This window comes from Musca autumnalis, unplaced genomic scaffold (genome assembly GCF_047663935.1).
Source record: "Musca autumnalis isolate F117 unplaced genomic scaffold, ASM4766393v1 scaffold_4, whole genome shotgun sequence".
NCBI classification, from domain to species: Eukaryota; Metazoa; Arthropoda; class Insecta; order Diptera; family Muscidae; genus Musca; species Musca autumnalis.
In genome coordinates this window covers 232,026,846-232,914,522 of record NW_027411977.1, presented here as the reverse complement: position 1 = coordinate 232,914,522, position 887,677 = coordinate 232,026,846, and the positions used below count along the sequence as shown (strand labels likewise).

The following is an 887,677-nucleotide window of genomic DNA, read 5'->3' as shown; positions in this document are numbered from 1 at the left end:
ATCCGGAGGCATTTGTCGACGAATACCTGGAGTTTTTGTGTTATGGCGTTTGTTACGGGCCAAGTTTCGCTTCCGTAAAGCAATGTGGATATCACACATGCATTAAACAAACGCAGTTTTTTTTATACGATATTTGGTTTGATCGCCAAGTTTTGCTGAGTCTTCCAAATGCGGATCTAGCTTTCTTAAGTCTATTGTCAACATCCCCTTTTACACCATTTTCTGATGACATAGTAACCCCGAGGTAGCAAAAATTTTCTAAATATTTTAAGGTTTTGTTTTTGATATTAAATTATTCGCATTGCCTCTGTTTTATCAATGTTTATTCCAGTCCAGCTTTGTTTGCAAGCACAGTGAGGTCGTCCAGTTTACTTTGCATATCGCTGAATTTATGGGACAAGAGACACATATCGTCCGCGAAGTCCAGGTCTTCAAGGCGATTGTTGAAACCCCATACAATGTCACGTTTCTTTTCGCATATTTTAAACATAATTTCATCGAGAACTACTGCAAATAAGAGAGGTGAGAGAGGACATCCTTGTTTAACCCCTGCGTTGGTATAAAAGGATTCGCTTTTTCTGCCTCTGTGTAGAACGCAAGTTTCTGCATTATTGTATAGGCCTTGGATTATTTTAATTAATTTCATAGGCACGCCTTTCGCTTTTAGTGCGTTCCATATTTCAGACCTTCTTATCGGGTCAAAGGCTTTTTTGAAGTCTACGAAAACTAAATAAAGAGGTGTTCCACATTCTAGCGTCTGTTCAATAATTATTCGTAGAGTGTTTGTTTGATCCAGGCAGCTTCTATGGGGGCGAAATCCGGCTTGTTTAATATGATTGCCATTATTTTGTAGATTGTGTTGAGTAGTGTGATACCTCTCCAGTTGTCACATTCAGATAGGTCATTTTTCTTGGGCAGTTAATTATAAGGTCTAATAAGGTCGTTCGGATTTGGTGTTTCTGTGGATCTTGAATTGTTTATGTCGTGCTCCATTAACGGTTCTGGGTTCGATAGATTATCTTCGTTTACGTTGCTTATAAACTCAAAGTGTTGTTTCCATCGGTGCGTTTGTTCCTCAACTTGGGTGATGGGTTGGCCGTTTTTATCTTTCACAATGTGATCACAATTTATATTTGACTACTTAGTCGCCCGATAAGTTTATGCAATTCCCTCATGTTGCTTGCTCCTGCAGCAGCTTCTGCATCATTGGCTACATTTTTTAAAATAATTTCTTTTATCTTTTCTGGCAGATTTTTTCACAAATTTGGCTACAGTTTTGTATCTTTGTAACGCTTCATCACTGTCAAGTTTGCGCTTTTTCCATTAATTTCTTTCCTGTATAAGTGTCCACGTATCTTCTGATATCCATGCTTTTCGATTTTCCTTTGTTTGTAGCCGATTATGTCTCTTCCGATATCCTGTAGTCTTCCCATGATGTTCTTTCTACACTTGATTGCGAATATTCTAAGATCTTTTGATCAACTAATCTTCTCTTTGTTTCATCTCTGAGTGATTGGAGATCCAGGCGCCTGATGCCTTCTGTTGAGCCAGCTTGGTGTATTTTCTTTAATTTGATCCTTATTGTTGCTACTAATAGCTCGTGATCGCTGTCCATATCGGCACCTCTTTTGGTGCGCACGTCTTCCAAGCTTCCTCTCCATTTTCGTCGAATACACATATGGTCTATTTGGTTATGCGTATTCCCGTTAGGTGATGTCCAGGTATATTTGTGGATTGTCTTATGTGGAAATATTGATCCACCAATGACTAAGTCAAAAGTCTGACACATTTCAATGAAACGATCTCCATTGCTATTTTTTGAATCCATTCCATGTTTACATATTATGTGTGAGAGGTTGTGGTTATCAGTGCCAATTTTTGCGTTGAATTCCCGCGTTAGCATCATTATGTCGCGGTTTGGTGTTTTGCGTCAGGTTGCATATAGTTGCTCATAGAACTCATCTTTTTCTATATATTCTGTGTCCTCTGTGGGGGCATAACATTGTATGATAGTTAGATATTTTTTGATACTGGTATAGAACCGCGCTGTTATGATTCTGTCCGATAGAGGATTCCATTCAGCAAGTGTCTTCCATAGGTGTTTTGAAATTATGAATCCCACTCCGCTTTCCGCTCTTTTGTCTTTTCCACTATACAGCACAATATTTCCATTTCCTGATATGAGGTCACTTTTTCCACACCATCTCATTTCGCGTATACCCAGAATGTCGATGTTAAATTTTTTGATTTGGGCCTCTAGCTGAGCGAGCCTTGACGTTTCTCGTTGCGTCCTGACGTTCCATTGTCCTATTCGTAGCCGTGTTCGTATTCCAATATTCGTCATCAGGTTGGGATTATCATTTTCTCTTGTAGTTGTTTCGTTAATCGTTGAGTTTCAGATAATTGGGTGATCGGCCCTCTGTATCCTATGATGGTGTTGGGGCTGCCAACTAAAGACACCATCCCGCCTTTAAGGTAAACACATTTGTATAGCGGATCCAAAACAGACATCCGCTTTTCGCTGTACAATCGCCGCTTTTTAGTTTTCTGTGCGATGATTGTTCCTCGATGATTGCCGTACCGGTTGACTCAACCTCCGCCATCCAAAGATATTAAGGAGCCAGCTGCACTCCTTAAGCTAGATTTTAGTCACCCCCAGGTATTTTATTTCCCTGGTACTCCACCTTTCGGCCAGAGCGTCCCCAATTCGCCAATGGGAGGGTCCCGATGGAGGATCTAGCTAACCCCACACGGGTCTGAGGCCTCTATAGACACAATAAACGTGGATTTTTTAAAGAACTTTCTGAGGCCTCTAAGGACACAATAAACGTGGATTTGTTAGACAATTTGTTGAGGCTTCTAAAGACACACTAAACGTGGATTTTTCAAGGAATTTTCTGAGACCTCTAAAAACACAAGAAAAGTGGACTTTTCAAACAATTTAGTGAGGCCTCTAAAGACACAATAAACGTGCAATTAAAAAAAAAAATTAAAAAGCCTCTAGATAAACAATAAAATTGGATTTTTTAAAGAATTTTAAATTAAAATGTAAATTTAAATTATTAAAAAAATTAAAATTAAATTAATTAACGTGTTTTTTTAAAGAAATTTAGGAGGCCTCTAGAAACACATAGCCGTGGATTTTTTTAAAGAATTTCAAATAGGTGTGTATATGTCTCAAAACATTCGGTGAAGGAAATTATGGTAGCGTATACTTGTTTTAAATATGTATACGGCCCAATCACTCCCTTTCCAGGAATGTAGCGTTTTAATTAATTAATTAATTAGTATTTAATCGATGGATCAACGATAAGAATGGCATAGCAGACAATCCATAAAAAATATTCCTAAAAATAAGTGCATAAATTTTTTTTAAAATATTCATCAAAAGAATTTGGCGGAGCGTATACTTGTTGATGATGAGTATACGACTCAAAACATTCATTTAAAGAAACTATGACAGCGTGTACTTGTTGGAAAAGATGTAAACAATTCGAATTGCTACAAAGAAAATGTTTAGGGCCTTCCCACAATCTGGAAACGATTTCATACCGAGAAGTTGATTAAGGTCTTTTCAAAATATTTCAAAAACAATATTGTCTTGATTTTTTTCAAAATATCCACCAAAGGCTGAACTGCTGCTCTTAGTGTAACGTACTTAACTTTTGATTAGCTTATTATTCTACCTTATTATTCTACGTCAATACATTGTGGGTCATTTAAACAAAATGTATTTATTAATTAATAACCTATTGAAGTGGTTATTTTAAAATAGTTTTCTCTGTTCATGCTTGTGGCATTTCAAGTATTTACAATGAGGTCATGCTGGTGTGACCTCAGATTCAATTTTTAAAATAAATTGTTGAAGGATCACACAGTTTTTTCAATGTTATTTTTTTTTCTCCTAGCTAATATTATTGCTCTAAGTATTTGCTTAAGCATGTCAGATCTTGACGGAGGGAAAAAAATAAGTATTACCCACCCATTTACCTTAGTATGTATACATGTATATGGGTGCCAAACAATTCAACTTTGGTAATCCATGGTCACTTACATAGATTCCCCACAAGTAGAGAATAAATTGAAATATTAGTATTTTGTCTACATACATATAAATGTACTGGGTTGTGATGAACATATTATCTTGGCGATTGTAACATAATTATAACTATGAAGTTCTACTTGGCCATCAAGCGTCCTATAAACATAAAAGTAAACAAACGATAGTAGCATTACAACTTTGATAAAAAAGAGATCATAATAATAATTAACTATAAAAATTACACACTTTCAAACTAATAAACACATCCATCCAAATGTATGTCATCCCTCCTCCTCCTTCTTCCCACTTCATATAATTTATAAGAACTTTGACCTACAAATACAACCAAAATAAACACCCTCTGCCCATAAATACGTTTGTATTCGCCGACAGACAAATTGTTAATGAAATAAACCAAAACCAAATTCAAAACAAAAACTTTTTTATTATTCTTTCTGCCATCCTTCCTTCCGTTCTTCATTGTGTTATGATTTATTTAACTTAACTAATTTGTTTTGGCCTACAAGTGTACATTTCATTTTCATTGAGTTCACACATGATAATGTGACGTATGCCGAGAGCCCAGGACATGTGAGGGCCAAGGATGGGTAACATTACCAGACGATATTTCATTTATAGAATACAGCAAATTAAAAGTTATTTTCAACACAATAAGGCTCATTTGAAATAATATAAGTTAGGAGGTTTCATTTTTAGATCCTCAAATAAAAAAATGGTTTTTCGTTAACGGGGTTTTAATTATGCAGGACACAAATAGCTAAGCTATAATGGTAAAATAGATTTAGATGTAGGCTTAAGGAAATTTCCAATGGAACCATGTCAGATGGAGAGCAGAGAGAGAGAGAGGGAGGGAGGAAAGTTTCAACAGATCACAATGTGGATTTTATAAGAAAATTTGTCAAGGCCCTAGAAGTTACCTTTTACTTGCAAATGAATAGGCTTCGAAAATATAAGTCTATTATTATCGACATACGTGTAAACTGTCGTATTAAAGCATATTACCCCCTGTTTTTATACCCTATACCACAATGTGGAAAAGGGTATAATAAGTTTGTTTTCCCAAAAATTCATGTAACGCCGCGAAATATTCGTCGTAGACCCCTCATGTGGTATACCAAACTTCATATCTCGACGAGATAAAGCGATTTAGCTATGTGTGTCCGTCCGTCCGTCCGTCCGTCTGTCCGTCCATTAAAAATTGTAATCAAGCTACAGGCCGCAATTATGGACCGATTGTCACGAAATTTAGTATGAAGGTCGGGGTTGTACCAGAATAGAACTGATTAGTTTTTGGCGATGATCGTGAAATATTAAAGGGATGAAATGGACCAAAAACAAAATTTTTGGTCGATTTTGTAGCCGCTCTGTAGGTCGCAATAATAGTTCGATCGCCGCGAAATTTTACACAAAAGTTAAGTTTATGATGGAGAAGGCGTGTGCAAAGCAACATGAATATCGGATAATATTTAGCGGGTTAAATGGACCAAAACTTTTGTGTGAAAATTGGTAAAATTTGTAATGTACAGGTTATATTTATCCATGGAGGAAAGATATTGAAAATCTATAGTGGTATAGGGTATCACATGGTCGGCCCTGTCCGACTATAGCCTGCTCTTACTTTTTAAATTTCATTTTTTTTAATTAATTTAAAAAGTATCCAAAAATATTTTTTTTTTTTCAAAAATGTACCCCTACCATCTAGGAGGAGGGGGAGTTTTCAAGGCAAGAATTTTTTTATTTGCTGACAGATGAATACATACTAAAACTTGTTGTAACTAATTTTTGTTCGTTCGTCTAAAATCGTAAACATTTAGGCATCCATAGCGCAGCCCCCATATGACATACGAACCTAATTTTTCGTAGACGAGTTCCATATGTAGTTAAGAATTCCTCTTTTTAAAATCAGAGCTGTACATTTGCGCTAAGGCGAATAAGTCGATCTACAAAATTTGACAATTCGTGTGAGAAGAATAAAAAATTTTACAAAAACAGGGGGTTAATCTACTATTTTGGATACATTAAAAAGGAAGCAAGCGGTATCGCCGATAAGGAACTTCAGCCAACACTAACGGGCCATATATGCACAAATTTCATTCTGGCGTATACATATCATCAACATGTATACGCTTCCTTAATTCCCTTTGATCAATATTTTAAAATATATCAACAACATCATCCAGAATATGTGGACCTTTTAAATAAATATTGTTTTTGAAATATTTTGCCAAGGCCTTAATAATTTTCTTCGCCTTACAGGATGGACAAATCAGCTTCCCTGTACCAAATCATCTCATTCCATTTTAAATTCCAAGAAATTTAATAAGGACGTCTAGACATTGTCAACATATATACGACCCTGTTGACCAATTTCATTGATATACGCTTCTCTAGATTCCTGTGATGGATCCTTGCCAAAGCCTTTATCATCTTTTCTATATGAAATCGTCTCCAGATTCCAGTAAGACCCTAATCTTCCATCCCTTTACAAAATCGTCTTGTTCCATTTCAGATTCCATTAATAATACTAGGCAAAAAAGCGTATACTTATTTTCAATACGTATACGCTACCCTAATTTCTTTCAATCGCTTTTTTGATACGTAAACGGATTTTTTGGATATTTTAAAGAATTTTAGCAGTCCTCTCAAGACACAATTAACATGGATTTTTTAGAGAATTTTAGGAGGCCTCTAGAAACACCATCAACATGGATTTCTTTAAAAACAATTTGTAGATCTCTCAAGACGTAATAAACGTGGATTTTTTTAAGAATTTTAAAAGGCCTCTAGGAACACAATAAACGTAGATTTTTTAAATAATTATAGGAGGCCTTTAGAAACACAATAAACTTGGATTTTTTAAAGGATTTTAAAAGGCCTCTAGAAACACAATAAAATTGGATTTTTTAAAAAATTTTAGCAGAGTTCTAAAGACGCAATAAACGACACAATTACCGTGGATTTTTTAAGAAGTTTCTGAGGCCTCTAAAGACACAATTACCGTGGATTTTTTAAGGAATTTTGAAAGTCCTCTAGAGTCACTATAAACGCAGATTTTTTTTAAAGAATTTTAGTAGATCTCTCAAGACGCAATAAACGTGGATTTTTTTAAGAATTTTAAAATGCCTCTAGGCACACAATAAACGCGGATTTTTCAAACAATTTTAGGGAGCCTCTAGAAACACAATAAACTTGGATTTTTTAAAGAATTTTTAAAAGGCCTCTACGAATACAATAAACGTGGATTTTTTAAAGACTTTTAGGAGACTTCTAGAAACACAATAAAATTGGACTTTTTAAAGAATAATAAAAGGGCCTCGAGAAACACAATAAACGTGGATTTTTAAAGACTTTTAGGAGACCTCTAAACGTGGATTTTTTAAAGACTTCTAGGAGACCTCTAAACGTGGATTTTTTAAAGACTTCTAGGAGACCTCTAAACGTGGATTTTTTAAAGACTTTTAGGAGACCTCTAAACATGGATTTTTTAAAGACTTTTAGGAGACCTCTAAACGTGGATTTTTTAAAGACTTTTAGGAGACCTCTAAACGTGGATTTTTTAAAGACTTTTAGGAGACCTCTAAACGTGGATTTTTTAAAGACTTTTAGGAGACCTCTAAACGTGGATTTTTTAAAGACTTTTAGGAGACCTCTAAACGTGGATTTTTTAAAGACTTTTAGGAGACCTCTAAACGTGGATTTTTTAAAGACTTTTAGGAGACCTCTAAACGTGGATTTTTTAAAGACTTTTAGGAGACCTCTAAACGTGGATTTTTTAAAGACTTTTAGGAGACCTCTAAACGTGGATTTTTTAAAGACTTTTAGGAGACCTCTAAACGTGGATTTTTTAAAGACTTTTAGGAGACCTCTAAACGTGGATTTTTTAAAGACTTTTAGGAGACCTCTAAACGTGGATTTTTTAAAGACTTTTAGGAGACCTCTACACGTGGATTTTTTAAAGACTTTTAGGAGACCTCTAAACGTGGATTTTTTAAAGACTTTTAGGAGACCTCTAAACGTGGATTTTTTAAAGACTTTTAGGAGACCTCTAAACGTGGATTTTTTAAAGACTTTTAGGAGACCTCTAAACGTGGATTTTTTAAAGACTTTTAGGAGACCTCTAAACGTGGATTTTTTAAAGACTTTTAGGAGACCTCTAAACGTGGATTTTTTAAAGACTTTTAGGAGACCTCTAAACGTGGATTTTTTAAAGACTTTTAGGAGACCTCTAAACGTGGATTTTTTAAAGACTTTTAGGAGACCTCTAAACGTGGATTTTTTAAAGACTTTAGGAGACCTCTAAACGTGGATTTTTTAAAGACTTTTAGGAGACCTCTAAACGTGGATTTTTTAAAGACTTTTAGGAGACCTCTAAACGTGGATTTTTTAAAGACTTTTAGGAGACCTCTAAACGTGGATTTTTTAAAGACTTTTAGGAGACCTCTAAACGTGGATTTTTTAAAGACTTTTAGGAGACCTCTAAACGTGGATTTTTTAAAGACTTTTAGGAGACCTCTAAACGTGGATTTTTTAAAGACTTTTAGGAGACCTCTAAACGTGGATTTTTTAAAGACTTTTAGGAGACCTCTAAACGTGGATTTTTTAAAGACTTTTAGGAGACCTCTAAACGTGGATTTTTTAAAGACTTTTAGGAGACCTCTAAACGTGGATTTTTTAAAGACTTTTAGGAGACCTCTAAACGTGGATTTTTTAAAGACTTTTAGGAGACCTCTAAACGTGGATTTTTTAAAGACTTTTAGGAGACCTCTAAACGTGGATTTTTTAAAGACTTTTAGGAGACCTCTAAACGTGGATTTTTTAAAGACTTTTAGGAGACCTCTAAACGTGGATTTTTTAAAGACTTTTAGGAGACCTCTAAACGTGGATTTTTTAAAGACTTTTAGGAGACCTCTAAACGTGGATTTTTTAAAGACTTTTAGGAGACCTCTAAACGTGGATTTTTTAAAGACTTTTAGGAGACCTCTAAACGTGGATTTTTTAAAGAATTATAAAGGGCCTCGAGAAACACAATAAACGTGGATTTCTTAAAGAATTATAAAGGGCCTCGAGAAACACAATAAACGTGGATTTTTTAAAGAATTATAAAGGGCCTCGAGAAACACAATAAACGTGGATTTTTTAAAGAATTATAAAGGGCCTCGAGAAACACAATAAACGTGGATTTTTTAAAGAATTATAAAGGGCCTCGAGAAACACAATAAACGTGGATTTTTTAAAGAATTATAAAGGGCCTCGAGAAACACAATAAACGTGGATTTTTTTAAAGAATTATAAAGGGCCTCGAGAAACACAATAAACGGGGATTTTTTAAAGAATTATAAAGGGCCTCGAGAAACACAATAAACGTGGATTTTTTAAAGAATTATAAAGGGCCTCGAGAAACACAATAAACGTGGATTTTTTAAAGAATTATAAAGGGCCTCGAGAAACACAATAAACGTGGATTTTTTAAAGAATTATAAAGGGCCTCGAGAAACACAATAAACGTGGATTTTTTAAAGAATTATAAAGGGCCTCGAGAAACACAATAAACGTGGATTTTTTAAAGAATTATAAAGGGCCTCGAGAAACACAATAAACGTGGATTTTTTAAAGAATTATAAAGGGCCTCGAGAAACACAATAAACGTGGATTTTTTAAAGAATTATAAAGGGCCTCGAGAAACACAATAAACGTGGATTTTTTAAAGAATTATAAAGGGCCTCGAGAAACACAATAAACGTGGATTTTTTAAAGAATTATAAAGGGCCTCGAGAAACACAATAAACGTGGATTTTTTAAAGAATTATAAAGGGCCTCGAGAAACACAATAAACGTGGATTTTTTAAAGAATTATAAAGGGCCTCGAGAAACACAATAAACGTGGATTTTTTAAAGAATTATAAAGGGCCTCGAGAAACACAATAAACGTGGATTTTTTAAAGAATTATAAAGGGCCTCGAGAAACACAATAAACGTGGATTTTTTAAAGAATTATAAAGGGCCTCGAGAAACACAATAAACGTGGATTTTTTAAAGAATTATAAAGGGCCTCGAAAAACACAATAAACGTGGATTTTTTAAAGAATTATAAAGGGCCTCGAGAAACACAATAAACGTGGATTTTTTAAAGAATTATAAAGGGCCTCGAGAAACACAATAAACGTGGATTTTTTAAAGAATTATAAAGGGCCTCGAGAAACACAATAAACGTGGATTTTTTAAAGAATTATAAAGGGCCTCGAGAAACACAATAAACGTGGATTTTTTAAAGAATTATAAAGGGCCTCGAGAAACACAATAAACGTGGATTTTTTAAAGAATTATAAAGGGCCTCGAGAAACACAATAAACGTGGATTTTTTAAAGAATTATAAAGGGCCTCGAGAAACACAATAAACGTGGATTTTTTAAAGAATTATAAAGGGCCTCGAGAAACACAATAAACGTGGATTTTTTAAAGAATTATAAAGGGCCTCGAGAAACACAATAAACGTGGATTTTTTAAAGAATTATAAAGGGCCTCGAGAAACACAATAAACGTGGATTTTTTAAAGAATTATAAAGGGCCTCGAGAAACACAATAAACGTGGATTTTTTAAAGAATTATAAAGGGCCTCGAGAAACACAATAAACGTGGATTTTTTAAAGAATTATAAAGGGCCTCGAGAAACACAATAAACGTGGATTTTTTAAAGAATTATAAAGGGCCTCGAGAAACACAATAAACGTGGATTTTTTAAAGAATTATAAAGGGCCTCGAGAAACACAATAAACGTGGATTTTTTAAAGAATTATAAAGGGCCTCGAGAAACACAATAAACGTGGATTTTTTAAAGAATTATAAAGGGCCTCGAGAAACACAATAAACGTGGATTTTTTAAAGAATTATAAAGGGCCTCGAGAAACACAATAAACGTGGATTTTTTAAAGAATTATAAAGGGCCTCGAGAAACACAATAAACGTGGATTTTTTAAAGAATTATAAAGGGCCTCGAGAAACACAATAAACGTGGATTTTTTAAAGAATTATAAAGGGCCTCGAGAAACACAATAAACGTGGATTTTTTAAAGAATTATAAAGGGCCTCGAGAAACACAATAAACGTGGATTTTTTAAAGAATTATAAAGGGCCTCGAGAAACACAATAAACGTGGATTTTTTAAAGACTTTTAGGAGACCTCTAAAAGCACAATAAACGTGAATTTTTTAAAGACTTTTAGGAGACCTCTAAAAGCACAATAAACGTGAATTTTTTAAAGAATTATAGGAGGCCTCTAGACACACAATAAACCTGATGGATATTGTAAAAAATATCAACGGTTCACCAAATGCTGTTTTTTTCCAAGCTTATTGGTTTCGAAATATTTTGCCAAACCCTTAATCTTCTTCTCTGCATGACATCGTCTCCAGATTCCTCTAAAGCCCTAATCGTCCTTTCCTTTACCAAACCGTCTTGTTCCATTACAGATTCCATTAAGAATACTGGTCATTAGGGCGTAGTCATATTTTCAATATGTATACGCTACCCTAATTTCTTTCAATCGATGTTTTGAGTCGTATACTGATCTACAATATGTATACGCTCCCCTCAGTTGCTTTGGTGGATATTTTGAAAAATATTTCATTACAATATTTTTATGGAAATTTTTATTTCTGGTACTTCCTTATTATTTTTGCTCTGTTAATTAGGTTATTATGAACGATTCGTTGGGGCGTATACATATTTTTAAAATGATTTTTTTTAAGAATTTTAAAAGGCCTCTAGACACACAATAAACGTGATGAATATTTTAAAAAATATCAACGGTTCACCAAATGCTGTTGTTTTTTTCAAGCATATTGGTTTTGAAATATTTTACCAAGCCCTAATCATCTCCTCTGTATGAAATCGTCTCCAGATTACTGTAAGGTCCTAATCGTCCTTCCCTATACCAAATCGTCTTGTTCCATTTCAGATTCCAGTAGGAATACTGGTCATTATGGCGTATTCATATTTTCAATTTACGCTACCCTTATTTCTTTCAATCGATATTTTGAGGCGTATACTGACCTACAACATATATACGCTCCCCTAAATTGCTTTGGTGGATATTTTGAAAAATATTTTATTTATTTCCGCTACTCCCTAATTTCGTTGCTCTATTAATTAGGTAATTATCTCGCTCAGTTCCAGAAAATGAACAATTCGTTGGGGCGTATACGTATTTTTTCAACATGTATACGCTCCCCCTAGTTTCCTTCAATGGATGTTTTGAGGCGTATACATTAGGATTATAACCAAAAAAATACCATGTGCGGGATATCGAGCTGATAACGAAAACGCGTGTTTTAGTTCGATTCGGTGAAAAAAGTTTCCGCAGCGGCTGCAATTACTAAAGGCCTTTTGATATTTTTTTCTATTTATGTATTAAAAATTTAAATTTGATTCATTTGAATAAATATTTATCGAAAACAAATACGATTCTCACAGGCAAAGTCATTAAAAACAGTTTATAACTTTCGCGAATTCGTTGCAAATGACCACACATTCTCTTGTCCGATAGGTACAATAAATATAGACATGAAATTTTGCGAGTTTATAAAGAAAAACAAAAAATAGCAATATGGTCAAAGGTGCATTAAATGCTCTGAAATGCCGTGATTTGATAACAACTTGGTCCAGAATGGTTTGGTATTGATTTTAAGATACTACACCAATGCATTTGGTGCGGAACATTTTTTCGCGATAGAGCAAAAAAGACACCATGTTTTATAGTAGTTTTTATGCTCTAGACGGTTATGCGGTGGTATTTTGATATTACAAAAAAGTTATAACCCTAGTATACATATTATCAACATGCATACGCTTATCTATTTTTATTTGATGGATATTTTGAAGAACATTTTATACGCTTATCTATTTTTATTTGATGGATATTTTGAAGAACATTTTTTAACAAAAAACAGGCCTCGAGGGGTTTAACGGTTTTGGGGCGGAGAGGTTTTGCACGGTGACATCAATCCTTGCCCCATAGGAATTTAGACGGCTGCATCATTACGAGCTTAATTGGGCCAAAACTACTCCACTTTGTCGTGGCAGCTAACGCTCCTCAGCTGCTATAGATTGGGGGATGTTCTCCGAGAACCACATTCATGGTTGTTTATGGCTTCTGCGCCTGCATCTGTGTGAATACTTTTTAGGCCGGCCAGATAGGCTTGTTAATCTAGAGGTTATCTCTTGTAACGTTGGACCTCTCTTTATAGACCATGAATATCCCTCCTAAGATGACTGGTTGGGTGTGGCGTTCTATCCATCATACGGTGTAGCGGGAACCCCATGCCCATTTTCCAGACTTCGCGAGCGATATGGGTGTCTAGCGACAGGTTGAGAACTTTAGTGAGATTGTCGACTCCCGGTCCACCCAGATGTTTCAACATATTACCATGGAGATTCCATCTGGGCCCAACGCTTTGGATGTTTTATAGGTCCGGATGACATTCGCAACATGATCTATTGTAAATTGTGTTGGTTCACCCTCGGCAGAAAGTGGCTTGCGGGGTGCTCATCAAACTGTCGATTGAAATAACTTGCGCACCTCTTCGGATCAGTCAGCGTAACGTCGCGAAACGTGACGAGATCCTATATACCTTCTTGCTTGGGTGCGAGAATGACTTAACCGTTGTCCACAATTCACTAATTCTGGCTCCAATGTTGCAACTCTTCAGATGATACAGCCACTTGTTCCGCCTATGCTCACACCAACCAACGTGTTAGCTTCAAGTGCCAACTTCCTGATTTTTTATAGTCTCTTGGTGTCTCCTATAATAATTTAAACAATCCACGTTTATATTGTCTTTAGATGCTTCTAGAGTCCCCTAAAAAGTCACGTATATGCCTTTAGGCTAACGAATATATACACCCCGATCAAAAATGTGCCTCATCGAATAGGTTTTGACCTCCGGTATGTTTCAAAATATGTTTGAAGTCAATGAATCCAAAAAACGTGGATTTTTTTAACGAATTTTTTCATCAAACCGTCATGCAAAAAACGTGGATTTTTAGATAATTGCTTCATGCACAAAACGTGGATTTTTAAATAATTGCTTCATGCACAAAACGTGGATTTTTAAATAATTGCTTCATGCACAAAACGTGGATTTTTAAATAATTGCTTCATGCACAAAACGTGGATTTTTAAATAATTGCTTCATGCACAAAACGTGGATTTTTAAATAATTGCTTCATGCACAAAACGTGGATTTTTAAATAATTGCTTCATCAAATTTTGATCCAACAAAGCCTGTATTTGTTAAAGAAGTTTTTCGTCAAACTTTCATCCACAAAGCTTGGGATTTTTTTGAACAAATTTCATCAAACTTTCATACACTAAAACTGGATTTTTAAAGAACATTTTTTATCATCCAAAAAACTTTGTTTTTTTTTAAAGAAATTTTTCATCAGACTTTCATCCAAAAACGTGGATTCTTAAAGAACTTTTTCATCCACAAAACTTGGATTTTTTATAGAATTTTTTCATCAAAATTTCATCCACAAAACGTGGATTTTTTAAAGATTTTTTTTATCAAACTTTCATCCACAAAACGTGGACTTTTTAAAGAATTTTTCACCAAACTTTTATCCACAAAACGTTGATTTTTTAAAGATTTTTTTCATCAACCATTCGACCACAAAACGTGGATTTTTATAGAATTTTTTTCACAAAACATGTTTCCTGGAAATGTGGAATTTTTTAAAAAAAAATTCGTCAAACTTTCATCCACAAAACGTAGACTTTTTAAAGAAATTTTTCATCAAACTTTCATCCACAAAACGTGCATTGTTTAAAGAATTTTTTCATCAAATTTTCATCCACAAAACGTGGATTTTTTAAAGAATTTTTCATCAAACTTTCATCCACAAAACATGGAATTTTTAGAAAAAATGTTCATCAAACTTTCATCCACAAAACGTTGTTCATTCACAAAATGTGGATTTTTTCAAGAATTTTTTCATCAAACTTTCATCCAAAAAACGCGGATTTCTTAAAAAAATTTCTTATCAAACAAAGGTTCATCCAAAAAACGTGGATTTTTTAAAGAATTTGTTTATAAAACTTTCGTCCACAAAACGTGAATTTGTTTATAAAACTTTCATCCCCAAAACGTAGATTTTTTAAAGAACTTTTTCATCAAACTTTCATCCACAAAACTTGGATTTTTTAAGAAATTTTTTATCATCCACAAAACGTTGTTTTTTAAAGAATTTTTTCATCAAACTTTCATCCACAAAACGTTGATTTTTTAAACAATTTTTCCATCAAACTTTCATACACTTAACGTGGATTTTTGAAATAATGTTTTAATCAAACATTCATCCAAAAAAAAAACGTGGATTTTTAAAGAATTTTGTAATCAAAATATCATTCAAAAAACGTGGATTTCTTAAAATTTTTTTCATAAAAATTTCATCCACAATTCTTGGATTTTTTAAAGAAATTTTTCATCAAACTTTCATTCACAAAACGTGGATTTAAAAAAAAAATTGCAGCGAACATTCTGCCACAAAATCCACGTTGATGAAAAAAGGATATTTTAAATTTGACGTTGATGAAAAATACGTTTTTAAAAAATCCACGTTGTTAAAAAAAATTTAAAACTTCAATGAAAAAATATAGTCTTTAAAAAATCTACATTGACAAAAAAATTAAAAATCCACGTTTGTTATAAAATGTTTTAAAAATATCCTCGTTGATAAAAAAAAAAAAAAATAAATCCACAGAGAAACATCTTGTTGAAAAAAAAAACATTTTCTTGAAAAATCCACGTTAATGAAAAAAATATTTTTTTTCAAAAATCCAGGTTAATGGGAAAAATATTTTTTGGAAAATCCACGTTAATTAAAAAAAATATTTTTTTTCAAAAATCCAGGTTAATGGGAAAAATATTTTTTGGAAAATCCACGTTAATGAAAAAAATATTTTTTTGAAAAATCCATGTTAATGAAAAAAATATTTTTTGAAAAATCACGTCATGTTTTTAAAACCGTTGTCCTTGATATGGTCGAGTCCTGTACTTATATCGTTTCCCATTAGTTGAGTTCTCAAGTTTGTGAAAGCCTGGCAGTGGCAGAAATAGTGTTCCAACGTTTCGTTGTCCTCGCCACATACCCTGCATTCACTATTCTCTGCACAGCCTATCCTGTGCAGATGCGCTTGTAGTCCTAGATGCCCTGTGAGGACACCGATCAGTCTACTGATATCATTTTTACTCATCACTAGGAGGTCACTTGTTTTGTCCTGGTCTGGGTTTCCCCATAGGATTTTTGTAGTTTTTCCCTTTTCCTGGTTATTCCATAGGGATACATGAGCATTCTTTGCCCAAGCTTTTAGTTCTATACGCGCCGCCTTTAAAGGTTTGGCATTGTCTAGACTTTAATTTAAAAAAATCCACGGTGATGAAAAAATATACTTTTTAGAAAAAATATTTTTTAAAAAAATCGCTTTAATGAAAACACATTTAAAAAAATCCAAAAAAAAAATATTATTGAAAATCCAGGTTGATGGAAAAAATAATTTAAAAAACTTTGATAAAAAACCTAAAAAATCCATGTCAATGTATAATACAAATTTAAAAAATCCATGTTGATAAAAAAATATTTTTTAAAAAATTTAAGTTGATAAAAAATTTAAGTTAGAAAATACACGTTGATGAAGAAAATATTTTTAAAAAATCCACGTTGAAGAAAAATTACTTTTTTTAATCCACGTTGAAAAAAAAAATATTTTTTTAAAAAATTCACGTTAATGAAAATATTGAATAAAAGGTATTTTTTAAAAAATCCACGTTGCTGAAAAAAATTCCTTTTAACACAAACAATTCACGGAGATGAAAAAATATATTTTTAAAAAATCCACGGTGTTGAAAAATTATACTTTCTAGAAAATCCACGTTGATGAAAAAATATTTTTTAAAAAATGAAAATATATTTAAAAAATCCACATTGATAAAAAATATTATTGAAAAATCCAAGTTGATGAAAAAAGTATTTAAAAAACGTTGACAAAAAACATAAAAAAATCCAAATCGATGAAAAATACAATTTTAAAAAATTTAAGCTGATAAAAATTTTTCAAAAAAAAATTTAAGTTGATAAAATTTTTTTTTTTAAATTTAAGTTGATAAAAAATATTTTTTAAAAAATTTAAGTTGATAAAAAAATTTCTTTAGAAAATCCACGTTGATGAAAAAATATTTTTAAAAAATCCACGTTGATGAAGAAAATATTTTAATAAAAAGTTTATTTAATTTTTTTTAAATCCACGTTGATGAAAAAAATATTTTTTAAATCCACGTTGATGAAAAAAATATTTTAAAAAATCCACGATAATGAAAAAAAATATTTTTTTAGAATACTCACAGGGCTGACTTTTTAAATCAACGTTGATTAAAAAGTATGTATTTAAAAAACACCTTACTCAAAAAATATTTTTTTAAATAATCCACGGAGATGAAAAAATATATTTTTAAAAAATCCACGGTGTTGAAAAATGATACTTTCTAGAAAATCCAGGTTGATGAAAAAATATTTTTTAAAAAAATACACGTCAATGAAAATATATTTAAAAAATCCACATTGATAAAAAATATTATTGAAAAATCCAAGTTGATGAAAAAAGTATTTAAAAAACGTTGACAAAAAACATAAAAAAATCCAAGTCGATGAAAAATACAATTTTAAAAAATTTAAGCTGATAAAAATTTTTTAAAAAAAAATTTAAGTTGATAATTTTTTTTTTTTTAATTTAAGTTGATAAAAAAAATTCTTTAGAAAATCCACGTTGATGAAAAAATATTTTTAAAAAATCCACGTTGATGAAGAAAATATTTTAACAAAAGTTTATTTAATTTTTTTTAAATCCCCGTTTATTTAATTTTTTTTTAATTCACGTTGATGAAAAAAATATTTTTTAAAAAATCCATGGTAATGAAAAAAAATATATTTTTTAGAATACCCACAGTGCTGATTTTTTTATATCAACGTTGATTAAAAAGCATTTTTAAAAAAATCCAACTTGCAAAAAAACATATTTTTTAAAAAATCCAAGGCGATGAAAAAATATACTTTTAAAAAATTCCCGTTAAGGAAAAAGTTACTTTCTAGAAAATCCACGTTAATGAAAACATATTTTAAAAAATCCACGTTGATGAAATAAGTATTTAAACAAGTAAAAAAGTATCAGTCGGCTCTGCCTGTGTATATTGAAACAAATTTTCCCAAAAAACGTGTGTATTTAGGGGGTTTTAAAATTTTTGGGCGTTTGAACCAACAAATATGTTGATTAGGGTTAAAGATCAAAAGTTTTTTGCCCCTGAAAAAACTTTTACCATCGTAATTGAGGCATCGAATGCAAGTTGCTTCAACAAAAATCAAAGTGATTCCATATCAGGTCTTAAAGTGAACTTATCCGAAATTCTGTCTGGGAGATCCGGTACCTCCCAGTGGAGTGGACAAATATAGTCCATATTTGAACCTGATCTATATCTGGTAGATATATTAGGATGTGTAAAGTATGGACCAATTCGGCCACTCCCTTCAAGAGTTATAATTGTTCCACAAACATCCCAGATGGGACAAGGGAGACTTCTCTCATATCAATGAGTGCACCCCGATTCACACTAGCTCAATGATATGGGACCTACTGTTTATCGCCGAGTCCGAACGGCGTGTCTTAAGACACCACTTTGTAGAGAAGTTTTACATGGCTGAAATACTCAGGAAATGTCGCCAACATTACTGAGGGGTATTTTGCCACCGTTGAAAATTTTGATGTTGACGGGACGGGGAATCGAACCCACGACCTTCAGCGTGCAAGGCGGGTGTTCATACCATTGCACCACGGTGGCAATCTTCAAGAGTTACCGTACGAAAAAATTTTCGGAAAATTTTTGAACTTTTTTGAGGGAGGTACCTGAAGGAGAGGACCGATGTGGCTTATCTTCGAACTTAAACTATGTTTGGACAAAATATTACTATGGCCAAATTTTGGATCGAATCGGCACCACCTCACACGGTTTCATAGGGTTTTTTTTGCAACTTTCAAGCTATTTTCTCAGGAAGTATGGACTTGCCCCAGATGAAACTTCTACCGTCGTATGCTAAAACAAAAATAAAAGCGATTCGAGAGATGTCACTAAACTGAACTTTTCCGATATTTTGTGTGGGAGGTACCCGAAGTGGACCGATTGAGTCCATATTGAAACCATATCTAAGTCTGGTACACATTTCAATTTTTCCGAACGTTTTCGAACTTTTGTGGAGGAGGTACCGGAAGCAGTGGACCGATATAGCACATCTTCGAACTTAAACTAAGTTTGGGTAAAATAGTACGAAAGCTAAAATTTGTACCGAATCGGTTTATCCGTTCGACAGTTATCGTGCGCACCAGCCAGGCAGACAGACGGACGGACATAGCTCAATCGACTCCAAATTGTCTGAAACACATTTCGCCCAAACATACTTGGGGTCTAAAACCATTATTTCGATGAGGCACATTTTGCCCGTATGAAAGTGTATATACCCTCGTTAGCATAAATGCTGAGGGTATAAAAATCGACGTTGGCGAAAAACAATTTTTAAAATAAATCCACGTTGATGAAAAACATTTTTTTAAATCCGCGTTGATGAAGAAAATCTTACTTACTTACTTAGCTGGCCCATTACAGAACATTTGTTCTATAGGCCGAACTAAGAAAAGATCTCCAATTCTCTCTATTTGTTGCTTCGCTTTCTGGAATACCGCGCCTTTTCATTTCATCATCCACTTGTTTGCGCCATCTATTCCTTGGCCTGCCAAGCGGTCCGTGTTTATACACCTTTTTAGCGGGGTCATCATCGCTCATTCTTATGATATGGCCTAGCCAACGCAATCGCTGCATCTCGATACGTTTAACAATATTGATGTCGTTGTACAGCAGATACAGCTCGTGGTTCATGCGACGTCGATATTCACCGTCAACGCAAATTGGTCCGTAGATCTTTCGAAGAATTTTTCTCTCAAACACACCAAGCACTCTGCTTGCGCAAGTACCCAGGCTTCGGAGCCATACATCAGCACGGGTAGTATCAGTGTTTTGTAGAGCGTTATTTTTGTTTGACGAGATGTGGCTTCGTTTTTAAACTGCTTACTTAAAGCAAAGTAGCATCTGTTGGCCAATACAATTCTTCTTTTTATTTCACAACTGATGTCGTTTTTTGTGTTTACGGAGGGGCCGAGGTAGACGAAGTCTTTTACTACCTCAATATTATAGGAACCAACTTCCACAGTCGGTCCGAGCTCAATGGACGCATTGCGCGTCGACACCATCAACTTGGTCTTCTCACCGTTTACCGCCAGGCCCACTTTAGCAGATTCTCCTTCGACCTTCATAAAGGTATCAGTTACTTCTTTTACTGATCGGCCTATGATGTCTATATCATCAGCATAAGCAAATAACATATGACTATTGGTGTAGATTGTGCCACTTCTTTTGACGTTTGCCTCTCGTATAACCTTTTCCAGCAGGATGTTAAAGAGATCACACCAAAGGCTGTCTCCTTGTCTGAAACCTCTTTTGGTACAAAATTCTTCGGAGAGGTTCTTTCCAATTTTAACTGAGGACCTAGTATCAGTTAAAGTCATCTTACAAAGCCGGATGAGCATTGCGGGGATACCAAATTCAGACATTGCATGGAATACCTTTGATCGGAGAGGACTGTCGAATGCTGCTTTATAATCGACAAAAAGGTGAAATGTGTCGATCTGCATCTCTTGGGTCTTCTCTAGGATTTGCCGCAGGGTAAATATCTGGTCAATGGTGGACTTGCCAGGTCTAAAGCCGCATTGGTATCGTCCAATTATCTCGTTGTCCATAAGCTTTAGTCGTTCGCACAATATCCCTGACACGATCTTGTAGGCAATAGGGAGTAGACTTATGCCCCTATAGTTAGAGCATACAGTCTTATCTCCCTTCTTGTGGACGGGGCACAGGATACTCAGGTTCCAATCGTCGGGTACTCGTTCTTCCTGCCAGATGGTGCTAACTAGCTGATGAATACACCTTATCAGCGTGTCGCCTCCGGTTTTGAACAGCTCGGCTGGTAAGCCATCGGCCCCTGCTGCCTTATTATTCTTCAGCCGATTTATTGCTGTCTTTACCTCATCTTGGCTGGGCGGTATACATGCAATACCATCTTCTGGGATTGGGACTGTGGTATCTTCGTCGTCTTCGCTGCTATTGGATACCAACAGATTTGAAAAATGTTCTTTCCATATCCTGAGTACACTATCTGTATCAGTTACCAAATTACCTTGCTGGTCTCTACAGGAGGATGTGCCTGTACCAAAGCCATCAGTTTGATGCTTGACTCTATGGTAGAATTTTCGGACTTCATTCTGGCTCCTGTACATCTCGATTTTTTCACACTCCCGCTTTTCCATCTCTCTCTTTTTCCTGCGGAAAAGTCGTTTCTCCTCTCTCCTTTTCTCCCTGTATCTCTCTCGTGCGTTACGCGTTGCTACGGATTGTAAAGTAGCCCTATATGCCGCATTTTTCTCTTCGGTGGCAGCACGACACTCCTGATCATACCATGGATTCCTTGGTGGAGGCCTCTGCTATCCAAGTATGGATTTTGCGGCTGTTTGCATGGAGTGGGCAATATTTTGCCATGGTGTTGATATGTTATCGGGAGTGCTTTCATTAACCCTTTCAGTGTCAAAAATAATTTCTGCCCATGTAAAAACATTGCTAAATGTCGAATATATTCAACAAATAGACTGGGAGGGTTAAGCAATTGGACTAGTTGAGTGGAAGATGGTTTGGCTATCTGATGTATTTGCAGCATACCGATGTCCAACTTCCACGTTGCTTTATTTGCAACGTTTAGACGGGTACATACCTTTGCTGCAACAAGGAAGTGGTCCGAATCTATGTTTGCTCCTCGGAATGATCGTACATCTAACACGCTCGATGAATGTCTTCTATCTATCACAACATGATCAATTTGATTATTTGTTCTTTGATCTGGAGACAACCAGGTGCCCTTATGAATATCGAGATGCTTAAATCTGGTACTGCTAACTACCATGTTTTTTGCAGCTGCAAAGTCTATTAGCCTCATACCATTGTCAGATGTTTCACTGTGGAGACTGAATTTCCCGACTGTTGGGTCAAATATATTCTCCTTTCCAATTTTGGCATTAAAATCGCCTAGAACAATTTTAATGTCATGGGCAGGGCAACGGTCATAAGTTTCTTCTATGCGCTCGTAAAATATATCTTTGGTCTGTTCGCCCTTGTCTTCAGTGCGAGCATGAGCGCGAATAAAGCTGATATTGAAGAATTTTGCTTTTAATCGAATTGCAGCGAGTCTTTCATTCACTGGGGTGAAGCTGGAGACCAGATGTTTTAACCTCCGACCAACTACAAATCCGCAACCAAACTCATGCTTTATGTCATGGCAGCTGTAATACAGTGCGTCACCTTTAGGCGTTGTTGTGACGCCTTTCCCATTCCATCGTATTTCCTGTATGGCAGTAAAGTCGGCCTTGTACTTTTCAAGTACATCTGCCAATGCGTAAACTGCACCTTCTCTATAAAGAGTGCGAACATTCCAGGTGCAGATTCGCAGATCATGGTCCTTAAAACGTTGACGAACCCCCCAACTTTAGAGGGGTTTGTTTTTCTTTACTTTCGTTTTTTCATAGTTGGTTGCTTATTCTAGGGGAAAAATTTTAAAAAAATCAACATTGATGATTGGTGCGCATGACAACACTCAAACGGATCAGTCAACTTTGAACCTCGCAATATTTAGTCCAAACTGATGGGCCATGTCTGACCACTCCTTCGGGTACTTTTCCCAATAAAATTCAAAAATGGAGCGCACAATTACTCTGAATGAATAACCCGATTTGGTTTTTTGAATTAATTCTCTTTCGAGTTGAGCTGTTATGTCCTAAGAGATAGGTACAGTGAAAATAAGAAATCCACCGGAGTCCGAGGCGTGCTACGTTTCACGGGTGGTTAAATCCGATCATCAGGCATATTAGAATATCATTTTAGTGGGTTGACGAACGTCAAAGCAATCTTCCAGACGTAGATCATTTTCAAATATGGACTGTCTACGACATGGATCTTCACTTTCGTAGAGCTCTCACATAAAATTTCAAAATTATGCGCAAAATTTCAGTTAAAGGACTGTCTCGGATGGCTTTGAAGTTTTTAGTTTTTAATTTTGTTATTTCTCTCTTTCGAGACGAGCTAATTCATCAGAAGGTTTTTGTAAATGAAAAAGAATGTCAGAGAAAATGTCATCACAAACAACTACTTTTCGTCGGCAAGTCCACACTTCCTGAGGTAATGGGCCAAAACCACTAAAAATCATGGCGACACCAACTGAAAATACTTATGCGCACTATAACGAACGAATTGAGTATCCGATTTGGACGCAACTTTCATCCAAACTTAAATCAACTTCCATGGAGGTCTTTATCGAACAAAACCTTCGGGTACCTGCCTCATAAAAAATAACATTTTTGGAAAATCTTTAGAAAAGAGGCCTATACACTCAAATGATTAATTTTCTAACTCTAATTAACCGTTGCTTCATATCAGTTTTTTGGACTGAAGACTTTTTAACATTGGGCGCCATTTGTCAATATATCTGTGGGTAATATTGTCGGCAGTTGAGGTTGAGAAAAAATTACGGAATATAATTGTGTTAATTTATGGTCACACTAAACACTTTTCCTATTTAATCACCTCGAAAAGTTTTACAAAAGAGAATAATTTTCACCTTACTCCAAAGTAAGTGGATGATTTGAGCGGCAATGTAGAGGAACAACACCACCATACAATATTGAATTTCAATAAAATATTTAATAGAAACAAAAACCCAAACCTGTATTAAATATTAATGGTGTAACTAGAAACAGCTGTTAATCGGTGGTGGTGTATAAAATAAATCAAATTACAACAACTTTCCCATACCCCCTATTACATCAAGTGGTAATCAAGAGGTGCAATAACAGCAACAACAAAAATTGTTATTAAGTAAAAAATCATGTAAAACCAACAAAAAACAACTTTACAATTATTTTTGTTTTTGATGTTGAAAAAAAAACTAACCGGAAACTATTTTTAACCTCAAACAGACGAACGGAAACGCAAACGAAAAGAAAATTCATATTTCAAATCTATGGCATTAAAAAATTAAAACGCCCTGTTTTCTCGCTTGAACATGAATGAACAAAATAATGCACTTAAATGTAATGGCACCAGCAGCAGCCGTACATCGTCATCATCGGTTAACACGCAGCAGCAACACCACCCACCCTATGCAATACGCATAGATAGCCTGGAAGAGGATACCAGTACGGCACCCATTACTGAATCGAATTCTCACGAAGACCTTATTGTACGAGATCCCGATGACGATGATGAAGAGTTAGAAGGAGGTGGCGGTAGTCGTGCAGGTAGTGCTTCACGTCACAGTCGTCTATTCACCGCGGCTGCACAACAATTTCCACGTAAGTCTGAATGCAAATGTTATATTGTGTTTTTTTTTTTTTCTTTAATGCAAAACCAAAAAAAAAATGATTATAAATAAATAAGTTCGTTTTTTTGCAGGTTTCCTTTCGGTACCAGCCTTACGAAATGCCCCAAACCGCTCTAATTTGGCCAAGCGACAAATTGTCTCTAGCCCAGCCAAAAGTGAACGCATGGCAGCCCGTGGCGATAGTTCGAATAAGAAATTATACGCACGTCGTTTAAGTCAGGATAGTGGTATTGTTGCCGGACGTCTATTTACGGGAGCGGTAAGTGAAATAAAAGAAATAAATCAATGAAGTGGAAACTAAGGTTAAGTTTCGTGAAATAGATTTGTGAATGAAGTTAAGTCCCTTTAAAAAACAATCAACAAAAAACAAATAACGTTGGGCGCCATGTTAAAACATCTGAAATTTTCCAAAAATTACCCTTAAGTAAAGGTAGTAGTAAAGTGCACCTTTTTTAAGGTACTACTTTCCTTTGAGGAAATTTCCTAAAATCAACTAAGAACACCTTTCCCTTAAGGGGAGGTATTGAAGGTAAAAAAGCACATTTGCTTTAAGGAAAGATACGAAAGAGCAAGAGTTTTGTAAGGAAAGGAGTTGAAGAGGATACTTACTGTAAATAAAGCCAATCAAGAGGACATTTAGGAAACTCATTTATAAAATATACCAGAAATCGCCTTTCCACCATACTCCAGACATTCACTTCCATTTAACTGTCTCCCCTTTCAGTTCTGTTTTTTGTTCGACGTTGCCTTAAATTTAACACTGAATATATTCGGATCCAATAGATTACGAGGATGTTCCGGTCCTGGATTTATATCTCGACTTCTCCTTAGTTCATTTTCTTCCAGCAAATGTGGTGCTAATAGTAAAAGTAATTGCTCCGTCCAAGAGGGTAGACCGCATAAAGTAAAACATATCTCCCAGTATGGGAGCCCTAAATGAGCAATTGCCATACGCAAATATTCACTAAAGTTGACTGCCAAAAATACCCATTTTATAATGGCTAATTCCAAAAGATTGATTTTAGGGGTATTGCTGCCCGCAGAATCATATAAGAGACACACCTTGGCGACTTCATTAATGGTGCTTAGTTCAACAATTTTGGTTTGGGGACCAATTACTGTGGTTAAAGTAGATGATGATGCGGATGCTGTTGTTGTGTAATTATGGAGGTTGGCAAAGTAATTCGATGATCCAGCCGGCTGCTGTTGGGGAATATTGTCGGAATTGTTGTAAAATACCGGCTCCACATTTTCTCTTAATAATGTAATTTCCAAAATATGTGGAAAATGTATGTAACCCACTTTCCGGATATCATTGGCTGTTAAGAAAAAGTAAAATGGTAAAATTAATGACTGGCATTTGTAGTTTAAAGTATAGCTTCCTTACGAGCAAATTGGTAGCACTATTGCAGTATAAAACCATCGGTGGAAAGATAGAATTTATTCATATCCTCTGGCAAATACACCCAATGCCTTTGTTCCCAAGTTACGAGTAGTTGGGATTTTTCACACGATTTATTTTTTTTTTTTTTGTGGATCGCCACAACAAGCAGTATGATATTTTTAGGTTATTTTAAAACCCGTAGGCTTAGTCTCTACATTTTATGTCTTCACGGTAAGCCGTCCAAAGACGAACTCGATTGATTAAAAACACGATTCAAGTTTGCTAACTCTAACAAAAGCTTTGTTCCTTTACTTTTTTAATGGTAAGGGTGGTAAAAGAGAAAAGTGTCAAAATTGCTCTCTCATGAACATTTTTACCAGAAAAGTAAAGGAACGGAAAAATGGTATGTAAATCTGGCAGCAATGTCAAAAAGAAACATAAAAAAATTTTTTCGTCTTTTATTTCACAGTTTTTAATTTAGTTTTGTCAGCGTTCGACTTTTTCTTCTGTGAAATAATCGTCAAACGAAAGTCGAAAAATCAGTTTTGCCATTTTTTACCTGTAGAAATTTTGCTGGTAGCCTGTGGTAGAAGAGAAAGCCATTTTATTTCTCTCTCCACTCTCACTCTCTTAAAAATTGCTTCCAGTTTTGCCACTTTTCGGGGTTAAAGAACGTTTTGCAGGTTAAAAATGGTGAAAAATGGTAACCTCAGGTAAGTTAAGGAACAGAGCTAAGTCCCAATTTACATTAGGCGAGTTTACTTGCGGCAATTGTCAGTTTCTAGGTGAGAGAGGGTGCTGAGAGGCAAAGGGTTACCATATGCCTCACCTCTCTCTGCTACAAAATGACAATTGCCGCAAGTAAACTCGCCCAATGTAAATTGGGACTAAAACAAATACGAAGAGGAAAACCAACTTTAATAAAAAGCGCGCCATACGAATATTTATATTTTTAAGCGCAAAACCCCTATGCGTGTGCGTTCAAAAATACAAAAAACAAAATACATGTATTTCAATTTGGCCTTAAAAAGTTATATTTTTAATTAAAAATTAGTAAGATTAGTGAATGTGACATACATTTTGTAAATAATTATTTCCAGCAAGGCAAATTTATATAAAGTAGAAGTGACAATCAAATTTGGTTTTCAAAATGTTATAGCGTCTACTCATGAAATTTGAAAATTCGAAATTTGCTACCATAAAATACTTCTTTTCATCGTAAAGGCCTGGGTACATAAGTCCAAATTTACATTGGGCGAGTTTACTTGCGGCAATTGTCATTTTGTAGGAGAGAGAGGTGAGGCATATGGTAACCCTTTGCCTCTCAGCACCCTCTCTCACCTACAAACTGACAATTGCCGCAAGTAAACTCGCCCAATGTAAATTGGGACTAAGCTGCCTCCCCTGGTTGCCTTGCTTTCCTGTTTCATTTCTGACATAATAAAAATAAAAGAATAAGTCCGTGTTTACACAGGGAAAGTTGATGGGAAAGAAAATTGAGTTTATGGGCAATTTCTGTTTTGTTTCGTTTTTCTTCTTATACAACCTGAAGTTGGCTGCAGATTTGTCTTTGCATTTTCTTTCATTTTATTTTTTCTGTCGAGGAACAAACAACAGCGAAGACAATTTAAAAAAAAAACCTTTTTGGAGGAAAAACTATTTTTTTAAGCAAAAACAATTCGAAATAAGTGGAAATATCAAAATTAAAGTGCAATTCAAGGGTTCTTTTAATAATTAATTATTTATCACTCACGTCCATTTGTTACTTTTCATCACAATTTTGCCTTGGCTTTGTTTTTGAAAGGCGCAATGAGAAAATTAGTGCGAAGAAGAATAAGAAAAATTATAAAATTGACACAAACATGATTTCCGTGTCTAAACAACATGGAAATTTTAAAAGAAATTGAGAAGAAAAATGTTCTTTCCAGTTTGAATGTCTAAACACGGTCTAAAGAAGGCCGAGCAAATTTCGAACAGGGTTGCCCTTTTCTTCTTTATTCTATTATCAGAAGCAAGCAAGGTAAGCAGGCGAGGCAGCTTGTGTACCCAGGCCTTAAACGTGTAATAACAATGACCTACGACAGTTCTGAATGTTTTTTTTTCATTTTGTTCAAATTTGGTTCTATTTTAAAGGATTTTCACAATGTATTTATGCCTAGATGAAATTATAAGGTGGCGTAAAACGGCCAGCTGATTGGTTTCAATCTGTCAAATATTTTGTTATTGTGAATAAATTGTATGAAAACGTAAACAAACATTTTGACATATTGAAGAATTTTCGGCCAAAATAGAGTTGTTGTTGTGCTACTTACGAGACCTGTTAAATAGATCTTGATTTATGTTTTTCCTGAGAAAATTTTTAGAACGACCCTATTATTCAATATTTTCTTTGACTTTTAATTTTCAATAACAACAATGTTGTTTTTGTAAATTTTTTTAGCTTTAGAATTTGCCTTGAGTAATATTGCCTGACATAATGGACTAAATACATACGGATCGTTGTGTGACGCGTTGCGCATTGAAAACAACAACCACATAAAAAATGTGTAAGTGATGCCAAGTTTGTTCTTGAAGTTTTCATGTGGTTGTTGTAACGCGACACTCAAACATCATCCCACATGACATCACTTACACATTTTTTATGTGGTTGTTGTTTTTATCGCGCGACGGGACTCACAACGGATCGTATGTATTTAGTCCGGGGCATTGCACAATAATACATGTACAGCGGCAAAAACAGCTGATCTTCATACCAGTTGTCAAAACGCATTATTGTGAATAAAATCACATACAAAATGTAAACTATCAATTCACAGTAATGCATTATTGTGAGCAAATTTGACGTTTGATATGATTTCATGTAACACCTCCTTTTTCCACCATGGTCCGGGGCCATAAGAATGACTATTGCAAGGCATATCGAACAGGTAGTGGCATCGACATATTTGTAATATCTTATTTCAAAATTTTCTTTATGTTGTTGGGGAAATTACAACAAAAATATTTTGTTACAAAGCGGTTTGACATTTCATATCCGAACAGGTGGTGTGATACCCCTACCTTGGTAATTGTGCCATGGACTATTGTTATAAACACTTAGTTGGCAACACGCAGCATGGTGTGAATTAACGACAGGGCCACACGTCAAATTGCATTGTGAAACCGTTAAAAAGCCCTATAAAGAAAGTTTTAAGCCAATTTTAAGCGCAATTACTACTTATAATTGGCTATACAAGACACCAAGGAGATTATTATAAGACTGAGGCCACCTTTGTTCAGTTTGTTTTACTTATTACTTAGTCCATATTTACATTAGGCAATTTTCCTTGCGGCAATTGTCAGTTTGTAAGTGAGAGAGGGTGTTGAGAGGCAAAGGGTTACCATATATCTCACCTCTCTCTCCATCAAATTGACAATTGCCGCAAGGAAAATTGCCTAATATAAATATGGACTTACTCCTATCGATTGGTCTGTTCCAGAACTGCAAGAATCTACTAATTTTTACTATTTTTTTCCGATAACATAAAGGAAAAAATGTTATCGAAGTAAAAAATAGTAGCTTCTTGCAGGTTCTGGAACAGAGCAGATGTTATAAAGGTAAAAATTAGTAGATTCTTGCAGTACTGGAACAGACCACAAATAGGTATAATCATGGTAGAATAAAGTAAAGGTAGGCCACAGCTAACAGCTGATTACAATTTTTTTCTTTTTATGGCCTAATCTGTCAAACGCAGGGTTGACATTTTGTACTGTTTTTGACATTATGCAATCATAAAGGTAGATGTATCGCTGAATTGTTCCAACAAAAAAATTCTGCTGTAACACTATATCTTAAAATTGACAACAAGGACAAATAATGTGCATTCGCGTGGCAAAATAAAATTGTTGATTTTTTAGCAAAACTTACGAATGAACAATTTATCAAATATTGATATTAATTTAAATTTGTTCCAAAAGTACGGGAATGTAAAAATTAAAAATTTTGTAAAAATGCTGCTGACATTTATCAGCAAATCGGATGCCAGCAATCACGATGTCAGATTAGCCAAACTTGTCAAGTAAAAAATAAGTGAATGACATTTTTTCATTGTCATAAGTTTGGGAAGAACTTTTGCTATTTTTGGAACACTTTTCCAACAAGAATATTCTGGAGCCTATTTAAAGAAATGTTTTTACACTATATGGCACTTTTAACATATAAAAAGTGAAGCTCTAAGTTCCATATGTTTTTGTAATACGGGATAGCTATGCAGGTACATCTACCATTATTATTTTACCATGCCATTTGACGTTTTAAGCCATGGCTGCAGGGTGTCATTTCTCAGTGATTTTCATACCTGGCCTACCTCTACTTCATTGTACCATGGGTATAATCAAGGCAAATTTATATAAGGTATATGAATGAATTACAACAACTACCAAATTTACAAGAACAACATTGTTGTTATCATGGCACAATTACCCAGGTAGTGGCATCGTAAAATTTTGAATATGTTATGTCAAAACTTTCTTTATGTTGTTGGGGAAATTATAACAAAAATTATTTTTTATAAAGGGATTTGACTTTTCATATTCGATCAGCTGGTGTGATACCACTACCTGTAGTGGGATTCTCTAACGCATTTTTTGGTTATCGACAAAAATCGTTAAAATTAAAACGCAAAATTATGAATCAAAAGTTCAAATAAATGTTGACATCACTGTTGCTATCGGTAGAACTTTGCGACTACATTTTATTCGTCGCTAACTTACCGAGAAACATTGTTAATTACCGAAATTATAAGCATTTTAATTTTAACGATATTAGTCGATAAATAAAAAATGCCATAGAGAATCCCACTACTGGTAGGTCTGCCATGGTTGTTATTGAAAATTAATTATCAAAGAAAATATTGAATAATAGGGTCGTTCCAACATTTTTTTTTCACGAAAACATTAATACATTTTGAAAGCCTCTAAAATAGAACAAAATTTGAATCAAAATATAAATATAACGCATTCAGAACTCTCGTAGGTAATTTTTATTACGACTGGCGTCCACACATATACATAGTTGACTATCCAACGTTTCAAGATCGGCCGGAAGGTTGTCTGCTCCATGTCCTCAAACAGCGTGGAGTGTCGGAATGTATCAAAGGCTTTTGATAAGTCAAGCTCCACCATCACACGGCTGTCTCTGGTTAAGTCCTTGACAAATATATGTGGAGATGGCGTGCCGATGATCAGCAACTTCATAGCTATTCCTGACACTGAGGAGGACTAAGGCCCCAACCATCGACAAAATGTCGATTGAAATAACTTGCGCACTTCTTCGGGTCAGTCAACGCAACGTCGCTAAATGTGACTGAGGTCCTATCTTCCATCCTTCGAGAGTGACTTAACCGTTGCCCACAATTCACTTATACCGGCTCCAATGTTGCAAATCTTCAGATGATTTAACCACTTGTTCCGCTTATGTTCGCCGATCTTCCAGTGTCAGCTTACTGACTCTGGGGTCATGTGTCGTAAAAATTACAGCCAGTTTCTGTATGTCGAAAGAAGAATGTGTGCGAATGAAAAACGTACAAACTCTTGTGTGTTTTTCAAATTTGTTTTTTGTTTTGAAGCAAAAGCAAAGGTAAAATTATTTCGACAACTAAAGTTCGGGCGTCTTTCATTCGCGCTCATTATTCTTTCGACATACAGAAACTGGCTGTTAGTATTTGGCACCTTTTCGTATAGAAAAGTTGGTGGTTGGCAACCTTTCGTATAGAAAAGTTGGTGAGTGGTCATTTTTCGTATAGAAAAGTTGGTGGCTACCAATATTACGAATAGAAAAGTTGGTGGTTGGCAACTTTTCGTAAAGAAAAGTTGATGAGTGGCAACTTTTCGTAATTTTGCTGAGAAGCATTTTTCTAATAGAAAAGTGGGCAATTGGCAATTTTTTTCATAAAAATGTTGGTGAGTAAGAACTTTTCTCAAAGAATAGTTCTGAATCTCAGTTTGATCATTACTTGGTGGAAAGTTCATTATCACGTTGGGCGCCATTTCTTAAAACATCTCTATACCGTAGACTGTCGAATTTACCTTTTGTTACATGGTTACATATCGTTACTAAAACCTCTTTTTATTCTTTTTTTCAGGACTTAAGCCTGTTCGATCCGTCGCCTTTGCAATCGCACAGTGCCCAACCGATACGAAGTTCGTCGGAAAATATTTATTCTCTACTTATTAGCGATAACGAGGCTCAAAATTGTGATAGACTCACACCGAGTAGTATTTATGCTCAGCAGCAGCAACAACAACAATCACCGGAAGCGGAAATGTCAGTATTACCCATCTCATATTTTAATAATAACAACATCAACAACAACACCCACTTGAATAACCACCGCAACAGCCTTCCCGGCAACAACAACAACAATCATTACAATGACAAATGGCGCCCAAACTATTTTAAAACACACAGCATGGCCATACCATTACCAACCCACATGGAATATGATTCAGCTGAACCCAGTCCCACCCAAGCTTTTGGACCAAAAATTGATAATTTAGAAAATTTACCCGGTACTGCAATGCATCGTTCACTGGGGCTACATCTGTCGGCACCACCAACACCGGAAACCGATGACCCACTACCCTTTGCAAATGATAATGATAAAACTCCAAGGCCCGATTCTGATTTGGAAAAATCCCTGATAAAATCCAGCAACAACACATCAATGTTGGAGGATCAATTTGGATACAAACAATTGGTACCCTATGAAAAGTCGCTGCAAAATTCTAAACCAACATCAATGGAGTCCAGTTTAAATGGTAGTTTTTTCAGTAATAGTCGCAAGGAAAGTAAACGTAACTCTATGGAAGAGACACAATCTCGACGTGTTAGCAAACAAGATCGTGAGGGTCTTGATTCGGAATCGCTGATGTTTCGTGATGGCCGGCGCAAAATTGATATGGTCTTGGCATGGGAGGAAGAAGATTTGGGTGTCATGACAGAAGCGGAATCGAGGAAGCGCGATTATCGTAAGACTTTCATGGATAACCTGATTAAAGAAGGCCTCGAAGTGGAGCTGGAAGATAAGACACAGTCGTTTAATGAATGCACCTATTTTTTGAAAATTCATTTACCATGGCGTTTGGAAACGCGTCTAGCTGAAGTTATGAATTTAAAATTGCCAGTGAAGAGATTTATTACGATTTCGGTGAAATCGCCATGGGTAAGTGGAATAAATGAAAGTAATTTTGATGATTGGCACCTTTAGTCGTATAGAAAAGTTGGTGAATGGCAACTTTTCGTATAGTAAGGTTGGTGAATGGCAACCTTTCGTATGGAAAGGTTGGTGAATGGCAACTTTTCGTATAGAAAGGTTGGTGAATGGCAACTTTTCGTATAGAAAAGTTGGTGAATGGCAACTTTTCGTATAGAAAAGTTGGTGAATGGCAACTTTTCGTATAGAAAAGTTGGTGAATGGCAACTTTTCGTATAGAAAAGTTGGTGAATGGCAACTTTTCGTATAGAAAAGTTGGTGAATGGCAACTTTTCGTATAGAAAAGTTGGTGAATGGCAACTTTTCGTATAGAAAAGTTGGTGAATGGCAACTTTTCGTATAGAAAAGTTGGTGAATGGCAACTTTTCGTATAGAAAAGTTGGTGAATGGCAACTTTTCGTATAGAAAAGTTGGTGAATGGCAACTTTTCGTATAGAAAAGTTGGTGAATGGCAACTTTTCGTATAGAAAGGTTGGTGAATGGCAACCTTTCGTATGGAAAGGTTGGTGAATGCCAATTCCCAACTTTTCTACACGAAAAGTTGCCATTCACCAATTTTTCTATACGAAAAGTTGGTGGTTGGCAACTTTTCGTGTAGGAAAGTCGGTGGTTTTCAACTTTTCGTGAAGAAAAGTTGATGGTTTTCAACTTTTCGTAAAGAAAAGTTGATGGTTTTCAACTTTTCGTATAGAAAAATTGGTGGTTGGCAACTTTTCGTATAGAAATGTTGTAAAGTGGTAACTTTTCACATGGAAAAGTTGGAGGTTGGCAACTTTTGGCATAGAACAGTTGGTGGTTGGCAATTTTTCGTTTAGAGTACTTTATGATTTTATAGAAAACTGGGGATTGATTGACAATTTTTCTTTCTTTAATATGCCCCTCCTTCTTCCAGGATGAAGAAAACATTGCAACTTTTTCGTATAGAAAGGTTGGTGAATGGCAACCTTTCGTATGGAAAGGTTGGTGAATGGCAACTTTTCGTATAGAAAGGTTGGTGAATGGCAACTTTTCGTGTAGAAAAGTTGGTAAATGGCAACTTTTCGTATAGAAAAGTTGGTGAATGGCAACTTTTCGTATAGAAAAGTTGGTGAATGGCAACTTTTCGTATAGAAAAGTTGGTGAATGGCAACTTTTCGTATAGAAAAGTTGGTGAATGGCAACTTTTCGTATAGAAAAGTTGGTGAATGGCAACTTTTCGTATAGAAAAGTTGGTGAATGGCAACTTTTCGTATAGAAAAGTTGGTGAATGGCAACTTTTCGTATAGAAAAGTTGGTGAATGGCAACTTTTCGTATAGAAAAGTTGGTGAATGGCAACTTTTCGTATAGAAAAGTTGGTGAATGGCAACTTTTCGTATAGAAAAGTTGGTGAATGGCAACTTTTCGTATAGAAAAGTTGGTGAATGGCAACTTTTCGTATAGAAAAGTTGGTGAATGGCAACTTTTCGTATAGAAAAGTTGGTGAATGGCAACTTTTCGTATAGAAAAGTTGGTGAATGGCAACTTTTCGTATAGAAAAGTTGGTGAATGGCAACTTTTCGTATAGAAAAGTTGGTGAATGGCAACTTTTCGTATAGAAAAGTTGGTGAATGGCAACTTTTCGTATAGAAAAGTTGGTGAATGGCAACTTTTCGTATAGAAAAGTTGGTGAATGGCAACTTTTCGTATAGAAAAGTTGGTGAATGGCAACTTTTCGTATAGAAAAGTTGGTGAATGGCAACTTTTCGTATAGAAAAGTTGGTGAATGGCAACTTTTCGTATAGAAAAGTTGGTGAATGGCAACTTTTCGTATAGAAAGGTTGGTGAATGGCAACTTTTCGTATAGAAAATTTGGTCTTTAAGATTTCATAGAAAACTGGGGACTGATTGACAATTTTTCTTTCTTTAATATGCCCCTCCTTCTTCCAGGATGAAGAAAACATTGTCTCTCGTAATCTGATCTATTGGAAAGATGTGTGGCAAAGATTGACCCAAAGAATACAATTGGATAAAAGTGTTTTGGAGGGCGAAACAACGTTTAAAGCAGCCACGGCTAATGGAAATCCCGAAGAACAGTAAGACCCAATGCAAATAACTCAAACGATTTATATGAAAAGCTATATCTTATTCTTCCAGGTTTATAGTTAAAGATCGTGCCACATCGTTTACCAGTGCCCAACGTTCTCTCATGGTTATGCAGGTTCTTTTGCGGACACCCTTTGATGATAGCGATCGTTGTGGTATTCGTCGTTTGTTAAATGATAAAACCTATTTGGCGTGTTTCCCTCTACACGAAGGACGTTATGATCGTCCCCATTCTAGCGGGGTTTCATTGGATCGTCGTATTCTTTATCAAACATGGGCCCATCCTTCGCAGTGGTATAAAAAACAACCATTGTGTTTGGTGCGCAAATATTTTGGTGATAAAATTGCGTTATATTTTTGTTGGCTTGGTTTCTACTCGGAGATGTTGGTATATCCATCGATTGTGGGGACGCTATGTTTTATTTATGGTTTGGCAACACTGGAATCCGAGGATAACACACCCAGCAAAGAGATTTGTAATGAAGGAGGGCCGGGGAATATTACACTGTGTCCATTGTGTGACAAAGCCTGTAGTTATCAGCATTTGTATCAATCGTGTTTGTTTTCAAGGATCACATATCTGTTCGATAATCCTTCGACAGTATTTTTTGCAATTTTTATGTCATTTTGGGGTGAGTATTTTGTGGGGGAAATTCTTTCGGTGTGAATGGCGACCAACATTCGATTTTCAAGGACAATTTTACGTCCAAATTCCGTAGTGGCGCCCAACAATTTGGAAATCCACTTCTAACAAAATCTCTTCTCTAAATTACAGCCACTACCTTCTTGGAATTATGGAAACGTAAGCAATCGGTAATTGTTTGGGAATGGGATCTGAGTAGCGTTGAATCTGATGAAGAAAATCGCCCAGAATTTGAAACCAATGCCACCAATTTTCGCATCAATCCGGTTACACGAGAAAAGGAGCCATATATGTCAACATGGAGTCGGACCATACGTTTTGTAATAACCGGAAGTGCGGTGTTTTTTATGGTGGGGTTTAAAGCACTCAAGTCCGAACTTCCAAATTAATTTATTTTCCCGCTACTTTTCCTTACAGATTGTAATTGTTCTATCAGCTGTTTTGGGCACAATTATCTATCGCATTTCCATGGTAACAGTCATCTATGGTGGTGGTGGATTCTTTGTCAATGAACATGCCAAATTATTCACCACAATAACGGCAGCCCTTATTAACTTGGTGGTGATTATGATATTGACAAGGGTAACACTTCCGCAAAACTTCTGAAGAACTATTTAAATTTACCCAAATTTCCTTTACAGATCTATCACCGTTTAGCCATACGCTTAACAAATCTGGAAAATCCCCGCACCCACACGGAATATGAAGATTCCTATACTTTCAAAATCTTCTTCTTTGAATTTATGAATTTCTATTCTTCGCTGATTTACATAGCCTTTTTTAAGGGTCGTTTCTTCGACTATCCCGGTGATGATCAGGCACGTCGCAGTGATTTCTTTCGTCTGAAAAATGATATATGTGATCCGGCTGGATGCCTTTCGGAGTTGTGTATCCAATTGGCTATCATAATGGTGGGCAAACAATGTTGGAATAATTTTATGGAATATCTTTTTCCAAAATTCTATAATTGGTGGCGCCAACGGAAGCACAAACAAGCCACCAAGGATGAAAGTCATTTGCACATGGCCTGGGAGCAGGATTATCATATGCAGGATCCGGGGAGATTGGCTTTATTTGATGAATATTTGGAAATGAGTAAGTAAAGCAGAGCGAATGCCGATTGTGAGTGGCAACTTTTCGTATAGAAAAGGTGGTGACTTGCAACTTTTCGTATAGAAAAGGTGGTGAATGGCAACTTTTCGTATAGAAAAGTTGGTGATTGGCAACATTTCGTGTGTAGAAAAGTTGGTGAGTGGTCACTTTTCGTATAGAAAAGTTGGTGGTTGGCAACTTTTCGTATAGAAAAATTGATGGTTGGCAACTTTTCGTATAGAAAAGTTGGTGGTTGGCTACTTTTCGTACAGAAAAGTTGGTGGTTGGCTACTTTTCGTACAGAAAAGTTGGTGGTTGACAGCTTTTCGTACAAAAAAGTTGGTGATTGGCAACTTTTCGTATAGAAAAGATTGTGAGTGGCAGCTTTTCGTATAGAAAATTGGTGAGTGGCAGCTTTTCGTATAGAAATTTTAGAGTGTGGCAACTTTTCGTATAGAAAAGTTAGTGAGTGGCAACTTTTGATATAGAAAAGTTAGTGAGTGGCAACTTTTCGTGTAGAAAAGTTAGTGAGTGGCAACTTTTCGTATAGAAAAGTTAGTGAGTGGCAACTTTTCGTAAAGCAAAGTTAGTGAGTGGCAACTTTTCGTATAGAAAGATTGGTGAGTGGCAACTTTTCGTATAGAAAAGTTGGTGAGTGGCAGCTTTTCGTATAGAAAAGTTGGTGAGTGGCAGCTTTTCGTATAGAAAAGTTGGTGAGTGGCAGCTTTTCGTATAGAAAAATCGGTGAGTGCCAACTTTTCGTATAGAAAATTGGTGAGTGGCAGCTTTTCGTATAGAAAAGTTGGTGCGTGGCAACTTTTCGTATAGAAAAGTTGGTGGTTGGCAACTTTTTGTATAGATAAGTTGGTGAATGGCTACTTTTTGTATAGATAAGTTGGTGAATGGCTACTTGTCGTATAGAAAAGTTGGTGAGTGGCAACTTTTCGTATAGAAAGTTAGTGGTTGGCTACTTTTCGTATAGAAAAGTTCTGGTTGGCTACTTTTCGTATAAAAAAGATGGTGGTTGGCTACTTTTCGTATAGAAAAGTTCGTGGTTGACTACTTTTCGTATAGAGTGGCAACTTTTCATATAGAAAAGTTGGTGAGTGGCAACTTTTCGTATAGAAAAGTTGGTGAGTGGCAACTTTTCGTATAGAAAAGTTGGTGAGTGGCAACTTTTCGTATAGAAAAGTTGGTGAGTGGCAACTTTTCGTATAGAAAAGTTGGTGAGTGGCAACTTTTCGTATAGAAAAGTTGGTGAGTGGCAACTTTTCGTATAGAAAAGTTGGTGAGTGGCAACTTTTCGTATAGAAAAGTTGGTGAGTGGCAACTTTTCGTATAGAAAAGTTGGTGAGTGGCAACTTTTCGTATAGAAAAGTTGGTGAGTGGCAACTTTTCGTATAGAAAAGTTGGTGAGTGGCAACTTTTCGTATAGAAAAGTTGGTGAGTGGCAACTTTTCGTATAGAAAAGTTGGTGAGTGGCAACTTTTCGTATAGAAAAGTTGGTGAGTGGCAACTTTTCGTATAGAAAAGTTGGTGAGTGGCAACTTTTCGTGTAGAAAAGTTGGTGAGTGGCAACTTTTCGTGTAGAAAAGTTGGTGAGTGGCAACTTTTCGTATAGAAAAGTTGGTGATTGGCAACTTTTCGTGTAGAAAAGTTGGTGGTTGGCAGCATTTCGTGTAGAAAAGTTGGTGGTTGGCAGCATTTCGTATAGAAAAGTTGGTGGTTGGCAACTTTTCGTATAGAATAGTTGGTGGTTGGCAACATTTTGTATGTAGAAAAGTTGGTGAGTGGTCACTTTTCGCATAGGAAATTTAGTGATTGGCAACTTTTCGCATAGGAAAGTTATTTAGTGACAACTTTTTGTAGTGAAAGTTGGTGAGTGGTAACTTTTATCAAATTTCTTAAATCTCTCTCTGTTCCAGTTCTCCAATATGGTTTTGTAACTCTCTTCGTGGCTGCATTTCCACTTGCTCCGCTCTTTGCCCTACTCAATAATGTGGCTGAAATTCGTTTAGATGCCTATAAAATGGTGACACAAGCCAGACGACCCCTAGCCGAACGAGTTGAAGATATTGGGGCATGGTATGGCATCTTGCGGATAATTACCTACACTGCAGTGGTCTCAAATGCCTTTGTCATAGCTTATACCAGTGATTTTATACCGCGTATGGTATATAAATTTGTTTATTCCGAATCGAATACCCTGGTCGGTTATATTGAACATTCCTTGAGTGTATTCAATACCTCGGATTATAAAGAGGAATGGGGTGCCAAAACGGAAAAGGATCCGGATACATGTTATTATAGGGGTTATAGGTATGGGAGGAAAGGTGTGGGATGCAATATTAAAATTTTTTATTGATTTTTTGTTGTTTTCATTTAGAAACGGACCCAACGATTATGAACCCTATGGTTTAAGTCCCCACTATTGGCATGTTTTTGCGGCACGCTTGGCATTTGTGGTGGTGTTTGAGGTAAGGATTTCTTTTAAAACTACATATTGAGAGATTTAATTGTTGTTTTTCCTCCGCTTCTCTTGTAGCACGTGGTTTTTGTCATTACCGGCGTTATGCAATTCATTATACCCGACATACCAGCCGAGGTTAAGACCCAAATGCAACGTGAACAACTTTTGGCCAAGGAGGCGAAATACCAACATGGCATGAAACGGGCCCAGGTCGATAGTCAAGATCTGATGAGTGTATTTCGTGAGGCGGGTAGCCGTCACAGTAATGCCAGTCTACAATTGCCCAGTTCAGATGGCGGAGGAGGAGGAGCATTTACCTCACGTCGTAGTTGGGCTCGTCGTTTTTCACGTTTAAGTGATGGCCTAGATGCCCACGTTGAAGTTGCCTCAAGGCCACGCCGCTCCATGGAATCCACAGTATGGGAAGTTTCTTGACATGAAGAGGAAGCTGAATCACAGAATGATATTCAATATGCCAAAAGTAAACATTAGATTTTTGTTTTCAATGGAAAACAAATGATAACAAGTGGAACAAATTTTAAGTGTTATTGTAAATGTTTTGTCCATATTTTTGTGTTTTTCTTTTATTAATTCTATAGTGATTGTATATGATTTTTACTTAAAACCCCATAATTTATTCATTATAACATCATTAATTAAAAATTATACCTATTTTTATGTAAATAAATGTTCATAAAATTTCTTTTGACAATTTCTTAAAAGAAATAGATTTGGTTTCTGTTCGTAAAATAGAGCTAAGTATGGCTGTTGTCTTTAGAGAGCACGAAGCCAGTTGCCGAAAATGAAGCTTTATAATCCATAATCAAAGCAATTCATTATTTCAAGACATACCGGAACATACCTTCATTCTATACCTTCATAAAATCAATAGGATTCAGTATTAGGGAAAAATTAAGTGAACAAAATCGGCCTCAGCCTCATTATAATCTTCCTGGTGTGTTTATAGTTAATTTTAATTAGTAATTGCTCTTTAAGTTAGCTTTAATCTCTCTTTATAGGGCTTTTGGCCGTTTTCAGAAATAAATTTGACGTGTGGCCCTGCCGTTTAATTACACTATACTAAGTGTTGCCAACTATGAATTTATTACAATAGTAATTCTTACGCGTTGTGGCAGTATATTACTCTTCAATGAATAAAATACCATATTGAATACTGGGAATTATTAAATACAACAAAAATATTCGCTAACATTCACCAATTAATACTTTTTAAAGATATACATATGTATATATACTCGGATGGTGCGCTTTTTGTTTAGGTTGGTTTTCTTCTTCGTATCGATTTTGTTTGCGTTGGCAACTTCAACCGTGTTTTTAACCAACCGTTACCATAGATTTTGTTGTTTATTTTATTATTTTAGTCGAACTCAAGAATAATGAACAAAAAACTAACACCGGAAGATGCTTTCTTTGAAAACCTTTTATTGGGATTAAATAATACGCTGGGTAAGTCAAAATCACTTAGTTTTTATTGTTATTTTTTAATACATTTCCACCTTTTAGCCGATGTTCCCCGAGTCTGCAATGTTAGTGTTGAAAAACGTCAACCCTGTGAAAAATCTCAACTCGTAACTTGGGAACAAAGACATGGAGTGTATCTGCCAGAGGATATGAAGAAATTCTATCTTTCCACCGATGGTTTTATACTGCAATGGTCTTATCAATATGCTCGTAAGGAAGCTATACTTTAAACTACTAATTCCAGTTATTAATTTTACCATTTTACTTTTTGTTAACAGCCAATGATATCCGGAAAGTGGGCTACATACATTTTCCTCATATATTGGAAATAACATTGTTAAGGGAAAATGTGGAGCCAGTATTTTACAACAATTCCGACAATATTCCCCAGCAGCAGCCGACTGGACCATCGAATTACTCTGCCAACCTCAATAATTACACAACAACAGCATCCGCATCATCATCTACTCCAACCACTGATCAGTGGGGTAATGCCCTACCCGTAATTGGTCCCAAAACCAAAATTTTTGAACTAAACACCATTAATGAAGTCGCCAAGGTGTGCCTCTTGTATGATTCTGCCGGCAGCAATACACCAAAAATCTATCTTTTGGAATTAGCCAATTTGAAATGGGTATTTTTGGCAGACAACTTTAGTGAATATTTGCGTATGGCAATTGCCCACTTGGGTTTACCCTACTGGGAGCTCTGTTTTGCTTCATGTGGACTACCCTCTTGGACGGAGCAGTTATTTTTACTCTTAGCTCCACATTTATTGGAAGAAAAAGAACCGAGACGTAGCCGGGTAATAAATCCTGGACCAGAACATCCTCATAATCTATTGGATCCGAATATATTTCGTGTTAAATTTAAGGCAACGGCGAACAAAACCAATTTACAAGGGAAACATAAATGAGAGGGGAGAATCAAATGGAAATAAATGTGTGGGGAGTAAAAGGTGAGAAAGAACTTACCATTTGTAGAGGAGTTATTTTTAGGGTTGCATTAAAACTTTTGTTTGTGCAACCTTTTTTAGAACTTGATTAATATATTTCTTCTCCGATCCTTTAGTCCATACCTATGGTGCTCTTCAGTTCCGTTCTTTACTGGAAAGTTGCACTTTAGTCCCGTTCTGCAAATGAATGTTGATCTTTGATCCCTTTCTGTAAAGAAAAATTCGTCTTTAGTACCGTATTTTACTGGAAAGGTGCTCTTTAATAAAATTCATTACAGGAAAGGGGTTTTAGAGACACGTTTTCTTTCAGATAGGGTCCATAGAAGCAACCATCCTTTCAGAAAGCGTACATAGAAGCACTCTTTCTTTCAGAAAGTTTCCGTAAAATAACCCTTTCGTTCAGAAAGGGCTAATAGAAGCACCAATTCTTTCAAAAAGGGTCCATGGAAGAAAGGTTCCATGAAAGCACTCTTTCTTTCAAAAAGGTTCCATGGAAGCACCCTTTCATTCAAAAAGAGTCCATGAAAGCAAACTTCTTTTCAGAAATGGTCCATAGAAGTACCCGTTCTTTTAGAAAGGGTCTAAAGAAGCAACCTTCTTTTAAAAAAAGTGTCCATTGGATCACCCTTTCCTTCAGAAGGGGTCCATAGGAGCATCCTTTTTTCAACAAGGATCCAAAGAAGCATAGAAGCATGCTTTCTTTTAAAAAAGGATCCATAGAAGTACCCTTACTTTCAGAAAGGGTCCATTGAGGCACACTTTATTTTAAAAAGAGTCCATAAAAGCACCCTTTCTTTCTCTAATAACGGCTCTTCATACATTTTTTCAAGAGAAATATGTTCCTTAACGGATTTAGTACATCACCCACCCAATATATAATCTGTTCAGCCATTTATTTTTTCCACAATTTTTATTACAAAAATATGTTAAAATTTCTTCTATTGCAACTTAGCATGTGTTTGTTTGTGTTTTTGAACAGCTCGAAGACATTTAAATAAAAAAAAAATTCCTAACATAAAAAATACTTGTTCCTCTTCAACTAATTTTGGTTTCGCTTTAATAGAAATCAATATGACTTTCCAAATCGGCAAACATTTTGTCCTTAATTTTAGGTTTGGGATCTTCCTTAATTTCCGTTGGTACAGCACCAGCTTGACCCAATAAAAATTCCAATTCTTCTTGTGTCAATTTATCACCTCTCAATTCCAGTGGACCAACATATTGCTTTCTCAATTGACCCTCAAAGTAAACAAACAGTGTGGGGCAATTCTTTTCGGGGAAGTTGGGTATGCAAGTTGTGGCCACGGAACGCAGGAATTTAGTTTGTGGATAACGTTGGGCCAATGCCTGCATATGATGATGAATGAGGGCACAAAGTGGTACACCATTAGCATACAAATGCAACACCACCCAAATACCTTCACCAGCTTTGGTCACCTCATCAACATAATCTGTGCCAGCAATTTCTCTTACTGTACCAAATTTAGCCTTCTCGGCAAAGGCTCTCATCTCAGCCAAACGTTGTTGACGATATCTTTCCAATACCTCTTCATCTTCGGAGTCTTCCAGTTCATCCAATTCATCCAGATTCATATCTTCCACATTTTTACGCCCATCAGCTAAATCGGTACGTTTCTTAATGGTTTCATCAATCATGGCCTGAATTTGATCTTCGGTAATTTCAGCCTCTTTTTGTTTTTGTGGTATAATGCCTTTGGCACGCAAGACATCGTTCCATTCAGTATCTTCATTGTAATCGGGTTCCTAAAAGATAATAAAACGAATGTAATTTAATATGTATTGGGTGAAATAAATACCTTGCTGCACATTGTTTTTTGTTTATTTTTAGCCATCATTGTAGTTGTTGTTGCTCAACAATGGCCATATATGGAAATAGACCAACAACAATAGTGCATAATAAACTAGTAGCAAGTTGTTTACATCTGCTTTTTAATTATTAAAATTTTCACATAAACTTACCATTTTTATTGTTGTTATTTATAAATTATAATAGAATAAAGTATAAATAACAGTATTATAGTAGATTTATCTAAAAAATATTTAGCTTATTTGTCTGTGGGAGGTGACTAATTCTCCCTACTACGAAAAAATGATCAATGAAAGGCTATTTGACAACCGACCCCGATTGTGAGGGAGAGAAACTTAAGCACTCACATTGCATTGATAACCTTCTCTCTTCCTCGTTTCAAATGTTATCGGCAGTTAGTAGGCAACGTAGCGCAATCAATTGTAGTTTATCACGCGTAGAGAAAACGTAATAGGTACGTATATAACGTAACTTAATTATTCGTTCTACTACGAAAAATATTAATGAAAGGTGCTATTTGAGAAAAATGTCCACATATCCTTTGTTTTAGTTGTGGTATACGATTACTTCGGGTAATCATCCAACCAAAACACCCAGACGAGGAGATATCCAAAAAAAAAAAATATCCTTTGTTTCATATGTGAGGAACAGTTAGTTGGCAACGTGGCGCAGTAAATATATAACTAAACACATAACTTACCATAATCGCCTGTTTATATCATTGTTTTTTTTTTTGCCGGGTTAACCTTCTATATGAGGATTTATTTGACATAAACGCAATGAAATTGACATTTGACATCCAATGGATTAGCTAAATCCGGCTATATGTAAACGTAGTATAAGACAAAAAACAATCAGGGCAATCATGAATAAATACTTCCCTGGGAATTTTCCGCACGGAAAATGATTTTAAAAAGTGAAATTCTTTTAAAATGGATGTTTGTAAAAGGTTGAAAACTATTAGATTCGTTTAATTATGGCGTATTCTAGTCGAATCGACAAAAATATTCCCTTTTTGAGCATAAATATGTAAATAAAAACTTGTGATATTAGGGAAAGGGAACAAATTCCGCATGCAATTTTTATTCATGATTGCACTGAATTATTTTTTATAATTTATTCGTCCTGCAACGGCAATCTATGTCACAATGAAAGATAAGAGGCCTTTCAGAGCAAAGCAATCATATTGCATTGACAACACCATTATCTCTACATAAGCAACAAGTGGTTGGCAACGCAGTTAATACTGATAGAACGTAACCGCAACGTATATAACGTATCATGCTGTAGGACTAAACATTTGTTTTTAATTTTTTTTCTCATGGCACAATGACCAAGGCACAATGACCTCCAGACCTCGGTCTGGAGGTTTTTTCTGTAGAAAAAATTCCCAGACCTCTGTCGGAAGGTAGAAAAAACCTTCAGACTGAGAGAGGTCTGGGAATTTTTTCTATAGAAAAAACCTCCAGAGGTCTGGGAATTTTTTTCTATAGAAAAATTCCCAGTCCTATGGAGGTTTTTTTTCTATAGGAAAAATTCCCAGACCTCTCTCTGTCTGAAGGTTTTTTCTATAGAAAAAATTCCCATACCTTTCTTTAGGCTGTTTTCTATAGAAAAAAATACCTGACCTCTGTCTTTAGGCTTTTTCTATAGAAAAAATCACAACCCTCAGTCTTTAGGTTGTTTCTATAGAAACAAATTCTCGTAACTTAGGAGCCAACGATATCTAATTATATGTATTATGATTAACATTTCAGGTATTATCAAAATGTAATATTTTTTTTGGCCATAAAGGCTTTGTATTACAGTATGAAATAAATAAATAAATAAATAAATAAATAAATAAACTTAGTCTGGAGGTTTTTTCTATACGAAAAATTTCCCAGAACTCAGTCTGGATGTTTTTCTATAAAAAAAATTCCCAGACCTGTCTGGATGTTATTTCTGTAGAAAAAAAAATTCCCAGACCTCAGTCTGGATGTTTTTTATATAGAAAAAATTTCCCAGACCTCAGTCTGGATGTTTTTTATATAGAAAAAATTTCCCAGACCTCAGTCTGGATGTTTTTTCTATAGAAAAAATTTCCCAGACCTCAGTCTGGATGTTTTTTCTACAGAAAAAATTTCCCAGACCTCAGTCTGGATGTTTTTTCTACAGAAAAAATTTCCCAGACCTCAGTCTGGATGTTTTTTTCTATAGAAAAAATTTCCCAGACCTCAGTCTGGATGTTTTTTCTATAGAAAAAATTTCCCAGACCTCAGTCTGGATGTTTTTTCTATAGAAAAAATTTCCCAGACCTCAGTCTGGATGTTTTTTCTATAGAAAAAATTTCCCAGACCTCAGTCTGGATGTTTTTTCTATAGAAAAAATTTCCCAGACCTCAGTCTGGATGTTTTTTCTATAGAAAAAATTTCCCAGACCTCAGTCTGGATGTTTTTTCTATAGAAAAAATTTCCCAGACCTCAGTCTGGATGTTTTTTCTATAGAAAAAATTTCCCAGACCTCAGTCTGGATGTTTTTTCTATAGAAAAAATTTCCCAGACCTCAGTCTGGATGTTTTTTCTATAGAAAAAATTTCCCAGACCTCAGTCTGGATGTTTTTTCTATAGAAAAAATTTCCCAGACCTCAGTCTGGATGTTTTTTCTATAGAAAAAATTTCCCAGACCTCAGTCTGGATGTTTTTTCTATAGAAAAAATTTCCCAGACCTCAGCCTGGATGTTTTTTCTATAGAAAAAATTTCCCAGACCTCAGTCTGGATGTTTTTTCTATAGAAAAAATTTCCCAGACCTCAGTCTGGATGTTTTTTCTATAGAAAAAATTTCCCAGACCTCAGTCTGGATGTTTTTTCTATAGAAAAAATTTCCCAGACCTCAGTCTGGATGTTTTTTCTATAGAAAAAATTTCCCAGACCTCAGTCTGGATGTTTTTTCTATAGAAAAAATTTCCCAGACCTCAGTCTGGATGTTTTTTCTATAGAAAAAATTTCCCAGACCTCAGTCTGGATGTTTTTTCTATAGAAAAAATTTCCCAGACCTCAGTCTGGATGTTTTTTCTATAGAAAAAATTTCCCAGACCTCAGTCTGGATGTTTTTTCTATAGAAAAAATTTCCCAGACCTCAGTCTGGATGTTTTTTCTATAGAAAAAATTTCCCAGACCTCAGTCTGGATGTTTTTTCTATAGAAAAAATTTCCCAGACCTCAGTCTGGATGTTTTTTCTATAGAAAAAATTTCCCAGACCTCAGTCTGGATGTTTTTTCTATAGAAAAAATTTCCCAGACCTCAGTCTGGATGTTTTTTCTATAGAAAAAATTTCCCAGACCTCAGTCTGGATGTTTTTTCTATAGAAAAAATTTCCCAGACCTCAGTCTGGATGTTTTTTCTATAGAAAAAATTTCCCAGACTTCAGTCTGGATGTTTTTTCTATAGAAAAAATTTCCCAGACCTCAGTCTGGATGTTTTTTCTATAGAAAAAAATTCCCAGACCTCTGTCTGGAGGTTTTTTCTATAGAAAAAAATTCCCAGACCTCTGTCTGGAGGGTTTTTCTATAGAAAAAAATTCCCAGACCTCTGTCTGGAGGTTTTTTCTATAGAAAAAAATTCCCAGACCTCTGTCTGGAGGTTTTTTCTATAGAAAAAATTCCCAGACCTCAGTCTGGATGTTTTTTCTATAGAAAAAAATTCCCAGACCTCAGTCTGGATGTTTTTTCTATAGAAAAAATTTCCCAGACCTCAGTCTGGATGTTTTTTCTATAGAAAAATTTTCAAGACCTTAGTCCGTAGTTTTATTTTTTCTATAGAAAAATTCCGTTTCGAAATTTAAAAAATTAACACAATTTGTTTAACAATTTTTTAATTTTACATAAATATGCATTTTTAATTTTGTTTGTATTTTTTTTTAAGTTTTTCAATTCGTTTCGATTTTGTGGTTGGTTTGTTTGTAATTTAAGTTTACAGAACAAAAAATTGTAGTATTTGTTTATTTTTTTGTAATGAGTAAGCAGAAAATTAATTAAAATGACTTATAAACTAAAGATAAAGGCTTTTGTTTTACCTCCCCCTTCCTTCTCGTTTTTGCAAGAACATTTAAACAACACAAAGCATAAGAAAATGCTCTTGATAGATATACAAAAACAAATCGAATGAATAGATTCTTTCCAAAATTAGTCCCTGTGGATAATTAGAAACCTGGCAAAGTCTTAGAAATGTGAATTGTTTGAACAAGGAAAAACAATTGCATCTCAATAATTTTTAAAAATGATAATAAATGAATGTCCAACGACATATAATTGCTTATGTTTGAATGTTTCAAGGCTTGGCTTTGCGAAGGACAATTTGATTTTGGAAAGAAGTATCTTCTAAGCATTAGAGTTTGCATACAATTTTGTTTGAAAAGTATTTAAATATCATTATAGTGTGTGTAGTAGTTGTTATAGTAATTTGTAGGAGGTTATTTGTATGTTTTTTCTTGTTGTTTCTTTGCAGAGGTAAGAAGAGCAAGGGCGCTGTTTTTTAGACTAACTTAACTCGTCGCTGGGAATTTATTACAAGGCTGAATAATTGAAGTTTTACGCGCAGGCACAGTCTCTGGTGTGGGTATGGCTTCACCGGTTGTATTTTTATTGGCAAAAACCTGTTTGATGCCACCACCCTTTTGTTTGGCCATTTGATAATCACCAGAATCAAAATATTTTTGCTAAAAAACAATAACAAAAACAAGAATTAAATTGCTAGTTATAAATTGAAAATAAGTTTGCCTTACCCCCTTTTGTAATCTTTTTTGCAAGAAAGCGGTATGACCACCAGGGCCTCTTAGACCAACAGGATATTTTGATTTCAATTTTTCCTCTTCGATTTTTTCCAATTCACGGGCATTTGACTATGGAGGAAAAATTTGTTGAAAAGGTGTTAAAAAAAACTATAAAAAATATATTTTACCTGTGGTTCTTCAGGACCATCTTGTGGTGTTGTTGGTTGGCTACTAGTTTCTTCGGTTGAACTCATCTTTTAGCAGTGGAAATCCTTGGGGATGCTTTTCTCACCGGAAATAGTACGGAAAGATCAAGAGCTAAAAATAAGGCAAGAAACTTTAGTAAAATAGGAAGAAGTCTTCTATACACAGAAGACACTTAAAAGGAGTCGTCTATACCTAGAAGACTCCTACTATATATAGAAGACTCCTTAGAGGAATTGTCTATATATAGAAGACTCCTTAGAGGAATTGTCTATATATAGAAGACTCCTTAAAGGAGTCGTCTATATATAGAAGACTCTTTAAAGGAGTCGTCTATATATAGAAGACTACTTAAAGGAGTCGTCTATATATAGAAGACTCCTTAAAGGAATCGTCTATATATAGAAGACTACTTAAAGGAGTCTATATATAGAAGAATCCTTAAAGGAGTCGTCTATATATAGAAGACTCTTTAAAGGAGTCGTCTATATATAGAAGACTACTTAAAGGAGTCGTCTATATATAGAAGACTCCTTAAAGGAATCGTCTATATATAGAAGACTACTTAAAGGAGTCTATATATAGAAGACTCCTTAAAGGAGTCGTCTATATATAGAAGACTCATTAAAGGTGTCGTCTATAATTACAAGGCTCTCAAAGGAGTCATCTATTAATTGAGGATTCCTTAAGGGGCCAAAAGTACTCCCCATAAGCTTTAAAACGATCCCATACTGCCCACGTTAGACTTGTAAAATTACAAGACCCATATCTCGGGAACTACGGACTTCCACCCGAAAAATTACATATCATTGTAATCAGGGCCACAAGGCTATCTATCTACTGTAAAAATTTCAGCCCGATACGAGAGGTGCTCCTAAACGACATTTAAGCCAAAGATTCTGTTTCCCTCTATCATCCATTTTTTTAATCTATACTTTCCACTTCAAACCCTGCATACTCCACTGTAATGATATTGCACAAGGAAGTCAAAACCAGTCACACTCAAATTGCATTTCATGGATGAATGGCAAAAACAGATCCGACAAGTAAATTCACGTCACTTGTTTTTTTGTTGTTCTTTTTGTTATTATATTTCCTTGTAAAATGTCATTGAATCACGCTCAATAAATTAATACTAATTATGCCTTTGTTTGTTCATAAATTAGTAGTTAATTACTAATTAAAATTATAAATATTATCACCTTTCCTTCTCTCCAAATATTAAAAAAAGCCACACACTTTTCTTCTCTTTCTCTCCCCCACACGAGTTTTACAAACAAATCAACAACAGTTTCGCAAATAGTTGGCAACTCCTGGCATTAAATATTGACAGTTATAATTAATGCTAATAAAAAATCGCGAGAAGAGAATGAGGTTGATTGGCTTGTCTCCGTCTCCTTGCAAATGTAAACAAATGCCAAAAAAATGATGAATAAAGAGGAAAAAAGAAAAACAACTAGCGCATTGAAAATAAAGACGGCTGAAAGTAATGCAATTTTTCTCATAGACGCAAAAATTGTGATTTTCTTATTCTTTGCAATGAATCATTGTACAATAATACAAATAATACACAATATAAACATGTACTTATTTTTTATATGGCGTTTTCCAACTATATTTGCTCGAGTAGTTTTTTCGATGGTTTTTGCATCAAAATGGCGGAGTAGAAAAACAACTAGAAAAAAACTGCAATGAAGCAAGCAAAAACAGACAAAATTAAGCAAGGGCAACAACTTCTAGAAGAGGTTAGCCAGTCGAGAGATGCAGTCAGTTTCTAGCAACTAATATTTTAATCAAACATTTCATCAAAATAAATTGAAACATAAAACATGTATTTTCCCATACAAATTTTTGCAAGTATTGTTTCCCCTTCTTAAACTTACCTAGCTTGACAAATTAAAGAAGAAAATAGCAATTGTACAATTGCCGATGCGACGGAGAAAAAATTTAACTCACGACGTAATACTTTGTTGCTGAAAGTTTCTTTGTTGACGTCGTATCCTATTTACTATCCAGAAAAATGTTTTTCTTTTTCCTGTGAAGTAATTTTTCCTTCAATTACTGTTAAATTATTACAAATTTTCTCTTCTCGGTATATTTTTGTTGCAAAGAACTTTTTGCTCGCGTTTCCAACGATTTTTGCAGAGAACGATGTCAATACGAAGAGTACAATCGGCGTTTAAAAGTACGCCGATTTGCCGTGGTATCATTTTTCAGTGAATATAGTAATGTGTTCTAATGAGGTGTTGTGGTCACACATTAAGACTATGTTTACATTTACGAAATCCACTCGATTTCAACTGTCAAATCCTTTGCGTATACGTCAAATGAAAACTCATCTGAAATCGAGTGGATTTCATTTGACGTTTGAGCAATGGAATTGACAGTTGAAATCGAGTGGATTTCGTAAATGTAAACATAGTGTAAGCTGCTTGGAAAATAAAAATGTGAGTTATGCCAAGTTTACACTAGCGCTCCAAAATCCAGAGGATTTCACGAAATCCTGAAATACACCCCGGTGTTTACACTTATTTTTTGTTGATTTCAAACATATCACAATGGTCAAGGTAGATGCATATGTGCAGCTGATCGAACAAGACTTTTTAAAGTTGTTGTAAATTGAACTAATCATCAAAAATATAAAAATATAGAACTTTACAACTTTATTTGGAAAATTATCGTAAAATTATCTATATATTGTATTAATTGTGTATAGTACTAACAAATGAAAAAATAAAAAAAAAAAATGATTTTATCGTTGAGACATTATAATAATAAATTTTGATAGATAAAAGTTGTGCTCAGAACCAGCATAATATTAGTACTTGCAGTACTTTTCCCGTTTAGTGCTAAAAATGCGTTCCCGTATTCCGAAATCTAGCAAGACTTGCACGTCTCTTTAAACAAAAATTGCGCCGAATAACACCTTCTTCTCCTATTTTCTGACATACGATTTTGGTCTAGTAGAAAGTAGCAGCAAGTATTTTCATTGGCATCTTATATGATAGCTGATACGTTGATTTTGACATTTCCGTCATTTTTCCGTTCCCATATTTTTTAAGAAATTTGTATAAGAAAGCAATTTTTGACAATTCGCTCTTTTTTCTAACATTACCATTCATGATACAATGATACAAGGTAACCTCACGCTCAGAGCTCACAAAGTTGTATTCGCTTTGCCGTCCCTTCATTGCCAAACTCATTTTGACAAACTTTGTATGTATATGTAAAAACATACATACGTCAGGTTTATTTACATTTCAAATCTGAAATCAATTTAATTTTAAATTTTTTAATTAAAATATTTCAGACCATTTGGAGTCGATTTTGCCTTGTCTGTCCGCCCGCCTGAAGGATAACTCTCAAACGGATCTGCTAATGCGTTTCAAATATCGGTCCTCGTCATATTTTTCAAAATTTTACTCAATTTCGAGAATGGGCCAGTCCACTTCTTCCGGTACATCCCACATAAAAGTTCAAAGATTTTCGCTAAAATGGTGCGTACGATAGCTCACGAACGGATCAACTGATTTTGTCAAAAATTAATCCTCGCAATATTTTTTCCAGATATAGATTAAGGATGGACTATATCTATCCAATCCTTCGAGTACCTCCACACAAAATGTTCGCTTAAGGGCTGTTCGAGAATCGTTTTTAAATTCCTTGTGGTCCTGTTTACAGTGAAATGATGTGTTTCGTGATCAAGTCCATGCTTCCGGACATATTTGACCAAAAAAAATGTCCGGAAGCATGGACAATAATTGAAAAAGTCTCAGACATTGGTCCAACCTTAACAAATCGGAATATTCCTCTCAAATATGGGCAAGTCCTTGCTTCCTGAAAAAATGCTACGGTGACAAACTAAAATGGCTGTTTGGCAGGAGAACTATCGAAATGACTCCCCAAATTAGATAGTCATGATTAAAATGACAAAACATACACAGTCTTACATAAGTATACGTACGCCCCATAAATCTCGGGTTTTAGAAAAAGTAATGATATTTATGAAATTCCAAGTACACAGGTTTATTTCGTCTCACTAATAAACAATATTTAATACAACAAAAGTATATTCCATAATATAAATAACGGTAAATTTTACAAAAACAAAAAAATGATACTTACAAAAGTATACATACGCCCCAAATATGAGTATTATCGTACAATTTATGGAATTAACAGCAAAATTTATACATTTTATTGTTTTGGCGAATGTGTCTGGGTGTCCGAGATATATTTTAGAAAAAAAAAATAATTTTTGGGTGTTAAATGCCGTTATTTAATGCCAAACTTCTTGTATAGCTCGTTAAAGCGGACCCTTGCCGATTTCTTTCCGTTTTAGGTATTTGAGTATACAAAAGCCACAATATTAGTGTCAGATTATAGATTTTGATATCCTAGAAAGCTTTTTAGTTGACCTTGTGCATAACACACCTTCCTGGGTGTCGATAAATTCACATTTTTCCTGGGATATCTCAGGAAGTTAATAGATTCCTCGGAATTCTTGGCTCAAATTACATACAGAAGACCTTGAATTGTGTTTTAATATGGTGTTATATAATCCTTGGACACCAATTGAATCAAAATGTATAAATTTTGCTGCTAATTCCATAAACTGTACGATAATACTCATATTTCCTTGGGGCGTATGTTTACTTTTGTAAGAATAATTTTTGGTTTTGGTAAAATTTACAATTATTTATATTATGGAATATACTTTTGTTGTATTAAATATTGTTTATTAGTGAGACGAAATAAACCTGTGTACTTGGAATTTCATAAATATCATTACTTTTTCTAAAACCCGAGCTTTATGGGGCGTACGTATATTTATGTAAGACTGTGTAAGTTTGTTGATCACTAGGAACCCTAAGCGCCAAATTATAGCTATTTCGGTCTGCAAATGTAGCGAAAACCGTCAAAATACCTCAAATCCGGAGGTACCGTTATATGGGGGCTATACCAAAACATGGAACTATGTTGACGATGTTTGGTGGAGATATTTCATGACCACTGAGAACCTCAAATGGCAAATTACAGCTAGTTCGGTTAAATATTGTAACTAAAATGCTCAAAATACCGAATATCGGGAGGTACCGTTATAAGGGGGCCATACCAAAACATGGACCTATGTTGACGATGTCTGTTGGAGATGTTTCATGACCACTGAGAACCTCAAATGGCAAATTAAAGCTAGTTCGGTTAAAAATTGTAGCTAAAATTCTCACAATACCGAAAATCGGGAGGTGCCGTTATATGGGGACTATACCAAAACATGGACCTATGCCCATATCCTTTGGGATATAAGTTTGTTGATCACTAGGAACCCTAAGTGCCAAATTATAGCTAATTCGGTCTGCAAAAACGTCAAAATACCTCAAATCCGGAGGTACCGTTATATGGGGGCTATACCAAAGAGTGGACCGATATAGCCAATCTTCGAACTTGACCTGCCTATGGAAAAAAGACCCTCGGGTGCAAAATTTCAGCACTCTATCTCAATTATTGCGGACGCTAGAGTGATTACAACAGACGGACAGACAGACGGACATGGCTAGATCGTCTTAGAATTTTATCCTGATCAAGAATATATATACTTTATAGGGTCGCAAATGATTAGTTCGATGTGTTACAAACAGAATGACAAACTTAATATACCCTCCATACTATGGTGGAGGGTATAATAAAATTAAGGAAATTCAGGTAAATTTAGATAAAAAATAAAAATGGTTAAACAATATCGATTCCTACCTCACAGTGAAAAGTATGCACTCTAATAGTTTTATGAAACCAAAAGGATTTCTTAGGAGTTTAGCACTTGGTATGACATCCTTTGTTATCCTTTACAGCTTTTAGCATTTTTAGCTAAAATTTAACTAAGTCGTCGGGGCAAGATATCGGAATTTTTCCCCGTTCTTCTTGCAAGACATATTTCAGGGTTCCTATACTTTAGATGTTACGATTTTTTATATTTGTCTCCAAAATCTCATATGGATTTCATTTGACGTTTAACCTATGGAATTGACAGTTGAAATCGAGTGGATTTCGTAAATGTAAACCAAGCATTAAACTATGTGATGTTGCATAGTCAATCATTTCATAATTTTGATTTTGTGAAGGTACCACATTACTGTCTATATTATTATAGCTGTGTTCCTTTAACTACCTGAGGTTACCATTTTTAACCTGCAAAGCGTTCCTTACATGATGAAATAATAAGGTGGCGTAAAATGACCAGATGATTGGTTTCAATCTGTCAAATTTTTTGTTATTGTGAATTAATTGTATGAAAACGTAAACAAACGTTTTGACATATTGAAGAATTTTTGGCAAAAACAGTTGTATTTGTGCTACTTACGTGACCTGTTAAATAGATCTTGGTTCCTTAACCCCGAAAAGTGCAAAACTGGAAACAATTTTTAAGAGAGTGAGAGAGGAGAGAGTTCGAAAATGGCTTTCTCTTCTACCACAGGCTACCAGACAAATTTCTGCAGGTAGAAAATGACAGAACTGATTTTTCGACTTTTGTTTGACGATTATTTCACAATGAAGAAGAAAATGCACGAAAAACAGAAGAAAAAGTCGAACGCTGACAAAACTAAATTAACCCTGCGTTTACAAATGCCAGTATTGGCAAGACAATAGCAAAAATACGAACCTTTTTCACAAATACATTTATAAATTTTTTAATATGTGTAGAGAAAAGTATGAATGTATTGGTGAAAATTGTTTGTAACTTTGCTATTGTCTTGCCAATACTGTCTGTGTGTAAACGCCTAGTTAAAACTGTGAAATAAAAGACGAAAATTGTTTTTTATGTTTCTTTTTGACATTGCTGCCAGATCTACCATTTTTCCGTTCCTTTAATTTTCAGGTAAAAATGTTCAAGAGAGAGCAATTTTGACACTTTTACCACTCTTACTATTAAAAAAGTAAAGGAACAAAGCTAATATAAACATGGCCTTTAAGGCCTGCGTACATAAGCTGCTCTGCCTGATTACCTTGCTTTCTGCTTCATTTTTGACATAATAAAAATAAAAGAATAAAGAAGGCCGAGGAAATTTCGAACTGGGTTGGCCTTTTCTTTTTTATTCTTTTATCAGAAGTAAGCAAGGTAAGCAGGCAAGGCATCTTATGTACGCAGGCCTTAAGTCCCGGTCCACACTAGAGTGATTTCATTAAAAAAATTGCATGAAATTATGCGTCTCTAGATCCGACCTCCAAAGTAGAGTAAAATCATAAAATTGCTGTAGTGTGGAATTCGAATTAAGAACACCTAATTACATGAAATTTTGTAATGAAATTCATGTAAGTCCCAATTTACATTGGGCGAGTTTACTTGCGGCAATTGTTATTTTGTAGGAGAGAGAGGTGAGGCATATGGTAACCCTTTGCCTCTCAGCACCCTCTCTCACCTACAAACTGACAATTGCCGCAAGTAAACTCGCCTAATGTAAATTGGGACCTAGTGTGGACCGGGACTAAGGAACCAAAAAAAAATACAATAACAGTACGTTTACATATAACCGGATTACTAAATCCATGGATTCCAAATGTCAATTCCATAATGCTTGGTTTACATTTACGAAATCCACTCGATTTCAACTGTCAAATCCATAGGTTAAATGTCAAATGAAATCCAATGGATTTCAGATGATATTTCATTTGACGTTTGAGCTATGGAATTGACGGTTGAAATCGAGTAGATTTCGTAAATGTAAACTTAGCATAAGTCAAAGATCATAAAGATAAACCCAGTTAAAAGCTAAGGCCATGTTTATTTTATACCCCGGCCATGTTTATATTATTAACCGGGTTAACCCAGTGGGTTTGTATTTCAAATGTCAATTCCATAGGGCAAACGTCAAATAAATCCTCATGAAGTGGTTTAACCCGCAAAAAGCTCTAATGTAACCGCGCTATAAGGATAACTAGGCGTTTAAACTAGACAAATTGCCTTGAAATACAACTCGGCTGTCTCCCAGCTGTCCATTATTTTTTCACAGACAAACTTTTAACAAACTTTTGACATTCTTGTAAAAATAAATTATATAATAATTGAAATGTTTTGAAAACAAAAGAACATGAACAAAAACAAGATATGTGAACTGAAAACAAAAGAAATCGACGATTTTCATTGATAATTTTACAACTGTTTATGCAGTTGTCGGGACGCCTACGTCACACTGGCAAATTTTGGGTTTTTTGACAATTAATGCATGTACTCAACTGTCCTGTCATGTGTAAACGCAGGTTAAATCAAAACAAAAGCTCTGTTCCTTTACGTGCAAGAATCTTCAAGTTCTACCACTTTTTACTCAAAAAGCGTTCCTTTACTTCAGACACCATATAATTCATATGGGAGCAGTTTACAACTTTTGCTACATTTGCCGGCTTTACAACTTTCAAAAGTAAAGGAACAGTCCAAAACTGACCTACAAGGGTTATAGAAATTGATTTCCCCCAATTGAAATGAACAGCTGATTTAATTGGAGGAAATCAATTTCTATAACCCTATTTATCTGTTGGTCATTTTGTTTTGATTCCAGCTCTTTATCCTTCAGTGTTCTTCACATCTTGTTTCTTAGTCAGTCGCTACATGAAAATTCAGAATTCACATCAAAGGACTGACTGGAAAAATAAAAATTTAATTAATAAATTAACATATTATACATTTTATTAGACACCTAAGACGCTCCCACAAAGATGAGTTCAAAAGACAAGGAATTAACTAAATCGAAATTGAAGATATTCTTGAAGAATGCCAAAAATCCAGCAGGTTTGTTGAGACACACCACTTTCATATCCTTTACCTTTGTTTCTAATTGACGTTTTTGTGTTCCTTTCCTTTTAGGTTCTAGCAGTGAAAGATCTTTAAGACCAGAAACCGAATGGGAATTACGGCCAGAACAGCCTGTAGCTCAACGCTGTAAATTCCTTAAGGATTTAAGTGAAATACATTTGCCAGCTCTTAATCTCGAAGAAACAGCGATTGTTAAGTTATGGGATACAACCAAAGATTTGTTAGTGCCCACCAAATCGGCGGAGTGCCGTCAAACGGCCCTGACATTCTATAAAAGACTTATCTATACGCAATATAAGAATTTAACCTATATGCGGGAGCAATTCTTCTTGGTGATACAAAATCATGAGGTTGCCGAGGATTTAAAACATCGTTTGGAGTTATTGGATACGCTGACGGAAAATGGCAAGGATATTAAGAATTTGGAAGAGAAGGTGAGGGAGAGCAAACGATTTCTCTTAAAGGTTTTAGTTAAAATATTTGTTCTTTATTTCTAGATTGGTCGTTTTATGTTATTGTGGCTACCAGCCATCCACCAAGCCAATCTGTTACGCCCATATCTGGAAATGTTGGGTAATTTAATAAAATTCAATGCAGCTCATTTGGATAATGATATTATTATTGGCATTGTACAGTACGTTGTGTTTTCTTTAGGTTCCTTTGACGTTGGTTTTTAATGATGTTTTTTGCTTTTATAGAAATGCCTGCAATTTAAGTTGTTCGGTTTCGGACGAAGATATTGGCCTCCAATGTCTTAATATTCTTGAAATGGTTATGGGCTATACAATTTTTCCCAGTGACCCTTTGCCTCAATTCGTATTCACCTTGTGTCGGACTGTCAACATTGGTCCTTATGTTCGTGCCTCATGGAAGGTAAGTGGTATTCAATTTAGTTTTTAATTGATAAAGAATCAATCGTCACGATTATTTTAAATTAACTTTAGAAAGAGCTCCGGATATACGTGTGGGAAATATCATGGACCTCCGTCAAGAGGTATTTCTAATGAAAAAATCAAAGCCACCGTAACTTTCTGTTGAAAAAAGGCCATTCCTCCGACTGAAGGGTTTTCAATAGAAAAATTACAATACGTCAGTCTGCAGATTTTTTTCGACAGAAAAAAACAGATATCCGTCAAAAGGATTTTCTATAAAAAAATCCCACTCATCCGCCTATTGTTTGTTTCTATAGAAAAAAAACCCTCCGTCTGGGCTTTTTTCAATAGGAAAAATTCCCATAACTCAGTCTGGATGTTTTTTCGAAAAAAAAATGCTGACCTCAGTCTGGAGTTTTTTTTTACAGAAAAATGTCCTTACCTCATAGAACTTCGACTGCAGTTTTTTTCTGTAGATAAAATTTCACAGACCTTCGTCTGGAGGTTTATCACAGACATCCGATTGGAGGTTTTTTCTACAGAAAAAAAAAATCACAGACCTCCGTCTGGAGGTTTTTTTCTATAGGAAATATTTCACAGACCTCCGTATGAAGAAAAAAATTCACAGACATCCGATAGAAGGTTTTTCTATAGAAAAAATTCCACAGACCTTCGTCTGGAAGTTTTTTCTATAGAAAAAATTTCACAGACCTCAGTCTGGAGTTTTTTTCTATAGAAAAAATTTCACAGACCTCAGTCTGGAGGTCTGACGCAGGTATCACAGACATCCGAATGCAGTTTTTTTCTATAGAAAAAATTTCCCAGACCTCAGTTTTTTCTATAGAAAAAATTTCCCAGACCTCAGTCTGGATGTTTTTTCTATAGAAAAAATTTCCCAGACCTCAGTCTGGATGTTTTTTCTATAGAAAAAATTTCCCAGACCTCAGTCTGGATGTTTTTTCTATAGAAAAAATTTCCCAGACCTCAGTCTGGATGTTTTTTCTATAGAAAAAATTTCCCAGAACTCAGTCTGGATGTTTTTTCTATAGAAAAAATTTCCCAGACCTCAGTCTGGATGTTTTTTCTATAGAAAAAATTTCCCAGACCTCAGTCTGGATGTTTTTTCTATAGAAAAAATTTCCCAGACCTCAGTCTGGATGTTTTTTCTATAGAAAAAATTTCCCAGACCTCAGTCTGGATGTTTTTTCTATAGAAAAAATTTCCCAGACCTCAGTCTGGATGTTTTTTCTATAGAAAAAATTTCCCAGAACTCAGTCTGGATGTTTTTTCTATAGAAAAAATTTCCCAGACCTCAGTCTGGATGTTTTTTCTTTAGAAAAAATTTCCCAGACCTCTGGATGTTTTTTCTTTAGAAAAAATTTCCCAGACCTCAGTCTGGATGTTTTTTCTGTAGAAAAAATTTCCCAGACCTCAGTCTGGATGTTTTTTCTGTAGAAAAAATTTCCCAGACCTCAGTCTGGATGTTTTTTCTGTAGAAAAAATTTCCCAGACCTCAGTCTGGATGTTTTTTCAATAGAAAAAATTTCCCAGACCTCAGTCTGAATGTTTTTTCTATAGAAAAAATTTCCCAGACCTCGGTCTGGATGTTTTTTCTATAGAAAAAATTTCCCAGACCTCAGTCTGGATGTTTTTTCTATAGAAAAAATGTCCCAGACCACAGTCTGGATGTTTTTCTATAGAAAAAATGTCCCAGACCTCAGTCTGGATGTTTTTCTATAGAAAAAATGTCCCAGACCTCAGTCTGGATGTTTTTTCTATAGAAAAAATGTCCCAGACCTCAGTCTGGATGTTTTTTCTATAGAAAAAATGTCCCAGACCTCAGTCTGGATGTTTTTTCTATAGAAAAAATGTCCCAGACCTCAGTCTGGATGTTTTTTCTATAGAAAAAATGTCCCAGACCTCAGTCTGGATGTTTTTTCTATAGAAAAAATGTCCCAGACCTCAGTCTGGATGTTTTTTCTATAGAAAAAATGTCCCAGACCTCAGTCTGGATGTTTTTTCTATAGAAAAAATGTCCCAGACCTCAGTCTGGATGTTTTTTCTATAGAAAAAATGTCCCAGACCTCAGTCTGGATGTTTTTTCTATAGAAAAAATGTCCCAGACCTCAGTCTGGATGTTTTTTCTATAGAAAAAATGTCCCAGACCTCAGTCTGGATGTTTTTTCTATAGAAAAAATGTCCCAGACCTCAGTCTGGATGTTTTTTCTATAGAAAAAATGTCCCAGACCTCTGTCTGGATGTTTTTTCTATAGAAAAAATGTCCCAGACCTCAGTCTGGATGTTTTTTCTATAGAAAAAATTTCCCAGACCTCAGTCTGGAAGTTTTTTCTATAGAAAAAATTTCCCAGACCTCAGTCTGGATGTTTTTTCTATAGAAAAAATTTCCCAGTCCTCAGTGTGGATGTTTTTTCTATAGAAAAAATTTCCCAGACCTCAGTCTGGATGTTTTTTCTATAGAAAAAATTTCCCAGACTTCAGTCTGGATGTTTTTTCTATAGAAAAAATTTCCCAGACCTCAGTCTGGATGTTTTTTCTATAGAAAAAATTTCCCAGACCTCAGTCTGGATGTTTTTTCTATAGAAAAAATTTCCCAGACCTCAGTCTGGATGTTTTTTCTATAGAAAAAATTTCCCAGACCTCAGTCTGGATGTTTTTTCTATAGAAAAAATTTCCCAGACCTCAGTCTGGATGTTTTTTCTATAGAAAAAATTTCCCAGACCTCAGTCTGGATGTTTTTTCTATAGAAAAAATTTCCCAGACCTCAGTCTGGATGTTTTTTCTATAGAAAAAATTTCCCAGACCTCAGTCTGGATGTTTTTTCTATAGAAAAAAATTTCCCAGACCTCAGTCTGGATGTTTTTTCTATAGAAAAAATTTCTCTGATTTCAGTCTGGATGGTTTTTCTATAGAAAAAAATTCTCACACTTCAGTCTGGATGTTTTTTCTATAGAAAAAAATTTCCCAGACCTCAGTCTGGATGTTTTTTCTATAGAAAAAATTTCCCAGACCTCAGTCTGGATGTTTTTTCTATAGAAAAAATTTCCCAGACCTCAGTCTGGATGTTTTTTCTATAGAAAAAATTTCCCAGACCTCAGTCTGGATGTTTTTTCTATAGAAAAAATTTCCCAGACCTCAGTCTGGATGTTTTTTCTATAGAAAAAATTTCCCAGACCTCAGTCTGGATGTTTTTTCTATAGAAAAAATTTCCCAGACCTCAGTCTGGATGTTTTTTCTATAGAAAAAATTTCCCAGACCTCAGTCTGGATGTTTTTTCTATAGAAAAAATTTCCCAGACCTCAGTCTGGATGTTTTTTCTATAGAAAAAATTTCCCAGACCTCAGTCTGGATGTTTTTTCTATAGAAAAAATTTCCCAGACCTCAGTCTGGATGTTTTTTCTATAGAAAAAATTTCCCAGACCTCAGTCTGGATGTTTTTTCTATAGAAAAAATTTCCCAGACCTCAGTCTGGATGTTTTTTCTATAGAAAAAATTTCCCAGACCTCAGTCTGGATGTTTTTTCTATAGAAAAAATTTCCCAGACCTCAGTCTGGATGTTTTTTCTATAGAAAAAATTTCCCAGACCTCAGTCTGGATGTTTTTTCTATAGAAAAAATTTCCCAGACCTCAGTCTGGATGTTTTTTCTATAGAAAAAATTTCCCAGAATTCAGTCTGGATGTTTTTTCTATAGAAAAAATTTCCCAGACCTCAGTCTGGATGTTTTTTCTATAGAAAAAATTTCCCAGACCTCAGTCTGGATGTTTCTTCTATAGAAAAAATTTCCCAGAATTCAGTCTGGATGTTTTTTCTATAGAAAAAATTTCCCAGACCTCAGTCTGGATGTTTTTTCTATAGAAAAAATTTCCCAGACCTCAGTCTGGATGTTTTTTCTATAGAAAAAATTTCCCAGACCTCAGTCTGGATGTTTTTTCTATAGAAAAAATTTCCCAGACCTCAGTCTGGATGTTTTTTCTATAGAAAAAATTTCCCAGACCTCAGTCTGGATGTTTTTTCTATAGAAAAAATTTCCCAGACCTCAGTCTGGATGTTTTTTCTATAGAAAAAATTTCCCAGACTTCAGTCTGGATGTTTTTTCTATAGAAAAAATTTCCCAGACCTCAGTCTGGATGTTTTTTCTATAGAAAAAATTTCCCAGACCTCAGTCTGGATGTTTTTTCTATAGAAAAAATTTCCCAGATCTCAGTCTGGATGTTTTTTCTATAGAAAAAATTTCCCAGACCTCAGTCTGGATGTTTTTTCTATAGAAAAAATTTCCCAGACCTCAGTCTGGATGTTTTTTCTATAGAAAAAATTTCCCAGACCTCAGTCTGGATGTTTTTTCTAAAGAAAAAAATTTCCCAGACCTCAGTCTGGATGTTTTTTCTATAGAAAAAAATTTCCCAGACCTCAGTCTGGATGTTTTTTCTATAGAAAAAATTTCTCTGATTTCAGTCTGGATGGTTTTTCTATAGAAAAAAATTCTCACACTTCAGTCTGGATGTTTTTTCTATAGAAAAAATTTCCCAGACCTCAGTCTGGACGTTTTACCAATAGAAAAAATTTCCCAGACCTCAGTCTGGATGTTTTTTCTATAGAAAAAATTTCCCAGACCTCAGTCTGGATGTTTTTTCTATAGAAAAAATTTCCCAGACCTCAGTCTGGATGTTTTTTCTATAGAAAAAATTTCCCAGACCTCAGTCTGGATGTTTTTTCTATAGAAAAAATTTCCCAGACCTCAGTCTGGATGTTTTTTCTATAGAAAAAATTTCCCAGACCTCAGTCTGGATGTTTTTTCTATAGAAAAAATTTCCCAGACCTCAGTCTGGATGTTTTTTCTATAGAAAAAATTTCCCAGACCTCAGTCTGGATGTTTTTTCTATAGAAAAAATTTCCCAGACCTCAGTCTGGATGTTTTTTCTATAGAAAAAATTTCCCAGACCTCAGTCTGGATGTTTTTTCTATAGAAAAAATTTCCCAGACCTCAGTCTGGATGTTTTTTCTATAGAAAAAATTTCCCAGACCTCAGTCTGGATGTTTTTTCTATAGAAAAAATTTCCCAGACCTCAGTCTGGATGTTTTTTCTATAGAAAAAATTTCCCAGACCTCAGTCTGGATGTTTTTTCTATAGAAAAAATTTCCCAGACCTCAGTCTGGATGTTTTTTCTATAGAAAAAATTTCCCAGACCTCAGTCTGGATGTTTTTTCTATAGAAAAAATTTCCCAGACCTCAGTCTGGATGTTTTTTCTATAGAAAAAATTTCCCAGACCTCAGTCTGGATGTTTTTTCTATAGAAAAAATTTCCCAGACCTCAGTCTGGATGTTTTTTCTATAGAAAAAATGACACAGACCTCAGTCTGGATGTTTTTTCTATAGAAAAAATTTCCCAGACCTCAGTCTGGATGTTTTTTCTATAGAAAAAATGACACAGACCTCAGTCTGGATGTTTTTTCTATAGAAAAAATGACACAGACCTCAGTCTGGATGTTTTTTTCTATAGAAAAAATGACACAGACCTCAGTCTGGATGTTTTTTCTATAGAAAAAATGACACAGACCTCAGTCTGGATGTTTTTTCTATAGAAAAAATGACACAGACCTCAGTCTGGATGTTTTTTCTATAGAAAAAATGACACAGACCTCAGTCTGGATGTTTTTTCTATAGAAAAAATGACACAGACCTCAGTCTGGATGTTTTTTCTATAGAAAAAATGACACAGACCTCAGTCTGGATGTTTTTTTCTATAGAAAAAATGACACAGACCTCAGTCTGGATGTTTTTTCTATAGAAAAAATGACACAGACCTCAGTCTGGATGTTTTTTCTATAGAAAAAATGACACAGACCTCAGTCTGGATGTTTTTTCTATAGAAAAAATATATCACTTTTTAAGATTATTAATTTAGAAGGTTTACATGTTGAAATATTTCTAAAAAATAATTCCACTGAGTAATTTTAAGGCAAAAAAGACGAAATTGTCCTTTATTTTTCTCTTTTAAATTTGGAGACTTTTAAAATTGTCCTGAAAACTGCAGAATTTTATTCTAAGAGATAATTTATCCACTTAAAAGATTATTGCAAACTTTTTCAGAATGTCTCCAAAAGTGGAGACTTTTCAAAAATGTTGTAAAATTTCAAATTTTCGATTATTTACTTCGTAAATATTAAAGCTTGGGCGTTTAACTCAAATTAAGAAATTTTGAAAAAACCTCAATAACGACAATATGATGATTAAATTCAGTTTACAGTGTGGAGACATTTAAAATGTCTCAAATTTTATTATTTTTTTTAAGATTATTAATTTGGATAGCTTGTGTATTGAAAGATTTTATAAATTTCATTGCTAATAAATCCCCTGAGTAATTTTGAGCTGAAATGGAGCCAGAATTTTCATCAAATACATTTTTATAAGAGTGGAGACTTTAAAAATTTTGCTAAAAACTGCATAATTTAATCGTATGAGATAGTTTATCAACATAAGATACTATTGCAAGCTTTTTCGGAAAGTCTCCAAAAGTGGAGACTTTTCAAAAATTTGTGGAATTTCAAATTTTCAACTGTTTGATTTGTAAATATTAAAGAATGTTCCTAATAATCATATTTAGACGTTTTGAAATACCTCAATAACGATAAGAAAATAATCAAATTGAATTTATTCTACATACAAAGTATAACGAAGTTTTAATATTGTAGAAAATTGTTGTTTAATTGAAAACAAAGATGAATCAAATACTAAAAACAGATTTTTTGTAGTAATTTGATAGAATCGGTACAAAGTCTTCTTAATTGTCTCACTTCTGTCTACTACTACGGCAAATATTTCCCAATAAAATCCCCATAATGTCAATTTTGTGGAATAATTGAGAATAAATTATGCCTACTATTGTTTTTTGCTGTTGTTTTTGTTGTATCTTGTCAAACGATAATTGTCCGTCCTTTTGTGTCAATAATCTCTCTACAACATGTCACTAATTACAGTTAACACCTTTAATAAAAAACAAATTGTTATTTCTTACTTGTCAGCCGTTCGTTCGAGTTCCATGATAACTTATCATTGACATTTTCAGGTGAAATATATAATGGCACTTTCAGTTGAGGTTGGTAACAATCTCTCTGTCCCTGTTGTACTCTGAAACTCTGAAAATCTCAAGATAAGATTTGATATTCCTTTTAATTTTGGTTGGGCAAATAAATAATACTTTCTTTCTTATTTTATTGGTTGGTGGTTAAATACAAATGAATATAGTATATAGAGAAGGGGGGGCCTTAAAGCTAATTTATATTTATAATAAAGTTGAGGTATTAGGAGGATCTATACGACAAACTACATACTAACTATGCGGTATACATATACATATGACAATGTCCATACTAATTAAAGAAAAAACTTTGCAGGTACATTGAGAGGCGAGAATCATATTATTCATTCAAATTTTCTTTTCATTCATTCATTAGGGTAGGCTAGCTAGGGTAGGGTAGGTCTAATATTTCAAAAAACCATTTACAATTTCTTTTGGCGAGACAATAACCTTGGGCTGGGGAATGGCTTCTTGAGTGGCAACAACATTATCCTCGACTTCAGTTAATTTACCATCCTCTTGACATTTGTGATCGGCATCGAGAACACAGTAATTTAATTTGGCATCAAAGTAGAAATTTTGGGGACATTTTTGTACATGCAATTGACCCTTGGCACAGACAACGAATTTATTGCAATCACCTTCAGCGGCATAGAAAGCCAACTCATTGTTATCAGCATTTTGACACAGATTCTCCACGGCTGTTTTAGCCAATTTTTCAGCTTGATCCTTGATTTCTTCCAACATGGGAGTCTGGGTTGGTTTCATAAGGCAAATGGCATCAGTATCGGGGAAACAGGTGTTAAATGTGGCATTATAATATTGATCCGAATCACATTTGGTCAAAATGGCTTGACCAGCTTCACACAAATAATAAGTTTGACAATTATCCGGATTGCTCATCACAGTGTGATCGGGTACAACACAATTACACTTATAGCTGGCGCTACTGGTAATGGGGCGACATGTTAACTTGTAGGAGTCGAAATAGTATCCGGTATGACATTTAATATTTTGGTATTGGCCATTGACACACGATTGATAAATGAAACAATCACCATCGACAGCACGAACACTGCCATCGGTACATTCGGTGGGAACTTCTTTGTTTTGGCAGGCATCGCCATCCATACACGAGAGGGTGTTCTGATCAAAGTGGAATCCTTCGTTACAGTTGTATTCGTGGGCAACACCGCTGGCACATACATAGAACTTGTGGCAATCATTGTAGTCTGAAAATCTGGTATCATCCATGCGGCCATTACATATGGTCAAGACATTTTGGACCTGAAGAAGAAAAGAGAAAACAAGAAATTGTAACATATTTCATGGAAAAATAGGAAATGTTGAAATAACTTTGTTACACATTAGCCCAAAATGGGGCATTATTTCGATTTTATGACAGTGGAGACTTTTAAAATGGGCTGAAAAATTCCAAATGTTGTTATGTATGATATTTTATGAATGTAGAAAACATTTCCAACGATTTTCAAAAAACTCTCCAAAAGTGGAGACTTTTCGAAATTGCTTTATAATTTGTAATAAATTTATTGAAACAATTTAAAAGTATTGTATGAATAAAATTATCCTTCTCTTGCGTTTTAAAGTGGTGGAGACTTTTAAATGCATGAAATTTAATCATTCCAAGATTGAACATTTTCAAAATACTTTTAATATTTACATATTATGTTTCTGAAAATCATAATTAATTTCTCTAATCAATTTGGTTACGAAATAAATCGACAATTTTCTATTATTTCAGTTTTACGTTAGTGTAGACTTTCAAAATATTATAATAAAATTAAAATTTTCGTTGTATTTGAACTTTTATGAATGATGAAGCAATTTTCAGCTATTTTCAAAAACTCTCCAAAAGTGGAGACTTTTCGAAATTGCAATATAAGCTGAAAAAATTAAATAATTGAAACAATTTGGGACTTTTATTAAAAAAAATTATCATGCTCCTTCTTTTTTAAGTGGTGGAAAGAGTGAAAACTTTTCAAAATAACTTTGAAATTTAAAAGCTTTGTTACTCAAAATCATTCATAGAAAAATATCAAAAAATGTATTGCTATGATTTTAAGAAAGTCTACAAAAGATTATAGTTTTTAAAATTGGTTTTGTAAAAATATTTTAATTTAATTTTTTCGCATTGAAAAAACTCGAGGATTTTTTTTCATAGAAAAAAATTCGGTGAAATTTTTTTCTCATAGAAAAAATTCAACGAATTTTTTTCTCATAGAAAAAATTCAACGAATTTTTTTCTCATAGAAAAAATTCTACGAATTTTTTTCTCAAAGAAAAAAATCGGTGAAAAATTTTTTCGCATAGAAAAAAATTAGTTGAAATTTTTTTTGCATAGAAAAAAATTCGGTGAACATTTTTTTTCGCATAGAGAAAGTTCGTTTAAATTTTTTCGCAAAGAAAAAAAAAAACGATAAAAAATGTTTTCGCATAGAAAAAAAATTCGGTGAAAATTTTTTCGCTGAGAAAAAAAATTTGTGAAAATTTTTTTCGCACAGAAAATTTCTTCGAATTTTTTTCCCATATTAAAAAATTTTTTAAATGTTTTTTCGCATAGAGAAAATTCGGCGAAAATTTTTTTCGCGTATAAAAAAATTGTGAAAAAATTTTTTCGCTCAGAAAAATTCTTGAAATTTTTATCGCATATTAAAAATTTTTTTTTGCATAGAAAAAAATTATTACACTTTTTTAGAAATCAACTCGAAATTGAAATTAATCTGAATTTCCACTTTTACTGAAGTTTTAGAGTTGTGTAGACTTTCTAAAATTATCATTATATATTTAGAATGTTAATGCAAAGATTTACTTACTAATAGTCTTCAAATATGGGGAAAAATTAAACTTTGCTATTAAATATATTTTATTAAAAAAGTCTCCAACTTTAAACAATGTCTCTAATTCGTTTATTGTTATAAAGCGGTTTTTATAGTCTCCATTATATGAAAATTTGATAAAATGTTATCTTTTAGTAGGAAAACCAATGAAATGCAACTTTGAATATATTTAGAAACTCTCCAAAAAGTGGAGACTTTTCAAAATTGTGTATATATTGATTGAAAAACATAATGGAATATTTCGAAATAATTTTGGCACAATATTCATTATATCCAAATCACTTTTTTGTAACATAATTGACTTTTTTATATTTTGAAAATCTCCAATAATGAAAAAAATTAAGAAAATGTCAACTTTTCATTTGGAAACCATCATCACACCTTTGTTAAAATTTTTTAATTGTAAAATAACGCATTTTGTAAACATTTTGAAAATCTACAAAAAGTGGAGACATTTAAAAAAATTGTATTTCACTTCAAAAAAATCTCCAAATTATTTAGTAGCATTTTTAATCATTTAGAAATACTTTTGACCCAATTTTCATTATTACCTACCAAGTTTTTTTGTAATAAAATTGAATTATTGAAAGTCTCCAATAGCAAATGTTAACTTCTTGTGAGGAAAATGAGTGAATAACGTCTATTAAAGTATTTATTAGTTAAGAAATGCATTTTTTAAACATTTTGAAACTCTACAAAAAGTGGAGACTTTTTAAGTAATTTTGTATTTCACTTTAAAAAATCCTTAATTATTTACTTGCATTTTTAAATATTTAGAAATATTTTTGGCCCAATTTTCATCATTTTCAACCACTTTTTTATTGGAAAAAATTGTTTTTTACATTTTTCAAAATCTCCAATATGTTAACTATTTAGAAAATGTTAACTTTTCGTGAGGAAAACGAGTGAATCACGCCTATTAAAGTATTTATTACTTAAAAAACGCATTTCGTAAATATTTTGAAACTCTACAAAAAGTGGAGACTTTTTAAAAAATGTTATGTTTCACTTTAAAAAATCCCAAAAATGATTTAGTTGCATTTTTAAACTTTTTTTTGGCGCAGTATTCTTTGTCTCCAAAAAAGTTTTGTTGAAATAAAATGTAATTTTTACATTTTTGAAAATCTCCAATATTTGAAATATTTAGCAAAAGTTAACTTTTTGTGTGGATACCATTTTACACACCTTGTAAAATCGTAAATTTGTTAAAGAACTTATTTTTTAAATTTTGAAACTCTCCAAAAAGTGGAGACTTTTTATATAATTTTATATTTCACTTAAAACAAATGGAAAATTACTAATTCCATTTTAAAACTCTCCAAACACATTTTGCTTACTTTTTTTAAACTGATTTTCAACAAAATACTTACAATATCAGTAATGGTGTCACGAACTTGAGGCAAACTCAATCCTTGGCTCATGGCCAATAGGGTTGTGAAAATAATGAATTGTTTGATGAATTCCATTTTTTTTAATTTTTTTCTTCACTTTTCTTTTAATTTTTGATTTTTACTCAAAGATCGTCGTTTTGATAGTTTTCGTCTTTAATAAATGTTGGTTGTCACTTTTGAAATTTTGAAAATTCTTATCAAATGGCTTAGAATTTCTTCTGTTGTTATTGGGTTAACTGTTGTGTTAGAACTGTGCCTCTTAACCAAATGTCAAACTCTTTTAAATGATTTCTATTCCATAACCCATCAAATCTAATCTTAATTATTGATTGTGAGTTCAATATCAATTTTTGTTTGTTTCGTTTTTTTTGTATTCACAGGAACCAAAACTGATAACTTCCGTTACCAAAATTTTAATTGTTGTATGGTTTCTCTTGGCTTTTTTTGACAATTGTGTGTGTGTGTTTTTTTTTTAATTTGCACCAGCAGAAAAAGAAGAAGAAATCTCCATTATCTTTCCAAACAGTTTTTTCTGCTTTCCAAGAAAAATAATCTCTGAAAACAAATCAAATCATTTGGCAAAATGTCTCTTGGTAAGTTGGATGGATGGTACCCACCCACCCACCTCCTTGGCCGGTTTTCATGATTACCACTTTATCATGGATATTGGCTGCTTCTGTTATCGGGAGCATAACATTGTTTTTATGCGTGTTTTTTGGCTGTTCGTTTAATTAGGAAAGCAACACAGCAATCCATGTCTTTTCAGAATTCGACAAATTATCGTGAACTTGAACAAAAAAAAAAAAAAAAAAACAAAACTAATGTTTTTATTTATAACGGGTATTCATTCTGATGAATTATTGGGAACTCTTAAGCAATACATATATTTTTTAATAGGGTTACTGAGTCATGCCTAACGTATGCCTTATGTATCAATGTAGAAATATTAAACTATTTGTTTTTATGTTATTTTTTAATCAAAAATGTTTGCAAAACAATTAGATTAAATTTATACATTCGTTGTTATTAATTTAATTGATTCTATGAAATTGTTGGCCAAAGAACTACCATTTCACATTCCTTAAATTCCATTGCATTTTTTTTACTAGTATTGGAACAATTTCCAAGAATTTTCCTCTTTTGTTTGTGTCCGTTCATTCAGTCCATAGGTTGTATGTCTCCAAAGTGGACATTTGATAATGCCAAAATGTCTAGATCGACCCCATAGATAATCTATCAAAATTTGTTGTCTTCATAAATCAAAATTTAATGTATTTTTATAATACCCATTCAAAATAATCTGAGGGGAAAAACGTGCAAAGTTGTACGATATAAATTATAATTTGCTATCGAACAAAGTTTTTCGGTAATCCCAACAAACAAATAATATTGTTAAATAATTGGAATTTAATAATTTTTCATATACAATTTAAAAAATTAAAAATTGTTCTTTTTTATTATTTAGTTCGACCTTTATTTTGACGTCGAGCTCGGTTTTATTTAAACATATATTTATAATAAAGTTAGAAATTTTTCTGCTCAGATTTTTTTATTTAAAAATTTTTTATTTAAAAAATAACGCCTGCGATATTTCTATATACGAATATAGTTAAATTTTGTTCTTATGAAAATTTCATCATATTTTTCTATTCGGAAAAAATAATTTTAATTTTTCTACACAAACATTTTTTTATTTGATTTTTTTCCTATACAGATTTTTTTAAATGAAAAATAATTTAGTAAAAATGAAATACATATCTCTTGGCGTTTTGAATTTATTTTTTCAACAGGTTCTGATCGCGGTCCCTATTACAACGGTAGAATTTTTTCCGGGAGCAAGTCCATGGGCACGCCCATACTTCCTTTCATGTTGACCATCCTTTTTTCATATTGACCCAAAATTTCATTGAATTTTTTTCTTTGCATGAAAGATTTCTCTAATTTCTCTATGCGAAAAAATTTTACCGATTTTTATGCAAAAAAATCAATTTTTATAATTTCAAACAATTTTTACCGATTTTTTTAATTCGAAAAAAGATTTCACCAATTTTCCATTTTTTTCGATGCAAAAAAAAATATTTCACCAAATTTTTTTCTATGCCGAAAATATTTCACCCAATTTTTTTTTATGTGAAAAAATTTAATGAAATTTTTTTCTTTTCGAAAAAAATCGGAAAATTTTCAGCAATTTTTATTTTCTGTGCGAGAAAGTTTCGCCGAATATTTTAGGCAAAATGACAGATTTTTTTTTATGCGAAAAAAATTCAGCGGAACTTTTTTCTGCGAAATAAACTGCAAAGAATTTATTCTATTCGAATAAAGAAAAAATTATGATTTTTTAAGAATTTTTTCTAAGGTCCGAAATTATTCTTTGCATGAAAGATTTCTCTATACGAAAAAAATTTCACTGATTTTTATGCAAAAAAATATCAATTTTTATAATTTCAAACAATTTTTACCGATTTTTTTAATTCGAAAAAAGATTTCACCAATTTTCGAATTTTTTTCGATGCAAAAGAAATATTTCAATGAATTTTTTTTCTATGCCGAAAATATTTTAACCAATTTTCTTTTATGTAAAAAAAATTAATGACATTTTTTCCTTTCGAAAAAAAAAATGGGAAAATTTTCAGCAATTTTTATTTTCTGTGCCAGAAAGTTTTGCCGAATATTTTATGCGAAATGGCAGATTTTTTTCTATGCGAAAAAATTCATTGAAACTTTCTGCGAAACAAACTGCAAAGAATTTATTCTATTCGAAAAAATAAAAAATTATGAATTTTAAAGAATTTTTTCTAAAGTGCGAAATTATTCGGCATAAGCAAAATTTTGTCCAAGCAAAAAAAATCTCTGGTCGTTTTGAGTTTATTTTTTGCCACAGGTGGTCCTTGCGGTCCCTATTACAAAGGTAGATTTTTCCGGAAGCAAGTCTCTTTTTACTGAGATATGTTAAAAATACTAACGAGCACGATAATTTACAAATTGAGTAACCAATTTGACCGAAACTTTACAAATCGTCCTTCCATCATCATAAAAGATTAAATTTTTCGATTATGTGTGGTTAAAGAGCTGTTCTAGGATGATTTTTAACAAGGGCACTCACTGTGGTCCCGCTTACAGCGATAATTTTTTTCTTGGGCACGTCCATGCTTCTTGATATATTGACCCAAAATTTAATAAATTTTTTTATACCAGAAATATTTCGCCAAATTTTTTTATTCAAGAAAACTTTTCCCGATTTTTATGCAAAAAACTTCACAAATTTTTTTTATTCCAAAAAATCGCCATTTGTTTCTAATTTTTTCTATACGAAAAAAGTAAAGAATTTGAAGAAAAGAAATTCTATGCCGAAAATATTTCACCGAATTATTTTACTTTCAAAAAAATCGGAAAATTTGCAAAAACCCCCTATGACACCTTGTGTAGTAGTTGGAGCGCAAGATAACTCTCAAACGGATCTGTCGATTCGGTCCAAAATTTGGCCTTCGTAATATTTTATCAAAACATAGTTTATATTCGAAGATGTGCTATATCGGTCCACTCCTTCAGGTACCTCCCCCACAAAACCTCAAAAATGTTCGGAAAAATTCTGCGCACGATAACTCTTGAAGGGACTGACCGCTGTAATCTATACTTTGCACATCTTAATATATCTACCAGATATAGATCAGGTTCGAATATGGACTATATTTGTCTACTCCTTCTGGTACCTCTCACACAAAATTTCGGATAAGTTCACTTTAAGACCTGCTCTCGAATCACTTTGATTTTTGTTGAAGCTATTTGCATTCGCTACGTCCATTGCGACGGTTAAAGTTTTTTCAGGGGCTAGTCCATATTTCTTGGGAAAACAGCCCGAAAGGTGTAAAAAACCCCTATGTCACCTATGTGGCTTTCGGAGAGCACGATAACTCTCGAACTGTCCAACCGATTTGGTTCAACATTTGGTCTTCGTCATATTATATCCAAACTTAGTTTCATGGGGCAATACCGGTCCACAACTTCGGGTACTTCTCCCCAATATTAAAAAATGTCACTAAAAGCTAGGACGATATCACTTGAATGGGGCAACCAATTTGGTCCAAACTTTGGATCTCCTAATATTTTGTCAAAATTTAGTTTAACTTCTAAAATGTCCCATATTGGTCCTTCCCTAAAGGTTCCTCCCCCACAATGGTTCAACATTTGTGTCTTAGTGCAGTTAATTACTAATCCACATTTTTGTCGGCAAGTTCAAATTTCGAAAAAGGGCCACAAAATTCTGAAAGTTTCACTTCACATTGGCTGAGGGTATATATCTGTCGGCAAAGCCGACTGACTCTTTTTTATTTGTTTTATATGCGAAAAAAATTTTCGAAGAATTTTTTCTATGCGAAAAAAAAGTTCTCCCAATTTTTTCTATGTGAAAAAAATTGTCAACGAATTTTTTCTATGCTAAAAAACTTTCATTTTTTTCTATGTGAAAAAAATTTTGACCGATTTTTTTCTATGCGAAAAAAAAATTTTACCGAATTTTTTTCTATGCGAAAGAAATTTCACCGAATTTTTTTCTATGCGAAAAAAATTGTCAAAGAATTTCTTTCTATGTCTAAAAAATTCAACCGAATTTTTTCCTATGCGAAAAAAATGATGGAAATATTCCAGGTATTTTTTTCTATGCGAAAAAAATTTTCACCGAATTTTTTTTGCGGGAAAATTTCACAGAATTTTTTTATGTGAAAACAATTTTCACAGAATTTTTTTCTATGCGAACAAAATTTTCCCTGAATTTTTTCCTATGCGAACAAAATTTTCACCGAAGTCTTTTCTATGCTATAAGATTTTCCAACGAATTTTGTTTTCTATGCGAAAAAAATTGTCACCCGATTTTTTTCCCTATGCGAACACAAATTGTTCCTATTTTTTTGGGAACAAATTTTCACCGAATTTTCTTCTATGCAAAAAAATGTTCATCCAAATTTTTCAAATGCGAATAAAATTAACACCAGCTTTTTTTTCTATGGTAAAATAATTTCATCCATTTTTTTATGCGAAAAAAATTCACCGACTTACTTTTTACGCGAAAAAATACAGCGTTTTTTCTTTCGAAAGAACATTTTACCAGAAAATTTAATCAAATTTTTTTCACTTCAGTAAAAATGTCATCAACTTTTTGAATTTTTTTCTATGCGAAAAAAAGTTGTCATCGAATTTTTCTATGCGAAAAAAATGTTCATCGAATTTTTTTCTATGCGAAGAAAATGTTCCCAATAAATGTTCGCAAAATTTTTTTCTAAGCGAAAAAAATTTTCAACGACTTTTTTATGCGAAAAAAATGTTCATCGTATTTTTTTCTATGCGAAAAATTTCTTACATAAACTCTACCGATTTTTTGTCTATGCGGGAAAATTTCACAGAATGTTTTTATGTGAAAAAATACTTCAAAGAATTTTTTCATCCCAAAAAAATTCACAGAATTTTTTTATCGGAAAAAATCCACCGAATTTTTTTTATGTGAAATAGGTCCACTTAATTTTTTTCAGTAAATTTTTATGCGAAAAAAAATCACCATTTTGATGAAAATAGATGGCAACCCTCATTAAGCAACATGAATGCTGTTGTAACTTCTTTCTTCTTCTTGTGAAAATCATTCTCTCGTTAATCTTCGTTGTGTAAAGAAGCATAGAATATTACTTTTAATTTCAATAAATCTTTTCATATTATTAAAGAATAAAAACCAAGTTTTATCAGGTTATGGGCCCAGTTCACCCAACACTGGCAATTTGATTGAAAATTAAAAGAAATAAGGAAAGGAGAGAAAAATGAGTGCACCAGTTCTTCAAATAGAAAAGTTGGACAAGAACAATTATGACCTGTGGTCAATCCAGATGCGGAGTGTACTTGTCCATGGTGGCTACTGGAAGATAGTGAATGGAACAATCAAGAAGGAAGGCGATGAAGCGGCAAAAGCCAAATGGGATGCCGAAGACGAAAAGGCCCTAGCATCAATTTTCTTGGGAGTTAAACCAACACAGTTGGCTTATATAAGAAATTGTAAAACTTCACATGAAGCTTGGAAAAAGCTGGAGGAGGTCTATATGCCGAAGGGACCCATACAAAAAGTTTCCTTATACAAAAGATTGTTAAATTTGAAGATGGCGCCAAATGGTAATGTAGTGCAACATTTAAATGAGTTCTCGGAAGTATACGAGAAATTGCATGAAACCGGAATTGAGATTAAGGAGGAGCTTCTGACCATCATGCTTATGTCTAGCCTTCCTGAGGAATTCGACAATTTTGTGATCGCGATGGAAACGCGCGATGATCTTCCTACTTTGTCATCCCTTAGACAGAAGTTGCTAGAGGAGGGAAAGAGAAGACAAGAAAAAGAGGAAGAAACAACAAATCAAAAGGCATTCGTCGCACAACTTGCAAACTCAAAAACAGACAAGAAGAAGCAAAACGGCAAGAAAGGTTTCAAAGGAAAATGTTTCAACTGTGGATTAACGGGACATTATGCGAATAAATGCGAGAAGAAAAAGAACAAAACGCAGGCGATGACGATGTTGGCGGTGGCAGAGACAGCCGCATTAGAAAGCGAAAAATGGTATATAGACAGCGGCGCGACGTCTCATATGTGTAAAAGCAGAGGACTGTTTATGAACTTCAACGCACACAATGAAAGAATTGCGCTTGCTGGGGATAAATATATCAATGCCATTGGTAAAGGTGATGTGAACATATACACAAACGATAATGAAATTAGACTTGAAAATGTTTTATACTCTCCTGAGTTGCAAGCTAATTTCATATCTGTTAACAAGGCTGTCGACAGAGGTTTGACCGTGAATTTTGATGAGAAGAGAGCATTAGTGAAGAAACCAGATGGTAATGTCCTCTTGCAAGCAGAGCGAAAAAACAACATGTTTGTATTCAACAGCAACAAGTGTGAGAAATTGTTCGTTATGGATAATAACAATTTGGTGTGGCACAAAAGATACGGACATCTAAATTTCAAGAGTCTAAATGATTTGACCAAGAAATGTATGGTAAATGGAATGAAGATAAATGAAAATGTTATGGAAAATTGTGACACATGTATGGTCTGCAAAGTTCATGTATTACCATTCCCTAACCAGTCTCAAACGATTTCGAAGGAATTGTTGGAACTTGTCCATTCAGACGTGTGCGGTCCTTTTAGAACTACTTCGGTAGGAGGATCCAAATACTTTGTAACGTTTATCGATGACAAGTCCAGAAGAATATTTGTTTACTTTATGCGGTCGAAATCAGAGGTATTTGAAAAATTCAAGGTGTTTAAAGCCCAAGTTGAGAAGCAGACTGGATGCAAGATTAAAACCCTACGTTCGGACAATGGGCGTGAGTATGTTAATGCGAATTTTGATTCATATCTAGAAAAAGAAGGTATTACACGGCAGTTGACGGTTCCATACACACCCCAACAAAACGGGGTAGCAGAGAGGGCCAACCGCACCCTCGTTGAAATGGCCAGATCCATGATGGTGTATGCGAATGTGAAACCAGCTTTGTGGGCAGAAGCACTGAACACGGCGGTTTATATTAGAAATAGGTGTCCCACTAAGCAGCTGGAAAACAAAACCCCTTATGAAGAATGGTGTGGAAGAAAGCCTAGCGTTCAACATTTCAGGATCTTTGGAGCATATGCTGTTGCATTGGATAAATCTGGGAATAAATCCAAATTTGATGCTAAAGGCAGACGATACATAATGGTCGGCTATTCTTCAACATCTAAGGCGTACCGTCTGTATGATGTGGATAAAAACAAGGTCATCGAATGCCGGGATGTACTTTTTGATGAAAATCGTTTTGGCAAAAGCAGTGAGTCATCTGTTCCTGAAGAATTGTCTAAGAATGATACACTTTTTGATTATCTTCTGCCAGACCAATATAAATCTGATGGCAAAGAAAGTGTCACAGGCGATAATTACAACAAAGCCAAACTACATATGACGGCGAAAATGATGAAAATTCTGAGGATGATATGAGTGACTTGGAAGGCTTCAACGATGGGTTCGAAACAGCAGACAATGATAGCGAGTCCAGAGATGATGATATAGTTGCTGCACAAGAGATTCCAAAGAAAGGCACTGCAGCAGGTAGGCCTAAAATTATTCGTAATGGCAAGCCTGGTCGTCCACGAAAACAAATGTAATGAGGTAATATGCCATGCTGTCGACGAAAATATCCCAAATACGATGGAGCAGGCAATGTCTGATGGTAATAAAGACAAATGGCTCAAGGCGATGGAAGACGAATATCAAGCTCTTTGCAAGAATAGAACTTGGTCGTTGGTGGATCTTCCAAGAGGACAAAAAGCTATTCCATGTAAGTGGGTCTATGCCATAAAAAGAAATGTACATGGTGAAATTGAGAGGATATAAAGCCCGCCTAGTAGCCAAAGGCTGCCACCAACGATTTGGAATTGATTTCCATAAGATTTTTTCACCTGTCGCCCGCTACTCAACAATTCGTACTTTATTGGCTCTGGCTGTGAAGGAAGAAATGTTTTTACATCAAATCGATGTCAGTACTGCATATTTGAACAGTGAACTGCAAGACGAAGTCTACATGCAACAGCCGCCGAATTTTAAGGAAACTAGTTCACCGAACAAAGTCCTACGTCTCCATAAAGCTATTTATGGATTAAAACAAAGCGGAAGGGAGTGGAACTCCAAACTAGATCGCACATTGCGTAAGATGAATTTCAAACCATGCGATAACGAACCCTGTCTTTACAAAGGCATGAGAGTAACGAACCCTGTCTTTACAAAGGCATGAGAGGAAACAAGCTTGTGTTGATCGCCGTTTACGTAGATGATATCATTATTGGATGTAAAGACAAAATGGTTGTTTTAGATATCAAAAGAGAATTGGCAAGCGAGTTCGATGTCAGTGATAAGGGGCAGTTACGTCACTTCCTAGGTATGGAGATCGAAAGAGACGGCGAGACGGGTATGATAAAATTAGGACAAAGCCAATACATACGTGATTTATTGCAACAATATGGCATGGAAGGTTGCAAATCACTACAAGTGCCATTGGAACCCGGTTATCAGGTAAATTGTAATGAAAATGACGAACGTGTAGACCAAACCGAATATCAATCCCTTGTCGGAGCCTTGATATATTTAGCAACTTCTACGAGGCCTGACATCTTGCATTCAGTGTCGAAACTGGCTCAGAAAAATGCTGACCCTCGTAAAGCTGATATGGTTGGCCTAAAACATATTCTGAGATACTTGGCTGGATCGATCAACAAGAAAATAATATATCAACCTAATGGAAGTAATCTGGAAGGATACGTGGATGCCGACTGGGGAGGTAACCTAGTAGACCGAAAATCATATACCGGATTTATATTTTCAATTGGTGGATGTCCCATATCGTGGGAATCCAGAAAGCAGAAATCAGTCGCACTTAGTTGCACAGAAGCTGAGTACGTGGCGTCTTCAGAAGCAGCTAAAGAGGCGATATACTTGAAGCGTCTTTTGAAAGAAATAGGCGTATGGAATAACGAATACGTAACTCTACACATCGACAATCAAGGGGCAATCAAGTTGGCTGAAAACCCAGTTTACCACAAGCGTTCGAAGCACATAGATATAAGGTTTCACCACATCCGAGACTTAGTCCAGAATAATGAAATAAAATTAAAATATTGTCCTTCAACAAATATGGTTGCTGATGTATTAACTAAAAATTTGTCTAAGCAAAAACATTGTAACTTTGTAGATTTAATGAATCTAAGATGAGCTCATTGTAAATGTAAAACATTATTCATGTTGAGGAGGAGTGATGAAAATAGATGGCAACCCTCATTAAGCAACATGAATGCTGTTGTAACTTCTTTCTTCTTCTTGTGAAAATCATTCTCTCATTCTCTCGTTAATCTTCGTTGTGTAAAGAAGCATAGAATATTACTTTTAATTTCAATAAATCTTTTCATATTATTAAAGAATAAAAACCAAGTTTTATCACATTTCTTTCTGAAAAAATTGCATCAATTTTATCTGTGTCAACAATTTTTTGCAAGAATCCGAAAAAATTTACCAAATTTTTTTAATGCGAAAAAATTCACCTTATGCTTTCTTTACGAAAAAATGTTAACCAATTTATTCTCTGTGAAAAACTTTTCACTGATTTTTTTTCTCTAACAAAATTCTATGCAAAAAAATTTCATCAATTTTTCTATGTGAAAAGGTTTTACAATTTTTTTCTATGCTTAAAACATTTCGCAAATTTTTTATACAAAGAACGTTCATCATTTTTTTAAAGCGAAAAAAAATTAGAAAATTTTTCCATGCGAAAAATCGTCATTCGTCATCGTATTTTTCACCCATTTAAAATGTTACTACAAATAGCGTTGTACTATATTGAACACATTCGGACTCGGAAATAATATTGAGGTCCCATATCGTTGAGCTACACAGGTATGCACTCATTGATATGAGAGGAAGAAGTCTCCCCTTCCTTCCCATATCCTTACTGTCATGGAAATTAGGTTTTTAGAAGACAAACGGTTCCCGAGATATAACAACACTTTGGGAAACTCAAAGTTTAACTTCCACAAACGACAAATATTTATTAAATATCCAATGTTTCAACCACGGCTAGAAGGTAATCCATGTTTTCAATTAGTTTGTAGTTAAATTAAATTTTGAATTTATGACCCATAGTGCGTATGAATATTATTAATAGAGGAGTTGTTTTACTAAAAACTTCATAACTTGAAGATTTTCAAAACAATTTAAGATTTGAAAATGTATTTGAAACTAGATATATTAGGCTATTTAGTACTCTTTGTGAATATGTTGGTAAAATTATTGGAAATTATGTAAAAAAATTTGATTGAGGAACATTTTCCATGTACATACATACATATATTATGTCTTATGACTCCATATTCAAATCAACAAATTTTATATTCATATACAAGTCTCCTGATTCAATGCATTGCACATTTCTATAAAAATATATTTATGATTCAATTATTTAAATTTCAAATTCTCAAATTCCCAATCAGTAAACAAACAAAAAACAACAACTTAATCTCTTTTTAAGACGAAAATTTCTCTTCTTGGAAATTCATTCACTTCAATTTTGAGGGCGGTTAAAATTTCTTGATAAACTGCTGAAGATACGCAGTTATAATTTTTATAGTAAGACGCGATCATAATGCATGCAGTATTGAGAATATTTATCAATAAATTTTTCAAAATTTTCTTATCGGTTAATTTTTATTAATTCTAACATGTGTGTTTGGTTGGTGTTCTTTATGTTGTTTTTGGTGAGAATATGCTACGACGATGGTGTGGTATTAATTGCCTCCGAGTTATTGACTGATCGATCGTCTGGGAAAAATAATAATTACAAAAAATTCCGTTATAAAGATTTTATTTCCCTTAAGATAAATGATATGCAGATATAAACAATGATGATAACAATTGATGTTTTGAAAAAGCCAAATAAAAATGATTCAGAATTTTATAAATATGTACTACGTAGTATGAGGAAATTTTAAAATTATCATCTAATGACAGAACGAACGGCTGGAATGTTGAAAACAAAAATTAACCAGTATTTATTTCATAGGCGATCTGTGAACATCATCTTCGATGGAACTTGATATGGCGGACGATCTAAAAACACCATAATTATGTCTCCACATTCAAGAAGCAACCATGGATAACTAATAATAATTTTAGGATAAAAAACAATATTTAAAGAACCTGAAGACCAAACCATCTTTAAGGACAAGGAGATCCGCTCCTGAATGGCAGCATCGGTAAAATTACTATAGTTGTGTATTAAGGGACTATAGAAGCACCCTTTCTTTCAGAAAGGGACTATAGAAGCACCCTTTCTTTCAGAAAGGGACTATAGAAGCACCCTTTCTTTCTGAAAGGGACTATAGAAGCACCCTTTCTTTCAGAAAGGGACTATAGAAGCACCCTTTCTTTCTGAAAGGGACTATAGAAGCACCCTTTCTTTCAGAAAGGGACTATAGAAGCACCCTTTCTTTCAGAAAGGGACTATAGAAGCACCCTTTCTTTCAGAAAGGGACTATAGAAGCACCCTTTCTTTCAGAAAGGGACTATAGAAGCACCCTTTCTTTCAGAAAGGGACTATAGAAGCACCCTTTCTTTCAGAAAGGGACTATAGAAGCACCCTTTCTTTCAGAAAGGGACTATAGAAGCACCCTTTCTTTCAGAAAGGGACTATAGAAGCACCCTTTCTTTCAGAAAGGGACTATAGAAGCACCCTTTCTTTCAGAAAGGGACTATAGAAGCACCCTTTCTTTCAGAAAGGGACTATAGAAGCACCCTTTCTTTCAGAAAGGGACTATAGAAGCACCCTTTCTTTCAGAAAGGGACTATAGAAGCACCCTTTCTTTCAGAAAGGGACTATAGAAGCACCCTTTCTTTCAGAAAGGGACTATAGAAGCACCCTTTCTTTCAGAAAGGGACTATAGAAGCACCCTTTCTTTCAGAAAGGGACTATAGAAGCACCCTTTCTTTCAGAAAGGGACTATAGAAGCACCCTTTCTTTCAGAAAGGGACTATAGAAGCACCCTTTCTTTCAGAAAGGGACTATAGAAGCACCCTTTCTTTCAGAAAGGGACTATAGAAGCACCCTTTCTTTCAGAAAGGGACTATAGAAGCACCCTTTCTTTCAGAAAGGGACTATAGAAGCACCCTTTCTTTCAGAAAGGGACTATAGAAGCACCCTTTCTTTCAGAAAGGGACTATAGAAGCACCCTTTCTTTCAGAAAGGGACTATAGAAGCACCCTTTCTTTCAGAAAGGGACTATAGAAGCACCCTTTCTTTCAGAAAGGGACTATAGAAGCACCCTTTCTTTCAGAAAGGGACTATAGAAGCACCCTTTCTTTCAGAAAGGGACTATAGAAGCACCCTTTCTTTCAGAAAGGGACTATAGAAGCACCCTTTCTTTCAGAAAGGGACTATAGAAGCACCCTTTCTTTCAGAAAGGGACTATAGAAGCACCCTTTCTTTCAGAAAGGGACTATAGAAGCACCCTTTCTTTCAGAAAAGGGACTATAGAAGCACCCTTTCTTTCAGAAAGGGACTATAGAAGCACCCTTTCTTTCAGAAAGGGACTATAGAAGCACCCTTTCTTTCAGAAAGGGACTATAGAAGCACCCTTTCTTTCAGAAAGGGACTATAGAAGCACCCTTCCTTTCAGAAAGGGACTATAGAAGCACCCTTTCTTTCAGAAAGGGACTATAGAAGCACCCTTTCTTTCAGAAAGGGACTATAGAAGCACCCTTTCTTTCAGAAAGGGACTATAGAAGCACCCTTTCTTTCAGAAAGGGACTATAGAAGCACCCTTTCTTTCAGAAAGGGACTATAGAAGCACCCTTTCTTTCAGAAAGGGACTATAGAAGCACCCTTTCTTTCAGAAAGGGACTATAGAAGCACCCTTTCTTTCAGAAAGGGACTATAGAAGCACCCTTTCTTTCAGAAAGGGACTATAGAAGCACCCTTTCTTTCAGAAAGGGACTATAGAAGCACCCTTTCTTTCAGAAAGGGACTATAGAAGCACCCTTTCTTTCAGAAGGGACTATAGAAGCACCCTTTCTTTCAGAAAGGGACTATAGAAGCACCCTTTCTTTCAGAAAGGGACTATAGAAGCACCCTTTCTTTCAGAAAGGGACTATAGAAGCACCCTTTCTTTCAGAAAGGGACTATAGAAGCACCCTTTCTTTCAGAAAGGGACTATAGAAGCACCCTTTCTTTCAGAAAGGGACTATAGAAGCACCCTTTCTTTCAGAAAGGGGACTATAGAAGCACCCTTTCTTTCAGAAAGGGACTATAGAAGCACCCTTTCTTTCAGAAAGGGACTATAGAAGCACCCTTTCTTTCAGAAAGGGACTATAGAAGCACCCTTTCTTTCAGAAAGGGACTATAGAAGCACCCTTTCTTTCAGAAAGGGACTATAGAAGCACCCTTTCTTTCAGAAAGGGACTATAGAAGCACCCTTTCTTTCAGAAAGGGACTATAGAAGCACCCTTTCTTTCAGAAAGGGACTATAGAAGCACCCTTTCTTTCAGAAAGGGACTATAGAAGCACCCTTTCTTTCAGAAAGGGACTATAGAAGCACCCTTTCTTTCAGAAAGGGACTATAGAAGCACCCTTTCTTTCAGAAAGGGACTATAGAAGCACCCTTTCTTTCAGAAAGGGACTATAGAAGCACCCTTTCTTTCAGAAAGGGACTATAGAAGCACCCTTTCTTTCAGAAAGGGACTATAGAAGCACCCTTTCTTTCAGAAAGGGACTATAGAAGCACCCTTTCTTTCAGAAAGGGACTATAGAAGCACCCTTTCTTTCAGAAAGGGACTATAGAAGCACCCTTTCTTTCAGAAAGGGACTATAGAAGCACCCTTTCTTTCAGAAAGGGACTATAGAAGCACCCTTTCTTTCAGAAAGGGACTATAGAAGCACCCTTTCTTTCAGAAAGGGACTATAGAAGCACCCTTTCTTTCAGAAAGGGACTATAGAAGCACCCTTTCTTTCAGAAATGGACTATAGAAGCACCCTTTCTATCAGAAAGGGACTATAGAAGCACCCTTTCTTTCAGAAAGGGACTATAGAAGCACCCTTTCTTTCAGAAAGGGGACTATAGAAGCACCCTTTCTTTCAGAAATGGACTATAGAAGCACCCTTTCTTTCAGAAATGGACTATAGAAGCACCCTTTCTTTCAGAAATGGACTATAGAAGCACCCTTTCTTTCAGAAATGGACTATAGAAGCACCCTTTCTTTCAGAAAGGGACTATAGAAGCACCCTTTCTTTCAGAAAGGGACTATAGAAGCACCCTTTCTTTCAGAAAGGGACTATAGAAGCACCCTTTCTTCAGAAAGGGACTATAGAAGCACCCTTTCTTTCAGAAAGGGACTATAGAAGCACCCTTTCTTTCAGAAATGGACTATAGAAGCACCCTTTCTTTCAGAAATGGACTATAGAAGCAACCTTTCTTTCAGAAAGGGACTATAGAAGCAACCTTTCTTTCAGAAAGGGACTATAGAAGCACCTTTTCTTTCAGAAAGGGACTATAGAAGCACCCTTTCTTCCAGAAAGGGACTATAGAAGCACCCTTTCTTTCAGAAAGGGACTATAGAAGCACCCTTTCTTTCAGAAAGGGACTATAGAAGCACCCTTTCTTTCAGAAAGGGACTATAGAAGCACCCTTTCTTTCAGAAAGGGACTATAGAAGCACCCTTTCTTTCAGAAAGGGACTATAGAAGCACCCTTTCTTTCAGAAATGGACTATAGAAGCACCCTTTCTATCAGAAAGGGACTATAGAAGCACCCTTTCTTTCAGAAAGGGACTATAGAAGCACCCTTTCTTTCAGAAAGGGACTATAGAAGCACCCTTTCTTTCAGAAATGGACTATAGAAGCACCCTTTCTTTCAGAAATGGACTATAGAAGCACCCTTTCTTTCAGAAATGGACTATAGAAGCACCCTTTCTTTCAGAAATGGACTATAGAAGCACCCTTTCTTTCAGAAAGGGACTATAGAAGCACCCTTTCTTTCAGAAAGGGACTATAGAAGCACCCTTTCTTTCAGAAAGGGACTATAGAAGCACCCTTTCTTTCAGAAATGGACTATAGAAGCACCCTTTCTTTCAGAAATGGACTATAGAAGCACCCTTTCTTTCAGAAAGGGACTATAGAAGCAACCTTTCTTTCAGAAAGGGACTATAGAAGCACCTTTTCTTTCAAGAAAGGGACTATAGAAGCACCCTTTCTTCCAGAAAGGGACTATAGAAGCACCCTTTCTTTCAGAAAGCGACTATAGAAACACCCTTTCTTTCAGAAAGTGTCTACAGAACCACCCATTCTTTCAGAAATGGCCTACAGAAGCACCCATTCTTTAAGAAAGGGTCTATAATAGCACCCATTTTTTCAGAAAGGGTCTATAGAAGCACCCTTTCATTCAAAAAATGTCCATAGAATCACCCTTTCATTCGGAAAGGGTCCATAGAAGCACCATTTCATTCAGAAAGGGTCCATAGAAGCACCCTTTCATTCAGAAAGGATCCATAGAAGCACCCTTTCATTCAGAAAGGGTCCATAAAAGCCCCCTTTCATTCAGAAAAGGGTCCATAGAAGCCCCATTTCATTCAGAACGGGCCTTTGGAATCTGCCTTTCATTAACAAAGGGTCTTTGGTAGCACTCTTCTTTCGGGAAGGTTCTTTCGAACCCACCTTTCTTTCAGAATGGCTCTTTGGAAGTACCCTTTCTTTCAGAAGGGGTTTTTGGACGTACCCTTTCTTTCAGAAGGGTACTATGGTGGTACACTATATTTTATAAAGGGTCTTTGGAAGCTACCTTTCTTTCAGAAAGGGTTTTTGGAAGCTACCTTTTTTCAGAAGGGTCTTTGGAAGTACCCTTTCTTTTATGAAAGGTCTTTGGAAGTACCCTTTCACCCTTTTTTTACAAAGTGTCTTTCGAAGTGTCTTTTTTACACGAAACAACAAACAACTTTTGTTTATATAATTTATTTATTTAATAATTTTTTCGTTAATATCACATTGTTATTAGTTTTTTTGGGAATGTCGCGTAAACCTTAATATTCTCTAAACCTCCACAAGGCTCTGGTAACAATAGTTCAATACAATAATTTCAAAAAAATTATTCACATTCTTGATATTGAAAACCCTCCAATTCATCATAACCTCTACGTTGGATTTTAAATGCAGCCGCCTGGTTGGCATAACGTACCGCCTCTTCTAAAGGTTTCTTCAAGTGATGTAAAGCATAAATACAGGCTGCCAAAAATGTATCACCAGCACCCAAAGAGTCCACCACTTCATTAACCTGACAAGCAGGCACTGAAACATATTCTCCAGAAGAACTCAAACAATCAGTGCTCACTGAACCCCAAGGGCATACAATATTGGTGTGGAGCCATTTCAGAGCACTCTCCACTTTCTCCTCCTCCTTTTTCCTGTAATTCACGTATAATTTCTTTGGCACCAAAAACAGCCTCTTTGGCCGTATTCCAACCCATATGTTCTGCCATATCTTTGGACACAAACACCACATCCGAGCGACAGGCCAATTCAAACAAATCTCTATTCAGTTTTTCCAATTCCACTGAAATTTTTATGGCATCGTTTGTCCCATCATTGTGTTCTCTTATCCAATCGATCATTCCTCGTGTCTCTTTTACATTTCTCCCCTCAAAGTGTATCCAACTATATTCCGATAATTGAATTTTCTTGAAATCTTCATATCGCAAAATTGGAAATCCTGGATTAGAATGTACTATGGTCCGGGTGCCTTTACTTTTAACCAATATTATACTTGAAAATGGTGGATCCATATCGGTTGTGGGACAATTTTCTATGTGTATATCGCGCCTACGACAATCTTCATAAAGGAAACCAAATGCCGGCGAGGTACTTATCATTCCTAGAAATTCGCAGGGAGCTCCCAATTTACGTAGCACAGTGGAATTATTTGAAGCATTACCACCCCGCTGCCAGTAACCATTCTGGCAACGTCTATCCGTGTCTTCTTTGGGGTATTCAGCACAAACATGTATTATGTCCAGCACACACATGCCAACGCATAGGATTCGTTTCTCGGGCATTCTGAAAGAGAGGAAAAAAGGGGAATTAAAAGGGGAAAATGAAGGAAACAAGAAAGAATGAAAAAAGAAAGAAAGGGTCTACAGAAACACCCTTTCTATAGAAGGGAAAAGTGTTTTTGCTAAATATGAGGGTGCTTCTGCAGACCCTTTGTAGAGGTAAGGTGCTTCTATAGACCCTTTCTGGCAAAAAGGCTGCTTCTATAGACCCTTTCTGAAAGATATGGTCTTCTTTTGACCCGTTCTGAAAGAAATCTGCTTCTATGGAACCTTTCGGAAAGAAAAGGGTTTTCTATAGAACGATTCTGAAGGAAAAAATGCTTCTGTGGAACCTTTATGAAAGAAAAGGTGCTTCTATGGAACTTTCTGAAAGAAAAGGTGCCCCTATGGAACCTTTCTGAAAGAAAAAATGCTTCTATGGAACCTTTCTAAAATAAAGGGTGCTTTTATGGAACCTTTCTAAAATAAAGGGTGCTTTTATGGAACCTTTCTGAAGGAAAAATTGCTTCTATGGAACCTTTCTGAAAGAAAAGGTGCTTATATGGGACCTTTCTGAAGGAAAATGATCTTCTATGGAACCTTTTTGAAAGAAAAGGTGCTTCTATGTAACATTTCTAAAGGAAAAGTTGCTTCTATGGAACCTTTTTGAATGCAAAAATACTTCTATGGAACATTTCTAAAAGAAAAGGTGCTTCTATGGCACCTTTGTGAAGGAAAAAATGCTTCAATGGAATTTTTCTAAAAGAAAACGTGATTCTATGGAACCTTTTTGAAGGAAAAGGTGCTTCTATGGAACCTTTCTGAAAGAAAAGGTGCCTCTATTGAACCTTTCTGAAGGAACAAATGTTTCTATGGAACCATTCTGAAAAAGGTGAACCTTTTTGTAAGAAAATGTGCTTCTATGAAACCTTTCGGAAATAAAAGGGTCTTCTATGGAACCTTTCTGAAAGAAAAAGTGCTTCTATGGAAACTTTCTGAAGGAAAAGTTGCTTCTATGGTACCTTTCTGAAAGAAAGGGTGCTTCTGTTGACCTTTCTGAAGGAAAAGTTGCTTCTATGGTACCTTTCTTAAAGAAAGGGTGCTTCTATGGAACATTTCTTAAAGAAAGGGTGCTTCTATGGAACCTTTCTTAAAGAAAGGGTGCTTCTATGGAACCTTTCTTAAAGAAAGGGTGCTTCTATGGAACCTTTCGGAAAGAAAAGGGTTTTATATAGAAACTTTCTGAAGGAAAAAATGCTGTGGAACCTTTCGGAAAGAAAAGGGTTTTCTATAGAACCTTTCTGAAGGAAAAAATGCTGTGGAACCTGTCTTTCAGAAAGGGTCTATAGAAGCAGGGTTTTCTATAGAACCTTTCTGAAGGAAAAAATGCTTCTATGGAACCTTTCGGAAAGAAAAGGGTTTTCTATAGAACCATTCTGAAGGAAAAAATGCTTCTGTGGAACCTTTCGGAAAGAAAAGGGTTTTCTATAGAACCATTCTGAAGGAAAAAATGCTTCTGTGGAACCTTTATGAAAGAAAAGGTGCTCCTATGGAAACTTTGTAAAGGAAAAAATGCTTCTGTGGAACCTTTATGAAAGAAAAGGTGCTTCTATGGAACCTTTCTGAAAGAAAAAGTGCTTCTATGGAAACTTTCTGAAGGAAAAGTTGCTTCTATGGTACCTTTCTCAAAGAAAGGGTGCTTCTATGGAACCTTTCTTAAAGAAAGGGTGCTTCTATGGAACCTTTCTTAAAGAAAAGGGATTTATATAGAACCTTTCTGAAGGAAAAAATGCTGTGGAACCTTTCGGAAAGAAAAGGGTTTCCTATAGAACCTTTCTGAAGGAAAAAATGCTGTGGAACCTTTCTTTCAGAAAGGGTCTATAGAAGCAGGGTCTTCTATAGAACCTTTCTGAAGGAAAAAATGCTTCTATGGAACATTTCTGAAAAAGGTGCTTCTATAGAACCTTTTTGTAAGAAAATGTGCTTCTATGAAACCTTTCGGAAATAAAAGGGTCTTCTATGGAACCTTTCTGAAAGAAAAAGTGCTTCTATGGAAACTTTCTGAAGGAAAAGTTGCTTCTATGGTACCTTTCTGAAAGAAAGGGTGCTTCTGTTGACCTTTCTGAAGGAAAAGTTGCTGCTATGGTACCTTTGTTAAAGGAAGGGTGCTTCTATGGAACCTTTCTTAAAGAAAGGGTGCTTCTATGGAACCTTTCTTAAAGAAAGGGTGCTTCTATGGAACTTTTCTTAAAGAAAGGGTGCTTCTATGGAACCTTTCTTAAAGAAAGGGTGCTTCTATGGAACCTTTCGGAAAGAAAAGGGTTTTATATAGAACCTTTCTGAAGGAAAAAATGCTGTGGAACCTTTCGGAAAGAAAAGGGTTTCCTATAGAACCTTTCTGAAGGAAAAAATGCTGTGGAACCTTTCTTTTAGAAAGGGTCTATAGAAGCAGGGTTTTCTATAGAACCTTTCTGAAGGAAAAAATGCTTCTATGGAACCTTTCGGAAAGAAAAGGCTTTTCTATAGAAACATTCTGAAGGAAAAAATGCTTCTGTGGAAACTTTATGAAAGAAAAGGTGCTCCTATGGAACCTTTCTGAAGGAATAAATACTTCTATGGAACCTTTCTGAAGGAAAATTTGCTTCTATCGAACATTTCTTAAAGAGAAGGTGCTTCTATGGGACCTTTCGAAAGGGAAAGACGTTTCAATGGAACCTTTCGGAAAGAAAATGCGTTTCAATGGAACCTCTCTGAAAGGAAAGGTGCTTCTATGGAACCTTTCTAAAGGAAAAGTTGCTTCTATGGAACCTTTCTGAAGGAAAAGTTGCTTCTATGGAACCTTTTTGAAAGAAAATGTGCTTCTATGGAATTTTTCTGAAGGATAAGGGTCTTCTATGGAACCTTTCTGAAAGAAAAGGTGGTTCTATGGAAACTTTCGGAAGGAAAATTTGCTTCTATCGAACCTTTCTTAAAAAAGGTGCTGCTGCTTTCCGAAGGATAATGTCTTCTATGGAACTTTCTGAAAGAAAAGGTGCTTCTATGGAATCTATCTAAAGGAAAAACTGCTTCTATGGAACCTTTCTGAAGGCAAAAATGCTTGCAACATTTTTAAAAGAAAAGGTGTTTCTATGGAACCTTTCTAAAGGAAAAGTTGCTTCTTTGGAACCTTTCTGAAGGATAAAATGTTTCTATGAAACCTTTATGAAGGAAAAATTGCTTCTATGGAATCTTTCTGAAAAAAATTCTTCTATGGAAACTTTCGGAAAGAAAAGGGGCTTCTGTTGAACTTTCTGAAGGAAAAAGGGCTTCTATGGAACCTTTCTAAAAGAAAAGGTGCCTCTATGGAACCTTTCTGAAGGAAAAATATGCTTCTATGGGACGTTTCTGAAAGAAAAGGTGCTTCTATGAAAACTTTCTGAAGGAAAAAATGCTTCTATGGAACCTTCCTTAACGAAATACTGCTTCTATAGTGCCTTTCTGAAAGAAAGGGCGCTTCTGTAGATCCTTTCTGATGGAAAAAGTGCTTCCATAGATCCTTTCTGAAAGAAGGGGTGCCTCCATAGAGCCTTTCGAAAGGAAAGGGTGCTTCCATAGACCCTTTCTGAAGAAAGGGGTGCTTCCATTGACCCTTTCTGAAAGAAGGTATGCTTCCATAGACCCTTTCGAAAGGAAAGGGTGCTTCCATAGACCCTTTATGAAGGAAGGGATACTTCCATAGACCCTTTTGGAAGGAAATGGTGCTCGTATGGACCCTTTCTAAAGGATAGGGTGCACCCTTTCTGAGAGAAATGATGCTTTTATATACCTTTTCTGAAAGAAAGGGTGCTTCTATAGACCATTTCTGAGAGAAAGGGTGCTTCTATAGACCTTTTCTGAAAGAATGGGTGCTTCTATAGTCCCTTTCTGGAAGAATGGATGCTTCTATAGTCCCTTTCTGGAAGAAAGGGTTCTCCTATAGACCCTTTCACTGCATAACAACGCCTTCTGGCCAGCGAAACACAAGTGGTTCTAGCCCAGTTACGATCCGGAATTGATGGCAGTATACCCAACACATTCCTTGAATGTGTATTGGGAACGTACGACACGCTAAATTTGTTTAGATGCCCAGCTAACCCCTCACAGCTGTTTCCTGATTTTTTATGGACGCAGCCAGTACATCTTGCAGTATTATTTGGTTACAACAACAAAAAGCTTTAAAATCTTTGGGTATATATTAATGATCTCACTGAAGGATTCTTTTGATTTGGATCAATCCATATTTTCTTTTGGGCTTTATCCATGTTTTGTGAACCAAAAGTTATTAATAGCTATAACATAATATTTAACATTTAGTAATTACCTTATATCACATTCAATTTACTATTTTATTCAACGAAAAGAATTTGTTGGAATCAAGTTGGATTAATTTGACCTTAATACGTTTCCACTTTCTTATCGCACCTTGCAAAGGTTTTTTCTACTTTTGATTGACAGATCACACTTTCTGGAACCATTAACATTTAATTATTTAACGTTTTTATCAGTTGAAGGTGATCACACATTCGGTATTACAATATTATTTCTTTTCTTCAATTAAATTTATTTTTATAATATTTTTGTTAATCTCTTTAAAACTGTCGAAAAAAAAACATTCTTTTCAAGTGTGATCGCAGATGTTTTTGACATTAAGTTAATTTTAATCTCTGCTGAGGTAAACAGATACGGCGACGGGCTTGATTGATATGACTACAAACACCAAACAACGGACGAGGAGAAAGAGTTAATTTAAACAAGAGTACTGAGAATTACTGATAAAACAGACTGACTGTTAGACTTAACAGCTGTTTTAATAAAAATAAACAATAACTAAAGAGTGGTAGCAAAATTTAAACAATCAAAAGAGTTGTGAACCGTATGAATCAAGAAGAGAGTCAAATGTCAACTTAAGTAAGAGAGGGAGCTTAGTTACCATTGAAAGAAACAGCTGTTAAATGAAGCGAAATCACTTTTCATTTAAAACATTTAAATAAAGCTTATTTAAACAAAAAATTTAGACTTTTTTAAATAACTGTTACTTATTTAAATTTATTAATCAATTTTATTTTATTTTCCCCTTTTTTAGATCATGAAAAACCTTTTGGGCACAGAGCTGGGTTATCATTCCATGAAAATGATGTGTAACATCTTAAATGATCGTTCCCTGTATGAAGATGAGTATTTATTGAGGGGAGCTGTATTCCACTTGAATATGAACATATTTGGAGCACCTATGGTATTTCAAGTATCACCCTTGTTTTATGCCTCAATGGTGTTGAATAGTTTTTTGAGGGTAAGTTGAATGTAATAAAATTACATAAAATGTAATAAATATATTTATTACATTAGAGAAGAAGTATAGAGTGTGTTAATTAAAACCAGTAAAGGAGTCTTTATAAGCATCAAGCTTGGATCGGGTCCAAATTTTTTCCACAGTTCGGTCTCGTAACCCTGATCACTAATATATATAACTCCTATTGCGGAAGTGCATACTTCCCGAGATATGGGCCTCTGAAGTTCCGAACATTCCTTTGTGTATAACGGATAATGATAATATGGGTACCATTGTAAAGCTTATAGTATAATAGTAAAATTTTCTTTAAGAAAGTAAGTTTTTTCTAAATAGCAGGACTTTGGCCGGCTATTAAAGACTTTCTCCTATGGACAGGTGCAAATTTTGGGAGCCAGAACAACATTTCTCGGGAAGTATAGACTTCCCCCATAAATGTTATACATATTTGTGATCAGGGTGACAAGAGCTACTTGTGGAAAAAAATTTGGTACCGATCCGAGCTTAATGCTAAACTCAACTTAATATTTGTAACAATTTTAACTTTTTTCTTCCCCTTTTAGGCTCTGGACAGCCGTCATGTTTGCGTCACCTATGAGGTCATTTTGGGTATACACATTGTGATAACTAAATATAAATCTGAATTACCCGAAATTATATGGGATCGTATATGTGATATAATGTCAGCAATAGTTGATAATATTGAATGTTATGGTAAGTAAAATAACCACACACAGAACCATTGCCAAAAAATCTTTATTTATTTCATTTTTGCAGAAAGAGTTTTCACCACCACCAATGATTTGAAACACCTGAAAAGTCATTTCCATGAAAACATAAATTGCATCGAGAAACTGCTGCAGGACGAAAAGACAAAAATCCTCGCAAATTATGAACGTATCTATGATCTCATTGAACGTGTTGCTGAAAATCGTCCTGAAGCTTCTGTGCTGCTTCTAATCGATTATCGTTCTTCAAAGATAACAGCAACACGTCCCGAATGGTTACAATTGTTGAATACATTTGTTCAGAGGTTTTATAAGATGTCGAATACCCCCATACGCATTAAGGTCATACAAAGCCTGGTTAATATAATGGATTTGAATCGTTCTTGTTATGAAGAGGAAATACTCGAGAGAGTCGTTTTGCCATTATTTGGCCAAGTGTGTAATGAAACTGATGTCCAGTTGAGATGTGCTGTGGCAAATGCTTTGATTAATTTTGCTCGCCACTGTGATACCAAACGTTGTGGTGAACTATTGGATCTCTTGGAGAAAATTATAAATCGTCCTTATGAACAATATAAACTAAATGGTGTGGAAATTAAAAGCGAACAGGATATACAAGATGTTGTGGTGGCTGTTGACGGACTCATTGAAGTTTTTCTGGTGAAATTATATCGTTTGCCCTCGTCGCATGCCATTAAAATATTTAATATTTTAATTGGTCACCTGGAGTTGCACTATAATAATCCCAAGGTTTTTGAACAAATCAATATTGTGAGGTATAAGGTAAGGTGTGAGGAGATTGGTTTTCTGTGGAATCTATCTAATTCACATTTCGTATTTTTTAGATTTTCACCTGGATGCTAAAGGCACGAGCAAATGCCTTATATCACATTGGTTTTCCGGATCCCACAAATAATGATAACATCAAATATAGTTATTATTTGGGTATAGATAGCAGTATGCCAGCCGTACATGATATATCATCGGTGCATCATCACCAACCCAGGCCTCATTTAATGTCTCAGCTCTCGGGTCATGATCAAATTGTACCAAATCCACATTTTACCACCATATCCATTAAGCGGGCATGTGAAATGATTGTTAAGTGCTTGGAAAAGGATAGAGGTAGGGGAAAAATTCACCAAAAAGTCTCATATAAGGGAGTCTTTAGAGGCATTAATGGATTCAAGCCTATGAAAAAGTATTCTTTAAAAGAAATCACGTTTTGTGACTTAATAGATCCCTAGAGACTCAAACAATGCCTATATTTTTGGAATTTTAAGATACCTCTAGAGCCAACAACATCTTCCTATTTCCTGAGGACAGAATTCCTTTCCATGCGATATTTATATTAATTAATTAACTCTTTGTTGTTTTAGACTTTCAAATTTTCCAATTGGTCATCAAGGAGTTACCCAAAATAATGCAAAACAAAGCCTTGATCCAAGGAAATGATATCGAATCCTTGGCTGCGGCATTATTTAAAATAATATTCGAAAGCAACAAGACGCTCCATGTAACTTATAAATCGAGCATTGATGAGTTGAATTCTTTGGTATTGCCAGCCATTGCCTCTCTCGTTATATATCATCAATATATACAACCTTCAAATCAATATAAAATTATTGAAGTTTTGAAAATTGGCATCCTTTCGGGTATTGCCAACATCTGTATAAATACGATGACAACAATTATATTGGAAATGCCAGAGGCTTTAATGCGCAAATTACCAGATATTCTGCTGCAAATGTCAAAGATGTCAGATACCCCAGCAGTGGCAATTTCCGTGTTGGAGTTTTTGTCAAGTAAGTCCATAAAATGTACCCATCTTTAGTATTATGAAATATCCTTTTTTCTTTCCAGTTCTCAGTCGTTTACCCAATGACCTCTTCACCAATTTTACACCCCGCCAATATATGTATGTATTTGCTATTTCATTGGCCTACACGAAGCCACATCGTTATGATCATTACATTGTTTCGTTGGCACATCATGTCATAGCCGGTTGGTTTTTGAAATGTAAATTGGAATTGCGCAAGAATTGTGTTACCTACATTATATCGGTAAGACGGAACAACTCTTCTCCTTGCTTTACATTAAATACAACATTTTTAATTTTAGTCCATTCAATCAAATGCCAGCATGTTATATGAGGACATCAATAAGCTGTCGCGCAACATACAACGACAGGACTTGAATAGCTTGAACGAAGATTCATCGAATCGCAAACGCAGCACCAGTTTAACGGAACGTGGTAGTCGCAATACCTCTGCCATGGGTCGTAGTGATTCGGAAATGCGTCCGCTAATGACAGCTAGCTTAAAATCTTTCCATGCCGAACTGGCCGAGACATGCATTGACTTTTTGGCTCGCCATACCTTTTCACCATGTTCGGCATTGCCCAAGCGGTAGGTATAAATATTTAAAAAATTTGCCATTTTAAAAAAATTTTAGTTTAAAGGTGGATTTTTAGATTAAACGTGGAATTTTTAAACATTTTTTAGGTTAAACGTGGATTTTTTTATTTTTTTTAAGTTAAACGTGGATTTTTTAGGCATTTTTTGAGTTCAACGCGAATTTTTTAAAGATATATATTTTTATATTTCTTCTTGTGAGTTTTGTTCGGCTATAGGTCTTTTAATAAAACAACGAAACAATTGTTTTATTTTGATTATTTATTTCCAATATTTCGGCCGTCTTCGACGGTCATCATCAGGGATCTTTTTTTAGAAAAAACAAACATAAAACATTGGTTACATAAATGTTTTAACAAAAATACATAACAATAATATACTTTGGTATTATTAAGCAAATATCAGGTGTCAATCCTCCATCACTGTCGCTGTTCAACTGAAGCTTTTCTCAATTTTTGATGTTTCTGTATTACATTTCGGTAGATTTGTGCACAGTGTTCGGTATCTGTTTTGTAATTCATCCTTTTTTGGGTGGGGACATTAATTATGTGCAACATTTCCATCATATATCGGCGTTTGTAGTTATCCTCTTGAGTGAGTATTTTTACATCTTGTAAATTAGGCGTGTGACCTGTTGTAGAACAATGTGCCGCGAGCGCTGTCTTTTGTTCCAGCGGTTTATGTTTGGCTTTTTGGTCAGTTTTATGTGAACTAACTCTGGTTTTTAGTCTGTTTTTTGTGGTGCCAACATATAGTTTTTCGCATGGGTTGGACTTATTCCCATTGCATTTTATTTGATACACTACATTTGATTTATCGTCGTTTGGGATTTTTGATTTTGTACGACTGAAAAACTTGTTGTTAGTATTAGTGCTCTTTAGTGCGATTTGATATTGATCTTTATTGTATAAGTTGGAGCCTGAAAACCGTTCCGAAAACCCAGGAACATATGTGGATCTTTTATACGATTTTTCGCTTCGTTCTCTCTGTTCTGTGCTTTTGGTTTTCACTTGTTTTAATAAATCATTGATTGTGTGTTTTGGAAAATCGTTCATTTTAAGTATTTTTCGAATTTTCTCTTTATTTTTGGCATGGAACTTTCGATCACTAATGTTCAAGACACGGTTTATGAAGTTAGTTGCCGTGTTGATTTTAATTCTTCTTGGATGCTTCGAGTGAAAGTTGATTATTCTCCCAGAAGAAGTAGGTTTCTGGTACCAGTCTAAAAGTAGTCTATTGCCATGTCTATGTATCTCTGCATCGAGATATGACAATTTATTATGTGATTCACATTCCATTGTGAATTTAATTTGTTTGTTAAATTTATTCAGTGCAGTAAGTGTGTTTTCCACTTCATTTTTCTTAATAACACAAAAAATATCATCCACATATTTGGTTAATATTCTTGGAACTGCGTTTAATGTTTTTATTGTTTCGTCGAGGAGATGTTCCATAACAATATCTGCTACAATTGGTGAAATAGGTGACCCCATTGGCATCCCTTTTTGTTGTTCGTACACTTTGTCGTTGTATATAAAGTATCTCGAATCTTTGATACAAATCGTCAACATTTCAATAAATATGTTCATTGGGATCTTGGTGTGTTCCTTGATATGAGTCCATTTTTCTTTTATTATATTTATAGCTAAATTTACCGGTATACTTGGAAATAAAGATACTACATCAAAGGATATTAGTACTTCATCGTCATCAATGTACTGGTTGTAAATCTTTGCTTTAAATTCCACCGCATCTTTTACATTGTATATTGAATCCTTGGTAATGATTCTTAAAATATTGGACATATATTTGGAAAGTGCATATGTTGGAGAATTAATGCTGGAACATATAGGACGTAGGGGAGTATCCTCCTTGTGAATTTTTGGTAGCCCATATATTCTGGGTGCTACCGATGTTTTGTTTATTAACCTTCTTTTTTCTGATTCATTGATTAAGTCTAAATCAAACAGCTTCATAATTAATTTGTTACTTTTCTCCTGTAACACATTCGTTGGGTCTTTTTGTAATCGTCTGTATGTGCACATGTCCATTAGCATTTTATTCATTTTTAAGTCATACTCAGACTTTGACATAGCTACAGTTTTCCCACCTTTATCTGCATTTAAAATTAGTATGTTCTTGTTTTCTTTCAAAAATTGTGTGGTTTGGCTAGCTGTGTCTAAGATAAATCGATCTCTTTTTCCCAGTTTTGAGTTTCTCATGTGATCGTTTATGAGAGTAACGAAATCTATCCTAGCATTTTCTTGTTGTTCTTTGTCTTGTAACGTCTGAATGCAGTCTTCTCCCTCTGCTATTACGTTAAACAAGGGAAAAGTTGTCGTTGTTGTCGGGAGAGAGAATTTTGGCCCTAGAGACAATAACCATTCTACATTGGTTGGTATGTCTGTTTCTGTTTTGTTTATGAACCACTCATAAACAAAACAGAAACAGACATACCAACCAATGTAGAATGGTTATTGTCTCTAGGGCCAAAATTCTCTCTCCCGACAACAACGACAACTTTTCCCTTGTTTAACGTAATAGCAGAGGGAGAAGACTGCATTCAGACGTTACAAGACAAAGAACAACAAGAAAATGCTAGGATAGATTTCGTTACTCTCATAAACGATCACATGAGAAACTCAAAACTGGGAAAAAGAGATCGATTTATCTTAGACACAGCTAGCCAAACCACACAATTTTTGAAAGAAAACAAGAACATACTAATTTTAAATGCAGATAAAGGTGGGAAAACTGTAGCTATGTCAAAGTCTGAGTATGACTTAAAAATGAATAAAATGCTAATGGACATGTGCACATACAGACGATTACAAAAAGACCCAACGAATGTGTTACAGGAGAAAAGTAACAAATTAATTATGAAGCTGTTTGATTTAGACTTAATCAATGAATCAGAAAAAAGAAGGTTAATAAACAAAACATCGGTAGCACCCAGAATATATGGGCTACCAAAAATTCACAAGGAGGATACTCCCCTACGTCCTATATGTTCCAGCATTAATTCTCCAACATATGCACTTTCCAAATATATGTCCAATATTTTAAGAATCATTACCAAGGATTCAATATACAATGTAAAAGATGCGGTGGAATTTAAAGCAAAGATTTACAACCAGTACATTGATGACGATGAAGTACTAATATCCTTTGATGTAGTATCTTTATTTCCAAGTATACCGGTAAATTTAGCTATAAATATAATAAAAGAAAAATGGACTCATATCAAGGAACACACCAAGATCCCAATGAACATATTTATTGAAATGTTGACGATTTGTATCAAAGATTCGAGATACTTTATATACAACGACAAAGTGTACGAACAACAAAAAGGGATGCCAATGGGGTCACCTATTTCACCAATTGTAGCAGATATTGTTATGGAACATCTCCTCGACGAAACAATAAAAACATTAAACGCAGTTCCAAGAATATTAACCAAATATGTGGATGATATTTTTTGTGTTATTAAGAAAAATGAAGTGGAAAACACACTTACTGCACTGAATAAATTTAACAAACAAATTAAATTCACAATGGAATGTGAATCACATAATAAATTGTCATATCTCGATGCAGAGATACATAGACATGGCAATAGACTACTTTTAGACTGGTACCAGAAACCTACTTCTTCTGGGAGAATAATCAACTTTCACTCGAAGCATCCAAGAAGAATTAAAATCAACACGGCAACTAACTTCATAAACCGTGTCTTGAACATTAGTGATCGAAAGTTCCATGCCAAAAATAAAGAGAAAATTCGAAAAATACTTAAAATGAACGATTTTCCAAAACACACAATCAATGATTTATTAAAACAAGTGAAAACCAAAAGCACAGAACAGAGAGAACGAAGCGAAAAATCGTATAAAAGATCCACATATGTTCCTGGGTTTTCGGAACGGTTTTCAGGCTCCAACTTATACAATAAAGATCAATATCAAATCGCACTAAAGAGCACTAATACTAACAACAAGTTTTTCAGTCGTACAAAATCAAAAATCCCAAACGACGATAAATCAAATGTAGTGTATCAAATAAAATGCAATGGGAATAAGTCCAACCCATGCGAAAAACTATATGTTGGCACCACAAAAAACAGACTAAAAACCAGAGTTAGTTCACATAAAACTGACCAAAAAGCCAAACATAAACCGCTGGAACAAAAGACAGCGCTCGCGGCACATTGTTCTACAACAGGTCACACGCCTAATTTACAAGATGTAAAAATACTCACTCAAGAGGATAACTACAAACGCCGATATATGATGGAAATGTTGCACATAATTAATGTCCCCACCCAAAAAAGGATGAATTACAAAACAGATACCGAACACTGTGCACAAATCTACCGAAATGTAATACAGAAACATCAAAAATTGAGAAAAGCTTCAGTTGAACAGCGACAGTGATGGAGGATTGACACCTGATATTTGCTTAATAATACCAAAGTATATTATTGTTATGTATTTTTGTTAAAACATTTATGTAACCAATGTTTTATGTTTGTTTTTTCTAAAAAAAGATCCCTGATGATGACCGTCGAAGACGGCCGAAATATTGGAAATAAATAATCAAAATAAAACAATTGTTTCGTTGTTTTATTAAAAGACCTATAGCCGAACAAAACTCACAAGAAGAAATATAACAAATCAAAGGTCGACAATAAACAAAAACAGGATATATATTTTTTAAAGATTTTTTAGGTTAAAGTTGGATTTTTTTAAAGATTTTTTAGGTTAGATGTAGATTTTTTAAAGACTTTTTAGGTTAGACGTGGATCTTTTAAAGAGTTTTATGCTAGATGTGGATTTTTTAAAGATTTTTTAGGTTAGACGTGGATTTTTTAAAGATTTTTTAGGTTAGACGTGGATTTTTTATAGATTTTTTAGGTTAGACGTGGATTTTTTAAAGATTTTTTAGGTTAGACGTGGATTTTTTAAAGATTTTTTAGGTTAGACGTGGATTTTTTAGGTTAGACGTGGATTTTTTAAAAAATTTTTACGTTAGACGTGGATTTTTTAAAGATTTTTTAGGTTATACGTGGATTTTTTAAAGATTTTTTAGGTTAGACGTGGATTTTTTAAAGATTTTTTAGGTTAGACGTGGATTTTTTAAAGATCTTTTAGGTTAGACGTGGATTTTTTAAAGATTTTTTGGTTAGACGTGGATTTTTTAAAGATTTTTTAGGTTAGACGTGGATTTTTTTTTAAAGATTTTTTAGGTTAGACTTAGATTTTTTAAAGATTTTTTAGGTTAGACGTGGATTTTTTAAAGATTTTTTAGGTTAGACGTGGATTTTTTAACGATTTTTTAGGTTAGACGTGGATTTTTTAAAGTATTTTTTAGGTTAGACGTCAATTTTTTAACGATTTTTTAGGTTAGACGTGGATTTTTTAGGTTAGACGTGGATGTTTTAGGTTAGACGTGGATTTTTTAAAGATTTTTTAGGTTAGACGTGGATTTTTAAAGATTTTTTAGGTTAGACGTGGATTTTTTAATTTTTTTTAGGTTAGACATGGATTTTTTAAAGATTTTTTAGGTTAGACGTGGATTTTTTAAAGATTTTTTTAGGTTAGACGTGGATTTTTTAAAGATTTTTTAGGTTAGACGTGGATTTTTTAAAGATTTTTTAGGTTAGACGTGGATTTTTTAAAGATTTTTTAGGTTAGACGTGGATTTTTTAAAGATTTTTTAGGTTAGACGTGGATTTTTTAAAGATTTTTTAGGTTAGACGTGGATTTTTTAAAGATTTTTTAGGTTAAACGTGGATTTTTTAAAGACTTTTTAGGTTAGACGTGGATTTTTTGAAGATTTTTTAGGTTAGACGTGGATTTTTAAAATATTTTTTTGGTTAGACGTGGATTTTTTAAAGATTTTTTAGGTTAGAAGTGGATTTTTTAAAGATTTTTTAGGTTAGACGTGGATTTTTTGAAGATTTTTTAGGTTAGACGTGGATTTTTTAAATATTTTTTAGGTTAGACGTGGATTTTTTAAAGATTTTTTAGGTTAGACGTGGATTTTTTAAATATTTTTTAGGTTAGACGTGGATTTTTTAAAGATTTTTTAGGTTAGACGTGGATTTTTTAAAGATTTTTTAGGTTAGACGTGGATTTATTAAAGATTTTTTAGGTTAGACATGGATTTTTCAAAGATTTTTTAGTTTAGACGTGGATTTTTTAGGTTAGACGTGGATTTTTTGAAGATTTTTTAGGTTAGACGTGGATTTTTAAAAGATTTTTTAGGTTAGACGTGGATTTTTTTAAAGATTTTTTAGGTTAGACGTGGATTTTTTAAAGATTTTTTAGGTTAGACGTGGATTTTTTAAAGATTTTTTAGGTTAGACGTGGATTTTTTAAAGATTTTTTAGGTTAGACGTGGATTTTTTAAAGATTTTTTAGGTTAGACGTGGTTTTTTAAATATTTTTTAGGTTAGACGTGGATTTTTTAAAGATTTTTTAGGTTAGACGTGGATTTTTTAAAGATTTTTTAGGTTAGACGTGGGTTTTTTAAAGATTTTTTAGGTTGGACATGGATTTTTTAAAGATTTTTTAGGTTAGACGTGGACTTTTTTAGGTTAGACGTGGACTTTTTTAGGTTAGACGTTAATTTTTTAAAGATTTTTTAGGTTAAAAGTGGATTTTTATAGATTTTTTAGGTTAGATGTGGATTTTTTTTAAGATTTTTAGGTGAGACATCTATTTTTTTAGATAAGACGTGGATTTTTTAACGATGTTTTAGGTTAGATGTGGATTTTTTTAAGATTTTTAGGTGAGACGTCTATTTTTTGGATAAGACGTGGATTTTTTAACGATTTTTTAGGTTAGACGTGGATTTTTTAAAGATTTTTTAGGTTAGACGTGGATTTTTTAAAGATTTTTTAGGTTAGACGAAGATTTTTTATGTTAGACGTGGATTTTTTGGGTTAGACGTTAATTTTTTAGGTTAGACGTGGACTTTTTTAGGTTAGACGTGGACTTTTTTATGTTAGACGTGGACTTTTTAGGGTAGACGCGAATTTTTTAATGATTTTTTTTAGGTTAGACATGTACTTTTTTTAAGATTTTTTGTAGGTTATGCGTGGGCTTTTTTTCATTTAATTTCCGATCCCTTTTATTCCCTTCTTTCCAGTCTTCCCGCCGTGGAACACCTTCTGAAAGATGGACACTCGCAAACATGGTTGGTGGGACATAACCTGGTGACAATTACCACCTCCGGCTGTCCTTCGGCACCTACACGTAATGGCCTGTGCGATAGATGTTCGCAATTGGGCAAAGCCTATACCCTCAGCCCCAAAAGCAGTACCGATACCAATCCGGGAACTACTCCAATATCACCAGAAATTAACCAACAAACGCAAACGGCACCCACCTATGAACATCGCTACACCAAAGTGTCTCTGCAACATAGCAGTGGAAATGAATCGGCCGGTAGTACCGATTTGACATCATCATCCTCTTCCACCTCACACACCACCCAGAGGCAAACTTCCAATAGTTCTACAGCTTCGTTGGAGGCTCTATCCCGTCGTGGCTCTAATCCAGAGGCTGGTAGTACCGATTTGGGTGTTGGTGGTAGTTGTGTTTCATTGCTGGGCAATTCCCTGTCCTCCTCGAGTGTTTGTGCCTCACCGATATGTGTGCGTTCTTGTACCGGATGGGCTGAGATTTTCATACGTCGCCCCACTGGGAATATTTCATGGATTACCCGCATCCAAAATCCCATATCGAATGAGTGTTTTGGTTATGAGGTACCCTTCAGTAGTATGGTTTCACTATTTCTACCCACAGCTCAAGGTGGGGTTTTCGGGCCGGACTTTATGCAAAATGAAACCCTTACGGATTTGAATATTTCCAATGATTCGAAGGAGAGAACCCCCACTCCCATTCCAGTAGAGGTGGTGGCAAAACAGGAAAACAAAAATGAAGAAGAAAATCGCACAAGATCCACTTCTAAGACCAGGCCTCTTTTGAGACAGGAGGAGATATCTTCATCTGCTGTGGCAGTGGGCTCCGCTGGTACCGCTGCCATTGATATTCCCAAGAAAACGGCTGGAAAGCGGGGTAAAGAGGCCCTTTGTGGCAGTGTTAGTGATGGTGAGGCGGACGAGGAGTACATGAACATAGATGGAGGACAAATGCGTGCCCGAAAACCTGTGAGACGTGTCAATTCAAGCCCTGAAATGAGTTCTAGCTGGCGTAATACCTTTTTGGCCAACAAACCAGCTCCACTGGGCCAGGAATCCGGTGGTGTGGTGGCAGATACCACCAACACAGATCCCAGCCAGCAACAACATTTACAACAACTACAGCAACAGAAAAAGAAAACCGTGCAGTATAGCAAGGTGAGCTGCGAGGCTATACCGGAAGAGATTGCCGGATCCACACCACCTCAAAATGTGGCAAGTAATAACAACGATGGCACTTTAAAGGCACCAGAAGCTGGTACCTTGCCACCCAAACAATTGTCGGCAGATGATGTTAGTCAAAAGGGTTCCAGTGGACAAATTCCCGTGCAGCAATCCGCTTCTTCGACTTCCTTGAAGTCTACAGGCGGTGGGGCTTCCGATGAAAAAGTGGTCAATAAACCTCCCCTATCACCAGCTCCCCAACATTCTCCACGCATGGAGAAGAGTCATGCTCCGGCGGTAAAATCCACTTCATTTGGATCACATCAAGGTCTGGCCAAGTCCAGTAGTGGTGGTAACAATGTCAATATGGCTTCCTCGGCAACCGGAGGTTCTGGATCCGCCAATGATTACAACAATGGTGAAATGCGTGGTCGGTCCAAAACCATATCTGTTGTTCGCGAGGTAAACAATGGTAAAACACGACCCACCACTAGCAGCTTCTCACGTTTTGGCAACAACAAGCCGCAATTGAATACGAAACTTTGCATCAATCCCAGTTTTATATTTATGCAACTCTATCATACGGGTCATGTGCAGGTTACCGATACTCCGATTAAGGTACCTCCAGAGCAAATGAGTGCTGTAAGCTTGCTCGATTTGGCTCCACCATTTGAAACGCATAAAATTGGTGTCCTCTATGTGGGTCAGGGTCAGTGTAACAATGTTGTGGAGATATTGAGGAATTCTCATGGCAGTACACGTTATGTGGAGTTTTTGCGAGGTCTTGGCACTCTGGTTAGTTTGAAAGAGGCTGCACAAAATAATCTGTTCATTACATTGGATACGTGTGGTGCCGATGGAAAGTTCACATATGTCTGGAAGGATGATATTGTACAGGTGAGTGATACAAATATTAGGGCAATATTAGTCTATAGAAATCTAAGAATTTTTTTCCTATAGAAAAGGTGATCCCAGAGACCTGAGGAATTTATTTCTATAATAAAAATTGTCCTCAGTAACCTGACTAATTTTTTTTTAGCAAAAAGTAGTAGTAATTTTTCTATAGAAAAAAGTAGTCCTCCTAAAGGTTGTCCTAGGACCTAAAGAAAGTTTTTCTATAGAAAAAACTAGTCCGCAGGGAACTGAAAATTGTTTTCTATAGAAAAAAAAGTAGTTATCAGGGACCTGAGGATTTTTTCTGTAGAAAAGTAGTGCTCCGGGAGCTGAGGATTTTTTTATATTAAAAATTAGTCCTCATGGACCTGAGGATTTTTTCTATAGAAAAAAGTGGTCCTCACGAACCCGAGGATTTTTTCTGTAGAAAAAAGTAGTCGTCAGGGACCTGAGGATTTTTCTATTAAAAAGTAGTCCTCAGGGAACTGATTAAAAAAGTAGTCCTCAGAGACCTGAGGAATTTTTTTCTATAGAAAAAAAGTAATCCTCAGGGAACTCAGAAATTGTTTCTATATAAAAAAGTACTTTCCAGTGACTTGTAGTCCTCAGGTACCTAAGGATTTTTTTCTATAGAAAAATGTTATCCTCAGAGAACTGAGGAATTTTATTCTATAGAAAAAAGTGGTCATCAGGGACCTGAGGAATTTTTTCTATAGAAAAAAGTAGTCCTCACGATTCCGAGGAATTTTTTCTATAGAAAGAAGTAGTCGTCAGGGACCGGAGGATTTTTTTCTATAGAAAAAAAGTAGTCCTCAGGGAACTGGAAAATTTTTTCTATAGAAAAAGAGAAGTTTCCAGGGACTTAAGGAATTTTTTTATAGAAAAATGTGGTTCTCGGAGTGCGGAGGATTTTTTTTTAGAAAAAGTAGTCCTCAGGGACCTGAGGATTTTTTTATATTAAAAAGTAGTCCTCATGGTCCTGACGATTTTTTTTCTACATAAAAAAGTAGTCCTCAGGGAACTGAGAAATTTATAGAAAAAAGTAGTTTCCAGTGACTTGAGAAAATTTTTCTATAGAAAAAGGTAGTCCTCAGAGACCTGAGGAATTTTTTCTTAAGAAAAAGAGTCCTCAGGAACCCGAGGATTTTTTTCTAAAGAAAAAAGTAGTCCTCAGGAACCTGAGGATTTTTTTCTATAGAACTCAAAGAACTGAGGAATTTTATTCTATAGGAAAAATTGGTTATCAAGGACCTGAGGAATTTTTTGCAACAGAAAAAAGTAGTAGTCAGGGACCTGAGGATTTTTTCTATAGAAAAATTTTGTCCTCGGGGAACTGAGGATATTTTTCTGTAAAAAAGAAGTCCTCAGGGAACTGAGGATTTTTTCTATAGAAAAAAGTAGTCCTCAGGGAACTGAAATTTTTTTTCTATAGAAAAAAAATAGTTTCCAGGGACTTTAGGAATTTTTTTTCTATAGAAAAATGTAGTCCTCAGAGACCAGAGGATTTTTTTCATTAGAAAAAGTAGTCCTCTGGGACCCGAGGAATTTTTTCTTTAGAAAAAAGTAGTCCTTTGGGACCTGAGGATTTTTTTCTACAGAAAAAAGTAGTCCTCAAGGACATTAGGAATTTTTCTATAGACAAAAAGTAGTCCATAGGGAATTGAGAATTTTTTTTATAGAAGAAGGTACCCTTGGATTTTTTCTGTAGGCAAAAAGTAGTCCACAGGGAATTGAGGATTTTTTCTATAGAACAAACAGGCGTCTTCATGGACTTGAGGAATTTATTTAAAGTGCTTCTAAGTTAGTCAGTGGGTTGCCCTATGTAACATTTAGATAAATATCTTATACCGAAGTTATTTTTACATATAATGGTTACAAATTTGCACCAAGTCTCAATGCTGTTCCCATTTTAGATTTTTCGTAATATGTCATTTTTCCCACTGGCTATTGGCAATTGAATTATTGGGGTTATGTATGGGTCATGTTCAGTTTTTAGCAATCTAACCCACAAATTCGCATTTTAGAAGGTTGATGTCAAAGGGAAACATTTTCTACACAAAATTTCACTATAAGTCACTGAACAATAGAAATCGGTATATATCCAATATATAGAGAAAATATTAGTTAAAATATTTGCTATTAGATTTGTAAGGTTATATATGAGTCCTTTCCAAATTTGCCAATATTACCCACAGCACGTTGTTTTAGGTGATTGGTGTCAAAGGAAAACTTTTTCAATACTTAATTTCACTATAAGTCACCGACCAAACGATACCTGTAAATCTACTATATATCAAGAAAATATCAGTAAAAAATTTTGTTTATTAACTTCCCAGTTATGTTTGAGGTTATTTTTGTAGCATTTCCGTATTTGGCCTATATCACCTGCATTACTTCGTTTTAGCAGTTTGGTGTCAATGGGAAATATTTTCTACATCAAATTTCACTATAGGTCACCGAACAAACGAAACCTGTAGCTCTGCTACATATCAAGAAAATATTAGTACAAATATTGTTTATTAACTTGTCAGTCACATTTGAGGTTATTTTTGTAGAATTTACAAATTTTACCCATATCACTTGCATTACTTCGTTTTAGCGGGTTGGTGTCAATTGGAAATATTTTCTACATCAAATTTCACTATAGGTCACCGAACAAACGAAACGTGTAGCTCTACTACATATCAAGAAAATATTAGCACAAATATTGTTTATTAACTTTTCAGGCATATTTGAGGTTATTTTTGTAGAATTTCCGAATTTTGTCAATATCACCCGCATTACTTCGTTTTAGCGGTTGGTGTCAATGGAAAGCATTTTCTACATAAAATTTCACTATAAATCACCGAACAAATGAAACCGTTAGCTTTATTATGTATCAAGGAAATATCAACACAAATATAGCTTTTTAACTTGTTACTTATATTTCAGGTTATTTTTTATGTTTTTCCAATTGTTGCTCATCTCAGCCGCATTACTTCGTTGTAGTGGGTTGGTGTCAATAGAAAACATTTTCTATATAAAGTTTCACTGTGAGTCACTGAACAAATGAAACCTGTAGCTCTATTATATATCAAGAAAATGTCAGCACAAGTATTGTCTATTTACTTTTCAGGGAAATTTAAGGTTATTTTTGTACAAATTCCAAATTTCGCCTATATCACCTGCATTACTTCGTTTTAGCGAGTTGGTGTAAATGGGAAATATTTTCTACATCAAATTTCACTATAGGTCACCGAACAAACGAAACCTGTAGCTCTACTACATATCAAGAAAATATTAGCACAAATATTGTTTATTAACTTTTCAGTCATATTTCAGGTTATTTTTGTAGCATTTCCGTATTTGGCCTATATCACCTGCATTACTTCGTTTTAGCAGATTGATGTCAATGGAAAGCATTTTCTATATAAAATTTCACTATAAATCACCAAACAAACGAAACTGGTAACTGCACTATATATCGAGATAATATCAGCATAAATATACTTTTTAGAAAATTTGAGGTTATTTATGAGGCTTTTACAATTTTGTCTACTTTTACCCGCATTAATTCGTTTTACCAGGTTGGTGTCAATGGAAAAAATCTTCTACACCAAATTTTAAAAGGAGTCACTGGACAAACGAAGTCTCTAAAACTTCTTTCTAGATTTATATTCTTAAATTTGTTAAATTATTTTTAATTTTTTGTAATTTTTCTTTTTTCAGGTTACTTTCCATGTGGCCACCCTTATGCCCACCAAGTTGCAAAGTGATCCCAATTGTAATGAAAAGAAGAAGCACATTGGCAATGATTATGTGAATATCATATACAACGAAAGTGGTGAAGAATATAATCTCAATACGATTTCGGTAAGAGATCTAATGAAATTTCTTCTTAATTTCTATTAATTATTTATTGTATTTTTTTCTTCCTCAGGGTCAATTTAATTATGCCTGTGTCATTGTGGAACCCTTGGAATTAAATACCAATCGAATTTATGTAAAGGTGCGGCCAGAGATTGCCACATTTGTTTATCATCCAGTACCGAAAATTGTTTCCGATAAAAGTGCCCCACTGTTGGCAAGGCAATTGGCATTGCATGCTAATGTAAGTAAGCAAAGAGAGGAAGTAGTTTCAATTATGTTAATATGAATTTAATTTCTTTGCAGTTGGCCTCCAATGTCTATCAAAGTTTACAAAAGAAAAATCCCTATGCTTCCAATTGGTTGGAACGGTTGCGTAGCATTAAACGTTTGAGAACTAAGGTAAGTATTAAATCCCTCTTTAATACATTGAATATATAATGAAAAAAAAACTTTCTTTCTGTAGCTCATCGAAAATCAAGTCCAGGGTGGTGCCTCCACAGCCAATGCCGACATAGATGATCGTTCTGCCGAGGCATTAAATAAACAAAATACAAATCGTGACTTTACAAAATACACTTAAATACAAACATCACACAACACACGAGCAACAACAAAAACGACATTTATATTCTGAATAAATAATAAATATTTTAAATATTATTATTAATGATTATCCCTCTTATTATAAAAAAAAGAATGGAATTCTTTGACAAAAACCATATTTAAACTTTGTTAGCTGTGCTTATTCGTTTACTTTTTCAAAAAAACACATTTTAAGATTTCTATGTATAGCTTTAAGAAACAAACCAACACACGAAATATACGAAAATACGACCGACAACTATTTAAAATAACGAACAACAACAAAATTACAAATATTTACATATATATTCAAAATATAATTAATAAATGCTTTGTAGCTTTTTATAAAAAACCCCGAATCACCTTCTAATGTGAGTTTCTCAATGGAGTGTGGAAGGCTTGTTAAATTGTCTTTAGACAGAGATTATAAAGGAATTTTTAAAGGAGCCTCCAAGAGGATTTTTAAAGGAATTTAAATGACCCCATTAAAAATGAATTTTAAATAGAATCAAAGAAGGTTATTAAAAATTCAATTTCCAGGTGATGGCGATTTTATATGGAATGCTTCATATAAATGGGTTGGTGTCGATGGAAAAATTCTTCTACACATAATTTAACTACAGGTTATCGAGGAAGCGAAGTTTGTAGGTACATATATAAAATACCATATTATGAATAACAATACCGTTTATTAAATTTTCAGGAATATTTTTGAGGTATTTCCAATATTTACCATTTCTCCTATAAGACCTCACTGTAGAGGTTTGGTGTCAATGGAGAAAAACTTCTACACCAAATTTCGTTATGGGTCGCTGAGCAACCGAAAGCTGTATATATAGAATATATTAAGGAAATATAAATAAATATATTGCTTATTGAATTTTCAGGAACATTTTTGAGGCATTTATAGTTTTGGCCAATCTTTATAATAAGTCATCATTCTAGCGGTTTGGTGTCAATGGAAAACATTTTCTGTATAAAATTTGACTATAAGTTACCGAACAAACGAAGCCTGTACCTGTACTATATATATCAAAAAATATCAGCACAAATATTGATTATTAGCTTTTCAGTTATATTTGAGGTTATTTTTGTAGCATTTTCAAATTTTGCCTATATCACCCGTATTACTTCGTTTTAGCGAGTTGGTGTCAATGGGAAATATTTTCTACATCAAATTTCACTATAAGTCGCCGAACGAACAAAACCTGCAGCTCTACTATATATCAAGAAAATATAAGCACAAATATTGTTTATTTACTTTTTAGGGACTTTTAAGGTTATTTTTTTAGAATTTTCCAATTTTGTTTATATCGCCCGCATTACTTCGTTTTAGCGGGTTGGTGTCAATGGGAACAATGTGCTACACTAAATTTCACTACGGGTCACTGAAGAAACGAAACCTGTAGCTCTACAACATATCAAGAAAATATTAGCACAAATATTGTTTATTAACTTTTCAGTCATATTTGAGGTTATTTTTGTAGCGTTTCCGTATTTGGCCAATATCACCTGCATTACTTCGTTTTAGCGGGTTGGTGTCAATGGGAAATATTTTCTACATCAAATTTCACTATAGGTCACCGAACAAACGAAAACTGTAGCTCTACTATATGTAAAGAAAATATTAGCAATTATATTATTTATTAACTTTTCAGTCATATTTGAGGTTATATTTGTAGAATTTTCAAATTTGTTTATATTACCCGCATTACTTCGTTTTAGCGGGTTGGTGTCAATGGAAAAGATTTTCTACATCAAATTTCACTATAGGTCACCGAACAAACGAAACCTGTAGCTCTACTATATATCAAGAAAATATTCCTAAATTGGCTCCTGTCCATAGGAGAAAGTCTTAAATCCCCGGCCGAAGGCCGGCTACTTAGAAAAAACTTACAATTTAAAAAAAAATTTCAAATTTTTTCCGTCAGGTGGAAGAGTATTCAATTTGTTCCAGCACAAATATTGTTTATTAACTTTTCAGTCATATTTGAGGTTATTTTTGTAGCGTTTCCGTATTTGGCCAATATCACCTGCATTACTTCGTTTTAGCGGGTTGGTGTCAATGGAAAAGATTTTCTACATCAAATTTCACTATAGGTCACCGAACAAACGAAACCTGTAGCTCTACTATATATCAAGAAAATATTAGCAATTATATTGTTTATTTACTTTTCAGGGGCTTTTGAGGTTATTTTTGTAGAATTTTCAAATTTTGTTTATATTACCCGCATTACTTCGTTTTAGTAGGTTAGTGTCAATGGGAAATATTTTCTACATCAAATTTCACTATAGGTCACCGAACAAACGAAACCTGTAGCTCTACAACATATCAAGAAAATATTAGCAATTATATTGTTTATTAACTTTTCAGTAATATTTTTTTGCATTTCCGTATTTGGCATATATCACCCGCATTACTTGGTTTTAGCGGCTTGGTGTCAATGGGAAATATTTTCTACATCAAATTACACTATAGGTCTCCGAACAAACGAAAACTGTCACTCTACTTATATATCAAGAAAATATTAGCACAAATATTGTTTATTAACTTTTCAGTCATATTTGAGGTTAATTTTGTAGCATTTCAAAATTTTGCTTATATCACCTACCTTTCTTCGTTTTAGAGGTTTGGTGTCAAAGAAAAACAATTTCTTCATCGAATTTCACTAAAGGTCACCGAGACATCTAAAGCTGTAGATATGGTCTATATCAAGAAAATATCGATAAATATATTGCGTAATAAATTTTAATGAATATTTTTCAGGCATTTCCAATTTTTGACAATTTCTCCCATAATTCCTCACTTAAGCGGTTTGGTGTGAATGGACAAAATTTTCTACATCAAATTACACTATAGGTCACAGAGCCACCGAAAGTAGTAAGTAAAGTATATACCAATGAAATATCTATAACCATATTATTTATTAAATTTTCAGGAATATTTTGAGGCATTAATAGTTTTGACCAATTTTTCCCATAATTTCTCAATTTAGCGGTTTGGTGTCAATGGAAAAAATCTTCTACACAATATTCCATTATGGGTCAGCGAACAACCGAAAGCTGTAGTTAAAGTACTTTTGAAGGAAATATAAGATTAATAATTATAAAATGTTCACGAATATTTTTAAGGTATTGCCACTTTTTGCCAATTTCACCAACAGTACTTCATTTTAGCGGGTTGGACTCAATGGAAAAAATCTTGTACACTGTAGATAAAGTACTTATCAAGAAAATATCAAAAATATTTTTAAGGTATTTACACTTTTTGCCAATCTGACCAACAATACTTCATTTTAGCTGTTTGGTGTCAATGGAACAAATCATCTACACCAAATTATATAATGGGTCACCTAGCAACCGAAAACTGTAGATGTAGTACCTGCCTAGGAAATATCATTAAAAATATTGATTATAATATGTTCAATAATTTTTTTTAGGTATTTACACTTTTTGCAAATCTGACCAACAATACATCATTTTAGCGGTTTGGTGTCATTGGAAAAATCTTTTGCAGCAAATTCCATTATGGGTCACCGACCAACCAATAGCTATAGATGCAGTACTTATCAAAGAAATATAATTAACAATATCGATTATAAAATTTTCGGGAATATTTTTAAGGTATTTATACTTTTTGCCAATCTCACCATTTTCACTCACCAACAATACTTCATTTTCATTCACCAACAATTAATAAAACACTCACTTAACGTTGGCAGGGAAAAAATAAATTTTTTTTTAATTTTGAGTCCTTTTTATAAAGAGCCCCTGTAAGCATGGCTTAAATCCTCTCCACTTCCCGTATAAATAAAACACATTTTTATGCGATTTTTGTCTATAGTTCAATATATTTTTTCCCTTTATTTTCAATTTTCGTTTATATAAATATATATTTATTTTTTATATATAATGTATGTTGTAGGTTATGTATAATCTCAAGTACATATTTTAAAAATTAATATTTCAATGACAAATTTTCCCAAAAAAAAAAAATATTCCTATATTTTTATTTTGTCAATATATCAATGACAAGTTTCCCAAAAAAAAAACGATATTTTTATATATTTTTCTGGTTAACATAAAAAAGATAATTTTTAAATCTTAAAAATAAGTTTTTTCAAATATTTGTTTTAACAAAAATGTACTTAAATCCTAAACATTGCTTGTTGCTTTTTTATCATATTTGGAACATTCTAAATTTGTTATATATACACACACGTTGATTTAAATATACAGTTTTATATAATTTTTAAAATAAATATTATTAAACCAATTTATATTTCATTTGATATATGTATTTTGATTGGTCATATATTTCATTTGTTATTTTGTTTATTTAAATATATATTAAATTTTTAATATTAATATGTGTTTTTATACATAGATTTTTTCTATAAATATTGTAGTATAATATGATTTTATTTAATGCTTTTGTTTAATATTTAAAATGTAATTTAGAACTTTAGTTACGCTTTAATTTGAAAAATACATGATTTGATTTTTTTGTTTTTTACTTTTGTATTTTTTTATCTAATATATTTACTTTCCAATATTTTTTTGTACACAAAATGTTATGTACTTTTATTCCCACGTTTGTGAATGTAAAAGAAAGTTATATGTAGAGATATTTATTCAAAATAATACCGTTGAAATTCAACAACAACAAAATATAAAAAAAAAAAAAATTAAAAGAAGCTTTTTAAAATATTCAATATTGTTACATATATATAATTTTTATTTTGTATATCTACAGATGTTATTTGGTTGGTGACCCATAGTGAAATTTTGTGTAGAAGATTTTCCCCATTGACTCCAACTCTCTAAAATAAGATTGTTATGTTCTTACGGAGGTGGTCGATTGAATGAAAGACGATGTTTAAACATAACAATCAATTCATTTATTGAATAAAACTTTAAGTTGTTTTATGAGTTGAAATAAAGTATTAATTATGAAGAACAATGAAATATGACGAAATATGTACAGATGAGATGTCTATTAATTGGTGGTTGCAAAGTAACTGACTGACTGTGTACTGACAATGAGTAGAGAGAGATATAACTTAAAACTACTGATGCATGCAACACTGCTATGATGCTGCCAGATTGTTGCATTTTTTGTGGTAGTACTAGGGTTACCCTAATATCTCCCCTTTTAAGTTTGAACCTGGGTTCTGGATATTACTTCAACTGGTTGTCTTCTGCGGATGATTCAGGTTGATATGCTGTAGAATCTGTATACGGCAATTTAATGTTGAATTCTCGAAGTAATATGTCCAAAGGTGATAATTTGTTTGATGAAGCAGAAGTATCGCCTGTTTTTGTTTGAAGTTGATCTGCATGTACCTTGATGCGACTTCCGTGTTTGAAATTATACTGACTTTCCTTTTTCTGATTTCTGGCCATGACTGATGAACATCGATTTTTATGAACGTTGAATACGTTGTGAGTTTTTCTTCTTGAAGATGCTTTTACGGTCGCTCCTTCCTCTTCCCTTTTTTTGAGTGCTGTTTTGACTTGCCTATTTGGGCTGGGATGAAAGTGAGCATTGAGTACTTGATAAACATTGTTAAATGACTTAGTTCCTGTGAACTTGATCTGATGACACCATTTCGCTATTGGAATATCCCATAGATTAAATTTCTCAATCCAATCTATGCCTAGGACATTTAATGATTCCAAATTTGAAATGTAACAATCCACAATTTTTGATTTTCCTGCAACTGACACTTCTATTGGAAAAAGTTTTGCAAAAAATGTGAGTTTATTGCCACCTGCATCTTCGGCGGTGTCTGTGGTTTCAAATGCATCCGGCTTTCCGATTCTTTTCCACGTTGATTTAGAAATTATGGTAATGTCTGATGCCGTGTCCAACTGTAGTTTCACTTGCTTTGAATTAATACTCACTGTAGCATATTTTCTTGCCTGCTTGATTTTGACTGGATCTGTTGTAGATACTGTTTTTGTGCTGAATTTTGTTTTGTTGGTGTTAAAATTCTGATGACTCACATTGTTCTGTTCTGAGTTTTGATCATGATTGGTTTTGCTTTGTTGATGTTTGTCGTTGTTGTGTTTTGATTTGCTCTGCCTGTGCATGCTGTTGCAAAATCCTTCTTTGTGACCAATCTGTTGACACTTGGTACACTTGTGCTTGGAGTAGGGGCAATGTTTTGCATAATGCATATCTCCACAATACCAACATGCTGTTTTTGGTATCTTTTGTTTTTGTTGAGGCTTACCAATTTTGTTGCACTGTTTTTGGCTTCCCTCAATTAGTGCTGTGTCACTTTTCAAATCCAAAATGCTTTGTGTTTCATCAACAAGCTTTTCTAAGTTGACTACTTCCTTACTTTCATTAAGATGCCTTAATAAACGGATTCTGATGTCACTGTCTTGTGATGATTTAAGACCAAGTATGAAAATTAAACACTTGAACTGGTCTGTAGTTAAGTCATCCAGTTTAAAAAGTTCACACTGAAGATTGACACGACTAGCGTATTCTTTAAAATCTTCATTTTCCATCTTTGTGATTTGGAGACACTTATAACGTAAACTTACTTGTGTTTCTGTTCGGCCAAATAGTCTTGTGAGATGCTTGATTGTGTCTGCCAATGAAAGTTCTTGAGGTTGTTTTGGTAACACGAAATTCTTGAATCGTTCATGAATGTGATTGGACATTTTTCTCCACAAAAGTCCTACTTTGTCTGCATCGTCCAGTGCACTTGCTTCCCTTTCGAAGATGTGTTTGAAACGATTGTACCACGATTCAAATAATAAACCACTGTCAGGCTCATAGTGAAAATCCGTCATGGAATTAGCTAAAGATTCCATGAGGTGGGCTTTTGCCACTGATGATTCTCCACCTGGAACTGATGATGAAACTGCGTTTGCACCTTGTTGTCCAGCGATGATTTGTGTGAGTTTATTTAGTAATTCCTGTTGTTGCGCAAATTGTTCCTGCTGCTTTGCTATTTGCTCTTGCTGCTGTGCAAGTAATTTTACAATATTCGCTTGTTCCGACATGTCTAGATTTTTCTAGTGTCTGTGTTTTCAGCCGTTACAATTTTGTTAGAGACGCTGCCGTCGTATGTCTGTATGTGTGCGCTGCAAAAATGATGAAATTTCCCACGTTGCTATGGTGTGTGTGTTGAGCTGAAAAAAATTTCTGTATGTGTGAGAATGCAAACTGTTGTTTGTGTGAGTGTTGATCGCTGAAGATTTCTTGAAAATTCTTGTTAGAATATTCCTGATGAACTTGCGCCTGTGCGTTTTGATGTTTTCCTTGAAAATCTTCCTGCCACAACTTTTATTGTGTGCGATGTCTTGATGTTATTACGCAGCCTTGTTGAAAGTTCTGATGAAATTGTGAAATTCCTTTTGTTACTGAGTGCTGTTTTCAATTCACAATCCTCGTCGCCAAATTGTTAGCGAGAATGATACATATTTGTTCCAAAATCCTCGTCGCCAAATTGTTATGTTCTTACGGAGGTGGTCGATTGAATGAAAGACGATGTTTAAACATAACAATCAATTCATTTATTGAATAAAACTTTAAGTTGTTTTATGAGTTGAAATAAAGTATTAATTATGAAGAACAATGAAATATGACGAAATATGTACAGATGAGATGTCTATTAATTGGTGGTTGCAAAGTAACTGACTGACTGTGTACTGACAATGAGTAGAGAGAGATATAACTTAAAACTACTGATGCATGCAACACTGCTATGATGCTGCCAGATTGTTGCATTTTTTGTGGTAGTACTAGGGTTACCCTAATAAAGATTTATTTGAAAATTGATAACAAATTGAAAATGTCCCAACAATTAAACCACAATGAACAGTATTGTTACAATAATTTTTCTTGATGCGTACTATATTTACAGATTTCTATTGTTCGGAGACCCTTAATAAAATTCCCTGTAGAAGATTTCTTCCATTGATATCAATCCCCAGTGGCAAAAAATTGAAAATAGTGAACATAACCTTAAAAATTGCATAAATTATTTGTTTATTAACATTTTCTTGTCGCATAGTGTATTTACAGGTTTCATTCGTTTACCAACTTTTAATGAAATTTAACGTAGAAGATATTTGTGATTGCCATCACTCCTCAGTAATATTACATTGTGTGGTGAGAATGGCAAAAATTGGAATTATATAAAAAAGAGTGCAAATTCAATAGGCAACATTGTTACTACACTTTTTCTTAGTATGCAGGAGAGCAACAAATTTCATTTGTTCGGAGACCCCTAGTAAAATTTGCCGTAGAAAATTTCTTCCTTTGAACCCAGGGAGCTAAATTCAGATTTCAGGGAAGATATTGGCAGAAATTCAAGATGGCTCAAAAGTATCTTTGAAAATTAAAAAAATCATTATTGAAACTAATATTTTCTTGATATACAACAGTTTTACAGACTTCTGCTGGTCGTTAACCCACTGTGAAATTTGGTGTAGAAGATTTTTGCCATTGACAACAACCCTCTAAACTGAGGTTTTATGGGAGATATTTGCAAAAAATTGGAAATGTCTTCAAGGTAAGCCATAAAATGTAATTAGCAGTTTCGTTATCAATATTTTCTCAATATAAAGTATATTTACAGGTATCGATTGTTAGGCAACCCTTAGTAAAATTTGGCGTAGAAAAAATGTTCCATTGACACCAAGCCTCTAGGATGGTGCATTGTGGTTGAGATTGACAAAAATTGGAAGAGCATCAAAAAATACCCTAAAAATTAAATTTTTTCTTGATATGTAATAAATCTACCAATTTCTTTGGTTGGAGGCCCAAATTGATATTTGGTGTAGATGATTTTTTCCATAGACACCAACCCTCTAAAATGCGGATTTTTTGGGAGATATTTGCAAAAATTTGAAATAACTTCAAGGTAAGCCAAAAAATCTAATCAGCAATTTTGTTATCAATATTTTCTTAATATAAAGTATGTTTACAGGGTTCGATTTTTTTACATCCCCTAGTGAAATTTGGTGCAGAATATTTTCTCCATTGACACCAAACCTCTTAAATGAGTATTTTTGGGAGATTTTTGCGAAAATTCGAAATAACTTCAAGGTAAGCCAGAAAATGCAACTCGCAATTTTGTTATTAATAGTTTGTTAATATAAAGTATATTTTCAGGTTTCGATTGTTTGACATAACCAGTAAAGTTTGGCTAAAATGAAGTATTGTGGTTGAGATTGACACAGATTGGAAATGCTACAAAAATAACCTCAAATATGCCTGAATAGTTGATAAACAATATGTTTGCTAATATTTTCTTGATATATAGTAGAGCTACAGGTTTCGATTGTTCGGTGACCTATAGTAAAATTTGATGTAGAAAATATTTCCCGTTGAAAGCAACCCGCTAAAACGAAGTAATGCAGGTGATATAAACAAAATTGTAAAATTCTACAAAAATAACCTCAAAAGTCCCTGAAAAGTAAATAAACAATATTTGTGCTTATATTTTCTTGATATATAGTAGAGCTACAGGTTTTGTTTGTTCGGAGACCTATAGTAAAATTTTATATGGAAAATGTTTTCCATTGACACCAACCCGCTTGAACGAATTATTGCAGGCGATATAGGCCAAATACGGAAATGCTACAAAAATAACCTCAAATATGACTGAAAAGTTAATAAACAATATTATTGCTAATATTTTCTTGATATATAGTAGAGCTACAGGTTTCGTGTGGGCGGTGACCTGTAGTGAAATTTGATGTAGAAAATATTTTCCATTGACACCAAGCCGCTAGAACGAACCAATGCAGGTGATATAGGCCAAATACGGAAATTCTGCAAAAATAACTTCAAATATGACTGAAAAGTTAATAAACAAATTTTGTGCTTATATTTTCTTGATATATAGTAGAGCTAGAGATTTCGTTTGTCCGGTGGCCTATAGTGAAATTTTATATGGAAAATGTTTTCCATTGACACCAACCCGCTTGAACGGATTAATGCAGGTGATATAGGCCAAATACGGAAATGCTACAAAAATAACCTCAAATATGACTGAATAGTTAATAAACAATATTTGTGCTAATATTTTCTTGATATATAGTAGAGCTACAGGTTTTGTTTGTTTGGTGACCTATAGTGAAATTTCATGTAGAAAATATTTCCCGTTGTCCGCAACCCGCTTGAACGAATTAAAGCAGGTGATATAGGCTAAATACGGAAATGCTACCAAAATAACCTAAAATATGACTAAAATGTTAATAAACAATAATTGTGCTAACATTTTCTTGATATATAGTAGAGCTACAGGTTTCGTGAGTTCGGTGACCTGTAGTGAAATTTGATGCAGAAAATATTTCCCATTGACACCAACCCACTAAAACGAAGTAATGCGGGTGATATAGGCCAAATACGGAAATGCTACAAAAATAACCTCAAATATGACTGAATAGTTAATAAACAATATTTGTGCAAATATTTTCTAGATATATATTAGAGCTACCGGTTTCGTTTGTTCGGTGACCTATAGTAAAATTTGATGTAGAAAATATTTTCCATTGACACCAAGCCGCTAAAACGGATTAATGCAGGTGATGTGGACCAAATACGAAAATACTACAAAAATAACCTCAAATATGACTGACAAGTTAATAAACAATATTTGTGCTAATATTTTCATGATATATAGTAGAGCTACAGGTTTCGTTTGTTCGGTGACCTATAGTGAAATTTGATGTAGAAAATGTTTTCTCTTGACACCAACCCGCTAAAACGAAGTAATGCGGGTGAAATAGGTAATATTCGGAAATGCTAAAAAATAACCTTAAATATGACTGAAAAGTTAATGAACAATATTTGTGCTAATATTTTCTTGATATATAGTAGAGCTACCGGTTTCGTTTGTTCGGTGACCTATAGTGAAATTTGACGTAGAAAATATATTCCATTGACACCAAACCGCTATAACGAAATAATGCGGGTGATATAGGCCAAATACGGAAATGCTACCAAAATAACCTAAAATATGACTAAAATGTTAATAAACAATAATTGTGCTAACATTTTCTTGATATATAGTAGAGCTACAGGTTTCGTGAGTTCGGTGACCTGTAGTGAAATTTGATGCAGAAAATATTTCCCATTGACACCAACCCACTAAAACGATGTAATGCGGGTGATATAGGCCAAATACGGAAATGCTACAAAAATAACCTCAAATATTGCTGAAAAGTAGATAAACAATATTTTTGCTAATATTTTCTTGACACATAGTAGAGCTACCGGTTTCGTTTGTTTGGTGACCTATAGTGAAATTTGATGTAAAAAATATGTTCCATTGACACTAAGCCGCTAAAACGGATTAATGCAGGTGATGTAGACCAAATACGAAAATACTACAAAAATAACCTTAAATATGACTGAAAAGTAAATAAACAATGTTTGTGCTTATATTTTCTAGATATATAATAGAGCTACAGGTTTCGTTTGTTCGGTGACCTGTAGTGAAATTTGATGTAGAAAATATTTCCCATTGACACCAATCCGCTAAAACGAAGTAATGCGGGTGATATAAACAAAATTTGAAAATTCTACAAAAATAATCTCCAAGGACCCTCAAAAGTAAATAAACAATATTTGTGCTTATATTTTCTTGATATATTGTTCGGTGACCGATAGTGAAATTTGATGTAGAAAATATTTTCCATTGACACCAAGCCGCTAAAACGAAATAATGCGCGTGATATAGCCGAAATACCGAAATGCTACAAAAATAACCTCAAATATGACTGAATAGTTAATAAACAATATTTGTGCTAATATTTTCTTGAAATATAGTAGAGCTACCGGTTTCGTTTGTTCGTTGACCTATAGTAAAATTTGATGTAGAAAATATTTTCCATTGACACCAAGCCGCTAAAACGAAGTAATGCATGTGATATAGGCAAAATTTGTAAATTCTACAAAAATAACCTCAAATATGACTAAAAAGTTAATAAACAGTATATGTGCTTATATTTTCTTGATATATAGTAGAGCTACAGGTTTCGTTTGTTCCGTGACCTATAGTGAAATTTGATTTGAAATTTTCCATTGACACCAACCCCCTAAAATGAAGTAAAGCGGGTAAGATATGCAAAAATTGGAAATGCTACAAAAATAACCTCAAATATGACTGAAAAGTTAATGAACAATATTTGTGCTAATATATTCTAGATATATAGTGGAGCTACAGATTTCGTTTGTTCCGTGACCTATAGTGAAATTTGATGTAGAAAATATTTCCCTTTGACACCAACCCACTAAAACGAAGCAATGCGGGTGATATAAACAAAATTGTAAAATTCTGCAAAAATAACCTCAAAAGTCCCTGAAAAGTAAATAAACAATATTTGTTCTTATATTTTCTTTATATATAGTAGAGCTACAGATTTCGTTTGTCCGGTGACCTATAGTGAAATTTGATGTAGAAAATATTTTCCATTGACACCAACACGCTAAAACGAAGTAATGCGGGTGATATAGGCCAAATACAGAAATGCTACAAAAATAACCTCAAATATGACTAAAAAGTTAATAAACAATAAATGTGCTTATATTTTCTTGATATATAGTAGAGCTACAGGTTTCGTTTGTTCGGTGACCTATAGTGCAATTTGATGTAGAAAATATTTCCCATTGACACCAACCCGCTAAAATGAAGTAATGCGGGTAATATAAACAAAATTTGAAAATTCTACAAAAATAACCTCAAAAGTCCCTAAAAAGTAAATAAACAATATTTGTGCTAATATTTTCTTGATATATAGTAGAGCTACAGGTTTCATTTTTTCGGTGACCTATAGTCAAATTTGATGTAGAAAATATTTCCCATTGACACAAAGCCCCTAAAATGAAGTAAAGCGGGTAAAATAGGCAAAAATTAGAAATGCTACAAAATAACCTCAAATATAACTGAAAAGTTAATAAACATTATTTGTGCTGATATATTCTAGATATATAGCAGAGCTACAGTCTTCGTTTGTTCGGTGAACCGTAGTGAAATTTAGTGTAGCACATTGTTCCCATTGACATCAATCCGCTAAAACGAAGTAATGCGGGTGATATAGGTAATTTTCGGAAATGCTAAAAATAACCTCAAATATGACTGAAAAGTTAATATACAATATTTGTGCTGTTATTTTCTTGATATATAATATAGCTACGGGTTGCGTCTTTTCGGTGAATCATAATGAAATTCAGTATAGGAAAAGTTTTCCATTGACACCAAACGACTAAAACGAAATTAATGCTACAAAAATAACTTCAAATAAAATGTCTACATTCAATAGGTAATCTCTTTGGAAATTCAAATAGCTATATTGTTATCAATATTTTCATGATATATAATATATGTACAGATTTCTTTCAGTCGGTGACCCATAGTAAAATTTGCTGTAGAAGATTTTTTCCATTGACACCAAATCTCTAGAATGAGGTTTTATGGGAAATATTTGCAAAAATTGGAAATGACTTCAAGGTAAGGCAAAACATTAAATCAGCAATATTGCTACCAAAATTTTCCTAATCTAATTTATATTTACAGGATTCAATTGTGTGGCAACCCATAGTGAAATATGGTGTAGAAGATTTTTTCCATTGACACCAAACTTCTAGAATGGAGTATTGTGCTTGAGATTGATAAATATTGGAAATGCCTCAAAAAGTACCATATAAATTAAATTAGTTCTTTTGTTATTGATATTTTCTTGATTTATAATATGCTTATCGATTTATGTTGGTCATTGGCCCATTGTGAAATTTCGTGTAGAAGATTTTTTCCATTGACACCAAATCTCTAGAATGAGGTTTTCTGGGAAATATTTGCAAAAATTGGAAATGACTTCAAGGTAAGGCAAAACATGAAATCAGCAATATTGCTACCAAAATTTTCCTAATCTAATCTATATTTACAGGATTCAAATGTGTGGCAACCCATAGTGAAATTTGCTGTAGATGATTTTTTCAAATATGACTAAAAAGTTAATAAACAGTATATGTGCTTATATTTTCTTGATATATAGTAGAGCTACAGGTTTCGTTTGTTCCGTGACCTATAGTGAAATTTGATTTGAAATTTTCCATTGACACCAACCCCCTAAAATGAAGTAAAGCGGGTAAGATATGCAAAAATTGGAAATGCTACAAAAATAACCTCAAATATGACTGAAAAGTTAATGAACAATATTTGTGCTAATATATTCTAGATATATAGTGGAGCTACAGATTTCGTTTGTTCCGTGACCTATAGTGAAATTTGATGTAGAAAATATTTCCCTTTGACACCAACCCACTAAAACGAAGCAATGCGGGTGATATAAACAAAATTGTAAAATTCTGCAAAAATAACCTCAAAAGTCCCTGAAAAGTAAATAAACAATATTTGTTCTTATATTTTCTTTATATATAGTAGAGCTACAGATTTCGTTTGTCCGGTGACCTATAGTGAAATTTGATGTAGAAAATATTTTCCATTGACACCAACACGCTAAAACGAAGTAATGCGGGTGATATAGGCCAAATACAGAAATGCTACAAAAATAACCTCAAATATGACTAAAAAGTTAATAAACAATAAATGTGCTTATATTTTCTTGATATATAGTAGAGCTACAGGTTTCGTTTGTTCGGTGACCTATAGTGCAATTTGATGTAGAAAATATTTCCCATTGACACCAACCCGCTAAAATGAAGTAATGCGGGTAATATAAACAAAATTTGAAAATTCTACAAAAATAACCTCAAAAGTCCCTAAAAAGTAAATAAACAATATTTGTGCTAATATTTTCTTGATATATAGTAGAGCTACAGGTTTCATTTTTTCGGTGACCTATAGTCAAATTTGATGTAGAAAATATTTCCCATTGACACAAAGCCCCTAAAATGAAGTAAAGCGGGTAAAATAGGCAAAAATTAGAAATGCTACAAAATAACCTCAAATATAACTGAAAAGTTAATAAACATTATTTGTGCTGATATATTCTAGATATATAGCAGAGCTACAGTCTTCGTTTGTTCGGTGAACCGTAGTGAAATTTAGTGTAGCACATTGTTCCCATTGACATCAATCCGCTAAAACGAAGTAATGCGGGTGATATAGGTAATTTTCGGAAATGCTAAAAATAACCTCAAATATGACTGAAAAGTTAATATACAATATTTGTGCTGTTATTTTCTTGATATATAATATAGCTACGGGTTGCGTCTTTTCGGTGAATCATAATGAAATTCAGTATAGGAAAAGTTTTCCATTGACACCAAACGACTAAAACGAAATTAATGCTACAAAAATAACTTCAAATAAAATGTCTACATTCAATAGGTAATCTCTTTGGAAATTCAAATAGCTATATTGTTATCAATATTTTCATGATATATAATATATGTACAGATTTCTTTCAGTCGGTGACCCATAGTAAAATTTGCTGTAGAAGATTTTTTCCATTGACACCAAATCTCTAGAATGAGGTTTTATGGGAAATATTTGCAAAAATTGGAAATGACTTCAAGGTAAGGCAAAACATTAAATCAGCAATATTGCTACCAAAATTTTCCTAATCTAATTTATATTTACAGGATTCAATTGTGTGGCAACCCATAGTGAAATATGGTGTAGAAGATTTTTTCCATTGACACCAAACTTCTAGAATGGAGTATTGTGCTTGAGATTGATAAATATTGGAAATGCCTCAAAAAGTACCATATAAATTAAATTAGTTCTTTTGTTATTGATATTTTCTTGATTTATAATATGCTTATCGATTTATGTTGGTCATTGGCCCATTGTGAAATTTCGTGTAGAAGATTTTTTCCATTGACACCAAATCTCTAGAATGAGGTTTTCTGGGAAATATTTGCAAAAATTGGAAATGACTTCAAGGTAAGGCAAAACATGAAATCAGCAATATTGCTACCAAAATTTTCCTAATCTAATCTATATTTACAGGATTCAAATGTGTGGCAACCCATAGTGAAATTTGCTGTAGATGATTTTTTCCATTGACACCAAACTTCTAGAATTAGGCTTTACGGGAGATATATGTAAAAATTTAAAATTACTCAAAAATAACAAATAAAAAATCTAGAGGTTTTTTATCAATTGGAGCCAAATAAGTAGAATTATGTTTTTTTATTTAAAAAAATTGGAAATTGCTTCAAAGTATTTTTAAATAAAAATCTCTACATATATAATTTACTTTCTTTCAATATAATAAAAAATATGAAAATAGTGTAACAAAAATTATAAATTTATCTATGATATTATGCATGTAAGAGTCGTCCCTATGTAGTTAAATGTTGCTGTAGCTTTCATTTTAATATTTTTTGTTAAGCATAAAATAAATACTATTTATGTATATTGTTTAAAAAACAAAAACTTCCAATACCTTAAAATATGAGATCATTATTTGATCTTTACTTTGGTAGTGGTCTTTAAAGGTATTATTATCTGTTTACCAATATTTTAGGTTATATTTATTTTATTGATGTTATTCTCTTACAGTGTTATTTGTTATACATTTTTGTATTTATAAAAAAATTAAAATTAAAAAAAAACTTTTATGTTATTTATTAAAAAACACATTATTACAACTACAATTATTTCTAATTTTGTGTATATATTGTGAAATATTCCTATAATTTTTATATATATTGTAGATACATAAGTTATATAACTAAACACTATGTAGAAAGGAAGAGCGTAAGAGTTGTATTTTTCCATTGTGTTGTAAGATGTTTTGTTTATTTTTATTAAGTAAGTTAGTTTAAAGTTGTTTTTTATTTCATAATTTTGAGTTGTCAATTTATATTTGTTTTAAGCTAATTTAGAAGGCCAATTTTGGTTGATAGTTTTTTTTTGGGTTTTGCTATGGGAGTTCGTTACTCTAGGGCAGGGGGAGACATTGTTTCCTACTGGAATTTTACTAGACTATTTCGTTAAATGTATTTTTGTCGGTAACAAATTTTATGGTATTTTGCTAAAAAAGTTGTTTTAAAGCTTTTCAGAAAATTTTGAGTTTTTTTTGTCTTAAATTTAATATGTTTAAATACTTATTAAATTTACATGAAAATATTGTTTTATATACGATAAATTGTTTTGATATGACATGTTGTGTTTATGATTTTTTCAAAGATAGAAAATTGAGATACGATTTTTTTAAAGAAAATATAAAAAATAATGTAAAATTAAAACAATAGCAAAAAATTCAAAAATGAGAAAAATAATTAGAATTTAAAATTTCAATAAGGATTGACAGCTTAAAAGCTTCAAGACATTTCCTACAATTTAATAGGCAATATCTGTAAAAATTAGATTGGTTTTTGTATATATGATATTTATTTTCTTGATAAATAATATATCAAGCGATTTCTTTTGGTCGGAGACCCAAATTCCATGGATTCCAAATTACTAGAATGAAGTTTTCTGTAAAATATTAGCAAAATTGAAAATTACTTCAGGGTAAATTATAAATTTTAATTAGCAATTTTGTTACCAATATTTTCTTAATATAGAGTATATGTACAGATTTCAATTGTTCGATGACCCCTAATGAAATTTGGCGTAGAAGATTTTTTCCATTGACAGCAAACCTCTAGAATGAAGTAATGTGGGTGAGATTGACAAGGATTAAAAATGCCTCAAAACATTCTCTATATTTAATAGGCAATATCTTTGAAGATTAAATTAGCTGTATTGTATCAATATTTTTCTTGATATATTTTTTTTTGTCAACGACCCATAGTGAAATTTGCTGTAGAAGATTTTTTCCATTGACAGCAAATCTCTAAAATGAGATTTTCTGGAAGATATTCGCAAAAACTAAACTGGAAAGACTTAAAAGTAATCCATAAAATAAAGTAAAAATTTTTTAAATAATATTTTCATGATATATAATATATCTACAGATCTCTTTTAGTCGGTTACCTATAGTGAAATTTAATGTAGATTTTTTTTCCATTGACAGTGAATCTCTAGAATGCAGTAGTATTGGTAAGATTGACAAAAATTAGAAATGTCTCAAAGATATACGATTTCGAAACGAAATCTGAAGAAACTCCTTGAGAAATTCGGAAGGGAAATTTATTTCCGACATTCGTTCCGATATCGGAACGAAATCGGTACAAAATCTGAACTATTTCCCCTCCGAAAAATCGTTTAGAAATCGGAACGAAATCTGAACGATTTTGCTTCCGAAATTGTTCAGACGTGGTTTGCTGGGAAGACAACACTCGTAGAGAAGTTTTAAATGGCTGAAATACGCAGGAAATGTCGCCAACATCACTGAGGGGTGTTTTGCCACCGTTGAAAATTTGATGTTGCCTGGCCTGGAAATCGAACCCACGACCTTTAGCAAGCAAGGCAAGTAATTTCCCAAAATAGACATTTTAATTCCAATGTGTACTTCACATTTGTAGATTATAAATCCACTATAAATCGAGTGTTGATTTACTTGGGATTTTATCTCAAATAACCGTCATTCATTCCTTGTTCGAATAAATAAATAAAAAAATAAAATTCAATAAAATGTGGAAAATGATAAAAGAATAATTGTCAAATTTCATTATTTTTTTAGATTTTTATTTAATTTATTTAATATTTAATTTATTTAATACATATTTATTTATGTATATTTCCCTATATGCTGTCTTTCACTTTATTTGAAGAGATATATTCACAATGTTTTTTTTTTTTTAATTTAAAAAAATCAAATATGTATGTATATAGTTAAAATATTTCCAATTTAAGCTAAAATGTTAACAATACATATTTACAATCAGAGCTAATCGATTAAATATTTTACAACATTCAAAATGCTTGGCATACTTTTAGGCAATAGAAAAAAATTCGGTGAACATTTTTTTCGTATAGAAAAAAATTCGGTGAACATTTTTTTCGTATAGAAAAAAATTCGGTGAACATTTTTTTCGTATAGAAAAAAATTCGGTGAACATTTTTTTCGTATAGAAAAAAATTCGGTGAACATTTTTTTCGTATAGAAAAAAATTCGGTGAACATTTTTTTCGTATAGAAAAAAATTCGGTGAACATTTTTTTCGTATAGAAAAAAATTCGGTGAACATTTTTTTCGTATAGAAAAAAATTCGGTGAACATTTTTTTCGTATAGAAAAAAATTCGGTGAACATTTTTTTCGTATAGAAAAAAATTCGGTGAACATTTTTTTCGTATAGAAAAAAATTCGGTGAACATTTTTTTCGTATAGAAAAAAATTCGGTGAACATTTTTTTCGTATAGAAAAAAATTCGGTGAACATTTTTTTCGTATAGAAAAAAATTCGGTGAACATTTTTTTCGTATAGAAAAAAATTCGGTGAACATTTTTTTCGTATAGAAAAAAATTCGGTGAACATTTTTTTCGTATAGAAAAAAATTCGGTGAACATTTTTTTCGTATAGAAAAAAATTCGGTGAACATTTTTTTCGTATAGAAAAAAATTCGGTGAACATTTTTTTCGTATAGAAAAAAATTCGGTGAACATTTTTTTCGTATAGAAAAAAATTCGGTGAACATTTTTTTCGTATAGAAAAAAATTCGGTGAACATTTTTTTCGTATAGAAAAAAAAATCGGTGAAATTTTTTTCGTATAGAAAAAATTCGGTGAAATTTTGTTTCGTATAGAAAACAATTCGGTGAAATTTTGTTTCGTATAGAAAACAATTCGGTGAAATTTTTTCGTATAGAAAACAATTCGGTGAAATTTTTTTCGTATAGAAAAAAATTAGTTGAAATTTTTTTCGTAGAAAAAAAATCGGTTAAATTTTTTTCGTGTAGAAAAAATTCGGTGGAATTTTTTTGTATGGAAAAAAATCGCCGATTTTTTTTCGTATAGAAAAAAATTCTGCGAAATTTATTTTCGTATAGAAAAAAATTCTGTGAAATTTTTTTCGTATAGAAAAAATTCGTTGACATTTTTTCGTATAGAAAAAAATTCGTTGAATTTTTTTTCGTATAGAAAAAAATTCGGTGAACATTTTTTTCGTATAGAAAAAAATTCGGTGAACATTTTTTTCGTATAGAAAAAAATTCGGTGAACATTTTTTTCGTATAGAAAAAAATTCGGTGAACATTTTTTTCGTATAGAAAAAAATTCGGTGAACATTTTTTTCGTATAGAAAAAAATTCGGTGAACATTTTTTTCGTATAGAAAAAAATTCGGTGAACATTTTTTTCGTATAGAAAAAAATTCGGTGAACATTTTTTTCGTATAGAAAAAAATTCGGTGAACATTTTTTTCGTATAGAAAAAAATTCGGTGAACATTTTTTTCGTATAGAAAAAAATTCGGTGAACATTTTTTTCGTATAGAAAAAAATTCGGTGAACATTTTTTTCGTATAGAAAAAAATTCGGTGAACATTTTTTTCGTATAGAAAAAAATTCGGTGAACATTTTTTTCGTATAGAAAAAAATTCGGTGAACATTTTTTTCGTATAGAAAAAAATTCGGTGAACATTTTTTTCGTATAGAAAAAAATTCGGTGAACATTTTTTTCGTATAGAAAAAAATTCGGTGAACATTTTTTTCGTATAGAAAAAAATTCTTTGAAATTCTTTCGTATAGAAAAAATTCGTTGAAATTTGTTTCGTATAGAATAAAATTCGGTGAAATTTTTTTCGTATTGAAAAGAATTCGGTGAAATTTTTTTCGTATAGAAAAAATTCGGTGAAATTTTTTTCGTATAGAAAAACAAATCGGTGAAATTTTTTTCGTATAGAAAAAATTCTATACGAAAAAAATTCGGTGAAGTTTTTTCGTATAGAAAAAAATTCGGTCAAATTTTTTTCGTATAGAAAAAAAAATCGGTGACATTTTTTTGTATAGAAAAATTCCGTGAAATTTTTTTTCGTATAGAAAAAAAATTCTGTGACATTTTTTTTATCGTATAGAAAAAAATCTGTAAATTTTTTTTCGTTTAGAAAAAAATTCGGTGAAAATTTTTTTTGGATAGAAAAAATGTGGTGCACTTGTTTCTCGTATAGAAAAAAAATCGGTATAGAAAATATTTGGTGAATTTGTTTTTCGTATAGAAAAAAGTTCGGTGATTTTTTTGAACAGAAAAAAAGTTGGTGTTAAAAAAATCGGTGACATTTTATTTTTCGTATAATAAAAATTAGTGACATTTTTTGCATAGGAAAAGATCGGTGAAAATTTTTTGGCATAGAAAAAAATCGGTGATTTTTTTCGCATGAAATATTATTTCGCATAAAAAATTCGATGAACTTTTTATAGCTTAGAAAAAAATTCTGACATTTTTTCCGCTTAGATACAAAATTCGTTGAATTTTTTTCGCATAAAAAAATTCGAAATGCTGTAATTTTTTGTGCATACAAAAATGTGGTAGTCGCGTGGAAAAAATCATATCATAATATATATATACCCACGTCAGCCTAAAGGCTGAGGGTATAAAAACCATCCTCAGGGTCTTGATATTTTTTTTATACCCCCGAGATGTGAGGAAATCGGCACACATTTTTTGGATACATACATTTTTTGTAGATAAAGCGACACATTTTGCCGTCAACTGTAAGTAAACTTTGTCCAGATTAAAATCATCCAACATAGACCATAAAATAATCCATCGTAACTGTTGATCCAACCTCATTTTTGAAAACTTAAGTCCAATGACGATGCTGGACCATAAACCGCACCAAACTGTCACACAATTTTTAAGTATTAAAATAAATTTTGAAGAAATTTTTGCCCATAGAAAAATTTTTTGTGTGGAAAAAAATCGGTAAAATTTTTTTTGTATGAAAAAAAAAAAATAAACAAAGAAAAAAAATGTTTTTTTGTAAAATGTTTTCTGCATTCAGAAAAATTCGGTGAATTTTTTAGCATAGAAATAAAATCGGTACAACTGTTTTTTTCGGAGACATTTTTTTAGCATAGAAAAAATTCAGTGAAATTTTTTGCGAATAGACAAATTTTGTGAAATTTTTTCGCATAGATAACAAATCGGTGACATTTTTTCTCATAGAAATACATTTAAAAAAAAAATTAGTCAAATTTAATTTTTTTTTTTAAATATTGGTGAAATTTTTTTCGTATACAAAAAAAAAAACCGAAAAAAATGTTAGAAAAATTCGGAGAATTTTTTGCGCATAGACAAATCTTGTGAAATTTTTTCGCATAGATAAAAAATCGGTGACATTTTTTCTCATAGAAATAATTTTTTTTTTTTGGCATAGAAAAAAATCGGTGAATTTTTTTCGCATTAAAAACAAAATTTTCAGATTAAAATAAATTCCGTGAAAAAATAAGCGACATTTTTCTCTCAAAAATTTTTTGTAATTTTTTTCCGCATCGATAAAAATTGGTCGACTTTGAATTTGTTTCGCATAGAAAAAATGAGTGAAATTGTTTTCACATAAAAAAAATCAGTGAAATTTTTTTCGATTTTTTTTTAATTTTTTCGAATTTTCTTTGAATTAAAATAAATTCTATGACATTTTTTGCACATAAAAAAACCGGAGATATTTTTTTCGCACAAAAAATTCTATAATTTTTTTTTGCATAAGAAATTGGTCAATTTTGAATTTTTTTATGTAGAAAAAATTCCGTGATTTTTTTTTTTCGCTTTAGAAAATTCTTCGAATTAAAATAAATTTCGAAAAGTTTTTTTGCGCATAAAAAAATCTGCGACTTTTTTTCGCACAACAAAATTCTGTACATTTTTTTCTCATAAAAAAATTAGTCAAATTTGAATTTTTTTTTTTTTAAATATTGTCTGAATTAGTCTTTTTATTAGTTTTTCTGGATGATCAAAGATTTTTTGCAAGTGAAAAGGGATTTTTTTTATTGTTTTTGAAATTTGAGTATTTGTTTTGATTTTTCATAACGAATTCCCAGTAGTTTCAAATTCGATAAGCTGACGCATCTACCTTGGTAATTGTGCCATGGTTTACATGAATATTCGGGTATGTTCTGAGACACACTTCACCTCTCACTTCACGCTCAAGCATTTTGTTAACATCATTTAAGCTTATTTTTCGAGTATTTCATGGACGGACTAGGGTGTACTCTTCTTTTTAAATACACTAATGAATCTTAGCCCCAAGAAATTCGTAACAAATAGGAGTAAATGGGGTGAAGAAAATGCTTGAGGCGTGAAGTGGAAGGTGAAGTGTGTCTCAGAACATAACCGATTATTTGGAATGGAATAAACCGTTAGAAATTACTAGAGTTCGGCAATCTCGTTCAATTGAAAGATCCGGATCACTATCTCGTTCAATAGACACCGGTAATTTCTTTGATAAAACTGCGTATACTTATTTTCACACGTGGGTTTTTATGATGTTACTCATTCGTCTTTGATCGAGGACAGTGATCCGGATCGTTCAATTGAACGAGATTGCCCAATTCTAGAAATTACAAGCAAAAATATAATGCGTGTTGCTTAGTTTTAGGCGCCTACCTTTAGTATATTTTTATACCCCCCACCATAGTATGGAGGGTATATTAAGTTTGTTTTTCCGTTTGTAACGCATCGAAATAATCATTTGATACCCTATAAAGTATATATATTCTTGAATAGCATAAAATTCTAAGTCGATCTGTGCTTGTCCGTCCGTCCGTCTGTGGTAATCACTCTAGCAACCACAAAAATGGAGGTAGGACGCTGAAATTTTGGGAAGATGCGTCTTTTGTTTGCAGGCAGGTCAAGTTCGATGATGGGCTATATCGGTCCAGGTTTTGATATAGCCCTTCCTATAAAGGTACCGCCCGATTTCAGGTATTTTGACGTTTTTAGTCAAATTTTTAGACCGAATTAGCTATAATTTGATATTTAGGGTTCCTAGCGACTAAGAAATTATATTCCAACACATATGCACATAGGTCCATGTTTTGGTATAGCCCCCATATAACGTAACATACCGATTTTCGGTATTTTCAGGATTTTAGCTACAATTTTAAACCGAATTACCTGTAATTTGACGTTTGAAGTTCTCAAAGGTCACGAAAAATCTCAAGCAAAAACCGTCAACATAGGTCCATGTTTTGTTATAGCCCCCATATAAAGGTACCTCCCGATTTGCGGTATTTTGAGGATTTTAGCCACAATATTTAATCGAACTAGCTGTAATTTAACATTTAAGATTCTCAGTGATCACAAAACATCTCCACCAAAAATTGTCCACATAGGTCTATGATTCGGTATAGCCCCCATATAATGGTACCTCCCGATTTTCGGTATTTTCAGGATTTTAGCTACAATTTTAAACCGAATTACCTGTAATTTGACGTTTGAAGTTCTCAAAGGTCACGAAAAATCTCAAGCAAAAACCGTCAACATAGGTCCATGTTTTGTTATAGCCCCCATATAAAGGTACCTCCCGATTTGCGGTATTTTGAGGATTTTAGCAAAAATTTTTAACCGAATTACCTGTAATTTGACATTTGAAGTTCTCAAAGGTCACGAAACATCTCAACCAAAAACCGTCAACATAGGTCCATGTTTTGGTATAGTCCCCATATAACGGTACTTCCCGATATTCGGTTTTTTGAGGGTTTAGCTAAATTTTTAGACCGACCTACCCTCAATTCGACATTTAAGGGTTCACAGTGTCACAAAACATATCCACCAACAATTATCAACATAGGTCCATGTCTCGGTATAGTCACCATACAACGGTACCTCCCGATTTTCCGTATTTTGCGGATTTTTAGCTACACTTTTGGACCGAACTACCTGAATTGTGACGTTTGAGGTTCTAAGAGGTCACAAAACACCTGCACCAAAAATTGTCAACATAGGTCTATGTCTCGGTATAGCCCCCCCATATAACGGTACTTCCCGATATTCGGTTTTTTGAGGGTTTAGCTAAATTTTTAGACCGACCTACCCTCAATTCGACATTTAAGGGTTCACAGTGTCACAAAACATATCCACCAACAATTATCAACATAGGTCCATGTCTCGGTATAGTCACCATACAACGGTACCTCCCGATTTTAGGTATTTTGCGGATTTTTAGCTACACTTTTCGACCGATCCACCTGTAATTTATTATTTCATGTTCTCCACCAAAAATTGTCAACATGTTTTGATATAGCCAAATATAACGGTATCTCCATTTCAGGTTCTTAGTTGTCCAGCGAAAACTCTTGTCTAATCGCCAGGAATCCCTAAAAATTAAAAACACGTTTAGGGTTAAAGTCGGACTTCATCTGAGTTTATTCAAAAAGGTTCCACGAAACATAATTTTAGAGAAATGATGTCAGAGACAAAAATATTCTTGGTCAAATTTCACCATAGGTCACCAAAGAAATGAAATGTCTATTTCCATTATATATCATGAAAATATCAGTATCAATTTTGCTGAAAAAAACATGAAAGTATTTCCCAATTTTTTCGATGAACATTTTTTCCTTCTTTTTTCTAGTTGATACATGGAAGTAATATGAAACTTGGTTATAGGTGAAAAGTGTCAAAGGATGAAAAATTCTAGACAAAATTTCACTATGAGTTTCAGAATAAACTATATATCTGGGTATACTATTTTTTAAGAAAATTCGATTACTAACAGTCCAAAATTAAAACAAATAATTTCATTCCAAAATATATAAATTTGTAATGTAATTTTCATAAGGAAATAGTATACCTAGATATATGGTTTATTCTGAAACTCGTATGAAATTTTGTGTAGAATTTTTCCTCTTTTGACACTTTTCATCTAGCACCAAGTTTCATATTACTTTCATGCATCAACTCGAAAAACGAAGGAAAAAAATTTCATAAAAAATTGGGAAATATTTTCATGTTTTTTTTTCAGCAAAATTGATACTGATATTTTCATGATATACGATGTCAATAGACATTTCATTTCTTTGTTGACCCATTGTAAAATTTGACGAAGAATATTTTTGTCTTTGACGTCATCTCTCTAAAATTATGTTTTGTGGGTCAATTTTGAATAAACTCAGATGAAGTCCGACTTTAACCTTAAAACGTGTTTTTCATTTTTACAGATTCCTGGCGACTAGATAAGATTTACAGATTTGGTGTATTCTGAGACCTATAGTAAAATTTTATGGCGAACAATTTTGTAAATATTTGCGATTGATTTGATCACATTTTAAAGGAGTTTTTGGAAGATTTTCAAAAAAAGAACCAAAAAGACCCCTTTGATGAACCGCATGAGGGTTAAAATTTTTAACAAAAATCTATCCCACATCATCCTCTGTAAAGTTGCCAAAGACACTATATACCTAAAATGTAAGGATTCCATGATATCTTAACTCGAATATTTCGAAAAAAAAACTAGAAATGGTCGGAACTTGCCCCGCCTACTTTGGTTACTTTCCGATGTGAACTTTAAAAACGCCGATACACGTGTCTCATATTTTTAGCCCTTCTTTTATAATCTACTTTTATAATCTACTCTAGTCATTTTTTTGTTTTCGCACAGTGTGATCAAAAGTAAAAAATGTTTAATTTAATTAAAAATTAAAAAAAATAACAAGAAATAAAAATAATTATTTTTTATATTTTTTATTGGTAAACATTTTAATCGCTTAGCTCTATTTTGCTTTATATAACATAAATACTGGTTTGAAATTTATTTTTTTAGACATTTTATACAAAGATTAACTTTTTTAACGGTAATGTTGGTTTTTTTTATAAATTACATAAAATAAAGAAATTTTAAAATGAATTAAAGAAAAAGCATTTTTTGAAATGTGAAAAGAAATTTACAAAAGAAAAATTAGTAAATTATTTAAAGAAAAAAAAAATAACGTTATATAAATTTACAAGAAAAAATTACAAGGAAACGATTTTTTTAACTTAAAAAATTTTAATTTTTTAACTTAAAAATTATGACGTATGGCTGTTTGGTGGTGCTTTTGCTGTTAACCCTTAAAACCACCACTAGAGACACGAGTGCTCAAAGAGAGTCTTAAAAAAATAAAAATATAAACTACGCATTTGGTCTGGAATCCTAATAACTTCTTGAATTTACAAAGGCCTTGTCTTTCTGGCAAAAGAAATGACTTAAGCAAGAAAGTCATGAGTCTTAAGGCCTAGGTACATAAGCGGCTGGCTTCTTGTTCCGCTTCATTCCTGATAAAAGTATAAACAAGGCCGAGCTAATTTCGAACAAGGTTGCCCTTATCTTTTTTATTCGTTTATGAGTAACGAAGCAAAGTAAGAAAGCCAACCGCTTATGTACCTAGGCCTTTATGATAATTTTCATGCTGTTTCTATGGATTTTAAATGCTGAAAACTTAGCTTGGATTTTGAATCAGAAATGCAATTGAATTTCTTTTTTTTAATAAAAGTGTGTTGCCCCCCTTTGTGTGGGGTTTTAGGTTATATAAACCAAAAATGCCTTAAATAACATTTTGACTGGAGGAATTTAAATATTGAATATTTATTTTCAAAATAATTGCGTTATTGTTTATAGTGGTTCTAAGGGTTAAATGCTGTTTTGTTTATTTATTTATTTTTTTTTTTTGAATGGACAAGTTTTGTTTTTTTTGTTATAAAATATTCCATTTTCTTCTTAATTTCTTTTATTATTATTAGTATTATTATTATTATTATTTATGTTAAAATTTAACTAAGCTACTTGATTTTGTGTGTTCTTTGATTTTTGTTGTTTCTATTTTAAATATTAATATTTTTTAAAAAATTATCTCTTTTGGTTTCCATATTTTTTTTTTTTAATTTAACTTTAAGTTTTTGGATTTTTTTTTATTTTATGAAAGCATTTTTTGTGTGTCTTTTTGTTTTTGTTGTTGTGGTTGTAAATTGTAATGCCTTACTACGCACCAGCGTAGTAAGTCATGCCATCATTATATTTTTATATTTAATTACAAAATAAGAGTAAATATTGCTATCTCTGGGTTGTTGTTGTTGTTGCTGCTGCGGGGTTTTTATCATTTCTTTAAGAAAAATTTACTTTTCTTACGTTTAAAAAAGAATCAAACATCCGTTTCCGTTGAATTCGATAACTGGGTGGATAAAATAATGGGATTTGATTGTTGTTGCTGCTGCTGTGAACTACTGCCACTGGCTACTGCCTCACTTTCCGTTAGAGTATTTACTGCCAAATTACTACTACTATTACTCGTCACACTAACATTATCGGGTGTATTTGGGGCCAAAGCCTGACGGCTGGGTGATGTATGCTGTGACTGGGGACTAGTGGGTGTTGGCGTTGCCGGAATTTGATGCCAATTAATGCTATTCTGTGATGTAATGTTACGGGTCTTCAACAAGGGTGGGTATTTGATGGAACTGGAAAAGGCCATGCCACGTCTCAAGGGTACCCTGTTAGTTTTGAAAGGAGGAAAAAAATGGGGAAATTAGTAAAGAAGAGATGCAAAATTATGGAATATTTTTATAAACAATATTATTGAGATTTTTGAAAATTTTACAAATAGTAGGGGAAGGGTTGAAGATGTGTATCAGTAGTAGAGTAGAGAATTGATAAAACAAGTTGTTAATAACGTATGGTTTATTGAAAGAATGGGAAAATTTTGAAATTATTTAAACAATTAGTGATTGTTGTTGTTGTTTTTTACAGCGGATATTCACACATTCCTAGAATCAAACCTCTGAAATATTAAAAATATGTGACACAATGAAACTGTGGGGATCAGTGAATCTAAAATATGTTACATATTCACAGTGATTGGGTTCAAATTAGGTAAGGATTTTGAAGTTTGTTGGGGTACAATATATTACAATTTTATGTAAATTAATTGAATTTGTAACACCGAGGGAGCTTGTGGTTGGCCATTTCATAGTAGTTGCCACTTGAGGTCATACATTGAACATTAGATGGCTCTTGGGGTCGTATACTGTAGAGTAGATGGCCCTTGGGGTCGTATATTGTATAGTAGATGGTCCTTGGGATCGTCTACTATACTGTAGATGACTCTTGAGATAGTCTACTATACGGTAGATGGCCTTTGGGATCGTCTACTATACTGTAGATGTCCTTTGGGATCGTCTATTATACTGTAGATGACCCTTGGGATCGTCTACTGCAGAGTAGATGGCTCTTGGGGTCGTATACTGTAGAGTAGATGGCCCTTGGGGTCGTATATTGTATAGTAGATGGTCCTTGGGATCGTCTACTATACTGTAGATGACTCTTGAGATAGTCTACTATAATGTAGATGGTCCTTGGGGTCGTCTACTATACTGTAGATGTCATTTGGGATCGTCTATTATACTGTAGATGACCCTTGGGATCGTCTACTGTAGAGTAGATGGCCCTTGGGATCGTCTACTGTAGAGTAGATGGCCTTTGGTGTCGTCTACTGTATAGTAGATGGCCCTTGGGATCGTCTACTGTAGAGTAGATGGCCCTTGGGATCGTCATCTGTATAGTAGATGGCCCTTGGGGCCGTCATCTGTACAGTAGATGACACTTGGTGTCGTCTACTGTATAGTAGATGACCCTTGGGGTCGTCTACAGTATAGTAGATGGCCCTTGGGGTCGTCTACTATACTGTAGATGACTCTTGAGATAGTCTACTATACGGTAGATGGCCTTTGGGGTCGTCTACTATACTGTAGATGTCCTTTGGGATCGTCTATTATACTGTAGATGACCCTTGGGATCGTCTACTGCAGAGTAGATGGCTCTTGGGGTCGTATACTGTAGAGTAGATGGCCCCTGGGGTCGTATATTGTATAGTAGATGGTCCTTGGGATCGTCTACTATACTGTAGATGACTCTTGAGATAGTCTACTATACTGTAGATGGTCCTTGGGGTCGTCTACTATACTGTAGATGTCATTTGGGATCGTCTATTATACTGTAGATGACCCTTGAGATCGTATGCTGTAGAGTAGATGGCCCTTGGGATCGTCTACTGTAGAGTAGATGGCCTTTGGTGTCGTCTACTGTATAGTAGATGGCCCTTGGGATCGTCTACTGTAGAGTAGATGGCCCTTGGGATCGTCATCTGTATAGTAGATGGCCCTTGGGGTCGTCTACTGTATAGTAGATGGCCCTTGGGGTCGTCTACTGTATAGTAGATGGCCCTTGGGGTCGTCTACTGTATATAAATGGCCTTTGCGATCGTATACTGTAGAGTAGATGGCCTTTGGTGTCGTCTACTGTATAGTAGATGGCCCTTGGGATCGTCTACTGTAGAGTAGATGGCCCTTGGGGCCGTCATCTGCACAGAAGATGGCCCTTGGGGCCGTCATCTGTACAGTAGATGGCCCTTGCGGCCGTCATCTGTACAGTAGATGACTCTTGGGGTCGTCTACTGTATAGTAGATGGCCCTTGGGGTCATCTACTGTATAGTAGATGGCCCTTGGGGTCGTCTACTGTATAGTAGATGGCCCTTGGGGTCGTCTACTGTATAGTAGATGGCCCTTGGGGTCGTCTACTGTATAGTAGATGGCCCTTGGGGTCGTCTACTGTATAGTAGATGGCCCTTGGGGTCGTCTACTGTATAGTAGATGGCCCTTGGGGTCGTCTACTGTATAGTAGATGGCCCTTGGGGTCGTCTACTGTATAGTAGATGGCCCTTGGGGTCGTCTACTGTATAGTAGATGGCCCTTGGGGTCGTCTACTGTATAGTAGATGGCCCTTGGGGTCGTCTACTGTATAGTAGATGGCCCTTTGGGTCGTCTACTGTTTAGTAGATGTCCTTGGGGTCTTCTACTGCGTAGTAGATGGCCCTTGGGGTCGTCTACTGTATAGTAGGTGGCCCTTGGGGTCGTCTACTGTTTAGTAGATGGCCCTTGGGGTCGTCTACTGTGTAGTAGATGGCCCTTGGGGCCGTCATCTGTATAGTAGATGGCCCTTGGGGCCGTCATCTGTACAGTAGATGACCCTTGGGGTCGTCTACTGTATAGTAGATGGCCCTTGGGGTCGTCATCTGTACACTAGGTGGCCCTTGGGTCCGTCAAGTGTAGAGTAGATGGCCCTTGGGGTCGTCTACTGTATAGTAGATGACCCATGGGGTCGTCTACTGTATAGTAGATGACCCATGGGGTCGTCTACTGTATAGTAGATGACCCATGGGGTCGTCTACTGTATAGTAGATGACCCATGGGGTCGTCTACTGTATAGTAGATGGCCCTTGGGGTCGTCTACTGTATAGTAGATGGCCCTTGGGGTCGTCTACTGTATAGTAGATGGCCCTTAGGGTCGTCTACTGTATAGTAGATGGCCCTTGGGGTCGTCTACTGTTTAGTAGATGGCCCTTGGGGTCGTCTACTGTATAGTAGATGGCCCTTGGGGTCGTCTACTGTATAGTAGATGACCCATGGGGTCGTCTACTGTATAGTAGATGGCCCTTGGGGTCGTCTACTGTATAGTAGATGGCCCTTGGGGTCGTCTACTGTATAGTAGATGGCCCTTAGGGTCGTCTACTGTATAGTAGATGGCCCTTGGGGTCGTCTACTGTATAGTAGATGGCCCTTGGGGTCGTCTACTGTATAGTAGATGGCCCTTGGGGTCGTCTACTGTATAGTAGATGACCCATGGGGTCGTCTACTGTATAGTAGATGGCCCTTGGGGTCGTCTACTGTATAGTAGATGGCCCTTGGGGTCGTCTACTGTATAGTAGATGGCCCTTAGGGTCGTCTACTGTATAGTAGATGGCCCTTGGGGTCGTCTACTGTATAGTAGATGGCCCTTGGGGTCGTCTACTGTATAGTAGATGGCCCTTGGGGTCGTCTACTGTATAGTAGATGGCCCTTGGGGTCGTCTACTGTATAGTAGATGGCCCTTGGGGTCGTCTACTGTATAGTAGATGGCCCTTGGGGTCGTCTACTGTATAGTAGATGGCCCTTGGGGTCGTCTACTGTATAGTAGATGGCCCTTTGGGATCGTCTACTGTAGAGTAGATGGCCCTTGGGGTCGTCTACTGTATAGTAGATGGCCCTTGGGGTCGTCTATTGTATAGTAGATGGCCCTTGGGGTCGTCTACTGTATAGTAGATGGCCCTTGGGGTCGTCTACTGTATAGTAGATGGCCCTTGGGGTCGTCTACTGTATAGTAGATGGCCCTTGGGGTCGTCTACTGTATAGTAGATGGCCCTTGGGGTCGTCTACTGTATAGTAGATGGCCCTTGGGGTCGTCTACTGTATAGTAGATGGCCCTTGGGGTCGTCTACTGTATAGTAGATGGCCCTTGGGGTCGTCTACTGTATAGTAGATGGCCCTTGGGGTCGTCTACTGTATAGTAGATGGCCCTTGGGGTCGTCTACTGTATAGTAGATGGCCCTTGGGGTCGTCTACTGTATAGTAGATGGCCCTTGGGGTCGTCTACTGTATAGTAGATGTCCCTTGGGGTCGTCTAGTGTATAGTAGATGACCCTTGGGGTCGTGTACTGTATAGTAGATAGCCCTTGGGGTCGTCTACTGTAGAGTAATGATTCTTCTTTCGATGACTGTCAGGAGAATTAAAAAACCGCTGGGAGAACAAAAATCCCTATAAACCTAAACGTTTTCCTATTTCCAAATTTGTGTATTGTGTGTGGCGGACTTCAATTTCATCCGATATTTGTGTTAGCCTCTTGGGAATTTACTTTGTTTGGGGGAGCGGGGATTTGGGAAAATCGGTTTCTTTCTTTTCGTTTCTTTTCATGAACTTACCTCGTTGGACTTGGTGGTGGATACGAAATACCCCGATGACTAGGTGACAATAGTAAATTACCCGATTGTGTGCTGCTTGTATTGGCTGCACCCGGTACCAATAGGGTATTATTACTATAAGTATGGTAAAGATTACTAATGGACATCAGGTTCAAAATTGAAGAATATACACAGAGAATTACACACACACACGACATGGATGCAGTGATGTTTTTGTTGTTGTTTGGAAAACATCAAAGGCAAAACAAAAAAAATTGTTGTTGTTTCGTTTGTTTATCAAAAAAGCCAATTACAATTTGTGGCGTGAATTTGAGAAAAGAAAAAGAAGAATAAGAAAAAAATGCAAACAAAAAACAAGAAGAGAAAAAAATTCAAAGGAAATTAAAAATCAATTGATATTCATTACGTGTTTTTGTTGTTGTATTTGTAGGCAATAACGGCAAGATAATGATGGCGACTATAATGATGATGGTGAAGATGTTTGGGCTGGAGATGATGATGATGATGAAATTGTTTGGTTATTATGAAATCCTAGCTCTGCAGGGCATTACTACGAAATATTGTGTTAAAAACATAAAGAAAAAAGGAACATAAGAGAATTGCTTTCTATTAAAGCTACAACTTGGGCTAATTCTAAGTTTTTCTTTCTTTCTATTTTCAGTTGCTTGTCCATCAACTTACGTGTGGCTGTGATGTAGGTTTAGGTTGGGCAAACTTTGACCCAAATGATTTAGCGGCTGGACTGTCAAGGTGTTGGAGGAACTGGTATTAACCTTTAACTTCTGGGGACTAATGGTGGTTACCGGTTTACCTTTCAAAGGAAAACCATGGGCTCCTGGAATGCAAAATAAAACCGAAAAGCAATCAATTTTTGTTCTCAATAAATTTCAAAAGAATTCATTCCAACTTACCCAAATAAGCACAACCTTCATCACTGGACAACGAGTTTGTCTTGTCAAATTCCACGGAAATATTCCTCGAATCATTCCACTCCACCGATCCGCTATGGCTATTATTGGCACTTGTCACATGACTGCAAATCGACGAATTCAACGGTGACTTCTTCACGCCCAAACTATCAACAGTGCCAGCACTGATCATACTACCACCAAAACGCATTCCCTCCCAATTGGTCGCCGTCGATATACTGCTCTGCTTCAGCCGGGTGTAAATCACGCGTGCCCTCTTCAAAGCTTCATACCATTTCTGGGCCTCCGAACATTGTAGGGTAAAAGCATTCACTGCCACTTGGAATTCATTTAGATAAACACAACTTAAAATATTATTGGAATGTTGCACTATTAACCTATCCGTTAGATAGGGTTGTCGTATCACCTTCAAGGTGCCCAGACCCTTTTTCGCTATTGATTTACAAACCAGTAGCATATCGGTGAGTAAAAAACAATGCACATCGGCCTTGCCGAGATTGTCTTTGTATTTGTGATCGCCCTCCATAAAGAGATGGCGTACATGTTGAGAGGCACAGCCTTTCATGGGAGCACATAGGTCAAACATTTGACTATATTGTTTGATCATTTTCTCCAAGTGTTCGTTGTTGGTGTCCTAGAGGAGGGGAAAGAGAGGTTCAAATTTAAATCAAAAATTTTTATTAAAAAAGGTTCTTCAGACTTACCACCACGTCATATGACTCAATGCGAGCCATAACTCCTTTTAAGCGTTCATTTTCTTGTCGGGTTGTTAAATGGTTATTAACACTAAATACAAAATTTTCGGTGGTATGGATCTGGAAAAAGGAAAGGAGATGAAAGGTTAATTAATTAGAAGACTGAAATGAATTCGGACTGAAAATGTCATCGGAGATGATTTTTCTCATAGAAAAGGTCTTCGGATATGTATTTTCTCATAGAAAGGGCCATCAGAGATGACGTTTCGCAAAGAAAAGGTCATCAGAGATGATTTTTCCCTTAGAGAAGGTCATCGGAGCTGACTTTTCTCATAGAAAAGGTTATCGGAGATGACTTTTCCCATAGGAAAGGTCATCGGAGATGACTCTTCCCATAGAAAAGGTCATCAGAGATGGCTTTTCCCATAGAAAAGGTCATCGGAGATGATTTTTCCCATAAAAAAGGTAATCGGTGATGATTTTTCCCATAGAAAAGGTCATCGAAGATGACTTTTCAAATAGAAAAGGGCATCGTAGATGATTTTTCCCATAAAAAAGGTAATCGGTGATGATTTTTTCCATAGAAAAGTTAATCGGAGATGACTTTTCCCATAGAAAAGGTCATCGGAGATGACTTTTCCCATAGAAAAAGTCATCGGAGATGACTTTTCCCATAGAAAAGGTCATCGGAGATGACTTTTCCCATAGAAAAGGTCATCGGAGATGACTTTTTCCATGGAAAAGGTCATCGGAGATGACTTTTCCCATAGAAAAGGTCATCGGAGATGACTTTTCCCATAGAAAAGGTCATCGGAGATGACTTTTTCCATAGAAAAGGTCATCGGAAATGACTTTTTCCATAGAAAAGGCCATCAGATATGACTTTTTCCATAGAAAAGGCCATCGGAGATGACTTTTTCCATAGAAAAGGTCATCGGAGATGACTTTTTCCATAGAAAAGGTCATCGGAGATGACTTTTTCCATAGAAAAGGTCATCGGAGATGACTTTTTCCATAGAAAAGGTCATCGGAGATGACTAAAGAGTAGGGCAACGGAGATGACTCCCGAAGAGAAGGTTATCGGAGATGACTTATCCCCTAGGCAGGGTCATCGGAGATGACGTTTCCCCCTATAGAAGGTAATCGGAGATGATTTATCCCCTAAAGCAGGTAATCGGAGATGACTTATCCCCTATAGAAGATCATTGGAGACGACTTTCCAATAGAAAAGGTCATCGGAGATGTCTTTTCCCATACAAAAGGTCATCGAAGCCGACTTTTCTCATAGAAAAGGTCATCGAAGCTGACTTTTCTCATAGAAAAGGTCATCGGAGCTGACCTTTCCCATAGAAGAGGTCGTAGGAGCTGACTTTTCCCATAGAAAAGTTCATCGGAGCTGACTTTTCTCATAGAAAAGGTCATCGGAGATGACTTTTTCCATAGAAAAGGCCATCGGAGATGACTTTTTCCAAAGAAAAGGTCATCGGAGATGACTAAAGAAGAAGGGCAACGGAGATGACTTTTCCCGAAGAGAAGGTCATCGGAGATGATTTTCCCATAGAAAAGGTCGTAGGAGCTGACTTTTCCCATAGAAAAGTTCATCGGAGCTGACTTTTCTCATAGAAAAGGTCATCGGAGATGACTTTTCCCATAGAAAAGGTCATCGGAGATGACTTTTCCCATAGAAAAGGTCATCGGAGATGACTTTTCCCATAGAAAAGATCATCGGAGATGACTTTTCTCATAGAAAAGGTCATCGAAGATGACTTTTTCCATAGGCCATCGTAGATGATTTTTTCCATTGAAAAGGTCATCGGAGATGACTTTTCCCATAGAAAAGGTCATCGGAGATGACTTTTTCCATAGAAAATGCCATCGGAGATGACTTTTTCCAAAGAAAAGTTCATTGGAGATGACTTTTCTCATAGAAAAGGTCATCGGAGATGACTTTTTCCATAGAAAAGGTCATCGGAGATGACTTTTTCCATAGAAAAGGTCATCGGAGCTGACTTTTCTCATAGAAAAGGTCATCGGAGATGACTTTTCCCATAGAAAAGGTCATCGGAGACGACTTTTCCCATAGAAAATGTCATCGGAGACGACTTTTCCCATAGAAAAGGTCATCGGAGATGACTTTTCCCATAGAAAAGGTCATCGGAGATGACTTTTCCCATAGAAAAGGTCATCGGAGATGACTTTTCCCATAGAAAAGATCATCGGAGATGACTTTTCTCATAGAAAAGGTCATCGGAGATGACTTTTTCCATAGAAAAGGTCATCGGAGATGACTTTTTCCATAGAAAAGGTCATCGGAGATGACTTTTTCCATAGAAAATGCCATCGGAGATGACTTTTTCCAAAGAAAAGTTCATCGGAGATGACTTTTCTCATAGAAAAGGTCATCGGAGATGACTTTTCTCATAGAAAAGGTCATCGGAGATGACTTTTTCCATAGAAAAGGTCATCGGAGATGACTTTTTCCATAGAAAAGGTCATCGGAGCTGACTTTTCTCATAGAAAAGGTCATCGGAGATGACTTTTCCCATAGAAAAGGTCATCGGAGACGACTTTTCCCATAGAAAAGGTCATCGGAGACGACTTTTCCCATAGAAAAGGTCATCGGAGATGACTTTTCCCATAGAAAAGGTCATCGGAGACGACTTTTCCCATAGAAAAGGTCATCGGAGATGACTTTTCCCATAGAAAAGGTCATCGGAGATGACTTTTCCCATAGAAAAGGTCATCGGAGATGACTTTTCCCATAGAAAAGATCATCGGAGATGACTTTTCTCATAGAAAAGGTCATCGGAGATGACTTTTTCCATAGAAAAGGTCATCGGAGATGACTTTTTCCATAGAAAAGGTCATCGGAGCTGACTTTTCTCATAGAAAAGGTCATCGGAGATGACTTTTCCCATAGAAAAGGTCATCGGAGACGACTTTTCCCATAGAAAAGGTCATCGGAGACGACTTTTCCCATAGAAAAGGTCATCGGAGATGACTTTTCTCATAGAAAAGATCATCGGAGATGACTTTTCTCATAGAAAAGGTCATCGAAGATGACTTTTTCCATAGGCCATCGTAGATGGTTTTTTCCATAGAAAAGGTCATCGGAGATGACTTTTCCCATAGAAAAGGTCATCGGAGATGACTTTTTCCATAGAAAATGCCATCGGATATGACTTTTTCCATAGAAAAGGCCATCGGAGATGACTTTTTCCATAGAAAAGGTCATCGGAGATGACTTTTTCCAAAGAAAAGTTCATCGGAGATGACTTTTCTCATAGAAAAGGTCATCGGAGATGACTTTTCTCATAGAAAAGGTCATCGGAGATGACTTTTTCCATAGAAAAGGTCATCGGAGATGACTTTTCTCATAGAAAAGGTCATCGGAGACGACTTTTCCCATAGAAAAGGTCATCGGAGATGACTTTTCCCATAGAAAAGGTCATCGGAGATGACTTTTCCCATAGAAAAGGTCATCGGAGATGACTTTTCCCATAGAAAAGGTCATCGGAGATGACTTTTCCCATAGAAAAGGTCATCGGAGATGACTTTTCCCATAGAAAAGGTCATCGGAGATGACTTTTCCCATAGAAAAGGTAATCGGAGATGACTTTTTCCATAGAAAAGGTCATCGTAGATGACATTTCCTATAGAAAAGCTCATCGGTGATGACTTTTTCCATAGGAAAGTTCATCGGCGATGACTTTTTCCTATAAAAATTCGATCGGCAATGACTTTTCCTATAGAAAAGTTTATCGCCGATGACTTTTCCTAAAGAAATGTTCATCTGCACCTTTTTTACCACTTTAGAGTTCTAACGATAAAAACGTTGTGAATGTTCCTAAGTTGTCATATTTGAACTTACCATCGTTTCTAAAGCCTCAATCTCTTCGATGTCTGTCATATGTTTCTTAATAGCCGTCAGCAATAAGCTGTACTTTGTCAAACGTTGCATTGGGCGCACCAAGATATCGGCTAATCGCAAACGATTACACATTTTCTGGGCCTCACACCATGCCAAATACGAAGTGAATACCGAATTGGTACGATTCAATTCTTTACAATAGAATTGACAGCTACTTTGTTCGGCACAATATTTTTTATAGGGGGCAAAGAGGTTTGCAAAAGCTATAAAACCAGGTTGGAAAAATCCATAGCGTAAAGGTTCTCGGGTCTGGATGCTGTGCGCCACCATGGGATACAGGTAAAGAGTCCAAAATTTCAAATTGGCCTCACAAATATCACGGATATTGGCAAACAAACGATGCTGATCCACCTCTTTGAGGAGGCCTTCCTCCTGGGCCGATTCCAAACAGGCCAGGAAAAGCTAAAAGGAAAGGAATTTTTTAGTTAAGGAATAAAACAAGAGATTTGTTGCCACCCTACATCTGTCACAGTCTGCAAACAGTGTATATAATCCACTTCCGTTGTCACCAATTCCCATATGGCAGTCTGTATTCTCATTTCGGCATCATTCATGCCGCCACATTCCACAATATCTGTCCAGGATTTGTGCATTTTATCCAAATACTCTATGGCATTATCCAAATCGGGATGATCAAAATTCAGCGTGGCAGGAGTTTTTTGGGGTACCCCATTCTTCGAATAGCTATTCAATAGCTCACATAATTGACTTTGCTGCGGGTTCTTGACACCAAATAAGCCGGACCATCGTTGTTTGGGTTGTTTGCCGGTTATATTAATCTCAGATGATTCATCCGTGGAAGCCGAAGACAAAAGGCGGGGTGGTCTGGCTCGGGAACCCTAAAAGAAGAAAAGGAAATAAATTAAAATTTATAGTTTTTTTGCTCCTTTCCCTGAAGAAAACTTACAAATGATGCTGCTTTTTGTAGGGTCTTCCTGGTACTGTCCTTGTCATTAACAAACAAATGATGGCCTGCCAAATTTTCCACCTCCGTGTTTTCATCCAGTGAAGTTTGTAGCGGTGAAGTTCCTAGGGAAATATTTTTTTATTAATAACTCCTTAAGAAGTTTTCAAAGAGGTTCAACTTACCAGCTTCCAAAAATGCAGAGGGCTGATTATTGTCATAACTGTCGGTAATTGTTAATTGGCTAAAACTTAAATTACGTTTTCTTAAAGCTTGACTTAAAGCATTTCTGGAAAAGAAAAGTCAAGAGAATGTTAGTGTTAATCCAAAACCAAAAGGGAGTACTATCAGTCTTATGCTGAACGTTAATTCCCCGGGAGTTTTCTCAAACGCTCGTTTAAGTTGAATCGGCAGGGAGACAAAACTCACGGGGAGTTTACATTTAGAATAAGATCGTATAACTTACGCCAGTGTAACTCCTTTGGTGGCGGGGAAAAATTCCTCATCTTGACAACCGGATTCATTACAAAAGCTAACCAAAAAATATTCAGAACTGGAAACCTGCAAATAAAATAAATTAAAATTAGTGATATTGGGTCAAAAAATAGATATTAGGGGGAAATTTTTCCTAGAAATATATAATAAACTAGCGCACCCGGCGAACTTCGTCTCGCTATTAAGGAATAAAATTTCATACAAAAACTCAATTTTCGATTTTTCCAATTTTCCGACTTTTCCAGAGAGATTTTCCAAAATTTTCTTCCGTAAAGACCTTCTTCTCGAAAATACGAATAACTGACAAAAAATTTTACAGAAATCGGCCTAGCCGTTCTCATTTTATGAATTATTATACATTTTTTACACCATTTTTATATATATAGATAAATAATAAATAAAATATAAAAATATACACTCCACGTCAGTAGAATAGAACACCTACATTTTTGTTAATGTTAGCTTATTTATCCCAAAACGAATGAATCTGCGTTTTTAATTTTGTGGTGATTTAAAGTCTATGATGTTACGTATCAAGCACAGAAAAAATTATGTTTCTAGCTCTTCGCGAAATGATTTTCTGATCAATTTGCCGATAGTACTATGAAAAATAGGCATTTATTTTTGGTCATCAGGATAGAACAGTCACCTTATTTTCGCGAATTTTTGAGATATTAACGCCGAATGTTCTTTCAGTCGATAAAGCGAGGCCTTCTAATAATTTTTCACCAAAGAAAACCTATAAATTATTCCGCGGACACCGAAATAACAGCGTTAAAGGGTTTAAATTGACAGATATTTGAAACATCTCGGAATATCAATAGGAGTCGCGCAGTTATGTCATATTTCTTCACAATAAGATAGAATATGACACAGACAACCTCGACGGAAACATTCGAGTGCTTCGGATGCTGAAAAGATGGAACATTTTCAAAATAATTATGAAAAACGTCGAAATTTCTTATAAAACCCTTGATGTTTTGTTAAATAAAATGGTTTTTGCGCGAACAAGTCCGCCGTTTAAAGGTTTGGAAATAGGCTCCAGATTTGGAGGAAGATAATCTGATACGAAAACAACTGTTATTTTAATGCACTGAGGGAAATTTTAGCACATTTTTTAAATTGAACACACCCTTTGGACTTCGAGTTTTATATGTGTTCTTTTTTCGGTGTCCGCGACTGTTCTCAACAGTGTTATGCTCCAATATAAATGGACCAGGTTATGCTCTCTATGCCGTATTTTAAGAATTAGTAGTTTTTTTAACTGAGCTCGCAAATGTAAAAGCCCCGTTTTCGCGGGAAAACACAGTCATGGAAATTGAGGTTTTAGGTTTCGTATGTTGTTTTACAAAGTACTAAAATTTTCCTCAGTGCATTAAAATAACGGTTGTTTTCGTATCAGATTATCTTCCTCCAAATCTGGAGCATATTTCCAAACCTTTAAACGGCGGACTTGTTCGCGCAAAAACCATTTTATTTAACAAAACATCAAGGGTTTTATAAGAAATTTCGACGTTTTTCATAATTATTTTGAAAATGTTCCATCTTTTCAGCATCCGAAGCACTCGAATGTATCCGTCGAGGTTGTCTGTGTCATATTCTATCTTATTGTGAAGAAATATGACATAACTGCGCGACTCCTATTGATATTCCGAGATGTTTCAAATATCTGTCAATTTAAACCCTTTAACGCTGTTATTTCGGTGTCCGCGGAATAATTTATAGGGTTTCTTTGGTGAAAAATTATTAGAAGGCCTCGCTTTATCGACTGAAAGAACATTCGGCGTTAATATCTCAAAAATTCGCGAAAATAAGGTGACTGTTCTATCCTGATGACCAAAAATAAATGCCTATTTTTCATAGTACGAACGGAAAATTGGTTAGAAAATCATTTCGCGAAGAGCTAGAAACATAATTTTTTCTGTGCTTGATACGTAACATCATAGACTTTAAATCCCCACAAGATTAAAAACGCAGATTCATTCGTTTTGGGATAAATAAGCTAACATTAACAAAAATGTAGGTGTTCTATTCTACTGACGTGGAGTGTATATAATAAATAAAATAATAAATAATTAATAATAAAAATAAAAAATAAATAAATAATTAATAATAAATAATATATAATAAATACTAAAAAATAAATACTAAAAAATAAATAATAAATAAAAAATACTAAAAAATAAATAATAAATAAAAAATACTAAAAAATAAATAATAAATAATAATTAATAATTAATAATAATAATTAATAATTAATAAATAATAAATAATAAATAATAAATAATAAATAATAAATAATAAATAATAAATAATAAATAATAAATAATAAATAATAAATAATAAATAATAAATAATAAATAATAAATAATAAATAATAAATAATAAATAATAAATAATAAATAATAAATAATAAATAATAAATAATAAATAATAAATAATAAATAATAAATAATAAATAATAAATAATAAATAATAAATAATAAATAATAAATAATAAATAATAAATAATAAATAATAAATAATAAATAATAAATAATAAATAATAAATAATAAATAATAAATAATAAATAATAAATAATAAATAATAAATAATAAATAATAAATAATAAATAATAAATAATAAATAATAAATAATAAATAATAAATAATAAATAATAAATAATAAATAATAAATAATAAATAATAAATAATAAATAATAAATAATAAATAATAAATAATAAATAATAAATAATAAATAATAAATAATAAATAATAAATAATAAATAATAAATAATAAATAATAAATAATAAATAATAAATAATAAATAATAAATAATAAATAATAAATAATAAATAATAAATAATAAATAATAAATAATAAATAATAAATAATAAATAATAAATAATAAATAATAAATAATAAATAATAAATAATAAATAATAAATAATAAATAATAAATAATAAATAATAAATAATAAATAATAAATAATAAATAATAAATAATAAATAATAAATAATAAATAATAAATAATAAATAATAAATAATAAATAATAAATAATAAATAATAAATAATAAATAATAAATAATAAATAATAAATAATAAATAATAAATAATAAATAATAAATAATAAATAATAAATAATAAATAATAAATAATAAATAATAAATAATAAATAATAAATAATAAATAATAAATAATAAATAATAAATAATAAATAATAAATAATAAATAATAAATAATAAATAATAAATAATAAATAATAAATAATAAATAATAAATAATAAATAATAAATAATAAATAATAAATAATAAATAATAAATAATAAATAATAAATAATAAATAATAAATAATAAATAATAAATAATAAATAATAAATAATAAATAATAAATAATAAATAATAAATAATAAATAATAAATAATAAATAATAAATAATAAATAATAAATAATAAATAATAAATAATAAATAATAAATAATAAATAATAAATAATAAATAATAAATAATAAATAATAAATAATAAATAATAAATAATAAATAATAAATAATAAATAATAAATAATAAATAATAAATAATAAATAATAAATAATAAATAATAAATAATAAATAATAAATAATAAATAATAAATAATAAATAATAAATAATAAATAATAAATAATAAATAATAAATAATAAATAATAAATAATAAATAATAAATAATAAATAATAAATAATAAATAATAAATAATAAATAATAAATAATAAATAATAAATAATAAATAATAAATAATAAATAATAAATAATAAATAATAAATAATAAATAATAAATAATAAATAATAAATAATAAATAATAAATAATAAATAATAAATAATAAATAATAAATAATAAATAATAAATAATAAATAATAAATAATAAATAATAAATAATAAATAATAAATAATAAATAATAAATAATAAATAATAAATAATAAATAATAAATAATAAATAATAAATAATAAATAATAAATAATAAATAATAAATAATAAATAATAAATAATAAATAATAAATAATAAATAATAAATAATAAATAATAAATAATAAATAATAAATAATAAATAATAAATAATAAATAATAAATAATAAATAATAAATAATAAATAATAAATAATAAATAATAAATAATAAATAATAAATAATAAATAATAAATAATAAATAATAAATAATAAATAATAAATAATAAATAATAAATAATAAATAATAAATAATAAATAATAAATAATAAATAATAAATAATAAATAATAAATAATAAATAATAAATAATAAATAATAAATAATAAATAATAAATAATAAATAATAAATAATAAATAATAAATAATAAATAATAAATAATAAATAATAAATAATAAATAATAAATAATAAATAATAAATAATAAATAATAAATAATAAATAATAAATAATAAATAATAAATAATAAATAATAAATAATAAATAATAAATAATAAATAATAAATAATAAATAATAAATAATAAATAATAAATAATAAATAATAAATAATAAATAATAAATAATAAATAATAAATAATAAATAATAAATAATAAATAATAAATAATAAATAATAAATAATAAATAATAAATAATAAATAATAAATAATAAATAATAAATAATAAATAATAAATAATAAATAATAAATAATAAATAATAAATAATAAATAATAAATAATAAATAATAAATAATAAATAATAAATAATAAATAATAAATAATAAATAATAAATAATAAATAATAAATAATAAATAATAAATAATAAATAATAAATAATAAATAATAAATAATAAATAATAAATAATAAATAATAAATAATAAATAATAAATAATAAATAATAAATAATAAATAATAAATAATAAATAATAAATAATAAATAATAAATAATAAATAATAAATAATAAATAATAAATAATAAATAATAAATAATAAATAATAAATAATAAATAATAAATAATAAATAATAAATAATAAATAATAAATAATAAATAATAAATAATAAATAATAAATAATAAATAATAAATAATAAATAATAAATAATAAATAATAAATAATAAATAATAAATAATAAATAATAAATAATAAATAATAAATAATAAATAATAAATAATAAATAATAAATAATAAATAATAAATAATAAATAATAAATAATAAATAATAAATAATAAATAATAAATAATAAATAATAAATAATAAATAATAAATAATAAATAATAAATAATAAATAATAAATAATAAATAATAAATAATAAATAATAAATAATAAATAATAAATAATAAATAATAAATAATAAATAATAAATAATAAATAATAAATAATAAATAATAAATAATAAATAATAAATAATAAATAATAAATAATAAATAATAAATAATAAATAATAAATAATAAATAATAAATAATAAATAATAAATAATAAATAATAAATAATAAATAATAAATAATAAATAATAAATAATAAATAATAAATAATAAATAATAAATAATAAATAATAAATAATAAATAATAAATAATAAATAATAAATAATAAATAATAAATAATAAATAATAAATAATAAATAATAAATAATAAATAATAAATAATAAATAATAAATAATAAATAATAAATAATAAATAATAAATAATAAATAATAAATAATAAATAATAAATAATAAATAATAAATAATAAATAATAAATAATAAATAATAAATAATAAATAATAAATAATAAATAATAAATAATAAATAATAAATAATAAATAATAAATAATAAATAATAAATAATAAATAATAAATAATAAATAATAAATAATAAATAATAAATAATAAATAATAAATAATAAATAATAAATAATAAATAATAAATAATAAATAATAAATAATAAATAATAAATAATAAATAATAAATAATAAATAATAAATAATAAATAATAAATAATAAATAATAAATAATAAATAATAAATAATAAATAATAAATAATAAATAATAAATAATAAATAATAAATAATAAATAATAAATAATAAATAATAAATAATAAATAATAAATAATAAATAATAAATAATAAATAATAAATAATAAATAATAAATAATAAATAATAAATAATAAATAATAAATAATAAATAATAAATAATAAATAATAAATAATAAATAATAAATAATAAATAATAAATAATAAATAATAAATAATAAATAATAAATAATAAATAATAAATAATAAATAATAAATAATAAATAATAAATAATAAATAATAAATAATAAATAATAAATAATAAATAATAAATAATAAATAATAAATAATAAATAATAAATAATAAATAATAAATAATAAATAATAAATAATAAATAATAAATAATAAATAATAAATAATAAATAATAAATAATAAATAATAAATAATAAATAATAAATAATAAATAATAAATAATAAATAATAAATAATAAATAATAAATAATAAATAATAAATAATAAATAATAAATAATAAATAATAAATAATAAATAATAAATAATAAATAATAAATAATAAATAATAAATAATAAATAATAAATAATAAATAATAAATAATAAATAATAAATAATAAATAATAAATAATAAATAATAAATAATAAATAATAAATAATAAATAATAAATAATAAATAATAAATAATAAATAATAAATAATAAATAATAAATAATAAATAATAAATAATAAATAATAAATAATAAATAATAAATAATAAATAATAAATAATAAATAATAAATAATAAATAATAAATAATAAATAATAAATAATAAATAATAAATAATAAATAATAAATAATAAATAATAAATAATAAATAATAAATAATAAATAATAAATAATAAATAATAAATAATAAATAATAAATAATAAATAATAAATAATAAATAATAAATAATAAATAATAAATAATAAATAATAAATAATAAATAATAAATAATAAATAATAAATAATAAATAATAAATAATAAATAATAAATAATAAATAATAAATAATAAATAATAAATAATAAATAATAAATAATAAATAATAAATAATAAATAATAAATAATAAATAATAAATAATAAATAATAAATAATAAATAATAAATAATAAATAATAAATAATAAATAATAAATAATAAATAATAAATAATAAATAATAAATAATAAATAATAAATAATAAATAATAAATAATAAATAATAAATAATAAATAATAAATAATAAATAATAAATAATAAATAATAAATAATAAATAATAAATAATAAATAATAAATAATAAATAATAAATAATAAATAATAAATAATAAATAATAAATAATAAATAATAAATAATAAATAATAAATAATAAATAATAAATAATAAATAATAAATAATAAATAATAAATAATAAATAATAAATAATAAATAATAAATAATAAATAATAAATAATAAATAATAAATAATAAATAATAAATAATAAATAATAAATAATAAATAATAAATAATAAATAATAAATAATAAATAATAAATAATAAATAATAAATAATAAATAATAAATAATAAATAATAAATAATAAATAATAAATAATAAATAATAAATAATAAATAATAAATAATAAATAATAAATAATAAATAATAAATAATAAATAATAAATAATAAATAATAAATAATAAATAATAAATAATAAATAATAAATAATAAATAATAAATAATAAATAATAAATAATAAATAATAAATAATAAATAATAAATAATAAATAATAAATAATAAATAATAAATAATAAATAATAAATAATAAATAATAAATAATAAATAATAAATAATAAATAATAAATAATAAATAATAAATAATAAATAATAAATAATAAATAATAAATAATAAATAATAAATAATAAATAATAAATAATAAATAATAAATAATAAATAATAAATAATAAATAATAAATAATAAATAATAAATAATAAATAATAAATAATAAATAATAAATAATAAATAATAAATAATAAATAATAAATAATAAATAATAAATAATAAATAATAAATAATAAATAATAAATAATAAATAATAAATAATAAATAATAAATAATAAATAATAAATAATAAATAATAAATAATAAATAATAAATAATAAATAATAAATAATAAATAATAAATAATAAATAATAAATAATAAATAATAAATAATAAATAATAAATAATAAATAATAAATAATAAATAATAAATAATAAATAATAAATAATAAATAATAAATAATAAATAATAAATAATAAATAATAAATAATAAATAATAAATAATAAATAATAAATAATAAATAATAAATAATAAATAATAAATAATAAATAATAAATAATAAATAATAAATAATAAATAATAAATAATAAATAATAAATAATAAATAATAAATAATAAATAATAAATAATAAATAATAAATAATAAATAATAAATAATAAATAATAAATAATAAATAATAAATAATAAATAATAAATAATAAATAATAAATAATAAATAATAAATAATAAATAATAAATAATAAATAATAAATAATAAATAATAAATAATAAATAATAAATAATAAATAATAAATAATAAATAATAAATAATAAATAATAAATAATAAATAATAAATAATAAATAATAAATAATAAATAATAAATAATAAATAATAAATAATAAATAATAAATAATAAATAATAAATAATAAATAATAAATAATAAATAATAAATAATAAATAATAAATAATAAATAATAAATAATAAATAATAAATAATAAATAATAAATAATAAATAATAAATAATAAATAATAAATAATAAATAATAAATAATAAATAATAAATAATAAATAATAAATAATAAATAATAAATAATAAATAATAAATAATAAATAATAAATAATAAATAATAAATAATAAATAATAAATAATAAATAATAAATAATAAATAATAAATAATAAATAATAAATAATAAATAATAAATAATAAATAATAAATAATAAATAATAAATAATAAATAATAAATAATAAATAATAAATAATAAATAATAAATAATAAATAATAAATAATAAATAATAAATAATAAATAATAAATAATAAATAATAAATAATAAATAATAAATAATAAATAATAAATAATAAATAATAAATAATAAATAATAAATAATAAATAATAAATAATAAATAATAAATAATAAATAATAAATAAAAATTAATAAATAATAAAATTAATAAACAAAAATTATTAAATAATAAAGAATAAACAAAAATTAATAAATAAAAAGTAATAAATAATGACAAATAAATAATTACTCTGCCATGGATTACAATGGAGATTTTGAATGAAGAAAATCTTTAAACAACTCATTAGAACCGGGTTTATGGGTAGTATTGTTGAACAATAATGAACTTTTAAAATTGACATTAACAACTGGACCTCTTTTTGTAGGCCAACACACACTATTACTATATATGGATTTCATATCTCCATTATGGGTCTTCATCTTTACTGTGTCAAGATTTCAATGGTCTTTGAATGAACGAAATCGATGAAAAATTACAAAAGTTAGAAGCAAATCATTGAAATCACTACTGAAATAAGGCGAATTAATAATAGTCATACGCTAGGGGGTACCATAAATTAAATAATTATTATAAATCATACGTCACGGGGGGTTTGTATGACAAAATTCCAGAATTTCATACTTATATGGTAATAAAATAAAAAACAAAGGATGAATGCATTTTTTTGAAACTGTGAACTCCTCCGATTCCAATCTAATTAGAAAAAAATATTTTATATATACCTCCTTCTGAGGATATTTGCTCCATTCAAGGTATCAGAGTCCCTATAATATGTTTTCTGACAGATTGAGATCAGTAAGTTAACTGTGATCCTGCAAATATTGAAACATTTCCACCCGAGATTCCTATAAACCTTACCTGTTATATGTATATATATATATATATATATATATATATATATATATATATATATATATATATATATATATATATTTCAGATTCAAATACAATTATAAAAAATCTTTTGTAACAATCCAGTTCAATTGAACGAACTAGTTCATTATCTAGTTCAATGGACCCCGAATCAAACTTGATCATGGTAAAGTCAGAAATTTTGTCTAAAGTAAATCTACTGCCTCGGGAAACACGTAAACGTGATGAGAAAAATAAATCACATAATAATTAATATGAAAGCGGAAAAGGGAAATGATGATAAAATAACGTTTTTTCTCGCGTTCAATGGGGTATTAAATTCTGAGGCCGGTTTGGAGGATGTTTATAAATTACAAAATTTCTATTAGCAATTTTCAATTTTTACGACAAGTGCCTAGTTTTAGAAAATGTCAAAATGTTCGGAAAATATTAAGATGTGCCGGAGTTATGGCCAATTTAGTAAAATAACCCATTAATTAATAATACTCATACGCAATATGGTACCCTCTTTTTTAAATTCAATAATTTCAAAACTAAGGGGAATTTTTAGAGTTTAGTAATGGAATTGTATGAGCAGAAAGGTTTTCAATGTATTCCAATGAAGACCATGAGTCTAGGGCATTAAATGTGGCGGTATTTCAGAGAAGAAAGGTTTTTCCCATATAATAAGTTTTGAAAGGTCGGGCGAAGCACAAATCGTAGGTATTTTGTAAATTTGTTTAGGGTATGTGTGAGAAGGCACAATATTTTGAATTTTCACACATATTAGAGAGACAGACTTTTGGTATATATAGACAAAAGTTCCTAGAAACCATTTTGAAGGGCTTGCATAAAGGCCTCGACACATAAGAAGCATGGAATTCTTGCTTAAGTCATATCTGGTAAATGACTAAAGACCAAGTTCGACCTAATTCAAATGTGATTCTGAAATCTTTTTATTAGGTCGAAGTTGGTCTTTATTTTTTTTTATCAGATATGACTTCAGCAAGAATGCCATGCTTCCTACGTGTCGAGGCCTTAACTTTAAATGTTTAAAGAACACACTGAAAAAAAATCGACCTCTAGGGGATTATTTTTTATTTTAAATTCAGTTTCAGGAAAATAGTTTGGAATTAAGCAATGGAAATAAATAAAATGAAGTGATTTGCACAGGTATCCATAAAGACAAGAGGTCCAAGAGCAAAATCAGGTTTCTAAGCGTATGTTTATTAAGAAGACTTCCAGGTATCTAAACAAAATTTTTGAATTTTCAGAACAAATTTAAAATTTTGAAAATTTAAAGCAGATTTGGAAGTGGTTTATAAATTAAAATATTTCTTTTGACAATTTTGATTTTTTGCTGCATGTGTCCAGTTTTAAAAAAATATCTTAATGTCCGGGAAATATTAAGATTTCCCTGAGTTATGATCAATTTAGTAAAACAAGTAAATAATAAAAATACTCATACGCAACATGGCACAAATTATAAAAATTCAATTTCAGGGAAATGTTTTGGTATTTATGGAGTTAGGCAATGGAAATGCATAAAATTAAAGGTTCTAAACGTGTGTTTATTAAGAAGACTTCCAGGTATCTAAACAAAATTTTTGAATTTTCAGCGCAATTTTCACATTTTGAATATTTAAAGCGGATTTGAAAGTGGTTTATAAATTACAATATTTCTTTTGACAATTTTGATTTTTTGCTGCAAGTGTCCAGTTTTAAAAAATATCCTAATGTCCGAAAAATATTAAGATTTCTCTGAGTTATGAACAATTTAGTAAAACAAGTCATTAATTAATAATACTCATACGCAACATGGTACAAAGTTTAAAAATTCCTTTTCAGGGAAATGGTTTGGAATTGTTGGGGTTAGGCAATGGAAATACATAACATTAAAGGTTCTAAGCGTGGGTTTATTAAGAAGACTTCCAGGTATCTAAACAAAATTTTTGAATTTTCACAACAAATTTAAAATTTTGAAAATTTAAAGCAGATTTGGAAGTGGTTTATAAATTACAATATTTCTTTTGACAATTTTGATTTTTTGCTGCATGTGTCCAGTTTTAAAAAAATATCTTAATGTACGGGAAATATTAAGATTTCCCTGAGTTATGATCAATTTAGTAAAACAAGTAAATAATAAAAATACTCATACGCAACATGGCACAAATTATAAAAATTCAATTTCAGGGAAATGGTTCGGAATTCTTGGAGTTAGGCAATGGAAATGCATAAAATTAAAGGTTCTAAACGTGGGCTTATTAAGAAGACTTCCAGGTATCTAAACAAAATTTTTTAATTTTCAGCGCAATTTTCACATTTTGGAAATTTAAAGTTGATTTGGAAGTGGTTTATAAACTACAGTATTTCTTTTGACAATTTTGATTTTTTGCTGCAAGTGTCCAGTTTTAAAAAATATCTTAATGTCCGGGAAATATTAAGATTTCCCTTAGTTATGATCAATTTAGTAAAACAAGTCATTAATTAATAATACTTATACGCAACATGGCACAAATTATAAAACGTCAATTTCAGGGAAATGTTTCAGAATTCTTGGAGTTAGGCAATGGAAACGCATACAATTAAAGGTTCTAAACGTGGGTTTATTAAGAAGACTTCCAGGTATCTAAACAAAGTTTTTGAATTTTCAGCGCAATTTTCACATTTTGAAAATTTAAAGCTGATTTGGAAGGGGTTTATATGTTACAATATTTCTTTAAACAATTTTGATTTTTTGTTATAAGTGTCCAGTTTTAAAAAATATCGTAATGTCCGGGAAATATTAAGTAGTCTCTGAGTTATGGTCAATTTAGTAAAACAAGTCATTAAATAATAATACTCATACGCAACAATGCACAAATTATAAAACGTCAATTTCAGGAAAATGGTTTGGAATTGTTGGAGTTAGGCAATGGAAATGCATAGAATTAAAGGTTTTGCACGATTGCCAATAATGAACACGACACCAAAGGAGAAACTCGGCCGGTATCTCATGAAAAAAAGAGATATTTGAAGATCAATTAAGTTGCTCAGAGTTGCCTTTAAAACATTTTATCTTAGGCTCACAGATGCACTGAAAGGTCTTCTTAGGTTTCTAAAAGACTGCTAATTGTGTTCCGAAGGTCTGCTATAACGTGTTCGTTGAATGATCTTTGGGAGCATTCAGACAGTAGATTTGATCTCAATTCTGTGGTCGACCTTGGAAGGCTCGCTTAGGTGAAAAAGAAAACGTCCACCGTGCTTAGATGTTCATTGATGACCATTAAAGGTCCAGTAAGTTGCACATAAGTTACTTTCAGACATTTGAAGCTTTTCTTATTTTCCTATTGGCATGCAAATGTCCTCTAAGGTTTCTAAAATACCAATATTTGTGTTCTGAAGGTCTTTAGTCGGCATTTGAGGTTCAAAAAGGATATGTAAAGGTCTATTAAATTGCCCTGAAATTCCTTGATGATACTTGAAGATTATATTAGGTCAATAGAGATATTGTAATGTCCTCTCAGGTTCCTAAGAGGCGGCTAATTGTGTGCTTAGATTTCAGGAATGCGTTTAAAGGTTTATTTAGGTTAAAGTAATGGTTACAATGGTTTTAGGAATTTTGAGGTCCACTAAATGCCTTCGGAAGTCTATTACGTTAAATTGAAGACTTTTCGTGATGCTTCCCGAACATCTTAGGCTTATGCAAGCATTAGAAAGTCATTTCTGGTCTGTAAAACCCCTATTAAAGATTGCTGATATTCTTTTGAAGGTTTACATGGGTTATATAAAACATTTAGTGAATTTTGAGGTCCACAGAAGACCTGAACGTAAGATTCAAAACCTTTGAAGGTAATATCTGGGTTATAGAGATATTAGAAGGCCTTCATTGTTCACTAAAATGGTGAGGTCCATGTTCTGAGATTCAAAGAATCCGTGTAAAGATTTATTTACGGTATAGGAAACTTTGAATAGGTTTTGACATCTAATGGAGACCTTTGGAGGTCTACTAAGTCATATAGAAAATCTTTCGCGATGTTTGAAAATCATTTTAGGATCATGGGGACATTTGAAGGTTATTTGAGGTATGTTGAAGACCGTTTACAGTTTTTAGAAAATGCCGGCAATTGTTTGACGTTATGTCTAGGTTATAGAACGCATTTAGTGATTTTGAAGATCACAGAAGACTCGGCAGGTAAAATTCAAAACCTTTGAAGATATTGTTTGCCTCATAGAGATATTTAAATGTTTTCTAAGATCACTAAAAGATCCCTTACTGTATTGTGAGGTTCTGGAAATGTAAAGTATTTTTTTATTTAATTTATTTTATCTAGTACCGAAGATAGATTCTTTGGGTAAACTTTGAACAAATCATTCTAAGGGTTTGTAAGAATATGGACGCTTTTGGGGCTTCTCATATTTACATAAAAAAAATTATAAGCTCATACTGTCACATGCCACAATTTGTAAACTTTTTAATGGCCAAGGGCTCTTGTTCTATGAAAATTTGAAATGAAAAATATTTCCTTTATATTTTTTTTCATTTGACAGTTTTCTTCTTTATAACAGTTTTCATTTCAAATTTTCATAGAACGGGAAGCCAGCCCCAGGTTGTTATCAGATTCACCAGGAGATAAATCGGTATGGAATTCATACAACTCATAGCTGACAGTAAAGCCATTTTTTATTGAATTTCTTTTACCTCTTATGAAAGATTGATTAGTCGGGTAAATTAAAAAAAAAATCCTTCTAAAGATTTGAGTTGATATGGACACAGAAAAGCGACAGCATTTCAAAGGTCTCCGCTGCTTTTGGTATATTAAACAAATACGGAAACAATTTTATGAGAACTTTACAAAGCTCCAAATACCAACTATTGGGGTTATCGTTGGCTCAATGGAGAAGTTAAATTCTCATATCATACTTTTTAGTTGATTTTCTTATTAATATAACTTATACGCCCTGATCACCCCCCAAAATAATATCAATTATACGCACTATTGTGCGTAGTTCAGTGGAAACAGAAACTTAAGACTTTTTATACCCTCAGCCTTTAGGCTAAAGAGGGTATTTACACTTTGATACGACCAAAAATGTGCCTCATCGAAATAATGGTTTTAGACCCCAAGTATGTTTGTACGATATCCGTTTCAGACAATTTTGAGTAGATCTAGCAATGTCCGTCCGTCTGTCTGTCTGTCTGTCTGTCTGGCTGGCTGGTGCGCACGATAACTCTCGAACGGATCAATCGATTCGGTTCAAATTTTGGGTATCGAAATATTTTGTCTAGATTCGATTTAAGTTCGAAGATGGGCCATATAGGTCCACTCCTTCAGGTACCTCCCCCACAAATGTTCAAAAATTGTCGCAAAACTTGTGCGCACGATAACTCTTGAAGGGAATAACCGATTTGGTCCATACTTTGCACATCGTGTAATTTCTACCAAACTTAGATAAGGTTCCAATATGGACTCAATCGGTCCAATCCTTCGGGTACCTCCCACACAAAATTTCGGAAAAGTTCAGTTTAGGACCTGGACTCGAATCGCTTTGATTTTTGTTTACGAAAGTTGTATTCGCTGTCCTCTATACGACACTGTAAGTTTCATTAGGGGCAAGTCCATACTTCCTGAGAAAATAGCCTGAAAGTTACAAAAAACCCTATGACACCGTGTGTAGTGGTTGGAGCGCAAGATAATTCTCGAACGGATCTGCCGATTCGGTCCAAAATTTGGCTTTCATAATATTTTGTCCAAACTTAGTTCAAGTTCAAAGATGGATTATATCGGTTCACTCCTTCCGGTACCTGCCCCACAAAAGTTCGAAAATGTTCGGAAAATTTGTGCGTACGATAACTCTTGAAGGGAGTAGCCGATTTGGTCCATACTTTGCACATTATGAAATTTCTACCAGACTTAGATGAGGTTCCAATATCGACTCAATCCGTAAACTCCGTCGAGTACCTCCCACACAAAATTTCGGAAAAGTTCAGTTTAGGACCTGCTCTCGAATCGACTTGGTTTTTGCTGTAACATCTTGTATTCACTGTCCCCTATACGAGGGTACAAGTTTCCTCAGGGGCAAGTCCATACTTCCTGAAAAATAGCCTGAAAGTTGAAAAACATAGGGTTTGTTTATGGGTGGAAGCGCAAGATAATTCTCGAACGGATATGCCGATTCCGGCCAAAATTTGGCCTTCGTAATATTGTTTCCAAACGTAGTTTAAGTTCGTAGATAAGCCATATCGTTCCCCCAAAAGTTCAAAAATATTCGGAAAAATTGTGCGCACGATAACTCTTGATGGGAGTGACCGATTTGGGCCATACTTTACACATTCACATAATATCTACCAGAAATAGATCAGGTTCGAATATGGACTATATTTGTCCACTTCATCCCGTACCTCCCACACACAATTTTGGATAAGTTCACTTTAAGACCTGATATTGAATCACTTTGATTTTTGTTGAAGCAACTTACATTCGCTGCCTCAATTACGATGGTAAAAGTTGTTTCAGGGGCAAGTCCATACTTCTTGAGAAAACAGCCCGAAGGGTGTAAAAACCCCCTATGGCACCCCCATAGTCTATGTCGGTCCATTCCTTTAAGTACCTTTTCCGCAAAATTTTTGAACTTTAATCCTAATCAATATTTTTGTCGGTTCATGAGATCAAAATTTTGAAACCCCCGAAATACATAAATCTTTTGTGAAAAAAGTGTTTTAATTTGCACAGGCTGAGGGTATATCTCTGTTGGCAAAGCCGACTGATACTTTTTTACTTGTCTTAGAAACATTTGCATTCATTTATTTTTTTCAAACTTCAACAAAGCAATGTATCACATTTCTGTTTATAAATGTAGGTCAAGGATATTATCCTTCATAATATCATAACCCTTATTAATCCTAATGAACTCAAGACACTACGAGTAGCAGCAGCGGAGAACGCAAAAAAAATATGAAAGACATTTGGTCGTTATTATAAACAAATTATGCGCTTTTACACTTAATGTCCATCAAAGAAAGAAAGAGAGCACAAAAGGCATGAAGGAGCGGAAAGAAAAGCAAGTTTGCAAAGATGTTTCCATTAAGCTACCCCCCACTCCCTGACGTTTTACTTGATAATGACAATTTAGTAGTGTGCACGTAAGAAGTGTAAAAGGGCAAACACAAATATTTTTTTCCCTGTTTTGTTTTATTTGACATGCAATGTCCACATTGGAACCTGAAGGATATCTCTTTCTTGTCCTTAATTTAAATCATGAAGGTTGAAGTTTAAGCAAAAACAATTTCAAATGGTCATAAAGAAATGTATCAAAAGCAGTTACACGAAACGGAAATAGGGAAGCAAACCAATGTTGAGGAAAAAATGACGAGTTCATAAAACAAACCCTGGTGACCTTCATGAAGAAGAGCAAGCAGACAGGCAGAAAAACCGACTACGGATGTTACGGTGACGATGATGATGACGGTGACGGTGGCTGTAACTCACATAAAATTAATGCCAAGGAAATTGTGTTAAAGTACTACTCATTCAATTCACTTTTAGATTTGTTTCGTGTTTCTTTTTGTCCCGGGCACTTGTTGTGTACTTTTTGCTGTATCGCTTCTTTCGTCGTCGGCTTTCTGCTTTTTGTATTATCCTTCTGCCACAGCTAAGCAGCAGAAGAGACGACATTCATTGTTGATCTGTGGGGATTTTATTTGATTTAACTTCAAATCCATGCAATGGATTTTTTTCTATTGTGATTTTTGATTACAGAGAGAAATTTATGGGGAACGTATTTACAGGGAGAAAATTTAGAGAAGTTTTTTTGTTTTATCTTAAATTTTGAATGTTGTGATAATGAAAACTACCTTTTTAGGAGTGCTTAAGGCGTGTAAGTAATATTTATTAATTTACAAAAATTATACGCACCATAGTCACCTCTTATTAATAACACTAATACGCCATTCTGGATCGCTTTGTTGAAAATTACAAAACTTTGAATATTCCAAATTTTAAATCGATATTCCGTTGACATATATTACAGCTAGAGGTTTATTTTCTTCGGTGACTTATAGTGAAATTTTATGAAGAATATTTTTTGCATTGACTCCATGTGCCTAAAATGAAGTTTTCTTAGATAAATTTGCACCTCTTCAATACTACTACAAAATTAGCCCTAAAAATAATTTTATTTGCTATATTTAAATTAATTACGATTTTTTCTTAACTCATATCATAGCTTTAGATTTTGTTTGAATGGTAACCATAATGAAATTTTATGAGGAATATTTCTTCCATTGAATCCGAAGGCCTATAAAGTGGTTATATGGGAGTTATTGGCTTAAAATCAGAAACCTTAAGGTAAAAACTGTAATTAAATTGATTTTTCGAAAGGGGACCCAAAAGTTACCTATAGTGCCATGCTAGAGGATTTTTTTAGGATTGTTTAAGGCGTATAAGTAATATTATTTAATTAATAAAAATTATACGCCCCATAGTTACTTTAAATTAATATCACTAATACGCCATCCGGGATCGCTTGGTTAAAAATATTAAATTTTTAATATAGCAAATTTAAAACCGATATTTTATTGACATACATTATAGCTAGAGATTTATTTTCTTCGGTGACTTATTGTGAAATTTTATGGAGAATGTTTTTTCCACTGACACCAATTGGCTAAAGTGAAGTTTTCTTGGACAAATCCTCAAAATATCCTCAAAAATACTGCAAAAATTTGCCTTCGAAATAATTTTTAATATAGCAATTTTAAAACCAATATTTCATTGTTATATATTATAGCTAGGTATTTTTCTTCTTCGATGACTTATAGTGAAATTTTGTGGAGAATATTATTTCCGTTGACGTCAACTGCATAAAGTGAAGTTTTTTGGGACAAATTAGCACCTCTTCAATAATACTACAAAATAAGCTCCTAAAAATAATTTATTTGCTATATTTAAATTAACTACGAATTTTTCTTAATTTATATCATAGCTTCAGATTTCGTTTGAATGGAAACCCGTAATGAAATTTTATGAGGAATATTTCTTCCATTGAATCCGAAGACCTACAAAGAGGTTATATGGGCGTTATTGGCTTAAAATCAGAAACCTTAAGATAAAAAGTGTAATTAAATGGATTTTTCAAGAAGGGACCAAAAAGATCACCTATAGTGTCATGCTAGAAGATTTTTTAGGATAGCTTAAGGCGTATAAGTAATATTATTTAATATAAAAAATTATACGCCCCATAGTCACTTTAAATTAATATCACTAATACGCCATGCGAGATCGCTTGGTTAAAAATATTAAATTTTTAATATAGCAAATTTAAAACCCATATTTTATTGACATACATTATAGCTAAAGATTTATTTTCTTCGGTGACCTATAGTGAAATTTGATGGAGAATATTTTTTCCACTGACACCAATTGCCTAAATTAAAGTTTTCTTGGACAAATTGACATATCCTCAAAAATACTGCAAAAATTTGCCTTCGAAATAATTTTTAATATAGCAATTTTAAAACCAATATTTCATTGTTATATATTACAGCTAGGTATTCGTTTTCTTTGGTGACTTATAGTGAAATTTTATGGAGAATATTTTTTCCGTTGACGTCAACTGCCTAAATTGAAGTTTTCTGGGACAAATTAGCACCTCTTCAATAATACTACAAAATAAGCCCCTAAAATTAATTTAATTTGTTATATTTAATTTAATTACGATTTTTCCTTAATTTATATCATAGCTTCAGATTTTGTTTGAATGGTAACCCATAATGAAATTTTATGAGGAATATTTCTTCCATTGAATCCGAAGACCTATAAAGAGGTTATATCGAACTTATTGGCTTAAAATCAGAAACCTTAAGGTAAAAGGTGGAATTAAATGGATTTTTCAAAAACGGGACCAAAAAGTGCCATGCTAGAGGGGTTTTTAGGATTGCTTAAGGCGTATAATTATTTTTTTTTTAATTTTGTAAAAATTATACATCCCATAGTCACATAAAATGAATATCACTAATACGCCATGCGGGATCGCTTGGTTAAAAATATTAAATTTTTAATTTAGCAAATTTAAAACCTATATTTTATTGACATACCTTATACCTAGAGATTTATTTTCTTCGGTGGCCTGTAGTGACATTTTATGGAGAATATTTCTTCTATTGAAAACAATTGCCTAAATTGAAGTTTCTTGGATAAATTAACATCTCCTCAAAATTACCTTCGAAATAATTTAATTTTTATTATAGGAACACTTTAGAAATATTCCTGCAAATTCATTAATCAACATTGTCACTGATATTTGATCGATATATAGCATATATATGGATTCCGTTTGTTCGGTGACTTATAGTGAAATTTGGTGTAGAAGATTTTTTGCTTTGGAGCTAATCCGCTCCAATCAAGTTTAAGGGGAGATTTAGTCATATTTTGAGAACACCATAAATCAATTTCTAATATTATTTTTTATAGGTTTATTTATTCTAAATATTATTTTGTATTACAAAGATATTTGCATTCCAAACCTCAAGTTGTTAGACTTGCAAGAAACACACGTTTTCCCTTCCCCATGACTTCTACAGATTTGCATTACTTTTTACTTATCTGCCGTTATTTGATGAAGTTTAATTTTTTTCCTGGTATATCTTTTTCTAGGAATTCGGAATAAACTTAACATCAAGAATAACAACAACAAAAAAGTCAATACAAATGTTTATTTGAATACCAAAGAAATGCAACTGAAAACACAGATTAAGTTCGAAGCAAAAAGAAAAAACTTCTTGAAACCTTGAAATAAAAAACTCTTACAAAAATTGTATTACAAGGATAAGGAAGGACATTGAAATTCCTGCTTTTTCTTCATGCAGTTTCTCATTATTACACTGCATTATTTCTAAACAAAGACAAAAGAAAATTGCAAAAAAAAAACTTAAAAATTGTTTAAAGATCACTGAAATGTTTGAAGTTTCTTTTTCTTCTGCCATTGCCTTTTTGTGCTCTATTTTTGTGCCATTTGTACATTAAAAAGTACTTAAGGGAATGTAGTAGCAAATTTGTTGAAGATTTTCGCTTCAGTTTTTTTCTGGCTTTTATCATTATTGACAATTGCCACTTGGAATGCCAGTATAATGAAGTTGTAATTTACGCTAACTAAGGCATGAGAAGTAGATAAAAATTGAATTTCTAATATTGACTGGGAGGGAGGCGGATTAAAGAATATTTCAGAGGACCAATAGATCACAAATTGTGAATTTTTTAATTTAATTTTTCAGAGATTTACATATGGTTTTTAATTTAAAAAAAAATATTTTCAAAAGAAGCAGGTGGACCCTTATTCTGTGGATTTTCAAAGAATATTTTTCCTGAATCCACAGGTCACAAATTTTAAATTGAAAATATTACATCCTAAAGTAACATCCTAAAGAAAGGAAATGATGACCTAAACTATCTCATTATGGCATTGTCATTTGCGTAGGGAGCTGTTGTGTTCATTTCAATCCTAAAATATGCAAAAATGTAGCTCCATTACCAGAATATTGATTTTTTTTAAATTTTTGGTCCATGGAGCGTATGAGTATTATTAATAGATAAGTTGTTTTAGTAAAGTGTCAATAACTTCAAGGTTTTTAAACCGATCTCGAATCTGAAAAATGCAAATGGAAGAAGATCCATTAGCTCATTTTGCTTCCTTTAGGAAGATATTGTGCAAGGCATTGGAAATTAAGTTAAAATTCAGATCTCTGCAGAAAATGTATATTTCTGATATTAACCTAACAGCAAAAATTGGATTTTTATTGCAAAAAGATCCCTGGACCTTCTGACAATATTCGGTAAGAAATTTATAAATCCAAAGTCTTGCGGTCTGGCGGCCTTTGCAAAAAAAACTTCAAAAAACCACGCCTGATGGCCTTTGAATAAATATTCTTTAAAAATTCATGTCCGACGGTCTTTGAAAAAATCCATGTCAGATGGTCTTTGAAAAAATATTCTTTAAAAATCCATGTCCGATAGCCTTTGAAATTTAAATCAATATTTTCGGAAGAAGCATCTAGTCTTTTATTCTGTGGATTTTCAAAAAATATTTTTCCTTAATCCACAGGCCACAAATTTTAAATTGAAAAACTTATATTCTGAACAAGCAAGGAACTCATGAAGTTGATTTTCAACGAATATTTTTGAGAAGAATATTTGTAGAACACAAAATTTAAATTTACCACGAAATAGACAACGAAACTTGAATTATTGTAAAAAGACCCCTAGACCTTTTGACAATATTCGGCTTTGAAAAAAAGTTTTCTTAAAAAATCCACGTCTGATGGCTTTGGAAAAAGTATTCTTTAAAAATCCATATCCGATGGTCTTTGAAAAAATATTCTTTAAAAATCCATGCCCGATAACCTTTGAAATTTAAATCAATATTTTCGGAAGAAGCCTCTAGTTCCTCATTCTATGGATTTTCAGAAAAATATTTTTCCTTAATCCACAGGCCACAGATTATAAATTGCAAAAATTATATTCTGAACAAGCAAGGACCACATGATGTTGATTTTCAACGAATATTTTTGTGAAGAATATTTGTAGAACAATTGTATTTAAGGTCACAATATTTCAATAAATTATCACTCAACGAGCAGTAATTTCAATGAATTTGCTATAAGGTTGGGTAATTTGGCACAATTTGTGGTGAGGTGTGGCTGCATCTACATAGTACAGTAATATACATATATTTTTGTCCCAATGTCATTTGCTGCTTTAAAAATTTGTCGTAATACATTTTTAACGTATTTTTTATAATCCGAAACCGCTGGTGATGGTACTTCCGTAACAATTTCCTTGGTAGAATCATCTCTCTTAATTTCACCTAAAATCTTAACGTATGATTAATATAAATTGTTAGGGATTCTTGCAAAGACTTCTTCCGAAGTAAAAAATCATTCGAAAGATATATGTACAATGTTAATAATGTCAAATAGAAGAATTTTTAAGGTTTGGTTTATACCAGAAATTCATATTTTCCGCAAAGACTACGAGTTTTGTATATTTTCTATTAGCTTGCGCCATGTTTTCTTAAAGTAAGCAAAGTAATCTAATGGGTCGTCTTTCATTCGCATGTTTCTGAGCTTAAATCGCTTGAGAAACCTTGAAGTTATTGACATTTTAGTAAAACAACTCCTCAATTAATAATAGTCATACGCTCCAAGGGCCAGAACTTAAAAATTCAATATTGATCTTTCTGCAATAATTTCTTAGTTAAATCATGTTCTCCAAATTTCGCCGCAAATCTTAACGTATAATTAATATTAATAGGAGTTTCTTCGGAGCATATAATTAATATTAATTATTGGTGTATGGGGTCGTATAATTGTTGGCTAAGCAACACGTTAAGTATTCAACTCAATAGTCCCTTAGCAAATATAATGAGAAATAAAGGTAAATAAAATAAAACCTGAAACAGACTCAATGAAATAACCACGAAATTTTGTGAGAAAAGCCAAATTGTGAGATGACATCAGATGAGGAGAAAATTTCTATATATTTTTAAAAACAAATTGCAACAATTTGTTATCCAAATTAAATTATGAATATAAAATTTCTGTAATCAATTTAGAAACATTTCTCCTTGCCTGGCAGCCATCACTATTTGTAATCTAGACAAATATTACAATTAATATTAATCATACACCTTTGTCGGAGATTCATTGAATTCATAGCACGTTTTGTCTGGCATTAAACCGACTGCCATGATATTTGTTTAGTCTACGGCGTTTGATGCCATGACTGATTCATAGACAGATTTTATTATTTATTACTCCAAGGTATTTGGAGGTTAGGTTTTTGGCAATCAAAGTGAGCACACGTGTAAATAGATTTAATTTAAACAAAAAAAGAAAAAAAAAAATGGTTTCGTTGGGTAGGATACCAACAATATTTGCAAGGAATTTTAGATTATGTGAAAATGGAAATATCCAAATATTAAAAGCATTTAAAATAATTAATAGAATTTGGTTTATTTATTTAAGGTATTTTGCCTGGGATCAGCAGACACACAGATTACCGGAGAGTTCGGAAGTCTATTACCCGTTCGGTTTTAGGAGCCTTACAAAACTATCGGTTTTATCGGTGTGGCAAAACCAATGAAAATGAAGCTCTGATCTATCTCATTATAGCATTGTCATTTGCGTAGCGATCCAAATCCAAAAATATGCAAAAATTTAGCTCCATTACAAGGATATTGAGTTTTTAAGTTCTGGCTTATGGAGCGTATGAGTATTATTAATAGCGAAGTTGTTTTACTAAAATGTTAATAACTTCAAGGTTTTTAAGTCGATTTCGGATCTGAAAAATGCAAATGGAAGATAATCAATTAGGTTATTTTGCTTCCTTTAGGAAAATGTTGCGCAAATTAAGTTGTTGGAAATTAAGTTAAAATCCAGGTCTTTGCAGAAAATGAAAATATCTGGTCTTAACCTAACCATAAAACGTGATTTTTTAAAGAATATTTTTTCAAAGACCATCAGATCGTAAATAAGGGTCCCTGAAAAAATATTCTATTAAAGACGATATTTTGTGGTCTTATATTCCCTGAAAAAAATATTCTTTAAACATCCATGTGCTATGGTCTGCTGGCGTTTGAAAAAAGAAAATATTCTTCAAATGTCGATTTTTTGTGGTCCGATGTTCCCTGAAAAACTATTCTTTAAAAATCCATGTTTTGTTGTCTGATGTTGTTTGCAAAAATATTCCTTAAAAATCCTGCTTTTGTGATTCTGATGTTCTCTGAAAAAAAATATTCCTTAAAAATCTACCTTTTGTGGTCTGATGTTCTCCCAAAAAATATTCTTAAAAAATCCACGTTCTGTAGTCCGATGTTCGCTGAAAAAATGTTCTTAAAAAATTCACCTTTTGTTGTCTGATGCTCTTTTAAAGAAACAAATTCTTATAAAATCCAAATTTAGTTTTATACCTGAAATTCACATTTTCTGTCCAAGTCCAAGATTTTTACATATTTTCCAATGGGTTGCGCAACACCTTGTTAAAGTAACCGAAATTAACTAATAGATCTTCTTTCATATGCATTTTTTAGATTTGAAATCGGTTTAGTAACATTGAAGTTATTGGCATTTTAGTAAAACAACTTCTCTATTAATAATACTCATACGCTCCAAGGACCAGAATTTAAAAATTCACGATTCTGGCAAAGGAGCTACATTTTTGGATATTTTAGGATCGAAATGAAGACTACATCTCTCAAGGCGGCTGACAATGTCATAATGAGATAGTTTAGGACTTTACCATCATCAAGATTGCTACAAATCAAACATCCACATAAATAACCACACATAAAAGGCATTGCACGTTTTGTCTGACAAATAAAATTGTTAGTGTTGTTGTAATACAACAAGTCAACATTTTTCGGTTGCCTGATACGACAACAATTATTTTACGGTTATTTATTGCTCATTTCGTATGATAGACTCGATTTGTTGGCTGAGGACATGTATTTGCTAATAAGGCATGGCGTCCAAACACGCTCTTAGATACTTACACACATGATTTTATAGAGTTTAGTGACTTTTAAAGTAATTTCAGTAAAATCAAGGTTACTTTGAAGGGGGGTTAGCTGGATTCTTGCAACACTTTTTCCGAAATTACTTTAAGTGAGAAAAAAGTCATTCGAAATATATGTGGACAGTGTTAATGATGTCCAGCAGAGGCTTTTTATTAGGATTACATAAATTCACAATTTCTACAAAGACTTGAGTTTTGAATATTTATCAATAGTTTGATCAACACCTTCTTAAAGGGAGCTAAAAAGTCCAATGGTCTAGTTTTATTTGCATTTTCAGATCTTAAATCGATTGAGAGACCTTGAAGTTATTGACACTTTAGTAAAACAACTCATCTATTAATAATACTCTTACGCTCCAAGTGCCTGAATTTAAAAATGCAATATCCATGTAATGGAGCTAAATTTTGGGATATTTTAGGATTGAACTGAAAACAGCTAACAAAGTCAATGTGAGCTAGTTTAGGATGTAGATTGACATGGAAATATAAATAAGTATACTTTCAAAAGGAATATATTGGTTATGTCATGAAATGCGGATGTAAGATCAATTCCCAGCATGCCTACAAATGGGTCACATAGAAAGAGAAGCCCCAAATCTCCGAGAATGAATAAATGGCATTATTATACCGATTATAAAAAATAGGACATATTTTCATTTTTTTTTTTTTGATACAAAATTAATTAATTTTTTTTTCTGCAAAGACCTTGAAGTTTGGACATTTTTCAAAAGATTTTGCAACATCTTCATAAAGGAAGATAAATAGTCTTATGGGTCTACTTTCACTTGCATTTTCCAGATCTTAATTCGCTTAAGAAACCTTGAAGTTATTTGCATTTTAGTAAAACAACATATCTATTAATAATAGTCATACGCTCCAAGGTCCATAACTTAAAAAATCAATATGTCTGTAATGGAGCTAGACTTTTGGATATTTTAGTATTGAAATGAGAACAACATCTACTAACGGAGGTGATAACATCGTAATATGAAAGTTTGGGATGCATATCGACATCGAAATAGTAGAAAATATAGTTTCAAAAGAAATATTTTGGTTATGTCACATAATAAGGATGGATGATCACGCCCAGCAAATATGTATATAAAAAATATTATAACGTAGAAAAGGAAGCCCAAACCTCCTATAATAACCTTGACATCACTATAACCGACTACAAAAAATGGGAAATATTTTTATGTTTTTTTCCTGAGGCAAAATTATTTAAATTTTTTCTGCAAAGGCTTCGATTTTTACATATTTTCCAATTGGTGCGCTACATTCCCATAAGGGAAGCTAAATAATTTAATGGGTTTTCTTCCATTTGCATTTTCCTGATCTTAAATCGCTTAAGAAACCTTGAAATTATTGGCATTTTAGTAAAACAACTCCATTATTAATAATAATAGTCATACGCTCCAAGGTCCATAACTTAAAAGTTCAATATTTTTGTAATGGAGTTAGCATTTTGGATATTCTAATAATGGGTGAGGTAGGTAGGGAAGCCGAAACCTCCTACAGTAACCTCGACATCACTATAACCGACTATAAAAAATGGGAAATATTTTATGTTTTTTTTCTGAGGCAAAATTATTTAAATTTTTTCCTGCAAAGATTTTGATTTTTAAATATTTTCCAATAGGTTGCGCAACATCCCCATAAAGGAAGCTAAATAATCTGATGCGTTTTCTTTCATTTGCATTTTCTAGATCTTAAATCGCTTAAGAACCCCTGAAGTTATTAGCATTTTAGCAAAACAACTCCCCTATTAATAATAGTCATACGCTCCAAGGTCCATAATTTAAAAATTCAATATTTTTGTAATGGACTTAGATTTTTGAATATTTTGGGATTGAAATGAAAACTACAACTGTGTAGGCTGATGATAATGTCATAATGAAGTAGTCTACGACGACTATATACGTAACAATATACGCAATAAAAAACGTATACGCCCCAAATGCAATGATAATTAATATTAGTCATACACCATTATATCAAAATATTATTCTTTTTATTTTAAAAAGAATCCATTACAAAATTTTCTTTCATATCCTCAATCACACTTCAAAAAATTCTCAACATTTTTTCATTATCATAAAATACATTTGTTTTCCATTTGAGAAATTGCGTAAAAAATCTCTTATGTTTATTAAAATAAAAACACATTATTGTACATATGTAAAACAACCAAAAGTATATTTTAATATTTACTTTGTGCAGATGCTACAACTTTTCTTGTCTTGTCGTTAATCCGATTTATGCTGTCAACGAGCAGGAAAAACAAAAAAATTAAAAGAAAGGAAAAGCTTTTTAAAATATTTTCTTCAAATGTAATACACCAAAATGAAAAGACAACATTTAAAATCAACATGGTGACAACAACAACATCTCTTCGGAATCAGCCATGGCTATGTTGCCGACAAATCTGAAAGTTTACATCCCATCTTATCCCTGGTAACAAAGGGAAACTAACGAACAAAGTCTTAAGTGAAAAGTTGAAAGTTCAGTGATGTCAAACATTGTTGATGTTTTTGCTATCTAAAGAAAATCGAAAAACATGATTTCTCTTTCTTTTGTCGAGTTACACATGGGAGAAGATTTATTGAGCAGCCACCAGTAGGAACTCATATTGGCAAGAAAATCACGTATACAAATTATGTTACTGCAAGTGGTCCTGATTATCCGTTAACATGCCGACAAGAACATCAACTTTTGCCTTAATGCACCTTTACAATTCCATTCCTACCTCTTCCTTTCCCTCCCTGTCCAACCGCACTCGTTATTTCACTTGTTATTGTTATTGTAATGCAAATAAGTGCAAGTGTTTGCCTTTGGGTATTTTAGCATGTAACACAATTTCACCTCCTGTCCGCCTCTCATGTTCCCCACCGGTGCTTTTGCAAATGATGCAATTCATTGTCCATCTGCCGAGGCTATATGTTACAGCTGCTGCTACTTTAACAGAGAATTTGTTTTGCAGCTATACAAGAGAGTGAGTGAACACAAATGGCGTACTTGTAGCTGACGTCTCGTTAACCATTCAGCCATAGGCTTCCTCTTCTTTTATGATAAACCAATGAAGTCACTCAAGTGTATTAAGGAAAGTGTTCACTGATTCTTTAATGGCTTAGCCCTAGCGACCCAAAAATGTCCTTAGGTGCTTAATATACAATAAGTAGTTGTTGTTGTTGTAAGGTGACTATGGAGTGTGTGGATTTATTATGGAAAAATAGGTTACAAACTGGGTGAATTATGGCAATAACAATAAGGAAACATTTGAACTGAAACATTTTAGAGGTAAAATTGGTTAATAAGATAAACAAGTTTTGCGTAACCAATTTTTAAACCTTTTCTGGAAGAAAGGGTAATTCGATAGACCCTTTCAGGAAGAAAGGGTGCTTCGATAGACCCTTTCTGGGAAAATGGGTGCTTTGATAGACCTTTTCTGGGAAAAAGGGTGCTTCGATAGTCCCTTTCTGAAAGAAAGGGTGCTTCGATAGACCCTTTCTGGAAGAAAGTTGTTCGATAACAACTGTTTCTATAAAAAAGTTTTTCGCTAACAAGTTTTTCTATAAAAAAGATGTTCGGTAACAAAGTTTTCTATAAAAAAATTGTTCGATAACAACTTTTTTTATAAAAAAAGTTGTTCGATAACAACTTTTTCTATAAAAAAAAGTTGTTCGATAACAACTTTTTCTATAAAAAAATTTGTTCGATAACAACTTTTTTATAGAAAAAGTTGTTCGATAATAAAAAAGTTGTTCGATAACTAAATTATCAATAGAAAAGTTGTTCGATAACTACTTTTTTTTAAAGAAAAGTTGTTCGATAACAAATTTTTCTATGGAAAAGTTTTCCGATAACATTTTTTTCTATAGAAAAGTTGTTCGATTAAAACTTTTTCAATAGAAAAGTTTACTGATAACAAATTTTTCAATGCAAAAGGTGTTCGATAACAACATTTTCTACAGAAAAGTTGTTCGCTAACAACTTTTTCTATAGAATAGTTGTTCGATAACAAATTTTTCTATAAAAAAAAAGTTGTTCGATAACAACATCTTCCATAAAAAAAGTTGTTCGATAACAACTTTTGCCCTAGAAAAATGTTCGATAACATTTTTTTTTAGAAAAGTTGTTCGATAACAACATTTGCTATAGAAAAGTTGTTCGATAACAACTTTTTCCATACAAAATTTGTTTGATAAAAAATTTTTCCGTAAAAAAGTTGTTCGATAACAACTTTTTCCATTAAAAAGTTGTTCGATAATAACTTTTTCTATAAAAAAGTTGTTCGATAATAACTTTTTCCATGAAAAAGTTGTTCGATAACAACTTCTTCTATAAAAAAGTTGTTCGATAACAACTTTTTCTATAATAATTTTTTTCTATAGAAAATGTGTTCGATAACACCTTTTTCTATAGAAAAGTTGTTCGATAAAATCTTTTTCTATAGAAAAGTTGTTCGATAAAATCTTTTTCTATACAAAAGTAGTTCGATAACAACTTTTTCTATAAAAAATTGTTCGGTAACAACTTTTTTTAGAGAGTGGTTGTTCGATAAAAATATCAACTTTTTCTATAGAAAATTTGTTCGATAACAACTTTTTCTAAAAAAAAGTTGTTCGATAACAACTTTTTCTAGAGAATAGTTGTTCGATAACAACTTTATCTAGAGAAAAAATTGTGCGATAACAACATTTTCTATAGAAAAATTGTTCAATAACTACATTACTTATAGAAAAGTTGTTCGATAACTACATTGCCTATAGAAAAGTTGTTCGATAACAACATTTTCTATAACAAGAGTGTTTCGATAACTACATTATCTATAAAAAAGTTGTTCGATAACAACATTTTCTAAAGGAAAGTTGTTCGATAACAACTTTTTCTATAGAAAAATTGTTCGATAGCATCTTTTTCTAGATAAAAGTTCTTCGAAAACAACTTTTTCTATAGAAAATTTGTTCGATAACAACTTTTTCTATAAAAAAGTTGTTCAATAACAACTTTTCTATACCAAAATTGTTCGATAACAACTTTTCTATACAAAAGTTGTTCGATAACTATTTTTTATATAAAAAGTTGTTCGATAACAACTTTTTTTAAAGAAAAGTTGCCCGATAACAACTTTTTCTATAAAAAAGTTGTCCGATAACAACTTTTTCTATAAAAAAGTTTTTCGATAACAACTTTTTATATGAAAAAATTTTTCGATAACTACATTATCTATAGAAAAGTTGTTCGATGACAACTTTTTCTATGGAAAAGTTTTCCGATAACAGTTTTTTCTATAGAAAAGTTGTTCGATAACAAATTTTTTCTATAGATAAGTTGTTCGATAAAAATGTTTTCTATTAAAAACTTCTTCGATACAAATTTTTCTATAAAAAACTTCTTCGATAACAACTTTTTCTATAAAAAAAGTTGTTCGATAACAACTTTTTCTAAAGAAAAGCTGTTCGATATCAACTTTTTCTAAAGAAAAGTTGTTCGATATCAACTTTTTCTATAGAAAAGTTGTTTGATATCAACTTTTTCTATTGAAAAGTTTTTCGATAACAACTTTTTCTATAGAAAAGTTGTTCGATAACAACTTTTTCCATACAAAATTTGTTCGATAAAAAATTTTTCCGTAAAAAAGTTGTTCGATAACAACTCTTTCTATAAAAAAGTTGTTCGATAACAACTTTTTCCATAAAAAGTTGTTTGATAATAACTTTTTCCATAAAAAAGTTGTTCGATAATAACTTTTTCTATAAAAAAGTTGTTCGATAATAACTTTTTCCATGAAAAAGTTGTTCGATAACAACTTCTTCTATAAAAAAGTTGTTCGATAACAACTTTTTCTATAATAATTTTTTTATATAGAAAATGTGTCCGATAACACATTTTTCTATAGAAAAGTTGTTCGATAACATCTTTTTCTATAGAAAGGTTGTTCGACAACAACTTTTTCTATTGAAAAATTGTTCGATAACAACTTTTCCTATTGAAAAGTTGTTCGATAACAACTTTTTCTATGGAAAAGTTTTCCGATAACAGTTTTTTCTATTGAAAAGTTGTTCAATATCAACCTTCTCTATACAAAAGTAGTTCGATAACAACTTTTTCTATAAAAAATTGTTCGGTAACAACTTTTTTTTAGAGAGTGGTTGTTCGATAAAAAATTTTTCTATAAAAAAGTTGTACGATAACAACATTTCCATAAAAAAGTTGTTCGATAACAATTTTTCCATACAAAAGTTGTTCGATAACAACTTTATCTAGAGAAAAATTGTGCGATAACAACATTTTCTATAGAAAAATTGTTCAATAACTACATTACTTATAGAAAAGTTGTCTATATAAAAGTTGTTCGATAACAACATTGTTTCGATAACTACATTATCTATAGAAAAGTTGTTCGATAACAAAATTTTCTAAAGGAAAGTTGTTCGATAACAACTTTTTCTATAGAAAAATTGTTCGATGAAAACCATTTCTATAGAAAAGTTGTTCGATAGCATCTTTTTCTAGATAAAAGTTCTTCGAAAACAACATTTTCTATAGAAAATTTGTTCGATAACAACTTTTTCTATAAAAAAGTTGTTCGATAACAACTTTTCTATACAAAAGTTGTTCGATAACTATTTCTTATATAAAAAAGTTGTTCGATAACAACTTTTTCTATAAAAAAGTTGTCCTATAACAACTTTTTCTATAAAAAAGTTGTTCCATAACAACTTTTTCTTTAAAAAAATTGTTCGATAACAACTATTTTTATAAAAAACTTGTTCGATAACAACTTTTTATATGAAAAAATTGTTCGATAACTACATTATCTATAGAAAAGTTGTTCGATGACAACTTTTTCTATGGAAAAGTTTTCCGATAACAGTTTTTTCTATAGAAAAGTTGTTCGATAAAAATGTTTTCTATTAAAAACTTCTTCGATACAAACTTTTCTATAAAAAAAAGTTGTTCGATAACAACTTTTCTAAAGAAAAGCTGTTCGATATCAACTTTTTCTAAAGAAAAGTTGTTCGATATCAACTTTTTCTATAGAAAAGTTGTTTGATATCAACTTTTTCTATAGAAAAGTTGTTCGATAACAACTTTTTCTATAGAAAAGTTGTTCGATAACAACTTTTTCTATAAAAATAACTTTTTCTATAATAAAGTTGTTTGATAACAACTTCTTCTATGAAAAACTTCTTCGAATACAACTTTTGCTAAAGAAAAGTTCTTGATAACTTTTTCTATAAAAAAGTTGTTCGATAACAACGTTTTCTATAAAAAAGTTGTTCGATAACAACTTTTCGTTGGGAGTAGTTGTTCGATAACAACATTTTCCATAAAAAACTTGTTCGATTACAACTTTTGCTATAGAAAAGTTCTTCGATAAAAATATTTGCTATAAAAAAGTTGTTCGATAACAACTTTTTCTATAAAAAAAGTTGTTTGATAACAACTTTTTCTATAAAAAAGTTGTTCGATAACAATTTTTCCTATAGAAAAGTTGTTCGATATAAACCTTTTTCATAGAAAAGTTGTTCGATAACAACGTTTTTCGATAACAACCTTTTCCTTAGAAAAATTGTTCGATAGAAACATTTTCTATAGGAAATTATTTTGATAACAACTAGAGTAATTTTGTTCGATAACAATTTTTTCCGTACAAAAGTTGTTCGATAATCAATATTTTGGTCGATAAAAAATAGAATATTGTTTCAGAGTAACTTTTTCTTGTTTCAGAGTATCTTTTTCTATAATAAATTTGTTCGATGACAACTTTTCCAATAGACAAGCTGTTCAATAACAACATTTTCTTGAGAAAAGTTATTCGATAAAAACTTTTTCTACAGAAATGTTGATCGATAAAAGTTTTTTCTATAGAGATGTTGTACTATAATAACTTTTTCTAGAGAAAACTTGTTCGATAACAACTTTTTCTATGGAAAGGTTGTTCGATAATAACATTTCCGATTGAAAAATTGTTGGATTCTACAAAAAATGTGTTCGATAACAACGTTTTTTTATTAAAAGTAGTTCTAGAGTTTAATTTCATTTCAAATTTTTTACTTGTCAACAACGTGTAAATAAGGTGGCATAAAAATATTGCATACTTTGAGGCGTAACCAACTAACAAAAAACCAAACGAAAACATAACAACAAAGAATCACCAAATTAACACGAGCATTTAGATAATAAATTTTGTCACTTGAGGTGGGCAAAGAAGAAGGAGAAGAAGAAGGAAAGGTGGGTGAGTGGTTTTGAGATAATGCAAGAAATGCAAATTTTGTATAACAACAAAGATTAATTAAAGCGGAGAAATGACGAAAAAAGAAAGCAGAAAATAAGAAATGTTTAAATAAAGGCCAAAGTAAAGGCAAAGTATTAGCTTAACAATTGCAGATAGCCGAGGCAAAGCCTTCAAGTTCGAATGGTTAAAATTGTTTCGATTGTTGTTGTTATTTGTTTTTTGTTTTTCTTTTTTGTTTCAAAAGCATTTTAGAGCACTCACCTCACTGCGTGTGAGTATCGGTTTTTTACGTTGCAAAAACGAGGACTTCTTCTTGTGGCTTGCCAGTGTTGTGCTGGTGGTGCTGGTGGGTGTTAGGCCACCTCCGCCCCCGCCGTGAGAATATGGATATAAACTTGATGTCGATGATATGGAACCGGAGCCCATTTGGTCAGCGGCTCCCAGTGAGCCATAGGAAGTGATGATGGTGGCATTATTGTCTGCGGTCGGCGGTAAAGGCAATGCTAAAGGTTTGAGCGTATGCTGGGAACTGCTGGATGGTGACGATGATGAAATGGTGGTGGTGGCCACATTACTGGCGGACGATGCGACAACATCACTCTGAAATTTATTGGTATGATAATGATGATGAGAGGACATTTGTTGTTGTTGTAGGAGGTTACTGCTACTGCAGGGCGCACTGCCTATGTGGGATGAACAAATTCTACTGTGACAGCAGGCTGAGGTCGTGGTGGTGGTATTGCACGACGACAAGGTCGCCTCATAGTGGCCTTGATACGGGTGATGGTGATGGTGGAGGGGATGGTGATGGTGGTGTTGTTGAAGTGAGGTGGGTGAATTCAAGTTATTGGGTAATGATTTGGTGGTGTTGGGTGCAAGTGCAGATGGTTGGGGTGGTTGCTGCGGCGCCTGGGTATAAATGGTGGGTGTGCGCCTTGACGCCGCCAGACGTGTTGAGGAATACAATTTCGGATGTAACGATGATCGAACAGGTGATAGGGGTCGTTGTTGTTGTGGTTGCGGTTTAACATTACTGCCGCCACTTGGCGCATGATATTGGGGCAAAGGTGGTGACAGGGATGAGGGTGAGGACAGAGGATAAGCTGTGCTAAGCGTTGATGTAATGGAGGCTAATGTCTGCAGGTGAAATTAGTGTTTAGTGTTTGTGTTTTTGTGATGAAGGCCAAGGTACAGTAGAATTGTTAACAATTAAGGCGTGTTTGCGTGTGGGTGGGTGAGTGAGGTGGGTGTGTGTAAGAGTGAAGAATAAGAAGAACAAGAACATAGATTTCAAGATATACAAATGGAGACAAAAAATACAAAGGAAAGAGAAAAAGAAGATATTACAAGAAAAATATTACAATTAAGTATTACTTGAGGTAAACTTGAGTTTGACTTTGCTATTCAGTTTCTAAGGGAGGGGAATTTTGAACTACTACTACAACTGCTAGTGGATGAGGGCATGGGAAGTGAAAGAGTATGTGGCTGTATAAAATTTCAAAATCCGGGATAATAAAAGAAGGGGGTGAAAGCATTTTTACCAGATGTTTAAAGGTTGTGGTGCATATTTTTAGGGTCATTCAAAGTAATATTTTAAAATATATTTCTAGTGGTGCATACTTTTAGGGGAAACATACTATTTTAAGTGGAAATTATCAAAGGCATGCAATCAAAATTAAAAAAAAATGGGAATATAAAAAAATATAAAAAAATAAAAATAAATAAATAATTCCAAAAAATTCGAATGACTTATTTTTCAGAAAAAAACTATCAGAAGGAATTTTTATTGAAAGTTTGGACAGTCTTTTCTACATGGATTTTTTAAAAACTATTTCTTCAGGAGAACCTTCGATCCCATTTTACAGTCTAACAACAGAATTAAATTGCAGGTCATCGGAGCGTACAACTATTATCAGAAGCTCAAATCCTTCATGGTATTCTATCTATGAAAAACGTATTCAAGTTATTCCAACCCCTCCCCACTTGGGGGGTTGTCTTGAACAGAAAATTATACGTAAATTATTTAAAAAATATGTATTTTTTAGTAGATCTTAAAAACGAATATACATATGAATATATTTTTTAAATTTCATGATTTTGAAATTTTTGAAAAAAAATTTCAATTTTTTTTTTAAATATTGTTTTTCTTGACCTTAATATTTTTTTATTTTTAAGGTTTTGAAACGAATATTTAAAAAAAATCATGACTTTCATGATTTCAGATTTTTAAAAAATAATTTTTAATTTCAAATATTTTGAAAATAAAAATTTCAAATTTATAATTTTCAAGACTATAAAATTTTTTAAACTATGTTTTTTTTAATTTATCAAGACTTTATTTTTTTTTAAACTTTACAATATTTTCATAATTTGTTCAAGCATATTTTTTGAAAATTTGTAAAAATTGTTATTTTTTAATTTTCAAGACTTTAATTTTTTAGAGATATACATATTTTCAAGGGCATAAAATGGTGATTTTTTAAAGCAAAAAAAAAAAAATAAATAAATAAATAAAAAGAAAACAATGGTGGCGTTTTTTATTGGGCTAGCTTTGTTTTTGTTTTTTTTTTCGAAATAGTCTTCCCTGCCTTACCCCTTGGCGAACCATGCCAAATTTTCTCCACTAATAAATTAGTAGGTTTTAAATATTGAAACAATTAAGCCAGACTATTTTGAAAAACAAAATTAAACAAAAACTATTTTTCAAGTACGTGTATTTTTTAAAAAATGTCAAGCCGTAGTTAAAAATATATATTTTTCAACCACGTGGATTTTTTAAATATTTTTTTTTTTAATTTAAATCTTTTAATTTTTTTTAGAAGAATTTGATTTTTAATTATTTTTTGACAAATTTGATTTTTTTAATATACATATTTTCAAGAATTAGAATTTATAAAAAATCACTATTTTTTCAATTTTTTTTTTTTTGAGAATTTAAATTTGAGAATTTATTTTTGTTTTAAAAATAAATTTTTAATGTATTTGGATTTTTTAAAAAAATATTTTTTCAAGAATTTCAGTTTTTTACTGAATATTTTTTTTCATGAATTTGAATTTTTTACAAAATTTTTTTTCAATATTTTACATTTTTTACAAAATATTTTTTTTTCAAATTTCAAAATTGGAATTTAAAAAATTCATTAATTTAAATTTTTTACAAAATACTTGTCCAAGACTTTTTATTTATAAAATATCGAAAATCAATAGTTTGAATTTCTAAAAAATATTTTTTAAAGAATTTAATTTTTTTTCTTTTCAAACTTTAAATTTTTTTTCAACAATAACAACTAAAAAAAAAGATTTTTTAAGAATTTGAATTATTTTAAATATTTTTCAAGAATTTAATTTTTTTATAATAATTTCAATATAAAAAAAGATATTTTTCAAAAAATTAAAACATTTTTAAATAATATTGTATTTTAAGTTTTTCAAGAATTTGATTTTTTTAAAAAAGTTTATATTTCAACTAATATTTTTTAAAGCATGTGAATTTTTTAAAAAATATCTTTCTACAGAATTCGATTTTAAAAAAAATAGTTTTTCAAGAATTCGTAATTTGTAAAAATATTTGTCAACGAGGGGGACTTTTAAAAGATTTTATAGAATTTGTTTTTCAAAGAACAATTTGAATTAAAAAAAAAAACTATTTTTTTCAATTTTTTTTTGAGAATTTAAATTTTTAAAAAAAGAATTTGATTTTTTTAAATATGAATTTTTAAAGTATTTGAATTTTTTTTTTAAATTATTTTTTCAAGAATTTCAATTTTTTACTGAATATTTTTTTCAAGAATTGGAATTTTCTACAAAATTTGGTTTCAAGATAGTTTTTTAGAATTTGAATTTAAAAAATCATTGATTTTAATTTTTTACAAAATACTTTTTCCAAGACTTTTAATTTATAAAATAACGAAAATCAATACTCTGAATTTCTAAAAAAAATATTTTTTAAAAAATTTAAATTTTTTTCTTTTCGAAATTTAAAAAAAAACATTTTTTCAACAATTTTTTTAAATATTTTTCAAGAATTTGAATTTTTTACAATAATTTGAAATTAAAAAAAGATATTTTTCAAAAAATTTAAAAATTTTGAAATAATATTGTGTTTCAAGAATTTAAATTTTTTTTAATAATATAGTTTTTGATGAATTTGATTTTTTTAAAAAAAATTATATTTTAACTAATATTTTTTAAAGAATGTGAATTTTTTAAAAAATATTTTTCTACAGAATTCGAGTTTTTTTTTAATTGTTTTTCAGGAATTCGTAATTTGTAAAAATATTTGTCAAAGATGGGAACTTTTAAAAGATTTTATAGAATTGGTTTTTCAAAGAACAATTTGAATAAAAAAAACTATTTTTTTAATTTTTTTGAGAATTTAAATTTTTAAAAAAGAATTTGATTTATTAAAAACGATTAAAAAAAAAATTCCAGAATTTGAGTTTTTTACTGAATATTTTTCAAGAATTTGAATTTGTTACAAAATTTTGTTTAAAGATTTTAGGTTTTTAACAAAATAGTTTTTTTTTTTAAATTCTTAGAATTTAAAAAATTCATTAATTTTTATTATTAATTATTAATTAATTAGTTTTTTACAAAATACTTTTCCAAGACTTTTAATTTACAAAATAACGAAAATCAATAGTTTGAATTTCTTTTAAAAACATTTTTTAAAGAATTTAAATTTAAGATCTTTTCTTCCAAAAATTTAAAAAAACAATTTTTTCAATAATTAGAATTTAAAAAAAATATTTTTTAAGAATTTGCATTTTTTAAATATTTTTTCAAGAATTTGAATTTAAAAAAATATATATATTTCAAAAAATCTAAAAAAATTGAAAAATAATTTTTCAAAGACGTGGGTTTTTTTTTAAATTAAAATTATGTATCATCGTCATGGATTTTTTAAAGATTATTTTTCGAATTTTTTAATATACATATTTTTAAGAAAACTATTTTTTCAAACAATTTTTTGGAGAATTTAAATTTTTAATAAAGAATTTGATTTTTTTTAATTGAATTTTTTTTTCAATAATTTGAATTTTTTACTTAATAATGTTATTGAAAGAAAATTAATACTAAAAATGATCTTCGCCTAAAAAAAGCCAAAATTTTCAAACAATGTTTCAAGAATTTGAATTTTTTACAAAATTTTTTTTCAAGATTTAAAATTTTTTACGAAATAGTTTTTTAAGAATTTGAATATAAAAAATCATTAATTTGAATTTTTTACAAAATACTTTTCCAAGACTTTTAATTTACAAAATAACGAAAATCAATAATTTGAATTTCTTAAAAAATATTTTTTAAAGAATTTAAATTTAAAATGTTTTCGTTTCAAAAATTTAAAAAAAAAAACAATTTTTCAATAATTAGAATTTAGAAAAAAAATATTTTTTAAGAACTTGAATTTTTTAAATATTTTTTCAAAAATTTGTATTTAAGAAAAATATGTATTTCAAAGAATCTAAAAAAATTTAAAGATAATTTTTCAAAGACGTGGGTTTTTTTTAAATTAAAATTATTTATCATCGTCTTGGATTTTTTAAAGATTATTTTTCGAAGTTTTAGATTTTTTAAAGATTATTTTTCGAATTTCTTAATACACATATTTTCAAGAAAATAATTTTTTTCAAATTTATTTTTTTTGAGAATTTAAATTTTTAAAAAAGAATTTGATTTTTTAAATGAATTTTTAAAGTATTTGAATTTTTTTAATTTTTTTTCAATAATTTGATTTATGTACTAAATATTGTTATTAAAAGAAAATTAATACTAAAGATGATCTTCGCCTAAAATAAGGCAAAATTTTAAAATATTGTTTGAAGAATTTGAATTTTTTACAAAATTTAGTTTCAAGATTTTAGATTTTTTACAAAATAGTTTTTTTTCCAAATTCTTAGAATTTTAAAAAAATTCATTAATTTGAATTTTTTACAAAATACTTTTTCAAGACTTTTAATTTACAAAATAACGAAAATCAATGAATTTCTTAATTTTTTTTTAAAGAATTTAAATTTAAAATTTTTTCGTTTCAAAAATTTAAAAAAACAATTTTTTCAATAATTAGAATTTAAAAAAAAATATTTGTTAAGAATTTTAATTTTTTTAAATATTTTTTCAAGAATTTGAATTATTTACAAAAATTTGAATTAAAAAAAATATATTTCAAAGAATCTAAAAAATTTTAAATAATATAGTGCTTCAAGAATTTAAAATTTTTTAAATAATATAGATTTTCAAGATGTTTTTAAAAATTTTATTCTTTGACTAATAATTTTAAAAGAATGTTAATTTTTTAAAAAATATTTTTTTACAGAATTTGAATTTAAAAAAAGATAGTTTTTCAAGAATTTTTTAATATTTTTTAATATAGATATTTTCAAGAATTTTAATTTAATAAAATAATTTTTTTTTCAAATTTACATTTTTTGAGAATTAAAATTTTTGAAAAAAATGATTTTTTTTAAAAATAAATTTTTAAAGTATTTGAATTTTTTTAAAATAACTTTTTCAATAATTTGAATTTTTTACTAAATATTGTTATTAAAAAAAATAATACTAAAAATAGTCTTCGCCTAAAAAGGGCAACATTTTCAAATATTGTTTCAAGAATTTTAATTTTTTAAAATTTTTTTTTCAAAATTTTAGAATATTTTTACTAAATTGTTTTTTAAGAATCTGAATTTAAAAAAAATCATTAATTTGAAGTTTTTGAAAGACTTTTAATTTACAAAATAACGAAAATCGATAGTTTGAATATTTAAAAAAAAAAATTAACAAATTTTAATATAATTTTTTTTCTTTTTAAATTTAAATTTAAAAATTTTTTTTTTCAAAATTAGAATTTTAAAAAAAATATTTTTTAAGAATTTGAATTTTTCTTTAAATATTTTTTCAAGAATTTGAATTTTTTACAATAATTTGAATTTAAAAAAAATATTTCAAAGAATCTAACAAATTTTAAATAAATTTATATCATAGAGTTTTTATAAAAACTATTTTTTTACAGAATTTAAATTTAAAGAGAGATAGTTTTTCAAGAATTTTTTAATATTTTTTTATATAGATATTTTCAAGAATATGAATTTAATAAAATAATGTTTTTCAATTTTATTTTTTTTTTTGAGAATTTAAATTTTTTTATGAATTTTTAAAGTATTTGAATTTTTTAAAAACTATTTTTATTATTTTTTACTTGGCCTAAAAAACGCAAAATGTTCAAATATTGTTTCAAGAATTTGAATTTTTTACAAAATTTTGTTTCAAGATTTTAGATTTTTACAAAATAGTTTTTTTTAAGAATTTGAATTTTAAAAAATTCATTAATTTGAATTTTTTACAAAATACTTTTCCAAGACTTTTAATTTACAAAATAACGAAAATCAATAGTTTGAATTTCTTAAAAAATATTTTTTAAAAAAATTAAATTTAAAATTTTTTCGTTTCAAAAATTTAGAAAAAAATTTTCAACAATTAGAATTTAAAAAAAAAAAAAATTTAAGAATTTGAATTATTTTAAATATTTTTCAAGAATTTGATTTTTTTACAATTACTTAAATTTAAAAAAAGATATTTTCAAATAATTCAAAAATTTTTAAATAATATTGTGTTTCAAGAATTGAAAAATTTTTAAATAATATAGTTTTTCAAGAATTTGATTTTTTTTAAAAAAATTTTATATTTTAACTAATATTTTTTAAATAATGTGAATTTTTTAAAAAATATTTTTCTACAGAATTCGATTTTTTAAAAAAAAGTTTTTTTAGTTTGTAAAAATATTTGTCAAAGATAGGGACTTTTAAAAGATTTTATAGAATTGGTTTTTCAAAGAACAATTTGAATTAAAAAAAAGTATTTTTTAAATTTTTTTTTGAGAATTTAAATTTTTAGAAATAATTTGATTTTTTTTAAATGAATTTTTAAAGTATTTGATTTAAAAAAAAATTGGAAGAATTTGAATTTTTTGCAAAATGTAGTTTCAAGATTTTAGATTTTTTACAAAATAGTTTTTTTTTCAAATTCTTAGAATTTAAAAAATTCATTAATTTGATTTTTTACAAAATACTTTTTCAAGACTTTTAATTTACAAAATAACGATAATTAATCGTTTGAATTTCTTAAAAAATATTTTTTATAGAATTTGAATTTAAAATTTTGTCGTTTCAAAAAATAAAAAAAAACGATTTTTTCCAATAATTATAATTTTTTAAGAATTTGAATGAAGAATGAAGAATGTGAATTTTTTAAAAAATATTTTTTACAGAATTTGAATTTAAAAAAGATAGTTTTTCAAGAATTCGTAATTTGTAAAAATAGAAATAAAAATATTTCAAACCTGGATTTTTTAAGGAAAAAATCCAAAATATTTCAAAAGTGATAAGATCTCTATCTCTCTCTTTGAAATCTTTCCCAATACTTCGTTAAATATCCTTAAAAAGAGTTTATTAATACCCATGTTTCTGTCTTAATTATATACATATATGTTATATAATTATATATGTATATTGCATATTTTAGGCCTATTTTGCCTGATTTCTTCAACACAATTCTCTTAGGCATTATCAGAATAGAAATAAATTAATAAACATAAAATATTTTGAAAATGAAAATTTAACATTGTTTTTGGAATGTCTCACACTGTTTGGACTGTGAAAACATGCATACTTTGAGGCGGAATATGCCTTAGCATCCACACCATTTCCCAACTGAGACCAAAGGAAAGAAAATGTGTTTAAAATTCCCCATAAATTCTTATTAATTAATAATACATTTCTTTTGTTTACTCTCTCTCTCTCTCTGTGGGATAATGACTAAATAGTGTTGCCTATTTTTAGGAGTTCATAAAACTGAAACCAAAATATTTGATGGTTTGTGGCTTGTCAGCTAGCTGTGACATTTGTGAAACATCATTAGATGAATAATTGTCATGTTTAGATTTTATGACATAATAAATCACTTAAATTTTAAAAATGGAAAGAAAAGAAAATTTTTGAAATTATGAAAAACGCAATAGCATACTTTGGGGAGTTAACTATTAAACAAGGGTCATCCATTGTGACTTAAAATGCTCTTGAAAATGGATAATGAACACGAAGAAACATTTTCAAAAACTATTAATAACAAAGAAAAAGCAACGGAAGAGACAACCAACCACAAAAACATGTCACAAAAAGTCCTGTTAATTTGTTGGCTAATGAAAAATGTCACTGTTAACAATGACATCAACTTCAATTTATTTTACAATAATGCTGATGATTTCATCATTATCTATTTGAAGAGACAGAGAAAGAGAGAAGGGGCAGCAGTGGTATGTGCCAAACAAAATGTCATAAAAAAATACTGATGACAAAGCTATAAACTAGAAGAACACAAATAATGGAAAACTAGAAAAAAAATGTGTAAAGCAAAGCAAATGACTGCTGCTCTGATGGAAGGGAAGGCGGAGATTACAGGGTAACTCAAGGTTCCCCCTTAGGTTTCTTGATGTTTTCATTTTAAAGTAACTGGAGAATAAATGTCATAAATCAAATTACAAATCTGGTTTGGGGTAGGAAACATGTTAAAGAAGAAGTTGAACACTGAGAAGTGAAACAAGGTTTCCAGAATTGCATTGCAGGTCATATTCAATGCTATTTATATAGAACAAATATGAAAGCGAAAGATCAATTAAAAAATGAAAACTAGAAATAGAACTATGACAAATTATCCGGTGAAAGATGGTATCCACAGAGAAACCACAACCAGGAAAATTAAAAATAAAAAAGATGGTATTTGTTGACCAAGACAGATGATAAAAGGAAACATAGAGAGGGCAGGTAGATATAATGAAAAAATATTTTTTAAAAATTAATTGCCAAAGGTGAGGATATTTTAAAAATTATTTTTCAAAGACGTGTATTTTTAAAAAAAAAATATTTTTCAAAGACGCGGATTTATTACAAAATTATTTGTCAAAGACTTTGATTAAAAAAAAAAACATTTTTCAAAGACGTGCAGTTTTAAAAAATATTTTTCAAAGACGTGTATTTCTTAAAAAAATGTTTAGTCAATCAAGTGGATTTTTTAAGGATTATTTATCAGAGAAGCGAACTTTTACATAATATTTTTTAAGGACGTGGATTTTTTAAAATTATTTTTGCAAGTGGTGGATGTTTTAGAGATTTTTTAAAAAATATTTTTCAAAGTTGTGGATTTTTTAAAGATTTTTTAAAAAATATTTTTCAAAGACGTGGATTTTTAAAAATTATTGTTTAAGTCGTGGATTTTTTAAAAATTATTTTTAAAAATACCTTTGTTTTTTAAAATATTTTTAAAAATCATTTTTCAAAGAAGTGAACTTTTACACAATATTTTTCAAGGGCGTGGATTTTTTAAAATTATTATCAAAGACTTACATTTTTTAAAAATTGTTTTTCAAAGACGTGGATGTTTTAAAAATATATTTTGCAAGTCGTGGATTTTTTAAAATTATTTTTCAAAGACGTGGATTTTTTAAAATATTATTAAACATTTTTTTTAAGACGTGGATTTTTTAAAATATTTTAAAAATTATTCTTCAAAGACTTGAGTTTGTTAAAAATTATTTTTCAAAAATGTGGTTTTTTAAAAATCATTTTTTAAAGACGTGGATTTTTTAAAAAATATATTTCAAAAATGTGAATTTTTTAAAAATAATTTTTAAAGACGTTAATTTTTTAAAAATGCATTTTTCAAAAACTAAGAGTTTTTAAAAATTATTTTTTAAATACGTGGATTTTTTCAAATATTTTAAAAAATATTTTTCAAAGACTAAAGATTATTTTTCAAACTCTTGGATTTTTTAAAGATATTTTTCAAAGAAGTCGATCTTTTACATACCATTTTTCAAAGACGTGGATTTTTTTAAATTATTTTCAAAGACTTAATTTTTTTAAAAATTATTTTTCAAAGACTTGGATTTTTTAAAATTATTTTTCCAAGACGTGGATTTTTTTAAAGATTTTTTAAAAATTATTTATCAAAGTCTTGAATTTTTTAAAGATTATTTTTCAAGGTCTTGGATTTTTAAAGATTATTTTTCAAAGACATCGATCTTTTACATACATAAAATTTTTCATGGACGTGGATTTTTAAAAATTAGTTTTCAAAGAATTAAATTTTTTAAAAATTGGATTCTTTAAAAAATATTTTTCAAAGACGTGGATTATTTAGAGATTTTTTAAAAATTATTTTTCAAAGAAGTTGATTTTTTATTTTTTTTTAAGACGTGGATTATTTAGAGATTTTTTAAGAATTATTTTTCAAAGCATATGATTTTTTGAAGATTTTTTTTCAAAGACGTGAATTTTTAAAAATTATTTTTTAAAGACGTGGATTTTTTAAAATATTTTTTAAAGACGTGGATTTTTTAAAATATTTTTAAAGACGTGGATTTTTTAAAATTTAATTTTCAAAAAAGTGAATTTTTTTAAAAAATATTTTTTAAAGACTTTGATTTTTAAAAACTATTTATCAAAAACCTGGATTTTTTAAAAATTATTTTTCAAGTCACGGTTTTTTAAAAATGATTTTTCAACTTTTTTTTCAAAAATCGTGGATTTTTTAAACAATATTTTTTTTCAAATATCGTGGATTTTTTAAAGAATATTTTTTTCAAAAATCGTGGATTTTTTAAAGAATATTTTCTTCAAAAATCGTGGATTTTTTAAAGAATATTTTTTTCAAAAATCGTGGATTTTTTAAAGAATAATTTTTTCTAAAATCGTGGATTTTTTTAACGAATATTTTTTTCAAAAATCGTGGGTTTTTTAAAGAATATTTTATCAAAAATCGTGGATTTTTTAAAGAATATCTTTTTTTCAAAAATCGTGGATTTTTTAAACAATATTTTTTCAAAAATCGTGGATTTTTTAAAGAATATTTTTTCAAAAATCGTGGATTTTTTAAAGAATATTTTTTTTCCAAAACCGTGGATTTTTTAAAGAATATTTTTTTTCAAAAATCGTGGATTTATTAAGAATATTTTTATTCAAAAATCGCGGATTTTTTTAAAGAATGTTTTTTTTATTCAAAAATCGTGGATTTTTTTAAAGAATATTTTTATTCAAAAATCGTGGATTTAAAAGTCGTGGATTTTTTCGAGAACCAATTGCGAATTTTAAAGAATATTTTTCTAGAAGCAATCTTAGATTTTTTAAAGAATAAATCAAACAATTTTCAAGTGCATATTTTAAGAATTTATTTTTAATTATTTTTTAATGTATTTGTTTATAAATTTTTATAATTAAAAAAAAAACTATTTTTCAAAGTATATTTTTAAATTTTTAAAAATTATTCCTTAAACCATATTTTTTTAAATGTATATAATGTATAACAATTGTTTTTCAAAGACGTGGTGGTTAAAATATTTTTCAAGAATTTGAAAATCATAAAAAATTCAAAATTTTTTAAGATTTTCAAAATTTTTTTTTTAGAGGACATTTTTTAAAAAATATTTCTAAGATAAATTCTTCAAAAACTTTAATAATTAAAGAAACCCTATTCTTTAAGGACTTTTTTTGAATGTTTGATTTTTTTTTTCAATTATAAAAATTAAAATATTTATACTTTAAAGAATAATAAAAAATCTAATTAAAAAATTTTTTTAACAATTTTTTTTAAAAACTCAACGATTGATTAGACTATTTAGGGATAAGTTTTATTAAAAAATCCTACCATGGTCCTTTTTATGCCTAAAAAATTCCACGTTATTGAGAAACAATTTTAAAAAAATATAAAGATTAAAAAAATACTTAAAAAATAATTTTTAAGAAATGTAAAAAAATAATTTTTAATAAATGCGAAAAAAAATAATTTTTAAAAATTATGATCATTTTAAAAAACATATTTCGTAAAACAATTTAAAAATATTCTTTATTTTTTTTAAATATGTAATTATTTTAAATTATTCTTTGAAAAAAAAATTAAACAAATATTGTCTAAAATTTATTATTTTTTATTATTATTATTTTTTAATCTTTATAAATTTTAAAATTATAATTTTTTTAATTATTTTTCAAAGACGTGGTGTTTAAATATATTTCAAGAATATTTTGAACAATTTTATGATTTTCAATTTTTTTTCTTAGAGAATTTTTTTTAAAAAAATATTTCTGAGATAAATTCTTTAAAAAATTTAATAGTTAAAAAAAAAAATATTGTTTAAGGAATTTTTTTGAATATTTGAATAATACTGTTTTCAAATTTAAAAATTAACAAAAATACACTTTGAAGAATAATACAAAAATGATTAAAAAATTTCTTTACAAATTAACGATTAATTGGTCCATTAAAAAATAAAGTTTATATTAAAAAAACTCCACGTCATTGAGAAAAAAAATTTTAAAAAAATATAAAGATTAAAAAAATTCTTAAAAAATAATTTTTAAAAGTTAAAAATAAAAATATTTTTTAAAACAATTAAGAAATATTCTTTATTTTTTTAAAAATATATAATTATTTTAAATTATTCTCTGAAAAAAATTTAGAAAATATTGTCCACAATTTATTAAAACAATAAAAATTAAAAAAATATATATATATATTTAAAAATAATTTTTAAAATTATATTTGAACATAATAAAAGTTGTTAAAAAATATTTCTTAAGAAAATATATTATTGAATATTTTTTGAATTACATATGAAGTATTTAAAAAATTATTTTTAAAAAAAATGAAAAAATTCTCTAATTAAAACATGCTCATTTTTTAAAAAAAAGAAAAAAGAATTTTCAACAAATAATATTCCTGAAAAATAATTAGAAAAATATATTTTAAAAATCCACGTCTTAAAAAAATTTAAAGATTTTTAAATATTCTTTGAAAAAAGAAAAAAACTAAAAATATTCTTTGAAAAATAAATGTTTAAGTAATTTAAAATTATAAACAAATAGTTTTTAAAATTTTATAAAAAATTTAAAAAATTCTCTTAAAAAATAATTTTTAAAACTTATAAAAATTAAATTTATTTAAATTAAATTTATTTTAATTGCTTTTCAATGACAAACAAGGATTTATTTTAAGATAGTTTTTCAGGGCAAACTGACATTCAAAAAAACAAGTTATTTACTTAAGAATCAATAGAATCTTCCAACGTGTATTGAATTACAAATACAATGATATTTAGTTCATTATTGCATGGACCCTAGGTGCGTATAACTATTGTCAAGACGTATACGCAATGCATGAATTTCGCTTATGCTCTGAAATAATAAGTCATGGCTTTAAAACACAAATTGCCACAGAATATTTAAAATATATTTTCTTCTTTTACATACAGAACATCAAAAAAATTTTTATTTATTTTTTTCACTATTTTACATTTACATTTTGAAAAAAAGGTTATCTTCAACTGAATTCAATGATAAAATCTCAACATAAAAACGTAGACAATAGTCGTCGATGGCCTTGCATGTTTGTAAAACAATTTTCTTCGAGGATTCACACAACTAGAGCATGTGATAACCAATGCATACGCATTCATCCATCCATCCATTAATCCGTTAGTCGGTGGGTCAGTGGCTATCAATCTACCACCACGCACATCAGATATTGTGATTGACTGAGTGAATGATTTAGACGACACTCACTTCCAAAGCTGTCCATGTCCCTGCTGACAATGGAGAAAGAGGAAGTAGTAAATAATTAACAAAAAACACAATCAAACCACTCCATGAAGCATAGAACAAATGTCATCTCCTGATGCTGGAGATAAGGATGAGCCACCAACGAAACAATACAACCAAATATCAATTGAAATTAGATTTTTGCTTCAGTGATTGTTTTCTTTAAATGCATTGTTTTGCGATTCCAGGAATTTGTGTGTGTGAGGATAAACAATAAAAACATTAAACCAAAATACACAAGGAGAAGGGGGGAGGAAAGGAGGGGGAGAGAGAGAAAGATGTGTGCAGAGGTAGCATAAGAGATGTGGACTACTAGGTAAGATATAATAACTGTTGGTTAGAAAATATTCTATCAACCACTCACTAATTGAATACGATAACAGGGAACAGGGGCAGGAAGAAGGCGGGGAAATTGGAGAAAAAACATTGGTTTTTTGTATTATTTTTAAAGAATAGTTGACTTTATTAAAGGTAAGGAAAAATTCATTTGTCCATCAATAAAATAATTATTGAATATTTTTTTTTCAAGTAGAAAGTTAAGAGCAATGGATTTGAAGTAATTTGAGATATTTAGAAGCATCAGGAATGGGCTATATAGACACTCAATGGTTTGTGATGGATGGTAGGAATAAACTAAAAGGTAAACAAATAAATAATGGTAATTGTAAATTTGTAAAGATAATCTTAACAGGGAATAGCGTCATTACTTTTGAAATAAAGTTTTTAAGTCAGTCATGGCGCATACGTTTTGACAATAGTTACACGCACCCTAGGTCAATTTAATCAACGGAATATCAATGCTGTCATCATTAAATCCATTTTTTAAAAATAGTTTTTCTATGACGTGGATTTTTTAAAAATAATTTTTTTATGACGTAGATATTTTAACAATTTTTAAAAGTATTTTTTTAAATTATTTCAGAAAATTTCTCCAGTACCATTCGAAGATATTTTAAATAATATTTCTCCACAACCATTCCAAGATTTTTTAAAAATTATTTTTATCTAAATGACAACTGAGAATTTTTTTAAGAATATTTTGTCAAAAAATTATCGTTAATTTTTCTAGAAAAACTTTTTAGAATCAATGTTGAATTTGCCGAAAAATATTTTTTGAGGACCATGTATTGCGTATATGTTTCGACAATAGTTATACGCACCCTGGTTCAATAAAAAATCAACCGAATATCATTATATTTATCAGTCAATCCCCTCCTGATGCTTCAGTTGTTTATCGTGGATTTTCTAAAGAATATTTCTGTAGGATCCATCAAAGATTTTTTAAAGAATTTTTTCTCCAGGACTAACAGATTTCTTTTAGGGATTTACCTACAAGGCCAATGCCAGATTTTTGAAGAATATTTTTCATGAAATTATCGTGGATTTTCGAAGAAAGTTTTTCTAAGATAAATGGAAAGAATAATTTGTCAAGAATTTATCGTTAATTTTCCAAGAAAAAAAAATCAAGAATCACTTGCGAATTTTTTTAAAGAATATTTGTTTAAGGCGTATACGTTTTGTCACTACTCATACGCACCCTATGTAAATTCATTAATCAACCGAATATCATTGCATTTATAATTCAATCGACCTTTCATGGTTCAGTTGATCCTTAAAGTGTTCTTTTTATAATTTTGTGACTACTTTAAAGCATATGTTGCAATACATTAAAAACAATTGTAGCATTTAGCGGTTCGTGTGGTACGGAAGAGAATATATGCCACTGTCCTTGTACTTTCCTTTATTAATTATACAATAACTAAATGAACTAACCGCAAATGTGCATCGTAAAATATAACGATTTTAATAGTGGTCTTTGCAAAAAAAATATTCATATTGAAGAGACAATGACACAATGGGATCAAGGACTTTGTGGGAGTGAAGTGGCGAAAGGATGAAGAATTAATATTAATCAAAGGACTTTTTTTTAAAGAAACATGTGCAAGGACCACGCGATAATTTAAAATAATACGTTTAAGAACTCACCATCATCTTATCGTGGATTTTTTAAAGGAATATTTTTCAAGGTCTTACCATGCGAGAATAAACCATAATGGATTATTTAATAAAAAATTTTCAGGGATTGATTAATTTTTTAAATTATTTTTCAATGACGTGGATTTTTTTAAAACTATTTTTTTAAGACGTGGGGTTTTTTATAAACCATTTTTCAAAGACACGGATTTTTTAAAAGTCATTTCTCAAAGGCGTGGATCGTTTAAAAATTATTTTTCAAAGACGTGGATTTTTTGAAAATTATACCCAGGGGTGGCTATTTTTAAAAATTATTTTTCAAAGGCTTAGATTTTTTTAAAAATTATTTGTCAAATATTTTTTTTTAATTATTTGTCATGGAATATTTTTAAAATTATTTTATAATAATTTATTCCTGAATTTTTATAATTTTTAGATTTCTAAAATTTAGTTTTCAAATAAAATCAATTTTTTATAAAAATTCAAACAAAATATTAAAAATTAATTTAAAAATTAAAAAAAAAAATTATTAAAAAATTATTTAAATAATATTCCTGATTATTATTAATTGATTACAAAAAAATATTTGAAAAATATTTTAAAAAATCCACGGCATGAAAAATAACTAAAAAAAAAACCCACGGCATAGAAAAATAATTTAAAAAGTCCACAACAGAAAAAAAAAATATTTTAAAAAATCCACAACAGAAAAAAATAATTCAAAAAATCCTCGACATAGAAAAACAATTTAAAAAAACCACAACAGAAAAAATAATTTAAAAAATCCACGACATACAAAAATAATTTAAAAAATCCACAAAAGAAAAAAATAATTTAAAGAATTCACAACAGAAAAAAATAATTAAAAAAATCCACGACATAGAAAAATAATTTAAAAAATCCACAAAAGAAAAAAATAATTTAAAAAAATCCACGGCATAGAAAAATAATTTAAAATATCCACAACAGAAAAAAAATAATTTAAAAAATCCTCGACATAGAAAAATGATTTAAAAATCCACAAAAGAAAAAAATAATTTAGAAAATCCACGACATAGAAAAATAATTTAAAGAATTCACAACAGAAAAAATAATTTAAAAAATCCACAACAGAAAAAAATAATTTAAAAAATCCACAACAGAAAAAAATAATTTAAAAAATCCACGACATAGGAAAATAATTTAAAAAATCCACAAAAGAAAAAAATAATTTAAAAAATTCACGGCATAGAAAAATAATTTAAAAAATCCACAACAGAAAAAAATAATTTAAAAAATCCACGACATAGGAAAATAATTTAAAGAATTCACAACAGAAAAAATAATTTAAAAAATCCACAACATACAAAAATAATTTAAAAATCCACAAAAGAAAAAAAAATAATTTAGAAAATCCACGACATAGAAAAATAATTTAAAACATCCACAACATAGAAGCATAATTTTAAAAATCCTCGACATAGAAAAATAATTTAAAAAATCCACAAAAAAAAAATAATTTAAAAAATCGTCAACAGAAAAAAATAATTTTAAAAATCCACGACATAGAAAAACAATTTAAAAAAACCACAACAGAAAAAATAATTAAAAAAATCCACGACATAGAAAAACAATTTAAAAAATCCACAACAGAAAAAAATAATTTAAAAAATCCACGACATAGAAAAAATAATATAAAAAATCCACAACAGAAAAAAGTAATTTAAAAAATCCACAACAAAAAAAAATAATTTGAAAAATCCACAACAGAAAAAAAAAATAATTTAGAAAATCCACGGCATAGAAAAATAATTTAAAAAATCCACAACAGAAAAAAATAATTTAAAAAATCCACAACAGAAAAAAATAATTTAAAAAATCCACAACAGAAAAAAATAATTTAAAAAATCCACGACATAGAAAAATAATATAAAAAATCCACAACAGAAAAAAATAATTTGAAAAATCCACAACAGAAAAAAATAATTTAAAAAATCCACGACATGGAAAAATAATTTAAAAAAATCCACAACATATAAAAATAATTTAAAAAATCCACGACATAGAAAAATGGTTTAACAAATCAATGACTTTAAAAAATAATTTTTAAAAAATAATTTTAAAAATCCACGCCTTTGAAAAACAATTTTTAAAAAATCCACGTCATAGAAAAAAATTAAAAAACCCACGCCTTTGAAAGATAATTTTTAAATAATCCACGCCTTTAAAAAAATCCACGTCTTTGAAAATTTTTCTTTAAAGATTCACGCATTTGAATAATAATTTAAAAAAACACGTCTTTGAAAAATATTTTTTTTAAAATCCACGTTTGAAAAATAATTTTTTTAAAAATAACATTTAAAAATTCCACGTCTTTAATAATATTTAAAAAATTCACGTCTTTGAAACATATTTTTTAAAAAATTCCGCCTTTGAAAAATAATTTTTAAATATCCACTCCTTTTAAAAAAAATTGTAAAAATTCAAGTCTTTGAATAGTATTTAAAAAAATCCACGCTTTTGAAAAATAATTTTTAAAAAATTCAATCCTTTGAAAAATAATTTTAAAAAATCCACTCTTTTTAAAAAGTTTTTTTTTTAAAAATCCAAGCCTTTGAAAATAATTTTTAAAAAAAATCCATGTCTTTGAAAAATATTTTTTTAAAAATCCATATTTTTGAAAAATTATTTTTAAAAAAATCCACGTCATTTCTAAAAAATCCATGTTTTGAAAAATAATTTTTGAAAATACAGGTCTTTAAAAAATAATTTTTAAAACATCCACGCCTTTGAAAAATAATTTTTAAAACAATAAACTGTAAGAAATCCACGTCTTTGAAAAATAATTTCTAAGAAATCCACGTCTTTAAAAAATAATTTTCAACAATCCATGTAGTTGAAAATAGTTTCTAAAAATTCACGTCTTCGAAAAATAAATTAAAAAAAAAAAAAAAACAAGTAAAAAAGTATCAGTCGACTTTGCCGACAGAGATATACCCTCAGCCTGTGTATACTGAAACAATTTTTCCCCAAAAACGTATGTATTTAAGACGTTTTACAAATTTTGAGAGTTTGAACCGACAAAAATGTTGATTAGGATTAAAGATCAGAAGTTTTGCGGAGGAGATACTAAAAGGAATGGATCGATATTGACCATTATGGAAGTGGATCTCCAGCCACTACATATGGTGCCTATGGGGTTTTTACACCCTTCGGGCTGTTTTCTCAAGAAGTATGGACTTGCCCCTGAAAAAAACTTTTACTATCGTAATTGAGGCAGCGAATGCAAGTTGCTTTAACAAAATAAAAGTGATTCGATATCAGGTCTTAAAGTGAACTTATCCGAAATTTTGAGTGGGAGGTACCGGCTGGAGTAGACAAATATAGTCCATATTTGAACCTGATCTATATCAGGAAGATATATTAGGATGTGTAAAGTATGGACCAATTCGGCCGCTCCCTTCAAGAGTTCTCGTACGAACAATTTTTCCTAACATTTTTGAACTTTCTTCGAACTAAAACTATGTTTGGACAAAATATTACTAAGGCTAAATGTTGGACCGAATCGGCAGATCCGTTCTAGAGTTATCTTGCGCTCCAACCACCTCACACGGTGTCATAGGGGATTTTTGCAACTTTCATGCTATTTTCTCAGGAAGTATGGACTTGCCCCTAATGAAACTTGTACCGTCGTATTGTGAATACAAGTTGCTAAAACAAAAATCAAAGCGATTCGAGAGATGGCCCTAAACTGAACTTTTCCGAAATTTTGTGTGGGAGGTACCTGAAGGAGTGGACCGATTGAGTCCATATTGAAACCTTAACTAAGTCTGGTACAATTTTCAGGATGTGCAAAGTATGGAACAAATCGCTTACTCCCTTCAAGAGTTGTAGTGCGCACAAATTTTCCGAACATTTTCGAACTTTTGTGGGGGAGGTACAGGAAGGAGTGGACCGATATAGCCCATCTTCGAACTTAAACTAAGTTTGGGCAAAATATTGCGAAAGCCAAATTTTGAACCGAATCGGTTGCTCCGTTCGGACGGACATTGCTCAATCGACTCCAAATTCTCTGAAACACATTTCGTCCAAACATACTTGGGGTCTAAAACCATTATTTCGATGAGACACATTTTGCCCGTATGAAAGTGTATATACTCTCGTTAGCATAAATGCTGAGGGTATAATTAACAAGTAAAAAAGTATCAGTCGGCTTTGCTGACAGAGGTATACCCTCAGCATGTGCATATTGAAACAATTTTTTCCCAAAATACGTATGTATTTAGGGGGTTTTAAAAAATTTGGGCGTTTGAACCGACAAAAATGTTGATTAGGATTAAAGATCAAAAGTTTTGCGGAAGAGATACTAAAAGTAATGGATCGACATTGACCGTTATGGAAGTGGATCTCCAGCCACAACATATGGTGTCATAAGGGGTTTTTACACTCTTCGGGCTGTTTGCTCAAGAAGTATGGACTTGCCCCTAAAAAACTTTTAATATCGTAATTGAGGCAGCGAATGCAAGTTGCTTCAACAAAAATCAAAGTGATTCGATATCAGGTCTTAAAGTGAACTTATCCGAAAATTTTGTGTGGGAGGTACCGGATGGAGTGGACAAATATAGTCCATATTTGAACCTGATCTATATCTGGTAGATATATAAGGATGTGTAAAGTATAGACCATTTCGGCCACTCCCTTCAAGAGTTACCGTACGAACAATTTTTCCGAACATTTTTGAACTTTCGTGGGGAAGGTACCCGAAGGAGTGGACCGATATGGTTTATCTTCAAACTTAAACTATGTTTGGACAAAATATTACTAAGGCCATATTTTGGACCGAATCGGCAGATCCGTTCGAGAGTAATCTTGCGCTCCGGTGTCATAGGGGTTTTTCTGCAACTTGACTTGCCCCTGATGAAACTTGTACCGTCGTATGTAGGACAGTGAATACAAGTTGCTAAAACAAAAATCAAAGCGATTCGAGAGATGGCCCTAAACTGAACTTTTCCGCAATTTTGTGTGGGAGGTACCCGAAGGAGTGGACCTATTGAGACCATATTGGAACCTCATATTACTCTGGTAGAAATTTTACGCTATACAAAGTATGGACCAAATCGGTCACTCCCTTCAAGAGTTATCGTGCGCACAAATTTTCCGAACATTTTCGAACTTTTGTGGGGGAGGTATCGGAAGGAGTGGACCGATGTAGCTCATCTTCGAACTTAAACTAAGTTTGGGCAAAATATTACGAAAGCCACAATTTGAACCAAATAGGTTCATCCGTTCGAGAGTTATCGTGCGCTCGAGCCAGCAGGACAGACAGACAGACGGACGGACATGGCTAGATCGACTCCAAATTGTCTGAAACACATTTCGTCCAAACATACTTGGGGTCTAAAACCATTATTTCGATGAGGCACATTTTCATCGTATCAAAGTGTATATGGTAAATTTCAAATTTCTTTTGCAATTCCATTGGAAGAAATGTTGAAAAAATTTTTGCGAGCGCATCCAAAATTTTTGGAATATAGATTAAGAAAAAAGTCGTGGTTTCAAAACTGTTCGCGTTCACAAAATTGGATGCGGCGCTCCAAAGTTATGGGGGGTTTTATTCCCTTGTAAAGAAAAAATATTTAAAAATTCCATATTTGCTGTAATAAGAAAATGTATATATAAAGCGTTAACAGCATTTAATATGTATCCGTAGATGCCAATATATTTACTAAATGTATTTCTATTTTCGCTAAAAATCAAGAAATACTGAAAAAATCTTGGAGTAAATTTAATTTATTTTATTTTAGAGTCCAAATAAAACTCGAAAAAATAAATTAAAAATACGTACAGATTCTAGACAACGCGTAGAAAAATATGAGACCAAAATTTTAAAGATGGGATTTATAACTGCCTTATTACAGCAACAACAAAAGACGAAAACTTATTGTTGGAATATTATTTCAAAAATATATATTTTTGGTTGCGCCCTCCAATTATAAGAAAAATTCAAAAAAACCCAGATTTCAAAACTTCAAAATGTCAGCATCGATTTTAGGGGGATGCAGTTTATATATCGAAAAGTCGTACATTAGAACCATGTTGCCCAAGGGGTATTCTTCAATTATTTCTTTGAGCTCAGGTCTAAATTTTCCGTGGTTTGACCAGAAATCAAGAAAGAACACAAAAAAAACTTGTAAACTTCAACACATTTTTACCCATTTTTTAATATTACCACCAACACAGCTTCCACATAAATTATTTGTTATGTTTCATTTTATGCGACCCCGACTAAAACACTTCAATTAAGATAAATATATTCATATTGTATAAAATATATTGACAGTTCGCGACTTATTAAATGGTGAACCTCAACTTCAACGATTGTAAAACATTTTTGAATATTACCATATACCCTCCTTAGCCTAAAGGCTGAGGGTATAAAAATAGAATGCAAGTCTTTGAAAAGTATTTTCTAAAAAACCCACGATTTTGACAAATAATTTTTAAAGACGTGTATTCAATTTTTTTAAATCCACACTTTTGAAAAATAATTTTTAAAAACTTCACGTCTTTGACTTTTTTTAAATCCACGCTTTTGAAAAAATAATTTTTAAAAACTCCACATCTCTGATTTTTTTTTTAAAATCCACGCTTTTGAATAATAATTTTTAAAAAATCCACGTCTGACTTTTTTAAATCCACGCTTTTGAAAAATAATTTTTAAAAAACTCCACGTCTTTGAAAAAATTTAGAAAAAACAAAGTCTTTGAGAAATAATTTATAAAAAATTCGCGTTTTTGAAAAATAATTGTTAAAAAATTCACATCCTTGAAAATTGATTTTTAAAAAAAATCAAAGTCTTTGAAAAATATTATAAAAAATTCACATCCTTGAAAAATAATTTTTAAAAATCCAAGCCTTTTAAAAAATTAATAAAAATTTTAGTCTTTGAGTAATAATTTTTTTTAAATAAACCACACTTTTGAAAAAAAAAATTTTAAAATTCAATCCTTTGAAAAATAATTTTTGAAAATTTTGAAAAATATTTTTTAAAAAATCCACGCATTTGAAAATAATTTTTAAAAAATCCACACCTTTGACGAATAATTTTTAAAAATTCCACGACTTTGAAAAACAATTTTTAAAAAATCCGAGCCTTAGAAAAATAATGCTATAAAAAATTCAAGCCTTTGAAAAACAATTTTAAAAAAAATTTCAACGATTTGTTTTTTAATTTTTAAATGTTTAAAATTATTTTTCAAGAAATATTTTGTTGATGTGAAATGAACAATTATAAGCGTCGAATAAAACAAACCAAAATTGATAAATATTACTTTAAAATTTTATATAGTCTTTAAAATTGTATTCAAATAATATTTTTTTAAACTATTTTTCGACGAATACGTTTTTAAAAATGTTAAATTTTTTAAAGAATATTATTTTAAAATTTTTTCTGGCCAATATTTTTTTTAAAAATCTGTATACATTTTAATTTTTTTTAACTGATCGAGGATTTTTTAAAGAGAAATTTGCAAGAAGATTTTTGAAAACATATTTGTAAGGATCCATCGACCACTTATTGAGGATTCCTGATTTTTAAAGAATAATTTACAAGCACCTCTCTCTATAATTTTTTAAGAATATTTCACAGGGACCAATCGAGGGGTCTTAAAGAATATTAAAAGAAAATTAACGACCAACCAACCACTTATACGTAGGGATTTGCTGATAAATAGGAGGGGTTCTCCTGACTACTTTTAAGACGTGAAATCACCATGGCGTATACGTTTTGTCAATAGTTATACGCACCCAAGAACAATATAATAATTTATTTGATTTCTTTGCGTTTTTGTTTTGCTCCCTTGGCCCCTTAGAAAATATTTTCAGCTGCAAAATCATTCCATAAAATCATATCATACATTACATAATTGTTTTCCTAGGATATATGTATATTAATATCTATCTGTTTGTCATTTTTATTTTTCCCAAGAACTTTATCTTCCCAAAAATTTATTTAGAATAATATTTCCTAAAATGTCAATATTTTTCTCATCTCATCTCAATTTACCCAAAACAAATGAACAAACTTTGACAATTAGTAAAATTTTTAATTGGCTAAACAAAACAAAACTAACAAAAAAGCAAATGGAAAAAAATAAACTTCCTTTACAAAAAATGACAAACTGTAACGAAATTGAAAACAATAAAACTTTCGAGAGTTAAACTCTTACAAAAAAATGTGCATTGTATTTCATTGTATGCTGTTGTTGAACGTTAGCTATCAGATTCAAAAAGCTGTGTATGTGCATCAGCAGCGTCACCATAATCATTGTTGCATGCGAGATGGAGAGAGACAGAATAAAATTTAAACTTTTGTGCAATTGAGTTGCAAGTTGACAGTAAATAACAATACAAAGTTTAGTAAAAGAAAAAAAATATTAGAGACATGGGAATTCGATAATGTAATGCCCTACAATGAAAATTTTTCAAGAACTTACAGGCTACAAAACTTTTATTTATGAAAATTTTTCAGCTATTATCAGGGCAAAAATCGTGACATTTTAAAAGAATCTCTTTCAGAGACCATCAGGCCACAGAGTTTTTAAGGAATACTTTTTCATAAAAAAATACCGGATGCACTGCCTCAACTTTAACTATTAACAAACTTTCCCCAAAACAAAGTAACGGCGAATACATATTGACACTACTTATACGCACCCAGGGCCAGACCACCAAACGTTCAGTTTTTAAAGAATATTTTCAATATTTCATCAACCATCAGATCTCAGAATTTTTAAAGAATATTTTTTCATCAACGTTCGGGGCTCAGGATTTTCAAAGAATATTTTTCATCAACCATCAGGACTCAGAATTTTTAAAGAATATTTTTTTATCAACCACCAGGTCTCTGGGATTTTTAAGGAATATTTTTTCATCAACCATCTTGTCTTGGGAATTTTAAAGAATTTTTTTTCATCAACCATCATCATAAAGAAAAAATTTCCATCAACCATCAGGCCTCAGGATTTTTAAAGAATATTTTTCAATGGCCATTAGGCCTTAGGATTTTTAAAGATTATTTTTTCATCAATCATCATTCTCTACTTTTCTATAACAAAATTACAACACGAGCTCCTTCAAATGTTGAATATCAACAAACATTCCCCAAACAAAGTCATGACGTATACATATTGACAATAGTTATACGCACCCAGGGTCATTGGAATAATCAACAATATTTCTTTGCATTTGTCATTCGAATATTGTTATGCAGGCCTAAGGATTTTTAATGAATATTTTTACATCAACCAAGAGGCCTCTGAATTTTTAAAGAATATTTTTTCATGAACCGAGATTTTTAAAGAATTTTTTTTTCATCAACCATCAGGCCTCAGGATTTTAAAGGATATTTTTTCCGTCAACCATCAGGCCTCAGGATTTATGAAGAATATTTTTCATGAACCATAAGGCCTCGGGATTTTTAAAGAATTTTTTTTTCATCAACCATCAGGCCTTAGGATTTTTAAAGAATATTTTTTCATCAACCATCAGGGCTCAGGATATTTGAAGAATATTTTTTTCATCAACCAACAGGCCTCAGGATTTTTAAAGAATATTTCTTCAGCAACCATCAGGCCCCAGGATTTTTGGAGAATAGTTTTTCATCAACCATCAAGCCTCGGGATTTTTATAGAATATTTTTTCAGCAACCATCAGGCCTCAGGATTTTTAAGCAAAACTGTTTCACCAACCATCAGGCCTCAGGATTTTTAAAGAATATTTTTTTGATCAACCATCAGGCCTCAGGATTTTTAAAGAATATTTTTTCATCAACCATCAGGCATCAGGATTTTTTAAGAATATTTTTTTTCATCAACCATCAGGCCTCAGGATTTTTAAAGAATATTTTTTCATTAACCATCAGGCCTCAGGATTTTTAAAGAATATTTTTTCTTAACCATTAGATATCAGGATTTCAAAAAATATTTTTCTCATCAACCTTCGGGCCTCAAGATTTTTAAAGAAAATTTTTTCATCAACCATTAGGTCTCAGGATTTTTAAAGAATATTTTTTCATCAACCATCAAGCCTCAGGATTTTTAAAGAATATTTTTTCATCAACCATTAGGCCTCCGGATTTTTAAAGAATATTTCTTCATCAACCATCAGGCCTCCGAATTTTTCAATATTTTTTTTTTATCAACCATCAGACCTCGGGATTTTTAAAAATATTTTTCTCATCAACCTTCAGGCCTCAGGATTTTTAAAACATATTTTTTCATCAATCGTCATTCCATCAACCTTCAGGCCTCAGGATTTTTTAAAGAATATTTTTCAAAGACCATTAAGCCTCAGGATTTTTAAAAAATATTTTTTCATCAACCATTAGGCCTCAGGATTTTTAAAGAAAAAATTTCCATCAACCGTCAGGCCTCAGGATTTTTAAAGAATATTTTTCAAAGACAATTAGGCCTCAGGATTTTTAAAGAATATTTTCTCATCAATCATCAGGCCGCAGGATTTGTAGAGAATACTTTTCTATAACAAAATTACAACACGAGCTCCTTCAAATGTTGAATATCAACAAACATTCCCCTAATAAAATCATGACGTATACATATTGACAATAGTTATACGCACCCAGGGTCATTGGAATAATCAACAAGATTTCTCTGCATTTGTGTTCGAATATTGTTATGCATCATTTTTTAAGAATATTTTTTTATCTACCAAGAGGCCTCCGAATTTTTAAAGAATATTTTTTCATCAACCATCAGGCCTCAGGATTTATGAAGAATATTTTTTCATGAACCATAAGGCCTCGGGATTTTTAAAGAATATTTTTTCATCAACTATCAGCCACTGGGTTTTTAATGAATAGTTTTTCATCAATTATTAGGCCCCTAGAAATTTTAAAGAAAATTTTGTTCATCAACCATCAGGGCTCAGGATTTTTAAAGAATATTTTTTCATCAACCATCACGGCTCAGGATTTTTAAAGAATATTTTTCATCAACAACCAGGCCTCAGGATTTTTGAAGAATATTTTTTTCATCAACCATTAGGCCTCAGGGTTTTTAAAGAAATTTTTTCATCAACCATCAGGCCTAAGGATTTTTGAAGAATATTTTTTTCATCAACCATAAGGCCTCAGAATTGTTAAAGAATATTTTTCATCAACCATCAGGGCTCAGGACTTTTAAAGAATATTTTTTCATCAACCATCAGGGCTCAGGATTTTTAAAGAATATTTTTTCATCAACCCTCAGACCTCAGGATTTGTAAAGAATATTTTTTCATCAACCATCAAGATATTTAAAGAATATTTTTTTAGGCTCGGGATTTTTATAAAATATTTTTTCAGCAACCATCAGGGCTCAGGATTTTTGGAGAATATTTTTCATCAACCATCAGGCCTCAGGATTTTGAAAGAATATTATTTTTTATCAATCATCAGGCCTCAGGGTTTTTAAAGAAATTTTTTCATCAACAATCAGGCCTCCGGATTTTTAAATATTTTTTTTTTTCATCAACCATCAGACCTCGGGATTTTTAAAGAATATTTTCTCATCAACCTTCAGGCCTCAGGATTTTTAAAGAATATTTTTTCATCAACCATCAAGCCTCGGGATTTTTATAAAATATTTTTTCAGCAACCATCAGGCCTCAGGATTTTTAAAGAATATGTTTTCATCAACCACCAGGCCTCAGGATTTTTAAAAATAATTTTTTTATTAACCATCAGGCCTAAGGAATTTCGAAAGAATTTGTTTCATCAACCATCAGGCCTCAGGATTTTTGAAGAAAAAATTTCCATCAACCATCAGGCCTCAGGATTTTTAAAGAATAGTTATTTTTATTTATTTCAAATATTTATTATAATAAAAAATTACAATAAAATTATATAAAAAATAGCACTAGCATCTAAGGCTATCGGCTAAAAATAATATTTTTCAAAGACCATTAGGTCTCAAGATTTTTAAAAAATATTTTTTCATCAACCATCGAGTCTCGGGATATTTTTTTCATCAGCCATCAGGCCTCAGGATTTTAGAGGAATATTTTTTCATCATCTTTCAGGCCCCAGGAATTTTAAATAATATTTTTTCACCATCAGGTCTCAAGATTTTTAAAGAATATTTTTTTCATCAACCATCAGGCCTCAGGATTTGTGAAGGATATTTTTCATCAACCATAAGACCTGAGAATTGTTAAAGAATATTTTTTCATCAACCATCAGGTCTCAGGATTTTTTAGGAATATTTTTGAAGAATATATTTTCATAAACTTTAGGCCTCCGGATTTAAAAAAAATTTTATTTTATATCAACCTTCAGACCTCGGTATTTTTTTAAAAAAATATTTTTTCAGGCATCAGAATTTTTAAAGAATATTTTTTCATCAACCATCAGGCCTCAAGGACTTCTAAAGAATTTTTTTTCGTCAACCAGGATTTTTAAAGAAAATTTTTTTCATCAACCATCAGGCCTCATGATTTTTAAAGAATATTTTTTTTTTTATCAACCACCAGGTCTCAGGAATTTTAAAGAATATTTTTTCACCAACCATCAGTTCTCAGGATTTTTAAAGAATATTTTTTCATCAACCACCAGGCCTCAGGATTTTAGAGGATTTTTTTTATTAAAACATCAGGCCTCAGGATATTAAATAATATTTTTTCGTCAACCATCAGACCTTAGGATTTTTAAAGAATATTTTTCCATCAATCAGAGCCAGAGGATTTTTGTAAAGAATATTTTTTTTTTCAATTATAACACGAACTCTCTTAAATGTTAAATATTAACTAACTTTCCCCAAAAGAATATCATGGCGTATACATATTGACAATAGTTATACGCACCCAGGGTTAATGGAATAATCAAAAAAATTTCTTTGCATTTGTCATTCGAAAATTGTGATTCAGGGTATTGTTTGCGCAAGAAAATGCTTAAAATAACAATAAAGGAAATGGTGAAAAATTTTCTATTCCTGCCAAATCTCAATCTTAAAGTGAAAGACAAAGAAACTGCTGCTTTTGTTGGATGCTGGTGATTGTAGTGCCACCATTGGTGTGATATCTTTGGTTTTGGCTTATAACTTTGTTGTTGTTGTTGTTCGTTTTCCTTTCTATTGTTCATAAGTGGAAATAGTTCTATGCCATTGTTTGTTGTGTGTGTGTGATTGTGTGCAGGGTATGTGAGTGCGTGGTGTTGTAAGTACCATTAAAACTACTGAACTGAGCAACAGCACAAAAATTCCAGGAAAAACTTTGTTTTTTGAAAAAATAAAAATAAATAAGGGAAATAAATCAAAGAAGTCACGTTCCAATATAATACAGATATACATAATAATATTGCATTTCAGCGCTACTATTTACACGCCAGAACACACACACATGCACGAACACGAAAAGAGGGATAACAAAATCAAATAAATAATCATAATACATTGTACTCAAGGCAAGGTGAAATAAAAATAGGGAGAGATTTGTACACGTACGGCATGCAACTAAAAGCTTTGGGAGCGAACATGCCAAGGGAAAAAAATAAGAAATGCTTTAATAAATAAGTAAAAAATTTCAATTTAAAGGAATAATGTCAATTTTTTATAAAAAATATAAAAATTTGGAATTCTTAAAAAAATTGTTAACTAAAATGGGGAAACATCTTTTGCGATTTGCTTCTATTTTGGGGGGAATATTTTTGTGGCATTGCATTACACTAACACATGTTAATTCTATTCATCAGACATCAATATTTATATATATTTTTGACAATTATAAAAAAAAATATTTTTCCTTTAAACTTACAGTATTGGAATTTTTTGCATGATTGCAAACCATTTCCGATTCCAAGCCATCTAAGTGGGTAAGACTTTTGGATTTTAACTGAAATGAAGAGAAGAATACGAAAGACATGTTAGATGGAATATAAAAAAGATATTTTCAATGTTATAAAAAAATAAAATATAAATATTCAATATAAAAAATTAAAATTAAAAAAATACATATAAAAAATATAAATGTAAACAAAATATAAATTTTAAAAATAAACTAAAAAAAATATATTTTTTATCCTGTAGATTACATTGACAAAGAGTTTATTTATGGTGTTACAATTTCAAAATCTAGTCTGCTCAGAAAATACAATTGAACCATATCAATATTACTCTCAAAGTAAGATTTCAAGACAACCATGTCGTATACGTTTTGTCAATAGTCATACGCACCTATTCTCACTGCAGTATTTAAATTTCATGAAATTTTTCATTCAAAAAGAAGAAACAAATATATCAAATCAATTTGCAAGATAAAAGAATAACGAAAGACTTGGATTTGTTAGGGAATATTTTTAAAGGGTTGATTGAGTCAAAAACGTGATTTTTTTTTTTAACGTGAATGTTTATGTAGAAAAATAGATCAAAAATTAATACTGGTGGTTATTTAGCTCGTCGGGAATATCAAATGCAATTTGTTATTGAAAATGTTTTTTTGAAAACGTGGTTCTTATATAATATCATATTTAAAAATAATATTTTTTTTGTTAAAAAAATTATAACAGTATTTATAAAACATGAGAACTTTAAAATGTTTCATTTGGAATAATATGATTTTATTTTTAAACAATATGTATTTTTTAAGGCTACATACATACAGGCTAGGGACCTAAAAATATTTGTTTAATATATTTTCTTCGAAAGCGTTGATTTTTTTTTAAAATATATTTAAAAAAATATTGTTTAGTTATTAGAAAACGTGTGTTTTTTAATATATAATATACATATATAAATATATAAAATTATATAATATATAATTTTTTTTTGAAAAAACGTGAATTTTATTTAAATAGTTTTTTTTTAAAAATATATTTCCATATTTTAGATAAATTAGATTTTTTAAAAATATTTTGTTATATTTTAGGTAACGTAAACTTAAAAACAAAAAAATTAGATTTTGGGTAACATCAATTTAAAAAAATGGAATATATATATATATATATATATTTTTTTTTTAAATTATACTTTTAGATTTTAGGTAACGTCGATTTAAAAAAATTTAATATTTTTTAACCACATTTTCTAAAAATCCACGTTAAAAAATATTTTTTTAAAAATCAACGTTTAAAAAAATATTTTTTTAAAAAATCCACGTTAAAAAAATATTTTTTTAAAAACCAACGTTTAAAAAATATTTTTTAAAAAAATCCACGTTTAAAAAAATATTTTTAAAAAATCCACGTTTAAAAATATTTTTAAAAAATCCACGTTATTAAAAAACAGTTTATAAAAAATTCACGTTTTCTAAAAAATATTTAAAAAAAGCCACGTTTCCTAAAAAGTATAATTTAAAAAAATCCATGTTTTCTAAAAAAATTTTCTTAAGGACTCCAAGTTTAAAAAAAATTAAAAAAACACTGTTTCTAAAAAATATTTAAAAAAATCCACGTTTCCTAAAAAAATATTTCTTTAAAAATATTTCTAAAAAATGTGTTTCTAATAAAATCCAAGATTCCTGAAAAATATTTTTTGTTTTTTTGTTTACGTTTTCTAAAAAATTTGATTTGAAAAAAAGCAAATTTTTTAAAAAAAAATCACGTTTTCTAAAAAAAATTTTTAAAAAGTCCACGTTTTTTAAAAATTCCACGATTTCTATATAAAACAATTAAAAATCCACATTTTCTAAAAAAATATTTTTATAAAATCTACGTTTTTAAAAAAATATATAACAAAGATCCACGTTTTCTAAAAAAAAAAAATATTTTTTAAATAATCCAAACTTTCAAAAAAATTTTTTTAAAAATCCAAGTTTTCTAAAAATATTATTTTTAAAAACTCAAAGTTTTCTTAATTTTTTTTTATAAAAATCCACGTTTTCTATACAATTAGATTTAAAAAAAGGTTTCCAATAAAAATATTTTTTAAAAATTCCACGATTTCTAAAAAACTAAATTCAAACATACATATATTCTAAAAAATAATTTTTAAAAAAGTCCACGTTTAAAAAAATAAAAGGCCATTTTTTCTAAAAAAATATTTTTTGAAAAATCCAATTTTCTAAAAAAATAACTTTAAAAAAATCCACGTTAAAAAATATTAAAACCCATTTTTTCTAAAAAAATATTTTTTGAAAAGTCCAATTTTCTTAAAAAATATTTTTTGAAAAAATCCAATTTTATAAAAAATAATTTTTAAAAAAATCCACGTTTAAAAAAATAATTTTTAAAAAATCCGCGTTATTAAAAAAAAAAGAAAAAAAACAATTTGTAAAAACGCACGTTTTCTAAAAAATATTTTTTAAAAACAGACAAGAAAAATTCACATTTTTAAAAAAATTCACGTTTTCTAAAAAAAATTTGAAAAATCCACGTTTTTTAAAAATTCCACGATTTCTATATAAAAAAATTAAAAATCCACACTTTCTAAAAAAATATTTTTAAAAAATCTACGTTTTCTAAAAAAATATTTAACAAACATCCACTTTTTCTAAAAAAAATATTTTATAAATAATCCAAATTTTCCAAAATTTATTTTATTTTCTAAAAAAAAATTGTATAAAAATTAACGTTTTCTATACAATTAGATTTAAAAAATGTTTCCAATAAAAATATTTTTTCAAAATTCCAAGATTTCTAAAAAATTAAATTCAGACCTACATATATTCTAAAAAAAAATATTTTTTGAAAAATTCAATTTTCTAAAAAATAATTTTTAAAAAATCCAATTTTCTAAAAAAATAATTTTTGAAAAATCCAAGTTTTCTAAACGGAATTTTTAAAAAAAAAATCATGTTTTTTAAAAATAAATATTGCTTAAACAATCCACGTTTTCTAAAAAATATATATTTAAAAACTCCACGTTTTCAAAAAAAAAGTATTTAAAAAAAGCAGTTTTCGGAAAAATATTTTTCAAAAAAATCTAAAAAGCAATTTTTTAAAAATCCACATTTTCTAAAAAACATTTTTTTTTAAATTTTTTCACATTTTCTAAAAAATATTTTTTAAAAAGTTCACGTTTTCTAAAGAATATTATTTAAAAAGTTCATGTTTTCTATAAATTTTTTTTTAAAAAGTTCAAGTTTTCTAAAATATATCTTTTAAAAAATCCACGTTTTCTAAACAAATTTTTAAAAAAATCCACGTTTGCTAAACATAATATTTTTTAAATAATAATAGCTTTCTAAACAAATATTTTTCAAAAGATCCAAATTTTATAAAAAAAATATTTTTTTTAAAAAATCCAAGTTTTCTAAAAAAGTTTTTTTATGTTATGTTTGTTGAAAAAATATTTTTTAAAAAAAATCCACGTTTGTTGAAAAAATATTTTTTAAAAAAGTCCACGTTTTCTAAAAAAATATTTTTAAAAAATCCACGATTTCTAAAAAATATTTAAAAATCCAAATTTTCTAAAAAAATATTTTTTAAGAAATCCACGTTTGTTTGAAAAAATATTTTTGAAAATATTCACGTTTGTTGAAAAAATATTTTTAAAAAATCCAACTTTGTTAAAATAATATTTTTTAAAATACACGTTCGTTTAAAAAATATTTTTTTTTTTAAATCCACGTTTGTTTAAAAAATATTTTTTAAGCACATCCACGTTTGTTGACTTTTTTTTTAAATAAATTTTAATTTTTGAAAAAATATTTTTCAAAAAAAAAACCCACGTTTGTTGAAAAAATATTTTTTAAAAAAACCCACGTTTGTTGGAAAAAATATGAAAAATCCACGTTTGTTGAATAATTTTTTAAAAAATTCAAGCCTGTTGGAAAAATATTTTTTAAAAAATTCACGGTTTCTAAATTTTTTTTTAAAAAACTCACGTTTAAAAAATTAAAAAAGTTGGGTAGTATCTCCAATACCAAGTGACAGTTAATACAGTTGATTTTTATATTGAACCAGGGTACGCATGACTATTGACAACACGTATACGACATGACTACATGCGGGTTAAAAACTTTAATTGAGTAGTGATTTTATTAGAATATATGCCAGAGATTATTTGCCTTCAAAGTATGGGTCCTAAAAATATTTTTTCCGGGATTTAATTTTTCTATTGAATTTCTTGATCTGCTGGTTATCCAAAAACAAACCATATTTTCGTCAAAGAATACCATATCTGTCTTCAAATTAATTTTCTATTTCATCATTTCTTTAAATATGCAAATCAAATATTGTTTCGAAATTTCGCTTGGATACATTTCGTTAAATATTCATAATTTTTTTATCCATTCTGCCATTATACCCAGCCTTGTTGCAATTCACAAAAATATTCTGTTGAATTACCCTATAAAATTTAGATAAATTTTTATTTAAACAAGAGAAATTCGTTAACACCCCCTTTGGGGAATTGCTGATGATTATTGCGAGAAGCTTTGTTTGTATGACAGAAGGAAAAATAAAAATAAACTATGACATTGAATAGCGAAAAAAAAGAAACGAAAAAAGAAGAACACAAAAAATCATTCTTTATTTAATAAAAAGCTTACAGATGGAAACTCTTGTCAATCTTAAAATAGTTATAGTGTAGCTACCGCTCACAACCGGCTAAGCAACACAGCCCACCCAAACGAATTGCAATAATCTGCTCAAAAAAAATATTATACAAAAATACAATTCCATACAATTGAGAAATGTTGTTACGTTAAAATAAAAACGTCTAACCTTGAACCATATCCTTCACAATCCGCAACAAAATAAAACAAGCAACAACAACAACAATTTTCCTGAACAAGCCCCCCCAAAGCAAGTTATCAACTATTCTCTATTCTCTGCTATTACAACTAATGTTATTTTCCGCTCGTCGCGAATCCAACAAATCTTTTGGTAAATATCACAATTGTCTGTGTCACATTTCTCCAGCTCTGTGTGAGATGTGTCTGTCCTTAAAGCCAAACAACAGCCGTACCCACACAAAAAGGAGGGAGTACCAAAAAAAATCTATTTTTGATACAATAACAAACAATAAAAACCAACATAATCATACTTGTGCTGGTGTCACAACTTGAGGTGGTTGGTACTGGCAAACTAAATTTGTAAAACCACCAACCGAGAACGAAAGAACCAAAAAATTCACAACTGTCTCCACAACAAAGCTGAGTAACTTAGTTTCATTTGGCCTATACCCAGACAACTCAAGCGAAGAATGAGTGGCATGTAAAGCTACTACAATAACCAACTCAGTTCTGCTAACTAGGTATGTGAAGCGACACAATAAACTGTCAAATTTAATATTATTGTGGTTAGACATATGACAAAGTGAACTCAAACAGTAGGTGCAAGAAAATATTATAGTGGGTTATCAGATCTCTATACGTGGATTTTTAAAGAATTTTCATCCTACATCAGATCTACTTTTTTCTATAATATAAAATCCTCGTAAAAATATGCCTAAGATCCATGTTTTGAAGTCAAATAATCCCTGGCAAAAAATATTAAAATATTCACTACTTAGTTAATGTGTCATATCGTATACGTTTTGTCAACAGTCATACGTACCCTGGTTCAATATTTTATATTTGAGCGGCTCACAGTTATACGGGAAAATTAAATTTTCTTTTTAATACAAAATACACTGATTATCGGTTTCGATTATTTGTTTACATAGAAATGTTTTCCATACAAAAAATTCACAGTACAATGATTCAGATTTTCTTTTATAGTAAAAATTCACAGAATTCCGGTTCTGATTATTGATGAAATTCACAAAATTCCGATTTTCACTTTTTTCTATAGAAAAAATCACAGAACCTCAGTTCTGATTTAGTAAACTTGGATTTTGTTTAAACGTTGTTTTAAACATGGATTTTTTGAAATACAGTTTTCACAAAAAGTGGATTCAAAAAGAATATTTTTCTAAAAAAACTTGGATTTTTTAAAAAAATATTTTTTTGAAAAACGTGGATTAAAAAAATATTTTTCTGAAAAAAGGGATTTTTTTAAAAAAATATTTTTTTGAAAAACGAGGATTAAAAAAATATTTTTCTACAAAAAGGGGATTTTTAAAAAAATATTTTTTTGAAAAACGAGGATTAAAAAAATATTTTTCTGAAAAACGATACAACAAACAATAAAAAATATTTTTCTACAAAACGAGGATTTTAAAAAAAAATATTTTTCTACAAAACGACGATTTTAAAATAAATATTTTTCCGCAAAACGTGGATTTTTTAAAAAATATTTTTCTACAAACCTGGTTTTTTTTAAAAATATTTTTCTATAAAACGTGGATTTCTTAAAAAATATTTTTCGTGGATATTTTAAAAATTATTTTTATAGAAATCGTAGAGTTTTTAAAATTTTTTTTTTATAGAAAACGTGGATTTTTTAAAAAGTTTTTTTCGTGGATATTTTATAAATTGTTTTTAAGAAAACTTGGCTTTTTTATAAAGTTATTTTTAAGAAAACTTGGATTTTTTAAAAATTATTTTTTAAGAAAACTATGATTTTTTAAAAATTATTTTTATAGAAATCGTAGAGTTTTAAAAAATATTTTTTTATCGAAAACGTGGATTTTTTAAAAAAATATTTTTTACAAAACGTCGGTATTTAAAAAATATTTTTCTACTAAAGTCGAATTTAAAAAATATATTTTACAAAACGTGGATTTTTTAACAAATATTTTTCTACAAAACGTGGATTTTTTAACAAATATTTTTCTACAAAACGTGGATTTTTTAACAAATATTTTTCTACAAAACGTGGATTTTTTAACAAATATTTTTCTACAAAACGTGGATTTTTTAACAAATATTTTTCTACAAAACGTGGATTTTTTAACAAATATTTTTCTACAAAACGTGGATTTTTTAACAAATATTTTTCTACAAAACGTGGATTTTTTTAAAAACTTGTATTTTTTTAAAAATGTTTTTCTACAAAATGTGGATTTTTAAAAAATATTTTTTTTAAAAATCTTGTAAATTATAAAATATAATTTTTTTAGAAAACGTACAGAACTTAGAGCGTACAGAACTTAGATTCACAAAAAAAATACAAAATTAGATTTTTTAAAAATAATTGTTTTTTACAAAACTAAGATTTTTTAAAAATATTGTTATTTACAAAACTTAAATTTTTAAAAAAAAAGATTTTTTAAAAAATACGTATTTGGATTGGATTTTTTAAAAAATATTTTTTTTAGAAAAATATTAATTTTTTAAAATACATTTTTTAAAACTATTTTTACAAACGTAGACTTTGCTTTAAAATAATTTTTTTGGGAGAAATTATAATTATAATTAGAAAATATTTTTTTCAGAAAGCCAGATTTTTTTTTAAATATTTTTATAGAAAACGTGGAAAATTGCATTTCAAATATAATGGAGAAAGTGGATTAAAAAAAAAAATTCTTTACAAACATAGATTTTATTTGAAAACAATTTTTTCATTAAATGCGTCAGTGGATTTTTTATTATTTTTTTTTTTTAAGAAAATGAGGATCTTTTTAATTTTTAAAAAATATATTTTTAAGAATTTTTTACAAAACAAGATTTTTTTATAGTAAATATTTTAAAGATTTTTTTAGAAAACGTGGATTTTTAAAAAAATATTTTTCTAAAAAACTTGTATATCATAAAATAGAATTTTTTAGAAAACGTACAGAACTTAGATTTAAAAAAATTACAAACTTAGATTTTTAAAAAATATGCAAAACATAGATTTTTTGAAATATATCTGTTTTCTACAAAACTTAGATTTAAAAAAAATATTTGTTTACAAAAGTTAGATTTTTTAAAAAATACATACTAGGATTAGATATTTTAAAAAAATATTTTTTTTGGAAATTATAATACTTGTTGTGTATTTATTTCAGCTAAAGTCCATACTTTGTTGCTTCAAAATTTGAAGAAACAAAATGTTTAACAGTGGGTATTGAAATTGATTACTACGAGCGGAGGCAGAGAATACTATAGTTTCGGAAGCAGCCAAACTTCCTCATCAGTTCTCTTAACCGCTGACTCTGTATCAATAAACAGGTCAATAAGAGTGACCAGAAAATTAAACAGAACGAGAAATTTTCTGTATCCCCCTAAATCTGTTGACCGCACAATTGAGTCAGAATAATCAAAATCATATACCCACTACTGTTTTTATGCTGTCTTTGCATCGCAAAGAAGACAAGCATAAGTAGTGTTGTTTGCAGTAAGCAGAGATCGCAACAAAATGTTGTTTTTGCTTTATGCTATATAGTATTCTCTGCCTCCGCTCGTAGTAATCAATTTCAATACCCACTGTTAAACATTTTGTTTCTTCAAATTTTGAAGCAACAAAGTATGGACTTTAGCTGAAATAAATACACAACAAGTATTATTTTGCAGTCCAACAATACAAAGGCAACAACGGAAATTATAATATTTTAAAATATTTTTTTTTAGAAAACGTTAAACTATGTTTTTTTTTGAAAACGGGGATTTAATTTTTTTAATTCATAAAACTTGAATTTATTGATTTTTTTTGGAAAACTGGATTTTTTTTTTTGAAAAAAATATTTTTTATAGAATGTGTGGATTTTGAAAAAATATATTTTTTTTAGAAACGTGGATTTTTAAACATATTTTTTGTAGAAAACGTGGATTTTTTAAAAAATTTTTTTTTGTTCAAAACGTTGATTTTTTAAAAAATATTCTTTATAGAAAACGTGGATTTAAAAAAAAAATATTTCTGTAGAAACCGTGGATTTTTAAAAAAAAAATTTCTTTACAGAAAAAGTGGATATTTTAAAAAATATTTTTTACAGAAAACGTGAACATTTTTTAAAAAAAATATTTTTTTTTATAGAAAACGTGAAAATTTTTTAAAAATTATTTTTTGTAGAAAACGTGGATTTTTAAAAAATATTTTTATAGAAGCGTGAATATTTAAAAAAAAAATATTTTTTGTAAAAACCATGGATTTTTTAAAAAATATTTTTTATAGGAAACGTGAATATCTTTTATAGAAAGCGTGGATTTTTAAAGAAATATGTTTTGTAGAAAAATTTTTTATAGAAAATTGTTTTTTTTTTTAAATATTTGTTATAGAAAACGTGGATTTTTTTAAAAATATTTTTTATAGAAAACGTGGTTTTTTTTTAAAAATATTTGTTATAGAAAACGTGGATTTTTTAAAAAATATTTTTTATAGAAAACGTGGATTTAAAAAAAAAAAATTTAAAGAAAACGGGGATTTTTTAAAAAATATTTTTGAAAGAAAACGTGGATTTTTTAAAAAATATTTTTGATAGAAGAGGTGGATTTTTAAAGAAAATATTTTTAAATTTTTTTTTAGAAAGCGTGGATTTTTTAAATAACACATTTTTTAGAATTTTTATATTTTCTTTTAGAAAACGGGGATTTTTTAAAAAATATTTTTGAAAGAAAACGTGGATTTTTTAAAAAATATTTTTGATAGAAGACGTGGATTTTTAAAGAAAATATTTTTAAGATTTTGTTTAGAAAGCGTGGATTTTTTAAATAACACATTTTTTAGAATTTTTATATTTTCTTTTAGAAAACGGGGATTTTTTTAAAAATATTTTTGAAAGAAAACGTGGATTTTTTAAAAAATATTTTTGATAGAAGACGTGGATTTTTAAAGAAAATATTTTTAAGATTTTGTTTAGAAAGAGTGGATTTTTTAAATAACACATTTTTTAGAATTTTTATATTTTCTTTTAGAAAACGGGGATTTTTTTAAAAAATATTTTTGAAAGAAAACGTGGATTTTTTAAAAAATATTTTTGATAGAAGACGTGGATTTTTAAAGAAAATATTTTTAAGATTTTGTTTAGAAAGCGTGGATTTTTTAAATAACACATTTTTTAGAATTTTTATATTTTCTTTTAGAAAACGGGGATTTTTTTAAAAAATATTTTTGAAAGAAAACGTGGATTTTTTAAAAAATATTTTTGATAAAAGACGTGGATTTTTTAAAGAAAATATTTTTAAGATTTTGTTTAGAAAGCGTGGATTTTTTAAATAACACATTTTTTAGAATTTTTATATTTTCTTTTAGAATTTTTTAAAAAAATAATTTTTATAAAAAATATTTTTTACAAATTTTAAAGAAAATTTTCTTAAGATTTTTAAAGTAAAATGTTTTTTAGATTTTTTAAAGAAAATATTTGTTAGAATTTTTAAAGAAAATATTTTTTAGGTTTTTAAAGAAATATTTTTTTAGAAAATGTTTTAAATATATATTTTTTTAAGAAACGTGGATTTAAAAAAAAAAAACTATATTTTTTAGAATATCTGTGTCTTCAAGGAGAAAAGTTTGTTGTCGTCCACTAGTAAAATATTCAGAGCCTCTTGGCCATGATTTTAATTCAACCATCACAGGTGTATGATTGTTGTCATAACTTATACGCAATGAAAAATTTATTTTTCCCCTATTTTTAAGACTTCAATTTCAATGATAATTATTCTTTTCCTTTCATTGTAATTATTTCAATATTCTTCAAACAATTTTTCGCATTTTATACACCTATCGATTACCAGTTTTCAATCAGTCTCATCACAATGTCGCACAATGCTGCTGTTGAGTGTTATGATAATGATGTAAAAGACGGGTGGACACCTGAGATATCATGCGTTAATTATATGAGCTGTGTGTGTGCGCTCGTCGTATTCCATTCGCATTATTCTTTAAACCATTTTACGACAATTTGAACGTGATTTAAAAAAATATATATTTTTAAAATTTTTTTTACAAAACATGGATTTTTATAGTAAATATTTTAAAGATTTTTTTAGAAAACATGGATTTTTTAAAAAATAAACATTTTTAATTTTTCTTCTTAATTTTTTTTTTAATTTTTTTTAGTAAAGAATTTTTTCTTATATAATTTTGAGATTTCTTTTAGGAAAAAATGGATTTTTAAAAAATATTCATTTTTTAGAAATTTGTTTTAGAAAACGTGAGTTTTATAAGAAAAATATATTTTAAGAAGTTTTTTAGACAACGTGAATTTAAAAAAAAAAAAATATTTTTAATCAGTTTTCTAGAAAACGTGGATTAAAAAAAATTTTTTTTTAAGAAGATTTTTAGAAAACGTGTTTTTTTAAATATTTTTAGAAAATGTGGATTTAAAAAAATATTTTTAAGAAGTTTTTTAGAAAATATGGATTTTTTAAAGAACATATTTTAAGCAGTTTTTTTTTAGAAAAAGTGGATTTTTTAAATATTTTTAAGATTTTTTTCAGAACACATGGATTTTTTAAATATGTTTAAAAAGTTTTTTTGAAAACGTAGATTTTTAAAGAATATATTTTGTAGAATTTTTAAAGAAAATATTTTTAATATCTTCTTTATGGAAAACGTGGATATATTTTTTTAGAATTTTTAAAGAAAATGTTTATAAGTTTTTTTTTAGAAAACGTGGGTTATTTAAATAAAATATTTCTTATTATTTTTAAAGAAAATATTTTTAATATTTTCTTTATAGAAAACGTGGATATTTTAAATAAAATATTTTTAGAATTTTTAAAGAAAATGTTTATAAGCTTTTTTTAGAAAACGTGGGTTATTTAAATAAAATATTTGTTATTATTTTTAAAGAAAATATTTTTAAGATTTTCTTTATAGGGTATTTTAAATAAAATATCATTTGGAATTTTTAAAGAAAATATTTATAAGATTTTTTTAACAAAACGTGGATTATTTAAATAAAATATTTTTTATAATTTTTAAAGAAAATATTTTTTTAGATTTTTTAAAAAAGCATATTTTAAAACGTGGATTTTTTAAAGAAAATATTTTTAAGATTTTTTAGAAAACGTGGATTTTTTTAAAGAAAATATTTTTAAGATTTTTTAGAAAACGTGGATTTTTTAAAGAAAATATTTTTCAGATTTTTTAGAAAACGTGGATTTTTTAAAGAAAATATTTTTAAGATTTTTTTGAAAACGTGGATTTTTTAAAGAAAATATTTTTAAGATTTTTTAGAAAACGTGGATTTTTTAAAGAAAATATTTTTAAGATTTTTTAGAAAACGTGGATTTTTTAAAGAAAATATTTTTAAGATTTTTTAGAAAACGTGGATTTTTAAAGAAAATATTTTTAAGATTTTTTAGAAAACGTGGATTTTTAAAGAAAATATTTTTAAGATTTTTTAGAAAACGTGGATTTTTTTTTATTTTTAAGATTTTTTAGAAAACGTGGATTTTTTAAAGAAAATATTTTTAAGATTTTTTAGAAAACGTGGATTTTTTAAAGAAAATATTTTTAAGATTTTTTTAGAAAACGTGGATTTTTTAAAGAAAATATTTTTAAGATTTTTTTAGAAAACGTGGATTTTTTAAAGAAAATATTTTTTAGAATTTTTAAAGAAAACATTTTTTTTAATTTCTTATAAAAAATATTTTTTTAGAATTTTTAAAGATTTTTTTTCAGATTTTTTTAAAGGAAATATTTTTATTTATATTTAATATATAAGAAATTCTCACAAATTCTATAGCCTGGGTGCGTATGACTGTTATTAATTATTTCATATGGGGCGTATGATGTATAAGTAAATTACACGTCACGTGGGAATTGTTAAAAAACATTTCTTCTATAGAAAAAAATCACAAGACCCATTTGTTCTGTTTTTTTCTTATAGAAAAAATTAATATATCATACGCCCAAATGGAAATAATTAATAACAGTCATACGCACCCATGCAGTTAACATGAAGAATTGCGTTAAGTTTTATTATTTCGCAATTTGTGGTTTCAATCCACAGTATTCTTCTATTTGAAGGAGAAGAATTCGAAATACTCACATCTGGAGCATGTTGCTGCCATCTGTAACTACAGAAGAATATTTTAGTTAATAAAAATAAACTTAGTCATAGTTTAGTCATCATCATCACCATAATCCACATTATCAGCATCATCATTTCAAAGATCATCTTGATAAAACTAGTGAAACTGTGAATGACACACAGACATATTCGTGTGAGGAATTTTTTTCTTGAGCCCTCTTCTTCTCTTTATGCACCAAGAGTTTCGCAATTAAATAACAATTATGTTAATTTTGTTTTGGTTGTTGCTGTTGCTGCTGCTTGCCAAAGGATACAATGTCTATTTCACTTCTGCTTTTGCAAACAGTTGTTGACTCACATTGAAAGACAATGAAATATGAGATTTCCAGTTTGCAAGTAGTTTAGCAGGTTAAGTTTGTGTGACAACATATGTAAATGATATTTGTTTTGGAAAATGTTTTTCCTCAGCAATTGAGTTGAGACAATGAGAAAATGATAAATTATAAATGCCTTTGCCTGCGGGCCACAGATGTTATTCCAAGAAATGTTGGGTTAATATTTGCACGTAAAATTTTATTAAAATAAATGTTTGGGAATGTATGGAATCTTCTTCAATTAAGTGCGTTATTAAGTTTGGATTTATTACTTTTAGGGAAGGAGGTAGAGAGGTCACATATTCCACTAAATTCCTAAATAATATTTTTTCTGTCTTCGTGAGTAACTAAAATATGCGTATGAGTGTAGGCATTTCACATGAAGGCGGCATATTTCCCATACGCCCCTTGGACAAAAATAATTAATACTACTTATACGCACCCTAGTCCCAATGATTTTTAAAGCTTAAATTTTTCGGAAAATAAAACCTTTTCAATTTATCAAAAAAAAAAACTGTTGTGCTAATCAATTATTTAAGCAAAATAATTGAATTAAATGTATATCCTTGCGTATCGCAGCAGAACATTCACCACAAGCCCAATCTCCATAACCAACCTCCTCCAAATGAAACCAAACATTTCGTGCCTCAATAAAACCAACCATCGAATGCGTGTGAAGCAGACTTAAATGCAAAAGATGTTGTGTCGACAATGATTTAAATTTTTAACAACTGCAACTGTCTGTTTGTCTATCTTTCCGAGCTAGTATAAATACAACGAACAAAGTCTATGTGAGACTGGAACATGCACCGACACAAGCATATCCAATATACTTTATCTATAGACGTGACTCAAAACGTGCCCAGCTCAAATGTTTTGCCATTGCCATGTAGGCCACAACATTGTTGTAGAGCTTGCAATTTTCAACATGCTCTTCTCTCTGCATGTTTGGGGGCCACAATCAAGAAAATCCTTCTTAAGTCCTCAAAACGTCGATGAGGATATTTATAAAATAAAAATTATTTGCCAGAAACACAAGCGATACATGGACGTAAAGTGGCCAAATGTGTAGCAGCATAGAGTGGGTAAAGAAGGAAAGAAACAAAATTAAATAATTGTTGGAATAATAAAAGAAGTATGAGTAATATTAATTAACACTTAAATATAGTTGTGTGGAGGCGTATGACAGATATTCATAACCAATACACTTAATACACGAAACTACTCTGAATAATCCAATAAAAATACTATCTGTAAGCAAATGGGGCGTATACATAATTTTAATTCACCAAAGAGGGCGTTCCAAGGGACGTATAATAACTATTTTTACAGATATTTTGTATACGCCCCATTATCCACACTCATTTTAGGAGCATGAATTTCCACACATACCAAAAATAATGCATTTCAATTTGCAAATTTCCTTGGATTCGCTCTCCAGCCTTTCCGTCCGCTCCATCTCCTTCCTTTGTCCCACCCGTCGATGACCTATCAACAATAAATTTCCACATCTCCAACAGTTTTAATCGCCACAAACCGCATAACTCAGAGCATTGGAAAGTATCCACACACTAGATTCTGACTAAGTGGTTCGTTTCGGTGTGCGGTGTACTACCAACAATTTCATTGAAAACTTGCAAACATATCTATCCACATGGCAACCAATGGCTGGACAATTTAATGACTTCGTCCTGCTGCCTCTATAAAATGAACTAAAGATGCAGAACGACAAACGAAACTGGGCCAAATTGTGGTAAAATGATTTAAAGAATAATGCGCATGGAATACGAACATACACAGCTCATATAATTAACGCATGATATCCCAGGAGTCTGTCCGGCTTCTTTAGTATCATTACAATCGATAGGCATCATGGTGAGACATTATGATGAGACTGATTAAAAACCGGAAAATCGATATGCGGATAAAATGCGAAAAATCTTATGGAGAATATTGAAATAATTATATAAAAGCGAAAAAGAAAAATAATTACATTCAAATTGAAAAAAATGGAAAAATAAAAAACCTATATAAAAGTTCTTACTGCGTATAAGTTATGACAACAATCATACGTCTAAGTTAGCAGAAATAAAATAATGTATACGCACCCCAATACCCTCTTTAGAAATTAACTGAATCTTCAAGTCTTTATGAATGTACTCTCAGAGAAGGCCACAAAGTATTCTCATAGAAGACCAAATAGTCTTCTATTCTCTCTTCTCAGAGAAGATCACAATGTCTTCTAATGGAAGACAATAAGGTATTCCCATAGAAGAGCATAAGGTCTTCTCACAGAAGAACTCAACAACTGAGCTTGGTACAAAAATATTAAAAAAATCCAGCATATATATATAAAATATGCACTAAAAATACTGACAAAATAATAAAAATTTTATTAAAAAAATATTTTAAAATTCCATATTTAAAAAAAATTTAAAAAAACCCAATTAAAAAAATCCACTCTTTTTTTAAAAAAATGCAGGATTTCTAACAAATATTTTTAAAATTACTCGTTTTTTAAAAAAATATTGTTAAAAATACAAGTTTTTATTTTTTTAATTCAGGATCTTTAAAAAAATATTTATTGAAAAATTACAAAATAATAAAAATTTTATTTAAAAAATCTTTTAAAAATTCCATATTTAAAAAAATGTTAAAAACCCCAATTAAAAAATCCACTCTTTTTTTTTAAAAAAATGCAGGGTTTCTAAAAAATATTTTTAAAAATCCAGGTTTTTTTAAAAAATCTGGATTTCTAAAAAATATTGTTAAAAATAAACGTTCTTATTTTTTAATTCAGGATTTCTAAAAAATATTTTTAAAAATCCAGAATTTTTAAAAAAATATTTTTAAAAAATCCTGGAATTTGAAAAAAAATTCTAGATTTCTAAAAAATACAAAATACGGACAGAAAATAAAATTCAGATTAAAAATCCACGTTTCTCAAAAACCGTTAAAAATCCAGGTTAAAAAATCCACTCTTAAAAAAATATTCTAAAAAAATTCTGGTTTGAAATATTTAAAAACAATCCAGATTCTTTTTAAAAAATTCAGCATTTTTAAAAAATATTCATAACAATTACGTTTTTTTTAAGAAATTCTGGATTTCTATAAAATATTTTAAAAAACCACGTTTCTTAAAAAATTCAGAATTTGTGAAAGACATTTTTAAAAATCCAGGAGTTCTAAAAAATATTTTTAAAAAATCCAGAATTTCTAAAAATATTAAAAAATTAGAATTTTTAAAATCCAGAATTTCTATAAAGTGTTTTTAAGAATCCAGAATTTCTAAAAATATTCAGAAAAACAGAGATTTTGGAAAAAAAATCTCTAAAAATATTTAGAAAAACAGAGTTTTAAAAAAAATAAAAAAATCCAACATTTCTATAAAATATTAAAAAAACACAGATCATCATCATTTCTATAAAATATTTAAAAAATCCAGCATTTCAATAAAATATTTTGAAAGAATCCACGTACAGATTTCTACAAAAAGAGTTTTAAAAAAATCCACGTCCAATTTTGAAAAAAAAATTGTTCTAAAAAATCCACGTCCAATTTTTAAAAAAAAAAAATTGTTCTAAAAAAAATCCACGTCCAATTTTTAAAAAAAAAATTGTTCTAAAAAAATCCACGTCCAGATTTCTAAAAAAAAATTGTTTCAAAAAATCCACGTCCAGATTTCTAAAAAAATTGTTTTAAAAAAAAATCCACGTCCAGATTTCTAAAAAAATTGTTTTAAAAAAATCCACTTCCACATTTCTAAAAAAATTGTTTTAAAAAATCCACGTCCAGATTTCTAAAAAAATTATTTTAAAAAATCCACGTCCAGATTTCTAAATAATTGTTTTAAAAAAATCCACGTCCAGATTTCTAAAAAAATTGTTTTAAAAAAATCCACGTCCAGATTTCTAAAAAAATTAAAAAATCCAAGTCCAGATTTCTAAAAAAATTTTTATAAAAAAATCCACGGCCAGATTTCTAAAAAAATTGTTTTAAAAAAACAACGTCCACATTTCTAAAAAAAATTTGTTAAAAAAATACACGTCCACATTTCTTAAAAAATTGTTTTAAAAAAATCCATGTCTAGATTTCTTAAAAAGTATTTAAAAAAACTTCCAGTTCTTCCTAAAAAAACTTTTTTTTTAAATCCTCGTATTCCAAAGTGTAAAAAGTTTGCTTCAAACCCCATGTTTTCTAAAAAATATTTTGTTAAATCCGGATTTCTAAAAAAATTCAGCATTTTAAAAAATATTCTTAACAATTACGTTTTTTAAAAAATTCTGGATTTCTAAAAAAATATTTAAAAAAACACGTTTTTTAAAAAAAATTCAGGATTTGTGAAAAACATTTTTAAAAATCTAGGAGTTCTAAAAATATTTTTAAAAATCCAGAATTTCTAAAAATATTTAAAAAAACAGAGTTCTTAAAAAAATTAAAAAAATCCAAGATTTCTAGAAAATATTTAAAAAAAAAACAGAAATTTAAAAAAAAAAATATTTAAAAAAACACAGAAATTAAAAAAAAACCAAATTTAAAAAATCCAGCATTTCAATAAAATATTCCGATTTAATCCACGTCCAGATTTCTAAAAAAAAGTTGTTTTAAAAAAATCCACGTCCACATTTCTACAAAAATTGTTTTAAAAAAATCCATGTCCAGATTTTTAAAAAAATTGTTCTTAAAAAATTCACGTTCAACTTTCTAAAAAAATGGGTGTTAAAAAATCCATGTCCACCTTTCTAAAAAATATTTAAAAAACGTCCAGATCTACGTAAAAAAACCTATTTTTAAAAAATCCTCGTATTCCAAAATTTAAAAAGTCTGCTTCAAAACTCATGTTTTCTAAAAAAAATATTTTTTTAAATCCGCTTTTTCTTAAAAATAGTATTTATTTTTATCCCACTTTATCACATTTTCTAAAATTAAAAAAACAGGTTTTCTAAAAAATCCAGGTTTTCCAAAAATTATTTTCTAAAAAATTTAAGTTTTTCAAAAATTATTTTCTAAAAAATTCAAGTTTTTTAAAAATTATTTTCTAAAAAATTCAAATTTTTTAAAAACTATTTTCTAAAAAATTAAATTTTTTTTAAAAATATTTTCTAAAATCCATGTTTTCTAAAAACTATTTTCTAAAATCCATGTTTTCTCAAAACTATTTTCTAAAACATCAACGTTTTTTACAAACTATTTTTAAAAAATCCTGGAATTTGAAAAAAATTCTAGATTTCTAAAAAATACAAAATACGGACAGAAAATAAAATTCAGATTAAAAATCCACGTTTCTCAAAAACTGTTAAAAATCCAGGTTAAAGAAAATTAAAAAAATCAACTCTTAAGAAAAATTTTATAAAAAAATTCTGGTTTGAAAAATTTTAAAATAATCCACCCTTAAAAAAATCAGCATTTTCAAAAAAAATTCTTAACAATTACGTTTTTTAAAAAATTCTGGATTTCTAAAAAACATTTAAAAAAACACGTTTCTTAAAAAATTCAGGATTTGTGAAAAAAAATTTTAAAAATCCAGGAGTTTTAAAAAAATCCAGAATTTCTTAAAATATTACAAAAAATACAGAATTTTTAAAAATCCAGAATTTCTATAAAATATTTTTAAAAATCCAGAATTTCTAAAAATATTTAAAAAACAGAGTTCTTAAAAAAATTAAAAAAAAATCCAAGATTTCTATAAAATATTTAAAAAAAACACAGAAATTGAAAAAAAATATTAAAAAACAAAGAAATTTAAAAAAAATATTTAAAAAATCCAGCATTTCAATAAAATATTCTGATTTAATCCACGTCCAGATTTCTAAAACAAGTTGTTTTAAAAAAATCCACGTCCACATTTCTACAAAAATTGTTTTTAAAAAAAAACAATGTCCAGATTTTTAAAAAAATTGTTTTTAAAAAATTCACGTTCAACTTTCTAAAAAAATGGGTTTAAAAAATCCATGTCCACCTTTCTAAAAAATATTTAAAAAACGTCCAGATCTACGTAAAAAAACCTATTTTTAAAAAATCCTCGTATTCCAAAATTTAAAAAGTCTGCTTCAAAACTCATGTTTTCTAAAAAAAATATTTTTTTAAATCCGCTTTTTCTTAAAAATATTATTTATTTTTAACCCACTTTTTCACATTTTCTAAAATTAAAAAAACAGCTTTTCTAAAAAATCCACGTTTTCTAGAAAAACTTAAGTTTTTCAAAAAATATTTTCTAAAAAATTCAAGTTTTTTAAAAATTATTTTCTAAAAAATTCAAATTTTTTAAAAAATATTTTCTAAAAAATTCAATTTTTTTAAAAAATATTTTCTAAAATCCACGTTTTCTAAAAACTATTTTCTAAAAAATCAAAGTTTTTTACAATCTATTTTCTAAAAAAATTCAAGTTTTTAAAAACTATTTTCTAAAAAATTCAAATTTTTTAAAAACTATTTTCTAAAAAATTCAATTTTTTTTTAAAAATATTTTCTAAAATCCAAGTTTTCTAAAAACTATTTTCTAAAAAATTCAATTTTTTTTTTAAAACTATTTTCTAAAAAATTAAATTTTTTTAAAAACTATTTTCTACAAGCCACGTTTTTTAAAAACTAACGTTTTCTAAAAACTATTTTCTACAAAATTGACGTTTTATGAAAATTATTTTAAGATCTTCACGTTTTCTGAAAATTATTTTCTAAAAAATCCATGTTTTCTAAAAATTATTTTCTCAATTATTCACGTTTTCTAAAACTTATTTTCTAAAAAATCCACGTTCTCTAGTAATTATTATCTAAAAATCCGCTTTTCTAAATAAATAGTATTTATTTTCAGTCCACTTTTTCACATTTTCTAAAATTAAAAAAACAGGTTTTCTAAAAAATCCACTTTTTCTAAAAATTATTTTCTAAAAAATCCACGTTTCTAAAAACTAATTTCTTAAAAAAGCCAAGTTTTTTACAAACTATTTTTTAAAAAACCACGTTTTTTATAAACTATTTTCTAAAAAATTCAAGTTTTTTTTTTTAAAAATATTTTCTAAAATCCACGTTTTTTAAAACTTTTTTTAAATATTCACGTTTTCTAAAAACTATTTTCTACAAAATTGACGTTTAATTTATTTTCTAAAATTTTCACGTTCTCTAAAAATTATTTTCTAAAAAATCCACGTTTTCTAAAAACTATTTTCTAAAAATCCACGATTTCTACAAACTATTTTCTAAAAAGTTCACGTTTTCTAAAAACTATTTTCTAAAAAACGCTCGTTTTCTAAAAAAAAAACAAGTTTTTAAAAATAATTTTGAAAAAAATCCGCGTTTTCGTTTCTTAAAAAAAAAATATTTTTTAAAAAACAGATAAGAAAAGGTGGATTTTTTATAGAACATTTTCAAGCCAACATCAACCAATTTGTGTGAGGACGTAGGTTGATTTTTGCATTAGGACGTTATTTAAATCAATCACATCGTGGCGAATAATTTGTTTGAAAATCTTTCGCCTAATAAAAATTAGAAGCTCGGTTCTAGTTTTTTTCTACAGAAAAAATATTTACAGAAACCCGGTTCTGATTTTTTCTATAGAACAAATTTACTGCGATTTAGTTTGTATTTTGCTCTTAAAAAATTATTCTCCATGAATCTTTAAACCCTTTTTTTTAAATTTTAGCTGTGGGTGCGTATAAGTATTATTAATTTGTTCTTTGACATGCTTGCGTATGCAATATTTTAATTTCTTTCTTTAAGAAAAATACTCATACGCTTGCATTACACATTTATCAACTCCAGAATATTAATTAAGATGTAAGGAATATTTTGGTTTTTATTTTTTAATGTCAAAATTACATGAGTGATTAACAAAAGAAGAAATGATAAATAACAATAATGTGAACATTGCATGCCACCAACAACATTGTTTTCTTATGACAAATATCTCCTTGTAAAAATGCCTGCCACTTTCTTCCGAGAACATCTGGTAGATTCAGCACAGATCTCTTGCAAATTTTTGTACTGTTAATCTTTGCAAAATAAGTGGAAACTCATTGAAAATGCCAAGAAATAAAATTAATATGTAAATATCATTTACATATGCTGTCGCACATACTTAACCTGCTCGACAGCATGCAGTTGTTCAAACGACTGACAATAAATCTCCTATTTCATTTTGTTCTAATATGAGTAACAGCTTGGTGAGGAGGAAGAAGAGTTTGCATCCTCTAACACCAACAAAAACAATATTAACATAATAGTTATTTAATTAATAAACTCATGGAGCAAGTAGAGCGGAAAGGTTACAACAACCTACTCAAATAACTGTGTACATATGTTAGAGGAAGACGTATAGCTCGCATGTCTTTACTACTCTTATCAGGATGATCTATGGCATGGTTGAGGATAATGAGAATTAAGGGGGTTATCATTATGATGATGTCTTAAATATGACATTGTTTGTTTATTAACTAAAATATTCATTTGTTGTCACAATTGCCAGCATTTTAATATATGAACTTGAAATATTTTTTGTGTAAGAAAACAGTACTTTCTCCTTGGAAGTAGAAGAGCACAGTGAGAAGGCGACAAATAAATTTAAAATATAGATAATAATGTTATTTTAATTCACAGGTGCGTATGATTGCTAGGCGAATGATTTATAAGAAAATTATACGCCACGATAGAACTGATTCGTATCATAATGTCCTAATAAAGCCACGATTTATGAAAAAATAGATTTTTTTTATCATTTTAAGTTTTTTAGAAAAAATATTTTTAAGAATTCCACGTTATTTCTGATTTTTCTTTTTAAGTAAAACTTACGTTCTCCACGTTTTGTGAAAAATATTTTTTTTAAAAATCCACGTTTTGTGAAAATTATTTTTAAAAAAATCCACGTTTTGTGAAAAATATTTTTTAAAAAATCCACGTTTTGTGAAAATTATTTTTTTAAAAAATCCACGTTTTGTGAAAAATATTTTTTTAAAAAAAATCCACGTTTTGTGAAAAATATTTGTTTTAAATCCACGTTTTGTGAATAAAAATTGTTTTGAAAAATTCACGTTATGTGAAAAATATGTTTTTAAAAAAATCTACGTTTTGTGAAATATTTTTTTTTTTTTTAATTCAAGTTTTGTAAAAATTGTTTTTTAAAAAAATCAGTGTTTTGTATTTTTGTTTTTAATCCAAGTTTTGCAAAAAAATTTTTTAAAAATCTACGTTTTTTAAAGACGTAATTTTTAGAAAAACCAAGTTTTGTGACAAATGTTTGTCAAGGTATGAGAAAATTTTCCACTATAATAAAATTTAGCCCAAAGATAAATGTCTAAATTTTGCGTATACTTATTGCAAACCTGGCACAAAAGACATACGCCCCAAATCCCAAAGAAATAATATGAGAAAATTTTCCACTATAATAAAATTTAGCCCAAAGATAAATGTCTAAATTTTGCGTATACTTATTGCAAACCTGGCACAAAAGACATACGCCCCAAATCCCAAAGAAATAATAATCCACGTTTTGTGAAAAATATTTTTTTTTAAATCCACGTTTTGTGAAAAATATTTTTTTTTAAATCCACGTTTTTTGAAAAATATTTTTTTTTTAAATCCACGTTTTGTGAAAAACATTTTTTTTTTAAAAAACCACGTTTTGTGAAAAATATTTTTTTTAAAAAATCCACGTTTTGTGAAAAATATTTTTTTTTAAATCCACGTTTTTTGAAAAATATTTTTTTTTTTAAATCCACGTTTTGTGAAAAACATTTTTTTTTTTTTAAAAAACCACGTTTTGTGAAAAATATTTTTTTTAAAAAATCCACGTTTTGTGAAAAATATTTTTTTAAAAAAACCACGTTTTGTAAAAAATGTTTTTTTAAAAAATCCACGTTTTGTGAAAAATATTTTTTTAAAAATCCAAGTTTTGTGAAAAATATTTTTTAAAAAATCCAAGTTTTGTGAAAAATATTTTTTTTAAAAAAAATCCACGTTTTGTGAAAAATATTTTTTGTTTAAATCCACGTTATGTGAATAAAAATTGTTTTGAAAAATTCACGTTATGTGAAAAATATATTTTTTAAAAAAAATCTACGTTTTGTGAAATATTTTTTTTTTAATTCAAGTTTTGTAAAAATTGTTTTTTAAAAAAATCAGTGCTTTGTATTTTTTTTTAATCCAAGTTTTGCAAATCATTTTTTTTTTAAATCTACGTTTTCTAAAAACATAATTTTTAGAAAAACCAAGTTTTGTGACAAATGTTTGTCAAGGTATGAGAAAGTTTTCCACTATAATAAAATTTAGCCCAAAGATAAATGTCTAAATTTTGCGTATACTTATTGCAAACCTGGCACAAAAGACATACGCCCCAAATCCCAAAGAAATAATAACACTTATACGGCCTCCCATATGAAATTGAAAAATATTGCAATTTTTGTACAGAAAAAAACTGCAATTCTATTTGAATAAAATGTCAATGGAAATACTCAAATCAAAAGCTGAATAAATCGCAAAACCAATGCCTGTAAAAAAGTAAATAAAAAATATCATCAAATCCCATGCCCAAGGCTTTTGATTTTATCGATAAAAAACCATTTTGTTCAGTTTTGATTTTTTTTTTTTTGTTGTTGAAAATAGTGTGGCCCCTACATTTGCATGCCACTCCACAATTGTGGACGGCCACAATTTATCACAAAAATATTCAAAATGCAAATAAAAAACTATTCTATCGTCACAAGTGTAGTTTGGCCAAAAACGCCATGACAAAATAAAACAATCACGCAAACCTTGCTAAAAAAAATAAACATTTTGATGAATGCACTGGAATGTCAACAATCATAGAAACAAAATGCTAATAATGTTCATATTAAGCAAATATTTGTAGAGTATTATTTGCTGAATATCAAGAGTGGAACAAAATCACAAGTGCAATCATTGCATATTTAAATAGAATAAATATCCCTTCAAATGAATCACATATTTTGGCGTTATGTTTACAAAGAAATCACAAAAGTTTGTAATTAGGAAGAAAAAAATGTTTGTTATTTTAAAAGAATATATTTATATTAAAATGCTACCCTGAAATTATTTTTAAAAATAATTTGTTATAGTTAAAAAAAATTATTTTTTATCCATAAAAATTGTTTCTATCCTTAAGCCTTGTTTTTTTAATCGAAATGCAATTTATTTCCTGATATCATCTATACCCCATGTCGTTACTTTAATTTCTGTTTATACTACTCATACGCTCCCCATTACACGTGTGACCTCATATTAATAATAGTCATACGCCTAGTTGACCATTCAATTAATACTAATCATACGTTCCATGGTCCATTTCGAAAATAAAATCTTTTATTTGTTCACATTTCTATGGAAATGAACTTCATGACATCGAACTATTGACATTTGAGCATTTAGAGCAATTTATTAAATATTGAATTTATTGCAAATTTATTTGCATTTATCAGAAACTCTTTGAAATTCATTGGTTCTCCAAATCCATTCAAAACCTCATAATAAATGACCCACTTGAGAAATTAGTACAAAATCTGTTTGTTTATCCAACCACTTATTGTATTTGATATTTATTTATTTATTCTTGGGAATTAATTACACTACATTAAATATTGTAATTGAATTAATACAAACAAACACATGAAATAAATGTCAACACATTAAGACAAACATATACAAATATTTGCATAAATGTAGCAGAAAACAAATTTGCATATCTTTGTAAAATGATCTCTGCAAAATGCAAAACAATGTCACGTACAGTTAGATTGTGTTAGGAGAGCTGAGAATAAAAACCCAAGGCACTACAATGGTTGATGAGAGCTATGAGGACGATAAAAATACGTATATTTTTGTATTCTCCTCAACCCAAATTTTGTTTTACCTGTCCTTTTTTTAAATCGCAACATTTTCAGAAATATTTTGCAAATAAATATTTTATAAATAATGGTTAACCACATTTCCCACAGCTTAATTTTTAGGCTCTACAGCAGCAGCATTTTTGATTAGCAAACCAAAAAGCAACAAAAAATTCAACTGAATGCCACCACTATTGCGGTCAACCCAACTTCATTTATGCAGATGGACCAGGGGGGGGGGGGGGGGGGGGGGGGCAACGGAATGCAATTAGTTATTTAAACAACCATTCACAAAAATGCAAATGGCATGGCATTAATACAATATTTATGTGAATGTGTCAAGTTTTCGAAACAAAATGTTTGCACCAGAATTTGTGGGTAGCCAGCAGCCTTTCAGAAGTTAGCACTTTATCCTAAAATGTTGTTAAAATGCTCAGCAAATAGCACAGTTTTGAATACACACTAAGCCGAATAGTGGCTTAGGTGAAGGTTTCTAAATGAGTTAAAATATTACCTCTTCCTTTAAATTAGTTCAACAACATTTTGCCTAATGTGACAACATCCCTTTTTCCTAATGGAACTTCCTGTAATTTCTTCTTTATTATTTTTTAATTTAAAACTAGAAAATTTAAATAAAAATGTGAAAACAAGTTATTTATTCAAATAGAAATTCCAATGCTATTATGCGTATAAGTAATATTTATATTTTATTTGAGGTGACGTATGATAAATACCATACTTATACGCAGCTATGAACAATTATGGGCAAATAACAAAAAAAATATTTTTCAATAATAAAGAAACGTGGATTTTTTTTTTTAAAAATATTTTTTCACTAAACATTGATTTAAAAAAATATTTTTTTTTGTGGAATTAACGTGGATTTTTTAAAAAATATTTTGTAACAAAACCTGAATTTTTTAAAAAAAATTTTCAAAAAACGTGGATTTTTTTAAACAATATTTTTTTCTCTAACCTTGGATTTTTTCAAAAATATTTTTTCAACAAACGTGGATTTTTTCAAAAATATTTTTTAACAAAACAAGGATTTTTTTGAAAAAAATCTTTTTTCACAAAACGTGGATTTTTTAAAAATATTTTTTAACAAAACAAGGATTTTTTTGAAAAAATCTTTTTTCACAAAACGTGTATTTTTTTATAAATATTTTTTAACAAAACGTGGATTTTTAAAAAAAAATATTTTTTTTAACAAAACGTGAATTTTTTCCAAAGATATTTTTAACAAAACTTGGATTTTTTCCAAAAATATTTTTTAACTAAACGTGGATTTTAAAAAAAATATTTTTCATTTAGCGTGCATTTTTTAAAAAAAAATATTTTTCACAAAACTTGGATTTTTTAAAAAAATATTTTTCACAAAACTGGGACTTTTTAAAAAAATATTTTTCACAAAACGTGGATATTTAAAAAAATAGCTTTTCACAAATCGCGGTTTTTTTTAAAAAATATTTTTCACAAAACGTGGATTTTTTAAAAAAATATTTTTCACAAATCGCGGATTTTTTTTAAAAAAATATTTTTCACAAAACGTGGATTTTTTAAAAAAAATATTTTTTTACAAAACTTGGATTTTTTAAAAAAATATTTTTTCACAAAACGTGGATTTTTTTAAAAAAATATTTTTCACAAAACGTGGATATTTTAAAAAAAATAGCTTTTCACAAATCGCGGTTTTTTTTTAAATATTTTTCACAAAACGTGGATTTTTTAAAAAAATATTTTTCACAAATCGCGGATTTTTTTAAAAAATATTTTTCACAAAACGTGGATTTTTTAAAAAAATATTTTTTTTCACAAAACTTGGATTTTTTAAAAAAATATTTTTTCACAAAACGTGGATTTTTTTAAAAAATATTTTTTCACAAAACCTGGATTTTTTAAAAAAATATTTTTTCACAAAACGTGGATTTTTTAAAAAAAAATATTTTTTCACAAAACGTGGATTTTTTAAAAAAAAATATTTTTCACAAAACTTGGATTTTTTAAAAAAATATTTTTCACAAAACGTGGATTTTTTAAAAAAATATTTTTCACAAAACGTGGATTTTTTAAAAAAATATTTTTCACATAACGTGAATTTTTTAAAAAAATGTTTTTCACAAAACGTGGATATTTTAAAAAAATAGCTTTTCACAAATCGCGGTTTTTTTTAAATATTTTTCACAAAACGTGGATTTTTTAAAAAAATATTTTTCACAAAACGTGGACTTTTTAAAAAAATATTTTTCACAAATCGCGGATTTTTTTAAAAAATATTTTTCACAAAACGTGGATTTTTTAAAAAAATATTTTTTCACAAAACGTGGATTTTTTTAAAAAAATATTTTTTCACAAAACGTGGATTTAAAAAAAAATAATTTTCACAAAACTTGGATTTTTAAAAAAAAAAAAATATTTTTCACAAAACTTGGATTTTTTAAAAAAATATTTTTAACAAAACGTGGATTTTTTAAAAAAATATTTTTCACAAACGTGGATTTTTTAAAAAAATATTTTTCACAAAACGTGGATTTTTTAAAAAAAATATTTTTCACAAAACGTGGATTTTTTAAAAAAATATTTTTCACAAAACGTGGATTTTTTAAAAAAATATTTTCCACATAACGAGCATTTTTAAAAAAATATTTTCCACATAACGAGCATTTTTTAAAAAATATTTTTTCACGAAACGTAGAATTTTTCAAAAATATTTTTGCACTTATGTGGATTTTTTTAGACAACTTATTTTCACTAAACGTGGATTTTTAAAAAAATATGGATAGGATTTTTTATAAAATATTTTGTCACAAATCGTGGATTTTTAAAAAACCTATTTTTCACAAATCGTGGATTTTTAAAAAACCTATTTTTCACAAATCGTGGATTTTTAAGAAATTTTTTTTTATATTTTTTATTTTTTTACATATCTTGGATTTAAAAAGAAATCACGCACCATGGATTTTTTAAAAAAATATTTTTCACAAATCTTGGAGTTTTTTAAAAATATTTTCCACAAAAGGATTAAAGAAAAATATTTTTTTCAAAACGTGGATTTAAAAAATAATACTTTTTTCAAAAAATGATTAAAGAATTTTTTTTTTACAAAACGTGGATTTAAAAAAAAAGTACTTTTTTCAAAAAAGGATTAAGGAAAAAATTTTTTTACAAAACGTGAATTTTTGAAAAAAATATTTTTTCAAAAGAAGGGATTTAAAAAAAAATTAAAAAACTAATGTTTTAAAAAGTAGTTTTTTAGGAAGCATGGATTATTTTAAAAACCTTTCTTCACAAAACGTGATTTTTTTTTAATAAAATATTTTTTCAAAAGAAGGGATTTAAAAAAAATTAAAAAGCAAATTTTTTTAAAAATAGTTTTTCAGGAAGCATGGATTTAAAAAAAAAAACATTTCTTCACAAAACGCTATTTTTTTAAATATTTTTTCACCGAAAAGACATTTTTTTCACAAACAGATATTTCTAAAAAATATTTTACAAAAAGATATTTAAAAAATATATATTTCCAAAAAAGATAGTTTAAAAAATTTTTTTTTCACAAAACGTGGCTATTTTTGTAAATAGCTTTTTAGAAAACGCGGATTTTTTAAACAAATATTTTTTTACAATGCTGCATTTTTCAAAAAAAATATTTTTCACAAAACGTGGATTTTTTACAACAATATTTTTTTCACAAATCGTGGGGTTTTTAACAAATATTTTTCACAAAACGTGGATATTTGAAAACAATATTTTTTCAAAATACGGGATTTAAAAAAATATTTTTCACAAAACGTGGATTTAAGAAAAATATATTTTTTTCAGAAAAGCGATTTAAAAAAATCACAAATCGCGGATTAAAAAAATATTTTTCAGAAAAGCGATTTAAAAAAATCACAAATCGCGGATTAAAAAAATATTTTCTCAGAAAAAAATATTTGTTTTCACACAACGAGGATTTTTCAATTTTTTTCAAACAATCACAAAAAAATTTAAAAATATTTTTTCAGGTAGCATGTTTTTTTTTAATATATTTTTTCACAAAAAAGATATTTTAAACACAAAAATATATTTATAAAAATATTGTTTTAATAAAAAGATATTTAAAAAAAATATTTTTCCGCTAAAAGATATTTAAAAAAAAAATTTCACAAAACGTGGCATTTTTAAAAAAATTGTTTTTCACAAAACCAGTTTTTTTAAATAAATATTTTTTACAAATAATGCATTAAATAACAAAAAATTTTTCACAAATCCTGGATTTTTTTAAAAAAATATATTTCACAAAACGTGAATATTTAAAAAAATATTTTTTACGAAACCCGAATGTTTTAAATAAATGTTTGTCTCAAAACCTGGATTTTTTAAGAAATATTTTTCACAAATATGGATTTTTTTAAAAAAAAAAATACTTTTTCACCAAACATGGTTTTTTTAATTTTTACAAAAATAGTTTTTTTTTATATTTCTTCACAAAAGATATTTTTTAAAAACATTTTTTTTTACAAAAAGATATTTCATAAAAAAATGTTTTTCACAAAAAAATATGTATTAAATTTTTTTCACCAAAAGATTTTTTAAAGAACGATATTTAAAAAAAAGTGGATTTAAAAAAGAAATAAAACACGTGATTTTTTTAAGAATTATTTGTTTTTCACTAAATATAAAATAAATATTATTTAAAAAAATATAGTTTAAATTTAAGAAAAATATTTGTTTGCAAACCGTTTTTTATAAAAAAATAAAAAAAATACTTTTTTACAAAACCCGAATTTTTTAAACAAATATTTTTCACAAATCCTGGACTTTTATTTTTTTCACAAAACGTGAATTTTTCAAAAAAAATATTTTTACGAAACCCGGATGATTTAAACAAATATGGACATAAAAAAATAGTTTTTCACCAAAACATGGATTTTTTAATTTTTTTACGAAACTTGGATTTTTTGATATTTTTTCACAAAAGATATTTTAAAAACATTCTTTCACAAAAATATATTTATTAAAATTTTTTTCCACAAAAAGATATGTATTAAAATTTTTTTACCCAAAGATTTTTTAAGGAGGATATATTTTAAAAAACGTGGATTTAAAAAAATAAAAGCAGTGGTTTTTTAAGAATTATCTGTTTTTCACTAAATATAAATTAATAAATATTATTTCACAAAAAGATAGTTTTAAATTAAAAAAAAAAAAAAATATATATATATATATATATATATATATATATATATATATATATATATATATATATATATATATATATTTGTTCGCAAACAGATTTTTATAAAAAAAAATTTAAAAATGTTTCTACACAAAAAGGTATTTATAAAATATTTTTTACAAAATATTTAAAAAGACGTGGAAAAAAATAAAAAAATCACAAAAAGTTTTTTTTTATATTTTTTCAAAAATCCACGTTTTATGAAGAAATATTTTTTTAAATCCACGTTTTATGAAGAAATATTTTTGAAAAATCCACGTTTTTTTGAAGATCCCATTGTTGTTGTAAAAAAAAATCCTTTAGAAAGTACGTTCTAATGTACGTTTTTGTGTATAAATATTTTAACAATTCTTTTCGATAAATACCTGTCTGTGAAAAAATGTATTTAAAAAAGTCCTTTCGTAAAAAAATTTAAATATCCACATTTTCTACAAAATTTTTTAAAAAAAATCCAAACTTTCTAATATTATTTTCAAAAAAAAAAAAAAAAGTTATTTAATAATAATATTTTTAAAAAAATCCACATTTCTAAAAAAAATATTATTTTCACGTTTTGTGAAAAATATTTTTTTTTAAATCCACGGTTTTTGAAAAAATATTTTTTTTAAAGAACCACTTTTCGTGAATATTTTTTTTAATCCACGTTTTGGTGAAAAAATATTTTTTCTAAATCCATGTTTTTGAAAAAAAATTTTTTTAATCTACGTTTTGTGAAGAAATGTTTTTGAAAAATCCACGTTTTTTGAAGATCCCATTGTTGTTGTAAAAAACAAAAAAAAAAATGCATTAGAAACAAAAAAAAAAAATCGATGGGAAACCGCTCCAAAGCCGATATGTCTGAAGAACCTCTGCCAAAAGCGAGTCACATAGTGGTGGTTGTGTGGGTTCGAATCTTCGGCTTCCCTCTTTCACTTGCATCGTTGGTCATTAAGCTCGATTTCAAGGAGAAATTAGTTAAAAATGAATATTAAGAATTATCTTCGCCCTAAAAGGCAAAATTTTCAAATAAACGAATTTTTCTTTTTTAAATCCACGTTATGTGAAAAAATTTCCTTAAAAAATCCAGGTTATGTGATTTTTTTTAAATCCAAATTTTGATTTTTTTTAAATCCAATTATTGTTTAAAACGTTTTTTTTTTATAAAATCCACGTTTTGTTTAAACATACTTTTTTACAAATGTTTTTTAAATATCCACGTTTTGTGAAAAGAAATATTTTTTTTTTTAATGCAGGCTTTGTGAAAATTTGTTTTAAAAAATGCACGTTCTATGAAAAAATATTTTTTTTTAAAAAATCCACGATTTCTGTTAGATTTTCTATCTGACAATTGTGACCTATAATACATGTCGTCAATCATACGCACTCTATGCCTGTTGCCTATTGTTTTGTTTAGCGTGTCGTATAAGTATTGTCGATAATCATACGAATGGGGGTTTTGTAGTTTTTTTTTACATTTTATTTTTGTTAAAAATATATTTAAAAACTGGGCGAATGTTTGCATTCCCTTTACCAAAGAAAGAGTGCCATATTAAATTTTTATTTATTTATATAGAAGAAAAATCCAGTTTTTTTATACACGACCGTAGTCCATTATGTTTGTAACTCAATCCCAGGCACGTTTTTAATTTAATATTCTCATTTACATTTTGATGTAAAATTAAAGGTCATAAAAAAGTGGTTGTGTTTGTATTTGTGTGTGTTCGTACGGGAGTGTATCTTTAGTTTAAGTACATAGAATTATTGTTGGCATATATATGTGTGTAGATTTATTTTTCTTTTGTAAAATGTTGCTAAGCTTTATGGTTGTATTTTGTGGGCGTTCTGGTTATCAGTGAATATAAAATATCCGTGTTAATGTTATGGGAGTTTTGAGTGAGCAAAAAAAAAAAAATCACAAACAACATACTTATCAATTGTTTTGATTTCATTTGCTGTTCGAGGGAGAAAAAATATAAACATTTCAGTGTTTGAAACAACAGATTTTTTTCTAAGCAATAAAATAATATGTTGACAGCCCAGCGCCTATAAAAAGGTAATAAAAAAGATAATCTACAAGAGATATATTTATTGAATATTTTATGGTGTAAAATGTTTTGTTAAATTTTTGAAAAGCAAAGAATTTAAGAATTTTAACTTAACGAATATTTTTCAGGCAATTGAAGTGTAGAAAATGTGGTTTATTGGTCTATTAGTAGAGTTTTAATGATTTTATACCCGCGGCGTATAAGTGTTGTCGCCAATCATACGCCACAAAGCCTCTGTGTATTTCAAATTAATATTATTCATACGCCTAAACTTCCCTTGCTGGCAAATTTTCATAATTAAGGTATATTTGACATGAAAATATTTCTTGAAAATAAAATCCATGAATAAAATATATTGTCGATTCCAACAAAGTATACAGGAAACGCTTAAATAGCCGTCGAAAGGCATGTTGCTTCAATTACGTTTCCAGGAAAATTATTATTGGCCTCTATCGACGTGTTATTATTACGAAATCCAACATATTTATATATTATCTTTTTTCCGTTTGCTTTGCTTTATTTCCGTTTCCTTTATTAAACATATGTTGGAAGGCCAATATATCCGTTGATTGATTAGCAACCATTGAATTCGAATGAAATGCTTTATTTGGATGAAAATGTGCGGTTAAGTTGATGAGGAAAATTTAGTGGAATGTTAAATTTAATCAGGGGAAAATATATTTTAAAAATATATGTCCTCCAGCGAGATATGGTATTGCCTAAAATCCCTTTAGAAATGGGAATTGTGCAAGTGACCAAGTGTGGGTATAAGTATTGACGTCAGTTATACGCACCACTGTCCAAAAGAAAAAAAGAACCAATAACGTGTGATTAGAGACTTCTATAGAAGGATTGGATTTTTTAATGAATTTGCTTGAAAACTTTGTGACTCGCCCACAAATGAAAAGATTCTTAAAGAGCCTTCATCAACGGCGGATTTGGCAAAAGTCAATTTAAAAGTTATGACCCCCAAAGGAATAAAAACTAATTTTCACCCGGAAAATTTGTATCAAATATAAGTTTTATATTTTTCAATTTCAAAGCTTTGATATTCTTTTAAACTCCCATTTCCTTGTCCAGTAGTTCCCTTGCTTCACCCCAACTATTGCAGAGATATTTGTGACCCTGTCAATAGCATTTTATGGCATAGTAGTAGCTTCCTCATTCTGCTATCAGTGGCATTTCAAGTTGAATGGCTTTACAATATTTAATGTCCTCAGCTCTCATGTTGGCAAAGCGCTTGACATAACGACATTTAGTGAGAAATCACAACACAAAAACGGACACAATGTTGCAATAGCAACAAAAAATAGTTGAAGTGTGCGGCATAAAAACTGCTTAAGCGGAAACGGAAACTGTTACGGCAACTGTTACTAATGATGTCAGCAATGCGGAAAAGAAAACTAAAAATTATGACAAGAGGTATTGTTGCAATATAAAAGGGGAAAAAGTACAGAAATAGATTGACAAAATATTGGAAAAATATCTTAGAAATAATAATAATAATAAATATAAAAATGTTAAGCAACTAAAAAAATGCCAAAGTTTTGTACAAAAAAAAAAAAAAAAATCCTAAAGCTTTGCCCAACATTTAACACAAAACTATTGGCTAAGGGTGCGTATAAGTGTTGACGTCAGTTATACGCACCATTGTCAAGAAGAAAGAAACAATAAAAGACTTCTAGAAGCCCAAAAGGCGTGGATTTTTTAAAGAATTTTAAAAGGCTTCTAGAAGCCCAAAAGGCGAGGCTTTTTTAAAGAATTTTAAAAGGCTTCTAGAAGCCCAAAAGGCGTGGATTTTTTAAAGAATTTTTGGAGATTTCTAGAAGCCCAAAAGGCGTGGATTTTTTAAAGAATTTTTGGAGATTTCTAGAAGCCCAAAAGGCGTGGATTTTTTAAAGAATTTTTGGAGATTTCTAGAAGCCCAAAAGGCGTGGATTTTTTAAAGAATTTTTGGAGATTTCTAGTAGTCCAAAAGGCGTGGATTTTTTAAAGAATTTTTGGAGATTTCTAGAAGCCCAAAAGGCGTGGATTTTTTAAAGAATTTTAAAAGGCTTCTAGAAGCCCAAAAGGCGAGGATTTTTTAAAGAATTTTAAAAGGCTTCTAGAAGCCCAAAAGGCGTGGATTTTTTAAAGAATTTTAAAAGGCTTCTAGATGCCCAAAAGGCGTGGATTTTTTAAAGAATTTTTGGAGATTTCTAGAAGCCCAAAAGGCGTGAATTTTTTAAAGAATTTTAAAAGGCTTCTAGAAGCCCAAAAGGCGTGAATTTTTTAAAGAATTTTAAAAGGCTTCTAGAAGCCCAAAAGGCGTGAATTTTTTAAAGAATTTTAAAAGGCTTCTAGAAGCCCAAAAGGCGTGGATTTTTTAAAGAATTTTAAAAGGCTTCTAGAAGCCCAAAAGTCGTGGATTTTTTAAAGAATTTTTGGAGATTTCTAGAAGCCCAAAAGGCGTGGATTTTTTAAAGAATTTTTGGAGATTTCTAGAAGCCCAAAAGGCGTGGATTTTTTAAAGAATTTTTGGAGATTTCTAGAAGCCCAAAAGGCGTGGATTTTTTAAAGAATTTTTGGAGATTTCTAAAAGCCCAAAAGGCGTGGATTTTTTAAAGAATTTTTGGAGATTTCTAGAAGCACAAAAGGCGTGGATTTTTTAAAGAATTTTTGGAGATTTCTAGAAGCCCAAAAGGCGTAGATTTTTTAAAGAATTTTTGGAGATTTCTAGAAGCCCAAAAGGCGTGGATTTTTTAAAGAATTTTAAAAGGCTTCTAGAATCCCAAAAGACGTGGATTTTTTAAAGAATTTTAAAAGGCTTCTAGAAGCCCAAAAGGCGTGGATTTTTTAAAGAATTTTAAAAGGCTTCTAGAAGCCCAAAAGGCGTGGATTTTTTAAAGAATTTTAAAAGGCTTCTAGAAGCCCAAAAGGCGTGGATTTTTTAAAGAATTTTAAAAGGCTTCTAGAAGCCCAAAAGGCGTGGATTTTTTAAAGAATTTTAAAAGGCTTCTAGAAGCCCAAAAGGCGTGGATTTTTTAAAGAATTTTAAAAGGCTTCTAGAAGCCCAAAAGGCGTGGATTTTTTAAAGAATTTTAAAAGGCTTCTAGAAGCCCAAAAGGCGTGGATTTTTTAAAGAATTTTAAAAGGCTTCTAGAAGCCCAAAAGGCGTGGATTTTTTAAAGAATTTTAAAAGGCTTCTAGAAGTCCAAAAGGCGTGGATTTTTTAAAGAATTTTAAAAGGCTTCTAGAAGCCCAAAAGGCGTGGATTTTTTAAAGAATTTTAAAAGGCTTCTAGAAGTCCAAAAGGCGTGGATTTTTTAAAGAATTTTAAAAGGCTTCTAGAAGCCCAAAAGGCGTGGATTTTTTAAAGAATTTTAAAAGGCTTCTAGAAGCCCAAAAGGCGTGGATTTTTTAAAGAATTTTAAAAGGCTTCTAGAAGCCCAAAAGGCGTGGATTTTTTAAAGAATTTTAAAAGGCTTCTAGAAGCCCAAAAGGCGTGGATTTTTTAAAGAATTTTAAAAGGCTTCTAGAAGCCCAAAAGGCGTGGATTTTTTAAAGAATTTTAAAAGGCTTCTAGAAGCCCAAAAGGCGTGGATTTTTTTAAAGAATTTTAAAAGGCTTCTAGAAGCCCAAAAGGCGTGGATTTTTTAAAGAATTTTAAAAGGCTTCTAGAAGCCCAAAAGGCGTGGATTTTTTAAAGAATTTTAAAAGGCTTCTAGAAGCCCAAAAGGCGTGGATTTTTTAAAGAATTTTAAAAGGCTTCTAGAAGCCCAAAAGGCGTGGATTTTTTAAAGAATTTTAAAAGGCTTCTAGAAGCCCAAAAGGCGTGGATTTTTTAAAGAATTTTAAAAGGCTTCTAGAAGCCCAAAAGGCGTGGATTTTTTAAAGAATTTTAAAAGGCTTCTAGAAGCCCAAAAGGCGTGGATTTTTTTAAAGAATTTTAAAAGGCTTCTAGAAGCCCAAAAGGCGTGGATTTTTTAAAGAATTTTAAAAGGCTTCTAGAAGCCCAAAAGGCGTGGATTTTTTAAAGAATTTTAAAAGGCTTCTAGAAGCCCAAAAGGCGTGGATTTTTTAAAGAATTTTAAAAGGCTTCTAGAAGCCCAAAAGGCGTGGATTTTTTAAAGAATTTTAAAAGGCTTCTAGAAGCCCAAAAGGCGTGGATTTTTTTAAAGAATTTTAAAAGGCTTCTAGAAGCCCAAAAGGCGTGGATTTTTTTAAAGAATTTTAAAAGGCTTCTAGAAGCCCAAAAGGCGTGGATTTTTTAAAGAATTTTAAAAGGCTTCTAGAAGCCCAAAAGGCGTGGATTTTTTTAAAGAATTTTAAAAGGCTTCTAGAAGCCCAAAAGGCGTGGATTTTTTAAAGAATTTTAAAAGGCTTCTAGAAGCCCAAAAGGCGTGGATTTTTTAAAGAATTTTAAAAGGCTTCTAGAAGCCCAAAAGGCGTGGATTTTTTAAAGAATTTTAAAAGGCTTCTAGAAGCCCAAAAGGCGTGGATTTTTTAAAGAATTTTAAAAGGCTTCTAGAAGCCCAAAAGGCGTGGATTTTTTAAAGAATTTTAAAAGGCTTCTAGAAGCCCAAAAGGCGTGGATTTTTTAAAGAATTTTAAAAGGCTTCTAGAAGCCCAAAAGGCGTGGATTTTTTAAAGAATTTTAAAAGGCTTCTAGAAGCCCAAAAGGCGTGGATTTTTTAAAGAATTTTAAAAGGCTTCTAGAAGCCCAAAAGGCGTGGATTTTTTAAAGAATTTTAAAAGGCTTCTAGAAGCCCAAAAGGCGTGGATTTTTTAAAGAATTTTAAAAGGCTTCTAGAAGCCCAAAAGGCGTGGATTTTTTTAAAGAATTTTAAAAGGCTTCTAGAAGCCCAAAAGGCGTGGATTTTTTTAAAGAATTTTAAAAGGCTTCTAGAAGCCCAAAAGGCGTGGATTTTTTAAAGAATTTTAAAAGGCTTCTAGAAGCCCAAAAGGCGTGGATTTTTTAAAGAATTTTAAAAGGCTTCTAGAAGCCCAAAAGGCGTGGATTTTTTTAAAGAATTTTAAAAGGCTTCTAGAAGCCCAAAAGGCGTGGATTTTTTAAAGAATTTTAAAAGGCTTCTAGAAGCCCAAAAGGCGTGGATTTTTTAAAGAATTTTAAAAGGCTTCTAGAAGCCCAAAAGGCGTGGATTTTTTAAAGAATTTTAAAAGGCTTCTAGAAGCCCAAAAGGCGTGGATTTTTTAAAGAATTTTAAAAGGCTTCTAGAAGCCCAAAAGGCGTGGATTTTTTAAAGAATTTTAAAAGGCTTCTAGAAGCCCAAAAGGCGTGGATTTTTTAAAGAATTTTAAAAGGCTTCTAGAAGCCCAAAAGGCGTGGATTTTTTAAAGAATTTTAAAAGGCTTCTAGAAGCCCAAAAGGCGTGGATTTTTTAAAGAATTTTAAAAGGCTTCTAGAAGTCCAAAAGGCGTGGATTTTTTAAAGAATTTTAAAAGGCTTCTAGAAGCCCAAAAGGCGTGGATTTTTTAAAGAATTTTAAAAGGCTTCTAGAAGCCCAAAAGGCGTGGATTTTTTAAAGAATTTTAAAAGGCTTCTAGAAGCCCAAAAGGCGTGGATTTTTTAAAGAATTTTAAAAGGCTTCTAGAAGCCCAAAAGGCGTGGATTTTTTAAAGAATTTTAAAAGGCTTCTAGAAGCCCAAAAGGCGTGGATTTTTTAAAGAATTTTAAAAGGCTTCTAGAAGTCCAAAAGGCGTGGATTTTTTAAAGAATTTTAAAAGGCTTCTAGAAGCCCAAAAGGCGTGGATTTTTTAAAGAATTTTAAAAGGCTTCTAGAAGCCCAAAAGGCGTGGATTTTTTAAAGAATTTTAAAAGGCTTCTAGAAGCCCAAAAGGCGTGGATTTTTTAAAGAATTTTAAAAGGCTTCTAGAAGCCCAAAAGGCGTGGATTTTTTAAAGAATTTTAAAAGGCTTCTAGAAGCCCAAAAGGCGTGGATTTTTTAAAGAATTTTAAAAGGCTTCTAGAAGCCCAAAAGGCGTGGATTTTTTAAAGAATTTTAAAAGGCTTCTAGAAGCCCAAAAGGCGTGGATTTTTTAAAGAATTTTAAAAGGCTTCTAGAAGCCCAAAAGGCGTGGATTTTTTAAAGAATTTTAAAAGGCTTCTAGAAGCCCAAAAGGCGTGGATTTTTTAAAGAATTTTAAAAGGCTTCTAGAAGCCCAAAAGGCGTGGATTTTTTAAAGAATTTTAAAAGGCTTCTAGAAGCCCAAAAGGCGTGGATTTTTTAAAGAATTTTAAAAGGCTTCTAGAAGCCCAAAAGGCGTGGATTTTTTAAAGAATTTTAAAAGGCTTCTAGAAGCCCAAAAGGCGTGGATTTTTTAAAGAATTTTAAAAGGCTTCTAGAAGCCCAAAAGGCGTGGATTTTTTAAAGAATTTTAAAAGGCTTCTAGAAGCCCAAAAGGCGTGGATTTTTTAAAGAATTTTAAAAGGCTTCTAGAAGCCCAAAAGGCGTGGATTTTTTAAAGAATTTTAAAAGGCTTCTAGAAGCCCAAAAGGCGTGGATTTTTTAAAGAATTTTAAAAGGCTTCTAGAAGCCCAAAAGGCGTGGATTTTTTAAAGAATTTTAAAAGGCTTCTAGAAGCCCAAAAGGCGTGGATTTTTTAAAGAATTTTAAAAGGCTTCTAGAAGCCCAAAAGGCGTGGATTTTTTAAAGAATTTTAAAAGGCTTCTAGAAGCCCAAAAGGCGTGGATTTTTTAAAGAATTTTAAAAGGCTTCTAGAAGCCCAAAAGGCGTGGATTTTTTAAAGAATTTTAAAAGGCTTCTAGAAGCCCAAAAGGCGTGGATTTTTTAAAGAATTTTAAAAGGCTTCTAGAAGCCCAAAAGGCGTGGATTTTTTAAAGAATTTTAAAAGGCTTCTAGAAGCCCAAAAGGCGTGGATTTTTTTAAAGAATTTTAAAAGGCTTCTAGAAGCCCAAAAGGCGTGGATTTTTTTAAAGAATTTTAAAAGGCTTCTAGAAGCCCAAAAGGCGTGGATTTTTTAAAGAATTTTTGGAGATTTCTAGAAGCCCAAAAGGTTTTGATTTTTTATAGAATTTTAAAAGGCTTCTAGAAGCCCAAAAGGCATGGATTTTTTAAAGAATTTTAAAAGGCTTCTAGAAGCCCAAAAGGCATGGATTTTTTAAAGAATTTTAAAAGGCTTCTATGTAGAAGCCCAAAAGGCGTGGATTTTTTAAAGAATTTTTGGAGATTTCTAGAAGCCCAAAAGGCGTGGATTTTTTAAAGAATTTTTGGAGATTTCTAGAAGCCCAAAAGGCGTGGATTTTTTAAAGAATTTTTGGAGATTTCTAGAAGCCCAAAAGGCGTGGATTTTTTAAAGAATTTTTGGAGATTTCTAGAAGCCCAAAAGGTTTTGATTTTTTAAAGAATTTTAAAAGGCTTCCAGAAGCCCAAAAGGCGTGGATTTTTTAAAGAATTTTTGGAGATTTCTAGAAGCCCAAAAGGTTTTGATTTTTTAAAGAATTTTAAAAGGCTTCCAGAAGCCCAAAAGGCGTAGGTTTTATAAAGAATTTTTGGAGATTTCTAGAAGCCCAAAAGGCGTGGATTTTTTAAAGAATTTTTGGAGATTTCTAGAAGCCCAAAAGGCGTAGGTTTTATAAAGAATTTTTGGAGATTTCTAGAAGCCCAAAAGGTGTGGATTTTTTAAAGAATTTTTGGAGATTTCTAGAAGCCCAAAAGGCGTGGATTTTTTAAAGAATTTTTGGAGATTTCTAGAAGCCCAAAAGGCGTAGGTTTTATAAAGAATTTTTGGAGATTTCTAGAAGCCCAAAAGGCGTGGATTTTTTAAAGAATTTTTGGAGATTTCTAGAAGCCCAAAAGGCGTAGGTTTTATAAAGAATTTTTGGAGATTTCTAGAAGCCCAAAAGGCGTGGATTTTTTAAAGAATTTTTGGAGATTTCTAGAAGCCCAAAAGGCGTAGGTTTTATAAAGAATTTTTGGAGATTTCTAGAAGCCCAAAAGGTGTGGATTTTTTAAAGAATTTTTGGAGATTTCTAGAAGCCCAAAAGGCGTGGATTTTTTAAAGAATTTTTGGAGATTTCTAGAAGCCCAAAAGGCGTAGGTTTTATAAAGAATTTTTGGAGATTTCTAGAAGCCCAAAAGGCGTGGATTTTTTAAAGAATTTTTGGAGATTTCTAGAAGCCCAAAAGGCGTGGATTTTTTAAAGAATTTTTGGAGATTTCTAGAAGCCCAAAAGGCGTGGATTTTTTAAAGAATTTTTGGAGATTTCTAGAAGCCCAAAAGGCGTAGGTTTTATAAAGAATTTTTGGAGATTTCTAGAAGCCCAAAAGGCGTGGATTTTTTAAAGAATTTTTGGAGATTTCTAGAAGCCCAAAAGGCGTAGGTTTTATAAAGAATTTTTGGAGATTTCTAGAAGCCCAAAAGGCGTGGATTTTTTAAAGAATTTTTGGAGATTTCTAGAAGCCCAATAGGCGTGGATTTTTTAAAGAATTTTTGGAGATTTCTAGAAGCCCAATAGGCGTGGATTTTTTAAAGAATTTTTAGAGATTTCTACAAGCCCAAAAGGCGTGGATTTTTTAAAGAATTTTTGGAGATTTCTAGAAGCCCAATAGGCGTGGATTTTTTAAAGAATTTTTGGAGTTAAAATTAAAAATTGTCTTTCAATTATTCCAGAGCCTTTTGTTGTATAGGTGATGTCATTAATCATACGCATCGAATCCATTTTAATCTTTATAATTATAAAATACAATAATGAACCGTTTAACCTTTCGTTCAAATGAACTAACCACCTTAAATACTTTAAATAAATGCTCCCCTTTTTCTTTCGAACAGCAACCCTTTTCAATTTCTGTCTGTCTTTAAACCCCGTTAATAAACCAAAAATTCATTAGCATAAGTTATGCGGAATTGCTGTTTTTCTCTTCCTACTATTTCCGCTTTTTCGTAGGTAACTTTTAACTTACGCACTGCATACATTATAGCCACCCACTCGTCCACACTCGTTTTAACCACCTGCAAGTTTTGTTTCCTTACCTGTTTTTGGTCAATAAAAGTAAAATATAAAACATTCATTTTGCTCTCATTCATTTGCCCTCCCAAAACGAAAAATGTTTGTGGTCACAATATGAATTTTTTATAAAAAAAAACCTGCGGACAACGACTGAATAAAATACTCGAAAATTTGTTATATAAAAATACATTTGCATAAATAATTAATGCGGAAAAAATAAAAGCAGACTAAGTGTGGAAAGCTTGTTGTAGTTAATTCACAGGATTTAAGGGGAAAATCTCAAATCCTTAAACCTTGTCACGAATTCACGAAAAAAGCCACAGGAAAAAGTTTGTTTGTTACTTTTTCATTCGCTAGAGCTTAAAGTGGTTTAACGCAGATTTATCAAAAAAGGCTTAAAGGGTCATTAGCAGCTCATTTGTTATTGTTTAACATTTTTTGGGCATATTGTTGTTGTGGTTGTTTGTTCTTCTCTAAATGTGAAGGTGTGAGGAGGGTAATTGATATTTAAAATAAAATATGTTTATGGGAAAAGTTTTCTATCAAACACCTAGCAGAAATAGACATGAAAGTAATTAAAAATTTAAACAATCTTTACATCTTTAAAACATCCACGGCTATGAAAAATCGAGCCAAAATTACAAATTAAATTTGATATTTATTATCAATACCACACAATATTCTAAAAAGATTTAAATATTTATAGGTTTTCTAATGATATTACAGTTTGTAGCACAAAGAGACCCGAATAGCCCAACATGTCTAGTTACCAATGCATTTTATCGATCTGAAATCGGTAAAGAATTCTTGAAGATATCGCCATTTTAGTGGAACAACACCTCTATTAAAAATACTCATACGCACTAAAGGACATATGTTTAAAAATTCAATTTTTAGCAAATGGAGCAAGATTTTTTTTTAATTTTTGAACTAGACTGAATAAAATCTTACCTGGGGATGCTTTAGCTTGAACATTTAAAATGTTTTAAAAAATCCAAGCGTTTTGGGCTTCTAGAAGCCTTTTAAAATCTTTTAAAAAATCCACGCCTTTTGGGCTTCTAGAAATCTCCAAAAATTCTTTAAAAAATCCACGCCTTTTGGGCTTCTAGAAATCTCCAAAAATTCTTTAAAAAATCCACGCCTTTTGGGCTTGTAGAAATCTCTAAAAATTCTTTAAAAAATCCACGCCTTTTGGGCTTGTAGAAATCTCTAAAAATTCTTTAAAAAATCCACGCCTTTTGGGCTTGTAGAAATCTCCAAAAATTCTTTAAAAAATCCACGCCTTTTGGGCTTGTAGAAATCTCTAAAAATTCTTTAAAAAATCCACGCCTTTTGGGCTTGTAGAAATCTCCAAAAATTCTTTAAAAAATCCACGCCTTTTGGGCTTGTAGAAATCTCTAAAAATTCTTTAAAAAATCCACGCATTTGGGCTTGTAGAAATCTCTAAAAAAATTTTTAAAATGTCCACGCCTTTGATGCTTCTATAAATCTCTAAAAAAATCTTTAAAAAATCAAGGTTTTTGGGCTTCTAGAAGGCTTTGAAAACTCGTCAAAAAATCCAAGCCTTTTGGGCTTCTAGAAGCCTTTTTAAATTATTTAAAAGTCCGCAGATTTTGGGCTTCTAGAAGCCTTTTAAAATTCCTTAAAAATCAACGCTTTTTGGAATTCCAGAAGCCTTTTAAAATTCTTTGCCTTAAAGTTCTTAAAAAAATCCCATTTTCTGACCTCCTAAAATTCTTTAAAAAATATTATTCAAAAATATTTAAATTTTTATACGTTTTCTACTAATATCGCATTTTAGAGCACAAAGAGAGCCGTATAGGTTAAAATGTCTAGTTTATTATGCATTTTACCGATCTTAAATCGGTTAAGAAATTTTGAAGATATCGCCATTTTAGTGGAACAACTCCTCTATTAATAATACTCATACGCACCAGTGGACATATTTTTAAAAATTCAATTCAAAGCCAATGGAGCAAGATTTTGGTAAATTTTTGGAGTGAAACTGAAAGGTTACTTGGAATCCTTTAGTATGAATATATAGGAACCATAGAAGGTCACCCATACAAACGATAGCATGAAGTTTTTTAGGAGAGAAAACATGATTCAGAGAGAAGAGACGAATGTAATTGCAAAATAAAAAATCCGCACCTTTGACCTTCTATATGTGTCTAAATATGATGCTGAATTATTCTTAAAGTTGTGTTTAAAAATTTGAATTTAAAATAGGTTTTTAAAATAACTACCCTTCAGTGTCAATGTCCTTTGCTAGAAAAAAAAAAAACTAAAATACAAAAAGTCTTTGAAAAAAAACTCACGTACATTTAGTGCTTCCGTGTTTGAATATCTAAAATCTGTTTTCAAACTGTAAATAAATTCTATATAGAATTTCAATTGATTGTGTTAAGTCATGCATTTTTTATTAAAAAAAAAATCAAACACACACAAAAACATATTCAAGCCGTTAAAGTTTGAATGGAGCAGGGATGCTTTTGAATGTAAGAGGGACGTTGTGTGTGAGACCATCAACAGGACTTCCACTTCCATATGGTTTGGATGCTAAAATGGCAATTTTTTCCTGTGTTCTAGATTAGATGCATAAAATCTGAATGCATTGAATTGAATTGAAAATGCAAGGTTGTGTTGGTCAAGTGTTAGGTCGTGAGAGGGGGGGGTGAGGACAAAAGAACAAAAAGGTGGTTATTTTTATAGAGAATTTTCAAATGGCCTTTTCTTTCAAAGAATCACTTTCCAATTTACTCAATATTCCACAGAATTTCTAATGTATTGGCAATTTATTTTGATGCTGTTGAGAGGGGATAGAGAGAAAAAACACAGCTTTTAAAATGTAAAAACTGTTCTGAATAGTTGTTGGTCTAGTGGCAAAAGTGAAAAATCACATTTTGAGTGGCAAAAGAATTTGAAAAAAAATCAATTTGCTAAAAGTAGCTTACTTTAAAATGAATGAATTGAAACAAATGTCAGATGCTTTGAAGAAAATAAATGAATGCCAAATGAAGTAGACCATGATGAGATGTAGAAATCAAATAAATTAAATCACAAATGGACAATGGTGGCGTATAAGTGGCGGCAGTACAAATACGCTTCAATGAACCTTTGTTTTCTCAAATGGACAATGGTGGCGTATAAGTGGTGGCAATATGCATACGCTTCAACGAACATTTGTTAACGTTTCGCCTTCTCTTGCTACTTAGCCTTGCAAATTATTCAAAATCAGGAATATTATCGGCTTAGGGCCATTTAAGGAATGCAAGCTCCATAATTTACATGTGTGCTTAAATCCTCTTGTTATCATATGCTTAATGCAATTGTTGCGCTTTGCCTTTAGCATCACACAATTGACATTAATTCAATAATAACAACAATTATTATTATTATTATTATCGTTTTGCGCCTATTTACACACAATAAATAATTCCATTTTAAATTCGTTAATTTTCAATTAAAAATTCATTTATTTATTCACTCTTACAATTGTAATGTGATAATTATTACATTTGTGCCATGGCATAATTTATTTACTGTTCAAGAGTTCGTCGTGGTGGTGGCGGTAAATCAATGCTCGAGACTGTTTACATAAATCCCATAAATGTTATCCGTTAATTATTTATTCCAAAAAGGGAAGGAGGGAGTAGGGAGGCTAGAGGAATACAGAGGTTGTTTAAAGAGAACAAAACAGGATTGGAATAACAATAATTGTTTAACAAAAATTATTACACTAAAAAGGTGGCACTAATTACTTTCAATTAATTACGCCATAAACAAATATTATTATTGTAAAACGATGCCAATTAATTTGTCCAGGTTGAAGTAACGTGGACAAAAAACGATATATTTTTTCTGAAGGAAAGAAATAGCTACAAGGATGATTTATATGAAATCTGAAAAGTATTAAAAATTATTTAAGAGCCTCCTAAAATTTATTATAAAAATCCAAAAATGATTAAAGCTATATAGGTAAATTAAGGGGTAAATTGAAAATCTTGGACTCCTCAGACTTTAATCTACCACTCCACATTTTCCCATAAGAATGTTAAAAAATAATGGCTTAGACCTTGTGTTAGTAGTTCTCACGCATAAAAAATCACCAATGGCCACGATGTTCTACTAATTCACACCTTAAACATCTGGGTACTTCATACATTGAAGCATTTTAGTAAGTGAAATATAAAGAAGTTGATAAGTGTTCCATGCTACAAGTTAAATATTATACCAAATCAAAATATTCAAAAAAATTTGAATGTTTATAGGTTCTCTAATGATACTGCAATTTAGAGCACAAAGAACACTAAATAGCCTAGTATGTCTAGTTACGTAAGCATTTTACAGAACCAAAATCGGTTAAGAAATCTTGAAGATATCGGCATTTTAGTGAAACAACTACCCTATTAATAATACTAATACGCACCAATGGCCATTTTTTTAAATATTCAATTTTAAGGTAAGGGGGCAAGATTTTTGAATATTTGTGGATTGATATCGAAAGCTTACTTGTGGTACTCTACCTAGAATTTTTAGGAACCTTAGAAAGTCGTTTATAACAGGGCAAAAAATGCAAAGTAAAGCATGGATTTTTTAATGAAGCAAAATATAACTTTATAAATAGAGCGGTAATAATTTCAGATAAAAAGGACAGGTTACGCATTGGCGCATTTACTTGCAAAATACAAGGACGATGTCAAACAGCCTTACTGGAAGGGCAATGAAACGGGATTGGCGTCATGAATCCTGAAATCTCGTCTACAGGTTCAACATAATCGAAGAAGGACTGTTTAAGAATCAATAAAGCTACATTCTTTGATATAAATCGTATTTCATTTAATTTATTTCACATGTAATTGTAGGCCTTCAGGCCCATTTGACATAAAATACAGTATGCCACAAAATTGGCTAAACCTAAATAAGGATAAACTACCCCGCGAACATTCTATCTGCGGCTATATTCCTGCCGAAAACAAGGATGAGCAAACCATATATATAATATACGAGCTCCTAGAATGAACATAACACCGCTTTCCTGACCATGACATTAAAATTGTTCTTGATGATTTGAACGTCAAATTTGGTAAAGGAAATGTAGCCTCCACAGTGCAGCAAGCGATAAGGGAGAGAAGCTGATGATCGATTTTGTGACGGCAAAAAAGCGAGGTGGTTAACAGCAAGGCATAGATTTTTAAATAATTTTTACAGATAACTAAAAGCCAGTGGATTGCCTGAAGAATATTTAGAGCCCAAAAAGGCTTCAACGAATTTTTAGAGCCCAAAAGCCGTGGATTTTTGAAGAATTTCTAGAGCTCAAACATGCGTTCATTTTTTGAAGAATTTTTAGAGCTGTAAAGGCGTGGATTTTTTGAAGAATTGTTAGAGCCCAAAAGTGTGGATTTTTGAAAGAATTTTTAGAGCCCAAAAGGCGTTGATTTTTTGAAGAATTTTTTAAAGTCCAGAAGGGCGTGGTTTTTTTTACCAATGTTTAGAGCTCTAAAGGCATGGATTTTTTGAAGAATTTTGAGAGTCGAAATGCGTGGACATTTTATAAAACATTTTTAGAGCCCAAAAGGAAGAATTTTTAGACCTCTAAGGACGTGGATTTTTTAAAGAATTTTTAGAGTTCTAAAGGCTTGGATTTTTTAAACAATTTATAGAGCTCAAAAGGCGAGAATTTTAAAAGAAATTTTAGAGCTCACAAAGCCTATTTTTTTTAAAGTTTTAGAGCTCTTAAAGATTGGATTTTTTTGAAGAATTTTTAGAGCCCAAAGACGTTGATTTTTTGAAGAATTTTTGGAACCCAAAGCCGTTGATTTTTTGAAGAATTTTTGGAACCCAAAGCCGTTGATTTTTTGAGGAATTATTGAAACCCAAAGCCTTTGATTTTTTGAAGAATTTTTGAGCACATTTTGTATGGATTTTTATAGCCCAAAGGACGTGGATTTTTTGAGGTTTCTAGGAACAAAAAGGATTCAATTTCTTATAGAAAATTATTAGGCCTCAGGAAGACCAAAAGGCGGCAATTTTTTAAAAAAATTACAGGAGGCTTTTGGAAGACCCAAAGGCGGCAATTTCTTAAAGAATTTTAGAAGACTTCTGGAAGATTAAACGGCGTGGATTTCTTAAAGAATTTCATACCCAATTTTAGGAAGCTTCTAGAAGCATAAAAGGCTTGGATTTCTTAAAGAATTTCAATAACGAATTTTAGGAAGCTTCTAGAAGCCCAAAAGTCGTGGATTTCTTAAAGAATTTCATATCGAATTTTAGGAAGCTTCTAGAAGCCCAAAAGGCGTGGATTACTTAAAGAATTTCAGAAAGTTTCTAGAAGCCAAAAAGCGTGGATTTCTTAAAGAATTTCAGGAAGTTTCTAGAAGGCAAAAAGGCGTGGATTGCTTAAAGAATTTTAGGAAACTTCTCGAAGCCCAAACAGGCCTGGAGTGTTTAAAGAATTTTTAGAGGTTTACTGACTTAAGACAATTGGAATCTCAAAGAATCTGATTTCTTTTAAATCTATCCTTCGACAGATGGCCTTGCAGCCTATCCATCCAATAATAGATGGCATCGTAGCTCATCTATTTAGCAATAGATGTCCTAGGAGTCTATCCATCGACAGATGGCCCTGAAGCCCATCTATCTATCCATCGACAAATGGCTTCGGAGTCCACCTATATATCGAGAGATGGCCTCGCACTTCAACTATATAACGATAGATTACCTCGTAGTCCATCTATCCATCGACAGATTGCCTCGTAGCTCGTTTATCTATCAACAAATTGGCCTTGGAGGACACTTATCCATCGACAGATGGCTTCGGAGTAAACCTATCCAACGAAAGATGGCCGTGGAACTCACCTATCAATCGACAGATGGCTTCTGAGTTCATAAATCCATCGATAGATGGCCTCGGAGTTCAACCATCCAAAGATAGATTGGCCCAGTAGTCCAGCTATGGCCCCAAAGCCTACTCGTGCAAGCTTAGATGGCCTCGGAGTTCATCCATCCGACGATAGATGACCTCGTAGCCCATCTATCTATCGACAGATGGCCTTGAAACCTGTCCATCAAATAATAGATGGCCTCGAAGCTCATCAATTGAACGATGGATGACATAGGAGTCTATCCATCGACAGATGGCCTTGAAGCCCATCTATCGAAAGATCACCTCGGAGTCGACCAATCTATCGACAGATGGCCTCGAACTTCAACTATATAACGATAGATTGCCTCGTAGTTCATTTATCTATCAACAAATTGGCCTTAGAGGCCACCTATCCATCGACAAATGACTTCGGAGTAAACCTATCCACTGAAAGATGGCCTTGGATCCCACCTATTAATCGACAGATTGCCTTGGATCCCACCTATTAATCGACAGATGGCTTCTAAGTCCATAAATCCATCGATAGATGGCCTTGGAGTTCAACCATCCAAAGATAAATTGACCTAATAGTCTATCTATGCAACGATAGATGGCCTCGGATTCAACATATTAAAAAATATATGGCCTCATAGCTCATCTATTCATCGCCAGATGTCCTTGAAACGCATCTATCCATCAATAGATGGCCTTGTACATAACCTATCCATCGACAAATGGCCTTGAAGTCCATCTATCTATGAATAGATGACCTCGGAGTTCACCCAATCAACGATAGATAGTCTCGTAGCCCATCTATATATCGACAGATGGTATTGAAGCCTGTCCATCCAATAATAGAGAGTCTATTCATCGACAGATGGCCCTGAAGCCCATCTATCTATCCATCGACAGATGGCCTTGGATTACACCTATCCAACGAAAGATGGCCTTGGAGTCCACCTACTCATCGACAGATGGCCTCGTTGTCGATCTCTGCAGCGATAGATGACCTTTGAGAACATCTTTTCAAAGAAGGATGGATTCAGAATCTACGATGGATGGCTTTTGAGTTTATCGATGCAACGATAGATGGCTCTGAGTCCACTTATTCTACACAGATAGCCTCAAAGTCCATTTGTGCAACGACAGATGGGCAATCAAATGGTAAATGACCTCTGTGCCAAACTATCCAGCGACAGATGACCTTAGACCTCATCTACGAAGCTATAGATTGCCTCGAAGCCCACCTGTCTAATGTTGGATGGCCTCTGTCATCTATACAACAGTAGATGGCCTCGACAACAGTCATTCCAAAGCAATTTGACCTCAGAGCCAAACTATCAAACTATAGGTGGGCTTGGAGCACATTTATCCCATCTATCCTAGGAAAAATAACATGTATTCCCATCTATCCAACGATAAATAACCTTTTAACCCATCTATCCTACGATGGACGGCGTCAGAATCCATCAATTCAAAGATAGATGACCTCACAGTCCACCAGTCTAACGATGGATGGCATCTGAGTCAGATTAGACAACACAGAGCCATAGAACCCATTTGTTCAACCATTGATGGCCTATAAACTCATCCATCAACGATAGATGGCCTCAGAACCGATATATCAACCATCATAGCCTTGGAGTCCATATATCCAACGATAGATAGATGCAGAGCTCAACGATATATGACTCTGTACTCATCTAGCCTATGATTAATTACGATCTATTCAACGATATATACCTTATTAAACGATAGGTGTCTTCTGCGTCCATCTATCTAACTGTAGATAACCTATCTAACGAAAAATGGCCTCTGTGTCCATATATTCAACGATTGGTGGCCTCTTTGTCCATATATCCAACGTTATATGGCCTCGAAGCCCATCTATCCAAAGATAGACGACCTCTAAGCCCATCTATCCAATGATAGATGGCCTCTGTGGCGATCAGCTCCAAAATTAGTGGAGAATTGTTAACCAAGATCCATGGTTCGTATAATTAATTTTAATTGATGACCACTGGGGGTCGTATGAGTAATAATTGTTGATTATAAAGTATACATCTAGGGGTGAGTTTAATATTTTTAGGGGAATCGGTAGAAAATAGGAAAAATATTGAAAAAAAAAACACGAAATAAAATGTTTACAAAAATTATAAATATTTATTTTAAAAATTAAAAAAATTTACAAAAGCAATAAAAAATATTTTTAATAAAATTTAAAAAAAGATATAAAATACTTGTCCAATTACCTGCAATCTGGAGGAAGGCGGTGAGACAACCAAACATATTTGCATTGTGGCCTTAAGGAATTCTTCACGTCTAGCATTTAGATCCTTTAGAGGTCCCGAGCCCGACATTTGTGTGGAGCCAGAGCTGCTGCCATGATGACCATGCGTTGACATTATGTTGCTGCTTCCGGGTATGGCAATGGGTGAGGTAACAGCCTGTTGTTTAAATGGTCCCATACGTTGTTGTTTGTTAAGACTGCTCGATGAGGAGGTACGTTGCGGTGGTGATGATGATGTCACAGTTGTGGAAGGCAAAAAGGGATTAAGGCTACGTACTAGATTACAGGAAGAAGATGTTTTCGAAACATTCGATTGCTGGGAAGCCTGACTGTTGCTACTGCTGACTTGGGCTGTGGTGGTATTGGGAAAATCCAATTTTGTCGGTGTGGAAAGACTAAAAAGTTTGCGTTTATGTTTTCCCGGTGTGGAAGTGGTGGTGGTGGCGGCATTGCATAGTGAAGAATTGGAGCTATCATATCTGGCTGTGCTACCACCATATGCCCCTCCGGCATAATCACTGTGTGTTGATTCCTGCGAACCAGTACGACTATAATTTGGTGTGGGTAATTGGGCCGAATGGCAACCAATGCGATATTTCACCGAGGTTACATTGGAATCCAGTTCCTCTTCCAGTTCTCTATCTTCTTCCTCCTCTTCATAGGTACTGTGATATGTCCGTGCTGTGATTTCGGGTAAAAATGGATTACTGGGAGAGGCCAGGGTGTATTGATAGTAGTTTCTTAGCGAGCCATTGGAATCACTGAGATTTTCTTTCTTGTGCCCAGATTCTTCCTCAGTGGATAGGGGGAACTGCGAGGAATCTTCTGTAAGGGTAACATTTTGACTTGTAGAGGGAAAATTACAAAGATTTTCCCATTCTCCTGAGGAGGAATTAAAGGAAGATATGGTAAAACCCTCATTCGAGTGGCCCTGGATGCTGCGTGAACTTTCATTGCTGGACTTGAAGAGGAAATTTTGTAGCTTGGTTAATTTTGCGGCGGTACTGCTTTCGCTGGCCGTGCTGCAGCTGCGTGAGTCGGCGGTTACATTTGGATGTTCGCTACCACCTCCTCCCTGATCACTTTTACTGCTACTTTGCTGCTCCAGTCTTTTGTTACGACTTCCCACTCCGCTGCTTCCCAGCTCCTGCTGTGTTGGGGCATTGAGATTCCGATTATTGGTATTATTTGAATTCGGATTTGTGTGCGTGCTCACTTCTCCACCCATATTGTTGTTGTTCATGTGCCACGCCCAATAGCTAATACTTGTGGTGGGACTTTCACAGAAATTACTTTCCAGTGAAGTACTCGAATTCGTGGTGGCCACACTACTCAAATGGCGATAGGAAAATTCTGGTGGTGTACTTTCGTCTGGGCTATCCAAAAGCAATGCTGGATTTATGTGACCTCCCAAACCGGGTAGATTTGTGAGGGAAAATATTGATGCTGAGTTTTGTAACTGTTGATGCAACGGCCTCAGGCTGCTACATCGCTCTGCATCAATTTTATCCTGCCTCTTAATTTCCAGCGATTTATGTTCGGCCCTACGAAAGCTGCGTCGTAATTTTTCGGCAAATTTAGATTCTTTATGGGGCTTGTGTTTTACCTTTTCCGTCTTACCGGACGGGGGATTCTTATCACACCCGTCGTTTTCCAAAAGCTTTTCGTGCATTTGTTGCTCTTTGGTCGTCGGAGGTGGTTCTGGGGTGTTTTTTGTGGTCTTCTTGGTCTCGTTGTTGCTAAGATTCGTTGGTAACGCTACTGTGGTCACAGCGTTATCTATATAGTCTTTGGTATATGCAGCCGTTGGAGGTGTCACAAAACCTCCACCCATTACGCTCAAAACCTGCAATGGGCCTTCTTGGGCGGGAGTAGTTAAAACCGGCTCCACAACATCATCTGAATCAAAATTATCCCTTGATCTCTGTAGTCTATGGCGTCGTTTCGTTGATTTGGGAGAACTTCCACTTGTGGAGGATGTTGATATGCTTTCCGATTTGGGTGATAATGTTGCTGGCGAGGATGATGACAGTTGGGGTGGTGGTGGTGTTGGTGATGGGGTCAGGGGATTTGTTTGATATTGTTTCAAATTTTGTTTACCAACTCTTTGTATTTCAAGAGTTGGTTTTTTATCCATAATATTTCGGCCAATCTCCTCCAATCCCCCGAATTGATGATGACAAAGATGCTGTTTTTTTCGGATGATTTAATTGTTTCTAAGAGTAAAGTTAGTTTTGTTTAATCCTATAAAGAAGCGTTTTGGTTTTCCCCTAAAACGTAGATTGTAGTTTTGAGTTTTTTTGTTTTCGAATTTGATTTTAGTTTCGATTTCGTTTGTTTTCGTTTAAAACTTTTGACTACTCTCTTTGTTTTCGTGTTTTTTTTTAGAAGAGAATTATTTAAAACTAGAATTAATAATACGAATTAAGATTTACTTAAAAATAGTTTTTTTCTTTGGTAAAGCCAATTAGTTTAATGTTTAAATTATTAAATATTTTTTTTTTTAGTTTTCTTTGATGATTTCCTTATAAATGTATTTTGCTGCAGGAAAGAAAGGAAAGACACAAAGAAACGAAAAAAATAATTAATTAAGATTCTTATTAAGATAAGTTAAAACATAGCGCCTAAAAATATGCCACAAATTTTAAAATATTAACATGGCCTAAAGGTAGGCTTCACTTATTTTATAAATAAAATAAATAAACAATTTTTTGTAGATTCTAGAGGCCTCTAAAATCAACATGAATTTTTTAAATATTTTTTAAAGAATTTTTAGAGACCTCTAGAATCAACGTGGATTTTTAATAGACTTTTTGGAGGCCTATAGAATCAACGTGGATTTTTTAAACAATTTTTGGAGGCCTCTAGAACCAGCGTGGATTTTTTAAAGAATTTTTGGAGGCCTCTAGAATCAACGTGGATTTTTTAAACAATTTTTGGAGGCCTCTAAAACCAGCGTGGATTTTTTAAAGAATTTTTGGAGGCCTCTAGAATCAACGTGGATTTTTTAAAGAATTTTTGGAGGCCTCTATAATCAATGCGGATTTTTTAAAGAATATTTGCAGGCCTCTACAATCAAAATGGATTTTTTTTGAGAATTTTAGGAGGCCTCTAGAATTAACGTGGATTTTTTAAGGAATTTTTGGAGGCCTCTACAATCAAAATGGATTTTTTTTTTTTTGAGAATTTTAGGAGGCCTCTAGAATTAACGTGGATTTTTTAAGGAATTTTTGGAGGCCTCTAGAATCAACGTGGATTTTTTAAATATATTTTTTGGAAAATATTCGGCGTACAAACAATAATATTTGACGATGGGTAGGTAGGAACTACCAATCCACGCAAAAACTCCTTGGAAGCCTTAAGAACTATCTGCAGAGGTCGCTTTAATCATCGTATCCTAGACACGAATCTTCTGCTTTAAGTCGGTGCGGATGCTGTTGTTACCCTAGAAATGAATCTTCTATCATATGTCGATAAGGATGTTGAAGTAAGTCAAGACAAAGATCTATTAATGCTATCCTAGACATGAATCTTCACCCTATGTCGGTAAGAATACTATTTTTAGTTTAGACACAAATCTCGGAAGACATACGATCTACGGTAGATGTCGTCTCAGGCATTTACTCTACGATAGATGGCAGTAAAGCCCATATATACAACTATAAGCGGTCTCAGATCCTTTCTGCACAATAATAGATGGCCTCGGAGCCCATCTATCTAAATATAGATATATTTCCAACTATAGGTGGTCTATGTAAACAACTATCTTACAATATATGGCATCTGTACCCATCAATCCAAAGAAGGATGGATATCTGACTAACAAAAAATTACTTTGGAGTCCACTCGTTCAGCAATAGATAGTACTGCAGACCGTATATGCAACGATACCTAGATTCAGAACCATATAAGAGCTAGATTACCATATCTATAGATGGCCTCACAATTCATTTTTTATATAAATTGATGGATAGGGAGTGACTGATGAGAGAGATTGATGGCCTCGGAGTCCCTCTATTCACCCACGTAGCCCCCAGAAGCCATATATACAACGAAATATGGTTTCCGCTATTCACCGATAGGTGGCCTCTGATTTCAGCATCAGATGACCCTGGAGCCCAACTATTGAGCTACAGATGGCATCGCAGCCCATCTCTGAGGGCATCAATTCTTCGATAAAGTCTCTGCTGTCAATTAACTCGATGATAAATGACTAATGCCGAGCAAGAATGCCTTGGATGGATACCGTACTACAATGGATAACTGATAAGCCCATCAACACTACGAGAGATGGCTTTGGAACCAATCGACCCTACAAAAAATGACATCGGAGCATTTCAACGACAGATGGAACGCATCAACACTGCAACAGAAAACCAGGAGTACACAAAAGTTAGAGGAGATGGTCTCGCTATTGATCTATTCAATAAGATGAGTCCATCTATAGCGTTAGACAGCTTATGAACATATCTAAGCAACTTGGTGCGCTACTCAACGTTAGATTGTGACGGACTTCATCTTAACAGCAATAGGCGTTCATCTATACAACGATAGATGTCCTCCGAGTCCTTATGTACAACGGACCCATCTCTACAAAGAAGATAACTTGGAAGACCATTTGTCAGTATAGATGGCCTCGGAGACATTTTTCTCAATGATACATGGTCTCTAACACCATCAATTCAAGGATAGGTGACCTCTGACACCATCTACTCAACCACGCATGCATCTGGTCATACCTGCTCCATCTATGTGACAATAGATGACATCACAGTCCATTTAGCGACGACAAATGACCTCTACAACCATCTATTCAACTATAGATATATACAACTACGCTAGATGGTCACTGAGCTAAACTCGAACACCATGTTTACAAGAAAGATGCTCTCGGAACCCATCTATACATCCATAGATGATCTCTGAGCCCATAAATACAACGATAAATGACCTCTGAGACATACCATTCAACTATAGATGACATCGGGCCTACTTACTGTAAGATAGAGGGCTTTCGTACGGTACACGACCTCTAGTCATACCTATTTATCGATATATATGATATGCGCGTACCTAATCCACAACATATTGATCTATTCATCGATAGATGGCCTTGGAGCCCATATGAGCAAGGATAGATGACTTTTAAGTTAACCTAAGCAACGATAGATGACCCCAGCTTTTGTCTATACAAGAAAGATAACTTCGGCGACTCATCTCAACAACGATATCTGAGCTCGAAGACTAACTATACAACGAAGATGGCCGGTGTCGACAGTAATACAACCTTAGCCTGTCCCTGAACCTATTCTATTCTACGCTAGATGGACACTAGTCCCATTGATACTACGATAGGTGGCCTTTGAGGCCAATTGACAAGCGATGAATGGCATTTGAGCTTATTCATACAATGCTAGCTGGGTTCGGAGACCATGTATACAAAGAAGGTGGATGTGGATACCATTTAAATAACGATGATGGTTTCTGAACATATCTATACAACGATATATGATTATTGAGATTCTATGGTAGCGACTGAGTCAATTAATCCAACGACAAATGGCCACTTAACCTACGTATTTTACGCTAAATGGTCACTGATGGGTATAGCAATATCTGATACGCTCAGAGACCATGAATGCAAAGAATAATTTGTCTAGGGTCACATTCGTTGTATATATTGTCTCTGAGGTCATTTATTCATCGAAGATGACCCCTGGATCAAACCCTTTAATGATAAATGGGCTCTGAAATCATCTATACAGTGATAGATGAACTCTGAGTCCATTGATACAATATAAACTGACTTCTTCGAAGATATATACAATGGAAATTGCCTCTAAACCCATATAAAAAACGATAGATGACCTTTGGAACAATCCATTCTACGGTAGATGGCAGCTAAGCCAATCTATCCAACGACAGATGGTCATTGATTGAACCAATCTATTTTACACTAGCTGTGCTCGGAGATAATCTTTACAGCGAAGACGGCCTCTGAAACCATTTACACTCGATCAATGATAGATGGCCTCTGAATGAATCAAACATCGATCGATGACCTCTGTGTCCATATTAGTGGGTGACCTTCGGAGAACATCTAGTCAGCGATAAATTGCCTATGACACCATTTGATGTTTCTGAGCCTGCCACTCTATGATAGATGGACTTTGAGCCCATTCACTCATATCTAGATGGCTGTGAGTCGACCTACATAACGATATATCGCCTTTGAGTACATTTATTCATGAATAGGTGGTCTATGATACCTTATATTCAAAAACTTACTGTGGTCCCACCTACTCCACCCCAGATTGATTTGAAATCATCTTCAACTATAGATTGCCCGGGATACCCTCGGTAGATTGTTTGCTACCTACTCAAAAAAAGATGACCTCTGAGCCAGTATACTTATTTGTAGATGGCTCTCAGTCTATCTTACTTAATGATAGATGACTTCTGACCCCATTGACTCATCCACATATGGCTATCTACTCAACGAGAGATGGTCTCTGAGACCATCTGCTATCATATACAGGGCCCCTGAGTTATATACCCTACGATACGCCACCTGCGGAACCATCTATTCAACGGTTTATGGACTCAGGCCTCATTTACTCAACGATTGTCGGCCTCTGGCTTAGCTACTAAACGACAGATGGCCTCTGAATCTATTTACTCATATCTAGATGGCTCTGACCACTTTTAATTATCTCTAGATGACTCTGACCCTATCTACTGAATGACAGATTGGGTTTTAGTCCATCTGTTATACAATATATTGTCCTTGAGCTATCTACACTACGATACATCGCCTGCGACACGATTTATGGGCTCAGAGCCCATCTACATCAACAATTGGGGGTCTCTGGGGCGCATTTTTCGCGATATATGGCCTTTGAATGACCACTTATTCAGCCATAGATAGCTCTGAATCCATCCTTAACTATAGATGGACTTGAAACCACCTTCGTATGACATCTGAATTAATCTACATGACTATAGATGGCTGCTGAGCCCATCCATTTAAAAACGGATGACCTATAAACTTCTCAGACTTCAGCTATATGTCGTTAGAGTCCATTTAAACAATCAGAGATGCTTCTGGATGATATCTGGGCCTACCTACTTAACAATATATGGCTTTAAAGCCTCTACCTTGCAGACTATCTACTTAACTTATAGATTGCGTCTGATTTAGCGATAAATGGTCTCTAAGCCTATCTACTCAACTACAGATGTCCGTATAGTCCACGTACTCTTAATAATGGCCTGTGTTCCCACCTACTCCACTACAGATTGATTTTAAACCATCTTCAACTATATATGGTCTGGGATACCATCGGTAGATTTCCTGAGAGACCATCATCTATAGAGAGTTGGCGTCTGACCTCTTTACTCATGACTATAGATGGCTGCTGAGCCCATCCATTTAACAACGGATGACCCATAAATTTCTCAGACCTCAGCTATATATCGTCACATGGCCTCAGAGTTCATTTAAACAATCAGAGATGCTTCTGGATGGTATCTGGGCACACCTACTTAACAATAGATGGCTTTAAAGCCAACCCCAGCTATAGATGGCCTTGCAGACGATCTACTTAACTCATAGATGGCGTCTGAGCCCACCGATTTTGTGATACATGGTCTCTAAGCCTATCTACTCAACGACGAATGTCCGTTTAGCCCACCTACTCTTAATAATGGCCTGTGTTCCCATCAACTCTACTACAGATTGATTTGAAACCATGTTCAACTACAGATGGTGTGGGATACCATCGGTAGATTGCTTGGGAGACCATCATCTACAGAGAGTTGGCGTCTGATTTCTCTACTCAACGATAGATAGTCTCTGAACCAATTTACTCATATCTAGATGGCTCTGATCCTATCTACTAAATGGTAGACTCATCGCTAGATGGCTCTGAACCTATCTACTTGACGAGAGATGGTCTCTGAGCCCATCTGCTATCCTAAACAGGGCCCCTGAGTTATATACCCTATGATAAGTCGCCTGCGACACCATCTATTCAACGGTTTATGGACTCAGACCCCATTTACTCAACGATTGTCGGCCTCTGGCTTTGCTACTAAACGACAGATGGCCTCTGAATCTATTTACTCATATCTAGATGGATCTAACCACCTCCAATTATCTCTAGATCACTCAGACCCTATCTACTGAATGACAGATTGGGTTTTAGTCCATCTTTTATACAATATATTGTCCGTGAGCTGTCTACGCTATATCGCCTTTGACACGAACCCATCTACCTCAACCAATAAGGGTCTCTGGGCACATTTTCCACGATAAATGACCTTTGAATGACCACTTATTCAGCCATAGATGGCTCTGAATCGATCCTTAACTATAGATGGACTTGGACACGATCTTCGTAACTAGAGTCAATCTACATGACTATAGATGGCTGCTGAGCCCATCCATTTAACAACGGATGACCCATAAGTTTCTCAGACCTCAGCTATACGTCGTCACATGGCCTCAGAGTCCATTTAAACAACCAGAGATGCTTCTGGATGGTATCTGGGCCCACCTACGTAACTTTAAAACCATCCTCAGCTATAGATTGCCTTGCAGACCATCTACTTAACTTATAGATGTCGTCTGAAGTAGCGAGAGATGGTCTTTAAGTCTATCTACTCAACGACAGATGTCCATATATCCCACCTACTCTTAATAATAACCTGTGTTCCCACCTACTCCACTACAGATTGATTTAAAACCATTTTCAACTATAGATGGTCTAGGATACCATCCGTAGATTGCTTCGGAGACCATCATCTATAGAGACTTGGCGTCTGACCTCTCTACTCATGACTATAGATGTCCGCTGATCCCATCCATTTAACAATAGATGACCCATAAATTTCTAAGACCTCAGCTATACGTCGTCACATGGCCTTAACAATCAATGGCTTTAAAGCCATCCTCAGCTATATATGGCCTTGCAGACCATCTACTTAACACATAGATGGCGTATGAGCCCATCGATTTAGCGATATATGGTCTCTAAGCCTATCTACTCAACGACAGATGACCGTAGTGCCCACCTACAAATTAATAAACGACCTCTGAGTCCATTGCCCTATTAATCATTATTTATTTGCCCTCAATGTTTAGCCCTTAACTACATGCAATGGTTGTTTGTTTCCTTCCGGTCTTTTGGAAATTATAATTAATAGAAGCCAGAAATAATATATTTTTTTATTTTTCCCAAAAGAAAACACAAACACATGTAGCTGAAATCAAGCGTAAATGTGTTTCCGAAAACAACGAACGAAAAGCTTCATGAAAAAGGAAACCAAGAAAAAAAATGGAATTATACCTTAATTAAGTAATTCTCTTTCCACACACGCTAGCCTAGCGAGCAGTCTCTATTGGCAAAGTTGCAAAAATACAAAACAAACAACAACGAAACAACCTGGGACACAAAGAAGTGAAAAAAGGAAACCAAACAGTAATAAAAAAAAACCTTGGTGTTGAAAAAATAAATAAAAGTTATGAAATCATTTTTAGCCGGCCACCCATCCATGCCATACCTTGCAAAAGGCAAACAAACACACTCCACTCCTACGCCATAGACCACGACGACTAGCCAGCCAGCTAGCCTGCCAGCTATCGAAAAACAAACACACTTTCTCCAATCCTTGTCTGCAAACTATGCCAAAAAACGAAACCAAAAAATAAATGGAATATAAAGTAACACTCCCGAAAAGTATGCAACAACAAATCGTTGACCTTTTGCATGTTCTTTTCTTAACTTCTTCTTCTTCTTTTTTATGGCTAGAAAATGCTCACGGGTCTATGGCAGCGACTGATGACGGTCGTTATTACCATACGTGGTTTGCCTTTTAGTTCCTTTTGTTGTTGCGGAGGCAGTGGTATGTAAAATTACATTATTATTGTTATAGTATTTGTTTATTGTTTTCAAAGTATTTGTGTCTGAGTGTGTGTGTGCGGTATTGTTTGTATTGATGTTTTACAATGGTCATTCTGTTCGGGGTTTATTGCTTAGGCGCCGAGGGTAAAGGGGGCGCCAACCAGTGTCGATGTTCATGTTTTATTGCCATAAATAGGTTCAACGGAAAACAAGAATAATAAAAACAATAAAACCCCATTAAATCATAGCACATTGTTTAGTCAGTGTCTATACATTGGCAAACACAATGGGAGGGAAAATTTTCCCTCCCTTTTCTTTTGGAAGGGAGCGGAAGAAGTTTCGAGGTTCAAAAGGAAGTCGTTTAATTTCTATTATAATAACAAAATCCTCAACGTGTAGTTCATAATCAATAAAACTCCTTATATTCCTGCAAATTAGCCCTTTTAATATAATTTTTTCCCTTAAAACCTCTTTTGAGACCCCTCCGTCTAAGGACTTTTATGACTCAATGTTTTATTGTTTAGCTTTGCTAATGAATACTCACTCTGCGAACATTTGAGGTTCTATTCAAGGAAATGATTTAAATAATTGATAACCTTACTGAAAGAAATTAAATGCCAACAAAGAAGCATTTTGTTTGTGGTCATTCAAAAATTTCAACGAAAAGAACACCAATTCAATTAGGAAAGGTATGTTTATGGCTGCATTTCGAAGTGTTGAATGGCCCAGCCCTAGAATTAGAGTTTTTTTGCAACAAATGGGTTTTGAGGTCATCTATCGCCATGTAGATGGCTCTGAGGCCAAATATCGTTGAGTAAATGGACTCCAAGGCCATCTATCGTTGAATAAATACACTCAGAGGCACCTTTCATTATATAGATGGTCTCAGGTGCCATCTATTGTTGAGTAGACAAACTCAGATCCATCTAGCGATGTTTAAATAGGCTCAGAGGTAATGTCATATCATTGAGTAGATTGACTCAAAGGTCATCTATCTTTGAATTGGCGAACTCCAAGACATCTAACATTGTACCGATGATCCTACAGGCCACCTATCGTTGAGAAGACAAACTCGAACCATCTAGGGATGTGTATATAGGCTCAGAAGCCATCTATCATGAATTAGATGGACTTAGAGGACATGTATGGTTGAAAAGATAGATTCCGAGACATGATAGTCTCAGTAACCATCTATCGTCGACTGGACAAGCTCGAATCCATCTAGCAATGAGCAAATAGGCTCAGAGGTCTTCTATCGTTGAGTAGATTGACTGTAAGGTGAATAGATGGACTCTGAAGCATCTATTATTATACCAAGGACCTCAGGGGCAATCTGTCGTTAAGTACATAAGTTCAGATCCATCTTTAGATGAGTAAATGGGCTCAAAGGCCACCTATCATTGAATAGATGGAGTCCAAGAATATTTATCCTTGAATAGATGGGCTACGATGCATATCTCTTTGTAGCAATGGCCTCAGAGACAATTATCGTGGAATAAACGGTCTCGGAGTCCGGAGTTAAGCTCTAACCTATCTAACTATGAACAAAAATGCCCAGAAACTATCCATCATGGCATCGAATAAGGTCATCCATTGTAAAATAGATGGGTCAGAAGCCATTCCTAGTGGTAAAACGTCACATTAAAGGGCCTAGGCTTATTTATGTTCTCTGGGGCCATATATATGGACTCAACGGCCATCTATCGTAGTATAGATTGTCTCAAAGGCCTCCTTTCGGGGGATGGACATAATAGCCATCTATAGGAGTAAAGATCGATTAAACAGTGTGCTCAGAGGCTATCTGTCGTTGATAGATGGACTCAGAGGCCATCTGTCGTTGATAGATGGACTCAGAGGCCATCTGTCGTTGATAGATGGACTCAAAGGCCATCTGTCGTCGATAGATGGGCTCAGAGGCCATCTGTCGTTGATAGATGGACTCAGAGGCCATCTTTCGTTGGTAGATGGACACAGAGGCCTTCTGTCGTTGAGAGATGGACCCAGAGGCCAGCTGTCGTTGGTATATGGGCTCAAAGGCCACCTATCGTACGATAGATGGGCTCGAAGGCCACCTATTGCACGATAGATGGGCTCTAAGGCAATCTATCGTACGATAGATGGGCTCAAAGGCCATCTATAGTTAGATGGATCGGTTTAAAGGCCACCTATCGCTAATAGATAGGCTAAGTGGCCACCTATCGTTCGATATATACGCTCAAAGGCCACCTATCGTACGATAAATGGGCTCTAAGGCAATCTATCGTACGATAAATGGGCTCTAAGGCAATCTATCGTACGATAGATGGGCTCAAAGGTCATCTATCGTTAGATCGATGGGTTCAAAGGCCATCTATCGTTGTGTAGATGGGCTCAAAGGCCATCTATCGTTGGATAGATGGGCTCAAAGGCCATCTATCGTTGGATAGATGGGCTCAAAGGCCATCTATCTGTGGATAGATGGGCTCAAAGGCCATCTATCGTTGGATAGATGGGCTCAAAGGCCATCTATCGTTGGATAGATGGGCTCAAAGGCCATCTATCGTTGGATAGATGGGCTCAAAGGCCATCTATCGTTGGATAGATGGGCTCAAAGGCCATCTATCGTTGGATAGATGGGCTCAAAGGCCATCTATCGTTGGATAGATGGGCTCAAAGGCCATCTATCGTTGGATAGATGGGCTCAAAGGCCATCTATCGTTGGATAGATGGGCTCAAAGGCCATCCATCGTTGGATAGATGGGCTCAAAGGCCATCCATCGTTGGATAGATGGGCTCAAAGGCCATCTATCGTTGGATAGGCCATCTATCGTTGGATAGATTGGCTCAAAAGCCATCTATCGTTGGATATATGGGCGCAAAGGCCATCTATCGTTGGATAGATGGGCTCAAAGGCCGTCTATCGTTGGATAGATGGGCTCACATGCCATCTATCGTTGGATAGATGGGCTCAAAGGCCATCTATCTGTGGGCTCAAAGGCCATCTATCGTTGGATAGATGGGCTCAAAGGCCATCTATCGTTGGATAGATGGGCTCAAAGGCCATCTATCGTTGGATAGATGGGCTCAAAGGCCATCTATCGTTGGATAGATGGGCTCAAACGCCATCTATCGTTGGATAGATGGGCTCAAACGCCATCTATCGTTGGATAGATGGGCTCAAACGCCATCTATCGTTGGATAGATGGGCTCAAACGCCATCTATCGTTGGATAGATGGGCTCACAGGCCATCTATCTGTGGATAGATGGGCCCAAAGGCAATCTATATGTGGATAGATGGGCTCAAAGGCCATCTATCTGTTGATAGATGGGTTCAAAGGCCATCTATCTGTGGATAGATGGGCTCACAGGCCATCTATCTGTGGATAGATGGGCTCACAGGCCATCTATATGTGGATAGATGGGCTCACAGGCACAGGTAGAGTATATTCAGTCTGCTTCTATTGAACAAAATGTCTCTCCAGCTTTTCTCTCCCCTTTATTAAGTTTCTCAAAAAATTATAAAATAATTTAATATTTACCTTGTCACAATTTTCAACTGCATTATTTGTGAAGCTAAGATAGTATGTGTGAGTGTATGTGTGTGTGTCGTTAAATATGACAAAGATGTGCATGTAATGTTGTAATTTTCCTTTTGTAAATATATACCCAGCTTATAATTCTACACCTGTTCTCCGGCACACCGCATTGTATGCTACAACATATTTTCAATTTCTCATGACGCCTTAATGTATACTATGAAAATTAAAATTTACATTGAATCCTCAGGAAGATGGTATGTATTTACTTTTACTGCACGGTAGCAAAACAAATAAAAGTTTTCAGATGCACACACACGCACATGGATACATGTGACAAGGCAAAGAAAAAGAGATTTTTGATGACTGACATTTGGGACAGTCATTTGAAACGAGTTTTAACTTTGTGACAAATACCAAGAAGAAAAACAGGGATATGCCAAAAATAGCAAAAGCATTTGGCAGTCATTAGGGAAATTATGAGGGATTTGTGTGTGTGTGTGGCACTTTTTGTTCTAGGGAAATTGAATAACATGTGGTTGAGGAATAACGAAAGGATTTTGTAGGAATTAATATTTGGTTATGAAGGGAAGTAGTTTAAAATTGAAAATAACATGGTGAGGATTTAATAGAAAATAGAAAAATTCCAATCTAGCAAGGTACCCATAACATGTTACTATTACTTCCCCTTCGGCCCCAAAAATACCACAGTTTTAAGCTCAAAGTTTGCGAAAAACCCTCTCCTGTCTTGTGGCTTTAAATTTAAGTTAAAAAAGTGTTCGGCCTTCATTGTTGAAGTGAAACCATGTAAATCAATTCATGAAATGAAGGTCACAAAAAACCTTAAGCCGAGCAAAATAATAAACGCCTAAACCTGTGCCGCCTCATGCGTTGAGTATACTTTTGTTTAGTTTTTTTTTTTTTGTTGTCGGTATCCCCAGCCGAGAGAATATAAAACAAAAACTTTTACATTTTTTATGGCAAAGTCTGAGTCGTCAATTCGTACGAACACACATGAACTTAGGCCATATATACATAAGTGGTTAAACATGCTCTTGCATACATTTAGGGGAGAATTGTAGGAACTAAAAAAGAAAATCAAGTGCGTAAATGTTTTATGGATACGGTTAAAACAGATGGTCAAATCTTCGAGGAAAAATTAAATTTCGAAAAATTTGGAAATAATTTTAAAAAAGCTTCTACAACTTATCTGATCGATAGAAAGAAGTGTTCAACGTCTTCCGAACAATTAATGAATTTCCCGCAATTTCCCATACCCTCCCTCATAACATATTGACACTTGTTATACCCTACACCACTATGTGGGGAGGGTATTATAAGTTGGTTTTGGCCAAAAAGTTTGTAACGCATCGAAATAATGGTCGTAGACCCATACATATATATATCAAAATGAATGTCTCGACGAGCTGAGTCGATCTGGCTATGTGTGTCCGTCCGTCCGTCCGTCTGTCCGTCTGTCCGTCTGTCCATCTAAACCTTGTAATCACGCTACAGGTCGCAATTTTGATCGGATCGTCACGAAATTTTGCATGTTGATAGGGGTCCCGGAGGGGAAGAAGCCTATTGATTTTGGTGATGGTCGGATAATATTTAGGGGTCGGAAAGGGCAAAAAACTTAGGTGGATAAAATGACAACGTTTTTTTCCAAAGCGAATACCTCAGCTTCTATACGGGGTATATCAAAAGCAAAACCTGACAATGAAAGAAGAAAATATCACCTTTCTAATGGTGTAAAGCAGGTGCTCGTAGGTAATCAAACAACGAAGATATAACAATAGTAGCAAATAAAACCCCAATTTTCATTTTTGCGATTTTAACTATATTGACGAATATCACAGCTTTGGTTGAAAACTTTCCAAAAGCAAAGTCTGACTATGAAAGTAGAAGATCCCGTCTTTATAATGATGTAAACTAGGTCGGCGTAGGTAACCAAATAACGGAGATATCGCAATAGTCGGTTATACATCCCATTTTTCTATTTTTTTGGAAATCACGCTACAGGTCGCAATTTTAATCGGATCGTCACGAAAACTTGAGGGTTAATGGGGGTCTCACAGATGAAGAAGCCTATTGATTTTGGTGTTGGTCGGATAATAATCAGGGGTCGGAATGGGCAAACACTTATTTGGAGAAAAGTCAACATTTTATTTTAAAACCAATATCTCTGTTTCTTTAAGAGGTATATCAAAAGCAAAACCTGGCAAGGAAAGTAGAAAATATCACCTTTACAACGATGTAAAATAGGTTGTCGCAGGTGGTCAAATAGCAGAGATATGGCAATAGTCGATAATGCATCCCATTTTCCGATTTTCTTGTAATCACGCTACAGGTCGCAATTTTGATCGGATCGTCACGAAATTTTGGGGGTTAATGGGGGTTCCAAAGAGAAAAAAGCCTATTGATTTTGATGATGGTCGGATAATATTCAGGGGTCGGAATGGGCAAACACTTATTTGGAGAAAGGTCAACGTTTTATTTCAAAGCCAATATCTCTGTTTATTTAAGAGGTACATCTAAAGCAAAACCTGGCAAGGAAAGTAGAAAAAATCACCTTTACAAGGATGTAAAGCAGGTTGTCGTAGGTGGTCAAATAGCAGAGATATGGCAATAGTAGATAATGCGTCCTATTTTTCAATTTTTTTTTAATCACGGTTTTTTTGTAATCGGTCGCAACTTTCATCGGATCGTCACGAATTTTTTGGGAGTTGATGCGGGTTCCACAGAGGAAGAAGCCTATTTAGTTTGGTGATGGTCGGATAATATTCAGGAGTCGGAATAAGCGAAAAGCTTATGTGGAGAAATGTCAACGTTTTTTATGCGAATATCTCCGCTTCTGGTTGGAGTAGTCCAAAAGGAATACCCCTCAATGGCAGAAGAAAAGATCTCGTTTATATTGATGCAAAGTATGTTGGCGTAAGTGAGCAAACCGAGATATTGCAAAATTCAGTAATATACCCAATATTTCCATTTTTTGTAATCACGCTACAAGTTGGAATTTTGATCGGATAGTGACAAGATTGTTGGGGGTAGATGGGGGCCCCACAGAGGAAGAAGCCTATTGATTTTGGTGATAGTCGGATAATATTTAGGGGTCGGAATGGGGAAAAACTCATTTGGAGACAAATTCAAAGTTTTTTTCTTTGTGAATATATCGGCTTCTAGTAGGGGTATACCAACGGCAAAGCCTGTCTATGGAAGAAGAAAATATTACCTTTACATTGCACAGTGGATCCACCCATTGGCCAAAAATAAAAAAATGAATGTCAAAATTTTGCTACAACATCTGGCAACTCTGACAGCTATGACATGGACCTTTTTAAAAATATATTAGTGTTTGTTTCATTCGAACGCGAACTTCCTAAGAATAGCTTCAAAATCAGAACATTTCACCAATATTTTTTGTTGTGAGTACAACCTATATTTTAAGTGCAAGTAAATATATTCAAAATATCGCGAAACTAATACGTATAGCAAAATATTACAGTTAATTTTGAAGGAGGAGGTAATAGCTTAGTTTTAATTAAAAAATAGTGTTTTAGCGTGTTGTGGAATTCTAGTTAGCTGCATATTTTATTAGTGTATTTTGTAATGCCAATTCGATCATATACTTAAATTTGACATAAGGTTTTTGTCAGGATGCCCACCAGTGCCCACCTCGGGAATAATTTTCCAAAGTAGGTCATGGGTTTAAGATTATTCAGTATTAAAATCAGCTGCCATCTAGTGCCAGACTATAAATGGTGGGTCGCCGACTAAAGTTGCCCTAGAATAGGGTTTGTATGGATATATTAGCGTATAACTCTGTTATCTGAACACGTACATTAACATAGTTGGCATCAGTGGCAAGATAAAGATATCTTCTTTCAAACTTGTCTTACGTTGGCCGTACGTGCCTTCCAGGAAGAACGCTATAAGATCTAGATTAAATATTTTACAAATTTTCAGACAAAAAATACAATTTTTTAATCCGCTAAATTAGTTGGATTTTATGTTGTTTTGGAGACTGTTTTGTTTCCCCAAGCCTATTTTTGCATCATAAGATAATCGGGACCTTTGTTCATGTAATTTTGTATTAACAGCATAAAACCATTCTTACCGTATACCCCCACCAGAGGGGAAAGGGGGAGAATGCTACGCTCGTGGTTTCTTAAAACACTCTTCGCAGCAGCACAAAGCTGTAACCGGCGTATTGGTTTGATTTTTACACTCTAAATATTTTTGGCCACTTTCTCCATACAAGTGGATCCACTGTGCATTGGTGTAAAGCAGGTTGGCGAAGGTGGTCAAACAAGGGAGATACCACAATAGTCGGTAATGCATCCAATTCTTCCATTTTTTGCAATCAAGCTACAGGTCGTAATTTTGATCGGATGGTCACGTAATTTTGGTTGCTTATGGGGGTCCCAGAGAGAAAGAGGCATATTATTTTTGGGGGTAGTCGGATTATATTCCCTAAAAGAAATGTTTACCAGTGAAAAGCTTATGCACAGGGGTAGTGGTGTAGGGTATCACATGGTCGGCTCCGTCCCGACTATAGCCTTTGCTCACTTGTTTTTTATATAAAACAATGTAATTGTATAACAGGTAAAACAGATATCAAGCCTCTTTATGTTAGTTTTATAAAAATGTGGCACAAAAAACCTCAACATTTGAGTTTATTCACTCACACTCTCGGCAAGTTTTTGTCCACCTTTAAATTGTGAAAACAATTTTTCAGTACAAGCCTCACATTGTAGTGTTAACAACATGGAAGCTGTTATAATTACATATGGTGGCCTTAAATTTTTTATTCACTCTCACGCACACACAAACACTTTCAATTTTGACTCACTTGTACAATTTATTCATAAAGCACCAGCAGGGACATTGGAACGTGTGAATTCTATTAATAGACACAAAAGTTGGTGGTCGTATAAGTTACATTTATTTATCATAGGTCACAGCTTTACAAAGAGCAAGGGTAACGTGTCTCGTATCAACAGCTCCATTATATAACAGCTACTTCTTATCACTCAGAACCGCGCTCATATTGTTTAAAAGCAGAAACAATTTTACGCCAGATATAGGCAAGGAATTAAAGGAGCGTTTTGCCCTAGTTGAGAATCCATGAATTCTCGTATATTTAACCCGGCGTTTGCAAATGCCAGTATTGGCAAGACAATATCAAAAATACAAACCTTTTTCACAAATACATTTATACATTTTTAAAAAAGTATTGAGAAAAGTATGAATGTATTGGTGCAAATGGTTTGTAACTTTGCTATTGTCTTGCCAATACTGTCTGTGTGTAAACACCTAGTAAGACGAATATGCTAAAACAATGTAATTGTATTGCTCCACGGTGGCAAACTAGAACTGAATCCTAGTACCTGAAGTATAACTAAACCATTGCAATTGGTTTTTGTCCCTGAATAAGGGGCAGTTTTGCGATATAACCTGCAGAGGGATAGAAAATTATAAAAATATACGTATATATAGTATATAGAGACGCCACCTACGCTTCATCTCTTCGGTCAGCTGTCTGAGACATCAAAAGAAATATGGATATTACATTGCATGCATTAACGCCATCAATACCTCTAATTTGAAAATATCTGATCTGATAATAACGATCACGAAAATTATAGAAAGATGTTTGATGTCGTACTTGTTTTATTGTAAGGCCATCTTTACATCAAATCTAAAATCAAATCGAAGTCACAACTATTCTGAATGAACTCTTGTCATTGTACATGTTATATAATAACGTCATCTATATTTCAAATCTAACATGAATTTGAAAGATGGCCGAGGAGCCACCAATGCAACGATAGTTGACCGTTGAAGTCATCGGTACTGCGATAAATGGTCTCTAAGAAGTTTCCAGAAACTGAGTTGATATCCATCTATATACAAACTTTTCTATAGAAAATCTTCCTTAAGGTCTGAAACTATAAATAATACAGTATATGCCCAATGTTAAGGAAAATCGCTTCTGAACCAATCAATTCTACGATATATGGTACGCCAACTATTGTACGGCAAATGGCCTTTCCGGTTAACTACTCTACGCCAGACGGCATGTAAGGTCATCTACCCTACGGTATGTTGCCTTTGAATTTATCTACAATAGATTGCCTTTGAACCCATCTATGCTGGATAGATGGCTTTTGAGCCCATCTACCCTACACAAGATGGCCTCTGAGTCTATCTGCGCTACGATAGGTGACCTTTGATGCCATCTATCGATAGAAGGTCTTTTAGAGCATCTCTGATGATCTTTGAGTCCATCTATCAACGACAGATGTCCTCTGAGCCCATGTATCACTGACAGATGTCCTCTGGATCCATCTATCAAATACAGATGACCTCTGAGCCTATCTATCAAGGACAGATGGCCTCTTAGCCCACCTATCAGAGACAGAAGGCCTTTGAGCCCATATATCAAAGACAGATGGTCTTTGAGCTCATCTATCAACTACAAATGGCCTCTGAGCCCGTCTATCAACGACATGTGCCCCAAATATCAAAAACAGTTGGCCTCTGAGCTTATCTATTAAAGACAGATGACCTTCTAGCCCACATATCAAAGACAGAAGGCCTTTGAGCCCATCTATCAAAGACAGATGGTTTGTGAGCTCATCTATCAACCACAAACGGCCTCTGAGCCTATCTGTTAATGAAAGATGGGCTCTGAGCCCACCTATCAAGGACAGATGGGCTCTGAGCGTATCAAATGTCAAAGACAGATGGCCTGCAAGCCCGTCTATCAACGATATATGCCCCAAATAGCAAATACAGATGGTCTCTGAGTCCATATATCAAAGATAGATGGCCTCTGAGTCAATATATCATAGACAGATGATCTCCGAGCAAACTATATATCAAATATAGGTGGCCCTTTAGCCTATCTATCAAATATAGATCATCTCTAAGCCCATCTATCAAAGATTAGCTCATTTATCAAATATTGGTGGACATCTGTCAAAGACAGATGGTCTGTGAGCCCACCTATCCGCGACTTATGGCCGCCGAGTCCATCTACCAAAGACAAATGGCCTCTGAGCCAATCTATACAATAACAGATGTCATCTGTGGCTTTCTATACAACAACAAATGGATTCTTAGCCCAACTATTATATGGCCTATGATCCCAGCTATCATAGCAGAGCCCATCTATTAACGACAGATGGCCTCTGATCTCAGCAGTCACCGACAGATTGCCTCTGAGCCCTCCTCCACATCGACAGATGGCCACTGATCCCATCTATCAACGACATATGGCCTCTGATCCCATCTATACAATGTCAGGTGGCTACTAAGTCCATCTATTAAATACAGATGGCCTCTAAGCCCATCTATTAAAAACAGATGGCCTCAGAGCCCATCTACCAAAGACGAATGGCCTCTGAGCCCACCTGTCAAGAACATATGACCTCTGAGCCCATCTATCTAAGACATATGGTCTCTGAGCTCATCGATCAAAGACAAAGACGTATGACTTAAACACAGATGGCGTCTGAGCCCTTCTTTACAACTAGAAATGGCTTCTGAACCTAACAATCAACGGCAGATAGCTTCTCATCCCAGCAATTACCGACAGATTTCCTCAGAGCCCATCTGTACAACGCCAGATGGCCTCTGATCCCATCTATCAACGATAGATGTTTTCTGAGCCCATCTATACAACAACAGATTGCATCTGAGCCCATCTATGCAAAGATAGATGGCCTTTGAGCCCATCTATCCAACGATAAATGGCCTTTGAGCCCATCTATCAACGAAAGATGGCCTCTGATCCCAGCAATCACCGTCAGATTGCCTCTGAGCCCATACATATATACAACGCCAGATGGCCTCTGACCCCATCTATCAACGATAGATGTTTTCTGAGCTTATATGTCAAAGACAGACTGCTTTTACGCTCATCTATCACGGACAGATGGCCTCTGAGTCTATCTATACAACGCCAGGTGGATTCTAAGCCAATCTATCAACGACAGATGGCCTCTTTTCCCATCTATGCAACGCCAAATAACTTCTGAGCCCATTTATCAACGACAGATGGCCTCTGATCCCATCTATCAACGACAGTTGGCCTCTGATTGCATATATCAACAACAGATGGCTCTGAGCCTATCTGTCAAAGACAGATCACTTCTGAGATAACCTATTAGGAACAAATGAATTCTTAGTCCAGCTATTAAACAACAGATGCCACCTTGGCCCATCTATGCAACGATGAATGGCTTCTGAGCCCAGCTACCAACGAAAGATGGCCTCTGATCCCAGCAATCACCGACAGATTGTCTTTGAGCCCATCTATACAACGCCAGGTGGCTTCTAAGCCCATATATTAAAGACAGATGACCTCTGAGCCCATCTACCAAAGATAGATGGCCTCTGATCCCATCTATCAACGATAGTTGGCCTCTGATTCCATATATCAACAACAGATGGCTCTGAGCCTATCTGTCAAAGACAGATCACTTCTGAGATAACCTATTAGGAACAAATGAATTCTTAGTCCAGCTATTAAACAACAGATGCCACCTTGGCCCATCTATGCAACGATGAATGGCTTCTGATCCCAGCTATCAACGAAAGATGGCCTCTGATCCCAGCAATCACCGACAGATTGTCTTTGAGCCCATATGTACAACGCCAGGTGGCTTCTAAGCCCATATATTACAGACAGATGGCCTCTGAGCCCATCTAACAAAGACAGATGGCCTCTGAGCCCATTTATCAAAGACAGATGGTCTCTGAGCTCATCGATCAAAGACATATGGCTTCTGAGCATATCTATCAAAAACATATGGCCTCTCACCCCATCTATCAAACGATGGATGGCTTCTATCAAAGACAGATGGCCTCTGAGCCCATCTATCAAAGACAGACGGCTTCTGATCCCATCTGTCAAAGCCAAGTGGCCTCTAGTCTATCCATCAAAACCAGATGACATCTAAGACCATCTATCTGATATTGAGCCTCTGATCCCAGCAATCACCGACAGATTGCCTCTTAGCCCAGGTGGTCTCTCAGCCTATCCATCAAAAACAGATGACATTTAAGCCCATCTATCTGATTTTGAGCCCATCAAAGACAGGTGGAGTCTGAATTCATCTATCTAACGATGGATGGTTTTAGCGGGCATCTTTTCTGCGACAGAGGAACTTTGGGCCCATCTTTTCAATGAAAGATTATCCTTGACTCATCTGTCAATGGCAGGTGGCCTTTTAGTCCGTCTATCCAACGATATATGGCCTTTAAGACTATCTAACGATAGATGACCCAATCTATCTAACGAAAGGTGGCTTTTGAACCCATCTATCTATCGACAGATGACCCAGTCCATCCAACGATTGGTGGCCTTTGAGCCCGTCATCTATATCATGTGTCTATGACTTCAGATCCTAAGGAAGATTTTGCAATTGAAAATTTTTACCACAGGTCATTACAACGAATAAGGTTTTCTATAGAAAAAATTTTCCTGAGGTCATGAGGATGATTGTTTCTATACAAAATTCTCCTCACGTCATGAGGATGAGTTTTTCTATAAAAAATTACTCCTCAGGGTGCGACGATGAGCTTTTCTCTAAAAAAATATATACTCAGGTCGAGAGGATGATTTTTTTCTATAGAAAACTGTCTCCTGAGGATGTTTTTCCCTCTAGAAACTGTGTCTTCAGGTCCTAAGGATAACTTTTTTATAGAAAATATCTCCTCCGATCCTTAGAATGATTTTTTTTCTACAGAAAAATGTCTCTCAAGTCTTCTCATGTTCTATAGAAAAAATGATTGGACTCAAAGGCTTTTTGAGAAATGTTTCCTCTTGTCCTGAGGAATATGTTTTGGTTTTTAGAAAAAAGTTAGTCTTTATTTTATTTAGGGCCATAAACAACATGCGTTTTGTTAGCACATTTTTATCTGGCGCACCAAAAACCCATGTTCTTAGTTACCTTCAAAGTTTGATCAATAAATTACTATTGGCAGCCAAGTTTCTTATAGTTTTCTAGAAGAAGAACTTGCAATTACGTATGTTCCACCTTCGTTGGATCGTGGCTTGCCATTCAGGTTGGCAATTAAAAGGATTTTATAATTACCCGGCCTGTCAGAGTGTTAGTTAAACTATCTAATGTGCGATTTGCCAATATGCCAGTGATTTATGGTTTACGAGAGAGAGAGAGAGTCCTAATACAGGAAGGAAGAACATGAACAAAATAAATGGATAAGTTTTTGTTTGGCAAGGCGTAGTTTTTTGCCTGGGTGTTGTTTTTCCAATTTTACTAAAAGATTTTCACTTGGCAGACAGGTGAAAAGCAAAAAGCATGCCAATGATTTTCTAAGTTTTTTGTTGTTTGCGGCGGAGCAAGAAGAAACACCTGCTGTCAATCTAAAATTACAAACCACTAAATAAACAGCAGTTAAGAGGGGTAGATAGAGGGAGACGAATTTGAAGAAGGCAACAAAACGGAAGAAGTTTAACTTACGTCATGTAACCTAAAAGTATGCTTTTGCCAACAAAAAGGCAGGGTTTATTCAAGGCCAAGATGGCAGGAAAACCAAGCAAACAAACAAAAATTGTGCAGCAGGTGTATGGGTGTGTGTTTGTGTCATCATATCATCATTGTAACATCCGCCCACCCGTTTGCTACGGTGATACCTTGGGAGTCCTGTGTAAAAAAATTTCACTTTCCAGCTGTTTACATATGTGCTGGGTTTTTTATGTGTGGCATATTTTTAGGCAACTGAGTGAAGTTGGCTCTAGAAGCTTCACAAGAGCCTCTCTCTTCAGTCAGGTTGGTTTGTGTGTTTAGCTACTTACCTATGCAAAGTATATTGACTTTTTATTTGATTTGGTTTAGAAAAAACATTTTGAGATTTTTCTTTATTTTTTGTTTTGAGAAGATTTTCGATTTTGTTTTATTTTTGCTGAGGGTTTTGCTTGGTTGGTTGGCTGACAGGCTTGCTGACTGATTGTTGAATGATGTGTGTAGGGGGGATGATGGTACTTGTTTTTCTTCGTCTTCTGCTTCGGCTTTAGAACGTTTTCTTTATGTTTTGTTGGTTGCTTCACATATCACAAGTTTTTGATTACTTAACATTCGTAATGATTTGTTGGGGTGACGTTTGATCAGCAAATAAACGAAACGAATAACTGCACTTTGATTTAGTCTCAAAATCGAATTGAATATGACTTTGTTCTTTTGCTTGTTGTTGTTGTTAGAAATATGAAAATTGTCAAAGGAGTCTAACGAACTGGCAAATTATAAATACCTGGAAAGAAAAGAAAAAAATAAAAGAAAACCATAAATTAGTCAATAAAATTAAATGAAATATTAGGAGACCTCAAAGGCGAAGTTTTTGAAAAAAAAACTGTAAGAAAATTTAACCAAGAATAAATTTCAAATTAACCAATGATTTTGGGGGAATAAAATTTCTCAGATCTGAATCCCTTAAAAAGAGTTTTACTGCTCGTAAAAATAATTCCTTAAAGCTTCCCTTAAATCCAATCTCCCAATCAAAGCCCTCTGGAACGTATGACTTATATTAATTTGTTTGCCATTGAAGGCGTATGATTAATTGAACTAAACATACAATTCAATACCATTAATGTAGTCTGCTTTCAGGCGCAAATAGAAAACAGAAAGAAAAAATCATTCACCTTTGATACTGCTGATGATAACATCTTCGCAAGCATTCCTTCAAGCATGTTGCATTTCAACCAGAAGAGAGAGAGAGAGCGAAAAAATACAAATAATCAATCAAAAGCAACTGCCATGACTATCAGATTGGAAGACTAATCAACTTCTTGACAGCAGCTGCTTAGGAAGATAACGTTTTACTGGCAGTACAGATGCTGATAACAATGAACCAATTAAATTTACTTTAGATACTATTAGTGAAATAAAAAAACGAATCTGCCTTCTCAATATTTTACGACAAAAGATCTTTGAACCCAGGTATTCAGTGATATATGACATTTGAGGCCTTCTATTCAAAGATAGATGGCCTTTGAACGCAGCTATTCAACGATAGATGACCTTTGATCCCTTCTATCTAATAGATGGCTTTCGAGCCCTTCTATCCAATGACAGATGACCTTTCAGATCATCTATCCAACGATAGATGGCCTTTCAGACCATCCATCCAACGATAGATGGCCTTTTAGACCATCCATCCAACGATAGATGGCCTTTTAGACCATCCATCCAACGATAGATGGCCTTTCAGACCATCCATCCAACGATAGATGGCCTTTCAGACCATCCATCCAACGATAGATGGCCTTTCAGACCATCTATCCAACGATAGATGGCCTTTCAGACCATCTATCCAACGATAGATGGCCTTTCAGACCATCTATCCAACGATAGATGGCCTTTCAGACCATCTATCCAACGATAGATGGCCTTTCAGACCATCTATCCAACGATAGATGGCCTTTCAGACCATCTATCCAACGATAGATGGCCTTTCAGACCATCTATACAACGATAGATGGCCTTTCAGACCATCTATCCAACGATAGATGGCCTTTCAGACCATCTATACAACGATAGATGGCCTTTCAGACCACCTATGCAACGATAGATGGCCTTTCAGACCATCTATGCAACTATAGATGGCCTTTCAGACCATCTACGCAACGATAGATGGCCTTTCAGACCATCTAACCAACGATAGATGGACTTTCAGACCATCTATCCAACAATAGAGGGCCTTTCAGACCATCTATCCAACGATAGATGGCCTTTCAGACCATCTATCCAAAGATAGATGGCCTTTGAGCCCATCTATCCACAGATAGATGGCCTTTGAGCCCATCTATCCGCAGATATATGGCCTTTGAGCCCATCTATCCGCAGATATATGGCCTTTGAGCCCATCTATCCGCAGATATATGGCCTTTGAGCCCATCTATCCACAGATAGATGGCCTTTGAGCCCTTCTATTCACAGATAGATGGCCTTTGAGCCCATCTATCCACAGATAGATGGCCTTTGAGCCCATTTATCCACCGATAGATGGCCTTTGAGCCCGTCTATCCACAGATAGATGGCCTTTGAGCCCATATATCCACAGATAGATGGCCTTTGAGCCCGTCTATCCACAGATAGATGGCCTTTGAGCCCATATATCCACAGATAGATGGTCTTTGAGTCCATATATCCACAGATAGATGGCCTTTGAGCCCATCTATACCCAGATTGATGGCCTTTGAGCCCATCTATCCACATGTAGATGGCCTTTTAGCCCATCTATCCACAGATAGATGGCCTTTGAGCCCATCTATCCACAGATAGATGGCCTTTGAGCCCATCTATCCACAAATAGATGGCTTTTGAGCCCATCTATCCACATATAGATGGCCTTTAAACCCATCTATCCACAGATAGATGGCCTTTGAACCCAGCTATCCACAGATAGATGACCTTTGAGCCAACGTTTGTTGAGAAAATATTTAGTAAAAAATCCACGTTTATTGAAAAAATATTTAGTAAAAAATCCACGTTTGTTGAAAAAATATTTAGTAAAAAATCCACGTTTGTTGAAAAAATATTTAGTAAAAAATCCACGTTTGTTAAAAAAATATTTTTTAAAAAAACCACGTTTTGTTGGAAAATATTTTTTAAAAAATTCACGTTTTGTAGAAAAAATATTTTTTAAAAAATCCACGTTTTGAATTTTTTTTTTTTAAAAATCCACTTTTTTTTGAAAAAATATTTTTTAAAAATCCACGTTTGTTGAAAAAATATTGTGTAAAAAATCCACGTTTGTTGAAAAAATATTTAGTAAAAAATTCACGTTTATTGAAAAAATATTTTTTAAAAAATTCACGTTTTGTTGAACAAATATTTTTTAAAAAATCCACGTTTATTGAAAAAATATTTTTTAAAAAATCCACGTTTATTGAAAAAATATGTTTAAAAAAATCCACGTTTATTGAAAAAATGTTTTTTAAAAAATCCACGTTTATTGAAAAAATATTTTTTAAAAAAATCCACGTTTATTGAAAAAATATTTTTTAAAAAATCCACGTTTATTGAAAAAATATTTTTTTAAAAATTCCACGTTTATTGAAAAAATATTTTTTAAAAAATCCACGTTTATTGAAAAAATATTTTTTAAAAATCCACGTTTTGTTGAAAAAATATTTTTTAAAAAATCAACGTTTTGTTGAAAAATATTTTTTAAAAAATCCACGTTTGTTGAAAAAATATTTTTTTAAAAAATCCACGTTTATTGAAAAAATTTTTTTTAAAAAATCCACGTTTTGTTGAAAAAATATTTTTTTAAAAATCCACGTTTGTTGAAAAAATATTTAGTAAAAAATCCACGTTTGTTGAAAAAATATTTAGTAAAAAATCCACGTTTGTTGAAAAAATATTTAGTAAAAAAATCCACGTTTGTTGAAAAATATTTAGTAAAAAATCCACGTTTGTTGAAAAAATATTTGTTTAAAAAATCCACCTTTGTTGAAAATATATTTTTTAAAAAATCCACGTTTTGTTGAAAAAATATTTTTTAAAAAATCCACGTTTTGTTGAAAAAATATTTTTTAAAAAATCCACGTTTTGTTGAAAAAATATTTTTTAAAAAATCCACGTTTTGTTGAAAAAATATTTTTTAAAAAATCCACGTTTTGTTGAAAAAATATTTTTTAAAAAATCCACGTTTTGTTGAAAAAATATTTTTTAAAAAATCCACGTTTTGTTGAAAAAATATTTTTTAAAAAATCCACGTTTTGTTGAAAAAATAGTTTTTAAAAAATCCACGTTTTGTTGAAAAAATATTTTTTAAAAAATCCACGTTTTGTTGAAAAAATATTTTTTAAAAAATCCACGTTTTGTTGAAAAAATATTTTTTTAAGAAATCCACGTTTTGTTCAAAAAAAATTTTTTTAAAAAATCCACGTTTTGTTGAAAAAATATTTTTTAAAAAATCCACGTTTTGTTGAAAAAATATTTTTTAAAAAATCCACGTTTTGTTGAAAAAATATTTTTTAAAAAATCCACGTTTTGTTGAAAAAATATTTTTTAAAAAATCCACGTTTTGTTGAAAAAATATTTTTTAAAAAATCCACGTTTTGTTGAAAAAATATTTTTTTAAAAAATCCACGTTTTGTTGAAAAAATAGTTTTTAAAAAAACCACGTTTTGTTAAAAAAAAATAGTTTTTAAAAAAAACCACGTTTTGTTGAAAAAAATATTTTTTTAAAAAATGAAAAAATATTTTTTAAAAAATCCACGTTTTGTTGAAAAAATATTTTTTAAAAAATCCACGTTTGGTTGAAAAAATATTTTTTAAAAAAACCACGTTTTGTTGAAAAAATATTTTTTAAAAAATCCACGTTTTGTTGAAAAAATATTTTTTAAAAAATCCACGTTTGGTTGAAAAAATATTTTTTAAAAAAACCACGTTTTGTTGAAAAAATATTTTTTAAAAAATCCACGTTTTGTTGAAAAAATATTTTTTAAAAAATCCAAATTTTTTGAAAAAATATTTTTTAAAAAATCCACGTTTATTGAAAAAATATTTTTCAAAAAATCCACTTTTTGTTGAAAAAATATTTGTTAAAAAATCCACGTTTTGTTGAAAAAAATGTTTTTTTAAAAAATCCACGTTTTGTTGAATAAATATTTGTTAAAAAATCCACGTTTTGTTGAAAAAATATTTTTTAAAAAATCCACGTTTTATTGAAAAAAATATTTATTAAAAAATCCACGTTTATTGAAAAAATATTTATTAAAAAATCCACGTTTATTGAAAAAATATTTATTAAAAAATCCACGTTTATTGAAAAAATATTTATTAAAAAATCCACGTTTATTGAAAAAATATTTATTAAAAAATCCACGTTTATTGAAAAAATATTTATTAAAAAATCCACGTTTATTGAAAAAATATTTTTTAAAAAAATCCACGTCTATTGAAAAAATATTTTTTAAAAAATCCACGTTTTGTTGAAATATTATTTTTTAAAAAATCCACGTTTTGTTGAAAAAATATTTAGTAAAAAATCCACGTTTGTTGAAAAAATATTTAGTAAAAAATCCACGTTTGTTGAAAAAATATTTTTTAAAAAAATCCACGTTAGTTGAAAAAATATTTTTTAAAAAATCCACGTTTTGTTCAAAAAATATTTTTAAAAAATCCACGTTTTGTTGAAAAAATATTTTTTAAAAAATCGACGTTTTGTTGAAAAATATATTTTTTAAAAAATCCACGTTTGTTGAAAAAATATTTTTAAAAAAATCCACGTTTGTTGAAAAAATATTTTTTAAAAAAATCCACGGTTTGTTAAAAATATATTTTTTAAAAAATCCACGTTTGTTGAAAAATATTTTTTAAAAAATCCACGTTTGTTTAAAAAATGTTTTTTAAAAAATCCACGTTTGTTGAAAAAATATTTTTTTTAAAAATAAACGTTTGTTGAAAAAATATTTTTTAAAAAATCCACGTTTGTTAAAAAGAACATTTTTTAAAAAATCCACGTTTGTTGAAAAATTATTTTTTAAAAAATCGACGTTTGTTAAAAAGAATATTTTTTAAAAAATCCACGTTTGTTGAAAAATTATTTTTTAAAATATCCACGTTTGTTGAAAAAATGCTTTTTTAAAAAAATCCATGTTTTAAAAATCCACGTTTGCTGACAAAATATATTTTAAAAACTCCACAAAAAAATATTTTAAAAGTCTACCTTGCGAATACTTTTCATTATTTGTCATACGCCCCAAACTACTTTTATTAATATTAATCATACTCCACCAGGTCCATTGATTGCAAATATTGTATAAATCCATAGAATTAAATTACAATACGATTGGTAATCGAATCTTAGTCATCTTCAGGTTAACAAATTGTCTACACCTTACCCTCGGATGTGATATTCAACAAAAAAACTTCTATATTCCAAACACAATCCTTCTTAATTCACCCCAATTCCCTCTCTTACCTCTTGTTGTTAGAGCAACAACAGATTTGTGGTTTTGTATTCATGCCAATGTTCCCTCGTTTTGGCCAGGTTTAATCAATTTTCCTAACACAAAAAGGCCTTAAATACACACAAATGATTAAGAGTTGGATTACATAGTGATAGACTGACATAAAGCTGAACAAAATGGAGCAGGTATGAATGAGAAATCTGCACAAATGCACATCATAATCGTTATTTGGCAGGTAGGCAGAATTTGAACTGAAAGATATGGCATGAATGCATAATGGCCAATGGTGTATCCACATCAGAAAATGTTGCAAACCTCAACAAGAACAACAATTAAAGATGGTTAAACGCTCATTAAAACGTTTTTGTGTGTTCGGACCAAATCTTGGCCATATGCAATTGACAGTTTGGTTTAAAGGGGTGGAGGAAGAGTATCGAGTAGAGGTATAAAAACTCAACTCAGATTAAACACATAACCAGTCATGTCAGTCAGGCAAATAGCCAAAAAAAAAAGAAAGAAAGGTACTGGCAGGTGGAAAATGCTTTTCGCAAACAAAGGGATGTTGAAGAGAGACATTGAATAGTGGTGTGCAAGACTGGAGGACTCGTTGAAAATCCCAGTTAAATGCTTCCTCATGCTTGTAATACACAAAGCGGATTTGGTTTTACAGATCATTGATGCATTTAGCAGTGCCAGGCATTTGTTTCTTTGCACGACTAACTGGTAGGATTTGCAGTTGAAATTCAGGACAAAGCCGCACACAATCACTACTAATTTCATTTGTACTTCAAGTACTATTTAATTTTCAAATTTAGGCCATGCTGATGATGGCTTTTGGAAAAGCAAAGAACTTTTGTGTTTAGTGTCAAAGGAGATTCTTTTGAATGCACGGGAACATTAAGGGGACCTGAAAAGCATTTTAAAATATCCATTTATCTTTGTAGCAACTGCGGAAAATCCCTTTTTAAATCAATAAGTCAAGAGGTCGTATAACTAATATTAATTAATGACCCGCTGGGGCGTATGTTTCATGTGTCATAAGAAAAGCATGTATACGCAATAATTACAACAATTTTTCAGAACAAAATCGCCATGTTTACTTAAAACATTGTTTAAGACATGACAAGCTATCCACACACACACAATTCCAAAGGATAACACTCAAGTGGAGGAAAAAACGAAGACTTATAGCACCTGGTGAAGTACGTACCTGGTGAAAAGGATACCATTAAACAATTTGCAGCTTTTTTTTCTTGTAGTTTAACAAAACTATTTGATTCTTAAGTTGTTGTAGAACCCGACGCTGAATGTTGCTTTTATGGGGTTTTTCTTTCCGCTGGCTTCCATTGAAAAGTTTTCATTGTAAACCATTTCTTTGTTTTGCTGGTTAGATCAGGGCAGTTTTCTTGTTCTTCTTTAATTTTTTTGCAACATTGTGGAGGTTTCTGTTGCTGATATAAGTTATAAGTTATTCAGTTGCTTTTCTTTTAGTTTTTTTTTTCTTTTCCTAAGAAAACAAGCAATTCAAAAGGATTTCACAACACGTTTCAACTCATGTTTTTATGGTAGATTACATATACATGACCTCTTTGCAAATAATTGAGACAAAGTATATATGACCACCATACTCTTGACCAGTCCTGTGAGCTGTCTGTGGCGTTAGCATTTAGTATAAATATTTTATGTTTGGTGGAATTGAAGGATTACTATGTATTTATTTAATGTTAGTTGCGGGGGGGCAAATACTAACACAATGAAAAGAAGATTTATTTTAAAGATTTTTTTCTGGGATTTGTTAAAGATAAAGAATTTTTTTTCACAAACCCATAGACCAGCAAAAAAATCTTATAAAAACATGGATTTTTTAAAAATATTTCTTATAAAAATCGTGAATTTTTAAATTTTTTTTATAAAAAACGGTGATATTTTAAAATTATTTTTTAAAAAAATTGGATTTTTAGAAAAAAATTAAAAAACAAAGATTTTTCAAAAATATTTTTTACAAAAAAAGAGGATTTTTCATAATATTTTTTATAAAAAATTGTTTTCTTTAAAAAAAGTGGATTTTTTAATATATTGTTTTAAAAATATTTTTTATGAAAGACGTGGATTTTTTTAAAATAATTTTTATAAAAGAATTGATTTTTTAAAAATATTTTTAAAAAAGAAGGGGGATTTTTAGAAAGAAAAAAAAATAAAAAACGAAGATTTTTTAAACATATTTTTCCAAAAAAGAATTTTTCAAAATATTTTTTATAAAAAATTGTTTTTTTTTAAATGGATTTTTTAAAATATATTTTTTATAAAAGACGTGGATTTTTAAAAATATCTTTTTGTAAAAAACATTTGATTTTTTAAAAAGATTTTTTGTAAAAAACGAGATTTCTTTCAAATATTTTTTATAAAAAATTAGGTTTTTTAAAAATAGTTTTTATAAAAAGTGAGATTGTTTAAAAAATATTTTTTATAAAAAAATTAAATTTTTTAAAAATATGTTTTTAATTTGATTAAAAATATTTTTTAATAAAAAGTATTTTTAATAAAGACGTGAATTTTTAAAAATATTTTTTTATAAAAAATGTAAATTTTTTAGAATTATTTTTTACAAAAAAATGTGGATTTTTAAAATTATTATTTTATAAAAAACTTAGATTTTTTTAAAATATTTTTTATAAATAACGTGAATTTTTTAAAAGATATTTTTTATAAATAAGTTGGATTTTTTAAAAATATTTTTTATACCCTCAGCCTTTAGGCTAAGGAGGGTATATACACTTTGATACGATGAAAATGTGCCTCATCGAAATAATGGTTTTAGACCCCAAGTATGTTTGGACGAAATGTGTTTCAGACAATTTGGAGTCGATCTAGCCATGTCCGTCCGTCCGTCTGTCTGTCCTGCTGGCTGGAGCGCACGATAACTCTCGAACGGATGAACCGATTCGGTTCAAATTTTGGCTTTCGTAATATTTTGCCCAAACTTAGTTTAAGTTCGAAGATGAGCTACATCGGTCCACTCCTTCCGGTACCTCCCCCACAAAAGTTCGAAAATGTTCGGAAAGTTTGTGCGCACGATAACTCTTGAAGGGAGTGACCGATTTGGTCCATACTTTGTATAGCGTAAACTTTCTACCAGAGTTATATGAGTTTTCAATATGGTCTCAATAGGTCCACTCCTTCGGGTACCTCCCACACATAATTTCGGAAAAGTTCAGTTTAGGGCCATCTCTCGAATCGCTTTGTTTTTGTTTTATCAACTAGTATTCACTGCCCTCCATACGACGGTACAAGTTTCATCAGGGGCATGTCCATACTTCCTGAGAAAATATCATGAAAGTTGCAAAAAAACCCTATGACACCGTGTGAGGTGGTTGGAGCGCAAGATAACTCTCGAACGGATCTGCCGATTCCGTCCAAAATACGGGCTTAGTAATATTTTGTCCAAACATAGTTTAAGTTTAAAGATAAGCCATATCGGTCCACTCCTTCAGGTACCTCCCCCACAAAAGTTCAAAAATGTTCGGAAAATTTTTTATACGGTAACTCTTGAAGGGAGTGGCCGAAACGGTCCATACTTTATACATTCTAATATAGCTACTAGATAAAGATCAAGTTCAAATATGGACTATATTTGTCCACTCCATCCGGTACCTCCCACATAAAATTTCGGATAAGTTGAATTTAAGACCTGCTATCGAATCACGTTGATTTTTGTTGAAGCAAGTTGCATCCGATGGTAAATGTTTTTTCAGGGGTAAGTCCATACATCTTGAGCCAACATCCCGAAGGGTTAAAAACCCCCTATGGCACCATATGTAGTAGCTGGAGATCCACTTCCATAATGGTCAATGTAGATCCATTCCTTTTAGTATCTCCTCTCCAAAACTTTTGATCTATAATCCTAATGAACATTTTTGTCGGTTCAAATTCCCAAAATTTTTAAAAAAATTGAAAAAATTGTTTCAGTATATACAGGCTGAGGGTATATCTCTGTCGGCAAAGCCGACTGTTCACGTGAACATATTAATTTTCTAATAAAGATAATGAATGTCTTGGTGAGGGTTGCGTGTGTAGATTAGAGATCATTTTGTTAAATAGGGATCTAGTTTAAATACAGTCCACTTGAAATGGGTAAACATGTGGCAAGCAGACCTCCTTATCGTGGGAGGTCGTTAGAAGAAAGGAGATAAGAATTTCCATTCCCACATGTGGCATGTCTGAAATAGATTGGTACAGGCAATCTATGAGCAGTCTAATAACCATGTGGTTGCTTGCTACATGTATGCGCATGTAAGATAAGAATATTTTACGACCTCTCCATAAGATTGTATGGCAGATGCGTTCGAACACATATATGCACTCTCACTTTCTCTTTTCTACACACTAGTTAAGTAGGTTAAGTAATATTTTACTATTTAGTTCTTAAGAATAATTTAACTTTTAATAAACAGTGCATGTATAGCATTCAACAAAGAAAGACGTTTGTGTCTTTACTTTATATCGGATCCTTATTTACACCGACTGATACATTTTTACTTGTTATAAATAACTTGGATTTTTTTAAAAATATTTTTTATAAATAACGTCGATTTTTTAAAATATTTTTCGTGGATTTTTTAAAAATATTTTTTTATACATAACGTGGATTTTTTAAAAATATTTTTTTATAAATAACGTGGATTTTTAAAAATATTTTTTATAAATAACGTGGATATTTTAAAAATATTTTTCGTGGATTTTTTAAAAATATTTTTTATAAATAACGTGGATATTTTAAAAATCTTTTTCGTGGATTTTTTAAAAATATTTGTTATACAAAACGTGGATTTTTTAATATTTTTTAAAAAAGGTGGATTTTTAAAATATTTTTTATAAAAAAGTTTTTAAACTAATTTTTTATAAAAAAAAAGATTTTTAAAAATATTTTTTTACAAAAACGTGAATTTATTATTAAATTAAAAAATAACGAGGATTGTTAATTTTTTTTTAAATAACTTGGATTTTTGAAAATATTTTTTATAAAAAACCTGGATTTTTAAAAATATTTTTAATAAAAATTTAGTTTTTTACATAATATTGTTTCAACAAACGTGGATGTTTTAAAAATATTTTTAAAAATAAAAAAACGTGAATTTTTTAAAAAATATTGTTCAACAATCGTGGATTAAAAAAAGTTACCAAGCCTAGATTTTTCCAAATGTTTTCACACTAATTTTTTTAATGTTTTTTTTTTTAATTTTTTAAATTTTTGTTTTGTTTATTGTTGAAGATTCAATCTCATAAAAGAGTTCGGTTTTTCACTAAAAAGGCATCATTTCAAAAACTGAGAAGCCAATTGATAATTCCCTTCGCCGGGATGAAATCATGATATTGGTAGCGATCAGTAAAATTTTGCAACACTGTCAGTTCGTTTTGAAAAACATTACTCTCTGTAATAGAGGGTAATAAATGAAGTTGAGCCAATGGAGGAATACTCCACTCAAACAATCAAAATTTTTTAAATGTTTTTACATTAATTTTTTTAAAAAACATGGATTTTTAAAGATATCTTTTTTACAAAAAACGTGGATTTATTATTAAATTAAATAATAACGAGGATTTTTTAAAAATATTTTTTTTATAAAAAACGTGGATTTTTGAACATATTTTTTAATAAAAAAACCTGGATTTTATAAACATTTTTTTTAATAAAAATGTAGTTTTTTACAAAATATTGTTTCAACAAACGAGGATGTTTTAAAAATATTTTCAAAAATAAAAAAACGTGAATTTTTTAAAAAATATTGTTTAACAATCGTGGATTAAAAAAAAATTACCTAGCCTAGATTTTTCCAAGTTTTTTCAAAAATATTTTTAAAATTATTATTTTTTCCAGAATATGCTATGTCCATATTTTTTAAAAACGTAGATTTTTATCCAGGTTTTTTAAAAAATATTTTAAAAAATTCACGTTTTATATAAATAAAAGTTTTAAAAAATCCTCATTTTTTATAAAAAATATTTTTAAAAAAATCCACGTTATTTATAAAAAATATTTTTAAAAAATCCATGTTTTTGCGAAAGTCGTAATTTAAAAAAAATATTTTTTAGGCTTTTTATACCCTCAGCCTTTAGGCTAAGGAGGGTATATACACTTTGATACGATGAAAATGTGCCTCATCGAAATAATGGTTTTAGACCCCAAGTATGTTTGGACGAAATGTGTTTCAGACAATTTGGAGTCGATTGAGCAATGTCCGTCCGTCTGTCTGTCTGTCTGTCTGTCTGGCTGGCTGGAGCGCACGATAACTCTCGAACGGATGAACCGATTCGGTTCAAATTTTGGCTTTCGTAATATTTTGCCCAAACTTAGTTTAAGTTCGAAGATGAGCTATATCGGTCCACTCCTTCCGGTACCTCCCCCACAAAAGTTCGGAAATGTTCGGAAAATTTGTGCGCACGATATCTCTTGAAGGGAGTAACCGATTTGGTCCATACTTTGCCCATCGTGGAGCGTGTACCAGACTTAGATCAGGTTTTAATATGGACTCAATCGGTCCACTCCGTCGGGTACCTCCCACACAAAAATTTGGAAAAGTTCAGTTTAGGACCATCTCTCGAATCGCTTTGATTTTTGCTTTAGCTACTTGTATTCACTGCCCTCCATACGACGGTATAAGTTTCATCAGGGGCAAGTCCATACTTCCTGAGAAAATAGCCTGAAAGTTGCAAAAAAAAAACCCTATGACACCGTGTGAGGAGGTTGGAGGGCAAAACAACTCTAGAACAAGTCTGCCGATTCGGTCCAAAGTTTGGCCTTAGTAGTATTTTGTCCAAACATAGTTTAAGTTCGAAGATAAGCCATATCGGTCCACTCCTTCAGGTACCTCCCCCACAAAAGTTCAAAAATGTTCGGAAAAATTGTGAGTACGATAACTCTTGAAGAGAGTGGCCGAATTGGACCATACTTTACACATCCTAATAATCTACCAGATATAGATCAGGTTCAAATATGGACTATGTATATTTGTCCACTCCATCCGATACCTCCCACACAAAATTTCGGATACATGTTCACTTTAAGACCTGCTTTCGAATCGCTTTGATTTTTGTTGAAGCAACTTGCATTCGCTGCCTCAATTGCGATGGTAAAAGTTGTTTCAGGGGCAAGTCCATACTTCAAACGACCAAAATTTTTAAAAATCCCTAAAACATGCGTTTTTTGGAAAAAATTGTTTCAATATACACAGGCTGAGGGTATATCTCTGTCGGCAAAGCCGACTGATACTTTTTTACTTGTTTAAAAATATTTTTGTATAAAAATTTTTAAAAATATTTTTTATAAAAAATGCATTTTTTGAAAATATTTTTTTATTAAAAAAAAGAAAAATTTTTAGAATTGTTTTTTATAAAAAATGTAAATTTTTTAAAAACATTTTTTATAACAAACTTGAATTTATTCAAATTATTTTTTACAAAAAACGTGGATTTTTTATTTAAAAATATTTTTAATAATTAACGTGGATTTTTAAAATATTTTTTTTTATAAAAAAACGTAGATTTTTAAAAGATTTTTTATAAAAAACGTAGATTTTTAAAAGATTTTTTATAAAAAACGTAGATTTTTAAAAACTTTTTTTTTAAAAAAAACGTAGATTTTAAATTTTTTTTTTAATAAAAAACGTAGATTTTTAAAAATATTGTTCATAAAAAAGTGCATTTATTATTGAATTAAACAATAACGTGGATTTTTATACCCTACACCACTATGTGGGGAGGGTATTATAAGTTGGTTTTGGCCAAAAAGTTTGTAACGCATCGAAATAATGGTCGTAGACCCATACTTATATATACCAAAATGAATGTCTCGAAAAGCTGAGTCGATCTGGCTATGTGTGTCCGTCCGTCAGTCCGTCCGTCTGTCCATCTAAACCTTGTAATCACGCTACAGGTCGCAATAATAATGACGAATATCACAGCTTTGGTTCCGGACCTTCCAAAAGCAAAGTCTGAATGATGTAAAGCAGGTTGGCGTAGGTATCCAAATAACGGAGATATCGCAATAGTCGGTAATACATCCCATTTTTCCACTTTTTTGGAAATCACGGATTTTTTGCGAAAAACGTGGATTTTTTAAAAATATTTTTTGCGAAAAACGTGGATTTTTTAAAAATATTTTTTGTCGAAAAACGTGGATTTTTTAAAAATATTTTTTTTTGCGAAAAACGTGGATTTTTTAAAAATATTTTTTTTTGCGAAAAACGTGGATTTTTTAAAAATATTTTTTTTGCGAACGTGAAATTTTAAAAAATAGTTTAAAATAGTATAAAAAACGACAAATTTTTTATAATGCTTGTTTCTAAAAAACGTGGAATTTTTAAAAATAGTTTAAAAAAAATTCAATAGTTTAAAAAAATGAAGCTTCAAAATGTTTTAATAGTGGATTTTTAAATATAATTTTCAAAAACGTGGCTTTTTTTAAAAAGTGTTTTTTTACAAAAAACGTGGATTTTTTACAAAATATTTTGTCTACAAAACGAGGAATTTTTAAAAAATATTTTTCTTACAGAACATGGATTTATTAAAAAAATATTTTTTCAACAAAACGTGGATTTCTTAAAAAATATATTCTTATCAAAACGTGGATTTTTTATTTTTTTTTAAACAAAACGTGGATTTTTTTAATTTTTTTTTTTTAAACAAAACGTGGATTTTTTAATTTTTTTTTTAAACAAAACTTGAATTTTTTGAAATATTATTCTTTCAATAAAACGTGGATTTTATAAAAAATATTTTTTTCAACAAAACGTGGATTTTTTAAAAAATATTTTTTTCAGCAAAACGTGGTTTTTTTAAAAAGTATTTTTTTATGAAACGTGGATTTTTTAAAAAATAATTTTTTCCAGCAAAACGTGGATTTTTAAAAACTATTTTTTAATGAAACGTAGATTTTTAAAAACTATTTTTTAATGAAACGTAGATTTTTAAAAATACTTTTCAACAAACGTGAATTTTTTTAAATATTTTCTTAACAAATGTGAATGTTTAAAAAATATATTCTCAATAAACGTGGATTTTGTAAAAAATATTTTCTCAATAAACGTGGATTTTGTAAAAAATATTTTCTCAATAAACGTGGATTTTGTAAAAAATATTTTCTCAATAAACGTGGATTTTGTAAAAAATATTTTCTCAACAAGCGTAAACTTTAAAAAAAAAATTTAAATATTAAAAAATGGATTTTATAAAAAATGATTTTTAAAAACATAGATTATGTTTTTATTTTTTCAAAAAACGTGGATATATAAAAAAAAATTAAAACGTGGATTTAAAGAAATATTTTTTTCAAATTGCCGACCACGTGGTTTTTTTAAAAAATATTTGTCATTAATTGACGACCACGTGGATTTTTTAAAAAAATATTTTTCATTAATTGACGACCACGTGGATTTAAAAAAAAACACTTTTTTCACAAATTATCGACAACGTGGATTTTTAAAAAATAATTATTTACAAAAGACCACCTGGATTTTTAAAAAATATTTATTTACAAAAGACCACCTGGATTTTTAAAAAATATTTTTCACAATCGCCGACCACGTGGATTTTTTAAAAAATATTTTTCTCAAATTACCGACGACGTGGATATTTTTCATTTATTGACGACCACGTGGATTTTTTAAAAAATATTTTTCATTAATTGACGACCACGTGGATTAAAAAAACACTTTTTTTCACAAATTATCGACAACGTGGATTTTTTAAAAAATATTTATTTACAAAAGACCACCTGGATTTTTTTAAAAAAAAAAAAATTTCACAAATTACCATCCACGTGCATTTTTTAAAAAATATTTTACGCAATCCCCAACCACGTGGATTTTTTTAAATATATTTTTACAAATTACCGACCACTTTGATTTTTTAAAAAATATTTTTTCACAAATTACCGACCACGTAAATTTTTTAAAAAATATTTTTCACAAATTACCGACCGCGTGGATTTTTTAAAAAATATTTTTTACAAATTGCCGACCACGTGGATTTTTTAAAAAATATTTTTCACAAATTATCGACCACGTGGATTTTTTAAAAAATATCTTTTCACAAATTCCCGACCACGTGAATTTTTTAACAAATATTTTTTTAGAAATTACGGCGTGGATTTTTTAAAAATTATTTTTTATAAAGCTTACCACGAGGTTCTTTTAAGAATCTTTCCTTCACAATATTTTCTTCACAAAAAATAGTTTCTTCACAAGAGGTACCAGGATTGCTTTAAAATATATTTTCTTCACAAAAGACCACGTTAATTTTAATCAATAAATGACTAAATTTGGATTTTCTCTACGTAATCGTAGTTATAGAATGCCGGATCAAGCAAAAACTCAAGATAAAACTTATTTTTAAAATGTCACTAAAAGATGTCGCTAGAGTCGTCAGTCGGTAATAATGTTAAGTACATCTGTACCTACCTTGCAGGGTTTCTGTATATGATAAACAATGAGGTTATCAAGATACATTAAAAGGTTGTCATCTAGGATAATACACACATACTTAGCAACGATTTTTTAGACTACTTTTTCATGGTCCATTAGACGTTTAGATTTTTCTAAAGAAATCTTTTGCAACACTTAAAAGTTTCTTGCGTATTCCACACCGCCTACAATTTACATTTTTATTCCTCTTAATTTCACAAGATAAACTGTGGTATTTGCACGAGAGCAATGTAACTTTGGGCAAACGTGTTTCGTTTACAAATGACTTTCGTCCTTTCTTTTTGCGTCGGTGGGAGAAAAAGGAAAATGGTTGGTTAAAAAAGCAACAAACTTAACAGAATTTTTTTACAACATTTTAAAGTGCAGACAATCATAATAAATCTTCACTTAAACTTGTAAAGAAACCTGGGGGGCTGTATTACAAATGCGTGCGTCAACGTACGAATTTGTGGCATATTTTCAACGGTACCTTGTGCCCGGACATTCAAAAGTTAAACCCGAAAAAAAGAGTAAAAAGTAAAGAAAGTTTTGAAATGTAATAAACTCGATAAAGTGTAATGCAACGTTGTTTTTTTTTCATTTCTTTCCTACTGAGCAGCGGCTGCCATCAACTAAAAGGTGAGACTGATAATTTTCGTAGTTTTTCTTGCAACGCCAACAAAAAAGTTATATTGCAAACTTTTAACAAATGAAATGAAAAATTGTGAAACATAGTTCATGAAAGTTCACAAAATCAAATGCCAGACAGTTGTTGAAATAAAACAGCGCAAGGTGTACAGTGGGTTTTCCCCAACTGAGACATTCTATCAAGACCATGGCGAAATAAATTAAATTCAATTTGTCGGAGAAAAAGTTTCGGAATTTATTTTATTTCAACATTTGTCATTACTTGTGGAAAAATTAAAATTTATGATTTTGAACTTTGTTGAAAAGTTTTTCAACTAGGCATTAAAAAATTATGGCTTTATCTAATTTAAATTTAATATGACTTATGGAGTTTGAGACCATCTATCGAACGATAGATGGCCTTTGAACCCATCCATCGAAAGATAAATGGTCTTTGAGCCTATCTATCGAACGATAGATGGCCTTTGAGCACATCTATCGAACGATAGATGGCCTTTGAGCCCATCTATCGAACGATAGATGGCATTTGAGCCCATCTATCGAAAGAGAGATGGCACTTGAGCCCATCTATCGAACGATACATGGCCTGTGAGCCCATCTATCGAACGATACATGGCCTGTGAGCCCATCTATCGAACGATAGATGGCCTGTGAGCCCATCTATCGAACGATAGATGGCCTTTGTGCCCATCTATCCACCGATAGATGGCCTTTGTGCCCATCTATCCACCGATAGGTTTGCTTTTGAGCCAATCTATCTACCGATATAAGGCCTTTGAGCCCATTTATCCAATAACGGATGAACTTTGAACCCAACTATTCACCGATAGATGACCTTTGAGCCCATCTATCTAACGATAGATGACGGCCCCATCTATCCATCGATAGATGACTTTTGGGCGATGGAGGATGACTTTTAGGCAATGGAAAAAAACTTCAAGGCCTGATGTTAACATTATTCTGTAGGATATTGTTGCAAGAGTCCAGGCAAAAAATGCGTAAGATCCAAGGTATATTTTTTACAATTACATAGTACAAATTCACAGGCCATGAGCATTTCTCTCTCGTGACCCATGGTAGCTTTGTATGTATTACGCATGTGTCGGCCGTTAACAATGTGTTAAACATTCTTACCGACATATGTAGACCGTTCGTGTCTGGGATAGTTAGACAGAAACGCCATCAGGCAAAATTACCAGTAATAATTTTATTGGGGTTTCGTGTGCGCCGTCAGTCATTACCTACTTAGGCCTCTTTTAAGGTCTCCTATGATAGATGAGATGAGATTTATGAGGTTCTTACGCAGTTTTACTATTATATAAAAAAAAACCTATTATGATTTCTCAGATAAGAAAATTGTGATATGAGAACTGTTTATTCAGGGATTTCCCTCCAAAAATATTTAAACATACAGCCTACATATAGGTGTTAACTTCTTTATCGAATATTTTCATTTATTTGAAATTTATATTGAAATTCTAACTAGTTTTTGGAAATAAGACACGTAATTGAATTACTGAACGCCGTGAAGACCATCTAAATGTAACATTTCATAAATTGTTCTTTGTCAAATGAAATTCTATCACATCCAAAATAGATAAAGACAATGTATCATATTGGCTCTCCGTGTAACAGTGGGTGTGTGTGTGTGTTCAGACAGCCCAAAATATCCAAAAACACTTTAACACTTGAGCTTATTATTTATGACAGTCATGCTTCCTTTGTGCGCCGACCGACTACACAACATAAATTAATAAATGTCAAATATTGACAATGGGGTGGATCAATACAGATTTATGAAGGAATTTTTGATAAATAATTTGTTCTTTGTTTCAATTTCAAGAATATGTTACCTCATTTATCCTTTGTATGTCAGAACAATTTCCTTTTCTACTCACCCTAACGTAATGAGACCGTTATAACAACAGAAAATATGAAACCAAATATATGCCTATTAATATTCTCTTATGTTTACTTTCTCTCGACATCTTTTTGTCCTTGATTGTATATTTCCTTCTTACCATCCTTACCTGTAATTGCAATAAAATTCATTTTTTCTCCCATTCTCATTCCCTCTCTTTGTCACTGTGAGTGAAATTCATTTTATGGTATTTCGTTATGAACACAAAATATTTATACCTGAGGCAATAACGCATGGAAAATTAAGGTGAAAATCCCCCACTGACATTCTAGATTTTTTTTTTATTTTTGGCAAAAAAAGATCAATGACGATATATTTTCTCTTCTTGTCAACATTCACAGCCTAAAAACTGAAACGAAAATTATTTTTCCAGCAACAACACCATCGTCGGTGATAAATGGCAAATCAATAAATTTGTGAATTTCAGCAAAATTTTAAAATTGTGAAAAAAGAAATGAATATGTCTACTTTTAGGATGAGTAGTAATAAATTGCATATTTTTAGGGGGGTTGTCATCAGTTTGTTTTATGGTGTCATTTTAAGGGAAATTTTCTTAAGGAATTTGTTAGGCAAGAGAGAGAGACTCTTACGACAATCTATCGGAGCCCAAATATGATCTTTGAGCCCATCTATCCAACGATAGATGGCCTTTGAGCCCATCTATCCAACGATAGATGGCCTTTGAGCCCATCTATCCAACGATAGATGGCCTTTGAGCCCATCTATCCAACGATAGATGGCCTTTGAGCCCATCTATCCAACGATAGATGGCCTTTGAGCCCATCTATCCAACGATAGATGGCCTTTGAGCCCATCTATCCAACGATAGATGGCCTTTGAGCCCATCTATCCAACGATAGATGGCCTTTGAGCCCATCTATCCAACGATAGATGGTCTTTGAGCCCATCTATCCAACGATAGATGGCCTTTGAGCCCATCTATCCAACGATGGATGGCCTTTGAGCCCATGAGTACACCTATTCACTGCTAGATGGTCTTTGAGTGCACCTATCCACTGCTAGACGGCCTTTGAGTCGATCTATCCACCGATATATGGCCTTTGAACCCATCTTTCCACCGATATATGGCCTTTGAGCCCAACTATCCACCAATAGATGGCCTTTGAGCCCATCTATCCAACGATAGATGGCCTTTGAGCCCATATATCCAACGATAGATGGCATATGAGCCCAACTATCCACCGATGGATGGCCTTTGAGCCCATGAGTACACCTATTCACTGCTAGATGGTCTTTGAGTGCACCTATCCACTGCTAGACAGATGGGCTCAAAGGCCATCTATCGTTGGATAGATGGGCTCAAAGGCCATCTATCGTTGGATAGATGGGCTCAAAGGCCATCTATCGTTGGATAGATGGGCTCAAAGGCCATCTATCGTTGGATAGATGGGCTCAAAGGCCATCTATCGTTGGATAGATGGGCTCAAAGGCCATCTATCGTTGGATAGATGGGCTCAAAGGCCATCTATCGTTGGATAGATGGGCTCAAAGGCCATCTATCGTTGGATAGATGGGCTCAAAGGCCATCTATCGTTGGATAGATGGGCTCAAAGGCCATCTATCGTTGGATAGATGGGCTCAAAGGCCATCTATCGTTGGATAGATGGGCTCAAAGGAGATCTATCGTTGGATAGATGGGCTCAAAGGCCATCTATCGTTGGATAGATGGGCTCAAAGGCCATCTATCGTTGGATAGATGGGCTCAAAGGCCATCTATCGTTGGATAGATGGGCTCAAAGGCCATCTATCGTTGGATAGATGGGCTCAAAGGCCATCTATCGTTGGATAGATGGGCTCAAAGGCCATCTATCGTTGGATAGATGGGCTCAAAGGCCATCTATCGTTGGATAGATGGGCTCAAAGGCCATCTATCGTTGGATAGATGGGCTCAAAGGCCATCTATCATTGGATAGATGGGCTCAAAGGCCATCTATCGTTGGATAGATCGGATCAAAGGCCATATATCGTTGGATAGATTGGCTCAAAGGCCATATATCGTTGGATAGATGGGCTCAAAGGCCATCTATTGTTGGATAGATCGGCTCAAAGGCCATTTATCGTTGGATAGATGGGCTCAAAGGCCATCTATCGTTGGATAGATGGGCTCATAGGCCATCGTTGGATAGATGGGCTCAAAGGCCATCTATCGTTGGATAGATGGGCTCAAAGGCCATCTATCGTTGGATAGATGGGCTCAAAGGCCATCTATTGTTGGATAGATCGGCTCAAAGGCCATCTATCGTTGGATAGATGGGCTCAAAGGCCCAAAGGTTGGAAAGATGGACTCAAAGGCTATCTATCGTTGGATAGATGGGCTCAAAGGCCATCTAACAGTGGATAGGTGCACTCAAAGGCCATCTAGCAGTGGATAGGTGCACTCAAAGACCATCTAGCAGTGGATAGGTGTACTCATGGGCTCAAAGGCTATCCATCGGTGGATAGTTGGGCTCATATGCCATCTATCGTTGGATATATGGGCTCAAAGGCCATCTATCGTTGGCTCAAAGGAGATCTATCGTTGGATAGATGGACTCAAAGGCAATCTATCGTTGGATAGATGGGCTCAAAGGCCATCTATCGTTGGATAGATGGGCTCAAAGGCCATCTATTGTTGGATAGATGGGCTCAAAGGCCATCTATCGTTGGATAGATGGGCTCAAAGGCCATCTATCGTTGGATAGATGGGCTCAAAGGCCATATATCGTTGGATAGATGGGCTCAAAGGCCATCTATCATTGGATAGATGGGCTCAAAGGCCATCTATCGTTGGATAGATCGGCTCAAAGGCCATATATCGTTGGATAGATTGGCTCAAAGGCCATCTATCGTTGGATAGATGGGCTCAAAGGCCATCTATTGTTGGATAGATCGGCTCAAAGGCCATTTATCGTTGGATAGATGGGCTCAAAGGCCATCTATCGTTGGATAGATGGGCTCATAGGCCATCGTTGGATAGATGGGCTCAAAGGCCATCTATCGTTGGATAGATGGGCTCAAAGGCCATCTATCGTTGGATAGATGGGCTCAAAGGCCATCTATCGTTGGATAGATGGGCTCAAAGGCCATCTATTGTTGGATAGATCGGCTCAAAGGCCATCTATCGTTGGATAGATGGGCTCAAAGGCCCAAAGGTTGGAAAGATGGACTCAAAGGCTATCTATCGTTGGATAGATGGGCTCAAAGGCCATCTAACAGTGGATAGGTGCACTCAAAGGCCATCTAGCAGTGGATAGGTGCACTCAAAGACCATCTAGCAGTGGATAGGTGTACTCATGGGCTCAAAGGCTATCCATCGGTGGATAGTTGGGCTCATATGCCATCTATCGTTGGATATATGGGCTCAAAGGCCATCTATCGTTGGATAGATGGGCTCAAATGCCATCTATTGGTGGATAGTTGGGCTCAAAGGCCATATATCTGTGGAAAGATGGGTTCAAAGGCCATATATCGGTGGATAGATGGACTCAAAGGCCGTCTAGCAGTGGATAGGTTCACTCAAAGACCATCTAGCAGTGAATAGGTGTACTCATGGGCTCAAAGGCCATCCATCGGTGGATAGTTGGGCTCATAGGCTCAAAGGCCATCTATCGTTGGATAGATGGGCTCAAAGGCCATCTATTGGTGGATAGTTGGGCTCAAAGGCCATATATCGGTGGAAAGATGGGTTCAAAGGCCATATATCGGTGGATAGATGGACTCAAAGGCCGTCTAGCAGTGGATAGGTGCACTCAAAGACCATCTAGCAGTGAATAGGTGTACTCATGGGCTCAAAGGCCATCCATCGGTGGATAGTTGGGCTCATAGGCTCAAAGGCCATCTATCGTTGGATAGATGGGCTCAAAGGCCATCTATCGTTGGATAGATCGGATCAAAGGCCATATATCGTTGGATAGATTGGCTCAAAGGCCATATATCGTTGGATAGATGGGCTCAAAGGCCATCATACCAGCGATAACATAGGCTGCATCGTCAGACACAGTCCTATAAGCGCAGCATACCCGTAGTGCTGCTAGTCTATAAACTGAACCAATCTTTGCATAGTACGTTGCGTACTTCATGGATTGTGCCCATATTGGTGCTGCATAGAGAATAATATTTTTTATAACTCCTGCTAGTATTTTTCTTCTTAGGTATCCAGGTCCCCTTGTGTTTGGCATAATACGACACAGCGCTCTACATGTTTTTTCAGCTTTTTCCTTTACGTAATCTAAATGATTCTTAAAGGACAGGCGATTGTCTATCATAACGCCTAGATATTTAAGGCTTTCCGCTGTTGTGATTATACAGTCTCCAATTTTAATATTTATTCTTTCTACAACTCTACGACTTGTGATTAAGACAGCTTCCGTTTTTTGATCGGCTAATGCCAGGCCTTTTGAAAACAGCCATGATTTAACCAAATGTATGCTGACTTCTGAGACTGTTCTTGCCTCTTCGATTGTTTTTGCAACTACAACTAGCGCAATATCATCCGCAAACCCAATGATATTAGCTTTCTCTGGAAGTTGTAGCCTTAAAACGCCATCGTACATTACATTCCATAGTAGCGGTCCAAGAACAGAACCTTGTGGTACTCCTCCTGTTATTTTGTACTCCTTCATACCTTCTTCAGTCTCATACATCAGGATTCTGTTGCGGAAGTAGTCCTGGAGTATAGCAAGAAGGTATGCCGGGACATTTAACCGTCGAAGAGCGTTTAAAATATTCTCCCAATTAGCTGTGTTGAAAGCATTTTTAACATCTAGTGTTATAACCACACAATATTCTTTCGTCCCTTTTTTCCAGCTTTGACCATGTACTGCTACCTTTGCGATGTCGGTTACCATTTTTATAGCATCAATCGTAGATCTCTTTTTTCTGAAGCCAAATTGACTTTCTGACAAACCTTCTGCGCGCTCGATGCACTCTTCGAGTCTATCGCGGATAATACTCTCAAGGAGTTTTCCGCATGTATCGATCATACATAGTGGGCGGTATGATGAGGGGTTTTCCAGAGGCTTGCCTTTTTTAGGCAGTAGCACTAACCTTTGCCTCTTCCATATCGATGGAAAAGATCCATATTCCAAACATGCGTTAAGCATTCTGAGCATCTGTTCACCACAGCATTCCACAATCTCCTTTAGGACATAGTTGGGAATTCCATCTAGGCCAGGCGCTTTAGAGTTATCGAATTTCGAGACTGCACGATTTATCTCCGCTGGTGTAACCCGGGGGTAAACAAAATGGCCACCAGGGTCCCATGTTTGCCATGATGTTGCCGCTTGGTGAGGAAAGAGGTGGTTCACAATGTTATTTAGTGTGCTAGCATCCGTAGGAGTGCTTGAGCCGAAGCATTTCAATTTCTTAGTTACAATTTTGTACGCTAGTCCAAACGGCTGGTTTTCTAAATCATCGCAAATAGAGAGAAAACATGCTCTTTTGCTTCTTTGTATGGCTTTTTTAAGGGCTTTCTTCTTCATCTTGAGATCTTGTCTATGAACTTCATTGTCTTCTCTATCACGAGTTCTTACAAAACGTCTTCTAGCACGAAGGCACTCTTTGCGTAGGTCGGCTATTTCAGCGTTCCACCAATGTACTGGGGCTTTGTTGACTCCTCGCTTCCTTTTTTGCATCGATGCATTGCATGCTTGTGTTGCCCGAAGAATGAGCTCTTCTGCCATATTTTCGGGAGTTCCTTGTAGATCTGTACCTTCCATACATATGGTGAATATATCTTTATCAAACGACCCTCTTTTCCAACCAGATATTTCAGGCGTTCGAACCGATCTTCTTGATGTTGTGGTCTCATTTTGGGTAATGAGTATTGCATTATGATCACTATAGGTGAATATGTCACTGACTTGCCAGTTAAATTGGGTATAATTGTTTGTACTGACAAACGCGATGTCGATTATGGAACTAGCGCCATTTCTGCTGAATGTTGGATTACTACCAGTGTTTAAAAGCTCCACGTCTAGTTGAGCAAACGATTCCAATAGTATTCGACCCCTTTCGTTTGTTCTTGGGCAGCCCCATTCTGTAGCCCAAGCATTAAAGTCGCCTGCTATCAAAATTGGCCTTCTGGATGCAGCATCATTTGCTAGATTGGTAATAATACTTTTGTACACTTCAATATCATATCTCGGGGGTATGTAACTGCTGTAGATTGTTAATCCGGCGACAGTAGCGCGTACAAATCCGGGTTCAGAATTCAAAACATTTTGTGCTGGTCTGTGTATAGACCAGATCGAGGTTGTGCCAGACATATCACATAACCAATTTGGTGAGCTGATGTTCTTGTATGGCTCGCTAATAATTGCTACATCCACCTCTTGTTCTCGAACTGTCTGTTTTAATAAATCTTGAGCAGCTTCACAATGATTTAAATTAATTTGTAATAATTTCATAGAGATCATCTAAGTTGGCGTAGAGCTTCCTTGTATCTCGGGCACACAGTCGATCCAGTGATGTGACTACGGTCTAATGGATCCTTACATAGCATGCACTTCGGAGGGTTTTTACAAGTAGCAACCCTGTGACCAGCTTCTCCACGGCAAATGCAGCGACCTGAATTGTCGTTCGGGTTTTTACATCTAGCTGCCGTGTGTCCAAAGTCTAGGCATTTATAACACCTTCTTGGTATCAACTTTTCACGTATTCGACAGTCCGCCCATCCAATCCGTACTATTCTTTTCTCTAAAAGAATATTAGCAAGCGGGGAGCTTAAGAAAACTGTAGCAGTTTGTGTACCTCTGTAGGCCTTTCTTAAAGACTTTATTGCATGTGGTTGAAATTCTTTGAACTCGTCCGAAATGCCGCTAATAGCTTGTAGAATATCCTCTTTAGTAGACACGCCATCTATATCTTTAATTTCTATCGGTACTTCCTGGGTTAAGGCACGCACTTCAGCAGCTGGGCCTAACACATTTTCAATGGCTTCCCTAAACTCATTTGTGTTCTGGTGGGCTGGTTTATTTAGCTCTAACAATAGCTCACCCTTCTCTGTCTTTCTAATTGCTTTCACATTTTGACCTAGGACAGCCAGCTTTGATTCACTCTTCACTTGCTTCAGAATGTCTGAATATGAGGAATCTCCACATGTTTTTATTATTAATGCATCTGGTTTATTGGACTTCCTTTTCTTTCTTGACCTTGGTTGGACTTTATTCCAATCAGCTGCCTTGTGTATGGTGTCAGATCTTCCCACGTTCTCATTGGTCACTTCTTCCGCTGTTTTTATTTCCTGCTTATTAGTTTTCGGTGGGACTTCTTTCTTCTTTTTTGTCTTATTCTCTTTAGGGCTCTGAGTTTTTGGACCTCTTTTCAACGCAGGTGTTGTTGGCGTACTTGGTTGTTTTGGTTTAATCCATGCTTCTGTTTGGGTCTGCTTATTGTCTACCTGACCCATTTTACGTATGTCAGCTTCTTTGTTCAGATCGTCAGCTACTTTTAAATATATCGCCTGTATCTCTCTCATCATGGACTGAATATCCTTGTGGATGTTATTTTTCGATTTAACGAAATCATCCAACTGGGCTATTTTTCTTCCGAGCCTCTTGAGATTTTCGCTTCCAGAAAATTTATTTTTAGGCATGCCTTCATCTGCATTGTTAGATGTCGCCATCACAATTACCGAAGTTCTTCCTAATGGGGAATCTACACCTCCCATATTTTCAACTCGTAGACCCGAGCATCTTCCCAGTGGGGTTTCTTCAACCTCTATGTTTGTTCTTTTGGTTTCTTGGATAGATGGGCTCAAAGGCCATCTATCGTTGGATAGATGGGCTCAAAGGCCATCTATCGTTGGATAGATAGGCTCAAAGGCCATCTATCGTTGGATAGATCGGTTCAGAGGCCATCTATCGTTGGATAGATCGGCTCAAAGGCCATCTATCGTTGGATAGATGGACTCAAAGGCCATCTATCGTTGGATAGATGGACTCAAAGGCCATCTATCGTTGGATAGATGGGCTCAAAGGCCATCTATCGTTGGATAGATGGGCTCAAAGGCCATCTATCGTTGGATAGATGGGCTCAAAGGCCATCTATCGTTGGATAGATGGGCTCAAAGGCCATCTATCGTTGGATAGATGGGCTCAAAGACCATCTATCGTTGGATAGATGGGCTCAAAGGCCATTTATCGTTGGATAGATGGGCTGAAAGGCCATCTATCTTTGCATAGATGGGCTTAAAGGCCATCTATCTTTGCATAGATGGGCTGAAAGGCCATCTATCTTTGCATAGATGGGCTGAAAGGCCATCTATCGTTGCATAGATGGGCTGAAAGGCCATCTATCGTTGGATAGATGGGCTCAAAGGACCTCTTATGTGGTTTCTTATTTTGTAGAAGACCGTAAATTGTCTTCTATTCTATAGAAGATCTCTTATGAGGTTTCCTGTTCTATAGAAAACCCCTTATGTGACCTTTTATTCTTCAGAGACCTTTTAGGAGGCTTTCTGTTCTATAAAGACCTATTTTGAATACCTTTTATTAGGTCTCCTAATCTATAGAAATCCACTTGTGAAGTCTTATGTTCTATAGAAGATTCTTTATGAGGTATCCTATTCTATAGACGACCTCTTATGAGGTCTCTTATTCTATAGAAGAACTCTTATGAGATGTGCTATTCTACAGACGTCCTCTTATAAGGTAGTCTATTCTATAGAAGACCTTTTATGATGTCTCCTATTCCATAGAAGACCTCTTATGAGGTGTCTTATCCTATAGAAAGCCTATAATGAGGTCTGCTGTTGTTTAGAAGACCTCTTATAAGGGTTTATATTCTATGGAAAACCTGTGTTATAATGTTATATAATGTTTTCTTCCTTGGCATCCTTCCCTTACCATCTCCAAAAATCTCAATTACCAATTACCAGCTATAATTTGTTATTTATTTGTTTCTGTTCTTTACAAAATTTTCTCTTTTCCGAATGTTTTAAAACTACATTGAAGTTTGGTTGCCTTGGCCAATGTAAAAGAAAAAGACTAAGGGAGCTGCCTTTAAAAGACGTTCAATAAACGTTAATAATTTGTTGCAATAAATTAACAAGGGATACAAATAATTAGTTTTCGCCGGAGCAATGCTTCGCTGTAGAGCAACAGTGAAAAGGGGTTATGGAGAAAATTTCAACAAAATGGATTTCAATTTTGCTATCAATGGAATAAGACGCAGGCGGTGCACAAGTAGTTCCTATAAAAATTCGCAATAACTAGAGCTATATCCGTTCGCCATAACCATGTTCGCCTGTCTAGCGGCTTATTGAAAGATTTATCTCTGTTTCATATTGAATTTTTATATTGAATTTTCTTTCATATTGAATTTTCCTCCTATCGTTATTGTAACTATTATTAAGATAGAAACATAAGTCTCTTTCGAACTTATTGTCCAGGCTTGTGTATAGGAAATTAATTAATGGGGATTATTATTTATGGATACACAGATAAGTTGCCTTTAGAGGTAACTTTTGTTAAATAAAAGGAAAAAAAAATGGAAAGGAAAATGGAGAAAGATTAAGTTGTTATGATTTATATTCAATATGGGCAACTTTAAGAAATTGAACACCTAAATGTATGCTTTAATGTTTATGTATTTTAAAAAAAGCACCCAAAAGTAGGCAAAAAATTAAAGGCTTTTACTATTATTAAAATTTTACGGCTTCTTTAAAATATATATTTTTAAAAATATTAAGACTTTAATAAATTTCATTTAAAAACACGGGTGTTGAGTTCGGATGACGATTGCTAAAATAGTTGAAAAATTAAAAATTTTTCTTTAATATAACATAACAATTTAATGCACTTTAAAATCCCCAGTTTTTTACTTTTCCTTTTAAAATAATAATAAAAATTATATTGTACAATTTTCTTATAAATCAATTATTTTCACATGAATGGAAATTGTTGTTGGCCATTAAATATGCCCAACTAAATACGTATTGAAATTGCAAATATAATAGCCATTTTAAGTGATACAATCAATGGCTGCGGCATTTATTTCCGTAATTGAAATGAATTATTTATCGAAGCATAAATTTGTCATCCTAAATAGCGATGATAATCACATAAACGTGTAAACAGTAAATCAAAATGCACACACATTGCATAGATTTTTTTATCAGGTATTAGTAATTTATTGTGACAATAAGAGGATTTTAGGATATTCTTCGTTATGCCACCAGCATTTATCTTGTTACCCTCCCTCACTATTAGAGAATTTTTTTTAGGAAATTATTCAAAGCATTCTCTGTTATTTGCAAAGAAGACGACCATTAGATTTAATTATAGATTATTATTTTAATTAAAACTACAAATAATATTCTTTAATAAAATATCCTTTAATAAAAATATACATGGAAATATTCTCCAGCTTAATGCCAAAGCATACTTTTAGGAGTCAATTTTCTCATATTCCCTGCAAATTAAATTTCTTGTTTAATGTTATGTCATTGAAATTCTCTCGAAATTATTTATGTACAAATAAAATACAAATAAACATATTATTTTCCAAATTTATTTTCCCCGACATTTCTTCATTATTTCAAATTTCTCATTAAAAGAGTCTATTTTTAGGCTTCAGGGACAAACAAGGAAAAAATAAAACATATTTTCCGGGGTTTCATATTTCATTTTTTATTGCCTATTATTTGCGAAGTGACAGTAATTCTCACGTATGTGACATAATTTTTAAGATGTATTTAAAAGGGACGAAGGATTCGTTAAGGGAAACAAATAAAAAATAATTTTTTTAAACAGCTGCTGAAGGATGGTTAAGTAAAAAACAGTTCCCACAAATGTTTCTTAAACGGTAAGGGCAAATTCAATGAAGTTTAATTTAAAAAAAAATTCTCCTATTTACAGAGGAGGTGCCCTAAAAATATTTTTAAAAATCCACAAGCCTAAGAAATGTATTTTTTAAATATTTGTAAAAATCCACGAGCCTTTGTAGATACCCTAAAAATATTTTTAAAAATCCACGAGCCTTTGTAGATACCCTAAAAATATTTTTAAAAATCCACGAGCCTTTGTAGATACCCTAAAAATATTTTTAAAAATCCACGAGCCTTTGTAGATACCCTAAAAATTATTTTAAAAATCCACGAGCCTTTGTAGATACCCTAAAAATTATTTTAAAAATCTACGAGCCTTTGTAGGTGCCCTAAAAATATTTTTAAAAATCCACGAGCCTTTGTAGGTGCCCTAAAAATATTTTTAAAAATCCACGAGCCTTTGTAGATACCCTAAAAATATTTTTAAAAATCCACGAGCCTTTGTAGATACCCTAAAAATATTTTTAAAAATCCACGAGCCTTTGTAGATACCCTAAACATATTTTTAAAAATCCACGAGCCTTTGTGGGTGCCCTAAAAATATTTTTAAAAATCCACGAGCCTTTGTTGGTGCCCTAAAAATATTTTTAAAAATCCACGAGCCTTTGTTGGTGCCCTAAAAATATTTTTAAAAATCCACGAGCCTTTGTTGGTGCCCTAAAAATATTTTTAAAAATCCACGAGCGTTTGTTGGTGCCCTAAAAATATTTTTAAAAATCCACGAGCGTTTGTTGGTGCCCTAAAAATATTTTTAAAAATCCACGAGCCTTTGTTGGTGCCCTAAAAATATTTTTAAAAATCCATGAGCCTTTGTTGCTGCCCTAAAAATATTTTTAAAAATCCACGAGCCAAAAAATATTTTTTTTAAATATTTTTAAAAATCCACGAGCCAAAAAATATTTTTTTTTAAATATTTTTAAAAATCCACGAGCATTAGGGGCCCTAAATATCTATCCAACGATAGATGGCCTTTGAGCCCATCTATCCAACGATAGATGGCCTTTGAGCCCATCTATCCAACGATAGATGGCCTTTGAGCCCATCTATCCAATGATAGATGGCCTTTGAGCCCATCTATCCAATGATAGATGGCCTTTGAGCCCATCTATCCAACGATAGATGGCCTTTGAGCCCATCTATCCAATGATAGATGGCCTTTGAGCCCATCTATCCAATGATAGATGATCTTTGAGCCCATCTATCCAATGATAGATGGCCTTTGAGCCCATCTATCCAATGATAGATGGCCTTTGAGCCCATCTATCCAATGATAGATGGCCTTTGAGCCCATCTATCCAATGATAGATGGCGTTTGAATCCATCTATCCAACGATAGATGGCCTTTGAGCATATCTATCCAACGATAGATGGCCTTTGAGCATATCTATCCAACGATAGATGGCCTTTGAGCCCATCTATCCAATGATAGATGGCCTTCGAGCCCATCTATCCAACGTTATATGGCTTTGAGCCCATCTATCCAACGATAGATGGCGTTTGAGTCCATCTATCCAATGATAGATGGCCTTTGAGCCCATCTATCCAACGATAGATGTCCTTTGAGCCAATGATAGATGGCCTTTGAGCCCATCTATCCAACGTTATATGGCTTTGAGCTCATCTATCCAACGATAGATGGCGTTTGAGTCCATCTATCCAATGATAGATGGCCTTTGAGCCCATCTATCCAATGATAGATGGCCTTTGAGCCCATCTATCCAATGATAGATGGCCTTTGAGCCCATCTATCCAATGATAGATGGCCTTTGAGCCCATCTATCCAATGATAGATGGCCTTTGAGCCCATCTATCCAACGATAGATGGCCTTTGAGCCCATCTATCCAACGATAGATGGCCTTTGAGCCTATCTATCCAACGTTATATGGCTTTGAGTCCATCTATCCAACGACAAATGGCGTTTGAGTCCATCTATCCAACGACAAATGGCGTTTGAGTCCATCTATCCAACGACAAATGGCGTTTGAGTTCATCTATCCAACGACAGATGGCCTTTGAGCCCATCTATCCAACGATAAATGGCCTTTGAGCCCATCTATCCAACGATAGATGGCCTTTGAGCCCATCTATCCAACGATAGATGGCCTTTGAGTCCATCTATCCAACGATAGATGGCCTTTGAGTCCATCTATCCAACGATAGATGGTCTTTGAGCCCATCTATCCAACGATAGATGGCCTTTGAGCCCATCTATCCAACGATAGATGGTCTTTGAGCCCATCTATACAACGATAGATGGCCTTTGAGCCCATCTATCCAACGATAGATGGCCTTTGAGCCCATCTATCCAACGATAGATGGCCTTTGAGCCCATCTATCCAACGATAGATGGCCTTTGAGCCCATCTATCCAACGATAGATGGCCTTTGAGCCCATCTATCCAACGATAGATGGCCTTTGAGCCCATCTATCCAACGATAGATGGCCTTTGAGCCCATCTATCCAACGATAGATGGCCTTTGAGCCCATCTATCCAATGATAGATGGCCTTTGAGCCCATCTATCCAATGATAGATGGCCTTTGAGCCCATCTATCCAACGATAGATGGCCTTTGAGCCCATCTATCCAATGATAGATGGCCTTTGAGCCCATCTATCCAACGATAGATGGCCTTTGAGCCCATCTATCCAATGATAGATGGCCTTTGAGCCCATCTATCCAACCATAGATGGCCTTTGAGCCCATCTATCCAACGATAGATGGCCTTTGGGCCCATCTATAGGTTTCCTTTTAGTCCATCTATCCTACGATTTAGGAGCCTAAAATATTTTTTTCTGCTAATAGAGGGGATACTACTTATGGAAGGGCTTTTATTTATAGAATATTATTTCAGAAGGGCTTCTGCTTATATAAGATCCCTTTGGATGGGCCTCTATTTATGGTAAACCCTTTTGTAGGGACTTCTACTTATAGAAGTCAACATACAGAGGTGTTGGGTCTTATAGGAGACTCCTTCAAAGGGGCTTCTACCTATAGAATACATATTTAGAGGGGCTCCTTCATCTAAATGAAGTGTTTTTTCTTACTTATTTAATTGTTAATTTTTCCATATATGATCAGAATTTAAGCTACAAAAAGTAAAAATATTTGTTGACATTATTTGGGAGAGCTACGCCGGCATATTATCCGCCGTCTGGTAATTTACTTAAATATCTATATTTACCAATATCACTTTACTTGGCCACTATGTAACCTTGACCTTGTCTTGCTTGACATCCTTGTCGATTATTACAACAATAATTACTACAATAATAATGACAATGAGACAATGGCAATGAGGATGATGATCACATCCTTTAAATACCAGAAAATATTCCATAATTTTTCACTAAAACTTGACGCTATGCCACATTGACTGGCCCACAAGAAGCAGAATAATGCCGCAAAGTCTCTTTCCCCTCTTCGTTGATGGCGTGAAATACTTAATTACTCAGACATGACATGATGACTATGTTGCTCATATTTTATGGTGTCCTCCTACAGTTTGTTGTTGTTGTTTTTTATTTTTCTTCCTCTTTTGGTGCCTTGTCTATTGTTTTAAGAGGGAAATGTCTGTTGTTGGGCTGTTAGTTTGGAAGGATTTTCCTCTGATGGCTGCGTATGTTCCTCTGTCACAGGCGAGCGACCGCCTTAACGTTAGTTTCAAATTGTCTACTGGCTTTAAGGTTGTCGTGATTTCCAGCAATTTTCATGAGAAGCTGTTTTGGTTTTGTTTTCTGTTTAGTCGCCAACCACGACGTTTAGTTGTAGTTTTCTTCTTCTACTTCTTGGCATTATGTCATAGTCTCACAATTACATCAAACAGATGTTGATTGTTTGGCGGCCATGTCTAAGGAATAGTTTAGCTAGTTTTTGCGTACTTTTTTTCCTTGGTAATTGTTCTACTTTTTTGCTTTTCTTTGTTGTTTGATTTTCGGCCAGCTGTTGTTTGTATTTCTCCTCCTTTTTTGTCTTTTGCTTATCTAACAAAATTATTTACCAAAGGAAGAGGGGAGGGGAGGAGAGAGGAAGCATGAATGTCTTTTAGGGTATTTTAATCGAGTGTCTTGCTCTCGCTAAACAAGTGGGCGCAACGAATAGCTTAAGCTTTTATTTAAACATGGTGTAACCGTTAAGGGATGGATGTTTATTTTTTCTTTGAGACTTTTCAAGCTTCCTCAATGCACCTTGAGGTGCGTTAAAAAACGGTTGAGGGGGATGGATTTTTGCTACATGCTGCTTGCTGTGTATGCCTTAAATTTAATATTGATTAAGCGGTGAAATGTTGGGGAAGGGACATCAAATGCCAACTTGAAAGACTTGAGCTATTAGCCATGATGACAACTGCTGGCATACGTTCGTAAAAAAATGTTGAAAATTTTTATGAAAAGTGCGTGGGATTTGTTTGATGATGTTTATCATTGAAGAAAACATGTTTATAGCTTTGCTCAAGCATGCTTAAATTCTTTTAAAGACCATTTGAAATTTTTCTGATGCCTAACTGTAGGCAACAGTTTGTGATATTTTTAATATAAGAACCTAAATGTAGGCCTTCAAAACACTACTGTAGATACGAACATATTTTTTCCCACAAACTGTTCTTATCTGCGATTATACTTCGCCACAAATCATTGACCAAAAAAAAAAGTTTCACATCATCATTAGCAGCAACTGTGGAAATCAACGATATGTTGACTTTTCAACATACCTTTCCAATAGTCCTTTATCAGGTACACATCAAATGGCAAATAGATTTCACCTATCATTCAGCAAACTAAACCAATGGGGATTCACTCTTTCCTTCCCTCTCTCTCTCTCTGTCAAAACCCTTTACAACCTTCTGATTGCCAATGATTGTGAACTGCCACTCAATCATTATTAAACTATAATTTTTCCATTGGAAATGTATGCTGTGGATACGATAATTGGCGAGCAGAGAAAGTGCAAGTGCATCACACAGCTGCCTCAACATGAGTAACATGATTCCCTAATGAACAGAGACTCCCAGGGAAATTATTTGTTTTAAGTTTTAAAGGTGAAGTGGTTTGTCCGTTTAAAAGGTCTCTAAAGATACGATAGACATGAAATTAAAACGCAAAATTATAAATATAAGATCACTAAAGGGAACTTTAAACAAAGATATATAACATAACAATAGGGGCATTTCCATTGCTACTATACATCGGCAGATGGCGCTGGGGGTCTAACATAATGTTAATTTACAATATGGCGATATGAATTTATTGTTATACACAAACACCCTCTATGGTTTAATAGTAAAATTAAACTGCATTATGCATTATGTCCAATTTTTATCATTGCATGTCTGCTTTAAACTATAAACTTCGTGTTCTCATTATTCTAGACACAAACCTCAATAGACATAAAATTTGTCTGCGCCTTTATTCAACAGGTACTCCTCTGGTCTAAATGATTATTATTATTATTATTATTATTATTATTATTATTATTATTATTATTATTATTATTATTATTATTATTATTATAATTATTATTATTATTATTATTATTATTATTATTATTATTATTATTATTATTATTATTATTATTATTATTATTATTATTATTATTATTATTATTATTATGGCATGTTTATTTACATCTTGTAATAAAACTTAGCCTATTCACAAAGATTATTTGTATATAGTTTCCATTGATTTCTGTCTCGAACTATTGTTCTAAGTTCGCTAAAAGATTTAGATGTTTCTTGAGTCACTGATCTGCGCCAAGTAGATTTAGGGCGTCCTCTTTTTCTTTTTCCCTGTGGATTCCACTCCAGAGCTGCATGTGTTACATCGTTAGTTACCTTTCGTAACGTATGTCCAATCCACCTGTATTTTCTGCGTTTAATTTCACGTTCTATTTCAATTTGGTTCGTCACTTGAAATAATCGCTCGTTGCTTATAGTTCGTGGCCACCATATTCTTAGAATTCTACGTAGGCACCTGTTGACGAAGCACTGTAGTTTGTGAGCTATCGCCTTTGTTACATACCAGGTCTCGCTTCCATAGATAAGAACAGATTTCACACACGAGTTGAAAATTCTGACTTTGGTGGGCTGTTTAATATTTTTGCAGCTCCACACCCGACTCAATCGATATGACGATGGTCTAAATGATAGCTACTATAAAACGGGCCATGATCATGAAATTGAGTTTTACGCCAAGAAGGGGAATACTTGAACTCGTCTCCTGATTGGTTCCAATGGATGAAACACTAACAAAAAATATAATGAAAGTTGAGCTCTTTTAATATCAGAAATTAATTTAATGGATTTTTGTCTTCGACTTCATTTCCTACCTACTATTATGATATGTATTATAGCTGCTCAGATCTTATTGACCGAAATTCCAGAAGCGCCCTCGAACAGAACTTCCAGGAATTATTCTTATTGATGTTAGTCTGCGGCGGTATTTACTATCTACTAATATGCCCTGTGTTAAAGCTGCTATTACACAAAACCTAAGCTAGGTAGAAGATTTATGATAAACGCAAGAATAAAATAATTCGTTTCGCAATTGATGGATACGATGGTGGGTGAAAAAAATTTCTAAACGCAGCATAAAAGTTTAAAACTTTAATATCATTCGTGTCCTCATTATTCTAGACACAAACCTTGAGAGTATTTTGGTGAGGATGTTGATATAATCGTAGATACCAAACCTGAACTGTGCGTCGCTAAGAATGTACATGATGTCCTACCGACAGATGTCCCAAGTGATCTCTAATGGGACTTCCACGAATTATTTTAATTGGCTTTTGTCTGCGCCTCGATGTTCTACCTAATATTCTGGTCTAAATAATAACAGCTATGAAATGTAATCTTGAAATGATCTTGGAATTTCATTTCAGCCAAGAAGAGGAATAATTGTACTTGCCTCCAGATTGGCCCCAGTGGATGAAACACTGCCGATAATTACCATGAAAATTAAGTTCTTTTACATCAGGAATGAATTTAATGGTTTTTGTCTGCGACTTCATTTACCACCTACTATTATGGTAGTAGGTGGTAAATGGAGTTGCTGCCGCAAGATCAACAAAATATGGAATGAAAGACCCTTATGTTGTTTTGTCTGTGTGATAACCTACCTACCTACCCAATGTTGGTAGGTCCCTCTAACGGGACTTCGTCGAATTATTTTAATTTGTTTTTGTCTGCTGCTCGATTATCTACCTACTATTCTGGTCTAAATGATAACTGCTATGAAATGGGTCATGATCTTGGAATTACTTTTTTGATAAGAGGAGGAATAATTGAACTTGCCTGCAGATTGGCCCCAGTGGATGAAACACTGCCGAAAATTACCATGAAAATTGAGTTCTTTTACATCAGGAATGAATTTAATAGTTTTTTGTCTGTGTCTTCATTTACCACCTACTATTATGGTAGTAGGTGGTTAATGGAGTTGCTGTCGCAAGATCAACAAAATATCGAATGAAAGACCCTTATGATGTTTTGTCTGTGCGATAACCTACATACCTACCTAATGTTGTGGTCTGTATTAGAGACTACTACTTCTCTTTTAGGTATAGAATCCTTTTTAAAGGGAGAAAATCTTTTCTAAAAGGACCTTTTAAATATTGAAGTAGAATCTACTCTGAAGAGGATCTTTCTAGAACCAACGTGGAATTTTCTAAATTATTTTATAAGGGTTTTAAGACATATGTGATTTTTTTTTTTTAAATCTTGGACCAACGTGATTTTTTTAAAAACTTTAGGAGCCTTCTAGAAACAACGTGGACAGCATGGTTTTTTTAAAGAATTTAAAGATGGTTCTAGGATTAACGCGACTTTTTTTAAAAACATTTAGGAGCCCTCTAGGACCAACGTAGATTTTTAAAAGAATTTAAGGTAGGCTCCAGGAACAAAGTAAAATTTTTAAAGAATTTTAGGAAGCCTCCACCACCAACGTGGATCTTTTAAAGAATTTGTTGAGGCCTTAGGATTTATTAAAGAATTGTAGGAACCTTCTAGGACCAACGTGGATATTTTTAAAGAATTTTAGGAGCCTTCTGGGGCCAACGTGGATTTTTTTAAGAATTTTAGGAGCCTTCTAGGACCAACGTGGATTTTTTAGAGAATTTTAGGAGCCTTCTAGGACCAACGTGGATTTTTTAAAGAATTTTAGGAGCCTTCTAGGATAAACTTGGATTTTTTAAAGAATTTTAGGAGCCTTCTAGGACCAACGTGGATTTTTTAAAGAATTTTAGGAGCCTTCTAGGATCAACTTGGATTTTTTAAAGAATTTTAGGAGCCTTCTAGGATCAACGTGGATTTTTTTAAAGAATTTTAGGAGCCTTCTAGGACCAACGTGGATTTTTTAAAGAATTTTGTGAGTGTTCTACTACCAACGGGGATTTTTTAAATAATTTTAGGAGTGTTCTACTACCAACGAGGATTTTTTAAAATAATTTTAGGAGTGTTTTTTGAGTTCTTTAGGACAAACATGGATTGATCCTAGATGTCTCCTAACATTCTTTAAAAAATCCGGTTTGTCCTAAAGGCCATTTAACGATCCACGTTGGTCCAAGAGGCTTCCTAAAATTCTTTAAAAATTTTACGTTGAACTTGTAGAAGATCGCTTCAGAAGGACTTCTAAATATAGAAGCCCTTCATAAGGGGCCATGTAGGCATATAAGCCCCCATAAAGAGGTCTTCTAATATCAAAATCATCCTACAGGGGTCTTCTATAAGAAGAACCCACCAAAAGGGGGCCAGTCTTCAATAAGTCGAAGTCTCTCGGAATGTACTTTTAAATACAGAAGCACTTATAGACAAACATCACTCTAAAGGGATCTTCTGTACATATAAGCCCCTGTAGAAAGGTTTTTTAGACATAAAAACTCCCCAAAGGGGTTTTCTGGACATAGATGTCTCTTTGTAGGTGCCTTCACTATATAGCGGCCCTTCCAAAGGGGGTGTTTTGGACATAGAAGTTCCTATAAAGAGTTCTTCTATAAGTATAATCTTGTCTAATGGTATTTCTAAACATGCAGGCTCCTCTAAAGGAGTCTTCTGGACATTGAAGTCTCTCTTGCTGACTTAGAAGGTCCTCGAAAGTTGTCTTCTAGGCATAAAGGGGTTATTTAGACATTAGAGTCTTCAGGATATATTGTAGTCTTTAGGATATAAAAGCCGCTTTAATTGGGTATCCTAGACATATAAGCCCCTTAAAGGGGACTTCTAAACATAAAATCTAACCTTAAAAGGAACTTCTAAACATAAAAACTCCTCTAGTAGACATTAGGTGCCCATCTACAGAAGTTTAGTAGATATAGTAACCGCTCTAAAGTGATCTTCTATAAGTCAAATCCTATATAAAGTAAATATAACCACTCTAAAGGGGTTCCTTTTTTATGGGACTTCTATGTACACAATCCTCTCCAAATGAGTCTTCGATAATAATACTCTCATTATGCCTGTCAAAATCTTTAAAAATCCAAGTGGGTGAAGCTCTAAGTAGACCTAAAAATATCTTTAAAAATGCACATTTATGGATTAAAAAAATCGCTTATGCGTTCTAAATGGGCCTTTAAATTTCAAAATCATTTTTATGGTTCTCAACCTACATTCGATAAATGGTTCATGTCTAAGATAGTAGGAACTTCTAACAAACACTAGAAAATAAGTGTCGAGGCTAAATTGAAAATAATTTTTTCCCAGACCACAGAAGCGCCATCTAATGAAAATGCTGGACATTATTTTAATTCGGATTTATTTTCCCACAAACTGTTGTACCTACATTCGCTAAATGGTTCAGTGTCCGGGCTAAATTGAACATCATTTTTCCCAGACGACAGAAACGCCATATAATGACAATGCTGGGCATTATTTAAATTCGGACTTATTTTTCCACAGACTGTTGTACCTACATTCACTAAATGGTTTATGTCTAAGATAGTAGGAACTTCTAACAAACACTAAATTGAACATCAATTTTTTTCCAGAGGACAGAAGCGCCATCTAATGAAATTATTTTAATATGGACTTATTTTTAATGCTTCCAGAAACTCTTGTTATGTGTCGCTTTCGATGAATGTAGGTAAGGTTGTTATGAACACCTTTACCGACATGAAGCGTACCCCTAAAGGTTTTTGCATAGGGTAATACCAACTCCTGTTACGCACTAGCAGATTTGTATACCAGTTAATATGGATTGGAAAATTATTTTAATGTGTTTTGCTGTGCTCCAGCAGTATTTACCTACTCATAGGTTTCACCTAGTAAAGTCTCCTATTCTACAGAAGAAAATTAATATTTTAATAGATTTTTTGTCTGCTTCATCATAATCTACCTATTAATTATAGACATTTTTTTCTTTCAGGCTTTCTTTTCCTGTAGAAAAAGGTTTATTTTCACGTTGTCTTTTCCTATAGGAAAAGATGGGCTTAAAGATTGCCTTTCAGTTTTTCTTTTCCTATACAGAAAGGTTGCCTTTCAGGTCTTCAGAATTTATTTTCGGGCCTTCTTTTTCTGTAGGAGAAGGGGCCCTTTGAAACCATCTTTTATTATGGGAAAAGGAAGCTAATGAGATCCTCATTTCTGGTGGGAATAGGAAACATTTGAGGTCTTCCTTTCCAGAGGATAAAGGAAGACTTTGAGGCGCTATTTTCCTGCGTGAAAAGAACGCCTTTGAGACCTTCTTTGGTGTCTTCTTTTCCCGAAATAAAAAAGAAGATTGTGAGAGTTTCTTTTCCTTTGATAGACAGTCTTTTAGGCCTGTGATAGTCTTTTAGACCTCGAAATAATAAATGTCTGAATTGAGCATCCTTTAAAAAAAAAATGTGGGGCATTCCTTCCAACTTCACAATTAGCTTTAATAATAACCCCTCTCTTCCATACACGTGCTTGTAATTAAAGACAATTCCTGACATTTCCTAGAAGTTTGTATCAAATCTAACATGGAAATTGATATCATTCCAACTTTTTTACTCTGAAAAAAAAATCTTCAAATCTTTTTGCCTCTAAAGAGCATTTTCATAGGAAAACTTCGCTTATCTTCAGCAAATAACTACTCAAAATATACTTGAGCATTTAATTTGCCTAAAAATATACTTGTATATTTTGGTAATCTGAGCAAAAAACTTATTAAGGCTTAAAGCTATTTCTTTTATCTTCTCTGCCATGTAATCATCTTCCATCAAATCATCTGGTTAAAGAGATTTGTTTATATTTTTTTAGCTTCTTCTTCGTCTTCATAACGATGGCATTTGGTGGTGCAGAGTCGTCGCCCGGCACCAAACAATTCGCGTGCCTTTATCAATGTCAGAGATTTTCTGCCATTAAAATGACACCGTTTGTTAGCTGAGCTAAGCTATAACTTGACATGAAACAGACACTTCAATGGAATAACCGCAAAGAATTTAATTTCAGGTTTTGTTTTCGGTTTCAACAGAGTTGATGACTTTAAACAGCTGAGATATTTAAATAGGTTTTGTGGTCTAGCCATAAAGTGTTTGAAGAAAATTAATTTGGAATTAAATTTATAAATAAAAACAAATCATATGGGTTCTGATTAGGATTTTAAATGCTTCAAGTTAAATTAGACCCCTAAAAGTATGCACAAAATTTAATTTGTAAAGAAATTTGCATTGTTTCTTTAAAGGTTATTAGACATTTTGTAAACATTTAGGTTTTTTTAACTTTAAACTATTTTTGTAAAATTCATTTGAAATAAATATAAAAAAATATTTAAAACCATATGGGCCTTCATTAAGTTTTGAAATATTTAAACTCAAATTTACCCCTAAAAGTATGCACACAATTTACATACTAAATTTACATACTTTCTTTAAAGGTTTAGCAATATTTTTCCAATATTAAGGTCATTTGCAGCAACATTTACCACTTTTTGTATTGAATAGACTTATAAAAAAATATTTAGGTATACTTTTAGGAGCAAACCACAAAATATTCATTCACACAGTTTCTATTAAAATGCCATTTATTTTCTTGCAGCCTTGTGGTTTCCTAATTCAATTAACATAATCCCTATGCAATATTTGAAATAAACTTTCTTAGCTGGACTAGCCACAAGGACATTGCCGCCATCCATGTACTTTACATGGAGGTCATTTAAGGCAAAATATGAAAATTCATAGAATAATGTCTGGGATAGTGTCTAGTGGTTATTAAAGAGATGCTGTTTTAAAGTTAGAAGAATGAACATCTTAAAGGTAGCCATTCAGAACTTCTTTTCCTTAAGGAAAAGATATGCGTTCAGGTCTTATATATTCTTTAAAAAAATCCACGTTTTCTGGGCTAAGAATGCCTTACAAATATTCTTTAAAAAATTCACCATTTCTGGGCTAAGGATGCCTTACAAATATTCTTTAAAAAAATTCACCATTTCTGGGCTAAGGGTGCCTTACAAATATTCTTTAAAAAAATTCACCATTTCTGGGCTAAGGGTGCCTTACAAATATTCTTTAAAATAAACCACGTTTTCTAGGCTGCAATTGGTTCAAAAATATTCTTTAAAATAAACCACGTTTTCTAGGCAGCAATTGGTTCAAAAATATTCTTTAAAATAAACCACGTTTTCTAGGCTGCAATTGGTTCAAAAATATTCTTTAAAATAAACCACGTTTTCTAGGCAGCAATTGGTTCAAAAATATTCTTTAAAATAAACCACGTTTTCTAGGCTGCAATTGGTTCAAAAATATTCTTTAAAATAAACCACGTTTTCTAGGCTGCAATTGGTTCAAAAATATTCTTTAAAATAAACCACGTTTTCTAGGCTGCAATTGGTTCAAAAATATTCTTTAAAATAAACCACGTTTTCTAGGCTGCAATTGGTTCAAAAATATTCTTTAAAATAAACCACGTTTTCTAGGCTGCAATTGGTTCAAAAATATTCTTTAAAATAAACCACGTTTTCTAGGCTGCAATTGGTTCAAAAATATTCTTTAAAATAAACCACGTTTTCTAGGCTGCAATTGGTTCAAAAATATTCTTTAAAATAAACCACGTTTTCTAGGCTGCAATTGGTTCAAAAATATTCTTTAAAATAAACCACGTTTTCTAGGCTGCAATTGGTTCAAAAATATTCTTTAAAATAAACCACGTTTTCTAGGCTGCAATTGGTTCAAAAATATTCTTTAAAATAAACCACGTTTTCTAGGCTGCAATTGGTTCAAAAATATTCTTTAAAATAAACCACGTTTTCTAGGCTGCAATTGGTTCAAAAATATTCTTTAAAATAAACCACGTTTTCTAGGCTGCAATTGGTTCAAAAATATTCTTTAAAATAAACCACGTTTTCTAGGCTGCAATTGGTTCAAAAATATTCTTTAAAATAAACCACGTTTTCTAGGCTGCAATTGGTTCAAAAATATTCTTTAAAATAAACCACGTTTTCTAGGCTGCAATTGGTTCAAAAATATTCTTTAAAATAAACCACGTTTTCTAGGCTGCAATTGGTTCAAAAATATTCTTTAAAATAAACCACGTTTTCTAGGCTGCAATTGGTTCAAAAATATTCTTTAAAATAAACCACGTTTTCTAGGCTGCAATTGGTTCAAAAATATTCTTTAAAATAAACCACGTTTTCTAGGCTGCAATTGGTTCAAAAATATTCTTTAAAATAAACCACGTTTTCTAGGCTGCAATTGGTTCAAAAATATTCTTTAAAATAAACCACGTTTTCTAGGCTGCAATTGGTTCAAAAATATTCTTTAAAATAAACCACGTTTTCTAGGCTGCAATTGGTTCAAAAATATTCTTTAAAATAAACCACGTTTTCTAGGCTGCAATTGGTTCAAAAATATTCTTTAAAATAAACCACGTTTTCTAGGCTGCAATTGGTTCAAAAATATTCTTTAAAATAAACCACGTTTTCTAGGCTGCAATTGGTTCAAAAATATTCTTTAAAATAAACCACGTTTTCTAGGCTGCAATTGGTTCAAAAATATTCTTTAAAATAAACCACGTTTTCTAGGCTGCAATTGGTTCAAAAATATTCTTTAAAATAAACCACGTTTTCTAGGCTGCAATTGGTTCAAAAATATTCTTTAAAATAAACCACGTTTTCTAGGCTGCAATTGGTTCAAAAATATTCTTTAAAATAAACCACGTTTTCTAGGCTGCAATTGGTTCAAAAATATTCTTTAAAATAAACCACGTTTTCTAGGCTGCAATTGGTTCAAAAATATTCTTTAAAATAAACCACGTTTTCTAGGCTGCAATTGGTTCAAAAATATTCTTTAAAATAAACCACGTTTTCTAGGCTGCAATTGGTTCAAAAATATTCTTTAAAATAAACCACGTTTTCTAGGCTGCAATTGGTTCAAAAATATTCTTTAAAATAAACCACGTTTTCTAGGCTGCGATTGGTTCAAAAATATTCTTTAAAATAAACCACGTTTTCTAGGCTGCAATTGGTTCAAAAATATTCTTTAAAATAAACCACGTTTTCTAGGCTGCAATTGGTTCAAAAATATTCTTTAAAATAAACCACGTTTTCTAGGCTGCAATTGGTTCAAAAATATTCTTTAAAATAAACCACGTTTTCTAGGCTGCAATTGGTTCAAAAATATTCTTTAAAATAAACCACGTTTTCTAGGCTGCAATTGGTTCAAAAATATTCTTTAAAATAAACCACGTTTTCTAGGCTGCAATTGGTTCAAAAATATTCTTTAAAATAAACCACGTTTTCTAGGCTGCAATTGGTTCAAAAATATTCTTTAAAATAAACCACGTTTTCTAGGCTGCAATTGGTTCAAAAATATTCTTTAAAATAAACCACGTTTTCTAGGCTTCTATTGCCTCAAAAAAATACTTTTAAAAAATTCAGAATCTCTACATAATTGCCTTAATGCCAATTTTATTTCCTTGCAAAAATTGATAAAAATTACTCTGATTTAAAAATAATAAAACATTGCCTACTTTTAGGTGGTCCTTTTTACATTTTGCACTGCAGCTGCAGCCAATAGTTAGGTAATCAACGAACCAAAAACTTTTTGCGGAAGTAGCGCAGCTTGATGTTGTACAATCGTTAAGGACGCAGAACAACAACAGGAAATGTTCAACTTTGTTTGGCAATGAACGAAAAAGAAAACGGAAAAACTGCAGCAACAAAAGTATGCCTTCAAGGAGAGCTCGAGGAGGAGAAGTAGTTGCAGGACCATTGAATGTAACTGCATTACCGTATCATTTAACCAAAAAATCGGCCATATTGTAGACATGATGAAAACTTTCCTTGGTGGAATGAGATAGTAGTGAAAGCTTAAAAAATGTTCATGTAATAATACAATGAAGAAATATTTTGTATTGCAACAAGGAAATTTTTCTATTGAGGACGTGGAGGAGGAGGAAAAACTTCATGGAAAATTGCAAGCAACTTGTGTAATAAATAAAATTTGCTTCCTAAGGAAACCCGAAGAAAAAAACTCAAACATTTTAAATTTCCTCAAGGGAGGTCTTAGACTGTCATGTAAATATATTTTGTGTTGCATACTTTCCGGTAAATGATAAAAATTTGTGAGCTTTCGACTAAACGACAATTTATGATAACAACAGGCAGCAGCAGCATGCAAAAGATTGCAATAATCAACCACAAACTAATGAGCATGTGGAGGTTTGCTCCTGGTCTCCTAGTAGTACCAAACAAGTAGCTTCATTTTCATATAGTGGCGTTGACAAAAATGCTATGGAGAAACCAATTAATTTGGGGAAAAGTTTATGGTAATGGCATAACTATAAAATCACAAAAAAAGTTGAAGTATTTTAAGTTGGAAATTTGCTAAAGTTCTTCAAAAGTTTGGAGAACATAAATTTTCAGTTGCAACATATTTTCGAAAGAAGATAAAAATCGAATTTTCTGAAAACTTCCTAAAAGAATGCAATAAAAATGTTGTAGGAAAATAACCATCCTAAAGGTATGCAATAGTAAAGTTAGAGCGGTTTTGGTAAAAAGATGAGAAAACATGGTTTATTTTAAGGAATATTTTAATGAAAACGTGCCCTAAAAATATTTTTAAAAATCCACGAGCCCTTGTAAATGCCCTAAAAATATTTTTAAAAATCCACGAGCCCTTGTAAATGCCCTAAAAATATTTTTAAAAATCCACGAGCCCTTGTAAATGCCCTAAAAATATTTTTAAAAATCCACGAGCCTTTGTAGGTGGCCTAAAAATATTTTTAAAAATCCACGAGCCCTTGTAAATGCCCTAAAAATATTTTTAAAAATCCACGAGCCCTTGTAAATGCCCTAAAAATATTTTTAAAAATCCACGAGCCCTTGTAAATGCCCTAAAAATATTTTTAAAAATCCACGAGCCCTTGTAAATACCCTAAAAATATTTTTAAAAATCCACGAGCCCTTGTAAATGGCCTAAAAATATTTTTAAAAATCCACGAGCCCTTGTAAATGGCCTAAAAATATTTTTAAAAATCCACGAGCCCTTGTAAATGGCCTAAAAATATTTTTAAAAATCCACGAGCCCTTGTAAATGGCCTAAAAATATTTTTAAAAATCCACGAGCCCTTGTAAATGGCCTAAAAATATTTTTAAAAATCCACGAGCCCTTGTAAATGGCCTAAAAATATTTTTAAAAATCCACGAGCCCTTGTAAATGGCCTAAAAATATTTTTAAAAATCCACGAGCCCTTGTAAATGGCCTAAAAATATTTTTAAAAATCCACGAGCCCTTGTAAATGGCCTAAAAATATTTTTAAAAATCCACGAGCCCTTGTAAATGGCCTAAAAATATTTTTAAAAATCCACGAGCCCTTGTAAATGGCCTAAAAATATTTTTAAAAATCCACGAGCCCTTGTAAATGGCCTAAAAATATTTTTTAAAAATCCACGAGCCCTTGTAAATGGCCTAAAAATATTTTTAAAAATCCACGAGCCCTTGTAAATGGCCTAAAAATATTTTTAAAAATCCACGAGCCCTTGTAAATGGCCTAAAAATATTTTTAAAAATCCACGAGCCCTTGTAAATGGCCTAAAAATATTTTTAAAAATCCACGAGCCCTTGTAAATGGCCTAAAAATATTTTTAAAAATCCACGAGCCCTTGTAAATGGCCTAAAAATATTTTTAAAAATCCACGAGCCTTTGTAGGTGCCCTAAAAATATTTTTAAAAATCCACGAGCCCTTGTAAGTGGCCTAAAAATATTTTTAAAAATCCACGAGCCCTTGTAAATGCCCTAAAAATATTTTTAAAAATCCACGAGCCTTTGTAAGTGGCTTAAAAACATTTTTAAAAATCCACGAGCCCTTGTAAATGGCCTAAAAATATTTTTAAATATCCACGAGCCCTTGTAAATGCCCTAAAAATATTTTTAAAAATCCACGAGCCTTTGTAGGTGGCCTAAAAATATTTTTAAAAATCCACGAGCCTTTGTAGGTGGCCTAAAAATATTTTTACAAATCAACGAGCCTTTGTAGGAGGCCTAAAAATATTTTTAAAAACCTAAGAGCCTTTGTAGGTGGCCTAAAAATATTTTTAAAAATCTACGAGCATTTGTAGGTGGCCTAAGAATATTTTTAAAAATCCACGAGCCTTTGTAGGTGGCCTAAAAATATTTTTAAAAATCCACGAGCCTTTGTAGGTGGCCTAAAAATATTTTTAAAAATCCACGAGCCTTTGTGGTTGGCCTAAAAATATTTTTAAAAATCCACGAGCCCTTGTAAATGCCCTAAAAATATTTTTAAAAATCCACGAGCCCATGTAAATGCCCTAAAAATATGTTTAAAAATTTACGAGTCTTTGTAGGTGCCCTAAAAATATTTGTAAAAATCCACGAGCCCTTGTAAACTCCCTAAAAATATTTTTAAAAATCCACGAGCCTTTGTAGGTGCCCTAAAAATATTTTTAAAAATCCACGAGCCTTTGCCGAGGTTTACTTTAAATAATATTTTTGATGAAGCGTCTGTTTATCATTGGGGATTTATCAGCTATTCTTCTCATTATATGTTGGCCTTTAACAAAAAATGTTGCCTACTTTCAGGCGCTGAACTTTTATTTACCAATTTCAACGAAATCGAGGTATCGATCTCATCAAATTCCATTCAATATTCATAAAAGTTAACGATAAAAAAAAAACTTTTATATTACACTCGAAGGTAATAAATTACTAAGCGTTTTCATAAGCAAAGTTTAACCTACACAAAAAATCCCAACGCTCTCCAATCAGTGAAAAAGGCTATTTTTAATCGGGTGAAAATGAAATAAAACGGAGAATGTAATCGATAAATTTGTATGACACCAGGTACAGAAGAATGCAATTGTGTGAGATTTTCAGGTACTTTTTTGTTGATAAAAATGATAAATTATTTGTTGCCAGGTAAATACAAAACTTTTTGTTACATTGTAATTTGAGTAATGGCAACATATTGTAACAAGAACTGTAATAGATTGCAATTTATAATATTTTTATATGAAATATAATTCCACGAGTGGTAATTTATAGCCACTTTAAAAATGTTGAATTCATTACAGGCTAATTGCTGTGTAAGCTCTTTATCTGTGTGTGTGTGCGAACAATGTCATTGTAATGGTCATTGTTTGGTATTTGACATAGAATTTTGTAAACGATTTATGACAGCTATTGATATGTCAATAACACTTCAAAAATAAAACATTTTCCAAACAAATGCTTCAGTGAAAATAGCAAATATTTTGTTACACGTTAAAGTGATGCATACTTTAAGGGGGTGATAAATGTAAGTGGTCATATGATGCGAATCTTGTAAAAAGGAATTTAGGATAAAAAGCTTTTGACTGGTGTTAATTTGATTAAATTAAACCCTTTTCTCCGTTTTTCCTTCCCCCTTATTCCTTTTAAGTTCTTACAAATGAAACAAATGCCCAACATATTGCCCTACCTTCACACACCCCTCCTCCTTCTATACTCTCATCCTTTTACTGGCCACTTAAGTTAGGGATTTGGATGAAGAAACAACATTTTATGCTACAACTCTTGTCATGTCCATTTTAACTAAAACGAAATGTATGCTGTGTTCAGTGAAGGGTTTACCTTAAAGATGTTAAGACTACACCAAAAGACAAGGAATGAGGGTTGAAAGGGATTTAAATAGAGTTAGGAGTAAATGTAATTTGTTACATTTTTGTTGGATAGAGAGAAGATACTCAATTTCCGCAACAAATTGATGAGCTATTTTTTTGTATAACTTACCACCACTGAAGGGTGTGAAGAATAGTTGCAGACTTACCTGAAAGAAAGGAGAGAAACAGAATTATTTTCACGACTAAATGTAGGCAAAAATCATGAAAGAAATACAAAAAATATATTGAAAATATTCAAAATATTCAGAAACATTGGTGGCGTTTTTTGGAAAAACAAACATCCAAAAAATTTTTTAAAGAAAAAAATCCACATTTTCTAGGCTGCTACTTGACTGAAAAGTATTCTTTGAAAAAATGTACGTTTGCAAGAATATATTTATTAACCAAGACTGAAAAATTTTTTGAAATTTTTTCTCAAAACAAAAAAAAAAAAATAAATAATTTTTTTTTTGGAAAAAATCACGTTTTGAAAAAAATATTTTTTAAAAACTTCATATTTTGGAAAAATATTTTTTAAAAAATTTATATTTTGGAAAAAAAAAATATTTTTTTTATCCACGTTTTAAAATAAAATAATTAAAAAACATTCATAAGTAATGACCTTCGTCCTAATAAGACAACAATAAATAAAAATTCACTGCAGAGCCCGGCTGAGGTTTGAACCTGGGTCATCTCCAACAAACGGACGATGTTGTCGAGGTCTTAGCGTTCTAAGCCAATCTATCAAACTTCCGAAATGTAAGGCATTACGATTCATGAAGAAAACCCATCTTCGATTTTAAATGTGTATGTATTGAGGAAGGTTTCTAGACAAAGACACTAGGTTGACTTGATAAGTAAAAGGCTTCAAAAATACTTCATATCTGCAAATTTGTAATAATGGTTGTATAAATAGAAGTTATCAAAATCAGCCTTTGTCTTCTAGCCTTTCACATTCAATATGCCTGATGAGCTGAATTAAACCACCAGCGATACGATCGTAGCATATCGGTTGAATGTGTGCAAGCGAAGTCACCACACACCTTTTCAATACAAACTCCTTAGATAATGTTAGGTCGATTAAAAATTCAATTAATTAAAAACTTTTTATAAATAACTTTTTATAAATAATATTTAAAAAAAATCATGTTTTCTCAAAAAAACATTTCTTAAAAAACACACGTTTTCTCAAAAAAAAATCCCGTTTTCCCAATTTTTTTTTTTTAAATTCCAAATTTTCCTTTGTTTGGTTTATTTCGGCTTAAGGTCAATAAAAGAATTGGTATATTTTATTATTTTCTTTTTTATTTTCCAATATTTCGGCTGCAATCTGCAGTCATCTTCAGGGAAATACTAAAAATAACACATATTAACAAATGGAAAATCGTACTAACACGAAAAATTCTTACTTTACTGAGAAAAGCAACAGGTTTCTTACACCGTCTATGCTAAACTAAGCTTTTGTCCGTTTATGTTTATGAACTAAGTTTCTATAAATGTGTGCACAATGGTCCGTATCAGTCTTAAAATTCATTCTTTTTTCGTTTGGAATATTTATTATATTTAACATTTCTAAGGTAAACCTTCTCTTGTAATTATTTTCTTGTGTCAATATTTTAACGTCTTTAAAATTTGGTTTATGCCCAGTCATAGTGCAATGTGCTGCAAGCGCCGTCTTCTGTTCAAGTGGTTTGTCCGTTCTCTGATCAGATTTGTGTCCTGATAGCCTAGTCTTAAGTTTAGTCTTTGTTGTACCAACATATACCTTTTGGCATATGTTGGCTCCGTCTCCATTACAACCTATCTTATATACTACATTGCACTTATCGTCATTGTTTATTTTGGATTTTGTTCTGCTAAATAGGCTATTGACGTTATTTTTAGATTTTAGAGCTAATTGGTAGGTATCCTTATTGTAGATGTTGGAATTGCAAAGTCTCTCCGAAAGTCCAGGTATATACGTGATTGGCTTATATAGTTTTTCCACTTTCTCTTCTTTAGTGGTCTTGTTAGCATGTTTAAATAACTCGTTAATAGTCTTCTTCGGGAAATCGTTCTTAATTAGAATATTTCGTATTCGTTCTTCGTTCTTCTTGTGGAATTGTTCGTCGCTTATGTTATAAACTCTCTTAATGAAGTTAATGGCGGTATTTATCTTTATTCGTCTGGGATGTTTAGAGTAAAAATTGATTAATCGTCCAGATGCTGTCGGCTTTTGGTACCAATCTAATATTAATTTCTTGTCTTGTCTGATTATTATGGCGTCCAAATAAGGCAATTTTCCATTTTCTTCAGTTTCGTGGGTAAATTGTACATGCTTATCAAGCGAATTCAATACATTTAACGTGTTTTCAACTTCTGTTTTCTTCACAATACAAAACAAATCGTCCACGTATTTCGTTAGTAGTTTCGGTTTTATCGTCCATTTCTCCATTGCAGCGTCCAATAACTCCTCCATTACAATATCCGCAATAATCGGTGACGCTGGAGATCCCATAGGAAGTCCTTTTAGCTGTTGGTACACCTTGTCATCATACATAAAATATCTTGATTCTTTTATACAAAGAGTCAGTATTTCAATGAAGAGGTCCTTTGGTATATTTGTGTGTTCTTTAATTATGTTCCATTTGTCTGTGATTGTTTTTAAGGCTAAATTTGTAGGAATGCTAGGGAATAATGATATGACGTCAAATGATAGTTTTTCGTCCTCTTCAATCATCGTATCTTTAATTCTGCCTTTTAACTCCAGTGCATCTTTGATATTATAAATAGAATTCTTCGTCAAATGTTTTAAAATGTCTACCATATATTTGGAGAGTTCATATGTAGGGGAATTTATGGATGAGCAAATCGGTCTTAGAGGAGTTCCTTGCTTATGAATCTTAGGGAGGCCATAAATTCTTGGAGCAACAGCTGTGTTAGTCATCATTTTGTTTTTATCGTATATGTTTATAATGTTCATCTTGAATAATTTGTCGGTTAATTTGTTATTTTTGGTTTGTAGGTTATATGTTGGATCCCGTTTTAATCTTCTATATATGCACATATCTTGTAATATATCCTCTCCAAATATATGGTAGACATTTTAAAACATTTGACGAAGAATTCTATTTATAATATCAAAGATGCACTGGAGTTAAAAGGCAGAATTAAAGATACGATGATTGAAGAGGACGAAATTTTACTATCATTTGACGTCATATCATTATTCCCTAGCATTCCTACAAATTTAGCCTTAAAAACAATCACAGACAAATGGAACATAATTAAAGAACACACAAATATACCAAAGGACCTCTTCATTGAAATACTGACTCTTTGTATAAAAGAATCAAGATATTTTATGTATGATGACAAGGTGTACCAACAGCTAAAAGGACTTCCTATGGGATCTCCAGCGTCACCGATTATTGCGGATATTGTAATGGAGGAGTTATTGGACGCTGCAATGGAGAAATGGACGATAAAACCGAAACTACTAACGAAATACGTGGACGATTTGTTTTGTATTGTGAAGAAAACAGAAGTTGAAAACACGTTAAATGTATTGAATTCGCTTGATAAGCATGTACAATTTACCCACGAAACTGAAGAAAATGGAAAATTGCCTTATTTGGACGCCATAATAATCAGACAAGACAAGAAATTAATATTAGATTGGTACCAAAAGCCGACAGCATCTGGACGATTAATCAATTTTTACTCTAAACATCCCAGACGAATAAAGATAAATACCGCCATTAACTTCATTAAGAGAGTTTATAACATAAGCGACGAACAATTCCACAAGAAGAACGAAGAACGAATACGAAATATTCTAATTAAGAACGATTTCCCGAAGAAGACTATTAACGAGTTATTTAAACATGCTAACAAGACCACTAAAGAAGAGAAAGTGGAAAAACTATATAAGCCAATCACGTATATACCTGGACTTTCGGAGAGACTTTGCAATTCCAACATCTACAATAAGGATACCTACCAATTAGCTCTAAAATCTAAAAATAACGTCAATAGCCTATTTAGCAGAACAAAATCCAAAATAAACAATGACGATAAGTGCAATGTAGTATATAAGATAGGTTGTAATGGAGACGGAGCCAACATATGCCAAAAGGTATATGTTGGTACAACAAAGACTAAACTTAAGACTAGGCTATCAGGACACAAATCTGATCAGAGAACGGACAAACCACTTGAACAGAAGACGGCGCTTGCAGCACATTGCACTATGACTGGGCATAAACCAAATTTTAAAGACGTTAAAATATTGACACAAGAAAATAATTACAAGAGAAGGTTTACCTTAGAAATGTTAAATATAATAAATATTCCAAACGAAAAAAGAATGAATTTTAAGACTGATACGGACCATTGTGCACACATTTATAGAAACTTAGTTCATAAACATAAACGGACAAAAGCTTAGTTTAGCATAGACGGTGTAAGAAACCTGTTGCTTTTCTCAGTAAAGTAAGAATTTTTCGTGTTAGTACGATTTTCCATTTGTTAATATGTGTTATTTTTAGTATTTCCCTGAAGATGACTGCAGATTGCAGCCGAAATATTGGAAAATAAAAAAAAAAAAAAAAAAAAATAATAAAATATACCAATTCTTTTATTGACCTTAAGCCGAAATAAACCAAACAAAGGATAAATACAATACAGGTTAACAATAACAACAACACATTCCAAATTTTCTCTAAAAGTATTTTCTAAAAAATCCAAGTTTTCTAAAAAGGACTTTTTTTAAAACCACCTTGTCCCAAACATATTTTTTTTAAATCCACGTTGTTCCAAACGTATTTTTTATTAAATCCACGTTTGAACAAATATTTTCTTTTATTATTTTGATGAAAAAATATTTTTGACAAGATATTTTTTTAATAAATCCACGTTTGTAAACATATTTTTTTTATAAATTCACTTTTGAAAAAATATTTTTTTAATAAATCCACGTTTGAAAAAATATTTTTTAAAAAAATCCACGTTTGTAAACATATTTTTTTTATAAATTCACTTTTGAAAAAATAACTTTTTTAATAAATCCACGTTTGAAAAATATTTTTTAATAAACCTACGTTTGAAACAAAAAATATTTTTTAAAAAATCAGTTTTTTTCAAAAAATATTTTTTGAAAATTTTCGTTTTCTCAAAATAATATTTTTTAATAAATCCACGTATGAAATTTTTTTAAATAAATCCCCGTTTTCTAAGAAAATATTTTTCTACTAAATCCACGTTTAACTTTTAAAAAATCCAGGTTTAAAAATTTTTTTTTAAAAAATCGAAGTTTCTCCAAAAATATTTTTTAAAAAATTCAAGTTTTCTAAAAAAATACTTTTAAAAAATCCACTTTTTTCCAAAAATATTAATAATTAATAAAAAATTGACGTTTGAAAAAATAATTTTTTAATAAATCCACGTTTTCTCCAAAAATATTTTTTTAAAAAAAAACCACGTTTTGTTAAAAAATATTTTTTTAAAAAAAAACCACGTTTTGTTAAAAAAATATTTTTTAAAGAAACCACGTTTTCTCCAAAAATATTTGTAAAAAAATCCACGTTTTGTTGAAAAAATATTTTTAAAAAAATCCACGTTTTGTTGAAAAAATATTTTTTAAAAAATCCAAGTTTTGTTGGAAAAAAATATTTTTTAAAAAATCCACGTTTTGTTGAAAAAATATTTTTTAAAAAATCCACGTTTTGTTGAAAAAATATTTTTTAAAAAATCCACGTTTTGTTGAAAAAATATTTTTTTAAAAAATCCAAGTTTTGTTGGAAAAAAATATTTTTTTAAAAAATCCAAGTTTTGTTGGAAAAAAATATTTTTTAAAAAATCCACGTTTTGTTGAAAAAATATTTTTTAAAAAATCCACGTTTTGTTGAAAAAATATTTTTTAAAAAATCCACGTTTTGTTGAAAAAATATTTTTTAAAAAATCCACGTTTTGTTGAAAAAATATTTTTTAAAAAATCCACGTTTTCTTCAAAAATATTTTTTTAAAAATCCACGTTTTCTTAAAAAATATTTTTTTAAAAATCCACGTTTTCTTAAAAAATATTGTTTTTAAAAATCCACGTTTTCTTAAAAAATATTGTTTTTAAAAATCCACGTTTTCTTAAAAAATATTTTTTTAAAAATCCACGTTTTCTTCAAAAATATTTTTTTTTAAATGTACGTTTTCTCAAAAAATAGTTTTTAAAAATCCATGTTTTCTCAAGAAATATTTTTTAAAAATCCACGTTTTCTCAAAAAATATTTTTTTAAAAATCCACGTTTTCTTTAAAAATATTTTTTTAAAAATCAGGTTTTCTTCAAGAATATTTTTTTAAAAATCCAAGTTGTGGAAAAAATATTTTTTTAAAAAATCCGCGTTTTGGAAATATTTTTTTTTTAAAAATCCACGTTTTCTCCAAAAATATTTGTTAAAAAATCCAAGTTTTCTCCAAAAATATTTTTAAAAAAATCCGCGTTTTATCAAAAAACATTTTTTTTAATCCACGTTTTCTCAAAAAATATTTCTTTAAAAAAATCCACGTTTTCTCAAAAAAATATTTTTTAAAAAATCCACGTTTTCTCCAAAAATATTTTTTAAAAAATCCACGTTTTCTCCAAAGATATTTTTTAAAAAATCCGCGTTTTGAAAAAAATATATATTTTTTAAAAAATCTACGTTTTAAAAAAAGATTTTTAAAAAAAACCCACGTTTCGGAAAAAAATATTTTTAAAAAAACCCACGTTTCGGAAAAAAATATTTTTAAAAAAACCCACGTTTCGGAAAAAATACTTTTTTAAATAAATCCACGTTTTGAAAAAAATCCAAGTTTTGGAACAAATATTTCCACGTTTTCTCAAAAAAATATATTTTTAAGAAATCTCCGTTTTGGAAAAAAAAATATTTTTAAAAAATCTCCGTTTTGGAAAAAATATTTTTAAAAATTTCCACATTTTCTCAAAAAATATTTTTTAAGAAAAATCCAAGCTTTGGAAAAAAAGAATAAAAAACCCACGTTTTCTCAAAACATATTTTTTAAAAAATCCACGTTTTCTCCAAAAATATTTTTATAAAGAATCCGCGTTTTGAAAAAAAAAACATATTTTTAGAATATTCCAAGATTTCTCAAAAAATATCTTAAAAAAATCCACGTTTTGGAAAAAACATTTTTTAAAAAATTTTCGTATTCTCCAAAAATATTTTTAATAAAATCCACGTTTTCCCAAAAATATTAAAAAAACACGTTTTCTCCAAAAATATTTGTTAAAAAATGCAAATTTTTTCCAAAAATATTTTTTTTAAAGAATCCACATTTTCTCCAAAAAATATTTTTTTTAAAAAAATCCTGAAAAGATAATTTTCAAAAATCCAAGTTTTCTCAAAAAATATTTCTATAAAAATTCCACTTTTTCTCAAAAAAAAAAGTTATTAAAAAATCCACGTTTTCTCAAAAAATATTTTTAAAAAATCCACATTTTCTCCAAAAATATTTTTTAAAAATCCACGCTTTCTTAAATAGTATTTTTTTTTAAAAAATCTAATATTCCTCAAAAAAAAATTTAAATAAGTCCACGTTAGTTAAAAACTATTTTTTAAAAAATTCACGATAGTTCAAAAAAATTGTTATAAAATCCACGTTTTCTTAAAAAATATGTTTTAAAAAATCAACGTTAGTTAAAAATATATTTTTTTAAAAAAGCGACGATAGTTTAAAATAATATTTTTTAATTTTGTTTTTTCAAAATAGTCTGGCTTAATCCCATTGTTGTTGTTTTAATATTTCAAATTCGACGACACATACAAGTGGAAGAGGTTTGAATTGTTTTCGCAGACACTTTCGTCAGAGTTGTATGAGGTTGCCAAGGAAAAACTTCTCATTGAACTTTTTTCTTTGCTTACCTTTATACTTCGAGCTGACGATTGATGTTTGGGTATAAAAAGTTTCTTGTTGAAGAAGTTATTGAAAAATAACTTCGGTGGAGAATATCCACAAACAAGAAACAAGGGAACTGATGAGATCCAGTGGCGTGGATCGAAACTATAGTATTCCCTGCCTTACCCCTTGGCGAACAATGCCAAATCTTTTCCACTAATAAAATAGTTGTTTTAAAATATTAAAACAACAACAATGGGATTAAGCCAGACTATTTTGAAAAAACAAAATTGCAAACGCTATCCCAATAAAAAAACGCCACAATGCTTCAAATTTAATATTTTTTAAGAAATCCACGTTTTCTCAAAAAATATTTTCTTTTTTAAAATACACGTTTTGGAAAAAATAGCTTTTTAAATACAAGTTGTGAAAAAAGTTAAAAGATCTACATTTGCTCAAAAAATATTTTGTAAAAAATCCACGTTCTCAAAAAATATTTTCTTATTAAATTCAACTTTTCTCAAAAAATTTTTTTAAAAAATCTACGTTTTCTCCGAAAATATTATTTTCAAAAAAATTCACATATTCTCAAAAAATCCACTTTTGAAATGTCGTTTTTTAAAAAATCCCCGACTGAAAAATAATTTTTTTAAAAAATCCAGGCTTAACAAATTATTTTTTTTTTAAAAAATCCAGTCTTAGCAAATAATTTTTTTTTAAAAATCCAAGTTTGAAAAATTATTTTTTAAAAAATCCACGTTTGAGAAATTATTTTTTAAAAAATAATAAGATAATAATAAGAAAAATTATTTGTTAAAAAATCAACGTTTGAAAAATTATTTTTTTTTAAAAATCCACGTTTGAAAAGTATTTATAAAAACACCAAGTTTTAGAAAAAAATATTTTTAAAAAATTCCAAGTTTTAGAAAAAAATATTTTTAAAAAATTCCACGTTTTAGAAAAAAAATATTTTAAAAAAACTCCACGTTTTAGAAATAATATTTTTAAAAACTCCTCGCTAAAAAAATATTTTTAAAAAACTTTACGGTTTAGAAAAAAATTTGTTTGATCTCCATGTTTTAGTAAAAGTATTTTTTAAAAACTCTGCATTGTCTGAAAACTTTTTTTTAAATCCACGTTGTCTCAAAATAATTTTTTTTAAATCCACGTTGTCTCAAAAATATTTTTTTTAAAAATCCACGTTGTCTTAAAAATATTTTTTTAAATCCACGTTGTCTTAAAAATATTTTTTTTTAAATCCACGTTGTCGCAATAATATTTTAGAAAGGTAGAGTAGTAGTAGTAGAAAATCTCAAAAATATTTTTTAGAAAATCAACTTTGTCTCAAAAATAATCCAATAATAAATCCAATTTGAAAAACCTACGTTGGAAAAAATTTTTTAAATTCAAGTTTGGCAAAAAAATTTTAAATAATTTTTTTTTTAAGTCCAAAATATTTTTTTTAATTCACGTTTGGTTTTTTTAAATTCAAAACATTTTCTTTAAATAATTTATATTTGAAAAAATATTCTTTTAGGAAAATCCAAAAATATTTCTAAAAGAATCGACGCTTAAAAACATATTTTTTAAAATAGTTAAAAAACCAAGGGTAAATTTTTTTTTAAATACAAAAATATTTTTGCAAAGGATCCACGTTGCCTTAAAAATTCTAAAATATATACGTTGCCTAATATTATTTAAACAAATCTTTAAAAAACCTCTTTTGATGGTCTGTGGAAAAATATTGTTTAAAAACCTTTCAAACAGCTATTCATTCCTAATCTTCTTAGAGAAAATAATTGTCCCTTTAATCCTTAAATTTATTTTTAAGGAAAAAAAGAGAATCCATTATTTTTGGTTTATCTTTAAAGGTCAATAGTGCAATCACACACAAATAACCAACAATTGCTATCTTTCACAGCTTCCTCCTCTTTCTCCCTCTATGTCTCTATCTCTCTCTGTGGGTTAAATCCTCGATTTTATGATGTGGCCCTTAAATAACGTTTCTTGGTTTATTTTTGGTATTTTGTTGACATTAAACTTGGCAGTTTCACAGGCTATTGTCTAACATTTGTGGTCTATTGTTGGTCATCATCCGAAAGCCAGTGGATGCTAGAATGGTTGTGACTTTGTTCTTCTTCATTCGTCCACATGTTTTGGCAGTCATTCAGGCAACAAAACGAACTAAAAAAAGACAAAAACAAAGGAAGAACCAAAATCCAAATCTCTAGCCATTGTTACTGGACCGAGGAATGGGTTTAGAGGAAAATCTACATAGCCATTGGAAGCCATTTTAGCCACTTGCCAAAATGTACAACAATATTTGGCTTCTTCTATTCTTTGCTCTAAATAAAGGCAATGTCCTTTTTGTTGTTTTTGAGTGGGAATGCATGTATATTTATGTGTGTGTGAGTGAGTGAATGGTGTGGGATACCATGTCCACCACAATAATTGTCTGACATCAGTTGTTCTCGGGCTTCTATTCCTGTTTTTGATTTAAAAATAAATGTAGTGTTAAATTGACCTCAAAATGGCTGTGAACCAGTTGTCTGTTGTTGTGTGGGGAAAGAGAGATACAGAGAGTTTGTCAGGAGTGAGGGAATCTGGAATAGTTGACTTTTTCTGTGTTCTGTCTAAAGGAAGCAAGCAATAGCAACAAGAACAACCACAACAATTCTGTACATGACACCAGGATCATCAGTGAAAATGAGTTGGGTATGAAATAGCCTTGAGCCAAGAACCATGTTATTAAATTATTGTAAAGGAATTTAAACTGTAGCATACTTTAAGGGGGTAATAACAAAAAATACAGGGAATATATAAAAAATGGAAATAGGATGACTATTTAATTTAAAGGGAAAAATTCTAGTGCGAAAAATGCAAGTGAAACTGACGAATGCCTTAAGACTTCATGAGCCAGGAATTAGAAAAAAATATTCCATAAGAAAAATTACATCTTTCCATTCCTTTTTTGCTATTGTAAAATAATTTAAATGTTTTTTTTTTGTAGCCTTGTTCATGGTCTGCTACAAACAAATATTTTTTTGTTTATACAGCGGTTCATGACATTTAACATCTGTCTGTTTTAATTTTCATTCCTTTTTTTTTGTTACACAAACAAACGAAGTCCGAAACCACAAACAATATTTTTCTCATTATTCCACATTTCTTTGTGGGCATGGTTTTCATTCTTTGATTCTTTTTTTTTTTTTTTTTTTGCCAGACTAATTCTCTTTGAAGACAAAAAATGTATATGGAACTGTTAGTTTACAATTTTGTTTTATCTGCCATGAAAAAAATATATTACATTTTATGGAACAAAAACGTTTTATAAATACTGGGGTTGAGTCCTTGATGACCAACGCCATATGGCAGATGAAAGGAAAATTTAAGGAAAAAATTAACTAAAGCTGAGATTTTAAATAAAGCCATTATTTAGGCAAAGTAGATTTGTTAAGAATATTTTTCCCACAACCTAGTTTTTCTGAAAAATATATTTTCCCACAACGTGGATTTTTGGAAAAATATTTTTTAACAAAACTTGGACTTTTTAATTTTTTTTTAGAGAATATTTTTTCTCACAACGTGGATTTTTTAAAGAATATTTTTTCCTACAACGTGGATTTTTTAAAGAATATTTTTTCCTACAACGTGGATTTTTTAAAGAATATTTTTTTCAACAACGTGGATTTTTTAAAGAATATTTTTTTCAACAACGTGGATATTTTAAAGAATATTTTTTTCAACAACGTGGATTTTTTAAAGAATATTTTTTTCAACAACGTGTATTTTTTGAAAAATATTTTTTTTTTAACAACGTGGATTTTTTAAAGAATATTTTTTTCAACAACGTGGATTTTTTAAAGAATATTTTTTTCAGCAACGTGGATTTTTTAAAGAATATTTTTTCAACAACGTGGATTTTTTAAATAATATTTTTTTCAACAACGTGGATTTTTTAAATAATATTTTTTTCAACAACGTGGATTTTTTTAAGAATATTCTTTTCAACAACGTGGATTTTTTAAAGAATATTTTTTTCAACAACGTGGATTTTTTAAAGAATATTTTTTTCAACAACGTGGATTTTTTAAAGAATATTTTTTTCAACAACGTGGATTTTTTAAAGAATATTTTTTTCAACAACGTGAATTTTTTTAAAGAATATTTTTTTCAACAACGTGGATTTTTTAAAGAATATTTTTTTCAACAACGTGGATTTTTTAAAGAATATTTTTTTCAACAACGTGGATTTTTAAAAGAATATTTTTTTCAACAACGTGGAGTTTTTAACGAATATTTTTTCAACAACGTGGATTTTTTAAAGAATATTTTTTTCAACAACGTGGATTTTTAAAAGAATATTTTTTTCAACAACGTGGATTTTTTAAAGAATATTTTTTTCAACAACGTGGATTTTTTAAAGAATATTTTTTTCAACAACGTGGATTTTTAAAAGAATATTTTTTTCAACAACGTGGATTTTTTAAAGAATATTTTTTTCAACAACGTGGATTTTTTAAAGAATATTTTTTTCAACAACGTGGATTTTTTAAAGAATATTTTTTTCAACAACGTGGATTTTTTAAAGAATATTTTTTTCAACAACGTGAATTTTTTTAAAGAATATTTTTTTCAACAACGTGAATTTTTTTAAAGAATATTGTTTTCAACAACGTGGATTTTTTAAAGAATATTTTTTTCAACAACGTGGATTTTTAAAAGAATATTTTTTCAACAACGTGGATTTTTTAAAGAATATTTTTTTCAACAACGTGGATTTTTTAAAGAATATTTTTTCAACAACGTGGATTTTTTAACGAATATTTTTTCAACAACGTGGATTTTTTATAAAATATTTTTTTCAACAACGTGGATTTTTTAAAGAATATTTTTTTCAACAACGTGGATTTTTAAAAGAATATTTTTTTCAACAACGTGGATTTTTTAAAGAATATTTTTTTCAACAACGTGGATTTTTTAAAGAATATTTTTTTCAACAACGTGGATTTTTAATAGAATATTTTTTTCAACAACGTGGATTTTTTAAAGAATATTTTTTTCAACAACGTGGATTTTTTAAAGAATATTTTTTTCAACAACGTGGATTTTTTAAAGAATATTTTTTTCAACAACGTGGATTTTTTAAAGAATATTTTTTTCAACAACGTGAATTTTTTTAAAGAATATTTTTTTCAACAACGTGAATTTTTTTAAAGAATATTTTTTTCAACAACGTGGATTTTTTAAAGAATATTTTTTTCAACAACGTGGATTTTTAAAAGAATATTTTTTCAACAACGTGGATTTTTTAAAGAATATTTTTTTCAACAACGTGGATTTTTTAAAGAATATTTTTTCAACAACGTGGATTTTTTAACGAATATTTTTTCAACAACGTGGATTTTTTAAATAATATTTTTTTCAACAACGTGGGTTTTTTAAATAATATTTTTTTCAACAACGTGGATTTTTTATAAAATATTTTTTTCAACAACGTGGATTTTTTAAAGAATATTTTTTTCAACAACGTGGTTTTTTTTTAAAGAATATTTTTTTCAACAACGTGGATTTTTTAAAGAATATTTTTTTCAACAACGTGGATTTTTTAAAGAATATTTTTTTCAACAACGTGGATTTTTTAAAGAATATTTTTTTCAACAACGTGGATTTTTTAAAGAATATTTTTTTCAACAACGTGGATTTTTTAAAGAATATTTTTTTCAACAACGTGGATTTTTTAAAGAATATTTTTTTCAACAACGTGGATTTTTTAAAGAATATTTTTTTCAACAACGTGGATTTTTTAAAGAATATTTTTTTCAACAACGTGGATTTTTTAAAGAATATTTTTTTCAACAACGTGGATTTTTTAAAGAATATTTTTTTCAACAACGTGGATTTTTTAAAGAATATTTTTTTCAACAACGTGGATTTTTTAAAGAATATTTTTTTCAACAACGTGGATTTTTTAAAGAATATTTTTTTCAACAACGTGGATTTTTTAAAGAATATTTTTTTCAACAACGTGGATTTTTTAAAGAATATTTTTTTCAACAACGTGGATTTTTTAAAGAATATTTTTTTCAACAACGTGGATTTTTTAAAGAATATTTTTTTCAACAACGTGGATTTTTTAAAGAATATTTTTTTCAACAACGTGGATTTTTTAAAGAATATTTTTTCAACAAATGTGGATTTTTTTCAACAAATGTGGATTTTTTAAAAAAATATTTTTTCCACAAACCTGGAGTTTTTAAGAATTATTTTTTGAGAAAACTTGGATTTTTCTACAAATATTTTTTCAACAAACGTGGATTTTTTAAAAAATATTTGTTTTAACAAATGTGGAGTTTTTAAAAAAATATTTTTCAACAAACTTGGATTTTTAAAAAAATATTTTTCAACAAACTTGGATTTTTTAAAAATTATTTTTTTAAGAAACTGGATTTGTTAAAAAATATTTTTTTTAGAAACGCGGTGGATTTTTCAATTTTTTTTTAAACGTGAATTTTTTTTAAAAAATATTTTTAAGACATCGTGAATTTTTTAAAAATATTTTTAAGGCAACGTGGATTTTTTTAAAAATATTTTTGAGGCAACGTGGATTTTTTTTTAAAAATATTTTTGAGGCTTCGTGGGTTTTTTAAAAATATTTTTAAGGATTTTTTTAAAACTATTTTAAGGCATCTTGGATTTTTAAAAATATTTTTGAGGCATGGTGGATTTTTTAAAAATATTTTTAAGGCAACGTGGATTTTTTAAAAATATTTTTAAGGCAACGTGGATTTTTTTTTAAGTATTTTTAAAGCGACCTGGATTTTTTTAAAATTATTTTTAAGGCATACTGGATTTTTTAAAAATATTTTTAAGGCATCCTGGATTTTTTAAAAATATTTTTGAGACATGGATGGACGTGGATTTTTTAAAAATATTTTTAAGGCAACGTGGATTTTTTAAAAATATTTTTAAGGCATCCTGAATTTTTTAAAAATATTTTTAAAGCATCCTGGATTTTTTAAAAATATTTTTAAGGTATCCTGGATTTTTTAACAATATTTTTAAGGCATCCTGGATTTTTTAAAAATATTTTTAAAGCATCGTGGATTTTTTATAAATATTTTAAAGGCATCTTGGATTTTTTAAAAAATATTTTTAAGGCATCCTGGATTTTTTAAAAATATTTTTAAGGCAACGTGGATTTTTTAAAAATATTTTTAAGGCAACCTGGATCTTTTAAAAATAATTTTAAGGCATCCTGGATTTTTTAAAAATATTTTTAAGGCATCGGGGACTTTTTTTAAATTGTTTTAAGGCAACGTGGATTTTTTAAAAATATTTTGAAGGATTTTCTAAAAATATTTTTAAGGATTTTTTAAAAATATTTTTAAGGCATCGTGGATTTAAAAAAAAAATTAAGGCATCGTGGATTTTTCAAAAATATTTTTAAGGCATCGTGGATTTAAAAAAAAAATTTAAGGCATCGTGGATTTTTTAAAAATATTTTTAAGGCATCGTGGATTTTTAAAAATATTTTTAAGGCAACGTGGATTTTTTAAAGATATTTTTAAGGCATCGTGGATTTTTTAAAGATATTTTTAAGGCATCGTGGATTTTTTAAAAATATTTTTAAGGCATCGTGGATTTTTTAAAGATATTTTTAAGGCATCGTGGATTTTTTAAAGATATTTTTAAGGCATCGTGGATTTTTTAAAAATATTTTTAAGGCATCGTGGATTTTTTAAAAATATTTTTAAGGCATCGTGGATTTTTTAAAAATATTTTTAAGGCATCGTGGATTTTTTAAAAATATTTTTAAGGCATCGTGGATTTTTTTAAAATATTTTTAAGGTATCGTGGATTTTTTAAAAATATTTTAAGGCATCCTGGATTTTTTAAAAATATTTTTAAGGCATCCTGGATTTTTTAAAAATATTTTTAAGGCATCTTGGGTTTTTTAAAAATATTTTTAAGGCATCCTGGATTTTTTAAAAATATTTTTATGGCATTGTGGATTTTTTAAAAATATGTTTAAGGCATCCTGGATTTTTTAAAAATATTTTTAAGCCATCGTGCATTTTTTAAAAATATTTTTAAGGCATCGTGCATTTTTTACAAATATTTTTAAGGCATCGTGGATTTTTTAAAAATATTTTTAAGGCATCGTGGATTTTTTAAAAATATTTTTAAGGCATCGTGGATTTTTTAAAAATATTTTTAAGGCATCGTGGATTTTTTAAATATATTTTTAAGGTATCGTCGATTTTTTAAAAATATTTTTAAGGCATCGTGGATTTTTTAAAAATATTTTTAAGGCATCCTGGATTTTTTAAAAATCTTTTTAAGGCATCCTGGATTTTTTAAAAATGTTTTTAAAGCATCGTGGATTTTTTAAAAATATTTTTAAGGCATCGTGGATTTTTTAAAAATATTTTTAAGGCATCGTGGATTTTTTAAAAATATTTTTAAGGCATCGTGGATTTTTTAAAATTTTTTTAAGGCATCGTGGATTTTTTAAAAATATTTTTAAGGCATCCTGGATTTTTTGAAAATATTTTTAAGGCATCCCGGATTTTTTAAAAATATTTTTAAGGCATCCTGGATTTTTTAAAAATATTTTTAAGGCTAATTGGATTTTTTCAAATATTAAGGCTAATTGGATTTTTTTAAAATATTAAGATAAATTTGACTTTTTAAAAACATTTTTAAGTCAACGTTGATGGATCCTGGGTGTGTATGATTGATGACAGGATTCATACGTTCTATTGAACTTTACCAAACTCATCATAACAATAATTTAAGTACATACTTTTAGAATTGACGCACTCAAAATGAAAACAACTTTTTTAATAGGATGACTTCACGACTAAAAATATTTTTAAAACAATCCACTGTTTGATTTTCGTAGATCGTCTTTTTCTTATTTGAAAATATGAGCTCCATTATCCCAACCTCGAAATGCTTTCCAATAATTTTTAATAATGCCTCATCATTATCATCAATTTCATTTAAAGTCAATTTAATCAGACACCCCTTACATCTGAAATCCTTTCCTCCTTTTGTATGTAAATCATTTTTATTATTGCTATTATTGAACCATAAAAGGCTTTTAGTGTTCCATTCTTTTTTTTACATTTCAAAATTATCTATGTGTGGTGCTATCTTCACAACCAAGTCATTATTTCCATCACGTTATTAGAATCTTCTTCTCAACTCCATTAAATGAATGATTTCAAGCCATGATGATGAGGTACTTTAATATGATGTTCCTAAAGCAGCAGCACCAGCAACAACAACAATATGTGTGACATAAATTACCATCATTTATAAATGGTTGGACGTATGGATGGATGCTTTGGCATCCTGATGGTGAATGATGCTAAAGTCAGAGACGAGAGAAGATTGCTTTCTCTATGTGTGGAGAATTGCAGAGTGATTGCAGATAGGCATTAGTTGTAATGACTCAGCAAAATGAATGTTAAATGGAGTGAAAGTAAAAGTTCAGTTGAGAAGTAAAAGTGGGGAAATAAAGAGGTGATTGTAGTACATAATAGGCGAGGGGAGAAATAATAGATGGCAAAGACCACAAAGGATTGAAAAAAATTTGAACGGATTGAATATTTTTGTGCCTCCCTGTATTATTTAAAGAATATATTCAAACATATAACAGCATAGGAAATTAAAATTTATCAAAGCCTGAAAGTATGCCCTTCAATTTGTTGTTTAATGGAACGTATTAGATATGTCACTAATCATACGCACTTAGGAACCTCTGATCAATTTACAGGAATTTTTGGATTTTTGAAAAATATGTTTAAGACAGCGTGGACTTTTTAAAAATCTTTTTAAGGCAACGTGGATTTTTAAAAATTTTTCTATGTTGCCTTATAAATGGTTTAAGGCAAACTGGATTTTTTAAAAATATATTTAAATAGTTTTAGGGCCACGTGGACCTTTTAAACATATTTTTAATTCAACGTGGACTTTTTAAAAATATTTTTAAGGCAACGTGGATTTTTTTAAAATATTTTTAAGGCAACGGAGATTTTTTAAAAATATTTTAAAGGCAACGTAGATTTTCTAAAACTATTTTGAAGGCAACGTGGATTTTTTAAAAATATTTTTAAGGCAACGGGGATTTTTTAAAAATATTTTGAAGGCAACGGAGTTTTTTTAAAAATATTTTTAAGGCAACGTAGATTTTCTAAAAAATTTTGAAGGCAACGTGGATTTTTTAAAAATATTCTTAAGGCAACGGGGATTTTTTAAAAATATTTTTAAGGCAACGGAGATTTTTTAAAAATATTTTTAAGGCAACGTGGATTTTTCAAAAATATTTTTAAGGCAACGGGGGTTTTTTAAAAATATTTTTAAGGCAACGTGGATTTTTTAAAAATATTTTTAAGGCAACGTGGATTTTTTAAAAATATTTTTAGGGCATCCTGGATTTTTTAAAAATATTTTTAAGGCATCCTGGATTTTTGAAAAATATTTTGAAGGCATCCTGGATTTTTTAAAAATATTTTGAAGGCATCGTGGATTTTCTAAAAATATTTTTAAGGCATCGTGGATTTTTTAAAAATATTTTTAAGGCATCGTGGATTTTTTAAAAATATTTTTAAGGCATCGTGGATTTTTTAAAAATATTTTTAAGGCATCGTGGATTTTTTTACAAATATTTTAAGGCATCCTGGATTTTTTAAAAATATTTTTAGGGCATCCTGGATTTTTTAAAAATATTTTTAAGGCAACGTGGATTTTTTAAAAATATTTTTAAGGCAACGTGGATTTTTTAAAAATATTTTTAAGGCAACGTGGATTATTTAAAAAAATATTTTTAAGGCAACGTGGATTTTTTAAAAATATTTTTAAGGCAACGTGGATTTTTTAAAAATATTTTTAAGGCAATGCGCATTTTTTTAAAAATATTTTTAAGGCAACGTGGATTTTTTAAAAATATTTTTAAGACAATGTGGATTTTTTTAAAATATGTTTAAGGCAACGGGGATTTTTTAAAAATATTTTTAAGGCAACCTGGATTTTTAAAAAAATATTTTATCACAACGTGGATTTTTTAAAAATATTTTTAAGACAACGTGGATTTGTTACAAATATTTTTAAGGCAATGTGGATTTTTTTGTTTAAATATTTTTAAGGCAATCGGATTTTTTAAAAGTATTTTTAAGGAAACCTGGATTTTTAAAAAATATTTTTAGGGCAACGTGGATTTTTTAAAAATATTTTAAAGGCAACGTGGATTTTTTAAAAATATTTTTAAGGCAACGTGGATTTTTTAAAAATGTTTTTAAGGCAACGTGGATTTTTTTAAAATGTTTTTAAGGCAACGTGGATTTTTTTAAAATATTTTTAAAGTAGATTTTCTAAAAAATATTTTTAAGGCAACGTGGATTTTTTAAAAATATTTTTTACAAATACTTTTTAGGCAACGTGGATTTCTTAAAAATATTTTTAAGGCAACGTGGATTTTTTAAAAATATTTTAAAGGCCACGTGGTTATTTAAAAATAGTTTTAAGGCACCACGAATTTTTTAAAAATATTTTAAAGACCACGTGTATTTTTTAAAATATTTGTAAGGCAACGTGGATTTTTTAAAAATATTTTTAACGCAACGGGGATTTTTTAAAAATATTTTTAAGGCAACATGAATTTTTTAAAAATATTTTTAAGGCATCGTGGATTTTTTAAAAATATTTTTAATTCAAGGTGGATTTGTTAAAAATATTTTTAAGGCATCGTGAATTTTTCAAAAATATTTTTAAGGCATCGTAGATTTTTTAAAAATATTTTTAAGGCATCGCGGATTTTTAAAAAATATTTTTAAGGCATCGTGGATTTTTTAAAAATATTTTTAAGGCATCGCGGATTTTTTAAAAATATTCTTAAGGCATCGTGGATTTTTTAAAACTATTTTTAAGGCATCGTGGATTTTTTAAAAATATTTTTAAGGCATCGTGGATTTTTTAAAAATATTGTTAAGGCATCGTGGATTTTTTATAAATATTTTTAAGGCAACGTGGTTTTTTTAGAAATATTTTTAAGGCAACGTGGATTTTTTAAAAATATTTTTAAGGCATCGTGGATTTTTTAAAAATATTTTTAAGGCAACCTGGGTTTTTTAAAAATATCTTTAAGGCATCCTGGATTTTTTAAAAATAATTTTAAGTCAACGAGGATTTTTTAAAAATATTTTTAAGGCAACGTGGATTTTTTAAAAATATTTTTAAGGCAACGTAGATTTTGTTAAAATATTTTTAAGGCAACGTGGATTTTTTAAAAATATTTTTAGGGCAATTTGGATTTTTTAAAAATATTTTTAAGGCAGCGTGGATTTTTTAAAAATATTTTTAAGGCAAAGTGGATTTTTTAAAAATTTTTTTAAGGCAACGTGGATTTTTTAAAAATATTTTAAAAGCCACGTGGATTTTTTAAAAATATTTTTAAGGCCACGTTGATTAATTAAAAATATTTTTAAGGCAACGTGGATTTTTTAAAAATGATTTTTTAGGCAATGTGGATTTTTTAAAAACATCTTTAAGGCATCGTGGATTTTTTAAAAGTATGTGTAGGGCATCGTGGATTTTTTAAAAATATTTTTAAGGCATCGTGGATTTTTTAAAAATATTTTTAAGGCATCGTGGATTTTTTAAAAATATTTTTAAGGCATCGTGGATTTTTTAAAAATATTTTTAAGGCATCGCGGATTTTTTAAAAATATTTTTAAGGCACCGTGGATTTTTTAAAAATATTTTTAAGGCATCGTAGATTTTTTAAAAATATTTTTAAGGAATCGTGGATTTTTTAAAAATATTCTTAAGGCATCGCGGATTTTTTAAAAATATTTTTAAGGCATCGTGGATTTTTTAAAAATATTCTTAAGGCATCGTGGATTTTTTAAAACTATTTTTAAGGCATCGTGGATTTTTTAAAAATATTTTTAAGGCATCGTGGATTTTTTAAAAATATTTTTAAGGCATCGTGGATTTTTTAAAAATATTGTTAAGGCATCGTGGATTTTTTATAAATATTTTTAAGCAACGTGGTTTTTTTAGAAATATTTTTAAGGCAACGTGGATTTTTTAAAAATATTTTTAAGGCAACGTGGATTTTTTTAAAATATTTTTAAGGCCACGTGGATTTTTTAAAAATATTTTTAAGCCAAAGTGGATTTTTTGAAAATATTTGTAAGGCAACGTGGATTTTTTAAACATATTTTTAAGGCAACGCGGGTTTCGTACAAATATTTTTAAGGCAACGTGTATTTTTTAAAAATATTTTTAAGGCATTGTGGATTTTTTAAAAATATCTTTAAGGCATCGTGGATTTTTTTAAAATATTTTTAAGGCATTGTGGATTTTTTAAAAATATCTTTAAGGCATCGTGGATTTTTTAAAAATATTTTTAAGGCATCGTGGACTTTTTAAAAATATTTTTAAGGCATCGTGGATTTTTTAAAAATATTTTTAAGGCACCGTGGATTTTTTAAACATATTTCTAAGGCATCGTGGATTTTTTAAAAATATTTTTAAGGCATCGTGGATTTTTTAAAAATTTTTTTTAAAGCCACGTGGATTTATTAAAGATATTTTTAAATCAACGTGGATTTTTTAAAAATATTTTTAAGACAACGTGAATTTTTTAAAAATATTTTTAAGGCAATGTGGATTTTTTAAAAATATTTTTAAGGCATCGTGGATTTTTTAAAATTTTTTTAAGGCATCGTGGATTTTTTAACATTTTTTTTAGGCATCGTGGATTTTTTAAAAATATTTTTAAGGCAACGTCGATTTTTTTAAAATTTTTGTTAAAAATACTTTTAAGCTTTTATAATTTTTAGTTAATTTAATGAATATTTTCACCCAAGGAACAGCATAGCAAATTAGTAATTTTGCCTGAAAGTATGCACTTAAATTCGTTGTTAAATGGAACGTATTAGATAAGTCACTAATCATACGCACTGAAGAATCTCTGGTGAATTTATTGGAATTTATTTTTCAAATTTTGTGAAGTTCTCAAATTAAAACCTCATTAAAATCACACAAATCCTTAACAACATAAAATATATTTATTATACATTAATCTGCATCTGCTTAGCAGTTGCATAAATATCTGTTTGAAATGCCAAAGCATACTTTTAGACATAGAATTTTCCATTTTAAACCAATAACATCACCATTAGTTATCTTATTCAGATAACATTGAATTGAAATGCAAAGAACTTTCTAAATTCTAACAGGTCATTCATTGTTGATATCTGAGCAGGAGTCAACCTCACCTATTTCCCACTCCCTCTCTTTTCGGCATTTGTGCAACTTCTATGCCTTTTATCTGGGCTATCAAAACCCTGAATAAATTTATTTTGATCAGTTTAAAATTATAAAATTCATTTTATGTAAATTAATCATCATTAAAATATTTTTGTGAGATAGAAGGAGAGCGAGTTTACAATTTGACATTTAAATAAAGCAAGACAGTCCGACCGCCAGACAGACATTTAGTTTAGCACAATGAAATATGAATGGGTTTCATTTGGGGGCAGCTTCAAGGTTAAGACTATCTTAACATGTCATTAAATTGTTTACTTCAAACAAAAAAATGACCTCTGGTTGTTTGTACACAACAAATGATGAAAGGCCTATAAGGAGTTTAAATTTAAATACAAAAAGAATTAAAATGTTTTGTTGGAGAATAAATGAATATGTTAATATTTAATTTATTGCCTGTTGAGAACTATCCCGACAGGGGCTTAATGACATTTAGATTTTATATTTTCGATAATATGAAATTCTCTTTTCATGCCATCATTCATTTGTCATTAGGCTCTTTTGGGGGGGGCGAGCAATGTCAAATGATTTGTTATAATAAATAAAAATAAAGTATACTTTGGGGATGAAGCATTTGAATGAAATATGATGCCTATGGATTAAGCTATCTTTATGTAGAATTAGTAAAGTCATTGCCTAATTTTAGGTGGGCGATTAAAAGAGACTCATGGTAAAGTTTATTTCAAGGCCAGAAGAATTAAAAAGAATAAAGGTAGGAAAGAAAATAATATAGCACTTTTCTTATCTTAATTTAAATCAATTAAAGCATAACCTTAGGCAGTGAAAAATAAAGCAAACAACACAATCTGATTTTTAATACAATTTTAGGTGGCGATGAAGTAGAGAAAACAAACATCACAAAACTCTTGCCTACACTTAGGCACAAAATTATAATATATATATATAAAAGAGCTTAGTGATAAGTGAGTGAGTGAGTGAGTGAGTGACTGACAGATCATCGCCCAGACGAAACGGCTGAAGCTAGAAACTTGAAATTTTGAGAGTGTGTTGCTGTTGCTGTGCAGGGGTGAGATAAGGCTGGGTTTTTGGAAATTCGAACTGGAAGGGTACGAAAAGTACTAAAAAGTACTAAATATGGTACCCTTTGTATTAGGCAAACGGAAAGAGCTAGAACTCTGAAATTTGGAATGTGGATAACTGATGGAGAGTTAGAAAGATGCACCAAAAGGTTTTGAGAAATTCGACCTCTAAGTGTACGAAAAGTACTAAATTTAGTACCAATTGTATAATTTGAACGGATTTAGCTAGAAACGTGGAATTTGGTATGGAAATGAAGGTTGGGAAGTGGTGTTTATAAAAGGAAATGGTTTGTGAAATTAGTACTCATGTGTACGAATAGTACTAAATGGTACTAAATTTAGTACAATTTGGATTTAGGTGAAAGGATAGAGCTGGAAATCTGAAATTTGGAATTAAGATTACTGACGGAGTGTAGGATTGAGACATTGGGGTAGTTTTGGAAATTCGTACTTATGTGTACGAAAAGTACTAAATGGTACTAAATTTAGTACAACTTGGATTTGGGTGAACGGATAGAGCTAGAAACCTGAAATTTGGAATTTAAGATTATTGACGGAGTGTAGGATTGCGATATGGGGGTAGTTTTCGAAATTCTTACTTATGTGTACGACAATTTCTAAATGGTACTATATTTTGTACAGCTTGGATTTGGGTGAACGAATAGAGCTGGAAACTTGAAATTTGGAATTAAGATAACTGTTGAAGTGTACGATTGATATATGGGATATTATTAGTACTTATGTTTACGAAAAGTACTAAATGGTACTAAATTTGGTACAATTTGGATTTGGGTGAACGGATAGAGCTGGAACCCAGCAATTTCGTACTTATAGGTACGGAAAGTATTAAATGGTGCTAAATTTGGTACAATTTGGTTTTGGGTGAAAGGATAAAGCTGGAATCCTGAAATTTGGAAATAAGATTATCTTTGGAGTGGAGGATTGAGGTAATTTTTAAAATTCGTACTTATGGGTACGGAAAGTACTAAATGATACTAAATTTGGTACTAATATAAATGAAATCCTGCAATTTTGAATTAAGATTACTCTTGGACTGTAGGATAGGGGAAGATTTGGAAATTCGTACTTAGTTGGTACGAAAAGTACTAAATGGTACTGAATTTGGATTTGGGTGAACGGATAGAGCTGGAATCCTGAAATTTGGAATTAAGATTATCTTTGGGGTGTAAGATTGAGGTAATTTTGGAAATTCGTACTAATTGGTACGGAAAGTACTAAATGGTACTACAATTTGTACAATTTAAATTTAGGTGACCGGATAGAGCTGAAATGATGAAATTTGGAATTAAGATTACTTTTGGAGTGTAGGATTGAGGTAGTTTTGAAAAATCGTACTTATGGGTACGGAAAGTACTATGTTGGGTACAATTTGGATTTCGATCAACAGATAGAGCTGGAATCCTGAAATTTATAATAAAGATTACCTATGGAGTGTAGGATTGAGGTAGTTTTGGAAATTCGTACTTATGGGTACAGAAAGTAGTGAATGATACTAAATTTGGTACAATTTAGATTTGGGTGAACGTATAGAGCTGGAATCCTGAAATTTCGAGTTAAGGTTACTGTTGGAGTGTAGGATTGAGTAAGTTTTGGAAATTGATACTTATGGATACGGAAAGGATAGAGGTGGAGCCCAGATATTTGAAACTATATTTACTGTTGGAGTGTAGGTTTGATATGGTTTTGGAAAATCGTGCTTATGAGTACGAATAGTACTAAATGGTACTAAATTTGGTTCAATTTGGATTTGGGTGAACGGATAAAGCTGGAATCCTGATATTTGATATTAAAATTACTGTGAGTGTAGGTTTGGGGCGGTTTTGGTAATTCGTTCCTATTCTGCGAAAAGTACAAAAGTACTAAATGGTACTTAATGTGATATATTTTGAAGTTTGGTGAAAGGAGAGGGCTGGAATCCTGAAATTTGGAACTTAGATTAATGTTGGAGTGTAGGACTAATATAAGTACTAAGTACTATAAGTACTAAATGGCTCTAAATTTGGTACAATTTAGATTTGGGTGAACGAATAGTGGTGGTATTCTGAAATTCGGAATTACTGTTGCAGATAACTATCCATCTAAATTAAGATTACTGTTGGAGTGTAGGTTTCAGGTGGTCTTGGAAATTCGTACTTTCATACGAAAAGTATTGACGGTATTAGAAATATAGGAGGAATTCGAAAAGTATTGATGGTATTAAAAGTAGAGGAGGAATTCGGAAATTTGGTATTATACCCGATATTGGTGTGTAGGGTTGAGATATGGATGTTGTTGTGGATATACGTACAATAAGTGTACGAAAATTACTATATGGCACAGAATTTGGTTCAAATTGTTATTATGTAAAGGGGTACAGCTGAAATTGTGAACTTCGGTATTAGTATAGCAGTTGGCGGTTAGAATGAAGATAGAGATAATGTTTTGGAATTACGTACTTATGTATACGAGAATTTTAAAATCGCGATTGGGATATAGTTTTGGATATAAGGAAATAATTTTTGAAATTTATACATATTACAAGTACTAAATTTGGTACCAGTTTGGTGTTGCATGAAAGGATATGGGCGGAATTTCGAATTGTTGTGTTATTGTCTAAATAGGGATTTTTTAACTGCATACAAATTCTGAAATTAGGCGGAGGGATGGCTGATTTATTGAGAAATACGAAATGTCCTAAATGATATAAAATTTGACGTTGGGTGTAGCAATGAAGCTGGAATTATATATTTAGTGTGTGTAAAGTACAAAATTGCAATAAATTTGGTATTAGGCTTAGGAATAGAAGTGGAATTCCGATTTATTATTTATTTGTCAGGTTCATTGTTAGAGGTGGTCCTACAATAAGTGTACCAGATGTATTAAATAATACTAAATATTGAAGCACTGGTTTTGAGTGAATCGATATATGAAATTTGTTATGAGGATCGCTGTGAAGATTGGATCAGAATATTTATTAAAATCCGCCTTTAAATGTATGAAAGGTATCTACATGTAACAAGTAGAGCTAAAACTGTACGATTTGAGCTAAGTTGCTGGATTTTAAAAATTGTACTGAATAGTGTAATATTGTTTTTATGTTAACAAGAATTCGGTTTCTTAATAATGTACTGAAGTCAAAATGCAGTAAGTTCATTTGAAAAGGTAGATCTATGTGGCTAATTTTTTACAAGAAGGTTTTCACATTCTGAGAATAAAAAGGTCTAAAAAATAACAGGTTTTGAATAAAAGTTTTCCAAATTTTGATATATCACAGAATTTGGTTGGAAAATGTGGATAAAAAATGTGAATAAAATTTTCAAATATAGCATGGACTGGAATTTAAAATGTAGACCGCTGTTGAAGTGTAGGGGTCTTTTTTGAAATTCGAACAAAACGTGTACGAACAGACTTAAACGAAATTAAATATATAGTACATCAACATTTTCAGTGTTCACCATATTAAATACTGCTAATTTGTATATTATTCCTTTTCCGCATACGAAGTAGCGGGCATTTTGCTAGTTACTTCATAATGAAAACAAGCAAAGAGGATTATGCACAAAATCAAATTTGAATATTAATTGAAGATTATTATAATAATAAAAATATTGACATTTTCTATAAGAATTTGAGAAGACATAGTTCAAAGTTTTCCTAAGAAATACACCAAAATTAGTCAGTAGATGAGTCTGTTGTAGAACGAGGTAGTTAGCCAAGACTCTAACCATTGAAAAAGCCACCTATTGCTCTGTTCCTTTACGTGCCTGAGGTTACCATTTCTTACCATTTTTAACCTGCAAAGTGTTCCCTTACTTTAAATAGCATACAATTTATATGAGAGCAGTTTACCACTTTTACCATTTTCTGCCACTGTTACCATTTTTAAAAGTAAAGGAACAGACCATATTTTAGCAAATTTTCACCCAAATATTTGGTATATTCTTCACATGAAGAATAAATTAATAAGTCCTTTTGGATTATTTATTACATTCATGTTTAACATTATATTTTCGCCTTTCTTTGTACAGAGAGCCGGAGACAATGAAATAAAATCTGTTACAACGTTGTAACAAATATGACTGGCAATTAATAAGAACCACAACAATACAAGTTCAACAAAATATTGCCTATTGGACTGTAGGATAGGGGAAGATTTGGAAATTCGTACTTAGTTGGTACGAAAAGTACTAAATGGTACTGAATTTGGATTTGGGTGAACGGATAGAGCTGGAATCCTGAAATTTGGAATTAAGATTATCTTTGGGGTGTAAGATTGAGGTAATTTTGGAAATTCGTACTAATTGGTACGGAAAGTACTAAATGGTACTACAATTTGTACAATTTAAATTTAGGTGACCGGATAGAGCTGAAATGATGAAATTTGGAATTAAGATTACTTTTGGAGTGTAGGATTGAGGTAGTTTTGAAAAATCGTACTTATGGGTACGGAAAGTACTATGTTGGGTACAATTTGGATTTCGATCAACAGATAGAGCTGGAATCCTGAAATTTATAATAAAGATTACCTATGGAGTGTAGGATTGAGGTAGTTTTGGAAATTCGTACTTATGGGTACAGAAAGTAGTGAATGATACTAAATTTGGTACAATTTAGATTTGGGTGAACGTATAGAGCTGGAATCCTGAAATTTCGAGTTAAGGTTACTGTTGGAGTGTAGGATTGAGTAAGTTTTGGAAATTGATACTTATGGATACGGAAAGGATAGAGGTGGAGCCCAGATATTTGAAACTATATTTACTGTTGGAGTGTAGGTTTGATATGGTTTTGGAAAATCGTGCTTATGAGTACGAATAGTACTAAATGGTACTAAATTTGGTTCAATTTGGATTTGGGTGAACGGATAAAGCTGGAATCCTGATATTTGATATTAAAATTACTGTGAGTGTAGGTTTGGGGCGGTTTTGGTAATTCGTTCCTATTCTGCGAAAAGTACAAAAGTACTAAATGGTACTTAATGTGATATATTTTGAAGTTTGGTGAAAGGAGAGGGCTGGAATCCTGAAATTTGGAACTTAGATTAATGTTGGAGTGTAGGACTAATATAAGTACTAAGTACTATAAGTACTAAATGGCTCTAAATTTGGTACAATTTAGATTTGGGTGAACGAATAGTGGTGGTATTCTGAAATTCGGAATTACTGTTGCAGATAACTATCCATCTAAATTAAGATTACTGTTGGAGTGTAGGTTTCAGGTGGTCTTGGAAATTCGTACTTTCATACGAAAAGTATTGACGGTATTAGAAATATAGGAGGAATTCGAAAAGTATTGATGGTATTAAAAGTAGAGGAGGAATTCGGAAATTTGGTATTATACCCGATATTGGTGTGTAGGGTTGAGATATGGATGTTGTTGTGGATATACGTACAATAAGTGTACGAAAATTACTATATGGCACAGAATTTGGTTCAAATTGTTATTATGTAAAGGGGTACAGCTGAAATTGTGAACTTCGGTATTAGTATAGCAGTTGGCGGTTAGAATGAAGATAGAGATAATGTTTTGGAATTACGTACTTATGTATACGAGAATTTTAAAATCGCGATTGGGATATAGTTTTGGATATAAGGAAATAATTTTTGAAATTTATACATATTACAAGTACTAAATTTGGTACCAGTTTGGTGTTGCATGAAAGGATATGGGCGGAATTTCGAATTGTTGTGTTATTGTCTAAATAGGGATTTTTTAACTGCATACAAATTCTGAAATTAGGCGGAGGGATGGCTGATTTATTGAGAAATACGAAATGTCCTAAATGATATAAAATTTGACGTTGGGTGTAGCAATGAAGCTGGAATTATATATTTAGTGTGTGTAAAGTACAAAATTGCAATAAATTTGGTATTAGGCTTAGGAATAGAAGTGGAATTCCGATTTATTATTTATTTGTCAGGTTCATTGTTAGAGGTGGTCCTACAATAAGTGTACCAGATGTATTAAATAATACTAAATATTGAAGCACTGGTTTTGAGTGAATCGATATATGAAATTTGTTATGAGGATCGCTGTGAAGATTGGATCAGAATATTTATTAAAATCCGCCTTTAAATGTATGAAAGGTATCTACATGTAACAAGTAGAGCTAAAACTGTACGATTTGAGCTAAGTTGCTGGATTTTAAAAATTGTACTGAATAGTGTAATATTGTTTTTATGTTAACAAGAATTCGGTTTCTTAATAATGTACTGAAGTCAAAATGCAGTAAGTTCATTTGAAAAGGTAGATCTATGTGGCTAATTTTTACAAGAAGGTTTTCACATTCTGAGAATAAAAAGGTCTAAAAAATAACAGGTTTTGAATAAAAGTTTTCCAAATTTTGATATATCACAGAATTTGGTTGGAAAATGTGGATAAAAAATGTGAATAAAATTTTCAAATATAGCATGGACTGGAATTTAAAATGTAGACCGCTGTTGAAGTGTAGGGGTCTTTTTTGAAATTCGAACAAAACGTGTACGAACAGACTTAAACGAAATTAAATATATAGTACATCAACATTTTCAGTGTTCACCATATTAAATACTGCTAATTTGTATATTATTCCTTTTCCGCATACGAAGTAGCGGGCATTTTGCTAGTTACTTCATAATGAAAACAAGCAAAGAGGATTATGCACAAAATCAAATTTGAATATTAATTGAAGATTATTATAATAATAAAAATATTGACATTTTCTATAAGAATTTGAGAAGACATAGTTCAAAGTTTTCCTAAGAAATACACCAAAATTAGTCAGTAGATGAGTCTGTTGTAGAACGAGGTAGTTAGCCAAGACTCTAACCATTGAAAAAGCCACCTATTGCTCTGTTCCTTTACGTGCCTGAGGTTACCATTTCTTACCATTTTTAACCTGCAAAGTGTTCCCTTACTTTAAATAGCATACAATTTTTTACCATTTTCTGCCACTGTTACCATTTTTAAAAGTAAAGGAACAGACCATATTTTAGCAAATTTTCACCCAAATATTTGGTATATTCTTCACATGAAGAATAAATTAATAAGTCCTTTTGGATTATTTATTACATTCATGTTTAACATTATATTTTCGCCTTTCTTTGTACAGAGAGCCGGAGACAATGAAATAAAATCTGTTACAACGTTGTAACAAATATGACTGGCAATTAATAAGAACCACAACAATACAAGTTCAACAAAATATTGCCTACTTTTAGGCTGTTATTATGTGCCATATGTCTTGGCTTGACATAATAAAAAGGAAACGAAAATAATGTATATCATATAAAGCTTCACACACATATAATGACCTTGGAAACGGAGAAAAATATGTTGTATATGTAATAAAGTAGATAAAATAAGATGGAGGTAATTTTTCAAACAATTTTCACTTTAACGTAAATTTAAAAAAGTTATCAGAAATGAAAATAATTTTTTTTTGTATAGAGACGAGTCCTTTAAAACCCATAAAGGAATGATTCCTATAGACAAGAAAAAAAAAAAAAAACAAAAAACAGAAGACCTGACGATAACCTTTCATCTACAATAAAATAAATAGCAAAAATCAGCCCCTAAAAGTATACATACAAATTTGTAGTCAATAGTTTATTAAAGTACCCGGGAACGTATAAGTGCTGTCATTAATTATACGCATGACGGAACTAGAAGCAAAAACTGATTATTTGAGCAATACTCGAGTGGGTTTTCCTGAATAATGCAATAAACGTGTATTTCAAAGTTGAGAATGGAATTTTGGGGTACTTTCATTGTGGTTCTTGAAATACAGGGCAAAAAGGACACTGAAGGAATTCGACCTAGGAGGTCGAACTGCTCTACGAAAAGAACCCTTAAAATTTTCACAACTCAAACGGCCAATAAAATAATCCGAGTTTCCTCAAAAAAAAAAGAAAATAAATAAATAAATAAATAACTAACTAACTAACTAACTAACTAACTAACTAACTAACTAACTAACTAACTAACTAACTAACTAAATAAATAAATAAATAAATAAATAAATAAATAAATAAATAAATAAATAAATAAATAAATAAATAAATAAATAAATAAATAAATAAATAAATAAATAAATAAATAAATAAATAAATAAATAAATAAATAAATAAATAAATAAATAAATAAATAAATAAATAAATAAATAAATAAATAAATAAATAAATAAATAAATAAATAAATAAATAAATAAATAAATAAATAAATAAATAAATAAATAAATAAATAAATAAATAAATAAATAAATAAATAAATAAATAAATAAATAAATAAATAAATAAATAAATAAATAAATAAATAAATAAATAAATAAATAAATAAATAAATAAATAAATAAATAAATAAATAAATAAATAAATAAATAAATAAATAAATAAATAAATAAATAAATAAATAAATAAATAAATAAATAAATAAATAAATAAATAAATAAATAAATAAATAAATAAATAAATAAATAAATAAATAAATAAATAAATAAATAAATAAATAAATAAATAAATAAATAAATAAATAAATAAATAAATAAATAAATAAATAAATAAATAAATAAATAAATAAATAAATAAATAAATAAATAAATAAATAAATAAATAAATAAATAAATAAATAAATAAATAAATAAATAAATAAATAAATAAATAAATAAATAAATAAATAAATAAATAAATAAATAAATAAATAAATAAATAAATAAATAAATAAATAAATAAATAAATAAATAAATAAATAAATAAATAAATAAATAAATAAATAAATAAATAAATAAATAAATAAATAAATAAATAAATAAATAAATAAATAAATAAATAAATAAATAAATAAATAAATAAATAAATAAATAAATAAATAAATAAATAAATAAATAAATAAATAAATAAATAAATAAATAAATAAATAAATAAATAAATAAATAAATAAATAAATAAATAAATAAATAAATAAATAAATAAATAAATAAATAAATAAATAAATAAATAAATAAATAAATAAATAAATAAATAAATAAATAAATAAATAAATAAATAAATAAATAAATAAATAAATAAATAAATAAATAAATAAATAAATAAATAAATAAATAAATAAATAAATAAATAAATAAATAAATAAATAAATAAATAAATAAATAAATAAATAAATAAATAAATAAATAAATAAATAAATAAATAAATAAATAAATAAATAAATAAATAAATAAATAAATAAATAAATTGCCTCAACAAATATTTTAAAAATTCATATTGACGCAATTAATATTTTTTTAAAAACACTGAGTTGCCCAAAAATGTATTTTTTTAATCCACGTTGTCTCAAAAATATTTTAAAAAATACACATTGCACCAAAACAATTTTTAAATTTTTTAAAAAATCCATGTTACATAATATAAACATTTTCAAAATTCCATGTTGCATAAAAAATATTTTTAAAATATCCACGTCGCTTAAAAAATATTTTATAAAATTGTTTTTTTTTTTCGAATCCACGCTGTATTTTAAAAAATACACATTGCATCAAACAATTTTTTAAAACAAAATTTAAAAAAATCCATTTTTTCTCAAAAATATTTTAAAAAATATATTTTGTTTGTTTTGTTTTAGTTGAAGATTCAATCATATGATTGTCTAAGTCTGGAGTTTCCCCCATTGGCTTAACTTCATCACTTTCCTCTTTGCAGAGAAAAATGTTTACAAAACGCACTGACAGCTTGCAAAATTTACTGATCGCTACCAATATCATGATTTCATCCCGGCGAAGGGAATTATCAATTGGCTTTTCAGTTTTTGAAATGATGATTTTTTAGTGAAAACCTGAACTCTTTGTTTGTTTTGTTGTTTTGTTTTAGTTGAAGATTCAATCATATGATTGTCTAAGTCTGGAGTTTCCCCCATTGGCTTAACTTCATCACTTTCCTCTTTGCAGAGAAAACTGTTTACAAAATGTTATTGGTAGCGATCAGTAAATTCTGCAAGCTGTCAGTGCGTTTTGTAAACATTTTTCTCTGCAAAGAGGAAAGTGATGAAGTTAAGCCAATGGGGGAAACTCCAGACTCAGACAATCAAAATATATTTTTTTTAAAAATGCGTGTTACCTCAACAATGTATTTAAAAAATCCACGTTGCCTCAATTATATATTTTAAAAAATTCACGTTGCCTCAACAATATATTTTAAGAAATCCACGGTACCTCAAAAATATTTTTTTTTAAATCCACGTTGTCTCGAAAAGTATTTAAAACCAACCATCTTGCCTCAAAAATTAAAAAAAAATTTAAAACATTAATGTTGCCTCAGAAAATATCTAAAGAATATTTTTCAAAATCCACGTTGCCTCATACATATTTTTTTTAAAAAACACGTTGCTCAATTTTTTTTAAATCTACGTTGCTTAAAAAATGCTTTTTAAAAAGTACACGTAGCCTCATTTTTTTTTTTTGAAATCTACCTTGCCTCGACAAATATTTTTTACACGTTGCCCTGGATTTGTAAAAAATTTAAGTGGCCTTTAAAAATATTTTATAAAAAAATCCGCGAGCCTCAAAAAATATATTTTTTTAAATCCAAGTGACCTCAAAAAATATTTTTTTAAAATACAAGTGGCCCCAAAAAATAATTTAAAAAACATCCTCGTTGCCTCAAAAAATGTTTTTTATCCAAGTAGCCTCAAAATATTAAAAAAATGTGTTATTAAAAAATCCGCGATGCCTCAAAATATTTTTAAAAATTTATTTAAAAAAATCCAAGTTGCCTCAAAAAATATATTTTTTTTAAAATCCACGTTGCCTCAGAAAATAATTTTTAATTCCAAGTGTTCTCAAAAAATAAAAAAATCCGCGTTTCCTCATCAAATATTTTTTTTAAAAAATCCACGTTGCCTCAATTTTTTTTTAAATACAAGTGGCTTCGGTAATGATTTTTAAAAAAATAGACGTTGCCTCAAAAAACATTTTTTTAAGTCCAAGTGGTCTCAAAAACACATTTTAAAAAGTTCACGTTACCTCAAAAACATTTTTTTAATCCAAGGGGCCGCAAAATATTTGAAGAATATTTTTTAAAAAAATCCGCGTTGCCTCATATTTTTTTTACTACGTTGCCTCAAAAATATTTTTTAATCCAAGCCCCTTAAAATATTTAAAAAAGATTTTTTAAAATATTCTCCTTGCCTCAAAAAATATTTTTTTTTAATCCACAATGCCTCAAAACATATACATATATTTTTTTAAATCCAAGTGGCCTCAAAAATACTTTTTACAAATCCACGTTGCCTCAGTTTTTTTTGTCTTTAAGGATGAGGCCTCAAAATATTTAAAAAATACTTTTTAAAATTTCCGCGTTGCCTCAAAAAATATTTTTATAAAAAATCAACGTTTTCTAATAAAAATATTTTTTTTTAAAAATCCACGTTGCCTCAGAAAATAATTTTTAATTCCAAGTGTTCTCAAAAAATAAAAAAATCCGCGTTTCCTCATCAAATATTTTTTTTTAAAAAATCCACGTTGCCTCAATTTTTTTTTAAATCCTAGTGGCTTCGGTAATGATTTTTAAAAAAATAGACGTTGCCTCAAAAAACATTTTTTTAAGTCCAAGTGGTCTCAAAAACACATTTTAAAAAGTTCACGTTACCTCAAAAACATTTTTTTAATCCAAGGGGCCGCAAAATATTTGAAGAATATTTTTTAAAAAAATCCGCGTTGCCTCATATTTTTTTTACTACGTTGCCTCAAAAATATTTTTTAATCCAAGTCCCTTAAAATATTTAAAAAAGATTTTTTAAAATATTCTCCTTGCCTCAAAAAATATTTTTTTTTAATCCACAATGCCTCAAAACATATACATATATTTTTTTAAATCCAAGTGGCCTCAAAAATACTTTTTACAAATCCACGTTGCCTCAGTTTTTTTTGTCTTTAAGGATGAGGCCTCAAAATATTTAAAAAATACTTTTTAAAATTTCCGCGTTGCCTCAAAAAATATTTTTATAAAAAATCAACGTTTTCTAATAAAAATATTTTTTTTTAAAAATCCACGTTGTCTCAGAAAACAATTTTTAATTCCAAGAGTTCTCAAAATATAAAAAAATCCGCGTTTCCTCATCAAATATTTTTTTTAAATCCACGTTGCCTCAATTTTTTTAAATCGAAGTGGCCTCAATAATAATTTTTAAAAAATCCAAGTTGCCTCAAAAAACATTTTGTTAAGTCCAAGTGGTCTCAAAAAATACAGTTTAAAAAATCCACTTTACCTTAAAAACATTTGTTTAATCCAAGGGGCCGCAAAATATTTGAAACATATTTTTTAAAATATCCGCGTTGCCTCAAAAAATCTTTTTTTAAAAAATCCACGTTGCCTCAAAAATATTTTTTTAATCCAAGTGGCCTTAAAATATTTAAAAAAGATTTTTTAAAATATTCTCCTTGCCTCAAAAAATATATTTTTTTTTTTAAATCCACGTTGCCTCAAAACATATACATATTTTTTTTTAAACCAAGTGGCCTCAAAAATACTTTTTAAAAATCTACGTTGCCTCAGTTTTTTTTTTCTTTAAGGAAGAGGACTCAAAATATTTAAAAAATATTTTTTAAAATTTCCGCGTTGCCTCAGAAATATTTTTATAAAAAATCAACGTTTTTTTAAACATCCATCTTGACACAAAAAATATTTTTTTTTTAATACAAGTGGCCTCAAAAAATACATTTTAAAACATCCACGTTACCGCAAAAAATGTTTTTTAATCCAAGGGGCCGCAAAATATTTGAAAAATATTTTTTAAAAAATCAAACAATTTTTTTTTAAATCTACGTTGCCTCAAAAAATATTTTTTAAAAAAATTCACCAAATTCATAATCCAAGTGGTCTCAAAAATTATTTTTAAAAAATCCACGTTGCCTCAGTTAAAATTATGTCCAAGTGGCCTCAAAAAATACGTTATAAAAAATTCACGTTGCCTAATTTTTTTTTTTTTTGTAATCGAAGTTGCCTCAAAAAGTACTTTTCAAAAAATTCACGTTGCCTCAAAAAATTTTTTTTGTAATCTAAGTGGCCTCGAAGAGTACTTTTTAAAAATCCACGTTTCCTCAAAAAATATTTCTGTTATAATCCAAGTGGCCTCAAAAACTACTTTTTAAAAATCCACGTTGCCTTGTGGCGTTTTTTATTGGGATAGCGTTTGCAATTGCCTCAAAAAATCACGTTGCCTCAAAAAATATTTCTGTTTTAATCAAGTGGCCTCAAAAACTACTTTTTAAAAATCCACGTTGCCTCAAAAAATATTTTTTTAAATCAAAGTGGCCTCAAAAATTCATTTTTTTTTAATTCCAAGTGGCCTCAAAAATATATTTCTTTAATCTAAGTGGCTTAAAAAGTACTTTTTACAAAATCGACGCTGCCTCAAAAAATATTTTTTTAAAAATCCAAGTTGCTTCAAAATATTTAAATTTTTTTTCAAAAATTCGCGTTGCCTTAAAAAAATTGTTTAACAAAATTCCACGCTGTCCCAAACAATATTTTTTTTCTAAATCCAGGTGGCATCAAAAAATATTTTTTTTTAAAAATTCACGTTGCCTCAAATAATATTTTTTTACAAATACACGCTGCCTCATAATTTTTTATATATATTATTATATAAAAAATAATTTTTAAGAAATCAGCGTTTTTTAAAAAAAACCGAGTTGAAACGGAAAACTTTTTTTAAAAAAGAATATTTTTTTAGAAAATCAAAATTTCCTTGAGGAAAATTTTTTTTAAAAAATCCAAATTGCCTCATAAAATATTTTTTAAAAAAACCAATTTATGTTTGGTAAAAAAAAAGTATTTTTAAAAAATCGACTTTTAAAGGGGGAAAAATATTTAAAAAAATCGAAATTGTCTCAAAAATATTCTGTAAAAATCCACCCTTTTTCGGCTAATGTTGCCTCAAAAATATTATTTAAAAATCCGCGCTGTTTTGGAATACTGTTGGCTCAAAAATATTATTTTAAAAATCCACGTTTTCTTCGTTGAAGGTGCCTCAAATATCTTCTTTAAAAAAAATACGTTTTCTAGGCTTGTGCTTGGGAGAAAAATATTCTTTAAAACTTCACGTTTTCTCAGCTACCTTTAAAGATAACCATGGCGTATGACTATTGTCAGTGCTTATACGTCACATGGAACATTCAAATATTTGTATAGACAACTGCTACGAGTATAACCCAATATGGTGGAAATTATAAAGTGATGTTCAGGCCCAGCGGAAACTATTTGCTCTTAATTGCGAAATAAATTATGAAAGCTCTAATATAAGTCTTTTGAATGATATTGAAAAACATTTCAAAATATGTATATAAACTCAATTTTTTTTAACAATTCCAAACATTTGTTATTATTGTTGTTTAGCGCTTGTCCTACATATTCCACATTTTGTAACTGTGAATTTGTTTCCACATTTGTTTTCAACAAGGGGTTTTTATTTAAAAATAATACAATGTTCGTATGTGAGTCTAGTCCCAACATAGACTCACTCACAAGTCAGGAGAATTTAGAAAAGAGACGAAAAGAGAGACACTGAACAATGATAACAAAACATTAATTGTCTTCTTCTACTATACTAGGCGACGACGGCACATGGCAAATTATGGTTGGCGTTGACGGCGGAGGCCTGGGACATGCTGCAGACAGTAAAAAGGGAAGTTCTTTAGAAACTCAGACAATGTCAAGTGGCATTTAAAAGGCAGCTTATAAAATTTACACAAAAAGCTTGACAAAAAGCACACACACACATATGCAGAATGTTTAGGACATACTTTAGCTGCAACAAATGTTTCATAGATTTTAAATGATTACACTTATGTAAGACATAATATTTGCCGTTTTTAAACCATATTTTTTGTTGGTTGGTAGCAAAATTTCAGAACAAATTGGAAATGAATTTTTAAGATAAAATGTGTCATTTTTTGTGGTATTGATGACAAAAACATGGCAATTTTTCTTCATTTGATAGATTTCAGAAGATATGTAAACAATTTTTGAATTGTTGACATCAATAAGGGAATTTAGCTGCTTCTTTGAAAATCTTCTTAAGAATTTAAAATGTTAATCTATCAACAAACACACCCATAACCATCATTGATTTGCTACATAACATGAATGAAGCGAAATTGCTTTTGCTTGGGATTCAATGATGAATGTGTCTCAATACGCCTTTTGTGCTGTTGTGTGGATAAGAATTGAATTCCACGAATGTTTTCAAAAGATTAATAACCTTAAAAGGATTTTTTTAAATACATGTCCAGCACTATGTAAAGGAATTGAAGCAAATCATTTCTATTACATTTTGTGTGGTAAGCTCCTTAAAGATGACTAAAGGTTTTCAATTAATATTGGAACAAAATGTATTACCATTTTTTAGTGGACAGGGTATAATGGGGAATCAATATGGCTCAAATATTCTTGAAGAATCCGTGTGAAATGATATGATTTTCCTTTAAAAAAGTTATTCCTTTAATGAATAAAATCTACATTTATTGATCAAATAAGCAGTTTGGGTTTCAGTGCGTATAACTGCCGGCAACACTCATACGACCTATTGTGCCTTTATTAATTATTTGATTTTATCTCATATTTTAAGGTTTACTCTTAACTTTTGAGAATTTTCTGCACAAAAAAAAAATTATGCGCTGACTCTGAGGAATATTTTTATAAAGAAAAAAATGTAATGATCAGATCCTGAGCATTTGTTCCAAAGAACAAAAGCAACGATGAATATTTTTGATCTCTAAACAAAATCTTATATAAAATTTCCACGTAAAGTGGACAGATTTACATCGGGAAGTATTTTCAAAACTAAATACACTTGAAAATAATATTCCATAAAAAATCGCGATGCAAAAAAAAAAAAAAAAATAAAAAATAAAAAAAAAATAAATAAGAAATATTTTCGGTTCATGTATATATACCGTAATTCTCAGACCCTAATATATATCTTTTCATACAAAATACCTATCTGTGGAAAATTCATCTTTTAAAAAGTCAGGTCCAGAGATATTTATTTTCTAAAATTCTTCGGGGTTTAATGACCTTTAAATTTTTTTATATTTTCACAAGCTGTGCCTAAATGTTTTTCTAAGGAAAATATTTTTCAAGTCCTTAAAAAAATATTCCACAAAAATTGTCCACAAAAAATGCAACGGCTTTAACTCATAGAAATAGTTAGGTTACCAAGGTTCTCCTTGCGTATGATTAACGACACCACTAATACGACCCAGTATATGCCTATAAACTCTTCATCAAAATTGAAAGTGAATACTTTTAGGCCCTAAATATTTTCCTGCTCTATAAACTCTTCATAAAAACTTAAAGTACATACTTTTAGGCCCTGAATGTTTTTCTGCTCTATAAACTCTTCATCAAAATTTAAAGTACATACTTTTAGGTCCTGAAAATTTTTCTGCTCTATAAACTCTTCATAACAATTTAGAGTACATACTTTTAGGCCCTGAATATTTTTCTGCTCTATAAACTCTTCATCAAAATTTAAAGTGCATACTTTTAGGCTCTGAATATTTTTCTGCTCTATAAACTCTTCATCACAATTTAAAGTGCATACTTTTAGGCACTGAAGATTTTTCTGTAGGAAACAGAAATGATCACACAATGGATAGATGTTTGTATAGAAAAACATTGGGAACATTTGTTAAGAGCCCAATTTGTCTTAAGGAAGAATATGTTTAAAAAATTTAAGTGGTCTTTGGGAAATGTTTTTAAAAAATCTACGTGGTCTTCGGAAAAAATACGTTTAAAATATTAACAAAAAAACCATGGATTGTTTAGAAAAGAATACTTTTTAACTTTTTTAAATCCAAGTGGCCCTTGAAAAAATATTCTTTAAAAAATGTTTCAACTATTAAAAAAACACAATTTTTGATTCTTTGGAAAAAAGTTCTTTAAAGAATTTAAAAATATTCTTTAAAAAATCAAGGTGAACTTTGAAAAATTGTTGTTTTAACAAATTTTAAAAAATATTCTTAAAATTTTCCAAGTGGTTTTTGGGAAAATATACTTTAAAAAAATTAAAAAAAAAATATTCTTTAAAAAATCCGCGTGGTCTTTGGGAAAAATATTCTTTAAAAAATTTTAAAAATATTCTTTAAAAATTCCAGGTGGTCTTTGGCAAAAATATTCTTCAACAAATTTGAAAAATATTCTTTAAAAAATCCACGTGGTCTTTGGCAAAAATATTCTTCAACAAATTTGAAAAATATTCTTTAAAAAATCCACGTGGTTTTGGCAAAAATATTCTTTAAAAAATCCAGGCGGTCTTTGGCAAAAATATTCTCTAAAACATTTTAAACATATTCTTTAAAAAAATTTAAAAATATTCTTTAAAAAATCGATGTGTTCTTTGGAAAAATTTTTCCTTAAAAAAATTTTAAATATATTCTTTAAAATAACGAAAAAAAAAACGAAATAACGTGGACTTTGGGCAAAAATATTCCTCAAAAATTTTTAAAAATGCTCTTTAAAAATCCCTTAATATTTAAAAAAAAATATTCTTTAAAAATTCCATATGTTCATTGGGACAATTTTTCGTTAAAAAATTTTAAAAATATTCTTTAGAAAATCCATGAGGTTTTTGGGAAAAATATTCTTTAAAGAAAGCAAAATATTCTTTAAAGAAGCAAAAAGCACGTGGTCTTTGAGAAAAAATATTATTTAAAAAAAAAATCAAAATATTCTTTAAAAAATCCACTTGTTCTTCGGGAAAAATATTATTTAAACATTTCTAAAGATATTATTTTAAATATATTCTTTAAAATAACGAAAAAAAAACGAAATAACGTGGTCATTGGGCAAAAATATTCCTCAAAAATTTTTAAAAATGTTTTTTAAAAATCCCTTAATATTTAAAAAAAATATTCTTTTACAATTTGTAAAAAAAATATTCTTTAAAAATTCCATGTGTTCTTTGGGAAAAATTTTCGTTCAAAAATTTTAAAAATATTCTTTAGAAAATTTTAAAATATTCTTTCAAAAAGCACGTGGTCTTTGAGAAAAAATATTATTTAAAAAAAATTCAAAATATTCTTTAAAAAATCCACGTGTTCTTTGGGAAAAATATTATTTAAACATTTCTAAAGATATTATTTTAAAAATTACACGTGGTCTTTGGCAAAAATATTCTTCAACAAATTTTAAAAATATTTTTTAAAAAATCCACGTGGTCTTTGGAAAAAAAAATCTTTGAACAATTTTTAAAATATTCTTTAAAAAACACGTGGTCATTGGGAAAAATGTTCTTTAAACAATTTTATTATACCCTCCACCATAGTATGGAGGGTATATTAAGTTTGTCATTCCGTTTGTAACACATCGAACTAATCATTTGCGACCCTATAAAGTATATATATTCTTGATCAGGATAAATTTCTAAGACGATCTAGCCATGTCCGTCTGTTGTAATCACTCTAGCGTCCGCAATAATTGAGATAGAGTGCTGAAATTTTGCACCCGTGGGTCTTTTTTCCATGGGCAGGTCAAGTTCGAAGATGGGCTATATCGGTCCACTCTTTGGTATAGCCCCCATATAACGGTACCTCCGAATTTGAGGTATTTTGACGTTCTTCGCCACATTTACAGACCAAATTAGCTATAATTTGGCACTTAGGGTTCCTAGTGATCAACAAACTTATATCCCAAAGGATATGGGCGTAGGTCCATGTTTTGGTATAGTCCCTATATAACGGTACATCCCGATTTTCGGTATTTTGAGAATTTTAGCCACAACTTTTAACCGAACTATCTGCAATTTGACATTTGAGGTTCTTAGTGGTCATGAAACATCTCTACGAAACATCGTCAACATAGGTCCATGTTTTGGTGTAGCCCCCATATATCGGCACCTCCCGATTTTCGGTATTTTGAGAATTTTAGCCACAATTTGTAACCGAACTATCTGCAATTTGACATTTGAGGTTCTCAGTGGTCATGAAACATCTCCACGAAACATCGTCAACATAGGTCCATGTTTTGGTATAGCCCCCATATAACGGTACCTCCCGATTTTCGGTATTTTGAGAATTTTATCCACAATTTGTAACCGAACTATCTGCAATTTGATATTTGAAGTTCTCAGTGGTCATGAAACATCTTCACCAAACATCGTCAACATAGGTCCATGTTTTGGTATGGCCCCCTTATAACGGTACCTCCCGATTTTCGGTATTTTGAGAATTTTAGCTACAGTTTTTAACCGAAATAGCTGTAATTTGACATTTGAAGTTCTCAGTGGCCATAAAACATCTCCAACGAAACATCGTCAACATAGGTCGATGTTTTGGTATAGCCCCCATCTAACGGTATCTCCCGATTTTCGGTATTTTGAGAAATTTAGCTGCAATTTTTAACCGATCGGTATTTTGAGAATTTTAGCTACAATTTTGTCTATTCAAAAACAATCGTCAATATAGGTCCATGTTTTGGTATATCCCCCATGTAACAGTACCTCCCGATTTTCGGGAATTTTCAGTGGTCTCGAAATTTCTTCACTAAAATTCGTCAACATGGGTCCATTTTTGAGGGTCTACATTGTGTTGATGAAACTACCCTCCATTTGACTCTTGAAGTTCCCTGCAGCTATAAAACTTTTCCGCCAAAAAAATAAGGTACCCCGTAGGTGGTACCTTTCACCTAGCTGAACACATTTTTTTTAGATTAGATTAGATTAGATTAGATTAGATTAGATTAGATTAGATTAGATTAGATTAGATTAGATTAGATTAGATTAGATTAGATTAGATTAGATTAGATTAGATTAGATTAGATTAGATTAGATTAGATTAGATTAGATTAGATTAGATTAGATTAGATTAGATTAGATTAGATTAGATTAGATTAGATTAGATTAGATTAGATTAGATTAGATTAGATTAGATTAGATTAGATTAGATTAGATTAGATTAGATTAGATTAGATTAGATTAGATTAGATTAGATTAGATTAGATTAGATTAGATTAGATTAGATTAGATTAGATTAGATTAGATTAGATTAGATTAGATTAGATTAGATTAGATTAGATTAGATTAGATTAGATTAGATTAGATTAGATTAGATTAGATTAGATTAGATTAGATTAGATTAGATTAGATTAGATTAGATTAGATTAGATTAGATTAGATTAGATTAGATTAGATTAGATTAGATTAGATTAGATTAGATTAGATTAGATTAGATTAGATTAGATTAGATTAGATTAGATTAGATTAGATTAGATTAGATTAGATTAGATTAGATTAGATTAGATTAGATTAGATTAGATTAGATAACACTGTGCAACAAAATGGAAGTGAAAGTCTGGGGTACCGAAAATTCCTCTTGGGGAAGAAAGGCCTTGGTGAGTATATTATGAACCCCGAAGGACAGATTCGCCGTGAGTCGAACTTCCGCGTTATGGCGTGATGAAATTTTTGTTAGAGACCCTGTGGGCCATCAGGAACTAGCGTTATATCTTTGTTCACTGTTGCTTAAGTGCTCTACAAAAACAACAGGCAAAGATATAATGCTAATTCATGATGGCTTGCAGGGTCTCTTACAAAAACTTCATCACGCCATAACGCGGAAGTTCGACTCACGGCGGATCTGTCCTTCGGGGTTTTTAATATACACACACCAAGGGCTTTCATCTCCAAAAGGAATTATCTCTGCCCCAACATTTGTGTTCCCAGTGTAATTTAAGCAATAGTGGGAGGCAGTAGGAGTCTAAAATTGTGAAAGGACCCTAATTATTCCATTTTAATTAAGACTATTTTATGGTGGAGGGTATATACAGTTCGGCTCGGCCGAACTTAACGACTTTTTACTTGTTATTTTTGCCTTATTAAGGCGAAGGTCATTTATAGTGATATTTAATTAATTCTCTTTCGAGTTGAGCTGGTAGACCGAAGATATACATTAAAAAATTAGGAGTCTACCGAAGTCCCACGCATCCAACCATTACGCTACGTTTCACGGGTGGTTAAGCCGATCTTCAGGCGTATTAGGATATTGTTTTTGTGGCAGACGAATAGTCTTTAGAAAAATAGTCTTTAAAAAAACATGGGTCTTTGGAAAAAATATTATTAAAAAAATTTAAAAATATTCTCTAAAAAATCCATGGGGTCTTTGGGAAAAATATTTTAAAAATATTCCTTAAAAAATCCACATGGTCTTTGGTAGTCTAATAAACCATGAAAAATATTCTTGGTCTACTATACCACCGAAAAATATTCCTTAAGAATTCCATGTTTATTGGTCCATAAAACCATGAAGAAATATTCATTAAAAAAATCCATTCTACTTAAAAGTGTCTTTAGAAAAGCAACATTTTTGTTTAATTCACAAATATTTTCAAATATTCCTAATGCGTATAATTATTGTCAGCTCTTATCCGTCACAGTGTACATTGGAAAAGTTTAGCATAGACTTTAAGTTCCTGAGGAAATCTGCCTACAGAAGGAATGACTCCTGAGGATTTTCTTTTACCGATAACAGTCAATCGAATCCCTTCACAAAATATTCTTAAACAAGTCCTTAGCGCAAAGTTTGCTATGGAATCTATGTTAAAGTCCTCAAGGCGTATGATTAACGACAGCAATCATACGACCTAGTGGAATTAAAGAATTTTCAACTTTGAGAAAAGTTATCCTCGGATTTTGAAAAACATTTTTCCATAGAAAATATTTACGACCGTGGACAAACGGAAAACACTATTTTTTCCCGTATGTCCTGAGGATTTTCTTCTACAGATAACAGTCAATCGAGTTCCTTTACAAAATAGTCTTAAACAAGTCCTTAGCACGTATTTTATCATGGAAGAGATGTTAAAGTCCTCAATGCGTATGATTAACGACAGCACTAATACGTCCTAGTGGAATTAAAGAATTTTCAACTTTGAGAAAAGTTATCCTCAGATTCTGAAGAGCATTTTTCCATAGGAAATATTTATGATCGTGGACAAACGGACAACACTAATGATGCGTGTTCTGAAAAATATTTTTCATAGAATATGTCCTTCTAAGGTTCCTAAGCAAAAATATCAAACGTTAAAATGACTTTGACTGTGGTTAAGGAATTCATTTTTATGGAAAAACTTGAAGAAACTATCATCATTAGGTTCTAAGAAAATCGATGGAAGATTAAAAGAATTCTTTAAAAAATAGTTCTAACAAAAATAATTTAAAACGTCTACGCTTAGAGCTGACATTCTATAAAGAGTTTCTTTGAATGCCTTCAGTGCGTATGATTAGTGACGGCACTCATACGTCCAAGTGCGCTTTGAAAAACTTTTGACTATTACAGAAGAAATCATGCCTTGGTATAATGAAAAAGCTGCCTATAGATATCAGACAAAACTTAATATGTCATGTCACATAGTGGTGGGTGTGCGGGTTCGAGTCGTCGGCTTTCCTTTTTCATTATTGATCATAAAGCTCGATTTCCAACGAGAAATTAATTAAAAATTAATACTTAAAATGATCTTCGCCTTAAAATGGCAAAATTTTCAAATAAAAAAAAAAAAATATTTGTATTTATCTACGTGCGTCTTCACATGTCTGAAGATTTTTCTCTGTAGAAAAAAAAAACATTCTCACTAGCTAAGGTAATAGTGAGGGTAATATAAACAATTTTTTGAAATATTACTTCGTCCTTTTATCCCGACAAACATAGAGCAGAATTTAAAATTTTTCTGAAGAACTATTCAAAAATATTTGTTCAAGAAACTAAATTTGATTTTCTTATTGAATATTCCAACACAAAATGTGCTTAGTTTTTCAAAGAGAGTTTCACATTTCTAAAATAAAATCCTAAAAGTATGCAAAGGCAATCAACCCTTTTCCAGAGTACTATGGTACGTATAACAGTTGTCATTATCCATACGCACCACAAAACAAAAAATACTTCCAATGCTTTTCTTTCTATAAGAAATATAATAGTGGACTTTTTTTTTGAATATTTTCTCATGAAACGTTAGACCACTAATTAGCAATTTTGCCAAGAATATTTGTAGAGGGAGCTTAAGACTATTTTCATAGGAAATTTGCTTCATGGACCATAACAGCATCAAAACTAGCTTTTTTTAAAGAATATTATAAAAGCCATTAAAAAGAATTTAAGATTTTTATGGCACTTTTTCACAAAATCCCTCAAAATTATGCACCACACTTTTTTTACAAAAAATTTAAAGAAATCCTTACAAAATTGCCTTAAATTGCTATTTCATTTTTTTGTGTTTTTTTTTTATTTGAAGAACAAATAAACACAAAACGACAAACAAACACTTTTAACACATTTGTTAAAATACAATCATTTTCCATAAAGCCAGTCAAATGGCCATTTAGTTTTGTTTGCTTTGTTCACCAGCAATAACAATAGAAATAAAATTTTCTCTTTCTTATCTAACTTTTCAAAAGTCATTTCAGCAACTGTTTTCTTTCTTGTTTTTTTTTTTTTTTGTCTAGAAGCACTTGGCTTCCTTTTTGTCGTATACCCCCCCAGCATTCCTTGATCTAGTGGCAATGTTTTCATTTTTTTCTCCTTTCAGCGTCAACATTTGATTTGATTAGTTCAGATGTGGTGGCAAAATAGACCAATAACAACATCAGTCTGCAGACAAAAAATCCTCCATGTCATTGCTGTGTATGTGTGTGTGTTGGGAGTGTGTGTGTGTGAACGTGGTTGACTACGAAAATGAAGTGTCAGCAAAGTGGTCACTTAAAAGCTTAAGTGTTGGAAAATAACAATTATACTTCAATGTTAGGGGAGGAATGTTTGTTGTCTGTTTGTTGGCATAAAAAGACAAAATAATATTTGAAAAATATACCATAAAGTGAGGCTAACCATTTCCTAAGATGGTGAGAATGTCTTTTTTCTTCTGTGGAGGGAAATCTTCAGACATTTAAAGATGCCTGTAGATGAATAAAATAAAGCTTCGTCATACGTCTGAGAACAAATTCTTCATCCAAAAAAAAAAAAACCCATCCCAAAGACCTGGGATTGCCTTAAATATTGTCAAAACACATACGGGCGTATGAGTGCAGTCACTATTCATACGCACTGGAGGCCTATAATAATTTTGCGCTTTACGGAACTCTGATGAAAAATATTCTTTAAAAAAATCTACGTTTTGTGGCCTTTTTCTGGATGAAAAAAATTCTTTAAAAAAATCTACGTTTTGTGGCCTTTTTCTGGATGAAAAAAATTCTTTAAAAAAATCTGCGTTTTGTGGCCTTTTTCTGGATGAAAAAATTCTTTAAAAAAATCCACGTTTTGTGGCCTTTTTCTGGATGAAAAAAATTCTTTTAAAAAATCCACGTTTTGTGGCCTTTTTCTTTAAAAAAATCCACGTTTTGTGGCCTTTTTCTGGATGAAAAAAATTCTTTAAAAAAATCCACGTTTTGTGGCCTTTTTCTTTAAAAAAATCCACGTTTTGTGGCCTTTTTCTTTAAAAAAATCCACGTTTTGTGGCCTTTTTCTGGATGAAAAAAATTCTTTAAAAAAATGCACGTTTTGTGGTCTGTTTTTGGATGAAAAAAATTCTTTAAAAAAAACCACGCTTTGTGGTCTTTTTTTGGATGAAAAAATTCTTTAAAAAATCCACGTTTAGTGGTCTGTTTTTGGATGAAAAAAATTCTTTAAAAAAATCCACGTTTTGTGGTCTTTTTTTGGATGAAAAAATTCTTTAAAAAATTTACGTATTGTGGTATTTTTTTGGATAAAAAAATTCTTTAAAAAATCCACGTTTTGTGGCCTTTTCTGGATGAAAAAAATCTTTAAAAAAATCGGCGTTTTGTGTCCTTTTTCTGGATGAAAAAAAATCTTTAAAAAAATCCACGTTTTGTGGCCTTTCTTTGGATGAAAAAAATTCTTTAAAAATATCAACGTTTTGTGGCCTTTTTTGGATGAAAAAAATTCTTTAAAAAAATCTACGTTTTGTGGCCTTTTTCTGGATGAAAAAAAATCTTTAAAAAATCCACGTTTTGAGGCCTTTTTTTTTGTATAAAAAAATTCTTTAAAAAAATCCACGTTTTGTGGCCTTTTTTGGATGAAAAAATTCTTTAAAAAAATCCACGTTTTGTGGCCTTTTTTGGATGAAAAAATTCTTTAAAAAAATCCACGTTTTGTGGCCTTCTTTGGATGAAAAAATTCTTTAAAAAAATCCACGTTTTGTGGCCTTTTTTGGATGAAAAAATTCTTTAAAAAAATCCACGTTTTGTGGCCTTTTTTGGATGAAAAAATTCTTTAAAAAAATCCACGTTTTGTGGCCTTTTTTGGATGAAAAAATTCTTTAAAAAAATCCACGTTTTGTGGCCTTCTTTGGATGAAAAAATTCTTTAAAAAAATCCACGTTTTGTGGCCTTTTTTGGATGAAAAAATTCTTTAAAAAAATCCACGTTTTGTGGCCTTTTTTGGATGAAAAAATTCTTTAAAAAAATCCACGTTTTGTGGCCTTTTTTGGATGAAAAAATTCTTTAAAAAAATCCACGTTTTGTGGCCTTCTTTGGATGAAAAAATTCTTTAAAAAAATCCACGTTTTGTGGCCTTTTTTGGATGAAAAAATTCTATAAAAAAATCCACGTTTTGTGGCCTTTTTTGGATGAAACAATTCTTTAAAAAAATCTACGTTTTGTGGCCTTTTTTGGATGAAAAAAATTCTTTAAAAAAATCCACGTTTTGTGGTCTTTTTTTGGATGAAAAAAATCTTTAAAAAATTTACGTATTGTGGTATTTTTTTGGATGAAAAAATATTCTTTAAAAAATCCACGTTTTGTGGCCTTTTTTTGGATGAAAAAATATTCTTTAAAAAATCCACGTTTTGTGGCCTTTTTCTTTAAAAAAATCCACGTTTTGTGGCCTTTTTCTTTAAAAAAATCCACGTTTTGTGGCCTTTTTCTTTAAAAAAATCCACGTTTTGTGGCCTTTTTCTTTAAAAAAATCCACGTTTTGTGGCCTTTTTCTGGATGAAAAAAATTCTTTAAAAAAATGCACGTTTTGTGGTCTGTTTTTGGATGAAAAAAATTCTTTAAAAAAAACCACGCTTTGTGGTCTTTTTTTGGATGAAAAAATTCTTTAAAAAATCCACGTTTAGTGGTCTGTTTTTGGATGAAAAAAATTCTTTAAAAAAATCCACGTTTTGTGGTCTTTTTTTGGATGAAAAAATTCTTTAAAAAATTTACGTATTGTGGTATTTTTTTGGATAAAAAAATTCTTTAAAAAATCCACGTTTTGTGGCCTTTTCTGGATGAAAAAAATCTTTAAAAAAATCGGCGTTTTGTGTCCTTTTTCTGGATGAAAAAAAATCTTTAAAAAAATCCACGTTTTGTGGCCTTTCTTTGGATGAAAAAAATTCTTTAAAAAAATCCACGTTTTGTGGCCTTTTTTGGATGAAAAAATTCTTTAAAAAAATCCACGTTTTGTGGCCTTTTTTGGATGAAAAAATTCTTTAAAAAAATCCACGTTTTGTGGCCTTCTTTGGATGAAAAAATTCTTTAAAAAAATCCACGTTTTGTGGCCTTTTTTGGATGAAAAAATTCTTTAAAAAAATCCACGTTTTGTGGCCTTTTTTGGATGAAAAAATTCTTTAAAAAAATCCACGTTTTGTGGCCTTTTTTGGATGAAAAAATTCTTTAAAAAAATCCACGTTTTGTGGCCTTCTTTGGATGAAAAAATTCTTTAAAAAAATCCACGTTTTGTGGCCTTTTTTGGATGAAAAAATTCTTTAACAAAATCCACGTTTTGTGGCCTTTTTTGGATGAAAAAATTCTTTAAAAAAATCCACGTTTTGTGGCCTTTTTTGGATGAAAAAATTCTTTAAAAAAATCCACGTTTTGTGGCCTTCTTTGGATGAAAAAATTCTTTAAAAAAATCCACGTTTTGTGGCCTTTTTTGGATGAAAAAATTCTATAAAAAAATCCACGTTTTGTGGCCTTTTTTGGATGAAAAAATTCTTTAAAAAAATCTACGTTTTGTGGCCTTTTTTGGATGAAAAAAATTCTTTAAAAAAATCCACGTTTTGTGGTCTTTTTTTGGATGAAAAAAATCTTTAAAAAATTTACGTATTGTGGTATTTTTTTGGATGAAAAAATATTCTTTAAAAAATCCACGTTTTGTGGCCTTTTTTTGGATGAAAAAATATTCTTTAAAAAATCCACGTTTTGTGGCCTTTTTCTTTAAAAAAATCCACGTTTTGTGGCCTTTTTCTTTAAAAAAATCCACGTTTTGTGGCCTTTTTCTTTAAAAAAATCCACGTTTTGTGGCCTTTTTCTTTAAAAAAAATCCACGTTTTGTGGCCTTTTTCTGGATGAAAAAAATTCTTTAAAAAAATGCACGTTTTGTGGTCTGTTTTTGGATGAAAAAAATTCTTTAAAAAAAACCACGCTTTGTGGTCTTTTTTTGGATGAAAAAATTCTTTAAAAAATCCACGTTTAGTGGTCTGTTTTTGGATGAAAAAAATTCTTTAAAAAAATCCACGTTTTGTGGTCTTTTTTTGGATGAAAAAATTCTTTAAAAAATTTACGTATTGTGGTATTTTTTTGGATAAAAAAATTCTTTAAAAAATCCACGTTTTGTGGCCTTTTCTGGATGAAAAAAATCTTTAAAAAAATCGGCGTTTTGTGTCCTTTTTCTGGATGAAAAAAAATCTTTAAAAAAAATCCACGTTTTGTGGCCTTTCTTTGGATGAAAAAAATTCTTTAAAAATATCAACGTTTTGTGGCCTTTTTTGGATGAAAAAAATTCTTTAAAAAAATCTACGTTTTGTGGCCTTTTTCTGGATGAAAAAAAATCTTTAAAAAATCCACGTTTTGAGGCCTTTTTTTTTGTATAAAAAAATTCTTTAAAAAAATCCACGTTTTGTGGCCTTTTTTGGATGAAAAAATTCTTTAAAAAAATCCACGTTTTGTGGCCTTTTTTGGATGAAAAAATTCTTTAAAAAAATCCACGTTTTGTGGCCTTCTTTGGATGAAAAAATTCTTTAAAAAAATCCACGTTTTGCGGCCTTTTTTGGATGAAAAAATTCTTTAAAAAAATCCACGTTTTGTGGCCTTTTTTGGATGAAAAAATTCTTTAAAAAAATCCACGTTTTGTGGCCTTTTTTGGATGAAAAAATTCTTTAAAAAAATCCACGTTTTGTGGCCTTCTTTGGATGAAAAAATTCTTTAAAAAAATCCACGTTTTGTGGCCTTTTTTGGATGAAAAAATTCTTTAAAAAAATCCACGTTTTGTGGTCTTTTTTGGATGAAAAAATTCTTTAAAAAAATCCACGTTTTGTGGCCTTTTTTGGATGAAAAAATTCTTTAAAAAAATCCACGTTTTGTGGCCTTCTTTGGATGAAAAAATTCTTTAAAAAAATCCACGTTTTGTGGCCTTTTTTGGATGAAAAAATTCTATAAAAAAATCCACGTTTTGTGGCCTTTTTTGGATGAAAAAATTCTTTAAAAAAATCTACGTTTTGTGGCCTTTTTTGGATGAAAAAAATTCTTTAAAAAAATCCACGTTTTGTGGTCTTTTTTTGGATGAAAAAAATCTTTAAAAAATTTACGTATTGTGGTATTTTTTTGGATGAAAAAATATTCTTTAAAAAATCCACGTTTTGTGGCCTTTTTTTGGATGAAAAAATATTCTTTAAAAAATCCACGTTTTGTGGCCTTTGTTTGGAAGAAAAAATATTCTTTAAAAAATCCACGTTTTGTGGCCTTTGTTTGGAAGAAAAAATATTCTTTAAAAAATCCACGTTTTGTGGCCTTTTTTTGGATGAAAAAATATTCTTTAAAAAATCCACGTTTTGTGGCCTTTGTTTGGAAGAAAAAATATTCTTTAAAAAATCCACGTTTTGTGGCCTTTGTTTGGAAGAAAAAATATTCTTTAAAAAATCCACGTTTTGTGGCCTTTGTTTGGAAGAAAAAATATTCTTTAAAAAATCCACGTTTTGTGGCCTTTGTTTGGAAGAAAAAATATTCTTTAAAAAATCCACGTTTTGTGGCCTTTGTTTGGAAGAAAAAATATTCTTTAAAAAATCCACGTTTTGTGGCCTTTTTTGGATGAAAAAAATTCTTTAAAAAATCCACGTTTTGCTGCATTTTTTTGGTTGCAAAAATTCTTTAAAAAAATCCACGTTTTGTGGCCTTTTTTTGGATGAAAAAAATTCTTTAAAAAAATCCACGCTTTGTGGCCTTTTTTGGTTAAAAAAATTCTTTAAAAAAATCCACGTTTTGCGGCCTTTTTTTGGATGAAAAAAATTCTTTAAAAAAATCCACGCTTTGTGGCCTTTTTTGGATGAAAAAAATTCTTTAAAAAAATCCACGTTTTGTGGCCTTTTTTTGGATGAAAAAAATTCTTTAAAAAAATCCACGTTTTGTGGCCTTTTTTGGTTAAAAAAATTCTTTAAAAAAATCCACGTTTTGCGGCCTTTTTTTGGATGAAAAAAATTCTTTAAAAAAATCCACGTTTTGTGGCCTTTTTTGGATGAAAAAAATTCTTTAAAAAAATCCACGTTTTGTAGTCTTTGTTTGGATTAAAAAAATATTCTTTAAAAAATCCACCTTTTGTGGTCTTTGCTTGGATGAAAAAGTATTTTTTAAAAAAATCCACGTTTGTGGTGTTTGGTTTGATACTAAAATATTCTTAAAACAATCCCAGTTTTGTGGTTTTTGGATCCAGGAAAAAATATTTGATTAAGATACGTAAGGGCGAATGATTCCTGACATCACTTATACCTTCCACTGTACTTACATAATAATTTATTTAAATTTTAGTGCTTATTTTTTAGATTTAAAATCTGCAAATAGTCCACATGTCAAGCTTTCAAAAAATATAAACATATTTAACTCTGCAAACCAAAATGTTTTTCTCTTCTCTCCTATAACATTTTCTGCTTAGGTTTCACTTTAAGAAATGTAAAACAAATGTAGCAAACATGTGTAGCAAATCATGAAAACTATGACAGACACATAGAATCCTTAGTAGACAGCCATAGAACAGGCAGGCTACATGCAGACTTACATACAAATGCCGTAACACATACAATTTATGCATAAGCCTTAAAGTATGCACATATAATATGATTTTATATTGCAGCCTTAAGTTATTCCTTAGTCTCGGTGTTATGGCATTTGAGATGAGGCCACAAAATATGCAAAATATTGCAAAATAATATTAAATTACTGAAATAAAAGCATATCAGGTTAAACAATTTGTTGGTTAAGCAAAAAAGAAAAAATCCAAACTAATTGTTGCCATTTAAATTGTGTTAAATTATTTGAAATAATAAACAATAATTGAATATTGTACAATTGGAAAATTTCCATAACTTGATTTGTAGTTTCGTTTTTTGTTTGTTAAACTCTATTTTCCAATTAACGAAATTGCATTGTTCAGAAAATTGTTGATTTCAATTTATTGCAGCATATTTATTTATGTATGCAAACATATTTTGTTTTGCAAGTTGACCAAATTGCGGAAATTCCATTTAGTGGCATTTCCAAGCAATAAATATAAAAAAATGGAAATAGTTTCTTTTTTATGGCAATAGCCAATTATTGTGGCTTCAGGTGTGTTCTTTTTTTAGTTTTTTTTTTCTTTTTGGTTTTTTATCCAAACACACATTGAACCAAATTAACTTGTTTCGTTGTTTGCAAAACCCATTAAAAAGCCATAGGTTATGAGAAAAAAAGTTTCTCTTTTTTATAATTAGTTTTCCCTAGACCACCCAATAAATAAAGACAAAAGTTTTAAATTGCAAAACGAAAGAGATGTGGAGAAATGAGTCTATATGCCACATCATGGTTAGTTTTTGCAATCGAAAAAAAAACTGGAAAGAACAACTTTTAACAGAAAATAAATTGAGTTGGTCAGAGTGAAACGAAAAACTGTTAAGTGTGTCAACAAGTTAGGCTATTTGTCAAATGGAATATATTCTCATTTTATTTAAGTTAATTAGCCTTAATTGTGAAAACTACTCCTTGGAGAGAGCCACAATATGGTCATTTTGGAAATTTCGAGCCTAAAAGTATACTCTATATAAATAATGGTAAAGAAAATAAAAATACTACAAAAGGGGGCGTATAAGTGTTGACACAAATCATACGCAAGGAGGAACTTAGTATCAAGGGAAACAAATAAAAGTAAATAATATTTTTTCATGGACCCAAAGACCACAAAACCTGGATTTTTTAGGGAATATTTCTTCATGGAGCAAAAGACCACAAAACCTGGATTTTTTAGGGAATATTTCTTCATCAAGCCAAAGACCACAAAACGTGGATTTTTTAAAGAATATTTTTTCATCAAACCAAAGACCACAAAACGTGGATTTGTTAAAGAATATTTTTTCATCAAACCAAAGACCACAAAACGTGGATTTTTTAAAGAATATTTTTTTATCCAAACAAAGAACACAAAACGTGGATTTTTTTTTTAATATTTTTTCATCCAAACAAAGACCACAAAATGTGGATTTTTTAAAGAATATTTTTTCATCAGACCAAAGACCACAAAACGTGGATTTTTTAAAGAATATTTTTTCATCAAAACAAAGACCACAAAACGTGGATTTTTTAAAGAATATTTTTTCATCAAACCAAAGACCACAAAACGTGGATTTTTTAAAGAATATTTTTTCATCAAACAAAGACCACAAAACGTGGATTTTTTAAAGAATATTTTTTCATCAAACCAAAGACCACAAAACGTGGATTTTTTAAGGAATATTTTTTCATCAAAGCAAAGACCACAAAACGTGGATTTTTTAAGGAATATTTTTTCATCAAAGCAAAGACCACAAAACGTGGATTTTTTAAGGAATATTTTTTCATCAAAGCAAAGACCACAAAACGTGGATTTTTTAAGGAATATTTTTTCATCAAAGCAAAGACCACAAAACGTGGATTTTTTAAGGAATATTTTTTCATCAAAGCAAAGACCACAAAATGTGGATTTTTTAAAGAATATTTTTTCATCAGACCAAAGACCACAAAACGTGGATTTTTTAAAGAATATTTTTTCATCAAAACAAAGACCACAAAACGTGGATTTTTTAAAGAATATTTTTTCATCAAACCAAAGACCACAAAACGTGGATTTTTTAAAGAATATTTTTTCATCAAACAAAGACCACAAAACGTGGATTTTTTAAAGAATATTTTTTCATCAAACCAAAGACCACAAAACGTGGATTTTTTAAGGAATATTTTTTCATCAAAGCAAAGACCACAAAACGTGGATTTTTTAAGGAATATTTTTTCATCAAAGCAAAGACCACAAAACGTGGATTTTTTAAGGAATATTTTTTCATCAAAGCAAAGACCACAAAACGTGGATTTTTTAAGGAATATTTTTTCATCAAAGCAAAGACCACAAAACGTGGATTTTTTAAGGAATATTTTTTCATCAAAGCAAAGACCACAAAACGTGGATTTTTTAAGGAACATTTTTTCATCAAAGCAAAGACCACAAAACGTGGATTTTTTAAGGAATATTTTTTCATCAAAGCAAAGACCACAAAACGTGGATTTTTTAAGGAATATTTTTTCATCAAAGCAAAGACCACAAAACGTGGATTTTTTAAGGAATATTTTTTCATCAAAGCAAAGACCACAAAACGTGGATTTTTTAAGGAATATTTTTTCATCAAAGCAAAGACCACAAAACGTGGATTTTTTAAGGAATATTTTTTCATCAAAGCAAAGACCACAAAACGTGGATTTTTTAAGGAATATTTTTTCATCAAAGCAAAGACCACAAAACGTGGATTTTTTAAGGAATATTTTTTCATCAAAGCAAAGACCACAAAACGTGGATTTTTTAAGGAATATTTTTTCATCAAAGCAAAGACCACAAAACGTGGATTTTTTAAGGAATATTTTTTCATCAAAGCAAAGACCACAAAACGTGGATTTTTTAAGGAATATTTTTTCATCAAAGCAAAGACCACAAAACGTGGATTTTTTAAGGAATATTTTTTCATCAAAGCAAAGACCACAAAACGTGGATTTTTTAAGGAATATTTTTTCATCAAAGCAAAGACCACAAAACGTGGATTTTTTAAGGAATATTTTTTCATCAAAGCAAAGACCACAAAACGTGGATTTTTTAAGGAATATTTTTTCATCAAAGCAAAGACCACAAAACGTGGATTTTTTAAGGAATATTTTTTCATCAAAGCAAAGACCACAAAACGTGGATTTTTTAAGGAATATTTTTTCATCAAAGCAAAGACCACAAAACGTGGATTTTTTAAGGAATATTTTTTCATCAAAGCAAAGACCACAAAACGTGGATTTTTTAAGGAATATTTTTTATCACCACTTCCAGAGGAAAGGGTGTTCCTTTAGACCGTTTCTATAGGAAAGGGTGCTGCTTTAGACCCTTTCCAAAGGAAAAGGTGCTTCTACTGTTCCTCTCCAAAGGAAAGGGTGCTTCATAGACTCTCTCCAAAGGAAAGGGCGCTTCGTAGACAATTTCCAGAGGAAAGGTGCTTCTATTGACCATATCCAAAGAAAGGGTGCTTCTATTGACTATTTCCAAAGAAAGGGTGCTTCTATTGACCCTTGCCAAAGGAAGGGGTGCTTCTCTAGACCCTTTCCAAAGGAAGGGGTGCTTCTCTAGGCCCTTTCCAAAGGAAGGGGTGCTTCTCTAGACCCTTTCCAAAGGAAGGGGTGCTTCTATAGAACCTTTCCAAAGGAAAGGGTGCTTCTATTGAACCTTTCCAAAGGAAAGGGTGCTTCTATTGAACCTTTCCAAAGGAAAGGGTGCTTCTATTGACCCCTTCCAAAGGAAAGGGTGCTTCTATCTACCCTTTCCAAAGGAAATAGTGCTTCTATCTACCCTTTCCAAAGGAAATAGTGCTTCTATTGACCCTTGCCAAAGGTAAGGGTGCTTCTATTAACCATTTCCAAAGGAAAGGGTGCTTCTATTGACTATTTCCAAAGAAAGGGTGCTTCTATTGACCCTTGCCAAAGGAAGGGGTGCTTCTCTAGACCCTTCCCAAAGGAAGGGGTGCTTCTCTAGGCCCTTTCCAAAGGAAGGGGTGCTTCTCTAGACCCTTTCCAAAGGAAGGGGTGCTTCTATAGAACCTTTCCAAAGGAAAGGGTGCTTCTATTGAACCTTTCCAAAGGAAAGGGTGCTTCTATTGACCCCTTCCAAAGGAAAGGGTGCTTCTATTGACCCCTTCCAAAGGAAAGGGTGCTTCTATTGACCCTTTCCAAAGGAAAGGGTGCTTCTATATACCCTTTCCAAAGGACAGGGTGCTTCTATCTACCCTTTCGAAAGGACAGGGTGCTTCTATCTACCCTTTCCAAAGGAAAGGGTGCTTCTATCTACCCTTTCCAAAGGAAATAGTGCTTCTATTGACCCTTGCCAAAGGTAAGGGTGCTTCTATTAACAATTTCCAAAGGAAAGGGTGCTTCTATTGACTATTTCCAAAGAAAGGGTGCTTCTATTGACCCTTGCCAAAGGAAGGGGTGCTTCTCTAGACCCTTTCCAAAGGAAGGGGTGCTTCTCTAGGCCCTTTCCAAAGGAAGGGGTGCTTCTCTAGGCCCTTTCCAAAGGAAGGGGCGCTTCTCTAGACCCTTTCCAAAGAAGGGGTGCTTCTATAGAACCTTTCCAAAGGAAAGGGTGCTTCTATTGAACCTTTCCAAAGGAAAGGGTGCTTCTATTGAACCTTTCCAAAGGAAAGGGTGCTTCTATTGACCCCTTCCAAAGGAAAGGGTGCTTCTATTGAACCTTTCCAAAGGAAAGGGTGCTTCTATTGAACCTTTCCAAAGGAAAGGGTGCTTCTATTGAACCTTTCCAAAGGAAAGGGTGCTTCTATTGACCCTTTCCAAAGGAAAGGGTGCTTCTATTGAACCTTTCCAAAGGAAAGGGTGCTTCTATTGAACCTCTCCAAAGGAAAGGGTGCTTCTATTGAACCTTTCCAAAGGAAATGGTGCTTCTATTGACCCCTTCCAAAGGAAAGGGTGCTTCTATATACCCTTTCCAAAGGACAGGGTGCTTCTATCTACCCTTTCCAAAGGTAAGGGTGCTTCTATTAACCATTTCCAAAGGAAAGGGTGCTTCTATTGACTATTTCCAAAGAAAGGGTGCTTCTATTGACCCTTTCCAAAGGAAGGGGTGCTTCTCTAGACCCTTTCCAAAGGAAGGGGTGCTTCTCTAGACCCTTTCCAAAGGAAGGGGTGCTTCTCTAGACCCTTTCCAAAGGAAGGGGTGCTTCTCTAGACCCTTTCCAAAGGAAGGGGTGCTTCTCTAGACCCTTTCCAAAGGAAGGGGTGCTTCTCTAGGCCCTTTCCAAAGGAAGGGGTGCTTCTCTAGACCCTTTCCAAAGGAAGGGGTGCTTCTATAGAACCTTTCCAAAGGAAAGGGTGCTTCTATTGAACCTTTCCAAAGGAAAGGGTGCTTCTATTGAACCTTTCCAAAGGAAAGGGTGCTTCTATTGACCCCTTCCAAAGGAAAGGGTGCTTCTATTGACCTCTTCCAAAGGAAAGGGTGCTTCTATTGACCCTTTCCAAAGGAAAGGGTGCTTCTATTGACCCTTTCCAAAGGAAAGGGTGCTTCTATTGAACCTTTCCAAAGGAAAGGGTGCTTCTATTGAACCTCTCCAAAGGAAAGGGTGCTTCTATTGAACCTTTCCAAAGGAAAGGGTGCTTCTATTGACCCCTTCCAAAGGAAAGGGTGCTTCTATTGACCCCTTCCAAAGGAAAGGGTGCTTCTATTGAACCTTTCCAAAGGAAAGGGTGCTTCTATTGACCCCTTCCAAAGGAAAGGGTGCTTCTATTGACCCCTTTGGTTACTAAGGAGACATTTTTCTATAGAAAAATATTCCTCAGGCTACTGAGGAGACATTTTTCTACAGAGGAGACATTTTTCTATAGAAAAATATTCCTCAGGCTACTAAGGATACATTTTTCTATAGAAAAATATTCCTCAGGCTGCTGGGGAGACATTTTTCTATAGAAAAATATTCCTCAGGCTATTGAGGAGACATTGTTCTATAGAAAACTATTCCTCAGGCTACTGAGGACTCATTTTTCTATTAAAAATATTCATCAGGCAAGTGAGGAGAAAGTATGCACTAAATCAAAACAAATATTTTGAATCGCTGGTATACCAACTCTATTGGGAGGTGTCACAAAAAATATTTTCTTTCCCACTTTTTTGTTACATAAAAATTCCATTCCATGTAAGTATGAAAATTTTAGAGAATTTTTAATGAGACTTGTCTGGCTCACAAGTCTATGCTATTTTCATTATAAAAATAAAATTATTGTTATCCCTAATTTTATATTGGGGTTTAAAGCTGCTTTTGTTTTTTTTTCAGATTAGGGTTCCGTTATGCCTGGGGAAAGTCTGTGTGGTGCATAAATTATTGTAATTTACCATATGTTACGCACACACACAAATTATAATAATAACAAAACATATGTTGACATTTAACCACAATAAATTTCTGTACCTTTATCCCGAATATGTCTCTGAAATCTTGGGTAATCCCTTACCCATCTACCGGTCTTTGTTAATATTCTTGTAAATTGAATTTTCTGCTTGTAATGATCCTTCTCTTCTTTTCCATAAGAAAACATTTTTGTTTTTGAAACTTTGTTATTTTTAAATATGACTTAATTTATTGCCTACTTTTAGGAGGCATATATGAGTGTCATATATCTCTCATTGTTGCAGATTTCTTTCTTTCATTCATTTTTATAGGAGAACAAAACTTTTTTTATTTTCTCTCTAAAATGTTGTTGTGTGCTTACCTTTCCTTACAGAAATTACAAGAGGAAAAATGTAGCATACTTTTAGGTTTTTATTATGATTATGACATGTTTTTATGGTTATATTTTTTCTTTTATTTGGTGAAATGTTTTCTTTTTGTAATTTTCCAAAAAACATTGAAGTTTGACATTAAAAAATTGGATTTATTTGTGTATTTGAGTTAGAAAAGGGGGATGAATGCATTGACAAATTGAGATTGATTTTTTTTTGCAGACACAATTCATGGAATTTAATTGAAGTTTTAAATCTTTCGTTTCTCTTTAAAGCCATTATCAGTTTCCCATTCATTTGCGAATGGATTTCATTCACAAAGTAATCGTTTGATTTGATTTGCTTTAATTAAAATGTTCATTATCCTCTACCTCAGCCAACCAAGGGAATTACAGGTATTTAGCAAATTAAAAATTTCCCAACAACAACATAAACAGATAACAATTATGGCACAGAGGCAGGCAGACAGGCATACAAAACAAATTGGCAATGAAAAACATTATTGCTTTCAGTTGAAATGTGCTTTTGTGAATTTAATGAAATGCCTAAAAACCTACACCACAAAATAATTGCTTTGCAGGGAGAATGTGTGCGTGTGTGTGTGAAATCAATGCTTCTCTTTTGAATGTTAAAAGTTTTGCCCATTAAAACGTTTAGCTATACAAATAAAATGAATATGTACTTTGAATATAATTATCTTCAACAGAAATTCTGTGTAACTTACACAAAGTCTAAAGAATATTATGCATACTTTTAGGATGATTATGACAACATGTGATTTGAAGTGTTGCCATAATATCTTGGGAATATAGAAAGTTACATATCACATTTGCTACACAAATTTGCAATAAGTTTTTTAGATAAATTTCTTCTGAGAAAGAAAACTGTCACCTCAGTTGCCTGTGGAATTTTTTTAAAGAAAAATGTCTCCTCAGTAGCCTGAGGAATATTTTTCTATAGAAAAATGTCTCCTCAGTAACCTGAGGAATATTTTTCTATAGAATAATGTCTCCACAGTAACCTGAGGAATATTTTTCTATAGAAAAAGGTCTCCTCAGTAACCTGAGGATTATTTTTCTATAGAAAAATGTCTCCTCAGTAACCTGACGAATATTTTTCTATAGAAAAATGTCTCCTCAGTAACCTGATGAATAATTTTCTATAGAAAAATGTCTCCTCAGTAACCTGAGGAATATTTTTCTATAGAAAAATGTCTCCTCAGTAGCCTGAGGAATATTTTTCTATAGAAAAATGTCACATCAGTTGCCAGTGAATATTTTGCTATAGAAAAATGTCTCCTCAGTGGTCTGTGGAATATTTTTCTATAGAAAACTGTCTCCTCAGTAACTTGAGGAATATTTTTCTATAGAAAAAAATGTCTCCTCAGTATCCTGAGGAATATTTTTCTATAGAAAAATGTCTTCTTAGTAGCCAGAGGAATATTTTTTTATAGAAAAATGTTCCTCAGTAGCCTGAGGAATATTTTTCTATAGAAAAATGTCACCTCAGTAACCTGAGGAATATTTTTCTATAGAAATATGTCTTTTCCGTACCCTGAGGAATATTTTTCTATAGAAAAATGTCTCCTCAGTAGCTTGAGGAATATTTTTCTAAAGAATAATGTCACCTCAGTTGCCAGTGAATATTTTGCTATAGAAAAATGTCTCCTCAGTGGTCTGTGGAATATTTTTCTATAGAAAACTGTCTCCTCAGTAACTTGAGGAATATTTTTCTATAGAAAAAAATGTCTCCTCAGTATCCTGAGGAATATTTTTCTATAGAAAAATGTCTCCTCAGTAACCAGAAGGAAATTTTTCTATAGAAAAATGTCTCCTCAGTATACTGAGGAATTTTCTTCTATAGAAAAATATATCTTCCGTACCCTGAAAAGTATTTTTCTATAGAAAAATGTGTCCTCGGTAACGTGCGAAATATATTTTTCTAAGGGTCTAAAGAAGCACCCTTTCCTCAGAAAAGGGTCTAAAGAAGCACCCTTTCCTCAGGAAAGGGTCTAAAGAAGCACCCTTTCCTCAGGAAAGGGTCTAAAGAAGCACCCTTTCCTCAGGAAAGGGTCTAAAGAAGCACCCTTTCCTCAGGAAAGGGTCTATAGAAGCACCCTTTCCTCAGAAAATGATCTATAGAAGCACTCTTTCCTCAGGAAAGGGTCTATAAAAGCACCCTTTCCTCAGGAAAGGGTCTATAAAAGCACCCTTTCCTCAGGAAAGGGTCTAAAGAAGCACCCTTTCCTCAGGAAAGGGTCTATAAAAGCACCCTTTCCTCAGGAAAGGGTCTATAAAAGCACCCTTTCCTCAGGAAAGGGTCTATAAAAGCACCCTTTCCTCAGGAAAGGGTCTAAAGAAGCACCCTTTCCTCAGGAAAGGGTCTAAAGAAGCACCCTTTCCTCAGGAAAGGGTCTAAAGAAGCACCCTTTCCTCAGGAAAGGGTCTAAAGAAGCACCCTTTCCTCAGGAAAGGGTCTAAAGACGCACCCTTTCCTCAGGAAAGGGTCTAAAGACGCACCCTTTCCTCAGGAAAGGGTCTAAAGAAGCACCCTTTCCTCAGGAAAGGTTCTAAAGAAGCACCCTTTCCTCAGGAAAGAGTTTATAGAAGCACCCTTTCCTCGGAGAAGAGTTTATAGAAGCACCCTTTCCTCGGGAAAGAGTTTATAGAAGCACCCTTTCCTCGTGAAAGAGTTTATAGAAGCACCCTTTCCTCGGGAAAGAGTTTATAGAAGCAACCTTTCTTCGAGAAAGGGTTTATAGAAGCACCCTTTCCTCGGGAAAGAGTCTATCGAAGCACACTTTCCTCAAGAAAGGGTCTAAAGAAGCACCCTTTCCTCAGGAAAGGGTCTAAAGAAGCATCCTTTCCTCAGGAAAGGGTGTATAGAAGCACCCTTTTCCTCAGGAAAAGGCCTATAGAAGCATTCTTCCCTCAGGAAAGGGTCTATAGAAGCACCTTTTTTCAGGTAAGGGTCTATAGAAGCACCCTTTCCACAGGAAAGGGCCTACAGACGCATTCTTTCCTCAGGAAAGGGTCTATAGGAGCACCCTTTTTTCAGGAAAGGATCTCTAGAAGCACCCTTTTTTCAGGAAAGGGTCTAAAGAAGCACCCTTTCCTCAGGAAAGGGTATGTTGGAGCACCCTTTCCTCAGGAAAGGGTCTATAGAAGCACCCTTTCCTCAGAAAATGATCTATAGAAGCACTCTTTCCTCAGGAAAGGGTCTGTAGAAGCACCCTTTCCTTAGGAAAGGTTTTTTAGAAACACCCTTTCTTCAGGAAAGGGTCTATAAAAGCACCCTTTCCTCAGGAAAGGGTCTAAAGACGCACCCTTTCCTCAGGAAAGGGTCTACAGAAGCACACTTTTCTCAGGAAAGGGTCTATAGAAGCCCTCTTTCCCCAGAAAAGGGTCTGTAGAAGCACCCTTTCCTCAGGAAAGTGTTTAAAGAAGCACCTCTTCCTCAGGAAAGTGTCTAAAGAAGCACCCTTTCCTCAGGAAAGGGTCTAAAGAAGCACCCTTACCTCAGGAAAGTGTCTAAAGAAGCACCCTTACCTCAGGAAAGTGTTTAAAGAAGCACCCTTTCCTCAGGAAAGTGTTTAAAGAAGCACCTCTTCCTCAGGAAAGTGTCTAAAGAAGCACTCTTTCCTCAGGAAAGTGTTTAAAGAAGCACCCTTTCCTCAGGTCTAAAGAGGCACCCTTTCCTCAGGTCTAAAGAGGCACCCTTTCCTCAGGAAAGGGTCTAAAGAAGCACCCTTTCCTCAGGAAAGGGTCTAAAGAAGCACCCTTTCCTCAGGAAAGGGTCTAAAGAAGCACCCTTTCCTCAGGAAAGGGTCTAAAGAAGCACCCTTTTCTCAGGAAAGGGTCTAAAGAAGCACCCTTTTCTCAGGAAAGGTTCTAAAAAAGCACCCTTTCCTCAGGAAAGGTTCTAAAGAAGCACCCTTTCCTCAGGAAAGGTTCTGTAGAAGCACCCTTTCCTCAGGAAAGGTTCTGTAGAAGCACCCTTTCACCAGGAAAGGTTCTTTAGAAGCACCCTTTCCTTAGGAAAGTGTCTAAAGAAGCACTCTTTCTTCAGGAAAGGGTCTATAGAAACACCCTTTTTTCAGGAAAGGGTCTAAAGAAGCACCCTTTCCTCAGGAAAGGGTCTAAAGAAGCACTCTTTCCTCAGGAAAGGGTATGTAGAAGCACCCTTTCCTCAGGAAAGGGTCTATAGAAGCACCCTTTCCTCAGAAAATGATCTATAGAAGCACTCTTTCCGCAGGAAAGGGTCTGTAGAAGCACCCTTTCCTCAGGAAAGGTTTTTTAGAAACACCCTTTCCTCAGGAAAGGGTCTAAGACGCACCCTTTCCTCAGGAAAGGGTCTAAAGACGCACCCTTTCCTCAGGAGAGGGTCTAAAGACGCACCCTTTCCTCAGGAAAGGGTCTACAGAAGCACACTTTTCTCAGGAAAGGGTCTATAGAAGCCCTCTTTCCCCAGAAAAGGGTCTATAGAAGCCCTCTTTCCCCAGAAAAGGGTCTGTAGAAGCACCCTTTCCTCAGGAAAGGGTCTATAGAAGCACCCTTTCCTCAGGAAAGGGTCTATAAAAGCACCCTTACCTCAGGAAAGTGTCTAAAGAAGCACTCTTTCCTCAGGAAAGTGTTTAAAGAAGCACCCTTTCCCCAGGTCTAAAGAGGCACCCTTTCCTCAGGTCTAAAGAGGCACACTTTCCTCAGGAAAGGGTCTAAAGAGGCACTCTTTCCTCAGTAAAGGGTCTAAAGAAGCACCGTTTCCTCAGGAAAGGTTCTAAAGAAGCACCCTTTCCTCAGGAAAGGTTCTAAAGAAGTACCCTTTCCTCAGGAAAGGTTCTAAAGAAGCACCCTTTCCTCAGGAAAGGTTTTAAAGAAGCACCCTTTCCGCAGGAAAGGTTCTGTAGAAGCACCCTTTCCTCAGGAAAGTTTCTGTGGAAGCACCCTTTCACCAGGAAAGGTTCTTTAGAAGCACCCTTTCCTTAGGAAAGTGTCTAAAGAAGCACTCTTTCTTCAGGAAAGTGTCTATAGAAGCACCCTTCCCTAGGAAGGGGTCTATAGAAGCACCCTTTTCTCAGGAAAGGGTCTAAAGAAACAACCTTTCCTCAGGAAAGGGTCTAAAGAAACAACCTTTCCTCAGGAAAGGTTCTATAAAATCCGCCTTTTGTCAGGAATTGGTATATAGAAGCAGCCTTTCCTCAGGAGAGGGTCTATAGAAGCACACTTTCCTCAGGAAAGGGTCTAAAGAAACAACCTTTCCTCAGGAAAGGTTCTATAAAATCCGCCTTTTGTCAGGAATTGGTATATAGAAGCAGCCTTTCCTCAGGAGAGGGTCTATAGAAGCAGCCTTTCCTCAGGAGAGGGTCTATAGAAGCACACTTTCCTCAGGAAAGGGTCTATAGAAGCCCCCTTTCCTCAGGAAAGGGTCTATAGAAGCACCCTTCCCTAGGAAAGGGTCTAAAGAAGCACCCTTTCTTCAGGAAAGGGTCTAAAGAAGTACCCTTTCTTCAGGAAAGGGTCTAAAGAAGCACCCTTTCCTCAAGAAAGGTTCTAAAGAAGCACCCTTTCCTCTGGAAAAGTTCTAAAGAAGCACCCTTTTCTCAGGAAAGGTTCTAAAGAAGCACCCTTTTTTCAGGAAAGGGTCTAAAGAAGCACTCTTTCCTCAGGAAAGTGTCTATAGAAGCACCCTTCCCTAGGAAAGGGTCTAAAGAAGCACTCTTTCCTCAGGAAAGTGTCTATGGAAGCCGCCTTTTCTCAGGAATTGATCTATAGCAGCACCCTTTCCTCAGGAAAGGTTCTATGGAAGCCGCCTTTTCTCAGGAATTGGTATATAGAAGCACCCTTTCCTCAGGAAAGGTTCTATGGAAGCCGCCTTTTCTCAGGAATTGGTATATAGAAGCCCCTTTTCCTCAGGAATGGGTCTATAGCAGCACCCTTTCCTCAGGAAAGGGTCTATGGAAGCCCCCTTTCCTCAGGAAAGTGATTTTAACGTTTTCGTTAGAAAAGTTGTCCGACATTTTGCAGTAGAAAAATTTTCCATAATATTTTTTGTATTGAAAAGACCTTATTTGTTTTCTTTTTTTATTTGAAATATTCAACACTTAACTTTTCAGGAAAGGGTCTATGGAAGCCCCCTTTCCTCAGGAAAGTGATTTTAACGTTTTCGTTAGAAAAGTTGTCCGACATTTTGCAGTAGAAAATTTTTCCATAATATTTTTTGTATTGAAAAGACCTTATTTGTTTTCTTTTTTTATTTGAATATTCAACACTTAACTTTTAAAGCTACTTAAACAGAAAAATATTTCAATAATCTTCGTCATGAAATCAGCTTTCGCCAGATGTCATCGAAATAAATCTTTGTGAAACGTGTAAAAGCAATTCGTTCGTTTTGCTGCTGCTTCTGCTGCTACATTCAAATTGCTGTCAGTCAAACTAATTCATCACTCATTTCAATACCGACAGCCCCAAAACGACTAGCCTTACAGGCAATATGCCGCCACTGAGCATCAAAAGCTTAACAAACTTGGAGACATTATGGATTTGTTGAGCGTTATGGCTGTCAATCTGCATAGCTGCTGTTGATGCTGTTCCAGTTAGATACTGATACTGACAATCGTTTAAATTAGTTGTGACGCCAGTCAGAGAAATGGGTGGAGGTAGGGAGACAAATGAGGGGAAATGCCTAAAAGTATGCAATAGGCATTGAAAGGAATAAGAAAGAAAGTGAGTAAAAAATACTTGGTTAACTAAATAAAAAAGTAATTTGTTTTGTGGTTTAATAGCTTTCCAAATGTGTTTGGAATTTTAAATTTTATTTTCTTGTTTTTATTTTTTTGTTACAATACAAATAAGAAAGGCTTGCCTATTTTTAGGCATGCCAAAACCACTAACTTGTTTTACACAAATCTTTGGCAAATTTCTTACTTTGTTTTTCTTCCTTTTTCTCACGACATCACTGAAAGTTTCTTTTCTCTACAGAACTCCTTGTCAATCTTCCTTCGTTTTTTTTTTCATATTCCCCTAACATCACATCATCCCTTTTAGACATCCCCCAATTACCAGCTTTACATGCCCCACATGTGAAGCTGAAAATTTAATTTTCAAGCACTTTGTTCGTCTAAAGCATACCTTAGAGGCGTTAGCGGAAAAAAATTCCCTTAATTTTAATATTTATTCAGCAGTTCTCCGTCATCCTCCCCCATTAACAAATGGGTGGGGGGAAATGTGAAAAAATGTGTGCCTTGCCTTAAAGGGAAGCCACAAAGAGGAATAAGAAAAAGTAGGGTTTTTGTTCACAGATGTTTACATATTTAGAGACTGATATGATTTTGTTGTTTATATAAACATACTTTTAGGCTATTTATTGGTGGATTATATGAGTAGGTTATTTTCATATATTTCTTTCATTTAAAAATGAAAAAAGGCCACTATGGGAGAGAGGGGAATGTTGAAAACCGCTTTCTGAAAAAAAAAGAATTATTAATTTTAAATATTTGCAAGCTAAAGACACATTCTACTAAAGATATCTTCAGCTTAACATGGCTGCATTGGTCTCAAATGTTGTGAGTTTTCCCAACAGGGCAACATTACCGCGCTGGTAAGGCCGCTCAGCAAATTGTTGGCCACATTTCCAAATTACTTCGCCGTTGTAAAACTTATGTAAAGGTGGGATCGTACCACTTGCGGCATTCCAATCGGCCTCGACGATGAGAAAAATGTCACATATCACTGAGAAGAACTAAAATCGAACGAAACTCATTGATTTAAGAGAAATCACATGTGCGTCCTTTGCAAGGTTCGTCGTCCATTCGATATTTAAGAATCAAATCAAAGTCCATCTACTTTTCTTACCTTAAATCTTTTAAACATCACATCCTTTACAGTGACCAATAAGTGACATATTCTTAGCCACCTCCATTTAGATTTTGTTTTATTTAAGCAATACATGTTCAATCCCTGAATATTTGATTGCATTCAAGTTAAGTGGTTTGTTTGGTGGCTCCTTGATTTTCTATTTTCTTGTTGGCCCAAATTTATTTTGGTATTGTCACCAACAATGAGAAATCATTAGAGCCCACATGCTGACACTAATTTTGCAACAATAGCTCCCACAGCAATAATACCGCAGATTTCCACAAATACATACAACATACACACATACAAATGTATGTATGTACAGAGTCTCATTTTGAAATAACAATTGAGATTTAAAGGCATTTTTGTTCTTTGGCTAAAAGAAGAATAGAACGAACCAATGTTCGTGTAAGAAAGTCAGGTGAAGTCTAAAAGAGATGATGAAGAAGAAAGAAAGAACGAAACATTTTTCTAAAGAAAAGGGTATTATCGGACAAATTTTCCATAGAAAATGTTGTTATTGGACAAATTTTCTATATAAAAAGTTGTTATCGGCCAACTTTTTAATAGACAAAGTTGTTCTCAGACAAATTTTCAAAGGAAAAGTTAATAGAAAATTTTGTTATCCGACGACTTTTTTCAGAAAAAAAATTTTATCGGACAACTTTTCTACAGAAAAATTTGTTAACGGATAACTTTTCAATAGAAAACGTAGTTGTCGAGCATATTTCCCACCGCAAACGTTGTTATCGGACAAATTTTCTATAGAAAAACTTGTTATCGTACACCTTTGTAAATAAAATAGATTGCTATCGGACAACCTTTCTATCGAATACGTTGTTATCGAACAAATTTTCTATAGAAAATTTTCTTATCGGAGAACTTTTCTATAGAAAAAGTTGTTATCGGACAACATTTCTGTAAAAAAACATAATTATCGAACAAATTCTCAACAGAAAACAGTGTTATCGAAAATTTTGTCATCGAACAACTTATAGAAAGTGTTGTTACCGAACAACTTTTCTATAGAAAATGTTGTTATCGAACATCTTTTCTATAGAAAAGTTTGTTAAAGAAACATTTTCTATAGAAAATGTTATTATCGAACACCTTTTCTATAGAAAACATTGTTATGGAACAAATTTGTTGTTATCGAACAAATTTTCTATAGAAAAGGTTGTTATCGAACAACTTTTCTATAGAAAAGGTTGTTATCGAACAACTCTTCTAGAGGAAACGTTGTTATCGAACAATTTTTCTATAGAAAATGGTGTTATCGAACAACTTCTCCATATAAACGGTTGTTGTCGAAACACTATTCTATAGAAAAGGTTGTTGGCGAACCATTTTTCTATAGAAAATGTTTTTATCGAACAAATTTTCTATTGAAAGTATTGTTATTGTTAAGTATTGTTATCGGAATACTTTTCTGTAGAAAGTGTTGCTGTCGAACAACTTTTCTATAGAATTTTATTATCGAATAACTTTGCTATAGAAAATGTTGTTATCGTACATTTTTCTATAGGAAAAGATGTTACCGATTTAATTTGCTTAATAAAAGGTTGTTATCGAACAACTTTTCTATAGAGAATGTTGTTATCGAAAGTATTTTCTACAGAAAAAGATGTTGTCGAACCAATGTGCTTTAAAAAAGGTTGTTACCGCCCACGTTTTCTAGAGAAAATGTTGTTATCGAGCAACTTTTCTTTAGAATATGCTTTTATCGAATATTTTTGCTATAGAAAATATTGTTATCGACCAACTTTTCTATAGAAAACATTATTATTGAACAACTTTTCTATAGAAAGTGTTGTTATCGAACAATTTTTCTATAGAAAAGGTTGTTATCGAATAACTTATCAATGGAAAAGGTTGTTATAGAACAACTTTTCTATGGAAAAGGTTGTTATCGAACCTCTTTTCTTTAGAAAACTTTGTTATCGAACCACTTTTCTATAGAAAAGTTTGTTTTCGAACAACTTTTCTATAGAAAATGTTGTTTTCGAACAACATTTCTATAAAAAACGTTGTTATCGAACAACTTTTCTATAGAAAACGTCGTTATCGAACATCTTTTCTATAGAAAACATTCTTATCGAAGAACTTTTCTATAGAAAAAACGTTGTTTTCGAACAACTTTCTTATAGAAAACGTTGTTATCGAACAATTTCTCTATAGAAAATAGCGTTATCGAAAATCTTTTTATAGAAAAGCTTGTTATCGAACAACTTTTCTATAGAAAATGTTGTTATCGAACAACTTTTCTATAGAAAATGTTGTTATCGAACAACTTTTCTATAGAAAATGTTGTTATCGAACAACTTTTCTAAAGAAAATGTTATCAAAATTTCTTTCTATAGAAAATGTTGTTATCGAACAACTTATCTATAGAAAATGTTGTTATTGAACAACTTTTCTATAAAAAAAGTTGTTATCGGACAACTTTTCTATAGAAAGCGTTGTTATCGAACAACTTTTCTATAGAAAAAGTTCTTATCGAACAACTTTTCTATAGATAAGGTTGTTATCGAACAATTTTTGCTATAGAAAAGGTTGTCATCGAACAGCTCTTGTATAGGAAACGTTGTTATCGAACAAGTTTTCTGCTATCGAAAAGCTTTTTTATAGAAAACGTTGTTATCGAACAACTTTTTTATATAAAAGGTTGTTATTGTACCACTTTTTTATAGAAAAGGTTGTTATCGAACAAATTTTCTATAAAAGCTCTATTATCGAAAAACTTTTCTATAGAAAACGTTGTATATGTTAAAATGGTGTTATAGAAAAGCTTTTTTATAGAAAACTTTGTTATCGAACAACTTTTCTATATAAAAGGTTGTTATCGTACTACTTTTCTATAGAAAAGGTTGTTATAGAACAACTTTTCTATAAAAAAACGTTGTTATCGAACAACTTTTCTATAGAAAACGTTGTATAGGAAACGTTGTTATGGAACATTTTTTCTGTAGAAAATGGTGTTATCGAAAAGAATTTTTATAGAAAACATTGTTATCGAAAAAACTTTTTTTTATAGAAAACGTTGTTATCGAACAACTTTTCTATATAAAAGGTTGTTATCGTACCACTTTTCTAAGAAAAGGTTGCTATTGAACAACTTTTCTATAAAAACGTTGTTATCGAACAACTTTTCTATAGAAAATGTTGTTATCGAACAACTTTTCTATAGAAAATGTTGTTATCGAACAACTTTTCTATAGAAAATGTTGTTATCGAACAACTTTTCTATAGAAAATGTTGTTATCGAACAACTTTTCTATAGAAAATGTTGTTATCGAACAACTTTTCTATAGAAAATGTTGTTATCGAACAACTTTTCTATAGAAAATGTTGTTATCGAACAACTTTTCTATAGAAAATGTTGTTATCGAACAACTTTTCTATAGAAAATGTTGTTATCGAACAACTTTTCTATAGAAAATGTTGTTATCGAATAACTTTTCAATGGAAAAGGTTGTTTTCGAACAACTTTTCTATGGAAAAGGTTGTTATCGAACAACTTTTCTATGGAAAAGATTGTTGTCGAACAATTTTTCTATAGAAAAGGTTGTTATCGAACAATTTTTCTATAGAAAAGGTTGTTATCGAGCAACTTTTTATAGAAAAGCTTGTTATCGAACATCTTTTCTATAGAAAAGGTTATCGAACAACTTTTCTATAGAAAATGGTGTTGTCGAATAACTTTTCTATATAAAATGTAGTTATCGTACAACTTTTCTATAAATAACGTTGTTATCGAACAACTTTTCTACAGAAAGCGTTTTTATCGAACATCTTTTCAGTAGAAAATGTAGTTATCGAACAACTTTTTTATAGCAAACGTTGTTGTCGAACATCTTTTCTATAGAAAATGGTGTTATCGAAAAACTTTGTTATGGAAAACGTTGTTATTGGATTACTTTCATATAGAAGATGTTGTTATCGAACAACTTTTCTATAGAAAAGGTTGTTATCGAACAGTTTTTCTATGGAAAAGGTTGTTATCAAACAACTTTTCTATAGAAAAGGTTGATCGAGCATCTTTTCTATGGAAAAGGTTGTTATCGAACAACTTTTTTATAGAAAAGGTTGTTATCGAACAACTTTTCTATAGAAAAGGTTGTTATCGAACAACTTTTCTATAGAAAAGGTTGTTATCGAACAACTTTTCTATAGAAAAGGTTGTTATCGAACAACTTTTCTATAGAAAAGGTTGTTGTCGAACAAATTTTCTATAGAAAATGTTGTTATCGAACAACTTTTTATAGAAAACGTAGTTATCGAACAATTTTTCTATAGAAAATGGTGTTATTGAAAAACTTTTCTATAGAAAATGTTGTAATCGAACAACTTTTTTATAGAAAATGTTGTTACCGCACAACGTAGCTATAGAAAATGTTGTTATCGAACAACTTTTCCACAAAACACGTTGTTATTGGACAACTTTTTTATAGAAAGCGTTGTTATCGAACCACTTTTCTATAGAAAACGTTGTTATCGAGCAACTTTTCTACAGAAAACGTTGTTATTGAGCAACTTTTCTATAGAATACGTTGTTGTTATCGAACAACTTTTCTATAAAAATCGTTGTAAACGAAAAATTTGTCTATATAAAACGTTGTTATCGAACATTTTTTATAGAAAATGGTGTTATCGATAATATTTTTAATAGAAGACTTTGTTATCGAACAACTTTTCTATAGAATATGTTGTTATCGATAAATTTTTCTATTGAAAATGCTGTTATCGTAATTTTTTATATATTTCAACTGTTATACATGTCATGATTTCTCATTCCTCCATCAAATTTTGTGACATGTTAATCTTTCTCAATCACGATTGTCATCAACATTTTGCTTGCGGTCGGTCACACGCTTCCTCATAAATCTCATAAAGCTGGTCATTTGGTTGTCTGTCGGCTATTCATTTTTGCTGCCATTAATTTTTGTTAAACAAATACCAGTAAAAGTTTTCAATTATGTATGAATTATAGCCTAATTATGGAAATGACCCCTTGCAGAGTGAACGAACACACACACACTCCGTGTGTCTGAATGTTCTCTATTGGCACGTACTGCCTGCCTTCCTGCCATTCTTAGTCATTTAAAAGGTGAACATTATTTAATTTCATTTAATTAACCTCTTTCAGTCTTTCATTATGGCAACGTCACACACATGTGTAGTATATGGGGTCAATTGTCATGCATGTTATGTCGGTGTGTGGGTGTGTGTGTGTGTGGCTATCACTGTATGTTGGGAGGTTAGTTTGGGGATTTAGTGAGATTAAAAGTAAATATTAAACACGTTCGAAAAAGCAACACCCACTTGTCATGATATGGATATTGATACAGGGTGTCTCAGAAACAACATACACACCCACGCACACCATTTATTGTTTGTGTGTACGTGTGTGTGTGTGTGTTGCATGTGTCTGTAAGTTTGCTTTATTACAGTGATTTAATGTGTTAATAAATTTTATAAGTAAATTTCCTTTTTATCCCTTTGTACGCGTTTCTCCCTTTCTCTCTTACTTCCTTTCCGTGTGAATTTTGTGGTGTGTAAGGCAAAATGGAAAATCCATACACAACATTGAATAAGAAGAGAGTGTTGACTTTTAACACAATTATGTCCAAGTGGTAATTTATTATGTAAAAATTAATTGGCTTTTCTTTGCTGTGTTTTTCGTTTTGTTTTTCTCAATGCTTATAAATGATCTGAATCACTGGTTGTGTCGCACAAAGCAAAGGCAGCAGATGGAAAGTGAAACAGCAGGCTTAATTGTGGCAACAATGTAAGACTATGGATTACAGCAAAATATTGTAAAATTTAATTGAGCGCCTTAAAGTAGACCAAATTGTTTGCAAAATTTTGCAAAGGAAAGTGTTCGATAACAAAATGTTCAATATAAACGTGGTGTGAAAACAACTTTTTCTTTAGAAAAGTTGTCCGATAACGCCATTTCCCACTAAAAAGCTGATCGATAACAACGAAAAAATGTTCGATAACAAAACTTTCTATAGAAAAGTAGTGCGATAACAAAATTTTTTCTAGATAAGTTGTTCGATAACAACGTTTTCTACAGAAATGTTGTCCGATAACACCATTTTCTATAGAAAAGTTGTTCGATAACAACGTTTTCTATAGAAAAGTTCTTAGATAACAACGTTTTCTATAGAAAAGTTCTTCGATAACAACGTTTGTTGTTGTCCGATAACAACATTTTATACAGAAAAGTTGTTCGATAACAACATTTTCTATAGAAAACTTGTTCGATAGCAACCTTTTCTAGAGAAAAGTTGTTCGATAACAACCTTTTCTATAGAAACGTTGTTCGATAACAGCCTCTTCTATAGAAAAGTTGTTCGATAACAACATTTTTTATACAAAAGTTGTTCGATAAGTACATTTTCTATACAAACATTTTTCGATAACAACCTTTTCTATAGAAGTGTTGTTCGATAACAACATTTGCAATAGAAAAGTTGTTCGATAACAACATTTGCAATAGAAAAGTTGTTCGATAACAACATTTTCAATAGAAAAGTTGTTCGATAAGTACATTTTCTATAGAAAAATTGTTCGATAACAACATAGTCTGTAGAAAATTTGTTCGTTAACAAAATTTTCTATAGAAAAGTTATTCGATAACAACATTTTCTATAGAAAAGTTGTTCGATAAAATGTTGTTGGATAACAACATTTTCTATAGGAAAGTTGTTCGATAACAACATTTTCTATAGAAAAGTTGTTCGCTAACAACATTTTCTTTAGAAAAGTTATTCAATAACAACATTTTCTATAGAAAAGTTGTTCGATAACAACATTTTCTTTAGAAAAGTTATTCAATAACAACATTTTCTATAGAAAAGTTGTTCGATAACAACATTTTCTCTAGAAAAGTTGTTCGATAACAACATTTTCTATAGAAAAGTTGTTCGATAACAACATTTTCTATAGAAAAGTTGTTCGATAAGTACATTTTCTATAGAAAAATTGTTCGATAACAACATAGTCTGTAGAAAATTTGTTCGTTAACAAAATTTTCTATAGAAAAGTTATTCGATAACAACATTTTCTATAGAAAAGTTGTTCGATAAAATGTTGTTGGATAACAACATTTTCTATAGGAAAGTTGTTCGATAACAACATTTTCTATAGAAAAGTTGTTCGCTAACAACATTTTCTTTAGAAAAGTTATTCAATAACAACATTTTCTATAGAAAAGTTGTTCGATAACAACATTTTCTTTAGAAAAGTTATTCAATAACAACATTTTCTATAGAAAAGTTGTTCGATAACAACATTTTCTCTAGAAAAGTTGTTCGATAACAACATTTTCTATAGAAAAGTTGTTCGATAACAACATTTTCTATAGAAAAGTTGTTCGATAACAACATTTTCTATAGAAAAGTTGTTCGATAACAACATTTTCTATCGAAAAGTTGTTCGATAACAAAACTTTCAATAGAAAAGTTGTTCGACAACAAAATTTTCTATAGAAAAGATGTTCGATAACAACATTTTCTATAGAAAAGTTGTTCGATAACAACATTTTCTTTAGAAAAGTTATTCAATAACAACATTTTCTATAGAAAAATTGTTCGATAACAACATTTTCTATAGAAAAGTTGTTGGATAACAACAATTTCTATAGAAAAGTTGTCCGGTAAAATTTTTTTCTGTCCGATAACAAGTTTTTCTTTAGAACATTTGTCCGATAACAACTTTTTCTATAGGCAATTTGTCCGATAACAACTTTATCTATATAAAGGTTGTCCGATAACAATTTTTCTATAGAAAATTGTCCGATAACAACTTTTTCTGTAGAAAAGTTGTTCGATAACAACTTTTTCTGTAGAATAATTGTCCGATAACAACTTTTTCTATAGAAAAGTTGTTCGATACAACCTTTTCTATACAAAAGTTGTTCGATAACAACCTCTTCTATTGAACACTTTTCCGATAACAACATTTTCTATAGAAATGTTGTGCAATAACAACTTTTTCTATATTCGATAATAAAATAAATATATTCGATAAAAACATTTTCTATAGAAAGGTTGTCCGATAACAACTTTTTCTATAGAAAAGTTGTTCGATAACAACTTTTTCTATAGAAAAGTTTTCCGATAACAACTTTCTTCTTTAGAAAAGTTGTGCCATAACAATTTTTTTCTTAAAAAATTGTTCGATAACAACTTTTTCTGTAGAAAATTTGTCCGATAACAACCTTTTCTATAGAACACTTTTCCGATAACAACATTTTTTATAGAAAATTATTCTGATAACAGCTTTTGCTGTAGAAAATTTGTCCGATAACAACTTTTTCTCCCGAAAATTTTCTATAGAAAAGTTGTTCGATAACAACGATTTCTATAGAAAAGTTGTTCGATATCAACATTTTCTATAGAAAATCTGTTCGATAACAACATTTTCTCTAGAAAAGTTGTTCGATAACAAGATTTTCTATAGAAAATCTGTTCGATAACAACATTTGCAATAGAAAAAATGTTCGATAACAACATTTTCTAAAGAAAAGTTGTTCGATAACAAAATTTTCAATAGAAAAGTTGTTCGACAACAAAAATTTCTATAGAAAAGATGTTCGATAACAACATTTTCTATAGAATAGTTGTTCGATAACAACATTTTCTTTAGAAAAGTTATTCAATAACATATTTTCTATAGAAAAGTTGTTGGATAACAACAATTTCTATAGAAAAGTTGTGCGATAACATTTTTTGCTGTCCGATAACAAGTTTTTCTTTAGAACATTTGCCCGATAACAAGTTTTTCTTTAGAACATTTGCCCGATAACAACTTTTTCTGTAGATAAGTTGTCCGATAACAACTTTTTCTGTAGAAAAGTTGTCCGATAACAACTTTTTCTATAGAAAAGTTGTCCGATAACTACTTTTTCTATAGAAAAGTATTCCGATGACAACTTTTTCTACAGAAAAATGTTTGGATAACAACATTGTCTACAGAAAAATGATTCGATAATAACATTGTCTACAGAAAAGTTGTCCGATAACAACATTGTCTACAGAAAAATTGTCAGATACCAACTTTTTCTGTAGAAAAGTTGTCCGATAACAACTTTTCTATAGAAAATTGTCCGATAACAACCTTTTCTATAGAAGAGTTGTCTAATAACAACTTTTTCTATACAAAAGTTGTTCGATGACAACCTCTTCTATAGAACTCTTTTCCGATATCAACGTTTTCTATAGAAATGTTGTGCAATAACAACTTTTTCTATATTCGATAATAAAATAAATATATTCGATAACAAAATTTTCTATAGAAAATGTTGGTCGATAACAACTTTTTCTATAGAAAAGTTTTCCAATAACAACTTTCTTCTTTAGAAAAGTTGTGCCATAACAATTTTTTTCATAAAAAATTGTTCGATAACAACTTTTTCTGTAGAAAATTTGTCCGATAACAATCTTTTCTATAGAACACTTTTCCGATAACAACATTTTCTATAGAAAATTTTACTGATAACAGCTTTTGCTGTAGAAAATTTGTCCGATAACAGCTTTTTCTCACGAAAATTTGTCCGATATCAACATTTTTTTAAATTTTGAGCCAATTGATTTTGCATTTTTCCATTTCCTGTGGTGAATCACGTCACAAAAATAAAATTAAATGACCACAACAACTCTTGTCATTTTAGCCGCAATGGCTGACTTCTTTCGCAGCATTTGTCGCATTCGATTCGATAACAAACATGACCACAATTTAGTGGCCGCGCCATTGATGGTGAGAACGAATTAATTTTATGCTGTGTTCACTGTTTGTTGTTGGGATTATTGAGCATTTGTTTAGTACCTAGATCCGACCACTACCCAAAACGGTGGTTATCCCAACCACAGTGACTTCCAGCTTCCGTGTTGAACAGCCAGCCACAACTACAAGTGTTTGTTTTGGGCGAATAACAAATTCAAAACATACAAAATAGATAAAAATCAATAGCTGCAATAAACACTTGGAAAGCTATCGGAAAGCTATGAATGATGAGATAGTAGCCCGTTCCACAGGTAATAGAGGCGGATATGAAATGACGAGTCGAGACACCACGCACAGTCACGTAACTAACAAAATACACAAATTGAACATTTGACATCATTACATGTTGGAGGAACGTGTTCCGATATGGATCACAAATCGAAGAGGAATGATGCTCCATGTTGTTCGCCAACTCAATTCCACGTTCCATGAGAAGGGAAAAGGGAAAAGAATTGAATATCACCATCCAGTTACTATTGATCCACTGCTTCCTTCTGCATCATTCATGGCCGTCTGTTGTGCATTTTGCTATTTAAACATAACGCTGAGAGGGAGAAGGCTTCGGTGTGAGAGACGAGGTGGCAAATTCTCAACATGCCTAAGGGTATAAAGTGTCAGGACAAATTCAACCCAAACACCAACAAACACAAAAATGTTTTTATGGAATTCTGCTGCCTTATGACAAAGCTGACAAAAAATCCCTTGACATTCAAAGTGAACTCATTCGTTTAGTGTTCGTTTTTTTTTTTTTTTTGTAGTAGTGGTGAACATAAAATGGCAAATGGCCCAGAAAGTAGGAGTATGGGTGTGTGTGCCTGTGTGTGTGTGTCATCAATACCGATGACGCCGACAACAAAGCAAATATTCACCTATAAAATCAATATTATGTGATATGTGTTACAGGGGATTTATTTATTATTGAATATGAAAACATCATGCAAAACGTGTTCTGTTGTGTCAGCAACAGCCGAGGCAAACAACGAACTTCTGCAGCAAAAAAATTAAGGGCAAATAATCGAAGCATACTGTTGGGAGAAATTTAAAGTGTATAAAATCCCAGTGAATTTCTGAGTAAATCAAATAGAAAATATCAATTTACTAAAGCTGAATCAAATATTCCATGAAATCGATTGCGGGTTAAGCAATCTTTTATTAAGAAAAATATTGGAAATTCATATTTAATAAACATTAACAGAAAATAGATATTGTTTTCACAATACCGGGCTATAATATGTTTTTTCGACCGAAAAATAAAATTATAACAAATTATCACAAAAGTAGTTCGATAACAACATTTTCTACAGAAAATTTGTTCGATACCAACCTTTTTTTATAGAAAAGTTGTTCCATAACAACCTTTTCTATAGAAAATTTGTTCGATAACAACCTTTTTTTATAGAAAAGTTGTTCGATAACAACCTTTTCTATAGAAAATTTGTTCGATAACAACCTTTTCTATAGAAAAGTTGTTCTATAACAAACTTTTTAATAGAAAAGTTGTTCGATAACAACCTTTTCTATAGAAAAGTTGTTCTATAACAAACTTTTTAATAGAAAAGTTGTTCGATAACAACCTTTCTATAGAAAAGTTGTTCGATAACAACTTTTTGTATAGACTAGTTGTTCGATAACAACATTTTCTATAGAAAAGTTGTTCGATAGCAAACTTTTCTATAAAAAAGTTGGTCGATAACAACCTTTTCTATAGAAAAGTTGTTCGATAACAACCTTTTCTATAGAAATGTTGTTCGACAACAACCTTTTCTATAGAAAAGTTGTTCGATAGCAACTTTTTCTATAAAAAAGTTGTTCGATAACAACCTCTTCTATAGAACAGATGTTCGATAACAACCTTTTCTATAGAAAAGATGTTCGATAACAACCTTTGTTCGTTCGATAACAACCTTTTCTATAGAAATTGTGTGTGATAATAACATTTTCTATAAAAAAGTAGTTCGATAATAACATTTCCAACAGAAAAGTTGTTCGATAACAACATTTTCTACAGAAAAGTTTTTCGATAACAACCTTTTCTATAGAAAAATTTTTCGATAACAACGTTTTCCATAGAAAAGTTGTTCGATAACCACCTTTTCTATAGAAAAGATGTTCGATAACAACCTTTTCTATAGGAAATTTGTACGATAACAACCTTTTCTGTAGAAAAGTTGTTCGATAACAACCTTTTCTGTAGAAAAGTTGTTCGATAACAACCTTTTCTATAGAAATTGTGTGTGATAATAACATTTTCTATAGAAAAGTTGTTCGATAATAACATTTCCAATAGAAAATGTGTTCGATAACAAATTTTTCTATAGAAAAGTTGTTCGATAACAAAATTTCCAATAGAAAATGTGTTCGATAACAACATTTTCTTAGAAGAATTGTTAAATAACATTTTCTATGGAAAAGTTGTTGGATAACAAATTTTTCTATAGAAATTTTTTCCGATAACATGTTTTCTATAGAAAAGTAGTTCGATAAAAACATTTTCTGTGGAAAAATTAGTTTGATAACAACTTTTGAGAAAAGTTATTCGATTACAACATTTTCTATAGAAAGCTTGTTCGATAACGACATTTTCTATGGAAAAGTTGTTGGATAACAAAAAAGGTGTTCGATACCAACTTTTTCAAAATGAATGTCGTTCGATAAGAATATTTTTAAAGAAAAGTTGTTCGATAAAATTTTCTATAGAAAGGATGTGCGATAAAAAATTGTTCTATTGAAAAGTAGTTCGATAACAAAATTTTTTTCTGCAGAAAATTTGTGCGATAGCAGCCTTTTGTACAGAAAAGTGGATCGATATTTACATTTTCTATAGACAAATTGTTCGATAACAACATTTTCTATGGAAAAGTTGTTCGATAACAACATTTTCTATAGAAAGCTTGTTCCATAACGACATTTTCTATGGAAAGGTTGTTCGATAACAAAAAAGGTGTTCGATACCAACTTTTTCAATATGAATGTCGTTCGATAAGAATATTTTTAAAGAAAAGTTGTTCGATAACATTTTCTATAGAAAGGATGTGCGATAAAAAATTGTTCTATTGAAAAGTAGTTCGATAACAAAATTTTTTTCTGCAGAAAATTTGTGCGATAGCAACCTTTTGTACAGAAAAGTGGATCGATATTTACATTTTCTATAGACAAATTGTTCGATAACAACATTTTCTATAGAAAAGTTATTCGATAAGTTCTTCGATAACTACATTTCCTATAGAAAAGTTGTTCGATAATTTCATTTTCTCTAGAAAATTATTTCAATAATAAAATTTTCTATCGAAAAGAAGTTTTCTGGTGAAAAGTTGTTCGATAACAATGCCTCTATAGAAAAGATGATCGATTGCAACTTTTGATATAGATAAAATTTTCGATGACAACACTTTCTATAGAAAAGTTGCTCGATAACAATATTTTGTACATATATGTTCTTCGATATCAACATTTTCTATAGAAATGTTGTTGAATAACAACATTTCCTATAGAAGAGTTCTTCGATAAAAACATTTTCTAGAGAGAAGTTGATCGACAATAAAATTTTCTATTTAAAAACTGATCGATAACAAAATTTTTGGTAAAAAAAGTTGTCCGATAACAACACTTCCTATAGAATGGATTTTCGATAACAATTTTTTTATAGAAAAGTTGTACGATAACAACATTTTGTATAAAAAGCTGTTCGATAAAAACATTTTCTATAGAAATATTGTTCAATAGCAACCTTTTATACAAAAGTCAATCGATAGCATAGGAAAGTTCTTCCATAACAACATTTCCTATATAAAAATAGTTCGATAACAACTTTTTCCATAGAAAAATGAGTCGATAACATTTTCTATAGAAAAGTTGATCGATAACTTATCCTATAGACGATTTGGTCGATAACTTTTCTGTAGAAGGTAGGACGATAACAATGTTTTATGTGGAAAAGTTGTTCGATAACAACATTTTCTGTCGAAAAGTAGTTCGTGTTTCTATAGAAAAGTTGTTCGATAACAAGTTTTTCTACAGAAAAGATGTTTGGTAACAACTATTTCTACAGAAAACAATTTTTTATGTAGAAAATTGTTCGATAACAACATTTTCTATAGAAAAATGGTTTCGATAGCAACTTTTTCAGTAAAAAAGTTGTTCGATAACAATTTTTTCTCTAGAAAAGTTGTTCGATAACAACTTTTTCTCAAGAAAATTTGTTCGATAGCAACATATTATATAGAAAACTTCTTCGATAACGTCTCCCATATAAAACTCATTTGATAAGAATGTTGACAATTTCGATAACAATACTTCAATATATTTGATATCTTCTTTCCACATCTATCACTGATTTTTATCATTATTCTCTTCTAAATTTAAGGTTAAGAACCTTTAATTTAAATAAATTCAATTTTCTTTTACAGCATAGTTCTAGGCGGCATACCAAAGAGTGACAAAAGAGTAGCCCTTGGCCAAAATTATTTTCGTTTAATTTAAAAAGAAAATACCATTTAGTGGTTTACCTTTTGACAGTTTATTATTGGCCGGCCGTTGGAGGCCGATTTTTTCGACTTGGCCACAAGGCATTCTTAACTTGTGTTATTATTTACCGCAAATGAAGGTAGTATATTAAAGTATACTTTTAGGCAAAACAAAAATCATTCTTCTATGCATAGCATAACTTGAGCCTATTTATGAAGATGAAGAAAACGAAGATTTTTTACTCATTGCCTACCTTCTTGATGGGAGTTAAGGTGTTGGTTTATTCAAATTACCTTTTTGGCATTTTGATTAATGACCTGCTTTTGTTGTCTTGCGGGTTTTTCGTTTTTATTCGATACATTTTTGCTATCTCTGTGTCTATGCAGATAGAAACATTTTTTTTCTATTTAATAGGATAATGTGCACGAACATAATTGACGTTGAATTGAGATTTTGAGATATAATCTGCTTACAATTCATAGGGGAACTTTATTAAGTTAAAACATATATTTGGGGGGTTTTTGAATAATTTAATTTATTTTTTATAGAAAACAACGATGTTTCTTTCTACGATTCAGTTTAAAAGTTCAAATATCAACTACTGCAGGGGAACATTTTAAACTTTAGGGAACACTTACACTTTCCACTAGTCTTGTTGGTCGATAAAGGTACATTTATATTTTTGTATGACTTACCTGAAAAGAAAAAAGAAAATGAAATATTATAAAAATGTGAAAAATAATGCGTCTTACATAAATTTAGTAAAAAAGTTGTTCGATAACAACTTTTTCTATAGAAATGTTGTTCGATAAATTCTTTTTCTATAGAAAAATTGTTCGATAACAACTTTTTCTATAGAAAAATTGTTTGATAAAAACTTTTTCTATAGAAAGATTGTTCGATAACAACTTTTTCTATAGAAAAGTTGTTCGATAACAACTTTTTCTATAGAAAAGTTGTTCGATAACAACTTTTTCTATAGAAAAGTTGTTCGATAACAACTTTTTCTATAGAAAAGTTGTTCGATAACAACTTTTTCTATAGAAAAATTGTTCGATAACAACTTTTTCTATAGAAAAGTTGTTCGATAACAACCTTTTTTATAGAAAAGTTGTTCGATAACAACGTTTTCTATAGAAAAGTTGTTCAATAACAACTTTTTCTATAGAAAAGTTGTTCGATATCAACTTTTTCTATAGAAAACTTGTTCAATAACAACTTTTTGTATAGAAAAGTTGTTCGATAACAACTTTTTGTATAGAAAAGTTGTCCGATAAAAACTTTTTCTATAGAAAAAATGTCCGATAACAACGTTTTCTATAGAAAAGTTGTTCGATAACAACTTTTTCTATAGAAAATTGTCCGATAACAAATTTTTCTTTTGATAAGTTCTCCATTAACAACTTTTTCTATAGTAAAGATGTCCGATAACAACTTTTTCTATAGTAAAGTTGTCCGACAACAACTTTTTCTATAGAAAAGCTGTCCGATAACATCTTTTTCTCTTGAAAAGTTGTCCGATAACAATTTTTTCTATAGAAAAGTTGTCCGATAACAATTTTTTATAGCAAAATTATCCTACAACAACTCTTACTAAAGGAAAGTTGTCCGATAACAACTTTTTTTATAGAAAAGCTGTCCGATAACATCTTTTCTCGAGAAAAGTTGTCTGATAACAACTCTTTCTAGAGAAAAATTGTCTGAAAACAAATTTTCTATAGAAAAGTTGTCCGATAACAACTTTTTCTACAGGAAAGTTGTGCGATAACAACTTTTTCTATAGGAAAGTTGTCCGATAACAACTTTTTCTTTAGGAAAGTTGTCCGATAAACATTTTTTCTATGGTAAAGTTGTCCGACAACAACAACGATAACTAGTTTTTCTCTATAAAAGGTGTCCGATAACAACTTTTTCCATAGAAAAGTTGTCCGATAACTACTTTGTCTATAGAAAAGTTGTCCGATAACAACATTTTCTATAGTAAAGTTGTCCGACAACAACTTTTTCTATAGAAAAGCTGTCCGATAACATCTTTTTCTCTAGAAAAGTTGTCCGATAACAATTTTTTCTATAGCAAAATTGTCCTACAACAACTCTTACTAAAGGAAAGTTGTCCGATAACAACTTTTTTTTATAGAAAAGCTGTCCGATAACACCTTTTCTCGAGAAAAGTTGTGTGATAACAACTCTTTCTAGAGAAAAGTTGTCTGAGAACAACTTTTTCTATAAAAAAGTTGTTCGATAACAACATTTTCTATAGAAAAGTTGTCCGATAACAACTTTTTTCTATGGAAAAGTTGTCCGATAACATTTTCTATAGAAAAGTTGTCCGATAACAACTTTTTCTACAGACAAATTGTCCGATAACAACTTTTTCTATAGAAAAATTGTCCGATAACAACTTTTTCTAAAAAATAGTTTCCCGATACCAACTTTTTCTAGAGAAAAGTTGTCCGATAACAGCTTTTTAAAGAGAAAAGTTGTCCGATACCAACTTTTTCTATAGAAAAGTTCTGTGGTTTTCCTACATAACGACATAAGTCGAGTTATGTAAATTTTGAGTTATTGGCACCACGTAGTTGTACTTTCTGAGAGCTTTCCATATCACTACTCCGTATTTGAAAAAAATGTACCGTTTCTGATATATTTTGTGGCAAAACTACGTAAGTGGGACTTTTTACAAAATAATTGTCATAAAAAACTTATTATATCGACATTTGCTGCAGTATATCGCAAACATATTCATAAAAAAGAACACAAGGTGACTTAGGTCGTTTTGTATGTAATAATAATTAAAATATTTGTTGATTATCTTTCAAGAGAAAACCACGTAAAACTGAATGTGCTCTTTTGCATGCTCTTTTATCTTAATTTTCAGTTTTTTTATGTCGTTTACTCTCAAACATAAGTCCCGTTACGTTGATTTTATGAAAACAGAGATGCAAGCCTCACAGCAAGAAAGGCTGTTAACTAACGATGAGACAGTTACAGCTACTATACTAAAAAATAACATATTACAATCCAGAGCAGAAAAATTATGAAGAAATTTCTATTTCGACTGAAAAAAAGAAAGATTTACTGCCACTTATCTCCGATGTATTCCATGATTTCTATAAAAGTTTAAAGTACTATATGTCGATAATTAATATCTTATAATAACGTTCCATTTCTAAAATATGAAGAATTTTTTGGTTTTATTTTAGTTTTTTCCGTCACATTGAAATAAAATTTTTTAATTCAAATTTTTAACAGATGTGTTTTATTTGCATTAAGATTGGGTAATAATTTGTAAAAAAAATATTCACAGAAAAACAACACAATTTTACATGTGTTATCCATTTTCCTCCGCTATTTTTCATAGAATACAACATAAGTATAAATATGTCATTTTGTGAAAAAAATAAGACGCACACGCAAAGATATGTTTTTAAAAAAATTTAATAAAAAGTACATTTATAAAAAAATTTAAATTTTTTTATTCATAACAATTGTTTTTGGCATGCTCTATCCGTATGTAAGAAAAAACCAAAACAAAGTCACCGGCATGTAGAAAATATTACAAAAAATTTTTGTTTTCGCTCTCCTGAAAATTTTGATTTTTAGACTTATGTCGTTATGTAGGAAAACCACAGAGTTGTCCGATAACTACTTTTTCTATAGAAAAGTTGTCCAATAACAACTTTTTCTATAGGAAAGTTGTCCGATAACAACTTTTTCTACAGGAAAGTTGTCCGATAACTAGTTTTTCTATAGGAAAGTTGTCCGATAACAACTTTTTCTATAGGAAAGTTGTCCGATAAAAATTTTTTCTGTAGAAAAGTTGTCCAATAACAACTTTTTCTATAGGAAAGTTGTCCGATAAAAACTTTTTCTATAGAAAAATTGTCCAATAACAACTTTTTCTATAGGAAAGTTGTCCGATAACAACTTTTTCTACAGGAAAGTTGTCCGATAACAACTTTTTCTATAGGAAAGTTGTCCGATAACAACTTTTTCTATAGGAAAGTTGTCCGATAAAAATTTTTTCTACAGCAAAATTGTCCGACAACAACTCTTACTAAAGGAAAGTTGTCCGATAACAACTTTTCTATAGAAAAGTTGTCCGATAACAACTCTTTCTATAGAAAAGTTGTCCGATAACAATTTTTCCTATAGAAAAGTTGTTCGATAACAACTTTTGCTCTAGAAAAGTTGTCCGATAACAACTTTTTCTCTAGAAAAGTTGTCCGATAACAACTTTTTCTCTAGAAAAGTTGTCCGATAACAACCCTTTCTATAGAAAATTTGTCCGATAAAAACTTTTTCTATAGGAATGTTGTCCGATAACAACTTTTTCTATAGAAAAGTTGTCCAATAACAACTTTTTCTATAGGAAAGTTGTCCGATAACAACTTTTTCTATAGGAAAGTTGTCCGATAACAACTTTTGCTATAGCAAAGTTGTCCGATAAAAATTTTTCTACAGCAAAATTGTCCGACAACAACTCTTACTAAAGGAAAGTTGTCCGATAACAACTTTTCTATAGAAAAGTTGTCCGATAACAACTCTTTCTATAGAAAAGTTGTCCGATAACAACTCTTTCTATAGAAAAGTTGTCCGATAACAACTCTTTCTATAGAAAAGTTGTCCGATAACAGCTTTTCCTATAGAAAAGTTGTTCGATAACAACTTTTCCTATAGAAAAGTTGCTCGATAACAACTTTTTCTATAGCAAAATTGTCCGACAACAACTTTTTCTCTAGAAAAGTTGTCCGATAACTACTTTTCTCTATAAAAGTTGTCCGAGAACCACTTTTTCTATAGAAAAGTTGTCCGATAACAACTTTTCCTATAGAAAAGTTGTTCGATAACAACTTTTGCTCTAGAAAAGTTTTCCGATAACAACTTTTTCTCTAGAAAAGTTGTCCGATAACAACTTTTTCTCTAGAAAAGTTGTCCGATAACAACTCTTTCTATAGAAAATTTGTCCGATAAAAACTTTTTCTATAGGAATGTTGTCCGATAACAACTTTTTCTATAGAAAAGTTGTCCAATAACAACTTTTTCTATAGGAAAGTTGTCCGATAACAACTTTTTCTATAGGAAAGTTGTCCGATAACAACTTCTGCTATAGCAAAGTTGTCCGATAAAAATGTTTCTATAGCAAAATTGTCCGACAACAACTCTTACTAAAGGAAAGTTGTCCGATAACAACTTTTCTATAGAAAAGTTGTCCGATAACAACTTTTTCTATAGAAATGTTGTCCGATAACAACTTTTTCTATAGAAATGTTGTCCGATAACAACTTTTTCTATAGAAATGTTGTCCGATAACAACATATCCAAAGGAAAAGTACGAAAATAGACCGATATCAATTGTTTCTAAAGAAAATCTGACCCATAACAATGTTTTCCAGGGCAAAGTTGTTCGTTGACAACTTCCGTTCCTTTATGGAAAGACACTTTAAGTCCTTCTGTCTATGGAAGCACTCTTCTACTCTCCCCTTTCGCATCCTCTGTATATTATGACATTAACTTTTTATAAAAATCTTATTTATATACTAAATGTTGCATACATTTAGGATGTTGTGTTTAAATGGCCCTTTCAAACCCTTTATTGGTTTATTCTTTTAAGTTATTCGGAAAATCTTTTTTTCATCGCTAATAAAAATACAATTTAACCAATTTCACCAAACAATGTGAAAATAAGTGGCATACTTTTAGGCAAATGACATACCTATATGGATTTAAGTTTACAACAACAATAAATTTTTATATATTTTTTAGCACATTAAAATTACATTCTCTGCTAAGTGAAAATATTAATGGGGGAAATTTTAACACTTCCTGTCTTACGTTTTTATGCTTTCACCAAGGTAACCCCTGCCCTGGTGTCCATAAAAATGTCGGCCAATTGATATTGATGATTTTTTACAGCCTCCCTTGAACGTTCTCTCTTTGAGAATGAAACGATAATAATGTTCATCATCATCATTATTATCATCAGCCGAAAATATAAATCTCCGATTACTTTTAAAGCCCGATACATTTTATTTAATCCTAAAAACGGGGGAGAATGAAAGGAAATGGCCACCAGTCCATCTCTCGCCCACGCTATCGCCACACAAATGACATCATCTATTAATAACCTTCTCGTTGGCTCCATAAAAATAAAATGCCAAAGACACACACAAACACACACACCGATAAACAGAGAGCTGTAAATGATACCATTAATTAGTCCCCAGGTGCTAACTAACAAGTCCGCCCGCCCAACAAATGGCCTGGCGGACCATCAAAGGACGGAACGTACGACTTCTTCTTCCTTATAATTTTACAATGCTCTGCCATTAAAAGAAAATCTCAAAAGTGAAAATAATCATAAAATCAAACAACTACACTTACACAAAGAATGTCAAAGCACACACACACACCCGCACACATACAGGACATCAACACACAAAGGACACATCTAAGAAGAGATCGACCGACCGACCGTCCGGCCACGTAAAATGTAAAAATGAAATTTTCATGGCAAATCCAGAAACAATGAAGGTGCGTGCGTCAAACATTTGGCCTAATGGGTTTTCTTTGGCATTGCCAAAAAGCCCATTAATGAGGAAGTGGAAGGAAAAGAAAGGGAGAAAGGAACTAACCACAAATGTAAAGTGTAAACGAATGAAACAAAGAAACAAACCAAGAAAATAACATTAAAATCAAACAGAGAAAATGGCAAAATATGTCTACACAAAATTACAACAACAACACGAGAACCCACTACATGTCATTACAACATTCAACACCAAATCATCAGCAAGCACATTCATGCATTAAGCAAGGCGTGTTATAAACATCAAACAGCTTAGGAAAGTAGGTGGATGACAGCCAGGCCACCAGCTAGTTGTTGTCTTCTGATGACACACCTTTTCAAGGTAATGTCAGCAATATTGTCCACACACTCACCCACATATCCTCAACCTTGTCCATCAATTTCTCGTCGTCTTCTTCTTTTCTGCCAACACTTATTAGTCAATAGTCCACAATGTCATTATCACATCATCACCATTATCGACATGGTGATTGTCATGGTTCCAGGGTTCATCTACGAGTATGTCTGCGGGACAAATTTTTGAGACATTGTAAACTTTCCGCCCGCATTTTACCGTTTGTGAAGGGCTACATGGTGTCTCATCAAGATTTGTGTGTGTGTCCATGTGTTTGTTGTTTTCCTGCACTTGTTGGTTGGTCGGTCTGCTATTTTCAAATGAATTGCATCATAAGCAAAATTTACTGCGTAATGAAATTAAAGAGGATTTCAACCAATTCTCTGGGATTTCTTTTTGGTTGTAAAATTTAAGTGCCCCTTAAAGTATGCAATTGTAATTGAAAAAGTAAATTTTGTCAATTAGGGCAACATTTAAAGTTTAATTTGGGGAATTTCGTAGATTGAAAAGCTTCTAGAGTTGTTCTCTAGTGAAGGTTTCTATAAAAAATTGTTATCGGACAACTTTTCTATAGAAACAAGTTATTATCGGACAAATTTTCTCTAGAAAAGGTTGTTATCGAACAATTTTTCTATAGAAAAAGTGATTATGGGACTATTTTTCTATAGAAAAAGTTGTAATCGGACCTGTTATCGGACCACTTTTCTCTAGAAAATGTTGTTATCGAACACCTTTTAAATGAGAAAATTTGTTATTGAACAGCCGTGATATAGAAAACCCTACTATCGGGCCATTTTCTATCGAAAAGTTGTTCGATAACAACCTTTTCTATAGAAAAGTTGTTCGATATCAACCTTTTCTATAGAAAAGTTGTTCGATAACAACCTTTTCTATAGAAAAGGTGTTCGATAACAACCTTTTCTATAGAAAAGTTGTTCGATAACAACCTTTTCTATAGAAAAGTTGTTCGATAACAACCTTTTCTATAGAAAAGTTATTCGATAACAACCTTTTCTACAGAAAAGCTGTTCGATAACAACGATTTCTATAGAAAATATGTTCGATAACAACCTTTTCTATAGAAAACCCTGTTCGACAACAACCTTTTCTATAGAAAAGTTGTTCGATAACAACCTTTTCTATAGAAAAGTTGTTCGATAACAACCTTTTCTATAGAAAAGTTGTTCGATAACAACCTTTTCTATAGAAAAGTTGTTCGATAACAACCTTTTCTATAGAAAAGTTGTTCGATAACAACCTTTTCTATAGAAAAGTTGTTCGATAACAACCTTTTCTAGAGAAAAGTTATTCGATAACAACCTTTTCTATAGTAAAGTTGTTCGATATCAACCTTTTCTATAGAAAAGTTGTTCGATATCAACCTTTTCTATAGAAAAGGTGTTCGACAACAACCTTTTCTATAGAAAAGTTATTCGATAACAACCTTTTCTATAGTAAAGTTGTTCGATATCAACCTTTTCTATAGAAAAGTTGTTCGATATCAACCTTTTCTATAGAAAAGGTGTTCGACAACAACCTTTTCTATAGAAAAGTTGTTCGATAACAACCTTTTCTATAGAAAAGTTGTTCGATAACAACCTTTTCTATAGAAAAGTTGTTCGATAACAACCTTTTCTATAGAAAAGTTGTTCGATAACAACCTTTTCTACAGAAAAGCTTTTCGATAACAACCTTTTCTATGGAAAAGTTGTTCGACAACAACCTTTGCTATAGAAAAGCTGTTCGATATCAACCTTTTCTATGGAAAAGCTGTTTGATAACAATCTTTTCTCTAGAAAAGTTGTTCGATAACAACCTTTTCTATAGAAAAGATGTTCGATAACAACCTTTTCTATAGAAAAGATGTTCGATAACAACCTTTTCTATTGAAAAAATGTTCGATAACAACCTTTTCTATAGAAAAGTTGGTCTTTAACAACCTTTTCTATAGAAAAGTTGTTCGATAACAACCTTTTCTATAGAAAAATTGTTCGATAACAACCTTTTCTATAGAAAATTTGTTCGATATCAACCTTTTCTATAGAAAAGTTGTTCGATAACAACCTTTTTCTGTAGAAAAGTTGTTCAGTAACAACTTTTTCCATTACTTTGTATATGGCTCGTGGATTTTCAAAAATATTTTTAGGGCATCTACAAAGGCTCCTCGATTTTTAAAAATATTTTTAGGGCATCTACAAAGGCTCGTGGATTTTTAAAAATAGTTTTAGGGCAATACAAAGGCTCGTGGATTTTTAAAAATATTTTTAGGGCATCGACAAAGGCTCGTGGATTTTTAAAAATATTTTTAGGGCATCGACAAAGGCTCGTGGATTTTTAAAAATATTTTTAGGGCATCGACAAAGGCTCGTGGATTTTTAAAAATATTCTTAGGGCATCGACAAAGGCTCGTGGATTTTTAAAAATATTTTTAGGCCATCGACAAAGGCTCGTGGAGTTTTAAAAATATTTTTAGGCCATCGACAAAGGCTCGTGGATTTTTAAAAATATTTTTAGGCCATCGGCAAATGCTCGTGGATTTTTAAAAATATTCTTAGGGCATCGACAAAGGCTCGTGGATTTTTAAAAATATTCTTAGGCCATCGACAAAGGCTCGTGGAGTTTTAAAAATATTCTTAGGCCATCGACAAAGGCTCGTGGATTTTTAAAAATATTTTTAGGCCATCGACAAAGGCTCGTGGCTTTTTAAAAATAATTGTAGGACATCTACAAAGGCTCGTGGATTTTTAAAAATATTTTTAGGGCATCGACAAAGGCTCGTGGCTTTTTAAAAATAATTGTAGGACATCTACAAAGGCTCGTGGATTTTTAAAAATATTTTTAAGTAACAAATTTTATTTTATTATTTTTTCTAAAGGGTGCACTTGGTACGTATGACTTGTGACAGCAATCATACGCCATATGGACTAAGCTTTTATTTTGTATAGTCTCTTTGTGTTTTAATATCATTTTTAGGAAAAAAAAATGATCACTGTTCCGTTGCTAGTCAAACATAATGTCCCGGTAGTGTCCTTACTCCGAACCCTGCGAATAAAACTATAAAATCCAACAATACAAAGCCCCAATAAACATTGTTTGCCATTTACATTGAATGGACTGTATGTTGTTTTGCAACAATAAACTAGATATAAATGGTAATACATTCGCAATATTGTATACAACTGACAGCCTAAAAATAGGCCGCAAAACATCAATGTGTTAAAATGAACATTTAAAAGCCACAGCTAACAATGCTTGTCATGTTTTTGTTTATGTGTAGACAATAAAAGTGGCAACACCACCATTGAAGAAGAGAAGTTGGCAATTTATTATGTTATTGCCAAGCAGTAAAAACGTTGTTGTTGTTGTTAATGGACTGAGTCAATGGTGCATACAATTAGGCGCTCTAAGTTTGTTTTGTAGAGATTTTATTATGAACTAGTTAAAGTTATTAGGCCTAAAGGAAATTTGAGTTGGCCATAGAATTTCGCTTAATTGAAACATTAGGTGACAGGGGGTGGGGGTGGTATACCCACGCATTTTTCTTTATTTTTAATTGCCCGGATTTTTGTCAACAAGAAAATGTTTAACTTTTCTTTATAAAATTCTTCCCGAACTCATTTTCTAAAAATAACAACAAAACTTTCGTAGACAAATATTTGTGTTTGTAATGTCTACTTTTAGGCGCAAGTTTTTTTTACTTTTGGTAAATAGCTTAAGTTTTTATCGTATTTAGCTATTAAAGTCTGGAAAAGTGTGCCACCACTCACTCTCTTCCGACGGCATCACTGCTCATCATTAGAAGTAGCCAATTTAATAACTTTTGGAAATTTCGATCACGTTTTTACTTTGACAAACTTTTCCCCCTCTTCCCCATCAAAAAGCTACCATGGCAAAGTAAGCAAAATAAACAAAAATTCTTCCTAAAAATATGCTACAGAAACCAGCGAAAAGAAGATGAAGAAAGGAAAACCGCCACTTGATGGAAGCAAAACATCACCACGAAACTGAAGAAACGAAAGAAGAAAAAAAAAACAAAAAACACGGAAAATCACAGCAACCATCAGCACAATAAAGGTTGCCATTACCCACCAATGATGCATCTAGGAAGTCAAATAAAGAGGAAGGGGAGGGAGCGGACGAGCGTAACAAGAAGTTTGGTGGTTTACTGACTGTTTACTTTTTCAAATCGATTTATGAACTTTTGTAATTTACTTATTGACGTTGGTATCTACTTCATTGCTGGGATATAATATCACCTGCCATCCCCCCAAGAACTCACCCCACACACACACAGATTCTTGCTTCCTTCCTTCCCGTAACCAAGATAATGGTAATAAAACAAACTTTTTTTGTTGAGGAAATTAAGAAGATTTTTTATGATATATTGAGAGCATGGAGAGCGAAAGTCTATCGATTTTGTGTTTTGTTGTTAAAAACAAAACAAAAAGATACGCAATAATTTGTTGGGTAATTTCCAAATATTTTCAAAATTATGATGCCAATCGAATCAGTGAAGAGAAGCTACTTTTATCTCCAATGAACATGAATGCCAAGAGTTTGGCTCAAAAAAATTGAAGAATAAAAAAAGTTTTGAAAAATAATGAAAAACACGAGGCAATATTTTTTGGCTGAGCCAAGACAAGGAAATGTTTTTGCTGGCCATGTTGATAATAATGTTAAGATTTAAGTAAGTTCCGATAAGTTAATGTGTTTGGTAACGTGACTGGTAGGTAAGTAGCATTAACTTTACTTATAAAAAAATTGGAACAATAACACGTTTTTTAAATAATTTATTGTTATCGAAAAAGTTTTTCTACTAAAAGATGTTAAACTTGTGTATGTGTTGTTATCGCAGAAATTTTCTATAGAAAAGGTTGTTGTCGAATAACATTCCTATAGAAAATTTTGTTATCAAACAAATTTTTTACAGAAAATATTGTTATCGAACTACTTTTCTTTAGAAAATATTGTTATCGAACAACTTTCTATAGCAAATGCTTTTACCGAAGAAATTTTTCATAGAAAATGTTGGTATCGAAGCAATTTTTCTTAGAGAATGTTGAGAATTTTTCCCTAAAAATTTTGTTATCGAACAATATTTCTATAGAGAAGGTTGTTATGGAATAACTATTCTATAGAAAATTTTTTATCGAACAAATTTTCTACAGAAAATATTGCTATCGAACAACTTTTCTATAGAAAATTTTGTTATCAAACAAATTTTCTACAGCAAATATTGTTATCGAACTACTTTTCTTTAGAACATGTTGTTATCGAACAACTTTTCTATAGAAATTGTTGTTATCTAACAACTTTTCTATAGAAATTGTTGCTATCGAACAACTTTTCTATAGAAAATATTGTTATCGAAGAACTTTTCTTAAGAAAAGGTTGTTGCCGAATAACTTTCCGATAGAAAATTTTGCTATCAAACAATTTTTTTACAGAAAATATTGTTATCGAACTACTTTTCTTTAGAAAATGTTGTTATCGAACAACCTTTCTATAGGAAATGTTGTTATCGAAAAAATTTTCTAAAAAACGTGTTATTGAACAAATTTTCTTTAGAAAATGTTGTTATCGAAAAATATTCTATAAAAAATTTTGTTATCGAAAAACTTTTTTGTAGAGAATATTGTTATCGAGTAACTGTACTATAAAAAATATTTTTATCGAACAACTTTTCTATAGAGAATGTTGTTATCGAACAACCTTTTTATAGGAAATGCTGTTATCGAAAAAAAATTAAAAAAAGTGTTGTTATTGAACAAATTATCTATAGAAATTCTTGTTATCGAAAAAAATTCGATAAAAAATGTTGTTATCGAACAACTTTTTTGTAGAAAATGTTGTTATCGAGCAACTTTACTATAGAAAATATTGTTATCGCACAACTTTTCCATAGAAAATGTTGTTATCGAACAACTTTCTATAGGAAATGCTGGCATCGAAAATTTTTTCTAAAAAAAGTGTTGTTATTGAACAAATTTTTTATAGAAAATCTTGTTATCGAAAAATATTCTATCAAAAATGTTGTTATCGAACAACTTTTTTGTAGAAAATGTTCTTATCGAACAACTTTTCTATAGAGAATGTTGTTATGGAACAAGCTTTCTATAGGAAATGTTGTTATCGAAAAATTTTCTAAAAAAGTGTTGTTATTGAACAAATTATCTTCAGAAAATCTTGTTATCGAACAATATTTCTATAAAAAGTGTTGTTATCGAACAACTTTCCTACAGAAAAGGTTGTTATCGACCAACGTATCTATAGAGATTAAGCTGAATTATCGTACGACTTTTCTTTAGCAAATGCTTTTTTCGCAAATTTTTTCGATTGTTATCGAACAACATTTCTATAGAAAATTTTGTTCTCGTATAAGTTTTCTGTAGAAAAAGATTGTCCTCGTACGACTTTTCTTCAGAAAATGTTTTTATTGAAATTTTTTTGTTCGTTATCGAACAATTTTTCTATAGAAAAGGTTTTTATCGACCAAATTTTGTGTGTAGAAAAAGTTGTTATCGAAAAACTTTTCTACAGAAAAGTATGTTATCTATCAACTTTTTTCTATAGAAAAGATTGTTATCGAAAATTTTTTCTATAGAAAAGGTTGTTATCTGACAGCTTTTCTATAGAAAAGGTTGTTATCGTCCAACTTCTATATAGAAAAGGATGTTATCGGACACTTTTTCGATTGTTATCGAACAACTTTTAGAGAAAAGTTTATTATCGAACAACTTTTCCATATTTAAACTTGTTACCGAACAACATTATCGAACAAGTAACTTGTTATCGAACAACTTCTCTATTTAAAACAAACAAATTTTATATAGAAAAGTTTGTTATCGAAGAACTATTTTATAGAAAAGCTTGTTACCGAACAACTTTTCTATAGTAAAGGTTGTTATTGAACAACTTTTTTATAGAATAGGTTGTTATCGATCAACTTTTCTACAGAAAAGGTTGTTATCGATAAATTTTTTTTATAGTAAAGGTTGCTATCGAACAACTTTTCTATAGAAAAGGTTGTTATCGAACGACTTTTCTATAGAAAAGGTTGTTATCGAACAACTTTTCTATAGAAAAGGTTGTTATCGAACAACTTTTCAAAAGAAAAGGTTGTTATCGAACAATTTTCTGTAGAAAATTTTGTTATCGAATAACTTTTCTATAGAAAATTTTATTATCGAACTATATTTCAACAAGAAGTTTTGTTACCGAACTATTTGTCACAGAAAATTTAGTTATCGAACAATTTTTCTATAGAAAATGTTCTTATCGGACAACTTTTCAATAGAAAATTTTGTAATCGAACCACTTTTCAATAGGAAATTTTTGTTATTAAAGAAGTTTTCCATAGAAAGGAGCGTATAAGTGTTGTCGTCATTCATACGTAGTAAAGCACTTGTTATTGGATTTGAGAATTTGTAGATCTGAAGAATGAACACACTATAAGGCACCTTGGAGGTAGCTGTCCCTTGAACTAGCTATTGAATATCTTCTAAAAAATCTTAAACATTCGAGTTAATTGATTCAAAGCTAAGTTTCTCCATAAGGCAAAATTTCATGAAAATCATTCAACATTCACGGAAAACAGGGAAACATGTAACAAGTAAAAAAGTATCAGCTTTGCCGACAGAGATATACCCTCAGCCTGTGTATATTGAAAAATTTTTTCCCAAAATACGTATGTATTTAGGGGGTTTTAAATATTTTGGGCGTTTGAACCGACAAAAATTTTGATTAGGATTAAAGATAAAAAGTTTTGCGGAGGAGATACTATAAGGAATGGATCGACATTGACCGTTATGTGAGTGGATCTCCAGCCACAACATATAGTGCCATAGGGGGTTTTTACACTCTTCGGGCTGTTTGCTCAAGAAGTATGGACTTGCCCCTAAAAAACTTTTACCATCGTAATTGAGGCAGCGAATGCAAGTTGCTTCAACAAAAATTAAAGTGATTCGATAGCAGCTCTTAAAGTGAACTTATCCGAAATTTTGTGTGGGAGGTACCGGATGGAGTGGACAAATATAGTCCATATTTGAACCAGATCTATATCTGGTAGATATATTAGGATGTGTAAAGTAAAGACAAATTCGGCCACTCCCTTCAAGAGTTACCGTACGAACAATTTTTCCGAACATTTTTTAACTTTTGTGGGGGAGGTACCTGAAGGAGTGGACCGATATGGCTTATCTTCAAACTTAAACTATGTTTGGACAAAATATTACTAAGGCCATATTTTGGACCGAATCGGCAGATCCGTTCGAGAGTTATCTTGCGCTCCAACCACCTCACACGGTGTCATAGGGGTTTTTGCAACTTTCCTGCTATTTTCTCAGGAAGTATGGACTTGCCCCTGATGATACTTGTACCGCTGTATGGATGGCAGTGAATACAAGTTGCTAAAACAAAAATCAAAGCGATTCGATAGATGGTCCTAAACTGAACTTTTCTCAAGTTTTGTGTGGGAGGTACCCGAAGCAGTGGACCTATTAAGACCATAATGGAACCTCATATTACTCTGGTAGAAAGTTTACGCTATACAATGTATGAACCAAATCGGTTACTCCCTTCAAGAGTTATCGTGCGCACAATTTTTCCGAACATTTTCGAACTTTTGTGGGGGAGGTACCGGAAGGATTGGACCGATGTAGCTCACCTTCGAACTTAAACTAAGTTTAGGCAAAATATTACGAAAGCCAAAATTTGAACCGAATCGGTTCATCCGTTCGAGAGTTATCGTGCGCTCCAGCCAGCAGGACAGACAGACAGACAGACAGACGGACGGACATGGCTAGATCGACTCCAAATTGTCTGAAACACATTTCGTCCAAACATACTTGGGGTCTAAAACCATTATTTCGATGAGGCACATTTTCATCGTATCAAAGTGTATATACCCTTCATAGCCTAAAGGCTGAGGGTATAATTAAATGTTTCAAATGAATTCAAATAAAATTTAAATTTATTAAGACAAACGTAAAGTTAGCCAAAAGCATTAAATTTCCAAAGAAAAATATGATGAAGTCACTTTGATGGCAGGAACTTAAGCTACAGTTATACAAATTTACTCTTGACTTAATTAAGAATTTCCCAGAAATTGTCAATGATTCGTTTTCAAATAGAAAAATATGAAATGAAATTACTGACATTATTAACACATTATTTAAAATATTTCTTGTTTTCCCCGTAACGTATGCAGCAATTCCCACACTTATTTCCATACAACACATATGTTGCTGCTCGCACCTTAAGTTATGCAACAATTTTAAGCATACAAACAATTTCTGGCAAACTTTCTTCTTTCGTAATAACCAAATAAAGATAAGACACTAAACAACTACCTGACTAAACTATGACTAAACGTGAGCACCACGTTCACATTTATACATTTTTGCTCATTATCCTAAAGAAGGCAGAGCGAAAAACAAAAAACATTTCATTGTGCGGAATAAATTATTCAAAGTTTGTGAAATCTGTTAAGCGGCGTAGAGAAACTTTGCTAAACAAATTGCCACGAAATTTTGCCAGCACACGAAAAAAACCAAGTTTGGAATGTTTTCTTAATGGTGAAATAGCTTTTTCGTGGAAACTACAAGAAAAATACTTAAAATTCAGTTAATCCAATAAAGGCATCCTAAAACTATGCTTTAAGCATGTCCAAATAGCAACAACAGCTGTAATAACGTTACGTTTAATAACATTAATGTAAAATCTTGCTAAGGATATGTTGAATGAAAATAAAATCATTATCAAATCCCTTTGTTTCTAGGGTAGACGTGTGAAAATACTTCTGCAATCCTAAAAGTATGCACAAATGCCTCTCATTAAAGAAAACATGGTATATTATAAGGAGTTGGGTGAAAATTCAAAGGAAAATATATTTTTAATTGATAAAAAATTTTAGAAAAATTCTAGGCGTCTCTCTATCACTAAACACAATACAGAAAACATGGTATATTATGAGGAGTTGGGTGAATATTCAAAGGAAAACATATATAAAAATGTTAAAAAAATTAAAAAAAACGTCCTAATTTTGAGGGTATCAAAACCGCCTCTCATTTTTAAAAATATTTTTAAGCCATCTACAAAGGCTCGTGGATTTTTAAAAATATTTTTTAGAAATCTACAAAGGCTCGTGAATTTTTAAAAATATTTTTAAGCCATCTATAAAGGCTAGTGGATTTTTTAAGCATCTACAAAGTCTCCTGAATTTTTAAAAATATTTTTAAGCTATCAACAAAGGCTCGTGGATTTTTAAAAATATTTTAAGGCCAACTACAAAGGCTCGTGGATTTTTAAAAATATTTTAAGGTCAACTACAAAGGCTCGTGGATTTTTAAAAAAAATTTTAAGGCATCTACAAAGGCTCCTCGATTTTTGAAAATATTTTTAAGGCATCTACAAAGGCTCGCGGATTTTTAACAATATTTTTAAGGCATCTACAAAGGCTCGTGGATTTTTAAAAATATTTTTTAGCCATCTACAAAGGCTCGTGGATTTTTGAAAATATTTTTTAGCCATCTACAAAGGCTCGTGGATTTTTGAAAATATTTTTAGGGCATTTACAATGCCTCGTGGATTTTTAAAAATATTTTTTGGGCATCTACAAAGGCTCGTGGATTTTTAAAAATATTTTTTGGGCATCTACAAAGGCTCGTGGATTTTTAAAAATATTTTTTGGGCATCTACAAAGGCTCGTGGATTTTTAAAAATATTTTTTGGGCATTTACAATGGCTCGTGGATTTTTAAAAATATTTTTAGGGCATTTACAATGGCTCGTGGATTTTTAAAAATATTTTTAGGGCATTTACAATGGCTCGTGGATTTTTACAAATATTTTTAGGGCATTTACAATGGCTCGTGGATTTTTACAAATATTTTTAGGGCATTTACAATGGCTCGTGGATTTTTACAAATATTTTTAAGCCATCTACAAAGGCTCGTGGATTTTTACAAATATTTTTAAGCCATCTACAAAGGCTCGTGGATTTTTACAAATATTTTTAAGCCATCTACAAAGGCTCGTGGATTTTTAAAAATATTTTTTGGGCATCTACAAAGGCTCGTGGATTTTTAAAAATATTTTTTGGGCATCTACAAAGGCTCGTGGATTTTTAAAAATATTTTTTGGGCATCTACAAAGGCTCGTGGATTTTTAAAAATATTTTTAGGGCATTTACAATGGCTCGTGGATTTTTAAAAATATTTTTAGGGCATTTACAATGGCTCGTGAATTTTTAAAAATATTTTTAAGCCATCTATAAAGGCTAGTGGATTTTTTTAAGCATCTACAAAGTCTCCTGGATTTTTAAAAATATTTTTAAGCTATCAACAAAGGCTCGTGGATTTTTAAAAATATTTTAAGGTCAACTACAAAGGCTCGTGGATTTTTAAAAATATTTTAAGGTCAACTACAAAGGCTCGTGGATTTTTAAAAATATTTTAAGGTCAACTACAAAGGCTCGTGGATTTTTAAAAATATTTTAAGGTCAACTACAAAGGCTCGTGGATTTTTAAAAAAAATTTTAAGGCATCTACAAAGGCTCCTCGATTTTTAAAAATATTTTTAAGGCATCTACAAAGGCTCGTGGATTTTTAAAATATTTTTTAGAAATCTACAAAGGCTCGTGAATTTTTAAAAATATTTTTAAGCCATCTATAAAGGCTAGTGAATTTTTTTAAGCATCTACAAAGTCTCCTGCATTTTTAAAAATATTTTTAAGCTATCAACAAAGGCTCGTGGATTTTTAAAAATATTTTAAAGTCAACTACAAAGGCTCGTGGATTTTTAAAAAAAATTTAAGGCTCCTCGATTTTTAAAAATATTTTTAAGGCATCTACAATGGCTCGTGGATTTTTAAAAATATTTTTTGGGCATCTACAAAGGCTCGTGGATTTTTAAAAATATTTTTAGGGCATTTACAATGGCTCGTGGATTTTTAAAAATAGTTTTAGGGCATTTACAATGGCTCGTGGATTTTTAAAAATATTTTTAGGGCATTTGCAATGGCTCGTGGATTTTTAAAAATATTTTTAGGGCATTTACAATGGCTCGTGGATTTTTAAAAATATTTTTAGGGCATTTACAATGGCTCGTGGATTTTTAAAAATATTTTTAGGGCATTTACAATGGCTCGTGGATTTTTAAAAATATTTTGAAGCCATCTACAAAGGCTTCTGGATTTTTCAAAATATTTTTAGGGCATTTACAATGCCTCGTGGATTTTTAAAAATATTTTTAGGGCATTTACAATGGCTCGTGGATTTTTACAAATATTTTCTAGGCTTCTCCCTATCACCAATACAGAAAACATGGTATATTGTGAGGAGTTGGGTGAATATTCCAAGGAAAACATATTTTAAATTGTTAAAAAAAAATTTAAAAAAATACGTCCTAATTTTTAGGGTATCAAAACTGTCTCTCAAATGTGACGTTTAATATTTCATGCAAAAAAAAAAAAAAATTTAGCACAAACGTTCTTCATTTTTCCTTTATCGATATTTCTTATAACTTAAACAAATTCGGTTTCAATTTAACTTTTATTTTGGCAAAGTTCCCCAAAAAGTGTAGTTTCCTTCTCCGCTTTTTTTTCTTTTTTTTTTGGTAATTTTGTTTTGGCTTTTTGACCTTCAAACTAAATTGATTATTTCTTTATTTATATTTAATTTGACGTCATGCTAATATATGACCAGAAATTTAGTCTTTTTTTTGGGTAATTGTATTGGTTACGGTGGTTGTCAATTTTGAAGGTAATGGTGTGGAAGATAATGACATTGATGAGGGTAATTGGTTGGCTAACAAACGGAAACGTGATATATAGGCGAATTGAATAAGGTATTAGGATAAGAAACCAAAAAAAAAACTAGCCATAAGGTACACTTACGATTTCCAAACTCAAAAAAAAAAAGTGAAGAGGTACGTATGAGTATTGTCGTTTATTATACGTACCAAGATACCTTAAAGGTTTTATAACGTTAAAATCATATAATTTGGATTGAAAAAAGAATAAAAATGATTTAAGAGAGTAAGGGGTTGGAAATCCGTAGATTTTTCATCCAACCAAAGACCACAAAACGTGGATTTTTAAAGAATATTTTTTCATCCAACCAAAGACCACAAAACGTGGATTTTGAAAGAATATTTTTTCATCCAACCAAAGACCACAAAACGTGGATTTTTAAAGAATATTTTTTCCCCCAACCAAAGACCACAAAACGTGGATTTTTAACGAATATTTTTTCATCCAACCAAAGACCACAAAACGTGGATTTTTAAAGAATATTTTTTCATCCAACCAAAGACCACAAAACGTGGATTTTTAAAGAATATTTTTTCACCCAACCAAAGACCACAAAACGTGGATTTTGAAAGAATATTTTTTCATCCAACCAAAGACCACAAAACGTGGATTTTTAAAGAATATTTTTTCACCCAACCAAAGACCACAAAACGTGGATTTTTAACGAATATTTTTTCATCCAACCAAAGACCACAAAACGTGGATTTTTAAAGAATATTTTTTCATCCAACCAAAGACCACAAAACGTGGATTTTTAAAGAATATTTTTTCATCCAACCAAAGACCACAAAACGTGGATTTTTAAAGAATATTTTTTCACCCAACCAAAGACCACAAAACGTGGATTTTGAAAGAATATTTTTTCATCCAACCAAAGACCACAAAACGTGGATTTTTAAAGAATATTTTTTCACCCAACCAAAGACCACAAAACGTGGATTTTTAACGAATATTTTTTCATCCAACCAAAGACCACAAAACGTGGATTTTTAAAGAATATTTTTTCATCCAACCAAAGACCACAAAACGTGGATTTTTAAAGAATATTTTTTCATCCAACCAAAGACCACAAAACGTGGATTTTGAAAGAATATTTTTTCATCCAACCAAAGACCACAAAACGTGGATTTTTAAAGAATATTTTTTCACCCAACCAAAGACCACAAAACGTGGATTTTTAAAGAATATTTTTCATCCAACCAAAGACCACAAAACGTGGATTTTTAAAGAATATTTTTTCATCCAACCAAAGACCACAAAACGTGGATTTTTAAAGAATATTTTTTCACCCAACTAAAGACCACAAAACGTGGATTTTTAAAGAATATTTTTTCATCCAACCAAAGACCACAAAACGTGGATTTTTGAAGAATATTTTTTCACCCAACCAAAGACCACAAAACGTGGATTTTTAAAGAATATTTTTTCATCCAACCAAAGACCACAAAACGTGGATTTTTAAAGAATATTTTTTCATCCAACCAAAGACCACAAAACGTGGATTTTTAAAGAATATTTTTTCATCCCACCAAAGACCACAAAACGTGGATTTTTAAAGAATATTTTTTCATCCAACCAAAGACCACAAAACGTGGATTTTTAAAGAATATTTTTTCATCCAACCAAAGACCACAAAACGTGGATTTTTAAAGAATATTTTTTCATCCCACCAAAGACCACAAAACGTGGATTTTTAAAGAATATTTTTTCATCCCACCAAAGACCACAAAACGTGGATTTTTAAAGAATATTTTTTCATCCAACCAAAGACCACAAAACGTGGATTTTTAATGAATATTTTTTCATCCCACCAAAGACCACAAAACGTGGATTTTTAAAGAATATTTTTTCATCCCACCAAAGACCACAAAACGTGGATTTTTAAAGAATATTTTTTCATCCAACCAAAGACCACAAAACGTGGATTTTTAAAGAATATTTTTTCATCCAACCAAAGACCACAAAACGTGGATTTTTAAAGAATATTTTTTCATCCAACCAAAGACCACAAAACGTGGATTTTTAAAGAATATTTTTTCATCCAACCAAAGACCACAAAACGTGGATTTTTAAAGAATATTTTTTCATCCAACCAAAGACCACAAAACGTGGATTTTTAAAGAATATTTTTTCATCCAACCAAAGACCACAAAACGTGGATTTTTAAAGAATATTTTTTCATCCAACCAAAGACCACAAAACGTGGATTTTTAAAGAATATTTTTTCATCCAACCAAAGACCACAAAACGTGGATTTTTAAAGAATATTTTTTCATCCAACCAAAGACCACAAAACGTGGATTTTTAAAGAATATTTTTTCATCCAACCAAAGACCACAAAACGTGGATTTTTAAAGAATATTTTTTCATCCAACCAAAGACCACAAAACGTGGATTTTTAAAGAATATTTTTTCATCCAACCAAAGACCACAAAACGTGGATTTTTAAAGAATATTTTTTCATCCAACCAAAGACCACAAAACGTGGATTTTTAAAGAATATTTTTTCATCCAACCAAAGACCACAAAACGTGGATTTTTAAAGAATATTTTTTCATCCAACCAAAGACCACAAAACGTGGATTTTTAAAGAATATTTTTTCATCCAACCAAAGACCACAAAACGTGGATTTTTAAAGAATATTTTTTCATCCAACCAAAGACCACAAAACGTGGATTTTTAAAGAATATTTTTTCATCCAACCAAAGACCACAAAACGTGGATTTTTAAAGAATATTTTTTCATCCAACCAAAGACCACAAAACGTGGATTTTTAAAGAATATTTTTTCATCCAACCAAAGACCACAAAACGTGGATTTTTAAAGAATATTTTTTCATCCAACCAAAGACCACAAAACGTGGATTTTTAAAGAATATTTTTCATCCAACCAAAGACCACAAAACGTGGATTTTTAAAGAATATTTTTTCATCCAACCAAAGACCACAAAACGTGGATTTTTAAAGAATATTTTTTCATCCAACCAAAGACCACAAAACGTGGATTTTTAAAGAATATTTTTTCATCCAACCAAAGACCACAAAACGTGGATTTTTAAAGAATATTTTTTCATCCAACCAAAGACCACAAAACGTGGATTTTTAAAGAATATTTTTTCATCCAACCAAAGACCACAAAACGTGGATTTTTAAAGAATATTTTTTCATCCAACCAAAGACCACAAAACGTGGATTTTTAAAGAATATTTTTTCATCCAACCAAAGACCACAAAACGTGGATTTTTAAAGAATATTTTTTCATCCAACCAAAGACCACAAAACGTGGATTTTTAAAGAATATTTTTTCATCCAACCAAAGACCACAAAACGTGGATTTTTAAAGAATATTTTTTCATCCAACCAAAGACCACAAAACGTGGATTTTTAAAGAATATTTTTTCATCCAACCAAAGACCACAAAACGTGGATTTTTAAAGAATATTTTTTCATCCAACCAAAGACCACAAAACGTGGATTTTTAAAGAATATTTTTTCATCCAACCAAAGACCACAAAACGTGGATTTTTAAAGAATATTTTTTCATCCAACCAAAGACCACAAAACGTGGATTTTTAAAGAATATTTTTTCATCCAACCAAAGACCACAAAACGTGGATTTTTAAAGAATATTTTTTCATCCAACCAAAGACCACAAAACGTGGATTTTTAAAGAATATTTTTTCATCCAACCAAAGACCACAAAACGTGGATTTTTAAAGAATATTTTTTCATCCAACCAAAGACCACAAAACGTGGATTTTTAAAGAATATTTTTTCATCCACTATTTTTAAGGCATTTACAATGGCTCGTGGATTTTTAAAAATATTTTTAGGGCATCTACAAGGCTCGTGGATTTTTAAAAATATTTTTAAGGCATCTACAAGGCTCGTGGATTTTTAAAAATATTTTTAGGCCATTTACAATGACTCGTGGATTTTTAAAAATATTTTTAGGGCATCCACAAGGCTCGTGGATTTTTAAAAATATTTTTAAGGCATCTACAAGGCTCGTGGATTTTTAAAAATATTTTTAAGGCATCTACAAGGCTCGTGGATTTTTAAAAATATTTTTAGGCCATTTACAATGACTCGTGGATTTTTAAAAATATTTTTAGGCCATTTACAATGACTCGTGGATTTTTAAAAATATTTTTAGGGCATCTACAAAAAATCGTGGATTTTTAAAAATATTTTTAGGGTACCTACAAAGGCTCGTGGATTTTTAAAAATATTTTTAGGGTACCTACAAAGGCTCGTGGATTTTTAAAAATATTTTTAGGGTACCTACAAAGGCTCGTGGATTTTTAAAAATATTTTTAAGGCATTTACAGTGACTCTTGGATTTTTAAAAAATATTTTTAGGCCATTTACAATGACTCGTGGATTTTTAAAAATATTTTTAGGCCATTTATAATGGCTCATGGATTTTTAAAAATATTTTTAGGGCATTTAGGGCATGACTAATGACAACAATCATACGCCATATGGACTGAGACTTTATTCGGTAAACCCACAAAGTATCTGCAACAACATAAGCCACTTCTTCCATTAATTCGCTAATTTTTCCACATTCAAGGCCATGATCCCATCTACTTTTTGACTTATTGAGGTTTTCTCTGCTGCGGCTGTTGTTTTTGTTTTCTGTTTCCACTCAAATTAGTTTTTAATGATTATTTCAAAGTTTGAGGACACACCGATGAGAACGACAACAACAATGGTTACGCGAATAAAACCGACGCTAAGTGTCAAAGGACTTGTTCTTTGGTTCCATGAAAAACAACAATTCCCTCGTTTTGGGGTCTGAGGTTTTTCTTTTGGGGAAAATTGTTGCCATTTGATGATTTCATTATTGTGTCTTTAGCAAAGACATTTGGCTGTTGTTATGGCTCATTTGACTATTTTTGTTGTTGTTGCTGCTGTAATTGTTAGTGTAATTTGTTTGTTTGCATTTAGATTGCGTGTCGTACAATAGATTGAAAAACACCAATTTCAGTTAGTCAGTCAGTGGTTGCGTGTTTGCATAATCGATTTAGTTCACAACGTCTCATCGAGACTACGTCGGAGCTAAATCCTTTACGTCTGTCTCTCTGCCGATGTGAAAATGGCAAGAATGTAACAAGGCAACCAGCAAATATTTGGCCTATCTTTATCAGGGGGCGGCTAAACTTTAACATTTAGTAGTTAAAAGTATTCTACCACAGGGAGTCCTATCAGCAGGATATTTCCAATACCTCCAACATCAATGGCTTGCCATTCCAACCACCCACTCACTATGTGTGGAGTTCTTTTTTCTTCCACTGCTCTTTTGCCATTCCTACTATTGACTTTGTCGGCAAACAAATCCAGTAAAGTGGAAAACGGCTCAAACCCAGTCATCCAAGACCATGTCGAAAAAATTCTATGCATTTTTTTATTTTTTGTTAGGAAAAATTGCACATTCATGAATTTGAACTAAGACTCTGACATATAAGAACAAGAGCCTTTTGTTGTTGTTATTGTTCCTACAAAGTACTCATATGTGAGAGGTTTCATTCTTTGGAAAAGGTCATGTTTTCTTAGGCTCTATGGATATGTCTATCCCCACCAGCTTTACTATATATACCATGGCAAATTTTCCAATTTTTTGGCAATGGCTTTTGTAACTCTTCCACCCTCCTCCACCATACATTGTCCCCATAAACGTTTGATTGTGTTTGCAAAGGTGCTCACTTTCTCTATCCTTTTCGACTTGTAAGAAAGCCCCAAAAAAGTCAAAGAATATATTTTTTCAATTTATAAAAAATCAATTTTTCACTGCATACTTTTCGGTAGTTAGTTTCAACTTTATTGCCTACAACCAAGGTTGGTTGGTTGCTTGGCTGCTTGCATATAAATGATATGTCTATGTAATAAACTATAGTATACTTTGGGGGATTATAAACAACGTCACACATACACGAAAAAACGAGAATAGTAAACTTTAAATGAATAAATCACATTTCGTTATAATACTCAATCTAGGAAATGGTAAAATGTTACAAAGTTATGGTTACTGATTAGATTTAGATTGTTAAAAGTTTAAGATTACAAAAAGTTTGTGGAGGAAATTTAAGGTATGCTTTTAGGAGATAAGGTAGGAGTAAGCCAACTTGATAGTAAATTAAAAAAATTTTTAAAAAATACATTAAAAAACACATTACGAGGATATTGCCGAATTTCTGAATAGAAGGGGCATTCAGTGCGTATAAGTAACGACAACGTGTATACGATCCTGAGCACTTCATTTACCATAGCATAATCATAAGAAATATTTTTTAAAGTCATTCGATATAGGCTTTAAAATAAAGAAGAAACGATTTTAAAGACTTTCTAAAAATGGAAACATTCTAAAGATCTTCTAACAAAAGACTTTTTATGGGCCCTCTATAGAAAGAAAAACGTCACAGGGCTTTCTACGAAACTTTTCAAAGGGTCAGATGTTTTGTATGGGCATGTTAATAGACATTAAGGCCAGAAGGCCTTTTATGAGCATACGTTCTTAAAAAGGATGGAATAGCTTTTAAAGATCTTCTAAGGTTAGAACACTTTGTAAAAGTCTTCTATGGACAATTTACCTTCTAAAGATCATCTATGGATAGAAGACCTACCAAAGGTCTCCTATAGATAGTAGATCTACAAAAGGTATTCTACAGACAGAAGGCCCTCTAATGGTCTTCCATGGACAAAAGACTCTCTGGAGATTTTCTATGGACAGAAGACCTTATAATGGTCCTCCAAAGTACAGAAGATCCGTTATGAGACAGAAGTATTCTATGGATAGAAGACCATTTTAAAGTCTTCTTATATGGACAAAAATATTCAAAGGTGTTCTATGCACCGTAGAACTTTTAATAGTCTTTCATAGAAGAAAAATAACACAAGATTGTGGACCGATATCTTCAGGGGGAAACTGCAACATTTATTTAGCAAAGACCTGAACAGAGTTTATCTTGCTTCAATACGCCAATAGATGACACTTAATACAAGAAAAATAACATAAAGAAATACACAATACACATACATACCTAATACACAAACCAATGAGATGTGAAAAATATTTTTTGAAAGAATGCATTAAAAAATGGTAACACTTAGTAAGGATGCATAAAAAGCATGGCCTTTGAGACCATCTACCCAAAGATAGATGGCCTCTGAGATAATCTATACAAAGATAGATAGACTTTGAGACCATCTATCGAACGATAGATGGCATTTGATCTCATCTATCCAAAGATAGACGGCCTTTGAGACCATCTATCCAGAGATAAATATAATTTGATCTCATCTGTCCAAAGATAGATGGCCTTTGGGACCATCTATCCAAAGGTAGATGGCCTTTGGGAGCATCTACCCAAAAATAGATGGCCTATGAGACCACCTATCGAACGATAGATGGCATTTGATCTCATCTATCCAAAGATAAATGGCCTTTGAGACAATCTATCCAAAGATAGATGGCCTTTGAGACCATATATTCAAAGATAGATGGCCTTTGAGACCATCTATAAAAAGATAGATGGCATTTAATCTCATCTATCCAAAGATAGATGGACTTTAAGACCATATATTCAAAGATATATGGACTTTGAGACCATCTATAAAAAGATAGATGACATTTGAGACCATATATCCAAAGGTAGATGGCCTTTGAGACCATCTATCCAAAGATAGATGGCCTTTGATACCATCTATCCAAAGATAGATGGCCTTTGATACCATCTATCCAAAGATAGATGGCCTTTGAGACCATCTATCTAAAGGTAGATGGCATTTGAGACCACCTATCCAAAGATGGAAGGCCTTTGAGATAATCTATACAAAGATAGATGGCCTATGAGCCCATCTATCCAACGATAGATGGCATTTGAACCCATCTATCCAACGATAGATGGCATTTGAACCCATCTATCCAACGATAGATGGCATTTGAACCCATCTATCCAACGATAGATGACCTTTGAACCCATCTATCCGACGATAGATGGCCTTTGAGCCCATCTATCGAACAATAGATGGTCTTTGACCCCATCTATCGAACAATAGATGGCCTTTGAGCCCATCTATACAACGATAGATGGCCTTTGAGCCCATCTATCCAACGATAGATGACCGTTGAGCCCATCCATCCAACGATAGATGGCCTTTGAGCCCATCTATCCAACGATAGATGGCCTTTGAGCCCATCTATCCAACGATAGATGGCCTTTGAGCCAATCTATCTAACGATCGATGGCCTTTTAGCTCATCTATGCAACGAAAGATGGACTTTGAGCCCATCTATCCAAAGGTAGATGGAATTTGAGACCATCTATCCAGCGATAGATGGCCTTTGAGCCCATCTAGCGAACGATAGGATGGCCTTTAAGCCCATCTATCCAACAATAGATGGCCTTTGAGACCATCTATCCAACGAAAGATGGCCTTTGAGACCATCTATCCAACGAAAGATGGCCTTTGAGCCCATCTATCCAACGAAAGATGGCCTTTGAGCCCATCTAGCCAACGATAGATGGCCTATGAGCCCATCTATCCAACGATAGATGGCCTATGAGCCCATCTATCCAACGATAGATGGCCTATGAGCCCATCTATCTAACGATAGATGGTATTTTAGCCCATCTTTCCAACGAAAGATGGCCTTTGAGACCATCTATCCAACGAAAGATGGCCTTTGAGCCCATCTATCCAACGAAAGATGGCCTTTGAGCCCATCTATCCAACGATAGATGGCCTATGAGCCCATCTATCCAACGATATATGGCCTATGAGTCCATCTATCCAACAATAGATGGCCTTTGAGCCCATCTATCCAACGAAAGATGGCCTTTGAGCCCATCTATCCAACGAAAGATGGCCTATGAGCCCATCAATCCAACGAAAGATGGCCTTTGAGCCCATTAATCCAACGAAAGATAACCTTTGAGCCCATCTATGCAACAAAAGATGGCCTTTGAGCCAATTTATCCCACGATAGATGGCCTTTGAGCCCATCTATCCAACGGTATTCTGTTCAGAAGACATTTAGGAGCTTCGATTTCTCTAGACAGATGGCCTATGAGCCCGTTTATTCAACGATAGACGAACTTTGAGATCATCTGTCCAAAGATAGATGGCCATTGAGACCAACTATCCAAATATAGATGGCCTTTGAAACCATATATTCCAAGATTGATGGCCTTGGAGCCCATCTATCCAACGATAGATTGCCTTTGAGCCCATCTATCCAACGATAGATGGCCTCAGAGCCCACATTTATCGAACGATAGATGGCCTCAGAGCCCACATTTATCGAACGATAGAATGGCCTTTGAGCCCATCTATCGAACGATAGAATGACCTTTGAGCCCATCTGTCGAACTATAGGAAGGCATTTGAGCCCATGTATCCAACGGTATTCTGGCTTCAGAAGACTTTTAGGAGCTTCGATTTCTGGAGACAGATTGCCTATGAGCCCATTTATTCAACGATAGACGACCTTTGAGCCAATTTATCCCACGATAGATGGCCTTTGAGCCCATCTATCCAACGATAGATGGCCTTTGAGCCCATCTATCCAACGATAGATGGCCTTTGAGCCCATCTATCCAACGATAGATGGCCTTTGAGCCCATCTATCCAACGATAGATGGCCTTTGAGCCCATCTATCCAACGATAGATGGCCTTTGAGCCCATCTATCCAACGATAGATGGCCTTTGAGCACATCTATCCAACGATAGATGGCCTTTGAGCCCATCTATCCAACGATATATGGCCTTTGAGCCCATCTATCCAACGATAGATGGCCTTTGAGCCCATCTATCCAACGATAGATGGCCTTTGAGCCCATCTATAGATGGCCTTTGAAACCATATATTCCAAGATTGATGGCCTTGGAGCCCATCTATCCAACGATAGATTGCCTTTGAGCCCATCTATCCAACGATAGATGGCCTCAGAGCCCACATATATCGAACGATAGATTGCCTTTGAGCCCATCTATCCAACGATAGATGGCCTCAGAGCCCATCTGTCGAACTATAGGAAGGCATTTGAGTCCATGTATCCAACGGTATTCTGGCTTCAGAAGACTTTTAGGAGCTTCGATTTCTGGAGACAGATGGCCTATGAGCCCATTTATTCAACGATAGACGACCTTTGAGCCCATCTATCGAAAGATAGGATGGCCATTGAGCCCATCTAGCGAACGATAGGATGGCCTTTGAGCCCATGTATCGAACGATAGGATGGCCATTGAGCCCATCTAGCGAACGATAGGATGGCCATTGAGCCCATCTAGCGAACGATAGGATGGCCATTGAGCCCATCTAGCGAACGATAGGATGGCCTTTGAGCCCATGTATCCAACGGTATTCTGACTTCAGAAGACTTTTAGGAGCTTCGATTTCTGGAGGCAGATGGCCTATGAGCCCATTTATTCAACGATAGACGACCTTTGAGCCCATCTATCGAAAGATAGGATGGCCATTGAGCCCATCTAGCGAACGATAGGATGGCCTTTGAGCCCATCTATCCAACGATAGATGGCCTTTGAGCCCATCTATCCAACGATAGATGGCCTTTGAGCCCATCTATCCAACGATAGATGGCCTTTGAGCCCATCTATCCAACGATAGATGGCCTTTGAGCACATCTATCCAACGATAGATGGCCTTTGAGCCCATCTATCCAACGATAGATGGCCTTTGAGCCCATCTATCCAACGATAGATGGCCTTTGAGCCCATCTATCCAACGATAGATGGCCTTTGAGCCCATCTATCCAACGATAGATGGCTTTTGAGCCCATCTATCCAACGATAGATGGCCTTTGAGCCCATCTATCCAACGATAGATGGCCTTTGAGCCCATCTATCCAACGATAGATGGCCTTTGAGCCCATCTATCCAAAGACAGATGGCCTTTGAGCCCATCTATAGATGGCCTTTGAGCCCATCTATCCAAAGATATATGGCCTTTGATCCCATCTATCCAACGATAGATGGCCTTTGAGCCCATCTGTCCAACGATAGATGGCCTTTGAGCCCATCTGTCCAACGATAGATGGCCTTTGAGCCCATCTGTCCAACGATAGATGGCCTTTGAGCCCATCTATCCAACGATAGATGGCCTTTGAGCGCATCTATCCAACGATAGATGGCCTTTGAGCCCATCTATCCAACGATAGATGGCCTTTGAGCCCATCTATCCAACGATAGATGGCCTTTGAGCCCATCTATCCAACGATAGATGGCCTTTGAGCCCATCTATCCAACGATAGATATCCTTTGAGCCCATCTATCCAACGATAGATGGGAGTTGAGCACAAAGAAATATTTAAATATTTGGAGCACATAATTTACTAATTTTCCGTAACAAGTTTTCGTACAAAGTTTTTGAATAATCCCCTTTTGCCATGATCTTCGTCTCTTTCCACGTTTTTCTTTAGTGTCTGGGAAATTTTGTTTTTGTTGTTTTTTTTTTTTTTGGAAAACTTTTCTCCCTTGCCCTCTAATTTAGTATACGAAAATATGCTGTGGCAAGACCGCTTTATAAATTAAATTCATTTATTTTTTCTTTCTTTTTTATATGGCAAACATATTTTTAGGTGCCTTTACTATATTTGCATACTTTGAGGAGCTTTAATTTATTTTCTCCGCCATTTAGTTAAAAAAAATAATTTGCCAAAGAGTTGAAAATGTCGGAAGCACTCATGTATCATAGCCGGCGACGAAGAGGTTTTACTTAGTTGTGAAGAGTTAATAAAATAGTAGGGAACAAAGTTTCCTGTGGCTGAGTAATGGCAGACGGTTGGGAGGAGTATGCGAGGTAGGTATGTGGGAACTTATGTTGGGGTTTTGTTGAGTTCTGTTTTTGTGGTGTCAATGTGGAGGGAAACTTGTGTTCCGTTACTTGTTGGGAGTATTTAATGAACATTTCCTCTCAACGAAATGGGTTTTGGTGGTGTTGGTAAGGTCTGTCATTAGTAGAGGCAACTTACGTTTGAGGTTTTTACATTTGTGCTGAGACACCCCCTCAAACACACATCTGAACAAATGCAGGCGAGTTGCGATTACATCCACATCATGTCTGCCAAGTTACCGGTGTAATAATATTTGTTAGAGCTCTTGAATACCTTTGGCATGGATGGGAAAGGAAAGGGGGGGCAATGCTCTGAAGAATTGAGTACAAAAAAGAGCTCTCATATGCATGTTGAAAAGCCATGATGATGATGATGGCTGGTGTTCATGAAGGAACTTTTTTTATTCCAAAGAAAATTATGATTTTCAATTAATTAACCAGCCAAGTTAATTTGATATTCTGAAGGTGTGTCACAAGCAGGTTCAGAGAGGTAAGAAAGTAATGGTTTAAAATTTCCAAGAGGTTTTCCTATTATTTTGAATACGATTAGTTTTATTTGAGGGATAATGTCATACCATCTTGTGAAACCAGAACTATGTCCCATACCCTGAAATGAGATAGGGATTTTTTTGACATGTCCCGGTAAAGAAGAATGCGTGCCTTTATTGTATCCCTTAGCATTAACACATTAAAGTTTTCTTTTGCTTTTCTTCGTTTATTTAGTTTTCATTTATTTTCCTTGCCTTCCACTTTCCCAGTTATTTCTCTGTTGTGTTCCTTTGCAAATAACATTGATTGACAAGTTACCTCTAGGTATACCTTGACAACAGTGGCAAGCAGAAAAAAAACTAGGAAAGCCAAAAGAAAAACTACAAAAACCGGAAAGTTGATAAGACTTTTGCTAAGCTCAGTTTCTATTAAATGGAAATTATGCAGGTGTTTTTCTTTACCACCCACAATCACCACCTTCTTTGAGGCGCTAGATTTAACCTCCCCAAAAACCATTGCCTACATTAAGGTTCTAACGTTTAACTTCCCAGAAAACATTGCCTACATTAAGGCTCTACGTTTAACTTCCCAAAAACCATTGCCGACATTTAGGCTGCATACTTCAGAAACGTTTTTCTTAACGCTTCCACTGTCAGCTATCCAACTATGTAACATGCAAACTTCATGTTCGTTATTAGTATTTGATGGGCAATCATAAAATCTCTCCCTCTCTGCTTTCAACACCCGCCCCCACCCCCTCTATTAACATTTTTAATTGTTTTCCACGTTGCAACCAGCCAAGCCAAGCAGTTTGGCGGCAATTGAGCCAGGCAACAATTATATAAATGCTCCAAAAACATTACCATTTAATGACACGCCATCGTCATTGCGTTGTGATTGCTTGACGTCGACCAACAGCAGCAACAACAACAACAACTTTAAAAGGTCATTAAAACCACGAATTAAAATTATCAACATTTTTCCGTGATACCCGCCACACTTCAAATGACAACTATAAGGGGAGAATATAAAACTTGCCTAAATTGGAATACTTGGTAAAAACTTTTTAGCACCATTTAACGCGATTAAGATAAGAATTCTTGGAATGCAATTCAAATATTTTTATGAGAAAATATCTTAGAATGGGTTGTAAAATGCCTTAATCTGGATATGCAATATAAAGTAAAGGCTTAATAAAAATGTTTTAGCCTTTAATTTATATATTTTACAATATATTTTAAGGTATATTTTTAGGTGGACAATATTGATATTTAGGGGGATGGATTCTTATAAGTAGGTATGACTTCTCCATGGTGCTCTACGAAAGTGAATCACTAATTTTTTCACAATCGTTTGGACGTGAAGACCTCCCTCTTATTCTTTAAAAAGTCAACGTTGAAAAATTGTTTTTTCTTAAGTCAAAAACAATTTTAGGAATCTAAAAAATACACGATACGACGCAAAAAATATTTTGCTTAAAAAATCCACGACATTACAAATGTTTTTCTTAAGAAATTCTCGACAAAAATAAATATTTTTCTTAAAAAATCCAAAACATAAAAAAATATTTTTCTAAAAAATATACAACATAAAAAACATTTTTCTTAAAAAATCCACGACAGAAAAAATATTTTTTTAAATCCATGGCGCAAAAAATATTTTTCTTAAAAAATCCATGACATTAAAAATATTTTTCTTAAAAAATCTACGACATTAAAAAATTTTTCTTAAAAAATTCAACACATCAAAAATATTTATCATAAAAAATCCATGACATTAAAAATATTTTTCTTAAAAAAACTACGACATTAAAAAATTTTTCTTAAAAAATTCAACACATCAAAAATATTTATCATAAAAAATCCACGACATAAAACATATTTTCCAAAAAAATCCAAGAAACAAAAAATAATTTTCTAAAAAATACACAACATAAAAAAATATTTTTATTAAAAAATCCACGACACAAAAGATGTTTTCTTTTTTAAATCCACGACGCATAAAATATTTTGTTAAAAAAATCCACGACGTTACAAATATTTTTCTTAAAAAATCCACGACATAAAAAATATTTTTCTTAAAAAATCCAAAACATAAAACATATTTTTCTTAAAAAATCCACGACACAAAAAATTTATATTTTTTTAAATCCACGACGTAAAAAATATTTTGCTTAAAAAATCCACGACATTGCAAATGTTTTTCTTAAGAAATTCACGACATTAAAAATATTTTTCTTAAAATATCAACGAAATAAAAAATACTTTTCCAAAATTTACGACGTAAAAAATATTTTTCTTAAAAACTACACGAAAAAAATTTTTCTTAAAAAATTTTCATTAAAAATCCACGACATTAAAAATATTTTTCTTAAAAATACACGACACAACAAATATTTTTTTAAAAATCCATGACATTGAAAATATTTTTCTTAAAAAATCCTCGACACAAAAGTATTTGCCCCAAAAAATCCACGACATTAAAAATATTTGAAAAAAAAAAAATATTTAAAAAAAACCACGTTGATGAAAAAAATATTTTTTAAAAAAATCCAATTTGATGAAAAAAATATTTTTTAAAAAAAATCCAATTTGATGAAAAAAATATTTTTTTAAATCCACGTTGATGAAAAAATATTTTTTAAAAAAATCCACGTTAATGAAAAAAATATTTTTTTAATAAATCCACGTTGATGAAAAAGTTATTTTTTAAAAAAATACACGTTGATGAAAAAATTATTTTTTTAAAAAATCCACGTTGATGAAAAAAAATATTTTTTAAAAAATCAACGTTGATGAAAAAAATATTTTTTAAAAAATCCACTTTGATGAAAAAAATATTTTTTAAAAAATCCAAGTTCATGAAAAAAATATTTTTAAAAACAAATTACGTAGATGAAAAAAAAAAATTTAAAAAATCTACGTTGATGAAAAAAATATTTTTTAAAAAATTCACGTTCTTGAAAAAAATATTTTTTTAAAAAATCCACGTTCTTGAAAAAAATATTTTTTAAAGACCCACGTTGTAAAAAATATTTAAAAAACTCCACGTTGATGAAAAAATATATTTCGTAAAAAAATCCACGTTGATGAAAAAATATATTTCGTAAAAAAACCACGTTGATGAAAAAATATATTTCGTAAAAAAAATCCACTTTGATGAAAAACATATTTTTAAAGAATTTTTTAAGACTTGGATTTTTTAAGAATATTTAAATTTAATATTTAAAGAATATGTTTGTTTTGTTTTAGTTGAAGATTCAATCATATGATTGTCTAAGTCTGGAGTTTCCCCCATTGGCTTAACTTCATCACTTTCCTCTTTGCAGAGAAAAATGTTTACAAAACGCACTGACAGCATGCAAAATTAACTGATCGCTACCAATATCATGATTTCATCCCGGCGAAGGGAATTATCAATTGGCTTTTCAGTTTTTGAAATGATGAATTTTTAGTGAAAACCTGAACTCTTTAAGCATCGAGTATTCTCATGTTAATGAGAATGATGCTCACTTTTCGGCTTTCCCAAAAAACACCAGAACAAAATATTTGCAAGCTGACAGCACGATTCAACTAAGAAATCATCGATTTCTGTTAAGTTGAAATAACATCAACACAGTTACCTGTGAGTATGTCGTTGGAATTTTATTTACAAAATTCCGCTTTGCGCGAGCCTTCGCTGTTTTTTGTTTGTTTTGTTTTAGTTGAAGATTCAATCATATGATTGTCTAAGTCTGGAGTTTCCCCCATTGGCTTAACTTCATCACTTTCCTCTTTGCAGAGAAAAGAATATTTTTTTAAAAAATCGCTGAAAAAAATTTTTTTTTAAAAATATTTTTTGAAAAATTTTTTTTTTTATAAAATGTTCACGTTTATATATATATATATATATATATATATATATATATATATATATATATTTATATTTATTTTGATGAAAATAAATATTTTTAAAAAAATCCACGTTGATGAAAAAATATATTTTTTAAAAAAAATTACGTTGATGAAAAAATATTTTTTAAAAAATCAACGATTATTAAAAAATATTTTTTAAAAACTCCAACTTTATGTAAAAAATATTTTTTAAAAAATCAACGTTTATTAAAATAATATTTTTTCAAAAAAATACACGTTTATTAAAAAATATTTTTTAAAAAATCAACGATTATTAAAAAATATTTTTTAAAAACTCCAACTTTATGCAAAAAATATTTTTTAAAAAATCAACGTTTATTAAAAAAAAATTTTTAAAAAATCCACGTTTATGCAAAAAAAATTATTTTTTAAAAAAATCCACACTGATGAAAAAAAATGTTTTTAAAATTAACCTTTTAAGTCCATGTTTTGTAAAAATTCACTTTTAAAAAAATCCACGCTGTTGAAAAAATATTTGTTTTAAAAAGAGTCCACATTCTTAAAAAAATATATTTTAAAAAATCCACGTTGTTGAAAAAAATATTAAAAAAAAAACACGTTGTTCAAAAAGTATTTTTTTAAACCCATGTTGTTGAAAAAATATTTTTTTTAAAAATCCACGTTGTTAAAAAATTTTTTTTTTTTAAATCCACGTGGTTAAAAAAATATTTTTTTTTTTTAAATCTACATTGTGGAAAAAATATTTTTAAAAAATCCATGTTGCTGAATTTTTTTTTTAAATTCTCGTTGATCAAAAATTATGTTTACAAAATTTACTTTGACGAAACAATATTTTTGAAAAATCTGCGTTGATGAAACGATATTTTAAAAAATTCATTTTATCATTTTATTTTTATCATTTTATTTAAATATTGGTCAACAAACAACTTAAAAAATCCATTTTGATGAAAAAATATTTTTAAAAAATCCACGTCGATGAAAAAATATTTATTAACAAATTTACGTTGATGAAAAAATATTTTACAAATATTCCCGTTGATGAAAAAAATATTTTTAATCCACGTTGATTGTTAATTAATTTTTTGTATAGTTAATGAGCATTTTTTTAAAGATCCCTGTTTTTATGAAATTTGTGTAACATGTCTTCGAAGATCCTCTGAAAAATATATGCTTGATACAAAAACAAAATTCCCCTGTAACTCCTTTATCATTTAATTCCCATTTTTCGGCCTTGTTATTCTTTTAATTTCTTACGAAATCCTCCATCCATATCTCCACTTTCAATTTATTTAACCAATCAATGTTATTGTGATTTTTATTTTCTCCCTCACCACCACTTTCAGCGGCTTCTTCTACCCTCCAGGGAATACTTTAATTTCATTAAGATTTTTATTTGTTGTCTTAAGTGGTGTTTGCCTGGCAGCCTCCTACCAAGACGAACGTACGAACACCTCCTAAATGTATGCTATTATTTTTATAACACTTTGGCTGATGTTTTCTTGGTGGTGTTACGCATGATTTTAGTATTCTTGATGTGAGCAATTTTTCATTTACCTTACTTTTACACACAAATCCATCTCAAAATGTATTCAATTTTCTACATGTCTCACACAGCAGAATGAACGAAGGAAGAGGCCTTGGAGGAAAAGGAAAAAATCTTTGGTGTTTTACTTTCTTGATGTAGTTCCTGCCTGGTGTTGTTGTTTGTCAATCATTTAAACGTTGATCTCTCCGAGTTAATCATGTGTGAGTGTATTGTTGTCTTTGTAGTGATTGTTAAGCTCTTCACTGGATAGTCGTTTTTCTTCGTCTTTGCCTTCTTCTCTCGAGTGTTTGGGGGCCTTACCTTACCTTCCTTACGTTGATGTCGCTGTGTTGTCATCAGCGGAGGAAGTTGGTGGTGTTTGGCGCTTGGATGTTTTTATTGCTGTAGCTTGTGTCCATGTCATTTCGAGCCTTGTGTTTGGTTTACAACAAGGCATTTGTCAAGGTAGATTACAATGGGCCTACCACTGTGTGTCAGTGTGTAGTTGTGGTTCTAGTGTCCCATTATGTGAAGTGATAGGGAGGGGAGGGTGGAACTTTGTTAGGCATAAAAACCTGAACATTTGTCGGTCGATTGAATGGTTGTACGCTTGATTGAAGTTCGTTCGCGTCATATATGAAGTGTTGTAATATATTGTTATTGCCGGATATTCAATGTAAGTACTCATTCATGGTTGGAATACTTTATGCATATGAGGTACTTATAATGGTATGTGTGTGAGTGTGAGTGCGAGTGTGTGTTTGAGTTTATGGTCCTATTTAACTAGTATTGAAAGTGTTGTTTGTTTTCCCTTCCCCCTCCCACCATTTCCCTGTTGGGCATCTACCGCGGTGGTGTTTGTTGGTTTATGATTATTGCAATTTCAGCTTCATTGACTATTGTCGTCGTATCGTTCATTCACAATGTGGTGTTATTATTTTCTATTCGAAATCATTTGTTGTTTTCCGGTAATATTGGAATTTTTGTGGTTATTGCAAAGGATTTTGAGGTTGATTGTCTGTGTGTGTGTTTTTCGTATATTTATTTGTTTACACATAGTTTGTTATTATAGTTGTTGTCCTACATAACAATTTATGTGTGGATAGTGTGAAAAGAAATAATACAAATAATTTGATAGATGTCCAATAATCCATATCTATATGCTCGTTTGCCTCTCAATTTAGTTTATTATTTTTTGGGGGAAACACAATAATCATACAGGCCATTATCAAAGGGTCACAGGAGGCCAGCATGTGTTAATAAATTTTTCCAATATTAATTTATTACAACGATTTTTTACAAATATATTTTCTTTAAGCTAGATTTTTTTAAAAAATATCAATGTAGACTTTTTTAAAAATATTTGTTCATTAACGTGGATTTTTAAACAACATTTTTCACCAACGTGGATTTTTTAAACTATATATTTTCATCAACGTGGATTTAAAAAAAATATTTTTTTCACCAACGTGGATTTTTTAAAGAATATTTTTTAACAACGTGGATTTTTAAAGAATATTTTTTCAAAAACATGGATTCTTTAAAGAAAATGTTTTCAACAACGTGGATTTTTTAAAGAATATTTTTTCAACATCGTGGATTTTTTAAAGAATATTTTTTCAACAACGTGGATTTTTTAAAGAATATTGTTTCAACAACGTGGATTTTTTAAAGAATATTGTTTCAACAACGTGGATTTTTTAAAGAATATTTCTTTCAACAAAAAATATATATTTCATCAGAAAACGATGATTTTTTAAATAAGATTTTCTTCAAAAACTTGAGTTTTTTAAAAAAATATTTTTTCAGAAAACGTGGATTTTTTTGAAAAATATTTTTCCACAAAACGTTGATTTTTTAAAAAATATTTTTTCACAAAACGTAGATTTTTTAAAAAATATTTTTTCACAAAACGTAGATTTTTTAAAAAATATTTTTTCACAAAACGTAGATTTTTTTAAAAAATATTTTCTCACAAATCGTAGATTTTTAAAAAAATATTTTTTTACAAAACTTAAATTTTTTAAAAAATATTTTTTCACAAAAAGTAGGTTTTTTTAAAAAATATTTTTTTAGAAAACGTAGATTTTTTTAAAAAATATTTTCGCACAATACGTACATATTTAAAAAAATATTTTTTTTACAAAATGCAGATTTTTATAAAAAAATATTTTTTTTTACAAAATTTTGTTTTTTTTAAAAAAATATTTTCTCACAAAACGTACATATTTTAAAAAATATTTTTTACAAAATGTGGATTTTTTAAAAAAAAAACATTTTTTCACAAAATTTTGATTTTTTTAAAAAAATATTCTCTCACAAAAAAATATTCTCTCCAAAAGGGGGTTTTTAAAAAATATTTTTTCACAAAACGTGCAGTTTTTAAGTAATATTTTTCTACAGAAAGTGGATTTTTTTAAAAAATATTTTTTCGCAAAACGTGGATGTTTTAAAAAATATTTTTCACAAATCGTGGATTCTTTAAAAACGTTTTTTTTTCACAAAACGAAGATTCTTGAAAAACGTTTTTTCACAAAACGTGAAATATTTTTGTCACAAATTTTGAATTTTTTAAAAAATGTTTTTTTCACAAAAAGTTGATTTTTTAAAAAATATTTTTTTCAAAAAAACGTGAATTTTTTTGAAAAAAAAATGTTTGGAATTTTTCATCAAACCGAAGACTACAAAACGTGGAATTTTAAAGAAGATTTTTTCATCAAACCAAAGATTGAAAATTTGAGAAAAATTTTTAAATTTTTGGTAAATTTTTAAAAAAATTAGCTTTTTGTGTTTTTTTAAGAAAAACATTATTTTGGTTTTTTGGTTTTTTTTTAAGATTTTTGTCCATCAACCTTTCGATCACAAAATTAAATTCCGCAAAACGTTTATTTTAAAGAAGTTTTTCATTGAGCAAAGAGACCAGAAAACGTGGATTTTTAAAAAAGTTTTTCATAGACCCAAAAGCCGGAGATCACAATTTTTTTTTTTTTTTTTAAAACGAGGATTTTTCAAAAAAAAAATTCACCAATCTTTCCATCAAAAAACGTGGATTTTTAAAGAATTTTTTCTTCAGCGTCTCTACCACAAAATGTGGATTTTTTAAAGAATTTTTTTTCATCCGCAATACGTGGATTATTTAAAGATTATTTTTCAAAAAACTAAAGATTACGAAAAGTGTATTTTTAATGAATATTAATTTTTTTAAGAATGTCCACGATTTGTGGTCTATGGGTTGATGAAAAAAATTCTTTAAAAATCCACGTTTTGGGCGAAAGGTTGATGAAAAAAAATTCTTTAAAAATCCACGTTTTGGGCGAAAGGTTGATGAAAAAAAATTCTTTAAAAATCCACGCTTTTGGGCGAAAGGTTGATGAAAAAAAATTCTTTAAAAAATCCACGTTTTATGTTCGAAAGATTGATAATTTTTTTAATCCACGTTTTGTAAAAAATATTTTTTAAAAAAAATCCACGTTTTGTAGAAAATATTTTTTAAAAATTCACGTGTTTTTGAAAAAAAATATATTTTAAAAAATCCATGTTTTATAAAAAAATGTTTTTATTTTTATTAAAACAACGTTATTTGAAAATATATTTATTTAAATACTTTTTCTTAATATCCACATTTTGTAGTCGAAAGGTTGATGAAAGACATTTATTAAAAAAATCCTCCTTTTTGAGAAAAATATTTTTTCAAAAAATCTCGTTATTTGTAAAAAAATATTCTTTAAAAAATCACAGTTTTTCTGCGAAAAACATACTTTTAAAAAATCCCCTTTTACGTAAGAAATATTTTTTTAATAAACTCTCGTTTTTTGTGAAAAAATATTGTTTTAAAAAATCCACGTTTTGTGAAAAAATATTGTTTTAAAAACCCAAGTTTTGTGAAAAAATATTTTTTTTTAAATCCACGTTTTGTGAAAAAATATTGTTTAAAAAAATCCTAATTTTGTGTGTCGACTGGTTGATTGAAAAATTCATTAAGAAATCTACAGTTTGTGTTCAATAGATTGATAAAACTAAATTCTACAAAAATCCCCGATTATTGTAAAAAAAATTTAAAACATATTTGAAAAAATATTTTTTTAAATTCCTGTTTATTGTATTAAAATATTTTTTAAATAATCCCTTTTTTGTATTTTTTAAATACCCATTTTTTGTAAAAAATGTATATTTTTTAAATATATCCACTCTTTGTAAAGAAATTTTAAAATCACCGTTTTTGGTAAAAATTACCTTTTTTTTAAATTCCACGTTTCGTGAAAAAATTTAAAAAAAAATATTTCTTAAAAAATCCCGTTTTTTGTAAAAATATACATATATTTTCTAAAAAATACCCATTTTTTTGTGAAAAAATATTTTTTAAAAAATCTCTGTTTTTGAGAAAAATATATTTCAAAAAATCCCCGTTTTTTTGTACAAATATTTTTTTTTTAAATCCCCGTGTTGTGAGACATTTTTTTTGTGCAGAAATATTTTTTAAAAATTCCACGTTTTGTGAAAGAATTTAAAAAAATATATTTGCTAAAAATCCCGTATTTCCAAAAAAATTTTTTTTTTTTACAAAAATACACATTTTTTCGTAAAAAAATATTTTTAAAAATCGTCGCTTTTGTGAAAAAATATTTTTAGAAAATCGTCGCTTTTGTGAAAAAATATTTTTAGAAAATCGTCGCTTTTGTGAAAAAATATTTTTAGAAAATCCACGCTTTGTTTTTTTTTTAAATCTCCGTTTTTTGAATTTTTTTTTTTAAATCCACATTTTGTGAAAAAAATATTTTTAAAAAATCTCCGTTTTTTTTGACAAAAAAAATTTAAAAAATTTACTTTTTGTGAAAAAATATTTTTAAAAAATCCACGTTTTGTGAAATTAAAAATCCACGTTTGTTGATAAAATATTTTTTAAAAAATCCGCATTTTGTGAAAAAAAAAATATTTTTTAAAAAATCAAAATTTTGTGAAAAAAAAATATTTTTAAAAAACTCAAGTTTTTTGTGTGATGTTGTGGAAGTTATTCTGTACCCTAAAAATGTTATTGCTATTTTTTTTTGTTATTGCCAAATTTAGCAAATAATGGCCCCCATGAGGACACCATCAGTGTGAGAAAATAAATCGACCAAACAAAAATAGCACCAAACTAACAAATATTTTCACAAGAATGTATTGTAATCCTGTTGCAGCCATGATGTATTCGTTTACATGTGGGTGTGTGTGTGTTGTGGAATGAGGATCCTGTGAATGGCTATGTATGGACACTACGAGTATGCTGATGGAAATTGAAAAATTTTCAATTTTATTAAAAGCCTATCAATGTGTGAACGGAACTGAAATGCGTCAGGCATTTGAATGGAGAGGCGAGAAAAAAATCAATAATAATTTTTATGTTGAGATTGTTGTTTCTTTTCGAAATGGAGGGTGTTAAATTGATTGAGTGATTATTAAAAATCAAAACGACTAATGATAGAGAAGAGTGAAAATATATGGCATAAATTTAGGAGTGTTATAGTTTATGAGCATAATTTTAGGAGCATTCCGCATTTTATTTTAATTGTTATATTAAATTTGCCGAGAATAATTTTGATGAAATGGAAACTATTCATAAAAGATAGCATTATATGACTACTATCATCCTAAAAATAGCCTATTTTTACGCGCTCTTTAGATAATTAATTTTGTTGGTCATACTTTTAGTTGCTTTTGAATAGGAAAATTTTAACAAAATTGGTTTTAAAGAATTCTTTTGTTCAAGAATGTTATTCACAAACTATTCTTCTTTACAAAAAAATCCAAAAAGAAAAATCTTTCTTTTAAATTAAAAAAAAAAAAAACTATCTCTGAATGGACATTCATTTCACTGGCTTTTGTAACAATATTTTTTTCTGTCCAGTTTTTCATTTTGGTTGAGCATTAAGGCTTCGCTTTCTTGCTTTCGTTCGCAACAGAACTTAATTAGCCTAAAAGAATAAGAACACAAATGAAAGCAAAACAAAAAAAAAAAAAGCAAAGATAAAACCCAGAGAAAACTTAAAACCAAACAAAACCCCACGCAAAATTTTTTCAAGTGGTTGAACAGACAGAAAACAAGCGAATGATGGTGGGAATCTGTTTAAAATTGGCCATCATTTCCAAGCTTCTTTTCTTCTTTTAAAGAATAATTAAAGCGTTAATTAAAAGACATTTTCCATTTGTCTTTTTAATATTCCTGCTCCTAAATGTATGCTGTGAAAAACTAAAAATGAAAACTTAAAGACCTTGTTTTAAAGCAGCTTTTTTGTCCTTCACCACTTTTTTCTCACTCTCCCACTTTTCAAGGTGTGTGTAAATTATGTCTTTTGTCTCATAGCCAGTTAAGCAATTTGAACAATTTCATTTTTCAATTTGTATAGCATATAATTAGGCTCTGAGGGATTGTACATTTGCTGTGAACATTTAACACCTGCTTGGGTAAACAATGTTTGGGTGTTGTTGGTTTTTTTGTTCATAGTACAGAGTTGCAAGGACACTCACTACAAGCCCTTAAAGCCATAAACTTTTAGACCCTGACTACTTTAAGGGATTAAAAGTAAACAATGTAAAGTATACTTTTAGGCTCACCATTGTTAAATGTGTGTTTATTTAAAGTGCATGGAGAGTTAAAGTGAGGCGACTGGGAAGATAAAGTTGAACAATATCCCATGGATACCTTAATACGCTGTAGCCTTTAAATATTTTTAAGGAGGATTATTTAAAGCTAAGCTAAATTGATGGCAGAGTGCTTCAAAGGTTCTTTAAAAATTGGAAAAAGTAATTTTTGCCTTAAAGTCTTGTTTCGGCGAATATTCTTTGCGGCCTTTTCTTTGTGGCCTCTTTTGCTAAAAGTTTTTTTTTCGTGTCTCCTTATTTCTTAGAAATTTGATGAAAATTTATTTTATTGTAATAAATTGAATTAATTTGTTTCCAGAGAAGAAGTAAAAACACATTCACCTTTTTGAGTCTGGCTAATTGCTAAGTTTTCAGTGTTGAGTTTTTCTTTTCTCGGAGTCTCATCTAATTAATGTGTTTAATATTTAGATTTAACTTTGGCTAAAGTTAATAAATGCATGACCAGCTAGGTAATTGAGTTAATTTATTCTCAGATTTCGACACAAATTTTTATTTCAAACATAATTCGTTGTAATTAATTAATGAATTGGGGTTTTATTAATCGATGGATTAATAAATTGAATCCATTAAGTTAATTATTTAGCAAAGAATTTGCAAGTTGTTTTTATTAATAAAAACTTGTTTCCAAAAAGAAAAGAGTTTTCTAAGAAACTGAAATTAAATTATTTGCTATAACAACAAGATTATATATGCTAAATATAGAGGATAATGACAATGAGTAGGTGACGTATGGCGCCATCTACACCAGAGTAGTGTACAGATGAGGTCATCTGCATATGAGTAGATGAACTTGAGTCTATACACGTGAGTCGTGGGACTATCTGGACTTGAGTAGGTGGCATATGGAGTCATCTAGAATTGACTAGATGGCACATAAAGGCATCTGGATTTGGCTAGGTGGCACATGAGGGAATTTGGACATGAGTAGGTGACGTATGGTGCCATCTGGACTTGAGTAGGTGGCATATGGGGTCATCTACAATAGAGTAGTGGACAGATGAGGTCATCTGGATATGAGTTGGTGGCCCGTGGGGCTTCCTGTACTTCAGTAGGTGACGTATGGTGCCATCTGGACTTAAGTTCTTAGCAATAGGGTCATATGTGCCTGAGTAGATTATACTTTAATAGGTGGCACATAAAGCAATCTGCAATTGAGTAGGTGCTTTTTGGGGCCATCTGGACTTGAGTAGGTGACTTATGGGCCGATCTGCGGTTGTACAGTACTTCAGTAGGAGATTATGGGGCCATCTGGACTTGAGAAGTTACTTATGGGACCATCTGGACTTGAGTAGGTGGCAAATGGAGTCATCTAGAATTGAGTAGATGGCACATAAAGGCATCTGGATTTGGCTAGGTGGCACATGATGGATTTGGTGACGTATGGTGTCATCTGGACTTGAATAGGTGCCACATAGGATCATTCGGACTTGAGTAGGTGGGATATAGGGGTCATCTACACTAGAGTAGTGGACAGATGAGGTCATCTGGATATGAGTAGGTGGCCAGTGGGGCTTCCTGAACTTGAGTAGGTGACGTATGGAGTCATCTGGATTTGAATAGGTGTCACATAAGGTCACTAGGACTTGAGCAGGTGGCATATATTGTCATCTATACTAGAGTAGTGGACATATGAGGCCATCTGGATATGAGTAGGTGGTCCATGGGGCCTCTTGAACTTGAGTAGGTGACGTATGGTGCCATCTGGACTTAAGTTCTTAGCACTAGGGTCATATGTGCCTGAGTCGGTACATATGGGGTCCCCAGCACTTTTATAGGTGGCACATAGATCAATCTACACCTGAGTAGGTGACTTTTGGGACCATCTGGACTAGAGTAAGTGGCATATGGAGTCATCTAGAATTGAGTAGATGGCACATAAAGGCATCTGGATTTGGGTAGGTGGCACATGAGGGAATTTGGACATGAGTAGGTAAGGTATGGTGTCATCTGGACTTGAATAGGTGCCACATACGGTCATTCGGACTTGAGTAGGTGGCATATGGGGTCATCTACACTAGAGTAGTGTACAGATGAGTTCATCTGGATATGAGTATGTGGTCCGTGGGGCTTCCTGAACTTGAGTATGTGACATATGGAGCCAACTGGATTTGAATAGGTGCCACATAAGGCCATTTGGACTTGAGTGGGTGACGTATGTGGCATTCTACACTAGAGTAGTGGACAGATGAGGCCATCTGGATATGACTAGGTGGTCCATGGGACCTCTTGAACTTGAGTAAGTAACGTATGGTGCCATGTGGACTTAAGTTCTTAGAAAAAGGGTCATATGTGCCTGTGGAGGTACATATGGGGTTCCCTGCACTTTAATAGATCAATTTGCACCTGAGTAGGTGACTTCTGGGCTCATTTGGACTTGAGTAGGTAACTTATGGGCAGACACATGGATCATCTGTACTTGAATAGAAGACACTTGGCTCATCTATACTTGAATAGGTGATACATGGGATCATCTGTGGTTGTACTGCACTTGAGTAGGTGAATTATGGGATCATATGGACTTGAGAAGGTGACTTATGGGGCCATCTGGATTTGACTAGGTGCCACATAAGGCCACTCGGACTTGAGCAGGTGGCATATATTGCCATCTATACTAGAGTAGTGGACAGATGAGGCAGTCCCATGGGGACTCTTGAACTTGAGTAGGTTACGTATGGTCCCATATGGACTTAAGTTCTTATCAATAGGGTCATATGTGCCTGAGTAGATTACATATGGGGCCCCTAGTACTTTAATAGGTGGCACATAGTGCAATCTGCACCTGAGTAGGAGACTTTTGGGGCCATCTGGACTTGAGTAGGTGACATATGGATTCATCTAGAATTGACTAGATGGCACATAAAGGCATCTGGATTTGGCTAGGTGGCACATTAGGGAATTTGGACATGAGTAGGTGACGTTTGGTGCCATATGAACTTTAATATGTGCCACATAAGGTCATTCGGACTTGAGTAGGTGGCACATGGGGTCATCTACACTAGAGTAGTGTACAGATGAGGTCATCTGGATATGAATTGGTGGCCCGTGAGTCGTCCTGTACTTCAGTAGGTGACGTATGGCGCCATTTGGATTTGAATAGGTGCCACATAAGGCCATTCGGACTTGAGTGGGTGGTATATGGGGCATTCCACACTAGAATAGTGTACAGATGAGGCCATCTGGATATGAGCATGTGGTCCATGGGGCCCCTTTAACTTGAATAAGTGACGTATAGTGCCATCTGGACTTAAATAAGTGCCACATAAGGTCATTCGGACTTGAGTAGTTGGCATATGGGGTCATCTACACTAGAGTAGTGGACAGATGAGGTCATCTGGATATGAGTAGGTGGCCCGTGGGGCTTCCTGAACGTGAGTAGGTGACGTATGGAGCCATCTGAATTGAATAGGTGCCATCTATACTAGAGTAGTGGACAGATGGAGCCATCTAGATATGAGTAGGTGGTCCATGAGGACTCTGGAACTTAAACAGGTGACGTATGGTGCCATCTGGACTTATGTTCTTAGCAATGAGTGGGTACATATGGGGTACCTTGCACTTTAATAGGTGGCACATAGATCAATTCGCACCTGAGTAGGTGACTTTTGGCGCCATCTGGACTTGGGTAAGTGGCATATGGAGTCAACTAGAATTGACTAGATGGCACATAAAGACATCTGGATGTGGCTAGGTGGCACATGAGGGATTATGGACATGAGTAGGTGACGTATGGTGCCATCTGAACTTGAATAGGTGCCACATAAGGTCATTCGGACTTGAGTAGGTGGCATATGGGTCATCTACACTAGAGTAGTGGACAGATGAGGTCGTCTAGATATGAGTAGGTGGCCCGTGGGGCTTCCTGAACTTGAGTAGGTGAAGTATTGAGCCATCTGGATTTGAATAGGTGCCACATAAGGCCATTCGGACTTGAGTGGGTGGCCATTTGGGTATGACTAGGTGGTCCATGGGGCCTCTTGAACTTGAATAGGTGACGTATGGTGCCATCTGGACTTAAGTTCTTAGCAATAGGGTCATATGTGCCTGAGTAGGTACATATGGGGTCCCCCGCACTGTAATAGATGGCACGTAGATCAATCTGCACCTGAGTATGTGACTGTTGGGGCCATCTGGACTTGAGTAGGTGACTTATGGGGGCCATCTAGGCTTGAGTAGATGACACATGGATCATTTGTACTCGAATAGATGACCTATCGATCATCTATACTTGAATAGGTGATACATGGGACCATCTCCACTTAAGTAGGTGGCACATAGGTCCATCTGCGGTGTACTGTACTTGAGTTGGTGACATATGGAGCCATCTTAACTTGAGTAGGTGGCACATGGGGTAATCTACACTTGAGGCAGATGGAACAAAAAGGCATATGGATTTGGGTAGGTGGCACATGAGGGAATTTGGACATGAGTAGGTGACGTATGGTGTCATCTGGACTTTGAATAGGTGCCACATAAGGCCACTCGAACTTGATCAGGTGGCATATGGGGTCATCTACACTAGAGTAGTGGACAGATGAGGTCATCTGGATATGAGTAGGTAGCCCTTGGGGCTTCCTGTACTTCAGTAGGTGATATGGCGTAATCTGGATTTGAATGGGTGCCACATAAGGCCACTCGGACTTGAGTAGGTGGCATATGGGTTCATCTACACTAGAGTAGTGTTCAGATGAGGCCATTTGGATATGAGTAGGTGGTCCATGGGGCCTCTTGAACTTGAATAAGTGACGTAGGGTGCCATATGGACTTAAGTTCTCAGCAATAGGGTCATATGTGCCTGAGTAGGTACATATGGAATCCCCTGCACTTTAATAGATGGCACATAGATCAATTCGCACCTGAGTAGGTGACTTCTGGGGCCATCTGGAAATGAGTAGGTGACTTATGGGGCCAGCTAGACTTGAGTAGAAGACACATGGATCATCTACACTTGAATAGATGACACATGGATCATCTATACTTGAATAGGTGATACATGGGACCATCTGCACATACATAAGTAGGTGGCACATGGGCACATCTGCTATGTACTGTACTTGAGTAGGTGACTAATGGGGCCATCTGGACTTGAGTAGGTTACTTATGGGACCATCTGAACTTGAACATGGATCATCTATACTTGAGTAGGTGATACATGGGATCATCTGCTTTAAAGTAGGTGGCCCATCTGCGGTTGTACTGTACTTGAGTAGGTGACTTATGGGACCATCTGATCTTGAAGATGGATCATCTATACTTGAATAGGTGATACATGGACCATCTGCACTTAAGTAGGTGGCACATGGGGCTATCTGCAGTTGTACTATACTTGAGTAGGTGACTTATGGGGCCATCTGCACTTGAGTAGGTTACTTATGGGACCATCTGATCTTGAACATAGATCATCTATACTTGAATAGGTGATAAATGGGACCATCTGCACTTAAGTAGGTGGCACATGGGGTCATCTGCGGTTGTACTGTACTTGAGTAGGTGACTTATGGGGCCATCTGGACTTGAGTAGGTTACTTATGGGACCATCTGAACTTGTTTTTAACTAGGTTTTTGTCTCTGTCATCACTAACTGCTTACTCATTATAATTGTCTAAGGTTTATGTCTACGCTAATATGTCAGTAGCGACCTCAAGCGGAAATAACTGTCATTATTTTAATGCGATTTTGCCTGTGCCGTCATTAACCCTCTACTAATCTTTAATTGTCAAACTACCAGCAAGTAAATAAAATAGAACCTCCTCGAAATCAAAAAAAAAAACAGTATTTATTGGGATATGTTGCAGATTCTCACGACGTGGTTCTTACAATAATTTCGAAGCTCCTCAATATCCAGGTCGTCGTCATTTTCATCGTTTTGTTTTCAAATATTTTTTAAGGTGGTAGAGTTACTAAATTATTTTCTGCAATATTCATGATCGCATTTTCTTCATTTGATAAACTAGCAAGCAGTCTTCGCTTCAGTAGGGGGCACATGGGGGCATGTTTAGTTCAGTAGGTGGCACATGAGGCCACCACATGGATAGGTGACAAATCATGCTATCTGGACTCAAATTGGCGTTACATCAGGTCATCTGCATTTAAATATTTGGGACATGAAACCATCTACACTTGAGTAGGGGGCCCATGAGGCCATATACACTTAAGTAGGTGGCACATGACGTCATTTGGTCTTAAGTAGGTGGCACATGGGGCATCTGAACTTGAATAGGTGGCACATGGGGTAAACTATATTGAAGTAGGGTCCAGATGGTCATTAGTACCTGCCACCTGTATCCATTTGGACTTTAGTAGGTAGTAAATGGGTCATCTGCACTAAAGTAGGTGGCGGACAAGACCTCCTGCACTTGATAACTGGCAAGCCGGGTTCTCAATCTTCCAACATACTGCGTGAAAAATGTGTCAAGAAACAGCAGTAGACGCTTCATCCTTAACAAAATCAATAACTTCAAATCTGGCATGACGAACCTATCGAATATAATTATCGAGGCCAATATGTCATGACACTGTCTGGACGTAGAACAGTGGCTCCACTCTAAATTCAGAAATCAGAATACAGCAGTAGGGCCAACATTGGTCACTGACGCACATAATCTATGACCGGCAAGTGGGAGAACATAAATATTGAGGACTATAGGTACTGTGAAGAGGAGGAAGAAACCGCAAAACGATGGACAAACTTCTTTGCGGAACCTTATAGTCCTATGAATCAAAGGGACATTCTTTTTGGTGCCCACGAAATTGAATCTCTTTCCATGGAACTTGCGAAAAATAAAAAATAAAGCAAAATATTGCAGGAGCCTTAAATGGCTATTTTAGAGCATACTTTTAGGATAACTATTTTACAAAAATCTATAGCATACATTTAGGAGTGAAATTCTTCATTCCTTACCAAATTCCTTCAATATTTGTTTCCCCTTTCATTTTTAACAAATAAACGAGAAGACCCAAAACTGAACTTTATTTTTTCTTTTCCACACAAAGAAAATATAACCTCAATTGAACTTATGTTTCATTTCCCGCAATAATAACAACCACAACAACAAAGTTGTAATTCCGCAACAAAGTTCTATGGAAAAGCAGTTGTTACCAGTCGATGGGACAAGAACGGGGTGGGAGAATAAAACTGACAAAGACGATGATGTTATGTATTTTTGTGTTCATAAAGAAACAACTTTTCCAAAGAAGAAGCCCCCCAAAATAAAAAAGGACGAAAAACAAGTAGAAAAAATAAAATAAAAGATGGGAGGAATGTGTTCTAAAGAGGAATGACATGAATGAAAAGAAATTCAAGTTTTTCTCACTTCAGTGTTGTTGTTAATTAATGTTTACATGAATGCTTAGTAGAACAAAAAGCAGGAGGTGAAGGAGAGGGAGAAGAAGGACGGCAATGATGTTGCAAGGATTCATAAACCCAAAACACACATATGTTTTGTGTTATGGTCATACGAATGAGTCGGTTATCAACACCCCAAAACAAAAATATGTTTGTTTGCTTAAAGTATAAAAAAGAGGAGAAGAGGAGGAGGAAGAGAAGGAAGTACCCCTCTACATTGTATCACACCAGAAATACAGAGTTCAAATCAAGAAAAGTTGGGTAACGAATAAAAGTTTGACAACAATTGATATTGGTCCATTCATAGCTTTTGACACATGTCAGCTATTATAAATTTTCAAGATATGTGTGAAACGAGAGTAGGGGAAGTGCGGAGGGTCACAAAATTACATATTTGCTGACACATTAAAAATAAAGTTTAAATGATTGAATTAAAAGAACTTAGGGACAGGATGACGGACTGACTGACAGATTGTTTTTCTTTGATTTGAGATTTTGACACCTGCACGAAAATTAGGAAGTTTGACTTAGAACTTAAATTAAATCAGGGAATACTAGCTGACACCTGCTTTCCCATTCCTAGGCCATGTATTGCTCCCCCTCCCATTTTACGTTAGGCCCCAAAACCCACAACTCATTTTCCAATCCAAACTATTTTTCTCTATTTTTTGTTTTCTCATTTTTCATTCGCTACCGGAAATTGCCTGGCACAGCAAATGCGCTACAGGGCAGCATAATGAAATTGTAACTATTTTGCAAACAAAGTTTCTCTGATAAGCCACCATAAGCGTCTGCCACTAGACCTCGTTATCATCACTTCACAGCCACCATTCACGTCCATTCACAAACAATGTAAAATTCAAAAGATATTTCAATTCGATTGTAATTTCCGCTTCGTTCCAAAAACTTACGAGCAGTTATTTTCTGGCAAATTTCCCAATAATGTTGACATTGAATAACAAAGTTCGGGGACAGCAGACCATTCTAGGACAAGTATCTAATTATAAATAGGAAAAAAATTGGAAAATTACCTGGAAAGAGAAGAGAAAAATAAATCAATAATCAATGATTTTGTAGAGTAAAGGGCTTAAAATAGTAAATAAAGGCAATTTTCAAGTATTCAGCCAAGCGAAATAAATATTTGGAGGCAAAAAACATGATTTCAAACACTTGATATGAACTGTACACAAGTAAATGACTTATACAGCCAGGCTGAATAGCAAATTTGCTAAAGGAAATACTATTCCAGCCAGACTGAATAGCAAATTTGCTAACGCAAATACTATTCCAGCCAGGCTGAATAGCAAATTTGCTAACGCAACTACTATTCAGCCCGGCTGAATAGCAAATTTGCTAACGCAACTACTATTCAGCCAGGCTGAATAGCAAATTTGCTAACGCAAATACTATTCCACCCAGGCTGAATAGCAAATTTGCTAACGCAACTACTATTCAGCCAGGCGGAATAGCAAATTTGCTAAAGCAAATACTATTCAGCCAGGCTGAATAGCAAATTTACTAACGCAAATACTATTCAGCCAGGCTGAATAGCAAATTTACTAACGCAAATACTATTCCAGCCAGGCTGAATAGCAAATTTACTAACGCAAATACTATTCCAGCCAGGCTGAATAGCAAATTTACTAACGCAAATACTATTCAAATAGCAAATTTATTAACGCAAATACTATTAAGCCAGGCTGAATAGCAAATTTACTAACGCAAATACTATTCAGCCAGGCTGAATAGCAAATTTACTAACGCAAATACTATTCAGCCAGGCTGAATAGCAAATTTACTAACGCAAATACTATTCAGCCAGGCTGAATAGCAAATTTACTAACGCAAATACTATTCAGCCAGGCTGAATAGCAAATTTACTAACGCAAATACTATTCAGCCAGGCTGAATAGCAAATTTACTAACGCAAATACTATTCAGCCAGGCTGAATAGCAAATTTACTAACGCAAATACTATTCAGCCAGGCTGAATAGCAAATTTACTAACGCAAATACTATTCAGCCAGGCTGAATAGCAAATTTACTAACGCAAATACTATTCAGCCAGGCTGAATAGCAAATTTACTAACGCAAATACTATTCAGCCAGGCTGAATAGCAAATTTACTAACGCAAATACTATTCAGCCAGGCTGAATAGCAAATTTACTAACGCAAATACTATTCAGCCAGGCTGAATAGCAAATTTACTAACGCAAATACTATTCAGCCAGGCTGAATAGCAAATTTACTAACGCAAATACTATTCAGCCAGGCTGAATAGCAAATTTACTAACGCAAATACTATTCAGCCAGGCTGAATAGCAAATTTAATAACGCAAATACTATTCAGCCAGGCTGAATAGCAAATTTACTAACGCAAATACTATTCAGCCAGGCTGAATAGCAAATTTACTAACGCAAATACTATTCAGCCAGGCTGAATAGCAAATTTACTAACGCAAATACTATTCAGCCAGGCTGAATAGCAAATTTACTACGCAAATACTATTCAGCCAGGCTGAATAGCAAATTTACTAACGCAAATACTATTCAGCCAGGCTGAATAGCAAATTTACTAACGCAAATACTATTCAGCCAGGCTGAATAGCAAATTTACTAACGCAAATACTATTCAGCCAGGCTGAATAGCAAATTTACTAACGCAAATACTATTCAGCCAGGCTGAATAGCAAATTACTAACGCAAATACTATTCAGCCAGGCTGAATAGCAAATTTACTAACGCAAATACTATTCAGCCAGGCTGAATAGCAAATTTACTAACGCAAATACTATTCAGCCAGGCTGAATAGCAAATTTACTAACGCAAATACTATTCAGCCAGGCTGAATAGCAAATTTACTAACGCAAATACTATTCAGCCAGGCTGAATAGCAAATTTACTAACGCAAATACTATTCAGCCAGGCTGAATAGCAAATTTACTAACGCAAATACTATTCAGCCAGGCTGAATAGCAAATTTACTAACGCAAATACTATTCAGCCAGGCTGAATAGCAAATTTACTAACGCAAATACTATTCAGCCAGGCTGAATAGCAAATTTACTAACGCAAATACTATTCAGCCAGGCTGAATAGCAAATTTACTAACGCAAATACTATTCAGCCAGGCTGAATAGCAAATTTACTAACGCAAATACTATTCAGCCAGGCTGAATAGCAAATTTACTAACGCAAATACTATTCAGCCAGGCTGAATAGCAAATTTACTAACGCAAATACTATTCAGCCAGGCTGAATAGCAAATTTACTAACGCAAATACTATTCAGCCAGGCTGAATAGCAAATTTACTAACGCAAATACTATTCAGCCAGGCTGAATAGCAAATTTGCTAACGCAAATACTATTCAGCCAGGCTGAATAGCAAATTTACTAACGCAAATACTATTCAGCCAGGCTGAATAGCAAATTTACTAACGCAAATACTATTCAGCCAGGCTGAATAGCAAATTTACTAACGCAAATACTATTCAGCCAGGCTGAATAGCAAATTTACTAACGCAAATACTATTCAGCCAGGCTGAATAGCAAATTTACTAACGCAAATACTATTCAGCCAGGCTGAATAGCAAATTTACTAACGCAAATACTATTCAGCCAGGCTGAATAGCAAATTTACTAACGCAAATACTATTCAGCCAGGCTGAATAGCAAATTTACTAACGCAAATACTATTCAGCCAGGCTGAATAGCAAATTTGCTAACGCAAATACTATTCAGCCAGGCTGAATAGCAAATTTGCTAACGCAAATACTATTCAGCCAGGCTGAATAGCAAATTTGCTAACGCAAATACTATTCAGCCAGGCTGAATAGCAAATTTGCTAACGCAAATACTATTCAGCCAGGCTGAATAGCAAATTTGCTAACGCAAATACTATTCAGCCAGGCTGAATAGCAAATTTGCTAACGCAAATACTATTCAGCCAGGCTGAATAGCAAATTTGCTAACGCAAATACTATTCAGCCAGGCTGAATAGCAAATTTGCTAACGCAAATACTATTCAGCCAGGCTGAATAGCAAATTTGCTAACGCAAATACTATTCAGCCAGGCTGAATAGCAAATTTGCTATCGCAAATACTATTCAGCCAGGCTGAATAGCAAATTTGCAATCGCAAATACTATTCAGCCAGGCTGAATAGCAAATTTGCTAACGCAAATACTATTCAGCCAGGCTGAATAGCAAATTTGCTAACGCAAATACTATTCAGCCAGGCTGAATAGCAAATTTGCTAACGCAAATACTATTCAGCCAGGCTGAATAGCAAATTTGCTAACGCAAATACTATTCAGCCAGGCTGAATAGCAAATTTGCTAACGCAAATACTATTCAGCCAGGCTGAATAGCAAATTTGCTAACGCAAATACTATTCAGCAAGGCTGAATAGCAAATTTGCTAACGCAAATACTATTCAGCAAGGCTGAATAGCAAATTTGCTAACGCAAATACTATTCAGCAAGGCTGAATAGCAAATTTGCTAACGCAAATACTATTCAGCAAGGCTGAATAGCAAAATTTGCTAACGCAAATACTATTCAGCAAGGCTGAATAGCAAATTTGCTAACGCAAATACTATTCAGCAAGGCTGAATAGCAAATTTGCTAACGCAAATACTATTCAGCAAGGCTGAATAGCAAATTTGCTAACGCAAATACTATTCAGCAAGGCTGAATAGCAAATTTGCTAACGCAAATACTATTCAGCAAGGCTGAATAGCAAATTTGCTAACGCAAATACTATTCAGCCAGGCTGAATAGCAAATTTGCTAACGCAAATACTATTCAGCCAGGCTGAATAGCAAATTTGCTAACGCAAATACTATTCAGCCAGGCTGAATAGCAAATTTGCTAACGCAAATACTATTCAGCCAGGCTGAATAGCAAATTTGCTAACGCAAATACTATTCAGCCAGGCTGAATAGCAAATTTGCTAACGCAAATACTATTCAGCTAGGCTGAATAGCAAATTTGCTAACGCAAATACTATTCAGCCAGGCTGAATAGCAAATTTGCTAACGCAAATACTATTCAGCCAGGCTGAATAGCAAATTTGCTAACGCAAATACTATTCAGCCAGGCTGAATAGCAAATTTGCTAACGCAAATACTATTCAGCCAGGCTGAATAGCAAATTTGCTAACGCAAATACTATTCAGCCAGGCTGAATAGCAAATTTGCTAACGCAAATACTATTCAGCCAGGCTGAATAGCAAATTTGCTAACGCAAATACTATTCAGCCAGGCTGAATAGCAAATTTGCTAACGCAAATACTATTCAGCCAGGCTGAATAGCAAATTTGCTAACGCAAATACTATTCAGCCAGGCTGAATAGCAAATTTGCTAACGCAAATACTATTCAGCCAGGCTGAATAGCAAATTTGCTAACGCAAATACTATTCAGCCAGGCTGAATAGCAAATTTGCTAACGCAAATACTATTCAGCCAGGCTGAATAGCAAATTTGCTAACGCAAATACTATTCAGCCAGGCTGAATAGCAAATTTGCTAACGCAAATACTATTCAGCCAGGCTGAATAGCAAATTTGCTAACGCAAATACTATTCAGCCAGGCTGAATAGCAAATTTGCTAACGCAAATACTATTCAGCCAGGCTGAATAGCAAATTTGCTATCGCAAATACTATTCAGCAAATTTGCTATCGCAAATACTATTCAGCCAGGCTGAATAGCAAATTTACTATAGCAAATACTTTTAAGCCTTGCTGAATAGAAGATTTTCCATAGAAAATCCCCACTCAGCAACGCAAAGATATATAAATCCTGTCCGTACTAAAGTATAAAGCCCTGCAGATACATACAAACACAAAATAAATTCTCCGACATTCCGACAAACATGAAAATCATTTAAACAAAGTGCCAGAACTATAATCTAATTCCCTATCCCCCTAAAGGATATTTAGTTCTGGTATTTATAAATATGTTAGCATGTCTGTGCAATTTGGATTACAAATGTTTACAGCACACACACATATACAAATATGAACACATACACACGCAACCATTTGAACAACATTTGCAAATCCACTTCATTTTATTTTCCGTTTAAGTGGGGAGAATTGTGAGGTTCATAGTTTTGCAAATAGTTTTAAATGTGTCTAGTAACTTAACTACTTGCCGACAAGTCATAGCAACAACAACAACAATGGCTACAAATATCAAGGGCAATAATCGTAGGGGATGTAATAGTGTTAGTAAAGAAATAACACTAATATAAATATTATAATAAACATTTGTATGAACAAGTCAAATACCAGTTTACCACAGAACGCCAAAGAAAAATACAGAAGAAGGTCTGAAAGATAAATGGACAATGTAGTTTTATGTCGGCAATGGCCTTATAACTTATAAATATACAATTCAGCCAGGCTGAATTAAAGATTTCCTATAGAAATCTCTATTCAGCCAGGCTGAATTGAAGATTTCCTATAGAAATCTCTATTCAGCCAGGCTGAATTGAAGATTTCCTATAGAAATCTCTATTCAGCCAGGCTGAATTGAAGATTTCCTATAGAAATCTCTATTCAGCCAGGCTGAATTGAAGATTTCCTATAGAAATCTCTATTCAGCCAGGCTGAATTGAAGATTTCCTATAGAAATCTCTATTCAGCCAGGCTGAATTGAAGATTTCCTATAGAAATCTCTATTCAGCCAGGCTGAATTGAAGATTTCCTATAGAAATCTCTATTCAGCCAGGCTGAATTGAAGATTTCCTATAGAAATCTCTATTCAGCCAGGCTGAATTGAAGATTTCCTATAGAAATCTCTATTCAGCCAGGCTGAATTGAAGATTTCCTATAGAAATCTCTATTCAGCCAGGCTGAATTGAAGATTTCCTATAGAAATCTCTATTCAGCCAGGCTGAATTGAAGATTTCCTATAGAAATCTCTATTCAGCCAGGCTGAATTGAAGATTTCCTATAGAAATCTCTATTCAGCCAGGCTGAATTGAAGATTTCCTATAGAAATCTCTATTCAGCCAGGCTGAATTGAAGATTTCCTATAGAAATCTCTATTCAGCCAGGCTGAATTGAAGATTTCCTATAGAAATCTCTATTCAGCCAGGCTGAATTGAAGATTTCCTATAGAAATCTCTATTCAGCCAGGCTGAATTGAAGATTTCCTATAGAAATCTCTATTCAGCCAGGCTGAATTGAAGATTTCCTATAGAAATCTCTATTCAGCCAGGCTGAATTGAAGATTTCCTATAGAAATCTCTATTCAGCCAGTATTCCTATAGAAATCTCTATTCAGCCAGGCTGAATTGAAGATTTCCTATAGAAATCTCTATTCAGCCAGGCTGAATTGAAGATTTCCTATAGAAATCTCTATTCAGCCAGGCTGAATTGAAGATTTCCTATAGAAATCTCTATTCAGCCAGGCTGAATTGAAGATTTCCTATAGAAATCTCTATTCAGCCAGGCTGAATTGAAGATTTCCTATAGAAATCTCTATTCAGCCAGGCTGAATTGAAGATTTCCTATAGAAATCTCTATTCAGCCAGGCTGAATTGAAGATTTCCTATAGAAATCTCTATTCAGCCAGGCTGAATTGAAGATTTCCTATAGAAATCTCTATTCAGCCAGGCTGAATTGAAGATTTCCTATAGAAATCTCTATTCAGCCAGGCTGAATTGAAGATTTCCTATAGAAATCTCTATTCAGCCAGGCTGAATTGAAGATTTCCTATAGAAATCTCTATTCAGCCAGGCTGAATTGAAGATTTCCTATAGAAATCTCTATTCAGCCAGGCTGAATTGAAGATTTCCTATAGAAATCTCTATTCAGCCAGGCTGAATTGAAGATTTCCTATAGAAATCTCTATTCAGCCAGGCTGAATTGAAGATTTCCTATAGAAATCTCTATTCAGCCAGGCTGAATTGAAGATTTCCTATAGAAATCTCTATTCAGCCAGGCTGAATTGAAGATTTCCTATAGAAATCTCTATTCAGCCAGGCTGAATTGAAGATTTCCTATAGAAATCTCTATTCAGCCAGGCTGAATTGAAGATTTCCTATAGAAATCTCTATTCAGCCAGGCTGAATTGAAGATTTCCTATAGAAATCTCTATTCAGCCAGGCTGAATTGAAGATTTCCTATAGAAATCTCTATTCAGCCAGGCTGAATTGAAGATTTCCTATAGAAATCTCTATTCAGCCAGGCTGAATTGAAGATTTCCTATAGAAATCTCTATTCAGCCAGGCTGAATTGAAGATTTCCTATAGAAATCTCTATTCAGCCAGGCTGAATTGAAGATTTCCTATAGAAATCTCTATTCAGCCAGGCTGAATTGAAGATTTCCTATAGAAATCTCTATTCAGCCAGGCTGAATTGAAGATTTCCTATAGAAATCTCTATTCAGCCAGGCTGAATTGAAGATTTCCTATAGAAATCTCTATTCAGCCAGGCTGAATTGAAGATTTCCTATAGAAATCTCTATTCAGCCAGGCTGAATTGAAGATTTCCTATAGAAATCTCTATTCAGCCAGGCTGAATTGAAGATTTCCTATAGAAATCTCTATTCAGCCAGGCTGAATTGAAGATTTCCTATAGAAATCTCTATTCAGCCAGGCTGAATTGAAGATTTCCTATAGAAATCTCTATTCAGCCAGGCTGAATTGGAGATTTCCTATAGAAATCTCTATTCAGCCAGGCTGAATTGGAGATTTCCTATAGAAATCTCTATTCAGCCAGGCTGAATTGAAGATTTCCTATAGAAATCTCTATTCAGCCAGGCTGAATTGAAGATTTCCTATAGAAATCTCTATTCAGCCAGGCTGAATTGAAGATTTCCTATAGAAATCTCTATTCAGCCAGGCTGAATTGAAGATTTCCTATAGAAATCTCTATTCAGCCAGGCTGAATTGAAGATTTCCTATAGAAATCTCTATTCAGCCAGGCTGAATTGAAGATTTCCTATAGAAATCTCTATTCAGCCAGGCTGAATTGAAGATTTCCTATAGAAATCTCTATTCAGCCAGGCTGAATTGAAGATTTCCTATAGAAATCTCTATTCAGCCAGGCTGAATTGAAGATTTCCTATAGAAATCTCTATTCAGCCAGGCTGAATTGAAGATTTCCTATAGAAATCTCTATTCAGCCAGGCTGAATTGAAGATTTCCTATAGAAATCTCTATTCAGCCAGGCTGAATTGAAGATTTCCTATAGAAATCTCTATTCAGCCAGGCTGAATTGAAGATTTCCTATAGAAATCTCTATTCAGCCAGGCTGAATTGAAGATTTCCTATAGAAATCTCTATTCAGCCAGGCTGAATTGAAGATTTCCTATAGAAATCTCTATTCAGCCAGGCTGAATTGAAGATTTCCTATAGAAATCTCTATTCAGCCAGGCTGAATTGAAGATTTCCTATAGAAATCTCTATTCAGCCAGGCTGAATTGAGGATTTCCTATAGAAATCTCTATTCAGCCAGGCTGAATTGAGGATTTCCTATAGAAATCTCTATTCAGCCAGGCTGAATTGAAGATTTCCTATAGAAATCTCTATTCAGCCAGGCTGAATTGAGGATTTCCTATAGAAATCTCTATTCAGCCAGGCTGAATTGAGGATTTCCTATAGAAATCTCTATTCAGCCAGGCTGAATTGAAGATTTTCTATAGAAATCTCTATTCAGCCAGGCTGAATTGAAGATTTCCTATAGAAATCTCTATTCAGCCAGGCTGAATTGAAGATTTCCTATAGAAATCTCTATTCAGCCAGGCTGAATTGAAGATTTCCTATAGAAATCTCTATTCAGCCAGGCTGAATTGAAGATTTCCTATAGAAATCTCTATTCAGCCAGGCTGAATTGAAGATTTCCTATAGAAATCTCTATTCAGCCAGGCTGAATTGAAGATTTCCTATAGAAATCTCTATTCAGCCAGGCTGAATTGAAGATTTCCTATAGAAATCTCTATTCACCCAGGCTGAATTGAAGATTTCCTATAGAAATCTCTATTCAGCCAGGCTGAATTGAAGATTTCCTATAGAAATCTCTATTCAGCCAGGCTGAATTGAAGATTTCCTATAGAAATCTCTATTCAGCCAGGCTGAATTGAAGATTTCCTATAGAAATCTCTATTCAGCCAGGCTGAATTGAAGATTTCCTATAGAAATCTCTATTCAGCCAGGCTGAATTGAAGATTTCCTATAGAAATCTCTATTCAGCCAGGCTGAATTGAAGATTTCCTATAGAAATCTCTATTCAGCCAGGCTGAATTGAAGATTTCCTATAGAAATCTCTATTCAGCCAGGCTGAATTGAAGATTTCCTATAGAAATCTCTATTCAGCCAGGCTGAATTGAAGATTTCCTATAGAAATCTCTATTCAGCCAGGCTGAATTGAAGATTTCCTATAGAAATCTCTATTCAGCCAGGCTGAATTGAAGATTTCCTATAGAAATCTCTATTCAGCCAGGCTGAATTGAAGATTTCCTATAGAAATCTCTATTCAGCCAGGCTGAATTGAAGATTTCCTATGGAAATCTCTATTCAGCTAAGCTGAAATGGAGATTTCGTAGAGGAATCACTTACTCAGCTATGTTGAATATAATTTTTTATGCAAACACCCTTGTCGACAAAACATGACATTTCTGAAACAATTCATACTCATGAAACCGTCATAAAAATTAAAGGTAAATGACATTTTTTACTTTGTAACATTTCAACTTTTTCGCGCTTCCTGCGAAAGTATGAAGCCTTTGAAAGGATAAAACATTAATTTCGTTGTAAGTAAAGGTCATAAGGAATGATTTTATGAAAAACGTGCAATCAGCTGAAGTAAAAACACCACCGCCACTGGGTTGGGACATTAAAAATATGTCAACGTATTTTTTAATATTCTTTACCCTACGTGGTTTCTTGAAACCTGTGGGATATTGAAAAATAAATAACAAGTAACTTCTCTGTTCCTTCCCCAAATTATGATTGTGGTTTATTGGAAAACGTTTCAAATACGCGGGAAATGATGAAAAACAAATATTCCCATATAACTTGGCAGTCCTTTGACACTTTTAAGATGTTGACCACATGAAGGGCAAGGAGATGCTCGCCATCGTTTCCTTCTTGAAAGGTAGCAACACATTTATGTCGTAAATCATTTCATACTGCCTTTAGTGTAGCATATTTTTGGGCTATTATTTATGGGTAGCGTTCATATTTATCGTCATATTGTGTTTTGTTGTTGCCTGTTGGGGGAGGGGGTATTCAACATCAGCATTGTTTTGCTTAATAAAAAATTTGTACTGTTTTCATTTTCCTTTATTAAAAGACCCAATAAAAGAAACCTTAGATAGGCCACAATTTTTTGGGGAAAATATGTTTCAGTGTCCTGGGGGAATCTTTTTGTTGTTATTATTTTACCCAAAACAAAGGAATTGACTTTGTGCGAGAATTTGAGTGACGTTTTACTTTTCATTTGACAGGCAATAAAAAATAAATAAATTGACCTTTTATTTGTTTAGTAAGTACAGGGATTGGCTGAAATGAAGATTTTCCATGGAAATCTCTATTCAGCCAGGCTGAAATGAAGATTTCCCATGGAAATCTCTATTCAGCCAGGCTGAAATGAAGATTTCCCATGGAAATCTCTATTCAGCCAGGCTGAAATGAAGATTTCCCATGGAAATCTCTATTCAGCCAGGCTGAAATGAAGATTTCCCATGGAAATCTCTATTCAGCCAGGCCGAATTGAAGATTTCCCATGGAAATCTCTATTCAGCCAGGCTGAAATGAAGATTTCCACATGGAAATCTCTATTCACCCAGGCTGAAATGAAGATTTCCCATGGAAATCTCTATTCAGCCAGGCTGAGATGAAGATTTCCCATGGAAATCTCTATTCAGCCAGGCCGAATTGAAGATTTCCCATGGAAATCTCTATTCAGCCAGGCTGAATTGAAGATTTCCTATGGAAATCTCTATTCAGCCAGGCTGAATTGAAGATTTCCTATGGAAATCTCTATTCAGCCAGGCTGAATTGAAGATTTCCTATGGAAATCTCTATTCAGCCAGGCTGAATTGAAGATTTCCTATGGAAATCTCTATTCAGCCAGGCTGAATTGAAGATTTCCTATGGAAATCTCTATTCAGCCAGGCTGAATTGAAGATTTCCTATGGAAATCTCTATTCAGCCAGGCTGAATTGAAGATTTCCTATGGAAATCTCTATTCAGCCAGGCTGAATTGAAGATTTCCTATGGAAATCTCTATTCAGCCAGGCTGAATTGAAGATTTCCTATGGAAATCTCTATTCAGCCAGGCTGAATTGAAGATTTCCTATGGAAATCTCTATTCAGCCAGGCTGAATTGAAGATTTCCTATGGAAATCTCTATTCAGCCAGGCTGAATTGAAGATTTCCTATGGAAATCTCTATTCAGCCAGGCTGAATTGAAGATTTCCTATGGAAATCTCTATTCAGCCAGGCTGAATTGAAGATTTCCTATGGAAATCTCTATTCAGCCAGGCTGAATTGAAGATTTCCTATGGAAATCTCTATTCAGCCAGGCTAAATTGAAGATTTCCTATGGAAATCTCTATTCAGCCAGGCTAAATTGAAGATTTCCTATGGAAATCTCTATTCAGCCAGGCTGAATTGAAGATTTCCTATGGAAATCTCTATTCAGCCAGGCTGAATTGAAGATTTCCTATGGAAATCTCTATTCAGCCAGGCTGAATTGAAGATTTCCTATGGAAATCTCTATTTAGCCAGGCTGAATTGAAGATTTCCTATGGAAATCTCTATTCAGCCAGGCTGAATTGAAGATTTCCTATGGAAATCTCTATTCAGCTAGGCTGAATTGAAGATTTCCTATGGAAATCTCTATTCAGCCAGGCTGAATTGAAGATTTCCTATGGAAATCTCTATTCAGCCAGGCTGAATTGAAGATTTCCTATGGAAATCTCTATTCAGCCAGGCTGAATTGAAGATTTCCTATGGAAATCTCTATTCAGCCAGGCTGAATTGAAGATTTCCTATGGAAATCTCTATTCAGCCAGGCTGAATTGAAGATTTCCTATGGAAATCTCTATTCAGCCAGGCTGAATTGAAGATTTCCTATGGAAATCTCTATTCAGCCAGGCTGAATTGAAGATTTCCTATGGAAATCTCTATTTAGCCAGGCTGAATTGAAGATTTCCTATGGAAATCTCTATTCAGCCAGGCTGAATTGAAGATTTCCTATGGAAATCTCTATTCAGCCAGGCTGAATTGAAGATTTCCTATGGAAATCTCTATTCAGCCAGGCTGAATTGAAGATTTCCTATGGAAATCTCTATTCAGCCAGGCTGAATTGAAGATTTCCTATGGAAATCTCTATTCAGCCAGGCTGAATTGAAGATTTCCTATGGAAATCTCTATTCAGCCAGGCTGAATTGAAGATTTCCTATGGAAATCTCTATTCAGCCAGGCTGAATTGAAGATTTCCTATGGAAATCTCTATTCAGCCAGGCTGAATTGAAGATTTCCTATTTTTTGGATTACGAATGTAGTATTTAATACAAATCTGCTTTGATTTATTTTACACAATCCATTTGGGAATCCTAAGATTAGTATGTTTCCTAAATTTTCGCTTCTTGCTTTGTTTAATTGAAAATGCCATCCTAAAAGTATGCATTGTGTTTGATAATAAAATAATTACTAGACCATGACAAATCTCCACACACACAAGTATGTATGTGGTCAACCACTTTTGTGGCGCTCTTCTTGTGGCCACTGCTGAGATGTCAAAAGACTTTTGAAAATTTTTTGGGAAATATTTGACATCAATTCCACCAACAAGAAACAAAAGCAAAACATGACAAATAATTTTTTCTCTCTCCTGCCGATGTTCGTTTAAGACCTCCCATTTTGCTGTTATTTAGTTTTTTGAGAAATTTATGACTCTTGAAAAAGCTTCACACAGTATTTTGGTATATAGTTTTGGGCTATGGCCTGTCACTCTTTGAGTGTCCTTATGACGGCAATAGTGGTAAACAAACGATGACAGTTGTGGTGTGGTGAGCAGCGGCCACCAATATCATTGTTGTTGTGTTACTTTTCAATGTGTTTCTCGCAATGGCATTGTATGACATTTTATGCCAGTAATTTTTGCCTGGAAATGCCAAGAACCTAGGGTGTGGGTGTCTGGCGAAAAAAAAAAACAATAATTAAACATCTCGTTTTAATATTTTTTCAACTTTTGAATTATGGATTTTTATTCAGAAAAAGAAAGGAATTTTTAATTAAATTTTTGTAAGAAAAAATACTTCAAATTAAAAAAAAAAAATCCAGAGACCACAGATATGACAGTAATAAATTTATGATGATGTCAGTCGGTGGGAAGATAATGACATGGCGATAAATTACATTAACATAATGGGAATCTAATACAAAAGTTTTGTAATGAAAAAAAAAAAATATTCCTAAAAATTTGAGATTGGTAAATGCACTAGTAGCCATCGAACAAACGAAAAATATTCCTTGAGAAATTTACTTTAAAAAATCCACGTTTTCTAGGCCAATGTTCCTTGAGAAATTTACTTTAAAAAATCCACGTTTTCTGGGCCAAAGTTCCTTGAGAAATTTACTTTAAAAATCCACGTTTTCTGGGCCAATGTTCCTTGAGAAATTTACTTTAAAAAATCAACGATTTCTGGGCCAAAGTTCCTTGAGAAATTTACTTTAAAAATCCACGTTTTCTGGGCCAATGTTCCTTGAGAAATTTACTTTAAAAAATCAACGATTTCTAGGCCAATGTTCCTTGAGAAATTTACTTTAAAAAATCCACGTTTTCTGACCCAATGCTCCTTGAGAAATTTACTTCAAAAAATCCACGTTTTCTAGGCCAATGTTCCTTGAGAAATTTATTTTAAAAAATCCACGTTTTCTGATCCAATGTTCCTTGAGAAATTTACTTTAAAAAATCCACGTTTTCTGAGCCAATGTTCTTTGAGAAATTTACTTTAAAAAATCCACGTTTTCTGACCCAATGCTCCTTGAGAAATTTATTTTAAAAAATCCACGTTTTCTGAGCCAATGTTCTTTGAGAAATTTACTTTAAAAAATCCACGATTTCTAGGCCAATGTTCCTTGAGAAATTTACTTTAAAAAATCCACGTTTTCTGGGTCAATGTTCCTTGAGAAATTTACTTTAAAAAATCCACGTTTTCTGAGCCAATGTTCTTTGAGAAATTTACTTTAAAAAATCCACGTTTTCTGGGCCAATGTTCCTTGAGAAATTTACTTTAAAAAATCCACGTTTTCTGAGCCAATGTTCTTTGAGAAATTTACTTTAAAAAATCCACGTTTTCTGGGCCAATGTTCCTTGAGAAATTTACTTTAAAAAATCCACGTTTTCTGAGCCAATGTTCTTTGAGAAATTTACTTTAAAAAATCCACGTTTTCTGGGCCAATGTTCCTTGAGAAATTTACTTTAAAAAATCCACGTTTTCTGACCCAATGCTCCTTGAGAAATTTACTTTAAAAAATCCACGTTTTCTAGGCCAATGTTCCTTGAGAAATTTACTTTAAAAAAATCCACGTTTTCTGGGCCAATGTTCCTTGAGAAATTTACTTTAAAAAATCCACGTTTTCTGAGCCAATGTTCCTTGAGAAATTTACTTTAAAAAATCCACGTTTTCTGGCCCAATGTTCCTTGAGAAATTTACTTTAAAAAATCCACGTTTTCTGGGCCAATGTTCCTTGAGAAATTTACTTTAAAAAATCCACGTTTTCTTGGCTAATGTTGCTAAAGAAAAATTCTTTAAAAAATCTCCTTTTTTGGCTAATGTTGCTAAAGAAAAATTCTTTAAAAAATCCACTTTTTTGGCTAATGTTGCTTAAGAAAAATTCTTTAAAAAATCCACGTTTTCTTGGCTAATGTTGCTAAAGAAAAATTCTTTAAAAAATCTACGTTTTCTGACCCAATGTTCCTTTAGAAACTTACTTTAAAAAATCCACGTTTTCTAGGCCAATGTTCCTTGAGAAATTTATTTTAAAAAATCCACGTTTTCTGATCCAATGTTCCTTGAGAAATTTACTTTAAAAAATCCACGATTTCTTGGCCAATGTTCCTTGAGAAATTTACTTTAAAAAATCCACGATTTCTAGGCCAATGTTCCTTGAGAAATTTACTTTAAAAAATCCACGTTTTCTGACCCAATGCTCCTTGAGAAATTTACTTTAAAAAATTCACGTTTTCTAGGCCAATGTTCCTTGAGAAATTTACTTTAAAAAATCCACGTTTTCTGGGCCAATGTTCCTTGAGAAATTTACTTTAAAAATCCACGTTTTCTGAGCCAATGTTCTTTGAGAAATTTACTTTAAAAAATCCACGTTTTCTGACCCAATGCTCCTTGAGAAATTTACTTTAAAAATCCACGTTTTCTGAGCCAATGCTCCTTGAGAAATTTACTTTAAAAAATCCACGTTTTCTGGGCCAATGTTCCTTGAGAAATTTACTTTAAAAAATCCACGTTTTCTGACCCAATGCTCCTTGAGAAATTTACTTTAAAAAATTCACGTTTTCTAGGCCAATGTTCCTTGAGAAATTTACTTTAAAAAATCCACGTTTTCTGGGCCAATGTTCCTTGAGAAATTTACTTTAAAAATCCACGTTTTCTGAGCCAATGTTCTTTGAGAAATTTACTTTAAAAAATCCACGTTTTCTAGGCCAATGTTCCTTGAGAAATTTACTTTAAAAAATCCACGTTTTCTGGGCCAATGTTCCTTGAGAAATTTACTTTAAAAAATCCACGTTTTCTGGGCCAATGTTCCTTGAGAAATTTACTTTAAAAAATCCACGTTTTCTGAGCCAATGTTCCTTGAGAAATTTACTTTAAAAAATCCACGTTTTCTGAGCCAATGTTCCTTGAGAAATTTACTTTAAAAAATCCACGTTTTCTTGGCTAATGTTGCTAAAGAAAAATTCTTTAAAAAATCCACTTTTTTGGCTAATGTTGCTAAAGAAAAATTCTTTAAAAAATCCACGTTTTCTTGGCTAATGTTGCTAAAGAAAAATTCTTTAAAAAATCTACGTTTTCTGACCCAATGTTCCTTTAGAAACTTACTTTAAAAAATCCACGTTTTCTAGGCCAATGTTCCTTGAGAAATTTATTTTAAAAAATCCACGTTTTCTGATCCAATGTTCCTTGAGAAATTTACTTTAAAAAATCCACGTTTTCTGGGCCAATGTTCCTTGAGTAATTTACTTTAAAAAATCCACGTTTTCTGGGCCAATGTTCCTTGAGTAATTTACTTTAAAAAATCCACGTTTTCTGGCCCAATGTTCCTTGAGAAATTTACTTTAAAAAATCCACGTTTTCTGACCCAATGTTCCTTGAGAAATTTACTTTAAAAAAATCCACGTTTTCTGACCCAATGTTCCTTGAGAAATTTACTTTAAAAAATCCACGTTTTCTGAGACAATGTTCCTTGAGAACTTTACTTTAAAAAATCCACGTTTTCTGACTCAATGTTCCTTGAGAACTTTACTTTAAAAAATCCACGTTTTCTGACTCAATGTTCCTTGAGAAATTTACTTTAAAAAATCCACGTTTTCTGACCCAATGTTCCTTGAGAAATTTACTTTAAAAAATCCACGTTTTCTGACCCAATGTTCCTTGAGAACTTTACTTTAAAAAATCCACGTTTTCTGAGACAATGTTCCTTGAGAACTTTACTTTAAAAAATCCACGTTTTCTGACCCAATGTTCCTTGAGAACTTTACTTTAAAAAATCCACGTTTTCTGAGACAATGTTCCTTGAGAAATTTACTTTAAAAAATCCACGTTTTCTGACCCAATGTTCCTTGAGAAATTTACTTTAAAAAATCCACGTTTTCTGACCCAATGTTCCTTGAGAACTTTACTTTAAAAAAATCCAAGTTTTCTGAGACAATATTCCTTGAGAACTTTACTTTAAAAAATCCACGTTTTCTGACCCAATGTTCCTTGAGAAATTTACTTTAAAAAATCCACGTTTTCTGAGACAATGTTCCTTGAGAACTTTACTTTAAAAAATCCACGTTTTCTGACTCAATGTTCCTTGAGAACTTTACTTTAAAAAATCCACGTTTTCTGACTCAATGTTCCTTGAGAAATTTACTTTAAAAAATCCACGTTTTCTGACCCAATGTTCCTTGAGAAATTTACTTTAAAAAAATCCACGTTTTCTGACCCAATGTTCCTTGAGAAATTTAGTTTAAAAAATCCACGTTTTCTGACCCAATGTTCATTGAGAAATTTACTTTAAAAAATCTACGTTTTCTGACCCAATGTTCCTTGAGAAATTTACTTTAAAAAATCCACGTTTTCTGACCCAATGTTCCTTGAGAAATTTACTTTAAAAAATCCACATTTTCTGAGCCAATGCTCCTTGAGAAATTTATTTTAAAAAATCCACGTTTTCTGAGCCAATGTTCCTTGAGAAATTTACTTTAAAAAATCCACGTTTTCTGAGCCAATGTTCCTTGAGAAATTTAATTTAGAAAATCCACGTTTTCTGAGCCAATGTTCCTTGAGAAATTTAATTTAGAAAATCCACGTTTTCTGAGCCAATGTTCCTTGAGAAATTTACTTTAAAAAATCCACATTTTCTGAGCCAATGCTCCTTGAGAAATTTATTTTAAAAAATCCACGTTTTCTGACCCAATGTTCCTTGAGAAATTTACTTTAAAAAATCCACATTTTCTGAGCCAATGCTCCTTGAGAAATTTATTTTAAAAAATCCACGTTTTCTGAGCCAATGTTCCTTGAGAAATTTACTTTAGAAAATCCACGTTTTCTGAGCCAATGTTCCTTGAGAAATTTAATTTAGAAAATCCACGTTTTTTGAGCCAATGTTCCTTGAGAAATTTACTTTAAAAAATCCACGTTTTTTGAGCCAATGTTCCTTGAGAAATTTACTTTAAAAAATCCACGTTTTCTTAGCCAATGTTCCTTGAGAAATTTACTTTAGAAAATCCACGTTTTCTGAGCCAATGTTCCTTGAGAAATTTACTTTAGAAAATCCACGTTTTCTGAGCCAATGTTCCTTGAGAAATTTACTTTAGAAAATCCACGTTTTCTGAGCCAATGTTCCTTGAGAAATTTACGTTAAAAAATCCACGTTTTCTGAGCCAATGTTCCTTGAGAAATTTACTTTAAAAAATCCACGTTTTCTGACCCAATGTTCCTTGAGAAATTTACTTTAAAAAATCCACATTTTCTGAGCCAATGCTCCTTGAGAAATTTACTTTAAAAAATCCACGTTTTCTGAGCCAATGTTCCTTGAGAAATTTACTTTAAAAAATCCACGTTTTCTGAGCCAATGTTCCTTGAGAAATTTACTTTAGAAAATCCACGTTTTCTGAGCCAATGTTCCTTGAGAAATTTAATTTAGAAAATCCACGTTTTCTGAGCCAATGTTCCTTGAGAAATTTACTTTAAAAAATCCACGTTTTCTGAGCCAATGTTCCTTGAGAAATTTACTTTAAAAAATCCACGTTTTCTTAGCCAATGTTCCTTGAGAAATTTACTTTAGAAAATCCACGTTTTCTGAGCCAATGTTCCTTGAGAAATTTACTTTAGAAAATCCACGTTTTCTGAGCCAATGTTCCTTGAGAAATTTACTTTAGAAAATCCACGTTTTCTGAGCCAATGTTCCTTGAGAAATTTACTTTAGAAAATCCACGTTTTCTGAGCCAATGTTCCTTGAGAAATTTACGTTAAAAAATCCACGTTTTCTGAGCCAATGTTCCTTGAGAAATTTACTTTAAAAAATCCACGTTTTCTGACCCAATGTTCCTTGAGAAATTTACTTTAGAAAATCCACGTTTTCTGACCCAATGTTCCTTGAGAAATTTACTTTAGAAAATCCACGTTTTCTGAGCCAATGCTCCTTGAGAAATTTATTTTAAAAAATCCACGTTTTCTGAGCCAATGTTCCTTGAGAAATTTACTTTAAAAAATCCACGTTTTCTGAGCCAATGTTCCTTGAGAAATTTAATTTAGAAAATCCACGTTTTCTGAGCCAATGTTCCTTGAGAAATTTAATTTAGAAAATCCACGTTTTCTGAGCCAATGTTCCTTGAGAAATTTAATTTAAAAAATCCACATTTTCTGAGCCAATGCTCCTTGAGAAATTTATTTTAAAAAATCCACGTTTTCTGACCCAATGTTCCTTGAGAAATTTACTTTAAAAAATCCACATTTTCTGAGCCAATGCTCCTTGAGAAATTTATTTTAAAAAATCCACGTTTTCTGAGCCAATGTTCCTTGAGAAATTTACTTTAGAAAATCCACGTTTTCTGATCCAATGTTCCTTGAGAAATTTACTTTAAAAAATCCACGATTTCTAGGCCAATGTTCCTTGAGAAATTTACTTTAAAAAATCCACGTTTTCTGGGCCAATGTTCCTTGAGAAATTTACTTTAAAAAATCCACGTTTTCTGAGCCAATGTTCTTTGAGAAATTTACTTTAAAAAATCCACGTTTTCTGGGCCAATGTTCCTTGAGAAATTTACTTTAAAAAATCCACGTTTTCTGACCCAATGTTCCTTGAGAAATTTACTTTAAAAAATCCACATTTTCTGAGCCAATGCTCCTTGAGAAATTTACTTTAAAAAATCCACGTTTTCTGAGACAATGTTCCTTGAGAACTTTACTTTAAAAAATCCACGTTTTCTGACCCAATGTTCCTTGAGAAATTTACTTTAAAAAATCCACGTTTTCTGAGACAATGTTCCTTGAGAACTTTACTTTAAAAAATCCACGTTTTCTGACTCAATGTTCCTTGAGAACTTTACTTTAAAAAATCCACGTTTTCTGACTCAATGTTCCTTGAGAAATTTACTTTAAAAAATCCACGTTTTCTGACCCAATGTTCCTTGAGAAATTTACTTTAAAAAATCCACGTTTTCTGAGACAATGTTCCTTGAGAACTTTACTTTAAAAAATCCACGTTTTCTGACTCAATGTTCCTTGAGAACTTTACTTTAAAAAATCCACGTTTTCTGACTCAATGTTCCTTGAGAAATTTACTTTAAAAAATCCACGTTTTCTGACCCAATGTTCCTTGAGAAATTTACTTTAAAAAAATCCACGTTTTCTGACCCAATGTTCCTTGAGAAATTTAGTTTAAAAAATCCACGTTTTCTGACCCAATGTTCATTGAGAAATTTACTTTAAAAAATCTACGTTTTCTGACCCAATGTTCCTTGAGAAATTTACTTTAAAAAATCCACGTTTTCTGACCCAATGTTCCTTGAGAAATTTACTTTAAAAAATCCACATTTTCTGAGCCAATGCTCCTTGAGAAATTTAATTTAGAAAATCCACGTTTTCTGAGCCAATGTTCCTTGAGAAATTTAATTTAGAAAATCCACGTTTTCTGAGCCAATGTTCCTTGAGAAATTTACTTTAAAAAATCCACATTTTCTGAGCCAATGCTCCTTGAGAAATTTATTTTAAAAAATCCACGTTTTCTGACCCAATGTTCCTTGAGAAATTTACTTTAAAAAATCCACATTTTCTGAGCCAATGCTCCTTGAGAAATTTATTTTAAAAAATCCACGTTTTCTGAGCCAATGTTCCTTGAGAAATTTACTTTAGAAAATCCACGTTTTCTGAGCCAATGTTCCTTGAGAAATTTAATTTAGAAAATCCACGTTTTTTGAGCCAATGTTCCTTGAGAAATTTACTTTAAAAAATCCACGTTTTTTGAGCCAATGTTCCTTGAGAAATTTACTTTAAAAAATCCACGTTTTCTTAGCCAATGTTCCTTGAGAAATTTACTTTAGAAAATCCACGTTTTCTGAGCCAATGTTCCTTGAGAAATTTACTTTAGAAAATCCACGTTTTCTGAGCCAATGTTCCTTGAGAAATTTACTTTAGAAAATCCACGTTTTCTGAGCCAATGTTCCTTGAGAAATTTACGTTAAAAAATCCACGTTTTCTGAGCCAATGTTCCTTGAGAAATTTACTTTAAAAAATCCACGTTTTCTGACCCAATGTTCCTTGAGAAATTTACTTTAAAAAATCCACATTTTCTGAGCCAATGCTCCTTGAGAAATTTACTTTAAAAAATCCACGTTTTCTGAGCCAATGTTCCTTGAGAAATTTACTTTAAAAAATCCACGTTTTCTGAGCCAATGTTCCTTGAGAAATTTACTTTAGAAAATCCACGTTTTCTGAGCCAATGTTCCTTGAGAAATTTAATTTAGAAAATCCACGTTTTCTGAGCCAATGTTCCTTGAGAAATTTACTTTAAAAAATCCACGTTTTCTGAGCCAATGTTCCTTGAGAAATTTACTTTAAAAAATCCACGTTTTCTTAGCCAATGTTCCTTGAGAAATTTACTTTAGAAAATCCACGTTTTCTGAGCCAATGTTCCTTGAGAAATTTACTTTAGAAAATCCACGTTTTCTGAGCCAATGTTCCTTGAGAAATTTACTTTAGAAAATCCACGTTTTCTGAGCCAATGTTCCTTGAGAAATTTACGTTAAAAAATCCACGTTTTCTGAGCCAATGTTCCTTGAGAAATTTACTTTAAAAAATCCACGTTTTCTGACCCAATGTTCCTTGAGAAATTTACTTTAGAAAATCCACGTTTTCTGACCCAATGTTCCTTGAGAAATTTACTTTAAAAAATCCACGTTTTCTGAGCCAATGTTCCTTGAGAAATTTACTTTAAAAAAACCACGTTTTCTGAGCCAATGTTCTTTGAGAACTTTACTTTAAAAATCCACGTTTTCTGAGCCAATGTTCCTTGAGAAATTTACTTTAAAAATCCACGTTTTCTGGGCCGAAGTTCCTTGAGAAATTTACTTTAAAAATCCACGTTTTCTGGGCCGAAGTTCCTTGAGAAATTTACTTTAAAAATCCACGTTTTCTGAACCAATGTTCCTTGAGAAATTTACTTTAAAAAATCCACGTTTTCTAGGCCAATGTTCCTTTAGAAATTTACTTTAAAAAATCCACGTTTTCTTGGCTAAGGTTGCTGAAGAAAAATTCTTTAAAAAAGTCCGTTTTCCAAGGTTATGTTTCTGGAAAAAAATTCTTAATTAATTTTCAAGGTGATTGTGCGTATGTTGTCTATTTTCTATAATAGCCATCAAGTATACGCCCCCCATGTAGCGATAATTATTATTAGTTATACGCCCTGGTGGTGTAATGAATATTTTAATTGAAAATAATTTAAATATCTTTACAAATCTATTAAATTTATTGCTCTTCTTTATTTGGAATGACTATAAATTTTATTTTTCCATCCATCTATGGTCGTATTTCTTTTATCAGATGGTGATAAATCTTGTCTATATTGATTTCCATGCCTAGCATTGGCAATTAAGTACAACACTTCAAGTTCGACTTGCAGCTGGTCTTCCAATGGAAATTTGTATTGCCATGGTGTTTGCAAATGGACAATAAAAATATAAAACCAAAGTCCTTGTGTGTAGATTTGAATATCAAAGGGGCGAATGACATAAATGCCATAAAACAAGTAAAGAGTTGAAATTTTCAAACCTTGGTAGAGGATTAGTTGTTGGTGATGGGGCAATAAAAATTGTAAAGACTATGTCATTTTGTCCAGGTCTTCTTAAAAATTGGATTTAATAAAGTTCTCCTTGTGTTTTGCCTCATGTATGTTGATGTTAAGCTTAAAAAGAAACACACATCACTCACGAACAAAAACTCAAAATGCCAGCTCTCGGCCTTTGTTAGGGATTTGACAGTATAATAAATGTATATCGCATGGCAAACAAATAAAAATTTTTCTCTTTCTTTTGACAAAAAAAAAACTGTCACTTTGAATCAAGATCCGACTAAGAGGAAAAAAATGATGATTGCTTTAATGTTGGCATTACAACATTTAAGTGACTTAAGTCAAGGCCAAAGAAAGAGAAAAATCATTAATTTAAAAATATAATATAAATGAGGTTAGAAGAAAACTGTGCGAAATAGCTGGCATGGGAAATTCATACACTTACCTCTTTGTCATAAAACTCATTCGTTATCTATAATATATTTTCAACTTTAATACCCAACAAAATAATTTCTTGATAAAATCACACATGAAAATTTTCCAAAAGCACATTTAATCCCTCCGCTTTATCAAAATTGCCATTCATTATAACATTAAAAATTATAATTCTATACTGGCAATTGGCCCAGGTTTGGTGTTGAATATTGTGACAAACTGTTTGGTTGTCTGGCTTGCTGTATGTTTCGTCTCAAATGTCGCAATTTGTGTATAATTAACTTAAAACTCTATAATTTTATAAAAACCCATGATTACAGATAGTTTACACAGGGTGAATGTCACAAAAATACCTCACAACATATTCACACATGCCACCATTCTAGAATTCCGTTCATTTACCACCTAACTATACACATTTCAATAGAATAATGCATTTATATTCACATGGTAAATAATATTCAAAATAATTGAAATAATTTTCATGCATACCGGGAGCGTATAATTCATTTTATCATTTTACTTATACGCTCCAGAGAATTTTAATTTTTAATAATCATACGCACCCTGGATACGAACATATTTTTAAAGGGAAATTTGAAGTTAATTTTGAATATTCTAAAGAAAATTGCAAACAACATCAACCAGGAAAACGTGAATTTTTTAAAGAAAATTTCTCAAGAAACATTGGCCTAGAAAACGTGGATTTTTTAAAGAAAATTTCTCAAGAAACATTGGCCTAGAAAACGTGGATTTTTTAAAGAAAATTTCTCAAGAAACATTGGCCTAGAAAACGTGGATTTTTTAAAGAAAATTTCTCAAGAAACATTGGCCTAGAAAACGTGGATTTTTTAAAGAAAATTTCTCAAGAAACATTGGCCTAGAAAACGTGGATTTTTTAAAGAAAATTTCTCAAGAAACATTGGCCTAGAAAACGTGGATTTTTTAAAGAAAATTTCTCAAGAAACATTGGCCTAGAAAACGTGGATTTTTTAAAGAAAATTTCTCAAGAAACATTGGCCTAGAAAACGTGGATTTTTTAAAGAAAATTTCTCAAGAAACATTGGCCTAGAAAACGTGGATTTTTTAAAGAAAAATTCTCAAGGAAAATTGGCCTAGAAAACGTGGATTTTTTAAAGAAAATTTCTCAAGAAACATTGGCCTGGAAAACGTGGATTTTTTAAAGAAAATTTCTCAAGAAACATTGGCCTAGAAAACGTGGATTTTTTAAAGAAAATTTCTCAAGAAACATTGGCCTAGAAAACGTGGATTTTTTAAAGAAAATTTCTCAAGAAACATTGGCCTAGAAAACGTGGATTTTTTAAAGAAAATTTCTCAAGAAATATTGGCCTAGAAAACGTGGATTTTTTGAAGAAAATTTCTCAAGGAACATTGGCCTTGAAAACGTGGATTTTTTAAAGAAAAGTTTTCAAGAAACATTGGCCTAGAAAACGTGGATTTTTTAAAGAAAATTTTTCAAGAAACATTTGCCTAGAAAACGTCGATTTTTTAAAGAAAATTTTTCAAGAAACATTGGCCTAGAAAACGTGGATTTTTTAAAGTAAATTTCTCAAGGAACATTGGCCCAGAAAACGTGGATTTTTTTAAGTAAATTTCTCAAGGAACATTGGCCCAGAAAAAGTGGATTTTTTAAAGAAAATTTCTCAAGGAACATTGGCCTAGAAAATGTGGATTTTTTAAAGAAAACGTGGATTTTTTAAAGTAAATTTCTCAAGGAACATTGGCCTAGAAAACGTGGATTTTTTAAAGTAAATTTCTCAAGGAACATTGGCCCAGAAAACGTGGATTTTTTAAAGTAATTTTTTCAAGGAACATTGGCCCAGTAAACGTGGATTTTTTAAAGTAAATTTCTAAAGAAAAATTGGCCTAGAAAATGTGGATTTTTTAAAGTAATTTTCTCAAGGAACATTGGCCCAGAAAACGTGGATTTTTTAAAGTAATTTTTTCAAGGAACATTGGCCCAGTAAACATGGATTTTTTAAAGTAAATTTCTAAAGAAACATTGGCCTAGAAAACGTGGATTTTTTAAAGTAAATTTCTCAAGGAACATTGGCCCAGAAAACGCGGATTTTTTAAAGTAAATTTCTCAAGGAACATTGGCCTAGAAAATGTGGATTTTTTTAAACTAAATTTCTCAAGGAACATTGACCTAGAAAACGTGGATTTTTTAAAAGAAATTTCTCAAGGAACATTGGCCCAGAAAATGAGGATTTTTTTAAGTAAATTTCACATTGACCTAGAAATTGAGAATTTTTTTAAATTAATTTCTGTCCAATATGTCGTATACATGTTGTCATAACTTATACGCCATCATTGTTGACAAATCTTTAGTTAGCATTGATTATTATGTAATTATTATTTAGTTACAACTAATTAGTCGTATATTTATTTCCTATATAATATCACAAAACTGTTGGTAATTAGACAAAACCACAACTTTCACTTGCTGTTGACCTTAACTGCCTCTAACTTTAGTTGGTGGGTGTGGTGGCGGCCTCCTCATAGCTTAGCATTGATTATTTACTGTTGCAATAATGTCGTTGTCCGGGTGCTGGCTTTAATGTTTGGGGTAGTGGTCCTGTGTGGCAGCGGCGAACTTGTCTGCCACTGTCACAGGGGAAACGTTAACCTCAATCACATTGTAAATATTTCTTCCACAACAAAACGTTTAATGTTTAGTTGTTGCTATTTTGTTGTTTCTTATTCTTTTCATGTTTGAGTATTTGACCTGTCATTGTCCTTGGGTAAAGAAAGGTATCTATTTGTCATACGCTTGTAAAAGGAACAAAAAAAATTAACAACAAAAACAAGACGAATATAGCAAAATATTTACTTGATTTTCTAATAAATGGTTGACAATTTATTTTTGTAATTTTGTTATGGCATTTTATAAACGAGAAAAAGGTTTGGGTAAGGTGCTCTAGGGAGCAGAGATTTTAAAAATTATTTCATTAAAATTATCGTGAAATGTGGTTTTGTGCAAATGCGATTAGCCTTTTTCAATCCATTCAGACGGTAAGAACACTGGGGGTCATTGGACGTATTCGTAATATTTAATGGTTAGTTAAAAGTATACACCCCCATGTACAATAATAATTAATAATAGTTATACGCTTAGAAGGACCAAAGCAATATTAAAATTTTATTAAAGGATAACAAATTTCAATATTAGGAGGCTAGACTCAGTTAAGAAGCTTTTAAAGACTAATAAGAATCAATTTATTTTAGACAGGATAAAAGACATCCACATTTTCTAAATTTAAATCAAATATAGGGATTAAGTGGGAACATAATATTTATGGGAAATTTATGAGAAATTTACTTTAAAAAATCCACGTTTTCTGGGCCAATGTTGCTTGAGAAATTAACTTTAAAAAATCCACGTTTTCTGGGCCAATGTTCCTTGAGAAATTTACTTAAAAAATCCACGTTTTCTGGGCCAATGTTCCTTGAGAAATTTACTTTAAAAATTCCACGTTTTCTGGGCCAATGTTCCTTGAGAAATTTACTTTAAAAAATCCACATTTTCTGGGCCAATGTTCCTTGAGAAATTTACTTTAAAAAAGTCCACGTTTTGTGAACTTTTGGTAGGTGAAAATATTTTTTTTAAAAAATCCACGTTTTGTGGTCTTTTGGTGCGTGAAAAAAATCCACGTTTTGTGGTCTTTTGGTGGGTGAAAAAAATCCACGTTTTGTGGTCTTTTGGTGGGTAAAAAAAATCGACGTTTTGTGGTCTTTTGGTGGGTGAAAAAATCCACGTTTTGTGGTCTTTTGGTGTGTGAAAAAAATTCTTTAAAAAATCCACGTTTTGTGGTCTTTTGGTGGGTGAAAAAATCCACGTTTTGTGGTCTTTTGGTGGGTGAAAAAAATTCTTTAAAAAATCCACGTTTTGTGGTCTTTTGGTGGGTGAAACAAATTCTTTAAAAAATCCACGTTTTGTGGTCTTTTGGTGTGTGAAAAAAATTCTTTAAAAAATCCACGTTTTGTGGTCTTTTGGTGTGTGAAAAAATTCTTTAAAAAATCCACGTTTTGTGGTCTTTTGGTGTGTGAAAAAAATTCTTTAAAAAATCCACGTTTTGTGGCCTTTGGTTTGATGAAAAAATTTCTTTAAAAAATCCACGTTTTGTGGTCTTTTGGTGGGTGAAAAAATTGTTTAAAAATCCACTTTTTGTGGCCTTTGGTTTATGAAAAAATTTCTTTAAAAAATCCACGTTTTGTGGCCTTTGGTTTGATGAAAAAATTTCTTGAAAAAATCCACGTTTTGTGGCCTTTGGTTTGATGAAAAAATTTCTTGAAAAAATCCACGTTTTGTGGCCTTTGGTTTGATGAAAAAAATTCTTTAAAAAATCCACGTTTTGTGGCCTTTGGTTTGATGAAAACATTTCTTTAAAAAATCCACGTTTTGTGGCCTTTGGTTTGATGAAAAAATTTCTTGAAAAAATCCACGTTTTGTGTCCTTTGGTTTGATGAAAAAATTTCTTTAAAATTTCCACGCTTTGTGGCCTTTGGTTTGATGAAAAAATTTCTTGAAAAAATCCACGTTTTATGTCCTTTGGTTTGATGAAAAAATTTCTTTAAAATTTCCACGCTTTGTGGCCTTTGGTTTGATGAAAAAATTTCTTTAAATTTTCCACGTTTTGTGGCCTTTGGTTTGATGAAAAAATTTCTTTAAAAAATCCAAGTTTTGTGGCCTTTGGTTTGATGACAAAATTTCTTTAAAAATTCCACGTTTTGTGGCCTTTGGTTTGATGTAAAAATTTCTTTAAAAAATCCACGTTTTGCGGCCCTTGGTTTGATGAAAAAATTTGTTTAAAAAATCCAAATGTTTGTGGACTTTGGTTTGATGAAAAATTTCTTGAAAAAATCCACGTTTTGTGGCCTTTGGTTTGATGAAAAATTTCTTGAAAAAATCCACGTTTTGTGGCTGTTGGTTTGATGAAAAAAATTCTTTAAAAAATCCACGTTTTGTGGCTGTTGGTTTGATGAAAAAATTTCTTTAAAAAATCCACGATTTGTGGCCTTTGGTTTGATGAAAAAATTTCTTTAAAAAATCCACGTTTTGTGGCCTTTGGTTTGATGAAAAAATTTCTTTAAAAAATCCACGTTTTGTGGCCTTTGGTTTGATGAAAAAAAATTCTTTAGAAAATCCACGTTTTGTGGCCTTTGGTTTGATGAAAAAATTTCTTTAAAATTTCCACGTTTTGTGGCTTTTGGTTTGATGAAAAAATTTCTTTAAAAAATCCACGTTTTGTGGCCTTTGGTTTAATGAAAAAATTTCTTTAAAAAATCCACGTTTTGTGGCCTTTTTTTAATGAAAAAATTTCTTTAAAAAATCCACGTTTTGTGGCCTTTGGTTTAATGAAAAAAAAATCTTTAAAAAATCCACGTTTTGTGGCCTTTGGTTTAATGAAAAAATTTCTTTAAAAAATCCACGTTTTGTGGCCTTTGGTTTAATGAAAAAATTTCTTTAAAAAATCCACGTTTTGTGGCCTTTGGTTTAATGAAAAACTTTCTTTAAAAAAATCCACGTTTTGTGGCCTTTGGTTTGATGAAAAAATATTCTTTAAAAAATCCACGTTTTGTGGCCTTTGGTTTAATGAAAAACTTTCTTTAAAAAAATCCACGTTTTGTGGCCTTTGGTTTGATGAAAAAATATTCTTTAAAAAATCCACGTTTTGTGGTCTTTGGTTTGATGAAAAAATATTCTTTAAAAATCTACGTTTTGTGGTCTAAGGGTCAATGAAAAAATATTCTTTAAAAATCCACGTTGTGTGGTCTTTGGTTTGATGGAAAAATATTCTTTAAAAAATCCACATTTTGTGGTCTTTTGGTGGGTGAAAAAAATTCTTTAAAAAATCCACGTTTTGTGGTCTTTTGGTGGGTGAAAAAAATTCTTTAAAAAATCCACGTTTTGTGGTCTTTTGGTGGGTGAAAAAAATTCTTTAAAAAATCCACGTTTTGTGGCCTTTGGTTTGATGAAAAAATTTCTTTAAAAAATCCACGTTTTGTGGCCTTTTGTTTGGTGAAAAAATTCTTTAGAAAATCCACGTTTTGTGGCTGTTGGTTTAATGAAAAAAAATCTTTAAAAGTTCCACCTTTTGTGCCCTTTGGTTTGATGAAAAAATTTCTTTAAAAAATCCACGTTTTGTGGCCTTTTTTTTAATGAAAAAATTTCTTTAAAAAATCCACGTTTTGTGGCCTTTGGTTTAATGAAAACAAAATCTTTAAAAAATCCACGTTTTGTGGCCTTTGGTTTAATGAAAAAATTTCTTTAAAAAATCCACGTTTTGTGGCCTTTGGTTTAATGAAAAACTTTCTTTAAAAAAATCCACGTTTTGTGGCCTTTGGTTTGATGAAAAAATATTCTTTAAAAAATCCACGTTTTGTGGTCTTTGGCTTGATGAAAAAATATTCTTTAAAAATCTACGTTTTGTGGCCTTTGGTTTGATGAAAAATATTCTTTAAAAAACCCACGTTTTGTGGCCTTTGGTTTGATGAAAAAATATTCTTTAAAAATCTACGTTTTGTGGCCTTTGGTTTAATGAAAAACTTTCTTTAAAAAAATCCACGTTTTGTGGCCTTTGGTTTGATGAAAAAATATTCTTTAAAAAATCCACTTTTTGTGGTCTTTGGCTTGATGAAAAAATATTCTTTAAAAATCTACGTTTTGTGGCCTTTGGTTTGATGAAAAATATTCTTTAAAAAACCCACGTTTTGTGGCCTTTGGTTTGATGAAAAAATATTCTTTAAAAATCTACGTTTTGTGGCCTTTGGTTTGATGAAAAATATTCTTTAAAAAATCCACGTTTTGTGGCCTTTGGTTTGATGAAAAATATTCTTTAAAAAATCCACGTTTTGTGGCCTTTGGTTTGATGAAAAATATTCTTTAAAAAATCCACGTTTTGTGGCCTTTGGTTTGATGAAAAATATTCTTTAAAAAATCCACGTTTTGTGGCTGTTGGTTTGATGAAAAAATTCTTTAAAAAATCCACGTTTTGTGGCCTTTGGTTTGATGAAAAAATTTCTTTAAAATTTCCACGTTTTGTGGCCTTTGGTTTGATGAAAAAATTTCTTTAAAAAATCCACGTTTTGTGGCTGTTGGTTTGATAAAAAAAAAATTCTTTAAAAAATCCACGTTTTGTGGTCTAAGGTTGGGTGAAAAAATCTTTTAAATTTGTTTACTCAGCGTATAAGTAATGTCGACAAGTAAACATCATTTGTAACACTAATACGCCCCAATGACCAATTATAATTTGGTTTGATATTTATGTGGTAATTCCCAAAATACAATTTAATGGCAATTGCTAACAATTATTAAGCGGCAATTAATCTTTAATATTATCTAAGCCGATATCAATCACGTTTGTTATGTTTATATAGACATTTATCGTTAATGACTTTGGTACTTAATTACCCAATAACCATAAATACTCCATTAGAGACAAACATGATTTGGTTTCCAGCCAGTTTTGCTGTATATTTCAATCGTTTTTTAAGTTCAAAAACAAACATAAACATATTTTCCCCCCACATCAAAGCTGTGTACGCGTAAGTTGAAGATATATTTTTTTCTAAATACCAAATTTTTAAATAAATAATGAATATGGCAATACATCTGACGCTTCACGTTTGTGGTTGCCTGTCTGTCAGGTTGCCATGGATTTTTTTCTCGATTTAAATCAATCACTGATTGACTTGTTATGTGTAAAGCTGTACATATGTATTGACAAGAAGTTGCATATGATGCCATTCATAAAGTGCAATCAAGCGTTATGAAGTGGAAATATTCAATATTGAAGATATGATAATATGTAAAATAAAGATATGGAATGGTTTTATTATGGAAAAAAAGAAAAAATAAAAATAAATGTAATAACAAATAGAAAAGTGTTTTATTATTTCAAATCGCCAATAAAGAATTTTTAAATCCTTTTGGTTTGCTCGAACCATGTTTAGATTCGATTATATGGAGCGTATGACTATTGGCATACATCATACGCCACAATAGATAGCCCTTAAACAATTATATGACAAATCTGGTTGATGAAAATTTTTTGAAATACACCTTTGCCCGTAAAAAATCTTTTTCATCTTATTATTCATCCATTATGCAACCATATGCCCTTAAATCTAACTTATGAAACCTACAATATAGTGCTTTTAAGTAAAAAAAACCTTTTTTTTAATTTTTGCCTACATGCAGGCGTATGATTACTGTCATGTCTCATACGTCCCAGGTGCTCATTAATTAATTAATAACAGTCAGTAGTTCTTTGTAATATTGTTTTATTTCAATACAACATATTTTTCTTTGGAAATTTCCATGGCATAACTAATTTCAGAAGATCTTCTTAACATAAGCCTATGTCCTTTTATGTGATTATGATTAAGTTTCGTAAAACTTTCTGTATAAAATCACATTATAAGTTTTGCTTGGCAATGAAATGTCGACAATAATTAATAAATTATTTGTTAAGTGAAGATATTTAGGTTGACGGTAAACTTCAGCTTAAAGGTCAATTATAGCTTATCATATTTTTATCAAATACTTGGGGAGTTGTGAAAGTGCGATTTATTGCTTCTAAATGTGCCCTTAGGGGGATAAATGATAATGTTTATTATTGATGTACATCGTAAAGAGTTTTCCAATATTTGCAATTTGTTTTAATTCATAAACACAATTTCCTGGAACTTTGTATCGGATACTTAGCGGCAACACGTATACGCCACATCGGAAGAAATCTAAATAAAATTCGTAATATTTTTTATTAACCCAAGGAGAACAAACCGTGGATTTTTTAAAGAATATTTTACAGCAAACCAAAGGCCACAAAATGTGGATTTTTTAAACAATATTTATTCATTAAACCAAAGAACACAAAATTGATTTTTTAATAATTCTTTAAAAAAATTCACGTTTTGTGGCCTTTGGTTTGATGAAAAATATTCTTTAAAAAATCCACGTTTTGTGGCCTTTGGTTTGATGAAAAATATTCTTTAAAAAATCCACGTTTTGTGGCCTTTGGTTTGATGAAAAATATTCTTTAAAAAATCCACGTTTTGTGGCCTTTGGTTTGATGAAAAATATTCTTTAAAAAATCCACGTTTTGTGGCCTTTGGTTTGATGAAAAATATTCTTTAAAAAATCCACGTTTTGTGGCCTTTGGTTTGATGAAAAATATTCTTTAAAAAATCCACGTTTTGTGGCCTTTGGTTTGATGAAAAATATTCTTTAAAAAATCCACGTTTTGTGGCCTTTGGTTTGATGAAAAATATTCTTTAAAAAATCCACGTTTTGTGGCCTTTGGTTTGATGAAAAATATTCTTTAAAAAATCCACGTTTTGTGGCCTTTGGTTTGATGAAAAATATTCTTTAAAAAATCCACGTTTTGTGGCCTTTGGTTTGATGAAAAATATTCTTTAAAAAATCCACGTTTTGTGGCCTTTGGTTTGATGAAAAATATTCTTTAAAAAATCCACGTTTTGTGGCCTTTGGTTTGATGAAAAATATTCTTTAAAAAATCCACGTTTTGTGGCCTTTGGTTTGATGAAAAATATTCTTTAAAAAATCCACGTTTTGTGGCCTTTGGTTTGATGAAAAATATTCTTTAAAAAATCCACGTTTTGTGGCCTTTGGTTTGATGAAAAATATTCTTTAAAAAATCCACGTTTTGTGGCCTTTGGTTTGATGAAAAATATTCTTTAAAAAATCCACGTTTTGTGGCCTTTGGTTTGATGAAAAATATTCTTTAAAAAATCTACGTTTTGTGGCCTTTGGTTTGATGAAAAATATTCTTTAAAAAATCCACGTTTTGTGGCCTTTGGTTTGATGAAAAATATTCTTTAAAAAATCCACGTTTTGTGGCCTTTGGTTTGATGAAAAATATTCTTTAAAAAATCCACGTTTTGTGGCCTTTGGTTTGATGAAAAATATTCTTTAAAAAATCCACGTTTTGTGGCCTTTGGTTTGATGAAAAATATTCTTTAAAAAATCCACGTTTTGTGGCCTTTGGTTTGATGAAAAATATTCTTTAAAAAATCCACGTTTTGTGGCCTTTGGTTTGATGAAAAATATTCTTTAAAAAATCCACGTTTTGTGGCCTTTGGTTTGATGAAAAATATTCTTTAAAAAATCCACGTTTTGTGGCCTTTGGTTTGATGAAAAATATTCTTTAAAAAATCCACGTTTTGTGGCCTTTGGTTTGATGAAAAATATTCTTTAAAAAATCCACGTTTTGTGGCCTTTGGTTTGATGAAAAATATTCTTTAAAAAATCCACGTTTTGTGGCCTTTGGTTTGATGAAAAATATTCTTTAAAAAATCCACGTTTTGTGGCCTTTGGTTTGATGAAAAATATTCTTTAAAAAATCCACGTTTTGTGGCCTTTGGTTTGATGAAAAATATTCTTTAAAAAATCCACGTTTTGTGGCCTTTGGTTTGATGAAAAATATTCTTTAAAAAATCCACGTTTTGTGGCCTTTGGTTTGATGAAAAATATTCTTTAAAAAATCCACGTTTTGTGGCCTTTGGTTTGATGAAAAATATTCTTTAAAAAATCTACGTTTTGTGGCCTTTGGTTTGATGAAAAATATTCTTTAAAAAATCCACGTTTTGTGGCCTTTGGTTTGATGAAAAATATTCTTTAAAAAATCCACGTTTTGTGGCCTTTGGTTTGATGAAAAATATTCTTTAAAAAATCCACGTTTTGTGGCCTTTGGTTTGATGAAAAATATTCTTTAAAAAATCCACGTTTTGTGGCCTTTGGTTTGATGAAAAATATTCTTTAAAAAATCCACGTTTTGTGGCCTTTGGTTTGATGAAAAATATTCTTTAAAAAATCCACGTTTTGTGGCCTTTGGTTTGATGAAAAATATTCTTTAAAAAATCCACGTTTTGTGGCCTTTGGTTTGATGAAAAATATTCTTTAAAAAATCCACGTTTTGTGGCCTTTGGTTTGATGAAAAATATTCTTTAAAAAATCCACGTTTTGTGGCCTTTGGTTTGATGAAAAATATTCTTTAAAAAATCCACGTTTTGTGGCCTTTGGTTTGATGAAAAATATTCTTTAAAAAATCCACGTTTTGTGGCCTTTGGTTTGATGAAAAATATTCTTTAAAAAATCCACGTTTTGTGGCCTTTGGTTTGATGAAAAATATTCTTTAAAAAATCCACGTTTTGTGGCCTTTGGTTTGATGAAAAATATTCTTTAAAAAATCCACGTTTTGTGGCCTTTGGTTTGATGAAAAATATTCTTTAAAAAATCCACGTTTTGTGGCCTTTGGTTTGATGAAAAATATTCTTTAAAAAATCCACGTTTTGTGGCCTTTGGTTTGATGAAAAATATTCTTTAAAAAATCCACGTTTTGTGGCCTTTGGTTTGATGAAAAATATTCTTTAAAAAATCCACGTTTTGTGGCCTTTGGTTTGATGAAAAATATTCTTTAAAAAATCTACGTTTTGTGGCCTTTGGTTTGATGAAAAATATTCTTTAAAAAATCCACGTTTTGTGGCCTTTGGTTTGATGAAAAATATTCTTTAAAAAATCCACGTTTTGTGGCCTTTGGTTTGATGAAAAATATTCTTTAAAAAATCCACGTTTTGTGGCCTTTGGTTTGATGAAAAATATTCTTTAAAAAATCCACGTTTTGTGGCCTTTGGTTTGATGAAAAATATTCTTTAAAAAATCCACGTTTTGTGGCCTTTGGTTTGATGAAAAATATTCTTTAAAAAATCCACGTTTTGTGGCCTTTGGTTTGATGAAAAATATTCTTTAAAAAATCCACGTTTTGTGGCCTTTGGTTTGATGAAAAATATTCTTTAAAAAATCTACGTTTTGTGGCCTTTGGTTTGATGAAAAATATTCTTTAAAAAATCCACGTTTTGTGGCCTTTGGTTTGATGAAAAATATTCTTTAAAAAATCCACGTTTTGTGGCCTTTGGTTTGATGAAAAATATTCTTTAAAAAATCCACGTTTTGTGGCCTTTGGTTTGATGAAAAATATTCTTTAAAAAATCCACGTTTTGTGGCCTTTGGTTTGATGAAAAATATTCTTTAAAAAATCCACGTTTTGTGGCCTTTGGTTTGATGAAAAATATTCTTTAAAAAATCCACGTTTTGTGGCCTTTGGTTTGATGAAAAATATTCTTTAAAAAATCCACGTTTTGTGGCCTTTGGTTTGATGAAAAATATTCTTTAAAAAATCCACGTTTTGTGGCCTTTGGTTTGATGAAAAATATTCTTTAAAAAATCCACGTTTTGTGGCCTTTGGTTTGATGAAAAATATTCTTTAAAAAATCTACGTTTTGTGGCCTTTGGTTTGATGAAAAATATTCTTTAAAAAATCCACGTTTTGTGGCCTTTGGTTTGATGAAAAATATTCTTTAAAAAATCCACGTTTTGTGGCCATTGGTTTGATGAAAAATATTCTTTAAAAAATCCACGTTTTGTGGCCTTTGGATGGATGAAAAAATTTCTTTAAAAAATCCACGTTTTGTGGCCTTTGGATGGATGAAAAAATTTCTTTAAAAAATCCACGTTTTGTGGCCTTTGGTTTGATGAAAAATCTCTTTAAAAAATCCACGTTTTGTGACCTTTGGTTTGATGAAAAATCTCTTTAAAAAATCCACGTTTTGTGGCCTTTGGTTTAATGAAAAAATTTCTTTAAAAAATCCACGTTTTGTGGCTGTTGGTTTGATGAAAAATTTCTTTAAAAAATCCACGTTTTGTGGCCTTTGGTTTGATGAAAAATTTCTTTAAAAAATCCACGTTTTGTGGCCTTTGGTTTAATGAAAAAATTTCTTTAAAAAATCCACGTTTTGTGGCCTTTGGTTTAATGAAAAAATTTCTTTAAAAAATCCACGTTCTGTGGAAAATTTCCTGTTATGTGGTTGTTGTGGCTTAAAAAAAAATTGTTAAAAAAATCACGTATTCTGGGTTGATGTTGCTGTATTTATTGTTTTTTTTTTTTTTTTTTTTTTTTGAGGAAACAATTTGTATATAATTTTTATATAATTTTTATTGCCACCGTGGTGCAATGGTATGCACACCCCCCTTGCACACATAAGGTCGTGGGTTCGATTCCCTGGCCAGACAACATCAAAACACTTTTCAACGGTGCCAAAATACCCCTCAGTAATGTTGGCGACATTTCCTGTGTATTTCACCCATGTAAAACTTCTCTACAAAAGTGGTGTCCAGACACGCCGTTCGGACTCGGCAATAAACTGTAGGTCCCATATCTTTGAGCTTAATATGAATCAAATCAAATATTACATACAATGTAATTTTTGCTATTCTTTGTTCTCTATGTGGTGAATGAGTCAGAAAAATCACGGCTACGCTGCCTGCGCGTCATAAACAGTGGACCCAAATAATATGAAGTTTCAGTCGGTTTTGCAGATAAAGGTATACCCTTAGCCAAGGTGAATTTAGTCCGTCATCTGCGGACAGATCGAAAGCAATCTGGGTTTATGGGGTTTTTAGAATGGAAAGATGAGTACACTGTCATAACCCATGTTGGGACTGGATCTAGAAATTTTTGTTGTATACCCTAGGATTGTTTATGAGACCTGCTGTTATACTTTACTTTTAAGAAATATTTTTAAATGTTGTGTGGGTGTTCGTTACAGAGATGTTCGACTGTACTGATTTATAATCAATATAATACAATTGGCGTCTAGCGAATACTTCTAAATAATAACCATTCACAATTCAGTTTGTTTGTTCAGTCCAGGCAGACCTTAACGAGTTCAGTTTTACCGCAAAAAAAAAACTAAGATAAAGTATTGTGCGAAAATGCATGACTGTAGTCAATCAAAAGAAAGCAAAAACCAAAACCGAGAAACTGTGGAGAATGAAAAAACCTTAAATATAATTGTATGGAACATCAATGGCCTCCGAAGGAGATGTGAAGATCCTGGTTTTTTGGAGCTTGTTAGAAGGTACGATATTTTTGCCTTCAGTGAAACTCACTCTAGAAATCATGGAGCAGAAGCATGTTTAGATAACTTACGGGCTGATTATCACTTATATTGGCAAGATACGGAGGATAGGTCTCACAGTTACAATGGCATGTTGTCCGGAATCAAAAGAGACTTGATAAACGATAACATTGAACATGTCTTCCAAAGGGACGGACATATGATTGTGTGCCGTATAAAACGCAGACATTTTTGTTGTGATCTAATGTCTCTGCGAATACCAATCACAGATTGGTCCGAGGAATTTGCTAGAGCAAAGACGATGGTGTATGATATTATGAGAAAGGATTGTAATTTAATATTGATGGGATATTTCAATTGTCAGATTGGAAATCAGCAGCAGAGAGCTCCTGGAAGGTCCCATCAGCAAGCATTTACGGCATGGCAAGGCAGTGGAGGCAGACAATCAATGGATACCACTACAAATAAAAACGGCAAAGAATTTATGCAATTTTGTCAAGAAATGGGCCTTTTCCTACTAAATGGGGAAACCGCTGGCGATGAAGAAGGGCATTTCACCTTTGGCCAAACAGTGCAGGACTACGCATTGGCATCCTATAAAGCCTGTGGACTTATTAAATCATTCAAGGTGGATAGAACACAACATTGGTCCGAGCATTTTCCACTCATATTGGAAATTAAAGAAAATCAATTCGATTTAAAGAAACTGGTTAGAATAAATCTAAAAATTCTAACCCAGAAACTAAGGGCAATTAGAAAATTATCCGCAACAAATGCATTTCAACAATATATTAATGGTTTTGATATATTCGCCCTAATAGATATAAATATTAAAAATCTCCAATATTATCGAAACAAATTTCAATATCATAAATTAATATACCATAATCATGTTTTATATGGTGTACGAAAAGATTTAGAAACAATTGGTATACGGCATACAGTGTTGGAAATAGAATCCAATATGATTGGTATTGAGTTCAAAAAAGAAAGCAACAATTTTAAATTTATTCCAGTTTTATTTTTTCCCTCAAAATCTTGGAGGAAACAATTGTCCGGTTTGAAAAGTTCAATTAACTTTTTTCAAATTAAAAGAGATCATCACATGTTATTGGCGGGGGATATGAATTGCCGTATCGGCCAGTTAGAGCAGAAAAATTCACAATTTTCTCCACAAATTATGCCACACTCAATGGATATGGACCACAACTCATGGGGCAAAAAATTTCTGAACTTTTGTAATGAAATTCCTCTACACATTTTAAATGGCCAGATAGAAGGTGACAGAGAAGGGAATTTTACCCGTGAACAGGGCAGATCGAAAACAGTTATTGATTATGGCGTGGTAAGCGATAAAATGAGGGCGTATATAAAAATATTTAAGGTGTTAGAAAGGAACATTGGTTGTGATCATTTTCCCCTTGAAATAAAAATTCAATTGCCCAATGAGATGACGGAGGACAAAAATAGTAATGTAAATACCTTAGATTCACTCTTTAATGATTTGCATATCGCATAGAAACTTATAAATAAATAAATATATATATATATATATATATATATATATATCATTAAATAAAAATATAATTATTTTTTTAACTAAATAAAGATTATTCACTTTAAAACCAAAAAACCAATGGATTTTAATTTTTTATATGTGAATATAAAAAAATATATAAACAGGACAAACATGGTTGAGATCAGATTAAATAATATTAAAGAGTAACTACCGCTTAATAATTGTTAACAAATTACATTAAACAAAACTATAATAAACTCAGAGGGTCGTATAAGTAGTATTAATTCTATTACAAAGGGGCGTATACTTGTTGTCACTACTTATACGTAGAGACAAAATGCAATTTCAGCACAATAAGCGTGGACTTTTTGAAGAATTTTAGGAGCCACTTACCGACACAATAAACGTGGATATTTTAAAGAATTTTAGGAGCCACCTACAGCCACAATAAACGTGGATTTTTTAAAGAATTTAAGAAGCCACTTACAGACACAATAAACGTGGATTTTTTAAAGAATTTTAGGAGCCACCTACATCCACAATAAACGTGGATTTTTTAAAGAATTTTAGGAGCCACCTACAGACACAATAAACGTGGATTTTTTAAAGAATTTTAGGCCACAATAAACGTGGATTTTTTAAAGAATTTTAGGAGCAACATACCGCCACAATAAACGTGGATTTTTTAAAGAATTTTAGGAGCCACCTACAGCCACAATAAACGTGGATTTTTTAAAGAATTTTAGGAGCCACCTACAGCCACAATAAACGTGGATTTTTTAAAGAATTTTAAGAGCCACCTACAACCACAATAGACGTGGATTTTTTAAAGAATTTTAAGAGGCCTCTAGAGACACAATAAACCATGATTTTTAAAAAAAAAATTAAGAGGCCTCTAAAGACACAATAAACTTGGATTTTTTGAAGAATTTTAGGAGCCACCTACAGCCACAATAAACGTGGATTTTTTAAAGAATTTTAGGAGCCACCTACAGCCACAATAAACGTGGATTTTTTAAAGAATTTTAGGAGCCACTTATAGAGACAATAAACGTGGATTTTTTAAAGAATTTTAGGAGCCACCTACGTGGATTTTTTAAAGAATTTTAGGAGCCTCAAAACTTGAATTTTTTAAGAAAACTTTCACCCAACCACAGCCCAGAAAACGTGGATTTTTTAAAGAATATTTTTCACCCAACCACAGCCCAGAAAACGTGGATTTTTTAAAGAATATTTTTCACCCAACCACAGCCCAGAAAACGTGGATTTTTTAAAGAATATTTTTCACCCAACCACAGCCCAGAAAACGTGGATTTTTTAAAGAATATTTTTCACCCAACCACAGCCCAGAAAACGTGGATTTTTTAAAGAATATTTTTCACCCAACCACAGCCCAGAAAACGTGGATTTTTTAAAGAATATTTTTCACCCAACCACAGCCCAGAAAACGTGGATTTTTTAAAGAATATTTTTCACCCAACCACAGCCCAGAAAACGTGGATTTTTTAAAGAATATTTTTCACCCAACCACAGCCCAGAAAACGTGGATTTTTTAAAGAATATTTTTCACCCAACCACAGCCCAGAAAACGTGGATTTTTTAAAGAATATTTTTCACCCAACCACAGCCCAGAAAACGTGGATTTTTTAAAGAATATTTTTCACCCAACCACAGCCCAGAAAACGTGGATTTTTTAAAGAATATTTTTCACCCGACCACAGCCCAGAAAACGTGGATTTTTTAAAGAATATTTTTCACCCAACCACAGCCCAGAAAACGTGGATTTTTTAAAGAATATTTTTCACCCAACCACAGCCCAGAAAACGTGGATTTTTTAAAGAATATTTTTCACCCAACCACAGCCCAGAAAACGTGGATTTTTTAAAGAATATTTTTCACCCAACCACAGCCCAGAAAACGTGGATTTTTTAAAGAATATTTTTCACCCAACCACAGCCCAGAAAACGTGGATTTTTTAAAGAATATTTTTCACCCAACCACAGCCCAGAAAACGTGGATTTTTTAAAGAATATTTTTCACCCAACCACAGCCCAGAAAACGTGGATTTTTTAAAGAATATTTTTCACCCAACCACAGCCCAGAAAACGTGGATTTTTTAAAGAATATTTTTCACCCAACCACAGCCCAGAAAACGTGGATTTTTTAAAGAATATTTTTCACCCAACCACAGCCCAGAAAACGTGGATTTTTTAAAGAATATTTTTCACCCAACCACAGCCCAGAAAACGTGGATTTTTTAAAGAATATTTTTCACCCAACCACAGCCCAGAAAACGTGGATTTTTTAAAGAATATTTTTCACCCAACCACAGCCCAGAAAACGTGGATTTTTTAAAGAATATTTTTCACCCAACCACAGCCCAGAAAACGTGGATTTTTTAAAGAATATTTTTCACCCAACCACAGCCCAGAAAACGTGGATTTTTTAAAGAATATTTTTCACCCAACCACAGCCCAGAAAACGTGGATTTTTTAAAGAATATTTTTCACCCAACCACAGCCCAGAAAACGTGGATTTTTTAAAGAATATTTTTCACCCAACCACAGCCCAGAAAACGTGGATTTTTTAAAGAATATTTTTCACCCAACCACAGCCCAGAAAACGTGGATTTTTTAAAGAATATTTTTCACCCAACCATAGCCCAGAAAACGTGGATTTTTTAAAGAATATTTTTCACCCAACCACAGCCCAGAAAACGTGGATTTTTTAAAGAATATTTTTCACCCAACCACAGCCCAGAAAACGTGGATTTTTTAAAGAATATTTTTCACCCAACCACAGCCCAGAAAACGTGGATTTTTTAAAGAATATTTTTCACCCAACCACAGCCCAGAAAACGTGGATTTTTTAAAGAATATTTTTCACCCAACCACAGCCCAGAAAACGTGGATTTTTTAAAGAATATTTTTCACCCAACCACAGCCCAGAAAACGTGGATTTTTTAAAGAATATTTTTCACCCAACCACAGCCCAGAAAACGTGGATTTTTTAAAGAATATTTTTCACCCAACCACAGCCCAGAAAACGTGGATTTTTTAAAGAATATTTTTCACCCAACCACAGCCCAGAAAACGTGGATTTTTTAAAGAATATTTTTCACCCAACCACAGCCCAGAAAACGTGGATTTTTTAAAGAATATTTTTCACCCAACCACAGCCCAGAAAACGTGGATTTTTTAAAGAATATTTTTCACCCAACCACAGCCCAGAAAACGTGGATTTTTTAAAGAATATTTTTCACCCAACCACAGCCCAAAAAACGTGGATTTTTTAAAGAATATTTTTCACCCAACCACAGCCCAGAAAACGTGGATTTTTTAAAGAATATTTTTCACCCAACCACAGCCCAGAAAACGTGGATTTTTTAAAGAATATTTTTCACCCAACCACAGCCCAGAAAACGTGGATTTTTTAAAGAATATTTTTCACCCAACCACAGCCCAGAAAACGTGGATTTTTTAAAGAATATTTTTCACCCAACCACAGCCCAGAAAACGTGGATTTTTTAAAGAATATTTTTCACCCAACCACAGCCCAGAAAACGTGGATTTTTTAAAGAATATTTTTCACCCAACCACAGCCCAGAAAACGTGGATTTTTTAAAGAATATTTTTCACCCAACCACAGCCCAGAAAACGTGGATTTTTTAAAGAATATTTTTCACCCAACCACAGCCCAGAAAACGTGGATTTTTTAAAGAATATTTTTCACCCAACCACAGCCCAGAAAACGTGGATTTTTTAAAGAATATTTTTCACCCAACCACAGCCCAGAAAACGTGGATTTTTTAAAGAATATTTTTCACCCAACCACAGCCCAGAAAACGTGGATTTTTTAAAGAATATTTTTCACCCAACCACAGCCCAGAAAACGTGGATTTTTTAAAGAATATTTTTCACCCAACCACAGCCCAGAAAACGTGGATTTTTTAAAGAATATTTTTCACCCAACCACAGCCCAGAAAACGTGGATTTTTTAAAGAATATTTTTCACCCAACCACAGCCCAGAAAACGTGGATTTTTTAAAGAATATTTTTCACCCAACCACAGCCCAGAAAACGTGGATTTTTTAAAGAATATTTTTCACCCAACCACAGCCCAGAAAACGTGGATTTTTTAAAGAATATTTTTCACCCAACCACAGCCCAGAAAACGTGGATTTTTTAAAGAATATTTTTCACCCAACCACAGCCCAGAAAACGTGGATTTTTTAAAGAATATTTTTCACCCAACCACAGCCCAGAAAACGTGGATTTTTTAAAGAATATTTTTCACCCAACCACAGCCCAGAAAACGTGGATTTTTTAAAGAATATTTTTCACCCAACCACAGCCCAGAAAACGTGGATTTTTTAAAGAATATTTTTCACCCAACCACAGCCCAGAAAACGTGGATTTTTTAAAGAATATTTTTCACCCAACCACAGCCCAGAAAACGTGGATTTTTTAAAGAATATTTTTCACCCAACCACAGCCCAGAAAACGTGGATTTTTTAAAGAATATTTTTCACCCAACCACAGCCCAGAAAACGTGGATTTTTTAAAGAATATTTTTCACCCAACCACAGCCCAGAAAACGTGGATTTTTTAAAGAATATTTTTCACCCAACCACAGCCCAGAAAACGTGGATTTTTTAAAGAATATTTTTCACCCAACCACAGCCCAGAAAACGTGGATTTTTTAAAGAATATTTTTCACCCAACCACAGCCCAGAAAACGTGGATTTTTTAAAGAATATTTTTCACCCAACCACAGCCCAGAAAACGTGGATTTTTTAAAGAATATTTTTCACCCAACCACAGCCCAGAAAACGTGGATTTTTTAAAGAATATTTTTCACCCAACCACAGCCCAGAAAACGTGGATTTTTTAAAGAATATTTTTCACCCAACCACAGCCCAGAAAACGTGGATTTTTTAAAGAATATTTTTCACCCAACCACAGCCCAGAAAACGTGGATTTTTTAAAGAATATTTTTCACCCAACCACAGCCCAGCAAACGTGGATTTGTTAAAGAATATTTTTCACCCAACCACAGCCCAGAAAACGTGGATTTTTTAAAGAATATTTTTCACCCAACCACAGCCCAGAAAACGTGGATTTTTTAAAGAATATTTTTCACCCAACCACAGCCCAGAAAACGTGGATTTTTTAAAGAATATTTTTCACCCAACCACAGCCCAGAAAACGTGGATTTTTTAAAGAATATTTTTCACCCAACCACAGCCCAGAAAACGTGGATTTTTTAAAGAATATTTTTCACCCAACCACAGCCCAGAAAACGTGGATTTTTTAAAGAATATTTTTCACCCAACCACAGCCCAGAAAACGTGGATTTTTTAAAGAATATTTTTCACCCAACCACAGCCCAGAAAACGTGGATTTTTTAAAGAATATTTTTCACCCAACCACAGCCCAGAAAACGTGGATTCTTTAAAGAATATTTTTCACCCAACCACAGCCCAGAAAACGTGGATTTTTTAAAGAATATTTTTCACCCAACCACAGCCCAGAAAACGTGGATTTTTTAAAGAATATTTTTCACCCAACCACAGCCCAGAAAACGTGGATTTTTTAAAGAATATTTTTCACCCAACCACAGCCCAGAAAACGTGGATTTTTTAAAGAATATTTTTCACCCAACCACAGCCCAGAAAACGTGGATTTTTTAAAGAATATTTTTCACCCAACCACAGCCCAGAAAACGTGGATTCTTTAAAGAATATTTTTCACCCAACCACAGCCCAGAAAACGTGGATTTTTTAAAGAATATTTTTCACCCAACCACAGCCCAGAAAACGTGGATTTTTTAAAGAATATTTTTCACCCAACCACAGCCCAGAAAACGTGGATTTTTTAAAGAATATTTTTCACCCAACCACAGCCCAGCAAACGTGGATTTGTTAAAGAATATTTTTACCCAACCACAGCCCAGAAAACGTGGATTTTTTAAAGAATATTTTTCAGCCAACCACAGCCCAGAAAACGTGGATTTTTTAAAGAATATTTTTCACCCAACCTCAGCCCAGAAAACGTGGATTTTTTAAAGAATATTTTTCACCCAACCTAAGCCCAGAAAACGTGGATTTTTTAAAGAATATTTTTCACCCAACCACAGCCCAGAAAACGTGGATTTTTTAAAGAATATTTTTCACCCAACCACAGCCCAGAAAACGTGGATTTTTTAAAGAATATTTTTCACCCAACCACAGCCCAGAAAACGTGGATTTTTTAAAGAATATTTTTCACCCAACCACAGCCCAGAAAACGTGGATTTTTTAAAGAATATTTTTCACCCAACAACCACCTAGAAAACGTGGATTTTTTAAAGAATATTTTTGAGCCAATATCCAACTAGAAAAATAAAGTAACTTTGGCGTATGAGTATCGTCGCTAAGTATACGCCGCGAAGTACCCCACAAATTTTGGTCATCTAAACGTATGATTTGTGTCATTACATATACTACACTCAACGTAATAACAGAGATTCTTTATAATGAAATTGTTTATAAATAAAATTAAATTAAAAACATATTTTAAAATTTATTATTTTTAATTTCTTACTTTTTAAAATATGTTCAATCTGCTTGCCTCGCTGCTTTTACAATTCCTTTAATTTCTTCTGCATGTTTAAGCAAAAATATTTTTTATTGCCTCTATTTGATGCTAAGGAAACATACAAAAAATGTTTTGCGGCAACTTTTTCCAGCAGATGATAAGCCGCTATATTTGCTTTCTTCAAACAACTTTTCCTAAGAGGAATGGCAAACAACTTAACACAAGGATTATAGGTTGCAATGGATATTTTTACTGTAATATTTTTACAACACTTTTCTTTCAATCAACACTTGAATATGACTTAAAATTTTTATAATTTTTTTTTTAATATTATTTTTAATAATAAAATTTTATTTTGATTTTATGACATTTTTTTGTTTTTCTTTCAACTCGTATTAAGAACAAAATTATTTACAATTTATTTTTTTCACATATTTTTTTTTTTAATTTTCTCACTAATTTTTCTTCACTTTAAATTTTTCTAAAGAATTATTTTTTTTTGTATTTTTTTTTCTTATATAAATTTCGGTTCGTTATAAAGATTTGGTATTTTTTATTTCGGTTATATTTTTGTAATTTTCTTTTATTTTCCTTTTTTGGTTTTAATTTTTTCTATTTGATACTATTGCTCTCTCTTCTTAGCCACCGTCCTTTAACGCGGTTCGTAACGAACTGAATGCGAATTTGCCAAATGCTCATCTTTTAACATGGCACACACAATGGCAATACATCGATATGACAATAACAAAATAGGCATTGCAAGGATTCATAAGGGGCAAGAACAACAACAAAAACATAACAAACCTTAAGCTATTGCAAAGGATAGTCGAGTGTGTGTGCTAGAGAGATAGAGAGAGCACGTTTGTTTACCGCAAACTATACAGGACACCAAACAAAAACAAATGAATAATAATAAGAGAAAATTAAAAGGAACAAAGAGGGTTTGCTGCTCTTTTGAAAATGTAAAGAGTTATAACGAGAAAAAAGGAGATGCCGTATGGATTGTAAAGGAGTCCTAAAGGGCGTATGACTACTGTCGGTAATTATACGCCAAAGTAAATGCACGTTTTCTGGGCTGTGGTTGGCTGAAAATATTCTTTAAAATATCCACATTTTCCAGGCTGTGCTTGGCAAAAAAAAAATTTAAATCTACGTTTTCTCGGCTGTGGTTGGTTGAAAAATATTCTTTAAAAAATCCACGTTTTCTAGGTGGATGATGGGTGAAAAATATTCTTTAAAAAATCCACGTTTTCTAGGTGGATGTTGGGTGAAAAATATTCTTTAAAAAATCCACGTCTTATGGGCTGTGGTTGGCTGAAAAATATTCTTTAAAAAATCCACGTTTTCTAGGTGGATGTTGGGTGAAAAATATTCTTTAAAAATCCACGTCTTATGGGCTGTGGTTGGCTGAAAAATATTCTTTAAAAAATCCACGTTTTCTAGGTGGATGTTGGGTGAAAAATATTCTTTAAAAAATCCACGTTTTCTAGGTGGATGTTGGGTGAAAAATATTCTTTAAAAAATCCACGTTTTCTAGGTGGATGTTGGGTGAAAAATATTCTTTAAAAAATCCACGTTTTCTGGGCTGTGGTTGGCTGAAAAATATTCTTTAAAAAATCCACGTTTTCTGGGCTGTGGTTGGCTGAAAAATATTCTTTAAAAAATCCACGTTTTCTGGGCTGTGGTTGGCTGAAAAATATTCTTTAAAAAATCCACGTTTTCTGGGCTGTGGTTGGCTGAAAATATTCTTTAAAAAATCCACGTTTTCTGGGCTGTGGTTGGCTGAAAATATTCTTTAAAAAAATCCACGTTTTCTGGGCTGTGGTTGGCTGAAAAATATTCTTTAAAAAATCCACGTTTTCTGGGCTGTGGTTGGCTGAAAATATTCTTTAAAAAAATCCACGTTTTCTGGGCTGTGGTTGGCTGAAAAATATTCTTTAAAAAATCCACGTTTTCTGGGCTGTGGTTGGCTGAAAATATTCTTTAAAAAAATCCACGTTTTCTGGGCTGTGGTTGGCTGAAAAATATTCTTTAAAAAATCCACGTTTTCTGGGCTGTGGTTGGCTGAAAATATTCTTTAAAAAAATCCACGTTTTCTGGGCTGTGGTTGGCTGAAAAATATTCTTTAAAAAATCCACGTTTTCTAGGTGGTGGTTGGGTGAAAAATATTCTTTAAAAAATCCACGTTTTCTAGGTGGTTGTTGGGTGAAAAATATTCTTTAAAAAATCCACGTTTTCTAGGTGGTGGTTGGGTGAAAAATATTCTTTAAAAAATCCACGTTTTCTAGGTGGTTGTTGGGTGAAAAATATTCTTTAAAAAATCCACGTTTTCTAGGTGGTTGTTGGGTGAAAAATATTCTTTAAAAAATCCACGTTTTCTAGGTGGTTGTTGGGTGAAAAATATTCTTTAAAAAATCCACGTTTTCTAGGTGGTTGTTGGGTGAAAAATATTCTTTAAAAAATCCACGTTTTATGGGCTGTGGTTGGCTGAAAAATATTCTTTAAAAAATCCACGTTTTATGGGCTGTGGTTGGCTGAAAAATATTCTTTAAAAAATCCACGTTTTATGGGCTGTGGTTGGCTGAAAAATATTCTTTAAAAAATCCACGTTTTATGGGCTGTGGTTGGCTGAAAAATATTCTTTAAAAAATCCACGTTTTATGGGCTGTGGTTGGCTGAAAAATATTCTTTAAAAAATCCACGTTTTATGGGCTGTGGTTGGCTGAAAAATATTCTTTAAAAAATCCACGTTTTATGGGCTGTGGTTGGCTGAAAAATATTCTTTAAAAAATCCACGTTTTATGGGCTGTGGTTGGCTGAAAATATTCTTTAAAAAATCCACGTTTTATGGGCTGTGGTTGGCTGGAAAATATTCTTTAAAAAATCCACGTTTTATGGGCTGTGGTTGGCTGAAAAATATTCTTTAAAAAATCCACGTTTTATGGGCTGTGGTTGGCTGAAAAATATTCTTTAAAAAATCCACGTTTTATGGGCTGTGGTTGGCTGAAAAATATTCTTTAAAAAATCCACGTTTTATGGGCTGTGGTTGGCTGAAAAATATTCTTTAAAAAATCCACGTTTTATGGGCTGTGGTTGGCTGAAAAATATTCTTTAAAAAATCCACGTTTGGTGGCCTAATGATTTTTTTTTAGATCCACGTTTGGTGGCCTAATGATTTTTTTTTTAGATCCACGTTTGGTGGCCTAATGATTTTTTTTTAGATCCACGTTTGGTGGCCTAATGATTTTTTTTTTAAATCCACGTTTGGTGGTGTCATGAAGCAATTTTTTTAAAAAATCCACGTTTGGTGGTCTCGTGAAAAAACTATTTTTTCAAAAATCCATGTTTGTTTGTCTCATGAAAAATAATTTTTTAAAAAATCCACGTTTGTTGGTCTCATGAAAAAATATTTTTTAAAAAATCCACGTTTGTTGGTCTGATGAAAAAATATTTTTTAAAAAATCCACGTTTGTTGGTCTCATGAAAAAATATTTTTTAAAAAATCCACGTTTGTTGGTCTGATGAAAAAATATTTTTTAACAAATCCACGTTTTGTGGTCTCATAAAAAAATTATTTTTAAAAAATCCACTTTTTTTGTCTCATGAAAAAATATTTTTTAAAAAATCCACGTTTGTTGGTCTCGTGAAAAAATATTTTTTAAAAAATCCACGTTAGGTAGTCTCATGAAAAAATGTTTTTTTTTAAAAATCCACGTTAGGTGGTCTCATGAAAAAATATTTTTTAAAAAATCCACGTTTGTTGGTCTCGTGAAAAAATATTTTTTTAAAAAATCCACGTTTGTTGGTCCCATGAAAAAATATTTTTTAAAAAATCCACGTTTGTAGATCTCATGAAAATTTTTTTTTTTAAAATCCACATTTGTTGGTCTCATGAAAAAATATTTTTTAAACAAAATCCACGTTTGGTGGTCTCGTGAAAAAATATTTTTTTAAAAAATTCACGTCTGTTGGTCTCATGAAAAAATATATTTTTTTAAAAAAAAAATCAAGATTGGTCGTCTCTAGAAAAAATATTTTTTAAAAAATCCCCGTTTTCTAGGCTGTGTTTGGCTCAAAAATAGAAAAGTAAAGAAGGTCTAGGAACGTATGACTACTTTCAGAACGTATACGCTGACGAATTCCTTATGAATACCTCAGGGGCGTATTATTACTGTCAGCACTAATACGATAGCTTAGTAATACTTTTAAAAGAAATTTTCAGACAACCAATCACGGAGTTTTTGTCAATATTTTTAGATACAACCAGAGAGAATTTAAGACACAGAACAGGCATTTTAAAATTCTGGCAAGGCCAGAATATTTTCTTTTATCCTTTCTTTGTGGGGTATCTCTCTCTCCGTTTTAGCTTATTTGTGAACGCCATGCTGTTTACATTTTGTTGTAATATTTATGAGAGAACAAATCACTTATGTCCTCTCTTGTTCTCTCACACCCGCATAATAACCGTGTAAACATTATGACAGCATGCCAGCACGCTATCCAAATTGTTTGTAAACAAATGAAGCTTTTCATTCATTAAAAAAGAAAAGCTTCCGTGTTTTGTGCGGCGGAGGGTAGTGGTGATTGGGAATTGTAATACGTCTGCAGATGTAAGCGAAATCGAAGAGAATGGGTGGTCTGTATTTTTATGTAATTTGTCTATATTTACTTCTTAAGCCGGTATTATATTTCACTTTTACAAGAACAGCAAGAAGAACAAACAAACAAACCAACTACATGAGCAAGAAATATTCCTAGAAAAAAGGACTGAGCTTATGTTATTGATATCTCTGTCAAAGGAGTATGGAGTCATACTTCCAACAGAGAAAGAGAGATGTAAATGTGTGTTCAATGAACATGATGTAATTGATGTGTTACCACAACCACACATCCTCCGCCATGTAAGTGCAACCACAGGGCCAGTTGTTTATTGACGGGAGGTTAACAAATGATTGGGTTTTAGCGTGGTGAGGAAAAAATGCAATCACTTAAAGTTGACTTTATGTACAGGACTTTTAAAGAAAAAATTTAAAAATATAAAATTCAATTGCCTTGTTTATGGAAAATATCATTAATGATACTTTTTGGTAAAGAAATATGGGGGATCTTATAAAAATTATGTACTTGCCACAAGAAATGAATAGTTACCTGAAAGAAAAAAATAAAATTTTGTTAGTTATGATATCGTAACAACAGAGTTTAAATCCATCAATCCAATTGAGTCTTCCCATTTGTATATTTCTATGTCTTTGCCAACGGTACGTATGACTATTGTCAGCACTAATACGCAGCCCCATATATTTTTAAAAATACTTTTCAGCCACAAAATATGTCTAGGAATGACGACTTAAGGAATATTTATTTTTGTTTAGCAACTCTAAGATAGGATAGTTCAGGATAAGGAGTGTATGACTACTGTCAGCACGCATAAGCTAGCGAATTTCTTAAGAATACCTCAACAGATTCTTCACAAATACTTTTTTGTGAGGCTTTTAGACCACCAATCATGGGAAAATATTTTTAAATAGATCCCGAGACAATTTAAATCTTTTTAGAGGCCATTATGGGCACTAAAGATGGATCATCTGAAGATTTTTAGTAGGACATTTAGGGAAAATTATAAATATGGATGAAGGTACCAACGGTACGTATGACTATTGCCAGCACTTATACGTCGCCGGTTTTTGTAAACGAATTTTTCAGGGCCAAACAGTCGACCATGTAAGGATTTAGAAAGAAATATATTCAAGTGTACAAAGATAACTCTCTGTTTTATAAAATATTTAACAAACAAATTAGTAAATTTTAAATTTTTTATGATTATTTCTGCTTTTTTCACAAAATCAGCCTAGAAAAAGTCGATATTTAAGAATATATTTTAACCCAGAAGCCGCGAAAATTTTGTCAGCACGCATGAGAACTTACTACGTTTATTTTTTAAAGAAACATTCAACAACCACCATGGGTTTCTTAATTTTTTTCAGCATCCAGGTCAGATACCTCAAAGCGTGGATTTTTATTTTCTTCAGCACCCCTCTGACCACAAAACGTAGATTTAAAACAAAAATATGTCAGATTCCATCAGATCCTCAAACGTGGATTTAAAAGAAAAATGTTTCAGACGAAGACTTAAAACTATTTTTTTCAGATAAAAACTGACGTTCAAAGTTGGTTTAAAAAATGTCAGATCCAATCTGACCTTCGAACGTGGGTTTTTAACGAACAATCTTTCAGCACCCATCTGACCTCCAACAGTGATTTTTTTAAAGAAAAATTTTCAGTAACCATCATTAGAAAACTTGGAGTTAAAAAAATATATAAAACATTTTTTAAGAGAAACGTGGATTTTTTAAAAAATAAAATTATAAAATATTTTTTTCATAAGAAAAAAAAATGTTTTTTTAAGAAAATTTTATTAAATTTTATTAGGGAAAACTTTATTTTTTTTTAAGAAAAAATGTGTAATGAGAACACGTGGATTTAAAAAAAAAAAAATAGTTTATTTATAAGAAAACGTGGATTTTCTAAAGAAAAATTTTATAAAATATTTTTTTATAAGAAAAAAAAATAGATATTTATGGAACAATTTTTAAAGATTTTTTTTTTCTAAAAAACGGGGTTTTTTAAAGAATGTCAGATCCAATCTGACCTTCAAACATGGGTTTTTTAACGAACAATATTTCAGCACCCATCTGACCTCCTACTGTGGATTTTTTTAAAGAAAATATTTTCAGCACCCATCATTAGAAAACGTGGAGTTAAAAAAAATACATAAAAAAATTTCAAGAGAAACGTGGATTTTTTTACAAATAAAATTATAAAATATTTTTTCATAAGAAACACCTTTTTTAGAAAATTTTATTAAATTTTATTAGGGGAAACTTGGACTTTTATAAAGATTTAAAAAATTAAAATAGCGTACTTACAAGAAAATGTGGATTTTTTAAAGAAAAAACTTTTAAAATAATTTTTTATAAGAAAAAAATTGATTTTTATGGAACAATTTTTAAAAAATATTTTTTCTAGAAAACGGGGATGTTTTAAAGAAAAAACAAAATTGTTTGAGATCCCATCAGACCTTCAAACGTCGATTTACAAATATTTTTTCAGATAAAAACTGGCATTCAAAGTTGGTTTAAATATATGTCAGATTCAATCTGACCTTCAAATGTTCTTTTGTTAAAGAACAATTTTCAGCACCCATCTAACCTCCAACCGTGGAACATTTTTTTCGCACCCATCATTAGTAAACGTGGAGTTAAAAAAATATATAAAATATTTTTCAAGAGAAACGTGGATTCTTTAACAAATTAAATTATGAAATATTTTTCATAAGAAATTTTTTATTAAGAAAATTTTATTAAATTTTATTAGAGAAAACTTGGTTTTTTTTTTAAGAAAAAATGTGTTGAGAAATCGTAAATATAAAAAAATAAAATATTTTATTTATAGGAAAAGGGATTTTCAAAGAAAAAATTTTATCAAATAATTTTTATAAGAAAAAAAAATAGATTTTTATGGAACAATTTTTAAAAAATATCTTTTTCTAGAAAACGGGGATATTTTAAAGAAAAAACAAAAATATTTTTTCATGAGACCACCAAACGTGTATTTTTTTAAAAAAACATTTTTTTCATGAGACCACCAAACGTTGATTTTTTAAAAAATATTTTTTCATGAGACAACCAAATGTGGATTTTTTAAAAAATATTTTCTCATGAGACCACCAAACGTGGATTTTTTAAAAAATATTTTTTTCCATAAGACCACCAGTTTTGGATTTTTTAAAAATCATGTTTTTTTTCATGAGACCACCAACCTGGATTTTTTAAAAAAATATTTTTCAGCACCCATCATTGGAAAATGTTAAGTTAAAAAAAATATATTGAAAAATATTTTTTCAAGAGAAACGTGGATTTTTTAAAAAGTAAAATTATACAATATTTTTTCATAAGAAATAGTGTTTTTTTTTGTCAAGAAAATTTTATTAGAGAAAACTTGGATTTTTTTTTAAAGAAAAAATAAATAAATAAAATAAATAAGAAAACGTGGATTTAAAAAATAAAATATTTTATTTATAAGAATGGATTTTTTAAAGAAAAATGTTATAAAATAATTTTTTATAAGAAAAAAATTCATTTTTATGGAACAGTTTTTAAAAAATATTTTTTTCTAGAAAACGGGGATGTTTCAAAGAAAAAAATTATAAAATATTTTTTTTTTCATAAGTTTAAAAAAGAAAACTTTATTTTTCATTCAAAAACGTGCAGTTTTAAAATAAATGTTATAAAATTTTTTCATGACAAACTTAATCTACGTACAAAACATTTTTTTCAGAAACCTTGGATTTTTTATTGCAAAATTTTATAAAGTATTTTTCATAAAACAAGAAAAAATTAAATATTTTTAATAACAAACGTGGATTTAAAAAAAATATAAAATATTTTTTATAAGGAAACGTTAATTTCTTTTAATGAAAAAATTGTTTAAAATTTTTTTTCATAAAACAAGAAAAAATTAAATATTTTCAATAAAAAACGTGGATTTAAAAAAATAAAAAAATATTTTTTATGGGGAAACGTTAATTTCTGTTATTGAAAAAAATTGTCTAAAAAAAAATATTTTTTTTAGAAAACGTGGATTTTTTAATGTAAAATTTTATAAAGCATTTTTATAAAACAAGAAAAAATTAAATATTTTTAATAACAAACGTGGATTTAAAAAAAATTTAAAATATATTTTATGGGGAAAAGTTAATTTATTTTAATGAAAAAATTGTTAAAAATATTTTTTAATGAGGAAAAATAATATTTTTTCAGAAAACGTGGATTTTTTAATTTAAAATTTTATAAACTATTTTTCATAAAACAAAAAAAATTAAATATTTTTAATAACAAACGTAGATTTAAAAAAATATAAAATTTTTTTATAAAGAAACGTTAATTTCTTTTAATGAAATAATTGTTTAAAATATTTTTTCATAAAACAAGAAAAAATTAAATATTTTTAATAACAAGCGTGGATTAAAAAATAATATAAAATATTTTTTATAAGGAAACGTTAATTTCTTTTAACGAAAAAATTGTTTAAAATATTTTTAATGAGGAAAAATAATAAATTTTTTCAGAAAACGTGGATTTTTAATGTAAAATTTTATAAACGTGGATTTAAAAATATATAATATTATTTATAAGGAAACGTTAATTTCTTTTAATGAAAAAATTGTTTAAAATATTTTTAAAGAAAAAATTTATAAAATATCTTTCATGGGAAACGTGGATTTAAGAAAAAGATATACGTGAGTTTTTTTTAAAGAAAAATTTTACAAAGTATTTTTCATAAAAAAAGAAAAAAATAAAATATTTTTAATAAGAAAACGTGGATTAAAAAAATATTTTTCGTAAGGAAACATTATTTTCTTTTAATAATAAAATTGTTTAAAATATTTTATTTTTTTAAAGAAAACTTTTATAAAATATTTTTCATGAGAAACGTAGATATAAAAATATAATATATTTTTTATAAAATATTTTTATTAAAAAAAGAAAAAAATTAAAAGTTCTTAATAAGAAAACGTGGAGATTTTTAAAGAAAAATTCTATAAAATATTTTTCAGGTGAAACTTGGATTTAAAAAAAAAATAAAATATTTTAAATATTTTATTTATAAGAAAACGTGGATTTTTTAAAGTAACATTTTATAAAGTATTTTTCATAAAAAAGAAAAAATAAAATATTTTTAATAAGAAAACGTGGATTAAAAAAAAAATATTTTTTCGTAAGGAAACGTTAATTTCTTTTAATAAAAACATCTATAAAATATTTTATTTTTTTTTTAAGAAACATTTTATAAAATATTTCTCATGAGAAACGTGGATTTAAAACAAATATTAAATATGTTTTCACAAGATAACGTGGATTTTTTAAAGAAATATTTTATAAAATATTTTTCTTAAAAAAAGAAAAATAATTTAAAGTTTTTAATAAGAAAACATGGAGTTCTATAAAATATTTTTTAGGAGAAACTTGGGTTTACAAAAAAAAAAAAAAAAATAATAATAATTGTTCCACAAACATCCCAGACGGGACAGGGAAGACTTCTCTCATATCAATGAGTGAACCCCGATTCATATTAGCTCAATGATATGGGACCTACTGTTTATAACCGAGTCCGAACGGCGTGTCTTACGACAGCACTTTATAGAGAAGTTTTACATGGCTGAAATACTCAGGAAATGTCGGCAACATTACTGAGGGGTATTTTGCCACGGTTGAAAATTTTGATGTTGCCTGGCCGGGGAATCGATCCCACGACCTTCTGTGTGCGAGGCGGGTGTACATACCATTGCACCACTGTGGCACCCTATATATTTATAAAATATATTATTTATAAAATATTTGTTTTATTAAAAAAGGAAAAAAATTAAATATTTTTAATAAGAAAACGTGGATTTAAAAAATAAATAAAACCAGTTTATCGTAAGAAAAAACGATCTTTTTAATGAGGTATTCATAAGGAATTCGTTAGCGTATACGTTCTGACAGTGGTCATACGTTCCTAGTGCTTCTACTCTATTCTATTTTTGAGCCAACCACAGCCTATAAAAAGTGGATTTTTTAATAAATGTGTTTCACGAGACCACCAATCGCGGATTTTTTAAAAAAATATTTTTTCACGAGAACTCCAAATGTGGATTTTTTATAAAATATTTTTCCATGAGACCACCAAACGTGGATTTTTTTAAAAAAAAATTTCCATGAGACCACCAATTGTGGATTTTAAAAAAAAAAACATATTTTTTCATGAGGCCACCAAACGTGGATTTTTTAAAAATTATTTTTTCATGAGACCATCAACGTGGGTTTTAAAAAAAAATTCCATGAGACCACCAATTGTGGATTTTTAAAAAAAAAAAAATATTTTTCGTGAGAACACCAATTGTGGATTCTTTAAAAAATATTTTTCCATGAGACCACCAAACGTGGATTTTTAAAAAACAAAAGTTTTCCATGAGACCACCAAACGTGGATTTTTTAAAAAATATTTTTTCATGAGACCACCAAACGTGGATTTTTTAAAAAATATTTTTTCATGAGACCACCAATCTTGGATTTTTTAAAAAAAATATTTTCATGAGAACACCTATTGTGGATTTTTTAAAAATATTTTTCAGGAGTCCACCTAACGTGGATTTTTTTTTAAAAATTTTCATGAGACCACCAATCGTGGATTTAAAAAAAAAAAAATATTTTCATGAGAACACCTGTTGTGGATTTTTTAAAAAAATATTTTTTCATGAGACCACCAACGTGATTTTTTTTTTTAATTTTCATGAGACCACCTATCGTGGATTTTAAAAAAAAATATTTTCATGAGACCACCAATCGTGGATTTTTTAAAAAATATTTTTCATGAGAACACCAATTGTGGATTTTTTAAAAAATATGTTTTCATGAGACCACCAAACGTGGATTTAAAAAAAAAAATATTTTTTCCATGAGACCACCAATGTTTGATGTTTTAAAAAAATATTTTTTCATGAGACCACCAAACTTTGATTTAAAAAAAAAATCCTGAGACCACCAAACGTGGACTTTTTAAAAATTTTTTTATGACACCACAGATCGTGGATTTTTTAAAAAATATTTTTCCATGAGACCACCAATCTTGGATTTTTTAAATTTTTTTTTTTTGTTTTTTTCATGAGACCACCAACGTTGATTTTTTAAAAATATTTTTCAGCACCATTGATTAGAAAAAGTTGAGTTAAAAAAAAAAAAAAAAAATATAAAAAAATTTTTTCAGTAGAAACGGCGATTAAAAAAAAATAAAATACTAACTTAGAAAATTTTATTAAATTTGATTAGGGAAAACTTGTTTTATTTTAAAGAAGTATAAAATCTTTTTTTTTCAGAAAGCGTGGATTTTTTAATGTAAAATTTTATAAAGTATTTTAAATAAAACAAGAAAAAAATTACATATTTTTAATAAGAAAACGTGGATATGAAAAAATGTAAAACCTATTTTTCGTAAGAAAAAGCTGATTTTTTTAATGAAAAAATTGTATTTAATATTAATTTTAATAATTTCTCGTTAGAATCGAGCTTAATGACTGATGATTTTTTGCAAATGAAACAGGAAAGCCGACGATTCGAACCCACACAACCACCATTATGTAACATGTTTCACTGTTGGTTGTAGCACATCAGACATATCGGCTATGGAGTGGCTTCTCTGTCATCAAACTTTTCATTTCTCAAATACAAGTTGTTTTTTACAGTGATGAGGTGGTTTTCTCTCATTCAACCTGTATGACTTTCCACGACAAACGCTTTTTTAGCGCAGCCTTCAGAGCTTAAGATTTTGGCTCTGAATGCTAAAACGCCGTGACAACACATTTTAAGATGTTTTTCAAGGACGTGGGTACAAACCCCAGCCTGGCTCAAGCTGATTTTTATCTACTTGAAATTTTGCCTATTAGGGCGAAATTTTTATATTATATTTTTTCATGAGAAAATGTGTGAAAAAATATTTTTTAAAAAATCCTCGCATGGTTTCCTTTAAAAAATATTGTTTTTAATCCACGTTTAGTGGTCTGGAGAATAAATATTTTTTTTTAAAATTCACGTTTGGTGGTCTTGTGAAAAAAAAATGTTTTTTAAAAAATCCCCGTTTTCTAAACTGTGTTTGGCTCAAAAAGAGAAAAGAAGCTCTAGGAACGTATGACTACTGTCAGTACGTATACGCTAACGATTCCTTATGAATACCTCAGGAGCGTATTACTACTGGCCAGGCTCAAGCTGATTTTTATTTAATTGAAATTTTGCCTATTAGAGCAAAATTTTTATAAAATATTTTTTCATGAGAAAATGTGGATCATTTAAAGAAAATTTTTAATTAATGACCTGAGGTGTGAATTCTCGCGAAGTCCCACACACCCAAGCAATATACTACGATCTTTTCGCTGGTGGTTTAATTCAGCTCCTCAGGCATATCGAATGTGAATGCCTAGAAGACAAAGGCTGATTTTGATAACATCTATTTGTACAAACATTATTGCAAATTTGCAGATATGAAGTATTTTTGAAGCTTATTTCTTATCAAGTCATCCTAGTGTCCTGTCTAGAATCATTTCTCAATACATACAAATGTACAAATCGAAGAGGGTTTTTTATAAAATATTTTTTTATGAGAAAAAGTGGATTTAAAAAAATATATTAATTATTTTTTGCAAGAAAATGTGGACTTTTTTAAAGAAAATTTTTGCGAAATATTTTTTTATAAGAGCACGTAGATTTTTTTAAAGAAAAATATTGCAAAAATTGTTCATAAGAAAACGTCTACCACGCTTTTTACAGGGCCAACAAACTTTTATGAGACTAGCAAACGTGGATAAAAAAAATATAAAAGATTTTAATGAGAACACCAAAGGTGGATTAAAATTGTTAAAAATTTTCATAAGACCAGCCACCCACCAAACGTGGATTTAAAAAAAAATAGATATCTTCATGAGACCACCAAACGTTGATTTTTTTAAAGAAAAGATTTTATAAAATATTTGTATGAGACCACTAAACGAAACCACCAAACGGGCTTTTTTAAAGAATATTCTTTTTCAAGAGGATTTCTTAAACAATTTTTTTCACCTCTAAATGTGGATTTTCTAAAGAATTTTAACGAGAATTTTTCTTCACTTATTTGACCTTCAAACGTGTATTTTTGTAAAATTTGTAAACAATGTAACACACATATCATTTCCAAACTTGTTGTTTTTTTTTTTTGTATGAAAATAGTTTAAGAACAAACATTTTTATTATATTTTTTTATTTATTTTTTATTTTATTTTTTATTTTTTTTATTTCATTTATTTTTAATTTTATTTATTTTTTTATATTTTTTATATTTTATTTTTTCCAATGCTCACTGAAATGTTTTCAATTCTCAAGGAATAGTTAGATTTATTTTAAAGAAAACAATTTTAATTAATATTTAAGACCATCTGCCTATACAATTTTTTTATTTTAATTTCACATATTTTTTCTATTTAATAGTATTTAATTTCTTAGATCATGATCAACCTTAAAAACCCAACAATAACTTCTACCCTTTGCTTTCATTTAAAGCCATTTCATGGAAACTTCCTTGACATGAAATGAAAATGCAAGAGCCAACATTCAAATGTCAATGCCAATGTCCTCTGTTCTCTAGTTTATTTTTCTTTTATTTTTTCGCCAAACGAAAGACAAAAAAATGCAATTAAAAAATTACAGAATCAATACCCCCACACACAACGTAACATTTTTCTAATGGCAAGTCTGCAAGTTTATTTATCCAAAGGCACACCCCACACACACAAATAATTGTTACTGAGCTTTTTTAATGCTTTTATTTTGAAAAATAACAGTCGTTTTGTTTCCATTAATAAAAACACAGCGCCATCTATGGGAAATAATAACAAACCAAATAAATCTCTTCCCAATTGCCAACAAAATACAAAATACTCTCTTTACTAATGACTCAGTGGTGATACTCTTTGTTCTATTCAAATGGCGGGCTACGTTACATTGATGCCCAAGCATGTTTATTTTCGATACCACAAAACACCCACAGTCTCTACTTCCCCATATTTGCCGTTGGTAAACAAAATAATGACTGGAGCATCCATAATACCCAGCACATGTTTGGGGCAAACACACACACACTACCACTCTCTTTCTCTCATGTCTTTCATTCACAACCATTCATGTCTCTGCAACAATTGCATGGTAACTGGGTTAGTGTTATAATTTTGGTTTGTTGTTTACATTTCTCTCTTCAAAAGGGGTTTTGCGGCTATGACTCAATGTCTGTTGGGTTGCTGAGTATGAAAGAGAATGTGAGTTCGTGTGACTGTGTATTTCCTGCTCTTTATTTGTATAATTTTAATGATTTTAATTAATTTTTAGACATATTTGGCGGTTTAGGCTGGGTTTTTATTTTGTAAATTCAATATTGGTGTTGTTGTTGTTGCAATGGTCCACATTAAAGGCATGACGGCTTTCATGAGTCAAAAATAAATTATCCATTAAAAAAGATAACAATAACAAGTAAAAAAGTGTTAAGTTCGGCCGGGCCGAACTTTTCATACCCTCCACCATAAAATATTCTTAACTAAAATGGAATAATTAGTTTTTGTCCTGTCCCCAACTTTAAGTGGGTACCTTAAAATGTCAGATAATGTACATAACATGCTTCATTCGGGAGGCCTTTTTTTATGGTGCCTATATCTAACATTGTATGTTGACAATTTTTGGTGGGCGAGAAATTGGGAGGTACCGTTATATAGGGGTTATAATAAAACATGGACCTATGTTGACAGTTTTTGATGGGAGCCTTTAATGTCAAATAACTCCTAATTCGGTTAAAAATTGTAGCTAGAATCCTCAAAATACCGAAAATCGGTACATAACGTGGGAACATCAAATGTCATTAACAGCTAGTTCGGAGGTATGTGGGCTATACGAAAATATGAACTTAAATGAACAATTTTTGTTGCAGAATTTTTTTTGGCTTTTAAATTTCAAATTACAGAAAGTTCGTCCAACATATAAAGCTAAGGTACGGAAATTCGGGAGGTTTGTTTTGGGGCTATACCAAAACATGGACCTACGTGGTTAAACATTTTAAGTAAAACCCTCAAAGTACCGAAAATCAGGAAGTATCGTTATGTTGGGGCTATGTTGAAAATTGTTGATGCAGATGTGTAGTGACCACTACAACCTTCAAATGTCAAATTACAGTTAGTTCGGTTAAAAATTGTAGCTAAAATTGCCAATTACTGAAAATTGGGAGGTACCGTTATATGGGAGCTATATCCGAACATGGACCTATGTTGACAATTTTTTATGGAGAGGTGTTGTGACCACTAAGAACTTCAAATGTCAATTTACTGCTAGTTCGGTTTAATATTGTAGCTAAAATCATCAAATTACTGAAAATCGGGAGGTACTTTTATATGGGAGCTTTATCAATACATCGACCTTTCATGACAATTTTGTTCAAATGTTCAAATTACAATGTCAAATGTTCAAATAAAACTTGTAGGTAAAATTCCGAAATCCGTTATACCGAGGTACCGTTATATGGGGCTATACCAAAACGTGGATCGATATAGCCCATCATCGAACTTGACCTGCCTGCAAACAATAGACGCATTTTCCCAAAATTTCAGACAATTTTGGTGGAGAGGTGTGGTGACCTCTAAGAACTTCAAATGTCAAATGTTCAAATTACAGCTAATTCTGTTAAAACTTGTTGGTAAAAATCTCAAAATACCGAAAATCAGGAGGTACCGTTATATGGGGCTATACCAAAACATGTACCTATGTTCATAATTTGTTCGAATATAAGTTTTCTGGTCACTAAGAACCCTAAATATCAAATTATAGCTATATCGGTCTAGAAATGCGACTTAAATCGTCAAAATACCTGAAATCGGGCGGTAACGTTATATGGGGGCTATTCCAAAACATTGATCTACGTCCACTAGTTTGTTATATAAGTTTATTGATACTTAAGAACCCTAAATGTCAATTTATAGCTAAATCGGTCTGAAAATGTAGCTAAAAACGTGAAAATACCATAAATCTAGGGGAACCGTTATATGGGGGCCATACCAAAACGTGGACCTGTGTCCACAAGTTTTGTTATATAAGTTTAGTGACGCTTAAGAGCCCTAAATGTCAAATTATAGCTAAATCGGTCTGAAAATGTAGCTAAAAACGTCAAAATACAGTAAATCGGGGGGTACCGTTATATGGGGAATATACCAAAAGGTGGACCTATGTCCACAACTTTTGTTATATAAGTTTATTGACACTTAAGAACCCTAAATATCAAATTATAGCTAAATCGGTCTGAAAATGTAGCTAAAAACGGCAAAATACCGTAAATCGGGGGGTACCGTTATATGGGGGCTATACCAAACGTGGACCTATGTCCACAACTTTTGTTATATAAGTTTATTGACACTTAAGAACCCTAAATGTCAAATTATAGCTACATCGGTCTGAAAATGTAGCTAAAAACGCCAAAATACCGTAAATCGGGGGGTACCGTTATATGGGGGCTATACCAAAACGTGGACGTATGTCACCAACTTTTGTTATATAAGTTTACTGACACTTAAGAACCCTATGTGTCAAATTATAGCTAAATCGGTCTGAAAATGTAGCTAAAAACGGCAAAATACCGTAAATCGGGGGGTACCGTTATATGGGGGCTATACCAAAACGTGGACCTATGTCCACAACTTTTGTTATATAAGCTTATTGACACTTAAGAACCCTAAATGTCAAATTATAGCTACATCGGTCTGAAAATGTATCTAAAAACGTCAAAATACCGTAAATCGGCGGGTACCGTTATATGGGGGCAATACCAAAACGTGGACCTATGTCCACAACTTTTGTTATATAAGTTTGTTGACACTTAGGAACCCTAAATGTCAAATTATAGCTAAATCGGTCTGAAAATGTAGCTAAAAACGTCAAAATACCGTAAATCGGGGGGTACCGTTATATGGGGGCTATACCAAAACGTAGACCTATATAGCCCATCATCGAACTTGACCTGCCTGTAAACAAAAGACGCATTTTCCCAAAATTTCAACGTTCTATCTCCATTTTTGTGGATACTAGAGTGATTACCACAGACGGACGGACGGACGGACGGACGGACGTGCTCAGATCGACTCAGAATTTTACCCTGATCAAGAATATATATACTTTATAGGGTCGCAAATGAGTATTTCAATGCGTTACAAACGGAAAAACAAACTTAATATACCCTCCATACTATGGTGGAGGGTATAAAAATTAAATCTTGTGTGAAAAACAAAAAATCTTTAAAAAATCCACATTTTGTATTCTTTTGGTGGGTGAAAAAAAATCTTTAAAAAATCCACATTTTGTATTCTTTTGGTGGGTGAAAAAAAAAACCTTTAAAAAATCCACATTTTGTATTCTTTTGGTGGGTGAAAAAATTCTTTAAAACATCCACGTTTTGTATTCTTTTGGTGGGTGAAAAAAATTCTTTAAAAAATCCACGTTTTGTATTCTTTTGGTGGGTGAAAAAAATTCTTTAAAAAATCCACATTTTGTGGTCTTTTGGTGGGTGAAAAAATTCTTTAAAAAATCCACGTTTTGTATTCTTTTGGTGGGTGAAAAAATTCTTTAAAAAATCCACGTTTTGTATTCTTTTGGTGGGTGAAAAAAATTCTTTAAAAAATCCACGTTTTGTATTCTTTTGGTGGGTGAAAAAAATTCTTTAAAAAATCCACGTTTTGTATTCTTTTGGTGGGTGAAAAAAATTCTTTAAAAAATCCACGTTTTGTATTCTTTTGGTGGGTGAAAAAAATTCTTTAAAAAATCCACGTTTTGTATTCTTTTGGTGGGTGAAAAAAATTCTTTAAAAAATCCACGTTTTGTATTCTTTTGGTGGGTGAAAAAAATTCTTTAAAAAATCCACGTTTTGTATTCTTTTGGTGGGTGAAAAAAATTCTTTAAAAAATCCACGTTTTGTATTCTTTTGGTGGGTGAAAAAATTCTTTAAAAAATCCACGTTTTGTATTCTTTTGGTGGGTGAAAAAAATTCTTTAAAAAATCCACGTTTTGTATTCTTTTGGTGGGTGAAAAAAATTCTTTAAAAAATCCACGTTTTGTATTCTTTTGGTGGGTGAAAAAAATTCTTTAAAAAATCCACGTTTTGTATTCTTTTGGTGGGTGAAAAAAATTCTTTAAAAAATCCACGTTTTGTGGTCTTTTGGTGGGTGAACAAAATTCTTTAAAAAATCCACGTTTTGTGGTCTTTTGGTGGGTGAAAAAAATTCTTTAAAAAATCCACATTTTGTGGTCTTTTGGTGGGTGAAAAAATTCTTTAAAAAATCCACGTTTTGTATTCTTTTGGTGGGTGAAAAAAATTCTTTAAAAAATCCACGTTTTGTGGTCTTTTGGTGGGTGAAAAAAATTCTTTAAAAATCCACGTTTTGTGGTCTTTTGGTGGGTGAAAAAAATTCTTTAAAAAATCCACGTTTTGTGGTCTTTTGATGAACGAAAAAAAAATCTTTAAAAAATCCACGTTTTGTGGTCTTTTGTTAGCAGAAAAAATTCTTTAAAAAATCCACGTTTTGTGGTCTTTTGTTAGCAGAAAAAATTCTTTAAAAAATCCACGTTTTGTGGTCTTTTGTTAGCAGAAAAAATTCTTTAAAAAATCCACGTTTTGTATTCTTTTGGTGGGTGAAAAAAAGTTATTTAAAAAATTCACATTTTGTGGTCTTTTTGGTGGGCAAAAAAATTCTTTAAAAAATCCACGTTTTGTGGTCTTTTGGTGGGTGAAAAAAATTCTTTAAAAAATTCACATTTTGTGGTCTTTTGGTGGGTGAAAAAAATTCTTTAAAAAATCCACGTTTTGTGGTCTTTTGATGAACGAAAAAAAATCTTTAAAAAATCCACGTTTTGTATTCTTTTGGTGGGTGAAAAAAATTCTTTAAAAAATCCACGTTTTGTGGTCTTTTGGTGGGTGAAAAAAATTCTTTAAAAAATCCACGTTTTGTGGTCTTTTGGTGGGTGAAAAAAATTCTTTAAAAAATCCACGTTTTGTGGTCTTTTGGTGGGTGAAAAAAATTCTTTAAAAAATCCACGTTTTGTATTCTTTTGGTGGGTGAAAAAAATTCTTTAAAAAATCCACATTTTGTGGACTTTTGATGAACGAAAAAAATTCTTTAAAAAATCCACGTTTTGTGGTCTTTTGGTGGGTGAAAAAAATTCTTTAAAAAATCCACGTTTTGTAGTCTTTTGATGAACGAAAAAAAATCTTTAAAAAATCCACGTTTTGTGGTCTTTTGATGAACGAAAAAAAATCTTTAAAAAATCCACGTTTTGTGGTCTTTTGGTGGGTGAAAAAAATTCTTTAAAAAATCCACGTTTTGTATTCTTTTGGTGGGTGAAAAAAATTCTTTAAAAAATCCACGTTTTGTGGTCTTGTGGTAGATAAAAAAAATTCTACATCTTTGTGTTTATTTCAGCTTTAGTCCATATTTTGTTGTATTCAAGTATTTGAATAACAACAAAATGTTTTACAGTGGATATGAAATTGATTAGTTGCGGGCGGAGGGTAGGGAATACTATAGTTTCAGTTGTCACCAAACAACTTCATCAGTTCCCTTTTCCGCCGACTCTGTATCGATAAACAGGTCAATAAGCCCATCCAGCAAATTAAACAAAATGAGAAATTTGCTATATGGCCCTAAAACTGATTACCCTACCCTCCGCCCGCAACTAATCAATTTCATATCCTCTGTAAAACATTTTGTTGTTATTCAAATACTTGAATACAACAAAATATGGACTGAAGCTGAAATAAACACAAAGATGTAAAATTCTGCAGTCCAACAATAAAAAACGCCAACAACTAAAAAAAATTCTTAATTTTTTTTTTAAATCCACTTTTTGAGGTCTTTGGTTTGATCAACAAAAATTTTTCTTTAAAAAAATCCACGATTTTTGGTCTTTGGTTGTATAAAAAATTATTGGTCGAAAATAAAAAAACAAAAATTTCATCACTACATGTAAAAAACCATCAAAACTTCGAAATTTCTAGTTTTTAAAAATCCGACCAAAATTTTTTGGTCGCAAATAAAACTACCAAAATTTACAAAATCTCATCATTGAATGGAAAAACAATTTAAACGTAAAAATTTCGAATTTTTAAAAAACCGACCAAAAATTTTTTTGGTCGAGAAATAAAAATCTCCAAATAGACAACCCTAAATGTAATTGAAAAAAATCCGAAAGATTTAAATGATAATCACGATGACGTTGTACGTAAACCAATAATAAGAAGAAAAAATTATGATGTATTGTGTGCTGTGAGAGATGAGACATCATCTCTGTCTGCCCAGCCGGTATGCAATGACCTGCAATCGTGTGTATTCCACGAATATGGAACTCTCAGTCACAGACACAATGCCACAATCACCAAAAACAGCAGCTTGCAGTTTCATTTCTTTGCATTGGCCCACACCAGTTGTTTGGTTTTTGTTTTGCAACGAGGTTTTCGTTTATTTTGGTTTCTGGTTAGCTGGAGGTGGTGTTGGTGGCGTTCCTATCGCTTGTTTGCGGCAACAAAAATATGACTTAAGATGTTTGTTGTGGTGGGTAAGCTTTTTACGAAACGCAGTCAATAAAGCAAGAGGAGGGTGTGCTGCAGCCGCACACTTATGACAATGATGATGACGAAGGCGTTGCTGATAATGTTTTGAGAGATTTTGTGTTTTTTGTTTTTGCGATATCTGTGTGCTATCTGGCTAAACAGATATGAGTCATGGTTTGGCATTAAGGTGTTTGTTGTTATAATTTTTGTTGTTGTTGTTTTTTAATCATTCAAGTGGACTCTTCCATTCAACACAACAGTAATGACCAGAAAAATAGCTGAGATTTCCAGAATTTTTTTTAAGGGGAATTTTTAATGATAATCCAAATGCTTTGAAATAATAACATCTTCCTGTCGTATGAGTAAGATGTTTATCAAAATGTAAAAGTATTCATACGTCACCTGGTACCCGCCAATTAATATCAATCATACGCCCTGAGGTTTCAATGAATAAATCGTTTAATTTTTAAAAGAAACCAAATTGATTTTGAAAATTTAACAATTGTAATATTTTTCTCCAACTTCAATCAAATTTTCCATGTGTGCGGCAGCATATTTTCCTTATATGCCATTTAATTGCCCACCCATGTTTCTCAGTCTGGACCAACAATGATTTCAAATCATTGTATTTGTATTTTATTTTCAGACACGTCGACACGTTTTAATGCCAAATTCGAAAATAAAAAACGACTGCAACAACAACAACTCTCGACAAATAAATAAACATTTAGCGAGTTAAATGAGTTAATCATTGCAACCAAATGTGACATTCAATATATTGAAGGAGGACTTAAGTCTCCACAGAATAAATGATTCAAGTGGTTCCAACTCATTTAGGATGAATAAAAGTGACGCCATAATCAGCATTAATTTCAAGTGACTTGGAGTGCGAAAATGATAAAAATATGGAAATTATTTACATTTTAATGGGAGACAAACAAAGTTCATCAGAGAGAAACTTACATCACTAGAATTTTTAGAGATTTTTTTTCAGCCCCCTTTAGTCCAGAAAACTTGGATTTTTTTAAAGATTTTTTTCACCCACCAAAAGACCACAAAACGTGGATTTTTTAAAGAATTTTGTTCACCCACCAAAAGACTGCAAATCGTGGATTTTTTAAAGAAATTTTTTCACCCACCAAAAGACCACAAAACATGCATTTTTTAAAGAATTTTTTTCACCCACCAAAACACCACAAAACTTGGATTTTTAAAGAATTTTTTTCACCCACCAAAAGACCACAAAACGTGGATTTTTTAAAGAATTTTCTTTACCCACCAAAAGACCACAAAACGTGGATTTTTTAAAGAATTTTCTTTACCCACCAAAAGACCACAAAACGTGGATTTTTTAAAGAATTTTCTTTACCCACCAAAAGACCACAAAACGTGGATTTTTTAAAGAATTTTCTTTACCCACCAAAAGACCACAAAACGTGGATTTTTTAAAGAATTTTCTTTACCCACCAAAAGACCACAAAACGTGGATTTTTTAAAGAATTTTCTTTACCCACCAAAAGACCACAAAACGTGGATTTTTTAAAGAATTTTCTTTACCCACCAAAAGACCACAAAACGTGGATTTTTTAAAGAATTTTCTTTACCCACCAAAAAACCACAAAACGTGGATTTTTTAAAGAATTTTCTTTACCCACCAAAAGACCACAAAACGTGGATTTTTTAAAGAATTTTCTTTACCCACCAAAAGACCACAAAACTTGGATTTTTTAAAGAATTTTCTTTACCCACCAAAAGACCACAAAACGTGGATTTTTTAAAGAATTTTTCACCCACCAAAAGACTTTAAAACGTGGATTTTATAAAGAATTTTCTTTACCCACCAAAAGACCACAAAACGTGGATTTTTTAAAGAATTTTTCACCCACCAAAAGACTTTAAAACGTGGATTTTATAAAGAATTTTTCAACCACCAGAAGACCACAAAACGTGGATTTTTTAAAGAATTTTTCACCCACCAAAAGACCACAAAACGTGGATTTTTTAAAGAATTTTTTTCGTTCATCAAAAGACTACTAAACGTGGATTTTTTAAAGAATTTTTCACCCACCAAAAGACCACAAAACGTGGATTTTTTAAAGAATTTATTTCACCCACCAAAAGACCACAAAACGTGGATTTTTTAAAGAATTTTTGTTCACCCACCAAAAGACCACAAAACGTGGATTTTTTAAAGAATTTTTGTTCACCCACCAAAAGGCCACAAAACGTGGATTTTTTAAAGAATTTTTGTTCACCCACCAAAAGGCCACAAAACGTGGATTTTTTAAAGAATTTTTCACCCACCAAAAGACTTTAAAACGTGGATTTTATAAAGAATTTTTCAACCACCAGAAGACCACAAAACGTGGATTTTTTAAAGAATTTTTCACCCACCAAAAGACCACAAAACATGGATTTTTTAAAGAATTTTTTTTACCCATCAAAAAACCACAAAACGTAGATTTTTTTTAAAGAATTTTTTTCACCCACCAAAGACCACAAAACGTGGATTTTTTAAAGAATTTTTGTTCACCCACCAAAAGACCACAAAACGTGGATTTTTTAAAGAATTTTTTTCACCCACCAAAAGACCACAAAACGTGGATTTTTTAAAGAATTTTTTTAACCCACCAACAGACCACAAAACTTTGTTTTTTTAAGAATTTTTTTTCACCCACCAAAAGACCACAAAACGTGGATTTTTTAAAGAATTTTTTTCGTTCATCAAAAGACCACAAAACGTGGATTTTTTAAAGAATTTTTTTCACCCACCAAAAGACCACAAAACGTGGATTTTTTAAAGAATTTTTTTCGTTCATCAAAAGACCACAAAACGTGGATTTTTAAAGAATTTTTTCACCCACCAAAAGACCACAAAACGTGGATTTTTTAAAGAATTTTTTTCGTTCATCAAAAGACCACAAAACGTGGATTTTTTAAAGAATTTTTTTCGTTCATCAAAAGACCACAATACGTGGTTTTTTTAAAGAATTTTTTTCACCCACCAAAGACCACAAAACGTGGATTTTTTAAAGAATTTTTTTCACCCACCTAAAGACCACAAAACGTGGATTTTTTAAAGAATTTTTTTCACCCACCTAAAGACCACAAAACGTGGATTTTTTAAAGAATTTTTTTCACCCACCTAAAGACCACAAAACGTGGATTTTTTAAAGAATTTTTTTCGTTCATCAAAAGACCACAAAACGTGGATTTTTTAAAGATTTTTTTTCGTTCATCAAAAGACCACAAAACGTGGATTTTTTAAAGAATTTTTTTTTCGTTCATCAAAAGACCACAAAACGTGGATTTTTTAAAGAATTTTTTTCGTTCATCAAAAGACCACAAAACGTGGATTTTTTAAAGATTTTTTTTTCGTTCATCAAAAGACCACAAAACGGGGATTTTTTAAAGCTTTTTTTCTTTCATCAAAAGACCACAAAACGTGGATTTTTTAAAGATTTTTTTCGTTCATCAAAAGACCACAAAACGTGGATTTTTAAAAGAATTTTTTTCACCCACCCACCATAGGTTGACTTCTGTATAGATGACGACCTCATAGGTTGACTTCTGTATAGATGACGACCTCATAGGTTGACTTCTATATAGAAGACGACCTCATAGGTTGACTCCTATATAGAAGACGACCTCATAGGTTGACTTCTGTATAGAAGACGACCTCATAGGATGACTTCTATATAGAAGACGACCTCATAGGTTGACTTCTGTATAGAAGACGACCTCATAGGTTGACTTCTGTATAGAAGACGACCTCATAGGATGACTTCTATATAGAAGACGACCTCATAGGTTGACTTCTATATGGAAGACGACCTCATAGGTTGACTTCTATATGGAAGACGACCTCATAGGTTGACTTCTATATGGAAAACGACCTCATAGGTTGACTTCTGTATAGAAGACGACCTCATAGGTTGACTTCTGTATAGAAGACGACCTCATAGGTTGCCTTCTGTATAGAAGACGACCTCATAGGTTGACTTCTGTGTAGAAGACGACCTCATAGGTTGACTTCTGTGTAAAAGACGACCTCATATGTTGACTTTTGTATAGGCGACGACCTCATAGGTTGACTTCTGTATAGAAGACGACCTCATAGGTTGACTTCTGTATAGAAGACGACCTCATAGGTTGACTTCTGTATAGAAGACGACCTCATAGGTTGACTTATGTATAGGAGACGACCTCATAGGTTGACTTATGTATAGGAGACGACCTCATAGGTTGACTTCTGTATAGAAGACGATCTCATAGGTTGACTTATGTATAGGAGACGACCTCATAGGTTGACTTCTGTATAGAAGACGATCTCATAGGTTGACTTATGTATAGGAGACGACCTCATAGGTTGACTTCTGTATAGAAGACGACCTCATAGGTTGACTTCTGTATAGAAGACGACCTCATAGGTTGACTTCTGTATAGAAGACGACCTCATAGGTTGACTTCTGTATAGAAGACGACCTCATAGGATGACTTCTGTATAGAAGACGACCTCATAGGTTGACTTCTGTGTTTGAGTCTGTGTTTTTTTACTTTTAATATAAATTGAAATCATTCGATCGAATCACACATTCCCATGTGTATCATTTTCAAACTAATTTTAAGGTCATTGTTCTAAAAATGTTGTTGCTTGCACGATTGGCAACAAGTGGAGATTTGCACTCATTTATTTTCGTATTTGTAATTAATTTAATGCCGCCCGTTAAAACAAAAAAACCAGTTTATCCGCATTATCCATATTCCAATATTTCACTTGAAGTATGAACGAACTGCATTCGAATCTTGGAGCTGGTGGAGCTTGTTATGGCACTTAGCTCCACTTTAAATTGCAACAATTAAATGAAACAATTAATTTGATATATGAGAGTAAATGGAGGATTGAAAACAAAAAACACAAAAAAGAAAATGAACATAAAATGTAAAAGCCAAAAATAAAGCGTGAAAAAAAAGAAACAATGATTTGCAAATCATTTCAAAAGTAAATATAAACCCCACCAACACCAACAAACAAAACGTGTTTATTGTGTGCGTGAACTTAAACATTGTATTTTATGTTTTTTTTTATTCGAATCGTAACAAAACAACTGCACATAAGTATATTTAAGCATATCACCGCAGCTTTTAGCAATCAAGGTCAATAGTTCAGCAGCAAAATTCCACAAAAGAAGACAAAGGCACACTCACACACAAACCCAAACCAACCTCAGACTGAGCAAAACACATTGTTGTTGGTTGATTGGTTGTTTGTTTGGTCTCCCCTTTTCAAAAATGCCTCCAAATTCGTTGGAGCAAAATTTTAAAAATAAATCACCAACACCCATTCACACAACGCGACACAACAAATAAAATATTACAAACATAAAGCATATTGTCACCAGACTTTGTTAAAACATTTGCCGGTCTGACTGCTCGCTTGCCTGTCTCTTGGCCTGCCAACCTGCCTTCCACCAGCTAAATTACTTTAGCGTTGGGGATGTTTGCTATTTACTGAAACCACTAATCTCCCCGGGTGTTAAATATTTGATTTACTGACTATTTCACATTATCCAGCCATTCATTCAATCATTCCTCCATACTTGGTTCGTCGCCCTACTCTGTCTAGTATAGTTGCCTGCCATTCATCGGCTAAAATAGATTTTGATACTTTAGCGGTAATTTGGTTTAGATGTGGTTAATCCATCTTAAATAAATATGTTCATATGTACATATATATGAACGTCAATCAATAAAATCGTCTTCCATACAAAAGACGTCTTAGGAGATTGTTTTTCTACAGATGTCAACCTAAGAGGTAGTTTTCTATGCAGAAGTTGATCTTTGGGATTTTTTCCTATACAGAAGTCGACCTTTGATGTATTCTTCTATACTGAAGTCGGCCTATGAGGTTGTCTTCTATACAGATTTCGATCTATGAGATCGCCTTCTATACAGAAGTCAGTCTATGAGGTCGTATTCTATACACAAGTAGGCCTAAGAGGTCGTCTTCAATACAGAAGTCGGCCTATGAGGTCGTCTTCAATACAGAAGTTCACCTTTGGGGTCGTCTTTTATACAGAATTTGATCTATGAGGTCTTTTTTTATACAGAAGTTGATCTTTGGATTTTTTTCCTATACAGAAGTCGACCTTTGATGTATTCTTCAATACTAAAGTCGGCCTATGAGGTCGTCTTCTATACAGATTTCGATCTATGAGATCGCCTTCTATACCGAATTCGGTCTATGAGGTCGTATTCTATACAGAAGTCGGCCTATGAGGTCGTCTTCAATACAGAAGTCGGCAAACTAGGGGTCGTCTTCTATACAGAATTTGATCTATGAAGACTTCTTTTATACAGAAGTTGACCTATAAGGTCATATTCTATACAGAAGTGGTCTTATCATGTCGTTTTCTATACAGAAGTTGTCCTATGAGGTAGCTTTCTGTATAGAAGTTGATCTTCGGGGGTTTTTCCTATACAGAAGTCGACCTTCGATGTATTCTTCTATACAGAAGTCGGTCTATGAGGTCGTATTCTATACACAGAAGTCGGCATATGATGTCATCTTCTATACAGAAGTCGACCTATGAGGTCGTATTCTATGCAGAAGTCGACCTATAAGGTCGTCTTCTATACAGAAGTCGACCTATGAGGTCGTCTTCTATACAGAAGTCGACCTATGAGGTCGTCTTCTATACAGAAGTCGACCTATGAGGTCGTCTTCTATACAGAAGTCGACCTATGAGGTCGTCTTCTATACAGAAGTCGACCTATGAGGTCGTCTTCTATACAGAAGTCGACCTATGAGGTCGTCTTCTATACAGAAGTCGACCTATGTGGTCGTCTTCTATACAGAAGTCGACCTATGAGGTCGTCTTCTATACAGAAGTCGACCTATGAGGTCGTCTTCTATACAGAAGTCGACCTATGAGGTCGTCTTCTATACAGAAGTCGACCTATGAGGTCGTCTTCTATACAGAAGTCGACCTATGAGGTCGTCTTCTATACAGAAGTCGACCTATTAGGTGGTCTTTTATACAGAAGTCGACCTATGAGATCGTCTCCTATACAGAAGTCGACCTATGAGGTCGTCTTCTATACAGTAGTCGACCTATGAGGTCGTCTTCTATACAGAAGTCGACCTATTAGGTGGTCTTTTATACAGAAGTCGACCTATTAGTCGACCTATTAGGTCGACTTCTGTATAGAAGACGACCTCATAGGTCGACTTCTGTATAGAAGACGACCTCATAAGTCGACTTCTGTATAGAAGACGATCTCATAGGTCGACTTCTGTATAGAATATGACCTCATAGGTCGACTTCTGTATAGAAGACGACCTCATAGGTCGACTTCTGTATGGAAGACGACCTCGTAGGTCGACTTCTGTATAGAAGACAACCTCAAAGGTCGACTGCTGTATAGAAGACGACCTAATAGGTCGACTGTTGTATAGAAGTCGAACTATGAGATAGTCTTCTATACAGAAGTCGACCTATGAGGTCGTCTTCTATACAGAAGTCGACCTATGAGGTCGTCTTCTATACAGAAATCGACCTATGAGGTCGTCTTTTATACGGAAGTCGAACTATGAAGTCGTCTTCTATACAGAAGTCGATGTATTAGGCCGTCTTTCACACAGAAATAGACGAATAAAGTCGTAAATAAGTGGTACTCTTCCACACAGAGTCGACCTATGAGATGGTATTCTATACCGAAGTCGACCTATGAGTTCGTCTTCTATACAGAAGTCGACCTATGAGGTCGTCTTCTATACAGAAGTCGATGTATTAGGCCGTCTTTCACACAGAAGTAGACGAATAAAGTCGTAAATAAGTGGTACTCTTCCACACAGAGTCGACCTATGAGATGGTATTCTATACCGAAGTCGACCTATGAGTTCGTCTTCTATACAGAAGTCGACCTATGAGGTCGTCTTCTATACAGAGGTGGACCTATGAGGTCGTCTTCTATAGAGCAGTCGATGTATAAGGTCATCTTCTATACAAAAGTTGAGCTATCAGGTGGTCTTCTATTCAGAAGTCGACTTATGAGAGCATCTTCTATACAGAAGTCGGCCAATGAGGTCGTCTTCTATACAGACGTCAACCTATGAGAATGTCTTCTATACAGAAGTTGACCTATCATATGGTCATATATATAGAAGTCAACCTATGAGTCTATGCAGAAGTTGACTTATGAGATAGTCTTCTATAGAAAAGACGACCAATTAAGTCGTCTTCTATACGGAAGTCAAACTATGTGGTAGTCTTTTACACAGAAGTCGACATATGAAGCCGTTTTCTATACTGAAGCCGGCTATACAGAAATCTGCCTTTGAAGTCAACCCACGATCATTAAAAACATTTTTAAAAAATCCAACATTTTTTTGAAAAATCCAAAAATATTTTTAAACAACCCAAATATATTTTTAAAAAATTCAAAAATATTTTTAAAATCTGCCTTTCAAGTCAATCCACGATCATTTAAAACATTTTTAAAAAATCCAACATTTTTTTGAAGAATCTAAAAATATTTTTAAACCAACCAAAAAAAAATTTTAAAAAATCCAAAAATATTTTAAAAAAATTCAATTTATTTAAAAAAAAAAATCCAAAAATACTTTCAATAGATCAAAAAAGTATTTTAAAAGAATATTTTTAAAAAATCCAAACATATTTTTAAAAGTTCCAATGTATTTTTAGAAAATCTACGATCATTAAAAATTTTTTTAACAACAAATGTTTTCAAAGAAAAGAACTCTAGAAATATTTTCAAAAAATCCAATTTATTTTAAAAAAATTCAAAAATACTTTCCATAAATCAAATAACTATTTTTAAACTTCAAAGAATATTTTTAAAAAATCCAAATATATTTTTAAAAGTTCAAATATATTTTTAAAAAATCAACGATCATTAAAAATTTTTTAACAACAAATGTTTTAAAAGAAATCAAGCATATCTAAAAAAATCACAATCATTAAAACAAGTTTAAAAAATCCGTGACCCTTAAAAATATTTATTAAAAAATTCAAGATTTTTTTGAAGACTCTAAAAATATTTTTAATCCACCAAAAAATATTTTTAAAACATCCAAAAATATTTTTAAAAAATCCAATTTATTTAAAAAAAATCCAAAAATACTTCATCCAAATAAATCCAAAAACTACTTTTAAAAAATCAAAGAATATTTTTAAAAAATTCAAACATATTTTTAAAAGTTCAAACATAATTTTAAAAAATCCACAATCACTAAAATTTTTTTTAATCAACAAATCTTTTAAACGTAATCAATCATATATAAAAAAATCGCAATCATTAAAACATGCTTTAAAAAATCCATGACCCTTAAAAATATTTATTACAAATTCAAAAACATTTTTAAAAATCCAACAAGATTTTTAAAAATCTAAAACTATTTTTAAAAAGCCGCAAATATTTTTAAAAAATCCAAAAATGTTTTTAAAAACTCCACAACTATTTTTAAAACATCCAAAAATATTTTTAAATTAAAAAATCCAATTTATTTAAAAAATATCCAAAAATACTTTCAATAAATTAAAAAACTATTTTCAAAAAATTAAAGAATATTTTTAAAAAGTCCAAACATATTTTTAAATGTTCAAACATAATTTTAAAATATCCACGATCATTAAAAATATTTTTAATCAACAAATGTTTAAAAAAAATTAAGCATATCTAAAAAATCACTACAAGATATTTAAAAAATCTAAAACTATTTTCAAAAATTAAAAATATTTTTTAAAAAATCCACGATCATTAAATAGATTTTTTTTAAAAAATCCACTAACATTAAAAATATTTTTATAAAAATCCACAATCATTAAAAATATTTTTTAAAAAATCCACCATTATTAAAAATATTTTTTAAAAAATCCACGATCATTAAAAATATTTTTTAAAAAATCCACGATAATTAAAAATATTTTTTAAAAAATCTACGATAATTAAAAATATTTTTTAAAAAATCCACGATAATTAAAAGTATTTTTTAAAAAATCCACGATCATTAAAAATATTTTAAAAAATCAAAGATCATTAAAAATATTTTAAAAAATCTACGATTATTAAAAATATTTTTTAAAAAATCCAAAAAATATTTTTAAAAAATCTAAACATATTTTCAGATCATAAAAATATTTAAAAAAAATCCCCGATTTTTAAAAATATTTTTTTAAAAAATACCCGATTATTAAAAATATTTTTTAAAAAATCCCCGATTATTAAAAATATTTTTTTAAAAAATTCACGATTATTAAAAATATTTTTTAAAAAATTCCCGATTATTAAAAATATTTTTTAAAAAATCCACGATCATTAAAAATATTTTTTAAAAAATCCCCTATTATTAAAAATATTTTTTAAAAAGCCACGATTATTAAAAATATATTTTAAAAAAATCAAAGATCATTAAAAATATTTTTAAAAAAATCCACGATTATTAAAAATATTTTTTAAAAAATCCAAAAAATATTTTTAAAAAATCTAAACATATTTTCAGACCATTAAAAATATTTAAAAAAAATCCAAAAATATTTTTAAAAAATCTAAACATATTTTTAGATCATTAAAAATATTTTTTTTAAAAAATCCCCGATTATTAAAAATATTTTTTTTAAAAAATCCCCGATTATTAAAAATATTTTTTAAAAAATCCACGATCATTAAAAATATTTTTTTTTAAATCATAAATTAAACCAAATATTTTTTTTAATTCACGATCATTAAATAAATAATTTTGTTGCACAGTGTTATTAGCTGGAAAGTTCTTTTGAATGCACACAAACTCTACATGAATGCGGTTAGTGTGCTCTTTACGTTCACTTGAGAAGGTTCAACCTACGCTTGTCAATTTCAAAAGTAATACTAAAAAAGAACACAACAAAATGAGTAAAGAGCAATCAAGAGAGGCATCAACTTCCAATAATAGGCCTGGAAATAAACTGAAATTACTAATTTGGAACGTCAATGGACTTGAAAAGAAATGTAAAAACGACGATTTCCTTCGACTTGTAAAAGAATGTGATATATTCGGCTTTACTGAAACTCATTTACTTAATCCCGAAGAGTGTTTAAAGTTCTTCGATGATTTTGATTTATATTGGCAAAATGCCGGACATTATCAATACAATTATCGTGGCAGACCTGGTCGTGGAATGTTGTGTGGAGTCAAAAAACATTTGGAGCAAAATGAAATTCGCCATCAAAAAATTCCAATAATGGAGAAGAAGAAAGAAAATGAACATTTCCTTGTAATTGAAATAAATTACAAATGTTTGTGTTTTGAAATCATGAATCTTTATGTACGAGATAAAGACTGGGCCAAGGAATTTGCCGAAGCAAAGACAGTCATCAACCGTAGAGTGGTCGAACCGAAATGTAAACTAATTGTAGTTGGAGATTTCCATTGTCGCATAGGCAACAAGAAGGGGGCACGACTTCCAAACTTTACTGCCAAGAAAGGAGATAGTCGAAAATCAATGGATGAAGAGGTAGATATGAAAGGCAATAAATTTTTCGATTATTGCGAAGAAACGGAAATGTATATATTAAATGGCATAACAAAAGGCGATGAAATGGGCCAATTCACCTGTGATAACACAGTACAGGACTATGCGATAGTATCAAATAAAGCTCTTGACCTTATCGAATCCTTCACAGTGGATCAAACAACAAAACAATGGTCCACCGAACATTCAGCACTAATATTAGAAATTAAGAAGTTTGGGAAAACAAACTTAAAAATAATAACCTATGAAGTAAATGACCTCAATAGGTTATGTAGGGAGAAGTCATTTTTGGATTACATTCATGGATTTGATATATTCACCCTAACAGATACCCGTGTAGACTTTGAAAATTATAAAGAACACTTTGCGGAGAATTATCATTTACACAACAAAGATAAAAAATATTTGTGTGGTGTAAAAAAAGCTCTACAAAAGCTCAATATAAAACATGAATTCAAAGAAAGGGACAATTTAATTTTACTGGAAGTAAAAAAAGGACAAACAACATTTACATATGTCCCGGTGGTTTTATATGAAAAAAATTGGACAAGTGATTTTTTTCAAGTCAGATCCGCTATAAACGTCATTAAATCAAAAGCAAATTATCAAATGATCATAGCCGGAGATATGAATTGTCGCATAGGAGAGGCGCAACAAACATTGGAAAATTCTTCCAGGGCCATAACGAAACCGCGAAAATCAATGGATACCGAGAAGCCAAACGCCAATGGCAACAAATTTTTGGATTTTTGTAATGAGTTTCGTTTTCGGATTTTAAATGGTCAGACACGGGGAGATGAAATGGGTCATTATACCCGCAAAGCCCCCAGCAAAGCCCCCAGCAAAGCCCCCAGCAAAGCCCCCAGCAAAGCCCCCAGCAAAGCCCCCAGCAAAGACCCCAGCAAAGACCCCAGCAAAGACCCCAGCAAAGCCACCAGCAAAGACCCCAGCAAAGACCCCAGCAAAGACCCCACCGAAGAACCCAAGTGCACAGTTATTGACTATGCCATTGTAAGCGATAAAATGCAGGAACTAATAGAACAATTCAAAGTGATTGAACATAACATTGATAACTGTGATCATTTGCCCCTAATGATTGAACTCAATTTAGATGATACGGAGGATGTACGGTCGCAATTAAATAATATGCGACTCGATAAATAAAAAATTCAAAATGAAAATAGAAAATATTAAATGGAATAAACGTTACTAAAGTCATTAATAGGGCAAATTTCCATAGAAAAGAAAATAATTTTTAAGAAAAATAGTTCAACAATATACAAATTGTAAAATATATACATATTTTTTTTAATAAAAATAAAGTGCAATTGTTTATGACTTTTTTACAGATTTTATAAAATTTGTTTTTTATTTGGGAAACATTTGTGCAGTGGGGGAATTTTTTTTAATCGTGGATTTTCTTAAGCAATTATGTTAATTTACCATGTTTTTTTTTAAAAAAAAAGTTTTTTATAATCACAGACTTTTTAAATATGTTTTTAATGGTTGTGGATTTCTTAAAAATATTTTCAATGATTGTGAATTTCTTAAATGTTAAATGTGTGATTTAAAAACAAATAATTTATTGATAGGGAATTTAAAAAAAATATATATTTTTAGTTATAGCGGATTTTTTAAAAATATTTTTATTGACAAACTTTTTAAAGGTTTTTAATGATTATGAATTTAAAAAATATATATACTTTTAGTTATCGGGGATTTAACAAAAATCAATGATCGTGCGTTTTTTTAACATTTTAAATGAATGTGGATTTTTTAAAAATATTTTTTATGACCGTGATTTTTTTAAATATTTTACATGATCGTAAATTTTTTAAAAATATTCTTAATGATTGTGGATTTTCTGAATATATTTTTAATAATATTTTAAAAACACTTTTAATGATCGTGCATTTTTTAAAAAAAAAATTTAATGATCGTGGATTTTTTAAAAATATTTTTAATGATTGGGAATTTTTTAAAAATATTTTTAATGATTGGTAATTTTTTAAAAATATTTTTTTATGATCATAAATATTTTTTTTAAAATATTTATTATGATCGTAAATTTTTTTAAAAATGTTTTTAATCATTGTGGATTTTCTGTAAATTTTTTTAATAATTTTTTAAAAACATTTTTAATGATCGTGGATTTTTTAAAAATATTTTTAATTGTATATTTAAAAAAAATTAATGATCGAGAGTTTTTTTAATATTTTCAATGAATGTGGATTTTTTAAAAATACTTTTTAATGATTGGGGATTTTTTAAAAATATTTTTATAACCGTGAATTTTTTTTAAATATTTTTTATAATCGTAATTTTTTTAAAAATATTTTTAATGATTGTGGATTTTCTGAAAATATTTTTAATGATCGTGATTTTTTTGAAAACATTTTTAATGTTTGTGGATTTTTTAAAAATATTTTTTATGACCGTGAATTTTTTTTTTAAATATTTCTTATGATCGTAAATTTAAAAAAAAAAAAAAATTTAATGATTGTGGATTTTTTGAAAATATTTTTAATAATTTTTCATAAACATTTTTAATGATCGTGATTTTTTTTTTTTTTTTTTTTTTTGAAAATATTTTTAATGATCGTGGATTTTAAAAAATATTTTTAATGTATGTGAATTTTTTAAATATATTTTTAATGACCGTGGATTTTTTAAAAATATTTTTAATGATCGTGGATTCTTTAAAAATATTTTTAATGATCGTGGATTCTTTAAAAATATGTTTAATGTATGTAAATTTTTAAAATATATTTTTAATGATAGTGGATTTTTTAAAAATATTTTTAATGATCGTGAATTTTTTTTTAATATTTTTAATGATCGTGATTTTTTTTAATATTTTTTATGGTCGTAATTTTTTTTGAAAATATTTTTAATGATCGTGGATATTTTAAAAATATTTGTAATGATCGTGGATTTTTTAAAAATATTTTTAATGATTTTGGATTTTTTGAAAATATATTTAATAATTTTTTAAAAACATTTTTAATGATCGTGGATATTTTAAAAATATTTTTAATGATCGTGAATTTTTTAAAAATTTTTTTAATGTATGTGAATTTTTTAAAAATATTTTTAATGATCGTGGATTTTTTTTAATATTTTTTATGATCGTAATTTTTTTGACAATATTTTTAATGATTGTGGATTTTTTAAAAATATTTTTAATGATCGTGGATTTTTTAAAAATATTTTTAATGATCGTGATTTTTTTGAAAACATTTTTAATGTTTGTGGATTTTTTAAAAATATTTTTTATGACCGTGAATTTTTTTTTTAAATATTTCTTATGATCGTAAATTTAAAAAAAAAAAAAAATTTAATGATTGTGGATTTTTTGAAAATATTTTTAATAATTTTTCATAAACATTTTTAATGATCGTATATTTTCTAAAAATATTTTTAATGTTTGGGGATTTTTTAAAAAAATTTTTAATGATTTTGGATTTTTTGAAAATATTTTTAATGATCGTGATTTTTTTTGAAAACATTTTTAATGTTTGTGGATTTTTTAAAAATATTTTTTATGACCGTGAATTTTTTTTTTTAAATATTTCTTATGATCGTAAATTTTAAAAAAAAAATTTTAATGATTGTGGATTTTTTGAAAATATTTTTAATAATTTTTCATAAACATTTTTAATGATCGTAAATTTTTTAAAAATATTTTAAATGATTGTGGATTTTCTGAAAATATTTCTAATAATTTTTTAAAAACATTTTTAATGATCGTGGATTTTTTAAAAAAATTTTTAATGATCGTGGATTTTTTAAAAATAGTTTTAATGATTGGGGATTTTATTAAAAAATATTTTTAATGATTGACAATGTTTTAAAAATATATTTTATGATCGTGAATTTTTTTTTTAATATTTTTTATGATCGTAAATTTTTTAAAAATATTTTTAATGATTGTGGATTTTCTGAAAATATTTTTAGTAATATTTTAAACGAAAAAATATTATTAAAAATTTAAAAAAAAATATTGTTAATATTTAAAAAGTGGAACAAAATGACTTTAGAAATTAAAAAAAATCGTATAAATTAAAAAAATCTTAAAATTAAAAAAATATTCTCCCTTTGAAGATTGAAAAACTTGGAAGAAATCATCATCATATAATTTAAAAAAAAAGTATCAGTCAGCTGTGCTGACGGAGATATACCCTCAGCCAAAGACCAAAAAACAAACCCAAACACAATAATTATGCCGCATATAAAATATATTAATTTTGTATTACGAGTTTGCTTCACTGTAGTTGTAATGTGGGGCTATACCAAATCAGTGAGATACACCAAAAATTTTTAGTAACAAAACATCTTCATTGAGGACCCGAAATATTAAATTACCTTAAACTAAGTTTGGAAGAATTTTTTTTTGAAAAAGTTTTAGAGTTATCTTGCAGCCAGTTTAGTATGTGCCAGCAGGGGTTTGGAGCTTTTGGGCCATTATCTCAGGAAGTATGAACTTACTACGGAAAAAATTGTACCGTTGGAAATGAGGCCCCCAGGAAAACCTACTGCAAAATGAATCAAAACGATGCGAGAGGAGCTCTTAAGCTACACTTCTTCCCAATTTTGTATGGGAGGTACCCGAAGGAGTGGACGAATATAGACCATATTCCAACCTGATACATATCTGTATGAAATAATATCATGTGCAAAGACCAATCAGAAACTCCATGTGAGAATTATTTTGCGAATTTGACATTTGGCTGGTGCCGTCAAAGTTTCTTGGAGCTTTTAGGCCATTATCTCAGGAAGAATAGACATGCCCTCGAAAAAAATTATACCCTAGAAAGGGGACAGCAAGGCTAACATGCTGAAAAAATTTTAAAATGATCCGAGAGGAGCTCCGAATGAGTAGACCGACGTAGACCATATTCGAACCCGATCTATAGGTGGTAGAAATAATACGATGTGCAAAGTTTGGATCAAATCGATTGCTCGTTTCGAGAGTTATCGTTCACACCATTTTACAAAGAAATGTTTTGTGGCGGAGGTACCGGAAGGAGTGGACCGATATAACCCATCTTCGAAACTAAGTTTGGACAAAATATTACGAAAGCCAATTATGAACCGAATCGGTTGATCCGTTCGAGAGTTATCGTGCGCTCCAGCCATTCAGATAGACAGACAGATAAGATAGACTGACTGACGGACATGGCTAAATCAACTCTAAATTGGCTGAAACGGATTTCGTCCAAAATATTAAACATATTTTTTCAAAAAATCCACGATCACTAAAAATACTTTTTAAAAACTCCACGAGCATTAAAAAAACTTTTTAAAAACTCCACGAGCATTAAAAAAACTTTTTAAAAACTCCACGAGCATTAAAAAAACTTTTTAAAAAATCCACGATCATTGAAAACATTTTTTAAAAAATCCACGATCATTAAAAATATTTTTTAAAAAGTCCACTATCACTGAAAATATTTAAAAAAAAAAATACACGATCATTAAAAATAGTTTTTAAAAAATTCACGATCATTAAAAATATTTTTTTTAAAAAAGTCCACGATCATTAAAAATATTTTTTTAAAAAAGTCCACGATCATTAAAAATATTTTTTTAAATCCGCGCTTATTAAAAATACTTTTTAAAAACTCCACGAGCATTAAAAATATTTTTTTTAAAAAGTCCACGTTCATTCAAAAAAAATGTTTTTTTTAATTCCGCGTTTATTAAAAATACTTTTTAAAAAATCCACAATCATTCAAAAAAAATTTTTTAAGTCCGCGCTTATTAAAAATACTTTTTAAAAAATCCACAATCATTAAAAACATTTTTTAAAAAATCCACAATCATTAAAAACATTTTTTAAAAAATCCACGATCATTAAAAATATTTTTTAAAAAAATCCACGGTCATTAAAAATATTTTTTAAAAAAATCCACGATCATTAAAAATATTTTTTTAAAAAATCCACGATCATTTAAAACATTTTTTTAAAAAATCCACGATCATTTAAAACATTTTGCAAAAAGACCACGATCATTAACAATATTTTTTAAAAAAATCCACGATCATTAAAAATATTTTTAAAAAAAAAATCCACGATCATTAAAAATATTTTTTTAAAAAATCCACGATCATTAAAAATATTTTTTAAAAAAATCCACGATCATTAAATATATTTTTTAAAAAAAAATCCACGATCATTTAAAACATTTTGCAAAAAGACCACGATCATTAATAATATTTTTTTTTAAAAATCCACGATCATTAAAAATATTTTTTAAAAAATCCACGATCATTAAAAATATTTTTTAAAAAAATCCACGATCATTAAAAATACTTTTTTAAAAAATCCACGATCATTTAAAACATTTTGCAAAAAGACCACGATCATTATTAATATTTTTTAAAAAAATCCACGATCATTAAAAATATTTTTTTAAAAAAATCCACGATCATAAAAAATATTTTTTTAAAAAATCCACAATCATTAAAAATATTTTTTAAAAAAATCCACGATCATTAAAAATATTTTTTAAAAAAATCCACTATCATTAAAAATACTTTTTTAAAAAATCCACGATCATTTAATACATTTTGCAAAAAGACCACGATCATTATTAATATTTTTTAAAAAAATCCACGATCATTAAAAATATTTTTAAAAAAAATCCACGATCATTAAAAATATTTTTTTAAAAAAATCCACGATCATTAAAAATATTTTCAAAAAAATCCACGGTCATTAAAACATTTGTTAAAAAATCCACGATAATAAATTTTAAAAAAAAATCCACGATCATTAAAAATATTTTTTTCAAAAAATCCACGATCTTTTTAAATATTTTTCAAAAATCCAAAAAATATTTTTAAAAAATCCGAACATATCCACGATCATTAAAAATATAAATAATATTTTTTAAAAAATCCACAATCATTAAAAACGTCTTTTAAAAAGTCCACGATCATTAAAAATATTTTTAAAAAAATCCACGAGCATTAAAATCCACGATCGTTACAAAAATTTTTTTAAAAAATCCAAGATCTTAAAAAATATTTTTTTTAAAAAATCCAAGATCTTAAAAAATATTTTTTTAAAAAAATCCACGATCATAAAAAATATTTTTTTAAAAAATCCACAATCATTAAAAATATTTTTTTAAAAAAATCCACGATCATTAAAAATATTTTTTTAAAAAATCGACGATCATTAAAAATATTTTTTTAAAAAATCGACGATCATTAAAAATATTTTTTTAAAAAATCCACGATCATTAAAAATATTTTTTTAAAAAATCCACGATCATTAAAAATATTTTTTTAAAAAATCCACGATCATTAAAAATATTTTTTTAAAAAATCCACGATCATTAAAAGTATTTTTTTAAAAAATCCACGATCATTAAAAATATTTTTTAACATATCCACGATCGTTAAAATAGTTTTTAAAATATCCAGGATCATTAAAATATTTTTTAAAAAATCCACGATTATAATTTTTTTTTAAACAAAATCGACGATCATTAAAAATATTTTTTTCAAAAAATCCACGATAATTTAAAACATTTTTAAAAAATCCAAAAAATATTTTTAAAAAATCCAAACATATCCACGATCGTTAAAAATATAAATAATATTTTTTTAAAAAATCCACGATCATTAAAAATATTTTTTTAAAAAATCCACGATCATTAAAAATATTTTTTTAAAAAATCCACGATCATTAAAAATATTTTTAATTATTAAAATTAATTTCAATTAAAAATAAAAAAAATTTTATTTTGATTTTTTAAAAAAATATACATTATAAATAATAATTTTAAAAATATTATTTTAATTTTAATCAGTATTTTTAAAGAACTTAATTTTTTTTTAAAAATCATTAAGATCATTAAAAGGATTTTTTGGAAATACACGATCATTAAACATATTATAAAAGAATCCAAATAATAATTTTAAAGGGATTCATAAACAAAAAAATATTTTTAAAAAATTTAAATAAAATTTTTAAAAAATCGCGATCATTAAAAATACCGAAAAAAATTAAAAAGAAAATCACACATTCAATGATCCTGGATTTTCTTTTTAATTTTTTTTTGTTTTTTTTGATTTTTTGAAAATATTTTTAATGATTTTGAGTTTTTTAGTAATATTTTTTGAGCTTTTTAATATTATTTGTAATGATGGTGGATTTTTAATGATCGTAGATTTTTTAAAAATTTTATTTCGATTTTTTACAGATATTTTTATGTTCAGGAATTTTTTTTACTATTTGGATTCTTTTATAATATTTTTAATAATCGTGGATTTCTCGGCACCTCCGTCAACACAACAAACGACATCAGTTGTGAAATAAAAAGAAGAATTGTATTGGCCAACAGATGCTACTTTGGATTAAGTAAGCAGTTTAAAAACAAAGCCACATCTCGTCAAACAAAAATAACGCTCTACAAAACACTGATACTACCCGTGCTGGTGTATGGCTCCGAAGCCTGGGTACTTGCGCAAGCAGACATGGCAGTGCTTGGTGTGTTTGAGAGAAAAATTCTTCGAAAGATCTACGGACCAATCTGCGTTGACGGTGAATATCGACGTCGCATGAACCACGAGCTGTATCTGCTATACAACGACATGAATATTGTTAAACGTATCGAGATGCAGCGATTGCGTTGGCTAGGCCATATCATAAGAATGAGCGATGATGAACCCGCTAAAAAGGCGTATGAATACATGCCACATGGCGGTGCACGCAGAATTGGCAGGCCAAGGAATAGATGGCGCAAACAAGTGGATGTTGAGATGAAAAGGCGCGGTATTCCAGAGAGCAAAGCAACAAATAGAGAGGAATGGAGATCTCTTCTTAGTTCGGCCTATAGAACAAATGTTCTGTAATGGGCCAGCTAAGTAAGTAAGTAAGTAAGATTTCTAAAAAATCCTTTTAACGATCTTAATGATTTTGTAAAAAAAAGTGTTTTAGGATCGCACATTTTTTAAACATACTGTTTGAATTTTTAAATTATTTTTGTAAAAACATTTTAAGAACATTTTCATTGATCGTGGATTGATTAATTTATAAATATTTTTCGATTTTTTAAAAATATTTTTAATGATCGTGGATTTTTTAAAAACATTTTTAACGATAGTGATTTTTTTCAGAAGATTTTCAATGATCGTGGATTTCTTAAAAATATTTTTAATTGTCATAGGTAGGCATCTGTTTAGAAGTCGACCTAATAGGCCGACTTCTGTGTAGAAGACGACTTTTGTATAGAAGACAACCTCCTAGTGATCGTAGATTTGTTTAAAACTATTTTAATGATAGTTTTTTTATGCTGATGTTGGATTTTTTAAAAGATATTTTTAATTATCATGGATTTTATAAAAATATTTTTATGAACGTGGATTTTTTAAAATATTTTTTAAAATAATTTTAATAATTTTTTAAAAGTAATTTTAATGATCGTAGAATTTTTATAAATATTTTTAATGATCGTGGATATGTTTTGGATTTTTTAAAAATATTTTTTGGATTTTTTTTTTTAAATATTTTGGATTTTTTTCTTTAATATTTTTCGTGGATTTTTTTTTTAAATTTATTATCGTGGATTTTTTATCAAATATTTTAATGATCGTGGGTATGTTAAAAATATTTTTAATGATCGTGGATTTTTTAAAAAAATATTTTTAATGATCGTGGATTTTTTAAAAAAATATTTTTAATGACCTTGGATTTTTTAAAAAAATATTTTTAATGATCGTGGATTTTTTAAAAAAATATTTTTAATGATCGTGGATTTTTTTAAAAAATATTTTTAATGATCGTGGACTTTTTATAATGTATATTTTTTTTAAAAATCAAAATAATATTTTTTATTTTTAATTGAAATTAATTTTAATAATTAAAAATATTTTTTAAAATCCACCATCATTTATTTATTATTATTTTCTTTTTTTTTTTTTTTTTTTTGTAAAGACATTTAAAAAAATCCTCGATCATTAAAAATATTAAAAAATATATCCTTTATATTTAAAAAAAAATATTCATATAACTTGATATAGAATATTCTTAAGAAATGAAACTAGTCTTCCATGCCTTACCCCTTGGCGAACAAAGCCAAACGCTCTACACTGATAAATTAGTTGTTTTAAAGTATTAAAACTACAACAATGGGATTAAGCCAGACTATTTGGAAAAATTTAAGAAATATTCTAAAAAAATTCAAAAAAAAATTTAATTCAAAAAAATATTCTTAAACGTTAAAACAAAACAAAAATTTTAATGTAAAAAATATTTTTGAACATTTTAGAAAATAACAAAAAATTAAAAGCCAAAAAAATATTTTTAAAAATTAAAAGGAATAATCTTAATATGTATTTAAAAAATTTTCTTAAAAACTCAAAATTATACACTGCAAAATTAAAAAAAAAAAATATTAAAATTAAAAAAAATATTCTTAAAAATTCTAAATTCTAAAACATTGAAAAAATCTTAAAAATTTAAAAAGTTTTCTACAAAATTGACAACAAATATTCTTAAAGATTGAGGAAAATAATTCCTAACACTTTAAAAAAAAAGTTGTCGTAAAAATTGAAGAAAAAATCTTAAAAATTGGAAAAAAAATCTGAAAATTTAAGAAAAACAATCTTAAAAATTGGGAAAAATCTTCATAAAAATTAAAAAAAAAATATTCTTAACAATTTAAAACAATTAAAAAAATATTCCTAAGAATATTTTTAAAAATAAAAAATATATTCGTAAAATTAAAAAAAAATCTTAACAATTAAATATTCTAAAAATTGAAAAAATTTCTTAAAAATACAACAAATCTTAAAAATTTAAAATTGAAGAAAAAATCTTAAAAATTGGAAACAAATTCTGAAAATTTAAGAAAAACAATCTTAAAAATTGAGAAAAATGTTCATAAAAATTAAAAAAAATTATTCTTAAAAATTTAAAAATATTAAAAAAAAGTTAAACAAATATTCCTAAGAATATTTTTAAAAATAAAAAAATTAAAAAAAAATCGTAATATTCTAAAAATTGAACAAATATTCAGAAAAATACAATAAACAAAATCTTAAAAATTCAAAATAATGATCCTAAAAATTGAAAAAATATTCTTAAAATTAAAAATATATATACTGAAATAGCCTTAAATAATTAAATATAAAAAATCCACGATTGTTGCAAAAATATATATATAAAAAAAATTCTTAAAAATTGAAAAAATCAACGTTTGTTGGGTTTTATTAACATCCACATTAAAAAAAAATATTCCTACAAAAATCTTTCATTTGCTGATGTTGTGTGAAAAATATTCTTTGAAAAATCCCCGTTTCCTTAGCTGATGTTGGGTAAAAAATACTTTAAAAAATGCACGTTTATTTACAATGTGCGCGTTTATTGAAAAAATATTCGTTAAAATCCACTTTTTAAATTTGATAATTTTATATTCCGGGTAATGGTGGATAAACACTTTCCAGCTTGTTTTTCCATTATTTTTGCCATTTAATTTCCATTGGATCTCCATGGTGTTAAATAAACACTTAAACATTTAAATTAATTACCAAAAACACAAACACTTGCAAATTTCTAGCATCATTCCAATACAATATTTCCTTTCATTGGCTTTGGCCAAATTAACCCAGTAGTGGTGGCGGTCAATAAAATATTTCCTGATTATTTTTCTTGTTTAAAACATTTACTCTATTCATTTATGCGGATGCCTAATGACTTAATCGTAAAAAAACATTTAACTCTCTAATTATAATTTGAAAAATTCATTCATTTATTCAGTTATTTATTCACATTCCCCATGGTTGGTACAAATAATTCAACACTTTAGACCAATTAATTTGTTGATTAAACACAACACAGCAAATTCAACGGCAAAGTAAGAGTAACAGCAGCAACAACAACAACAACGGCGAAAAGTGAAATAAAGTGTTTAGATGAGAGATATTGTTATTTGATAATTGTTTAAGTACCACAACACATTTTAATTGAGGTAGCCGACGAATGGATTGGCTGGCTGGGTGGGTGCCTGACTAGGCTGGTTGGTTGGGTGGAAGTAACCAAGAGCAAGAGTATTAATTCCAAGCCACAATTTGTCAGCCAAATAACAGACACCAGCACCACAACCGGCTGCTTCCGCTGATCATCCAAGTAACATCTGACCAACCAACCAGTCAGTCAGTCTGGCAGTCATTCAGTCACCTTACCAAACCGACTCAGTCTCAGTCACTTGTTATTCATTCATTTGCTTCTACTTCTATTTCTGGTCTCGTGTCACTTCCATGAATAGCTTTGTGCAAAAAACAAAAATCCATAAAAATAAAAACGAAAATAATTAGACATTCATAGGCTGGCGCGCACCGGGCCACCATCAAGCATATCAGAGTAAATATCTGTCACATTGTTGTGATGACAATATTTCATCGGTAGGTCGTCTATCTATCAGCCACTCGTCAAAGCAACAACTTTGGCTAATGTTTCTGGTATTATGCACATAATTTAGCATTTAATTGTTGTGAAATTTGAAATTGTTCCAAGGAATTTACAACAATCAAAACGACAACGTCGACAAGGCATGCATCTAACACACGATTAGAGAGGAAAGCGGCGCCACAGACGAAGTGTTACAGAAAGTAGGAAATGTGTGTGGAAAATGTGAAAAACATGCATGGAAATTGTGAACATGTGGGGAAAGCATTAAATAACATCGTGCGGATAATGGCTGGTAAAATGATTTGAGTGAAAGACAGAAAGAGAGAGAGAGAGAGAGAGAGAGAGAGAGATCTTTCACTCTCTCTCTCCCTCATTTTGTTGCCTGAGCCTGAGCAAAGCGCCATATAATCCTCTCATATTCACCAGAGAGATGTTTTCTCATTTAAATATGCAACTTCTGATATTTTTTCAAAATTTGTATGTTACGGATAAAAACGGATAAACGCGGATAACGGATTTAAAGTGATTCATTTGCCACATAAACTTACTTTTTTCATTCTGTAAGCTCAAAAAGTGAAAATTCGTTATTTTCAAACATTTTACATGAATTTTCGCTTTGCGGATAAAAACGGATAAACGCGAATAATACAATTTTTATAAATTATTTGTTAATTTTGGCTCCCCGTTCAATCCTATACACAATGGCCTCAATTTTCACATTAAAAATCTATTTTTTATGGATTTTCAAGTTGCGGATAAAAACGGATAAACGCGGATTATTGGGTTTTAATGATTTTATTGTTAATTATGCTTCCCCATTTCAATCCTATACACTATAACCTCAATTTCCACATTGAAAACGTAAATTTTTATGGATTTTCAAGTTTCGGATAAAAACGGATAAACGCGAATAAAAGGGGTTTAGTTGATTATTTTGCATATACATTACAGATTTTAACTTTATATGATCTAACGATAATATTAGTATGTTTATCCGATAGTTTAAGTGAATTTTTGATTTACGGATAAACGCGGATAATTGGGTTTTAATGAATTTATTGTAAATTTTGCTTCCGATTTCAATCCTATATACCATTGTCATCATTTGCATGTTGAAAACTTAATTCTTTATGGATTTTAAGTTGCGGATAAAAACGGATAAACACAGATAATAGGATTTTAATAAATTAATTGTTAATTTTGGCTCCCCGTTCAATCCTATACACAATGGCCTCTAACTTTGCTTGCCCTTTCAATCCTATACACTATAACCTCAATTTCCACATTGAAAACGTACATTTTTAAGGATTTTCAAGTTGCGGATAAAAACGGATAAACGCGGATAATAGGGTTTCAGCAAATTTATTGCTAATTTTGCTTCCCCTCTCAATCCTATACAGTATAACCTCAATTTCAACATTGAAAACATACAGTTTTGTGGATTTTTAAGTTGCGGATAAAAACGGATAAACGTGATAATGGTGTTTTAATGAATTTATTGTTCATTTTGCTTTCCCTTTCAATCCAATACACCGTGGTCATCATTTGCACGTTAAAATGATATTTTTTAGGAATTTTCAAGTTGCGGATAAAAACGGATAAACGCGGATAATAGTGTTTTAGAAAATCTATTGCTAATTTTCCTTCAACATTCAATCCTATACACTGTAACCTCAATGTCCACATTGAAAACGTACATTTTTGTGGATTTTCAAGTTGCGGATAAAAACGGATAAACGTGGATAACAGGTTTAAAGAGGTTAATTTGAAAATTAAGCTTACGTTTTTCATTTTCTAAGGTTTGAGTATAAATTTCCTTCATTTTCAGGAATTTTTTTATGAATTTTTTTGTTTGCGGATAAAAACGGATGGCGGCGGATAATGGTGTTTCAATGAATTTATTGTTCATTTTGCTTATCCTTCCAATCTTATGTACCGTGGTCATCATTTGCACTTCGAAAAGGTAATTTTTGTGGACTTTCAAGTTGCGGATAAAAACGGATAAAAGCGGATAAATGTGTTTTAATGAATTTATTGTTCATTTTGATTCCCCTTTAAATCTCATGCACCGTGGCCATCATTTGCACTTTGAAAACTTAATTTTTTAAGGATTTTGAAGTTGCGGATAAAAACGGATAAACGCGGATAATTGGGTTTTAGTAAATTTATTGCTAATTTTGCTTCACCATTCAATCCTATACACTGTAACCTCAATTTCCACATTGAAAACGTACATTTTTGTGGATTTTCAAGTTGCGGATAAAAACGGATAAACGCGGATAGTAGGGTTTTAGCAAATTTATTGCTAATATTGCTTCACCATTCAATCCTGTACCCTGTAACCTTAATTTCCACACTGAAAACGTACATTTTTGTGGATTTTTAAGTTACGAATAAAAACGGATAAACGCGGATAATGGTGTTTTAATGAATTTATTGTTCAGTTTGCTTCCCCATTCAATCCTATGCACGGTGGTCATCATTTGCACGTTAAAAAAGATATTTTTTTAGGGATTTTCAAGTTGGAAATAAAAACAGATAACCGCGGATAACAGCGTTTGAGCAAATTTATTGCTAGTTTTGCTTAGCCATTCAATCCTATACACTGTAACCTCAATTTCCACATTGAAAACGTACATTTTTGTGGATTTTCAAGTTGCGGATAAAAACGGATAAACGTGGATAACAGGTTTAAAGAGGTTAATTTGAAAATTAAGCTTACGTTTTTCATTTTCTAAGGTTTGAGTATAAATTTCCTTCATTTTCAGGCATTTTTTATGAATTTTTGGTTTGCGGATAAAAATGGATAAAGGCGGATAATAAGGTTTTAGCAAGTCTATTGCTAATTTTTCTTCAACATTCAATCCTATACACTGTAACCTCAATTTCCACATTGAAAATGTACACTTTTGTGGATTTTTAAGTTGCGGATAAAAACAGATAAACGTGGACAAAAGGTTTAAAGAGGTTAATTTGGAAACTAAGCTTACGTTTTTCATTTTGTAAGGTTTGAGTATAATTTTCCTTAATTTTCAAGCATTTTCTATGAGTTTTTGGTTTGCGGATAAAACCGGATAAAGGCGGATAATGGTGTTTCATTGATTTCATTGTTCATTTTGCTTCCACTTTCAATCCAATGCAATGCGTTCATCATTTGCACATTAAAAAGATAATTTTTTAGGGATTTTCAAGTTGCGCATACAAACGGATAAACGCGGATAATAGGGTTTTATCAAATCTATTGCTAATTTTCCTTCAACATTCAATTATATACACTGTAACCTCAATTTCCACATTGAAAACGTACATTTTTGTGATTTTTTTAAGTTGCGGATAAAAACGGATAAACGTAATTTAGAAATTAAGCCTAAGTTTTCCGTTCTCTAAGCTCTGTAGATGAATTTCCTTTATTTTTCAAACATTTTACATGAATTTTGTATGGACTTTTGATTTGCGTGTAAAAACGGATAAGAGCGGATAATGGTTTAAAGTGATTATTTTGGAATATAAACACACGTTTTCCCTTCTATAAACTTTGAAGATAAATGTTCTATGTTTTTGAGACATTTTATATGAATATTGGATTGACGGATAAAAACGGATAAACGTGGATAATGGTCTGTAAAGTATTTTTGTACATTTTAAAATTGTCAAACGGCATTATTTTGTTATTTCTATAATTTTTAAAATGATTTTGAAAATTTTCCAGCACCTTCAAAATTTTGCGGATAAAAACGGATAAATGTGAATAAAGGCCTTAGATGTAGTTTTTTACATTTTAAATATGTCAGACCACTTTATTTTATTCTTTTCTATCATTATAAAAGGATGTTAATCATTTTTCAGCACCTTAAGATTTTACGGATAAAAACGGATAAGCGCGGATAACGGGCTTCTAAGCAATTCAATGCAATTTTTTATGAACGAAATGGTCTAATTCTGAATCACAGAACTCTGATTTTATTATTTGTTACGCATTTGTTGTAATTCCGACGTGCGGATAAAAACGGATAACCACGGATAAAGACTTTTTAAGTCATTTTTGGGGTTTTAGTGCAGGGAATATGTTAGCTATGCTTTCATTAGTTGTTTTTCATTGATTTTGTGGTGTGGCCTTTCCGGAAAAAGGGATAATTGCAGATAATACCTTACTAGGAATTTTTCTAACATAAAAACATCTATAAATGCATTATTTCAACATTATTTACAATTCTGAGTGAATTTCCGACATTTTCCATTACTTTGAGATTTTTCGGATAAAAACGGATAAGCGCGGATAAAGGCTTTCTAAGCAATTTTCTAAAATTTTTTAAACGGAATATTGTTTTCAGATTTACTAGAGTCCATTTCACATTTTAAAGGCTTTTTTAGTAGTTGGACTTTCGAGGAAAACCGGATAAGCGTGGATAAAGAGTTTTTAACCGATTTTCTGCTGTTTTCATGTCACTATTGTTGTAATAAGCTCAATTTTAGCCTTAACGATATTTTTGACAGCATTTTGACAACTTTCCATCACTTTGAGAGTTTTCGTATAAAAACGGACAAGCGCGGATAAAGATTTTCGAAGCGATTTTTTACAGTTTTTATTAATCGAATATTATCTTACTAATTTATTGAGTTCATTTTAAATTTTTAAGCCTTTTTTGGACAAGTTTGATTTGCGGATAAAAACGGAAGAGCGCGGATAAAGTTTTTCTAAGCTATTTTCTCGTAGTTACATGTCATTATTGTTGTAATAAGTTGAATTTTAGCATTTACTATAATTATAGTGCCATTTTAAAAACTTTCCATCATTTTGACATTTTACGGATTGTATATGCAAGAAATCGCTACAAAGGCACCACTTGCATATACGTCGTCTGCCCTTTGTTGATTACTGGCAAGAGAATTTGTATTAGCCATCTGTTTATTTTCTTTTCTTATTTTTATTTATTTTTTATTCTTGTATACTTTATTCATTAGTCTATTCATTACTCTATGGTTTTCTTTAGCTCTCGCTCTCCTTCTCTGCCTTTGGTTGTCTCACTTGCCTTTGCCTTTTTTGTCCCAATTGTTGTCCCAAACAGGTTTTTGTGCACCTTGCTCCGTGCACGGACATCAATCGTTATTTCTATTGAAACATAACAACCAAAGCGCAAAGAAGCAAAGCAGAGCAAAGACCATTAAAATCGTGTTGTTTTAAACCGAAATAACAAAAAAAGAACTAGATTGAATTCTGATTTTTGTTTGTCATATTTACAACTCCGGGCGCATTTGAAGCGAGCTCTATTGTTATCCGGAGAGTCATACGTACATTATAAATAAATTGAATTGCCTCAAGAGCGAAACCAGAAGTGTTTTTATTGTTCCTTGCCTCGAGGCAGAAGTGCTTTCCCCCGACGAAGAAACGAAAATAGCCCGTTGGTTTGTAAGTCACCAAGAGGAATTGTCCCATCAGCTGAGAAGAAGATATCGACAGCTCCCTGAATCCGAGCTGCAAGAAACGGTGAGTTTCCGCTAATCCGAGTGTTAGGCCGGCAAATCAAGCTGACCCAGGTTTGGTCTTTGGAGGTTGGCTTTCGTGCTGTTGAGGGTTGGCCCCAACATCTGGTCCTTAGAAGCCGTTTGAAAGAAATATAACCAGGAGAAGGAGCCCTAATTGATAACAACAGTGAGTACACAAACTTGGTTTAAAATAGTTGTGTTATATTGGTGAATAAAGTGGCTTGGCGGCTAGAACTTTCTCGCAAGAAAACTGTTAAATTTATCATTATTGGGTAACAACAGTGGATGACTCAGGAGTTACCGTTGTTACGGTATTTGGAGACTCCATTCGTTGTTGTTTTTGTTACATTATTGAGGGGGACTCCTGTTCCTTTGTGTTGTTGTTACTGGCATATAGGGAATTCCTTCCCTGTTGTTGTTGAGTGATTGAACTGGCATTTTTTGCATTTGCCGGCATTAACGATCTGCCTCAGCGACGATTTGAATTTTATGGAACATTGTTGTTGTTGGCCTTTTGGTAGTTTGACGGCTTGCTAGTTGCCGTTGCTGCTTCTGTGCGGTTGAATTGCTGCTGCGCTATCTCTGTGGCTGTTGATGTGGCCGACGTTTAGCACAGTGCGCTGGTGTACTCTGTCTCGCTGAGTGCATTTTGTTGTTGTTATTGTTGGTTGTTCGCACATATGGTGGTGCGGAGTATGGATTATTATTCTGTTACTCTTTGACATGATGAGCAAATTTTTCATAAGAGCAAATATGCGAGTGAACTAGGCAAAGAGAAATTGCATTCTTTGGTGAATTTATCTTGTTGTTATCTTTGCCGTTGGACACCAATTAAGTGCCTGGTTGGTACAAACGTTCTTATGTGAACAATTAGCTCTCTTACTCGTTGGGGTAAAAATTATACAAAAATTTAGAAGCACTGTGGTGTGCAACAACGTTTGACGGAAATGTTTGATGTTTTTTTGGAAAACATAGGCGCTTAATAAAACGAGTTAAAACCAAGTGAAAGTATTTTATGATAAATTGCTTTACTCTTACAACCAAAGCTGTTTGGTATAGAGGAAGTTGGTCTGTTGGTACAGACGATAAAAAATATTTTAAATTCGTCGAGAACTTTGGAAAGTTAAAAATTGTCTCCCATAAAATATATGAATAATATGGTAAAACATTACAAAGAATATTAAATGTTTACATTGTCTTGCTCAGTGGGGTGAATATTGGTGACGTTGGAATTGTATCACAATTGAAGGAGAACCAAACAAATTATAAAGAGCCTTTGTCAATGGCTTTTAAGATAAAATTGGTGAACTGTTTGGAAGATTTTGCCACTTCTTGTTGAAGAAAGATTGGGGATAAATTGATTTGTCGCAATTGTAATGCATTATTGAATTGTCTCTTGGTGCGAAATTGTCTCTGGCGTTACTAAACTCTTAAAATATATATATGCTGGACAAGAATTACTTTGGTATGTGATGAGCTGTTGTCGCACAGTGGGTTCTGGTAAACGATATTCAATTTGTCTCATTAACGGGTTGACCGGTGAAGACTACTTGTGGTTTGGTCTTGTATAAAGATATTTTGTGGGCTTTTTGAGGAAAGATATCACGTTGTAGTACGAGGGAGTTTTGGAAAACTGGTGTTGTTTCGCACAATTGAATTTGTTTGTGCGAATAATTGGAAAAAAAAAAATTTTGGATTGAATGCAATTTTGGATTGAATGCAGATAAAATTGGAGATTGACTCACTGGCGAGAAGTTTATATTGCTCGATGAGTAGGTGTAGAAAATAATAACTGGCTCATTAAGAGTATTTTTGTCACACAGTAGTTATTCCTACTTTGTGTTGCTTTCTCGAGAAGAAGGTTGGAATTTTGAGTGCTTTATCGATATCGTCAAGAAGTTTGGAATTCTCGTATCTTAATCATTCATCATTGTGGTCTCTTGTTCATATTGTGGTCTCGGTTAGAGATTTGGGAATTGTTGTCTCTTACTCGTATTGTTGTCTCGTGGGAAAATTTGCTATTTTCATCACTTGCTCATATCTTTGGGAGTTTCTGTTTGGTTGTCTCACTGCGGTTTAGTTAGAAATGTCTATGGAAGACTTTTTGCTTCAGTGTGACGAAATTGCCTCATGTGAGGAAAATCTCGAGGCAGCTGATGCCTCAATTTATAATGACTCAGCGATTGAAGCTGAAAAGACTGAAATACAAAGATTATGGGCAGAATGGAAGGAGGCATATAAGAGCTGCGCTGCAGATCCGGAATGTATGAAAAAGAATAAGGATGTTCTGAAAACAAAAAAGAAACTGGCTCACCAGAGCTACATCAAATGTATTAGCATATTGGGAGACTGGAAAGAAAAGGTAAAACGAGCCCCGGCTGTTTGCAGTCAGAAATCGTCTTCCTCAGTTACTGTTCCACCTTGCGATACGGAGGTCTTTCAGGGGGACTATATATCGTGGCCTAGTTTTCGTGATTTGTTCACGGCCATTTACCTCGACAATAAGAAACTCAGTTCGGTAGAGAAGCTCTACCATCTGTTTCAGAAGACGAGTGGTGAGGCGAAGGAAATCATTCGTCACATTCCCTTGACCTCCGAGGGTTTAGCGATTGCCTGGGACAACTTACGGAGTCAATACGATAATAAGAGAATATTAGTTAATTCCCAGTTGAGGATCTTTTTTAATTTGGCTCAGTGCGGGCAAGAAACCGCAAGTGGCCTCAAAAAACTACAGAGAGACGTGACGAATTGCATTTCGGTCCTAGAGTTATATAAGATTGATGTGAAATCGTGGGACCCGATTTTCGTCTACCTATGTTCCTCTAAAATGCCAAAACTGACACTTTCTCTATGGGAACAATCGCTAACAAATAAAACTGAAATGCCTCAATGGGAGGATTTAAACAAATTCCTCACGGAGAGGTTTCAAGCTTTGGAGAGTGTCGCGGATATTACTGGCTCAAGCGGTAATCATTCCAATCAGGGGTCTAGGCCGAAGTTCAATCAATATGATAAATCGAAGCAATATAGAGTGCACCACACGAAAGTAAGTGACCACAATTGCAATTTATGTAAGGGAAATCATCCCTTGAAATCATGCCCCAAGTTTCTGAGTATGCCTTTTAGAGGGAGATTGAATGTGGTAAAGAGGGGAAACAAGTGCATAAATTGTTTGGCTCAAGGCCATAGGGCAGAAGAGTGTAAGGCCCAGACTTGTTCAAGGTGTAAAGGAAAACATCACTTGCTCTTACACAAGGAAAAGGATCCACAAAATAATGACTCGAATAGGGGTGGATCTCCAAATCTTTCTCAGGCGCCGACTTCGGTTGCCAATGTGTCCTCTGGTCCCATGGCCCCCTCAAGTGGTCGTAATTTTCACACATATGTCTCAAATAGGACAATGCTGGCCACAGCATGGGTGAATATTTTGAAAAATGGCGTTTCATACAAAGTCCGCGCATTAATAGATCCTTGCTCGGACGATACATTTATTTCGTCACGTATTCAGAGAAGGTTGAGGCTTCCAACAACTGCCATATCGGCGGAGATTTCGGGATTAGGAGGGGGATATTTAACCAAGTGTTCCAAGATTGCCTCGGTGACAATTGGCTCGCTTAAGAACACGTCTTTTTCTCTTGATCTGGAAGCCTTTGTTGTCCCACAGATTTCGGGGGATATTCCTACACAGCCTCTGGATAAGATTTCTGTTGAAGATCTTCCGGATCTGGACTTTGCTGATCCTAAGTTTTTCCAAAGTGGCCCAGTGGACGTCTTACTCGGTGGGAACATCTACCCCATTATTTTACTCAATGGAGTCAAGAAGAATATCCTCGGTTCTCTCTTGGCTCAAGAGACAGTGTTTGGCTGGATACTGACTGGCCCAGCTACAAAGGTAGTCAATACCCGGGTAATCAGCGTGTCTCATTGCACAAAAGTAGAAGTGCAGAATCAATTGTCCAGGTTTTGGGAGATCGAGGAGGTTCCCAAAGTGCCTGTGGTATCTTTTGAGGATCAGCGGTGTGAGGAAATTTTCTTGTCAACGACGACTCGTGGTCCTGACGGAAGGTACGTGGTGGACTTGCCCTTTCGGTCAGATTTCCCCTTTTCGTCTTTCTCCAAATCAAGTCGATATGTGGCCCTTTCTCAGTTTTTGCGCAACGAGATGTCGCTGGTGCGCAAGCCAGAACGTAAAGTCGATTATGATGGCGTAATGTCAGAATATTTGTCTCTGGGGCATATGGAGAGGGTTGAAGGGTGTGTAAACTATCAAGATTGCTACTACTTGCCTCATCACGGCGTATTTAGACCCGATAGTGTCACGACGAAGTTGCGGGTTGTATTTAATGCCTCATGTCCTTCCGCGGACGGGAAGAGTTTGAATGATGCGCTTTACGTTGGACCAACACTGCAAAAAGATATTGTCTCGTTGGTTTTGAATTGGCGCATATATAAATACGTTCTGAACGCTGATATTACTAAAATGTATCGCCAGATATGGGTTAATCCTAGGCATACAAAATATCAGCGAATTTTATTCAGACCTTCCCCGGAGGAGGAAATCACGGATTACCAGTTGAAAACAGTTACATTTGGCGTCAACTGCGCCCCCTATTTGGCCCTTAGGACGCTTTTGAAGCTCGCCGATGACGAAGAGTATCGTTTTCCTATTGGCTCAAAGATCTTGCGTAACAATATGTATGTCGATGACGCTTTGGTTGGCGTTCATACTGTTTCGGATGGGGTAAATTCTCGCGAGTCACTTATTGGTATTCTACGGTCGGCTGGTTTTGAGTTAAGGAAGTGGACTTCCAACTCTAGGGAGATTTTGAAGGGACTGCCTCGGGAACATCTGTTGAATGAAGAATTTCTCGAGCTGGGTGACAAGAGTTCAGCGAAGACGTTGGGTATCCGCTGGAACGCTTCCTCAGACAGCTTCTACTTTGTGATGGAAAAAATCGAAGAGAGAAGTTCTTACTCTAAAAGGCAAGTACTTTCGATAATTGCCAAAATTTTTGACCCTCTGGGATGGTTGTCTCCAATCGTGGTGACGGCCAAGATTTTTATGCAACAGTTGTGGCTCGACGATATCGGATGGGATGATCCTTTAAAGCCACTGGCCCTGTTGAATTGGAAAAATTTTGTCTCAAATTCGAAAGGAATTGAAGAAATCAGTATTCCTCGCTGGGTGGAATATTCCCCAAATTGTAGCATTGAGATGCATGGCTTTTGTGACTCATCTGAGTCTGCATATGCGGCTGTATTATATCTAAGATTAGAAGTCGGAAGTTGTATTGTCTCGAATTTGCTTGTGGCAAAGTCTAAGGTGGCTCCTTTAAAGAAGATATCGTTGCCTCGCTTGGAGCTCTGTGGTGCTCTTCTTCTGGCTGAGTTGGTTGATTCTGTGGTTCCACGGTTGGATCTTCCTAAGGCTCCGTTGAGGGCGTGGTCTGACTCAACTATAGTTCTATCTTGGCTCAGGAAACCGTCCCATAGTTGGACCACCTTTGTGGCAAACAGGGTGTCCACTATTCATGAAAAAGTAGGGAGTAATTGGCATCATGTGCCTACAACCGATAATCCGGCAGATCTGGCAACCCGGGGGCGGACTCCTTTAGAGCTAAAGGAGTGTCAGATGTGGTGGCACGGACCAAGATGGCTCACGAGGGATAAAAATGAATGGCCCTGTGATATCCTTATACCCGAAACCACCCTTGAATCGAAGCCAATGAGGGTACATCTTGCTCGATCTGCCGCCGATGACGATGTTCTCGAGAGGTTTTCTCGTCTTTCCACAGCGGTCCACGCTGTTGCCTACGCATTCCGCTTTGTTCGCATAACTCACCCTGACTCGAAAAAGGTGACTCACTTCAAATCTATGCGGCTATCAGCAGAGGAAATCCGCTTCGCTCGGTACCGGTTAATGTCTATGTCTCAAAGGGTGTACTTTCCCGTGGAATACGATTGCCTCAAGAATGGTCGACGGTTAGATTCCGCCAGCCCGCTCCTTTCTCTAAATCCATTTTTGGACAAGGACCAGCTCATTCGGGCAAATGGGCGCTTAGGCAACACGCTCACCTTACCATATGATGAGAGGCATCCGATCGTGCTGGCATACCGTAGCAAGTTCGCGGAACTCTATGTAGACCATGTTCATAGGTTAACGAATCATGGTGGGATTCAGCTCACTCTGGCTACGACCAGACTCGAATGCTGGATAGTCAGAGGCAGAAACCTGGTAAAGGCCCGCTATAGGAGGTGTGTGAAGTGCGTTATGGCCCAGAAGAAGCGTCAAATACAGCTGATGGCCGCCCTTCCTCCGGAGAGGACGACGTTTGGCAGACCATTTTCTACCTCGGGTGTTGACTTCGCTGGCCCTTTCGAGCTGAAGACGTTCAACGGTCGGGGTTGCCGTATTTCGAAAGGCTATATATGCCTGTTCGTATGTTTTGCCACAAAGGCGATCCATCTGGAACCGGTGAGCGACCTCTCCACCCCCGCTTTTTTAGCTGCGTTGTCCCGCTTCGTGTCTCGCCGTGGGTGTCCACTTCACCTTTACTCAGACAACGGCAAAAACTTTGTTGGTGCAGATCGAGAGCTCCGTGCTGCCTTGTCGAAAGTTGTCTCAGAGGTAAAAGATGAAGCCGTGACGAAGTACGGGCTACAAAAGTTGGAGTGGCACTTTATACCTGCCTCCGCGCCCCACATGGGTGGGCTTTGGGAGGCAGGTGTAAAAAGCTGCAAAAGTCACTTGAAAAAGATGTCCGGACAAGTGAGACATACGTTTGAGGAGTTTGCCACAATTCTGGCAGGCATCGAAAGTTGTCTCAACTCTCGTCCGCTTACACCCTTGTCGAATAACGTGGACGACTTGGGTGCACTGACTCCCGGTCACTTCCTCATTGGGGGACCATTACTCTCTCCTGCAGAACCAGAGCAGATGGAAAGTGTCTCATTACAAAACCGTTGGCGTCGGTTGAAATTTCTTACCCAAGAGTTCTGCAGACGCTGGAAAGCCGAGTACCTCCGAGAGCTGCACAAACGCACCAAGTGGAAGAGGTCTCAAGGTGACCTGCAGATCGATGACTTGGTGGTGCTCCACAGCGACTCCATGGCCTCCAACGATTGGCGGCTTGGTCGGGTGATAAAGTTACACCACGGCCCGGATGACCGGGTCCGGGTGGTGGACCTGAGAACGCAGAATGGGGTCATATCTCGCCCCATCCATAAACTGGTCCTCCTTCCTCGTTCTGAGTAGTTCTTACGCACCGTCCAGCCAATCTTGTCTCATGCAGCCTTGCCGCATGAAGAAATTTGTTGCGTCGTGTCTAAACGGTTGTTTTTCTCCCTTACAGATGAGCTTTAATGATGACTACAAGTGCCCTCTCTGCCAGACTCGGCACGCTCTGCGGCATTGTCGGCCCTTTCTCACCATATCGCCAAAGCGTAAGGAGATGTATATCAACGACCAAAGGTATTGCCTTAACTGCTTGGGGTTGTCTCATCGGCTAAAGGATTGTCCGCTCATAGAAGGATGTCGGCGCTGCCAACTGCCTCACCACACTTTATTGCACCCCCTCGATCCTCGGAAGAGATATTGGATGCGAATGACGGCACAAGTTTGGTTCCACGTCCCTGGAGTGATCGATGCCCCGATCAAAGTCAGATTGGAGATAGATCCGCTGCAACGAGTAAGCACTCTTCATTTCGGCACCCCTCTTCCGGATGATGCTTCTAAATTCGGCAACGGTAAAACCGTTCGAGCAGTACTAACGTCGGTTAGAAACAAAGTGCTGACGCACACTCTTACATTGAAGAAGACCAGACGGCAATCTTACGGCGAGCCCCGCTCTCCCCTCGATCTTCGCTGCCTAAAAGGACTCTATCCGAAAAGGGACGTTGCCGACCCGGATCTCCATCGCGTTGGTATTATCAACATCGTGCTGGGTGAGGATTCTGCGGACGGGATTTTTATGGGACTTCCCGTGTTTAGACAAGGTCTTCCATATGCACAAAAAACCATCTTTGGATGGACATTCTTCGGCGAGGTGCCAATTAATAATGCCTGAAGTCAATGGTTCATCGCATCTTAATTCTTGTCTCTGGAGGACGCGTACCATATGCCTCACTAGGCTGCTTTAATCAATCCTGCAACAAGGCTGGACCTTGCATCATACCCAAACTACTTGAATTAATAGATTATTTTGTAATTTAAAACCAATCATAACGTAATAAGTAATGTCATTTGAATTTAATAATTTTAGTTGGGAACTAGTCCCAACGTGGGGGAGGATGTATATGCAAGAAATCGCTACAAAGGCACCACTTGCATATACGTCGTCTGCCCTTTGTTGATTACTGGCAAGAGAATTTGTATTAGCCATCTGTTTATTTTCTTTTCTTATTTTTATTTATTTTTTATTCTTGTATACTTTATTCATTAGTCTATTCATTACTCTATGGTTTTCTTTAGCTCTCGCTCTCCTTCTCTGCCTTTGGTTGTCTCACTTGCCTTTGCCTTTTTTGTCCCAATTGTTGTCCCAAACAGGTTTTTGTGCACCTTGCTCCGTGCACGGACATCAATCGTTATTTCTATTGAAACATAACAACCAAAGCGCAAAGAAGCAAAGCAGAGCAAAGACCATTAAAATCGTGTTGTTTTAAACCGAAATAACAAAAAAAGAACTAGATTGAATTCTGATTTTTGTTTGTCATATTTACAACTCCGGGCGCATTTGAAGCGAGCTCTATTGTTATCCGGAGAGTCATACGTACATTATAAATAAATTGAATTGCCTCAAGAGCGAAACCAGAAGTGTTTTTATTGTTCCTTGCCTCGAGGCAGAAGTGCTTTCCCCCGACGAAGAAACGAAAATAGCCCGTTGGTTTGTAAGTCACCAAGAGGAATTGTCCCATCAGCTGAGAAGAAGATATCGACAGCTCCCTGAATCCGAGCTGCAAGAAACGGTGAGTTTCCGCTAATCCGAGTGTTAGGCCGGCAAATCAAGCTGACCCAGGTTTGGTCTTTGGAGGTTGGCTTTCGTGCTGTTGAGGGTTGGCCCCAACACGGATAAAAATGGATAAGCGCGGATAAACGGTTTCTAAGCAATTTTTTACCATTTTTATAAAGGGAATGTTGTTTTTAGACTTACAAGCGTTCATTTCACGTATTAAAAGTCATTTTTGAAAGAGTTGGGCTTGCGGATAAAAACGGATAAGAGCGGATAAAGTGCTTCTAAGCGATTTTCTACTGTTTTCATGTCATTTTTATTGTAACAGGCTTAACTGTATCATTTACGATTATTCTGGTGGCATTTTAAACACTTTCCTGCACTTTGAGATTTTTCGGATAAAAACGGATAAGCGCGGATGAACGCTTTCTAAGCAACTTTTTACAATTTTTATAAACGGAATGTTCTTTTTAGATTTGCAAGGGTTAATTGTATATTTTTAAAGCCTTTTTGAAACAGTTGGATAGGTGGATAACAAGGGATAAGTGCGGATAAAGAGTTTTTAAGCGATTTTGTACTATTTTCATGTCATTATTGTTGTAATAAGCTCAATTTTAGTATATACTATAATTCTGGTGGCATTTTGAACACTTTCCATCACTTTGAGATTTTTCGGATAAAAACGGATAAGCGCGGATAAACGCTTTCTAAGCAACTTTTTTACAATTTTTATACACGGAATGTTCTTTTTAGATTTTCAAGAGTTAATTGTATATTTTTAAAGCCTTTTTGGAGCAGTTGGATAGGTGGATAACAAGGGATACACGCGGATAAAGGGGTTTTAAGCAATTTTCTACTATTTTCATTTCACTACTGTAGAAATTAGCTAAATTTTAGCATTTACTATAATTCTGGCGGCATTCACGTTCCACCACTTTGAGATTTTTCGGATAAAAACGGACAAACGCGGATAAATGATTTGAAGCGATTTTTTAAAAATTTTATTATCGCAATGTCTTTTCAGATTTACAAGAGTTCATTTCACATTTTAAAAGCCTTTTTTCGAGCAGTTTGACTTGCGAATAAAAACGGATAAGCGCGGATAAAGGGGTTTTAAGCAATTGTCTACTATTTTCATTTCACTACTGTAGTAATAAGCTTAATTGTATCATTTACGATAATTCTGGTGGCATTTTGAACACGTTCCACCACTTTGAGATTTTTCGGATAAAAACGGATAAGCACGGATAAAGGATTTTAAGCGGTTTTTTTTACACTTTTTATAATCGCAATGTCTTTTCAGATTTACAAGAGTTCTTTTTACATTTTAAAAGCCTTTTTTCGAGCAGTTTGACTTGCGAATAAAAACGGATAAGCGCGGATAAAGGGGTTTTAAGCAATTTTCTACTATTTTCAGGCCACTACTGTAGTAATAAGCTAAATTTTAGCATTTACGATAATCCTGGTGGCATTGTGACCACTTTCCATCGCTTTCAGATTTTTCGGATAAAAACGGATAAGCGCGGATAAAGGATTTTAAGTGATTTTTTTTACAATTCTTATAATCGCAATGTCTTTTCAGATTTACTAGGGTCCATTTCACATTTTTAAAGCCTTTTTTCGAGCAAGTCGAACTTGCGAATAAAAACGGATAAAGTGCTTTTAAGCGATTTTCTACTATTTTCATGTCATTATTGTTGTAATAAGATCAATTTTAGTATTTACTATAATTCCAGTGGTATTTTGAACGCTTTCCTGCACTTTGAGATTTTTCGGATAAAAACGGATAAGCGCGGATAAACGCTTTCTAAGCGATTTTTTAAATTTTTTATAAATGGTATGTTGCTTTCAGGTTTACTAAAGCTTATATCACATTTTAAACGATTTTTTGGAGTAGTTGGACTTGCGGATAAAAACGGATAAGCGTGGATAGAGGGTTTCTAAGCAGTTTTCTACTATTCTCATGTCATTATTGTTGTACTAAGCTCGATTTTAGCCTTTACTGCATTTCTGACAGCATTTTGACAAATTTCCATCACTTTGAGATTTTTCGGATAAAAACGGATAAGCGCGGATAATCGCTTTCTAAGCGATTTTTTAGATTTTTTTATAAACAGAATGTTGTTTTCCGATTAATAAGAGTCCACTTCACATTTAAAAGCCTGTTTTGGAGTAGTTCCACATGAGAATAAAAACAGATAAGCCCGGATAAAGGGTTTCTAAGCTATTTTATGCAGTTTTCATGTCATTATTATTAAAAATATTAATTTCTAAGCGTTTTAAAAGTCCCCACACTACACTCTTTTATGTGAACCTCGTAGAAGAATTTCAATATTTGTTGTTATTTAATTTCCAAATGATTTACAATCAGTGTAAAACTTTGCACCACTGATGACCTCATTCTTTATAAAAATTCTACGCAAAACGGAAGTGGATCAATTTTCCTAAAGGCCAGTCACTCCTCCCAACACCATTATGAAGAGTATCCACCAGAAGTCTCCACAAAAAAATGCCGATGATGATTAATAATAACAGTTTATGATCCCCATAATGATGATGGTGGTGGTGGTAGCGAAGCGATTGAGAAATAGCAAAAATGAAATCATTTTTTTGGAATCGACGACCATTACACAAAAAGATAAGCATAGATTAGATAAGACCAAAAAAAGCTTTGTTTTCACTTTGCTGACTAGCGAATCAGCAATGCTCTGGAATGTAAACACACGAATGGTTGTAACCCAATTTTTACGTGTAGGGTGGGGGTGGGGGAAATGAAGGAAGATTTTTTTCACAAAGAATATAATTGTGAAGCAGAAAAAACAGCAAGAGACCTTATCTAAGCTATTTAAGTTACTTTTTTCTGATAGAAATGTACGTTAAGTGTAGCAAGTGTATTGTTGGCTGGTGCCTGTTGGGCATGAATCGTTTAGATGCCAGGCTTTTCGGGAGACTTATCTTATCTTATCAATAGCGTACACATACTTAGACACCTGTAACCATCATTGCCTTTGTTGATAAGAAATGTGAGAAAAAAGCAACAGGTTATGCCTGTAGATAATGGGCGCTAGAATGAAAGAAAAAATCTCTTTGGAAAAAATAATAATTTTGTAGCTTTTGCGTTGAGGGGCTACACGATATCATTTGTCGCCCAATTGTGTCAGTAAACGAACGAAAACGCAACGAAAATAAAGAATACGAAGAGCAAATCCCAAGAACAAAAAATAATTTGTGGAAAATTTCTAAAAAGAAATAATTTAAAGAAAAATTTACAAAAAAACATAAACAAAAACTAAACAAAACAACGAACGCAAAATGGTGTCTGTCGAAACAATTGGTTCAATATTCATCAAAGCCTTGAAATTGGTAAATGATAAAAATCTGGATTATTACGAATACAACTACAATAGAAGTTTTAAAAATATGTGCGCCCGAAAACTTAAAATGGAACACGTGGAAAACTATTTTGGAAACAATAATATGAAAATACCTTTAAATACGTTTCTGCGTACCTTTCCTTGGTTATCCGCAGGATTTAAAGACAAAAGGAAGCTATTGGGAATAAAATTAAGGTCATAAATAATTTAAAAGGGTTAAAGTACCTTCATACATGGTTATACGTTTTTAGTTGGTATTCCGGTTACTCTACGAAGGACTAAAAATGAAAAAACTTCTTTTTATGTTTACAAACTGTTGCAAAACGCTTAGAAACTTTTTATATGCGTTTATCCGTTTTTATCCAGGCCCCAACAATCCTAAAAATATCTTAAAATTTAAAAGGGAACTCAACGACAACTTTCCTTTTATGAAAACACAAGAAAACCGCTTAAGAACCCTCTATCCGCGCTTATCCATTTTTATCCTCAAGTCCCAAACTACTCCAAAAAGGTTTTTAAAATGTCAAATAGACTCTAGCAAATCTGAAAACAACATTCCGCTCATAAGAAATGTAAAAAATCACTTAGAAACCCCTTATCCGCGCATATCCGTTTTTATCCGAAAAATCTCAAAGTGATGGAAAAGGGTTAAACTGTTATCAGAAATATAGTCCATGAAGCTATTTCAACAATAATGCGGTAAAAACAGTAGGAAAACGCTTGGAAACCCTTTATCCGCGGCTATCCGTTTTTATCCGCACGTTCAACTACTCCAAAAATACTTTTAACGGGCAAAATGAAAGCTAGTAAATCTGAAGACAATATTCCGTCTATAAAAACCATAGAAAATTACGTAGAAACTCTTTATCCGCACCTATCCGTTTTTATCCGAAAAATCTCAAAGTGTTCAAAAGCGTCAAAAAGGTCACGGAAATTACAGTTAATCTTAATTTAAGCTGAATACAACAACAAGCGGATAAAAATGGCGTGGATAAGACTGTTCATTCGAATTATTTACCCCATCTCACAATTAAAAGCTTAGAAACCCTTTATCCACTCTTACCAATTTTATCAGCAACTCCAACTACCCAAAAAAATCCTTTTAAAATACAAACTGAACTCTAATAGATCTGAAAACAACATTCCGTTTATAAAAAATTTAAAAAATCGCTTAGAAAGCCTTTATCCGCGCTTATCCGTTTCTATCCGAAAAATCTGAAAGTGATGGAAAATGTTCAAAATGCCATGGGAATCATAACTAATGCCAAAATGAAGCTAATTACAACAATAAACAGATGAAAATCCATGACTAAAGTCATTTGGGGGTTTATTCGAATTAATAACCGCCTCATATCCGTAAAATCTTTAGAAAATGGCTTCCAAGCTCCTCATACGTATTTATCTGTGAGTTGAACCAGAGGAAAACTATTCTAAAATTCAATTGCAGTTCCTGGGAATGTGGTTATACCATTTCATTAATAACATCGATAGGAAATGGCCTCGAAGTCGTTTATCCGCGCTTATCCGTTTTTATCCGTTAGTTCGTACATACTAAAAACAACTTTTAAAATGCTATAAATGTTTCAAGGAATGCAGTTATATCATTTTACTAATAAAAACTATACATATTTGCTTTAAAGGTCATTATCCGCTTTTATCCGTTTTTATCCGAAAAATCTCAAAGTGATAGAAAATGTCAGAAATTGACCCAGAATTGTGAATAATGTTGAAATAAAGCCTTCTGTTGTATTGTAATGTTGGAAAACTACCTGCAAAGGTATTATCCGCAATTATCAGTTTTTATCCGAAAGTCGAAATATGCAACAAAATCGTAAAATCAACTCGTGGTAACAAAATAACAACATTTCCTGTTCAAAAACTCCTGAAACGGCCTTAACAAGCATTTATCCGCAATTATCCGTTTTTTATCTGCAAGTCCAAAAATACAACAGAAGCTTTAGAAATGCCCGACTAACATCTTGAAAGTGTAATTAGGCAATTTAATTGATAAAACCTGTATTAAATTGCTTAGAATACCAATATCCGCTCTTATCCGTTTTTATCCACAAAATCTCATGATGATGGAAAATGTTCAAAACCATTTCGGAATGCTAGGAAATGATTAAATAAAACCGTTTCATAATTTTAAAAGTGGAAAAACTACTTCAAACGCCTTTATCCACGCTTATCCGTTTTTATCCGCAAAATCACGAAAAGCTGGATAATGTGCAAAATCATTTCAAAATGACGGAGAATACTCAAATAAAGCTGTTTGACCATTTTAAAGTACAAAAACCATATCTAAGACCTTTATCCACGCTTATCCCTTTTTATCCGCAAAATTTCAATGTGTTGGAAAAAGTTCGAAATCATCTAAAAATTATAGATAATGATAAATCAAATATGTTAAACAATTTTAAAATGTGAAAAAATACTTCAAAAACTTTTATCCACGCTTATCCGTTTTTATCCACACAATATCAAAATGCTGAAAAATGTTCAAAATTATTTCAACATGATAGAGAATAACATAATAACATCATTTCACTGTTTCAAAATGTGAAAAACTATTTCTAAGACCCCTATCCACGCTTATCCAGTTTTATCCGCACAATCTCAAAGTACTGGAAAATGTTTCAAATCATTTCAGAATGATGCAGAACGATAATATAAAGTTATTTAAGAATTTTAAAGTGTCAAAAACTGCTCCCAAGGTCTTTATCCACACTTATCCGTTTTTATCCGCAAAATCTCAAAGTGCTGGAAAATGTTCAAAATCATTTCAAAAGGATAGAAAATGATAAAATAGAGCTGTTTAACAATTTGTTTGTCTTCCAAAAGCCACTAGAGCCCCAAAAACTCCTGTAAATATATTTTAAGGCTTATCCGACCATTTCCGTACTTTTCTATTATTATCCGTTTTTATCCAAATTTATCTGCGATACCCCAAAACACACAGAAAATAATATTTTAGTGCTTATTTAATTAAATACACCACTTTCAAGACTTATCCGCGCTTATCTAACAATTATCCGTTTTTATCCAAATTTATCCGTGAGGCCCTGATATCCCAAAAACTGCGGGAAAAAATATTATATTGCTTATTTAATTAATTATATCACTTTTTAGGCTTATCCGAACCTATTGAGAGACCTTAAAAATGTGCGCATTTTTTAAAATATTTTTCATAATGTTAAAAATTAACTTTAGGAGGTTATCCAGTATTATCCAAAATTATCCGTATTTATCCTAGATGTACCTGAGCCACAAAAAAGACAAATTGTACAATATACCTTTAAAATTAATGACAAAATGTTTTGTTGTAATCCGGAAGGTACTAAAATGTACCAGCTTTATTATTATTATTATTTTTTTTTTTCATTCATCACAATAGTGCTAATTGTCTTACTCACGAAAATGTTGTGTAAATTTGTAATAACCTGTTTTAATATTTTGATAAAGAACCAGAGATAATAATAATGACAAACATTACAGCATGTAATACCCCCCTCCTTATTCTCATCCCAAAAAAGGTTCCAGAACTTACACAACTGCCAACCAAAAAAAAAAAACAAAAAGCAAGAAGTTAAGCAAATAATTTAAAATTTTTTGGTTTCTTTACCTTGAATATGATTTTGTTGTGTGGTGTTGGCGGCTATCGCCGCTTTGCCATATAAATAAGCTTTATTAATTACTCATACACAGCGCTCTTGCTATGACACTACAACTACCAACTACCCTCATGCGTTCATGATTCAAAAATATAACAACAAGCCATTATTAAGTTGTTAGCTGCAAAAGAAAAGAAACTGACCACAGTTATGGGAGTGGCTGGCACTTTGTGCTCGCTCGATGAAAGGAGAAATAAACGAAAACATTGTAATTCAATCAAAGAATAATTAATAATAATAGTAATAAAACACCTTATTTGTTAGCTCTCTATAATGGAACTCAATGAATCACATTGGCACAACATGTGTCAAAATAAATTGCAAAAATGCAAATTTCTACACAGAACACCTGAATCGTTATGGTAATGGTAATTAAGGGCAGGTAAACCTACACAGAATAGTAATGGTGCTTGGGAGATAGTAGACAAGATTAGTCATAACAAAAGAAGTTGTTAGAAAAGAATTTAAAAATAAAAAAAAGATAAGAAAATTATGAATGAACAATTAAAAGAAAAAATGTTATGTTTTTGTCAAACGGCTTTATTTAATCATTCTCTATCATTTTAAAATGATTTTTATTATTTTTCCTCACTTTGAGATTTTGCGGATAAAAAGGGATAAGCGTGGATAAAGGCTTTGGGTGTAGTTTTTCACATTGTATAACTGTTAAATAGCTTTCTTCTATCGTTCTCTATCATTTTAAAATGATTCTGAACATTTTCCAGCACTTTGAGATTTTACGGATAAAAACGGATAAGCATGGATAAAGGTCTTAAAAGTAGTTCTTCACATTTTAAAATTGTTAAACGGCTTTATTTTATCATTCTCTATAATTTTAAAATGATTTTTATTATTTTCCCTCACTTTGAGATTTTGCGGATAAAAAAGGGATAAGCGTGGATAAAGGCTTTAAATGTAGTTTTTCACATGGTATAATTGTTAAAAAGCTTTCTTCTATCGTCCTCTATCATTTTGAAATGATTCTGAACATTTTCCAGCACTTTGAGATTTTGCGGATAAAATAGGATAAACGTGGATAAAGGCCGTAAAAGTAGTTTTTCACATTTTAAAATTGTTAAATGGCTTTATTTAATGATTTTCTATCATTTTGAAATGATTTTGAATGTTATCCAGCACTTTGAGATTTTGCGGATAAAAAGGGATAAGCGTGGATAAAGGCTTTAAATGTAGTTTTTCACATGGTATAATTGTTAAAAAGCTTTCTTCTATCGTCCTCTATCATTTTGAAATGATTCTGAACATTTTCCAGCACTTTGAGATTTTGCGGATAAAATAGGATAAACGTGGATAAAGGCCGTAAAAGTAGTTTTTCACATTTTAAAATTGTTAAATGGCTTTATTTAATGATTTTCTATCATTTTGAAATGATTTTGAATGTTATCCAGCACTTTGAGATTTTGCGGATAAAAACGAATAAGCATGGATAAAGATCTTAAAAGTAGTTTTTCACATTTTAAAATGGTTAGACGCCTTTATTTTATGATTATCTATCATTTTGAAATGATTTTTATCATTTCGCCTTATTTTGAGACTTTGCGGATAAAAACGGATAAGCGTGGATAAAGGCCTTAAAAGTAGTTTTTCACATTTTAAAATTGTTAAATGGCTTTATTTAACTATTTTCTATCATTTTGAAATGATTTTGAATATTTTCTAACATTTTGAGATTTTGCGGATAAAAACGGATAATCGTTGATTAAGGTATTAGAATTGATTTTTCTCATTTTAAAATTTTAAAAAAGCTTTATTTTATCTTTCTCTATCATTTTAAAATGATTTTGAACATTTTCCCTCACTTTGAGATTTTGCGGATAAAAACGGATTAGCGTGGATAAAGTCCTTAGTAGTAGTTTTTCACATTTTTAAATTGTCATATGGCTTTATTTGATCGTTTCCCACCATTTTGAAATGTTTTTGTATATTTTCCAGCACTTTGAGATTTTGTGTATAAAAACGGATAAGCGTGGATAAAAGTCTTAAAAATAGTTTGTTTTTACATTTTAAAATGGTTAAGTGGCTTTAATTAATAATTTTCTATCATTTTGAAATGATTTTAAATATTTTCCAGCACTTTGAGATTTTGTGGATAAAAACGGATAAGCGTGGATAAAGGCCTTAAAAGTAGTTTTTCACATTTTAAAATTGTTAAATGGCTTTATTTAACTATTTTCTATCATTTTGAAATGATTTTGAATATTTTCTAACATTTTGAGATTTTGCGGATAAAAACGGATAATCGTTGATTAAGGTATTAGAATTGATTTTTCTCATTTTAAAATTTTAAAAAAGCTTTATTTTATCTTTCTCTATCATTTTAAAATGATTTTGAACATTTTCCCTCACTTTGAGATTTTGCGGATAAAAACGGATTAGCGTGGATAAAGTTCTTAGCAGTAGTTTTTCACATTTTTAAATTGTCAGATGGCTTTATTTTTTCGTTCCCCACCATTTTGAAATGATTTTGAATATTTTCCAGCACTTTGAGATTTTGCGGATAAATACGGATAAGGCATTTCTAGGTCGAGTATTGTCAAAATTCTTTTGTTTTCACGTATTTTATATATGAAAAGAAGTATATTTGGCAATTTTTCACTAAAATTTAATAAAACGGAATTTCAGATAAAAACGGATAATAGCGGATAAGACATTTCTAAGTGGAATATTGTAAAAATTCATTCGTTGTAATGTTATTTCGATGAAAACCCCACATTTGGAAAATTTTTTACTAAAATTTACTAAAACGAAATTTCGGATAATCGCGGATAGGACACTTCAAGGCCAAATATTGTCAAAATTCGTTCGTTGTGGTGTTATTTAGATGACGAATGATCGAACGAACAACATTTGCAAAATTTTCCACTAAAATCCATTTAAATAAAATTTCAGATAAAAACGTATAATCGCGGATAACACATTTCTAGGCCAAATATTGTAAAAAATGTTTTCGTTGTGATATAATTGAGATGAAAAGCAGTATATTTGGACAATTTTCCACTAAAATTTAATAAAACGAGATTTCGAATAAAAACGGATAATCGCGGATAACACATTTCTAGGCCGAATATTGTCAAAGTTCTTCCTTATTGATATAATTGAGATAAAAAGCAGAATATTTGGACAATTTTCCGCTAAAATTCAATAAAACGAGATTTCGGATAAGAAAGGATAACCGCGGATAACGCCTTTCTAGGCCAAATATTGTCAAAATTCTTTCGTTTTGATGTAATTGAAATGAAAAGTAGTATATTTCGAAGATTTTCCAATAAAATTCAATAAACGAGATTTCGGATAAATACGGATAATCGCGGATAACACGTTTTTAGGTCAAATATTGTCAAAAGTATGACATTTACACGTAATTTAGATTAGACTAAGTATATTTGGCAATTTTTCCACTCAAATTTATTAAAAAGACATTTCGGATAAAAACGGATAATCGCGGATAAGACGTTTCTAGGCACAATATTGTCAAAATTCTTACATTTTCACGTAATTTAGATTAGACTAAGTATATTTAGCAATTTTCCACAAAAATGTAATAAAACGGAATTTCGGATAATCACGGATAATGCACCTCTAGGACAAATAAAGCCGAATAATCGCGGATAAGTCATTTTAAGGTGGAAAACCCTCAATGAAAATATTCGGATAAACCGGATAAGCGCGGATAAAGCACTTCTAGTTGAAATAATGTGGTTTTTCTTTTTTAATGCTGTTAATGCAGCTCCAAACTATTGACATAATTAATTTTAAATGCATTTATAGAAAATTTCTTAATTGATTTCCTTTTGTTTCCTTCCGCAGGTCATCAATTTAATTGTCTTGATTTTGTATCGCATTGGTGATGGCGGTGAATTCTTGGGTGTTGGCGGTACATGGAATTTAAATGAAGAGAAAAGTGCAGATTGTGAAATTGTGGCATCCGGTGTAATGGTGGGTTTCTTCATTTACACTGGAGTGCACACAATTGCCTTCTTGTTTGGTACCACCAAACATAAGAGGTAAGTCTGAGGTTTCGAGGAAAGAAATACAGTTTTTAATGGATTTTCTTTTTTTTATTTCAGGGAATTATCTGATACCATTATGAATGTTGTGGGTACCCTTATGTGGGTGGCTGTGGGAGGTGTTGCTCTCCACTACTGGAAGGGTTACATGAAGGATAATGATTTCTTGTATGTTGCCTCCGAAAGACAAGTTGGTATTGCCATGGGTGCCTTGTGTGTCATCGAAGGAGCTTTGTATCTTTTGGATACCGTTTTGGCTTGCATACATTATTCCAAGGGCGATACAGACTATGTACAATAAGGAGTGATACCTTAACGAGAGTGAGGGATGCCTTGTGAAGTAGGAGTGAAATAGAGAAAGAGGAAGGCGAACAAATTGGATTTGGAAGTTGTATTTCTTTATTTTTTAAGCCATATTACGAATATATTTACATTTTATTACAAATATTTTTTCACAATATCTATAAGTCGTTAACGATTATACATAAGTCCCGCTTAATTGTCACAATAGTCTACAATAATTGTTTTTGTAATTTTTTTCTTGTCAAAGCTGTTCATGAACATGTGTATTTTAATTATTCAGTTATTTTTCTGTCATTGCCTTAAGATGTCATAAGTTTTTTTTTTGCTTTTTTTATCTTCAATAAAATTAGTTTTTTTTGTAATAGTTTCAAAATAGTTTTTAAATTGTAATTTAATTAATTTCAAGTCATTCAGGGTTTAGAGAAATTTAAATTAAAATTAATTCAATGTCTAAATCTCAAAGAGAAACCCTTGGCAGAGGACCCTACATTCTCGAAACTTGATATGCAAAGCCTTAGAAGAGATAGAACATCATATATCGGGCTTAGGATCAATACAATTTAATTCCCCATTATATTTCTAAACAAAAAATTTAAAAAAATCGGTTATAAACTAAAAGCGGAAAAACGGATAAGCGCGGTTAAGACATTTTGAAGGCCGATATATAACAACATTTCTCGGTATAGAGTTAATTATCTTTTAAAGGTAATTTTTATCATTTTTGTAGGAAATTTCGAAAAAATTTATTTACGGATAAAAACGGATAAGCGCGGATAATGGGTTTCTAGGCCAGATTGTGTTATTTTTCTTCAAAAATAAGGTGTTATACCTTAGAGATTTACAAAATAAATTTTTTTGCCATTTTGGGGGACATTAAGAATTCGGATAAAAACGGATAAGCACGGATAATAGATTTCTAGGACAAATATTGTCAAATTTGTTCGCAAATAAAATAATTTATACCAGAAATTGACTAAATAATACTTTTCGCGACTTTTTAGAGGAAATCAAAAATTCGGATAAAAACGGATTAGTGCGGATAATGGGTTTTTAGCCCTAATTTTGTCAAATTTTTTCGCAAATAAAATAATTTATGCCAGAAATTGACTAAAAAATTTTTTGCGACATGTTAGAGAAAATCAAAAATTCGGATAAAAACGGATAAACGCGGATAAGGCATTTTGGAGACCGATATAGCCCAAAATTTATCTGTATAGAGTTTATTATTATTTAAAGGTAATTTCTATCATTTTTGTCGAAAATTGCGAAAAATTTAATTTACGGATAAAAACGGATAAGCGCGGATAATGGTTTTATAGACCAGATTGTGTTAATTTTCTTCGAACATAAGGTGTTATACCTAAAAAATTTACCAAATAAATTTTTTTGTGTCATTTTGGAGAAAATAAAGAATACGGATAAAAACGGATAAGCGCGGATAATGGGTTTCTAGGCCAAATTTTGTCAAATTTGTTCGCAAATAAAATAATTTATACCAGAAATTGACTAAATAAAATTTTTCGCGACACTTTAGAGAAAATCGGAATTTCGAATAAAAACGGATAAACGCGGATAAGGCATTTAAAAGTGAAATATAGCCACAAAATGGTCTGTATAGAATTATTTATCATATCGAGGAAACTTTGATACATTCTAAGCAAAAAAAAAAAAAAAAAACTCTAAAATAAAATTTAGGGATAAGCGCGGATAACGAGTTTTCAGCCCAATTATTACAATTTGGTTGGCAAATGAAGAAATATACGTAGACAATTGACCAAATACAGGTTTTGTGTTAATTTAGTGAAAATTAAAAATTTGGATAAAAACGGATAAACGCGGATAAAATATTGAGGGGTCAAATATAGCGAGAAAATCCTCTGTATAACGTTAGTCATCATGTAGATGCAATTTGTTGACATTCCAAGCAAAAAATCTATAAAATTCAATTTTCGGATAACAACGGATAAACGCGGATAATGGGTTTTTAGGCCAGATTTTGTAAATTTTGTTCGGAAATGAGAAATTAACTAAATATTTTTTTTGTGATATTTTAGTGAAATTTAAAAATGTGGATAAAAACGGATAAACGCGGATAATGCATTTAGAAGTGAAATATAAGTGAAGAAGGCTCTGTGTAGTTTTAGTTATCATATAAACGTAATTTTAAGACATTTAATGTAAAAAAATATACACAATAGAATTTACGGATAAACGCGGATAATAGGTTTCTAGACCAAATTTTGTAAATGTTCGTCGAAAATAATCATATTTGCCCTAGAAATTGTCTAAAAATAATTTTTTCTTTTATTTTAGAGAATATAAAAATTTTGGATAAAAACGGATAAACGCGGATAATGGTTTTATAGGCCAAATTTTGCCAATTTTTTTTTATAAAATAATGCTATTTATCGTAGAAAATTATCAAACACAATTTTTTGTGTCATTTTAGAGAAAATTAGAATATCGGATAAAAACGGATAAGCGCGGATAATGCCTTTTTACAAGAGATATTAAGAAAATTCTTTTTTGTTTAAGTAATTTAGGGAAAATGCTGGTCAATGTTGTTGCGAACAACTGAAATTTCCCATATTTTCTAAAAATTTCACAAATTCGGATAAAAACAGATAAACGCGGATAAGAGGTTTCTAGAAAGATTTTGGAGAATTTCTTTTTCGATGAAGTTAACTAAGGTATAAAGTACCCTCTTAACGCAAAAAAAAAATACAAATGTTCACATTTTCTAAAATTTCGAAATTCGGATAAAAACGGATAAGCGCGGATTTTTGCAACAGCTATTGAGAAATGTATTTTTTGTTGAACATACTAAGGGATAATTTCAGTCGATGAAACTAATTTTTTCACCTTTTAAAAAAAATTAAAATTTGGATAAAAACGGATAAGCTCGGATAAAGCCTTTTTACAACAGCTACTCAGAAAATTATTTTTTGTTGGAGCAATTTAAGGTCAATTATTGTCTATGAAGCCAATCAAACAATTTTTTCATAAATTTTCAAAAATTTCCAAATTCGGATAGAAACGGATAAGCGCGGATAAAGCATTTCTACAACACATATTGAGTAAATTCTTTTTTGTTAAAGTATTTTCAGATGAATTATAGCGTATAAGCCAATCAAATGATTTTTTCTTTAATTTTTAAAAATTTCCAAATTCCGATAAAAACGGATGAGCACGGATAAAGCATTTCTACAACAAATATTGAGTAAATTCTTTTTTGTTGAAGTGTTTTCACATGAATTATAGTCTATAAAGCCAATCAAATGATTTTTTCTTAAATTTTCAAACATTTCCAAATCCGGATAAAAACGAATAAGCGCGGATAAAGCATTTCTACAACAAATATTGAGTAAATTCTTTTTTGTTGAAGTGTTTTCAGATGAATTATAGTCTATAAAGCCAATCAAATGATTTTTTCTTAAATTTTCAAAAATTTCCAAATTCGGATAAAAAAGGATAAGCGCGGATAAAGAAATTCTACAACAATTATTGAGTAAATTCTTTTTTGTTGAACTAATTAAGGGATTATTTCTGCAGATGAAACAAATGAATATATTTTTTTCACATTTTAAAGAAAATTTAAAATTTGGATAAAAACGGATAAGCGCGGATAAAGCCTTTCTACAAAAGATACGCAGAAATTGGAGTAGTTTAAGATCAATTATAGTCTATGAAGCCAATCAACCGATTTTTTCAAAAATTTCCAAATTCGGATAGAAACGGATAAGCGCGGATAACGTCTTTCTAGGGCAGATACTGAGAAATTTCTTTTTCGGTGAAGTAATCTACAGTGAATACTAGTGAATTAAGCAATCCAAAATATGTTCCTAATATTTTCGCAAATTTCAAAGAGATTTTCAAAAATTCCAATATACGGATAAAAACGGATAAGGGCGGATAAAGCTTTTATTTGGCAAATATTGAGAAAAATATTTTTTGGTTGATTGAGGTAGGGCTAGTTCTAGTCACTGAAACAAATTAGTGGATTTTCTTAGATTTTCAAGCAAAATTTCAAATTCATATAAAAACGGATAAGCGCGGATAAAGCATTTCTGTAACAGATTATGGCATTTTTTTTTCTTGAAGGTATTTAAGGTGAATTATAGTCGATCAAAGGATTTTTTCTCAAATTTTCAAAATTTGCCAAATTCAGCTAAAAACGGATACGCGGATAAAGGCTTTCTGGGGCAGATATTGAGAGCATTCTTTTTCGCTGAAATAATGTGCAATCAATTAAACGCACGACAACATTTTGCCAATATGTTCGCAAATTTCAAAGAGAATTTTAAAAATTCCAAAATACGGATAAAAACTGGTAAGCCCGGATAGAGCCTTTCTAGGGCAGATATTAAGAAAATTCTTTTTAGATGAAGTATTTTAAGGTGAATACTACTGAATTAAGCAAACCAAAGCATTTTCCCACGATTTTGAAAAATCTGAATATACGGATAAAAACGGATAAGCGCAGATAAAGCCTTTGTAGAGCAGATTTTTCGAAAATTCTTTTTTGGTTAATTAATTTAAGGCAAATACTAATCAATTAAGCACAGAAATTCCCCCATTTCCATATTTCAAGATGCTGATAAAAACGGATAAGCGCGGATAAAGCATTTCTATGTAAATTTTAGAGTTTTTCTCCCTATATTAAAATAAATTGAAAACAATAATAATTCTATGAAAATTTTCTGCAACATCCAAAGTTATGTCTTCCTAAACACATCATGCCATTTATAGAGCCAGCTCTCCCTTTTCTTCTTCTTCATTATTTTTCATTTGTCTGCCATTAATTAAAATGTATTTTTGTTCAATGTTCATTTAATAGTTTTTATAGACTTGTCCATACATAAATTTGTCGTTGTACAAACTATCAACGTCATAGCACTGTCCCGCCCGATTGCCTGCCTGCCTGAGTACACAAAATACTTCAATGAGCATCTGTGTATTTTAACACAGACACATATCAATTAAATTGAGAACGCAAAAGAATATCGACGACGACAACGACAACAACGATAAAAAATTATTTTTTGTCAAATTAATTGACAACATCAATATCATTGCCATATTGAACCAAAATCAAATGAGACACAACCAATCAAGGCATATGAAGAACCGGGCAGAGGCGCATGGCATGACAAAGGCGGGGAGATAGAATTTGCAAGAGACAATTTAACAAAAAAAAAAATAGAGAAAATATGCAACTAATTAGGTACTCTAAAATATTTTTAAAAATCCCTGAGGTCAGTAGCGGCTGCTAAGCCCCAGGAGCCTCTAAAAATGTTCCTAAACATCCACGAACTTCTAATCATCCTACAGGAGCCTCCAGAAATATTCCTTCCACGAGCTTCTAAACATGTTCCAGGAGCCTCTAAAAATGTTCTTAAACATCCACGAGCTTCTAAACATGTTCTGAAATATCCACGAGCTTCTAAACATGTTCCAGTAGCCTCTAAAAATGTTCTTAAACGTCCACGAGCTTCTGAACATGTTCCGGGATCCTCTAAAAATGTACTCAAACATCCACGATCTTCTAAACATTTTCCAGGAGCCTCTAAAAATGTTCTCAAACAGCCAAGAGCTTCTAAACATGTTCCAGGAGCCTTTAAAAATGTTCTTAAACATCCACGAGCGTCTAAAAATGTTCCACGAGCCTCGAAAAATGTACTAAAACATCCACGAACTTCTAAACATTTTCCAGGAGCCCCTAGAAATGTTTATAAACATTTACAAGCTTCTAAACATATTCCAGGAGCCTTTAAAAATGTTCTTAAACATGCACGAGCTTCTAAATATGTTCCAGGAACCTCCAAAAATGTTCTTAAACATCCACGAGCTTCTAAATATTTTCCAGGAACCTCCAAAAACGTTCTTAAACATCCACGAGCTTCTAAACATGTTCCACGAGCCTCTAAAATGTTCTTAAACATCCACGAGCTTCTAAGCATGTTCCAGGAACCTCTAAAATGTTCTTAAACATCCACGAGCGCCTAAACATGTTCCAGGAGTCCCTAAAGATGTTCTTAAACATCCACTAGCTTCTAAACATATTCCAGGAGCCCCTAGAAATGTTCTTAAATATCCACGAGCTTCTACACATGTTCCAGAAGCCTATAAACCTAAAGCATGTTCCAGGAACCTCTAAAATGTTCTTAAACATCCACGAGCGCCTAAACATGTTCCAGGAGTCCCTAAAGATGTTCTTAAACATCCACTAGCTTCTAAACATATTCCAGGAGCCCCTAGAAATGTTCTTAAATATCCACGAGCTTCTACACATGTTCCAGAAGCCTATAAACATTTTCTGAAACATCCACGAGCTTCTAAGCATGTTCCAGGAGCCTTAAAAAATGTTCTTAAACATCCACGAGATTCTAAACATGTTCCAGGAACCTCCAAAAATGTTCTTAAACATCCACGAGCTTCTAAACATGTTCCAGGAGCCTTTAAAAATGTTCTAAAACTTCCACGAGCTTCTAAACATGTTCCAGGAACCTCCAAAAATATTGGTAAACATCCACCAGCTTCTAAACATGTTCCAGGAGCCTCTAAAAATGTTCCTAAACATTCGCGAGCTTCTAGGCATGTTCCAGGAGCCTCTAAAAATGTTCCTAAACATCCACAAGCTTCTAAACATGTTCCAGGAGCCTCTAAAATGTTCTTAAACATCCACGAGTTTCTTAACATGTTCAAGGAACCTCCAAAAACGTTCTTAAACACGAGCTTCTAAAAATGTTCCAGGAGCCTCTAAAATTGTTCCTAAACATACACGAGCTTCTAACATGTTCCAGGAGCCTCTAAAAATGTTCTTAAACATCCACGAGCTTCTAAACATGTTCCAGGAGCCTTTTAAAATGTTCTTCAACATCCACGATATTCTAAACATGTTCCAGGAACATGTTCCAGGAGCCTCTAAAAATGTTCTAAAACATCCGCGAGACCCTAAACATCCTCCAGGAGCCTCTAAAAATATTCTAAAACATCCGCGAGACCCTAAACATCCTCCAGGAGCCTCTAAAAACATTCTTAAACATCCACGAGCGTCTAAACATTTTCCAGAAGCATCCAAAAATGTTCTAAAACATCCGCGAGCTTATAAACATGTTCCAGGAGCCTCTAAAAATTTTCTAAAACATCCGCGAGACCCTAAACATCCTCCAGGAGCCTCTAAAAACATTCTTAAACATACACGAGCGTCTAAACATTTTCCAGGAGCATCTAAAAATTTTCTAAAACATCCGCGAGCTTATAAACATGTTCCAGGAGCCTCTACAACTGTTCTTAAACACCCACGAGCTTCAAAACATCCTCTAGGAGCCTCTAAAAATGTTCTTAAATATCCACGACGTTCTACACATGCTCCAAGAGCCTCTGAAAATGCGTTTAAACATCCACGAGCTTCTAAATATGTTCGAGGAGACTCTAACAATTTTCTTAAACATCCTAGAGTTTCTAAATATGTTCCAGCAGCCTCTAAAAATGTTCTTAAACATCCACGAGCTTCTAAACATGTTCCAGGAGCCTCTAAAAATGTTCCTAAACATCCACGAGCTTCTAAACATGTTCCAGAAGCCTCTAAAAATTGTTCTTAAACATCCACGAGCTTCTAAACATGTTCCAGGAGTCTCTAAAAATGTTCCTAAACATCCACGAGCTTCTAAACATGTTCCAGGAGCCTCTAAAAATGTTCTTTAATATCCACGACGTTGTACACATGTTCCAAGAGCCTCTGAAAATGTGTTTAAACATCCGCAAGCTTCTAAATATGTTCGAGGAGACTCTAACATTTTTCTTAAACATCCACGAGCTTCTAAACATGTTCCAGGAGCTTCTAAAAATGTTCCTAAACATCCACGAGCTTCTAAACATGTTCCAGGAGCTTCTAAAAATGTTCCTAAACATCCACGAGCTTCTAAACATGTTCCAGGAGCCTCTAAAAGTGTTTTTAAACATCCACGAGCTTCTAAACATGTTCCAGGAGCCTCTAAAAATGTGTTTAAACATCCACGAGCTTCTAAATATGTTCGAGGAGACTCTAACATATTTCTTAAACATCCTAAAGTTTCTAAATATGTTCCAGGAGCCTCTAAAAATGTTCTTAAACATCCACGAGCTTCTAAACATGTTCCAGGAGCCTCTAAAAATGTTCCTAAACATCCACGAGCTTCTAAACATGTTCCAGAAGCCTCTAAAATTTTCTTAACCATCCACGAGCTTCTAAACATGTTCCAGGAGCCTCTAAAAATTTTCCGAAACGTCCACGAGCTTCTAAACACGTTCCGGGAGTCTCTAAAAATGTTCTCAAACATCGACGAGCTCCTAACCATTTTCCAGGAGCCTCTAAAAATGTTCTTAAACATCCACGAGCTTCTAAACATGTTCCAGGAGCCTCTTAAAATGTTCTTAAACAGCCACGAGCTTCTAAACATTTTCCAAGGGCCTCTAAAAATGTTCTTAAACATCCACGATCATCTAAAAATATTCCAGGAGCCTCTAAACATGTTCTTATACATCCACGGGCTTCTAAACATAAGCCTCTAAACATATTTGTGAAATTCCCAAACCTGTCTAAAATATCCATCAGCATTTAAAACTATTCCACGAACTTCTTAAACTATTCTTAAAAATCCACGAGTCTTTCAAAATTTTCCAGGAACCTCTAAAATATTCTCTCAAAATGATCCTCTCAAAATGATCCATGGGCTTCTAAAAATATTTTGAAAATCCATGATCCTCCAAAAATTCTCCAGGAGCCTCGAAAAATATTCAGAAGTCTGTTAAAATATTTTTAAAAATCCGAGAGCCTCTAGAAATATTCCTAGAATTCGCCCAAAGTGCCCATGAAATATTTTCTGTATCTTGGAATACATTCAATGCAGACAGAGATCATTGAACTTCATTTGTTTTTATTTTCGAATAATTTACCGCCAAATATAAACAAACTTTGTTCTGATCTTCCGAAAAAAGTCAAATAAATATTTGCCTTAAATGATAGCTAAAGTTACACAAAGTCTTGATAAAATATTTTCTATACCGTGGAATGCCATGAATTCGTCATTGTGGCCATTGAATCAATTTTACTTTTTTGTTCACAAAATTCGCTTAAATCGTTACAAAATTTGGTTTCCATTTTTCCTGAAGAGGTAAATTTTCATAGCCATTAAAGAAGAATTTACAGTTTTGCCTTTGAGGAAAAGCTAAAAGCTGCAAGAAGTCCCAATAAAATGTAGGATACACAAAATGTAGCAGAGGTCACTTAATCAATTTAATATTTTCGCTCACAACGTTCAAATCACTTCCATGGTTTATTTTGATCTTCCGGATGATCAAAATATCTTTATTTGCAAAATAAATTCCTAAAACTAGCTAGAAGCTTCGCCAAGTCTTCATAAAATATCTTCAGCATTTTGGAATGTCATAAATTCAACAATGACCATTGAATCAATTCGATACATCTGCTCACAAATTAGCTCAAACTAGTACCAAATTTTGTTTCTCATCTTTCTGAGGAGGCCAATTTTCCTAGAAGTTGCAAGATTTTTTGCCTTATATGAGAGCTGGAAGCTGCACGAAGTCCCCTTAAAATATTTCTGTATCCTGGGGTGAACTGAATTCAACAGACACCACGGAATCAATTTGATATTTTCGCTCACAAAATTCACTTTAATCGTCACCAAGTTTCTATTTGATCTTCCTGACGAGGTCAGTTTTCTTACTTCTCAAAGACGCTGATGAAATGTCGACTACACGACAGTTGAAGTCCTCATAAAATATTTTCTGTATCTTGGGATGGCTTGAATTCAACTAAGGATATGGAATCAATTTTATATTTTTGCTCGCAAAATTCGTTTTAATCGTCACCAAATTTATATTTAATCTTCCTGACTTGGTACGTTTTCCTATTCCTCAAAGAAGTTGCTAAAATATTAACCTAGATGACAGCCAAAAGCTGTATGAATTCCTTGTGATTATTTTCCAAGGATCCATAGACCTTTTTCTCTTTGAAATAAATTTGATATTTGTGCTCACAAATTTGCTAATATCGTCACCAAATTTGTTTCTTATCTTACTGAGGATGTAAATTTGCCTAATCCTCAAAGAAGTTGCTAAAATATTAACCCAGATGACAACCAAAAGCTGTATGATTTCCTGTGACTATTTTCCAAGTATCTCCAGACAACTTTCTCTTTGGAATCAATTTGATATTTTCGTTAAGAAATTCGCTAAAATCGTACCATATTTGTTTCGGATTTTCCTGACAAGATGTACTTTCCAATTCCCCAAAGAAGTTGCTAAAATGTTGACGTACATGACGACTAGAAGCTGCGTGAATTCCCTCTGATTATTTTCCAAGGATCCACAGACCCCTTTCTCTTTGGAATCAATTTGATATTTTCGTTCACAAAATTCACTCAAATCGTATCCAAATTTATTTCATATCTTCATGACGACGTAAATTTTCCTATTTCTCAAAGACGTTGCAAAACAGTTGACCCACATGAAAACCAGAAGCTGTATGAATTCCAGGTGATTATTTTCCAGTAATCCTCAGACCTCTTTCTGCTTAGAATCAATTTGTTATTATAGCTCACAAATTTACTGAAATCGTCTCCAAATTTGTCTCTTATTTTCCTGAGGAGGTAAATTGTCATATTTCTCAAAGACTTTGCTAAAATGTTGACCCACGTGACAACCAGAAGCGGCACGAGTTCCATGCTGACTTTTATTAGATTGTTCCCTGACTTTTCTTGATTATTTTCCCAGGATCTCCAGACTTTATTAGAGCTCTCCCTAGTTTTTAAAAATGTTCCTCGAGCCTCTTAAAATATTCTGAAAAATCCATGAGCCTCTAAAAATGTTCTGAAAAATCCACGAGCCTTTAAAAATAATCCAGTAGCCTTGGGATGAACTAAATTGAACAGAGGTCATGGAATCAATTTGATATTTTCGCTCAAGAAATTCGCTCTAATTGTCACCAAATTTGTATTTGATCTTCCTTTTGACGTAAATTTTCCTATTTCTTAAAGACATTGCAAATAGTTGACCCACATGACAACCAGAAACTGCATGAATTCCAGGTGATTATTTTCCAGCAATCCCCAGACCTCTTTTTGCTTAGAATCAATTTGATATTGTACCTCACGAATTTGCAGAAATCGTCTCCAAATTTGTCTCTTATCTTCCTGAGGAGGTAAATTTTTATATTTGTCAAAGACGTTGCTAAAATGTTGACCCACGTGACAACCAGAAGCGGCACGAGTTCCATGCTGACTTTTATTAGGTTGTTCCCTGACATTTCTTGATTATTTTCCCAGGATCTTCAGACTTTATTAGAGCTCTCCCTAGTTTTTAAAAATGTTCCTCGAGCCTCTTAATATATTCTGAAAAATCCGTGAGCCTCTAAAAATATTCTGAAAAATCTACGAGCCTTTAAATATAATCCAGTAGCCTTGGGATGTACTGAATTGAACAGAGGTCACGGAATCCATTTGATATTTTCGCTCACGGAATTCGTTCTAATTGTCACAAAATTTGTATTTGATATTCCTGTCGACGTAAATTTTCCTATATTTCAAAGACGTTGCTAAAATGTTGACCCACATGGCAACCGGAAGCTGCATGAATTCCCAGTGATTATTTTCCAGCAATCCCCAGACCTCTTTCTGCATAGAATCAATTTGATATGGTAGCGCACAAATTTACTCAAGTTGTCTCCAAATTTGTGTCTTGTCTCCCTGAGGAGGTATATTTTCATATTTCTCAAAGACGTTGCTAAAATGTTGACCCACGTGACAACCAGAAGCGGCACGAGTTCCATGCTGACTTTTATTAGTTTGATCACTGACTTTTCTTGATTATTTTTTCTGAGAAGGCCAATTTTCCTATTCGCTAAAGAAGTGCAAAATTCTTGCCTTAAATGGGAGCTGGAAGCTGCACGAAGTCCCCTTAAAATATTTCTGTATCTAGAGATGCACCAAATATAACAGAGGCCACGAAATCAATTTGATATTTTCGCCCACGAAATTCGCTCTAATTGTCACCAAATTTATATTTTATCTTCCTGTCTACGTAAATTTTCCTATTTCTCAAAGACGTTGCAAAACAAGATACCCACATGACAACCAGAAGCTGTATGAATTCCAGGTGATTATTTTCCAGAATGTCCCAGACCTCTTTCTGCTTAGAATCAATTTGATGTTGTAGCTCACAAATTTGCTGAAATCGTCTCCAAATTTGTCTCTTATCTTCCTGACAAGGTAATTTTTCCTATTTCTCAAAGACGTTGCTGAAATGTTTCCACAACTGACAACCAGAAGCGGCACGAGTTCCATGCCGACTTTCATTAGGTTGTTCCCTGACTTTTCTTGATTATTTTCCCAGGATCCCCAGACTTAATTTGAGATCTCCCAAGCTTTTAAAAATGTTTCTCGAGCCTCTAAAAATATTCTGAAAAATCCATGAGCCTTTAAAAATAATCCAGTAGCCTTGGGATGGTCGGAATTGAACAGAGGTCCCGGAATCAATTTGATATTTTTGCTTAGAAAATTCGCTTTAATCTTCACCAAATTACTATTTGTTCTTCCTGACTTGGTAAATTTTCCTATATCTCAAGAACGTTAATAAAAATTTGACCTACATGACGTTTTCCTATTTGTCGAAAAGTTGTTAAAATATTAACCTGTGATGATATTACCTGTGATTATTTTCCAAGGACTCCTCTACCGCTTTCTCTTTGGAATCAATTTGATTTTGTCGCACACAAATTTGCTCAAATCGTTTTCAAATTTGTTCCTTATCTCCTTGATGAGGTAGATTTTTCAATTCCATAAAGGAGTTGCTAAAATATTAACCCACATGAAAACCACAAGCTGTATGAATTCGCTGTTATTATTTTCCAACGATATCCAGACCTCTTTCTCCTTGGAATCAATTTGATGTTGTCTCTCACAAACTTGCTCAAATCGTCTCCAAATTTGTTTCTTATTTTCTTGACGATGTAGATTCTCCAATTCCTTAAAAAAGATGCTAAAATATTAACCCACATGACAACTGAAAGCTGTATGAACTTCCTGTGATTATTCTCCAAGGATACCCAGACCTCTTTCTTCTTGGAATCAATTTCATATTTTCTATCACAAAATTGGCTCAAATCGTGACCAAATTTGTTTCCAATCATCCTGACGAGGTAAATTTTCCTATTCCTCAAAAAAGTTGCTAAAATGTTGACCTATATGACGACTAGAAGCTGTGTGAATTCCCTGTGATTTTTTTCCAAGTATCCCCAGACCTCTTTCTCTTTGGAATCAATTTGATAATTTTCGTAATTTCACTCAAATCGTCTCCAAATTTGTTACTTATCTTCCTGACGATGTAAATTTTCATATTGCTCAAAGACATTGCTAAAATATTGACCCACATGGCAACCAAAGGCGGCACGAGTTCCATGCCGAATTTTATTCCGGTGTTTCCTGACTTTTTGTGTTTATTTCCCAAGGATTCCCACATCTCTTTAGGGCTCTCCCATAAAAGATATGCCCTTTTGGGCATTTCTGCTAAAGTAATCACCTCAAAAAGGAGACACATACGCATTTTTCGACCTCCGCAAGTGAATATCTGTCTCAATAAGCAATTTTCTTTCCCACTTACCTGTACATAAGCTCCACCTGCACCCACAGCAGCAGCAGCTGCATCGACGACATCTCTCCCATGACTGGTGTGACTGCAACCACGACGATAATTTGTCCTGTTTTGGGCACTACTGCTACTACTGCGCCGTTTTCCTTGCGGCGACACTGCAGCCAAGTCCAAAATATCGATCAAATCACTATCCAAAATGTACGAATTCCGCGACATCTCATTCAATAGTTCAAGTTTACGCGAATCTAAACTTTCACGATATACATTACGCGGTTTATCCAGATTGTGCTCGTAATCTGAATCTAGCGTAAAGCTATTGCGCGACGCACTACGACGATCGGCCAGTTTACGAGCGGAACCGTGCAACGACGTTGTTGACGTTTTACGACGTCGCACTACCGTTTGCGGCGTAACAAATGGTGAGGGAGCCGAAACGTTCGATGGTGTGCCAACGGGTGATGGCAATATGTATGAGCTGTTGTCGGAAATGTGCGATACATCCGGCGGAGTGATCATGGAGGAGTTAAGCGAAGGATCCATCAAGCTGATTTGGGATAGCTTACGTTCCAGTTGCTTTTCATAGCCGTTGAATTTGTCATAGTCGATAAAGGACATGTTTTCATAGCTAACCATGTTATCGATGGCTTGCAGGGATTGTAGCGAAGCCCTCCACTTGTCATTGAGTTTTTCTTTTTTCTTCTCGCTACCCGTTATACCGGCCAGGGTACTTTTAAAGGAAGACATAAAGGTGTTGGAACGACGTTTCTTAAAATTGGCAATGGGATCGAAATTGGGATCAGCCATTAAAACTGGGGTGGAAGTTTTTCTTAGCTTAGTGACAGAATTACCGGGCGCAGCCTCCACGGGAGTAGAAGTGGCCGAGGCGGAACTGGCCTCCGGCGATGATATGGGCCTTTGTGGTGTGATTTCCACATTTTCAATGGAGTTTTTTCTTGGCGATGCTGGAGAAGAGGCATCAACCTCTTCCGACAATTGCTCCAACTGGGGTTCAATTAGGCTACGCCTATTTGTGCGTCTTGGCAAAATCATGGAACGACTTCGTGTGAATTTAAAAGGCAATTCTCCACCAGCATCTTCCTCGGTTTTGGTTAGATTTTCTTTGCTACTCGTTATGGAATTGATGAGCTTAGAAAGCTTCCCTTTCAAAGAGAAACTTCCGGAACGCTCAAATTTTGGTAGAGGAGCATTTTCATAGCCGGGTATCAGGGATTTATTGGCAGCCAATTGTTGTTTTTGTAATTGTTGTTGTTCATAATATTCACGTAATTTTTGGCTAACATTATTATTATTGTTGTTGTTATTATTATTGTTATTTTCTGTTACAATATTATTGTTATTGTGATTGACAACCACAATAGGAGGGTTGCCATTCTTTTGGGATTTGATGTTGGATTGTAGGGAATTTTTCTGATTTTTACTTAACGTTTGTTCATCTTGTTCTTTGGTTTTGTTTTGTTGTAATTGAGTTTGTTGTTGTTGCTGTTGTTTTCGAATTGATTTTTGCTGTTTCTTTTGGGCCTTTGCCGAGGCCTTCGATTCCTTTGATGAATTCATGTTGGCGGCGTTGCGGGTGGTGACGGTGGTGATTTTATGGGCAGGAATAATTCAATCATTGACAAATTGTCATGGAAATCTGGAAAGAAAAAATATTAAAAAAAAAAAATAAAATTAATAAAAAATAAAAAATAAAGTATTTTTATTTTAATATTTCTCAAACGTAGATTTTTAAAGAAAATTTTCAAGGATCTCAAAGACCACAAACCGGGGATTTTTTAAAGAATATTTTTCATCAAACCAAAGGCCACAAAACGTGGATTTTTTAAAGAAATTTTTTCCTCAAACCAAAGGCCACAAAACGTGGATTTTTTAAAGAAATTTTTTCCTCAAACCAAAGGCTACAAAACGTGGATTTTTTAAAGAAATTTTTTTCTCAAACCAAAGGCCACAAAACGTGAATTTTTTAAAGATTTTTTTTCATCCCAACAAAGGCCACAAAACGTGGATTTTTTAAAGAAATTTTTTCATACCAACAAAGGCCACAAAACGTGGATTGTTTAAAGAAATTTTTTCATCCCAACAAAGGCCACAAAACGTGGATTTTTTAAAGAAATTTTTTCATACCAACAAAGGCCACAAAACGTGGATTTTTTAAAGAAATTTTTTCACCCCAACAAAGGCCACAAAACGTGGATTTTTTAAAGAAATTTTTTCATCCCAACAAAGGCCACAAAACGTGGATTTTTTAAAGAAATTTTTTCATCCCAACAAAGGCCACATAACGTGGATTTTTTAAAGAAATTTTTTCATCCCAACAAAGGCCACAAAACGTGGATTTTTTAAAGAATTTTTTCATCCCAACAAAGGCCACAAAACGTGGATTTTTTAAAGACATTTTTTCATCCCAACAAAGGCCACAAAACGTGGATTTTTTAAAGAATTTTTTTCATCCCAACAAAGGCCACAAAGCGTGGATTTTTTAAAGAATTTTTTTCATCCCAACAAAGGCCACAAAGCGTGGATTTTTTAAAGAATTTTTTTCATCCCAACAAAGGCCACAAAACGTGGATTTTTTAAAGAATTTTTTTCATCCCAACAAAGGCCACAAAACGTGGATTTTTTAAAGAATTTTTTTCATCCCAACAAAGGCCACAAAACGTGGATTTTTTAAAGAATTTTTTTCATCCCAACAAAGGCCACAAAGCGTGGATTTTTTTAAAGAAATTTTTCATCCCAACAAATGCCACAAAACGTGGATTTTTTTTTAAAGAAATTGTTTTTATTAACCACCCTAATATTGACAATTTGTAATTCCATTTTTTCCATTGTAATTCCATTTTGGGTGCCACCGTGGTGCAATGGTATGCACACCCGCCTTGCACGCTAAAGGTCGTGGGTTCGATTCCCCGGCCAGTCAACATCAAACACTTTTCAACGGTGGCAAAATACCCCTCAGTAATGTTGGCGACATTTTCTGAGTATTTCAGCCTTGTACAACTTCTCTACATGTGGTGTCTTAGACACGCCGTTCGGACTCGGCGATAAACAGTAGGTCCCATATCATTGAGTTAATATGAATCGGGGTGCACTCATTGATATGAGAGAAGTCTCCCCTGTCCCGCCTGGGATGTTTGTGGAACAATTATATAATTATTATATTATAATTCCATTTTATCATTTAATACAAAAAAGTTCAAAATTCTATTCTGTTTTTTTTTTCGGTTGCTGTTGTTGCTTTTGTTGCGATAGTAGCCGTGCAAGCACAAAGAACCTCTGATATCAAAACCCTTGATATTTTTATGATCCCCAAGAGCTGTTATCAATCTTGTCTGTGTCTCTGTGTGCGTGTTGCTACGCTCGTATGTGTGTGAATGACTAAAAACCAAGAGACGTAACAACACAAAAAATTGCCGATATCAAGCAAAAGTTGAATTGAATTTCAAAAATAATAGCAGCGGCGTAAAAATACAACAACCAACCAGCAGCAAAGAAAAATTCCCGGTTAAATGAAGCAAAAAAAAACAACAACAAAAACAAACAAAAAGTTCATTGATAAACAAATTTCGACGAAAGTGAGAAGTAACGCAAAAATATGGGGGTAAATTTTAAGGAAATTCTGGACAAGTGTGTCAATTCGGTTTTCCGGGATGAAAACTGCGAATGGAAAATTTTACAAAGTTACAGCTAAGGAAAATCTAAAGAAGGGCCTTTTTTTTGTGACACATCCCAGATCAACTCATTGGAAAATATCGAAAAAATTGTTTCTGGGAAAAATTGTGAAATTTCAAAAGAAAATTCAAACCTTAGAAATTTTATTCGTATTAGGTTTTTATCACCAAATAACCCCCCATTCATGGCGATGACTTTTATTGCACCATGTCTTCTGATTAGATTTTTTGATATCTTGAAGTGTACTTTAGGTAGTTATTGACTTACGATAGCCATTCCTGACTTCCAATGAAAATTGGTTGAGTAATTCTGTTTTGTTGTTGTTTTTATTTAAGTATTTATTTTGATTTTCTTCTATTTTGCGGAACAGGTTCTATCAATTGTTTAATTTAGAAATTGGCAAATATTTATTTAATGCTGAACTGACGAAGAAGAGTTCAGGCCAAACAGAAAGTGTGAACTTGTGGAAATATTTCTTCACACAATTTCCGGTTGATAATGGCTGAAAGAACAATAAACACAGTTAACGAAAACAAACTACAAACACAGACAAAGCCGCAAACACACAGATAAATTATAGCCTTGAAAAAATTCTTAAAAAACTCCAGGAGCCTTGAAAAAAATACTTTAAAAAATCCATGAGCCTTGAAAAATTATTTAAAAAATTGTCCACCTATAGGCCCTTAGGCGTGGATTTTTAAATATTTTTTACTGCCCACCTATAGGCCCTTGGGCGTGGTTTTTTTAAATAATTTTTATTGCCCACCAATAGGCCCTTAGGCGTGGATTTTTTAAATAATTTTTATTGGCAATCTATAGGCCCCACGAGCCTTGAAAAAAATTCTTTAAAAACTCCACTAGTCTGGAAAAAATTCCTTAAAAAATCCACGAGCAATTAAAAAATTCTTTAAAAACTCCACTAGTCTGGAAAAAATTCCTTAAAAAATCCACGAGCAATTAAAAAATTCTTTAAAAACTCCACGAGCCTTGAAAAAATTCTTTAAAAACTCCACTAGTCATGAAAAAATTCCTTAAAAAATCGACGAGCCTTTAAAAAATTCTTTAAAAACTCCACGAGCCTATAAAAATTCTTTAAAAACTCCACGAGCCTTTAAAAACATCTTTAAAAACTCCACGAGCCTTTAAAAAATTATTTAAAAACTCCACAGGCCTTGAAAACATTCTTTAGAAAATCCACGAGCCTTGAAAAAATTCTTTAAAAAATCCACGAGCTTTGAAAAAATTCTTTAAAAAATCCACGAGACTTGAAAAAATTCTTTAAAAAATCCACGAGCCTTGAAAAAATTCTTAAAAAAATCCACGAGCCTTGAAAAAATTCTTAAAAAAATCCACGAGCCTTGAAAAAATTCTTAAAAAAATCCACGAGCCTTGAAAAAATTCTTAAAAAAATCCACGAGCCTTGAAAAAATTCTTTAAAAAATCCACGAGCCTTGAAAAAAATGTTTAAAAAATCCACGAGCCTTGAAAAAATTGTTTAAAAAATCCACGAGCCTTGAAAAAATTGCTTAAAAAATCTAGGAGCCTTGAAAAAATTGTTTAAAAAATCCACGAGCCTTAAAAAAATTCTTTAAAAAATCCACGAGCCTTAAAAAAATTCTTTAAAAAATCCACGAGCCTTAAAAAAATTCTTTAAAAAATCCACGAGCCTTAAAAAAATTCTTTAAAAAATCCACGAGCCTTAAAAAAATTCTTTAAAAAATCCACGAGCCTTAAAAAAATTCTTTAAAAAATCCACGAGCCTTAAAAAAATTCTTTAAAAAATCCACGAGCCTTAAAAAAATTCTTTAAAAAATCCACGAGCCTTAAAAAAATTCTTTAAAAAATCCACGAGCCTTAAAAACATTCTTTAAAAAATCCACGAGCCTTAAAAAAATTCTTTAAAAAATCCACGAGCCTTAAAAAATTCTTTAAAAAATCCACGAGCCTTGAAAAAATTGTTTAAAAAATCCACGAGCCTTAAAAAAAAATTCTTTAAAAAATCCACGAGCCTTAAAAAAATTCTTTAAAAAATCCACGAGCCTTGGAAAAATTCTTTAAAAACTCCACGAGCCTTAAAAAAAATTCTTTAAAAAATCCACGAGCCTTAAAAAAATTCTTTAAAAAATCCACGAGCCTTAAAAAAATTCTTTAAAAAATCCACGAGCCTTAAAAAAATACTTTAAAAAATCCACGAGCCTTAAAAAAAATCTTTAAAAAATCCACGAGCCTTAAAAAAATTCTTTAAAAAATCCACGAGCCTTGAAATAATTCTTTAAAAAATCCACGAGCCTTGAAAAAATTCTTTAAAAAATCCACGAGCCTAAAAAAATTCTTTAAAAAATCCACTAGCCTTAAAAAAATCTTTAAAAAATCCACGAGCCTTAAAAAAATTCTTTAAAAAATCCACGAGCCTTAAAAAAATTCTTTAAAAAATCCACGAGCCTTAAACAAATTCTTTAAAAAATCCACGAGCCTTAAAAAACTCTTTAAAAAATCCACGAGCCTTAAACAAATTCTTTAAAAAATCCAAGAGCCTTAAAAAAATTCTTTAAAAAATCCACGAGCCTTAAAAAAATTCTTTAAAAAATCCACGAGCCTTAAAAAAATTCTTTAAAAAATTCACGAGCCTTGAAAAAATTCTTTAAAAAATCCACGAGCCTTGAAAAAATTCTTTAAAAAATCCAAAAATCTTTTTAAAAAATCCACGAGCCTTGAAAAAATTCTTTAAAAAATCCACGAACCTTAAAAAAATTCTTTAAAAAATCCACGAGCCTTAAAAAAATTCTTTAAAAAATCCACGAGCCTTGGAAAAATTCTTTAAAAACTCCACGAGCCTTAAAAAAATTCTTTAAAAAATCCACGAGCCTTAAAAAAATTCTTTAAAAAATCCACGAGCCTTAAAAAAATACTTTAAAAAATCCACGAGCCTTAAAAAAAATCTTTAAAAAATCCACGAGCCTTAAAAAAATTCTTTAAAAAATCCACGAGCCTTGAAAAAATTTTTTAAAAAATCCACGAGCCTTAAAAAAATTCTTTAAAAAATCCACGAGCCTTAAAAAAATTCTTTAAAAAATCCACGAGCCTTAAAAAAATTCTTAAAAAAATCCACGAGCCTTAAAAAAATTCTTTAAAAAATCCACGAGCCTTAAAAAAATTCTTTAAAAAATCCACGAGCCTTAAAAAAATTCTTTAAAAAATCCACGAGCCTTGGAAAAATTCTTTAAAAACTCCACGAGCCTTAAAAAAAATTCTTTAAAAAATCCACGAGCCTTAAAAAAATTCTTTAAAAAATCCACGAGCCTTAAAAAAATTCTTTAAAAAATCCACGAGCCTTAAAAAATTCTTTCAAAAATCCACGAGCCTTAAAAAAATTCTTTAAAAAATCCATGAGCCTTAAAAAAATTCTTTAAAAAATCCACGAGCCTTGAACAAATTCTTTAAAAAATTCACAAGCCTTGAAAAATTCTTTAAAAAATCCACGAGCCTTGAAAAATTATTTAAAAAATCCACGGGCCTTAAAAAAAATCCAGGAGCCTTGAAAAATTCTTCAAAAAATTCACAAGTTTTGAAAAAATTCTTCAAAAAATTCACAAGTTTTGAAAAAAATCTTTAAAAAATCCACGAGCCTTAAAAAATATTTAAAAAATCCACGAGCCTTAACAAAATTCTTTAAAAAATCCACGAGCCTTAAAAAAATTCTTTAAAAAATCCACGAGCCTTGAAAAAATTCTTTAAAAAATCCACGAGCCTTGAAAAAATTCTTTAAAAAATCCACGAGCCTTAAAAAAATTCTTTAAAAAATCCACGAGCCTTAAAAAAATTCTTTAAAAAATCCACGAGCCTTGAAAAAATTCTTTAAAAAATCCACGAGCCTAAAAAAAATTCTTTAAAAAATCCACTAGCCTTAAAAAAATCTTTAAAAAATCCACGAGCCTTAAAAAAATTCTTTAAAAAATCCACGAGCCTTAAAAAAATTCTTTAAAAAATCCACGAGCCTTAAACAAATTCTTTAAAAAATCCACGAGCCTTAAAAAACTCTTTAAAAAATCCACGAGCCTTAAACAAATTCTTTAAAAAATCCAAGAGCCTTAAAAAAATTCTTTAAAAAATCCACGAGCCTTAAAAAAATTCTTTAAAAAATCCACGAGCCTTAAAAAAATTCTTTAAAAAATCCACGAGCCTTGAAAAAATTCTTTAAAAAATCCACGAGCCTTGAAAAAATTCTTTAAAAAATCCAAAAATCTTTTTAAAAAATCCACGAGCCTTGAAAAAATTCTTTAAAAAATCCACGAACCTTAAAAAAATTCTTTAAAAAATCCACGAGCCTTAAAAAAATTCTTTAAAAAATCCACGAGCCTTAAAAAAATTCTTTAAAAAATCCACGAGCCTTAAAAAAATACTTTAAAAAATCCACGAGCCTTAAAAAAAATCTTTAAAAAATCCACGAGCCTTAAAAAAATTCTTTAAAAAATCCACGAGCCTTGAAAAAATTCTTTAAAAAATCCACGAGCCTTAAAAAAATTCTTTAAAAAATCCACGAGCCTTAAAAAAATTCTTTAAAAAATCCACGAGCCTTAAAAAAATTCTTTAAAAAATCCACGAGCCTTAAAAAAATTCTTTAAAAAATCCACGAGCCTTAAAAAAATTCTTTAAAAAATCCACGAGCCTTAAAAAAATTCTTTAAAAAATCCACGAGCCTTGGAAAAATTCTTTAAAAACTCCACGAGCCTTAAAAAAAATTCTTTAAAAAATCCACGAGCCTTAAAAAAATTCTTTAAAAAATCCACGAGCCTTAAAAAAATTCTTTAAAAAATCCACGAGCCTTAAAAAATTCTTTCAAAAATCCACGAGCCTTAAAAAAATTCTTTAAAAAATCCATGAGCCTTAAAAAAATTCTTTAAAAAATCCACGAGCCTTGAACAAATTCTTTAAAAAATCCACAAGCCTTGAAAAATTCTACAAAAAATCCACGAGCCTTGAAAAATTATTTAAAAAATCCACGGGCCTTAAAAAAAATCCAGGAGCCTTGAAAAATTCTTCAAAAAATTCACAAGTTTTGAAAAAATTCTTCAAAAAATTCACAAGTTTTGAAAAAAATCTTTAAAAAATCCACGAGCCTTAAAAAATATTTAAAAAATCCACAAGCCTTAACAAAATTCTTTAAAAAATCCACGAGCCTTAAAAAAATTCTTTAAAAAATCAACGAGCCTTAAAAAAATTCTGTAAAAAATCCACGAGCCTTGAAAAAATTCTTTAAAAAATCCACGAGCCTTAAAAAAATTCTTTAAAAAATCCACTAGCCTTAAAAAAATTCTTTAAAAAATCCACGAGCCTTAAAAAAATTCTTTAAAAAATCCACGAGCCTTGAAAAAATTGTTTAAAAAATCCACGAGCCTTAAAAAAATTCTTTAAAAAATCCACGAGCCTTGAAAAAATTGTTTAAAAAATCCACGAGCCTTGAAAAAATTGTTTAAAAAATCCACGAGCCTTGAAAAAATTGCTTAAAAAATCCACGAGCCTTGAAAAAATTGTTTAAAAAATCCACGAGCCTTGAAAAAATTGTTTAAAAAATCTAGGAGCCTTGAAAAAATTGTTTAAAAAATCTAGGAGCCTTGAAAAAAATTGTTTAAAAAATCCACGAGCCTTAAAAAAAATCTTTAAAAAATCCACGAGCCTTAAAAAAATTCTTTAAAAAATCCACGAGCCTTAAAAAAATTCTTTAAAAAATCCACGAGCCTTAAAAAAATTCTTTAAAAAATCCACAAGCCTTGAAAAAATTCTTTAAAAATCCACGAGCCTTGAAAAAATTGTTTAAAAAATCCACGAGCCTTAAAAAAAATTCCTTAAAAAATCCACGAGCCTTAAACAAATTCTTTAAAAAATCCACGAGCCTTAAAAAAATTCTTTAAAAAATCCACGAGCCTTGAAAAAATTCTTTAAAAAATCAACGAGCCTTGAAAAAATTCTTTAAAAAATCCACGAGCCTAAAAAAAATTCTTTAAAAAATCCACTAGCCTTAAAAAAATCTTTAAAAAATCCACGAGCCTTAAAAAAATTCTTTAAAAAATCCACGAGCCTTAAAAAAATTCTTTAAAAAATCCACGAGCCTTAAACAAATTCTTTAAAAAATCCACGAGCCTTAAAAAAACTCTTTAAAAAATCCACGAGCCTTAAACAAATTCTTTAAAAAATCCAAGAGCCTTAAAAAAATTCTTTAAAAAATCCACGAGCCTTAAAAAAATTCTTTAAAAAATCCACGAGCCTTAAAAAAATTCTTTAAAAAATCCACGAGCCTTGAAAAAATTCTTTAAAAAATCCACGAGCCTTGAAAAAATTCTTTAAAAAATCCAAAAATCTTTTTAAAAAATCCACGAGCCTTGAAAAAATTCTTTAAAAAATCCACGAACCTTAAAAAAATTCTTTAAAAAATCCACGAGCCTTAAAAAAATTCTTTAAAAAATCCACGAGCCTTGGAAAAATTCTTTAAAAACTCCACGAGCCTTAAAAAAATTCTTTAAAAAATCCACGAGCCTTAAAAAAATTCTTTAAAAAATCCACGAGCCTTAAAAAAATTCTTTAAAAAATCCACGAGCCTTAAAAAAATTCTTTAAAAAATCCACGAGCCTTAAAAAAATTCTTTAAAAAATCCACGAGCCTTAAAAAAATTCTTTAAAAAATCCACGAGCCTTAAAAAAATTCTTTAAAAAATCCACGAGCCTTGGAAAAATTCTTTAAAAAATCCACGAGCCTTAAAAAAATTCTTTAAAAAATTCACGAGCCTTAAAAAAATTCTTTAAAAAATCCACGAGCCTTAAAAAAATTCTTTAAAAAATCCACGAGCCTTAAAAAAATTCTTTAAAAAATCCACGAGCCTTGGAAAAATTCTTTAAAAACTCCACGAGCCTTAAAAAAAATTCTTTAAAAAATCCACGAGCCTTAAAAAAATTCTTTAAAAAATCCACGAGCCTTAAAAAAATTCTTTAAAAAATCCACGAGCCTTGGAAAAATTCTTTAAAAACTCCACGAGCCTTAAAAAAATTCTTTAAAAAATCCACGAGCCTTGAAAAAATTCTTTAAAAAATCCACGAGCCTTAAAAAAATCTTTAAAAAATCCACGAGCCTTAAAAAAATTCTTTAAAAAATCCACGAGCCTTAAAAAATTCTTTAAAAAATCCACGAGCCTTGAAAAAATTGTTTAAAAAATCCACGAGCCTTAAAAAAAAATTCTTTAAAAAATCCACGAGCCTTAAAAAAATTCTTTAAAAAATCCACGAGCCTTGGAAAAATTCTTTAAAAACTCCACGAGCCTTAAAAAAAAATTCTTTAAAAAATCCACGAGCCTTAAAAAAATTCTTTAAAAAATCCACGAGCCTTAAAAAAATACTTTAAAAAATCCACGAGCCTTAAAAAAAATCTTTAAAAAATCCACGAGCCTTAAAAAAATTCTTTAAAAAATCCACGAGCCTTGAAAAAATTCTTTAAAAAATCCACGAGCCTTGAAAAAATTCTTTAAAAAATCCACGAGCCTAAAAAAAAATTCTTTAAAAAATCCACTAGCCTTAAAAAAATCTTTAAAAAATCCACGAGCCTTAAAAAAATTCTTTAAAAAATCCACGAGCCTTAAAAAAATTCTTTAAAAAATCCACGAGCCTTAAAAAAATTCTTTAAAAAATCCACGAGCCTTAAAAAACTCTTTAAAAAATCCACGAGCCTTAAACAAATTCTTTAAAAAATCCAAGAGCCTTAAAAAAATTCTTTAAAAAATCCACGAGCCTTAAAAAAATTCTTTAAAAAATCCACGAGCCTTAAAAAAATTCTTTAAAAAATCCACGAGCCTTGAAAAAATTCTTTAAAAAATCCAAAAATCTTTTTAAAAAATCCACGAGCCTTGAAAAAATTCTTTAAAAAATCCACGAACCTTAAAAAAATTCTTTAAAAAATCCACGAGCCTTAAAAAAATTCTTTAAAAAATCCACGAGCCTTGGAAAAATTCTTTAAAAACTCCACGAGCCTTAAAAAAATTCTTTAAAAAATCCACGAGCCTTAAAAAAATTCTTTAAAAAATCCACGAGCCTTAAAAAAATACTTTAAAAAATCCACGAGCCTTAAAAAAAAATCTTTAAAAAATCCACGAGCCTTAAAAAAATTCTTTAAAAAATCCACGAGCCTTGAAAAAATTCTTTAAAAAATCCACGAGCCTTAAAAAAATTCTTTAAAAAATCCACGAGCCCTAAAAAAAATCTTTAAAAAATCCACGAGCCTTAAAAAATTCTTTAAAAAATCCACGAGCCTTAAAAAAATTCTTTAAAAAATCCACGAGCCTTAAAAAAATTCTTTAAAAAATCCACGAGCCTTAAAAAAATTCTTTAAAAAATCCACGAGCCTTGGAAAAATTCTTTAAAAACTCCACGAGCCTTAAAAAAAATTCTTTAAAAAATCCACGAGCCTTAAAAAAATTCTTTAAAAAATCCACGAGCCTTAAAAAAATTCTTTAAAAAATCTACGAGCCTTAAAAAAATTCTTTAAAAAATCCACGAGCCTTAAAAAAATTCTTTAAAAAATCTACGAGCCTTGGAAAAATTCTTTAAAAACTCCACGAGCCTTAAAAAAATTCTTTAAAAATCCACGAGCCTTAAAAAAATTCTTTAAAAAATCCACGAGCCTTAAAAAATTCTTTAAAAAATCCATGAGCCTTAAAAAATTCTTTCAAAAATCCACGAGCCTTAAAAAAATTCTTTAAAAAATCCATGAGCCTTAAAAAAATTCTTTAAAAAATCCACGAGCCTTGAACAAATTCTTTAAAAAATCCACAAGCCTTGAAAAATTCTTTAAAAAATCCACGAGCCTTGAAAAATTATTTAAAAAATCCACGAGCCTTAAAAAAAATCCAGGAGCCTTGAAAAATTCTTCAAAAAATTCACAAGTTTTGAAAAAATTCTTTAAAAAATCCACGAGCCTTAAAAAATATTTAAAAAATCCACGAGCCTTAACAAAATTCTTTAAAAAATCCACGAGCCTTAAAAAATATTTAAAAAATCCACGAGCCTTAACAAAATTCTTTAAAAAATCCACGAGCCTTAAAAAAATTCTTTAAAAAATCCACGAGCCTTGAAAAAATTCTTTAAAAAATCCACGAGCCTTGAAAAAATTCTTTAAAAAATCCACGAGCCTTAAAAAAATTCTTTAAAAAATCCACTAGCCTTAAAAAATTCTTTAAAAAATCCACGAGCCTTAAAAAAATTCTTTAAAAAATCCACGAGCCTTAAAAAAATTCTTTAAAAAATCCACGAGTCTTAAAAAAATTCTTTAAAAAATCCACGAGCCTTAAAAAAATTCTTTAAAAAATCCACGATCCTTAAAAAAATTCTTTAAAAAATCCAAGAGCCTTAAAAAAATTCTTTAAATAAACCCACGAGCCTTAAAAAAATTCTTTAAAAAATCCACGAGCCTTAAAAAAATTCTTTAAAAAATCCACGAGCCTTGAAAAAATTCTTTAAAAAATCCACGAGCCTTGAAAAAATTCTTTAAAAATCCACTAGCTTTGAAAAACGACGTTAAACACCCCACTAGCCTTAAAAAAAAATATAAAAAATCCACGAGCCTTGAAAAAATTCTTTCGAAGATCCAAATTCTTTACCCACCTTAATATCAAATAATGCTCACCCGCCCTTCTCTCTCTTCCTCTCACTCCCTATTTCTTTTGTTTATCAATTGCTTGGTCTATTGTTGTATAAACTGCCTGATAAAATTCTTTTACTATTGTTGTTAGTGTTTTTATGATTATTACAACTATTATAAATGAAAGCTACAAGATAACACACAGAATAGGGTCTCCCCTTTTGTAAGCAATCACCTGCAATCGTTGATGGATGGAAGGCACCTAATTTTGTTGTTTTTGTTAGAATTTATGTTGTAAACTTCGTATTGCACCATCATCATCATCGTCGTCGTCATTTGCAATAGACAAATAAATATGATATATTTATGTTCATGTGTTACATACATACATATGTATGTAGAATTAACAAAACAACATAATGGGAGCATATGTCAAATTATGGTTTGATAAGAGTTTTGTAATCGCTTAAGAAACCGAACATTATGGGGTTGTGACCTTGGACACTTAAATTGTTAATTACCAATTCCGATACAAGGTAGGCCACAAAACGTGCTCAACAAAACAAAGTCCAGGAATATTTTTATATTTATAGGAATATTTTTCATTCACCTTCGGACCACAAATTTTTCATCAAACCAAGGCCACAAAACGTGGATTTTTAAAAAATATTTTTCACCCACCAAATTACCACAAAGCGTGGATTTTAAAAAAAATATTTTTCACCCACCAAATTACCACAAAGCGTGGATTTTTTAAAAAATATTTTTCACCCACCAAATTACCACAAAGCGTGGATTTTTTAAAAAATATTTTTCACCCACCAAATTACCACAAAGCGTGGATTTTTTAAAAAATATTTTTCACCCACCAAATTACCACAAAGCGTGGATTTTTTAAAAAACATTTTTCACCCACCAAATTACCACAAAGCGTGGATTTTTTAAAAAATATTTTTCACCCACCAAATTACCACAAAGCGTGGATTTTTTAAAAAATATTTTTCACCCACCAAATTACCACAAAGCGTGGATTTTTTAAAAAATATTTTTCACCCACCAAATTACCACAAAGCGTGGATTTTTTAAAAAATATTTTTCACCCACCAAATTACCACAAAGCGTGGATTTTTTAAAAAATATTTTTCACCCACCAAATTACCACAAAGCGTGGATTTTTTAAAAAATATTTTTCACCCACCAAATTACCACAAAGCGTGGATTTTTTTAAAAAATATTTTTCACCCACCAAATTACCACAAAGCGTGGATTTTTTAAAAAATATTTTTCACCCACCAAATTACCACAAAGCGTGGATTTTTTAAAAAATATTTTTCACCCACCAAATTACCACAAAGCGTGGATTTTTTAAAAAATATTTTTCACCCACCAAATTACCACAAAGCGTGGATTTTTTAAAAAATATTTTTTCATGTAGCCAACAAACGTGGATTTTTTAAAAAATATTTTTTCATGGACTCAACTTATGTGGATTTTTTAAAAAATACTTTTTCATAGACTCAACAAACGTGGATTTTTTAAAAAAATATTTTTTCATGTAGCCAACAAACGTGGATTTTTTAACAAATATTTTTTCATGGACTCAACTTATGTGGATTTTTTAAAAAATACTTTTGCATAGACTCAACAAACGTGGATTTTTTAAAAAATATTTTTTCATGTAGCCAACAAAAGTGGATTTTTTAAAAAAAAATATTTTTTACATTGTAGGCTTTTACTTATTTCTCACTATTCCATCTTTGTAATTTTTTTGTTTATTTTTTTCTCAACCCATCTTGTCATGCATAAATGTAAACATTTGTTGTAACAATCGGAACGTTTACAGAATATTTAAGTAAAACCCTAAAGTATCTCTACCCGCAGAACTCTTTTTTTATGTCCATAAGCTATAGAAGGGTTTATATCTTAAAATTTTTGGCGCTTTGTGGTCTTATCGAGCAGAATACATCATCGTCATCATCAAAAGTGTCTAGTCTCTATTTCTTCTTCTTCTTCTAGACGATGACATAAGTCAATTTTTTGGTGTGGTGTGGGGATTGCCTCATTTGGCTGTTGTTGGTGGATGGGGGTCGAACTTATAATTGAAAGAAGTTTATTTTTTCCAAACCATTTCGTGGTCGTTTAACTATCAACTCACAACTTTGGCAGCTCTGCAGTGTCTGTCTGGGCAGGGGATTAAGCATTCAGTTAAGTATCGTGTGTAACTATGGATATGTGTTAGCTCATGGCGTTATGGTTTAGAATTTTAAATAAAATCTATTATTGTGGAATTGGACGTTATTCTTGTATTTTTTTTTTCTTATATAAATTTTGGTGTTTATTTAGAAATACATAGAAAAAGAAGCAACTCAGGTAGCTGCGATTTTTTTGTATTTTCAAAAAAGTAACTGAAAAATAATAGCTATGACAATATAACAGTGGTGGTGGCCTGCCGCCAAAGTGGTCTTTTTTTGGATAAAAAAAGCGAAATTAACATTCACCGAATTGCTTTTGTTCGGCTCGCTGTGTTCGCCTGTATTTTAGTTTTGGCATTTTGATTGATTGATATTTGAGTTGTTGATGTGAATTTTGCTGTTTTTTTTTTTTTTTTTGTTCAGGGAAGTTTCAATTTCATTTTTATTTCATTCAACAATTTTATATTGTTGTTCTTGTTAATGTTGTTGTACAAAAATATTATTAAGATGTATTATTTTTTATTAGCATTTGTTTCATTCTATGGGAACTTTTATTTTTTTGGGCTAAGCCAACCGGTTCTGAAGTCATGGGCATTAGTCATTCTTTTATTTGATGATTTTATTTCCGTTTTTGTTTTCAAAAAATATTTTTAAATTTAATTCTTTCAACGGTCATTATTTGTTATACACTTTTAAATATGTTTGTTTAAATTTTTTGTTGTGGTTGTTGTTTTTGTTTTGTTTAGTTTTCAAATTGAATGGTTAGTTTGCACAGCCATTAAAACTAAACTGACAATGAAATTATTAAAAAATAATTAAGTGTGAGAATTTTGCGCTTTGTGTTCCAATGATATTCAAAGTTAATGGGACGGCAAGTTATTGAGAGATCTTCTGTACATAGAAGACCCTTATAAGGTCGTCTATCCATAGAAGAACCTTAAGTGGTCTTGAAACCATAGAAGACCCTAACGAGACCTTCAGTCCACAGAAGACTCTTAAAAGGTCTTCAGACCATTGAAGATCTTTGAAAATAATTTAAAAAAATTCACGTTTCATGTAGAAAATATTTTTTTTTCTATTTTTTTTTCTAAAATTGTTGGGTTCAGGAGGATTTTTTTTATTTTTTTTAACGTTTGTTGGGATTACGAAAAAATATATTTTTTTAATTTTTTAAAACATTCATGATTGATGGGTGCATGAATAAATATTTTTTAAAAAAATCCACGTATGTTAGTCTTTTGAAAAAATATTTTTTAAAAAAATCCACGTATGTTTGTCTTTTGAAAAAATATTTTTTAAAAAATCCACGTATGTTGGTCTTTTGAAAAAATATTTTTTTTAAAAAAATCCACGTTTGTTGGTCTTTTGAAAAAATATTTTTAAAAAAAATCCACGTTTGTTGGTCTTTTGAAAAAATATTTTTAAAAAAAAATCCACGTTTGTTGGTCTTTTGAAAAATATTTTTTAAAAAAATCCACGACAGTTGGTCTTCTGAAAAAATATTTTTTAAAAAAAATCCACGTTTGTTGGTCTTTTGAAAAAATATTTTTTTAAAAAAATCCACGTTTTTTGGTCTTTTGAAAAAATATTTTTTAAAAAAATCCATGTTTGCTGGACTTTTGGAAAAATGTTTAAAAAAAAAACCCACGTCTGTTGGACTTTTGAAAAAATATTTTTTAAAAAAAATCCACGTTTGTTGGTCTTTTGAAAAAATATTTTTTTAAAAAAATCCACGTTTTTTGGTCTTTTGAAAAAATATTTTTTAAAAAAATCCACGTTTGCTGGTCTTTTGAAAAAATATTTTTTAAAAAAATCCACGTTTGTTTGTCTTTTGAAAAAATATTTTTTAAAAAAATCCACGTTTGTTGGTCTTTTGAAAAAATATTTTTTAAAAAAATCCACGTTTGTTGGTCTTTTGAAAAAATATTTTTTAAAAAAATCCACGGTTGTTAATCTTTTGAAAAAATATTTTTTAAAAAAATCCACGTTTGTTGGTCTTTTGAAAAAATATTTTTTAAAAAAACCACGGTTGTTGGTCTTTTAAAAAAATCCAAGTTTGTCGGTCTTTTGAAAAAAATTTTTTTAAAAAATCCACGTTTGTCGGTCTTTTGAAAAAATATTTTTTAAAAAAATCCACGTTTGTTGGTCTTTTGAAAAAATATTTTTTAAAAAAATCCACGCTGGTTGGTCTTTTGAAAAAATATTTTCTAAAAAATCCACGTTTGTTGGTCTTTTGAAAAAAATATTTTTTAAAAAAATCCGCGTTTGTTGGTCTTTTGAAAAAAATATTTTTTAAAAAATCCACGACTGTTGGTCTTCTGAAAAAATATTTTTTAAAAAAATCCACGTTTGTTGGACATTTGAAAAAATATTTAAAAAAAAAACCCACGTCTGTTGGTCTTTTGAAAAAATATTTTTTAAAAAAATACGCGTTTGTTGGTCTTTTGAAAAACTATTTTTTAAAAAAATCCACGTTTGTTGGTCTTTTGAAAAAATATTTTTTAAAAAAATCCATGTTTGCAGGTCTTTTGAAAAAATATTTTTTAAAAAAATCCACGTTTGTTGGTCTTTTGAAAAAATATTTGTTAAAAAAATCCACGTTTGTTGGTCTTTTGAAAAAAAAAATTTTAAAAAAATCCACTTTTGTTGGTCTTTTAAAAAAATCCACGTTTGTCGGTCTTTTGAAAAAAAAAATTTTAAAAAAATCCACGTTTGTTGGTCTTTTGAAAAAATATTTTTTTAAAAAATCCTCGTTTGTTGGTCTTTTGAAAAAATATTTTTTAAAAAAATCCACGCTGGTTGGTCTTTTGAAAAAATTTTTTTACAAAAATCCACGTTTGTTGGTCTTTTAAAAAAATCCACGTCTGTAAATATTTTTTTAAAAAAATCCACGTTTTTTGGTCTTTTGAAAAAATATTTTTTAAAAAAATCCATGTTTGCTGGACTTTTGAAAAAATATTTAAAAAAAAAAACCCACGTCTGTTGGACTTTTGAAAAAATATTTTTTAAAAAAAATCCACGTTTGTTGGTCTTTTGAAAAAATATTTTTTTAAAAAAATCCACGTTTTTTGGTCTTTTGAAAAAATATTTTTTAAAAAAATCCATGTTTGCTGGTCTTTTGAAAAAATATTTTTTAAAAAAAATCCACGTTTGTTTGTCTTTTGAAAAAATATTTTTTAAAAAAATCCACGTTTTGTGGCCTTTGGATGGATGAAAAAAATTATTTAAAAAATCGACGTATTGGGGCCTTTGGTTTGATGAAAAATATTCTTTAAAAATCCACGTTTTGTGGCCTTTGGTTTGAAGAAAAATATTCTTTAAAAAATCCACGTTTTGTGGCCTTTGGTTTGATGAAAAATATTCTTTAAAAAATCCACGTTTTGTGGCCTTTGGTTTGATGAAAAATATTCTTTAAAAAATCCACGTTTTGTGGCCTTTGGTTTGATGAAAAATATTCTTTAAAAAATCCACGTTTTGTGGCCTTTGGATGGATGAAAAAAATTATTTAAAAAATCCACGTTTTGTGGCCTTTGGTTTGATGAAAAATGTTCTTTAAAAAAATCCACGTTTTGTGGCCTTTGGTTTGATGAAAAATATTCTTTAAAAAATTCACGTTTTATGGCCTTTGGTTTGATGAAAAATATTCTTTAAAAAATCCACGTTTTGTGGCCTTTGGTTTGATGAAAAATATTCTTTAAAAAAAATCCACGTTTTGTGGCCTTTGGATGGATGAAAAAAATTATTTAAAAAATCCACGTTTTCTGGCCTTTGGTTTGATGAAAAATGTTCTTTAAAAAAATCCACGTTTTGTGGCCTTTGGTTTGATGAAAAATATTCTTTAAAAAATCCACGTTTTGTGGCCTTTGGTTTGATGAAAAATATTCTTTAAAAAATCCACGTTTTGTGGCCTTTGGTTTGATGAAAAATATTCTTTAAAAAATCCACGTTTTGTGGCCTTTGGTTTGATGAAAAATATTCTTTAAAAAATCCACGTTTTGTGGCCTTTGGTTTGATGAAAAATATTCTTTAAAAAATCCACGTTTTGTGGCCTTTGGTTTGATGAAAAATATTCTTTAAAAAATCCACGTTTTGTGGCCTTTGGTTTGATGAAAAATATTCTTTAAAAAATCCACGTTTTGTGGCCTTTGGTTTGATGAAAAATATTCTTTAAAAAATCCACGTTTTGTGGCCTTTGGTTTGATGAAAAATATTCTTTAAAAAATCCACGTTTTGTGGCCTTTGGTTTGATGAAAAATATTCTTTAAAAAATCCACGTTTTGTGGCCTTTGGTTTGATGAAAAATATTCTTTAAAAAATCCACGTTTTGTGGCCTTTGGTTTGATGAAAAATATTCTTTAAAAAATCCACGTTTTGTGGCCTTTGGTTTGATGAAAAATATTCTTTAAAAAATCCACGTTTTGTGGCCTTTGGATGGATGAAAAAAATTATTTAAAAAATCCACGTTTTCTGGCCTTTGGTTTGATGAAAAATGTTCTTTAAAAAAATCCACGTTTTGTGGCCTTTGGTTTGATGAAAAATATTCTTTAAAAAATCCACGTTTTGTGGCCTTTGGTTTGATGAAAAATATTCTTTAAAAAATCCACGTTTTGTGGCCTTTGGTTTGATGAAAAATATTCTTTAAAAAATCCACGTTTTGTGGCCTTTGGTTTGATGAAAAATATTCTTTAAAAAATCCACGTTTTGTGGCCTTTGGTTTGATGAAAAATATTCTTTAAAAAATCCACGTTTTGTGGCCTTTGGTTTGATGAAAAATATTCTTTAAAAAATCCACGTTTTGTGGCCTTTGGTTTGATGAAAAATATTCTTTAAAAAATCCACGTTTTGTGGCCTTTGGTTTGATGAAAAATATTCTTTAAAAAATCCACGTTTTGTGGCCTTTGGTTTGATGAAAAATATTCTTTAAAAAATCCACGTTTTGTGGCCTTTGGTTTGATGAAAAATATTCTTTAAAAAATCCACGTTTTGTGGCCTTTGGTTTGATGAAAAATATTCTTTAAAAAATCCACGTTTTGTGGCCTTTGGTTTGATGAAAAATATTCTTTAAAAAATCCACGTTTTGTGGCCTTTGGTTTGATGAAAAATATTCTTTAAAAAATCCACGTTTTGTGGCCTTTGGTTTGATGAAAAATATTCTTTAAAAAATCCACGTTTTGTGGCCTTTGGTTTGATGAAAAATATTCTTTAAAAAATCCACGTTTTGTGGCCTTTGGTTTGATGAAAAATATTCTTTAAAAAATCCACGTTTTGTGGCCTTTGGTTTGATGAAAAATATTCTTTAAAAAATCCACGTTTTGTGGCCTTTGGATGGATGAAAAAAATTATTTAAAAAATCCACGTTTTGTGGCCTTTGGTTTGATGAAAAATGTTCTTTAAAAAAATCCACGTTTTGTGGCCTTTGGTTTGATGAAAAATATTCTTTAAAAAATTCACGTTTTATGGCCTTTGGTTTGATGAAAAATATTCTTTAAAAAATCCACGTTTTGTGGCCTTTGGTTTGATGAAAAATATTCTTTAAAAAAAATCCACGTTTTGTGGCCTTTGGATGGATGAAAAAAATTATTTAAAAAATCCACGTTTTCTGGCCTTTGGTTTGATGAAAAATGTTCTTTAAAAAAATCCACGTTTTGTGGCCTTTGGTTTGATGAAAAATATTCTTTAAAAAATCCACGTTTTGTGGCCTTTGGTTTGATGAAAAATATTCTTTAAAAAATCCACGTTTTGTGGCCTTTGGTTTGATGAAAAATATTCTTTAAAAAATCCACGTTTTGTGGCCTTTGGTTTGATGAAAAATATTCTTTAAAAAATCCACGTTTTGTGGCCTTTGGTTTGATGAAAAATATTCTTTAAAAAATCCACGTTTTGTGGCCTTTGGTTTGATGAAAAATATTCTTTAAAAAATCCACGTTTTGTGGCCTTTGGTTTGATGAAAAATATTCTTTAAAAAATCCACGTTTTGTGGCCTTTGGTTTGATGAAAAATATTCTTTAAAAAATCCACGTTTTGTGGCCTTTGGTTTGATGAAAAATATTCTTTAAAAAATCCACGTTTTGTGGCCTTTGGTTTGATGAAAAATATTCTTTAAAAAATCCACGTTTTGTGGCCTTTGGTTTGATGAAAAATATTCTTTAAAAAATCCACGTTTTGTGGCCTTTGGTTTGATGAAAAATATTCTTTAAAAAATCCACGTTTTGTGGCCTTTGGTTTGATGAAAAATATTCTTTAAAAAATCCACGTTTTGTGGCCTTTGGTTTGATGAAAAATATTCTTTAAAAAATCCACGTTTTGTGGCCTTTGGTTTGATGAAAAATATTCTTTAAAAAATCCACGTTTTGTGGCCTTTGGTTTGATGAAAAATATTCTTTAAAAAATCCACGTTTTGTGGCCTTTGGTTTGATGAAAAATATTCTTTAAAAAATCCACGTTTTGTGGCCTTTGGTTTGATGAAAAATATTCTTTAAAAAATCCACGTTTTGTGGCCTTTGGTTTGATGAAAAATATTCTTTAAAAAATCCACGTTTTGTGGCCTTTGGTTTGATGAAAAATATTCTTTAAAAAATCCACGTTTTGTGGCCTTTGGTTTGATGAAAAATATTCTTTAAAAAATCCACGTTTTGTGGCCTTTGGTTTGATGAAAAATATTCTTTAAAAAATCCACGTTTTGTGGCCTTTGGTTTGATGAAAAATATTCTTTAAAAAATCCACGTTTTGTGGCCTTTGGTTTGATGAAAAATATTCTTTAAAAAATCCACGTTTTGTGGCCTTTGGTTTGATGAAAAATATTCTTTAAAAAATCCACGTTTTGTGGCCTTTGGTTTGATGAAAAATATTCTTTAAAAAATCCACGTTTTGTGGCCTTTGGTTTGATGAAAAATATTCTTTAAAAAATCCACGTTTTGTGGCCTTTGGTTTGATGAAAAATATTCTTTAAAAAATCCACGTTTTGTGGCCTTTGGTTTGATGAAAAATATTCTTTAAAAAATCCACGTTTTGTGGCCTTTGGTTTGATGAAAAATATTCTTTAAAAAATCCACGTTTTGTGGCCTTTGGTTTGATGAAAAATATTCTTTAAAAAATCCACGTTTTGTGGCCTTTGGTTTGATGAAAAATATTCTTTAAAAAATCCACGTTTTGTGGCCTTTGGTTTGATGAAAAATATTCTTTAAAAAATCCACGTTTTGTGCCCTTACAAGATGGAAAATTTTCTTTAAAAATCCACGTTTTGTGGCATTTGCTTTGATGAGCAAATAGAGGAACTATCCCTCCTCTATTGGAAAAATGCCGGCAAACTATTTTAAAAATTAAATATGGATATAGAAAAATTTAAAAAAAAATTCAATCCATGCAACATTGTCGTTAAATCTCCATATGTGCGTTTGGTGTGTGTGTTTGAGTATCTCAGTATTTTTTTTCACCTACACATTGTAAGGAATTTTAATAATTCGATCACGTTCCATTTACTGACAATTCTGTAAAATGAATAGAGACGAGTGAAGGAGAAGAAAAAAAACCGACGCAGAAAAATGCAATTTGAATTTTATGCCCAGCCTCAAAAACAAACAATCAACAAAATGTTGCTAACGGTTGAGCTAGAAACTGCCTGCAATAGAATGCGATACTATTCCAAAGACAGACAGACATGTCAAACGGCCGGAGTGGTTAACCCTTTTTCACAAAGCCCCTTGTGACAAAGACCGTTTATTTAAATAATGAAAAAAAAAATCATAACGTAACAAAAACCCATGTCGTAAGTTCTCAAATATGAAATATTTTTTTGCTTTTATTTCAAGTTTGTTTGCCAATTCATTAGCGGCGTTATTATAACAAAAAAAATGAAAATAATAGACAAAAATCAACGAATAAAAAACACTAAAATAAATATTTGAACACTCGATACAACAAAACCGGCAACAACAACAACGACACCAGTAACAACACACTATCAACGACAATGACGACTTATGACAGCAACGGCAACAGCAGCAACCGCCGAATGATCGCGCAAAAGCCACATGGCTTTTGCATGCCAATACTTATAGACAAGCGGCAGCTAAGCAAGCAGGCATACTGACTGTCAGACCGGCAGCAGAACAGTAGCCAGCCATTGCCACAGACAGTTCCAATAATTTTTTTTTCTCGGTCTCCACAAAATCCAAAAGCAATTAATTCAATTTCAAGAGATGATATTTTTAGTTGAATGTTTAACGCCACCCAAAAGATAATAAATCTATCAAAACGAAAACAGTTTATTTTCATTCCGTAGTGCGGATAATGATGTGGTATATAGATGTCGATTTCGAAAAAAATGTATATATGTACGTCAATATTCTATACCAAATAATTTATCTTTGAAAAATTGATTGAATTGTTTGAAATAAAGTAATTGAAATGGAAAATACGTATCTGTTGACAAATTGTAGGTTCTACAAGAGAGTAAATCTTCTTAGAGAATTTGAATTTCAGTATGCAGAAGGTGTTCTGAACAGAGAAATGCAATTTGCCACTCATGAGCCACTTGCTAAAAAACAAGCTTACATATTGATTGACACCCAAAAAACAAGTTTTCTTAAAATACATACTCATAGACACTCGGGTATATTTTGCCAAGTCGTTTTAACACTCGGTAACATTTTATGCTTTACCTTCTTACTCATGGCACAACAAGTAACAATTATCACTCAATCGATTACATATGCTCTGTGAGAGATAAAGTGGCACAAGTGGCTCAACCACGTGTATGATAATGAGTTTACTCATGCAACAAGTAACATCTCCCAATGTAAAGCATAAACAAAACCACGCACAATATTACTTAAAAAAAAACATGCAAAAAACGCAACATTAAAAGGCACACAAAACACAATCCTCATACTTTTCACCCACATTCTTCGTGAGTATGTTGTGCCACTCATCTATGATTAAGAGAGCACTCGTGAGTTTTGCACACAACTTAAAATTCGTTTTACACTCATTCCACTATCTAATGCTCAAGCAACGGCCGTGAAATCATCAAATGCTTTTTGTTGTGTGGTAAAAATACTCGAGTGGAGAGCACACTCGCTATTAAAATGCTCGAGAACCAAAAACATTTGTGTGTACCTAAGTGGCTCGCTTTTGTCTGTGGCTTATTGAAGATCTCTGGTTCTGAAGTTCTTCTATGAGGCAAAAAAACTACGAAATTCTACCATATGACTTTCTAAATGTCATCTACTAGATAGAAGAATTCCTAACCCAAATGACCTAATGCATGGGACAAAAGACCTTCTAAAAGCCTTCAACGAGGAAAAAAATTCCTAAAGATCTTTTGTGCGACAGAAGACGTTGTAAAGGTCTTCTATAAAACCTTTTGTATGTCTTTTGTAAGATAGAAGGTGTTCTGCAGGTCTTCTCTGACACAAAAGACCTACTAACATTCTTTCATGAGATAAAAAAATTTCTAAAAATCTTTTATGAGATAAAAGACTTTCTAAACTTCATCTATTAGACAGAAGAATTCCTAGAGATCTTCTGTTAGAGAGAAGATATTCTAAATATATTTTATAACATCTACTAGAGGTCTTCTAGGTCTTCTATGACCCTTAAGACCTACCAAAAGTCTTCCATGAGACAAAAGAATTCTTAAAAGTGTTCCATGAGACAAAAGACATTCTAATGGTCTTCTATTAGACGGAAGAGTTTCTTAAAAGCTTCTGCGGGACAGCATATATCTTCTATAGGACCTACTAATGATCTCAGAAAAGACTGAAGAGCCACTTTCATGATACAAACGACCTACTAAAATTCTTTCATGCGACAAAAAACTTTCTAAAAGTCTTCCATGAAATAAAGGTCTTTCAAAAGATCATCTTTTAGATTTTCTGTAAGACAGAAGACATTATAAATGTCTTCTACAAGACAAACTAAAGATATCCTAAAAGACTAAAGACCTACTAAAAGTATTCCATGACACAAAAGGCTCACTAAATTCTTGATGATATAAAAAAACTTTTAACAGTCTTCCATGAGACAAAAGACTTTTTAAACTTCATCTATTACATAGAATAATTCCTAAAGATCTTCTGTTAGAGAGAAGATATTCTCAATATTATATTACACCTACTAGAGGTCTTTTATGACCCTTAAAAGTCCCCTACCAAAAGTCTTCCATGAGACAAAAGAGTTCCTAAGAGTATTCCATGGGACAAAAGACATTCTAATGGTCTTCTATTAGACGGAAGAATTTCCTAAAATCTTCTGTAGGGCAGAAGACATCTTCTAAAGGATCTACTAAAGATCTCATAAAAGACTGAAGAGCTGCTAAAGTTTTTTCATGATACAAAAAACCTACTAAAATTCTTTCATGCGACAAAAAACGTTATAAAAGTCTTCCATTAGATAAAAAAATTTCTAAAGAGCATATTTTAGACAAAAGACTTTCTAAAGATCTTCGGTGAGATCTACTAAAATTCTTATATGACCCTTAAGACCTACTAAACGTCTTTCATAAGGCAAAGGAATTCCTAAGAGTGCTATATGAGAAATAAGTCATCTATTAGACAGAAGAATTTTTAAAAATCTTCTATGGGACAGACGTCATCTTCTATAAGACCTACTAAAGATCTCCCAAAAGAATAAAGACCTACTAAAAGTCTTACATGATACAAAAGACTCACTAAAATTCGTTCATGATACAAAAAATCTTGTAAAAGTCTTCCATGAGATAAAAGACTTTATAAACTTCATATATTAGACAGAAGAATTCCCAAAGATCTTCTGTGAGACAAAAGACATTGTAAAGGTCTTCTGTAAGACCAATTAAATATCTTCAACAACCTTTGAGACCTATTTAATGTCTTGCACGAAACAAAAGACCTACCAAAAATCTTTCATGAAACAAAAACAACTTTCTGAAAGTCTTCCACGAGATAAAAGAATTTCTAAACTTCATCTATTAGACAGAAAAAATCCTAAAGATCGTCTGTGAGTCAGTAGAAATTCTAAAAATATTTTATTAAACATACTAAAGGTCTTCTATGACCCTTTCGACATACTAAAAGTATTCCATGAGACAAAAAATATTCTAAAAGTCTTCCATGAGACAAAAAACATTCTAATGGTCAAATATAAGACAGAAGAATTTCTAAACTTATTCTGTGGACCAGACGATATCTTCTATAAGGCCTACTAGAGATCTCCTATAATTCTAAATACCTACTAAAAGCCTTTCATGAAAAAAAGACTTATTACAATTCTTTCATGAGACAAAAAATCTTCCACGAGACAAAAAAAATATTCTAAAAGTCTTCCATGAGATAAACGTCTTTCTATAAGTCATATGTAAGAGAGAAGACATTCTAAAGATCGTCTGTAAGACCTTGTTTTTGCCTCTGAAGGTCTTTTATGAGACAAAAGACCCACTAAAATTCTTTCATGAGACAAACGACTTTCTAAAAATCATGCATGAGACAAAAGAATTGCTAAAGGTCATACCTTGACAGGACATTTTCTTAAAATCTTCTGTGAGACATAACACATTCTATAGGTCTTTCACAAGATCTACTTAAGGCCTTCTATGGCACTTAATACCTACTTAAAGTTCTTCAGGTGGCTCAGGATTTTCTAAAAGTCTTTCATGAGACAAAATATCCACTAGAAGACTTCTATGGAACAAAATATTTTCTAAATGTCATCTATTAGGCAGAAGACTTTCCAAAGATCTTCTGTGAGACATACGACATTCTAAAGGTCTTCTATAAACCTACTAAAGGTCTTCAATGGCGCTTCAGATCTACTAAAAGTTTCCATGAGACAAAAGAATCTCTAAAGATCCTCTGTGAGACAAAAGACATTCCAAAGGTCTTCCATAAGACAAAAGACCAACCAAAAGTCTCCCATGAGACAAAAAACCTTCTAAAGGTCTCCCATGAGGCAGAAGACTTTCTAAAGAGCTTCTGTGAGACAGAAGACATTCTAAAGGTCTTCTATAAGACCTTGTTTATATCATTCCTAAGGCAGAAGGCGCTCTCAAGGTCTTATATAAAACAAAATTCTTACATGAGACAAAGGACCTTCTAAAAGTCTCCCATGAGACAAAAAATTATTAAAGGTTTTCTATTCGACTAAACTTAAAGTTTCCATGAGACAAAAGGCTTTCTAAAAATCTTCTAAAAGTTCTCCTTGAGACAAAAGACATTCCAGAGATCTTCTGTGAGTCAAAAGACATGCTAAAGGTATTTTATAGGACCTTCTTTATATATTTTATCGGGTAGAAAGTGTTCTAAAGGTTTTCTGTGAGACAAAAGACCTACCAAAAGTCTCCCATGAAACAAAAAACCTTTTAAAGGACTTTGATGAAACAAACGACTTTCTAAAGACTATCTCTTAGAAAGAAGATTTTCAAAAGATCACCTGTGAGACATATGACATTCTATAGGTCTTAAATAGGACCCAGTTTATGTTTTTAGTAAGACCGAAGGCATTCTGAAAGTCTTATATGAGCCTAAAGACCTATTGAAAGTTTTTAATGAGACAAAAGACCTTCTAAAACTCTTTCATGAGACAAAAGACTTTCTAAAGATCCTCTGTGAGACAGAAGACATTCCAAAGGTCTTCTATAAGACAAAAGACCAACCAAAAGTCTCCCATGAGACAAAAAACCTTTTAAAGGTCTCCCATGAGACAGAAGACTTTCTAAAGATTTTCTGTGAGACAGAAGACATTCTAAAGCTCTTCTATAAGACCTTTTTTATATATTTTCTAAGACAGAAGGCGCACTCAAGATCTTATATAAAACAAGAGGCCTACCAAAAGTCTTCCATGAGACAAAAGACCTTCTAAAAGTCTCCCATGAGACAAAAAATTGTCTAAAGGTATTCTATTAGACTAAACTAAAAGTGTCCATGAGACAAAAAGCTTTCTTAAAGTATTCCATGAAACAAAAGGCATTCCACAGATCTTCTGTGAGACAAAAGACATCCTAAAGGTATTTTAAAGGACATTGTTTATGTATTTTATCGGATAGAAAGTGTTGTAAAGGTTTTCTATGAGACAAAAGACCTACCAAAAATCTCCCATGAGATTAAAAGCTTTCTAAAGGACTTCGATGAGACAAACGACTTTCTAAAGACAATATCTTAAAAAGAAAATTGTCAAAAGATCATCTGTGAGACATATGACATTATATATGTCTTCCATGGCACCTAGTTTATGTTTTAATAAGACCGAAGGCATTCTGAAGGTCTTCTATGAGCCTAAAGACCTATTGAAAGCTTTTAATGAGACAAAATACCTTCTTTCATGAGACAAAAGACTTTCTAAAGATCTTCTGTGACACAGAAGACATTCTAAAGGTCTTATATAAGACCTTGTTTATATCTTTTCTAAGACAGAAGACGCTCTCTAGGTCTTCTATAAAACAAGAGGCCTGCTAAAAGTCTTACAAAAGACCTTCTAAAAGTCTCCCATGAGACAAAAAAATTGTCTAAAGGTATTCTATTAGACAGAAGAATTTCTAAAGATCTTCTGTGAAGCAGAATACTTTCCAAAAGTCTTCTATAAAACTTTATTTATGTATTTTACTAGACAGAAGGCATTCCGAAGGCCGTCTATGAGACCAAAGACCTACTAAAAGTCTCAATGATACAAAATACCTTGCACACCCCTCCCATGTGATAGAAGACTTTCTAAAGATATTCTGTGAGATAGAATACATTCTAAAATATTCTATTAGACCTTGTTTATGTCTTTTATCAGGCAAAAGGTGTTCTGAAGTTCTAATATGAGACGAATTGCCTACTAAAAGTCTTCCATGAGACAAAAGACGTTTTAAAAGTTTTCCATGAGACCAAAGACTTTCTCAAAGTCTTCTACTAGACAGAAGACTTTCAAATGTTCTTCTGTAAGCCAAAATACATTCTAAATATCTTTCATAAGACCTACAAATTTGTCTTCTACGACTCTTAAGACCTCCAAAATTTCTTGCATGAGTCTTTTTAAAGTCTTCCATGAGACAAAAATCCATTTAAAAGTCTACCATGAGACAAAAGACTTTCTAAATATCTACTATGAGACACAAGGCATTATAAAGGACTTCTATAAGATCCACTAAATGTCTTCTATGACTAAAGGTCATCTACTAGACAGAAGAGTTTCTAAACATCTTCTGAGGGACAAAAGACATTCTAAAAGTCTTTAAGTAGACTTTTTTTATGTTTTTTTTTTATAAGGCAAAAGACGTTCTGAAGGTATTCTATTAGACAAAAGACCTACTATAAATCGTCTATGGGTTCTTTACGAGCTTCTTAATGTATTTCGTAAGACAAAAATTTTTTATGAGAAAAAAAGTCTCACTAAAACTATATCATGAGACAAAAAAACCTTCTAGAAGTTTATATGAGAATGAAAGTGTTTCTAAATATTATCTAACTAGCAAAATGCCCGCTACTTCGTATGCGGAAAGGATATAAAAAAAAAACAAATAAACAATATATAATATGGAAATGACAAACACTGAAAATTCGGTCGCACTAATACCAATTTTAATCAATATTTATTTTTATCTTAGTACTGTTCGTACCCCTTAAGTTCATTTTTAAAAAAGATCAGCCGTATCTCACGCTTACACATTAACAGCGAGATCAACGTTGCACACCAATACACACCCTAACTCCAAAAAATAAAAATTCCAGCACTGTCCCTACACCCAAAAACAAATTGAGTAGCATTAAGTAATTTTCGTATACTTATGGTACGTATTTCGACGACATATCTCAGCCATACACGGACATTAATACAAAATAATTACAGTAAATTCCATAATAATTACAGTAATTCCAAATCTCAAGATTCCAGCTGTATCCGTTCGTCCAATTCCAAATTGTACCAAACTTAGTATCAAGTCGAACTCTTCGTACCCATAAGAAAGATTTTCCAAAACTACCTCAATCCTTCACTTTAGTAGTAATCTTACTTCCAAATTTCAGGATTCAAACTCTATCCGTTAAACCAAATTAAAATTGTACTAAATTTAGAACAATTTAGAATTTTCGTACCAATTTTCAAAACTTCCTCAACGCAACAGGGCTACAATAATCATACTTTCAAATTGCAGGATTCCACCGCTATCCGTTCACCTACATACAAATTGTACTAAATTTAGTACCATTTAGTGCTTTTCGTAACCATAAGTTTGCTTTTTCAAAACAACCTGAATCCTACTCTTCGACTGTAATCGTAATTCCAAATTTCAGGATTCCAGCTCTATTAATTCACCCGAATCCAAATTGTATCAAATTTAGTACCATTTCTTTCCCAAACAAAAATTTCAGGATTCCAGCTCTACCCGTTCACCCAAATCCACATTGTACCATATTTAGTACCATTTAGTACTTCTCGTACGCACACGTACGACTTTTCAAAATTTCCTCAATACTACACTCCTACAGTAATCTTAATTCCTAATTCCAACACTATCCGTTTACTAAAATTCAAATTGTACCGAATTTAGTGCTTTCTGTACCCATAAGTACGAATTTCCAAAACTACCTCAATTCTACTGTCCGACAGTAATCTTAGTTCCAAATTTCAGAATTCCAGCTTTATCCGTTCATCCAAATCCAAATTGTACCAAATTTAGTACCATTTAGTACTTTTCGTACTCAAAGGTACGAATTTCTAAAACTATCTCAATCCTACACCCTTACAGTAATCTTAATTCAAAACTTTAGGATTCCAGCTCTGTCCGTTCACTCGAATCCCTATTGTACCAAATTTAGTACTTTTCGAACACATAAGTACGAATTTCCAAAACCACCCTCATATCTCAGTCCTACACTTCACAGTAATCTTAATTCCAAATTTCAGGTTTCCAGCTACATACATACGTTCACCCAAATCCAAATTGTACTAAATTTAGTACCATTTAGTACTTTTCGTACCCATAAGTACGAATTTTCAAAACTACCTCAATTCTACACCCCACCAGTAATCTCAATTCCAAATTTCGAGATTCCAACTATATCCGTTTACCCAAATCCCCATTGTCCCAGATTTAGTACCATTTAGTACTTTTCATTCACATAAGTAAGAATTTCCAAAACTTCCCCAGTCCTACACTCCAACAGTAATATCAATTCCAAATTTCAGGAATCCAGCTCTATCCGTTCACTCAAATCCAAATTGTACTAAATTTAGTACCAATTATTACTTTTCGTAGACTCAAGTTTCCAAAAACCCTTTGGTGCATCTTTCTTACTCTTCATCAGTGATCCTCAGTGTCAAATTTGAGGAATCAAGCCCTATCCGTTCACCCAAATCGAAACTGTACCAAATTTAGTGCTATTTAGTATTTTTCGTACCCTATGTACGAATTTCCAAAACTTCCACAATATTAAACTCCACCAGTAATCTCAGTTCCAAATTTAGAGATTCCAGCGCTATCCGTTCACCCAAACCCCCATTATACAAAATTTAGTTCCATTTAGTACTTTCCGTACACATAAGTACTAATTTCCAAAACCACCTTCATATCTCAATCCTACACTTCAACAGTAATATTAATTCCAAATTTCAGGTTTCCAGCTCTATCCGTTCATTCAAATCCAAATTGTACTAAATTTAGCACCATTTAGTACTTTTCGTACCCATAAGTACGAATTTTCAAAACTACCTCAATCCTACACCCCACCAGTAATCTCAATTCCAAATTTCGAGATTCCAGCTATTATCCGTTCACCCAAATCCCCATTGTATCAAATTTAGTACAATTTTGGAATTTTCATACACATAAGTACGAATTTCCAAAAGTTCTTCAATCCTACACTCCAACAGTAATCTCAATTCCAAATGTCAGGTTTCCAGCTCTTTACGTTCACCCAAATCTAAATTGTACTAAATTTAGTACTTTTCGTACACATGATTGGTAATTTTCCAAACCATTTCCTTTTAGAAGCACCACTTCCCAACCTTGATTTCCATACCAAATTCCTATATTCCTATATTCCTGGGGCCTATTATTGATTTCATTAATTATTTAGCGATTTCATCAAATTACAGATTTTGAAAATTGAATAGTTATGACTGTACATCTCCATATACGATAAAATTCTTAATTGCAAATAAATCGTGGTAATATGCACAATTCTATTGCACTTTCATTGATTTGCAAACATTTAGTTATTACCAAAAAGTCAGGTCCATACAGTTTTTAGTTGTTGTTATTTCTGGCCGATTTCTGAATTTATTCCCCTAATGTTGTCTTCAACAGCAACACATTTGTTCATTTGCGTAATTGATGTTTATACACCATTATCACCAACTGCGACATCTGTTGCAATGGAAGATAACAAATGTCTTGTCTTTCTATTATTTAGTGGTTTACGATAAAATAAGTGCGCCTAGAAGTAAACTACAAAATTTGAAATTATGTGTGATCTCTTACGATATCAAGAAGTTATGGCATTGTTAATTTTACACATGTCTTGCAGAGGGCCAACTAAGTGAATAAGTACGTAATAGTAATGAAAAATAAGGATTTTTGTTGTTGTTATTTTTTGTGGTTCCAGGACGAATTTTCTAAAACCCGGCCTTATCTCGCACATTTGCATCAACAGTGACCCACTGGTAAAATTTCAAGCTCCTAGCTTTAGCCGTTTTGGCTGGGCGTTGATGATGAGTCAGTCAGTCAGTCAATCACTTATCACCAAGCTCATTTATATATATAGATATACAAAAAGATGTCTTAAGATCTTTTGTGCGACAGAGCATCTTCTAAAGGTGTTCTATAATTTCTTCTTTGCGTTTTATTAACACCGAAGCTGCTTCTGAGGTATTCTACAAAACAAAAGGACTTCTAAAAGTTTTCCAGGACTACTAAAAGTCTTCCATGAGACAAAAGACTTCCTTAAGGTCATCTATTATACAGAAGACATTCTAAAATTCTTCGTAAGACCATGTTTATGTCTTTTGTTAGGCAGAAGGTGTTCTGAAGGTCTTCTATGAGACAAAACAGATTCCCATGAGACAAAAGACCTACTAATAGACTCTCATGAGACAAAAGACCTACCAAAATCTACCATGAGATGAAATACTTTCTAAAGAACTTCTGTGAAAACAGAAAACATTCAAAAGGTCTTCTGTAAGATGATATTAATGGTTTTTATAAGGAAAGTGTTCTCAAGGTCTTCTGTTAGACAAGAGACCTTCTAAAAGTCCCCCATTAGCAAGAATACCTTTTAAAGGTCTTCCATGAGACAAAAGATTTCTAAATCTCATCAATTAGACAAAAGACTTTCTAAAGATCTTCTATGAAAGCAAATATATTCTAAAAGTCTTCTATAAAACCTAGTTTATATTTTTAATAAGACAGAAGGCATTCTGAAGGTCTTCCATGAGACAGAGTACCTTCTAAAGGTCTTGTATGAGACAAAACACTTTCTAAAAATTTTTTGCGAGATAGAGAATCTTCCAAAGGCCTTCCATAATGAAACAGAAGACCTTATAGAAGTGCTTCAAAAGGTCTTCCATGAGAAAGACAACTTCATAAAGATCCTCATTGAAGCAAAAGACATTCTAAAAATATTTTCTGAGACAAAATATTTTCTAAAGGTCTTCTAAAAAATAGAATGCCTTCTCTAGGTCTTCTATGGGATAAAAGACTTTGTATAGGTCTTCCCAGAGACCACTTTTAGCCTTTATGGGAAAGGAGACCTTACAAAAGTATTTTATAAAAAAGAAGATCTTATACAGGTCTTGTATGAGCAAGATGACTTTATAATTTTTTCCTATGAGGCAGAATATCTTCTAAAAGTCTTCCATACTATCATTAGGTGGTTTTGTGGGGCCCTCTTTAGGTCTTTTATGAGAAAAGGTTTCTTTTGAAGATAGAAGACCTTCCCAAGTTCTTCTGTGACACAGAAGTCTTTTAAAAGCCTTCTCTTAGAATTCCGACAGTCTAAAGGCCATCAATACGACCTTCTTTTGATCAGAAGATCTTCTAAAAGTTTTCCATGAGACAAAACACATTCTGATGGTCTTCTTTGAGACGAATGACTTCTATAAGACCTTCTTTAGATATTTTATAATACAAAATGCGCCCTAAAGTTCATATTTGAGACAGAAATCCATCTAAGAGTTTTCTTTGATACAGGGGTTCTTCAAAAGGGTTTCCATGAGACCTTTATACGTTATTAAAGTCTTCTATAAAACATTTTTGGTCTTCTTTTATCTAAAGATGTTCTATAAGTTATCTTCATTTCTTTTATCTAAAGGTGTTCTATGAGACAAACAGCATGCTAAAAAAAACTTCCATGAGAAAAATACCCTTTTAAATTTTCTAAAGATGTTATGTGACGTAGGGAATATCCTATAAATCTTCTATGAGACAAAAGTCATTTCAAGTGTTTCTTCTAATACCTTTTAAAAGTCTTTTATGAGACCAAAGACTTTCTAAAGGTTTTTTATAAGGCAAATGATCTTTTTAAGACTGCCATGATACAGAAGACATCTTTAGAAAGTCTTCTATGAGACTTTAGTTAGATCGTATATGAGACAAAAGACCTTCCAGGGGTCTTCTATGAGACAGAAAACTTACAAATATCTTCTACAGATTTTCGTCGAGACAGAAAATATTCGAAATGTTTTCCAACTTTTAACAGGTCTCCCTCGAGATCCTTCCTTAGGCGTCTCATCAGACAGCAGACCCTAAGAAAATGTCCTATGGGACATATCTTCTCAAAGGTTTGAAGAATTTGCTCAAGACAAAAGACCTTATTCTTATGCGACAGAAAACACTTAAAAAAATATTTTAATACATCGAAGATCTTCTAAATGTATTCTATGAGATGGGAGACCTTCTAAAATTGGTCGCGTTTGAGAAAGAAAAAACTCTTAAGGACTTCTCTTAAACAGCAGACTTCTTACTTAGCTTCTATAAGACATAAGACCCCTTCAAAGTCGTTTATGAGACTTTGTTTAGGTCTTATGTGTGACAAAAGCTCCTAGAAGTCTTCAATGAGACAGAAAACCTACAAGTATATTCTAACTATTATCAACAGATTTTCGTAGAGACAGAAAACATTCGAAACGTCTGATAACTTTTTGACAGGTCTCCCACGGGATCATCTTTAGGCGTCTCATCAGACAGCAGACCCTAAGAAAATTTCCTATGGGCAGAATCCCTTCCAAAGAACTTCTAAAAGATTTGAAGAATTTCCCTGAGACAATAGACCTTTTTCTGTGAGAAAAAGAAGGCCTTCCAAAACAGAAAAACTTATAATCATCTCCTGAAAGTCTTCTAAATGTCTTTTATGAGACAGAAAACATTTAATATATATTCTGTTATACCGAAGATCTTCCAAATGCATTCTATGAGATGGGAGACCTTATAAAATTTTTCTATAATACCTGCTTTGATCGCTTATTAGACAGAACACACTCTTCTATGAAACAGAAGACTTTTTAATGACCATCTATGATAGGTGTTTCATCAGACAGCACACCCTAAGATCGTTCCCAATGAGCAGAATACCATATAAAGATCTTCTAAAAGATTTGAAATTTTCCCTGAGACAGAAGGCCTTCTTAAGTTCTTCCCTGAGATAAAAAAAACATCTTCTGAAGATCGTCTACATGTGTTCAATATGACAGAAAACTTTAGAAATATATATTAAGGTATTCCAAAGGTATTCTATGAGACGGGAGACTTTCTAAAATAGTTCTGTGATACAACCGTTTGGTTAAGGAGGCAGAAAACATTATTAAGGAATTCTATGAAATAGAAGACTTCTTAATGACCTTCTATAAGATCCCTTTAGGACCCATTATGAGACCTCATTAGGTTTTGGGTCTTCTGAAGGTCTTTAATGAGATAGAAGGACTTCCATACGACTTTCTATAGGCCAGCTATGAAGACAGAATATCAAAAGAGTTTCTAGTGGTCTCAGGTCTTCTGAATGAATTTAATGAAATTAAAGAACTTCTATACGACTGTCTATATGCCTACAATGAAGACAGAAGACCAGAAGACTTTCTAATGGTCTTCTATGAGGCCTTTTCAAGTCTTCTTGAGACAGAAGATATACTATAGGTCTTAGTTGAGTTTCGATGCTTTCTCAGGTCTTTTATTTGGCCTTATATAGATGCTGCTACTGCTGATGGTCTTCTGTGAATGACAGATAGACCTTTCAAATGTCCTATAAAGATGGAAGATTTTGTAAAAGAAGATTCTGCAATGAGAGAGGTCAAACCACTTTTGTCAAACAGAAGACCTTCTATAGGCACCGGACTTTCGAAAAGAAGATCGTCTTAATATTAAAAGATGTTATGCATGTGAAAAAGGAAAGCCGAAGCTTCGAACCCACACAACCACCATTATGTGACCTGGTTTCGCTGTTGGTAGCAGCTCATCGAAAAAATCGGCTGTGGAGTTGCTGTTCTTGATAGAAGATTTTCTAAAGTTTTTTTGTAGAGGAGAAAGACATTTTGAAGGTCTTCCAGAAGCAGCAGGCCTTCAAGAGATATTCTATAAACAGACAGAGCACTTTCTGAAGCTCTTCTACTGACCAAATATCTCCAAAATAGCTTCTATACACCAAGGAACTTCTAATCAATTCTCATAAGATATTCATAAGATTTAATAATAAAATACCCCCTCCTTCCTCCTCCACCATTTATCAAATGTTATTGATCTGTTTTTTTTTTTCATTATGCTGTTAATACTCTTGAACTGAATGAAAAAAACGAAACCTCGCATTGAGAGTAAATGATAATTTCGAACGAAAAAAAAAAAAAAATGTGTGAAGGCGCGCATTTTTCATTTGCCAAGACATGTTAATCATTTTAAATAACAATAACGGCAATTGCCATGAACAGAGGGGTGGTAAGGGGGTGGTTATGAAGGGGAGGGTGAAATAAGTGAAATATTATCAATTTTTAAAACGCGTTATAGTTTTAACGATCGCGCGTAAGTAAGTCGATCGGTCGGTGGGTACGTATGTAAGTAAGTGCTTTGCAAACGTAACCCGCTTACTCTTTTGTTGGAGCGTTTTGGCTGAGTGTGTGCTAATAATAAAAAAACATTTTTGTACTTTAAAATTGTGCGATAAGTCTAACAACAACAACGGCGAAAACAAAATTAAAATTAATAATATTTATTAAACAATTTTTTTCGTTGTTTCATTGTCTGAAGGTAAACTGCCGATCATTGTAAAAATAGAGTTTCGGTTTTCTTCAGCGTCTTTGTTAGGAAAGCAAAAAGTTCAATATAGAGATGAGTTCATAGGAATTATTTTATTAGTTGTTTATTTCAAATCGATGTCAATTTGAATTTAATTTTCTTGGAATTATTATTTCAATATTCTACTGTGGTGGGTAATCTGTCTGTTCCAAAGTACAAGAAATGTAAATTCTGTTTTGAAAAATCCCAACAACAAAAATAATCAAATAAAATTATTAAATAAATAAATATTTGTTGCTTAGCTGCAAAATACAACAAAACACTTTCAAATGTTTATTTACTCATTTGCCAGTTTGGGCTGTTTAAACAACTAGCCAGTCAGTCGGTATCTCAGCCAGTCAGTCAGGTGGTTCAGCAGCAGTATCTTGCTGGAAAGGTCTCTCGCATCTAAAGTACTGCCTTTCAAGTTTAATATTCATTACTGGACATGAATGCCTGCCTGGCTAATGATGTTTTGTCTCCCCACCCTGCTGGCACTGGCTGGCCTCTTCACCCTCTTCTCATCGGTATTGATGTTCAATGTTGCTTTGTTGATCATCATCTGCAGCCCGAGTGAGTCTATTTTTATTAATAATAAATAGTTTTTTATTTATTATTGCCAATAGTGTGGAGAAAAAAATGTTAATTTGCCATTTTTGCTGTCATTATGTTACCGAACCGAACTGTAATTTTTTAATTGCCAAACTATTTAAAATGATGATGATGGCAACTTTGTCGTTGATGATCATCTTGTGTAGCTGGTAATATTGAAACAATTTTTTTAATGATTTATGAGTGACCTGAGACAATTTTTTTCTATAGAAAAGGCCAATCTTAGGGACCTGAGATTAATTTTTATATAGAAAAAACATACTTAGGCAACTGAGGAAATTTTTTCTAAAGAAAAAACCATACGCAGGCAACTGAGGAAATTTTTCTATAGAAAAAACCATTCTCAGGGGTCTGAGAAAATTTTTTCTATAGAAAAAACCATTCTCAGGGATATTAGAAAATTTTTTCTATAAAAAAACCATTCTCAGGGACCTGAGAAAATTTTTTCTATAAAAAAAACCATTCTCAGGGTACTGAGGAAATTTTTCTATAGAAAAAAACAATTCTCAGGGACTTGAGAAAAATTTTTTCTATAGAAAAAACCATTCTCTGGGGACCTGAGAAAATTTTTTCTATAGAAAAAAATCATTCTCAGGGACCTGAGAAAATTTTTTCTATAGAAGAAACCATTCTCAGGGACCTGAGAAAATTTTTTCTATAGATAAAACCATTCTCAGGGACCTGAGAAAATTTTTTCTATAGAAAAAACCACTCTCAGGGAACTGAGAAAATGTTTTCTATAGAAAAAACCATTCTCAGGGACCTGAGAAAATTTTTTCTATAGAAAAAACCATTCTCTGGGGACCTGAGAAAATTTTTTCTATAGAAAAAAATCATTCTCAGGGACCTGAGAAAATTTTTTCTATAGAAGAAACCATTCTCAGGGACCTGAGAAAATTTTTTCTATAGATAAAACCATTCTCAGGGACCTGAGAAAATTTTTTCTATAGAAAAAACCACTCTCAGGGAACTGAGAAAATGTTTTCTATAGAAAAAACCATTCTCAGGGACCTGAGAAAATTTTTTCTATAGAAAAAACCATTCTCAGGGAACTAAGAAAATGTTTTCTATAGAAAAAACCATTCTCAGGGACCTGAGAAAATGTTTTCTATAGAAAAAAACATTCTCAGGGACCTGAGAAAATGTTTTCTATAGAAAAAACCATTCTCAGGGACCTGAGAAAATTTTTTCGATAGAAAAAACCAATTCTTAGGAACCTACGAAATTGTTTCTATAAACAAGCCATTCTCAGGGAACTGAGAAAAATTGTGCAAAAAAAAACATCCTCAGGCAACTGAAGATATTTTCTTTATAAAATAACATTATTAGCAACAGAGGATATTTTTTCTATAGAAAACGCTTTTTTCTATAGAAAAAATTTCCTCAGATCCCTGAGGATGGTTTTTTCTATAGAAAAAAATTCCTCAGTTGCCCGAGAATGGTTTTTTCTATAGAAAAAAATTCCTCAGTTGCCTGAGAATAGTTTTTTCTATAGAAAAAATTTCCTCAGTTGCCTGAGGATGGTTTTTTCTATAGAAAAAATTTCCTCAGGTCCCTGAGGATGGTTTTTTTCTATAGAAAAAATTTCCTCAGATCCCTGAGGATGGTTTTTTTCTATAGAAAAAATTTCCTCAGGTCCCTGAGGATGGTTTTTTCCATAGAAAAAATTTCCTCAGGTCCCTGAGGTGGGTTTTTTCTATAGAAAAAATTTCCTCAGGTCCCTGAGGTGGGTTTTTTCTATAGAAAAAATTTCCTCAGGTCCCTGAGGTGGGTTTTTTCTATAGAAAAAATTTCCTCAGGTCCCTGAGGTGGGTTTTTTCTATAGAAAAAATTTCCTCAGGTCCCTGAGGTGGGTTTTTTCTATAGAAAAAATTTCCTCAGGTCCCTGAGGTGGGTTTTTTCTATAGAAAAAATTTCCTCAGGTCCCTGAGGTGGGTTTTTTCTATAGAAAAAATTTCCTCAGGTCCCTGAGGTGGGTTTTTTCTATAGAAAAAATTTCCTCAGGTCCCTGAGGTGGGTTTTTTCTATAGAAAAAATTTCCTCAGGTCCCTGAGGTGGGTTTTTTCTATAGAAAAAATTTCCTCAGTTGCCTGAGGTGGGTTTTTTCTATAGAAAAAATTTCCTCAGTTGCCTGAGTATGGTTTTTTTTCTATAGAAAAAATTTCCTCAGGTCTCTGAGGATGGTTTTTTCTATAGAAAAAATTTCCTCAGGTCCCTGAGGATGGTTTTTTCTATAGAAAAAATTTCCTCAGGTCCCTGAGGATGGTTTTTTCTATAGAAAAAATTTCCTCAGGTCCCTGAGGATGGTTTTTTCTATAGAAAAAATTTCCTCAGGTCCCTGAGGATGGTTTTTTCTCTAGAGAAAATTTCCTCAGTTACCTGAGGATGGTTTTTTCTCTAGAGAAAATTTCCTCAGTTACCTGAGGATGGTTTTTTCTATAGAAAAAATTTCCTCAGGTCCCTGAGGATGGTTTTTTCTATAGAAAAAATTTCCTCAGGTCCCTGAGGATGGTTTTTTCTATAGAAAAAATTTCCTCAGGTCCCTGAGGATGGTTTTTTCTATAGAAAAAATTTCCTCAGGTCCCTGAGGATGGTTTTTTCTATAGAAAAAATTTCCTCAGGTCCCTGAGGATGGTTTTTTCTCTAGAGAAAATTTCCTCAATTTCCTGAGGATGGTTTTTTCTATAGAAAAAATTTCCTCAGTTGCCTGAGGATGGTTTTTTCTATAGAAAAAATTTCCTCAGTTGCCTGAGGATGGTTTTTTCTATAGAAAAAATTTCCTCAGTTGCCTGAGGATGGTTTTTTCTATAGAAAAAATTTCCTCAGTTGCCTGAGGATGGTTTTTTCTATAGAAAAAATTTCCTCAGATGCCTGAGGATGGTTTTTTCTATAGAAAAAAATTCCTCAGTTGCCTGAGTATGGTTTCTTCTATAGAAAAAAATTCCTCAGTTGCCTGAGTATGGTTTCTTCTATAGAAAAAATTTCCTCAGTTGACTGGGGATGGTTTTTTCTATAGAAAAATGTCCTCAGTTGTCTGAGGATGGTGTTTCCTATAGAAAAAAATTCCTCAGTTGCCTGAGGATGGTGTTTTCCATAGAAACAAGTAAAAAAGTATCAGTCGGCTTTGCCGACAGAGATATACCCTCAGCCTGTGTATATTGAAAATAATTTTTTTCCAAAATACGTATGTATTTAGGGGGTTTTAAAAATTTTGGATATTTGAACCGACAACAATGTTGATTAGGATTAAAGTTCAAAAGTTTTGCGGAGGAGATACTAAAAGGAATGGATCGACATTGACCGTTATGGAAGTGGATCTCCAGCCACAACATATGGTGCCTTAGGATGTTTTTTACACTCTTCAGGCTGTTTGCTCAAGAAGTATAGACTTGCCCCTAAAAAAACTTTTACCATCGTAATTGAGGCAACGAATGCAAGTTGTCTCAACAAAAATCAAAGTGATTCCATAGCAGGTCTTAAAGTGAACTTATCCGAAATTTTGTGTGGGAGGTACGGGATGGAGTGGACAAATATAGTCCATAGTTGAACCTGATCTATATCTGGTAGATGTATTAGAATGTGTAAAGTATAAACCAATTTGGCAACTACCTTCAAGAGTTACCGTACGAACAATTTTTCCGAACATTTTTGAACTGTTGTGGGGGAGGTACCTGAAAGAGTGGACCGATATGGCTTATCTTCAAACTTAAACTATGTTTGTACAAAATATTACTAAGGCCAAATTTTGGACCGAATCGGCAGTTCCGTTCGAGAGTTATCTTGCGCTTCAACCACCTCACACGGTGTCATAGGGTTTTTTTGCAACTTTCAGGCTATTCTCTCGGGAAGTATGGTTTTGCCCTTGCTGAAACGTGTACCGTCGTTTGGAGGGCAGTGAATACAAGCTGCTAAAACAAAAATCAAAGCGATTCGAGAGCTGGCCCTAAACTGAACTTTTCCGAAATTTTGTGTGGGAGGTACCCCAAGGAGTGGACCGATTGAGTCCATATTGAAACCTTATCTAAGTCTGGTACACGCTCCACGATGGGCAAAGTATGGACCAAATCGGTTACTCCCTTCAAGAGTTATCGTGCGCACAAATTTTCCGAACATTTTCGAACTTTTGTGGGGGAGGTACCGGAAGGAGTGGACCGATATAGCCCATCTTCGAACTTAAACTAAGTTTGGGTAAAATATTACGAAAGCCAAAATTTGAACCGAATCGGTTTATCCGTTCGAGAGTTATCGTGCGCTCCAGCCAGCCAGACAGACAGACAGACGGACGGACATTACTCAATCGACTCCAAATTGTCTGGAACACATTTCGTCCAAACATACTTGGGGTCTAAAACCATTATTTCGATGAGGCACATTTTGCCCGTATGAAAGTGTATATACCCTTCATAGCCTAAAGGCTGAGGGTATAAAAATATGCTCAGTTTCCTGAGGATGGTTTTTTCTATAGAAAAAATTCCTCAGTTGCCTATGGATGGTTTTTTCTATAGAAAAAATTTCCTCAGTTGCCTGAGGATGGTTTTTTCTATAGAAAAAATTTCCTCAGTTGCCTGAGGACGGTTTTTTCTATAGAAAAAATTTCCTCAGTTTCCTGAGGATGGTTTTTCTATAGCAAAAATTTCCTCAGTTGCCTGAGGATGGTTTTTTCTATAGAAAAAATTTCCTCAGGTCCCTGAGGATGGTTTTTTCTATAGAAAAAATTTCCTCAGTTGCCTGAGGATGGTTTTTTCTATAGAAAAAATTTCCTCAGTTGCCTGAGGATGGTTTTTTCTATAGAAAAAATTTCCTCAGTTGCCTGAGGATGGTTTTTTCTATAGAAAAAATTTCCTCAGTTGCCTGAGGATGGTTTTTTCTATAGAAAAAATTTCCTCAGTTGCCTGAGGATGGTTTTTTCTATAGAAAAAAATTCTTCAGATGCCTGAGGATGGTTTTTTCGATAGAAAAAATTTCTTCAGTTGCCTGAGGATGGTTTTTTCGATAGAAAAAATTTCCTCACGTCCCTGAGGTGGGTTTTTTCTATAGAAAAAAATTTCCTCAGGTTCCTGAGGATGGTTTTTTCTATAGAAAAAAATTCCTTAGTTGCCTGACTATGGTTTTTGTCTATAGAAAAAAATTGCCCCAGTTGTCTGAGGATGGTTTTTTCTATAGAAAAAATTTCCTCAGGTCCCTGAGGATGGTTTTTTCTAAAGAAAAAAGTTCCTCAGTTGCCTGAGGATGGTTTTTTCTATAGAAACAAATTCCTCAGTTGCCTGAAGATGGTTTTTCTATAGAAAAAATTTTCTCAGTTGCCTGAAGATGTTTTTTTCTATAGAAAAAATTTCTTCGTTTCACTGAGGATGGTTTTTTCTATAGAAAAAATTTCCTTATGACCTTTTGTCCATAGAAAAACTGTTCTAATTTCCTGGAAAATCGTTTTTTTCTATTGGAAAAAATTTCTCCGTGCCTGAGAATGTTTTTTTCTATAGGGAAAAAACATATTTACTTGTTTTTCATAAAAAGGCCTGATATTCTTCAAGTTGTCTTTTATTAAAAGACCTGTTGTCTGTTCGTTGTTGTGCCCGCAAGTTCGTGCTTGTTTGACATTGAAGCCCTGTCACAGTCTACCTGTAAAGTCATTCTTGACATAACCATTATAAAACCTCTTTTTAGACACGTTCCAAATGTCAATATTGTTTTTTGTTTTGTTCAATAACCCATTAACCAAATTCATAGCCACTTAAGAATGCCCTTTTATAAGCAGCAAAAACCAAAACGATGTAATTTCCTGCAGTTCTATGCGGCGCAGTGTAACGGTCTAACGCCGGACACTTTGTTTATTAACTGGCTTATTAACTGCAAGTGTTCGGAGCACCCACCATAAATGGTTACAACGACTATTTCCACTCAATTTTGAAATGTGGAAATGGCCATAAGAAGAAAAAGAATGTGACGATTTACTTCATTATTGGCGGCCGTTGTGGGTTTCTAATATGGAAAACAAGAGTTGTTAAGAGCCAAAACGAATCGAATCGAGACGTTTGAGCGATGGTTGAGAAGTTTCATTAAAATGAATGATTCATTACAAAAAAAAAAAAAAAATTATGAAAAGACTTCATTACAGTTTTGATATTTCCTTTTACAACAATTTTTCATGACCCACATTAGCGTAATGGGCTGGGATGTGATTGAAAGATCAAAACAGTGACGGAATAGCATTTTGAAATTTTCATTTTGACATGTGCCTTAATCAAAAACATATAGACAACCGCTTCGTTTTGCTGGGCCTAATGACAGCATGGTACTGACATGCCTCCGTTTTTTATTGTTGCTGTCTATTTGTTTGTTAAAGTAAAATTTAAAATAAATGCTTATCATGTTATTTTAGACAGATTTTATGTTGACACTTTTATGGATCACCGAAACACCCAAACGAAAAAAAAATTAAACTAAATCGTCAGATATCCAAAACGCCTAACCCAAAGAATTAACAACCTGAAGGCATAACATAAATTAATATTATTTCGAAGCTAACAAAGAATTTGAAATATTTGAGAACTCATTCGAAATGACAAAAAGTGGAAGAAACACGAAACAACAAATGTACCAATATTTCAAATATTGGACGAAAGCAAAACGAAAAACGTGATCATTTACCAACAAATTAGAAATAATAAAAACGCTAGAACAAATACAGGTTTTTGGGAAACACGTAGTAGAAGGGGCGATACCCTAAACCATTTTTTTTCTATACAAAAATTCTATAGAAAAAGACATTCTTAGGCAATTGAGTATTTTTTTTTCTACAGAAAAAATTTCCTCAGGTCCCTGAGGAGGGTTTTTTCTATAGGAAAAATTTCCTCAGGTCCCTGAGGAGGGTTTTTTCTATAGAAAAAATTTCTTCAGGTCCCTGAGGAGGGTTTTTTCTATAGAAAAAATTTCCTCAGGTCCCTGAGAAGGGTTTTTTCTATAGAAAAAATTTCCACAGGTCCCTGAGGAGGGTTTTTTTCTACAGAAAAAATTTCCTCAGGTCCCTGAGCAGGGTCTTTTCTATAGAAAAAATTTTCTCAGGTCCCTGAGGAGAGTTTTTGCTATAGAAAAAATTCCTCAGGTACCTGAGGAGGGTTTTTCCTGTAGGTCCCTGAGGGGGGTTTTTTCTATAGGAAAAATTTCCTCAGGTCCCTGAGGAGGGTTTTTTCTATAGAAGAAATTTCCTCAGGTCCCTGCGGTGGGTTTTTTCTATAGAAAAAATTTCCTCAGGTCCCTGAGGAGGGTTTTTTCTATAGAAAAAATTTCTTCAGGTCCCTGAGGAGGGGTTTTTCTATAGAAAAAATTTCTCCGGGTCCCTGAGGAGGGTTTTTTTCTATAGAAAAAATTTCCTCAGGTACCTGAGGAGGGTTTTTTTTATAGAAAAAATTCATCAGGTCCCAGAGGAGGGTTTTTTCTATAGAAAAAATTTCCTCAGGTCCCTGAGGATGGTCTTTTCTATAGAAACAAATTCCTCAGGTCCCTATAGAAAAAATTCCTCATATCTATGAGCGGGTTTTTTTCTATAGAAAAAATTTTTCTCAGGTCCCTGAGAAGGGTTTTTATCTATAGAAAAAATTTCTTCAGGTCCCAGAGGAGGGTTTTTTCTATAGAAAAAATTTCCTCAGGTCCCTGAGGATGGTCTTTTCTATAGAAACAAATTCCTCAGGTCCCTATAGAAAAAATTCCTCATATCTATGAGCGGGTTTTTTTCTATAGAAAAAATTTTTCTCAGGTCCCTGAGGAGGGTTTTTTCTATAGTAAAAATTTCATCAGGTCCATGAGGAGGGTTTTTTCTATAGAAAAAATTTCCTCAGGTCCCTGAGGAGGGTTTTTTCAATAGAAAACATTTTCTCAGGTCGCTGAGAAGGGTTTTTTCTATAGAAAAAATTTCTTCAGGTCCCTGAGGAGGGTTTTTTCTATAGAAAAAATTTCCTTTCCTTTTTTTCCTGATGAAATTTTTTCTATAGAAAAAATTTCCTTTCCTTTTTTTCCTGATGAAATTTTTTCTATAGAAAAAACATTCTCAGGGACCTGAGAAATTTTTTCTATAGAAAAAACCCACCTCAGGGACCTGAGAAATTTTTTCTATAGAAAAAACCCACCTCAGGGACCTGAGAAATTTTTTCTATAGAAAAAACCCACCTCAGGGACCTGAGGAAATTTTTTCTATAGAAAAAACCCACCTCAGGGACCTGAGGAAATTTTTTCTATAGAAAAAACCCACCTCAGGGACCTGACGAAATTTTTTCTATAGAAAAAACCCCCCTCAGGGACCTGAGGCAATTTTTTTTATAGAAAAAACCCACCTCAGGGAGCTGAGGAAATTTTTTCGATAGAAAAAACCCACCTCAGTGACCTGAGGAAATTTTTTCTGTAGAAAAAACCCACCTCAGGGACCTTTCCTTTCCTTTTTTTCCTGATGAAATTTTTTCTATAGAAAAAACATTCTCAGGGACCTGAGAAATTTTTTCTATAGAAAAAACCCACCCAAGGGGCCTGAGAAATTTTTTCTATAGAAAAAGCCCACCTCAGGGACCTGAGGAAATTTTTTCTATAGAAAAAACCCACCTCAGGGACCTGAGGCAATTTTTTTATAGAAAAAACCCACCTCAGGGACCTGAGGACATTTTTCGATAGAAAAAACCCACCTCATGGACCTGATGAAATTTTTACTATAGAAAAAACCCTCCTCAGGGACCTGAGGAAATTTTTTCGATAGAAAAAACCCACCTCAATGACCTGAGGAAATTTTTTTCTATAGAAAAAACCATTCTCAGGGACCTGAGAAAAATTGTTTCAACCATTCTCCGGAAACTGAGAAATTTTTTTCTATAGAAAAAACTATTCTCAGGGACCTGAGAACATTTTTTTCTATAGAAATAACCTTTCTCAGGGACCTGAGAAAATTTTTTCTATAGAAAAAACCTTTCTCAGTGACCTGAGAAAATTCTTTCTATAGAAAAAACCATTCTCAGGATCCTGAGAAAATGTTTTCTATAAAAACCCATCCCAAAGACCACTAAATGTGGATTTTTAAAGAATATTTTTTCTATGGACCCAAAGTCCAGAAAACTTAGATTTTTTAAAGAATTTTAATGAATATTTGCCCATGGATACAAAAACCACAAAACGTGTATTTTTTTTTAAACAAAGAATATTTTCCCATGTACCCAAAGACCACAAAACGTGGATTTTTTAAAGAATATTTAAAGAATATTTTTCCATGGACCCAAAGACCACAAAACGTGGATTTTTTAAAGAATATTTAAAGAATATTTTTCCATGGACCCAAAGACCACAAAACGGGGATTTGTTAAGAACGTTTAATAAATCCACTAAATCCTAAAAGTCTTTGAAAAGCCTCCGATGAGGCCCCTTTAAATTTATTTAAAAAATCATCCTTATAACCTTAAATAAGTCCCTCGCTGAGACATCCTAAAAATTCTTTGAAAAATCCTCCTTAAAATCTTTAATAAAAATTCTTAAAAAAAATTTCTACAAATTTTTAATAAATAAAAATCTTTAAAAAAATTCACCTTTGAGGCCTCCTAAAAATCTTTAAAATATCCTCGTTTGAGGTCACTTGAAAATTCATTAAAATCCTCCAAAAAATCTTTAATAAATTCGTTAAAAAATCATCCTAAAGTTTCTTTAAAAATCCCGCCGTAGATACCCCCTAAAAATCTTTAAATAAATCCTCTTGAAATTCTTTAAACATCCTCCCAAAACATCTTTGGTAAATCCTCTTAAAAACCTCCTAAAAATCTTTAACAAATCCACCCATGAGGTCTCCTAAAATTCTTTTTAAAAATCCTCATAAAAATGTTTCAAGAAATTCTCATAAAAATTCTTTCAAAATCCTAATTAAAATCTTTAATAAATCTACTAGTGAGGCCTCTTAAAAAAATACTTTAAAAATCCCACTAAAAAATTTAGTAAATCCACCGGTGAAGCCTCCTAAAATTCTTAAAAAAAACCCTTCCAAAAAATCCTTCTAAAAATTCTTTAAAAAATCCTCTTAAAAATCGTTAATAAATCCACCAAATCTTTAATAAATCTTAAAAAAAACCTTCCAAAAATCCTTCTAAAAATTCTTTAAAAAATCCTCTTAAAAATCTTTAATAAATCCACCAGTGAGGCTTCATAAAATTCTTTGAAATAAATTCCACTGGTGAGGCCTCCTAAAAATCTTTTAAAAAATTCTTTAAAAATTCTCTAAAAATTCTTTAAAAAAGCCTAGTACAGTTCTTTAAAAAATTCTCCTAAAATTCTTTAAAAAATCCAAGTAAAAATTCTTCTAAAAAAATCCTCCTGAAAATCTGTAATAAATCCACCGAGGAGGCCTCCTAAAAATTCTTTAAAAGAATTCTCTTAAAAATCTTTAAAAAATCCACAGGCGAAGCCTCCCAAAATTCTTACAAAATTCTTTGAAAAATCCTCCTAAAATTCTTTAAAAAATCCTCCTAAAATTCTTTAAAATCCACCTGCAAACTTTTATAAATTCCATAAAAAATCATCCTAAAAATTCTTTAAAAATCCTCCTGAAAATCTTTAATAAATCCAACTGTGGGGCTTCCTAAAAATTCTTAAAAAAATCACCTTAAAGATTCTTTAAAAGTCCTCCTGAAAGCCTTTAATAAATCCATCATTGAGGCCTCTTGAAAATCCTCCTAAAAATTTGTTAAAAAAATCCTCTTAAAATTCTTTGAAAAATCTTCCTAAAACTATTTAAAAAATTGTCCTAAAATTCTTTAAACATCCTCCTGCAAATCTTTAATGAAAAATCCTCATAAAAAACTTCAAATAATCCTGATAAAAATTCTTTACAAAATCCTCCTAAAATTCTTCACAAATCCTCTTAAAACTCTTTGAAAAAATCCTCCAAAAAATTCTTTAAAAAATCCTCCCAAAATTCTTTAAAATCCTCCTGCAAATCTTTATTAAATCCACCGGTGTGCACTACTAAAAATTCTTTAAAAAAATCCTAGTAAAAATTCTTTAAAAAATCACCCTAAAAATTCTTTAAAAATCTTCCTGAAAATCTTTAAAAAATACCTGTGGGGCTTTCTAAAAATTCTTAAAAAAAATCCCCTAAGAATTCTTTTAAAAAAATCCCCTTAAAGATTCTTTGAAAGTCCTCCTGAAAATCTTTAAAAATCCCTCTTTGAGGCCTCTTGAAAATCCTCCTAAAAATTCGTTAAAAATCCTCTTAACATTCTTTGAAAAATCCTCCTAAAAATGCTTAAAAAACCCCTCATAAAAATTCTTTAAAAAATTCTCGTAAAAATCACTAATAAATCCACATTTGAGGCATCTTAACAATTCTGTAAAACACCTCCCAAAAATTCTTTAAAAAATCCACATAAAAATCTTTAATAAATTCACGTTCAAGTCCTCCTGAAAATTCGTTAAAAAGTCCTCCTAAAAATATTTAATCAATCCACGTTCGATGCCGCTTAAAAAGTCATAAAAAATCCCCTTAAAATCTTTAAAAAAATCCAAGTTAGAGGCCTTCTTAAAATTCATAAAAAATTTTCCTAAAAATCTACGTTCGAGGCCTTCTAAAAATTCATTAAAAAATCCTCCTAAAAATCTTGAATAAATCCATGTTCGAGGCCACCTAAAAATTCATTAAAAATCCTGCTGAAAATATTTAATAAATCCACGTTTGAGGCCTCCTAAAAATGCATTAAAATCTTGCTAAAAATCTTTAGAAAATCCACGTTCGAGGCATCCTAAAAATTCATTAAAAATCCTCCTGAAAATATTTAAAAAATCCATGTTCGAGGCCTCCTAAAAATTCATTAAAAATCCTTCTGAAAATATTTAAAAAATCCACGTTTGAGGCCTCCTAAAAATGCATTAAAAAATCCTTAGTAAAGCCACATTTGAGGTCTCCTAAAAATTCAATAAAAAATCCTCCTCAAAATCTTGAATAAATATACAGTTGAGGACCCTAACAATTCATCAAAAAATCCTCCTAAAAATCAAAAATCCACTTTCGAGGCCTCCTAAAAATTCATTAAAAAATCTTCCTAAAAATCTTCAATAAATCCACATTTGAGGCCTCCTAAAAATGTATTGAAAATTCCTCCTAAAAATCTTTAATAAATCCACATTCGAAGCCTCCTAAAAATGCATTAAAAATCCTCCTAAAAATCTTTAATAAATCCACGTTCGAGGACTCCTAAACATTCATTAAAAAATCCCTTTAAAAATCTCTAAAAAATTCCACTTTCGAGGCCTCCTAAAATTTCTTCTAAAAATCTCCAATAAATCAACGTTTGAGGCCTTCATTAAAAATCCTCATAAAAATCTTAAAAAAATCCACATTCGAGGCCTCCTAAAAATTTATAAAAAAAAACCTTCTAAAAATCTTTAAAAAAATAAACGTTCGAGGCTTTCCAAAAAAATCATTAAAAATACTCCTAAAAATCTTGAATAAATCCACAGTTGAGGACCCTAAAAATTCGTTAAAAAATCCTCCTAAAAATCAATAATAAATCCAGTTTCGAGGACTCCTAAAAATTCATTAAAAAATCTTCCTAAAAATTTTCAATAAATCCACGATTGAGACCTCCTAAATATTCATTAAAAAATCCTTTTAAAAATCTTTAAAAATTCCACGTTTGAGACCTCCTAAAAATTCATTAAAAAATCCTTAATAAAGCCACATTTGAGGCCTCCTAAAAATGTTTAAAAAATTCCTCCTAAAAATCTTTAATAAATCCACATTCGAGGCCTCCTAAAAATGCATTAAAAAATCCTCCTTAAAAATTTTTAATAAATCCACGTTCGAGGCCTCCTAAACATTCATTAAAAAATCCCTTTAAAAATCTCAAAAAAATTCCACTGTCGAGGCCTCCTAAAATTTCTTCTAAAAATCTCAAATAAATCAACGTTCGAGGCCTTCTAAATTTTCATTAAAAATCCTCATAAAAATCTTTAAAAAATCCACATTCGAGGCCTCCTAAAAATTTATAAAAAAAAACCTCCTAAAAATCTTTAAACAAATCAATCAAAATCATTAAAAATACTCTTAAAAATCGTGAATAAATCCACAGTTGCGGACCCTAAAAATTCGTTTAAAAATCCTCCTAAAAATCATTAATAAATCCACTTTCGAGGCACCCTAAAAATTCATTAAAAAATCTTCCTAAAAATTTTCAATAAATCCACGTTTGAGACCTCCTAAAAATTCATTAAAAAATCCTTAATAAAGCCACATTTGAGGCCTCCTAAAAAATTCCTCCTAACAATCTTTAATAAATCCACATTTGAGGCCTCCTAAACATTCATTAAAAAATCCCTTTAAAAATCTCTAAAAAATTCCACTTTCGAGGCCTCCTAAAATTTTTTCTAAAAATCTCCAATAAATCCACATTCGAGGCATCCTAAAAACTTATAAAAAAATCTTTAAAAAAAATCCATGTTCGAGGCCTCATAAAAATCTTCTAAAAATCCACGTTCAAGGCCTCCTAAAAATTCATTAAAAAATCCTCCTAAAAATCATTAATAAATGCACATTCGAGGCCTCCTAAAAATTCATAAAAAATCTTCCTAAAAATCTTGAATAAAACCACGTTTGAAGTCTCCTAAAAATTCATTAAAAATCTTTCTAAAAATCTCCAATAAATCCACGTTCGAAGCCTCCTAAAAATGCTTTAAAAAATCCACATAAAAATCTTCAAAAAATCCACCTTTGAGGCCTCTAAAAAAAGCCTCCTAAAATTCTTTAATAAATCCTCCAACGTACATCTACCTTTGTTTACTTAGTAATCCCCCCTCCCAAAAAAACATAAACAATCATGCTACTGGTAGAGGGTGGTAACCAAGGAGGCCATGAACAAGTGCATGTTCAATTTTAACCTCACCGGTGTCTCCTTTCTCCACCCACCACAACCAGCAACAACAACAACAACTAACTATAAAAAAACATCCACGGGTATTGTAGTGTATTTTGACAGATGACAGCTGTCATATGTTTAGTGCTTTGAAATGAAATTAGTGATCTATTAATAATAATAGCAACAACAAAAAAACAACTACATCACCAGTAGCAGCAGTAATAAAACTAACAACAACAACAACAAACATATTCTCATCATATGGAGAAAAAGAAAAGATAGAAAGAAAGAAAAAGAAAACATTGTGGATACTTAATACGTGAACTACATTAACAAAAGGAGGAAATGAAGGTTTCTTTGGTTGTTTACTATTCTCTCACACACATTTCTCTCTATCATGCAATTTAAACCCGAAGAGAGAATTAATAAATGCTTCGTTTAATTAAAAATTAAAATTCGTTTACCTACTTTTTTTGTTAGGTTTTGTCTCTCTCTCGATCTCACACACAATCGTCACACTTGCTCCCCGTTCTCAATGACTGGCTCGGTTGTGTTTTGTTTTGAATATGACGAAGTGGTTATGCTCACTCGTGTTGTGTGGAGACGGGGTTTGTTGTTGGGGTTTTGTGGAGAGTGCTTGCTTGGGTTTGTTGCCGTTCTTGTTGTTGTTGATGATGGTGCTGATGTTGGTCTTGTATTGTGTTGTGTTGGAGCCGTTGTTGTTATTGTTGTTGTACAAAATTTTGTTTGATATTTTGACAAAATTTGTTTATATTTTTCCCCCACTAATTTATTTATTAAAAATAATTTCACATTAATATTTTCTGTTAAAAATAATTCATTATTATTATTTTTATTTTTTTAATATTTCTCTCCCACTCTCTTTTACACTTCCAAAACACAGACTGGCCTTATCTTGCCAAATATTTTTTTTTTATTTTTGTATTATTTTTCTTTTATTTATTTTTATCTCTTGGATTTTTTTTTTTGTATTTTTATTTATTTTTAAACATTTCCTTTTCTGATTAAAATTGATATTTTCTTTCTGCTGGCGGGCGTAAAATTGAAATTTATTTTTTGTTTTGTTTACTTTCTTTCTTTCGAATATTTCACTTAATTTTTTTCTCCAATATTTATTTTACACATTCTTTTCTGACATTTCTATTTCCGAGACGACGGACCGCGTTTTTGTTGTGGCTTTCATTGGATATCTATTTTCTTTTTTTTTGTATTTATTTTTAATTTTTTTGCTTTTCATTTTTTCTTCAGGAGTAACAGGGAAAAAAACTGCGCACGCAAAAACAAACAACTTAACTAAAAATTCTCCGTTTCCAAATCACTTACGAACCATTGTCGGCATTTAACTGTTCGACGTTGCGCAAAACAACCACTGCGAGACGTTGATGATGGGTTGCGGCGCGTCGTTGACAAGCACAACAAGAACAGCAACAACAAAAGAAGAATAAAAACACCCAGCGCCAACATGTGCTGGGGTCCCCCAAATTTAGTGATGTCAACTTTGTGATGTGTGAAAAACGTTTAAGTGGCTCCCAATAGGCAGGGGGGTTTATTAGAAAGTCGATGGTGCGTTGATTTTAGTAATAAACTTGAATCTTTTAAATAATTTTTTCCATGGACCCCTAGACCAATAAACGTGGATTTTATAAATAATTTTTTCCATGGACCCCTAGACCAATAAACGTGGATTTTATAAATAATTTTTTCCATGGACCCCTAGACCAATAAACGTGGATTTTATAAATAATTTTGGCATAAGACGAGCTGGCCAACTATACTCGGATCGAAATGAGATTTTTATCACAGGTAGATCTCGTCACCCTGATCACAAATATATATAACATTTGTTGCGGAAGTCCATACTTCCCGAGATATGGGCCTTTGAAGTTCCAAAAATTCCTTTGTTAAAGGCCAGCTGATAAGAGAAAAATTTTAAATTTAAAAATAGTTGTTCCCGTGCCTTAGATTTGAACCTGTCCATAGCAGAAAGCCTTAAATCTCCGGCCGAAGGCCGGCTAATTAAAATAAATACAATTGAAATTAAAAAAACTTTTTTGAGCATAGTGCGTCAATTCAACTTGTTCCATAATTTTTTCTATGGACCCCCAGACCAATAAACGTGGATTTTATAAATAATTTTTTCCATGGACCCCTAGACCAATAAACGTGGATTTTATAAATAATTACAATTGTAGCATATTACATTTCAATTATATATGTACATAGATTACAAATGTGATATATTTTCATAACATTTATAAATTATTGACAATTCTTTCAAAACTGCTTCTATTTCTTGATATACTAGAAGATAAGCCGTGTTGTTGATATTTGTCCAGTCCTCTCTTTTCTGCCTCTGGTATGGCGTCCTTCAATGGTCATTTTAAGCATTGCCTGCAGGAGCTTATACTTTCCATGTCGCATGATGTGTCCTAAGTATGCCGTTTTTCGTTTTTTTGATGACAGATACAAGTTCTCTCCGTTGGTTCATTTTTGTCAGTACTTCGAGATTTGTGACGTGTGCAGTCCAAGGTATTTTTCATACTCTTCGATAAATCCACATTTCGAAAGCTTCTAGTCTTTTTATGTCAGCAGCTTTAATGGTCCAGACTTCTGCAGCGTATAATAAGACTGACCATACATAACATTTAATAAATCGTACTTTGGTCTCAATGTTTATATCATGGTTGGTCAAAATTCTTTTATATTTGAAAAATGCATCTCTTGCCATTTCTATGCGACATCTTATTTCCTATGAGGGATCCCATTGGTTATTAATTAGAACCCCGAGGTATTTAAAACATTGTACTCTCTCGACGTGTGCGTTGTTTATATTTAACATAGTTTCATTGTGCGGATTTTTCTTACTAACAATCGTCATTTTTGTTTTGTGTGTGATAATTTTAAGACCATATGATTCGCTGCGTGAAGTGAGTTCATTTACTAGTTTTTGAAGTCCGGATATACTATCGGCTAATACTTTGGTGCCATCTGCATATCGGATGTTGTTTTATTCCTTCTTTTATATTTTTGACGGATTCTTGGAAAATTCACTCTGATTATATGTTAAATAGCAACGGAGATAAGATACAACCTTGCCTAACCCCTCTTGATATCGGTATATCGTCGGTAAAATTGCCGTTGACATCAATCTGTGCAGTTTGATGCCAGTACAGACTTCGAATGCACCTGAGTTCTTTGTCATCTATCCCAATTGACGAAAGTATTTCCATTAATTCGTCATGGTTCACTGTGTCAAATGCTTTCTCATAGTCGATGAAGCATACAAAATGTCCTTGTTAGCCTCTCGACATTTTTGAATACGGACCTGAAAACAATATAATGCTTCCCTCGTCCCCATACCCTCTTTGAAGCCGAATTGATTTACACTCATAGCTTGTTCACATTTTTTATAAATTCTGTTATGTATAATTTTAAGGAATATTTTAAGAGCGAGGCTCGTTAAGCTGATAAAAGTTGTCACCACAGTGTTTAGCATGACTTTTCTTTGGAAAAAATGATTTTAGCCAGTCTTGAGGGTAGTGACATGTATTATATACATGATTCATTAACCTTGTTAGCAGGCCAATATTATTTTCATCCATGAGTTTTAGCATTTCTGAAGGAATTTCATCCGGTCCTGTTGCTTTCCTAGTTTTTAGAGATGTGATAGCAGATTCTACCTCGCTCTTAGTAATGTTTGTTCCAGTCATCGGTTGTGCTGATTGGTTATTAAAACTTGATCTGTTGACGTCTGTAAATAGGCTTTGAATGTAGTTCTTCCAAATTGCTTGTTTCTCTGCATTCTCAAAGGCAGGTTCATTATTATTGTTATACAGAACTGGCGACATAGTTTTATGATATATACCAGTTGCCTCTTTCAATTTCTTGTGTAAATTAAAATCATCGTGTAAGTTTTGTAATGTTTCGATCTCCTGGCATTGGCTATTAATATGTCTGATTTTTGCAGCTCGAATTTTCATTTGAATCTCCCTGTTTAGTTCCCAATACATTTCGTAATACGAGTTTTTGTATCGTCGTCTTTCGCTAAGGAGTTCTTGTATTTCATTTGTCATCCAGTCTTTGTCTTTTGATCTTTTGTAATTTCCCAGATTGTTTTGTCCTATGGTTTGAAGAGTATTTTTGACTTCGCCCCAAATATGTTCCACATCATTTCTATTAACGCTATTCAATTCTAAGTTTATAAGGTCTCTTACGCTTAATTTAGTAGCTGGGTTGTCAAGTTTCCCAATGTCAAATTTACGGTGTTGTTTTTTCTTTGCTGGTGCACTAAGTTTGATGTAAATGTTTCCCATAAAAAGATTGTGATCTGATGGTACGTCTGCTCCAGGATATGTTGATGTTTTCGCAATAGCGTTTATTAACAATAACAAAATTAATTTGGTTTCTTATTAGAGTTGTGTAGTTCGCGAACGAACTAGTTCAATTGAACGACTCACCTCAAAGAACGACTGAACTAGATCACTCGAAGTCGTTCTTTATAGTTCAGTAGTTCAGTAAAAGAACGAAAGAAATGTCAGTTGTTTCAACCGGCGTTTGCACCATACAATTTGTCTTCAAACTCTGATTTACTAACACATACATACATTTGTCAGCTATCCATAATTTTTTCACAGAAAGTAGGGTTAACAAATTTTTGACATTTTTGTAAAACAAGTGAGATAATAATTGAAATTTGTTGAAAACAAAAGAACATGAACAAAAACAAAATATGTGAACGGAAAACAAAAACAAATCGACGATTTTCATTCATAATTTGACAACTGTTTTTGCAGTCGTCTAGACGCCTACATCACACAGGCAAGTTTTGGGTTTTTGACAATTAATACATGTACTCAACTGTCCTGTCATGTGTAAACGCAGGGTGTAACAATTACATTTTGCTAGTTTTTCTCAATCGAAGAGTGCAAATTTGTTCTTGAAAATAATATGTCTGAAAACAGAAAATATAGTGGAATTTGGATGCATTTTAAGGAAAATGATTCTAAAAGAGCGACATCACACACATCCTTGAGTACTGCTGGAGGGTACATTGGCAGTTTAAGTATACACATGAAGACAAAGCATCATCATATTTCTTTGGTGGTGGAAAGGCAGTGACCGCCTCTTGAAACGGCAGCAAACACACAGGACTCTGAACTTGGAATCTGACGCGGTTGGAGTAGAATTGCCAAGTACAAGCTCTCAACATCCGGAGACCTCCTCCTATGAAAAAGCTTGACGAAATTGATAGGCAAAGTGGTAGCAAAAGGTCATTATGCGCTACACATAGTTGATGAGCTAGAATTCAAAAAAAATAATAGAACTTGTGTCACACTGTCCTGCGACCAACGAGAAAAACACTCTCCCAATTCATTATCAACAGTTTATGGGATCTTCGGTCAACTATATGGTAATGTGCAACACTTTAGAGAGTTTTATTGCAAAGTGCTTGCTGAACGACGAACTGAACTACTGAACTTAAAGAACGAACTAGTTCAATCAAAAGACCTGAACTAAAAAGATCGATCAGCTAAACGAACTAGAAAGCACAACTCTATTTCTTATTATATTTCCATTTCTGTCCTGGGGGGATTTCCAGGTGTATAGTCTTCTAGGTGGTAAGAAAAACAGGGTACTTGTTATTTTCATTTTATATTCCTGACAAAATTGGATTAGCATGTCGCCTCTCCCACTCCTTTCTCCTAATCCATATTGTCCAGTAACACCGGTCACTACTTCTCGTCCAACCTTTGCCTTAAAGTCGCCTTGTATAATGGTTATCTCATGCTGTTTTGTTAGTTGTAGCAATTCTTCGATTTCATCGTAAAATGCTTCGACTTCTTCGCTACTTTTATCCGACGAAGGCGCGTAAACTTGAATAACATTAATTGTAATTGGCTTGGCATCAATTCTTATCATCATGGTTCTGTCTGATTTTGGTACAAATCCTGTAACATATTTTGCTATACGGTCTGTTACAATTATTCCAACCCCATTCCTATGGGTTTTGTTGAGATTGCCTGAGTAAAACATTTTCGAGTTTTACGATATAAATTCTCCACAATCTGGCCACCACGTTTCGCATATTCCAACTATATCGATTTGGAGTCTGTGCATTTCAATTAAGGCATTAGCTAATTTTCCAGCTTCGTAAAGACTGCGTACATTCCACGTACCAATATTAAGTTTTGTTTTAGTTTTACCTCCGGGGATTCTTAATACCCTTGTATTGCCGGAGACTAAGGGCCGCGTATTTTGGTTTGTATTCATAATTGTATGGTTTTCCATGGATATTACTTCAGTGGTTTCCCGTTGCCTTCTGAAGGGTTTAGAATTTTCCTTTTCCATATCCAGCAGCTCCTCCTGGAGTGCAGACGCTGTTTGTGACCGCTCAATATGATCAGTTCATTCACCGCAATTGCATATAACTTATACCGTTGACTTCCCACTTTACGGATTGTTCTTATCTTCAGCGTTCACCATCTACGTTACCGGCATGGGTGGCCTACCAGTAGCTACGCTACCGCCGGTATAGCTCTTAGGATCTTCACGCTTACCAGAACTCCCCATCGCGCTTGATCCATCGAGGAGGATAGGCAGCCTTAAAATTCTTACAAAACAAGTAAAAAAGTATCAGTCGGCTTTGCCGACAGAGATATACCCTCAGCCTGTGTATATTGAAACAATTTTTTTCCAAAAAACGCATGTATTTAGGGAGTTTTAAGAATTTCGGGCGTTTGAACTGACAAAAATGTTGATTAGTATTTAATATCAAAAGTTTTGCGGAGGAGATACTAAAAATAATGGATCTCCAGCCACTACATATGGTACCATAGGGGTTTTTTAGAACTTCAGGGATGTTTGCTCAAGAAGTATGAACTTGCCCCTGAGACAACTTTTACCATCGCAATTGAGGCAGCAATGCAAGTTGCTTCAACAAAAATCAAAGTGATTCGAAAGCAGGTCTTAAAGTGAACATGTATCCGAAATTTTGAGTGGGAGGTACCGGATGGAGTGGACAAATATAGTCCATATTTGAACCTGATCTATATCTGGTAGATATATTAGGATGTGTAAAGTATGGACCAATTCGGCCACTCTCTTCAAGAGTTATCGTACGCACAATTTTTCCGAACATTTTTGAACTTTTGTGGGGGAGGTACCTGAAAGAGTGGACCAATATGGCTTATCTTCGAACTTAAACTATGTTTGGACAAAATATTACTAAGGCCAAACTTTGGACCGAATCGGCAGACCTGTTCGAGAGTTATTTTGCCCTCCAACCTCCTCACACGGTGTCATAGGGGTTTTTTTTGCAACTTTCAGGCTATTTTCTCAGGAAGTATGGACTTGCCCCTGATGAAACTTATACCGTCGTATGGAGGGCAGTGAATACAAGTTGCTAAAGCAAAAATCAAAGCGATTCGAGAGATGTTCCTAAACTGAACTTTTCCAAAATTTTGTGTGGGAGGTACCCGACGGAGTGGACCGATTGAGTCCATATTAAAACCTGATCTAAGTCTGGTACACGCTCCATGATGGGCAAAGTATGGACCAAATCGGTTACACCCTTCAAGAGTTATCGTGCGTACAAATTTTCCGAACATTTTCGAACTTTTGTGGGGGAGGTACCGGAAGGATTGGACCGATATAGCTCATCTTCGAACTTAAACTAAGTTTGGACAAAATATTACGAAAGCCAAAATTTGAACCGAATCGGTTCATCCGTTCGAAAGTTATCGTGCGCTCCAGCCAGCAGGACAGACAGACAGACGGACGGACATGGCTAGATCGACTCCAAATTGTCTGAAACACATTTCGTCCAAACATACTTAGGGTCTAAAACCATTATTTCGATGAGGCACATTTTCATCGTATCAAAGTGTATATACCCTCCTTAGCCTAAAGGCTGAGGGTATAAAAATCCCAGAGACAATATTCTATGAAAATCTGCATTTTTGATTATTAGAAAAAAACGTAAAGTAAAGTAAAAAACCGCCCAATTGACATCACTGTTGCCCCAATGCAAACTGGAAATCGTCGTTGATGTTGTTAACCGAACGAACAAACAGTTCGCTCTCGTATATTAACTTGGAGGGGGTTTGGCAAACATTAAAAAACCATACATAAACAACAACAACAACGAAGGAAAATGATCAATTTGTTGTGAGACATAAATTTAACAGAAGAGTTTTGTAGATGAGAGCGCCAAACACCTAATGAGTGTGAGAGTAAATAACACCTGTATTTGAGAACGTATTTAACAAAGAGATTCCCAATTATGGGGGGACTTCGTTTGTTGTTGTTTGAATTATGAGTTATTAGAAAAATTATTCTCTCCCTCCCCAATTCCCTTTCTTGATGATTTAATCAGCTGTTTTGTAAAATGTGAACAGTGGAGTTTAGTTGAGAATGAGTAGGTATTGTTTTTGTTTTTTTTTTTTTATTATTTTTCTGAAGATATCATTTACTTTGAAGGGAGCCGGAGCCCCCATGCTTTGCACCACTACCACCACCAAACAATTGTGCGTATCGATGTGATATGAAATTATAATTGAAGGGCTTCTCGTGGTGGTTCATTATGAAAGTAGCTGACCAAAAATATTGTTGTTGTTTTTTATTTCTCATAATTATTATTAAAATTTGTTGTTGATTGTTTATGATATGCATTAGTTAAGTTGTGCTAATCGCTTGAATTGGGCAGCGGTGGGTCGGTCGGTTGGGTCTTGTGTCATATCAATAAATTACAGGGTTACCCATTTTACCCATAGCATTGGAGCTACGGATAATAGAGTGTAACGTGTAGTCTAAAAGTATTTCGAAGAAGGGGGTTTCATTTATTAAAATTTAGAAAAAAAATTCTTCTCAGTGGAATTTACTCTCCCTCTCAATGAACCCCCCTCTCCATTGACACTTTTTCATGGTTTCAAAACTGGGTTAATTTGAAACTTACCCAACATTGTAAACATTTAAATACAATAGCTTTAAAAATATGTAACCAGGTTTGTCGTTATGTTTACACTGATAATTACATAGCTATAAACTTGGCTTTATGGACACGTTAAATAAATGTTTGCTTAAAAATTGGAAGCTGATGACATTTTCATTAAAACAAATTAGTAGAGTTTTCTTTACATAAATTCCCAGGTTAAAGGAAAACGAACAATATTTAAAATGTAAGGAGGTCAGATTAAAAGTGCTAAGTGGTTTATACTAAATAGGGAAAGTCGCCAGAAAAAGAAGAATACTTCTGGAAGAAATGTCATTGTGAGATTCCTAAAGGAAATCTTCAATTCAGCCTGGCTGAAAAGAGATTTCCATAGGTAATCTTCAATTCAGCCTGGCTGAATAGAGATTTCCATAGGTAATCTTCAATTCAGCCTGGCTGAATAGAGATTTCCATAGGTAATCTTCAATTCAGCCTGGCTGAATAGAGATTTCCATAGGTAATCTTCAATTCAGCCTGGCTGAATAGAGATTTCCATAGGTAATCTTCAATTCAGCCTGGCTGAATAGAGATTTCCATAGGTAATCTTCAATTCAGCCTGGCTGAATAGAGATTTCCATAGGTAATCTTCAATTCAGCCTGGCTGAATAGAGATTTCCATAGGTAATCTTCAATTCAGCCTGGCTGAATAGAGATTTCCATAGGTAATCTTCAATTCAGCCTGGCTGAATAGAGATATCCATAGGAAATTTTCAATTCAGCCTGGCTGAATAGAGATTTCCATAGGAAATTTTCAATTCAGCCTGGCTGAATAGAGATTTCCATAGGAAATCTTTAATTCAGCCTGGCTAAATAGAGATTTCCATAGGAAATCTTTAATTCAGCCTGGCTGAATAGAGATTTCCATAGGAAATCTTTAATTCAGCCTGGCTGAATAGAGATTTCCATAGGAAATCTTTAATTCAGCCTGGCTGAATAGAGATTTCCATAGGAAATCTTTAATTCAGCCTGGCTGAATAGAGATTTCCATAGGAAATCTTCAATTCATCCTGGCTGAATAGAGATTTCCATAGGAAATCTTCAATTCAGCCTGGCTGAATAGAGATTTCCATAGGAAATCTTCAATTCAGCCTGGCTGAATAGAGATTTCCATAGGAAATCTTCAATTCAGCCTGGCTGAATAGAGATTTCCATAGGAAATCTTCAATTCAGCCTGGCTGAATAGAGATTTCCATAGGAAATCTTCAATTCAGCCTGGCTGAATAGAGATTTCCATAGGAAATCTTCAATTCAGCCTGGCTGAATAGAGATTTCCATAGGAAATCTTCAGAGATTTCCATAGGAAATCTTCAATTCAGCCTGGCTGAATAGAGATTTCCATAGGAAATCTTCAATTCAGCCTGGCTGAATAGAGATTTCCATAGGAAATCTTCAATTCAGCCCGGCTGAATAGAGATTTCCATAGGAAATCTTCAATTCAGCCCGGCTGAATAGAGATTTCCATAGGAAATCTTCAATTCAGCCCGGCTGAATAGAGATTTCCATAGGAAATCTTCAATTCAGCCCGGCTGAATAGAGATTTCCATAGGAAATCTTCAATTCAGCCCGGCTGAATAGAGATTTCCATAGGAAATTTTCAATTCAGCCTGGCTGAATAGAGATTTCCATAGGAAATTTTCAATTCAGCCTGGCTGAATAGAGATTTCCATAGGAAATTTTCAATTCAGCCTGGCTGAATAGAGATTTCCATAGGAAATCTTTAATTCAGCTGGCTGAATAGAGATTTCCATAGGAAATCTTTAATTCAGCCTGGCTGAATAGAGATTTCCATAGGAAATCTTTAATTCAGCCTGGCTGAATAGAGATTTCCATAGGAAATCTTCAAGTCAGCCCGGCTGATAGAGATTTCCATAGGAAATCTTCAATTCAGCCCGGCTGAATAGAGATTTCCATAGGAAATCTTCAATTCAGCCCGGCTGAATAGAGATTTCCATAGGAAATCTTCAATTCAGCCCGGCTGAATAGAGATTTCCATAGGAAATCTTCAATTCAGCCCGGCTGAATAGAGATTTCCATAGGAAATCTTCAATTCAGCCCGGCTGAATAGAGATTTCCATAGGAAATCTTCAATTCAGCCCGGCTGAATAGAGATTTCCATAGGAAATCTTCAATTCAGCCCAGCTGAATAGAGATTTCCATAGGAAATCTTCAATTCAGCCCGGCTGAATAGAGATTTCCATAGGAAATCTTCAATTCAGCCCGGCTGAATAGAGATTTCCATAGGAAATCTTCAATTCAGCCCGGCTGAATAGAGATTTCCATAGGAAATCTTCAATTCAGACCGGCTGAATAGAGATTTCCATAGGAAATCTTCAATTCAGCCCGGCTGAATAGAGATTTCCATAGGAAATCTTGAATTCAGCCCGGCTGAATAGAGATTTCCATAGGAAATCTTGAATTCAGCATGGCTGAATAGAGATTTCCATAGGAAATCTGCAATTCAGCATGGCTGAATAGAGATTTCCATAGGAAATCTTCAAATCAGCCTGGCTGAATAGAGATTTCCATAGGAAATCTTCAAATCAGCCTGGCTGAATAGAGATTTCCATAGGAAATCTTCAAATCAGCCTGGCTGAATAGAGATTTCCCTAGGAAGTCTTCAATTCAGCCTGGCTGAATAGAGATTTCCATAGGAAATCTTCAATTCAGCCTGGCTGAATAGAGATTCAGCCATTCAGCCTGGCTGAATAGAGATTTCCATTCAGCCTGGCTGAATAGAGATTTTTATAGGAAATCTTCAATTCAGCCTGGCTGAATAGAGATTTCCATAGGAAATCTTCAATTCAGCCTGGCTGAATAGAGATTTCCATAGGAAATCTTCAATTCAGCCTGGCTGAATAGAGATTTCCATAGGAAATCTTCAATTCAGCCTGGCTGAATAGAGATTTCCATAGGAAATCTTCAATTCAGCCTGGCTGAATAGAGATTTCCATAGGAAATCTTCAATTCAGCCTGGCTGAATAGAGATTTCCATAGGAAATCTTCAATTCAGCCTGGCTGAATAGAGATTTCCATAGGAAATCTTCAATTCAGCCTGGCTGAATAGAGATTTCCATAGGAAATCTTCAATTCAGCCTGGCTGAATAGAGATTTCCATAGGAAATCTTCAATTCAGCCTGGCTGAATAGAGATTTCCATAGGAAATCTTCAATTCAGCCTGGCTGAATAGAGATTTCCATAGGAAATCTTCCATTCAGCCTGGCTGAATAGAGATTTCCATTCAGCCTGGCTGAATAGAGATTTCCATTCAGCCTGGCTGAATAGAGATTTTTATAGGAAATCTTCAATTCAGCCTGGCTGAATAGAGATTTCCATAGGAAATCTTCAATTCAGCCTGGCTGAATAGAGATTTCCATAGGAAATCTTCAATTCAGCCTGGCTGAATAGAGATTTCCATAGGAAATCTTCAATTCAGCCTGGCTGAATAGAGATTTCCATAGGAAATCTTCAATTCAGCCTGGCTGAATAGAGATTTCCATAGGAAATCTTCAATTCAGCCTGGCTGAATAGAGATTTCCATAGGAAATCTTCAATTCAGCCTGGCTGAATAGAGATTTCCATAGGAAATCTTCAATTCAGCCTGGCTGAATAGAGATTTCCATAGGAAATCTTCAATTCAGCCTGGCTGAATAGAGATTTCCATAGGAAATCTTCAATTCAGCCTGGCTGAATAGAGATTTCCATAGGAAATCTTCAATTCAGCCTGGCTGAATAGAGATTTCCATAGGAAATCTTCAATTCAGCCTGGCTGAATAGAGATTTCCATAGGAAATCTTCAATTCAGCCTGGCTGAATAGAGATTTCCATAGGAAATCTTCAATTCAGCCTGGCTGAATAGAGATTTCCATAGGAAATCTTCAATTCAGCCTGGCTGAATAGAGATTTCCATAGGAAATCTTCAATTCAGCCTGGCTGAATAGAGATTTCCATAGGAAATCTTCAATTCAGCCTGGCTGAATAGAGATTTCCATAGGAAATCTTCAATTCAGCCTGGCTGAATAGAGATTTCCACAGGAAATCTTCAATTCAGCCTGGCTGAATAGAGATTTCCACAGGAAATCTTCAATTCAGCCTGGCTGAATAGAGATTTCCATAGGAAATCTTCAATTCCGGCTGGCTGAATAGAGATTTCCATAGGTAATCTTCAATTCCGGCTGGCTGAATAGAGATTTCCATAGGTAATCTTCAATTCCGGCTGGCTGAATAGATATTTCTATAGGTAATCTTCAATTCCGGCTGGCTGAATAGAGATTTCCATAGGAAATCTTTAATTCAGCCTGGCTGAATAGAGATTTCCATAGGAAATCTTTAATTCAGCCTGGCTGAATAGAGATTTCCATAGGAAATCTTTAATTCAGCCTGGCTGAATAGAGATTTCCATAGGAAATCTTTAATTCAGCCTGGCTGAATAGAGATTTCCATAGGAAATCTTTAATTCAGCCTGGCTGAATAGAGATTTCCATAGGAAATCTTTAATTCAGCCTGGCTGAATAGAGATTTCCATAGGAAATCTTTAATTCAGCCTGGCTGAATAGAGATTTCCATAGGAAATCTTTAATTCAGCCTGGCTGAATAGAGATTTCCATAGGAAATCTTTAATTCAGCCTGGCTGAATAGAGATTTCCATAGGAAATCTTTAATTCAGCCTGGCTGAATAGAGATTTCCATAGGAAATCTTTAATTCAGCCTGGCTGAATAGAGATTTCCATAGGAAATCTTTAATTCAGCCTGGCTGAATAGAGATTTCCATAGGAAATCTTCAATTCAGCCTGGCTGAATTCCATCCTACGATGATTTTACCTTCTCTCATTAAATGCCAATAAAATTCGCATCTGATGGCTGCATGTGGCAAAAAAACCTGCATGTGATTCATACCCATGCCGAATGCTACGCATATGGCCAACTAGAGCTTGTCATTGGCGGGGTGGAGTGGAAAAAGACTTGTGCGGTTTTGCGATCTGGTTTATTATTCAAAGTTTGTTGTAGCAGTTGAGATGCCGAATAGCTCTTGCCATTCATTTACGTTTTTATTTGAATGTCTATCTGGCTGGCCAAGCAGTCTTCGATCAACCGGCCCCTGCGGCTATAAACAACGGCTGAGCTGAAGTTCAGGGATAATGAGGTAATGGCAAGAGTTTAAGTAAAGTGTGGAGTAGAGTGGGGCAGACCATTCAAATGGAGAAGAGCATGGAACAACAATGTGAAGCTTAACAAGTTCAAAGTCAATATTTGTTGTAGTTGTTGTTGCTGCTGTCACATTTGCTAACGATATTCTTGTGGTTCAATGTTGGTGTGTGCTGTAATTCCTACCTTTGAGAGTTTATTTTGTTAAGGAAGTGGGTTTTGCTCTGAGTACCATAATGGGCGTTCGGTTATACTTAGCCATAGAATACCGGTTGTGCAATGGTAAGCTAAGACTGACGGATCTTGGTGAAGAAATAGGGGTTTCCATAGGAAATGTCATATTCAGCCGGACCTAAAAAACAAAAACGAGGATTTTTTACATAATATTTTCCATGGGCCTGAGCATCAATAAATGTGCATTTTTTAAATAATTTTTTCCTTCCACCCAAAGACCAATAAACGTGGATTTTTAAATAATTTTTTCCTTCCACCCAAAGACCAATAAACGTGGATTTTTTAAATAATTTTTTCAATCCACCCATAGTCCAATAAACGTGGATTTTTTAAATAATTTTTTCCATCCACCCATAGTCCAATAAACGTGGATTTTTTAAATAATTTTTTCAATCCACCCATAGTCCAATAAACGTGGATTTTTTAAATAATTTTTTCCATCCACCCATAGTCCAATAAACGTGGATTTTTTAAATAATTTTTTCCATCCACCCATAGTCCAATAAACGTGGATTTTTTAAATAATTTTTTCCATCCACCCATAGTCCAATAAACGTGGATTTTTTAAATAATTTTTTCAATCCACCCATAGTCCAATAAACGTGGATTTTTTAAATAATTTTTTCCTTCCACCCAAAGACTAATAAACGTGGATTTTTTAAATAATTTTTTCCTTCCACTCAAAGACCAATAAACGTGGATTTTTTAAATAATTTTTTTCCTTCCACTCAAAGACCAATAAACGTGGATTTTTTAAATAATTTTTTCCTTCCACTCAAAGACCAATAAACGTGGATTTTTTAAATAATTTTTTTCCTTCCACTCAAAGACCAATAAACGTGGATTTTTTAAATAATTTTTTCCTTCCACTCAAAGACCAATAAACGTGGATTTTTTAAATAATTTCTCCATCCACCCACAGATCAATAAACGTGGATTTTTTAAATAATTTTTTCAATCCACCCATAGTCCAATAAACGTGGATTTTTTAAATAATTTTTTCCTTCCACTCAAAGACCAATAAACGTGGATTTTTTAAATAATTTTTTTCCTTCCACTCAAAGACCAATAAACGTGGATTTTTTAAATAATTTTTTCCTTCCACTCAAAGACCAATAAACGTGGATTTTTTAAATAATTTTTTCCTTCCACTCAAAGACCAATAAACGTGGATTTTTTAAATAATTTTTTCCTTACACTCAAAGACCAATAAACGTGGATTTTTTAAATAATTTTTTCCTTCCACCCAAAGACCAATAAACGTGGATTTTTTAAATAATTTTTTCCTTCCACCCAAAGACCAATAAACGTGGATTTTTTAAATAATTTTTTCCTTCCACCCAAAGACCAATAAACGTGGATTTTTTAAATAATTTTTTCCTTCCACCCAAAGACCAATAAACGTGGATTTTTTAAATAATTTTTTCCTTCCACCCAAAGACCAATAAACGTGGATTTTTTAAATAATTTTTTCCTTCCACCCAAAGACCAATAAACGTGGATTTTTTAAATAATTTTTCCCTTCCACTCAATGACCAATAAACGTGGATTTTTTAAATAATTTTTCCTTACACTCAAAGACCAATAAACGTGGATTTTTCAAATAATTTTTTCCTTCCACCCAAAGACCAATAAACGTGAATTTTTTAAATAATTTTTTCCTTCCAATCAAAGACCAATAAACGTGAATTTTTTAAATAATTTTTTCCTTCCAATCAAAGACTAATAAACGTGGATTTTTTATTTAAATTTTCTTATTAAATTACATCTTAATTTTTACACTCATATCTAAAAGTTTACATTCCATATCTTTGAACATTGCCTATCCAAATTGTGCCTCGGTTAGTTGCCGCCAAATAATTCTCCGTTTCTGTATCTGTTCCGGTGTCTGGGTAACATTGAGGGCATCTTTAATCCATAACTTCAGCGAGGGTTCGATTTGTTGCTTCAAATGTTGATAAGATTTCACCAACGATGCAATGAATCCCGTGAGACCCACATCAGAGATCGAAGTCTGCAAATTAACGTCATTCGATTTGTTATCAGCAGCAGCAACAGCACCACTTCCACCTTCAATTCCTTCCTCCACTGGCTGAGATTGTCCACATTCGATAGCCACAACGATGACCAACAAAAATAGGGCACACACTTTAAATTTTTTAAAGGTCATTTTCCACCTTTTAACCGCAATACGTTGCAAACTAAACTGAAATCATTCTACTTAAAGAAACTAATCCCAACACCCCGAGCCATATACCCCGAGGGAGGTAAACAAACATTATAAACCATCAACAGTTGATAAGATTTCCTCTTCGGAATGATTTTTATATGATTTCGTCTAATGCGTCTTCGATATCTGAGTCGTAAAACAATAACAACAAAAGCAATGTGGAAACACGTTCCAAGATATTCTCTATCACCAACAAGGTCCAACAAGGTGTAACTACCCTAATAAAAAATTATTCACAAATGTTGATTAGATAAAACTGAACGAAACCTATTCAATTGAATAAAGCTTAATAAACTTCATAATGCCTAAAAGTATGCTGTGGAAATTGGCATGCCACATAAACGGCAAGTTAAATGGCTTTGGGTCCATAGCAAAAATTATTCAAAAATACGTTTATTGCTCTACAGGTGGATGGAAAAATTGTTTAAAAAATCCACGTTTATTGCTCTGTGGGTGGATGGAAAAAAATATTTAAAAAATCCACGTTTATTGCCCTGTGGGTGGATGGAAAATATTATTTAAAAAATCCACGTTTATTTGTCTACAGGTCGATGGAAAAAATTATTTAAAAAATCCACGTTTATTGCTCTACAGGTGGATGGAAAAAATTATATAAAAAATCCACGTTTATTGGTCTACAGGTCGATGGAAAAAATTATTTAAAAAATCCACGTTTATTGCTCTACAGGTGGATGGAAAAAATTATTTAAAAAATCCACGTTTATTGCTCTACAGGTGGATGGAAAAAATTATTTAAAAAATCCACGTTTATTGGTCTACAGGTCGATGGAAAAAATTATTTAAAAAATCCACGTTTATTGCTCTACAGGTCGATGGAAAAAATGGAAAAAATTATTTAAAAAATCCACGTTTATTGCTCTATAGGTGGATGGAAAAAATTATTTAAAAAATCCACGTTTATTGCTCTACAGGTGGATGGAAAAAATTATTTAAAAAATCCACGTTTATTGCTCTACAGGTGGATGGAAAAAATTATTTAAAAAATCCACGTTTATTGGTCTACAGGTCGATGGAAAAAATTATTTAAAAAATCCACGTTTATTGCTCTACAGGTGGATGGAAAAAATTATTTAAAAAATCCACGTTTATTGCTCTACAGGTGGATGGAAAAAATTATTTAAAAAATCCACGTTTATTGGTCTACAGGTCGATGGAAAAAATTATTTAAAAAATCCACGTTTATTGCTCTACAGGTGGATGGAAAAAATTATTTAAAAAATCCACGTTTATTGCTCTACAGGTGGATGGAAAAAATTATTTAAAAAATCCACGTTTATTGGTCTACAGGTCGATGGAAAAAATTAATTAAAAAATCCACGTTTATTGCTCTACAGGTCGATGGAAAAAATTATTTAAAAAATCCACGTTTATTGCTCTATAGGTGGATGGAAAAAATTATTTAAAAAATCCACGTTTATTGCTCTAAAGGTGGATGGAAAAAATTATTTAAAAAATCCACGTTTATTGCTCTACAGGTGGATGGAAAAAATTATTTAAAAAATCCACGTTTATTGCTCTACAGGTCGATGGAAAAAATTATTTAAAAAATCCACGTTTATTGCTCTACAGATGGATGGAAAAAATTATTTAAAAAATCCACGTTTATTGCTCTACAGGTGGATGGAAAAAATTATTTAAAAAATCCACGTTTATTGGTCTACAGGTCGATGGAAAAAATTATTTAAAAAATCCACGTTTATTGCTCTACAGGTGGATGGGAAAAATTATTTAAAAAATCCACGTTTATTGCTCTACAGATGGATGGAAAAAATTATTTAAAAAATCCACGTTTATTGCTCTAAAGGTGGATGGAAAAAATTATTTAAAAAATCCACGTTTATTGCTCTACAGATGGATGGAAAAAATTATTTAAAAAATCCACGTTTATTGCTCTACAGGTGGATGGAAAAAATTATTTAAAAAATCCACGTTTATTGCTCTATAGGTGGATGGAAAAAATTATTTAAAAAATCCACGTTTATTGCTCTACAGATGGATGGAAAAAATTATTTAAAAAATCCACGTTTATTGGTCTGCAGGTGGATGGAAAAAATTATTTAAAAATCCACGTTTGTTGCTCTACAGGTGGATGGAAAAAATTATTTAAAAAATCCACGTTTATTGCTCTACAGGTCGATGGAAACAATTATTTAAAAAATCTACAGGTCGTGGATGGAAAAAATTATTTAAAAAATCCACGTTTATTGCTCTATAGGTGGATGGAAACAATTATTTAAAAAATCCACGTTTATTGCTCTACAGGTGGATGGAAAAAATTATTTAAAAATCCACGTTTATTGCTCTACAGGTGGATGGAAAAAATTATTTAAAAAATCCACGTTTATTGCTCTACAGGCCGATGGAAAAAATTATTTAAAAAATCTACAGGTCGTGGATGGAAAAAATTATTTAAAAAATCCACGTTTATTGCTCTGTGGGTGGATGGAAAAAATTATTTAAAAAATCCACGTTTATTGCTCTATAGGTGGATGGAAAAAATTATTTTAAAAAGCCACGTTTATTGGGCTACAGGTGGATGGAAAAAATTATTTAAAAAATCCACGTTTATTGGTCTACACGTCGATGAAAAAAATTATTTAAAAAATCCACGTTTATTGGTCTACAGATGGAAAAAATTATTTAAAAAATCCACGTTTATTGGTCTACAGATGGATGGAAAAAATTATTTAAAAAATCCACGTTTATTGCTCTACAGGTCGATGGAAAAAATTATTTAAAAAATCCACGTTTATTGGTCTACAGGTGGATGGAAAAAATTATTTAAAAAATCCACGTTTATTGGACTACAGGTGGATGGAAAAAATTATTTAAAAAATCCACGTTTATTGGTCTACATGTCGATGGAAAAAATTATTTAAAAAATCCACGTTTATTGGTCTACAGGTCGGTGGAAAAAATTATTTAAAAAATCCACGTTTATTGGTCTACAGGTCGATGGAAAAAAATATTTAAAAAATCCACGTTTATTGGTCTACAGGTCGGTGGAAAAAATTATTTAAAAAATCCACGTTTATTGGTCTACAGGTCGATGGAAAAAAATATTTAAAAAATCCACGTTTATTGGTCTACAGGTCGATGGAAAAAAATATTTAAAAAATCCACGTTTATTGGTCTACATGTCGGTGGAAAAAATTATTTAAAAAATCCACGTTTATTGGTCTACATGTCGGTGGAAAAAATTATTTAAAAAATCCACGTTTATTGGTCTACAGGTCGATGGAAAAAATTATTTAAAAAATCCACGTTTATTGGTCTACAGGTCGATGGAAAAAAATATTTAAAAAATCCACGTTTATTGGTTTACAGGTGGATGGAAAAAATTATTTAAAAAATCCACGTTTATTTGTCTACAGGTCGATGGAAAAAAATATTTAAAAAATCCAAGTTTATTGGTCTACAGGTCGATGGAAAAAATGATTTAAAAAAATCCACGTTTATTGGTCTACAGGTGGATGGAAAAAATTATTTGAAAAATCCACGTTTATTGGTTTACAGGTGGATGGAAAAAATTATTTGAAAAATCCACGTTTATTGGTTTACAGGTGGATGGAAAAAATTATTTAAAAAATCCACGTTTATTTGTCTACAGGTCGATGGAAAAAATTATTTAAAAAATCCACGTTTATTGGTCTACAGGTCGATGGAAAAAAATGTTTAAAAACTCCACGTTTATTGGTCTACAGGTCGATGGAAAAAATTATTTAAAAAATCCACGTTTATTGGTCTACAGGTCGATGGAAAAAATTATTTAAAAAATCCACGTTTATTGGTCTACATGTCGATGGAAAAAATTATTTAAAAAATCCACGTTTATTGGTCTACAGGTCGATGGAAAAAATTATTTAAAAAATCCACGTTTATTGGTCTACAGGTCGATGGAAAAAAATGTTTAAAAACTCCACGTTTATTGGTCTACAGGTCGATGGAAAAAATTATTTAAAAAATCCACGTTTATTGGTCTACAGGTCGATGGAAAAAATTATTTAAAAAATCCACGTTTATTGGTCTACATGTCGATGGAAAAAATTATTTAAAAAATCCACGTTTATTGGTCTACAGGTCGATGGAAAAAATTATTTAAAAAATCCACGTTTATTGGTCTACAGGTCGATGGAAAAAATTATTTAAAAAATCCACGTTTATTGGTCTACAGGTCGATGGAAAAAAATGTTTAAAAACTCCACGTTTATTTGTCTACAGGTCGATTGAAAAAATTATTTAAAAAATCCACGTTTATTGGTCTACATGTCGATGGAAAAAATTATTTAAAAAATCCACGTTTATTGGTCTACAGGTCGATGAAAAAAATTATTTAAAAAATCCACGTTTATTGGTCTACAGGTGGATGGAAAAAATTATTTAAAAATCCACGTTTATTGCTCTACAGGGGGATGGAAAAAATTATTTAAAAAATCCACGTTTATTGCTCCACAGGTCGATGGAAAAAATTATTTAAAAAATCCACGTTTATTGGTCTACAGGTGGATGGAAAAAATTATTTAAAAAATCCACGTTTATTGCTCTACAGGGGGATGGAAAAAATTATTTAAAAAATCCACGTGTATTGGTCTACAGGTCGATGGAAAAAATTATTTAAAAAATCCACGTTTATTGGTCTACAGGTCGATGGAAAAAATTATTTAAAAAATCCACGTTTATTGGTCTACAGGTCGATGAAAAAAATTATTTAAAAAATCCACGTTTATTGGTCTACAGGTGGATGGAAAAAATTATTTAAAAAATCCACGTTTATTGGTCTACAGGTGGATGGAAAAAATTATTTAAAAATCCACGTTTATTGCTCTACAGGGGGATGGAAAAAATTATTTAAAAAATCCACGTTCATTGCTCCACAGGTCGATGGAAAAAATTATTTAAAAAATCCACGTTTATTGGTCTACAGGTGGATGGAAAAAATTATTTAAAAAATCCACGTTTATTGCTCTACAGGGGGATGGAAAAAATTATTTAAAAAATCCACGTTTATTGCTCTGTGGGTGGATGGAAAAAATTATTTAAAAAATCCACGTTTATTGTTCTGTGGGTGGATGGAAAAAATTATTTAAAAAATCCACGTTTATTGTTCTGTGGGTGGATGGAAAAAAATATTTAAAAAATCCACGTTTATTGCTCTGTGGGTGGATGGAAAAAAATATTTAAAAAATCCACGTTTATTGTTCTGTGGGTGGATGGAAAAAAATATTTAAAAAATCCACGTTTATTGCTCTGTGGGTGGATGGAAAAAAATATTTAAAAAATCCACCTTTATTGCTCTGTGGGTGGATGGAAAAAATTATTTAAAAAATCCACGTTTATTGCTCTGTGGGTGGATGGAAAAAATTATTTAAAAAAATCCACGTTTAGTGGGCTACAGGTCGATGGAAAAAATTATTTAAAAAATCCACGTTTATTGCTCTGTGGGTGGATGGAAAAAATTATTTAAAAAAATCCACGTTTATTGCTCTGTGGGTGGATGGAAAAAATTATTTAAAAAAATCCACGTTTATGGCTCTACAGGTCGATGGAAAAAATTATTTAAAAAATCCACGTTTATTGCCATGTGGGTGGATGGAAAAAAATATTTAAAAAATCCACGTTTATTGCTCTGTGGGTGGATGGAAAAAATTATTTAAAAAATCCACGTTTATTGCTCTGTGGGTGGATGGAAAAAATTATTTAAAAAAATCCACGTTTATTGCTCTACAGGTCGATGGAAAAAATTATTTAAAAAAATCCACGTTTATTGCTCTACAGGTCGATGGAAAAAATTATTTAAAAAATCCACGTTTATTGCTCTACAGGTCGATGGAAAAAATTATTTAAAAAAATCCACGTTTATTGCTCTACAGGTCGATGGAAAAAATTATTTAAAAAATCCACGTTTATTGCTCTACAGGTCGATGGAAAAAATTATTTAAAAAAATCCACGTTTATTGCTCTACAGGTCGATGGAAAAAATTATTTAAAAAATCCACGTTTATTGCTCTACAGGTCGATGGAAAAAATTATTTAAAAAAATCCACGTTTATTGCTCTACAGGTCGATGGAAAAAATTATTTAAAAAATCCACGTTTATTGCTCTACAGGTCGATGGAAAAAATTATTTAAAAAAATCCACGTTTATTGCTCTACAGGTCGATGGAAAAAATTATTTAAAAAAATCCACGTTTATTGCTCTACAGGTCGATGGAAAAAATTATTTAAAAAAATCCACGTTTATTGCTCTACAGGTCGATGGAAAAAATTATTTAAAAAATCCACGTTTATTGCTCTACAGGTCGATGGAAAAAATTATTTAAAAAATCCACGTTTATTGCTCTACAGGTCGATGGAAAAAATTATTTAAAAAAATCCACGTTTATTGCTCTACAGGTCGATGGAAAAAATTATTTAAAAAATCCACGTTTATTTGTCTACAGGTCGATTGAAAAAATTATTTAAAAAATCCACGTTTATTGGTCTACAGGTGGATGGAAAAAATTATTTAAAAAATCCACGTTTATTGGTCTACAGGTGGATGGAAAAAATTATTTAAAAAATCCACGTTTATTGGTCTACAGGGGGATGGAAAAAATTATTTAAAAAATCCACGTTTATTGCTCTGTGGGTGGATGGAAAAAATTATTTAAAAAATCCACGTTTATTGCTCTGTGGGTGGATGGAAAAAATTATTTAAAAAATCCACGTTTATTGCTCTGTGGGTGGATGGAAAAAATTATTTAAAAAATCCACGTTTATTGCTCTGTGGGTGGATGGAAAAAATTATTTAAAAAATCCACGTTTATTGCTCTGTGGCTGGATGGAAAAAATTATTTAAAAAATCCACGTTTATTGCTCTGTGGGTGGATGGAAAAAATTATTTAAAAAAGCCACGTTTATTGCTCTGTGGCTGGATGGAAAAAATTATTTAAAAAATCCACGTTTATTGCTCTGTGGGTGGATGGAAAAAATTATTTAAAAAATCCACGTTTATTGCTCTGTGGCTGGATGGAAAAAATTATTTAAAAAATCCACGTTTATTGCTCTGTGGGTGGATGGAAAAAATTATTTAAAAAATCCACGTTTATTGCTCTGTGGGAGGATGGAAAAAATTATTTAAAAAATCCACGTTTATTGCTCTGTGGCTGGATGGAAAAAATTATTTAAAAAATCCACGTTTATTGCTCTGTGGGTGGATGGAAAAAATTATTTAAAAAATCCACGTTTATTGCTCTGTGGGTGGATGGAAAAAATTATTTAAAAAATCCACGTTTATTGCTCTGTGGGTGGATGGAAAAAATTATTTAAAAAATCCACGTTTATTGATCTGTGGGTGGATGGAAAAAATTATTTAAAAAAGCCACGTTTATTGCTCTGTGGCTGGATGGAAAAAATTATTTAAAAAATCCACGTTTATTGCTCTGTGGGTGGATGGAAAAAATTATTTAAAAAATCCACGTTTATTGCACTGTGGGTGGATGGAAAAAATTATTTAAAAAATCTACGTTTATTGCTCTGTGGGTGGATGGAAAAAATTATTTAAAAAATCCACGTTTATTGCTCTGTGGGTGGATGGAAAAAATTATTTAAAAAATCCACGTTTATTGCTCTGTGGGTGGATGGAAAAAATTATTTAAAAAATCCACGTTTATTGCTCTGTGGGTGGATGGAAAAAATTATTTAAAAAATCCACGTTTATTGCACTGTGGGTGGATGGAAAAAATTATTTAAAAGATCCACGTTTATTGCTCTGTGGGTGGATGGAAAAAATTATTTAAAAAATCCACGTTTATTGCACTGTGGGTGGATGGAAAAAATTATTTAAAAAATCTACGTTTATTGCTCTGTGGGTGGATGGAAAAAATTATTTAAAAAATCCACGTTTATTGCTCTGTGGGTGGATGGAAAAAATTATTTAAAAAATCCATGTTTATTGCTCTGTGGCTGGATGGAAAAAATTATTTAAAAAATCCACGTTTATTGCTCTGTGGGTGGATGGAAAAAATTATTTAAAAAATCCACGTTTATTGCTCTGTGGGTGGATGGAAAAAATTATTTAAAAAAATCCACGTTTATTGCTCTGTGGGTGGATGGAAAAAATTATTTAAAAAATCCACGTTTATTGCTCTGTGGGTGGATGGAAAAAATTATTTAAAAAATCCACGTTTATTGCTCTGTGGGTGGATGGAAAAAATTATTTAAAAAATCCACGTTTATTGCTCTGTGGGTGGATGGAAAAAATTATTTAAAAAATCCACGTTTATTGCTCTGTGGGTGGATGGAAAAAATTATTTAAAAAATCCACGTTTATTGATCTGTGGGTGGATGGAAAAAATTATTTAAAAAAGCCACGTTTATTGATCTGTGGGTGGATGGAAAAAATTATTTAAAAAATCCACGTTTATTGCTCTGTGGGTGGATGGAAAAAATTATTTAAAAGATCCACGTTTATTGCTCTGTGGGTGGATGGAAAAAATTATTTAAAAAATCCACGTTTATTGATCTGTGGGTGGATGGAAAAAATTATTTAAAAAAGCCACGTTTATTGATCTGTGGGTGGATGGAAAAAATTATTTAAAAAAGCCACGTTTATTGCTCTGTGGCTGGATGGAAAAAATTATTTAAAAAATCCACGTTTATTGCTCTGTGGGTGGATGGAAAAAATTATTTAAAAAATCCACGTTTATTGCACTGTGGGTGGATGGAAAAAATTATTTAAAAAATCTACGTTTATTGCTCTGTGGGTGGATGGAAAAAATTATTTAAAAAATCCACGTTTATTGCTCTGTGGGTGGATGGAAAAAATTATTTAAAAAATCCATGTTTATTGCTCTGTGGCTGGATGGAAAAAATTATTTAAAAAATCCACGTTTATTGCTCTGTGGGTGGATGGAAAAAATTATTTAAAAAATCCACGTTTATTGCTCTGTGGGTGGATGGAAAAAATTATTTAAAAAAATCCACGTTTATTGCTCTGTGGGTGGATGGAAAAAATTATTTAAAAAATCCACGTTTATTGCTCTGTGGGTGGATGGAAAAAATTATTTAAAAAATCCACGTTTATTGCTCTGTGGGTGGATGGAAAAAATTATTTAAAAAATCCACGTTTATTGCTCTGTGGGTGGATGGAAAAAATTATTTAAAAAATCCACGTTTATTGCTCTACAGGTGGATGGAAAAAATTATTTAAAAAATCCACGTTTATTGGTCTATGGGTGGATGGAAAAAATTATTTAAAAAATCCACGTTTATTGCTCTACAGGTGGATGGAAAAAATTATTTAAAAAATCCACGTTTATTGCTCTGTGGGTGGATGGAAAAAATTATTTAAAAAATCCACGTTTATTGCTCTGTGGGTGGATGGAAAAAATTATTTAAAAAATCCACGTTTATTGCTCTGTGGGTGGATGGAAAAAATTATTTAAAAAATCCACGTTTATTGCTCTGTGGGTGGATGGAAAAAATTATTTAAAAAATCCATGTTTATTGCTATACATGTGGATGGAAAAACAAATATTTAAAACAAATTTTGCTTATTTCTTTTCCCAACTGCATTGTTCTCCAAAATACGCTATTCAATTTGTCTTATTTATTTGGCGTTTTCAATATCTTTGACATGTCTTTGACATAACAAAGATGATAACCATATTTTTAGAAGCATTGCAAGTGACTTTGAATTCCAGGGAATTGTTATTGTTCTCGTTAGGTTATATCAACTAAACTTTGGCAGCGATTAAGAAGGGAAACACTTGAAATTTTGACGTACCGACTAATCACAGCCAACAGATAATTTTGACTATCTCATTGTGAAAATATTTTCAAAGCAAATGCTAATCACAAATAGGCGACTAAACACCACGAAAAATAGTAGGAGTGCGATATGACCACTGGCTATGATTGTCCATATTTCTAAAGGCTAGTAAATAAATAATGGTAACATCAGCTCGAAATGATTAGTCGTGGATAAGTTGTCATTAACATAACAAAAGAAAATAAGGAATAGCTGTCTTCACAGAAAGAAAGCAGAAATTTAGAATGAAAGGTGTGTGTACGGTGTGTCACAAAGAGATTTGAACTCTAAAAATAATTCAAAAAAAAATTAAAAAAAAAATGTTTAATGTGCGGAAGTAAAATATCCAATTTTGTTTATCTTGAAGCCACAAAAATTCCAAAAATTACCAAAAAACACAGCAGAAATTGAGTGCCAATGATGTTATTGAAGTTTTATCTGGGATTCCAAACCAATTTAACCTTGTCTTCCCATGGATGATAACTAATTTGGAATAGTTGTTGAAGTTTTGCTTGTGGCAGCCTCTAAATACCTTATCTATTTTTAATTATTGTCATGTTAAGCCTCTACTGGCGAATCGCTGAAGAAAAAAATGCGTATTTAAAGCATGTTGCAGGTGTCAGCAGCTATCACAAATCGTTTGAACTCGCTTGACAAAGTCATTTACAGTTTGAAAACGTTTCAATATCGTTGGTATTTAATTTGTGTGTAAAAAGGACGAATAAGGATGCAAGGTGTGTAAAAGATATTTCAAAATACAAAAGTGGAGAAAAAATGGATAAAGTTGTTCGTCGTGGTGAATACAAATATCCACTGTGGTGGAAAAAATTTTATAAATTTTATTTTAAAAAATTATACTCCATGTTGAAAATATTCATCCGCTGTGGTGGATAAAATTATCCGCTGTAGTGTATAAAATTTCACACCGTGTAGGATTAAATTAAAACACCGTGGTGGATAAAAATATTCATCGTGATGGATAAAATAATCCATGTTGGTGGATAAAATAATCCATTTTGGTGGATAAAGTTATCCACAGCGGTGAATTAAATTATCCAGAGTGCTGAATAAAAACATACAACATGGTGGATAAAATTATTTACAGTGGTAGATAAAATTATCCACAGTGATGGATAAAATTATCCACAGTGGTGGATAAAATTATCCACTGTGGCGGACAATATTATCAAATGTGGTGGATAAAATTATCCACAGTGGCGGATAAAATTATACACAGTGGTAGATAAAATTATTCACAGTGGTGGATAAAATTATTCACAGTGGTGGACAAAATTATCCACAGTGGTAGATAAAATTATACACCGGGGTGGATAAAATTATACACCGTGGTGGATAAAATTATACACCGTGGTGGATAAAATCATACACCGTGGTGGATAAAATTATACAACGTGGTGGATAAAATTATGCACCGTGGTTGGTAAAATTATCCACAGTGGTGGATAAAATGATCCACCGTGGCGAACAATATTATCAAAAGTGGTAAAGAAAATTATTCACCATGGTGGATGAAATTATCTTAAGTGGTGAATAAAATTATCCACAGTGGTGGACAGATTTTTTTACAACATTTGATAAATTTATCCGCAGTGGTGGATAAAGTTGTGCACTATGGTGGACAAAATTATGCACCGTGGTTGGTAAAATTATCCACAGTGGTGAATAAAATTATCCACTGTGGTGGATAAAATTATCCACAGTGGGGGATAAAATTATACACAGTGGGGGATAAAATTATTCACAGTGGTGGATAAAATTATTCACCGTGGTGGACAAAATTATCCACAGTGGTGGATAAAATTATGCACAGTGATGGATAGAATTATCCACAGTGGTGGATAAAATTATTCACCGTGGTGGATAAAATTATCCACTGTGGTGGATAAAATTATCCACTGTGGTGGATAAAATCATCCACAGTGGTGGATAAAATTATAAACCGTGGTGGATAGAATTATTCACGGTGGTGGATAAAATTATCCTAAGTGGTGGACAAATTTATCCAATATTGTGAACTGTGGTGGATAAAGTTGTGCACTATGGTGGACAAAATTATGCACCGTGGTTGGTAAAATTATCCACAGTGGTGGATAAAATTATCCACAGTGGAGGATAAATTTATCCTAAGTGGTGGATAAAATTATCCACAGTGGTGGATAAAATTATCCACAGTGGTGGATAAAATTATCCTAAGTGGTGGATAAAATTATACACGTGGTGGATAAAATTATCCACAGTGGTGAATAAAGTTGTGTAAAATGGTGGATAAAAGTATCCACAGTGGTGGATAATTTTATTCACAATGTTGGATAAATTTATCTACAGTGGTGGATAAAGTTGTGCACAATGGTGGACAAAACTATGCACCGTGATTGGTAAAATTATCCACAGTGGTGGATAAAATTATCCACAGTGGTGGATAAAAATATCCACAGTGGTGGATAAAATTATCCACAGTGGTGGATAAAATTATCCACAGTGGTGGATAAAATTATCCACAGTGGTGAATAAAACCAACCACAATGGCGAATAAAATTGTTAAGAGTGGTGAAAAAACCATCTACAATGGTGAATAAAATTTTCCACAGTGGTGGATAAAATTATACACCGTGGTGGATAAATTTATACACCATGATGGATAAAATAATACACCGTGGTGGATAAAATTATACACCGTAACGGATAAAGTTATCCACAGTGATGAATAAAAAATTCCACAATGGTTGATAAATTTATACACAGTGGTGGATAAAATTATCCCCAGTGATGGATAACATTATTCACAGTGGTGGATAAAAATATCCTAAGTGGTTAATAAAATTATCCACAGTGGTGGATAATGTTGTGTAAAATGGTGGATAAAAATATCCACAGTGGTGGATAAATTTATTCACAATGTTGGATAAATGTATCTACAGTGGTGGATAAAGTTGTGCACAATGGTGGACAAAACTATGCACCGTGATTGGTAAAATTATCCACAGTGGTGGATAAAAATATCCACAGTGGTGGATAAAATTATCGACAGTGGTGGATAAAATTATCCACAGTGGTGAATAAAACCAACCACAATGGCGAATAAAATTGTTAACAGTCGTGAAAAAAACCATCCACAATGGTGAATAAAATTTTCCACAGTGGTGGATAAAATTATACACCGTGGTGGATAAATTTATACACCATGGTGGATAAAATAATACACCGTGGTGTATAAAATTAACCACAGTGGTGGATAAAATAATGCACCGTGGTGGATAAATTTATACACCATGGTGGATAAAATAATACACCGTGGTGGATAAAATTATACACCGTGGTGTATAAAATTATACACCGTAGCGGATAAAGTTATCCACAGTGATGAATAAAAATTCCACAATGGTTGATAAATTTATACACAGTGGTGGATAAAATTATTCCCAGTGATAGATAACATTATTCACAGTGGTGGATAAAAATATCCTAAGTGGTGGAAAAATTATCCACAGTGGTGGATAAAGTTGTGCACAATGGTGGATAAAAATATCCACAGTGGTGGATAATTTTTTTCACAATGTTGGATAAATTTATCTACAGTGGTGGATAAAGTTGTGCACAATGGTGGACAAAACTGTGCACCGTGATTGGTAAAATTATCCACAGTGGTGGATAAAATTAACCACAGTGGTGGATAAAATTATCCACAGTGGTGGATAAAATTATCCACAGTTGTTGGATAAAATAATACACCAATTATCCACAGTGGTGGATAAAGTTGTGCACAATGGTGGATAAAAATATCCACAGTGGTGGATAATTTTTTTTTTTCACAATGTTGGATAAATTTATCTACAGTGGTGGATAAAGTTGTGCACAATGGTGGACAAAACTATGCACCGTGATTGGTAAAATTATCCACAGTGATGAATAAAAAATTCCACAATGGTGGATCAAATTATACACAGTGGTGGATAAAATTATCCCCAGTGATTGATAAAATTATCCACAGTGGTGGATAAAGTTGTGCACAATGGTGGATAAAAATATTCACAGTGGTAGATAATTTTTTTTTCACAATGTTGGATAAATTTATCTACAGTGGCGGATAAAGTTGTGCACAATGGTGGACAAAACTATGCACCGTGATTGGTAAAATTATCCACAGTGATGGATAGAAAATTCCACAATGGTGGATAAAATTATCCACAGTGCTTGATAAAATTATCCAATGTGGTGGATAAAATTATATAAAATCCCACAATAAACGTGGATTTTAGAAACATTTTTTTAGAATTTTAAATATTTTTAGATAAGGTTTTTTTTTGAAAATTTTTTCGACCACAGTGGTGGACAAAATCCTAAAAACAAACAATGTTAATAACTTTATTTTTCTCTTCATATTATCTGTATTTTCAGGTTATAAAATGAGTTCAGGCCTATGCCTGATTTTCATCAGCACAATTGCTTTGCAAATGCATGTTGCCTCCGCCGTCTATTCCATGGCCGAGACATGCCTGTACTATGGTGAAGGTTATGTTGCCGATCCCGCCCAATGTAACGGTTGGGGTTATTGTAGCGGTGGTGAATTGATTGCTAGCGGTGTTTGTCCCGGTGATTATTTGTACAATTCCAAGACCGGTCAATGTGATTATCCCGATAAGGTTGTTTGTGCCAGTAAACTTGAAAGTACCTGCAGCGTTGTAACATCACCCATCTATGTTGCTGATCCTGATGATTGTACCAAGGCTTGTTATTGCAATAACGGTACATACACTTGTGTTAACTGTCCTCCAAATCAAGTGTTTAATCCCACGACCAGATCATGTGTCTATTCGGGTGAATATCAATGTCCTGCTGATTCCATATGCCGTTTGGTGCCCAATGGCAAATGGGTATCGGATCCTGATCATTGTGGAAATTATATTACCTGTATTGATGGTAGCGGAGATAGTATGGAATGTCCCCAAGATCTCTATTTTGATCAATTCAAAAATAAATGTACATCCACAAGTTTGTGTACAACTGTAACAGATCCCCCAGCAACATCGACCACAGGTCCAGGTGTTGATAAAGCTTTGCCAAATGGTAAAAATGTATGTGGCGAAAATCCCACTGGTAGTACTGATGAGGAAACACCATTCTTTGTTAGTGATAAGCAAACATGCATGGGTTACTATTCATGTGAAAAACTTAACGCCGCTGTGGGTGTTTGGGGCAAATGTCCAACGAATACACATTTCGATGAAAGCACCCAATCTTGTGTCACACCCTATACCGTGAACTGTCCATACGATCGCTGTGGCAATCTCTCTGGATCATTTGTATCGGTTTTGGGTTGTGCCGATTATTACTACTGCGTTAACCAAACAAAACAAGTCGGCAAGGGTGGTAACTGTAAGAAAAACAACGCCAATTATCCCTACTTTAATGAAGTTCAAGGTGCCTGTGTTAATCAAGAGCCCGAGTATTCCATCTGTAAGGCAAATCCACCATCTCCAATGGATAACTAAAATGTAAAAAAATATTTAAATGGTTAATTTGAAGAAAAATTAAAGAATAAATTTGAAATTCTAAAAAAAAAACAAAAATTGTGTTTTTTTTACAGAAATTGTCGAATGGTGGCGTATAAGTAGTGTCACCATGTATACGCCATGGTGCTTTATTTCACATTCTCATTGTAGATTTTAATTAAAATTATTTGAAATGAATACAAAAGTGTTCTCACATAAAAATATCCCTTAGAAAAGCCAGAAACAAATTGTTTTGTATTATGAAACCAACTATCCGAGATGTGGGCCAGTTTTAATCCAATACCTTAAAAGACAAGTGTCAAATATAACAATTTAGATTTACGCAGAATATTGTTAGCTTTCCAAGTCAGAAAAAATCTTTTAAATATATCTAAAATTGACCATGTTATGGCTAATTTTCCACAAGCACTTTATATTAATAACAATCATACGCTATAAGGTCCAAAGTGTTTTTTTTTTAATAATAGCAGCATTATAGACCCGCACAGTCAAGGGTACGTTTTGAGAAATGGAATGAGGATTTTCTAAGAATTACATGATATCTTTAGGTACCCAAAGTGCGTCATTTTTAATTAAGACTCCTTGAGGAGCAAACAGCGTGGATTCTTTAAGACTTTTTGGAGAAGAATTCAAAAGATTTTGTAGCGCCTTAATATCAGCAAGGAAATTGAATAGTTTTTAGAGTTTTCGAAGATTTTCCTATTGGAAAGCAACACGAATTTTTTAAACGGTTTTAGAAAGCTGTTAGAGGCGCAAGAATTTGGATTTTTAAAGAAACTTTATTCGAAAACCTACTAACTGAAATATGGGTCAGTTTTAATTCCACACATCCAAAGGGAAGTGTTAAATATAACAATTTTGGTTTACATAGAAAATTCTTAGGTTTTAAAAACAGAAAAAATATTCCAAATATCTCTAAAACTGATCAAGTTGTGGTCAATTTTCTAAAAGTACTTTCTATGAAAAACAATCATACGCACTAGAGGCCAAAGAGGTTTTTGGTGAAAATAACTGTATAGACCTACATAGCCAAGAGATTTTTGCGAAATGGAACGGAAAATTAAAAAAATAATCTTAAAAAACAATCTTTAAAAAATCCACGCCTATTGTGGCATTTGAGACTACCTCTAGAAAATTAAAAAAATAATCTTTAAAAAGTCCACGCCTATTGTGGCCTTTGAGTTGGCCTCTAGAAAATTGAAAAAATTATCTTTAAAAAAATCACGCCTATTGTGGCCTTTGGGACGACCTCTAGAAAATTAAAAAAATAATCTTTAAAAAATCCACGCCTATTGTGGCCTTTGAGTTGGCCTCTAGAAAATTGAAAAAATTATCTTTAAAAAATCCATGCCTATTGTGGCCTTTGAGTTGGCCTCTAGAAAATTGAAAAAAAATAATCTTTAAAAAATCCATGCCTATTGTGGCCTTTGAGTTGGCCTCTAGAAAATTAAAAAAATAATCTTTAAAAAGTCCACGCCTATTGTGGCCTTTGTGTTGGCCTCTAGAAAATTAAAAAAATAATCTTTAAAAAATCCACACCTATTGTGGCCTTTGAGTTGGCCTCTAGAAAATTAAAAAAATAATCTTTGAAAAATCCACGCCTATTGTGGCCATTGAGTTGGCCTCTAGAAAATTAAAAAAATAATCTTTAAAAAATCCATGCCTATTGTGGCCTTTGAGTTGGCCTCTAGAAAATTAAAAAAATAATCTTTAAAAAACCACGCCTATTGTGGCCTTTGAGTTGGCCTCTAGAAAATTAAAAAAATAATCTTTAAAAAATCCACGCCTATTGTGGCCTTTGAGTTGGCCTCTAGAAAATTAAAAAAATAATCTTTGAAAAATCCACGCCCATTGTGGCCATTGAGTTGGCCTCTAGAAAATTACAAAAATAATCTTTAAAAAATCCACGCCTATTGTGGCCATTGAGTTGGCCTCTAGAAAATTAAAAAAATAATCTTTGAAAAATCCACGCCCATTGTGGCCATTGAGTTGGCCTCTAGAAAATTACAAAAATAATCTTTAAAAAATCCACGCCTATTGTGGCCATTGAGTTGGCCTCTAGAAAATTAAAAAAATAATCTTTGACAAATCCACGCCTATTGTGGCCTTTGAGTTGGCCTCTAGAAAATTAAAAAAATCTTTGACAAATCCACGCCTATTGTGGCCTTTGAGTTGGCCTCTAGAAAATTAAAAAAAAATAATCTTTAAAAAATCCACGCCTATTGTGGCCTTTGAGTTGGCCTGTAGAAAATTAAAAAAAATAATCTTTAAAAAATCCACGCCTATTGTGGCCTTTGAGTTGGCCTGTAGAAAATTAAAAAAAAATAATCTTTAAAAAATCCACGCCTATTGTGGCCTATAAGACCAGTAGAAAATTAAAAAAATAATTTTTAAAAAATCCACGCCTATTGTGGCCTATAAGACCAGTAGAAAATTAAAAAAATAATTTTTAAAAAATCCATGCCTATTGTGGCCTTTGAGTTGGCCTGTAGAAAATTAAAAAAAAAAATCTTTAAAAAATCCACGCCTATTGTGGCCTTTGAGTTGGCCTCTAGAAAATTAAAAAAATAATCTTTAAAAAATCCATGCCTATTGTGGCCTTTGAGTTGGCCTGTAGAAAATTAAAAAAAATAATCTTTAAAAAATCCACGCCTATTGTGACCTTTGAGTTGGCCTCTAGAAAATTAAAAAAATAATCTTTCAAAAATCCACGCCTATTGTGGCCTTTGAGTTGGCCTCTAGAAAATTAAAAAAAAATAATCTTTAAAAAATCCACGCCTATTGTGGCCTTTGAGTTGGCCTGTAGAAAATTAAAAAAAATAATCTTTAAAAAATCCACGCCTATTGTGGCCTTTGAGTTGGCCTGTAGAAAATTAAAAAAAAATAATCTTTAAAAAATCCACGCCTATTGTGGCCTATAAGACCAGTAGAAAATTAAAAAAATAATTTTTAAAAAATCCACGCCTATTGTGGCCTATAAGACCAGTAGAAAATTAAAAAAATAATTTTTAAAAAATCCATGCCTATTGTGGCCTTTGAGTTGGCCTGTAGAAAATTAAAAAAAAAATCTTTAAAAAATCCACGCCTATTGTGGCCTTTGAGTTGGCCTGTAGAAAATTAAAAAAATAACCTTTAAAAAATCCACGCCTATTGTGGCCTTTGAGTTGGCCTGTAGAAAATTAAAAAAAAAATAATCTTTAAAAAATCCACGCCTATTGTGGCCTTTGAGCTGGCCTGTAGAAAATTAAAAAAATAATCTTTAAAAAATCCACGCCTATTGTGGCCTTTGAGTTGGCCTCTAGAAAATTAAAAAAATAATCTTTAAAAAATCCACGCCTATTGTGGCCTTTGAGTTGGCCTCTAGAAAATTAAAAACATAATCTATAAAAAATCCACACCAATTGTCGCCTTTGAGACGACTTCTAGAATATTAAAAAATATTCTTTAAAAAATCCACGTCTATTGTGGCCTATAAGACCAGTAGAAAATTAAAAAAATAATCTTTAAAAAATCCACGCCCATTGTGGCCTTTGAGTTGGCCTCTAGAAAATTAAAAAAATAATCTTTAAAAAATCCACGCCTATTGTGGCCTTTGAGACGACCTCTAGAAAATTAAAAACATAATCTATAAAAAATCCACACCTATTGTCGCCTTTGAGACGACTTCTAGAATATTAAAAAATATTCTTTAAAAAATCCACGTCTATTGTGGCCTATAAGACCAGTAGAAAATTAAAAAAATAATCTTTAAAAAATCCACGCCTATTGTGGCCTTTGAGTTGGCCTCTAGAAAATTAAAAAAATAATCTTTAAAAAATCCACGCCTATTGTGGCCTTTGAGTTGGCCTCTAGAAAATTAAAAAATAATCTTTAAAAAATCCACGCCTATTGTGGCCCCTGAGTTGGCCTCTAGAAAATTAAAAAAATAATCTTTAAAAAATCCACGCCTATTGTGGCCTTTGAGTTGGCCTCTAGAAAATTAAAAAAATAATCTTTAAAAAATCCACGCCTATTGTGGCCTTTGAGTTGGCCTCTAGAAAATTAAAAAAATAATCTTTAAAAAATCCACGCCTATTGTGGCCTTTGAGTTGGCCTCTAGAAAATTAAAAAAATAATCTTTAAAAAATCCACGCCTATTGTGGCCTTTGAGTTGGCCTCTAGAAAATTAAAAAAATAATCTTTAAAAAATCCACGCCTATTGTGGCCTTTGAGTTGGCCTCTAGAAAATTAAAAAAATAATCTTTAAAAAATCCACGCCTATTGTGGCCTTTGAGTTGGCCTCTAGAAAATTAAAAAAAATAATCTTTAAAAAATCCACGCCTATTGTGGCCTTTGAGTTGGCCTCTAGAAAATTAAAAAAATAATCTTTAAAAAATCCACGCCTATTGTGGCCTTTGAGTTGGCCTCTAGAAAATTAAAAAAATAATCTTTAAAAAATCCACGCCTATTGTGGCCTTTGAGTTGGCCTCTAGAAAATTAAAAAAATAATCTTTAAAAAATCCACGCCTATTGTGGCCTTTGAGTTGGCCTCTAGAAAATTAAAAAAATAATCTTTAAAAAATCCACGCCTATTGTGGCCTTTGAGTTGGCCTCTAGAAAATTAAAAAAATAATCTTTAAAAAATCCACGCCTATTGTGGCCTTTGAGTTGGCCTCTAGAAAATTAAAAAAATAATCTTTAAAAAATCCACGCCTATTGTGGCCTTTGAGTTGGCCTCTAGAAAATTAAAAAAATAATCTTTAAAAAATCTACGCCTATTGTGGCCTTTGAGTTGGCCTCTAGAAAATTAAAAAAATAATCTTTAAAAAATCCACGCCTATTGTGGCCTTTGAGTTGGCCTCTAGAAAATTAAAAAAATAATCTTTAAAAAATCCACGCCTATTGTGGCCTTTGAGTTGGCCTCTAGAAAATTAAAAAAATAATCTTTAAAAAATCCACGCCTATTGTGGCCTTTGAGTTGGCCTCTAGAAAATTAAAAAAATAATCTTTAAAAAATCCACGCCTATTGTGGCCTTTGAGTTGGCCTCTAGAAAATTAAAAAAATAATCTTTAAAAAATCCACGCCTATTGTGGCCTTTGAGTTGGCCTCTAGAAAATTAAAAAAATAATCTTTAAAAAATCCACGCCTATTGTGGCCTTTGAGTTGGCCTCTAGAAAATTAAAAAAATAATCTTTAAAAAATCCACGCCTATTGTGGCCTTTGAGTTGGCCTCTAGAAAATTAAAAAAATAATCTTTAAAAAATCCACGCCTATTGTGGCCTTTGAGTTGGCCTCTAGAAAATTAAAAAAATAATCTTTAAAAAATCCACGCCTATTGTGGCCTTTGAGTTGGCCTCTAGAAAATTAAAAAAATAATCTTTAAAAAATCCACGCCTATTGTGGCCTTTGAGTTGGCCTCTAGAAAATTAAAAAAATAATCTTTAAAAAATCCACGCCTATTGTGGCCTTTGAGTTGGCCTCTAGAAAATTAAAAAAATAATCTTTAAAAAATCCACGCCTATTGTGGCCTTTGAGTTGGCCTCTAGAAAATTAAAAAAATAATCTTTAAAAAATCCACGCCTATTGTGGCCTTTGAGTTGGCCTCTAGAAAATTAAAAAAATAATCTTTAAAAAATCCACGCCTATTGTGGCCTTTGAGTTGGCCTCTAGAAAATTAAAAAAATAATCTTTAAAAAATCCACGCCTATTGTGGCCTTTGAGTTGGCCTCTAGAAAATTAAAAAAATAATCTTTAAAAAATCCACGCCTATTGTGGCCTTTGAGTTGGCCTCTAGAAAATTAAAAAAATAATCTTTAAAAAATCCACGCCTATTGTGGCCTTTGAGTTGGCCTCTAGAAAATTAAAAAAATAATCTTTAAAAAATCCATGACCTCTAGAAAATTATAAAAATAATTTTTTTAAAAAATCCACGACCTAAAAAGATTTAAAAATTCTTTAAAAAATTTTCGATTTCCAAAAAGCAATATTAAAAAATCCACGCCTATTATGGCCTTTGAGACCTCTGGAAAATTAAAAAAGTAGTCCACCTTAACGTGACTTACAATAATTTCTTTCAAAATAAAACGATAGTATATTAATTTCGTTATTGCGTATAAGTGTTGGCAAAATGTATACGTCACCTAATAACAAATAATTTAAATTATTTGTTATTCATTAAGTCTTTGTGGTATATAATTAAATATAAGAATAATATTTATTTGTATTTTTGTCGTAAGTTAGTAAATAAACTTTTTAAAAATCATTATTTTATTTCGGGAATTTTCTAGTAATTTTTTGCCTCAAACTTGCTTCAAGTTATTATTTTGCCTCACTAACTATTTTTAGTCATGTTCAAGTTATGAAGTTTTTTTTTCATTAATATTTTTTCAAGAGCAAACATTCACTATCTATTCATTGTTTTTCTTGTAGTTAGAAGTTTTGGGCGAACTTATTGTTGCTGCTTTTTTAGTTTTCTTTGAACGTCATTATCTGTTATTGTGGTGTCGATTAATTATTTCAACAGTAGCATTGATAGTAGAAGTTTCGGTGGTTTTTTGAGGCATAACTTCTTCTTTTTCTTCTTCACTTTAAATTGCTGTTTTGGCTTTCCACGAAATAGAACTCATATTAACTCACTCACATGCCCAAGTGCGATAGATCAATGACAAATGATAAATGTATGGCAATACATTCTTCTATTTTTTATTAATTTTTCATTTCAATTCATTCATGTGCGTAGAAATTATCACACAATTTTGATCTTCGCAGGTAATCAATTGAGGCGAACTTGGGGAACTGAGCAAAACGTATGACTAGCATATATTAAATAGATTTGTTTTGGAAAATATTTTAAATATTAATGTAATATGTATTTTTAAAAGAATATTTTTTTTTATTTTCTACAGGTCGTCTCAAAGGCCACAATAGGCGTGGATTTTTTAAAGATTATTTTTTTAATTTTCTAGAGGCCAACTCAAAGGCCACAATAGGCGTGGATTTTTTAAAAATTATTTTTTTAATTTTCTAGAGGCCAACTCAATTGCCACAATAGGCGTGGGTTGTTTTAAAGATTTTTTTTTTTAATTTTGTAGAGGCCAACTCAAAGGCCACAATAGGCGTGGATTTTTTAAAGATTATTTTTTTAATTTTCTAGAGGCCAACTCAAAGGCCACAATAGGCGTGGATTTTTTAAAGATTATTTTTTTAATTTTCTAGAGGCCAACTCAAAGGCCACAATAGGCGTGGATTTTTTAAACATTATTTTTTTAATTTTCTAGAGGCCAACTCAAAGGCCACAATAGGCGTGGATTTTTTAAAGATTATTTTTTTAATTTTCTAGAGGCCAACTCAAAGGCCACAATAGGCGTGGATTTTTTAAAGATTATTTTTTTAATTTTCCAGAGGCCAACTCAAAGGCCACAATAGGCGTGGATTTTTTAAAGATTATTTTTTTAATTTTCTAGAGGCCAACTCAAAGGCCACAATAGGCGTGGATTTTTTAAAGATTATTTTTTTAATTTTCTAGAGGCCAACTCAAAGGCCACAATAGGCGTGGATTTTTTAAAGATTATTTTTTTAATTTTCTAGAGGCCAACTCAAAGGCCACAATAGGCGAGGATTTTTTAAAGATTATTTTTTTAATTTTCTAGAGGCCAACTCAAAGGCCACAATAGGCGTGGATTTTTTAAAGATTATTTTTTTAATTTTCTAGAGGCCAACTCAAAGGCCACAATAGGCGTGGATTTTTTAAACATTATTTTTTTAATTTTCTAGAGGCCAACTCAAAGGCCACAATAGGCGTGGATTTTTTAAAGATTATTTTTTTAATTTTCTAGAGGCCAACTCAAAGGCCACAATAGGCGTGGATTTTTTAAACATTATTTTTTTAATTTTATAGAGGCCAACTCAAAGGCCACAATAGGCGTGGATTTTTTAAAGATTATTTTTTTAATTTTCCAGAGGCCAACTCAAAGGCCACAATAGGCGTGGATTTTTTAAAGATTATTTTTTTAATTTTCTAGAGGCCAACTCAAAGGCCACAATAGGCGTGGATTTTTTAAAGATTATTTTTTTAATTTTCTAGAGGCCAACTCAAAGGCCACAATAGGCGTGGATTTTTTAAAGATTATTTTTTTAATTTTCTAGAGGCCAACTCAAAGGCCACAATAGGCGTGGATTTTTTAAAGATTATTTTTTTAATTTTCTAGAGGCCAACTCAAAGGCCACAATAGGCGTGGATTTTTTAAAAATTATTTTTTTAATTTTCTAGAGGCCAACTCAATTGCCACAATAGGCGTGGGTTGTTTTAAAGATTTTTTTTTTTAATTTTGTAGAGGCCAACTCAAAGGCCACAATAGGCGTGGATTTTTTAAAGATTATTTTTTTAATTTTCTAGAGGCCAACTCAAAGGCCACAATAGGCGTGGATTTTTTAAAGATTATTTTTTTAATTTTCTAGAGGCCAACTCAAAGGCCACAATAGGCGTGGATTTTTTAAACATTATTTTTTTAATTTTCTAGAGGCCAACTCAAAGGCCACAATAGGCGTGGATTTTTTAAAGATTATTTTTTTAATTTTCTAGAGGCCAACTCAAAGGCCACAATAGGCGTGGATTTTTTAAAGATTATTTTTTTAATTTTCCAGAGGCCAACTCAAAGGCCACAATAGGCGTGGATTTTTTAAAGATTATTTTTTTAATATTCTAGAGGCCAACTCAAAGGCCACAATAGGCGTGGATTTTTTAAAGATTATTTTTTTAATTTTCTAGAGGCCAACTCAAAGGCCACAATAGGCGTGGATTTTTTAAAGATTATTTTTTTAATTTTCTAGAGGCCAACTCAAAGGCCACAATAGGCGTGGATTTTTTAAAGATTATTTTTTTAATTTTCTAGAGGCCAACTCAAAGGCCACAATAGGCGTGGATTTTTTAAAGATTATTTTTTTAATTTTCTAGAGGCCAACTCAAAGGCCACAATAGGCGTGGATTTTTTAAACATTATTTTTTTAATTTTATAGAGGCCAACTCAAAGGCCACAATAGGCGTGGATTTTTTAAAGATTATTTTTTTAATTTTCTAGAGGCCAACTCAAAGGCCACAATAGGCGTGGATTTTTTAAACATTATTTTTTTAATTTTATAGAGGCCAACTCAAAGGCCACAATAGGCGTGGATTTTTTAAAGATTATTTTTTTAATTTTCTAGAGGCCAACTCAAAGGCCACAATAGGCGTGGATTTTTTAAAGATTATTTTTTTAATTTTCTAGAGGCCAACTCAAAGGCCACAATAGGCGTGGATTTTTTAAAGATTATTTTTTTAATTTTCTAGAGGCCAACTCAAAGGCCACAATAGGCGTGGATTTTTTAAAGATTATTTTTTTAATTTTCCAGAGGCCAACTCAAAGGCCACAATAGGCGTGGATTTTTTAAAGATTATTTTTTTAATTTTCTAGAGGCCAACTCAAAGGCCACAATAGGCGTGGATTTTTTAAAGATTATTTTTTTAATTTTCTAGAGGCCAACTCAAAGGCCACAATAGGCGTGGATTTTTTAAAGATTATTTTTTTAATTTTCTAGAGCCCAACTCAAAGGCCACAATAGGCGTGGATTTTTTAAAGATTATTTTTTTCATTTTCTAGAGGCCAACTCAAAGGCCACAATAGGCGTGGATTTTTTAAAGATTATTTTTTTAATTTTCTAGAGGCCAACTCAAAGGCCACAATAGGCGTGGATTTTTTAAAGATTATTTTTTTAATTTTCTAGAGGCCAACTCAAAGGCCACAATAGGCGTGGATTTTTTAAAAATTATTTTTTTAATTTTCTAGAGGCCAACTCAATTGCCACAATAGGCGTGGGTTGTTTTAAAGATTTTTTTTTTTAATTTTGTAGAGGCCAACTCAAAGGCCACAATAGGCGTGGATTTTTTAAAGATTATTTTTTTAATTTTCTAGAGGCCAACTCAAAGGCCACAATAGGCGTGGATTTTTTAAAGATTATTTTTTTAATTTTCTAGAGGCCAACTCAAAGGCCACAATAGGCGTGGATTTTTTAAACATTATTTTTTTAATTTTCTAGAGGCCAACTCAAAGGCCACAATAGGCGTGGATTTTTTAAACATTATTTTTTTAATTTTCTAGAGGCCAACTCAAAGGCCACAATAGGCGTGGATTTTTTAAAGATTATTTTTTTAATTTTCTAGAGGCCAACTCAAAGGCCACAATAGGCGTGGATTTTTTAAAGATTATTTTTTTAATTTTCTAGAGGCCAACTCAAAGGCCACAATAGGCGTGGATTTTTTAAAGATTATTTTTTTAATTTTCTAGAGGCCAACTCAAAGGCCACAATAGGCGTGGATTTTTTAAAGATTATTTTTTTAATTTTCTAGAGGCCAACTCAAAGGCCACAATAGGCGTGGATTTTTTAAAGATTATTTTTTTAATTTTCTAGAGGCCAACTCAAAGGCCACAATAGGCGTGGATTTTTTAAAGATTATTTTTTTAATTTTCTAGAGGCCAACTCAATTGCCACAATAGGCGTGGGTTGTTTTAAAGATTATTTTTTTTAATTTTGTAGAGGCCAACTCAAAGGCCACAATAGGCGTGGATTTTTTAAAGATTATTTTTTTAATTTTCTAGAGGCCAACTCAAAGGCCACAATAGGCGTGGGTTTTTTTAAAGATTATTTTTTTAATTTTGTAGAGGCCAACTCAAAGGCCACAATAGGCGTGGATTTTTTAAAGATTATTTTTTTAATTTTCTAGAGGCCAACTCAATTGCCACAATAGGCGTGGATTTTTTAAACATTATTTTTTTAATTTTCTAGAGGCCAACTCAAAGGCCACAATAGGCGTGGATTTTTTAAAGATTATTTTTTTAATTTTCTAGAGGCCAACTCAAAGGCCACAATAGGCGTGGATTTTTTAAACATTATTTTTTTAATTTTATAGAGGCCAACTCAAAGGCCACAATAGGCGTGGATTTTTTAAAGATTATTTTTTTAATTTTCTAGAGGCCAACTCAAAGGCCACAATAGGCGTGGATTTTTTAAACATTATTTTTTTAATTTTATAGAGGCCAACTCAAAGGCCACAATAGGCGTGGATTTTTTAAAGATTATTTTTTTAATTTTCTAGAGGCCAACTCAAAGGCCACAATAGGCGTGGATTTTTTAAAGATTATTTTTTTAATTTTCTAGAGGCCAACTCAAAGGCCACAATAGGCGTGGATTTTTTAAAGATTATTTTTTTAATTTTCTAGAGGCCAACTCAAAGGCCACAATAGGCGTGGATTTTTTAAAGATTATTTTTTTAATTTTCCAGAGGCCAACTCAAAGGCCACAATAGGCGTGGATTTTTTAAAGATTATTTTTTTAATTTTCTAGAGGCCAACTCAAAGGCCACAATAGGCGTGGATTTTTTAAAGATTATTTTTTTAATTTTCTAGAGGCCAACTCAAAGGCCACAATAGGCGTGGATTTTTTAAAGATTATTTTTTTAATTTTCTAGAGGCCAACTCAAAGGCCACAATAGGCGTGGATTTTTTAAAGATTATTTTTTTCATTTTCTAGAGGCCAACTCAAAGGCCACAATAGGCGTGGATTTTTTAAAGATTATTTTTTTAATTTTCTAGAGGCCAACTCAAAGGCCACAATAGGCGTGGATTTTTTAAAGATTATTTTTTTAATTTTCTAGAGGCCAACTCAAAGGCCACAATAGGCGTGGATTTTTTAAAAATTATTTTTTTAATTTTCTAGAGGCCAACTCAATTGCCACAATAGGCGTGGGTTGTTTTAAAGATTTTTTTTTTTAATTTTGTAGAGGCCAACTCAAAGGCCACAATAGGCGTGGATTTTTTAAAGATTATTTTTTTAATTTTCTAGAGGCCAACTCAAAGGCCACAATAGGCGTGGATTTTTTAAAGATTATTTTTTTAATTTTCTAGAGGCCAACTCAAAGGCCACAATAGGCGTGGATTTTTTAAAGATTATTTTTTTAATTTTCTAGAGGCCAACTCAAAGGCCACAATAGGCGTGGATTTTTTAAACATTATTTTTTTAATTTTCTAGAGGCCAACTCAAAGGCCACAATAGGCGTGGATTTTTTAAACATTATTTTTTTAATTTTCTAGAGGCCAACTCAAAGGCCACAATAGGCGTGGATTTTTTAAAGATTATTTTTTTAATTTTCTAGAGGCCAACTCAAAGGCCACAATAGGCGTGGATTTTTTAAACATTATTTTTTTAATTTTCTAGAGGCCAACTCAAAGGCCACAATAGGCGTGGATTTTTTAAACATTATTTTTTTAATTTTCTAGAGGCCAACTCAAAGGCCACAATAGGCGTGGATTTTTTAAAGATTATTTTTTTAATTTTCTAGAGGCCAACTCAAAGGCCACAATAGGCGTGGATTTTTTAAAGATTATTTTTTTAATTTTCTAGAGGCCAACTCAAAGGCCACAATAGGCGTGGATTTTTTAAAGATTATTTTTTTAATTTTCTAAAGGCCAACTCAAAGGCCACAATAGGCGTGGATTTTTTAAAGATTATTTTTTTAATTTTCTAGAGGCCAACTCAAAGGCCACAATAGGCGTGGATTTTTTAAAGATTATTTTTTTAATTTTCTAGAGGCCAACTCAAAGGCCACAATAGGCGTGGATTTTTTAAAGATTATTTTTTTAATTTTCTAAAGGCCAACTCAAAGGCCACAATAGGCGTGGATTTTTTAAAGATTATTTTTTTAATTTTCTAGAGGCCAACTCAAAGGCCACAATAGGCGTGGATTTTTTAAAGATTATTTTTTTAATTTTCTAGAGGCCAACTCAAAGGCCACAATAGGCGTGGGTTGTTTTAAAGATTATTTTTTTTAATTTTGTAGAGGCCAACTCAAAGGCCACAATAGGCGTGGATTTTTTAAAGATTATTTTTTTAATTTTCTAGAGGCCAACTCAAAGGCCACAATAGGCGTGGGTTTTTTTAAAGATTATTTTTTTAATTTTGTAGAGGCCAACTCAAAGGCCACAATAGGCGTGGATTTTTTAAAGATTATTTTTTTAATTTTCTAGAGGCCAACTCAATTGCCACAATAGGCGTGGGTTTTTTTAAAGATTATTTTTTTAATTTTGTAGAGGCCAACTCAAAGGCCACAATAGGCGTGGATTTTTTAAAGATTATTTTTTTAATTTTCTAGAGGCCAACTCAAAGGCCACAATAGGCGTGGATTTTTAAAAATTATTTTTTTAATTTTCTAGGGGCCAACTCAAAGGCCACAATAGGCTTGGATTTTTTAAAGATTATTTTTTTAATTTTCTAGAGGCCAACTCAAAGGCCACAATAGGCGTGGACTTTTTAAAAATTATTTTTTTAATTTTCTAGGGGCCAACTCAAAGGCCACAATAGGCGTGGATTTTTTAAACATTATTTTTTTAATTTTCTAGAGGCCAACTCAAAGGTCACAATAGGAGTGGATTTTTTAAAGATTTTTTTTTTTAATTTTCTAGAGGCCAGCTCAAAGGCCACAATAGGCGTTGATTTTTTAAAGATTTTTTTTTTTTAATTTTCTAGAGGCCAACTCAAAGGCCACAATAGGCGTGGATTTTTTAAAGATTATTTTTTTAATTTTCTAGAGGCCAACTCAAAGGCCACAATAGGCGTGGATTTTTTAAAGATTATTTTTTTAATTTTCTAGAGGCCAACTCAATTGCCACAATAGGCGTGGATTTTTAAAAAGATTATTTTTTTAATTTTCTAGAGGCCAACTCAAAGGCCACAATAGGCGTGGATTTTTTAAAGATTATTTTTTTAATTTTCTAGAGGCCAACTCAAAGGCCACAATAGGCGTGGATTTTTTAAAGATTATTTTTTTAATTTTCTAGAGGCCAACTCAAAGGTCACAATAGGCGTGGATTTTTTAAAGATTTTTTTTTTTTTAATTTTCTAGAGGCCAGCTCAAAGGCCACAATAGGCGTTGATTTTTTAAAGATTTTTTTTTTTAATTTTCTAGAGGCCAACTCAAAGGCCACAATAGGCGTGGATTTTTTAAAGATTATTTTTTTAATTTTCTAGAGGCCAACTCAAAGGCCACAATAGGCGTGGACTTTTTAAAAATTATTTTTTTAATTTTCTAGGGGCCAACTCAAAGGCCACAATAGGCGTGGATTTTTTAAACATTATTTTTTTAATTTTCTAGAGGCCAACTCAAAGGTCACAATAGGCGTGGATTTTTTAAAGATTTTTTTTTAATTTTCTAGAGGCCAGCTCAAAGGCCACAATAGGCGTTGATTTTTTAAAGATTTTTTTTTTTAATTTTCTAGAGGCCAACTCAAAGGCCACAATAGGCGTGGATTTTTTAAAGATTATTTTTTTAATTTTCTAGAGGCCAACTCAAAGGCCACAATAGGCGTGGATTTTTTAAAGATTATTTTTTTAATTTTCTAGAAGCCAACTCAAAGGTCACAATAGGCGTGGATTTTTTAAAGATTATTTTATTAATTTTCTAGAGGCCAACTCAAAGGTCACAATAGGCGTGGATTTTTAAAAGATTATTTTTTTAATTTTCTAGAGGCCAACTCAAAGGCCACAATAGGCGTGGATTTTTTAAAGATTATTTTTTTAATTTTCTAGAGGCCAACTCAAAGGCCACAATAGGCGTGGATTTTTTAAAGATTATTTTTTTAATTTTCTAGAGGCCAACTCAAAGGCCACAATAGGCGTGGATTTTTAAAAATAATTTTTTTAGTTTTCTAGAGGCCAACTCAAAGGCCACAATAGGCGTGGGTTTTTTTAAAGATTATTTTTTTAATTTTCTAGAGGCCAACTCAAAGGCCACAATAGGCGTGGATTTTTTAAAGATTATTTTTTTAATTTTCTAGAGGCCAACTCAATTGCCACAATAGGCGTGGATTTTTAAAAAGATTATTTTTTTAATTTTCTAGAGGCCAACTCAAAGGCCACAATAGGCGTGGATTTTTTAAAGATTATTTTTTTAATTTTCTAGAGGCCAACTCAAAGGCCACAATAGGCGTGGATTTTTTAAAGATTATTTTTTTAATTTTCTAGAGGCCAACTCAAAGGTCACAATAGGCGTGGATTTTTTAAAGATTTTTTTTTTTTAATTTTCTAGCGGCCAGCTCAAAGGCCACAATAGGCGTTGATTTTTTAAAGATTTTTTTTTTTAATTTTCTAGAGGCCAACTCAAAGGCCACAATAGGCGTGGATTTTTTAAAGATTATTTTTTTAATTTTCTAGAGGCCAACTCAAAGGCCACAATAGGCGTGGACTTTTTAAAAATTATTTTTTTAATTTTCTAGGGGCCAACTCAAAGGCCACAATAGGCGTGGATTTTTTAAACATTATTTTTTTAATTTTCTAGAGGCCAACTCAAAGGTCACAATAGGCGTGGATTTTTTAAAGATTTTTTTTTAATTTTCTAGAGGCCAGCTCAAAGGCCACAATAGGCGTTGATTTTTTAAAGATTTTTTTTTTAATTTTCTAGAGGCCAACTCAAAGGCCACAATAGGCGTGGATTTTTTAAAGATTATTTTTTTAATTTTCTAGAGGCCAACTCAAAGGCCACAATAGGCGTGGATTTTTTAAAGATTATTTTTTTAATTTTCTAGAAGCCAACTCAAAGGTCACAATAGGCGTGGATTTTTTAAAGATTATTTTATTAATTTTCTAGAGGCCAACTCAAAGGTCACAATAGGCGTGGATTTTTAAAAGATTATTTTTTTAATTTTCTAGAGGCCAACTCAAAGGCCACAATAGGCGTGGATTTTTTAAAGATTATTTTTTTAATTTTCTAGAGGCCAACTCAAAGGCCACAATAGGCGTGGATTTTTTAAAGATTATTTTTTTAATTTTCTAGAGGCCAACTCAAAGGCCACAATAGGCGTGGATTTTTAAAAATTATTTTTTTAATTTTCTAGAGGCCAACTCAAAGGCCACAATAGGCGTGGATTTTTTAAAGATTATTTTTTTAATTTTGTAGAGGCCAACTCAAAGGCCACAATAGGCGTGGATTTTTTAAAGATTATTTTTTTAATTTTCTAGAGGCCAACTCAAAGGCCACAATAGGCGTGGATTTTTTAAAGATTATTTTTTTAATTTTGTAGAGGCCAACTCAAAGGCCACAATAGGCGTGGATTTTTTAAAGATTATTTTTTTAATTTTGTAGAGGCCAACTCAAAGGCCACAATAGGCGTGGATTTTTTAAAGATTATTTTTTTAATTTTGTAGAGGCCAACTCAAAGGCCACAATAGGCGTGGATTTTTTAAAGATTATTTTTTTAATTTTCTAGAGGCCAACTCAAAGGCCACAATAGGCGTGGATTTTTTAAAGATTATTTTTTTAATTTTGTAGAGGCCAACTCAAAGGCCACAATAGGCGTGGATTTTTTAAAGATTATTTTTTTAATTTTGTAGAGGCCAACTCAAAGGCCACAATAGGCGTGGATTTTTTAAAGATTATTTTTTTAATTTTCTAGAGGCCAACTCAAAGGCCACAATAGGCGTGGATTTTTTAAAGATTATTTTTTTAATTTTGTAGAGGCCAACTCAAAGGCCACAATAGGCGTGGATTTTTTAAAGATTATTTTTTTAATTTTCTAGAGGCCAACTCAAAGGCCACAATAGGCGTGGATTTTTAAAAATTATTTTTTTAATTTTGTAGAGGCCAACTCAAAGGCCACAATAGGCGTGGATTTTTTAAAGATTATTTTTTTAATTTTCTAGAGGCCAACTCAAAGGCCACAATAGGCGTGGATTTTTAAAAATTATTTTTTTAATTTTCTAGAGGCCAACTCAATTGCCACAATAGGCGTGGGTTGTTTTAAAGATTATTTTTTTAATTTTGTAGAGGCCAACTCAAAGGCCACAATAGGCGTGGATTTTTTAAAGATTATTTTTTTAATTTTCTAGAGGCCAACTCAAAGGCCACAATAGGCGTGGATTTTTTAAAGATTATTTTTTTAATTTTGTAGAGGCCAACTCAAAGGCCACAATAGGCGTGGATTTTTTAAAGATTATTTTTTTAATTTTGTAGAGGCCAACTCAAAGGCCACAATAGGCGTGGATTTTTTAAAGATTATTTTTTTAATTTTCTAGAGGCCAACTCAAAGGCCACAATAGGCGTGGATTTTTTAAAGATTATTTTTTTAATTTTGTAGAGGCCAACTCAAAGGCCACAATAGGCGTGGATTTTTTAAAGATTATTTTTTTAATTTTGTAGAGGCCAACTCAAAGGCCACAATAGGCGTGGATTTTTTAAAGATTATTTTTTTAATTTTCTAGAGGCCAACTCAAAGGCCACAATAGGCGTGGATTTTTTAAAGATTATTTTTTTAATTTTGTAGAGGCCAACTCAAAGGCCACAATAGGCGTGGATTTTTTAAAGATTATTTTTTTAATTTTCTAGAGGCCAACTCAAAGGCCACAATAGGCGTGGATTTTTAAAAATTATTTTTTTAATTTTCTAGAGGCCAACTCAATTGCCACAATAGGCGTGGGTTGTTTTAAAGATTATTTTTTTAATTTTGTAGAGGCCAACTCAAAGGCCACAATAGGCGTGGATTTTTTAAAGATTATTTTTTTAATTTTCTAGAGGCCAACTCAAAGGCCACAATAGGCGTGGATTTTTTAAAGATTATTTTTTTAATTTTCTAGAGGCCAACTCAAAGGCCACAATAGGCGTGGACTTTTTAAAAATTATTTTTTTAATTTTCTAGGGGCCAACTCAAAGGCCACAATAGGCGTGGATTTTTTAAACATTATTTTTTAATTTTCTAGAGGCCAACTCAAAGGTCACAATAGGCGTGGATTTTTTAAAGATTTTTTTTTAATTTTCTAGAGGTCGTCCCAAAGGCCACAATAGGCGTGATTTTTTTAAAGATTATTTTTTAAATTTTCTAGAGGCCAACTCAAAGGCCACAATAGGCGTGGATTTTTTAAAGATTATTTTTTTAATTTTCTAGAGGCCAACTCAAAGGCCACAATAGGCGTGGATTTTTAAAAAGATTATTTTTTTAATTTTCTAGAGGCCAACTCAAAGGCCACAATAGGCGTGGATTTTTAAAAAGATTATTTTTTTAATTTTCTAGAGGCCAACTCAAAGGCCACAATAGGCGTGGATTTTTTAAAGATTATTTTTTTAATTTTCTAGAGGCCAACTCAAAGTCCACAATAGGCGTGGATTTTTTAAAGATTATTTTTTTAATTTTCTAGAGGTCGTGGATTTTTTAAAGATTATTTTTTTTTTAATTTTCAAGATTATTTTTTAATTTCCTGAGGCAACAAACAAAACACTATTTCTTAAAATTTTGAAATGCAATAGTTTTTATTATTAAAAACTTATATTTATTTTGTTTGCAATCATACACACAAACACATATTATTACTTTTTTCCCTAAGCGGAACAAGCAGCATAGCTGATCATACGGCGTGTACAACCCTGAGTACGTTCATCAAAGAAGTAGTCATCGGGACAGGCACCCTTATCATTGGTCTTGCCATTCGAACACATGGCATAGGCGCGGCAGTTACCGGCCACATTGACGTATTTGTTGTCGGTACCTTCACAACGATCAAAGGCACACTTGACATTCAAACGATCGCGGCACGACAAGGTGTTGTTGTCGAAGAACTGGCCATTGGTACAGGAGTAGTGGTCTGGTTTGCGGTCACGGCTACCATCTGTGGTCTTCTTACAGAAGTAATAACCACTGCAGGAGACACCATCGGATACGGGTCCAACAATTACGGCATCACCGTTAGCACAGACACGATTTTCAGGTTCAGGTTTCTTGGCTGTGGGCAAACAAACCACATCAGCGACGGGTACACACAAACCCTTCAAATGATCCCAGGCTTGTTCTTCATCACAGGCATGTGAGGTGAGTCTACCCTCCAAGCAGTGGCTATATTTGGTACAATCTTCCTGATCGGCAAAGTAAACATCATTGGGCAGAGACAAGCAAATGGGATTAGCTTTCGATTCCTCCTCTTTTTGTTTGGGTTCGGGGCAGGTATACTGTGAAGCATAGACACATTCCAGTTTATCGGGATGGAAGACCATGTGGGCTGGACAATTGGCCTTAACTTCAGCACCATTCTTGCAATAGATATAACCACTGCAATTCTCTTCATCGGCCAAGAAGGAACCTTCATTACGGGCATTGCAACGTTGTTCTTTGGCGGGGGCAGGGGTGTGTTCATAGGGACATACCATTTCATCCTTGTAGACACATTGGCCCATATCTTTGTTGAAATAGAGACCATTGACACAGGAACCTTCTTCCATGTCACCGGCATCGGGGGTGGTTGGGCATCTAATCCAATTGGTACAGGTATTGGGACGTAGGATGGTGGCACCGGGTAGCAGAGAGCACAACTCTTCGGCAGTTGGGATCTTCGTGACATCGTTGGCATTGCCAAGGCCAAAGAGGGCCAAGGAGACCAGGCAGAGGGTGATGGCTGAAAGGTAAATTAGTATTTTTTATCCCAAAGTTTCAAAGAAGTTCAAAACTTTTCTTACCTTTTTGCATTATTCCGTTAGTTTTTTTCTGGAATCGGAGTTATATGTTTGTGTTCTAGGAAAATCTGTTACTGTCTGTGCTATTGATGATTGCAGACTGATGCTTCTGCTGTCTGCCACTCTCCCTATAAATATGCAAAAATGTTGATGGATGGATGCCTCATCTCCACTACCAATCATCATAATTTCCAAGATTCCCTTATCATGGACCTTGCTTCATTTCAAAGATAACTTCTTTTTTTTGGGGAGGGGAATTTCATTCACCGCTTGACATGTTCAAATCATGTTTTTTCATGACATATCGAAGCGATCGATTTTGTAGATCTTGCGACATACAAATGTTTGGTATTCTGTTCAGATTCTCTTTGCTTGTATGTTTTTTTTTTAAATTGACAAAAATGTCATTTACCGAAATATTGATTTGATATTTTATCAGAGATATGTACTTAGGTAGCGGAACAGTTGTGAGATACACAACATTTTTTTATCGTTTTCGATAGGCTTCCATGGAAGGAGATGTTAAAGAAGAATTACAGATAAATAAGAAATTTTTAAAAATATTTTTCAAATGGGGAATTTAAAAAATAGTGCTGGCACCTCTAGGCTAATAAATGGGGAATTTTAAGTAAGTTTTTAAAGCACGCCAAGGCCTATAAATGGATAATTGTTAAATTTTTTTTCAAGATCCTCAGGGCAGATGAATGTCGAATTTTTAAACAAATTTTATGAAGCACCCATGGCCAATAAATGGAGATTTCAGAAATAACTTTTTCAAGCACGCCAAAACCCAGACATGGTAATTTTTTTCAAAGTACCCCAAGCCACACAAATGGGGTATTATTAAATATTTTTTTTCAAGCACCCCAATGCCAATAAATGGGGATTTTAAAACATTTTTTAAACACCCAAGGGCCACAAATGGGGAACTTTTAAATATTTTTTTTTCACTCACCCCAAGGTCAATAAATAGGGAATTTTTAAATTTTCTTTAAACAAATTTTTTCAAGCACCCCAAACCCAATAAATTGGGGATTTTTTCAAGCACCCCAAGGCCCATAAATGAGAATTTAAAAAAAAAACAAGTAAAAAGTCGTTAAGTTTGGCCGGGCCGAACTTTTTATACCCTCCACCATAAAATAGTCTTAATTAAAATGGAATAATTAGGGTCCTTTCACAATTTTAGGTGTAACAACTTTTCGACAATGGATAGACTCCTACTGCCTCCCACTATTGCTTAAATTACACTGTGAACACAAATGTTGGGGCAGAGATAATTCCTTTTGGAGATGAAAGCCCTTGGTGTGTGTATATTAAAAACCCCGAAGGACAGATGCGCCGTGAGTCGAACTTCCAGGTTATGGCGTGATGAAGTTTTTGCAAGAGACCCTGTAAGCCATCATGAATTAGAGCACTTAAGCAACAGTGATCAAAGATACAACGCTAATTCCTGATGGCCCACAGGGTCTCTAACAAAAATTTCATCACGCCATAACGCGGAAGTTCGACTCACGGCGGATCTGTCCTTCGGGGTTCATAATATACTCACCAAGACCTTTCTTCCCCAAGAGGAATTTTCCGTGCCCCAGACTTTCACCTCCATTTTGTTGCACAGTGTTATCTAATTTAATCTAAAATAATGTGTTCAGCTAGGTGAAAGGTACCACCTACGGGGCTATATCAAAGAGTCAAGCTATCATTAAATTTTTTGGCGGAAAAGTTTTATAGCAGCAGGGAACTTCAAGAGTCAAATTGAGGGTAGTTTCATCAAAACAATGTAGACCCTCAAAAATGGACCCATATTGACGAATTTTAGTGAAGAAATTTCGTGACAACTGAAAATTCCTGAAAATCGGGAGGTACAGTTACATGGGGGGATATACCAAAATATGGACCTATATTGCCGATTATTTTTGAATAGACAAAATTGTAGCTAAAATTCTCAAAATACCGATCATTACAACTAGTTCGGTTAAAAATTGCAGCTAAAATTCTCAAAATACCGAAAATCGGGAGATACCGTTATATGGGGGCTATACCAAAACATGGACCTATGTTGACGATGTTTCGTTTGAGATGTTTTATGACCACTGAGAACTTCAAATGTCAAATTACAGCTATTTCGGTTAAAAACTGTAGCTAAAATTCTCAAAATACCGAAAATCGGGAGGTACCGATATATGGGGGCCATGCTAAAACATGGACCTATGTTGACAATGTTTGGTGGAGATGTTTCTTGACCACTGAGAACCTCAAATAACAAATTACAGCTAGTTCGGTTAAAAATTGTAGCTAAAATTCTCAAAATACCGAAAATCGGGAGATACCGTTATATGGGGGCTATACCAAAACATGGACCTATGTTGACGATGTTTGGTGGAGATGTTTCATGACCACTGAGAACCTCAAATGGCAAATTACAGGTAGTTCGGTTAAAAATTGTAACTAAAATGCTCAAAATACCGAAAATCGGGAGGTACCGATATATGGGGGCTATACCAAAACATGGACCTATGTTGACGATGTTTGGTGGAGATGTTTCATGACCACTGAGAACCTCAAATGGCAAATTACAGGTAGTTCGGTTAAAAATTGTAACTAAAATGCTCAAAATACCGAAAATCGGGAGGTACGGTTATAAGGGGCCATACTAAAACATGGACCTATGTTGACAATGTTTGGTGGAGACGTTTCATGACCACTGAGAACCTCAAATGTCAAATTACAGGTAGTTCGGATAAAAATTGTAACTAAAATGCTCAAAATACCGAAAATCGGGAGGTACGGTTATAAGGGAGCCATACCAAAACATGGACCTATGTTGAAAATGTTTGGTGGAGATGTTTCATGACCACTGAGAACCTCAAATGTCAAATTGCAGATAGTTCGGTTACAACTTGTGGCTAAAATTCTCAAAATACCGAAAATCGGGAGATACCGTTATATGGGGGCTATTCGAAAACATGGACCTATGTTGACGCTGTTTGGTGGAGATATTTCATGACCACTGAGAACCTCAAATAGCAAATTACAGCTAGTTCGGTTAAAAATTGTAGCTAAAATTCTCAAAATACCGAAAATCGGGAGGTACCGATATATGGGGACTATAACAAAACATGGACCTATGTTGATGATGTTTCGTGGAGATGTTGCATGACCACTGAGAACCTCAAATGTCAAATTGCAGATAGTTCGGTTACAACTTGTGGCTAAAATTCTCAAAATACCGAAAATCGGGAGATACCGTTATATGGGGGCTATACCAAAACATGGACCTATGTTGACGCTGTTTGGTGGAGATATTTCATGACCACTGAGAACCTCAAATAGCAAATTACAGCTAGTTCGGTTAAAAATTGTGGCTAAAATTCTCAAAATACCGAAAATCGGGAGGTACCGTTATATGGGGACTATACCAAAACATGGACCTATGCCCATATCTTTTGGGGTATAAGTTTGTTGATCACTAGAAACCCTAAGTGCCAAATTATAGCTAATTCGGTCTGCAAATGTGGCAAAATACCTCAAATCCGGAGGTACCGTTATATGGGGGCTATACCAAAGAGTGGACCGATATAGCCCATCTTCGAACTTGACCTGCCTATGGAAAAAAGACCCTCGGGTGCAAAATTTCAGCACTCTATCTCAATTATTGCGTACGCTAGAGTGATTACAACAGACGGACAGACGGACAGACGGACATGGCTAGATCGTCTTAGAATTTTATCCTGATCAAGAATATATATACTTTATAGGGTCGCAAATGATTAGTTCGATGTGTTACAAACGGAATGACAAACTTAATATACCATCCATACTATGGTGGAGGGTATAAAAATTAAGCACCCTAAGGCCAATAAATGTGTAACTTTAAACAATTTTTTCAAGCACTCTAAATACCATAAATTTAGATTTTTAAATAATTTTTTTTAGCACCCCGAGGCCAATAAATAATTTATTTTTAACAATTTTTTTTTACTTGGGTAAAATGGGTAATTTTTAAATATTTTTTTCAAGCACACCTGGACCAATAAATAAGGAATTTTTAAAACATTTTTTTCACGCACACCAAAAGCAATAATTGGGGAATTTTAAAATAAATTTTTTTAGACAACCCAATTCCCGTCAATGGGGAATTTATAAATATTTTTTTAAGCACCCGTATGACAATAAGCGGGAAATGAAAAAAAAATATTTTCAAGCTCCACTTGGCCAATAAAAAGGTGATTTTTAAATATTTTATTTAAGCACCCCAAGGCCCAGAAATAGGGAATTTTTAAACAATTTTTTCAAGCAACCCATGGTCTACAAATGGCCTCATCGAAATAATGGTTTTAGACCCCAAGTATGTTTGGACGAAATGTGTTTCAGACAATTTGGAGCCGATTGAGCAATGTCCGTCCGTCTGTCTGTCTTTCCGTCTGTCTGGCTGGCTGGTGCGCACGATAACTCTCGAACGGATCAACCGATTCGATCCAAAATTTGGCTTTCGTAATATTTTGTCCAAACTTGGTTTAAGTTCGAAGATGGGCTATATCGGTCCACTCCTTCCGGTACCTCCCCCACAAAAGTTCGAAAATGTTCGGAAAATTTGTGCGCACGATAACTCTTGAAGGAAGTAACCGATTTGGCCCATACTTTGCACATCGTGAAATTTCTACTAAACTTAGATGAGTTTCCAAAATGGACTCAATCGGTCCACTCCTTTGGGTACCTCCCACACAAAATTTCGGATAAGTTCAGATTAGGACCTGCTCTCGAATCGCTTTGCTTTTTGGTGCAACAACTTGTATTCATTGCCCCCTTTACGACTGTGCAAGTTTCATCAGGGTCAAGTCCATACTTCCTGAGAAAATATCCTGAAAGATGCCAAAAGCCCCTATAACACAGTGTGTAGTGGATGGAACCCAATATAACTCTCGAACGGATCTGCCGATTCGGTCCAAAATTTGGCCTTCGTAATATTTTGTCCAAACATAGTTTAAATTCAAAGATAAGCCATATCGTTCCACTCCTTCAGGTACCTCCCCCACAAAAGTTCAAAAATGTTCTGACAAATTGTGCGCACGATAATTCTTGAAGGGAGCGACCGATGTAATCCATACTTTGCACATCCTTATATATCTACCAGATATAGATCAGGTTCGAATATGGACTATATTTGTCTACTCCCTCTGTAAATCTCACACACAATTTCGGATAAGTTCACTTTAAGACCTGCTCTCGAATCACTTTGATTTTTGTTGATGCGATTTGCATTCGCTACCTCCATTACGACGGTAAAGGTTTTTTTCAGGGGCAAGTCCATATTTCTTAGGAAAACAGCCCGAAAGGTGTTAAAAATCCCTATGTCACCATATGTGGCTGTCGGAGAGCACGATAACTCTCGAACTGTTCAACCGATTTGTTCCAACATTTGGTCTTCGTCATATTATATCCAAACTTAGTTTCATGGGGCAATACCTGTCCACAACTTCCGGTACTTCTCCCCAATATATAAAAAAATTCACTAACATGCTAGGACGATATCACTTGAATGGGCAAAATTTAGTTTAACTTCTAAAATGGCCCATATCGGTCCTCTCTAAGGGTACCTGCATTTGTGCCTTATTGCAGTTAATTAATTAATTGTGGCCAAAAGGGCCACAATATTCTGAAGAGACCTAAAATACATTCGATCTGTCCGTAGGTGAAAGTTTCACTTCACATTGGCTGAGGGTATATATCTGTCGGCAAAGCCGACTGACCCTTTTTTGAATAATTTTTTCAAGCAACCCAAGGCCAATAAATTGGGAATTTTTAAATATTTTTTTTTTCAAGAACCCTGCCATAAATGAGGAATTTTCAAATAATTCGTTCAAGCAACCCTGGACCAAAAAATGGGGAATGTTAAAAAAATATTCTCAAGCACGCCAAGGATCACGAATGGGAAATTTTGAAATATTTCTTTCAGGCAACCCAATGCCCATAATTGGGGAATTTTTAAATATTTTTTATTCAAGCACCCCTAGGCCAATAAATGGGGAATTTTTAAATAATTTTTTTCAAACAACTCTAGACCAATAAATGCGGATTTAAGAACAAATTTTTTCAAGCACCCTTAGGTCAATAAATGCATAATTTTTAAATATTTTTTTCAGGCAACCCAATGCCCATAATTGGGGAATTTTAAATAATCCCCATCCCAAAAGAATTGAGATTTTTAAAAAAAATCAAGCTCCCCAAGGCCCATAAATGGGGAACTTTAAATAATTTCTTTAAGCACCCCGAGGCCAATAAATGGGGAATTTTTAAATATTTTTTTTCAAGAACACTTAGGCCCATAAATGGGAAATTTTTAAATAATTGTTTCAAGCACCCCGAGGCCAATAAATGGGGAATTTTAAAATATTTCTTTTCAAGAACCCTTAGGCCCATAAATGGGGAATTTTCATATAATGATTTCCAAGCATCCCAAAGCCGATAAACGTGAAATTTTTAAAGAATTTCTTTCAAGCACCCCAAGGCCCATTAATGGGGAATTTTTAAACACTTCTTTCAGGGCATTTTGTAGCAAGTTTTGTTAGGCACCCTCAGGCCAATATTTGCGAATTTTTTGACAATATTTTCAAGCACCCCTATTTCAAAAATTAGGTCAATAAATGGAGAATTTTTAAATAATTTCTTTAAATTTCTAAGCAAGGATCTTCACTCTGTCCGACGACGACAACCAGCATTACAGAGAGAAATGAGTGAAACATGTGGACAACTGTAAAGCTGGTTCACACAAGGTTTGGACCACAGTAATGTGTTGCACAGGAACCCTAAAAAGAGAGTCCGAAATCAAAAGAGTCATCAAAGGAGCTAAGCCGTCAAAAGTCCTGGGACCTGTTGACATTTTAATGAATACGCTGAAAAATATAGGCCCAACTGCAAAACACCCTTTTTAGCAGAAATCCTGACTCCTACAAAGCAGTTAGTCGCTAAATCGTTGACTATCTAGGACAAATTTCGGTTTGGATGGCTTCTACGTTTGTCTAGAATACAAAAGATGTCTCTATTGTAAATTAGTTGAGCTTTAGGTTCGTCTACTGTAGAGTAGATGGCTTCTAGGGTCGTATACTGTAGAGTAGATGGAATCTGGGGTCGTCTACTGAAAAGCTTATGGCTTCTACGGTCCGCTACGGTAGAACATAAGGTCTCTAGGGTGGTCTAGTGTAAAGTAGATGGTACCTAGGGTCGAGTGGATGTCATCTAGAGTCCTCTACTGTAGTGTAGATGTTTTCTAGGGTCCGCTACTGTAGATAATATGGCCTCTAGGGTCGTATATTGTAGAGTAAATGGTATCTGGGGTGATCTACTCTAGAGTAGATGGCTTCTAGGGTACTCTAATGTGGAGTAAATGGCACTTGTGGTCGTCTATTTTAAAGTCGATGGCTTCTAGGTCTACAGTACGGTAGATGGCTTCTAGGGTTCTCTAATATAGAGTATATGAAATTTGTGGTCGTCTATTGTAAATCCGATGACTTCTAGGGTCTTTACTGTACAGTATATGGTCTCTGGGATGGTATACACGGTGCGCCTTAACTAATTTTAAATGGAAGGTGCTTACACCTGGGAAGTTTTTGCAGATTCTGAAACTACAATGCTCATAGATGAGAAATATAAAGAAACAAAAAAATCGCTGGAGGGATTTTCAAATAAATCGGTATTTAAGTTCACATTTTTAGGGGTTCTTTAGGTTTTCACGATTTTGCTTGGAAACCGCAAGTCCTATGTAAGTGGGCCCAAAGAAAATGTTGTAGCTGTGAAAATTCTCCACAAGATTGAACTTTATGATACCTTCGTAGGTTTCACCGTTTTTGAGATATAGAAGTTCAAATTGAGACAATGCACTGACTGTATCGCCTCCTTATAAAACAATGTCATTACTGCAATTTCCCAAATTAAACGTATATATCTTGAAAAAATAAATCGTCCAATCTTGTAGAGAATTTTCACAGCTTCAACATTTTCTTTAGACTCATTTCGATATGACTTGCGATTTCCAAGCAAAATCTTGAAGACTTAAGATAAAAACCTAAAAAATTGAACTGAACCTCTATATCTCAAAAATGGTAAAACCTACGACAAAACCTAAAGATCAGTCTTGTAGAGAATTTTCACAGCTACAACATTTTCTTTAGACTCATTTCGATATGACTTGCGATTTCCAAGCAAAATCGTGAAAACCTAAAAAAACCATAAAATTGTGAATTTTGATCGCGATTTATTTAAAAATCCCTCCGGCGATTTTTTCTGTTTTCTTTATTTTTCTCATCTATGATCATTGCTGTTTCAGAATCCGCGAAATCTTCCCAAGTGTAAGCGTTTTTCATCAAAAGTTAGTTAAGGCGCACTGAGCATGATATTGTTTTATATGGAGGCGATACAGTCAGTGCATTGTCTCAATATGAACTTCTATATCTCAAAAACGGTAAAATCTACGAAAACATCGTGCAGGTCAATCTTGGAGAGAATTTTTACAGCTACAACATTTTCTTTAGACTTATTTACATAGGACTCGCGGTTTCTAAGCAAAATCGCGAAAACCTAAAGAACCGCTAAAAATGTGAACTTAAATCGCGATTTATTTGAAAATCCCTCCGGCGATTTTTTTTTTTGTTTCTAGATATTTCTCATCTATGAACATTGTAGTTTCAGAATCTGCAAAAACTTCCCAGGTGTAAGCACCTTCCATTTAAATTTGGTTAAGGCACACCGTGTATATTGTTGAGTAGTTTGCTTCTGGGCTCGTCTACTATAAAGTAGATGGCTAGGGTCATCTATTGAAGAGTAGAAAGCAGAGTTTATGGCTTCTAGGTAGAGCTGGCAAAAAATCGATGGCACTATCGATAAAATCGATTGTTTTTTTAAAAATTAAATATCGATTGATAGTTTTGCCTATCGATATCATCGGAACAAAAACCTCCAATCTAAAATTCATTGAAATAAAAGAAATGTCGCTGCTTTTCGGTTTTGTGTGTGTGAGAAAGTGAGTCCGTAGGCACACGTACATATTTTTCGGAAAAGAAAAATGCATTTTTTTTATTTTTATAAAATAAAAGCAATTGTTTATTCTCCTTTACATTTCTGTGAACTTCTTGTACAATATGTCAAGAAAAGCATTGACATTTCCGCCATTTTCGTCTCCAAATTAATGGTGTTGACAGCTTAACGATAATATCGATAGCATTCGATATTTTAAAATATTATATCGAAAATATCTAATGTTGGGAATATCGATGGTTTGCCAGCTCTACTTCTAGGACCCACTATTCTAGAGCATATGCCCTCTATGGTGACCTTTTGTAGAGTAGATGGTCCCTAGGGTCGTCTATTCTAGAGTAGATGGCATCTGGGGTCGTCTACTGTAGAGTAGATGGCTTCTTGGGTCCACTGCTGTGGATTATGTGGCCTCTAAGGGGGACTTTTGTAGAGTAGATGGTCCCTAGTGAAATGGAGATGGCATCTGAGATCGTCTACTGAAGAGTTTATGGATTCTAGGATCCACTACTGTAGAGTATATGACATCTAGGGTAGTATATATTAGAGTAGATGGTACTTAGGGTCGTCCATTGTAGAGTAGATGGCTTCTAGGGTTCGCTTGGACGCTATTGATTGCCCCTGAAATACTTGAATTACTTATTAACCTATCCACAAAAACCATCCAAAGCAGTTATAGGTCCCATTCGTATCTAGGTTTTATAAATAATAATTGGTGACCAATTCCAGAAAGTGGATTTTCGCAAATGGGCCTAGATTCTAAAGAACAAAGTTCTTCCAAGCGCCATCACTTCGCTCAATCTTGTCGCAGCGTTAACTTGCTTCTTTAACTTAACTGATGCTTTCCTGACCTCGTACAATTATTGAAACTATCCGCTTATAAGTCAAAGTCTGTAATGAGATTAGACAAACAGGCTTTGTTATATGCCTCCTGCTAATCTTTCGTAGGTGAGCTAGTTCTAAATTCTACCATGTTTGAATGTTTGAGCTCTTCTGCTTGGATAAGTTAATTTGCAAATTTTCTCATAATGCACATTGGGCCCAATGACAGGTTTTTGAGGCAACAAGTCACTGGAAGCAGCTAGAGCTACCAAATTTCGTTCCAATGTTTTTAATGGGCATAAAAGTACTTCTGCAAAATTTGGTAAGAATCGGTTCAGATATAGATATAGTTTTCATGTATATGTTTCATCCGATTTAATCCGATTTTATATTTAAGCCCCACAAAGGTCACAATTTGCATCCGATCGCCTTAAAATTTGATATGGTAAATCCTGTTCAGGTTAGAATCAGGTCCTGAAAATTTGGCTCTGATCGGTTCAGATATATATCTACATATATATAGAAACCTTTTCAGGTATACAATGATGTTCGAAATATAAATCTTCTGAAATGGCTGGACCGAATTTGATAAAATTTTGTTTGTAGATTCATAATGTCTGAGAATAGATCGTAAGGTACTTTTTATACCGAAAATTGGAGGGGGTGGGGGACCTCCCCCACAACAAGTTTTAGCCAAACGCGAAATCTCAGAGATTATTAGACGCATTGGTATACAAAACAATAGTAATTGTGACCTCTATCATTAATTTATGTTTTGGAAGTAGAAAACCGCGATCGCGTCCGTTATTTGAAAACTTTATAATTACAGGTTAAGATCTTGAAATTTAGTAGGTGTTTGTAGTACCAGTTATTAAATTTAAAGATCTAGAATATTGAAGATTTCAATGCTTGGTGTAACTCGGATAAGATTACTATAAAATTTGGCGACTTGTGTCATATTGAGCATCGTCCAGTCCCAACCCAATCTAATAAATTAAAATATCCACATTTTTAAGTGTCACGCTATCTGTAAGTAATTTTCTATAAGTATTCGGATCCATACGGACATGAAATTTTTTTACACATATAGTACTCACTATTACCTTCTATCAGATATATATAGTTTCGACAATACGTCGCAATACCGCGAGTTTTATTCCAAAAACTATTTAAACTACAATACGAACTACACAAAAAATACACCACAAGTCTACTTCAAATATTCCTTACCAAATCTAACTTCTTTTATTTCTTAATCAGAATATTAATTTATATACCTTTACACGTTTTATCCATTAAAAAAACTGTTTATTAAATCAGCGGTTTTTAATTGCCGAGCGAAACAAATTTGTTCTTCGTTGGATAAATTTTTATAAAATTTTACAAAGTAACATGCAATATCTTTGACAGCTCGGTATGTGACCACGAAGCGTTGCCAGGTTGAAATGATTTTGTTTCTAAGTGGCTCAAAGTGTTAAGAATCTAATCCCGTTACTAATTTATACAAATATATGACTTCAAAACTAGACTTTTTGCCTCAGAAACCTGCCATTGGGCCCAATGTGTAATGAAAAGAAATATTAGAATGGATTTTAGTCCTTTGTACGAAATGTTACTAATATGACACAACGTCCTATTATACTCAAAACACCTTTGTTAAGTCTTCAACTTCAATAAGCCCTTTGAAGACTTGATTAAATGCTTAGAAACCGTCTGAAATTTTTTTCAAATATTCTGAAGTCTTCTTAGACCTATAACTATTCCAAAGAAATTTAAAGACTTTTCTAACTAGTCAGAAGTTTCTTGAACACTTCTGTTGATATTCTCAAATCTCAGAAACCCTCTTAGCGTTTCTTCAAATATTTAGGAGGCTTATATGGCCTTCTCAACTGTTCAAATGTGTTCTGTGAATCTCTTCCATTACTCAAAGGAATCTGAGGAGTTATCAACTGTCAGAAACTATTCAAAGATGCTCTAGGGACTTCTTCAACGCTCTATTATGGATTAATATAATATTTACAGATTTTTTGTTCGAAGACTTATATTGAAATCTGAAGTATTGTAACAGATTTGAGCACTTTTTGAAATATGTGCCAAAATTACCCGAAAATTGCAATAAATGTGTTCATGGTGATATACACATATTATAAGGGATATTTTGTGGCTATATATTATAGGAATGGATATTTTTGTTAAGTGAACTATCGTAGAATTTCATGGGGAACAATTTTCTCATTAGCGCCATCCTTCTATAATGAAGTACAGTGGGATAAATAAGCATTATTTCGAATGACTTGCGAAATTATCCCAAAAATGTATTTTCTATATACCCAAATTGTTTGTAATTTGTTAACATATTTGTAACATATATAGAGAGTTTTGTTATTCATGGTCCCGCAGTGAAATTAAATGTAGAATAATTCTGTCTCTGACATCATCTTTCCAAAATGAAATACTAAAGTTGATTTTGGATCTTTTGCGAAATGTACCAAAATGACCAAAATACATTGTTTCCGTATGACCAATAAAATATCATTGCCATTTTTATAGATTCATATTATATATACAGGTTTCTTTTGTTCGAGGACTGACAGTTAAATTTGATGTTGAACAATTCTTCCTTTTACACCATGCCACTAACTTTGAGTATAGAAAGAGATTTCGTCAATTTTGGAAATCGTACCAAAATTGCCCAAAAATTTTAATAAATATGTGCGTGGTGATGTTCTAAGTTTGTATGTGGTATTTCATTGATATCTATTGAAGAAAGGGATTTCCTTTGTTCGGTGGCCTATAGTGGAATTTGATGGGGAATATTTTTCTCTTTGGCATCATCCCTTTATAATAAAGTATTGTAGGGCAAACAGCCGTTAATTGAAATGTCTCAGGAAATTGTCCTAACTAGACGTTTTTTCTATATACCCAACTTGATTTTAATTTTTTCTAAATTTATAAAATATATAGAAAATTTTTTTAGTCAAAAATACTTAGTGTAATTAGATGTAGAATAATTTTGTCTTTGACATCGTCCTCCCAAATAAAGGTATTAGGCAAGATTTTGGCCCTTTTTCCGAAGTGTTCCAAAAATGCCCAAAAATCATTTTTTTTTTTTTGTATGGGACAAATTGTTAACGATTTTTTTATAGATGCATATTATATTTACAGATTTCTTTAATTCGAGAACTATTAGTTAAATTTGATGTAGAACATTTCTCGCCTTGTCATCACCCTCTAACATAAAGTAATGAGACCGATTTCGGCACTTTTTGAAAAACGTACCAAAATTGCCCAAAAAATTTAATAAATATGGTCTTCACATTGTTAGTGGTATTTCATTGATATCTAATAAAGTAAAGGATTTCCTTTCTTCCGTGGCCTATAGTGGAATTTGATGGGGAATATTTTTTTCTTCGGCACAATCCCTTTATAATGAAGTATTGTAGGGCAAACAGCCGTTAACTGAAATGTCTTAGGAAATTGTCCTAACTAGACGTTTTTTCTATATACCCAAATTGATTTCAATTTTTTCTAAAGTTATAAAGTACATAGAGAGTTTTTTACTCATACGCCCTTAGTGAAATTAGAAGCAGAATAATTTTGTCTTTAACATCGACCTCCCAAACAAAGGCATTAGGCAAAATTTTGGCCCTTTTTTTTAAGTGTTCCAAAAATGCCCAAAAATCATTTGTTTTTGTATGGGACAAATTGTTAACGATTTTTTATAGATGCATATTATATTTACAGATTTCTTTTGTTCGAGAAGCGTTAATTAAATTTGACGTAGAACATTTTTCCCCTTGGCATCACCCCTTTAACATAAAGTAATGAAACCGATTTTGGCACTTTTTAAAAAATGTACCAGAATTGCCCAAAAATTTTAATAAATATGGTGTTCACATTGTTAGTGGCATTTCATTGATATCTCATAAAACAACGGATTTTCTTTGTTCGGTGGCCTATAATATAATTTGATGAAGAATATTTTTCTCTTTGGCACCATCCCTCTATAACAAATGGTGGTGTCACTAAAAGGCATTTTTTCGAATGACCTAAGAAACTACCCAGTGACAAGATTTTTCTGTGCATCCAAATTGGTTTCGATTTTTTATATAATTATACAATATATAGAGATTTTTCTTTTTCAGTGACCCCTAGTAAAATTAAATGTAGTAAAATTTTGTCTTTGACTTCAACCTCCCAAAGTGTAGAATTCAGGGAGATTTTGGACGTTTTTCACAAATATCCCAAAATGACCAAAAACAACATTGATTTCCAAAGGGTCTAATTGTTAACGGTATTTTATAGGCAAATATTATATTTACAGATTTCTTTTGTTCCAGGACTCATAGTGAAATTTCATCTAGAATATTTTCTCCCTTGGCATCATCCCCCTAATATTTAGTATTGAAGGAGATTTCACCACTTTCCGGAAAAAGTACCAAATCTTGAAAAAAACCCATTTATCAATCTTTTATCATTTGTCAACAACGTCATTGTTATAATAAAATAATAAATAATAAAATGACAACAACAACATTGTATTGTGTGTTTTTTATAATGTTTAATTTGTGTATGTGTAAATGTATGTATATTTTTGTTTCTAGAATTCTGATAAAACCAAGCATTTGATACAAAGCTTTGATATTTGTTTATTTTATCCACATGGGATGGATGTGTGCGATAAGATTGTGGAATTGACTATAGGCAATATTTTGATAAAAACAAAATATTAGGCGCCGAAAAAAAGATTATAGGAATTATTTTTAAAAATTAAAATTTGTACATTTTTTTTTTAAATTCGGAATAAATGTTTAGGTTACGGAGATAGAGTTGTTGTGGTGGTAGGCAATGTTGGGACTGTTGTGGTTGTAGTGGATGTGGTGGCAGTAGTTGTTGTTGCAGTTGTAGTCGTTGTGGAAGCTATTGGAGTTGTAGTTGTTGTACCGGAAGAGGTTGTAGTGGAAGTTGGTGTAGTTGAGATGTTTGTAGAAACTGTTGATTCTCCACTGACTGTGGTTGATGGTGTTGTTGCCATCGTTGTTGTTGTCGTCGTCGTCGTTGGCTCCACTGGCACCCCTGTAGTCACCTCCTCAGTTTTACAAGCCTCATAATCCACCTCCTCCTCAACACAAAATTGTTCCCATTCATCAAAATACTGGCCCTCGGGACATTGTGACCGGCCAATTTCTTCACCCCTCTGGCATAGGGCAAAACCACGACAACCATCACCCGCAATATTCACCATTTGCATATAATCATAGCCCATACCAACACAACGATTACGGTCACATTTTGTATGTGAGCGTGGTACACATTCACCATTGTCAAAAAATCGCCCTCGCGGGCAGGTGCCATGAATCATTTGAAACTCTCCATCCGCTTTAAGTTGACAATAATAATAACCATCACAGTTGATGCCATCGGAGATAAATTCATTATTTACCCGACATTCTACATATTCGGGGATTTCAGGTTTCACCTCATCACATTGGACATTTTGGGGATCATCACAAACCCCCAGATAGGCATTAAAGAACAAGCCCCCAGGGCAGGTGCCATTTATTAGCTGGGAACGCCAACAAGTTTGATAAGCTCTACATGATCGCGGTACCTTTATGAACACACCCTCGGCAAACATATTACAATAGTCCTCAGGATACATGGTTATTTTACAGGGGAAATCGCGTACACATAATCCTGTCTCGGAATTGAAGAACATACCCTCGTTGCAGGTGCCTCGAGTACCAACACCATTGACACAATAGTAGTAGTGTTGACATGAATATGGATCCGAAACGAATGCACCACTTTTACCAATACATGGTTGACTGGAAAGGCATATAGTGTCGGCGGGGTCAACACACTCTCCCAGCTCGGCATCAAAATATAACTCACCGCAGGAGCCCTCTACATAGGTGGCATTGTTGCACTCTACATAGACATTGCAATAGCGGGGATCTTTTATTTTTGTACCCACAGCCACCATGGGGCACAAAGAGTCCGGGTCAAAGGGGGCCTCCTGTTGGCCATGGACGGAAGTTAAAATAGAAACGAATGTAACTATGACTAGGTGGAGGAGGCTACAGGAATTATTTGATTTCATCAGGACATTAACTGAAAGGGAAAAAAGAAAATTAATTATTTATTAAAATTTGAATTTGGAAGCGGTAATTTTTTTCCCACAGACCACTAAACCTGGATTTTTAAAAAGCGGACCAATAAACGTGGATTTTTAAATAATTTTTTCCATCCACCCATAGACAAATAAACGTGGATTTTTTTTAATAATTTCTTCCATCCGCCCATAGACCAATAAACGTGGATTTTTTGAATAATTTTTCCATGCACCCATAGACCAATAAACGAGGATTTTTTAAATAATTTTTCCATGCACCCATAGACCAATAAACGTGGATTTTTCAAATAATTTTTTTCATGCACCCAAAGACCAATAAACGTGGATTTTTTAAATAATTTTTCCATCCACCCCTGGACCAATAAACGAGGATTTTTTAAATAATTTTTTCCATCCACCCAAAGACCAATAAACGTGGATTTTTTAAATAATTTTTACCATGCACCCAAAGACCAATAAACGTGGATTTTTTAAATAACTTTTTCCATGCACCCAAAGACCAGTAAATGTGGATTTTTTAAATAAATTTTTCCATGCACCCAAAGACCAATAAACGTGGATTTTTTAAATAATTTTTGGCATGCACCCATAGACCAATAAACGTGGATTTTTTAAATATTTTTTCCATGCACCCATAGACCAATAAACGAGGATTTTTTAAATAATTTTTCCATGCACCCATAGACCAATAAACGTGGATTTTTTTAATAATTTCTTCCATCCACCCATAGACCAATAAACGTGGATTTTTTTAATAATTTCTTCCATCCACCCATAGACCAATAAACGTGGATATTTTAAATAATTTTTTCCATGCACCCAAAGACCAATAAACGCGGATTTTTTAAATAATTTTTTCCATGCACCCAAAGACCAATAAACGTGGATATTTTAAATAATTTTTTCAATGCACCCAAAGATCAATAAACGTGGATTTTTTAAATAATTTTTTTTTAATGCACGTAAAGACCAATAAACGTGGATTTTTTAAATAATTTTTTCCATGCACCCAAAGACCAATAAACGTGGATTTTTTAAATAATTTTCCCATCCACCCATAGACCAATAAACGTGGATTTTTTAAATAATTTTCCCATCCACCCATAGACCAATAAACGTGGATTTTTTAAATAATTTTCCCATCCACCCATAGACCAATAAACGTGGATTTTTTAAATAATTTTTTCCATGCACCCAAAGACAAATAAACGTGGATTTTTTAAATAATTTTTTCCATCCATTCAGAGACCAATAAACCTGGATATTTTAAATAATTTTTTCCATGCACCCAAAGACCAATAAACTTGGATTTTTTAAATAATTTTTTCCATGCACCCATAGACCAATAAACGTGGATTTTTTAAATAATTTTTTCCATCCACCCATAGACCAATAAACGTGGATTTTTTAAATAATTTTTTCCATCCACCCATAGACCAATAAACGTGGATTTTTTAAATAATTTTTTCCATCCACCCATAGACCAATAAACGTGGATTTTTTAAATAATTTTTTCCATCCACCCATAGACCAATAAACGTGGATTTTTTAAATAATTTTTTCCATCCACCCATAGACCAATAAACGTGGATTTTTTAAATAATTTTTTCCATGCACCCAAAGACCAATAAACGCGGATTTTTTAAATAATTTTTTCCATGCACCCAAAGACCAATAAACGTGGATATTTTAAATAATTTTTTCAATGCACCCAAAGATCAATAAACGTGGATTTTTTAAATAATTTTTTTTTAATGCACGTAAAGACCAATAAACGTGGATTTTTTAAATAATTTTTTCCATGCACCCAAAGACCAATAAACGTGGATTTTTTAAATAATTTTCCCATCCACCCATAGACCAATAAACGTGGATTTTTTAAATAATTTTCCCATCCACCCATAGACCAATAAACGTGGATTTTTTAAATAATTTTCCCATCCACCCATAGACCAATAAACGTGGATTTTTTAAATAATTTTTTCCATGCACCCAAAGACAAATAAACGTGGATTTTTTAAATAATTTTTTCCATCCATTCAGAGACCAATAAACCTGGATATTTTAAATAATTTTTTCCATGCACCCAAAGACCAATAAACTTGGATTTTTTAAATAATTTTTTCCATGCACCCATAGACCAATAAACGTGGATTTTTTAAATAATTTTTTCCATCCACCCATAGACCAATAAACGTGGATTTTTTAAATAATTTTTTCCATCCACCCATAGACCAATAAACGTGGATTTTTTAAATAATTTTTTCCATCCACCCATAGACCAATAAACGTGGATTTTTTAAATAATTTTTTCCATCCACCCATAGACCAATAAACGTGGATTTTTTAAATAATTTTTTCCATCCACCCATAGACCAATAAACGTGGATTTTTTAAATAATTTTTTCCATCCACCCATAGACCAATAAACGTGGATTTTTTAAATAATTTTTTTTATCCATAATTAACGTGGATTTTTAAATAATTTTTATTTATCCATAATTAACGTGGATTTTTTAAATAATTTTTTCTATCCACCCATTGACCAATAAACGTGGATTCTTAAATAATTTTTTATCCATAATTAACGTGGATTTTTAAATAATTTTTTTTATCCATAATTAACGTGGATTTTTAAATAATTTTTTTATCCATAATTAACGTGGATTTTTAAATAATTTTTATTTATCCATAATTAACGTGGATTTTTTAAATAATTTTTATTTATCCATAATTAACGTGGATTTTTTAAATAATTTTTTCTATCCACCCATTGACCAATAAACGTGGATTCTTAAATAATTTTTTATCCATAATTAACGTGGATTTTTAAATAATTTTTTTTGTCCATAATTAACGTGGATTTTTAAATAATTTTTTTATCCATAATTAACGTGGATTTTTAAATAATTTTTTTTTTATCCATAATTAACGTGGATTTTTAAATAATTTTTTTTTTATCCATAATTAACGTGGATTTTTAAATAATATTTCCCATCCTTCCATAGACCTAAAAAATATAAAAAATTATCATAGATCTAAAAAATTATTTAAAAATCCACGCTTACTGTTCCACAGGTGCAGGGAAAAACTATTTAAAAAATCCACGTTTATTGTTCCACAGGTGCATGGAAAAAATTATTTAAAAAATCCACGTTTATTGTTCCACAGGTGCATGGAAAAAATTATTTTAAAAATCCACGTTTGTTGTTCCTCAGGTGCATGGAAAAAATTATTTAAAAAATCCACGTTTATTGTTCCACAGGTGCATGGAAAAAATTATTTAAAAAATCCACGTTTATTGTTCCACAGGTGCATGGAAAAAATTATTTAAAAAATCCACGTTTATTGTTCCACAGGTGCATGGAAAAAATTATTTAAAAAATCCACGTTTATTGTTCCACAGGTGCAAGGAAAAAATTATTTAAAAATCCACGTTTATTGTTCCACAGGTGCATGGAAAAAATTATTTAAAAAAATTCACGTTGTTTGTCGTTAGAACATTCTTTCACAACATTGATGAAATTTAAAAACAAAACATAACATTAAAAAATATTGTATATGGAAAACAAAACATTCATATCACAAAATTCGCTGCCTCCCTTAGTTCGTCACACGCTTATCTTTTGGGGCGATAATCGCCTGAAGATTATGAGATTGTGATAGGTGTAATCTTTAGTATTTTGTCGTGTTTGCAAATTCACAATTTACCGGCAAAACAAAGGAAACTATTTTGCTATTCTACTTAACTTTGTTTCTTTACAAGAATGGCTTAATTTAATTCGTTTTTTCACTACGGCACTTACACATTTCTTAACCATTAAACAATTTAGATGTTTTATCTTTTGGATACAATATTTGTTCTGCAAATATCCTCTGCTTTGCGATTTTGTGTTCAAACTTCCCGTAAAATATTCATCTGCTCAATGACTAAAGAGTTGAACGACTGGCAAAAATACGTCTATAGGCCGGCCAATCAATCAATTTGTTCAAATTATAACAGTTACGTTAAAGAACAGTTTTTAATGAGTGGCTCCATAAATATTTTATGGCCTATATCGGATGAAAGATAGCGCAAAAAAGTACTCTAGCGAAGGCGTTGAGCAACATATAAAAATAGCAAAACACATAAAACGGTCCATGATTTCTATGATGAGGAAATATTTTGAATATTTTGTTCAAGTCCGATAAGGAGCCTAGGAAATTAAATAATGTGTTAAGAATCTATGTCCAGATTAATCTTGTTCATAAAAATGATTTATTTGTACCACAAATGTAGAACAATTAAATCAAAGTTCAAGCACAAACGCACTTAGTGGGTGTATGAGTTGTTTATCTTTTAAAAAAAAACATATTTGGGTTGATAATATTCAACAACGTAATCGATTTTGTAAACATATTTCAAATATTATGGTCAGTTAATTCTCATCGAAGCGAACAATATTTACCCTACACCCCTTTATACTTAAAAAAAACCACGTTTATGGGTCTTTGGGTGGATACAAAAAATTCTTTAAAAAATCCACGTTTATGGGTCTTTGGGTGGATACAAAAAAGTCTTTAAAAAATCCACGTTTGTGGGTCTTTGGGTGGATGAAAAAAATTCTTTAAAAAATCCACGTTTATTGGTCTTTGGGTGGATGAAAAAAAATCTTTAAAAAATCCACGTTTATTGGTCTTTGGGTGGATGAAAAAAAATCTTTAAAAAATCCACGTTTATTGGTCTTTGGGTGGATGAAAAAAATTCTTTAAAAAATCCACGTTTATTGGTCTTTGGGTGGATGAAAAAAATTCTTTAAAAAATCCACGTTTGTTGGTCTTTGAGTGGATGAAAAAATTCTTTAAAAAATCCACCATAATTGCTTTTTGGCTGGTTGAAAAAAAATTCTTTAAAAAATCCACGTTTATTGGTCTTTGGGTGGATGAAAAAAATTCTTTAAAAAATCCACGTTTATTGGTCTTTGGGTGGATGAAAAAAATTCTTTAAAAAATCCACGTTTATTGGTCTTTGGGTGGATGAAATAATTCTTTAAAAAATCCACGTTTATTGGTCTTTGAGTAGTTGAAAAAAATTCTTTAAAAAATCCACGTTTATTGGTCTTTGGGTGGACGAAAAAAATTATTTAAAAAATCCACGTTTATTGGTCTTTGGGTGGATGAAAAAAATTTATTAAAAAATCCACGTTTAGTGGTCTTTGGATGGATGAAAAAAATCTTTGAAAAATCCACGTTTATTGGTCAATGGGTCTACGAAAACAAACAGGCCGATATGTCACTTTGTAGGGTACACATGCTATTATCAGAGGATTTTAAAGACAGCAAGCCAATCAACACCATCTACCCAAATATAAGAAATTTTATCTTTGTATTTGTTAGTAAAATTTGAGTGGGAAAAGAATTCTCGTTCACGTAGAAAGTACTCTTATCAACATATCTTTGATTATTGGAAATGATTATTGAACAAATAGAAACAAACATATTACTCTAAAAGCTGCCTCTAGATGGTGTTGATCAAAGCTTTAGATTTTATTTAACAGAATATTTATATTTCAAGTTACTAACAACTAATGTTCTGTAAGTGTATTCATTTCGTACACAGAAGATTATCAGGAGGTCGTCCATTCATAGAAGACCGTTAAGAGGGTTTTTTTTTAATGTTTAAAAATATTATTTAAAATATTAAAATATTTTGAAAATTTAAAACATTTTGAAATAATTGTTCTATTGGCCACGTTGGATCTGATTGTTATTTAAAAGTTTATTTTGTTCCCTAAAAACAATTGCTTAAAAACATCACTTTTACAGGTCTGAGGATGTTTGAAAAATTAATTTAAAATATTTTAAAAATTGACGTGCTTCACAATTTGTTTAAAAAACCAACGTTTATTGGCCTATGGGTGGATGGAAAAATTATTTAAAAAATCCACGTTTATTGGCCTATGGGTGGATGGAAAAAATTATTTAAAATATCCACGTTTATTGGTCTATTGGTCGACGAAAAAAAATTATTTGAAAAATCCACATTTATTGGTCTATAGGTGGATGGAAAAAATTATTTAAAAAATCCACGTTTATTGGTCTATGGGTGGATGGAAAAAATTATTTAAAAAATCCACGTTTATTGGTCTATGGGTGGATGGAAAAAATTATTTAAAAAATCCACGTTTATTGTCCACGTTTATTTTTTGAGGGGTGGATGAAAAAAATTATTTAAAAAATCCACGTTTATTGGTCTATGGGTGGAAGAAAAAAAATTATTTAAAAAATCCACGTTTATTGTCCACGTTTATTTTTTGAGGGGTGGATGAAAAAAATTATTTAAAAAATCCACGTTTATTGTCCACGTTTATTTTTTGAGGGGTGGATGAAAAAAATTATTTAAAAAATCCACGTTTATTGGTCTATGGGTGGATGAAAAAAATTATTTAAAAAATCCACGTTTATTGGTCTATGGGTGGATGAAATAAATTATTTAAAAAATCCACGTTTATTGGTCTATGGGTGGATGAAAAAAATTATTTAAAAAATCCACGTTTATTGGTCTATGGGTGGATGAAAAAAATTATTTAAAAAATCCACGTTTATTGGTCTACGGGTGGATGAAAAAAATTATTTAAAAAATCCACGTTTATTGGTCTATGGGTGGATGGAAAAAATTATTTAAAAAATCCACGTTTATTGGTCAATAGGTGGATGGAAAAAATTATTTAAAAAATCCACGTTTATTGGTCTATGGGTGGATGGAAAAAATTATTTAAAAAATCCACGTTTATTGGTCTATGGGTGGATGGAAAAAAATATTTAAAAAATCCACGTTTATTGGTCTATGGGTCTGTGGAAAAAATTATTTAAAAAATCCACGTTTATTGGTCTATGGGTGGATGGAAAAAATTATTTAAAAAATCCACGTTTATTGGTCTATGGGTGGATGGAAAAAAATATTTAAAAAATCCACGTTTATTGGTCTATGGGTCTGTGGAAAAAATTATTTAAAAAATCCACGTTTATTGGTCTATGGGTGGATGGAAAAAAATATTTAAAAAATCCACGTTTATTGGTCTATGGGTCTGCGGAAAAAATTATTTAAAAAATCCACGTTTATTGGTCTATGGGTGGATGGAAAAAATTATTTAAAAAATCCACGTTTATTGGCCTACGGGTGGATGGAAAAAATTATTTAAAAAATCCACGTTTATTGGTCTATGGGTGGATGGAAAAAATTATTTAAAAAATCCACGTTTATTGGTCTATGGGTCTGTGGAAAAAATTATTTAAAAAATCCACGTTTATTGGTCTATGGGTGGATGGAAAAAATTATTTAAAAAATCCACGTTTATTGGCCTACGGGTGGATGGAAAAAAATATTTAAAAAATCCACGTTTATTGGTCTATGGGTGGATGGAAAAAATTATTTAAAAAATCCACGTTTATTGGCCTACGGGTGGATGGAAAAAATTATTTAAAAAATCCACGTTTATTGGTCTATGGGTGGATGGAAAAAAATATTTAAAAAATCCACGTTTATTGGTCTATGAGTCTGTGGAAAAAATTATTTAAAAAATCCACGTTTATTGGTCTATGGGTGGATGGAAAAAATTATTTAAAAAATCCACGTTTATGGTCTATGGGTCTGTGGAAAAAATTATTTAAAAAATCCACGTTTATTGGTCTATGGGTGGATGGAAAAAATTATTTAAAAAATCCACGTTTATTGGCCTACGGGTGGATGGAAAAATTATTTAAAAAATCCACGTTTATTGGCCTACGGGTGGATGGAAAAATTATTTAAAAAATCCACGTTTATTGGTCTTTGGGTGCATGGAAAAAATTATTTAAAAAATCCACGTTTATTGGTCTTTGGGTGCATGGAAAAAATTATTTAAAAAATCCACGTTTATTGGCCTATGGGTGGATGGAAAAAATTATTTAAAAAATCCACGTTTATTGTTCTATGTGTCGATGGAAAAAATTATTTAAAAAAATTGGTCTATGGGTGGATGGAAAAAATTATTTAAAAAATCCACGTTTATTGTTCTATGGGTGGATGGAAAAAATTATTTAAAAAATCCACGTTTATTGTTCTATGGGTGGATGGAAAAAATTATTTAAAAAATCCACGTTTATTGGTCTATGGGTGGATGGAAAAAATTATTTAAAAAATCCACGTTTATTGGTCTATGGGTGGATGGAAAAAATTATTTAAAAAATCCACGTTTATTGGTCTATGGGTCTGTGGAAAAAATTATTTAAAAAATCCACGTTTATTGGTCTATGGGTGGATGGAAAAAATTATTTAAAAAATCCACGTTTATTGGTCTATGGGTCTGTGGAAAAAATTATTTAAAAAATCCACGTTTATTGGTCTATGGGTCTGTGGAAAAAATTATTTAAAAAATCCACGTTTATTGGTCTATGGGTGGATGGAAAAAATTATTTAAAAAATCCACGTTTATTGGTCTATGGGTGGATGGAAAAAATTATTTAAAAAATCCACGTTTATTGGTCTATGGGTCTGTGGAAAAAATTATTTAAAAAATCCACGTTTATTGGTCTATGGGTGGATGGAAAAAATTATTTAAAAAATCCACGTTTATTGGTCTATGGGTCTGTGGAAAAAATTATTTAAAAAATCCACGTTTATTGGTCTATGGGTGGATGGAAAAAATTATTTAAAAAATCCACGTTTATTGGCCTACGGGTGGATGGAAAAATTATTTAAAAAATCCACGTTTATTGGTCTATGGGTCTGTGGAAAAAATTATTTAAAAAATCCACGTTTATTGGTCTATGGGTGGATGGAAAAAATTATTTAAAAAATCCACGTTTATTGGTCTATGGGTGGATGGAAAAAAATATTTAAAAAATCCACGTTTATTGGTCTATGGGTCTGTGGAAAAAATTATTTAAAAAATCCACGTTTATTGGTCTATGGGTGGATGGAAAAAATTATTTAAAAAATCCACGTTTATTGGTCTATGGGTGGATGGAAAAAAATATTTAAAAAATCCACGTTTATTGGTCTATGGGTCTGTGGAAAAAATTATTTAAAAAATCCACGTTTATTGGTCTATGGGTGGATGGAAAAAAATATTTAAAAAATCCACGTTTATTGGTCTATGGGTCTGCGGAAAAAATTATTTAAAAAATCCACGTTTATTGGTCTATGGGTGGATGGAAAAAATTATTTAAAAAATCCACGTTTATTGGCCTACGGGTGGATGGAAAAAATTATTTAAAAAATCCACGTTTATTGGTCTATGGGTGGATGGAAAAAATTATTTAAAAAATCCACGTTTATTGGTCTATGGGTCTGTGGAAAAAATTATTTAAAAAATCCACGTTTATTGGTCTATGGGTGGATGGAAAAAATTATTTAAAAAATCCACGTTTATTGGCCTACGGGTGGATGGAAAAAAATATTTAAAAAATCCACGTTTATTGGTCTATGGGTGGATGGAAAAAATTATTTAAAAAATCCACGTTTATTGGCCTACGGGTGGATGGAAAAAATTATTTAAAAAATCCACGTTTATTGGTCTATGGGTGGATGGAAAAAAATATTTAAAAAATCCACGTTTATTGGTCAATGGGTGGATGTTAAAAATTATTTAAAAAATCCACGTTTATTGGTATATGTGTCGATGGAAAAAATTATTAAAAAAATCCATGTTTATTGGTCTATGGGTGGATGTTAAAAATTATTTAAAAAATCCACGTTTATTGGTCTATGGGTGGATGCTAAAAATTATTTAAAAAATCCACGTTTATTGGCCTATGGGTGGATGTTAAAAATTATTTAAAAAATCCACGTTTATTGGTCTATGGGTGGATGTTAAAAATTATTTAAAAAATCCACGTTTATTGGTCTATGTGTCGATGGAAAAAATTATTTAAAAAATCCATGTTTATTGGTCTATGGGTGGATGTTAAAAATTATTTAAAAAATCCACGTTTATTGGTCTATGGGTGGATGTTAAAAATTATTTAAAAAATACACGTTTATTGGCCTATGGGTGGATGTTAAAAATTATTTAAAAAATCCACGTTTATTGGTCTATGGGTGGATGTTAAAAATTATTTAAAAAATCCACGTTTATTGGCCTATGGGTGGATGGAAAAAATTATTTAAAAAATCCACGTTTATTGGTATATGTGTCGATGGAAAAAATTATTAAAAAAATCCATGTTTATTGGTCTATGTGTCGATGGAAAAAATTATTTAAAAAATCCACGTTTATTGGTCTATGGGTGGATGTTAAAAATTATTTAAAAAATCCACGTTTATTGGTCTATGGGTGGATGTTAAAAATTATTTTAAAAATCCACGTTTATTGGCCTATGGGTGGATGGAAAAAATTATTTAAAAAATCCACGTTTATTGGTATATGTGTCGATGGAAAAAATTATTAAAAAAATCCATGTTTATTGGTCTATGTGTCGATGGAAAAAATTATTTAAAAAATCCACGTTTATTGGTCTTTGGGTGCATGGAAAAAATTATTTAAAAAATCCACGTTTATTGGTCTATGGGTGGATGTTAAAAATTATTTAAAAAATCCACGTTTATTGGTATATGTGTCGATGGAAAAAATTATTTAAAAAATCCACGTTTATTGGTATATGTGTCGATGGAAAAAATTATTAAAAAAATCCATGTTTATTGGTCTATGGGTGGATGTTAAAAATTATTTAAAAAATCCACGTTTATTGGTCTATGGGTGGATGTTAAAAATTATTTAAAAAATCCACGTTTATTGGCCTATGGGTGGATGGAAAAAATTATTTAAAAAATCCACGTTTATTGGTCTTTGGGTGCATGGAAAAAATTATTTAAAAAATCCACGTTTATTGGTCTATGGGTGGATGTTAAAAATTATTTAAAAAATCCACGTTTATTGGTCTATGGGTGGATGTTAAAAATTATTTAAAAAATCCACGTTTATTGGTCTATGGGTGGATGGGAAAAAATTCTTTAAAAAATCCACGTTTATTGTTGGAAGGGTTAATGGAAAAATTTCTTTAAAAAGTCCACGTTTATTGTTGGAGGGGTTCATGGAAAAAATTCTTTAAAAAATCCACGTTTATTGGTCTTTGGGTGCATGGAAAAAATTATTTAAAAAATCCACGTTTATTGGTCTATGGGTGGATGTTAAAAATTATTTAAAAAATCCACGTTTATTGGTCTATGTGTCGATGGAAAAAATTATTTAAAAAATCCATGTTTATTGGTCTATGGGTGGATGTTAAAAATTATTTAAAAAATCCACGTTTATTGGTCTATGGGTGGATGGAAAAAATTATTTAAAAAATCCACATTTATTGGTCTATGGTTGGGTGGAAAAAATTATTTAAAAAATCCACGTTTATTGGTCTTTGGGTGCATGGAAAAAATTATTTAAAAAATCCACGTTTATTGGCCTATGGGTGGATGGAAAAAATTATTTAAAAAAATCCACGTTTATTGGTTTATGGGTGGAGCGAACAAATTATTTAAAAAATCCACGTTTATTGGCTTATGGGTGGATGTTAAAAATTATTTAAAAAATCCACGTTTATTGGCTTATGGGTGGAGCGAAAAATTATTTAAAAAATCCACGTTTATTGGTCTTTGGGTGCATGGAAAAAATTCTTTAAAAAATCCACGTTTATTGGCCTATGGGTGGATGGAAAAAATTATTTAAAAAAAACACGTTTATTGTTGGAAGGGTCCATGGAAAAAATTATTAAAAAAATTGCTTGTTCCCCACCTTACTGTCCACTTGCTAAAGAAGATGCCTGTCATTTTCTGAATATAATTCCAATGAATTTCTGAATAATTCCAATGAATGTCTCTTTATTTGTCAGCTTATCGTGAAATCACTTCCCGAGTTCTTGTTTAGTTTATTTAATCAATTTGATTGGGACGTATAGGGAGGTGGGGTTACCATAACTTGTATGGGAACTACTTGATATTGAATCAGCAGAGATATTGCATGTTAACAACTTGTTAGATAGTCAGATACCCTGGTCATATTTAACGCCAGTATTGTGGTTATTGATGTTTGAGGCAAAGAAAAAAAAAACGAAAACTCCCCTGGCTTTTATATGATGACTTGTCAGCTGTTATCTGGAAGTGGCCGTGTGCTGCTATCAAATCCGACCATCTTTGTCATAAAACTTTTTGCTTTGCCAAATTTATGGCTGTTATTTTTGAAACAGAAACAAAAGCAGAAAAAAAGTTGTGCTTCTTTCATGACTGGGACAAAACTTTCACTATTGGCCAGTAGTACGAGACTGATTTTAATCTGAAACGGACGTTGCCATAGAAAAATCGGAAAATTGGAAATTTGAATATTTTTGAAAAGCTTAAAGTATGGGTGGGTTTTTTGTCATGGCGGAGGCTAGGAGTTTTGAATTTTAATTTTTCTTTTCTTTTTCTTTTTTTCTTTTGCAGTTCGCAGGGGTATTGGTTTAAAGGGAGGAGGAGCAGGAGGAGGAATTTTGTGGTTTTGTGTTTTAATATTGTTGGTGGAGGGCTCCTTGGCCCAAAATGCCCAATTTAATGCCGAAGCAATGTGTTCCCAGGTCCTCAATGGCACCCGCTTGAAAGATCCCAGATTTTGCAATGTCTATGTGGAGTGTACGAATGGTGAGGCCATACAAAATACTTGCCCCGAGAATTTGTATTACGATCGCCAAAGTGCCAGCTGTGTGGATCCCGCAACCATCAAATGCCTGTCCAGCCAACCCTGCCTTAATAAAAATTGGGAATTTGTCTCGGATCCTTATTCCTGCAATGGCTATTATTATTGTACCAATGGCCAGGCCATTTATGGTGAGTGTACCAAGGGCTCGACATTTAATCCGCAGGCCATTAGCTGTGATACGGATTATGAGTGCACGATAAGCATGTATCCGGAAAGTTATTGCAATGTGGTGCCTGATGGTGTGGCCATTAAGGAGGGGAATTCCCAACCGGAAGCTTTTGAAATTTGTTGGGATGAGGAGTTGTATGCCGGTAGCTGTCCCCAGGGTTATGTTTTTGAGCCTCAACAAGGAGATTGTTCAAAGGATCCTACTTCGGCGGCTCAACCCACCGAACCTGTGGAACCCAAGGAAAGCTTTAACCCGAATGAATTGTGTCCCCGCTTGGCGAATGGCACCTTGATTAAGGATCCCCGGGCATGTAATGAATATTTTGAGTGTGCCGAAAATGGAGAAGTGCTACCGAGGAGTTGTGGCAATTTGTATTTTGATCGCCAGACTGGAGAATGTGTCAACCCCAACAAAGTGGAATGTCTTAGCAGCCAACCTTGTAAGGATAAACATGGTGAATTTGTGGCGGATCCTTATTCCTGCCAGGCTTATTATTATTGTGATCGGGGCAATGCCATCAAGGCCGTGTGTCCCAACAACGTGGCCTTTAATCCCAAAAAGAAGGTTTGTGATGGCAAATATAAATGTGAGTTGACCATGTATCCGGAGGATTATTGCAATGTGGTGGGGGAGGGTGTGAAAATCAAGGATCCGCAAGCGGAAAATGCCTATCAAATTTGTAAGAATGGAGTTTTGTTGAATGTCACCTGTCCGGAAGATTTTATTTTTGATGCTTTTAGAGGAAAGTGTGTTAGGGATCCTGCCAAGGAACCGGAAACTACCACGGGGGTACCGGAAGGCACCACAAAGGCACCTGAAACCACGGTAGGTACAACCCAGCAGTCCACTGAGGTGCCTGAGACTACCTCGAAAGCACCGCAAACTACCAAAGAACCTGTAACCACCACCAGGAAACCCCATTCCAGCAGTCAAGCACCTGAGACTAGTACAAGTACTTCCCAACAACCCACCCAGGAGCCTGAGACTAGTACCCAAGGACCTGAGACCACCACCAAAGGCCCTGAGATCACCACCCAAATGCCTGAGATCACCACTAAAGCACCTGAGACCAGCACCCAAGGACCTGAGAACACCACCAAAGGCCCTGAAACCACCACAAGGACACCTCAAGATCCTGAGACCACTGAAGAACCTGAAACCACCGATGACCCAGAAGGTCCTGAAGATCCCGATGTGCCCGAAATACCCGAAAATCCAGATGACATTTTCAAACCCAACGAAATATGTCCCCTGGTACCCAATGGCACCCTGATCAAGGATCCCCGCTACTGCAACACCTTCGTCCAATGTCTCAACAACAGCTACGATTATGGGTCCTGCGGCGAAGATCTCTACTTTAATCGCCACGGGGGAAATTGCACCGAACCCTCTGCAACAGAATGTCTTTCCACCCAACCCTGTTTAAATAAGTCCGAAGTCTCTGTGGCAGATCCCTACTCCTGTCAACATTATTACAAATGCAAGAAAAATTCGGTGCTTTACAAAAAATGTTCGGGGAATCGGAACTTTAATCCCGCCACGGGAAAATGTGAAAAGAAATATGATTGTCAAATTGTCCTTTATCCTGAGGACATTTGTAATATTGTGGGTAATGGTGTGAGCATGGTGGACCCTGAGGTGGCAAATGGTTATCAAGTTTGTTGGGATAATGAGCTGACGAAGGTTTTGTGTTCCGAAGGTATGATTTATGATGGCTTCCAGGGTAAATGTGTAAAGGTAACAGAGGTACCTGAGACTACAGCAGCACCGGAGACATCAATGGAACCTGAGACATCCAAGGAACCCGAGTTCACTAAGCCAACCAAACCCACCTTGGGACCTGAAACTACACAGGAAGTCGAAACCACTACCGAGGCGAAACCCACCATGGCCCCAGAGACCACTAACATGCCCACAACTACCCCTGAAACAGAAGATCCTGAATCTCCTGAGAGTCCTAATGGCTCCTTTGATCCCAACGAATGGTGTTCGCTGCTACCCAATGGTACCCTAATCAAAGATCCTCGTTACTGCAACACCTATGTGCAGTGCCTGGACGAAGGTTACATTTCCGGAACCTGTGGTGGTGATCTTTATTTTGATCGCCATACGGGGCAATGCTCCTCACCCTCAAACACCCCATGTCTTTCGAGTAAACCCTGTGCGGGTAAAAATAGTGGTCGTGCTCCAGATCCCTATTCCTGTAAAGGTTACTATAGCTGCCGATATGGTATTGGTGTCCACAGGACATGTCAATTGGGTAGGAATTTCAATCCACAAACGTTGACATGCCAATGGAGTTATAAATGCCCAAGTGGTGGTATGGTACCTGAGGATACCTGTAATATTGTGGGTGAGGGAGTGCCCATCAAGGATCCCAATACGGATGATGGTTATCAGATGTGCCGTGACAATAAGTTGGAATATGTCAAGTGTCCGGAAAATGAGATTTATGATGCCTATGAGGGTAGATGTGTAGGGGATTCGGAGGTACCGCAAACAACAGAGGCACCAGGAAGCTCAGAGAGACCTGGTAGCACAACTACAGAACCCAATCATACCACAAAGGAACCTGAGAACACCCTGGAACCTGAAACCACCACCGCTAGCCAAACCACCGCTTCAATGGAACCTGAAACCACCTCTGGAACTGATAAACCAGGAAGCACCTTGGAACCTGAGAACACTCTGGAACCTGAAACCACTACTGCTCACCAAACCACCGCTTCAATGGAACCTGAAACCACCTCTGAAAGCGATAAACCAGGAAGCACCCTGGAACCTGCTACCACCTCAGGACCTGAGAACCCTGGAACCAGTACTTTGGAACCTGAAACTACTACCACCGAACACCAAACCACCACCGAAGTCCAACCTACTGAGGTGCCTGAGGCACCCGAGAACCCTCCTACCTCCTTCGATCCCAACGAATGGTGCCCCATGCTGCCCAATGGAACCCTAATCAAGGATCCTCGTTACTGCAATACCTATGTCCTGTGTCTCAATGATTCGCATAGCTCAGGAACTTGTGGAAATCTCTATTTTGATCGGAACACTGGAAAATGTAGCGAACCCTCACGCACCGATTGTCTCTCTAGCCAACCCTGTCTGGGCCGAGATGGCATCCTTGTTGAAGATCCCTATTCCTGCAAGAATTATTATAGCTGTCAAAATGGAGTGGGGGTACACAAGACCTGTTTCCTCTTCAAGAATTTCAATCCGTCGAGTCAAAAGTGTGAATGGAGTTATAAATGTCCGGGTGGTATGGTGCCTGAAGACACCTGTAACATAGTGGGTGAAGGAGTGGGCATTAAGGTTGCCGATATGGAAAATGGCTATCAAGTTTGTTGGGGAAATAAGCTGGAGACCGTAATGTGTCCTGAATATGAAATTTATGATGGCTTTCTGGGCAGATGTGTCCGGAATGGGGAGGTAACGGAAGAGCCAGGAATTACAGAAACAACTGAGACAACCGCTGGACCTGAAACTACAAAGCCAAACTCAACTTCTGAGGTTCCTGAAGCCACAACCAAGGAACCCGAGGTGACAGAGTCAAGCCAACCAACCGCAGGACCTGAAACTACTCTGCCAACCTCAAGTCCTCAGGTGCCTGAAGTGACAACCAAGGAACCCGAGGTGACAGAGTCAACCCAAACAACCTCAGGACCCGAAACAACAACTTCTGAGGTACCTGAAGTGACAACCAAGGAACCCGAGGTCACAGAGCCAAGCCAACCAACCTCTGGACCCGAAACAACAAAGCCAACCTCAACCCCTGAGCTACCTGAAACCACAACCCAGGAACCCGAGGTGACAGAGTCAAGCCAACCCACCTCTGGACCGGAAACAACAAAGCCAACATCAACCCCTGAGCTACCTGAAACTACAACCCAGGAACCTGAGGTGCCCGAAACCACCACGACCACCCGAAAACCCCAACCCACCAGGCCAACACCACCAAATGCAGGCAGCACCACCACCTCCGAACCTGGAACCACCATGCCAACAACCACCACCGACATACCAGAATTCACCGAACCCACACAAAAACCCGAAAATCCTGAAGAACCCGAACCTGAAATTCCCGACGACCCCGAAGACAACTTCAACCCCTCAGCGCTGTGTCCTCTGCTCGCCAATGGCACCCGAATTAAGGATCCCAACTTCTGTAACATCTACGTGGAATGTATGAACAACAGCTGGATTGAAGGCAGCTGTGGGCAACTTTATTTCGATGCCGAAACTAATTCGTGTGTAGATCCCGATTCGATAAAATGTATTTCCACCCAACCCTGCCTGAATAAGTCTGGAACATTTGTGGCCGATCCTTACTCCTGTCAAAATTACTACTATTGCAACAATGGTGTCGGAACTTTGGGTACATGTACCTCAGGCATGTATTTTAATCCGGAAACTGGTTTCTGTGTTCGCGATTTCCCATGTACCATACCCCTTTATCCCGGTGACTTGTGTAACATTGTGCCGGATGGGGTAAATATCCAAGTACCCGGATCTTCGCAATCCTATCAAACTTGCTGGGAGGCCATACTCTACAACAACACCTGCCCCGATAACTTCCTTTATGATGCCTTTAAGGGATATTGTGTTCCCACGGCAGCAATTGAAAATCCTCCCGACACCGAAATACCTTTCGACCCTGAACAATATTGTCCCTTCATTGCCAATGGCACCTTGATAAAAGATCCGCGCTATTGCAATGTCTACATTGAATGTATGAACTCCACCTCTATAACCCACAGCTGTCCAGATGACTTGGAATTCAACATACAAACTTTGGAATGCATGGAACCCTCCTCCGCCCAATGTTTGACCAGCCAACCCTGCAGAAATAAACATGCCGTAAGTGTTGCGGATCCCTACTCCTGCTCCAACTACTTCTATTGTTACGAAGGTATTGCCACAAGAGCGGAATGTGGCCCCAATGAAAACTTTAATCCCCAATCTGGGTTATGTACCCCCGATTTTGCCTGCGGCATTGAACTCTATCCCCAAGACATTTGCAACATAATTCCCCCTGGGGTGGGCATTTCCAGCAGTAGCACGGATGAAAGCCTCTACCAAATTTGCAATGACAAAAAACTGGAGAATCACTTCTGTGCCGATAACTGGCATTTTGATGCCTTCAGCGGGGAGTGTGTCCGTCCTGAGATTAAATGTACCACCGATGGTATCTTCATTTCAGATGGCTACTCCTGTGATGGCTACTACTATTGCATGGCTTCCGGGGATGGTTTCCAAATGATTTATGGTAAATGTCAAACGAATCGTTTCTTTGACCCATCGGATGGTGGTAAATGTGCCCTGCGCACCAACATTGCCTGTCCCTACAACCGTTGTGTCACTCTCGGTTTTGAGGAAATTCAAATGGCCAACATAAACGGTGATGGTTGTCGTGGATTTTCTCTGTGTCAGGATGGTGAGGAGATTGGTAGAAATACCTGTCCCGCCGAAATGTATTTCGACGAGGCCACTCAAAGGTGTGAAGATCACGAAGTGACCTACGAGGCATGTAAGGCAAGAAAATGATGTGAAAGAATTTTGAAAAAACGAATTTTGAATGAATAAATGAAAAAAAATGAAGAATATGGTTCTCTTTATTGGGGGGAGAAAAATCATCAAAAATGTTGGATGTCAACAATGTCGTAAACATGTATAAATGGGTGTAAACTTGTATAAAAGGTAGAAAAAATTAAATAATCATTAAAACTAGCAAATTTTAGGCTTTTAGTTTAAGAAACGTCAAAAATGTTGGTTGTCGAAAATGTCGCAAACTTGTATAAATGGGTATAAACTTGTATAAAACTTACAAAACTCGGGAATATCAATGAAACGAGAAGACTTAGAATATTTCAAGTGTCAATCATCAAAAATGTTATATGTCGAAAATGTCGTAAACTTGTATAAATGGGTGTAAACTTGTATAAACAGTAGAAAAATAAAAATTAAAATCATTAAAATCAGCAAATCTATGACTTTTAGTTTAAGAAACGCCAAAAAAGTTGGTTGTCAAAAATGTCGCAAACTTGTATAAATGGGTGTAAACTTGTACAAAACTTACAAAACCCAGGAATATCAATAAAACGAGAAGACATAGGATTTTCCAAGTGAAAATCATCAAAAATTTTATATGTCAAAATGTCGTAAACTTGTATAAATGGGTGTAAACTTATATAAACAGTAGAAACATAAAAATTAGCTCTAAAACAAGAAAATTTATGATTTTTCTGTTTAAAACATCAAAGATTCTAGATGGCAAAAATGTCGTAAACTTGTATAAATGGGTGTAAATTTGTATAAAACTTACAAAACCCAGGAATATCAATAAAACGAGACGACTTAGGATTTTCCAAGTGAAAATCATCAACAATTTTATATGTCGAAAATGTCGTAAACTTGTATAAATGGGTGTAAACTTGTATAAACAGTAGAAAAAATAAAAATTAGCCCTGAAACAAGAACCTTTATGATTTTTTCTGTTTAAAACATCAAAAATTTTAGATGACAAAAATGTCGTAAACTTGTATAAATGGGTGTAAACTTGTATAAAACGTAAAAAATAAAAATTATCAATTATATCAGCAAATCTAAGACTTTTAATTTAAGAAACGTCAAAAATGTTGGTTGTAAAAAATGTCGCAAACTTGTATAAATGGGTGTAAACTTGTATAAAACTTACAAAACTCAGGAATATCAATAAAACGAGATGACTTAGGATTTGTCAAGTGAAAATCATCAAAAATTGTATATGTCGAAAATGTCGTAAACTTGTATAAATGAGTGTAAACTTGTATAAACAGTGGAAAAATAAAAATTCGCACTAAAACAAGAAAATTTATTATTTTTCTCTTTAAAACATCAAAAATTGTAGATGGCAAAAATGTCGTAAACTTGTAAAAATGGGTGTAAACTTGTATAAAAGGTAGACGAATTAAAATAATCATTAACATCAGCAAATCTAAGACTTTTAGTTTAAGAAACGTCAAAAATGTTGGTTATCAAAAACGTTGCAAACTTGTATAAATGGGTGTAAACTTGTATAAAACTTACAAAACTCAGGAATATCAATAAAACGAGAAGACTTAGGATTTTTTAAAGTGAAAAGCATCAAAAATTGTATATGTCGATGTCGTAAACTTGTATAAATGGGTGTAAACATGTATAAAACGTAGAAAAATAAAAATTAGCACTAAAACAAGAAAATGTATGATTTTTCTGTTTAAAACATCAAAAATTGTAGATGACAAAAATATCGTAAACTTGTATAAATGGGTGTAAACGTGTATAAAACATAGAAAAGTAAACGAAAACATTAAAACAAGAAAATTTATGATTTTTTATTAAAAAACATCAAAAATTTTTGGATGTCAAAAATATCGTCAACATGTATAAATGGGTGTAAACTTGTATAAAACGGAAAAAACTAAACATTTTCATTAAAATCAGCAAATCTATGACATTTAGTTTAAGAAACATCACCAAGTTTGCTTGCCAAAAATGTCGCAAATTTGTATAAATGGGTGTAAACTTCTATAAAACTTACAAAACTCAGGAATATCAATAAAACGAGAAAACTTAAAATTTTTCAAGTGAAAATCATGAATAATCACATATGTCAAAAATGTCGTAAACTTGTATAAATGGGTGTAAACTAGTATAAACAGTGGAAAAATAATAATTAGCACTAAAACAAGAAAATTTATGATTTTTCTGTTTAAAACATCAAAAATTGTAGATGACAAAAATTTCGTAAACTTGTATAAATGGGTGTAAACTTGTATAGAACGTAGAACAGTAGACATAAAAAATAATAAAATTAAATAATATAAATTATAATTTTTTTGTTAAAAAATATTAAAAATGTTGGATGTTAAAAATGTCGTAAACTTGTATAAATGGGTGTAAACTTGTATAAGACGATGAAAAATTAAAATAATCATTAAAATCAGCAAATCTATGACTTTTAGTTTAAGAAACATCAACAAGTTTGCTTGTCAAAAATGTCGTGAACTTGTATAATTGGGTGTAAATGTGTATAAAACTTACAAAACCCAGGAATATCGATAAAACGAGAAGACATAGGATGTTCCAAGTGAAAATCATCAAAAATTTTATATGTCGAAAATGTCTTAAACTTGTATAAATAGGTGTAAACTTGTATAAAACGTTGAAAAATGAACATAATCGTTAAAACAAGAAAATTTATGATTTTTCCTTTAAAAAAACATCAAACATTTTTTGATGTCAAAAATGTCGTAAACTTGTATAAATGGGTGTAAACTTGTATAAACCGTAGAAAGATAAAAATTAGCACTAAAACTAGAAAACTTATGATTTTCTGTTCAAAGCATCAAAAAATTTATATGACAAAAATGTCGTAAACTTGTATAAATTGGTGTAAACTTATATAAACAGTAGAAACATACAAATGAGCACTAAAACAAGAAAATGTATGATTTCTCTGTTAAAAAAATCAAACATTTTATATGTCAAAAATGTTGTAAACTTGTATAAATGGTGTAAATTTGTATAAAACGTAGAAAAGTAAACATAAACATTAAAACAATAAAATTTATAATTTTTTTGTTAAAAAATATTAAAAATATTGAATGTTAAAAATGTCGTAAACTTGTGTAAATGGGTGTAAACTTGTATAAGACGATGAAAAATTAAAATAATCATTAAAAGAAGAAAACGTTTGATTTTTCTGTCATGAATCATCAAAATTTTTTGATGTTAAAAATGTCGTAAACTTGTGTAAATGGGTGTAAACTTGTATAAAACGTAGACAAAGAATAATTATAATTAAAATGAGTAAATCTATGTCTTTTATCTTAAAAACATCAAACAGTTTGGATGTAAAAAATGTCGCAAACTTGTATAAATAGGTGTAAACTTGTATAAAACGTAGAAAAGTGAAAATAATTATTAAAACAAGAACATTTATGAATTGTCTGTTAAAAACATCAACAACTTTAGATGCCAAAAATTTCGTAAACTTGTATAAATGGGCGTAAACTTGTATAAAACGTAGAACAATAACAATTATCATCAAAATCAGCAAATCTATGACTTTCATGTTTACAAACATCAACAATTGTAGATGTCAAAAAGGTCGTAAATTTGTATAAATGGGTGTAAACTTGTATAAAACGTAGAAACATAAAAATAATCAATAAAATGGGCAAACCTATGATTTTCGTGTTAAAAAACATTAAAACTTGTTGATGTCAAATATGTCGTAAACTTGTATAAATGGGTGAAGCTTGTATAAAATGCAGAAGAGCATAAAATAGTTTCGCTGTCAACAATGTTGTAAACTGGTATTAGTGGGTGTAAACTTGTCTAAAAAGTAGAAAAATGAAAATAATCATTAAAATTATAAAATTCATGATTTTCTCTGGTCGTTAAGAGGAACCCCCAGCATTAGTTACCAACTAATATAAGAAGTTATTATCGCACTAACAAAAAATATAGCTATAAACGACCTTATCTTTTGCTTTCAGGCCAATAGTTTCTGATTTCCTAGAAATTCGAAATAAATTATGCAAATTCTGAGAAACCGATAAAAACAAGAACTACATTTAAATTTTTATTTCACATGGGGGAGAAGTCGTTAAATCTATTATTAGCAAAAATGTAAGCTTATGAAGTAGGGAGGGAAAGTGAGATAACAAAAACGATATGTCCAGGCCACCGCCTCCGCCAACTCCGAACAGGCCACTTAGTCAATAATAAAATGTACACATAATTGAGACCATTCATCAAAATACTGCCCCTCCGGACATGAAGCTCGGCCAATTGTTTTACCATTTTGGCATAACACTGAAAAAAAAATAACAAATCTTCTCGTTAAAAAAAAAATATTTTCTATGTGTAATACAAATTTACAACCATTTATACACGTTTTCATTCGAAAAATCATCATATCTTCTTTATTATAATTTTTAATATTTCTCTACGTTTAATACACGTTTATAACAATGTATATTGGTTTACGACGTTTATGACATAAACGATTTTTGCTGATTTTCACTTAAAAAATCACAAGTCTTCTCGTTTTAAAGAAACTTTAATATTACGTTTTATACAAATGTACGTTCATTAATACAAGTTTATGACATTTTTGACACAAAACTTTTTTGATGATTCTTCATTCGAAACATCAAAAATCGTTTTTATTATAAAATTTATCATTTTTCTACTTGTATAAAAGTTTACACCTATTTATACAGGTTTACGACGTTTATGACATAAACGATTTTTGCTGATTTTCAATTAAAAAATCACAAGTCTTCTCGTTTTGAAGAAAGTTTAATATTTTCTACGTTTTATACAAATTTACAACCATTTATACAAGTTTATGACATTTTCGACACAAAACATTTTTAATGATTTTTTATTCTAAACATCATGAACCAGTTTTTTGATAAAATTAAAAAATTGTCTAAGTCTTAAAGACGTTTACACCCATTTATACAGGTTTATGACGTTTATGACATGCACGATTTTTGATGATTTCCACTTAAAAACTCATAAATCTGCTCGTTTTGAAGAAAGTTTAATATCTTCTACGTTTTATACAAATTTACATCCATTAATAGGAGTTTACGACATTTTTGACAAAAAAAAAACATTTTTAATGGTTTTTCATTCGAAACATCAAAAATCTTTTTTATTTTAAAATTTACCATTTTTCTACGATTTATAAAAGTTTACACCTATTTATACAGGTTTACGACGTTTATGACAGTTATGATTTTAACTAGAGAAATCAAAAATCTTCACGTTTTAAAGAAACTTCAAAGTTTTCTGCATTTTATACAAGCTTACAACTATTTATACAAGTTAACGACATTTTTGACACACACTTTTTTTTGATTATTTTTCATTTAAAAGATCATGAATCTTTTATTTTATGAAGTTTGCAATTCTTCTAGGTTTTATACAAATTTAAACCAATTTATACAAGTTTACGACTTTTGTGACATACATAATTTTTTGTGGTTTTAATTTGAAGAATAAGAAATCTTCTCGTTTTAAAGAAATGTTAAAATTTTCTACGTTTTATACAAAATTACAATCATTTATACAAGTTTACGACATTTTAGACAAAGGTGTTTTTGATGATTTTTCTTTCAAAACATGGTGAATCTTCTTTTTTAGAAAATTTTAAAGTTTTTCTAGGTTTTATACAAAGTTTACACCAATTTATACAAGTTTACGACGTTTATGACATACACGATTTTTTTGTGATTTTAACTAGAAAAATCAAAAATCTTCTCGTTTTAAAGAAATTTCAAAGTTTTCTGCATTTTATACAAGTTTACAACCATTTATAAAATTTTACGACATTTTTGACACACACCCTTTTTGATTATTTTCCATTCAAAAGATCATGAATCTTCTTTTTTATGAAATTTACAATTTTTCTAGGTTTTACACAAATTTACACCAATTTATACAAGTTTACGACGTGTGTGACATACATAATTTTTTGTGATTTTCATTTAAAGAATAAGAAATCTTCTCGTTTTAAAGAAATTTTAATATTTTCTACGTTTTATACAAATTAACAATCATTTATACAAGTTTACGACATTTTAGACAAAAAGCGTTTTTGATGATTTTTCTTTCAAAACATGGTGAATCTTCTTTTTTTCCGAAAATTTACAATTTTTCTAGGTTTAATACAAGTTTGCACCAATTTATACAAGTTTACGACGTTTATGACATGCACGATTTTTTGTGATTTTAACTAGAGAAATCAAACATCCTCTTGTTTTAAAGACATTTCAAAGTTTTCTGCATTTTATACAAGTTTACCGCCATTTATACAAGTTTACGACATTTTTGACACACACTTTTTTTGATTATTTTTCATTCAAAAGATCATGAATCTTCTTTTTTATGAAATTTACAATTCTTCTAGGTTTTATACAAGTTTACACCAATGTATACAGGCTTACGACGTTTGTGTTATACATGATTTTTGGTGATTTTCATTTGAAGAATAAGAAATCTTCTCGTTTTAAAGAAATTTTAATTTTTTTTGTACGTTTTATACAAATTTACAATCATTTACGACATTTTAGACAAATAGCGTTTTTGGTGATTTTCTTTCAAAACATGGTGAATCTTTTTTTTAGAAAATTTACAAATATTCTAGGTTTTATACAAGTTTACACCGATTTATTCAAGTTTACGACGTTTGTGATATACATGATTTTTGGTGATTTTCATATTAAGAATAAGAAAACTTCCCGTTTTAAAGAAATTTAATATTTTCTACGTTTTATACAAATTTACAACCATTTATACAAGTTTACGACATTTTAGACAAAAAGCGTTTTTGATGATTTTTCTTTCAAAACGTGGTGAATCTTCTTTTTTTAAAAAATTTAAAATTTTTCTAGGTTTTATACAAGTTTCCACCAATTTATACAAGTTTACGACGTTTATGACATACACGATTTTTTTTGTGATTTTAACTAGAAAAATCAAAAATCTTATCGTTTTAAAGAAATTTCAAAGTTTTCTGCATTTTATACAAGTTTACAACCATTTATAAAATTTTACGACATTTTTGACACACACCCTTTTTGATTATTTTTCATTCAAAAGATCATGAATCTTCTTTTTTATGAAATTTACAACGATTTTTTGCGATTTTAGCTATAGAAATCAAACATCCTCTTGTTTTAAAGAAATGTTATACATTTTATAAAAGTTTACTACAATTTATACAAGTTTACGACATTTTTGACACACACCTTTTTTGATTATTTTTCATTCAAAAGATCATGAATATTCTTTGTTATGAAATTTACAATTCTTCTAGGTTTTATACAAGTTTACACCAATTTATACAAGTTTACGACGTTTATGACATACACAATTTTTTGTGATTTTAACCAGAGAAATCAAAATTTTTTTCGTTTTAAAGAAATTCTAAAGTTTTCTGCATATTATACACGTTTACAACCAATTATACAAGTTTACGACATTTTTTACAATAAACATTTTTAATGATTTTTCATTGTAAACTTCATGAATCAGGTGTTTTTATGAAATTTACAATTTTTCTAAGATTTATACAAGTTTACACCCATTTATACAGGTATACGACGTTTTTGACATACCCGATTTTTTGGAAATTTTAACTTGAAAAATCACAAATCTTCTTGTTTTTAAGGTATTTCAAAGTTTTTTACGTTTTATACAAGTTTACAACCATTTATACAAGTTTACGACGTTTTAATCCAAAATTCAGCCGTATAAACAGATTCTCCTTCTGATGCATTCCCCTATCCACAATATGTGAACCCGTCTAGTTCCACACAGCTTTGCTTCCCCGAAGGCTGATATTTGCAGGAATTATCTGCGTCACTGTTCTGGTCGTTAAGGGGAAATCCCAGCATTATTTACCAACTAATCTCAGGGATTATTATCGCACTAACAAAATATATCGCTATAAGCGGCCTTATCTTTTGCAATCAGACCAATAGTTTGTGATTTCCTAGAAATTCGTAGTAAATTTTGCAAAATTCTGAGAAAGCAACAACAACAAAAAACTAATATTTAAATTTTTATTTCACTTTGGGGGATGTCGTTAAATTTACAATTTCACAAAAATATGAAAGCTTATGAAGTAGGGAAAGAAATTGAGATAACAAAAAGAGATGCCAATTCAGATGTCTAAGCGTTCCTGGGAGTTAGCACCGGTGACAAAATTGGAGGAGTGGGTACCGATGACGCAAGTGCTCTGGATTTCAAACTTTTTTTCATGCTTCTAGTCTGGGCAGCCACCCCCATTACGCTGCCCTCACCCTCCGCACAAGCCACAAAGTCAATAACCCGTTCCACACACAATTGCGACCATTCATCAAAATACTGGCCCTCCGGACACGAAGCTCGGCCAATTGTTTTACCACTTTGGCATAACAAAAACCCGTTGCAGCCATCACTATTCTCATTTGCCATTTGTATGTAATCCATGCCAAGGGTAACACAACGATCATGCGAACATTTGATATCGGTTCTTGGTGCACACTGACCCCCTTCGGAGGCATCAAAGAATCTATCTACCGGACACCGGCCATGAGTCATTGTAAATTCTTCATCTGCATTTACACCACAATAGAAATAACCATCACATGATACCCCATCGGAAATGAATTCTCCTGCTTGGGTACATTTGACATCTTCGGGAGCATCAGGTATACTTGTATCTCTGCAATCCACATGACTGGGATAATCACAACCACCACGATATGAATCATAATAGAAACCAGGAGGACAGGTGCCATTCAATAGCTGCGATTGCCAACAAACCTGATACGCCTCACAAGATCCGGGTACCTTAATGAACACACCCTCCGGCACAATGTTACAATAATCTTCCGGCAACATGGTTTTTTCACAGGGGAAGTTACGTACACAATTGGAAGTTTCTGGGTTGTAATTCAGGCCGGCGGAACATTCACCACGTGTACCTTTACCATTGGCACAATAGTAGTAATAATTGCAGCTATAAGGATCATCAACAAAACCTGTCGGCCGCTTGGCACATGGATCGCTGGAAAGACATTCTATGGTCAGAGGATCTACACATTCTCCAGTATTGCGATTGAAAAATTGGGCGCCACAGTTATCGGTGGTGCTGGTCTCATTATAGCAATCAATGTAGACATTGCAAAAACGTGGATCCTTGATTTTGGTGTCATAGGGTAGTAAAGGGCATAATTCTTCGGGTATGAATTCACTGGTGCTTTGAGCCACCACCACCAGTTGAGGGGATGTTAGGGTTATCAGGAGCAGAGTACTGAGGAGAGCATTAAAATCTAATGCCCGAGGTGATTTAACTGCAATGGAATAAAGAAAAAATGCAATATTAGAAAAGTTATTTTTATGTTTTCTAAAAGTTTATTAAAATTACTCAACAAATTTGAAAGAAAGGACCTTAACTTCGTAATTTTGTATTACGCAGCATATTCTCAGGTATCGAAAACTGAAAAAAAAATTAAAATATCTTAACAACTACCAAAGTTATGGTCAATTTCCTGGAACTACTTTCTATTAATAACAGTCATACGCACTAAAGTCCAAAATGGTTTTTAATTAATAACAGCCGTAATAATAGGAGTATGAGAGAGACATTTTGAGAACCTTAAATCTGTATTATTTAAAATCGATCTAGCATTTTCAATAAAAAAAATATTCATTAAAATATCCATGAAAAATATTCTTTAAAAAAACCCATGAAAAATATTCTTCAAAAAAAAAAACATAAAAAATATTTTCTCAAAAATCCACGTTTGATGGGGTATGGGTCAATGAATAATATTCTTTAAAAAAATCCATGAAAAATATTTAAAAAATATTTTATTAAAAAATCCACGTTTGTGGTCTTTGGGAACATACAAAATATTTAAAAAAGTTATTTTTATGTTTTCGAAAAGTTAATTAAAATTACTCAACAAATTTCAATAGGAGGACCCAAACCTCGTAATTTTATATTTTGCAGAATATTCTCAGCTTTTCGGAATAGAAAAAACAATTTTAATATCCTAAAAACTACCAAAGTTATGGCCAATTTCCAAAGTTATGGCCAGCCGTCATAATAGGAATATGAGGGAGAAATTTTGAGATTCTTTAATCAGCATTATTTAAAATCGTTCTAGCATTTTCAATAAAAAAATATTCATTAAAATATCCATGAAAAATAGTCTTTAAAAATCAATGAAAAATATTCTTCAAATAAAAAAATAAAAAATATTCTCTAAAAAATCCCCGTTTGATGGGGTATGGGTCAATGAATAATATTCTTGAAAAATATTCATAAAATATTTTATTAAAAAATCCACGTTTGTGGTCTTTGGGAACATACAAAATATTTAAAAAAGTTATTTTTATGTTTTCGAAAAGTTAATTAAAATTACTCAACAAATTTCAATAGGAAGGACCAAAAGTCGTTATTTTGTATTTTGCAGAATATTCTCAGCTTTTCGGAATAGAAAAAATAATTTAAATATCTTAAAAACTACAAAAGTTATGGCCAATTTCCTGGAACTACTTTCTATTAATAATAGTCATACGCACTAGAGTCCAAAATGGTTTTTAATTAATAACAGCCGTCATAATAGGAATATGAGGGAGAAATTTTGAGATTCTTTAATCAGCATTATTTAAAATCGTTCTAGCATTTTCAATAAAAAAATATTCATTAAAATATCCATGAAAAATAGTCTTTAAAAATCCATGATAAATATTCTTCAAAAAAAAAACATAAAAAATATTCTCTAAAAAATCCCCGTTTGATGGGGTATGGGTCAATGAATAATATTCTTGAAAAATATTCATAAAATATTTTATTAAAAAATCCACGTTTGTTGGTTGCCTTTGGGAACATACAAAATATTTAAAAAAGTTATTTTTATGTTTTCGAAAAGTTGATTAAAATTACTCAACAAATTTCAATAGGAAGACCTAAATTTCGTAATTTTGTATTTTGCAAAATATTCTCAGTTTTTCGGAATAGAAAAAACAATGTAAATATCTTAAAAACCACCAAAGTTATGGACAATTTCCTGGAACCACTTTCTATTAAAAATTTAAAAAGTTTTTTTATGTTTTCGAAAAGTTGATTAAAATTACTCAACGAATTTCAATAGGAAGACCTAAACTTGGTAATTTTGTATTATGCAAAATATTCTCAGCTTTTCGGAATAGAAAAAACAATTTAAATATCTTAAAAACTACCAAAGTTATGGCCAATTTCCTGGAACTATTTCTATTAAAAATTTAAAAAGTTATTTTTATGTTTTCGAAAAGTTGATTACAATTACTCAACGAATTTCAATAGGAAGACCTAAACTTTGTAATTTTGTATTATGCAAAATATTCTCAGCTTTTCGGAATAGAAAAAACAATTTAAATATCTTAAAAACTACCAAAGTTATGGCCAATTTCCTGGAACTACTTTCTATTAAAAATTTAAAAAGTTATTTTTATGTTTTTGAAAGGTTGATTAAAATTACTCAACAAATTTGAATAGGAAGACCTAAATTTCGTAATTTTGTATTTTGCAAAATATTCTCAGCTTTTCGGAATAGAAAAAACAATTTAAATATCTTAAAAACTACCAAAGTTATGGCCAATTTCCTGGAACTACTTTCTATTAAAATTTAAAAAGTAATTTTTATGTTTTCGAAAAGTTGATTAAAATTACTCAACGAATTTCAATAGGAAGACCTAAACTTGGTAATTTTGTATTATGCAAAATATTCTCAGCTTTTCGGAATAGAAAAAACAATTTAAATATCTTAAAAACTACCAAAGTTATGGCCAATTTCCTGGAACTACTTTCTATTAAAAATTTAAAAAGTTATTTTTATGTTTTCGAAAAGTTGATTAAAATTACTCAACGAATTTCAATAGGAAGACCTAAACTTGGTAATTTTGTATTATGCAAAATATTCTCAGCTTTTCGGAATAGAAAAAACAATTTAAATATCTTAAAAACTACCAAAGTTATGGCCAATTTCCTGGAACTATTTCTATTAAAAATTTAAAAAGTTATTTTTATGTTTTCGAAAAGTTGATTACAATTACTCAACGAATTTCAATAGGAAGACCTAAACTTGGTAATTTTGTATTATGCAAAATATTCTCAGCTTTTCGGAATAGAAAAAATAATTTAAATATCTTAAAAACTACCAAAGTTATGGACAATTTCCTGGAACTACTTTCTATTAAAAATTTAAAAAGTTATTTTTATTTTTTCGAAAAGTTGATTAAAATTACTCAACGAATTTCAATAGGAAGACAGACCTAAACTTGGTAATTTTGTATTATGCAAAATATTCTCAGTTTTCGGAATAGAAAAAACAATTTAAATATCTTAAAAACTACCAAAGTTATGGACAATTTCCTGGAACTACTTTCTATTAGAGTTGAAAATGTTTTTAATTGATAATCGCGGAATTAACAGGAGTATGAGGGAACAATTTTGAGAAACTTTAATCAGCATTATTCAAAACCGATCAAGCATTTTCAATGAAAATATTCTTTAAAAAAAATTACGTTTTGCGGTTTTTGGGTCCATTAAAAGTATTTTTAAAAATTTACGTTTTGGGTCCATGAAAAAATATTAAAAAAAATTATTTTTATGTTTTCTAAAAGTTGATTAAAATTACAATCAGATTTCAATTGGAAGACCTAAGTTTCGTAATTTTGTATTATGCGGAATATTCTCAGCTAGCCGAATTAGAAAAAATATTTAAAATATCTGAAAAACTGCCAAAGTTATGACCAATTTCCTTGAACTACCTCCTATTAATAATAGTCATACGCAATAGAGTCCAAAATGGTTTTTAATTAACAACAGCCGTAATAATAGGAATATGAGGGAGAAATTTTGTAGAACCTTAAATCTGTATTATTTACAATCGATCTAGCATTTTCAATAAAAAAATATTCATTAAAATATCCATGAAAAATATTCTTTAAAAAATCCATGAAAAATATTCTTTAAAAAATCCATGAAAAATATTCTTAAAAAAACATAAAAAATATTCTCTAAAAAATCCACGTTTGATGGGGTACGGGTCAATAAATAATATTCTTTAAAAAATCCATGAAAAATATTCATAAAATATTTTATTAAAAAATCAACGTTTTTGGTCTTTGGCAACATACAAACAATTTAAAAAAGTTAATTTTATGTTTTCGAAATGTTGATTAAAATTACTCAACAAATTTTAATAGGAAGACCTTAACTTCGTAATTTTGTGTTATGCAAAATATTCTCAGCTTTTCGAAATAACAGTTTAAATATCTTAAAAACTACCAAAGTTATGGCCAATTTCCTGGAACTACTTTCTATTACAAATTTAAAAAGTTATATTTATGTTTTCGAAAAGTTGATTAAAATTACTCAACAAATTTCAATAGGAAAACCTAAAGTTCGTAATTTTGTATTATACAAAATATTCTCAGCTTTTCGAAAAAGAAAAAACAATTTAAATATCTTAAAAACAACCAAAGATATGGCCAATTTCCTGGAACTACTTTCTATTAGAGTTCAAAAAAGTTTTTTTATTGATAATCGCCGAATTAACAGGAATATGAGGGAACAATTTTGAGAAACTTTAATCAGCATTATTCAAAATCGATCCAGCATTTTCAATGAAAATATTCTTTAAAAAAATTACGTTTTGTGGTTTTTGGGTCCATTAAAAGTATTCTTAAAACTTTACGTTTTGTGGCCTTTGGGTTCAGAAAAAAAATTAAAAAAATTATTTTTATGTTTTCTAAAAGTTGATTAAAATTACCATCAGATTTCAATAGGAAGACCTATGCTCCGTAATACTGTATTAAGCGGAATATGCTCAGCTATCTGAATTAGAAAAAATATTTAAAATATCTGAAAAACTACCAAAGTTATGACCAATTTCCTTGAACTACCTCCTATTAATAATAGTCATACGCACTAGGGTCCAAAATGATTTTTAATTAATAACAGCCGTAATAACAGAAATATAAGGGAGCAATTTTGAGAACCTTTAGTCTGCATTATTTAAAATCGATCCAACAATTTTCCCAAAGCTATTTATCCCTTCAGAAAGCAATCTAATGAAGTTATAACTCTATTTTTGCAACAAATCCAGAAAAGGAAGTAGTACATATCATAATTTCGGATTACGTAGAATATACTCAACTTTCCAAATTTGAAAAATATTTCAAATGTCTTTGAAACTACCAAAGTTATGGCCAATTTCCAAATTTATAATTTTCCCAAAGCTATTTACACCTTCAAAAAGCAATCTATAAGCCACAAATAAATTCCTTTTATTTGGAAATTATCGGAATTAGGTTATAGCTCAATTTTTGCAACAAATCCTGAAAAGGAAGTGGTCTACATCTTAATTTCGGATTACGTAGAATATTCTCAGCTTCTCGGAATAGAAAAACTATTTTAAATATCTTTGAAACTACCAAAGTTATGGAAAATTTCCTGAAACTACTTTCTATTAATAATAGTCATACGCACTATAGTCCAAAAAGTTTTTAATTGATAATCGCGGAATTAACAGGAATGCTGAGGGTATAAAAACGACGTTTGATGGGCTTTGGGTCCTTGGAAAAAATTATTTAAAAAATCCACGTTTGATGGGCTTTGGGTCCTTGGAAAAAATTATTTAAAAAATCTACGTGTGATGGGCTTTGGGTCCTTGGAAAAAATTATTTAAAAAATCCACGTTTGATGGGCTTTGGGTCCTTGGAAAAAATTATTTAAAAAATCCACGTTTGATGGGCTTTGGGTCCCTGGGAAAAAATTATTTAAAAAATCTACGTGTGATGGGCTTTGGGTCCTTGGAAAAAATTATTTAAAAAATCCACGTTTGATGGGCTTTGGGTCCTTGGAAAAAATTATTTAAAAAATCCACGTTTGATGGGCTTTGGGTCCTTGGAAAAAATTATTTAAAAAATCTACGTGTGATGGGCTTTGGGTCCTTGGAAAAAATTATTTAAAAAATCCACGTTTGATGGGCTTTGGGTCCTTGGAAAAAATTATTTAAAAAATCCACGTTTGATGGGCTTTGGGTCCTTGGAAAAAATTATTTAAAAAATCTACGTGTGATGGGCTTTGGGTCCTTGGAAAAAATTATTTAAAAAATCCACGTTTGATGGGCTTTGGGTCCTTGGAAAAAATTATTTAAAAAATCCACGTTTGATGGGCTTTGGGTCCTTGGAAAAAATTATTTAAAAAATCTACGTGTGATGGGCTTTGGGTCCTTGGAAAAAATTATTTAAAAAATCCACGTTTGATGGGCTTTGGGTCCTTGGAAAAAATTATTTAAAAAATCCACGTTTGATGGGCTTTGGGTCCTTGGAAAAAATTATTTAAAAAATCCACGTTTGATGGGCTTTGGGTCCTTGGAAAAAATTATTTAAAAAATCCACGTTTGATGGGCTTTGGGTCCTTGGAAAAAATTATTTAAAAAATCCACGTTTGATGTTCTTTGGATCCTTGGAAAAAATTATTTAAAAAATCCACGTTTGATGGGCTTTGGATCCTTGGAAAAAATTATTTAAAAAATCCACGTTTGATGTTCTATGGATCCTTGGAAAAAATTATTTAAAAAATCCACGTTTGATGTTCTTTGGGTCCTTGGAAAAAATTATTTAAAAAATCCACGTTTGATGGGCTTTGGGTCCTTTTAAAAAATTATTTAAAAAATCCACATTTAATGGGCTTTGGGTCCTTGGAAAAAAATATTTAAAAAATGCACGTTTAATGGGCTTTGGTTCTATGAAAAATATTCTTTAAAAAATCCACTTTTGATGGGCTTTGGTTCTATGAAAAATATTCTTTAAAAAATCCACGTTTGATGGGCTTTGGTTCTATGAAAAATATTCTTTAAAAAATCCACGTTTGATGGGCTTTGGTGCTATGAAAAATATTCTTTAAAAAATCCACGTTTGATGGGCTTTGGGTCCTTGGAAAAAATTATTTAAAAAATCCACGTTTGATGGGCTTTGGGTCCTTGGAAAAAATTACTTAAAAAATCCACGTTTGATGGGCTTTGTGTGCTTGGAAAAAATTATTTAAAAAATCCACGTTTGATGGGCTTTGGGTCCTTGGAAAAAATTATTTAAAAAATCCACGTTTGATGGGCTTTGGGTGCTTGGAAAAAATTATTTAAAAAATCCACGTTTGATGGGCTTTGGGTGCTTGGAAAAAATTATTTAAAAAATCCACGTTTGATGGGCTTTGGGTGCTTGGAAAAAATTATTTAAAAAATCCACGTTTGATGGGCATTGGGTGCTTGGAAAAAATTATTTAAAAAATCCACGTTTGATGGGCTTTGGGTCCTTGGAAAAAATTATTTTAAAAATCCACGTTTGATGGGCTTTGGGTGCTTGGAAAAAATTATTTAAAAAATCCACGTTTGATGGGCTTTGGGTGCTTGGAAAAAATTATTTAACAAATCCACGTTTGATGGGCTTTGGGTGCATGGAAAAAATTATTTAAAAAATCCACGTTTGATGGGCTTTGGGTGCAAGGAAAAAATTATTTAAAAAATCCACGTTTGATGGGCTTTGGGTCATTGAAAACATTTTTAAAAAAAATCCACGTTTGATGGGCTTTGGGTCCTTGGAAAAAATTATTTAAAAAATCCACGTTTGATGGGCTTTGGGTCCTTGGAAAAAATTATTTAAAAAATCCACGTTTGATGGGCTTTGGGTCCTTGGAAAAAATTATTTAAAAAATTTACGTTTGATGGGCTTTGGGTCCTTGGAAAAAATTTTTTAAAAAATCCACGTTTGATGGGCTTTGTGTCCTTGGAAAAAATTATTTAAAAAATCCACGTTTATGGGCTTTGGGTCAATGAAAAATTTCTTTAAAAAAATTCACGTTTGATGGGCTTTGGGAGCTTGGAAAAAATTATTTAAAAAATCCACGTTTGATGGGCTTTGGGTGCTTGGAAAAAATTATTTAAAAAATCCACGTTTGATGGGCTTTGGGTCCTTGGAAAAAATTATTTAAAAAATCGACGTTTGATGGGCTTTGGGTCCTTGGAAAAAAATTATTTAAAAAATCCACGTTTGATGGGCTTTGGGTCCTTGAAAAATGTTCCTTAAAAATCCACGTTTTGTGGTCATTGGTTTGATGAAAAAATGTTCATTAAAAAATCCACGTTTGATGGGCTTCGTTTCCAAAATCAACGATTCAGGCTTCCAAGACTTCTTTAGAATTCCAAGACTGTCGTTCTTTTCAATCGATAAACTCGGCGCTATCTCCAACTAACGGTTGTCACATCAACTGCCAGGTCACAGATATATTTTCTTCTAGATACTCGAAAAAGATATTTGGGGGTGGTCTGACGTCCAACAAAAAAGTTTGAAGGTGGTTTGATAAACGGCAAGTAGTTTGATACCCGACAAAGAAGATTTAAGGTGATTTCATACTCGAAAAGGTAGTTTCATAACCAGCATAACAGTCCGAAGGTGCTTATTTATCAAGAAGCTAGTTTCTTAGTTTACGAAGAAGTTTGAAGGTGGTTTGATACTGGAGAAAGTAGTTTGATACCCGGCAATGAAGTTTGGAGGGGATTTTATTCTCTAGAAATATGTTTGGAAAACGACAAAGAAGTTTGAAAGTAGTTCCATACTAGAGAAGGGAGTTTGATAGCCGACAAAGCAGTTTGAAGGTGGTTTGATAATCATGGAGGTAGTTTGATACCCATCATAGAAGTTTGAAGGGTGTTTAGTGCTGGAGAAGCCACGAAGAAGTTTGAAGTTAGTTTCTTAGTCGAGAAGGTAGCACGATATCCGATGAAGAAGTTTGAAGGTGGTTTGAGAGTTGAGGAGGCAGTTTGATAGTCGCCAAAGAAGATTGAAGTTGGTTTGATACTTGAGATCGAAATCTTATACCCGACAAAGATGTTCGAGAAATTATTTTGATTCCCGACAAAGAAGTTCGAGGTAACTTAACATTTAAAAACGAAGTTTTGTACCCGACAAAGAAGTTTGAAATTGTTATGATACTCGAAAAGGTTGTTTGATTCCCGACAAAGAAGTTTGAAGGCGGTTTGATACCCCAGAAATTAGTTTGATACCCAACAATGAAGTTTTAAAGTGGTTTGAAATTCGAGAAATAAGTTTGATAAACGACAAAGAAATTTAAAGGTAGTTCCATACTGGAAATTGTAGTTTGATACCCGATAAAGAATTTTGAAGATAGTTTAATACTCGAAAATGTAGTATGACACCCGAAATAGAAGTTTGACGGTGGTTTGTTATTTGAGAAGGTTATTTGATAACCGACAAAGAAGTTTGAAGGTAGTTTGATATTCCATAGAAAAGTTTGAAGGTGGTTTGATATTCGAGAAGGAAGTTTGATACCCGACATAGACGTTTAAAGGTTGTTTGATATTCGACAATGTAGTTGGATATCCGACAAAGAAGTTTGATATTCTTCAAGGAAGTTTGAAGGGTGTTTGTTACTCGAGAAGCGTGTTCGAAACCCGACATTGGAGTTTGTAGGTGGTTTGATACTCGGGACTCGAGTGTGTTTGTCAGTTCACCCACCGGGCACGTCCCCTTTGGCGGAAAAGGGAGTGAATTGATATAATCCTCTGCCCTAAAAAAAGGAAATCACTTTTGACATGACCAGTCTGGGTTAGAGTAGTATTATCATCTAACTCTGTAAAGCTCAGAATATCCCGCGGACCCAAAGCTTTCTCCGGGGGTGTTCCCCTGAAACAAAACAAGAAGACAAAGATGAAAGAAGGTACAATTAAATTAAAAGTTAAGGTCCAGAGTTTAAAAAAGCCAGTATCGACGGGAACCAGTGATCTGCCTGCTAGTCACACCTCGTCGTCCTCAAGCAATCGTGAGAAACTATATCTCACAGATATGAATGACCTGGCATCTATGGTGGAAGACACTGCTATAAGCGCACAACTTAAAGGAAGAAGGGAAGAGGAGATATGGAAGCTTAGGGAGAGTTTATTTTTAGGAAACTCCCAATGAAAGGATGTCCACAAGTTGGTAGATGAAGTCTATCGTAGGCTATGGCAAAACTAACAGCGAAAAGAGTGCACTTATCAGGGGTTCAACGATGGAAGTTTAAGTACAACCAAGCGCAACTAAATAAGAAAGACATCATAATGTATCACTCGGGCTCATACGAGAACGCTCGGAAAGGTAGTCAGCAGCATAGCAACTGCTTGTAAAGGTTGCAAATTGAAGCTGGCAAAAAACGGCTGTATACCTCAAGGGGTATGTTATGGCTCGAGATCTCTGGAAAAGAAAACCAGACTTTGGAAGTGAAAAGATGGAAAGTCTTCCATAGGGAGGAGTCACTTTCCTTGTGATTTGACTTGATGAACTCTCGCTGATTCGTCTGACAATCTAACAGCCCACAACAAAATTAGAAGGACATTGAAAAAGGAGCTTCACACCTTAAATTGTTTATGCGATAATCGACTCCAGTAGGGTGTCTGGCAGGCTACACATAGATCTTCAGGAAGCCTTCAAGAAAATGGTAAACGACAAATTGTTGCATCACATCTTTCAAGGTTGTGGACCAACAAAAATAATCAGTAGTCAGCAGGTGGCAAACTGAAGCTGGTGTAGAAAGTCTAAACCCCTCATCTGGTCAAAGCAGCGGTATACGTTCAGGGGTATGGCTGCAAACTCGAGACGGAAAACAAAACAAGATTTTGGAGTGAAAAGATGGGAAGTCTTCCACAGGGAGGAGAAAGTGGTGCCATCCATCCATCCTTGTGGTGGGATTTTACGATCGGCAGTCCGACAAAGACAAAGGGCATGGCGAACTACGCCTCAAACGCAATCCACTTCAAAATTGAAAGAGCAAGGATTGTTGAGCAAGAGGATGCCAAAAAACAGCCAGGAGCTTAAAACTTCGAGCGATTCACAAGGTAGACACTCAACTCAAGCATTCCATTCATGTTATTTGGGACCCTCAGGCACTTCTAATAGTCTTTAGAAGTTCACTTTATTTGAAGCTCTCAGGAAATCACAAAATACCTTTACAGAGTCCACCTTGCCTGGGGCTCTCAGATAATTTACAAAATGCACTATCCACATTGTTTTGGCCTATAAAGGTCTCCCAAAACTTAGAAGGCCTCTTAAAAATATTTTAAAAAAATCCGATTGCTTATATTTTTATGGTTCAGTAAAATTTCTTTAAGAATTCTCCCTTGTTTAAGGGTTTTATCCATAAAAACTTTTTTGGACTCTAGTGCGTATGACTATTATTAATAGAAAGTGTTAGTAGAAAATTGGCTATAACTTTGGCAATTTTGAAGATATTTCAAATATTTTTTCTGATATTTAAAGCTAAGAATACTCTGCATAATATTAAGAAACATAGTTATCACTTTCCCTCTAACAATCGGCGACAAAAATTACTTTCTTTACAAATTATGAAAATAATTAAATTAAGAATATAAATTAAAGAGGTATTTTAAGGTTTTCGGCAAATTTGTTAACCAAATTTGCTGTTAAGCTTTATGAATAATACATTTATGATAATATCAAACCTTGCTTTGTAATTGCGGTATGTATTTTACTTAAATGATCTTCAAATAAAAAATCTTCTCCCTGGAAAACTCAATACAATTTTTACAAATTATTACAAAAATGATGTCACTATTTGATAACATACAAAGCATCGACTATTGGCCGACCATAAATATACTAGAATCTCTCAATTTTTTTCTTAGTTATGGCAAGATGTAACAATTTGTAATTCAAATATCGCAGGATAAATCTCAAATTATTTGGTCTAAATTATGATTTTTGTTAAGCACAAATATATCAATCACTTTATTATTTTCAAGACTCATTTCTCAAGGAGTGTATCAGCTGGCAACCGGCCAATTTATACATAACTATACCAAGGTAGTGTTATCTCGATTGGCCCAGAAAAAAATTTCCCATGAACTTTGCAATGGGGTTTTAAAGTCTTTGTAGTTCACATATGAAAATATACTTATTGTACTTTATTTTTTTGTAAAAATTAGATTTTTGTTTCTTCATTTAAATATTTTGTTAAACATTTGTAAAATATTTTTTTTTTTGTTTTTTTACCACAACTTCGATAAGATATGAAACACCTGTTTGAGGCCTCTTAATTGCCATTGTTACAACAACAAATTGCCTTAGAACACTTTTGGACACTCACACATTTCTCTCTTTTTAAAACAAACAAAAAAAATTTACAAAATTCGCTCAATTTTTTGGTTTTGTTTTGTTAGAATCCGGCATTCGCTGACAATCAATACACACCGTATTTACTTAAAGTCACAACTAATTCGAAATTATTTTTCACAACAGTTCCTCACGGTATAAATGTCAATCATTTTTGCCACTATGTTTAATAATAAATTATTTGAATACAACAAAAAATGTGTTGTCGATGATCGGAAATCGCGAAATTGCACAAAACAAAATATAAATTAGAAAACATAATCAAACAAACAAAAAGAAAATAATAGTAAATATATATGGAACAAGAAAACAGTGGCGTACTCTCAAAGAAGGGGAGAGGGACCAGGGGAACCCATAGAATGAATGTGTATTAGATATTGGACAATAATTCTACAAAATTTATACGGCATATTTGCATTTATAACTCTGTAATCAATAAAAATGTTTTTTGGGGACTATAGTGCGTATGATTATTATTAATAGAAAGTACTTCAAGAAAACTTCCCATAACTTTGTTATTTTTCTACATATTTTAAATATTTTTTTCGTCTGCAAAAAGCTAACATTATTCCCCATAATACAAAATTGAAATATAAGTCACATACTTTTGAAGTTTGATATAAAAATATAAGATTTTAAAAACTATTAAACTTTCAAATTAAAAAAGTAATTTTTTTAAAAAAATTTTTCATGGACCCAAAGGCCAAAAAAACCTGGATTATTTTAATAATTTTTTTTATGGACCTGTAGAGCAAACGGCGGCCATGCAGTTGTAGATTTGGATTTCTTTTAAAAAATGTCCCATTGAGTTCTCTACGTGGATTTTTTAAATAATTTTTAACATCCACCCATAGACCAATAAACGTGGATTTTTTAAATAATTTTTTCCATCCACCTGTAGAGCAATAAACGTGGATTTTTTAAATAATTTTTTCCATCCACCTGGATTTTTTCAACAATAAACGTGGACTTTTTAAATAGTTTTTAACATCCACCCATAGATCAATAATCGTGGATTTTTTAAATAATTTTTTCCATCCACCCATAGACCAAAAAACGTGGATTTTTTAAATAATTTTTGACATCCACCTGTAGAGCAATAAACGTGGATTTTTTAAATAATTTTTTCCATCCACGCATAGACCAATAAACGTGGATTTTTTAAATAATTTTTTCCATCCACGCATAGACCAATAAACGTGGATTTTTTAAATAATTTTTTCCATCCACCTGTGGAGCAATAAACGTGGATTTTTTAAATAATTTTTTCCATCACCTGTAGAGCAATAAACGTGGATTTTTTAAATAATTTTTTCCATCCACCTGTAGAGCAATAAACGAGGATTTTTTAAATAATTTTTTCCATCCACCTGTAGAGCAATAAACGTGGATTTTTTAAATAATTTTTTCCATCCACGCATAGACCAATAAACGTGGATTTTTTAAATGATTTTTTCCATCCACCTGTAGAGCAATAAACGTGGATTTTTTAAATGATTTTTTCCATCCACCTGTAGAGCAATAAACGAGGATTTTTTAAATGATTTTTTCCATCCACCTGTAGAGCAATAAACGTGGATTTTTTGTAATGATTTTTTCCATCCACCTGTAGAGCAATAAACGTGGATTTTTTAAATGATTTTTTCCATCCACCTGTAGAGCAATAAACGTGGATTTTTTAAATGATTTTTTCCATCCACCTGTAGAGCAATAAACGTGGATTTTTGGTAATGATTTTTTCTATCCACCTGTAGAGCAATAAACGTGGATTTTTTGTAATGATTTTTTCCATCCACCTGTAGAGCAATAAACGTGGATTTTTTAAATGATTTTTTCTATCCACCTGTAGAGCAATAAACGTGGATTTTTTGTAATGATTTTTTCCATCCACCTGTAGAGCAATAAACGTGGATTTTTTAAATGATTTTTTCCATCCACCTGTAGAGCAATAAACGTGGATTTTTTAAATAATTTTTTCCATCGACCTGTAGACCAATAAACGTGGATTTTTTAAATAATTTTTTCCATCCACCTGTGGAGCAATAAACGTGAATTTTTTAAATAATTTTTTCCATCCACCTGTAGAGCAATAAACGTGGATTTTTTAAATAATTTTTTCCATCCACCTGTAGAGCAATAAACGTGGATTTTTTAAATAATTTTTTCCATCCACCTGTAGAGCAATAAACGTGGATTTTTTAAATAATTTTTTCCATCCACCTGTAGAGCAATAAACGTGGATTTTTTAAATAATTTTTTCCATCCACCTGTAGAGCAATAAACGTGGATTTTTTAAATAATTTTTTCCATCCACCTGTAGAGCAATAAACGTGGATTTTTTAAATAATTTTTTCCATCCACCTGTAGAGCAATAAACGTGGATTTTTTAAATAATTTTTTCCATCCACCTGTAGAGCAATAAACGTGGATTTTTTAAATAATTTTTTCCATCCACCTGTAGAGCAATAAACGTGGATTTTTTAAATAATTTTTTCCATCCACCTGTAGAGCAATAAACGTGGATTTTTTAAATAATTTTTTCCATCCACCTGTAGAGCAATAAACGTGGATTTTTTAAATAATTTTTTCCATCCACCTGTAGAGCAATAAACGTGGATTTTTTAAATAATTTTTAACATCCACCCATAGACCAATAAACGTGGATTTTTTAAATAATTTTTAACATCCACCCATAGACCAATAAACGTGGATTTTTTAAATAATTTTTAACATCCACCCATAGACCAATAAACGTGGATTTTTTAAATAATTTTTAACATCCACCCATAGACCAATAAACGTGGATTTTTTAAATAATTTTTAACATCCACCCATAGACCAATAAACGTGGATTTTTTAAATAATTTTTTTATGCACCCATAGATCAATAAATGTGGATTTTTTAAATAATTTTTTTATGCACCCATAGATCAATAAATGTGGATTTTTTAAATAATTTTTTCTACCCACGCATAGAACAATAAAGGTGGATTTTTTAAATAATTTTTTCTACCCACGCATAGAACAATAAAGGTGGATTTTTTAAATAATTTTTCCCTTCCACCTGTAGAGCAATAAACGTGGATTTTTAAATAATTTTTCCATCCACCTGTAGAGCAATAAATGTGGATTTTTAAATATTTTTTCCATCCACCCATAGACCAATAAACGTGGATTTTTTAAATAATTTTTTCCATCCACCCATAGACCAATAAACGTGAATTTTTTAAATAATTTTTAACATCCCGCCATAGACCAATTAACGTGGATTTTAAAGAAGTTTTTATTTTATTTTATTTTTTTTTTTTTTTGTGGAACTGAATTTTTAAATATTTTTTTTTAGAGAGTGTTTTTCATGCACTTGGATTTTTTTTAAGTTTCCTCCCATTATTTTGACCACATCTCTGCTGTAGCTGCCGTTTTAAATATATTTGTTTTTATTTCCCCCCAAAAAATTCAAGTAGCCCCTACGAAATGTCTTAACCATATCAGTAGCCGATTAATCAATTTCGATGAAAGATTTACTTCTAACCTAACAACAACAGCAACACTCTGGTCTTTTGGTTTGGAATATTTATCGGCAAAATTTCTTGTTATCACCTCATAAAATTTAACATTTTGATAAGTTAACTGGACATTGCATGTGTACATCCATATGTAGAAGCTTCGGTTGTTGGTATGTACACAGAGCTAACTGCCCTCTATATGTCACATGTGAACAACAACATAATCTTATGTACAGTGGTTAGAGTGGTGTCAATGTCGATTTTTTTTAAGAATTTTAGAAGGTCATTGAAGGCGCAAACAATGTAGATTTTTGAAGAGATTTAAAGCAAGCCTTCGAACTCCAAACATCGTTAGTTTTTAGAGTATTTTCAAAAGTTGTATATTTTATTTATTTATACTTGGAATTTCAGAAGGTAGCCATACTTGGAGGGATATGCATGTTTAAAGTTTTAAACAATACTCCTAGTTTTCCATATCATAATTTATTTTTGGTATTATCTTCAAAACTTCCGGACTTATGCCCAATTTCCTAGAAGCACTTTCTATTAATAACAGTCATACGCCATGAAAGCCTTACTCAACCGGCTATAGACGGAAAAAAGTATTGCTTATTTGTTCTGAAATTATTTAAAATCGATATAGGAGTTTTCCAAGGGCATCATAATCCTCACAAGAAACAATCTTTAAGCCACAAACACACTATTTACTATTCGAAAACGGACTACTTCAGATATTGGTCACATTTTCTATCAAACCTTTAAAGGGAACATGAGATTATTTAAATTTTGGATTATGCAGAATATTACTAGCTTTCCATATCATAAATTATATTGGAAATATCTTCAGAGGTTCCAGAGTAATGCCCACTTTCCCAAAACAACTTTCTATTAATAACAGTCATACGCCCTAGGGTTCAAAGAGATTTTTATTGATAAAAGCCATACTTAACCTGCTATGGATGAAAACAGTATCAGCAGTTTTGCCAGAATCATTTTAAATCTATATAGGAGTTTTCAAAGGACAAGTTATTCCTCACAAGAAGCAATTGTTACATTATTTTACAAACACATTGTTTTTAATTCGTAAACGGACTGCTTTGGATATAGGTAAATTTTTATACCTAACCTTTGAGGAGCGCTTGTCAATATTTAAATTTTGGATTATGCAGAATATTACTATCTTTCAATATCATTAATTATATTGGAAATATCTTCAAAACTTCCGGAGTTATATACAATTTTCTTAAACCACTTTCTATTAATAACAGTCATACGCCCTATGGTCCGAAGATATTTTAATTGATAAAAGCCATATATAACCCGCTTTGGATGAAAAAAGTATCAGTAATTTTTTGCCAGAATCATTTCAAGTCGTTACAGGCATTTTTCTAAGGTCAACATAATCCTCACAAGAAGCAGTCTTTAAGCCTTAGACAGGAAAAATTTAGATATAGGTTAATTTTTTTACCAAATCCTTAAAGAAAAATATTGAGTTTTTCACTTTCGGATTGTGCAGAATATTATTAGCTTTCCACAACAGAAGAAATATTTAAAATATCTTTAAAACCGACAAAGTTATGACCAATTTACTAAAAGCACTTTCCATTAACAACAATCATACGCACTAGAGAACGTTAAAAACTTGGGTTTGGGCGTCGGGTTAGTAACCCTCCCCTAGAAAAAACAGCCTACTATGAAAAAACGAAAGAAAAGAAAAACAAACCCCTCTAAAGTTGACGAACCCCGCAAACGTTTTAAGGACCATGATCTGCGAATCTGCACCTGGAATGTTCGCACTCTTTATAGAGAAGGTGCAGTCTTCGCATTGGCAGACGTACTTGAAAAGTACAAGACCGATATTACTGCCATACAGGAAATACGATGGATTGGGAAAGGCGTCACAACAACACCTAAAGGTGACGCACTGTATTATAGCTGCCATGACGTAAAGCATGAGTTTGGTTGTGGATTCGTAGTTAGTCGGAGACTAAAACATCTTGTATCCAGCTTCACTCCAGTGAATGAAAGACTTGCTGCAATTCGAATAAAAGCTAAATTCTTCAACATCAGCTTTATCTGCGCTCATGCTCCCACTGAAGAAAAGGATGAACAGACCAAAGATATATTTTACGAGCGCTTAGAAGAAACATATGACCGTTGCCCTGCCCATGACATTAAAATCATTCTAGGCGATTTTAATGCCGAAATTGGAAAGGAGAATATATTTGGCCCAACAGTCGGGAAATTCAGTCTCCACAGTGAAACATCTGACAATGGTATGAGGCTGATAGACTTTGCAGCTGCCGAAAACATGGTAGTTAGCAGTACCAGATTTAATCATCTCGATATTCATAAGGGCACCAGGCTGTCCCCAGATCAAAGAACAAGTAATCAAATTGATCATGTTGTGATAGATGGAAGACATTCATCCAGCGTGTTGGATGTACGATCGTTCCGAGGCGCAAACATTGATTCGGACCACTATCTTGTTGCAGCAAAGGTACGTACCCGTCTAAACGTTGCAAATAAAGCACGAACAGACACAACGCGGAAGTTGGACATCGATAGGCTGCAAACACAACAGATAGCCACAGCATATTTCACTCAACTAGCCCAATTGCTTAACGCGAGCACTCCTTGTCCCGATAACATAACAACACAATGGCAAAATATTGCCCACTCCATGCAAACAGCCGCAAAATCCATACTTGGATTCCAGAGACCTCCACAAAGGAATTCATGGTATGACCAGGAGTGTCGTGCTGCTACCGAAGATAAAAATGCGGCATATAGATCTACTTTACAATCAGTAGCAACGCGTAGCGCACGAGAGAGATATCGGGAGAAAAGGAGAGAAGAGAAACGTCTTTTCCGCAAGAAAAAGAGAGAAATGGAAAAGCGGGAGTGTAAAAGCGGGAGTGTAAAAAAATCGAGATGTACAGGAGCCAGAATGAAGTCCGAAAATTCTACCAAAGAGTGAAACATCAAACAGATGGCTTTGGTACAGGCACATCCTCCTGTAGAGACCAGCAAGGTAATCTGGTAACAGATACAGATAGCGTGCTCAGGATATGGAAGGAACATTTCTCCAATCTTCTGGTATCCAATAGTGGCGAAGACGATGATACCGCAGATCCAATCCCAGAAGATGGTATAGAATGTATACCACCCGGCCAAGATGAGGTAAAAACAGCAATCAACCGGCTGAAGAATAATAAAGCAGCAGGAGCCGATGGCTTACCAGCCGAGCTGTTTAAAACCGGAGGCGACGCGCTGATAAGGTGTATGCATCAGCTAGTTAGCACCATCTGGCAGGAAGAACGCGTACCCGACGATTGGAACCTGAGCATCCTATGTCCCGTCCACAAAAAAGGAGATAAGACTGTATGCTCCAACTATAGGGGCATAAGTCTACTCCCTATTGCCTATAAGATAGTGTCAGGGATACTGTGCGAACGAATAAAGCCTATGGTCAACGAGATAATTGGACCATACCAATGTGGCTTTAGACCTGGCAAGTCCACCATTGACCAGATATTTACCCTGCGGCAAATCCTAGAGAAGACCCAAGAGATGCAGATCGACACATTTCACCTTTTTGTCGATTATAAAGCAGCATTCGACAGTCCCCTCCGATCAAAGGTATTCCATGCAATGTCTGAATTTGGTATTCCCGCAAAGCTCATCCGGCTTTGTAAGACATGTTACTTGCCTATGCTGATGACATAGACATCATGGGACGATCAGTAAAGGAAGTAACTGATACCTTTAGGAAGGTCGAAGCAGAATCTGCGAAAGTGGGTCTGACGGTAAACGGCGAAAAGACCAAATTGATGGTGTCGACGCGCAAAGCGTCCATAGAGCTCGGACCAACCGTTGAAGTTGGTACCTACAATTTTGAGGTAGTTAAAGACTTCGTCTACCTCGGCACTGCCATAAACACAACAAACAACATCAGTTGTGAAATAAGAAAAAGAATTGTATTGGCCAACAGATGCTACTATGGATTAAGTAAGCAATTTAAAAACAAAGCCACATCTCGTCAAACAAAAATAACACTATACAAAACGCTGATACTACCCGTGCTAATGTATGGCTCCGAAGCATGGGTACTTGCGCAAGCAGATAAGGCAGTGCTTGGTGTGTTTGAGAGGAAAATTCTTCGAAAGATCTACGGGCCGATTTGCGTTGACGGTGAATATCGACGTCGTATGAACCACGAGCTATATAAGCTATACAAAGACATGCATATAGTTAAACGTATCGAGATGCAACGATTGCGTTGGCTAGGCCATATCATGAGAATGAGCGATGATGAACCCGCTAAAAAGGCGTAAGAATGCATGCCACATGGCGGTGCACGCAGAATCGGCAGGCCTAAGCTTCGATGGAGCACACAAGTGGATGAAGAAATGGAAAGGCGCGGTATTCCAAAAAGTCGAGCGAAAAACAGAGAGGAATGGAGATCTTTTCTTAGTTCGGTCTATGGAACAAATGTTCTGTAATGGGTCAACTAAGTAAGTAAGTAAGAAAATTTTGGCAGGTCTTTAAAATCGCAAAGAAATTTTTAAGGCTGTTGGAGAAAAAAACGTTTATTTTTTGGGACGACATTGATCATTTTATAAGAAAAATTTGGAAGGCCTTTAAAATCGAAAATTAAATTTTGAGGGCCGTTGGAGCGAAAGAAAATGTTTATTTTTCTGAAAAATTTTTAAGATTTTTGGAGTGCTTTTGAGACGCGAAAAACATAAATATTGTAAAGTATTTTTCAAGATTTCTAAGGTCCCCAAAAACGTCTTTTACATGAAAGTGTTTGGAATACCTTAAGAGTCGCAAACAACGGCCATTTTAAACTGCTGAAGATATTTAGAAACTGATTAAACTGAATTTTTAACAAATTTATGAACGTCCCTAGAATCGCAAAGAAGGAAGAGTTTTTAGAAGGCTTCAAAGACCCAAAATTCAATATTTATTTCCACATATTAGCAACTCCTATACATATGCCAGCAATGTAAAGAATTTCAAACCATCCTCAAGTCAGCAATCATCTAAGAATTTTAAAAAAGCCTTTAGTGACACAGACTCTTTCAATTTCTCAAAGAATTTTTAGAATTTTTGACGGCTCTAAAGTCAACAACGACGATTTTTACTTCCGATTTTGGAAAGACCTGTGATTTTTGAAAGTTAAATTTGTACATCAAATCAAAAAGAAGTTTGCAAATATTTAAAGTTTGAGTTACGTGGAATTTTCTTAGCTATCCACGAAAGAAAAAATAATTCAAATAGCTTAAAAAATTCCCAAGTTATGACCAATTTTGTGTCAAAACTTTCTATTAATAACAATCATACGCACCTGCGTTCAAAAAATCGTTTTATTTAAATCGCTATTTTCCATAGGAAATCACAGGAGATAGTTATAGCTATAGATATTTGAAATAGCTTAAAAATCGACAAAGTTATCTCAAATTATGTGGGAGTGCTTTTCATTAATAATCATACGCACTCATTTTCAATATATTGGTTTATAATTAGAGGCGTTTGCCTCAAAAGTCATTGGAGCTAATTACATAAATGTAGTGGGAAATCTATAAAGGATTCCTGCGTTGAGAACTCTAAATAAAACCGTTTATAAAGCATTTATATTTATAAAGATGCTCTTAGCAAAATACTAATATTTTTTGAAATTCAATAGATCTGTCAAAACCAAACTACTACCTATTTTAGATATATTGCACAGATCTACAGATTGGAATAAAAGAAACCTACATTTGAAATGTTATCCCCAGGTTATGAAGTTTTCGCCATATAGGGCTACTCAGCAAAAAGTAATAAAATGTAGTAAAATCTCATACTATAAAAACTGGCCAATTTTTTTACATAACCTAAAGAGGGATGTTATGAAATTTTTAATTTCGTATTTTGTTGAATATTCTTAGCTCTTCTTAGAAGAAAAAATAATTCAAATAACTTAAAAATAGCACATGTTATGAGCAATTTTGTACAAGTACTTTCAAATAAAAATAATCATACGCACGCATGCACAATAAATGTTTTATTGGTTATCGGGTTTGTACACCAAAAATTATGCTAAAAACCTACATAAATGTAGAAAGGGATCTTTAAGAAAATTCAAAACTTATGAAGCAGTCCAAAATCTTCCGCTTTTTAAAGCTTTTAAAAGGCTTTTAGAACCTTGAAAAAATATATTAAAATTTTTGAAGACACAAATGCGCAATTTTTTGCAGAAACTCAAAAGGGATGTTATGAAAATTGTAATTTCGTACTTTGCCGAATATTTTAAGCTCTGCCTAGAAGAAAAAATAATTCAAATAACTTTAAAAATGCCCAAGTTATGGCCAATTTTGTACGAGTACTTTCTATAATTGATAATCTTACTCTTACTTGTCCAATAAATTATATAATAACTATCGGAGTTTTCCGTAAACAATTATAGACGATAATTACAAAAATTTAGGGAAGAATGTCTAAAGATTTCTTGGAGATTTAAACAACCACAAACAAAGATGTTTATAAAGCGTATGGAACACTTTTGGATCCATATTACTGTTTCGTGAAATTCAAAGGATTTTGGCCAAATTGTGATACTATAGAAAATACTAAATTTTTATACCAAAACTAAAGTGGAATGTTCTCCGCATTTTTGTTTCGTATTTTGTTGAATATTCTTAGATTTCCATAGAGGAAACAATAATTCAAACAACAAAAACAAAAAAAAAATAACATTTTTGTCCGCGTACTTTCTAATAATAATAATAATAATCATACGCACCCGTGCACAATAAATTGTTTATTCATTATCGGCGCTTTTCGCCATAAAATCATACTAAATAATAACATAAATATAGAAAGGATTCAATAAGAATTTCTGGACTTATTCAAAATCTCAATAACTTGCGGTATTAAAGGGCTTACGAGTTATATGAAGAAACTTAAAGACACTTTTTGAGCCGCATTTTTTTAATTTTTGGAGACTTACAAATTAAAAACAACATTTGAATTTTATCTCTTCTGGTGTTATAGATTTAAAATTTATTATCAGTTAAAGTTATATAAAAGAGAATGTATCGGATACAGCACACTTTGTATGATGTCTAAAGTAGTCTTGGGACTGGTACTGCTGATAGAACTTTCGGTTTCAATACCGATACCAATGAAACGAAATCTGCATTTGGATTAAGGGTTGTTGCAGCCTGGCCATACACCATCTGTGTTGTAGTACCGGCACCATCATCATCAGCAGAAGCAGAGGCAGCATCAGCAGCACAGGCGACATAATTAACCACACGATTCACACACAACTGGGCCAACTCATCAAAATACTCCCCCTCAGGACAGACAGCATTTCCAATCGTTTTACCATTTTGACACAACGAAAATCCCCGACAACCATCATCATTCACATTTGCCATTTGTATGAAATCCATACCGAGGGTAACACAACGATCATGATCACATTTGATACTGGTTCTTGCCACACACTGGCCACCATCTGTGGGATCAAAGAAACGATCAACAGGACACCTGCCATGACGCATATCAAATTCCCCATCGACAAGGGCACCGCAATAGAAATAACCATCACATGACACCCCATCCGAAATGAAAACTCCTGCTTCGGTACATTCCACATCTGCGGGTATATCTTCGGGAACATTGGAATTATGTTGGGCACAATCCACATGACTGGGATAATCACAACCGCCACGATATGCATCAAAATAGAAACCATCGGGGCAGGTACCATTCAATAGCTGTGATTGCCAACAAACCTGATATTCCGTACAAGATCCGGGAACACCAATGAACACTCCCTCCGGCACAATATTACAATAATCTTCCGGCAGCATGGTTATTTCGCAGGAGAAATTTCGTACACAATTGTTGGTCTCGGGATTGTAATTCAGGCCTGTGGAACATTGACCTCTGGTGCCCACACCATTGGCACAATAGTAGTAATAATTACAGCTATAGGGATCATCCACAAAACCTGTTGGCCTCTTGGCACACGGATCACTGGAAAGGCATGTTATTGTTGTTGGATCGACACATTCCCCCGTGTTGCGATCATAAAATTGATCCCCGCATGATCCGCTGATGCTGGTGTCATTCATACAAGTGATATAGACATTGCAGTAACGTTGATCCTTGATTTTCGTTCCATTGGCAATCAGGGGGCAGAGGTCAGTGGGATCGAAGTCACTCGTACTTTGGGCCCAAGCCTGCTGGGGGGCTGTTAGTAATACCAGGTAACAGGTGATGACGACAGCATTAACACTCAATGCCCGGGTTAATTTAACTGAAATGACAAAAATAAAAAAAGATTAAATGTTTATACCACCAAAGACCACAAAACGTGGATTTTTGAAGGATATTTTTCATCTACCCAAAGCCCATCAAGCGTGAATTTTAAAAAAAAAATGTTTTCATTGAACCAAAACCCATCAAACGTGGATTTTTTAAAGAAATTTCTTCATCCAAACAAAGACCACAAAACGTGGATTTTTTTAAGAAATTTTTTCATCCAAACAAAGACCACAAAACGTGGATTTTTTTAAGAAATTTTTTCATCCAAACAAATACCACAAAACGTGGATTTTTTAAAGAAATTTTTTCATCCAAACAAAGACCACAAAACGTGGATTTTTTAAAGAAATTTTTTCATCCAAACAAAGACCATCAAACGCGGATTTTTTAAAGAAATTTTTTCATCCAAACAAAGACCACAAAACGTGGATTTTTTAAAGAAAATTTGTCATCCAAACAAAGACCACAAAACGTGGATTTTTTAAAGAAAATTTGTCATCCAAACAAAGACCACAAAACGTGGATTTTTTTAAAGAAAAATTTTCATCCAAACAAAGACCACAAAACGTGGATTTTTTAAAGAACATTTTTCATCCAAACAAAGACCACAAAACGTGGATTTTTTAAAGAACATTTTTCATCCAAACAAAGACCACAAAACGTGGATTTTTTAAAGAACATTTTTCATCCAAACAAAGTCCACAAAACGTGGATTTTTTAACGAAAAATTTTCATCCAAACAAAGACCACAAAACGTGGATTTTTTAAAGAACATTTTTCATCCAAACAAAGACCACAAAACGTGGATTTTTTAAAGAAAATTTTTCATCCAAACAAAGTCCACAAAACGTGGATTTTTTAAAGAAATTTTTTCATCCAAACAAAGACCCCAAAACGTGGATTTTTTAAAGAATTTTTTCATCCAAACAAAGATTTTTTTAAAGAAATTTTTTCCTTGACCCAAAGCGTGGATTTTTTAAAGAAATTTTTTCATTGACCCAAAGCCCATCAAACGTGAATTTTTTTAAGAAATGTTTTCATCCAAACAAAGACCACAAAACGTGAATTTTTTAAAGAAATTTTTTCTTTGACCCAAAGCCCACAAAACGTGGATTTTTTAAAGTATTTTTTTCTTTGACCCAAAGCCCACAAAACGTGGATTTTTTAAAGAATTTTTTTCTTTGACCCAAAGCCCACAAAACGTGGATTTTTTAAAGAAATTTTTTCCTTGACCCAAAGCCTACAAAACGTGGATTTTTTAAAGAAATTTTTTCCTTGACCCAAAGCCCACAAAACGTGTATTTTTTAAAAAAATTTTTTCCTTGACCCAAAGCCCATCAAACGTGGATTTTTTAAGGAATTTTTTTAATTGACCCAAAGCCCATCAAATGTGGATTTTTTAAAGAAATTTTTTCTTTGACCCAAAGCCCAGCAAACTTGGATTTTTTAAAGAATTTTTTTAATTGACCCAAAGCCCATCATACGTGGATTTTTTAAAGAATTTTTTTAATTGACCCAAAGCCCATCAAACGGGTTTTTTTTAAAGAAATTTTTTCTTTGACCCAAAGAACACAAAACGTGGATTTTTTAAAGAATTTTTTCTTTGACCCAAAGCCCACAAAACGTGGATTTTTTAAAGAATTTTTTTCTTTGACCCAAAGCCCACAAAACGTGGATTTTTTAAAGAATTTTTTTCTTTGACCCAAAGCCTACAAAACGTGGATTTTTTAAAGAAATTTTTTCCTTGACCCAAAGCCCACAAAACGTGTATTTTTTAAAAAAATTTTTTCCTTGACCCAAAGCCCATCAAACGTGGATTTTTTAAGGAATTTTTTTAATTGACCCAAAGCCCATCAAATGTGGATTTTTTAAAGAAATTTTTTCTTTGACCCAAAGCCCAGCAAACTTGGATTTTTTAAAGAATTTTTTTAATTGACCCAAAGCCCATCAAACGTGGTTTTTTTAAAGAAATTTTTTCTTTGACCCAAAGAACACAAAACGTGGATTTTTTAAAGAATTTTTTTCTTTGACCCAAAGCCCACAAAACGTGGATTTTTTAAAGAATTTTTTTCTTTGACCCAAAGCCTACAAAACGTGGATTTTTTAAAGAAATTTTTTCCTTGACCCAAAGCCCACAAAACCTGTATTTTTTAAAAAAAATTTTTCCTTGACCCAAAGCCCATCAAACGTGGATTTTTTAAAGAATTTTTTTAATTGACCCAAAGCCCATCAAATGTGGATTTTTTAAAGAAATTTTTTCTTTGACCCAAAGCCCAGCAAACTTGGATTTTTTAAAGAATTTTTTTAATTGACCCAAAGCCCATCAAACGAGGTTTTTTTAAAGAAATTTTTTCTTTGACCCAAAGAACACAAAACGTGGATTTTTTAAAGAATTTTTTTCTTTGACCCAAAGCCCACAAAACGTGGATTTTTAAAGAATTTGTTTTTGACCCAAAGCCCACAAAACGTGGATTTTTTAAAAAAAAAATTTCTTTGACCCAGGCCCACAAAACGTGGATTTTTTAAAGAAATTTTTTCCTTGACCCAAAGCCCATCAAACGTGGATTTTTTAAAGAATTTTTTAATTGACCCAAAGCCCATCAAATGTGGATTTTTTAAAGAATTGTTTTCATTGACCCAAAGCCCATCAAACGTGGATTTTTTAAAGAAATTTTTTCATTGACCCAAAGCCCATCAAACGTGGATTTTTTAAAGACATTTTTTCATTGACCCAAAGCCCATCAAACGTGGATTTTTTAAAGAAATTTTTTCATTGACCCAAAGCCCATCAAACGTGGATTTTTTAAAGAAATTTTTTCATTGACCCAAAGCCCATCAAATGTGGATTTTTTAAAGAATTGTTTTCATTGACCCAAAGCCCATCAAACGTGGATTTTTTAAAGACATTTTTTCATTGACCCAAAGCCCATCAAACGTGGATTTTTTAAAGAAATTTTTTCATTGACCCAAAGCCCACAAAACGTGGGTTTTTTAAAGAAATTTTTTCTTTGACCCAAAGCCCACAAAACGTGGATTTTTTAAAGAAATTATTTCTTTGACCCAAAGCCCACAAAACGTGGATTTTTTAAAGAAATTTTTTCTTTGACCCAAAGCCCACAAAACGTGGATTTTTTAAAGAAATTTTTTCTTTGACCCAAAGCCCACAAAACGTGGATTTTTTAAAGAAATTTTTTCTTTGACCCAAAGCCCACAAAACGTGGATTTTTTAAAGAAATTTTTTCTTTGACCCAAAGCCCACAAAACGTGGATTTTTTAAAGAAATTTTTTCTTTGACCCAAAGCCCACAAAACGTGGATTTTTTAAAGAAATTTTTTCTTTGACCCAAAGCCCACAAAACGTGGATTTTTTAAAGAAATTTTTTCTTTGACCCAAAGCCCACAAAACGTGGATTTTTTAAAGAAATTTTTTCTTTGACCCAAAGCCCACATAACGTGGATTTTTTAAAGAAATTTTTTCTTTGACCCAAAGCCCACAAAACGTGGATTTTTTAAAGAAATTTTTTCTTTGACCCAAAGCCCATCTAAACGTGGATTTTTTAAAGAAATTTTTTCTTTGACCCAAAGCCCACAAAACGTGGATTTTTTAAAGAAATTTTTTCTTTGACCCAAAGCCCACAAAACGTGGATTTTTTAAAGAAATTTTTTCATTGAAAAATCCACGTTTAGTGATCTTTGGTGGGAATAAAAAAATTCGTTAAAAAATCCACGTTTGGTGGTCTTTGGTGGGATGCAAAATTTCTTTAAAAAAATCCACGTTTGGTGGTCTTTGGTGGGATGCAAAATTTCTTTAAAAAAATCACGTTTTGTGGTCTTTGGATCAATGAAAAATATTCTTAAAGAAATTTTTTCTTTGACCCAAAGCCCACAAAACGTGGATTTTTTAAAGAAATTTTTTCTTTGACCCAAAGCCCACAAAACGTGGATTTTTTAAAGAAATTTTTTCTTTGACCCAAAGCCCACAAAACGTGGATTTTTTAAAGAAATTTTTTCTTTGACCCAAAGCCCACAAAACGTGGATTTTTTAAAGAAATTTTTTCTTTGACCCAAAGCCCATCTAAACGTGGATTTTTTTAAGAAATTTTTTCTTTGACCCAAAGCCCACAAAACGTGGATTTTTTAAAGAAATTTTTTCTTTGACCCAAAGCCCACAAAACGTGGATTTTTTAAAGAAAGTTTTTCTTTGACCCAAAGCCCACAAAACGTGGATTTTTTAAAGAAATTTTTTCTTTGACCCAAAGCCCACAAAACGTGGATTTTTTAAAGAAATTTTTTCTTTGACCCAAAGCCCACAAAACGTGGATTTTTTAAAGAAATTTTTTCTTTGACCCAAAGCCCACAAAACGTGGATTTTTTAAAGAAATTTTTTCTTTGACCCAAAGCCCACAAAACGTGGATTTTTTAAAGAAATTTTTTCTTTGACCCAAAGCCCACAAAACGTGGATTTTTTAAAGAAATTTTTTCTTTGACCCAAAGCCCACAAAACGTGGATTTTTTAAAGAAATTTTTTCTTTGACCCAAAGCCCACAAAACGTGGATTTTTTAAAGAAATTTTTTCTTTGACCCAAAGCCCACAAAACGTGGATTTTTTAAAGAAATTTTTTCTTTGACCCAAAGCCCACAAAACGTGGATTTTTTAAAGAAATTTTTTCTTTGACCCAAAGCCCACAAAACGTGGATTTTTTAAAGAAATTTTTTCTTTGACCCAAAGCCCACAAAACGTGGATTTTTTAAAGAAATTTTTTCTTTGACCCAAAGCCCACAAAACGTGGATTTTTTAAAGAAATTTTTTCTTTGACCCAAAGCCCACAAAACGTGGATTTTTTAAAGAAATTTGTTCTTTGACCCAAAGCCCACAAAACGTGGATTTTTTAAAGAAATTTTTTCTTTGACCCAAAGCCCACAAAACGTGGATTTTTTAAAGAAATTTTTTCATTGAAAAATCCACGTTTAGTGATCTTTGGTGGGAATAAAAAAATTCGTTAAAAAATCCACGTTTGGTGGTCTTTGGTGGGATGCAAAATTTCTTTAAAAAAATCACGTTTTGTGGTCTTTGGATCAATGAAAAATATTCTTAAAAAATCCACGTTTTGTGGTCTTTGGATCAATGAAAAATATTCTTAAAAAATCCACGTTTTGTGGTCTTTGAAACAATTTAATATTTACTTTGCACAAAAACCTTGAAAGGAAAGTGTTATATATCTTAATTTCGTATTATGGGGAATATTCTTAGCTTTCCATAGTCGAAAGAATATTCAAAAGAACTTAAAAATTGTCTACATTATAGCCAATTTAATGAAGCCTTCTCCTATTAATAATAATCATACGCTCCTAAGTCCAATGAATTGTTTATTAAATATGGCTTGTTATTCGTAAAAAATCCTATAATAAGGATACAAAAATCCAAAAGGAATTGTTTAAATAATTTTTGAAGACCCGCACAAACAATTTTTGAAGTAACTTAAAACGACGTGATTTCAAACGAAATTGATGAGACTTTTAAAACCTCATACAACTGAATTTCTTTGTAAAGATTTTAACAACCTTAAACAAAGCCTATTTTAAAGTATATTAGAGGCATTGAAGGTGTTCTTAAGTGTTTCTAAGGGATAGGTTGGTAACGTTCACCTAAATTGTATATAAATAACTCAAAATAATGTGATTTGCTTTTTAAACTGTTTATAGTTTGAAAAATCCCGCATTTTTCACCCAAACCTCAAAAGAAAGCTGCTACATGTGTTAATTTTGTATTATCGGAAATATTCTTGACTTTCCATAACTTAAAAAATATTCAAAATATCTTAAAGATTGTTAAAGTTATGGCCAATTTAATTAAGCAACCTCCTATTAATAACAATCATACGCACACTGGGTCTAATAAATTGTTTATTAGATATGACCCGTTTCTCGTAGAAAATCTTATAAAAAACCACCAAGGATTGTTTGAAGAGTTTTTAAAGATCTCTACAAGGAATTTTTTGAAGGACTTTAGACCTAAAAACTAAGTCATTCTAGACCTCTAAAACCTCACAAAACTTGATTTCTTTGAAGAAGCTTTTAGAAACTTATTTTAAACTATTTTTGAGGTTTCTTAGAAGGTTCTTAAGTTTTTTAATGGATATTTTGGTCACGTTCACTTAAATTGTTTATAAATATCAGCAAATAATGTCATTTAATTTTTAAAATTTTTGTTGTTTGGCAAGCCCCTAATTTTTTACCCAAACCTCAAATGAATGAAGGCACAGATATTAATTTCGTATTTTGAGAAATATTCTTGGCCTTCCATAATCTAAAAAATATTTAAAATAACTTAAAAACTGTCAAAGCTATGATGAATTTAATAGAGCTACTTCCTATTAATAATAATCATACGCTCCCAAGTCCGATGAATTGTTTATTAAAAATAACCTGATTTTCGTAAAAAATCGTACACGAAAGACACACAAATCCAACAAGGATTTCTCCAAGGATTTTTGGAAAACTCCACAAATAATTTTGGAATGATCGGAGAACTACAAAAACTTGCTTTGAAAGAATTTTGGTAGACTTAAAACCGAGGCATTTCTTTAAAGAATTTCTGCAAGTTTTTTTAAAACCTCAAACAGAGAAAACTTTTAGAGAATATTCTTCCAGGGTGGGTCAGCTATTAACGTCGATTGTTATAGAATTTTTTGAAGGCCGACCAACGACCAAACGAAGATTTTTTATTTTTTTTTTTTTCAAGTATTTACTAAGCACTGAACTTAGATGAAAATATTTTATTTGTCATGTTTTAAAAAATATTTTTGAAGTATCGGTTAGTCACCAAACTTTAAAGACTTATTTTAATTTTTCAAACAAAGAGCAAAGCCATAAAAATTGGATTCATTTGCACAGTTTATATATAGCCGCTGACAATTTATTTCCTCAGTCTTTGTAAGAGCACCTCATACTCCGTATAGTTCTGAATAACACTTCAAGTTATCACTTTTAAAGTTTCATTAAATAAGATTCCACTTCCTTGTCTCTTTTTTATTTTTTCTCATTTCACTTCCAATTTCCCTTTTGTCAACAACTTTGATAAGATATCGATCGGACTGTTCTTGTTGCACAACTGTCAAACCTCTGACATTTCTGCATAAATTCATGTCAACTTTTTGTTTGATTGAACACTCACACATTTCTCTTTTTTAACGGAAATAAAAAAAAACACAAATGTTTAAAACGCTCAGTTTGGCTTAGAGTTTTCTTTCGTTTTCGATTTTAATAATTGCCGTTTGCCTCCGGCATTCGTAGGCATAAGAACACACCGCCAATTACTAAAATACACAACTAACTTTCGAATATTTTCCAACACTTCCTTAAGTATAAATGTTAAATTAATCATCAAATGCTAATAAAGGCTACTAACTTCATAAATTATTCGCTTGACAATTGTGTGTCGATGATCGAAAACCTTTGGGCAAAATCGCCCCGTTCGAACAACAACAAAAAGTAGATATAAATTGGAATACATACAACAAATTAGGCGTAATTAGAACATAAAAACAGGGGCGTTCAATTGGAGGGGAGCATAGTGAGGGGTTTTGTTAGCAGTTGCCTTAAGAACAACCGCTGTTAGCGCAAACAATGTAATTTTATTTTTCAAAATTTTCATAGTTCGTCAAATTCCATATTTTTCTACCAAACCTCAAAGGGTAGGGGTAAACGTTATAATTTTATATTATGGAGAATGTTCTTAGCTTTCCATAACCGAAAAAATATTTCAAAAAACTTTAAAAATATCAAAGTTATGCCCAATTCTTTAGAGGTACTTTCTATTAATAATAATCATACGCACCAGGGTCCAATCATTTGTTTATTAAAAATAACCCATTTTCGTAAAAAATCATTCAAAATCGTTGCAGAAATCCAACAGAGATTTTTATTTAAAAATCCATGTTTAATGATCTATGGGTGGTTGGAAAAAATTATTTAAAAAATCCACGTTTATTGGTCTATGTCTATGGGTGGATGGAAAAATTTATTTAAAAAATCCACGTTTATTGGTCCATGGGTGGATGGAAAAAATTATTTAAAAAATCCACGTTTATTGGTCCATGGGTGGATGGAAAAAATTATTTAAAAAATCCACGTTTATTGGTCTATGGGTGGATGGAAAAAATTATTTAAAAAGTCCACGTTTATTGGTCTATGGGAGCATGGAAAAAATTATTTAAAAAATCCACGTTAATTGGACTATGGGTGGTGGAAAAAATTATTTAAAAATCCACTTTTATTGGTCTATGGGTGCATAGAAAAAATTATTTAAAAAATCCACGTTTATTGGCCTATGTCTATGGGTGGATGGAAAAAATTATTTAAAAAATCCACGTTTATTGGCCTATGGGTGGATGGAAAAAATTATTTAAAAAATCCACGTTTATTGGTCTATGGGTGGATGGAAAAAATTATTTAAAAAATCCACGTTTATTGGCCTATGGGTGGATGGAAAAAATTATTTAAAAAATCCACGTTTATTGGCCTATGGGTGGATGGAAAAAATTATTTAAAAAATCCACGTTTATTGGCCTATGGGTGGATGGAAAAAATTATTTAAAAAATCCACGTTTATTGGTCTATGGGTGGATGGAAAAAATTATTTAAAAAATCCACGTTTATTGGCCTATGGGTGGATGGAAAAAATTATTTAAAAAATCCACGTTTATTGGTCTATGGGTGGATGGAAAAAATTATTTAAAAAATCCGCGTTTATTGGTCTATGGGTGGATGGAAAAAATTATTTAAAAAATCCACGTTTATTGGTCTATGGGTGGATGGAAAAAATTATTTAAAAAGTCCACGTTTATTGGTCTATGGGAGCATGGAAAAAATTATTTAAAAAATCCACGTTAATTGGACTATGGGTGGTGGAAAAAATTATTTAAAAATCCACTTTTATTGGTCTATGGGTGCATAGAAAAAATTATTTAAAAAATCCACGTTTATTGGTCTATGGGTGGATGGAAAAAATTATTTAAAAAATCCACGTTTATTGGTCTATGGGTGGATGGAAAAAATTATTTAAAAAATCCACGTTTATTGGTCTATGGGTGGATGGAAAAAATTATTTAAAAAGTCCACGTTTATTGGTCTATGGGAGCATGGAAAAAATTATTTAAAAAATCCACACCTATGGGTGGATGGAAAAAATTATTTAAAAAATCCACGTTTATTGGTCTATGGGTGGATGGAAAAAATTATTTAAAAAATCCACGTTTATTGGCTTATGGGTGGATGGAAAAAATTATTTAAACAAAATTTTAATAAATCCACATTTATTGGTCTATGGGTGCATGGAAAAAATTATTTAAAAAATCCACGTTTATTGGCCTATGGGTGAATGGAAAAAATTATTTAAAAAAAAAATATTTAATAAATCCACATTTATTGGTCTATGGGTGCATGGAAAAAATTATTTAAAAAATCCACGTTAATTGGACTATGGGTGGTGGAAAAAATTATTTAAAAAATCCACTTTTATTGGTCTATGGGTGCATAGAAAAAATTATTTAAAAAATCCACACCTATGGGTGGATGGAAAAAATTATTTAAAAAATCCACGTTTATTGGTCTATGGGTGGATGGAAAAAATTATTTAAAAAATCCACGTTTATTGGCTTATGGGTGGATGGAAAAAATTATTTAAACAAAATTTTAATAAATCCACATTTATTGGTCTATGGGTGCATGGAAAAAATTATTTAAAAAATCCACGTTTATTGGCCTATGGGTGAATGGAAAAAATTATTTAAAAAAAAAATATTTAATAAATCCACATTTATTGGTCTATGGGTGCATGGAAAAAATTATTTAAAAAATCCACGTTAATTGGACTATGGGTGGTGGAAAAAATTATTTAAAAAATCCACTTTTATTGGTCTATGGGTGCATAGAAAAAATTATTTAAAAAATCCACTTTTATTGGTCTATTGGTGCATAGAAAAAATTATTTAAAAAATCCACGTGAATTGGACTATGGGTGGTGGAAAAAATTATTTAAAAAATGGGTGGATGTTAAAAATTATTTAAAAAATCCACGTTTATTGGTCTATGGGTGGATGTTAAAAATTATTTAAAAAATCCACGTTTATTGGTCTATGGGTGGATGTTAAAAATTATTTAAAAAATCCACGTTTATTGGTCTATGGGTGGATGTTAAAAATTATTTAAAAATCCACGTTTATTGGTCTATGGGTGGATGGAAAAAATTATTTAAAAAATCCACGTTTATTGGTCTACGGGTGGATGTTAAAAATTATTTAAAAAATCCACGTTTATTGGTCTATGGGTGGATGGAAAAAATTATTTAAAAAATCCACGTTTATTGGTCTATGGGTGGATGGAAAAAAATATTTAAAAAATCCACGTTTATTGGTCTATGGGTGGATGGAAACAATTATTTAAAAAATCCACGTTTATGGGCTTGTGGGTGGATGTTAAAAATTATTTAAAAAATCTACGTTTATCGGTCTGTGGGTGGATATTAAAAATTATTTAAAAAATCCCCGTTTATTGGTCTGTGGGTGGATGGAAAAAATTATTTAAAAAATCCACGTTTATTGGTCTATGGTTGCATAGAAAAAATTATTTAAAAATCCACGTTTATTGGTCTATGGTTGCATAGAAAAAATTATTTAAAAATCCACGTTTATTGGTCTATGGGTGGATGGAAAAAATTATTTAAAAAATCCACGTTTATTTAGTGAATAGAAAAAAATATATAAAAAATCCACGTTTATTGGTCTATGGGTGCATAGAAAAAATTATTTAAAAAATTCACGTTTATTGGTCTGTGGGTGGATGAAAAAAATTATTTAAAAAATCCACGTTTATTGGCCTATGGGTGGATGGAAAAAATTATTTAAAAAATCCACATTTATTGGTCTATGGGTGGATGGAAAAAATTATTTAAAAAATCCACGTTTATTGGTCTATGGGTGGATGTTAAAAATAATTTAAATAGTGCACGTTTATTGGTATATGGGTGGATGGAAAAAATTATTTAAAAAATCCACGTTTATTGATCTTTGAGATGAATAAATTTCTTTAAAAAAATCCACGTTTATTGATCTTTGAGATGAATAAATTTCTTTAAAAAAATCCACGTTTATTGATCTTTGAGATGAATAAATTTCTTTAAAAAATCCACGTTTATTGATCTTTGAGATGAATAAATTTCTTTAAAAAATCCACGTTTATTGATCTTTGAGATGAATAAATTTCTTTAAAAAATCCACGTTTATTGATCTTTGAGATGAATAAATTACTTTAAAAAATCCACGTTTATTGATCTTTGAGATGAATAAATTTCTTTAAAAAATCCACGTCTATTGGCCCATGGGTGGATGTTAAAAATTATTTAAAAAATCCACGTTTATTGGTCTATGGGTGGATGGAAGAAAATATTAAAAAATCCACGTTTATTGGTTTATTGGTGCATAGAAAAAATTATTTAAAAAATCCACGTTTGATGAGCTTTGGTTCCATGAAAAAATTATTTAAAAAATCCACGTTTGATGAGCTTTGGTTCCATGAAAAAATTATTTAAAAAATCCGCGTTTGATGAGCTTTGGTTCCATGAAAAAATTATTTAAAAAATCCACGTTTGATGAGCTTTGGTTCCATGAAAAAAATTATTTAAAAAATCCATGTTTGATGAGCTTTGGTTCCATGAAAAAAATTATTTAAAAAATCCATGTTTGATGAGCTTTGGTTCCATGAAAAAAATTATTTAAAAAATCCACGTTTGATGAGCTTTGGTTTATTGATCTTTGAGATGAATAAATTTCTTTAAAAAATCCACGTCTATTGGCCCATGGGTGCATAGAAAAATTATTTAAAAAATCCACGTTTGATGAGCTTTGGTTCCATGAAAAAATTATTTAAAAAATCCACGTTTGATGAGCTTTGGTTCCATGAAAAAAATTATTTAAAAAATCCCAGTTTGATGAGCTTTGGTTCCATGAAAAAAATTATTTAAAAAATCCACATTTGATGAGCTTTGGTTCCATGAAAAAATTATTTAAAAAATCCACGTTTGATGAGCTTTGGTTCCATGAAAAAATTATTTAAAAAATCCATGTTTGATGATCTTTGGTTCCATGAAAAAAATTATTTAAAAAATCCACGTTTGATGAGCTTTGGTTTATTGATCTTTGAGATGAATAAATTTCTTTAAAAAATCCACGTTTATTGATCTTTGAGATGAATAAATTTCTTTAAAAAACCCACGTCTATTGGCCCATGGGTGCATAGAAAAATTATTTAAAAAATCCACGTTTGATGAGCTTTGGTTCCATGAAAAAAATTATTTAAAAAATCCGCGTTTGATGAGCTTTGGGTCCATGAAAAAAATTATTTAAAAATCCACGTTTGATGAGCTTTGGGTCCATGAAAAAAATTATTTAAAAAATCCACGTTTGATGAGCTTTGGGTGCATGAAAAAAATTATTTAAAAAATCCACGTTTGATGAGCTTTGGTTCCATGGAAAAAATTATTTAAAAAACGTTTTATCAGCTTTGGGTGCATGAAAAAAATTATTTAAAAAATCCACGTGAAAAAAAATTATTTAAAAAATCCACGTTTGATGAGCTTTGGGTGCATGAAAAAAATTATTTAAAAAATTCACGTTTGATGAGCTTTGGGTGCATGAAAAAAATTATTTAAAAAATCCACGTTTGATGAGCTTTGGGTGCATGAAAAAAATTATTTAAAAAATTCACGTTTGATGAGCTTTGGTTCCATGAAAAAAATTATTTAAAAAATCCACGTTTGATGAGCTTTGGTTCCATGAAAAAAATTATTTAAAAAATCCACGTTTGATGAGCTTTGGTTCCATGAAAAAAATTATTTAAAAAATCCACGTTTGATGAGCTTTGGTTCCATGAAAAAAATTATTTAAAAAATCCACGTTTGATGAGCTTTGGTTCCATGAAAAAAATTATTTAAAAAATCCACGTTTGATGAGCTTTGGTTCCATGAAAAAAATTATTTAAAAAATCCACGTTTGATGAGCTTTGGTTCCATGAAAAAAATTATTTAAAAAATCCACGTTTGATGAGCTTTGGTTCCATGAAAAAAATTATTTAAAAAATCCATGTTTGATGAGCTTTGGTTCCATGAAAAAAATTATTTAAAAAATCCACGTTTGATGAGCTTTGGTTCCATGAAAAAAATTATTTAAAAAATCCACGTTTTATGAGCTTTGTGTCCATGAAAAAAATTATTTAAAAAATCCACGTTTTATGAGCTTTGTGTCCATGAAAAAAATTATTTAAAAAATCCACGTTTTATGAGCTTTGTGTCCATGAAAAAAATTATTTAAAAAATCCACGTTTTATGAGCTTTGTGTCCATGAAAAAAATTATTTAAAAAATCCACGTTTTATGAGCTTTGGTTCCATGAAAAAAATTATTTAAAAAATCCACGTTTTATGAGCTTTGGTTCCATGAAAAAAAATTATTTAAAAAATCCACGTTCGATGAGCTTTGGTTCCATGAAAAAAAAAATATTTAAAAAATCCACGTTTGATGAGCGTTGGGTGCATGAAAAAAATTATTTAAAAAATCCACGTTTGATGAGCTTTGGTTCCATGAAAAAAAATTATTTAAAAAATCCACGTTTGCTGAGCTTTGGGTCCATGAAAAAAAATTATTTAAAAAATCCACGTTTGCTGAGCTTTGGGTCCATGAAAGAAATTTTTTTAAAAAATCAACGTTTGATAAGCTCTGGATCTATGAAAAAATTATGTAAAAAATCCACGTTTGATGAGCTTTGGTTCCATGAAAAAAATTATTTAAAAAATCCACGTTTTAAAAAATCCCAGTTTTATGAGCTTTGGGTCCGTGAAAAAAAATATTTAAAAAATCCACGTTTTAAAAAATCCCAGTTTGATGAGCTTTGGTTCCATGAAAAAAATTATTTAAAAAATCCAAGTTTGCTGAGCTTTGGTTCCATGAAAAAAATTATTTAAAAAATCCAAGTTTGCTGAGCTTTGGTTCCATGAAAAAAATTATTTAAAAGATCCACGTTTAATGAGCTTTGGTTCCATGAAAAAAATTATTTAAAAAATCCACGTTTAATGAGCTTTGGTTCCATGAAAAAAATTATTTAAAAAATCCACGTTTGATGAGCTTTGGTTCCATGAAAAAAATTATTTAAAAAATCCAAGTTTGCTGAGCTTTGGTTCCATGAAAAAAAATATTTAAAAAATCCACGTTTGCTGAGCTTTGGTTCCATGAAAAAAATTATTTAAAAAATCCACGTTTAATGAGCTTTGGTTCCATGAAAAAAATATTTAAAAAATCCACGTTTTAAAAAATCCCAGTTTGATGGGCTTTGGGTCCGCGAAAAAAATATTTAAAAAATTCACGTTTATTGTTTGAGAGGTACATGGAAAAAATTATTTAAAAAATCCACGTTTATTGTTCGAGATGTGCATGGAAAAAATTATTTGAAAAATCCACGTTTATTGTTCGAGTGGTGCATGGAAAAAATTATTTAAAAATCCACGATTATTTTTCGGCAGGTGCATGGAAAAAAATTATTTAAAAAATCTACGTTTATTGTTCGAGAGATGCATGGAAAAAATCATTAAAAAAATCCACGTTCTTTGTTCGAGAGGTGCATGGAAAAAATTATTTAAAAAAATCCACGTTTTTTTTCGAGAGGTGCATGGCAAAAATTATTTAAAAATCCAGGTTTATTGTTCGACAGGTGCATGAAAAAAATATTTAAAAAATCCGCAATAGGTGGTCTTTGGTGTGAAAAAAATCTGAAAAAATCCACTTTTAGTTGAATAAAAAAATTATTTGATAAATCCATGTTTGGGGAATACCCAACCAAACCCTTTTCCTTTTGCTAGCCCCACACCTGTCCTCAGCTACACTTGTTTTAAATATTTGTTTTTATTTCTACCAACACAAGCTGTAGTGTTAATAACTACAAGAATTTCTGATATCAGTAGCTGATTAATCAAATTAACAGACAGATTTGTCTTTACTTTAGTAATGTGAGTGTGTGTGTGCGTGAATTATGAAAAACCAAACCACTGGCCACGGTTGCCACTTTTGGTGTTGTTTGTGCCTTTATCGGTAAACAAAGTCTTATCACCACCACTAACAAAATTCTGAAATTTAAGTCATAGACAATTTGACAGTTCGATAAGTTTTCTGTGTTTGTTTGCTGTAATAAATTTTAATTTGACAGTTGGGATTGTTTTTCACTTGCTGTGGCCTCTGCTCGGCATGAATGAATATTGAACGAAGGCGACGCGGCGGTGGTGGTGTAAAGTGCAATTATTATTTAATTGTTTATTTGTTATTTTTTTATGGGATCACAAATCATTTTTTTGTTTTAGTTTTTAAACTAAAGAAATGAATTCCAGAAATAGCTTAGAAAATCCCTTTGCCATGAGTATTTCCGCTGATAGTATGAATGAAACAGAAACTTCTGCGAGGTACTCCGGCCTCTTTGTGGTGGAAAGTGAAATTAAGTAGAAGGTGTTATTTGTTTTGTTTTTATGGGGCTGTTAATACAAATTTTTATTTTACTATTTTTTTTTTTTTTTTTGTGGAATTCTTAGGCAATCTGTGATAAAGAAAGTTCTGGGATAGATGACGCATATCACATTTTATTTTCTCATTATTTAGTTGCATTTTATTTCCTAGGTACTTTATCGATATTTTCAGCTAATTTAGATACGTTATCCACATTATTTAGATTGCGTGGGGATACTTTACCAACTTAGATACTTTATCTGCGTTTATTTTGGCAGCGTAGATATTTTATGAACATTTTTTTATCTAAATGCCAGAGAACTCACCTCTATTATTTCAATAAAAAATTGTGATTTGTAACTCCATGGAACAGCTTAGCTTCTTCACTGCCCCAAATCTATATACATATGTGGATAGTATAAACATTAATTAATAATTTAAATATTTTCCGAAATTCTTCCCAACATGGCGGCCTCTTGCCCACACGCCACTAAACCCGTTAATTTTTTCCCAATTATTTTCAATAACATCACATCAATCTTACTATACATCCTCATGATAAAAAAATTAGGCATTAACCTGTGTTTTGGCGAAAAATTTTAAATTTAGAACTAATTAATTACGAAACCGGGTATATTTTTAAAAACATTGACTCATCCTCAAATCACATAATCGGTATATAACCAATTACGATTTTACTCTCTCTCTCTCTCTAGTACTTCACTCTCACTCCAAAACAGATCAATCATTTATGTTCAAATGATAAATGAAGACAACTACCGAAAATAGACAAAATGTCTGATTTGTTTATGTCCAAGTTTTGGACATCATCACTTTAAGATATGATCGTTCCATTGATTTGCTGAAGTACTATAAAATAAGTGAAATTCCTATTTGGCGAAAACAGTTTTTATTTTATTTCGCAAGAAAGAACATTAAAAAACATTAGATTGACGTAAAAAGAATTCGAGGAAAACAAATTATGGGTAAGGAGTTTGATAAATCCAGAAGAAAAAAAAAGAATATAGTGGTGAACATATTTCAGTTTAGTGTTCAAGGATAAAGTATAAAATGCACATATATAATGTAGATACTTTATCAAAGTCATTTGGATAACGTAGATACTTTATCCACATCATTAGACATTGTAGATACTTTATCCAAGTCATTGAGTTATATAGATACTTCATACAACTGATTTGGAAATGAAGATACACCATCAAAGTGATTTGGATAACGTAGATATATAATCTGCATCATTTGGATAACGTAGATACTTTATCCACGTCATCTGAGTTACGTCGATACCTTTTTCAAGTTATTTGGATAATGTACGTACTTTATCCACGTAATTTGGATAATGAATATACTTTATCCAGGTTACTTGGATAAAGTTTATACCTTATTCTAGTCATTTGGATAACGTACATACTTTACCCACGTTATTTGAATAATATAAATACGTTATCCATGTCGGTTGGATAACACAGATACTTTATCCTCGTCATTTGATGACGTAGATATATCATCCACGTCATTTGGATAATGTAGATACTTTATCCAAAATATTTGGATAATGTAGATTCGCTACACACGTCGTTTTGTTAATGTAGATACTTTATCCACGCCATTTGCATAACGTGGATACATTATCTACGTCATTTGGATAATGTAGATACATTTCCCACATCACTTGAATAATGTAGATACTTATCCAAGTCATTTGAATAGTGTAGATAATTTATCCAAGTCATTTGGATAATGTAGATAATTTATCCAAGTCATTAGGATATTGTAGATACATTATCCACCTCTTTTGGATGATGTAGATATAATATCCGCGTCATTTGGATAACGTAGATACATATCCAAGTCATTTGGATAGTGTAGATAATTTATCCAAGTCATTTGAATAATGTAGATAATTTATCCAAGTCATTAGGACAGTGTAGGTACATTATCCACGTCTTTTGGATGATGTAGATATAATATCCGCGTCATTTGGATAATGTAGATACTTATCCAAGCCATTTGGATAGCGTAGATAATTAATCCAAATCATTTGGATAATGTAGATAATTTATTCAAGTCATTAGGATAGTGTAGATACATTATCCACGTCTTTTGGATGAAGTATATACAATATCCACGTCACTTGGATAACGTAGATACATATCCAAGTCATTTGGATAGTGTAGATAATTTATCCAAGTCATTTGAATAATGTAGATAATTTATCCAAGTCATTAGGACAGTGTAGGTACATTATCCACGTCTTTTGGATGATGTAGATATAATATCCGCGTCATTTGGATAATGTAGATGCATTATCCACGTCATTTGGATAACGTAGATACATATCTAAGCCATTTGGATAGTGTAGATAATTTATCCAAATCAGTTGGATAATTAAGATAATTTATTCAAGTCATTAGAATAGTGTAGATGCATTATCCACGTCTTTTAGATGATGTAGATACAATATCCGCTTCATTTGGATAATGTAGATACATTATCCACGTCATTTGGATAGTGTAGATAATTTATCCAAATCATTTGGATAATGTAGATAATATATTCAAGTCATTAGGATAGTGTAGATACATTATCCACGTCTTTTAGATGATGTAGGTACAATATCCGCGTCATTTGGATAATCTAGATACATTATCCACGTCATTTGAATGAAGTAGATACATTATCCACGTCACTTGGATAACGTAGATACTTATCCAAGTCATTTGGATAGTGTAGATAATTTATCCAAGTCATTTGGATAATGTAGATACATTATCCACGTCACTTGGATAACGTAGATACTTATCCAAGTCATTTGGATAGTGTAGATAATTTATCCAAGTCATTTGGATAATGTGGATAAATTATCCAAGTCATTAGAATAGAGTTGATACATTATCCACGTCTTTTGGATGATGTAGATGCATTATCCACGTCAATGTAGATACATTATCCACGTCTTTTGGATAGTGTAGATAATTTATCCAAGTCATTTGGATAGTGTAGATAAATATCCAAGTCATTAGGATAGTGTAGATACATTATCCACAGCACTTGGATAATGTAGATACATTATCCACGACATTTGGATAATATAGATACATTATCCACGTCACTTGGATAACGTAGATACTTATCCAAGTCATTTGGGTAATGTGGATAAATTATCCGCTTCATTTGGATAATGCAGGTACATTATTCACGTTTTTTGAATGAAGTAGATACACGTCACGTCACTTGGATAACGTAGATACTTATCCAAGTCATTTGGATAGTGTAGATAATTTATCCAAGTCATTTGGATAATGTAGATAAATGATCCAAGTCATTAGGATAGTGTAGATACATTATCCACGTCTTTTGGAGGATGTAGATACAATATCCGCGTCATTTGGATAATGTAGGTACATTATCCACGTCTTTTGGATGAAGTAGATACATTATCCACGTCTTTTGAATGATGCAGATACAATATCCGCGTCATTTGGATAATGCAGATACAATATCCACGTCTTTTGAATGAAGTAGATACATTATCCACGTCACTTGGATAACGTAGATACTTATCCAAGTCATTTGGATAGTGTAGATAATTTATACAAGTCATTTGGATAATGTAGATAAATTATCCAAGTCATTATGATGATTTCAATGAAGTAGATACATTATCCACGTCACTTGGATAACGTAGATACTTATCGAAGTCATTTGGATAATGTGGATAAATTATCGAAGTCATTAGGATAGAGTAGATACATTATCCACGTCGTTTGGATAATGTAGATACATTATCCAGGTCTTTTGGATGAAGTAGATACATTATCCACGTCATTTGGATAATGCAGGTTTTGGTAATGTAGATACTTTATCCACGTCATTTGCATAACGTGGATACATTATCTACGTCATTTGGATAATGTAGATACTTTTTCCACATCACTTGGATAATGTAGATACTTTTCCCACATCACTTGGATAATGTAGACACTTATCTAAGTCATTTGAATAGTGTGGATGATTTATCCAAGTCATTTGGATAATGTAGATAATTTATCCAAGTCATTAGGATAGTGTAGATACATTATCCACGTCTTTTGCATGATGTAGATACAATATCCGCGTCATTTGGATAATGCAGATACATTATCCATGTCTTTTGAATGAAGTAGATACATTATCCACGTCACTTGGATAACGTAGATACTTATCCAAGTCATTTGGATAGTGTAGATAATTCATCCAAGTCATTTGGATAATGAAGATAAATTATCCAAGTCATTAGGATAGTGTAGATACATTATCCACGTCATTTGGATGATGTAGGTACAATATCCAAGTCATTAGGATAGTGTAGATACATTATCCACGTCTTTTGGATGATGCAGATACAATATCCGCGTCATTTGGATAATCTAGATACATTATCCACATCTTTTGGATTAAGTAGATACATTATCCACGTCACTTGGATAACGTAGATACTTATCCAAGTCATTTTGATAGTGTAGATAATTTATCCAAGTCATTTGGATAATGTAGATAAATTATCCAAGTCATTAGGATAGTGTAGATACATTATCCACGTCTTTTGGATGATGTAGATACATTATCCACGTCATTTGGATAATGTAGATACATTATCTACGTCACTTGGATAACTTAGATACTTAATCCACGTCATTTGGATATTGTAGATACCTTATCCACACCACCTGGATGACGTAGATACTTATCCATGTCATTTGGATAATGTAGATAATTTATCCTAGTAGTTTGGATAATATAGGTACTTTATCCGGGTCATTTAGATAACGTAGATACTTTATCCAAGTCATTTGGATAACAAGATAATTTATCCACATCATTTTGATAAGGTAGATACTTTATTCACGTCATTTTTGTAATGCGGATACTTTATCCACGTCGTTTAATAACTTAGATACTTTATCCACGTCATTTGGATAAAGTAGATACATTATCCATGTCATTCGGACAATATATATATACAATATATATATATATATATATATATATATATATATATATATATATATATATATATATATAATGTAGATATTTTATCCACATAATTTAGATAACGTAGATACCTTATCCACGTCATTTGGATATTGTAGATACTTTATCCACGTCATTTGGAAAATGCAGATACATTATCCACGTCTTACGTATAATGCAGATACTTTATCCACGTCTTATTATGCACATCTACAAACGATCTATTTTTCTAAATCTTTTCTCCCTTTCTCTCACTCTCTCTCTTCTTCTTCTCTCCTTTCCTCCTCCATCATCCTGCAGGTTCTCATTTCTTTCTCACCCTTGCCTGCGTGGCAGTTTTGGCCGCCTGCAGCCAGGGTTTACCATCAAAGTTCAATATGAACCACTTGTGTGCCTTGGTCAATGATGGTCTGATGATTTCTTCTCTGGATGCTTGCGATGCCTATTACGAATGTCGTGGTGGTAGAGCTATTCGACAAATTTGCTCAAGCGGCTACATCTTCAGTAAGGAAGATCAAATCTGCCGTCCTCAAGAAGAGGTACAATGTGCTGTATCGAGTAGTATACCCTGTTCCGGTTATCAAGTCGGAGCATGGGCTCCAGTTGCTGGTTCATGTACCGATTTTTATTATTGCAGTCAAACTGGCCCGGAACGTGCCACCTGTCCATATGGTGAATATTTCAATCCTCTGAAACAGGCCTGTGTTTATCCCAATCAATATAGTTGTGCCGCTGGATCAACGGCGGATTCGGATGCCAATGTTAGCGTTGAGATTGGTAGTGGTGAAGATACTAGCGATACTGGTGCAGAGATTTCAATTACCATTACTTTGCCCCTGAACCTGTGTAACTTTATACCAAGCAACTTGTTCTTTGGTAGTCCCTCCGACTGTACCGGATGGAATAAATGTATTGATGGTGTTATGCAAAGTGGAATCTGTCCCAATGACTTGGAGTACAATGTGCTGACAATGATGTGTGAATATCCTCAAACGGTGACATGTTCTCAGGTGGGTTGTGGAGATTTATTGAGTGGTGATTAATTGGTAATTAATTGTGTTTCTGTTTTAGGTTACCAATGATCCCTTCTTGGCCCCGGATACCTGCAATACCAAGAATGCCAAAAAGGCTGGCAACACCTGCGACACCTATTTCGTCTGTGATGGCAGTTATTATCAAATTGCAGAATGCCCCAGTGGTGAATTTTATGATACCGTTAGCCAAACCTGTGTTGACCGCTTGCAGGCCCGTAACAATTGTGATCGTTGTGAGGGTACCACCAACTCTTTCGTCAACATGTATTCGGCCAGCAATTGCACAGGTTATTTGTATTGTCTCAATGGTGTTGAGGTCTCCTCGGGTTATTGTTCAAGCGGCAGCTATTTTGATGAACGTGTTGGTGCCTGTGTCATGGGTGCCAGTGATCCTTTGTTGGGTTGTTGTAATCCCCAATACTATAACTCCAGCTCCGATACAAACGGCAGCAGCAGCACCACAGAAGCCAGTGAAGCTACCACAGATGCCGATGTTGATGCCAAGGAAACAACTGTTGCTGCTGAAGATGATGCCACCACTGAAGCTGATAGCAGTTCAGATGATGAAAGCAGCACAGATGTTACGGATAGTTCTGATGTTACCACAGCTTCCCTTACAGCATAAATATTTTTCTTCTCTAAAAGCTTTTAGAGCTTAGAATGTTTTAAAAAATAAAACGATTATATAACAGCAAACCAATGAACGCGGATTTTTTTAAATAATTTTTTCCAAGGACTTCTAGAGCAATAACGTGGATTTTTTAAATAATTTTTTCCAAGGATTTCTAGAGCAATAAACGTGGATTTTTTAAATAATTTTTTCCAAGGACTTCTGGAGCAATAAACGTGGATTATTTAAATAATTTTTTCAAATGACTTGTGGAGCAATAAACGTGAATTTTTAAAATAATTTTTTCCAAGGACTTCTAGAGCAATAAACGTGGATTTTTTAAATAATTTTTTCCAAGGACTTCTAGAGCAATAAACGTGGATTTTTTAAATAATTTTTTCCAAGGACTTCTAGAGCAATAAACGTGGATTTTTTAAATAATTTTTTCCAAGGACTTCTAGAGCAATAAACGTAATTTTTTTAAATAATTTTTTCCAAGGACTTCTAGAGCAATAAACGTGGATTTTTTAAATAATTTTTTCCAAGGACTTCTAGAGCAATAAACGTGGATTTTTTAAATAATTTTTTCCAAGGACTTCTAGAGCAATAAACGTGGATTTTTTAAATAATTTTTTTCAAGGACTTCTAGAGCAATAAACGTGGATTTTTGAAATAATTGTTTCCAAGGACTTCTAGAGCAATAAACGTGGATTTTTTAAATAATTTTTTCCAAGTAATTCTAGAGCAATAAACGTGGATTTTTTAAATAATTTTTTCCAAGGACTTTTAGAGCAATAAATGTGGATTTTTTAAATAATTTTTTCCAAACACTTCTAGAGCAATAAACGTGGATTTTTTGAAATATTTGTTTCCAAGGACTTCTAGAGCAATAAACGTGGATTTTTTAAATAATTTTTTCCAAGGACTTCTAGAGCAATGAACGTGGATTTTTTAAATAATTTTTTTCAAGGACTTCTATAGCAATAAACGTGGACTTTTTTAAATAATTGTTTCCAAGGACTTCTAGAGCAATAAACGTGGATTTTTTAAATAATTTTTTCCAAGTAATTCTAGAGCACTAAACGTGGATTTTTAAATAATTTTTTCCAAGGACTTTTAGAGCAATAAATGTGGATTTTTTAAATAATTTTTTCCAAACACTTCTAGAGCAATAAACGTGGATTTTTTAAATAATTGTTTCCAAGGACTTCTAGAGCAATAAACGTGGATTTTTTAAATAATTTTTTCCAAGGACTTGTGCAGCAATAAACGTGGATTTTTTAAATAATTTTTTCCAAGGACTTGTGCAGCAATAAACGTGGATTTTTTAAATAATTTTTTCCAAGGACTTCTAAAGCAATAAACGTGGATTTTTTAAATAATTTTTTCCAAGGACTTCTAGAGCAATAAACGTGGATTTTTTAAATAATTTTTTGCCATAGGCTTCTAGAGCAATAAACGTGGATTTTTTAAATAATTTTTTCCAAGGACTTCTAGAACAATAAACGTGGATTTTTTTAAATAATTTTCTCCAAGGACTTCTAGAGCAATAAACGAGGATTTTTTAAATAATTTTTTCCAAGGACTTCTAGAGCAATAAATGTGGATTTTTTAAATAATTTTTTCCAAGGACTTCTGGAGCAATAAACGTGGATTTTTTAAATAATTTTTTACAAGGATTTCTAGAGCAATAAACGTGGATTTTTTAAATAATTTTTTCCAAAAATTTCTAGAGCAATAAACGTGGATTTTGTAAATAATTTTTTCCAAGGACTTCTATAGCAATAAACGTGGATTTTTTAAATATTTTTTTTCCAAGGACTTCTAGAGCAATAAACGTGGATTTTTTAAATATTTTTTTCCAAGGACTTCTACAGCAATAAACGTGGATTTTTTAAATAATTTTTTTAAGGACTTCTAGAGCAATAAACGTGGATTTTTTAAATAATTTTTTTAAGGACTTCTAAAGCCATAAACGTGGATTTTTTAAATAATTTTTTCAAGGACTTCTAGAGCAATAAACGTGGATTTTTAAAATAATTTTTTCCAAGGACTTCTGGAGCAATAAACGTGGATTTTTTAAATAATTTTTTCCAAGGACTTCTAGAGCAATAAACGTCGATTTTTTAAATAATTTTTTCCAAGGACTTCTGGAGCAATAAACGTGGATTTTTTAAAATCATTTTTTCCAAGGACTTCTGGAGCAATAAACGTGGATTTTTTAAAATCATTTTTTCCAAGGACTTCTAGAGCAATAAACGTGGATTTTTTTAAATAATTTTCTTCAAGGACTTCTAGAGCAATAAACGAGGATTTTTTAAATAATTTTTTCCAAGGACTTCTAGAGCAATAAACGTGCATTTTTTAAATAATTTTTTCCAAGGACTTCTAGAGCAATAAACGTGAATTTTTTAAATATTTTTTTCCAAGGACTTCTAGAGCAATAAACGTGGATTTTTTAAATAATTTGTTCCAAGGATTTCTAGAGCAATGAACGTGGATTTTTTAAATAATTTTTTCCATGGAATTCTAGAGCAATAAACGTGGATTTTTTAAATAATTTTTTCCAAGGACTTCTAGAGCAATAAACGTGGATTTTTTAAATAATTTTTTCCAAGGATTTCTAGAGCAATAAACGTGGATTTTTTAAATAATTTTTTCCAAGGATTTCTAGAGCAATAAACGTGGATTTTTTAAATAATTTTTTTCAAGGATTTCTAGAGCAATAAACGTGGATTTTTTAAATAATTTTTTCCAAGGACTTCTAGAGCAATAAACGTGGATTTTTTAAATAATTTTTTCCAAGGACTTCTTGAGCAATAAACGTGGATTTTTTACATAATTTTTTCCAAGGACTTTAGAGCAATAAACGTGGATTTTTTAAATAATTTTTTCCAAGGACTTTAGAGCAATAAACGTGGATTTTTTACATAATTTTTTCCAAGGACTTTAGAGCAATAAACGTGGATTTTTTAAATAATTTTTTCCAAGGACTTTAGAGCAATAAACGTGGATTTTTTAAATAATTTTTTCCAAGGACTTCTAGAGCAATAAACGTGGATTTTTTAAATAATTTTTTCCAAGGATTTCTAGAGCAATAAACGTGGATTTTTTAAATAATTTTTTCCAAGGACTTCTAGAGCAATAAACGTGGATTTTTTAAATAATTTTTTCCAAGGACTTCTAGAGCAATAAACGTGGATTTTTTAAATAATTTTTTCCAAGGACTTCTAGAGCAATAAACATGGATTTTTTAAATAATTTTTTCCAAGGACTTCTAGAGCAATAAACGTGGATTTTTTAAATAATTTTTTCCAAGGATTTCTAGAGCAATAAACGTGGATTTTTTAAATAATTTTTTCCAAGGACTTCTAGAGCAATAAACGTGGATTTTTTAAATAATTTTTTCCAAGGACTTCTAGAGCAATAAACGTGGATTTTTTAAATAATTTTTTCCAAGGACTTCTAGAGCAATAAACGTGGATTTTTTAAATAATTTTTTCCAAGGACTTCTAGAGCAATAAACGTGGATTTTTTAAATAATTTTTTCCAAGGACTTCTAGAGCAATAAACGTGGATTTTTTAAATAATTTTTTCCAAGGACTTCTAGAGCAATAAACGTGGATTTTTTAAATAATTTTTTCCAAGGACTTCTAGAGCAATAAACGTGGATTTTTTAAATAATTTTTTCCAAGGACTTCTAGAGCAATAAACGTGGATTTTTTAAATAATTTTTTCCAAGGACTTCTAGAGCAATAAACGTGGATTTTTTAAATAATTTTTTCCAAGGACTTCTAGAGCAATAAACGTGGATTTTTTAAATAATTTTTTCCAAGGACTTCTAGAGCAATAAACGTGGATTTTTTAAATAACTTTTTCCAAGGACTTCTAGAGCAGTAAACGTGGATTTTTTAAATAATTTTTTCCAAGGACTTCTAGAGCAATAAACGTGGATTTTTTAAATAATTTTTTCCAAGGACTTCTAGAGCGATAAACGTGGATTTTTTAAATAATTTTTTCCAAGGACTTCTAGAGCAATAAACGTGGATTTTTTAAATAACTTTTTCCAAGGACTTCTAGAGCAATAAACGTGGATTTTTTAAATAACTTTTTCCAAGGACTTCTAGAGCAATAAACGTGGATTTTTTAAATAATTTTTGCCAAGGACTTCTAGAGCAATAAACGTGGATTTTTTTTTAATAATTTTTTCCAAGTTCTGTAGCCCTTAATTTCCCCTACTTTGCTTTCGTTCCCAATTCAAGTTCTTGGCCATTTGCAAAACTGTTTAGCCTTCATTGTCTGATAGTCGAACGTAATGCTGACTCATGTAGCCGAGACATTAGACGTATAAAGATAAAATTCTGGGAAATATTTGTTTAGAGAATCATGTTTTGTTTTTCGTATAAAATAAAATTCTGTCTATAAATTATTATTTGTTATTGTTTTTAATACTTCTTGACCGACAATGACGCCTATAATTTCTTAGAAGAGTTCCAGTGAATTCAATTATCACTGAGATACTAGACTGATTCTAAATGGGAAGCGAAATTCTACCTTTTTAGATAGGGAAATTAATTTGGGGAGGAGGGCGATGATAAAAGCTTTCGTCTATTTCTTGGTATTCGGTTTCATTCTTAATTGAATTATTTAGAAATATTTTCAAGGTTAGTAATAATCAGTGTTACAGCATATTATTGAGTTATTGGGCGCTAGTAAGACAAGCACTAGTGGCGCCTACCGATAAAATAAAAACCTGAAAGCTTGATAACAAATTACTAAAAAGGTCAGGTTAAAAAATCCACGTTTATTGCTCTACATGTGGATGGAAAAAATTATTTAAAAAATCCACGTTTATTGCTCTACAGGTGGATGGAAAAAATTATTTAAAAAATCCACGTTTATTGCTCTACAGGTGGATGGAAAAAATTATTTAAAAAATCCACGTTTATTGCTCTACATGTGGATGGAAAAAATTATTTAAAAAATCCACGTTTATTGCTCTACATGTGGATGGAAAAAATTATTTAAAAAATCCACGTTTATTGCTCTACAGGTGGATGGAAAAAATTATTTAAAAAATCCACGTTTATTGCTCTACAGGTGGATGGAAAAAATTATTTAAAAAATCCACGTTTATTGCTCTACATGTGGATGGAAAAAATTATTTAAAAAATCCACGTTTATTGCTCTACATGTGGATGGAAAAAATTATTTAAAAAATCCACGTTTATTGCTCTACAGGTGGATGGAAAAAATTATTTAAAAAATCCACGTTTTTTAAAATCATTTTTTCCAAGGACTTCTGGAGCAATAAACGTGGATTTTTTAAAATCATTTTTTCCAAGGACTTCTAGAGCAATAAACGTGGATTTTTTTAAATAATTTTCTTCAAGGACTTCTAGAGCAATAAACGAGGATTTTTTAAATAATTTTTTCCAAGGACTTCTAGAGCAATAAACGTGCATTTTTTAAATAATTTTTTCCAAGGACTTCTAGAGCAATAAACGTGAATTTTTTAAATATTTTTTTCCAAGGACTTCTAGAGCAATAAACGTGGATTTTTTAAATAATTTGTTCCAAGGATTTCTAGAGCAATGAACGTGGATTTTTTAAATAATTTTTTCCATGGAATTCTAGAGCAATAAACGTGGATTTTTTAAATAATTTTTTCCAAGGACTTCTAGAGCAATAAACGTGGATTTTTTAAATAATTTTTTCCAAGGATTTCTAGAGCAATAAACGTGGATTTTTTAAATAATTTTTTCCAAGGATTTCTAGAGCAATAAACGTGGATTTTTTAAATAATTTTTTTCAAGGATTTCTAGAGCAATAAACGTGGATTTTTTAAATAATTTTTTCCAAGGACTTCTAGAGCAATAAACGTGGATTTTTTAAATAATTTTTTCCAAGGACTTCTTGAGCAATAAACGTGGATTTTTTACATAATTTTTTCCAAGGACTTTAGAGCAATAAACGTGGATTTTTTAAATAATTTTTTCCAAGGACTTTAGAGCAATAAACGTGGATTTTTTACATAATTTTTTCCAAGGACTTTAGAGCAATAAACGTGGATTTTTTAAATAATTTTTTCCAAGGACTTTAGAGCAATAAACGTGGATTTTTTAAATAATTTTTTCCAAGGACTTCTAGAGCAATAAACGTGGATTTTTTAAATAATTTTTTCCAAGGATTTCTAGAGCAATAAACGTGGATTTTTTAAATAATTTTTTCCAAGGACTTCTAGAGCAATAAACGTGGATTTTTTAAATACGTTTATTGCTCTACAGGTGGATGGAAAAAATTATTTAAAAAATCCACGTTTATTGCTCTACAGGTGGATGGAAAAAATTATTTAAAAAATCCACGTTTATTGCTCTACATGTGGATGGAAAAAATTATTTAAAAAATCCACGTTTATTGCTCTACATGTGGATGGAAAAAATTATTTAAAAAATCCACGTTTATTGCTCTACAGGTGGATGGAAAAAATTATTTAAAAAATCCACGTTTATTGCTCTACATGTGGATGGAAAAAATTATTTAAAAAATCCACGTTTATTGCTCTACATGTGGATGGAAAAAATTATTTAAAAAATCCACGTTTATTGCTCTACATGTGGATGGAAAAAATTATTTAAAAAATCCACGTTTATTGCTCTACATGTGGATGGAAAAAATTATTTAAAAAATCCACGTTTATTGCTCTACATGTGGATGGAAAAAATTATTTAAAAAATCCACGTTTATTGCTCTACATGTGGATGGAAAAAATTATTTAAAAAATCCACGTTTATTGCTCTACATGTGGATGGAAAAAATTATTTAAAAAATCCACGTTTATTGCTCTACATGTGGATGGAAAAAATTATTTAAAAAATCCACGTTTATTGCTCTACATGTGGATGGAAAAAATTATTTAAAAAATCCACGTTTATTGCTCTACATGTGGATGGAAAAAATTATTTAAAAAATCCACGTTTATTGCTCTACATGTGGATGGAAAAAATTATTTAAAAAATCCACGTTTATTGCTCTACATGTGGATGGAAAAAATTATTTAAAAAATCCACGTTTATTGCTCTACATGTGGATGGAAAAAATTATTTAAAAAATCCACGTTTATTGCTCTACATGTGGATGGAAAAAATTATTTAAAAAATCCACGTTTATTGCTCTACATGTGGATGGAAAAAATTATTTAAAAAATCCACGTTTATTGCTCTACATGTGGATGGAAAAAATTATTTAAAAAATCCACGTTTATTGCTCTACATGTGGATGGAAAAAATTATTTAAAAAATCCACGTTTATTGCTCTACATGTGGATGGAAAAAATTATTTAAAAAATCCACGTTTATTGCTCTACATGTGGATGGAAAAAATTATTTAAAAAATCCACGTTTATTGCTCTACATGTGGATGGAAAAAATTATTTAAAAAATCCACGTTTATTGCTCTACATGTGGATGGAAAAAATTATTTAAAAAATCCACGTTTATTGCTCTACATGTGGATGGAAAAAATTATTTAAAAAATCCACGTTTATTGCTCTACATGTGGATGGAAAAAATTATTTAAAAAATCCACGTTTATTGCTCTACATGTGGATGGAAAAAATTATTTAAAAAATCCACGTTTATTGCTCTACATGTGGATGGAAAAAATTATTTAAAAAATCCACGTTTATTGCTCTACATGTGGATGGAAAAAATTATTTAAAAAATCCACGTTTATTGCTCTACATGTGGATGGAAAAAATTATTTAAAAAATCCACGTTTATTGCTCTACATGTGGATGGAAAAAATTATTTAAAAAATCCACGTTTATTGCTCTACATGTGGATGGAAAAAATTATTTAAAAAATCCACGTTTATTGCTCTACATGTGGATGGAAAAAATTATTTAAAAAATCCACGTTTATTGCTCTACATGTGGATGGAAAAAATTATTTAAAAAATCCACGTTTATTGCTCTACATGTGGATGGAAAAAATTATTTAAAAAATCCACGTTTATTGCTCTACATGTGGATGGAAAAAATTATTTAAAAAATCCACGTTTATTGCTCTACATGTGGATGGAAAAAATTATTTAAAAAATCCACGTTTATTGCTCTACATGTGGATGGAAAAAATTATTTAAAAAATCCACGTTTATTGCTCTACATGTGGATGGAAAAAATTATTTAAAAAATCCACGTTTATTGCTCTACATGTGGATGGAAAAAATTATTTAAAAAATCCACGTTTATTGCTCTACATGTGGATGGAAAAAATTATTTAAAAAATCCACGTTTATTGCTCTACATGTGGATGGAAAAAATTATTTAAAAAATCCACGTTTATTGCTCTACATGTGGATGGAAAAAATTATTTAAAAAATCCACGTTTATTGCTCTACATGTGGATGGAAAAAATTATTTAAAAAATCCACGTTTATTGCTCTACATGTGGATGGAAAAAATTATTTAAAAAATCCACGTTTATTGCTCTACATGTGGATGGAAAAAATTATTTAAAAAATCCACGTTTATTGCTCTACATGTGGATGGAAAAAATTATTTAAAAAATCCACGTTTATTGCTCTACATGTGGATGGAAAAAATTATTTAAAAAATCCACGTTTATTGCTCTACATGTGGATGGAAAAAATTATTTAAAAAATCCACGTTTATTGCTCTACATGTGGATGGAAAAAATTATTTAAAAAATCCACGTTTATTGCTCTACATGTGGATGGAAAAAATTATTTAAAAAATCCACGTTTATTGCTCTACATGTGGATGGAAAAAATTATTTAAAAAATCCACGTTTATTGCTCTACATGTGGATGGAAAAAATTATTTAAAAAATCCACGTTTATTGCTCTACATGTGGATGGAAAAAATTATTTAAAAAATCCACGTTTATTGCTCTACATGTGGATGGAAAAAATTATTTAAAAAATCCACGTTTATTGCTCTACATGTGGATGGAAAAAATTATTTAAAAAATCCACGTTTATTGCTCTACATGTGGATGGAAAAAATTATTTAAAAAATCCACGTTTATTGCTCTACATGTGGATGGAAAAATTATTTAAAAAATCCACGTTTATTGCTCTACATGTGGATGGAAAAAATTATTTAAAAAATCCACGTTTATTGCTCTACATGTGGATGGAAAAAATTATTTAAAAAATCCACGTTTATTGCTCTACATGTGGATGGAAAAAATTATTTAAAAAATCCACGTTTATTGCTCTACATGTGGATGGAAAAAATTATTTAAAAAATCCACGTTTATTGCTCTACATGTGGATGGAAAAAATTATTTAAAAAATCCACGTTTATTGCTCTACATGTGGATGGAAAAAATTATTTAAAAAATCCACGTTTATTGCTCTACATGTGGATGGAAAAAATTATTTAAAAAATCCACGTTTATTGCTCTACATGTGGATGGAAAAAATTATTTAAAAAATCCACGTTTATTGCTCTACATGTGGATGGAAAAATTATTTAAAAAATCCACGTTTATTGCTCTACATGTGGATGGAAAAAATTATTTAAAAAATCCACGTTTATTGCTCTACATGTGGATGGAAAAAATTATTTAGAAAATCCACGTTTATTGCTCTACATGTGGATGGAAAAAATTATTTAGAAAATCCACGTTTATTGCTCTACATGTGGATGGAAAAAATTATTTAAAAAATCCACGTTTATTGCTCTACATGTGGATGGAAAAAATTATTTAAAAAATCCACGTTTATTGCTCTACATGTGGATGGAAAAAGTTATTTAAAAAATCCACGTTTATTGCTCTACATGTGGATGGAAAAAATTATTTAAAAAATCCACGTTTATTGCTCTACATGTGGATGGAAAAAATTATTTAAAAAATCCACGTTTATTGCTCTACATGTGGATGGAAAAAATTATTTAAAAAATCCACGTTTATTGCTCTACATGTGGATGGAAAAAATTATTTAAAAAATCCACGTTTATTGCTCTACATGTGGATGGAAAAAATTATTTAAAAAATCCACGTTTATTGCTCTACATGTGGATGGAAAAAATTATTTAAAAAATCCACGTTTATTGCTCTACATGTGGATGGAAAAAATTATTTAAAAAATCCACGTTTATTGCTCTACATGTGGATGGAAAAAATTATTTAAAAAATCCACGTTTATTGCTCTACATGTGGATGGAAAAAATTATTTAAAAAATCCACGTTTATTGCTCTACATGTGGATGGAAAAAATTATTTAAAAAATCCACGTTTATTGCTCTACATGTGGATGGAAAAAATTATTTAAAAAATCCACGTTTATTGCTCTACATGTGGATGGAAAAATTATTTAAAAAATCCACGTTTATTGCTCTACATGTGGATGGAAAAAATTATTTAAAAAATCCACGTTTATTGCTCTACATGTGGATGGAAAAAATTATTTAGAAAATCCACGTTTATTGCTCTACATGTGGATGGAAAAAATTATTTAAAAAATCCACGTTTATTGCTCTACATGTGGATGGAAAAAATTATTTAAAAAATCCACGTTTATTGCTCTACATGTGGATGGAAAAAGTTATTTAAAAAATCCACGTTTATTGCTCTACATGTGGATGGAAAAAATTATTTAAAAAATCCACGTTTATTGCTCTACATGTGGATGGAAAAAATTATTTAAAAAATCCACGTTTATTGCTCTACATGTGGATGGAAAAAATTATTTAAAAAATCCACGTTTATTGCTCTACATGTGGATGGAAAAAATTATTTAAAAAATCCACGTTTATTGCTCTACATGTGGATGGAAAAAATTATTTAAAAAATCCACGTTTATTGCTCTACATGTGGATGGAAAAAATTATTTAAAAAATCCACGTTTATTGCTCTACATGTGGATGGAAAAAATTATTTAAAAAATCCACGTTTATTGCTCTACATGTGGATGGAAAAAATTATTTAAAAAATCCACGTTTATTGCTCTACATGTGGATGGAAAAAATTATTTAAAAAATCCACGTTTATTGCTCTACATGTGGATGGAAAAAATTATTTAAAAAATCCACGTTTATTGCTCTACATGTGGATGGAAAAAATTATTTAAAAAATCCACGTTTATTGCTCTACATGTGGATGGAAAAAATTATTTAAAAAATCCACGTTTATTGCTCTACATGTGGATGGAAAAAATTATTTAAAAAATCCACGTTTATTGCTCTACATGTGGATGGAAAAAATTATTTAAAAAATCCACGTTTATTGCTCTACATGTGGATGGAAAAAATTATTTAAAAAATCCACGTTTATTGCTCTACATGTGGATGGAAAAAATTATTTAAAAAATCCACGTTTATTGCTCTACATGTGGATGGAAAAAATTATTTAAAAAATCCACGTTTATTGCTCTACATGTGGATGGAAAAAATTATTTAAAAAATCCACGTTTATTGCTCTACATGTGGATGGAAAAAATTATTTAAAAAATCCACGTTTATTGCTCTACATGTGGATGTAAAAAATTATTTAAAAAATCCACGTTTATTGCTCTACATGTGGATGGAAAAAATTATTTAAAAAATCCACGTTTATTGCTCTACATGTGGATGGAAAAAATTATTTAAAAAATCCACGTTTATTGCTCTACATGTGGATGGAAAAAATTATTTAAAAAATCCACGTTTATTGCTCTACATGTGGATGGAAAAAATTATTTAAAAAATCCACGTTTATTGCTCTACATGTGGATGGAAAAAATTATTTAAAAAATCCACGTTTATTGCTCTACATGTGGATGGAAAAAATTATTTAAAAAATCCACGTTTATTGCTCTACATGTGGATGGAAAAAATTATTTAAAAAATCCACGTTTATTGCTCTACATGTGGATGGAAAAAATTATTTAAAAAATCCACGTTTATTGCTCTACATGTGGATGGAAAAAATTATTTAAAATATCCAAGTTTATTGCCCTGCAGGTGGTTGAAAAAAATTATTTAAAAAATCCACGTTTATTGCTCTACATGTGGATGGAAAAAATTATTTAAAAAATCCACGTTTATTGCTCTACATGTGGATGGAAAAAATTATTTAAAAAATCCACGTTTATTGCTCTACATGTGGATGGAAAAAATTATTTAAAATATCCAAGTTTATTGCCCTGCAGGTGGTTGAAAAAAATTATTTAAAAAATCCACGTTTATTGCTCTACATGTGGATGGAAAAAATTATTTAAAAAATCCACGTTTATTGCTCTACAGGTGGATGGAAAAAATTATTTAAAAAATCCACGTTTATTGCTCTACAGGTGGATGGAAAAAATTATTTAAAAAATCCACGTTTATTGCTCTACATGTGGATGGAAAAAATTATTTAAAAAATCCACGTTTATTGCTCTACAGGTGGATGGAAAAAATTATTTAAAAAATCCACGTTTATTGCTCTACAGGTGGATGGAAAAAATTATTTAAAAAATCCACGTTTATTGCTCTACAGGTGGATGGAAAAAATTATTTAAAAAATCCACGTTTATTGCTCTACAGGTGGATGGAAAAAATTATTTAAAAAATCCACGTTTATTGCTCTACAGGTGGATGGAAAAATTATTTAAAAAATCCACGTTTATTGCTCTACAGGTGGATGGAAAAAATTATTTAAAAAATCCACGTTTATTGCTCTACAGGTGGATGGAAAAAATTATTTAAAAAATCCACGTTTATTGCTCTACAGGTGGATGGAAAAAATTATTTAAAAAATCCACGTTTATTGCTCTACAGGTGGATGGAAAAAATTATTTAAAAAATCCACGTTTATTGCTCTACAGGTGGATGGAAAAAATTATTTAAAAAATCCACGTTTATTGCTCTACAGGTGGGTGGAAAAATTATTTAAAAAATCCACGTTTATTGCTCTACATGTGGATGGAAAAAATTATTTAAAAAATCCACGTTTATTGCTCTACAGGTGGATGGAAAACATTATTTAAAAAATCCACGTTTATTGCTCTACAGGTGGGTGGAAAAATTATTTAAAAAATCCACGTTTATTGCTCTACATGTGGATGGAAAAAATTATTTAAAAAATCCACGTTTATTGCTCTACAGGTGGATGGAAAAAATTATTTAAGAAATCTACGTTTATTGCTCTACATGTGGATGGAAAAAATTATTTAAAAAATCCACGTTTATTGCTCTACAGGTGGATGGAAAAAAATATTTAAAATATCCAAGTTTATTGCCCTACAGGTGGATGGAAAAAATTATTTAAAAAATCTACGTTTATTGCTCTATAGGTGGATGGAAAAAATTATTTAAAAAATCCACGTTTATTGCTCTACATGTGGATGGAAAAAATTATTTAAAAAATCCACGTTTATTGCTCTACAGGTGGATGGAAAAAAATTATTTAAAAAATCCACGTTTATTGCTCTACAGGTGGATGGAAAAAATTATTTAAAAAATCCACGTTTATTGCTCTACATGTGGATGGAAAAAATTATTTAAAAAATCCACGTTTATTGCTCTACAGGTGGATGGAAAAAATTATTTAAAAAATCCACGTTTATTGCTCTACAGGTGGATGGAAAAAATTATTTAAAAAATCCACGTTTATTGCTCTACAGGTGGATGGAAAAAATTATTTAAAAAATCCACGTTTATTGCTCTACAGGTGGATGGAAAAAATTATTTAAAAAATCCACGTTTATTGCTCTACATGTGGATGGAAAAAATTATTTAAAAAATCCACGTTTATTGCTCTACAGGTGGATGGAAAAAATTATTTAAAAAATCCACGTTTATTGCTCTACAGGTGGATGGAAAAAATTATTTAAAAAATCCACGTTTATTGCTCTACAGGTGGATGGAAAAAATTATTTAAAAAATCCACGTTTATTGCTCTACAGGTGGATGGAAAAAATTATTTAAAAAATCCACGTTTATTGCTCTACAGGTGGATGGAAAAAATTATTTAAAAAATCCACGTTTATTGCTCTACAGGTGGATGGAAAAAATTATTTAAAAAATCCACGTTTATTGCTCTACAGGTGGATGGAAAAAATTATTTAAAAAATCCACGTTTATTGCTCTACAGGTGGATGGAAAAAATTATTTAAAAAGCCACGTTTATTGCTCTACAGGTGGATGGAAAAAATTATTTAAAAAATCCGCGTTTATTGCTCTACAGGTGGATGGAAAAAATTATTTAAAAAATCCACGTTTATTGCTCTACAGGTGGATGGAAAAAATTATTTAAAAAATCCACGTTTATTGCTCTACAGGTGGATGGAAAAAATTATTTAAAAAATCCACGTTTATTGCTCTACAGGTGGATGGAAAAAATTATTTAAAAAATCCACGTTTATTGCTCTACAGGTGGATGGAAAAAATTATTTAAAAAATCCACGTTTATTGCTCTACATGTGGATGGAAAAAATTATTTAAAAAATCCACGTTTATTGCTCTACAGGTGGATGGAAAAAATTATTTAAAAAATCCACGTTTATTGCTCTACAGGTGGATGGAAAAAATTATTTAAAAAATCCACGTTTATTGCTCTACATGTGGATGGAAAAAATTATTTAAAAAATCCACGTTTATTGCTCTACAGGTGGATGGAAAAAATTATTTAAAAAATCCACGTTTATTGCTCTACAGGTGGATGGAAAAAATTATTTAAAAAATCCACGTTTATTGCTCTACAGGTGGATGGCAAAAATTATTTAAAAAATCCACGTTTATTGCTCTACAGGTGGATGGAAAAAATTATTTAAAAAATCCACGTTTATTGCTCTACATGTGGATGGAAAAAATTATTTAAAAAATCCACGTTTATTGCTCTACAGGTGGATGGAAAAAATTATTTAAAAAATCCACGTTTATTGCTCTACAGGTGGATGGAAAAAATTATTTAAAAAATCCACGTTTATTGCTCTACAGGTGGATGGAAAAAATTATTTAAAAAATCCACGTTTATTGCTCTACAGGTGGATGGAAAAAATTATTTAAAAAATCCACGTTTATTGCTCTACAGGTGGATGGAAAAAATTATTTAAAAAATCCACGTTTATTGCTCTACAGGTGGATGGAAAAAATTATTTAAAAAATCCACGTTTATTGCTCTACAGGTGGATGGAAAAAATTATTTAAAAAATCCACGTTTATTGCTCTACAGGTGGATGGAAAAAATTATTTAAAAAGCCACGTTTATTGCTCTACAGGTGGATGGAAAAAATTATTTAAAAAATCCGCGTTTATTGCTCTACAGGTGGATGGAAAAAATTATTTAAAAAATCCACGTTTATTGCTCTACAGGTGGATGGAAAAAATTATTTAAAAAATCCACGTTTATTGCTCTACAGGTGGATGGAAAAAATTATTTAAAAAATCCACGTTTATTGCTCTACATGTGGATGGAAAAAATTATTTAAAAAATCCACGTTTATTGCTCTACAGGTGGATGGAAAAAATTATTTAAAAAATCCACGTTTATTGCTCTACAGGTGGATGGAAAAAATTATTTAAAAAATCCACGTTTATTGCTCTACAGGTGGATGGAAAAAATTATTTAAAAAATCCACGTTTATTGCTCTACAGGTGGATGGAAAAAATTATTTAAAAAATCCACGTTTATTGCTCTACAGGTGGATGGAAAAAATTATTTAAAAAATCCACGTTTATTGCTCTACAGGTGGATGGAAAAAATTATTTAAAAAATCCACGTTTATTGCTCTACAGGTGGATGGAAAAAATTATTTAAAAAATCCACGTTTATTGCTCTACAGGTGGATGGAAAAAATTATTTAAAAAATCCACGTTTATTGCTCTACAGGTGGATGGAAAAAATTATTTAAAAAATCCACGTTTATTGCTCTACAGGTGGATGGAAAAAATTATTTAAAAAATCCACGTTTATTGCTCTACAGGTGGATGGAAAAAATTATTTAAAAAATCCACGTTTATTGCTCTACAGGTGGATGGAAAAAATTATTTAAAAAATCCACGTTTATTGCTCTACAGGTGGATGGAAAAAATTATTTAAAAAATCCACGTTTATTGCTCTACAGGTGGATGGAAAAAATTATTTAAAAAGCCACGTTTATTGCTCTACAGGTGGATGGAAAAAATTATTTAAAAAATCCGCGTTTATTGCTCTACAGGTGGATGGAAAAAATTATTTAAAAAATCCACGTTTATTGCTCTACAGGTGGATGGAAAAAATTATTTAAAAAATCCACGTTTATTGCTCTACAGGTGGATGGAAAAAATTATTTAAAAAATCCACGTTTATTGCTCTACAGGTGGATGGAAAAAATTATTTAAAAAATCCACGTTTATTGCTCTACAGGTGGATGGAAAAAATTATTTAAAAAATCCACGTTTATTGCTCTACATGTGGATGGAAAAAATTATTTAAAAAATCCACGTTTATTGCTCTACAGGTGGATGGAAAAAATTATTTAAAAAATCCACGTTTATTGCTCTACAGGTGGATGGAAAAAATTATTTAAAAAATCCACGTTTATTGCTCTACATGTGGATGGAAAAAATTATTTAAAAAATCCACGTTTATTGCTCTACAGGTGGATGGAAAAAATTATTTAAAAAATCCACGTTTATTGCTCTACAGGTGGATGGAAAAAATTATTTAAAAAATCCACGTTTATTGCTCTACAGGTGGATGGAAAAAATTATTTAAAAAATCCACGTTTATTGCTCTACAGGTGGATGGAAAAAATTATTTAAAAAATCCACGTTTATTGCTCTACATGTGGATGGAAAAAATTATTTAAAAAATCCACGTTTATTGCTCTACAGGTGGATGGAAAAAATTATTTAAAAAATCCACGTTTATTGCTCTACAGGTGGATGGAAAAAATTATTTAAAAAATCCACGTTTATTGCTCTACAGGTGGATGGAAAAAATTATTTAAAAAATCCACGTTTATTGCTCTACAGGTGGATGGAAAAAATTATTTAAAAAATCCACGTTTATTGCTCTACAGGTGGATGGAAAAAATTATTTAAAAAATCCACGTTTATTGCTCTACAGGTGGATGGAAAAAATTATTTAAAAAATCCACGTTTATTGCTCTACAGGTGGATGGAAAAAATTATTTAAAAAATCCACGTTTATTGCTCTACAGGTGGATGGAAAAAATTATTTAAAAAGCCACGTTTATTGCTCTACAGGTGGATGGAAAAAATTATTTAAAAAATCCGCGTTTATTGCTCTACAGGTGGATGGAAAAAATTATTTAAAAAATCCACGTTTATTGCTCTACAGGTGGATGGAAAAAATTATTTAAAAAATCCACGTTTATTGCTCTACAGGTGGATGGAAAAAATTATTTAAAAAATCCACGTTTATTGCTCTACATGTGGATGGAAAAAATTATTTAAAAAATCCACGTTTATTGCTCTACAGGTGGATGGAAAAAATTATTTAAAAAATCCACGTTTATTGCTCTACAGGTGGATGGAAAAAATTATTTAAAAAATCCACGTTTATTGCTCTACAGGTGGATGGAAAAAATTATTTAAAAAATCCACGTTTATTGCTCTACAGGTGGATGGAAAAAATTATTTAAAAAATCCACGTTTATTGCTCTACAGGTGGATGGAAAAAATTATTTAAAAAATCCACGTTTATTGCTCTACAGGTGGATGGAAAAAATTATTTAAAAAATCCACGTTTATTGCTCTACAGGTGGATGGAAAAAATTATTTAAAAAATCCACGTTTATTGCTCTACAGGTGGATGGAAAAAATTATTTAAAAAATCCACGTTTATTGCTCTACAGGTGGATGGAAAAAATTATTTAAAAAATCCACGTTTATTGCTCTACAGGTGGATGGAAAAAATTATTTAAAAAATCCACGTTTATTGCTCTACAGGTGGATGGAAAAAATTATTTAAAAAATCCACGTTTATTGCTCTACAGGTGGATGGAAAAAATTATTTAAAAAATCCACGTTTATTGCTCTACAGGTGGATGGAAAAAATTATTTAAAAAATCCACGTTTATTGCTCTACAGGTGGATGGAAAAAATTATTTAAAAAGCCACGTTTATTGCTCTACAGGTGGATGGAAAAAATTATTTAAAAAATCCGCGTTTATTGCTCTACAGGTGGATGGAAAAAATTATTTAAAAAATCCACGTTTATTGCTCTACAGGTGGATGGAAAAAATTATTTAAAAAATCCACGTTTATTGCTCTACAGGTGGATGGAAAAAATTATTTAAAAAATCCACGTTTATTGCTCTACAGGTGGATGGAAAAAATTATTTAAAAAATCCACGTTTATTGCTCTACAGGTGGATGGAAAAAATTATTTAAAAAATCCACGTTTATTGCTCTACAGGTGGGTGGAAAAATTATTTAAAAAATCCACGTTTATTGCTCTACATGGGGATGGAAAAAATTATTTAAAAAATCCACGTTTATTGCTCTACATGTGGATGGAAAAAATTATTTAAAAAATCCACGTTTATTGCTCTACATGTGGATGGAAAAAATTATTTAAAAAATCCAAGTTTATTGCCCTACAGGTGGATGGAAAAAATTATTTAAAAAATCCACGTTTATTGCTCTATAGGTGGATGGAAAAAATTATTTAAAAAATCCAAGTTTATTGCCCTACAGGTGGATGGAAAAAATTATTTAAAAAATCCACGTTTATTGCTCTATAGGTGGATGGAAAAAATTATTTAAAAAATCCAAGTTTATTGCCCTACAGGTGGATGGAAAAAATTATTTAAAAAATCCACGTTTATTGCTCTACATGTGGATGGAAAAAATTATTAAAAAAATCCACGTTTATTGCTCTACAGGTGGATGGAAAAAATTATTTAAAAAATCCACGTTTATTGCTCTACATGTGGATGGAAAAAATTATTTAAAAAATCCAAGTTTATTGCCCTACAGGTGGATGGAAAAAATTATTTAAAAAATCCACGTTTATTGCTCTATAGGTGGATGGAAAAAATTATTTAAAAAATCCAAGTTTATTGCCCTACAGGTGGATGGAAAAAATTATTTAAAAAATCCACGTTTATTGCTCTATAGGTGGATGGAAAAAATTATTTAAAAAATCCAAGTTTATTGCCCTACAGGTGGATGGAAAAAATTATTTAAAAAATCCACGTTTATTGCTCTATAGGTGGATGGAAAAAATTATTTAAAAAATCCAAGTTTATTGCCCTACAGGTGGATGGAAAAAATTATTTAAAAAATCCACGTTTATTGCTCTATAGGTGGATGGAAAAAATTATTTAAAAAATCCACGTTTATTGCTCTATAGGTGGATGGAAAAAATTATTTAAAAAATCCAAGTTTATTGCCCTACAGGTGGATGGAAAAAATTATTTAAAAAATCCACGTTTATTGCTCTACATGTGGATGGAAAAAATTATTTAAAAAATCCACGTTTATTGCTCTACAGGTGGATGGAAAAAATTATTTAAAAAATCCACGTTTATTGCTCTACAGGTGGATGGAAAAAATTATTTAAAAAATCCACGTTTATTGCTCTACAGGTGGATGGAAAAAATTATTTAAAAAATCCACGTTTATTGCTCTACAGGTGGATGGAAAAAATTATTTAAAAAATCCACGTTTATTGCTCTACATGTGGATGGAAAAAATTATTTAAAAAATCCACGTTTATTGCTCTACAGGTGGATGGAAAAAATTATTTAAAAAATCCACGTTTATTGCTCTACAGGTGGATGGAAAAAATTATTTAAAAAATCCACGTTTATTGCTCTACAGGTGGATGGAAAAAATTATTTAAAAAATCCACGTTTATTGCTCTACAGGTGGATGGAAAAAATTATTTAAAAAATCCACGTTTATTGCTCTACAGGTGGATGGAAAAAATTATTTAAAAAATCCACGTTTATTGCTCTACAGGTGGATGGAAAAAATTATTTAAAAAATCCACGTTTATTGCTCTACAGGTGGATGGAAAAAATTATTTAAAAAATCCACGTTTATTGCTCTACAGGTGGATGGAAAAAATTATTTAAAAAATCCACGTTTATTGCTCTACAGGTGGATGGAAAAAATTATTTAAAAAATCCACGTTTATTGCTCTACAGGTGGATGGAAAAAATTATTTAAAAAATCCACGTTTATTGCTCTACAGGTGGATGGAAAAAATTATTTAAAAAATCCACGTTTATTGCTCTACAGGTGGATGGAAAAAATTATTTAAAAAGCCACGTTTATTGCTCTACAGGTGGATGGAAAAAATTATTTAAAAAATCCGCGTTTATTGCTCTACAGGTGGATGGAAAAAATTATTTAAAAAATCCACGTTTATTGCTCTACAGGTGGATGGAAAAAATTATTTAAAAAATCCACGTTTATTGCTCTACAGGTGGATGGAAAAAATTATTTAAAAAATCCACGTTTATTGCTCTACAGGTGGGTGGAAAAATTATTTAAAAAATCCACGTTTATTGCTCTACATGGGGATGGAAAAAATTATTTAAAAAATCCACGTTTATTGCTCTACAGGTGGGTGGAAAAATTATTTAAAACATCCACGTTTATTGCTCTACATGTGGATGGAAAAAATTATTTAAAAAATCCACGTTTATTGCTCTACATGTGGATGGAAAAAATTATTTAAAAATCCACGTTTATTGTTTTAGAGGTGCATGGAAAAATTTATTTAAAAAAATCCACGTTTATTGCTCCATAGGTGAATGGAAAAAATTATTTAAAAAATCCAAGTTTATTGCCCTATAGGTGGATGGAAAAAATTATTTAAAAAATCCACGTTTATTGCTCTATAGGTGAATGGAAAAAATTATTTAAAAAATCCACGTTTATTGCCCTACAGGTGGATGGAAAAAATTATTTAAAAAATCCACGTTTATTGCTCTATAGGTGAATGGAAAAAATTATTTAAAAAATCCACTTTTATTGCTCTATAGGTGGATGGAAAAATTTATTAAAAAATCCAAGTTTATTGCCCTATAGGTGGATGGAAAAATTTATTTAAAAAATCCAAGTTTATTGCCCTACAGGTGGATGGAAAAAATTATTTAAAAAATCCATGTTTATTGCTCTATAAGTGAATGGAAAAATTATTTAAAAAATCCACTTTTATTGCTCTATAGGTGGATGGAAAAATTTATTTAAAAAATCCAAGTTTATTGCTCACATGTGGATGGAAAAAATTATTTAAAAAATCCACGTTTATTGCTCTACATGTGGATGGAAAAAATTATTTAAAAAATCCACGTTGATTGCTCTACAGGTGGATGGAAAAAATTATTTAAAAAATCCATGTTAATTGCTCTACATGTGGATGGAAAAAATTATTAAAAAAATCCACGTTTATTGCTCCACAGGTGAATGGAAAAAATTATTTAAAAAATCCACGTTTATTGCTCAGCATGTGGATGGAAAAAATTATTTAAAAAATTCACGTTTATTGCTCTACATGTGGATTGAAAAAATTATTTAAAAAATCCTCGTTTATTGCTCCACATGTCGATGAAAAAAATTATTTAAAAAATCCACGTTTATTGCTCTACATGTGGATGGAAAAAATTATTTAAAAAATCCACGTTTATTGCTCTACATGTCGATGAAAAAAATTATTTAAAAAATCCACGTTTATTGCTCTAAAAAATCCATTGTCATCCATTTGAGGATTTTCTTAAGAATTTTTTGTTATTTCATAAAAAATTTTTGTTTGTTCATTCAAAAAATTTTGCCCTTAATCTTATCGTAATAAAAAAGATAAATAAAATTATGATTTCATTAATTCTATATCACCTATGCCATGTGTATGCATAGCTCGATATTGATTTTGGCTAATTTAATAAATAAAAATAAGATATCTAATCCTAATCATATGTCACCTTTAATGCATTCTATAAAAGGCAAATTCTGTTCAATTAATTAAATCAGTCACTGCGAAACTTAATAACGGTTAATACTAAACCCGAAAGTGAAAACAAAAAACGCGATATAAAAACGTCCCCTTACAACGCCCCTTCTTGCTAAAGAAAAAAATACTATGATGGGTGAGTGTATAAAGAAAATTGGAATTTATTATATAAGGAAGGGGTTGCAACGCAAAAATTGAAATCAAAGAGCAGTACAAATGTGGATTATGACTATAAAAAAGGCAAAAGGAGTCCTGCTATTGTGGATTATCAGAAAAGGAACTTGGTTATTTCAACACCTAACTATGGAAGTAAATTTTTGGTAAAAAGGAAAGCAATCTCAAAATTGCCGGTGGAATTTCAGTGCTATATATCATACCTAGCTATTGCTATTGTGTGGTGGCCTATAGTGAAATTTGCTGCAGAATATTTTTTTCATTGACACCATCCTTTTTAAATAGAAAATTCTGGGTGTTGTTTATGTAATTCTGCAAAAGAACAAAATAACCTTAAAAATAATTTTTATGTCTCGTTTCCAATTTGGAAGCGAATTTACAATGAGATTTCTTACAGATAGTGAATTCTTTTGTTCGATGACTTATAGTGAAATTTGATGTAGAAGATTTTTTCCCTTAACCCTCTTCCCCTGCAGTGGGTCCTTATGGGAGATATCTCTCCCGCTTGGAATATGGTACTAAATAACACTAGAAAATTAATTATTTTTTTGATGGCCATATTGAGGCAGATATTACTGTGGTATATATCATATATATAGATTTCTTGTGTAAGGCGACTTATAGTGAAATTTGATGTAGAATATATTTGCCTTTGATAAAATTCCTCTAAAAGGTAATATTAGCGTAGATTTTGATGTTTATATAAAAAAATCTTTAAAAATAGTTTATTTTTTTATTTATACAAATTAAAAGCGGTATTTTCGAGATATTCGTCATAGATAGAGATTTCTTTTGTTCAGTGACTTCTCTTGAAATTTGATCCTGAAGATTTTCTTCCTTTGCTCCCTACCCCTACAATGGGTCCTTATGGGAGATATCTGTCCAACTTGGAATGTGGTACTAAAATAACTCTAGAAAAATAATTATTTTTTGATGGCCATATTGAGACAGTTATTGCTGTGGTATATATCATATATAGAGGTTTCTTGTGTAAGCCGACGTATAGTAAAATTTGATGTAGAATATATTTGCCCTTGATAGAATTCCTCTAAAAGGTAAAATTAGCGTAGATTTTAAAGTTTATATGAAATAATCTTTAAAAATAGTTTATTTTTTATTTATAAAAATTAAAAGCGGTATTTCCGAGACATTCGTCATAGATAGAGATTTCTTTTATTAGGTGACTTGCAATGAAATTTGATGCAGAAGATTTTCTTCCTTTACTCCCTTCCCCTACAATGGGTCCTTATGGGAGATATCTGTCCAACTTGGAATATGGTACTAAATAACACTAGAAAATTAATTATTTTTTGATGGCCATATTGAGGCAGATATTGCTGTGGTATATATCATATATATAGATTTCTTGTGTAAGGCGACTTATAGTGAAATTTGATGTAGAATATATTTGCCTTTGATAATATTCCTCTAGAAGGTAATATTAGCGTAGATTTTGGTGTTTATATAAAATAATCTTTAAAAATAGTTTATTTTTTATTTATACAAATTAAAAGCGGTGTTTTCGAGATATTCGTCATAGATAGAGATTTCTTTTATTTAGGTGACTTGCAATGAAATTTGATGCAGAAGATTTTCTTCCTTTACTCCCTTCCCCTACAATGGGTCCTTATGGGAGATATCTGTCCAACTTGGAATATGGTACAAACATAACTCTAGAAAAATAATTATTTTTTTATGGCCATATTGAGAGAGGTATTGCTGTGGTATATATCATATATAGAGATTTCTTGTGTAAGGCGACTTATAGTAAAATTTGATGTAGAATTTTTTGTCCTTTGACATTGTACTCCTAAAGTAAGACTTTGTGGGAGATTTTGGATTAATTTTAAAAATATACAAAAAATAATAAAAAAATATCAAAAAATAAGTTCCCAATTAGAAACCGATTTTTCACGGATATATATTATAGCTAGGTACTGCCTGCCTTTAGTGACCCATAGCGAAATTTGATGAGGAATATATTTCCCTTTGATACAATTCCTGTAAAAGGTAATATTAGTGTAGATTTTGAGTTTTTTATGAAATATCCCTTTAAAATAGTTTATTTAGTGTACATACAAATTAAAAGCGCTATGTCAACAATATTCATCATAGATAGAGATTTCCTTTGTTCAGTAACTAGTATTGAAATTTGATGCAAAAGATTTTCTCCCTTATCACCATCCCCCTACAATGAGGCTTTAAGGGAGATATTTGTCCAACTGGAAAAATAAAATAAAAAGTGATTACACTTATTTAAGGTGTCCATATTAATACCGCTATTTCCATGATATATATCATAGCCACGGATTTTACTTCTTTGGTGACCTATAGTATAATTTGATGTATAATATTTTCCCCTTTGGGACTAACCTCCTAAAAAAAGCTTTTGTGGGAGATTTACAATTAATTAGGAAAAAACTATATTTAGCAAAAAAAATCTCTTGTCTTCAAGACAAATTTGAAACTGATATTTCACTAATATATATATCAAAGCTACCAATTTCTCTTCTTAGGTCTTTTATAGTAAAATCTGACGTAGAATATTTTCTTCCTTAACATCATTGCCCTACAGTGAGGTTTAATGGGAGATTTTGTCGCAATTTGAAAAATAGTCAGAAAATACTTACAAAAATTATTTTTTATATACCCAAATTGGATGCGTTTTTTCTATTATATATACCACAAATAGAGATTTCTTTAATTCTGAAACTTATAGTGAAATTTGCCACAGAATATTTTTTTCTTTGGTACCATTCCCCTTCAGTGAGGTTTAATGGGAGATTTTGTCGCAAATTGAAAAATTGCATGAAAATACCTACAAAATTAACTTATTTTTTATATAATCAAATTGGAAGCGATATTTCAATGATATATACCTCATATCCAAATTTCTTATGTTCATTGAATTGTAATGAAATCTGACGTAGAATATTTTCTTCCTTAACATCATTCCCCTACAGTGAGGTTTAATGGGAGATTTTGTCGCAATTTGAAAAATAGTCAGAAAATACTTACAAAAATTATTTTTTATATACCCAAATTGGAAGCGTTTTTTCAATGATATATACCACAAATAGAGATTTCTTTAATTCTGAAACTTACAATGAAATTTGCCACAGAATATTTTTTCTTTGGTACCGTTCCCCTGCAGTGAGGTTTAATAGGAGATTTTTCGCAAATTGAAAAATTGCATGAAAATACCTACAAAATTAATTTATTTTTTATATAACCAAATTGGAAGCAATATTTCAATGATATATACCTCATATCCAAATTTCTTATGTTCAGTAAATTGTAATGAAATCTGACGTAGAATATTTTCTTCCTTAATATCATTGCCCTACAGTGAGGTTTAATGGCAGATTTTGTCGCAATTTGAAAAATAGTCAGAAAATACTTACAAAAATTATTTTTTATATACCCAAATTGGAAGCATTATTTCTATGATATATACCACAAATAGAGATTTCTTTAATTCTGAAACTTACAATGAAATTTGCCACAGAATATTTGTTTCTTTGGTACCGTTCCCCTACAGTGAAGTTTAATGGGAGATTTTGTCGCAAATTGAAAAATTGTATGAAAATACCTACAAAATTAATTTATTTTTTATATAACCATATTGGAAGCAATATTTCAATGATATATACCTCATATCCAAATTTCTTATGTTCAGTAAATTGTAATGAAATCTGACGTAGAATATTTTCTTCCTTAACATCATTCCGCTACAATGAGGTTTAATGGGAGATTTTGTCGCAATTTGAAAAATAGTCAGAAAATACTTACAAAAATTATTTTTATATACCCAAATTGGAAGCGTTTTTTCTATGCTATATTCCACAAATAGAGATTTCATTAATTCTGAAACTTATAGTGAAATTTGCCACAGAATATTTTTTTCTTTGGTACCATTCCCCTACAGTGAGGTTTAATGGGAGATTTTGTCGCAAATTGCAAAATTGCATGAAAATACCTACAAAATTAATTTATTTTTTATATACCCAAATTGGAAGCGATATTTCAATGATATATACCTCATATCCAAATTTCTTATGTTCAGTGAATTGTAATGAAATCTGACGTAGAATATTTTCTTCCTTAACATCATTGCCCTACAGTGAGGTTTAATGGGAGGTTTTGTCGCAATTTGAAAATTATTCAGAAAATACTTACAAAAATTATTTTTTATATACCCAAATTGGAAGCGTTTTTCTATGATATACACCACATATCGAGATTTCTTTAATTGTGAAACTTATAGTAAAATTTGCCACAGAATATTTTTTTCTTTGGTACCGTTCCCCTACAGTGAGGTTTAATGGGAGATTTTGTCGCAAATTGAAACATTGCATGAAAATACCTACAAAATTAACTTTTTTTATATAATCAAATTGGAAGCGATATTTCAATGATATATACCTCATATCCAAATTTCTTATGTTCAGTGAATTGTAATGAAATCTGACGTAGAATATTTTCTTCCTTAACATCATTGCCCTACAGTGAGGTTTAATGGGAGATTTTGTCGCAAATTGAAAAATAGTCAGAAAATACTTACAAATATTATTTTTTATATACCCAAATTGGAAGCGATATTTCTATGATATATGCCACAAATAGAGATTTCTTTAATTCTGAAACTTATAGTGAAATTTGCCGCAGAATATTTTTTTCTTTGGTACCATTCCCCTACGGTGAGGTTTAATGGGAGATTTTGTCGCAAATTGAAAAATTGCATGAAAATACGTAAAAAATTAATTTATTTTTTATATACCCAAATTGGAAGCGATATTTCTATAATATATATCGCATATAAAGATTTCTTATGTTTAGTGACTTATAGTGAAATTTGACGTAGAATATTTTCTTCTTTGGTACCATTCCCCTATATCGAGGTTTAATGGGGGATTTTGCCGAAATTTTTAAAATTTTAATGAAAATGTTTACAAAAATTATTTATTTGTTATATACCCAAATTGGAAGCGATATTTCAATGCTATGTACCACATATAGAGATTTCTTACTTTCAGTGACTTACAGTGAAATTTGATGCGGAATATTTTTTTCTTTGGTACCATTATACTAGGGTGAGCCGAAATGGCGATTTTGCCGCAAATTGAAACATTACATCAAAATACCTACAAAATTAATTTATTTTTTATATATAGATATTGGAACCGATATTTCTATGGTATATACCACATATAAAGATTTCTAATGTTCAGTGACATATTGTAAAATCTGATGCAGAATATTTTCTTCTTTGGCACCATTCCCTTACAATGAGATCCAAGGGGAGATTTTTCCGCAAATTGAAAAATATTTGAAAAATACTTTAAAAATAATTTATTTTTTATATACCCAAATTGGAAGCGATATTTCTATGATATATACCACATATAGAGAATTCTTTAATTCTGAAACTTATAGTGAAATTTGCCACAGAATATTTTTTTCTTTGGTACCATTCCCCTACGGTGAGGTTTAATGGGAGATTTTGTCGCAAATTGAAAAATTGCATGAAAATACGAACAAAATTAATTTATTTTTTATATAACCAAATTGTAAGCGATATTTCTACGATATATACCTCCATTTTTATTATTTATTTATTTTTTATTTTTCTTTTCAGGCAAAAATCTTTACCTTGGCCTTGCCCTATTTATGGCGGTCTCCTTAAATACCGCCATGGCTGCCTATAATGTCACCCACTATTGTCAACTTGTTCAAACTGGCACCAAATTGCCAAGTTTAGATGATTGTCAAACCTACTACACCTGTTTGGCCGATGGCAGCTATCAGGAATCGAGCTGTTTAACCGCACAATCGTTTGATAAGAATGCCCAAGCTTGTAAACCTGCATCTACGGTTCCTTGCACCGCTGGCGTTGAAAATCCATGCGAAAATCAACAAGTTAACACATGGGTACAGGATCCCCAAGATTGTACCAAATGGATGTATTGTAAAAATCAAAAGGTGGATGGCGGTGGTAGCTGTCCCGATGGCCAATACTTTAGTAATGAAAAGGTTGCCTGTATTTACGGCAAGTGTACCAATAGCAACGATGATGATGACGGTGATGGTTTAACAGAAATTGCCAACCTGTGCGAATTGATGGCCAATAATGTTTTCTTTGGCGATTTTGAAGAATGTAATGCCTGGCATAAGTGTATCGATGGTAAAATGACCAATGGAACATGTAATTCAGGTTTGGTAAGTCATCGTTGGCCTTTTTAAAGTATTTATCTCATCATCAGGTTTTTCTTTAGGTCTATAATACAGCCAAGAATATGTGCTTGAAAAATGATGGTACCATGTGCAGTCGGGTCGGTTCAAATGCCGTTCCTCCCTCTGATCCCTGTACAAGTGATGATGAAGGCACTTATAAGGGTGACGCTGCTGTATGTTCTGTCTATTATCAATGTAGCTCAGGATCATGGGAAAAACTCCAGTGTGATACTGGCTATTATTATGACAGAATTTCGCTACGTTGTGAGCCCCGCCAACAAGCCGTAGCCACTGAAGGTTGTGATCGTTGTGAATTTGCCACCGTCACCTGGGTCAATCAAGTTGATTCGACTTGTCAAACCTATTCAACATGTAATTCGAACGGTGTCGCTTACCCCAATGGTGATGGTGAATGTAAAACAGATTACTTCTTTAATGAACAATTGCAAGTTTGCATTAGCAATGCCACTTTGGACAGTTATCGTGACAATAATGGTGCCTGCTACGATCCTAGTGCTGTTCCCACAACTATTGCACCTACTACTGAACCTACCACAGAAGGTGGTAATAATGGAAATGGTGGTTCTACTACTGATGGTGATGGTGGTAATACTGATGATGGTGTTAGTGGTGTTACTACCGAATCTGGTGCTACTAATGAACCTGGAGATGATTCTACTACTGAAGGCGGTAATACTGGTGAAGGTGGTAATACCGATGATGGTACCGACACAACTGCTGAAAATTCCACTGATGAGACAACTGAAAGTACTGATACTCCCGAAGGTGAGGCAACTGAAACAACTGATGAAACACCTGAGGATGATGAGGAATAAGTTTACAAACACACAAAATAAACAACAAATGTTTGTTGTTCTTCATAGAGTTTTAAAATAAAAATTGAATAATTCAAAAATATGACTTCAAATTATTTAATCCTTGAGTAAAATTTATCAAAGGTAAAAGTATTGATTTTAAATTAATTTAAAAAAAAATCAAAATTTCAATAAATATTTCTGTTAGATATGGCATAGCTAGGGATTTGATTTTTCCCTTGAAAATCGCGTTCTAAAATAAAAAATGGAGAGATTTTGTTGAAATTTTGAAAAAGTTTAAAATAAAAAAAAAATTATTTTTTTAAATACCAATCTTGCAGGCAATATTTCAATGTTATATATCACAGATAGAGATTTCTTTTGTTCGGCGACTTATAGTAAAATGTGATGTGGAACATTTTTTCCATTGACACCCTCCGCCTACAATATGACCTAATGGGTGATATTAGCCCAATATGGAAAATATTACTAAATAACTCAATAATTTTTTTTTTCAAATATCCATATTGAAACTGTTATTTCTGTGATATCTATCATGGATAGAGATTCCTTTTGTTCGGTGACTTATGGTGAAATTTAATCTAGAATATTTTCTCCTTTAATACCCCCTCCCTAAAATAAAATCTAATAGGTGATATCTGATTACTTTGAAAACAAAAATACTAAAACACTCTAAAAGAAATTTTAATTTTTATTATAGCCATTTTCAAAGAGATATTTCTATGATATATAATACAGATAGAGATTTCTTTTGTTCTGCGACTTATAGTGAAATTTGATGTGGAACATTTTTTCCATTGACACCCTCCGCCTAAAATATGACCTAATGTGTGATATTAGCCCAATATGGAAAATAGTATTAAATAACTCAATAAAAATAATTTTTTTTTTTAAATATCCATATTGAAACTGTTATTTCTGTGATATCTATCATGGATAGAGATTCCTTTTGTTCGGTGACTTATATTGAAATTTAATGTAGAATATTTTCTCCTTTAATACCCACCCCCTAAAATATAATCTAATAGGTGATATCTGATTAATTTGAAAAAAAAAAATACAAAAACACCCTAAAAGAAATTTTAATTTTTATTATAGCCATATTTAAAGAGATATTTCTATGATATATAATACAGATAGAGATTTCTTTTGTTCTGTGACTTATAGTGAAATTTGATGTAGAATATTTTCTCCTCTTCCACTATCCCCCTAACACAACAATTTCCCGAAGATTTTTAATTATTTCCAAAAAAAGAAATTAATGAAGAAAAAATATTTTTTGACCAACATTTATTCAATATTTCACTCATTTATGTCCTACCTAGCGATTTCTTTCGCACAGTGACTTGCAATGAGATTTAATGTAGAATATTTTTCCCTTTGGCATAGATCCCCTAGATCCTACCATAAATGAAGAATATCGCTATTTATGGAAATAACCTCTAAAATATTTTATTTTAAATATCTACAAATTAAAATCGATATTTTGATTATATATCACAGGGGTAGATATTTATTTTATTTGGTGGGTTATAGTGAAGTTTAATGTAGAATATTTTCTCCTAATATCAGAGTTTCCTGGAGATTTTTAATTATTTCGACAAAATATAAGAAATTGATAAAAAAAATATTTTATTTTTATATTGAAATTCGAATCGATATTTCACTAATATATATCTTACCTAGATACTTCTTTTGTTCGGTGACTTATACTAAAATTTGATGTAGAATATTTTCTCCTTTAACAACCTCCGCCTACAATAGGATTTAATGGGTGATATTAGACCAAAATTGAAAATAGTACAAAATAACTCTACAAAAATTATTTTTTTAAATATCCATATTGAATGTGTTATTTCTGTGATATCTATCATGGACAGAGATTTATTTTGGTCGGTGACTTATGGTGAAATTTGATGTGGAATATTTTTTCGATTGACACCCTCCGCCTACAGAATGACCTAATGGGTGATATTAACCCAATATGGAAAATACTACTAAATAACTCAATAAAAATATATATTTTTTTTTTAAATATTCATACTGAAGCTGTTATTTCTGTAATATCTATCATGGACAGAGATTCCTTTTGTTCGGTGACTTATATCTAAATTTAATGTAGATTTTTTTCTCCTTTAATACCCCTCCCTAAAATAAATAAGAAACTCCGAAAAACCCCTAATTTTATTTTTTATTTATTTTTTTTTTTTAAATACCAAACATTGCAAGCAATATTTCAATGCTATATATCACAGATAGAGATTTCTTTTGTTCGGTGACTTATAGTGAAATTTGATGTGGAACATTTTTTCCATTGACACCCCCCGCCTACAATATTACCTAATGGGTGATATTAGCCCAATATGGAAAATAGTACGAAATAAATCAATACAAAATATTTTTTTTTAATATCCATATTGAAACTGTTATTTCTGTTATATCTATGACTGGTAGATATTTCTTTTGTTCGGTGACTTACAGTGAAATTTAATGTAGAACTTTTTCTCCTTTAATACCCCCTCCCTAAAATAAAATCTAATAGGTGATATCTAATTAAATTGGAGAAAAATGCAAAAAAAAACTAAAAGAAATTTTAATTTTTATTATAGCCATATTCAAAGAGATATTTCTATGATATATATTACAGCTAGAGATTTCTTTTGTTCGGTGACTTATAGTGAAATTTGATGTAGAATATTTTCTCCTTTAACAACCTCCACCTACAATAGGATTTAATGGGTGATATTAGACCAAAATGGAAAAATAGTACAAAATAACTCAAGAAAAATTATTTTTTTAAATATCCACATTGAAACTCTTATTTCTATTATATTTATCACAGATAGAGATTTCTATTGTTCAGTGACTTATAGTGAAATTTGATGTAGAATATTTGCTCCTCTAACAGCTTCTCTCTACAATGAAGTCTAATAGTTGATATTCAATTAATTTGGAAAAATAGGAAAACCCCTAAAAATTATTTTCATTTTTTGAATAGCCATATTCAAAGAAATTTTTCTATAATACATATTACTGATAGAGACTTCTTTTGTCCGGTGAATTATAGTGAAAATTAATGTAGAATATTTTCTTCTTTAATACCCTCTCCCTACAATAATGTCTAATAGGTGATATCCAATTAATTTTGAAAAATACTAAAACCCCTAAAAATAATTTTAATTTTAAAAATAGCCATATTCAAAGAGATATATGTATGATATATATTACAGATAGAGATTTCTTTTGTTCGGTCACTTATAGTGAATTTTGATGTAGAATATTTCATTCTTTAGCAAGATCCGCCTACAATAGGATTTAATGGGTGATATTAGACCAAAATGGAAAATAGTACAAATAACTCTACAAAAAATATATATGTATTGTTATGGCCATAATGAGACAGTAATTTCTATGATATATATCATATATAGAGATTTCTTGTTCAAGACGACTTTTCGTGAAATTTGTTGTAGAATATTTTTCCTTTGATACCTTCCCCCTACAGTAGGATTTAATGGGTGATAATATACCAAAATTGAAAATATATAATATATAACTCTACAAAAAATATATATGTATTTTTATGGCCATATTGAGACAGTAATTTCTATGATATATATCATATATAGAGATTTCTTGTTCTAGAAGACATTTAGTGAAATTTGTTGTAGAATATTTTTTACTTTGATACCTTCCCCCTACAATAGGATTTAATGGGTCACATTAGACCAAAATGGAAAATAGTACTAAATAACTCTAGAAAAATAATTTCTTTTTTGATGGCCATATTGAGACAGTAATTTCTGTGATATATATCATATATAGAGATTTCTTGTTCTAGACGACATTTAGTGAAATTTGTTGTAGAATATTTTTTCCTTTGATACCTCCCCCCTACAATAGGATTTAATGGGTGATATTAGACCAAAATGGAAAATAGTACTAAATAATTCTACAAAAATTAATTTTTTTAAATATCCATATCATTTCTGTTATATCTATCACAGATAGAGATTTCTTTTGTTCAATGACTTATAGTGAAATTTGATGTACAATATTTTCTCCTTTAAGACCCTCTCTCTACAATAAAGTCTAATAGGTGATATTCACTTAATTTGGAAATAAATACTAAAAACCTCTTAACATTTTTTAATGTTATTTTTTCAATGTCATATTTCTATGATATATGTTATGTGAAATTTAATATAGAATATTTTCTCCTTTAACACCCTCTCTCTACAATGAAGTTTAATAGTTGATATTCAATTAATTTGGAAAAAATACTGAAAAACCTCTAAACAGTTATTTTAATGTTTATTATAGCCAAATTCAAAGCGATATATCTTTGATATATATTACAGATAGAGATTTCTCTTGTTCGGCGACTCATATTGAAATTTGATGTAGAATATTTTCTCTTTTAACACCCACTGCCTACACTGAAGTTTAAGGGGAGACAGAGCATTAATTTGAAAAAAAGGTGCTTAAAACCCTAAAAAGTAATTTGAAAGTGTATATTACTATATTCAAAGCGATATTTCTATGATATATTGTTCAGTGACTTACATTGAAAGTTGATGTAGACTATATTCCCCTTTAGCACTATCTATCGAAAATAATTTTTAATTTGGCAATTTTTAGTTAATTTGAAAAATATAAAATATTAATAAAAAGAAATCATTTCTTGTTCTGATGTCCAACTTCTAATCTCTATTTTACTAATACGTATCATACCTAGCGATTTCTCCTGTTCAGTGACTTACAATGAAATTTGATGTAGAATAGTTTTCCTCTTGGCGCTCCTTCCCTAAAACCTACAACTTATGGAGATTTTCGGTTTTTATGGAAATAACCTCTAAAAACAGCTTTCTTAATATTTGCTAATTAAAATCGATATTTCATTGATATGTAACACAGGTAGATATTTCTTTTATTCGATGAATAAGAGTGAAATTTGATGTAGAATATTTTCTCCTTTAATACTATGCATCGAAAATAAGTTTTTGTTAGAGATTTTAAAATAATTTGAAAAAGTATAAAAAATTAACAAAAAAAAGCATATCTTATATTCATGGCCTATTCGAATCGATATTTCACTCGTTTATATCCAACATACAGATTTTTTTTCGCACAGTGACTTACAATGAAATTTTATGTAGAATATTTTTCTCTTTGGCACCCTTCCCCTAGCTTATTTTAGATATTAACAAATTAAAATCGTTATTTCAATGATATATATCGCAGATAGAGATTTATTTTTTTCGGTGAGTTATTGTGAATTTGAATGTAGAATATTTTCCCCTTTAACACTACCCTCCTAGTACGAGTTTAAATGACAGTTTTTGGCTTAATGTGGAAATATATACAAAATATAACCCCTAAAAACATTCCCACATTAAATTCATTTTTTATAATTTGTAGCTATTTATTTTTTTAGTGACTCCTGGTGAAATTCGATACAGAAAATTTTTTTAAAATGAATTATTGTCCGATAAATTAACATAATTTGAAAAAGTACTAATAAAACCTAAAATAAAGGCATTTAATAAAGGGGGGCAATAAGCACGAGTTCAATTTTTAAAGCATACTCTTAGGCATTTCATTTTGAAGTCTTGATATGAACATAGATAAGCATTACGCATGACATCCCAGCAAACCAAATGTGAGATATTTATGAAATAACGAACAAATAGTTCAATAAAATTTTGAAATTGTCTCAGGAAAGTAGTTCATCATATGGAGGTAATTTTGAAAAGCAACGACAATGTGTTGCCCACTCCATAATACTTTCGCATGTGCCAATACCATAATAACCCTGATAGTATTAGTGTTTGTTTTCCCCTTTTGCCTTTGAGATAGAGCGCTCTAGGCATTTCTACTGTCCTCCAAAAATAAAATGATGTAAAACCCATGTCTCGTCTTGGAGATGGTGTAACAACCATCTTGTCTGAAAAGAATAAAATGTTTTGGATGTGTCCAGTTAAATCATTTCTGCGTATCAAAGAATCTGCAAAAATATATATACAAGTTTCCAAGCTTTGCCTTCGTCTGCCACAACAACAACATCCTAATACACCTGAAGATCGGCTTAACCACCCGTGAAACGTAGTGTAATGGTTGGATGCGTGGGACTTCGGTAGACTCCTAATTTTTCAATGTATCTCTAAAGGCCTAACAGCTCAACTCGAAAGAGAATTAATTAAAAAAGTCAAACCATTCACCCTACCAACGCTGGATGGAGTGGCCCTAAAGCTCTCTCTAGAGGCCAAGTACCTTGGCATTATCCTGGACCACCAACTAACGTGGAAAAGGAATAGCGAAGAACGTGCCAAGAGAGGCCCTATAGCCCTTTATTCATGCAAGAACTCTATTGGTAAGAGTTGGGAATTGAAACCACAGGTCATCCACTGGATTTTTACGGCAATAGTTCGCCCTATTCTGACTTATGGTTCATTGGTATGGTGGAATGCATTAAGTAAGGCATCCCTTTTCCATAAGATTAATACCGTTCAAAGAGCGGCATCTCTCTTAATTACCGGTGCCATGAAAAGCACTACACAGGCTGCCCTCAATGTATTACTGGATCTTCATCCGATGAATCTTGTGGTGCAAGAGTTGGCAGTAAAGAGTGCTCTCCGACTCAAGGAGATAAGCTCATGGCGCAACTTCGACTATGGCCACGCTGTTATTTTATGACAATCGGAGGTAATCAGTGACTATATATCACCACAATTACACTTCGACGAAATTAAAGTTTGGATACCTGACAGAGAAGCCTGGACCCACAACTCCCCACCTCTACCCGGTATAGAGGTTTATACCGATGGCTCCAAGATGGAAAGGGGAACAGGAGCGGGCTTCTACAGCGATACCCTCAACTTACGGATCTCGTACAAGCTAAGCGAAAATTGTAGCCTCTTCCAAGCCGAAATCTTTGCGGTCACGAAAGCAGCAGAATTGATAAAAAAAAACATGGAAGGGGACATAGCTGGACCGGTGACTATCAATGTGGATAGTCAAGCGGCCCTAAAATCACTTAAATCCCAATCAATCAAGTCTGCTGCGGTCTTGCACTGCAGTAAAGCTTTGGAGGCCCTAAGATCAATCGGTACTTTGTGCTGGGTCCCGCGGCATTGCGACATCGAGGGAAATGAAAAAGCGGATGAAATGGCACGTCGCGGATCTGAGTCAAACGACATCGAAATCGATAACTCAATGAAGCCACGCTTGTATCACTTCATGCGGCTCCTAGAACAGGGAGAGGAGGGAGATACAGGGAGAAGGCTGGTCAGATTTGGAACAACGGTATCAAAGGCAATCTGGTCCAACCTCTCCAAACGGAAGACCACTTCTCTACTCTCTACTCTGAGAAAACCCGACCTGAAACTAATGGTTGGAGTAATCACGGGACACTGCAGAATAAGATCAATGACCTGCAAATGGGATAGAGATGACTCCACGGACTACTGCAGATTATGCAAAGATGAAGAAGAAACAGAGACGTTGTCCAATGCTCAGGACCAGGAGAATTCAAACAATGGGTGAACATACAATATCATCTCTGACAACATTCTGCCAAGCCGAGCCGACAACACTGCTTCTTCTCGCCAGGGGTCTGAAGTGGCTTCAACATGAACGAATTACAGCACCTTAATATGGCAAAAGCTCCTCACTCGCTCTCCTTTCTAACATAATTTCTCAATTGTCTTTCAATCCATAGCTCTTAGTTAATTAATTATTCTTACTTCTTACTTCTTCCCTCGATACCTTCTATGCAATTTATTTATTTTCTTTTCTCCAACCCATGCTTTAGGATAAACACAATGGACCATAAGGTCTCCGAGTGGAGTGGCTGTCCAACACGACAGCTGCGCGTCCTTTAACCTAACCTAACCTACTTGTCTACGGCAAATAAATTGAGATAAAATTTATTCGAAAGACAGATTTAAAAAAGATCTGCGTAAATGAAGACGAGGTCATATCATGCTTTTACCAGTGAACTAATTACCCACTTTTAGAAAACAATAAATTTTTCCATATTTTCCAATGAGTTTCGCAAAATCTTTCCAAAGTGTTAAATGTGGCCTAATATGTCTACTGTCAATTTAATTTCTGAAATCTTAAATTGGTTAAGAAATCCTGATTTTATAACGATTTTAGCAAAACAAGTCATGAATTAATAATAGTCATACGCCACAATGTCCAAAGTTTAAAAATTAATTTTTATTGTAACGGAATGAGATTTTTGAAAATTTTAAAATTGGAACGGATCAGCGATAGTTTCTAGAGTATTTGAGAGAAAAAACCCGTCAAAGAATCTTTTCCTCAATCTGCGTAAACGGAGATTTTTTGTGATACTTACTATCAGCAATTAAATACGTTATGTTTTTTTGCAAAAAAAAACTTTCAAAAAGTTTTTTTTTTATTTTATAAAAACAACATTTCTTAGTACAACATATTTGCTTTTAATTTCTCCAAACTTCTAAAGATATGACAAACTGCAGGTGAGGCTTATCAATTAATTATTAACAAAACATTGGCATGGTCTTGGCCATAAATAAAACAAAAACCTTAAGACATCATCATTGATATGGAATTCAATTGCTAATCAGGGTTATAAATACTGTATTGAATAAATGAAATCATAACAAAAACAACAACAACTGCTACTAAAATACGATATTTTGCCCAAAGTCATGGGAGATAGAAATTAGACAAATAAAATCTTAAATTTCCCTTTCAGTTTGTTTCAACAAGTCAGTGGCGGAAGGTTACTTTTAACGCTAACCAAGAGAAATAAAACAATATGAAAAGTGGTAAGAGAGAAAACAGGAGAAATTTTAGCAAAGAAGAAAAAAAGTAATAATTTCCAATCCCTGCTGTTTTTTGTTTTTCCAGTATTTACCCTGCCAACTTTGTTGGTTTGCTTAGGTATTTTATACACCCCCGCATTGGGCGCCAACATCAAGTGGTCCCTAGTGTCCGATGAAGACGTTTGCTCTCTATTTCCAAATGGTGCTCAGCTACGTAAACCCGGTTCCTGTCAAGAAACCATTGTTTGTCAAGATGGCAAAAGCACAGAAGGTACAAGTTGTACCGGTACCCAAGGCTTTAAATTGGATGGTGGAAAATGTGCATCCGTCACTGACAGCTATTGTTCCCATGGTTGCACCAAAAATTCTCCCACCTGGATTGGTGCCACAAGGAATTGCATTGATTGGTATCAATGTGATGGCAGCAAACAAGTTTCATCCGGTACCTGTCCTACCAAGCAAGTTTTCAATCCCACCCTAGAAAAGTGTCAATATCCCGATGCTGATTTTGTTTGCGATAAAGTCTATGACATTTGTGATATAACACCCACAAACACAAAAATTTGGGATGAAGATAATTGCCACAAGTATTTTGAATGCAGCACTAAACAGGCACTGGAACTTAAATCCTGTCCCACGGGTCTCTATTATGACAAGCGTTCTGGTCAATGTATTGCCAAGGCTCAAGTTGAATGTTACAAACATCCCATCCCGGAGGGGGTTTGTGGCAATGCCAAACTAGCCATTCGGGATCGTTTTGTTCGTGATCAAGCAACCTGTAACGGATATTTCTATTGTCAAGACAAGGGCTCGGGAATTCCTGATACAAATCCCACCTGGGGTAGTTGTACCAAGTCGTACTTTTTCGATGAAGATTTACAGGCATGTCGTCCCCGGACAGAGGTGGCTTGTACAGAAGATCGTTGTGTCGGACGTCCCAGCGGCTTTGAATTGGCTCCCATTGAAGGATGCCAGCATTATTTGAATTGTGTCAATGGCTATACCCTGGGAGAACCCATCAAATGTGAAGATGATAAATACTTTGATGCTGCCACCGAGGAATGTGTTGCTACCAAGAAATCCTATCCAATTTGTTCTTAGAGGAAAATCAATAAAAATATGCAAGGAATGAATAAAAATGAAAATATGTTTTTAATTTGCCGGGCAATGAAGGACCTTATACGACTTCAAGGTCCTCAATAATTTATGTCACCCTCACATTGGTAAAACATTTCTAAGTTAGAGGATTTCTAGAGGATACCAGAAATTTATTTAAAAACCGCATTATAGCCCTCTTTTGGCCACGTAAAATTTGGTTTAAAAATTCCACATCATTAGGTCTTCTACTGTCCTTCAATTGACCTACTTCAATTACTTAAAAAATCTACGTTTTTTGCTCATGCCACAAACCAAATTTCACAAAAGGCTTTAATTTTTAAATGATTTCCCATGAGTTGCGCAAAATCTTTCCAAAGGATGTGGAATAACCTGATATGTCTAGTTTCATATGCATTTTTCGAATCTTAAATCGGTTAAGAAATCTTGAACTTATAGATATTTTAGTAAAATAACTCGTGTATTAATAATAGTCATACGCCACAATGGACAAATTTTAAAAATTCTATTTTATTGCAATGGAAAGAGATTTTTTGATATTTTTTTATTGAAATGGATAAATTACAGTACATGAGAGATGGGAGTGGCTTAATAGTCTAACCAAATTTTTTTTCTATACGAAAAAATTAAAGCGAATTTTTTTCTATACGAAAAAAATTACACCGAATTTTTTCTACACGAAAAAAATTACAGCGAATTTTTTTCTATACGAAAAAAATTACAGCGAATTTTTTTCTATACGAAAAAAATTACAGCGAATTTGTTTCTATACAAAAAAAAATACAGCGATTTTTTTTCTATACGAAAAAAATTACAGCGAATTTTTTTCTATACGAAAAAAATTACAGCGAATTTTTTTCTACACGAAAAAAATTACAGCGAATTTTTTTCTATACGAAAAAAATTACAGCGAATTTTTTCTATACGAAAAAAATTACAGCGAATTTTTTCTATACGAAAAAAATTAAAGCGAATTTTTTTCAATACCAAATAAATTAAAGCGAATTTTTTTCTATACGAAAAAAATTACAGCGAATTTTTTTCTATACGAAAAAAATTACAGCGAATTTTTTTCTATACGAAAAAAATTACAGCGAATTTTTTTCTATACGAAAAAAATTACAGCGAATTTTTTGCTATACGAAAAAAATTGCTGCGAATTTTTTTCTATACGAAAAAAATTACTGCGAATTTTTTTCTATACGAAAAAAATTACAGCGAATTTTTTTCTATACGAAAAAAATTACAGCGAATTTTTTTCTATACGAAAAAAATTACAGCGAATTTTTTTCTATACGAAAAAAATTACTGCGAATTTTTTCTAAACGAAAAAAATTACAGCGAATTTTTTTCTATGCGAAAAAAATTACAGCGAATTTTTTTCTATGCGAAAAAAATTACTGCGAATTTTTTTCTATACGAAAAAAATTACTGCGAATTTTTTTCTATGCGAAAAAAATTACTGCGAATTTTTCCGAATTTTTTTCTATACGAAAAAAATGGTTCCGAATTTTTTTCTATACGAAAAAAATGGTTCCGAATTTTTTTCTATACGAAAAAAATGGTTCCGAATTTTTTTCTATACGAAAAAAATGGTTCCGAATTTTTTTCTATACGTAAAAAATGGTTCCGAATTTTTTTCTATACGAAAAAAATGGTTCCGAATTTTTTTCTATACGAAAAAAATGGTTCCGAATTTTTTTCTATACGAAAAAAATGGTTCCGAATTTTTTTCTATACGAAAAAAATTGTTCCAAATTTTTTTCTATACGAAAAAAATGGTTCCGAATTTTTTTCTATACGAAAAAAATGGTTCCGAATTTTTTTCTATACGAAAAAAATGGTTCCGAATTTTTTTCTATACGAAAAAAATGGTTCCGAATTTTTTTCTATACGAAAAAAATGGTTCCGAATTTTTTTCTATACGAAAAAAATGGTTCCGAATTTTTTTCTATACGAAAAAAATGGTTCCGAATTTTTTTCTATACGAAAAAAATGGTTCCGAATTTTTTTCTATACGAAAAAAATGGTTCCGAATTTTTTTCTATACGAAAAAAATGGTTCCGAATTTTTTTCTATACGAAAAAAATGGTTCCGAATTTTTTTCTATACGAAAAAAATGGTTCCGAATTTTTTTCTATACGAAAAAAATGGTTCCGAATTTTTTTCTATACGAAAAAAATGGTTCCGAATTTTTTTCTATACGAAAAAAATGGTTCCGAATTTTTTTCTATACGAAAAAAATGGTTCCGAATTTTTTTCTATACGAAAAAAATGGTTCCGAATTTTTACTATACGAAAAAATGGTTCCGAATTTTTTTCTATACGAAAAAAATGGTTCCGAATTTTTACTATACGAAAAAATGGTTCCGAATTTTTTTCTATACGAAAAAAATTACAGCGAATTTTTTTTTTATACGAAAAAAATTACAGCGAATTTTTTTTTATACGAAAAAAATTACAGCGAATTTTTTTCTATACGAAAAAAATTACAGCGAATTTTTTTCTATACGAAAAAAATTACAGCGAATTTTTTTCTATACGAAAAAATTGTTCCGAATTTTTTTCTATACGAAAAAAATTGTTCCGAATTTTTTTCTATACGAAAAAAATTGTTCCGAATTTTTTTCTATACGAAAAAAATTGTTCCGAATTTTTTCTATACGAAAAAAATTACAGCGAATTTTTTTCTATACGAAAAAAATTACAGCGAATTTTTTTCTATACGAAAAAAATTAAACCGAATTTTTTTCTATACGAAAAAAATAACAGCGAATTTTTTTCTACACGAAAAAAATTACACCGAATTTTTTCTATACGAAAAAAATTACACCGAATTTTTTTCTATACGAAAAAAATTACACCGAATTTTTTTCTATACGAAAAAAAATTACACTGAATTTTTTTCTATACGAAAAAAATTACACCGAATTTTTTTCTATACAAAAAAAAAATAATTCCAATTTTTTACTATAGGAAAAAATTATTCGAATTTTTTTCTATACGAAGAAAATTATTTCGAAAATTTTTTATACGAAAAAAATAAATTCAAATTTTTTACTATACGAACAAAATTAATTCCAATTTTTTTCTATACGAAAAAAATTAATTCTTTACTATACGAAAAAAATTAATTAGATTTTTTTTCTATACGATAAAAATTAATTCGAATTTTTTTTTCTATAAGAAAAAAATTATACGAATTTTTTTCTATACGAACAAAATTAATTCGAATTTTTTTCTATACGAAAAAAATTAATTCGAATTTTTTTCTATACGAAAAAAATTAACTCGATTTTTTTTTCTATACGATAAAAATTAATTCGAATTTTTTTTCTATAAGAAAAAAAATAATACGAATTTTTTTCTATACGAACAAAATTAATTCGAATTTTTTTCTATACGAAAAAAATTAATTCGAATTTTTTTCTAAACGAAAAAAAAAATTAATTCGAATTTTTTTCTATACGAAAAAAATTAATTCGAATTTTTTTCTATACGAAAAAACATAATTCGAATTTTTTCTATACGAAAAAACATAATTCGAATTTTTTTCTATACGAAAAAAATTAATTCGAATTTTTTTCTATACGATAAAAATTAATTCGAATTTTTTTTTCTATAAGAAAAAAAATAATAAGAATTTTTCTCTATACGAACAAAATTAATTCGAATTTTTTTCTATACGAAAAAAAAATTAATTCGAATTTTTTTCTATACGAAAAAAAAATTAATTCGAATTTTTTTCTAAACGAAAAAAAAATTAATACGAATTTTTTTCTAAACGAAAAAAAAATTAATACGAATTTTTTTCTAAACGAAAAAAAAATTAATACGAATTTTTTTCTATACGAAAAAAATTAATACGAATTTTTTTCTATACGAAAAAAATTAATACGAATTTTTTTCTATACGAAAAAAATTAATACGAATTTTTTTCTATACGAAAAAAATTAATTCGTATTTTTTTCTATACGAAAAAAATTAATTCGAATTTTTTTCTATACGAAAAAAATTTATTCGATTTTTTTTCTATACGAAAAAAATTAATTCGAATTTTTTTCTATACGAAAAAAATTAATTCGAATTTTTTTCTATACGAAAAAAATTCTTTCGAAGTTTTTTCTTTACGAAAAAAATTAATTAGATTTTTGTTTCTATACGAAAAAATTAATTCGAATTTGTTTCTATACGAAAAAAATTAATTTGAATTTGTTTCTATACGAAACAATTCGAATTTTTTTCTATACGGGAAAAATTAATTCGAAATTTTTTCTATACAAAAAAAATTAATTCGAATTTTTTTCTATACGAAAAAAATTATTTCGAAATTTTTTCTATACAAAAAAAAATTTTTCGAAATTACTTCTATACGAAAAAAATAAATTCAAAATTTTTTACTATACGAAAAAAAATTAATTCGAATTTTGGTCTATACGAAAAAAAATGTTCTGATTTTTTATGCGAAAACCATTGTTCCGAAAAATGTATTTCATTTTTTCTTAGTCTCATTTTTTCTATACGAATAACAAATTCTCCGATTTTTTTTCTATTCAAAAAAATTCTGCAGAAAAAAAATTATTTTCTATGCTAAAAAAATTGTTCCCAATTTTTCTATATGAAAAAATTGTTCCGAATTTTTCTATACGAAAAAAATTGTTCACGATTTTTTTTGCTATACGAGTATATGAACACAGTTGTTCCTAAATTTTTTTTCTATGCCGAAAAAATTGTTTCGATTTTTTCTCTGTATATGAAAAAATTGTTTAGACTTTTTTTCTATATACGAAAAAAATTGTTCCGATTTTTTTTGTTCAGAATTTTATCTATACTAAAAATTACTCCAATTTTTTATACGAAAAAATTACTTCTATTTTTTCTATAAAAAGAGAATTATTCCATTTTTTTTTTTGGTATTTTTCCAAATTTTTCTATATGAAAAAATATTGTCCAGAATCTTGCTATACGAAAAAAATTGTTTCCAATTTTTTCCATACAAAAATTTGTTTTCTGCACAAAAAAGTTTCCAATTTTTTCTATAAGAAAATATTACCACAACTTTTTTCTTTACCAAAATAAATAGTTCCATTTGCCCCACAAAGAATTAGTGATCAAAAAATTCTCCGAATTTCATTTCTTTTCTTTTGCGATGGAATTGCTTCTATATTTAGTTTATCATTTATTTTTTAATCCAAATTTATTAAGTACATGAAGGATATTGTATAATCTGGTTGGTGCAGATCTGAGCTTCTTCATCAAAGAAATTATTACCGCAGGTATATTCACCTTCGGACACACCATTGACGCAATGCAAGTAGTGGCGACATCCCTTCGTCGAGCTACTAACAAATTGTAAATCACGTCCTTCACAGCGATCTTCCGAGCATGCGACTAACAAAGGGCTAACGCATCCCTGATCCTTCTCACTAAAGAACAGATTTTCAGGACATTGAGACCAAGTGGGATTTGTGTCATAACCACTTTCCATTTGACGGCAATAAAATGCTCCCCGACATGTGGCCTGATCCGAAACAAAAACATTTACTTTCTTATCGCACACCTTATTGGGTATGGGATGATTTGAGCAATCCACCTTTGACTTTTGGACACACACACCCTTGACCGGGTCATAGTATTGTTTGCTACATGAACTGCTGGTCAATGAGCCCTTTTTGCACGTGAAATATTTCTCACAACTGCTGGGATCGTTAAAATTCACATCATTTGCAACAATGGCACAGAAATCTAGCTCCTTGACAGTACAATCCGAAGTGTATGTATGTACACAAGATTGTGTTTTATAATCGAAGTGATAGCCTGTAGGACAGGTTCCATGACGTGCCCAATCCTCATCTTGACAATAGTAATAGCCATAACAAGTTTTGGGGTCTTTTACAAAAGTACCCGTGGCATTAGTGCAGGAGATATCACACAGGGAGTGATCGGATAAGGAGGCGGCGCATTGCTGCTTGTCCTTGTCAAAGAATGGCTTGGTACCGGTGCATTCTGTGGTCACAACCGATTGAAAATCAATGCAGGTCAGACCACGGCTACAATCATCGGGATCACGTATTTGTGTGTTGTTGGGAAAAAATTGGCATGGGTCATTATCGATGCTGCGTCCTTCAATGGAGGTTGGCAATTGCAGACAGCAAAGCATTAACAAGACAGCTCCCACCACCGAGGGAACAAGCAATTTTGAATTACCTACAAAGATAATATTTAGGTGAATTATTTTTGTTCTTTTTTCTTTTAACGTCCACCCTACCATTCATAGCTGGCTCGTTCGCTAGCTCGTCGTTTGCAATCAATGACTACTTCAATGTTCCAGTTAATACTAAACAAGCTTTACGTTTGGATCACAACTTTCTTTATACCGGCGATTATTTTTAGCCAGGAGATTATTTTATTTTGCCTTTCAAATTATTAAATGATTTATTTTCGATTTAACTGCGAACTTAAGATAAGATTAGGGCCATAGACGCAGTTTGTTTCAAATTTCCATACAAATACATTTGGATTTGCCAAATAAGATAATATAATATACGAATCTATATTCTATACGAAAAAAAATTACAAAGATTTTTTTCTATACGAAAAAAAAAAATACAGCAAACTTTTTTCTAAACGGCAAAAAATTACTCCGAATTTTTTTCTAAACAAAAAAAAAATGAAATCTAATTTTTTCTATACGAACAAAATTGTTCCGAAGTTTTTTTTTTATACGAACAAAATTGTTCCGAAGTTTTTTTCTATACGAAAAAAATTGTTGCAAATTTTTTTCTATACGAACAAAAAATTGTACGAAAAAAATTGTTTCGAATTTTTTCTATACGAAAAAAATTGTTGCGAATTTTTTTCTATACGAAAAAAATTGTTGCGAATTTTTTTCTATACGAAAAAAATTGTTGCGAATTTTTTTTTTCTATACGAAAAAAATTGTTCCGAATTTTTTTTTATACGAAAAAAATTGTTCCGAATTTTTTTTTTCTATACGAAAAAAATTGTTCCGAATTTTTTTTTTCTATACGAAAAAAATTGTTCCGAATTTTTTTTTTATACGAAAAAAATTGTTCCGAATTTTTTTTTCTATACGAAAAAAATTGTTCCGAATTTTTTTTTTCTATACGAAAAAAATTGTTACGAATTTTTTTTTCTATACGAAAAAAATTGTTCCGAATTTTTTTTCTGTACGAAAAAAATTGTTCCGAATTTTTTTTTCTATACGAAAAAAATAGTTCCGAATTTTTTTTTTTTCTATACGAAAAAAATTGTTCCGAATTTTTTTTTTTCTATACGAAAAAATTTGTTCCGAATTTTTTTTTTATACGAAAAAAATTGTTCCGAATTTTTTTTTTCTATACGAAAAAAATAGTTCCGAATTTTTTTTTTTCTATACGAAAAAAATTGTTCCGATTTTTTTTTTTCTATACGAAAAAAATTGTTCCGAATTTTTTTCTATACGAAAAAAAAATTAAAGCGAATTTTTTTCTATACGAAAAAAATTGTTCGGAATTTTTTTCTATATACGAAAAAAATTGTTCCGAATTTTATTTTATACGAAAAAAAAATTAAAGCGAATTTTTTTCTATACGAAAAAAATTGTTCCGAATTTTTTTCTATATACGAAAAAAATTGTTCCGAATTTTTTTTCTATATACGAAAAAAATTGTTCCGAATTTTTTTCTATATACGAAAAAAATTGTTCCGAATTTTTTTCTATATACGAAAAAAATTGTTCCGAATTTTTTTCTATATATGAAAAAAATTGTTCCGAATTTTTTTCTATATACGAAAAAAATTGTTCCGAATTTTTTTCTATACGAAAAAAATTGTTTCGAATTTTTTTTCTATACGAAAAAAATTGTTCCGAATTTTTTTTATACGAAAAAAAAAATTGTTCCGAATTTTTTTTGTTTCGAATTTTTCTCTATACGAAAAAAATTGTTGCGAATTTTTTCTATACGAAAAAAATTGTTGCGAATTTTTTCTATACGAAAAAAATTGTTGCGAATTTTTTTCTATACGAAAAAAATTGTTGCGAATTTTTTTCTATACGAAAAAAATTGTTGCGAATTTTTTTCTATACGAAAAAAATTGTTGCGAATTTTTTTCAATACGAAAAAAATTGTTGCGAATTTTTTTCTATACAAAAAAAATTGTTGCGAATTTTTTTCTATACGAAAAAAATTGTTGCGAATTTTTTTCCATACGAAAAAAATTGTTGCGAATTTTTTTCCATACGAAAAAAATTGTTGCGAATTTTTTTCCATACGAAAAAAATTGTTGCGAATTTTTTTCCATACGAAAAAAATTGTTGCGAATTTTTTTCCATACGAAAAAAATTGTTGCGAATTTTTTTCCATACGAAAAAAATTGTTGCGAATTTTTTTCCATACGAAAAAAATTGTTGCGAATTTTTTTCCATACGAAAAAAATTGTTGCGAATTTTTTTCCATACGAAAAAAATTGTTGCGAATTTTTTTCCATACGAAAAAAATTGTTGCGAATTTTTTTCCATACGAAAAAAATTGTTGCGAATTTTTTTCCATACGAAAAAAATTGTTGCGAATTTTTTTCCATACGAAAAAAATTGTTGCGAATTTTTTTCCATACGAAAAAAATTGTTGCGAATTTTTTTCCATACGAAAAAAATTGTTGCGAATTTTTTTCCATACGAAAAAAATTGTTGCGAATTTTTTTCCATACGAAAAAAATTGTTGCGAATTTTTTTCCTTACGAAAAAAATTGTTGCGAATTTTTTTCCATACGAAAAAAATTGTTGCGAATTTTTTTCCATACGAAAAAAATTGTTGCGAATTTTTTTCCATACGAAAAAAATTGTTGCGAATTTTTTTCCATACGAAAAAAATTGTTGCGAATTTTTTTCCATACGAAAAAAATTGTTGCGAATTTTTTTCCATACGAAAAAAATTGTTGCGAATTTTTTTCCATACGAAAAAAATTGTTGCGAATTTTTTTCCATACGAAAAAAATTGTTGCGAATTTTTTTCCATACGAAAAAAATTGTTGCGAATTTTTTTCCATACGAAAAAAATTGTTGCGAATTTTTTTCCATACGAAAAAAATTGTTGCGAATTTTTTTCCATACGAAAAAAATTGTTGCGAATTTTTTTCCATACGAAAAAAATTGTTGCGAATTTTTTTCCATACGAAAAAAATTGTTGCGAATTTTTTTCCATACGAAAAAAATTGTTGCGAATTTTTTTCCATACGAAAAAAATTGTTGCGAATTTTTTTCCATACGAAAAAAATTGTTGCGAATTTTTTTCCATACGAAAAAAATTGTTGCGAATTTTTTTCCATACGAAAAAAATTGTTGCGAATTTTTTTCCATACGAAAAAAATTGTTGCGAATTTTTTTCCATACGAAAAAAATTGTTGCGAATTTTTTTCCATACGAAAAAAATTGTTGCGAATTTTTTTCTATACGAAAAAAATTGTTTCGAATTTTTTTCTATACGAAAAAAATTGTTTCGAATTTTTTTCTATACGAAAAAAATTGTTTCGAATTTTTTTCTATACGAAAAAAATTGTTTCGAATTTTTTTCTATACGAAAAAAATTGTTTCGAATTTTTTTCTATACGAAAAAAATTGTTTCGAATTTTTTTCTATACGAAAAAAATTGTTTCGAATTTTTTTCTATACGAAAAAAATTGTTTCGAATTTTTTTCTATACGAAAAAAAATTGTTTCGAATTTTTTTCTATACGAAAAAAATTGTTTCGAATTTTTTTCTATACGAAAAAAAATTGTTTCGAATTTTTTTCTATACGAAAAAAATTGTTTCGAATTTTTTTCTATACGAAAAAAATTGTTTCGAATTTTTTTCTATACGAAAAAAATTGTTTCGAATTTTTTTCTATACGAAAAAAATTGTTTCGAATTTTTTTCTATACGAAAAAAATTGTTTCGAATTTTTTTCTATACGAAAAAAATTGTTTCGAATTTTTTTCTATACGAAAAAAAATTGTTTCGAATTTTTTTCTATACGAAAAAAATTGTTTCGAATTTTTTTCTATACGAAAAAAATGGTTTCGAATTTTTTTCTATACGAAAAAAATTGTTTCGAATTTACGAATTTTTTTCTATACGAAAAAAATTGTTTTCGTTTTTTTTTTCTATACAAAAAATTATTCCACATTTTTTTCTACATGAAATTTTTTTCTATAGGAAAGAATTTGTCCCAATTTTATCTATGGATCGAAGGCTTATTTAACTGGTATTCCCTAAAGGATCCCATAAGTAAGTAAATAACTTTAAATAGAAATATGTCAATAACAAATTTTGGAGATATCTCCACTATTTAATCACCTGAGAATTCCCAACGTTTTGGCATATCTACTCCTTTTTTTTGAAATCACGACCTTACTTAATTCAACTGCCCCTCATAAATTTAACGCTGTCTCCACTGGCATTTACGCATAGGGAGACATTTTAAAAATTTCCCCATATAAACAAAAGCCCCCGTTCATATTTTCTAATTAGCCAATAATAAATTTTATTTTTAAATCACTCCACGGGGGTAAATCTTAACAGCCAATAAAAAACAAAGGCTACCACCACCAGGCGTTCAAGCTTATCAAATCATAAAAATAAATAAAGAAACAAATATTTAATCAGATATTCTGTGATTTTACGTAGGTATATGGATTTGTATATGGGTCTCTGATTAGCATGCAACGTTATTATTTTCAATATTGATTAGCGATTTCCATAATAAAGTTTCTAGAAGTTCGATGTATCAAGAGAAGTGATACAATTACGTTTCGGTTTTAGACTTAGTCACGTCATACACCGAGGTATTTTTTTGCATTTGGAGGTAAGTGGTATTATTTTTAAAACCACAATAACAAAAGAATTGAAATTAGGGAAAATTCTAAGCTATAAGTAGTTTAATATTTAATTTATTTAAAAATATGAATTTAAGCAACAAAAGAAATAACTAAAAAAATTTTAAAAATAGTGTTCCTGTAGATCGTGATATTTAATTGTTTTATATGGTATCTAGAGATTTATTTTGTTCGGTGACCCATATTGAAATTTTCTCTAAAATATTTTTCCACTGACAACTTGTCCCCAAGTTGTTGGATTTTGTTAGATATTGGCCCATGTTTAGAAAGCTTAACGCTAAACTTGTTTTTAAAATGACTTTCGAAAAAATGCCCAAATAAACCCATAAAATGGGGAGTTAGAGGGTTAATATGTTTTACTTAAATCTTCCCTGCAGTCGTATCTATAACATTGTCGAAGACATCATGTAGCCTAAATTTAAGGATTGAGAGTAATCTGGTATGGATAACTTATACAAATTTAGAAAATCGGTATTAATCAAAATTAAAACTATGCACATCATTAATGCCGTTGCTTCACTGATATAGGTTATATTTACAGATCACTTTTGTTCGGTGACCCATAGTCAAATTTGATAAAGAATATTTTCTTCATTGATATCATTCCCCTAAAGTTAACTATAACGGGAGATATCGACCCAAACTCAGAAGGCCTAATGTTTAAATAATTATTAAATGAGTTTTTTATGAAGGGCCCAAAAAGACCCCTACAGAGTTATAGTGCAGGGTTAATGTGTTTTACTAAAATGTTCGTCGTAATGTTTTCTATAATATTACTGAAGACACCATATACCTAGAAGGTAAGGTAATCAAGGAATCTCAGGCAGATCACTTACACATTTGTACTATATTAATATAAATCGAAACAAATTATGTACTGTTATTGGCATTTCTGTTAAATTGATATTTATTATATATACAGATTTCTTTAATTCTGAGGGCCCTAATGAAATTCAATGGAGATTATTTTCTACCTTTGGACCATCACCATATGATGTAGTGTTTTGAGAGATATTGACCCATCTCTAGAAACATTAACGTTAAAATTGTTTTTTAATTCATTTTTGCTAAAGGGATTCATTTTTGCTAAAAACTCATTAAATGCAGAGCTAGAGGGTTAATATGTTTTACAGAAATGTTCCTCAAAGTGTCGTTTATAACATTACAAATCGTGCCTGCTACATTAAATCAAAGGATTACAAGGAATCTTGTAAGGATCACTAAAGCAAATGTGGAATTTTGTTTATATCATCAAAGCAAATATTATACTCATATTGATACCGTTATTAAACTACTGTAGATTATATCTACAGAATTCTATTGTTCGGTGACCCACAGTGAAATTCGGTAGAGATTATTTTTTCCTTTTAGACCATCACCCTATAATGAAGTGTTGTAAGAGATATTGGCCCATCTTTAGATTCATTAAGGTTAAGGCTGTTTTTAAAGGCTTTTTGTAAAAGGGTCCAAAAAGGCACTTTAAATTGAGAGCTAGAGGGTTAATATATTTTACAAAAATTTTCCTCAAAGTATCCTTTACAATATTCCCAAACATATGATATACATTAAATCAAAGGATTTTGAGGTATCTTATAAGGATCACTGACTCAAATGTATGAAAACTTTTTATTCCAACAAAGCAAATACTGTAACTTTATTTATGCAGTTATTTACCTGCTATCGGTTATATCTACAGATTTCTTTTGTTCAGTGACCCTCGGTAAAATTCGATGCAGATTATTTTCTCCCTTTGGACCATCATCCTTTGATGAAGTGTTGTAAGAGATATTGTCCGAACTTTAGATAAATTAATGTTAAATTAGTTTTTAAATGAATTTTTGTTAAAGGGGCCAAAAAGGCCCCTCAAATGCAAAGCTAGAGGCTTAATATATTTTACAAAAATGTTCCTCAGAATGTCGTTTGCAACATTGTCAAACATATCGAATACCTTAAGTCAAAGGGTTAAGAGAAATCTTATGCGAATCAGATTCGCAAATGTAGAAATTTGAAATGAATTAATGCAAATTCTGTAGTCCAATTGCTGCCTTTATTTAAGTAATATAGGTTATATCTACAGATGTCTTTTTTGCGGCGTCCCATAGTTAAATTCGATGGAGAATATTTTCTCCACTGACTTCTTTACCCTAAAGTTATATTTTATGAGCGATATTGGCCCAAGTTTCAGTGATATCATTGTTAAAAAGGGTTTCAAATGCAGATCTTAAAATGGCCCCAAAAGACCCATTAAATGGATAGCTAGCTGGTTAGTATGTTTTGGAAAAATGGTCCTCATGGTCTTGTTGACATTATTGCTGAAGATATTATGCACCTAAAACGTATTGATTAGGGAGAATCTCATGCCGATTGTTTGTGCAAAAGTTCAAAATTCCGACATCATTTATTTTTTATCACATTTTTTTTTTTTTTTGTTTTTCGCCTATATTATTTGTCACTAAAAATGGTTTATATACACCACAAATAACTTTAAATGCAAATATGCCAAGAAATTCATAGAATTTGTAGTGAATTTCATAGAAACTAATCGCACAAACACACACGCCAATGAATCATTCATGGTCATTCTTTATTAAATTATTGATAGTAAATAAAAATATTTTGTCTGACTGTCGATAGGGGCGTGTCTGATGGTTTATCCGAGTGTTAGATAAAGATACTATCATCGCTATTGGTGTCATCAAGATTTGTAACCTTATAGATATTTACTCTTAATTAGATTAATCTGGGGCTCTGATCTCTTCAATGAACAAATAAATCCTAAAAATGAAATTCGATGGAGATTTCTGTTGGTTATATCTACAGATTTCTGTTGTTCGATGACCCACAATGAAATTCGGTTGAGATTATTTTTTCCTTTTAGACCATCAGCCTATAATGAAGTGTTGTAAGAGATATTGGCCCATCTTTAGATTCATTAAGGTTAAGGCTGTTTTTTAAGACATTTTTGTAAAATGGTCCAAAAAGACACTTTAAATTGAGAGCTAGAGGGTTAATATATTTTACACAAATTTTCTTCAAGGTATCCTTTACAATATTCCCAAACATATCATATACATTAAATCAAAGGATTTCGAGGTATCTTATAAGGATCACTGACTCAAATGTATGAAAACTTTTTATACCACCAAAGCAAATACAGTAACTTTATTTATGCAGTTATTTAACTGCTATAGGTTATACCTACAGATTTCTTTTGTTCAGTGACCCCTAATGAATTTCGATGCAGATTATTTTCTTCCTTTGGACCATCACCGTATGATGAAGTGTTGTGAGAGATATTGACCGAACTTTAGATAAATTAATGTAAAAATTGTTTTTAAATGCATTTTTGTTAATGGGACCAAAAAGGACCCTCAAATGCAAAGCTAGAGGGTTAATATATTTTACAAAAATGTTCCTCAGAATGTCGTTTACAAAATTGTCAAACATATCGAATACCTTAAGTCAAAGTATTAAGAGAAATCTTATGCGAATCAGATACGCAAAAGTAGCAATTTGATATGAAATTGTTGTAGAAAAGCAATCATAGTAGTTATTATTTAGTTGGCCATGTTAATAATAACCATAGCAGCCTATGAATTTTATTATTATATATACTAATGTTTAATGAAATATGTTTTCAGTTTTCTCTCTGTTTTTCTTGTCAATAAATATACTTTCATATTATAAAACATTCTTGTTAGAACCAACGAAATCTATAATAGGCTATGGGCGAACAAAAGGATAGCGTTGGTATACCCCAATTTAATGGATGCGGATATGATGAATGGCAGTTTCGAGTTCAAATTCATTTTGAGAATTTAAACCTTGAGGATGTTTTAACGGATAATCCTCCCGCAGAAAATGCTGCAAAGCAAGAATTTTTAAAGAAGGATAAGAAAGCAAGAGACAAATTGGTATCCTTTATTAGCAATGATTGCCTGGGATACGTTCGAGAAAAGAAGACAGCCAAAGAGATGTGGGAGAGTCTGAAGAACGTATTTGCTAAGAAATCTATAACAAATCAAGTCTTGACCAGAAAGCAGATTCTGAACCTACGTTTGAAAGAAGGAGAGTCTGTAGCGGAACACCTAATGAAATTTGAAAATTTAATCAGGAATCTTAAGATGGCTGGGGCTGAAGTTGGAGTCAGTGACGTTATTGCGCAACTTTTTATGACATTGCCAGAGAAGTTCGATCCATTAATAACAGCTTTACAAAATTTGGACGAATCTCAGTTATCCTACAATATGGTAAAAGAGCGACTACTCTTGGAAGAAACAAAAATGACCCATCGTTCAGAAGGAGACGAAATTCCAGCAAAAACCGCATTTGAAGGTAAAAAGAATTTTAAAAGGAAATTTCAAGGTCGATGTCACAAGTGCCACAAATTCGGTCATAAAGCAATTGATTGTCGCCAAAGTGATGCGAGAAGTGCCTCTAAAGGAAGCAAATTTACACAAAAGGAGAATAACAAATCAGTTTGTTTTATGGCAGATGCAAATTTTTCAAACGTTGGTAAGTCTTGTGTAACATTTAAGCTAGATTCTGGTGCAAGCGATCATTTGGTGAATGAGAAATGGTATTTCGATTCAATGTCAATGTTGGCAACTTCCGTGGAAATAAAAGTCGCTAAAGATGATCAATATCTGATTGCCAACCATAAAGGCGTAATCAAAGGAATGAGTAACCGAGATTTTGATGTAGAACTAAAGGATGTATTATATGTACCCGATCTCAGAGACAACTTACTATCTGTAAAAAAGATGACATCAGCCGGCATTGAAGTGCGATTTGTTAAAGACAAGGCATATATAATGAAGGGAAAATACCACATAGGAACTGCATACTTACGTGGAAGTTTATATGAGATCAGATTTAACATTAACGATCGTGTGGTGAATTACTCAAACGTCGAAAAGAATCAGTTGTGGCATAAAAGATATGGTCATATTGGATCAAGCTCCTTTAATGAACTGGTAAATAAGAAGATGGTACTGGGCATTGATGTAAAACCCGAAAAAATCGTGTTCTGTGATGTTTGTGTCGAGGGCAAACAATGTCGTGAACCCTTTAATAAAACCCGCGAAAAGACCACTCGTCCACTACAAAGAATTCACTCTGATGTATGCGGACCAATTGATCCTGTAGCTTGGAATGGTTCCAAGTATGTTGTATCATTCGTCGATGACTATACCCATTTTACAGTAATATATACCATCGCCAAAAAGTCTGAAGTATTTCAAAAATTTGTTGAGTATGAAGCCATGGCTGTTGCACAATTTGGTGTGCCAATTTCAAAACTAACAGTAGACCAAGGCCGAGAATATTGTTCACATGAGCAAAGGAAGTGGTATGCCATGAAGGGAATTCAAGTAGAGGAAACAATTGCCTACACCCCTCAGCAGAACGGGGTGGCCGAAAGATTCAATAGGTCGCTAATGGAAAAAGTAAGAAGTATGCTTCTAGAATCAAATGTGCCAAAGAATATGTGGAACGAAGCTGCTTTGACAGCTGTTTACTTAATCAATAGAAGTCCAACAAAATCCTTAATAAATACAACTCCAGCAGAAATGTGGTACGGCACCAAGCCAGATGTTGGGAAATTCAAGGTGTTTGGTTGCAAAGCTTATGCTTGGGTACCGAAACAAAAGCGAAAGAAACTAGATTCGAAAAGTCAAAGGTTAGTTATGTTGGGCTATGTTCCAAATGGATACAAGTTATGGAATATGCAGGAAAGGAAGATAATCACTTCCAGAGATGTCAAATTTGATGAAACGTGCTTTCCATATAAGGAAGATATCAACACAGTGAATCCTCTGAAAACACAAATTATAAGAAGTAACATGCAAGAAGGGGATGATGAGAATAGCGTGCCTGTTACTCCGACACCTATCGACATTACAGAGAGCACACCTGACGTGGAGATTATTGATGAAGATAATGTAGATTTACCACAACAAGTTACCACATCAAATGGAAATACTACTGAATCAAGTGACAGTGTAGAGGATACGCCCAGAAGAAGTCAACGTACTAAGCACGTTCCCAACAGATTCATGGGATTTAAATTAGGATTTTCGGCATACATTAAAGAGCAAACACCTATGGACATTCCAGAAAAATTTTCCAATATAGCTGGTAGATCTGATGAAAATTTGTGGATTCAAGCAATAAATGACGAACTGCAGTCATTGGAATCATACAAAGTTTGGAAAATTGAACGACCTCCCAAAACAGCAAAATTATTGAAATCAAAGTGGATTTTCAAAATCAAGTACGATGGAGATGGGAAGCCATTAAGGTACAAAGCGCGGTTAGTTGTAAAAGGGTTTCTACAGAGGAAAGGTGTGGATTACAATGAGGTTTATGCACCTGTGACTAAGCTTTCTACTGTCCGTGTTTTATTAGCCATCGCTGCAAACAAAGATTTATTTTTATATCAAATGGATGTAAAGACTGCCTTCTTGAATGGTGACCTGAAAGAAGAAATTTTTATGCATGTACCAGAGGGGGTTTCAGCAAGCAAAGATATGACATGTCGACTTTTAAAATCTATCTACGGTTTAAAACAGGCGCCAAAGTGTTGGAACGAGACTCTTAATAAATACCTTATCACATTGGGATTCAATAGATCAAGTCATGACTATTGTCTATACACCAAACTTATGACCGATGAAGTTATTTATGTCATACTATATGTGGACGATCTACTTATTGCTGCCAGTAATATGGAACTTATTGCAGAGTTCAAAGCGCAATTAGAGAGAAAATTTCAGTTGTCACAATTTGGAGAACTGAAGTACTTTTTGGGAATAAAGGTAGAAAAGACCGCATCAAAAATAATGTTATCTCAAGAAGCAAACCTATCCCGAATATTGGAAAAATTCTCTATGCAAGATTGTAATCCCCTAAAGACGCCAATGGAAAAAGGTTTGAAATTACAAGTTTGCACAAGCGAAACGGCATGTAATAAACCATACAGAGAATTACTTGGAAGTATGATGTACGTTATGCTTTGTGTAAGGCCAGATATATGCTACCATGTCGGTTACTTGGGACGTTTCCAACAAAAACCCTCAGAAGCACATTGGCAAGCAGCTAAAAGGGTGTTGAGATATATAAAAGGGACATTGCAAACAAAATTGAATTATGAAAAAGAAAAGGATGAACCTCCCTTGGTAGGATTTGCCGATGCAGATTGGGCCGGAGACGAAGTTGACCGAAAGTCAGTAAGTGGTTACCTATTTAAAGTATTCGGATGTACCGTATCCTGGTCAAGTAGAAAGCAGCAGACGGTGGCTACCTCATCGAGTGAATCTGAATATGTCGCATTGAGTTCTGCTGTTTCAGAAGCAATCTGGTTACGTGGCTTACTTCAAGATTTAAATGTCATTCAAAATGAACCTGTGACAATTTATGAAGATAATCGGGGATGTATATTCATGGCGTCAAATGTTGAGACTAAGAAATCAAAGCACATAGACATAAAACATCATTTTATAAGAGACTACATCGATAAAGGAATTGTCAAGATAGAACCTATCGGAACATGTGATCAATTGGCCGATATCTTCACGAAATCCCTGGATAATAATAGATTTAAAAAACTATCAAAATGCATTGGCTAATATGATTGAGAAGGGGTGTTGTAGAAAAGCAATCATAGTAGTTATTATTTAGTTGGCCATGTTAATAATAACCATAGCAGCCTATGAATTTTATTATTATATATACTAATGTTTAATGAAATATGTTTTCAGTTTTCTCTCTGTTTTTCTTGTCAATAAATATACTTTCATATTATAAAACATTCTTGTTAGAACCAACGAAATCTATAATAGAAATAATGCAAATTCTGTAGTCCAATTGTTGCCTTTATTTAAGTGATATAGGTTATATCTACAGATGTCTTTTGTTCGGCGACCCGTAGTTAAATACGATGGAGAATATTTTCCCCACTGACATCTTTACCCTAAAGTTATATTTTATGAGCGATAATTGTCCCAAGTTCAGTGATACAATTTTTAAAATGTTTTTCAAGTGCAGATCTTAAAATGGCTACAAAAGATCCATTAAATGGATAGCTAGCTGGTTAGTATTTTTTGGAAAAATTTTCCTTTTGGTCTTGTTTACAATATTGCTGAAGATATTATGCACCTAAAACGTACTTTTTAGAGAGAATCTCATGCCGATTGCTTGCGTAAAAGTACAAAATTCCGATATTATTTATTTTTTATCACATTTTTTGTTTTTCGCCCATATTATTTATCACTAAAAATGGTTTATATACACTACAAATAACTTTAAATGCAAATATGTCAAGAAATTCATAGAATTTGTAGTGAATTTCTTAGAAACTAATCGCACAAACACACAACCCAATGAATCATTCTTTATTAAATTATTGATAGTAAATAAAAATATTTTGTCTGACTGCCTATAGGGGCGTGTCTGATGGTTTATCCGAGTGTTAGATAAAGATACTATCATCGCTATTGGTGTCATCAATATCTGAAGCTTGTAAGCTAATCGATATTTACCCTTAATTAGATTAATATGGGGCTCTGATCTCTTCAATGAACAAATAAATCCTAAAAATGAAATTTAATGGAGATAACTGTTGGTTATATCTACAGATTTCTGTTGTTCGGTGGCCCACAATGAAATTCGATAGAGATTATTTTTTCCTTTTAGACCATCACCCTATAATAAAGTGTTGTAAGAGATATTGGCCCATCTTTGGATGCATTAAGGTTAAGACTGTTTTTAAAGGCATTTTTGTAAAAGGGTCCAAAAAGACACTTTAAATTGGGAGCTAGAGGGTTAATATATTTTACAAAAATTTTCCTCAAAGTATCCTTTACAATATTCCCAAACATATCATATACATTAAATCAAAGGATTTTGAGGTATCTTATAAGGATCACTGACTCAAATGTATGAAAACTTTTTATACCAACAAAGCAAATATTGTACCTTTACTTATACAGTTATTTAACTGTTATAGGTTAGATCTACAGATTTCTTTTGTTCGGTGAACCCTAATGAAATTCGATGCAGATTATTTTCTCCCTTTGAACCATTACCCTATGATGAAGTGTTGTGAGAGATATTGACCGAACTTTAGATAAATTAATGTTAAAATTGTTTTTAAATGCATTTTTGTTAAAGGGACCAAAAAGACCCCTTAACTGCAAAACTAGAGGGTTAATATATTTTACAAAAATGTTCTTCAGAATGTCGTACACAACATTGTCAAACATATCGAATACCTTAAGACAAATTATTAGGAGAAATCTTATGCGAATCAGATTCGCAAATATAGAAATTTGAGATAAATTAATGTAAATTCTGTAGTCCAATTGTTGCCTTTATTCAAGTTATATAGGTTACATCTACAGATGTCTTTTGTTCGGCGACCCGTAATTAAATTCGATGGAAAATATTTTCTCCATTGACATCTTTACCCTAGAGTTATATTTTATGAGCGATATTGGCCCAAGTTCAGTGATATCATTGTTAAAAAGGTTTTCAAATGCAGATCTTAAAAAGGGTCCAAAAGACCCATTAAATGGACAGATAGATGGTTAGTATGTTTTGGAAAAATGGTCCTTTTGGTCTTGTTTACATTATTGCTGAAGATATGAGGCTCCTAAAATGTATTGATTTGAGAGAATCTCATGCCGATAGCTTGCGCAAAGGTATAATATTACGATATTTTTTATTTCTTATCACATTTTTTTTTTTTGTTTTTCGCCTGTATTATTTATCACTAAAAATGGTTTATATACACTACAAATAACTTTAAATGCAAATATGCCAAGAAATTCATAGAATTTGTAATGAATTTCATAGAAACAAATCGCACAAACACACAACCCAATGAATCATTCATGGTCATTCTTTATTAAATTATTGATAGTAAATAAAAATATTTTGTCTGACTGCCTATAGGGGCGTGTCTGATGGTTTATCCGAGTGTTAGATAAAGATACTCTCATCGCTACTGGTGTCATTAATATCTGAAACTTGTAACCTAATCGATATTTACCCTTAATTAGATTAATCCGGGTCTCTGATCTCTTCAATGAACAAATAAATCATAAAAATGAAATTCGATGGAGATTGCTGTTGGTTACACATATATACAGATTTCTGTTGTTCGGTGACCCACAATGAAATTCGGTAGAAATTATTTTTTCCTTTTAGATCATCACCCTATAATGAAGTGTTGTAAGAGATATTGGCCCATCTTCGTATTCATTAAGGTTAATGCTGTTTTTAAAGGCATTTTTGTAAAAGGTCCCAAAAAGACACTTAAAATTTAGGGCTAGAGGGTTAATGTATTTTACAAAAATGTTCTTCAAAGTATCCTTTACAATATTCCCAAACATATCATATACATTAAATCAAAGGATTTCGAGGTATCTTATAAGGATCACTGACTCAAATGTATGAAAACTTTTTATACCAACAAAGCAAATACTGTAACATCATTTATTACAGTTATTTAACTGCTATAGGTTATATCTACAGATTTCTTTTGTTCAGTGACCCCTAGTGAAATTCGATGCAGATTATTTTCTCCCTTTGGACCATCACTCTATGATGAAGTGTTGTAAGAGATATTGTCCGAACTTTAGATAAATTAATGTTAGAATTGTTTTTAAATTCATTTTTGTTAAAGGGACCAAAAAGGTCCCTTAAATGCAAAGCTAGAGGGTTAATATATTTTACAAAAATGTTCTTCAGAATGTCGTTTACAACATTGCCATACATATCGAATACCTTAAGACAAATTATTAAGAGAAATCTTATGCGAATCAGATTCGCAAATATAGAAATTTGAGATAAATAAATGTAAATTCTGTAGTCCAATTGTTGCCTTTATTTAAGTGATATAGGTTATATCTACAGATGTCTTTTGTTCGGCGAAAATATTTTCTCCACTGACATCTTTAACCTAAGGTTATATTTTATGAGCGATAATTGGCCAAAGTTCAATGATATCATTTTTAAAACGGTTTTTAAGTGCAGATCTTAAAATGACCCCAAAAGACCCATTAAATGGATAGCTAGCTGGTTAGTATGTTTTGGAAAAATTGTCCTTTTGGTCTTGTTTACATTATAGCTGAAGATATTATGCACCTAAAACGTATTCATTTGAGAAAATCTCATGCCGATTGCTTTCTCAAAAGTACAAAATTCCGATATTATTTATTTTTATCGCATTTTTTATTTTTTTGTTTTCGCCTGTATTATTTATCACTAAAAATGGTTTATGTATATACACTACTTTAACTTTAAATGCAAATATGCCAAGAAATTCTTAGAATTTGAAGTGGATTTCATAGAAACTAATCGCACAAACACACGCCCCAATGAATCATTGATGGTCATTCTTTATTAAATTATTGATAGTAAATAAAAATATTTTGCCTCTGACTGCCTATAGGGGCGTGTCTGGTGGTTTATCCGAGTGTTAGATAAGGATACCATCATCGCTATTGGTGCCCACAATATCTGAAACTTGTAAGCTAATCGATATTTACCCTTAATTAGTTTACTCTGGGCATTTGATCGCTTCAATGAACAATTAAATCCTAAAAAATTAATGACATCATTTCCCGGTCTTTATTATTTAGAAGATATATAACTTCCCAATCTATCCTCATATACCTTTCCCCAATAGCTATAACCACTTGGCAGATCTCCTGATTTACTCAGTTCACCAACAACAAATACCTGAAAATGTTGTCTAAACTTGATTAATTTTTAAACACTTTAATAATTAATTTATATTATTAGATGGGCCAACACTTGAGATAATCTAAGACATGCGACGGAAGCAGCAGGTGTAAATACTCACATACCATACCACCAACAAACAGCCTAAACTTGAAAATATTTATTTGCAATGAAATTGAAATTTAATCACATGATAAGATTAGCCAGTTTTGGAAAAATTCCTGCAAAAAATCTATTAAAAGGTCTCACGAAAGCTACAATAGAATTTAGTCATTCTCCATAGAGTCCCTGAAAAAGAAGTACTGTTGTTAGTGTAAATAAAACGAGACGAGTGTTTCTGGAAGAACAATGAAAGGTAATTTGCAGTGGAAAAGAAATTAAGATTTAAAAATAAATTTAAGAGGGTTATATTCAAGGTGTGCTATTGGACAAAGAACTGAGCACAGTGTTGTCTAAAATATTGCAGAGCATACCATAGATCTAAAATGTAAGGGGAACAAGGAAACCTACAATCTTCATATAAACCAAAACAATATCTGTACCTTTATCGCATTTAAAATAAAATATTTATTATTTTGTTTGGTGACCCTTAGTGAAATCTGATGAGGAATATTTCTTCCATTGACACCACGCCCTTAAGTGGAGTATTGTGGAAGATATTTACCCAAAGTCAGATGCCTTAATGTTAAAAATTATTTTAAATGCATTTCCGACAAAGAGATCACAAAGACCCCTATAGAGTCATGCTGGAGGTTTAATGTATCTTACAAAAATGTTCGTCGTAATGTTGTCCATAATATTCCTGACGACACCATATACCTAGAATGTAAGGTAATCAGGGAAGCCCAGGCGGATCACTTACGGAAATGTACAATGTCCATATATGCCAAAACAAATTGTGTATTTTATTGGTATAGCTGTTAAATCGTTATTTATTATAGCTACAGATTTCTTTTATTCTGAGGCCACTAGTGAAATTTGATAAGGAATATTTTTGCCATTGACATCATCCCTCTGTAATGAAGTATTACGGGAGGTATTGGCTCAAACTCAGAAGCCTTAATGTTTAAAAATTTTTCAATTGCATTTCCAAGAAATGGACAAAAAGACCCCTATACTGTCATGTTATAGGGTTAATGTATTTTACAAAAATGTTTCTTGTAGTGTTGTCTACAATATTGCTGAAAACATCATATACCTAGATTGTAGGAGGAACAAGGAATCCTAGGTGAATCGCTTAAATAATTGTATAATGTTTATAAAAACCACAACAAATTTTATACTCTCATTGGCATCGCATTTTAACTAATAATAAGTATATCTACAGATTTGTTTTGTTTGATGACTATAAGTGAAATTTGGCGTAGAATATTTTTTCCATTGACATCATTTCTCTGAAATGAAGTGTTGCGGAAGATATTGGCCCAAACTCAGAAGGCTTAATGTTCAAAGAGTTTTTAAATGCATTTCCAATAAAGGGGCCAAAAAGACCCATATAGTGTCATGTTAGAGGGTTAATGTTTTCTACAAAAATGTTCTACATAGTGTTGTCTACAATATTGCTGAGCATCCCATACACCTAGAATGTAAGGGAATCAAGGAATCCTTGACAAACCACTAACACAAAGGTACAATGATTGAAAGAAACATAAAAATATAATTTTTTGTTTATTATTGGATTGACACCCATTATTTTCTGGTTTATATTATAATTGACGATTTCTTTTGTTCGTTGACCCCTAGTGAAATTTTATGAAGAATATTTTATACTCGGAAATCTTGCCTCTGAAAGGAAGTATTGAGGGAGATATTGGCCCAATCTCAGAAGCCTTAATGTTCAAAGAGTTTTTAAATGCATTTCCAATAAAGGGACCAAAAAGACCCATATAGTGTCATGTTAGAGGGTTAATGTGTCTTACACAAATGTTCCTTGTAGTGTTGTCTACAATATTGCTGAACATCCCATACACCTAGAATGTAAGGGAATCAAGGAATCGTTGACAAACCACTAACACAACAGTACAATGATTGGGAGAAACATAAAAATATAATTTTTTGTTTACAATTGGATTGACAGCCAATATTTACTGGTTTATATTATAATTGACGATTTCTTTTGTTCGGTTGCGCCTAGTGAAATTTAACGAAGAATATTTTATACCTGGAAATCGTGCCACTGAAAGGAAGTATTGAGGGAGATATTGGCTTAAACTCAGAAACCCTAATGATTACAGAGTTTTTAAATGCATTTCCAATTAAGGGACCAAAAAGACCCATATAGTGTCATATTAGAGGGTTAATGTGTTCTACCAAAATGTTCTTCATAGTGTTGTCTACAATATTGCTGAACATGCCATACACCTAGAATGTAAGGGAATCAAGGAATCCTTGACAAACCACTAACACAAAAGTACAATGATTGGGAGAAACATAAAAATATAATTTTTTGTTTACAATTGGATTGACACCCATTATTTACTGGTTTATATTATAATTGGCGATTTCTTTTGTTCGGTGACCCCAAGTGAAATTTAATGAAGAATTTTTTTTTTACCTGGAAATCTTGCCTCTGAAAGGAAGTATTACGGGAGATATTGGCCCAAACTGAGAAGGCTTAATGTTCAAAGAGTTGTTAAATGCATTTCCAATAAAGGGACCAAAAAGACCCATATATAGTGTCATGTTAGAGGGTTAATGCGTTCTACAAAAGTGTTCCATGTTGTGTTGTCTACAATAGTTCAGAACATACAATACACCTATTATGTAAGGGAAACAAGGAATCCCAGGCAAACCACTTACACAAAAGTAACAAAATTGGAAGAAACCGAAAAATATATGATTTTTGTTTACAATTTAATTGACACCTATTTATTACTGTTTTATATTATATTTGAAATATATTCTGATTAGAGAGAATCTCATGCTGATTGCTTGCGCAAAAGTATAAATTTGTGATATTAGCCCCAAAACTTAATTATTTAACATATTTTTGTTTTTGGCAGTATTATTTATCACTTAATACTTGTTTATTTAGATTGTAAATAACTTTAAATGCAAATATGCCAAGAAATTCATAGAATTTGTAGTGCAATTCATAGAAACTAATCTTCCAAATACACCCAAAATGAATCATTCATGGTAATAGACCTCCAAGCTTAGATGTTTTAAGTAAATATTTGTAAGAACTACATAACATAAATCCTAGAATATTTAAGTAATTTATTTTTTCATATCTTCCTTCCTTCTTTCCAGCACTTTCCTTTGTGCCGTTAGCTTTCATTTTGAGCCTGTGCTTGGTGGCTCCCCACGCTACCATTGCCGCTGATGTCTCATCCGATCAATATGTTGATCTGTGTCGCCTCTTCAAAGACCACACTCTAATTAGTGTACCCGGTTCCTGTGATGAATATATCGAATGTCATACCAGCGGTGAGGCAACAATTCATCACTGTGGCTCATCAAAATCCTTCGATGTAAGCTCACAAAAATGTGTTGACATGAAATCGAGCAGCAATACCCTATGCCACAATCGTTGTGAAGGTAAAAATGGTGTATGGGTAGCAGATCCCACAAATTGCCACGGTTATTTCTATTGTCTCAATGGTGAACCACACTGGGGACCTTGTCCGGATTCAATGCATTTCTCTGAGAAACAACAAATGTGTGTCTATACAAAGACTTCGGAATGTATTGATGTTTCGAGCATTTGTGAATTGGTCCCCGATAAGACACAATTCCGTGATGAAAAAGATTGTGGCTACTATTATGAATGTTCAAAGGGTGTACAGTCGCGTAAAGCTTGCAGCAAGAAATTCTATGATGTTCAAGCCCAAAAGTGTGTTGAAAAGTCTGAGGTGGTTTGTAATGCCCATCCCATTCCTGATGGTATCTGTTCAAAGAATAAAAATAAACCATATAAGTCGGATCAGGCAACATGTCGTGGTTACTTCTATTGTCGTGATTTGGGCATCGTTGATGATCTGGAACCTCTATGGGGGCAATGTCCAGAGGGTAAATTCTTTAGTGAAGCTGATCAGGCTTGTGTAAATCCTGTCGATATTAAATGTGAATACAATCGTTGTGATGGACGTGGTAATCAAATGGTCTCCAGTGCCAATAATAACTGTCATAATTATATTATTTGTCAAGATGGTGCCCCGGTCGAGGAGAAGACATGCATTCGCGATTATTTCTTTGATGAACAATATCAGGCATGTGTTCCGGATATTATCTACTATGAATGTTGTGATATTAAATAAAGTGTGAAGAAGAAACTACAAAATGGATAAGCAGTTTGGAAAAAAAATGCAGAATATTGTTGTTTTATTGGGAGATGGGGAATCACTTTTCTCGTCTTTAAATATAAAAAATAGGCATTGGGGAAACATCCGGGGGAAAATACAAATTAACCTAGAAAAAGATTTTTTGACAAAAATGGAACCAATATTTTATGGATATCTGGAGCAGCTACAGATTTCTTTTGATCGGTGACCCATAGTAAAATATGATGAAGAACCGATTTTCTTTTGAATACATCCACCTAAAAGGAAGGGTTGTCGAAAAAAGCAGGGAAAGTTCAAAGTAACCTACAAAACTATTTTTTTTATCTTTTACATAGCTAAATAAGCGCTTATATTTTCTCAATACCTATTACAGTTACAAAAATCTTTTGTTTGCTGACCTAAGTTGAAATTCAATGGAGAGCATTTTCAACTTTGCATCTATCGCCCTAAAATAAAGTATTGCACGAGATTTTGACCCTAACCTAAAAATGCAACATAAAACAGTTTCTGTATATAACTAAATTGCCGCCATACTTCCTAGATAACTATTGCAGCTACAGTTTTCTTTTGTGCGGTCACCCATAGTGGAATGAAGTCATGAATACTTTTTCCATTGTAGCAATATCCCTAAAATAAAGCATTGTACGAAATTTTGAACCTAACCTAGAAAAAGTGCAAACATAGCCTAATTAAACAGTTTCTTTATACTGCTAAGTTGGAGCCCACATTTTCTTTATAACTATTGCATTTACAGATTTCTTTTGTAGGGTGACCCATGGTGAATTTCAATGAAGAATATTTTTTCCTTTATAACCATCCTCCTAAAATAAGGTTTTGTACCAGATTTTGATCCTAACCAAAAAAGTACAAACATACAACTGTTTTTTGGTATTACTATGTTTAAACCGATATTTCCTTGATAACCATTGCAGTTACAAATTACTTTTGTTCGTTGACCCACCGCGGAATGTAATGGAGAACATCTTATCTTTTGGAACCATCATCCTAAAATAAAGTATTGTACGTGATTTTGAACCTAAATTAGAAAAAGTGAAAACATTAACGCAATAAAAGCGTTTCGTTATATAGTCAAGTTGTAGCCCATATTTCCTTGATAATTACGATAGCTACAGATTTCTTTTATTCGGTGACCTATAGTGGAATTCAATGTAGAACATTTTTTCCAACGTAACCATCCCCCTAATGTAAGGTATTGTACGAGGTTTCGACCCTAACTTAGAACAAGTGCAACTATTAAGTAAATAAAAATATTTTTATAGTTAAGTTAGAGCCCTTATTCCTTTGATTTCTTTGATTTCTGTTTCAGCTACAGATTTATTTTGTTCCTACACCCATAGTGAAATCCTATGAAGAATATTTTTTTCTTTGAAACCATCCTTCTACTGTATGGTATTGTGCGAGATTTTGACCCAAACCTAAAAAAACCTAACCTTAAAATTGTTTCTTTATATGGGTGATTTGAAGCCCATATTCCCTTGATAAATAATGCAGCTACACATTTCTTTTATTCGGTGACCCATAGTGGAATTCAATGTAGAAATTTTTTTCCTTTGTAACCACCCTCCTAATGTAAGGTATTGTACGAGATTTCGACCCTAAACTAGAACAAGTGCAACTATTAAGTAGATAAAAATATTTTTATAGATAAGTTAGAGCCCTTATTGCTTTGTTATCTGTTTCAGCTAAAGATTTCTTTTGTTCCTACAGCCATAGTGAAATTCCATGAAGAATATTTTTTCCTTTCGAACCAAACTTCTAATGTATAGTATTGTACCAGATTTTGATCCTAACCTAGAATAAGTGCAAACATACAACTGTTTTTTGGTATTACTAAGTTTAAAGCGCTATTTCGCAGATAACGAGTGCAGTTACAAATCACTTTTGTTCGTTGACCCATCGTGGAATCTAATGAAGAACATATTATCTTTTGGAACCATCATCCTAAAATAAAGTATTGTACGTGATTTTGAACCTAAATTAGAAAAAGTGAAAACATTAACGCAATAAAAGCGTTTCGTTATATAGTCAAGTTGTAGCCCACATTTCCTTCATAATTAGGGTAGCTACAAATGTATTTTATTGGGTGACCCATACTGGAATTCAATGTAGAACATTTTTTCCCTCGTAACCATCCTTCTAATGTAAGGTATTGTACGAGGTTTCGACCCTAACCTAGAACAAGTGCAACTATTAAGTAAATAAAAATATTTAAGTTAGAGCCCTTATTCCTTTGTTATCTGTTTCAGCTACAGATATCTTTTGTTCCTACACCCATAGTGAAATCCTATGAAGAATATTTTTTTCTTTGGAACCATCCTTCTAATGTATGGTATTGTGCGAGATTTTGACCCAAACCTTAAAAAACCTAACCTTGTTTCTTTATAGGGTTTATTTGGAACCCATATTCCCTTGATAAATAGTGTAGCTACAGATTTAACATGTTCGGTGACCCATAGTGAAATTCCATAAGTAATACTTTTTCCTTTATAACCATCATCCTAAAATAAGGTTTTGTACCAGATTTTGATCCTAACCTAAAATACGTGCAAACATACAACTGTTTTTTGGTATTACTAAGTTTAAAGTCCTATTTAGTAGAAAACTAGTGCAGCTACAGATTTATTTTGTTCGGTGAACCATAGTGGAAGCTTCTGAAGAACATTATATCCTTTGGAACCATCATCCTAAAATATATTATTGTACGTGATTTTGACCCTAACCTTTTTATAGTTAAGTCAGATACCATATTTCCTTGATATCTGGTCCAGCTATAGATTTCTCTTGTTCCACAACCCATAGTGAATTTCTAAGAAGAATATTTTGTCCTTTGGAAGCATACTCCTAAAGTCACGTATTGTACGAAATTTTGACCCTAACATAGAAAAAATGCAAACAAAAAAAAATTCCTTTATATTACTTATGGGCCGATTCCGTACAGCGAGGCGAGTCGTGTCGCGTTGCCAGTTGCAATTATTCCATTACGTATGGCAAAAGTCGCACGACGACGTCAAATTTTGTCGCCGTAATGTTCATTTTCCGGCGACAACAAATTAGCTGTCGCCGTTCATTTTTACTAACGAATAAAAATAAAATAAAAAAAAATAAAAATAACTTGTTATCGACGATTATTTTCTATCACTGTACGTAGTGCATTTTTTAAATTTTGTCGCAGAGACGATAGACGACGCGACATGACTCGCCTCGCTGTACGGAATTGGCCCATTAGTTTGAAACCATATTTCACTGATACCTAGCGGAGCTACACATTTTGTTTGTTCCGTGACTCATAGTGAAATTCAATGACAAATATTCTTTCCTTTGCAAGCATCCATCTAAAATAAGGCATTGTACGAGATTTCATCCTGACCTAGAAAGAGTGCAAAATAACTAAAAAACTCTTTTTTGACATAATTAATTTGAATCCTTAATTCCCTTAATAAATAGTGCTGCTGCAGATTTCGTTTGTTCGGTGGCCCACACTAAAATTCAATGACGAATATTTTTTCCTCCGGAACTATCTCCCTAAATTAAAGCATTATACGAGATTTTGACCATAACCTAGAAAAAGTGAAAAAAAAAAATAAAAAAATCTGTTTTTGACATAGTTAATTTGGATCCATAATTTCCTTGACATCTAATGCAGCTAGTGACTTCTTTTGTTCGCCGGCCCACACTAAAATTCAATGAAGAATATTTTTTCCTTTGGAACAATTGCTCTAAAGTAAAGTATTATACGAGATTTTTACCCTAACCTAAAAAGGGCAAACATTAAATATATTAAATAGTTTCTCTATATATGAAAAGTTGATGCCCAAACTTCCTTGATTTGTAATGGAGCTACAGATTTTTCTTGTTCGGTAGCCCATTGTGAAATTCAATGAAAAATATTTTTCCTTTGGAGCTGTCCTCCTTAAATTTGGCATTGTAGGTGATTTTAACCCTAACCTAGAAAAAGTCCAAAATTAATATATAAAATCTTTTTTTTTTTTTTTTTGACACAGTTTGGAACCTTCATTCCCTTGATAAATAGTGCAGCTGCAGATTTCGTTTGTTCGGTGGCCCACACTAAAATTCAATGACGAATATTTTTTCCTCCGGCACCATCTCCCTAAAATAAAGAATTATACGAGATTTTGACCATAACCTAGAAAAAGTGAAAAAACCAAAAAAATCTGTTTTTGACATAGTTAATTTGGATCCATAATTTCCTTGACATCTAATGCAGCTAGTGACTTCTTTTGTTCGCTGGCCCACACTAAAATTCAATGTAGAATATTTTTTCCTTTGGAACAATCGCTCTAAAGTATTATACGAGATTTTGACCCTAACCTAAAAAAGCGCAAACATTAAATATATTAAACAGTTTCTCTATATATGTAAAGTTGATGCCCAAACTTCCTTGATTTCTAATGGGGCTGCAGATTTTTCTTGTTCGGTAGCCCATTGTGAAATTCAATGAAAAATATTTTTCCTTTGGAGCTGTCCTCCTTAAATTTGGCATTGTAGGTGATTTTAACCCTAACCTAGAAAAAGTCCAAAATTAATATAAAAAATCTTTTTTTTTTTTGACACAGTTTGGAACCTTCATTACCTTGATAAATAGTGCAGCTGCAGATTTCGTTTGTTCGGTGGCCCACCGTGAAATTCAATGACAAATATTTTTTCCTTTGTAAGCATCCATCTAAAATAAGGCATTGTACGAGATTTCATCCTGGCCTAGAAAGAGTGCAAAATAACTAAAAAACTCTTTTTTGACATAGTGAATTTGAATCCTTCATTTCCTTGATATCTAGTGGAGCTACAATGTTCTTTTGTTCCTTGACCCATAGTGAAATTTAATGAAGAATATTGTTCCCTTGGAACCACCTTTCTTAAATTAGGTATTGTATAAGATTTTCACCCTAACCTAGAAAAGTACAAAAATAATTTACATACAACTTTTTTATTTACAGTGTTACTTATGTTATCCCTATGTTTCTTTAATATCTAGTGCAACTATAGATTTCACTTTTGACATAGTTAATTTGGATCCATCATTTCCTTGATATCTAAAGCAGCTAGTGACTTCTTATGTTCGCTGGTCCACACTAAATTTCAATGAAGAATATTTTATCCTCTGGAACAATCGCTCTAAAGTAAAGCATTATACGAGATTTTGACCCAAACCTAAAAAAGGGCAAATATTAAATATATTAAACAGTTTCTCTATATATGTAAAGTTAATACCCAAACTTCCTTGATTTCTAATGTAGCTGCAGATTTCGTTTGTTCGGTGGCCCACACTAAAATTCAATGACGAATATTTTTTCCTCCGGAACTATCTCCCTAAATTAAAGCATTATACGAGATTTTGACCATAACCTAGAAAAAGTGAAAAACCAAAAAAAAATCTGTTTTTGGCATAGTTAATTTGGATCCATCATTTCCTTGACATCTAATGCAGCCAGTGACTTCTTTTGTTCGCTGGCCCACACTAAAATTCAATGAAGAATATTTTTTCCTTTGGAACAATTGCTCTAAAGTAAAGTATTATACGAGATTTTGACCCTAACCTAAAAAAGGGCAAACATTAAATATATTAAATAGTTTCTCTATATATGTAAAGTTAATACCCAAACTTCCTTGATTTCTAATGGAGCTGCAGATTTTGCTTGTTCGGTGGCCCATCGTGAAATTCAATGAAAAAATTTTTCCTTTGGGATCAGCCTTCTAAAATAAGGTATTATACGAAAGTGTGCAAAATTAACTAAAAAACTGTTTTCCAAATAGCTAATTTAAAGCCTACATTTCCTTGATATCTAGTGGAGCTACAGATTTCTCTTGTTCCGTGATCCATAGTGAAATTCAATGGCAAATATTTTTTCTTTTCGAACCACCTTTCTTAGATTAGGTATTCTTTAAGATTTTCACCCTAACCTAAAAAAGTATTAAAATAACATCAATTAAACGGTGACATTGAACGGATAATATTTTTCTCATTGACACTTTGATGCTTTGTTTGATTACCACCGTATTTTTCCATCTTTATGTGCAAATACTTCGTGATATTTGTAGGATTTTCGGTACCATCCCAGTCCTATAGAAAAATTGCTCTCAGCTCGTCCATAACAACTCCCTTCATATTGCGTACAAAGACCTAAATTCTTCGTTAAGACTATTTCAAACAGATATTATCTAAAATAAATAATATTTTTATATTACATTTATCATATCCTACAACTAATTAACAAAATTTTTCACATTAACGACTTTTCAAAAACAATTCATACGTTTCCATATCACTTTTCGCCACTTTGCGTACAAAATGATGATTATTACCCTCCACTAAGGCTTTGGGTGATATATACATATCCTTTTCGGGGTCATATTGGGCACGACCCAACATTTTCAAAAACTCATGGCGTTCGCGTAATCGGAACTCTCGAGAAGTCAAAACCTCTGGTTGTTGCAGCAGCATTTGATGCGATAATTTCATTTCATTGTGAGCATAGGCAAAACGTTCTATCAAGTCGTCGGGTTCTATAACAAAATAACACAAAATTATTAATTTATTCAATATTTTGTATTGTCATTACACTTACTCAACATCCACAACCTTGGTTTACTCAATAGCAACACCTTAATTTCCTCCTTGGTGAATCCCATCTCTTCGCGAACACAAAAAGTGGCATCTGCCAAATGTTTCATATTATAGGTAATCAAACGTGGTTGTTTACTGGACAAATATCGTATATCATCACCACGCAATGCAAATTCTTTTTGAAAATATCCCAAACGTTTATCAATACGTTTTGTGGAGAACATTAACCAAAAGGGATTTAACGTTAGTATCCTTTGTATTTGCACCTTGGAAAAACGTTTGGCTTCCAAATAATTTACCCTCGTCTGCATATCATCTAAATCCACTTTGAATATTAAAGGATTTTTGGTAATAAAATCACCAAAATATTCTGCCGGTACTCCTTGATCTTGTAGAAACAGTAAACGTGGATGTACATCTCGTTCCATGTCTAAGGTGAGTATAAATTGCGCCAGACCTTTACGTTTTTCTATTGCACTTAAATCTACACCCATTTTTATGAAATTTTGCAACAATTCAGATTTATTTACATAGGCAGCTAAGTTGTAGGTGGGTTGGAGGTCAGCTGGGGGTTCTAGTTCATGTTGTAGCTCTGTTGAGGATTCTTTTTCGTCTTTTTGTGTGGCGGGAAGTTTTGATTTGTATTTATTTGGTTCTAAAATCGCTTTAAGCTCATTCATATCCATGCCACCTGTGAGTTCAGCTAATTCTTTTTTAGCCATTTCCACAGGATCGGGTTCTTTTTCACTGAGTGGTGTCGGTAGGGCTTTGTACTCCACCTGAAAGAAAGGTAATAAAAGGTGATGGTGAATTAATCAAAGGTCTTATTGGAGTTTCCTACTGGCTAAAATATGACTATATATCCACCCTCGAAATCGTCTATAAATACTTGTAGACCTCTTCTACTGCAGAAGACGAAGAAGGTTTAGTGTCACCAATATCTTTTGTCGATGATTCAGATTGTTTGCCTTCATCTGGTTTCTTGGTTTGTGTGGTGGTATCATCTTTTTCTGTTTGCATTGGTTCACCACTATCTTTATTTTGCATTTCTTTCTGAGCCTTTTTCTTTTGCAAGTAGGCCTCATGGCGCAAACGATTACGTTCCTCTCGACGGCGTGCTCGAGCATTTTTGGGTTCTTCACGATTTTGTGAGGGTTTCTGTTCTACCTTGTTAGTTGTTGTTGTCTGAAGTTAAAAATTTTACTGGTTGATTGCGTGTTTACGCATTACGGCCAAAGAAGGTAAAATCCGATAGAATTTATCAGGTAATAACACGCATGAAATATTGTACAACAAACTCTAATGCCAATTACAGCATCAAAACTTTTCAGATATTAAAATGATAAGGACGGTGGGTGGCAAAGGTGGTGATGTACACCCCAAATCTTGTCAGCTCGTCTCCTTGGGTTCGTCTATAAATACTACCTTCAGCACACCTATAATGGCTTCATTCGGTTCGTCTTTAAAGACTCCCTCCACTTCGTCCATAAAGACTGCCTAGTAATCCTAGTCCTATAAGATCTGTGAAGACCCCCTTCAGCCAATCAGACCCTAAATATTCCCTTCCCCGTATACAGTGGTTTACAAAGCCTCTCGTAATTGTCTGCATTCTGTTCGTCCAGTTTTCCAATATATCGCCTAGGAATTAAAGTGTGATTAAGTGTATTGTGCTTACCTTAGGCCTTCCACCTCTCAGAAAACGTTGTCCAGCCACATTTTGCGTGATTTTTAATTGATTTATTGTTAATTTTGTTAATATTCGTATGTTTCGTGAGAACATGTTTCGTTTGTCGTCAGACAACGAAGCCGACCGATTTTTTCGGCTCGCTCGCTTACGTCTGTGCAAGACAATCGGCGGCGGCGCGCCGACTTATTTACCGACTCGCGGCTAAATTTCAGCTTAGTTAACATCATGGTACAATATTACAGGTAGTATTATCAAGCCAGCTGATGGCAACATATGGTCTGTTCCATTACTTTTGAAAGTGGTAAAACCGGCAAAAGTAGAAAAAGTTGTAAACTGCTCCCATATGAATTGTATGGTGTCTGAAGTAAAGGAACGCTTTTCGAGTAAAAAGTGGTAAAACTTGAAGATTCTTGCACGTAAAGGAACAGAGCTAAAATGTGTCAATTGCATTGAATTAATGTCAAATTTTGACATTTTATGTTACCAACAATTTCCGATGGGGCTACCTGTATATTTGTACCATGGTTAACATGTAGTTTAAACATAGTCCCGGTACACACTAGAATGAATTTCATTAAAAAATTTCATGAAATTATACCTAAGAACGTCTAATTTCATGAAATTTTTCAATGAAATCAGTCTTGTGTGGACCGGGACTATGTACATCGCGAAATTTCATGGATTTTTGCTGAAAATTATCGGCGCGCGCCGTTTCTACCGATTTGACGACTGGCGATTTTTAGCCGATTTGAGCCGACAAAATCGGCGGCGGCTCGACTCGAAGAAAACGAACGATTTTCAGCCGACTGGCTTCCTCCTCTGGTCCCAAGGGAGGCTACACTACAAATGGTAAAAATTCTCATCAATGCCGATACTTACTTGTGGTCACTGTCGTCAACATTTTGCTCCAATCCAATCACAAAATCCAAGGATTTTTTTCCCACCAAACAAATCAAATCCAAACAAGAAAATTATTTTATTTTTGCCGTTTCCTCCAGTCTCCGATTGTTCCGATAGCCCGTCCTCTTCTCGCATTCCCATAATTCCAAAAAAATTCGTTGATAAGATAATTTCCCTTTGCGGAATAGATAAATCGCGTAACGGAGAGAGAGAGACAGGAATAGTTATCTATGGGAATTGGAAATTGGAAATCAACGAATTTAATTTTCGTTGCTTCCAGACGTTGTTCCGTTTTGTATTTCCATTCGTTGAAAACAGTGAAAATAGGGATGTCAACACTGAGCCCCTTGCTGAATAGGAAAATAGGGATGTCAATAGTGATTTTTTTTTAATATTTAATTTAATAAACGTCGACTCAAAGTCGACTTTAAGCCGCCGCCGCCGACAAATTTCCACGGCGCAGGTCTCTGCTTAATATTTGTTTGTCAGCAAAAACAACAGGTGAAATAGCGATACGCAAGTCGATTTTCGAGTAATCGATTCCTCGTTTCGTTTGTCGTTACGCGTTCCAATACAAACGAATTATTACACAGTGAAAAGACCGATAAAGATAAATAATCAGAACAGAACGACAAAATAATAAAAGAGCTCTAAAGATTGAAAACGAACGATCCAAAAAAATGAACAGCTGTTTAATTCTTGAAATGGCTTCTTTAATACGGACGCAGCGTTTTTCCATTTTGGCTGTAGCCACTTATAACTAAAGCTATGTTTACATTTACGAAATCCACTCGATTTCATCAGTCAAATCCATAGGTTAAACGTCAAATGAAATCCAATGGATTTCAGATGAGATTTCATTTGACGTTTGAGCTATGGAATTGACAGATGAAATCGAGTGGATTTAGTAAATGTAAACTTAGCATAAGCCAAAACATAGCGGAAATTACGAGGAATAATAAAGTATTAAAGAAGAAAATTTCCCCGAAAATAATGCATTCCTTCAATAGGTTATCTCAAGCTCTTTCGTGGACAATTCATTCTTCATTCTGTTGACATTTTTGCTGTTATTTTGGATCCTTCGGTAAAGAAATATTATTTTGTACAAGTAAAAACCATTATTTTTGCAATGTTGGCAGCCATAACCCTCTTTCATAGTAACTCTTGTGCCAGACTATGAAAATTTTCATGAAAATGTTTTGAGCTTATGGATAAGAAGGGAGAAAGGGAGCTCATTCACCTCCGCTCTCTCCTAAAAGCTAAAATATTTTCATGTTTTATTTTCAGTGTCTGGCACAAGAGTAAGCGTAGAATTTTGGTCGTACGAAGGGAGCATGACAGAACTACCAGGTAGTGGTAAATCCCTTATAAAAAAAATCCCTTTATAAAAAAAATTATTCTTGTTGTAATTTCCCCAACAACATAAAGAAAAGTCGTTTTCCCAGTTTTTACCACTTTTTACCCGCAAAGCGTTCCCTTACTTAAAAAAGCATACAATTTATATGATCGCAGCTCACCACTTTTACCATTTTTTGCCACTGTTACCATTTTTCAAAGTAAAGGAACAGACCAAAAGTTTTGACATAACATATTCAAAATTTTACGATGCCACTACCTGGGTAATTGTGCCATGGAAGGCAGTATGAAAACTTTTACAGTTTCAGTCGTCTCTAGATCGACGTCCATAGTAGAGTAAGTCCCAATTTACATTGGGCGAGTTTACTTGCGGCAATTGTCATTTTGTAGGAGAGGTGAGGCATATGGTAACCCTTTGCGTCTCAGCACCCTCTCTAACCTACAAACTGACAATTGCCGCAAGTAAACTCGCCTAATGTAAATTGGGACTAAAGTCATTAAATTGCTGTAGTAGGGAATTCAATTTAAGAACACCTAATTTCATGAAATTTTTTAATGAAATTCACGCTAGTGTGGACGCGAGTTCGCACACATTATACACTATATCAGCCCCGACACATTTTCGGCGGCTTATAAATTGTGCCTAACATTTGGATAACTGCTAGAGGCCGATATCGCCTGCGGGCTTCCGGTAACACGATAAATATCGTCCAGTTGCAAAATATGCCTGTAATAAAGAAAAACAAATTATGAAAATAAGTTACTGAGCAATTCTTACTACAAATGTAAAAAGACAAAACGAATGTTTGTTTTTATCTCCAACGTTTGTTTTTTGCTATATACACATAGCCCAGAAAGTCTGCGTTCACCTTACTACTTTTCAAAAACGATGCTAAAACTTTAATAAATAGGTAAATGAGATCAGTTTTTCTTTCATAAATATGTTATTGGCACTCTTTACTACCATAATAAAAAGAAAAATTCCAGAAAATATATTATTATTACGAAGATAACGGTAAAAAAGTGTTACAACTGCTAAATTAGAGCCCCAAAAAGTCTGACTATGTCCGATTTGAAACCATTTCATAAATTTTTCACATTTTAGAAATTTCAAAATTTTGCAAAAAAAAAAAAAACTTAAAAAGACAAAGAACATAATTTGTTTCTTGTTAATTATAATAACAGCAATGTGTTTGCATCCATAAAAAGTAATTTGTATACAAAAAATAATAAAAGTGATTTCGAACTATGTACATCTTTGTTTGTAGCCAAAGAAGTAGTTGAATCATAAGTTTGTTGTGATTTATTCACTACAAAGAACTAATGCAAGATGTGTGCTTAAGAAGTAAATTAGACAGTATCCTCACTGCACCATGCCCTTGTAAAAATCATGACTTCTTTCACGTAAAAAGATGTAGTCCGAAATCACTTGCACTCATGATTTAACTACTTCTTTGGCTACAAACATTTTGCTGGGTTAACTTAAAAAAGTAAGTTATTTCAAGAATGGAAAACAAGGGCAAAGAAATTGGCATCGATAAAAAGAAAATTCTAGGTAAATAATGGAAAATGCTATCGAAATATTGGCGAAACTGTAGGTAGAACATATTAGTCTATACATAGAGTGATAATTAACTATAAACAAATCGGAATTTTGAAGTCAAAGCCCAGATCTGGACGGTCAAAGCTCAGTTTTGGACGTTCAAAAATACTATCAGAACGGGAGGAGCGTAACATAACTAATATAGTTAAAACAAACAGTCCGATAATTGCTTCGAAAATTGTTGAAAATGTGAAAATGGCATCCAAAAAAAGTATTTGTGTACAAACCGCCAGAAAAATACTGCATAAAGCTGGATATCACGGTATAGTCGCACGGCGAAAGCCGTACATATCACTAGTGAACAGGCAGAAGCATATTGAATTTGCTAATGAATACATAAACAAGCCTCCAGTATTCCGCAATCAAGTCATATTTTCGAACGAAAGCATGTTCTATATGTTTGCAATGAAAGGACATCAAACTGTGTGGAAAAAGCTCGAACAGCGCTTGAAAAACAAAATCTTGTTTTAGGCGAGGCGAGGGTGCTGTTTTGGTTTGGGGGTGTGTAGAAGCTTCTGGAGTGGGCCAACTTGTATTTATTGAGTCGACAATGGACAAGTATGGTTACCTAAACATCATGAAGCGCAATTTTAACCAAAATGCAGAAGAACTTGGTTTAGCTACTGTGACAGTTACTTTTTATTTTTTTTTTAAAAGCGGAAATGGTACGGTGTTCTTGGCCATGGCTTAGCTCGCCGGATGGGGGAGTTCTTTTGTCCGCTGAAACTGCACACTTAATTTTTTTTTTTTTGTACCAAGCATTGATAATTCTTTATAAAAAAATTATTTTTAGATTTAATAAAAATGAATGAATTTAAAGTCTATTTAAATTCAAATTACAAAAATTGAAACGGATGTATTCCACAACTTACTCTTATTGCCATTCAAATTAAATGCAAATGCTGATTCGATTTTCAATTTGAGGTATAGATGTCGTGCCTCAGCGGCTGCCCACCCCAAATGACTGTATTGTCAATCATCCATGATATTTTCTTTGCCACTATTTTTTTATGAAAATATCCCTTACACAAACCTATCTATCTGACAACAGGATTCAGCCCATTATTTTACAAACCAAATTAAAACATTTTTGTTTAGGTTTTCATTGCGAAATTCAACTATTAGGTAACATGTATTTTAATTTCGTGATTTTGTTTAAACAATCAATAATATCTTGTAATAGTTTTATGTTACAAGAAAAATAAATATTTACTTGATCTAAACATACTTATAATAATAGTTTTATATTTTTACAAACCAATGGTTGCAGTATTTAACTATAATCGTTGAATGTATTTAGTGTTATTTTTTTATTACTTATTTCATTCTAATTCTTATTTCATATATTGTACATATATTTAGTTTATAATTCGACTTGCGTATTTATTATTATTATTTTTTTTTTTTTTTTGATAGTTAATTTTGGTTTTCCTTTTTATATATATATTTTTTTGTTATATATTAACCTAATTAATATTGTGATTATGAATGTAAATTTTTTTGATTTTTTTCATGAATTTATATATACGATTCTTGCTTTCTTTGTATTTTATTTTAAGAATTAAAAGTTACTTTGTTCATATTGTTTCTTTTACGATTCTGTATTTTAACTTTCGCTATCTAAATACAATTACCGCCTTAAAATAGGCTTTATCAGCATATATGAAATTTTTAATTGTGCTAGTAACAATTATCAAATTGAATTTACAAGGAATGAAAAGCACGTGTATATCTAAAGATTTGAGATTACTTAAAAAGGTTATGTACAAAGGTCAAGTATCAAGGTTATGGACCAAGAACACATACAAATTTGTAAAGTAGGGTTAATTCTTTGTGCTGATGTACAAATTTCTTCTATTCTTTCCACTTTCAATACTTTTTAATTATGATTGCAGCATGTAAAGCATAAGTTATGGCATTTAGTTTTTGGCATTTGTGCTTTCTATATTTGGGTTGGTGTACTCACTGTAATATTAGCTTGAATATGTTTTGGGACAACATGAAAGTTTTTTATCGGGATATGTGGTGATCCCACGTGGCGATTATCACGTTGCTTGACGCCAAGCCTGCTTTTTCCAAATATCGATTTTGGTAGCAATTGTGGATTTCGACCACAATATCCTATTTTAATGGATTTAATAATGTATGGGTGGATTTAATAACGATAAAAAGCTAGGGAATTTTCCATATGAATATAATCTTACCCGACTTGTTATTTTAGTATAGAACAAAAAAATGCTAAAGCAATTTGTTTCTCCCTTCTAAAGCTAGTGCTCAGATTTGATGTGTGATTTTCTGTGAATTAAAGTATCTTCACTAGGGTAAGTTGCACTTAATTCTCATATGCAGATGTATTTTCTTTTTAACTTTGTATTATTTTATGTCACCGTTCAAGTTTTTATTCAAGATTATATTTTTTTAATGTTCACCTTACAAGCTCAAGTTGACAATGATCACGTTTTCTTTAACATAAGTTTGAAATATATCATGATGACATTCATGACATTGCTGCTACCTATACACATGTAGTTGACTTCTTCATGATAAATTCTATTTAGTGCAATTCAGATTCATATCCCGTGATTGTAGGGAGGTACAGTAGATGGCGCTTTCGCGTTGTTATTTTTGTCGATAAAACTACTTTAATTTTGACGTATGTCATATAAATAAATTATTATTTCTATTTACAAAAACAAATTAAACAATACGTAAATCATTATATTATGTGTAGTACGTTAAATGTTACGGTTGACTATTCATTCAACAGAATGTGGCAATATTTAATTTGGTTGCACCATCGATACATAAATTGTCGTTTTCCAACACTAATAGGACAGACTTCACTTGCTGACTGCAATGTAAATAAACACAGCTGGCTGTCACAAAGCCAATTATTTTTTTGAAGCCTGTGAAAAATAAAATAATTGGGAATCTGCAGCAAGTTTGTTATGAAAAACAATACATATTTTGGCATGTGCAGTTGATCATTACTTTGGAATGTGGGTAAGCAGGTATGAATTGACAATGAGTAGATATTTCTCATATATCTTACTCAATTTCAATTACAGATATACTTATGGTTGAAGTCTCTGTGATCTTGTTTTTATCCCATTGGCAAATGGTTTGTGTTGTACAACAATGGTGGTCAGGTAGATGTTTGCAGCTTTTTATATGTTCGCAGCAAATTATTAGTGAATCCATTGGAAAACGTGCATACTAGAAATGTGGAATGGTTACATTATCTGCAAGCAAAAAAAAAAAACAAACAGGGGTTGTAACATAATGGAATCTATTCGATGGGTACAACACAATGTCACAACAAGGTTTCACTGGAATCTCTAAACAGGTGATTCTTTTTATAATTTCATCCCCCTCTATTTATTAAACATACATATGTTTCATTTATTTTCAGGTATAAGTTGTCCGATTGAATTGAAATCCTAGCTTTGAAAAGTCTATTGTGTGACAAGTTATATTTTGTGATGTGTGTGTATGTGTTTTAATAGATCTCATTTAACTCATTGTGAGATTATTTGCTGACAGATAAATACTCCGGAATATAAATAAAAAAATTTAATGCTGGTTGTATGGCATAATTTTATTGACTGTTATAATAAAGAAGCATGAATTGGTGTTGTAAATACCACTGAAACACAAGACCAATTTTTAGAAGTCAATGGTTATGTTTGTTGTTTAAGTCTTTTGTATTGGGTCTTATGTACTAAGTACAATGGTGAAAGTTCTTTGTAAGTGAATTCTATTTTAATATGTGATACTGAATAAATTTGTTTAAATTGATTCGTACTGTTTATTTGGGTAAATTCTTATGGTAAGCATGCAATTTTTCAGGTGTATTACTGCTTTAAATGTTGGGCATGTATTGTACCAATTAGATTTCCTTTAATGTTTTCAATTTCATAGTAGCAGTTGCCGAGGGCTTTTCTTACCCTGCACTTTAACCATGGCTTGCAAAATTTAGCATTTATGCCCTTTGCAAAATTACTTTGGGCAAAATTTTTTCTATAAATTTCTTGGCCAGGTTTAAAAGTAACTATGCGAGATCTCTTATTGTATGATCTTGTGTTTCGCTCATATGCCTGATGAATTCTACTATTGATCTTTTTGTGTAACACCTGCATATAATCTGCCTTTGGTAAAATGGATATTTCGCCATCTTCCAAGGCACCTAATTTCCTTAAAATTGCATAGGCATCCGCGTGAGTGATCATGTTATAGCCCGTTAGGGCAAAATAAGGCGATGTGCCAATGGAGGAATGTATCGTTGATCGCAGGGCATTTTCTATTTTTGATAGATTCTCGTCCCACTTTGTTTGATCAGTGTCTAAATAGCTTCTAATACCACTTAGTATTGTCTGATTGACACGTTCGCTGGCGTTTGCCTGCGGTGCGTGTATAGCTGTACGAACATGCTTGATACCAAATAAATTTAGCAGGTCTTTGAATGCCTCCGAGGTAAATTGCTTACCATTGTCAGAGTGTATGCATTCTGGCACTCCGAATTTATAAAAAATCTCATCCACTAAAAATTTATTAACGTGGGCTACGGTTGCTTTAGCCATTGCTTTCAATATGACAAATTTGGTCTTATGGTCGAGAACTATAAATATGAAGGTTTTGCCCGATTTGCTTCGAGGATATGGCCCTAGAAAGTCGATGTAAATTTTTTGAAATGGGCGTTGAGTAATTACCTCACTTCCCATTGGTGGTCTTAAAACTTGCCTTGGGTGTTTGGTTTCTTTGCAAGCGACACAGTTATTAACATATTCTTTTATGTGTATTACCATTGATGGCCAATAGAAATACTCCCTTACATTATGTAAGGTTTTTGCTATCCCACCATGACATGTATTTACATCGTGTGATCTTTTTATTATTCCATTGGTTAAGCTTTCCGGAAGCCATATTCTCCAGCAATCGTCTTCGTTTTCTACGTCCAGGCTATTAAATTTCACTCTTTTATATACAATACCGTCAGATACTTTCAAGTCAGGAAGTCGGTCTCTATTTTCTTCAATTGTATCAATCAGTGTTAAATAGGATGGGGTTTTAAACTCTAACGAATCAAAATTTATTATTGATGAGGTATTAACCGCAATTTCCTCCATATTTAGACGCGATAGCATATCCGGGACGACATTTTTTGTTCCTTTTCTATGCTCAATTGAGAATTTATAACCTTGGAGTTTTAAACTCCATCTAGCCAATCTTCCATTAAGGTCTTTTTGCCTCATGAGCCATTGTAGGCTTGAGTGATCCGTAATAACGGTGAACTCCATTAACTCTATATACTGTCTAAAGCGTTCTATAGCTAATAATACAGCTAGACATTCCTTCTCTGTTGTGGAATAATTTCTTTGGGCACTGTTTAGTTTCTTCGAGAAGTACTCTATTGGATGTTCTTCATCCTGTTCATCTCTCTGAAACAAAACAGCACCCACTCCAACATTAGAAGCATCGCACTGCACGAAAAATGGTCTGGAAAAATTTGGACTTGACAATATTGGACTGGAAACTAAACATAATTTAAGTTTCTCAAAAGATTCCATCGCCTGAGGTGTCATAACGAATTTTGCCGATTTTTTTAATGTATCTGTCAGTGAAGCTGTTAGTGTGGAAAAGTCGTGGATGAACCTACGGTACCATCCGACTGTACCTAGGAATTTACGAACATCTTTTTGGTTCTTTGGAGGTTTTATGTTTACGATGGCTTCTATTTTGCTGGGATCGGGTTTTAATTTTCCAGCTCCAACAATATACCCAAGGTACCTCAATTCCTGGTAACAAAACTTCGACTTTTCCATATTTATAGTAAGGCCCGCGTTTGTCAAACGAGTTCCTACTGTCCTTAACATGTTTATGTGTTCCTCAAAGTTTTGCGATACAACCAGCAGATCATCAAGGTACACAAATACTCGGTCTTTCAACTCTGGAGGAATCACTTTGTCCATGAGTCGACACATCCTTTGAGCAGCATTACACAGTCCAAAGGGCATTACCTTGAATTGGTAATGTGGTCTTCCTTGGACTGTGAATGCCGTCAAGGGGCGACTAGATTCCTCCAGAGGAATTTGCCAAAATGCGTCCTTGAGATCTATTGCTGAAATGTAAAAGGTATCACCCAGTCTTGCCAAAAGACCGTCGATATTCGGCAGTGGATATGCGTCTTTTCGGGTAACTTTGTTAAGTTCCCTCGCATCCAGGCATAACCGATTTTTATTTGGCTTTATAACCAGAGTGACCCTATTATTCCATTCGGCATTCTGCGCAACTTCAATGACGTCAAGATCGATCATTCGATCTAGTTCGTCATACATCAACTTTTGAACGGCAGGACTTACGGGGTAATATCTCATTTTTTTGGGAGGAGCATTCCCAACGTCAATTTTATGTTGCTCCAAATGTGTTTTGCCTAAGCCGTACTTGGTGTAACACCTGAATGAAAGTTTTGCATTTTCTAACATAATGCTTTGGTCACGTGTTAAGGTATGTATTTTCTTGTCTTCTTCACTGACTAAAACTTCACTAATTTCTGACTGAAATGTGATCTTAATATTCAATTGCCTCCAGAAATCATAACCTAATATAAGGGTTTGTTTAAGATTTGGCACAAGATAGAAGGTCATGTTTGCAACTTTGCCTCCACATTTCACCATAGCCATAATCTTGCCTATTATCTGTTGATGTTTTCCATCTGCAGTTTTTATGGATGATTTAAAGTTCAAGATTTCGGCCTTCATTTTTTTGGCATTTTCTAAGCAGTCATGGCCTAAGCAGCTAACAGAAGCACCACTGTCCATTAATCCAGTGAGTTCAATGTCATTTATTTTAACGGTCATATATGGTCTTATATCATTATTAACATCTATACATGATGAAGCTATTTCCTGTCTCTCTTTTTTTCTTTTTATATATCCATTTCTTGCTTTTTCTACTTTTTTACTTATTACAGGTTTGAAATCTTTAAATATTTCATTCCTTTTTCTATTATACGACTCTAGTCGTTCTTCGTATGGAACAATTGGTTTTAATTTTCTTATATTGTTTTGTGGCAGAATGGGTTTTGTAAGGATTTGGTTTTGAATTATTGTATGATTGTCTTGACGAGAGGATTCTACTGGGATTGTTCTTTGGGCGAACATGGGTTCCCAGGCTTTCCCATGCTCCTGTTGTGGTTTCCCACACAGTTCGGACAATTGGGTGACGTTACCCCATCGAACCCACATCTATAACAGAAAATGTTCCTTTGTTCTAAGGAACAATCTATGAAACAATGCCCTGACTTTTTACAATTCCAACAAATGGTTTGTCTACTTATTCCATTGTTGTTATATAAGGCTTCTATTGCATGATTCTGATCAGTATTCTCAGTTTGTTGGAAATCAAGTTCGTGTAGACGTCTGAAGTTGTTTTGTTGCTGACGGTAAGCAACCCGTTTGGCTATGTTAGCCTCCGCTCTTCTACACTCTTCTAATAACTCGTCAATAGTTTCAATATATTTAGGATAGACTAATTGTACCAATCCTTCTTTTAAATTGTCTTTTATTATTCGGACAATTTCGTATTCGTTAATAGGGAATCGCATTTGGTTTTTAAGGCGGATTATCTCAGATATAAATAAGTCAGCACTTTCCGACGGCTGCTGTCGCCGGTCTATGATTTTTCTCTGAATTTCGAAATCGCTTTCGAAATTCCTGAACTTTTTAATAAGATTATACTTGAGATTATCCCACTGGCATACTGGATTTTGTTGACGAAATTGCCATATCCAGTCATATGCTCTCCCAGACAGTAAGTGGTGGAAACCTTTAACGAATACGTCCCAAGGACAGTTGTAGTCGTATCTTAATGCCTCTGCTCTAAAGATAAACTCCTCTATACTAATGGATTTAGAAGACCCGTCAAACTTAAGACCCCATTTTTGAAGTTGTAGAGGCGTAATGGGTTTATACGCAAAAGCATAGTTCTGGTTTATGTTTTGAGGAATATTTTGCCTACCACTATGTAAATTATGTTGTCCGGAATGTTGATGTTGTCGAGAGTAGGGTCTTTCTTGCTCTCGGTCTTCTCTTATTTGTTCCTGGGTACTATTGAGTGAATTGTTTCGTACTGTTTCAAAAGAACTCCTTACAGCTTGAGGTATCATTTCTACAAGTTTGTCCTCCAACGTCCTTAATGTATTTGTCTGTGAAACCCTAATAGATGCATCAATGTATTCTCTTAAACTAGGACCGTTTGAACTATTTATAGGAACATCTAGATTAATATTTTCGCTTATGGGTTGAAGTCTCGATTCTTCATATTCTCTTCTAACTTCTTGAGCTGTTAAGCTGTTAAATGTGGGCCTAGTTAGAGAACTAGTAGACTCGGGGGAAGAAGTTGTTTGAGGACCAGATGTTAGTGGAAGTTGCAGTGACATTAAAGGTGGTATACCTGTTGCTATAATTGTTCTGTTTACATCTTGTGCATTCTCTATTGAGTTGTTAATACTGTTATTAACATTTTGTGCAGTAGTAGGCACTGAATGGGAAACTGTTGGTCCATTTCTGGCCAAATTTGAAGTGCTAGCACCGGAATTGTTTTTACTTGCTATCCTTTCGGAAAATCTTTTATTAGATGTTGAATTGTCATTGGAAGCCATTTTAGAAGAGACGAACACTTCTGTTTCAAAACAAAATTTTATGTATATAGACTATTGATGCCAAAAATTAGTTGGAATATTAGAAAGTTACTAATGTAAATTGTATCAAATATACGAATATAATTAATTTAAGATGTTTAATATTCTGATTTATAAACATATATATATATATATATATATATATATATATATATATATATATATATATATATATATATATATATATATAATTTTTTTAATATAATTTTGATATATTTTTATATACTTTTTGGTATGGTTTTTTTGATTGTTATTTTTTTGTGTAATAGAATTTTGTTGTTTTTTTTATATGATAATAATTTGGGCTGAATATATTTGTTATCAGATAGATAATGATTTATTATATATTATATTAGGAAGTTGAAAACTGATTTTTTTGTTTTAATATATTATTTTTTTCTAAATTTAATTAGATAATTAATTTATTAGAAACTTAACAGTTTTTTTAATACCTTAATATGGTTTTATATTCATAATAAAACTATTAAAGTAAGGCATTTGTTTTAACTTTAACATTGTTGTTGTTTTGTTTCATATAGGCATGATACACATTTTATTAGAGTTATTATGGAATACAATTTAGATGAAAATTTATTTTAAATGTTATAATTCCATTCAAATTTAGATAATATTGTTTTTCGAAAAAAAAAGAACTAACATTAATTTAGCTATATAGCCTACAAATGTGTTTCTTTACGAAATACTATATCACTTCACTCAAATGGTAACCCTAATGTGATGAAATCCACACATCATTACAACTTAGCATGGTATTAATTGATACCTTCTTGGATACTGATTTGTAAAATATCATCTCATATAGAGTTTGGGTTATTTGGAAATCAACAAAATGTTATATGCTCGAAAGTTGGGCGCCATAAATGTGACAGTTACTTTTTATTTTTTTTTTAAAAGCGGAAATGGTACGGTGTTCTTGGCCATGGCTTAGCTCGCCGGATGGGGGAGTTCTTTTGTCCGCTGAAACTGCACACTTAATTTTTTTTTTTTTGTACCAAGCATTGATAATTCTTTATAAAAAAATTATTTTTAGATTTAATAAAAATGAATGAATTTAAAGTCTATTTAAATTCAAATTACAAAAATTGAAACGGATGTATTCCACAACTTACTCTTATTGCCATTCAAATTAAATGCAAATGCTGATTCGATTTTCAATTTGAGGTATAGATGTCGTGCCTCAGCGGCTGCCCACCCCAAATGACTGTATTGTCAATCATCCATGATATTTTCTTTGCCACTATTTTTTTATGAAAATATCCCTTACACAAACCTATCTATCTGACAACAGGATTCAGCCCATTATTTTACAAACCAAATTAAAACATTTTTGTTTAGGTTTTCATTGCGAAATTCAACTATTAGGTAACATGTATTTTAATTTCGTGATTTTGTTTAAACAATCAATAATATCTTGTAATAGTTTTATGTTACAAGAAAAATAAATATTTACTTGATCTAAACATACTTATAATAATAGTTTTATATTTTTACAAACCAATGGTTGCAGTATTTAACTATAATCGTTGAATGTATTTAGTGTTATTTTTTTATTACTTATTTCATTCTAATTCTTATTTCATATATTGTACATATATTTAGTTTATAATTCGACTTGCGTATTTATTATTATTATTTTTTTTTTTTTTTTTGATAGTTAATTTTGGTTTTCCTTTTTATATATATATTTTTTTGTTATATATTAACCTAATTAATATTGTGATTATGAATGTAAATTTTTTTGATTTTTTTCATGAATTTATATATACGATTCTTGCTTTCTTTGTATTTTATTTTAAGAATTAAAAGTTACTTTGTTCATATTGTTTCTTTTACGATTCTGTATTTTAACTTTCGCTATCTAAATACAATTACCGCCTTAAAATAGGCTTTATCAGCATATATGAAATTTTTAATTGTGCTAGTAACAATTATCAAATTGAATTTACAAGGAATGAAAAGCACGTGTATATCTAAAGATTTGAGATTACTTAAAAAGGTTATGTACAAAGGTCAAGTATCAAGGTTATGGACCAAGAACACATACAAATTTGTAAAGTAGGGTTAATTCTTTGTGCTGATGTACAAATTTCTTCTATTCTTTCCACTTTCAATACTTTTTAATTATGATTGCAGCATGTAAAGCATAAGTTATGGCATTTAGTTTTTGGCATTTGTGCTTTCTATATTTGGGTTGGTGTACTCACTGTAATATTAGCTTGAATATGTTTTGGGACAACATGAAAGTTTTTTATCGGGATATGTGGTGATCCCACGTGGCGATTATCACGTTGCTTGACGCCAAGCCTGCTTTTTCCAAATATCGATTTTGGTAGCAATTGTGGATTTCGACCACAATATCCTATTTTAATGGATTTAATAATGTATGGGTGGATTTAATAACGATAAAAAGCTAGGGAATTTTCCATATGAATATAATCTTACCCGACTTGTTATTTTAGTATAGAACAAAAAAATGCTAAAGCAATTTGTTTCTCCCTTCTAAAGCTAGTGCTCAGATTTGATGTGTGATTTTCTGTGAATTAAAGTATCTTCACTAGGGTAAGTTGCACTTAATTCTCATATGCAGATGTATTTTCTTTTTAACTTTGTATTATTTTATGTCACCGTTCAAGTTTTTATTCAAGATTATATTTTTTTAATGTTCACCTTACAAGCTCAAGTTGACAATGATCACGTTTTCTTTAACATAAGTTTGAAATATATCATGATGACATTCATGACATTGCTGCTACCTATACACATGTAGTTGACTTCTTCATGATAAATTCTATTTAGTGCAATTCAGATTCATATCCCGTGATTGTAGGGAGGTACAGTAGATGGCGCTTTCGCGTTGTTATTTTTGTCGATAAAACTACTTTAATTTTGACGTATGTCATATAAATAAATTATTATTTCTATTTACAAAAACAAATTAAACAATACGTAAATCATTATATTATGTGTAGTACGTTAAATGTTACGGTTGACTATTCATTCAACAGAATGTGGCAATATTTAATTTGGTTGCACCATCGATACATAAATTGTCGTTTTCCAACACTAATAGGACAGACTTCACTTGCTGACTGCAATGTAAATAAACACAGCTGGCTGTCACACTACGAAATTTTGGTTGCAACAACATAACGTTTCAAAGCATACTGCTGAGATTTGGCTCCTATATAATGCCCAGATCTGGGGTTTGACGTAAAAATTCCGGTTTGTTTATAGTTAATTATCACTCTATGTATAGACTAATATGTTCTACCTACAGTTTCGCCAATATTTCGATAGCTTTTTCCATAATTTACCTAGAATTTTCCTTTTATAGATGCCAATTTCTTTGCCCTTGTTTTCCATTCTTAAATATTTTACTTTTTTAAGTTAAGTGTGCAAGCGACCTTACAGAATGACCAGTTGTGACAATAAGTCTGTCTGGTTACTTTCCCAGCAAGAATTGTCCAGCAAGAACTTTCTCAGAGAGTAAGGGGTTTTTATTCTCTTTTGCTAGAAAATTTTAAAAAGTAAACAGACACCTTCCCAGCAGAAACCAGCAAGCAATCAGCTGACTTGCCAAAACATAACAATTTGTCCGCCAACATAGGAAGCAAACACGTTGTATTTTATTAAAAATAAAAAAGAAAATGAAACAAAAAAGGATTTTTCCACTTTACAAATTTGTTCTCCATAAAACAGTACAATTAGACTATGCTATTTCCACAATAAAATTGTTTTTAATGTTCACAAACATAAATCAACAAAAAACTAAAAACATCTGATTGATTGTTTTCAGGAAGAAGAAGAACTTGCAAGTGCTTGCTAGAAGAAATTTGTCCAGCAAGAATTTGCACACTCTCAGTGAAAGAACTGTCAAAATGTCTCTCTCGAATAGCTCTCTTTTGCTGGTTTTTTGTGTTAACAGACGAATTCCAGCAACAATTGGTACAAGCATAGACTAATTAAGCAGAGACTACGAACGCTCCCATTTTTCATTCTCCACCAGATGTCGCACGAATCGATTTGGGGCTAGTCATCTGACTCAAGCCAGACTGGGGCTAGTCAAATGACTCAACTTCGAAAACAATTTATTTGTTTTTCTACCAATTAGGGTCTCTGTTTGCAAACTTCTCCACTTTAAAATGTACTTTACATATGAAATTAACTATAACACTTTTTTTGATAGGCATATAGTTGGTAAATGTTAATATTTTTAGGAGTTTTCGTTTGAGTGAAACAAGTAGCTGTCACTCAAACCACAAACATGCGTAAACGACATCTGTCTCGCCGCAGAAAAATGGTGAGAGCCATTCTTTGTCTCTACATTAATTAGTCTATGGTACAAGTTGTTACAAATTTTAGGGTAACCAGACACAGCTAATATTGATTAAAAATGGGAGAAAACTGAAAAAAAATTCAAAAAAAACTAACGGTATTATTGCAATGCAAAATACAAAGTGAACGCAGACTTTTTGGGGCTCTAAGGTAGCAGTTGTAACACTTGTTTACCGTTATCTTCGCAATAATAATATACATATTTTCTGGAATTTTACTTTTTATTTTGGTACTAAAGAGTGCCAATAACATATTTGTGAAAGAAAAACTGATCTCATTCACATACAGTTAGTCAACTAAATTATTGCAAAACCAAAGTATTACAAAATTTTAAATAGAACATCATTTTATTTTTATAAATGAATATCATTATTAATATTTTTGTTAACAATACAATTCTTACACATGTTTATTAATATAATAAAATAAAAAGTAGCTAAATTTCACTAAACATTTTCTTAAAATTAACAAAAATGAGTACAACTCATTATTTGCACTGTCAACTAAAGAATTGCAAAATTCACAACTTTTCAGTTTTTCACGGTATTTTTCGAAAAGTTGGTTTTAATATTTCCTATGCCCACATTTGGCATCAAAAACAGCTTGTAAACGTATCTGAATTTAATAAATAAGTTTCGGAATGTCATATTCCAATGGTATTTTTTAGCCATTCTTCTTTATTGCATTTTATTTAGTCCCACAGGTTAGTAGGCGACCTATTCCCGACTTTTTTTCTTAAGGTGTACCCATGAATTCTCGATGTTGGGTTAATATTTAAGCTTTGGAATCGGGTGTCAATGAATTTGGTGCAGTTGTATAACAACCAAGTCCTACATAAATACGATTTATGCGTTTGGTCGTTGTCTTGGTAGTATTCATATTGCAAATTTTTGCATTTTCGGGGTCAACAGGTCCAAATTTCTTCACGTTTTTTGTTAAATAATTTTTAAAACGCGTAAATAAACGTACTCTGTCATTGTTTCCTTCAAAATCTGGATGTCACCAACGTCACTGCTACAACCCAATACCATAATTGACAGTTTTCCGAACTTTGCGGTATGCTTTAAATTCTTGTTTTCCATGGTTATAAAGGGGTTTCGCAGTACTTTTTGAGGCCCATCGTGATAGTACAACATAATTTTAGTCTTATCAGAAAATATAAAGTCATCCCTATACTTAAGATGGCATGAAAAGTTGTCTGTAACAAGTCTGAATAGTTTCTATATGTAGTGCTGGGAGTGCAACAGTTTTTACCTAGTCACTCCTGATGAAGGCTTGTTATTATGTAGCACTTTTCTGACTTTTCCATGTGAAACACTTACTCCGAATTCTATTTTAATTAGAAAAAGCAATTATCTGGTGCTGCTTGGGGGTCTTTCGTCAATTTCCTTAACACGTTCGCGGACGTGAATGCTATAGCATTCCGATGCAAAATGACGTGAATGCTATAGCATTCACATTGTCAGCCAATATTTGTTCATTTACTTGTATATAATCTTAAGTGTTGGTGATTAATATACATAATACGATTTATTTCAACAAATTAGATTCTATAATAAATAAAAAATAATAATAATAATCAATAATTAATAAATAAAAACAAAAAAACTAATTTCGAAAATAATTGGGTGTCATCTTTTTCACCTCCCAGAATTTGCTTGCGTCCGCGAACGTGTTAATCAGTCTCCTGCCAATTCGTGGATTTACTACTTTTGGCCTACAATGTGACGTCTTTAGTTTGAACCTGCCTTCTCTCTCGGTGCGGTATATGATGTTGCATATAGTTATCAGCTTATGAGAGGTGATTTTAGCGAATTCTCTTGCGGATTTACCATTATTATAATTGGAACAGACCAAATGTAGCATATTTTTCGAAATCCGTTTACCTGAGTTTCACTTTTTCTCAATATACCCCGCCTATGTTACACACAAAACAATTAATTTATGATAAAAAATTATGGGTTTACATGTCCACATACCATAAAATCATAAAAATCCTTAATTGAAAAAAAAATCGCTGGGAAAATCCCACGATTTTATTGCACATTCATTCATTTTGCAATTATTTAGTTGAC

The 887,677-nt window shown here is 31.8% G+C and overlaps 22 protein-coding genes, 1 long non-coding RNA gene, 1 other non-coding gene and 2 pseudogenes across 46 annotated transcripts in view; 13 read left to right on the top strand and 13 right to left on the bottom strand.

Moving 5' to 3' along the window:
• Positions 1-40,264, top strand: part of LOC141402357 (anoctamin-5) — a 50,936-nt gene extending 10,672 nt beyond the window's left edge. For 2 of the 7 annotated variants that reach the window (XM_073983351.1, XM_073983344.1), the window contains exons 2-12: positions 24,231-24,605; positions 24,706-24,893; positions 32,141-33,220; positions 35,178-35,323; positions 35,385-35,965; positions 36,109-36,326; positions 36,394-36,558; positions 36,618-37,071; positions 38,994-39,387; positions 39,455-39,545; positions 39,614-40,264. In XM_073983351.1, the coding sequence (XP_073839452.1) occupies positions 24,317-24,605; positions 24,706-24,893; positions 32,141-33,220; positions 35,178-35,323; positions 35,385-35,965; positions 36,109-36,326; positions 36,394-36,558; positions 36,618-37,071; positions 38,994-39,387; positions 39,455-39,545; positions 39,614-39,973 (3,966 nt within the window). In that variant the 5' untranslated portion in view covers positions 24,231-24,316 and the 3' untranslated portion in view covers positions 39,974-40,264. Of the gene's footprint in view, positions 1-23,847; positions 24,606-24,705; positions 24,894-32,140; positions 33,221-35,177; positions 35,324-35,384; positions 35,966-36,108; positions 36,327-36,393; positions 36,559-36,617; positions 37,072-38,993; positions 39,388-39,454; positions 39,546-39,613 lie in introns of all 7 variants that reach the window. The other 5 variants (XM_073983346.1, XM_073983349.1, XM_073983345.1 and 2 more) reach the window with 5 other exon arrangements.
• LOC141401671 (tubulin polyglutamylase complex subunit 2-like) lies at positions 25,355-26,193 on the bottom strand (annotated as a pseudogene).
• A 570-nt stretch (positions 40,265-40,834) lies between the features above and the next one.
• Positions 40,835-52,086, top strand: LOC141402354 (tubulin polyglutamylase complex subunit 2). 2 transcript variants are annotated; one of them, XM_073983340.1, is made up of 4 exons: positions 40,856-41,005; positions 41,063-41,230; positions 41,299-41,978; positions 52,068-52,086. In XM_073983340.1, exons 1-3 carry the CDS (start codon positions 40,936-40,938, stop codon positions 41,934-41,936), a joined length of 876 nt encoding a protein of 291 aa, XP_073839441.1. In that variant the 5' UTR covers positions 40,856-40,935; the 3' UTR covers positions 41,937-41,978; positions 52,068-52,086. The 2 variants fall into 2 exon arrangements, with proteins under 2 accessions (XP_073839440.1, XP_073839441.1); XM_073983339.1 differs by lacking the exon at positions 52,068-52,086 and having other exon boundaries at positions 40,835-41,005; positions 41,299-43,803.
• On the bottom strand, positions 42,867-44,125 carry viaf (viral IAP-associated factor). Its single transcript, XM_073983341.1, has 2 exons — positions 43,956-44,125; positions 42,867-43,739 (listed from the first exon to the last, which is right to left on the bottom strand). Exons 1-2 carry the CDS (start codon positions 43,956-43,958, stop codon positions 43,032-43,034), a joined length of 711 nt encoding a protein of 236 aa, XP_073839442.1. The 5' UTR covers positions 43,959-44,125; the 3' UTR covers positions 42,867-43,031.
• On the bottom strand, positions 47,640-50,987 carry endos (endosulfine alpha). Of its 2 annotated transcripts, none has more exons than XM_073983342.1 (4): positions 50,641-50,987; positions 48,742-48,871; positions 48,566-48,682; positions 47,640-48,499 (listed from the first exon to the last, which is right to left on the bottom strand). In XM_073983342.1, exons 2-4 carry the CDS (start codon positions 48,805-48,807, stop codon positions 48,326-48,328), a joined length of 357 nt encoding a protein of 118 aa, XP_073839443.1. In that variant the 5' UTR covers positions 48,808-48,871; positions 50,641-50,987; the 3' UTR covers positions 47,640-48,325. The 2 variants fall into 2 exon arrangements, with proteins under 2 accessions (XP_073839443.1, XP_073839444.1); XM_073983343.1 differs by lacking the exon at positions 50,641-50,987 and adding an exon at positions 49,960-50,047.
• A 5,233-nt stretch (positions 52,087-57,319) lies between the features above and the next one.
• Positions 57,320-109,898, top strand: gig (TSC complex subunit tuberin). The gene is made up of 16 exons (XM_073983335.1): positions 57,320-57,536; positions 57,612-57,994; positions 58,058-58,194; positions 58,259-58,433; positions 92,498-92,704; positions 93,265-93,415; positions 93,479-94,212; positions 94,275-94,554; positions 94,809-95,234; positions 95,293-95,492; positions 95,551-95,837; positions 102,999-105,114; positions 108,820-108,963; positions 109,031-109,201; positions 109,264-109,359; positions 109,424-109,898. Exons 1-16 carry the CDS (start codon positions 57,464-57,466, stop codon positions 109,538-109,540), a joined length of 5,697 nt encoding a protein of 1,898 aa, XP_073839436.1. The 5' UTR covers positions 57,320-57,463; the 3' UTR covers positions 109,541-109,898.
• On the bottom strand, positions 65,623-70,033 carry obst-J (obstructor-J). Its single transcript, XM_073983337.1, has 2 exons — positions 69,756-70,033; positions 65,623-66,814 (listed from the first exon to the last, which is right to left on the bottom strand). Exons 1-2 carry the CDS (start codon positions 69,849-69,851, stop codon positions 65,930-65,932), a joined length of 981 nt encoding a protein of 326 aa, XP_073839438.1. The 5' UTR covers positions 69,852-70,033; the 3' UTR covers positions 65,623-65,929.
• Positions 86,318-91,876, bottom strand: LOC141402353 (ketohexokinase-like). The gene is made up of 3 exons (XM_073983338.1): positions 91,736-91,876; positions 86,784-87,421; positions 86,318-86,752 (listed from the first exon to the last, which is right to left on the bottom strand). The coding sequence occupies exons 2-3, from the start codon at positions 87,418-87,420 to the stop codon at positions 86,457-86,459; spliced, it is 933 nt and encodes a 310-aa protein (XP_073839439.1). The 5' UTR covers position 87,421; positions 91,736-91,876; the 3' UTR covers positions 86,318-86,456.
• Positions 109,899-137,069: 27,171 nt separating the features above from the next.
• LOC141403712 (uncharacterized) lies at positions 137,070-654,774 on the bottom strand. 13 transcript variants are annotated; one of them, XM_073986544.1, is made up of 15 exons: positions 516,540-517,330; positions 287,913-288,364; positions 263,626-266,204; positions 213,184-213,261; positions 183,044-183,919; positions 149,061-149,155; positions 148,780-148,883; positions 148,598-148,719; positions 148,152-148,529; positions 147,631-148,092; positions 143,769-143,879; positions 143,047-143,698; positions 142,817-142,970; positions 142,136-142,249; positions 137,070-137,835 (listed from the first exon to the last, which is right to left on the bottom strand). In XM_073986544.1, the coding sequence occupies exons 3-15, from the start codon at positions 265,798-265,800 to the stop codon at positions 137,487-137,489; spliced, it is 5,670 nt and encodes a 1,889-aa protein (XP_073842645.1). In that variant the 5' UTR covers positions 265,801-266,204; positions 287,913-288,364; positions 516,540-517,330; the 3' UTR covers positions 137,070-137,486. The 13 variants fall into 13 exon arrangements, with proteins under 13 accessions (XP_073842645.1, XP_073842644.1, XP_073842648.1 ...); XM_073986543.1 differs by having other exon boundaries at positions 142,136-142,270; positions 516,540-517,329; XM_073986547.1 differs by having other exon boundaries at positions 142,136-142,270; positions 183,044-183,382; positions 516,540-517,327.
• Positions 263,374-263,453, top strand: LOC141404430 (small nucleolar RNA SNORD113/SNORD114 family). The gene has a single exon (XR_012413029.1). It is a non-coding gene; the product is annotated as a small nucleolar RNA SNORD113/SNORD114 family (small nucleolar RNA).
• On the top strand, positions 579,251-587,858 carry Ssk (smooth septate junction protein snakeskin). The gene is made up of 3 exons (XM_073986558.1): positions 579,251-579,475; positions 586,983-587,179; positions 587,243-587,858. Exons 1-3 carry the CDS (start codon positions 579,425-579,427, stop codon positions 587,481-587,483), a joined length of 489 nt encoding a protein of 162 aa, XP_073842659.1. The 5' UTR covers positions 579,251-579,424; the 3' UTR covers positions 587,484-587,858.
• Positions 654,775-656,783: 2,009 nt separating the features above from the next.
• LOC141403275 (uncharacterized) lies at positions 656,784-659,259 on the bottom strand. Its single transcript, XM_073985463.1, has 2 exons — positions 659,034-659,259; positions 656,784-657,679 (listed from the first exon to the last, which is right to left on the bottom strand). The coding sequence occupies exons 1-2, from the start codon at positions 659,257-659,259 to the stop codon at positions 656,784-656,786; spliced, it is 1,122 nt and encodes a 373-aa protein (XP_073841564.1).
• Positions 659,260-680,384: 21,125 nt separating this feature from the next.
• Positions 680,385-685,256, top strand: LOC141403274 (peritrophin-44). The gene is made up of 2 exons (XM_073985462.1): positions 680,385-680,480; positions 684,163-685,256. Exons 1-2 carry the CDS (start codon positions 680,474-680,476, stop codon positions 685,254-685,256), a joined length of 1,101 nt encoding a protein of 366 aa, XP_073841563.1. The 5' UTR covers positions 680,385-680,473.
• An 18,392-nt stretch (positions 685,257-703,648) lies between these two features.
• LOC141403273 (peritrophin-44) lies at positions 703,649-705,110 on the bottom strand. The gene is made up of 2 exons (XM_073985460.1): positions 704,777-705,110; positions 703,649-704,715 (listed from the first exon to the last, which is right to left on the bottom strand). Exons 1-2 carry the CDS (start codon positions 704,784-704,786, stop codon positions 703,649-703,651), a joined length of 1,077 nt encoding a protein of 358 aa, XP_073841561.1. The 5' UTR covers positions 704,787-705,110.
• A 14,241-nt stretch (positions 705,111-719,351) lies between these two features.
• On the bottom strand, positions 719,352-724,706 carry LOC141402816 (peritrophin-44-like). The gene is made up of 2 exons (XM_073984801.1): positions 724,562-724,706; positions 719,352-720,733 (listed from the first exon to the last, which is right to left on the bottom strand). Exons 1-2 carry the CDS (start codon positions 724,563-724,565, stop codon positions 719,436-719,438), a joined length of 1,302 nt encoding a protein of 433 aa, XP_073840902.1. The 5' UTR covers positions 724,566-724,706; the 3' UTR covers positions 719,352-719,435.
• An 8,227-nt stretch (positions 724,707-732,933) lies between these two features.
• LOC141404186 (uncharacterized) lies at positions 732,934-739,596 on the top strand. 2 transcript variants are annotated; one of them, XM_073987541.1, is made up of 2 exons: positions 732,934-733,111; positions 733,189-739,596. In XM_073987541.1, the coding sequence occupies exons 1-2, from the start codon at positions 733,108-733,110 to the stop codon at positions 739,155-739,157; spliced, it is 5,973 nt and encodes a 1,990-aa protein (XP_073843642.1). In that variant the 5' UTR covers positions 732,934-733,107; the 3' UTR covers positions 739,158-739,596. The 2 variants fall into 2 exon arrangements, with proteins under 2 accessions (XP_073843642.1, XP_073843643.1); XM_073987542.1 differs by having other exon boundaries at positions 733,017-733,105; positions 733,189-739,320.
• A 7,618-nt stretch (positions 739,597-747,214) lies between these two features.
• On the bottom strand, positions 747,215-760,463 carry LOC141402452 (peritrophin-44-like). Its single transcript, XM_073983758.1, has 2 exons — positions 760,351-760,463; positions 747,215-748,492 (listed from the first exon to the last, which is right to left on the bottom strand). Exons 1-2 carry the CDS (start codon positions 760,352-760,354, stop codon positions 747,327-747,329), a joined length of 1,170 nt encoding a protein of 389 aa, XP_073839859.1. The 5' UTR covers positions 760,355-760,463; the 3' UTR covers positions 747,215-747,326.
• A 10,437-nt stretch (positions 760,464-770,900) lies between these two features.
• LOC141401897 (peritrophin-44-like) lies at positions 770,901-779,541 on the bottom strand. The gene is made up of 2 exons (XM_073982453.1): positions 779,381-779,541; positions 770,901-772,199 (listed from the first exon to the last, which is right to left on the bottom strand). The coding sequence occupies exons 1-2, from the start codon at positions 779,382-779,384 to the stop codon at positions 770,995-770,997; spliced, it is 1,209 nt and encodes a 402-aa protein (XP_073838554.1). The 5' UTR covers positions 779,385-779,541; the 3' UTR covers positions 770,901-770,994.
• A 9,131-nt stretch (positions 779,542-788,672) lies between these two features.
• On the top strand, positions 788,673-794,436 carry LOC141403272 (peritrophin-48). The gene is made up of 3 exons (XM_073985459.1): positions 788,673-788,729; positions 793,078-793,787; positions 793,849-794,436. The coding sequence occupies exons 1-3, from the start codon at positions 788,726-788,728 to the stop codon at positions 794,434-794,436; spliced, it is 1,302 nt and encodes a 433-aa protein (XP_073841560.1). The 5' UTR covers positions 788,673-788,725.
• Positions 794,437-816,348: 21,912 nt separating this feature from the next.
• On the top strand, positions 816,349-823,567 carry LOC141402485 (peritrophin-48). The gene is made up of 3 exons (XM_073983943.1): positions 816,349-816,459; positions 822,136-822,716; positions 822,773-823,567. Exons 1-3 carry the CDS (start codon positions 816,453-816,455, stop codon positions 823,565-823,567), a joined length of 1,383 nt encoding a protein of 460 aa, XP_073840044.1. The 5' UTR covers positions 816,349-816,452.
• Positions 823,568-832,309: 8,742 nt separating this feature from the next.
• On the top strand, positions 832,310-833,500 carry LOC141402315 (peritrophin-48). The gene is made up of 2 exons (XM_073983253.1): positions 832,310-832,383; positions 832,466-833,500. Exons 1-2 carry the CDS (start codon positions 832,374-832,376, stop codon positions 833,479-833,481), a joined length of 1,026 nt encoding a protein of 341 aa, XP_073839354.1. The 5' UTR covers positions 832,310-832,373; the 3' UTR covers positions 833,482-833,500.
• Positions 833,501-838,696: 5,196 nt separating this feature from the next.
• Positions 838,697-839,885, bottom strand: LOC141402736 (peritrophin-44). Its single transcript, XM_073984652.1, has 2 exons — positions 839,765-839,885; positions 838,697-839,703 (listed from the first exon to the last, which is right to left on the bottom strand). The coding sequence occupies exons 1-2, from the start codon at positions 839,769-839,771 to the stop codon at positions 838,697-838,699; spliced, it is 1,014 nt and encodes a 337-aa protein (XP_073840753.1). The 5' UTR covers positions 839,772-839,885.
• Positions 839,886-856,355: 16,470 nt separating this feature from the next.
• On the top strand, positions 856,356-864,941 carry LOC141400952 (peritrophin-44-like). Its single transcript, XM_073980665.1, has 2 exons — positions 856,356-856,473; positions 859,371-864,941. Exons 1-2 carry the CDS (start codon positions 856,467-856,469, stop codon positions 860,375-860,377), a joined length of 1,014 nt encoding a protein of 337 aa, XP_073836766.1. The 5' UTR covers positions 856,356-856,466; the 3' UTR covers positions 860,378-864,941.
• Positions 864,942-865,348: 407 nt separating this feature from the next.
• Positions 865,349-869,529, bottom strand: mTerf3 (mitochondrial transcription termination factor 3). 2 transcript variants are annotated; one of them, XM_073980664.1, is made up of 7 exons: positions 868,678-869,529; positions 867,004-867,781; positions 866,429-866,941; positions 866,208-866,338; positions 866,035-866,131; positions 865,649-865,974; positions 865,349-865,588 (listed from the first exon to the last, which is right to left on the bottom strand). In XM_073980664.1, exons 1-3 carry the CDS (start codon positions 868,780-868,782, stop codon positions 866,664-866,666), a joined length of 1,161 nt encoding a protein of 386 aa, XP_073836765.1. In that variant the 5' UTR covers positions 868,783-869,529; the 3' UTR covers positions 865,349-865,588; positions 865,649-865,974; positions 866,035-866,131; positions 866,208-866,338; positions 866,429-866,663. The 2 variants fall into 2 exon arrangements, with proteins under 2 accessions (XP_073836765.1, XP_073836764.1); XM_073980663.1 differs by having other exon boundaries at positions 866,208-866,941.
• LOC141400955 (histone-lysine N-methyltransferase trr-like) overlaps positions 867,807-887,677 on the top strand; it is a 208,528-nt pseudogene continuing 188,657 nt past the window's right edge.
• On the top strand, positions 875,396-876,346 carry LOC141401378 (uncharacterized). Its single transcript, XR_012412322.1, has 3 exons — positions 875,396-875,551; positions 875,617-875,894; positions 875,961-876,346. It is a non-coding gene; the product is annotated as an uncharacterized lncRNA (long non-coding RNA).

Excerpts from the sequence above, each read along its gene's own strand:
- LOC141402354 (XM_073983340.1), top strand. The coding sequence starts at position 40,936 with ATGAACAAAAAACTAACACCGGAAGATGCTTTCTTTGAAAACCTTTTA. Across the intron at positions 41,006-41,062 it reads GGGATTAAATAATACGCTGG|CCGATGTTCCCCGAGTCTGC; the intron begins GTAAGTCAAAAT and ends TCCACCTTTTAG. Across the intron at positions 41,231-41,298 it reads ATGGTCTTATCAATATGCTC|CCAATGATATCCGGAAAGTG; the intron begins GTAAGGAAGCTA and ends TTTTGTTAACAG.
- endos (XM_073983342.1), bottom strand. The coding sequence starts at position 48,807 with ATGAGTTCAACCGAAGAAACTAGTAGCCAACCAACAACACCACAAGAT. Across the intron at positions 48,683-48,741 it reads ATGGTCCTGAAGAACCACAG|TCAAATGCCCGTGAATTGGA; the intron begins GTAAAATATATT and ends TTTCCTCCATAG. Across the intron at positions 48,500-48,565 it reads AAAAAAGATTACAAAAGGGG|CAAAAATATTTTGATTCTGG; the intron begins GTAAGGCAAACT and ends ATTGTTTTTTAG.
- gig (XM_073983335.1), top strand. The coding sequence starts at position 57,464 with ATGAGTTCAAAAGACAAGGAATTAACTAAATCGAAATTGAAGATATTC. Across the intron at positions 94,555-94,808 it reads GTGCTTGGAAAAGGATAGAG|ACTTTCAAATTTTCCAATTG; the intron begins GTAGGGGAAAAA and ends TTGTTGTTTTAG. Across the intron at positions 109,202-109,263 it reads AATTGGCATTGCATGCTAAT|TTGGCCTCCAATGTCTATCA; the intron begins GTAAGTAAGCAA and ends ATTTCTTTGCAG.
- obst-J (XM_073983337.1), bottom strand. The coding sequence starts at position 69,851 with ATGGAATTCATCAAACAATTCATTATTTTCACAACCCTATTGGCCATG. Across the intron at positions 66,815-69,755 it reads GTGACACCATTACTGATATT|GTCCAAAATGTCTTGACCAT; the intron begins GTAAGTATTTTG and ends TTTCTTCTTCAG.
- LOC141402353 (XM_073983338.1), bottom strand. The coding sequence starts at position 87,420 with ATGCCCGAGAAACGAATCCTATGCGTTGGCATGTGTGTGCTGGACATA. Across the intron at positions 86,753-86,783 it reads TGGTGCCAAAGAAATTATAC|TGGAGAGTGCTCTGAAATGG; the intron begins GTGAATTACAGG and ends AGGAGGAGAAAG.
- LOC141403712 (XM_073986543.1), bottom strand. The coding sequence starts at position 265,800 with ATGGATAAAAAACCAACTCTTGAAATACAAAGAGTTGGTAAACAAAAT. Across the intron at positions 149,156-183,043 it reads CGATACTCACACGCAGTGAG|GTTTCCAGTTCTGAATATTT; the intron begins GTGAGTGCTCTA and ends TTTTATTTGCAG. Across the intron at positions 148,720-148,779 it reads CTCTGCATTTTTGGAAGCTG|GAACTTCACCGCTACAAACT; the intron begins GTAAGTTGAACC and ends ATATTTCCCTAG.
- Ssk (XM_073986558.1), top strand. The coding sequence starts at position 579,425 with ATGGTGTCTGTCGAAACAATTGGTTCAATATTCATCAAAGCCTTGAAA. Across the intron at positions 579,476-586,982 it reads TCATCAAAGCCTTGAAATTG|GTCATCAATTTAATTGTCTT; the intron begins GTAAATGATAAA and ends TTCCTTCCGCAG. Across the intron at positions 587,180-587,242 it reads GGTACCACCAAACATAAGAG|GGAATTATCTGATACCATTA; the intron begins GTAAGTCTGAGG and ends TTTTTATTTCAG.
- LOC141403275 (XM_073985463.1), bottom strand. The coding sequence starts at position 659,259 with ATGATAAGAATTGATGCCAAGCCAATTACAATTAATGTTATTCAAGTT. Across the intron at positions 657,680-659,033 it reads ATATGGATTAGGAGAAAGGA|ACGTACCATCAGATCACAAT; the intron begins GTGGGAGAGGCG and ends ATCCTGGAGCAG.
- LOC141403272 (XM_073985459.1), top strand. Across the intron at positions 793,788-793,848 it reads AAACGGTGACATGTTCTCAG|GTTACCAATGATCCCTTCTT; the intron begins GTGGGTTGTGGA and ends TTTCTGTTTTAG.
- LOC141402485 (XM_073983943.1), top strand. Across the intron at positions 822,717-822,772 it reads GAACATGTAATTCAGGTTTG|GTCTATAATACAGCCAAGAA; the intron begins GTAAGTCATCGT and ends GTTTTTCTTTAG.
- mTerf3 (XM_073980663.1), bottom strand. The coding sequence starts at position 868,782 with ATGTTCTCACGAAACATACGAATATTAACAAAATTAACAATAAATCAA. Across the intron at positions 867,782-868,677 it reads TGAGAGGTGGAAGGCCTAAG|GTGGAGTACAAAGCCCTACC; the intron begins GTAAGCACAATA and ends CCTTTCTTTCAG. Across the intron at positions 866,942-867,003 it reads ACCAAGGTTGTGGATGTTGA|AACCCGACGACTTGATAGAA; the intron begins GTAAGTGTAATG and ends ATTTTGTTATAG.